Consider the following 1,153,433-nt stretch of genomic DNA (forward strand, 5'->3'; position numbering starts at 1 on the left):
CACTGCCCTTTTACACCTTGTTTATACGATACTACCGCCATCTGTATATGTGCATACCACTATCCCATTTTATACATATAACATGTAGCCTACGTCCATCCGAACGTTTTGTCAGAACACTGAGTAAAAGTTTGAAGTAAATCAGTCAAGAACTTTGATACTTTCAGTAACAACATTTAACTACAACTTGTTTATGTAGTACTACAGATAATAAATATTGGGGAAATTTTAGCAAAGATCTCTACCTCAAATTTTGACATGATACTCTAGCATACATTCAGATGAACAAGGGCTCAATACCTTTTTAAACACCAATGTACAGGTTCCCTGTTTAGACAGACAGAGAAAGACAATGCTGTGCTGCTTTGCTGTTAAAATGTGGAGTTTTGTTTTCTTTCTCACAGTTAACTTTAAATACAGCAGTGGGGCACTTAAATCATTAAACACATTGTTTCTCCCATATATATTCTCATTATATTTAAAACTGTATACACAACAATGGCCATTTTGTTTTCTCCTAACAGTCTGTTTTCAAAGAAAACAGGAAAGTTGTATTTCTGGTTTACTGGCTTATGATTAGAAAACTATTACAAAATCTGAATTTGCAATGATGATGAACAAAGCTCAAGGTCGGGAGGAGGGGCAAGACAGACAGGGATAGAGGAAATGCAGATATGAGGGGGAGGAGATGGACAGAGAGAGAGAGAGAGAGAGAGAGAGAGAGAGAGAGAGAGAGAGAGAGAGAGAGAGAGAGAGAGGGAGGGGGGGGGGGGGGGGGATGAGGTTAGGACGTATATCCAATTCCCATACATGTTTAGCAACTGCAAAGCATTGCCAGGTCACGAGTTGCTTTATAAATGCTTCCCAAATACTTAGTTTAAATTTCACAAATTTATACAACTATGGTTTGGCACACCACCATACAGCACATCAGTAGTTCCAACTACCAAACATGAAGTAGTAAAGGTGATTAAAAGCCTAAAATTTAAACTGGTGTAACTGATATATCGGTGTCACTTCTAATCTGTAGTTTTACAAATTGCAAAGCACTTGGCTCAAGTTGTGAATTTATCACTCACTGAGGGAGTGTTCCCTCAAAGATTAGAAATACCAAAAGTGGTACCTTCATTCAAGAATGGGAATAGGCATAACGTTGAAAATTATCAACCTATTTCAGTCCTCTTGGCATTCTCTGAAGTAACAGAGATTAATGGAACAATGAATTGATGAGTACTTAAGACAACCCAACCTGCTGAATAATAATCAGCATGGCTTTGGAATAGGCAGAAGTACAGAAATGGTAATAAATGATTACACTGGCAGATCATACATTGTGGAGCTCACATCAGCTTGTGTATCATAAAATCAGATTAGTATCAGCCAGGAAGGTCAAAATAGGTGTACTGCACGATAGTGTGTTAGGCCCCTATCTGTTCCTTATTTATGTAAATTACACATACACCTAACGAACTGCAGCCAAGCTCATCTTTGCAGATGACAGTGTAATAGCGAGATATTCTGAGGGCACACTGACACTTAATATCAAGAAAACAGACTATGTACAACTTTGAAAGATGAATAAAAATCAATATCTCTATCTGGCACTGGGCACAAATGAGTGAGTTAGAAAGGGTACACTCCACAAAGCCGTTAGGAATGTGTGTTGATCAACATTTAAACTGGAAAGACCATATAACCGAACAGTCAGAGATTCAGTTCTGCACATATTGCTCTGAGAATTATTTCTAGAGTTTTCTCCTCAGATTTTGGTTCTTTCCAATCCCTTGTAGGTTATGGAATAGTTTTCTGGGGTAAAATGAAATTTTTATGAATTCCCAAGGGCTATTCGAATCTCATCACACAGCTCTACTACCGTCAACTGCCAGCCACTACTTACAAAATTGTCTTTGCTTACTGTACCCTCCTTTTACATATACAAATGTGTATTCAAAATAAGAACAAGACTTTGTGATCTGCAAATCAATTCCGATTACCACAGTTATAATACATGCAACTGTGGGTCCCTCATAACGTGTACTCGATAGACTAGTGAGCCACTTAGGTGTTATTCCCTGTAAGTACTGCCAACATACATAATGAGGATGGAAATGGAAACAGCTTTTAGAGCAGAGTTAAAAATCTTTTCTTGTTGAGAAGTGTTCCAACACAACTGAATACATTAGTTTATAGGGCTCCTACACTCATTTACTGTCGAGTTCTTTTGATTGTTACCTTATGTATCATTTTTGCTGCATGTGTGTTTGCAAAAGAATGTTTCTGCTGTTTGGTTCCCATTTCTTCAATTTCAGATGCAGTGCAATACACCACCTCTGAGAAGGGATATGGTGCTAGCGTAGCTGTGATGGATAGTATTGGCAGGTTTGTGTGTGTTGTACTTTTCAGCAGTATCGTAATGTGTTTGTGTTTTTATTTTTTCACAAGGTGTTTTATATTTAAGTTTCATGACTCAGCAACAGCATTGATTTCTTATACATGCTGCAATTTAGACTGTATTTGTGATCACTTTCAATAGTGTACCAAACAAGGTCGCTGTGCCAATGTTAATGTACTGGACTCCCATCATTCGGGAAAACTGGCGTTTATTCCCTTTACGGCCAACCTGACTTGGGTTTTTCCATGGTAGTTCCTTCGATAAGGCCATGGCCAACTTCCTGCCCTGTCCACAGCTACTGATATACTTTGTCAGTGTTTTTTTTTTTAATATATTATTTCTGTGATGCATCTGACATGTCTGATACTATTGTACTAATGGTCTCCCAATTATCAACACTATTATATTGTGGTTGATACACACTTGCTTTCCTCTGACAACAATGATGGAAATCTAACCAGTTATAAGGGTATGTGCAGTTTATAGGGATATCAGACCCAGTGGGACCTTGCTTCTTACATACGAAAAAACATACAATTTCATATACTAAACTTTTTACCATCAGCAGAAGTGGGCTTATTTTGAATTTAACACTTACCGTGCAGAAATGCTTGCCCTTAAAGTACAACAAAAAAAATATGAACTACACAAAGAAATTTTCAAGTCTGTTTTTAAAGACAAAAAGCTTTATTGGACAAGTGAAATATTCCTCACTTTACAAGATAAATGACAAAAATTATATAATTTTAATCTACAGCAGCATCATTTTCCTTGCTTCCTTTAAATAAATACCAGTACTTACACACTAAACATGCAAAATGTAAACACGTCCTCACCAACGTTACACTGCAATTCTTTAAAGTGTTTTTAACAAACCCATTGGAGGAAATTACTGACTCTTGTATGAGATGCTGAGACAGATTTCTATGCATAGCTTTTAACCCCTTACAACATTCATCCATAATGATCTAGCATTCAGATTTGTGTCAAGAATTAAAAATACAAAACTTGTGCTTTAAGTCCATTTTACACATTTCTGTGAGTGTACTCATAACAGTATGAATTATATGAAGACTACTGTTTTGACAGTGTGGAACAGGTCACTGCTGTATATAATTTGCAATGCAAACATACAAAAGCTATGTAAAAAGAGGCAAATAAACAGCACTTACAAACATTCTTGGGAATGAAGAAAAGCACCACAAATGGAAACTTAGCCTATTATTATTATTATTATTATTTTGAGTGTATGACCTCAGTACATTGAGGCAAATACTCTCACTTAAAAAAGGACATTGACCAATGTACAAAAACTAATCCCTCCAACAACTCGCTGCGAAAAAACCTCAAACATTTTGTAAATAAGTTCGATGTGGACAGAACACACACACAAAAAATCCTCAAGAGAGTCAGAACCGTTAGATGCTAGAAATTTGACAAAACATGTCTCGCATAGAACAGCCCTGAGCCCTTTAATGGAAACAGATGGAAAATTTTTCCATTTTCAGTACAGACTGTTCTAAACAAGGCAATGGGAGGCATACTAGGCAGCACATCTACATTTTACCAGTCTAAGATACTTTTTTTTTTATGTGCAAATGCTCAGTAATTGTGAATGAGAATTGCTGACATGAAGTATACCTGTAAAATTTCAGTCTCATCACGAAACAAAAGTCCACTTTCACTGAAGTCCTACTACACGAGAGCATTTAATATGTCATGGAGGCATTTTGTGTGGTATGACAAGTACCAGATGTCATTAATATATAGTTATGTTTATCAGCATAGTATGTACAAATTAAAGATCTGCAAAGGCATATTTGAAATGGAATACTGAAGGATAGCAACTACATATACATAAGACATTTTCATAACAGCGTACTTCAACGAATGTCAGTATGAAATACTTTACATACACCAGGCATACTGTTTTAAGGAAACCAAGTTACCATCTCGTTAATTTTTTCATTAACATTATGTATTTCTGCCTTTGGTCATAAAATGACACTGCTGATTTTGACTTTTAGCAAGTCACTGTAAGTGAAGTCAACAAATTACTATGTAACTCTTCGAAGGACAACTGAAACGCCACTCCTGGTCCATTTAATTGTACTTTGATATTACATGACATGTTCTTATCATTTAAAGATATGCTACAAAGCTGAAACCAATAATGGCGATGTGTGTCACCTATGGTTAAAAGCTATAGTAAAATACTTCAACCGCTCTTTAAGTTCTCTATTTCAGTACTGACAACAGCCAATTAAACACACAATTGTGTTTTACCGGAAAGCATAAAACTGTGTGTGTGTTACTGGTCACTCCATTAAGTAATTCAAGTTACAAAATTTTGGGGCTGACCAAATAAACCACCTTGAACGTAATGAATGTTCTTTGGAACAACGTATACCACTAGTTTCCATAATACTGTAGCACTGTATACAACATGAGAACTAATCCAACAAAGTATGTTGATCTTCAAGGGGGGGGAGAGAGAGAGAGAGAGAGAGAGAGAGAGAGAGAGAGAGAGAGAGAGAGAGAGAGAGTGTGTGTGTGTGTGTGTGTGTGTGTGGTGGTGGGAGGGGCAGGGGCGGGCAGCACTGTTTAAATCTTGTGAACACAAGTAATGAAAGTTCACAAGGTAACAAACATTTATTCAATTTAGTGTTAATGGCTGACATTTCTGCTGCACCTAATACCTAAGTATTGTTTTTCATTTTAAGACTTACTGAGAGCTGTTGAAATTAAGAATTTTGTATCAATTTAATTACATGTGCAATGGAGAATATGCAAGCAAAATATGTAAGTGTATGTTATGTAAAATAACTTTTACACAATTGTAGACAATCTGACCTATTAGGGCACGCATTACAGCAATTAGCACGTTTCTACAGACAATTTGCAAGAAAGAAGAAAATTATAGATTTACATATTAATCTGCTTCATATGTATGCTTCTCACATCATAACTGTTTATATTGATGTGCAGACTGCAAAACAACAAGTTGACATTCAACTCTGTCATGATTCAAGCAAATATGGAGAAACTGATAAATGATTCTGCAATGAACATGTTATCAAAGACAGATTTATGAGAAGAATGTTCTAGGAATCAACAATCTTGCCAGCAATCTCAAACGAACAGTCTGTAACTGTTACATAAACGTCACCTCCCACTAACACTTAGTTGTACTAAGATGAGGAAAAATGATTTGATTTTAATATTTCAATCCCATTAAATAAAAATATTGCATTAAGGACTATCATTAATTATTAAATTGTTTCCAGTCATACTATCACAAGTATAATTATTTTTAATACATGTACTGTGTCCACCATCACTAAAAATTTGTTCCACATCCTCCCTACCTTCCTTCCTTCTGATTACAAACCCTTATGCCAACTACATACATACATACTACTTCATTGACACTGGTAATAACATTTGGTTTGGTACGGATACAAAGTTTCTGTAAGTTATCGGAATCATTAAGAGCGTAATTTCTGACTGTGTAAGGCTGAGAACAAATTTAACAAACTTTATACTGGTGATTATTTCCAATTACGATACATAATGCCCCTCTGTAAAGTGAAATAAGTACCCACAATCCATTGTGCAATATACAGAAAGTAATTGAATTGTCTTCTGTTTTGACCCTATCCAGTTAATGCATTAGCACATTACCTTCATTTTGTTAGATACATAATACTGTGACTAAGTAAAAAATTAAAAACTTGTTCAAAACTTTATTTCAGTTGTCGAGTACATATTATTCACAAGACTTAGATTATAATTCATTCATATCAGAACTTGTGCTTGGCACACAAATACATGACTGGAATCCATATGATATAGGTAAAGGAAATTTTACTATGTTCACCAACTGCAACATACCGCACCACACAAGAGTCCACACTTCAAGTCACAACTGTGCTATGATAGAGATACAGAGAGGGAGGGGGGCTGGGGGGTGAGAGAGAGAGAGAGAGAGAGAGAGAGAGAGAGAGAGAGAGAGAGAGAGAGAGAGAGAGAGATTGGGTAAGTTCAGATGGCAACCTGACCACCAGAATATACTGTTCTCAGCAAAAGGCTGAAGAACTTTTAAATGCTTTCATGACTCAAATTTAATGCAGGATATGGTCCACTTATTTCAATGTCATTTTTGTATTCAAGTGTCATACTACTAAACAACCTGACACCAAAGGATAATGAAACCTGAAATTAAAGTAAACACATAATCCTAAACTACGATTTTTGGGCAGTTACATTGTTGTGCAATAAATGTGCACATCCCTGAGCATGTGCTGCAGTGTTTACTTTGAATTCAAGTAGGATTAAATATACTGTCACACCGACCCACATTGTATTGTTAAAAAGCGTAGTAAACCAAAAATTTTGTATATGGTTATGAAAATATCTATGTTCAAAGACAACAATTAAATGAGCTTTGCATTAACTATCACAGTTATGGAAGCAAAATACTTTCCACAAAACACATCACAGATGCAAAGAAATTTGTTGCAGTTCATTGAAAATTAATCACTTCAGATTAAAAGCTTCTATTCCTGTAATGAGATACCATGTAATTATTGTAATATAGAAAAATTTTAGTACAACTTTGTGAGACACAAGAAGGATGCAAAAAATTTAATATGCTGTAGCATCTTTGCTTCAAAAATTAGGGTTACAACAAGAAGATTTGTGTCAAACAATTTGGCAATTCACCTTGTCATTTATTTCCTGACAAGCTGATTACCGACTAAACATTTCAAAAAGTGTTTAACACTACTACTAATCAAAAGAATGAGAACTTAATTAGCAATGTACTGGATATGCTATCCAGAAATTTGAAGAGGCGACTGTTACAATACCCAGCCAACTCACTGCTCAAAATTTTAACACTAACTATATTGGGTTTTAAAGATTTATGAATTTCATAATGCAAAAGTCACATTATGCAATTAAACTACAGTGAATCCAGACACATCCTTCACAACATTACACAGTCATTTAAGACAAAGTCCACTGGGACAGTTAAAGTATGCTAAGCGTATGACATATGGGAACAGCAACTTTTAGAACTTTTTGTATTTCATAACTCTTGACTGCACACAAGACAATCAGAATTCGTTTATTTCTGCAGTGTAACCTGAGTGCCTTAAACAACACTGGTGTTACAATAACCTGAATATTCATTGTGCAAATTTTAGAACAATATCCTATTAAGACAGACAATTTGAGGAACCACACTATCAAACTGACAGGCAATATCTGTTGCATGCCCACAGCTTGTTTAAATAGTGTTAAAATTTAAGGTAGAAATTGCACCTCGAAAATATAGTAAAACTTTAGAATCTATATCTTATGTAAATGAAACCCTTATTTGGTGTTTTGAATGTTTCATGTCATCACACAAAGGAAGGTATACAAGTTGCATTTAAGTTGTATATAACTTCATGGCCTCAACAGATGTTACCTTCGTACAATACCAACTTCTGAAATGACAGCTGCATGCACTGTAAGGGATGCTCATACACACTCTCACCTAAATTTACTTGAATAATTTTGTGCAAACATCCAGTTAAACACTGGTCATGTTTTTTGTGCTGATACAACTATAAACTGAGTTACCATTACAAGTTCTCTGATGTAATCATGGGCAAATTAACAAAAATATCAGAAAATATAAATTAAACTGCATGAAATTTATAAAAATGTTACAGACATCTGGAACTCTCATGTGATCATTTCTGTCATTTTAAGTGTCACATAATGATAATAATATTAGCAGTGCAGACAATCTATTAACTAATTCAGTAAATATCTCCTGCATACACCAACCAACATGCAAAACCAAGGTGAAGCAGAAGAAGAAGGAGAGAGAGAGAGAGAGAGAGAGAGAGAGAGAGAGAGAGAGAGAGAGAGAGAGAGAGATGCTTAGCAAGGTAATGACTGCAGTTTTATTACTTAGGTTTGTACATGCTTTCAATAATAAAATTCCAGTGAATTACACAGTAGATGTTACAAGCAGAAAGCAAATTAAACCATAGCATTCCTTCAACCAGTACAGTTCATACACAAGTTGCCTAACAGTAATTATTACGCTTTAACATTATTTCCAAAGCACAACTTAGTGCTTTGACTTGACTCTGGTACTACAGTGTGCAGCATGCTTTTGTCATTTTGCACTTGCTGGCACGAAAACTTCATTATAAAGCAATCAAATTAGCTGTGACAACATTAAATTTATGTTCAGAAATATATTTAGCGCTCTTCTACATGTTGCCATGTTAGTAGGCTAAGCGTATTATCTTGCTATCACCATGAGGTTAACATTTGTAAATGCAGCTCATCATAGCTTCCATGACTGATTCAAACATACATATTTCACTAATGTGACACTTTACTGACTATGACCTACCATCCATTAAAGGTATTTCCATATTCAATATTATATTTACAAATTATCATGAAGCACCAAACTGGCAGTACTTTTGTCGTCTTGTTATAATGAAAATTTAGAATATTTAATATTGCTAAGTACAGGAAGATAAAGAGCAAACCTCTGACATGTAATGAACATGACAAGCAGAGGACATAAACTATGAGAACCAGTGACACATTTATTCACTGACAGTGGTATTAAATAGCTATCTATACAAAGGATTTCCTCTAAATATTGGAACAGATGATTTACAGTTCAAAACCGTCCCTAGCTTGAAGATACAACATCCAATACATTTACAATCAATACTGAAATGAGGTACCACTAATTACACAGATAAATATTTTTTGAAGAAATTTTTGTGGGACATACTATGTTAAAAGAAAGTTCACACCTATCAAATGTGAAAGGAACCACATGAAATTAAATTTGCAACAGCAAGCAGTATTTTAAGTGTTGCTAATTGTGCAGCTCACATAATTAATGCCCTTCTGATAAAGAGTAGAAAGTTTTTAGAAATCTGGTTTGCAAAATAATCCATACTTTTAATTTATAAACATCTTACTGACAGACAAATTCTACAATAGAAGCCAAACATTTACACACATGCTCTCCATAACACCAAAAATGGTCTGGAGCTACCTGCGGACTACATTAACCACAGTACAAACAAATGAACTAAACACGACAAGAGTTCACTACATGCACCTTTGGATATACAACAGATGTACCAAAAAATATACTACTGCAGTAATGCATACGATCATAGTGACCTTGACTTTATGATGTAGTGTCAAAAATTGTCAGACATTTATAAACTGGCAGCACATACCAAAAGCCTCATGATGTATTTTGGGGCTGAGAGGGTGGGAGGGAATGGGGCAGTCGCAAAGATTTCTTACTAACTGTTTACAAGCTTACAAGCACTTCCATATACAGGAAGAGCATGATTTTCAGAAAATACAAGTCATTTCCAGTGACACAAATTATACTTTTACATTTATGCCACCCATATAGTATCCTAATTTAGCCTAAAGAATTATTCATATCAAATCCTGATTTTAAATATCTTTACATTGCCACAAAGCTTTGAAAATTCACAAGCTGCTTCTGCCTAACAGTAAATAAAATGCAACCTATTATTCTAAGCATAAGGGATACAAAAATTATGACGACACTGATAGCATCACCTGCCTAATGTGGAAAAGCAGTCTATATAATGTTAGTACATACAACTACATGAAACATTGAATGCCAGTTCGGCACACACTGTGAACACACACTGACAGGGGAGGAAAGCTTCAGTGAGAAAACTATTAACATTTACATTTGGAAATACATTCTTTCTTCAAAATTCTCTTTGGTATTCATTCAATGCAGTTGTCAATCCAAGCTCTCATACAAAGCTGCAACCAGAACGTATTAACAGATTTACCTTTATTCTATACTCTATTTCAGTTAAATAATAATAATGATAATAATAATAATAATAATAATAATAATAATAATAACAACAGCGGTAGTAGTAAATTCAAATACAAGTGTACACAGTTGTCATGCATACATTTTAACACGCCTAACCAAAGAAATCTCCCAACACTGGAGTCCCTCAGAATATTAATACACTTAAATGAGATTATTTGAAAGTAACATTCACAAAACACAGAGAAGTTATTTAAATATGTGCAACTTGCAAGATGCAGTACAATGGTCACTTTACATCGGTATAACTTAAGTTTAACATCCTATAAACAGTGTGCGCTCCTTTCTACACACACACACACACACACACACACACACACACACACACACAAAAACAAACAAACAACAAAATGCATTATTTCTTGCTTCTAGCACTACAAATCAAAAGCTGGTTTCCTTCCTACATGATTCTGTTCTTTTTATAACTGTCCTCTTTCTCCATGCAATTAATTTAAAAATGAATTACATGCCAATAACACATTAGAATGATTTCTCAATTTCTGCAGTGCAGCTTTAATTCCAAATTCGTAGAAAACTGTCCCATGACCCTGTTGCCACTGCCATTCCATCTTCTGTTACTCCTAGACAGCTAACTCTGTTGTCATGGCCAGCAAGGATACCTATAAAATAATTTTACCATAAATTACATCAGTTAATTTTAGAAGTAGACAATCATTTTTACACTCTGCATAATTAATAACTTCTGTCCAGTTCATTTTAATGGTCTTTATATGTACACAACAGACAGACTGTTTGAAACACTGGCTAACAAGTCTACAATGCATGCACATATCTGAATATCTTGATTTTAGTTACCGCACAGCACAAGTATTAACAGAAAATATATCCAAGTGTCACGTAATGGAACTTAGCATAAATTACTATGGATTTTCAGTGCCCTACACCATAAATAATAATTTGAGGTCTTCAATTTCATTACTTTTCACTGATGGCTATTGATAGCTGACACACTACGCACTATTCACTTGACCAATGTAAGTAACTTCCACAATTTGCCTTTCAGTTTTTATTAGTGCAACAGTTTCCAGAATTGCATTTAGTATTTTTTTTATAGAGGCAAAATTTCCATTGCAAAAGATCTAGATTGCGAAAGATTTAGATTAGACTTAAGTGGTTTCTCTTGACAATTGGAACATACAAAGAAGGCTGAGTATCTACATTTCATTTCACTGTGAGCATAGCAAATTCAATTAACATACATTAATTTTAAAAGTAGTTATGAATGAGTGTACAAAACTGGAGAAAGTCTATCAGTTATGGTACATTAATGATACTTCTAAAGTTAACGACTGTCAATCAGAAAGGAGGAAAATTTAAATCAAGAAAAGCCTTTTCAGTACATCATGTATGATGTTAGGGGGAAACGAGTGTTCAACAACTGTTAAACAGCAACATGGATACCAGGAACACATTTTGAATTAATAATTTGAAATTACAGTTATGGTTAATTTTCTCTGTGCAGATGAAAAACACACAACAAATGCATGCAAATGAATCTTATGTCAACAGTGTGAAGAAAGAACTCTGAATACCAGTATGGCCTAATGATAAGCTGAAAGTGAAAAATGAAGTGAAATTTGTTCTAATTGAGGATGTGAACTAAACTAAGGCAAACTGTGTTGTTGCAATCATCAATATGGGAGTGTAGCAGAATAATTTATTTCTATGAAGTGCAAATACATAAATGTTGAAATTCTGGGCACTGACAAACAGAAGTGCAAATGTCTATATATAGATAACTGATACTACTCCCTGTTGTAAGAAATGTGGAATATACACAAAGCTGCCCACCAGCTGTACTTTTGACAGTTTTCAGAATTTATCTGGGGATTTAATCTGTTCATGGCTACCAAAATGTGAACACGTCTTATTTGGTGATCAGTAGTTCATACGAATAAATTCATTACTATCATATAACTGTTTTTACAATCCTGGAGCTGACTATGGGAAAAAAATTGCAGCTCTTCAGAAGTCCGAAGTTCTTGGGACATACCGTATTTACTCGAATCTAAGCCGCACTTTTTTTCCGGTTTTTGTAATCCAAAAAACCGCGTGCGGCTTAGAATCAAGTACAAAGTATGTGGAAGTTCTGAAAAATGTGGGTAGGTGCCACCACAACTAACTTCTGCCGTCTAATATATGTAGCGCTACACAGGCATGCTTTGCAGGCACAAAGATAAATACTGGCGCCAAAACCTATGCGTCAGTAAATAAATTAAAAGAAAAGGTAGAAGAATGTAAACATTATGCCGTGTATTCTTTCGTGTTTGCTGCTATCTCATTTAAATCCTGTCTGCGTAATAAACTACGAAACTAGAGTGAGACAACAGCAAACACAGAAAAATATACATACTATGTCATGTTTATATTCGTATTATTCTTATGCCTAATACTGATAGTCAGAAATGAAGCACGAATGTAAGATGACTAACTTCTATGCAGAATGTAATGTACTAAAGAGGCACCTGCAAAGATTTTCAAACAGAGAAAAATTTTCGCTAAACTCTCGTTTGGAAGAAATTCTATCATACGCTGTGTATTATTTGGTTCTTGTGGATCATTATCAAAGAAAGCAGCAGTGTAAGTAACAACAAATAGCAGTCTCTTGCCATTGTTTTGGTTATGAGACAATTCCTATCTTTTTTTTTTATTGTAAGCGGCGGTAGCGCGCACAAAAGCAAGCCGTGCCGCAAGTGGCGACAGGCCGTAAACATTCATTATCAGAATGCGACAAACAGTGCACGACACAGTACAGTAACGCATTTTCAGCTTAGAGTGACAAACACCTATAACAAAGAAAACGGCACTTATCAGATCGAAGCAAAATTAGCAATCGATTCAAACCAGACGAAGCACGTGAAAAAGGAAGGGTACCCGTATAAATACGGACGGAGTATCTGACGTATAGCAATGGCTACCTGGTAAAGCTTAAGTGCTAAGCTTACGACTCGAACCAAACTACTGTAGCTGTATCGTCATTCGTTCGACCTAAATTTTGTCTCGTATTACAATGGACCAACTTTGTTTCCATTTGAATGTGCTGCCTAAAACTTTTCTCTCCCCTTCAATATCGAGTCTGAAATTTCACGTGCAGCTTAGATTCGGGAAATTTTTTTTTCCTTTATTTAGAGTCTCATTTTTCAGGTGTGGCTTAGATTCGAGTAAATACGGTAAGGCTTAACGGAAGTGCTTTTACAGTACCTACTACAGCCTAATAATAGTGAGCCATTTTTGTTACCTACCGATTGTTTTCTTTCAACGTGCATACAAAAAATAAAGCACAGTCCATAATTTTATAGAACAATTTCGGTGCACTGCACCTATTTACAGAAAATTCCGTTTTCTACATCAAATAATTTGTGCAATGAAACAATGTAGTAGTTGTAATGTCTTTTCTTACGGCTATACAAAACTTAACGAAAGTTACTGGAATTTTTAACAAATAAATCCACAAGAACAAAGCATAAGGTAGCATTACAGTCTGATTACAGTTACTCAATAGTTGACATCTGTCAGTTGCAGCTACGGAGTTGCCCCATCCACTGCTCAGTTATAGACAACCCAGAAACAAGGTAGGTCACTTAACAAATGCTGTTAATGTTTAACATGGAGCAAAGTTGAAACCGGCCAGGTATGATGGAAATGGGAGAGACTGACGTTAAGTGATCAATGCCTGAACTGTGGCAGACAATGGGTTTTGTAGCCCTGAACTGAAACCCTTGCCCCAACCTCCTGATGTGCCATGTATCCCAGGGATCTGTGAACAATAATCTGCAGCCAAACCAAAATCACGATCCCTTCCTCGACAGCATGTAAGGCTAACCTCTATGAGCCAACTCTAGACCAAAATGTCAGTTTCACCGTCAAATGCAAACTAATTTCTCTATGTCATTCGTTACCTGAAACTATCCTCACATTGGCTACATGAACTGCCATGTTACTGGAGGATGGCGAGTCATGCATGCAGATTACAAGCGACATGCATATTCGAAACGAAATATGCACGATAGGAAGAAGAAAAAAAAAAAAACAGCAGATAGAAAAGTCAATATGATGATGAAAACAACACTGCAAAGTATTAGAAATAAAAAATATGTTTAAACCACTTAATTGATAAGCATAATGAACTCTTGATTAGATTAAAAACTAATAAATTTCACTGCAGCTGACCGGTTTTGAACCTAAGACCTTCTACCCATCAGTTTTCTATGCTAACCACTAAATTACACTATTACTCTGCAGATATTTCTTGTATTTCCGACTCTTATGACTGTGTCCCCAAAAAAGAATGCTGGACAAGGAAACCAACTAATTGTTGTGGCAGCTTGACAACAGTGAATGGTTTGGACATGATGATGCATGCTCTGACTGGAGGGAATCAGCTCCAGTGCGTGAAGGTCAACTATCATTTAACTTTAATCAAACTATACCAAATAAACTGAAAAGAATAGTTGCTACTCACCATATAATAAAGATGCTGACTCACAGATAGATGCAACAAAAAACTTTGAGAAATTTTCTAATGGAGTACCATACTCAGTGTCCATCGTCCTTTCTCTTCTTTCCTGTGTTTCTCCTGTTGCCTTATGAAGTGTACTTTCTGATAGTATTTTTGTTGCGCCTATCTGCAACTCAGTATCTCCGTCATATTGTCATTTGAAACTAATGAGTGGAGCCGTGGAAACTGGAAATGGAGTGCTGAGTGGAGATATCTGAATTTTTGTGACATCTTTCTGTTTGAGTTCAATAGGCATGTGACAGCAACAGAGGCAGCCAGAAACATTTGCACCATGTAGGGGAATTGGTACCATTGCACAGAGCATTGCAAGAAAATGGTTCTCTCACTTTAAGGACAACTGTTTTCACATTAGATACTCTCCACATCCAGGAAAGAACTTTGGGGTTTGATAATCACTTAAACGCATTAATCCACAATGATCCACATCAGTGTACTCAAGAGCTGGCAAATGGTATGAACTGATAATTCCAACATCATGCGACACTTGCATACATGGGGAAGTTGTATGGGCACCACATGCTCTATAATCACAAAAATCAGTGAGTGGCCACGTGTGCACCTCTGCTGGCTCATCATCACTTGGCTCGTGAATGACACCAATCATTCCCACCCTGTATAGTTACTGGTGACTAGAAATGCTGTCTCTATGTTGTTATAAGGAAAAGGAAGGAATGGTTGTCCCAAATAAAGCAGCACATCCCAGTACAAAGACCTGCACCCATCCACAGAAGATAACATGATGCATCTGGTGGAACAGTGATAGTGTGGTGCACTGCAAATTGCTCCCCACAAGATGTAACTACCACTGCTGACATTTACTGTATATAACCGTCATTTTGGAGATGCACCCCAAGAACAATGACCAGGGTGACTGCATGAAGTGACACTACTCTACGGTAACTCTCACCTGTATTCTGAACTGACAAAAACACTATACAGGAGTTTAGCTGGGAAGTCATTCTGCACCCACCTTATTCATCTGATTTTGTGCTCTCAGATTCTCACATTTTCCACTAACAATTTTCAAGCAACTTCCTTCCCAGATAAAAATGCATTCCGAACACAGCTTGAGTTCTTCGCCTCAAACCACACGATTTCTACAATTGCAGACTAAAAGCTGTCCCAGCATTGGCTGACTGTTGTAAATAGTCAAGGAGAATATATTATTGGCGACTATAGCCCATGTTATGTGTACCTGTTGCATTTATTAAACTTACGGGGAGTCACCTATGCACCAACCCAATATATGTTTCCGGTCAAAATTGTGCTGTTGGTTTTTCTTACGTTTTGCTGAAACACTATTATACGAAATAATTTAATAGAGTAACACTTTGCACCATCGTATTTGCCTCTACAACCACACTGTTCGTTCTATACTGCTGCTAACAATTTCTCCCCCATACTGCCAATTATTTGCATCTGCAAGAACTACAAAAGCATTTTAGATATTGTAGTAACAGAATTATCCCACTGAATTTTGTTAAATTATTTTCTATTGCAGGTACAGAGTATGTACATTTGGTGAATGCCATTATACAAGCTATGAAAACACTGGCTTAAGTTTATGGAAGTAAATTCTTTTCAAATTTTACAGCAACCAATACCACAACAGAATATACTCCACAAGGCACAACTTGTCTCTCAATACCAAATCTTCAATGATTTCTTACCTGCACGTTCCGTTTTCATTGAGTCCCAAACATTACAATTGAAGTCATCGTAACCAGCCAACAGTAAGCGACCAGACTTGGAAAATGCAACAGATGTAATCCCACAAATAATATTATCATGAGAATACATTGCTAATTCTTGATCTGCTCGAATGTCGAATAGACGGCATGTCGCATCATCACTGCCTGTTGCAAAGGCATAGCCATTTGGAAAGAACTGCAAAAAATAAAATATAAAAATTAAATCAAGCCTTGAGAAAACTTACTATTATGCTCCGAATTTTTTGAAGTGCATGTATGCCTTGAGCCCTGTTTTGCTAAATGCGAGAGGAATACAACTACAAAATTAAGTTGCGTTCACTGGAGTACTGCTATATCTGTACAATTTCTGTAATTATTCATAATGAAATATTTAGGAAATAACAGACTTCATCAATAGGGTGGATAGCTCCAAATTTCAAGTATAAAAAAATTGATTAAAATTTTGACTGCAAAGAAAAATGTTTCTCACCTTCTCGAAGTTTGATCAGAATCTCTGTTTGAATGGTTATTAGTTTGGGGAACAAATTAACAATGTCTTCTAGTATAATTTTCCAGAGTAATTACTCTAGAAGAAAGTTTTGATCACATAAAAGCGAGAAGTGAGAGTTGGATGTGATGTACACCCACAGTCTTCTTGTAGAGACTACTACACAGAGAGATGTATTTTAATTGCACCCTCACAATGCGCACATTCATTAAAGACATTAATAATAAATAATTATTGTGATTTTGATAAAAATTGTGTTCACAGCTAAAGCACTGGAAGAAAACATATATTAGTTACTTATAACTAAATCTGTTAGAGGAACATAAAATAATTCAGAATGCAACTACAAAAGCCTTTCAGCAATTTCCCAATACTATGAAATGTCTGACAAATACAATGTGAATTTTCAAATTGATTATCAGTTAATTCTTCTGGCCACCTTCTATTCCACAGACATGTTTAATGAAAAATTTGTAGCAGGTATACTATACTACAAAAACATTTCAACTTTATTATTTTCCACTTTTAACATGAGCAGTGACATTGCTATTAAGTTTACACCACTGAGATATTTAGAGCCAGTTGTACAAACATCGCTACCTGGAGATCAATTTTCACCTCGGTTCAGAAAGTCTGTTCAACAAACCACTAGATTGCTTTGACACTTAACTCTGAACCACTGAATGAGGTTCAGTATTGGTCTACATCAGAAAGAAACACATTTGGCACTACCACTAAAATCAGCTACTTACACGATTATCATGATTCGACCACAGATATTAATCATACAACACTATCTTTACCACTGAATGTATCTTGTCTAGTACAAGAAAAGTAAGCAGAAAACTGCACAGTCTTCTAACTTCTCCCCAGCCAAAAAATGTTTATTGCTGGATCTCTTATTGGGTCAGTATAGAGACACAACAGAGGGCAAAAACCTGATTAAGTTACAATGATCAATGATGGGTAGGTGTGGAAAGAAGCTGCTGTTACGTAATTCACAGAACATAGGGACAAATCTTGACTGGACAAGTTTTAAAATGTTTCGCAACAATATCAAGAAATGCACAAAGAAAGCATTCACGCATACCAACATATAATTTCAGCACACAATTATTAAATTTCATCTTCATGTAATTACAAGTGCTAAGTAACCCATAGCAAAATTGTGTCAATTTTTTGAGGCTGAAATGCTGGAGGTGGTAATTTTGTGAGGCTTACTGTTATGGTAAGGGGGCAGAAGCTAATTTCAGCACTGAAGCTAGACTATTTCCATTTCCAGCCCCTTACAATGATGCAGATTTTCATCTATAAGTTACGCATGTTTGTCTGTATTTATTTTAATATCATCTGATGAATGTTGTGAAATAAATTTGCCATGTAAAAGGCAGTCTACAATATTATTCATTATGTTCCTGTTCATTTCTTGTTCTGATATACATTTACACAACACTGAAGACTGCAGATGATTCACAGCAACAGTAAATGAGGAGAAGCCTAACTTCAAACGAAAATATTGTTCTACTCTAAGACTCTAACAGGAGAGGATGTTTAAATTGAGCTGATAATAATAGTGTAAGTTAAACTCTGCAGCAGAACACTGCATGTTTTGAACTGAAAAATCTAATTCTACGCAGATATGCAACCTGCAGGTCAGGATTCTGTTACAGAACCTACAGTGTCAGAATAAAATCCCGAAAACAAAAATACAGAAAACTTTCTCTATGTGAAATACCAATTTTTACACAAGAAGTAGAGTTCCTTGAAGTTAAGCATAAAATGAAAGTACAGTGCTTGTTCGTGGAACGTGAAATAATGGTAATACTAAGAGTAGATAAAAGGAACCAAAATAAATAAAAAGAGAATCATGTTTTCAAAAAATTTATTCCAATTTTGTAACCATTTTTACGTAAACACATTGACTGTAAATTCTGCCCTCATTGCACCATAACTCCAGTTACTGTCATTTATTGTTGGTAATGGAATGTCTGTGTAGACCCTTCTCCAAACAAAAGCAGTGTCATTGTTTTAGGCTCCTTATATAATGCACTGACAGCTATATCATACTGTGCCTTACAATTTAGTTTTACTGAGTCATGAACTTTAACAACTAGACATTCTGGACATTAGTAAAGATTTACAGAGGTGAAAAGTGGTATGTGGAAGAAAAGAACTTCCAAGAACAAACCTGGCATCAAATCTGAGATCCTATCTACTATTCCAGGACAACCACTGAGCTGATAGTTACCAACTAACACATGTGCTTTGATGTAATCAATAAATTACATCACACATTAAGAGGGAGGGAGGGTCAACAAAAGTGTGTCGTCATGTGACAAGGATGGGTGGGGGTGAGTTGTAAGCTTTGTGATATTGCAAGTATGAAGTTTTGTTTTGCATCATGCCTTAAAAACATTACCAATTCTATCATCATCATTTACTAAGGTTTAAATCTGTCTGTGTACTTGCAAAAGGATGGGTGATATGGGAAAATTCCAGTTAGATTACATCATGGTCATCAGATTCCAAAATCAGATTCTGGCTTGTAAGGCATACCCAGGAGCACCATAGACTCAGATCTCAATATAGTAGCAATGCAGAGTAGGCTGAAGTTTCAGACATTAGTCAGAAAGGGTCAATATGCAAAGAAGTAGGAGACAGAAGTGCTAAGGAATGACAAGATATTGTTTAAGTTCTCTAAGGCTATAGATACAGCAATAAGGAATGGTTCAGTAGGCAATACAGTTGAAGAGGAATGGACACCTCTAAAAAGGGCCATCACAAAAGCTGAGAAGGAAAACATAGGTACAAAAAAGGTAACTACGAAGAAACCATGGGAACAGAAGAAATACTTTAATTGATAGATGAAAAGAGGAAGTACAAAAATGTTCTGGGAAACTCAGGTATAAAGAAATACAAGTTGCTGAGGAATGAAATAAATAGGAAGTGCAGGGAAGCTAAGACAAAATGGCTGCAGCAAAAATGCGAAGACATCAAAAAAGAAATGATTGCTGGAAGGACAGACTCAGCAAACAGGAAAGTCAAAACCACCTTTGGTTACATTAAAAGCAAGGGTGATAACATTAAGAGTGCAACAGGAATTCCCCAGTAAATGCAGAGGAGAGAACATATAGGTGGAAAGAATACATTGAAAGCCTCTATGAGGGTGAAGATTTGTCTGATGTGATAGAAGAACAGACAGGAGCCAATTTAGACGAGACGGGGGATCCAGTATTAGAATCAGAATTTAGGAGAGCTTTGGAGGACTTAAGGTCAAATAAGGCAGAAGGGATAGATAACATTCCATTAGAATTTCTAAAATCATTGGGGGAAGTGGCAACAAAGGCTATTCACGTTGATGTGTAGGATGTACGAGTCTGGCAACATTCCATCTGACTTTACGAAAAGCGTCATCCACACAATTCCGAAGATGGCAAGAGCTCACGAGTGCGAGAATTACCGCACAGTCAGCGTAACAGCTCATGCATCCTTAAGTTGCTTACAAGAATAATATACAGAAGAATGGAAAAGAAAATTGAGGATGCGCTAGATGACGATCAGTTTGGCTTTAGGAAAGGTAAAGGCACCAGAGAGGCAATTCTGACATTGCGGTTAATAAAGGAAGCAAGACTAAAGAAAAATCAAGAGACGTTCATAGGATTTGTTGACCTGGAGAAACTGTTCGACAATGTAAAATGGTGGAAGATGTTTGAAATTCTGCAAAAAGTAGGTGTAAGATATAGGGAGAGACGGGTCATATACAATGTGTATGACAGCCAAGAGGGAATAATCAGAGTGGACGACCAAGAATGAAGTGCTCATATTAAAAAGGGTGTAAGGAAAGGATGTAGCCTTTTGTCCCTACTGTTCAATCTGTACACCAAGGAAGCAATGATGGAAATAAAACAAAGGTTCAGGAGTGGAATTAAAATTCAAGGCGAAAGGTCAATGAGACGATTCGCCAATGACATTGCTATCCCGAGTGAAACTGAAGAATTACATGATCTGCTGAACAGAATGAACAGTCTAATGAGTACAGAGAATGGATTGAGGGTAAATCGAAGAAAGACGAAGGTAATGAGTGAGGGTAAATCGAAGAAAGACAAAGGTAATGAGAAGTATTAGAAATGAGGACAGTGAGAAACTTATCAGGATTGATGACCATGAAGTAGATGAAGTTAAGGCATTCTGCTACCTAGGCAGTAAAATAATCAATGACGGATGGAGCTAGGAAGACATCAAAATCAGACTAGCAATGGCAAAAAGGGCATTCCTGGCCAAGGGAAGTCCACTAATATCAAATAACGGCCTTAATTCGAGGAAGAAATTTCTGAGAACGTACGTATGGAGTACAGCATTGTATGGTAGTGAAACATGGACTGTGGGAAAGCCAGAATAAAAGAGAATCTAAGCATTTGAAATGTGGTGCTACAGACAAATATTGAAAATTAGGTGGACTGATAAAGTAAGGAATGAGGAGGTACTGCCCAGAATCGAAGGGGAACGGAATGTGTGGAAACACTGATAAGGAGAAGGGACAGGATGGTAGGAAATCTGTTAAGACATGGAGCAAAGACTTCCACGGTACTACAGTGTGTAAACTTTTAGCTGGCAGACCTCTCCCTAGTCCTGAATCGGTAGAAGTCGGTAAACATCGGGAGGCTTCGGTAGGCACGCAGTTTCGACGGCTGCCAACATTACGTAGCTGACTGTGTTGTACAAGGTAGCCATTGTTGTCTGCTTCATTATTGTTTTGCACTGTACTGTTCTGCGTGTTTTTATTGTGCAGTTGTGCTAAACATTATCAAAAGGAGTGAAGAGGCAGTTGCTGGCTCACTTCGGGAGTCGCCAACAACCCCTACTGGTAGGCCTACGGTTAGAAGGAAACCGGTATTACGTAGCGATGCTCGCAAAATTATATTTCATGTTATTGAATGCTGCGAAAGGGAGCAGAAAAAATTGCTTCACCCCATTTACAAATCTTCAGTGAGAGCTGCTACATACACAGGACAAAGCATGCGTAGCATTCAAAGATTCAAACAGTTTTCCAAGAATCATACTGGTGTTATCACCACAAACGCCTGGCAAGAAAAGGTGAGTTTCCATTTCAAATATTTTGTTCGCGATCACTTTGAAGGAGCCCCCTATTTCATCCGAATTACCTTATATTTCATTTTTCCTTGCTACCGTATTGCTTTGTATGGAAACACCACTGGTTACTGTATTATTTCCAAACACATTCATATTACAGTACATTTCCAAATTAAAAAAAATACATGCAGTGCAGAAGGAATTTTCTTATAAATCTTTCTCTCTCCTTTAACTTAGGAAAACAAGTGGAGAAATCGAAGTAATGATCGATGATTTCAACCAGCGTGTCATTCGCGACACGATAGCAGAATTTTATTCAGTGCGGAAGATTGTGCCGAGCCTGCGAACACTGCTTCCAGTTTTGAACAACAAAATAGGCTGGAAGTGGAGTATTGTCTCACTGAGAAAAGTACTTTTGTCTATGGGATTCATATGGCATAAAGTGGAAAACAAGAGGAATGTGTTCTTAGACCATCCAGACATTGTGCACTGGCGATCTCGTTTCATGGTTTGTGAGCACATAGTAAACACACACACACACACACACACACACACACGACGATTTCAGTTTCGTTTACGAACAACATTTAAAGCAAGTTTTATTTCCAAGCCTTTCGTGTGCTTTCGTGTAAGCATGACGCGCAATTTGTAGTGCCAGCACTGCAACTGGTAGAGTGCCTTGTCCCCCCCAACGGCTCCTCTTCCCTTCCCTTGCCAGCCAATGCTTGCTTCCTCCTCTCCCCGAACTCCCCTCACAACTCTGCCGTCTTACAGTTAACACACTGTAGAGGGAGCTGCAGAGGGCAAAAACCATACAGGAAGACAGTGATTGGAATACATCCAGCAAATAATGGAATACTTAGGTTGCAAGCACTACTCTGAGATGAAGAGGTTAGCACAGGAGAGGAATTCGTGGCGGGCCGCATCAAACCAGTCTGAAGACTGACAACATAAAAAAATCACTTTTTGACATGGCACCCATGAAATGTGATTCTTGTTCATGCTGACTGCACCTATGTCGTCACACGTCAAGACTTTCATATGAACTGCCACTGCTCTGATTTCATTTCTGTCAAACTGTTTATACCATTCCATCAAAATTCTACTTTCGCTGAGTAATGGACATGCTTCCTTGGTTCTACTATTTTGTGATTGTGACTGATTTATCTAATAAATTTAAAATGAGTAGAAAATGATTTCAGTTTTCTTTAGTGCAAACTATATGAAGTGTACAGTGAAGTTTATGCTGACAAAAATAAAATCTACAAGACAAGTCAATACCTTGTAGAGATGTTTGAAGAAGTGACAATGTTGAAGGTGAAGTGGTTCCCAAAATCAAAGAATTGCAAATAAAACTGAAGAAAAAAATGACACTTTTTTTAAATTTATGAGTCGTCAAAACTGCCAAACAACTATTGTCCGTGGGTGTAAAAGCAAGAGTGTTTTATATTTAACATTTCATTCTGCACCACAAAAAATATGTTTTGTGTTCTGTGGCAAACTGAAAAACAGAATAAGCACATCAATTACGTTCAGTAATAGTTCACTACTTATGAAGCAAAATCAGCCACCACTTCTTTCTGCATGTTGGACGCAATCTCTGAAGGTACAAGGTCGTGTGCAAGATGCCCATACTCAACATTTTACATGCTTACGTTTGACTGCTGGAAGAAACCAACCAGGACATACCAGGAGAGACTGAAGATATAGGTATGCAACAACAGGAAGCCTGTTACCTTGAACAGTACCAAAATCAACTCCCTTGTCAGCACAGAATGAAATTGTAGGACTAGAATCTGAGCTCAATAGCTTGCTTTTAGAACGCAATGCTGGCCTGGCGATGACAGATGAAGCAACAAAAAGAATAACAGCAGTCAATAAAGCCTTTCAACAGGAAAGAAATGTACCTAAGAGAAAGATCACCACAGCCAAACGACAGACGAAAGTTTTAGTTCTAAAAACAAATTCTACGAATTTGTACAAGTAATTCCAACTTAGCAGCAACTCTTAAAATTTGAAATACTGTTTGTCAGCCTAGAGTAGAAGAGAATACATCTGGTTTACTTTAAGTCCCAAAAGAGATTGCAGTTTTTGGTGGTGCAGCTGATGACCGATTCTGCACTGAGGTTAAAAGGTGCTGCAAAACACTACGATTTACAAGCCAAAGCATGTAAAGAAGGCTTCACAATAAGTCAGACTCCTCCTCTGATGAATCAACATGGGGGAAGGGGGGGGAAAAAAAAAAAAACACGTGGTAACTGTTCCAGTTAAACTGTACAAATGACACTTTGCTTCATGTAATGCATGAAGATGACAAATTCTTTACAGCTACTACAAGAAACCTTGAACCTTTAGCTTCAGTTTTGGGCCAAGGTCAAGTTATTTTTATCTTTGGATGACAAAGCACATGTGCCATTAGCTATTACAACAGTAAATGCTCAAGAGCCAATATTAAGGCACCTTGACTACAGTATAAAATTACCTGACTATAACTTTGTGGTCATCGAAAAATAAACTTTTCCCTCAGGTTATGCAGTTATCTTAATAAAGGAAAGATGGACACACATTGGGCTTACATTTGTACAGATTTGTAGTGGAAAACATTGTTCCTCTAATGCAGAGACTCTTGCCACAGACTGACTTTCTGAATTACCAGTTTTTGGAAAGTTAATGAGAACTCAATGTTTGCTTCCACTTGTGATAATGGTCCCAACAAAAATATGAGTTACAGTTTCAGCTGCGCAAAATAAAATATTTTAACTTTGATGCAATATACATTGCTACAAATGCTCCAGGAAGCAGTGCATTGAACACAGCAGAGCGACAAATGGTGCCTCTTAGTTGAGAACTTATCGGTGTTCTGTGCCAACAGATACCAGACTGTATATTGTACAGGCTAGGACTTCGACAAACGGTTGTACGTAGTATGCAAATCACATATGTGAATCACAATATTTTTCACAATTTATAAAATGTGAGGTTATGTGTTGCAGTCTGACAAACTAGCTTGTGGCAGTTATTGGGATATGGGGTTTTTTCTGCCACCTGTTTGGATTAAACATACTTCAAACGTATGTGTCCTGTAGGAAATGATGACTCCAATGGTAAATTTACTCCATTGTTACTATGTATCACATCTGAAGCAAGTTCTGTACCAACACATGCAAGAGCCAACAAGAGGTATTGCTCAGATTCATCCTCAAAAAATTGCAGGTAGACATGGCAGGGGAGTTCTTTATTTGATGAACGATCACAATGCTGTATTGTTGGATGAAAATGATGTGAATACATATAATGTTCCCAACATTAACCAAATCAAGAACACAGTGAAATGCTATGCCAACAGTAAGTAATATAAAGAAATGGGATCAAAGTTCTTGGACACAAAATGATTAAATTTTGTACGTTATGTTTTACGAATTTTCTAAAACTTTTGATATATTCTTGATTTTATGACAAATGATTTTATACAGAAATGCACAATTCCGGAAGTGTTTAAATTTAATAATTTCTAAATTTAAAACTGCAAAATGTTTCTTCATACAAGGGGTGGGTGGAGCAGTCACGTGGCCACCTGAAGCAAGGAGACGGCCCCTCCAAAAATCATGAAGTTTGTGCGAGGTAATTTATGGATGGCACCATACTACTAGTTTTGTACCTAACAGCTTAATAGAAATTGAATATTTACTGATAGTCTAGCCAGGAAAACATTTATGTAAGATGCGTTCGATCATTACTGGCTGTGGTAGAACGCGTTGTACTTCGTCTTTCACTGCAAATTTTTCTAGTTTCCCATTCTCACCCAGCCACTGAGTGTCTAGATCTTAAATTAATGATAATTGTGAGCCACCTCCTAGAATTGTTATGAATTCAGTTGTTATCTGCACTCATTAGTTACACAGCTGATAAAGTCCAAGCTTCAGTAATGTGTATTCATGCATTTACTTAATGTATTTTGTGTTAGTAACTTTCTAATATTTCCTTCTTTTAACTCTTACTTGTGCAAAAAATAGTGTTTTGTAATGTCACTAGATTGAGAACTGACTACTGCAGCTGAACTTTACTTGACCCATGAAATTTCGCATCAAAAGAACTGGTACCCTTGTCTAATATGGTCTACAGCACACAGAAGTGCCGCAACAAGATGTGGGATGGACTATACTAATGTCTGAAGTAGTGCTAGAGGGAACTGACACCATGAATCCTATAGGGCTGTCCATAAATCCGTAAGAATGTTCAAATGTGTGTGAAATCTTATGGGACTTAACTGCTAAGGTAATCCGTAAGAGCACGGTGGGGTGGATATCTCTTCTGAGCAGCATCCCAGATATTCTCAACAATGTTCATTTCTAAGGAGTTTGGTGAGCAGCAGAAATGTTTAAGGTAAGATGAGTGTTTCTGGAGCCACTCTGTAGCAACATGTGGGGTGTCCCATTGTCCTGCCGGAGTTGCCCAAGTCCATCAGAATGCACAATGGACATGAATGGATGCAGGTGATCAGACATAATGCTTATGTACGTGTCCCCAGTCAGAGCCATATATAGATATATCAAGGGTCCCATATAACTAACTGCACACACCCCACACCATTACAGAGCCTCCACCAATTTGCACAGTCCCCTACTGACATGCAGGGGACATGGATTCATGAGGTTGTCTCCATACCTGTACACATCCAGCTGATCAATATAATTTGAAACAAGACTCTTCTCACCAGGCAACATGTCCCCAGTCATCAATAGTCCAATGTTCGTGTTGACACACCCAGGCGAGGTGTAAAGCTTTGTGTCTTGCAATCATCAAGGGTATAAGAGTGGGCCTTCGGCTCCAAAAGCCCATATCAATGATGTTTCGTTTAATGGTTCGCACACTGACACTTGCTGATGACCCAACACTGAAATCGGCAGCAATTTGCAGAAGGGTTGCACTTTGTCACGTTGAACGACTCTTTAGTTATTGTTGGTCCCATTCTTGCAGGATCTTTTTCCAGCCGCAGCGATGGCAGAGATTTGATGTTTTACCACATTCCTGATATTCTGTTTCATTTTCTACCAGCTTGTTCACTTACAACAGCCTATGCAATGATCCTTTTCATATTAATTCAAATTGTTGCACACCTGTTAGTTATGTGAGCTGACTGATTCCAACTGCAATGCACTAACACAGTCATAGGTAGTATGTTTGCCATTGTGTTATATACAATTTAACATTCTTGAGCGTTTAACATAAGCTGCCAATCAACACCACTTTTAAAGCTTATGGAACCAAACTAAATATATGTGCAGCATTTTTTTTTCTTTTTCAAGCACTTCATTACAGATAACTGCATCATCTAATGCACCCCAATCTTCTGATGACAATACAGATTCTCACTACCAGCCCAGTAGACACAGTTCTGAAAAAGGGGTTGGGTTGATAACAGTGGAGTAATTTTAGTTTTCAGGTACATTTATGTATTATCCTTAGCGTGAAAACCAAAGTTCTAGACCCTTCCCCCTTGTGAATTATTTGCCATCTTGAAAAAAGTGCTAAGAAATGCCACTTTTTCCAGTTTTTGATCAGTACATCGCTTACAGAGCATTTTTGGTAAAAATATGTGCTTATCAAATTTGAAGTGCGTTAAGTTTCCTGCGAGTTTCACATATAACGTGTTGGAAAATTCTGAACCGCTACTGAGACTTTTTTAGTTCAATGTTGTGCAAAATGCATAACAGCTAATCTTGTAAAGGATTTAATTTCCTTCAAGAGTCATACAAAATGTTTGTAATTACTCCCTATACACACCAATACTGTTGCATAACAATTTTAGTGAATGTGGACTTTAAAATGAATATACCATCCTCAGTAAAAATAGTATGCCTGAATGTAATATCTTTAAGTAATTATTCATGCAATATATAAATCCACATTTTACTCTACCTTCACACCATTACCAAGTGAAACAAAAATGGGAAAGAGCAAAGCTGATGATGTAGATGGTGGCTACCTCCTACACAGAGTTCAATGGTATCCGAGCGAACATTTTTCTACTATTTTTGAAAGTCTTGTGACTATGTACAGTGACATGATCAAAATACTGAGGTAGTCTTCGATGGGTATGCCACAGAACAAAATAAAAGGGACACTGAAACATCTCATTGTTCAAGGCTACAATCCTCTGCAAAATTTCTCTTTGTCAATACCATGTTTCCACAGATGCCAAAGGATAAATTGTTTAAAAAAATTCCCCACTTCATCTCACTGCTTTAGAAGGAATTTCTGCAAGCACAAATGGTCACCAGGCAGGCAGAAGATACAGATCTATGGTTAGGAGTCTGTGTACAGTGCTGCTTATTTGTGGATGATGTTGCCGTTTTCTGTTCCTCCAGCAGTGTTGCAAACCACTGCCCTGAGGTACCCCATTCTCCTGCTAAAAATGATCCAACAGCATATTACCACATTGGGACCTAAAATAGGATGTTGACAGCAAGGACTGTATGAAGATAGAAATAAGCAGTGGAAGTAAGTTGATAGAGGAGCAGGAACGTAAGATCTGTGCCCTTCAGGTGCAGTTACAATGTGCAAAGAAAGGAACTAGATAGGTTGAGGAGGGTAAAGGGTGGTGGGGAATGGAAACTGGCAGTTGGCAAGAAGGCAGCTAGGAAGAGGAGGTATCCAGACAGTTATGCTTTTCGTATATTCAATAGATTTGACCAACTGTCAGAGTTGAGTGGAGAGGATCCTCGTGTAGCTGTAGATGTACGGACATGCAGCAGTCCTCAGCAGTTAGGAGGCATATGTCAGTTGTAAAGTCTAACAGAAAGAAGATAGCTCTGATGCTAGGTAGTCCGCACGGTAGGGGTGTGGGCCAGCAGTTGCTGGAAGTGTTGGGAGTGAGTACCAGGTCACCAGCACTGTGAAGCCTAGTGCAGGGTTGGCTCAAGTGACTGACAGCATAGGGGAGTTATGTAGGAATTTTACAGAGGAGGATCAGGTAGTGATAGTGGGTGGAGCAGGGAACAGTCTTGATAGGGACGGGGAATATGATGTAAGTGGTGACCTAGTAAAGATAGCTACTCAAACTGGTGGCACTAATGTGCATTTCGTGCAACTGTTTCAGCATCATGATCGGCCTCATCTTAATGCGGTGTTAGGCACGTTAAGATAGGGCTGGAGAGGGCGCTGATGGCAGAGGGCAGGGGTCACTTCTCAGTGGTGCCAGTTGGGTCCATCAGTAGATTGGAATTCACTAGGCATGGCCTGCACCTCAAGAAGTATGGGAAGGGGAGGCTGGCAAAGCTTATAGGTGACCGTGTAGTGGGTGGTGGTATCACTCATGGAAAAATTCCTGTAGTAGGCGTTAGAGCTGCACCTGTTTTAGATTGTAGTCAGCTGATAGATATACCAGCTTAAAGGAAGTCCCTCTAACTAAGGGCTCCCCTTCAGAGGATGTTATGTTTCCAAGTAGGGAAGGAATTAGTATATTTCATCAAAATATAAGAGGTATTAGAGGTTAAGTTAGTGAACTGCTTATAGATGTTGACTCTAAAATTACTGGTATATCAGAGCACCACTTAAAATTATTTAACAATTCAGAGGCTTCCTTTACCAGGATACAGATTAGCTGGTTGTTTTTAAAGTTGGGGTGGGGGAGTGGCTATGTAAGTAAGAAACAGTATTCCATTTGAGTCAATAGACTTACAGCACTGCACTGAACAGATATTTGAATGTGGTGCAGGGGCAGTTGAATTTAGTGTAACTAAACTTCTAATTGTTGTTGTTGTTTATAGGTCCCCTAACTCTGCCTACAGAGCATTTCTGGTCAAGCTAGAGGGGGTTCTTGATTCACTTTGTAGGAAGTACCAGAAATTAGTTGTATGTGGTGACTACAATATTAATTTTGTACATGATGGTGCAAGATGAAGGATGCTGGTATATCTCCAATTCAAATGATCTGATGCAGACAGTTTTTTCCAACTAGGGTGGAGGGGAACAGTAGCACAGCCATAGACAATATTTTTATTCATTCTTCATTACTAGATGGGTATTCTGTTAGTAAAAGGGTTAATGGCCTTTCAGGCCATGATGCACAAATTTTAACACTGAAAAGGCTTTAGTACTCAAACAAATGTCATATTTAATTACAAACTATGTAGGAAAGTTAATCCAACAGCAATAGAGAGTTTTTTAAACATTGTCAAGGAACAGGAGTGGCAGGATGTTTATAGTGCCAATGACACAGTTGACAAATATAATGCTTTCCACAACATTTCCAATGCTCTTTGAGAGTCGATTTCCATTAGAGCATTCTGAACAGGGTACTAGCAGTAATAGCCAGCCTGGGTACCTGACTAGTGGGGTAAGGATATCACGTAGAATGAAGTGGGAGTTCTATCGAAACGTTAGAAGTAGTCACAATCAAGCTACAGTAGCCCATTACGAACAGTATTGTAAGATGCTTAAAAATGTTATTAGGAAGGCAAAGAGTATGTGGTATGCAAATAGAATCGCTAATTCATAGTAAAAAATTAAAACCATATTCTCAAATGTGAAGGAAGTGTGTAGTCAGCAGCACAAGATTGACAATATAAAGTCAGTTCGTAGTAAAAATGTTTCTGTTGCTGATAAATCAGATAATGTACAGTATTTAACGATCATTTTCTGAGCATTGCTTGTGAATTAAATAAAAATTTACTTTCTACCAGGAATCCTATTACTTACTTGGCAAATGCCTTTCTGAGATTGATGCCTGAAATACTCCTCTGTGATACAGATAAGGGGATATTGTGTCAATAATTAAATCACTGAAGACTAAGGACTCTCATGGTTATGATGGAGTGTCCAGCAGAATATTAAAGGACTGTGCTGCACATGTTAGCCCTGTATTTAGCCATATTTGTAATTTTTCCTTCAGAAATGGTCAGCTTCCTGAACAATTAAAGTATCCAGTAGTAAAGCCGCTTTTTAAAAAGGGAGAAAGGGATAATGTGGATAATTTCAGACGTATTTCTATGCCCTCCGTGTTTGCTTAAGTTATTGAAAAGGCTGTGTATGCAAGGATAATTGATCAGTTTATATCCACAGTTTGCTATCAAATATACAGTTCGGCTTTAGAAGTCGTTTCACAACTGATAATGCTATATTCTCTTTTCTCTGAGAGGTACTGGATGAGGTAAACAAAATATTTCGGAAGCTAGGTATATTTTTTGATTTAATTAAGGCATTTGATTGTGTTTATCACAAAATATTGCTCCAGGAAGTCTGACCATTACAGAATATAGGGAGTAGCTCACAATTGGTTCACCTCTTACTTTTGCAACAGACAGCAAAAGGTCATTATTCATAATGTTGAGAATGGCTGTCATGTGGAGTCTGAGTGGGGTACGGTCAAATGGGTGGTGCCCCAGCGATCAGTCTTGGGGCCACTCCTGTTCCTTATTTATATAAATATGCCCTCTAGCATTACAGGTAACTCTAAGATATTTCTGTTTGCTGATGACACTAGCTTGGTAGTAAAGTATGTTGTGTGCAACACTGGCTCAGTTTCAAATGGTGTAGTTCGTGACCCAAGTTCGTGGCTTGTAGAAAATAAACTAACGCTAAATCACAGTTAAGTCTCAGTTTTTACAGTTCCTAACACACAATCCAACAAAAGCTGACGTTTTACTTTCACAGAATGGGCATATGATTACTGAAACTGAACAGTTCAAATTTCTAGGTGTTCAGACAGATAGTAAGCTGTCGTGGAAAGCCCACGTTCAGGATCTTGTTCAAAGACTTAATCCTGCCATTTTTACTATTCGAACAGTACCTGGAGTGAGCGATAGTTCGACACGAAAATTAGTCTACTTTGCTTATTTTCATTCATTTATGTCATATGGTATTATACTTTGGGGTAACTCTTCCCATTCTAAAAGGATATTTTTGGCTCAATTTTCGGGCAATACGTGGTGTAAGTTCGCGAACCTCTTGTCGATCCCTGTTCACGAGTCTGGGTATTTTGACATAGACCTCTCAATATATCTGTATCTACATCTACATCCATACTCCGGAAGCCACCCGACTGTGTGTGGCGGAGGGTACCTTGAGTACCTCTATCGGTTCTCCCTTCTATTCCAGTCTCATATTGTTCGTGGAAAGAAGGACTGTTGGTATGCCTCTGTGTGGGCTCTAATCTCCCTGATTTTATCCTCATGGTCTCTTCGCGAGATATACGTAGGAGGGAGCAATATACTGCTTGACTCCTCGGTGAAGGTATGTTCTCGAAACTTCAACAAAAGCCTGTACCGAGCTACTGAGCGCCTCTCCTGCAAAGTCTTCCACTGGAGTTTGTCTATCATCTCTGTAATGCTTTCCCGATTACTAAATGATCCTGTAACGAAGCGCGCTGCTCTCCATTGGATCTTCTCTATCTCTTCTATCAACCCTATCTTGTACAGATCTCACACTGGTGAGCAATATTCAAGCAGTGGGCGAACAAGTGTACTGTAACCTACTTCCTTTGTTTTCAGATTGCATTTCCTTAGGATTCCTCCAATGAATCTCAGTCTGGCATCTCCTTTACTGACGATCAACTTTATATGATCACTCCATTTTAAATCACTCCTAATGCCTACTCCCAGATAATTTATGGAATTAACTGCTTCCAGTTGCTGACCTGCTATACTGCAGCTAAATGGTAAAGGATCTTTCTTTCTATGTATATATTCCTTACTGTCATTTCTTCGTAACAATATTAGCTTATTCTCAAGAATAAGCAGCTTTCACTCAGTTAATACTTGGCAGAAATCAAACCTGCATTTGGATTGGACTTCCTTAACTCTTATGCAGTATACTGCTTTACCCATTTTCAATAAGCTACCACCTGAATTCAAAAATCCTAGCAGTAATCCACACACTTTCAAACCGAAACTGAAGAGTTTCCTCATGGGTTTGAGGAGTTTCTTGAAAAATTAAGCTGATTCTTCTTGTATTGTTAATTGCATTTAAGTTAACTTATGGAGTGACTTTTTCGGGTTCATAAACATTTACTTTTACCTGTTATTACTTTTATGTAGTAATTTCATATACTGACACGTTCCATGATCTGAGGTTAGCTCCTCAATTTGGTCCTACGGAACTTGAAGTTTATGTAAAAAAATAAAAATAAAAGATGAGGAGCTCCAAGTTGTATTTTACACCTTGCTGATATCAAAGAATATAGTGGGACAGTGTGTTTACATAAGATAGCCTACTTAACAGCCACCTGTAGTAGGATCAAGCTGGTGACTGGACTAAAATCTCTGGAATCCACACTGTGAGTGGTTAAGAAGTTGCCTGGTCTCTAACAACCAGACCACACGATGGTTAATCATTCCCTCCAGCACCTGGCCTACACAGCTAGTAAAGGCGACACCAGTAACTACTGGGCTGGTTTGGGCAGAGGTATCAGAATTGCCTCCCTCCACAAGTTGGGCAAGTTACCTGTTTGCCATGTAGGAGTAAAACTTTCAAGCATTATTTCCTTTGACACTGCTAGCTAATGTCTAAGCATGCAGTACAAGATTTGGTTGTGAGTGGATGCTGTTCATGAAAGGGCAGCTGTAAGACTCAGAATTGTGGGATCTGAAGTTCAACTTGTTCCACCTTTGCAGCTGCACGGAAGTGGTGAGACGCCAGATCCTGGCTGGCATTGGCAGTAGTTTTTGCAAAATGCTCTGGCAGTGTGAGAGTGATGTCTCTCGGCATTGTTTGGAGACACCCCTGTTTCAACACTGCTACTACTGGCAAGTGACTGTTGACCAGAAATAATCCTGATAGTTTCCCATACTTATTGTGGACCAAGTGGAAAGGTTGATAGAGGCTAGGAACACTTGCCATGACCTTTTTCTTGTACTTCTTCATTACACATCAAGCGTTGGATGCTTTTAACCCAAGATGCTGTCAGGTTCGCCACTGTTGGGCAGAACTTTAAGCACTGAAGAGGCACATGCCTGACCCTTAAGCTGAGTGGCACTCACTGGTTGTAAAAACAACAGGTTGCCTCTGAAGACGACCTGAGGACTTTCGGATTGGTAAGTCAGCGGCATGACGGATTACTCCCTTGATGTGGTCCACCCATTCCTGAACACTGTTGTGTTCGAACACAGCCAACGGGCTGAACAGCATCCAGTTAGCCCTGCTTACCATCCACTGTGGTGGTTTCTCTTAAGGTAGTGCTCTGTAATGCTCCATCCAGTAGGTGAATGCTGAGTTGGTAGTGATCACTAGATGAAGGTCATCAATGACTTCCACTGAACAGTCTATGGGGGCAGGAGAGCAGAAAGAGAGGTTGATGGCAAAGACTGGCCCAATAGAAGAACAGAAATGGGTGGGAGTACCTGTGTTGAGAAAGCACAGCTCACGAGACATGATGAGGCTCTCTAAAACCAAATTGTTTTTTGAAATTATTTCGTTTTGTATGGCAAATCCATGAGGGAAAAAGGACTCACTGGAATTTACATAGACCCTCTTGGAAAAAAAATATTTGAGAAATACGAAGAGTGTGTCATTTCTCTTAACCCACGAATGCCCCCTCCTCAACTGACAGACATTTCCCAGAAGTCACCGAATCAACGGAGAAAAAGATCAATCCAACACTAGTATGCAGTTTGCTCCAAGAAGCAGGAAGCATGTGGGAAGTGTGTCTGGAGAGGAACGTGATACTACTGCCCCAGTGTCATGTCCCCCTTGTGCATCACATCACACTTCAGAATCTGTAATACAAAAACAGATTTCCAATACCATTCTAGTGTGACTGCCATATGTGTATCTTATCTATCACCTGATTTTTATCTTTAACTCAAAAATGTCTGTCTATGTAATAAACATTGTGTTTTAAGTAACATCTGTAGAGACTTGTGATGAGCCCAAGTTATCTAGAGATAATACCTTTTATGCACTTCTATCTACAATATCTTCTTAGATTTTCGAGATCAACATATGAATGAGTTTCCAAAGCAATGTATTTTCAAAAAAGTAAAATACACAGAAAAAGGTACGGTTTTGAAAGTTTTGAGACAGCAAGAGGTATGTTAGGAGGTAAAGTTACAAGTTCACCACATTACAAAATCAAGCTGATACATAGATGGAAGGAGATGATATAAAGTTACTTCTACAGCAAAACATGCCGTAGGGATGAAGATATCTGAAGTAAATAAACTCTCAATTTAAACTATTGGGATGTGGTTTGAGAATGCAGGCATGACAATTACAGAACTTTTGTTCTTATATCACTGCAAGGAGAACTCAGAAACACTAACAACTTACTTGAAAATGTGTGCTTAACAGCACCTATAGACACCAAAGGTGTGAATGGTGATGAAATTTCATTCCCAACAGAAATAAAGCAGCTATTAAAGAGAAGACGTTTAAGCAGTGCACGCTGGCACTCAAGAATAGCACATTGGAAACACGAAGAGGTGATATATCCCACTTGCCCACATCGCACAAACTGTTCAGCCAAGTAGCTGATTCACTTGGATGTGTCAGTGAAGTTTAAATAAGATACAAGGGATATTCCAATACGTTTGCTATCTAATATCAAGTCACCAATACAAGAAACTATCAATTATGCTCACTGTTCACTTACAGTATATCACAGTGTCACAAGTATGTCCAGTCAGACAATATACTACCCCATTGCTACCTACCTGTCAGAATGATTTGAAGGAAGTAAGCAAGCAGAGTTTAATGTCCTGTCAACTGCAAAGTCATTAGAGATGGAGCACAAGCTCAGATTATGAAAGGATGGGGAAGAAAATAGGACGTGCCCTTTTCAAATGGACCATTCCTCCATTTGCCTGGAGCGATTTAGGGACAATGAGGAAAGCCTAAATCTTCATGACCAGATGGGAGTTTGAACTGCAGTCCTCCCAAATGCAAGACCAGTGTGCTAACCATTGCAGCAAGTCCCTCGGTGGAGAATGGTTTGAGGGATATTACACAGATATGAGAGTTCTTGTGCGACTCTCCATATCAGCTGACTGTGCCCATCTGCGGCGACAATAATCAAGCAACATGTGCTTGTCATTCAGCTGTCTGTGGCAGCTGACTGATCAGAGAAAATCCCAATCCTTATGGACAGGTTTCAGGGTTTAAGAGTATGATGGCGTATTAAACATGAACCAGAATTTAAATCTTACAGCTGTGGTTGTGAACAGAAATGTGTGCAACCTTGACGGGATGTTGCTGGGGATGTCTAGAATCGCACTGTGATGCCACAGTTAGCAGGGTATGATCACTCAAGTGAGGCCACCAAGTGCAAAATTACCAAGTTTCTTGTGAAAGAAGGCCCCAAAACATCTGGAAATTTTGATGAGGCTCTGTGTAGTTTGGGGAAGAACCGCTTTGAAAACCGAAGTGTATGAATGGTATTGAATATCTGTGGCAGGATGGGTAGCTGTGGGTGACATAACCACTGAAGATGACCCTGTGCAAGCGTCACAGTGGATGACGTTCATGCCACACAGGACTTTATTGCAGAAGGGACCAGACAAATCTTTCTGAAATTGCTTCAGTGGTAGGAATAACCAATGGAAGTACTCAAGCCATCGTCACTGATGATTGTTTTGCACGACACTGCTAGGCTGCAGTGTACTACTACAATGAAGGGAAAAAATTGAGCGAAGTCACTGGCAACTAACATCCCCCTTACAGTCCAGATTCATGACCCTGCTCCTACCACATGTTTGGTCTGCTGAAAGAAGATTTTCTTGACACCAGTTTCCATGACAATGCAGCTGTAGAGGAATCCGCACAGAAGTGGCTGCACACACGCGCACACGCGCGCGTGGAGGGAATTAGAGTTATGTGTCAAGCTAGATTTGGTGGCCAGGGACCTTTTAAACCTATACTTGGACATGGCCTCCCTGGCAGATCAAGATTGGAACTGGGTACAAAATGCCTCTTGGTCCCCAGCAGAGTGCACCAGGAAAAATGCCTCAGTGTGCCAGTCTGTGGTGTTTCAATTTACGTTTAAGGAAGCACAGCAGATGGCGGGAGGATGCTCACTTATTAATCCAAGTGGCAAGCAGTATGATAACACTACTCTACAGGTAGGAATGTGCCTATTTTAAGTTTCATCAGTGCAATGGTGCAAGTAACCAAAACTTCCACTGGATGTGACAGAAGACATCTACAGGCAGACCTGCAAGGCACTCAAGACAAAAAGCTCCAAAATCTAACATTTCCAGTGATGAGATGCTGACACTTAAAAGGCTCTAGAGGACTGCAGCATTGTGGTTTTGCAAGCAGACAAAGTAAACTATGTTAGTTTTGCAGCAGAGGGATTATGATGAGAAAGTTGATTAACTTCTGGAGGATGCAGCATACATATTTTCAGAATATGACCCTACGGACAGGCTGGACAAGACAACCACAGCTCTCTGAGGCAACAGCCATGCCTGCACGATTATTTTCTAACAACTATGGTCTAGAGCACCAGTTCAACATTAACTGTATGGACTGCCAAAAGTACACGAACAGGGTATGCCAACACACCCAATTGTCACCAGTTTCTTCAAATACTTACCTGGTGGGTACATTGATGTGCCAATGTCACTGAGCCCATTTGTGGGCAAGTGGATTCACCACATCCACAATTCAGGACTTCTTTAGTGTCTTGAGCAACTACATATCACAGAATCTCATGTAATTGTCAGTTTTGATGTGGTCTCCCTGTTTACCAAGGTACCATAGAAAAAACTCACTGGAATAGATAAATTTGATAGTGCTCTAGTGGACCTGCTCAGACATACAGGGTGTTTCAGAAGTGATGGTCAATAATTCACACGTTGAATGTAGATGCTAAAAGTAGCTAGAAAGCTCCAATAAACATGGGTGCACAAATCAACCATTGTTATGATACAACACTTTCTGTTTCAGTTCATTAGCTTCTAGGAACACATGGCATCTCTAAACGTTAAAGTAGGTGCTCGAAATGTTGTCCATGCATCTGAATGCAACACTGAATTCTTGTCTGAGATGAGTTGCAAATCCTCTCAGGCAGTTCTGGAGAATTCTCTAAATGCTGGAAGGCTGCTTTGATCCACAAGTATAATTTCTTAAGAGAGTTGACCTCAGTAGCATAGTTCAGGCTTTTGACATGCCCCCCACAATGAAGTCCATGGAATTTTAATCCAGCCCTTTGAGGCCATTGCATAGGCCCTGCTCTACCTAACCAATGTTGACCGTAAGTCCAAGTTAAAAGCCAGCACACTTATAAATAAAAGTGTGAGGGAGCACAGTCATGCATGAACCACATGTTCAGGTGTTTGTTCAGTGAGACATAATCACGTGCATCTCTAAGTACAATCCACAGGAACTACATGTACTTCTGTCCGGTTACTTTCTGTGGTAGAAAGTGTGATCCGATTATGCAGTCTTTGAGCAGTCCTGCCCTGACGTTCAACAAATAACGCTGCTGTTGTCATGAAATGTGCTGCATTAGGATTGACACTGGACGAAATGTGACAGTTATGTTAGTTGAGAAATACCGTCACATGTAAATCCAGCCTCATTCGTGAACAGAATACTTCTTACAAACAGGTGATTCAGGGTACACTGCTTTTGCACCCATTGGGAGAAATCCTCTCTGGAGAGAGGTCTGCCTCATTGAAGGCTTGCACTCACTGGAGGTATGGACAGAGTACTTGCCAATGTTAATTCCACCACACACTGTTATGACTCAGTAGGACACACTTGGGTAGCAATCCTCCTCATTGAAGCGCTCCGACGTTCATGTGGGCCTACACCATTTCCTCAACATCTGGTTTTCTGGATCTGGGTCAAATGGTTCTGAGCACTATGGGACTTAACATCTGAGGTCATCAGTCCCCAAGAACTTAGAACTACTTAAACCTAACTAACCTAAGGACATCACACACATCCATGCCCGAGGCAGGATCTGAACCTGTGACTGTAGAGGTCTCGCGGTCCCAGAACCGCTCGGTCACCCCGGCCGGCTGATCTGGGTCACCATTCTCATACATGGTGTGCAAAACTCCCAGCTTCTCTACGGCACTGGTGCCTGTCACATTGCCTGCAGAGAGGAAAAGCTTCTTCATACAATCGTGCAGCCTCAAGAGCACTGCCACTTGCTATGTCATACATAAAGGGCAACCTCTGTCCATGGTGCCTTCCCATTCATAACAGTGAGGCTGGTACCGCACAGTGCATGGAGGGGGAAAGGGAACTAGTTGCACATGAATAAACGAAAGTATCTCAAACCTTGTGATACCAATGCAAATACCATCGTATCTAGGGGCATTTACAGTTAGTTCCTAACTTGAATTAATGCAATACATCAGCAACGGCTGATTTGTGGACCCGTGTTTATTGGAGCTTTTTAGCTACTTTTGGCCTGTACTTTCCATATGCGAGTTATTGACCATCACTTCTGAAACACACTGTATATGGACTAACATTTCTCTGTGTGGGGCCAATATTACAAGCAGACAGTAATGGCCATGGGCAGCCCTCTGTCTCGAGTGGTTGCCAATCTGTTCTTGGAGACATTTGAAGAGGAAGCATAGATACATCTAGAAACAAACTCGCAGGCTTATTCGGGTAAAGCGCGTGACCTCATGATAGCAAAAGGCTCAATTAGATTTTACAACATCTTAACTCATGCTACCTGAATATATAGTTTGCCAGAGAACTGGAAAGTTACAGTCATCTGTCATTTTTGAATGTACTGGTCAAAAGGAGAGCAGATGGGTCATTTGGCCTAGCATGTTATCAGAAATCAAAGCACACTGATTTATACCTGCAAGCTACAAACTGTCTTCACATAGCACATAATAATGGAGTCCTAAGACACTGGTCCAGAGGGCGAACACCTTGTCACACCAGACATCAGAAACAGAGTTCAAGGCTCAGTCTTCTGCAAAAATGGATGCACAATCAAACAGATTCAGAGGCCTTTCAACTAGCCACTGCACACATTAGAGAAGATCAAGATGAAGCAAAGGCCGTAATTTACCTGCCCCATGGGCCTCAATTTCTGACAATATTTGCAAGACTCTCAGAAGCATTAATATCATTATAATAAGACTTCTGGGAATGTGAAAGCTGACCTTGGTTTATGAAGATCAGAAATTTATGATACATCTTGCCAATGTGACGTGTTGTACATCGGCAAAATCACTAGGGCAGTGGACATCAGATTCAAATAACATCAGAAGCACACTCGGCTGTGCCAAGTAACTAAATCAGCCATTGTTCAGCACTGTCTGGAATTTAATTGTATCAAAATGTACAAAAACATGAGGGCTTTGGCACAGATTTCCATATACTGGGACAGTGTTCTAGGAGTCAGTAGAGATGATGATGTGGTCTTCAGTCCTGAGACTGGTTTGATGCAGCTCTCCATGCTACTCTATCCTGCGCAAGGTTCTTCATCTCCCAGTACCTACTGCAACCTACATCCTTCTGAATCTGCTTAGTGTATTCATCTCTTGGCCTCCCTCTACGATTTTTACCCTCCACGCTGCCCTCCAATACTAAATTGGTGATCCCTTGATGCCTCAGAACATGTCCTACCAACAGATCCCTTCTTCTGGTCAAGTTGTGCCACAAACTTCTCTTGTCCCCAATCCTATTCAATACTTCCTCATTAGTTATGTGATCTACCCATCTAATCTTCAGCATTCTTCCGTAGCACCACATTTCTAAAGCTTCTATTCTCTTCCTGTCCAAACTATTTATCGTCCATGTTTCACTTCCATACATGGCTACACTCCATACAAATACTTTCAGAAATGACTTCCCGATACTTAAATCTATACTCGATGTTAACAAATTTCTCTTCAGAAACGCTTTCCTTGCCATTGCCAGTCTACATTTTATATTCTCTCTACTTCGACCATCATCAGTTATTTTGCTCTCCAAATAGCAAAACTCCTTTACTACTTTAAGTGTCTCATTTCCTAATCTAATTCCCTCAGCATCACCCGACTTAATTCGACTACATTCCATTATCCCCGTTTTGCTTTTGTTGATGTTCATCTTATATCCTCCTTTCAAGACACTGTCCATTCCATTCAACTGCTCTTCCAAGTCCTTTGCTGTCTCTGACAGAATTACAATGTCATCGGCGAACCTCAAAGTTTTTTATTTCTTCTCCATGGATTTTAATACCTACTCCGAATTTTTCTTTTGTTTCCTTTACTGCTTGCTCAATATACAGATTGAATAACATCGAGGAGAGGCTACAACCCTGTCTTACTCCCTTCCCAACCACTGCTTCCCTTTCACGCCCCTCGACTTTTATAACTGCCATCTGGTTTCTGTACAAATTGTAAATAGCCTTTCACTCCCTGTATTTTATCCCTGCCACCTTTAGAATTTGAAAGAGGATATTCCAGTCAACATTGTCAAAAGCTTTCTCTAAGTCTACAAATGCTAGAAACGTAGGTTTGCCTTTCCTTAATCTTTCTTCTATGATAAGTCGTAAGGTCAGTATTGCCTCACGTGTTCCAGTATTTCTACGAAATCCAAACTGATCTTCCCCGAGGTCGGCTTCTACTAGTTTTTCCATTCGTCTGTAAAGAATTCGTGTTAGTATTTTGTAGCTGTGGCTTATTAAACTGATTGATTGGTAATTTTCACATTTGTCAACACCTGCTTTCTTTGGGATTGGAATTATTATATTCTTCTTGAAGTCTGAGGGTATTTCGCCTGTTTCATACATCTTGCTCACCAGATGATAGAGTTTTGACAGGACTGACTCTCCCAAGGCTGTCAGTAGTTCCAATGGAATGTTGTCTACTCCCGAGTCCTTGTTTCGACTCAGGTCTTTCAGTGCTCTGTCAAACTCTTCACGCAGTATCGTATCTCCCATTTCATCTTCATCTACATCCTCTTCCATTTTCATAATATTGTCCTCAAGTACATCGCCCTTGTATAGATCCTCTATATACTCCTTCCACCTTTCTGCTTTCCCTTCTTTGCTTAGAACTGGGTTTCCATCTGAGCTCTTGATGTTCATACAAGTGGTTCTCTTTTCTCCAAAGGTCTCTTTAATTTTCCTGTAGGCAGTATCTATCTTACACCTAGTGAGACAAGCCTCTACATCCTTACGTTTGTCCTCTAGCCATCCCTGCTTAGGCATTTTGCACTTCCTGTCGATCTCATTTTTGAGACGTTTGTATTCCTTTTTGCCTGCTTCATTTATTGCATTTTTATATTTTCTCCTTTCATCAATTAAATTCTATATTTCTTGTGTTACCCAAGGATTTCTACTAGCCCTCGTCTTTTTACCTACTTTATCCTCTGCTGCCTTCACTACTTCAGCCCTCAAAGCTAACCATTCTTCTTCTACTGTATTTCTTTCCCCCATTCCTGTCAATTGTTCCCTTATGCTCTCCCTGAAACTCTGTACACCCTCTGGTTCTTTCAGTTTATCCAGGTCCAATCTCCTTAAATTCCCACCTTTTTGCAATTTCTTCAGTTTTAATCTACAGGTCATAACCAATAGATTTTGGTCAGAGTCCAGATCTGCCCCTGGAAATGTCTTACAATTTAAAACCTGGTTCCTAAATCTCTGTCTTACCATTATATAATCTATCTGATACCTTTTAGTATCTCCAGGATTTTTCCTGGTATACAACCTTCTTTCATGATTCTTAAACCAAGTGTTAGCTATGATTAAGTTGCGCTCTGTGCAAAATTGTACCAGGCGGCTTCTTCTTTCGTTTCTTAGCCCCAATCCATATCCTCCTACTATGTTTCCTTCTCTCCCTTTTCCTACACTCTAATTCCAGTCACCCATGACTATTAAATTTTCATCTCCTTTCACTATCTGAATAATTTCTTTTATTTCATCATACATTTCTTCAATTTCTTCGTCATCTGCAGAGCCAGTTGGCATATAAACTTGTACTACTGTATTAGGTGTGGGCTTCGTATCTATCTTGGCCACAATAATGCATTCACTATGCTGTTTGTAGTAGCTTACCTGCATTCCTATTTTCCTATTCATTATTAAACCTACTCCTGCATTACCCCTATTTGATTTTGTGTTTATAACCCTGTAGTCACCTGACGAAGTCTTGTTCCTCCTGCCACCGAACTTCACTAATTCCCACTATAACTTTAACCTACCCATTTCCCTTTTTAAATTTTCTAACGTACCTGTCCGATTAAGGGATCGGGCATTCCACGCTCCGATCCGTATAACGCCAGTTTTCTTTCTCCTGATAACGACATCCTCTTGAGTAGTCCCCGCCTGGAGATCCGAATGGGGGACTATTTTTACCTCCGGAATATTTTACCCAAGAGGACGCCATCGTCATTTAATCATACAGTAAAGCTGCATGCCCTCGGGAAAAATTACAGCCGTAGTTTCCCCTTGCTTTCAGCCGTTCGCAGTACCACAACAGCAAGGCCGTTTTGGTTTGTGTTACAAGGCCAGATCAGTCAATCATCCAGACTGTTGCCCTTGCAACTACTGAAAAGGCTGCTGCCCCTCTTCAGGAACCATACGTTTGTCTGGCCTCTCAACAGGTACCCCTCCGTTGTGGTTGTACCTACGGTACGGCTATCTGTATCGCTGAGGCACGCAAGCCTCCCCACCAACGGCATGGTCCATGGTTCCTGGAAGGGGGGGGGGGAGGGGATCAGTAGAGATACAGGTGGCAAAAGTAACCTCATTAATCATGACACAGAGTACCAACTCCACAAAGCTTGGTATCCTGCACTGGAGCTGCTAAAAATGCAATTTTTGCAGCAGCAGAACTCAACAAAAGGAACTGTGAATGCAGACATAGGGAACAAACCCCTACACAGAGCATTACTTGAAGGAGGAATGTAACCTCATGACATCTTTGACAATCCTCAGTATTTCGACATAAAAAAGAGACATGCATATCCAGGGCACAAATAGAAACCTCAACCTGCAGAAACTAATTGGAACTAATATGAGCTTCACACACTCTGAGAACATGAATTTTGAAAACTACTCTTTCTCTTTGCCTAATCTGAAGATCACTGAATTAACTTCCTATTGCTTTTGTCAAGTAATACTGATGCAATATAACCACATGAAGTTTTTGCACTGAAAGATTTGAATGGAGTCTATGGTACCATATACTCACCGTTACAGCATTGATGTCAGACTCGTGGCCAGGAAAGGTTTGCTTGCATGAACCCTCTCTGATGTCCCACAACTGCAACAGAAATAAAAGTTTACTGATAAATATTAATAAAATGTACAATTAGTCAAGATACTCTGTCACATTTACATGAAGAGTCATTCAAACAATATTTCTAACAAATACACCAACCATTCATAAATTTCAGACTTATTATTCCAGGAAAATAAGCAGCACCACTGCAGTGACTATGGTGGCAGTTTGAACTATGAAGTGTATACAACATGTGGGCAGTCAACCAGTCAGTTGTGAGCAAGGATAAACCTAACTACTGGTTGTGTGGCCCCAGTGTGTCAATGTTTTAATGCCACAAATTATAATGGAGCAATGTCTCAAACATGAGTTCAAGACATTATTCAGACTGTTTTGAGAAAGAGAAAAGAGTGTGCAAAGTTCATTCCGTAGACCTCGACTCATTAATAGAAACAACACATGGACACCAGCTGCAACTTGATTGTAATGAAAAATGCAGTTAATTCTTTTCTGTAAATGATTATCACAAGTGACAAGACTTTGCGAATAATCTTTGGTGACAAAATGACAAACTGCATAATGGGGTCTTATGTTCCGCTGAGACATAGAAGGCACAAATGTCATGTGCGAGTTAAGCAATATCCCAAAGAAGGATTTTTCTGACAGTTTAACAAGGTCACATGAACACTGTGTACACTGTATTGAATTGGGTGGAGGGGGATGTGGAACACTAAGCTTTAAAACCACTGACTTTTCTCTAGTTTTTATTAATCCAGCACGCAAACTTTAGACTGACATGGTCTATTTAGGCACCTGTAGTTTGTGATACAGGGTGCCCAGCGAAGAAGCACCATTTTAAAAATTAAGCATCTCTAAAACAAAGATCAACAAACCAGTGCAACAGATGCTATGTTCATTGTGAAAACTATGAAGATTTTATACAGAACTTTTGCAGTAGTTCAAAAAACTTCTCACAGATGGCACTGTACACTCTTAAAGTGTTAGTGAGCATAATTAAACTTGCCCTCCACAAGAAGTCTTTGCAATCACATCACGATCTTTTCAAAATATCCACTATCTGCAGTACAGAGGTGGTGCAAACGAACAATGAAATTTGCTATGAATGAACAGAAATGGCTTCAGATACCACACAGATCATCAATTCAAGCTTGTATAGCATGGTGGGATGGTTCATGTGGATGGTGTCCCTCACTGTGCTCCCACTAAGTACTGTAAGTCAGATCGGGTGAATATCCCTGTGCCAGCAAATGTGCAATAATCCAATGCAATGGCTATTCCCAAAGTAGTCACCAAGAAAGTGAAACACCTGTTCAGTGTGATGTAGTCTGGCTCAATTTTCCATGAACCACTTGGTGCCTGGACAATCCTCCAATACTAGCTGTGTAGCAACTAACACCTCCAAAATTGTAATTTAACGTTCAGTAGTAATCTTTTCTTGCATGAAATAGGGTCAATGATGCTTCTGCAGCAAACTGCAACCCTAAGAGTAACTTTGAGTGAATACAGTGGTTTCACTTTACACAAACTGAGATTTTTTGGAACTCCAAAATTGCCTGTTTTGTTTATTCATGACACCATTCAGGTGGAACATACTTCATCTGTGAACGAGATGCAGTCAACATCAAATTCTTAATTATAAATAATTGTGAGAATCTGGTTCACAAAGCCACCCCTAAGACTCACAGCTCATACATGCAAGGCCTGGTAGCTTTGCATTTTGAACAGAAACATGTGGGCTGTGTCTCAGTATTTTCTGTGTGCTGGAATGTTTCAAACCAGTCTCTGCTACAATTCTTCGGACAGATTTTCTTGGACTTTGTTGAATAATTCCATAAACAGTGACGACATTTTCAGGAGTAACTACAGTTTGCCTGGGGGGGGCCACGTTCCCCAATGTATCATCTACACAGCCTTTCCATTGAAATTTGGCAAAGAGCTTTGGCATGGCTTTCATATGGGTCATTTTGGAACATTAAATCGAATACAGACACTGCACCTTTTTGCCATATAACTGTGCATTTTTCTGTGTATTTCTGTACCATAAAAACTTTTTGTTCATTGAAATACATGATTTCAAGCCTTTCCTTTGGTACTAACCTTCCACATCTCAATAGTGGAACTGATAGCTCTAAAATGTCACTGACTAGAGTACCATCTGTTAGCAGCTTTTCTAACTATTCTGAAACTTCTGTGAAAGTCTTACAGCTTTTACAATAAACATACCCTTTGTTAAACTCATCTATCAATCTTAGTTTTCAAGATATTTAATTTCAAAATCAGCATCTCCACTGGGCACCCTGTATCACAAACTGTAAATGCCTAAGTAAATCTATCCTGCAGTTGTTTTCATGACCACACATGTTACCATGTGCTGCTTATCAAATTGAGTCTGCAATATGTTAACATACAAATGCAATAGCAGTCTAGTCCATAGAACTTTAAGTCTACTTTTTTTCACTACAAAATGTTTACAAATTGTCATCCCTGGGTACTCTTTTCAGCACAAGCAACACTTTTTACTTCAGATTAAGTTAATACTTTAAGCATGATGATGATGACGCCCTCATGCTCATACACAATCAAGTGCCATATTATCATACGACAGTAATGAAGACACTAGCAGTCCCATTAACCAGCAATACGATGATATTACTTTAAGACTGACAAATATTTGCTATAGCTGGTAACAAGAGACTGCAAGAAAGGAGGTACTACAGAATTAGTTATTACCCTTTGTATATGTACAGTGCACACTTTACATGATGATGAAACAGGTTTTTCTTCAGTTCATTCTTAAGTGTTACTACTACAGTCAATTTTTTCAACTTTTGTAATCAGATAACAAATCAAATGAAACTGTCTTCATAAAGTGCTGTCAGCATTGTTTTGCTTATAAAAAGTGGTCTCTTTAATGCACCCACATAACAGTCATTTAGAGTTTGAAAATCCAGATACTTATCCTTTTACCTGTAGTGCACAAGGTGGCTGAACACTTAAATGGATGGATTTATGTTTATTAGCACCGAGCCCTTTCATCAAGTAATTATTGAGAAATGTATGTGTGCTAAAAAAAGGTAGGATGATGACAGATTCCTCCTAATGTGACAGTTTATTAAATAACCACCATTCACCACACTAGGTAACTGCCATTCAAACATTAATCTCTTTCACCATATTCTTTTTCTGAATAAAATTTGTCACAATTGTGACATTCAGCATTACCTTGCCACAGACTGGTGCACAGTTACCACCACCAATCTCTCAAACTCCCTAACATAAATAAGTTTTTTTTTTCTTTCTTTTCAAAACTGTCTTCTTTGCAAACCAAGGTCAAATAACGTTATATTTTATTCAACAGAGTTAATGTTTCCATCACAAAGAGAAATTTTATTTCTCTATTGCAATGTGTGGCAATATTTGTGGTGAAATAGGACCTGTGTCAACAGTAACAGTGCTTTATATCTCCAACCATGTTCTTTGCTCAGTTACGATTCATTGATTTGTTCAACTTTCTTACAGTTTCAGAAAGCAAAGTAATGGTAAATTGGGGGTATGTGGATGAAGACATGTTTGGATACTTTGACTTCTCATTTTGTAAATAAAATGACGTGTTAGTGAAATTAAACCAGTTGACTGAGGACCTGAACCATTAAGCCAATGGAAGTTAACTGCTTACCTACTACACAAATGATGCACCCAAGCCATCTGCGGATTATTTTTGCAATCATCTCTTATTAAATTTCCACCTGAGAATACTCATTTTACGAACTACTCACAACAAACTTAAAAAGATAAGAACTTCATTACGAATCACAGAACTCTTTGTAACAATTTTATTTGAAGGTTAATCTAGTTTTAACTTTATAGCCATCAAAGCAACAATAAGAAAATAAAGGGGTTTCCAATGTCTTGATTTTGTTTTTCCTCTTGTATATTTAATACTGTCTATAGCTGGAACTAGTAATCATTTCAAGTAAAGTGATGAAGAATGCAGAATGAGATTTTAACTCTGCAGCGAAGTGTGCACTGATATGGAACTTCCTGGCAGATTAGAACTGTGTGCCCGACCGAGGCTCCAACTCGGGGCCTTTGCCTTTCGCAGGCAAGTGGTAGAGCACTTGCCCGCGAAAGGCAAAAGTCCCGAGTTCGAGTCTCGGTCCGGCCCACAGTTTTAATCTGCCAAGAAGTTTGATGAAGACTGAATTATTTTCTTAGATATCAAGGTCTCACGTCTTCTAAAAAACCAAGACACATTTCAAGAATTCCATTACTTTTAAACATGAAATAACTAAATTCCTGAATGTAGGGACAAGAATTAAATGGAACTGAACATATAACAAAATTAATTTATAGGCATCCATTACTTTCACACAACTGTGTACTTATTTTGCAGTAAACTTCCCACATGTACCTTTGCGGCAGCAAGGCGGAAATGAAGTAAATGTATACAATAAATATTGCAATGAAACCACAAAAATTTTGCAAGCTTTATGAACAACGGATTATTGAGAAACTACATTCACATGAATGCCATGGTAGGAAGGATGGATGGATGATTGGGTTTAATGTCCCATCGACATGAGGTCATTAAAGACTAAACAAGCTTGGTTAGTGTCAGAGATCGTGAAGGGAGATGGCCATGCCCTTTTGAAGCAACCATCCCGGCATGTGACTGAAGCCATTTAGGGAAATCACGGAAAACCTAAATCAGGATGCCCGGACGTGGGTTTGAACCATCGTCCTTCCGAATCAGAGTCCAGTGTGCTAACCATTGCGTGAATGTTGTGGAAAATATAAATTTTGTGACAACTAGGAATACTGCATTCATTTTACAAGATCATTCATTATAAAGTTTTGTTTTATTATCACTTTTCCTGATCTATCAGCACTGCATCACATCAGACTTCATATAAACTGAAGTAATCAAGTCAATAACAGGTCAAACAAAGTAGAGCTAAGTGCTGTATTCAGACAATTTTTTTTCCCCCAGATATTCCTACATATGTTTCCAAAAATTTTATACCCAGAAACTGTTACAAAACACACTGTTGTAGAACATCAAAGAACGCTTATTGTACTGAATTCTGAATGAACAATAGAAGTTTCAACTTCGGTATACCATCCAATTACCGTTCAACTACTTTTCCATTTATTCTAAATTTTGTTTGCAAGTACATCATATACTAACAACAAAAACCTAGAGCCACAGAACACATAAGTGACTTGGTTTAACCCCGAGTCCCAATAACATGAAAAAGTTTAACTTCCCAAATTTTTTCATAAAATTACACATTTATAATCATAATAAACAATGAAGACAAGAAGAAATAGGCAAAAGTACACAATTTTTTTAAAAGTTGTGGTGTCGGTTTGGAACTACTGGGACACAGTTTTTAACCACCCAACATTTCATGAGATATAGTTGAAAGTACACTCACATTTTACCTTAACACAATACATCTCTAAACTTCCATGAACTAAGCACCTAAAACAATTTACTCTTAAGCAACAGGCAAAAATGGGCCTAAAATTCAATAAATTCTGTATCAAAGCTGCATACTGCCCCAGTGGCATTTTGAAACCACCCATAAAAGCAATCGTATGCACTCAAATTACATTACAGTAACTTTTGATATGCATACATTCAGTGTCAATGGCAACCTCAATATGATAAAAAAGTGTCACAGTCTCCCAGAATCAGATAGCACAACCTCTGCATCAAATGGCTTGAATGCTGCTACGATGCATTACTTTCATAAAAGTAATTCATGGTTCCACCATATGTCTGTCTTCCAACAGCACTGGTGGTTTCGTGCTGAAGACTCTGGTACGTCAAAACAAAATTTGTGAATTTGTGGTTTCAGGCACTAACACTGACCCTGATTAGTTTACTTTTAATGTTTTTCACTATACTTCATTACATCAAGATGGGTTAATTATTTTCAGTGTTTTTAAGGTATGATACCAACTAGCAGAATGAACTGACCAGGATTTTCAGAGATCCCAGTTATCATGTAACAATCTGTTTCACTTTTCTGTATAAATAGAAACCCCATTTGTTAACACTACTGATGTGCAGTGAGTTTCTTGAAAATGCGAGAGATTTTGCTTCATATCTTTCTTTACAGCCTGTAGCATTTTTCATGATGTACGCCACTTTTCTCACACACAATCTTACCTATTTCAAAATAGGTCATCAAAGTACTTTTAGAAATGAGTTCATAAATCAACCACCACCTCATGTTTTTTTTAGCACATTCCACCTTTAAGCTCAATTTCTGTTTAGTAGCAGAGTAGGTGAGCATCAAACAACAAATTCAAATGTCCAAGAACCCAAATTACAATTGGTTTTAAGGAATTTTCTACCAGTAAAGTTTCAACATGATTTAGATTGTACATTAATCCGGACATCTATTTTTAACAAACACACAAGTGTTTGGAAGGTAAGAACTTATCGTGTTCACAATAAAGCACTTAGAACTCAACCTTTGCACAAATTGTTCTAAATATTCTTAATGATAGCTTAGAAGTATTGTTTTGCATATTTCATTTCCATTTTACTTGTTTCCAACCAATACTGTGCACAAAAACCTTTAATTCAACAGGGGCAATGAACTATAACTAAAAGTTTGATTCATGGGAAAGGAAACAAACCCTGGATTCAGCACTTGACAAACCAAATTTAATATCTGGAAAGTTCAATTACACTAGCACAGCTTTACAAATATGCTGCACTGAGTTGTTAGCAACTACCTGCACAGGCAGGAGAAAATAGTAGTAACATTGTCTAATTAACAAGAACATTCCTTGTGTGTAGAGACCTAAGTGGATGTACGTACATTTGTTGTGCTCCATGTTTCATGTCTTTTTGTGAGATATACTGCAGCTAGTGTTCATCTCTGGCATATTAGTGTAAAAGGGGATGCAACATCAACTGAGTTGCGAAACCCATGTAATTAATGTTTACTTACTTAGTATATAAGCCGACTTCCAATATTTCCTTTGTCTTCAAGTAAAATCATTATCACAAATTTATTTTGTAAACTTATGGTACAATTGATACTAAATTTAAACCGTTGTGCTGGTGTCTTGATAAAATATGTAGCATTAAATTGTCAAACGTAAACATAAACTGTGCTGCTGAGAAATTTTGGCCACACTATCCTTGTTCACAACAATTCCCATGCATCATTATCTAACTACTTGAAAAAAGGACAAATATTTTCATGAATTAAAAGTGTTTTGCATAACTTATTTCTTAATAAACTGGTGCTTGATTTACAGTTACTGTAAGTGGAATAGTGTATCACATTAGCTCCCTCTGTTAAAAGAGATGTGCACTGTCTACATTTATTGTAAATTTGCACAAATGTCAAATATTTTTAATGATCGTAAGGTGAAATACTTTTCAGAGAAATGGCAGAACTGTTATCAAGTTTTAGGCTAGCTGTAATATTTGTACAGAGAATCAGCAAAGCTTAGTATCAAGATAATTGTTTACTATTCCATGAAACACTACATCAGGCATAAGATATTTGCTCACTGTTCTGTAAAATACTGCAACAAGCATAATGAAACCCCACTGTCTTTCCTGTTATCTGACAGGGACAAACTGGTTGCTATTCGTAAGCAGGTGGAAATCATCCTGACTACTGTCAAGTAATTAGATGCTGCTGTGGATGAGTGTTTAGGGAGTTGTGTACCAGACAAACCAAATGTTCCTCAACTACTGTTCTCTCTTGCCGGACAGACATGAATCATCATTACTTTTCCATTAGATAGATAGTGGCATGTCAATACTGCATCTAGGTGTCCTAGACAGGAGAGACAGACCATGGATAATGTTGGAATTGACCCCACCCAGCTAACCAATCAGTTCAAGGTGTTGTCTCCCACCGAGACCAAAACTGAGCCTGAGCCACTGACACACCCATCACCTTTTGGGGAAGGTGCTGTGTCCTGTAACAAGGTGCAGCAAACAAAAGGGTAGAGGTCTATTCACGAAGGATAATGGTCTATTAATCATTGGTAGTTTAAACATACAGTACCCTTTAAGAAAACAGCAACATAGTATGGGAAGAAACGTCAGGTGCACTCAGTGTTTACTCCTGTGGGCCTCATCCAGCACACTGAAGAGGCTATTCCAGCAGCCATTGAGAAAACAGGGCGCAGCCAACTGAAGACTGTGGCACACAATGAGGCAAACGATGCCTGTCTGGGCTCCCATGTCATTTTGATCATTCCAGTGATGAGCAGAGAAGGTTGAGAATGCCAGCCTTGCTCATCATGTTTCAACGACATTCACAATCTGTAGCACTGTACCCAGGACAGATAGTGGCCCCATGGTCCTAAGTCAAGTGGAGGGCTTGAAGCAGATACTATGAAGGTCATGTGCCTCCCTAAACTTGCGCCACACGGTCGAAAGTTGTAGGGTCCCCTACATAGGTCAGGTGTGCACTACATATCAGAGGCAGCTACCAAAGTAGCTGACTGTATTTGGGGCCACACATAAGGGTTCTTTAGATTAGGCAATTCAATCCAGATAATAGTAGCTGTAGGAAACCCAAAATTATCAGTGTAAGATGCAAAGTTAGTATGACTGTCAGGAGAGTGTCACACAGGTGTTGAAAGAAATGAACTGCCAACTCCAAGACAAGACAAACTATCCTGAGAAAGTCTAACAATGTTCCAAGACCCAGCTTTATAAGACGACTCTGAATATATTAGAACCCTTACGTATCACTCCTATATGGATCACAAGAACAAAATTACACACGCACAGAGGAATTTATACTATCACTCCTCCCACGCACTAGACGTTAATGGAATGAGAGAAACCATAATAAATGGTACAATGGGAAATTTTTTTGCCAAGCACTTTACAATGGTTCGTGGAGTACATATGTGAATGTATTCAAGTTAAACGCCTAATTACGGGCTCTATTGGCCTGACAAATTTCAACACCCACAATTTTACTTACATAATTTCACGGTAAAAAGTAATTGGAACTGCATGGTTTACAATGCCCTCCCCATCTTCTCAATTACTTTGTCATTTTTAATGCATTTTATTTAATAAATTGAATTCACCACTAGCAACATCACGTTTTGTCACATTAGTTTGGAAATATTTTCATGAAAATCATTAAGATATTGTGTAATTATGGAAGCAGATCTTAAAATGATTTGTTTTTCAATAATTAGAACTTTATTGCATTAATACCAGTCTAATTTGTCTCTATAGCAACTATGAGAAGAAATTCATTTTAAGAAGAACAAGATGAATTATTCTAACTGCTTTCAGTTTCATTTTAATAAATGAATGCGTAATTCACTCCTTTCAGAACACTATTTCTCCATTTCCATCTATAATAATGTCCGAGTTTTGAACTATACACATTTCTTCCCCATAATTGGAAATTCTATCAGTTCAAAATAAGCAGAAAGCTCATAGATCATTTTGTCTCCCTCAACACAGCACTTTCATGCTAAATCTGTGTGTCTTCCATTGACCACATCAGCCCTCGAACTGTTAACTGTTCCTTTTATTTGTAACTAAATAGTGTTTCTGAAAAGGAAAAAGTTGGATTCTCCAAACCTTCTTGCCTGCCAAATACATGTTCTAACAATTTTAGATAAAAACTGGACTGTGTTAGCACACTTAAATTGTAGGCAGAGCTAGTATTACTTTACTGGTATATTATTTCAATGAGTTACACCACCACTAAGCTTTTAGTTTTAACTATCTTCATTCATACCTTTTATTTCTTCATGAGATTAGTAACAGAAAGCAGCTGATGTGTGAAAGCTAATTAGAAGTTCAGTTTAAATATATATGCTCCTGTGAAAGTGTTAGCAGATGTGCATTTGCAGTAATGTTAACTAGGGAACATAAAGTTAATAACTATTTTTTTCGCTTATAGATAAAGTGAATACAAATTCCTGAAAGAGCAAACTTGTGCCATACACAAAATTCTATTTCACATAAAAATATGTATTCCCACAATATTTTATGTGATTAAGTGCTTTAAATAGTTTTATTAAAAACACATTGCACATTTTTCTTTGTTACAGTTTTTAAATCTGTCAAAAATGTGGGGAATCAGTAAATTTAGACCAGTGATCTGCAGTCTTGAAGCATTTAGCAGGCAGTAAACACAGAATGGCCACTTACGTGCAACTCCTAAACCATTTCTTCTAGGTAGAAGATCTTCCTCTTCACACATCACAGTTTTGAAACGTTCCAAGTATTGTGCAGATTTATGACACACTTCTTTTATGTGATATTCCTTTACATAAATTGGAAGTCCAGGGCACAGAAACTTTTTTACAAAATACAGAAACTTTGAAATCCCAGAAGAATCAACATTAAGAAAATTTTATGTGCCTGACTATTATGAAGAAATGCTAAGAAAGATCAGAGCAGAACTTTAAAATAAGGATTGTGTAAGCACTCGCAGAGCATCAGACTCTAGCCATAGGAAAGTGGGTTATCATGTGATAGGTGTGCTAGAAAATGATAAAATAATTTCCAGGTATTGTTTTCTATTAGCTTGTAAAGAAATGTCATTCATCAAATCATTTAATAATGGCTCCCATATTCAATGAATCTCTGTAATTATGGCTGAATGAGGCGACATTTTGTAGTGCTTTACTCTTTCTTAAGGATGCTGCTCCATATACAAAGAAGGCAGCTGAACACCTTCCTGTAAGCTAACCACCACTTGTGTAGAGATGGTTTGCATGGACTACGCGAGTAGTTATGTACATTGTACCCTAAAATGGACACATTAACCTCAAACGACAAAAACGTGTTAGTAAAAGTGCCGATTTGATTTGATCAGAGCCAAAAATCTTTATCTTGCACTTCCACCTAGACACAGTTACTTGTTGGGGACCATGGTTGGATGCAGCCGTGTACTACGCAAACGATTTTGAAATTTTTAAATCTGTGACTGACGAACTACATAAAGACGACACTTCGATTTAAATTCTTCAGAATTTAACAGTACACTAAAAAATGCGTTACCTTACATACCAAAAAAATTAGAAACATCAACCAGTGTCGTAGTGGCCCCTTATCAGAGAGCCTGCACAACAGAAACTAGGCGGACTGCTGACCTCCCTTCAAGAGCTCATATCAAAACATTGCCAGTGGATGTAAACATCAACAGACTTTCTTCATAAATATGGCACTACTTTGTGAAAAGCCATTTGACAGAGATCCACCAATTGGAACTAATGTGACTAAAAGTAGCACTCCACAGAATCTGTGTTATAAGCACGCCAGTAGAGTCAGACCGGCAGTGCGTTACCTACAGCTAGGACAGCTGCGGCCAATACCTACGCCGGCTCTAGCCCAGAAGACAGTCGCCATAGTCTTCAGTAGAAAGTTTTATCTTGTTGGGTGTAATGCCACTTTGTAATTGTGTAGCATAGTGTTTGGGTATTTGTTTCCATTGTCTTGTGCTCTTATCTGGCTTTTGCCACCACAAAAATTGTTGCATTTCTTGTTCTTGTGTTTGGAAATTAGTGCATGCCAAGAAGGTATTTTAGTTAAAGTGTGTTCAAACTTTATCATTAGTTCTTTCCTGCCGACCGAGAACACTACAACCAGCTTGTAAACTAAGACAGTTAATGAAATGCATGACACTGAGGAAAAAATAATTCACTGTAAGGTCCAGAAGTGGAAGCTATTGAACAGAAATTTAAAACTGTGTTCGACAAAATCGTGGATTTCATACTGTGTGTAAAATTGCCAAGGTTTTTGAAGGGGAAGAAGATGGCGGTGAAATTTCAAGACTATCATGTAATGTTCAAAGATCCTACTCCCAGTATTTTGAGTTGTTTTGAGACAACAGACATCACTTTGTGACAAAACTTTGATAAAGTTTTCAGGGTGAGCAAGTTGTTTTGATTCATCACTGCCTCAGCATGATTGGCGAGCGATTTTTTAACATACGCATTTACAGTTTTTTAATATTTGAACTAAATATTTTTTATATTTTTCCTACACATAAAATATGTTTAACACAAAAATCTGTTCCATAGTGATGACAGATGATGAACAACATGACTAAGTATTGTACTATTGTAGTCAACAATATTTAACATTTTACATGAACCACTTACAAATTTTCAGTATTGGGGTATAGAACTAATTGGCGTAGTATATTTCACTGCAAAGATTCAATTTTTTATACTTTTGTAGCAAACAGCTGTACCTTATTTCTGCTATAGTGCCAGTTGTCCTAGTTTCGTAACGTCAATAATTTTCATCAGACTGATACTAACTCTTCCATAAAGTAAAACAATGAAGAGTAGTATAACACTAATCATCATTTAAGAACCAACACTAAATAATCTGCTTACACTAAAAATATTGTCACAATTGGCATGCGTGGAAACATTTGCAGACTAGTGATAAATGATTGTCAGTGTGAAACCTGCCTACAGTCTTCTTCTTCTTCTTCTTCTTCTTCTTCTTCTTCTTCTTCTTCTTCTTCTTCTTCTTCTTCTTCTTCTTGTAGGATGCTGCGAGACAACCTGCTTGAAATGAGATGTGGTTGGGTTTTAGCACTGTAGTAATAGGGCTTATTCCTCCACAGTAATGAGAAGGAACAGCTGATATGCAAAATCCCAAGACCATGTGGTGGTTAACACTAGTAGAATCATGACAGCTAAGAGCTGCAGATGACAGCAGTAAGGTTAATAATAAGGGACATTATGGTATTGTGTGATCACACCTGCCAAACTTGGCAAGAGTTTTGAGATGCTACAAGTCTACTAGCTTCAAACTTTATGTCTTCAAAAGACTCAGGGCTAATGGTACTGATGATTAAAGCAAGCAGACAACCCACAGAGTTTAACAACAGTAACAAGATTGGAGAAAATGTGAAAGCTGAGGGTAATAGTAGTCAGAAGGTTAAAATGGCCAAGGTCCTCCTGCAAGGGAGGTTTCATGGGAGGGGAACATCTTAATTAGTACAGTAATTCTGTGTAGTAAATACCAAGTAATTTTTTTGTGGGGAGGGGCCACCATGAAGTACTTCGCACATAACCTGAAGTACACAATAGGATATTTTCCTATGTTAAAAATATGGTTCATATTATTGTTTTTCTGGTTTATTACAACATCCAAATAATATTTATACTCAATATTATTACAAAGTCTTATTTTAAGTATTTATTGTTCAGCTAATTCAATCTACCCAAGATATAGCCTCTTTAAGTTATTAAATACATTTTTAAGAGGTTTTTCCATGCATCTCTGTCCACTGCTGTCTTCTGCCAGCTGAAGCCTGCAACTTTCCCGAGTTCCTTATCCCAGCATTCAGGGGGTCTCCCTGGTAGTCTTCGTTTTTTTTCTGGGACTCCACTCTAAAACTGACTTTGTCCATCTTTCCTCCTTCGTTCATGTAATATGTCCTGCCCACTGCCATTTTAGTGTCTTAACCTGTTCTATAATATCTTTTACTACTGCCATTGCTCGAATGTCTTCACTTTTTTGTCGATCTTTCTTAATGATACCAAACATTGACCTTTCCATAGCATAGCACCCTGAGCAGTTCTAAGTTTCCTTTTGAAAAATTCATTTAAATTCCAAGTTTCCCACCCATACGTTAAAACCGGTAGGACACACTGATCAAAAAATGTCTTCTTTACGTAGACTGGTATGTTAGACTTTAAAACTGTTTCATTCCTTCCATAAGACCTCCAACCCAATTTAATTAGACGAAAAATTTCAGGTTTCAAATCCCCTTTTGTGTCAATTAATTGCCACAGATAAACGTATTCTGTAACATTGTTTATGATGTTGCCATTCAGTTTTGGCTGTCCTGCAGCTACTCACTTATTACACCTAAACTTAGTTTTAGAGTCCAACTTCCGGACAACAATCTGTTAAGTCTTTTATAGAGGACTGCATTTCCATCTTACTGTTAGCTAGGACCACTATATCATCAGCAAATCTCAGGATGGTGAGCCTTTTACCATTTATCTTTATTCATCTGTTGTTCCAAATAATTTTGGACATAGCCATCTAGAGAACTGCTATAAATAACTTCTGGGATACAGGATTGCTCTGCTTTACTCATTTTCCAATGGGAAATTCACACTTTTTTCTTCCAATGTCGATAGATGCTACAGACGTGTCAAATGTTTTATGTGTTTTGTTTCCACTCCTTGCTCGGCTAGTGCTTGTAAGACTGCAGTATGGCTGACAGAATCAAAGGCTTTTTCGGAATCAATGAAGGCTATGCACAGTGGCATTTCATATCCATTGGCTCGACTGATTACCTCATGCAGTGTGTGTATATGGTCAATCGTACTGAAACCACTGCAGAATCCAGTTTGTTCTTTGGGCTGTGCAGTCTCCACTACTATTTTAATGCAACTTATCAGGGTTTTAGTGAACACTTTATATATAAACAGAAAGTAAGCTAATGGGGCGGTAGTTCTTCAGATCATGAATACTTCCCTCCTCATGTAGTACAATTATGTTTGTTTGGATTGGGATGCTGCCATTCTGTATACATGAAATAAAGACTTTAGCCAGATGTTTTTCTGTTTCCTCCCCCATAAGCTTCAGTATGGCAATTGTCAGACCATTATGACCCCCTGCTTTGCCATTCTGCATCTCATTTATAGCTTTTTGAATTTCTTCAGGTCAGATTTAGTGGACATCATCATCATCATCATCATCATCATCATCATCATCATCATCATCTGTGTAAGGTTTTCCTAGTGGTTCGTATGTTCTTTCACATAATTTACTATAGAAATTCTTTACATGCTTTAGAATTTCTTCCTTTTTGTTATGCACATTATCACCATCAATTGCTATGATTTCGTTTTTACCAATCATAAGCTTTTGTTTAGCTTTCTCGCAGCTCCTTTTATTCTCTAACATTAATTTGATGGTGTTTTCATTGTATTTTAGTACGTCAGCTTTCATATTCTTCCTTATACACCTACACAGTTCTGAATATTCTATCTTGTCACAAGTTTTAACTTTCATCTCTCGTCTTTTTATGAGTAAAGCTTCGGTTTCCATCCTAAACTTTCCTGGTTGTTTAGTAATTTTTGTCACAGTCCACCTATTTGTTTTGCAGTTTCCATTATCACTTCAGCTAGATTTTCTACTGTTGACTCTTCTAATCTCACTCGAAGGGCATACTGAAAATCCTTTTTCCTTTCGTTCAATTTATCCATATCCATAATTTCTTTTTTCTGTGATATTGGTTTTCTTCGTTCTTGTTGAGTATTAATGTTTATTTTCACTCTTACCAGATTATGGTCACTAGCAGTATTAAACTTATTCAAAATCTAAAGATCTTTGATTATTTTGGTGCGATTTGAGATGATAAAATCTTTCATTGTGGGTCTCATGATTTGGGCTTCTCAATGGTCATTTTCTATTATGGTGCGTCTTAAAAAAAGGTGTTCATGATGAATTATTTTCTTCAGCAAAATGAACTAGCCTTTCACCCCTTTCGTTCCTCTCATCGATTGCATGGCAGCCTACTGAGAAATCACCCTGATTTTTGATACCAACCTTGTCATTTAAGTCCCCAATTACCAGTTTAAAGTGGCAATCTCGTCCTTTGTTATGTGCATTTTTTACTTCATAAAATTCTTCTACTTCATCATCCTAAAAGCTTGCTGTAGGAGTGTATACTTGGACCATTTGTAGTTTTGTATCTTTTTGAGATTTTAATAACAAGCCTTGCTACTCTACTTGATGTTCTACATCTACATCTACATTTATACTCCGCAAGCCACCCAACGGTGTGTGGCGGAGGGCACTTTACGTGCCACTGTCATTACCTCCCTTTCCTGTTCCAGTCGCGTATGGTTCGCGGGAAGAACGACTGTCTGAAAGCCTCCGTGCGCGCTCTAATCTCTCTAATTTTACATTCGTGATCTCCTCGGGAGGAATAAGTAGGGGGAAGCAATACATTCGATACCTCATCCAGAAACGCACCCTCTCGAAACCTGGCGAGCAAGCTACACCGCGATGCAGAGCGCCTCTCTTGCAGAGTCTGCCACTTGAGTTTATTAAACATCTCCGTAACGCTATCACGGTTACCAAATAACCCTGTGACGAAACGCGCCGCTCTTCTTTGGATCTTCTCTATCTCCTCCGTCAACCCGATCTGGTACGGATCCCACACTGATGAGCAATACTCAAGTATAGGTCAAACGAGTGTTTTGTAAGCCACCTCCTTTGTTGATGGACTACGTTTGCTAAGCACTCTCCCAATGAATCTCAACCTGGTACCCGCCTTACCAACAATTAATTTTATATGATCATTCCACTTCAAATCGTTCCGCATGCATACTCCCAGATATTTTACAGAAGTAACTGCTACCAGTGTTTGTTCCGCTATCATATAATCATACAATAAAGGATCCTTTTTCTATGTATTCGCAATACATTACATTTGTCTATGTTAAGGGTCAGTTGCCACTCCCTGCACCAAGTGCCTATCCGCTGCAGATCTTCCTGCATTTTGCTACAATTTTCTTATGCTGCAACTTCTCTGTATACTACAGCATCATCCGCGAAAAGCCGCATGTAACTTCCAACACTATCTACTAGGTCATTTATATATATTGTGAAAAGCAATGGTCCCATAACACTCCCCTGTGGCACGCCAGAGGTTACTTTAACGTCTGTACTTTAACGTCTCTCCATTGATAACAACATGCTGTGTTCTGTTTGCTAAAAACTCTTCAATCCAGCCACACAGCTGGTCCTTATATTATTGATACTTTTCTTTTACATCTTTATTTATTAGGGAACCCACACCCTTTGTTCTACCATCTTCATCTCCGAAGTGATAAAGAACATTAATTATGTAATTAAAGCTTAAAAATCATTAAATATCATGATTTGGTCATGTGCTCAAAAACACTTATTGGCTGCAGCTCTGTTGATGTCACAGGCTAGGTGTAAGACAAAGCTATACCCATGTTTGCTGAAGTTACTAGGTTTCTGCGTACTACTTCTGCAAACAGCTTCACTATTTAGTGACAGTAGGCACAATTACAGGTTTTAAGAAACAGCAGAACAGAAGTTTTCGACTGCTAATAGTGGAAACCTTCTGAAAATTAAAGCATTTATGCTCCACCCATTTATTGTGGCAATGTGCAACAATGGACATTCTTTCCCCTGCCCCCTGTAACATCATTAAACTCACTCAAAACTAAGGGATTTTTTAAATTTTGCACATGGATCCACATTTTAGAACTAGATTGTCAACTACCAGTTATGAAAAACGACCTAAAGCATAATGGAATTATTCTTGGCAAATCTTGCAAACCGATTTCCTCTATACAAGACACTCAGCAGAGGCACCACTCTGAGCAGTTGTTCTGCAGTGCAATGGATAGCGCATCTGACTGTAGGTAAAGATGACACTGGTTCAAACCCTGACCCAGGGTCATGTATGTTTAGAAGTTTTACACAAAATACGAACATAGCATTAGCAAGAGCTCACTGTAGCATTTGTTTAAATGGTGGAATGTAAGATACATAGCTTCACATTAACCTAGTCTAGCAATGGACAACTGAGGATAATTGCATTTACTTTCCTTCGTACAAACAATTCACTTTTTTGGAAAGCATTGCTAGTAGTGAAGATGTCACCACATACCCACAGTACAAGAAGGTGTAGGTTAATGAGGTTTTGTATACGGAGAGAGATAAAGCATGTACAACATGCAGATAACACAAACTTAAGGGCTGTGATGTTTGTCAGTGTAAGCTAACATCAGGGTGTGACGCAGACTTACTTCATCTTTATGCAAGATGATGAAACTTCAGAAGTTTGAACAATAAGGTTCCTAGCTGGACTTGACGAAGATAAACATTGTTTCCAAAAACTATGTGGTTGCATTAACCATAAGGTATCTTTTTGAACATGACTTGTGAGAACAGCAATTGCAAATGTAAGCACATGTAGATGGCAAACGAAAAACAATAATGCTCTGTTTCTGATAGGTGTGGCGAAGTTTTGTAATTGTCATTTAGTTGACATACAAGAGGACTGTCGAGTCTTAATACTAGTTAAAATATTCTTTATGGCTGGATTCAAAGCAGTGATCTATGGAAACTAACTATAATTCAACTGTATACTGCTCTAACAACTATCCTTCCTCAACAGTCGGAAAGCATATCTCAGAGGCAAATTAATGTTAACTTCAGAATGCACAATATTTTCAATTAAGCTAGAGAACTTTTTCATCGATGTGGTTGCAATTACGACGTGGCGACAATTTGCCAGTAATGTCCAACCACATTTTATGCATCTTCTCATTCTTTGGAACATCAAAAACATTTTAGGGGTTTTTATAGATGTATTTGAACTGTGTTGTACTAGACACCATCTGTAACCCATTTTCCAAAACTTAAATTCCGTAACAAGCTATCACTGTAAATGAGCTTTACAATATTAGGAGCATCGATTTAGCCAGTGATGTCATAGCCATCATATGACAAACACAGTGTTTTAGAGGGGTTTCAAATTATTTGAATTTCATTACTGGTTTTTATAAAAGAATATTGAAATTCAAAAGGAAGAAACATGTTATGACAATTGACCATTTAAGAGGATTTCCAGAACAGTCAAATACCCTATCGATGAGGGTTAAATCAGCCATCTTGATAGGAATGGCTTCACACTAATGTAAAGATTATAGCTAGGTAGCAAAAAGATTAGCATTTCACGATAAATACAAATACAGATGCCAATCTGCATTTTGCAGACTGATGTCTCAAGCAATCCTTGGAAGAGCGTTTCATCTACATCCGTGTCAGTTGTTTGGGCAACCTTGTGTCACATACCTGTTAGTTTCATGTAACAGCTCCGCTATAGGGACCAGAAATGCGAGTTTGCAATATATTTAGGCGTTGTACAGATCTTCTCACTTCTACTAATGACAGATCTGGCCTATATGACCAAATGTGCTTTTCTGACCGACTCATTTCATACCAGTCTGATGTCTGTTGACATACAGTATAATTTTGTACTCAACAGCCGAAGGCCGAAATCTGGAGCGTATAACAAAATAAAAATTGTTACTGTCAAATGGTGCCAGTATCATTCAAAAAAATTGATGACTGTGCCTCCAGCCAAAATAAAAATTATCAGTAGACACATACTCAGTTCACAGCAGGAAAATACCACTGCTTCAACAGAACGATAATTCGAAGAAAGCTTGTAGCAGAAAGAATAAAACATATGGTCTTTCAGGAGGTGGAGAACCTCTGATTTTTGCAACAAACAAACATTCCAGTCAGAAGTTCCCTAATCCCCCTCCCCCCCCCTCCTTTTAAATAGCAAATTTTGAATCACTAAGGCTATGCCTTCACACATGTAGTGTGGCAAGCTTTTAGACTTGTGCATCTAATCTTTTACAATCTAAGAAAAGTAGACGCGAACTTTGCTGCCAACAGATACTACATTTTCCAGTCCCTAATTATAGCACAATGGCCAAAATCTTAAGCACTGGATAAAGCATTCTGCCCAACGTTTAAATGTTTAGCCTAGGAGTCACAGAGTAATCACACATGGGTAACTGATTAGCTACATCTTACGGTCACATCACACACTAAAGCACCAACATTTGGCAGTTTCCAGCAAGATTACCTGTACAGTTAATTTACAGAAGTGTTCAGCATAATCAGAGCACTATACGTTCAATCCTCATGATTTTAAATATTTTTCATTAGTACTTTAAGAATAATGTTCCTAACACCTAGTGGAAACAATCTAAGGAGAAATTAAAACAGCAGCTTGGTGTGCACAAAGGGTTACATCTGGACTTTTTAGCAAAAGGTAGAACATTAAAAATGCTTAATAAAAATGACTGTCTCATACACTACAGGGAACTGAAAAATTAATTTTATCCTTGTTTCTGGAGCTGTTGATGTTACTATCTTCAATGAATGTGACTGTTCAATGCATAGGTAGTACGAATAAAAACACTTCCAGTCACAATCTGGTGCTGTTCTATTGAATTGCACAATGCATTTCAGACCCCAGAGGCATTTTTAATCATACTACCTGTGAAAATGTAAAGTTACTTTTACGTATGTGCTATGCACAACAATTGTTTTGAGGTCATAGTAATTTAAGAGATGCACACAGACAGCTAAAACTCAATACCACATTATTGAAGGCACAATATACAGAAATGGTGGTTGGCCATATTAGAATTGAATGAAATCTCAAGCAATTAGCAAAAATGAGTATTTCCTTTAACAACTCTGCTAGTGTTGTACTTCAGCTGTGAACTCTCAAAATAGTAGTTGTGAATGGTGTAGACCCCCTTCACCACAGCAAATGTTTTAATACTTAATTAAGCAATTAGAGAATATACTAATAAAACATTCTAGAAGCAAGTGTAAAATCCTTTCAAGTTTATTTCAATACCACAAAAAAATGTTACAATTCTATCAAGTCCCTGTTTTATTTACTCCTGGTGATCAGTTTTGTCTTCACCTGGTCAAACAACATGTAAATAAATCATGCACAATGCACAAAAAATCAAATTGTTAATTTTGCAAATTTGACCTGTGTCTAAGGTGAGTTACTGCAACATAAACTGATCACCAAGAATAAAGAAAAAAAGCAACTTTAGACTATTTCAAGCTTAGTGTTTCATGATCAGTCACTGCAATTCCTTAGAAGCTTTGCCTAAAATTTCTAATCACATTCATTCTTAATTATGCTTAGTTAAAAGCAGGTTTTAACTTTTAGCTTCATCTGATGGCTTCTCAGTTGTCTCTTCCCAAAATGTCGATCTGCTTAGTTGCTTCTTGCATTCTGCTGACCACTGTTTTCCAGTGGTGTTTTAGCTTCCTTTGCAAATGTGTGATTTGCAACCCCTGATGGTACCTTCTGTGGCATTCATTTCTCTCAAGTCCTGCTTTACTATTTGTAACCAAGTAATTTTTACCTTTGAGTTTATCAAGTTTTTTCCTGTTAATCTAGCACTGTCCATTTTGTAGATGTGACCACAGAACTTCAAGTATCTTCTATTTACTGCATCAGTAAACTCTTCTAGTGCTGCATACAGGTCCATAGTTTTTCTTTTAATCCATGTGTCATTAGTGGTATCATTTTTCTTAGAATCTCTCTTCCTTTGCAATTTCACCAATTTTCGAATGGCATCCTAAAGTTCTGTTTGGAGCATATAGCGCTGTCTTGTAACGCTGAAGATTTGCATTATGAGGTATCACTTTTTTATTTTAGTGATTCCATGCTATTCTGTCCACTTTCTGGAGTTTAGTGGCTCTTTCTAAATTGGCTTTGCTGTTTAGTCCAGACAATTTCTCCCAACTATTAACAAGAAGACACATGTGAAAATTTCCCATATTCCATTTGTAGTGGGGCTCTTCTGATATTTTTATGCAGATTTCCCAATCAAACAATTTCTCATACGATATTTTAAGGTATGTCTTTCGATACTATCTAGTGTAGCTCCTCTATGGTATACTTCACTTCCTCATTAGTTTTAGTGAAGATAGATAGTGCGTCGAGAAACACTAGGCAGTTTAATTCTCTGTCCCGATTATGTACTTCAAAAGGTTCAGAAATTTCACCCAGAAACTTGAGATGATGATGGATGATGATGATGTCTGCAAGGATCTGGCTGATTATCATCTGGTCTTCCTGTCTAAGCTGAGTTGTTCTGAAGTGTGTAAAAGTGTCAACAGTCATATAAAAAAGGCAAAAGGAATATACTTATGTACAAAGGGCGCAAAAAGATGTTAGTTGTTTGTTTGTGATGTATGTGCTTCTATTCCTACATTTAGCTGATCCGCGACACTACAGGTGAAACAGGGCTGCACACTGCTTATGAACTGCCAGGTGATGGTTTGGGATTTACAGCAGTATCTTTTATGTTTTGTTGGTACATGAAAATGCAAACAAAATACCTCACAGTGGCAATCTATACACAAAAAGAAATACACTGATTACAAAATTTGTACACGAGCCCCACGTGACAGGTCAGCAATGTAATGGGCAATTTGGAGTTCTATTTAATGCACAAAATAGCCAGGACCAAACCACGGCAATTTTTTTATTAATCAGGAAACTAAAACTACGTAGGGCAAATTAGGTTCAACTGCCTGGTGCCAGTAACCAAAAATAAATTCAAACCAGCTACCAAATTCAGTTCATTCTTAAAATTAACTAAAAACACAGGTACAAACATTGACTACTGAAAGCCGACCCATTAAAATTACATACTCTACCAGGAGACACATTCAGTTTTTCCATCCGAACTGTTAGATCACAAGAAACTATTAAATCACTGAAAAGCATTAACTCTTCTAATCATGTTAGTATTTGAACCAAACTATTAAATACCTGCTCCTCGGGTGGAGTGTGTTTTGATAAAGGTGAGGGTTGTAAGTACAGCTATCAGTTCTCTTGTGTAAATACGACACTAAATCTGTAGGGAACACTATTTGAAGAAATTATGATTGGCACATACATACCAATTATTCCTCAATCTACAGAGCAACCTACATAGATCTGGGAGAGGAACAAGTAGAATCAACAGCATTAAATTCCTTGGGTTTCACCAACCGTAATGTTTCGCCTGTAACCCGGTAACAGTAGGGCAGGAGATACATCATAGAGGGTTTTTTATGACAGGGTAGAAGTGCAAGTATCCAGAGTACATAAGAGTTCTTTGAAAACTTTGGTGAAATGTACTAAAGCTGCCCACCCTTAAACAATCACTAAGCAGATGCCAGACATGCAGGAGAAAATTGAATATGACAGTTGTTCCAGTATTCTATTAAGTTTAACACTAAATTATGAGACAACTCCATATCTTCATGGAAGTACTAACACAAAAAAAAAGCCACTGTTACAAGCCAGATTTCAGCATGATCTACTTTGTTCAGCAACAACAGGATAGTTTGTGCAGGCAATCCACTGATGACCCTACCATAATTGAAAACAGTTGCACCATGACGTTTATAGAATTTTACAGGGTGGTCTGATCTGCTCACCGAGAGGTATTACCACAGGTCAAATTTGAAGTGTTGATACCCAGGTCAATATCTGCTGAAGTAGTTGGTGAACAGATATGAACTGGGAAAAGTGCAAAATCTGTCAAAATGTATGCCTGCAATTTTTGGTCCAGATCTTCAATCTATGTAAAAGTGGAGATAGTGTGCAGCAAACCAGAGTGACATGTAGCTGTTACAGGGCAAATATCAACGTAAAGCACTAATGACATCACGTCATGCACAAGTCACAGTTCCATCTATTTCAGTGATAATAAGCATGGTTCTTGAAACAGATATGTACTGTTTTCTTGTCTGCAAAGGCTGTTAAGGGGATGTTCCAACTAACATGAAAAAAAAAGAGAGAAAGAAAAGGAGTATGAAGACTGACAAGTTGCCACAATCCCTATCCATGTAGTGTGTTGCTAGGATGCAGTTCCTATCCATGTCAGAAGTCCAAGTATACTGCAATAAGTTGGTTGTTGATGCATGAAGGCATCTGACTCCCAGATTCTAATCACAGAAGGTGACTAACGGTGGATCTGGCCCATTTAAATCTACAATGAAGCAGTGAGAGCAAATGTCTAGATTACAATCACCAAGAAAATATTCTTAATGATCTGCTCCAGTAGTTTACACCAAGTTGCTGATAAACTGATCTGACCAGAACCGCTGTTTTAGTGTGGATCTTTGTCAATTCTGCAGAAGTACCTCTGTCTCGATGCCCAGTCAAAGAGGCATTTTACATCAATGTTTCTTTGTTCAGAAGAGGTATTAAACTCCACCCAAGTTCATGAATGCTGATGAATATGCTGATGCTTGCATTTCTGCATGATAGTATTCACTAACTTCATGGAGGATCAGTTCAGATGACAGCATTGATAATTCCATAATTTTGACTGGGGAGAATAATCCATTTAAGCACCTCAACCTGGCCCACACTTGAGATGCTAGACATAAGCTACTGCATTGAGTTACTTCTATCCGTAGAGACACCTTAATCAGCTGTACCATAATGTGGGATAAGTTTGGATGATTTCATGTGAAAAATATCCACCTTTACAGTGTGTACTCTAGCAAGTGGCCTCCTAAGGGCAACATACAGCCATGTCCACCCATCACTAAGTGTCTACTCTGGTTCTCATCAGGAGGTAACAGCTTAAGCATCAACTATGTAAGTCCTGCATTGCCTCAGAATACAATCTGTACATAATATGATAACCTCAGCACAATTAAGGCTACCAAAAAGGCTTTTCAGCCAGAGTAATTGTCCATTTATGAAGAAGCCTATCATCATTGCTAGGGAGCCATCTGGTATGTCCTACTCCAAATGATTTGCAGTACTATTAAAGTCTGGAAAATGGGGAGTAAAACTCTAAAGCAGGGACACACTGCCAAAACATGATATCAATGAAAATGTATGTCAGAACTTACAGAATAACCTGAGCAGCACACACATTTAATCAAGGCATCAACAGGTCAGAGGTGAGCTAGATAATCTGAGTATGGGGCAGATAGCGAGAGAGAGGGAAGGGGAAGTGGAGGAAGAGTGCATCGGAAAGATAGAGAAATGATGCAATGGTTTAGTGATCCACACATGTCGTGCACATACCCATGGGAGTCAAACCACCTGGGCGCACTGCAGGCTTACCATTAAACCAACACTCCATGTACATATTTTCAAACAAAGAATATAAAATTATTGTTATTTCCCTGAACAAACAGTTCAAGCCAGACACACCATGTAGTGCACTCAGCTGCAGAGCTGCACGTCTTATTTACTTTTCCTCTCTTCACACCACAGGATCTGTCGGGTATCTTTGTGAATGCTACACATAGTGTCAAAAAGCTGTTGTACTTGTGATTAGGAGAGTGCAGTGGCTCACAACTGTCTGAACAAATGTAACATTTGGAACTTTCAAATGCTGTCAGATGACAAGTGCACTACAAATGAGCAAAATGTCAACTTCCATTATGTCAAATGAACTAAGCATCAGTAGTGTCTATAACAAAAATATGTGGATCATAAGCCGAAGTGTAATTTCTGAAGGACACCGCTGTTGCACAGCTTGCTGACACTAAATTAGACAGCTTACTAACAGGCAGACGTGCTGTGTCATCGATAGGCACACAACCAGAAGGTGTATGAAGCTTGGCTATCTTTCAGAATGCACTTCCTTTCTCTAGCTGTAGAAAATACACCCCCCCCCCACCACAGTGGCCATGTGTGTGTGTGTGTGTGTGTGTGTGTGTGTGTGTGTGTGTGTGTGTGTGTGTGTGTGTGCGCGCGCGCCTGCACGTAGTTTCAGGTCTTCTGGTCAAAAGCTTACGTGTTTAGTAGTCTTTTGTCCCTGACTGACTAGACATTTCCATTGTATGCTGAGTAGAAATCTATCCTTTTCAAAATAATATTATTCCACGCCATATTTTCCACTGTGACTGGAAATTAATTCCTTCCACATTAAACTGCAGTTTTGGCTACGAGTCATTTTCAAACATCAAAAATACAGATCTGCATCACAAATACAGATGACAGAGGTATATTTCTGATGCGTACTTTAGGATGCTTGGAACTGGCTTCCTAGCTGAAAGTGCAATTTAGTAAGGAATAAACAGATGTTACGTTATCAGCCAGCCATAGAACAATATTATCCTTCAAAAACATAATTGATAATTATCAGGAAGTTTATTTTGAAGACATGGGTAATTTTCCATGACACTAAACTTGTCATAATAGTAAATTTGTGTTACAATTTAAAAAGAAAGTGGAGTAAGCATATCTGACAATTTAGAAGCAGCAGTGTTGCAGCAACCCACTGCAGCTGCTTTTTAAAATAAAATTTCTAACCAAGAAATATCTGCCCTTTACGCCATTGCCACGAACAACACAGAGAAATGGCCCTTAAATGGAAAGCACCATGACAGTACACTTACATCTGGCCAAACAGATAAACACGAGTGTAAAAGCTACCTTGTTTGAAGCTAACGGAATAGCATTAATAAGCAATCAAAATGCAAGACAGCTACAGTTGACAAAGATCTTAATAACATACCTTTGCTGATGCATCGCAAGCTCCAGATACAAATGTACGCATATCTGGAGAAAGAGAGAGAGACATCACATCACCAGTGTGTCCAATAAATGACGTGCACTGCTGTCCTGTTTCGATGTCCCATAACGCACTGCAAAAACATTTACATAGACAAATGATTGAACACAAGTGGTTTTATTAATTTTTGTGTTAATAGATTGATCAAAATTTGAAGCAAATGTCTGATTTGATGTGGAAAATCTCACCATGACATGTCTCCTGAACTTGTGACAATCTGATTATCGTCAAGAAATCTGCAACAGGACAAGTAGCCGGTGTGTCCTGGCAGTTCCCGACTTACACGTACATTTCCTTCTCTCGTTTTGAGACTGAAATTAGACCAGGAATTAGTCATTTGTAGTTGTCGAGTTTCTACTTTCATACCAAGTAACTATGATTAAAGACTAATAATGTTACATCAAATTTAAATAACCCACATGAGGAAAGGCAAAGAACAGATTTGTTTATCTGTAGCAAAACATTTTGAAAGTTACATTGTGAATCCTTTTAGAAGTTATCTGAAAGAAAGAACAGAAAGTACAGAAGGACATAGTGGTTGCCTAGTCGAAAAATATATATCTGGCAACCACAAACTCCTCTAGGACACCTGGACTTAAAATATATCAAGGTATCCTAGAATTGTTCATCTCTTCTAACATTTTCACATTCTATCACATCAGCTAATAAACACAGGTTTCAGTTACTACGAACTACGCAAAATTCTGCCCTAAACTGAAATAAATACAAAATGTTAAAATTTAACTTTTTTAAGTTTATTTCTAAACATAGTCTCACATACCTGTAGATCGAACAAATGTTATCCAGGCCACCACAGGCCACGTAACTCCCTGAAGGAGCATAGGCACATGTCATAACCCAACTTGAACGCAAAGGAATGGCATGCACCTTGTTTGTTGTGTAACTATCCCAAACTATTAACTTGCCATCCTGAGACGCCGACACTAGGTTCCTGCAAATACTAAACATTGATTATATCTGTTACTTTAGGATATGGCTATGAAGGGCTAACTTTTCAATGAATATGCCAAAAGCAGTAATGGGTCAAGACTCATGCAACCATTTTAAAATAAAAAAACTTACTACACTCCTGGGACCTAAAACTACAAGTTCCATTTATGGACTGGGTGTTTTGTTATAATAAAAAAAAAAAGAGTCCAGTTATACTGCCTACCTACAGACTTTACTGCCAACATATATTACCTGTCCTAAACAAAAAAACTGAATAACAATTACATATTACAGCTATATAACATGCAGTTCTAGCTCAAGCAATAATGTGTCTAAGGGAAACTTATTGAGCGTGCAAGGATGGGTACAAAAGTACATCCAAAATACACTTATTTTGATATTTCTGCTTTAAGTACTTGACATATTCACCAATTAACCCTCCATTTTCTGCTCAAACAGCAAAACAGTTACATCAGAAACAAGCTTAGGAAAAAAAAACACACACACACACACACACACACACACACACACACACACACACACACACACACAGAGAGAGAGAGAGAGAGAGAGAGAGAGAGAGAGCAGTTCTTACCTAGAATCTGAGCCCCAATGCATTGCATAAATCTTTGCAAGATGCCCCCTAAGTGTTCGACGTGTGCGCATTTGAATTCGTCCGATGGGTTCCATATTGCTCGTTGCCTGAACGAGGCTTGTATCGCATGCAGCTTTCCTTGCATCCTGGAAAAAAAAAAAAAAAAAAAAAAAAAAAAAATATGAAGGGAAGAAAAATCTACCTGCTACCACAGCACCAATTATAATAATACAGTATTCTTTATTATCTGATATCAAAGATAAAAGTTATGGTGGCGAAAGTTTGGGTCACCAGATGTGTCCAATTCTGGACACACACTAGTGAGGGACTAGTACCTGAATTGTTTGTGAGTGATGTTGGAGTGGGACTGAACTTAGTGTTACTCGACATTTTGGGGGTTTGTTTTTGTCTTGACAGTGAATTATCTTCATGTAGGTAGTTATTGGCTACTACTTTTTTCTGGTTTAAAATTGTTAGTTCATGTTGTTAATGGTTTGAAAGATTCTTTTGTACCAGGTATGGGTCTTACAATGACATTTACTAGTTCTGTAATTTCCAATGTGACAGTCTGCAGCTGTGGCGAATGTTTTGAATGATTTCATGATGCCTTGAGGTGCCATTCTCTTTAATTGATGAATGGTTGTACAATTTCAGCCTTAGGCCATTTTCAAGTATCAAACTTAAGCATTATACACTGGATACATTAGTGGAATTTTTTATTTTGACATAGGAGTAAGTTATATCTGTAGATATACTAGACACATTGTAACTTACTTTATGGATGATTATTTAGTGGTATATTATACCATGTCCATCCTTGCTTCTGCGACTGCACGTAATGTTCAAAAAATAAAGGTTTTTCACTATTTTAGGAGCACGTTACATGTTACTTTCAAGTAATTGTTGCGAAGCTCTTTTATAAGGTCCTTTTTTAATATGCTTAGCACTAGGAAGATTATAATTATTTTACAGAAGTTTGTTAATTAATCTACATGTGTAAATGTTATCAATTATATTTAATTATCGTTCATCATTAGTGCAAATACGACTATGTAATTCCTTTGAAGTAAATTATTTGTTCTCTTATTATGGGAGAACATTTTTAAATAGTTGTTACGAAGATCTTCTACGTAAATCTATCACAGTACTCTAATGAAACAGTACTGAAAACCATGAGAGTCGAGTAATAACTGCTTTACGTATGCGTGATGTTTTGCATCAGTCATTTATTACTGAGTGCAGCAATAATTTTACATTCTATGATTCTGTAATGCTTTGTTGTAGAACTTGTAGGAAGTTGTCTAAGAATTTCCCATTCTGCAGGATTTAATGGAAGAAATTTAAATTTACATCCATCTAATAAACCAGTCAGTTTTAAACGAGCAAAAAGACCGCAAAAATGGGAAGTTCCTAGGCAACTTTTTAGCAGTTCTATGACAAAGCATTACAGAACCACAGAATGTAAAGTTATCACTACACTCATTACTAAATACGACTAATGTGAAACATCACACAACCATAAACCAGTTATTACTCTACTCTTAGTTTATATGAGACATACTCCCACAGTAAGAGAACAAACAATTACACGTTACTTCACAGAAATTACATAATCATATTTACACCAATGATCAACAGAAACGAAATATAATTTTAAAAAATGGCATATGTAGGTTAATTTACAGATTTCTATAAAATAATTATAATACTCTTAGTGTTAGGTGCATTAAAATGTTGATGTGTATAACAGCTTTGCAACAAATGGTCAAAAGTAACATGCTCTTAAAACAGTGAAAAACCTCTATTTTATGAGTATTACATGCAGTCATCAGAGCAAGGACATAGATAGCATAATATACCACTACAGATTCATCCATAAAGTAAGCTATGTGTCTAGTGTATATATATAGATATGACTTCTTCCTATGTCAAAACTACAAGAGTCACTAATGCCATTTATGAACACCACGAAACAGTACTCAACATCACCCACTCTTAATCTTGCTTCAACAAAAATTGTTATGTCCTGCAGTTTCCTTAGCAGCTGGATCAGCTCTAGCTCATAAATGTTGTGTGAATATTCACGTAGTGTGATGCCAATAGGAAAACCTACAGGCCCCCCCATAACGAGTGAACTTTTGTCAAATGCACCCTTCTCTCACTGCAGATTTGCAAACAAACCCATAAATGTACAAATAAAAAAGGTTTTCAGTTTAAACTGTGAGTATGAAGCAAATGCTATTCGCATATTGACAGCATACTGAGAATGGCCACAAAAACAGACAAAACAGTACTGACATTGACTTTGACAATGTATCTGAAGAAGGAAATCGAGATGCTGGTTCAAGGAATGGTTTAAAATGAGAGAACTGTACACATGAAAACCTGTTAATGAAAATGTTACACTTAGAAACTGATTATTACATGTACTTTCTGCAAATAGACAGTGAAACTCATTACAGTTCCTTCACCCTCATATTGAAAATGAAGACACAAGAATGCAAAAATTTATTCTCTTCTACTTGGTCCTCTAATGACAGTTTATTAAAATACTGTAACATGAGAACATATAGACAACATTACCTGTAGAAGAACCGGAGAACTTAAAGTTTTGTATTTCATCGCTGTCCAACTTTTGTGTTATGCATAAAATACCTATGTAGTTTGTTACATCTTCCTGCATTATATACGGCTCAGAAAGATGTAGCACCTCTACCAATTTGGTAAATGCCAGTGCTGTTTTCTTTTATCCTTGATCGTAGTTTCTATAGTTGTGGGAACCCAGGATAGTGTAAGATAAGGTGTAATAAAACCTATTTTTCACTAAACTTATGTCTTGGAAGGGGGGAAAAACCCACACAAACAATGCCACCATCTTGTCAGACTTTTCGTTAATCAAAATTTCTCACTAACACAAGCTATGCTTGACACGCGCGTCAAACAACACTGTACCTGGTCAAATGTTTGGCAAACATAGGATCTTATGCAACTGATTATTTCCATCTATTTTTCATTGCAGTGTTACTTCAGCTGATTGCCACAGAATCACACTGCTTAGCAGAGCAGTTTATACTGAAACATGCTACTTTGTCCAGCCCATATAAAAAAAGATCGTCATAATAGCTGAGATATGAGGTTTTATAGAATTCTTGCTATGTATTGGACTGAACAAAAGATTTATACTGTTCTTGTACTGGAGCACAAATCATCCTAATGCATGTCCAGATCTTGACAAAGTGTGTTCTGCTTCTAAACACACGTGTCACGTGATACAGAATTGCACAAATTGGGCAGACTAATACCGTTTATTACAATTAGGCTATTATCTCTCTAAAAATATTTAAAAAATTCATTTTTCTTATGTCACACAACTCAGAAATTTGTATAGATTTCATGGAGAAGTTTGGCTTTCTTTAAATTAAGTGTACATGTAGAAAAGTAACCACATTTACACTATTATTTCAAAATACTTTTTTTGGTTACTCAAACAATTTAAAGCAACATCTGACACTCCGGATATAGCATGATTAACTACACACTTTTGTGGGTACAAAGTACCACTCACAATTGAATGCAAAAGGGTTAAATGAATTTTGCTACCACCTCCTATTACTCTGAAGAAATAATGGTGGATTGGGGGTCAACATTACACTGATTACTAGGCCATTATTGTCAGGACAAAACTATATATTATGAGGAGTAAATCTGATACTTGTTAAAACAGACAACATCTGCAGTCATAACACGTCAGAAGGAAATGACTGACAATCTAAATTTGATGATGAAATGCAATTCAGACACAACCACTCATGAATGTGAGCTCAATGTTTTAACCACTTTACACCTCCACCCTCTTTGTGTACCACTTGCAAATTATCCTGGTAAATAAGGTAGTGCCCAAACAATGATCCATTTTATTCATGCCAACTTCGTCAAACTTTATGGGACTAATTCCTACTGAGCGCTTAGAACACATACTTGAAGGAAATAAAAATGTAAAACTGTGGACCAAGATTTGTAGCCAATTAGCCAGAACAGTAGTCCAACACTACCAAAGTGTTGTACTTGCTTTCTCATAACAATTGGTAGCTGCAGTTCATTTAACAACTTAGCATATCAGCATCAACAAATTTTAAAGGCCCACATAACTATTTAGTGATTTTACAAGAAAGGTTTAACACTGTAAAGCCATTTTATCTCTCAATCAACAACACCTCTTTGGAAATTGATACTTACTCTAATAGCATTTTTCAATGTTTCAGCTTCTTGTCGCAAACTGTCTAGCTCATTCATACTTGCTCAGAACACACTGGACACAAATCTGTAAACAAATAATGCTTAATACACCATCATAAGATATTGAGCAAATTAAGCACACTAAACCAGTATACTACTGCATACATTAAATAAAAACATCCACATGACTTCAGTAATATCTTACAAAAAAACACACACACACACACACACACACACACACACACACACACACACACACACACACACACACAGAGAGAGAGAGAGAGAGAGAGAGAGAGAGAGAGAGAGAGAGAGAGAGAGAATAGAAAACCTGCACATATCAAAATATAAGCTCCATATCTTCACACTCCACTGGTTTTGTTGAGATAGGAAGAAATGGCTTTTCTTAAACATTCTCTTAATTTCACAGGATTCACTCAAATTTCACTAACTATCCTGGGCAGCAGGTAAGATGCTTTGCTTTCATACTGTGTATTGTGCTGGATTTCACCTTCCACATAGCTTAAGCATACAAAAACTCGATTTTTTTCCCCTTTCCTTTAATTAAGCTTACAATTCCTTTCACAATTTTTCACCCAAAACCTACATTTTTAAGACCAGCTTTGATGAACATTTCTGTAAACATAGAAGGGATATCTGGACTCAACTGAAGTAGGTGATCCACAGGCAAATTAATTACTATAGGTTATTAACAAATCCAACAGCATGACAAGTCGTACAATGTATAGTAGTCCATGCTGTCACAGTACCTATTTGAAAACACAGAACATCCAAACGAGATTTTCTGTTCTTTGAACACAATAGTGTTGATCATAGTATTATAAAATTTAAAAACTTGTCAATTTTTATAAACCCACCAAATTCTTGGCTACTCTAAGTGTGTCATCAAACCAGTTTCCTTCTACAATGTTTTTAATACCGCATCATAAATAAATCAATAAATTAGACAACAAGAACCACTTTTGCCATTGCCATTTATACATAACACTATTCAAATAGCACGCTAGTACATAAATGGTGACACAGCACTCAATACTCCACACACACTGTGCAGCATTGCACGGAACACACTTAGTATTTACATTTGTCTCAAACTTTATTCCAGTACCCAAAAACATGAGCAAATGGAAATATTTAAGTAAGCATGAGGGCAAATATAGATAATGATTTAGTAATTTGTAAATTTTAATTTAAACTGCAATGTGCATATGCAAATATGCAATCACTGCAATGTGCTATGACAACTATGATCGTGAAAAAATTTAAAACGACGCTAGCCTAAGATATCAAAATTTTAAACTAAAATATTTTCCTTTCTGCTGTCATTAGCAAACCATCGTAGAAGCGTCAAATACGGTTATCTCCACAGTTTTTAAAACTAGAATGATAGTGCTAGATTTTAGGAATCCTGAATAGAGGTACATGGGAGGACAGGAAATATCAAAAAAATTAGTTCCGCCTGTAGTCAGTAGAGGACCAATACCTGAAAGTGGGAGTGGTCGAACATTTCACAAATTTAGGAACGGGCGCTATAATTGCGCAAAGACCCGTTTACACAATTACAACAAAACATGTTTAACTCAATATGCTATTTCAATCACTTCTGCTGCGCTTAAAAAACATAAGGATAAGGATTATTTTGAAGTACATTTGTACAAACTTTTTTCACAAACACCCGTATCACGTAACCACCGCACAATTCCCCTAACACACAATAATCCTATGACGTTATCTTTCAAACTTCACTTCTACACGCACTACCAATTACGAAAGGGAAGGTGCGGTTTTTGACATGAACGGCCATGATGGTAGAGTTGTACTTATTCCTCGCGATCATGAATCAATATTCCCCTCCGTCACGCAAGAAGATCATAATTCGCACTTCGAAACAACTTCTTATGAATTACTACAACATATAATAACTGCTCTTACACGTACTTCCACGAAATATTGTGCTGCCCGCACCTCGAGTTACTTAGACTACGTAACGGATTACAAACACAAAACACCGTAACCAATTTTTTTCTGACGAATTACGATACATACTTACAACTTAAAATGCCCCTGACGATTTCTCGTGGGTCAGGGAAACATACAATTCGCGTTATATCCGTTTTCAGCCACAAAACTGTCCTATTCACAACACTTACTACACCAGGAACACGGTAGGGTGCGGCTTCCCTCTGCTAAACTTTGAAAGCCCCGTAGCTACATGACGTCACTCAGTCGATTTCTGAAATGAAACATGAAAAGCGAACATGCAGGAAAGCCATACTCTGAAAACAGACAAACGGGAGATTCGATAATGTGTAATGTTTATTTTGCTGTAAGGAGACTACTTCTGTAATTCATTAAAACACTGTATTCGTAAGCAGAGTTGTACCATTTTCAGTTCCAGTTGTATAGCCCAGTTGCGTTTACAATGAAATGATATAAAATATGTTATAAAATGCGTTTTACGCTAAGTTGTAATACGAGAACGCTCCTTGTCGTAAAAACTACCACTATAGTTCATCACTGATACATAATAAATTATTATTACCATCTGCAGAGATAAGTATATTTAGAGAGTATGATGACGGGAAACATCACACAGTATCACGGCTGCAAACAGCATATCACAGGCGTCTACTTATCAAATATGCAATATGAAATATTTCAAAATTTCTCCAAATGAGTGACGTGCGTTGAAGATTATTCTTTCGAGGCTTTAGATTCTTATTCATTTACGATTGAAATCCTCAATGACCAGAGAGGAGAACTTACTCAACCCTAGAGCACAACAGCCACATAGTGATGTACTAAAATACATTAGTGATAACTTAGTGCTCATGAATATATACAAGACAATATTACACATTAATTATTTGTTTACGAGTAATGTCATACAAAACTAGGACGTTTCCAACATTTCAAATCCGTACTCATTCTTTTGCTGCCGATGAAAAAATTATTAGTAGATCCAAATAGTTTGGCAAGTTCCAATGCATGTGAAAATCTTACATTTTTTTCAAGTACTGGTATTTATCTTTTGATTACATATTGTCAACACTGAACAGTACTTAACCATTCGTTAGGCCTAAACTGAAGCAGTGGCTGTTGTTTTGTATAAGACATTGCTGGTGTTAAATCACTTACCCTATTTCTGCCAAATATACGAGATTTGCAGATAACTTACTCATAACGAAACATCAAAAAAACTTCAAGGTTAAATGCTTTATGTTGATTGATTGTGCTCTTGGATTGACAAAAACGTATTATGAAATGCGTAACAACATAAAATGTACCGTGATGGGTGTTCGTAGTTTCAGGCTTCAAAATAACGTTACAGCCACCTTTGCTAACCGTACTGATTCTATAGTCCATTAGCGATTTTGTAACACCCCTGTGTAATATGAAGGGCAAACCGAGGAAAGAGAACGGTAAGTTGTCGATTCCAACTAGTTCTCATTGTTCTCGAGAAATGATGTCGGTTCTCGCTTTTCAGTTCTTTGTTTGTGGTGCCAATTGTTGACACAAACGTCTCTACTCCTGCCAGTGTCGGAATTGCAGGTAATGTGACTCTTATTTACTTTTAGTATCAATACGGTAAAGTTGATGCTGTTGTCCAAAGTAGTTGCGTGGCGCGGTAATTTAGATACATTGCTGATATGTCAAAAGTTTTGAGTTTGAGTCTTGTGAAACGCTTTATCCCGTTATGGCCTGGCTTTTTGTTCTTCAGCGTTGCCAATTCCCAATTTTTTAATTTAATTGTGGCAGGGTAGAATTTGTTTTAGTAGAAAGTAAACTGGAGAAATATCTTTTTTTTTTATTAAATGGGCCGCCATAATGGTCCAGTCATCGACCTGAGAACTGCTTTTGATAGAAACAATTAAGGCGTTTGGGGCTTTATAATGGTAAACCAAATTAAGTAATTTTTACAGCAGACACATTTGAAAATTGATAAAAATCCATAAATTGGGTGAGGAATATGATTTTTAACTATTGCACTTTGCGAAAAACAATATTAAGTATAGGGAAAACATAATTTTGTGGCTTGTCATTGTATATCACCAAAGTTTCAGTGCCAACCTTTAGCTTCACTGATATCACAATTGCCGTCACTTCCAGCGTTGTCTAGAGCCCCCCCACACAAGCACACAATAACTACTGCATGCTTGACAATCACGCTTGCGCAAGCGTGTTTGTGCAAGCTTCTTTGACCGTGTGTTGGGCAAATTAGCGCAAGCATCAGACTTGCACAAGCAGTTTGACGCTTGACCGAATTTCGATCATGCATGCTTGTGCAATCCTCCAAGCGTGTCCATTCTTGCTCGTGTGTGCCTAGAGCCTAGGGAGGCTTGAACAAGCACACATCTGTCATTCGGACACAGACTGTGGAGAGCGCGCGTTTATTTACATTTTGTGTCGTTTCGCTCTGATGTCGGACCGGGAAGTTTTGGAGGAATTTATTAGGTGTTACGAAAGACACCTATGTTTATGGAATATTAAAAGTAAAGAATATCACGATAAAATGAAAGAGACGCAGTATATTAGGTGCTTCTCATAAAGTACAAAGAAATTGAGCCATCAGCAACTAAAGATACTGTTATTAAGAAAATTAATAGATTACGAACGAATTTCAGACGAGAAAAAAGGAAACGTGACAGAAGGGCCTGCAGCAGACGAAGTTATAGACCTGTTCTGTGGTACTTTGATCTTTTCAGTTTTTTAAATGAACAGGAGACACCAAGATGCTCTTCGAGTAATTTACAAGGAATGGAGGTAAGTGAGATAGGTTGGTAGTGGTATTTAGTTACAGTAGCACTGTTACAATTTAGATATATACCTATGCTTTTATTTGTTTGTACTATACTGCAATATACATTGTTTTCTTTTACATTTTTCTTTACTGCTAATGCACAAATTTATGTTGCCAAAGAACTTATCCTTCATTCACAAAGTAGTTCATAAATTACTCTCTCACGTTTGACATCAAGTGGAATGTTTCCTGCAGTAGACCTTTGCAGTGGTAGCATATTAGAATCCTCTATTGTTAAGTCATTATGGAACAAGCCATGTTCTATGTCCTTCAAATCAAGAGAATCATGTGGGGCATAAGTTTGATTCACAGTACTCACTAAATAATTATGTAAAGCAACTGTTGCTTTTACCACCTTATCGATACAGCTGACTTCCAAATTAATAGCTGTGTGGAAAATCCCAAAGCGTGCTGCCAAGATCCCAAATACATTCTCAACAATGCGCTGAGCTCTGCATAATCTGTAGTTGTAAATTTTCTTTTCCATGCAGTTCAAGTCACTCTGCCGGAATGGTTTCGGCATATCAGTCCTCAAAGGAAATGCATCATCCCCTATAAATACATATGGTAGTTTTCATGAACTGTCTGCTACTTTTTTCTCTTTTGGAATGTTGAGGGTATTACTTTGTAGTCTCCTAAAAAAATTCAGTGTTCCGAAGAACAGAAATGAAAGAAATTATTCAGGTAGTGAAGGGAGACGAAAATTTAATAGTCATGGGTGACTGGAATTCGAGAGTAGGAAAAGGGAGATAAGGAAACATAGTAGGTAAATATGGATTGGGGGTAAGAAACGAAAGAGGAAGCTGTCTGGTAGAATTTTGCACAGAGCATAAATTAATCATAGCTGGCACTTGGTTCAAGAATCATAAAAGAAGGTTGTATACATGGAAGAACCCTGGAGATACTAAAAGGTATCAGATAGATTATATAATGGTAAGACAGAGATTTAGGAATCAGGTTTTAAATTGTAAGACGCTTCCAGGGGCAGATGTGGACTCTGACCACAATCTATTGGTTATGAACTGTAGATTAAAACCGACGAAACTGCAAAAAAGTGGGAATTTAAGGAGATGAGGCCTTGATAAACTGACTAAACCAGAGGTTGTAGAGAGTTTCAGGGAGAGCATAAGGGAACAATTGACAGGAATGGGGGAAAGAAATACAGTAGAAGAAGAATGGGTAGCTCTGAGGGATGAAGTTGCGAAGGCAGCAGACGATCAAGTAGGCAAAAAGACGAGGGCTGGTAGAAATCCTTGGGTAACAGAAGAAATATTGAATTTAATTGATGAAAGGAGAAAATATAAAAATGCAGTAAATGAAGCAGGCAAAAAGGAATACAAACGTCTCAAAAATGAGATCGTCAGGAAGTGCAAAATTGCTAATCAGGGATGGCTAGAGGACAAATGCAAGGATGTAGAGGCTTATCTCACTAGGGGTAAGATAGATACTGCCTACAGGAAAATTAAAGAGACCTTTGGAGAAAAGAGAACCACTTGTATGAATATCAAGAGCTCAGATTGAAACCCAGTTCTAAGCAAAGAAGGGAAAGCAGAAAGGTGGAAGGAGTATATGGAGGGTCTATACAATGGCGATGTACTTGAGGACAATATTATGGAAATGGAAGAGGATGTAGACGAAGATGAAATAGGAGATACGATACTGCGTGAAGAGTTTGACAGAGCACTGAAAGATCTGAGTCGAAACAAGGCCCCAGGAGTAGACAACATTCCATTAGAACTACCGACGGCCTTGGGAGAGCCGGACCTGACAAAACTCTACCATCTGGTGAGCAAGATGTATGAGGCAGGTGAAATACCCTCAGACTTCAAGAAGAATATAATAATTCCAATCCCAAAGAAAGCAGGTGTTGACAGATGTGAAAATTACCGAACTATAAGTTTAATAAGTCACAGCTGCAAAATACTAACGCGAATTCTTTATAGACGAATGGAAAAACTGGTAGAAGCCGACCTCGGGGAAGATCAGTTTGGATTCCGTAGAAACGTTGGAACACGTGAGGCAATACTGACCTTACGCCTTATCTTAGAAGAAAGATTACGGAAAGGCAAACCTACGTTTCTAGCATTTGTAGACTTAGAGAAAGCTTTTGACAATGTTGACTGAAATACTCTCTTTCAAATTCTAAAGGTGGCAGGGGTAAAATACAGGGAGCGAAAGGATATTTACAATTTGTACAGAAACCAGATGGCAGTTATAAGAGTCGAGGAGCATGAAAGGGAAGCAGTGGTTGGGAAGGGAGTAAGACAGGGTTGTAGCCTCTCCCCAATGTTATTCAATCTGTATCTTGAAACCTATGTTTTATTCTGTGCAGAAAATAAGTATGTACTTATATTCTGTAACAATGGAAATTTTCTTTTCCTCACAGTAGGGCAGATAATGTTCCCTGTATAAGGAACTGATTGTCATCTCGAAGTCAAAATAAATCTTTCTGGGATCACTGTGCCTGCTGTAGTGACTTTGGTTAGTGGGTATGCTTCGTATATGCTTGTGAACACCTTCTGTCACTTCAGGTGGATATTTCCGGTGATTTTTGTGGTACCCCCTTTGATCTTGCTTTAAAAACTCTTTCCCACTACCAACTTTCCTGACGATGTTTTCCACTCTTTCTCGTTTGGGTAGTCCATGAATGAAGAGAAAGGCCTTCTTACATACGTCGATGACTTCGCCTTGAATCTTAACAGAGTATGCAGCAGTGATCTTTCGAGAAGACTGTTCCTTTTTCCTTTTGTTCGAGTAGGAGTGTTTTGGAGGTGCCGTTGAGATGGATGAAAAGATGTAGTTGTTGAGTGCATCAAAATTCCCGAAGTCCCAGAAGCCACGGAATATTGTGGAAACGGCTTCTCCTGTCTTCGTCATGCATTTCCGACGGTAGTCACGTGGAGGTCCCATTTCTCTGGAAGGTACTTTTTTCTTGGTTGCATCACTCGTACACTCTTGACCCTTAAAAATAACAATGATTCGATGTCATTACAACTTGTTTATCCCAAAGAAAATAGGTGTTGACAGGTGTGAAAATTACCGTACTATCAGTTTAATAAGTCACGGTTGTAAAATACTAACTCGAATTCTTTACAGGCGAATGGAAAAACTGCTAGAAGCCGATCGGGGGGAAGATCAGCTTGGATTCCATAGAAATGTTGGAACACACTAGGCAATACTGAACCTACGGCTTATCTTGGAAGATAGGATAAGGAAAGGCAAATCTACGTTTCTAGTATTTGTCGACCTAAAGAAAGCTTTTGACAATGTTGACTGGAATACCCTCCTTCAAATTCTGAAGGTGGCAGGGGTAAAATACAGAGACTGAGAAACTATTTACAATTTGTACAGAAACCAAATGCCAGTTAAAAGATGCGGGGGGCACGAAAGGGAAGCATTGATGAGATGGGAGTGAGACAGGCTTGTAGCCTTTCCCTGATGCTAGTCAATCTGTATATTAAGCATGCAGTAAAGGAAACAAAAGAAATATATTGTGCAGGAATTAAAATCCATGGAGAACAATTAAAAAGTTTGAGATTTGCCAAACAAAATTGTAATTCTGTCAGAGACAGCAAAGGACCTTTAAGAGCAATTGAACGGAATGGACAGTGTCTTGAAAGTAAAAAAATGAAAAAATGTAGTCGAATTAAATCAGGTGATGCTGAGGGGATTAGATTAGGAAATGAGACACTTAACTGATGATGGTCGAAGTAGAGAGGATATAAAATGCACAATGGCTATGGCAACGAAAGCGTTTCTGTAGAAGAGAAATTTGTTGTTTGTTGTTGTGGTCTTCAGTCCTGAGACTTGTTTGATGCTGCTCTCCATGCTCTTGTTAAGATCAAGTATATATTTAAGTGTCAGGAAGTCCTTTCTGAAAGTATTTGTATCGAGTGTAGCTATGTATGGATGTGAAACATGGACGATAAATAGTTTAGGCAAGAAGAGAGCCGCACAGGATAGCCGCGGGGTCTATGGTGCCTTGCCATGGTTTTCGCGGCTCCCCCCATTGGAGGTTCGAGTGCTCTTTCGAGCATGGGTGTGTGTGTGTGTGTGTGTGTGTGTGTGTGTGTGTGTGTGTGTGTGTGTGTGTGTCGTAAGTTAGATTGAGTAGTGTGTAAGCCTAGGGATCGATAACCTCAGCAGTTTGGTTCCCAAGAATCTACCACAAATTTCAAATTTCCAAGAAGAGAATGGAAGCTTTCGAAATGTGGTGTTACAGAAGAATGCTGAAGATTAGATGGGTGGATCACGTAACTAATGAGGAGGTACTGAACAGAATTGCAGAGAAGAGGAATTTGTGCCACAACCCGACTAGAAGAAGGGATCGGTTGGTAGGACACATTCTGAGGCATCAAGGGATCACCAGTTTAGTATTGGAGGGAAGCGTTGAGGGTAAAAATTGAAGAGGGAGACCAAGAGATAAACACATTAAGCAGATTCGGAAGGATGTAGGTTGCAGTAGTTACTCGGAGACGAAGAGGCCTCCGCGGGATAGAGGAGCATGGACAGCTGCATTAAACCAGTCTCTGGACTACAGACCACAACAACAACATGAAAAAATCGTGTAACTTACAATAATATTAGCATAATATAATTCTCTGCTGGCTCTCAGAAATAACCATGTAAATAATTGGTGTTATTTAAGTAAATTTATATCATTTTTTGTAATGTTCTTTGATTCTGTTTAATAGCTGTGTATTTACCAACGTTTATGTTTTGCTGTTTCACTCAACTCCGATATCCGCTGCCACCATCGTTGCCTTCCATCCTTACGAGGGAGATGGGCTGTGGCATTCCATACTAAAGCAAAAAAAAAAAATGCAGTACTGTGTCTTGGGGCAATACAAAATAACAGAGAGTGTGCTGCCATTTCTTGGTTTCTTCAAATACCACTCCACCAGTGGCTTGCCATCCTCTAACAGATACGAAAAACATAAAAATCTCCATTTCGCCCCGTCTGTGGCTTATCATTATCTAGCCCTGAGCGCCTCAATTTTTTCTCTCATTGACACATAATAACATTTTAAATTGGGAACACTTTGAATGGATTCCTGATTCTGTACTGTAAATAACATAGGTCTCACATTTTCAAAGATTAGCAATAAAGTCTGATCATGAGCTCCAAGATCTTCTGTTCAAATTTCGTATGACAGCGAAAATCCCTTCTTTCTTCCTTTGATCTGAAAATAATTGGGTAGATATTTTTTGTTATAACTACCACCTTAAACCTGACTTTCTTCAGATACTGGAGAATAACCTGTTATCTCTTTATCTACCAGTTTTCTTGCTATGGTCTGTCATGCAAGAATACGAAGCTATAGACCTGACAGGACTATGTACAAAACATTTTATAAGTATATTTTCTAAAAGTTTTCGATACTTTGTGCTTCAAACAGTTATTATTATCATAATGAGATTTACCACGAAATTGGGAAAAAGTATGATTGCCAGTTTATCACAATAAACACTCAAAACTAAGCACAGAATGACCCACACCCAACTATATGCAACCGAATAGCATGAGCACTGCAAGTGCTGAGATTCAAACTGCTCTGGAGCTACCAATCACACATCTGTAAAAGCTCTGTGATGTGTTAACAGCGTATCAAACTAAGAATAAATGGGGCATAACAGTCATAACAGGCTCCGAACTAAAGACAAAGTTTATGTTTTTGTTGTTGAAGTGGGACACACAATACATCTGATCATAAAATTTTAAAACTTTCATTTTTTAATCTTTATCTCAATTACTTTTATTATTAATTTTCCTGAATCAAGTGGTTTAAATGTAATTTATTTCATTTCTAATACTTTAATATGTCATTTTAATCATTGTGTTAACTATTTTATTTTCTCTCGTTTCTTGTTTCTATCATTCTTCTATCATTTTGAATCTCTGTCCATGTGACTTTAATTATTTTCTATGTATTAAATTCGATTTAATTTCTTCCATTTCATCATTTCATAAAGAGTGGCTAGAAGCAGTGTGAAAAGTTTTTAAGGGTTTTTCAGGGTAGATTGTGTTGATAAGTAACTGTTAAGAAAAAAATTCGATATGTTATGCCGTTTCCTGGTTAATTAACACTAAAGTTAACAAGTCGGGCCGTTGCGCACGCAAATTCAAGCGGCCCGCTAGACACAATCAGCCCCGGATCTACAATATTTTCAAACCGTGGCAAAAACGTGATAGTGCTGCCAGACCCCTCTTCCCCCTTGGCCTAAGTGTGCCAAAGTGCAGTGCCACGTCTCTTTACACAGCATTCTTCTATCGTACGTCACTGTATTTCGCTCTGTGGAAGTCAAATTTGTATATTTTGTAACTTATATTCAGGGCAGTGGTGCCTCTCTTGCTCCCACTCGGCCGATTTGATGTCGTACCTACCCCCCCCCCCTCCCCCCTTAAAAGAACTAGCAGTTATTACTGGGTGGGATTATTTGTGACCGGGAGAATAAGAACTCTTCAGATAATTTGCACTTTTTTGCGTATTAACTAATAACTTTCTCTTTTTTGTGACATCACATTAAATATAGGAAACATAAAAGCAATGAAGACAAGAGACAAGCAAGACAGTACACATTTCGTCAGTGCTTCGGTCCCAGACTTTTTTTCTCTCTAAGTTTGCGACAGCTTTACAGGGCGTGCTTTCCTTTCTGCGAAAGACTCTATTACCTCATCAAAGTTCGTCAAACGTTCTGCTACTTGAAAAATCAAAATGTCGTTGACTAGCACAGAAAAAGCTGTTAATACGAGTAATACCCAAGACTGAAGTGGCTTCTCGATCTAATTACGTCTGTTTTGTCGCTTTCTGCTGGATAAAGCGAAATAGGCCTTTCCAATATTGCAGCAACTGTAACACACGCCTAATAAGCCAGACTGTTTTGGCACAAATGGTTATTTTTATCTATCTCATTTACACAAATAACACGACAGAATATAATTCACGAATTACCAATATCAAATGCCTATTAGGGCTACCGCAAGCAAAAAGTTTTATGGTAGGGAATAGTTTCACATTTCATTCACATGGTCCAGTTTCTCAAGCATGGCACTGAAAAGCAGTAGTAGTAAGAAATTATTATGGAAATCTGGAGTCGTCATATTCTTCAATATAATTTGTGTGATGAACCCGTTTCTTCTCCTTCTTCGCTCTCACAAACAATCTTGTGACCACTAATTCTGTAACTATTCCCGCCATGATCAAAAGTTATTCTCTGGTTACCTCCACTAACCCTGTCAGAAATCACCAGTTTAGTTATCCCGCGTTTATTCTCCGGTTAGACGCTACTCCGTATTCGTACAGTACGTTTTCGACGCTATTCCTAGAATAGAATTAAGAGGCTGCTAACCAGGAACTGTACAACTGGCCCTTAGTAGTGCAACGATGTGGCAAAAATTTTCTCTCAGAATTTCATTTTCTTGAATACACTGAGAAGATAATATGCAATCTTTCTTACCTGTTATTACTGTTAGTCATTTATTTCCACTCTGGTAGTCTGAATCTATGGATTTCGCTAATAACTAATAATTATAACAATGCTTATCATTCGCACACCCAATCAACCACGTAAACCAACAGCGATTGGCATTCACCCGTTCGGTTTTTTTCGGCTCTGGCCGTATAGCCCCGTCCCCTTTTCACTTGCGGGAATGAGACGCAAGTTTTCGATTCTCGGACTCTTATTTGTGCCTGCTGACTTTTATTATAGGAACTGAGAAAACGTCATTGACTTCTTCATTTGTTAAACAAATTAGAATGTTGAATTGATATATCTCTTAAAGGATGCAATATATTTGCAACATCAAAATCATAGAATTTCGGAAGGAAATGTCTCATTAACTTTCAAAAATGGTTGTTAATATGCAAGTGGGTAAAATATTTTGCAAATAAGTTGTGATGAAAATAATGAACCGGCAACAATCTCTGTGGGCACCCCACAAATACAAGTAAAAACCGCTGGTAAACGTCAATGCGGTTGTGTCTCTCTAAGCCCAGGTGTCGAAATGCGATGCTGAGCAGCCGTTTGTGGCCTCAGGGTAGTGTCAGAGCCTTGTGTAGTGGAGGCCTTGGTTTGCATCTTTCAGGGGTATGGATTTTAATGTGATGTTGCTGAGAACATAGCTTGTATGGCTCAGAACGATTGAGTCAACGATTAGATTTCTAGTAGATGTGGTCTTCGTACATGAAAACCAGTTCTAACGGAAATAACACACGTAACATGTGATACATATGATTGCAATAATGAGCAAATTCAATTTAATCTGTGGAAGTATATTTCTGCTATCTCTGGAAGGCTTAGAAAATATTTAACAAGACTATGTACCATCTGAACAAAAGTACTATAATATTGTCCTAGAGGAGTTACTGAGAACGATGGACTGGGATGGCAGTAGGAAAACGCTGACGTGTGTCTAAAACGAGCGATATTAATGTCAAATCCACAATTTTTGGGGTCTCTAGGCGTTTAAAATGTACCACAACGAATTCTTGTCCTCATGGTCGTACACATACCGAATTGAGATTGTAGTAATGTCGCTTACCTTATACCACTGACCTGAGATCGACAACAAAGACTTGTTTTTGGCACGATAATGTCCCACTGAAGCTTGTTGCACACACAAGATTGGAAGTGACCAGTTCCAGAACAAGACAGTGCTGTTTTGTGTCATACCGTTTGCTGTCACTTTACGTTTTCTGTGACATTTTGTTTGTACATTTAACATACAAATCCGAGACAGCAGTGACTCTGATACTGAAACATAAAGATACAGAAAATGGCGACACAAGCGGTCATGGAAAATATAACAAACTACAAGGATTGTTTGTGTTCATAGCCGCCCAGCTCGGGGAGGGTGAAAAGTAAAAGTTTGTCATATAACATTTATTTCAGAACTAAGAAATTAGAAAATTCACAACGAAAGCAGAAAGAGCATAAAATATTGCTGCGAGCTACGCTTTGGCAGTGTGGCGTAATGATTATTTGTCGCTGGCTTGTGTGCTGTTTGTCGCCAGTCCAAAACTAACCACCAGTAATCATTTTTTATTTAGTATTTATCATTTATGGAAGGTTCCTGAAATATCGTATGTTTGTAATGTTTGTATATTCTGAAATATTCGATGTCCATACAAATATCAGCATTCTGGACTATTTTATGTTTGAATAAGTAATTGCACTTTCTGTACAGGAGTTCAGTTATGTTCTGTCTGTACAGTGGTGTTCGTAATAAACGTCCTTTCAGTGCTAAGTGTTAAATTTCATTGACGATCCTGCTTTCAAATATGGACTTGAGTATATATACAATGTGATGTTGTTTGTTGGAGACGCCAGGTATTTCAAAACCTCTACATCGTTGTGGCTCCAATTAGGCTATGTAAAACCTCTAACTACACGGACAAGAACAAGGATAGAAGCAGTACATCTTTCCTAAGACCCATATATTCAGGAGACCAACGGATTCCAAGCCAGCAGTAAATCAGCTACCCATCAGGCATCCACCAGTGTTCTCCAGAGATACTGTTCAGGACCCGACAAAATGGCTGAAAGGATTCGACTAAATCACCAAATAGAAAATGTAGGATGACATGGTTTGTTTGGCAAATGTGCAATTTTACTTGGACAGCACAGTCCAGCAGCAGTTCGAGAACTACGAGACTAGCTCAATAGCTAGGACAATTTCCTGACCAAACTGAAGGAAACGTTCAGAGACAATCAGTAGTAAGTCTGCTTAGTGGAAGAACAGGGTTCAAAGTCATGGAGAATTGATATAGCGCTACATTCTGAATGTTTTGGCAGTAGGTCACATTGTAAATCCATGACACAAGCTGACAAAATCTCACAATTGGTGAAAGGTGTTGTAGAAGACACATACCAAGCGCTTCTGGTGAAGTGTGACAGTGTAGAGTCAGCACCCGCACGCCAGTCGGGAACGACAGAGAAGAGATGGCTGTGAGAAGACATCAACCAATCGCATGCTGACTGACCCCCCTCCAGGATGACAACACGACAGCAGCGGCCCCTTGGTGAAGACGACATAACCACCGCTCCCGAGTGGTGCCAACCGACTTCGATAGCAGCTTCATCGTTAGCCACTTCGTTAGGCGGTACATCGTAACCTCTTTCTCTAGCAGTCTCTAACAAGGGAACCTCCCCATCGCACCCCCCCCCCCCCCCCCCCTCATATTTAGTTATAAGTTGGCACAGTGGATAGGCCCTGAAAAACTGAACACAGATCATTAGAGAAAACAGGAAGAAGTTGTGTGGAACTATGAAAAAAATAAGCAAAATATACAAACTGAGTAGTCCATGTGTAAGATAGGCAACATCAAGGATAACGTGAGATTAGGGGCGCCGTGGTGCCGTGGTTAGCGTCATGTAGTCCAAATTCTAGATCAGTATGATTCAGGTGCCATAGCGGTTGACAAATTTGAGCATCCGCCAATTTGCCGGATTGCGTCGTCCCTTGCTCCAGACTGGCTCAGTAGGCAGTAACAGCACGTGTGGGCCAAGTCACGTAAACAGTTCTCTAAACAGCCAGCTACATTAGTGAATAGTCCGCCCACGGTATAGCTGAGTGGTCAGCGCGACAGACTGTCAATCTTACGGGCCCGGGTTCGATTCCCGACTGGGTCGGAGATTTTCTCCACTTAGGGACTGGGTGTTGTGTTGTCCCATCATCATTTCATCCCCATCGACGCGTAAGTCGCCGAAGTGGCGTCAAATCGAAAGACTTGCACCAGGCGAGCGGTCTACCCGACTGGAGGCCCTCGTCACACGACATTTAATTTAGTTAATGAATACAATTAAATCATGCCTTTATTGCTATTCACGGCACAAACGTCAAGATTTCCCATCCTGACAAGCACAGCGTTATGCTTGTGGCAAGAAAGGTTGCGTACAATCTGTATGTGTGCAACAGAACGAACATAAGAATTCCACCCTCTCACAAAAATCTCGTCTCAAGGCCCATGTAATCAATGCAGTGTTTTCAAAGCCTGCTGCCAGCAATAGCAACGCTACGCCAGTCCAACAAACTTTTTGTTCATTTGCATCTTAGTGGGAAACGTGTGAAATTTCAGTTGGACACGGGCGCCTCTGTTACATTGCTGAATCGTAACACACATGAACTGTTAGGGTCCTCGCGGCATCTAAAACTAGCACGCACTTGACGGCTTCTAATAGACAATACATTCCCATTCTTGGAAAATGTACTTTGCCTGCCATGTATCGCTCACATATATGAACTGTGACTTGCACTGTGCTACAATCACACGATTATAGAGAACATTTTTGGCCTCAATACGTTTGATTTGTTTGGCTTTCAAATTCAGGATAATGTATTATCAGCGACTGCATTCAATGCCAACGACAGTGTAGCTAGCTTGCTGAAAGAATCCTCGGAACTCTTTTCTGAAGGTTTAGGCAAGGCTAACAATTTTGTTGCACGTATTACTAAGAAAGACAGTACTCAGTCAGAACTTTTCTCATGGCATTCCGGAACAAAGTGGGTGCTGAACTTACAATGTTCCAAGATAGCGGAGCTATTGCACCCTAACAAACTAGTCAGTGGGCAAGTTGTAACGTCGCGAGTCAATACGCAATAGCATTTATTGCACTACTTTGCAGTACGGCTCGTAGCTTTGGAGCCGTTGGCGGTGATAGAAACAGCCGCTTGTATCTTAGGGTCTCATTAGCACCTGTCGCTAGCCTAGCCGTGGGAAGCGGTACCTGTGTCAATTCGAGCGGCAGAATATTCAAGCCCCTAGAATCTAAATAAACTATATTAAATATTACCCAATTTAGTTAAAAGTCAATTTACTGCCCTTTGTTATTAAAAAAAGATTGTGTAAAAATCTCACTTTCTAGCTGGCATACTTTCAGAGTTAGAGAAAATTATCTAAAGTACCCGAAACAGACACTTATAAGATGAAATTTAGTTAGGATTAATAACAGTTTGTCTTTTAGTATTATTTGGAATCATTACTGGAGTTCACAAAATGGCAGAACAATTTATTTGAATTTTCATAATTAAAAACGTTAACTATTTTTCATTTTCGTAATATAAAATTCAGAAAAGATCAGTATTTATTGTGTTGTGTGAGTAAATGAGAATGAGTCAGTGTGTATGTGGGACATACGAAAAAATTCAATATTATCTTATGTTAAACATTACGTAACTATGTCATGGGAAAGTGTTAAGCAAGCAAGTTGCAATGAAAAATGTAATTTCCCCACCGTGCTGATGATGTATGTCGAAGGGTACTTGCTTTTGTAAGAAGGCAGCCAGAATAGCCATTTGCAGAGTAATAATTTTCTAGTTATTTCAAGATTAGTTTTCTTTTCGTTTGGTTTTCTTAAACATTTTATTAACATTTGTATGATGAATTGACGTAAATGCATCTGTGAATGTTGATTGTAAGACAGTATTAGCGTGAGAAAGAACTCGAATTATTTGATTGGTCATTTTGAACAGCCAATCAGAGTTAAGCATTTCCTGCGCTTTGCAAGTAGTTATAGGCCCTGGAAGGAACGGCAGTCGCTGGTTAGCTATCGGACATGCAGGTAATGTTGGACGTGTCCGTCTACATTATGAGTAAAATAAAGTTATTGGTTTCTTGCGTGCGGATTGTATTGCCGTGAAAACAGTTGCATTTACGGACAGATTGTACCCTTGAACATATATCATCAGCACGGTGGGGAAATTACATTTTTCATTGCAACTTGCTTGCTTAACACTTTGTTAGAGAGATTAACACGTGTGAACTTTCGGCCTTTGTAAAATTCCGTGTGGCATGTTTCATATTCGTCTATGGAATATTTGGCGAGCAGTTTCTTTATTAGAAATCTACTGAAAGAGGACCGAATGTGAAACTCGTATATTGTAGCAGAATAATGACTGTAAATCGCGTAATAATTCGTGTCCGAGTTAAGTACATTTCTGACTGCCTTGTGTGTGTGTGTGTGTGTGTGTACTGGGTTGTATGAACTGTGAGCTGAGGACAGTGCTATTATTCGTTAATTAAATACGGGCTGATGGCAAGTGTTTAATTTTGAACCTAAAGAAATAAAAGAACTCGTTGCAGAATTTTGCCATTTTTCTAAAGAGATGAAGCTATCGTCCTCCACCCGAAATTTGTTGAGATATTACTTACAGAATAGGTTGCTACCAGAGTTTACCGGACTTTGCAAACGTAAGTATTGACGGTGTTTTTCTTTAATGCTGCTTTTAACATCGTGTGGACAGTATCTACGTATGCAGAGAAACGGGCTGGTGATCAGACGCCGTACTGAGGTAGGTGGAACTTCTGTAGTGCACAAGCCGCGCGGGATTAGCCGAGCGGTTTAAGGGGCTGCAGTCATAGACTGTGCTGCTGGTCTCGGCGGAGGTTCGAGTCCTCCCTCGTGCATGCGTGTGTGTGTGTTTCTCCTTAGGATAATTTAGGTAAAGCAGTGTTTAAGCTTAAGGTCTGATGACCTTAGCAGTTAAGTCCCATAAGATTTCACATACATTTGAAAACTTTTTGAACATTTTTGTAGTGCACAGTAAGACCAGAAACAATGAACAAGCATTCACGCCCGCAAAAACGACAAGCCGGCCCCGCCGCAAAGTCCACTGGTTTTGCTCCCCAAACCTTCACGTCGCATTCGCCTCTGTGTTGACTAAGTCTACAGTCAACCCACAGACTGTCATTGATACTTATCCATTGCCACGCCCAGAGGATCTCATGAACAGGTTAGGCACTGGTCGCTACTTTTCAAAATTGATTTGCGCAACGCAAATCTTCAAATACCACTAAATGAAGAATCTCAAACCGTGTGTGTTGTGAACACTCATTTGGGCTTGTTTAAATATTGCCTTTTGCCTTTTGGCAGTGCTTCCACATCCGCCGTTTTCCAATGGTATTTGGAACAGTTGACTGCTCAAGTACGAAACTGTTAAAACTATTTTAACGATATTGTCATAGCATGTCGTACACCTGAAAAACACATTGCAAATATGTGTGCTTTGTTTCATGTGTTATCTGATGCAGGACTAAAGTGCGGATTGGACAAGTGTGATTTTTTAAACTTGAGTTGCAGTGTCTTGGTCATGTCATAAACATTCAAGGTGTACATCCCATTCAGTCAAATTTGTTAGTCATACGTGACCTGCCAGTTCCTTGCAATGTCACATTTTGCAGTCAGTCTTAGGGAAAATGAACTATTATATTCGATTCATACCAAATGCTGCACAAATCGCAGCTCCATTGCGTCGCAAGAACGTCCGCTTTGTTTGGACACATAAATGCGAAGAAGCTTTTCAAAAACTTAGTGGCACTGCTCAGTGATCGATGCTTGGTTCTCCTTGATCCTGACAAACCAATTGTGTTGCAAGTTGATACCTCTTCTTATGGAATCGGTGCAGTGTTTTCGCATAGATTTAGTGATGAAAAGACATATTGCTTCCGCATCAAAAGTATTGTCCAAAGCTCAGTGTAACTATTCACAAATAGAGAAATAGGCATTGGCAATAGGGTATGATGTGTCCAAATTCCACCACTATTCGTATGGAAGGAAATTCTACCTAGTAACGGATCACAAGCCATTGCAGCACTTGTTTCATCCGATGAAGGCGGTTCCTGTACGAACTGACCGAAAAATTGCAAAGATGGACTTTGTTGTTCTCTCAATACCAGTACCAGGTTGTATATCGTCCGACAGCTCAACATGGTAATGCGGACGCGCTTTCACGTCTTCCGTTCGGCCCTGATATAAACTTTGATGCTTCTGCTGCATCTTGTTATCACTTCGATGCTCAGGATTATATTGGTTCGATCCTTTCCTCTGAACTATAGGAAAATTGCACAGGCCACGGGAGCTGATTCAGATTTGCAGCAAAAAATACACTCGCACATATTGACCTCGCTCATTGCATAACATAAAGAACTCTGTAGTGCGCCGATACTTTCCACGTCGGCATAGCCTCACTATACAGCGGTACGTGATTCTTGTGCATAATGACATTGGCAATCACGCGTGTTGGTCCTCACAACTTTGCAAAAGGAAGTCATGCAGTTACTTCACCAAGGACACTGGGGGATTGTTCATACGAAATAGTTAGCTCGTCGACACTGTACTTGGCAGTGTATACACCCAAATAGAACAGATGACGTCACAGTAGCAAGCATATGGGGAAAATCAGTCTGCTCCACCACAAAAGTTATCTGCTTGGCCTAAGTCGCAATCACCGTAGCAATGTGTGCACATAGACTATGCCGGTCCATTTCGGAATATTCGTCGGTTGATGGTGGTAGACCCTTACAGCAAGTTTCGTTTTGCTGTGCCAATGAACTAGACAACGTCACGTAGCACAATTCAGGCGTTGTCCTCTATTTTTTGCCTCGAAGGTTTGCCTGAAGTCAGTGTCCGACAACGGCCCTCAGTTCACGTCAAATGAACGTGAAACATTCTGTGAACGCAATGGCATAGAGCATCTAACTAGTGCACTGTTCCATCCACAGTCAAACAGCGAAGCGGAACTTTTTGTCAGAACCTTCAAGCAGTAGATGGCCAAACTTCGCACTGCACACACCAGGGATCTCGCCTCCTATGGTCCGCACCCACGAGTTGGACCATCGCTGGCGGAATTGCTTCACGGCCGCCGCCATCGGATACTGTTCCACCTGCTTCACTCTCCTCAGCATTCGGCGCCAAAGGAAAGTCGCAAGTATCGCATCGCGCTACATGATATTGTTTTTCAGGGTTTTTAGCGGCAGCCTCGGTGGGCGCGAGGCGAGATACTTTGACGACTTGGCGTATGCATGTATCTCATTTCAGGCCCAGACGGCTTGCAGCGCCGACGTCACAATCAGATTCGCCACAGTCATGTGCACGGTGATCCTTCTGTATCTCTACCCCCAGATTCACGGATCCTGAGGACAGTGCTGCCACAGCAGCCACCAGACGGTGTCATCACGACCCTGTGGGACGCCCCCATGAAGACAGAGCCTTCGCCTCCTCTGCAGCCTCTCGTCCTACCGATGGAGCTGTACCCGCCCACGCCGCAGCGACTGGCACCTTCTACATCTTAGTATGGTCCTCAGGAGGAGGACGCATACCACTGGGCATTCTCCGGGGGGCCGGGGGAGGTTTCCACGAGAGCGAAGGCCGGATCGCGGGGCAGGACCGGAAGTCTGACGTCCCCTGTAGCCACAGCTCCTGGTGCATCAGAGCATCCACGCCGCACCTGCCCCCCCCCCCCCCCCCCCTCGTTGTCGTGCTCCATATATGACGACGGTCCATCGCTTTGGGGCGGAGGAATGTTATGGCGTAGAGTCATCGCCGCACGTCAGTTGGGAACGACAGAGAAAAGGTGAGCCAATCGCATGTTGACCTACCTCCCTCCAGGACGACAATGTGACAGCAGCGTCCCCTAGGGGAAGACGACATAAGTGCCGTGTGTGACTGGTGGCAGCCCACTTCGATAGCAGATATGTTAGCCACTTCGTTAGTTGCCGCATCATAGCCTCTATCTTTAGCAATCTCTACCTAGCACAGTCTTGTATTTGTCTATTCTGAAGAAGACTGATTATTTTGTATGTCGCCCTTTGCTTGTGACAGATCTAACCAAGTTAAGTATTTGTACTTGTCTCGTTATAAAAAAACTTATTAATACGAGTTGTTTGGTTGTTTATCTAGCAAACCGAGTATGCAGGATTCCTAGGCACAACATAAAAAAGTCCCATCAACTGAGGAATTCATAAAGAAGTGCCAGTGCATTGAGGGAATGCAACAGAAAAAAGTGTATGAGAGAAGTCTGACCCACTCCCGAATGTGGGCCCTATGGTAGATGCAGAAGGCCACTGTGACCTCGCCTCTCTCATCCACCACATTATAAGAGAATAGATACAGCATTTTATGGCAACTAGAACTGTCAGACCATGCAAGCAAGATATAGCTGCCATGAATGTTGACCTGGTACTCCAGAAGTTAACTGAGATTGTTTAAGAAGAGGTGTATCAATATTTATCACTGCTTTCAATCACCATCTGGATGCCCCAGGAAGAATGGACTTGGCCAGCTCAGACCACGCAGCCATCAAATGACAACCCAATACTCGACCAATGCAGGTCCAATCAACTCCAACAGCAAGTGCAAGAAGACACATCTAGAGGACACAGGACAACATGCCAGAGTGTTTCCACTGTAAGATGCCCTGGACACATTGTATGTTGGTGCAGACAAAGAAGGCATGGTTTAGAAAACTCTTACGCTTCAGGACGTCAGCCATCATAACAGTTTTATTGACACCAGTCAACAGCAGATGACTGCAGTCGACCTGTCTGACAAAGCCCATCCCTGTACCCCAGACAAAGTCGCCCTAACCATTCCCTGATGCTGTACAGAGATACCAGCCGCTAGCCTAGCTGCCAACATCAGGAAAACTGTGCAAGGCGATCATCTGTGGTGGTGAGGCTACCACAGATGAAAATCCTCCATGGACGACAGTAACAAAGATGTCAGGAAATCTCTCTGAGGTCATCATTGATGGTCTGTCTGGGTGCTAGTCGACTCGGGGGGACTTCCTTTCCTGCAAATTTGTATGCTTATAGTTGTCAGCTGAAGCAGACAATGTCCTGTGATACCGCAGAGATTGTGCTAAAGGTCGCAAATGGGAAATACATCCAGCCAACAGGAAAATGTTTTGAAAGAATAACTATCAATGAAATAACACAGCCATTCAGTGTTGTCTGCTTAACTGAGTGTTGTCATAATAGTATTCGCGGATGGGGCGTCTTGCATGCATCACAAGGAGTCAAAGATTGTGGAAGGTTAGTGCTTCAGACTGACAATGTTATCCCAGCAAGCACAAATAACGAAGATTGATCTGGGCGGCTGTTTTCGATTGAAGGTACTGTTATCTCGCCATCAATGGGCGAGTTCCAGTTGCCAGTCGAGATGCTCAGTTAAACTGTGAAATTTTCGTTGGCTGCAAAACGCTACTCAGGCTCACAAAAGAAATATACGTGCCAGCGATGATCATGAGCATTATAGTTGGTCAAGGAGAACTTCGGATCACTGACATGAGCGGCCACAGCTCATCCTTAAACGTTTGTGCGTAGGACAGGAAGGGCAGCTTAGTGTCGCTGATGAAGAATCATACTCTATTACTAAGGACAACATAAGGAGGGAAGCTCATACGGAACTGCCTATAGGATCTGGTCTGATCGAGGAACAACATTGTGTACTGATGCCATTCTGCGGCTATTTTCTTTGTTTTCGGATCCGGAGTGGAGAAAAAACAGACCAAGCAGCCCACAGTAAAACACTGTATCAACATCAGGGATCATTCATACATTATGCAGCACTTATATAGTACGCCCCAGGCTGAACAACGGATAATCAGGGAGGAAGTCGAGGAGATACTGAAAGATTAAATCACTTACATTCAGAGAGTCCTTGGTCTTCTCTTGTGGTCCTCGCAGTGAAGAAACACGGCACATGGCGTTTCTCTATCGATTACCAACGACTGAAAAAAGTCTGCACATTAGTGATGTGAGAAGTTTTCTTGAAATGTGCTTGCACTACTGGAGATTCTTAAAGGACTTCTGTACCAAGGCGAGTCCCTTGCAAGAACTACTGCAGGGAGACGCGACATTTTCCACGAAGGAAGTGCAAGAAAGATTTTTTCTCCTCATTAAGAAGGCACTGACATCTTCTCCAGTCCTATTGTTGTATGACAAGAATGATGAGAGAGAACTGCACGTCTGCACTAGCGGTTATAGGACAGGTGTAAATTCAGGAAAGTTCCGAAACGGTGATAGTTTATGCTTCCAAACGACTGTTCATGTCCGAGATGAGCTACTCTGCAACCAAAAAATAGTTGTTTGGTAAAACATTCACTGTTGTGACTGACCACCATTGTGTGTGGTGACTGATTAGCCTGAAGGATCCGTCAGGTTAATTGGTGAGATGGGCACTGAGGTTTCAGGAGCATGAAGTGACAGTAGTATACAAATGAGAATGTAAGGACAAGGATGCTGACCACCTTTCAAGGAATCCTTTGGTGTAACACAGCAGTGTGGATGAAATGTTAGCCACAGATGCAATAAATGACATTGCTGCTAAGCAGAGGGAAGATCCAGCAATTGTAAAAACCATAGAAGCCTTGAAGGAGGAGGAGTCAACCAAAGGAGATCTCTAATTAAACAAACCAACATTGATTAAGAAAAACTATGATCCAGGAGGGCAGCGATGATTGCTAACCATCCCAACTCATCTACGGCTAGTTCTCCTGAAGGGTTTTTCCATGATGCACCACCATCTGTTCAGCTCGGATTCGTGAAAACTAGAAATGCGTTAGGCTGGAAACAAAAGATGAATTGTGCTTGTAGTGAAGTATCGAAAATATTTCATTTCCATGTATTCATGAAAACGCCTTTGAAACTAAGAAAAACATTCGTACCAAGAAATATGCATGATTTATAAATGTATAATAACAGTATCCACATTAAGAAACATGATCCCGGACAGTTTGTGTACGCTGGGCGGAGCTGCTTCGCGTCTCTACAACGCGATTTTGTGATTATGTAAACGTCTCTATGGCAACACCTCCTCATAGCTCTACAGACAGCTAGCGTTTCCACCTACAATCGTTTATGCTTCGCAGTTGAAAACTGCCAAAAGTGCTGCAAGGTGTCAGGGAATTCCTTCAGATGACTAGACTATTGGAGTGTTTTCGTAGTAAAGAATACATGTATTAAAACTTCATGAAAGATGTGGCATCTTTTCGGGTGTCTCAGTATTTATGACGTCATATCCCTTGAACTATGAGTCATACAATAATATATTTTTGTAGATACATTCGGCGGCCTGTGTAGATACTGCCTGAAAATGTGTCGCCAATACATGTACAGATCATGGTATTATATAAGGTATTAAATGGCAATACCTTGGAGGAGCTGTCATTTGTACTCAAGTGAGTCATGTGAAAAGGTTTTCGACGTGATTATGGTCGCATGAAGGGAATTAACAGGCTTTGAACTCGAAATGGTAGTTGGAGCTAGACACAGGGGACATTGCATTTCGGAAATTGTTAGGGAATTAAATATTCCGCGATGCACCACGTCAAGAGTGTGCGAGAGTACCACATTTCAGGGCTTACCTCTCACCAAGGACAACGCAGTGGTTGATGATCTTCACTTAACGACCGAGAGCGTTTGCGTACAGTTGTCAGCGCTAATACACAACACTGCGTGAAATAACTACAGAAATCTGTGTGGAATGTACGACGAACGCATCCGTTAGGGCTGTGTGGCCCAATGTGACGTTAATGAGCTATGGCAGCAGACGACCGACGCGAGTGCCTTTGCTAGCAGCATGACATCGCTTGCAGATCCTCTCTTAGTGTGTGACGATATCGGTTGGACCCTAAATGACTGGAAACCCGTAACCTGGTCAGATGAGTCTCGATTTCAGATGGTAACAGCTGGTGGTAGGGTTAGTGTGACGCAGATACCACGAAGCATATAGAGACAGCATGGTTCAATATTTATTCAGGGGATTTCCAGTGTCCTGTTGAGTCCATGCCACGTCGAGTTGCTGCACGACGCTGTGGAAAAGGAGATCCGGCACGATATTAGGATATTAGATGACTTTTCTCACCTCAGCGTAGAATTAGTAGAAAGGAAGTAATGAATTTAAATGTCATAGACTGTGGCAGTTTTTCACACATCTGTTATTATGACATGATATCTCCTGAACTATGTGCGGTACCATGATATACTTTTGCAGATACATTTAGCGGCTTATGTGGATACTGTCTGCGAAATTTATCGCGATTACAGTCAGTAATACATTTAAATGTCAGCGCGATGCGACAGTTTTTCACACATCTCATTGTTTATTACGTCATATATGATGAACTGTGACAGGTAGGTGGTTCTTACCTCACAGCGACTATTGCGTGACAGTAAGAGATGTGTGCACCAAGTTCGGTTGAAATACACTCCTGGAAACTGAAATAAGAACACAGTGAATTCATTGTCCCAGGAAGGGGAAACTTTATTGACACATTCCTGGGGTCAGATACAGCACATGATCACACTGACAGAACCACAGGCACATAGACACAGGCAACAGAGCATGCACAATGTCGGCACTAGTACAGTGTATATCCACCTTTCGCAGCAATGCAGGCTGCTATTCTCCCATGGAGACGATCGTAGAGATGCTGGATGTAGTCCTGTGGAACGGCTTGCCATGCCATTTCCACCTGGTGCCTCAGTTGGACCAGCATTCGTGCTGGACGTGCAGACCGCGTGAGACGACGCTTCATCCAGTCCCAAACATGCTCAATGGGGGACAGATCCGGAGATCTTGCTGGTCAGGGTAGTTGACTTACACCTTCTAGAGCACGTTGGGTGGCACGGGATACATGCGGACGTGCATTGTCCTGTTGGAACAGCAAGTTCCCTTGCCGGTCTAGGAATGGTAGAACGATGGGTTCGATGACGGTTTGGATGTACCGTGCACTATTCAGTGTCCCCTCGACGATCACCAGTGGTGTACGGCCAGTGTAGGAGATCGCTCCCCACACCATGATGCCGGGTGTTGGCCCTGTGTGCCTCGGTCGTATGCAGTCCCGATTGTGGCGCTCACCTGCACGGCGCCAAACACGCATACGACCATCACTGGCACCAAGGCAGAAGCGACTCTCATCGCTGAAGACGACACGTCTCCATTCGTCCCTCCATTCACGCCTGTCGCGACACCACTGGAGGCGGGCTGCACGATGTTGGGGCGTGAGCGGAAGACGGCCTAACGGTGTGCGCGACCGTAGCCCAGCTTCATGGAGACGGTTGCGAATGGTCCTCGCCGATACCCCAGGAACAACAGTGTCCCTAATTTGCTGGGAAGTGGCGGTGCGGTCCCCTACGGCACTGCGTAGGATCCTACGGTCTTGGCGTGCATCTGTGCGTCGCTGCGGTCCGGTCCCAGGTCGACTGGCACGTGCACCTTCCGCCGACCACTGGCGACAACATCGATGTACTGTGGAGACCTCACGCCCCACGTGTTGAGCAATTCGGCGGTACGTCCACCCGGCCTCCCGCATGCCCACTATACGCCCTCGCTCAAAGTCCGTCAACTGCACATACGGTTCGCATCCACGCTGTCGCGGCATGCTACCAGTGTTAAAGACTGCGATGGAGCTCCGTATGCCACGGCAAACTGGCTGACACTGACGGCGGCGGTGCACAAATGCTGCGCAGCTAGCGCCATTCGACGGCCAACACCGCGGTTCCTGGTGTGTCCGCCGTGCCGTGCGTGTGATCATTGCTTGTACAGCCCTCTCGCAGTGTCCGGAGCAAGTATGGTGGGTCTGACACACCGGTGTCAATGTGTTCTTTTTTCCATTTCCAGGAGTGTAGATAGGGTAGTGCAGGAGGAGATGAGGAACACACACTTATATACATACATACATACATACAGACAATGAGGTGACAAGTCATTGGACACCACCTAATATCCTGTCGGACATGATTTTGCCCAGCGTAGTGCAGAAACTCGACGTGGTATGGACTCAACAAGTTGGAAGTCCCCTGCAGAAATGTTGAGCCGCGTTGCCTCTATAGCCACCCATAATTGCGACAGCGTTGCTGGTGCTGGATTTTGTGCACAAACTGACGTCTCGACTGTGTCCCATAAACGTTCGATGGAATTCATGTCTGGTGATATGGGTGGCCAAATCATTCGCCCGAAAAAAAAAATGGCTCTGAGCACTATGGGACTTAACTTCTGAGGTCATCAGTCCCCTAGAACTCAGAATTACTTAAACCTAACTAACCTAAGGACATCACACACATCCATGCCCGAGGCAGGATTCGAACCTGCGACTGTAGCGGTCGCGCAGTCCCAGACTGTAGAGCCTAGAACGGCTCAACCAGTCCGGCCGGCCAGATTCGCTCGAATTGTCCAGAATGTTCTTCGAACCAATCACAAGCAGTTGTGGTCCAGTGACACGGAGCATCGTCATCCATAACATGAAGTTCATGAATGACTGTAAATTGTCTCCATGTAGCCGAACATTACCATTTACAGTCAATGATCGGGTCAGTTGGAACAGAGGATCCAGTCCAGTCCATTCCATGTAAACACAGCCCTCACCGTTATGGAGCCACCACCAGCTTGCACAGTGCCTCGTTGACATCCTGGGTCCATGGCTTCATGGGATCTGCGCCACATTCGAACCCTACCATCAGCCCTTACCAATTGAAATCGGGACTCATTTGACCAGCTCACGATTTTCCAGTCGTCTAGGTTTCAACCAACATGGTCACGAGCCCAGGAGAGGTGCTGCAGATGTTGTCGTGCTGTGAGCAAAGACAGTCACGTCTATGTCTGCTGCCATAGACCACTAAAGCCCAGTTTCGTCGCACTGTCCTAACGGATATGTTCGTTGTCCGTTCCACACTGATTTCTGCAGTTATATCACACAGTGCTGCTTCTTCCGTTAGCACTGACAACTCTATGCAAAAGTTGCTGCTCTCGATCGTTAAGTGAAGGCCGTCGACCATCGCGTTGTCCGTCGTGAGAGATAATGCCTCAAGTTTGGAATTCTCGGCACACTCTTGACACTGCGGATCTCGGAATATTGAATTTCCTAACGATTTCAGAAATGCGTCTAGCTCCATCTACCATTCCGCGTTCAGAGTCTGTTAATTCTCGTCGTGCAGCCATAATCACTTCAGAAACTTTTTCAAATGAATCACCTGAGTACACATGACAGTTACGCCAATGCACCGCTCTTTTATACCTTGTTTAGCCGATACCACCACCATATGTATCTGGGCATATCGCTATCCTGTGACTTTTGTCACCTCAGTGCACATACTTTTTAATAATATGTATAGATTCACTCATCAATCCTGCAATAATTAGATCTGACTTTTCTTTTCCTTGTTTAGAATCTGATTGTGATTCAGTTCACCCCGTAGCCGAAGTATCGATAGAGAAAATGTCAGATACTCAGGCTAGATGCGACGGCGCGCATGAAGCGCTGCAGCCGCGGCCAGGTCACCTGCATGTGTGTGTGCCGCCAAGTACTGTACTTCGCCCCGACTCGCTCCAGCTAGTATCTCAGGCTCTGTTCACATTGTACGGTTTTTTCTGTAAGGTAAAAAATCGAACGGTGACGGACTTTCAGTGGAACGAAGAAGAGCATGACCGCTTATATATTACGCGGTGACGGCAAAATACCGTAATCGTGCCTAATAGGAGCCGTCTACTGTCAATAGTCACAGCGAACGATAACGTAGTGGTGTACGTGACCAAATATACACTTTCACATTTGACGGTTTTAAATCGAACGGTTAGCGGTTAGTTGCCATCGAAAGGGTGTAGTTGCATTTTCGTTGTGTATTATCTATTGTAGCTGTTTAAATAATGGAAAATATAGATGCAGAAGTTTTGTTTAACCTTGTGGTAGCCCGACCTGGTGCTGTGGGACAAATTTCTTGACATCTACGGAGATAGAAATGCTACGAAAGATGCCTGCCATGAAGTCGGCGTGTACAACTACTCCCAGAATTTGACACTCTTGATGTCAAGGACAAAAATGCATTTGGTAAACTCCAAGATGCTACTCCAGGCGGATGTAAAATGAATGTGCGCAACGGAAAATAATAAACGCTAAAATGATGATTTGGCCCTGTCTGACTACCCCCTGAAGCAGATCTTAGGATCTCTTAATTTTGTAAATTACAATCTAAACATAAATGAATGATGGAGGCAACCCATACTACTAAATGATAAACCTTGTTGAATACATTTATTTATTATAGATTAAAATCCACCCTTTAAGTACAATTGTCTATATTTCCTAACTAAAATTATTAATCAATTGCCCAACTGTGCCCCTTATTATAACTGCGGGATCTAATATAAATAACGCGAAATGACTGACATCATCTACGTACCAACACTAGAAGACACTACTTTCAAAGATGATCTACGGTGATGTGGAACCTCAGTGGAAATAACCTAACATGATCACAGCTGTTTAGCTTTAAAGCCCTAACAAGCCGAAGCAAGTTGCGATATCACCATATGTACTGCGTCCGCTGTGTCGAAGTGTTGGTTCTCGTACTCGTCTGCGATGATGGAAGAACTCCAGCCACAAATAAACTCTTTCAAACACTAGGACGGCAGAATATACTCTAATACTGCCTTCTCCCCCTGTGTTCTACAGACGATAAACGTGAACTCCCAGACACAAGGACGGAGTTTACTCAACATAAGTATAGGCAGAAGAAGTGCTCTCACTTACTGAACGCTGCATACTCAGCGACGACTTCCAAACCGGAAGTGAAGTCCAGAATCGTATAGGTTCGCAACAGTACAGTGCCTAACTATTCTAACCGTAAACTCTCCGAAGAGCAAAGACAGCAGGTCCGTCTGTACCAACAAAGCTGATACTGAGAGACCGTCACACACAGGCGCTGACAATGGAAGACCTCATCTCTCCGCTGCTGGCTTCCCAGCAAGGCTCGGCTCCTCCCCCCCCCCCCCCCCCCCTCGTAATTCCGGAAACGAATCATATTCCCAAAACCAAGGAATATTCTCCCTCTCTACAGATTCTTCCAAACACCGACCAACCATATTTTAGTCTTTTGTCGTCCAACGCGGAAAGTTTGCGAGGAAATACCTTTACTCATACAATGGTATGCTTCTGAGTAAAAATCCGTGGAAATAACCGAACGTGCGTGATTTCCAAGGTGACGCTTCCTCGTTCCTCTCAGGTGCGTCCAAGATTTTCGTAGTTTCCGAAGTATAATCCTTCCCGTCCGGCTAAAACATTGGCCGGTCGCGACTCAATTGTGCCCCAGCACTCAGATGTCCCAACGTCCGTCTTGCTATGGGCCTTCCACCCAGGGCTTGAGTTCTGCCTGCCGTTTCATTTCCACTATCGTTCCAACCTCTACTAGTATAGGTAATCATTAATTACGCCATTCTGATAATAAAGACACTCCGTCACCTTTCATGCAATAAGCGTTAACAATTATTTACAAGGGGTACGTGACAATGTCAGTCTCCTTTATGTAATCATATATACGTCCCATTTGTCTCGCCACACTTCTGACGTCAGAAACGACACATCTACACTGTCATCAAAACTATCCGGACACCCCCAAAACCATGCGTTGTTCATATTACGTGCATAGTGCTGCCACCTACTGCCAGTTACTCCATATTAGTGACCTCAGTAGTCATTATACATCGTGAGAGAGCAGAATGTGGCGCTCCGCAGAACTTACGGACTCCGAACGTGGTCAGGTGATTGGGTGTCACTTGTGCTACAAGTATGTATGCGAGATTTCCACACTCCTAAACATCCCTATCCGACGTGATAGTGAAGTGGAAACGCGAAGGGGCACGTACAGCACAAAAGAGTACAGGCCGACCTCGACTGACAGAGACCACCGACAGTTGAAGAGGGTCGTAATGTGCAATAGGCAGACATCTATCCAGACCTCACACAGGAATTCCAAACTGGCTCAGGGTCTACTGCAGATAGTATGACAGTTAGACGGGAGGTGAGAGAACTTGGATTTCATGGTCGAGCGGCCGCTCATAAGCCGCACACCACGCCGGTAAATGCCAAACGACGCCTCGTCTGGTGTGAGGAGCGTTAACATGGGACGATTGAACAGTGGAAAAACATCGTGTGGAATGATGAATCACGGTACACCATGTTTCGATCCGACGGCAGGGTGCGCGTATGGCGAATGCCCGGTGAACGTCAGCTGCCAGCGTGTGTAGTGCCAACAGTAAAATTTGGAGGCGGTGGTGTTATGTTGTGGTCGTGTTTTTCATTGAAGTGGCTTGCACCCCTTGTTATTTTGCGTGGCACTATCACAGCACAGGCCTACATTGATGTTTGAAGCCCTTTCTTGCTTCTTGCTGCTGAAGAGCATTTCATGGATGGCGATTGCGTCTTTCAACACGATCGAGCACATGTTCGTAATTCACTGCCTCTAGCGGAGTGATTACACGACAATAACATCCCTGTAATGGACTGGCCTGCACAAAGTCCTGACCTGAATCCTATAGAACACCTTTGGGATGTTTTGGAACGCCGATTCCGTGCCAGGCCTCACCGACCGACATCGATACCTCTCCTCAGTGCGGCATTCCGTGAAGAATGGGCTGCCATTCACCAAGAAACCTTCCAGCATCTGATTGAACGTATGCCTGCGAGAGTGGAAGCTGTCATCTAGGCTAAGGGTGGGCAAACACCATACCGATTTAGGGTGCCACGAACTTGTATGTCATTTTCAGCCACGATTCCGGATACTTTTGATCACATAGTGTACAAAAAACCTTTCTCACGTCATTTGCACTCGGTCATTTGCACATAGTGTACAAAAAACCTTTCTCATGTCATTTGCACTCGGTCCTCCTCTTATGGTTCTGTCCAGTGGCAACTCTTTCAAACCTGTGACAGACATTGCATCTATATCGCTATATCCGTCTCTATCATGAACAGAATTATGGAATGCAATGTAAGCATTTACAATAACGACAGCATAGTCTGGTTGTACATTAATGGCCCTGTGAAATATGCGCCAGTTATTAATGAGAATACCAAAGGCGCACTCGATATATCTTCTGCTCCGCACAGCCAATAATTAAATATTCTTTCCTCCACTGTTAGATTTGTTCCTCTAAAGGGTCTCAGGAAATGATTATGTTATCCAAAAGCTTCATCCCGAGGGAGAAGTTACATTCGGGTTTTCCGTTCCTGGCAAACGTTTTTTTTCTGGTAATTCTTGCTCTCTATTTTCTGTTGACTGTCTCAAACTGGACTGCTTAAATATTGACGAGTCGCAGTCCTTACCAGAACTTCCCACATCAACATACACTCCTGGAAATTGAAATAAGAACACCGTGAATTCATTGTCCCAGGAAGGGGAAACTTTATTGACACATTCCTGGGGTCAGATACAGCACATGATCACACTGACAGAACCACAGGCACATAGACACAGGCTACAGAGCATGCACAATGTCGGCACTAGTACAGTGTATATCCACCTTTCGCAGCAATGCAGGCTGCTATTCTCCCATGGAGACGATCGTAGAGATGCTGGATGTAGTCCTGTGGAACGGCTTGCCATGCCATTTCCACCTGGCGCCTCAGTTGGACCAGCGTTCGTGCTGGACGTGCAGACCGCGTGAGACGACGCTTCATCCAGTCCCAAACATGCTCAATGGGGGACAGATCCGGAGATCTTGCTGGCCAGGGTAGTTGACTTACACCTTCTAGAGCACGTTGGGTGGCACGGGATACATGCGGACGTGCATTGTCCTGTTGGAACAGCAAGTTCCCTTGCCGGTCTAGGAATGGTAGAACGATGGGTTCGATGACGGTTTGGATGTACCGTGCACTATTCAGTGTCCCCTCGACGATCACCAGTGGTGTACGGCCAGTGTAGGAGATCGCTCCCCACACCATGATGCCGGGTGTTGGCCCTGTGTGCCTCGGTCGTATGCGGTCCTGATTGTGGCGCTCACCTGCACGGCGCCAAACAAGCATACGACCATCATTGGCACCAAGGCAGAAGCGACTCTCATCGCTGAAGACGACACGTCTCCATTCGTCCCTCCATTCACGCCTGTCGCGACACCACTGGAGGCGGGCTGCACGATGTTGGGGCGTGAGCGGAAGACGGCCTAACGGTGTGCGGGACCGTAGCCCAGCTTCATGGAGACGGTTGCGAATGGTCCTCGCCGATACCCCAGGAGCAACAATGTCCCTAATTTGCTGGGAAGTGGCGGTGCGGTCCCCTACGGCACTGCGTAGGATCCTACGGTCTTGGCGTGCATCCGTGCGTCGCTGCGGTCCGGTCCCAGGTCGACGGGCACGTGCACCTTCCGCCGACCACTGGCGACAACATCGATGTACTGTGGAGACCTCACGCCCCACGTGTTGAGCAATTCGGCGGTACGTCCACCCGGCCTCCCGCATGCCCACTATACGCCCTCGCTCAAAGTCCGTCAACTGCACATACGGTTCACGTCCACGCTGTCGCGGCATGCTACCAGTGTTAAAGACTGCGATGGAGCTCCGTATGCCACGGCAAACTGGCTGACACTGACGGCGGCGGTGCACAAATGCTGCGCAGCTAGCGCCATTCGACGGCCAACACCGCGGTTCCTGGTGTGTCCGCTGTGCCGTGCGTGTGATCATTGCTTGTACAGCCCTCTCGCAGTGTCCGGAGCAAGTATGGTGGGTCTGACACACCGGTGTCAAAGTGTTCTTTTTTCCATTTCCAGGAGTGTACATAAATCCATATCTGGAATCCGGTACTCCATTAGAGCTAATGAATTATATCTTTACAGTTAAAATACATTGACACGGCGTTAAACAGGCAGGTAAGATGGATATGTTTCCACAGATTGCTCCTATACAATGTTGAAAATTAGCTCTTGTTTCAAATCCAGAAGCAGTAGAGTTCCACATCATTAGCTTTGGCACTGGGATACAGTCCTCTCTCATTATGGACTAAGCTGCTCGATATACATCTTGTACTGTTTTACTTGTCGTTGAAACTCCGATTCTGTCACAATTGTAGTGTAGATCGGTAAAAGTACAACCACTTGCATAATATCTAGAAAATAAAAATTATACACGTAACTTTGAATTTTCACCTACAGTTACATATACCGCTTTATTATTGTTGTGTTTCAGGTAAAGAAGTAATAAAGAGATGGATTAATCTTCGGGAATTTTTTTTTTCGAAGCACAAGATCAAGGTCAACAAGACAAGAGCTGGAAAGCTGGAAAGTTGAAGAAATACGTATATATTGATCATCTGCAGTCCTTAGCTGAAATCTATGACAAGCGAGAGACTGTTGATAGTTTGGAACAGAGCAAGGAACAAAAAAATGAGGGGGAAGAGGACATGGATCTGCAACTGCAAGCTTCTGCTGATATTTGGGGTGTTTCTGCTCCAGTGACTAAAAGATCAACAAGTATATCACCAGTTAAAAACACAGGAAATCTGATGAGGTCGAACTGAGAATTTTAAAAGCAATAGAAGAGAGAAACCTTGAAGTAAAATGGCTTTCTTACAAAGTCTCATGCCTCATCTGAAAAACTTTGATGATGAGGAATTACTACAGCTTCAAATGGTAGTTTTGCAAGTCATAGGAAACAAAAAACATTGCACCCTCATCCATCTTATTAATTACCAGTCCTCCAGTTATCGCCAATTGCATTTTCTGTAACCTCTAACCACAACTCAGTTTCAGTTCAGCAGTTTCTCAACATCCCTAATCAATCTCGTTTTCTTTTTACCGCCAACAATTAAACATTCATGGCCAAACTCCTTGAACTTATGCGCAACTACCCAAACCTCACCAATCTCAGCAGCGAGACTGAATGTGCTCTGTCTGCAGGAGCTATACTACCCTGCTGGACAAATCGCTTTCATGGCCGCCTCATGGCAAATTATTAGCATTGGAGAAGAGTTAAAGACCGCGCTAATTGTGATCAATAGAGCATGAAGAGTCGCGATTTTATCACAATTATCGAAGAGCCAGTGTAACTTCGTAGAACTTCAATCACCTCTGGATGTGCGTTACCTAGTGAATATGTACTTTCAGCGTGGAGGGAACATAAAGGAGCACTTGGACCATCTTATTAGCGTCATCACAGCGATGTGAGGGTGAAAAGTCATTGCGGTGGTGACATCAATGCGAAATCCCGCTTATGGTGGCAGCGGTACTCGAGCTAAGGCGGAAGAAGCAATTATGGCCTTGCAATTTGTGGTGGCTAAAAGGCTGCGTAACACCCTCACATACACTGGCGGATGGGAGCGAGGCCACGAATGTCGATGTCACTTTGAGGAGCCCAGTGTTGCAGATAATGTTAAGAACTAAATGGACATGGTACATGATAGGGTCACCACAGGTGATCATAATTTGATTACATTCATGTCGAGTGACAGCGAGTGCCACTGGGGCACAGCGTGGGAGATGCGGCTTAACCACAACAACACTGATTGGGAATGCCTGGCAAGGAAGTGTGACATTCCAACATTGTCAGATGACGGCGTAAATGAGGTTGCCAAGGAGCTGGTAAGAGCACTTACCAAGGCAGTGAAGGCAGCTGTACCAACCAGGAGGAGAGCTGTAGCGACCTCTCCATTGCCATGGTCTGCTAAACTAGGGCAGATGCGTCAGTCTGTCAGGAGAGGGAGGAGGTACTACCAACAAAGTGCCATCTGGGAGGAAAAACAGTACTGTCTTCAGCGATACCGAGAGGCCAAGGAGCTCTTTCAAAAAGAGCAAAGTATAGTTACACTCCACTGCTGGGAGTGCAATGGGGACTGGATAACAGGGTCTTAGTGCGAAACTGCTGAGGTCTTCTTCAGTCCTCGTTGCCTGATGATGATGAGCGAATGAACACAGATGAGCAGCGCCATATGAGAGCAGAGGATTGGGCTGATTATACTAAAAATACGTTGATATACACCTTTTCAGAAGAGGAGGTAGCTACCCAGATAAAATCCTTGAAGAGAGTTAAAGCTCCAGGGCCAGATGACATTGTAGTGCAGGTGATGTAGTTCCTTGCTCCCCAGCTACTTGCACCTCTCACAAGACTTTATAATGAGTGCCTTAGGCTTCGAAAATTTCCCACCATTTGGAAGAAGGCCAATGTAGTAATAATGATGAAAGGTCCAGATAAGGACCTGGCAGAGGCTAAATCGTATAATCTAATCTGTTTATTAGGCCTACTGGGGAAGTTACTCGAAAAGTTGCTGGCTGGCAGACTGGCGGTACACAGAGTGCTGTGTGGGATGAGTGACAGGCAGTTTGGCTTTCAGCTGAGACGATCGTCATCTGACGCTAAAGCCCTGGCAGCTGAGGTCTGTGATTCAGCTCCGAAAAGTACATAGTCGACGTCATAGCAGACATCAATGGTGCCTTTGCACCCCCTGTGGTGGCCCCCACTCTTCTCCTGTTTACTGGAGAAAGAGTGTCCGGGGCTATTATGTGGTTGTCTTAAAAGCTGCTGTGTGGGTTTGGCTATTGTGCCTAGTGGGCCAGTTCGTAAGAAGATAACAATGGAGTGTCCACAGGGCTCTATCTTGGTGCTGCTCTTCAGGGATATCAACATGGAGCCTTTGTTGGGCAGCTTACAACATAGCGACGATTTGCTAGAGGTGGTAGCCTATGAAGACGACCTCCTCCTGTTGGTTGGTAACCGTAGCCATGAGGATTTGGAGCATAAGGTTGAATGGGCCATGAGTTTACTAACAGAATGGTGCCACAAATAAAAAATGAAGACTGCCCCCAAAAAATCCATATACTTACTCCTAAAAGGACAATTAGTCAGGAACCTGAATGTGAGGATTGATGGCTCACGATTTCTTTGCCGTTGCGAGGCACAATGCTTGGGAGTTGTCATAGATGAGAAATGGAACTTTGCCACACACATTGAGACGGTAATGCAGAGATCGTCATATGTGCTCAACAACCTTATTGGAATTGGGCACAAAAGATTCCATCTAAGAACAAACTTAATTGAACCATATCATAATAGTATTCTTACTTCTATAGTGGGTTATGGTTAAGGAGTCTGGACACACACGATCACCTGGGTCATGCCTGTCATGACCGTGAGAATAATGCATGGAAACATGTCAGTACGTTCTGTGGGGGGTTACAGGGACATGTCCGGGCGGGGCCTTGTTGGTGTTAATGGGGCTTTGTCCCCTTGACATCAAGATAAGGGAGCAAGCAGCTTGATATTGGGTAAAAAAGGGCAAAATTGAGAGGACAGCTGAAATTATGGGTGTTCAGGTGGGGGAAGAGCTGCGGAAGGAATCCTGAGAGGCTGAAGAAACAGGCCATAGGACCTATCAACTGCTGCCCGGCATTCACTTTCTCACGAGACGTGGACCACGTACGATATATTTTTGCCGGCTTGGGGAGCGGATTACACCTTCGTGCGACTGTGGAGCGATGGAGGACACGCCTGACCACGTGGTCTAAGAGTGTCCCATACATGATGATGTGGCAGCCGAACTCACAGCAATTACCCAACTATGACACATATAACCTGATGCGACAACAAGAGACCTTCAGACACTTAGTAACCTGGTAAACGAGGTATAAACTAAGACTCTACGGGAATTCCTGAGGGATAACAACGAACCGTAGGGTATAAAAGGTGAAGGGCGATTGCGCCTATCCTATGCCGCCAGGTCGTGGACTGGCCGACCACCGTTACAGTCGGAATCCGCCATGCCATGGAACAGGGGCCGGGGGGGGGGGGGGGGCATGGCCACACTTTCTGCGCAACCCACTTAGTTTTAGTTATAGAATCAGACTAGTTAATAGTAGGGAGCAGTTAACTGGTGATAGTAAATGTAGTAACAGACTGCAACCAAGGTAAAAGTTTTTGGGCCAGAACAGTGCCAGGGGCAGACCCACTGATGTTACCTTGGAGGGCATGGCCAACTTAGTAGGTTCATAGATCTCCGGCACAACCTATAATGCTTCAAATAATGTAGTGACAGTAGAATTTAAGTAGCTTCAGTAGAGTACAATAGTAAAAGGTAAAAGTAACTTGTCCATTGCAGACTTAACTGTGACTTCACTACTTGTTGATTAGCTGCACGTAAAATTGAAATCATACGAGGGTTGGAACTTACAGTGGCAACTATTTATTCACAACCGATACAAACAGTTACATGTTTGCAACTGTTACTGTCCTTCAAAGTAGTCACCAGCGTTGTGTAGAACCCGTTGCCAGTGATGTGGAAGGCGTAGTATACCGTTAGCAGAGCCTGTTGTGTTGATGTTGCGAATGGAGCGGTCTTCTGCCTGTCGAATCCATGGAACAGTTCTGAAGCGAATGCCATGAATTGGTTCCTTCATCTTCGGAATCAAGGACTTAAGTCCGGGGAGTATGGTGGATGGTACAGTACTTCCCAGTCCCATCGACCGAACAGAGCAGCCACAACTTGCGCTGTATGCGCCCTCGCATTGTCGTGCAAAATGATGGGGTGGGTTGCGCAGGAAGTGTGGCCGCTTCAGATTGGTTCAAATGGCTCTGAACACTATGGGACTTAACATCTGTGGTCATCAGTCCCCTAGAACTTAGAACTACTTAAACCTAACAAACCTAAGGACATCACACACATCCATGCCCGAGGCAGGATTCGAATCTGCGACCGTAGCAGTCGCGCGGTTCCGGACTGAGCGCCTGAACCGCTAGACCACCGCGGCCGGCGTGGCCGCTTCTTTCGCAAAACTGGTCGCAGGTGATGCTCCAAAAACGAACAGTGATACTGTGCAATGACCATCTGCTATGGATGAACGTAACGCGTTAGGATAACACCATCGCTATCGTACACGAGAATCACCATAAATTTAGACCGCTCCATTTGCACCATCAACAGAACAGGCTGTGCTAACGGTATACTACGCCTTCCACATCGCTGGCAACGGGTTCTACACAACGCTGGTGACTACTTTGAAGCACAATAACAGGTGCAACCATGTAACTCTTTTGTATCGGTTGTGAATAAATAGTTGCCACTATTTAAGTTTCAACCTTCGTATAAGTAGGACCCATTAATTACTTAGTTGTTGGGCTATTATTGTATGATTATTGATAATAAGAATAAAGAATTAAAAAAAAAAACAAGCACCCTTACGTCAAGAAATTTCTTATAGCTAACCAATTTCAGCCATCTACAATTAGAAATAAGCGCGACCAACTGTAACCAGTATCTCGTTATTTCAGGGACTTCACTTCTGCAGAAAGTGAGGAGAACAGCCTTTCCATAATTTCGGTAGCATCTTCAGTTGCAGACAGTATTGATGTTGGTACAAGTAACTATGTATCAGTTCATTATTTAAAAAATTATATGTTCTTTGCTTTGTATATATTTTATTTTGCAATGTTATATAGTTCAATAAAGGCATATTGAGATCATTTCTGTCGCTTTTTCTTTCAGTATCCAGCAGCTTAATAGCGTGTTTCAAGAGTTCTAGTAAATGCAACTATACACAAACAAAGCATTTATTTATATTTACCTTAATGTAATGGCCAACATCTCAGTTGCTTGTACACAGTTCCTAGTTTGTGTATTTTGGCGCTGAATGGCATTCTTGAGTTTTTCATCTAGTTCATCAAATGACGCAATGGAAATTCGAAGACTCAAGTCGCTGCAGCTAGGTACGAGTTTAATCAATGTGTTAAACAACGTAAGCTACCCTACCCAGCCTGGGTTGGTGACTTACAAGACTGGGCATGCAAGTGCGATTTTCCTGTAAACAGTATGGCCCACGTATACTGACTCCTTAAACCGTGATATTATTGTCTGTCTAGCTCCTCGTGGAAAAATTAAAGCGATAGCTTTAGAGTTATTTGATCCCACCCTGAATGATGTCTTCAAACTTGCCAAAACTTATGAATAAACTGCGTCAAAGGTATGTCTCACGTTATTAGCAGTATTAGTCGCTATTGTGCTCTGTGATCAACTGATGACTTCCAATCAACGACATCATCCGAATTACCGAGCACCCGTTAGTCCGATAGTTCGGTGACATGGGATTCACTAGTTAGTGCAATACTTAGCGATCCCCCACCCTCATCGTCGGCAGATGCACACGAACAGAAGCTCTTTGTTCGCTGTCAGTGTGTCCCAAAGCGATCGGTGCCTCATGCGTTTTCCACATTGTCATTGTCAAACGATCCCAAAAAAGGTCGTGCCGTCAAATCACGTGCAGATTGCGGCTCACGGCACCAACAACGTCGCTTCCCTTCCATGACATCACCTGCTTTGCATGTCGCAATCCGGCTCACCTCACGAGTGGCTGCCTCGGCCAGCGTGCGTAAGCATCGGCCGTCAGCGTGCCACACGCTATCTTGACGGTGCCCATGGCGGCAACGGGTGGGATGCAGCGTCTCATGTTGTAATTGGACATTAATGGAACGACGGCGGATCTCTAGTTGGACACAGTCTCGGATTAAGGGGGATACATACCAGAGCACTGGTTTCCCGCAACTGTGGCCACCGCAGTGCAAATTGGTAATGTACAATGGCAAATCGATCCCGTTGCGCGATCACATCGTCGTTCAAGCTGAGTATAAAAATTCAGTTTAGCAACCTAACTTGCTAGCAGTCAACTCTCGGGTGACAACTAACATTTTTGGCCTAGACGCTTTTGCACTTTGCCGATTTCAAATTCAGGACCACGTAAATCTAGTTTCAACTGCAATCCCATCAGGCTATTTGATACATTGTGTGCGACAGTTTAAGCAGCTGTTTGAACCTGGGCTGTGCAACAGGGTTCCAGGCCCACGTATCCCTCCGCCATGTGTAAGCAAGTTAAAGCAGCACTAACCCCAGTATTGTCTAGCCATTGGGCTATGTCCATGGTCATAGTTAACCAAATGGTTCACTTCGAATTTATAGTGATTTTAAGTATACAGTTAATGCTCAAGCAAATGTCGATTTCTTGAGGGTATTTTCATTCTGTAGTTGCAATCACAAAGAATGCGTGTTTTTTTCACCATACGCGTTTCGCTTTATTGAGGAAAAGCATCATCAGCAATCTGTAATTAAGTTATTTACATTGTGATTTACTTACGATCGAAAATCAGTTCGTTAACAATACAAGTATGATTGTTTTTACTTACGGTGATTTTCGCTTGATTTCTCGCCTACATCAAGAAATGCCGGCATTTCCCGATGTAGGCAAGAAATCAAGTGGAAATCACCGTAGTTAAAAACGAGCATATTGTTAACGAACTGTTTTTCGATCTTAAGGTAAGTCAAAATGTAATAACTAAATTACAGATCAATGATGCTGCATTACCTCAATAAACCAAAACACGTATGGTAAAAAAACCACAGATTTTTTTTGAGGTTGCAATGACAGAACAAAAATACCCTCAAGAATTGTAAGGCAACGATGGACAATATGGCCATGCAAATGAAGAATTCGATGTCTATTTGCATACCTGTTCTGGGCCAGAGGAACTGTTGACTAAATTAGCTGGGCGCCATTACTTCTCAAAGACGTCGCTGACACCTACTTTCAGTTGGCTGTAGATGATCAGATGAAAGAGTTTTTGGTGATTAACACGCCGTTCAGTACGTATCGCTACAACATGTTGCCATATGAGGTTGCAAGTGGTACCGTGATATTCCAAAAATACCTTGAGAAATTCATTGAATGTATCCCCAAGAGTGTTAATTACTTAGATGACGTGTTCGCAACTGGGGCCACTTGGGAGCAGCACATGCCCAACATGAAAAAGTTGTTTGAGCGGCTCCAGGTTCATGGTCTGCATCGTCACATCGACAAATGTAGTTTCTTTGAGCCAAGTGTCAAGTACTTAGATCATATATTAAGTAAAGATGGGCACTCACCCACAGAATCATGTGGATGCCATCACTAACTTACCAGCTCCTAAAAATGTCAAAGAATTATGGTCTTTGCTTTGAAAAGTAAACTATTATGCCATGTTCATTCCCACTGTGGTCCACATTTGGCATCCACTCAATCAGTTATTTTTAAACAATGTGTTAAATCTGGGTGGTCAGAGCCATACCAGAAGGCTTCCGTGAAACTTAAAAAGTGCCTTAGGTCAAACCTTTGTTTAGCAATGTTCCATCCCCGCATGTGTTTAACACTTGCCACTGATGCACCTTATTGTGGCGTTAGTGCTGTTCTGTCCCAAATATGTAGTGAACACCCAAAACATTATCTAGTGGGAACTTCAGCCACCGAATGTACAGCAACACCAGATGTAGCGGGAAGAGGTAGAAAGGCACCGTATTAAGACTCGTCTGAGCTTTCCAAGTGATTTATTGTTTCCAACTACAGTGCCCCTATTCTTCTCCTTCTGTGTTACTGGGTTCTGCAATGCTAAGGACACCACCTCGCTGTCTGCGAAACGGCTTGGCGTGGAATGACTGCCTCAGCGACCTGTGCACACACTGCTGTGTGTCGGCCTTGTACGGCAGCGGGGTTGCAGCGTCGTTAGGATGCCAGCAGTTGACTCAGCGGTCTGCGACCCTTCCAACTCTGCGCCGCTCAGTGTTGAGCCGCAGGTAGCCAGCTGTGTGCTTCTCGCCAGCTGGCTAAGATCGTGGCGACAACAAGCGCCAACGATCCGGAGTCCGAATCTGCGGCCCTCGCCTCAAGATGCCTCCAGCATGTGTTGGAAGCCAGGACGACTGTCCACGGTAGCGAGCCGTGGAGTGGCACACCACTGGCTAGCTACAGGCCCCGCGTCAGCCTCAGAGGTTCGAACCAGCGACCCACCATGGACTGGAAAGTTGGAGCCCCATCTGCTGCTGCGTGTAGCTGGTGGTGTGACACGCCCCACCATCCAGGAGAGCTGCCACACTTGAATGAATCTCGTTAGAAACCTGCACCTATTTATATGGGGCTGTGCACCTCTGTTTTGCCATATACGCCACTTCATGTCACATACTCATAACACGCTAGGTTGGCCAGTGGACCCTTCTGCCTGTGATATGCAACATGCAAAACCACTACATATACTCTTTCAGCAATTTGACGGCCCTGTGGCCTCTAATCTACTCCACAACTGTTGGTATGTGTAACTCACTGCAATCCGGCCCGCACCTGGCTGTAACTTGTGCTCAGAATATTGCACAAAACTAAATTTCCCTATCCTATACGATGGTACCACTACAATTATGACCACTGCTCACTGTGAAGCTGGATGTCGCCTGGTGGCATTGCGGGCATGTGACATGGTAAGAAAAGTATCTAAGTGGACCAGAGAAAGATGGGGGTTCATCCTAGTGAAAATGTGGGCTGCAGATGGGGAAATCCATTGAGATAAGCGACTCTGATAAAGAGCAAATTATTGTTGTGTAGAGCCTGTGAACGACTGTCTCTGAAGCGATGAAGCTGGTCGAATGCTCACCTGCTACTGTCGTGAGCATTTACGGAAAGTGGTAGAAGAAGAGTTAAACTCCACTAGGTGCTAAGTGGTTAGACGTCCAAGGCTCTTCACAGAAATTGGAGTTCTGAGGTTTCTCTGCTCTGTAAACGAGGGTAGATGGTGATCTGTGGCATCTCTGCCTAAAGAGCCCAATGCTGGTGCATCAGATGTGCTTCGGAGCACACCATTCATTGTACATTGTGGAACATGAAGCTTTGTAGCAGACTATTCCTACGTGTTCACATGTTGACCCAACTACGTCGATAATTACGACTGCAGTGGGCACGGGACCATCAGTATTGACCATCAGGATTCGACTGTGGATCATTGGAAACGCAACGGTTCTTTAGATTAATCATGTTCCTTGTTGCACTTGGTTGTTGGTCGTCTACACAAGTGCCATCACTGAGGTGAACAGTGCCTTGAAATGTGTAGTACGCCATCGATGCAAGATGATGGGGGCAGTATTATGCTATGGATAACATTCACCTGCGCTTGAATGGGACCTGTAGTAGAAATCGAAGACATCATTTCAGCTGCAGACCACTTGCATCCATTCATGCTTGCAGTCTTTGATGATGGTAATGTCATCTTTCAGCAGTATAATTGTCTGTGTCTTGAAGCCAGAATCGTGGTACAGTGGTTTGAAGTGTATGATAGCGAAATCATGTTGATGTCTTCGCCACCAAATTCGCCTGATGTGAATCCAATGGAACCCTTCTGGGTCGCTATCGGGCGCTATCACAACATACACAAATCAGTGGCCTGTTATTTATGGGAACTACATGACTTGTGTGTAGACACCTGATACCACATACACCCACAAACCTGCGAACAAATAGTAAAATTTATGGTATGCAGAACTGGTGCTGTATTGAGTTCCAAAGATGGACCAACAAACTGTTAAGCAGGTGGTCATATTGGATAGCTCGTCAATGTATTCCAACAGCACAGAAAAACCCATTGCATTTCCATTTAAAACATTAAATGCGGTGCAGAGAAATTTTTCGCAAATTGGAAAAGAAGCATTGGCTATCTTATATTGCGTCTGGAAGTTTCACATATAGTTCTGTGGTACTAAGTTTCACCTGATCGCTGATCATAAGCCACTTATTTTGATGTTTGGTCCCTATTCAAAACCTCCCGATAAAATGGCGCAGTGGCTGCAGTTGTGGGTATCATTCCTAAGTAACTAGCATTCTAACGTTGTCACACTTTCTAGCTTACTATGCGGCCCAGATGCCAACTCTGCTACGCATGAAGTGTTGTGTTTTGCCTTAGACGCAAATAAGTGACACACCCTTGATGGATATCCAATTACGGAAATTGATTCAGCAGTAGAAACGGGCCATGATTCACTCCTCTGCAGGGTGTTGTCTGCTGTATGGCTGGGTTAGCCAGAGCTCTTTCCTAAGGACATCAACCCAGAACAGCACACTTTTTTTTCCTTACGGCACAAGCTTATCTTCACTGAGGGGCTTATTTTGTTAGATACGGACAATTCTGAATGCAGTGTGATAACTCCTCCTATTCTCCACTGCTGCACACTGAAGCTCTCCCACACCGTACACTGGGGGATGTGCAGAATAAAGGCAATAGTGTGGAGTCATATGTGTTAGCCTGGGTTGGCACCACCATTGAATGCACTGTTCAGAACTGCCATGCTTGAACCCACAACCAGTCGGCCTCATCACAATGTATCTCCCTGACCACCCCTGGCAAAGTGTATATGTTGATTTCGCCGTGCATTCTGGGAAGCAATGTAATTGCTAGTTGTCAACACCCTCTGTAATTTTCTGTACGTCGCACAGTTGGCTACAACTACTTGGCAGCTTAAAGCTGTGTCTCGTCTGACATATGTGCAATAGAGGGGGCAACTTCAACCCTAGTTTCTGGCAATGGCCCCCAATTCACGGCATCTATGTTTTAGGATTTTTCTCAATGAAATGGCACTGAACATCTGACCACCACTCCTTTCAATCCTGTATTCAGTTCAGTCAGGACATTCAAGACACAGACGTGCAACCAACTGTGGGGTAGCGCTCATCAGCTTTCTCGCCACCTACTGGTCCACCCCTGTAAATGGACGTAGCCTGGTCGAAATTTTACGTGGTTGTACACCATGCACCCTATTTTACCTGCTGCCCCCAACTCAGTGGACCCATCTCCCCCCTGCGCAACCGTATTACCACGCAGGCTCCCACATTTGGGCCCATACTTTCGGATGTAGACTTGGGTGGACCAAGAGTGGCATCATCGAGAATAGGGGATGGCAGATGTTTGAGGTTTTGGCTGGTCAGGAGCAACTGGTCTGGCATCGGAATCACCTCCAGATACAATGTGAGAGACTATCCCCATTTGCCCTCAAAAGCTGACAGAACATTATCTCGACAACCACTCTAGGGGCGAGCCAGTCCACCAGAGTCTTTCTTGCCACTACAAGTTTCATTTTCATGTTAGGCATTAACAGGAAGTCTAAAATGACATGCGATGGGAGCCAATGGAGATGGAACCGCTTCCGACCCCTACACCGCTTCTGGTTCTTACCCCTACCACCGGTGGCCCTCTCTCTTTGCCTTCAATGGCGGCTGAACACTTTTGGACTCTCATGTGTGTGGATGCCGAACCATTGGTCGCATCTCCGCCACGTCTGCCAATCATTCCCCTGCTGGCAGGCGCAAGGTGTACCGGAGACTCTGTCAATTGGTCGGGACTCAAGCAAATGGCACTACCTTCTGACCCAGCCGATCATGTTGAGGACCTTTCGTGTAGGCCTCGACGGGGATTCTTGCATCTTCTTCTCCCCTTTCGCTGCACAGTCGGTACAGACCTAGTCATTTCTGTCCCTGTGCGTTGACTGACAATGGGTGGGTTTTAGAAGCCATCTAGCGCGAGTATCGATAGAGCAAACATGTGAACGATACTCAGGCTACATAGGATGCCGTAGTTTCTGCCCACATGAGGCAGCACAGCCGCTGCAAGCGCGTTGGGCGGTGCCTCCTCCTGATGTGTGTGTACCATAAGTAGCACGTTCCGGCTCGCCGCAGTTAGTCTCTTGCCAGTCTCTGAAGCCTTTTGTTATGTGCCATTGAATACTAGAGTCGACCATGCCTGATTTACGTTTGTGATTTGGATTGCTCCCTCGACTCTTGTATACGCTTAAAATGGCTTTGCTACACTCAGGACTTGTTTTGATTATCTTCTCACTTCGTGAACTCTGCTGTCATTGACCTCAGGAGCCATCTGTTTGTTTCGCCGGTCTCTGCGTTTCCACAGTGCGAGTAATTACAAACTGTCTTCTGCTTACGCAGAGTAGGATAGCAAAGTGGCAGTCAGAACTTTCTCACCGTGCAGTTATTCCAGTGAAGCACTGGATACCGCGTTCATAAATTTGTGGTAGCATTTAAATGGGACACAGATGATTGTAGAGGTCATAACATCCCTCTAATAATGTAATTCTGATTAATAATATATTCAGTGTGTATATTGTACTAGGCTGCTAAACTAGCAGTCTCAGCAAGCCATTGCAGCAACGGGCGTCCTCTTAGCCAGAGGCTGAACATCCCTAGGGACAGACTTTCTCGTGCTCTAAGAGCTGTGCTGCGGGCACAGGGCAGCTTCTCCATCCTCTAGGCCCAGGCCCAGCGATAGGCCGCCGCTCCTGTGACCGTTGTGCACTGGACGCCACATTGGCGGAGCAGGCTGGCTTTCTTGGGAGATGGGGACGGGCATCTATCGCATTCACCGCGCAAAATAGCTCCCAGCGTTATGAATTGAAGAAATAGGTGGAACTGTGGGAGACCTCTGTCTTTCTTTACACTGTGTCCTATTCTACCAAACATCTCCCTGTAGTGTTTACTGGCCACAGGCCAGATGCGCGTCACAAAGGAATAGAGTGTGGGCGGCTGGAATGGCAGATAACATTTTCCAGGTCTACGGGAGCGCAAAACTTGAGGAATGTTTGGCCAGCTTTTGAAAAAAGGCCTGTGTGACCTTCAGTGGACATGGTGACTGTTAACCCTAGTACTGACGTAGACAGCGGGACACTTAATGATTGGACAGGGCCTAAAAAGTGGACAGAGTGGGAGAGTGGGAGACTGGCTGCATTTTTTCAAGAAATGGGAGCGTGTACGAGCTCGCACTGGTGTGAGCTATAACCTTTTTCGAGAATGGGAGTTTGCTACCAGATTGTTAGTATTTTGCTTAATCTGGAGAAATTAGAGAACGGCTAGCGGGTAAATAAACTTTTCAGAGGAGAGAGGGCAAAGATTGTAACGAAGCACACCATTGGAAGCTCGTCTAACAAACTCTCTGATTGACAAACCGATGCTTTTCTGTGAAACCTCCACAGAGAACTCAGGGCAGCGTCGTTTCTCAACATTTCTTCTTCGAGTCGTTTTGGAGGCACTTTGTTTCATACTTCATTGAGGACTTCTTCACAAGGCTTCTACGCAAACTCTTCCGTTTGGGCTCCTGCACGAGAACGCAGCTCGTTGTCTGCGGCTACTTAGGTTGCAGAGACCTCTTTGTTGGCTCTTCTAGACTTCACTTAGGCGCGTCTTCATCTACAGTGGTTGCAGCCTACCTTTTCATAACACAGAACTATGGTAAGCTCACGCAACTTGAGTGTGCCGGCCGCGGTGGTCTAGCGGTTCTAGGCGCTGAGTCCGGAGCCGCGCGACTGCTACGGTCGCAGGTTCGAATCCTGCCTCGGGCATGGATGTGTGTGATGTCCTTAAGTTAGTTAGGTTTAAGTAGTTCTAAGTTCTAGGGGACTGATGACCATAGATGTTAAGTCCCATAGTGCTCAGAGTTGGTAGTCCATTTCGTGGTTTTCGGATAAACAGTGCTCTGCGACCGCCGACATGTTGGGGTACCCAAGTCGAGTGTGCCTGTGATGTTCTCGGCAACGATCTTCGATCGTGCGCACTGTCTGTCCAAAATAAATCTTCCCACACTGACACAGAATCCGGTATATGCCAGGCTTCCGCAAACCGAATCGTCTTTGACACTTCCCAATAATGCTCGCGTTTTTTGTTTTTGGTGGGCAAAAGACAGTTCCTACTCCGTGTTTCCTCAATACTCGTCCTATTTTCCCCGATAGTGCGCCAGTGTACGGTATACAGGCAGTGGCTATCTCTTTTTCCGTGACTTCTTCCGTCTCTACACGCTGTACTGTAGGGGTGGGGCAGAGAGCGCTTCCGATCTGCCATTCTGAGTACCCGTTTTTCCGGAATACAGTTTTGAGGTGTTCCAGCTCTTGGGGCAGACTCTCTGCGTCAGAGATGGTGCGCGCCCTGTGCACCAGTGTTTTTAGCACCCCATTCCTCTGCGCAGGGTGGTGGCAGCTATCCACTTGTAAATACAGGTCGGTGTGCATTTTCTGCCCGTATACCCCGTGGCCCAGGGAGCCATCCGCTCTTCTTTTGACCATGACGTCCCGGAATGATAATCTTCCTTCTGTTTCGGTCTCCATAGTCAATTTGATCTTCGGATGTATAGAGTTCAGGTGTGTAAGGAAGTCTAGGAGTTTGTCCCTTCCATGGGGCCAGATCACGAACTTGTCATCCCCATAATGTAGAAAACAAGTAGGTTTCCGTTTGGATGGCGCCAAAGTTTCCTCCTCGAAGTACACCATATAGAAATTCGCGACCACAGGCGAGAGTGGGCACCCCAGTGCGACTCCTTCTGTTTGTTCATAGTATTCTCCATTAAAGAGAAAATACGTGGAGGTCAGAACGTTCTTGAAAAGGTTGGTCGTCTTCTCGTCAAATTTCTGTGCAATTAGCTCAACAGAATCTCGAAGAGGCACCCTGGTGAATAACGAAACAACGTCAAAACCCACCAGGATATCTGAGTCTTTCAGATTGAAGTTGTCGAGACGTTTTACGAAATCCACGGAACTACGAACATGATGAGGGCATTTACCCACATAAAGGCTTAGTAATTCTGCCAGGTATTTGGCAAGCAAATATGTAGGTGCCCTAATGTTGCTGACACACCTGAACTCCATACATCCGAACATCAAATTCAATACGGAGACCGAAGCAGAAGGAAGATTACCATTCCTGGACGTCATGGTCAAAACAAAAGTGGATGGCACCCTGGGCCACGTGGTATACAAGAAGAAAACGCACACCGACCTGTAGTTGCAAGCAGATAACTGCCACTACTCTGCGCACAGGAATGGGGTGCTAAAAACACTGGTGCACAGGGCGTGCACCATCTCCGACGCAGAGAGTCAGCCCCAAGAGCTGGAACACCTCAAAACTGTATTCCGGAAGAACGGGTACTCAGAATGGCAGATCAGACGCGTTCTCCGCCCCACCTCTACAGTACAGTGCGTAGAGACGGAAGAAGTCACGGAGAAAGAGAGAGCCACTGTCAATGTGGGAAGACTTATATTGGACAGACAGTGCACACCATCGAAAATCGTTGCCGAGAATATCAGAGGCACACTCGACTTGGGTACCCCAACAAGTCGACGCTCGCAGAGCACTGTTTGTCCGAAAATCACAAAATGGATTACCAACATACCAGGGTCTTGGCACAGACATCTAAATGCTGGGACAGCGTCGTTAGAGAGGATATCGAAATTCGTACCAGGGACCGACTCATCAACCGGGAATGCGGCTACAACCTCAGAAAGGCATGGGAAGCAGCATTGTGTCTAATTAAAAAGACGCTCAGCAAAGGAAACGAACGGGCGACTATGGCGGACGAGGCAATTACACCGACGCCACCACAGACGCCGACACCAGCGTCTCACCGACAGCTGACGCGTGGGTGCGGATCATGGAGAGAACGCCTCGCGAGGGGAGGGGATTTAAGACGGCCGCCCGCCCTCAAGAGCTCAGTTCGGCAGCGCACCTGACGATGGCGACATGTCTGATCACCGAAATATTGTGCCCGTTGGACACTATGGAACCGGCAGTACACCCGTGTACAGTTGGAGCAAGAAATACGCCGGGAGAAACTGAAGAATCACACTGTGGAATATTGTCCCATTCCTCCACAGTGGCCTCTTTGATGAACTGTAAGATCTTCGGTGGGACAGAACGGTTGCGTGCCGCTCGCTTTAGAATGGCCCATGCGTTCTCAATTCAGTTGTGGTCTCGAGAATATGGTGGCAAGTCTATCCGACTGATTCTCTATTCCACTAGGAAGGATTCACAAGATTGTGACGATGGGAGCGCGCATTGCCGTCCATCAGCTTGAATCTCACACCAAATGGAGTGACAATGCGTGCATTCATGTCGTCCTAATATTTCACACCAGTCATCGTCCCATGTATTGGCACAAGGGGTGTTCTGCGGCCATAGATGATTCTACCCCAAAGTATGACTGAACAGCATTGCTGAGGATGGCGGTACGATTCAGCTAGAGTGTAAAGGTTGTCCTCGTCGCTTCTACACACGAATATCAGTATTGTCAGGGTGGAGACTTATTTGGGTCTCATCAGAAGAAAACGTTGTGTCCTACTGTTGCCTACTCCACAAAGACAGGTTTCGTGCCCATGCGACACAAGTTCCTCTCCGAATCCGATTTTGTGGAGGAGCCTTGAGAGGTCTCCTGGCACGTAATCCCTGCTCATGGTGCCTGCACTCCTGTAGTTGTTTGAAACTGCCGCCATAGATGTGTAGCATTGTGTTGATTTCTGCTAGTTGTTATACGCAGATATCAGTCCTGCACACCTACTGTTTTCCTCCCGTGACCACTTCTGTGACGATACTCAACTTCTCCTGTCGATAGAAACTTGTTCCAGATTCTAGAGATATCATTTTGACTAACAGCAACATTCGCTGCGACGTCCACCTTTCTCATTTCCTGTTCCATTAGAGCGATTATTCGGAGCCTCTAGTAGTAAGTTATTCTAAAGCAAGACCAGTCCCTTGATGACACACAGCACCAGTACTGCAATGTTTACAAGTGATACTGTTGCCATGAACTGTACATATTGCCACCTCACGGTAGAAACATGGACTGTTTCAGCTAGAATTACGTGACAAACAAAGCAGTGTACTGATATCACAACATATTTCCGGATCACAAGGTTCATTATTAAAGCTTCGGCAATATACAACATTTATTTTGACCTCTGTGCGATAGGAATCATTTCCTCTGCGTCTACTAGTGGGTCCAGATGTCGTACCGCCGAAAGTTCACACAAAAAGAACTTTAATAGAGTCCTTCCACCCGGACTGTACTGTGGGCCGGTCGTTAAAGATTGTCTGACTCTTTGCTGACGTGCCCGACTTCAGTACTGAGCGAGAAGCTCTCGGCCTAACTGTGACAAATGGAAGCAGTGCCGCCATTTAATTTACTACCGTAGACCTCCTTCTGAAACCAAGTGCTGACCAAATGCACTCAACAGCTGCCGTGGACTAATGCGGACTGTGTAAAACCAGTCGCTGAAATCCTGCACTAAATCTACCGGATAGTTATTTGACGACGTACCACTAAACCTTTGCCAGTCAAGAGGGGTAAACGGTACCGTTAGGTGACAGGGAAATTAATCAGCAATTAATTATACGTAAACGGGACGTGTCCTCGCGAGCCGAATTTTCAGTGCCTGCACCGATCGGAATGGTCATGGTAGGCTCCGTCGATGTGTGAAAGATTTTCTTGTGTTCGTACTTTCTACTTCAGTGACCACTATTTGAAGCGGACGAGAGTTCAGAGGACCCCAGCTGATGACAGCTGCGGCGGCGCAGTGCGACCGCCGGCGCCCAGCCCAGCAAATGCTTGTTGTCACACCAAGCCGGGCCCACTTGGTCTGTGGCGCGTCGACTTTGAATTGCTTCCTGGTCTACGGAGCTTGCCTGTGGTTCAGCCAACAGTGACATGGCCACACTCCTTTAATTAATCCGTCGTTCAGCCGCGACATTCAAAACTCCACAACTTATTTGTTATATATTTTTTCTACTTCTAAGCACTGCTCAGCAGTCTGTTCTTCACACTCGCTTCGAGTTCTTCCAACTGTTTTTCAGTTAAGAAACAATATCACATAGCAATACGGTGTGACCAGATATTACAGATTTTGTTACCCCCACGCTTTCGTTTAGTGACTACGTTGGACATCTGATCATCAACCTGACTAGCTTTTCCACTGTACTATTCTCTGAAAGAACTGTGTCACATATCTCACCCCACTCCTTAAAGGCTAAGATCTGGGCTTCAATTTGACACGACTTGGTTACAGCGGGCTTGGAGAACCACAGAAAAAGAGTTACTAAATGGTCCAAATGGCTCTAAGCGCTATGGGATTTAAAATCTGATGTCATCAGTCCCCTAGACTTAGAACTACTTAAACCTAACTAACCTAAGGACATCAAACACTTCCATGCCAGTGGCAGGATTCGAACCTGCGACGGTATCAGCAGCGCGGTTCCGGACTGAAGCGCCTAGAACCGCTCGGCCACAGCGGCTGGCTAAAAGGGGTTACTAACACCTTCCATTTTCTGCTCAATCTCTGTAATTAATCCTGCAATCAGTTTTACACTTTGCTCATCTGACATTGATAAGTTGACATTTTGAGCTTCTAAACCTCGCGACAGTTCTCCCCTTATTCCTGTCATCAAGCGCCCACAGACAGTTTGCATCTCGATAGCAGCAACAGCTGGTTGCAAATAGGTACTCCACTTTCGATGATCTCCGACTGCTATCGGAGGTGTTGGTGATCGGGCGTCCACGCGTTGTCGGCGTGCTGTGACTCGTCGTTGTCGTTGGTGGCGGCGGTAATGTCGTCGACGTTGTTGACGAAGTCGTCGAGGTCGGTGTCGGCGGAGCAGCAAAGGCATCGGGGATGGCGGGTTCGGCTCGTGTCTTAACCACAGCTGATGTGCCGGCCGGCGCATTGACGCTTCGAAACGAAGCTGGCGTCGGCGGCGGGGCCAGTTCTTCCGTAGGCGGCGGGTTAGGAGAGCACGCCTTGGATCTATCCTCTCTGCCACGCTGTTTTTCGAGCTGCCTATCCGATTATGCAAGCACTTCCTCGTGGCTAACTTGTTGCAACAAGTAACGACTGGAAATTACTCTCTCTAGCGTGATAGGATAACAACAGAAAAATGATCGCTACCCAGAGTAGAGGAAGAGATTAGTGCGAAATGGATTGTTATCCTGTCATCACTAAGGGGTTGGCCAAGCGTGGCTAAAGTCGCACTAGGGGTGATCTTTCCGAAGTCTACTGGAATGTATTGTGAGTCTGCAATTAACGAAATCACTATCGGTCGTATCACGTTTCGGCAAGTTTGTAGCTTGTTTGTTTCTTTTCTCTTTGGGTGGATTGAAATTATAGAAATAAATGAGTTCTGCCTGTCACTGTCTTCCCTACAATCAGGTTAGATAGACCTGACCTGATGATCTGCAGCTCTCTGGACCATGATGGCATTGGATTATTCTACATGTACTGCAGGGATTTCGATTGCTTATTGAAACTAATTCGTTAATGAAGACGACAGGGGAGCCCACAGACAAGTAACAGACAGGTAATTACATTATTGTAGTATTTATTTATTTATTGTATGGATATACATATAAAATACACAGAAATATTTTGAAAATAAAGTAGAAAAGGAATAGGCAAGACCTCTAGTCTCAGTTGATCTTATAGAGTGACGTCAAGAGAGTCTGTCGAACCCAAAGTTGTTGGAGAGGCACTGAAGATATCTTTCATGTCTCCAGTGAAACAACTCTTGTGACATTCGTCTACAGTGTGGTCAATGGTCTGCTCTGAAGCTTCTCAGTCTCACGTTGGGGAACCTGACAGCCCCCATTTGGACATGAAGGACTTAGTCTTCTGTGTTGACATCGAATTCTGTTTGGTTGACACCAGTTTCTTCTAGGCTGCTGCAAGCCTGATAGAACTATGGGGCCCTCGAGGCCATGAAAAGCTGTGCTGGTGCTGTCTCACGACAAACCTCGGTAATCTGGACTGGTTGGATCTCACGAGCTGTGCAGAATGGTTTCCTTGAGTTGATATACAGGCTGGATGGACTGAGCACAATTTTCTGGAGAGGTAGTCTTTGGAAAAATTGTTTTTCCACTCACAGGTCACTGCTTCTTGTCGTCTTAAGTGTGACAGAGCAATGATACTGTAGCAGACCAACCATATTTCGTAATACAGCAAATTTGAAGAGTTAGCAAGAGGACTGCAGCATCACCAGCCACAGGTGTTGTGCTTCACAAAATGTAACAATGTGTCGCACTTCTGTGAAGCAGGCCAACATGGTGCTGTGTGGAAATAATTAACGCATAAGTAATGAAGCAACAAGGTGTCACAAGCCTTTCCACACTGGTGGCTGCCGAAATGTTTAATGTATGAACCAAAATGCATAGCGCATACCAAACATGTGTATATTGGAAGAGTATGTATACCCAAACCACCTTACTAAATTCACTTCTGTCAGCACTACAGGTCTACCATTATAGGGAGAAGTGTCGCCTAGCCACTGTATGGGCTGCTGATTGAGGACCACATTTCACATCCATGCTGGGGCAGCCCACACTGAAGCTGTACGGTCCTGCAGCCATCGCTACAGTGGGAAACTCTGGACCAGAGTAGCAGCTCAGTGGCTCACTCCCCACTGCATCACCAGTCTGCCAGTAGCGGAACAACCTGCACACCACCCCACTCTCCATTGTTGCCAGATGTATCCAAGATGGTGGCGATGACGTCATCCAAGATGGCGGCGTGTAGACTTGGCAACAGTGCATGGCATCATCCAAGCTGGTGGCCATGACATCATTCAAGATGGCTGATTTTGGTAGGAAGGTAGGTCAATTGGGCTACCTCCACTAACCCAACCCCGCCTACCCTAGAAAACGGTGGGCAGTTCAAATTCCATTAGGACAATGGAATGCACCTAAGAAAATGGTGGGAAAATAGGTGACATGGGCTGCCTCCACTAACCTAAATCATCCGACCGCCACCTCTTCCTAGGGAAGTGTGAATTTTGGAGGGAAGATAGGTCAGTTGGGCTATCTCCACAAACCTAAGAAAATGGCGGGAATGAAAGGGCAGTTCCACTAACCTAAGTCATCCAACCGCCACCTGCTCCTAGAAAATGGTGGGGAGAGGACTCGACCTGCGCTGGACATAAGTCTTTATTATTTTGCATTCACTATTTATTTAAATAATTTTATGCAGTACAGCCATCCAGTATGTTCTCCACGAGGTCTGGACTCCAACTGACCTAGTACACAGTACCACCAGCAGAGAGTGCACTCATATGTGATGTAATCCAAGATGGCGGTCATGACATCAGCTGATGACCCAAGTACCATTACCCAAGATGGCGGGAAACAGTGTGTTCACCATGAGGTCGGGATCTAGTACACAGTACTTCCACCAAAGTGCGCTGTCGTCCATTCCGTTACGTAATCCAAGATGGAGGCCATGATATCAGCTGATGACACAAGTACCATTATCCAGGATGGTGGGAAACAGTGTGTTCGCTACGAGATCCGGACCTAATACACAGTACCACCACGAGAGAGCGCTGTCATCCCTTTCATACGTTTGACCACTTACTCTCTTTTGCGATTCTAATGGGACATGTCTGATGTGTATAGCCCACGTGCATACTAACATCACACCGTCTCGCCCACATGCGCATACTGATGTCACAGTGTCTAGCCTGCACGCACATACTGACGTCACAGTTCGTGTTCTAGAAATATGCTAGAGATTATAATGGAACACGTGCGACATGTAGCTGACACATTGCACATCTAACAAAGTTCTCAAGTCACATCACTATGTAAAAACAAGCACCAAGTCGAAATCACGGAAATTCTGTAGTGTCCCACAAATATTTAACGTTCACTTTCTTGATATCTTCATAGAAAACTTCCTGCCCTTACATAAACTGTTTACCAAAATAGCCCAGAATTTCATCTTTTCTGCTGTACACCATTCCTGAATACTAAAAAAATTCTCTATTTTACACTATTGGCCATTAAAATTGCACAAAGATGACGTACTACAGACCCGAAATTTAACTGACAGGAAGAAGATGCTGTGATATGCAAATGATTAGCTTTTCAGAGCATTCACACAAGGTTGGTGCCGGTGGCGACACCTACAACGTGCTGACATGAGGAAAGTTTCCAACCGATTTCTCATACACAAACAGCAGTTGACCGGCGTTGCCTGGTGAAACGTTGTTGTGATGCCTCGTGTAAGGAGGAGAAATGCGTACCACCACGTTTCCGACGTTGATAAAGGTCGGATTGTACCCTATTGCGATTGCGGTTTATCGTATCGTGATATTGCTGCTCGCGTTGGACGAGATCCAATGACTGTTAGCAGAATATGGGATCAGTGGGTTCAGGAGGGTAATACGGAATGCCGTGCTGGATCCCAACGGCTTCGTATCACTAGCAGTCAAGATGCCAGGCATCTTATCTGCATGGCTGTAATGGATTGTGCAGCCACATCTCGATCCCTGAGTCAACAGATGGGGACGTTTGCAAGACAACGACCATCTGCACGAACAGTTCGAAGACGTTTGCAGCAGCATGGACTATCAGCTCGGAGACCATGGCTGCGGTTACCCTTGAAGCTGCATCACAGACAGGAGCACCTGCGATGGCGTACTCAACGACGAACCTGGGTGCATGAATGGCTAAATGTCATTTTTTCGGATGAATCCAGGTTCTGTTTACAGCATCATGATGGTCGCATCCGTGTTTGGCGACATCGCCGTGAATGCACATTGGGAGCGTGTATTCGTCATCGCCATACTGACGTATCACCTGGCGTGATGGTATGGGGTGCCATTGGTTACACGTCTCGGTCACCTCTTGCTCACATTGACGACACTTTGAACAGTGGACGCTACATTTCAGATGTGTTACGACCTGTGGCTCTACCCTTCATTCGATCCCTGCAAAACCCTACATTTCAGCAGGATAATACACGACCGCATGTTGCAGGTCCTGTACGGGCCTTTCTGGATACAGAAAATGTTCGACTGCTGCCCTGGCCAGCACATTCTCCAGATCTCTCACCAATTGAAAACGTCTGGTCAATGGTGGCCGAGCAACTGGCTCATCACAATACGCCAGTCACTACTCTTGATGAACTGTGGTATCGTGTTGAAGCTGCATGGGCAACTGTACCTGTACACACCATCCAATCTCTGCTTGACTCAATGCCCAGGCGTATCAAGGCCGTTATTACGGCCAGAGGTGGTTGTTCTGGGTACTGATTTCTCAGGATCTATGCACCCTAACTGCCTGAAAATGTAATCACATGTCAGTTCTAGTATAATATATTTGTCCAACGAATACCCGTTTATCATCTGCATTTCTTCTTGGTGTTGCAATTTTAATGGCCAGTAGTGGATCACCTCAAGACTTTCTAAATGATTTTCTTCAGCGTTTATGAAGCTAAACTAAATCTAACAAACAGTAGTCTTAGTACCAGCAACCTAGTATTACACATAAATAGCATTCACGTTCGAAAAAATCACTAAGCTCACAGACCTTGAGCGAGATGCAATAAATCCTTGATCAAGAATATATCTAATTGCATTCTCTTCAGATGAGTTCGTAATATACACATAATGACTTCAGATTCAAAGGTTGTATTCAGTATCATCCAGTGTGTGTTCCAAATAGCATCTTCACTCATAGTATGAATTCTTTCGCTGTAAATCGAAAAATTATCATAGACTCAGTTCTCCTCGAGGTACTGGAAGCATCTGGCAAGTTCAGTTTCCAGTCACTAGGACCGCTAGTGAGCTCACCCCCCCCCCCCTGTAACATTCAACACCCATTGGTTCACGCTGAGATCACGTGATACTACGTCAACACATCTGTATAAGGAATCGCTCTCCAACAGTCTTTCTCACTCGTCCATTGTTCGTCGCATCGTTTGTTTGTTCGTGTGTGTGTTCGCTATTTCTTTTATCCCTGCAAAGATGAAGAGAATTAACTCCAACAACAACACACCAGAGTCTAGTGAGAAGAGACTTAGAGTCCAGGATACGGGATTGCAAAGTGAGTAAATAATTTCTATTTTTAGTGGGAATTTTCGTGTTTATGTTAAATTCGCCTTATTAATTCTGTGTCCTTGTTATAGTACAACTCGCTGATTTTGTCCTCGAGTGTGAGGAGCGGGCTGGACCGCAACAGGCTCTGGAAGTCCAGGTTTCTGTGTTTGATGCACAGTCGGAATTGCCTTGTGAGTATAATTTTCATTCTAATTTGTACTTCTTCTTCTATATTAGCCCATTCAAATTTTTTTTTATTTCATACTTATTATTTTTTTGTTTCTAGATCATCTGAAATAAATTCAGATTCAGGCAGAGCTGGGGGATGTTCGACATAGCAATGCTGCAGTAGATAATTGTTTTCAGATCCCAGCTGTAAACAACCGAGAACAGCACTCACGTAAGTATAGAGAAAAATATCCATGTGTGTGATCTTTCAGCGTAACTAGGCATTCAAAATAAATAAAATTATCTCTCATCCTATTACAGGAACAGCTCTAGACGATCTGGATTTACTGGACAAGCAGCTGGAGGCTGTTCATCGGCAGATACAGGAGCAGCCTCCAGCAAATAATAATGATATGGCCCAGCAGCATACTTGTAAGTGAAAAAGAAGATTACCTATCTCTAATAGTGATGCTAGTAGTAGTATAGAAACTTTTTTTTTCTCTAACAAATCGATTTATATATCTTATTTGTTCTAGTCGAGGACCGACGAGATCAATCATATCTCTCGCTCCTGTATGACAGTTATGATGATTTTTTTAACGGTGTGTTGGAGTCACCTGATGAATTGTTTATGCCCTGGAGACAGAGCGGATAAGGTAATTACTTATTGCCATGTGATCGTTATAATTCATCCTTTCACCGCACCAGCAGCGGTAAACAATGTACATAACTATTATTGTTTATTTTATCTCTACTTGTTCTTCTACAGCGGTCGCACCTCGACAGGGCATCGCACGCATACCGGCGGCAGCTAAACCATCCTCGTTATCATCAAAGCAGCAAAGCAGTGTCCGGAAAGTCATGCATCTCCTATAAGGGCGCCGCTAGTCTCCGTGCGGGAAGTGCACGCCTCAGCGGCCACGGCTGCTGCACCTGTGGGCGACCCTGTTCCGGGCCGCTCTCACTGGGAAGCGGCTACTGCAGCCTACCCCGCCACCATCGCTGCAGCTTCCGCTACCCTGGCCGCTACATCATCACTTTGCTCTCCACGGGCCGCCATCTCACAGTGGCTCGATTCATCATCAACGTCTCCTCCTGCACCGTCACATGAGGTACAGCGCTCACGCCTATCCACCTCACTAACTCCGTCGAATAGTTCTAGTTATAGAGTTATAGTATTAGTGAAGATCCAGTGGCTAGTGGCAGTCCCCTCCCCAGTCCTTTTAGTGAAGGACATCAGGTCAGTGATACCATACCTCAGTTGTAGTGCTCGTTGATTGTCGACGCCTTTGAGGAGCGAATGTCGTTCACCAGGATCGAAAACCCGGCAGTGGGGTACCGCGATTCTGTTGGATTTCTAACCGCGTGCCTTCCTGTCATGGAAACGGAACTCCTCAAGGTATTCAGTGATTCACGGTATCCCGCAATTAAATGCAGTGCTACAGTGCTATGCTTTGCACTGAATTATCGCACCCCCCCCCCCCCCCTCCAAAGTTGAGTCTGGCGTTGGAGAGACGAGTATTCATTATCTTTGGGGGGGATATGGCATGATAACGCTGAGCACATCAATCGCCGAGTGGTTTCGTAAATCCACCAAGTCAGATGAGGAAGACAAGCACATCGTTGTCGGCCCAGCCAATTTCTCAAAATTTCCCGCTGAGAGTGAGCTGCATGTAAACGTGCTGCTCTTCTCTGAAGGTGGTAATTATCATCATGTTTGAATCAAAGACATGTCCTGACTCCTTTCCTACCAACTGTCAAATGATCGTCGTGTAAAACATATTTGCTTAAGGTGCCTCAATTATTTCTCCTCAGGCAAATTAGTAGCTGTGCGTCTAGTAGACTGCACTTCCAAGGATCCCGTACGTGTTATTATGCCTACTGAGGACAACAAATTCATAAATTTTAAGATTGCTCACCACCAGGACTGATGCCCGTTTGTAGTGTATGCTGACATTGAATGTCTCCTCGCTTCTGTGACCCGCTGTGAAGGCGACCCTACAACTTCACATGCCACCTTTACAGAGAAACAAGTACCATATGCGGCAGTGTACCAAATTGTATCGTCATATAATTCCAGTCTTAACTACTACAAATCTTATGCTGGGGACAGCCCTGCGGTTTGGTTGCTCTCTGAACTGTAAAAATTTTCACCGGAGGTTGATAAGCTTTACAGCGGCAATGTTCCCATGAACAAATCGAAGGAGAATGAAGATTTGTATAATAACGCCACTGATTTTCATATTTGTGGGCTGCCTTTAGACAGAAAAGTGGAAACTCCTCGTAGGGAGCACTGTCATCTTACAGGGAAGTTCCGTGGCACAGCTCACAATGAATGAAATTTGAAGTAGCAGCTACCTAGACACATACCCATTTTCTTCCACAATTTAAGTTGGTATGACGCTCACTTTCTAGTTGAGCGCTTGACTGATTTCGGTTTGGAGAACAATCAGGACAGTGTCCTACCTTAGAGCGTCGAGAAGTATATTTCATTCTCCAAATGAACGATGCCAAGAATTACGATCCGCTTCCTTGATACGCTACGTTTTCTGCAGGCACCACTCCAGAAACTTGTTGAAACTTAGAGCGTCGAGAAGTATATTTCATTCTCCAAATGAACGATGCCAAGAATTACGATGCGCTTCCTTGATACGCTACGTTTTCTGCAGGCACCACTCCAGAAACTTGTTGAAACTCTACCTCAGAGGGGATATGCATATCACTCGAGCTGTATATCCCGCCGAGGAAAAGTATCAACTTGTCACTAGGTAGGGGGTTTTCCCATATGAGTATGTGGGTGGCATGGCGAAACTCAACGAAACCAGGCTACCCGACATAACTGCATTCTCCAGCAACCTCACAGGCGATGCCATAACGAATGCAGAGTATGAGCATGCTGTGAATGTCCGGCAGGAATTCAATATTTCCACTTTAGGAGAGTATGCACGGCTTTACATGGACACAGACATGCACTTGCTTGCGGACGTTTTCGAGAAGTTACGGAATCTATCTATGACCACGTATTCTCTGGATCACACCTTTTATTACATGGCACCTGGGTTGTCTTGGTACGCAATGCTCAAGAAAGCGAAGTGCAGCATCGAATTATTGACTGATCCTGACATGCTTCTTTTCTTTGAGCGAGGGATCCGTGGGAGACTTTTCCAATGTGTCCATAGGCATGCGAAGGCAAATAACCAATGGGCGGGTGACAGGTTCAATGCATCACTTGATTTGAGTTATATAATGTAACTCGACGTGAATAACTTATACGGGCACCCCATGCAGCAATCACTGCCGATTGGCGGGTTTCTATGGGTGCCCAAAGATGAATGCAAGGGATTAGGTGGAAAAATCATGGGGGGTATGGCTGCTGATTCTGATGTATGGTATGTGGTCGAGGCAGAACTCACATACCAAATTAGTTTGCTTGATGCGCATACCAATTTGTCACTGTGTCTAGAGAAACTAGTTCTGCGAGGAGGCTCCACACCAAAACTGATGACAATGCTAGGGGATAAGCGGATATATTTTATTCATTATCACAACCTCCAGCAATGCCTCAGCTTGGGTATGGAACTGGTTAGAATCACCCAGGATATCTTCTTCAAGCAGTCCCCCTGGTTGAATGAGAATATTGATTTGAATACGAGACAGAGAGTTTCCACGTCATATGACTTTGAGAAACATTTTTATAAATTAACGAATACTTCAATTTTCCGTAAAACAATGGAGAATTTGAGGGAGCGACGTGAAATTTTTATTAGGACCGAATGGGATGGGTGTTATGGCGTAAGAAAATGCATTGCCAAACCAAATTTTAAGTGGGTCGCCATATTCAATAAGAACTTTGTTGCTGTGGAGATGGCGAAGACTGCAATAGAGTTTACGAAACCTGTTTATGTGAGGAGGTGCATACTAGACCTATCCAAACTCCACATGTACCGCTTTCATTATGAGTTTGCGAAAACTCATTTCGCAGATCCTAAATTACTTTGTATAGATACAGATAGCTTCATCTATTGGGTGAAGAACTGTGATCCATTTGAAGTAATTAGGTGTCATGGTAATGAATTCGACACGTCCTCATATGCGGCCGATAATCCTTATGCTATTATTCCACAGAACAAGAAGGTTATTGGTCTTACGAAGGATGAGTCGAATGGATTGCCGATTGTGGAGTTTGTAGGTCTACGCAAAAAAATGTATGCCTATTGCACATTGGAAGGCGCCACCCAGAGGCGGGCTAAGGATGTGCATCGCATGGCATCAAGAGCCCTCTCTATCAAAGACTATTTGCAGTGACTGTGCAGTGGCGTTCGTGGTGCTGCACTGCAGCCACTGCATATGGTACGACAGACCAGTATTCGATCGAGAGGATACAAGGTGTACACTGTACTACAGTCTAAAATTGGTCTGTTGCCTTATGATGAAAAAAGGGTCATTTGTTATGATGGGATTGAAACTCACCCATACTCACACTACTCACTTGTAGCGAGAGAAGGGGTGGGGGTCTCTGATTGAGTGATAGTGAGAGAGAGTGTGTATGTATGTGTGTGTGTGTGTGTGTGTGTGTGTGTGTGTGTGTGTGTGTGTGTGTGAGAGAGAGAGAGAGAGAGAGAGAGAGAGAGTGTGTGTCTATAGAGTAGTAGTATGACCCTTTTATCATAGTGTAAGTATGTGATCAACAATTTAGTACTGGAGGGCAGCATGGAGGGTAAAAATCGTAGAGGGAGACCAATAGATGAATACACTAAGCAGATTCAGAAGGATGTAGACTGCAGTAGGTACTGAGAGATGAAGAGGCTTGCACAGGATGGAGTAGCGTGGAAAGCTGCATCAAACCTGTCTCAGAACTGAAGACCACAACAACAACAACAACAAGTATGTGTGTGTGTGTGTGTGTGTGTGTGTGTGTGTGTGTGTGTGTGTACTGGCCAGTGCGGCCGTGCGGTTCTAGGTGCTTCAGTACGGAACCGCGTGACCGCTACAGTCGCAGGTTCGAATCCTGCCTCGTGCATGGTTGTGTGTGATGTCCTTAGGTTAGTTAGGTTTAAGTAGTTATAAGTTCTAGGGGACTTATGACCACAGATGTTAAGTCCCATAGTGCTCAGAGCCATTTGTGTGTGTGTGTGTCATGTAAATATTTTGTGTGTGCAATATATATATATATATATATATATATATATATATATATATATATAGAGAGAGAGAGAGAGAGAGAGAGAGAGAGAGAGAGAGAATGTGTGTAATATTTTTGTGTACTATGTACACGAGTATCGTAGAGAGAGAATGTGTGGAAAAGAAAGGGTAAAACGGAAAAAAGAATAAAATTTTATGTTTATACAGGGTGTTACAAAAAGGTACACACACAAAGAAAGAAAATATGTTATGTGGACATGTGTCCGGAAACGCTTACTTTCCATGTTAGAGCTCATTTTATTACTTCTCTTCAAATCACATTAATCATGGAATGGAAACACACAGCAACAGAACGTGCCAGCGTGACGTCAAACACTTTGTTACAGGAAATGTTCAAATGGATACACGCATCCACCCTCTGTCGCATGGAATCCCTGATGCGCTGATGCAGCCCTGGAGAATGGCGTATTGTATCACAGCCGTCCAAAATATGAGCACGAAGAGTCCCTACATTCGGTACCGGGGTTGCGTAGACAAGAGCTTTCAAATACCCCCATAAATGAAAGTCAAGAGGGTTGAGGTCAGGAGGGCGTGGAGACCATGGAATTGGTCCGCCTCTACCAATCCATCGGTCACCGAATCTGTTGTTGAGAAGCGTACGAACACTTCGACTGAAATGTGCAGGAGCTCCATCGTGCATGAACCACATGTTGTGTCGTACTTGTAAAGGCACATGTTCTAGCAGCACAGGTAGAGTATCACGTATGAAATCATGATAACGTGCTCCATTGAGCGTAGGTGGAAGAACATGGGGCCCAATCAAGACATCACCAACAATGCCTGCCCAAACGTTCACAGAAAATCTGTGTTGATGACGTGATTGCACAATTGCGTGCGGATTCTCGTCAGCCCACACATGTTGATTGTGAAAATTTACAATTTGATCACGTTGGAATGAAGCCTCATCCGTAAAGAGAACATTTGCACTGAAATGAGGATTGACACATTGTTGGATGAACCATTCGCAGAAGTGTACCCGTGGAGGCCAATCAGCTGCTGATAGTGCCTGCACACACTGTACATGGTACGGAAACAACTGGTTCTCCCGTAGCACTCTCCATACAGTGACGTGGTCAACGTTACCTTGTACAGCAGCAACTTCTCTGACGCTGACATTACGGTTATCGTCAACTGCACGAAGAATTGCCTCGTCCATTGCAGGTGTCCTCGTCGTTCTAGGTCTTCCCCAGTCGCGAGTCATTGGCTGGAATGTTCCGTGCTCCCTAAGACACCGATCAATTGCTTCGAACGTCTTCCTGTCGGGACACCTTCGTTCTGGAAATCTGTCTCGATACAAACGTACCGCGCCACGGCTATTGCCCCGTGCTAATCCATACATCAAATGGGCATCTGCCAACTCCGCATTTGTTAACACTGCACTGACTGCAAAACCACGTTCGTGATGAACACTAACCTGTTGATGCTACGTTCTGATGTGCTTGATGGTAGTACTGTAGAGCAATAAGTCGCATGTCAACACAAAGTACATACTGACGAAACTAAAATGAGCTCTAACATGGAAATTAAGCGTTTCCAGACACATGTCCATATAACATCTTTTCTTTAATTGTGTGTGAGGAATGTTTCCTAAAAGTTTGGCCGTACCTTTTTGTAACACCCTGTATATGCACACCATGTGTGTGAAAAGAAAGAAAAAAGGACAAAAATATTAAAAAAAAAAATAGAAATAAAATTATATATTTATTTATTTGTTGAAATACAAAGTATTTCTATACTGTAAAAAAATATATCTATGAGCCATGTGTGTGTGTGTGTGTGTGTGTTTTTTTTAAATAGAATAGCTTTTAAGTTTTTCACCTGCTGCTAGCCATACAAGTCAGAATAGTTTTTAAGTCTATATACATACCTCACAGACCATCATGATTCTTATCGTAAAACAAAAAAAAAAAAACCTTTGCTATTGTGGACTGTTGAAATTAGATTCTACGTGTGTGCAATCCATCAGAATTATTGCAAAAGCTATGCTACTGGGGCTGTCGAATTTAGTTGTAATAAAGAAACTATCTCCGCTTTAGTTTTTAGCATAGGTTTATAAAATAAATTCATACCACTGTTACTGTTGTAGCGTTTAAGTGAAAAGTATTTCTGCATTGGAACAGCATATTCAATTTGTACCTCAAGAATACTATATTTTACCTCAAGAATACTATATTGTACCTCAACAATACTATGTTGTATTTATGTTAACTGAATAAATCAAGAAAAAAATTTAGTTACCATAAATCTTTCTTGTTGTTATTTACAAAAACCCTAACCCTATTGCATTATGTATGTATATGTACATATATAAAGCCTGTCCATGTCTCAAATGACATTAGTTTTGCTGAAGATGAGTGCTGTTAAGCAGGTGAAGTTTAATATGGATGATAACAAATTATATAGAATGGTTACATGGAATTATGCTTATCACACAACATGAACTGTGTTATGGGAACAGGAGGCATGTGACTGTGTTCGCTTCCAAAGATATATAGCAGACATATCTAAAATTATATATTTTGTGCTTGAAGAAAAGCACAGACATAGCATGTGGCTGAAAAACTGTACAGTGTCAAAGTTGGAACAGGGTTGGAAAAAAGAACACAGAGGTTGTGAGGTAAAAATTCATTTATTTCTCAGCCAACTCGAAAGTAATTTTACATTTTCATAAGCAGATACAGCAACACTTTTTGATACATGTTCTTGAGTCGATGGAGAGAAAGACACCCGTAGAATTCCAGGACTTGAATAGCGGCAAACTAATAGATTCGACGCATCCATGAGATCTTCTCCTTCCACTTCACGTAGACAATGGTAGCCGTGTGATCGAATAATTTAACTGCAGTCACCCTATCTTTATAGGGTATGACAGGATCATCCAAGTAAATTCAATGGTAGAAACGTGTCAACCACTTCGCACTCTTCCGTGTCTTAGTACACTTCACATACTTGAAAGACCTTGGTGATGCAGTGATTGCTGAGAATGTCTCTCTTATACCAGCATCTTGTGTGTACACTACAAACGCAATATCTTGAAATACGAACTGTCTACTATCACCATCATAGAAACCCTGAGCGTCCGCAATGATGTCCACACCTTGAGACGTCATTGTGAAATGCTCTAGGTATCGTACAGCACCTATTCATTTATACAGCTCGTTGTGCAACACCGGTGAGAGGTCAGTAGTTGATCACATGGCCATGTAGAACTAGAGCATACACGGCAGTGTGTTCTGGGAAATTTGTTGATGATTCAAATTCTATTCGCACATCTATAGGTCTAGATTTAATTATCTCGTTCTGTTTCAAGCAGTCTATTACAATTATCTGTCAAAGCTCCTTGAACTTATGTGGACTGAGTAGACACCCTCCACTCTCTCATTCGGCTATTTCATAGTAAGAAGCACGAAACCTTGCATACATGTGATAAGCTAGACTGTATACATTTTGATTCCACTGCAGATGTAAATTGTCATATGGGTCAACTCTGAATTGAGGTAGACTTTGGCATTAGTTAACTTACAGTTGACGAACATGATGGAGTCATTTGTTATATTAGCTCTTCTATCAGTCTGAAACGCAAGTATGATGAATCTAGCTGTCTCTTGCTGCGAAGAGGTTTTAATAGCCCATGTTTGTCTGCTCTCAGTAGGCAACACTGGGTACTCGAATGTCTCCTACGAGCGAAATGTCAGTGACAGAAATGTACCAGAATTCAGGACTTTTAAAAGCTTCAAACGCTCCTTGTCGGATACACTGTTGTGAGGCATTTTCCATATTATCTTGCTGATTGTGATCATATTCTACTCTTGAGCTCCTTCAATGTATGAGTTATTGTCCGTCGCACTCCATACCAGAATGAGTTCCTGTTTAGCGTTCTTAATAATCTGTCTCATGTTCTCAAAACACCCCATAAGCATTTTTAGAGGTATGCATGCAGTAAATCGCTTGTACTCTGCAACTGTTCTTCCCTCTGGATCGTCTATGAACCAACCCGCATTTTCTAAACTATGCAAATCTGCGAGTGATGCAGAGACGTATGTTTTAAGGGTTGATGTTATGCTGACATTGCGCGTACAGTCGATCTCAGATCCATTGAGTTCATAGCGCATCTCTTGGAACAGGAATGATAAGCATTACATGTCAGCTTGGATCCCACTGTATCGCTGCCGTCAGTTTTCTTGAATGAGCCCTCTAGATATATAAAACTCTTGCATTGAAGCGTGATCCTGATTTCATAGTTCTTGTTAAATGTGGTTGAAGCGTAACGTTTATGGGAGAAGTATTCCTGACGTATAATTCTCTCATAATACTCTACTGGACTGGTTACAATGAGTGAGGACGTCATTGCGCGGTTTCTGGCCAACTGATTTAAGAAACTCGTAGTTTGCACGGGTTATCTCTTTGCTGTTCGGTAGCGAAGTGGCATGCCATGGATTGCGTGCACTTGTTTTATACCGTATGCCCATCCTGCCTAAGATGTAATCGTACAATTATTTCCTCACCATGAAAGTCAACAAGTTGATTATTCTGGTCCACAATACGCAGCTCCATATAGTCCAATGTCTGAGCTGTCACTGGAAGGCATACTGCATTGGCAGGGGTCTCAACAATCTTATAACCCGTTGCAACTGAGGGGAAGAATCCGTAAATAGTATGAATCAGACTATCGTTGAGATAGGAGTTCGTTGCAATGTTACACTCGACTCGGATTGTGCTGATGGGAAGTGTGTCCACTGTCTGATCTGACTTGTAAAATTTACTTGTATCCTTCTTCAAAACCTGCCATTTTGTGAAACCCAGCAGGTGCCCTATTAAACCGTTCTGGTTAAAGTCAGTCGTTGCATTTACAGTCTTTATTTCAGATTTAAGTGTATTGATGTTTGCACATAGTGATATTTGGTATGCTGTTGTACGTCTCCAGTCCAATCAATGAAATATTCCATTCACCAACGTTCAAATCAATTGGCGGGAAGTAATTTGCATGCAATACAGATGACCGTTCTTTTAACATCAAAGTGTAAGACATTGCATCTGAACCTCAACTGATGAAGGTATGTTTAAAGCTCCTCCTTATACAGCATGCTTCTTCTTTTTATTTATGAATAGACCAAGCCCTTTCCTGTACGGTTTCAAGTATAGTCCTTTTCCGATGGCTGCGGCTTCCGTCATGCGGTTATGTCTTCTTGCCTCTTCTAACTGTGCTTGCGAGTTTTGCGCGTTCTTGACCGTTCGAGCGATACCTGCAGCACCACCAGCGAGGGAACCTACCGCCGAGAGCGCGGAAAACGTGGGAATGAGAAATGGAATAAAACCGCCAGATGTCTTGGGTATTTGCAGAACTCGAGGTGCTTTAACCGATCCTCTTCTTCTTCTTCCCGCACCTCTGTGCTTCAGGGCGTTTTTAGCTGCATACACCGCTGTCAGGATACAGTTCTTCAAACAGCCCTGCTTCCCGCCCTTGTCCTTCTTGATTAGTGCAGAACGTGCAGCATTCATAACTCGCTCTAAATTCATCACTACTAAACCCAACTTAATTTTTCCTCGCATGGTTTTATCAACTGCAAATGCTGCGATGCATTGACCTATACCAATATCCGTTCTTCTCCATACCGCCTTAGCCTTATCATCTAAAATCCTGTCTGCAATGTGACGACTTCATAGATCTTTATTTGCAGCGTATGCAGTGTCGCGTTCCGTACACGCTTCGTCGAGCAGATTAACCTCCTTATCACCTCGTGCCAAGCGTTTCTGAAGCTTTGTCCCACGTCCACAGTAGTTATACCCAAGGACGTGTAATTCCACTGGCAGTTTGTCTAGAATACCACCACCTCCTCTAATGCGTCTCCTAGCACGCATGTTATGCTACTGCGGTGGTTGTGGACTATTTGCCCCCATTATACAGCTTATCTATTATATAGCTTTTCGTCGGCATCAATCCAACTGTTTCGTATAGCAGGAAAACCAAGCCATTTGACTAGTGCTTTATTTCCCCGACGTCTTATGACTCTTTCCACGAGAAAAACACTCGGTTCTGAGCTTTTCTGCAACTCCTCGGTGTAGAAGCAGCCTGCAATTTCTTCGCCTTTACTATCCTTCAATATATAAGCTCTAGGATTCGTTCTTTGCACCATTGAAACTGTAAATATCTCAGTTGACCAGCTCGGTAGGTATGATTTCTCAAATGCCGTCTTTTGTTTTGAAATGCGCACCAAATCACCTACATTAAATTTCTGTCTGCGTGGATCCAGCATTTGAACGCGATAGTACACCGTATCCACGAGTTCATTATCGCGAACATCGATTGGTCTCATTTTCATTGTGGTATGTTTGGTTCGATTATATTGAGCAATTATTTCTGTGAGGATATCTGTCCATTTGTATCGTCCGCGATGGTTAAAATGCATCTACATTCTACCTTTTATTGTTCTGTTCAGATGCTTCACGATACTTGCCTTCAGGTGTGTGAACGTTGAGTAGTGATGTATTCCGTACCGCTGCATCACGGTCTTGAAGTACCTATTATAGAACTCCCCACCGTGATCGGTTTGGAGGTTGTTTGGACATCGATTCGTTCCTGTCTGTAGGAAATGCTCAAAAACATCCGCAACATTTCTACCCGTGTTTGTTTTGACAGGTAATGGGCAACCAACTTTGGAGTATGTATCAATAACCATTAAAATATATTTGAATCCGTTAGTCTCATGTGAATATTCCCTCATATCTACAAGATCAGCTTGCCATAAGTCATCCAAACCCTTAATCATAACATGCCTACGAGGGTATGTTTTGCGTGCTGGTTTGTGCAGTTCTCGAACTACTGTTTCCATACTTATTCGATGATACCTCTCTCTCTAAGCTCAGAGATTACTGGAACAACCTCATTCGAATGAGATGTATTACCTGCAGCAGCTGATGCCATGAGCAGCCGTAGTCGATCTATTAGCTCGTTAGGGTCGTCATAATATATATACTGCGAGATTCGATTGTTCACTGCTTTATGCTCAATGTCAATACCATCACCGCTGCTGCTGCTGTTGTTGTTTTCACCTTCCAGTATTAGTTTTATAATGGTTTTATATTTCTTGTTGCTCAGGCTTTTCGTGATCTTATGTACACCAGTCATGTGCAGTATTTCACGGTACATTTCCCTATCATTAACTGAATAATTTATAGGTTTTTTGGTAGGTCTTAGGAAAATAAGATTCATTACGGCAGGTGTTCTCTCAAGCCGCCTATCACCAATCTGTATTGTGTCATCAGTTACAGTTATAGGATGCGTACCCAACATGTACGGTCTTCCCCTGCTAAGGCCGAATGTTGTGTCTATCTGACCAGGGGTGTGACAGATAATGAATTCGTCAATGGAAACAACACCTTCGTTGTCTTTTTTTTCTGAGAGCTGTCGTAATTTCTCACGAACAGGTTTTCCGCAATTGAATCACATTCTGCTTCGTCGACAGCTCGGTGTATACTAATCAGACATCTCCACAGCGTGAGGCTTTATATATTCGGTCATTTTCTTGTTCCTCTTACTATCTACCTGCTCCCCCTTCTCAACAACAAGGAAATCTACATCTGTTTTACCCTCAATAGTTCATTATAGAAATTTTAAACAATATACAGAGTGTCCCAGCTATCTTGTCCATCCAAAATATCTCTGGAACAATAACAGCTATTGGAAAACGACTTTCACCGCTATCAATGTAGGGCTGCGGCCCATGAATGTACATATTTGGAAACATTCTAACACGAAAGCATATGTGTTTTTTAACACAAACTTATGTTTTTTTAAATGGACCTCCTATATTTTTTCTTCAGCAATCCATAGCATGACAAAGCACATACACAGTGGCGTTGATTGCATCGCAATATTCCCATTACATCCCGAGATATTGAGGCGCGAAGTTGACGCTTGAAACACCCGACATGCGCTGCTAGCGCACGTCCTGAGGCTCAGGCGTTAACCCCATGCTGCCCTTAATCGTTATGTGATTGACATGTGTAATCACACCTCCATACTTATCAAGAGGTCCGAAACGAATAATACGGTCTGCTGCCATCAACTCGCATAAGCACATAATGGTTTCCCTCTTGCACGTTTTACGTATCTACGTACACATTGTGAACCAGTACCGATCGGTGTACACCCGTCAGGTTGTCTTATTTATCCTGCACACCCAAAATAAGGTTTGTCTAATGCGTTATATGACCCATTGTGCCTGTCGCGCAGCGCCTGGCTCTACGTAGTCAAGTGTCCAACGTAGTTCCCACTACTGCCACAGTTACCACTTCGCCTTGTTGATGATTTGCGACCCAAGCAAACTCCTGTACTCCACCACCCCCCGAGCATCCCATTTGTTGTTGCTTTGGCGTGCAGTACACCGCTTGTCAGTGTAGTCGTGCATCAGAGTAATCTAGTGACGTCTGTTTTCTACCCTACTCTACATATCTGTACTGTACCCTGTTGTAGGTGGACGAAATGCTGTTCAGGCAGAACGACTGTACAGAAGACGATTCCCTGACAAGCCATCGCCTTCGCGCCGGATGTTTGGTCGTCTCACATCTCGTCTACGTGAAACGGCAAGCTTAAATCCAAGACCTCGACATCGTCCTAGAACACGCACAGATGAACGTGCTGAAGTTGCTGTGCTCGCTACCATAGCTGTGAATCCTCAAATCAGCACACGTCAAATTGAACGTGAAGTTGGTGTGTCGAAATCAAATGCACAGCGTATTCTTAAACGTCATAAATTTCATCCTTACCATGTTCATTTACACCAGGATCTTCATGGAAATGACTTCCGCAATAGGGTAACATTTTGTCGGTGGGCTCAGCAAAAACTTCTGACTAATCCAAATTTTTTTGCAGATGTTCTCTTTACCGACGAGGCATTATTCTCCAACAAAGGAATTGTCAATATGAGGAATATGCATTATTGGTCCGCAGAAAATCCAAAATGGCTCCGTCAGGTAGAGCATCAACGTCCGTGGAAAGTTAGTGTTTGGTGTGGGATTATTGGAGATACCATTATCGGACCTTTCTTTATAAATGGCATCCATAATGACAGACAATACTCCAGATTTATACCAGACAATCTTCCTGTTCTCTTGGACACCGTACCTCTGAACCGGAGAATGGTCATGTGGTATCAGCATGACGGATGCCCTCCACATAACGCCTTACGAGCACGACGACTTCTGAACCGTAAGTTCCCTGGTAGGTGGATTGGACGAGGTGGTCCAGTTAGGTGGCCTGCCCGATCTCCGGACCTTACACCGCTGGATTATTTTCTTTGGGGAGCAGTGAAGGATGCTGCTTACCAACATGAACCAACAACACCAGAGGACATGAAGCAACGCATTATTGATGCTTGTACAGCCATCAAAGAGGAAACAGTAGCACGAAGTAGGGCATCCTTCATCCGCAGAGTGACCCTATGTATGCAAGGCAATGGGCGTCACTTTGAGCACGAGATGTGAACGCTATGTTTAGTATGTAGTGCTGGTATCACAGTGGAAGTTTCTACAAAGGGCCATTTTACTCAGCGATGTTAAGAAACATTTGTTTGCAACAATTTGTCATTTAACGCATTAGATAAACACAACATTGATAATTATGTGATAATAAAACTAATTGGTTAAACATGTTTACATTCATCTTCTATGTCCTACCTGAACTTCCCAAATCAAAACATTTTTACCTAAACAACGGTATAACGTTTAGTCCACATGCTCGTTTCACTAAAACCATCAACATGAATTTTACTATTACGAGTGAATGATTAACTGTCACAGCGACACATATTACGCAGCACTGCATACCGGTGGGGAGTGAATCACCAGTATACCGCAAACCATCTACAGTACCAAGATACTTACAGCCAGTTCTGGAGGAGTTCATTCATCAGAAGCTGAGGGATGGAAATGTTGAGGAAAGTAATAGCCCATGGTGAGCAGGGATTGATATTGTTCTTAGAAAATCAGGTGGTGGACCATGAAAATAGAGATTTTGCCGTGAATATCAATACCTGAATGTACAGACTGTAACAGATGACAGCCCTTTGCAACACACTGCGGAAACTACAGACTATTTGGGCCAGTGCAAATATTTTTCGATTATGGGCTGAAAATTGGCTACCATTAGCTAGAAGTAGTTCTGGAAAACTGGCCATGGGGTCATTATCAGTTCAAGAGGATGCCTTTCGGACTGAAAAATGTACCTATGACGTTTCAGTGATTGTTGTGAGTTGTAAGAGGTTTAAAACCACATTAGTGTATGGTATATCTGGATGATATAATCATGTTTGCGAGTGATATGGAGCAGCACAGACATTCCTTAAGGGAGGTAGCATATCTCTGCCACGCAATAAGTAAAGAAAGCGTTAATATCGACCCAAGGTTAGTGAACACGTGTGCGAAGTGTCTGAACCAGAATCAGTGAAGGGACTGCAACTGTTGCTTGAACTCACAAATTACTAGGGGAGGTTCATGAAAAGATTTCCAGATATTGGCAGACACTTAACATACTTACTGAAAAAATATTTGAAGTTCGTGCGTATGGGGGATTGTCAGCATATATCCGGGAAAATGAAAGTAATTTTTACAGAAAATCCAGTTTTGGTGTTTCCTAATTTCAACAAGGAGTTTATTCTTTTATGGGATGCATCCAAACCTGAATTTGGTTGTGTGTTGAGTCAAGAAGTTGAGGGCATGGATCGCCGGCCGCGGTGGTCGAGCGGCACTAGGCGCTTCAGTCCGGAACCGCGCGACTGCTACGGTCGCAGATTCGAATCCCGCCTCGGGCATGAATGCGTGTGATGTCCTTAGGTTAGTTAGGTTTAAGTAGTTCTAAGTTCTATGGGACTGATGACCTCAGATGTAAAGTCCCATAGTGCTCAGAGCCATTTGAACCATTGAGGGCACGGGACATCCAGTATCCTATGCATCGAGACAAATCAATTCAGTGGAGAATAGTTACGTCACGCCAGGAAAAGAAATTTTGAGTCTTATTTATGGAATCATATACTTCAAGTGTTATCTCTATGGGAGTAAGTTTCAAGTCGTAATGGATCATGCAGCACTGAAATAGTTGCTGGGGTTGAAGGATCCATCGAGTACATTATCAAGATGGGTGATATGGAGTGAGTTCGATTATGAGGTGATACCTAGACCTAGAAAAAAGCATGGAAATGCAGACAGGTTAAATAGTAAAGTAGTGGTATTGCAGGTGTGAGGTAATAAACTTAAGTAGTGGCAAGCAGCACAGAGAGTGGATAAGGAATGTAAACAGTTTCGTAAGCATTCACTGTTCTGTGTACATGACTGATAGTTGTGCAGAGAAATTAAGTCTGGGGACATGAATAGTGGTGCCAGCAAAGTTTAGAGGAAATGTAATGAAGGAGACACGTGGATCATGTGTTGGTGGGTCATGGGGGGTGTAGACGTACCAACAGAAGAGTAGGAGAGAGGTACTAGTGGAGGAACAGAGAGACACACATGGATCAAAACGTATGGAGCTGTACACAGTGTGCACAGAGGGCGGATTTGTGTTGAAAGAGAGTACAATTACAGAGATTATATGAAGCATTAGCACCATTTCAGTTAATTTGGATCGATACCTTCAGCCCTATCAGCAAAACATCTGCAGGTAACAAGTATGTGCTCACAATTATAAATAATTTTTAGGCATATGTAGAAATGCTCACTATGCCATCTAGAGGGTAATAACGCGAGCACAAGCGCTAGTTAACAATTGGGTACTGACGTTTGGAGTACCTGAGATGATTGTGACTGATCAGGGAGCCAACTTTGTGTCAGATATGTTAAAAGAATTGTCTCGGCTGTTGTGTGTAAAGAAACTGAGAACTAGTTCCCTACAGCCGCCAGCTAATGGAAGAATGGAGAGTGTCCATAGAACAATAGTTTAGAGTACTATGTGGATGCATACCACAGCAATTACGAAGTAAATAAACACGCTGGCGCAGCATAACCTTCACACAAATACTGGTTGTCCACTTATGATGTAGTGTATGATCGTAAGATGCCATCACTGCTCGACCTAATAAAAACTAAGAAGAGATAAACGGGGGAATCAGTTAAAGAATTCACAAGGGTGATAACAGAATTATGGAATAGGCACTGGAAAAGGAAGAGGAAGCAGTGAGCCACACAGAAAGAATGCCACAGTACAAAGTGGACCAATGGGTCATGTTGTCAATCCCAATGCTCCAGACGGAGAGATGAAAAAATTCATTATGATGTGTTAGGAACTATATTAAACGTCAAGATCCAGTTACGCACAAGGTCTACAATTTCACGTGTGGGACGATTGAATCCCTTTTGGGAGAGTCCATAGGTTATTCCAGGAGTTACGGATCTGGGACGAAAGAAGAAGGGGAAGGAAAGATGCAGAGGATCCAGCAGGGAGATATGGACAAGAAGAGGCGAGGACGCTCATGGGCAACAAATAATTCAATAGTTTCTATTGCTGACAGTACGGGTAATGCAACGGATGATGATAAACAGAAGGCCGAAATTCAAACTCTAGCTTTCAAAAACTCGTTTACGGTAGAGGACTGCAGCACCATTCCCCCTTTCAATTATCGAACAGACGCAAGGATGGCTGACATAGTGGTTAGTTTATCTGGGATTGTAAAACAGTTAAGATACTTAGACGCCAGGAAGGCATCTTGCCCAGACGGTATTCCCGTAAGATTATATGTTGACTATGCTACAAATATAGCACCGTTCTTATCCATCATCTATCAGATATCATTGGAACAGCGGAAAGTTCCACGGGACTGGAAGAAGGCCCAGGTCATTGAAATCTATAAAAATGGTAGAAAATCGGATGCACATAATTACCGACCAATTTCACTGACGTCGATTTGTTGTACAATCATGGAACATATTTTGTGTTCAGACATAATAACCTTTCTAGACTCTGAGAAGCTCTTCTGCAGAAACTAGCACGGTTTTAGGAAACAGCGGTCATGCGAGACACAACTAGCCCTCTTTGTGCATGATATACAACAGGCTCTAGATACCGGCCCCAGCTTGATGCCATGTTTCTCGACTTTCGAAAGGCGTTCGACTCAGTCGCACGGTACAGGTGCGGGACAGCAGTTGCAGGAAGTGTTGGGAGTGAGTACCAGGTCACCAGCATTGTGAAGCCTAGTGCCCGTTTGGCTCAGGTGACTGACAGCATAGGAGAGTTATGTAGGAATTTTACGAAGGAGCAACAGGTAGTGATAGTTGGTGGAGCAGAGAACAGTCTTGATAGGGACGGGGAATGTGATGTAGGTGGTTACCTGGTAAAGATAGCTAGTCAAATTGGTGGCACTAATGTGCATTTCGTGCAGCTGTTTCAGCATCATGATCGGCTTTATCTTAATGCGGCTGTTAGCTGCGTTAACATCGGGCTGGAGAAGGCGCTGATGGCAGTGGGCATGGGTCACATTGCAGTGGTGCCAGTTGAGTCTATCAGTAGATCGGGTTTCACTAGGCATGGCCTGCACCTCAATAGGTATGGGAAGGGGAGGCTGTCAAAGCTTATAGGTGACAGTGTAGTGTGTGGTGGTGGTGGTGGTGGGATCACTCATGGAAAAATTCCTGTAGTAGTTGGTGTTAGAGCTGCATCATTTTTAGATTTAAGTCAGCTGACAGGTATATTTGCTTAAAGGAAGGCCCCCTAACTAAGGAATCACCATCAGAGGACGTCATGTTTCCAAGTAGAGATGGAATTAGCATACTTCATCAAAATATAAGAGGCATTAGATATAAAGTTAGGGAATGGCTTATAGATGTTGACTCTGAAATTATTGGTATATTGGAGCACCATATAAGTAATTTGACAATTCAGAGGCTTCCTTTACCAGGATACAGATTAGCTGGCTGTTTTCCAAGGAGTTCTTTGCAGGGTAGCGGAGTGGCCATGTATGTAAAAAACAATATTCAGTTTGGTCCATAGACGTATCACGGCACTGCATTTAAGAGATATTTGAATGCTGTGCAGGGGCAGTTGAATTTAATGAAACTAGACTTCTAATTTTTATTGTTTATTGGTCCCCTAATTCTGACTTCATAGCATTTCTCCTCAAGCTAGAGAGGATTCTTGATTCACTTTATCCGAAGTGCAAGAAGTTAGTTACATGTGGTGACTTCAGTACTAATTTTGTACATGATCTGTGCAAGAAAAATTCATATGATCTGATGCAGATTGTGTTTTTTCCAACTAGGGTGCGGGGGAACATTAGCACAACCTTAGACAATATTTTTATTCATTCTTCATTACTAGATGGACATTCTGTTAGTAAAAGGGTGACTAGCCTTTCAGACCATGATGCAAAAATTTTAACACTAAAAGGCTTTTATACTCAAGCAAACGTCACATATAATAAGAAACTATGTAGGACAACTAATTCAATGGCAACAGAGAGTTTTTCTAAACTCATCAAGAAACAAGAGTGGCAGGATGATTACAGTGCCGATAACAGGTGAAAAATACAGTGCTTCACTTACTTTGAGAGTTGTTTTCCATTAGAAAGTTCTAAATTGGGTGCTAGCAGTAAAAGGCAGCCTGGGTGGCTGACTAGTGGGATAAAGGAATCATGTAGAACAAAGCGGGAATTATATCAAAATGTTAGAAGTAGTCACAATCAAGCTACAGTTGCCCATTACAAACAGTATTGTGAGGTGCTTGAAATGTTAATAGGAAGGCAAAGAGTATGTGGTGCACAAATAGAATAGCTAATTCACCTATATTTGTGCCTCTATTCATGTGGATTGCTAGTAGAGTCGCACGGCGGCTAGGCGCATGGCGCACAGGTGTGACCGATGTCCCCAGTTATATAACAACTACAGTCAAGGAAGTACTAGGTATTAACAAAGGCAAGCGAATGGCAGACAAAGACCCAACCTGGTGGAAGAGACACATGAAAAACAGCTTGCAACATATAAAAGTGTTTCAAAGAGTGGTATTCGTCAAAAGCAGAGTCCGATCGCCTTGCTTATATACCAGCCAACAACAGGCCAGGAGGATATTTACTATCTTGAAAGCAACAACCAATAATACACTCCTGGAAATGGAAAAAAGAACACATTGACACCGGTGTGTCAGACCCACCATACTTGCTCCGGACACTGCGAGAGGGCTGTACAAGCAATGATCACACGCACGGCACAGCGGACACACCAGGAACCGCGGTGTTGGCCGTCGAATGGCGCTAGCTGCGCAGCATTTGTGCACCGCTGCCGTCAGTGTCAGCCAGTTTGCCGTGGCATACGGAGCTCCATCGCAGTCTTTAACACTGGTAGCATGCCGCGACAGCGTGGACGTGAACCGTATGTGCAGTTGACGGACTTTGAGCGAGGGCGTATAGTGGGCATGCGGGAGGCCGGGTGGACGTACCGCCGAATTGCTCAACACGTGGGGCGTGAGGTCTCCACAGTACATCGATGTTGTCGCCAGTGGTCGGCGGAAGGTGCACGTGCCCGTCGACCTGGGACCGGACCGCAGCGACGCACGGATGCACGCCAAGACCGTAGGATCCTACGCAGTGCCGTAGGGGACCGCACCGCCACTTCCCAGCAAATTAGGGACACTGTTGCTCCTGGGGTATCGGCGAGGACCATTCGCAACCGTCTCCATGAAGCTGGGCTACGGTCCCGCACACCGTTAGGCCGTCTTCCGCTCACGCCCCAACATCGTGCAGCCCGCCTCCAGTGGTGTCGCGACAGGCGTGAATGGAGGGACGAATGGAGACGTGTCGTCTTCAGCGATGAGAGTCGCTTCTGCCTTGGTGCCAATGATGGTCGTATGCTTGTTTGGCGCCGTGCAGGTGAGCGCCACAATCAGGACCGCATACGACCGAGGCACACAGGGCCAACACCCGGCATCATGGTGTGGGGAGCGATCTCCTACACTGGCCGTACACCACTGGTGATCGTCGAGGGGACACTGAATAGTGCACGGTACATCCAAACCGTCATCGAACCCATCGTTCTACCATTCCTAGACCGGCAAGGGAACTTGCTGTTCCAACAGGACAATGCACGTCCGCATGTATCCCGTGCCACCCAACGTGCTCTAGAAGGTGTAAGTCAACTACCCTGGCCAGCAAGATCTCCGGATCTGTCCCCCATTGAGCATGTTTGGGACTGGATGAAGCGTCGTCTCACGCGGTCTGCACGTCCAGCACGAACGCTGGTCCAACTGAGGCGCCAGGTAGAAATGGCATGGCAAGCCGTTCCACAGGACTACATCCAGCATCTCTACGATCGTCTCCATGGGAGAATAGCAGCCTGCATTGCTGCGAAAGGTGGATATACACTGTACTAGTGCGACATTGTGCATGCTCTGTTGCCTGTGTCTATGTGCCTGTGGTTCTGTCAGTGTGATCATGTGCTGTATCTGACCCCAGGAATGTGTCAATAAAGTTTCCTGCATTGCTGCGAAAGGTGGATATACACTGTACTAGTGCCGACATTGTGCATGCTCTGTAGCCTGTGTCTATGTGCCTGTGGTTCTGTCAGTGTGATCATGTGCTGTATCTGACCCCAGGAATGTGTCAATAAAGTTTCCCCTTCCTGGGACAATGAATTCACGGTGTTCTTATTTCAATTTCCAGGAGTGTAGTATGAATAACCCACTCAGAATATCTGAAAAAGATGAGAAAATTTTGAAAGTTGCTGAATTTAGAAGAAATCAGTTCAAAGATGTAAGAGACAATAAATACATTAAAAAAACTTCTGTAACACTGTTAACTTTCAATAAAGATATTAATGGAAGGTGGCAAGAAAACTGTTACAAAATGTTAAATGAAGACTTCTCCTAAGAAGCATCATATAATTTCTCAGCAGTTTCAGGCCCATTAGAAGTTATAACTTTGGAAGAAGTAAAAATCTCCCTTAAAAATACGAAAAACGGTGAAGCAACTGGTTCAGACGAAGTACCAGCTGAACCTCTAAATATGTGTGGGGATTCCAGTACATTCTGGTTCACCAAACTGTTTAATCTTATCTTAAAAGCAGGAAGAATGCCTTATAACTGGAGTGGAAGTAATCTAATCCTGTTCTACAAAAACAAAGGCGCTGTAGCCGGTTGTGGAAACTATCATGCAATAAAAGTAACATCCAAACATTGCCGTGGGAAGCTGCGCTTGCAAACGAATTAAACGAGATGAAAAAGAACTCTGTCCAATCAATGTGGTGTTATCAGCGGGGCAGGCACTGTAGACTCTTTTCATACTGATAAAATCATAATGGAAAAATACAAACCACAAGAAAGACCTCCATCTTATGTTTATTGACATCAAAAAAGCTCTCGATCGACTGTCACGAAAGCTTACGCGGCATGCTCTTTGAGTGCAGTGTTTCTCAGAGTACTACATATCTGTTGTCAAGGACAGTATAAGAACACCAAGGCAAAAGTTGTGAGCCTCAGTGACGTCAGCGAAGAATTCTAGGTAAAAGATGGAGTCTCTCCTTTGAATTCACTGCTATACAAACTCGTCGTGAACGGTGTCACAGAACATCTACAGAGGCCAGGTCATTGGGCAGTTTTATACACTGAAGACTTAGATCTAATAGCAGAATTCCTGCCAAAAATTCAAGACGACCTTCATGCTTGGTACGCGGTGGTAGAACGTAGAGGACTTAGAGCAAACAGGACTAAAATGGAGCATATGTATTGTAGCTTCTCAAGAACGGTCACCAGTTCGAAAATTAAACGACATCTGGACAATGCTCTTATAACGTCAAACGATCAGTTCAGGTACCTCGAATCAGTAATAATTACCACAGCTTGCATGGAAAAAGACATTGAAAACAATATAACAACTGTCTAGTTGATATGGAGGCCACTAACTGGGGTCATCTGCGATGCAAAAACACCTATTTAAGTCAATGAGAATGGATACAAACCAGTGATGAGACTAGCTATAACGTATAGTTTAGAATGCTAGGCTACGTGCATATCAGACGAGCAGAAGTTCCAGTTTACAGTGACAAGGACACTCTGCTGGTCTGGAGGAGTGATCCTACAAGACAGAGCAAGAAATAATGATATTCAAAGCTCGTTGAAGGTGGCAATCACGGCAGAATGTCTAAAGATAATCAGCTAAAGATTATCACCCAATTTGCTGGGAGCAAAGACAAGAACACTACTCTGCAAAAAAAGAACTGAAAAAAGGCCCTGAACACTCATCAAATGCATGGCATATCACAATAAGAAACAACCTGAAAACGATGGGACTGCACCCTGAAATGATGCAAATATCTTCAGAATTGCGTAACAAGATTAAGAGGGCTGAACTCAAGAAGTAATGCACGGAAAATGAAGAAGAAGAAGATGAAAATGAAGAACAGAAGGAGGAGATTATGTGCTCAGTAACTGTATAAATAGCTGACTCAGTAGGGTGACCCTTTTCAAATTCAGACTGTGACTGGTTAAGTATCCCATTAGTACCCAGATGGTTGACAACGCTTGAATACACTACCTTCTCAAAAATTTTAGAAAATGATACTGGGAGTGATACTCGGTGGTAATTATTAACATCTGCAGAGTCATTCTTTTTTTACAGAGAGGCTTAACGACAACATATTTCAACCTGTCTGAGACGACACCCAAAATTTAATGATGCATTTCACAGTGACTAAGAACATTACACATTATAGGACTACAGCTATTTAGTACTGTATTGGCTATATTATCCACCACATATGAAATTTTCCTTTTTAGAGTCGCGAAGCTTTTTCCAACTTCAATTGAGGATATTAGATTAATTTTTATTTCACTGAATACCCTCTGTATTGCTTCTCTGGCGTACTCTCTTACTTTCTCTTCTGAATAATTTGTAACAGTTTTACACCTACTTCTTAAAACTAAATATTAAAAATACCTGATACAGATGAACAGGTTTTTACAAGCTGCTGTTAATTTAACATATCATCTTATATGTATAGCATGGCATCCTCTTGTATGACTCCGAAGGGGCAGGACCACACTAACGGGACTTGGCTGGCCGAGGATGGAGCTGAGTGGCGTGCCAGTGGGGCCCATTGGTAGGTTGCTGGTTGATAAAAACGCTTCATTCCGTTTCAGTTAGGCATTTCTCCATTGTCAATGTGAAGCAGATGCGCCCAATCTGGTGCAACCAGCTAGCGAGGGTCAGCAGAAGGCTGGCTAAACACCAGTGGGATGGTTCTTGCATTGGCACACTGCAGTGCTGATGTTAGGCTGGACAGAAAGCCACCAGCGGTCCATCAGTAGGCTAAGGCGCAGACATCAATGAGGAGCTCTTCTTCTTACTGCACCTGCATTATAATTACATTCATGGTTCTTTTAACTTAATGCTTTAATAATTTTCGTCTTATTCATGAGAATTGCAAGAATATTTTCATTTGATATTGTGCTTCCTATGAAATTTGGTTGTGCTACGAGTTTTTCACATGTATTTGCATCTGAAACTAATATAATATCCACTCTATTTGCAATATTTTGCATCGTTTTTCCAAATACTGAGGTATTCATGAGCGAAAAAATACTTTACAAAATCATTTGTTCCTTTAGTTCTTATTTTCGTATTTATATCAACATATTTTTGTAGTTTATTAGGTTGTTTAATTTCTAGTGCTCTATATATTTCTATCCCCCCCCCCCACACCACAAGAACCATGGACCTTGCTGTTGGTGCGGAGGCTTGCGTGCCTCAGAGATACAGATAGCCATACCGTAGGTGCAACCACAACGGAGGGGTATCTGTTGAGAGGCCAGACAAACGTGTGGTTCCTGAAGAAGGGCAGCAGCCTTTTCAGTAGTTGCAGGGACAACAGTCTGGATGACTGACTCATCTGGCCTTGTAACACTAACCAAAACGGCCTTGCTGTGCTGGTACTGCGAACGGCTGAAAGCAAAGGGAAACTACAGCCGTAATTTTTCCCAAGGGCATTCAGCTTTACTGTACGGTTAAATGATGATAGCGTCCTCTTGGGTAAAATATTCCGGAGGTAAAATAGTTCCCCGATCGGATCTCCAGCCGGGGACTACCCAGGAGGACGTTGTTATGAGGAGAAAGAAAACTGGCGTTCTACGGCTTGAAGCGTGGAATATCAGATCCCTTAATCGAGCAGGTAGGTTAGAGAATTTAAAAAGGGGAATGGATGGGTGAAAGTTAGATATAGTGTGAATTAGTGAAGTTCGGTGGCAGGAGGAACAAGACTTTTGGTCAGGCGAATACAGGGTTTAAATACAAAATCAAATAGGGGTAGTGCAGGAGTGGGTTTAATAATGAATAAAAAAATAGGAATGCGAGTAAGCTACTACAAACAGCAGAGTGAACGCATTATTGTGGCCAAGATAGATACAAAGCCCACGCCTACCACAGTCGTTCAAGTTTATATTCCAACTAGCTCCGCAGAAGACGAAGAGATTGATGAAATGTATGATGAGATCAAAGAAATTATTCAGATAGTGAAGGGAGACGAAAATTTAATAGTCATGGGTGACTGGAATTCCATAGTAGGAAAAGGAAGAGAAGGAAACGTAGTAGGTGAATATGGAATGGGGGTAAGAAATGAAAGAGGAAGCTGCCTGGTAGAATTTCGCACTGAGCATAACTTAATCATAGCTAACATTTGGGTCAAGAATCATGAAAGAAGGTTGTATACATGAAAGAAGCCTGTAAATACTGGAAGGTTTCAGATAGATTATATAATGGTAAGACAGAGATTTAGGAACCATGTTTTAAACTGCAAGACATTTCCAGGGGCAGATGAGGACTCTGGCCACAATCTATTGGTTATGAAATGTAGATTAAAACTGAAGACACTGCAAAATGGTGGTAATTTAAGGAGATGGGACCTGTGTAAACTAACAGAACCAGAGGTTGTAGAGAGTTTCAGGGAGAGCATTAGGGAACGATTGACAAGAATGGATGAAACAAATGCAGTAGAAGACACATGGGTAGCTTTGAGAGATGAAATAGTGAATGCAGCAGAGGATCAAGTAGGTAAAAACACGTGGGCTAATAGAAATCCTTGGGTAACAGAAGATATATTGAATTTAACTGAAGAGAGGAGAAAATACAAAAATGCAGAAAATGAAGTAGCCAAAAGGAATACAAACGTCTCAAAAATGAGATCGACAGGAAGTGCAAAATGCCTAAGCAGAGATGACTAGAGGACAAATGTAAGGATGTAGAGGCTTTTCTCACTAGGGGTAAGATAGATACTGCGTATAGGAAAATTCAAGAGACCTTTGCATAAAAGAGAACCACTTGCATGAATATCAAGAGCTCAGATCGAAACCCAGTTCTAAGCAAAGAATGGAAAGCAAAAAGATCGAAGGAGTATACAGAGGGTCTATACAAGGGCGATGTTCTTGAGGAAAATATTATGGAAATGCAAGAGAATGTAGATGAAGATGAAATGGGAGATATGATACTGCGTGAAGAGTTTAACAGACCACTGAAAGACCTAAGTCAAAACAAGGCCCCAGGACTAGACAACATTCCATTAGAACTACTGATAGCTTTGGGAGGGCCAGTCATGACAAAACTCTACCATCTGGTGAGCAAGATGTATGGGACGGGCGAAATACCCCCAGACTTCAAGAAGAATATAATAATTCCAATCCCAAAGAAAGCAGGTGTTGACAGATGTGAAAATTACCGAACTATCAGTTTAATAAGCCACAGCTGCAAAATACTAACACGAATTATTTACAGACGAAGGGAGAAACTGGTAGAAGCCGACCTAGGGGAAGATCAGTTTGGATTCCATAGAAATGTTGGAACACCTGAGGCAATACTGAGCCTACGACTTATCTTAGAAAATAGATTAAGGAAAGGCAAACCTACGTTTCTAGCATTTGTAGACTTAGAGAAAGCTTTTGACAATGTTGACTGGAATACTCTCTTTCATATTCTGAAGGTGGCAGGGATAAAATACAGGGAGCAAAAGGCTATTTACAATTTGTACAGTAACCAGATGGCAGTTATAAGAGTCCAGGGGCATGAAAGCAGTGGTTCTGAGGGGAGTGAGACAGGGTTGTGGCCTATTCCTGATATTATTCAATCTGTATATTGAGCAAGCAGAAAAGGAAAAAAAAGAAAAATTCGTAGTAGGAAAATCCATGGAGAAGATAGAAAACTTTGAGGTTCGCCGATGACACTGTAATTTTGTCAGAGACAGCAAAGGTCCTGGAAGAGCTGCTGAACGGAGTGGACATTGTCTTGAAAGGAGGATACAAGGTAAACATCAACAAAAGCAAAACGAGGATACTGGAATCTAGTGGAATTACATCGAGAGATGCTGGGGGAATTAGATTAGGAACTGAGACGCTTAATGTAGTAAATGAGTTGTGCTACTTGGGGAGCAAAATAACTGATGATGGTCGAAGTATAGAGGATATAAAATGTAGACTGGCAATGGCAAAGAAAGCGATTCTGAAGAAGAGAAATTTGTTAACATCGAGTATAGATTTAAATGTCAGGAAGTCTTTTCGGAAAGTATTTTTATGGAGTGTAGCCATGTATGGAAGTGAAATTTGGACGATAAACAGTTTAGACAAGAAGAGAATAGAAGCTTTCAAAATGTGGTGCTACAGATGAAGCTGAAGATTAGATGGGTAGATCACATAACTAATGAGGATTTACTGAGTAGAAGAGAAATTTCTGGCACAATTTGTCTAGAAGAAGGGATCGCTTGGTAGGACATGTTCTGAGGCATCAAGGGATCACCAGTTTAGTATTAGAGTGCATGCGTGGAGGGTAAAAATCGTAGAGGGAGACCAACAGATGAATACACTAAACAGATTCAGAAGTATGTAGGTTGCAGTAGGTACTGGGAGATGAAGAAGCATGCACAGGATAGAGTAGCATGGAGAGCTTCATCAAACCAGTCTCTGGAGTGAAGACCACAACAACAACAAATATTTCTGTTATCTTTATTCCTATAGATATACAGAGTCTCCCAGCTATATTGTCCACCCAAAATATCTTTGGAATAATAACAGCTATTGGAAAACGACTTTCACCGCTATCAATGTAGGGCTGGGGCCCATGAATGTACATAATTTGGAAACATTCTAAAACGAAAGCATATGTGTTTTTTTAACACAAACTTATGTTTTTTTAAATGGACCTCCCATTTTTTTTCTTCAGAAATCCATAGCATGACAAAGCACATACACAATGGCTTTGATTGCATCGCAATATTCCCATTACATCCCGAGATATTAAGACGCGAAGTTGACGCTTGAAACACCCGACATGCGCTGCTAGCGCACGTCCTGAGGCTCAGGCGTGAACCCCATGCTGCCCGTAATCGCGATGTGATTGACATGCGTAATCACACTTCCATACTTATCAAGAGGTCCGAAACGAATAATACGGTCTGCTGCCATCCTGCATTAACGTCGTACATTCCAGCAGGTATTTATCCCATAGGCTAGGGGTGATGCGGTTCTGTAACATATCTGTGTACCGCAACGTTAGTCACAAGTTAACTTCGCTTATCGTTAATCCGTTACTAAAAAGGTAATGCCGTTCAACGTTAAAACTTTACTTTACTGTAGATCTAGCGCAGTGACAGTTAATCATTCACTCGTAATAGTAAAATTCATGTTGATGGTTTTAGTGAAACGAGCATGTGGACTAAACGTTTTACCGTTGTTTAGGTAAAAATGTTTTGATATGGGAAGTTCAGGTAGGACATAGAAGATGAATGTAAACATGTTTAACCAATTAGTTTTATTATCACATAATTATCAACGTTATGTTTATCTACTGCGTTAAATGACAAATTGTTGCAAACAAATGTTTCTTAACATCACTGGGTAAAATGGCCCTTTGTAGAAACTTCCACTTTGATACCAGCACTACGTACTAAACATAGCGTTCACATCTCATGCTCAAAGTGATGCCCATTGGCTTGCATACATAGGGTCACTCTGCGGATGAAGGATGCCCTACTTCGTGCTACTGTTTCCTCTTTGATGGCTGTACAAGCATCAATAATGCGTTGCTTCATGTCCTCTGGTGTTGTTGGTTCATGTTGGTAAACAGCATCCTTCACTGCTCCCCAAAGAAAATAATCCAGCGGTGTAAGGTCCGGAGATCGGGCAGGCCATCTACCTGAGCCACCTCGTTCAATCCACCTACCAGGGAACTTACGGTTCAGAAGTCGTCGTACTCGTTAGGCGTTATGTGGAGGGCATCCGTCATGCTGATACCACATGACCATTCTCCGGTTCAGAGGTACTGTGTCCAAGAGAACAGGAAGATTGTGTCGTATAAATCTGGAGTATGGTCTGCCATTATGGATGCCATTTATAAAGAAAGGTCCGATAATGGTATCTCCAATAATCCCACACCAAACACTAACTTTCCACGGACGTTGATGCTCTACCTGACGGAGCCATTTTGGATTGTCTGCGGACCAATAATGCATATTCCTCATACTGACAATTCCTTTGTTGGAGAATGATTCGTCGGTAAAGAGAACATCTGCAATAAAATTTGGATTAGTCAGAAGTTTGCGGAAGTCATTTCCATGAAGATCCTGGTGTAAATGAACATGGTAAGGATGAAATTTATGACGTTTAAGAATACGCTGTGCACTTGATTTCGACACACCAACTTCACGTTCAATTTGACGTGTGCTGATTTGAGGATTCACAGCTATGGCAGCGAGCACAGCAACTTCAGCACGTTCATCTGTGCGTGTTCTAGGACGATGTCGAGGTCTTGGATTTAAGCTTGCCGTTTCACGTAGACGAGATGTAAGACGACCAAACATCCGGCGCGAAGGCGATGGCTTGTCAGGGAATCGTCTTCTGTACAGTCGTTCTGCCTGAACAGCATTTCGTCCACCTACAACAGGGTACAGTACAGATATGTAGAGTAGGGTAGAAAACAGACGTCACTAGATTATTCTGATGCACGACTACACTGGCAAGCGGTGTACTGCACGCCAAAGCAACAACAAATGGGATGCTCGGAGGGTGGTGGAGTATAGGAGTTTGCACGGGTCGCAAATCATCAACAAGGCGAAGTGGTAACTGTGGCAGTAGTGGGAACTGCGTTGGACACTTGACTAGGTAGAGCCAGGCGCTGCGCGACAGGCACAATGGGTCATATAACGCATTAGATAAACCTTATTTTGGGTGTGCAGGATAAATAAGACAACCTAACGGGTGTACACTGATCGGTACTGGTTCATATTGCGTACGTAGATACATAAAACGTGCAAGAGGGGAACCATTATGTGCGTATTAATCGTTTCGGACCTCTTGATAAGTATGGAGGTGTGATTACACATGCCAATCACATCGCAATTACGGGCAGCATGGGGTTCAGGCCTGAGCCTCAGGACGTGCGCTAGCAGCGCATGTCGGGTGATTCAAGCATCAACTTCGCGTCTTAATATCTCGGGATGTAACGGGAATATTGCGATGCAATCAAGGCCATTGTGTATGTGTTTTGTCATGCTATGTATTGCTGAAGAAAAAATATAGGAGGTCCATTTAAAAAACATAAGTTTGTGTTAAAAAACACATATGCTTTCGTGTTAGAATGTTTCCAAATATGTACATTCATGGGCCGCAGCCCTACATTGATAGCGGTGAAAGTCGTTTTCCAATAGCTGTTATTGTTCCAGAGATATTTTGGATGGACAAGATAGCTGGGACACTCTGTATATTGTTTAAAATTTCTATAATGAACTATATATATTTTTTGCTATTCAGTGTTTGTAGTAACGTTTTTCTTTAGTGCCAGGCACAAAATTATTTTGAGGAGCTAATAATAAATTTTTATGTTCGTCATGTAAATTTTTTAGATGTTATAAGTCCACTTCAAAAATATATCATTGTTCTGAATTACCTGCAGTTGTCATCACATTAGTATTAAATTGTTGTCTAACTCATATTTCCCAAATCATAATAATTGACTCACAGCCAAGTCATAAATTATTTGCTTCTAAATATATTAAATATTTTGGTTTCGTATTTTAACAATAATTTTTCAGATATGTATTGTTTGTTTTGACATATCTTAAACAACATTGAGATATTGCCTCTAATTCAATTTTCAACGATTAATAGAATACTATAATCATCTAATAGTTGTAATTTAACTTCAGTCGGTTTCAACATCGAAACATAACTTTTATTTGGAGCTATAAAATTCCAAGATGGACGTAAATTGTAAGCTTTTATACAATGTTTTCTAAAATTTTCAAAAACATCAGATAACAACAAAACATGTCTTAAGATATAAAACATGATTCCAAAATATTTTATATTAAATTTTTCCCAAACTAAATTTGGATGTTTATTCTTATTGTCACTAATATCACATTCATTCAATTTATTACAGAATTTTTGGTTTGCTCAAAAATCTGTTTCTTCAGATTTTTTTTTTCAGCTATCCTTATAATAATATGGATAAACAGCATTTTTTATTACTCAGTGTAGTAGACCTTCTGGAAAAAAAATTTCTAATGTTTGTAGTTTGATTATCTCTTAAATTTGGTAACAGTTTATCAAGTGAAGATGATATCAATTTAATTGCATCAATGAATCTGGTTTTCAAAGTTAGTGTTTTTCTATCAAAACAAATAGATCCATCTTCATTATTTCTTATTGAATCAGTTTCTAATTCATCATAACTGAGTTCTTTTATGAACAACTGAGAATCATTTCATGAGAGATGTGTATATGAATAGATACAAAATTTGAATGTTTTCTTGGAAGTTACATTTATTATGCAATGGATTTATCTATTTTCCAGTTAAATGGCCACAATAACAAACTTTTTGTTTTTGTGAGTAATGACATGTTTTTGATTCATTATACCTTTGTTGTTCTTCACATATTAATGGCGTCATTTTCTCATTTTCGTAATAGACATTACCTATATTTTCAATTTCTTTTTTCATACCTTTGATAAATTTTTATAATAATTTGGTCTTCTGTATACAACTGGATTTTTTGTAATGTCAGTCAGTAGATTTAATGTAACAACAAAATCTATTTGGTTTTACTTTTTGATATTTCACTGTACATGAGTTTTCTTGATGAGGTTGACAGTTATTCGTTTTTAAAAGTAAACTTTCAAACTCGATATAAATCACAAGAAAAACTCTCTTTTGTATGTTTGTAATTGTAAACTAATGTATTATCATTTATCCAGTAATTCTACTTTGAAGGGTTTGTTAACTGAAAATGTGGAATGTGATTGAGTTCCCTTTATTATTCAAATTTATTAATTGTATTACAGATATAAATTTCAATTCCATGACTATTGATGTCTAAGCTGAAAAAAGTGGAGATAAATCTTTAATTCAACAATAATGTGAGATATTTTTTCTTTAAATATTATTGATTAATGTGGTTATCACATTCACATTTAGTTATTTTCGTTGTATGTACTTGTTAATTTTTATCCAATAAATAAAGATGAGTAGATACATTAATTTTTGTCTCTAATTTTGGAACAGCTTCAAATAGAACCAGAAAATAAATTCTGTGTTAATTTGTCAAGCTTCTGATGAATTCTGAGCCATCAGTTATATATTTTTTAACTTACTCTGTATTTCAATCTCCAGGATATAGTGCTGATTTTTTAGATCAGAGAAAAATTCTTGTTCATTATTTTTACATAAACTCAATTTTTTATTTTTTTATTTTTCTAGTAATTATATGTAAGATTAATCTCTTGATAGAATACATTTATTGATTGCTAATTTTAATCCAATAACTCGATCTAGATCCAACAAGATCCTCAAGAGTGTAATTCAGGCATTTGTGATACAATTTATTTTCTTCCCCTTTACATAAAATGTAATCAATTTTATTTCATAAATGATCATGCAATTATGTGTTTCAGTTTTAAAATTCACTGTTTTTTCAGAATCTGACGTTGCATCCTATAAATCAAAAAAAGTATAAAATTGACTTTTTTCACATTATGTAATTTCGAATTTTCTATCACTGTTTTACCAATTTTTGATTTCACACATTCGAAAAGACAAGTAAATTAAAATTGTTCTCTATGTTAACAGTTTTTAAATTGTTTTCAAATGCTGTATTAATTATATATTGTTTTTCATTTTTTTTACAAATACATTGGTAGAAAATATCAGTTGTTTCTGACTCCTGTGGCCTATGCAGACAAATTACAATGCCAAAGCAAACGTCAGAATCACAGAAAAATTTGTAAATAGTGATATATTTCTGATAAAAATGTTGGCACTAAGCACAGAAATACAAAATTACTGTAAAATGGATTTTAACCTTACATCCAAAAATGAATGTTGGTACAAGACTAAAAAAAAACTATGCCCGAACAGGCTATGAAGGCCTAACGGTACTGACGGACCGCCTTGTCAGTCTCAGCACACAGGTGTCACTGGATGCGGATATGGAGGGGCATGTGGTCAGCACACCGCTCTCCCGACCGTATGTCAGTTTACGAGACTGGAGCCATTACTTCTCGGTCAAGTTACTCCTCAGTTTGCCTCATAAGGGCTGAGTGCACCCCTCTTGCCAACAGCGCTCGGCAGACCGGATGGTCACCCATCCAAGTGGTAGCCCAGCCCGACATCGCTTAACTTCGATGATCTGACGGGAACCGGTGTTACCACTGCAGCAAAGCCGTTGGCTTACTACAAGACACATACCCATTAAAGTTCACCGGCACCATAACGTTTTCCCTTCCTGCTTATATGATATTTCTTCCTGTAATTTCAAGATCAGAGTAGCCATTTTCGTGCGTTTTCTGAATGAAAACCTACCCACAGCCTTCTTGAGGAGGTACGGATATCTGATTGTAAGCCAGTGCCTATTTCCTTGGAACTTGTTGATTGTACTGAAAAGGACTTCAATGTATTCCCTAAATTTATATTTGCTTTCGCTGCAGTTTTCCTGTAAATCTTGCAACTTGTATTTCACAGTTTGAGTTGATGCCATGTTCGGAGTAAAGATGGTTCTGTTTGATGGTGATAGAAAGCAGAAATTGTCTGAAATTGTCTTTGGCAACTTTCAGCGTGCCATAGTCCATTACGCAGTCCGTATTTCAAACATTTCTTAGATGTACTTGTAATTTGAATGCAGCGAAATCATTTTGGGATCTAAGAGTAAACATTCCAAAGATGTGAAGTAGCCATTACATTTTTTGAAAAAAAAATTTGAAGTTTTAGGCTGGAGTCTGCCCTTAAAATGTGGGGTATCTGTTTCTAAAGGGATTACAAGTAGTGTGATGTTTGAGGTAGAAACTTCAATGCGGTCAGATGCACCAGCATCAACGTATCAGTGCCAGATGCCTAGTCTATAGGTTTATTGTATGCAATGGTATGGTATCTTGATGCACTTAGTGTTTTACTAATGTGCTTCATAGCTTTGAACACAACCAAAAAATCCAGTTTACAGCAACTTAAAATAGACTCCAAGCAAAAGATTATGGACACCTGGAAGGCAACAGAGAGACGCTGATGTGAAAAAAAATCCGCTTATAAGCTATATGATTGAAGAAATTATTCATCACAGAGGAGCAGAGAAATAAACCTCTCAATAATTTTGACTATGACAATACAGTTTTCTTTTCGGGAGGAACATTCAACGAATGAATCTGCAGTTAGATCAAGTTACCATACTGCTTTTCAGCTTGCAAACTACTTCGCAGTTTCACTGATTATGGGTTATGTTGACAGTGAGGAAACTCGGCTATAGCTATAATTTTACGCCTACAGTGTGACGTCTGCGTGATTAGTTTCATAGCAAAATTAGTCACATAGACTTCGTTTCTTCAGTGTAAAGTTTCACGACTTTACAAGTCTGTAGCTATGATTATGTCAATGTTTAGACTTCCATGTACATACTCCTTTTTTACGCAGTGAAGAGAACGGAATCCACCCTCAGAAGCTCACTGGCAGATGTTAACTTAAGAGCTTGTCTTCGAATTAGCAAGAGTCGAATAGGGAGCTAACTAATATTAATTGACATTCTGTATTTTTATGTTTAACTTTTAAATGAAATGGTAACGAAATGTAAATTTTTCAGTTTAAATTTCGCTCTAAAACGGCATTCTTCATAAGGCTGCAACAGTCGTAAGAAACACCTTGTTTCTCACTTAGCTGGTCTCCGTTCTTTGCATCATCAAAATGTTAAAAGATATGTAGAATTTAATCGTCAGTTCTCATTATGGTGAATTTCATTACCAGTTCTCTTTAATACGTCTTTGCCACGAAACACATTAATGAGCCACCCTGAAGCGATTCATGGATCCTCACTGCTGTGGTGTGAGCGAGAGCTACTATGCTGAACTGCTAGAATTTTTAGTTCCCCTGTAGCTGAGAAAAGTCGGTTAGCCCGGCAACAGCTCCAGGTTCCGTGCAAATGTCACTCCGTGTAATTGTCCCAACCCCGATTTCTTCGCGTCGAAACAGGGTAATTTCTACCGCAGAGACGCTGAACAGCTTGTTGAACGTTGGGAAGCAGCTGGGAACAATAATAAAATACAGATATTGGTTGATTTGTTGTTCATTTCCTGTTTATTTTTGTGGATACCTAAAATTTAATAAAAAGCGGCAGAACTTACGGGCAAACCCAATACAATAAGGAATAATGGTGAAAGCAATATTTATTTATGGATACGATCACGAGCATTTTAAAACGTTATTACAGCGAAAAATTTAATATTTGTAGCTCCTTGACGTTATTGGGATACTGCCTGTATTGGGGTGATACTGTATCTATCACAAAGACATGAGAAACACAGTACATGAAGTCCTTTTTCCACCATGCACATTTAATCTTTAATAATATTGGTGAAAAACGGCTCTCTTTAACATTTAAAAGAATAATCGTTCAAAAATATTTTAAGGCAAACTATGCTAAACGAGCATGAGCCTATTTGTGGAAAACTAGGAAAGAAAATGACAAGACTGGAACGCAGTACGTACAGATTTTTATTCTGCCACATTAGACAGTTCTCATAAGACTTTAAATTTCAGTTTCTGGATAATGCTTGAGGAGCACATCGAACATGAGAAGCACTTATTATATCTACGTATGTAGTTCTATCGTGCCGAAGTTGCTGGAAATTCGTGACGTGCTGGGGTATACTTCCCTTGTGTGTGGTAGCATAGGCGTCCGCAAGGGGGGCCAGGATGGAAGTTGCCCCCCACCCCTGGAATTTGGTGTACAGAGTTTTTATTCATTGCAGAATTCATATACGCTTCTAGAAGAGTGTGGGTAACTGTCAATCCTCTGGGATATAATACTTTTTTGTGTCTGCTATGAAATTTAGTTCTTATGGCGTGACACGTCCCGAAACTGACCCACTCATTTATTTAAAAAATGGCGCTTTTAGGGTCTTGCCTTCCTGGATAAGCTTATGCGGACGCCCATGTGTGGAAGCACTAGCGCCGATAACGGCACAGCGTGTGGTGCCCCCTTGTCCGAGACACGCCATGTGTAAGGGCACCGTGATCCCTGCTTGCCACGCACCTGTGCGTGCTAGCGTGTGAGTTCTCCACTCCCTTCGTCCCCCCCCCCCCCCTTCCCCATCCCACCCTACCAACCAAGCATCCGCCCGAACTTCCGCTGCACTGCAGCTAAGACAGGAACACCTGCTCGGCGGATTCAGAGGGATCTTGTTGCAATGCGGGCCCATGGGCACAAGTTACCATTGTAGAAGGACGATAGCAAAGCAGACGAATGAGTAAAGTTACAGGCAAGAGAAGAAAGAGTCAGGAAACAGATGTGATACACACTACAAGACAAAGCGAGGCTCCCTTCCTTAAGTGTTGTGGAAATAAAAGAAAAGGGAAGGAAGGAGATACCAGTCGACCACAGTATCCGTTAGAGAAGTATGTTAACAGAAACAGTAGGTTCCCTGACAGACTTCTATTTAAAGACGATTATCGCATAAACAGCATCAGCAGTTCGTACATCGGTACGAACACGGCGTGCTTAGCAACCTATAATTGTCGTTTGTGTTACGATCATTTCTGCGTTTCTATGTATCGTGGCACTCCGTATATTCACTTATAGTGTTGGTTTAAGAGAGATAATGCTCATTCGTATTTCTCATCTACATCTACGTGATTACTCTGCAGTTCACAGTTAAGGGCATGGCAGATGGTTCATCGACCCACATTAGAGCTGTTTCCCTAGTGTTCCACTTTCGAACAGCACGTGGGAAAAAGGAACACTTAAATCTTCCCTTATTAGTTCTGATTTCTCTTATTTTATTACCGAGTGCGGTGGCGCAGTGGTTAGCACACTGGACTCGCATTCGGGAGGACGACGGTTCAATCCCGGGTCCGGCCATCCTGATTTAGGTTTTCCGTGATTTCCCTAAATCGCTTCAGGCAAATGCCGGGATGGTTCCTTAGAAAGGGCACGGCCGATTTCCTTCCCCATCCTTCCCCAATCCGAGCTTGTGCTCCGTTTCTAATGACCTCGTTGTCGACGGGACGTTAAACAGTAATCTCCTCCTCCTCCTCCTCCTCTTATTTTATTGTGATGATAATTTCACCCCAGGCAGGTGGGCGCCAACAAAATATTTTCATACCCTGGGGGGAAAGTTGGTGATAGAAATTTCATGAGAACGGGAAACTCCTTTGTTTTAATGATTGTCACCCCAATTCGCGTTCATATCCGTGGCACTCTCTCCCCTATTTCGCGATAGTACAAAACGAGCTGTTCTTTGAACTTTGATGTCCTCCATGAGTCCTATCTGATGCGATTCCATACTGCACAGCAATACACCAGAAGAGGGCGGACAAGCGTAGTGTCAGCAGTCTCTTTGGTAGATCTGGTGCATTTTCTAAGTGTCCTGCCAATAAATCGCAGTATTTGGTTTGCTTTAACCAAAAAGTTATTAATGTGATGGTTACGGTTTAAGTTATTCGTAACTGCAATCCATAAATATTTAGTTGAATTTACAGCCTTTAGATCTGTGTGATTTATCGTGTAACATAAATTTAGCGGATTCCATTTAGTACTCATGTGGATAATTTCACACTTTTCATAATTTAGAGTCAATTGCCACTTTTCGCTTTGCAATTGGTTTTCATCATCTGATGACTTTACAAGACGGTCTATGACAGAATCATCTGCGAACAGTCTAAGAGAGCTGCTCATATTGTCTCCTAAAACGTTTATGTAACCGAGGAACAGCAGAGGGCCTATAATACTTTCTCATACAAGTTTAACGAAAGGGAAAGAGGTAGAGAAAACGAAGAGCAGTTTTTTAAAAGCAAAATACAAAACTATTGAAAAACTGTTTTTATTCATTACCAGTCATACATAGGTCTTACAAGAAATAATGCTGCACAATGTTTTTCTCGAAACATTTTTGCTCTTATGAGTTAGAATATGGTGAATGTGTCAGTCAACACTTATTCTACATTTACTAATTTTCTACATCGTTTACATCACGTGCTATGACCTTACACAAGCGTTGTGAAGAGTATGTATTCCCTGTGCTAGAATCCATGGATTTCTCCCATCATCTACAAAGGCTACATAGAGAATATTTCATTGGTCCGAACAAGTTCCCATGTTCTGTGAGTTACGTGTGCTTGTACATTATCGTATTGGAGGAAGACTTCTTCTGGATTCTTGTCAGACCGAACACTTCGACAACGGTTTTTGAGCTTCTTGAGAGTCTTCACATATGTCTCTTAGTGAATGGTTAATCCTTTAGGAAGCACAGTCTCGAGAATGACACCATCACTGTCCCAAAAGACTGTCATCTGGAATTTTCCAGCAATGGAAGATGCCTTGAATTTATACTTTTTTGGTGATTGTGGATGGTGTCACTCGAGTGACTGCCTTTTTCTTACCGACTCAAAATGATGCACCCAGGTTTCGTCACCTGAAATTATCTGTGACAGAAAGGACTATCCAATTGCTTCAGATTGCTCCAAGAGGTCATATGAAGCGACTTGTCTTTGAATCTTGTGGTCTTTTGTGAGCATTTGTAGAACGTATCTTGAAAAAATCTCTGAATATGCGAGAGTGTCAATACTTTATGTCTTCCAATGACGGAGTCTCAGTCATTTCACATGCACTTCCAATGCTCACGGATAGCTGTAGAACCGAGTGTTAAGTTACGATGCAGCAATATGCACTAACAATGGCATCCGTGTGATCCACCATGTCGAGCGCAATGGCTCCGACAGAACGTCCCGATCGTGGTCGATCATGAAGCTCACTTTCTGCGCTTCCTTACGCTTTAATTCTCTTTACCCATCACCCAAGAGTAATACTATCAACTGAAACTCTACCACACACAGTACACAACGTTTATGGACGTTCAATGGTTCAATGGCTCTGAGCACTATGGGACTTAACATCTATGGTCATCAGTCCCATAGAACTTAGAACTACTTAAACCTAACTAACCTAACGACATCACACAACACCCAGTCATCACGAGGCAGAGAAAATCCCTGACCCCGCCGGGAATCGAACCCGGGAACCCGGGCGCGGGAAGCGAGAACGCTACCGCACGACCACGAGCTGCGGACGTGGATGTTCGTCATGGTTCCTTTTCCCTCAACCAAGTATATTATTACAGCACATTGTGTCTTGCGTAGACACCAATTTGACGGTTCACTACGACTCTGCCATCTGTCGGAGTCGTTCGACACTTCACACAAGTGCAGAAGAAACATCAAATTTGAAGCACCTTGAACATAATTTGTTTCCAGAAAGTAATTAATATGTATACCAAATATGGTTGAAATCACTCCAGGGGTTTAAGAGGAGATTTTCATCAGCGGGTTTGCCAGAGTACAAATATGTCACACATATTCAACATATTTCACATATGTTTGTACATATATTTCACCTGTATCTGTAGTTTTACTGCATGTGTACATCTACATCTACATGGATGCTCTTCAAATCATATTTAAGTGCCTGGCAGAGGGTTCATCGAACCACCTTCACAATTCTCTATTATTCCAATCTCGTATAGCGCACGGAAAGAATGAACACCGAAACGAACAGCGAAAATGTAATAAGCGATAAACTCTTTTCCATTCATCATTTTGTGAGTGTTATCAGCCAGAAAAAGTTTCATAAAGGTTTGAAATTGTATTTAAAGTTTGTTGTAGGTCACTAAGTGTTCTCATTCTCAAGTACTGGAGGAAAAAAGTCTGGCTATTCGCGTGTCGTGGGCTGCATAATTTTTTCAACCCAACCCCCATTGCTTTGAGATGTAGGTGATTCTTACCTCCACAGTGATTTTTCCCTCACAGTAAGTGATACGTGTACCAAGTTTAGTTGAAATCGGTCCACTGGTCTATAAGGAGATGAACATACAAACATACATTTTTATAATATGTATAGAGGTAATATATATACACATCAAGATAATCAGTTAAATCAGAGGAGGCACTCCAATAAACAATAGGCAAATGAAAATGCGTCTACGGTGAGCGCAGACAAGAAATATACTATTATCAATGTACACGCCCCCACGAATGGGAATAACAAAAAAGATCACAAATCAACAGAGAAATTCTGGATACTATTAGAGACATTGGTGGCCAAGATCCCCAAAGATGACATAAAAATTTCGCTTGGTGATTTCAACGTACAAATCGGGAGACAAAAAAGTTACCAAAGAAATGTGGGAAGATCTCCCCGCACAAATTTACAAACAAAAATAGCACGAGACTCACCGAACTGTGCCAGCAGAACAACCTGAAGATTATGTCAACATCCCTCAGGAAATCTTCGTGAAAACAGAAAACATGGAAGATGAGATGGGAGAATTCCAAACTGACCGTGCAGCGATATCCTACCCAGTCCAGAAACAGATCCATGACATTCATGTTCTCAGAGGTGCAAATGTTGATTCAGACCACTACTTAACTCCACACAAAATTAAATTTACACCGAAGAAAATTCAACAGAAAAGAATACATGTAGAGTAGTTTGACGCGAGAAACATCATAGAACCCAACACAAATCAGAAGTGGGAAAGACAAAAAGCAAACACATGGGAAGAATTCCATAGAAAAATCACATAAAAAGCAAAAGAAGTGACACCACGGAAAAGGAACACTAAACACCCATGGTGAGACTGAAAGTGTGAAGATGCACTGGAAAGAAGCAAACAAGCCTTCCAGGAATACAACAGTAAAAAATCTCCGGAAAGCCTATTTTGTCTTAACGGGATGCAAAACTCATTACGCAGACCAAGAGAAAGAACACGAAGAACGCTATACAGATATATTTTCGCAACCACAATACGAGAGAATTCTACAGGATTTCCGCAAGGAAGGTCCGCGGGTACACATCTCAAAACTTATGCTTCAGAATAAAAGAGGGAAAACTCGCATTAACTAATCAACAGGATTGTCACGAACTGGCACGGTATTTCTCTGGCCTCTTTAGCTCCTCTGAGCCTGAAACAAGATTCCCAACACAGACGGCAACCACCGTCACCCGGAATCATTCCCACCAACATGTGAAGTGATCCACAAACATAAATTAAAAACAACAGGACATCCGGCGATGACGTCATCACTGTAAAACTACTGAAGCACCTTGGGCCAAAGTCTCTTCAGGAACTTACGCAAATAATCACAATCATGTGGCAAAGAGAAAAACTTCATGACGGCTGGAAAGTGCACTTATCCGTCCGCTGCACAAGAAAGGAGATAGGGCGACTGTGAATAACTACAGAGGGAGGAATCTAGCTGATACAAGTCATACACAAAATTTTCTCAGCGTGTTTAAGCAAGGACTGTTAGAACACAAAATTGATGAACAGGCTTCCGCTCTGGCACTAAGAGTCTAAGCACTATGGGACTTAACATCTGAGGTCATCAGTCCTCTAGACTTAGGACTACGCAAACCTAACTAACATAAGGACATCACAAACATCCATGCCCGAGGCAGGATTCGCACCTGCGACCGTAGCAGCAGCGCGGTTCCGGACTGAAGCGCCTGGAACCGCTCGGCCACAGAACCGGCCCAGGCATCCGCCACGGTCGTGCATGCACAGAAGAAATCTTCAACATGAAAACAATTCTGAAACACAAGGCTATGAGGAATGCATCAGTTATTTGCACTTACCATAGCTAGTTTGATTTCAATATTTCAAGAAACCATACGATCCTGTTGACCGACAATCCTTGTTCAGCATCTTAGAAGATCAGGGATTCGACCCAAAAACACTACAACTAATCACAAAATCGAAAAAAAAATTGGTGAAATCTCTGACCCCCTTCATGAACCAAACTGGAATACGTGAAGACAACAGATTATCGCCAGTAAATATCCAAGGACGCTAGGACAATCCTAGGACAAGATAGAAATCTCAAACCTAGCTTTCGCAGACAACCTGGCCATACTCTCTGATAACGAAGCAACGGCACGAACAACATCAGACTGGAATAGAAGGGAGAACCGATAGAGGTACTCAAGGTACCCTCCGCCACACACCGTCAGGTGGCTTGCGGAGTATGGATGTAGATGTAGATGAATAAATAGAAGCACTAAAAGAACGTGCAGAAAATGTTGGCCTGCAAATCTCTTGCCATAAGTCTGAATTCTTCTACTCAGAATTAAACATACAAAAATTTGACACAAAGTACGGCAAGATAAACAGAGTTACAAATTTCAGATATCTATCCGAAATCCTCGAGCCTACAGGAGGAGAAAGGATCTTACAGAAGACTAGACTACAAAAAATGAAGAGAACTTACAGTAAAACACAAGACATATACACTAATACGCCAAAACATTATGACCACTGCCCACCGCGATGTTGGATGTCACCTGGTGGCGTTGCGGGAACATGACACTGTAAGGAAAGTATATAAGTGGATCAAAGACAGATGGGGGATCATTTTAGTGACGACACGGGAAGCAAATTGGGAAATTTAGTGAGATAAGCGACTTTGACAAAGTTGATATTTTTCAATATTTTAAACATAGCTGCACAACAGCAACGGTTTCACGTAATAAAATTATAAACAGCCGACCAGTTGCAATGGATAAAGAAATTCTTTACCTAGGTTTCGACAAATATAAATTTGTCTTCTTCAGAAGGTAGCCTAAGGACAATGAACATCATAGCTTACATTAGAAAAGTATGAAACTTTTAAGCCAAGAATAAATTTTAACACAAATTAGAGAACTCTTGCATTACAGAAGTATGATAACGGCGAGTGGTACTTACAATTTTACATTAGTAAGGACTACTGTACCATCGCCGTTTTTACAATTGTCGGCATAGATCCATGTGTCAAAATTAAAATATAGCCCTAGAAGTAAGGTTTGTCATGTAAATATAAAATAGCTCATGGATATTGCAGAGCTCACAACCGACTGAGTGTAATCGGCGAGCGTAGTTACTCTGAAAACAGGGCAGGTGACGCTCGTGCCGAGAAACATGTGCCAATTGGCGTACAAAGGCAACGTCTAATTATCAGTACGTGACAAACCCTAATTCTAGGGCTATATTTTATTTTTGTCACATGGATCTATGCCGACCATTGTAAAAACGGCGATGGTACATCAGTCCTTACTAATGTAAAATTGTAAGTACCAGTCCTCGTTATCATTCTTCTGTAATGCAAGAGTTCTCTAATTTGTGTTAAAATTTATTCTTGGCTTAAAAGTTTCATACTTTTCTAATGTAAGCTATGATGTTCATTGTCCTTAGGCTACCTTCTGAAGAAGACAAATTTATATTTGTCGAAACGTAGGTAAAAAATTTCTTTATCCATTGCAACTGGTCGGCTGTTTATAATTTTGTTGATATTGTTGTTACCCACAGCCTGTGAACGAATATCTAGGAAATTTGGCATAGCTGATCGAATGTACACGTGGTACTTAATGAGCATCTGCGGAAAGAGGCAGAAGGACAGCGAAACTAAACTACCTCTAGGCCCTAAATTGTTGGACGTCCACGACTCTTCACAGAACGTAGGGTTCAGAGGTTTGTCTATTCTGTAAAGTAGGACAGGTGTGGCAATCTGTGGCATCTCTGTCGAAAGAGCGCAATGCTGGTGCATACGTAAGTGTTTCGGAGTACACTGATCATCGTACATTCTTGAACATGGGGTTCCGCGACAGGCGAACCCTACATGTTCACATGTTGGCGCAAAGACACCGTCAATTACGATTGCATAGGCCGCGGATCGCCGAGAGTGGACAGTAGATCGATAGAAACGTGTCGCCTCGTCGGATGAATCACGTTTTTGCTGCACCAGGTTGATGGTCGTCTCCACAAATGCTACCATCCACGCGAACTGTGGTCCGGAATGTGCACCGCACCAAGGACACAGATTGATGGGAACAGTATTGTGGTATGCTTGATGTCTTCCCCGCTTGTGATGACATCTTCCAGTACGATAACTGTCTGTTTCTCAAAGCCAGAAACGTGATACAGTGGTTTGAGGAACATGATAATGTACTCACGTTGATGTCCTGGCCACGAAACTGATTTGATGTGAATCTAATGGAACCCAGTTGTGTCACTATCAGGCGCCATCATCGCGTACACAAATCACCGGCCCACTGTTTAAGGAAATTACGTGACCTGTGGGTGGACATCTGGTGGGACATATCGCCACAAATCTACAATAAACTGTCAAATCCATGATACACAGAATCGGTGACATATTGCGTTCCATAGATGGACGAAGAAGTCATCAAGCAGTTTTTTTTTTTTTGCTCTGTGTATAATAAGAAATGCATGTCCATTCATACAGAGATCAGACACTACAACACGGTAGTCAAGCGTTAAAAGCTGTAAGAAAGTGAGACACTAACACTCCATACGAAAAGCGACATGAAAAGCACAATGAAGAAAGAACGCAAAATCATAAGAAAAATTCTCGGCCCAGAACTGAGAGAAGACAGATACAGACTATACTCTAGGAAAACCAAGACAAGATGCCAAACCTATCAGCAGATGTCAGAAAAAGAAGGATAAAGTTCTATGGGCGCATCAGCAGACTACCGCCAACAAGACTCACGAACAGAATTCTGACATACATGCAAGGGGTAAACTTGACCCAGAAAAAGCACAAGTCGATCCAATTCAAACTGAGGACAGAAACATATACAGAGACAAGATATGTGAGCCTAATCCTAAAATATTGTTTCCAAAATTCGAAATATCCAAACTAGTATTTGAAGCAGGAACGTTTGTCAAACAATGCGTTATGAACAAAAGGTTCACACAACGTTTATCAAGATCGGAGCTTGCAGTGAATTCTTTGGAGTTGCTTGCAATGCAGTAGTGCTCCAGTCGAACACCAACGAGCCGCCAGCAGCAACTGTACACATTTTGCTTACTTGCGACTGTAAATAATTGAACAGTAACAGTCTGTCTTTGTTGAGGAGGATTTATTAGTTTTTTTCTAGATTTTTGCTGTATATAGCATTCATTGGTGTTGAAAAGATGACAGTAGCGTAGTGCTCTAGTCATTGGCATTAAGCGAGGTGGTGCAGTGGTAAAACGGTGGTTTCGTTCTTGGGAGGACTTCCTTTCAGAACCCTGTCCTTGAATCCAAATTTATGTTTTCCGTGATTTCGCCTAAGATAAACTTCTGGATGGTTTCTTTGAAACGTCACGGCAGTTTTACTTCCCCGCTTTTCTCCGCTACGCCGGCCGCGGTGGTCTAGTGGTTCTAGGCGCGCAGTCCGGAACCGCGGGACTGCTACGGTCGCAGGTTCGAATCCCGCCTCGGGCGTGGATGTGTGTCATGTCCTTAGGTTAGTTAGGTTTAAGTAGTTCTAAGTTCTAGGGGACTGATGACCACAGAAGTTAAGTCCCATAGTGCTCAGAGCCATTTGAACCATTTTTTTTCTCCGCTACGACCTCCGCGCCGATGGGGCGCTAAGCCATAATCTTCTTTTAGTCTTTGTCATGAGCGGCAGCCAGCACCAGTACTACTGAGTTTCTGTAGAATGCATAATTTGGTTTCCAGAATGAATCGAGGCTTCCTGACAGAGTAAAACTATGTGTCAGACCAAAGTCGAACTGGGACCTTTGCCTAACACGGGCAAGTGCTCTAATGGCTGAGCAGCTTTACTTCCGCCAGTACCTATCTCCCACTTTCCAAACTTCATAGAAGTTCTACATACCTAGCTGGACTAGCACCCCTGGAAGAAGCGGCATTGCAGAGACATAGCTTAGCCGCAGCTTGGGAGACTGTTTTCAGAATGAATAGTTTAGTTGTTTTATTACGTACCTCGAACTGGAAGTGGTTAGTTGTTTATTTATTGTCTGTTTTGTGCAGTGATTTTCATTTCTCTAATTGTTTACTTTTTAGTGTAGCGTTATCTGATTTTCTGGTGTAGTTTTACGATGCTGGAGCGTCAGAGTCTCCTGTCTCAATTTGTATTAGCGGCCGTTGTAAATAATAAGTAATGCTTCAGTCTGTGAGGAGCGAATTATAACCAAGAACAGCACACCAACAGTACTTAGATTTCTCTGGCTATTCATTTATTTCTTGTTGTATACTTGAATGCAGTAGTCTCAATTTGTATTAGCGGCCGTTGTAAATAATAAGTAATGCTTCAGTCCGTGAGGAGCGAATGATAACCAAGAACAGCACACCAACAGTATTTAGATATCTCTGGCTATTCATTTATTTCTTGTTGTATACTTGAATGCAGTAAATATGGATAGCGACTGTGTCTGTTGTATACAAAGGCAGAGAGAGGAGGCTTCTCTCTACAAACAGTTGAAGGACAGTTGATCATTCTCGACAGACTTCAAGTTGCTGCCCTTGATTACTGTGGCGTTGAGGCAACTGTAACGAAGGCTGTGGCACCTTTGGTGCTTTTAGCATCACCTGGGATACCCGATGTAAGAGCACCTAATGATATGCCTGACATGGTCCATTGACACTCATCTGAGGATGAACAGCTTACAATGGTGTTGTCACGAATCTCTGGGCGAAAAGTGAAAGTGAGTACTGGCAGCACAGCTGCCCTCTTGCGCCTTAAGAACAAATTTGATGTCTTGACCATTGCTGAGATTACATTTAAGGCAGTGTGGCATGCCTCGTCTGCTGGAGCAATCAGCTTGAAAAATCTGGGCAAATGCAGAGGGTGGACCTGCTGGTAATTGGGAGCCCAAACGCAGTTGATGTAGCCTCTGAGAGAAATAGCAGGCTCATCGAGAAGCAAGGCCTGAGTCCACTCGGTACATTTACTGCCACTGGGTCTGCTGTGTATGAAGGCGGGGAGAGTAGATCACTGTCCAGAGACAGTTGGAAGCTGTGTTGATCGTGGTCGACAGACTTCAAGTTGCTGCCCTTGGTTTCAGTGGCGATGAGGCAACTGCAGCGAAAGTTGTAGCATCTATGGTGCTTCTAGCATCACTCCGCAGGAGCGTCAGTGGGAAGGTCCAAGGATGAGTTTCACTTATTAACAATGTCTACGAAGTAACAGAAACAGATAGCTAGATGAAACTAGAAGTAAATAGCAATAAAATTTCAAATTCCAAGTTGAATGTATACGCCAGTGATGAAGGAGTGCTTACAGCAGTGAATTATAGAAGGTACGTCTGGAAAGATCGGTGAATAGTCTCATAAAAGAAAGGAAAGTTATCAAGAAAATACCTTTACCAACCTTGAAATTAATCACAATTAGCTGACAGTTTACAGCACTTTTAAAACCGATGCCGTAAGTGTCTTGCCGCTGATGGTGATTACTTTGAAGGCCAGTGAAGGTATTTTCCTTGTAACTCTAATTTCCAGCATTTTAGAAGACCATTCATCGAACTTCCCAGAAGCACATTTTACAATATCTAGGGAAGTTAGTACGGATTCCGAATGTAAAATAATTTGGGTGAAAATAAGTGTTAAAGAAGGATCATCCAAGGGCTTTTATTGAGTTCGGTCTCAGGAGCCACTGTGGCACAACGTTTGACGAAAAATTTCCTTATCATGTTAAAGCACTTGGAAGGGGGGGGGGGAGGTGGGGGGAGGGATTTTAGCTTTTCAGCTATAGAATGGATACTTACAGTATTGAACCAAAACTTTATGATCACTGCCCATCGCGAGTTGTACACTGCCTGGTGGCACCGAGGACACGTGGCTCGGTAAGAGAAGTGCATGAACGGAGCGGAGACGAATGGAGAAACATTCTAGCGACGATAGCCGGTCACTGTGGCCGAGTGGTTCTAGGCGCTTCAGTCCGGGACCGCGCAGCTGCTACAGTCACAGGTTCGAATCCTGCCTCGGGCATGGGTGTGTGTGATGTCCTTAGGTTAGTTAGGTTAAAGTAGTTCTAAGTCTAGGGGACTAATGACATCAAATGTTAAGTCCCATAGTGCTTGGAGCCATTTGAACAATTTTCTAGCAACGATAAGTGGCGCAAATGCGGAAATCCACCAACTTAAGCGACTTTGACAAAAGCCAGATTATTGTGGCTCAGTGCCTGGGAGCCAGCATTTCGGAAACGAAGCTGGTTGGCTGTTCGCGTGCTACTGTCGTGAGAATCTATGGAAAGTGGTTGAAGAATGCTGAAACCTCGAGTAAGCGACAAGAGGTTGGACGTTCACACCTAATCAGTCCAGTGCACAATGTTGAACATGGTGTTCTGAAACAGAGGACCCCTACGTGTTCCCATACTGACCCAACAACATCATCAGTTGTGATTATAGTGGGTACGTGATCTACAAGATTGGGCTGCAGACAAATGGAGTCGTGTCGCCTGGTTGGCTGAATCCTGTTTATTCTTCAACCTGGTCGATGGGCATGTCCAGATACGTCGTCATCCAGGTGAATGGTTGCTCGGAAGATGCAGTGGGCCACAGGCACAGGCCGATGGGAGCAGTGTTAAGTTATGGAGGACATTCACCTTCCATGGGACCTGCGGTAGTAATCAAAGGCACCATGAGTAGTATTTCTGGAAAATTTGGTTTCTGTATCTTGAATACATTCAGGGCAAGCATACATTCAGGGGAAAATCTATTGTTCTGCTAAGTGGTTTTTGAACCTCTCGGGAGAGTCCATCCTTCTGAGAAACCCTCACCCCATCCCCCTCCTCCTCCTCCTCCTTCTCCCCACTCCTCTGAGAAATCCTCAACTCCCCTCCTCCTCACTGATACAAACACACTTTTGATATCAAGTTAATTGACTAATTAATTAAACTGATAAATTAACTAACTCCTCCTCCTCTGGTAAACCCCCAGGCCTCCTCTCACTTCCCCACTTCCCGACCCCATCCCCATCCGGAAATTGGCTGAAAAAGACTCACTCTGTGCTGGAGAGGAAGGATCTCAAAAAACGAATTTCAAAGCAATTTCAGTAATAATAATAATATTTTTGATGCATATTTTTTGTTTAATCAGTTTGCAGGAAACAGGGCTTCTCCACTTGGGTAGAGCTCATTTCTGCCCCTACTTCCCATGGTGTAATATCTGTAAGCACTGAGGAATGGAGTGAAGTGCAGTATAGCAGCCGCCTTTTTGGGTCACCCGTGCATATGTCTGTCATCCAAGCTGCAGATGCATGCATCTGCACTCCACAGAGGTCGAGCCCCTACTGAGACCGCCAGGTGGCTAGATGGCAACAGCATTTCAGTTGGTCCCTACTAGTAAATCGCTCAGTCTGTGTTGAGCTGTCAGATAGGAAGTATCTCAACATGGAGTGCTCATGTGATGATGATGAAAAAAGTGAGGTGTTTTGGTATAATATACATTTTGCTAAATATTTTAGCTCCGTTGAGAACTATGTTATTGCAATATCTCAGTATGTAGTCTCCTCCTGAGAAGGTACTGTCATAATGTGTTCAATTGACAAGATGTTGGTATTGGAGATAGAGAAGTTTATTACCTGTAAGCATGCAGTTGAGGACTAGTCCATAGCCTCTTACATGAGGAATGGAAGGAGGTGGTAATGGATGAGCGTGGGGTCAGTACTTTCCCACAAATAGTGGCGATGCTGCAGGATGAACTGAAGATACATTTTGCAACTCATAGAGACTGCTGCCTGTGTTGGAACTGTTCACGTTTTTTGCAATGTCCCGTCAATCCACAGTGCAGGGTACAACTTTGTCCTATTCCACTACCCGTGACAGAATGAACCAGACGTGTTTACCTTGGTGTGTGGGCCTTCACCATTCCCCCCTTCCCCCACCTGAAAATTGGTGGGAGCTAATAGCAATGCGGGAGCACTGCATTCGTTCATGTGATCGTGACATTGGGGGCAGAAGACAGACGTGTTCTTCGTGACAGTCAGTCAGTGGAAGAACCATGAAGAGTCAACAGCAGCTGAGATCGTCCAGCGCCTTCCAGCAGGATAGAACGAAGCAGAAGAGTAATTATTCATTACATGTCTCTCTTACCATTACCACATGTAGTGGTTCTTTCTTTTCTTTGTCAAGTCTCATTTCTTTGTTCAAATTCATGTCTTTGTCAGTGGATGCTTATTGCTTTTTCTTCTTTGTTCAGCAGCCTCCAACATGTCTGGACCGGCAGTGACCTCCAGCGTGTCTGGACCAGCAACAGTCACAACCGGCTCGTCAGGACCTCTGTCAACTCTGGCATGTTGGGGCCAGCAGCAGCACCGTGGGATCCTGTAGCACTGTAGCACATCTGACCAGCATGTTGGAGCAGGACAACGAGCTGCTGTAACCTATCCCGCTCACCGATTTTTGTAATGAAGACAGACAGACAGTCCCTAACCCTCAGAATAACTGTGCTGGACCCTACACCACACAATGCAGTTCAGTATTGGTGTCCATCATACACATCGAAGAACATTCCAGTGTTACTGCAAGGGCAGAGTGTTGATGTGGTGGACGAGAATCTTCCAATTTCTCCTAGTCCTCCACTGGTTTTCATTTCAGCTTATAATTTAACAACTAGTGGTATAGAAGCCTCAGTGGATGGTGACTGGCATGTTGTGTTAGAGACTGAAAATGCAACAAGAAGTGTTAAAGTGCAGTTTATAGAGTTAGAATGGGATGAACTTTGTAATACAGAACCATACATTACTCAACAGATGACGTCTGAGTATTCTCCATCTCCAGGCACTTACTGTGCTGACCTAACGCTATCTACAACATTATTGTATGACTTTTCAACACTCACGGTGAGATCTAGAGGTCGATCCATTTATCTGCAACGCTTCACCTTTGCAAACTCGTTCAGTTTGTAGATGGTGCTACCCCTTGCGTTGGAAAGACTCAATTGTGGGCTGCCATGTGTGCCAACAGTGTACAAAGACATTGTGAACTATCTCAGTATGTATAGTTTGCATGCAGACCATTTAGAACACTGCATCAATATGGTGTAAAAGAAAAAGTTCAAGGAACACCCATCAGTTTGAGAAAATACAGGCTGAATTCTGTGCGTACAAGAAAGCTTTATTTGCTAAATACTTTACTGCTGTGAACAGTAAACTAGTGAATTCTTACTGAAGTATACCATTGCTGATAGGTAAATAAAAAAAATATATTATCGAAAATTTTCGTTGTTTTTCTTATTCAACTACCCCGTCATTATACAATGTAAGGTGTAGCCATTGAAGCTCAGTCAGTAAGATGACTGCGCTATAGTGACTACACATATTATTGTTATAGGCGTTCATTTTTCCATAGTAATCCATTGCACACCAAAATTTGATGTAGTCGGTATCATGGCAGGGTGAGTGAAGCACGACGACTTTCTTGTGTGTGAAGACGTCAATTAAGCATATGAACACCACTGCACGGAAGGCTGTTCGAGAGAAGTTACTGCTACTGAGATTAGGACATCTGAATTGAAGGCAGACACTGAGAGAAACTGTTAAACCAGTTACTGACTCTTTCGATGAAATCTCAGCGAAATTACACAGTGACGTCGATGATGCTATTTCCGGTTTCACTAATCGTCACAGTGCTGCTAGGATAGACAAAACATTCGGTATCAGTGGTGAAAAACCGTACGTGTTTAGCATGTAGCCTATAACTTTAGATGAAGCCGAGCGAGGGGCGCGGAGTTTAGCACACCGGACTCGCATTCGGGAGGATGAGGGTTCAGATCCACGTCTGACCATCCATATTTAGATTTTCCGTAATTTCCCTAAACCGATTCAGGCAAATTCTGGGATGGTTCCTTTGAAAGAGCACGGCCGACTTCTTTCCCCATCCTTCCCTAGTCCGATGGGACCGATGACCTCGCTCTTTGGTCGCCTCCTCCAACCAACCAACCTTTAAATGAAGAAACAATACAGATGGACGATAGGGAATTTCAAATAACACCAGGTATACTGAACCTCATTTTAATGCCTCAAAAACAATAAAATTTCCTCCCAGAGCTCTGGAGATTTATGGTGAAATAATACATCTTACCAGAGTACACAGAAAATCAGGAAACCGACGCAGTGCGAAATACAAAAACATTATAAAACCGTTAATATTAGACAGTCGGCGTAGCAGTGGTTAAGGTACTGACATTCAGCATGAAGGAGTCAGCCCCCACAGTATATATACTACAACGACCCCAATGAGCTGACATATTGACTACGACTGCTCATGGCATCAGCTGTTGCTGGCAATACCAGTCATTCCAATGAAGTTGTGTCGGTAATTTCAGGGCTTACAGAGAAAGGTCTAATCGAATAAGCATGGAGACAGTAGTTCGAGAACTGCGCATACCAGCGTGTAAGGCATACCCTCGTAGGCATGTTACGATTACAGGTTTGGATGACTTATGGTAGGCTGGTCTTGTAGATATTCACACCAGAATAACGGATTCAAATATATTTTAATGGTTATTGATACATACTCCAAATTTGTTTTGCCATTACTTGTTAAAACAAATACACGGGGAGATGTCATGGAGGTGTTTGAGCGTTTGCTGCAGACAGGGATGAATCTATACTCGAACAACCTCCAAACTGATCATGGTGGAGAGTTTTGCAATAGGTATTCAAGACAGTGATGAAGCGGTATGGAATACATCACTACTCAGCATTCACCCACTTGAAGGCAAGTATCGAGGAAAATATGAACAGAGCAATAAACGGTCAAATGTGGACACGTTTTTATCTTCACGGCTCATCGAAATGGGCAGTATTCCTCCCAGACATAATTGCGCAGCACAGTCGAACCAAACATGGCACAATAAAAATTAGGTCAATCGATGTTCGTGAAAATGTACTCATGGATACAGTGTACTGTCATATTAAAACGCTGGATCCGTGCGAACAGAAATTTAATGTGGCTGGTATGATGCATATCTCAAAACACAAGACAGCATTTGAAAAGTCATACTTCCCATACTGGTCGAGTGAGATTTCACACTTTCCAAAATGCAGAGAACAAATCCCAGAAGTTACAGTGAGACTTAAATTTCAGGATGCTTTTACAAAGAGGAAATGCAGAAGACGCTCAGAACCACATAGAGCGTGTCATAAGACGTCGAGGGAATAGAGCACTAGTTTAATGGCTTGCTTTTCCTGCAACACAAAACAGCTGCACTGACGCTGACAGTTTGCTATTTAGTGGGGAGCACAGAGCGCAACCAGCACAGCAGCATAACATGTATGATAGGAGACAATTTGTAGGAGGTGCTGGTATTCTTGACTAAATTCCAGTCGAATTGCACATTCCGGTGTATAATTACTATGGACCTGGCACAGAGCTTCAGTAACGTTTGGCTCTTGGTGATAAAGGGATTAACCTGCTAGACAAGGTATCTTTGGAACACGACATTCCATACGCAAAACATATTACTGTGCGTTCCTGACTGTTCTGGCAATAGCCGCAGCACCACCAGTCAGTGAACTCATCGCTGAGAGACCTGCGAGGGCAGGAATGCAGACGGGGATAATTCAGCCTGTCTCGGGTATCGGCCGAACACGGGGTGCCTGGACCCCACACTGCAGATCGAATTTTAGCTGATAAAGCCAAGGCAATACACGCGAGAAAGGATTTTGGTATAGGGCAGCGCATTATTTGTGAATTCCAAGCAAGTTATTAACTCTGCACGTCGCGCACTGAAGAAGAAGAAGAAGAAGAAGACAACTATGGAGAAGAAGAAAAAGAAGAAGAAGCCAGGGCAAGGGTGTTTAAAAAACTTTATCCTGAGGGCGATGTATGCAGCTAAAAGTGCCTTGATGCATAAAGGACCTGTTAAAGCACCCCGGGTTCGGCCGATACCCAACACATCAGGCGGAATTATCCCCGTATTCGTTCCTGCCTTCGCAGATCTCTCAGCGATGAGTTCACTGAATGGTGGTGCTGGGGGTATTGCCAGAACAGTCAAGAACGCACAGTACTCCCAGAAGCAGCTAGAGGAAACAAGGAGACGTAACCGATTGATAGAAGCAGCGGCCATCGGAAAAGGACTACACTTGAACCGTACAAGAAAAGACTAGGTTTCTTCGCAAATAAAAGAAAAAAGCCTTTTAGCTATCCAACCGGATAGACCGCTCTCAAACACAGATCTGCTCAAGTTTTTAGGAAAAAATTCAGCATTCCAAGATTCCATGGTGTTTTTGTGCGGGATACATTACTGAAGACCGTGTGGAAATCTGGAGAATGTGGGATTGTGAATTTTGATGTCGTTGGGGGACCAGGAAAGCAGTGGGTGGTAAAAGTTAAGAAAACTACAAATAACGTCTACTATTCCTATTCATTTGGAGATCTGCAGCCACCAGAAGAGTTACAACGATACTTCACCAACAAAAGATGTGTATTGTATAATTCATCGCTACCAAGACATTAATACCTACTTACAAGGGCATCTCTGCATCATATTTCTTCTAAGTTTACGAAGAAAGATATATATAAGGAGATGAATTAAGCATACACCAGTCACTTGAGGTTCAGGTGCAATGTCGTGTTCTCTGACTTTAAAAGAACGATCGTCATTATTACATATGAATTACTCTCCACCACCTGATTTAAGCAACGGATAATGGAGCATTGCACTGATTGGACTGGAGACATACAACAGCATTCCGAATATCACAGAGGCTAACAATAAACTTCATCTGGAAAATAATGGTGGAAAAGAAATAGGGGAAATAGAGCCTTTTGAATACGATATTGACGATTTAAATAGAGTTTTAAAATAGTCTGGAAAAAGAGCTGCGCTTAACATCAGTACAATTAAATTTGAAATAAAGACAATGAGAGCATTCATTAACTTTAACCAGGAAGATTCAATAGGACGGCTACAGGGGTTTCACAAAAGGACAGGTTTCGAAGAGGGATCCTAATAAATTTTACAGATCCGACCTGTCAGTGAATATACTTCCTGTCAGGGCAATCCGTGTCGAGTGTAACATTGCAATAAACTCTTATTTCAACAGTAGACTGATTCATACAATTTACTTCCCATCAGCGGGAACAGGGTATAAGATCGCTGAGACCCCGACCAACGTTATTTACCTCCCAGTAACAGTTCAGACATTGGACTATCTGGAGCTGTGTGTTGTGGACCAGGATAATCAGCTTGTCGACTTTCGTGGCGATGAAATCATTGGACGACTACATCAAAAGTGTAACCTCGAACGTGCAGAGACCTGGAAGCAACGGCGGGGAACCTCAACCAGCCAGAACCTGTTGGAAGCAGAAGCGACAACTTTTAACACGCCGGACCACAAGTGTTGGCGGTGAGCTTCAACGAGTCAGGCATCGCAGCATCCCCCAGCGTCCCGTACTCTCAGCGAATACAGGATGGGCGTAAAGTATAAAACCAACATGAACAACGCACGGTGCGGCACTTCACGACAGAACACCAAAGTGAAATACGTGCAGACTACGGGTTTCTTAAATCAGTGGGTCTGAAACCGCGCAATGACGTCGTTCGATATAACTAGCGCGGTGGAATTTGATGAATTTATTATAAGCAAGGAATTCCTCTCATATAAACCTTATGCATTAACCACATTTAACAAAAACGACGAAATTAGGATTGTCATCCAACACCAAGCACTTTAACCCTCACATGCAAGAGTTTCATATATCTTGAGGGATCATTTACGAAAAGGGATGGTATTGCTGCAGTGTTATCGAACCTTACATTAATGCTTTAGCATTCCTGTTTCATGAGGTATAGTATTAACCTAACGGGGTCGAGACTCAGTGTACGTGCAATGCAGGCATAATATCAACTCTTAAAATATATTTCTCTGCTTCTCCCTTGTATTTGAACGATTTAGAAAATACTGGATGGTTCATAGACGAGCCAGCAGATAGAATAGGGGAAGAGTACAAGAGAGTTACTGCACGTATACCCTTAAAACTGCTTATGGGATGCTTTGAGGACATGTGGTGAACTGTTATGAATGCTAAACAAGAGCTTATTCTGGTACAGAGTGCAACGGATTACTCATACATTCAAGGAGCTCAAGAGGAGTGCGAGTTCACCATCCATAAAATAATTGGAAAATGCCACATATCACTGTATCGGATGAGCAGCGTTTGAAGCTTTTAAAAGTTCTAAATGCTGGTGTATTTCTACTGCGAGCATTCCATTCACGGGAGATTTTCAAGTACCCAGTGCTACCGACTGCAAGCAGACAAACGTGGCCTATTAAAACCTCCGCTCAATTGGAGACTCTCAGCTTCATCATACTTACGTTTCAAACTACCTGAACCCGTAATTTTACCCATTGATAATTTACACCTGCAGTGGAATGAAAGTGTATACAGTCTAGAGTATGACGTGTATGCGAGGTTCCGTCCTTCATACTATGAAGAGGAAGAATGTCTACTCAGCCAACGGAAATTCAAGAATCTGCGGTCAGTCATTCCAGTCACTGTAATAAACTGCTCAGAACAGGACAATATAATTAAATCTTGTTCTATAGAACTACAAATTGAATTTGAATCTTCGGCAAAAATTCCCAGAATACACTGCAGCGTATGCTCTAGTTCCACATGACTGTGTGATTAACTATTGCCCCCTCACTGGTGTTCTGCAACGAACTGTATAAGTGACAGTTGCTGCACGATACCCAGAGCATTTCACAATGGTATCTCAAGGTGTAAACATCATTGCAAACGCCCAGGGTTTCTATGACGATGAGCACAGGTAGTTCATATTTAAAGATGTTGCATTCATAGTATACACAGAAGATGCCGGGATAATGGAGACATTCTCAGAAAACATTGTGTCACCAAGGTCTTTCAAGGATGTCAAGTGTGCTGAAACACGGAGGAGTGCAAAGTGGTTAACATGTTTCTACCCTGGCATTCACTGGGATGACCCTGGGATACGCTATAAAGATATGGCGATGTCGCTTTGATTATTCGATCACACGGATAGCATCATTTGCATCAAAGGCGAGCAGAAGATCACACGGATGCGTCGAATCTTCAGATTTTCTACTATTCAGGACCTGGAATTCTATGAGTGTCCTGCTCTCTATCGACATAAGAGAAAGAAGAAGAAGGAGAAGATGTGTGAAAACAGTGTTGTTCCTGCTTATGAAAATGTAGAATTACTTTCAAGGTGGATGAAAAATAAATCACTTTTTACTTCACAATCGGTGTATGATATCTCTTTACCCTGTTCCATCTTTGATAGTAAACAGTTTTGCTCAGATACTATGTCTGTGGTTTTCTTCAAGTACTGGTGATATAAATTTAGATGTGTTTGCTATATGTCTTTGGAAGCAGACATGGTCACTTGCTCACGTGCCTCCTGCTACCATAAGCCAATTCATGCTGCACTGTAGGTGTAATCCCATGCAATCATTCAATATACTTTGTCTTCCATGTTAAATATGTTAAATTTCACCTTCATGTTCAAAACTAATATCATTTGCGTCTTGCACATTCTTTATGTATACAATTGTGGTAGGTTTTTTTGTAAATAACAAGAAAGACGTATGGTGACGATTTTTTTTTTCATTTGCTCAGTTCTCACAGATACGATTTCGTTCTTGAGATACAGTTTGGTTCTTGGGGTACAAATTGTTTGTAATATTCAATACAGAGATACGTTTTTTACTCAAAAAAAAGAAAAAATCACATGTTGAAATATTTACAATTTTCAGATATACAAATCTATGCCAAAAGCTAATGTGGAGATACTTTTATTCTTACACTACAATAGTCCCATTAGTAGCAGTTGCATGATTTTTATACAACAACAATTTCGATGGACTGTAATCACACTTGGACGACTAGTAACAGGTGGAACTTAGAAAAACTATTTTATTTTTTATTTATTTTTTTAACCTTATGGGACTTAAATGCTAAGGTCATCAGTCCCTAAGCTTACACACTACTTAACCTAAATTATCCTAAGGACAAACACACACACCCATGCCCGAGGGAGGACTCGAACCTCCGGCGGGACCAGCGGCACAGTCCATGACTGCAGCGCCTAAGACCGCTCGGCTAATCCCGCGCGGCAGAAAAAACTATTCTATTTACTTGACGTGAAAGGTGGGTATACGTATTTATGAAGTACAATTTTTGTGTTGTCGGCACACATGGTGTAGAGATATTTTTTAGAAGTGCAATTTTTGTCGATGCACATAGTGCGCAGATATTTTACACTTCTTGTCGATGAACATGGTGAGTAGATTTTTTTTACAAGGTATGTATATTTACAAGTGTAAACAGTACAAATTCCTCACACACATGGTGTGAATGAATAAATAAATATTTACATGACACACGGGAGGGTTTCAATCCCGTCATCACAATGACCCTTTTTATCTTCATGGGGTGAGTGTCCGACTTCAGATTGCAGCTCAGTGAACACTTCGTGTCTTCTTGATTGAATACTAGATTGCTGCACTATATGCTGCAGCTGTGGCGGAGCACCGTGAACACCACTGCACAGACACTGCAAACAGTCTTCAATAGAGATAGCTCTCGATGCCGCAAAACGCACACCCTTAGCCCGCCTCTGGGTGGCATCTTCCAATGTGCTAAACACATTCATTTTTGCGCACAGACCTACAAACTCCACAATCGGTAACCCATGCATTCCATCTTTCATTAGGCCGATAAACTTCTAGCTCTGAGGAACAATACTCTAAGGATTATCGGCCGCGTATGAAGATGTGTCGAATTCTTCACCGTGTCACCTCACAGTTCTTCACCCAATAAAAGAGTCTATCTGTATCCATATAAAGTAATTTAGGATCAGCGAAATAAGTTTTCGTAAACTCATAATGAAAGCGGTACATGTGACGTTTGGATAATTCTAGTATGTACATCCCCACATATATAGGTTTCGTAAAATGTACTGCAACCTTTAACAACTAACTTCTCACTAAATATTGCGATCCGTTTAAAATTTCGTCTTGTGATGCATTTTCTTATGCCCCGACGCCCATTCCATTCCGATTCTAATCAAAATTTCATGATGTTCCCTCAAATTTTTCATTGTTTTACCGAAAACCGAATTATTCATTATTGATTTAAAAAATCTTTCTCAAAGTCACGCATCTCAGAAGCCCCCGGTGTCGTATTCAAACCAATATACTCCTTCAACCAGTGGAATTGCATGAAGGACATAGCTCAGGTGATTCTCAGCAGCCTCATCCCTGATCTGGGACATTGTTCCAGATTACGATAGTGAATAATGTATCTCCCGTTCTTCCCCAGCGTTGTCGTCAGTTTTGGGCTGTGGACTCCCCGTGGAACTAGTTGTTCTGGACAAAGAGGCAAACTGGTGTGTGCATCATGCAAAGTAATAGGGTATATGAGTTCTGCCTCCACCACATACCTCAAATCAGAATTAGCCTCCACATCCTCGATATTTACACCTAATCCTTTGCATTCAGGTTCGGTCACCCATCGGAAATCTCCAATCGGCAATGATTGTTGTACAGCGTGCCTGTATAAGCTATTGACATCCACGTACACGATGTATCTCGAGTCAAGGGATGCGTTGAACCTCTCACCCAACCTGGGTTATTTACCTTTGCAAGCCTACAGACACATTGACAGTGTTCCCCATGGATCCCTCGCACAATGATAGTTCGATGTGCTTATTGAGCATAGCGCCCCAGGACAACCCAGGTGGTGTGTAATAAAAGGCAGGATCCAAAGAATATGTGATCATGCACAGACTTCGACATTTCTCGAAAACGGTCGCAAGCAAACGCCAATCTGTGTCCACGTAAAGCTGTGTACACTCTCCTAAAGTGGAGATTCTGAATTCCTGCCAGACATTCACGGGATGCCCATACTCTGCATCCATTATGGCATCACCTGTATGGTAGCTGGAGAATGCAGTTATGTTGGGTAGCCTTGTTTCGTTGAGTTTTGCCACGCTATTCATATAGTCGTATGGGAAAACACCATTCCTGGTCAAGAACTGAAACTTATCCTCATGGGAAAATGTAGCCTGCGTGATGTGCATATCCCTTAGAGGTAGAGTTTCAACGAGTATCTGGAGTGGTATCTGCAGAAAATGCCTGCATAAAGGAAGTGGAGTGTAGTTCTTGGCGTCATTCATTTGCAGAATGAAATATATTTCTCAACACCCTCAGACAGGACATTAACATGATTTTTCTCCCAGCCGAAATCAGGGAAGTGCTCCACAAGAAAGTGAGCGTCGTACCAACTTAAATTATGAAAGAAGACTGGTGTGTGGCGTGGTAATTGATACTGCAAGTTGCATGTATTGTAAGCTGCGCCACAGAACTTCCCCGTAATCTGACAGTGGTCCCTACGAAAGTTTCTGCTTTTCTATCTAATGGCAGCCCACAAATATGGCAGCGAACTGTGTTATTATACAAATCTTCATTCTCCTTCGATTTGGTCACGGGAACGTTGTCGCTGTAAAGCTTATCAACCTCCCACGAAAGTTGTTCAAGCTCAGTGAGGAGCCAAACCGCAGAACTATTCCCGATGTATCAATTAAGACTCAAATAATAGGATGATGCAACTTGTCACCCTGTCACATATGGTACGTATTTTTCTGTGAATGTAGTATGCGAGGCTGTAGAGTCACCTTCACAGTGAGTCACAGGAGCGAGGAGGCATTCAAAGTCAGCATACACAACAAACAGGCATCGCTCCTGATGGTGAGCATTCTTAAACTTTATGAATTTGTTTTCTCCAGTAGGCACAATATAAAGGTACTGGGTCCTTGGAAGTGCAATCTACTAGATGATTTGCTAATGTCTGACGAAACGACATTGAGACACCTGTTTATCATTGTGTATACTCAGTTGGGATGAAATCACTCGGGAAATGTCCTTGATTCAAACATATTGATGTCTGTCTCCATGAGAGAATAGCAGCATGTTCACATGCATGTTACACTCAACGGCAAATTTTGAGAAATGGAGGGGTCCGACGAGTATATGCTTGTTCTGCTCATCTGACTTCCATTTCTCCAGGCCATAAACATGAACCGATATTCCGGTATTCTGCCCCTCAAATTTAGGTATGTACAGGATCTTGATGGGGAACTCAATACTATCAAAGTTCTAATGCTTATGAGTGTCAAGGTATCTACCATATTGAGATGTGTGCTGCGAATTTTTTGCGTAATTTCTTTCCCAGCTAGGATGGAACATGCAAAACAAGCTTGATCAGTTTTACTTTCGACATTAATACATGACTTTTTGTCAACTATATCCTTAGGAAGCTTGATATAGCTTGACCCTCCATTTATTGTGGCATAGACATGCATATGGATGTCAAGGTGTAGTATTCGACTGAGTGCTTTAGCTGACCCTCTGACTTCCATCTCAAAAAACCGGTCCACTATAGCCTCAAGGTGGATTCATGAGATTGATTTACTCTCAATATCACGCCATCTTCCCGCCAAAGATAGTGAAGGCTTTTCTCTTCAGTGCCAGAAGTCTGTTTGGGGTGGAGGGGGGGAGGGGAGAGAGAGTTCGATGCGAACACCATGCTGTATTTAATGGCGGGATAGTGTGAATCATTAACAAGCTTGAGGAGTTCCATTCCTGGAAAAGGAAGGCATGCTCTTAGAAACCCTACATGGTCTCGGTCATCCCTGCTGGATTCTCGATCCTATGAAGAAGATTCGCTCCTCAAAGGCATCTGAAATCATTGTGTATTTTAATCCTTTGTGGTGTTATTAATCTGGTGCCTATTATTATCACTAAAAGAACAGGCGAGGGAACTGGCACTAGCTACAGGATTAGTACCACTACTACTACAACTACAATTATTTGACGATGACTCTGTTGCTGCTGGCTGCATGGAGAAGCAGGGAGGTATATGTTGTGGTTTAGGCAAGAACATTAGGGAAGGAGGAGATAGTGCAATGCCCAGTGTGAGCACCCTGGCTTTGGCTGCAGAGATGGTTGTTGGCACAACCCTGAGCCAGTTGCCTGAGGGAGGGTAGACCATGAGCACACAAGGTCTGTCTTACAGGGTGTAGCGTGCCGCACAGGAACTTGTCTACACAGTTGTTTCTTCGCTGCCCCTGGTATCTACACCATGACTTACTGTGGTGACTGGGACTGTCCCACAGGTACAAGTGCTGGTAGAAGAATAACAAGAAATAAGTACAACGTTCCAGACATCGCAGCTGCTGCTGCAAGGAAAGAACGAACACTGATTATTTTGTAGTGTAATAAATATGTAATGTACTGAATCGACTGTGAGAAAGCTAAGTGGCAAAGACGTTATCTGAGAGACTCTATGATAATTATATCGTTGACTCGGAATATTACTCTTTCTGTGGTTTACTCGTAACTAAGGGTAACTAGAGTTTTCTGTTCACTTCTTTTGATGTTATGTGGAGAATTGTACAAGAGACACAATAAACCGTTATTATTTCATGAGAACAAAGGTGAGCGTCACGACCTTTATTAGTATTTTTGGAAGTATTGAAATAGCAGAATTGTTTCAGATTGAATGCGACGTGTACTCGAACCTGCAATCTCATGTATGAATAGTTGCTAAAAATATCCAGCCGTCTCTCCCAAGACTCTTCATACGCGCAACAAACAGTAATTCTTTTAACGGCACTATCAGAGACAATTTTATCACGTTGTTACGACCTTTTACTGCGAGCATAATACATCGACAACAGACAAACAAAAAATAGGCAAGCACATAAAAGAATCTACCACAATTTGTAAGTAGATTGAGTACAGGTATAAATTACCTACGTCTCTCTGGCTCCATGACGTACCCCTCCTCCTCATAACAATTCAGATTCCTCTCTACCTACTCCACCCATTGAGGCAGCTCCTTGCCCGAACCATTGTGGATCCATCCAGCGAGGTCCCCAAAATCACCTGCAACAGCAATATACACTGAAGAGCCAAAGAAACATGGTACACCTGCCCAATATCATGCAGGGTCCCGCCAGCATGCAGAAGCGCCACAATATGTCGTGGCATGGACTCGACTAATGTCTGAAGCAGTGCTGGAGGGAATTGACACCATGAATCCTGCAGGGCTGTCCATAAATCCGTAAGAGTATGAGGGGGTTGAGATCTATTCTGAACAGCATGTTGCAAAGCATCCCAGATATGCTCAATAATATTCATGTCTGGGGAGTTCGGTGGCCAGCGTATTGTTTAAATTCAGACGCGTGTTCCTGGAGCCACTCACTAGCAATTCTGGATGTGGGAGGGGAGGGGGGGGTTTGCATTGTCCTGTTAGAATTACCCAAGTCCGTCGGAATGCACAATGGACATAAATGGGCGCAGGTGTTCAGGCAGGATGCTTATGGACGTGTCATCTGCCAGAGCCGCATCTAGACATATCAAGGGTCCCATATCACTCCAACTGCATATGCCCCACACAATTACAGAGCCTCCACCAGCTTGAACAGTCTCCTGCTGACATGCAGAGTCCATGGATTCATGAGGTTGTCTCCATACCCGTACACATCTATCCACTCCATGTAATTTGAAACGAGACTCGTCTGACCAGGCAACTTGTTTCCAGTCATCAACAGTCCAATGTCGATGCTGACAGACCCAGACGAGGGTTGAAGTTTTGTGTCATGGAGTCATCAAGGGTACACGAGTGGGCATTTGGCTCCAAAAGCCCATATCTATGATCTTCTGTTGAATGGTTCACACGCAGACACTTTTTGCTGGCCCAGTATTGAAATCTGCAGCAATTTGAAAAAGGGTTGCCCTTCTGTCACGTTGAACGATTCTCTTCAGTCGTCCTTGGTCCTGTTCTAACAACAGGATCTTTTTCCGGCCGCAGCGATGTCGGATATTTGATGTTTTACCGGATTCCTGATATTCACGGTACATTCGTGAAATGGTCGTATGGGAAAATCCCCACTTGATCGCTACTTCGAAGATGCTATGTCCTATCGCTTGTGCGCCGACTGTAATACCACGTTCAAACTCCCTTAAATCTTGATAACTTGCCATTGTAGCAGCGTTGCCGATCGCAGCGCCGATTCTGACTGTTTACGTATCTCTGTATTTGAATATGCATGCATATACCAGTTTCTTTGGGGCTTCAGTGTATTTATTTAATAAAAAAACGTACACACACAACTAAGAAAATTTTTTAGACGATGCACTTACACGATAGCTGTGATGTGGATGGTATCACAACCTCTGGCGCTCCCTGCTCCTGATCTTCGATATCATCTACAGCAACAATGTGTATACATCAGACTCGTTGGTCGTGAAATTACAGCAACGATACTTTTTTTTAACGAAAAGAACATTTCTCTGACTCGTTTACTACTAAATAACAATAACATATTATACGTACTCAGTACAGCAAAGAAGAAAATATATATGTACTTACGCTGTTGATGCTGCCGTTGCTGTTTCCTTTCAGCTTCCAGCTGATCCATGGTTTGGCGGATGTATGCTGAAACAACAAGAAAACAATTGACACAGAAATCTGAACAAATGCTATGAAATCTGAACAAATGATGCGAAATTTACGAAATCTAAACAAACAGTGGTTTGATACTATGACACCTTTTTAAGAAAATATACACTACGAAATCTGATCTCATGCTATGAAACCTAAATCTGAAAAATTACTACGATACTGAAATCTGAACACAGTGTGATTTGAAACTAAGAACATTGTTACGAAAATATGCACTACGAAATCTGATCTCATGTTATGAAATTAAATATGTACTTACCTGGCAATTCTCTTTGCCTCTGGCAATTGGTACTGGGACTGGTGCTGTAGCTGCTTGAAAAACGCTTCACCTCTCAAGCAAATTAATACAGAAACAGGCAAACTGAGAATCAAACTGACGCAACTGTGCGAGGACGAGAGTGGAGGGGTAGGGTTCATATACACTTTGTGATCAAAAATATCCGTACAGCCCCAAAAACATACGTTTGTCATATAAGGTGCTCTGTGCTGCCACATACTGCCAGGTACTCCCTGTGAGCGACCTCAGACATTGTGAAAGAGCAGAATGGGGCGCTCCGCAGAACTCACAGACTTCGAACGTGGTCAGGTGATTGGGTGTCACTTGTGTCATATGTCTGTACGCGGAATTTCCACACTCCTAAACATCCCTAGGTTCACTGTTTCCAATATTATAGTGAAGTGGAAACGTGAAGGGACACGTACATCACAAAAGCGTACAGGCCGACCTCGTCTGTTGACTGACAGAGACTGCCGACAGTTGAAGAGGGTCGTAATTTGTAATACACTGACATCTATCCAGACCATTACACAGGAACTCCAAACTGCATCAGGATCCACTGCAAGTACTACTACAGTTATGTGGGAGGTGAGAAAACTTGTATTTCATGTTCGAACGGCTGCTCATAAGCCACGCTGGTAAATGCCAAACAACGCCTCGCTTGGTGTAAGGAGCATAAACATTGGACGATTGAACAGTGTAAAAACGTTGTGTGGAATGACGAATCACGGTACATAATGTGGCGATCCGATAGCATGGTGTGGGTATGGCGAATGCCTGGTGAACGTCATCTGCCAGCGTGTGTAGTGCCAACAGTAAAATTCGGAGGCGGTGATGTTATGGTGTGATCGAGTTTTTCATGGAGGGGGCTTGCACTCCTTGTTGTTTTGCGTGGCACTATCATAGTCACGCCCGGGTTCCCGCGTTCGATTCCCGGCGGGGTCAGGGATTTTCTCTGCCTCGTGATGACTGGGTGTTGTGTGATGTCCTTAGGTTAGTTACGTTTAAGTAGTTCTAAGTTCTAGGGGACTGATGACCATAGCTATTAAGCCCCATAGTGCTCAGAGCCATTTGAACCATTTGAACTATCATAGTACAGGTCTACATTGATGTTTGAAGCTCCTTCATGCTTCCCACTGTTGAAGAGTAATTCGGGGATGGCGACTGCATCACGATCGAGCACCTGTTCATAGTGCACGGCCTGTGACGGAGTGGTTACACGACAATAACATTCCTGTAATTGATTGGCCTGCACAGAGTCCTGAACTGAATCCTACAGAACACCTTTGGGATGTTTTGGAACGCCGACTTCGTGCCAGGCCTCACCGACTGACATCGATACCCCTCCTCAGGGCAGCACTCCGTGAAGAATGGGCTGCTATTCCCCTAGAAACCCTCCAGCATCTAATTGAACGTATGCCTGCAAGAGTGGAAGCTGCCATCAAGGCTAAGGGTGGGCCAACACCATATTGATTTCCAGCATTACCGATGGAGGGCGCCACGAACTTGTAAGTCATTTTCAGCCAGGTGTCCGGATACTTTTAATCACATAGTGTACCTTCACTGATTCAGCATTAACCAATAGGAACGTGGTATTCTGAGGAGGGATGAAAACCTCTGTCTTCATGTTCTGACGTGTTGGTTCGCATACGAACAGGAAGTGGCCACTTGAGAGAGAGTGGTGGTGATTACCCAGGTATCAAATATTAAAGGGTTGCTACCACCTGACGGTTTCGTCTATAGGAAGTAGCCGATTGAGAGAGCAGTAGTGGTTTGATAGGAATTCCCCAGTTATCAAATATAAAAGGGCTGCCACCAGGAAGCGGCACTTTACAGGGGCTGACTGACACACGTGTGGGCCTGCAGCCTGCTCCAGCCAGTGGCAGCTGGCTGTGAGGCCTCCGACAATGGTTTCCCTGCGGTGGGTTGTGAATCACACAATGGGGGTTTTCTGTGTGCACAGTCGGCGTGGTTGATGGCCACCCTGCACATTCCCAGTCTCACCGTAGATTTGTGGCGACAGTAGAGGCGTACACTAGAGCATATATGCCATTAGACTGCAGACTTCTAAAGCAATTGGAAATGTCAGTGCTCAGTGCTCCGCCTGGCATCTGGCAGCGCTCAGCCAGTAGACGTGTCACAGCCTCTGCAACATGGCGATGTGTGCATCCACTGCCCTGTCGACAGACATTTATGTGAGCAACCCAAAATGGGGCTACCGTACCACACTTCATTTCATTTCTCGGTGCTTACAGTTATTATATCATCGGAAGTGGGGGAACACGTGAGCTCTATGTAAGTGGCGGAGACGTGTCTCCCGCAAAATAATTAAATGAAGAATATGCATAAAAATATTATCATTATTATTGAATTTGATTTGAATTTCATGTTGTGAAATTATTCCTCTCCAGCACAGACCGAGTCTTTTTCCCACTAATTTCCAGATGGGGAGGGGAGGGAAAGTGGTAAAGGAGAGAGGATTTCCCAGAGAGGGAGGGGGTAATTAATTGATCAATTTAATTAATTATTCATTTAATTTGATATCAAAAGTGGCTTGTTCAGTGAGGGGGATGAGGAGTTGGGGATTTCCCAGAGGGATAGGAGAGGAGAAGGACGGATTATCTCTCCAGGGTGTCATAAACCACTTAGCAGAACAATAGGTTAAGGGACCACTGGGTCGAGGAGAGGTGGAAATTAAATCGCCGTCAGGGAAGGCGTCAAACATGAGGGGATGCAGATGGTTCGCAGCTGTCAGCGTATCTTTGATGATTACTACCACGGGTCCTATGGAAGCGCAGGAGAATGTCTCGCATAGCACAGTACTGATCCCAGAAGCCTGCGTCCGTGGCGCGCTGCACGTTACGAGCCGCCGTTTACAAAGATGACGGAGTTTGTGGACACGACCGTCGGCCTAGTGTAGCAAAAATGTAATTCACCCGAGGAACAGACACGTTTCCATTCATCGACGATCGAATCCCGCTGGTCTCGTGCCCAACGCAAGCGTAACTGACGATGTCGTCGGGTCAACATGTGAATACGTAGGAGTGGTCTGGTGCGAAATTCCATGTCCAACAATGCACGATGAACAGTAGGCTCTGAAAGTCTTGTCCGTCCACCAGGAATTTGCTCTTTCGGTGGAGATATCACAGATCACCATCGGTCCTAGTTCACAGAGAAGACAAGCTTCCAAACCCCACGTTCTGTGAAGAGTCGTGGACGTGCAACCATTTAGCGCTTAGTCGTAGTTCAGTTTCACTATTCTTCTACCTCTTTCATGACAGTAGCAAATGAACATTCGACCAGCTTCGCTGTTTTCGAGATAATCGTTCACAGGCTCTGCGTAATATAAATCTGCTCTTTGGCAAAGGATTTCCCCATTTGCAGCCCATATCTTGGCTAGGGCGATCCCCCGTCCGTGTCTGCTCCACTTACACACTTCTGTTACCGAGTCACGTGCCCGCAACGCCACCAGGCGGTATCGAACGTCGCGGTGGCAGTGGTCATAATGTTTTGACTTATCAGTGTATAAAGATGATACGTTATTTGACGTCGTCACCCAAAATCTAGAAAAGTTATTGACAGATTTACTTCAGATTTTTACTTGATGCTCTAATAAATACTAAGATGGATATATATGTAAAGAGGAAGCGTGATTAGGAAAAATCACGAAAACTTACTGATTGATTTACAACAAATTTTTACACGATATTCTAACTTAAGAAACTTTCAGACAGGCAGAGGCCATATAATTTTTTAAACAACTACTGAAGAAAGAAAACGCTGTGATGTGAAAATGGGCAGCTTAATTTTTCTTTCTCGTAGTCAGTTTCAACTGTGAGATCAAGTCTTTTAAACCTTTAGACAAACTGTTTCTGCCATATTCTTTCACCTTATATATAATTTTAAACAAAAATTGTATACATAACAATGTGCTGTTTAGTTTTCTTGCTCACAGTCGACGACAAAACAAGAAAGTTTTATTTTTTGACTATCGACTTATGATTAGAATACTACTACGACATGTGATTCGTCCGAAGTTCCAATCTAACCCGTTCGCAGATTAAATCTATGCGAAATATTCTCATTGAAGCCTCTATCCTCATAGACCCGACAACTGGAGTTATCACTCTCATACCCTGTGTACTAACGATCCCAACCGATTGCCCCCTTATTTTAAGCGCTTTCAGTTCCTAATCAAGGTTTTGTTAGTAATGACTATAAACAAAAGTTAGTGTCAGAGGGTGAGGAGGGGGGGGGGGGGAGAAGAGACAAACGAAGAGTGGGGGGGGGGAAGGCTGAATACAGAGGAGGGGAAGGCTGAGAGAGACCGAGAGAGAGGGAGAGGAGGAGGTGGAGAGAGAGAGAGAGAGAGAGAGAGAGAGAGGAGATGGAGAAGAGAACGTATATTCAATTCCGATATCTGTTTAGCAACTGCTGAGCGATGCAGGTTTCGGTAGTAGCTTATGAAAGAAAGGAACATGTAATGGGTCAATGCGTCTCAGAAGTGACAAGAAAGTTGATGGCGAGCTACTAGAAGGGTTAGGCATAGCTGCTTTGTTTACTTTCCTGAAGAATAATAATATTAACTACTACACACAACACGGAACACGAATCATTCCCACCGAGCGAGGTGGCGCAGTGGTTAGCACACTGAACTCGCATTCGGGAGGACGACGGTTCAATCCCGCGTCCGTCCATCCTGATTTAGGTTTTCCGTGATTTCTCTAAATGCCGGCAAATGCCGGTAGGATTCCTTTGAAAGGGCACGGCTGACTTCCTTAACCGTCCTTCCCTAATCCGATGAGACCGATGATCTCGCTGTCTGGTCTCCTCCCCCACAGCAACCCAACAACCCAACGAATCAGGCCTGCTTTCAGAATGGCTATGTTATTGATACGGTGCACAGCATTGTTACGTAGCCCAGGTTGACAAAGGGCGTGAGCACTCTACAGTGACCTGAAGCCACTTGAATTTCACCTACCAAAATACGGCCACCATAAAGTGTGCGACTAGAACCCTACATGCAACTGAGCCCATGTGATCATTCCACTTCATATCTCTACAAATTGTTACACACAGGTATCTTTATGAGTTGACTGATTCCATATTAGATTCAATTTTGGTCATATAATACTACTTTTCCTCGTTTTGCGAAGAACATAGGCTTACATTTCTGAACCTTCAAAGCAAGTTGCCAGTCTTTTCTCCTAACTGTAGTCTTACCACGATCTGTCTATGCACTTGCACAACGTTTTCAGATAGTTCTCGATTATAGATAACTGTATCATCTGCAAAAAGTATGACGATATTGTTAGTATTGTCTGCTACGTCATTATTACACAACATGAAAAACAAGAGTTTTCACCAGTTTCCAAGTGCACTCCTGAAGTTACTTCTACCTGTGTCAACGCCTCTCCAGCCACGGTAATATGCTGCTTCCTCCCTACCAAGAAATGCTCAGTCAGGCACAAACTTTTTTTGATAACCCGTATAATCGCACTTCCTTTAATAAACGCTGGTGCGGTATCATATCAAATGATATTTGAAAGTCAAGAAATACTGCATCCAACTTATTGTCAGGCTCTCAGGATGTACGTGAAAAAAGCACAAGTTAAGTTTTGCATGACTGTTTTTGGAATCCATGATGGTTGGACTATAGGTGGTCGTTCTGTTCGAGATCCCTTATTATGTTTGAACTCAGAAATAAGTATATATGTCCAAAGGAATACAAAAATATAACCATACCTAAGCAAACACAGAAGGATCTATTGGAAAGTTTTACTAGCACCGAAACTGCAGAGCATCAACATGGGAAGCAACAAAACAAAACAAATTTGGAAGATAGTAAATAATAGAACCTTTTTGGAGTCATTAGTCTTATGACTGGTTTGATGCGGCCCGTCACGAGTTTCTCTCCTGTGCCAACTTCTACATCTCACAGTATCACTTGCACTGTATGTCCTCAATTACTTCTTGGATGTATTCCATCCTCCGTCTTCTTCTACAGTTCTTACTCTCTACAGCACCCTCTAGTACCATGGAAGTTATTCCCTGATATCTCGACAAATGTCCGATCATTCTGTCCTTTCTTGTCAGTGTTTTCCGTATGTTTCTATCTTCGGAATTTCTACGGAGAATCCTCTCATTCCTCATCTTATCAATCAACCTAATTTTCAATACTTTTCTGTAGCACCACATCTAGATGCTCTACTGTTTCGGCTTATCTTAGGAGAATGAAAAACTGTGCTCCGTAGAACGCCAATACAGTTAATGAACATTACGTGAACATAGCACCAAATATAGTAAATATATATGCAGTTCAAATAATAAAAATGTAGAAGCACAAATTTGTAAAAAAAATCTGTAACCAGTAATAGATACTGAAATGAGAAATGCTTTTAATAAATAAAAAAATAGAATGTCTAGTGTTGTTGATAGGATTCCAAATAAGGTAATGAAACACAGTCCACCAGGATAGATTCTCAGCTTATTGATATCTTAAATATTTCTTTCAGGACAGTGTATCTACATCAAAGCTAAAACTGTTGTTGTGGTCTTCAGTCCAGAGACTGGTTTAATGCAGGTCTCCATGTGCAAGGTTCTTCATCTCCCAGTACCTACTGCAACCTACATCCTTTGAATCTGCTTAGTGTATTCATCTCTTGGTCTCCCTTTACGATTTTTACCCTCCACGCTGCCCTCCAATACTAAATTGGTGATCCCTTGATGCCTCAGAACATGTCCTACCAACCGATCCCTCTTCTAGTCAAGATGTGCCACAAATTTCTCTTCTCCCTAATTCTATTCAATACCTCCTCATTAGTTATGTGGTCTACCCATCTAATCTTCAGTATTTTTCTGTAGCGCCACATTTCTAAAGCTTCTATTCTCTTCTTGTCCAAACTATTTATCGTACACGTTTCACTTCCATAGACGGCCACACTTCATACAAATACTTTCCGAAACGAGTTCCTGACACTTATATCTATACTCGATGTTAACAAATTTTTCTTCTTCAGAAACGCTTTCCTTGCCATTGCCAGTCTACATTTTATATCCTCTCTACTTCGACCATCATCAGTTATTTTGCTCCCCAAATAGCGCAACTCATTTACTACTTTAAGCGTCTCATTTCCTAATCTAGTAACCTCAGCATCACCCGATTTAATTCGACTACATTCCATTTCCTCGTTTTGCTTTTGTTGATGTTCATCTTATATCCTCCTTTCAAGACACTGTCCATTCCGTTCAGCTGCTCTTCCAGGTCCTTTGCAGTTCCTGACAGAATTACAATGTCATCGGCGAACCTCAAAGTTTTTATTTCTTCTCCATGGATTTTAATTCCTACTCCTAATTTTTCTTTTGTTTCCTTTACTACTTGCTCAATATACAGATTGAATAACATTGGGGAAAGGCTACAACCCTGTCTCACTCTCTTACCAACCACTGCTTCCCTTTCATGCTCCTCGACTCTTATAACTGCCATCTGGTTTCTGTACAAATTGTAAATAGCCTTTCGCTCCCTGTATTTTACCCCTGCCACCTTTACAATTTGAAAGAGAGTATTCCAGTCAACATTGTCAAAAGCTTTCTCTAAGTCTACAAATGCTAGAAACGTAGGTTTGCCTTTCCTTAATCTATTTTCTAAGATAAGTCGTAGGGTCAGTATTGCCTCACGTGTTCCAACATTGCTACGAAATCCAAACTGATCTTCCCCGATGTCGGCTTCTACCAGATTTTCCATTCTTCTGTAAATAATTCGTGTTAGTATTTTGCAGCCGTGGCTCATTAAACTGATAGTTCGGTAATTTTCACATCTGTCAACACTTGCTTTCTTTGGGATTGGAATTATTATGGTCTTCATGAAGTCTTATCAGTAGTTCTAATGGAATGTTGTCTACTCCTGGGGCCTTGTTTCGCCTTAGGCCTTTCAGTGCTCTGTCAAACTCTTCATGCAGTATCATATCTCCCATTTCACCTTCATCTACATCTTCTTCCATTTCCATAATATTGTCCTCAAGTGAATCACCCTTGTACGGACCCTCTATATACTTCTTCCACCTTTCTGCTTAGAACTGGGTTTCTATCTGAGCTCTTGATATTCACACAAGTGGTTCTCTTTTCTCCAAAAGTCTCTTTAATCTTCCTGTAGGCAGTATCCATCTTACCCCTAGTGAGATATGCCTCTACACCCTTACATTTGTTCTCTAGCCATCCCTGCTTAGCCATTTTGCACTTCCTGTCGATCTCATTTTTGAGACGTTTGTATTCCTTTTTGCCTGCTTCGTTTACTGCATTTTCGTATTTTCTCTTTTCATCAATTAAATTCAATATATCTTCTGTTACCCAAGGATTTATATTAGCCCTCGTCTTTTTACCTACTTGATCCTCCGCTGCCTTCACTATTTCATCTCTTAAAGCTACCCATCCTTCTTCTACTGTATTTATTTCATCCGTTCTTGTCAATCGTTCCCTAATGCTCTCCCTGAAACTCTCTACAACCTCTGGTTCTGTCAATTTATCCAGATCCCATCTCCTTAAATTCCCACCTTTTTTTCAACTCTACAAAAATGAAAGTTTATCTGACTGAAATAATTATAGATTAGTGTCACTATTGACAAGTTTTTCTGAAGTAATCGAAAGGGTACTGTATGAAAGGCTAACTTATTCCACGAATAAAAATAAAATATTGACTAATCCTCAGAATGGGTTTAAAAAGGAACAGGTCAATAGAAACAGTAGTCTTTCATTTCATGAAAATGGTCCGAAATGCCCTGGACAGTAATGAATTAAGCAGTATGATATTGTTAGATTTGTTCAAAGCGTATGATGTAATCAGCCACGCCGGCCGCGGTGGCCGAGCGGTTCTAAGCGTTTCAGTCCGGAACCGCGCGACTGCTACGGTCGCAGGTTCGAATCGTGCCTCGGGCATGGATGTGTGTGATGTCCTTAGGTTGGTTAGGTTTAAGTAGTTCTAGGGGACTGATGACCTCAAATTTTAAGTTCCACAGTGCTCAGAGCCATTTGAACCATTTATAATCAGCCACGACTTACCGCTTGTGAAATTAGACTGTTATGGGGTCTGGGAATTTTCCTACGATTGATTATAGTCATATCTATCTAACAGCCAACAGACAGTACAAACATGTCATGAAGATAAGGAATGTGTTTAAAATTACACAAAATTAAATACGTAGTGCCCCAGGGTTCCTTGTCAGGTCCTCCGTTATTCCTGATGTACAGGGTGGTCAGAAACAGTCTGAAAAGCTTGTAAGGGTGTTGCAAGGTAGGCTGTGCTGAGTGAGAAGTGTTAAGAAAAAAATTCGATACGTTGCGTCGTTTCCGTGTTAATTAGTACAGAAGTTAGCCAATCAGGCAGTTGCACGAGCAGATTCATTCGGCCCGCCAGGGACGGTGTCATCAACTGTGTTCTTCGTTTGATTTTCTAAAACCAAACAAGAGAGCGATAAAAAAAATTGGACATGGGACGGGTAGTAAGGATCGAACCCAAGCCAAAGACTGTGTGCAGTCTCGTGCGCTATCTGCGCCGTAGCAACTGACTCTAAGGCCTCGTTCGCACGAGAGCTTTCTCAACGTCCGTTAAAAAAGCGTTGAAATGAAACAAATGGGTTCCGAAGTATTTATTCACACGTCAGCGCTTTTAAAAAGCGACGCTTTATTGTCGAGTACTGCTCTATTTTAAGCGCTGGGCGTTTTTTAATGTACCATACGGCACTGCTAGGTTGCGTTCAGACGAGAGCTAAAAATGCACGACACTGCGTTCAGTAAAACGCGCACTCACTTAGCATTCACTAGTGCCGCGTCTGTAAATATTGTGTACACGTTCACTATTCGCATCTATCTACGCTTTTAGCTTGATACGAAAGGTTAACGTCGTGGGTTGTAGATTCTTAAGTGCTGATTATAGAGGCCGAATCTCAGTCTTTGCTACTTACGAAACCTTTGCCTGAGTACGATTATAAATCTTTAAGAAATGATGCTTGGCAGCAGATAGCAGTAAAATTATCAAGGACTGGAAATCACTAACCAGAGAAGAAACAATAATCGCTGAAAGTATATAACGTATCTTTACTTCAATGAAATAAAATAATTAAGAAAAATTATAAAAACACCTCTGATGTAGATAGTCTCAACAATTGATCTTATATTCTTCTTTCCTGCTTATTCGAGACATACTGCCACGGGATGGCAGGTCCGCAACTGTTCAGTCCTGGGGAAATTGGATAATTTTTACTACCGGTAACCGGCAACCTCTACAGCTGAACTTTATATCAGTGCAACTGAGACGGACAAAATACAAACTATCCTATTCTTCTTTCTGTCTATTGATAGCTTTGTATTGCCACGTAAACGAACATTGCGACGATGGAAAATATTTAGTAAAATTGTCTAGTACTTCCAGACCCACGTAGTTACTTCTTAGGCGTGTTGGCTGTAAACGTTGTAATGCGCTATCAAATCAAATAATATTTCATCAGATTGGACTCCATCTTTAATTCTGACAAAATTGTGTAACACGCCACATGCTTTACTTACTGATATTCTGCGATCGCGTTGAAGACCTATGGTTCTAGTTAAAATTTGCCACTTGTTTTAAAGAATACCAAAAGTGCATTCAATCATTCTTCTTGCTCACGGAAGTCGGTAATTATAAATACGTTGCTGCACAGTTAAGTTGCGATTCGGATATGTTTTAAAACGTCTTTAGGTAAGGCGAGGGCTTAATCACCAAACAATATCCGTTTGAATAATTAAGTAGTGTTCTCGTTTCTGGTAATCAATTTGCCCAATCTCCTGTTAAATGATATATGTTTAAATACGTTTGGGTCAGCGAAACCACCTTATGCCCCTATTTCACTGCAAGTAAAACAGTCGTTTGCATCACACATTGCCGTTAAAACAATAGAAAAGTAGTTCTTGTAACTGTAGTACTGGGAACCACCTTTATAGGGGATTGTTATTTCAATACGTTTGCATCGACAGCCCCGATCACATTAGGAAAATTAGTGCGACGATAAAATTCTTCTGAAATATTTTAAGGTCATCCTTTTCTTCTGGTATATACGTAGTCATTAAACAATGCCATATTGCGTCACGAACTTGATTAACAGTGGTATATATGGTAGGCACTTCAAGTAGAAACTGATAATAAAAATCATGAAACTTATTACCTGACGTCAGAATTCTGTTAACAAACGAAATTCAGGTACAAGGTGACAATTACTGAACTATACGAAGAAAACGTAAATTAGTTACAAACTACGGTGTACACACACTTTATACAACATGTAAACGTCACTACAGATATTCGGAATTAGGTTGTGACATGTTTGATAGCAAAATTTTGCATGGCCTGCTGAAGTGTCAGAACATCGACACTGTCGATGGCCTCTTGAATGGCTGTTTTAAGCTCAGTGATGGTTTTGGGGGTATTGCTGTATACATTGTCTTTAATATAGCCCCACAAAAAGGAGTCGCATCTGTTCAGATCCGGAGAATATGGCGGCCAATCGAGGCCCATACGAATGGCCTCTTGGTACCCAGGGGCGAGAATGCGGTCCCCAAAGTGCTCCTGCAGGACATTAAACACTCTCCTGCTTCGATGGCGTCGAGTTCCGTTGTGCATGAACCACATCTTGTCGAAATCAGGGTCACTTTGGATTATGGGGTTGAAATCATCTTCCAAAGCCTTCACGTTTCATTCAGTAGTCACCATCCTATCAAGGAATATCGCACCAATTTTCCATAACTGGATATTGCACACCAGACAGTCACCCATTGAGGGTGAAGCGACTTCTCGCCGTGAAATGAGAATTTACAGTCTCCCCAAATGCGCCAGTTTTGCTTATTGACGAACCCATCCAAATGAAAGTGGGCTTCGTCGCTAGACTAAACCGTGCATGCACATACTAATTCCCATCATGTACCACAGCCAACCGTGCACTTTGAACGTCCTAATGCAAACCGTTCAGAAATTATGACCATCTTATTTCATATAATTCAATAATTGTCACCCTGTACAAATAGATAAATAAATAGTATCATTTTTTTTATTCAGGCAAAGACTTCCAAGCAAAGTAGAAACATATAAGAGCCAATTTCGGCTTGAGTGTTAAGTCTAGAAAGATGAAATGAAATGGTCATGTGGCATTGATGGCCTGGAGGCCTCTTCTGGGAAAGTTCAACTGCTGGGTGCAAGTCTTATTTCAGGTAACTCCACACTCGGAGACTTGTGCATGGGTGATAATGAAATGATGATGAAGACAGCATAACACCCAGTCCACAAGAGGATAAAATCTCCAAGCCAATCTGGGAATCGAACCTGTGCCCACTGCACGGTAGGTAAACACATTACCACTCAGCTAAGCAAACGGACTCCAGAAGGATGTTACATCAGGACAAGGTGCAAAGAGGAGAGAGAGAGAGAGAGTGAGAAAAAGATATGGTTATCACGACGAATGCTATTTCTCGTTCCACATGTCAAAGATGCCAAAGCATTTGTTAACTACAACACTCTGAGAAGGGAGTGAAAGTACTCAAAACGACATATCAGCATCACCAATTACTGAAAATTCACCAGCTTCGCCGCCTACTGCCTCTAGTAACGTGCAACGAACCGCAATAATAAGAAAAAAGAAAACACATCTTTTGAGGCGAGATTTTTAAAAGCAGTAAGAACTGAGAGGACAGAATCTGATGAAGACAGAACATTTTGTCTCTCCCTCATCAAATCGCTGAAAAAGATGGATGATGACACCAAATTGTCAGCAAAAATTGAAATATTATATGTAATTCACACATTTTCAAATAGATCACACAGCAGTTCCCGTTCATTGTTTCATACTACAAACTCCGAACCATATTTCAATCAGACACAGTCAACACATGAGCAGCACTCACTGGGAGCATCCGTCGTTCTACATCAACTACACACAGTTCTAGACAGATTTGGCACAAAGCTATTTCACCACTTTCGATTCTGTTGCTAGCCCACTTCCATCGGCTACCGACACATCAAGTTCAATAACGGTTCAAAGCCTACTGAATGTATGCTCACCTGAAAAATTATACAGTATGCCTCAAGATAACTATTGAATTCAATACCCATGTTGTGATGAATAAATAATGACCAATTGTAGAACTTTTTATTTGTTTAACCTACTTACCTCAGTGGTACAACTAATTGTTGTATAGGAGGTATCGCCAATCACATGTTGGTATCATGAAGTGTTATTCGAGATCACACTATTCATAACAGTTAATTGAATGTGAGTAGCAGGGCAACAAGGGCATCACCCCAGTCTGCATTGTTGCCAAATTTATTCAAGATGGCGTATCCAAGATGGTGGCCATAAATATGGCAATATTGCAGTGAAGTCACAGCAGGAAGTTCAAATTTTGGGGAAAATAGGTCAAGTAGGCTACCTCCACTTATGTAACCCGCCTCATCTCCCCCTCCCCTCCCCTCCCTGCCCCAAGATAATGGCGGGGAAATTTTGGCGGGAAAATAGGTTATTTGGGCTACGTCCTCTAACCTAAGTCATCCAACCTCTACCTTATCCTTGAAATTGACAGGAAAAGGACTCAGTCTGTTCTGGGCTGCTGGATAAGATGGACACAAGTCTGTATTTTGCATGCTTGTTTATTGTCATAGGCAGTAGCTCCATCCAATTTGTTCACAGTGAGGTCCAGAGACCACCTGACCTAGTACACAGTACCACCACCAGAGTGGAACTGTCACCCCCCGACTCTCCCCTAAGCCAAGATGGCGGCCTGGGGACAAAAGGCCGAAAAGGATTCAGTCTGTGTCCAGCTGCTGGAGAGGAAGCAGTGTACATTATTTATTTTCAGTGGGAAGCTGGGGCAATTTATTTAGGGGGTGGATTTCACATAGTTTATTTTTTTATTATGCTGATACAAAACACTCACTGTGATGTGCTTGGGGTCACAATACGTAGCCTACAAATCTGCAAACGATTCGTAAGTTAGTGAAATAATGCAGTACACTGATGTACAGGCAAGCAAACAACACGTAAATTGTAAAAATAATACATCTAAAATGCTCTGCAAACACACTCACTAATTGTAAACTGTCAAAATGATGCATTGCACAGCCTTCAGACATGTTCACAAAATAGTGCAGTACATAGATGTACAGACACATTTACTAGACCTAAAATTGTCAAAATAATGGATGTATAATGGTCTGCAAACACGCTCACAAAGCTTAAATAGCCGAAAATATTGCAGAGCACAAACACTCATTGCATGTAAAAACACTTTCGAACTATCGTTAAGGAATTCAACCGTAACGTGTCAGTGGTCTGTTCCCTAGAGAAGTTCAAGGTGCACATGCCAGGGCGGTGTGCGCACGCCTGGTAATGTGTTTACCTGCCCAATATGACTGGTGTGCAAACACATCGACATGAGATGTTTGCCTAGTGACTCCCCCTCACAGACACAGCCTTAAGGATGTCAGTGCTTTACTGACGTTTCATGTCTATGTAAATAACAACCAAGACTCCCTCTGGACCAACTACAGAAATCTTTTGCAATGCTTTCAGAAACTGTTTACGAAAATATCCCAGAATAACACAGGATGCATTCTTCCTAGTGATCCTAACAGGACAGCATATCCATTACATATCAACCGTTCCTGGAAATCGTGAAGTGCTGCAGAAATAGTTATCGGTCGATTTTGTTGTTGTAGGACCTTTCGTGATGTCTCAGGTTTTCTGCATGGAAATTCTTGTCGTAAAAGAACCTGTTTACGAAAATAGGCCAGAATAACACCGAATGCATTCGTACTGATGGTCCTAATGAGACACCCCACCCATCATGTGTTACCCTTCCTGGAAATCGTAACGTCCTGCTTTCAACATACATCTCAGAAACAGTAAGTGTTCTCGCCCCTAAAAGCCTTCATCATGTCCGTACATGCCTGCAAAAACACCTTTAATCATAACAGCATTCTTGTCATCTGGAAAGAGAAATGATGGTCGCATCAAGCCCTTCCAGTAAATAGTGACGATCCATAAACGTTTCTCATTGGCTGTCCATTCAAATGAAGCTCTTATCATTGGTCGCCTTGGTCTATATATAAACCCACAACCAACCTCCATTGTCCTCAGTCAGCTGCTGTCCTCCATGTTGTGTGTACCTTCATCTCTGTGTGTACATGCGTTTTTCTCCCCAAGATGAAGAGAGGTAGCAGCAGCAACAACTCAGAGTATAGTGGCAAGAGGTGTAGAGTTCTGGAAGCAGGTTTACCAAGTGAGTAAATAATTAGTATTTTGAGTCCAAGCTTTCGTGTGTATGTTAAATTCACCTTATTAATTCCTTCTCCTTGTTATAGTACAACTACAGGATTTTATCTTGGAGTGTGAGGAGAGATGGGAGGGGGCTGTACCATGGCAGACTCTCGAAGTCAAGCCTCCTGTAGTGGATTCACAGCCAGGATTACCTTGTGAGTATAATTTTCATTGTAATTTGTTCTTGTATAATAGTAATTCAAAATTTTCTTATTTCATACTTTTTTTCGATTTATGTATCTTGTTTTTTGTTGTTGTTGTTGTTGCCAGATGCCGATTCTGACGAGGACAATGACATGCCTGATTGGATCAGATAAAGGGCCACTGAAATAGAGGAGGAAAGGCGCCATGATCTGACCCTGATAGATGATGATGATGACTTCTTTGAGGGTGTGGAGGAGTCGCCCAATGATGTGTTAGCTCCTTGGAGCCATAGCGAAAAAAGTAAACACTTACTCTGCTTATAACCTTGTGGTCATCAGTATTCTTTCTTTCACTGTGCCAACAGTGGTAAGTAATGTACGTAACTATTATTTTTCTATCTCTTCTTCTACAGCGGTTGCATATCCGCAGCCACAACACAGTGTGGTGCACATACCAGTGGTGGCTAAACCTTCTTCCTCACCAAAGCGCGCCCGTTAAGGCAAGCATCGCCTATAAGGGGAAGACTGTTTAGCTTTCGCAGATTATCTGACACTTATAGCAAGCTCAGCTTCCCTGGGGGAAGCCTCCATCATAACCGCCGCCATCCGGTCGGCACCGCCGCTCTGGCCGAGCAACGAGCTACCATCCATCAAGTTACTGGGTTGGGTCTACAGCAGCAGCAACAACAGCATTGGAAACCATCACCACAGTCTTGATATTCCCATTTGTCTGACGAGGTAGCACCACAGCATCCTACTCCGTCATCATCATCATCTTATCCGCCTTGTCAGAATCAGCGTAAACGCAAGGTATTTGTCCCTCGGCGCATACCGATTTGCTCCTGCCCAGCACCATCATCAAAGGGGTGGATGCAGAATAGCATTACTAGTAATAGGGAAGATCTTATGGCTGGTGGCAGTTCTCTCTCTCGTCCTTTTTGTGAAGGATATCAGGTCAGTGATATCACACCACAGTTAGAATACTCGGTGATTGCAGACACCTTCTAGGAGTGAATCTAGTTCACGAGGATCGAGAACTTGGCAAGAGGGTACTGCGACCCTGTTGGTCTTCTAAGAGTGTGCCTTCCTGTCATTGAAACTAAGCTTTTCAAAGTACTCAATGATCCATGGTATCCTGCCATTAAATGCAATGCGGTGCTCTGCATCGATCTATCGCAATCCCCCCCTCAAGTTGATTCTGGTGTTGAAGAGACAACTCTTCATTATCCTTGGGGGGGGGGGGGGGGGGGGGGATGGCGTGATGACGCGGCTCACTTCAGTCGCCGAGTGGTTTCGTAAATCCGCTTGAGTGCTTTACTGGCCCCGTTTTCTGAGATGGAAGTCAGAGGGTTAGCTCAAGCACTAGGCCTAATATTATGCCTGGACACCCATACACATGTCTATGATTCAGTAAATGGATTGTCAAGCTATATCAAGCTCCCTGAAGATATAGCTTATAAGCAGGCATGCATTAATGTCGAAAATAAAACCGATCAGACTTTTGTGTGGTCAGTCCCCGGTTGCGAGAGAAATTACAATTACAGAGATTATTGCAAGCGTCCCAGTACATACCATGTAGTTGATAATATTCATGAGTGTTATAACTTTGTATTGAGTTCCCTGCCAAGATCCAGAGCATACCTAAATTTGAAGCGCAGGATACCAGAATATCGGTTCATGTTTGTGGTCTGGAGGAGGAAAGCAAGTCAGATGAGCAAGACAAGCATATTGTTGTAGCGCTCCTCCATTTCTCAAAATCTGCTGGAGAGTGTGACTGCTCTTCTCTGAAGGTGATAATTATCATTCTGTTCGGATCAAAGACATGTCGCGACTCCTATTCTCTCAGTTGTGTAACTGTAAGTGTAAAAAGCATATTTGCTTAAGGTGCCTCAGTTATTTCTCCTCAGACAAGCTATTAGCAGTGCATCTAGTAGATAGCGCTTCCAAGGGCCCGGTACGTGTTATTATGCCTACTGAGGAAAACAAATTCATAAAGCAAGTGATGCCCATTTGTAGTGTATGCCGACTTTGAATGCCTCCTTGCTCCTGTGACCTGCTGTGAAGGTGATCCCGCAGCCTCAAATTGTGCCGTCCTATGATTCCAGATGATTCCAGTCTTAACTGCTACAAATCTTATGTTGGGGATAATCCTGCAGTTTGGCTGCTCACTGAGCTCGAAAAACTTTCATCGGAGGTTTATAACCTTCACAGCGACAATGTTCTCATGACTAAAATGAAGGAGAATGAAGATTTGTATAATAATGCAGTTGATTTTCATATTTGTGGGGTGCTGTTAGACAGAACAGCGTAAACTCCTCGTAGGGACCACTGTCATCTAACAGGGAAGTTCCTTGGTGCAGCTCACAAACGTGCAATTTGAAATATCAGCTACCAAGGTACATACCTGTTTTCTTACATGATTTAAGCCGGTATGACGCTCACTTTCTAGTTGAGCCCCTGGCTGATTTCGGTTGGGAGGAAAATCAGGCTAGTGTCCTACCTGAGAGCATCGAGAAATGCATTTCATTTTCCAAACGAATGACGCCAAGAATTTTGCTCTACTTTCTTGATACGCTAAATTTCATGCTGGCGCCACTCCAGAAACTCGTTGAAACTCTGCCTCAGGAGAATATGCATATCAATCGAGCTGCATTTCCCGACGAGGAAAATTTCAACTTGTAACTAGGAAGGGAGTTTTCCCATATGAGTATGTGCATAATATGGCGAAACTCAACGAAACCACACTATCTGACATAATTGAATTTTCCAGCAACCTTACAGGCAATGCCATAATGGATGTATGAGCATGCCATGAATGTCTGGTGGGAATTCAAACTCTCTACTTTATGGGAGTATGTACGGCTTTACATGGACAGAGATGTGCGCTTGCTTGTGGATATTCTCTTGAAATTCTGGAGTCTATGTTTGGCCACATATTCTCTGGAACCCATCTTTTATTACATGGAACCTGGGTTGTCTTGGGACCCAATGCTCAAGAAAACGTAGTGCAGCATTGAATTATTGACTGATGCTGACATGCTTCTTTTCTTTGAGCGAGGGATTCGTGGGCGACTTTGCCAAAGTGTCCATAGGCATGCGAAAGCAAATAACCTGTGGATGGGTGACAGGTTCAACGCATCCCTTGAATTGAATTACGCAATGTACCTAGATGTAAATAACATATTTGGGCACACCATGCAGCAATCACTGCCTATTGGTGAGTTTTGATGGATGCCCATAGATGAATACAAGGGATTAGGTGGAAAAAACCATGGGGGGTATGGCAGCTGATTCTGATGTAGGGTATGTGGTGGAGGCAGAATTCAAACACCCTATTGGTTTGCATGATGCACACACTGATTTGCCGCTGTGTCCGGAGCAACTAGTTCAGCGAGGAGGCTCGATGCTGAAACTGATGACAACGCTGGGGAATAAGCAGAGATACATTATTCATCATCGTAATCTCCACTAGTGTCTCAGCTTGGGTATGGACCTGGTTAGAATCACCCAGGCTATCTCTTTCATGCAGTACTCCTGGTTGAAAGAGTATATTGATTTGAATACAAGACAGAGAGTTTCTGCGACGTGTGACTTTGAGAAAGGTTTTTACAACTTAATGAATAATCCAATTTTCAGTAAAACAAAAGAGAATTTGAGGAAATGACATGAAATTTTAATTAGAGCTGAATGGGAAGGGGAGGTAAGGTGTAAGAAAATGCATTACCAGACAAAATTTTAAGTGAGTTGCCATATTCAATAGGAAGATGCTGTGGAGATGGCGAAGACTGCAATAGAGTTTATGAAACCTATTTATGTGGGGATGTGCATACTAGACCTATCCAAACTCCACATGTACCGCTTTCATTATGAGTTTGCGAAAAGTCATTTAGCAAATCCTTAATTACATTATATGAATACAGATAACTTCATCTATTGGGTGAAGAACTGTGATCCATAATGAAGTAATGAGGTACCACGGTAATGAATTTGACACGTCCTCATACACACCCGATAATTCTTATGGAATTATTCCACAGAACAAGAAGGTTATCGGCCTTATGAAGGATGAGGCTAATGGACTGCCAGTTGTGGAATTTGTAGGTCTGCGATCAAAACTATATCCCACAGTGGAACGTACCACACAGAGGCAGGCTAAGGGTGTGCGTCTTACGACACTGAGAACACTTTATTTATTTTATTGAAAGTTCCGTTGATCCTCATAGCAACGGAGTTGCAAAGATATGGAATGAGTCAGTATTTTTACAATATTAACAATACAGTAGCACACAATATGGTTAAGGATACAGGGCACTTTTCTGGCTCAGTATTATGTAAAAATCAACACCTATTTCTTTCTGGCTTCTTCTTCTTTCAAATGGGCCAGCTAAGGACCATGATATTCAACTTTTCAGCCTGGAGAGAGACTTGGTGTTTGCCCAGTAATCCCACATTCTCTGGCTATGTTTCTCCTTCCTCTCCTTTGCCCACAGGGCACCAGTCTTTTTACGGGGTGTCCTGAAACCTCTTTTCTTTTAGTATCCTTCTGAGAAGTGCTTGGTTTCTAATGTTGCTTTCAGTTATGTTCAGTTCCTGAATGTCTTTCTTGACTCCTATCGGCCATGGTGTCATGATCTTTCTGCTCTTCCAGTTGCTGAGAAGTCGGTTGGTTAGTCTTGTTTGGTCCATCCATGTGATATGTCCATAGAAAGCGAGACTTCTCTTCCTGGCTACATCTGTGATTTTCTCAGCATGATTAAATAGCTCCTGGTTTCATTGTCACCTGTATTCACCATCTGTTTTGACTGGTCCCAGAATTTTTCTCAGGATATTCCTCTCCTGAATCTCTAGTTTATCTGCCAAGCCTTTCCTGTTCAGATTCAAGCACTCTGAGGCATATAGGGCTTCAGGGCAGATAACTGTTTGATAGTGTTTTAGTTTGGAAATGCAAGATAGGCATTTCTTATTATAGATGCTCTTGGTTAATCAATATCCTAATTGTAAATTATTAATCCGAGTTGTTAGTGCTGCTCCTTCTGATAGATTAGGTTCCAGCCATTCTACTAGATACTTGAATCTGTCAACTTTCTCAATTTGACCTTGTTCCAAGTGTAGTTCAGTGGGAGTATCACTGATGTTGGTGAGGTATTTTGTCTTTTCTAGTGACAATTGAAGTCCTACCTCGGCAGTCTGAAGTTTGAGCATATTGAGCTGCTTTACTGCCACTTCCACTGAGCTTGCTATAAGTGTCAGATAATCTGCGAAAGCTAAACAGTCTACTACTAGTCCCTTCCACCTGTGTCAAAGGTAAATACTGCTTGGTATATTTTGTACTTCCATTTCTTCTTGCCACTCTCTGATCACCTTGTCCAGTTCAAGAGAAGAGGTGAAAGTCCATCTCCCTGTCTAACTCCTGGGTTTATCTCAAAGCTTTCTGAAAGGGTTCCCCTGAACTTTACTCGTGAACCATTGTTACTCAGAGTCTTTTGGGTAAGGCTCTGCGTTTTCTGGTCCAGGCCCATTTCCTGCAAAATTCTCATAAGAGTATGTCTGTTGATTGAATCATATGCTTTCTGGAAGTCAACGAAAGTAACTTCTTTCAGGCACTGTTTATAATGTAATGTTTTACAGATTTTTTGTTGATATCAGAAAATGCAGTACACTTTATAACCAAATTAGAAGTATTTTGAATATTTTTGAACTTGCTTAGGGTTATTAAAAAAGTTACAAGGAAATTGACGAATTTTTGTTTTTGTTTTTTTGTTTTTTTCAGAATGCTTCCTCAAATTGAGGTGCCATTTATTCCAATGTTATACATTTGAAGGAGACCAAATTTTTACCAGATATGCATGGCATGATGCCTGAGGCACTAGACCTATTTAATTCCATCTGTTATGTACACTCCTGGAAATGGAAAAAAGAACACATTGACACCGGTGTGTCAGACCCACCATACTTGCTCCGGACACTGCGAGAGGGCTGTACAAGCAATGATCACACGCACGGCACAGCGGACACACCAGGAACCGCGGTGTTGGCCGTCGAATGGCGCTAGCTGCGCAGCATTTGTGCACCGCCGCCGTCAGTGTCAGCCAGTTTGCCGTGGCTTACGGAGCTCCATCGCAGTCTTTAACACTGGTAGCATGCCGCGACAGCGTGGACGTGAACCGTATGTGCAGTTGACGAACTTTGAGCGAGGGCGTATAGTGGGCATGCGGGAGGCCGGGTGGACATACTGCCGAATTGCTCAACACGTGGGGCGCGAGGTCTCCACAGTACATCGATGTTGTCGCCAGTGGTCGGCGGAAGGTGCACGTGCCCGTCGACCTGGGACCGGACCGCAGCGACGCACGGATGCACGCCAAGACCGTAGGATCCTACGCAGTGCCGTAGGGGACCGCACCGCCACTTCCCAGCAAATTAGGGACACTGTTGCTCCTGGGGTATCGGCGAGGACCATTCGCAACCGTCTCCATGAAGCTGGGCTATGGTCCCGCACACCGTTAGGCCGTCTCCCGCTCACGCCCCAACATCGTGCAGCCCGCCTCCAGTGGTGTCGCGACAGGCGTGAATGGAGGGACGAATGGAGACGTGTCGTCTTCAGCGATGAGAGTCGCTTCTGCCTTGGTGCCAATGATGGTCGTATGCGTGTTTGGCGCCGTGCAGGTGAGCGCCACAATCAGGACTGCATACGACCGAGGCACACAGGGCCAACACCCGGCATCATGGTGTGGGGAGCGATCTCCTACACTGGCCGTACACCACTGGTGATCGTCGAGGGGACACTGAATAGTGCACGGTACATCCAAACCGTCATCGAACCCATCGTTCTACCATTCCTAGACCGGCAAGGGAACTTGCTGTTCCAACAGGACAATGCACGTCCTCATGTATCCCGTGCCACCCAACGTGCTCTAGAAGGTGTAAGTCAACTACCCTGGCCAGCAAGATCTCCGAATCTGTCCCCCATTGAGCATGTTTGGGACTGGATGAAGCGTCGTCTCACGCGGTCTGCACGTCCAGCACGAATGCTGGTCCAACTGAGGCGCCAGGTGGAAATGGCATGGCAAGCCGTTCCACAGGACTACATCCAGCATCTCTGCGATTGTCTCCATGGGAGAATAGCAGCCTGCATTGCTGCGAAAGGTGGATATACACTGTACTAGTGCCGACATTGTGCATGCTCTGTTGCCTGTGTCTATGTGCCTGTGGTTCTGTCAGTGTGATCATGTGATGTATCTGACCCCAGGAATGTGTCAATAAAGTTTCCCCTTCCTGGGACAATGAATTCACGGTGTTCTTATTTCCATTTCCAGGAGTGTATATTACAAGGATAAAAATATCACATCTTACATTTTAATTTTTATAATTTTTTCCTACAAAAATTGTTATTTTTTCTATAATTTAGTTGATTCTGCAATAAAGCTTAGGTCTACTACATAAGTATGGACTATTTCAAGTTACAGAAAAAATTAGAGCAATGCTTTATAAACTTTAGGAAGTATTTGTACCTGAATTCTGAAAAATACAACTTGCAGGAAATTGCAAATGAAGATATGAGTCCAATTAAACTGTGCCTCAGAACATTTCTGAAGCATCGTCTTCATCCTGCAGCATTTCCTCATCTTCAAGCTTCCTCTTAGCATTCCTTTTAGCACTTCTTGCTTCTTTAGTAGCTTGAAGAGAGAATCTTTCAGCTTAATACACCCGTTGTCTGTCACATGCAATCAATTGATCTTCCGTAACAGAGCCACATTTTATGCCTAAATTTCTCAGAACTTCCAACCTTTCCATCACTCCATCACTGAAACATATCACTGCATCTAGTACACCAACTTTTAATGTATTTAGTCCTATGAAAACATTCTTGGATAATCTTTCCCATATGCAATGATTGTAACTTTCATTTGTAATCTGAGTGCCCCCATGAAGACATTTACTAAGGACAACAGGTCTCTAAAAATTGGTTTTATTTCATTCATAACAGGCTCAGGAAGAGGGTGCTTATGATGGTATATTTGACCACTTTCTTTTGCTTTTGGTAACCACATCAAGAATCGGCTTCTTTAGGGCAAAGTCCGTGAACAGGGTGGTCATCTGTGGACAACTTATGAAAGTAGGTGGCCCATACAGTTTTTGTCATTGCTGTAACTTCATTCAGAGTTGCAGTTTGTCTAATGGCCAGTCCATAATAACTCTTAAGAAGGTCTATTTCAGTTTCTTGCAATCTGCCTCAGCCAGAAAGAGATTTTCCATCAGACAGCAACTTTCCTTTCATTTCTGTTCGTAGCTTCCTGAATCTAGCACCCATCCTCTTTTTCACATGTCCACAACACTCCAGTATTGTTAGCAACGTATCACCATAAACATTGAACTCATTAATTTTATTGAGAGCTTTAGAGTCCCCAGCGCCTAGGTACTTTGTATATCTAACGTTACAAATGGGCATCAACCTCTGAAATATTTGTAGAGCTCCATCACAATCCATACCTCCACTGTAACCATCATAATTCTTAGGACACTGATGTTCAATATGTCCTTCAGTGTTACCATGGCAGGTGTGAAAGTACTTAGATAAGCACTCAACATCAACAACTTTTCTATTCTCGAGAAAACCAGCACTTACAACACCATTCAAGTAATGAAGTCCTCGACATTGTCATGTCCCATCAAGTGCAACAGCACTGTCCCTGTTTCCACTAATATTTACAGTTTCTTCCACTGCATGTTTCACAGATGCTTTAGACACAACTGTCAGGGCACATAAAATTATTTTTATGTACTTGCTGAACCTACTGGGAGGAGGAGGATGGTCCATAAAACCACAAAACATTTGAGCAACCTTTTTGCTTTTCCTATTGCATGTATTGCATACACTAACTTCAAATTCACATCATACAAATTATGCACAATGTTCGAAGTCATTTTTGAGGTAGATTTATTACAGGATCTACACATAACAACTAATTTTGATGCTAAACCCTTCCTGGTACTTTGTTGTTCAGTTATTTCCAGACAGCCTACACCATCACATTGTTTACATTTCACCACTTCCTTTATCAAAGAAGATAAGACGCCCACATAAACATCACAAATCCACTACAAACAGCATCATTGTTAACATAAAAATTTGAATCACCAGGAGGTGTGCCATGTGGGAGTTTCTTCCCTGAAGAACTGATACATAGGTTACATTAAACAGTGTGGCTTACTTTTTTTGTGAACTGGTTACCATGGAATTTCCTTTTATTGAATTTCTTGGTCCAAATGGCTCTGAGCACTATGGGACTTAACTTCTGAGGTCATCAGTCCCCTAGAACTTAGAACTACTTAAACCTAACTAACCTAAGTACATCACACACATCCATGCCCGAGGCAGGATTCGAACCTGCGACCGTAGCGGTCCCGCGGTTCCAGACTGTAGCGTCTAGAATCGCTTGTTGAATTTCCTGATGGGTGGCATAGTTTGTATTTATTGTACACTAAAGCATACGTACTTCCATAAATATATGTAGCACTTGGGCAACAAACATTCAGTAACAAGTGAACAAACTGCTTTAGCAAAACAAAAGCAAGTACTAGCAAAGTTAATTACTTCCAGACACTAGAAACCCTCACTGTTACCAACATATACAATGTATCATACATATGATCACTGGAAACGGAAAGTTCACAGTCCTTATGGAAACAATACTTTTTTCTGTAACAGAAATAAAGGGGGCGCAGTGGCATATATGACTGTAACTTTAAAATTTGGTACATATAGGTCTTTTTCATTTGAAACCCTGTAATGTACATATCAATGTAATCAGGAAAGACTATAGAATTTAATAAAGTCACAAAAAATTTTCGATTTTTCCACCATTTATATGTACCCTGTACCCTAAATTCAGGAAAAATTTTTCCCGAGGGCATGCAGCTTTACTGTATGATTAAATGATGATGGTGTCATCTTGGGTTAAATATTCCGGAGGTAAAATAGTCCCCCATTCGGATCTCCGGGCGGGGACTACTCAGGAGGACGTTGTTATCAGGAGAAAGAAAACTGGCGTTCTACGGATCGGAGAGTGGAATGTCAGATCCCTTCATCAGGGAGGTAGGTTAGAAAATTTAAAAAGGGAAAAGGATAGGTTAACGTTAGATATAGTGCGAATTAGTGAAGTTCGGTGGCAGGAGGAACAAGACTTTTGGTCAGATGAATACAGGGTTATAAATACAAAATCAAATAGGGGTAATGCAGGAGTAGGTTTAATAATGAATAAAAATATAGGAGTATGGATAAGCTACTACAAACAGCATAGTGAACGCATTATTGTGGTCAAAATAGACACGAAGCCCACACCTACTACAGTAGTACAAGTTTATATGCCAACTAGCTCTGCAGATGACGAAGAAATTGATGAAATGTATGAGGAGATAAAAGAAATTATTCAAATAGTGAATGGAGACGAAAATTTAATAGTCATGGGTGACTGGAATTCAAATGTAGGAAAAGGGAGAGAAGGAAACATACTAGGTGAATATGGATTGAGGCTAAGAAATGAAAGAGGAAGCCGCCTGGTAGAATTTTGCACAGAGCATAACTTAATCATAGCTAACACTTGGTTTAAGAATCATGAAAGAAGGTTGTATACATGGGAGAACCCTGGAGATACTAAAAGGTATCAGATAGATTATATAATAGTAAGACAGAGATTTAGGAACCAGGTATTAAATTGTAAGACATTTCCAGGGGCAGATGTGGACTCTGACCACAATCTATTGGTTATGAACTGTAGATTAAAACTGAAGAAACTGCAAAAAGGTGGGAATTTAAGGAGATGGGACCTGGATAAACTGAAAGAACCAGAGGTTGTACAGAGTTTCAGGGAGAGCATAAGGGAACAACTAACAGGAATGGGGGAAAGAAATACAGTAGAAGAAGAATGGGTAGCTCTGAGGGATGAAATAGTGAAGGCAGTAGAGGATCAAATAGGTAAAAAGATGAGGGCTAGAAGAAACCCTTGGGTAACGGAAGAAATATTGAATTTAATTGATGAAAGGAGTAAATATAAAAATGCAGTAAATGAAGCACCGAAAAAGGAATACAAGCGTCTCAAAAATGAGATCAACAGGAAGTGCAAAATGGCTAAGCAAGGATGGCTAGAGGACAAATGTAAGGATGTAGAGGCTTATCTCACTAGGGGTAAGATAGATACTGCATATAGGAAAATTAAAGAGACCTTTGGAGAAAGCAAAGCCACTTGTATGAATATCAAAAGCTTTGATGGAAACCCAGTTCTAAGCAAAGAAGGGAAAGCAGAAAGGTGGAAGGAGTATATAGAGGGTCTATACAAGGGTGATGTACTTGACGACAATATTATGGAAATGGAAGAGGATGTAGATGAAGATGAAATGGGAGATATGATACTGCATGAAGAGTTTGACAGAGCACTGAAAGACTGAGTGGAAACAAGGCCCCCGGAGTAGACAACATTCCATTAGAACTACTGACAGCCTTGGGAGAGCCAGTCATGACAGAACTCTACCATCTGGTGAGCAAGATGTATGAGACAGATGAAATACCCTCAGATTTCAAGAAGAATATAATAATTCCAATCCCAAAGAAAGCAGGTGTTGACAGATGTGAAAATTACTGAACTATCAGTTTAATAAGTCACAGCTGCAAAATACTAATGCGAATTCTTCACAGATGAATGGAAAAACTGATAGAAGCCGACCTCGGGGAAGATCAGTTTGGATTCCATAGAAATGTTGGAACACATGAGGCAATACTGACCCTACGACTTCCCTTAGAAGAAAGATTAAGGAAAGGCAAACCTACGTTTCTAGCATTTGTAGACTTAGAGAAAGCCTTTGACAATGTTGATTGGAATACTCTCTTTCAAATTCTGAAGGTGGCAGGGGTAAAATACAGGGAGCAAAAGGCTATTTACAATTTGTACAGTAACCAGATGGCAGTTATAAGAGTCGAGGGGTATGAAAGGGAAGCAGTGGTTGGGAAGGTAGTGAGACAGGGTTGTAGCCTATCCCCGATGTTATTCAATCTGTATATTGAGCAAGCAATAAAGGAAACAAAAGAAAAGTTCGGAGTAGGAATTAAAATCCATGGAGAAGAAATAAAAACTTTGAGGTTCACCGATGACATTGTAATTCTGTCAGAGACAGCAAAGGGCTTAGAAGAGCAGTTGAACAGAATGGACAGTGTCTTGAAAGGAGGATATAAGATGAAGATCAACAAAAGCAAAACTAGGATAATGGAATGTAATCGAATTAAGTCAGGTGATGCTGATGGAATTAGATTAGGAAATGAGACACTTAAAGTAGTAAAGGACTTTTGCTATTTGGGGAGCAAAATAACTGATGATGGTCGAAGTAGAGAGGATATAAAATGCGGACTGGCAATGGCAAGGAAAGCGTTTCTGAAGAAGAAAAATTTGTTAACATCGAGTGTAGATTTAAGTGTCAGGAAGTTGTTTCTGAAAGTATTTGTATGGAGTGTAGCCCTGTATGGAAGTGAAAAGTGGACGATAAATAGTTTAGACAAGAAGAGAATAGAAGCTTTTGAAATGTGGTGCTACAGAAGAATGCTTAAGATTAGATGGGTAGACCACATAACTAATGAGGAGGTATTGAATAGAATTGGGGAGAAGAGGAGTTTGTGGCACAACTTGACTAGAAGAAGGGATCGGTTGGTAGGACATGTTCTGAGACATCGAGGGATCACCAATTTAGTATTGGAGGGCAGTGTGGAGGGTAAAAATCATAGAGGGAGACCAAGAGATGAATACACTAAGCAGATTCAGAAGGATGTAGCCTGCAGCAGGTACTGGGAGATGAAGACGCTTGCACAGGATAGAGTAGCATGGAGAACTGCATCAAACCAGTCTCAGGACTGAAGACCACTACAACAACACCCTTAATTCATGACAGACTCATAGCAACAATATGGAAAACTAGAAGAAATAAAAATGTATTGCATACATCAGAATTAATACATATGTGAACACTTTCATATTACCAATGTTAGAGTATTTGAGCAATAATACACTATGTGATAAAAAGTATCCGGACACCTGGCTGAAAATGACTGGCGAGTTGGTGGCGCCCTCCATCGGTAATGCTGGAATTCAATATGGTGCTGGCCCAGCCTTAGCCTTGATGACAGCGTCCACTCCCACAAGCATATGTTCAATCAGGTGCTGGAAGGTTTTTAGGGCGATGGCAGCCCATTCTTCACAGAGTGCTGCACTGAGGAGGGGTATCGATGTCAGTCGGTGAGGCCTGGCACGAAGTCGGCATTCCAAAACATCCTAAAGGCGTTTTATAGGATTCAGGTCAGGACTCTGTGCGGGGCAGTCCATTACAATGATGTTGTTGTGTAACTACTCTGCCACAGGCCTTCCATTATGAACAGGTGCTCGATCCTGTTGAAAGATACAATTGCCATCCCTGAGTTGCTCTTCAACAGTGGGAAGCAAGGAGGTGCTTAAAACATCGATGTAGGCCTGTGCTGTGATAGTGCCACGCAAAACAACAAAGTGTGCAAGCCACCTCCATGAAAAATACAACACCATAACACCATGACCTCCGAATTTTACTGTTGGCACTACACACGCTGGCAGACGACATTCACCAGGCATTCGCCATATCCACACCCTGCCATCAGATTGCCACAATTGTACTGTGATTTGTCACTCCACACATGCTTTTCCACTGTTTTATCATCCAACGTTTATGCTCTTTACACCAAACGAGGCATTGTTTGGCATTTAACAGCGTGATGTGTGCCTTACGAGCAGCTGCTCGACCATGAAATCCAAGTTTTCTCACCTCCTGCCTAACAGTCATACTACTTGGAGTGGATCCTGATGCAGTTTGGAATTCATGTGATGGTCTGGATAGAGATCTGCGTATTACACATTATGACCCTCTTCAACTGTCGGCAGTCTCTGTCAGTCAACAGATGAGGTCTGCCTGTACACTTTTGTGCTGTACGTGTCCCTTCACATTTCCACTTCACTATCACATTGGAAACAGTGGACCTAGGGATGTTTAGGAGCGTGGAAGTCTTGCGTACAGATATATGACACAAGTGACACCCAATCACCTGACCAAGTTCGAAGTCCATGAGTGCCACGCAGCGCCCCATTCTGCTCTCTCATGATGTTTAATGACTGCTGAGGTCACTGATATGGAGTACCTGGCAGTAGCTGGAAACACAATGGACCCAATATGAAAAACTTATGCTTTTGGGGGTGTCTGGATACTTTTGATCACATAGTGTATAACACTGCAGTAACAAATAGTTTACATTTATGCTTACATTGAATGGCTAACTGAGTTGAATGATAAAAACTCGCTCCTATACATTAAAAAATTCTCTAATTGAGTAGAATGACTTTTGCACAATGTATTCCTTCAGTTTGCACTTGAACTTTGGTGTTTCAGGAGCAAGACTCTTGTAGGCACTGGGCAGAGCATTGAAATTTTGATGCCTGTATAATTTACCCCTTACTGTACAAGGGTATAGTTTGACTGGTTGTTATGAAAGTCCTCTTTTGACCTTGTGTTGTGATCATGACATTCACTGCTGGTGTTGAAGAGAGAGTGGTTTTTATTAATGAAACATACAAGAAAGTATACATACTGAGATATCATTGTAAATACCTGCAGCTTCCTAAACATATTCCTGCACGAATGCCTTGGTTGCACACCACTCATTATGCATATAGCTCTCTTCTGAGCGATAAAATCATTTTTTGCCAAGGCATGGTTGTCCCAAAAGATGATTCCATAAGACAAAAGTGCATGGAAATATCCGAAATAAGCATGTGTCGTAAGAGGAGCCCTCTCTATCGAATACTATTTGCTGCACCACAACTGCCGCATATGGTATGGCAGACCAGTATTCGATTGAGAGGAGGCGAGGTGTACACTGTGCAGCAGTCTAAAATCGACCTCTCGCCTAATGATGATAAAAGGGTCATTTGTGATGACAGGATTGAAACTCTCCTCTACTCAAACTACTTACTTGCAGCGAGAGAGAAGGGGTGGGGGACTCTGATTGAGTGAGAGAATGAAAGAGAGGGAGGGAGAGAGAGAGAGAGAGAGAGAGAGAGAGAGAGAGATAGTCTGCAGAGAAGTAGCATGACCCTTTTATCATAGTGCAAGTAATTTTGTGTGTGTGTGTGTGTGTGTGTGGTATAAATATTTATGTGTACCATGTATGCATGTACATACATAAACATAGACCATGTGTGGAAAAAAGATAAAAAAAGAAATATACACACACACACACACACATCATGTGTGTGAAAGAAAAATGTTTAAAAAAATAAACGAAAGAATATTGAAAAAGCATAAACATAAAAAAATTGTATATTTATTTATACTCTATATATGTGTAGCCTCCTTGTACATCTTGCAAATAGAATAGTTTTTAAGTTTTTCACCTGCCGTGAGCCATCTAAGTCAGAATTATTTTTAAGTGTATACAGGGTGAGTCACTTAACTATTGCCACCTATAGTAACTCCGAAAGTATGATAGGAGCTGAAAAGTTTGTGGGACAAAAGTTGCATGGGACAACAGGGGCCATATTATGACGTTGGTTTTTTGTTGTTAGGTGGGGTCACTTCAGAGATATGAAGGTCACCTTTGTTTTTTTTAAATATGATGCTACAGTTTGGTACTTATTTTCTGAAAGCAGCTGTTGGGACAAATCCAATGATGTGTAACAGTAAGGTGTTTGAAGGTCAACGAAGGTCACAAAGGTGGCATGAATGTCCATTCACAGAAGGTGTTCCAAGTGGTCCATTGGTATTAATGCAGTGCTGCAATCTTCTCATCATGGACTGAGTAGTATTTCATATTACATCGGCACTTATCAAAGCACATGCTCTGACTATTCTCTCTCGTATATCTTCAGGTGTAGTTGGAACGTCTTTATAAACTGTGTCTTTTATGAATCCCCACAAGAAAAAATCCAGAGGCGTCAAGTCTGGCAAACTAGCCAGCAATGACACATATCCTCCGCAACCAATCCAACAATTTGGGAATTGTCTCTGCAACCCATTTCTAGCCATCAGAGAAAAATGTGCTGGACACCCATCATGTTGATATGACATTCTGTTCCTTGTTGCAAAAGGTATTTCTTCCAATAACAGACCTAATGTTTCTTGCAGGAATGTGGTGTACTTCCTACCATTAAGATTTCCTTCAATGAAGTAGGGGCCTATAATTCCCACACCATACATTCATCAACCACGGCTTTTGGTGTGCAACTTGCCGCAGCCAATATGAATTTTCAGTTACCTAATAATGCATGTTATACAAGTTAACATTTCCATGGTTTGTGAATGTAGCAATATCAGTAAATAAAATCAAATTAATAAATGTGTCATCCCTCTGAATCTGAAGTTGACCCCATTGGCAGAATTCAATGAAACGCATACAATCCATACCAGTTAATTCTTGGTAGAGACTGATGTGGTAAGGATGATATTTATGGCGGTGAAGAACATGAACAACACTATTGTGGCTTTCAATTTGATGTGAACTAACACAAGAATCTCAGACCACAGTGGCAAGAGTACCAATTTCCGTTTTCTCGCTAGTAACTTTCCTTTGCCACATATGTTTCCAATGTGTTAAAGGTCCAGTTGTTCTCAACTTATCATACACATATTTAAATGTATGACATGGATATCTTTCAGTGCATAATCAATGAATTTCGTTGGCATTCTCTGTAACATTAGATGGATACACCATATTCGGCGAATATTTACTATTTGCACGATATACAAGAGAGAATTGTCAGAGCATGTGCTTTGATAAGTGTCAAAGTGGTAAGGGATACCACTCAATCCATTATGAGAAGATTGCAGCACTGCATTGATACCAATGGTCATCATTTCAAACACCTTCTGTAAATGGACGTTCAGTACAAAGTCCCAAGTGACTGGAAAAAGTGCAGGTGATTTCTGTATATAGGATGGGTAAAAGAAGAGACCCACAAAATTTGCAGACAAGTACCCATAACATTGGTTTGTTGCAGAATTCTTGTACATATTCTCAGTTCAAATATAATAAGTCTCCTTGAGATGAAAAAACTTCTGTCCATGAATCAGCATGGTTTTAGAAAGCATTGTTAATGCGAAACTTAGCTTGCCCTTTTCTCACACAATATCCTGCAAACCATGGATGAAGGGCAACAGGCACATTCCATGTTCCTAGATTTTCAATAAGCATTTGACACCTTGTCCCACTGCAGATATGTGAGTAGCTCAAAGACTTCATAAGTAACAGAACACAGTACATTGTCCTTGACGGCTAGTGTTCATCGGAAACAAGGGTATCTTCAGGAGTGCTGCATGAAAGTGTGATAGGACTGCTGTTATTTCCTATTCACATAAATGGTCTGGGGGACAGTATGAGCAACAGTCTGCATCTGTTTGCTGATGATGTTGGGGTGTCATCATGAAGTGAGTGTAGGAGGATACAAGATGACTTACACAAAATTTCTAATTGGTGTGATGAATGGCAGCTAGCTCCAAATGTAGAAAAGTGTAAGATAATGCAGATGAGTAGGAAAGATAAACCCATAATTTTCAAATACATTATTAATAGTGTGCTGCTTGACAGAATCACATTGATTAAATATGTGGGCATAATGTTGCAAAACAAAATGAAATGGAACGAGCATGTAAGGATTGCAGTAGGGATAGTAGAGAAGACAAATAGTTGAAGAATTTTAGGAAAGTTTGGTTCATCTGTAAAGGAGACAGCATATTGGAAATTACTGTGACCCATTCTTGAGTACTACTCAAGTGTTTGGGATCTGCACCAGGTCAGACTAAAGCAAAACATTGATGAAATTCAGAGGAATGCTGCTAGATTTGTTACTGGTAGGTTCGAACGACATGAAAGTATTATGGAGATGCTTCAGGAACTCGAATGGGAATATCTGGAGGGAAGCAATGTCCATTTTTAGGAACACTATTGAGAAAATTTAGAGAACCAGCAGTTAAAGCTGACTACAGAACAATTCCACTCCTGCCAATGTACATTTCACATAAGGACCATTAAGATAAGATACATTAGGGCTCATACAGTGGCATGTAGGTAGTCACTTTTCCCCTTGCTGTATTTGTGAGTGGAGTGCTTTAAGCAGTTTGCAATAATGTCTATTACTGTACAGTACATCAGTTACAAAATGTTTATTAAAGGTTTCATGCATGTTTCAGAATATGTGTATGAAAATTATTTTGATTATTACCTTCTTGGAATTACATAATAATCCAAAACAACCAATTCAAGATGTGATGGTGTTTTATTATCATTGCAGTGCAATGATACAGAAACAATATTATTTCAGATCAATAAATTCATCAATATTTATTTTTATTTCACTACATAATTTATGACTCACAGTAACTGTGTAATACTGACAGAATATATTACAATTAAAAATATTTTTAAGTCTTGATTAAATATAATTACAGGGAAATTTCCTTGGACAATATATGTACAACACTGCAAGAAGTCATTAATTAGCTCAGACTCAGACTAGTGACAGTGGATGCTGCTTGCATGGCAGAGCATACCACACAGCTGCTTATCATAAATTGACACAAACAACACAGGAAAGACAATTGTTTCCACAGCCTTACTACATATAGCCTTGGTGGCTTGTAAATGAAAGAGAAAAGTACATTGGAGATAACAGCTGAAGAAGCAAGGGAGAGCTGCGATATAAAAAGGAAGGAAGAAAATGTAACTTGAGGATTTAGTGAGTATCATTCATTCCTAAGAAACCCCATAGCTCCCAAAAAATCATAAACTTTCCAGATAATACAACAGTTCAAGGAGGTGATACAAAATGATAGCAAATATTCAAAAGTTTCGGGAAGGATACGTTTCAAGAAACTGGACAAAACAACAGAAAAAAAGTTGAAAGGGGACAGAAGAGTGGAGGAAACCAAACGACTTGTCAACATTAGGAGAAAGAATGAAATTTGCTTACATTCTCATAAAAGAAGGATTATGACACATGAAAAATAAAATATGTCTTAAATTTACTATAAATATCTAAAACTTCTTCTGATTTCTCCCATTGGTACAATTGCTTAAATATGAAAACTAATTAATAGTTTCTGTGTTCATAAACACCATGACTCACTCACATGTAGGCCTACAGAAACAGACAAAGACAAAGACAAAGACACACACACACACACACACACACACACACACAAACACACACATTTACGTAGAACAAATAGCTTACACACATAACACAGGAAACAATTATGTTGCCTGCAACAGTTAAAAAGACTTAGCATAAGGTGATTTTCAAAACCTAACAGGTATTTTCAGAAGTTTTTTGTTTTTGGTAAACTGTCCTAGTAATTTCTGTTGAAGATCCACCAAGACAGTGCACAGCCTCTCAGTATAAATTATTTCAACTATTATCCTGCACATAGAGCCGTGGTTATCTACTCTACATCTGTGCAAGATGTTATAACATTCACACATCATATTTGCTACACAAAGAATAGCTTTCGATCTAATAGAGACAATAGTCATATGAAAAATGCACAATAAATTAGTAAATATCACATAATAAAATTATGAGGAAATGATCTTCTATGTAACCATAATACATTCAGCTACAATGTAATCTAAAATGCCCTTTATGAGGTCACATCAGTATTTGAATCACAAGTGCTGCACATTCAATGTTTTTCTGATGTGCATTTGGCTTTGGGATGTTTCCTGTTGTACTTATATGAAGAGAATGTGTAGAGCCACTAATGTACTGAGGTAGTGGAATTCTGCTCATTTCTTGAGTCTTCATAGTCACTTTCACTTCCTACAGTATTGTTGCTTGACACAGACTCTGTAGGAGCATTTAGTGGTTGCCCTTCACTAAATTTTGGCACTTCTAGAAGGCTTCTGTTTGCTGCTGGCTGCTGCTGCACAGGCAAGTTACCAGCATTTGCATCTTCAATAGCTTTCCGTAACTGAAAAATTATATCAATATTAATATAATATTGGTGGAAGTGACCACTACTAGAGTACATCAGCCTAAAAAATTAAACATGCTTTCATTTACTAAAAATCGAAAAGAATTTTCAAAACACATAAGAATTTATGAAATATACTAACATCACAAATAAATGTTTTGAACTGTTTGGTACAATTTGGTTTCAAGAGGAAGTGGTCATTGTTCTGATCTGAACCTTTATCTTTGCTGAAAGGAGCTGTTATATATTTTTGTCTTTTAATATTGCATTAGTACAAATACAGGATTGTCGACATAAAAGTTTTCTGGGTATGGTACTGCGTCATAATGTATGCTGGTTTCCTCCACTCTTCTGTCCCCTTTCAAACATTTTTTTCTGTTGTTTTGTCCAGCTGCTGCAACCGTGGCTGAAACGTTGGTTTTTCTCCAGCAGCAGTAGTTTTATACATTATGATGCGGTACCATACCCAGAAAACTTTTATATCGACTGACTCTGGCCGCGGAAGCCTACGCAATTATATCAAGAGATTGCTTTGTCTTGTGTATTTTGATTCACAATTCTTTGTGTGTGTGTGTGTGTGTGTGTGTGTGTGTGTGTGTGTGTGTGTGTGTGTGTGTGTTGAGGGGGGGGGGGGAAGAGGGGTAGGTGGGGCTGCACTGGACTTACAGTAATAACGTTCTAGGGGAAAGATAATTAAATCTGGTGTTAGTTCGAAAACATCTGACAGAGACTATTCATAAAATTTCATACTTTGATAATTGCTTCATATATAAGTGTTAATGTTCTTTGTCATAATCACTATTTGTCTTTTCTCAACAAATTGTGGAAGTCATGTTTGCAATACCTACATAAAAATTAGCTCCAGAAAGACATCATGCATTTAACACTACAATAGAAAGGAGTTAAACACACGTGTATGCATGTATCCAACAACCTGTAAGAGCAAGATAAATGTCTTTTGGGTAATATAGTGGACGTTAATAAAGAAATTGGAAGAACCTTCTGTTGGGAAACTCCTCATATTCAGTTTCAGAGGATTTTTATAGGGAGTTTTAAAATTAATATATTAAGTTATAGTATTATTAATATTAGCATTATAATAGGGGGTACACCAAATATATCTAGACAGAGCAAATATACTGAGGTGCAGGTTTTGCAAAGTTATAGTGAACAATGTGGCAAATTTTCTGTCGTATACCTGTGACTTTTAACATTTAATGCTGATGAATTATGTCACTACCTTTGTTTTTTTAAATGATACTCTTAAAATTTTTTTCTGAGGCATTGGATAGAGCCTTTAGAGAGGACTTCAGTGACATAGCATGTGTGGAACTTGATTCTATAATAAAGTAAACTCTTGTGGTATTGTTGGCTGGGAGAACACAAAGTACAAATTCAGCTCCTAATTAAAAAGGTTTTTCTGTCCAGAATGGCACCCTTCCTTCACAAAGTATGAGAGTTGTGTTTGTAAATGTATCTGAATAGTGTAGACGTGTGTGTGTGTGTGTGTGTGTGTGTATGTGTGTGTCATGTTTGTGTTGGATGATGATGAGAGAAGGGAGAGGGTCAAAAATGACTGCCCTGCTGTAAGAAATGTGATCAAACTTGCCACTCAGGTGTGGTTCATGTGTTTATTATTATGAAAGTCACATTAAGCAGTGAAAATGTTGACATTACTCACCGATACATGCAGTAAAACTTTCTGGACAGTCGTTACTGCATGTAGAATTTGCAGCACAGGCCCAGGTTATAAGGCTTTTCATGCTTTGGGAGGTACTGCTGTTTCCTTTTACATCTTTTGTTTTAATATTTCCAACCCACAGTTGAAAGTCCAGAAGAGTTAAGTATGGTGAGCATGCACACTATTTCATGTTTCATGAATGACTGAACCAGTGACCTGCAAATGTTCTGTTAAGATCTTAACATGTGTGCAGCTAATTAGTCATGAGGATCACTATCAAATGGAGGACCTGAGTTCAGTTCCCATTTTTGTCATATTTTATTGCCTGCCTTATTGCCGGGAGGGCATGGTTGTGGCACACTTAGCCTCATGAAGATATCAGAGAAGGTACTTTAAGAAAATAGCAACTTCAGTTTTGGAGAGTTAACAGAACAGCTGGGAGAGTGGTATACTAACTACAGACTACCCCCTATTCTGATGGCCAGTAACCCGTTAAACACAGGATCTAACAGCAGTTTATCAAGATAGCTTAGTCCTCTTGGTTTGGTTGTAGTATGTTAAATCAGTTCTACTTTCAATCATATCTTGTTCAGTTTGAGAACACTTCTGTCTCAGTCAATGCCCCTTTGTTCTTCCTTAATATTTAAAAATTATTGTGAAATTGTGCTATACAAAACCAAGCTTTTTTCTATAGATGTTTGCAAATTTTAACACAACAAAAACATCTACACAATTGTACTCACTGCGCAGAAACATTTACTTACCTCTTTCAGTCCTACTACTCCTATCAGTCTTCCAGTGGCAGTGACATAGGCATGATTAATTCCAACCATTGAGAAAAGTGAGTGGACCTTGAGGAGGGAAGTTCTTTCCACCAGCTGAAATGGAGCTGGATCAATGTGACACTTTTCAAAATTTGTGGCTTTCCTCATTTCTTCTTCTTCCCAGTGTTTCTGGTCCTCAGGAGACATGTCTATAACCCTTTCTCGAGGCTGTAAATGTGCAATAATTCATGACACACCTCGCTAAGACATAAAATGATTCCTGTTGACTTTGACTAGCATATCTACAATATTTGGCAGCACTGTGGATTTAATTTTTCGCTTCCATAAGAATGATATTGAACATGCATGCAATTTATCTGTTACAGTTTATTGAAGAAAAATCACATGAAAACAAATCATTCACTTAGCAGTGTCAACACAGCAATAAAAAATTACCATTTATAGATGATACACAAATTTCATAAAAGTTAATATACACTTCATGAGTAATTATTTTTACATCATACAAGAAGTAAAATTCCTAACAGTTTACTTGCTTGGGGAGCTTGTCATTACAAACATGTCACTTCTCTGATTATAAAACTTGGTTTTTTCACAAATTTAGCACCCAAAAGTACAGTATCATATTATATTCAATGACCAAACTTGACAGTTTAAATTGTGAAATCACTAATACTGATATTAAAATAACGACACATTGTTGTTTTGATTAGAAGTTCTTTTGCATTTTCTGTTATTTTTAGATTATCACTTAATATATTGACAATAGTGTTTTTGTAAATAATTACAGCATTCAGCTTTACTTCACTCTCAAAGCTTTAGGCAGAAAAATTTTTGAAATTCATAACAGCTGTAAATCATAGCCGTGACTTTGTTGACATACATAAATATATTACATCTAAGGATCACCACTGATGCATGCAGCCAATACAACACTAACTTGATGGTTATTAATGATGTAGAGGTTATAACAACTGTGTAGCAGAAGGATAATTTGATGCCACAGAAGGAAATTTTTATGGATAGCATCAGATTATAAATATGTTAATGAAAAATGCAGAACATGTAAGAGAAATGTGCAGGAAAGGTTTCATCGAATGGAGCAGCAATGCTTCCCCATCACTCTAGAAACAAGCAGAATGAAGGCACTGGAAATGAAGAGGAAGTCTGAATTAACAGATGGTGCAGAGGATGATATAGATACTGTGGCTTATGTTACACACAAGAATTATTGTGAAATTTAAGTAAACTACACACATCACAAAAAGTTTTGCATCACCCTGGTTCCCAGAACTCCTGAAGACAGACGTTGACTGTGGATATTGTTTCACAGACACAGTCCCTTTGACTGTTCAGAGATGTTACTAAACCTGCCCGAAGATGTAAGCAACCATGGATGAGCAGCGCCTATTAGTCGGTGGGGGTCTGACAGCCGATCAGTTCCAGTCATTCCACCAGGATGGAGGTACACGGGTCGTGTTGTCTGTAGTTCAACCATGCCTAGATGGTCAATACCACAGTTTGATCATGTCCACATTGCTACTTTGTGCCAGGAAGGGCTCTCAACAAGGGAAGTGCCCAGGCATCTCGAAGTGAACTAAAGTGATGTTGGTTGGACTTGGAGTAGATACAGAGAGACACGAACTTTCGATGACATGCCTCGCTCATTCCGCCCATGGGCTACTACTGCAGTGGATGACCACTACCTACGGATTAGGGCTCGGAGGAACCCTAACAGCAATGCCACCATGTTGAATAATGCTTTTCGTGCAGCCACAGGACGTCGTGTTACAATTCAAACTGCGGCAAAGCGGGGGTTCCCAGATGCTTTGAGGTGGCATAATGTGGGGCTGACAAATTCTGCTGGTGGTCATGGAAGGCAGTGTACCAGCTCTACGATATGTGAATGCCATCCTCCGATTGATAGTGCAACCACATTGGCAGCATATTGGTGAGGCATTCGTCTTCATGGATGACAATTCACGCCCCTATCGTACACATCTTGTGAATGACTTACTTCAGGATAATGACATTGCTCGACTAGAGGGGCCAGCATGTTTTGCAAACATGAACCCTATCAAACATGCCTGGGATAGACTGAAAAGGGCTGTTTATGGACGATGTGATGCATCAACTACTCTGAGGGACCTATGCCGAATTGCCGTTGAGGAGTGGAACAATCTGGACCAATAGTGCCTTGATGAACTTGTGGATAGTATGCCACGATGAATACGGGCATGCATCAATGCAAGAGAACGTGCTACTTGGTATTACATGTACTGGTGTATACAGCAATCTGGACCACCACCTCTGAAGATCTCACTGTATGGTGATACAACATGCAATATGTGGTTTTCATGAGCAATAAAATGGATCGAAATGATGTTTATGTTGATCTCTATTCCAATTTTCTGTACAGGTTCCGGAACACTTGGATACGAGGTGATGCAAAACTTTTTTTGATGTGTGTATTATCTAAACACCCATTGAGCCTGGTGGATTTGTCTCTTAGACAGCAGGAGTTTATTGATCTTAATGTATCTAATAGGTGCATTACGTTTGTAGTCCGATATCTAATGTCTATGTTAATATCGCCAAATGTCAGATGTCTGCAATTTTTCCATCTTAGGAGCATTATTATCAATTTTTTAAAGTTTTATATAAATTATTCTTCATTATTATTAGAGGAGAGATACACTGATACAGATATTAGTTTCTGATTTGGTATCAATATGGCTGCAACTGCTTTTATAGATAAAGAAGTTACATATAACCTCAATATTCTACATTATGTGTTTCTTTGATAAAGATTGAAACACCACAATGCTTCAACTTGGAACTTGGAACCGAGGCGATGCAAAACTTTTTTTGGTGTGTGTATTTGTTTTTGCTTTATTTTCTCTTTTCAGTTGTTAACATAATTTACTCAACAAATAATTGACATAGCTCTACAACAGGTATTTTTTGAGGCTCTTACGTTAAAAAAAAAAAAAAAAACAACAAGAATATTTGTAATTATGATTACGCACTATTTGTTGATGATAAGAAAATTCTTAGGAAGACTCTGTAAATTATGGCAGTTGTCTTATTTTCAGGATCACCAGGTAAATGTAGCATATTTGTAATGAGCAGTTGGAAGCAGTCAGCAAAGGTAAGGTATGTAAGTAACCATACTCATTCAACATAGTGACGTAGGTGGTTATTAACAATAAGAATAATGAGAGACAAGAAAAAAGTAGCCATATAATGGTAGCAAAGTGGAGAGCAGACATCAAGTGTAATATGCTATCATTCCTCTTAGGCCACAACTCCACTGATGTGAGTAGTTACAAGAGGCAATCAGTAAGTTTTTGAAACTTCCTGGCAGAGTAAAACTGTGTGCCCGACCGAGACTCGAACTCGGGACCTTTGCCTTTCGCGAGCAAGTGCTCTACCATCTGAGCTACCGAAGCATGACTCACGCCCGGTACTCACAGCTTTACTTCTGCCAGTATCTCGTCTCCTACCTTCCAAACTTTACAGAAGCTCTGGTTCGCAGGAGAGCTTCTGTAAAGTTTGGAAGGTAGGAGACGAGATACTGGCAGAAGTAAAGCTGTGAGTACCGGGCATGAGTCGTGCTTCGGTAGCTCAGATGGTAGAGCACTTGCCCGCGAAAGGCAAAGGTCCCGAGTTCGAGTCTCGGTTGGGCACACAGTTTTAATCTGCCAGGAAGTTTCATATCAGCGCACACTCCGCTGCAGAGTGAAAATCTCATTCTGCAGTAAGTTTTTGTTTGAGGCTGTTGCTGCAGTGTATAGGCAATGTAGCACAAATTCAATGTGGGTATATAATCCCCAATGTGTGGACAGGGATTAGGATAGCATTCATGTCTTTCTGACATGCATGCGGTAAACATGGAAATGAGAACTTCAGCGACATTATTCCCAAATGAGTTCAAACAGGACCAGCATGCTGTTATTCTTTTCTTGGCTGCTGAAAGACAAACTCAGTAGAAATCCATCTGAGGATGAAGAATGTGTATGGAGTAGCTTGTCTGTCAAAAGCCACTGTTTTGTGGAATGCTGCACTAAGTTCCGGGATGGGATGCATGTCACCATATTGCAAATGTCGTAATGCAGAAGTTATGCCAACCAAAGAAGGAGACACTTGAGCACCTACCCTATAGTCCTGATCTCTCTCCATGCAATTATCACACCTTTGGTCCCTTAAAAAAGGCCTTGAAATGTCAATGATTGCATTCAGATAAGGATGTGTAGCAGGCAGTTACAGACTTCTTCATCGGGACATGGTGTTTTACCAAACAGGTATCTTCAACCTGGTGCATTGGTGAGATGATTTCCTCAATGGTCATGGCAATTTTGCCTGATTGGCATACCAACACTGGAATGCACAGCCTTTGAATGGAAACTTTTTGATTGCTCCTTATACATGCATCTAGTCATGCTTGACATAGCATTACAAGTGACAAGAAAGCTGTCAGTTTTGCAATAGTAGATGAAGAGACAGCAACTTTGATATTCCATAACATTCCTTTTTTAACATTTTATAATTTATCCTTTATTAAAGAGAAACTGATAATGCTTGTTACACACTGCATGCTTTGAAGTGATAACGACAGGTCTGTTACTTCACTCTACCGTGATTTACAAAAAAAACTAAATAAGCTGGTCATATTTACAAGAATGAATGTGCCATCTTTGACCACCTTTCAAACTTATAAGGGCTCAAATAGAAGGAACTTACACCAATTTCAATCTGAGCATATGAGCTGAAGAGAAATCCAGTCTCTTCTAGGTAGATAAGTATAAATATTTTCATTATATTTTGGTAGCATCAGGGAGAAAACACTAAAGCAATGTAATACAATATTTTGTTCATATGCATACAAACTACATGCAGTCATTTACAGTGATGAGCTGAAGCTTTATGACCACTGCACACCAGGAGACTGATTGATATCTGCTGGTATTGTGGGCATCTGAAGCAATTTGCAAAATATATAAAAGGAGCAGAGACAAATGGGGAATCATTTTAGCAATGATGCAGGCTGTAGATATGGAAATCCACTGACATAAGTGACTCTGACAAAGGGCAAACTGTTATGACCTGGCATTGTTTTGAGCATCTATGGGAAGTGGTTCATGGACAGTGAAACCACAAGTAGGCAACTAGGTGTTGGACATCCATGCCCTATCAGAAAATGTGGAGGTTGGAGACTTATTTACTCTGCACAGCAGGACAGGAGGCAGTCTGTGGCAGATCTGATGACAAGAGTATATTGTTGGTGCAGGCACAAGTGTTTTGGGATCACACTGTTCAGTCCATGTTGTTGAACAGGGGGCTTTGCAGTAGATGACCCAATTACATCATAAATTATGATTGTAGTGGGCACAGTATCAACAAGAATGGACTGTAGATCAATGGACATCTGTCATTTAGTCGGACAAATCACATTACTTGTTACATCAGTTTGATGGCAGTGTATGATTAAACTGTCATCTGGGAAAACAGCTGCTCAAAGTAAGAAATATGATAAGAACACAGGCTGTTAGGACCATTATTATGCTGTGGGGGACATTCACTTGGGGCCTCTGGTAGTAATCAAAAGTACCATGACAGATGTGGACTACATGAGCACTATTGTGGACCTTCTGCATCCTGTCATGCTTGATGTCTTCCCTGATAGTGATTGCATCTTCCAGCAGGAGAACTGTCCATGCCATAAGGCCAGAATCACACTACAGTCATTTGAGGAGCATGATGGCAAAGTCACACTGATGTCTTGGCCAGCAAATTTTTCTGATCTGGACGTGAGAGACCACATCTGGGACACTATCAGGTGCCAGCTCCACACCCACAAACCACTGGCCCACAGTTTACAGGAACTGCACGACCTGTGTGCAGACATCTGGTGCTGTATACCTCTGGAAATCTACTGAGGGTCTGTCAAATCCATGACACACAGAATTGCTACTGTATTGCAATCCAAAGGTGGACCAACACATTATTAAGCACAAGGGCATAACAATGTGGCTCTCAGTGTAAATCACATAAGTCTATAAGAAGCATTAAAGAATTCAGTTATTCACATATGAATTGTTTAAAGCATTCTCATAATGACTTTTTCATTCTACATAAATGTAACCAATACAACACATTATTCAAAGAAGTAATTTCAAAATAAATGCATCTGTTCTGTTTTGTTTTGGGTTCAATGTTCAACATACAATGGCCACAGCGGAAAGTGTGTTACAACTGATAATCATTACCTTGCTAGGCCACATGTGATAGTTTGTGCATTGCATTATAAATTTAAACTAACAGACATTGTGTGAGGTCGTTCAATATGCATGTGGTTAAGTTTACAAGTGTGAAGTATAAGTGGAGGAACAGCCTTGATGCTTATTAATAGCAGTAACATTCCTGCCAAGGCCTATTGCATGTTAGGGAAAAAGTCAGTTGTTTTCGAAACACTTCCCTGAATAATTCATTGTTCTTGGACTCTTGAAATACTAAAATGCATTTGGTTATTTTGTACAGAACAAAAAATCACGTGTAAGTGTACATACAATGTGTTTATATTTGTTGTTCATGTTACAGTTAAACTTTTACAGGTTCTTAAATTATGCCTAAGAGTGCAGGTTTACAATTTACCAATGTAATTGTATCCTCCTGGTATTATGAAATGACAGGATATGTGTGTAATAGATTGTATATCCTGAATTTATACAGCTTAGCTAAGTCCTGGCACATACATGATACTATAATTTTCAAACAGTATAGAAATATGGCAGCAGCAATTCTGCAAAAACAACTTCTGCACAATTAATTTTCCATCATCTCAGGTCGCTGCCAGTAACAGAACTGTACAGTGCCTGGTAGAAAAAGAAAAAGTTCTCAGCTACAGCCTTACATTTCCGTAAGTATTAACATGTTGCCAGCTATGAGAGTGTATTGGTGATCAAGATTTGCACCTTACAATTATGTCTTGGGAAACAGTATTATATTTAAGGTCAGAGCACTTATTGGAGTCAGTACAAGATGAATCAAATTTTCTAGATAAAACACCAATAAACATGCCCAGTAGTTAAGTGTGTGTGTGTGTGTGTGTGTGTGTGTGTGTGTGTGTGTGTGTGAGAGAGAGAGAGAGAGAGAGAGTTTCACAATGTGATTACTAACCAGCTGAACCTTCTTCAAAGCTCTTGGGCTGGTAGGAACAGTGTTAACATGATTTGCTTCATCTGTGGCATCAGTTGCTTCCATTTCCACACCTTCAGGTTCTGGATTAACATCCTGAAGAGTTGCTGATTTTTTGAAAATGGCTTCAAAGGCTAATCGAATTCTGGAAACAAAATATATAAAAAATATAATAGAAATTCAAGAACATTTCTCAAGGAAAATTTTAATATTTTTTTTAATGAACACATCAATTCACTGACATAAGACAGGGATAGGGAATAGTTACAAATATCTTGGCCTAATGATATTTTAACAAACTCCCTAAAAGTGCCCATTCAGTGCCATTGAACAACTTCAAATGTACACAGAGAAAATGGATACCATATATATGAAGTAAGCCATGATTTTCTGTTTCTGTTCAATCCCCACCAGTTTATTGTAGTATATTGTGTCTTTGATAGTAACTCAGTCATTACCTTGGTATTAGGTTCAAACACCATACTGTTTTACCAACCTTATTTCTATTGAACATATCATACTCTCATATCAGAGTCAACTCACAAAGCCAGTTACAAGGACACCCACAGCATAATGAGGCACCAAACCATGATGGGACTAGACACTTTTTACATTCACAGAACAGGACAAAAGTTTGCATGTTACTATAATTACAATATTATTGGCTTCTAGCAGATCTCATTACACGTTTTAAGTGAAAACTATGCTACAAGGAGATATTTAACTAGATCAGAAATTAGGTACGGCATATTGTCTTAACTATGATCATAGAGGAGTGGCACACATTGTCATATAATTTTAAATGTTTTTCTGTATGTATAAATGTAAAATACAGTTTAACACAATGTTTGGTGAACACACAGTATTATAAATACTGTAGATTTTTTTCAGAATCTGCATTGTTCAAGACAGAGGCTCAAAGTCATTAATTACACACACCTGAAATTCTTGTACTGGATAATATGCTTAAGTATTCACCCGTTTTCTCTGTATACATTAGAATTTATTTAATGGCACTGAAAGGGAACTTTTAGGGAGTTTCTTAAATATTGTTAAGCCATTATATTTATAACTATTCCCTATCCTGACATGCTGCATGCCAGTACCTTGTGAATTGACATGTTCACATAAAAATTATTAAAATTTTCTTTGGAAGAAACGAGGCATATTTATTCATGCGCAACATCTTGCAAGCAATTGATACAGATGAACAGGTAGATTTTTTCATCCTATTTTTCCATAGGGGGGTTGGCACAGTACGATATTATCAACTACTAACAAGGAATTGATCATATAAACTATTTTTGCTAATATGTTATTGGCTCCATGAATATTTGACTTATCAGAATCCAGTGCATTACACTGGACATTGCACATTTCACATAAACAAAAGTAACACTGCATACGCCTCAAGGAAGCACAATAGGATGTTTAATGATTTCAATATACATGGACAATTTATCATATAGGATCAGCAACAGTGTAAGATTGTTTTCCGTTATTGAGGTTGTTTTCAGGAAAGTATCATCATTACACAAATTTAAGGAATTCTGAAAGACTACGTCAAGATTTCCACTTAGTGTAATAAATGCCAGCTCTCTTTAAATGTAGATAAATGTAACATAATAACTATAAAAAGATTAGTGACGAACATCATGAGCACATCACAGTAAATACATATTTAGTGATAATACTAAGAAGCAATATGAAATGGGGCAAGCACACAAAATCAGTACTGGCAACTGTGGATGGAAGATGTAGATTTGTTGAAAGGGTTCTGGGAAAATGTGGCATAATGTAAGGAAAAACACTTACAAGACACTCATGTGACCAATTCTCAAATATTGTTCAGATATTTGTAGTCTTTATCAAGTAGACATTGAACAAATTCAGAGATGCATTGCTAATACTATAAGAGGTTGCTACAGCCCACACAAAAATTTAACAGTAATGCTTGGAAAACATAAATGGGAATCACTGGAAGAAAGTTGATGTAGTGCTCATGAAACCCTGCTAGGTAAATTCAGAGATGCTGTACTGAAAAAAGACTGTGTAACCATTATGATTGCCTTTATGATTGCCTTAATGTATGTCTCATGCAGGGATCATGAGCAAAAGATAAGGGAGATTAGGGTGTATACAGAGACATATAAATAATCATTTTTCCCTTACTCAGTCTGCAGCTCATGGTCTTGTGGTTAGCATCATTGACACTCAATCGCGGAGCCCTGGGTATGATTTCTGGCTGGGTGGGGAATTTTCTCCGCTTGGGACTGTGTGTGTGTGTGTGTGTTTTGACCTCATCATCATTTCCTCATCATTGATGCACAAAAAGTGCCATCAAATAAAGAGACTTGCACCAGGCTGCCAAACTCCCCTGAGGCAGTCCTCCGACCTCGAATTTTACATGCGTATTTCATTTTATTTCCTCACTCAATAACTGAACAGAATACAAAAGAAAATTGATAAGATTGGTATGATATACTGTACAATGGTTTGCAGGGTATTTATGTAGCTGCAGAAACATACCAACGAGGGTCTGTCACAACATTAAATTTTATTTACCAGTGCAGTATCATTTTTCACTCAGAGGGTTTCCACCACACGAGAATTCTAAAACCAGAGGGGAACAGAGTAAGATAAAATGTCTATAGAGTGGGAGTGTGTTAGTAATGCAAACTGTTATCATATTTTTGCCAGAGTTGAAAGCCACATTATGTGAAAAAAAAGTAAGTAACTGAATATTAAACACAAAATCTTTGGCTTTGCATGTGAAACATACCCACTGACAGTAATATGTTATAGCAAACAGTGTTAAACAGCCACTATAGTAATTAAGATGCCAGTACTGATGATTTTCAGGTTTCTCATTTAGATCAACAAAGCTTTAGAGACTTACAGTTTTATTAATATCATCTACAGTAAAAATAAAGCCTGTTGGTTTTTTTTTTTAATTTTTATTGGTAACAAATAAGAATATGATTTATTTCCAGTCATGCAGACTGCTGACTTCCCTCCACCATAGCAATAAATTACAAGTAACATTCCTTTCTTGGAGAGTGGACCTGCATTCTTTTAAAATTTATAAACTACCTCAAACAATGGAAAATCCAGGATGGAATGTAACAGTATTATGAAAACGAAAGTTGCTACTCACCATATACCAGAGATGCTGAGTTGCGGATAGGCACAATAAAAAGACTGTCAAAAATAAAGCTTTTGGCCAGTAAGGCCTTCGTCGAAAATAGATGACACACACACACTATGCAAATGCAACTCACACACACGACTGCAGTCTCGGGAAACTGTGTGTGTCTATCATCGACGTTTGACGAAGGCCTTACTGACCAAAAGCTTTATTTGTGACAGTCTTTTTATTGTCCCTATCTGCAACTCAATATCTCCACAATATGGTGAGTAGCAACTTTTCTTTTCATAATACTGTAAACTACCTCAAATATTCACTCACTTCTACCCATGTTTCTTTCCTCATATCCCAAATATCTTTGGTTGTAGATTCTAATGGCTCTTTAAATGAGAATATAATTGGTACCTGCATTTGTGTCAAAACTGGATGGGTACTTAAATTACATTAAAGTCATTAGGTCTGTAAATTCACTCAAAAAGGGGTGGGGATAGATAAACAGACAGAGGGAGAGAGAGAGAGAGAGATGCCCAATATCACCACTGGGTATGATTTCCAGCACTTGGCAGTGATGATGTGGGGCAGCGTGATGTGCATAGAATTGACTGGCTCATTTTTCCTGGAAGATTGCACCATTGGGGAAACCTAGCTTGAGTCAACGTGGGATTTTGGCATCCTAGAACTTCAGAATAGACCCAACTTTGGTGAACTGTGGTGGCAGCAAGATGGTGCTCACCCTACTTCACCAACATTGTTTGGGTGTTCTTGCATGAAGTGTTCCCTGAGCACAGGATTGGCTGTGGAGTGGCCAGCCAGATCTCCTGAATGCACCCCATCAGACTTTTCTTTGGGGTTATGTTAATTTCCTTATCAGTGAGCAACATCTGTGTAAGCTGGTTGTTCAGGAGTTCAACGGTGTTCCGGTGGATATGTGCAGGAAGGCATGTGTAAGCATCGCTGTGCATTTGGAAGCCTGTGCTGATGTAGAGTGTGTCCTGGTCACCCACTACCTTGAAAATTAATGATTATGTCATAAAAATTACTAACATGTAAGCATCATCCTATTTTTGTAATCCTTACTAGCATGTAATAATAAAAATAACATATAATCAAAATCTGTCTAAATAAGTACCTTGTACAGCAGTTGAGAAGCATAATGATCAGGCATCAAGAAAGCCTACAGATAAGTGAAGGAGGACAAAGGTTGATACAAGGATCATTCTTCCTCATCATTATGTGCTATTTGATTGAAAGTGAAATACTAACCTATAAGGACCTTCCCTAAGGGACAGAACCCACAGTAAGCACAAGGTGATACACTTGTCCTGTAAGGCAAGTGATGAAACAACATCCACCAGAAAGGACACAGTGTTTCCTGTTTTGTGTTAGCAGTGTGCAGCTTTGAATTATGATGAAGTAAAATCACATTTTGTGACAATTTGCATGGGCACTTATATCCAAAGGTTCTTTTAAGTGTTTAATAGCAATGAGCATTGATTGCAGTCCCAGCAACAATCCACTACACCTGCAGATAGTGAAGAACAGGCTTAACATTACTTTCCAGCCAGAGATGACTGGGCCTTCTTTGGCTTCGGTGACATTTGAGACTGCTTTTTGTGACTTTGAATTGCACATGGGAAATGGACACCCTGTTTCATCCATAGCCACAATGTGCTCAAAGAATTTTGTTGCTTTCTTTTGGTATTGGAACAGATGTTCTCAGCCCATTCCCACATGCAAGTCTTTCTGCTCATTGCAAAGACAATGGCAGTATTCATGCAGTACAAAATTTGCTATCTGGGCAACTCCATGCATATTAATATTCACATCAACTGACACTGCTCATGAAGTTATGCAGCATTTTTCTTCACCAATATGCAAACTGAGATACTGTTCCAGAACTGATTAGAGGTTTCTCTTTAAGGGGACTTGTATGTGAATAACTGTCGAAAAATCTATTTTTTAATTTTTGTCTTAATAATTCTCTGTAGTTTTATGAATGAGAAAAAGTTTATTTCCCTGAAAATGGACCACAGAATGTGCCAGAATTACAGGAATTTCAAAGTGAATGCCTGCACCACGATGTCCCCATGCCACACCGTCAGTTCTGTTAAAAATAAAGTTTTCTCATTCATTTTGTTTCTATGACTATTTAGTCCCTTAAGTTGGCTAGCCTGTGAAAGATTTACATCTGCTTATCTTTTGATTATGCAGACAGTTTAGTCATGGTTTGCTGTGATTTTGCTGCAGATATTTTGTTTGTAGTGAAGTAATTGTGTTTGTGAATTTATTATTGTGTACATGAGTTTCTTATTCCACTTGAAAGCAATGAGAAGAATTAAGAAGTTCAGTGTTAAACAATGTAAATTTTATGGAAATTGGTTCACCAAATGGATCAAATGGATTAACTCTTCTAATACTGAAATACAACACTTGAATCAGCTTCAACTACTCAAACTGCTTCGAAGCTAAAACTGAAATATTTGGACAGTGGGCTTGACAGTATTAATGATGATAATACAGAGACACCAACTATTGATTCAGGTTGTGTTATTGTTGACCTCTCTGTTCAGTCTGAACTAATAAATAAAGCTTTTCAGTGTAAGGAATGTAGCAACAGAGGTGCAAAGGTAGTTGAACAGATATGTGCTAGAAGAGGTTGTGCATCAAAATTAAGCATTGTAATTTTTATGATTTAAGCAAATGAGGTTATACTTGTGGCATAAGTAAACAGATAACACAAATATTAAACTTGCTTATGCTATGAGGTGTATAGGCAAAGGGTACAGAAGTGCACAAATTTTCTGTGCTCTTATGGACTTACCTCCCCCAACAAGGTTTGACAGGTACAATAAAATTATTCTACAGACTTTAGAAGAAGTAGCAAAGGATAGTATGAAAAATGCTGTTCAGGAAAGTGTAGGCACGAATGACAACAATACATGTGTGTCTGCACCCTGGATGCATCCTGGCAACAAAGAGGCCATAGTTCCCTAAATGGTGTAGTGACAGCTACCTCATTGGACAATGGTAAAGTCATTTATGTGGAATGTATTACCAAATACTGTCATGACTGTACTAATTGAACTGAAAATCTTAAATGTTTGATTAATTTTAGTGGTTATAGTGGAGGGATGGAATCTCAAGGTGTTGTGAAGATATTTCACAGGTCAGTGGAGAAATATGGTGTGATGTATAAGTCTTACCTAGGAGATGGAGACTCAAAAGGGTACCAAAAAGTTTGTGAATCCAAACCTTATGCTAACACAAAAATTGAAAAAAATGGAATGTATTGGACTGCGTCCAGAAAAGGTAGGGTACAAGATTGAGGAACTTGAAGAGTAATTTGAAGGGAAAGAAATTAGCTCATGGTAAGTTCACTAGTGGACGTGGTCGGCTTACAGATGAAGAAATGGACAGGTTGAAGTATTATTATGGACAAGCCATAAGACAAAATAAACATGACCTTGAGGGAACAAAAAAGACAGCATGGGCTACCTTCTTTCATAAATCCTCCACAGATGACAACCCATGCCATGCACTCTGCCCACATGGGAGTGATTCATGGTGTGTCCACCAGAGGGCTGTTACCCAAGGTGAGACCAAAGTGACAAGATTATTAGAGAAATATTTACATGGTAGGACTCAAAATCCAAATGGAAGTTTCAACAATTGTATTGGGAGCAGAAACCAAAAACTGTTCTAGTAGGACTAAATACTTCAAAAATAGGTGTGCTAGATGCTGTTCTATGTTTCAATGACAGTGCAGTGTCAAGGCTTAATGTTATGGAACTGATGGGAGTGCCTGGTGGACAAAATATGCATAGAGCTCTAATACCCACTGACCGAAGGAGACTCTTCAAAACCGAAAAATCAGTGTTGGAAGCCACCATAGAAGCAAGAATAAGAAGAAGACGTGTGAAAAAGAGAAGGGAGAAGAACAACACAGGAAACAAGATGAATATGGACATGAGATGTATTAGTGTCATTCAATTTTAATAGAAAATGCAAGTTTTAAATATAACTTGAATTTCCCAAAAGTTAAATTATTTCATGTTCTGGTATACTTTGGGCTAAAAACTATTAAAGGTAGAGAGCTGAAATTTTGTGTACTGTCTTAAAACAAGCTCTACTAAAAAGTAGACTACTCCTGTGACTTAACTTTGAAAATAAAACGCTGTTTTGAAGAAAAACTCTGAATTCATTTCCAAAATTTTTGATAATCATACTTAAAATTTTTTTGTACTCAAATTTATGACAGCACTATCTTTTCAAGAGTATTCTTTAAAGATAATACTTTAAGGAACTTACTAGAAAAAAGGTAAACCTTCTACTTTGTTTGTATTCTGAGTAATGTATAGTACCTATGATGTACATGAATAATCAGCATGGTTTATTTCACTTGCAACAAAAAAATACATTTAAAAAAGTGTGAGAGTAAAGCTGCAGTTCATACATAAAAATGTTCCCACAAGATGTCTTTAAAGATGGTAAGCATTATATGGGCTTACAAATCTTATTCTTTGAGTTACACTGTTTAGAAAACTGACAATTTTTTCACTGTTTCCCTGGTATTCACAGACCAGTCCCTCTAGGGTGAGGGAGATCCACAGTACTCCATTTGCCACTCTGAAACTGGATCAAATATTTGAATACAGTGCTATGTCCAGAGCATGTTTCATAATACATGGTATCTGTTGGATAATAAATTCCATTTGCTGTCACACTTTCTTTGTGTGAAAATTTAATAACTACATGTTGTACTTACTTGAAAGTATCCACTACACACCTCTGCTATGACAAATAATCATAGCACAGTGAGCTATTGTGTATGAAAGTGCACAAGTTCTGAACAATTGTGACATGACTAGTTTAGCTATATTGCCAGCTCATGGCTGAATGACAAGTATTCTCATTGTTGAGGACTTTCTCTATGTTTCACTTAAATGACCTTATATAAGGCTCAAGTGTTTTCACTCAGCCCTACTTTGACCACTCTATCACTATCAAAGTAAAGTCCTGAAAGGCATTCTTTAAGTTTTGGAAACAGATGAAAAGCAGAATGGGGCCAAATTGGGACTGCATGGAGGATGATCAATGACAGTGAACCCAAGGTGTCGAACTGTTGAAGATGTTGCAGTGCTTCAGTGTGGTCTGGCTCTATCATGCTGAAGGAGAGGGTGGTCCATGTGTGGAGAAACTCTCCTAATATGAAATTTGATTACAGAATGCTTTTTCTCACACTCTGACATAGTTACATTACCCACCACACTACCATTCAGATCCCTCTAGTGGCAGAGGGATGCAAATCTGCAGACATGAAGACTAAAGATGTAGAATATTACTAACATCTTGTTTTATTGAAATACCTTTAAGAGCCTTCACATAAAAAAATTCAGAGGCATTACTTTTCAGCATGCCCATGTACATTTCATTCCTTCACACACACACACACACACACACACACACACACACACACACACACACACACAGTTACTATTGTGATAAATTATTAAATTTTGTTATCATTTGTACAAATATTTACCATTACATTGCAATCTGTCTGCTTTAATTCATGAGAGGTATAACAGTATTCCACAAATATAGTTGATAGTACTATTATTTTGTTCATATCCAATGAGTAACACTCTTCTAACTGAAAATTATTTGAATATAACTCACCTACTCTCAGCACCCGTCACAGTTGTGTATGGAGTTACACTTGGGCTTACGAGAGGGCTGAAGCTTCTTAGTGTAAATGAGTTTGTCTTCTTCAATATAGATTTCTTTGGCTGACTCCCAGAAACCGGAGAAAAATGGTTCTATAACATAATTATAAGCTTTTAAAAATCAGAAGTGAAGATTCACAGAAGAATTACATGCTTTCTGTGCACAATTTGTTCTATTAGGAAATCGCTTAAAATTTCAAGAGTATTTTATATTAAAAAAGGGAAGTAACCCATTTTTCTTATTCTATAAATTACATACAGACACAACGTTGTAATATGTCTATCATAATGAAAAACATGTACAAGATTAACAAAATACTTGTCAATTATTTTATGGAAATGACAAATAGCCTCTTAGTATGATATGTAGTTGTAAACTTTACAACAAACAAAAAAAGCAAGTTAGTATTTTTAAGTGCAATTATATTATGGGGAATCTTGAAAATATGCACAGGAACTAGCTATATTTTATCACTGCTGGTAATGATATATGCTGATGAGCCAAAACATTATGACCACCTGCTTAATAGCTTGTTCATCCACCTTTGGAATGAAATACATCACTGACTCTGTGTATCAGGGATCTGCCAGTTTGTTGGTGGTATATGGCATTAGGAAGTGCTTTGGAATGGCTGTATAGCGTGTACTGATAAATGTGTGAACAAAATAAGTTACTTTGATCGTTTAACGAGCTTAAGTTAAACATTTTATGGTGTGTATATGTGGATTAGTAATTGTTCTCAGTGAGTAACTAAAAATACGGCGATCTGTTGAAAGAACAGGGACATATTGTGCTTTGAAACTAGCTAGTCCACAATGGCCGTGACCAGTTCAGAAAATTTGAATTCTATTTACGAAATAAGTGAGGAAGCGTGGAATAAACCGTGTTCCTGTAACAAAACAGCAATAAAAGGCGTGTGTTGTGTAAAGTGTAACAGGAAATTCCATTACTCATGTGTAAATTCAACGAATAGAGTGAAAAGCTGGAAATGCAGTGATTGTTTTCGTACTGACGGTGACGATATGGACGAAATCAAAACAGACCTGTTAAAAACGTGTGTGTGCGAAAAGTTACAGAATAAACTCAGAATAGTAAGAAAGGAACTTAAGTATTCGAAAACAATTATATGTTTGCTAACAAACGAACTACAGAAGCGAGAATCAGCCAAGATAGAAATGTGCAACAACTACAGATTTGATGCACCCAACATAAATCACGATTCACAACACAGTGTGCATACCACAACACAGAACGCAGTTCAAAAAGGAAATCAATCTATGGGTGCAGCAATGAAAATGCAAACCTTTGCTCCTGAGAGTCAGTCAGTGAATAGGAGACCCAAAATATTCGTTGCCTCAGATAGCCATGGCAGAGACTGTGCAAGAAACATTTTAAACTTAGCTTCAAATAAATATGATGTTGAAGGGAAGGTGATACCAGGTGCCCCCACTAGTGTAATACTAAAAAAATGCAATGACCTCCATAAGTTGACAAGTGAAGATTTTGCAGTTATCTGGGCAGGGGCTAACGATGTGGCAAAGAATGAAACCAAGTTGGCAATTCGTTCACTACATAAAGCCTTGTCAGCATTACAAAATACAAATACAAAAGTGATTGTAGTTGGTGTACCACATAGACATGACCTGCCTGAATGGTCTTGTGTAAACCAAGAAATTCAATCTACAAACAGAAAACTAAAAAAAAAAACAGTGAAAGGCTTCCATAACACTTGTTTTATTGATACTCCTAGTAACAAGGAGCTTTATACAGCACATGGACAACACCTTAATGCAACTGGTAAAGAACTAATTGCCACAAGGATTTATGAATCAGTGGAAACAAACAGGAAAGTGTACAAAACAGCAATGGAACTTAAATGGAAGGATACTGAAGTCTCAGATAAAGAATCAGTGAGAACTGTTATTGACACAACTCCAGCACAAATAACAACAGAATCCTTAAAAGTGAACTCTGTTTGTGGGGAGAGGACAATTACTCAAGCAATAAACTTACCCAAGAGGACAGTGCAAACGTTTGAAGAAGCAGCAAATAAGGTGGCAGGAAAGAAGGCACCATATAAGAAGAGAGACCTACTTGCAAAAAGAAGAACAGCAAATCAAGCTCAAGGGATGAGAATACCAACACGTGGAGTACAGCAGTCAACCCAAAAAAAGAAACCACAACCGAGGGACCAGGATTTTTGGTGGGATCAGCAGTGGTTTCACAGACGAAAGCAGTTAACAAAGTGAGTCATCAAGTGGATGAACAGGTATGTGACTATCATAACACACATGATCACAGTGCATCAAGATTAAAGACATTAACGGAACCTACAACTTCAAATATAAAGTCAAATTGCTCTCAGAGGAATACAGACAGAGACAAACTACTTACTTTTCTACAAGTTAACATACGTTGTATTAGAAATAAAATTTTAGAATTAGAACATTTATGTAACACTGAGCATGTAGATGTTATATGTGTATCTGAGCACTGGTTAACACAAGAACAAGTAAATATGTTCATTCCCCAAGGGTATGTTGTGGGAGACATGATATGTAGAAAACAGAGAAAGAATGGTGGGGCGGGAATTTTTGTCAAAGAAGGAATAATGTTTTCCAGAATTGACGTATCTACATACTCCTCAGAGATAGATGGGGAGTTTAGTTGTGTAAAACTAATGAATGAAAATATAGTGGTAGTTAGTCTATATAGGTCGCCAGATGGTGATGTAAATTTGTTTATTGAAAAATGTGAATTAATAATTAAAAAAATATTGAAGAGTAAAACGAGAATTGCTATATGTGGTGATTTCAACATAGAAATGGTAAACACACAGAGACCAGTTGCTAGGACATTTTTGAATATGCTAAGATCATTAGACCTCTATTGTACAAATAACTGTGCCACACGTAAGAATGCCTGTATAGACAATATTATTGTGAATTTCCATAGGGAGGATTTTACAGTTAGACTTGCAGGAAGTGGACTTGCAGATCATGAGCCACTACTCCTTACCCTCTGTAAGAGGCAGCCAGTTAAAACTGAAGAATCTAAAGTAGTAGTGGTACGAAGACAGAAGGAAGAGTACATAAATATGTTTGTTGATAGATTAGGAAGTGCAGATTGGGACTTTATATATAATTGTCAATCTGGAAAAAGGGAAGCTGAAATTAGCTTTGGTAACTTCTTTAAAAAGTACACAAATTTATGGTATTCTTGCTCACCAGTAAAAAAAATTAGATATCCAAATGAAATGAAAAACAAAAGTCTGAACTGGTTCACACAAGAGCTAGTAGAAATTAGAGGAAACTTGCATATGCTGTACCAGATGCATAAACAAGCCTCTGACCAAGGGGCAGAACAGAGTGTGAACATTCATAGGTCATATCTGAAATGCAAAAAATACTATAAAGCTAAACTACTTCTGGAAAAAAAGCAAGCAGTGGAGAACTATATAGAAAGAGCTCCCAATAAATGCAAGGCAGCCTGGCAAATAATAAAACGAGAGAATACACCAAAACGCACAGAAACAGCTCTGCTTGATCCTGAAGAATTAAACGAGTACTTTTTAAACTCAGTTAAAGAAATAAGTAACAGTATCAAAGCAACAAATTCATCTGCAATGAACCTTGTTGGAACACCACTGCCTGTTAACCTGGCATTTCAATGGAGGGCTGTCACACCTGCTGATGTTATAAAAGCTGTATCCAAATTTTCAGGTTCTAAAAGTATGGACTGTTATTGGTTATCAAATAACATAATTAAAAAGACAATACACTCAATCGCCAAACCATTAGCTTATATTTTTAATAAATGTGTAGAATTTGGAGTTTTACCGGATGCACTCAAGGTATCAAAAGTTGTCCCAGTTTTTAAAAAAGGAGACAAACATCTCCCCCAAAGCTACAGACCAGTGTCCATTGTTCCAATATTCTCAAAGGTATTTGAGGCACTGATACACACACAAATAAGCAACTTCTTTGAAAAACACAATATCCTATGTAACAATCAGTTTGGCTTTCGAAAGGGGAAGAACACAACAGGGGCCATCTTGGAAATCATTGACCAAACCTTAACAGCTTTTGAAAATAATAACATGGTATCACTGGTATTATGTGACCTAAGCAAAGCTTTCGATTGCATTCCTGTTGACATACTACTGGGGAAACTAGAGTTTTATGGGGTGAGAGGGAGCACTTTATCTGTGATAAATTCTTATTTAAGTAACCGAAAACAATTCGTTTCAGTCAGAAATTTAAATTCTTCCATCATGGAAATCAGCACAGGTGTACCACAAGGGTCTATCCTTGGATCCTTTTTCTTCATTGTCGCTATTAATGATTTACCTAAAAATATAGTTCACCCTGTTGTGTGTTATGCTGACAATACAACACTACTTACCACACATCAGAACATTTCAGATCTGAATAACCTAACAAAAGAAACACTAGATAAGGCCCTGGACTGGTTTGCAGCCAATAAGCTCCTATGCAACCCTGACAAAACACAACAACTTTTAATGAGAACATCAAATGAAGTACGCAATAAGTCAGTAAAACTCTTAGGTATTCACATTGACTCAAAACTATATTGGGAGGAACATGTCAATCATGTATGTGAAAAAATATCTCGGGTGGCATATCTTCTCTTGAAACTAAGGGAGGTAGTGAGCTTGGAGTACCTCAGGGTGACATACTTTGGGCTATTCCAGTCACATATTTCATATGGTCTTATTATATGGGGGCACTCCCCTCACATCAAAAACGTATTGAAATTACAAAAAAAAGTCATACGTATAATATGTAAAAGAGGTCATAGGGAGCACTGTCGTCCTCTTTTCTCCAGACTCAGAATACTTACAATTATAAATTTATACATCTATGTGTCTGTACTCTATATTAAAAATAATATTTCAGAATTTATTGCCAGAAAGGAAATACACAAACACAACACCAGGGCGAACAGTAATTTAGACATACCGTGCCACAGATTAGCGAGAACAGGAAATTCCCACAAAGTTAACCCACTCAAAATGTTCAATAAACTGCCAATTCATGTTCAGTCTATGGATATAAATTCTTTTAAAATTAAGTGGTACAGCTGGCTGTCAGATCATCCATTCTATGACATTAAAGAATTCTTTGAGATGCCTGAGGAGAATGTAAGCATGTAAAAGTTGTCTGTAGTTAAACATATTATTTTGTGCTGTGGTTAATCGTGTGTAATTACAAAGTTTATACTATAAACAATAAAATACCTTATTATATTAGATTATAAGATAGCTTGTTGCGTTAGCTTTTAAAAGCTATCCTTTGTAATTTGGTACACTGCCATGCTTCAAATGTATTTATAATGTATTGACAGAAGTTTATTTTGTTATTCTGTATGTACTAGTACATCTTGTATGACGAAGCCAATATCATTGTAAAATGATCTATGATGAATAAAATTCTTGAAATTCTTGAAAAATTAGATGTCTATGCACAGGTCAAGTAATTCACATAAATTATGGGCTGCTGATCTACATACTCAATGATGGCACCCGACAGCGACCCAGATCGGTTCCATAGGACTTACATCAGGCAAATTCGGTCACTGAGACATCAACCTCAGTTCACTATAATGCTCCTCAAACCACTGTAGCACAGTTGTGGCTCTGAGACACAGACAATTATACTGCTGAAACATGACATCACGACTGGGGAAGACATCAAGCATGAATGGATGCAAGAGGTTTGCAACTATTAGCATATCTTTGATTACCACCACAGGTCTATGCAAGTGCAGGAAAATGTCTTCCATAGAATAAAACTGCTCCCACCAGCCTGTGTCCATGGTGCACTGCACATTTCAAGCTGCTGTTCACCTCAATGATGGACTTTGTGGAGATGACCATCGACCTCACGTTTTGTGAAGAGTCGTGAACATCCAAACATTTAGCACCTAGTGGTAGTTCCTCTGTCCTTCTACCTCTTTCCATAAATGCTTATGACAGCAGCATGTGATTATTCATCCAGCTTCACCATTTTCAAGGTAATCATTCATAGGCATTATGTAACAATAATCTGCCCTCTGCCAGAGTCGCTTATCTCAATGTATTTCCCCATTTGCAGCCCATATCTCCACTAGGGTGATCCCCAATCCATGCCTGCTCCCCTTACATACTTTTCTTACTGCATCACATGCCTGAAACGTCACTAGGCAGCATCCAGCGTCACAGTGGGCAGTGGTACTAATGTTTTGGCTGATCAGTGTATGTGAATACACACTAAATAACTTGCTGCTAAAATTGTTGAATCGCTACATACTTTAACCAGTTCCCAGTTTAGCTGTTTTCTCTGTGTGATTTAAAATATCAGTACAGTACTGAAGAGATGAAATATGATATTTTAACAACTGTCAGCACCTGTCAACCATTTGCATATCAGACAATTACCTTTCAGTTTCCTCTAAGCCTGCTAATACCCTCACTTACGTCTGTGGAAGCTGTTCATTTCTCTGTCTTCCAGTCTAAATTACCTCATTTTCCTTCCAATCTATTTCCCTTCCCACTACTGTCTTTTTCCAACCTACCGCATCTGAGACAACATGCTCTAATTTGATAGATGATCAATAATAATCTATAACATTTTATGTGTCTGCAAGCTGGTTGGTGTATTGTGAGTTGTTACCTGTCCTCACACTTATTTCTATTGACACCTGTAGCCTGCAAATTACTGTAAGATGGATGGCAGAAGTTGTTCTTTTATGTGATTTACTTATAGCTCTTCTAATTCTGTTCACAGGACACACGCAGTCTTATTGCATTCTAGCCTCTGTACCAACTATTTCCTTAACATACATGCGACTTTCCCCCATAAGTTCAACTAGTTTGTGATTGAAACTTCTTGGCAGATTAAAACTGTGTGTCAAACCAAGACTCGAACTTGGGACCTTTGCCTTTCATGGGCAAGTGCTCTAATATCTGAGCTGCCCAAGCATAACTCACACCACGTCCTCACGGCTTTATTTCCACCAGTACCTCATCTCCTACCTTCCAAACTTCACAGAAGCTCTCCTGCAAAACTTGCAGAACTAGCATTCCCGGAAGAAAGGACATTACGGAGACATGGCTTTGCCACAGCCTGGAGAATGTTTCCAGAATGAATTGTTCATTCTACAGTGGAGTGTCCACTGATATGAAACTCTGCTGTAGAGGGAAAAATTCATTCTGAAAACACTCCCCAGGCTGTGGCAAAGCCATGTCTCCACAATATCCTTTCTTCCAGGAGTGCTAGTTCTGACAGCTTTGCAGGAGAACTTCTGTGAAGTTTGGAAAGTAGGAGGCAAGGTACTGGCGGAAGTAAAGCTGTGAGGATGGGATGTGAGTCATGCTTAGGTAGCTCAGATGGTAGGGCACTTGCCTGCGAAAGGCAAAGATCCCGAACTCGAGTCTCAGTCCCGCACACAGTTTTAATCTGCCAGGAAGTTTCATATCAGCGCACACTCCGCTGCAGAGTGAAAAATCCATTCTATCTTGTGATTGTTTCTTGTATACATCACACAATAATTTTATAAGCAATCTCATTCATAGATAAATTGCAATGTAATACTGTTGTATCAAAACCTAACACCTGAAATCCACAAATGATTGTACGTGGTCCAGCCACTTTAATTCAACCACTGCTTATGTTCGACATCAGCATGTAATAACAATGCACAGATGCCAGGTGGCAGCACTATCAGTGGGGGGGGGGGGGGGGGGGGGGTGCATTAAGTGTGTCAGGGATACAGGAAACAGTGCAGTCATTGTCACAATGCAGAAATAGAGCTATTTATCTGCTGTCCAAAAGAGTATCATCATTGGCTTTTGAGCTAAGGGTGGAGGCATTTCCAAAATGGCTGAATCTGTTAACTGCTCACGTCCCAGCCACTATGGTTAAAGTATATCATGCATGGCAAAATGAAACTATCAAAACCCTGCACCAGGGGAACTGTGGTGCACCATGGGCCACAGATGGCAAAGGTGTACAACAGCAGCAGAGATGTATACAGGTGAATAGATGTGCAACTGTTGAGCAACTGACCACCCAGATGATCCAAGAGGCTACCAACAGTGTCTCCTCAATGATTCTTCAGCAAATGTTAATGCATATGGGGGTCTCCACAGAAGGTGCCTTATTCAGGCACCCATGCTGAATGCTGTTCATTTGTCATAAAAGCTGGTATCTTTTGAGATGAATCACATTTCATACTCCATCGGACAGATGGGCACTGATATGTACAGCAGGAAATGTCTGAAAGCAAATACCCTGTAACAATCATGGAAAGAGCCAGGCCAAAGGAGGAAGCGTTATGGCCTGGGAATGTTTGCATGTCTAATCATTCTGGAAGGCACAGTGGATCAACACAAGTTTACATCTATCTCTGGGCTTCATATTTTTTCTCAGCATGATGGCATCTACCAGCAGGCTAATGCAATGTGTCACACAGCCCACAATGTACTTGTGCAGTACAAAGACTCCCTGGATTTGAATCCAGTCAAGAACCTGTGGGACAACCTCGGTTGGGCTGTTCACACCATTGATCCTCAGCTAGGAAACCTAGTGCAGTTGGCTATGGCACTGGAGTCGGCATGGCTCCACATCCCTGTCAGTACCTTCTAGACCCTCAGTGACTGTCTTAGTGTGCCTCTTGCAGTGGTTCACACTGCAAAAGGCAGTTATTCAGGCTTCTGACAGGTGGTCACATTAATGTGACTGAACAGTGTATGTGATGACTACAATTCACACTTCTGTTCACAGTTATCAACGTGAACTAACATGATTTCACAGTTTTTATTAAAAGTCATTAAACATGTTGTAAAATGATACTACAGCTTTACATTTTACGAGGTATGTAATTTCACATTTGTCTAGATATGGGATTGTTGCAATCTTTGTACCAGTCTGATATTTTCTTGATATCTATCTCAATATTTGTGCTTTTTTGTGAGGGGGAGGGTTTTGTTTGTGTACAACACTTCTTCACTCACACATAACTTTATAATATATGTATGTTTATTTATATTTCTTTCAGTGGAATTATCTCACTGGTAGTTTTTCCAATCTCAAACAGCGCACAGGAAAAGTGTACAATTAAATTGTTCTGTAGGTGCTATAATTTCTCTTATTTTATTACAATGATGATTTCTCCCTATGGAGTAAAGTGTCAACAATATATTTTTGCATTTATAAAAGAATGTTGGTGACTGAAGTTTTGAGAAAGATTTCGCAGCACTGAAAAACACCTTTGTTTTAATGATTGCCACCCCAACTCACATACACTATGTGATCAAAAGTATCCAGACACCTGGCTGAAAATGACTTACAAGTTTGTGGCACCCTCCATCAATAGCCTTGATGACAGCTTACGCTCTCACAGACCTATGTTCAGTCATGTGCTGGAAAGTTTCTTGGGGAACAGCAGCCCATTCTTCATGGAGTGCAGTACTGAGGAGGGGTATCGATGACAGTCAGTGAGACTTGACATGAAGTCGGCGTTCCAAAACATCCCAAAGGTGTTCTATATGATTCAGGTCAGGACTCTGTGCAGGCCCGTTCATTACTGTGATGTTATTGTCATGTAGCCACAGGCCGTGCATTACGAACAAGTGCTTGATCGTGTTGAAAGATGCAATCACCATCCCTGAATTGCTCTTCAACAGTGGGAAGCAAGAAGGTGCCTAAATCAGCCACCTCCATGAAAAATACAACACCATAACACCACCGCCTCCAAATTTCACTGTTGGTGCTACACATGCTGGCAGATGACATTCTCTGGGCATTCACCACACCCATACCCTGCCATTGGATTGCCACATTGTGTACTGTGATTCGTCACTCCACACAACAGTTTTCCACTGTTCAATCATTCAATGTTTATGCTCCTTACACCAAGCGATGCATCTTTTGGCATTTACTGGCATGATGTGTGGCTTAGGAGCACCTGCTCAACATGAAATCCAAGTTTTCTCACCTCCCCCCTAACTGTCACAGTGCTTGCACTTGATCCTGATGCAGTTTGGAATTCCTGTGTGATGGTCTGGATACATGTCTGCCCATTACGCATTATGACCCTCTTCAACTGTTGGTGGTCTCTGTCAGTCAATAGATGGGTTTGGCCTGTTTGCTTTTGTGCTGTACATGTCCCTTCACATTTCTACTTCACTATCACATTAGAAACAGTGGACCTAGAAATGTTTAGGAGTGTGGAAATCTCGGGCACAGATGTATGACACAAGTGACCCCCAATCACCTGGCCACATTCGAAGTCCGTGAGTTCCGCAGAGCACCCCATTATACTCTCTCATTGTGCGTAATGGCTACTGAGGTTGCTGATATGGAGTACCTGGCAGTAGGTGGCAGCACAATGCACCTAATGATAAAAACATGTTTTTGGGGCTGTCTGGATACTTTTGATCACATAGTGTATCATATCTATGACATTCTCTCCCCTATTCTGTGATAATATGAGGGCTATCCACAAAGTACATTACGTTTTGGAATTAAAAATAAATAAAGTATTGGAATTTTTTTAAATTATATACAGATGAAAGCCACACTTAAATACTACTTTTCTACATAGTTGCCATTTAAATTAAGGCACTTATCGTAGCGATGGACGAGCTTGGAAATTCCTTCATCATAAAATTCAGCTGCCTGCGCTTTCAACCACGTGGTTAATCAGTAACCCGGTAGGAATACGATTTTTGTGGATTTCCTGGAAAGAGACACTACAATAAACTCTCAAAGGTATTGCCAAACTCTGCACAACCTCAGAAGAGCAATAAAAAACAAGCGCAGGGGAAGTTGGGCTCAAAGATCTTGCTGATTCACGACAACGCCCGGGCCCACAAGGCAAATGCCACTCGTGAAGTTCTCGAATCTTTTAAGTGGGAGTTGTTTCCTCATCCGCCGTACAGTCCCGACCTGGCACCGAGCAACTTTCACTTATTCCCAGCAATGAAGAAGTGGTTGGCTATGCAGCGTTTTGATGACGATGCACAGCTTCAAGAAGAGGTAACCACGTGGTTGAAGGCGCAGGCGGCCGAATTTTACGACGAAGGAATTTCCAAGCTCGTCCATCGCTATGATAAGTACCTTAATTTAAATGGCAACTATGTAGAAAAGTAGTATTGAAGTGTGGCTTTCATCTGTATATAATAAAAAAGATTTCCAATACTTTATTTATTTTTAATTCCAAAACGTAATGTACTTTGTGGATAGCCCTCGTACAAAATGAGTTGCCATTCTTTGAAGTTTTTCAGTATCCTTTGTCAATCTTATCTGGTACAGATTCCATAGCGCAAAGAAATACTCCAGGACAGAATGGACAAGTAGGCAGTCTACATCTACGTTAACATCTACATTTACATGCTCCACATGCCACTACATGGTGTGTGGCAGAAGGTACACTGTACCACTACTGGTTGTTTCCTTTCCTGTTCCACTTGCAGATAGAGCAAGGGAAAAACAACTGTCTGTATGCCTGCATATGAGCCCTAATTTCTCATATCTAATCTTTGTGGTCACTACATGAAATGTATATTGGCAGCAATAGGATTGTTCTACAGTCAGCATCAAATGCCAATCCTCAAAACTTTCTCAGTAGTGTTCTTTGAAATGAATGTCTTCTTCCCTCCAGGGATTCCAATTTGAGTTACTGAAGCACATCTGTAACACTTGTATGCTGATTGAACCTATCAGAAACAAATTTAGCAGCTCTCCTCTGAACTGCTTCGATGACTTCTTTTAACTGGACCTGGTATGGATCCCATTCACTCAAGTAGTACTTAAGAACAGGTCGCACTAGTGTCTTGCATGGGGTCTGCTTTACAGATAAACCACACTTTCCCAAAATTCTCCCAATAAACTGAGGTTGACAATTCACCTCCCCTACCACAATCCCCATATGCTCATTCGGTTTCATATTGCTTAGTCTCTTTAGCAGACCTGTTGCATCTTCTAAGTGTCCTATCAACAAAACACACTCTTTCATTCCTGCTCCACAACATTATCTCTGTGATCATTCCCATTTAGGTTGCTTGTAATAGTAATCCCTAGGTATTTAGTTGAATTGATAGCCTTCAGATTTATGTGATTTGTCATGTAACCAAAATCTAACAGATTCCTTAGTATTCATGTGGATGACCTCACACTTTTTGTTAATCAGAGTTAATTACCACGTTTTGCACCATACAGATCTCTTGTATAAGTTATTTTAGAATTGGTTTGATCTACTTATGACTTTGTCTATGGCAAATGACAACATCATTTGCAAAAAATCCAATCTCATAACTGAGATGATACCCCATATGCACACAGTTTGATTAGAAGTAGCTTGTGAGAAATGGTGTCAAAAGCCTTTAGGAAATCTAAAAATATGGAATCAATTTCAGATCCCCTGTCGATAGTCATTATTACTTTGCATGAATAAAGAGCTAGTTGTGCTTCATAAGAACAATATTTTCTCAATCCGAGCTATGTCTTAGTAGATTGTTTTGTTTGAGGTAATTCATAATGTTTGAATGTAGTACATGCTCCAAAATCCTACTGCAAATTGGTGTCCATGATTTCTTAAATATTGGTGTGGCCTGTGCAACTTTCCAGTTCTTAGGTATGGATCTTTCATCAAGTGAGTGGTTATATATGATAGCTATGTATGGAGCTATTATATCAACATACTTTGAAAGGAACATAATTGGTATGTAATCTGGACTGGTAGACTTGGTTTTATTAAGTGATTTATGTCACTTCGGAATGCTGAGGATATCTACTTCTAAGTTACTCATATTGGTAGCTGTTCTTGATTTGAATTCTGAAATGTTCACTGTGTCTTCTTTGAGGATGGTATTTCAGAAAACTGTGTTTAGTAACTCAGCATTAGTGATGCAATCATTGGTAACATTATCATTGCTGTTGCACAGTGAATGTACTGATAAGGCACTGATAGTGTCTTGCCGCTGGTGTGTTTTATATACAACCAGAGTCTCTTTTAGTTTCTACCTGATTTTGAGACAATGTATTCATTGTGAGAACTGTTAAAACATCTCACACTGAAGTCCACACTAAGTTTTGAGACCGAGTGAAACATCACCAATCTTTGAGATTTTGCATTTTTTTAAATTTGGCACGCTGTTTTTGTTGCTACTACAACAATGTTCTGGCCTGTTTTGAGTACCTTGGGGGATTAGTTTCATCTTTTATTAATTTATTTGGTATAAATGCCTCAATTGTCACTGATATTATTTCTTGAATCCAAGCTAAATAGTTAGAGTGTAAGGAATGCAGGCTGTCTCGTAGGTAAGCATCAAGTGAATTTTTACCCACTCTTTGAAATCAGATATATTTTGGATTTCTTTTCAGTGGACTTGGGTGTCACAGTATTCAGTCTCGCTACGATGACCTTGTGTTCACTAACACCATATCTATTATGATGCTCCCTATTCGCTAAGAATTATTTGTTAGTAAGATGTCAAGTATGTTTTCATAGCCATATACACGTAAGGTGGGCTCCTGAACTAACTGCTCAAAATAATTTTCAGAGAAAGCATTTAGTATGACTTTGGATGGTTTTATGCTGGGCACTGACTTTATAGACATATTTTTGTAATGAATCAAGGATATGTTGTAATCACCACCAACTATAACTGCATGAGTGGTGTATCTGAAATAAGACTCGTGTTTTCTTTGGACCATTCAACAACTGTATCACCTAAGTCAGGGGTCTACAAAAGGAACCCATTATTAATTTAGTCCAGTTGCCAATTATAACCTCTATCCCTACTATAATACCAGAACTTTCTACTTGAATTTCCCTACAAGTTAAGCTACTTCTAACGGCAACAAGCACACCTCACCACCAAGTGTATTTAATTTATCCTTTCTGAACATCATTATGTCCATTGTAAAAATTTTATGTGAATTTATCTCCAATTTCAGCCAGCTTTCAGTACCCATACTTATTTGAGCTTCAGTCCTTTCTTTTAATGCTTGGAGTTCTGATTCTTTCCCAACACAGCTATGACAAATTACAATTACAACAACAACAGTTGTTTTAGGAGTAAAGGAGACCACTCACTGAACCAAAACTTTGCTAGCTTTTGGAAGAAATTCTTGAACGAGCTAGAGTTTAAAAACAAAATCTACATCTTCTTACAAAATGGCTGCAACTGTACAGTGCTTTCAGTAAGATATATAATAATATCATTAATAAAGAACAGATTTTACTTTCTACTCATTAACTGTTAATAGTGTACAAACTATTAATTATAAATAAAAGAAAAACAGCTATAATCAAGAGTTGAGAAAATATCCTTTTCCAGAAGTAGTAATGCCATTATAATTTCAATTTACATTTCCCTGTTTTGAGTGAAGCAGACTAGCATATTTACTTCAGCATATACTTGCCAGTCTTTGACGTCCTATAATAGAGTAGCTAAGTAGCAGTGAGAACTTGACTACTGAACATGAGCAAGCTGTGTAAGCAGCAGCCATGTGGATCAAGTGCACTGTTACCACAAAACCATGCTAGTGATAGAGATCTGTTCAGTAGTAGTCATTTCTGTATGTACCACTCAAAGTTAACTCTTAAACTATTTTTCTTTCTTGTTTTTGTCCCATTAACATTTTGTGCCCCTCTGTGCTTGCACACATGACAGGAGCCTATCTTGCCACCCCTTCAATATGACCCTGATCACATCTAAAGATGTACCTGCCATCTGCATCCTCTGGTCAAGTGTAAAGTATACTTCATGGAAAAACTTTGTTAACTGCAGTGGCCATGCTTATCTCTTTTTTCAAAACTGTACTTTGATTGTACCAGTATAAGCAGTTCATGTCTCATGAAGAAGACACCAAGCTGAGTCAGAATACCACTTTCAAATATTTTGCTCATAGTGGGGATTAGTGGTATTGGTGTCCACAGCGTCTGGCCTAGCAGTGAACATTGCTGGTTCTGGATTCTGGCATCTTGGGTTTGATTACCTGCCAGAGTGGAGATTCTCTCTGCTTGTGGACTGGGTGTTTGTATTGTTCTCACCATTTCATGTTATTATCATTGATGTGCAAGTGGTGTAAAATAGAAAGACTTACGTTAGGCAGCCGAACTACCCAGACAGGGTCTCCCAGCCAATAATCCCACACAACCATTTCATCCAGTGACACTGGCCTACTATTTTCAGAGTCATTCCTTACTTTCTTTTTATAAACCAGCTCAACCACACCAATTTTAGTGGAGTTGAATACATGTTTTCTCTAATGCTGCAAATTGTACAGTAAAGTAAGAGTTTCTGGGATTTCTGCTAGCCAGATCTTAGTGTGAACAGCCTAAGACTGTGCTAATATTAATAGCTAAGTCATTAACATGTAACATGAGGAGAAGGTATCCCAGCATACTTCCCTGGGCAAATCTGAAATTTTTTCTGTGCCTGTGGATGATGCTCCATACAGTATAAGAAAGCATGTCTTGCCTATGAAGAAGTCCTCAATCCATCCACCGTACTGGCTAGATATGCATTATTGTATCTTCTTCAGCAGGAACTAGCCCAATGTCAAACTACAAGCTTCTCAAACATCGAGAAATGGTCAATCAACTTGGTTACCTCTATCAATGGCTATATCACATGTGAACTGTGAAAGTTGGAGTTCACAGAACTAGTGTTTCTGAAATCATAATGATTCCCTTCTAGAAGGTGAATTAATGGCAGATGTGTTAATGTTAGATAGAATGAATTACACGATTTTGTTGCAAATGGAAATGAATAATATTGGGTGTTAGTTTTGTTGCCCTTTTTATAAATATCTGTTAGTTTCCAACAACTGAGATCATTTCTTTCTTCAGGGAATCTTCGGTAAGGCATGAATAAGAATAGAGTTATTTAGTTAAAAATTTGTCATGGATGGATGAGCCTCAGGCCCCTGAAGAATTCAAGAAATTTCAGCCATTTTTGTGGATTACTGGTGCTGTTTTCTGTTTTGAGGACATTTCAGTTGTTACTGAGACTAAATGGAGGTATTATTTCTGGACCATCCTTTGCAAAGACATGTTTGAAAATGAAATTACATATTTCTACTTTTGTTTTTCAGTTGTCTATATTGGATCTTATGCTGTCAACAAGAACATGGACAAACATTTTTGTACCTCTAGCTAGGAACCCATTTTTTAGTGAATAAGCAACTAGCTTCATGAACTTCAGGTATGAGTTCACATTTCTACTCAAAGTGAGGTACAAGTCCTTCTCTTGACCAAAGGGAAAGAAGAATAGATTATGTTCTTAGAGACGTGGGAAGAAGAAATGTTTCTTCACATATTTTTATTCATTTGCAGAATTCTGAACTCCCTGGCTTTTGATTAAGCACATCATCTTAAAAACTTCAATAACAATTCTCCTAAACTGAGTAAGTGCTTCTTCACACTGACCTTAGGTTACCTATCCTCTACAGTTTTCCCACCGTCTACACCTTATCCTTTATTCATTTTTATCTCTTGTTCCATAAGAAATTTGTGACCCATCACGCTGAAAATTCAGTGGATGTTTCTAGTCACAATACCATGATTTTTGATCAAGCTGCTGATATGTGACTGCTTAATCTTTTATTAATGCGTGTAAATTGTACTGATTTAGTTAGTGTTAGTAATGTAAGAGACTTACTCCATCCCCTGCATGAATATTATTTGGTGAAAGTAGATCAGCTGCTGACTGTTGTCGAAGTTTGAGGATGTCGGGTGCAGGAATGACTTCAAATCTAGATGGTCTCCTCTGCTTTTGCTGAAATTCTTCTATCATTTTTCTTTCCATTTCTTCCTTTGCTCTAAAAATACATAATGAAATAAATACATTATACTGGTACTCCATTTCTTGACTGATGTACATGTCTGTACAAGAATATAATGAAGGAAAATCATGAGTGGAATATGAATATCTGTGAGTATAAAACCAAAACTTAAACATTATTTACAAAATAAAAGTTTTATATGGTAATGGAATACCTGAATTAAAATGGGTTACTTAAATTAAGAAGATCTGGATGGTAGAGGGAGACAGGTAGAGAGAAACCTTCTCTTATCCTGTAGTGTTTGAAGAGTGGGATGTTGTGTGAATGAGTGCCAGCTAGTAATAGTTATTTCCTATGCACCTAAATGCTGCTACATGCCTCCACTACCTAGTGGAGGCATATATGTAAACTGAAATGTAAATATTTAGCATGACCCATCACATGGAAGAGAATTATTTTAGCAATAAGTAAACACTAATAGTTGATAGCTTGAAAATGATATTGCCTATGAAAGAAATTTATTTGTCTACATCACCAGAAAACTGAAACATATCTATATTATTAAATGACTAAGTCAGCTGATGGCACCCCATTCCAGTTGCAGACTGCCTACATTACAGCTTCCAGAGGCAACAGAAATTTGATTTTCAATATTTAATATAATTATTTACAGAATTTACAAACTTAAAATGCTGTAATAATCTACTCATTAAGAGGTGTAATCTTATGTTAAGGTTTTAACAAAGTAATATAAGTATTATTGTTTGAAACTGTATATATGTTTTGAGGCAGTCTAGCCTGTGGCACACAAATTAACCAGACTACAGTCATCACTTATTTGACAGTGAGACTACTTATTAACTTTCAACAAGCTTTACACATAATTTCAAAACTTTATGAAACTCTCTCTGACACTCCCCCACAAAATGATGAAAGGAAAAGTGTTTATCGATTACTAAATTTTTGCTGTTCATGCAGTAAAACTTAAGGATCACGCATGATATTTCAATTTATTACTCCATTGCATTGACTATTCTGTCAGTACTTGGTAGAATATTTTATTTGTTATGAATGAAGAAACACAGAACTGATGTAATGTTCTACAATATTTAATACTGTGGCTGTGAAATTTTTTTTTAGGGTCAAACATTTTTAAAATAGTGGAGCTACAGAGTATCTCAGTTGGTTTACAAAGATGACAATAGTTATAGTTGGATTTAGGAGTAAAACAAGGGATTGTATCCGTAAAAATATGATTAAAATCTGTTTAAGTTGGATAACATATGTGACACATTAAATAATGAATTACATGACAAATTACAAAAATTGTTCTGGGATGAAAAAAAAAAAACGGTTGAACTGTACATAGTGAAATTTGGTCACATGTTCCAATGGGGTGCCTGAACAATATAATTTGGTCCTTAAAAGGTCCAATATTACAAAGAGGTACAACATAACAAGTGAGACCAAAAGGGAAATGAAACATCTGTAAGTATACAAAGTAAATTTTTTAACAGGGAAATATAAATTACAGTAATTGAAATACAGGACAAAAATTAGGCATGTGAGTAGTAATGGTGATTAACAAAGTGGTTTGCATAGGATTATTAGTAGTATTTACAGTTAGAAGTGACAAGCAAGGGGACTTAGTCTGATCATTCAGTATTAAGCTTCAGCAGTGGACATATATTTATTAATTCCTTTTATTATGTAAACTAAAGGTGGAAGAGGGAGAAGGAAAAGAAAGTAGAGGAGCGGATGATACCAGCTACATTGGAACTTTATACAGAATGGGCGGCGATGAGTGAAAATGTGTGCCGGACTGGGACTCAAACCCAGGCTCTCCTGCTTACTAGGCAGTTGCGTTAACCAGTGCACCAAATGGGCATAGTGCTTACTGCGGTGTCTCTGAGTATCAAGAGTGGTGCAAGAAGATCTGACAACTGCAGAGATACTGCACAGCAAAGCAGTATCATGAGGTGCCAATGAGATGCCAGGAAGAGACCATGCCTTTCATAATTCCAAGGCACTGCCACTAAGCCTCTGCCCTGAAATAGGATCACCAGAGGTCAGGAGGGCAGTTTTGTTCAAGGTTGGATCCCATCCACTTCCAGGAATTTCCTGTTAGAGTTAAGACATCGTGCTGCCTACTCGCCAACGCAGCCTGTGTCAGTCATCAGGGATAGAAGAAACTTCCATCTGCTGTGAAATGTGCCTCCACACCAATGTTAGTAGAACAGCATCAACACAGGCTGATGAACTTGTGTTTTCTAGTGACTTTAGTGAAGCCACGATACAGCCATTCTGAACATGTATCACCTCGTCACCTAATAATCATTGCACATTTACTGTGTTCTGAACCACAAGTCCACAATGTTCAGTTTCATAGCTACAGCTGAATCTGGTGAGCAAAGATAAGTTTTTCTGTAATTAATACAGTATTACTTATTTAGAGTGTTCTAATTAACAATGTTATTACTATCCATCTCAGTGTCCACGAAGTCAGACACAACTTTTATCACAAATGTGAGGATTATCTCAATGCACCCCAGCTGACTCACATTCCCAACTGAAAACCACCTACCCACAGTACCCATCCATGTCCTCCATGCTCACTGATTTTTAGATTTCCACTGGAGGCCAAAAGATAATGTGCATCCAGACTAAAGATTGTGAATTCACTGACAATCAAGGAGAGTAATTATATGAATGCGTGGTGTCTGTTGTCTTGGACAAGTCTGAAAGAACAGACACTGCACATTTATATAATTAACATTCTTTCATGGAAGTTCCTTACTTTGTAGATGTTATGTAAGACTTTATGTTGTACCTTGTAATTGTGCCTTTCTTTAAACAGGTGCTCTGCAAAAGTAGAGTCTCCTTTTCTATGTTTCCAACTTCTATGGAATTCCTTCAAGCAGAATGATATTGACCTCCCAGACTGGTTTGTATAGAATCTGTCACAATTACAAGTGATTTTTCATATTCCACCCTTTTCCAAAACTGTCTTTACCATTGGACAAAAAGTGTCCAGTGGCACTGTGCTAATAAAATGATGTTGCACAGTGCCTAGATTTAAGCATTCTGACTACATTCAGAGAGATTTTTCCTAAGTATGGAACCATGCACCATTTATTAATTTTACTATATACTCTTCAACTTATTTTTCCTCTCAGAACAATTGTAATTTGTCATGTAGTTCATTATTTAATGTGTTACATATTTTACCTAATCTAAATATTTTTACATTACATTCTTTCCATTTCCATTTTTATTATCACATAACACACCGTATACAATCAAAGAATGTGACATAGGTGACTTTTCAGTTTTACATTATATATAATAATACTGAAAATAGACAATAAACTAATAATACATATGGTGTAACATCTTTGAAGAGGTATTTTAATTACAATTATAATGCATTGTTGCCATTCAAGAAATCTTCTATACTATAGTAACATTTATCTTTCAGATATTTTTCCAGGTCTCTTTTTGTACCTTTTACATTTAGGTCATCCATACCTTTCCATATTTTATTTACAGATTTCATGCCCATATAGTATGGGGTTTTTTCATATGATTTTAATCGTTGGGTAGGTAGCATGTAGCTTGTTCTATATCTACTATCATACTGATGCAAGAAACAGTTGATCTCAAAAAGTTGTGGGTTTCTTTTTGTGAAAGTGAGAGTTTCATAGATGTATATGCTTGGAATGCTCATTAGGTCTAGTTTTACAAATAAAGGTTTACAATGTTGCTTTGGTTTTGCTCCCACCATTGCTCGGATGATTCTTTTTTGTAGTCTAAAAGCTCTAAGTAAATTTGTTTTTTCAGACTCCCAGAAAATTATACTATACCTAATGACTGAAACAAAATATTCATTATATACAGTTTTTCTTACAGCTGAATCAGTAATACTATACAAGATATAATATATACAAGGCTATTCAGTCGACCCAGTATGTTGTTAACATGGTGACTGCATAACAGGTTTTTATTGACTAATATGCCAAGGAATTTGACACAGCCTGCAGTCTCTAATTTTTTGTCCATATTCCGTACTTCACTTATAGACTGTGCAGATTGTTTTGTGGTGAAATGAATGATTCCTGTTTTTGTAAAATTTAATGTCAAGTTATTGTTTTTGACCCATACCTCCACAATTTTACTGTTTTAGTACTTAATCAAGCATTAAGAATTGTCACCATTGGAAACAAACTGAAAAACTCTGTAGTTACTGTTTTAAAATCTTTGATCCTACAAAAAAATTCCACGGCTACATATATTTATCTTTGTACCTGACAATGTCATACAGCTGAAAACTGGTTGGTAAAATAATAAATGTTGCAGAATATTTCACCAGTCTCATGTGTTTTTTCATTCATAATATTACTTCTCTGCTGCTAATTCTATTCACAACACATTTTTCAGACAGTATTCACATATACCACTGGGTGTACCTGTGTAACTATGTCATTGTATTACACATAGTTCAGAAGATATGACATCGTAAATATCAAGGTTTACGAAAAACTACCTTTTGATTATAATGGAGTGGAAATTACTCAGACTATATTTATTCAGTGTTTCATAATGAGAGCACTTAGAGACCTCCAACAAACTTGACACATAATTTCAAACATTTTCTAAACTTTTTCCTGCTTACATGCTTATTGTCGAATATTTATCACATTGACTCACCTGTAAAGTAATAAGAAGTTTGAAGGTGTTTACTACATTGGAGTTTGATTCTTTACCGAACAGAAGAGGTTTATCAGTAGAAACTATAACACAATACAGAACATTGAGACATTCACTTACATATGCCTCATTTTCATTATGTTTGCAGAAGAATGAAGCTGATAATGTAGAATCATGAAAAATTTTTCAAGTAATCCTGACAGTATATATGTTCTATTCATGTAAATTTTCATCTGGACAGAGAAATCCCAATCAGAAAAATAACTGTTCTCTCATCTTCTGTGTGCAATATATGCAGTTTTCATATACTGTATATAGTTAAAAAAAAGTGGTATAGTGGTAAGGCATTATGCATTAATCAGAAAAGACCTCTGCTCCAATTAGTCTGATGTATGTTCTCTACAACTTTCTTTAAATTTAGTATTCTTCTCAGAATTTTTGCTAGATCCCAAAGTACACTTGATATAATATTTCCATGATTCACCTAAATATTGTCTTCAGATGAGATAATGTTGCTGTCTTGCTGAACGGCATTAGCACATTGCTGCAATGACCTTGCTCTTTGCAGGATTTTAAATTCAAATAAGAAAAGCCTGTGTCACTTGTTTGTTTTTATTACATGTTGCCATCTGGCAGTGTTTTATGTCACAGTGTTCTAAAAGATAAGAAATATCTCACCTGATGACTCAATGCAGAGTATGCTGGATAACTGAGACTACAAAGGCTCATGCAGAAACAATTAGTGAGTGAGAAATAAAATATAAACACAAATAGTACCACATAAATCCCATTTACCTTTCTTGTGCCTCTTTCTGCCATTTGGCTGCCACTTGAAGTCTTCTTTCTCGACCAATATGTCTTTCAATGAGCTTTATCAACTCAAGTCGCTGAATAGACCCAAGCAAGATCATAGAATCTGAAAATATATTTCATAATCACATACTTATGTATATTTATGTAAAATAACTAAAAAAAGCCTGTATAACAAATTTTACCAGGGCTGTCGACCAGAGGAAAGCCTTTTAGATTTCTGTTCTCTTTCAAGGTGTTCTTCAGGCTCTTGTAACTCATTCCATGCCATATGAACTTCACATCACGAACCATGAAGTCTTCTACATAAATGTTGTACATTCCTGTAATGTAAATTATCATGTTCTTTATAACATGCAACTTAAGTAATAGTGTAAAAAGCTAAATTGCAACAAAAGCAACATAAAATTATGCAAAGAAATTTGTATCTGAACACATTATACCAAATAAACAGCAGTACACTTATAGAATTAATATTTACCTGAACTAGAAGGCAAAAGGTCAGGAAGATATGGCAGTTTTTTAATGAGAATAATACTGTCATAAAGTGATGGTTGCAGAAATGATGCTATTGCATTTGAGATTAAAACAGCAATCTGAAAAATAATAGAACAAGATTACTTAAATTTTTGTTTCAATATTAGGATGTTGGTAAATGTAACCAATAAATTGAAATGCTATGATGCAAATACACTCCTGGAAATTGAAATAAGAACACCGTGAATTCATTGTCCCAGGAAGGGGAAACTTTATTGACACATTCCTGGGGTCAGATACATCACATGATCACACTGACAGAACCACAGGCACATAGACACAGGCAACAGAGCATTCACAATGTCGGCACTAGTACAGTGTATATCCACCTTTCGCAGCAATGCAGGCTGCTATTCTCCCATGGAGACGATCGTAGAGATGCTGGATGTAGTCCTGTGGAACGGCTTGCCATGCCATTTCCACCTGGCGCCTCAGTTGGACCAGCGTTCGTGCTGGACGTGCAGACTGCGTGAGACGATGCTTCATCCAGTCCCAAACATGCTCAATGGGGGACAGATCCGGAGATCTTGCTGGCCAGGGTAGTTGACTTACACCTTCTAGAGCACGTTGGGTGGCACGGGATACATGCGGACGTGCATTGTCCTGTTGGAACAGCAAGTTCCCTTGCCGGTCTAGGAATGGTAGAACGATGGGTTCGATGACGGTTTGGATGTACCGTGCACTATTCAGTGTCCCCTCGACGATCACCAGTGGTGTACGGCCAGTGTAGGAGATCGCTCCCCACACCATGATGCCGGGTGTTGGCCCTGTGTGCCTCGGTCGTATGCAGTCCTGATTGTGGCGCTCACCTGCACGGCGCCAAACACGCATACGACCATCATTGGCACCAAGGCAGAAGCGACTCTCATCGCTGAAGACGACACGTCTCCATTCGTCCCTCCATTCACGCCTGTCGCGACACCACTGGAGGCGGGCTGCACGATGTTGGGGCGTGAGCGGAAGACGGCCTAACGGTGTGCGGGACCGTAGCCCAGCTTCATGGAGATGGTTGCGAATGGTCCTCGCCGATACCCCAGGAGCAACAGTGTCCCTAATTTGCTGGGAAGTGGCGGTGCGGTCCCCTACGGCACTGCGTAGGATCCTACGGTCTTGGCGTGCATCCGTGCGTTGCTGCGGTCCGGTCCCAGGTCGACGGGCACGTGCACCTTCCGCCGACCACTGGCGACAACATTGATGTACTGTGGAGACCTCATGCCCCACGTGTTGAGCAATTTGGCGGTACGTCCACCCAGCCTCCCACATGCCCACTATACGCCCTCGCTCAAAGTCCGTCAACTGCACATACGGTTCACGTCCACGCTGTTGCGGCATGCTACCAGTGTTAAAGACTGCGATGGAGCTCCGTATGCCATGGCAAACTGGCTGACACTGACGGCGGCGGTGCACAAATGCTGCGCAGCTAGCGCCATTCGACGGCCAACACCGCGGTTCCTGGTGTGTCCGCTGTGCCGTGCGTGTGATCATTGCTTGTACAGCCCTCTCGCAGTGTCCGGAGCAAGTATGGTGGGTCTGACACACCGGTGTCAATGTGTTCTTCTTTCCATTTCCAGGAGTGTAGATGAATAACTATACTTGACCCTGTACATCTGTGTCAACTGCTTATTGAAACAAAGTGAAATGTCCTATGCTGAAAATATAGTAAAATAGATAGCCCAACAACTAAAGCCACATACAAAGGAACTGCAAAGTAATTTGACCAGTGGTTGCTTATCAAACAAACGTCAGATAAACTGGCAAATGAGTGATAGATGTTGTTGAAAGAATTCTATGAAAAATGTAAGACCGACAGTCTGTCTATTTGAAAGTGAGGTCTATTATAAATTTTGTGTCCTGATCTACACAATATCAATCAGTCAGTTTTTTAATGTGCAATCTCTTGAGGAGAAAGTAATGATGTCCCCATATTTTATTACATAAAAATTCAATAAATGATTTAACGTACAGAAGATTCACAAAGCACAAAGAGTAAACTGAATGCTGTGTAAATTTAAAACACTTTTAATCATGCATCATATAGTTGAGAAACATTCTTAATAACCTTAAATACCTAAATTAATCTGTAATTTACAAGTGTCTGCATATGTTTTCCATATTTTTCTATGATAATATTACCATCAATGAAAAATTACATTGCAAAACACTATCATTTCTGCACAAAGATAAAGTTTAGTTTCTTGCTTTTAATTTGTTTTGAGGGATGACTGTGATGCTGACCCAGAAGTGGATGACTGTAAGGCCAATGGCTGATTATTGTGAACAGTGAACAAACTACACCTCAAGCAAACAGTGCTTGATCAATGAAATGTAGAGTGACGATTACAGTGGAAACAGGGAGTAAAATTCATTGCTTCTTACATGGTTTATGGAAGGCTCCAGTTTCTCTTTCCAAGATATATCACTTTTGATGAATGAAGTTTGAGTATAGAACTACAAGTTAATGATTAACACAAAGAAGCTGTAACCATCAATGCAGCCGCATAGTGGTAAAAATACAGAGTACAAAACATGCTGCAATTAATTACTTAAATTCTCTTCCTTAATATAATGATTGATTGTGTATGAATGGACATTATTTGTAAAAATAATGTCAGTTTCTACTAAGTACACTCTCCCCATCCCATGAATTGTTGTATTTATCATAAATGAATAAAATTGTGTTTTTTCTGCACTGTAGTAATTTCTAAATGTTGTATTCTACATTAGATATTACATAAAACACCATTATTGTAATGAATGTAACGTAAAATCTGTGGAGTGCCTGGTGGCTCTAGTCTTGTCAAATTAAATAAATAAGTAAACCAAACAAACAAATCTCTCCCTCTTTCCAGCATTTAGAGTCTGAGACCAAACAAAAACTATGTTTAGAAATGTAGAAATGTCGTTACTGTTCTGTAATCTGATACCTGTCATATGTTTATTAAGATATGGCCTAGTGTAAATTATATGGCAAAATACTACGCTCTTTTGGGTCACTGTGCTATAGTAAAAAGGCCCCTAACCTTAGATTAAATACATTAGCAGAAGTATGTCATGGTTATTTAATCCTACCTAAGGTACAGAAATGTGGCATGCCCTAAGTTGTTAATATTATCAACAACAGTTAATTACTTATCTGTAGTGGATTATCTTACTCTTGAGAAATGAACATCTGTCTGAGCAGTAATTTAAAGGAAGACAGGAAGACATCATAGAGTCCTGCACAAGATTCTTGCTACCTATTTTCGGCTTCCTCATTTTCCAGCTTTCCTTTGCATAATGCACATGTTAGAAGAATATTCTAGTATAACTTTAAAAAGAGACCAGACAGGTACATAAACAAGACTGGCTTGTAGCTAAGCTTTCTAACAAAGTGCTTTCTCAAAACTAACAAATTAACTAAAACATGCACACACACTCATTCTGCATTGTCTTAGCTTTGTAGCCATACTGAGATGATGGGTGCATGAGGTGGAGTGGGTACAAGGAGAATGAAGAAGCATAGTGATGCTTTCTAGAAATAATGTAGATTGACGGAACAGGGATATATGGTGAGCCGTTACTGTTAGTCTTTCTACTGTTTTTATACCATTGTGGTCTTTGATATGTTGGCAAGTGGCTCCTTTCCATCCTGTAACCATGTGTCACTCATTCTTTGTACCTGTTTTGTGTCCTATCTCTGTATTTTTTCTCCCTCATTGTCTATCCATATTTCCCCTTAAATTTTCCTTCTTGCCTTTCTTTTCACAAACCAATTATCATCCCACAATAGAGTGCTTGTACAGAACTATTGTTACACCTCATTGCACCAGTCAAGCTATTTTTGTTACAGAACAGTTTTCTGATTACCTTCACTAACACAGGACCTGAGTTAATCATTCTCTATTTGTGATGTTAATTCAAATACACCATGGTTACTCTGCATGCTATGATCATAGATGCAAATGCAAATGCACAGAACAAAGCTATCAAGCATTGTGAGAGTTCACTCTGAAGTAACCCTATATTACTGAAAAACTGCCAAGGCTTTCATAGCCACTTGTTGACAAATTGCCTGTTGGCTTTTGTCTTGAGTTTTTCTGAAGATTTTTCTGATATTTAACCAGCACAAGTGACTGGCATTCTCAAAGCTTCACCCTCTGTTGCTGGTGCCACCAGCAGTGGAGGGTGAAGCTTTAACAATGTTAGGCACTTGTGCTGATGAAACATCTGAAAAATCATAAAACAACTGTCGGCCAAAGAACCTGAGCCAGAAGCCAAAGGCAATTTGCTTATCGTATAGAGTGAATAATTTTTCAAATGGGAACACCCAACAAACCTCGGTAAAACAGAGGTCACAGTGTTCCATCTCTATAACAAAGAGATACACTGATGAACCAAAACATTATGACCACTGCCCACCTTGAGGTAGTATGCTGCCTGGTGGTACTGAGGGCACATGAAGTGACAAGAGAAATACATGAGCAGAGCAGAGATGAATGGGGAATCATTCTAGCAATGATAAGTGTTGCAAGTGCAGAAATATGGTGACTTAAACAATGCTGGCAAGAGCTACATTGTCATGGCCCAGTGCCTGGGAGTGAACGTCTCAGAAATGGCTAATCTGGTTGGCTGTTTGTGTGATACTGCTGTGAGCATCTATGAAAAGTGGCTGAAAAAAGCTGAAACCACGAGTAGGTGACAATGTGTTGGACATTCATAACTCATCACAGAACATAGGGATTGGAGACTTGCCTGCTCTCTAATGCAGGATAGACAGCAATCTGTAGCAGAAATGAAACTTCCTGGCAGATTAAAACTGTGTGCCAGAGCGAGGCTCGAACTCGGGACCTTTGCCTTTCGCGGACAAGTTCTCTATGAACTGAGCTACCCAAGCACGACTCACACCCCGTCCTCATAGCTTTATTTCTGCCAGTATCTCGTGTCCTACCTTCCAAACTTTACAGAAGCTCTCCTGAGAACCTTGCAGAACTAGCACTCCTGAAAGAAAGGATATTGCGGAGACATGGCTTAGCCACAGCCTGGGGGATGTTTCCAGTTGGTAGAGCACTTGCCTGCAAAAGGAAAAGGTCCTGAGTTCAAGTCTCGGTCCGGCACACAGTTTTAATCTGCCAGGAAGTTTCATATCAGTGTACACTCCACTGCAGAGTGAAAATCTCAACCTGTAGCAGATCGGACCACAGAGTACTGTGGTGGTGCAGGCACAATTGTTTTGGAGCACACTGTTCTGTGCACAGTGTTGAACATGCTGTTCCACAGCAGAGGACACCTATGTGTTCCCATGTTTACCCAACAATATCATCAGTTATGCTTACAGAGGGCACGGGATCATTGAGAGTGGACCGCAGATCAATGGAATCATGTTGCTGGTCAGATGAGTCCCATTTATTGCTAAACCCTGTCAGTGATTGTGTCCAGATATGCCGTCACCTGGGCTGCTTGAAACATGCGGTGTGCCACAGATGAAGGTCAGTGGGAGCAGTATTATGTTATGGAGGACATTCACCTGGGCTTGCATGGGACCTGCAGTAATAATCAAAGGAACCATGACAGCTGTGGACTACGTGAACATTGTTAGGGACCATCTGTAACCCCTTATGCTCAATGTCTTCCCAGCAGTGCTGGCATCTTCCAGCAGGATTACTGTCCATGTCACAATGCCAGAATTGTGCTGCAGTGGTTTGAGAAGCATGATGGTGAACTCACAGTGATGTCTTGCCCATCAAATTCAGCTTATCTGAATCTGATGAAACCTAACTGGGACACTATTGGGCACCAGATCCATGCCCACACATCAGCTACCCATAAATTACAGGAAGTGTATAACCTGTGCATAGGCATCTGGTGCCACGAACCTCTAGAAACCTATCAAGTACTTGTTGAATCCATTGCTCTCAGAATTGTATTTCAGAGGTGGACCAACACAGTTCTAACTAGGTGGTTATAAATTTTTGGCTGATCAATATTCATAGTAAGATACATGTGTTATTTGATGGCACTAAAGTTTTCCCTTATGTACTTCCCAAAGTGTCTAGGTGTAAGCCTTGACTGGACACAGCAATTAACCAGCACTACACAGACCTGTCAAAGAAGCTTAGCACAAGAGTAAATTTACTCCACAAAATATCTGCAAACAACTGGGGAGCAAATGCAGATACACTACTCTGTTCACTAGTATACTCAGCTGCTGAATATTATGCCCCTGTATGGAAAAATAATGCACATACAAACAACACAGACATACATCTGAAAGAGGCCATACAGACCATTGCTTGTATTGTCAGATTAACTCTCATATAATTCTTTAGATGACAGGTTACCATACGAAGTTAGTTCCAAATGGCTCTTTCCAGATTTCCCCAAAGTTTCACAAGCTACCTTAGTTTTATCTTCATACCACAGAAGTTTTCAGTGTGATCAATAAGTCGAAAGACCACTGAAATGATCTTCCACCACAGAAGATGAATCACAGTCGAATTTCCATGAGGGAAGTTGTAGAGTTCTATCAACCTAATCACGACTGGTCAAGATTTGACAAATCCAAACAAGACAAGGGAGATGTAGAAACATATTGAAGATGCATGTTTATTGTTAAAGTACAGCATGTGAATGTTGTCCAGAGAAACAGATAACAAGAGATACTGAGAAGAGTTGCCCATTCCATGTTTCTATAGGTGGTCTGAAAGACATAAATGAAGTGACACCAAGTGCTGCAATCTGGCTGTCAAACTTAATCTTTAATTTGTAAATAAATTATATGTGTATATGCATATGTTCTGTAATTCCAAATGACAATAGTATTAGTAGTACTAGTGATAATAATAATAATAATAATATTAATAATAATGGTAATAATAATCCATACCAGTTGCCATATAATTTCTATTTTCATTGTCATTCTCCAATCCCTTGAATAGTTTTCCATGTTTTATGTACAGTCATTTCATGTTGTTATTCATCCACTATACATACTTGTTTTGCAGGTATTCTTCCATCATTTATCGAGAGTGTTTAACTCCATTATTGTCCTACAAGTGTCTACCTCAGTAACCATTCCCCAACATGCACTGATTTTTCTCACTAAAGCCACATCTCATTCCTAATGAATTACTGCTCCACATAACTGTGTCAGTTCAGGAAAGCACCTCTTCCCCTTCCCACTCTTCCTCCTTGTTCCCCTCAGCCAGGCCACCTAACACAAACACTCACCCTGGTTGGGCTGCACCACCAGGATATTGTAGCTGCAAGTGTATATGTGTAAGGATATTTTCATCAGTTTATTATCTCTCAGCAAGGATGTTATCTGAAAATTTAACCACAAGTCAGTCCTCTTTATATGACTGTCTATTGCTTAAAACCTCAACAATAAGGTGAGTGATTGTAACATAACAGGTGAAACTGTGCACCTGAAACAGAGTCATCCACATATACATAAAGTTATTAATTTCTGCTTGGGTAATTTGTACTGATATTTCATTTTCTATGTTCATTTAATAATAAATTTCTATATTAATAACTATAGAAGAATTTGAATAACATAATGCAAAATGGGCAAAAAAGAATAAAGTAGTTGTATTGATTAGTGATTTCTGGTATGGTTTGTGCAGTATATTAAAAATAAAAATAATTGCAATTAAAAAATATAATAGTACGGGATAGAATAAGTGTACAGAATTGTGTAATATATTTGGTTTAAGTATTTGTATATTGTGAAAAATGTTTGTTTGAAAATGAATGATGGTCAGGTGTTTGGATGTTAATTTGAGTAGAGCAGTGTCACTTGACAAAATGCAGGACAGAGATGCAAGGCAGACATCATGGGCTTTGGTGTGCTGGGAGCCAAGCAGGTAAGGTGAGCTAGAACGGCCTGGGGCCATACGTGTTTTGATTCTGAAGCAAGATCAGACCTACATGACTCTTCAGAAGCTAGTTTCTGGTTTATAAGTTTGTGAGCTGTGAACATAGTGGAATTATGGTGACTGTGATGCAGTGAACAGTTTATTGCCTGCCACTGTTTTGCTAAAACTACATACATATTTGATTGGACCATTGCGTATAGGACCATCATCATAGCTAAGCAAGTTTCTATGAATAAAGCAATGATATAAGTCTAACATGTGCTAAACATACATTAATATACCTAATTCTAGATTTCATTGCTCAATTTACTCTTACATATCTGTACTTCACTGACTGATCTCATAGGCCACCTTAATAATCATTTATGTAATGGCATAAAGCAATGGTGTCCAACAAAATCCCTGTACAGACGAGCCATTTAACAGACTGTGCGCTCACTCTTTGCTCGACTTCAAGCAGCAGTAGTTAGTGCTAACTGTTGGTAAGACTGCAATTGGTTAGGCTCAGTTTGGATTGGACTGTTTCCTTTCCACTTAAAGTACTTTGGGATCAAGAGTTCCAGGAAAAGTATAGGCCAGTGAACACAGTTAGTGTGAGTGTGTGTGTGTGTGTGTGTGTGTGGGGGGGGGGAGTGCAGAGCTATATGCAGTGCATAAAAGTAATGGTCTAGCAGTGCAACCATTGCGCATATGTGAATATTAATATAATCGTAGGTGGCAGTGCCTAGTTTGTGCTGTAACATTTTGTGGGACAGTCTGTTTCACAAATTCGGGATCCTGCTCATCCATGTGAATTTCTCGGAGCTGCAGTGTTCATGCTGGTACCAGTCCATGTGGCAGCTGTAGCAAAACGTTGCTGACTGTACCGGCACCCATGAGTGTGTCTGCCTTTGCCTGGCCATCTCTGCATAATTCCCTGGCCATGTCCTCACTGCCACCCAGTCATTTCCACACCATCACCCGCTCCATGTGTTGCAGTAATAGTTGACATCGCAGAAGCCCCAAGTTAAGTACAAGCATCAGTTGCATTATATATCTTGTGTTGCTAGTCATCAGCCATGGCCAATGAGATGCAGAGACTTTCAAGTGAATGCAGATCACAGGATATTAGGAGTGACTCTAGTAGCCCTGGTATCCCAGAGGAGCATGGTTGGGTGCCAGGAACTGAACTTATGCACTGAATGCACTGATTCAAAATTAGAAATTAGAAAATCTAAAATCTGAACTAGATGCAAGTGTAAAATTGGTGATTTAAAAACTGAACTTGGAAGTAAGATAAATGCAGTAAATCAAAAGTTTGCGCTGTTGGTGAGTGTACTAGAAAAATTTGAAAATACACTAGAAACTCGTGAAAAAACTGTGAAAGACATCAGCAAACAAATATACAAATTAGAAAAGTAGTCGGGTACCAAACTGGGGACTGTAGAATCTGAATTTGGGGGACAAATTGAAGCACAGGAGATGAGGTTTAGGAACTCCACACAAAAGCTGAACTAGATTCGGTAATTAAAATTCATAATGAAAAGTTAAAAGGGGAGGTAGAAATTATTCAAGGACAGATAGACAATCTGAAGGAAACCATAAGTAATGTAGCACCTGGGCAGGCAGGTATGATAGGGTGTCCCATGGCAATTGGTACTAATACAGGGTGCGGCAGCGTTCATAGCGTAATTTGACTTGCATAGTACAATAACGTACTCCAGGAATGCACGCCAGCTTATGCCACATTCATGTACTAACGAGCTACCATTTCAAGTATCACAGTGATATGGAGTGGTGGAGTGCACAGCACCGTGCCTTTGCTGTTGAAAGTTATTTCAAGAATAACGACTCTGTTATTGCTACCCAGTGTCTATTTCAGCAACATTTCAACTTGGGATGTCATGGGAAAGTTCCAGATGGACAGACCATTGTGAGGTCGGTATGTGCATTTCGAACAATAGGTTCTGTTTGCAATGGGAAACCAGGAAGAAGTGAAAGAACTGTGCAGACACCAGAAGCCATGGAGGATGTTCATGCTGCACTCCTGCGTAGCCCAAAAAGATCAGCTTGTCGTCATGCGCAAACTGTGCATATGTCCAATCGCTCAATCAGGAGAATATTGCATGAAGATCTCCATTTTCACCCATATAAGCTGCAGATTCTTCAGGAAATTAGGTCTCATGATTGGGTTTCACGTGAAACATTGTGTTTAATCACGCGTAATCTCCTTCGCCAAAATCCACAGATGTTGCACACCATCCTGATGTCACATGACGCTAATTTTGTGTTATGTAATTGAGTGAATAAACAGAATATGCATTATTGGAGTGATGTAAACACACATGAACTGCACATCAAGCCCTTGGACGTGTCACAGTGTGTTGTGGAGTTGCTTCCTTTGGGATTATTGGCCCTTACTTCTTTGAGGATGACATCAGTGTGGCAGTAACCATCACCAGTGAACACTGCCTAAATATGCTGCAAGACTTCGTTCTTCCCCAATTAGGTATGGTCGATGTGGATGTGGAACAATTATAGTTTCAACAAGGCGGAGCGACCTCGCATACAGCCAAAGTTTGCATGGATTTCTTGCAACAGGCATTTCCTGGTAGAGCAATTTCTCGTTTTGGTGACATTTCCTGGCCACCTCACTCACCTGACCTTTCATGTGCAGACTTTTTCCTTTGGGGCTACCTGAAGCAAGAAGTGTTCCAAACACGTTGTGCCACCATTCCTGAGTTGAAGGATCGCATCAGAACTGCCTTCGGCAATGTCCCAGGGAATACATTATGCCAAGTTATGGAAAGCTTCCAACGCCGCCTAGATGAATGTGTTGTGCAGAGGGGGCATCATTTGACAGGAGTCATATTCAAAGAGTAATCCACACAATGGACAATGACTTACACATTAGTAAATGGCATACCTTTAATTAACTATTAATTGACATAATGGTGTGTTTTTAATATTCTAGTATCAACACTGCCACACCCTGTATAAAGCCATTCAGTTGTAAAATAGGTACCATGTGCTAGATTTCTTGGCTAAGTGCAAAAATAGCTTTATAACAGGGATGAGTGAGGAAACAAAAGTAAAGTTTGTAAATAGACAGCTGGAGGGACCAGCTCAGACTTCGGCTAACCAACTTGCTGATGAATATGTAGACTATAAGAAATTTGAAGTAATGTTCTTGCATAAATGTTGGGGACAGGCCAAGCAATTAATATTGGAAAATGACTTCTTAAATGGGCCAAATTATAGAAGTGGTAGATAAACTATGAGAGAATTTTGTGTGAGGGATCTCAGCAAACTAATACATTTAGATAGACCATTAGGGGTACTAACAGAAATATCAACATTAAAAAGAAGGCCACCTGAGAACTTGCAATGGGATATAATGCACAGCCCTACTGATTCAGTGGAACAGTTTTTGAATTTTGTTGAGAATGTGGACAGGGCACTGTGTTATAAACCAAAATTGGTAGAATACAAGGAAAGTAGCACAAATCAGAATAAGGGTAATAATTATGGAAATAATTTTCATAACAATGTGAACAGGTGTTCAAGTACTAGAAATCGGCAGAGTGACAATGACAGGGACTGGAGAAACAGGCAGGAGAGAGAATAAACAAACCATTTGGTCTCTGGAATGTGATTGAGTCGATGCTGTATGTTGGCAAGTGATATGGTAGTGATAAAAGGAGAAATTTCTGTTCCAATATATTAGTTATATATCTGTAACAGGTTAAGCATATTGGGAGATTATTATGTATATTGACTTCTTGTTGTGTGCACACATGTAAGAAATTTTGGAGGAATTATGGTCTCTGTTGGGTAAATATAATTGTTATTTTGGGGGGGGGGGGGGGTTGTTCACTATTTGTAACCAGGAATAATATTGAGGTGTGGAAAGAAAACTTGTGAGGACAATAGGTTGTTTTCTAATATGGCAAGAAAACTTACACCTGGAGCTTGAGGCACGTGTGTGGGGGTGGTGCAGGTTGTGAGCTGGCGAAGAATTAAATAAATAAATAATTATTTATCGGCAGAGTGACAATGACAGGGACTGGAGAAACATGCAGGAGAGAGAATAAGGAAACCATTTGGTTTCATTAGACTGATTGCTGGGGAGCCATGGGATCATAGTTACAGGCAACTTTTGATTTTGGTCATTTGTTTGACATTTGTCACATTATGGCTTGGCTGATGAGAAGAGTACTATAATGTGAGACATATGGTGTGCTGATGCAGAGATGGAGATGGGACTCAAGGAGGAGGTCCTTGCTGTGGCAGCAACTGAACAACTGCAGTGAGTGCGTACTCAGTGAAGTGATGTATAATGACAGGGAGAACTGAAGATAGGCAATTCCATTTAAATTGATTTCAGTGATGCCTTTAGAGACCAATTATTGAAATTATTAATGTGTTTAGAATCTAGAGATCACTTACGGTTTAGATGTATAGTTGCTTACACACGTCTTATTTCAATGCCAAAATCTTTGCCCCATGAACTTACTATTAGCTATCACAGAAGTAATGTCTTCATGAAGTGGAAGTATGTAACATAACAGGTGAAACTGTGCACCTAAAACAGAGTCATCCACGTATACATAAAGCTATTAGCTTCAGTGTGGGTAGTTTGTACCAATACTTTGTTTACTATGCTAATTTAATAACAAATTTCTGTATTAATAATTGTAGATGGATTTGAAGAACATAATGCAAAACAGGCAAGGAAGAATAAAGTAGTTGTTTTGACTAGCGAGTGCTGGTACAGTTCGTGAAATATATTAAAAATAAAAATAATTGCAGTAATAAAATATAATAGTATGGGATAGGATAAATAAACAGAATTGTGTACTGTATTTGGTTTAAGTATTTGTATATTGTGAAAAGTGTTTGTTTGTAAACAAATGATGGTGAGGTATATTTGAGTAGAGTGGTGTCACAAGACAAATCGCAGGGCAGAGACGCAAGGCAGAGATTGTGGGCTTTGGTGTGCTGGGAGCCATGCAGGCAAGGTGGGCTAGAATGGGCTGGGACCACATGAGTTTTGATTCTGAGGCAGGATCAGGCCTATAGGACTGTCTAGAAGTTAGTCTTTGGTTTATAAGTTTGTGAGCAGTGAACATAGTGGAATTATGGTGACTGTGATGTAGTGAACTGTTAATTGCCTGCACTGCTGTACTAAAACTATTTACAAATTCCATTGGACTATTGAGTATAGGACCATCATTCATAGCTAAGCAAGTTTCTATGAATAAAGCAACAACATAAGTCTAATGTGTGCTAAACATACATTAATATCCTTAATTCTCAATTGCATTGCTCAATTTACTCTTACATTCTGTACTTCACTGACTGAGCACATAGGCCACCTTAATAATTATTTATGTATGGGCATAAAGCAGTGGTGTGCAACAAAACCTCTGTGCAGACGAGCTGTTGAACAGGTTGTGCACTTACTCTCTGCTGGATTGCAAGCAGCAGTAGTTACTGCTAACCATTGGTAATGTTGCATGATTACCTTTATTCTTACCATTACAATAGTTCAGGGAAAATGTGTTTGGTAGTGCTTGTGAATATTATATGTCATATGTGACAACTGAGAACTAAAAGCTTTAAATTATATACAAATATGTTCACTCCAACTGTGGTACAATCATTTTTTTTTAAAAAAAATCAATTTGTGTTAAGCACAATTTTGAAAACACTATTTGTCACAATAAATACTTCTTTATATTATACGCCTGAATTATATGTTAAATATATTTGATTGCATAGGATCTCATAACATTATATATTTTTATCAGTTGAACGATCCTCTCGTGCCACACTTGTTATCAACTTTGTCGTTTGTAATAACACTTAGAAATATACTGAGGGCTTAACAAATAAATATGTATACTCTTTCATCCCTACAGTGTGTCAGTTATTCTATATCATGCAAAAGGATATAACAAGAGACTGCATGTGAAAAAATCAGAATTTGCCATTCAAAGGCTTACTTTGCTATGCTAAATCTTAGTCAGCAGCTTGCCATAATAGGTACTTAGATGTATCATCTGTAGATTTAAGCTGACTATTGTACATTTAAGTACAAATAAGAACATACAGATTGTTTATCATATAACGAAGCAGTTATTTTTTCCACTGTAAATTATCGAGAGAATCTTGAATGAGCATTTTATTTTTCTGAGTATATTTTGTACTTATGTTTATCTCTCAGTTCAAAACAACCCTGGATATTAGTGTGACAGATTTTCTGCCCTTACATTTTTATAAATTCCCTTCCCCCCATTTTTCCTGTTGCTTGCAGATACATATTTGCACAAATTTTCAGTTTACTTAATCATATTTTATTTGCCAGTTGATTTTAGTTCATCTTTTATTTTCATTTCAGAGCCATAAAAGCATGTATGAAAACTGACATCTATTCTAGAAACAAAATTTCATTAGAATCCTTACCATGATTGGAATGATATGAGTTACTTGTCCTGTCAGTTCAAATACTATAACTGATACAGAAATTGTGTGAGTAACAGCACCAGAAAATGCTGCAGCTCCTACAGTGGCATAACCACCTGCAAATAAAACAATATTACATTAGTTGTGAGAATGTTCTTATTTCAACTTATATGAACACATTTCTTCAAGATCTCACCATGTCTAATGAGACTACTTGTGCATCAGCATTATATTAAACATTACATGTATTTTGGACAATGCAGACACAACAGTCATAGAAAGAAAGATAACAAATGTATAGGCCTATTAGGGCTTGAGCTGTTCTGGGGTCATGTTCGGCTACACCTTGATGGAGCTGTGAGGCGAATAAATTTTGGGTTAGGGATGGCTCTGGGGTAGCCAACTTTGCTCATGTTTCTCTGGTGCCTGTCAGGACTATCAACACATGGGGTTTCACTAGGCATGGCCTACACCTAAACAGGACTGGGAAGGGAAGATTGGTACAGCTGATTCATGAAAGTATAGGGGGTGGACCTCGGGCCACACATGGTCAAATACATCTTCCCATGGGTAGGAAAAGTAAGTCTTTTTTAGGATAAATCCAGACAACAGGTTCCCTTGCCTAAAGAATATCTCCAGCACTTTAAAAAATACTGAAACAATCACCCACAAGACAGATTTTAACACTCCAAGTATCACACATACCAGATGTTACAAAGAAAAACGAACAATTGGAAAGAGTAACATGGGGCATTTCACAGACTTAACGATCCTCCATCAAAACGTGCAATCAATAAAAAATAAAATACAACTATTAGATGTTGAGCTCCAATCTTTGAACTGCACGGTAGTTTGTGTTACTGAGCACTGGTGTAAGGAGACAGAAATACAACATGTAGTGCTATCATCATATGAAAGGGCAAACTCTTACTGCAGAACTGCTTCAAGGGGTGGAGGATCATGCATTTATGTCAGAAAAGGAACACAATTTAAGTCAAGTCATGACCTCAGTACAGCAAGTGAAGACAAACACTTTGAAATATTAGCTATTGAATTAACAGGGCTTGATATCACCATAAAATTAATCATTTTATGTGTGTATAGATCTCCCAGTGGTAGTCTGGACACTTTTTTCAATAAATTAACAGAAGTTCTAGATAATGTCTCAAGTACAAAGGTCAACATAATTCTGTGTAGGGACATTAACATCAACACCAATACCATAAACGAATCCAGCAGCACCCTCATAAATATCCTTCAGAGTTTTGGCATGTCCCTATTGGTCAATAGTGCAACAAGTGTTACTACAGTGACTGCATCAGTAATTGACCAGGTGGCCACAAGTATGGACAGGGAAAAATGTGGTGTAGCTGTAAAAGATCTCAGACTATCAGACCATCTCTGTCAAATAACAACAGTAAAATCAGGCATCGAATCATTCCCTAAACTACAAGCCTATAAATGACATCTATCAGAAATCAAAATAAAAGATTTTTCAAAGAACTAACAAAACAAAGCTGGGATGAAGTGTATAAGGAAACCAATGTGAATATGAAATTCTCTAAATTCTCCACATTATTTAAATTGAACTTCGAAAAGGCATTTCCAAAAGTGTGCATGTCTATATCAACACCTCACAAAACAGATGGATAACAGCAGGTATTAAGAAGTCCTCCCAAACACTTAAATACCTCCGTTCCATGAAAAAGAGTTGCAATGATCCAGAATTCTTAAATTTCTATCATAGATACAAAAAGATCAATAGGAAGGTGCTGATTGCTGCAAAAAAGACATTTAATGAAAAAATAATATATAATACAGAGAATAAAAGCAAAGCAGTCTGGAATGTAATAAAAAAAGAAACAGGGAGAGACACGGAACCACAGAATAACATAGTGCTAAGGGAGGGAGACAAGGTAATAAATGATCCACAACACTTAGCAAACTATGTAAATGAGCATTTTTCAAGTATTGCAGAGAAGTTACAGCAAAAATTCCCCCCAAAAAATATAACACCTGTAAATAATGTTGCACTAAATACAATGATGTTACCTCCAACCACAGAGAATCAAGTCAATAAAACTGTTCAAAAACTAAAAATAAATAGTCAGTAGGCTTATATGAAGTACCAATGTGTGTACTGAAACAGTGCATAGAGATTATACAAGACTTCTTAACAAATACAATGAATGAGTCCTTCACATCAGGACATTTCCAGAGCAGTTAAAACAGGCAAGAGTTGTACCTTTGCTTAAGAAAGGTAATGCAGAAGACGTAGAAAATTACTGGCCCATTTCCCTGCTGTCACCATTCTCAAAAATAATAGAAGCAATTATGAAAGACAGATTAATGAATTACCTGAATAAATACAATCTTTTAAGCAAACCACACTTTGGTTTCTGAAGTGGCAAAAATATGGAGTCAGCCATAGTAGAATTCACAAAGGTTGTACTTGATGCTCCTGACAAAGATGAGTGGATCTTTCTAAGGCCTTTGATACAGTTGACCACAAGATTCTATTAAATAAATTAGAAGCATTAGGAATAAGAGGGGTAGCTAATGACTGGTTTTGATCATACCTAACAGATAGGGTACAAAAAGTAGAGGTAACACATACTTCAAATAGATCCAAACATTTAGTAAAACACTTATCAGAACCAAAATACATTAATATAGGGGTTCTCCAATGTAGCATATTGGGACAAATACTATTCCTGATATACATCATTGACTTTCCCAGTAGTGTTACTTATGGTGAAAAAATTCTCTTCGCTGATGACAGCAATATTATAGTCACTGAGAAAACAATGCCATGAACTTCAGTTTGGAGAGGGAAAATGACAATGTTAAATTAAGTATAGATGGCACCTCTATAGACTGTGCAACAAATGCAGAATTTTTAGGAATGAATATTGATTCTCAGTTGAAGTGGTGTGAACACCCAAAGGTACTTGCAATCAGAATGTCATAAGTATGTTATGCCCTTAGAATCCTATCATCAGTGTGTAACGTGCAGTGTTTTTTAGTTACATACTACTCATATGTAAACTCAATTCGTACCTATGGCAATCTATTTTGGGGAACAAATGCACAAAATATGAAAACAATTTTCAATCTCCAGAATAGAGCCATAAAAATCTAACCAAAAATGGTAGTTGAGCTCACTGTAAAGATCTGTTCAAAACACTGGGAATTTTAACTGCTCCATGTGAATATATTTATCAGTCAGTTGTACAAATCAAAAATAATATTAGTAATTACTGCACAAACAGTTTGTCCATGACCATGGAACAAGAGCTCACTTACATTTGCCAAGAAAAAATAAACATAAAACTAAAAAACGGATTTTCTACCAGGTAATAAAACTGTACAATAAATTACCAAAAGAGATAAAATAAATTGCGAAAATACTCTTGTTTAAAAAGGCACCTAAAAAGTACCTGTTATGCAATACATTTTATAAATTGAAGGATTACTTTGATAAAACAGAGTAGGGGTTTGGTAAACAAAATGTCATACAAATAAATAATAATAATGATTATAAAACATCCAACATTCCACATAACACCTTCACACTATGTTTTTCCTTCTTTTTTCCTTTTCTAGAAAAACTTACCCCCAAGCTATGCATTGTGCAATACTAACACCTCTTCCTCTTTCTGAGCTCAACATCTCACTCATAGAGGGATGCTGACTCAGTTTTTCAGGATAGCAAATGGGGAGTTGTGGTACAGAAAATGGCCCAGAGATCACCAGTGTGTGTGTGTGTGTGTGTGTGTGTGTGTGTGTGTAGTAAGTGGACTGTTATAAAACAATTTGTGATAAGTGTGTGCAGTGACTGATAGTGAAATATGAGTGAACAGTGTGGCATTACGTTATTTAGTAAGTTATTTGTAAAAAAAAGTATTGTATACTGGAAGTGAATCTAATGATTGTCTCTAACTAGAAGTCTGTAAATGTGTGTGTATATGAATTAGCTTATTTTAAATTGGTCTTAACTTGTAAATACTTTGACATGTCCTATATCCTTGTAATTCTTGGATATTCAAAAGTGTGTGCAAGATGGGTCTCATGGTGTCTAATGGTGGGTCACAAATTGCACAGAAAAAACATTTGTCTTGATTTGTTGCCACATTTTGAAGCTGTGGGGGAGGCCTTGTAATGGATCGTGACCGGTGACGAACCATGAGTTCGCTGTTTTGAGCTGGAAACAAAACAACAGTCGATGGAATGGTGACATTCCCACTCCCCACAAAAGAAAAAATTCAAAGCAACTGCTTCAGTTGGTAAGATCATGATCACTGTGTTCTGGGACTGTGAAGGTGTGATTTTCACTGATGTGATGACAAGAGGAGGTACCATTAATTCAGAAGCATGTGTCAAAACATTAACAAAACTCAAGATGCACTTCTGATGATTTCAGTGCCACAGCAACCCAGGAGATGTTTTGCTGCAACACAATAACGCTCGGCCCACACATGTCTGAGGACTGCTGAACAAAATGCAAAATAGGGTTGGACAGTGTTGCCCCATCCATCCTACAGCCCTGACCTAGCCCCTTGTTTGGGCCATTAAAGGATGCCATTAGTGGACGACATTTCTGCCACCAGGGCAAGGACTGATACTGACAGGGCATACATGCACTTGTTTCGTGCTGGAGAAAGGTCTTAGAATGGCATGGAGATTATGTGGAAAAATAGGGTGTGTAGATAAAATACCATTCTTTCGTGTGTGTAATTCTCATTATGTTCAATAAAGAATTGTTGAAGAAAAAAATGCAGTGAATTACTTTCTGGGTAACCTTGATATTAAAGATGTGCCAACAGTATACATAATCATCTTTACACTGATGGCATATGACATAACATGTATGTAGTGAATAAAAAGTATTGATGCCAATGTTTCAACTACTGAAAATTTGAGTTACCACTTCTTAAATATTATCATATTATAAGTTATTTTTGCACATTGCTCTCTGGTTCCAACAAAAGGTTTTATAATATTAGTCACTTTCCCTCTTATGCTATAGAAAAACAATCCCTCTAGAAGAATACCATGACAAATACAGTTAAAAATCATGGGAAGATCTAAAAAAACACTACAGAGTTTCTCCTCTTCTTCCAAAACCTCGATGACATGTATTATCAATAGCAGAGGGATTGTAGCATGTATGGATACATATAATACATTAGACATATATAGATACATATAATACAGTAGATTTTAAATGTTTATCTTTTCTAATAAATGAATAAGAGCCCACCCCATCAAATTTCGCACATAGCTGTAAAAAATGAGGCATTTTTTAGGAAAAGAAAGTAGCTGCACAACATTCTGGACATGGTCAGATATTTTTTTTATGAAAACATGTGGATCCTTGCACTTTCCTACTTCTTGGAATGTTATTGAAAACAAGCATTCAGTACTGTTGAATGAAGGATGAAAATGGCAGACCACCAAAAATGAGCCCACTGAAGTTGTGTTGCCATGACTACATGGTATTTTCCATGAGATGAATTGAGACTGTTGTGCAAGGAATTAGATGCTTTAATTCTCTGGGTCAAAAATTTGCTTATGATTTGTAATGTAATGCTTGAGAGAAGAACATGCAAAACATTCAAAACAGTAGGTGTGAAATGGCTTAAAGCAGAGAAAATAAAGAATCTGCATGCTCTCAAGCCTGCAAAAAATCTGTAAATATAAAAATCAAACGAGTAATTTAATCATGTTTTTCAGTTTGTTAATGACATATGTACTGCTTAGCATTTTATTAATAAACAACTTGGTATGAATTGCACATAACTTTCCAATAGTGATTCCACATGAGGCAACATTTTTATCAAAAACTCCATTCCATCTTGTAAATAACTTGAATAAGCAATTGGTCATAAGCTAACATTGAGAAATGTGACTCTTAATGAAAGCACTAAAAAAAAACAGTATATTTACAAACATTTGTGCAGGTCAGTGCAGCTTAGTAGAAGGTGAATAATGTTAGTAGCCATTACAAAATTTATCAGTCAGTCTTTAATTATAATGTCTATTGTCTTGGACAGAACAGATTTAAACAGGATGATTGTAACAGAAACTGTCTTATGCTATAAAACAGGAGAGAACGAAAATTTGCATTATCAGCTTAAGAACTTGGCAGTGGTAAAAACACGTGTCAAAAGGTCTAGCACCACAGTTTTCTTCTGGAACAGATAAGATGTTTGAGAGGCAATGAATCTCTATTTAAAGGTAAATTAAAGAAATATTTATTGGATATGGCTGTCTACTCAGTAGGAGAGTTTTATGTGTAAAAAAGGGACTTTTATTTAGAAATAACTAAATAATTTCCTATGACAAATTATTCAACCGCAATAGACAATTTACTTTATTTATTATCAGATGATTGTCTTTTATAGTGTTAATCTATTTTTTTTTTAATTTTTCAGAAAACAAGGATCAAGAATGTAAATCATGATTGTTTTGTAACTACCTTTGTGTTTGACTTGTTTCACATCTTGTGTGACATGCTCACAGTTTGAGAGCAACAGAACATGAAATAAATCAAATAGTTTTTAGACTATAATTTCCTGGAACATTTCTTTCCCCTCCTGTAATAATCACCAACCTCAACATCTGGGATTATAAACTCAGTGTAGTGGAACCTATGATAGCAGATCACTGTGCACTAGTAATGGAAACCAGTATGAGGAGCAAACTGCAGATAAGCACATGGCATTCAAATTACACATTCAAAAGAAGATTTGTTAAAGAAGAGAGGCTAAATGATCTCAAAGCAGCTCTATCTTGTGTAAACTGGCAGCAGAAAATTGCAGAGTTAGTAGGCAGTGATTCTTTCTTATGTCTGTTCCAAACCTTAAAAGCAATATTTGATGACATGTTTCCGGTAAGACCAGTGAAGAATCCTCTGGACAAATCACAAGGCAGGCAGATAGTTATCAATGTGAAACAATGGTACACCGCCGAGCTCAATAAATTGAAGTGTATTGTAACAATGTGCAAGGACCGAATGAAATCAGCTTTAGACATTCCAGCTAAAGAATTACATCACCGCAACTACCTAAAAGCCAAAAAAGCTTATAGGAAGGCAGTAGAGGAAGCAAAAAAGAAATATAATGATACATACATTAAAGAGGCCCAAAATCCTTGTAAAGCTGCCTGGAATCTTGTAAATGAGAACAGAAAGAAGACTACCTCCTGCTTAAATTCGTGTAGCCCTGATGACTTCAATGAATTTTTTGTCAGAAAAGTGGAAAAGATAGTGAGTGAAATTCCACACTCTGACCTAGATCCAACTGCAAACATAAGAAATGCAGACAGTTGCAGTATTCAAAACTGGAAGGAAGTACACCCTGAAGACATGATAAAAATTGTGAACTCCTACAAACACTCAGAAAGTGTAGACATCTGTGGCATGTCCTGCACGCTGCTAAAGAAAATTATTGCAGAATTAGCTCAGCCACTAGCCATAGCAATAAACAAATGTCTATCTTCTGGTGTCTTCCCAGACTTCCTTAAACTGGCGCGCACAGTACCAATATATAAGAAGGGGGATCCTTGTGAGGTGTCCAGCTTCAGACCAATCTCAGTGATACCAGTACTAGCCAAAGTTACTGAGTCTGTGATGCACCACCAGGTACTGAATTACTTTGAGGAAAACAACTTATTCCAAAACACACAGCACAGATTCCGCAAAGGGAGATCAACAGTGACAGCCACACTGGACTTATTAAAAACAATTCGACAGAGTTTTGAAGAGAGAGAGAATGTGGCACTGACACTCTGTGACCTCAGCAAAGCCTTTGACTGCATCTCACACACAACACTAACAGCCAAGTTAAGATGCTATGGTGTAGGAGGTGTTGTTCTATCAACACTCCAATCTTATTTGGAAAACCGAAAGCAGGTAGTATCAGGGCATGGAGCAACTTCTCTTGAACAAAAACTGGAACATGGAGTGCCCCAAGGATCAGTCTTAGGACCTCTCCTATTCCTCATATATGTCAATGATATGAGCTGTAATAGTCAAATGTTGCAGTTTGCAGATGACACTACCCTTATTGCCAAAGGACATACAGCCGCAGAAGCTCTTGGTGCATCAAATTTGATGTTTGAAGAAATAAAAGAATGGTTCATAATAAACAAAATGAAGATCAATGAAGAAAAAACCCAACATTTGATATGCAGTCTAACCAACATTGAAGACCAAGAAAACATGGAGACTGTCAGACTACTGGGCTTCAAGATTGACAGCAAACTCTCCATGATCACACTGCATATGTATGCACCAAACTTTCTCATGTGATATACCTCCTGAGGAAGCTGAAGAGGGTAATAACTGACCAATTTCTCACAATAGTCTACCATGCACTCTTCCACAGCCACATTAGCTATGGACTGTTGTTGTGGGGACACTCCTCAGGCAACAAAGATGTGTTGCTATTACAAAAAAAAGCCATCAGGATCATATCCTCTAGCAAAAGACTGGACCACTGTAAGCCTATTTTCACCAGGCTAGGCATAATGACTGTCTTTAGCCAGTATCTGTATTTCTGTCTCATGTATGTAAAAGAAAATCAAGGGAATTTTAGCATAAGACAAGAAATACATAATCATGACACTCGCTGTAAGAGGAACATTGAAGTGCCAAGGCGTCGCCTATCAAGTACACAAGACTGCTTTCCAACAGTCGACCTAAAAATGTACAATCAACTGCCTCCAGAAGTGAAATCCCTGCCACCTGAATTATTTCGGAAAAAAATGTATGGATGTTGTCAGTTTGTGTACATTCATATATTTATACAGTTTGTTGTTACATGTGGTTAAACATTGTGACATATAAGTTATTTACAATCCTCTTTGCTCCTTATTGAAATGTTGCATATAGTTAAATATTGTGAAACAAAAGTTATTTACAATCATTTTGTACTAAGGAATTCACTTACAGTGTAAAAGCAGTGTTCTTGCAAAAACAATCTATGATTTTTTCCTAAAGTGGTACATGTAATCGGTTTCTTTTACTTTCTGTGGCAGTTTATTATACAGTTTTACACCTTCATACAAGAAGCTATTTTGAGTCTTATGTTTATTCTTCCTGTCTAGGTGAAGACAGTGACTTGTTCTTGTACTATAGTTATGAAAACTGCTATTTGTGCTATAATTTTCTATATTTTTCTTGATGTACACTATGGTTTTGAATATAAATTTGCAAGGAGCAGTTAGAATTTCTAATGTTTTGAAAAGTTCTCTGCAGGGGGCCTGCTTACTGCTTTTTGTTATAATTCTTACTGCTCTCTTTTGCATTTTAAATACTGTTTGTAAATTTTGAGCACTGTTTCCGCAGAAAATAATACCATAACTGATTACTGAATTAGCATAACTAAAGTATACTGTTCGCAAACATTCATTACTGCATGTAGATACAAGGACTCTAAGTGCATAAGATGTTGTGGATATCTTTTTCGGGAGTTCCATAGCATGTTCATTCCACTTCATTTGGCTGTCAATGTGCAACCCTAAGAATTTTGTTGTAGGTACATCATCTATGGAGATATTATCTAGTTTTAAATTTAAGGTATTCTATTTTCTGTTGATTCTAAAGCATCTTGTATTTGTTTTCTTTATGTTGAGAGTTACTTTGTTTTCCTGAGACAATTTGTGAACATCCCTCAGCACTTCAGTAGAATTTTCCAGCATTTGTGCTGGTGTCTTACTGGTGACTACTATGTTGCTGTCATCAGCAAACAATATCTTCTCTCCTTGGCTGATAAGCTGTGGGAGATCATTTATATACACCAGAAACAATACTGGTCCCAGTACACTTCCTTGAGGGACTCCAATATTGATATATTGTGGATCAGATATATGTTTCTAAATGTACTTTGATCCACTGGAGACATGTGTGATCTCTACTGACTGTACTCTGTTTTCTAGATATAAATGAAACCACTCCCCTTTCTCCTAATGCCTCTAACTTATGCGACAGCTTCTGGTGGTCAACTATATCAAATGCCTTAGATAGGCATAGGAAAAGGCCAGTTACATGGCTGTTCTCATCCAGTGCTTCTAAAACTGGTTTTGTAAATTGTGCTATTGCAGATTCTGTAGCTCTACCAGACCTGAAACCATGCTGGCCATTGCAGAGGAGGTTGAATTTACTTAGATAGCTCATAAACCGTTTTTCATTATTGTTTCTATCACTTTGGAAAAGCATTGTCAGGGAAGCAACCAGTTTTGAAGGATTCATTTACGATTTCTGTTAGTGGAGCTTCGATACCATTTAGGAATTTTTTCACCACACACATTGGGATTTCATCTAAACCTACTGAGTGTTTGTTCTTTAATTGCCTTACAACATTGCATACTTCCTCCTCAGTAGTTGGAAACAATACCATTGAGTTTGCTATATGCTTAGTTTGAATCTGTCAGGAAACAAACCCTGGGCCCCCCACAGGGCACACCAACCCTGTGGAGGGTCCTGGGTTTGATCCCTGACAGATTACTGAATGCATTCTAGCACACAGCTATGCTGCTTGCTGAATAAATAACCTAACTTTAGCCTCTTAGAGATCGTCATAAAATTTCAAAGTTGATTTTCTCAAGAATTGTTGAGAGTTGCACCTGACTGCTTTGGTAAATGGTACTCGAGTTCTGAACTTCACATACCATTAATAGTGAAAAAAATACAAAAATCAGATCACCTTGTTGACTTCTTGTTATAGATGTAATAATGTCTAGTGATTGATGTCCAGCTTTAGCTTCTCTCAGTATTTTACTGTGTGCTTTTGACTTATGCCCAAAACTCTCTCTGATGAGCCACAGTTTCTCTCTCCATTAAATTTTTACACATTTCATTCACTTTTTCTCTAGTATTTATAATTTACAGTTTAATCCATTCCTTGTTGCATTTACCACTAACAGTCCTGTGTACCTCTGGGCAAACTACATTCACACTGGACCTTGAAATACCACCAAAGGTTTCTTATTTTTTCTTTGACTTGTCCCCACACATGTATTGCTCAAGTTTTCTGATTCGAGTAACAAAGTTAAATTTCATGGTTTAGTTTATCCTAGATATACTTCTGTATTGTCCTATTTATTTATCTCAACTAATAACTCAATTATTAGGTGAAGGTGGCTCACAACAGCAGAGTTTATAACCTGGACGTTTAGTCACTCAGTGAATATATTTGACAAAACATGCTCTGTTAATATGCTGGATGTATCACTATATTTGGTCACATTTTTACATGACAATGGAAATTATATGTTCCTAAAATGCCTGAAAAGTTTCTAGTGCAGCAACCATCTTTCATCACATCAATAATAAAGGTCTCAGTTTATTATTATACATGGAAACTGCCTCATGGCTTTATTCAGTAGCAAAACAAGTTCCAGGAAGATGCTTTTAGTTTAAGAGCCTGGTGAGTGATGGCATATGCAGAATGTGCTTTTCACCTATGTATTTTATTTGTGTAGCAGCTACCTTGAATAACATTTCTGTGCACTCATCATATGCTAAGGAGTACAATCCTATAGCTTACTGTTCACATATATTGCTACTTTCCATGTTTATGGTTAGAACTACAATAACTGGGCATTGTGGTAGACCTATGTTACCACATCTACCATACCTGCACCATGTTGGTTATGAACATATCAAAATATGGAGGACAGACCCATCTGGTTACAATTCAACTTGCCCATGCTGGTGCCTGGTGGTAGGGGTCTGGCCACCAAAGTGGCAGCACAGTCAAACAGCAATGACAGGATCAAAGTGAGGCTGGTGCATACAACCCAAGGGCAGCAACATCTCACCAATCAGAGTAGTAACCTTTCTATTACAATCCTGGAGTGGAGAGCTCTCTTCCTCATAATTTTATGATTCATTGGTCTGCTCCCTTGATTCTGGTCTTGGGACACTGGTTACTTGTTTCAACTCAGCCTAGCTATGCACATTGATTTTATATGGGTTTCATGATTGGTGTTCCCATTAAAGTGATTTGGTTAATTTATATGTAATTATTTGTATGTGTTACAACACAAGTGGTGAAAAGTACGGTTCATTATTCCCATGTGTGGTTTTTTTCTTTTTTTTTTTTTTTCCCATCACCTTTCCCTGTCTACATCAAGTTGCCGAAGACAGGGAGTGTTATGAGAAATGCCTACAGCAACACTTCACAGACTTCAAGGTCAAAGACACTGACTCTCTTAAACCTATCTTTCTGTCATGAATCTCTCTCCAAACATACAACCTGTTAGGGAAGTTTGCTTCTCCCCCCTCCCCCTTTCAAGATCCTGCATCTCAGTCATTTGATGAAATGTGTCATTTTCTGACTTCATATTATTGCTGACACGCTCATGTGGTTTCCATGAGAGTGCAGTTTTATCAGTGCAGAAAACAACCTTGCCAATCTTATTGGACTTGGGATGTGGAGCTGCAAGGTTTAAGTCACAAGTGTCATTTTGTTTCTGCTCAGTCTAAAGAATCTTCAGTGGACACAATGGTTTGGCACCATATCATTATGGCAGCCCCAAACCCCAATAAAGAGGTCTGCCATTGAACACTGCAGTTTGAAGACCTCCACCCCCTCCTTAGAAGAAATACTTAAGACAGCAGAAGCATTAGAAATTTCCTGGGCTGCAGGCCATCAGTTAGATTCCTGGGCTGATATGGCCCCTATCATCTGAGATGACAGTGAGCACTCAGGTTACAGCATGCCTTCAGATGCAGAATTCATGGCAGTGCAGTACACCCAGCTGCTGTGTTCCACAAACACACTCAGCCACAGCAGACAAACATCCACAAGCCCCTGCCTTTCTGCCCCATTGTTTTGTTTAATATGACCAGCTGCCTACCCTCAGTATTGGGCTTCTTGCCATCACTGACAAAAGTAAGGACACACGGCAATGGTGCGCAACTCTCAGTAGGCTCTGGGCTGTGACTTCGAATCCTCAAGCTGTGGACATTAATGCTGTTAATCATGCATGCTGCAATTTTGATACTGTTTGTAACAAACTGTTTATCTATGTGCATATCAATGGCACACCCCTTTGCTTGCAAATGGATACGGGTGCAGCAGCATCCCTTCTGAACTCTAACACTTACCTGCATCTCAGTTCCCCTCCACTGTCCCCTACTTTGTGCTGTCTTGCCAGTAATAACTGGCAATTAATTCCTATTCTGGGACACTTTATGGCAAATGGTTGTGTACTCACTGACAGTCCTTGTGGCATACAGTGCCTTTACAGAAAATTTGTTTGACACAGATATCACCAATTTGGTACATTTAGTGTCAGACCTTGTGCTCTATCAAGATTTTCCATCCTTTTTTTCCTGGGCTAGGCAAGGCTACACATAATGTGGAACATATCACCATCAAACCCACTGCACAAACTTTTTTTCATGTCCAACATGTGCACTTGGCAGTTCATGATTAAATGAAAGAAGAACTAGACAGGCTGTCAGCATTGGGTGTCACGGAACCTATATCATCCAGTTGATGGGCTATGCCTTTGGTGGTTATTAAGAAGTCAACAGGCAAACTCTGCCTTTGGAGTGATTTTCAGGTGATTGTCAAATTGCAATCTGTAGTCGATACACAGCCCATTCTCCATCCAGAAGAACTCATGGCAGAATTGTATTTTTCAAAACTGGATTTGTCAGAAGCACATGTAAAGGTCCTGCTTGATGAAAATTCATGTCAGCTTCTTGTTCTCAAAATACCATATGGCCTCTACCAGGAAAACCATTTGGTTTTCTGAGTTGCTAGCACTCCAGCTCTTTTTCAACATGATTTGCAGCAACTCAAACAATGAATCCCTTGTTGTCTCAACCACTTTGATGACATTGTTGTCACAGGTCCCACCAACAAAGATCATCTTCACCAACTTTTGGCTTCCATTTCAGACATGGTGGGAAGTGGGTCTCAAGTGCAATTTGTTTGATGCATACTTCTTGCAACCCTGTACTGAATACCTGGGCCATGTCATACTGCAGCAATTGAGGCTGCTCCTTGTCCTACTAATACAAAGGAGCTCCAGACATTTTTTTGGAAAAGTCAAGTATTACCACAAGTTCATGCCACAGGTAGCTGCAGTAGCATGTCCTCTCAATTAATTGCTCAAGAATGGCACATCGACTGTTTGGACACTTGCCTGTAAACAAAGAATTCCAGAAATGACAGACAGTCTTCATTCAGCTCTGTGCCTAGCCATCTACCAGCCAGGTAGGTAGTATTCATTCAGCCCCTGTCCATCTTTGATGAGGATCAAGTTCTTTGTTTCTATCTTGATGATGAAACTCACTGGAAAGTAGACAGGTTTCCTATTACTGGCCTCTGCATCACCCATGTGGTCAGCTCGGATCCTGTACTTCATCAGATGGGACAGTGTATTCATTGTTGGTGGCCATAATGGCCTTTAGCTCATGCATCAGATCTCGTTCATAATTTTTTGTGCTTCACCATAGATTAACTCCTGTTCATGGTGTTATTTTGCCATCTACAGAACATGCTGTGGAGGGCATGGGCATTCTGGTGTCCTTTAGGTGGAACATACTTCACCTACAGCACCATGGTCACTTGGACAGGTCATGCCTATTGGCCAGAGATTGATTTTGAGACTGTACATTTAATTGCCACTTGTTCTAGGAGTGCAGATCACAAGGATGCTACATGGCAGTGTCAGTCTCTACGGCCAGAACCTCCACAGCCATGGGAGTGAGTCCACCTAGATTTTGCCAGATCCTTTCTTGACACTTACTGGTTGGTGGTCATAGGTGCCTACTCTCAATTTCCATAGATAGTAAACTGCTGCTCAACAGCAGTGAAATCAATGATGTGGACATTCACCCAAATCTTCTCCATCAAAGGTCTCACCCCACACCTTGGTGAGGGAAATGGCCCACAGTTTATCTCATAGACTTTTCATGGTTTTTGTTGGCAACATGGCATCCACCATATCAGGGCACCTTTGTTCACCATCAAATGAATGGGGAAGCAGAACATCTTATCTGGACTTTAAAGACAAAGTTGAAGTAGTACATAGGGGATGCCTTGGCTGAAGATGCAGTCACTTGTTTTCTCAGTTCTGATGCATCCACGGTGTTGGGTGAGAAGAGCTCAGCAGAAGTGCTGCACAGACGCTAGCTGTGCCAGGTTCTCAACCTCCTGCTAATTGCCCTGCATCCTTCTTTATGCCTCTGTTGCAGTGATACATGCTAGGGACCCCGCCTGGGCTCATGCTTTTCATCGCCCCAAGTGTTGGATCCTAGCAGTCATTCAAAGTCATTGGGGTCAAACAGACTCCATGCTACAGATGGAGGACACCATTAATTGATCCCCTTTCCCTGTTTCTGCTTCCATCTCCTATGCTTTGTGCAACTTGTCTATTTCACCCTTCTCCAATGTCTTTTCTAGCCCTCTGTGTGAGCATCAGGGACTGGGTTTGAACAAACCTCATCAGCAACAGGTGGCACCAGGTGTCAGTAGGTGCCTACCATCCAGTTCCTACCCCTGCCCAAGAGACACCAGAGGCCCCATGGATCCTGTTCTAGCATCAGCATGCCCCCCAGATGGTGTCTCGCCTGCAGGTGTCTCCATGTGGTGGAGCCATCACTGCCAGGATCATTTCCAGCCCTACTCTCCATGCCAGCCAATGGGAGACACTTGGCTTTTCCACAGGTGCCCACTGACAGTGCCCCAGAAGACATGGATGTCACTTTCCTGGGTGCCACATGCTGGCAGGAGAGGGACATCTCACAGTCACTCCACCAAGGAGAGAGGACTATGGTAACCCTATGTTACGACATCTGCTGTTGATGGCTGTGAACATAATAAGATGTGGGGCACTAGTTCATTTGGTTATGATGGCTGCAGTGGTGTATGGTGGCACAGGTCCAGCCACTAGACAGCAGAACAATGAAATAGCAACAGTAGCATTACAACAAGTTTGGCACATGCAGCCCGCAGACAACACCACCATGCAAATCAGACTAGCGACTTACCTATTATAATCCTAGTGTGGAGGGCTCTCTCTCTCATTCTATTATGTTTCATTTGTATGCTCACTTGATTCCACTCTTGGGATGCTTATCACCTGTTTGGGCTTGGTCTACCTATGTACACAGACTTTGTTTGGAACTTGTGATTGCTTTCTCACTGAAGTGATTTGGTCACTCTATGTGGACTTATTTGTGTGTTTTACTACAGGCCTCTTTCTATATCAAATAAAGGTGGTGATTTTTAAATTATTTTCAGTTAACCAGAGCACAGTAACTATAAATATATTGGGTACTTCATTAGCTAGCAGCTCTTCTAATTCCTCTTGTTTTTTACATAGAATATTGAACATTAAAATAAAACTCATTCAGACTTATTATTGTATTCATGATAGCACTTTTTTCCCTCCCCTGGAGGCCAAAATTTCTTATTCTTTAGGTGTGTGGTTCCTGGTGCTTCTTCCGATAGGTTCTAGCACTGTACCAGTAGTCAGCAAAGTATCTGATGCTGATATGCTACTACTGTTCACAGTGTTGAAAATGATGTTGCTACTTATGCTGTCGCTAGTTCTGCTACTGCTACTGTCGTTGATGGCATTGCTGATGATACATCTGCTACTGCTGCTGATGCTGCAGATGATACTGATGATACTATGGTTGTTGGTTTTATTTCTGCTGCTATTATTGTTGCTGGTTTGACTATTACTTTTGCTGCTACTACTGTTGTTAGTGATCTTACTGACATTGCATCTGCTACTGTTATTGGTTCTGCTGTCAGTACTATTATTGGGTCTATTGTTGCAGTAGACAATACAGATGATGCTGCTATTGTTGGTTCTGTATATGCTATTGCTGTTGCTACCATTGTTGTAGCTACTTTTGCTGTTTTTGTTGGTATGGCTATTATTTTCACTGTTACTATTATTGTTTGCACAGCTGCTTCTTCTTATGGTGATACTGCTATTTGTGTTGTTATACCTACTGTTCTTGCTACAAATGCTGTTTTATTTCAATTTTTCCTAGTGTTGTGTTTAGCTATTTGTTTGATTCAACCTTTGTCCCAGCATTGGCTAATGATTGCCAATTTGTAGTCAGCTTCTTAGAAGGTTTTCTTTCTGAAACAATGATGGCTATAGTTTTGGATATCAGTTTTTTGCCTCATCTGTTCACAGGATGGCCACATCCAATATGAAATCTGTGACCAGTACATCTACATCTACATGACTGTCCTGTAATTCACACTTAAGTGCTTGGTTGAGAGTTCATAGAACCACCTTCAGGCTATTTCTTGACTGTTCCACTCTTGAATAGCATATGGAAAAAAGGAACATGTAAAGGATTCTGTGTGAGCTCCGATTCCTCTTATTTTATTATGATGATCATTTCTCTCAATGTAGGTGGGAGTATAATAATTTGCATTTGAAGGAGAAACTTGGTGATTGAAATTTTGTGAATAAATCTTGCTGCAATGAAAAACTGATTGCTACCCCAACTCATGTATCATACTCAAGACATTTTCTCTCTTATTTCATGGTAAAACAGAACAAGGTGCTCTCCTTCAAACTTTTTCAGTGTGCTCTGTCAATCCCATCTGGTAAGGATATCACACTGCCCAGCAATACCCCAAAACAGAGTGGACAAGCATATCACAGGCACGGTTTTTAGTTGTTTTGTTTCATCTTCAAGGTGTTCTGTCAATAAAACACAGTCTTTAGTTGCAACATTTTCAATGCGATGACTCTAATTTAAGTGAGGAACAATGTCAAACTCCTTCTGGAAATCTAACAGTATGGTAGCAACTTGAGATCACCTGTTGATAGCACACATTACTTCATGTGAATAAAAAGCCATTTGTGTTTCACAGGATTGATATTTTCTGAATATGTACTGGTCATGTGACAATAGATCATTTTCTTTGAGTATTTCATAATATTCAAATACAAGCCATGTCCATAATATGGAATTTCTGAAGGGGCTGTAAATATCTCGGTAAAGTTTGTTTGCAACTTTGATTTCCATATTTACACATGATTATTTTTTAAATCATACCACTGTAGTATATTTCAGACAATGACATTTGTCATCACTTAACACTTCTGGGCTGAGATGCCGTGGTCCCTACATAACACTCTCCCCTGACGTTTTGCCTTCAACTGCGGAAGGCATGCTCCGAGGACAATCGGCGAACTGCAACGGGAGCGTGAGTGAGCGCTGTATATATTATAAACTGTCCAGAGGGCACCTCTGTCAATCACATGACGTCAGCTGTGCTATGATCTCTGATATTGCCATCTTTCTCAATTGAAATTAATTGACTGTCATGCTGTTGCTGCAATGTTGACATCCATACCTTATCCAGCTTAATGCCTTCATCTTTTCTACTAAAATTATTGCAGTGTTTGGCAATCTCAATCGCCTCTCTGTACGTTCACACATAATAATGTGACATCTTTGCTATGACAGTTGTCTCACTAAACTTTATTTCATGATCACCTTCCTGAAACACATGTACTGCTATAGCCGATTTATCAATGTGTCTGAGGTGGCAGTTCCTTTTATGTTCACGCAGACAGGTATTGACGCTTCTTTTTGTTGTGCCTATCTAGACCTTTCCACAACTGCATGGAATTTTATAGACACCTGGTGTAGCAAGAGGATGTCGTTCATCTTTTACGGATCTTAAACATTCTTTTATTTTCATGGTGGGTCTGATAACAGTTTCCACATCGTACTTGCTTAAGATTTTTCCAATACGATCAGTGACCTTACTGATAAATGGTAAGAACACTTTCCCCTTGGGTTGGTGTTGATCCTCGTCCATCCTGGTTGTCAGTCTAGGGTGTAGTGCACGATCTATCTCTCTGTTGGAACACCCATTCTTCTTGAAGGTCGCTCTGAGGTGTTCAGTCTCATCATCCAAGTGAGCTGGTTCACATATTTTGTGCACCCTGTCTATTAATGTTTTAATCACCCCTCTTTTATGTCTTTGGTGGTGGTTAGAATCTTTCTGCAGATAACGGTCAGTGTGTGTGTGTCTTTTCTGAAAACCTTATGACCCAATGATCTGTCCTCTCATTTCATTACAGTCACATCTAAGAAGTTCAGGTGACCATTAGTTTCCTTTTCTTGGATTAATACTATTCAGATGTGACAGGAAGGCATCCATTTCCTCTTCGCCATGGGTCCATATAACAAATGTATCATCTACATAAAGATATCATCTGGCTGGTCTTTTTTTTGCTGTTTGCAGCACCCATTGTTGAAAGTTCTCCATGAACAAGTTAGCCACAGATGGACTAAGAGGACTCCTCATAGCCTTCCCGTCAATCTGTTCATAAAAAACATTATTATATTGAAAATAAGTTGTTGTAAGGCAATGTCTGAATAATGCCAAAATATCACTAGGAACAATGTCCGCTATACATGTGATCGCTTAGCGGACATTGTTCCTAGTGATATTTTGGCATTATTCAGACATTGCCTTACAACAACTTATTTTCAATATAATAATGTTTTTTATGAACAGATTGGTGGGGTGGCTATGGGGAGTCCTCTTAGTCCAGCTGTGGCTAACTTGTTCATGGAGAACTTTCAACAATGGGTGCTGCAAACAGCTAGAAAAAGACCAGCCAGATAGTATCGTTATGTAGACGATACGTTTGTTATATGGACCCATGGGAAAGAGGAAATGGATGCCTTCCTGTCACATCTGAATAGTATTAATCCAAGAATTCAATTCACTATGGAAAAGGAAATTGATGGTCACCTGAACTTCTTAGATGTGACTGTAATCAAAAGAGAGGACGGATGATTGGGTCATAAGCCTTTCAGGAAAGACACACACACTGATCGTTATCTGCAGAAAGATTCTAACCACCACCAAAGACATAAAAGAGGGGTGATTAAAACATTAATAGACAGGGTACTCAAAATATGTGAACTAGCTCACTTGGATGATGAGATTGAATACCTTAGAGTGACCTTCAAGAAGAACGGGTATTCCAACAGAGAGATAGATCGTGCACTACACCCTAGACTGACAACCAGGATGGACAAGGATCGACACCAACCCAAGGGGAAAGTGTTCTTACCATTTATCAGTAAGGTCACTGATCGCATTGGAAAAATCTTAAGCAAGTACGCTGTGGAACTGTTATCAGACCCACCACGAAAATAAAAGAATGTTTAAGATCCGTAAAAGATGAATGACATCCTCTAGCTACACCAGGTGTCTATAAAATTCCATGTAGTTGTGGACAGGTCTATACAGGCACAACAAAAAGAAGCGTCAATACCCGTCTGCATGAACATAAAAGGAACTGCCACCTCGGACACACTGATAAATCGGCTGTAGCTGAACATGTGTTTCAGGAAGGTGTTCAGGAAATAAAGTTTAGTGAGGCAAGCATCAAAGCTAAGATGTCACATTATTATGCGCGAATGTACAGAGAGGTCATTGAGATTGCCAAACACTGCAATAATTTTAATATAAAAGAACAAGACATTAAGCTGGATAAGATATGGATGTCAACATTGCAGCAACAGCGTGACAATCAATTAATTTCAATTGAAAAAGTTGGCAATATCAGATATCATAGCACTGCAGACGTCATGTGACTGACAGCAGCTCCCTCTGGATGGCTTATATATACAGTGCTCACTCACGCTCCCGTTGCAGTTTGCCGATTGTCCTCAGAGCATGCCTTCCTCAGTCGAAGGCGGAAGCACACTTTCAAATTTCTTGGAGCTATTTCTGTTTCATTTTTATAAATATCATTCAACTCATTTGTTAGGACTAAACAATTGTTTATATGTACATTACTACGATCAGCAAATAGTTCTAGGTCACTTATTAGTGAAAAGGGAGGACAAGATTTGATTAAATTGGTTTCTTTTTGCTTTGAAAACTGACATGAGTTCTGCTGGTCCACAATGATGACTGTCTAGTCATATATTATTTTACTGTTTTTACTCATTGTCTGTCTACATTTGTGCTCAGAAACTTCCTCACATAGATTGACTGATATATTTTCATCACTAACCACTTGCAGCACTAGAAATCTGTTGTTCTATGTAACTGGTACAATGTCATAATTTACTCTTTTAGCAATCATTTTCTGAGAACAGTTTATGGGTTAAATCACTCATAATTATAGAGGATTTTTTGACTGTGTTCAATCTTTTGTGTGCAGATAGCTACACCATGACAAAATTACAGTTTGGAATTTTTATTGGAAGGTGATCAAGTTCATTCTTTTAAGATTTTCTATCTGTTGAATTCGAGATGCAGTTACTTAATATTTGTAATTCAGACCTATGATATTATTTCTCAAGGATCATTTTACATTCTTCACACTGTAATGATACTTCACTTAATATAGAGTGCACAGCAGCTTCACTGCAGATTTCATGCAACAGCAGAGTATTGTGTTGAGTGCTTCAGCGTTTGGATCAAACACTAATCCTGAAGACGTACCTTTAGCTGTATAGTAATTTGTGCTTTTCATTCTGTTCCGATAAGTGGCATTGCACAAACTATACTATATCGTACATGTTAATGCTGGAATGACTACAAAGTAATTACTTTTGAAAGTTAATTATATGCCCAAAGTTCTCTGTGTGGCAAACACTCACACTGTCTCTGGTTTATGAACACATTAATACTTACTTCAAAGACAACAATGACCTCTTACATTTTGAGTGTTTCGGTGTAGAATTTTGAAGTAATCTTTGCAGGGACCTCTTAAAAACATTTTCTTATACATATTATCTTCCTTCCTACCTCATAGACCCATAAATTTACAAATATAAGATACAATAGACTACTTCCACTCTCTCATGAAAGAGCATGAATAGTCAGCTGCCTATGAATATGACTTTAGACAAGCAAGAATTAAATTAAATCCTATATTATAATTCAAATGTTAATATGTTATAAAGAGGACTGAAAAGTATATGGTTTATGAATGGAACAAATATTAACAAACCTGGTATGATAGGTGTGATTAATCCTCCATAACGAACTCCATATGGAAACCACAGATGCATTAGTTCACCAACAATGCGGCCTAGAGCAGCACCAATTTTGAACACTGGGATGAAGCTGCCAGCTGGCACTGGTATTGTTGAGGCAATTATTGAGAATATGAACTGTTTGCAAAAAGAAAGGGAAATGTGAGTGTTCAGTAAAAATAAATAACACAGAATCAAATATTCTATTTCAGTGCACATCAAGAAATTCATTTTTCCATGTTTACATTGATCAGATAGTGTATTAGTCCACTGGCGGTCAAAAGAAATTTTATACACTTCAACTCCATGCAACAACACATATTGTTTCTTTCATTTCAGGAGCAGGTTCAACACTTTATCACAAGCCATTGTATATTTTATGTTTTAGAATTTTTTTCTTTGTAGAAGTAGTGTGTTCAAAATGGATGGGACACGAAAAGAAAATTAGTTATTCAAACCATCACACATTGGAATAGAAGACTTCAAGTCTACCATTCATTCTGGGAAAAATAATTTCCAGAATTACGGCCAGTTCCAGGAAATGTATATAAAGCAAGGTGTACCTTATGTGTTGGAAAAGCTGGTGAGGAATTTTCAATTTCACATGGCAGTGTAACTGATGTTAGGCATCATTTTAACAGTGTCAAACACAAACACACACGCATAACATTAGTAAAAACCGCACTGATGAAAAGTCTCTACAAGGTGACTCTGTTGAAGCAGACAATGTATATAGTAGGTGCATGCTAATTTTAACATTTGTGATTTTCAAGGTAATAATAGACCCGTTTAGGCAATTATAAAAAGATGCTAGTATTAGTGCTTCTTCCTTTGTTTCCAGATAATGGCATCTGAGGATACATTTGTGTTTCACACAGTTAAGCATCATCTTAGCTATGCCAGCACTGACTGCAATGTAAAAATATCTTCTCAATTATTCTTGGATTTCACAAATGCAAATAAAATCATGTATGGTAAAACAAAATGTGAGGCATTAATTACTGGTGTTTTGGGACCAAATAGCATCAATAATTTAACTCAGAAGTTGGAGCATAACAAGTTTTTTGGTGTGGGGCTTGATGCTTCCAACAAAGGTAATCAAAAGTTTTATCTTATTTGTGTAATGTTCTTTGATGTGTTCCAAGCAGGTGTGTCCCACAAAATTCTAGATTTCCATGAGGACTCTGATGAATATGCATCTGCTGTCTCTGAACAGATCTTGAAAAGGATTGCAGAACATGAGTTTAATTTGTCCCAGGTTTCAAGTTTTATTGGAGATAATACAAATGCAATCTATGTTTATATTCACTTAAAAAAGGAAAATTGTGGTAGAGTGAAATAAGACTGATAGGCACATATAGTCCACAACTGGTGAAAATCTGGTATGGACACTATGTCAGAAGATGTTGAAATGTTGGTAATTAAGACTTTCAACTATTTCTCAGAGTCAGCTAAGAGGGTATCTCAGTTGAAAGATTTCTTTCAGTTTGTTGATACAGAACACGATGTTTTGTTGAGACATGTTCCTACAAGGTGGTTAAACCTAAAGGCTGCCATTGAAAGATTGTTGAAAAATCTTCCTGTTATTATGTCACACTTTTCTAGTGCAGATGATTGCTTCAGCTTCATTAACAACAATTTGATAGGTGTGTCTGGTTCAGGAAAACAACTTATTTTAGTGGTAGTATATCTATAATTTTCCGTGCATTTAACTGACTTTTTTTGAATGGTGTATGCAACTCAGAAAAAAATGAACTGACAATTTGTGAAGTATACTGTTTAATGAAGAAAGTAAAAATGGAGTTAGAACATAGGATAAATGATTTTTTTTTTTTTTTTTTTTTTTTTTGTTATAAGGTGCAACAGTTACTAGACAAATTGGAGGACTTGATCCCAGGTGAAAAACACAACTGGAAGAATGCAGACATATATATGAAGTTTGTCTGAAATATTTAAATAAATGATTTGATTTTGATGAGAGTAATGTTTTGTCCTTAATGGATTGCATATAACTTGATAAAAAACCTGTGTTTCAAAATAGTTTGAAATTACCCGAATCACTTTGTATTGTTGATTTCCTTAGTGTAGGTAATATGTATTCAGAGGTCACTATGGTTTCTGATTTGTTTTGGGGGAAAGGGAATGAGCATTTAAAAGCAAAGTTAGCTACTATGACAATACCACAGAGATGGGTCTACATTATAGAAATGATTGGCACATCAAAATTGTGCAGTGTTATACCGGAGAGGGACTAGATGGAACTATGAGAACATAGAATATGTGAGCAGTAAAGGTAAAGTGATTTATGAGAGGAAGATTCAGAGAGAGCTCATGAAACAAATGCATCATAAATTAATGAACAAAAGAAAATCAGAATGTCACCGGATAGCAACAATGATTCCACTACAGACAGTACCAATACTTGAAATCAAGTTGGTTGCAGGCCATGGAAACTAATGACAGATTGCACTTCTGGCCGCTCTCTTGGTCCTTCCATCTGGAGAATATACACCCTTCACAAAACATGGTGAGGAGCAACATGAGAAGGACATTTGCTCAATGAAGACTGCTTGCACCCTCTGCATGATGTGCTTCTAGAATCTGGCTGCTCTCTATGGGACATCAACTTTGCATTGATCTATAGACTCATAATTCCTGTACTACTAACAACTTTTGCAAGGACACACAGACTTTTTTGTCTTATTCTTCCACAGTCTATCTTGCTAGATTATGCCAACTTAGCACATTCAAGATTTTGTGAGTTTTTAATTTCTCCAGTGGTTGCTTTAATTCAGAGTTCATAAAGGCTGTGCATGCTGGTACACACATTACTAGTGTGTACAAAAGTGGCACAGGATTCTGGCCACAGTTCAGAGCACAGTATGTGAACCCATACTGCATTCAGTGAAGAAAAACATGAATCCTGCATTTGTTAAGCTTTGGCAGAAGCAATGAACACTGCATCAGCAACACGTGTATCAAAATCAACAGCAACCAGCCTGTTTGGAATAGTGGATGGAGACACTAGTCAAGCTAATACAACAACTTCTGGTACAAGCAGCAGAGCTGGTACACCAACTACCACAACTTGCACCTTTCCAGCCAGATGCAGAAGACTGAAACAGCTACTATCAATGCCTCTCCATTCCCTACTGAGCATGTAAAATTATGGCACTGCTTTGCAAAAATTCTGTCTACTAATTCTAAGTTGATGAATTTCCTTTGCAAACTTAATGTGGTGTCACCGCCAGACACCACACTTGCTAGGTGGTAGCCTTTAAATCGGCCGCGGTCCGTTAATATACGTCGGACCCGCATGTCACCACTATTAGTGATTGCAGACCGAGCACCGCCACACAGCAGGTCTAGAGAGACTTCCTAGCACTCGCCCCAGTTGTACAACCGACTTTGCTAGCGATGGTTCACGGACAAAATACACTCTTATTTGCCGAGACGACAGTTAGCATAGCCTTCAGCTATGTCATTTGCTACGACCTAGCAAGGCGCCATTAGCAGTTACTATTGATATTATGAATCATGTACAGTCAAGAGCGACACTCATCATTAATGGATTAAAGTTAAGTATTCCACCCGCTATGTCCGTTTTTTCTAAATTCTAATTTCCTTGACCTGTTCTAGACCTCATGCCAGCCTGCGTGAGCTAAAACGCGTGCCTTTCAGCTTCCTCTCATAACACGGTGTTGGTTCTCCTGCCAACCCACAACATTGGCGACAAGGCCACATTGCGTTCTTAACTATACTGGCCTGATTTACTTATGTAATGGCTTCGCCACCATCTCCAGATGTACTGTCCGAATTTTATCGCTTACAGAATCAGCAGACGCAGGCCTTACTGTATGCCTTTGGACAGCTCGTCCAGGGTCAATGTGCAAAGAAAAACGATGTGGCAGCCGCCGCTCCACTGCTAATGCAGCCACAAAACGCAGTTGCACCACCTTTTCGTCCTTTTGATGCTGCACTGGAAAGCTGGACGGAGTGGTCACACCAATTTGGATTCCATCTCGCCATCTACAGAATTCAAGGTAACAAGCGGCAGCCTTTTTTGTTGTCCTCCGTAGGGGTGCACACATACCGTGTGATAGTCAAATTATTTCCCAGATGCTCCACTGCTAATGCAGCCACTAAACGCAGTTGCACCACCTTTTCGTCCTTTTGATGCTGCACTGGAAAGCTGGACGGAGTGGTCACACCAATTTGGATTCCATCTCGCCACCTACAAAATTCAAGGTAACGAGTGGCAGCCTTTTTTGTTGTCCTCCGTAGGGGTGCACACGTGCCATGTGATAGTCAAATTATTTCCCAGACGCGCCGTAGCAACTCTGTCCTACGACGAAATTTTGTCTGCATTAGATGCATATTTCAAAGAATCAGTCAATGTAGTTGCCAAACGGTATACCTTCTTTCGTACAAAACGTACGGCAGGTCAGACTAATAGGGAGTGGGTTGCAACCTTGCAAGGCCTTACTAGGGATTGTGCTTTTGAGTGTCAATGTGGACTCCCTTATTCAGATACTATGGTGCATGATAGAATTGCACAGAACGTTTCTGATGTTTGTATATGGGAACAGATTTTGAAACTAGTCAATCCCTCCCTTCAACAAGTGACGGACATATTGGATTGGCAGGACACACTTGACTTTGCTCAGGAATCATTTGAAACTTCGCCACCCGTGTGTCAGGTTAACTGGCCCGCCGGGCGAGCTGCATGGAACAGTAAACAGTCCTCGCGCCCGGCCGCGCCGCTGCCGCCAGGCTCTCAGCCACGTGTACCGCACCGGCAAGCAAATGCAGTGCTAAAATCATGCCCGCAGTGTGCTACTAGACATTCGCGTGCCCATCACGCCAAGCTATTTGCTTTTTCTGTAATAAAAAAGGACATGTTCAAAGTGTTTGCCAGAAAAAGCTCAGATCGGAAGCTCAAAACCATTCCAGGCCCTTTTCTTCGCGCCGGAATCGGAATCGAACCAAGGATACTCAGGCTCGCGACACTTCGTCCATGGAAATTCATATAGTTCATGCCACTCCGCCCAGTGCCACTCTCACTAACAGTGACTGTGTTCGTCCCACAAATAGTGTGCGTTGACATCGCAGGAACTCCCATCAAGTCGCAAGTGATTTTGTACCAGTGTCAGTTCACGCTGCACGAGACAGTTGCTCTTGTTGTCAGCAGGACAATAAACTTTTTGTCAACTTGGACATTAACGGCAAAGTGATACCATTCCAGCTCGATACCGGGGCAGCAGTTTCACTGATCAATCAAGACACTTACGAACTGCTGGGCACACCTCCGTTGCATGCCGCAACTGTTAAGTTAACTACCTATTCAGGTCACAAGATCCCTGTGTTAGGACAGTGCAGCCTTGTTGCAACATACAAGGGACAAACAAAACTTATGTCATTTTACGTCCTTCGTTCTTCTTCTGCAGTGAACTTGTTTGGTTTCGATTTATTTCAGTTGTTTAACTTGTCTATAGTAAATCAGGTCCTATCAGTGAACCAGACTGTGCCTTCCAACAGTGTTTCTCTTCTATGTGAAGAATATGCAGACATTTTTGCACCAGGCCTCGGTTGCGCTAAGAACTATAAAGCACATTTGGAACTGAAAGTAAATGTGCAACCAAAATTTTTCAGAGCGCGCAATGTTCCCCACGCATTGCGTGATGAGGTCGCAAAAACATTACATGATTTGGAATCACAAGGTGTAATTGAACGTGTGCAGGCTTCTCTCTGGGCATCACCCTTAGTAATTTTGCCAAAACCTTCTGGAAAATTGAGACTTTGTGTGGACTTCAAGGCAACAGTGAATCCACAACTAGTGACTGCAACTTTTCCTTTACCCCGCCTGGCAGATCTTTTTGACAAACTGTGCCCGGGTAAATATTTTTCGAAGTTGGACCTAGCAGATGCGTACTTGGAAATACCGGTGGACGAAGAATCCCAGCGCATTTTGGTGGTTAACACGCATCTTGGTTTGTATCGATTCAAACGACTGCCATTCAGGTGTGCATCTGCCCCTGCATTGTTTCAGCAATATCTAGAAACTGTTTGTGCGTCGGTCCCTACTGCAGCAAACTATCTGGACGATATTGTGATCTCCGGAAAGACGGAAGAAGAACATTTAGCCAATCTCAGAACATTATTTCAGGTCTTGCGACAAAATGGTCTTCGCTTGCGGAAGGACAAATGTGTGTTTTTTGCTCATGACTTGCCCTACCTGGGACATGTACTCAATGCCCAAGGCATACATCCCAGTCCAGAGCACCTCCGTGCCATACAAGACTTGCCTTCGCCACATAATTTGAAGCAGCTACAGAGTGTGCTGGGAAAAATTAACTATTATCATCGCTATGTTCCACAGGCCTCTTCCATTTCAGCTCCGCTTCATCGCTTATGCCGAAAAGGTGTTCCGTTCGTCTGGACGACGGAATGCAAACACGCCTTTCACCAGTTGAAATCAGCGTTGCTTTCCAATACTTGCCTTATGCGATTCGATCCCCAGAAGCCCCCTTTGTTGATGGTGGATGCATCGGATTTCGGGATCGGTGCTGTGCTTGCGCACAAAGATGGATCGCACGATCGTCCTATTGCCTTTGCATCCAAATTGCTCTCGTCTGCACAAAGAAATTATTCACAGATCAAGAAAGAAACATTGGCTCTCGTATTTGGTGTTACAAAGTTTCATGATTTCTTGTATGGTCATCACTTTACCATCCTCACAGACCACAAACCTTTGACATCGCTTTTTCAACCGACCAAGCCTGTACCTCCATGTACAGTGCAGAAATTCATTCGCTGGTCTATTTTCCTCTCGCAGTACCACTACGATATCTTGTATCGGTCCACTGCTCAGCACGGAAATGCTGATGCGTTGTCCCATTTGCCTGTTGCTGAGGATAGAGCATTCGATTCCTCCGAACTTGCTTGCATGTTCATTGATTCGGAAACCAATGACGTGGTCGAATCGTTTCCGATTGATTTTCATCGTGTAGCTACAGCCACAGCTGCCGACCCTGTCCTTGCTACCATTCTGCGTTTTGTTGCTGCGCAATGGCCCTTGTCGAAGTCATGGATCGGGGATCCATTGGTTCACCGATTTTTTGCTCACCAGGAGAGACTTTTTGTACGATGTGGTGTTTTGCTGTTGCGTTCGGATAATGATCAGTCCAGGGTTGTGGTCCCACGTTCGTTACAGTCCTCTGTCTTACAGCTTCTCCACCAAGGACATTGGGGTATAGTGCAAACGAAACAACTTGCTTGTCAGCACTGTACTTGGTTCAGAATCGACGCCGCGATTACGAATATGTGCTCTTCTTGCAGGGTGTGTGCCAAACAACAAGCAGCACCACCGCAGAAATTCTTTGCATGGCCAAATGCCACTTCCCCTTGGCAACGCTTACACATAGATTTTGCTGGTCCATTCTGGAATGCTCGATGGTTGGTTGTGGTAGATTCATTCAGTAATTTTCATTTTGTTGTCCGGATGTCTTCCACAATGTGATCTGCCACCATCCAAGCGGTATCTGCTATCTTTTGCATTGAAGATCTTCCACAGACTATTGTTTCCGGCAATAGCCCACAATTCATGTCCGCAGAATTTCAGTCATTCTGCAAGGCCAATTGTATTCAACATCTGACATCCACGCCGTTTTCGCCACAGTCAAACGGTGCCGCTGTACGATTGGTCAGGACTTTCAAGTCACAGATGTTGAAGTTGAAAGAGTCGCATTCTTGGGAGGATGCGTTATTGCTCTTTTTGTCCTCGTATCGGTCTCAGCCCCGAGATGGTCGCTCGCCGGCTGAGTTGCTTCACGGTCGCCCTCATCGCACCTTGATGTCTTTGCTACATCCGCCGCATCAGGTTCCTGTGCAGCGGCAGACAACTGCTTTTGCCCCAGGCGACGTTGTCTAGTACCGCCACTATCGAGGTTCACGGCGTTGGCTCGAAGGGCGCATTCTTCGCTGCCTCAGCCGCGCTATGTATCTGGTTTTGGGGGCCTCTGGTGAGGTGCGTTGGCATCTCAATCAGCTGCGCCTCTGTCGTTGCATGGGATCTGCCGCTCCCCGTCTGCTTTCAGCGATGGTGCCGTCCGGTCAGCGCCCTGGGGACCCATCTACTGGCTCGCCTCAGCCACAGGTGTTACCGACACTGTCTTCCATTTTTCCCCATGGCGATGCGCCGCCGCCGCCTGTTCTCCCGCCGGCGACGCCCGCAGTGGACGCGCCACTGCAACCGCCGGGCGCCTCCCTGGGTCACGCGCCGCCGATCGCTTCCCGTGACCAGTTGTCCTCCGCCATGGAACTCTTGCCCGCTCTGGACCATATGTCGTCTCCGCCCGTCGGGTGCCCCGGCCCGATGGAGATTCGACCCTTCGGCCCCTCCTGTCTCTCTGCAGGCGCATACACCGCATGTTGGTGTGCACCCTGGAGGAGGTGTGGATGTGGGAGGAAAGATTGAGGACTTTTATTAAGGATAGGAGTTGACGGGTGTGTTCATTTGCTGAGTTGATGTGTAGGTGAAGGATTAGGTGGGTGAGGGCAATGGATTGTTCAGTTTGGAACTGGTATAGGGACTGATGGAAAGAAGGGTTGCAGCCAGAGATGGGAACTTTAAGTGTGAGGCCTTTGGGGGTTATGCCAAATGTCAGACAAGCCTGAGAAAATAAAATATGCGAGCGTAATCTGGCTAGGGTGAAGGCATGTTTGCGGAGGGAATGTAAATAAAACTTAATGGGGTCGTTGTGGGGGTGTTGTGAGGGTGACATGGTATTAGAAGGTGGAATGTGTAACATGAGGTTGAAATGAAAATGAAAGATAAAAATATATGGGGAGAGATAAGGGTGAACTAGAAAGTAACTGGAGATCTGGTATGAAAAAAGGTGAAAAAGTGTTGGTTAAGTTGATCCTGTGGTGAACTTGGGTTGGTAGACAGCGATGTGCATGAAGGTTAGGTGGTTGTGTTGCCGCTAAAACACTTGCCTCTCAATCCTTCTTAAAAAACCTTAATACTACTCCCAACATCACCACTGCTGAAGCCCAGGCTATCCGTGATCTGAAGGCTGACCGGTCCATTGTCATTCTTCCGGCGGACAAGGGTTCCACGACCGTGGTACTTGATCGTCGGGAGTATGTGGCTGAGGGGCTGCGTCAGCTTTCAGACAACACTACATACAAAGTTTGCCACGGTAATCCCATTCCTGATGTCCAGGCGGAGCTTCAAGGAATCGTCAGAACCTTAGACCCCCTACAAAACCTTTCACCTGACTCCATCAACCTCCTGACCCCACCGACACCCCGCACCCCTACCTTGTACCTTCTTCCTAAAATTCACAAACCCAATCATCCCAGCCGCCCCATTGTAGCTGGTTACCAAGCCCCCACAGAACGTATCTCTGCCTACATAGATCAACACCTTCAACCCATTACGTGCAGTCTCCCATCCTTCATCAAAGACACCAACCACTTTCTCGAACGCCTGGAATCCTTACCCAATCCGTTACCCCCAGAAACCATCCTTGTAACCATTGATGCCACTTCCTTATACACAAATATCCCGCACGTCCAGAGCCTCGCTGCGATGGAGCACTTCCTTTCACGCCGATCACCTGCCACCCTACCTAAAACCTCTTTCCTTATTACCTTAGCCAGTTTCATCCTGACCCACAACTTCTTCACTTTTGAAGGCCAGACATACCAACAATTAAAGGGAACAGCCATGGGTACCAGGATCGCCCCTTCGTACACCAACCTATTCATGGGTCGCTTAGAGGAAGCCTTCTTGGTTACCCAGGCCTGCCAACCCAAAGTTTGGTACAGATTTATTGATGACATCTTCATGATCTGGACTCACAGTGAAGAAGAACTCCAGAATTTCCTCTCCAACCTCAACTGCTTTGGTTCCATCAGATTCACCTGGTCCTACTCCAAATCCCATGCCACTTTCCTTGATGTTGACCTCCACCTGTCCAATGGCCAGCTTCACACGTCCGTCCACATCAAACCCACCAACAAGCAACAGTACCTCCATTACGACAGCTGCCACCCATTCCACATCAAACGGTCCCTTCCCTACAGCCTAGGTCTTCGTGGCAAACGAATCTGCTCCAGTTCGGAATCCCTGAAGCATTACACCAACAACCTGACAACAGCTCTCGCATCCCGCAACTACCCTCCCGACCTGCTACAGAAGCAAATAACCAGAGCCACTTCCTCATCCTCTCAAACCCAGAACCTCCCACAGAAGAACCACAAAAGTGCCCCACTTGTGACAGGACACTTTCCGGGACTGGATCAGATTCTGAATGTGGCTCTCCAGCAGGGATACGACTTCCTCAAATCCTGCCCTGAAATGAGATCCATCCTTCATGAAATCCTCCCCACTCCACCAAGAGTGTCTTTCCGTCGTCCACCTAACCTTCGTAACCTCTTAGTTCATCCCTATGAAATCCCCAAACCACCTTCCTTACCCTCTGGCTCCTACCCTTGTAACCGCCCCCGGTGTAAAACCTGTCCCATGCACCCTCCCACCACCACCCACTCCAGTCCTGTAACCCGGAAGGTGTACACGATCAAAGGCAGAGCCACGTGTGAAAGCACCCACGTGATCTACCAACTGACCTGCCTACACTGTGACGCATTCTATGTGGGAATGACCAGCAACAAACTGTCCATTCACATGAATGGACACAGGCAGACAGTGTTTGTTGGTAATGAGGATCACCCTGTGGCTAAACATGCCTTGGTGCACGGCCAGCACATCTTGGCACAGTGTTACACCGTCCGGGTTATCTGGATACTTCCCACTAACACCAACCAATCCGAACTCCGGAGATGGGAACTTGCTCTTCAATATATCCTCTCTTCCCGTTATCCACCAGGCCTCAGTCTCCACTAATTTCAAGTTGCCGCCACTCATACCTCACCTGTCATTCAACAACATCTTTGCCTCTGCACTTCTGCCTCGACTGACATCTCTGCTCAAACTCTTTGTCTTTAAATATGTCTGCTTGTGTCTGTATATGTGTGGATGGATATGTGTGTGTGTGCGAGTGTATACCTGTCCTTTTTTCCCCCTAAGGTAAGTCTTTCCACTCCCGGGATTGGAATGACTCCTTACCCTCTCCCTTAAAACCCACATCCTTTCGTCTTTCCCTCTCCTTCCCTCTTTCCTGATGAGGCAACAGTTTGTTGCGAAAGCTTGAATTTTGTGCGTATGTTTGTGTATCTATCGACGTGCCAGCGCTTTCGTTTGGTAAGTCACATCATCTTTGTTTTTTTTATATATATATATATATATATATATATATATATATATATATATATATATATATATAGACACACACAATAGATGGTGCTTTAAGATGTAAATGGGGTCAGCTACAGATGACAGATGAATTGCAGTACAACAGCTATGGTTTGAGCTGCACATTACAACACCCATACTGTTCAATGAACATGATTGCACAAGTTTGGTAGTCAACAGTTGTGGCACTGTTAGGTGCCTATCCACCACAGCAGGGTAGTAGCACATCAGACGTTAAAAATTGGTTTTTAATTGGGATGAAGCCAGAAACCACATAAAAACACAAATGAAATTTGTTTCAAATTGTAATGAGAGTGGCACAAGACAGTCCAATATGCTGCCCACTGTTTTCTGCCACAAGCTGAAATCAAGAAACAGCATCTTTTACAACAGATCAAAGTGTCTCAGATGTTACATTCAGAATGTGTTGCTGAGTGCATGTCTTCAATTCAGCAACATTCATAATTGGAGCACTAAACATAACATCTTTCAGATAACCCCACAGCCAGAGGTCACATGGATTAAGATCAGGTGATCTGGACAACCAGACTCTAAGGAAATGGTAGCTGATAATTTTAACAGTTATGAAATGACCCTGCAGCAGCCACTTCATTGGCCATGCAGTTTGCAAGGTCCACCATCTCAGACAAAAATGATACTTCCCACACATCCACACTGCTGGAGGGCTGGGATGACATTGGCATGCAGAAGACTCTCACAGCATTTACCAGTAACAGTACAGGTAACAGGACCTGCACTACTCATCTCATCCAAAAAATATGACCCAATGATAAATGATGCCGTCAACCCTCTCCACATAGTCACCTTTGAAGAATGAAGCGGTACCAAATGATGTGCATGTGGATTTTCCATTGCCCGTATTCTGTGTATTGACATCTCCTTTGAGATGGAAATGGGCACTATCTGTCCACAGAACGTTCAGTGACCATTCATTGTCCACTACCATGTGGGCAAGAAATTACAGTGCACACATTTATCTTGCTGGCAGGCCAGCAGGAAGTAACTTCTAAACAGGGCTGGAAAGTAGTACAGGTCACACCAAAATTCAAGAAAGGAAATTGGAGTAACCCATTGAAAAACAGACCCATACCACTGACCTCAATTTGCAGTAGTATCCTGGAGCCTATACTGTACTCGAACATTATGAACTGCCTTGAAGAAAATGGCTTATTGGTACATAACCAACACTGATTCAGAAAATATCATTCTTGTGCAACACAGCTAGCTCTTTATTCCCATGAAGTAATGAGTGCTGTCGACAAGGGATCTCAGATCGATTCCATATTCCTAGATTTCCAGAAGGCTTTTGATACTGTTCCTCACAAGCGACTATTAATCAAACTGCATGCATATGGAGTATTGTCTCAGTTGTGTGACTGGATCTGTGATGTCCTCTCAGAAAGGTCACAGTTTGTCGTGATAGATGGTAAATCATCGAGAAGAACAGATGTGATATCTGGCATTCTGCGAGGTAGTGTCATAGGCCCTCTGCTGTTCCTGATTTACATAAATGATCTAGGTGATAATCTGAGCAGCCCCCTTAGATTGTTTGCAGATGATGCAGTATCTTACCATCTAGTAAAATCATCAGATGATCAATTCCAATTAGCAAATGATCTAGAGAGAATTTGTGTATGGTGCGAAAAGTGGCAATTGGCACTAAACAAAGAAAAGTGCAGGGTCATCCATATGGGTACTAAAAGAAATCCGATAAATTTTGGGTATACAATAAATCACACAAATCTAAGGGCTGTCAATTCGACTACATACCTACGAAATACAGTTACAAGCAACTTAAATAGGAAAGACCACATAGATAATATTGTGGGGAAGGCAAAACAGAGGATGAGCTTTGTTGGCAGAACACTAAGAAGATGCGACTAACCCACTAAAGAGACAGCCTACATTACACTTGTCTGTCCTCTGCTGGAATACTGCTGCATGGTGTGGGATCCTTACAAGGTAGGATTGACAGAGGAAATCGAAAAAATGCAAAGAAGGGCAGCCCATTTCGTCTTATCGCGCAATAGGGGTGAGAATGTCACTGATATGATAAGTGAGTTGTGGTGGCAGTCACTGAAACAAAGGGGGTTTTCTTTGCGGTGAGATCTATTTACGAAATTTCAACCACCAACTTTCTCTTTTGAGTGTGAAAATATTTTGTTGACACCCACCTACATAGGGGCAAATGATCATCGTAATAAAATAAGAGAAATCAGAGCTTAAACGGAAAGATTTAGGTGTTCCTTTCCCCCATGTGCCATTCAAGAGTGGAATGGTACAGAAGTAGTATGAAAATGGTTCGATGAACCCTCTGCTAGGCACTCAAGTGTGAATTGCAGAGTAACCATGTAGATGTAGATGTAGACTTTTTATCGACAGCAATGCTGGATGTTTTTTCAGATTTTATGCATCGTGCTTTCAGGTATATGTCCAAAGTACGGGCAATTCCCCATGCACTGCACGTTTCCACACCACCACATGACCACACTTGCAATGCTGGGGCCATATCTCTGACTGCATTCCTCCCTCTGCCACATAGCACTACAAAAGAATTTGTCTTTTCAAATTTTGTAATCATTTTCTCCAGCTCATTAACAAACAATGGACCAAATCCTTTTTTCATACCTTCAATGTCCAGAACGTCTGCAGGACTACTGGCAAACAATCACTGTTCTTGTAAAAGAGCTTTACTAGCAGTGTGTGGTCCTTCATGGAGACAGTCATGTTGGGTGTCTTGAATGCAAACTGAAGAACAGCCAAGTGTCACGTGTCTGCTAGTGTACACACTGATACTTGCAGTACTGTCTATTGGTCACATTTTCATTAATTTTTTTTGTTATGTGATGCTTTCCTCTGCATCAATAATGTGCTGTTCAAATCTGACATCTTTCTGAGAAGTGTTTCTTTTTCTGCAGCTTTTTGAATATTGGTCACATTTTCATTAATTTTTTTTGTTATGTGATGCTTTCCTCTGCATAAATAATGTGCTGTTCAAATCTGACATCTTTCTGAGAAGTGTTTCTTTTTCTGCAGCTTCTTGAAACTAGAACTTTAAATATGGACATCCTGTATTTGTCATCCCTAGCTGTTATTCCACTGATCTGAATTATATTGTTCTTCATGAGGCAGTCTCCACTAACTGAAACTTATTCCAAAGGCTATCAGACTATTTCAGTGCAGTGTGACAACAACCATGGCTGAAGTGATTAAAAAAAACCATTTGCCACATGGCCTCACAAGGAATCCCTTGAATTTGAGGTTGTAAGTTCAACCCATAGTAAGGTTCATTTGAAAGTGTTGTGTTAATAATTATGAAAGGAAAAATATTAGCTGCTAATGATTCACCATGTGCATCAAGAAGGCAACAGAAAACGAGTGTTCAGGATGAGCAAAGATCAAGCTTCTACATTATGTATGTATTATACTTCACAAAATGGAGATTTTTGACATACAAGAAATGTTAAAAACAAACCATTAACTTGCACCATCAACACCAAATGAAAACTGGTGCACCGCAGTCATCACAAAGGATTGCACCATCAAAATTGAAGGCAAACTCTTTGTGAGTTACAAACCATGCAGGATATTCAGCTAGGTATCCACTCTTAAGGAATGCATACAGAATCGTATTGGTGTAATGGGGTGATGAGAACTGATGGAGTGTGATGGCATGCAACCAAATGCAAAACAGAGTGTCATGAAGCTTATTGTGTAACTGGCTATTCTTTAAGGTATAGCTGCAGATAGTGTGATAACATGTTTTGTAGGCATGGAAAAAACAAACATCCAGAGACTGAACTTGTCCAGTGGTTCCAGATGGTGTGAATTGCAATGTCACACACATTTCAGTAGGGATAGTTTTCTCTAAGGGAGTATGATTTTCATATGCAGACCAGGAATCAAGCAGAATCAAGTTATTTTGACCAGCTATAGGTGAAAAGCAATGCTTATACCATAGTTATAGTTCTCTTATACCCATTTTCTCACTCTTGCTTGCTGTGATGTAAATATTCCTTACTGCCCTTGCACGACCATGCACACAAGAAAGAATCATAGGAGGCAGAGCGCCGCCAACTTCTCACAGCACAATAAATAACTTTCCAGCCAATTTACCAACCACATTAACAGTCAGCATAATTGTAAATGAATGCATGAAGGCACTGACGTTAGCTGATTTCGATACAACTCTTTGTACCTCTTATTTCCAGAGTTCCTTTCAATTCATTTCCTCTTCAAATCCTGACTTGGTTGGAGTTGAAAACAAATTCCTTACTGAATGATGGGATAAGTTTGTTTACCTCACCTACAAATTTTTTGGCTGATTCCACAATCTGATGTGCATTGTCAGATTGACGCTTCGTTTGAAATTTCATTCTCTAAGTGTTCCAACTCTGTAGCACTGTTTGAAGTCATGTTACCATCCACTGCTTTCCTAGAAATCACTCTAATCTATGCCATGTACAACACGATATGTGTAACGTAGTAGGTCACTATTATGCACATCCTGTAAATTGTATCAAGCATACTTGAAACTTGCAAATACCAGGTTTTGTAGCAAGTGTGCCTTGTTCTCTCTCTCATAGCCATAGTTTTTCTTATCCACTACATGATCATATTGCTGCAGGCCTATTCAAAGTGTTTTTTACTATGCTGTGGATAATCTTCCATGTACATAATTATGTTTAGAATCCTCTACTTGGGCAACAATTGTCTTATACTACATTTCACTGGAGATAGGATTTGTGGCTCCCTGTCCTACAAGGATGATGATCTACATGGTTCGACACCTGTTACAGTATTGCTTTCACTTGTTTAGTATGTATCGTCATCACTGTACTCCTCATGTACACTGTCCACACAGTCGAGCATATACAACACTACACATTCCACAGACTCATGTTGCAGAAACACTAATATTTCATCTGACACATCTTGCTCACTCGGTGAAATTCCTTGAGTTCTTTTCTGATTATATGTCAACTCTGGCAACTGTTGTTGTAGATATAATGTAATGTTTTCTTTGTATATTGTTGTTATTGTCTGCTTTGTATCAATACCACTAGCACTGTAGTGTTGTTGTGGATAACTTATTGACTAAGCAGTTCAACTACTCTCTGCAGCCTCCTGCTGTGCTCACCACTGGATACCTCCAACCCCACTCACTGTTCCATTAGCAGCCAACATTATGGTTGCATGATAAACAATGCATGGGGCACAAACATTATTGGCCTTTTGTGACCTCACACTCAAGGGGTTCCTTGTCAGGCCACCATCAACACTTATATGTTAATTTGTGGGCTGGAACTGTATAAAATCATATAAAAAGGGAATTTATTTGATTCCATCCTGTTTGAGCAATTACCTGATGTTCAATTGTGATGTACTACCACAGGTTAGGTTAGGTTAGGTTATTAATATCTGTGAGGACTTGAACATAAGAGACTCATCGTATAGATATTTGTTGTTGGAAACAGAGGTCCTGTCCAATGACCAGAGTGAATGCTGATCCTCACACACATGTATTTTTTCCATTGGGGATAAATGAAGCCATTGGTGCAGGAAACCCCAGTAGAAACTGAAGAGGATCTTGTTGGTAGGACTCTAGGTGCCTGTCTCGTTTTACAACACACAACACAGATATTTGAGACAGTGTAGAAAAATTTTATTTGCTTTTGTGATGCATCCATTGACATGTGGCCATTGCTTTGAACTGTTTCTATAAGCTTAAACTTTTAGTGTAGAGTGTGAGTTATTTATATCAATAAAAAAGTAAATATGACTTGCAACTATTACTTCTACATACCAAAATACTCTGTTTAGGATATTCTACCATGTGCATGTTATTGACATAAAGATTTGGGAAACCTGAAAATTCCCACACAATACATTTTATCTCCAGATGGATGGATAAATAATTGAAAAATAAATGACAAAAGTGTTCTGTTTTAACTCAGGCACATTGTACTGTTCATTATATCACTCTGTGTTTGTCCTGTTTCATTGATCCTATCATTCCAAATTTCTAAGTGTCTACATAACAAATGGAAAACTTACTCAAATGTTTATATCCATGACAAATTGTATATACATAAAAGTGTTACCGTTCTGTAAGTATAATACACACATCAAAAAAAGTTTTGCATCACCTCGGTTCCGATAGTTCCGGAACCTGTACAGAAAATTGGAACAGAGATCAACATAAACATCATTTCCGCCCTTTTTATTGCTTATGAAAACCACACATTACATGTTGTACCGCCATACAGAGAGACCTTCAGAGGTGCTGGTCCAGAATGTTGTACACAGTGGTAACTCTAATACCCAGTAACACATCCTCTTGCATTGATGCTTACCTGTATTCGTCATGGCATACTATCCACAAGTTCATCAAGGCACTGTTGGTCCAGATTGTCCCACTCATCAATGGCGATTCGGCATAGATCCCTCAGAGTGGTTGGTGGGTCATGTCATCCATAAACAGCCCTTCTCAATCCATCCTAGGTATGTTTGATAGGCTTCATGTCTGGAGAACATGCTGGCCACTCTAGTTGAATGATGTCATTATCCTGAATGAAGTCATTCACAAGATGTGCATGATGGGAGCATGAATTGTCATCCATGAAGATGAATGCCACTCCGATACGCTGCTGATATGGTTGCACTATTGGTCACAGGCTGGCATTCATGTAACGTACAGCCATTATGGTGCCCTCCATGACCACCAGCGGCGTATGTCGGCCCCACATAATACCACACCAAAACAGCAGGGAACCTCTGCCTTGCTGCACTCACTGAACAGTGTGTCTGAGGCGTTCAGCCTGACCAGGTTGCCTCCAAACACGTCTCCAACAATTGTCTGGTTGAAGGCATATGCAACACTCAGCAGTGAAGAGAACATGATGCCAATCCTGAGCAGTCCAATCAGCATGTTGTTGGGCCCATCTGTACTGCACTGCATGGTGTCCTGGTTGCAAAGATGGACCACGCCATGGATGTTGGGAATGAAGTTGCGTATCATGCAGCTTATTGTGCACAGTTTGAGTAGTAACACAATGTCCTGTGGCGGTGCAAAAAGCATTATTCAACATTATGACATTACTGTCAGAGTTCCTCCAAGCCATAATCCATAGGTAGCGGTCATCTACTGCATCCCCTGGGCGGCCTGAGTGAGGCTGTTGTCAACAGTTCCTGTCTCTCTATATCTCATCCATGTCCGAACGACATCGCTTTGGTTCACTCTGAGATGCCTGGACACTTCCCTTGTTGAGAGCCCTTCCTGGCACAAGGTAACAATGCAGACATGATCAAACCACAATACAGACTGTTGAAGCAAGGTTGAACTGCAGACAACACGGGTCATATACCTCTTTCCTGGTGGAACGACTGGAACTGATCGGCTCTCAGACCCCCTCTGTCTAATAGGCACTGCTCATGCATGGTTGTTTATGTCTTTGGGCATGTTTAGCGACATCTCTGAACGGAGAAAGTGACTGTATCTGTAATACAATATCCACAGTCAATGTCTATCTTCAGGAGTTCTAGGAACCAGGGTGATGCAAAACTTTTTTTGATGTGTGTATAATTGAATGGAAATGTCCTGTTTCTCAAAGATATAAACTTAAGCTTTCATTACATGAGTCACATAACACAGAAATCCTTTCCACTATGCATTATCGTTTTCCTGTCTTTCATACTGTAAAATTCATTCGTAAAATTTAGTCCATGCACTGCTTACCTGAAAGATTGTGAATCCAGCAAGGCTAACAAAAACACTTGTGTATGGCGTTCTCCAGTGATTAACAACTTCTTGCTCTTCAACTGATAGCCACTCTTTTGTCCAAGTAAAATTGGTGAATAAGCCTGCAACCTGTTTATTTATAAAGAAGATCCATTAGTTCATATTTTTAACCATAAAATGAATAACAAGAAAAAATATTTATGTTCAGTGTGCCATTAACTATCATCATTTAATAAATGAACAATTCTAATGTTTTAGGCAGTTGCAGAAAAAAGATGTCCTCTTTAACTGCATCCACTCATTCCAGTTTCTCTGAAAAACTGCTATACTCTTGCCCACTTAACCATCAAGAACACAAATGCCAAACACAGTGGTATGTTCACACATTCACCTCAGCATAGTTCACATTAAATAAAACTGCAATACTGTAAGGAAATTATTGCACTACTTTTCTATTTTTGCTCAGCACTGGTGCATATATGTATTTTATTTTACATCCATTGGATGTGATTTTGAAGCGAGAGTGAGGAGGAAGCAAAAGAAGCTACAATAACCTTTCCCCCTCACTCACGAAAAGTCTGTTTAAGGGGATCATCAAGACTGAACGTTGGGTGAAATTCTATATGCTTTACTGGATAATTGATACAAATCAAATCTTAAATGTGTAAAGGAACAAAAAGCCAAGTGCTTAACATGCTCAAATATATGACCTCGTACCCAAAAACAAACACACATTGATCACAACAACAATGTTGAAATGTGTTTAAAGATTAGGCATTGTATTTCTTTCTGTGTCCTTTTACCTTGTATACTTCTGCTCCTAAGGCAAAGAGTGTTTCCAAATTTTAAAAAGCAGTTAGCCACTTTCCCCTTTATTGTTGGCTTGGTCTGGCCTAACTTTGTGCATATTATTGTAAACTATCCAAGACATCTCCTTGGTTGATCGAGTAAGACACTAGGAAATGTATATATGCCACTATGCTTAGATAGTTTCATTAGTAAATTGCTTTACAAATAATATCAGTGACTTGGTACAGAGTCAAAGAGGTATGTGCAAGGCTCCTGCTAGTAATTTTGTAACCCTGTAATCTTGATATCCAGTTAATTCAGCCTTAGTGGTAAACTTTCTTCTTGTTTGAAACTGGTACATTATGACTCCCTTCTTGTTCTATATTTTCAGTTAGTTACCAACAGAAACAATTAAAACAGAACACAGCAGTTCCAGCTTTCAGAAAAATTAATTCTAACCTCAGGGAGAAAAGAGTATGGGAAGATTGGAAGAGTGGAGAAGACAAGTGTCTCATACCTTAGGCTATGAGTCTTATTCTCAAAACAGTTCTTCTTTCCCACATCTTTACCCCCCACCCCCCAATGAACAATGGACCTTGCTGCTGATGGGGAGGCTTGCATGACTAAGTCATACAGATAGCCATACTGTGGGTGCAACCACAATGGAGGGGTATCTGTTAAGAGGCCAGACTAATGTGTGGTTCTTGAAGAGGGGCAGCACCCTTTTCAGTACTTACAGGGACAACAGTCTGGTTGATTGACTGATGTGGCCTTGTAACATCAACCAAAACAGTCTTGCTGTGCTGGTACTCCCACCGGCTGAAAGCAAGGGTAAACCTGACACTACAACTTCTCATAGAAGATAGGCTAATGAAAGGCAAACCTACATGTTAATAGCATTTGTAGACTTAGAGAAAGCCTTTGACATGTTGACTGGAATACTGTCTTTCAAATTCTAAAGTTGGCAGCAGTAAAATACAAGGAGCGAAAGGCTATTTACAATCTGTACAGAAACCAGATGGCAGTTGTAAGAGTTGAGGTTCACAAAAGGGAAGCAGTGGTTGCGAAGGGAGCAAGACAGGGTTGTAGCCTACCCCCATGTTATTCAATAGGTATATTAAGCAAGCAGTAAAGGAAATAAAAGAAAAATTTGGAGTAGGAATTAAAGTCCAGGAAAAAGAAACGAAAACTTTGAGGTTCGATGATGACATTGCAATTTTGTCAGAGACAGCAAAGGACTTGGAAAAGCAGTTGAACGGAATGGACAATATCTTGAAAGGAGGACATAAGGTGCAGACAGCAAAGGACTTGGGAAAGCAGTTGAATGGAATGGACAATATCTTGAAAGCAGGACATAAGATGAACATAGACAAAAGCAAAATGAGGATAATGGAACGTAGCCAAATTAAATCAGGTCATGCTGAGGGAATTAGATTACGAAATGAGACACTTAAAGAAGTAAATGAGTTTTGTTATTTGGAAAGCAAAATAACTGATGATGGTCGAAGCAGGGAGGATATAAAATTTAGACTGGCAATGGCAAGAAAAGTGTTTCTAAAGAAGAGAAATTTGTTAGCATCGAGTGTATCTACATCTACATCTACATACATACTCCACAATCCACCATATGGTGTGTGGTGGAGTGTACCTCGTGCCACAACTAGCATCTTCTCTCCCTGTTCCACTCCCAAACAGAACGAGGGAAAAATGACTGCCTATATTCCTCTGTACGATCCCTAATCTCTCTTATCTTATCTCATCTTTGTGGTCTTTCCGCGAAATATAAGTTGGCGGCCGGCAGTAAAATATTACTGCAGTGCATATTATTGTAAGCACAGAAGCCTAAATCTGTGAAACATATACAAGGTGTTCATTTTAACTTAAGACGTTAAGTATAGATTTAAGTGTGAGGAAGTCCTTTCTGAAAGTATTTGTATGGAGTGTAGCCACATATGAAAGTGAAACATGGATGGTAAACTGTTTAAACAAGAAGAGAACAGAAGCTTTTGAAATGTGGTGCTATGTAAGAATACTGAAGATTAAATGGGTAGATGATGCAACTAATGAGGAGGTACTGAATAGAATTGGGGAGAAGAGAAATTTGTGGCACAACCTAACCAAAAGAAGGCATTAGTTTGTAGGACACATTCTGAGGCATCAAGGGATCACCAATTTAGTACTGGAGGGAAGTGGGGGGGGGGGGGGGGGGGGGGGGTAAAAATTATAGAGACCAAGAGATGAATACAGTCAGCAGATTCAAAGGAATGTAGGCTGCAGTAGTTACTCAAATATGAAGAGGCTTGCACAGGATAGAGTAGCATGGAGAACTGCATCAAACCAGTCTTTGGACTGAAGATCACAACACCAACACACCTCTTTTTCTTTACACAGAGTCACAGGTGCTATACAACAAAAGTGGCCTCCATATTAAGTTCAGCAGTTTTCTTTCCTTTTGTTTAATGTTTCTGTTCTATATGTGACATTTCTGTTCTACATGTGACAAAATATGTGGTAATTCAATTCATTTTTGATCAACCAGCAGTGCAAGCAAAGCATACCTTTCTAAATGAGATATTCTCAGTACTATACCATCATTGATCCTGTTATAGTACTCATTTATAGCTGCCACTAGTTATCACAAGCACAGAAGCCTAAATCTGTGAAACTTATACAAGGTGTTCATTTTAACTTAAGACATTAAAATATCTTGAAAATTACACATCAGATCAAAAAAAGTTGTAATTTCTTTCAATTTGTTTGTCTTGGAGGGGAACAACCAAAGATATCCCATTCAACCTCTCCCCCACCCCCCCCCCCCCCCCCCCCTCCCCTTTCCCCTTGCATGGGTGTTGTGTCACTGGCCACTTTGAAATCTTCAATGGAAACCCCCATTTTTTTTAATTGGAGATTATAATTATACACCAAAACCTACATATGTTTTGCCTGAAGCATTTTCTCCATTTTGACACAGATGGTGCTGTAATTGGAGGAATAGAAATGGATACATAATCATAATTTATGACAAACTACTCAATGGTCCTTGAATATCTATGGCACCTGAGACCCCACCTCTATGGTGCGAGGGTAGGACAGGCCAGTATTTCATACCTTCTAATTGGAAACCCCATTTGCAACATTGTATTCCTCCAACATATCGAACATGGGACTACGCGGCATGGTATACATAGGACAAAAGTATATCTCCAGGAATGTCAGCACAGACATTTCTGATGTGGTCAACCATGTCTTCATGGTCTGTTGGCACTTGCTGGTACACCCTATCTCTTAAATATCTCCACAGAAGGAAATCAGGTGATGTCAAATCCAGCAACCTAGCAGGCTAGGTAATAGGGCTACCTCCTTCAATCCACTGACCAGTGTAAACACAATCTATATCTGGTCCGCTGAAACATGTCACTTCAAGGTCACTCCCCCAGAGCAATAAAGTTGGTAATGTAATTGACAAACAAGTGAGGAATGTGAGGCGCTGTGTCTTCTGAACCAATAACAGCACCGAACAAAAGCTGGTTCCGGCGCTGGCACTACCATGTTGCTGGCTTCCGTGAAAATATTGTATATTAGTGCGCAAATGCCTGCTTCTCTGTTGTGTTACCACCTCAACTACAGTTTTTGTTTACTAAACAATGTCACCAAAACAATGCCATTCACCAAGTGACAATCAGCTGAGCCAAGGAGTGCCATTAAATAGTCAGGCTTTGGAATTGCTAAGGAGGATGCATGAGTTTTACGAGCAAGAAAAGGGATTTGTTTTTGTTCATGTTCATGAATCAATTCCTGCTGATAAAGTTTTAGAGCATACCTTGAAAACTTTAGGACTCAGTCAAAGAACAGTTATAAGGAAAGGGGTGCTACTTCAAGACCTACAAGACACTGAAGTAAAAAGTGTGGAAGAAAGCCCCTGTGGGAGAAACAGTGTGTTTTTAAGTACTCCAGGAAAGAAAAAAATGCAGCCTTGTCTTGTTACAGATATTGATTCTTTCCAGCCTGATGCAATTTGTTGGCACATATGTGGAGAATACCCCACAATAGTGAAGTCGCTAATTTCTTTAAAAGAAAGTGAACTTTTCTCAGGGGGGAAAATGTCACTCAAGATGGTATTAAAAAGTATGGGCTTCCGTTTTAAAAAGTCAGATGGGCAAAAACTATTACTTGAAAAAGTGCACATCATTGCAGCTCATGCCATTTTCTTACACAAAGTTGTAGGAAAGGACATACACTCAGTCATATGGTTAGACAAAACCAGGGTCCATGCTGGAGAATCAGTTGAGAAATGCTGAACTGATGATACTCTGAACAGCAGCAGTCATCAGCCAACAGGAAGAGGATCGTGATTAATTGTGGCCCATGCAGGATCTTCAAACAGCTTTGTACCTGAAGGACTTTCAGTTTTTCGATTGAGAAAAACAAGTGACTATCATGAGGATATGATCCACCCATGGTTTCTACAGTGGTTTAAAAATTTGCTGCTCCAGTTTAGTGTTCTGACAGTGTTTGTGATGGACAATGCACCATACTATTCTGTGATTTTAGATAAAATTCCCACCAATAGTGACTGTAAAGAAACTATGGTGCAGTGGTTGCAGGCAAAAGACATTGCTGCGGACATGAGCATGACAAAGCTGTTGTTATACTCGCTCATAAAACAAAATAAGCCCGTGATGCCTAAATATGTTGTAGATGAAACTGCAAGCAAACAGGGTCACTTGGTAATTAGGCTATCACCTTATCACTGCCATTTTAATCCAATTGAATTGGCTTGGAGTACTTCAGAAGTAACAACAAGACTTTTACTACAGAAGTGCAAAGACTGCTACATGAAGGTTTCGCTACTGTATACATTACCCCATGAAGGAAGAAAGTAGACCATGTTGCTAAACTCATAAGAGAAGCACAGACTATAGATGGATTTATAAATTAAAATGAACAATTAATAATTTCTTTAATGATGATGATGGAAATGGAAATTTGTGGTAAGGACTATGGGACCAAACTGCTGAGGTCATCGGTCCCTAGGCTTACTTAATCTAACTTAAACTAACTTACCCTAAGGACAACACACACACCCATGCCCGAGGGAGGGCTTGAACCTCTGACAGGAGAGCCACGCCAACCATGACAAGATGCCTCAGACTGCATGGCGATGATGATGATGAGGATGATGACGAAGACAATGGTTTTTGTGCCAGTTCCGATGATAGTGAAGGAGAACTGGCTGGAACTGCGCCATTGACATTGTAAACTGGTGAGTGCAAATGTATACAGAATTAATTCTTTCTCTCTGGAATCGGGTAGGCTATGCATGTTTTGCTTTATTTCATTCTGTGAGTGGGAACAGTGTGTTCTTTGGTATGCTTAGGTTTACATTATTATATAATGTTTTACTTTCAGCTATTATGGTAACAATTTGGAATTACTTTTCATAGATATTGTAATTAACTTCGGGTGTTTTTATTTCCCGGTTTCATATACTATCAAATGCTTAGTCTCCAGCGTTGTTCTCTCCATTGTTAGAAAAATGTACTTTGTTGCACTTACATATAAGCATTGATTGTAGCTTACATTTACAAAACGTACTTCAAAGTTGTGGGCTTCTGTGGTGGCAGCTATTGCAACCTCGCAATCGCAGTATAGCCAACTACATGCGAGCTGTCAAGTGACATGTTTCACCAGCCCAGGCATAATACCTCTTGTGCTTGAGTTGCATAAATCACTGGGTCCACATCTCATGGTCTAGAAGCTAGCATTGCTGTGTCTGGATCATGGAGTCCCAGGTGCAATTCCCGATTGGGTTGTGGATTTCCTCTGCCTGCGGACTGGGTGTTTGTGTTGTCATCATTATTTAATCATCATCATCATTCATAACAGTGGCTAGATTGGACTGTGTAAAAATTGGACCTTGTAACAACTGGAAATTTGTACAGGTGCTGATGACCCCACAGTTTAGCGCCCCACAAACTGAACATCATCATCGTAATGCACTGGGCAGCTGTCATGCTGAAGCCACACTAATTGTCGAATGGCCAAGGCAATGTCCTGCAGTGGTACTGGTAGTTACTGTTCCAAAAATGTTTGATTTTTGTGCCCATTCGATGTGCCATTGATAACATATAGACCAATGAGTCTGTTCTCCATGATGCCACACCATACGTTAACTGACCAAGGATGTTGAAGGTCAACTTGCTATAACCAATGGAGATTGTCTACACTCCAGTAATGCATGTTATGTCGGTTAATAATACCTTGGTTTGTGAATGTAGACTCATCAGAATATAGTAATTCAACAAAATATGTGAGGGTTGTTTGCATTTGTTGACATGCTCTTTTGCAAAACACTACCCCATTATGGAAATTGGTGCCATGAAGTTCTTGATGCAATGACACGTGGTATGGATGATACTTATGATGATGCAGTATTGTGACAATACTAGCTACTGCCATACCAGAATTGTGGTGTAATTCCCAGGCATTTAGCTGAGGGTTGTGTTGCATTGCTGTCAGTACAGCTGTTTCATTAGTTTCTCCTGTAACACGTTTGCTTCATTTCCTCTTATCGGTCTGTACGCTGCCATCAGACATAAAGGCATTCACAACCTCATAAAAGAATGAACTATAGCAAGCTTTCTCTGGAAAATGCTCTGCATACAAGGCAACAGCAACCTCACCATTTCTCCTACATTCTGAGGAAATCAGGATCTTTAGTTTTGTCTTCTGTGATTGCAACATTCATCATCCATTTACACATCTGTTCTCCAAATGATAGGTAGGTGAATGGGCAATAAACACTGTATTATAATGTTTGGAGCCACTATCTGTTCTACATCTACATGATACTTGAGCTCTGGTCACAGTGTACTGCCTATTACAATATGTAGTAGTTTGCTACATGGCCATTGGGGCACATCGAATAGTCCCCTTTTCAATATGTCAGAGGAATACAATGTTGAAAATGGGTTTTCCAAATAGAAGTTATGAAATACTGGCCTGCCCTACCCTTGCAGCATGGAGGTGGGATCCCACATGCCATTGGATATTCATGAGCCATTGAGTAGCATGTCATAAATTATGATTGTGTACTCATTTCTATTCCTGCAATTACAACACCATCTGTGGTGAAACAAGGGAAATGCTTCAACCAAAACATATGTAGATTTTGCCACAGACTCATAATGTCCAATAAAAAATGGGGGTTCCCCTTGAAGATGCCAAAGTTGCCTCCTCACCACCGTTACACGGGATGGGGTGGTGGGTTGAGTGTGGTATTGTTGGAAGTCCCCTTCAAGAGAAACAAATTGGAATCATAACTTTTCTTGATCTGCTGTGTTGTATTTGAGATATTTCAATGTCTTCAGTTAAAATGAGCACCCTGTATATGCTTATTTAACTGAAATTATTAATGTTCTTCAATTTTAGTAAGTATTTTTCTGCATGATGAACATTTCATTGCTAATAATTCTTCATGAATTTGTACGACATTGCAACATTTCATTGCAAATAATTTTACATGAACTTTTAAGATATTGTCTCCTAAAAATGTCTCAGAATTTGTGCAAAGCAAAAGTGTTACTTTTTAAGAGCACATTTCCTTTCATGAGAAAGAAAACATATGCTGTTCCAAGTATGAAAAAGCATGAATGGATATGAATGGAAGGGAATGAATTTTCCTTATAATACAAATATAAGAAATGGCTAATGAAATAGCATATTACATGGTACAATATTCAGCTCTGGTTCTTCAGTGGTTCAGCTCTGATTGACTGACTTTTATTTGAATCACATTTGCTTACAGCATGTACAGAGTGTGCACTTGTAATATGGGACAGCTCAACTCATCCTAATATCTTCAAATATTTAGCCTGCATATTACAGTATAAAAGAAAATACTACAAGTTATTTACGTACTACCTACTTCAATATTTTCAGTTGATTACACTACATGCATACTGGTAATAATACCATTCCTCATTCTTTACAAATATACTTCTCTACACTATAATATTCTTTTTTCCATTAAGTAACTCTTTAGATGTTTCTGGAATGTTGTTTCACTCATACTGTCCTGTAGACTCTCTGAAAGATGTTTTACCAGTTGTACACCTGAATATCGAGGACCTTTCTGAGTAGCTCTCAGCCTGTCTGGTATGCTTCTCAGCTGACCTTTATTTATTGTGTCATATGAACGAACATCTGCATTTTCCCCAGTAATGTATTGTCTTTGATTGGTGAAATTACTGACCTGTATATGTACATGGATGGAAAAGTCAATATTTTTCTACTACCGAAGGCAGTTCTGCATGGCTCTGTTTGTTTTTATTCAGAATGGTCTAATGACCTTTTTTTACAGAACAATTTTTTTTCTTATTGATACTGCTGTAGTTTCCCCAAACAGTAATTCCATACTGTAAGTATGGCTCATACCTCAATGATGTTGGGAAGCACTTGTTAACTACCTCATGCAGAAGACATGCTTTGTTAGTACTACTCAGTTTTCACTGTCTTCAGTGGAATACATTGATGTTACAGTGTTCATCCATGACATGCTATTGTAGAAGGAGTCGCTAGATCAGCTAAGAACAACATTCATGCTGTTCACATGTTTATTTGCATATATAAGATGAATTCCAGTTTTTCCTTTCTGTACAACCAATGTATCAAATGTATTTGATTCAAAACTCTAAATTCTAATACTTAACATAAAAAATAAATGTGCTGTTCATATCATTTCCCCATTATCTTTCACTGACTGTATAAAAACTTGCATGTCTCATGATTTCTTATGTATTGTATGACATTTTTGTGTGCTTTGCAAAGCTGGTAGTATAACATTAATTGCAAACTACAGTTCTGATTCCTACAAATACTGACTGTAAAACTGAAGTATCCTCATTCAGATAAGTGTTTAACCTTATTTTAGTATATATATGATGTTCCACCTAACTTTACCATCTTATACATATCTGAAATGAAAAAAAAAAAAAAAAATATTGTGAAAAATGCAATTGGCCAGGGGGCCAGGGATGCACCTATGTCAGGGGCTCACACAATGGGCAAGAATGCACAATTCATAAATGTAAACAAACATCACTTTCAACACAAAGCTATGATTTTTCAAATAGCACATGTATGATTTTTCTACAGAAACGGAAATTTGAGGTACAGTTAGTGATGGCAGACTTATTTTCACTGCTTTAAACCTCATACCTTCTGAAATATGTAGACTTTAAATGATGTCAACAGTACCAAAGTTTCTGCCGTAATATGCAAAGCAAGGGTTGCCTACAGCAGGATTCAGGACAGTGCAGGCAACCTGCAATACAGCAGAAACTGTGGCATCATTTTCATTATCTAAATCTAAGTACTTCAGAAGGCGTAAGGTTCAGAACAGTGAAATCAAGTCTGCTATCTCTAACTGAATCTAGAGTTTTCATTTCGGCTGAAAAAACATACATTTGCAACTTAAAACACATAACTACGTGTTGATAGTGATTTCATACTAAACTGAAAATTTGAACTGCAGTTATCAATTCTGTAAATTTTGGCAGCAATATATTGATCAGAAAATCATTTCCCCTTAATTTCAATGTAGGTGATTATGTGGTTGGTGCAATATTTCCACCTTTTTTCTCATGTTTCCCAGGTTGTTCTATGGAATTGTTGAACAGTTTGTGAAACACTGGAACATCCAGGATGGAATAATGACAATATTATGAAAAGGATAGATCACTACCTGCATATAGTGAAGATTTTGAGTTTTAGTTAGACACAACAAAAAGACTGTGAGCATTAGTGCATGATGGGAGAAGCAGGACTGGGTGGTGGGGGTAAGGAGGAGGCTGGGGCAGGGAGAGCAAGGGATAGTAGGGCAGGGCAGGGGTGGTGGATGGTAAAGTCATGCTTGTAGGAGCACACAGGGCCGAGGTAGAGAGAGGGTAGGGCAGCTAGGTGCAGGTGGGAGGTTAAAAGGTGGGTGTGGAAAAGGAGAGAGGACTGTGGCTGTTTCGGTGGAGCAGAGGCATGTAATACTGGAGTGGGAACAGGGAAGGGGATAAGTGAGTGCAGGACAGTTACTAACCAAGGTTGAGCCCAAGAGGGTTATGGGGACACAGGATCCTCCCTACCAACACCAGCTTTTCTGAATTGCCCATGTGGAGCTCTCCCTGCAATATATCCTACATTCCCATAACCCTCCTGGCCTCAACCTTTGTTAGTCATTATCCTAAACCCAGCTAACCCCTTCCCTGTTCCCACTACAATACTACGTAGCCCTCTATTTCATGAAAGCACCCACAGCCTTTTTACTTCTCTACTTTTCCACTGCCCCCCCCCCCTTCCTCCCACCCTCTGTCTAGCCTCCTGAATGCACTAACTGTCCTACCCTCTCTCCACCTTGGCTGAAATGCTCCCACAAGCAGCACTTTACCACACACCACTCCTCTTCCTGCTGTTCCTCCCCCTCCCCACCCCAACCTCCTCCTTACTCCACCACCTAGATTGCTGCTCCCATTATGCACTGTTGCTCACAGTCTGGTTTTGCCAGAGACTGTGGTCACGTGTGTGTGAATTGCATTTGTGTTTGTGTGTGTGTGTGTGTGTGTGTGTGTTTTGTCTAATTCTGACGAAGACCTTTTTGGCCAAAAGCTTATTTCTTTGAGAGTCTTTTTGTTGTGCCTATTTACAACTCAACATCTCTGCTATATGGCGAGTAGCAATCTATCCTTTTCATAATACTGTCAAATGTTTATGACTGTGGCCTAATCATAGGTCATAGAATGTCCACTGCAGTGGTATAATGTTATTTTCCATGCACGTCACAGTCATTTACAAGAAGCATAATAGAAGTAATCCACAAAATACAATCCATATCACTCACAAGCACCTGGTGTAGAATTTTAGAAGATATTATGAGCTCAAATGTAATGAGATTGCATTCTGAAAACCTCAGTCATGCAGAAAACAAATCATATTTTTCTTATAGATTAAAGGCAATCTGGTAATGTTTACTGACTTCAAAAGTGCATTTCACTTAGTGCCACACCATGTCTTATCAAGGAAAATGTAATACTATGGTGTCAAATGAAATTTGTTACTGGACTGAGGCTTTTTTGTTATGAAAGACCTGTTATACTGGGTGGAGAGTAACCATCAAACATAGAATTAATTTCACATGTTTCCAAGGAAAGTGTGTTGGGACCCCTTCTGTTCATGTTGTGTATTAACCATTTAACTGCTCCGGATGTGTTAATGAGTGTCTTGTACCTGTCCCTGTGTGCTCTGAACATGTTTATGCAAGCCACTAGTCCTTCCACCTGGTACTCTGAACATGTCTAGGCACACGTTAACATGTCCAGAGCAGTTAAAGGGTTAAATGACCTGCCCGATAAAATTTATAGTAACCTCAGATGTTTTGGAGATAATGCAGCTATCTATAATGAAGTGCTATCTTAAGAGAGCTGCACAAATACCTAATCGGATATTGATAAAATCTCAAAGTTGTGCAGCTGCTGCCAACTTACTTAAAATGATCAGGAATATAAAAGTGTACACTTCACGAAACTCAAAAATATTGTGTCCTATGATTACAGTATCAGTAAGCCACAACTGGAATCACTCAACTCATACATATTCCATTATGAAGCTATGAAATGGAAAGAGCACATAGGTAAAGCAAGTGACAGACTATGGTTCATTGTCAGGACACTGGGCAAATGTAGTCAGCCTACAGATGAGACTGCTTACAAAACACTCATGCAACCCATCCACGAATATAGCTCAAGTTTGTGGAACCCGTACCAAACAAGACTACCAGAGGATATTGAATCTATCCAAAGAAGAGCAGTATGAATGGTGACAGATTTCTTTTACTCATGGAAGAGCATCATAAAAATGCCATTAAACCTAAATTGACAGACACTTGAACAGGTGTTTACTATTCTGTGAAAGCTTCCTTACAAAGTTTCAAGGACCAAAATTAATCCTTTTGTTGCTGTGAGCACGGATACACATCCTGCTACACCATTCCCCCAATGTTCCGTACATGTGTGCACATGCTGTTTGGGTTTTCCTACAGTACTATGGATGTCTGAATGCATTCTGCACTGCTGAACTCTAACAACTGCAGACATGTTACTTCCATATCTCAGTGAATAAAAAAGTTTTGAGTATTTATAATACAACATATGTGCTTAAAAGTGTGTGCTACCGTTTGCAAAAAAAACCTCATTTCAATAACTGAATTGTGTATGAGATATGACAATTGTTATAACTACATGATTCACAATGTGCAAGGATGCGAATGGGCACATCACCCATGATCATCCTTTGCATATAAAACCCAGTAACTTGAGAACAACATGAGATATCCTTATGCTCTCAATTTTAAATAAAATTTTGATATCTACATTTGATTCACTGCAGCGTATGAGCTAAAGTAAACGAAATGCAAAGTTTATGCAACGGATTTTTGCCCCAATCTTTACAATTTTGTACAATGTTTTACTTAATAACAATACTTTATTCAACATCAAATGATTCATTGCATATGCATAAAGACAGGTTACAATTCTTGATACATAACACAATAATACAACCTTCTGAATATGTCATTGATCAACAAAATGATTAAATTACAAATAAAATGGTTTGCTTAGCACTATTTACATATTTTTTTCAGAGCACTTCTTATTCTGCATGTGAGTATGGTATTCTTCTAATGTGTAAAAGGGATTTTGTAACAGGAATTTCTTTAGCTGAAATTTAAGTTTCTTTGTGCATAGGGTCGAAACTTTACTGGGCTGTGTGTTGGCTAACTTTAAACCTGCATATTGTGGGCCCTTTTCATAGAGTGCTGTTCTGTAGCTGCTGATGTAGAATTTTTCTTTATTTCTGGTGTTGAACAGATGCAAATCAGAACAAATGTTGGGCTGCAGTCTTTTAACAAGTAATATGGCTTTTAGAATGTACATGTTTACAATGTGTAGCACACCAGTTTTTGGAAACAAGCCATGGCATGATTCCTTATATTTTTGCTCCTTTTTTGAAGTAGCAATAGCTTATTTAGACTTGCTTTGATTGTTTCTATCAAAATTTCTGTTCTGTAATTTAGGTGAGAGGAAAATAGAGCATGGTATGCAGTCTTCAGATCACAGTGTCTTCGCAGAACTTACTAATCATATTAACTACAAATATATTCTTAGACAACTTAGATGCTAGAGTGTCAACATGTGTGTACCATTTTAGATTGGTTTGAATTGTTAAACAGAGGAATTTTACACTAAGCACTTTTTTACTGATTCATTGCTTATGTATAGTTTAATTTGATCATTAAAATTATTGTTGATAAACTCCGTGAGACATATTTTACTACTGCTTACATTTAAGTGGCTTTCAGTAAAGTATTGAACAATTTCATATGCCACATTATTACAGCGTGTCTCTAGTTCATTAAATATCATCTGCATACAGAACTACTTTGGAACTTTGTGTGTAATTTTTATGTCATTTACATAAATCAATTTGATGAAACACATAACTATGGCCTATAATGAAAAGAAATTCAGTCCTTTACCAAGCAAAGACATCAGACTGTAAGATGTGCAAAAATGAAACTTATTCACCTTATAGTTTTCATAGAAATGGATGATAAGTAATTCATAGAAGCCAGAAAGTCCACATGGATGGAACTGGGCACATCACGCCTGCCCAACCATTGGATATAAAAACTAATAACTTGAGAATGAAATGAGATATCATTCTGCTTTCAATTTTAAATAAACTTTTGATAGCGTATCTAAATTTCATTCACCACAATGTATGTGCTAAAATCAACCATACGCAAAGTTTACCCAGAGTGCTTTTTACTTCTGCGAACTCTTTAAAATGCAGCACAATTATTATGATGGATAATGAAAAGAAATTCAGTTCTTTATTGAGTAAAGATATCAGACTGTAAGATGTGCAAAAATCAAATTTTTTCACCAATAGTTTTTGAAAAATCAGATGATACATATTTCATATCGTCCCAAATGCCATGTCTCAGTGCCGACACGAGCCTTTGGTCAGCAGTACAGCCATAACAAAAGCTGTCTCAGCATGGAATGCAAAGATCATGTCTGTATCAGCCAAAGAGTTCAGAGAGAAAGATAGGAATATAGTATAGATTCCTGTGTATCACTCCTGTAGGGCCTAGGACAAGGTTAGACCAATTGCAGACCATGCAGAGGTATTTAATCAGTCATATTCTTGGAATCTATACAAAAATGTAATGGAAAGCAACCGAAATATGTGGTACAAAGGGAAGAATTATCTTCTATGCACTTCACGATGGTCTGCAGTGAATGCGTAAAAGTGAAACTGCTGGCTTATTATCCAACTAAGTAATTCATCTATGTTTCTGCCAGCTGTGGACATATAATGATCTGTGGTCTTTAGCAGTGAAAGCAGTTTCCCCTTCAAAACTACTTCACATTTACAATGAGTTAAAACTGTTGTTCCAGAATACAAATGTATCTCTAGAAATTTTCTTCATTTTACTGGCAAACTTAGGAAAAAAATATTGCCATCCAAAATAATTCTAGAAAGTTTTAGAAAATGATGTCTCATTTATTCAAAACAACACTTGTAGGTAAAAACTAAATGCAATAATATAGCATATGTGACTGCAGTGTCTTTCCAAAATTTGCTGCTAACCAGCACCCGTCTTTTGCATGCAAGCTGTGCACTGCTTAGCTTATGTTTGCAGAGGCGCTCACTGTATTTTAAGCACACTTCATATTCAGCATACGAAACAGAGGACTTGAATTAAGCTGTTTTGCTTACCTGATCATGAGTATTAAGATCTCCTGCCATGTATTGGCCAAGACCCAGTGGGAATGATATTGATGATACAACTAAAGCAACAATGCCTGGATAAAGGAAACGGCTGAAAGAAAAGCAAATGTTAAATCACATTTTCAAGATTCGACATCATGACTACGCTAACATTACATTTTAGAAAGAGAAAGTAAAAATACATCAATAGTATTGCAATATTTGAGACCCACATCACTTCCATAACTTACTGCAAGGAGTAAAAGTACAGTACCATGGAGGTGTTGTGTGGTTGAAATTCATGTAAACAGGACTGCTAATGTTTCTAAGCCTTTGGATGATATCTTTATTCAGTGATAATTGTGAAACACAACACACCTGCACTATTACACCAATGTATATGTAGCTTCTGTACCTGCTCTCTGGTGCCACATTCCTATCTCATGTGTTTTCTGCCATCTTTTCCTGTCATCAGACCTTCTTCCCTCCAAGCCTCTCTGCTCCTCCCCTCCTTCTTCCTTACCTCATCAACTCCATGTAAAAGAACTTCTCACTCCAGCTGAGTTGCAGTTCTGATACAATATATACAGAATGAGTGGGAGCTCCACAGACAAACTTTCAGCACTGGCAGTACTGACCTAAGCAAGAACAAATGTTCAGTAAACAAGGCTCTGACATGCACATCTTAAGAGGTATGGACACTTGTACAGCAGAAGAGATGTACTTTTCAGTAGTGAAGGTGAGGAATTGCTCATAGCTCTTCTGGTATACATTTTAGAGCCCACGTTTGCAGGTCTTTTTTCCTGGTATTGGTCCGTATTACCATGTCTCGAACCAGGAAAGCAAAAAGTTTTCAGTAAAGGAAATGTGTCTCACAGTAGTGAAGATTAACAAGAGCTCATAGCTCCTAAGATATGCATTTTAGAGCCCATGTTTACTAGGCACTTTTTTCTTATTTTGGTCTATAATACCACTTTCAAAAGCTTGTTGGTGGTTCTGAAAGCCTAGCAATTTTATTGGCCTTGTTTATGTGCCTACCAACAACTCAATGCCTCGCCTCTATGGTAAGTTGTTACCTTTGATCCTATCATTATTTATATTTCACCAAGTACTTTACATTACCTTATTTTCTTAATTTTTTATTATTTACTAGCAAATTTTTTCAATTATCATCTTCCCTCATATGTCTATTAAATCTTTAAAATTTTGAATGTGCAAAAAATGTAAATTTCTTCACCACAAATATTTAATAATGCTGACACAGAAGGAATTATCAGTTTCAATTTACCTCAATCTTCCATTTCTGTATATTAATTTTCCATGAAAATAATCAACCTTTCTCTAATACAATTCTGCATGCAATGCCTTACATGTTGAATGTGGTACAGTGCAGGTGATGCTTCTACACTCTTTGAAACTGTTCTATGCACTTAGTGACCTATCACCATTAATATAAAAATTAGTGGCTCTGCTCTTGCATCACATAATAATATGCATATTAAAGAATGAATATGACACATCATCTTTTGAGAATGTGCCTAAGAGTATCTATCTCTTACTTCAATGGGTTACACTATAGAAAAGGCATTGTGTATGATTGTTAGGGTTATTCTCAAAATTCTAATAGGTTGAAAATCAGGTAAAAATAGCATATTACCTGAGCCCCCCCTTCCAGCACAAATTTGGACCACAGTCACAAAAATTAGAAAAAATATTCTACTCACCATACAGCGGAGATGCTGAGTCGCGATAGGCACAACAAAAAGATTCACACAATTATAGCTTTCAGGCATTAAGGCCTTTGTCAGCAATAGACACACATACACACACACATTCATGCAAACGCAACTTGTACACACGTCTGCAGTCTCAGATGTGTGCATTCATTTATCTGAGACTGCAAGCAATAATTGTGTGAATCTTTTTGTTGTGCCTATTGCGACTCAGCATCTCTGCTGTATGGTGAGTAGCAACTTTCCTTCTCTAATATTGTTACATTCCATCCTGGATTTTCCATTGTATGAGACAAAATATTCTGATATCTAATCTGAAGATAAAGCGGAGACATTAGTGTATCATGGTTAGCATCAACATCTTTTCAATCCTCTGCACATATGGCATGCTATAAAAATGTGATGGGCACATCCTCTTCCAAGCAACAAATAAATACTCAGGCATGGTTCACCAGCACTCACTGCAATACACTGAATTAAGTATCCAGTAACAGGACACTTATTTGTTTATTTAGTTAATTTTGTGTGTGCAGTCATCAGTGTGATGGCTTTTGCAAACATCAAATACTTATAGGTTATAATATTATTCATAGTAATTACAAGCCTCAATAATGCTTATAAAAATACATTACAATCCTTATGCATATTAGTACAACAAGAATCATTAGTTTATAGCTTTCTGTAAATTCTGTGTTTTATACAGTAGTCTTGTTGAGTCATAAAACACTTGAAATATGTCTAGCTTGCATATACATTATATTACAATACATCAGTGGACTTTTAATTTTTCCATTTTTAAAGTTGTTAAATAAAACAGACACTTTTCAGTTAAAAAAATTAGTTTTGATTCAAACTGTTTTTTGTTACTAGTTTTCAGAGACTATGGCAGCTTATTATACCCTATCAGTCCATAAATGTATGGGCTCTGGTCTGTCATTTTTGATGTAGGTCTTTGTTGGGCCTGATAGTGTTGTTATGTGTATCACTATATTGAATTATTTCAATCTTCTGGGAGACAAAAGAGTAATTAATTTATAGAGGTGCAAAGAACTGATGATGAAATATTTATGTTGTATGGAAATTTCACAGCAGGAATATTTATAGCCCAGTCCATGTATAATATTTAACCCTCTTTTTTGTAGCAGCAGAACTCTGTTAAGGTGTATGTGTACAGCACAACAGTAACTATGATAGTGATAGTTTGTTCTATAGTACACAATGTGCAGTGGGTGGGTGGGCATTATTTTGGGCAGCTGGCTAAAATGATACAGGCCATTTCTGACTTTACTATACACAGCATTAATATGAGTCACCTATCAAAGGTTTGAGCCCTGATGGACACCTAGGAATTTACAACTTTTTATGCCCTCTGCCCCATTACCCCATTATCCTGCATACATCAATTGTTGATGAATGCTATGAGCTGCCAGCTGAAAACATTATCATCTGGCTTTTACTTACAGCAACCTTTAGTCCTTCAGCATGGAAATGTGTAATTAGTTCTGTTCCTCACACTCTTTGCCATAAAATAAAACTGAGGTGTCCACAGCATAATTTACAATGTGCAAGTTTAAGGGATGTACAGTGTCATTAATGTACATTAACAAAAGAAAAGGGCAAAGAACTGAACCTTGAAGGATTCTTTGTATTACTAGTTTGCTTGTGGATTTGAAAGTTAAAACCTTACTGTCAATTAGATATTTAAATTTGATATGCTGTCTCTGATTCAACAACAACATAGATAGAAGTTTCATTGATACATCACTGATATCATATGCCTGTGGTTTTTTTTAAAAGAAGCTCATGGTTTTCTGATTCAAAAGCTTTTCTAAGGTCTAAGAATGTTCCAGCAGTGCACATACCCAGTTCTTTGTTACTGTATACTTCATGGAAGAAACTGATAACAGCAGTGACCACTGTAAGATATGTCCTAAATCCATGCTATGATTCAGTAAACATTTGACATGTTGAGAACAGGTATGTACGTTAGGATAGGTTAAGTGTTTTAGATACTTTGCTGAATGTGCAGATTAATAACATCAGACTATAATTTTGTTGCTTCCCTTCTTATGGACTGTCTGAATTGCACTTATTTTTAAGGTACTTTGGTCTATATTTTTACAGGTACTATGATTAATAAAATAGGTCAGTGATTTCATTTGCACATTTCTTTAATGCTCAAGATACCTGCACATCTAGATGAGCAATTGCTCTTAAGCTTTTTTGTTGTGTTAAATACCTCCTGATAATTCCCCTCCACCAATTCAAGCCCTACAAAGTGTGTGATATTATTTCGTGTCTCATCCTATAGTTCAAAAATTGGAACTGGTTGGTCAAAAGGAGAGACAAAATGCTTGTTGTTGTTGTTGTTGTTGTTGTTGTGGTCTTCAGTCCTGAGACTGGTTTGATGCAGCTCTCCATGCTATTCTATCCTGTGCAAGCTTCTTCATCTCCCAGTACCTACTGCAACCTACATCCTTCTGAATCTGCTTAGTGTATTCATCTCTTGGTCTCCCCGTACGATTTTTACCCTCCACGCTGCCCTCCAATACTAAATTGGTGATCCCTTGATGCCTCAGAACATGTCCTACCAACCGATCCCTTCTTCTGGTCAAGTTGTGCCACAAACTCCTCTTCTCCCCAATCCTATTCAGTACCTCCTCATTAGTTATGTGATCTACCCATCTAATCTTCAGCATTCTTCTGTAGCACCACATTTCGAAAGCTTCTATTGTCTTCTTGTCCAAACTATTTACCGTCCATGTTTCACTTCCATACATGGCTACACTCCATACAAATACTTTCAAAAATGACTTCCTCGCACTTAAATCTATACTCGATGTTAACAAATTTCTCTTCTTCAGAAACGCTTTCCTTGCCATTGCCAGTCTACATTTTATATCCTCTCTACTTCGACCATCCTCAGTTATTTTGCTCCCCAAATAGCAAAACTCCTTTACTACTTTAAGTGTCTCAATTCCTAATCTAATACCCTCAACATCACCTGACTTAATTCGACTACATTCCATTATCCTTGTTTTGCCTTTGTTGATGTTCATCTTATATCCTCCCTTCAAGACACTGTCCATTCCGTTCAACTGCTCTTCCAAGTCCTTTGCTGTCTCTGACAGAATTACAATGTCATCGGCGAACCTCAAAGTTTTGATTTCTTCTCCATGGATTTTAATACCTACTCCGAATTTTTCTTTTGTTTCCTTTACTGCTTGCTCAATATACAGATTGAATAACATCGGGGAGAGGCTACAACCCTGTCTTACTCTCTTCCCAACCACTGCTTCCCTTTCATGTCCCTTCGACTCTTATAACTGCCATCTGGTTTCTGTACAAATTGTAAATAGCCTTTCGTTCCCTGTATTTTACCCCTGCAACCTTTAGAATTTGAAAGAGAGTATTCCAGTCAACATTGTCAAAAGCTTTCTCTAAGTCTACAAATGCTAGAAACGTAGGTTTGCCTTTCCTTAATCTTTCTTCTAAGATAAGTCGTAAGGTCAGTATTGCCTCACGTGTTCCAGTATTTCTACGGAATCTAAACTGATCTTCCCCGAGGTCGGCTTCTACTAGTTTTTCCATTCGTCTGTAAAGAATTCGTGTTAGTATTTTGTAGCTGTGGCTTATTAAACTGATAGTTTGGTAATTCTCACATCTGTCAACACCTGCTTTCTTTGGGATTGGAATTATTATATTCTTCTTGAAGTCTGAGGGTATTTCGCCTGTTTCATACATCTTGCTCACCAGATGGTAGAGTTTTGTCAGTAGTTCCAATGGAATGTTGTCTACTCCGGGGGCCTTGTTTCGACTTAGGTCTTTCAGTGCTATATCAAACTCTACACGCAGTATCCTATCTCCCATTTCATCTTCATCTACATCCTCTTCCATTTCCATAATATTGTCCTCGAGTACATCGCCCTTGTATAGACCCTCTATATACTCCTTCCACCTTTCTGCTTTCCCTTCTTTGCTTAGAACTGGGTTTCCATCAGAGCTCTTGATGTTCATACAAGTGGTTCTCTTATCTCCAAAGGTCTCTTTAATTTTCCTGTAGGCAGTATCTATCTTACCCCTAGTGAGATAAGCCTCTACATCCTTACATTTGTCCTCTAGCCATCCCTGCTTAGCCATTTTGCACTTCCTGTCGATCTCATTTTTGAGACGTTTGTATTCCTTTTTGCCTGCTTCATTTACTGCATTTTTATATTTTCTCCTTTCATCAATTAAATTCAATATTTCTTCTGTTACCCAAGGATTTCTACTAGCCCTCGTCTTTTTACCTACTTGATCCTCTGCTGCCTTCACTACTTCATCCCTCAAAGCTACCCATTCTTCTTCTACTGTATTTCTTTCCCCCATTCCTGTCAATTGGTCCCTTATGCTCTCCCTGAAACTCTGTACAACCTCTGGTTCTTTCAGTTTATCCAGGTCCCATCTCTTTAAATTCCCACCTTTTTGCAGTTTCTTCAGTTTTAATCTACAGGTCATAACCAATAGATTGTGGTCAGAGTCCGCATCTGCCCCTGGAAATATCTTACAATTTAAAACCTGGTTCCTAAATCTCTGCCTTACCATTATATAATTTATCTGATACCTTTTAGTATCTCCAGGGTTCTTCCATGTATACAACCTTCTTTCATGATTCTTAAACCAAGTGTTAGCTATGATCAAGTTGTGCTCTGTGCAAAATTCTACCAGGCGGCTTCCTCTTTCGTTTCTTAGCCCCAATCCATATTCACCTACTACATTTCCTTCTCTCCCTTTTCCTACACTCGAATTCCAGTCACCCATGACTATTAAATTTTCGTCTCCCTTCACTATCTGAATAATTTCTTTTATTTCATCATACATTTCTTCAATTTCTTCTTCATCTGCAAAGCTAGTTGGCATATAAACTTGTACTACTGTAGTAGGTGTGGGCTTCGTATCTATCTTGGCCACAATAATGCGTTCAATAAGCTGTTTGTAGTAGCTTACCTGCGTTCCTATTTTCCTATTCATTATTAAACCTACTCCTGCATTACCCCTATTTGACTTTGTGTTTATAACCCTGTAGTCACCTGACCAGAAGTCTTGTTCCTCCTGCCACCGAACTTCACTAATTCCCACTATATCTAACTTTAACCTATCCATTTCCCTTTTCAAATTTTCTAACCTACCTGCCCGATTAAGGGACCTGACATTCCACGCTCCGATCCGTAGAACACCAGTTTTCTTTCTCCTGATAACGACATCCTCTTGAGTAGTCCCCGCCCGGGGAACAAATTATATTATGCGTTTGCATCTTTTGCTAGGTGGTCTTCATGTCTGATATTGACTGCTTCAATTCACACCTTGCTGGTTGGTTTACAATGTTTATTAATGTGTTGGCTGAATGCTCTATTGTATTGTTGTTTATCTCTTTCTTCAAGAGGAAAAGGTCTACGTTATAGATTTTTGGTTTGATTGTACTTTTCCTCTTAATATATGTAGTTTTACTTCATAGTTTACCTTAACTTAATTAGACAAGATGCAAGTCACAGTCTAGTAATACGTTCAACAAGGCAGTTTATTAGTACCCTGGACATTTATTGTGAAGGGCAGCAGTAATCAAAATGCATCAACGCACTTCTAAACCAAGTAAGACTATTAAAAAAGTTTCAAGAACAATTTTTAAATGGTGACTCTGTGTATATTGCTCACATAGGGATCATGAGAATAAAATTAGAATAACTACTTTCAAACAATTACTCTCCACATTCTCCATATCTGAATCGAACAGGAAGAAACCCTGATAACTGGTACAATGGGACATACCCTCTGTCATGCACCTCATGGTGGATTGCAGAGTGTAGATGTATATGTAAATGTAGATATAAAATTAATCCCAGTGAGTTTCTGATTCTTTAGCTTTGTAAATGGTGTCCCATATGTTGCCTGCTCATTTAGTTTTTAAGTTACTACTCAGAATCTACTCCCGCTCAAGTATTTTAGCTGCTTTTGGCACAACAAAACTAAGTACTCTAACAACTTACAATAGTAATCTGAGCCATGAAAACAAGCTCTTCAACAATTAAGATTGTCTCTTACAATTTTTTTGACAACTGTATAATCTGTTTTACTGGAGCTTGACTCTGTTGTCTGAGTGTAAGGGTTTACTGTATTTGTGAGATTATATGGGGACACAATCAATGGTCACAGATGTTTCTCTTCACAGTGTCCCCACAAATTTAATACATCCACCAGTTTCAGGTTGGTTATACTATGAAATTTTGTGTCAATATTTAGGTCTCCAACTATACTACAGTCAGTGGTGCCTGTCTGCCTAATTAAGTCTATCAAGACATTATCACACATCAGCCTTTGGTGGGCAGTACATTACAGTAACTTTATTTTCAGCTAATCCACTTGAACGAGCACTTCTGTGGACTACAACATCAGTTATTTCAGTTGTATTTTCTTCTGTTGTCTTCTGTTCAAGAAATGAGAGTGTGTTAAATGTAAAATGATCACTAACAAATATTGCTACCTCACCGTCTTTGTGCTGTTGCCTGCAGTAACTAGCTGCTAATACATAACAATCTAACCTGTGATACTCAGTTTCATAGACTTTCAGTTCATGTTCTGTTATTACTAATAGGTGTGGTCAATGCTCATTCATAAACATTTGCGGAAAATTGACCTTATTTCCAAGATATTGCACATTTGGGTGTATTATCCTAAGAGATACTAACCTTTTTTGTATATCTTTCATTCTTTGTAAATCATAATATTTTGGGATAAGGGATTCTGAATCAGTGGAATTATTACACAGGTCTATCACACTGCACTGCAATGATAGTTTATTCCCTTCTAAGCCTGTTCTGCAACATGTGAATGGGGTTTCTTTAGATCCAGAATGTTTATGTCAACACTTTTGTGTTGCTATTTGTGCTTAAAAAATTGTTGATTATAGTCTAGGATGATTGGCTCCATGGTTTTATGCCATTCATCACACTGTTCCACCATCTGGTTCCCTAACTTGAGCTTTCCATTTATATTTGAGTGAAGTCTGCACCTGGTATGTTCTTCATGCTTCATTTTCCTTATGTCTGGTAGGTGCACATGATTTAAGTTTTTAAACAGATTCTGTAGCTCAGTATTGTACTGCTCAATTTCTCTATTAACACACAACCACTGAGGGAGATCATGTTACAGAGATATATTTATTATTGTTACATTTGTGTTGTGTAGTTTTGGCAACAACTTCCTGTACCCTCAGAGTGTTGACTTGCTTTCATTTTTGTAAATTTCATTTGGCACTGCCTATGATTACAGTGTTATTATATGGCTTGGTGACCACATTCCATTAATACTATCATAAATAACAATATAGTTGTGATGAGGAAAGTTCCCTCTATGTAATGATGTTTTAAATATGGTTTGGATTTGTGAAAACAATGGTTGGACCTGTAATAGCAGAAGCTGTTGTGACTCGCCGATCTTTCAAACTGCCACCATGCAGTTACGCGCATCCTCTACATGTGGCGCTGTCTGCCAGCCATGCAGCAGTAACGCCACCTAAGCGGCCAGCCAGCCAGCGGCCGCTACACTCGGACTCAGTTATGATTTGACTGTTAAAGTGACACACATCTTACTCTGTTTACTTGATCTGTGACTTCCATGTCTTGTGTCATCTTTGAAATATATTTGTTCAACTTGAAGTTATAACAACTGGCGACGGGGTAGTGAATTTTTCTTTTTCATCGTTGACCCACTGCTCGGCCTAAGTTTTTTTGGGCTCGGCCCATTCCTGTGGCCCGTGATCAGGTCAAACAGGAGCTGGATTGTCTCACTGCTTCAGGGGTCCAGTGAGTGGTCCTCTCCTGTCATTGTCATTGCTAAGCCAAATGGTGATATGCATCTCTGTGGCGATTTCAAAGCCACTGTAAATGCTCAATGCCTTATCGACACTTACCCTATGCCTCGACCTGAAGAATTGTTCACTAAACTTGCTCGAGGCCAGTCTTTTTCTAAACTTGACCTGTCAGAAGCTTATCATCAATTTCCTCTTGACGCTGCTTCCCGGCAGTTTCTGGTCCTTAACACGCCTTTTGGCCTCTTTCAATACCAACGCTTGCCATTCAGGGTTGCTAGTGCCCCTGCTCTCTTTCAGCGATTCTTGGAACAATTATTGCTCCCTGTCTCTGGGTGTATAAATTACATGGACGACATTGTTGTCACTGGCTCCACCACTGAAAAACATCTTCAGAATCTCCACACGCTTATTCATGTCTTACAGACTGCCGGTCTTAAGTGTAATCTTCAGATATCAAAATTTTTTCAGGCATCTATCACGTACTTGGGGTTTCAACTCTCTCGGGATGGTATTCGTCCACTTCAGCAAACTGTTGCTGTGATCGATGCCCTTCCTCACCCTACATCTGTTAAGGAACTGCAGGCCTTCTTGGGGAAAATGACATACTATCACAGGTTTTTACCATCTGCTGCTTCGATGACTCAGCCGTTGCATTGCCTGTTGCATAAAAACGTGCCTTTTCACTGGTCCGTGTCATGCGATGCGGCTTTCCAGAAATTGAAGACTATGCTGAAACGGGCCTCGTGCCTGGTACTTATCGACCTGGCCAACATCTTGTTCTTGCCATGGACCCCTCTCAATATGGGGTTGGTGCAGTCCTTGCGCATTGTTTTTTTGACGGTTCTGAACAACACATTGCTTATGCTTCCAAAATGCTCACGGATGCCCAACAAAAGTATTCTCAAATTGAAAAAGAAGCTTTGGCCATTTTTTATGCTCTTCATAAGTTTGGTGTTTTTCTCTATGGATCCAAATTTCATCTTGTTACGGATCACAAACCACTTGTTTCCTTGTTTCATCCATCAACGTAACTTCCTGACTAGGCTGCACACCGCCTCCAGCGTTGGGCTCTTTACTTGTCTTGTTTCAATTATGAGATTCATTTCTGGCCGACGGCTCAACATGCGAATGCTGATGCACTGTCTCACCTTCTCATGGGTCCTGATCTGGCATTCGATAGGGATATACTTTTGTGTTTCCACCTGGATGTTACCAAGCAGCGGGTTGTGGATGGGTTCCCCATCACCGGGGACCGGCTGGCGGCTGCTACGGGGTCTGACCCTACCCTCTCCCAGGTTTTACGCTGTATTCAGAAGGGTTGGTCAGATCGTCCATCTGCTAAGACTTCTGATCCGTTGCGGAACTACTATGCTTTTCGTTACCGCCTCATGGCTAGGGATGGTGTTATCCTCCTTTCCACCAAAAATGCTTCACCGCATGTTGTGGTACCTGCGTCTTTGCATGCTTTGGTCTTGCGCCTCCTTCACCAAGGGCACTGGGGTGTCTCTCGCGCAAAATCTTTGACGCGCTTGTGTACTGGCCTGGCATCGACTCTGAAACCACACACATGGTCGCTGCCTGCGGCCCTTGTGCGTCACAGGCCGCTGCCCCAAAGTCATCTTTGTCACTGTGGCCTTTGCCTGAGAAGCCCTGGGAGCGTATTCATGCTGACTTCACGGGACCTTTTTAGGTACTTATTGGCTTCTCGTTATTGACGCCTACTCTAACTTTCCTTTCATTGTCCGTTGCACGTGGCCAGGACTCCATTTTGGCCGCCTGCCATATCCCCGTACCCATACAAGGTCGCCGGCGGTGAACCAGAGTAAGATGTGTGTCACTTTAACAGTCAAATCATAACTGAGTCCGAGTGTAGCGGCTGCTGGCTGGCTGGCCGCTTATGTGGCGTTACTGCTGCATGGCTGGCAGACAGCGCCGCATGTAGAGGATGCGCGTAACTGCATGGTGGCACTTTGAAAGATCGGCGAGTCACAACAGCTTCTACCACCGCGGTGACCACCAATGCTCTAGCTCGCATTTTCTCTTTGGAAGGCCTTCCCTCTACCCTTGTTACTGATAACTGTCTTGTGACAGCCAGAGCGAGAGCACCAGCAGCAGCGAGTACTGTTTGTATAAAGCGTTTATTTTGCATTTTGTTTACGACCTTCCACTAAGGAAGGGATTCTATTTGTGTTTATCTGCTCTGCATAGTAACTAACAGTTCTTGATAAAACTTTACGTAGTTTTCGTGTTAGATTTCTTAGTGTTTTCTTGATCGTTTAGAACAGAAAGCGCCCTAAAACCGTCTTTTGTTTGTTTCGCGGCCGTTAGCCACTAGTCACTTGAATCAGCAATTGTCTTGTGACAGCCAGAGCGAGAGCACCAGCAGCAGCGAGTACTGTTTGTATAAAGCGTTTTTGTACTTATTTGCTGCGCTTAGCTTTTAAATAGTTTTTCTGGGAAAACCTAGCGTAGTTTTCGCGTCTCGTATTTCAGTGAGTGTTTCTTGATTATCAGAGTAGCTCATCAGAAGATTATCTTGGGAATTTGTCACCGTATAGAGTAGGGTAAACATAGTCATGTGTAGGGACTGTGGTTGTTGTGAGCGGACGCAAGGAGAATTGGCCACTCTTCGGGGGCAGGTGGAGGCTTTGTCTGTTAGGCTCATCGAGCTCGAGGCGCAGGCGTTGGCTCGTAGTGGCGTTGGGGCAACTGTGGTGAGACCTATGCCTACTTCGGTGGCCTTGGAATCACATGGAACCCCTGATGTCGCTGCGTCTTCCGGCAGTGAGCATCTTACCGGTCAGCCATCACTCCAGGGTGAATGGCGGACAGTGGTGGGCTCGCGCGTGCCTGGCCGAAAGGCGAAGGTGGGATCTGGCCGCGTGGCAGCTGCCTTACCCCTTTCCAACAGGTACGGGGTGCTTCCTAGTGGTGATGACATCGTTTCCGAACCACCACAGGATGCCTCGCCTGTTGGGCCAGTGGCCGATTCTCCGGCAAGGTCCCGACAGTCACAGAGGGCGGGCCTATTAGTTATAGGGAGCTCCAACGTTAGGCGGGTTATGGAGCCCCTCAGGAAAATAGCGGGTAGGTCGGGGAAGAATGCCAGTGTGCACTCGGTGTGCTTGCCGGGGGGTCTCGTCCGTAATGTGGAGGAGGCCCTTCCGGCAGCTATTGAACGCACTGGGTGTGACCGGCTGCAGATAGTAGCACATGTCGGAACGAATGACGCCTGCCGCTTGGGTTCTGAGGCCATCCTTGGTTCCTTCCGGCGGCTGGCTGATTTGGTGAAGACAACCAGCATCGCACGCGGAGTGCAAGCTGAGCTTAATATCTGCAGCATAGTGCCCAGAGTCGATCGCGGTCCTCTGGTTTGGAGCCGTGTGGAGGGTCTAAACCAGAGGCTCAGACGACTCTGCGACTATAATGGTTGCAAATTCATCGACCTCCGTTATTGGGTGGAGAACTGTAGGGCCCCCCTAGACAGGTCAGGCGTGCACTACACACCGGAAGCAGCTACTAGGGTAGCAGAGTACGTGTGGCGTGCACACGGGGGTTTTCTAGGTTAGAGGGACCCCCCCCTTGGGCGAAACGATAAAATACCTGACGGCTTACCAGAGAGGACATTATCATCGTTGATAAAGAACGTCCGTCCTCAGAGACCAAAAACAGGAAAAGTTAACGTAATATTGGTAAACTGCAGGAGTATCCAGGGCAAGGTTCCTGAATTAGTATCTCTTATTGAAGGAAATAGTGCGCATATAGTATTAGGAATGGAAAGTTGGTTAAAACCGGAAGTGAACAGTAACGAAATCCTAGACACAGAATGGAATATATACCGCAAGGATAGGATAAACGCCAATGGTGGAGGAGTATTTATAGCAGTAAAGAATTCAATAATATCCAGTGAAGTTATTAGCGAATGCGAATGTGAAATAATCTGGGTTAAGTTAAGTATCAAAGGTGGGTCAGATATGATAGTCGGATGCTTCTATAGACCACCTGCATCAGCAACCGTAGTAGTTGAGCGCCTCAGAGAGAACCTGCAGAACGTCGTGAAGAAGTTTCGTGATCATACTATTGTAATAGGGGGAGACTTCAATCTACCAGATATAGAATGGGATAGTCACACAATCAGAACTGGAGCCAGGGACAGAGACTCTTGTGACATTATCCTGACTGCCTTGTCCGAGAATTACTTCGAGCAGATAGTTAGAGAACCAACTCGTGAAGCTAACGTTTTAGACCTCATAGCAACAAATAGACCGGAACTTTTCGACTCCGTGAATGTAGAAGAGGGTATCAGTGATCATAAGTCAGTGGTTGCATCAATGACTACAAGTGTAATAAGAAATGCCAAGAAAGGAAGGAAAATATATTTGCTTAACAAGAGCGATAGGGCACAAATCGCAGAATATCTGAATGACCACCATCAAACGTTCATTTCTGAGGAAGAGGATGTGGAACAAAAATGGAAAAAATTCAGAAACATCGTCCAGTACGCCTTAGATAAGTTCGTACCGACTAAGGTCCAAAGCGAGGGGAAAGATCAACCGTGGTATAACAATCATGTACGAAAGGTACTACGGAAACAAAGAAAGCTTCATCATAGGTTTAAGAGTAGTCGAATCATAGCTGATAAGGAAAAGCTGAACGAAGTGAAAAAGAGCGTAAAGAGAGCAATGAGAGAAGCATTCAACGAATTCGAACATAAAACATTGGCAAACAATCTAAACAAGAACCCTAAAAAGTTTTGGTCATATGTAAAATCGGTAAGCAGATCTAAATCCCCTATTCAGTCACTCGTTGACCACGATGGCACCGAAACAGAGGATGACCGAAGAAAGGCAGAAATACTGAATTCAGTGTTCCGAAACTGTTTCACTGCGGAAAATCGTAACACGGTCCCTGACTTCAGCCATCGCACGGACGCCAAAATGGAAAATATTGAAATAAACGATATCGGAATTGAAAAACAACTGCTATCACTTAGTAGCGGAAAAGCATCCGGACCAGACGAGATACCCTTAAGATTCTACAGTGATTATGCTAAAGAACTTGCCCCCTTTCTATCAGCAATTTATCGTAGATCGCTGGAAGAACGTAAAGTACCTAGCGACTGGAAGAAAGCGCAGGTCGTTCCCATTTTCAAGAAGGGTCATAAATCAGATGCGAATAATTATAGGCCTATTTCGCTTACGTCAATCTGTTGTAGAATAATGGAACATGTTTTGTGTTCTCGTATTATGACGTTCTTAGATAATACAAATCTCCTTCATCATAACCAACATGGATTCCGCAAACAGAGATCATGTGAAACTCAGCTCGCCCTATTTGCCCAAGAAATTCACAGTGCCGTAGACACTGGCGAGCAGATTGATGCCGTATTCCTGGACTTCAGGAAGGCATTTGATACGGTTCCGCACTTACGTTTAGTGAAAAAAATACGAGCTTACGGAATATCGGACCAGGTTTGTGATTGGATTCAGGATTTCCTAGAAGAAAGAACACAACATGTCATTCTTAACGGTTCAAAATCTGCAGATGTAGAGGTAATTTCGGGAGTACCACAGGGAAGCGTGATAGGACCTTTATTGTTTACAATATACATAAATGACTTAGTTGACAACATCGGTAGCTCCGTGAGGCTATTTGCAGATGACACGGTTGTCTACAAGAAAGTAGCAACATCAGAAGACTCGTACGTACTCCAGGAGGACCTGCAGAGGATTAATGCATGGTGCGACAGCTGGCAGCTTTCCCTAAACGTAGATAAATGTAATATAATGCGCATACATAGGGGCAGAAATCCATTCCAGTACGATTATGCCATAGGTGGTAAATCATTGGAAGCGGTAACGACCGTAAAATACTTAGGAGTTACTATCCGGAGCGATCTGAAGTGGAATGATCACATAAAACAAATAGTGGGAAAAGCAGGCGCCAGGTTGAGATTCATAGGAAGAATTCTAAGAAAATGTGACTCATCGACGAAAGAAGTAGCTTACAAAACGCTTGTTCGTCCGATTCTTGAGTATTGCTCATCAGTATGGGACCCTTACCAGGTTGGATTAATAGAAGAGATAGACATGATCCAGCGAAAAGCAGCGCGATTCGTCATGGGGACATTTAGTCAGCGCGAGAGCGTTACGGAGATGCTGAACAAGCTCCAGTGGCGGACACTTCAAGAAAGGCGTTACGCAATACGGAGAGGTTTATTATCGAAATTACGAGAGAGCACATTCCGGGAAGAGATGGGCAACATATTACTACCGCCCACATATATCTCGCGTAATGATCACAACGAAAAGATCCGAGAAATTAGAGCAAATACGGAGACTTACAAGCAGTCGTTCTTCCCACGCACAATTCGTGAATGGAACAGGGAAGGGGGGATCAGATAGTGGTACAATAAGTACCCTCCGCCACACACCGTTAGGTGGCTCGCGGAGTATAGATGTAGATGTAGATGTAGATGTAGATAATTGTCCACAATTTGCCTCTTCCAATTTTGCGGATTTTTGTGCCCGTCACGGCGTCATGCATGTCACGGCCCCTCTGTTCCATCCACAGCCAAACGGTGAGGCTGAACAACTGGTCTGCACATTTAAGGCTCAGATGAGGAAACTCCTGACTTCTTCTGCTGCTGATGATGTGCTTCTCCAATTTCTGGCTTCTTACCATTTCACCCCCATGGCCGACCACAGCCCGGCTGAGCTCTTACATGGCCGACAGCCCTGATGCTACTTCATCTTCTGTGGCCTTCCACCTCACGGCCTTTTCTTGGCTGGTTCACCGCCGGCGACCTTGTATGGGTACGGGGATATGGCAGGCGGCCAAAATGGAGTCCTGGCCACATCTTACGACACCGTGGCCGACACCTGTGTGAAATCCAGACGGACATGAGTGTTGCAGTGCATCATTCGGACCAGCTTCGGCCTCGTGTGCAGGCAACGTCTGTTCCGGATGCCGCTACACCACCTTCGGCTATACCAGACGCTCGGGATCCTGGAATCTCTCATTACTCACAACGCAGTCCTCTCACCATCATATCGGTGCCAGCACAAGAACTGACACCGACAGGAGACGTGCACATGCAGGAACCAGATGACCATCATCTGTCGGAGCAACTCTACTCAACTCCTTCTCCTACAGATGCGGACACATCACCCACGTCTTCTGTTATAGCAACCGGACTTGCCACAATGGACAGACTGGTGCATGGGGCCCCAGCAGATTCGACCCCCACGTCTCCTGTCATCTCGACCCGTTATCATCGGGAATAAAGTGCAACACTACATTCTAAAAGTTGACTGTGGCTTTTTGCAAATGGTTCTGGAAAGCTGCCAAATCACCATCTGAGAGGTTGTTGATGATGTTGGCACATCATTTGGCTCATGCCAAGCCTTTTTTTTTAGGGGGGGGGGGAGGTGGAGGGGATGAAACATGTTTGTTGTGAACTGCTGAATTTCAACTAAAAATGATGTTGCATAGACATACACTCCTGGAAATTGAAATAAGAACACCATGAATTCATTGTCCCAGGAAGGGGAAACTTTATTGACACATTCCTGGGGTCAGATACATCACATGATCACACTGACAGAACCACAGGTACATAGACACAGGCAACAGAGCATGCACAATGTCGGCACTAGTACAGTGTATATCCACCTTTCGCAGCAATGCAGGCTGCTATTCTCCCATGGAGACGATCATAGAGATGCTGGATGTAGTCCTGTGGAACGGCTTGCCATGCCATTTCCACCTGGCGCCTCAGTTGGACCAGCGTTCGTGCTGGACGTGCAGACCACGTGAGACGACGCTTCATCCAGTCCCAAACATGCTCAATGGGGGACAGATCCAGAGATCTTGCTGGCCAGGGTAGTTGACTTACACCTTCTAGAGCACGTTGGGTGGCACGGGATACGTGCGGACGTGCATTGTCCTGTTGGAACAGCAAGTTCCCTTGCCGGTCTAGGAATGGTACAACGATGGGTTCGATGACGGTTTGGATGTACCGTGCACTATTCAGTGTCCCCTCGATGATCACCAGTGGTGTACGGCCAGTGTAGGAGATCGCTCCCCACACCATGATGCCGGGTGTTGGCCCTGTGTGCCTCGGTCGTATGCAGTCCTGATTGTGGCGCTCACCTGCACGGCGCCAAACACGCATACGACCATCATTGGCACCAAGGCAGAAGCGACTCTCATCGCTGAAGACGACATGTCTCCATTCGTCCCTCCATTCACGCCTGTCGCGACACCACTGGAGGCGGGCTGCACGATGTTGGGGCGTGAGCGGAAGACGGCCTAACGGTGTGCGGGACCGTAGCCCAGCTTCATGGAGACGGTTGCGAATGGTCCTCGCCGATACCCCAGGAGCAACAGTGTCCCTAATTTGCTGGGAAGTGGCAGTGCGGTCCCCTACGGCACTGCGTAGGATCCTACGGTCTTGGCGTGCATCCGTGCGTCGCTGCGGTCCGGTCCCAGGTCGACGGGCACGTGCACCTTCCGCCGACCACTGGCGACAACATCGATGTACTGTGGAGACCTCACGCCCCACGTGTTGAGCAATTCGGCGGTACATCCACCCGGCCTCCCGCATGCCCACTATACGCCCTCGCTCAAAGTCCGTCAACTGCACATACGGTTCACGTCCACGCTGTCGCTGCATGCTACCAGTGTTAAAGACTGCGATGGAGCTCCGTATGCCACGGCAAACTGGCTGACACTGACGGCAGCGGTGCACAAATGCTGCGCAGCTAGCGCCATTCGACGGCCAACACCGCGGTTCCTGGTGTGTCCGCTGTGCCGTGCGTGTGATCATTGCTTGTACAGCCCTCTCGCAGTGTCCGGAGCAAGTATGGTGGGTCTGACACACCGGTGTCAATGTGTTCTTTTTTCCATTTCCAGGAGTGTATATAGACATCACTCAGGAATTGCTGAATGAAGTCAACAATGATCCGGAACTTCTAAATAAGGTTATACTAGGTGATGAAACATGGGTATACAGATATGACATTGAAACCACAGCCCAATCACCCTAATGGATACTGCCTGAAGAGCCGAAAGAGCCAAAACTGAAAAAAATTCGACAAGTTTGATCACATGTGAAGGGTCTTGTCAGTGTTTTCTTCAGTTACAATGGGATAATGCATCATGAGCTCCTGCCTTATGGTTGTACAGTCAATAAGGAATATTACATGGAAGCTACATGCCATTTGCATGAAGCAATCTGACAAAAATGATCAGAATTGTGGCAGCACTACTTGTACAAACTGCAATGCAATAATGCTCCCACTCACACCTCAATGCTTGTTCATGATATTTTGGCAAATAACAAAACTGTTACGTTGCTTCTGCCATCATATTTACCAGACATTGTCCCCTGTGACTTCTTTCTATTTCTGAGGCTGAAGAGAACCATGGGAGGATGTTGTTTTGCAACCACTGACAAGATAAAAATAAAATTGTTGAATGAGCTGAAGTGCATTCTAGATGTGCTTCCAAGATTGGAAAAAGTGCTGGCACAAGTGTATTATATCTGAGGGGGATTACAAAAATGGGACAAATGTGATACTGAAGAATAAATAATGATTCTTTTAAAAAAACAGAAATTCCAATTACTCTTCGATCACATCTTGTAAGTGTATTGAATTTGAACTCTAATATTGCTAGTAGTTAAATCAAGAGTACCAACTAATATCCTCAGTTTAAACAAATTTAACTTGTTCAGTTTTTGAGTCAATGAGCAAAAGTCCCCGGTATTAGCTGCGATTCTGTTTGTTGTTTCAGACAGGTTGTCTATCAAGTGCAAGCTATTTTTTGAACCTGGATGTAGGTGTACAAAAGATTTCCAGGTGTATATCTTGGCAAAATAATCAGTGTAACCATGTATTTGCCAAGCACAGCCAATGCTATTCATCATGCTTCAACATGAAATCAGAAGTTACAAAAGCTTGATGTTAATACATCCATGTCAACTAACTAGTGGGCAACACTTACAGTGACAACAACAAAAAATCAAATGGAACTAATAGGATATGTTGAGATATGAAGTCAACAGCCAATGTCCAGCCTAACATAGATCCTAACCTGATACAGTGACCAGAGTAATAACTGGAATAATTAGACAGGGGCCAGTACTTTCAAAAATTTAGCTTGCTATTGAATATTTGTTGCATTCTTTAAATGATAAATCTTTCAGATTTCATGTGCTGAAATCACTGTATGGGATGTATAACTAATTGCCACTGAGAGTGGTCATCACTTCCACAGTATCTCAAAGAAATCTCAAGCAGCAATCCAAAATACTTTCAATTGCATATATTATCTTGATGATGTCAATGTAATGTAGTCTACTTGAGAACAGCATACAGTTAGACTTCAAGCACTGTAGCATACTTGCAAGAAAGTGAGTTGCAGGTTCTTCAAGCGAAGCACTAAGTACTTATGATACATTTAATATAAGAACTCACACAAACCTATATCAGAGCATGTAAAAGCTGTTCATAACGTAAGAGAAATAGTATTTCCTGGGAAAAATAAATTACTATGGCAGATTTATACCACAAGCAGCTCAGTTTGTGCAGCCTTAAAATCAGGTTTGACCAAAAAGCATACAATTCGTATGGTCAAGTGCATGCCACCAAACATTTCTGCAACTAAAAAAGTGTATTTGATCTCTATGTCTAGCAGCATTAGTATCTGACAAGTATCTCACAGAAAACAACTGTCAAATAAATAGGCAGATGGCATGGGGCAGCCAATAATGTCTGCATCAAAAGAGCTTAGAGCAGCTCAGTGAAAATATTCACAAGTAGGAAAGAGGCATTCAGTTATCGAGTCTGGAAACTTCACAGGTACCTCTACAGTACACAGTTTCAATTGATCATAGAACAGAAACCCCAGCTGATTACCCATTTTGGATCACTTTCCTAGGAAAAAACAGCTCAGTGGCTGCAAAAGTGACCTTATACTTTAGTAACTACAACTATGAGATTAATTACTGGCCCTTGACACAGCATGTAAATGTAGATGTCCTATCTCATCTGCCTGTGGAGCTGATCAGAGCATTTATCAAAAATGAGGCAATGCATTTTGCACTTGACAGAAACCTACACCAAACCCTAGATGAGTGACCTATTACTATTTATGAGATAGCAACAGTTATCGAGCAGGACCCACTACTTCATGGAGTGTAGTCATCGATATAGTGGGGCTGGACAGAGCAGCTACCAGACAAGACACCCCCATCTACAATGGACATTCATTTCATGGTAACAAGGAGAATAGCCAAGGAAGAATGTCAGGTTGCAATCTCACCCTCACCTTGCCCCTTGCAATACATGCTGCTCTGAGGGATGACCAGAATGATGAGGCCAGAATGATACTGTCTTTACATGGCAAAGTAGACTCTGTGATTGCACACACTGCCATGCTTGAGCCAAAGACCTACTGATCCTGTCACAATGTTTCTCTTCCTGGCCACAACATGAGCATTCTTGGAATTTGTTGCTCCATTGCCATGGCCTAGACGATTATTATAGTTGGGTACACTCTCAAATTTCCCATATGTAGTATGGATATCAAACATTATAGCTACACTCAAGATCTGTGCTATAGCCATTTATTTCATAATAATATGTGCTCCTCACCATTGTGACTGATAATAGACCTTAGTTTGTGGCCACCACGTTGAAGATGTTTTGTCAATGTAACAGCCAGAACACCACATCACCACCCAACTTCATGCAGTATTGAGTTCTGAGACTGAGTAGTTGGTCAGGAGGTTTAATATGTAAATGCAGGAAACTATGCTACCAGTTCTGCCTGAGGAAGTATTCAGCAGCTTCATTGATACAGACCACACCACTCCCGTTAAAGGGTATAGCCTGGGTAAAAATCTGGACAGGCACAGACACAGTGCAGTGCTTGATCTTCTATGCCCAACACGGCGAACATGGAGCCCCTGAATATATACATCAGCTTGTGTAGACCTACACCACCTGTCTGCACACCCATGATCTTGCAGCTGCAGCCTTACAGTCTGCATCCCTTCCATGAGCAGTAGGTACAATTGTAGGCCTATACAGAGATGAGATGATGTTAATGGAGACAGAACCCTGTCTGTCCTATGACATGTCCTGTGCCCACCTTGCTGAATGTGGGTGCATATAGTTCAGCATATTCTGAAAATTCCATTTTCAGTGCAACTGGCTGGATGTGACACCTGCATGCTGGAGGAAATGGATGTGAAGGTTGGTATCCTCCTTCCTCATGTCATTGATCCTAACACCACCCTGGCCACTTCTGTTCATGTGCACCAATTAAAAGGGGGAGGAATTTAATCTCATGTGACTGATGAAAAGGCAGACATGTTAGCAGTATAGAAGTTGCGGTCTTTGAGCTCCATCTGTGTGAGATGCACTAGGCAAGTAAGATGGCCACAGCTTCTCACAAACAGTCAGTAAATAAGTGGATGGACACAGCTCACAGACAACCAGTGCAGTTGTCATGAATAAAGCCTGCAGTAATGTGATATTTGAGTACCTGTATTATGATGTGGCACTCTCTGACTTTTTACGTATAAGGATTTGTGTATTGGCATTGTGGATGTTGACTTGTGATTACTTTGGCTTCATCTTAGTTTACAATCAGGTTATCAATTCACTTTGTGAATCTTCACACCATTTTAATGACTCTCTGTGTCCCTTTAGGGTTCTACATTAGCCCAGCTACAAAGAACAGTGACATCCAGGTTTTTGCAATTATCAATAGTGGCCATGCCTGACAGCATAATTCCTATTCCTACAATTGTTCTTTGTGCACACCACCTGTAAATAGAATGGGAAGGAGGGAATATGATACTGGAACCCTTGCACCCTCTGTCACACACCACTCGGTGACCTATGGTGTAAAGACATATATACAGCAAGGGAGCCATCAGAAAACACAGAAATTTGTTGTCAAAAGTTAGGATATTTCTACCAAAATATTGTATTTTTGATGCACTTTTTTGTCTATATATTTAAGTGTCTGTACCATATAAAATGTGTAAGCCAGAAGGAAACTCATGTTTGTCATGAGCACTGAATAACATCAAGACTGATAGACAGTCAAGTCAAGGTCCAGAGCTGGGTCAGTATCAGTATAGAAGCTAGGCATGATTTGAAACAACACATACGGCATACTGTATGAGACAGAGCCACAGCAGCTTGCATAGCCCACCTCTGCTGGCACTCTTCTCTCATGAGCTGCAGCATCTCTGGTCATGTATTGATATCCTCCACTGGTGGGGATAGTAACATGTTGTTAAGGAACTATTAGAAATCTTTATATTTCGGAAATTATGTTGTGTCTATGGTTCTCTGCCAAAACACACTACAAAACTTTCTTACTTTTACATGAAATATAACAAAACTAGAGTGGTAATTTTGTTAGTTTGCATTTAAAACATTGTAATATTTTGAACATGGCTACACTTCAGCAGTTAGACATCAGTAAATGAATCTGAAGAAGCCAACCAGTTGCAACAAATGGTGGTTTTATTCAACCTTTGATCATGGTTTCAATGGATGTAAACCCATCTTCTTCAGGAATACACGTAATCAGAAGATGATGTAACAGCAATAACTACAAACCTGGAAACATGCATGTCTGAACTGTGTTAAACAGAGACTAGATTCCCACAAAGGGATGGGAATATTACATATATCATAAAACATAACCAAAAGAATAAAAACTAGTACTTACTAAAATTTCAAATTGGGAAAACACTGAATAATGAAGCATTCTTACATTTATCCAATGAAAATATGCTGTCAGTGCATATCACTGTATACATCATTAAATATGCTGGCTCCTATGATCAGGGCTTGTCAAGTAAGAATAGTTAAAATCCAGAAATAAAACCAATCAAATAAAATGTCTGTTCATGTAATGTGATGCACACTGACTGACAAGAAATGGAGAGTGTGAACACCAGAAAAAACAAGGTAAGTGGCACATGTGCTTCAAACCTATACTTGTATAAAATCTTCATATGGTTGCCAGTAGTCTCTGTGAGTTGCTCATTCCTCACTACTCTAATATACAGTATTTTCCATACATGTTCATTTGCCCCATTTTATATTTTGTGAAGACATTGGTTTTACCCAATCTTGTTACTGTATGTTTTGCTCAATGTGATGACCCAAGAACTAATCTCCTTCATCATCATGTACATTTATTACAGCATGTTCATGCACTAACTTTATTATTGTTCATATGATAATGTACTTGTGGTCTTATGAGAGTTTTAATGTAAGTCACCATATTTCTCAGTGTTCTTTCACAGTCCCCACCCCCAATGCGTTTCCACTTATTAACCATTTATGCTGCAAGAGTATTTCGATCTCAACCTATCTTGTTTTCCTGGTGTCCACGCTCTCCATTTCTTGTCAGTCGGCATGCATCTCATAACATGACCTGACATTTTATTTGACTGGTTTTATTTTGAGGTTTTAAGTATTCTTACTTGACAAACCCTGATCATAGGGGCCAGCACATTTAATAATGTATACAATGATGTGCTCTGACAGCATATTTTCATTAGACAAATGTCAAATCGCTTCATTATTTGGTGTTTTTGCATTCTGAAATTTTAGTAAGCTCTAGTTTTTAGTCTTTTGGTCATATTTTATTATTTACGTGATATTTCCACCCCTTTGTGGGGCTCAAGACTCCATATGACACATAATTTTGACATGCATGTTTCCAGGTTTGTAGTTACTGCTGTTGCATTGTCTTCAACTTACGTGTATTTCTTAAGATGACGGTTTTATATCTGTTGAAATCAGGATCAGAAGTTGAATAAAACCACAATTTCTTGCAGCTGGTTGGCTGCTTTGGATTCATTTACTAAAACATTATAGGTTATATATTTAAACACATCAGTAAGATTTACTGCAAATCTTGAAATGTCTATCAGTGTTAGCAAAACCAAATTAAAAATAAAAGAAAACTTTCAACTGCAAAGAGAAAGTCAAGAAACTACACGCACTGTTGATTTTCTTTATCCTAAAGCATCCTTAGATGGAAAATATGTTCAAAATCTGAATAGAATAATAACTACAGCTAGAAGACTTCCATCAAAGGAGACAAATATGGGTTATTCAAACATAAATAAACATGAACTTACTTTCTCTGAAGAAAGGATGTCATTTTTTTATTCCTTCTCATAAATAGAACATACTGTCTGTGGACCCAAACATAAGCTGCTCCGCCCAGACCACATAGTGCCCTGTCAATTAAACAGAAATATTTTATAGGATCAATGGCAAGAAATATTAAATTAAAGCTCACATGTGGTTCTCATGAAGTACAGTAAAGGAGCTGCAATAATTTTAACAGTTGTTATGATGAACAGGAAAATATAATTAGATCAATTAATCTGCAAAAGACAAATCAATCAGAAACAGAATTAAATATATTATGTGGATATTAATGGATCAATCAATAAACCTTCAGCTGTGTTCACTGAAACATTTGGAGAAGCCTTACAAGATATTATAAAAAACATTACAAGTGCAACCACGTATCTCAGTTAAACGTATTTAGCATCCTTGTATCTCATCATATAAAATGATATAAGATTCACTGTACATAATATTATATAGATAATAGTACATCAAAAAGTCTTACATTTACATGTTGACTAATAAAATATTCTTATGTGTAATATGAAACCACATATGACATTATTGGGCTAATACATAAGTTTGTAGTGTTTTTCCATGTGATTAATAAACATAACAGATACACATAACAGAGACTTTCATCATTAATTATGTATTCTCACTCATTATTTGCAACAGTCTGCCAATGCTAGCATAACTTTTCCATTCCCCAACTGTAGAAAACATGTGGTGCTGAGGTGAAGAACTCATCAAGCCATGTTTGGAGTGCATCTTCATCTGGAAAGGAAGTTGCTTGATGGTTGTTTGGTAGAGAGCAGAAAGGGTTAAAATCTGAGGGCACAAGGTCTGGTGAATACAATGGGCATGAAATGACTCCTCAACCAAACTCCTGTAAAGTGTGTTTTGTCAGTCTCACAGAACGTGGGTAGGCATTATCATGGAGTAGCAGCACTTCGTGCTATCATCTTGGTCATTGTTCTTGGATTGCTTCTGCAAGATGTCTCAGATGATTGACAACAAATGTCAACAGTGATGATTAGACTTCGGGGAAACAATTCATAGTACATCACACCATCGCTGTTCCACCAGATGCATAACATCATCTTTTGTGTATGCAGACAGGTCTTTGTACAGGAAGTTGCTGCTTTGTTTGGGGTCAACCATTGCTTTCTTTTCCTTATGTTAGCATAAAGACACCATTTCTCATCACCAGTAATGATAAGGATAGGAATGGTCAGTTTTGTTCATGAACCAATTGATGATGAGCAATCAGAGATACACATTTGCCCACTTGCTGATTTTTGTAATTTAGGCTTAGAGCATGTGATACCTGTACACCTGATTTTTGAACCTCTCCACTGCAAGTAAATGTCATGCAAGGAATGATCACAGCTCATCACATTTGCCAGTTCTCGAGTACACTAATGTGGATCGTTGCGGATTAATGTGTTTAAACAATATTCATGAAACCTCAAAGGTCTTCCTCAAAGCAGAGACTCACTAATGTCAAGACAATCCTCCTTAAAATGAGAAAACCTTTTTCTTGCCATGCTCCAACCAGTGGCATAATACCCACACACAGTGCAAATGTTTCTGGCTGACTTAACTGCTGTCACCCCTCTACTGAACTCAAGCAGAAGAATATTTCAGAAATGTTCCGATTTCACCACTTGGCAATCCATTTTCTAGTGTCCACAGCTCCACTCATTATCTTCAAATGACAAAATGACAATATGTAAACTCAAATATCATCAGTGACCTACACTACTGGCCATTAAAACTGCTACATCAAGAAGAAATGTAGATGATAAACGGGTATTCATTGGACAAATATATTATACTAGAACTGACATGTGATTATATTTTCGCGCAATGTGGGTGCATAGATCCTGAGAAATCAGTACCCAGAACAACCACCTCTGGCCGTAATAACAGCCTTGATATGCCTGGGCATTGAGCCAAACAGAGCTTGGATGGCATGCACAGGTACAGCTGCCCATGCAGCTTCAACACGATACCACAGTTCATCAAGAGTAGTGACTGACGTATTGTGATGAGCCAGTTGCTCGGCCACCATTGACCAAATGTTTTCAATTGATGAGAGATCTGGAGAATATGGTGGCCAGGGCAGCAGTCGAACATTTTCTGTATCCAGAAAGGCCCATACAGGACCTGCAACATGTGGTCATGCATTATCTTGCTGAAATGTAGGGTTTCGCAGGGATCGAATCAAGGGTAGAGCCATGGGTTGTAACACATCTGAAATGTACCATCCACTGTTCAAAGTGCATCAATGCGATCAAGAGGTGACTGAGACGTGTAACCAGTGGCACCCCATACCATCACGCCGGGTGATATGCCAGTATGGCGATGACGAGTACATGCTTCCAATGTGCGTTCACCGCGATGTCACCAAACACGGATGCAACCATCATGATACTGTAAACAAAACCTGGATTCATCCGAAAAAATGATGTTTTGCCATTTGTGCACCCTGGTTCATCATTGAGTACAACATCGCAGGCGCTCCTGTCTGTGATGCAGCATCAAGGGTAACTGCAGCCATGGTCTCCAAGCTGATAGTCCATGCTGCTGCAAACATCGTCGAACTAATCATGCAGATGGTTGTTGTCTTGCAAACGTCCCCATCTGTTGACTCAGGGATCGAGACATGGCTGCATGAGCCATTACAGCCATGCAGATAAGATGCCTGTCATCTCGACTGCTAGTGATACGAGGCCATTGGGATCCAGCACGGCGTTCCATATTACCCTCCTGAACCCACGGATTCCATATTCTGCTAACAGTCATTGTATCTTGACCAACGCAAGCAGCAATCTTGCGATATGATAAACCGCAATTGCGATAGGCTAGAATCTGACCTTTATCAAAGCTGGAAATGTGATGGCATGCATTTCTCCTCTTTACACATGGCATTGCAACAACGTTTCACCAGGCAACGCTGGTCAACTGCTGTTTGTGTATGAGAAATCGGTTGGAAACTTTCCTCATGTCAGCACACTGTCGGTGTCGCCACCTTGTGTGAATGCTCTGAAAAGGTAATCATTCGCATATCACAGCATCTTCTTCCTGTCAGTTAAATTTCGCGTCTGTAGCATGTCATCTTCATGGTGTGCGCAATTTTAACGGCCAGTAGTGTATAAATATAAAATGAAAATTGATAAATAAACTCACAACAACTGGAATTCTAACATGCAAAATAAAAATGCTATGAGCTTATGTTCCAACATAATACACAGATAATAGTGCATGAAAAAAATTACAGTTAATAAACTACTCGTAACCCTATGTATAACATTAAACCATACATATAACAAGTCAGAATATACTAAATTAGAATAATAAAAGGGGTTTTATTATGTCTGTGCAAATACAATTTATTTTCTTAAATGAGCACTTCAGTTCACTATAAAGAAATAAGATGCCCTACTACACCCAAGCACCTAAGAAACTGGTATAGGCATGTGTATACAAATACAGAGATATGTAAAAAGGCAAAATATGGTGCTGTGGTCAGCAATGCCAACATAAGACAACAAGTATCTGGTAGAGTTGTTACATCAGCTACTGCTGCTACAATGGCAGATTATCAAGATTTAAGTGAGTTACAACATGGTGTTATGGTCAGCATACGAGTGATGGGACACAGCATCTCCAAGGTAGTGATGAAGTGGGGATTTTCCCATACAACCATACCACGAGTGTACTGTGAATATGAGAAATCTGGTAAAACATCAAATCTCCAACATTGCTGCTGCCAGAAAAAGACCCTGCAAGAAAGGAACCCATGACAACTGAATAGAATCATTCAACATGACAGAAGTGCAACCCTTCTGCAAATTGCTGCAGATTCCAATGCTCGGCCATCAACAAGTGTCAGCATATGAACCATTCAATGAAACATCATCAATATGGGCTTTCGGAGCCGAAGGCCCACTCGTGTACTCGTGATGACAGCATGACACAAAGCTATATGCCTCATCTGGGCCTGTCAACACTGGCATTAGACTGTGGACGAGTGGAAACATGTTGCCTGGGTGGACAAGTCTCATTTCCAATTGTACAGAGCTGATGGATGTATACGGGGATGGAGAAAACCTCACGAATCCACGGACGCTGCATGTCAGCATAGGACTGTTCAAGCTGGCAGAGGATCTGTAATGGTGGGCGGGGAGGGGGGGGAGGTGCAGTTGGAGTGATATGGGACTCCTGATATGTCTAGATATGACTCTGACAAGCGACATGTACGTAAGCATCCTGTCTGATCCCCTGCATCCATTCATGTCCATTGTGCATTCTGAAGGACTTGGGCAGTTCCACAAGGACAATGTGACACCCCACATGTCCAGAATTGATACAGAGAGGCTCTAGAAACACTCTTCTGAGTTGTAACACTTCCACTGGCCATCAAACCCCCCAGACATGAACATTATTGAGCATACCTTGGATGCCTTGCAACGTGCTGTTCTGAAGAGATCTCCACCCCCTTGTACTCTTGCAGATTTATGGACAGCCTTGCAGGATTTATATTGTCAGTTCCCTTCAGCACTATTTCAGACATTAGTCTAATCCCTGCCACATCATGTTGCAGCACTTCTGGGTGCTCACGGGGGCCCTACACAATATTAGACTGGTGTACTAGTTCCTTTGGTTCTTCCTTGTATCATTGCTGATGATTAAAGTGTTCCTTGATACTATAACAGCTCTTGCTCATTAGCGTTTTGAATTTGTTTTTATATATTTGAAATTCCAACATGTTTTTTTTATTTCCTTTAGTAGTACACTAAGCATAATTTTTGGCTGACAAAGAGCACTTTTTTGACACATGACTTTTGTGTGCATTTCTCTATGAACGTCATCTCTATTTCTTGTTTTGCAGCTATTGACTTGACTGTTTAACATGGAAAGCTCCATTTGGTCCTTCAGGAAACACATACTTCCATAAATATAAATACATGGTAGGGGCTTGCTTTTATGTTCTTTAAAAAATTCTTACATTTTTAACTATATGTCAAGCCTCTGACTATTCTTTTGCTCCCTTTCAAAGCATATTTGGGGAGACTAATATTCACCCAAAACATGATGTCCAATCCTAATGTGTTATACATAAGTGCACAGTTAGAACATAACACAGCATCAGTACTACAGGAATTTTTAAGCAGCCTAAGATATAAAAATATTAACTTAATTATTTGTTCAATAAGTCTGCACATTTCTCCAACCATAAATGTTCATCAAGCCATAGACCTAAAATTTAGTGTCTGGTGGGTGGGTGGGTGGGGGGGAGGGGGAGGGGAAGAGTTGCTCTCTCTTACACTGCTGAAGTGAAGTTAGGCTGGTTCCTAGTTTGTTTCCCATAAGGGTGATGTGTACCCAAATTGTTTTTCGTCATTTACAATTCATCTTTTACCTCTATCCATGTGTTTGCTTTTCGTTAGCTGCTGTGAATCTCTTGTAGGTCAGCTTCATTCATAGCTATAGCAATCAGACATGTGATGGAAGATACATAGGTCAAACCAGGAGGACATTTGACACCAGATACAAGGAACATGTAAGAGCATGGAAGTATAGGACAAATCATTCAACTTTTGCACAACACTTACACCAACACCAACATAAAATTACAACCAGAGACACAGACACGGAAATCATAAGGATAAACAACAACAAAAAACACTTCCTCACCTTACAAGAGAACTACCACATCCAAAAAACCATAACAGGAAAGAAACAACTCAAAAATGATCAGATCAAATTGGCAAACCACATACTCTTTAAACTGATTGGCCACTTAATATAACATTAAAAGTACACATATACCCACAGGCTCCATTTACCCCTAGCATTTCCTCCCAGATCTATCCCATAATTACTGTCCAGGCCATCCCTGTTGTTCCTCCCCCATTTCATAAGTTGGAAACACTCACAACGTGAACAAGAACAAAGGAATAGGCATAAAAACTGTGGCAGTGATGAATGAAAAACAGTTAAAAAGTCAATTATAAATAGTGCAGGGCAGGAAATAATGCAAAATGCCATAAACTGCAGATGTGAAATGAAGCCCGCCAACAGCAACCACTGCTAGCAAGAGGGGAAGGAGCAGATTATGTAAAGAAACACCTTAAGTAGCTTGCAGACCAACTTTATACAAAAAAATGCTGTTTTTAACCTAAATGAATCAAAAAATAAATGTACAAATGTGTGTATCCAATTTACAGAATACCACAGAAGATGCTTTGTACATAAAAGTGAAACACAACAGGTGTAATTCTTTTTAGTTACACTGCAATCAGCTCAAGACAGATAACCCATAATAACAGAGAAAACACGCAAATCATGAAAGGCAAATGTTAGTAGAAATTTGTGCAGCTGTAAAAAGATTGATGGGTGAAGCATACAACTACCATCATCATACTTTAGCAAAAGATCTTGCAGAGAACTCAAGAAATTTCTGGTCCTACATAAATTCGCTAAGCGGGTCTAAGGGTTCTATCCAGTCACTTGTTGACCAGTCTAGTGAGGCAGTGTAAGATAGCAAAAGGAAAGCTGAAGTTTTGAATCTTGCATTTAAGAAATTGTTCACACAGGAGAATTATACCAGCATAACATCATTTGATCATCACACACACTCCAGTATGAAGGACATAGTAATAAGCATCCATGCCATAGAGAAAAAAACCGAAAGAGTTGAAAGAAAATAATTTGCCAGGTTGGAATAGAATAACAATTTGGTTTTAAAAGGAGTACTCTATGGCATTGGCCTCTTACTTAGCTTGCATTTATCATGAATCATGCGGCACAGAGCTCCAAGTGACTTGGGAAAGGTGCAGTTGACTTCTGTATATAAGAAAGGTAAAAGAATGGAGCCACAAAATTACATACCAATATCCTTAATAGCAGACTGCTGCAGAATTATTGAACATATTCTCATTTCGAAAATAATAAATTTGCTTGCAACAGAAAAGCTGTCCATGAACTGGCATGGTTTTAGAAATCATCACTCATGTGAAACTCTGGTTGCCCTTTTTTCACATGATATCCTGTGAACCATTTAAGAAGGGCAAGAGGCAGATCCTATATTCCTAGATTTCAGAAAGGCATTTGACATGGTGCCCCACTGCAGACTGTTAATGAAGGTATGAGCAAACAGAGTAGGTTCCCAAATATGTGAGTGCTTGAAAACATCTTAAGTAACACAACCCCGTATGTTGTCATCAATAGTGTGTGCTTGTCAGAGACAAGGGTATTGTCAGGAGTGCCCCAGGTGACTGTGATAGAACTGCTGTTACTTTATGTAAATGATCCAGTGGACAGGACGAGGAACAGTCTGCAACTGTTTGCTGATGATGCTGTGGTGTGTGGGAAGATGTCATCACTGGGTGACTGTAGAACAATACAAGATGACTTAGACAAAATTTCTAGTTGGTGTGATGAAGATGTAACTTAATGCAGATGAGTAGGAAAAACAAACCTGTAATGTTTGAATACCGCATTAGCAGTGTGCCGCTTGACACAGCCATGTCAATTAAATATCTAAGCATAACATTGCAAAGTGATATGAAATAGACTGAGCATGTAAGGATTGTAGTAGAGAAAGTCAGTGATTTACTGGGAGAATTTTAGAAAGTGTGATTCATCTGTAACAGAGACTGCACATAGGACACTAGTGCGACCCATTCTTGAGCAGTGTTTGTGTGTTTGAGATCCATCCCTAGTTGGACTGGAGGGAGACATCAAACCAATTCAGAGGTGGGTTGCTAGATCTGTTACTAGTGGATTCCAACGACACACAAGTATTACAGAGATGCTTCAGGAACTCAAATGGCAAATGGGAATCCATGGAGGGAAGACAACAATCTTTTTGGAACACTGCTGAGGAAATTCAGAGAACTGGCATTTGAAGCTGACTGCATAGTGAAACTACTGCTGCCAGTGTGCATGTTGCATAAGGATCACAAAGATAAGATAAGAGAAATTAAGGTTTTTATGGAGGCACATAGATAGTCATTTTTCCCTTTCTCTGTTTGCAAGTGGAACAGGAAATCAAATGTATAGTAGTGATACATGGTACCCTCCATCATGCACCTTACAAAGGCTTATGGTGTGTGTAGATAGATGTAGATATTTTTCAAACATGAGAATACTTTTCTGCACATGGTATCATTAGATGAGATTAACTTTTTGTTGTATAGACCCAAAAAATTAGAAGATTCTCATTGGTGTGGAACATGTCAGAAAGTATAACATAATAAACATAAAACATTTGAATATAATACTCACTACCCTGATCATTTGTCTGGAGAAGGTGAATGCATCACAATAAACTGGAACTGCTGTTGTTTATAGAATTAATACACTGTCAGAATGGAACATAGTTATGTACTTATACCTAGTCTTTACTGTTGTGACCAAGTGCTGCCAAAACTGAAATCTAACAGATACTTTTACTTAAGCTGGTCTAACAGTTCATGTTAAGATATTTATATATAGAGTAGGAGCTGCCTAGCAAAAAGTCTTTCAGACTCTGTTTAAACTGTGCTTTATCTGAAATCAAATTTTTAATGGCAGCTGGAAATTTATTGAAAATGTGTGTTCCTGAATATTGGACACCTTTTTGGACAGCCTGCATTATGTTGCTGTAGCCATACGGGTGGTGTGATCCTTCAACTTGCTCTCATACAACAGTTGTTATGTCAGTTAGGATGATATTTTCAACAGAAAACATTACATGGTTCTACACATTAATTCACGTGTACATCTCAAGAGTATGCAAGTAACTTAGCTGAACTGCATATGATACACATAAGAAGTAAATATATCTAACTTTTTTCCCCTAACACTTTTCTATTTATTCGACACAGCCAGTGAAGTCTTTCTACCATGATAATACATTTCTATGCATGACATACTTTGACACCTTAAGATATCCTGCCATTAACTTTATTTAACCAAAAAACACTAATAAAAAAAGGTTATAAATGTATTTTCACAAGCTCTGCAGAACATGCACATAGTTAATTTCTTTATTACAAAAATAAATCTAAAATAAATATAGACAATACATACCCAATCATAGCAAAAATTATAAGCTCTTGTGGATCAAAGGGAAAATCCATTGTGAAGTTTGTTCCAAACACTGCTGTTACAGTATCTGCATTTCAAGAGAAAAATCCATATATCACAAATTTATGAATTTCCACAAAGTTACTGCAAATAAGCCATTACATAATAATGCTTATAACAACTATACTAGAAGGTATTCATATTGTGGTCAGAGCTCACTTTTTGCCATGTTTGCTTAAAATATAATTATGGAAGTAGGTTTCTGTCTTGACCAAACACAATTTTCATGTTTAATATCCATACATGTTACACTTAAGTTTCATCATTGTCATTGGGTTCATTTCACTTTCTATTGAATAACTGATTCCTTCTCATCCCGTCTGGAAAGTCTCCTCTGACAAAGTGCTCTGGGTGACTTTTTCAAAATTTACCTTTTTGATAGACCTCTTCAGTCCTATTCCTTCACCCCTCTTCTTTCCCCTTCAACCTGTCTGCCCAAAGAAGGAGCCACTGGCTCTGAAAGCTTGCTTAATTATAACCTCCTTTTATGTGTGTGTTCTGCCATCAGTTAGTGAGTAGATTTTTTCATCTACCCTAATACATTATACTGTCAGATAAAAGTTTTTGTATGATTATATATACAGCTTTGGGATTATGGTATTTATCAACACTGATTTGAGCAGTTCTAGGTGCTTCAGTCCGGAACCGCATGACTGCTACGGTCGCAGGTTCTCATCCTGCCTTGGGCATGGATGTGTGTGATGTCCTTAGGTTAGTTAGGTTTAAGTAGTTCTAAGTTCTAGGGGACTGATGACCTCAGATGTTAAGTCCCATAGTACTCAGAGCCATTTGAACCATTTTTGAACACTGATTTACTACTAAATTTTTAAATGTTGTTTGCTACATTAAAAAATAGGTTGCAAATCAGTGTTAACAGCAGAATGAAACACAAATGAAGAAGAGCGACTCAACATTAACAAGGAAACTGAGTATCTGGTGTAACATTACTATCATCTTCTGTGATGCCACATCTCAGATGACACTGATCCTCAGATACATTCTCTGACAAGATCACATCAAACTTAGTATATAAGCCAGCCCAGGGCCACCTAAGCAGTTATAATCTGAGGAGTGGAGTGCACACCATGAGAGTTATCATATTTCCTACAGTGTACCTCAGGTGGATTATGTCTGTAAATACAAAACTCTGATACAGTGTACTGTTATTTGTATGAATAGACTGTATTTTTACAAAAACCAGAAAATTAAGAACAACATACAGTTATATAAAATTTCATTAAGGATACAGGGGTACTTATAAATGGTGGAAAAATCGAAATTTTTAATGACTTCATTAAATTCTATAGTCTTTCCTGATTACATTGATATATACATTATAGGGTTCCAAATGAAAAATGACCTATATATACCACATTTTAAAGTTATGGTCATGTATGCCACCACGCCCCCATTATTTCTGTATTATTTTGAAAAGAACTGTGAACTTTCTGTTTCCCTCGATTACACATATGATACATTGTATATGTTGGCAACAGTGCAGGTTTCTAGTGTCTGTAAATGATTATCTTTGCTAACAATTACTTTTAATTACACTGAAGCAGTTTGTTCACATGTGACTGAATGTTTGTTGCCCAAGTGCTACATATATTTGGGAAGTACATATCCTTTAGTGTGCAATAAGTGAGAACTATGCCACGCATCAAGAAATTCAATACAAGCCACACTGCTGAAAGTAACCTATGAGTTCTTCAGGGAAGAAACTCCCACTTGGCATGCCTCCTGGTGATTCAAATTTTTGAGTTAACAATGACACTGTTTGTAGTGGATTTGTTGTTGTTGATGTGGGCATCTTATCTTCTTTGATAAAGAAAGTGGTGAAATGTAAACAATGTGATGGTGTAGGCTGTCTGGAAATAACTGAACAACAAAGCAGCAGGAAAGATTTAGCATCAAAATTAGTTTTGAGCGGCAATAAATCTACCTCAAAAATTATGTCGAACATTGTGCATAATTCATTTGATGTGAATTTGAAGTTAGTGTATGCAATGCGTGCAATAGGAAAAGGAAAAAGGACTGCTCAAACATTTTGTGATTTGATGGACCTTCCTCCTCCTCCCAGTAAGTTCAGCAAGTACATAAAAATACTTTTAGGTGTCTTGATGGTTGTGTCTCAAGCATCTATGAAACATGCAGTAGAAGAAACTGTAAATACTAGTGGAACCAGAGAGATTGCTGTTGCACTTTATGGGACATGGCAATGTCAAGGACATCATTCCTTGAATGGTGTTGTAAGTCTACTTCTCTCAAGAATGGTAAAGTTGTTGATGTTGAGTGCTTATCTAACTACTGCCACACCTGCCACGCTAACACTGAAGGACATATTGAACACAGATTGAGGAAGCTACGAAGAGAAATGAAAGAAGCTATCTGATGGAAAATCTCTGTCTGGCCAAGGCAGATTAACAGAAACTGAAATAGACCTTCTTCAGAGTTATTATGGACTGGCCATTAGATGAACTGCATCTCTGAATGATGTTTCAGCAATGAGAAAAGCTGTATGGACCACTTACTTTCATAAGTTGTCCACAGATGGCCACCCTGTTCATGGACTTTGCCCTAAAGGAGCAGATTCTTGGTGTGGTTACCAAAAAGCAAAAGAAAGTGGTTAAATGTACCATCATAAGCATTCTCTTCCTGAGCCTGTTATGAGTGAAATAAAAACAATTTTAAGAGACCTGAGTAACCCTGTTTTGCTTAGTAAATGTCTTCATGGGGGCACTCAGAATACAAATGAAAGTTTCAACCAATGCATATGGGAAAGATTACCCAAGAGTATTTTTGTGGGACTAAATACATTAAAAGTTGGTGTAATAGATGCAGTGATATGTTTCATTGATGGAGTGATAGGGAGGTTGCAAGTCTTGAGAAATTTAGACATAAAATGTGGCTCTAATATGGAAGATCAACTGCTTGCATGTGACAGACAACAGGTGCATGAAGCTTAAAGATTTGCTCTTCAAGTTACCAAAGAAGCAAGAAGTGCTAAAAGGAATGCAGAGAGGAAGCTTCAAAATGAAGAAATGCTGCAGGGTGAAGACTATGCTTCAGGAATGTTCTGAGGCAATTTTTAATTGGACTCATACCTTCATTTTCAATTTCGTGCAAGTTGTATTTCTCAGAATTCAGGTACAAATATTTCCTAAAGTTTATAAAGCATTGCTCTAATTTTTTTCTGTAACTGGCAATAGTCCATACTTATGTAGTAGACCTAAGCTTTATTGTAGAATCAACTAAATCATAGAAAAAATAACATTTTTATTAGGAAAAAATTATTAAAATTAAAATGTAAGATGTGATATTTTTTTATCCTTGTAATATACATGATAGGTGGAATTAAATAGGTCTAGTACCTCAGGCATCATGCCATGCACATCTGGTAAAAATTTGGTCTCCTTCAAATGTATAGGGGAACCCGGGGTAGAACGGGGTGCTGGGGCAGAATGAAGATGTACATATTTTCGTTTCAAGTAGGAGTTGCCAACAATCAGCAGTAAGTAGAACTAGTTCAGACAGTTACTGCTCAACTTTGGCAACCATATTTGTTTGGCTTTCATAAGCATTGGATCGTGAAGTTTTCTTGTGCTAATTTTTGCTCCTGCCTTGTAACTTCTGGCAAATCGGAAGCAAGAAGAGGTTTACCTACTTATTTACAATATGACTATTGTTATTAGATGCTTAAAATATGTTTAATAATCTTTAGATTCATGTGGTTAAATGTTTGTTTTCATATCTTTGTTTAGTGGCCTTACCTCCATAACCTAAACCATGTACCTGGGGCGGAATGGGAAAGTACCCCATTCTGCCCCGCTAAATTTTTATCAAAGAGATCACTTATACTAGGCTCCAAATCTATTTTGCTTTCGATTTCAGATGGTTCAGGTATATAACAGAAAAACAAATAGGCAGTCATGGTCTACTGAGACCCTCAACAATGCAGTGGAGGCAGTTAATTCTGTCCATTGTGGGTATTTGAAGGCTTCAAACCAATTTGACATTCCCCAGACTACTCTGGAAAGATACATTAAAAAAAGAAGGGAAAACCCTGACTACAAAATTGATAAAATGGCTGGAAAGTTTAAAAACGTATTTACAGAAGAACAGGAACTTGAGCTCGTTAAGTACTTGAAAAGTATGGAGGCTAGTTTATTCGGCTTAACAATCAAAGACTTACATAACCTAGATTATCAGTTGGCTGTAAGGAATTGCATTGTTCATAGATTTAGAAATGAAACTGCAGGCAAAGATTGGACCACTGGATTCCTTAAAAGACATTCTACTTTATCTGTTCGCAAACCCGAAGCAACATCTGGTGCAAGAGCCATGGGTTTTAATAAAGTAGCTGTCGATAGGTTTTTTTTCATTACTAACAAATGTAATCGACAAACACAAACTAATGGTTTCTCAAATATTTGATTGTGATGAAGCAGTCATTTCGATTAACAGTAAAAACCAGTCAAAGACCGTAGCTATCAAGGGGAAACATCAAGTAGGGTCATTAACATCTGCAGAAAGGGGCAAAACTGTAACCTGGCTCATTCGTATGTCAGCAAGAGGAGCTTACATGCCTCCAATGCTCGTTTTTCCATGAAAGAAGAAGCAGAAAGAATTTGAGTTAGGACTACCACCAGGAGGTTGGGCTGAGGTCCACAGCACCGGATGGATGACCACAGAGTCACTCTTTGTATGATTTCAAAAATTTGTGGAATTTTCTGAGGCATCAAAAGACTTCCCACTGCTTCTTATATTAGATGGCCACTCAACACATACCAAGAACATTGACATTATAGACTACACAAGGGAGAGTGGTGTTTTATTGCTATATTTACCACTACATTGCTATCACAGACTTCAGCCACTTGATGTTTCTTTTATGAAGCCTTTAAGTCTTCATTATAGTGATGAGCTATGAAAATGGCTATGAAGCAACCCAGGGAAAGTCATAACTCTCTTTCAAATTTCAACACTTTTTGGTTCAGCTTTCATCAAAAGTGCAACAATTAAAACTGCTATTAAACGTTTGCAAGCTACTGGAATATGGCCCACGGACCCATCCATATTCACCGATGCAGATTTCCTCCTGGCAGACACAACTGACACTGGACTTGACAGGCCATCAGATAAAGAGGTTATTATACCTGGAGCTGAACAATTGGAATTGCCTTCACCTAGCGCACCAGCTAAAAAAGACGACATCAGGTTGGATGATCAAGCTGGTGAGGTTTCACCGAATTGTAACAATGAACTGCCGCCTAAGAATGACAAAGTTATTGGAGCTAATTGTTCTATTCCTGGGTGCTCTTGGATGACAACTGACAACACGGCCTCCTCATTTCGTATTTCACCTGAAATTCTGATGCCCTTGCCAAAAGTTAACAAAAGCATGAAAAGGGCGAAACAGAAGAGGGGGAAGACCATTGTTTTAACTGATTCACTGTACAAAAAAGAGGGAAAGAACTTTGCCAAAGAATAAAGAGCAAAGAAAAAACTATTTGTGAAAGAGAATAAAGTTAAGAATCCAAAAACAAAGAAAAGGGCCTGAAGATAAATGGAAAAAAGAAGGAGAGAGCATCCAATACTAACAAGAGTGATTATGAGGAAAGTTCTGACTGTGAATGTTTATATTGTGGTGAGTTTTATTCAAAATCAGTTGAAGGTTGCGTTGCTTTTCCATGTGCAAAAAATGGGCACACGATTCTTGTGCAGGAATAGATAGCGAAGACGACGAGTCTCTCCTCATGTGTGAATTTTGTAAATAGTCTTAAGAAAAGAATACAATACATGAAAACTGTAGTTTGATATTAACATTCACTTTAGACTAAATAAATACTGAGAAAGCCAATATTTTCTGCATTTCCGATAATTTTATACGTTTTTATAATCACTCGTACTTACCACCCCAATCTGTTCCGTGCATGGGGCAGAATGGGGCAAGTGACATACCTTTCTGTTTTTGAGTGACAAAAATATCGTTCTTTTACTTTATGGCAATGTTCTTGTATTTTTGTGATTAGTACATCATAATGTGTTCATATAAAAATTGGTAAATCTCTTATTTAACACTTTTGTACTTTTAATCAATGTTTTCAACTTTGTACCCTGTTCTACCCCGGGTTCCCCTAACATTGGATTAAATGGTACCTCAATTTGAGGAAGCATTTAGGAAAAAAAAAATTCCATCAATATCTTTGTAATTTTTTTAATAACCCTAAGCAGGCTCAAAAATATTTAAAATACTTCTAATTTGTTTAGAAAGTGTGCTGCATTACCTTATATCAACAAAAAATCTGTAAAACAAATACATTATAGACAGTGCTGGAAAGATATAGGTGTTGATTTTTACATAATATTGAGCCAGAAAAGTACCCTGTATCCTTAAATATGTTTAACATACTATAAAGATTCCTGATTAGTTGCAGATGATCAGCTGTACTGCAGACAAGAGACACCTATGTAAATGCGAGTGTGATAGAAAAGTGTATATTTTTGTTAATAATGTAATGAATATAAATGTCATAATCCTGAAACTGTACATATTATCATGCAAAATGTTTACCTTCACTGCATAACAAAAAAAGTCAAGCAACCAGAAGATGAGGAGGAAACAAAATGAAGCACCTAATATTGTGTTGGGAAGATGTGGACCACTGGCAATATACTCAATTCTATGAGATGACAAAATGAAACTTCATGGGTTTAAAGGGTATGACGTTATTTCAGTGATTTCAAAATCAAGACAAATATGCAAATAAATTGGCCTCTTTATCAGCATGATTTTGCACCCTCTCTGATCAGGATACACACACTTGTTTGTTTGGGGAGCGTGTTACAAACTAGTTGTATCTTCTCCTTAAACAGGCTGGTTCACAATTGTTATAACTGATCCTTGATATCATGAATACTGGTACTGGGACGAAGCTAATGTCCAAGCTAGTCCCACATGTTTTACTGAGGGCAAATCTGGCAATTTTGCTGGCCATGGGACTACCTCAGCATCTTGCAGACAGTTCATAAGACATATGTGGCATTTGTGAATCATGTTCCTACTGAAAAATTGTGCTATAATGAGGGGTAACACATGAGAATGTGTGATGTTTGTGACATAGCATTGTGCCATCAAAGTTCTCTCAATCACTACCAACCAAGACCTGAAGTCATATCCAATGACTCCCCACACCATGACACCAGAAGTTACACTGCTGTGCCTCTTCAAAACACTGGAAGAATGGGTTCTCTCTCAAGTTGCCACCATAGCCACCAATGTGCAGTGATGGTCATCTGCAGTAGTGCTGATCTGTGATTCATTGGCGAACACAATGCGATGCCTTTCATCAGCAACTGTGCTTTCTAGTCATGGCACCACTCCAATAGCAGCTATTTGTGTTGTGGTGTTAACCACAGCCTATGCTTGGGATGGTAATTCACTGATATGGCTGCTGCTAATCTCTGATCAATGGTGTAGGATAACACAAATTTTTATAGTGAGTCCATTACTTTTGACAGTCAGTTGCCTGACCTCACATTCCCACATAGTCCCACACTGGGTCACTTTCACATCTGAATGTCCCAAAACCTTAATACTGCACAATTTCACCAGCCAGTCACACTGAGTCCAGTAATTGGACACATTTAAAACTCTATCAGGTGCTGATAATGCTCTCACATGTGTATGTGGAGTCACCATGTTGTTCACTTAACATATGAAGCTGGCAACACTCTTTATACATCCAACCAGGCCTGGTATTATTAATAAGAATATTAATGCAACCTGGTGGCCTTTCTACCTGTCACAGAGAACTGCAACTCTAATCATTCACATAGTCTCTGATCGTGTGTATGTGTGTGAAGCTTCACTGACATCAGACCATGTCTTCTAGATGCTTCACTTTTTATGTTAAGCAGTGTATTATTTGACAGAAAAGAACCAACTAATGATGGTGAAACTTCATTGAAAGAAGTTTGTACATTAAATAATAAAATTGTATTTGCTCAAGGTGGAACACTATGTCTCTAATGTTTTTGAGAAAGGTAAAATGACATTTATTTCACTTCATTAAATTTTATGTTAGCTCTTAGAGTGGTGAATAAAACTGCTAGAAACAACTATGATCGGTTATCTAATGATATGAAATTCCTTACAGATAACAAAACTAAATTTGAAAGCAAGCCAAAATATTTCTTTGTGGGCAACTTTTCTAGTTTGGGAGAAGAAAGTTGTTAAATAAAGGTAAATGATTAAGTAGAAATTTGATTTTCATGAATTCCACCTGCAACTCTTTTGCACCTTCATATTTACTTGACAACATCATGTATTGCTCTACTGACGTTGTCTTGGCATTATTTTATGGGGATACACTATTTGTAATCCAAATGATCAAATGATGAATTTGTCGTCTGTGTTTATTTCTGTATATAGAAGTAGTGGATTGGCCAATCAAACAACAAAATATTCCAGCAGCAAATAACATGAACATTTTTGTGAAAATTACAGAATGTATAATCTTGTGACCTACAGATGAACCAGGAGTCACAAATGTAATTAGATCACTAAACATAAAAATTCTGAGAGGGTAGGTGGTCTATGTCCTAAAATAGTTAAAGTGTGTTAGTAAATATCTAATAAAACCTCTGACACCTCTAATAAATCTAGTGCTGGAAGTAAGGATATTCCTAAACTGCCTGCAAATGATTAAAGTAATTCCCATCTACATGGGTAAAGTCAAAGGGAATCTTACAAATTACAAACTTATTAGCATCAAACCTAAACTAATGAAAGTTTTGAATATAGGCATAAAGGACACAATAGTAAATTTAACAATTACAGAAAGGATAGATTGAGTTACTCACGGTAAAGATGACACATTGATTTGTAGACAGGCACAATGAAAATACTGTTACGCACTAAGCTTTCAAGAAAAGCCATCTTCAGAAAAGATAGGAAACACACACACACATTCACTTAAGCAGGCACACTGTTAGCTCCAGCCACTGAGGCTCCATAAATTTCAAAGGAAAAACAACTTCATAAATGGTTTCTGAAAAGACTGATCTACAGAGATAGCTGTTGCATATGTAATCAATGGACTGAAATATTAGGGACAAGCCTTTGGTTTATTCCTGGACCTAAACAATACTTTTGATTGATGGTGTCACAGGTTTCTGTTAGAGAGACTATGTAGCAAAACACAAAAAAGAAAGCAATAAATATTTCTAGAGGATCATGAGGCATAATATATCCCTGTCTGCATCATCAATACAATAGACCATTTAGAAACATGATTCCTGCACAATTGATTATTTCAAACAGAAAAGAAGTCAGCAGTTCCCATGATTCAATTTGTATTTAATTGCAGATGTATATTTCAGCTACAGTATTGTTGTAACTTGGACACACAGCACAAGCAAGAATGTTAGTACAACTTTATTAGATGTGGCCTGTATGCAAACCACCATAACATACACTGAACACAATAAGATAAGGCAAATGTACATAAGCAGTAACAACATGATACTGAGTACGAACATAGCTCAGAAGGGTTTAAATAGGCACTCATCCATGGCAGGCTCTATTAGAAGGTCACAGTATATCTCTTTTGCAGTGAACTCTCACGGATGACAATACACTGCCAACGTACGCAACTTTCAAGTGTGTGCACATTACTTCATTCCCCTTTCCTTGGTAACAGTGCAGATTCACGAAATGTTCATGGCATCTTTCTCCATGAGGCTCTGAATGAGATGACGTTCTCACACTGGGAAGTGTGATCAGAAATACTTGGAGCACAGACAGTGTTGAGTCTACCTTCTTGTGTCAACCCATACGGTAGGATGGATGACGTTGGCACAAGCTCTATGTCCACATCAGGTCCAGGGAATTGTGGTGGTGGTGGCCCCACAGTTGGCAGCTGAGACAGAGGAGATGGCTCCTGTATGGGTGGTAGCTGTATTGGTACTGGTAACAGTATTGGAGAAGCTGCGCCAGGTTCATTCATCAGTGATTGGGGATCCCTCATATGTCATGGTAGGGACCCTGCCACATCAGGTGATCTGTCAAGCAATGCAAACTGGTGTGGTGACATCAGAGTCCCGGTCAGAGTCGTCCAGCTATCCACAGGCTAGTGCAACAGGTTGCAATGACGTGCACAGAGGCCCTCCTCCATATGGATGCTGCAGAGATGTTGGCCGCAGCATTGGGAGATGACAGTGGGAATTCATTTTGGGCAATGACCAAACTTGTGTGCCCAGACAGCCACCTCACGATGGAAACAGAACAATGGCTGCACAAGTTGGAATCCTTGGCCAGGCTGCAGGAGATGCAGGAACATCCAGAGTTGACACTCATGGAGCAGTTCAGTGAGGCCGTTGTCGCCAAATGGTGTGAACCAAGAGGAAGACGGGAACTGATCCAAGGCAATATTGGATGGGGAGTGAGGCACATTCTAACTAACCCTTCGGTCTCATCATTGGACTGTGGGTGGAAGGGCAGTGTGAAAATGTGGCGAATCCCATGGGCATTGCAATAGAAGGCAAATCCATGCAACACTAACTTAGGGCCATTACCAGAGGCCAAAGTTGCCGGAAGTCCTTCAATGGCAAAAAAATCAACAGGGCTGCCATGGTGGCAGAGGCTGTAATCAATGTGCAATGAACAACATATGGGAATCGAGAGAATGCATCAGTTAGTATGTATTATGGAAACAGTTGGCGAAATTGATGTAGAGACAGTTCCTGGCCTGCAAATGTTGCAGCCATTGAGACAATGTTGCCTGCAGTGCAGTTTGCTGCAATGCACATTGAGAACATGCCATAACCAGACAAGTAATGTCACCATCCAAACCAGACCAAAAAACATGATGGCAGTCCAACACCTTGGTGTGTGGCACCCCCAGCGATCAGCATGCAGCAATTGCAGGACCTCTGAATGGAGAGCCAAGGGAACCACTACACGAGGAGCTGAATAGTCTGTACCAAGGAACAGAACACCATCAATGACAGAGAAGTGATGCTGAAACACACAGCAGTTATGGAGGGGGTCAGATGCCCATGATGGAGGAACCTCAGGCCAGCCATGTTGTACACAATGTATACTTTCCACAAAATTGGATCGTTGGCACTAGCCTGCGCGACCCAAGCACTAGTGATTGGAAAACCATCAACAGTTTGTTAAGCACATTCATCAGTTTAGAATCAGAGTAACAGATCAGCTGAAAGATGGAAGAGTGCATCACCATTCACATGTTTAGCCACGGGGTAGAAGTGAATCTCATAGTCGTACAGAGAGAGGAACAGCACCCAACACTGAGGGCGATCTGCTGCTTTGTCTGGCAATGATGCTGAGGGGGTTAAGCAGTGAAACTAACTGTCTGTGATCCATGATGAGATGGAATTTTCTTCTTTCTCTATTTGTGAATATCTAGCCTGAGACGAATTAAGCGTCTTCGACATCTATGCAATAGGGCGCTCGGAGCGAACAGAATATTTATGAGCTAATGCCACCCCCAGCCCATGCTGGGATGCATCTGTTGCTAACACTGAATTTGAAGCCGGTTATTAGGTTATGAGGCAAGGTGCAGATTGTAACATAGACTTCAGTTTGGATAACGCCGTTTCACACACCTGCAACGAGTGAAAAGACAACCCCTTATGCAGCAAGGCTTGTAACAGTTGTTCAACTGACCCTGCCTCTGGGAAAAAAGGGATGAGAATAAGCAATCTTACCTAGAAAAAAACCTAGAGTTCTGTGACTGATGTACGAGATGAAAGAGCCACAACAACAGAGACATCTGAAGAAGGAGTTAGATACCAGCACTAGAGATTTCAAACCCAAGGGAAACAATAGAAGGCTGAAAGAAGCTGCACATTTGCAAATTGCTCTTTAACCTGGTAGTCTGTAACATCAAATAGAACATGTGCAAATTGTTCACATGTTCAGCAGTGGAGGAGCCATAGACCACAGTATCATCAAGATAGTTGGCACAGCCATCACAGACCTCATGAGTTGTTCGAGAAGCCATTCAAAAATCACCGAGACACTATCCAGTCAAAATGGTAATCACAAGTATTGACATAAACCTGAAGGCGTGCTAACAACAGAGAACTGTTGACAGTCAACATCAATGAGAAGCTGCAAATATGCATCAGAGAGGTTGATCTTGGAAAAATACTGACCACCAGCGAGCTTAGAAAAAAGTTCATCAGAGCACAGCCAGGGATACATGTCAGTGATAGACTGAGCATTGACAGAAGCTTTTAAATCACCACAAAGGCATAACAATCCTGATGGCTTCTTGACAATGACTAAGGGGATAGCCCATCAGATGCAATCAGTTGGATGATCCCGGAGGCCATGAGGTGGTTGAGCTCCACCTTGCCTTGGTCACGGAGCACTGAAATTATTGGCACAAGCCAAACGTGCAGAAAACAGGGTGGAAAATTCAGAGCATAAAGAGTCAAGTTGTGTATAACGCGCTCAATCAGTGATCAGATTAACTTCATTGGAAATAGTTAACCCAAAAAGGTTAAAGGTGTACAAACCAAACAGATTTTTGTGCATGCATTGTTCACCACTAGAAAAATCAGTGGATGAACTACAGATTTATATGTACTGGAACTGGGAAGCTACCTTATATCAGAATGTTTTGTTTATTGTAGGTGACTAATATACGTGACACTGGCACTAAAAAGGGAGAACCAAGTCCATGTATGTTTGCAAGTTGAGTAATGACACGGCAGCACCAGTGTCAACTTGCATGTGCAAAACCTTCTGATAAACCTTGACATCAATAAAAAGCTTATCAGATGCAATGGAGATTCTGAAAAACAATTGACAGCCATGGCAGCATCTGCAATAAGCTTTCATTACAAACAGGAGCAACATGGCACATTTGGTTGCACTGGTGGCAAACAGCCCACCATTTAGGACAATCCAGCCTATTATGAGTGACAAAACATGATGGACAAAAGGGAAGTGTGAAACACTTGTGCTGTTGTTCATTACCAGACTGGCTGTACTAATGCTGCATTGAGGTGGGCTGGCTGACATGATGTTTTGCTCACACATGGACCATTGCAAGCATATCAACCCCTGTGAACTGTCCGACAAGTGGCAGAGGGAAGCAGGTTGATCTTCTGCAACCTCACACCCCAATAAAATTTGGGTACCCATAGCCTTTGAAATCTCAAAAGATTGTGCAGTTGTCAGAACATCAGAGAGAGAGAGGGGTTTTCACACTGAAAGGCCCACTGTCAAACCTCATGATTGGGGACCAACTGAATGATTGCATCATGAACCATTTGGTTGGCATATGACTCTTTCTGGGTATACATCAGTGACAAAGTGACAAAAAAGCTTAAACTGTGAAGCTCAGCTGCTCAAGTCTTATAGGAATGTTCCAGTTTTTTGCAACATCAATACGACTCAACTTGAGTTGAAGAGACATGTGTACATTTTCAGTAGCATTTCAAAAGACGGTCAGACATGTTGTCAAAAGAGAGTGAAGACAGATCCTGCAATGGGGCCAGTTGGCAAAGGAGTTGATACATGGGAGGCGATAAACAACACAAAAAGAAATCACAGCTTAAGATAACATCAGTCAATCCAAACACATGAAAATACAGCTACAATCATTTTTTGTAGGCTTTCCATTCTTTGACAGACTCATTGTAAGCCAGAAAAACAGAGGATAAATAACTGGGGCAGTGACAGGCAAAACAGAAGGTGCAAGCAGCAATGCAGCAGGAAATATAGATTGAGCCAGACCTGAATTGGCCAAAACAGAGGTAACTGCTTGCAGTACCTGGGTTTGATTGTGTTGCACTATAGCGAATGCCTCCTGAGATTCTGCAATGCTGCAGTAAGAATCCCTTGCTTATCAATCAGTCAGCACAAAAAATCATTGGTAGCACCATCAGACATCATAGATGCAGTGGAGAACCAACCAGAGACTCAAAACCATGCGGAGAACAATCCCATCCTCATCGTCACATGTGTTGTAACTTGGACACACAACACAACCAAGAATGTTAGTAGAACTTTATTACTCTGTGGCCTGTATGCCAATCACCACAACATACACTGAACACAATAAGATAAGGCAAATGTCTACAAGAAATAATAACATGATAACTGAATGTGAGTGTAGCTCAGTAGTGTTTAAATAGGCACTCGCACTTGGTGGGCTCTATCGAAAGTTCACACTATTTCTCTTTCGGGGAACACTCTTGCAGATGACAACAGACTGCTTTCAAGTGTGCATGCATTACTTGAAGTACAGCTATGATCAGTGTGAGAAAATATAGGAAACATAAAGGAATCATACAATGAATTGCATAAAACAAAATCTATATCACAGTTGTACAGAGCTAAAAGCCAAGAACTGTATAACTGTTAAGTGCCAGAAAATATAGTAAATATAAAGGAATCACACAAGGAATTGCATAAAACAAAATGTATATCACGGTTATACAGCCCTAAAAGCCAAGAATTGTATAAGTGTGATACAGATTTCATTTTGTGCCAGTGAATGAAGTCCTTTGTATTTCTTATATTTGCTAGGACTGATGACAGCTATACTGTAGCTGAATTGTAGATCTGCAATAAAGTACAGATTGAATTGTGACTGACTGCTGACTTCCTTCCTGTTTCAATTACATCACAGTCACTGTGGACAATGGTTCTAGTGGAATTCAAGTTGATCAATGGATTAACCCCGAACATATCAAAAACCTATGTGATCCAATTCAGAGCAAAACAGTCAGCATCCCAGAAAATTAAAATAAATCATAAAAATAAATATCTAAAAGACATGGATTCTCTGCAATTTTTAGGATTAAACCTAGACAAGAATTTAAATTGCAGTAAACATGTTGAATATCTAGTAAACAAATTATGCAGCTTTGTATTTGCAATTCAAATATTACCAAATGCATCTAACATGAACACGAGTAAAAATTCATACCATAGCTATTTCCAATTAGTTACAAGGTACAGTACCACTTTAGGGAAGTTCTAGCAACACAATGTGCATACTGAAACTACAGAAAAGGATCACTAAAAATATATGTGCTGGGCATCCAAGGAAAACATATCACCCATTATTTAAAAATCTGAAATTATTAACAGTTTCTCCCTGTATATTTATGATATTATCATCTTTGTACATAGCAATTTAGAATTATGCAAAGAAAACTATTCTGATCAGTCATATGATAAGAGAAATAAAAATAATTTAATGCTCCCTGACCATCTTTTAAACTAATACGTTCAGACTCCCCGGTATACAGAAATGAAAATTTACAGCAAACATTCTAAGTTTGAACCTAGATTCACTGAAAAATATGCTACATGGTACTCTGTTCCAGTGATGCTACTACTCAGTTGAAGATTTCATGAAAGATGAACAGAATATTTGAGCAGGACATAGTCTATCAGTTGTCTTTTTATGTATCTATAAATGAACTATAGCTTTATATCATTTTTGACATGCCTTCTGTATTCTAAGAAACGGTTAGCACATGTAAGTCATGTGATAAATAAATCACACTTCACAAAGAGACAAAATCTAACAATGCCAACAGAGTGGAATACGTACATTCAACTTACAAAGAGGTGCAGTATGGAAAACCACATGGTTTGATATTGGGACAAAGACTTTTTATCCTTTATGGTATACAGATCACATACTAAAAGCTGAATGAGTAACTGATAATGAATGTTAGTAACACATCTCTAGCAGTAACGGATAAATGAGGATATGTACAAAAATGGAAAGAGCAAGCAAATACTTCGATAAGAAATACCTTTTGACATATGGAAGTAAGACAAAATATGTTAGAATACCAACAAAAGAGGCATCAAGACATATGAGCTGAATATGAAGCTTGGGGGCTTCAGTATTTCTGAAGTTCATTACAGCAAGTTTCTGGGTCTGATGATGAATGACTCTGTCTTATGACAACTTTGCTCATAACAAAACCTGTTCAGAAATAAGCACAAATATATTACTTCTCCCAAGTATGTAGTAAGACCATGGTCTTATTTCTCCACAGTTTTCATATTGTAAACCAGTAGCAGGCAGGAAAGGCATATACAGGGTGTTACAAAAAGATATGGCCAAACTTTCAGGAAACATTCCTCACACACAAATAAAGAAAAGATGTTATGTGGGCATGTGTCTGGAAACGCTTAATTTCCATGTTAGAGCTCATTTTAGTTTCATCAGTATGTACTGTACTTCCTCGATTCACCACCAGTTGGCTCAATTGAAGGAAGGTAATGTTGACTTCGGTGCTTGTGTTGACACGCGACTCATTGCTCTACAGTACTAGCATCAAGCACATCAGTACGTAGCATCAACAGGTTAGTGCTCATCATGAATGTGGTTTTGCAGTCAGTGCAATGTTTACAAATGCAGAGTTGGCAGATGCCCATTTGATGTATGGATTAGCACGGGGCAATAGCCGTGGTGCGGTACGTTTGTATCGAGACAGATTTCCAGAATGAAGGTGTCCTCACAGGAAGACGTTCAAAGCAATTGATCGGCGTCTTAGGGAGCATGGAACATTCCAGCCTATGACTCACGACTGGGGAAGACCTAGAACGATGAGGACACCTGCAATGGATGAGGCAATTCTTCGTGCAGTTGACGATAACCCTAATGTCAGCGTCAGAGAAGTTGCTGCTGTACAAGGTAACGTTGACCACGTCACTGTATGGAGAGTGCTATGGGAGAACCAGTTGTTTCTGTACCATGTACAGCGTGTGCAGGCACTATCAGCAGCTGATTGGCCTCCACGGGTACGCTTCTGCGAAAGGTTCATCCAACAATGTGTCAATACTCATTTCAGCGCAAATGTTCTCTTTACGGATGAGGCTTCATTCCAACATGATCAAATTGTAAATTTTCACAATCAACATGTGTGGGCTGACGAGAATCCGCACGCAATTGTGCAATCACGTCATCAACACAGATTTTCTGTGAACGTTTGGGCAGGCATTGTTGGTGATGTCTTGATTGGGCCCCATGTTCTTCCACCTACGCTCAATGGAGCACGTTATCATGATTTCATACGGGATACTCTTCCTGTGCTGCTAGAACATGTGCCTTTACAAGTACGACAACATGTGGTTCATGCATGATGGAGCTCCTGCACATTTCAGTTGAAGTGTTTGTACACTTCTCAACAACAGATTCGGTGACCGATGGATTGGTAGAGGCAGACCAATTCCATGGCCTCCACACTCTCCTGACCTCAACCCTCTTGACTTTCATTTATGGGGGCATTTGAAAGCTCTTGTCTACGCAACCCCCGTACCAAATGTAGAGACTCTTTGTGCTCGTATTGTGGACGGCTGTGAAACAATACGTCATTCTCCAGGGCTGCATCAGCGCATCAGAGATTCCATGCGACAGAGGGTGGATGCATGTATCCTCGCTAACAGAGGACATTTTGAACATTTCCTGTAACAAAGTGTTTGAAGTCACGCTGGTACATTCTGTTGCTGTGTGTTTCCATTCCATGATTAATGTGATTTGAAGAGAAGTAATAAAATGAGCTCTAACATGGAAAGTAAGCCTTTCTGGACACATGTCCACGTAACATATTTTCTTTCTTTGTGCATGAGGAATGTTTCCTGAAAGTTTGGCCGTACCTTTTTGTAACACCCTGTATACAAATGTATGTTTCTGAGATTGCAGAAGAAACCTGTTAGGTGCTTTGGAAACATGGCACAAACACAATACTGTAGAAATAGACTTAAAGAACTGCAGTTACATTTATAATAGTGAACTGTTCAGTTTTTCTGCACAGAGATGTACAAATTCCAGCATTACATGCGATGATGACTTCTCATGTACACTGAAATAGCAACAAAAATACTGAAACAGCTGGATGCATATTTTGTTATAAATTTCCATGAACTCAAGAACATAGAAACCATGTCTACATTCAAGCAAAAATTATGATGTCACTTGAAAGATTTCCACAGAATTTAAATAAGGGAAAGGAATTCAAAGGCATTTATCCCTTATTTCTTTTTATCCAAAAGTAAAATATCATCTAAAAATAACCCATTCGTTTGTACAACTTGGTATTGTAGACATCATCTGAAACTTGAAATTTGTGTAAATCAAGAAAACTGCCTGTAAACCCCTTAGATCACTACACATTTTTGTCATAAGATGGCATCAATAGGAAAGTGTAGGGATACTTCACTGTCATTAAAAAGGCAAAAAATAAACTGTTATTTGTGTAGGGAACGCAAAAATCAAGTGATGAAACGCGTTTTATGCATAAAGTGCAACTTATAGTTAACAAAAAGTGCATGAATGCAAATCTGAAATTCATCAGTGATGATTTTCCATCGACATGCCATGGCTGTCGATGAAGAAATTATGAAGGTACTACAAAGTGACACTGAAACAGTAAAAAAACAGAAGTGATGACTGTAAAGAAAGACCACGAAAACACATGTGCACCTACAAATCCTTAAAATAACAACACATCCAGCATTTCCGATGCCATGATAAACTCAGCAAGCCAGAAAGCTGTAGACAAATATAAATGGAAGATGGTGACATACAATAAAAGAAAATGAGTTTCTAATAACTGGTGACTCAATGCCGAAAAATATCCCTGTCTCTACCTGCAAAATCAATTTCAGACAGGGAATTACAATGCAACAACTTGGCAAATATTTTAAAAATATAATAAATTCAAAACATATGAATACAAAACCAGATTCTGAACCCAAGACTAATAACAGGAGCGTCTTTATACACATTTGAACAAATCCATTAAGAAGCAGCAGCAAAGAAGAAATTAATAATGAAATAAGAAATATGATTCGTTCAGCAAGAAGTATCTTTGTGTGACCCCAGCTGATACTCAGCAAAATCATGCAAAGGAGGTCAGTGAGTGATAAATATATCTCCAAAATAAATTATGCTATCAAAGAACAGTGTGATCATCTTGGGGCAGTTTTCATTGACCCAAACAAATTTCTATGTGAAAACAGCCTTGGAAAAGATGGCACGCATTTAAATGGATTAGGGTCTGTAACACTCGGCAGAATGTTTACAGATGTCTGCAGAGCAATCATAAGCAAGGAAAATTGTTGCATCTGAAAACGCAAAATATAAACACCACACAAAAAAGGGGGGACTACAGAATATGCTCTCAGAATGCAGCCCACAAGGTGTAAGTCAGCAAAGGAAAAGTTACATAAAGGTACTTCATCATGATATTCAATGCATTGGTAACACGAAATTAGAAGCAGGTGTAGTCCTAAGTGGAATACAACAAGACATACTAGGTATCTGTGAACATGGTCCAACTGAAAGTCAGAGAGCTAATTTTACAATAAAGAACTGTACCTTGTCCAGCTACTTCTGTACATCTTAACATAAAGGTGCTGGAGTTTCAATATGTATATAAACTGCAAAGCCCCTAAAGACTGTAAACAGTAAAGATGTGAGATTACCCATAGCTAGAGAAAAAGACATTGAACCTACAAATGTAATTACTGATGACCTTAGACTGTTTTGTGTGTACAGATCACCAAATGGCAAGATTATCATCTTTCTGAGAAAAAAATTACCAACTTACTAAGAATGAATACGAAGAAAAACGTCATTACATGTGGAGACTTCAACACTGATATGGGAAAAGACAATATTTTGAAGAATTGTTAACATAATACAATATGGAGGCAACAATAACTTCACTGACAACAGTGACTTCCCAAAGTCAGAGTGTTATTGACAACATTGTTACTAATATTAAGAGGTTTAACTATGAGTCACATATAGTCCAAACAGAAATATCTGATCATCACGGACAGCTGATCTGCTTCTGCAGAACTACGGACATAATATCAGGACCAAAACAAACAACCAAAGATATCAGGAACATCAGTGATCAAAATATTAACATCTTTAGAATAATATTAAGCAGGGAAACCTGGAATTAAACCCTACAGGTGCAGAATGTAAATGAAAAGTATGATTCATTTATGATAACAATTAAACACCATTTTGATGTGGCAGTCCCCAAAGTAAAGAAATAACAAAAGCTGCACGATCAGGCAAAGCAGATTACTAGTGAAATAATAGAACTGTGAACGGAGCTGCAGGATCTGACACAGAGGGGTACAGCTGAAAATTATAAAATGTTATGAAATAAATATAGAAAAATAATAAGAGAGGTAAAAGAAAGAGCAATTTGTGCCACCATAATGAACTCAAAAAGGAAGGTAAAGGCAGCATGCATTGCGATTAATGTTGAAAGAAAGGAAAAAGCTGAACTCAACAAAGAAACACGTATCAGGTCGGTGAAATAGACAACACAGTGGTTAGAGATGGTAGACAATACTCAATGACAACTGTATAAAAGTGGTACAGAACTTAAAATTGGAAAGAAATAGTCTACAAAATAAGGTTACTAAGTTATCAAAAAAATCAAGCAGAAACATATTCTTGAAACCTGTCACAGAAGACGAACTGAGGAAAACTATTCAAAACCTTAAGTCCAAGAAACCAGCTAATTATGATGACATATCAAATCATATAATAAAGCAAGTAAATGAGCAAATAATCTCACCATTGCTGGACATAGCAAACAGCTCTTTCAGTGATGGAATATTTCAACAAAACTGAAGATAAACAGGGTGGTACCTGTATGCAAGAAAGGGGATAAGGATGGCCCCAACACCTATAGGTCAGTTTCATAGATTTAAGATTTCTCAAAAATCCTGGAAATGCTAATGTCTAATAGATTAGTTGATTATCTGGACAAATACAACATTTTTATACCATCACAGAAAGAGTAAATCTATGGAATCAGCAACTGCCAGTCTGACAGAATATATAATACAGACCTTAGATGAAAAACAAGTTGTATCTGCAATGCTTCTCGATCTCTCCAAAACATTTTACATAACTGACTATGAAAAATTCACAAGATATTGGAAAACTATGGTATTCAAGAGCAATCAGGCGAGTGGATACAATTATACTTATGTAACAGGAAACAATATGTATCAACAGGGAACGCATATCAGTCAGAAACCAAAGCCATCAAATAGGTCAGGTGTGCACTACATGCAGGAAGTGGCTACAAGGGTAGCGGAGTACGTGTGGAGTGCACATGTGGGTTTTTTTAGGTTAGAGAATTCCCTCCCTAGGCCCGACAAGACACCTCCTGAGACACAGCAAGGTAGGAGTAGGCAAAATGCAACAGGAAATAACAATATTAATGTGCTAATAGTAAACTGCAGGAGCGTCTATAGAAAGGTCCCAGAACTGCCCTCATTAATAAACGGTCACAATGCCAACGTAGTACTAGGGACAGAAAGTTGGCTGAAACCAGATGTAAACAGTAATGAAATCCTAAACTCAGATTGGAATGTATACCGCAGAGACAGGCTGGACAGTGAAGGGGGAAGCATGTTTATAGCGATAAGAAGTGCAATAGTATCAAAGGAAATTGACGGAGATCTGAAATGTGAAATAATTTGGGTGAAGGTCACGGTTAAAGCAGGCTCAGACATGGTAATTGGATGTCTCTCTAGGCCCCCTGGCTCAGCAGCTGTTGTGGCTGAGCACCTGAAGGATAATTTGGAAAATATTTCGAGTAGATTTCCCCACCATGTTGTAGTACTGGGTGGAGATTTTAATTTGCCGGATATAGACTGGGAGACTCAAACATTGATAACGGGTGGCAGGGACAAAGAATCCAGTGAAATTTTTTACGTGCTTTATCTGAAAACTACCTTGAGCAGTTAAACAGAGAACCGACTTGTGGCGATAACATATTAGACCTTCTGGTGACAAACAGACCCGAACTATTTGAAACAGTTAACACAGAACAGGGAATCAGTGATCATAAAGCGGTTACTGCATCGATGATTTCATCCGTAAATAGAAGTATTAAAAAAGGTAGGAAGATTTTTCTGTTTAGCAAAAGTAACAAAAAGCAGATTTCAGAGTACCTGATGGCTCAACACAAAAGTTTTGTCTCAAGTACAGGTAGTGTTGAGGATCAGTGGACAAAGTTCAAAACCATCGTACAATATGCGTTAGATGAGTATGTGCCAAGCAAGATCATAAGAGATGGAAAAGAGCCACCATGGTACAACAACCGAATTAGAAAACTGCTGCGGAAGCAAAGGGAACTTCACAGCAAACATAAACATAGCCAAAGCCTTGCAGACAAACAAAAATTGCGCGAAGGAAATGTAATGTGAGGAGGGCCACGCGAGAGGCGTTCAATGAATTCGAAATTAAAGTTCTATGTACTGACTTGGCAGAAAATCCTAAGAAATTTTGGTCATATGTCAAAGCGGTAGGTGGATCAAAACAAAATGTCCAGACACTCTGTGACCAAAATGGTACTGAAACAGAGGATGACAGACTAAAGGCCGAAATACTAAATGTCTTTTTCCAAAGCTGTTTCACAGAGGAAGACTGCACTGTAGTTCCTTCTCTAGATTGTCGCACGGATGACAAAATGGTAGATATCGAATAGACGACAGAGGGATAGAGAAACAATTAAAATCACTCAAAAGAGGAAAGGCCGCTGGACCTAATGGGATACCAGTTTGATTTTACACAGAGTACGCGAAGGAACTTGCCCCCCTTCTTGCAGCGGTGTACCGTAGGTCTCTAGAAGAGTGTAGCATTCCAAAGGATTGGAAAAGGGCTCAGGTCATCCCCATTTTCAAGAAGGGACGTCGAAAAGATGTGCGGAACTATAGACCTATATCTCTAACGTCGATCAGTTGTAGAATTTTGGAACACGTATTATGTTCAAGTATAATGACTTTTCTGGAGACTAGAAATCTACTCTGTAGGAATCAGCATGGGTTTCGAAAAAGACGGTCGTGTGAAACCCAGCTCGCACTATTCGTCCACGAGACTCAGAGGGCCATAGACAAGGGTTCACAGGTAGATGCCATGTTTCTTGACTTCCGCAAGGCATTCCATACAGTTCCCCACAGTGATTAATGAACAAAGTAAGAGCATATGGACTATCAGACCAATTGTGTGATTGGATTGAAGAGTTCCTAGATAACAGAACGCAGCATGTCATTCTCAATGGAGAGAAGTCTTCTGAAGTAAGAGTGATTTCAGGTGTGCCGCAAGGGAGTGTCGTAGGACCATTTATATTCACAATATACATAAATGACCTTGTGGATGACATCGGAAGTTCACTGAGGCTTTTTGCGGATGATGCTGTGGTATATCGAGAGGTTGTGACAATGGAAAATTGTACTGAAATGCAGGAGGATCTGCAACAAATTGACACATGGTGCAGGGAATGGCAATTGAATCTCAATGTAGATAAGTGTAATGTGCTGCGAATACATAGAAAGAAAGATCCCTTATCATTTAGCTACAATATAGCAGGTCAGCAACTGGAAGCAGTTAATGCCATAAATTATTTGGGAGTACACATTAGGAGTGATTTAAAATGGAATGATCATATAAAGTTGATCGTCGGTAAAGCAGATGCCAGACTGAGATTCATTGGAAGAATCCTAAGGAAATGCAGTCCAAAAACAAAGGGAGTAGGTTACAGTACACTTGTTCACCCGCTGCTCAAGCTCAGCAGTGTGGGAGCCGTACCAGATAGGGTTGATAGAAGAGATAGAGAAGACCCAACGGAGAGCAGCGCGCTTCGTTACAGGATCTTTTAGTAATCGCGAAAGCGTTACGGAGTTGACAGATAAACTCCAGTGGAAGACTCTGCAGGAGAGACGTTCAGTAGCTTGGTACGGGCTTTTGTTGAAGTTTTGAGAACATACCTTCACCGAAGAGTCAAGCAGTGTATTGCTCCCTCCTACGTATATCTCACGAAGAGACCATGAGGATAAAATCAGAGAGATTAGAGCCCACACAGAGGCACACCGACAATCCTTCTTTCCACGAACAATACGAGACTGGAATAGAAGGGAGAACCGATAGAGGTACTCAAGGTACCCTCCGCCACACACCGTCAGGTGGCTTGCGGAGTATGGATGTAGATGTAGATATGGAGCGCCACAGGTATCCATAATGGGGACATTGCTATTTAATCTGTTTGTTAATAATAAAGATCATGAAGAGAAGGAGAAGGAAATATTGTATGCAATACTATAAAATGACCACAGCTCTGAGCTGTGGTGTTAGCAAATATGTATGCTGAAAAATGGACTTGTTATAAACCTAAAAAAGACTATGTATGCAGTGTTCAGAAATAGAGAGTAGGCTGTGCACATGGGTTTAGAGGTGTATGAAATGAGAATGGAAGAAGTCAAATCCACTAGATTCTTCGGTATTACTGTGGATAATGAGCTGAAATGAAAACAACATATTAATTCTGTTCATAAGAAGCTGAGCTCCATCATATTCATAATAAGGCAGCTGCCATGGTATGCAGACAAACAGCTTTTGTGCACGATATACCATGGACTCTTCAAACCATACCTGCAGTATGGAGTGGTAGTGTGGGGAAACTCAAACATTCCTAGAAATAAAAAGGGTGTTCACAAAAAAAAAGCAATCTGGATCATGTTAAGAAGAAAGACTTCTGAAACTACTTCAAAAAACTAGGCATCTTAACTTTTACATTCTTGTACACATATAAAACTATAACATATGTCACAAAAGATAGTGCAGAGTGGACTACAAATGCTAGTGTACACACCCATAACACACAGAGGAAGGATGAGATATGAAGCATGCTCCACTGACTGACAATGCTTGAAAAAGGACCCCAGTACTCAGGTATAAAATTACTAAGAAGTCTGCCTAAAAAATTGCACTAAGTTTTCATAGAACCTCAAAGACTAAATGGGAAAGGAATTTTACAACATTGAAGAGTAGTTATCACATTAAATTTGGATATAATGTTAAAATTTAAGAAAAATTGTTATGAAGTATGTGACAATGAAAGTTTTCTATTTTTGACATGTTCTACATTACACATACATTCACTGTACACCATGTAATCCAACAAGACCAAAGTAAGTTCAATTCCATGACATAACAGCTTTTGTTTGTATAAACACTATATGTTTACTAACTCATTTATCTATGTTCTGACATACAAAAGTGATAAGAAGATGTATTTGTGATTTCCTGTCCAAAAGGTCACATTTCATAGCAATCAATGGAAAGTTGCCAAGTAAATCATGAGTGATATGTGACATTCTCCAGGAAGTGTTATAGGCCCTCCACAGTTCCTAATTTATATAAATGCTTTAGGAGACAGTCTGTGGAGCCCTCTTAGGTTATCTGCAGATGATGCTGTCCTTTACTGTCTAGTATACTCACCAGAATATCAAAACCAATTGCTTAGACACAAAATCTATATGGTGTGACAAGTGGCAATTGACTCTACATAAGAAAAAGTGTGAGTTGTCCACACACATACTAAATAGAATTTGTTACATTTCAGTTACACAATAAATCACACAAATCTAAAGGCTTTCATTTCATCTAAATAACTAGGAATTATGATTACAAACAACTTAAATTCGAACAATCACATGGATAACGTTGTGGGGATGGCAAACCAAAGACTGTGTTATATTGCCAGAATACTTAGAAGATGCAACAGACATACTAAAGAGACTGTCTTCGCCACATGGGTATGTCCTCTGCTAGAGTATACCTGTTTAGAATCGGATCCTTAGAAGATAGGACTGATGGAGGAAAAAGTTCAAAGAAGGGCTGGTTATTTTGTATTATTGTGAAACAGGGGAGAGAGTGTCACAGATATCGTATGTGATTTGGGGTGGCAATCATTAAAACAAAGGAATTTTTTCAGTGCAGTGAGATTTTTCACAAAATTTCAATCACCAACTTTCTCCTCTGAGTGTGAAAATATTTTATTGGTGCCAACCTGCAGAGGAAGAAATGATCAGCATAACAAACTAAGATAAATCAGAGCTCTTGGGGAAAGCTTTAAATGTTCATTTTTCCAATGCGCTATTCGAGAGAGGAATGGTAAGAAATAGTCTGAAGGTGGCATTTATGTGTTAATTGCAGAGTAGTCACATATATGTAGCTGTAGAAATAAAATAACCCACAGAATGCTTTAATAATTAATAAACAGGGAACATTATTTCAAACCCAGAATCAAGACTGGGCCACAAGATGAAAAATTTGGTAATGCAGGAGTTGCCCCACAAATATATCTAGTAGCTTCTGAGACTGCCTCAAGTGATGGTTTTGAGCTAGTACTTACAGTTTTACAGAGTCAAAGCCTATTTAAGACTCTGTGGCTGCTAACTAGTAATGGAAATCAAAACCTTGTGGGAGTATGCATGAATGTTTTTATTTATTTTGCATTAGCAGGATAATATTATTTTAAGATTTTGATAGGGTATGCAATCTGCACATATGGGCCATGATGTCTGTTTATGGGCCTAAACTATGTTTATAAGGTTCAGAAGTACCTTGTATTTTGATGAAACTTGTAACACATGTAGCCCATATGAAAGTAAATTTATATTCTGTTAAGACCAAAGATATACAGGAGAGATCTCTTGGCACATAACGGATATGAACTGTATAGTGGAGATACTTGTGTTGCTTGGTAATACTAGTGGAGGCAGAATATCTTACATATGATTATGCAGGTCTGAGTTAGTCAAATAAGCAGAGTTGAAAAGAAACACTAAAATGTGAAAAACATTTTTCTCATACACTTTCTAATTATTCAAAAATTCCAGTCACTAGAGTTTTTTGTAACTGATTCACCATTTGGTCCACTGTATTAGTGTGTGTGTGTGTGTGTGTGTGTGTGTGTGTGTGTGTGTGTGTGTGTGGTGGGGTGTTTACAAGCAAGAATATGCATACTGTAAATGTTTCATCTTTTAAAGAATACTAGTTCAAAAGGTAAGCTACATTGTTCAGTGCATTCATTATATGCCTGCACATTTCTCAAGAGTCCCTACTATGACTAATATTATTCCAAATATTATTTCAGCCTGTAAATCACTATGTTTCATGTGGCACTTCATTCACTTAATCTTTAGCTCACCCATTGTACAGTTCATACTCTAGTTTCAAGCATGTAGAATGATCTGTAGTGATTGTACATGTCAAGCACACATTACTATATAAAAGTAGTTCCAACATATTGTCTATATATACTACACTATATTCAGTGGTTTGTTAATAATGTGATATTAATAATGAGAATGGCCTTAGCTCTGTTTATGCTTGAATTTATTCAGATGAATATCTCAATCATTATACACAAAATATATTGCTATAAAAGAGCTGTCCTCTCTTTGGTGATACAAAAATCTGCAGTTCAGCCCCTAGTTTGTTCTTCATGTCCCAGTTTATTATAACTCTGTAAATAATTCCCAAGATCTCTGAAAACAATTTTCAGACAGTTACTTCATCCTAGCTGTACTTTTATCCCATGTTCTAAGTTATTTGCCTTTCATGTCATTAATAGAAAAACTGAAAGACATTGTGTCATTAAATAGCTGCTGATTTTCTCAAATTGTGAGCTTTTTTCATAGCGGTAGTTTACCACTTACCACTTACATCATGTTTGAAGCAGAGACTGTTAAGATGCAGCAGCAGCTTTAGTAGTTAGTGGTAATAGTGAGTTAAATTTGCGAAAAGCTCCTGAAACCTATGACATATCATTAGTTCTAATTAATATTAACTTTTTTTCAGATGTAGAAAACTTTTTACACTGAAGAAGTGTTAACCTTCATCAGTCAGAGTCTATTCACTGATACACCTCTACTGCAAAAATTAACAGCAACACTGCAGCTCATAAGACCACTTGGCCCAGATCAGGGGAACAGTTTATAGTTATACTGTTAATTTCTTGAAGTATGATACTTCAAGAATAAATTAAGTTTTGTGGCATGGAAAAAACAGCACTAGTCAATTATAAAATGATTCTTGCTTTTTTTCCTATAACTCAAGTATATATTAGTCAAATCACAGGGTATATCGTTACTTGCAACACATAATTAAGCTCACCTTCTTTTTGCATCCAGACAGCTAGAAGCCTGAAAACAGTAGCTCCACATACTGCAGCAAAGAAACCACGCCAATAATTTCGAACTGCAAAGTAGACTGTTGTTACTTCTATGCTGAACAACACTCCTGCAAAACATGAAATGAAATAAATATAAAACATTTGAATATTTAGTAATTACTAATAATGATTTGTATTATACTTATGTAACAGACAATAAATTGCATAAACATTATAATGCAAAAAAAAGGACATTGATTAAAGATGTAAAAGAACTTCAATATTTCTGCATAACGTTTCTGACAGTGACTTCTATGCAAATATCTTAGTGATTCCCCATCCAAAATTCTATATTTCACATTACGGCTTAAATTGTGTTACCTTCTCCTATATGCTTGAGAGACATATAAAATCCATAAGTACATGCAACACCAGGTACTGAGGAGATTCTCATGTTTTCATTAATTACTGAGGCCAACTTTCTACTTCAATACATTTTTTGCATAATTTTCTCACAGAAACTTCCTTTACCACTGCCAAACAGTCCTCAAGAAATGTATGTCAATTCTGAAGAATTAATATGGTGGTTTGCTTTTTGATGAATATTTGACTCTGACATGAAACAAATTTTATTCGAGATGCTCACCAGCTACCAACATCCATGCTTTTGTAACTCCTTTTGTTAGTTTCAAATAGAGATGGGTCATTCGCGAACTAATGGGTCCAAAGGAATGGTTCATCAAGATGAACGGAATGAGCGCAGAACGAATTCTAAGGAACAGTCTTTCATAGTTCACTTTGGTTGCAGATTTCTACTTATAGTTCCCAGGAATGGGAAACAGTTGGTCTCGTTCCCACAACAGCACACTGGCTGGTCTAGTTCCAGCCTCAGTCCCTTTCCCATCTATCTCGGTCTCAGTCGTGGCTTTCTACATATAGTTCCTGGGAGCAGGAAATGGTTGATTTGCTTCCCGCAACAGCACATCAGCCTATCTCATTCCAGCCTTGGTACCATTCCCGTCCTTCTTTGCGTGGCCACTTGTCGCAGTTCCACTGCCGACTGCTCATAGTTAGTTCAGTGTTGAGTTGTTATTTGTTTTGTTCACTGTGCACACCCATTCTAGATCTGCTTCAAATCTTTTTTGAACTCTGAACTTCTTGTTCTTTTCATATTTTATTCAGCATCCATGACCGGTAATTAAAATGTATTTTATAATTATGTAAATAACATAAAATTACGTGGTACGTAATACATACACCTTTTCAGGTAACAAAACGGTATATCAGCTTACTTCACTATTTTGATAAAAAGCAGAAGAAATACTTGTAAAAAGGCAAGATTCTTTTGTTATTACACATGCAAAGAAGTCGGCACGGCACATGTGAGAAGCCATTTTCCATCTTTTTTGATACAATGTAAAAGAGCGTGTTCATTAGTATGGAAGGCAAACCGACTTACAATAGAATGAAGCCCGTGCTCCATAATTGAGTGTCTGGTATCACATTTTATAAAGAGAATATGGTAAATTCTACAGTATCATTTCAGTGGTACAGGGTGGTGCACGAAAAATCAGCCCCAAGTACTAGACTGCTCATTGTCGCCCACCAATCATTGACTATTGCTTCAAAGTTGTTGTTTGCATTAGCTTATTTGTTATTTATTCACTGCCTGATTATTACATGTTTACCTATTCTGCTCATAGCGGTCAACAAATTGTGCGTAATTGGTGAGCAGTCTGTACTCGGGGCCGGTTTTTCGTGCGCCACCTTGTATTATTTCACTGCGATCAGCCACATAATGCTACAGTTGGCTGATTGAGAGGTTTTGTGGAATCATGAAAATTACAAGCGTGTGAGAATTCTGTTATGAATAAAAACTCTGTGCCCTGGGGAGGGGGGGGGGGGGCAAGCCTTCCCTCTTCAATCACCTATGTTATTAATTTTCAATTTTTCATAAGAACCATATACCAAGCACAAATAAACGGTGAACGAGTAAAAATGAACAGATCCCAAAAAAGAGTGATCACCAGTGAACTAGTTCCAAAGGATGAAAGAGTTTGCCCATCTCTAGTTCCAAACTACCATCTGATCAAAGTATAAGCTACCTTTTTACCCAGTCCCAAAATAGTCCCATATGATCAAAGTTTAAGCTACCTATTTATCTAGTCCAAAATGATCACATCAGTTTAGCACCCTCTCCCCCCTCTTTCTCGAGTTCTTTATATGTTAGGATATTCGTTACTAAACCAATGCAGTTATTTGGTGGAGGAAATTGACTGTAGCAGTGACATAACAGCACCAGAGCAGCAGAGTTGCAGCTTCTGCAGGTGGCCTGCACTAGAGCAAAATTTACTGTGATGACACCAAAGCCTGAAGACTTTTATACAAGCTGAATCACCTAAAACTTGCACATCAGATATTGTGGAAATGGAATATGCTATTCATGTGCGGTTTTCACAGCATGGATTGGTAGTCAGGGACTCTTACTGTTAGCCAATAAACAGATTATAATAGTACATAGGAAGTGTATTTTTTATGTGAACATAAACTTTTTTAAATGAAACAATGCCTATTGACATAAACAAATTAAAAGTAGGATAAATTAGAATGTCAGTGGTGTTTTCAGCAGGATTCTAGTGCGAGTTGTTTATGAAATGCCATATTTTGAAAAGTTTCCACACTGACATTTGTTTATGCCATTCAACCTGTGTAGTTGCTAGGTACACTGTTGTTCTGTTGGCTTACGGTGTGCTTCTGTGCTCCTTGAGTGCATTGTGATTTGCTAGTCAGTTAGTGTATGTCAGACCAAACAGTAGATCATGAATAGATGATGGGATTTATCAATGCAGAAAAAGCCAACATGCTCATGGTGTATATAGAGCATAGGAGAAATGCAGTTTGTTCTTGTATGGCATATGGAGCAAGATATCCCAATAGATACCAACCATCTTGGCAATTATTAATGATATGGTAGTGTAGCATCTAGGCAATATACTAGAAGGAAACAGGTGATGACAGAAGAGGAGAAAATCAATGTTCTTGCTGCTGTTGCAGTTGATTTGAACGTTTTCTCCCTTTCAGTTGCATAAGGAAATGACATTAGTCAAGCAAGTGTACTATGCATTCTCCATCGACATAGGTTCCATCTCTATCACATTTCTCTCCATCAAGGGCTGCACAGAACTGGTTATGAGAATCATGTAAACTTCTGTACATTGGCATTAAGACAGGATACTCCATGTGTATCATGTATCTAGTATAGTGATGAAGTCACATTTATCAATCATGGCCAGATAAACAACTGAAACATGCACTGCCGGTCTGTCGACAATCATCGTTGGCTTTGTCAGATGGAATGTCAGCATCTATGGAGTGCAAACATGTGGTGTGGGATACTGACCATCAGCTCATTGGCCTGTTTTTCATAGATGCAACACAGAACATGCACAAGTATTGCAGTCTCCTAACAGACCATCTTCCATGGATACTAGGGGATGTTCCTCTGCAGACTAGGAGGAACCTGTGGTACCAACATGATGGTTGTCCAGCACATTGTGCATGAAGTACTACACTACTTCTTCATGAATTGTTTCTAAATTGTTGCAGAGGATGTAGAAGAACAGTACCTTGGCTGGGCCATTCCCTGGATTTGATGTTGGTAGACTTTTTTTCTGTGGAGAAAGCTGAAACATGCTGTCTACAAGGACATATCAATTACCCTGTGATATGCAATGATGTATTACTCCAGCCTGATCAAACATCTCTGCTGAAATACTGGCACATGTGCAGCAGTCATTCCATAGCAGACTGGAAGTGTGTATTGCCACTGCCAGAGATGCAACCTGTGATGGTGAGTTGTCTTTTTAGTGGTCAGAATCTACATAACTTGTGTATGCATTTGTGTTGTTCTTTAGTGTGTGCTACCACAGGTATTATACAAGTGTTGGTGTGGCAACTTTTCGAAATACAGTATCTCATAAATGACTAGCACTAGAATCCCACAACAAACATCACTGACATTATAATTTACCCTACTTTTAGTTTTTTTAATGCCAGTAGGCACTGTTCCATTTAAAATAGTGTATGTTTGTGCAAAAAATACATTTTGTAAATATTATTACAATCTGTTAATTGGCTAACAATATGAGCCTCTGACTACCATTCCATTCTGTGAAAGCCACACATAATAGCATTTTCTACTTCCACAATATTTACAGTGTAAGTTTTAGATGAATGACCTCATATACCTTAGCAAAATATTCCTTGCATTCTGTGATAATAATATACCAACTGACAAAGATCAGACTTTTCCATTACAGTGGCCAATAGAGTTTTTCAAACCAAGAATGTACATTATGCTGGTAGCTTAGTTATGGGTCCTAAATTGGAAAATGAAATTTGTCTTTGCCTATCAGGCCCAGTTACTTATGACACACCACCCTCTATCTACCAGCATCCTTGGAAACAATGCACTTTGGTTACTTGCTGTGTATTTATTTATCTTGGCAATATTATGGCCATCAGGATATGATAGTCATTATGTCACGTGTGTCATAAGAGGACTCACATCTTATACGAAATCCATCACTTTGAAATAATCATGACTTAAACTGTGGAAATATTAGTAGGTGTAGCAGAAAAATACACAGCTTTTGTTCATTTATGAAAATCAGAACAAGAAAGACCAGTTATAGGCAGTTAGATTTACACTGTGGGCACTGGCAGCAATGGAACTGAAAGATGAAATGAAATGGGGAGAGAAAGATGAATGTGACAGAACACAAGTGAAGAAGAGAAGGAGGAAGAAAGAGGTGTGACTGACTAGTAAACTATAAGAGAAACAAACATTAATGAGAGAATATGGGAGCGTTTGCTTTACTTTTTGATGGAGAAAACTTGACGAACATGTTAATATTTCAGGGGAACGTTATAAAGCTTACAAAAGGAAGTGTTTCATATTTTTCTTAAAATTCAGAACTGCATTGTACATCTTCAGAGGGTCTCAAGGATATGCTGAGTATTGCCGATTCAGATATCGGGCTTCAGAGCGCAACATAAATATTGTGAAAAGTGGGTGTGATTGGCAGAGATAATCCTTATCAAAGATAAATTTTAACTATTGACTGTTGTCTATCAAAGATAAAACTTCACTATCAACTCTGTATGATAATCACAGAAGCTGGATGGACAAACATATGTACAAGGGAGATAACTGTGAAGAAACCTTGGATAAAAGAAGAAATACTTCAACTGATTGGCAAAAGGAGGTACAAAAACATTCAAGGAAAGATAGGAATACTGCAGTATAGCTTAATTAGGAATGAAATAAATAGGAAATGCATGGAAGCCAAAGAAAACAGCTGCACGAAAATTGTGAAGAAATCAAAAAAGAAATAGCTGTCAGAAGAACTAATTCAGCATATGGAAAAATCAAAGCCATCAGTGAAATTAAAAGCAAGGGCATTGACATTGAGAATGCAATCATAATTCCACAGCTATAAATGTAGGAGAGAGTGGATAGGTGGATAGATTACATTGGAGGCCTCTTACAAGGGAGAGCAATTGTCTGATGACATGATGGAGGATGGAATAGGAGTTGAGATGGTAAATATAGGGAATCTCGTACTAAAATCACAGTTTAAAAGAGCTTTGGAGACTTGTAATCAAATACACTGGAAAGAATAGACAACATTTGTTTTGGATTTCTAAAATCATTGAAGGAAGCAGCAACCAAATGACTCTTCAAGTTGTTGTGTAGAATCTATGAGACTGGACACATACTATCACACTTTTGGAACATATCATCCACATGATCCTGAAAATACCAAGGGCAGATAGGAGTGAGAACTATCATTCAAGCAGCTTAACACTTCATGCGTCTAAATTGTTGACAATAATAATATACAGGAGAATGGAAAAGAAAGCTGAGGTTCTAAAAATGGGAAGTCATGGTTGGAACATCAAAAATATTATGAAAAGGATAGATTGCAACTCACAATAAAGATCAGTGAGTAGCAGTCTACCCTTTTCATAATATTGTTAAAATTGAGGATCTGCTAGATGATGATCAGTATGGTTTTAGGAAAGGTATAGGCACCAGAGAGGCTATTCTGACACTGTGTCTTATATTGAAAGCAGAACATAAGAAATATCAGGACAACTTCATAGGGCATGTCAACATGGAAAAAGCATTTGACAGAGTAAAATGGTGTAAGACGTTCAAAATTCTGAGGATTATAGGAATAAGCTATAAGGAAAGCCAGGTAATATACATCATACAGAAGAAACAAAGTGAACACCAAGAATGGAAGCACAAGAAATCAGTGCTCAGATTAAAAAGAGTTTAGGTAGGACAGGGATGCAATCTTTTGTCTCTAATGTTCAGTCTATACACTTAAGAAGCAATGATAAAAATAAAAGAATGGATTTACAATTCGGGTTGAAGTGTAGCGAATGAGAAGATTCACTTATGATATTGCGATCAGTGGAAGTGAAGAGGTACTACAGGACCTTTTTATTCGAATGAACAGTAAAATGAGTAGAGAATAAAGATTAATGATAAATTTTAAAAAAATCAAAAGTAATGAGAAGTAGCAGAATTGAGATTACTGATAAACCATAAATTTAAAAAATACAAAAGTAATGAGAAGTAGCAGAATTCAGATTACTGATAAACTTAACACCAAAACTCGAATTCTGTTACTTTGGAAGCAAAATAACACAAGACAGATTAAGCAAGGATGTAAAAAGCAGATCAGCAGAGACAGAAGAAGTCTAGTAATATCAAACATAGGCCTTAATTTGAGGAAGAAATTTCTGAGAATGTATGTCTGGAGCACAGCAGTGCATGGCATTGAATCATGGCTTGTGGGGAAACTGGAAGGGAAGAGAACTGATGCATCTGTGATGTGGTGCTATAGAAGAATGATGAAAATTAAGTGGAATGGAAAAATAATGAATGAGTAGGCTCTGCACATAGCCAGCAAATAAAACAACATACTACCTACACTAGGCTTTTCCATCATCTTCTGGAATATTGCTGTGCAGTATGGGAAATGTATCAGACAGCATTAATTGAGGAAACCAAAAAAGTTCACAGAAGAGCAGTTCATTTTGTAATATCATGAAATAGGAGAGAGGGTGTCACTGATGTGATATGTGAGTTGGGATAGCAGTCATTAAAACAAAGGTGTTTTTCATTGCAGTAAGATGATTTGACAAAATTTCAGTCACAAACTTTCTCCTCCAAATGTGAAAATATTTTGGTGGTGTCCACTTACATAGGGAGAAATGATTACAAAAATAAAATAAGGGACATCAGAGCTCTCATGGAAAGATTTAAGCATTTTTTTCCTGATTTGCTGTTTGAGAGTAGAACAGTAAAGGAATAGCTTGAAAGATTTAAGATGGTTTGATGAGCCCTCTGCCAAGCACTTAATTATTAATTTCAGAGCAGTGATGTAGATGTAGACATAGAAAACACTGACAAGAAGAAGGAACCAGAATCATAGGACATTTGTTAAGACATCAGAAAATAACTTCCATTGTGCTAGAATGAGATCTAGATGGTAAAAACTGCAGGAAAAGACAGAGATGGGAATAGATCCAATAAATAACTGTGGATATATGGTGTAAGTGTTGCTGTGAGATGAAGAGGTTAGCACAAGAGAGGAACTTGTGTTGGGCCACATCAAACCAGTCAGAAGACTGATTCACCTCCCCACCCCCCACCCCTCCCCACCCAAAGAAAGAAAAAAATACCATGTTCATGCTTTGGTGTTTACAGAAACTTGACTTACATACATCATATAAGTTGAATGTTCATAAGTATTCAGCCAAGCCTGATTGGTAGAGAATCACATGGTGGCCATGTATTTCTTTCTTAGGGCTAGGTTTGATTGTACTTCTTTCCCATTGAATGGTATTTAAGCTGGCTTAGTCTTTTTGATTCAGGATTGTACTCAAAAATCTATATCTTGGTGCCCGTCATTACTCTGTCCAAAAAATCAGTGTTACTTCCATAGCATTCAAATGGCTCATGACACTTCAGCACACAGATTTCCTTCTGTTCATCTATCAGCACTTTTGGGGCTTTCTTTGCATTAACTTCTCTTATCCCTAATTTGTCTCTCAAAATGCAATAAACATTTAATTTTGGAACATCAAAATGTTCTGCTATCATTCTTATGCTCTGGCATTGATCCCTATTCAAAACTTTCTGCAATTTATCCACATGTTCATGCATTTGAGATGCTTTAGGCATTCATTGTCGTTTATGTTTTCTTGGTCCTGCCAGAACATCTTGTGCCACTCATGAATTCTTGACTGGAAGCTTCTTGATCCAGGTTCACCCTCTCAGAGCCTAATTACCATACCATACTTCTTAAGAAGCTGGCAAATAAAGGTATAAGAGCAATTGCAAACAAATTGTTAGAATCTTACCTGTCAAACAGACTACAAAGAGTTGAAATTAATTTGGAAAAAAAGAATACAACCACCCATCAATGTACTGTCCACTCCTCTGACACAATGCCTATTAGATATGGTGTGACACAAGGCTCAATCCTGGGACCCATACTGTTTCTGCTTTACACTGATGACATAAGCACAAAGCTTGCTACAGGACATACCACACTATTTGCCGATGACACGAGGATACTAATAACAGGTACCGATACAGAGGACCACAACCAAAAAATTAAACTGCTTATATAGTCACTCAGCATATGGTTCAACGAGAACAAACTGATTATAAATATACAGAAAACAATGTACATCAACTTCAGACTCTCATCCCCAAAACAAGAAATGCCCAATGTGATTCTAAATAACCAAGAGCTTATGCGTGTGGACTCTGCCAAGTTTCTTGGCATATGGCTTGAAGAAAATCTTAAGTGGGAGACACACACAAATAATATCTCAAAAAAGCTATTAACTGTGTGTTACATGTTAAGGATACTCAAAAAATCAGTCACAAAATCTGTTCTCATACATGTATATTATGCTTATCATATTTCGGGGGAACTCATCTGGGGGTAGATATATTTTCAAAATGCAAAAAAAGGCAATACGCATAATATGTAACCTAAGACATAACGAATCACGCAGACAACATTTCAAAACAAATGGCATTATGACACTGCCCTCTGCTTACATTTATAATATCGTCTCATTTTTCAAGTCATACCTGTTAAACCATGACTACACATTAAAATTCAATGGAGATATTCATAACTGTGCAACAAGGCAGCAATCTGACCTATATATGATTCAGTCCAGAACTGCCAGCTACCAAAAAAGTGTTTTAAATGTTGGGATACAAATGTATAATAATTTACCAAATGAAATCAAAGCAACAAAGAACCCAAGAGCCTTCACACATAAATTTAAAAACAATCTCTTGGACCAATGCTTTTATGCAGTTGATAATTTTTTTGAAAGGGGTTAAAATTGTAAACAGTTTTATAATAAATGTTCAATTAGATCTGAAAATTATATACTGTGCATGTCCATGAAATATACTGGATTATTATATACTGTGCATGTCTATGAAATATACTGGATTATTTTACTATTACATTTGTATTGGCTGTTTGTATTTTACTATACAACATTTGTATTTACTGTTTTGTTAAAGATAGATAATTTCCTCATTACAAAATAATGTAAAATCAATTTATTAAAAATTACTTGCAAATATGTTCTCTTGATGTGTCCAATATTGTATGTACAACCATACAGTTCTATGATTTGTATTGACTGTTTTGTTTAAAATAGATAATTTCCTCACTACAAAATAATGTAAAAATCAATTTGTAAAAATTACTTGTAAATATGCTCTCTTGACCTGTCCAATATCATATGAGCAACTGTACAATACTATGATTGCCTGGATCAATATATTACAACACAATACAATTTTTTTTGTTTAATGCCAAATTAAATTGCATATTGCTGCTCAATTAACTTTTGCATCTTGAATCTTGATGCATCACCAAAACACACTATGCACCGAAGATTATCTTCACTCTTTCACTGCTGTATGTGACTGATACAAATCCCATTCATTAGCTGAGACCCTTCATCACCATTCCCACTGAAAATCTCATAGCTCTAGTCCTTCTAGTCACTGGTAAATTTTATTTTGGAAACTTTTGTAAGAAATTCTGAATAAGTGCTGATGTCCCCCATCCGGTTTATCTTTTCTGACAGCTATAAGAAATGTATGGCTCATAAGATGAACAGATGCAGAGTAATGTTTCAGACAAGAGATTTGTGAGAAAGATTAGTTGATGGAAAGTAAGGCTCAGTTCTTTGTAACAGATGGCCAAGGACTGGACATTACAATGTACCACTAATAGTTCTGTCACATCGGTTTGGGTGATTTGCTGCAGACAACAATGGATTACACTCCAGACTGCTATTTGTCTCACAAAAATAATCTGAATCACTTCAGAATCTAAATGAAAGTTATGCCATATCTCAATTCCCCTTTCACCATAAAACCCGTTTGTAACAATGAAGAATTGTGAGTACAAGTGACTCCTGGGAATGTGACAATGAGTGAACATGTATACAGTGATGAACACACAGAAGGAAGAGAAACAAATAAGTATTCTGATCCAATATTTCAAAGCCCCTGCTGTCTGCAGAGACTGGGATGACCACAACTGTGGAAGAAAATAGACTGCTAAGAATAGACTATTGCTTGGGACAGTAAAATTAAGAATATTAACTGTAATAGTAAAGGGACAATCATTGAGAGGTGGACTTATTTATATGGTAGATGTTAGGACTCATATCAGAAAATATAGTGACCAACTTACAAGATTACCAGTTTGTTTTTTGACTGCATAACATAAATTTACGAAGACACCTATACAAAGAAAAGGGAGATCAGAATGGCCTGTGATCATTGTACTTTGATTTGCAAGTTCATTAACCACATCAAAGAGAGAATATGAATTATTTTGAATATGTAGCCCCAAAAACTCACTGGGTACTTTCTGTCAACACCTTAAATTATTATTCCACCACTTAGTAGCCAGCTGAACTGATCCAATATAGATGATGCAAATAAAAGAACCAGTCCTATATGTTACCATCTTTTAATGTCACTAACAAAAGTACAAACCACTTTCCCTTTTGTGATTAAACAATGCATGTATTAACATCATTAAACAAGCCTCTACTTAATTTTATTAACACTGATGTTAACACACTACTACAACAAACAGTTGCTAGATGTTATTTTATGAATAAAGCTTTGAAACTGCACACAACAACTATGCAATACCTGCTGCATAGATAAATATGCTGTTGAGTATGTGACAGTTGGAACAAATCTGTACCATAGTGTCACCTCCATTCATATTCTGAGAATGTTTCTCTGAAAATCGTGTATCTTATGTACCAGGCAGTCATAATTAAACTGATGGTGTTCTGAGTGCTAGAGTGTGTGCTGTATACATCACAGGAAATTGAAACAGCATAGATATGTTCTTTAATTGGTGTGCTTGCACAGTATGCTGAAAAAAATAATAGTTTCACTTTCTGTCACCAGGAGAAAATGTGGGGCTGTAAGCAGTCAAAATGTGAACTGTTTCCTGTTTCGATGTCAGTATGCTGTTTTTCACTTGGCGACATGTGTTGATTTCTTTTGTGAAGTGACGGTAGCTGTAAAGAGTTAAGAAGGTTGAAGTTTTCCATATGAAATGGAATGGATATTGAGAAGCAAGGCCGTGCACTGCTGGTAAAGTTGTTTTAACAAAATGGCAGCAATAGCAGTGCTGCATTTCAGTAATACCACTGACAGAACATATCACTGGCAGAACCAGCTGTGAAGAGGCTAAAGAATATGATCAAAAAATTTGAAGAAACATGTGAATTAGGGGTTCAGAAGGGAGAGGGAGGCAGCCCATTCCCATGACAATTGTTAATAAAATTGCTGCAGCTATAGCCAACTGTGCAGTAATGCCTCAAATTCTGCAGCAGTGCTCAAGCAGTGTCATGGGGATTGTATCTCCCCTGGTCAACAGCACAAAATATTTTGTGGTGCATTTTACACTGATATCCCTACAAGATTCAGAATGTGCACCAAATGAAGCCTCAAAATAGGCTACAATGCTGTGACTTTGCCCTTCACCTTGGTAATGGATGACATGTGGCCAGTGGATTATTCTTTGAAGAGACAAGGTGCATCTCATTTTGCATGGTGTCGTGAAAGTGCAGAACTCTTGCCTATGGGGTTCTGCTCCACCACATAAGTGTGCAGGAACATTCATTGCACTCAGCCTTTGTGAATAAACTCCTCAATTCTCGGTATGTTTTTCTTTGAGGATAAGATACCTCATAGGCTTGTTAGGTGTACAATGACTTTATAAGAACCCCATTTGCAACAAATGATTCCAGCTTCACAAGAATTCAGCTATGTCCGTAGAACTATTTTCATGCAAGATGGGGCGACATCACATGTCATTTGCCAAGTAAATGTCATGTGACTAGGGCCTCCAGTCGGGTAGACCATTCGCTGAATGCAAGTCATCCAATTTGACGCCACTTTGGTGACTTGCATGTCGATGGGGATGAAATGATGATGATTAGGACAACACAACACCCAGTCCCTAAGCAGAGAAAATCTCCGACCCAGCTGGGAATCGAACCCGGGGCCCTTAGGATTGACATTCTGTCGCGCTGACCACTTAACTACCGGGCACGGACATCTGCTAGGTGAAAGAATTGCTTTGAGAAACCATCAATAACAACCACATCATCTCTAGGCAATCACTTCTGGTTGTGGTGATATTTGAAAGATCTTGTGTATCAGGGATGTATCTGGACTCTTCCTGATCTGAATGATAGCATATGAGAATATATCACTCCAATTAGACTGATTATGCTGCGAGCAACTGTCGACCATGCCATGTTAGGCTGGCTCTGAGCACTATGGGACTCAACTGCTGAGGTCATTAGTCCCCTAGAACTTAGAACTAGTTAAACCTAAGGACATCACAAACATCCATGCCCGAGGCAGGATTCGAACCTGCGACCGTAGCGGTCTTGCGGTTCCAGACTGCAGCGCCTTTAACCGCATGCCATGTTAGGGATGCAGCATACTGCTGGGTTGGGAGACCATATTGAACACATGTAACTTGTGACTATATTCTAATAAACATGCCAGAACCACCATTGTCATGTGTTTGATCATTCCTCCCTTTTTTCTGCCCCCACACCACAATGTGACTGCTTACAGTACCATATTTTCACCTACTGGCAGAAGGTGGAACTATTATTTTTTTTAGAATACTCCATTAATGCACCAGTTAATGAACATACCTACAATTTTTCAGCATCCTACAACGTATACAACTCACACTGCAGGAAACAGAACACTGTCAGTTTAATTACAGCCATGTGGTACCTTATGGGGACCTTTGGGATTTCTTTGTTGTTTGGGATCATTTATTTGACATTTATTTCTATTTTTTTAATTTTCTATAATATATTGGAAATACATTTTTTTATTTTCAAACTTTTAAAAACGTTAAGTATCCTACAAAATTATATCTCCTTTGTCTGTTAGTAACTGGCAGATATTTAAGCATTTAACATTATTTAGATACCAAAACTTCATTACAAAATTATACACAAGCTTGTTTAATTGAATTATTACTATAAAATATTTTTTTGTGTCTTGAATATAATATTTTTTGGCAAATGCAAACTTAAAAATTCTGTAAATATTGATTGCTGACTCATTGCACTGAGTCATGCTATCTTTGGTTACTGTGTGAGTGTAGTAGTATTTGGGGACAGAGGTGGCAGGGCAAGTCTGTGACTTGCTTGCATGTAATATGAAGTGTAATTTTTATCTTGTGAACTGAATACTGTCAAAAATGTGTGTATTTAAAAAGTAACTAACTGTTGATATGAGGGGTTGGGTTGTTTGGGAAAGGAGACCAGACAACGAGGTCATCGGTCTCATCAGATTAGGGAAGGATGGGGAAGGAAGTCGGCCGTGCCCTTTCAAAGGAACCATCCCGGCATTTTCCTGGTGTGATTTAGGGAAATCACAGAAAACCTAAATCAGGATGGACCGATGCGGGATTGAACCGTTGTCCTTCCGAATGCGAGTCCAGTGTCTAACCACTGCACCACCTCGCTCCGTGTGTATTGAAAATGTTATTTTTGTACATCATCAATTATGTGAAAGAATATAAATACATCTGTTTGGAAACCAGTGTTTAATTTTAAGAGTGACCATCTATGTCAAATCTATTGTATGATAATAATGAGAAATGAATTATTGGCTGCAAAGAAGCTATCAGAAATACCATGATAATTTATTCTTTAACAACACAGTATCTAAACAAAAACTGCAAGTTGATCAGAACAAACCACCATAATTTCTGTGATATGAATGAGTCACTGATTTATTCAAGACGGAATCACAAAACACATCAGGATCAAACAGTTATCGTGAAAGGTGTTCTATAATAGCTTACAGAATAATTTTTATGCACTGTGTTCCACACTAGCTACCTGAAGATAAAGATCCAAGAAATAGTTAACAGCTAGTCTCCATTTCCTCCCGCCCTCTCTGAAACAGCCTCCCAATGCTCCCCTGGCAGGCTTGTCCTATTGCCTTCTAGTCCCTGCATGCTCCACCAGACAGTGCTCTTCTCTCCCCCAACCCATACAATGCTACTCCTTCCCTGCCCCACTCAGGATTGCTGCTTTCATTCAATGCGATAGTTTCAGTCTTAGCAGAGTGGCCAGAGATAGTGATCATGTGTGGGTGAGGTGTACCTGCTTGTGTGAATGTGTATTTTCCTTTTTTTCTGAAGAAGTCTTCAGCTGAAAGCTCAGTATGTTTTTTTGTTGAGTCTGTCTGCAGCTCATTGTGTCATCTTTATGGAGTGTAGCAATCTATCCTTTTCATAATTGTTTATGTTCAAACCTGGACTTTCCACTGTAAGACAGCAAATAATTAGATGTACTTTTGGTGTAGGGCATTGTTTCATTTCCTTTCCTCTCATAAGATGGTCTATGAAGAGATTCATACTGTTTGCAGTACAAATCCACGCAGATACAGTAATGATTGTCGAAACAATGAGGCAAACTGAGAGGGCAAATAATAAACAGAACTAAACATAAAAGCTTGAGGAAATAACTAAACAATGTAAGTTTGGAATTAAATGCAGAAATCACATCTGAGGTATTACACACTAAAAGTAACTATAAATTCTAAAAGTGGTCAGTTTTCAAAGAATTGCTAGATAGAGATGGGGAAGAGTTCTTCTCATGAAGAAGGAATGAGGCTCAATTTTAACATATGAGAAGAAGCAGGTATTGTATAAAAATATTTCAAAATATTCAGTTCATAGCTCTGACTTTACAATAGTATTTGCAAGTGAAATAAAGTATCAGTAAAGGCAAGGAACTAACATGTGCACAAAATCATTGATTAATGATCTGTCACATGATCTGTTTAAAATGTTGTTTGTAGGTTATCACAGTAGAAATTTACTTTAACTTTTGGATTATGTTCTCATAACTCTTCAAATGAAGAACACATAAACAATTTAAAGTACTTATGTTTTGATGAAAAGCAATAACACACAACAAGAATAGTAAAAAGAACATGAACCACAACAATACCAGGTACTTAGCTAATATGCAAATTACATCCACATCTGCCAAATGCCCAAATGTACGAAAAACAAGTACTTTGGAAATGTAATGAAGAATCAAATGTTACCAGCTGAATTTGCTATAATAGAGGGAACAAAATTTCTTGTTTTCAATACTGTTTTATCATCTTGGACTCAGTGTTTCTCAGAGAATATACCATCACAAACAACTCCCAGAGTGTTACTACAGAGTATATGGATACAAAGTATTCTTCTCCAAATATAGTGAAAAAAGTGCATAACAGACTAATATTACATGCTAAGAACAGAGAAAAAATGAAGGTCAAGTCAAATATCTACACTTGGCAGGAAAGGAAATTCCTCATGCATCACAGATATGAAGCAGTGAGCAACAAACAAGCAAACTGATAAAATTCAGCACACATGAGCTTTTGTATTCACCAGTTATTTTCTTAAAGTGTTGAACAGTGGTTCCAGAGTAAGATGATTCCACAAGCAAGGGAATCTGGATGGTTATGCAGACTAGTAATTCTGCATGCTCTGATCATCATTTATTATATCATCTGTAATTAGAATGGGAGCATTTTGCAAAGAATATTTCCCACTTTTCACAGTTTTATACAGACTTCTGTTATTAGACACATAATTTATGAATCATTTCTGAGAACTTACCACCAATGGGGGCAGCAAAACAGCTAGCAACACCAACAGCACAAGCTGCTGCCAACATCTCACAGTTGCGTGATTCATTTTCATAAATACCCTGGAATGATGTCACCAGCTTCGATAACAGCTGAGCAGTAATACTTGCTATGTGTACAAAAGGACCCTGTGTGAAATCAAATGTCTTTGTTAGCATATAGTTTTAATTTAAACATATTTTAATGTGAGGGCAAATTTCAGGTGTTTGTTACACAGAGAAAAACAGTAAATGATATGGATACTAATAAATAATGGAAGGAGTAAAGGTGACAACTCGCTGTATAGCTGAGACATTGAATGGTTGACAGGCAAATAAACAAGACCATAAACATTGCTAAGCTTTTAGACAATGTCCTTCTCCAGAGTTAACTATTACAGAATACTTATACCAGGTGTGCAAGTACAAAATATGGATTTCAGACAACAGGTGTCGCACCAGTGCAGTTTGTGCTATAAAGATTTGACACTGCACCATTTTTTTGTGTCATCAACAAGTATCAGACACGCACAAGTGATAAATTGGAAAAGTGTGTGTGTAGCATTGTGTTCAATATGTTGACATTTATGCTGAAGAAAGAGCATTCACGGTCAGCCTTAATTTTTTGTTTTCATTAGAAGAAAACTGCTGCTGAATCATACCGATCACTTTGAGAATCTTATGGTGAACATGCCCCATCACATGATATGTGTGAACAATGGTTTCAGCATTTCAAAAATGGTGACTTTAATGTTGCAGACAAGGAAAGTGGAAAACTGCAAAAAAAATACAAAGATGTGGAACTGGAAGAATTGTTGAACGAAGATAATTTGCAAACACAAAAACAACTCACCAAGCAATTGAGTGTCAGTCAACAAGCTATTTCCAATTGGCTTCAAGACCGATAGATAGGTACCACATACATTGAATGACAGGCAAATGGAAAAGTGTGAAACCACATGTGAGATTTTGGTCACTTGGTACAAAAGGAAGTCATTTTTGCGTTATATAGTTACAGGGGATGAAAAGTGGATTTATTTTGAGAATCTCAAGCGCAAAAAATCATTGGTAGACCAAGGCATACCATCCACATCAACCATAAGAGCAAATCGCTTTGGCAGAAAGACAATTCCCTGTGTTTGGTGGGACAAGAGGGTGTTGTCTAGTATGAGCTGTTAAAATCTGGGGAAATGGTTAATAATAAATGTTACCATCAACAATTGACCAAAATGAACCATTTGCTGCTTGAAAAAAGGTCACAATACCAAAAGAGGCAGCACAAAGTCATTTTTCTTCATGACAATGCTCCTTCACATATGGCAAAATCGGTTCGCGGCACGTTAGAAGCACTCGGATGGAAAGTTCTACCCCAGGCGGCTTACTCACCACTCTTGGCTCCTTCCAATTACCACTTGGCTGCATTGATGGGTCATGCACTTGCTGAGCACTAGTTTGATTCATATGAAGATGTGAAAAAATGACTCGCTCAATGGTTTGCAGCAAAAGGGGACATTTTTACTGATGTGGTATTCACAAATTGCCCAAAAGTTTGGAAAATTGCACATCAAATGATGGAGCATTCTTTGAATAGAGCATTATTCATCATTCTTCTGGATTTAAGATTTTTTTAGACAAAAATATCTGCATTTCATACATGTACACCTGGTATACACATGGCTACATTGCCTTAGTCACATTGCACCAACATAACAGCTTGGCTGAGATGAGTGGTTGTATCAGTTGGGGTGTGTGGCAGAGAAGGGAGATGGACAGGAGTAATAAATGTTGGAGGTAAGGGTAGCTGATGACTATGAAGGAGAGGTAGCAAGCAGAAGGAATACGAATGTTACGCCAGTGATAAGCCCTAGCACAGGCAGAGGGAGTTGTGTGTGGCACACAATGAGGAGGAGTGGATCGGGAGAGAGGTGCAAGTGAAGACTGTATGAAGTGGAAGTCTTGGCCACAGAAGTGATGTGGAGGTGGGTGAGGGACAGGGGCTAGTGGAGACTGAGGCCAAGAAGATTGTTGTACTCAAAGATGTGTTGTAATTCAGAGATTCTGGCTTGTGGGGACAGGAGGAGGGGGGATAAGAATACATTTGGTATCGGCCATGCAGCAGCCACTGAAGTTGAGCATGTAGTGCTCAGCTGCATTTTATGCCAGTGGGTGATCAATTGTCTGTTCTGATCTTGGTCACAATTTTGCAGTGACCATACATTCGGTTGGAGAGTTGATTGGGGATCATTCCCACATAAACTGCTGCACAAAAGTTGGTATGTAATGTGACTGCTGTCACCAATAGCCTCACCTCTAACAGTGTAGGATATGTCTGTGACGGGACTTGAATAGGATTTGCTAGTTGTGTGCATAGAATCAGTCTTGCACCTGGGTCTTCCAAGGGGTGTGACTCATGTGACAAGGGGTTGGGAGTGGGTGTGGCATAAGGATGGGTGAGGATATTTCTTAGATTGGGATGCCAGAGTACCACTTTGGGATAGATGGGAAGGATTGTGGGTAAGATGTTCCTCAATTCCAAGCTTGACAGTACATAGTCAATGAACTAGAAAAAGATGTAGCTGACTTGTTCCAGTCTGAGGTGATACTGGACAAGGAGGGAGCTGCTCCTTTCCAGGTGTATAAGAAGGGAGCTGCTCCTTTTCACAAATTTCATAGGGATGGTTGGTGGATTAGGGGCATGTGTGGATATGACACAGAGTATCTAGTATCAAGGGTAATGCTAGCCTGTGTAGCCCTTAGCAAGACCTTCAGCTCATCACTGCAGATGTGCTATCCCTGGGTGGCCAGCCCAAGTGGGAGACATTTTTTAGAGTTGAAGGGATAATTCCTATAAAAATGTGAACTGTTTATGGTTAGTGGGCTTGATATGGATAAAGGTTGCTACTGCGTTACAGTGCAGGTAGAAGCCAACATCCAGAACATAGGCACACTGGACTGAAGAGGCCAACATGAAGTGGATAGGAGGACGGTGTTGGGGCTGAGAAGGAAGAAGGATAAAGTGTCATAGGCCTCGGCCACATCATGAAGATATCATCACTGAACCTGAACCAGATGAGGGGTTAAGGATATTAGAGGGCCAGAAAGATTTCCTCTAGAAGACCTATAAATAGGCTAGTGTGAGAGGTGCCATGTGGGTACCCATGGCTGGCTGTCCTGCAAATTTATTTGTACATCTTTCCCTAAAAGAAGTAGCTGTCGGAAAGGTGTAGTTTTTTTCAGATGTGTAAGGAATGTAGCAGTGGATTTGGAGTGAATAGGAGATTGGGAGAGGTAGTGTTTGATTATGAAAATGTCACTGGCATGGGGAATGTTGTGAAGGGAGGTGGCATCAGCATTGACAAGTAGGCTTTATTAGCCATCATCATAGAAGATAAAAACTTCTGTGTTGTTATGCTATGTCATGTTCCTATTCAAACTTCTTCAGCAGTATTCAATGTCTAAGCCAACTGTGAACATCTGAATGGTCCTGAAGGCCCCAACAGAGGGGTAAAAATGTTGAATAATGAAGAAGTTTGAAGAAGAACATTATGTGGCCTACCAACTGAAACAATTTAACCTTCAGTGGACAAAGTCATTTCTGTGTTTGTGAGTCTGGTATGGGAAGCTATGCTTGGGGCAATGGGTTGAAGGTGTTGGTCAGTAAGAGTTGAAATTTTTCTGTTTGAGTATAGTAGCCAGCTACAGTTTATGCACTTTGGGAAGCATGTAGTTGGTGGGTAAGTTGGATGTAACTATTGTGAGGAGGGAGATAGATTCAAGTGAGAGTTTCTGGGATGAGCCTAAAAATTTGAGTGGGGATTGGTTTTCATGCTGGTCTTCTGGAGGGAATTATTCTGATAGGGCTTGTACGTGGAAGAGTCAGGCAGTTGGGAGTCATCTTCCGTGGACCATTACAACAGTGATGGAGACTTAGTCTGCAGAGAGGATGTTCAGATCAGTGTCTTCCTTAAGGCTGTAGTTGGCTGCATTTTTCTCTGCCAAAAGGCTTGTGTTTTGGGAAAGGTACCTAAGAAAAGAGGGTGAGACCAAGTTGCAGATAAGGAATTCTCAGAAGAAAATGGGGAAGTGACTGGATGGCAATGGGTGAGGGCCATAGTTGGATGAGGTACAAATTGGGAGAGGAAGAAGGTTCAACAATGGCTTTGTTGCTTTTGGTCATAAGGGTTATTGGCAAAATAATGTTGCAATAGGGGTTAGGATAAGGAGAGGTCTCTGAGAAGTTCAGTATTATTGAAATTGTGTGGGTGGCATTTGGATAGGATTGAAATTTATATGGGACTGAAATTTTTGTTAGATCAATTGACAGTATTGTTGTGACAGTGCCATGACATTTAAGAGTGCCGCCACGTCAGTACGCGCAAATGGCGATAGAGGCGCTCCGCAACTCGGCTGAGCGCGGGAGCGCCACCTAGCTATGAACGGCGCCGGCCGCATGTCACGGCACGGCAGTTGAATGACTGATACGGAATTGGTAGCATGTAACCAGCTATTGTTTCTACGTTTGTATATCCACGCAATTTATTAGTGATTGAAGGTTATAACACTTTTTGGCAGATTTTTGTTCCTGCATTGTGGATTTGTGTGTTCGTGTCGGGGCAGACATGGAACAGCTTACGCAAGCGCTCATTGAACAGCAAACACAGCTGACAGCTGCTATTCAGGCGTTGTCGACGTCGCTTACACATCGTCTGTCTTCCTCTTCTCCGCCTCCGTTCCCTCCTTACGATGAGGCCGCTGAAGACTGGGAGGATTATGAGAAGCATTTGTGGCAACACTTCTTGGCTTTCGGCGTTGTCGACGCTCCTATGTGTAAGTCGTTATTTTTATCTTGGATTTCCTCACGGATCTATCAGCTGCTATCTCAGTTAGTCCCGCTGCGGGAACCTGCCTCTCTGTCCTTCCAAGAAATGTGTGACTTATTGTCTAACTATTACCGAAAAAACACCCACGTCGTTGCCGCCGTATGGCATTCTACCGGTGTCGTAAACAGCCCCATCAATCTTACCGGGCTTGGGTGGCGGAACTACACAGTCTGAGTAGGAAATGTCAGTTTGTCATGGACACTCATCATGAGTCTTATGCTGATTCAATGGTTAGGGATACTATTCTACGGCTTGCTCCTGATAAAGAAGTTCGGCAACGTGCCTTACAACTGCCAAACCCGTCGTTGTCTGAAGTTCTAAGCATCGCTCAATCTTTTGAAGTGTCTCACACTGCAGGTGCGCAAATAGACGCGTGGTGTGATGTAGGCGCTATACAGACCACTTTTGACACGGGCAATTTGCCTGTTTCCCAGGGGACCGACGATGTGGCGGCGGTTCACTCGCGTCAACAATGTCGCGTTGGGCCGCCACGCTCGCAGCGAAAACAGCAACCACAGAGGCAGGTTTGCTCCGCATTTCCTTCTCGTCCATGTTGTTTCGTACAGCATGACAGGGCCGCGTGTCCAAAACGTTGGGCCACATGTAATTCATGTAGGAAAAAAGGCCACATTGCTTCTGTGTGTCAGTCCCCTAAAGTTCCTGTCGACGAGGACGAGGCATCGGACATGGATGTTAACTGTGTGCTTTCTCAGACAAATAAGTTGTTTGTTACTGTTCGTGTTCTGGATAAAGACATTCGCATGCAAGTGGACACTGGCTCTGCAGTAACTCTCATTAATTCTCGCATGTATTTGGAGTTGGGCTCCCCTCCCTTGTCTCCAGTTATGCAAAATCTGAGAACTTATAATAAACAGAAAATTCCTATCGTTGGCCAGTTTGATGCTTCCACTGCCTACAAGTCTGTTGTTCAGCCCCTCACGTTTTATGTGGTGGATCATGCGGGCACTGAAAACCTGTTCGGTTATGATGCTTTCCAGTTGTTCGGGTTCTCCATTGATGATGATGTGCACCTCATATCTGAGGATATTCCGTATCAACAGCTGGATGGATTGCGTCCTGAATTCTCGTCCGTGTTCTCTGCTGATCTGGGTCGTGCCAAGGATTTTGAAGCCCACATTACTCTTAAACCTACAGCTCGCCCTAAGTTTTTCCGGGCGCACCCTATTCCGGTGGTGTTGCGTGCACTTGTCAAGGCTGAGATAGACAGGTTAACAGCTTCAGGGATTCTCCTTCCTGTTACCTCCAGTGAATGGGCATCGCCAATCGTGGTGGTTTCTAAACCAAACGGGAGTCTGCGATTGTGTGGTGATTTTAAAGCCACTGTCAACGCTCAGAGCCTCATTGACACTTATCCTCTTCCCCGTCCTGAGGAGTTATTTACCAAGCTCGCTGGGGGCCAGTTCTTTTCCAAACTTGACTTATCGGAGGCGTACCATCAGTTGCCATTGGATGCGTCTTCCAAGGAATTTCTCATCATCAACACTCCTTGTGGGTTGTATCAGTACCAGCGGTTACCGTTTGGCGTCACTAGTGTGCCGGCCATTTTTCAACGGTTTTTGGAACAGCTCACGGCTTCCGTTCCTGGCTGCATAAACTATCTGGATGACATTGTTGTCACGGGGGCCTCCACTGAGGAGCACCTTCACAATTTGCGTTCACTGTTTCGGGTTCTGCATTCGGCTGGGTTGAAGTGCAATCTGGCCAAGTCACAGTTCTTCGAACCCTCCATCGTGTATCTTGGTTTCCACTTGTCCCGTGAGGGTATACGTCCTCTACGTCAGCATGTTGCGGCCATTACCGCTCTACCCCGGCCGTCTACGGTAAAAGAACTTCAGGCGTTTCTAGGCAAGATTGCTTATTATCACAAATTCATTCCATCCACGGTGGCGGTAGCTCATCCTCTGCATCAGCTGTTACGCAAAAACGTTCCTTTCTGCTGGTCCGACGAGTGTGAGCAGGCTTTTGTCCGCCTGAAGGCTCATTTGCAGTTGGCACCTTGTCTTGCCACATTCCGTCCGGGTCAGCACTTGGTTCTGGCGACTGACGTGTCCCAGCATGGCCTAGGGGCTGTTCTCGCCCATCGGTATGAGGATGGGTCGGAACGACCCATCGCCTATGCTTCCAAGACCCTCAACGATGCACAATGGCGTTATTCTCAAATTGAAAAGGAGGCGCTCGCTATCATTTATGCTCTAAAAAAGTTCAGCGTTTTTTTTGTATGGTTCTAAGTTTCACCTCATCACCGACCACAAGCCGCTGGTCTCTCTGTTCAGCCCATCGGCGTTGCTTCCGGATAAGGCAGCTCACCGCCTGCAATGTTGGGCCTTATACTTGTCTCGTTTTCACTATGAGATTCACTATCGCCCCACGGCCCAGCACGCCAACGCTGACGCGTTGTTGTGTTTGCCGATGGGCCCCGACCTGGTTTTCGATCGAGATGAACTACTCTGTTTCCACATTGATGAGGCAGAACGTCGTGCGGTCGATAGTTTTCCGCTTACAGGTTCGCAGGTCCCGTCGGCTACTGCGCGGGACCCGGTCCTGCATCAGGTGATCAGTTTTATTCAACGAGGTTGGCCAGACAGGACCAAGGGCTGGGCATCGGATCCCCTTCGCAACTACCATGCCTTGCACCTTCGTCTGTCTGTTCGTGATGGTGTTGTTCTTCTGGCCACGGATGGTGCATCTCCACGGGTCGTGGTGCCAGCCTCTCTTCGCAAAGATGTTCTCCAACTGTTGCATGAAGGCCATTGGGGGATTTCTCGGGCTAAGTCCCTGGCCTGCAGGCACGTTTATTGGCCCGGTATTGATTCGGACATCACCCACATGGTCGCTGCGTGTGGTCAGTGTGCTCAACAACTGGCTGCACCCCATACAATGCCCTCTCCGTGGCCTGACCCAGCACAGCCATGGGAACGGGTGCACGCTGACTTTGCCGGCCCCTTCCTCGGTACTTATTGGCTGCTGTTGATTGATGCCTTCTCGAAGTTTCTGTTTGTTGTTCGATGTCCGTCGCCCACCACTGCGGCGACGACGTTGGCTTTATCCAAAATCTTTGCGCTAGAAGGTCTTCCATCCACGATCGTCACGGACAATGGCCCTCATTTCTCTTCGCAGGCCTTCTGTGATTTTTGTACTGGACACAGGATTCATCATGTTACAGCACCGCCTTTCCATCCGCAATCGAATGGGGAGGTCGAGCGCCTTGTCCGCACTTTCAAAAGCCAGATGAAAAAATTCCTTAGTGATTTTTCCACAGATGACGCTCTGTTGCATTTTCTGAGTTCTTATCGCTTCACACCTCTGGGTGATCGCAGCCCTGCTGAACTCTTGCATGGCTGCCAACTGCGCACTCTACTGCACCTGCTTTACCCTGTCACGCCTTGTACTGTGTCCCCTCGTGCGGGAAAATACTCGGTGGGCGCCGACGTGTGGGCACGAGGGTATGGATCTCGCCCTAAATGGATTCCAGGGGTGGTCAAGGCTCTTCGCGGCCGCCGGCTTTGTGAAATACATACGGACGACGGCATGGTTGTTCGCCATTATGACCAGATGCGCCCACGAGTGGTGGCCACGCCGGTGCCACTGCCCCTTCCTTCGCCTCCACCAGCCCGAGAAGCCAGTCCTGTCGCTGCTGCCGATCTCCCGTGCGTGTTGCTGCAGCCGACGTTGCTACCGCTTCCGAGTCCGCCGGAACTGGCCCCAGTCGCAACGCCACCTTCTCCGGGACCCATCTCGCTGGAGCACACCCCCAGGTCCACGGCACCTATGGATGCTGCTCCGGAGTTTTCACCCATCATCTCGTCCAGGAGGCACGTTCCACGCACGGGCTTCCGTCCTGGACATTTTCGACCGTACTCTCGTGTTTCTCCGTGGGATCTTCTCGGGGCCTCCCAAGAGGCCATGGATGTCTCTGTGCTGTCTGTGTCTCCCAGGAAGTGAGTGTTTTTTTCAAGGGGGGAAAAGTGTTGTGACAGTACCATGACATTTAAGAGTGCCGCCACGTCAGTATGTGCAAACGGCGATAGAGGCACTCCCCAACTCGGCTGAGCACGGGAGCGCCACCTAGCTATGAACGGCGCCGGCCGCATGTCACGGCACGGCAGTCGAATGACCGATACGGAATTGGTAGCATGTAACCAGCTATTGTTTCTACGTTTGTATATCCACGCAATTTATTAGTGATTAAAGGTTATAACAAGTATTGTTTTGGGTTTGTTTGCATTCTGGGATTTATGGGATTTTGGGAGGTGGAGTTGGAGAATGCAGCAGATGGCAGATGGAAGAGGTCAAAAAGGCAGGGTCTGAATATTGATAATAAGATGAACAAGCCAATTAAAACAGAATGCATTAAACAATTACTGTCATCTCTGAAGATATTAAAGAGATTTTTAGAACAAAAGAGGTTTTTAGATCATTAAAGCATGCTGGTAAAAAAAAATACAGACAGCTGGGACAATATGAGACTAAACTTTATGCTGTTGTTTATAAACATCAAAACATGGTAAATGAATCCCACATCTGAACAGTTGAAAAAATCTTTCCAATTAAATTTCTGTTTTAGGACTATGTTCAAATAAATGTGCTCAATGAAGCTATGTAAGTGTGACAAGAAAATATTGGGCATTTTTAAGCACAATATCTGAATTTCAATTGTGTTTTTTAATGATTACCTCAGGGCTCTTGTTTTTAATTGACTTGAGAGCTCAGTCCTACAGACAGCTCACTAATAATCTTGAAGACTCAGTTATTATACCTACTACCATCACATACACATTTTAATCTGTCATTTTTTATAATTATTCCTACTACCGTCATATACATAGTTTAATCTTGCAAGTATAAAGCACATTTTAAATGAACATCTGTGCCTGATGTTGGACACTTATTTATGGCCTCCCTTTCACAAAGTATTGGAAATAACCTGAGACTACAGTGATTGGTTAATCATATCTTTGATCGGGCTCTGTATATCGTTTCATTGCAAATTAATGAACACAGGGTAAACAGCATTAAATGATACCTGCTTCACTAAATAATGCACTCTTTTACACCCATACTAATGAGATGTACTATAAGCTTTGTCAAACCACTGATTTCACACTAACTGTGTCAAAGGAGAAACAAATTTTGGCAGTCTTACAGTGAGTGCAGATGCTGTTTTGACATATTGTGCTATTGAAGAATATTGGTGGATTTAATACTCAATTCATAGCCAAGGGCATAAATGCGAGTATGTATGGTGGTGCTTTACTCTTGGGGTAGTCAGTTTTAATCCTGATGATGGGATATAGTTTCATCTTCTCACTATATTATTTGCTGATGTCTTGGATGGAATTCCAAACCCATTTGCAAGGTATCATGGATGGGGTCATGTGACACTGTTGATGGTGATACATTCATCAGACAGGGAGATTTTGCTTAGTAATCCCCTTAGTGTTATTCAGTAGGAGTAAGTAATGTGCCAGCACAAAGTCTGACCTTCTCCCTTCTCTTTCGACTTCATCGTTTTACACACATCAAAAAAAGTTTTGCATTATCGCAGTTCCCAGAACTCCTGAAGATATAAGTTGACTGTGGATATTGTATCACAGACACAGTCCCTTTCACTGTTCAGAGATGTCACTAAGCCTGCCCAAAGATGTAAATAACCATGCACGAGCAGCACCTATTAGACAGTGGGCGAGCCGATCAGTTCCAGTCATTCCATCAAGAAGGAAGTACACGGCTCATGTTGTCTATAGTTAAACCATGCCTAGACGGTCAACACTGCAGTTTAATTGTGTCTTCATTGTTACTTTGTGCCAGGAAGGGCTCTCAATAAGGGAAGTGTCCAGGTGTCTCAGAGTGAACCAAACCGATGTTGTTCGGACATGGAGGAGATACAAAGAGACAGGAACTGTTGATGACATGCCTCACTCAGCCTGCCCAAGGGTTACTACTGCAGTGGATGATCGCTACCTATGGATTATGGCTCAGAGAAACCCTGACAGCAATGCCACGATATTGAATAGTGCTTTTCTTGCAGCCACAGGATGTCATGTTATGACTCAAACTGAGCGCAATAGGCTGCATGATACGCAACTTCACTCCCCGACGTCCATGGTGAGGTCCATCTTTGCAACCACGACAACACGCAGTGCGCTAAAGATGGGCCCAACAACATACCGAATGGACCACTCAGAACTGGCATCATGTTCTCTTCACTGATGAGTGTCACATACGCCTTTAACCAGACAATCATCAGAGACGTGTTTGGGGGCAACCCAGTCAGGCTGAACGCCTTAGACACACTGTCCAGAGAGTGCAGCAAGGTTGAGGTTCCCTGATATTTTGGGGTGGCACTATGTGTGGCTGACGTACGCCACTGGTGGTGGTCATGGAAGGTGTTGTAACAGCTGTATGATATGTGAATACCATCCTCTGACCAATAGTGCAACCATATCGGCAGTATATTGGCAAGGCATTCATCTCATGGACAACAATTTGTGCCCCCATTGTGCACATCTTGTGAAGGACTTCCTTCAGGATAACGACATCACCCGACTAGTGTGGCCAGTATGTTCTCCAGACATGAACCCTATCGAACATGCCTGGGATAGACTGAAAAGGGCTGTTTATGGACGACATTACCCACCATCTACTCCGAATTGCTGTTGAGGACAAACAGTGCCTTGATGAACTTGTAAATAGTATGCCACGATGAATACAGGCATGTATCAGTGCAAGAGGATGTACTACTGGTTATTAGAGGTACCGGTGTGTACAGCAATCTGGACCACCACCTCTGAAGGTCTCGCTGTATGGTGGTACAACATGCAATGTGTGGTTTTCATGAGCATTAAAAGGGGCAGAAATGTTGTTTATGTTGATCTCTCTTACAATTTTCTGTACAGGTTCTGGATCCAAGGTGATGAAAAACTTTTTTTGATGTGTGTATCATCCTCATCATTATCAACCAACAACAGCACCAACATAACACTAAACTCTGTATGCACTCACCACAGTCACCTACACTTAATTTGCACATCTACAACTTAACAATGATCCATTTTCAAACAAAAGGTGCCTAATTGGTACACATACAGAAAACTTTATCAATTTACATGGTTGAATCCTTTGGGGTTATACCAGTCAAAAATTCCATAAGACATTAACATTTTACAAAATTTAACATGGCACTGTTTTTGCCACATTCATAGACATTACTGGAAGAATGGTTTATCCTACAGCATATACCTGTTTTATGTACTGAAGTTGACAGTCTTCATGTTGATCAGGGATGAGATTCTACATTATTTTTCATTTTAGACGGAGACTGAAGAACAATAAATGTAAGCCACATTGCAATACATACAGATGTTTACTTCTCCTAACAAATTACAAAAAAAAATGCTGCATAAAGTTGGAGAGATAGGTTTCTGTTATTCTTGCCTTCTATTGTATCTCCCTAGGATACAAAAGAGGTTTGTCAATAGCAACTGAAATTTTTGTAATCACTAACACTGTTTCAGAGATAATGCAATTTAACATACAAGCTGATCAAAGGACAAAAAAAACTCATCTTTAGAATAACTATCACATTCCTGCAGTGCAAAATACATTTATATGAGATCAATCAATGCGAAAGAGTTACCATGAGTGCACAGGAAAATCACAGCTTCCACAGACACACATATTTTTAAAATTTCTTCAATATATCACCTATTTTTCTGTCCAAATTGGGTATTTTGCAGTATGACTAGTTTCAGTCTCCTTGGATTATCTTCAGATCTATGTAGTTGCATCAGAACCACACATCAGAGTACTGATTACATATAATTATGTATTTCTTTGTTTCAATGAAATAATAATTATTATTTATTATATGTTTATGCGTTATATATGCATAAATGTATAATACACTTGTGTGCTGGACTTAAAATTTAAAAATGTGCTGGCTACTTTCCAGTGTTTGTTAGACTGTGTGGTATGGAATCTGAAAATTCATGGAGCACCTAGCTATATCATTGTTTTCTCCAAGGACATCAAGGAGCATATGGTACATCTACAAGAGATATTTGGAAAGTTACGTGTGGCACAGCTGACCCTTAGTGTAGAAAAGTGCAATTTGATATTACTGGAGATCCATTATTTAGGTCACATTATCAGGCAAGATGGTGTGTGAACTGACCCATGACTGGTACAATCTATAGAGGGTATCCCAATGTCAAGCACAGTAATTGCAGTCATATCTTGAGATCACCAATTTCTATAGAGGAAACATTCCAAAATTTGCAGAGTCAGCAAGACACTTGACACATTTGTTAAAGAAGAGAGTAAAGTTTAGCTGGACTCCAGATCGAGAAGCAGCATTTGAGTGTTTGAAAGAGTGATTAACAACTGGTTCCATCCTTGCTTTTCCTATCAAAAAACAGTTTATACTGTTGTGCAACTTGAGTAGCAATACTCTAGGCTGTTCTAAGTCATGAGATGGGGGGACAGAACACCCAATTTCATAACCTTGTAGGGAGCTCAATAAGGAGAGAAAAGAAAACTATTCAGTCACTGAAAATGAAATGTTCACACAAATTTTTGGCATCACGTATTTCCATTGTTACCTGCATGGCTGACTTTTTAAGGTAATAACAGGTCATGCTGCATGGAAAAGGCTTGTGGGAATAAAAGTCATTTGACCCACTGGGCCTTACAGCTACGCAAATTTGATTTTTAGGTTGTAGACTATCCAGGAAAATATCATGAGAACGCAGATTGATTGAGCTGCAAAGTACATGCTGATGGAGTCCTGTACAAGCAAACATGTTGTGGCTGGTGAATAGCTATCCCAGCAAGCTTGCAAAACAAGATATTGATCAAGCTCATGATTCCATATTAGCAAGACAAAGTGGCTGATGTGCCACAGGCCTCGACATTGTGGAAAAGTTCTTGTGGCCAAAAAGGAACAAGGCATAGAGCATTACATTACAGAACAGCATTCCTTTATGGAATTTTCACTCTGCAGCATAGTGTTCACTGTTATGAAACTTTTGGGAGTCATTCTTTGTTGCCCGCATAAGGTGCAGGTCCCTAGGTCAACTCTCGATCCAGCACACAGTTTTAATCTGCCTGGAAGTTTCAACTGTGTTTCTTGTGTTCAAAGAGCCAAAATGTGTCATCAGTGAAACCCATTATAAAGGTTACCTGAGGTGGATAGACCATTTAAAATGATTGGACTGTATGTCTATGGCCACTTTGCACAGACAGCAGCAGGGAATCCATATGTCCTAACTAATTGTTCATATCTCATATTACTTTGTCGAGATTGCCATACCAAATCAACAGGTAGAAATGGTGGTTCAGACTATGGCAAATCAATTGAGAACACCAGAGACTGTAATAACTGACCAAGGCACTAACTTTAGGTTTCACTTATTGAAGCGATTACGCTGACTATTATGCATAAATAAGTTATGAATCAGCACACCACAACCACAAGTAAAGAGCAGAACTGTAAGAGTTTTCAGGACATAGATGAACATGTTAAGTTATTATGTAAATAGTAGCCACAATAATTAGATACCTTTCCACAATTTGTCATGGCCGAGTAAAACTTGGAAGTCTCCCCATGGGTCTGTTTTTGGCCAAAAAAGTGATCTCCATTTGAATTATGCTGCACTATCCCAGGAGAAGATATCATCTCCATTCAAGATTTTGCTAAAAGTTAAAAACATATTGGTGATATGGTAAAAGAGGAATGCAAAGGCTCTAGAAAGACAGGAAAGCACCTACAACAAAAAGCAGAATTACCTAAGTACTACATTGGGCAGTGAATAATGTTATCTACCCCTTATGTCCTGGAAAGAAAAACTAAAAAGTTCAGCTCAAATTACCAATGATCTTATCAGATAGTCAAGATGACATCTCCAGTTAATGTCAAACTACAACTTCCAACCAAAAGCAGAGTGGTGCATGCAGGAAGAGTTTGTCAATTTCAGGGTGAACTGGAAGCACTGCCTAAATCATCAGCTGCTCCTCCCAACAGGAGAAGGCAATAGTTAGAGAAAGGGAGAACCAGGCAACTCAAGCAGGATGTAACTGTGATTGTTCCCATCCATCCCTATGCTCTTAGGACTCAAAGGGGACTAGCAAACTAACAGGAAATTTCCTCTTCACATAGGATGCATTCTGGACCCGGTCAAGGACCAAAATACAGAGAACAGGAGGAAGCAACTCCACCTCCAGCCATCAAGTTCAAGACAAAGAGGAACATGAAAGCAAGAGGCATTATTGTTGGGGTGTTCCTGAGTCTGCTGGATGGATAAAAATTGGGATTAACCCTCAAGGTATATCCTTTGGATGCTGAGGCACTATTTACATAGGAGATGGATATAGTAATGTTGGAACATCGATGGTCATTAAGTACAGATTTAAATACATGGGTGGTATAAAATGAAATTCAGTAACTGAAAATACCTACAGGAAATTGCAGCTCATGATGCAAGGCAGGATGCAGCTGGATTATACCTGATAGGAATATCAGCTATTACAATCAGCTTTTGTATATTTGCAGGAGCAGCTGCACCAGACCACAGAATTGGTCCTGTGGTTTCAACAAAGAAGGGGCTGGTTGGGTGTGTATAGCAGAATCTTAAAGACAGTATCCAGCACTGCCAATGCAAAAGACTTAGGGGTGATAAACACAGTGTTGCAACAGGTTCAAGCAGCTGTCTTTTGGAATCAGGAGACCCTTGAAATGCACACCACACAGCTTGAATTGTGCCACACTCAAGACTCATATACAGGAACCAGCAGGTGCAGAAAATTGTAACTCAGGCATTTTCAAGGAGCAGTCGGATAATGTTGACACACAGTTGACCAGCGCAAGACTTTTATGGACTCACACTGAAAGTATTGCCGACATGCGCATTGAAGCCACAGAGCTGCAGGAAGCTCTCCTCTGTATTGTCTGTGGCCACTTGGCACCAATATTCTTACCTCCTCGATAGTTCATGGAAGAACTATGTAAACTCCAAGCAGAATTACCAGTGCCCTTAGGAATGTTAGGAGCAGTAGACCTTCCAGTGTCTTCAGGCCTCTTTCACATATACAACCTTCTTTCATGATTCTTAAATCAAGTGTTAGCAATGATTAAGTAATACTCTGTGTAAAATTCTACTAGGCATCTTCCTCTTTCATTCCTTACCCCCCAGTCCATATTCACCTACTATTTTTCCTTTTCTTCCTTTTTTTATTATTGAATTCCAGTCCCCCATGGTTATTAAATTTTCGTCTCCCTTAACTATTTGAACAATTTCTTTTATCTCATCATACATTTCCTACATCCCTACCACTGCACTACCGTAGGGTCAGTGTAGCCAGCACGCAACAAGAAACCAGAGCATGACTCCAGTCGCAGTTCCCACGAACATGTAAAGATTGCCAGTGTGAGTGCTTTGCCATTCATACCTGCCCAATAGCAAGAGGAGCCCTGCAGAAATTTGTGCACTTACAGGGTCATGAAAAATTATTGGTGTTGCTGGACGGAAAGTCACATGTGCTGTTCTTCAATGTATAGTTACTGCAGTGTCAAACCAGGCAAGTCACTGTCTGCTCCACAAAATAAATATACAGCCCCTGAATCACTTGAGTAAACACTGTTTCGCTTTGGGAGCCTGCAGCCGAGTGTCCCAGGAAGGTTATTACACGTGAAAACAAATTCTTTCAAAAGATAGGGTCCAACAGTCTTTTCTCAGTACCAAAACTGATAGATGTAATTTGTACCAGTAATGAACATGGTCATTTTGGCAGAGCACAGAGAACAGAACTGGAGGGGCAGGGATTGCTGATAAGCAACATCTCAAGACCTACTTTCCCATTACCTGCCACCATCACTAGAACCACCACCCTAAGCACCAATTCTTCATTAATCTACCTACCAAACCTACCCAATGGGATCTTGCCCAAGGAAAATCTAACCTACTTAAGTAGCATTCTAGACCCAACCCTTCTCACTTTCTTAGACCAGATGATAGTAGCACAGAATAGCTGCATGATGATGGGACACCTGCTTGATCATGTGAAAAAATATAGGGCCAAACATCACCCTCAACTTATCACCATAGGGACTAGCACATCTGCTGCCTACATAATTTTGATAACAGTAAGTATTTTGTTCTGCCACCTCAGATGTAGAATTATCCAAGTCCCGCCTTTACCGTCATTGAACATACAGATCCATAGTTATCAGGTCAGCAGCTGCGAAGAAGTGAATCAATGACAGTGAGTGAAGTTAAAAGTGTATCTAGAAACTCTGTGCCTGAGCATCATGAGATTGAGATAGGGTACTAATGTAACATAAAAAGTGAAGAAGGACAACCAAAGGGGGAAAAATGATGAAAAAAGAATATTTCACTCTGATTTCATGCAGTAGAATGTAAAGTATAGAAATGTTGATGGAAAAATCAGTGTCTCCATTGCAGTCAGACTCTTGTGCTGTAATCCAGAGCCCCTGATTAATCTATGGACAGCCCAACAATGGCTGCCACCACTACTCTTCAGCCTGCAGATCTGTTTTTCATCACCTGAGTAGTCGTGCTAGGCTCACCTGCCAAGACCTGGCTTTCACCTGGCTCATTGCCAACCAGCATTTACTCTCTGCCTGCTGCAGATGCACTGACCTATGTTCATGTATGATTGCTAATAAAGAGTTTTGTCAACAGACTGCTCTGACTACATCGTCAGCACACCTGTACCCACCTCCAGCAGAGAACCACTCTCCCACACTGTCCCTAATAACAACCTGTTGCACAACAGTGTTTCCATTGCAGTCAGACTCTTTTGCTGTAATCCAGAGCCCCTGATTAATCTATGGAGGGAGGAAAAGAAGCAGTCTAAAGCTCTAGTAGCATGGAAAACAGCACAGAACCACAAGCAGGTCAGAGCCACTGTCTGCCTGCCAGACATTACCCCTACCGATGCTGTAATTCAGCAAACATTGACACTTCCATGTGGCCGTGCTTGTGTTCCAATGACTAGGGAGTGGGACAGCCTTCAGGATGCTACAGCAGTTTGACCGACTGCAGCATACAAACAGCAGGACCCTGATCATCCGCCTCCACTCCAGAAGCACACAACACATGGCTCAGCACTGGGTCATGGTACTTAAACTGCCTTGTCCAGCCCATTGTCATCAGCACAGTTTGTCATTACAATGGTGAACAGCCCACGCCATTTCTTACCATACTTATGACACAGTTATATTTGACATCTCCAGGTCACGAAGCAGTGACCGTCCTCTGACTGGCTGAGCCCGTGGCCATGAGCACCAGCCACTGTCTCCACGTTTTAGGCTGAGCCATGAGTTTCAGACAGCCCAACAATGGCTGCCACCACTACTCTTCAGCCTGCAGATCTGTTTTCATCACCTGAGTAGTCATGCTAGGCTCACCTGCCAAGACCTGGCTTTCACCTGGCTCTTTGCCAACCAGTATTTACTCTCTGCCTGCTGCAGATGCACTGACCTATGTTCATGTATGATTGCTAATAAAGAGTTTTGTCAACAGACTGCTCTGACTACATTGTCAGCACACCTCTACCCACCTCCAGCAGAGAACCACTCTCCCACACTGTCCCTAATAACAACCTGTTGCACAACAGTTGTTACGAATGTATGTTGTTGCCATATGAGGGAACATATTAAAATCGACAAAAAATTAAATATTGATTTCTAACCATTAGTTCCTTATCTCAAAGTACTCAGTTGAGGATCCTCTATCATCTGTATAATTTTAACCTTAAAAGTTTTGGACATCATGTACACAAGTTAGGTATGACATCATCATTATTATTATTATTAGGGCCTAAATAGAGGGAGTAACATTTAAAAACCATGCATCTGTTCAGTGGTAAAATGTGACAAAGAAATAAATGCACCTGTCTGACTGAATCTGTATTTTCTTTTTAATATTCCTCGAAAGAAGGATACAACAGACTGAGGGAATATTCTTATACACACATGCAAAATAAATGTTGCCTTCGTTCACTTTAAATGCTGTTTTAATTACTAAAAGAGATGTTAATAGAATTCATAAGTGTAGTTCACTGGACTTTTACTGGAAAAATCAAGTGCTTAATTGGTATGATGTAATCAGATGTAATCAATTGTTTCTGCAATGAGCCATGTTGAAAGAATGCCCATGGTTTTCTAAATAATGTAATAAGACTTCCCGATTTCAGTGTTGAATAAGGAAGAGTAATTTCTGCAGATATTTATGACATTTTATGCTAATGTGCAATACACATAGTGTGGTAATATGTAGGTCTACTGACTCTGAATTGTTCTTAAGCATTTAAAACAATGACGCTATGATTATACATCTGGAAATTATATATAGCTAAACAAAAAATTACAACAAACACTATGCCCACTAGAAACTATACTTTTCAGACTCAATAGAGATATTTTGGAACATATCTTAGTTTAAAAATATAGGTTTTCCTCAGTGATACTTCGTATTTTGCAATTTTAAAAATTCCCACATAATTACAACCAACTTTAATGAAAGATAATAGGAATAGTTTACCTCTTTCCCTAATGGCAGACCACTTCCCAGAGTGGCTGTCAGTCCTATCACTTTAGCAATCAGTGTTCTGAATGTCAGGTATTCCTTCAGAGCAACACCCCGTAAAATAGTTTTCATTTCAGGAATCCCAGAACCTGAAAAGAAGTGAAATGCAATTGAAAATTTATTAGACAAGTGTTGAATATTAAGCATCACATTAAAAATCACTATACTATTTTACAATATTTTGCTAAAAATATTGCACTGAACGCATGGTAAGGCCACTACTTACAGCACCCTTGCTAACATTAAACTAAATAATGTTTCCTAGAACAATAAATAATGCCTTCAGTACATGTTAGGAGATGGCATAAAATTTATCCATGATGCTTCTTGGCGATGGTGAAGAGAGAACAAAATGAAGGTTAAGTTACTAATCATGGATACAGCAATCAATGATATAGCCATGGAATGTCATTGTAGCTTCTGGTGATTTGGTGTCTGTGTGACGTTGCACTAGAAAAATGAGGGAGGGTACTGAAACCTACAGAACTGTCTGTGCCATATGTGTTTCTATGCATCACAAATTAACACTCATAATCTGTAGGTGGGTGGTTACCTTTCCCCTCTTTTTGTTTATTAGTGGACCACACAGAAGCTACATTTGTATAATTTGATAATTCTTGGTTCAGAATAAAGGGTTGTATTGCTTTTATCTGCTCATCTCAATATGTTCTGATGTCACTTGAATATCTAATAAATTTCTGTTAGGCATTAAAGTATATTCAATTAGATATTAGAAAAATGGAACACATTCCAACTTATTAACAAAATCAATTGGTGACTAATTATAAAATTCAGTCTAAGAGCCAAAAACAAACAATTTCATTTTATTGTCAAAATATGGGCTACATGCTTAAGCTTCTTCAGTAAAAACTGGGCTATTACATAATCAGTGTGGAAGTGTTTTAAAACATTGCCACCAGAATGCGCCAGGTGCTAAGTGCCACCTGCTCTGAAACAAAATCTGGGCTATGTGCCTGTGCTGTTGTATTTAGTTTGAGATTCAATTGTGTTCAGGTTGAAGTAATTAGTCCTGTCTGTTGTGTTTACCATTGTGGTTTATGTGATGGATGAAACAACAAAACGTTGGAAAAGGGGTGAAGGTAGTGTTTCCCAAATAAATAAGAAGCTAAGAGCAGAGGGAAAACCATATGAGAACAATAAGAAAGTTACTGCACCACAAAAACAACCTCCACCAGATGAGGTAAGTGTGTATGATAACTTTAACACGTTAGGACTAAGGCTTTCATGAAGAACTTCACTTGATTATGATTTTTCTGTGGCATTTACCACACAACATTTCCATCAGTTTTGAGAAGCACACGTGGTTCCGCATGCGGCGCACGGCTACTGCGAGCCGTACAGGTAGCGTGTTGCGCGACACGACACGCACATTGAAAGACATGCAGTCTAGTTGGTAATGATCTTTCTGCAGGTTCATAAGTGTATATGATAACTTTAACACCTTAGGACTAAGGCTTTCATGAAGAACTTCACTTGATTATGATTTTTCTGTGGCATTTAATTGAAAACCAGTAGCCAGAAAACATCCCTCTCTACATAATAAACACAATGAACAAACTAGAAACATGGTTCCAACTGAATGGATTAAGATTGAACATCCCCAAAACCCACATGGTCCAATTCAGAACAAAACAGTCAAAGCCCCAAGAAATTAAAATAACTCATAAAAATCAGGATATAGAAGAAGTGGATTCTGTGAAGTTTTTAGGGTTAAACCTAGATAAAAATGTAAATTGGAATAAACATGTTGATTACCTGTTAAACAAATTATGTAGCTTTACATTTGCTATGCAAATATTAGCTGGTGCAGCAGACATGAATACAAGGAAAATTGCATACCACAGCTACTATCAATCAGTTGTAAGGTCTGGTATTATTTTTTGGGGAAATTCAAGCAATATATTGTGCATACTAAAGTTACAGAAAAGAATAATAAGGAACATGTGTACTGCCCATCCAAGGACATCATGTCGCCCACTATTTGAAAAACAACAGTTATTAACAGTTCCCTCCTTATACATCTATGATATTATCATCTTTCTACATAGCAATTTAGAGTTATTCGAGAAAAACTGTTTCAATCATGCTTATAACATGAGAAACAAAGACAAATTTATGCTTCCTACTCATCGCTTAAACCTATATGCGCAGTCTCCTCAGTATATGGCAATGAAAATTCATAACAAGTTAAAAGGAAAGAATGTTTTGAGTATGAACCTAGAGACACTGAAAACAAAGCTATATGATATACTTGTCAAACGCTGCTACTACAGTGTTGAGGAGTTCATGAAGGACAAACCGAACATTTGAGCAGGATAAATTTACATATAGTCTTGTGTGTAAATGTAGCTGTCCTTCACAAAAGGGAGGAAAGAAAAATAAAAGTTTATATTAATGTTAAAAAGCTTTGTACCAATTAGGCCCAAGTTGTGTTATCCATTTTTTTGACGTGTCTCCTGTACACTAATCATATGATTAGAAATTGTATGTTATGAGACGAATAAAACACTATTCACTATTCGTTAGGTTATGTTTGACTTGGTTCCTGGACTATAGCAGACCTGCTAACTATGCATGGTAATAAACAAACAGGTTATTCATGGCAATCATAAATTATTTAATGCCTCAATTCCTGTGTTTGTTTGCTGTAGGTTTCATGCCAGTGCCACTATCAATGTACAGACACTGCATTGAAACACAAATTAAACATATTTAATCAGTTTTATGAACTAGGTGATAATGTTAAGCAAAACTCTTGTTTGCTGGGAAACATAAGTGTATGCAATTTCAGAAGAAGGCGTCATGGTTCTTACGAAGAATCCAAGGTGAGTCGCAGACAGGCTAGTGTTTTTTATTCAGTTCCTGATGATGAAGGCAGACATTTTCAAGTTTGCAAGAAAACCTTTCTGAAATACACAAAATTACCAGGCGAAGACGGGAAACCTCGGTAAAAGCAAAAAAGAGTGATGATGTTACCTACATTGAACATAGGGGAAATAAAAACAAAGAAACGAAATATACAGCTGGTTTATGTAAAACGCATTGTTGAACACATAAAAAGTTTCCCCAAGGCTGAAACCCATTACACAAGGGCTAAAAGATCCTTTCTATTTTTAAGCCAAGATTTAAATTACAGCAGAAAATATGAGGCTTTTGTTATGCTTTATCCAAACACAAACATTAGATATTTGTACTGCAAAAAGTATTGAAAGAATTCTTTCCCAAAATGAGATTTCACCGCCCAAGGAAAGATATCTGTAACACATGTGATCTGCTAAAAAGTAAAATGTTAAATGACTCAAACAATAGAGCTGTACATCATACTCCACTAGAATTTCATCACAGACATGCTGAAAAGGCTATAAAAGACATGAAGCATGATCATGTATGTTCTACCACTTCTACAAGTGACACATGCACAGTATCTATAGATTTACAACAGGTTTTCTCTTTGTCAACATTGTCACACTGCCAAATGTATTATTTATGTCAACTTTCTTGTTACAATTTGGAATTGCATATGGCAGATATTAATACAGGTTTTATGCTTCTTTGGCATGAGGGCATGAGTGGCAGGGGAGGCAACAAAATAGTGAGCTGTGTGTTAAGGAGGATTAAAAGTAAAATTACCCAGAAAAAAGTTAATAGTATGGTCTGACAACAGCTGTGGCCAAAACAAAAATCAAATGGTATTGTTCCTATGGATATACTTGGTCTGCAATGATTTCTTTGACGAAGTTCACCACAAGTATATCGTCTCTGGACACTCATACTTAATCTGTGACCGAGTCTTTGCTATAATTGAAAAAAGAAAAATAGTAGAAAAATGTGAAGTTCCTTTGGATCTTGTGAGAGTTTTGGGTAATGCCAATAGCAAGACTCCTTTTCTATGATGAATGATGATGATTTTTATGACTTCTCCAATGTAGCTAAAGAACACCTCATCACAAAAAATTTAGAAATTACCAAGACCATTTGGCTCAAAGTTTCCAAAACCAACCCAGGAAAAGTGTTTACAAAAAAAAAAAACATTCAATGAAGTTGAAATGTGGGTGCAAACGAATGTATTCAAAAAAGGTGTGAAGATGGAAACCATAAAAGGTTTGAAAACTGAGAATGAGGAGGACTTAAAAAAGATGATACCTTATTTCAAACAAGAAAACAAAATCTGACTGAGTAAACACATCAGCTGTTTATAAGCTGCAACACTGTAATATTTTGTTTATACAATAGTGGTAGATTAATAAAAAATGTAACTTTTTAAACTTTGTAAAAGGCATTTATTTGGAAATAAAACTTGTAAGAACACAGTAATGTACTTGATTTTGTCTTTGTTCTTTAACTAGTTTGTTTGTTAACACAGAAATTCTGTAGGCCTTACTGGCTTTTCATAATAATACAGTTATTATAGAAAAACTGTAAACAGTAGTTTCCAGATTTTTTATAATAGTAAAATTATTATTTTTATCCTTCCCACACCCCTCTATTTGCAGATATGAGTGGTAAACTTAGCCCAGTTTTTATGTTAGAGAGGTTGGCACTGTTCTTGTTTTGTTCCATCAACAAGTCTTTGTTGTTGTTGTTGTTAAATGTTTTACCATAACTTTACTCTAAAAAATGTTTGTAGATTAACTGTCTTCATTTGTTTAGGCTATAAAAAAATAAGGATATCAAAAAGGAATGCTTTCTGGAAGTTTTTCGCAATTTCCACAAAACAGCAGTTGTGGCACTTACCACGGATTTCATGATTAGTCAACAGTTGTTTATATCACATAAATAGCTTGAGTGTCCAATCACCATAACCCATTTTCTGCTTGAGAGTTCTGCTGTAAAATATAACAGGGAGCAAAGATAATTCAGTTTCAAGTTCTGTGTTGAATGCAGCTGTAAGGTATTTAGGACTCAGTATCTTGCTGAATTTACATATTTCAGGTCTTTTCTATAAATATTCGGGAAAAGTTCATTTAAAATTCCAACCCATACTTCCATAATCTGATTTTACTTGGTTTCCATCAGTCATTTAAGGACAATGTTGGTGATTTCTTAAATGAGGATTGTAGATATTTCCTTCTAGTGTTTTTACACTGGAAACAGCTTTATGTGTATAGTGTCACTGATCTTAACAGTGCATAAAACACTGACATACCTTCCCTTGTTTTTATGTTACACAAGTTTTTGTCCTACATTTCTTTAAAACAGTGTTGCACAGTTAGGCTTTCATTTTGCTCATGGTAACTGCATTTTTTCTGTCCTCAAGGTTTTGGTACTGAAAACTTTGCACATTGTGTTTTCATTGCCAGCACATTTCATTACCCTCTATGCTTTGCTTTAGAATTAGTGTGCAGTATTTCTAAATCCACTGTGAGGGTCAATAAAGCACACTGCTCATAAAATTTATAGAATGTGTACACCATTTAATTCCTTTAATAGTCTGTAAAACCTTGTTGACCATTGTTGTTAAAACTGAAACATTTCTGTTGATAGCAATGTCAGTGTGGCATTCAGGAAGAAAAAAAGAGGGTTGTTCATGTCAGACTCATGATCCCATTGCAAGTGAGTTTTTGAATCATCTACAGGATGAGTCACTAACTATTGCCAACAAGAATAACTTCAAAAGTATGATAGGGGCTGAAAAGTTTGAAGGACAAATGTTGCATGGGACAATGGAGGCCATAATAGGATGTTGGTTTTTTATTGCCGTGTGGGGTCACTTCAGAAATATGAAGGTCAACTTTGTTTTTTTAAATGGGATGCTATAGTTTTGTACTTATTTTCTGATAGTGGCTATCAAGACGAATCCAATGATGTGTAATAGTAAGGTCTTTGAAGGTCAATGAAGGTCAAAAAGGTGGCATGAATGTCCATTTAGAGAAGGTGTTCAAAGTGATGGCCTTTGGTATCAATGCAGTGCTGCAATCTTTTCATCATGGATTGAGTGGTATTCCTTATCACACTGGCACTTATCAAAGCACATGCTCTGACAATTCTCTCCCACATATCTCCAGGTATAATTGGAAAATCTTTATAAACAATGTTTTTTATGAATCCCCACAAGAAACAAACAAAGTTGACCTTCATATTTCTGAAGCGACCCCACATAGCAACAAAAAACCAACGTCATATTATGGCCTCCATTGTCCCACACAACTTTTGCCCCACAAACTTTTCAGCCCCTATCATACTTTTGAAGTTATTCTTGTTGGCAATAGTTAGTGACTCACACTGTATAACATGCAATTACTGAACACTTTTTGCTGTTGTTGTAAATGGTCCATGTTTGCATCATACTACAGGACTTTTAGGTCTGTCTAGATGAGAAACACTTTATCCACCTTATCCAAATATGTTTTGGCAGAATTTTGTTATAATCAGTGCTTTTTTAAAATTATTTTCTTGTCAGAATTTGCAAAAACCAAAAGTTTGTGACACATAGGAAAGGCTAAGAATTAAAAATCAATTGATGATGACAGAATTTCATCAAAAATCTTTGGGAACACAATGTATACTGATTCTTAAGATGTCACAAGTCTGCATATCGTTTCACACATATACATACATTGGCACATTGTGAGATATACTGATTCTGCAGTGTTAATCTTTTGCATGCTAGTGTTAAAGGCAACAAGAACAAGATAAGTGGAAAACACATGCAGTTTGCACATTTATTTACATATATTTATGCATATGAGCCAACTTCCGGTACTTTCCTTGAGTATGTGTAAAATCACATGTCTCAGATAAAATTGCCTTGAAAATTTAGGTCTAAAAACTTGACTTAAAATTTAAACATGTTTTTCATGTTGGTTGAATCAAAACTAATGTGTGTGTCATGATGTATCACAGACCTTGTAAAAAAAAACTAGACTGCCTGAGGGCACTGCAGGTGCAAGATATTTTGAAGCTTCAGCTGGATGCCATTGTGGTGATAAGAGTCTGGCAGGCTAAAGTGTATTGTTGCTTGTAAGGACCAGTTTGAACCTTTATATATTTATTGATGCAGACACACAGTATTTTTTAGTTGTAATTGTGCTGTTTATACATTCCAGTGTACGTGAAGAAAATGGTGAAGAGCTGTGCAGCATTTAATTGCATGAACAAATCTGGGAAAGGAACCAATATTACCTTCCACAGATATGTAGATATGTTTAAATGACTTTCAGTCATAGCACTTACATTTCCAAAAGGCAAAATCAAACTGTGGAAAATCCAGGATAGAATAATGAAAATTTTATGAAAGGGAAAGATTGTCACTCACCGTATAGTGGAAATGTTGAGTTGCAAACAGGCACAACAAAAAGACTACTTAACAAGCAAGCTTTCAGCCAGAAGACCTTAGTCAGCATACACAAACACATTCACAAAAATGCAGTTCACACACATGTGACCACATTCTCTCGCAACTGAGGCCAGAAATTTTCAGAAGGGATGAAATGATGACTTTACATTCTTTTTTTAACAGTAGCTGCTTTTTCTGGCAGTATTAGTGGACATGAGACTTGAAAATAAATACATTTCAGTCCAAAAATTTGGAGCACTAAACAATGACATGGTACAATTCGCATTCATGCTAACATGATAAGCTGCATTTGGTTGTGAAGAACAGTTATGGCAAATTTCTTCTAGTATGTAAAAAATGGTAAACAAGTGTCTGGTTGCCATTTGTTCATACATTAAAGTGCTATCTTGTAGTTACATACTTAAATTAGACATCATTTGGTACATAACCCAGTGGAAGATCTTTTATAACTAACCCTTTTGTGGCTACAGGCGTAAATGTATGCCCGCCAGATAGAAAGGCCAGATGGCTATGGGCGTAGATATATGCCCAGCATGCGGGAAGTCCATATGGATATGGGCATTCATGTACGCCCAGCACGTGGAAAGTCCAGAAGGCTAATGGCATTCATATATGCCCGAGCTCAGGTGCAGGTAAACATATAATATAGAATGGCTACTCGCTGACTACAGTGTTATTATCTGGTCTTCTTTGTAATGTAGGAAAGCACTTTAGTTTTCACCTCCCATGGGCCCTTTCTGCTTACAAAACATTCGGCCAATCCTCTTTTTGTGTCTGGTGTGATGAGAGCATTCACGTGTGTAGCCTTTGCCATTTCAGGACAAGGAAATTATGGCTATTCTTATGAATAGTAGCAACAAAGATTGTAGTGGTATTTCGGAGAGTTGGATGTATCTGGACATATTGCTGAACCTTCGACATCACGAACAGAAGATTCTTCCTCTGAGAATGGAAAAGAAGATGAAGAAAGTGGAATTTCATCAGGAAAAAAAGTATGTGACTGGATGGAGAATCATTTTTATTTATTATTATTAATTTTTTTTCTTGATGTCTGCGGAATTCATTTCTGCCATCTGTTCACAGATCAGTAATTATTACAAATTTATCACTGAAAAAATGATGACAGTACCCAGGAAATTAGCATGCTGGAAGCATATACAGCCAGCAGAATTTTATTGCTTCCTAGCATGTTCTCTGATACATCCTGGAGGACCTCCTCACTACGGATGAATTGGAATGAAAGTAAATCTAATCTCATCTAATCTAATCTAAGCCTAGAAGTAAAAAGTTAGAAGTGAATGAATATTGTTTGAGAGATTCTTTGCTTCAAACACCAATATTTTGTAACATAATGGCCACGGACCAGTACAAGTTGATCCTGCGTTTATTGCACTTCAGTGACAATTCCACCGCATCTCAAGATATTCTTCTAAAAATACATCTCATTGTAGATCACACAAAAACTAAATTCCGTGAGGCAGTAGTACCTTTTGAAAAACTAGTGATTGATGAAAGTCTGCTACTTTTCAAAGGAAGGCTCCAATTTAAACAGTACATACCAAATAAATGTAGCCATTTTGGCATTACAATTTTCGTCCTTTGTGACGTACAAACCAATTATATTTTGGATTATATTGTCTGATGCACTGGTGCCGCCATGGAAATAGAATCTGGAAATGTTGATTGTTGTTAGTTTGTTATTGCCATACCTCAAAAAATATCATACCATTTATTTGGACAACTTGTATTCAAGCTCCAAATTATTCCTGTGTCTCCATGATAAATATACAAACACTGTCAGAACAGTACGCAAAAACAGGAAACATTACCACCATTGCCAGACAAGCTGAAAAAGAGGCAAAAACAGTTCAAGTGCTGTGGAACATTAATGGCACTAAAATGTATGGACAAGAAAGAATTCTGGATGCTTTCCATCATAAATGGATGAGAGTTTGTGGAGACAGAAAAAAAGAACATAGAACAGGCTAAAACAAACTGAAACCTACCTGTGTTGCCAGCTATAATAAGTCAATGGGTGCAGCTGATAAGACAGACATGCTGTTATCTTTTGCACAGTGTATCCGAAAGACAATGAAGTGGTACAAGAAAGTATTCTTTCATTTGACTGACTTGTGTGTGCTTAATGCAAAAACTATTTCTGAAATACAACAGCAACAGAAGATACTACTAGTGAAATACTACTTGGAAATGTCCTTCAGTTGGTTGATGAATTTCATAGTCAAACGTGTAAAAGTGCAGTCCCACAGAGAACCAAACAAGAATGCCCTTTCCAACTGTAGAATAATGTACTGCTCATTCACAATGAAAAATGACACGCATAAGGCGCAAAAAGTGTCATGTGGCTCTCTGCATGGTGCCATGTATTGAAAAATATCACACACTAAAGAAATATTAGGATGTTTTAGTAACTGTGTGTGTTTCATGTAAAAGAAAGTAAAAAACAAAAAAGTAAACAAAAGTAAAAAAAAAAAAGGTTTTTAACTCAACCTGCTGCAGTCCAAAGCATGCATCAGAAATGAGGATGGCAGACCACTAAAGTAAACTGTACTGAATGTGATGAGCTGAAAAAGAAAACAGCGAGCAAGAAGAAGGTAGACGTTTACTATCCGATTTCTTACAGTGGAGAATTGACTTTAGGCTTTAACACAAGCAAACGAAGCCGTGGGCCTATTGCAAATGAGTTACCCAGATATACTCTTTGTTTAACTCTGAGTCCGGATACATGATGCTATTTGGTTTTAAATTTCTGTAATTATTTTTTAAGATAGTAGCAAGAATTGTTCGAGATTTGGGCATTTTTGCTACAAAGTACTCACTTTAAAACTATATATCTTGAAACACATTTGTTCAATGTTAATGAAATTTTAATATGTTGTAGACACACATCAATGATATAAGTCTCAAGTTACAGGAATTACTATTGAAAAAGATCTCATCATTGCTCTAAACCAACTGTTTTTCAGCCCATAATAAACATATAACTGAAAGTGTTGGTTAGTTTCGAAGCTCTCTTTCATGGTTATCACAAACTATAGCCACTGTGACCATTCAGGGTATACTGTTTTTATCAAAACTCTCTTTCATGGTTATCAGAAACTATAGCCATTGTGAGCATTCAGGGTATACTGTTTTTAGGAAGAACAATGGTTCTGTGTGAATCGAGAACACGTGGGAAGCCTGCTGTGGCTGTACCCTACAGCGACCACAGGGCTGAGTCCTCTCCCCGCAGACCAGGTGCACACTGTGTTTCCTCCCGTCAGCCGGCCAGGCAGCCAGGACGCTTAGTGTTTGTTGCCACAAAAGGGCTAAAGGTGCATAAGTTTATCACCACAATGGCCACCTATCAAATTATCCACTGTTCACAGTAGACCACTTATGAGCTTGTGGAGCCTTGTGATATATTGGTATTTTCTTACAGTGTGTACCATGAAAAACATATTCCGTACTATAGCATGTGTCATAATCATTACCTGTGCTTCATGAAATTTTAGCAGTAGTATCCTAGTTCAAAGTATTATTCACTCAGAATTTAAGAGTATATCAATGTGAATTAATGAACATTTTTGAGAATTTTCAGAAATTATGAGAACTGTTTGCAGATGCCTGCAAATGTATATCTTCAAGATTCTTCATAAGTTATTAGTGTAGTGCATCCTATTTTGGAATAAATTGGTGTTTGTGATTTACAGTTACTGTAATAAGTAACAAAATATGTCACATTAGTTTTCTATTTTAACGGGAGTGTATATTGACTCCATTCATTGTAAATTGTCAAAATTATTAGTGACCATAACCTGAAAAACGTTTCAGAAAAACAGTAAATTTTGTACCCAGTATTTCTGTTGTTGAATACATATAGTTTTCACTATAAATCACTTCAGTTCTAAAAGGCTACTGGTATATCTGTAGCTTATCAAACCTGTAAGTTTTGGCTATAAATTGCTTCAGTTCTAAAAGGCTACTGGTATATTTGTAGCTTACCATACTCATAAATTAAATTAAAAGAAACTCAGCCATCTTGATTTAAGGTTATGTGTTTACTGTACTGTAAAATATTGCACCAGCCCCACAGTGTATGCTGTTCTTGGGGTCAAGATGAGTTAGCTGCTGTTTGTAAGCAGATGGAAATTGCCCTAACTACTATTAAGTGACTGCAAGCTATTCTAAATGGCTGTGTTGGGAGAGCTACCAAGAGTAATGTTCCAGAGGTACCAAAGGTACCTTAAGTACTGTCCTCTCCTGTGGATACTGTTTCTTCTGCAGGAAATACAGGATCTATCACTACTCATTCACTTGACTGTGAGTGGTGCATCAATAATATGTCTAGGCATCCTCTAAAAGGGAGACACAGACCAGTGATGACTCAGGACGTAATGCCCATCCTCCTAACCAATAAGTTCAAGGTGATATCTTCCACTGAAACTGAAATTGAGTGAGTGACACTCACTCCACCTGTGTCAATGGGAGGCAAGCACAAAGGGGTATGGGTCTATTAATCATCAGGAATTCAAACTGAATAATGGTAACTCCATTGGAAATGGCAGCAAGAGATAGTAAGGAACACCATGCGCACTCAGTATGTGTGCCTGGGGGCCTCATTTAACATGATGAAGATGCTATTCCAGCAGCCACTGAGGAAACTACACATTGTAGCACTTGTTGGGATAAATTATGCCTTTCCTCTGGGCTCTGAGGTAATACTTGGATAACTTCAATAACTGGCAGAGAAAGTTGACAATACCAGCAAAGCTCACAATTTGCAGAATTGTCCCAAGAACAGACCATGGCCCCTTGGTTCTGAGTAAGTGCAAGACATGAATCAGATGCTGCAAAGGCTCTATGACAAACTAGGCTGTGATTTCCTGGACTTGCGCAATAGGGTTGAGAAGATACGGACCAGAAGTGTGCACCAAGCCTGTTTGGTCCACCTGGGACCATAATCTTGAATGCCAGGTGAGCCTCGACATGTGCTGCCCAGTCAGCTGATCAAATTGCACCAAGGCCCACTGGACCATGTGGTGCACTCCCAGAAACGGAGTCCACTCGGGCACTCGTGTGACTCTGCTGCTTGTCGAGTCGCGCACCCGTCAGGCAGCACAGTGTTGCGGGCATGAAATGAAATCTCTTTTGCAAGCAGTTTTTTACTTTGCACACTATTTACCAACACAGTACTTCACCTCTGGTCCTATATTGAAATAAGTGATGGCTGTGACATAAGCAACAAATCAAATTATGTACATGTGAAAAACCTCTGCATCTTATAATTTAGTAAAAATCATTAATTTTATTAATGGTAATCCTACTGATTAGTGAATTTTGGTAATACTAACCTAAGTATTTAAAAGTTTTTATCGACTAACACAGATGTAAAATGGTTATATCACAGTAGAACTGTTCTCATATTGTATGACATTTATCTTTTTCTCACCAGGCATACATTTCTCCAGGCAAAGTCTGGCTTACAACTGTAGCCTATTTGTAACGTGCAAGACCATATTGAATCACTCATTAAAATCCTTGGAGTTGGGAAAACTATCTAAGTTTAAATTAGATTGAGTGCTTCAATACCATTCACTATTTCCTAGTAGAAGTTCATCTTTCTTCAGATGAAAATATCAAGGCTAAAATTAAGAAACATTTGAAGGGATTTGGAAAAGTTTTAAATGCTGTATACCTCCTCTATCTAGTAATAACAAATGGATTTGCAATTGCTCGAAAAAGACAATAATTTTGGAATCCACATGAAGTGTAAATTGAAACAAGCAGTTACTCAAAACTTCCAGTCACTAAGTTTCAGAAAATAAATCTTTGTCATGGATAAGTTTCTGGTTAAGCTTAAGTATGGAGTTTCCAGTGCTAGCAAATAAAGTGGTAACAAGTTTATTACCTGTCTCATCCACATATATGTGTAAAAAGGCTTTTCCTTCTTACACATATATTAAAAATAAATCCAGAAACAAACTTTACAGAGAAAGTAATTTGAACTGTCTTTATCTTCTGTGGTTGCTGATTTCAAAGTTATGTCACACACAAAGCAGGCAGATCTTCCTCAACGAATTCTGAGGAAGCATTGAGCCAGTTAATTCCATAATGAAAACCCTTAGACCAACAGAAAGATGTAAAATACTTTAGTATAGCATACTAGACCCACCCATTGTGCAAAAGATTCAGCAGCCCTTTCAATGTGATACAGGCAAAATGTAAAGCATTATAAAAGCATTAGGCTATTAAATGATTTCGTTTGAATTCAATTACTTCTATGTTACCATACGTACTTTTTTTGTGTTACAGCCACCACATTATGCATTATTATTCTTTGTAGAGGCTCAGGAACACCCTGTTCCTAGCATATCAAACCTTCATGATTCTCAAAGGATTCTGCAAGTGTGTGGCCACTCATCCATGCCTTCCCATTGTTGCCTGTTTCCCAGTTGCACCAAGCCCCATTGACACCCAGGCTCGGCTGGGTACCTGAATGAGACGTGGGCCTTGATGCCGCATTGTGGCTCACATACTCCATTGCCAGTACACTGCCCACAGTATGGGCAACAGGAGGGAGCTGTTAGCCACAGGTAGGCTCAGGTGGGTAAACGTGATGCAATGTACGACTCTGTTATGGACCACTAAATGGATTAGGTGCACATTACGCATGAGAGACTCCTACCCAGGTAGCTGACTGTGCATGGGGTGCACATGAGGGCTTTTTAGCTTAGTTTTCTCTCCATCCAGTCCAGACAACAGCAGCTGTAGGACACCCAGAAGTACCAGTTTAAGATCCCAAGGAAAGCCACCCAAGAGTGAGTGTTTAGATACTAGTGCTTAACTACCAAAAAAAAAAAATTGCAACGAAATCCCAGGGTTTGAAGCACTCTTAAAAAGCAGTGAAGCTCACAGAATGCTAGGTACAGGAAGCTGGTTAAAACATGACATTGGCAGCAGTGCAATTTTTGGCTAAAATTTAAGTGTATATTGAAAAGATAACCTGAAGGGAAATGGAGGTGGTATATTTGTCACAGTAGACAAGAAACTCAAATCCATCAAGTTCAAATTTGAAGCTGCATGAAAGACTGTTTGGGCAAGACTCAGGATCAGGGGTGAGCATAAAATAGCAAATGAAGCCTGCTATCGATCACCAGACTCACCTCCTGATGTAACTGAAAATTGTAGAGAAAATCTCAGTCACTTGTACATAAGTTCCTGAATCATACTGTAGTCATCAGGGGATACTTTAATACAGTTTTATTAGTGGTGCTTATGACAAGACACCCTGAAATATTAAGAAAAGCATTCCCTGAAAACAATGAAGAACAGATAGGCAGAACCCAGCTCATGACAGAAATATATTAAATCTAATGGCAACAACTGGACCTGGTCTCTACATAATAACTGGTATCAGCGACCATGAGGCACTTATAGCAACAATGGTAACCAAAGTACAAAGAGCAACTAAAACTAGTAGAAAGATTTATATGTTCAACAAAGTACATAAAGAAGTTGTAGTGTCATATTTCAATGACGGACTTGAAGCTTTTAGCTCAGGACAGGAGCATTTAGAAGAACTGTGACTCAAGTTTAAAAGATAGATATTTGCTCAGTAGAACAGTTCATGATGGGAGGGACTCTACATGGTATACAGACAAAGGAAAGGAACATTGATTACTGTATAATAAATGTAAAACTCAGCATAGGGCTATAGACGTAGAGATGCTGAATGAAACATGTTTGGCTGTCAAGAGAGAAATACGTGAAACTTTCAATGACTTCTGTAGCAGGATATTGTCAAATGATCTTTCACAAAACTCAGAAAAAATCTGTTCATATGTAAGGACTGTTAGTGACATCAAGGTTAGTGATCAGTCACTCACAGATTATACAGGAACTGAAACTGAACATAGCCAAGCAAATGTAGAAATGTTTTACTCCTTTTTCAAATGTTCCTTCATGAAGAAAAACTCATGAGAATTGCCCCAATTTATTCCTCATGCCAGCAGAGCAATGAGTGAAATAGGTATTAATGTCAGTGGCAATGAGAAACAGTTGAAATTATTAAAACTGAACGAAGCTCCAGAGCCCGATTGAACCCTTAGCAGATTCTATACTGAATTTGTGGCTGAGTTAGCCCCTATTTTAACTATAATCTACTCTAGAGTCCTCAAACCTTTTTTGCCCAGAAGGTGGAAGAAGGTGTGTATGCAAAGGTATACAAGAAGAGTAGCAGAAGTGATCCACAAAACTACTGTTCAGTATCCTTGATACTGATTTGTTGCAGAATCTTAGAAGGTATTCTGACAAGGAGATGGCACGAGCGTGGGGTCGGGGATTTGTCCGAAATTTTGTGTGGTGAAAGAGGACCCCTAACACCTCACGTGGTTAAAATATCTGACGCACTACCCGGAAAATCCCGGGAAAAATTGATCCAAAGTTTCTTAGGTGCCTTATGAGTATACAATGTTCATCAATTGGCGAGCTGCCGTCTGGCCTACATGATTAGCGGTCAGACCCTTATGCTAGAGGTCTCGGGTTCGATTCCTCCTCTGGCACAATATTAATAGCAGCCTCAGATCTTTTGCAGATGATGCAGTTATCTACAATGAAGTACTAGGTGACTGAAGATGCACAAATACTTACACAAATCTTGATAAGATTTCAAAGTGGTGCAAAGATTGGTAACTTGCTTTAAATGTTCAGAAATTTAAAACTGTGTACTTCACTAAATGAAAAAATATAATGTACTATGACTATAATATCAATGAGTCACAGCTGGAACCAGTCAACTCATATAAATACCAATGTGTAAGACATTGCAGGGATATGAAATGGAATGACTACATAGGCTCAGTCATAGCTGGAGCAGGTAGCAGACTTTGGTTTATTGGTAGAATACTAAGGAAAGGAAATGAAATCACACTACAGAGAAGATTGCTTACAAATCACTCATGCAAGCCATCCTATAATATTTCTCAAGTATGAAGGACCTGTTCCAAGCAGTTCTTTACACTCCATTTGGACCACAGGAAAGGTTACGTGAAATTTTGAATTGAAGAAAACTACAAGAGTGAAACTCTCGGTGTGGCTCTCATATAGCAGTCAGTATCATTGTTATCATTTGCAGTGAATTTGTGTACCTCTGCATCATTCCTAAACTGAATAATTTGAGTCAGGTGCATCAATTCAGATACTGTATGTACTTTATATGGAACTGACTGCTAGATATCATGAGAGGCGTACCCACCAATATGAAAAGATTTGGGGAGAAATGTGTTATCAGTACAGAAGCAGTAACAGCAGAATGGGTCTGTTAGAGGTGCTCAGTGACTTCGAACATGGACTAGTCATTGAATGTCACCTGAGTAACAAATCCAACAGAGACATTCCAACCATTCTAAAAGTGCCAAAGTGGCCTGTTGGTAATGTGATTGAAAAGTGGAAATGTGAAGAAACGACCACAGATAAACCAAGACCAGGTCAACATTATGCTTCTATCATCAGCTAACACATTTGGAGAATCATCCCATGTCCCAGGTAAACATTTAGGTACATAAATCAACAACAAGAAAGGGCCAAATATCGAGCCTTGTAGGACACCATATTTAATATTTCACCACTTAAAAGTTAGGTTTATTCCTGTCTCATCATTTGTGATGGTAATTTTTGTTGTTATTAAGACATGACTCAGTCTATGCAAGGTGAATGCCTTTAATGACACACCATTTCAGATTCCATAGCAGAATATAATTACCTACTCAAGATCACAGAAAATGCCTACAGGGTAATTTTTTTCTTGCTTAGCTCTACCAGAAACAAGTTTGTGAGGGCATATATATTTCTTTCTCAGTAAAAAATTCTTTATAGAAGACGAAATGAGCTGTTATTAAAAGACTATTATCAGAAATGTAGCTCAGTATTGTGTTGTGAACTACCTTCTCAAAAAATTTTGACAACAAGTTTGATCTATGATTGGAGTTCCCCTGCTTTTCTCTAGTTTTATAGATCTGTGTTATTACCACATATTTTAATATTAGAGGTTATATACTTTTACTGATCGACAAAACTGACTCAGAATACTCAGACAGCTGCTACCAACTGAGAAAAACATTTCTGTGCGTTGATTGATATACTTCCTCAAAAGTAGCATGAGTATTTACATCCATATCTATCTCTGCATCTACATCTATACACTGCAAATCACTACCCTCATGGCAAAGGATATGTCACATTGTACCAGTTATTAGGCCTCCTCCCTATTCCATTCGCAGATGAAGCATGGGAAGAATGACTGTTTAAATTCCTTTGTGTATGTTTCATTAGTTTAATCTTGTTCTCACAGTCCCTATGAGTGCAATACATAGGGGGTTGTAGTATATTCCTAGTGTCATCATTTAATGTTGGTTCTTGAAACTTCATAAGTAGGCTTTTATGGGATAATTTATGTCTGTCTTCAAGAGTCAGGCAGTTCAGTTCTTTCAACACCTCTGTGGCACTCTCACGTGGGTCATACAAGCTTGTGACCATTTGAGCTGTCCTTCTGTGTATATATACAATAATCCATGTTAGTCCTGCTTGGAACAGGTCCCTCACACTTGAGTAATAATAAATATTCACATACAATCCATACGCTACTGTGTGGGAGATAGGATTGGCCACCAGGATTATATAATGGCTGAATCATTCTTTGGCATATATCTTCTCCAAATAATGGTAGGCCTTTCCAATGTATGGCTCATTAGGGAACCTTTGTGGTGCATAAAACAACAGGAAAGAAAATGAAAATGTAGTACTACAGGCATGGTCAACTTTATGTATAGGCCACGGAACTGGAATCAGAAAAAATATGGAAACCCTGAGAACTGCTTTCTTGAATATAAATGCAGATGCAAGCCAAGTCTGCAGGTTTTGCTATTGTATTTAACCACAAATGGTGTTACAGCGTAAAGTTAAGTGTCAGCATGCCAGTCGTGAAGAAGGGGTGGCTGTGAGAAGAGATCAGCAAATCGCACGCTGACCAGATCTCCCTCCAGAACAACAACACAACAGCACTGGCCCCTATGTGAAGAGGACATAAGGGCCACAACTGACTGGTGATTCCTCAGTTCAATAACAGTTTCAAGATTAGTGACTTCAATAGCAGTGTCAATGCTAGTCTGGTACTCTCTATGCAGCACAGACTAGGGATTATCTATACTGAAGAAGAGTGATTATTTTGTATGTCACCCTTTGCTTGTGACACGTCTGTGTAATTGCCAAAGTTAAGTATTGTAATTTTCTTATTGTAATAAAACTCATTAATATGACTATCTGATTGTTTGTTTAGCGAACCGAGTATGCAGGTTTCCTAGACACTACAAATGGCATCTCTGCAGTGTTTTCAATATGTTGTAAGTGTCAGTTCTGGTCAGAACAGTGTTCTAGGTAGTTGTGAGTGCATCACACTGGAGCTATGTGACTTCACACATGGGCAAATTGTTACTGCTCGTATGGTGGATGTTTCCATAACCAAGGTAGATGAAGTGTTTGGTGTTTCAAGAGGCACCATTTCGAAGATTCATACCGCATACAGGGAAAGCGGAAAAACATCATCCACTAAGTCACAACATAGATGAAAGTATGTGTTGAATGATCATGACAGACCATCATTGAAGAAGATTGTGACAAAAAAGTCACTGTGGAGCTGAATGTCAACACGCGAACTCTGACACCATCAAAACAACAAGAAGGGTGCTCCATAAGCAGGGAATTGCAGGGCGAACTGGAATCCCAAAACCACTCATCACTGATGCAAATGCCCCTATCAGGAAAACATGGTGCCAATGCCATAAAACCTGGACTATGGAGCAATGGAAGAATGTTATTTGGTTGAATGAATCTTGTTTCACACTTTTTCCAGCTTCTGGCTGAGACTATGTCCCAGGAGTGGAAATAGCAGGAAAAAATGGTTCAAATGGCTCTCAGCACTATGGGACTTAACTGCTGAGGTCATCAGTCCCCTAGAACTTAGAACTACTTAAACCTAACTAACCTAAGGACATCACACACATCCATGCCCAAGGCAGGATTCGAACCTGCGACCGTAGCGGTCGCGTGGTTCCAGATTGTAGCGCCTAGAACCGCTCGGCCACCCCGGCCGGCGAAATAGCAGGAGTTGGTGATGATATGGGCAGTCACATCATGGTACTTCATGGGCTACATGGTTCCTCTGCAATGTCGCATTACTGCTAAGGATAACATGGCCACTTTGGCTAATCAGATCCATCTCGTAATACAATTTCCCCAGTGGTGGTGCTGTGCTCCAAAACGACAGTGCCCCATTTCACACAGCTCACATCATGCAGGATTGGTTTTGTGTGCACGAGGATGAATTGTCGCATCTCCCTTGGCTACCTCAGTCCATAGAACTCAATATTACACAGCCTTTGTAGTCTACTTTGGAGAAAAGGGTATGTAATTGCTATACAGTTTCAACATCGTTATCTGAACTTGTCATTATTTTGCATTAAGAATGGTACAAAATTCCCTTAAAATCCGTACAGAACCTGAATTTATTCATTCCGGTTTTCCTACATTGTATCAGATATGGTAGTGTGTGTTTGTGGTGTTTCCACATTTTTGTCCACCTCCCGTATGCCCAGACTAGGGCCCTGGGAAGAAAGGGGACAGCAAGAGATTCGACCGGCGCTTGTGTTTGCTGTAGACTTATACACACACACAAAAAGAAGACCTGCATGTAATTTGAAAATATGGAAGGACAGCCAGCAGCACTGTCACTAGCATAGACTTTGGTCCTTTGTTAAGTTGAAGAGCAATGTTAATGTCTCTGGTTGCAAATGCTGTACTATTGGACTTCACATCAATTCATGTAGTAGTTTTGGTTAAAGTTGTCATAACTGTGCGTGTTAGCTATTATTCCTATTTAAAAAGCAGTCTGGCTGACGCAATGAGCGGCATTAAGCTAAGAAGTGCTCACAAAGGGAAACGAACTATTGAACAAAAAAGCTATTGGAACCTAAAAGATTTTTTCGAATTTTTTTCTAAGCGTGAAAATGCGAATCTGAACTGCTCAATACTAGCAGTAACATTAAAATTTTACTGTTGTTGGTGTTGATGCTGAAGAGACATTAAAAACGGGGCATGTCATGTGGTAGCACGGAGCTTCGAACATTTGGACTCTAGGAATTGTAGGACAGAGCCGGTGATAAGTAAAGTCATGAAGAGTGTCATTACAGTCGGAAACAAACCATAGGTAAGGGATGTGAGGCGCCTAGGGCGTCATCGCCTGAACTCTGACCATAGCTATGAAAGGTGTTTGGGAAGAAAGTTGAGCAGTTCGCGGCAAAGTCCTAGCTGCAGAAGTGACACTCAGCCCAAAAACTCAATTTAACACTACGACCAGTTCGTATCAAACACAGAATTTTTGGCACAACCAGAAGCACAAGCTCCACTTGGGTGAGACTTTCGTCGCGACATACTGTTTTCCGCTATGGTGGCTAGAGAATCTAAACAAAACGAACAATGAGGTCAGTTTTATAAGCTAAGCAGTCACTGATAACAGTTCAGTCACTCTCAACCTTGAAATGATACATTTGTGTTTGTTTGAATAGTATTATTGGAGACAGCAAAATTAGACTCTTTTTGCGCTCTTACCTATGGATTGCGGTGCTACTATATGTACGAAGCCAGCTGAAAAGAGGATGAGGACGACAGGCAAGCTGATCCATGCGAAGAAGCGGGCTGCGGGATGAGTCGTCAGGTCTGCATACAGCCAAATCCGAGCTGAAACACAGAGCGGTTAAGTTAAATCATATGCTGCTTTGCGAACTGCAGCGGACACCCATCACCTACCTGCAGGCCAAAAGTAAATTCACTTCTAACAAAATTGTTAAGCAGAGTTTATTAGTCTCTATCCAGTAAAGTCGGAAAAGACTGGCGAGTGATATCCCCAAATAACTTAACAATGGCTCGCTACTGGACAGGTGTGAACACAGTCTATTTAGCAGGGTCTGTTCGTAGTTCGTCTTCGTCCTGCTGCTCTCTCTCCTATAAATCATCTCTGTGTCTTGTGCATACGCAACATGTCTAGCTGTAGTGATAACAGGCTGGTCAAATTTCTTTTACTTACTTGGAACAAAATTTCTCGTAGGGAAAGTTAAAACCACCAATTTAGTATCCTGTGTTAATGCTTGATTTCCCTACAGAAAGTTATGTAATGCTGTTCTTAATCTGCATCCTGCATCCAGTAACAGTAGTATATAACACTGCAACCAGTTTTGTTTTTTTCGATGCAGCTTTTCTCAGGTGAGTGTCAGTACATTGTATTTTAGCCTATATAATTTCTAATTTGATACAGAAATAACTTTCTCTCATTTAGAGCATGGTCTTCAGATATGAGGTTTCTACGAGCCACATAGAACGCTCCATCCATGTTTTTACATCAGCCTATTTTCTGATTTTTCATAGTTAATCTTTACTTCCACGTCATGCAGAATAAGCCCTGCTGTAGTATTTATTGTTTCATTCGACCTCACTCAGGTGATTACCTTGGACTGCACACACCACAGGAGTCAACACTTGAGCACCAATTGAACCGTGTCTGAACCTTGTTCTTTTCTAGTTTAGAAGAGATGCTAATTCACTTGCCAATGAACTACATTACTCGTCTAGTGTGAACCGGATTAAGTAACCCAACCGCTACCAGAGCTCCAACAGCCTCAAGCCACACGTACGTTGCTTCATACCCGTCGACATGTGCCAAATATTTGATACTTCTGCTTAAATCCTTTGTTATAAATTGGAAGAGTGATGGAGAAAAGCGTTAACCACGTCGGGAAGTAGAAGTTGATAGGCCTATTATCTACATATCTTTCGGACAGATTTCAACAGATAATACAGCAAGTGTAAAACAAATCAAAAAAAGAAAATGTGCTAAAATTTAAGCTGTTTGTAACTGTGTCTACAGCTTCGCGATTAAAGAAAATACTGAAAAGCAGTTTCCTGTAAGCACATTTTTAGGGGCTTTATAAAGCTCATCTTTTCTTTGTGTGAATTGGTCGTATGGAAAATGTTTGCTGCACTAATTTTTCTATTTTACTACTACACTCCAGTTCCAAAAATATACACTGCACTTGTTACCTAATATTAACGATCTTCAGTGCAAAGTGCTGCCTTCCTGCGACAGAAAACCACTTCAAACAGTACTCTGTGGATTTACAGTTTTGCAGAAACAAGTATAAACAGTAAAATAATAAAAATGTTTCTTTTAGACTCTAGATTTTTAATTTATTAATGGACATATATTTCCCAAAGAATGAAATGCGGTGACTTGATGATAGTCTTCAGTGTCCATCACCTCATTGACTCTGTGCCAGCTAGAGGCTAAGAAAAATTCATAACAATACTGATCTTATTCGTACGTACACTAAGAGAAGCAGAATCGGACACGGCGTCTCAAATGTTTGAGCGCTCGCCTAGACATGGCATTCCTAAACAGGGATTCGACATGATTAAGATATATCGAAATGTAAATGATACATTACACTGTATTTGTGCTCTAAGTAGTGAACAAACTGATGTCCTTTCAGAATTGGAATACATATCGAACCATGTTACATCAGGTTGGATTCCATTAGGAACTGTTGCTCTCAGCAATTGTGAAAGTGTAATAATAGGGAACGACCACAGTAACCGGACACGTACAAATCTGTATTTTATTGCAGATCTAGCTAGGTTTCAGCAAAAGTAGAGCCATCATGAGCGCTGAAAGGAATAAGAAACACAGGGATCAGACATTTGAACTGGATATATCAAGAAGCTTCTTTCTTATTCTCTTCAGCACTGATGCTGGGTATACTGTAACTGAAGTATAGCTAGATTTGCAATAAAATACAGATTTATATGCGACTGAGTGTTGTGTTTATTCTTGGTTAGAACTATGTTGTTATTATTAGGAGCCATAGAAAAATTTCCGTTCGAAGGCTGTACAGTCCAGAATAGATCCACCAAACAGGGAAAATCGTGAGCATTGAGGCAACCATCCCACCGATGCACCAGGCTGAAGATACTTTTTAAGGGACCGAAGGAGTGACAATCGCATGGGAAGAGATCAGGACTATAGGGTGGGTGCTCGAATGTTTCCCCCTTGAGATGTTAATTTCTGCTGGCCTCCCTGATCGACCGACGTCTTGTCGAATCGCGACCAGCAAGGAACTTGGCGCACCTTTCCACAACGGTGGTTTTCAAGAAACATGCTGCCTCATACACATTCTTCATTCTCCGATGAATGTCTACCAATATGCTTCCTTCGGCAGCCAAGAAAAGAGCAACAGCACGTTGACCCTGTTTGGACGCATATGGTATCCAGAATGAAAAATGCTCCTATCATAGCACAAAAAAGTCGAACACGTCCCGGGCAGATTTAAGAATGTAAAAGAAGAGAACTACCTTTTCGACTAATCTGGCAGCTTCAAAGACATTTAAATCACAGCATCTTGACGTATTTGCGCTTTCACTTGGCAGTGTTAGTACCCTTGTAATGTAATTTAATGCACAGTGTCAAATAAAGTAATATGATACATAACGTCATTCGTATAATATGACGCGTGCCATCATGTCATCCAACATGGCACTTGACATGTCGTGCAATATGACACAATGTGTCATTAAAGTTTGGCATGCATGCTTATTCAATCTGGGATACTTTCTATTACAGGTTCACCTCCACTCTCTGATATTTCCTATTGTAGATGCATCCCACTCTCTAGACGCACATAAATTTGTGTCTATTTATTCTTGGACCCCTCAGCATACATGTAACGGGAGTGGATTTGGGAGAGAAATGGTCCCTTTGAGGAAAAAAACAATCTCCCCACCATAAATCAAAAAATTGTTTTGGCGTCCACCCACAGAAACTTTATCCCTCCAGAGAAAAACATTTTTTAGCTATTACATGTATGCTCTTCAGCCATATGACATTATATGTTGTTCACTATGACTGGCGAGCCTTGTAGATTGTGGGCTCAGGATCGGAGACTTCAGCCTATAAATTGCAAGATGCAGGTGTGCCAACACCTTGCAGCTAAGAGAGCTCACTGCGTTGCGGAAGTAGGGATAACTCGTAAAAAAGCGTGAGTAGGTCAAATATTTCGATTTAAATGCCTTTGAAACTGCCAGATAAATCGAGAAGCTAGTTCCCTTGTACTATGAAAGGAGTATTTTTCATTCTGGTTCTTACAAGGGAACCTCCCCATCGCACCCCCTCAGATTTAGTTATAAGTTGGCATAGTGGATAGGCCTTGAAAAACTGAACACAGATCAATCGAGAAAACAGGAAGAAGTTGTGTGGAACTATGAAAAAATAAGCGAAATATACAAACTGAGTAGTCCATGGGCAAGATAGGCAACAACAAGGATACTGGGAGCATAGGTGCGCCGTGGTCTGGTGGTTAGCGTGAGTAGCTGCGGAACGAGAGGTTCTTGGTTCAAGTCTTCCCTCGAGTGATAAGTTTACTTTCTTCATTTCAGTAAAGTTATGATCTGTCCGTTCGTTCATTGACGTCTTTGTTCACTGTAATATGTTTAGTGTCTGTGTTTTGCGACTGCACCGCAAAACCGTGCAATTAGTAGACGAAAGGTCGTGCCTCTTCAATGGGAACCGAAAACATTTGATCGCAAGGTCATAGGTCAACCGATTACTCCACAGGAAAACACGTCTGATATATTCTATACGACACTGGTGACGGCATGTGCGTCACATGACAGGAATATGTTGTCGACCCACCTAACTTGTAAACTTGGCGAATGGGTAAAAAGATTCTTCTACCTTTCCCGAGTTAGGTTATCTTGTGGATGTGATAATCACTCCCAAAAAAGTGATGAAAACATAAGAATTTGTAACATAAACTGAAAACAAAAATTAAAATTTGCACTCGAGGGAAGACTTGAACCAAGGACCTCTCGTTCCGCCTCTGCTCACGCTAACCACAAGACCACGGTGCTCCTTACCGCACCTTGTCCTTCATGATGCTTATGCAGCGCATGGACTACTCAGTTTGTATATTTTGCTTATTTTTTCATAGTTCCACACAACTTCTTCCTGTTTTATCGATTGATCTATGTTCAGTTTTTCAAGGTCTAACCACTGTGCCAACTTAGAATTAAATCTGAGGGGGGGTGCGATGGGGAGGTTCCCTTGTTAGCTCCTACTCTACCGTAACATTCCCGATTAGTCGTCGCCCGACCTACATCGGTCGCCAACCTATAAGCTATGGCGGTCTAATGTGAATAAGTTTTTTTATCGTCTCTCGAATCTCGTTGCTTGAGTTGGGCATAATTTGTCTGGCTCCTCTACTACTACCTGCGTGATATGGTTGAACCTGTCCAGCGAAGCTTACAATGTCCCCAAGAGCACACAAGCCTCACCACCAAGTCAAGGCAATATGCCCTTTTTTTTCAAATATTTTATTTTTCATTATTTTTATTACTCGGTTATTGTGTTTCATATGTTTTAATTTCGTTTAACTTTACATTGCTTTTTATATTTTTTGTTTTATAGTTACACACATTTTATTTATATACGCAGGAGACTCTATACGCAAACATATGAAAAATAACCACAAATTCTTAATACAATGCACAGAATAACACCAAACATAAATACTATACCGAACGAAATATTAAATACTGTGCGAAGTTTATCATAACAACAAATGTAAATAGTTTATATTACGGAGATAAACATACGAAACGACCATATTACACAAATAAACTTATTTAAATGCTTACTATATCGCACGCTGAACGATTCACGCAACAAATCATAAACTGTTGAAAAGCATTCATCTTGTTGTTGTTTCTTATCTTAAAATTCTCGTAATTTTTTATTTAGAGTATGCAATAATAAAAAATGAAAATTAAGAAACCACCGCTAGGAAAAACTCACGAGAATAATTTTGGAGTGAAATGTTATAACCATTAATCCGAATTAAATATGGACACGACTCGCTGAAATACGCAGAACTGTGAAACAATGTATGCACGACAGAATACTATCAACTTCTCATCCCTGTGCAGAAATTGACGAATTTAAGCTTTTTTTGTCCGAAAATAAATTTTCTGCAAGACAGCACAGTGGTTTTTGAAGAAAACGCAGGAAAACATTTTCTACTGGTTCGAAAGAAGATGTTCTTTTTCCTGTCAATTACTTTATAGGAGTTTCCGAGTTAGTTTACTTTTCTGATGGTCATCGATTAAGATTTAAATGCTCGATGAAATAGAATATTATTTTGTAGAGGGCTGGACATAATTCTGGTTTGGTACATGCATTGTTTTGCACGTCCAAAGATTTTTCGATGTTTTTAAGGCACTGGTGCATAAAATCTTTCATGTACAAGCTACGTAACGATTATCAGCTGTAATAAGCAGTTTTAATTATATCCAAATACAGCGCTTAAAATGCAATGTATTTTTACGAAACACACTTTCACGTGAAAACGTGTGGTTTTTCACACGTTGAACCCGAATGATGAAAGGTTTTTGCAAACGCTTCTAAAATTACCGTAAGAATATATTTTTTATTGTCATCTGTATTACTTTAAACGATCCCAGCAATTGCGAATCAAGTAAAACCGGATTTTATGAGCAACTTTAGACCGCTATATCCTGGCAATCTACATCTACACCTACATTTATACTCCGCAAGCCACCCAACGGTGTGTGGCGGAGGGCACTTTACGTGCCACTGTCATTACCTCCCTTTCCTGTTCCAGTCGCGTATGGTTCGCGGGAAGAACGACTGTCTGAAAGCCTCCGTGTGCGCTCTAATCTCTCTAATTTTACATTCGTGATCTCCTCGGGAGGTATAAGTAGGGGGAAGCAATATATTCGATACCTCATCCAGAAACGCACCCTCTCGAAACCTGGCGAGCAAGCTACACCGCGATGCAGAGCGCCTCTCTTGCAGAGTCTGCCACTTGAGTTTATTAAACATCTCCGTAACGCTATCACGGTTACCAAATAACCCTGTGACGAAACGCGCCGCTCTCCTTTGGATCTTCTCTATCTCCTCCGTCAAACCGATCTGGTACGGATCCCACACTGATGAGCAATACTCAAGTATAGGTCGAACGAGTGTTTTGTAAGCCACCTCCTTTGTTGATGGACTACATTTTTTAAGCACTCTCCCAATGAATCTCAACCTGGTACCCGCCTTACCAACAATTAATTTTATATGATCATTCCACTTCAAATCGTTCCGCACGCATACTCCCAGATATTTTACAGAAGTAACTGCTACCAGTGTTTGTTCCGCTATCATATAATCATACAATAAAGGATCCTTCTTTCTATGTATTCGCAATACATTACATTTGTCTATGTTAAGGGACAGTTGCCACTCCCTGCACCAAGTGCCTATCCGCTGCAGATCTTCCTGCATTTCGCTACAATTTTCTAATGCTGCAACTTCTCTGTATACTACAGCATCATCCGCGAAAAGCCGCATGGAACTTCCGACACTATCTACTATGTCATTTGTATATATTGTGAAAAGCAATGGTCCCATAACACTCCCCTGTGACACGCCAGAGGTTACTTTAACATCTGTAGACGTCTCTCCGCCCGCATCTCGTGGTCGTGCGGTAGCGTTCTCGCTTCCCACGCCCGGGTTCCCGGGTTCGATTCCAGGCGGGGTCAGGGATTTTCTCTGCCTCGTGATGGCTGGGTGTTGTGTGCTGTCCTTAGGTTAGTTAGGTTTAAGTAGTTCTAAGTTCTAGGGGACTTATGACCACAGCAGTTGAGTCCCATAGTGCTCAGAGCCATTTTTGAACGTCTCTCCATTGATAACAACATGCTGTGTTCTGTTTGCTAAAAACTCTTCAATCCAGCCACACAGCTGGTCTGATATTCCGTAGGCTCTTACTTTGTTTATCAGGCGACAGTGCGGAACTGTATCGAACGCCTTCCGGAAGTCAAGAAAAATAGCATCTACCTGGGAGCCTGTATCTAATATTTTCTGGGTCTCATGAACAAATAAAGCGAGTTGGGTCTCACACGATCGCTGTTTCCGGAATCCATGTTGATTCCTACATAGTAGATTCTGGGTTTCCAAAAACGACATGATAATCGAGCAAAAAATATGTTCTAAAATTCTACAACAGATCGACGTCAGAGATATAGGTCTATAGTTTTGCGCATCTGCTCGACGACCCTTCTTGAAGACTGGGACTACCTGTGCTCTTTTCCAATGGTTAAAGCTTTCACAAAACAGCAGGACGACCTTTAATTAAGTGTACTTGTCTACCTTTTTACAAAATTTGAACTGATTCCCATACTTCTGAAACATAGAAGTGGCACGCGTAAAATACCTCACAAAAATGTATTTTTTGCACACAAAATCCGAATGAAGCTAGATTTTTGAAAGTTAGTTTTCAGCTTCATTGTAAGAATGCGTTCTTTATTTATTTGATTGACTTTACACCATTTCCGCGCATTCAGTTCACATAAGAACGAATTTTACGTGTTGCATTTAGCTCGATTTTAAACCAACTTATCTCGAGAAAGGATAAAGATTATTCGATAAAAAAAATTCTTTTCGACTTCATCCATTTATCTACCTTCAGTCAAAGTTTGAACCAATTCGTTCAAGTTTAAAGTACAGGAGTCGCAGAATTCAAAAACCACCCCGAAAAACATTATTTTGCACGTAAAATCCAAACGAAGCAAGATTTTTTTCAAATGGTTAAAACTTACCTCAGACCAAAGTACGATTACATCGGTGTACCAAACTTGAGCCATCACTGTCGCTCCTGTCCAGAGTTACTTAACGGTGCCTGTTCCTACCCGTACAATCCGAACGGTCCACAAACAAATGGTGTCATTTGCTGAGTGTTAATTTCAGCCAACTTAAAAAATTTTGCAAATCGAATTACTCGATTTGCACAGTTTGCCTGGGCCCCAGCTCGGTTCGTCGTTCAAACATTGCTTAAGATACCGCAACATAGCTACAGTAAGACAGATGTTCGAATAGTTATACAAATGGCTGCTGGTCCTGGCTAAACCAAAACTTTTTACCCTATGTTCCTAGGTCAAATAGGAACCCAGCAACAAGAGCCCCCCAACCGCAATTCTGCACGCGGCTTCCGCGCTGTAACGATAACGTCTCCATTGTTCTCGTTTCCGCATTTACAGCACGCGAAAGACACGAATACCTCACTAATCCCTTGCTTACATGTCGGTGCTTGTATATCCGCATCGGGGACGCGCTGCGTTGCATATACGCTGCAGCAACGCCATCAAATGGGAACTTTTTGATCGGCCCTTATATCATTGGTATTACACAGGTGAAAAGTAAGCTGTCATCATGCTTAAAGTTGATCTGAGGACCACAGAGCTTTACTGGACTTGTTCTTGATAGAGGAGGTATGCCGTTGCCTTCTTCCGATCTTTGAACTGACTTAACCAGTGAGTTAGCGGTGGACACACTGTTTAATGTGGACTCACACACACGGTGTAACTTGGCATTTTTCATATTAGCATACATTTCCGGAGATGAAATAAGTCATAAGTGACTCATGAAATTCCTAGCTCTAACCGGGGACTGCACACGATCCTTAATCTGGCTTATTACCACTGAGATCATGTACTTCAGTCAAAGAACTATGGCGATGGCTACAACGAATACTTGCTATCATATTACGAATGAAGATACAGCACATTTGTATATAGAATATTTGCTATGGCCAGATGCAAAGCGGTCCCCAGTCCAAAAACACAATATGGTTATCTGGTTAGTTTGGCCATTATGTAATGAGTGTGGACATACGAGAGCTCTTGAAATTCAAATAGATAATCGCTACACAGGAAGACGAATTGCGGAAGACAATAAAATATAAAGAGATATTTGCTAACTATGCAGAGGCGTGGTATCCTTGTACATAATACTCTAACCATTTGCTTTCTTGTTATCTTGATGTCTTCAAGAACCTTAACATTTAGCACAAACAATGAGTGAGGATACATTTATATGTAAGCCCACTGTAACTGTGAGACAAAATGACGAGAGCATTTATTCCCTGAGGCAAGTTTCACCTCAAGAGAGAAGTTTTCTTCATTTTCTTAAATGACTGCATTTTATTATGTATTAATTGTGCTGTAACTATTTGACCAGAAAAGGAACATTCAGCTCAATCAGGAATTGATCTTTATTTCTCTCTTTCTAAGTGTGTAAATTTGGTTTACACACTTCCGTTTTTTACTTTAACTGTTTCATTAACACGTTAACATACAAATAAGGAAGGCAGAGAAACCATTTTATTTACAATGATCCATCAATTGTTTTTCAACAGTAACGATGAAATCAATTACGTGAGAAGATTACACAAACATAGCATCTACCTGCTACAGAAAATTATTTTCAGCTCTTTACTGAGAAGGATATTTATGTTGCAAACGACATCATATTTGTGACCAAGAGGACTGCATCATACTTCATTTCAAAATAACAAAGCTCAAGAAGCTAGCCGAATAAGACAGATATGGAGAGCGCAAAAATGGTCTACAAGGGGTGGTTGGAATGCTCATGGAGGTAACCATATTTGGATCAAATAGGCACGGCAAATAAAAATTTGTGTCAGGCCGTGATTTGAGACCGAATCTTCTACTTATCGCAAGCAGTCACCGTTAGGACAATCATGCACGCCTTCAGGACCGACTCTAATTTTCAGTGTCACTGAGGTTTCCTTCTATCCCTTCCGAACAGTGGAACACTGGCCCAGAGGTTTCCCCGCCAGGTATTTCATTCGTGGATTCAAAGGGGACCTCTTGACCCCTAACCACAAAAAAGTTAGTAAAAGCATTTATATATCTTTTTAACTTATTCGAGCCACCTGTGCACCATAGACGTGGACCGTGTGATTTTATGCTTGCTGTTGTCTGCCAATTCCACTGCTCTTGGTGAAGTTTAGTGCCTTTCTGTTAGTACAGTATTCCTCCATTTTCCTGCTGGACATTCCCTTGGGTTTCCCAGACCATTTCCTGATCTCATTGTGGTTAACTTCTCTAAGAGATATTTGGAAGGGTCTGGTTTCATTGGCTAAATGATAGTCACCGCTCTCAGCTATTATGTCTTGCCTAATATGAAGTCCTGTAACGTCTTTCTATATTTGCTTGATCCACAGGGATGTGGTGGCTTTACCCTTGTTGGCTACTTTGAAGATATTATACGACAACCTATGGGGATCCACTTCCTCATGTGGCCACAGAAAGCTAGTCATATTCTTCTGACGGCACTGACAAGGTGTTGGTAGAGTTCGCGATTAGGTTTGTACCACCGTTTGGCATCTGGTAAGATCCTTGGTCTCACTACCTTCGCAGGAATTTCCTTTCTTGTACTTCCAGGACTCTTATTGGGATATTGGTTAGGGCAGGTGCTCTGGTGGTCAAACTGCTGTGTAATATTATCTTACTTTGATAATCATCTACAGATATTTCGAGGCGTAGAGTTATCTGCAAGCATAGTATGCCCTATCTAATTCGATTTTCCTTTGTTTGAGAGCTAATGTTTGAATGAGATCATCTGAGTTCCACTACCCAAGTTACTTTACGGTTTGGGCTCTACAGATATGCTTGGTAGTGCTGAAATTCGTCGTCCTAGGGACATTTTTAATATTGTTAAGGAATCCGGTCTTTCCTATGTTGGTCAATAGACCTGTTTTGTCCGCTACTATGGGGCTCATTCAAATGAAACCTGGTCAGTGCGTCTACCTTTCCCTTACACGTAAGGTGGCACCACGTAACTGCGCCATCTATTGATAGAGAGACTTACGCGTGCGCACCGTTTGATGTTGCATAGCGCCAGTGTGGTTTCACGCCGAAGAGAAGGTGGTCACACAAGTTATAGTCTACTACCGAACATGCTGGCGAGTAAGCAGGAACAACGAGGAGTGATTCGATTTTTGGCGGCGGAGGGAGTTGGAGGCCGTGAAATCTATCGACGGATGAAGGCTGTGTACGGTGAGTACAGTCTGAGTCGTTCAAGTGTTGTGGAATGGCGCAAACGATTCCTTGATGGGCGCGAGTCACTGGAAGACGATGCTCGTCCTGGACAGGCTCATCGTGTCATCACAACGGAAATGGTTGCGGAAGTGAATGCTTTAGTCTTGCTAAAGCTAAAGTTTGCTTTAGCTAAAACAAGCTATTCGCGGACATCGACTCGCAACGGTCGATGAAGTGTGAGGCCTGGATCCGACAGCAGCCTACTAGCTTCTTCAAGGATGTAGTCGACCGGCTAGTGTCGCAGTGGGATAAATATGCCAACAGTTTTGGCGACTATTGTTGAGTATGTGAACTGTGTGTAATGACATTTTTGAATTAATAAAATTGTTACCGTTACTTTACACTAGTGACCGGGTTCATTTGAATGCAGTGCTTGGCGTCTGTAGCATGTCATTTTCCATTAAGGTCAGGTCATCAGCGAAAGCCAGTCATGGGATCCTTAGGCTGTTGGTTTGCTCCCCATTTCAGCTAACGTTCGGAGGATAAAGCATCATGAAAATTACGAGTCTCGAAAATGTCAAGCAATTCTAGAAAATTTTAGGCTATGTTTAACACAGGATACTTTTCAGTTTCTTGCCCATGTGAATGGACGTGTGTCCTGCGCGCCTGCGCATATTCACAGGCTGACCTCACTGAGTTTGTGACACTTGTATGGACTGACATTTGTGCAGAATAGGAATGTGTTGACATTTCTACGTAGCTCAGGACACTTCAGATAGTGGACTTTGGGATAGGCTGTTCCAGATGTAGGATGCACCGGCCTGTCCGCGCACCAGTACGTCGGCAAACGGCTGTGGTGTGTGACTTTCTCCCACGGTTCAGTGCTGCAGTTGATCTCAGACTGCCACGTAGTGTTGCGTGGTCTAAGTGTTGTGGAGATAAAGATCACCGAGATTACCTAAAGGAGGCTTTTATTGATTTACAACGGGCGTCAGTATATAGGTAACTATACCAACAAAGAAGATGAATTTAGTGGCGTTGTGTAAACTTCATAAGACTATATGCAAAGGAAGATTATAAACTAAAAATAACACAGTTTTAGGCGGTGGTAGCCATGTTTGTATTCCAGATCAAGCAACAAATGAAGTGCGAAAACATTTTGCAAACCCAAAAAAGTGTGCACAAGAAAGAGATTCTATAATGTCATCAGATTACGTCGAAGCAGTAGGGCAGCTCTTCAATCGAGGTTATGACATAGTAACATCGATACCATCCCACAAAAGAGTGAAACAATCGCTGCAGCGCAATATGTGAAAATATATGAGAACTACGCATGATCCGACTGATTCTGGAGGAATTTTTTCAAGAAAATACACGGCCCAGTCACATTAACGTGACCACCGCGTATGTTCGACGTCAACTTTCAATAACCCCTCACAGACGGCATGTTGCAGCACTAGCGGTGAATGTTATACAGAGTGAAAAGTATTTAAACCGACAAATTCTGGGAGGTTGTAGGGGACATCAAAACAAATATTTTTTCCCTAATATCATTTTTTCCTACGAGGAATATTTAAACCGGTAGAGGAAGATTTCTCTGCTCGCAAATTAAATAAACCAACAAACACTTTTCCAATTTTTTATGACCAAGAGAAAACACATTATCACAACCCAATTTCAGTTACATTAGATTTTCAAAAATGCCTCCACTGACACGTAAACAAAGGTTACACCGTCGGATCATGTTCTGTCTGACACGGGCAAAAACCCCAGGAGTATCCTGAATTGTTCCTGTTGCTGATACTATGCAGGCAACCAGATCCTCTTCTGATGCAACATGAGTTGCGTAAACAGGGTTGCGCATCTAGCCCCACACAAAAGAGTCCAGAGGGGACATATCTGGGGATCGAACAGGCCATGGTACAGGACCACCTCTGCCAATACACGTTTCTGGGAACCGTCGGTCCAGGAATCGACGCACACGACGACCGAAATGTGCAGGCGCCCCGTTATGTTGGAACCACATCCGTTGTCTTGTAGGGAGCGGGACGTCTTCCAGCAATTCTGGCAATGCTCTGGCGAGAAAATTGTAATAGTGCCTGCCATTTAATGGCCTAGGTAGCAGATACGGCCCAATTAAACAGTCCCCAACAGCACCGACCCACACATTAACGAAGAAACGCTCTGATTGAAGGATCCCGCTTCACATGCTGCAGGACAGCTTCCTCAAATTGCAGCGTTCTTACCGTGCGACGGCGTCCCTGTCCAGGTAATCTGCTAAAGATCGTATGATGCTGGATACGGCGATTAGGATATTGTTGTTGATAAACTCGCTGTGCAGCTCGTCCGTTGTGGTGCACTACGTAATACGCATCAACCATATCAGTGTACTCACTGCAGGTGTATCGCTCCACTAGTAAACAGAGACAGTAATATGCCCTCTAACAACTGAAGGTCGTAATACGGCGTCTAACAACTGACGAGCGTAATACGGCCTCCACCGGTTTAAATAATCCTCATAGAAAAAAATGACATTAGGGAAAAATATTTGTTTTGATGTCCCCTACAACCTCCCAGAGTTTGTCGGTTTAAATACTTTTCACCCTGTACAAAGCGCGGACAAGAGTGCAGTCGTTGTAATGTGGAAACGGTGAGATTTATGTGACGTCCAAAAGCGCACGATAATTGGCTTTCGCGCCAAGGGTGGAAGCATTTCGGAAACGCTGAGTTTGTAAACTGTTCGCGTGCCGTGTTCGGGCGAACAGATGTGCAGCTGTTGCGCAACTGAAAGCCCAGATGAACCAAGGCATTACCAACAGTCCCACCCTCTAAACGACCGCCCAGCAAATGATGCTGCGTATGCGCCTCCGCAGCAGACGCTTGTTTCAGGCGCCCATGCTGACTGCTGTCCATCTGCGACAAAGGCTGGAATTTGGACATCAGTATCGCAACTGGACGTCCACTGAGTGTCAACAGGTGGGCTTTTCATATGACTCACGTTTAATGCTCCATCGGACAGATGGCCGTTGGCGCGTTCGGTGTGAAACGTCTGATAGCTAACACTTCACAACAATCGTCAGAAGGGCCCAGGCCGGAGGAGGGAGCGTTATGGTCTGGGAAATGTTTTCAGGGCATTCCCTGGTTGATCTCGTCGTTTTGAAGGCGCAGTGGATCAACACAAGCATGCATCTATCCCTGGGGACCATGTCCACCCGTACATGCAGTTTGTTTTTTCTCGGCACGATGGCATCTACCAGCAGGACAATGCAACGTGCCACACAGCTCACAGTGAATGTGCATGGCTCGATGAGTATCAGGATGACTTTAGTGTACTCCCCTGGCCACAAAATTCCCCGGATTTAAACCCAATCGGTAATGCATGGGACCACCTCGATCGGGCTGTTGGCGCCATGGATCCTCAACCGAGAAACCTAGCGTAGCTGACCACGACAGTGGAGTCAGCATGGCTCGACATCCCTACCGGTATCTTCCAGAAACCTCATAGATTCTGTTCCTGCACGTCTCCCAGCGGTCCGCTCTGCAAAAGTTGATTATTCAGGCTTTTGATAGGTGGTCACCTTACTGTGATTGTACAGTGTAACTTACTGATAATGATGGCAGCGATTTTTTTACTTGCAGATTATAACAGGGGACCGGATGAGTCTATATTGATGTTTGACAGCAAAAGGGGAAAATTATGTTCATTAAGCTGTGAATCATTCTTTGTGAACGGCACGCTCAAGAATTCGAGCTAGTAGCTTGGACAGTTGTTTATAGTCCACACCAGTCTCACAAATTCTTGGGAGGGAACAAACACTATTCAAGCTGTTTACGCTTTACTACCGAACAAAATACGAGAAACATATGATCTTTTTTAAGCTATTAAAACTAACGTGCCTGAATGGAACACTGTATCACTCGTGACAGACTTCGAAATTGCTATCGTCCACTCAGTTAGAATTTTGTTTCCTGAAACAGAGGTTATGGGTTGTAATTATCATTTTAATCAATATTTGTGGAAATAAGTCTAGTACTGCGGTCTTGTTCCTTCCTGCCTATAAGGAAAACGAAAAAAATACGCTGTCACATAAGAATATGTTTAGCTGTAGCACATCTTCCCATAGAAATGTTGGACAGTGGTTGGATGTGCATTCAGGAGAGCACGCTTGTAAACCAAAAGCTTCAGTTTCAGGAAACTCGTGACACGTGGCTGCACTAAAACAATTTATTAATTTGCTGCCGGTTTCGGTCAACGATCATTATCTGGCAACTGAATTAACGTTAAAAAATAGAAATGACAACAAAACCTCAATGTACAAAACGTCATAAGGACACAAAAAAGGAGACATAACTTACGAAAAATTGGCTAATGCAAGTCACATTTCATTCTTCTTGAAATTTAGAATCGTATCAGCTGTCAAATATATGAATAATAATACAGAAGAACAATACTTTTCCCACACCAGCAACCTTCGTCATGCCTGCACAACAATAAACTGAACATATGTAATCTAGACATAGCATGTAGCATGTAGCCTCAAAGATAAACCACAAATATATAAATGATGACACACAATGATAATTTCTTAAGACAAAAGCAGCCATAACTACAATGACTGTAGTAGAGTCATAAGCAATATTTGTTCAAAAATTACAAGCATCAATTATCGAAAACATTTTCATATTTTTGGCTCAGTTAATGTATATGCACATCACAATGTGCTATCTGTTTAATATACACTACATGACCATAATATGAGTAATGTGACCTGTGACAAAAATCTTTGAAACATAATTAACACGGAATTTCCAGATTTTGAGTATAATGAGTAATTCAGTGTATCACAAAACACGTATTGCACTGTTTCACACGCTGCGACATTGTCGCGAAAAAACAGTGACCCGTATATGTAATAATTTTCCTTTAATTTACGTCTATGGTCATAAACATTTTCTTAACAGATTACCGGTTTCGGTCTTTAATGACCATCATCAGATCTGCAGCAAAAATTGGAAAAACATAAATACACTCGCAGACTGTCTACAGCTTAAAAACAATACATAGACCATAATGAAAAGTAGTACTGACAAAATTTAGATTTGTGCGCTTTGAATATGAAGAAGCATACCCTGTTTCATAAAAACAAAGTCCTAATGTACTGCAGCCATAGTGGCATTGTCAAATGTTAAATACGGAATCAGCACCAGAATCGTCAAATACATATAAATAACATCATGTGCACGAGTCATGTTGTCAGTAGCACTACTGTTTAAAAAAAGCTGCCGTACAGTAGCCACAAGGTGTTTGTGTTGTAAGTTCACCAGATGTCGCTAATGTCGGCATACACTAGTTTTCAATAATTAATTGAAACAACGAAAATAAAGGGGGATACAGTAATTGAAGCCTGTAATAAGCTTATAACGTATAAAAGGTATTACAGTAATAAAAATCAATAAAAAGAAAAACACGACAAAAGTAGGATTGTTAAAAGAGGAAGAGTTACGAAACAGTGGTTGAAATGTGCTCCAGTGTCAATATTCTAAACAATGACATAAATATTAAACACCGTTGATAGTGCACCGGGTAATATTAAACAACCATAAAACAAATCGCTAAAGGAGCCACAGATGAAAGAAAACATAGTGCTGCACATAATCAGCGCCCTCTGTTAGCGCTACGGCCAGAATTCCGCACAGGCGGGCAGTCGAATTCGCGATGCCGACGAGCGAGGACGATGCGCGCGCGGCCGGGGCAGCCGCCTCGGACGCGCCGGAGTCGGCCGCTGGTCGGTCGGTTGGGCCTGGCCCGCCGGACGCTCCAGCGGCCGCTCCACACAGGACGGATCCCAGGTTGACGATCCAGGCTACGGCACCGGTTTATGACAGGATAGAACAACGATCGACAGGCGCTATTCGACCGCAGAAGACTACACACCACACGACGAAACCGTATTCGGACGTCGGCCATACATCACATCACGATGGACGCAGCAATGAAGACGACCGCCAGGACTACGCCAGAAGACTCGATATATGTCGGGAGGAGGACAAAGAAACGCTGAAGGACATACAACGCCTTATCCGCTATTCACGGGAAACGCAAGAGCAGGATAACGACACCTGTCTGGCATCTCCATCTATGGACTCAGATGTCGAATCACAGCACTCCCACCAAACGGTCGACGACGCGGAGATGGCAGCGGTCTTTCCAGCAGAAAACGACAACGACTCCCCACACGCAGAGGGGGACTTTACGCCCGTACACAACAAACGGCGCAGAAGCAACGCATTAGCCAAGGACTTAGCCAACCCGGCTAAGAGACGAACGGAGACCATCCCCACAACAAACCGATTCGCCACACTGACACCTCAAGCTGCGCCTCCATCAACCACCAACAAGCCACAGGCACAAACTTCTAATGCCGCAGAAGCCGTGGACAAAGACAAGAATGTGCTTCGCAAAGTGCCCCCAGTCACAATATATTACACAAAGGATTACGTTCACCTCAATGAAACGCTCAACGGACTTCTAGAGGGCTACTTTAAAGCTATATACCAAAAGGACCGCATCAAATACCACTTTGAGTCCTTCGAAGACCAAAGACGTGCAATAAAATTCTTCACGAACCACAGCTTCTCCTATTTTACGCATCAAGCACCAGACGACAGGGAACTGAAAGTAGTTGTCAAACGCCTCCCGGCGGAAGTTACCGAAGAACAACTTTACTGTGCCCTCAAGGAAAAAGGCTTCAAAGTGCTACAAGTCTACCAATTTAAGGAACGCGACGAGAAGACGAAACAATTGATACCGCAACCTGTGTACCGAGTCACCCTCCCATCCGGAAAAGACAGTGACAAGATATATGATGTCAAATACCTGCTCTACGCACGAGTGATAATAGAAACCTATAATAGTAAAGAAGGACCAGTCCAGTGCCGACATTGCCAACGTTTCGAGCATACAGCGAACTACTGCAGCATGCCAGCACGCTGCGTCCGCTGCGGTGGATCCCATAAATCATCGAATTGTACCCATCCTAGGACGGCGACCCCAAAGTGCGCCAATTGTGAACAAGAACATCCAGCGACCTTCCGTGGCTGCCCCAAATGTCAAGAACTCCTACGGAAATATACTAGAAGGACACCAAAGAAGTCGACCCCACAACGGCCTATAATTGTTAAGAACTCGGCCATGGCAGCGATTCCGGCCACCCAACAACAAGCGGCACCTCTCCCTGTAGAAACAATCGCCTCTCGACCACAACCGGCACCCAGAGTGACTCTACGACAGACAAGACAACAGCGTTCTTACTCCGAAGCAATACATGCCCATCCACCGACGCCAACACCAGCGGAGACATCATCTGCCTGCTCGACCACATTTACACCAGCGTTAACAGATATTCTTCAACTACTCACCGCCCTCCAGCAGAAGCTGGCGTCTATCCTCTCGCTTGTAGAAAGCGTGCTGACAGCTTTTCAAACACCCTAAATGGATAGACGGCATCACACGAGGAATCTTAACTTCTGCATTTGGAATGCCAACGGCCTGAAACTGAAGAAAATAGAATTCACGGACTTCTTACATTGCTACAAGATAGACGTAGCATTTGTCTCCGAAACACATCTCCGCAAGTCAACCGACCTCCGCTTGAGGAACATGCACATCTACCGGACGGACAGACGGGACCAACGGGGTGGAGGGACTGCAGTTCTCATCAAAAAATGTATTCGTCACCACCAAGAACGTTTACCCCAACTTCAGACTTTAGAGGCCACGGCAGTAACAATCCACACGACGCTCGGAAACACTACCTGTATTGCGGCTTACCTTAGCCCAAAGAAGCCTCTCCACTCAGAAGATCTTTACGCCGTTACAGAGGGTTACGACAAGATCCTCCTTGGAGGGGATCTTAGTAGTAAACATGTTGCCTGGAATTCCCGTAAGACTAACCCAAAAGGACATATGTTGTTTGCACTGGCTGAGAATTTACATGTTTCCGTCCATGGACCACGGGAACCGACGAGGATACCTTACGTCCAGACACAAGACCCTGATGTTCTAAACATCGCCATAATCAAGAACATCAACCCGAATCTCCATCTGCAGACGCTGGATGATCTTTCGTCGGACCACAGACCGGTGTTAGGACTCATAGAGAGGGCTCCTTTGTAACTTCCACTGCCGACGACAAGAACTTACGACTGGCAGCAGTTCCAAATGTACCTCAACAACAATGTTCGACCAACCCAGGTTGTTACTACCAGAGAAGCGATTGACGTGACAGTCGCAGTACTCATGAAGAAGATTAACAGTGCGAAACAACGAGCACTCACGGAGCACCTGCAACCAGAAGTCAATTATGACGAGTTTCCACCACCACTGCAGGAACTTAAGACAAGGCGCAATCGATTTCGGAAACGATGGGTCCGTTACCGCCATCCGGGTGACAGACGGGAGACTCACAGACTAACCCGAGAACTCCGGCGGACGGTTCAGGACTGGAAGCAACACACGTGGGAACTCAAAATGGACAACTTTCTATTACGCACCAAAGATGAATGGCGAATAGTTAAAAGTCTCAGACAGCAACAGCCCCCCAAAAGGGCAATTCGAGGACCCCCTGGCCTCTTGTACGACTCACTGGCGCAGGCGGAGCTGTATGCGGATACATACCAACAACAGATGACTACGCCCCCCACGGAGGATGGAGATGATCACTCCACCGTGCAAAGGAGGACACAGCGGCGGAATGGGAAGCTATTCGGAACGCCCCGACTACCACTATGCCCCGGCTGACAACGCCGGAGGAAATTCGGAGGATTATCAAATATAGCAAACACACCTCACCTGGAACAGATAGAATCAGCAATACAGAATTGAAACACCTACCGAGAAAGCCTGTTGTGCTTCTCACCCGAATAGTGAACAGCTGCCTCAGGACTGGATACTTCCCAGAGGCATGGAAGATTGCCAGAATAGTGCCAATACCAAAACCGGACAAGGATCTCTCACACCCTGACAGCTACAGACCCATAAGCTTTCTGCCGACGCTGGGAAAGGTACTGGAACGTGTCCTACTGAAACGCATGCTGGACATCCTTGTGGCACACAACATCATCCCACCGGAGCAGTTTGGCTTCCAGGCGAAGCTATCGGTTGAGTTTCAACTACTGCGCATCACGGAATCTATCCAAGACAATTTCAACAAGAAACGACATACTATTAGAGTCTTTCTCGATATAGAGAAGGCTTACGATAAAGTATGGCGACGCAACTTGATCGTCAAGCTCCGGCGTACCACTCCCCTAGCAGACTGCTATTTAAAACTTCTCGACAATTTTCTTCAGGATCGCAGATTATATGTTCACATTGATGACAAGAATTCAACAACACGGCCTGTCCTTGGAGGACTTCCACAAGGATCGGCCATATCTCCACTGCTGTTTAATTTATATATTAACGACCTCACGACGGTGCCACATGTTACTGCCAGTTTCTATGCCGACGACACAGCGCTCCTCACTGCAGGCACCAGAATGGACCACCTCGTCACGCGGATGTAGCGCCAACTAGATTTAGTGGACCACTGGACCCACAGGAACAAAATAACGGTAAATGCAGAGAAAACCAAAGTTATTGTCTTCACACGTCGGAGACCCTTCGTCAATGAACGCCTACGGATATCAGACCAGCCACTCCCCTGGGCAACAACTGTAAAATACCTGGGAGTGCATCTGGACGCCAAACTGCTGTATAGTCATCACATTATGGAGAAGAAGACGTCTGGCCTCAAAATGCTGGGAGCTCTCCTCCCATTTCTGAAGAGCTCATACTTCAGCCAACGCACGAAACTCCAGTTGTACCATGCCACAGTCGAACCATCTATTTTGTATGAATCGACCTCTTGGGGTACTACGTGTGCCACTAACTACAAGAAGTTACAGGTTGTACAAAGCAGATGCCTACGATGGATCGCTGGAGCCCAATGGTGGATCCGGAATCATGACATTCATAGAGACTTAAGCAAATCTTACCTCTCAGACAAGGTCAAGGAGAAGGCACGAACCTTATTTCGGAAGTTGGACATGATACGTGACAGTACACCACAACTCACCACAGTAGGTACGGTAGAACCCTTACGCAACCACAAATATAAAGTACCGAAGGCGATAGTATTAGGAAAGTTAATAACAGACATAAGTTTTCGATTTTTAGGAAACCAACTCGTACAGACAGAATCATCAATGCCAGTTCACGCCATCCTCCCCGATACAAAAAAGCTTTCTTCACTTCCACGGTTCACCGGCTCCTTCGTCTGCCTTTGGACAAAAACGAAATACGTAAAGAACTTAGCATTTTAAAGCAGATTGCAGTAGCTAACGGATAGTAGGCTAAAGAAACGTTTAACAAACAGCACGCACACACACACCCTCACACAAAAGAGAACCGGCAAAGATAGAATGAAAACCATTCCTATGAAATTTAACGGCAAAATGTCCCTGCAAATAGAAAAAATGTTTTAAAAAGTCTGATGTAAGATGTGGCTTTCAGGTTAATGACATCCTAAAACTGCGAATAAAACATACACTGAAAGGGAACTATGATAAATTTGATGGCTCTGGAGTATACAGGATTGACTGCAGTAACTGTGACAAATATTATATCGGTCAAACACGCCGTTCTTTTACATTAAGGTTTAAAGAACACTCACAACCACGAAACGAAACGGCTTTGGGACAGCATTTATCTGATGCTGGTCACTCAATAGGGAGCATTGAAAATTGCATGAGTATTCTTCACAAAGTGGAAAAGAGCCGTGCTCTTGATTAATTGGATGAGCTCGAAATTTATAAAGCGAAAAATAAAGAACCAACTAAACTACTTAACTTGCAAAATGTCTTTGTACCCAATGCCTACATTGCCCTATCTGACAAGGTTTTACTCTAATCACTGCACGCCTCTGTTATATATAGTGTGTTGATAATTTCACCTAGTATTGAGTGCCTCACATATTTACTTCGTTTCCATACGTTTTACGCATGACTCTGGTATGTTCTTGTTTTTTTTTTTTCCTTATTGTAATTTTCATACCTATACAGATACATAGGTAGGCTGGCAGCAGCATTGTAAAAAAACCAGTAAGAAAATACATAATAGTTAGAGTGACGGGTAAAAAACAGTAGACATACAAAAATACAAAACATGGAGCTGTTCACACTCTATGAAAATTACACTGAAACACGTTGGCACGGCGCACAAACACTGATGATTCGATGGCACAGGTGAACGTGGGAGTGTGACGGTGAACACTAACACAAACACGACGGCACACACACGAGAAACTGATGGCGATGTTCTCCGGCGCGCAAATGTCCACGTAGCGTGTGCGAGTTCCGGGACCTGCCAAGAGGGGAAGAGGGGTGAGGGGGAGGGAGAGGGGAGAGCAGAGATGCCAATGGCAGAGGAGATGGGTGGAGGAGTAGAGGGACGAGGGTAGGGGAAGCCCGAGGGAGGAGTCGGGAGAAAGGGAGGAGGGAGGGATGGGGGAGAGAAGGGAGAGAGGGTGCCCAAAGGAAAACAAACACAGGAAGAGGGAGGGAGGATCAAAGTTGGTAGGAGGGGTAGATGGAGGGAAGGAGGGCATCATCAGGGAGGGGGAGCTGGCGGAAGCCACCTTGAGAGAGGGTGTGGAGAGTGGAGAGATGGAGAGCAGGTGGGACATGGAAGTACAGGCGTGGCAGCGGACGGGGGCGGGAGAGGATGGGAGAGACCAGCGGGTGAGGAGGATCGAGTTTGCGGGAAGTGTAGAGGATCCGTATCCGTTCGAAGAAAAGGAGGAGGTGGGGGAAGGGATTAGGTCGTACAGGATCCGCGTGGGGGAGGGGAGATGGATGCGATAGGCGAGGCGAAGAGCATGGCGTTCCAGGATCTGAAGGGATTTGTAAAAGGTAGGGGGAGCGGAGATCCAGGCAGTGTGGGAGTAGCAAAGGATAGGGCGAATGAGGGATTTATAGGTATGGAGGATGGTAGAGGGGTCCAGACCCCAAGTTCGGCTGGAGAGGAGTTTGAGGAGACAGAGGCAGGAGCGTGCCTTGGCTTGGATCGTCTGGAGGTGGGGGGTCCAGGAGAGGCGACAGTCAAGGGTGACACCAAGGTACTTAAGGGTGGGGGTGAGAGCGATAGGACGGCCATAGACGGTGATGTAGAAGTCGAGGAGGCGGAAGGAAGGAGTGGATTTGCCTACTATGATCGCCTGGGATTTGGCAGGATTGACCTTAAGCAACCACTGGTTGCACCAAGCGGTGAACCGGTCAAGATGGGATTGGAGAAGGTGTTGGGAGCGCTGCAGGGTGGGGGCAAGGGCAAGGAAGGCAGTGTCATCGGCGTACTGGAGAAGGTGAATGGGGGGTGAATATGTTCTTGTTCCTTCTCTATTCATTTCAGTGGGTCATCCACTGTTGCGGAATTTTATATATTCATTCTTGGAATGACATGATAGTGATATAATTGTACAAAAAACGACGATGTCCAAGACTGTAAAGTTAACATGGACAAATAAACATTATTATTATTATTATTATTCTTTTCTTGCAACGGAGTGCCGCAGCGTACGAGAGGCCCTCTGCCGGTCACGTTCCTCCAACCACTTCCCACCTGTGCGGAATTCTGGCCGTAGCGCTAACAGAGGGCGCTGATTATGTGCAGCACTATGTTTTCTTCCATCTGTGGTTCCTTTAGCGATTTGTTTTATGGTTGTTTAATATTACCCGGTGCACTATCAACGGTGTTTAATGTTTATGTCATTGTCTAGAATATTGGCACTAGAGCACATGTCAACCACTGTTTCGTAACTCTTCCTCTTTTAACACTCTTACTTTTGTCGTTTTCTTCTTTTTATTGTTTTTATTACTGTAATGCCTTTTATACGTTATAAGCTTATTCCAGACTTCAATTATTGTATCCCCTTTTATTTTCGCTGTTTCAATTAATTATTGAAAACTAGTGTATGCCAACATTAGCGACATCTGGTGAACTTACAACACAAACATCTTGTGACAACTGTACGGCAGCTTGTTTTAAACAGTAGTGCTACTGACAACATGACTCGTGCATATGATGTTATTTATATGTATTTGACGATCCTGGTGCTGATTCCGCACTTAACATTTGACGATGCCATTATGACTGCAGTACTTCGTTTTTATGAAACAGGTATGTCTCTTCATATTTAAAGCGCACAAATGCAAATTTTGTCAGTACTACTTTTCATTATGGTCTATGTATTGTTTTTAAGCTGTAGACAGTGTGCGAGTGTATTTACGTTTTTCCCATTTTTGCTGCAGATCTGATGATGATCATTAAAGACCGAAGCCGGTAATCTGTTAAGAAAAAGTTTGTGACCATAGACGTAATTTAAAGGAAAAATATTGCGTTGTTTTGATCCTTTTACATACCTGCTAAGTTTCATCAGTATCATCTATTTGCATCTGGGAATGTTCTCTTGTTCCCTGCCATGTATTAGATGTAGTCTGATTACAAAATTAATAAAGAAAAATAATTATTTGACTTGCACCAAATAGTGTTTTTCTAAAGAAACTCAGTTATACTTACAAAGATTACACAGAAAAAAAACTTACAATCTTTTTGACAATTTATTGATAAAAAGGAAGTTGTGGGTCCAAAAGACCCCTGTTATGCAGACGATAGTTAATCTGCCAGGAACTTCCAAAACAGAGCAAACTCAAATGCAGAGAGAGAGATTAATTCTGTTAACAGTCCCCTACGCTGTGGAAGTCATTTCTGGGCAATAATGTTTCTCTCAGGAGCGCTGGCCCTGCACGATTTGCAGGAGAGCATCTGCAATGTTTGGAAAGTAGGAGGAAGGTACCGGCAGAAGCGTATCAGCGAGGGTGGATCATCAGTCGTGTCTAAATAGCTGAATCAGTGAGAGAATTGTTCATGAATAGGCGAAGTTCCGGGTTTGAGTTCTAGTCCGCATCAAGATTTTAATATGCCAGTAAATTTCAAAGCAGTGCACGCTCCGCAGAAGGGCTAAATACTGATTCTGCCATCATGACTTGTTTACATAGTTTTAGCCAAGGCACGAGTCGGCTTTGTATTAAGATGTACACGATAAGTCTTCTCGTACAGTGTAAGGACCCTGTATGAAATGCAATCGACGGATACATCACATAATGGGCAACTCAAAGATTATTTTATAACAGATCTCTGTACGGGATGATGCACATTTTTGCCTTCTAGTAGTGCATACGCTATAATGAATGTTTGTTACAAGTTAAAACGTCTGAATTAGACCAGGGCTCAAACACATACGTACCGATTGCGTTATCCGTGCACGTCCCACCCTCCGATTCAGGACCACTTGTTCCTCCACATACATTCCTCTACATACATTCCAAATCCCACGTAGGGCCTTGCAGATGCTGCATCGGAGACAGGGGTTTCGTCAGGAGTAGCCCCGGGAAATGTGATAAGACCTGACTGTCAGGATGACCAGCTATCTGAGACAATTTTCTGATGACGCTGTATTGTACGGGAAAGTGTCGTCGTTGAGTCACTGGAGGACGATACAAGATGACGTAGACAGAATTTCTATTTGGGGTGATAAATAGCAGCTTGCTTTAAATGTAGAAATATGTAATTTAATACAATTGAGTAGGAAAAACAATACTGTAGTATTCAAATACAGTATTAGTGGTGTTCAGTGGTCTGCTGCTTGACAGTCACAGCGATTAAATATCTAGGCGTAACGTTACAAAGCGATATGAAATGGAACGAGCATGTAAGGTTGGTAACAGGAAAGGTGAATAGTCCACTTCGGTTTGTTGGAAGAGTTCTATAGAAGTGTAGCTCATCTATAAAGGAGACCGCGACACAACAATAATGCGTCCTATTGTTGAGCACTGCTGTGCTTGGGATCCTCACCTAAAATATTCAGAGGCGTGCAGTTAGATTTGTTACCGGTAGATTCGATCAACGTGCGAGTATTGCGAAGATGATTCGTGAACTCAAATGCCAATCCCTGTAGGAAAGACCTCTTCGCGAAACACTATTGAGAAAATTTGAAGAACGGGCATTTGCGGCTGGCTGCAGAGCGATTCTATAGCCGCCAACATACATTTCGCGAAAGCAAAAAGTTCAAAGAAGGGCAGCTCGTTTTGTATTATAGCGAAATAGGGGAGAGAGGAGAGAGTGTCACCGATATGATACGCGAGCTGGGGTGGTAGTGATTAAAATAAAGGCTTTTTCCGTTGTGGCCAGATCTTTTCAAAAAATTTCAGTCACTAACTGTCTCCTCTAAATAATAAAATATTTTGTTGATGCCTGCCTATGTAGGGAGAAATGATCATCGTAATAATGTAAGAGAAATCAGAGCTCGCACGGAAAGATTTAGGTGTTCAGTTTCCCACGTGCTGTTCGAGAGTGGAACACTCGACAAATAATCTGAAAGTGGTTCTATGACCCCTTTACCAAGCACTTGAACATGAGTTGCAGAGTAGTGGTGTAGATGTGGAAGACAACACAAGAGAAATTTGGGCTCGTTTGGGGTCGTATACACCGTCGTTTTTCCCTCGCTCCATATAGCTGTGGAGAAGGAAAGGGAATACCTAGTAGTGGTACAAGGTACTCTCTGTCATGCATCGCACGGTGGCTTGCAGAGTATAATAAGTGGCAGTCAAATGAGTATGAGACAGACGGAAAAAAGTAACTAAACTATATATTATTCCAAAAGTAATCGTCATAACAGTTAATAAATTTATCCCACTCTGAAAAAAAAATGTCATTGCCTTCACGGAAAAATGTTTGCGATTGCCTACGGAAACGTGCATCTGTTCTTCCGAAGAAACCGACGGCCTCTAATGTTTTTCTTCAGGGATTCAAAAATTTGCAGATCGTTGGGGGAGAGATCGCGACTGTATGATGGATGCGTAAGGGCTTCCCACCAGCGAAACTTCTGCTTCATAGTCGAACGACCTTGGCAAATGGAAGCAACTTGCAAGCTCGCACCCTGTACGCTGAAAAATATCTTCGTCTCAGAGTACCATATGGTACGCTGTTCGACCGAATCTTTCAGCGTCTTGACATAGGCTCTCTGGCACCCCAGATGCTGAACAGTGGAAGTCCTCGCTCAGTCCACACGCCTGAGGTGGACGAGGGTGCGCTACATTTAGTGGGCGAACATCAAGAAACAAGTCTGCGATGATTAACAGAAGTGGACGGCAACAGTCATCCTCCTGTCTGGGTGCTATTTCACAAACAAATGCTGTATCCATACCATCTTCAATGCCTCCACGTCCTAAGGCCACAAGTCCACCATGGCAGATTGCAGTTCTCTCAATGGCTTTTGCAGAAATGTGATGAAGATCTATTGTTTACGTCTAAGATTATATTTACTGGCGAGGCGGTGTATACAAGAGACTGTGTTGTGAATTTTCGTAATCAGCATGTGCGGACTGACGAAAATCATCATGTAACTGCAGACAGAAGATATCATCACCGTTTGTCAATCAACGTATGGACAGACGCCCTTGGCGATGAGTAGAGTGGTCATTCGTGCTACCACAGAGATTAAATTGGACTCATTGTTGGAACTCCCCATTAACGTACTGTTTTCCTTGATGATGAATGTGACATGTCAGCAAATAATACAGATGCGGTTCATGCACGATCCTGAGGCCAGCATACTTTCTCGGCAATGTGCGTTAACATTGACGCTGACATTTCAGGTACGCTGGACTGGTTAGGAAGACATTACAACTTGGCCTCTTAGTTTTCCAGAGCTCAATCCCCTAGACTTTTTATTATGCGATCATTTCAAGAAACTGGTCTACACCACTCCAGTCAACGATACGCTGACAATACAAGATCGCGTCTTTAGTGCGTGACTTCTATACAACAACAACCAGGTCAACTTCAAAGAGAAACAAAGATGTCACATTGAGCACTTCCTATGAACAAGTGTGGCGATGGCCTTCACGTTGAGCCCTTCTATGACTAAGAGTTCACAACGTATGCATTTTTAGATCTTAACTGCTACCAGAAAATATGTAATAATCACAGTTAGGTACTGAAACGAACACAATCACAGTTCCTTCAGGATAGTGTTACTTCGCAAGGCGTTCGCATTGAAAACAGTCATGAAAATGGGAGTACCTTTGCGTTTTGTTACGGATTTCCACTAAGAGAAATATTTCTCTACTTGTTGGTACCTGTAGCTGTCGATTACAGAACGAATCCTTGAAGTGCGAAAATCTCAGGCAACACATTATGTTTAGCGAGTCAGTAGTTGGGTGTTGTTGCAACTTCCGTCGAAACTGTGGGCTGTTTTCGAAGGCTATCAGCACCATCACTGAAAATAGAAACATATTGTGTGACAAGTTCTTATCAAAGCTAAATTTTTAATGACCTGCTTCAATAATATAGGAAATAAGTCGACGAGCTGCCCTGGTTGTTTCAACTACGCTGAAGAAATTTCACTGGGAATCCCTTACACATCCTCCATACACGCCCGATCCCTCTGCTTGCGATTTCCATATTTTTCGAGTGCTGAAGAAAGACATTCATGTCTATCGATTTGCTGTGGACGGAGAGGTGCAAGCCTGGATCATGTTTCCTTAGGCAACTGTGGACATTTTTCTATGAAGGCATTGACCGTCTTGTCTCACAGTGTGATAAGTGTATTAACAGTTATGGTGACTGCTATTGAAATAACTGACTGTGTACTTACTTTTTTCCATATGTCTCATTTTCATTTGACTGTCCCTTATAAACGGTGATTCAAAAGTCATGTTCCATAGGACTAACAGGGTGAACCAGAATTCCACCGATAAACTTCTAGAGGCGGTAGTATAGACAAAAACAAGAAAAAAACGTCTAGTAAACATGGGCTCTTATGCATACCTTGAGAGCTATGAGCACTTCCTTATCTTCGACACAGTGAAACAAATCTATTCTACTGCAAAATCTCTGCTTTCTATATTTTGAGCCCGCATCTCGTGGTCGTGCGATAGCGTTCTCGCTTCCCACGCCCGGGTTCCCGGGTTCGATTCCCGGCGGGGTCAGGGATTTTCTCTGCCTCGTGATGGCTGGGTGTTGTGTGATGTTCTTAGGTTAGTTAGGTTTAAGTAGTTCTAAGTTCTAGGGGACTGATGACCATAGATGTTAAGTCCCATAGTGCTCAGAGCCATTTGAACCATTTTTTTTCTACATTTTGAGAGGTGGTAGTATGGACCAAAACTAGCAAAAAAGTCCAGTAGACAAGGGCTCTAAAGTCCATATCTTAAGAGCTATGAGCTCTTGTTGAGTAGATGAGAGCCGGGCGGGATTAGCCTAGCGGTCTCAAGCGCTGCAGTCATGGACTGTGCGGCTGGTCCCGGCGGAGGTTTGAGTCCTCCCTCGGGCATGGGTGTGTGTGTTTGTCCATAGGATAATTTAGGTTAAGTAGTGTGTAAGCTTAGGGACTGATGACCTTAGCAGTTAAGTCCCATAAGATTTCACACACATCTGAACATTTTTTGAGTAGATGAGATGTGTTTCGCAGTAGCAGATATAAACAAGCGCTCATAGCTCTTAAGGTACACATTTTAGAGCCCATGTTTACTAGGCTTTTTTTCTTGTATTGGTCCATACTAACACCTCTCAAAGTTTGTCAGTGGAGTCCTGGTTTACCCTATTTCTCCTATGGGACATGATTTTTGAAACACCCTGTATAGAAGGTTTAGTGTTATTAACCTGCTCTATATATTGTAAAAGTAATAAAACTGTTGAAATATTTTTATACAAATTCCACAAGTTTCTTGGCAAAACTTACGTGTAGTTCAACAGTGCAAAATCGTGCAAAATATTTAAACAATATTTCGAAACTAACAAATGTTTCAGATAAGTATCGCTCTTTTTAATGCTTCGAAACTCTAATATTTCGAAGATATCCGTGTTTTCCTTTCAATATATCATCAGCCTTGTTCGAGAGCGGAACGCTAGAGAAATGATTTGAAGGTAGAGACATAGTCTGAAGGTGGTTCGATGACTAGGAGCTTAACTGTGAACTGCAGAGTAGTCATGTAGATATAAATGTAAATAATTCAGACGATTTATAGAAAAGTCGATACATCAATTCTTCATAACATTTTTCCATATCTAGTACAACATTCTTCGACAGGGCTAATTGCGTATAGTGTGTCACAGAGCAAAAATGGTTAAAAAACATACATGACACTATGTGAATTGATTTGAAACAAACTAAGCTGCAAAGCAAGGTGGTGAGTATTTGAAGTATAAGGCGTACATGCGTATTCAAGATAAGAAAAAAAGGAAAAAGTACGCTTTCTGAAACTAAAAGCAACGTTATGTTAACTGTGAAATTAAAACAAAACAATTAAAAAATGAACGTCTATTCGAAAGTTCACGTAAATCCGTGAAATCAAAAGCTGCTACTGGGTAAGAATCAAATTTGTTTTTCCGCTTTTCCGCACCCCACGCTTGGATCGTCCTTGGCATGCTGTCCACACGGTGGCAGACATGTTGCTTCTCAAGCGTGTCCCACACTTTGTATCCCGTCTAGTGTGTCCGAAGGCTTCCAGCGATGACGCCTGTGAGGTTCAGGTGGTACCAAGCGTATTCAGTCGGGTTCATGTCACGAGATACCACAGGTTGATACCTACCTTCTGGAGAATATGTTTACGAGGTGGGTTCAAATGGTTCAAATGGCTCTGAGCACTATGGGACTCAACTGCTGTGGTCATCAGTCCCCTAGAACTTAGAACTACTTAGACCTAACTAACCTAAGGACATCACACACATCCATGCCCGAGGCAGGATTCGAACCTGCGACCGTAGCAGCAGCGCGGCTCCGGACTGGAGCGCCTAGAACCGTACGAGATGGGTTCGAACTCACCGTCGCATGTTGACAGTGGAGTCGGACATGTTGGAGGATCTCGTCCCAATACAGAGCAGTCCTCAAATTGCCATCGATGACAATGACGGACATCAGATATTCGTAAACGACAGCGGCTCAATCCCTGCTGGAACTGTGGGACTGCATGCCTGACATGTGCATTGGCATCTGGCCTCTTCCACACCCTTCTACGACGATCGTAAGACGTCAAAAACTCTTGCACTCATCGATGAAGAGAACTCATTGAAGCTGATCCAGATTCCATTCCAGATGCTACATTGCCTTCCTTCTTCGCTCACCACAATGCTGGGAGGTTTGTACTGTGGTTCACTGTGGATGCCTAGAAGCAATTTGATCGGATGGAGATGTTACCGCATTGTCTGGGTCGAACATCCATCCCAATTGCCTCCAAAAAGGCTGCACATGGTTCTGTTGCATTTCCGTTGCATTTTCCTATAAGCTGTAATTTGGAGGTAGCAGACATGAGGTGGTGTTGCTGAGTGCGGGCGCCCACTGCACAGCAGATTTTCATTCTTTTGGTCTTCTCATGACGACTAAATGTTCAAGTGAGGTCACTGTGGTGTACACTAATTCGGTAGGTGGCTTTCCATTCTGAGTACCCATCTTGCAGTAAAGAGACAATGTGCGAATGCCCTAACCATGAAATGACATGTTGACAGAATGAACAGAATTCACAAGCCAAATTGCCCCGTTCACGCTCTGTCTAACTGAATGGAGAATGCATGTTTACTTTTACCCCCATTATGCTGAGGTGGCTCTACCTAGCGATGTGGTTAGTTAGTTAGCTACGTGTTGCAGAGATCACGGACGACCCCCGGTGAACACCACATATTATTCTTTGTGATCACTTTTGTGCGATCGGTACTTTCTTTCTCAGTGATGTGTTACCCAAAAAATTATACAACAAGACCTTATTATGTGGAAATATGAAAAATATGTCAGAAGGTTGATTCATTTGATTACAAGCCAAGCAATTATATGAAGGACAAAAGTAGCTGCACTTATTGTGTGAGCAGCTCAGTAAATGCTTCTTCCAGTTCAAGTTTTCATCAATATGTACTCTCAAAAATTAGGAACACTCTAACTTGAACAGCAGTCAGTGAACATATTGACTCCTGTTCATGTGCTACATTAACTGTTGGTATGACAATTTCTTGTAGAGAACTGGATATAATGTGTTTTCTCAAAATTTAGGGAGATTCTGTTTTCGAAGAACATAATAATTCCTTGATAAACATTGCTGACCCAACCTTTTGTTGGTTTATCTCTAATGGGATAAAATGTAACATTATAACTGTTTGCAAAAAATACCACTTCTGCTTGTTGAATGTTAAATGGAAGATCATTCGCATTTCGCATATACAGGGTGTTACAAAAAGGTACGGCCAAAATTTCAGGAAACACTCCTCACATACAAATAAAGAAACGATGTTATGTGGACATGTGTCCGGAAACGCTTAATTTCCATGTTAGAGCTCATTTTAGTTTCGTCAGTATGTACTGTACTTCCTCGATTCACCGCCAGTTGGCCCAATTGAAGGAAGGTAATGTTGACTTCGGTGCTTGTGTTGACATGCGACTCATTGCTCTACAGTACTAGAATCAAGCACATCAGTACGTAGCATCAACAGGTTACTGTTCATCACGAACGTAGTTTTGCAGTCAGTGCAATGTTTACAAATGCGGAGTTGGCAGATGCCCATTTGATGTATGGATTGGCACGGGGCAATAGCCGTGGCACAGTACGTTTGTATCGAGACAGATTTCCAGAACGAAGGAGTCCTGACAGGAAGACGTTCGAAGCAATTGATCGGCGTCTTAGGGAGCACGGAACATTCCAGCCTATGACTCGCGATTGGGGAAGACCTAGAACGACGAGGATACCTGCAATGGATGAGGCAATTCTTCGTGCAGTTGACGATAACCCTAATGTCAGCGTCAGAGAAGTTGCTGCTGTACAAGGTAACGTTGACCACGTCACTGTATGAAGAGTGCTACGGAGAACCAGTTGTTTCCGTACCATGTACAGCGTGTGCAGGCACTATCAGCAGCTGATTGGCCTCCACGGGTACACTTCTGCGAATGGTTCATCCAACAATGTGTCAATCCTCATTTCAGTGCAAATGTTCTCTTTACGGATGAGGCTCCATTTCAACGTGATCAAATTGTAAATTTTCACAATCAACATGTGTGGGCTGACGAGAATCCGCACGCAATTGTGCAATCACGTCATCAACACAGATTTTCTGTGAACGTTTGGGAAGGCATTGTTGGTGATGTCTTGATTGGGCCCTATGTTCTTCCACCTACGCTCAATGGAGCACGTTATCATGATTTCATACGGGATACTCTACCTGTGCTGCTAGAACATGTGCCTTTACAAGTACGACACAACATGTGGTTCATGCACGATGGAGTTCCTGCACATTTCAGTCGAAGTGTTCGTACGCTTCTCAACAACAGATTCGGTGACCGATGGATTGGTAGAGGCAGACCAATTCCATGGCCTTCACGCTCTCCTGACTTCAACCCTCTTGACTTTCATTTATGGGGGCATTTGAAAGCTCTTGTCTACGCAACCTCGGTACCAAATGTAGAGACTCTTCGTGTTCGTATTGTGGCCGGCTGTGATACAATACGCCATTCTCCAGGGCTGCACCAGCGCATCAGGGATTCCATGCGACGGAGGGTAACGGAGGACATTTTGAACATTTCCTTTAACGAAGTGTTTGAAGTCACGCTGGTACGTTCTGTTGCTGTGTGTTTCCATTCCGTGATTAAGGTGATTTGAAGAGAAGTAATAAAATGAGCTCTAACATGGAAAGTAAGCGTTTCCGGACACATGTCCACATAACATATTTTCTTTCTTCGTGTGTGAGGAATGTTTCCTGAAAGTTTGGCCGTACCTTTTTGTAACACCCTGTATAAGGAATAGGAGTTGACCAAAAATTGAATCCTGTGGGACTTCCTTTGTGATTTCTCCCACACAATAAAATTTTCTCTCCTTCCCACAATGTTTGCATTATTCAGCACAACGTTCTGCATTCTGTTTGTTTTTATATTATGCTACACCACCCAGTACTACGATCAGTTACAGTTCGGAGAATAAGGGGTCTAGGTAATGCTTCAAATCTTTGGTCTCGGTCTTTAAAGATCTTAGAAATTTTATGTCTCCTGTGAAATGTCATATGCACTTATCGCACCAGTTTCCACAGGTTAAAGGAAAATACAACCACCAGTAACTCAGAAAACGTAATTAAACAGTCATGAAAATTGAGTATGCCTTTGTCACAGAACTACACGAGACCAGTTCCTTCTCAACTGCTCGCCTCGAAATATTGACTCGTTCAGGATATGTTTTGGACGACTTGTCTTAGTTTCCTCATCATGATACTATATGACACGTCGGCATTATAAATAATATATAAAAATACAGTAACAAAAATTAGTCCGTACAAACACACACTCTAGAGCCTAACTTGAACGGCAATGACAGAGCATGGCTTCTGGAAAACCAATATCACATAATAAACACGTAAGCACTTCATGCAATAATAACCATTGTATACAGTGGTGAAGGACCTTCCATATTTTCACTGGCAGAACAGCCAGTGTCAACACTGGTTAAAGTAACACTAGAATAAAGTTGGTTGTATGACTTTGACTTGACTTTTTTTGTTCTTTGATTTCAACTTGTCATTGTCTAATCTCTGACTGCCATTACAATAACAGTGAATACTGTGAAAACGTGTTTTTAGTGGAAGGAAGACGCATTTTGGAGGTTAGCAAGCATTCTTTAACACTTACGCTGCGGCTGACGCTTATAAACGTCACAACAAGCCATGAGCCAGTGCGGCTGACGCGATAAGCGTCAAAACAAGCCACGAGCCAGCGCGGCTGACGCTTATAAGCGTCCGCGTTCACTGTCGGATTACTCAGTATAGTTGCAGCGTCTAAGCTAGCATCAAAGAGTGTAAACTTTTGTTTTGTTTGGTCAGTTATCGAACGCATATTGTTCGTAATGGCGGCTAATGAACCGACACCTGGACCTTCCAATGTGAAAAGGAGCAGGAAAAGTGTTAAACTGACAGAGGAACAGTTACTTAGTGTACTAGACGACAGTGATTTTCCGTGAAGTGAGGACGAGACATATCACGGAGATTATCACTTAGAGGCTGAAGAAGAATTGCAGAGTGATGAAAGCGTGGAAGCACAGCTTTCGAATCTGTTTCGTGACAGTTCCGAATCCGACGATACGGATCACGACGATTGTGTGGAAATCGACGACGAAAAAGAGCCCGACCTGTCACACGGAGATAATCTAGGTGAGTCCTGGCATAAAGAGCCACATAATATGCAGTATCACCCATTTACGAAGGAAGAAGTTTTGCAAATTCACCCCGCTGGCAATTCTCCTAAGGATTTCTTCAGATTATTCGTAACAGACGAATTGTTGCAACTTGTAGTTATCGAAACGAACGATAACGCCGTTAACATATTGCTGAGCGAAAATACAAAAGAGGGATCTAGGGTCTGTAAATGGAAACCTCTAAGTATAGGCGAATTACTGGTTTTCCTGGGTGTTTCGTTACATATGGGTAATGTTAAATATCCGCGATTACAAGACTACTGGAAGAAAGAACCGCTATATGAGTATAGAGGAATAGCAATGAGTATAAGCAGAGACTGGTATTTGATTATATTACGCTCTCTGCATTTTGCAAAACATCCACTTCCAGGAAACCCGAAACCAGACGATCGTTTATATAAGATACTACCTATATTGGACTATTTTAACACGAGAATGTGTCAAGCGTATTACCCGGGAAGATATTTATCAATAGATGAATCAATGATTGTTTGAGGGGAAGACTGTCATTTAGACAATACATAAAAAGCAAACGTAATAAATATGGCATTAAGATGTACATGGTCAACAATCCAGACGGTTTCATAAATAAGTGCGCTGTGTACTCGTGAAGTAGTGGAGATATGGGGGGAAAAGGTCACGCTGAAAAGGTCGTTTTGCATTTGATGGCAGAAAAGCTGCATGTTAGTCATCACATTTACTTGGACAATTATTATAAGTTTTCATTTAGCTACAACTCTGTTGAACCTAAAAACACTTTCCACAGGTACTCTGAAATAAAATAGGAAATATTCCCCCGTCGAATGGAGCTATGATTGGAAAATGGAAGGATCAACGAGAGGTTTCCTACATTTCCACAGAACATCTAAATGTTATGGTGCATGTGACGAATGCGCTCCAGCAAATATTCACGAAACCTTTGCCTATTATTAGGTACAATGCGTGTATGTTTGGTTCAAAATGGCTCTGAGCACTATGCGACTTAACTTCTGAGGTCATCAGTCGTCTAGAACTTAGAACTACTTAAACCTAACTGACCTAAGGACATCACACACATCCATGCCCGAGGCAGGATTCGAACCTGCGACCGTAGCGGTCGCTCGGCTCCAGACTGTAGTGCCTAGAACCGCACGGCCACTCCGGCCGGCTGTATGTTTGGCACTGATAAACAAGATAAGATGTTATCGTATTATTTATGTGAACGAAAGACTATCCGCTGGCCGACAAAACTATTCCTTCATGTCATTGACATGCTAGTTTTCAATTATCTATATCTGTACAACAAATACTCAGGAAATAAAATGACGTTGTACGATTACAGAATGAACATTATAAAGGGCTTCCTTCCATCAATGGACGTTCCACGAAATGTGAGCAAGAAACATCACAAACAAACACACGTTGTGCAAAAGCGGGAAGCTACTGCAGGGAAGAAGCAAATTATGAGGAAGCGGTGTAAGAAGTGCGCGGAACAAGGCAACCGCACTGATACACCATACGAGTGTACAAACCTGGATACTGCTTGAACTGCTGTATAATTTCCCATAAGTGGCAAAAACGCGATAATATCGGGGAAATTCCGATTATCAAAGACAACTTCTTTTATTTCTTTTGACATTGCATGATTTCTTTTTATGACGTGAAAGGTTAGAACTTTTTTTCACGAGTACTCAGAAAGCGAGGTTTTCTTTTGTTTTAAGTCGACTTATTTCTTACTGCGTTGTAGTGTTCACATAATTTTTTTGCGAAAGAATTTGTTGTGCTAAATTTGTTTTAATAGCACCGCAATTGAAGTGATGGGGGACACGAGAGAAGCCTCCGCGTATGGTGTGTTTCGCTTACTAATTTCTACACATCCCGGCGTCCCCTGGGCGTCTATAATAAATGTAGACTGCTAATTCTCTCATACTAAGTGCAAACATGCTACTAAATTGACGACCTCTATCAGAGTCAATCTTAAAAATGCGCATTTGAAGTAAATATAACTCCAAATGAATCCTGTTTCCTTTTTCCTTTTTTTCCTTTGCGTTTGCGTTTTGGAATCCAAATTTTTCCTGAATGCAGTGGATTTGTAGCTTGTTTGAATCGTATTTTTTGTTAGATAATCAACAAATCACGAACAGTTCAATGACACCTGTGACCTCTAAAGGTGTCAGACAGCAAACAGACTTTAAAACATGACCACAATACAGTCGAAGCTTATTTGAAGTAATGCATCTAAGGTGTCATCATTAAATCAGTATAGAAGATGATCCTACATATCTTACAAGGTCTTGAAGTCAGCCTGTAGCGCAGTGTGCTTAGGAGCGTCGGCTCCGAGCGATACCTGCCGTTTCAGAATGTTACCGGCCCGCACTCGAGCATTACCGGCCCGCACTCGCACGTTGCCGGGCCGCACAGGAGAGTTGCGCGCCTGCACCGATGCCGCAGCGAAAGCGTTAAGCAAATAATGTGGTTATTACTAAATTTTCTATTTTTAAAAGGAAAATTATGTGTGTTGTGAGTTAGACTAATATAATCTCAAAAGCTGTGTCTTCGTTCAATTCAGATTTACTAGGTTCGGATCAGTATTAAAAATCACTTGTTGTTTCGAAGGTGTTGATGTTTCCGGCAATGATTTCTATGTACACTCCATACGTAAAACTGCCAATGTTGTCACGTTTACACCTTCTACGTCTGGACGCGATGCAACTAATTTAACAAAAGGAAAGGAATTCAACTCTCTGTCAAATACAAACATCTGCACGACAAAACTGCGTCTGAAACTACTAGTTCTGCACGTTCATTGTTTTCAGACATTGAGTCTGAATGTATTCCGACGGCAAGTTACAATTATTCTGATTTTGCGATTTTAGCATGCAACAATAAACAAGGTTAAGTGAAAACGGCGTGTTACTGAAATTAATGACAATGCTACGTGTATTAATCGATATGTAGAGTACCTACCGGGTGAAACTAATGATGAATATTGTTACAGCGTGAAAATTAAAATTTATTTGAGTTTTGAAGAGTTTTCTCGTGTCTTTCTACAAGCTAATGGAACAGATGGGTAAAATTATAAAGGGAAGAAGTGTACAAGAATGCGAACATCTGACCCAGCGAAATGGGCTCGTAATATCTGAAAAAATGCAAGATACAAGGAAAGCAATACATTTCGAGAACAAGAGTACAACAGCTGGGTAAGTGTGGGAGAAAACGCTTTGAGAAATGGAGCTTTATAAACTATCGAGCGAGGTACAAAATCAACAAATAGTATGTTCTGTGCGGGAATACCCTAAGAAAATTGTTCATTTAAGAGAAGGGAATACAGCAGGTTCACTCAGATGTCACTTTTCAAGAAAATTTTTCTTGCAACAATCTAGTCTGGAAACAATACGGGTGTGCCAGACAATGTATCCAAAGACATATGGTTCGACCACAATGAAAGTTCGAGTCCTTGTTGAAAAGAAACGTACTGGTAACGTGGCATTTGTCATGAAGGCGGTAGAGTAATACAATGCAAACAATCCGTACACCATTAGACGCAAAACAAAGAATTATGAATCACATAGCCATGTTTCCTGCTTGTTGCAGTCATTATTCATTATTATATAGAAAAGGAAAAAACAAACAATGGCGGACGAAATTCTAGTTAAGAAAAGCGGTAGAGAACTTTTAGATAATAGCATTTATAATCATGTTTATCAGAGCCATACAGGCTGCCCGAGAATTGTTGCGACAAACTTCTAGGGGAGGTGGGGCACATCATAAGAATTGAGAACCTCATAATAGCCCATGGCCACAGATGTTAGGGGTAAGCGGTAGCAGAGGTCGTAGATTGGAAAGGGAACAAAAGAAGGAATCATTTGAAACATTCATTGAACATAATGAGTAAACATGGCGTATGAGATGAATACAGCTCTAATGTTACAACAGATGCTCGCAGTTCGCATCTTCAGACGCCACGCTTGCCTGGTACCGACGGATCATTGATTGCCGGGCTCTGTCAAACACACCTGTAGCAGCTGCGCAGACGATTCTTGCGACGAGATCTATTTCATACGTCACAGGATCGCGATACATGGCAGATTCCATGACTCTCCACAGCAAGAAATCAAAATTCGATAAATCCGGTGAGCGCGGGGCCAGAGAACCGGTCCACCACACGCAATCCATCGATGCGGGAATGATCTGTTCAAATGCCTACGAATAGCCTCTTCAAAATGAGCAGGCGTCCTATCATGTTGGAACCACATGCTGAGCCTCACATTTGCTGGAACATATTCAAGGAGATCGATAAGAACCTGTTCCAGAAAGTTTTGATGACTCGCGGGATGGTAAAAGTACGGCCTGACTAAGCAGTCGCTAGCCAAACCCGCCCGCACATTTACTGTAAAGCGATGTTGTTCCACGTGGTGCCGCATGCCGTGGGGGTTACCTGGTGCCCATAAACGCTCATTGCGGTCATTGAGTACTCCATTCCTAGTAGATGTGGCCCCATCAGTGAACAAAACGTGAGCTGGGAAATGCCTATCTCGGCCACTTTGTTGGAGAAACCACTGTGCGAAAGGTACACGTGCAGAATGATCATCGGGGTGCACTAACTGTACCCTTTGGAGATGAAAGGCGTGTAATGACTCGGCGTTCAAAACGCGCTGGACACTGCTACGAGACATTCTTACGTCCAAGACAACGGTATTCAACACACTTTCTTCGCTAACGACGCTTAGCCGCGCGGTCTCAGGCGACTTGCCACGGTTCGAGCGGCTCTCTCCGTCGGAGGTTCGAGTCCGCCCTCGGCCATGGGTTTGTGTGTTGTCCTTAGCGGAAATTAGTTTCAGTTAGATTAAGTAGTGTGTAAGCCTAGGGGCCGATGATTTCAGCAGTTTGGTCCCATAGGAACTTACCACAAATTCCCTAACGACAGATCGTGCCGATCATGACCTGCTCTCACTAACCCTGCCACTCCTTATCCCTCGCAATATCGAGGACGGGTGGTACCCTATGCCTAACTTTTGAAAGTATTGTAATCTAGTCATGTACTTACTATTTTTAAATTATGAAAATAATATTTATTGTTTTTAATGGCTTGTTATACCAGATTTCGTAATTTGTTTTTAAGTATTCGGTAAACGTAATCCAAAAATTTAATCCTTGGTAGTCAAAGTGACTTTCCACAATATTCATACTTGCTGGTTTAGGACCGTTCTTACACATCTACATATCTTTAAAAAATATGTTGCTAATAAAACTCAAAAAGCAGTTGACGAGATATGTATTTTTAAAAAATTTTTGTTGTGGTCATAAAGCTCCCTTTCTCTCTGTGTACTCATTACGGAAAATGCGTTGATATTGCTAAGATAGTGCTGAAAAATATTTTCAGGATGTGGACCATATTTATAGATCAGCACCTATATAAAAAGGATATATATAAATAGAATATTGTTAACAAAAGTTAACAACAATTAACAATTTTTTGTGGTGGGCATAAAAAATAACCCCCCCCCCCTTTGGTAGTAAGTGTTGTGAAAATGTATTTTTATTGCCAGGGTTAATGACTCGTACTCGCAAAAATTTCGATGCAGTCGTGCAAACAAACCGGGGTGCTGCTAATGTCTGCCTGGGAACCGTTCTCGAAAAGTGCTCGCTCAATGTACTCAGCTATTTCATACATCACGCGCATGTCTGCAAGGTCACCGTTCGTATACCGATCCATGCTCCTCTTACGCTGGCTAGTGCTCGAATGAGGAAATCCTGACGTTCCCCTCCAATACTCTCGTGTACATCACCACCTAGTGGCGTTCCCCTCCAGTACTCTCATGTATAGTACCACACATCGGCGTACGACGTCTGCGGCCATGGATTTCTGTGTAGTTCTCAAACCTTACGATGTGCCCCGCATCCCCTAGAAGTTTGTCGCAACATACCCTGTATATGAAATTGCAGAATGAAGTATTAACAGTGTTAATGACACTGAAACTTCTATCTAAATTTCAATGCTCGACTCCCACAAACGAAGTTTTTTTGGCATTTGTTGTTCTTGCATTAATTGCTTCAAAGTCTTTGAGAGATACGTCTAGTGGTGACGTATCACGTCATGGGGACCAAGTTTTGTTAGAGAGAAGATGTTCGCTGACGGTTCCCGACAACGCTAGGCGTCCTTTTGCATTGGATATACCCCTGAGAGGCGGCAGGACGCAGTCAGTCTGTGACGCTCCTGCGCAGTGTATGTTGCCTACAATCCAGTCAACTGCTCCACATGAAAGACGGTAGTCCGATCCAATTAAAATTTCCGATTCGCTGCTAGCTATCTTTCTCCGCTTAGAGACACGCATTCTTATGGTTTTCTTGTTGAAAATCACTCTGTCAATTTATTGGGGTAAATAGTATGTTCCATACCTGGTTAGTAGCTCCAGCCAGTTTGGTGAAAACAAGTCGTTCCAGGGCCGACGATTACTGAAGGATGCCTGGCGTCCCTGGGAAGCGTCATGGATCATTTTGTCTCTGTCGGAGATTGTAGGACGTTATCTACCACCCACAAACGTATGTCGCAAGGACTTTGAAACACCCTGTATATATTTGAGTTCGTAGGGTTTCCCGGCGTATTAAGTCTCGAAAATCTCCTAGGATTTTTTGTCGGATCCTAAAATCAACATGATCAATTTTTGCGGCGATCCAAATGTCCGTCATCTTCAGTAGAACGCTGCTGCTGAGTCCCGCTGAAAACTCATGCCAAGGCGGTAGATCGTCGTCCTATACAGGTCTCCGTACCGTACTAGGCACTTGCGCCGGTCATCACCGTTGCTGCGCTGGAAGACAGGGCAGGTGGCGCCGTCCTTACAAGGGAACCTCCCCATCGCACCCCCCTCAGGTTTAATTGTAAGTTGGCACAGTGGATAGGCCTTGAAAAACTGAACACGGATCAATCGAGAAAACAGGAAGAAGTTGTGTGGAACTATGAAAAAAATAGGCAAAATACACAAACTGAGTAGCCCATGCGCAAGGCAGGCAACATCAAGGATAAGTTGAACTCAGGAGCACCGTGGTCCCGTGGTTAGCGTGAGCAGCTGCGGAACGAAAGGTCCTTGGTTCAAGTCTCCCCTCAAGCGAAAAATTTTTCTTTATTTTAGCAAAGTTATGATCTATCCATTCGTTCATTGACGTCTCTGTTCACTGTAATAAGTTTAGTGTCTGTGTTTTGCGGCCGCACCGCAAAACCGTGCGATTAGTAGACGAAAGGACGTGCCTCTCCAATGGGAACCGAAAACTTTTGATCGCAAGGTCATAGGTCAACCGAATCCTCCACAGAAAAACACGTCTGATATATTCTATACGACACTGGTGACGGCATGTGCGTCACATGACAGGAATATGTTGTCGACCCACCTAACTTGTACACTTGGCGAATGGGTAAAAAGATTCTTCTTCGTTGCCCGATTTAGGTTTTCTTGTGGATGTGATAATTACTCTCAAAAAAGTGATGAAAACATAAGAGTTTGTCACATAAACTGCAACAAATGAATCCAAAAGTCTCACACTCGCACACTTTTCCCTGTGCTCTGTCAGAACATATGTTTTTTACGTTTTCAAATTTTTCCGTGTGTAGACCGTCAAATCCTGCATATGTCCAAGCAAATCTGAACATGTCCTGGAATTTTGGAGAGCGAAGTTGATTATGTGTGATTGCCTGAACTTTCATAAGTCTGAAAATAAAAAATTAAACTTTTTGCTCAAAGGAAGACTTGAACCAAGCACCTCTAGCTCCGCAGCTGCTCACGCTAACCACGGCACCACGGCGCTCCTGTGTTCTGTCGGTCCTTTATGTTGCATATCCTGCACATAGACTACTCATTTTGTATATTTTTCTTATTTTTTCATAGTTCCACACAACTTCTTCCTGTTTTCTCGATTGATCTGTGTTCAGTTTTTCAAGGTCTATTCACTGTGGCAACCTATAGCTAAATCTGAGGGGGGTGCGATGGGGAGGTTCCCTTGTTAGTAGAACACCGGCGGCAACGTTACATCGCACTCAAAGACTATTTTCAAACACTCCGAGATTGGACCACCCTCGGCGGTGCATTAAGGCGAGCATAGTATCATCCCTTATGGTGGGGACACGTAGTTTAAAACTGGAAAAATTTTAAGGAGTTTTAACATTAAGAGTATGTTCCGTCTACGTTCCAAGATTAGGCCACTACTCGGCTCTGTTAAAGATGATTTGGGACTTAGGAAGCCGGGCATATATAAAATTCCGTGTCAGTGAGGAAAGGCTCATATTGGACGTTGGATACGCACAGTTCAGGACAGGAACGTGGAACATGCTCGTCATACGAGGCCACAATAGCCGGAAAAATCGTGGGTAGCGGAACACTCGTTAAACGAGATACACAGGATGAAATCTGACGAGACTGTGATAGTTGCCAACACTTCTGGTTTTTGGAACAGTGTTTATAAAGAGACAGTTGAAATTAGTTTGGCAGACAACTTGATTAATAGAGATAATGGTCTTACTCTCAGCAGGACGTGGAACATTGTACTATCATGCATCAAAACAGAACGTTCTTCGGTGCGGCAAGCCCGAGAGTTTTAAAATAGTCTTTGAGTGCGATGTATCGTTGCCGCCGGTATTCAACTAAGGGCGGTGCCACCGGCCCAGTCCTGGAGGGCAATAACTGTTATGGAGGGCGCAAGCGCCGTGTACGATAGAGAGACCTACACTATGTAATCAAAAGTATCCGGACACCCACAAAAACATACGATTTTCATATTAGGTGTATTGTGCTGCCACCTACTGCCAGGTACTCCATATCAGCGACCTCAGTAGTCATTAGACATCGTGAGAGAGCAGAATGGGGCGCTCCGCGGAACTCACGGACTTCGAACATGGTCAGGCGACTGAGTGTCACTTGTGTAATACGTCTGTACGCGAGATTTCCACACCCATAAACATCCCTATGTCCACTGTTTCCGGTGTTATAATGAAATTGAAAAGTGAAGGGACACGTAAAGCACAAAATCGTACAGGTCGACCTCATCTGTTGACAGACAGAGACCGCCGACAGTTGAAGAGGGTCGTAATGTGTAATATGCAGACGTCTATCCAGACTATCACACAGGAATTCCAAACGGCATCAGTATCCACTGCAAGTAATATGACAGTTAGGCGGGAGGTGAGAAAACTTGGATTTCGTGGTCGAGCAGCTGCTCATAAGCCACACATCAAGCCGCCGAAAACCAAACGACGCCTCGCTTGGTGTAAGGAGCGTAAGCATTGGACGATTGAACAGTGAAAAAAAGTTGTGTGGAGTGACGAATCACGGTACACAAAAAATGGCTCTGAGCACTATGGGACTTAACATCGATTGTCATCAGTCCCCTAGAACTACTTAAACCTAACTAACCTAAGGACAGCACACAACACCCAGCCATCACGAGGCAGAGAAAATCTCTGACCCCGCCGGGAATCGAACCCGGGAACCCGGGCGTGGGAAGCGAGAACGCTACCGCACGACCACGAGATGCGGGCCACGGTACAGAATGTGACGATCCGATGGCGGGGTGTGGGTATGGCGAATCCCCGGCGAACGTCATCTGCCAGCGTGTGTAGTGCCAACAGTAAAATTCGGAGGCGGTGGTGTTATGGTGTGGTCGTGTTTTTCATGGAGGGAGCTTGCACCCTTCGTTGATTTGCGTGGCACTATCAAAGCACAGTCCTACATCGATGTTTTAAGAATCTTCTTGCTTCCCACTGTTGAAGAGCAATTCGGGGATGGCGGTTGCACCTTTCAGCACGATCGAGCACCTGTTCATAATGCACGGCCTGTGGCGGAATGGTTACACGACAATAACATCCCTTTAATGGACTCGCCTGCTCAGAGTCCTGACTTCAATCCTATAGAACACTTTTGGGATGTTTTGGAACGCCGACTTCGTGCCAGGCCTCACCGACCGACATCAGTACCCCTCCCCAGCGCAGCACTCCGTGAAGAATGGGCTGATATTTCCCAAGAAATCTTCCAGCACCTGATTGAACGTATGCCTGCGAGAGTAGAAGCCGTCATTAAGGCTAAGGGTGGGCCAAAACTATGCTGAATTCCAGCATTACCAATGGAGGGCGCCACGAGCTTGTACGACATTTTCAGCCAGGTGTCCGGATACTTTTGATCACATAGTGTATGTTGGTTTCCAGAGGGGCGCAGCAGCAGAAGTGTTCTCCTGAAGATGGCTGACAGTTAGATAGCCGAAATATTTAATCATGCTGATTTTAGGATCTGGCACCAAATCCGAGGAGATTTCCAAGACTTCAAGAATCCATCATGTCCGTCGGAATACGTCAGTATAAAAGGAGGCAGGGAGTATTGCGTTATCAGTAGAAAAGCAGCAATTGCACAATGGGTCGGTTTGCAGAGGTCAGTGACTTCAAACGTGAATTAGTCATTGGATGTCACCTGACAAGGGAACCTCCCCAACGCACCCCCCTCAGATTTAGTTATAAGCTGGCACAGTGGATAGGCCTTGAAAAACTGAACACATACCATCGAGAAAACAGGAAGAAGTTGTGTGGAACTATGAAAAAAAAAAGCAAAATGTACAAACTGAGTAGTCCATGTGTAAGATAGGCAACATCAAGGAGAATGTGAGCTCTGGAGCACCGTGGTCCCGTGGTTAGCGTGAGCAGCTGCGGAATGAAAGGTCCTTGGTTCAAGTCTTCCCTCGAGTGAAAAAGGCAAATTTTTTGTTTTCAGACAACTATTATCTGTCCGTCCGTCCGTCCGATGCGATCACTTTTTTGGGAGTGATTATCACATCCACAAGAAAACCTAAATCGGGCAAGGCAGAAGAATCTTTTTACCCATTCGCCAAGTGTACAAGTTAGGTGGGTCGACAACATATTCCTGTCATGCGACGCACATGCCGTCACCAGTGTCGTATAGAATATATCAGACGTGTTTTTCTGTGGAGGAATCGGTTGACCTATGACCTTGCGATCAAATGTTTTCGGTTCCCATTGGAGAGGCACGTTCTTTCGTCTACTAATCGCATGGTTTTGCGGTGCACTCGCAAAACACAGACACTAAACTTATTACAGTGAACAGAGGCGTCAATGAACGAACGGAAAGATCATAACTTTGCGAAAATAAAATTTTCACTCGAGGGAAGACTTGAAGCAAGAACGTCTCGTTCCGCAGCTGCTCACGCTAACCACGGGGCCACGGCGCTCCTGCAGTGAGAGTAACCTTGATGTTGCCTGTCTTACACATGGACTACTCAGTTTGTATATTTTGCTTATTTTTTCATAGTTCCACACAACTTCTTCCTGTTTTCTCGATTGATCCGTGTTCAGTTTTTCAAGGCCTATCCACTGTGCCAACTTATAACTAAATCTGAGAGGGGTGCGATGGGGTGGTTCCCTTGTGAGTAACAAATCCATCAGGGACTATTGAACCATTGTAAAGCTGGTCAAATAGACTTTCGGTGATGTTATTGTGAAGTGGAAATGCTAAGGAACCTTCACAGCTAAATTAAGAGCAGGCAGACCTCATGCACTGGTGAACAGGGACAATTTTAGCATTGTGGAGGGTTATTCTAAGAAAGCGCATGAAATCAGCGGAAGGAATCAGTCATGAGTTACAAACTGCTACCAGCGGCCCAGCTAGCACAATGACCTTGCATAGGTGGTTAAAAAGAAAGGAGTACAATGGTCGAGCAACTCGTCATAAGCCACGCATTTCTGTAGCGAATGATAAGCAACTCCTGAGGTGATGTAAAGAGTACCGCAATTGGACAGTACATTACTGGAAACGAGTGATTTGGTGTGATGTATCACCATACACTCTGAGAAATCGGGTGGAAGGGTTTGGGTTTGGCGAATTCCTGGAGAACGTTACCTGTCCTCATCCGTAGCGCCAACAGTGAAGTACAAAGGAGATGGCGTTACACTATGGGGATGTTTTTCGTGGATAGGGTGTGGTCCCCATATTGCGCTTCAGAAATCGCTAAATGCGAGAGTATACGAACACATTTTACGGTATTTTGTACTGCGTAATATAGGGGAACTGTTGGGAGACGATGACTGTATGAGGCAGTGCACAGTGTCATGTAGCAGCATCTGTGAGGCAATGGTTTGTGGACAATGTAACATTTCTGAAATGGATTGGCCTGCTTATAGTCCCGACCTAAACTCAACAGAATACTTTTGGGATAAGTTAGAACGCCGACTTCACGCCAGACCGCAGCGTCCAACACCACAACCTTCTCTGGTTTAAGCTTTGGAGGGAGAATGGGCTGCCATTCCTCCGCAGACACCCAGACACATCGCTGAAAATGTCTCCCGCAGCGTTCAAGTCGCAATAAACACGGAAGGTGGACTCACCCCATACTGATGTCCGCTAGTAACTGTCCGGATATTTTTGATCGCACAGTGTATTTTATCTACCTTTTTTAATGCTACATATCAGCTAGTATGATTATAAAATCATCAAAAGGACAAGTGAAGTATTACTACTGCTACCACTACTTTGTTGGTTTCTTAGCTGACATCCTTCAGGTTTCCATGCAAAACCTGCACCTTTATCTAAAAGAGGGTGGACTGAACTTGGATTTTCAAAAAATGCGCGGCACTTCTCATAAACAAAACAAATTGATTAATAGAAAGATGTCCTGACGCATCAGTTGCAATACCATTCAACACATATCGCATCGAATCTGAGCTTCCGATGATTAATATCGCCAATATTTCTTACACACTAAATTTCATGTGGTACAGTTATTTAAATAAACGTTGCATGTCATAGAAATGCCTACAGGAAAGAACAATAAAATAATCGAAATTCTTAAAAAAACGCAACTGAAAATAACTGGGAAGTCTGAATGAGACAGCAAGACTGTATTTACATGAGGGAAAACATAGCGGCGAAAGTAATACCAGAAAATGTGATACCACTATGGCTAAATGTAGCAAGGTGGACAATAGTGGCCAGTCAAATGTTCAAATTTGTGTGAAATCTTATAGGACTTAACTGCTGAGGTCATCAGTCCCAAAGCTTACACACTACTTGACCTAAATTATCCTAAGGACAAACACACACACCCATGCCCGAGGGAGGACTCGGACCTCCGCCGGGACCAGCCGCACAGTCCATGAAGTGGCCAGTCCTTAGCTTTACTACACTCCTGGAAATGGAAAAAAGAACACATTGACACCGGTGTGTCAGACCCACCATACTTGCTCCGGACACTGCGAGAGGGCTGTACAAGCAATGATCACACGCACGGCACAGCGGACACACCAGGAACCGCGGTGTTGGCCGTCGAATGGCGCTAGCTGCGCAGCATTTGTGCACCGCCGCCATCAGTGTCAGCCAGTTTGCCGTGGCATACGGAGCTCCATCGCAGTCTTTAACACTGGTAGCATGCCGTGACAGCGTGGACGTGAACCGTATGTGCAGTTGACGGACTTTGAGCGAGGGCGTATAGTGGGCATGCGGGAGGCCGGGTGGACGTACCGCCGAATTGCTCAACACGTGGGGCGTGAGGTCTCCACAGTACATCGATGTTGTCGCCAGTGGTCGGCGGAAGGTGCACGTGCCCGTCGACCTGGGACCGGACTGCAGCGACGCACGGATGCACGCCAAGACCGTAGGATCCTACGCAGTGCCGTACGGGACCGCACCGCCACTTCCCAGCAAATTAGGGACACTGTTGCTCCTGGGGTATCGGCGAGGACCATTCGCAACCGTCTCCATGAAGCTGGGCTACGGTCCCGCACACCGTTAGGCCGTCTTCCGCTCACGCCCCAACATCGTGCAGCCCGCCTCCAGTGGTGTCGCGACAGGCGTGAATGGAGGGACGAATGGAGACGTGTCGTCTTCAGCGATGAGAGTCGCTTCTGCCTTGGTGCCAATGATGGTCGTATGCGTGTTTGGCGCCGTGCAGGTGAGCGCCACAATCAGGACTGCATACGACCGAGGCACACAGGGCCAACACCCGGCATCATGGTGTGGGGAGCGATCTCCTACACTGGCCGTACACCACTGGTGATCGTCGAGGGGACACTGAATAGTGCACGGTACATCCAAACCGTCATCGAACCCATCGTTCTACCATTCCTAGACCGGCAAGGGAACTTGCTGTTCCAACAGGACAATGCACGTCCGCATGTATCCCGTGCCACCCAACGTGCTCTAGAAGGTGTAAGTCAACTACCCTGGCCAGCAAGATCTCCGGATCTGTCCCCCATTGAGCATGTTTGGGACTGGATGAAGCGTCGTCTCACGCGGTCTGCACGTCCAGCACGAACGCTGGTCCAACTGAGGCGCCAGGTGGAAATGGCATGGCAAGCCGTTCCACAGGACTACATCCAGCATCTCTACGATCGTCTCCATGGGAGAATAGCAGCCTGCATTGCTGCGAAAGGTGGATATACACTGTACTAGTGCCGACATTGTGCATGCTCTGTTGCCTGTGTCTATGTGCCTGTGGTTCTGTCAGTGTAATCATGTGATGTATCTGACCCCAGGAATGTGTCAATAAAGTTTCCCCTTCCTGGGACAATGAATTCACGGTGTTCTTATTTCAATTTCCAGGAGTGTATATTCAGTTAACTTCGTCCTGTCCATGCGTAATATTTACTACGGAGGACACCATCGAACACAGTTTTATATGCCCAAAATTTATCACGGTATGGGACACAAGAAGAAACATGCTACAGTTAACCAATAAAACAGATAAGAGCAAAATACAGGTTTCTAACGCCATAAATCCGGAGAGGAAATCCTTCCAAAACATAAAAATGTACCAATAGGTATCTTAACGCATATACACCGACGGTAAAAAAAATCGCAACACCAAGAAGGAGTTATGCGACATAAACGAAGGTTTGTAGACGAGTTTCTACATCTGAAAGATGATGTCTACCCATATTTCTCGCCAGTCGCCAAAAGTGGCGCTATGAGGATGCACATCAGGTTTGCTTTAAATCATGCTGGAAAATTCATGAGCGTTAGTTACCCTTGAGATTCGACTTGGTGAGTTGATGTTGGTCAAGAATGTCTTTAAGGCGACAAAGACTCCCTTATCAGAACCTCACTGAGTTTGAACGAAGTCGTGTGACAGGGCTACGAGAAGCTGGATCTTCCTTCTACGATATTACAAAAAGACTTGGCAGAAACGTAGCCACTGTACATGATTGCTGGCAGCGGTGGTCACGAGAGTGCACAGTCGCAATAAGACCGGGCTCCAGTGGCCACGAAGCACTACCGACAGCGAATATCATCGTGATCGGCGTATGGCGCTGGCGCATAGTACTGCATCTGCAGCAGCAAACTGAGCAGCAATTGGCACCACAGTGACACAACAATCTGTTGCAAACCGGTTACTTCAAGGACAGCTCCGAGCCAGGTGGCCTATAGCGAGGACCCCACCGCCATTTGTAGCTGAAGTGGTGTCAAGCGAGAGCTCATTGGAGGGCAGAGTGCAGGTCTGTTGAGTTTTCTGATGAAAGCTGATTCTGCCTCAGTGCCAGTGATGGCCGTGTGTTGGTTAGGAGTAGGCCAGTTGAAAACCCGCAACCAACTTGTCTGCACGCTACACACTGGACCTATTCCTGGAATTATGGTCTGGTGTGCGATTTTATGTGACAGCAGGAGCACTTCCGTCGTTATCCCACGCACCCCGACTCCAAATCTGTACATCAACCAGATGATTCGACCTGTTGTACTGTTATTCATGAACAGCATTCTAAGGGGTGTTTTCCAACAGGATAACGCTCGTCTACATACCGCTGTTGTAACCCAACACGCTGTAGAGAGTGTCGATATTTTGCCTTGACTGCTCGATCACCAGATCTGTCTCTAATGGAGCACATATGGGACATCTTCTGGAGACAACTTCAGTGTCATTCACAAACAGCATTAACCGTCCCTGTATTGACCGACCATGTGCAACAGACGTGGAACTCCATCCCACAAACGGGCATCCGGCATCTGAACAACACAATGCATGCACGTTTGCATGCTTGCATTCAACATACTATTAATGTACCATCATTTTACGTTTGCAACGGCTTATCTTGCTCTTAGATTAACCTGTGATCTTGCAATGTTAATCGCTTAAATATAATACCTAGATAAATGTAATTTCGAAACTTTATTACTCTACATTAATTATATTTTGGTGTTGCGACTTTTTTACGTCAGTGTATGACACACACTGTTTGCTGTAAAAGTAGCACACAAAATACTACGTCTGACTTATACAGGGTGACCCGAGCACCATCGAAAAGATTTCGAATATTTTTCTGCGATATTTTCTGTGTATATTGTTAAAAGGGACCCGAGGTCTCCATTGACTAATTGCATTTAGGTTGATTTTTTACCCCACTTATCTTTGGATCTGTACTGGACTCAAAAGATCTGCACAACAGTGTAGATATCTTGTCGACAATATGTGCCGTATGTCTTGTTTGTTTCCAAACTTGTTCCATTTACTCACGGTACTTGTTCCTAACAACAGTAATGCCCACTTTACTCCACGACTCAAGCGCACACATTCAGTAATTCTTAGCGTCCGTCTCGGATTTGTTTTGCCATCACTGTTAGTTATATGTCAACAGTGACACACACAAGCATGAACACTTCTACTCGCGAGTAGTTTGCCGATATGTACGTCGTGTAGGGGTTCAATGACAGCAATGGAAGAACGCATAACGACGTTAAGCAGAGCTGCTCCCGCGGCGACGACAGCCATATCACAGTACTTTGGGTTGTAGCACTACTCTGTGTTCTATGCTGCACGTGTTGGTGTTTGCACCTCACAAGCTTTTTCACTGTTCTTAAGGTATTTTCACAGAAACAAATTATACTGGCGCGAATGCACTGTTAACGCCATCGGAGAACACGGGTCTTTTATACTAAAATATTTAAAAATTATCCCTGAAAAACTGCCGAAGTTCTGTCTGTGGAGTTTTGGTTCATGATGTATATATGAGGTGAATATGCAAAAGAAAAAAAGTCTATCATAATACAGGACATTGTATGCCAATTTCCTGAAAATTCCTATAATATTCCAATATAAGAGGAAGGGACGTCAGATGTTAATGTCCTGTCGTCAATGAGCTCATTGAAGAAAGAGCTCGGCTTGTGGAAGAAAATCGGCCGTCTCCTTTCCAAAGGAACCATCCTAGAATTTGTCTTGAACGATTTATGGGAGCCACGGGAAGCCTAAACCTGGAAGGCCAACGGGCATGTTAAGCGCCATTCACCTGAATGTGATTCGAGTGTTCTTGCCACTGCACCGTCTCGCTCGGTTATACAGGAACAAAATCACGATTTAGAAACACAGGCTCACTATAAAAACGCAAATCTGCTTGATTGGACTTTCGAGACATCAAGGAGGCACTTTCTTTTTTAATTTACTAATATTTGAGAACGAACTTGTTTACTTCTCTTGGGAAATGAACTTCATTTAATGCACTTGCTAAAGTCTTAAGAAAAACTTATAGTCAGCACGGCGTTTATTTTAATCATGTCCGCCGCGAAGACACCTTTACCCCTATCGTTTGTGAAGTGTCAGACATTTATCTCATAATATGTAATTTAAATGACAAGGTTTTTTCACTTTTTAACCCTTTTACTTTTTATGTTTATCCCCCTACAAATGGCTTTCATATCTTGAGAACAGAAACGGAACTAACTTCCGTAAATTTTTTTTAGCGGTTAATGTAAAACAAAAACGATAAAGACGAGCAGAAGAAAAAGAAGAAGAAATAGTATGCATTAATTTATTTATTATTTTATTTAAATACTTCTTTTTCTAAAATCGAATAATTTATTCTGCCAGAATAATTATTTAATTTCGTAAAAAGAAGAGGTTTTTCGTAACTTTGAATCACAGAAAAGAAAAGAGAATGAAACAGCAGTAGGCCATAAAGGCAGAATTTGGGGATTGTAAATTACAAAAATAGAGAGACATAAAAAAGAAAAACTATACGCTGTATACTGGAGTTCGATTTACAGTAGTGCTGAAAGCTTTTCGTTGTTGAGAGGGTTGGGGAGGGGGAGGGGGATATTACACTTTCCTCCGTTAAGACAAATTAAGAGCAACCTGAATTTGTTACATAGATTATTTATACGACTTTTATACTTTGTCTGTTTTGAATATGACAAAATGATGGGGACACTGACTTAAATCGAATAAGAGTGGTTATATTAGTCTTGAATAATACATACCTAAGTAGTTTCGTATATTTCAATTTATTTAGCTGCTCTTGGCCACGCTACAAGTTAATAAAAAAAATCGTCTATCAAACTGAAGAAGCTTCGCGGAAGAAATGATTTTAGGCTAGATTTAAAATTTGCTTTGCTAACTGCCAGACATTTTATGTTATTGAACAAACGATGAAAGATATTTATAGGTGCATATTGCACTCATATCTGAGATCTTGGCAGCTTATATAATGAGTAATAAGTATTGTTTGCGAGTGTAACAGAAAAAGAAATGACTAGTAGTGGTACAAGGTCCCCTCTGCCACGCACCATACGGGGATTGCGGAACATGTATGTAAATGTAGATGGAGATAGAGAAGTAGATTTCTCTCATCTAGTGTTGTAGCTGAGGACATCAATATCAGTGAGAAGTGTAGTGGCTCTGGTTTGATAAAGTTATAATTAATGGTCTCTAGAGCAGTAGAGCACTATGTTGTCCACATGTGCTACACACCGTTGACAGCTTATACAGCAACCAGCCATCGGTCAGCAGGTTGTGACCCATATTGCCTGATCGCACAGTCCTAAATAAAGTTAGGTATACAAATACAGTTAATATTACTACTACACCTTCCCTCGTATGATTTTGTTTTGTTGCAAAAAGTGAAAACTCTGCTTCAAGGTCGGTAATTTCTAAGAATGAATAACTGTAGAAGTGGCATGATAAATGTACCTGGCTGTCAGAGGCTAGCATGAAAAGAAAATAGTTTGGTGAGTGGTTCTGAAGGATAAATAATGTAGTGGAAAATATTTTTAAAAGTGCGATAAACTGGGTCCTGAAGGAGGAGCCTCATAGAACTCCCTCTGACAGAACACGAGAGCAGCATGAGTTATGGAAAATATCACAGTGCAAGAGAACGGAAATCATCAAATTAATCTTGGCAGAATTTATTATCCTTTGTTTAATTTGTCTGAACCCATAAAAACGGAAAAAATATTATCTGCCCTATATTTAAGAAAAGAGGCAACATTTACCATACGCCTCTGTTCGTTGTTATATTTAATAGATGAAGTTACACTGAGATGACAAAGATCAGAGGATACCTCCTAATATCGAGTCGGACTCCTTCTTTTCTCTGCCTCGTGATGACTGGGTGTTGTGTGCTGTCCTTAGGTTAGTTAGGTTTAAGTAGTTCTAAGTTCTAGGGGACTGATGACCATAGATGTTACGTCCCGTAGTGCTCAGAGCCATTTGAACCATTTTTTGGACCCCTTCTGCCAAGCGTAGAGCAGCAACTCGACGCGGCATGGACTCAACAAGTCGTTGCAAGTCCCTGTAGAAATATTGAGCCATGCTGCCTCTAGAGCCGTCCATAACTGCGAAAATGTTGCCGATGCGGGAGTTTGTGCACGAACTGACCTCTCGATAATGTCCAATAAATGTTGGGTGGGATTCATGTATGGCGATCTGGGTGGCCAAATCATTCACCCGAACTGTCCAAAATGTTTTTCCACCCAAAAGCGAACAACTGTAGCCCGATGACATGGCACATTTCATCCATAAAAATTCCATAGTTTTTTGGGCAACATGAAGACCATGCATGACTTCAAATGGTCTCCTAGTAGCCAAACACAATAAGGACCCAGCCCATTCCATGTAAATACAGCCCACACCAATATGGAGCCCCCACCATCTCGCACAGTGCGTCATTGACAACTGGGGCCCATGGCTTGGTGGGGCCTGCGCCACACTCGACCCCTACCAGCAGCTCTTACCAACTGAAAGCGGGACTCATCTGACCAGGCCAGGGTTTTCCAGTTGCCTAGGGTCCGATAGATGTAATCACGGGCCCAGGATAGACGCTGCAGGCGATTTCCGTGCTTTTAGCAAAGATCGTCTGTTACCATAGCTCTTTAACGCCAGATTTCGCCGTACTATCCTGACGGATAGGTTCTTCGTACGTCCCACATTAATTTCTGCGGTTATTTCACGCAGTGCTGCTGATCTACGCAAAAACCGCTGCTCTCGGTCGTTAAGTGAAGGCCCTCGGCCACTACATTGTTCTTGGTGAGTGGTAATACCTGAAATTTGGTATTCTCGGCACACTATTGACACTGTAGATCTCGGAATATTGAATTCCCTAACGATTTCCAAAATGAAATGTCTCATGCGTCTAGTTCCAGCTATTACTCCGCGTTCCAAGTCTACTAATTCCCGTTATGCGGCCATAATCTCGTCGGAAACCTTTTCATATGAATCACGTGAGTACAAATGACAGCTCCACCGATGCACTGCCCTTTTATACCTTGTGTGCCCGATACTACCGCCACCTGTATATGTGCATATCGCCATCCCTTAACATTTGTCTCCTTGTCGCCTCCCTGTATATCGTCAGCACGGTAAATCCAAAATTTCTTTCCTTCTTTTAAAGTCTGTCCACAGAGAGGCCATTACCCACTTTTCAATCTAATCTTATCTTATGGAAGGAGATAGTGCTGCCCGTCTCTCTTACCGAAAAGCTATGTACTTTGCGAAAGTTGACATTTTTTTGACTATTGTCAAGGAACTGATAGTTCACTTTGCAAAAAAAAAAAAAAAAAAAAAAAAAAAAAAAAAAAAAAAAAAAAAAAAAAAAAAAAAAAAAAAAAACTATTCAGGTTCGCAGCTGGAATTACACAGACATCATGCGAAAACTAAATGATTCTAGTTTATGCAGTCAGTGAGAACATTTCATGTTCGATCTCCGCGAAACATCTAACTTATTAAAGTTTCAGTCCGAAAAGTTTGATTACTACGCATATTGAGTTTATACTGAAAAATGATGTCTCTATAAGAATGAATTTAATGTCAATTTATGGTTTTAATTTCTTATGAAATCATCCTTCAGAATTTGGAAAATATATCTTAATGGAGCGAGTTGTGTATTTTAGTTCATTCGCTGAAAATAATTTTATGCATTTTATTTTTAATGGTTCAAATGGTTCAAATGTCTCTGAGCACTATGGGACTTAACATCTGAGGTAATCAGTCCCCTAGGAGCTAGAATTACTTAAACCTAACTAACCTAAGGACATCACACACATTCATGCCCGAGGCAGGATTCGAACCTGCGACAGTAGCAGTCGCGCTGTTCCGTACTGAAGCGCCTAGAACCGCTCTGCCACCGCGACCGGCTTTATTTTCAATATAAGAGAATCAATATAACGTGCTATTGCAAATACACAAATATGACGACGATAAGATCTTATTGTGCCAAATGCCATTAATTAAAGTAACAACATTTGTGTTTCTCGGACATGCGGTCCTCTGTTCTGGAGGGCTTCAAACCAGTGGTTCAGACAATTCTGTGACACTCTTGGATACGGATTTCTCGACCTCCAGTATGCCATGGCGTATTGTAGCACCCACATTAACAGGTCAGTTGTCCACTACACATAGGAAGTGGCTACTAGTGTAGCAAAGTACGTGCAGCATGCAAATCAATTTTTTTTAAAATAGAGAAACCTCTCTACAGGACTGATAATCTATGTATCAATTTCGGTAAGGCGGTAATATTAGAACCTTTAATTACAAAGGGTAGCATTCGTCATTGCGGATTGGAGAAATTAAACATTAATGTAGTATTATAAGGGATGATCAATAAGTTTTCGTTTGAGGGCGTTGCTGCAGCGTGTACGCAACCCATTGCGACTCCGATGCGGCTGTAAACCACGGACATGGAGGCAAGAGGTTAGTGTAGCCTACAAACAAAAACTTTTTGACCGCCTCTGGTAGTTGAAACGAGAAATGAAATTTTAAATTCCAATTAGAATGTACGGGGCTAGGTTTTTCTTTCGTTTCTCAATCTCCGATCGGTCACGAAATTGACCCACAACGAAAATTCGGTGAAGCTTTGCGCAGATGTGTCACGCAGTGCCTCTAGTATGCCCGTTCTCGTGTCACGTCGCATTTTTCAATTCTGAGCGCACAGTGAGCAATTAAAGATGCGTAGAACAGTGGTGTCTCCTGCCAAGTGTAAGGGTGCCTGCTGAGGGGTTTCGCCTGATTTCATGCAGGCTATACAACGTAACTGACATGCGATTCCTTCTTCGTGACAGTTCTCGGCCATACACCACAGGTGAAGCGAAGACGCTCCTGCAGCATTTTCGATGAGAAATGTTTGATCACCTATCATACAGCCTGGACTTGACACCCTCTGATTCTCATCTTCTCGCTCACATGAACCGCTCGCTATGAGGACAAAATTTTGGTATAGACAACGAGCTACAGACCAGCGTAGGGAATTGTCGGAAGTCACAGGCTACTGCCTTCTACGACGAGGGTACTAGGAATTTGTGCCACGCTTGGACATTTGTCTAATTGAAAGTGGCGACTGCATAGTGTAGTAGCTGAAAGGTATAGCTAAATGTTGAAAATAAAACATTTTTGACTTTCACTGTGGTTTCCATTTCGCGACCGATCGGAAGTTGAAATATATATACAGATTCCAACAGCGAAATAATTTGACTGAAGGTGGCTCAAACATGGTAATTAGGTATTTTTATGGACCACCTGCCTCAAGAGCAGTTGTGGCGAAACATTTCAGGGAAATCTTGGAGGAGGTCACACGTAAATTTCCTAATCACGTTATACTATCGGAAGATGATTTCCACTAACAAGTTATCGAATGAAAGACTCGAGTGATTAGAATGAGTGACGAAGAAACTACTTGAATCTGGTTTATTTGGCAAACTACTGCTGAGGTTCTAGAAATTTAGCCAGTGCGTCTGATCACGTGTCCTTTTCCTTATGCCGCGTTGGAGGTCATTATACGAGACCTACTAGGAAAGTAAGGTTCGATCGGTCGCGAAATGGAAACCACGGTGAAACTCAAAAATGTTTCATTTGTAAAGTTAGCTACATCTTCCACCTACTTCTCTATATAGTCGCCGCTCCGACTGAGACATTTGTCGTAGCATTGTACCAACTTTCCAATACTCTTGTCATAGAGCGCAGCTGCCTGTGCTGTCTGCCAATTCTCTGCGTTGATCTGCAACTTGTCGTCTGTGCCAAAATATTGTCTTCATTATCAGCGGTTCATGTGAGCAAGCTAAATCCGGACTGTTTGGTTAGTTATCAAACACTTCCATTCGAAAATGTGGCAGGAGAGGCATTGCCCCGCAGTGAGCGATCGAGAAATGTCATGAAGAAGGAAACGCATGGCAGTTATGTTGTGTGGGCTGCATGAAATCAGGAGAATTCTCTCACAGGCACTCATACTAGGCGTGATACACTATTTCCTAGGCATCTTTACGTGCTCACCGTGAGCTCAGATCTGGAAAGAGCGACGTGACACAATCGACAGGTATACTAGAGAGACTGTCCAGCACATCTATGCAAAGCTTCATCGGATTTTCACTGTGGTTTCCATTTTGCGACAGATTGGACCTTACTTCCCGATTTGCCCTAGTAGACTACATGAGATAGAATAGTGTATCTTCTACAAGTTAATCTGGGGACAGAAGAGTCTCCATGGAGCAGTTTGATTTAGAAGTGACCGAGTAGCTACAAAAGTTAGGTTGACAATATGACAAAGGATAGTAGCAAACAGTATCGGAACACGGACATACTGCCGCCTGTCTTCGATTATGGACTCTAATACAAGCTTTTTACTTGGTTAAAATTAATCTCTCCTGCGGCGTCTACAGAGAGGAAAAATACTTTCATTTCTTCTGTATGAAAATACGAGACTGTATTATGAGAGGCTATACATCACAATTTGTAAAGACGAATTTATTGGAAAATAGTTTTTCTTAATCTGTGCAGAGTATCCGCTGCGTTGGTTGTGTATGTCACAATTTAAAATTGTGTGTCGTACTGGGACCCGAGCTTTGACTCTGCCTTTTGTGTGCTGCAGATTATCAGAGATTGGGGAGAAGTCCGTGACAATTAAGTTAAAGCGAAAATTCTGTCCGTGAGACGTGCTTGGATCCCCAGCGCAATGCTGGTTAAAGGCAGAGATCATGATCCGATTCCCTGTCCAATTTGGAGTTTTAATTTGTCTCGCACATTCAGTTAACTTCTTTTTTCTTTTGCAGCTTCAAGCTAATTTAAAAAAAATGTTCAAATGTGTGTGAGATCTTATGAGACTTAACTGCTAAGGTCATCAGTCCCTAAGCTTACACACTACTTAACCTCAAGTATCCTAAGGATAAACACACACGCCCCTGCCCGAGGAAGGACTCGAACCTCCGCCGGGACCAGCCGCACAGCCGGCCGGTGTGGCCGAGCGGTTCTTGGCGATTCAGCCTGGAACCGCGCGACCGCTACGGTCGCAGGTTCGAATCCTGCCTGGGGCATGGGTGTGTGTGATGTACTTAGGTTAGTTAGGTTTAAGTAGTTCTAAGTTCTAGGGGACTGATGACCTCTGATGTTAAGTCCCATAGTGCCATTTGAACCATTTTGAACCAGCCGCACAGTCCATGACGGCAGCGCCCAAGACCGCTCGGCTAATCCCGCGCGGCCAAGCTAATTTACGCTAAATAAAACAGAATGCACTGGTGGCTTACCTTTATTGCACATGCTGATGCCCCTGTCCATAAAATAACTTAATAATGCCATAATGACACCTAGAAGTGCCAAGAACACCCAGTCTTCACCCAGTTTGGCGAAGGTATGGCGCCACACGAACACTATGCCAGCTATGACCTTGCTAGTGCATTTGCCGCGGTATTTTTGAAGTTCTTGATTCCTTAACCTATCTTCCTTCTTTCTCTTCTTTTCCAGTGCTTTGAGCCGACGTGCTTCTTCTTTTGCAAATTCTCCTAGGTCTTTGGTATACCGGCCATACATCTGAAAAAGTAAGTACTCAGTTAAAGAAATTAAGACACAGTATAATGAGGAATTTTCATTGACACTAACTGAAAAGGTAGCCTTTTTATAGGAGATATAATGTCATCAAATACGTAATATTATAAATCTGTAACGTATCAGCTCTAAAGAAAAGTTTTCACTCACTACTTGTAACTTTTATCTTTTAAGTGCCTGACTATTAACTCCGTCGAAGTTCTCACACAATGTTTAAATGATTTAAGGGAACAATGTGGTAAAATATTTTTAAAAAAAAATTATGGATCGTTTATCTCGGATTTCATCTTTTGTAAATTTCTCAGGTATTATACACAGGTCTAACGTTAATCCATCATGAACTTTAACTATTGACAATCACCTTTAATTTTGCATGAAATATAACGAGCAACTCTCAAATGGCATATTAAAAAGTGGCATACGCCAGCACACCATTGCGGGAATTTCGGTAAATTATTCGTCAATACAATCGCTCTGTTTTGAGGAGAAGCTAACACGTGCTTCAGGTTTCATTCAGAAACTATCCATTTCAGCGAAAACCGCAAAGTATGTTAGGGTGCTCCGTCAGGACTAGACTAACTTGCAGAGACTATGGAAAATCATAAATTGCTTCAATCAAACGTTACAAGGCGAATTATTTACCGGTAGCCAGAAGATGTATGTTTTACCGGAGGTACGCAAACCTAATTTTTTTCTTCATTTGTGTGTCTACCACGCCTGTCGTTGTTTTACAGTGATTAAAGGCATTTCGAATACGCCTTTGTAACTACAAAAAGTAGGTCTTCGTTGTACGTGTTACATTTTATTAACTTTTTGCAATTTCTGTTCAGTGCTCTGCATGTGCACGAGAGGACTATAAAGGAAATTCTGGTGAACGGAGGGAGTAACTGCGATACTATCGTTGTTTTTTCCGCTGTCATTGCCGACATTTTCGCTTATAACTTCTGACTGCACAGTTTCCGATTTCAGTTTCATTGTGTTATTTTGCTACTTTTGTGCTTCCCCATCTTTGATAGGTTGCCACTGAATCACCCTGTAAGCGATATATCTTTGTTTGAAGCATTTCGCTAACAAACAAATAAGAAAAAATTACTCGCAGTTTCCCGTTACTGAAAGCAAACCGCACATGTTACGCACTGAAATATGTACGAACACTGGCTCAGTTTTCCAATGTGAGACTTTGCAATCGCGTACCAATAAACAATCACTGCAGTCATCTATATAGCTCTCTTACTCTCTCTCTCTCCCTCTCTCTCTCTCACTGTATATCATCTCTTTCTTTTTCTCTCTTCAAAACCGAAACCAAAAGTATCGAATTTTTGTTAGCGAAACTTATATATGTTACATAATATTTCAGCATAATTTCTATACATGTTAAATAAGGTTATTTATTTGACCATTGCATGGATTCTATTGAAGCATTAAATTGGGTAACAAGTTTACATCTAATCTATCTGCAGTGCTTGGATTTAGTTTTCGTAAGTTAAGAACCACTTTTGACTCGACCGTGTGTCAGCAATTGGGAGACATGAAATAGAGAATTTTTGAAATTCCATTTTTCATCAAACATCACTGTTTAAAAGCAAAAACCGAAACACAGTGAAATAAGAATACTATCTCGAGTATACAGTTATCAACAGCAAAATAGAAATAAAAAAAAGATAGTGTTTATAGATCGTGCAGAGGGAACTGAACAAAGCAAAACAGGGTCTGCTCATTCTGGAGTGTCGAACTCCTGTACGGAAACTCACCACTGTGTGGACATAATCGAAGTCCTCCATTAATTCGGCAGGCTGGGGTGCGGGACACGGGTAGAACGCCTGCTGGTGCATTTTCCTATTACGCTGCTTCATGTCCTTCATCGTAGAGTCTTCCAAGTTGTGCCTCCGCATTTTGTACTCCGCAGTCTGTACTCTCCGCATGAGACGATCGAAGTCTTCCCATTCAGAGTCAATGTCGTCCTCTTCCCCGTACTCCTCCGGCACAGTCGGTAAATGCGACATCATGTCAGTTTCCTTTCTTCCTTCCGTGAACTGTCACTTGTCTTTACTTTTCCTTTTCTAGTGTCAGCTTCTATACACGCGTGGGAGGCGCTGCAGACATCTTAAATTGCAACTCCACCGCTCATCCACTGCCGACTCCGATCAGCCACGGCGTCCGAACGCAGTGGCCAGGACGTATTCGGTGAAGCCCGTCTAGCGCCAGCTACTGTCTGACTAAGCGTGCGACGTGCGCTACTTGCCCAATCTACTCCGCCGACTTAATTGGGTGTCATTTCAACCTCAATCAAATTCAATCTAACGCCGTACCACTCGCAAAGAACTTCGCAAGAAAGAAACTGGCGTATCTGCCAGCCTCGCGCACTTCTTATCGCAGCGCCAGTATCGAATGTAACAAAAAGTTGCACTGAGTACCCCTACACAAAAAGGAAAGTTACTTGTGTGTCCAAAAGTAAGGTAAGTGTATTTTTATTATGTAATTTTACTTAGATCTGTTGGCTGCGCAAAATGCATATACGTGTAAAGGATGCAAATTAACTGAGTGAAGTTAACACACAGCCCTTATTAAAAATTGTGACGTGTTATGCACCATACCTTTTTAAATACTCTGAATGATCTTAATAAAATAGTTAAGATTTTACTTTACATCAGACTTTTTCTTACTGTGATGGTAACAGAAGTCTCTTCATACAAACAACGTTAATAATATTGCGTATTTTAGAAAATGGAACATTGTACACTGTATTTTGTTGTATATGACAAGAGACGTCGTATCTATAAGTGTTGTGAACCACAGGTTAATGACATGTGCTGTTGGTTGCTCGTGTTACAGAAATAGATGTTATTCGCTGTGATATCCTGTGATATTGTGAAAATAACAAATATTTTAAGGGATGATCTTTCCTTTTCCGTAGATATCATAACTACTGTATATGGAAGTACAAATATGTTTCAGATTCGCGACACGAACACAACAAATGAAAGCGAATACTATTAGTATAGAATAAATTCTTTTTTTCTCATCCAGCCTAAACTTGAGTTATATTTACTCTCTCATGGATTTATTGCTCCTCATTAAAATGACATGTCAGAAAATTATGTGAAAATATGTTATTAAAGCACAGAGAGGGCCGGCTATTAATTCTGGACTACAGTAAACAAGTAATTATCTTCTTATGCTTGTGTTTCTAAGATATTCCGGAAAATTGAACCAGTCTGTATTAACAAGATACGGAATTGATCGAGCTGCTAGTTTCCGACTAAAACACTAGGGTAAGTGTTATTTTCTTACTGTGCCAGTAAGAATCTTCAACAAATTGTAGTAAACTGTAAACAAAACGAAAAATTGGCAGATGTATTACTTTCATTCTAAAATAAAAGAGTAATAGCTCTCTTTTTATTTTCTATGTTTATCTGCTGTCGTCTATAATGAAGGCAGAAGTGGAACTTGGGTTGGATTTCAGTGTTAATTCCATGTTACGTATGTATTGCATCGCTCACCATAATCCATTTCATACGTCGTCTAAAAGGAATGTTCTTCTGCTTTATAAAAACTTTGCGACGATCAAAGCTAGACGCGTTTAAAGACGTGAAGCTGGAAACAAAATGGTTTTCTATGTTGCGGAAAGGCTACAGACATCCACCGAATCGAGGAGACGTATAGAGCAATGTGAAAGTAAATTTCAACGTTTTACAATGCAAGCATTCATAGAGATCTGTGTGCGCCTAACGCTGGGGGATGTGATGAGAAAGGAGGTGGGAATCGCAAGCTCACTTCACGTTTACGGAGAAGTCTTGCTAACGAAGATCAATTAGTGGTACAAAAGTACCCTCCGCCACATACCGTCAAGTGGCTTGCGGGTTATTGATGCAGATAGGAAAATTAGCGTTTTGGTCTGTATGGGTAACAGTGAACCGCCTTCTTGCCGCATTAGTAATTAAAGTTCATTAAGGCCAACAGGATTAATGACTTCATTTTTCCTTGGAGAACGTTAAGGGACGAGAGGGCTAAGTGGAATGTCATGATATAGCATAAAAAATGTGGTGAAAATCTGAGATGACAACAGCAATAGTCTGCCTGACTCACAGCCAAGGGCAATTTTGAGAAATCAGAGGTGAACAGCGCGCCGCGATGGACGAAGTTATTTGGCTGTTACAGGAAAAGTGGTTTATTCTCCCAAGAACTGAAGTTTATAGGAACGCAGATACGCAGAATGTACTGAGCTTCTAGCTTAGAATCACTCACATTAAAGCTGCAAATTACCTACAAAACAAAACCAGAATTTACAGGCATTCCATTGTACAATATGAAGGTAATGATGTAGACTGACACTATCTGTGCTAAGTTTGAAGATAAGGTAAGATTTACAGAAATGACGGAATGTCCAGCGCTGTAGTAAAACAAAAAAGGGGATTAATAAGATATGAAAAACACAGGGAGAGGAAAGCATAAGAATTTCCATGACCGAAAAAAAGCAAAATTCGCAGTAAAATTGTACGCCTATGTAGATAACAGTATACTGATGCAGTCTCATATATTTTGTAGCTAGAAGGATATTTTTTCTAAACAGAACAAAGTATGGTAATTATGAGCAACGGAGAGCACAAGAAAATAATTTGGTTGAGTTATAAAAACCTATTTGTTTTGTAAATAAAAGCTGCCTTCTCTTGGTACACTGTATTTTATCTCTCCCAGACGCGTTTTGCCTTTTTCACTGTAAGGCATCATCAGTGTGATCTCGAATGATACAGTTTGGTTTTGATATGTGATATTTATAGAGTACAAAACAGTTCGCGTCTCGTTTTTATGTAAATTAGTGATTACTTACAGTTCTTCGCGTTTTTCGTTGGCATCTGCGTTTCCTCTTATCTGGTCAATGAGAGGAAACGCAGATGCCGACAAAAACGCTAAGAACTATTAAGTAATCACCTATTTACATAAAAAATGAGATGTGAACTGTTTTACAGCCCAAAAATAACACATTTCAAAACGAAACTGTATCATTCCAGATCCCATTCATGATGACTTCCAGTGAAAAAGGCAAAACGCGTCTGGGAGATATAAAATACAGTGCAGCAAGAAAAGGCGGTTTTTATTTACAAAACAAATATTTCTGTGCTTGCTGCGGAGGATGGCCACGCAATTAATATGAACCCAGCTACATCAATAAATGACTTTAAAGTGAAAGACAAAACTTGGGAGAGACATAAATTTCCACAAGAACTAAAGAAAGTTCTACAGAAGGAAAGAAATACGAGACGGATGAGCGTTGTTTGATGCATTACCCCCAACTTAAATTCCGAATTCAGTAAAATCAGAAACGCATATCATTCATATTTGGTCTGATTCAAGCTCTCTGGAGGAAGCGCTTCGAATTATAGGAAATCTAAAAATAAAATAACACAAAATTCTTTTCACGTGGTGCAAGGTGACGACAGAGGGATGTACCACTATGGAAAATTTGGATTGCAACCAGCACGTCGAAATAAAGAAACTGCTGTGCAAAAGAGGAGACAGTCTGTTGACATGACAACAACAATAGCTCCGTGATCGCTGCAGAATGCGTTACACCAATTGGAGTAAGTCGAAAAGTCGAAGTAAATTATGTACTGATAAAATTTGCTACACAGAACCAGTACAGGAAGTAAAATCCATATCCATTGTAGTATCTTTCATTCATCATAAAATGCGGTGTAATATTTCCAAAGTTACTGAATTCCTATCAGCGTCTATCCAAAATGGTTAAATAAATTTGTCCATGCGTCTCTTCTCTATATAGGGAGAATTCCAAACAGTTCAACAACATATGTTTCCGTTTGCAGCCAAGGTTATGAAACTTGTTGAGATGTTTTGCTTCCAGGCACTATGACAGTTATTTGGCCGCCGTATCTCGAAATGCTTTAATGATCTATAACTTTCCGCTTGTTACCTTTACTACTGTATCATACAAAACACAACATTATTTACGCAAGTTCATATAACTGAGAAGTCCCCATACACCACGCGCCACGTCTCCTCTTTGCTTTTCCACTTAAACTGTTTTACCTAATGTATTTTTCACTAACATATAATTAAAATAGACCAAAAGTACAACCATAAAGAAAGGAAGAGGGACTAATTTCAAATAATGGAAATTAATAAATTCATTTCCATTTGTCCAAGCTTAGTACTGAACGACCAGGCACAGTTCCCTTATTTGCCACTTGTAACGCACACAAGGTAAGATCGGAGAAATTAGGGCTCGTACGGATGTTTATAGGCAATCGTTTTTCCCTCCCTCTATTTGCGAGTGGAACAGGAAAGGAAATGACTAGTAGTGGTGTGTGGTACCCTCCGCCATGCACCGTATGGCGGCTTGCTGATTATCGATGTGGATGTAGCTGCAGATACTACTCATGATCCCATCCAGGCCATGTGAATTACCCCTGTTACTCACATGGTCCATTTTTCCTTTATTTCAGTTACTATAATTTTTCTTGCCCTTTTTAAAAATTACTTTGTATATTTACAGCTGTTTCACTTTCCTGCTTAATCTCACTAGAATACCTTATCTGTTTGTAATTTAGGACCTATTAAAGACAAGATTATTTTGTTCGGCCACTCTCTTGCAACATGTCACCAAAGTTTATTGTTGAGTTTATTTTCTTCTAAGAACAACAGTCGTAATTTATTGTATAGTTCATTAGTTAATGTGTGACATATTTTATCTTAGTTAAATATTCTCACATCACATTTCCACTGGGATAATTCCTCTTGTTTTTATCCAAAACCAAACATTAACAGCTTTCATATTTGGAAACCGAGATACTCTGTCGATGCCTTAGTTTAAAATCTTTGATCCTGCAAAAATTTCACTACAGCACATATTTATCTTTGTACTTGATGATGGCGTATCAGCCACAAACCAGTTTGTGAAATAAATAATAAATATTGTAGAGTGTTACACCAGTGTCGTGCGTATTGTCATTCATAATGTACCAACGTAAAAATGCTCCTATCGGAGCACAAAAAAGGCAAATATACTACTGTTTATTTAAAAGCCTCTGACTGGAATGCAGGGTACCAGCTGTCTCACTCTACCTTCCTCAGCATCTTTAACAAATTGTCAAAAATTGTGGCGAACGTATTCGCGCTCTTTTTAAAATCTCTCAGTCCCACAAGCTCCCATAACTGTAACAAGCTGACATCCAACAGTCCATCGCTGTAAGTTGCTCACACCCATCCATTCCCAGCTTGCCCATTCTTACTCACTCATTCACCACGATACATTGTCATTATCTTGTTGTGTCAGTCTCCTGTCTCACAGGCACAGTCTCCTTCTTTCTGTCGTACTTCCTCCTCCCATTGTCACTGTCTCCCTCCTGCTCTCTCTTACTGCTACTATCTCTTCCATGACTTCCCACTGCTGCCTTCTCTTCTTACTGTCACAATCATTCTTCGTTGCGTTGTCATAGACCCTGTCTCTCATTCTCAGTGGCTCTCACCCACGTTCACTTTGTTCTTCTCTTTATTCCTCTCCCACTGGCACTGTCTCCTTCACTCTTTTCCTAACACTGTTCTATCTTCCAGTAATTATTACTTTTCCGTCTCTTTCACACTGCCACTGTCTCCCTCACTCTCAGCATTGCGAAAATGGTCGCATGCCAAAACTTTTGGGTAATATTTACAGATCCTGAGGTAGGTAGAGTGAGGCAGGTGATACCCCACTTTTCATTCAGTCTTTTATAAGACAGGGGCATATTCGCCTTGTTTGTGCTCCGATAGGAGCATTTTTGCGCTGGTCCCCTTCTTTTGCCTACTACAGCAGGCCATGCCACTCATATGAAAAGAACTTTATGGGTCATTAAAATTTTTCATTTATTTAAGTACTACAACAAGGGGTTCCCAGAACTCTTCTGCTAATAACAGAGACACTGTAAACGTATGTAACGATAATCTGTTGTCATTTAAGGTGAGCACAGTTGCCCAAGAATGCTGGCTTATTTATTGATGAACAAACTATTATTTATATTTGTTGTAAATGTCTCAGTGTGGCCAAATTTTTATAACTTTTCTTTATTTAAATATTGTTGTAATATATTAGTTTAGTGTGAAAAGTGTTCACATAAGGTCAGATCATGTATGCAAAACATAAGAACGATGTGTTTTTGGTGGAGATGGCCTTCAACCAATGGAAAAGGAGACAGTGATGGAACACCAGTGGAGTCAAGTACAGAGAAATTTTTTTTTAAGTGGTTCGCTCAAGGGAGGTATTTGGGGACTTCTCCGTTATATCTCGAAGAAGGAGGACACTTTTATATTCGTTCTGGAAGACGGCAGACCCACCTGTGGTAACGTGCGCAATTTGATCGTATCGGTGATTGATTCTAGGTGGTGAACAGCTGCTACAGAAATCTAAATTTTCCCCGTGGCATTACGGAATTGAGAATAGACGAGTATGAGTTTCTGCTCGTCATTTCAGTTGAGTTAATTTGTACATCATCATGTTGAACTATGAAGTATTTTGAACTGGCGAATATTTCTTGTATCTGATCACGAAATGAATTTAGTTTTTGCGCATCTTAGCTGACTATTAAGTTTGGGGATTCCACGACAACTCTTGCAACCACCTCAACAAAACTTTATTACATTTGATAAGGTTATTTTCTGTCTGTATTTTAAATCGGATATCGTAGGACCACTTTTCGGTTATTTGAGATGTACTTTCTTGAAAAACATTTTTTAACTTAATTCTCTGTCATTTAGATCAATTACAAACGTTAGAATATAACCTTTTTTTATTAAATTATTCATTTAACTTTTATTAATATTCCTGTGTATTTTATTAATTCGCAATTCTAGCTAGTGCATAGACTATCTGGCTGCAGGATCACGGCTACAGGTTATTGTTTGCAGCGCGTTAGCTGCCAGAGGTGCATGCAGACGTGCACGGCTTGAACCTATGAATATATTGCGCTATTCCTTTTAAACAGAGCCGTGAAGAGCCCACTTATCTAAGATGCGAGTAACATCTGTTAAAGACGCAGCTGGTTTTCTCGCGTGGGATGCTGTTTAGAGAACAACTATTCAGCAGGAAACTGTTAGCTAATGTCGCAAGATCACTGGTACTTACTTTAGTACCTACCGGTTTGTCTCGGCGCTGTGCCTGTAGATAATCCAGTGGGTTAGAATGAGAAAGTAGAATGAATTACCATAAAGACTCAACAAATATTACGGTTTTTGCACCTTCACTTTGATGATACTATTGTAATGCACCATTGCTCGTATGATTATACTACCAAAATAATCAACTTGGCAACCGAATCCACGTCTGCATCCGTACTCTGCAAACCATCTTACAGTGTGTCACAGCGGGTATTTCGTGTACCACTATCACTTATCCCTTTCCTGCTCCATTCGCGAACGGTGAGCGGGAAGAACAATTCCTATCCAGTTTCTATGATATTATCGTCATGGTCATTTCCTGAGATATATGTAGGTGTAAGTAATAGGCTCTATATTGCTTGACACTTCTTTGAAAGTTCGCTCTCAGAATTTTAATAGCAAAACTCTTCTTGATGCAGGCGCCTCCGTCGCAATGTCTACCATTGGAGATGTATGAACGACTGAGTGACGCTCTGAGGCTTAGTAAAAAACGAAAAACGCGCTGCGATTTTTTGATATTCTCCGTATCCTGCATTAATCCTAATGGTCAGGGTCCTACGACGATGTTCAAGAACCGGTCGATCGAGTGTTTTGTAAGGTACTTCACTCATCGGTGAATTACATTTCTTTAGGAGTCTTCCAATGACTCAACCTGACGTCAGCCTTTCCTACAACTAGTTTTATCCAGTCGTCGCACTCTAAATCATTCCAGATATGTATACCTAGACGTCAAACCGTCGTGACTGAGTAAGAAAGTTGCAAGTGATGACTCTGATATTTCAAAGCCTTTTGCAGAACGACATCAACATAAAAATTTCAGACCATAACAACGTCATCTGGAAGAAGAGGGTTGTACTAAACATCGACTCCCTCATAAGCACTGTGACAGAAATACCTTAGCACAAATGTTTCAGGGGGTGAACCAAAAACACAACGCATTAACGTGCCTAATACTGTGCAGGAAATCCGTCGGCGTTCAGAACGGCTTCCAATCGTCCCGGAATGGATAACTACAGGTCCCGCATAGTTTTCAAGGCAATTTTATACCATTGTTCCTGCAAAATAGTGGCACGTCAGGTAACAATGATGCAAGTGGATAGAAATCACACGAACTTCTCTCCAAAGTAGGCAACAAAAGCTCAATAATATTAGGACATGCTAACTGTGATGGTCAGAGGCGATACGACAGTTCAGCCTCGTGCTCACAAAACCAGTCTTGGACGATGCGAGCTGCGTGAACCAGGGCTGTGTCGTCTTGGAATACAGCATCACCGTTGGGGAACAATCACTGTAGTATGGGATGGGACTGGTCAGCCAAAATGGTCACATAATCCTTGGCAATAATATGGCCTTGTAGAGTAGCTATGGGGCCCATGGAATACCACGATATGACTGCCCAAATCATCACCAAACCTCCTCCATGTTTCAATTTTGGGACTTAAAGCCGTCCTGAAGTTGGAAATACTGTGGAGGAAGAGTCATCCGATCAGATGACATTCTTCCATTGTTCCACAGTCCATTTTTGATGGCTTCGGCACCACGCTTCCACGTAACGAAAATTTGCACCTCTGATGAGTGGTTTCTGAATTCCACTTCGCCCTGAAATTTCCTGTCTCGTGTTGTTTCGGTGCTGCCAGGGTTCGCGAGTGCGATATTCAGTTCTGCAGTGATTTCTACAACTGGCGTCCACTTCAGTGAACGCCTGCCAAGATCACTCAGCACACACTTTGGTCCACTCTGTTAGTCAGTGGACGGTGTTTTACACTTTCCTGGTATGCGGTGTACATCTTCGATACGGTGCCTCTTGTAACACCCAACACTTCGGCTACCTTGGCTACGGTAACACCCACCATACGAGCTCCAACCATTTACCCGCGTTCGAATTCACTTAGCTCCGACATAACTCACAACTACACAGAACACTGTTCTAATCACGACTGACACTTGCAACACATTGAGGACACTGCACAGGTGCCGTTCGTAGTCACGTACAATACCACAACCTGCAGGGTTGGCTATCATCTCCATTTATGTTCAAGCATGCATTTCTCGCGATGTTTCCACGTTTTTGTCCAATACCTGTACTTAGCAGGACAATTTATCGATTACAAGCATCGTTGCATCCCGTAGAAAAAGGACGGTTGATGTACTTGAATAACATCACAAGTACACCAATTAAATGTACATCCTTTTGAATGGTGCCAATAAAGGACATAAAGCATCTCATAATTCACCCCTGTTAGCGTGATTAAATTTTGCATTTTGTAATATTTACTAAAAGAAACTTACACGACTCTTTGTCGCGGCTGACGGACGAATTTCTATGGTCCGATACTTGGTATCATATAGCTGGGAGTGCAACCGTGTTGTGCGTAGGTCCATCGCAGAAGCACTAACGCTGCGAGCCGAAAAGAAGCTAGCGCAGTAATCATTGATGCTAATCCTCCGTATCCCTTAAACCGAACGTAAACTTACTCGCACAACAAACTGCGTCACGAGATACGAGGCTGGTTCCGTATGAGTATTTCCGTTGTGCAAACAACTAAGTCTGCAACCAAAACTTATTGCAGTGTTATCTTAAAACGCTTTTTTCCATAATAAATAACGGGAAGAAACCTGGGGCGTGCTTAGCACACACAGAACTGTTGGGATTGTTTTAAAGTTTAAGTGACAACGGAAGCTAACGTTTGTTATATTATACCTGAAGTTGCAGCATTTAAGCTTCTATAGTAATACTATTGTAGTGGAAGAACGAATATAAGATTTAAACCGAGAAGAAAAATTATTAAAAGTGTTCACATTTCGAATTGTTAAAGGAGATATTGCTTGAAAGTTTTGCCTCCGAAACATTCGAACAAGTCGTGGGACAGCGACATGCACGTGTACAGACGATGACAGGATCGCGTACACAACGTATAAAAGGGCAGTGCATTGGCGGAGTTATCGTTTGTGCTCTGGTGATTCATATGAAAAGGTTTCCCACGTGATATGGCTGCACGACGGGAATTAACAGACTCTGAATGCGGAACGGTAGTTGGAGCTAAACTCATGAGACATTCCGTTTCGGAAATTGTTAAGGAATTCAGTATTCCCAGATCCACAGTGACAAGGGTGTACCGAGAATATAAAATTTCAGGCATTGCCTATCACCACGGACTACGCAGTGGCCGATGATCTTCATTTAACGGCCGGCCGGGGTGGCCGAGCGGCTCTAGACGCTACAGTCTGGAGCCGCGCGACCGCTACGGTCGCAGGTTCGAATCCTGCCTCGGGCATGGATGTGTGTGATGTCCTTAGGTTAGTTAGGTTTAAGTAGTTCTAAGTTCTAGGGGACTGATGACCTCAGCAGTTAAGTCCCATAGTGCTCAGATCCATTTGAACCATTTCTTCATTTAACGACCGAGAGCAGGAGCGTTTGCGTAAGAGTTGTCAGTACTAACAGACAAGCAATACTGCGTTGACTAACCGCAGAAATCAATGTGGGACGTACGACGAACTACCCGTTTTGACGATGGGGCGAAATTTGGCGTTAATGGGTTTTGGCAGCAGACGACCTACATGGGTGTCTTTGCTAACATCACGACATCGCCTGCATTGCCTTTCCTGAGCTCGTGACGATATCAACTGGACCCTAGCCGAGTAGAAAACCATGGCCTGGTCAAACACAGAGTGAGGTGGCGCGGTGGTTAGCACAATGGACTAGCATTTGGACGACGACCGTTCAAACCCGCATCCGGCTATCCTGATTTAGGTTTTCCATGATTTCCCTAAATCGCTGCAGGTAAAGGGCGGGATGGTTCCTTTGAAAGGGCACGGCCGACTTCCTTATCTATCCTTCCCTAATCCGATGGGACTGATGACCTCAGTGTCTGGTCCTCTCCCCCGAATCAACCAACCCTGGTCAGATGAGTCCGCATTTCAGTTGGTAAGAGCTGATGGTAGGGTGCGAGTGTGGCGCAGAACCCAGGATGCCATGGACTCAAGTTATCAACAAGGCACTGCGCAAGCTAGTTATTGCTCCATAATGGTGTGGATAGTGTTTACATGGGGTGGACTGGTTTTTCTGGCCCAACTGAACCGATCATTGACTGGAAATGGTTATGTTGAGCTACTTGCAGACCATTTGCAGCCATTTGTGGACTTCATGTTCGCAGAGAGCGATGGAACTGTCACTAGGCCACAATTGCTCGCAGCTGGTTTGAAGAACATTCTGGGAAATTCGAGCGAATGGTTTGACCACTCAGATCGCCTGGCATGAATCCCATCGAACATTTATGGAACATAATCGAGAGGTAAGTTCGTGCACAAAATCCTACCCTGGCGACACTTTCGCAATTATGGACGGCTACAGAGGCAACATGGGTCAAAATTTCTCCAGGGGATTCCCAAAGACCTGTTGACACCATGTCACGTCGAAGTGCTGCATTATGCCGGGCAAAAGGAGGTCTGACACAATGTTAGGAGTTATCCCATGACTTCTGTCACATCACTGTATCCTCTCCATAATGTTGTTGTTATTCGGCATCTAAAGTTGCATACAAATCTCGATCGCAGCTACAACGATATGTGGTGGTAATAACTTAGAAAACAATTTATAAAACGTTTTGAGAGTGTTAAGAAATACAAAACGAGTAAGTTTGCACATCTAACTTAAATTATCTACGGCGGGTGCACTATGGTCGCGAATGAGTAATTCACTAAAGGGCAGACACTTCTCAAGGTAAGTTTGTTGCTGATTCAGTATTGCATCCTTCTTTTTGTCTGAGCGGAATTCTCATAACTTGGTCAGCGAGTATGTCTTCTGAAGCTAAGCAGAATAAACAGTTGCACGAAAGAGGCTGATGGGGCTCGAGTAAACTGAACCCGACCTGCGAGCCGATCGAGGAAGTTACAGTTGTTTAGGTAAGAATACTGAACGATAGTGTGAAAGTTATACTCGTACAAAGTTTCTTATTATGCGACTGACTCAAGTGCGCTCATAGAGGATCTGGAGAACTGGAGGCGTCCTTCACATTTTCTCAATAAAACTGGAACGCATTAATCGCTGTTCATTCTAGAAATGATTCTCCAACACATCGCCGCCTCGTCACTCTTTTCCTTGGGCGACTGAATATATGGTTAAATATTACCAGGTGGCACAGTTACAGATTATCCATTGTGTCTACCAGTTATTTACGTGTTCTCTCTATGAGTTGTGATCTAGTTCCTGGAGTGTAGGTGTTCCAGTGTCGCCAGATTCCTGCAAGAAATTTCACGTCTGCTGTTTGTATCTTCCGTTTTTCTTTTGCTTCAGTTACACATTATTCACTTCCCCAAAGCATACCGGGTGCTGCCGTAATTTTGCAGAATTTCGGTGATGTCCCCACTATCAAGTTATTTTTGTAGTACTGCAGAGAAATCGATACATCCTTTCATTCGTGGTGAAAGATATCATCCATCATAACTGAATAATTATTTCGACATCATCTAACAATATTCCTAACGTGGAGTAGCATTTTTCTGTTTCCGTTTGAATCCAGTTGATACTTTCATTCCACACCAGACCCGATTAGGACAAAGCGAGGGTCGAGTAAAGATACTTAACACCCCAGTTTAATGAAGGTCAAAAAGAAGGCAAACAGTCAGATAGCATACTCGGATTCATTGACGACCTGAAAGACTCATTTTACTTTGTCAAAGTGCACGTGAAGACTGACGTATTACGTTACTTGTTTATAATCTTAACAGAGTTAACCACTTAACAATATCTTTGGCTTGGCTTGTATTAAATAATACTATCAGTTTTGTAAGAAAGTTCTTGTAGAATGTAACTACGTCAGGATTAAAGGAGACCAATCACCGAAAACCACAAGCGTTACTTGTCGATAGGCACAAACAAAAGAAAGAAAACTTCCTAGCTTTCAGAGTTGTCCTCTGACGAGCTAGAGGAAAATACACGAGCGCGCATGTATTTTTCTCTAGCTCGTCAAAGGATAACTCCGGGAGTTAGCAAGTTTTCCTTCTTTTGTGTGTGCCTATCGACAGCTCAACGCTTCTGCTTTTCGGTTTCTACTAAAAACTTAGCTCCGTTCGAACAGGCCTCGGAAGGCCCAACGGTACCTACCGACCACCGGGTCATCCTCAGACGTTAGACGTCACTTGATGTGGATATGGAGAGGCATGTGGTCAGCACACCGCTCTTCCGACCGTTGTCAGTTTTCGCGACCGGAGCCGCTACTTCTCAGTCAAGTAGCCGCAGAAGCGTTGAATGCAGCCAGCTTGCCAACAGCGCTCTACAGACCCGAACGGTTCATCTGACGGGAACCAGTGTTACCACTGTGGCAAAGCCATTGGCTTTTCGGTATATGGTCTCCTTTAAACCTAAAATTTTATCAGTTATCTGTTTCACAAAGTTGCAGCTGTCGAGTATTGAAGAAGTCCGAATGAGCGTCTACCCCCAAGGACACACAGCGTGCATACCCGTATTTGTCAGTGGAGAAAGCCTGAAGATTCGGAAGAAAATCTGCTGTATGGTACGTGCAACAGTTACAACGTTGAAGATAAGCAACTTATTACGAAAAGTTCTGTTCGTTGAGCTAAATCTGTTGTCAGCTAGTTGGGATACAAATGTACGTCTGTACCGTTCATCCTCAGTTTATTATTATACTTCACTTCCGACATACAAATAAAATATGTAAAAAGCTTATAAATTTACAGACATAATTGATAACAAGTGCTGTAGGGTCGAAGAAGTCCGAAGGTTTCCAGGGTACAAATTTCGAGGGTATTCTGCAACAATAAATGTCTGACAGTCTGTCTTGGAAAATCACAGGTGCACTCCGCAATGGTATTCTTTCCGCATGTGCATAATACGTCACCGCATCTTCCATGATTAGTCCGGGTCCTGTGAAATGTACTTCATGTCCTATTGGGCAGCTCAAATTCCCATGATGTTGTTGACTTGGAGAAAGCTATGAAGCAGTGGTGGAGTGTTGTTATACAATTCTTGCGTCCAAACATCGTGGAGACTGAAGTTATAGTTTACCGAATTGCTAGCTGTTCTGAGTGGCCTATGTCTGGAGCGAAGTCTGTAAATTCGGGTAGCAGGCATATCCTCATGAACTAGTAACTGCTGGTTGTTGCAGATTTTTTTATATTCCCTCAGAAGGACATTCTTTCTTCGCAGATTAGGTGGTGGAATGCGGCTCAGGACAGGTGACCAGAATGCTGGATTAAACTTAATTATGCCAGTAACAATCCGAATCGTTCGATTTAGTTGCGAATCTACCAGCTTCTAGTACTGGTTATCCACAAAGGTCTGCAATATTCTGCCGTTGAGAAGACAAGACCACGAACAGATGACTGTGATGTCGAAGCTGCAGATCCTCATGTTCTACCACATAATTTTTGCAGAATATTATTTCTTTATCTCAGTTTAGCTGCAGTCTATGTTAGATGTTGTTTAAATCACTGCGTTCTGTCAAGCATAACTCCATGGTACTGTGAATATCAGCCAGGAGATTATCCTCGAAATATGTGTCCAGCTTGTAGGCTCAGTTTTGTTAGGGTTGGTTGAAGTCCACATTTAGGCAAATGTTGGCCCCTTATGCTTAGCTATTTTGTTGATATAACATCAGTGATCTCGATTTGTTTATGCTGTGTTGCTATCACCCAGTCAAGAGTATAACCAAACTTACCGGACTGAGTGTGTAGAATATGTGCAATATACGAGCTAAATAGTAGCGGTGTCAGGGCTGAGCCTTGCGCTAGGCCGTTGGCTCTGAGCACTATGGGACTTAACAGCTGTGGTCATCAGTCCCCTAGAACTTAGAACTACTTAAACCTAACTAACGTAAAGACATCACACACATCCATGCCCGAGGCAGGATTCGAACCTGCGACCGTAGCAGTCGCGCGGTTCCGAACTGAGCGCCTAGAACCGCGAGACCACCGCGGCCGGCTAGGCCGTTGTTAAGGGTCTGTGGGCACTAATGGGATTGCCATACTGCTAAGAAGTTGTGATGTTCATCTATAGATTATTACACGGAGCAGCTGATAGACGCCAACCTAGCTCCACACGTATTCATCTTGGGATATTTAATACGTAGTATGTTTTCTACCTCTAATAGTATTCTCACTTAAATAATGAATAGTCGTTTGTGAAATAAGGTCGCATCATAATGTAAAAACAATATAAAATAAGAAAAAACCTTGCGAGAAAGAATTTTATCCAAATTAACAAAGTGACAAGCTGCGGAAGTCTATGCATTTGCACTTACATCTTTGTTTAAAATTGACGTGGTTCTAGAGAAATGAAATTGTCAAGCGACGTTTAAGATCACGATAAACAATTACAGTTTTATAATTGTCTTGTTCACCAACTTATGCGAAAATACTATACAACTAGAAAAACGTAAGAGAAAAAGACATAAAAACGTGTAAACGAAATGGGAAGAGGATTGTCGAGGAGCATAGGGAAGAGAAACAACAACGGAAGTACGAGATCTGATACTTCGCTGCACACTTTTCAAAGAGCGATTGAAGACAGTCACTGCAGTGGCTTGCGATAGACTACACTCGAGAACATGTAGTTCGCTGCCAAACAGGTAAGAGAAGGACACATCAAAAATCTACAGTAATATCAGGTTAAGTTTATAAATGAATTATCGAATGAATTATCTCCTGCCGGCCAGAGTGGCCGAGCGGTTCTAGACGCTACAGTCTGGAACCGGGCGACCGCTACGGTCGCAGGTTCGAATCCTGCCTCGGGCATGGATGTGTGTGATGTCCTTAGGTTAGTTAGGTTTAAGTAGTTCCAAGTTCTAGGGGACTGATGACTTCAGAAGTTAAGACCCATAGTGCTCAGAGCCATTTGAACCATTTGAATTATCTCCCAGAAATCGCCAAAACTTTGGTTCGTTGTAATGAATTACAAGTTGATGCTCATTCCGTGTAGATTTTATTAGAAGAAGTTGTACATTCTTCTTTTCGTGATAGACCGTCTAAACACGACCTTTTTTAATGTATACAGTGGATCTCCATCTTTTGTCTTGAGTTAATGCACAACTGACACCCTTAATTAGTACTTTTATCTCGACAATGATCTAGCATTAAGGCGCATAACAAGACCATTCAGTAACAATGGCAACAGGTTCAGATATTTGCTTTCGTTTTACTTTCTTTGTAAATACGAGGGTTATTAGGAAAGTAAGGAACGATCGGTCGAGAAATGGAAAATACAGTGAAAATCTGATGAAGCTTTGCACAGATGCATTGGGCACTGTGTATAGTACGCCAGTCAATCGCATCATGTCTCTCTTTTCAGTTCTGAGCTCACAGTGAGAATGTAAAGATGGCTAGAAATTAGCGTCTCCCGCCAAGTATGAAGGCCTGTAGAAAGATTTCCCCCGAAGCTATGCAGTCCACATAACATAACTGTCATGTGGTTCCTTCTACACGACAATTCTCGGCCGCACTCTGCAGGGGCAATGAAGATGCTCCTGCAGCGTTTTCGATGGGAAGTGTTTGGTCACTCACAACAGAGCCCATAATTGGTTATCCCTGAGCTTCATATCTGCTCAAATGATCCGCTGGCTATGGCGACAATATTTTGACACAGAAAACGAGCTACAGTCCAGAGTAGAAAATTGTCGAAAAGCACTGGCGGCTGTCTTCTATAACGAGGGAATTGAGAAATTGGTACAACGCTACGACAGATGTATAAGTCTGAGCGGCGACTGTGTAGAGAAGTAGCTGGAATATATAGTTAACCGTTTTGATTTTCCCTGTGGTTTCTATTTCGCGACGTATCGTTCCTTGCTTTCCGAATATCCCTCGTATTTAACTGCTTACTTCTGTCTCTGAGAGCCTTTGCGTTGTAAATTGACGGGCCCAATGGATGTGCGTTTTGACGACACATGACACCCTATCTCAAGTCTCGTATTCAGCCTCAACAAATTATTTCCCACACTGAATGCAACATTCGGTTAAGTCATGGCGTGAACCACATATCTCTCAGTCAGTCACGATTAATTCAGTGATTAAGTGTTCCAGGTGTTGAAATAGGAAACCGGAGCCGTCAGTGATTGGCCCGTGACACCGCGTCTGCAGCTCTATCTGCTTCCTATAGCGGCTGACGACGAATGTCAACACACAGTAACCCAAGTTCCATACATTGGTATCTGTCTCAAACCCGTAAACATGTCGAGTTTTGTGCCTACGAACTACGATTTGCGGACAGCATAGCTTTTCTGTTTTCTGTTGAAGAAAATTTCTGTAGTATAGCATTGAATGCTTGCCGAAGCTTTCAGCGAACATGCTCTAGGGGTAACACAGTGTTTCGAGTGGTGCCAAAAATTCAAAAGTGGTGATTTTGACGTGGGAAACGATGAGCATGGGGAACCATCCGAAAAAGTTAGAGGACAACGAATTGCAGGCCTTACTGGATGAAGATGATACTGAAACTCAACAGGAATTCGCAGAACAATTGAATGTGATGCAGAAATCCGTTTCTTTTCGGTTGAAATCTATGGAAAAGGTACAGAAAGTGGGAAAATGGGTTCCGCATGAACTGAATTAAAGACAGCAAGCAAATCGAAAGACCACTTGTGAAATGTTGCTCGCCAGATACAAAAACCGTCGTTTCTCCATCGAATAGCGAGAATCCTAAGCGTCGTAAATCATGGGTGGATTCAGGCAAACCATCGACATCCACTGCAAGACCAAATTGCTTTGGAAAGAAGGCAATACTCTGTGTTTGGTGAGGTTATGAGCTGCTGAAAACTGGTGAAACCGTTAACACTGTTCGCTACCCAGAGCAAATGATCGATTTAAATCGAGCATTAGGTGAAAAACAACCGGAATATGGAAAAAGGCAACACAAAGTCATATTGCTCCATGATAACGCCCCATCACACACAGCAAAATGAGTCAGCGAAATGATCGAGGCGTTCAGTTGGGAAATACTAGGGCATGACGCTGTCCCATTATTGTCTAGTCCATCACTAGGATACGCTCTAGCTGTACAACGCTTCGATTCGCACGAAAATGTACGAAAATGGCTTGCTGACTGGTTTGCTTCATAGGAAGAACTGTTTTTTTGGCGTGGCATTCATAGCCTGCCGAAGAGGTGAGAGAAATGTATAAATAGCAATGGAGTTTATTTTGAATACAATATTGTTTATCAGTTTCAAACAAACGACATGTAATTATTGCAACCAAATTCCAGATTCATACTTCTGCTGTGTATCCGAGTTGGAACTGAAAAACATCATTCAGTGACTTACCTTTTTAACAAGCGTCTCGAACGAGGTGAGAGAGAGGGCACAACACTGGGTTGCTTTTCGGGAGGAATGAAGTTCAAATTAACATCTAGCCAGCCTCATAAGGTTTTACGTGGTTTCCCTTTGCCACTGCAAGTGAATGCAGGAATGATTCCTTTGAACAGGCGAGGGCTGATTCTCCCATCATTGCCTTTCCAACTTAAATAGTGATCTGTCTTTAGCTAATTTGATGTAGACGGGGTATTAAACGCTAAGCTGTATTGTTTCAGCAGTTTTCGGGCATACAGTCGAGACTTGATATTGAAACTCATCCAGTCACCGTAAAGTGATACCTGAGTTTATTTCTGAGGGTGAGTACCTACTTATTTATTCTTTTAGACGCTAGCAACGCGTGACAATGACTTCCTTCTAAATGGGGAAGGAAATTTCCATACAAAAATATGGAGGTTATCTGGTGAATCAGGGTATTCGTTGTCAGCCGCACCGTCAGTGTCTATTCTATAGTTTAGTCACATGCGGTACTATTTTTGACAATGCTTTCCATTACATCTGACTGCTTTGTTGTTTCAAAACCGAAAACATCTTTGCACGCTAATTCCTACAGCTATATATAGCAAGCTGATCCTGTACAACATGAGCTCTTGCCCCGTACAACCATCTTGAACGAAGTTTGCTGCATAAAACTCTGACATTATTAATTTTGAATAATGCTTGAATTTCAACGTAAAAGCAATTACAATCCCTGTAGCATTTATCTGGTCTTAATAGTATTTGTCTCGACACTAGTGTCACGATGATCCAGTTCCGAACATTTCAAATTTTCAATTTTTGTTTCCATGTCTTAAGTTTTTTCATTGCAAAGTCGCTGGAACTGTAAGACCACCAGAAAACCGCTACGTTACCGCAAGAAATGATTATGTTTCCAAGGAACGAAGACGACGAAAAAGATACACACTTATGACACCTACTCAGTTGATGTCCTATTTGATCAAACACATGGGTTAAATCTGCAAGATACTGACATCAAAAATGTTAATTGCGGTCAATCCACATTACTGAGGAACTTTATTAATCAATTATAAACACAGGACTGTTTTTAATGGTGTCGAGTTCGTAGAATCGTTACCGAATGCGCAACCATCGCACCGTTCTATACACCATGCCAGCAGTGTGTAGCTCTGCTCAACAGATGGCGGGCAAAGACAGTGCGGGGCTTCGAGTTCAGGTTTGTAGCGGCGGTTATTACGGGCTGGGACCGCTAGCCACTCTTCTGAATTTAAATCACTCAAACTTTCTTATTTGTCCGAAAAATACACATCCTGCTGTGATAATTGATAGTTTTCAGAGCCTGATGTGCGAAGAACTACAATCTGTTTTCATATCGCTGCAAGAAACTAAATTCCGTTTAGAGGCAATCAACAATGCCTATTCCGTGGGAACCCAGGAAAACAAAATCCACGAATAAGATGGACACAACGGAGAGTTGCGCCATTCAACAATCTCGGGATGCATGCCATTTGCGCATTTTAAACACTTGTTTTTACCTGTGTGTGGCTTTCTATTTAATTATCTTATACTAACTGTAAATCTCAAGATATGGTGCGTACGAAAATAGACATACGAGCTCAAGGAAACAATTCTAGGGAAATTGCTGCTGCATGTGCACCCTTGTAGATGACAACACTCTTTGAGGGTTTTTTTTTTACCACCGACCATTCTGGGCAGCAGTTTCCTGAACCCGATCCAACAACAACGCAGGTGGCTTTGACCTAGAAACAAGTACGCTCTGGGCGATGTGCCACACATCGCAACCGAATCACTAAACAGTGTAGAATGTCACGAAACCGTGAACTTGTCCACGACCTTCTTAAATCAGCGCAATGTACTGCCGGTATGAAACATTTTAAATTATAATTACTTCTGTTCGCATTACTTCTGTTCGCGTTATATATTTACTGGTGCAGCAGGATTGTTTTGATTATTTATATTACACAAATACTACTCCTTTTAAGCTGTTCTATACGTTTTACCAGCAGGGCTGGCATGGGGGAGTTTTATTGTCGCTTTATTTGACGCTCCAATCACTTGACATCTCTAGAAAATTGTTTTCTGCTGGTCGTCTTAGCCTGCGAAAGGCAAGATAAGGGAAACAATAAAAATAGAAAACTGAGGTTGAACACGAAAACGTTTCCACAAAACCTGTCATCTTCATCACAAAAGGATGGAGTCGTAATATCAAAATAAAAATTAATGGAATTGTAACATACTGAAATGTATAGTAGATACTTATAGGAGATTATTGTTTTAGAAAACTGGTGTTTGAAATGACTGTTTTAAACAACTCTGCAGTGGTGAGGAGGTTAGGAGGAGATTAGTGTTTAACGTTCGGTCGAGAACAAAGTCCTTAGAGACGGAGCACAAGCTCGGATTCGAGAAGGATGTGGAGGGAAATCGGCAATGCCGTTTGTCAAAGGAACCATCCCCGCATTTGCCTGGAACGATTTAGGGAAAGCACGGAAAATCCAAATCAGTGTGGCCGGACGCAGGGTTGAACCGTAGCCCTCCTGAATGCACGTCCAGTGTGTGCAATGATGAATCAAAGAATCGAGTAACAGTTTAAAAGTCGGCATTCTTATGGTTAACATGAGTCTATTTTTCCTCTTTTTGATTTCCGTAGTGTTTCATTTACTCACATTTACGCATTCAGTACTATTAATAACTTTTTAATCGCTGATTATCGATTCTGTCACTCCATGAATTTTCAACTTATTTATTCGAAATCAGAATTTTAGAGAAATGTTGATGTAAATTTTCTCTTCGAAACAATGTGTAAGAGGGGTTTATACATATTATTATATGAAGTCGAGAAGAGTGCAGTAATACAAAACGATTAAATGATTAAATTCGATGTGTGGAGTGCAAACAAGGCTCCCTCGGATACCATCTCGGATTCGAGATGGATATATGAACCAGTATTTCTTGAACAAGAATTAAACCATATCCCACCCAGCCACAAATACACTATTTTTTCCTTTCCATTTTGCTCCCTAACAAAGACTTAATAATTTCGTCAACTACTTGATTATTGTGATCAAGATGTCTGCATCTACTCATCATAACGATTGTAAACGCTGTCGAGAAAAGAAAGGTTTAGTGCTACGATATGACACCTACAAGTACTAGACCTTACAAAATGAAAGAGAATAGTATTTCAAAAGGAAGCGAGGGCCAAGAGTCTGCAAGAAACGGATTCTAGAGACAGTTCATTTCCAGTGGAAATAACGCCCGACGACGCTCGGATGAACGATGGCGTGCGTGAAGAGTTGTGCGTTGAGGAGGCTACAATCACGGTGGGGTCTTTATTAAACCAGACTCACGGGTATTGCCCACCGGAAGACGCTGTCATGACCTTAAGGGGAGACACTTCACGCACGCGTTGCGTGTGTCGTGCTCCCGCCGGAACTAACAGCTGCAGCCAGCGAACTCGCGCCACGCCATTCGCTTTCCAAAGCGCACAAGAAAGACGTGCCACTGCATGAGGGTCTAAAAAATGACTCTAAAATACACTTTATGAATGTTTCTTTCTCGGTTAGAATAAGAGTGTACCCAATATCTGAGATAGGGGCAGGAGGAACTCGTATTAGTTTGACGGCAAATGGCGAAATAGTTTTCAGATTTCACAGCAAATTGTTCTGGATACACTTAATCGGTATCTGTCACATGTTCTGCTTCTTTTCAAATCGTTACTGAGTTGATACGTCTTTCTGCGTGGCGGGCAGGACGCCTGGGCGTCAGTTTTTCCGGGGTAAGAGAGCGAGGGGGACGGTGAGGCTCTAAAATTACCAATTTTGATAAAAACAACTCCGTCATTTTCGAGATAGTCATGACATAAGAACTAAATTTTAAACGGGACACCAAAAACTTTATTACATCCCAGAGAACTGATGATTATTCATTCGATATATAAATAAAAACTCTGTACTACATATTCGGTGAGAAGGGGGTGGGCGGGGAGGGGGGGGGGGTAGGGTGAGGGTGAAGGGTGGAAAGTGCCCCTCCTTGTGGATGCCTATGGTGGGACTCGAGTTCGGTTCGTGAAAATCACACTTTTCTTGGCAGTATCGGTAGGGGGATGCAGGACATAGCACGAAATTGTAAAAAATAAAAATGGATGAGAAAAAACTGAAACCACTCGACCTACATATTGGGGTACCGGTTACCTCCTGCCAACTGGTGCCTCTGCTGGCAGCACCGAGAGAGTTGGCACAGTGATAAGAAGACTGGACTGTGCTGGACTGGTAGGAGCGATCTTGAACCCGATACGGTCATCCAGATTTAGGCAGTCTGTGGGTTCCCTGAAACAATTAAGGCGAATATCGCGATGGTCCCTTTGAAACGGCCACGTCCGCTGATCTACCTTATTTTTGACCTAAATGAACCTGTTACCCGTGTCTAGTCACCTCTCCGGCCGGAGTGGCTGAGCAGTTCTAGGCGCTACAGTCTGGAACCGCGCGACCGCTACGGTCGCAGGTTCGAATCCTGCCTCGGGCGTGGATGTGTGTGATGTCCTTAGATTAGTTAGGTTTAAGTAGTTCTAAATTCTAGGGGACTGATGACCTCTGATGTTAAGTCCCATAGTGCTCAGAGCCGCGTATGAAACAGCTGAAGCCACTGGCATTTCAGAAGAAATAATCCGCCCCAACGTAAAGGAAAATTTAATCATGAGAAAGCGAACGTGGAAGATACAGCTGTAAATGTTGAACACTTACTAAAAGCAAAAGGGAAAATGAATGTTTGGATCGTTTTCAAAAGAATACAACGGAAGCTGAAATCCGATTTGTTTCTGTGAATGACATAGTAAAGAAACAAGTAATCAAAGAATGAATCTGTAACAAAAAACTGCGAATTCAGTTTCTTCTTCTCGAAAGGTGATGAACAGTATTTTCTAGGATGGAAAAAGCATTTTTTATGTTGATTACGTTGCAGCATAGAGTAGAACAATATAGTACCATGCAAATCTTATGAACTAACTTGATGAAAAAGGTACATGAGTGGTAGCCTGAACTGCTGAAGCAAGAAATCGTCTTCCGAGAATACAATGCATCTGCCCAAAAACGTACTTTAGCAATAGGAAAACAGTAATTTATAGTACGAATGGTTGGAAGAGCCATGTATTCCCCAATTTTGCACCCTTGTGCTTTTACGTGGTCTCATATCTAAAGGACTTAGTGTGTGGGAAACGTTTTGAATCCAATGAAGATACTGGAGCGCCAGTAGATAAGTATTCTGCAGATCTTCAGACACCCATTTCAAGGAAGGAATGGGTTCATTAGCTTTTTTTTCTAAAAGGGGCAAACGTTGAGAAAAAAAAAATTTGTCGCGGAAAATACGGCCTTACACTGAATGGCTGAGAATTTTCCACATAGCCCTCGTATCTGGCAATGCGTAAGTAACTTACAATCTTATATTGCGGATGTTCCAAAACTGTTGAGCAAAATACGAAAGCTCTACCATTTGGAAGAATTTTTTTTTAAATCTCGATCTGCGCATTCTGGTTCGAGCTTTCTGTAGTTTCATGCAGTCGCTTTGGTCTAATGCTGTGCTTGTTCCATCAACAAGGCGTCGACTAGTTCCTTGTCTCATCTTTGGCAGAAACAAAAATGATGCTGTGCGTCTTGTGATTTCGCATGCACCGGTATGGGGCACTGTATGTAAAATAAGTTCATTTATAGTTAATGCTTTATTGTGAAAATGGAACAACTAGACTCGAGCGAACTTTTTGCAGGTTAACAAAATGACCACAAGAATACATGATTCAGCAACACCGCAAATAAATGTGTATCCCACGAACAGCGGCCGGCCGAAGTGGCCGTGCGGTTAAAGGCGCTGCAGTCTGGAACCGCAAGACCGCTACGGTTGCAGGTTCGAATCATGCCTCGGGCATGGATGTTTGTGATGTCCTTAGGTTAGTTAGGTTTAACTAGTTCTAAGTTCTAGGGGACTAATGACCTCAGCAGTTGAGTCCCATACTGCTCAGAGCCATTTGAACCAACCACTAACAGCGAAAAATAAAAACACCGTTAGTAACTCACTAGAAAACGTGCACCTGTCAAATTCACTGGCCACACAGATTTTTAAAACATTAAAACATCATTGGATCTTTAAAGATTCTATGCAGTCACACGTAGATATATGCTATTTCCATAAAATTTAATTCTGACTCCATAGGGACACACACTAGGCACAGTACTGGCCATTAAGCACCCACATGCACTCATAGACTACGGAGACCAACAAATCAGAAAAGCAAACATGCAGAGAACTGGTAGACAGTATGCTGCTTGCTATTTTATTTTAGTATATAAGATTATTTCGGCTTCATTGCTTCATCAGTGTATCTGCAAACAATCGAATTTATTTATAATTTACAGAATATATAAGGTTTTTTTACATTTGACGTTGTACTCACGTCCTGACGTTGTAGACCCGCAGCAACATAAGTATCTTTGAGTAAACAACTAGCTATCAAACTTGAATTTCTACAACTTTCAAAAAATGAAAAACGTATTATAATATACGTGCAATCGCAAATTACTGAACAACTTTAAAGCGTCACTGAAAAAGAAGTTGCATTCAACAACTACAGACAGCAATAATAATTTACTCAAAGTTGGCGTACATCCATCTACAACGTCAGGACGTGAGTACAACATCATATGTAAAAAATCTGTATAACTATATATTATGTAAATTATAAACAAATGTGGTTGTTTGCAGATGTGGTGATGAAGGCAATAAAGCAGAAGTAAGCTTATATACTAAAATAAAATATCAAGCAGCATATTGTCTATCAATTCGCTGCATAATGTCCTACTGTGACATAATATATGCGGCAGGTCCCACAATAAAGAAACGTATGGCAGTGTTGTCTCAAACGATGTTTTCGATAACGAATAATTCGCGATCAGTGTTCTGCGTCTTGACGCATTAAACTTGCGATAAATTATTTGACCTAACAGGGCTCAAAAGGGTTGAACGGTGGAATAGTTTCTCTAGAACATATATTGCGTGTGAACGAACATATTTCAGGAAACTGGAACCGAATAACCAACTCACAAATTATAGCGCAAGGAGTCGCATAGTATACGTACTTCCAGTTATTAACACCACCAATAAACACTGGTATTTGTACTTTGAACGACAATTTTCCGTCTGCAGTAAAAAGTGTAAAGCGTCAAGAAATACAAAACGTCGTTGTCTGCCATTATCCCTGCAGGTGGAGACAATAACATCGTAGTTTTACTGAGAATACATTTCAATGGAGTCAGTTACTGCGCTACAGGCATTAGCTGCATCAGTGTATGTGAAAATTTCACAGGAAGACGGGATTCCAGTGCATCTAAGACGTGGGTGGTGTACAGAGAAGCAATTCTAACTTTCTGATTTTCAGACAACTGTCACACCGTCTGCTCAGGTACGCCGACAGTGTGATACACAAGTCATGAACGAATATCTGTGTGTGTGTGTGTGTGTGTGTGTGTGTGTGTGTGTGTGTGTGTGTTTTATTGTACACGAACTGAATCTCAATTCCCATACTAGCCCCGTCAGTCGTTGAAGTTCGTGTATCATATGTCGTCCAACTATTCTTGTTGCTCACGGAAGATTCGGTGTCGGACTTCATGTTCCCTTCTAGAGATTGTATGGATAATACACACGAAGCGATTACCATAGTACGTCGTATGTGATTCGCCTACACGTGAAATTGTAGCCATTTACATTAATTAGTTACCGTCGACCTAGCCACTTATCACATTCCGCAGCTACGGAATGCGCGAATGATTATGGCAGTGAGTCTATTATCCCAGCTTCTCGCAGGAACGTGACGCTGGTACTTATCGCTGTCGTTAAGCATAAAACGTTTAGATCATATCACAGCGGGAAACCTGTTGCAGCAATGCGATTCAATCACTGGGGCAGAAAATCTGTTGTGCTCTCTCTCCTTCTCTCCCCTCTCCCCGCCCCTCTCTCTCTCTCTCTCTCTCTCTCTCTCTCTCTCTCTCTCTCTCTCTCTGTCTTTACACACACACACACACACGCACACACACACACACACACACACACACACACACACACACACACACATTTATTCACTTATTTATGTATAAATATCTACTCCACGAGCTGTTTTATTACACTTGACGGGTATGTCTATTAATTTCACTATTTATCAATTTCGAATAAGATGGGCGATCAGAGCAACAAATGTCGTTAGCATCTTAAATCACTCCTATAGTAAGAAAATTATGCCAGTACTTAATCATGGTATTCAATTTGTTGAAATTTCATGTTTATAGTAACCACTGACATTTAGTCTGCTACAGTCGTGACTAGTACAGTACAACACACGGTGTGTATCTTTAGCAACGTGCCTTCTGCTACTGTGCCGTCTGAGAAATATATTATTTTTCTTTGGGTTACTTCCGATGGTTAAAAGTCGGAAAAACTGTTTGGAAAACGTATGCATTACTAAATGAGAGGCAAGAAAAGTCAGAAGAGCCGCGCACAGTGGCCGCGGGGTTTGAGGCGCCCTGACACGGATTGCGCGACCCCTCCCGCCGGAGGTTCGAGTCCTCCCTCGGGCATGCGTCTGTGTGTTGTTCCTAGCATAATTTAGTTTAAGTAGTGTGTAAGTCTAGGGACCGATGACCTCAGCAGTTTGGTCCCATAGAAATTCACACACATTTGATTATTTGAAACGTCAGAACTTCCAACTTCCGTAAAATACGGTTTTCACCTCTGCGATCCTTTTGTTGTATGATTTTACATAAAAACCCACGCTAGACCAGTGCAAGATACATGAGTAGTGTGTTCATACATTATGACTGCGCGCTAAATTTTGGCTCAGTAATCTCGTATAATTCCGTTTGAAGACGGTCGTAGGTACCCGAAATCGGGCATGGGTTCAATGAAGAACCGAATATCGTAAAATAATTACTGGTGGCACTTTTCTTCATCATATAACGTGCGATCAAGAAGTTTCCGTTTCAGGGTGTTGTTACAGCGTATACAAGCACCGACACATACGAAAGGGATTAGTGTGGCATTCGTGTCTTTCCGACGTGCGTGCCGTAACGCTGAAACGTGAACTATGGTGAGGTCATTTATTAGCAGTTAGGTCCAAACAGGACCAAAGAGCTGTTATTCTTTTCTTGGTGGCCAAAGGAACGCCTGCAGACATCCAGCGGACAATGAAGAATGTGCATGAGGCAGCATGTCTGTCGAAAACAACCAATGTTGAAAGGTGCACCGAGTTCCGTGCTGGTCGCGATTCGGCACAAGACGCAACACGTTCTTAAGCGCATTGTTGCAGGCGACGAAAGCTGGTGGGAGACATTCGAGTTCCCGCCCTGTAGTCCTGATCTCTCCTCGTGCGATTAGCACACCTGCGGTCCCTTAAAAAATGCCTTGAAGTGACGATGATTCCTGTCGGACGAAGATGTGCACAAGCTATTACGGACTTCTTCTCGCAACAGGACGTGGTGTTCTACCACATGTGTATCTTCGACCTTGTGTGCGTCGGTGGGATGATTGCCTCAATGCTCACGGCGATTTTTCGTGACTGGACTACCGATTCTGGACTTTACGGCCTTCGAACAAACATTATTTTAATGTTCCTTATAGTTCGCCTAAGGATTGTTTCGCCTGATTTAATTATTACGCAAACAAATGAAGAACAAAGCACGTATTGTTGCGAAACAGTCAATGAGTTGTTATTATCTTTTTTGAATCTTGTGCTTCCTTCTGTAAATCTACGGAAACAACGAGAGACACACCTTCATTAAGTCTCTGTTGCGCTCAGTCAAGTCATTTGTAACATCTCATTCTGTGCTGTCATTGTCCTTTAGTATGTCAGTTGGTAGGAGCTGTCCCTAGCATTTGGCAGTAGCGGAGCTGGAGAGTAAACAATAGGAACAGACAGTATAAAGTTTTGAGTTTTTTTATCTTCAGGTACTGTTGACTGCATGCTTCCTTGTAGAACGTACCTGCCCGAAATCATGTGTGTGTGTTGCAATATCTGACGAGTCGTCAGAGTTAATTTTGCGAAAGATGGCAATCGTGACATTGCCAATGAAATGTACTGCGTACTAGTTCGAGTTTTGCGTGAAACTATTTTTAATATGTTGCAGGCTACTTGAGGTCACTGCATCATTCCCATATCATTTCTGGATTTATTGCTAAGAACACAAGCATTTTTATCGTGACGATCTGATACGCCTGTGGTATCAGCTTTGTCATATACCTCTATCATTTACCATCCAGTTACATATTGCGTACTTACCCGATTTTTCTTCACTTTTGGAATTTACCGATAGAGGTGGCGCCCGGGTTAAGACACTAGTCTCACATTCGGGAGGAGAGGATCCCCAATTTAGATTTAAATTTTCTGTTGTTTCCTTAAGTTAATTATGCCGAAAGAGGGGATGATTTCTTTGAAGTTTAAGCGCCAGATCTTCTTCGTCATGCAGGTCCTGTCGGAGCTTATGCTCCATCTCCAATGATCGCATTATCAATAGTAGCCTACGTTAATTCCTTCTATCAACCAACGGGCGATTGTATTCAGCCGCTCATCTCTTAACTGTCGGAAATAAAGGAAAATTCTTCATGAAAGTTTATCATCTTTAGATAAATTTCTTTGCGGACAAACTTTTTAAAATAATGAATTATTTGAATGATGGCATTCAACTTTATATATTAGAACAAAACGCATGCAACACGACTACTTAAATATGCCGTGCAAATAAAATAATACTGTATAAAGTGCATTTTTGCGTGTGTATTCTATCCGGGCTGCAGTTTATTCTTTTTTACGTTATTTGATTTTCCCGCTACCAGTTTCGGGTATGGCTCATTTTCAGCTGGCACCAGCATAAAATCAATCTATTACAAACATACATTTGTTAGTTGTATTGACACTATTTACTTGCATCGATCGAGGTCATGCAGTGGTTAGCACACTTTAGTCGATTCGGGAGGACGGCGGTTGAAATCCGCTTCCAGTGGTCCTGAGTTAAGTTTCCCGTCATTTCGCTAGTTTGCTTATGGCAAATGCCTTTTCCAACCGAGCTTGTACTCTGTCTCTTATGATCTCGTTGTCGACAGGAGGTTAAACACTAATCTTCCTCCAGTATCTAGTTAAGTTAAAGGGGGTCTTTAACGTTATTCCTCAACTATAACATTATTTTGCTTTGTCTTATTTGTGACGTACGTAGGGGCTTCAGGAAGTTAGTTACACATGTCGTCCAACGCTAAGACCATTACGCAAAAGAGTGGCGCATTGCCAGAAGGGAGAAAATGTTCCGGGTTTCCAGCAGACACAGTTCTGGTGCGGTACGGGTAACAGGTGCACCACGTGGACAAAATGTCGAAACTGCACACAGATTCGCCCTGATATTCTGGCGATGTATGGACCAAATGCAGTGTTCCGTCCAGCCGTAGTGAAATGGTTCCCACAATTTGACCAAGGCTGCCCAGATGTGGGTGATGTTGATACGGCAGTCCAGATCTTGCACCATGTGATTTCCATCTTTTCGGCAAAGTGAAAAGAACGTCTGGGGAAAGAGATTTTCCAATGAAGAGGATATATACACAGCGGTTCTCGTATAGCTCCGTGACCATGGAGCGGTTTACATCGACGAGGAATTGAACAATTGGGAGAACCTTCCCCACCGTTCTTACAGAAACTTGGTGACTATCTTGAAAAATAGTGTTATGTATATGTGTCACTTTGAAGTGCAGCGTCCAATAATAACTACTTGGTCTACCATAATAATGTTAATTTACTTTTTGAATTGTTTTCGTAACTGCGTAATTACCATATTATCGAACTATTTTTATGGCAGTGTATATAGTCTTCGATTACATTTAATTATCTTTGATGAAAGTGGGTTTTTAATTGAATCTAAAATTTCGGGCTGTCCCTTGTTTTGAATTGTCTGTCCCTCGAGAAGAATTTTGTCGAAGTTTTTATTTCGAAGTTCGAGATCTTCGAGTAAATGTTATATCGAATTTTTGTCAGCTATGAGTCAATATCTATCTCCTCTAGAATTTTCATATACTTCCCCGTTTCCGCTCTATAAAGAATTAAAACATTACTGCTTTTGTGTACTGTGGAGTCCTGTTTCTTTAAATGTCGAGAGGTTGATTTAGTTTTTGTTTACATATTCTTAGTATCTTGTAGTAAATGTTCGTCCTGTTTGTCCGATATAAAATATTGTAGAAGCGCTTCATTTGATTTTATATGTACCTGACTGGTCGTATATTTGAGTTTTGCCTATTCTGTGTACTATGTTCATTCGTACGTAATTTTAAGGTTAGTAATACAAAATGTGTAACATCAGAAGAATAATTGGCGGATACACAGATAAAAAACGAATTTCTTGCAATTTATTGAACCTGTAGAACACCATTTACAAGAAATATTCAAAATGAAATTGTTCCGCATGGTTATAATTGAAGTGCAGCTACTCTCGGAGGTCCAGTGTAGGCTGTAATTATGGCATGAGAGAGAAACTAGGTAGATATTCTAACGCATTAATGCGGAAACAATTTACGCCGGAGAAATTAGTTTCAAGTTTGGCCACCAGGCGCAAATCTGGCGCTTTACAGCATCTCGTCGAATTTTCCGCTGATGTTGAACATATAACAAAATCAACAGTATGCCTTTCTCACTTGTCTGACCTTTCCGGCCCACGCCCCGTGCCTAATCCATTACATATGGAAACATTTATACAAGTCTTTCTTGGATTCACAGCGCCAGATTCGAACCTTGTGGATCAAAACTAGAACTAGCTTTTAAGAGCGGAAATCGATTTCGCATTAACCCATTAGAATATTTACCAAGTTTCACTGCCATACGTTAATTACAGCCCACACTGGACGTTATTGAGTAGCTGCACTTTAATTACACCTATTCGCTATTTCGCAGGACATGTTGACAGTCAAATCACATTATTATTCAAATGTGTCAACATGAAAAATGTAAATTTCATTGGCATCAACGCTAATTCGCTAAAAGTCCGGGAAATGTTCGAGTAGCCATGTTACAACAGGCAAGACAAGGTGAATGTGTCAGCAGTTTGTTGAGGAAGCTGGTGGTGCAGCCATCGTGGGCTGGGAGGCTGCGCCCGCCTTGGCTCTTGACCCTGATCCGCCAAGGCTGGCGTGTTATGACGCCGCCGCAGGGCGCCCGCTGGCCGGCGCATCGCATCAAGGACGGCCGATGCCCGAGCTGCATTCCTGCCTGCCATTCCTTTTCCTTCCTCTTCTGTCTTACTTATCTTTCTCCTCCTTTTTGCTCTATTATTATACTTTCTGTCTAGTGAGGATAGTTACTGAACTTGGCCTACCATAAGAAATAAGTAGGAGGATATAACAGACATACGAGTGTTGCCCAGAAAGTATTGCATCGCATTTTTTTCTTCAACAATTCTTTATTGAACATAGTGAGAATTACACACACGAAAGAATGGTGTTTTATCTAAACACCCAATTTTTTCACGTAATCACCATCCCGTTCTATGGCCTTCCTCCAGCGTGAAATAAGGGCGTGTATGCCCTGTCGACACCAATCCTTGTCCTGATTAGGGAGCCAGTGCTTCACTGTGTGAATCACCTCCTCATCGTCCTCAAAATGTCTTCCACGAATGGCATCCTTTAATGGCCCAAACAAGTGGAAGTCCGAGGGGGCTACGACAGGTGTGTCAGGTGTGACAGCCGTGAATGCCAGAATGCAGGAGAGCTTCTGTAAAGTTTGGAAGGTACGAGACGAGGTACTGGCAGAAGTAAAGCTGTGAGGACGGGGCGTGAGTCGTGCTTGGGTAGCTCAGATGGTGGAACTCTCGCCCGCGAATGGCAAAGGTCCCGAGTTCGAGTCTCGGTCCGGCACACAGTTTTAATCTGCCAGGAAGTTTCAGCTATGAATGGTCTCCCTGAGCGCTGCAAATCGTGGAGCTCCGCCGAACCCTCTTCTGATTACCTTACCCTCCGTGCCCAGCGTCATACTGTACTTCTGTCCACAGCAGATGCTTCATATACTTTGCACATGCGTTTGTGAAGATTCCCCACAGAATCTTTCTCTGCAGTGAGACATTCAACGAAAGCACGTTGCTAGTAACGTACATCACCTACAGATGCAATTTTGAAACTGTCCTGCAGCTATACTATATGTCGGAAGTGACGGAAACGTGGCGCGTTCACTCAGAAGACTAAAAATTATACGTACGTAACGTTTCGCATTCGTAGCATTGTTTTCGGCTGAAAAAACTACTTTCTGGGCAACCAGAGAGGGTCGCGTTGTGTACACAGTGGCAACCCGTACCACCACACCGGCTGCTGGGCCAGTACGACGGTGGCAAATATGGTCTAGCAATGTTCTTTGTCCTGGGAGCTCCCACACACGGATATCCATCGTGGTACTGTATGTAGAACAACGTGTTGCTGTTCCTGTGTCCAGTGTTGCTTGGTGGTCTACTGTAGACACGCCTCTCTGCTGCCGCGTCAAGGATAGACGCAACATTGGTCGTCGCGCTGAAAATCCGTAGTGCAGTGTCCGTCGTCGTAGTGTCCGTCTGAGGCCTTGCTGCAAACAAGTCGTTTTTCTGAGTCAAGGTACCTTACGTGTCTGTACGATCCTGCACGGCCGAGCGAATAATATGTCTGCCTTCTCGGGCACAAGTGGGGTGATGCCGTTGAAAGCTTATATGGCACTGAATGTGGCGTTCCTCAACCCATCGATTCCATATCCACATGACAGTTGTGGGATCCCACCCACGGTAAGCAGCGACATCGCACAACTATAAAGTGCAGTCTCGATAGGACACAATCTTCCCACTGCCATATGAACGTGCTGGTAGACGTTCTCCTTTTTACACGAAACATAACACGATATTCTCACAAACAACCATTATTCAACTGCTATTTCAGAATGGGAAACCCGCTGCGTAATCGTTTCTCATACACATAACTAGCTGAATACCCAGCGTTGCTAGGTTATGTATTTATTCCAGTATTTTATTAGTCTGTCTCCTCTCCCCCCCCCCCCTGCCCGCCTGACCATTTCTGTCTCCCCCTCTCCCTGTCCACCTCCTTCACCTCCTCTCTGTCCATCTGCTCTTCACCCTTCTGCCCATCTGCTCCTTCTGCCTTCTGTCCGTCTCCTCCTCTGCATCTCTCTGTCCACCACCTCCTTCCCCCCCCCCCCCTCTCTCAGTCCATCTCTTCCTCACCCTCTCTCTGTCTATCTCCTTCTCTTACCATTCTCTGTCTGTCCGTTGCCTCCTACCCCTCTTACTGTCCATCTCCTCCTCCACCATATCTGTGTCCATCCCCCCCTCCACCTGTCTGTCTGTCCATATCTTCCTCCCCTTTCTCTTTCTACGTTGTCACACCCATCTCAATATGAGGCTGGTGGTTCTTACCCACATTGAACATGAAATGGTAGTTGGAGCTAGATGCATGGGACATTCCATTTCGGAAATCGTTAGGGATATCAATATTCCGCGATCCATAGTGTCAAATGCGTACCGAGAATATCACATTTCAGGCACTCCCTCCCAGCATGGACAACGCTATGGCCGACGGCCTTCACTTAACGACCGAGAGCAGTTGCGTTTGCTTAAATTTGTCAGTGTTAACAGATAAGCAACACTGAAATAACCTCATAAATCAATGTGGGACGTACGAGAAACGTATCCGTTAGGACAGTGCGGTGAAATTAAGCGATAATGGGCTATGGTATCAGGCGACCGACGCGAGTGGCTTTGCTAACGGCTCAACATCACCTGCAGTGCCTCTACTGGGCTCATGACCATATCGGTAGGATCCTAGACGACTGGAAAACCGTGGCCTGGTCAGATGAGTCTCAATTTCAGTCGGTAAGAGCTGATGGTAGTGTTCGAGTGTAACGCAGACCAAACGAAACATGAACCCAAGTTGTCAACAATGCACTGTTCAAGCTGGTGATGGCTCCATGATGGTGTGGGCTGTGCTTCCATGGAATGGACTGCGTCCTCTGGATGTTCGGCTACTTGGAGACCATTTGCAGCCATTCATGGACGTCATGTCCCCAAATAAGTATGGAATTTTTATGGATGACCACGCGCCAAGTCACTGGGTCGCAACTGTTCGCAACTGGTCTCAAGAACGTTCTGGACAGTCCGAGCGAATGATTTGGCCACTCAAATTGCCCGACATGAATCCCACTGAACATTTATGGTCAGTCAGTGCACAGAATCCTGCTCGGGCAACACTTTCGCAATAATGGACGGCTATAGAAGCAGCATGGCTCAATATTTCTGCAGGAGACTTCCAACGACTTGATGAGTCGACGCAAGGTCGAGCTGCTGCACTACGCCAGGAAAAAGGAGGTCCAACACCATATTACGAGGTATCCCATGAGTTTTGTCACCTCAATGCAGATACATACCTACTGTATTTTTATAATATGTATGGGTAAAATGGATGTTGATGGCTTTACACGTACCTTGCACTGAAATGCTTAATCATTTGCATAGTAGCACACGTAGTACGCTTCACACCAGTATGACATCTATTGCATGTTGCCGTCATGGTGTTGCAATTTCAATGGTCAGAAGTAAAGTTGCGGCTCTCACTTAAAGTTTTCTAAAAGATTGTGTTAAACAGGTAAGCAGGATTCAATCTCTCCTGTATCTTACTAAATCTAAAATTACTCGGAACCTCTTCAGTAATTAGGTTGGCAGTCGTTTTGTAGCCTTGGGTTTTGATTGGTACTTGCTCCACACTAAATGTTTCTAGTTGGTGCTTCACGTGGTTTTCAAATGGCTTCACTGCTTTCGGAAATTTTGAGGAAATTAGTTCCATAGTATGGTGATCAAAGGTTTTGCACGCTGGTGAATTTGGAACAGCAAGTATCTTACATGCCTAACGCACCACGAGGAGTTGCTGTCGGATGGTAAGTCGTGTCCCCCCAGCATTAGCACAGATTGGGTATGGAGCTGGTCCAGTAAGCACCTGTGGCAAGCCTGAGAGACTCATAGCGGATGGCGTCAGCGATCTTGCACGTCTCACTAATCCACGCTTTAGGCGCTCTAGCCAAGATCTCATGAAACCCTTATAAAACTAGAACAGACACGCCCTGGCCTGCTCTCCAAGACGCGAAGCTAAAGCACTTCAATATCTTCAAAGCCTTCATGGTCTTTACCTTCACGTGCTTTCGGTGTGGTAACCATCAACCAAATATGTTTCAGAAACCTAACTGAATCTTTAAAATGTAGAATAGCGTCGCTCAAATGCAGAGTAAGTAATTTAAAAATACCAATAGAACGGATAAGATCAAAATACACAAACTTAAATTTAAAACCTGTCTGTGCACCCTTTATCTACAACCTCTTAAAACTAGTTTCAACTGACGGGTTGATCTTGGAGGGTTGGAAAAGGAATAAAAACCTGCCAATTAGTCCACAAGTAAGAAGCATTCCACAGGACTCCTTACCGTGGACGTTATAATATTTACGGCTGTGGCAAAGAGGGTAACACTTAAAACACTTCCTTGAGGGACTTTATTCTCCTGCTTAGAACTATCATACCGAACTTCACCACCCTGATACCCAAAAAGGCATCGTAACGAAAAGGACCGAATGAATACAGAGAGGTGGCCAAATTGATGGAACTGTTTTAGAATCTTGTACCTCAAAACAGTGTAAAAAAAAAAGAAAAAGCTATTCCTACACAAGTCTGTCTACAAACGAACATCTGCTCTGTAGCCACCTCCAGTGGGGTCATGCTGCCCACAACAGGTCGACACCTTCTGAACACACTCTGAGAGCAGCTAAAGAGGTGTTGGGTCTCTAACGTCCGGAACGGTTGATTTCTAGGGTGATTCGTGCACAGCTCGTTAATGTACGCTTCTGCGACTAATGGGGCACGTTCCGTTCTTTCTTGATTTGAAAAGTGGTATGAAACTCGCTTTCCTCCGCGAACTGTGAAACTCTTTCTGTCATCTCGAAAAATAACATTCAAGGAGGCTTACGTTTGATTGCTTTCGCAAATGTCATAGAATGCAGTATTTGAGACGGTAATAACCTGACGCGGTATCAAAAGCCTCAGACAATACCGGTTCCAGCTCCCACACTGCAAAGGAACAGGTATATGACTGTGAATTGTTAAATCTGAAGTCCGCAGTCACACGGTAATAGAGGAATGCAGCATTCTGGCTGGCAGTGACAGTAGCCATCGCAAAATGCTCTGCGATTGTTTGGGAGATGTCACACGGTGTTGTCTGGATACACCCCTGCCTCAGGACCGCAGCAACAGCCACCATGACAAATTTTTATTCCCTTTTTTTATACGTGCAGCTTTAGACCTTGCTGCTCGAAGGCTGCGGCGTTTCTGTCATTGTTTGGTATTTAAATTGTAGCAGACCCAGATTGTTGACTAGTATTCATCACTCCGCCAATATTCATTATGTAGGGCTGTACTTTAAAGCGGATAGATCCTGCCGTAATATATACAATGAAGAACATGCGTTTTAAAAGTAAAAATAAATGCAGCTCCCTTGTGTAGTTCTCCACCGACTTTTCTTCATGATGTTACGTACATCAGTCACTCCCTCAGCCTCCCAATCTTCATTTAATTCGCTAATGACTAGGTCTGTGATGTCCTTACAAGTCACAACACATTTGCTAAAATTAAAGATGTTGAACAGCTACGTCTCGACATGATACTTACTAAGTCGTTTCGCATTCTGCAGCAGTATTTCTGGACTTTTAGTGGCAGTTTCACAAGTAGTCTCTCATTTCGCAGTCGTTTCACCAAATTTAGGCTTTCTGTTATACCGTACAATGCCTTCTGAATATAGAAAGGTTACAACTTCCTAAATGTGCCTTCCTTTCTCTATAATTAAAAACACTTTTTAGCGGATGATGTGTGTTCTGTTACAGTCAGCTACTTCCATCTGAGGTTGAGCGTTCCCGTAGGCTGGACTCCCTACATGTACTATGGGTTGGATGTCAGTACCCCAGATCATGTGATCTGGGTCAGTTCTGTTCAATGGCCCACTTGAACCGCCCGAAGTGTTCTTACTTGATGTAGTAAGATTCATGGATGTTCGAAGAGCAGCTAGAGAAAAGGGTCCACCCAGACAGAGCCCCGCTTGTATGGGTAAGCTTTATACGACTAGGGTGCGGCAGGTTCCCCAGAGGTTGCCTGCTACGACTGTTTCATCTCAACAGCCATCCACGCAATTCCCGTGTAGCACACCTTGAGGTTTTTTTTTTTTTTTTTTTTTTTTTTTTTTTTTTTTTTTTTTTTTTTTTGGAGGTTTGTACCATCCACGCGATCCAGGCGGTTAAGCTAAGCTCCTCCTTCCCTATGACACACAATGTTCCACTGCCGATGAACCGTTTGCAGAGAACTTGTTAAAGAAAACTAGTGGTACTCACTAAGTTCCCGGCTCAGAAAATCCGGCTTCGCTAAATCTTAATTCAGCCAGTGAAGACCGGGCTACCAGAGTTGTGCGCCACTTGCAACGATCCTGGTGGCACGAGACACTCGTGAAAATCTTACAAGCTCTAAGATACTCAGCAAGCTGTAGGAGCCTCAAAACTCATGGCCAGGTAACGTCTTCGGAGGGTGCATGTCACATCTGTCATTTCCAGTATAGTTTAATTCACCACCCGCTCTCGCTTCATTATAAACTTCGCAAAGTACTTGACGTATACTTGTTATTAATCATCGTTTAGGATTTAGATCCTAGTCACGTCCACTGATAAAGTGGCAGAGTATGAAAGAAGCGCTTACTCGCTTTTGGATTCTACTTTAATAATGGTTATTTTGTTCGCATCTTTGCTGTCCTTTAGGTTCCAATAAGATAAAACAAATATCTAAAACTACAGTTTTTCAGAACAAAAGTACCGGTATTGGTTTGAACCGATCGGTTTTTCCCTGTCCCCATAATGCACAATAACGCCCGCCTACACACTCCAATCGGACGAAGGCTGCGCTTCAGCGATCTGCGTGGGAAACACTGCCTCATCGTCCGTACAATCCCGGATGTTTCACAGGGTGATTTTCATGAGGAAATACAGGAGTGGGTGCGGCTCTGGATCCGTCAGCGGCCAACCGCGTTCTACGAAACGGGAATTAATCGTCTCGTCTCCCAGTGGGATAAACGTCTTAAAGTGTGTGCTGATTATTTTTAAATCTAACCAGCCAATGGTCTCATTGCGGCTGGTGTTCAGTTTTCATTTGACTGCACCTTATACGAAAGATACTGGCACAAAATACAGGGTGTATCAAAAACAATCATCCGATCTGGCGCGTCTATATTACTTAAACTAATAAATATATACAATGAATTTTGTTTTTTGATGGACGGGAAACTCAAAAAGTTGTTTTTCATACATTTCCATAGGTGTTCAATACGCTCCCCTTGAGAAGCACGGCATATGTCAATGTGGTATTCAAATTGTTCCCACACTGCAGCGAGCATGTCTTGAGTTACAGCTTCCACAGTTGCTGTTATGCGATGTCTCAATACATTCATTGTTGTTGGTAACGGAGCGCATAAACAGAGTATTTTATAAACCCCCACAAGAAAATCACATACCGTCATGTCCGGTGACCTTGGAGGCCAGTAATTAAGGCTGTATCATCTGCTCCAGTGCGACCGATCCATCGTTCAGTAATTCTTTGATTTGAAAATTCCCAGCACTTCCAGATACCAGTGTGGCGGTGGCCCATCTTGTTGGTAAATGAAGTCGTTTGAATCGGTCTTCAACCGTAGGAAAAGAAAGTTCTCAAGCATCTCGAAATATGTGCTCCCTGTAGCAGTATTCTCGGCAAAGAAGAAAGAGCCATACACCTTTTCCCGTGAAACGACACAAAACATATTACATTTTGGAGAGTCCCTCTCATGTTTTACAACTTCATGTGGTTGTTCCGCACCCTATATTCTAATATTATGACGATTCATCTCTCCATTTAAATGAAATGTTGCCTCATCACTAAAGACTAAGCGTGGAAGAAAACTGTCATCCTCCATCTTGCCACGAACGAAATTATAGGATCAACACGTTGTTGTTTGTCACCTTCACGAAGAGCTTGCAGTAGCTGAATTTCGTATGGTTTTGTGTGTAAACGTCGACGCAACACACGCAAGACGAACATCGGGAGCATGTTGAGCTCTCGAGCTGCACGACGAACGGACTTTTGCGGACTCCTTGTGAAACTCTGTTGGAGTGTCAGACACTTGGGGACGCCCCGGCGATTTGCCTTTACACAAACAACCTGTTTCTTGGAACTTTTCATGCCATCGTCTAATGCTCTGTGCTGTAGGAGGATCCACACCATACCAAGCACGAGTCACAGTGAACAGTTATTACTGACCCGCACTACGCAAAACGTAGGACACAAAATGCTTTCTGTTGTCCCGAAACCAATTCAACTAGAACGGAAGCGGGCGCACACTGCTACTACCCATCAGGAACCATGTAAAACTCTAGAGTTTGCTCTTTCTAACAGTACATTGTTCGCGCACGTATCTCAAATAACATAACAGTTATTATTTATTTAAAATCGGATGATTCTTTTTGATATACACTGTATTATCAAGGGTAGTGTCAAAGCATTATTCTCGAATATTTGTGTGAACAGAAAATCTGGCCCAGATTTGAGAGACACAAATTTATTGATGAGCTGACGGCAACACGGATGAAAACCGATGGAGAATTAAGCATCTCCGTAAACCATAATCACACGGGATAACATCTAGTGGGACAAATTGGCTCTAGAGTTGGGGAAGCAATCATAATAAACGCAGCACCGAGATATTTGTATCGTACACTGTATCGTACAATCAAAAATATGTGACGACTATGCTTCAATCTGTGTCAAAGCAAGCATAAGCTATCAATTTGCTGCACCTTTATATTAGGCCTGCCTAAAAGCATCCGACGTTATATTTTCCCCGCGCACTTTTATATTAGCAGGATTCCGTCACTTTCCACATAAGATGTATACCATCACACTGTGCAATCTGACTTCAATTATCGATGCGTTTTCAATAGTTCTAAAGAAAACTGAAACACTTTTAATCTCCGTTGAACTTTCTCAGCTACTGTCTTGTAAAGTACGCCGGAACTTTATATCGCAAAGCACATTTTTTCATTTATCAAATACAATAGTTCTAGACCGAAACATTTGTGTTAAAATCATAGAGGTTCATTTTGAATGTTTCCATTATCGCAGGCGTGCCCTTGCCTTCTACCTAAATGTTTCAGCCAGTTTAATGAGTAGGACTGATTACTTAAAGTTTAATTTATAATTTAAATTATAGCGTAACCTGAAATCCTTCCACTTTACACATTAAACATTATGTTCGCAGTGGGCATTTATCGCAACTCGTAAAATAAATGCATCTTAATGTTGACCATTGCTGTAAAAATGTTACTGCTGGCCGCGGTTTCGTTGACATCCGCTTCATGGATTTCCAACTTGCAGCCGCTGTTCTGTAATAGATCCACTTCAACTTTTTCTAACATCAATATATTTTCAGAAGGTTGTGACGACAGCTTGCAAATATTTGATTTCTGTTTATTCGTTTTCGGGACGTGTCCATACAGCCATATCAAGAGTGGAATGTCATTTGTCACGATGCGAACGTAAAGACAGCACAACAGCCAGTCTCCAAAAGAGAAAATCTCTGAACACACCAGGAATCAAACCCAGGCTCCTTCTGTTACGAAACCACCGCGCTGGCCGAGCAGCTACCGAGTCGGACATTGTAAATATTTCAAGAACGTCATGATTTACGGCTAAGAGGTAATAAAATTTCTTTATTGAACAACCAGTTTCGGTTCACGGACCACCATCAGGCTCAGAAAAGCATTTGTAACATCACACTAGCCGATATAAAATAAATGCCATTAGATTATAAAATCCATGAATTGGTCACCGATGTCACATAGTAATATAAATTAAATCGTCAATCATAACATGTGCCAAACAGTGCACCCGTACAAGCTAAATCAACAGTCAGCATTAAAGCTACGAACTGAACGTAGAATCCCTGCGTTCGTAGCTAGTTGTTCAATAACGAAATCTTGCTAGCAGCTCTTGGCGTTAAACCATGACGTTTTCAAAATTTTCTAATCTGTCTCTGATACGAATCAACATACTTCAAATCGAAGGAATCTGAAAGGATTCGAAACGACGGATTGTTATGCTACATACAGGAAATTAACGTCGTCATAACTGTTGCCCGTTGATATCCCTAGATAAATATGTTTTTATTTAAGAAATACACCCCAGCAAGCACCAGTCGAATTTCATATTTCAAGATTATGGCCCGTTTCCTGCCTCGCAGTTGTCCAAATGAGTTAAAGCTATGTTTTTCAATGACAAAAAAATTCTTACTCGCTTACTTTCTTTCTTTCTTTCACATTTATTAAACAGACTTCACGGTAATTTTCAAGTAAAATAGCAATTACTGGCACAAAACTAGCAACTTCAGAGTACTTCACGTTGTTCCACAACTGATCAATTAAGAATCAAAATTCTTACAAAGACTAGACAGTCTCCATGGTCTAGTGATTGCTGGCGCGTGGGTCGCCGCTTCGTGTGTCCTACAGATCACCTTATTGTTTGTAGTGGGAGGTATGGAACAGGGTCCATTCTCTCTCACTGGAGTAAACGTGATGCCGTTTCAGTAAAATAAGCAGCAAAATTGACACTAAACGCCGCGCGGAATGGCCGCGCGGTCTGTGACGCCATGTCACGGAATGCGCGGCCCCTCCCGCCAGAGGTTCGAGTCTCCCCTCGGACATGAGTGTGTGTGTGTTGTTCTTAGCATAATTTAGTTTAAGTAGTGTGTAAGTCTAGGGAATTTACACACAATTGACACTAAACTACCGATATGGTTTAAAATCGGAAGACTAGCTTCAGGCTGGAAAGACATTAATTTCCTAAAAGAAAAACTATTAACGCTGTCGCTAAAAATGGTCTCACTCTGCACTTAGTGATGCGGCCCCATTGGGAGCGTTCTCAGAGCCGCGAAGCAGGTGACGGCACAGTGGGAGTTGCCCCACGCTGGTCCCACGTGTCCGATTACAACTTGATTGAAACTTAGCTGCCCCTTATCTTCCGAGATGCTGGAGGAAGTGCCACGTGGTAAGAAGCGGCGCCACAGCTGCACCTAGCGCTCTGCATTTGCCACCTCAATAACTTGTGTGCTTCAATCTGTAGCTCATAGGATGTCGCATTTGGGATATGATGCACACCAGGAGCTTCTGAATACTACGGGACGATGTAGAATGATGAAGTCTCATCTCTGGACTGAGTAACAATGTAGGTGTGATTGTAGAGACGAAACAGATTAAATCCGAGATCGCGGAAGAAAGTTCTCGCCCTGCTACAGATATGCCGTTCATACATTAATGAAAATTTGTTTTGTGCTGGAACATGTTGTCCAATAACGTAAGTCAGAAAAAACTAAATATTTTGACTAGTTTTGTTTATAGGGGTCTTTAAATAGCTGTGTTGCGTGAGTTTCCCTTGGAGAAATAAACTGTGACACTGCACCACCAGTAAATACCTTATTTTGGCCAGTTTGTAGCTAATGGAAATTTTAAAAATATTGGTGAGTCTGTTAATGCGTTTACAAGGTTACGAAGAGGCTGGCTGACCTCTAACGTGGCAGAACTTAACTTGCTTGAAAGGAGTGCCGAAAGTGCAACCACAGCTGAAAACGTCGAACAAGTGCACAATATTGTACTGAACGATGTGTGGTTATAGATGTGTGAGATAACTGACACCATAGACATATAAGAAGAATGAATACGGTACATTTTACTTGCAGACTGTCCATTTGTAAGCTTTTTGCAAGGCGGATACCGCATTTATTGAATCCCGACCAAAAACAAAAGCAAAAACGAATCTGTTCAGTGGAAGAATGTATGTGAAGACCACTGATATCCAAGGGGTCAAGTCGAAAAATAAATGAACTATCGACGTCACTAATTTTCGATGGCATACTGGAAGGTTCTCACTTTACCCTCCTACGACTACTTTCCTGTTAGTTCTCTAAGGCTGATCTGAGTGTAAGAGTTGCAGCCAGGGAAGATCAACGGAGCATTTAGGACTGCGGCTATAAACTAATGACGTAATTTAAACATTCTAATGCAGTTTGATAATGACCAAAGAAACACGTTAGGTCGTGGATTATGAGTTAACGTCAGTGCTCACTCGGAGCCTTATTGGAGTAAGATTGGATGTACATTACTCCACGGCTTCACTACTTTCGCAGGATCGTATACAGTGCGAGAAACTGAGTAAGCTGGTTTCCCATCAGTAACACACTAGTTGTCGACCGAGTCTAGGTTCTTGTGACGCGGTAAGGAAAGTATATAAGTGGGGCAAAGGCGATCAGGGAATCAGTCTGGCGACGATACAGGCCGCAAATGTGGAAAGCCACTGACACAAGCGACTTTGAAAAGGGCGGGCTACTATTCCCAGCGCCTGACACGAGCATCTCGGAAACGGCGAAGCTGATCGTCTGTCGTGTGTCACTGTCGCGGGTATCTATGAAAACTGGTCGAAAGACGGTGACGTCACCAGTAGGCAAGGGATTGAAGATACGCGCTTTATCACAGAAAGTGGAGATCCGAGGCTTACCGGCTCTTTAAAGTGGGACAGACGGCGATCTGTGCCAGGTCAGACGACAGAGTACAATCCTAGTGCACGAATTAATGTATTAGAGTACACCTCACGGTGAATATTGTTGAAAATGGGGCTCCGCAGCAGATGACACATAGTCACTGATGAGCCAAAACATTATGACCACCTGCTTAATAGCTTGTTTGTCCGTCTTTGGAACGAAATAAGTCTCTGATTTTGCGAATCATGGGTCCAACAGTTTGATGGTAGGTTTGTGGAGGTTATGTGGCATTAACTGTCTGCGCGCGGGTCATGTAATTCGCGTAAATAATGGGCGGCTGATTTGCGTACGCGGCGATGGCGACCGATAGCGACCCGGATGATTGCCATACAATTTACATCAGGCGAAGTTGGTCGCAGAGACATCAATGTGAATTCACCATAATGCTCCTTGAACAACTGTAACATTGTTCTGTCTCAGAGTTACGGGCAATTATAGTGCTGAAAGATGACATCGCCGTCGGGAAAGACATCCAAGATGGAAGTATAAAGGTGGTTCGCAGCTTTCAGCGCGTCTTCGATAGCTACCACACGCCCCATGCAAGCGCAGGAGAATGTCTCGCATAGTATAACATTGCTTCTACTTACCTACTTCCGTGGTGCGGTGCATGTTTTGAGCAGCCGTTCACCTCGATAACATCATTTGTGGAGACGAACAGTTACCTAGTGTAGCAAAAATGTGATTCACCCGAAGAGCCGACACGTTTCCATTGATCGACGGTCGAATTCCGATGTCCTGTACCCACTGAAATCGTAATTGACGATGTCGTTGGGTCAACATGTGAACACGTAGCGGTGGTCTGTTGAGGAGCTCCATGTTCAACAATGTACGATGAACAGCGTGGTGCGAAACACTTGCGTGTGCACGATCATTGTGCTATTTCGGCAGAGATGCCACAGATCACCAACTGTCCTACTTCACAGAGCAGGCAAGCCTCCGAACCCCACGTTCTCTGAAGAGTCGTGGACTTCCAACCATTTAATAAAAAGTGCAAAACGAAGAATTTTGTGATGCTACAGTATTGTTGTTCATACAGTTGAACGAAACAAAGATGACATAACCATTTTTAAAAGAAAATAAATGAAAGTTATTCGCGTAGCAAAAACGAAATTTCTGTACTATCAATTCCATAGCTGTGCTAGGCCAAGAACTTCTCTCCTTGCATTCGTATGATACAGACTTCATCCCGAATAACTCAGTTGTCTCCACTTTCTGTCTCCGTTCTGATCCCTACTTATTCGTCTTGAGATTGAAGCACTTGTGTCCGTATTTGTTTACAAATAAATTTGTTTTAGGATGGAATACATCTTGAGCAAAATCATTTTTTCCTTCTCGGTCTCCTCCTTCCATCCTTTCCCTTTCCATCTCTTCCACTCTTTTTCTCTGCTCACCTCCAACACTCCCCACACTGTGTCCATCCCCTCTTGCTCCTCTCTCAGTCAATGTGCTCCTCCCCCCTCTCTCCATCTGCTCCTCCTCCCTCTGTCCGTCTGCTCCCTCTCCCTCTGTGCATATCCTCCATCCCCCTCTCTTTGTAACTTCCTCCTCCGCCACTCTCTGTCCATTGACTCCTCTCATCTCTCTCTGTCCTGCTCGTCCTCCCCCTCTACTAGTTCATCTCCTCCTCTTTCCTTTCTCTGTCAACTTCCTCCTCTCCCCTCTCTTTGTCCATCTGCACCTCTTCCATTTTTCTGTCCATTTCCTCCTCCCCTCTGTCTCCTCCCCTTCTCTCTGTTTGTGTCTTCCTCCACTTGTCCCTGTGCACATCCTCCTCTTTCCTTTCTCTCTCCATCCACTCCCCTTCATCTGCCCATTCTCCCTCCCCTCTTTCTATTCATCCCCTCCTCCCCTTGTGTGTGACCATCTCCTCCTTCCCCTTCACTGTCTGTCCAGCTCCTCTTCCCCTTTCTCCCTCTACGTTATCACGCTCGTCCCAATAGCAGGCTGGTCATTCTTATCCCCACACTGTTCCTTCACAAATTGTAAATAATATGTGTACTTTGGATGAAATCCTTTCAGAAGCTTCGGATAAGCTTTTTCCCCGTGCCTTCGCCTGTGTGCGCACATTTCAAATATATTTCACATATATTTATCATATTTCACACGTATTTGTACACATATTTCACCTGTAGTGAATTTCGCCCAGCAATTTCAATCTGGCGCAACTCAATATTTATGACGTCATATCTCCTTGACTCTATGTCGTACAATGATATATTGTGGACACTGTCTGCGAAATGTGTTACGATTAGAGTTAGTGGTAAAGAAGTATTAAATTAAAACGTCATATATGATGCCGCAGTTTTTATGCATCTCGGTATTTAACGTCATATTTCCTGAGCTACAGGTTGTACAATGATATATTTTCGTAGGTGCATTCGGCGGCAGGTGTAAATACCGTCTGTATAAGCGTTGCGAACAGAGTGAGTAGCAGCGAAGTACTAAATTTAAACGTCTTGCACGATGTGGCAGTTTTTCACGCATCTTAGTATTTGTGACCTCATATCTCCTGAACTATGCGTTGTACGATGATATACTTTTTCAGGTGCATTCAGTGGTATATATGAATATTGTCTGCAAAGCTTGTCGCGAATACAGTTAGTAGTAAAGAAGTAATAATTTAAAATGTCACGCTTCATGAGGCAGTTTTACTGCACGAACAGTGAAAATGTAGTAAACGATGAACATATTTCCGTTCATCATTTTGTGGGGCTCATCAGCGAGGAAAAGTTTCATAAAGGATTGAAATTGTGTGTAAAGTTTATTGCAAGTGTCCTAAGTGCTCTTTTCCTCAAAGACTGGTCGACTAAAGGATGGGTATTCGCGCTTCTGGGGGCTACAGTGCTTTTTCACACCTATCCCAACCCTTTAATGGGTAGGTACTTCTTACTTCCACAGCGATTCCTTCCAGACAGTAAGTGATATGTATACCAAGTTTGGTTGAAATCGGTCCAGTCGTTTAAGAGGCGACGTAGAACACCGGTACGTACATGTATACGTACATCCATTTTTATTACATGTATGGATTCATGTTTAAAGTCATTATTCTAGTAGGGCTGTCTAAGTTTGTGCTGAGAAGTGGTTCACAGGTGCCTGAAGAAGGACAAAGCCCGGGCTGGCAGCGGGAGGCGGTGACAGCTGGGAGCTGAATGTCCGGCCAGGCAGGCAGGCGGCCGCCTTGGCCTTGGCGAGAGGCGCGCAGCTGTTCCGCCTTGCCGGCGGTCAATGTTAGCAGCAACCTGGCTGCTCCCGCCTGACCAACAGACTCCTGCTTGCTCTCCAGCAGACGTTGCTTACCTGTTTCAGTTCCGGGGCGCTAAGTCAAAATATTGTTCTATCTTATGCATCTGAAACGGTTCCTGTCATGTCATCGAAGTTAAGCACCGTCGGGGATGATTGGTACTGGGATGGGTGACCATCCCGGGCTGACATCCGCTGTTGACTACTGGGTTACAGTTAGTCTCGTGATGCCAACTGAGGAGCTACTTGACCGATGCTGACTCCAAGCCCCAACCGAAGACGCCAGTAGGCTGAGGATGACACGGCGTTTTATTTATTTATTCATTCGTCAGTCGGATGGTACCACTGGGCCTTCCGAGGCCTATTTGGACGGAGAGTTAATGCAGTTTAAGTGCGCAGTTGATGTGGTTATTTTACCAAAAATATCTAATAACTAATGGAGTTCGTTTTTTAAAAAAAAATTGCAGACAATTTATTGAAAAGCTTTATCACTAATATACTTAGTGGGATGGATAACTGCTTATTCTGCAAATGACTTTTCAGATCTCGGAATCAACTTGTATACAGATATCCTAATTTCATATTGCACGTTAATTTTCAAGCGATACTTGATCATTATTACACCTTCCCACTAATACGGCATTGCAAGTGGAACTGATGTTCGTTCAGCTTTACTACTAAAGAGTGGATATTCATCTTTTACCGATATTCAAAAATCTTCAAGTTATGTACTACCAGACTTTGTCTTCAGTGTACTGCCACAGTCAAATCAATAAGATTTTGTTTCTAAAGAAGTAAGTTGAGATACAGAGTTGGTCCTAAATGGTTCTTGAAACGTCGAAAATTTATCGATATTATCTGTTTGAAAGTATTCTTCGAACTGTTTGATAAACGTTGGAAGGTGGTCTTCAAACACAAATTAACATATCTGGAAAATACATCTTCGATAATTTTTATATTCTATACCTGTTGTTTTTCTGCAAGCTGAAATCTTCGTTATTAATTTTAAAAAGTGCGTGTTCCGTTGTAGGGAGAGATTCAACTCATTTAACTTTCCAAAAATATGTCATACATATGCTGTCTGTGCCCACGTACTCGTGGTTTCCTGCTTCAGGAAAAGTATAGATTTCTTATTGTAATCAATAGTCGAGTTTTTTGTATAATTTACGATATTCATCAACAGGTATAGACTAGATACAGTGGAGGACTCAAATACTTTGATGTGAGTGCTTCTCTATTAATGATGCCTCAGGTCCACTTTGAATCCAGATTTTTGTTTCTAATAATAAGCTGCAATCACCCATACCATCCGGACATAGATCGAATATCTTCAGTACAAACACCAACGCACTTTGTCCCTTCCAAATTATTTTCATACATAAATGTGACTGCATCTTGAACTAGTCCTGAGCCGTTTTACTTGTACTGATACTTTTACAAAAGAGAAGGTCCCCCGTAGAGGGATTACCATATAAGAACCGTACGTAACAAAGCAAGGGAAATCCCTTATTGCTGTCTGTGGCCTCATAGAGCTGGAACTCAAAACAATTTCCTTCTAACATTTCAGTTAATTGTACATTTACATCCTCAAATGTGTGCTGAATTCTGCGTCTGATGACATTGTTATACAAATGCACATTTGACAGCAGTTTAGCTGTCGACGCGCTGGCCATAATAATCACCAAGCCTACAACAGCCAGTAAAATTAGTTAATCTGCGATGCTGTGGAACATTTTAAGATGCTTAGCTCTGTATGCAACCTTGTGTGGGGCTTTTTAAACTTCGCTACTCTATATGTAACCGTGTATGGTGCAAGCAAATCATTATTTTCTATTGATAAATGCTTCGAAAAGGTACATCTTTCTTCTTTTAATTCTCATAACTTTCTGGTAAACTGGTTGCAAAGTTTACCAACAAAGTCTGAAGATATAAACTTTTAGACATAATACACACTGTGATCTCTTTTCACCATTGTCATTTGTTGATATAAAGCCAAAATGCAAATAACTTTTCGCTTCCTCAAATTCCTGTCACTGGTTTGTCGTATGCTCTCTTCATTTTTAGATATGTCTTCCTTACTCCAGCTAAACAAAAGATTGCTACTTTTTGTGTGTTTAGAACGACAACTTTTAGAAATTAACTTAATCGCCACACTGTTACAGTGTGGAGCAGTGGTATCTGAGAGCGCAACGTAAGCTCTCCCACCCCTATCGTTTCCTTCCTATATAATTACCAATGAGATGACTTTTCCTCCGACCATAAGGCCCTAGGTCAGATTTCCATATGTAGTTTTCCATGTTGTCCGGTCATTTGATACCCTCTTCTTCTCATTTAATGCCTCCTTGGCAATTGCTAAACGCGTTTTCACCTCCTCATTGGTCTCATGTCTTCCGTAATTTTGATTCTCTGATATCTGAAAGAACTAACTTGTTCTGTAGCTTCCTGACATAACTTTATAGTTGTTTTTATTTCTCTTGTACTTATCAACTTATATTTTGTCTTTTTTTATTAACTCTCATTCCGAATTCTTCACAGGTCTTACTTAATTCTTTTAACATTCCAATCATATTTCTTTCGCTCTCTGCCAATAACACCGTATCATCCGCAAATCGAATACATTCTCTCCTCCTACCACCCGCTCGCGCTCCTCTTATTTGTTTCAAATATTTCTGAGTAATATGCTCCAAATTTATGTTAAACAGTATTGGGGCGAGACCGCAGCCCTGCCTCACTCCCATTTTCAGTTGTGATTCCCTCCGTCGACTAATCCCCAATTTGTACTGGTATTTTCTGTTGTCTGTATACATTCTTAATCAACCTTCTATCCCTCCAGTCGACTCCATTCTTCTTTAGCTTATCCATTAATTTATTCCACTGTACTCTATTACAGGCTTTCTCACGGTCAATGAAAACAGTATAAACTTTTCTTCCTCTTTCAATGTATTTCTCACATACACTGAAGAGCCAAAGAAACTGGTACATCTGACTAATATCGTGTAGGGCCCCCGCGAGCACGCAGATGTGCCGCAACACGGCGTGGCATTGACTCATCTGAAGTAGTGCTGGAAGGAGCTGACACCATGAATCCTGCAGGGCTGACCATAAATCCGTAAGAGTGCGAGGGGTTTCAGATCTCTTCTGAACAGCGCGTTGCAAGGCATCCCAGATATACTCTAATGTTCATGCCTGAGGAGTCTGGTGGCCAGCGGAAGTGTTCAAACTCAGAAGAGTGTTCCTGTAGCCACTCTGAAGCAATTCTGGACGTGTGGTGTGTCGGTATTGTCCTGCTGGAATTGCCCAAGTCCTTCGGAATGCACAATAGACATGAACGGATGAAGGTGATCTGATAGGATGCTTACGTACGCGTCACCTGTCAGAGTCGTATCTGGAAGTATCAGGGGTCCCATATCACTCCAACTGCACACGCCCCTCACCATTACAGAGTCTCCACCAGCTTGAAAAGTTCCCTCCTGACATGCAGGGTCCATGGATTCATGAGGTTGTCTCCGTACCCATACATATCCACCCGCTCAATACGAGTTGAAATGAGAGTCGTCCGACCAGGCAACATGTTCCCAGTCATCAACAGTCCAGTGTCGATGTTGATGGACCCAGGTGGGGCGTAAAGCTTTGTGTCGTGCAGTCATCAAGGGCTCACGAGTGGGCCTTCGGCTCCGAAAGCCAATATCGATGATGTTTCGTTGACCGGTTCGCACGCTAACACATTTTGATGGCCCAGCTTTGAAATCTGCAGCTATTTGCAAAAGGGTTGCACTTCTGTCACGTTAAAAGACTCGCTTCAGACGTCGTTGGTCCCATTCTTGCAGTATCTTTTTCCGGCCGCAGCGATGTCGGAGATTTGATGTTTTACCGGATTCCTGATATGGGAATCATCGCTGCCTCAAAGATTCTGTGTCCCATCGCCCGTGCGCCGGCTAGAACACCACGTTCCTACCCACTTAAATACTGATAACCTGCCATTGTAGCAGCAGAAACCGATCTAGCAACTGCGCCAGACACTTGTCCTATATAGGCGTCGCCGACCGCAGCGCCGAATTCTGATTGTTTATATATCTCTGTATTTGAATATGCATACCTATACCAGTTTCTTTGGCTCTTCAGTGTATAATTCTCAACAGTCCAATTGCATCTTTAGTGCCTTTCCCAGAGTAGCCGCGCTGTCTGAGGGCGCCTTGCCACGGTTCGCGCGGCTCCCCCAGTCGGAGGTTCGAGTTCTCCCTCGGACATGGGTGTGTGTGTTGTCCTTAGCGTAAGTTAGTTTAAGTTAGATTACGTAGTGTGTAGCCCTAGGACCGATGACCTCAGCAGTTTGGTTCCATAGGACTTACCACCAATTTCCAAAAAAATCGCCCTTAGTGGAACTTTGGCTGCATGAGAAATCAAACCTAAGGTCCTAAAATCCCCAAATTTCTTGGCCTTGCTTTTCTTATCAATCGCTGTCATTACTACCGAGAGAAAGTCATCCAGCCAGTCACCTTTTTCAAGTACCTAGTTACATAGATAAGTTAACTCTTTCCTCCGTCCGAGACTACAAATGTAAACTGTCATCGCAGTGTAATTTCCTTCTCAGCCGCCGTGTAACTAGCGTTAGACAGGTAATCGAAAACGCGCGCACATCAAAAAGTAACAGACGTGTGCCGCGTGGCACCTTTCTGCTGCTACCAACAATAACGTTCATCTGCCTCAAGAAGCTAAATAAACGGTGTAATGATGTCTTGGTACACAGAAATGTTCCCTGTACTTTCAAAGAAAATTTTCTGACAGTACAAGATGTTTTCACGAAAGACTTGTGCATTTTCAGTTGGTCGCATTCTGGTATTTTGATTATTCACGTACCCACTGAGGTGAAGACACGTCTCATGAGTGACGGAAATATGGTCCAGTTCTGCGATTCCATAGATGTCAACAAAGGATCGAAACAATCTAGCCCACAGTATGCTACACGCTTTTTTATCTGGCGCCTTCATTTGCTGCACATCTGCAAGAAATTTTAACATGTGGATAGCTTTCTGAGCGCTACCATACGCAATATGAGATTACATAGTTAGTCCAGCTTTTCGAAGGCGAACACAATGTCACATCACTCACCTTAGCCAGTTTAGCGTCCATCAGACTGACCCGTCAACTGGTTCTATCCTTGGATGCAATTGATACGTATCCCCCGATATGGGCGATTAGTACCGTTATTGTTGAATTTTTCAGCATTTCGGCATCTGGATATTTCCCGCGAAATGCGTCTACAGCATGTGCATGCGAACGACTGTCACAGTACTGTTCAGGAATGGAAACGCGTTGCTCATGCGGATACGACATGTTTACTAAGTAATGAACTGCGCAGTACTACAGACATCATGTGACATGTACCAGTTACATTGGCATTTTCGTTTGTTGTCGGCAATGCCTGCGGTGTTATCTTGAATCGGACGAATGCAATGCAACTCAAATTTACAGACACATGTATATTTATGTGCGCGACTTTTCGGTTGCACTGTTGCGAACCAAACATTTCCAAACAAACGCTTATCTTTGACAAGGTTTATGTGATAACACTGCGCTTGATTTACACAGCTGTCACCAGCACAGTTTGTTCGCTTTCAACAACAGAGCTGTGGCTGCTGCTTCGCTACAATATTGTTGGGTCGGGTCGCAATAGCTGGAGGGTGGGAGACGTAAGGTTTCGCCAAGGCGCCGCGGACGGAGAACGGCGCTCACATCGCTTTCGACGTCACGTTCTACACTTGCTTAGTCAATGACAAGCCGCGGTGCAGGCGAAGGTAAACGTAGGAATGCAACTAGCGCTCCATTACACACACATTCCTTATTACGTCGCTCGGACCTGTATGCCGCGTGCCTCAAAACGGGTCGAGAATATACGCTAATATTTTATTGCTGAAGGTGTCTAATATTGGAATAATTTCACAGCGTTTGTATAGAGTTTCACAGCGTCAGTGTAGTGCAGCCACGTCGCACCATTTCTTCAACCACTAGGTCAGACTCGTACCTTGCCTCGTCACAGATTCCAAATGCTCAAGATTAAAAGAAGAGAAACGTATACACGAAATATTTGTCGATGGAAAACAGAAGAAGATTTTGCTAATGGTCGTCGTGAAAGTGTAAGTTTTATTGCTATGAGTGTCTTTACATACGATGTGGGTGACTCGATTCATATCTTAATGACAACATGAGTTAAAATACGTTTACGTGCAAGCACGTGTGCACGTGGAATAGCATCTCGTATCATCATACACATTAAGCTGAAGAGGTTTTGTGAGATGCGGCCAGTAAAACGTTATGAATGAACGTGAAGACATGTTCTTGTGCTATGGAGCTACGCAGACAAAAGAGATTTCATCAGTTTAGTAGATGGCAACTGCTTCCCAGATTTTCGGCAACAACCCATATGTCACAGGGTTATCACCGACGAAAATCAGTTCTTGTTATAGTATGATATCGCTGTTTTTGAGTAGCTTATTCCACAATTAAAAAGAGCTGCAGTGAAATAATTAACAGGAAGCTATGGACAGACTCATAAAACGTAGCCAGAAAACTAACTGCCCGTAAAAGCGCTTTGGAAATACCCTGTTTGGATGCTTTGATATTTCGTACTGGGCTAGATGGCGCAGGAGGTTTAACGTTCAAATACACATCTAGCCACAACGATTTAGGTCATTAGAGCCTTTTTAGGCAAATGCGTGAATGGCTACTTCAAACAGGCTGCAGGAAATTCCAAGCACCATTCTAGACCACCCTAACTCTGCTTGAACTGCAATGATCTTGGTTTCCGTGGGGTGGTAAACTCTACGTCGATATTCATGGTGTCAAATTCCAGAAAATCTAATTTACCTTGCCAGGACGAACTCTAGCGAAAACTATTTAATTTGTTTGCATGCTTCCTCAGTGAAGAGTAGTTATACATGTATAATGCTAATTTATTCTCAACCAACGGGGTGGATGAAGTAGACTGAAGTAGACTACATTGTCTTAAAAGATATCACTCCGAAGGAAGATCCTTACCAAATTCTTCCTCTGACACCTGTTACTGCTGGTTTTGGGAGATCTGCAGTCTCTCACGATATTTGTATGTTTGCATCACAGCGTGACTTTGAAGACTTTCAATAAACAAAACCTCAGTAGGAATCGTTAAGGCTGTACCATACTGTAGTTACAGTTGGATTCCAAACATAGAATACTGAAATGAAACAAAGTACCCACCAACAAAAATAAAACAAGAATTAGAAGGTCTAGTATAAAAAGAGCTTTGGGGCAAAATGGAGCAAACGAGCGATAATACTGAGTGGGCTCGAGGTGAGAGACAAGGTAGGAAGAGCAGGTGAGACAAGAAAATTTGTGGGAGGTGAACTAATTATTTGTAAAGGCAGTGGAGAAAATTGCAGCGTGGGTAGCAGTGGGATGAAGAAGAAATGTTGAAGGTAATAGAGAAATGATAAAAAAGGGAGGAGGACGAAAGAATAAGTACACTGCTAGCCATTAAAGTTTCAACACCAGGAGGAACAGAAAACAACTGCGAATTTTATTTGTTGTTCATAGAGTACGAAAAATACATGATTAAACTTGTAGGCCTTGAGGTATACAGGGTGTGAAATTTGTATCCATAACTGCTATCTCTGGCAGAAACATGGCTCTAGCCCGGCTGTGTATGGAGTCGACATGAGATCAGATGACTGATACAAGTATGTCATTGCATGCTGCGTCGACTTTATGCCAGGTTTCATCAAGCGTAGTGGCTGGCGAATAGAGGCCTGCCAGTCTAACTGCAACCCATTAGCAGATGTTTTCAATGGATTGAGAGATGGGAGAACGTACTGGCCAGGGCAACAGCCGAGGTAGGCTACGACAGCAAGGGCAACAAACGGTCTTGCGTTATCTTGTTGAAAGAGATCGTCACTGAAACCTCGAAGACAGGGTATAGCCACTAGCCTAAATACGTCCTGGGGTGATCGTGTTGTGTACGCAATGGCACCTCATACCAACACGCCAGGTACTGGGCTGATACACTATGCGATCAAAAGTATCCGGAGACATGGCTGAAAATGACTCAAGTTCGTCGCGCCCTCCATCGGTAATACTGGAATTCAATATGGTGTTGGCCCACCCATGGCCTTGATGACAGCTTCCACTCTCGCAGGCATACGTTCAGTCAGGTGTTTGGAGAGTGGCAGCCCATTCTTCACGGAATGCTGCACTGAGGAGAGGTATCGATGTCGGTCGGTGAGGCCTCGCACGAAGTCGGCGTTCCAAAACATCCCAAAGATGTTCAAATGTTCAAACGTGTGTGGAATCTTATGGGACTTAACTGATAAGGTCATCAGTCCCTAAGCTTACACACTACTTAAACTAAATTATCCTAAGTACAAACACACACACCCATGCCAGAGGGAGGGCTCGAACCTCCGCCGGGATCCCCAAAGATGTTCTATAGGATTCAGGTCAGGACTCTGTGCAGGCCAGTCCATTACAGGGATGTTATTGTCGTGTAACCACTCAGCCACAGGTCATGCATTGTGAACAGGTGCTCGATCGTGTTTAAAGATGCAATCGCCATCCCCGAATTGCTCTTCAACAGTGGGAGGCAAGAAGGTTCGTAAAATATCAATGTAGGCCTGTGCTGTGATAGTACCACGCAAAAAAATAAGGGGTACAAGCCCCCTCCATGACAAACGCGACCACACCATAACACCACCGCCTCCGAATTTTACTGTTGGCACTGCATACGCTGGCAGATGACTTTCACTGGGCATTCGCCATACGCACACCCTGTCATCGGATCGAAGCATGGTGTACCGTAATTCGTCACTCCACACAATGTTTTCCACTGTTCAATCGTCCAATGTTTACGCTCCTTTCACCAAGGGAGGCGTCGTTTGACATTTATCGGCGTGATGTGTGACTTAGGAACAGCCGTTCGACCATGAAATCCAAGTTTTCTTACCTCACGCCTAAGTGTCATAGTACTTGCAGTGGATCCTGATAGGGTTTGGAATTCCTATGTAATGGTCTCGATAGGTGTCTGCCTATTACCCATTACGACCCCGTTCAACTGTTGGCGGTCTCTGTCAGTCAACAACGAGGTTGACCTGTACGCTTTTGTGCTGTACGTGTCCCTTCGCCTTTCCACTTCACTATCACATCGGAAACAGTGGAACTAGGGTTGTTTAGGAGTGTGGAAATCTCGCGTACAGACGTATGACACAAGTGACACCCAATCACCTTACCACGTTCGAAGTCCTTGAATTCCGCAGAGCGCCCTATTCTGCTCTCTCACGATGTCTAATGACTACTGAGATCGCTGATAGGGAGTACCTGGCAGTAGGTGGCAGCTCAATGCATCTAATATGAAAAACGTATGTTTTTGTGGGTGTCCGCATACTTTTGATCACATAGTGCATGACGATGAAGAACGCAAACTGAAGTTAGTTCTCTGAGCATCTACACACGAATACGTCCACCGATTTATTGCAAGGAGAGACAGAACTTGTCTAAAGGTATGACGTGGCGCCTCACGTGTGCCCAGTGTTATCGTTGGCCATTCTCCTGTCGGCATGTCTCGGCTGGCAGAAGTTTCTCGTTCATACAAAATACATAACACAATATTCTCACAAACTACTAACAGTCAACTGCCACTTCTGAATGAAAGCCCACTGCGGAATGTTTCCAGAATGTAGAAGGAGCCAAAATGACGATTTTTGGATGCTGCCTTCACTGTGTTTCTGTTTTACTGCTCAAAAGTGTATTTATAATTAGAAGGGGGGCGGGAGGAATAAATGAGGGCATTGGTGAAAGTAAACGACAGTGAAATTAAAACTGTGGGTATTATGAGGAAGACGACAGTAATGTGGACGATACGTGCACCTATAAATTTAATAAGATCTGGAAGTTAGGCCTTTACTTTTTATTCGAGAACATAAGAATTTTAGTAAAGGCTAAGGCGGTACACGTCATAATCACGTATTCAGTCCAAAGCAGGAAATATTTGGGGATTGAGAATGGTGTTTTAAAATCACTGCAGTAAGAATCCTAGACCGTGTAGGCATCGGTACGATGCAGCTACTGAGATTACGTTTAGTTACAGCCATTTTTATATACCCGTTAATATCGCTGACGACGACGTGGCGCTGAATGTCAGGAAACAACAGCAGAACAGCTGAAGGGCGAGTATCCAAGTCGGTGTCTTGAGCGACCAGAGATGCGTTTGACGACAAAAGCTGCTGCGGAAGGCCATGGATCGGTCAGAAATGTCCAGAAGGTGCGAAGCTGCTGCTTCCGCGTCGCTTGGCGACAAGGTCGCGGGTTCATTGCCAGCGGCGGCCACTCGCCGCCCACCTGGGCCCGTGACGTCCACTCTGGCCGATCCTGCTGCCTCACGCCTTTCTTCTTACCGTAACACTCACCACGGGAAATTCCAGGTCTGTGAGCAACTTCTTGGCCCTAAGTCCCGCTATAGCCAAACTTTTTGGCCAAATGTTTGAACAAAGTGAGAACGAGACCCCCTAGGAATTACACAATGGGCTTTTATCTGAATTTGTGCTGCCAAACGAAGGGTGGGAAATGGAGAAATGGGCTAGCAAATTTACCAGCGTGTAGTTAAATTTTATAAGAAAATTCAGTTGCTCGAAAATAATCAGGGCATTCAAGAAAAACTAGTGAATTGACTGGAAATTTAAACATTTCACTGACAGCTGCATTTAGCTATGTGAATGAAATGTCAAAGAGTTCATCTTTTCAAAGTAAATGTAATTTTGTACACAAGAAGTTACTATGATGTGATATTTAGCTGTGAAAATGGCTTCCTTTTAATCAGGTACTAAATTCGGGACATAGCGGAAACAAAAGGCGTTAGGGAAGCAAACGAGTTGTCAAAAAGGTCATGCTTTCTGAGCAAAACTTGAATAAACAAAAATTTAAAAAGACTGCCAATGTTTTGTCTAAAAATAAGAAATAAAACGGGTTAAAGAAACATTTGATGCGCTTTTGAATGATGCTCGAAATCACATACAACAAATGACGTGCCGATTGACAATTTAACGTTCAGTTTATTTATTTACTTACGGCGAACGGCTGAAAGCAAGGGGAAACTATAGCCTTAATTTTTCCCGAGGGCATGCAGCTTTACTGTATGGTTAAATGATGATGGCGTCCTCTTGGGTAAAATATTCCGGAGGTAAAATAGTCCCCCATTTGGATCTCCGGGCGGGGACTACTCAAGAGGACGTCGTTATCAGGAGAAAGAAAACTGGCGTTCTACGGATAGGAGCGTGGAATGTCAGATCCCTTAATCGGGCAGGTAGGTTAGAAAATTTAAAAAGGGAAATGGATGGGTTAACGTTAGATATAGTGGGAATTAGTGAAGTTCGGTCGCAGGAGGAACAAGACTTTTGGTCAGGTGAATACAGGGTTATAAATACAAAATCAAATAGGGGTAATGGAGGAGTAGGTTTAATAATGAATAAAAAATAGGAGTGCGGGTAAGCTACTACAAACAGCATAGTGAACGCATTATTGTGGCCAAGATAGACACAAAGCCCATGCCTACTACAGTAGTAGAAGTTTATATGCCAACTGGCTCTGCAGATGATGAAGAAATTGATGAAATGTTTGATGAAATAAAAGAAATTATTCAGGCAGTGAAGGGAGATGAAAATTTAATAGTCATGGGTGACTGGAATTAGAGAGTAGGAAAAGGGAGAGAAGGAAATATAGTGGGTGAATATGGATTGGGGGAGAGAAATGAAAGGGGAAGCCATCTGGTAGAATTTTGCACAGAGCATAACTTAATCATAGCTAACACTTGGTTCAAGAATCATAAAAGAAGGTTGTATACATGGAAAAATCCTGGAGATACTAAAAGGTATCAGATAGATTATATAATGGTAAGACAGAGATTTAGGAACCAGGTTTTAAATTGTAAGACATTTCCAGGGACAGATGTGGACTCTGACCACAATCTATTGGTTATAAACTGTAGATTAAAACTGAAGAAACTGCAAAAAGGTGGGAAGTTAAGGAGATGGGACCTGGATAAACTGAATGAACCAGGACATGGATAAACTGAATGAACCAGAGGTTGTACAGAGTTTCAGGGAGAGCATAAGGGAACAATTGACAGGAATGGGGGAAAGAAATACAGTAGAGGAAGAATGGGTAGCTCTGAGAGATGAAGTAGTGAAGGCGGCAGAGGATCAAGTAGGTAAAAAGACAAGGGCCAGTAGAAATCCTTGGGTAACAGAAGAAAAATTGAATTTAATTGATGAAAGGAGAAAATATAAAAACGCAGTAAATGAAGAAGGCAAAAAGGAATACAAACGTCTCAAAAATGAGATCGACAGGAAGTGCAAAATGACTAAACAGGGATGGCTAGAGGACAAATGTAAGGATGGAGAGGCTTATCTCACTAGGGGTAAGATAGATACTGCCTACAGGAAAATTAAAGAGACCTTTGGAGAAAAGAGAACCACTTGTATGAATATCAAGAGCTCAGATGGAAACCCAGTTCTAAGCAAGGAAGGGAAAGCAGAAAGGTGAAAGGTGTATATAGAGGGTCTATACAAGGGCGATGTACTTGAGGACAATATTATGAAAATTGAAGAAGATGTAGATGAAGATGAAATGGGAGATACGATACTGCGTGAAGAGTTTGACAGAGCACTGAAAGACCTGAGTCGAAACAAGGCCCCGGGAGTAGACAACATTCCATTGGAACTACTGACGGCCTTGGGAGAGCCAGTCCTGACAAAACTCTACCATCTGGTGAGCAAGATGTATGAGACAGGCGAAATACCCTCAGACTTCAAGAAAAATATAATAATTCCAATCCCAAAGAAAGCAGGTGTTGACAGTTGTGAAAATTACCGAACTATCAGTTTAATAAGTCACAGCTGCAAAATACTAACACGAATTCTTTACAGACGAATGGAAAAACTAGTAGAAGCCGACCTCAGGGAAGATCAGTTTGGATTCCGCAGAAATGTTGGAACATGTGAGGCAATACTGACCCTACGACTTATCTTAGAAAATAGATTAAGGAAAGACAAACCTACGTTTCTAGCATTTGTAGACTTAGAGAAAGCTTTCGACAATGTTGACTGGAATACTCTCTTTCAAATCCTGAAGATGGCAGGGGTAAAATACAGGGAGCGAAAGGCTATTTACAATTTGTACAGAAACCAGATGGCAGTTATAGGAGTCGAGGGGCATGAAAGGGAAGCAGTGGTTGGGAGGGGAATGAGACAGGGTTGTAGCCTCTCCCCGATGTTATTAAATCTGTATGTTGAGCAAGCAGTAAAGGAAACAAAAGAAAAATTCGGAGTAGGTATTAAAATCCATGGAGAAGAAATAAAATTTTTGAGGTTTGCCGATGACATTGTAATTCTGTCAGAGACAGCAAAGGACTTGGAAGAGTAGTTGAACGGAATGGACAGTGTCTTGAAAGGAGGATATAAGATGAACATCAACGAAAGCAAAACGAGGATAATGGAATGTAGCCGAATTAAGTCGGGTGATGCTGAGGGAATTAGATTAGGAAATGAGACACTTAAAGTAGTAAAGGAGTTTTGCTATTTGGGGAGCAAAATAACTGATGATGGTCGAAGTAGAGTGGATATAAAATGTAGACTGGCAATGGCAAGGAATGCGTTTCTGAAGAACAGAAATTTGTTAACATCGAGTATAGATTTAAGTATCAGGAAGTAGTTTCTGAAAGTATTTGTATGGAGCGTAGCTATGTATGGAAGTGAAACGTGCACGATAAATAGTTTGGACAAGAAGAGAATAGAAGCTTTTGAAATGTGGTGCTACAGAAGAATGCTGAAGATTAGATGGGTAGATCACGTAACTAATGAGGAGGTATTGAATAGAATTGGGGAGAAGAGGTGTTTGTGGCACAACTTGACAAGAAGAAGGGACCGGTTGGTAGGACATGTTCTGAGGCATCAAGGGATCACAAATTTAGCATTGGAGGGCAGCGTGGAGGGTAAAAATCGTAGAGGGAAACCAAGAGATGAATACACTAAGCAGATTCAAAAGGATGTAGGTTGCAGTAAGTACTGGGAGATGAAGAAGCTTGTACAGGATTGAGTAGCATGGAGAGCTGCATCAAACCTGTCTCAGGACTGAAGACAACAACAACACATACCCGTTCAGCTTTTGAGGCTTTTATCACATAATACATTAACTAAAACGTTCTGATCGCTGTTCACTGAGTTCAATATTCATTACATATTTTCTTATAAAACTATATAACAATATAAATATTCTTGAGACACTCTGTGGCCGAGTCGGAGAGTCTGTCTATGTTCTCCAGATCACCCTGATAGCCATGCAGTTCACACACAAATCGTTTGGATTTTTCCGCACTCACATTCAGAACTGTCCGATAGGCCGCATTTGTTCATTAGCTGCTTACATCTACCACCACTCGTCCTGAAACGGTTCGAGGAGAGGCTGAATCTGTGAATCGTCTTGTTGGGGTCGTCCACCAAGTTCCGGTTCTTGTGTCCATTAACAGTCCAGTTCTCAAGCTGTCTTCGAGTCGAAGTTTTGCAGTTCTCCGCCAATTTTTCATAAACGTGACCTGGATTTAATTTTAATATTGAACTCATAATCTTAAAATTTTAAGGAGTAGTATAGGATATTTGTCTGTTGGATTATGTAGACTGTGGAGTTTGCTGTTGTGTGGCCCTAACATATTTCTATCATCTATGCCCGAAGATTTAAAAAAGTTTCAACAACCTTTCAGTCTCAAAAATTTTTCAGTAGGGGATCCAAATATCAGGAAGTAAATGCACAGTCTGATCCTGCACTTTCTTTGCTGCAGATGAATTCGATCATCATTCATAAGCGCCTCAAATGTTTCTCTAACTTATTTTATTTCTCACTTTTACAAAAAACATTTCACGAAACATTTGACCTTTTTTCAATTTTTTTAAAAATTTCCTTCTCATTTGATTAGCACTTCTTGACATGTTAACATCTTTGCAAGATGCGTCCAAAAGTTTCGGGTAACGTACCAATATTTAGCTGGTAAGAGCGTTGAGAGCAAGTGTACGTTTTGTTAATGGAGAGAGGCGTAAGTAGGACAGTACATGTCGTCTACTATATTAAGCTGATGCAGGGTTCGCTTCATACTGCATTGGAGCAGTGCATTAACGGCAATATTGGAAAAAATCTCCATGGAAACGCATTAAATGTTGGAATATCATTGAAAAAGGTTGTGGTAAAACAAAAAACGTGTTTCCTATTTGTGCCGTACAAACTGACTGACGAGCTGACGGCAACAAAGGTGGAGATTTCATTGCCACGTGTGCCCGACGATTGCAGTTGCAGTAAATCAAACTATGAGTGTCCTTTCTACGGGGCCTTTTTGAAATGGTTGCAACTGTGTGTCCAGATTATTCGACCAGAGTCGTACAGGACTAGAAAGTGAAGTCTGCAGAGCGACAGTGGCCAGTCGCACCCTGCGATGCAAGAGACCGCCTCTTTGATTAAGCACTGCATTAGCTTGGTTCAAATGGCTCTGAGCACTATGGGACTTAACATCTGTGGTCATCAGTCCCATAGAACTTAGAACTACTTCGCGTAATCGTTTGTCTACTGTTTTTGTTTTGAACGGCCAGTGTCGGTTGGTCACAGTCAGTGTGCTCCCTGCCGCCGTTGGATAAGCAGCTGAGCAGCAAGTCGTATACTCCTAGCTCACTCATTTGTTACATAGTTTAATTCTTAATTTCTTTGCGTGTTTTTGGTACTTGCATTGTTTAATTCATAAATTTCGGGCGTATTATAGTATTTGAGAGTGTAGCATCGCGTTTTAGTACCTGAATAGTGTAATTTCGCTTAGTCTCCTTCCGCCGTCGAGCAGTGTCAGCAGTGCGCAAGTAGCAGCATTACTGCATTTACTAGGCAATCTTGTATTTTAATAACCGTTTAAATTTTGTCGATTTGTTTGCGCTCTCTGTAAATTAGTTAAGACGTTCTTTGCAAAACAGTTTTTAGCATGGATAGGGACTGCAACTGCTGTGTTCGGATGCAGGCTGAGTTGGCATCCCTTCGCTCCCAGCTACAGGCAGTGTTGGCTTCGGTCACACAGCTTGAGGCTGTTGCCAATGGGCATCACTGTGGGGGTCCGGATGGGGGTTTGTCGGGGACGGCCAGCTCGTCCCACGCATCCCCCGATCGGACTACGACTGTGGCTGCCCGGGATACTGCCCACATTGAGGCTAATCCCTCACCTGTGGTAGAGTGGGAGGTCGTTTCAAGGTGTGGCAGGGGGCGAAAGACATTCCGGAGGGCTGAACGGAAAGCCTCTCCAGTTTGTCTGACGAACCGGCTTCAGGCTCTGTCTCAGGCTGATACTGACCTTCGGCCTGACACGGCTGCTTGTCCTGTTCCAGAGGTTGCCCCTCAGTCTGCAAGATCCGGGCAGTTGCAGAGGGTGGGCTTACTGGTAGTTGGGAGCTCCAACGTCAGGCGCGTAATGGGGCCCCTTAGGGAAATGGCAGCAAGAGAGGGGAAGAAAACCAATGTGCACTCCGTGTGCATACCGGGGGGAGTCATTCCAGATGTGGAAAGGGTCCTTCCGGATGCCATGAAGGGTACAGGGTGCACCCATCTGCAGGTGGTCGCTCATGTCGGCACCAATGATGTGTGTCGCTATGGATCGGAGGAAATCCTCTCTGGCTTCCGGCGGCTATCTGATTTGGTGAAGACTGCCAGTCTCGCTAGCGGGATGAAAGCAGAGCTCACCATCTGCAGCATCGTCGACAGGACTGACTGCGGACCTTTGGTACAGAGCCGAGTTGAGGGTCTGAATCAGAGGCTGAGACGGTTTTGCGACCGTGTGGGCTGCAGATTCCTCGACTTGCGCCATAGGGTGGTGGGGTTTCGGGTTCCGCTGGATAGATCAGGACTCCACTACACGCAACAAGCGGCTACACGGGTAGCAGGGGTTGTGTGGCGTGGGCTGGGCGGTTTTTTAGGTTAGGTGGCCTTGGGCAAGTACAGAAAGGGCAACAGCCTCAACGGGTGCGGGGCAAAGTCAGGACATGCGGGGACCAAGCAGCAATCGGTATTGTAATTGTCAACTGTCGAAGCTGCGTTGGTTAAGTACCGGAACTTCAAGCGCTGATAGAAAGCACCGAAGCTGAAATCGTTATAGGTACAGAAAGCTGGCTTAAGCCAGAGATAAATTCTGCCGAAATTTTTACAAAGGTACAGACGGTGTTTAGAAAGGATAGATTGCATGCAACCGGTGGTGGAGTGTCCGTCGCTGTTAGTAGTAGTTTATCCTGTAGTGAAGTAGAAGTGGATAGTTCCTGTGAATTATTATGGGTGGAGGTTACACTAAACAACCGAACTAGGTTAATAATTGGCTCCTTTTACCGACCTCCCGACTCAGCAGCATTAGTGGCAGAACAACTGAGAGAAAATTTGGAATACATTTCACATAAATTTTCTCAGCATGTTATAGTCTTAGGTGGAGATTTCAATTTACCAGATATAGACTGGGACACTCAGATGTTTAGGACGGGTGGTAGGGACAGAGCATCGAGTGACATTATACTGAGTGCACTATCCGAAAATTACCTCGAGCAATTAAACAGAGAACCGACTCGTGGAAATAACATCTTGGACCTACTGATAACAAACAGACCCGAACTTTTCGACTCTGTATGTACAGAACAGGGAATCAGTGATCATAAGGCCGTTGCAGCATCCCTGAATATGGAAGTTAATAGGAATATAAAAAAAGGGAGGAAGGTTTATCTGTTTAGCAAGAGTAATAGAAGGCAGATTTCAAACTAACTAACAGATCAAAACGAAAATTTCTGTTCCGACACTGACAATGTTGAGTGTTTATGGAAAAAGTTCAAGGCAATCGTAAAATGCGTTTTAGACAGGTACGTGCCGAGTAAAACTTTGAGGGACGGGAAAAACCCACCGTGGTACAACAACAAAGTTAGGAAACTACTGCGAAAGCAAAGAGAGTTCCACTCCAAGTTTAAACGCAGCCAAAACCTCTCAGACAAACAGAAGCTAAACGATTTCAAAGTTAGCGTAAGGAGGGCTATGCGTGAAGCGTTCATTGAATTCGAAAGTAAAATTCTATGTACCGACTTGACAGAAAATCCTAGGAAGTTCTGGTCTTACGTTAAATCAGTAAGTGGCTCGAAACAGCATATCCAGACACTACGGGATGATGATGGCATTGAAACAGAGGATGACTCGCGTAAAGCTGAAATACTAAACACCTTTTTCCAAAGCTGTTTCACAGAGGAAGACCGCACTGCAGTTCCTTCTCTAAATCCTCGCACAAACGAAAAAATGGCTGACATCGAAATAAGTGTCCAAGGAATAGAAAAGCAACTGGAATCACTCAATAGAGGAAAGTCCACTGGACCTGACGGGATACCAATTCGATTCTACACAGAGTACGCGAAAGAACTTGCCCCCCTTCTAACAGCCGTGTACCGCAAGTCTCTAGAGGAACGGAAGGTTCCAAACGATTGGAAAAGAGCGCAAATAGTCCCAGTCTTCAAGAAGGGTCGTCGAGCAGATGCGCAAAACTATAGACCTATATCTCTTACGTCGATCTCTTGTAGAATTTTAGAACATGTTTTTTGCTCGCGTATCATGTCATTTCTGGAAACCCAGAATCTACTATGTAGGAATCAACATGGATTCCGGAAACAGCGATCGTGTGAGACCCAACTCGCCTTATTTGTTCATGAGACCCAGAAAATATTAGATACAGGCTCCCAGGTAGATGCTATTTTTCTTGACTTCCGGAAGGCGTTCGATACAGTTCCGCACTGTCGCCTGATAAACAAAGTAAGAGCCTACGGAATATCAGACCAGCTGTGTGGCTGGATTGAAGAGTTTTTAGCAAACAGAACACAGCATGTTGTTATCAATGGAGAGACGTCTACAGACGTTAAAGTAACCTCTGGCGTGCCACAGGGGAGTGTTATGGGACCATTGCTTTTCACAATATATGTAAATGACTTAGTAGATAGTGTCGGAAGTTCCATGCGGCTTTTCGCGGATGATGCTGTAGTATACAGAGAAGTTGCAGCATTAGAAAATTGTAGCGAAATGCAGGAAGATCTGCAGCGGATAGGCACTTGGTGCAGGGAGTGGCAACTGACCCTTAACATAGACAAATGTAATGTATTGCGAATACATAGAAAGAAGGATCCTTTATTGTATGATTATATGATAGCGGAACAAACACTGGTAGCAGTTACTTCTGTAAAATATCTGGGAGTATGCGTGCGGAACGATTTGAAGTGGAATGATCATATAAAATTAATTGTTGGTAAGGCGGGTACCAGGTTGAGATTCATTGGGAGAGTGCTTAGAAAATGTAGTCCATCAACAAAGGAGGTGGCTTACAAAACACTCGTTCGACCTATACTTGAGTATTGCTCATCAGTGTGGGATCCGTACCAGATCGGTCTGACGGAGGAGATAGAGAAGATCCAAAGAAGAGTGGCGCGTTTCGTCACAGGGTTATTTGGTAACCGTGATAGCGTTACGGAGATGTTTAATAAACTCAAGTGGCAGACTCTGCAAGAGAGGCGCTCTGCATCGCGGTGTAGCTTTCTCGCCAGGTTTCGAAAGGGTGCGTTTCTGGATGAGGTATCGAATATATTGCTTCCCCCTACTTATACCTCCCGAGGAGATCACGAATGTAAAATTAGAGAGATTAGAGCACGCACGGAGGCTTTCAGACAGTCGTTTTTCCCGCGAACCATACGCGACTGGAACAGGAAAGGGAGGTAATGACAGTGGCACGTAAAGTGCCCTCCGCCACAGACCGTTGGGTGGCTTGCGGAGTATCAATGTAGATGTAGATGTAGATGTAGAAACCTAACTAACCTAAGGACATCACACACATCCATACCCGAGGCAGGATTCGAACCTGCGACCGACGGCATTAGCTGTTCAGAAACTTATGCTGTAGCCCGAGAGCTAGTATCTGTTGACTATTTTCATTCTCTCATGCCAAGGGAATCCTGACAGATGTACATTTTGCAGACATCTGACTATTGATTCGGTAAGAATCTTTCGTTGGCAGTTTTCAGCATACTTTCAAGCGTTCTCGAAAGTGCAGTGTTGCCAATGACGATTACTTTGAAAATGAATAAATTTCATTTTTGCATCTTCTATGTTCATTTCCTTTTGTACTATTCAATGCATAATGTGCCACCTTTGAATATTCAATGGGTTTTATTGTGTGAAATGCTGACTTGAACTGCTCGAAGACGTTAATTTGTCCATGATACTGGTGGTTGAGATCCGCAGTTGAGGTTCAAATTACTTGAAGATATTTCAGTTCAAGATCACATGCCTCAACACACTCCGGGAGATGTGTGCCGCAGTATTTGAGATGAGCCTCCCATCGAGATGGATAGAACATGGAGGTCAATCGCGTTTAATGGCCTTAAGATTCGCTTGGTGGCACTCTTCTTTTTCTCTCTCTCTCTCTCTCTCTCTTTGGGACCGCACGAACCAAAAGCTTTTTGTCACTGCGGCTTACAATGTGACAGAGCTAATAGCTCAGATCCATTGTGTATCTGCAACGATGGACGGAGCCGCGTTTCGAAGAACAATACGGGACTGCCAAGCGTTGTAAAGCACACCAGAAATGTCGTTGCACTTCCAATACAAGGAATAAATTACGGAAACAGAGAGCTCTGCTGAGTACATCAAAATTAAGAAGCATCTGAAAACCAGAATGAAATGTAAATTAAAAATGTTTGGAAAAATTGTGAGTAGATGCACTGATGCTTGCCAGTGGTATCTGACAATTCTGGCCACTTAAAGCTCTCACAATGCACAGCAGCTGCATCTGCGCGTACGGTGCTAAGTATCAAACATGGCTGCAGTATTGCCAGCTAGTTTTCTTTATGATGGTACTTGATTAACAAAGATCAACATTTTGACACACAAATATTAAATTAAATAGCCAGAGAATCACATGATGCACTCCGTGTGAATAACTGTTTGATCCGAATACTGAATGCAGGAAAAAGCGATTGAATTTCATAATGTAGTGGCTTTCGGATGTAGGTCTATTTTTGCAAAGGAGTTGTTAAAACCTGAACTATAGCTAAAAAATTTCAACATAAATTTGCTCCACGATCCTGCAGCTTGTCATCATCAGCAAAACACCTCTGCAATTCTGTGCGTCCGTCTCGCCATCATTTTGTTTAAATTACGGTGACTTCCGCTCTCCCCAGTTCAGTTACTCTAGGGCGATCCGTTATTTTAAATATGGCAAGGAACAATCAGAAATGTGATTATTTTTGTCAAGTATGCATTATAAAGAGTTATTATGAACAATGGGGGTAAACTGCTGGGGACGACTTTGAGAGGACAAGAAAGAAATAAGGTTTAATGACCATACATTCACGTTCAGAAAAAACAGAACACCTTGAACGACTAGAGATAGGACGTTCATGTTACAGGACATGTACATTAGTACGTTCTGCAGAAATGATTAGCATTTGAACCATGTCGGCCCCCGGATTCAAGGTCAACATCGATATCGCGGCGCAACACCACCTACTGGTAAAATGTGCCTGCGGCTCTCGTCGCTGTAAACTGAAGATAGTGGATCAGTGTGACTTGAGCAGACGTGCAGAATGCCTCGCAGACATATGCGGGATGTCGCTATAAACCGAAGGTAATGGAGCAGTGTGTTTTGGGCAGACGTGCAGGATGCCTCGCAGACGTATGCGTGAACTGTACCGTCAAATCAGTGAGCTTGAAAGAGGGCGCATTTATTGGCATGAGAGAATGTGATGCATCCATTCGGGAAATTGCTGCTCTTGTGGGATGAAATGAAAATTAAATGTCGTGTAGCTAGGGCCTCCTGTCGGGTAGACCGTTCGCCTGGTGCAGGTCTTTCAAGTCGACTTCTAGGCGCTCAGTCCGGAACCGCGAGGCTGCTACGGTCGCAGTTTCGAATCCTGTCTCGGGCATGGATGTGTGTGATGTCCTTAGGTTAGTTAGGTTTAAGTAGTTGTAAGTTCTAGGGGACTGATGACCACAGATGTTAAGTCCCATAGTGCTCAGAGCCATTTTTTTTCAAGTCGATGCCACTTCGGCGACCTGCGAGTCGATGGGGATGAAATGATAATGATTAGGACAACACAACACCCAGTCCCCGAGCGGAGAAAATCTCTGACCCAGCCGGGAATCGAACCCGGGACCTTAGGATTGACATTCCGTCACGCTGACCACTCAGCTACCGGGGCCGGACTCTTGTGGGATGAAGTGTTTCGACGGTGAAACCGGTGTGTGCCGAATGGTTCACGGAAGGCCGTAGAACACTACGAGATGGGTCAGGTCGCACTACCTAGACAACACTCCGAGATCATTGACACTTCATCCGAATGGCATTGCAGGACAGATCGGCGTCCTTCTCGGCATTGGCGCAAGAGTGCAACAGTCTAACACGTCATACACTATCAGGGGCGACGTCCGTCGCCGTTTTTTACAGCATGGGTTACGTGCGCGCCGTCCACTTCTCTGCCTATCTTTGACACATGTGCAGAAACATCTAGACAGCAATGATGTACGGAACGACGTTCATGGGGACAGGAATAGCACCAGATAGTGTTTTCGGACGAATCCAGGTTCTGTTTGTTTGAAAATGAGGGCCGCATTTTGGTTCGCAGCAGACAGGGGGAGCGACATCACAAAGAATCCACCATTGGCACAAGACATACAGCGTCAACTCAAGGCCTTATCGTGTGGCGTGCTGTTGGGTCAACCACAAATCATAGTTGGTGCGTGTCCAGGGACTTTGACCAGTGAGTGACATCCTGCGACCCGTAGCCGTACCCTTTCTGAACAACACCCCAGACGCCATTTTTCAGCAAGACAATGCACGACCACATGTTGCTTCACGACCAATTGCCCTCTTGTTGTCACAAGATGTCAGCCTTTTGCCCTGGCCCGTCAGATCAGCAGACTTATCGCCAATAGAAAATGTGTGGAATGTGGTGAAACGACGGGTGCAGCAGTGTGGCCCAGTGCCAACCACCATAGACGAACTTTGGAACCAGGTGAATGTAACATGGATGGCTATACTACAGGACGCCACTTGCGCCTTATATGGGTCGATGCCATCCCGTTTGGAACAATTTATCAGGGACCATGGCGGACCCTATGCCTACTAGGCAATAGGACTCATGCTGAACCGAGGTGACTGAATGCTAATCATTTCTGCAGAACATACTAATGTTCACGTCTTGTGAATATTAATCTATCTCTAGTCGTTCAAGATGTTCTGTTTTCCCTGAACAAGAGTGTATTTCTGAAAATATATAGCCTCCATGATAGACGACATTTTATTCATACTATGAATCACCCTACACAGTCAATCCCAGTGGACATACACGTTTGCCGTTGTCGAATTTATTATAGAGGGTGTTACACTGTACGAAGAAACTGCCTTTAGCATAGAGGTCATGCATTACGAACATATGTTCATGAGAATTGATACGTTCCTTATCCTCCCAGGGATTTTTTCCAACAATTTGCCCCATTCATTACCACCCACAATATTGTTATTAAATTTCTGGCCACCTACGACATAATAAAGGTGAGAACACTTGAACATGACACCATTTTTTATTACTTTTCAAATTTTTGATAAGGTTTTATCCTTACATTTATTTCACTTTGCATTAACCTTTCTAGAGATTGAAATGTATCACAAACAACATAGCATTCTTGGTTACGTACGTAGCCTCATTGCTGGTGCTTTGTCGCCTTGGAACACAGATCTTTCCGCCTGAAACATTTAATATCTGGCAGGAATCAACATCTACTCCTCATGATATAAGTAACTTCGTAGCATATTTACATGTCGCCTGCAGTAATTCGTCCACTGGAACAAATATTGGGCCAGATGAATACCATGTAAGTGCTATCCAAACAATTACCAATCTACCAACGCAATACATGACTAGCAGCTCGGAATATCCGTTTCTTTGGACATTAATCGGTTCGGTTATCTCATCAAACCTATTCATGTGTATCTGCTGGGATTGACTGTATAGAATGATCCATGGTACAAATAAAATTTCATCTGGCATAGAGGCCATCTATTCATGTTATCTGCCGGCTTTTCTTTTTACACTCTCCGCATCAAAGTCTTGTCCGTAGGGCGTCGTCTATTATAATAAAAGGTTTCGACAAGGCATACATTACGCTTTTGAAGTCTTCTTCGGGCTGTTAGTTTGGATACTGGTTATAGAGGGTGTAACCTGTATACGTGCAGTTATTTTTGTTGGTGACTGAGGACGGTGTACTGAACGGCATTAAGTCAGTATTTACGTCATTTGCATACTAGTAATTATAGTTATTACAAGTGGTATGTTTTTCGGCTGGGTAGCACCTCCAAGTACATGTGGCATATATTCCCATGGTCAGGTGTTGGAGCGTAGACGTGTGGACGCAAAATTGTTAATATATATAGACAAGGGTAGTCCACTTGGTGATACAGTTACGACAACCAACACACTGGTGTATGTACATATTAAGATATTACATATAAAAAAATCTGCACTTACAAAAGTTGTTCAAATGGCTCTAACCACTATGGGGCATAACATCTGAGGTCATCAGTTCCCTACACTTAGAACTACTTAAACCTAACAAACCTAAGGACATCACACACATCCATGCCCGAGGCAGGATTCGAACCTGCGGCCGTAGTAGCAGCGTGGTTCCGGGCGGAAACGGCTAGAACCGCTCGGCCACAGCGGCCGGCTATCTGCACTTAAATCCGTTACACCCTGTATAGGATGTTCATTGGCTTCTGCTATATCTTGAATAGCAGTAACTGAACGGCCCCTTGCAACGGTTATTCTGTTACGTGAAGTTGTACGGGCAATACTTTTTTCCCCTGGCAGTTCCTACTTTAGGTTCTATGCTCTCGCATAGCCAACAGGTGAGTGAAGCGTTTCATTAAGAATTAAAGGCACGCAATCAGGGTTCACGGCACTCCACGATGTTCCTGGGGTGCCCTTCCTTCGAGTAAGAGACTAATTCATATTGCGAGTTCTTATCGGAATTGGGATCTTGCTTCAGCCAATCTGTTGGATGGTAGAAATTCGAAATATAGCATCTAATGGTGAAAAGTATGTATGCAGAGAATTTTCTTTAAGCAGTCATGTAGCAGGGTTTGTTGCACAGCTCGTGGTTGAAAGTATAGGATAAGAACAATCAGTTGGTTGAGTCTGACCTGCATCTGGAGAAATTGAGTTGGATGTCAGCTGTTGGGGTAGGAGTCATGCAAGAGAAAGATAATGATTGAACGTGATAATTATCGCAGGCGTATTCACAAGAACGTACGAAATTTTTGGATAAATGAGCCCAGAACCCTGCAAGAACCGCATGACGGTACAAATCAGAACGTATGGACAATATTGCGCACTTTATAGATGTTTTCATAGGTAGTTTCAGTTTTCTTCAGTCTTTCACCTGGATTACCTGCGGGAACAGTATGTCCATAACTCAGTTCAGCCACCTTGTCCGTGTTGTTGAAAATACAGTCTTCCACCGACTTTAGATGAATTTCCTCTGGCGGTGAACTAACATGAAAATATAAAAAGACACGTCACGTGTATGCAAAGTGATAGAGCGAAAGCAGAGCACATTCTTTAGCTCACTGGGCTGGGCCGGGCCTTGGACTCGCAATACTTTCTGCGAAAAACTTAAAGTACACTGCCAGGGCAAAGTTTTGAGAAAAGCACCTTCAGTGGTCGAAAACAAAGTGCAACCATGAAGGTTTTCATGCTTTTGAGTCCAGAACTTCCGGCGTTTGCTGGACGCTTAGCCAATGATACGCAATCATTTAAATACTGTGCCACTGGGTACGGACAGTTAGTAACGTTGTATTTACAGTATAGCGCGAGTGGAAGCTGTGCTGTCAGTAGTCAGCATCCAGAAGAATCAAAGACGGCTGCCAACTCGCAAGCATTAAATAACGAAAGTCCGTCTTCCACAGTCTTTGCTCTATCAGGAACCGCCTGCCTAAAGACTGCTCCGTGGAATAATCTCTGCACTTAGTCAGACCTTTTTTCAGTAGTTGTACTTCATACAGAATAAACCCTCTGTGCAGCAGACTGGAGTCTGACTCCCGTTTTTTCTCTCCGAAATTTCCTAATCCGTCGAGATCCGCTAACCTTAAAGTATTACTGCTAGGTACCATATCTCATTTTGCCACTGGTAACCGCCATTCTGTTTATAGACCACTTGCTAGATACGACAGACAGCACAGTATTCCAGTTCAGCAATGTGGATGAAATATACAACACGTGACTGTTTTACAAGGCTGTGTTATGGAAAGTATTTTGCGGATTGTTGTGCAAAATGTATGAACACAACAAAACAAAATTTCGTTATCACCAGCATTATATCTCACACAGGACGAGTGATTTTCTCCAAAGTTTTCAGTTTGTGAAAAAAGAAGTTTAGCAGAGTGCGCAGAGGTGTGAAGTATTACTTGCTTGCTTTAGCAGTAGCTGGCTTAATATTAAACAAGGTATTCCACATGTTGTGGTTCGTCACGGAAAATCAATCACTTGCAAAGGCGATGCTTTAGCACTTCTCTTTGCGCGTGACAGAGTACCGCTTCGGCGGCGGAGTATGGACCGAAAGAGAGGCAAGGGAACACCGGAAGAGTGTCAGCGGTATGCGGCTGTCTCCCTGCGCTGAAAAGCGCGTACTCACCCGCAGTGTGTGCTGCGCTCGCCTCTGCACGAGAAACCCGGCCTGCAAATGGCCGAAGATGCCGATGCATGTCGTCTATTTAGGGAGCCAGCTTACTTGGCGACGGTATTTTTAGCGCCCGGGAGCCGTCAGTGGGACAAAGAGAAAATGCAAGTTTGTTGACCAAATCGCTGTCACAAATTTACCCCATGCATTAGCGCTGATATTTCGGGCATTACAGTGGTTCTCAGACAAAGGGACTCGCGCGGAAGTTCAACGGACGGTGATATTTACACTCTCTTGTTCCTGCGACGCCTGTGTATTGACAGAGATCGTTTGGCCCAAACGAGAGTGCAACACCGTCACTGGGAAAAAGGACAACGTTCCAAAAGTAAGCTTTAACATCCTAAAATCGAGGTCATCACAGGCGAACAAAAACTCGGATTACATAAGGATGAGGAATGACATTGGAGTGGCCTAGTTTAAAGGATCACACTAGCGTTTGTCTGATGTAATATAGGAAAATCATCGACAGCTTACATCAGAAAGACAGGAAAAGGATTGAGAGACAGACAGACAGAGAGAGAGAGAGAGAGAGAGAGAGAGAGAGAGAGCAATACGCCACCTCATACGCCTCATGCATTTCGGCTCATTTAATGAGTGTCTTAGATGACTCACGCATATATACATTTCTACTACTTCACAAACTGTTGCAACATTGAAACAGATTTTACACGTTCGCCCCAAACTTTTAGCTCAGAAAGAGAGCGAATGTATCCAGCGCAACGGAATTTAGGCCCTGTTAAACAATTTCTGCGAGAAAATGGAGGACACACTTCATTGTGCTCATAGATTACGACGAAACGTTTAACACGTTCCGCGCCTGTTTGTACGAAACGTTTAAATGGGAACAATGATATACACAAGTGTCTGGACACATGCACTCCTGGAAATTGAAATAAGAACACCGTGAATTCATTGTCCCAGGAAGGGGAAACTTTATTGACACATTCCTGGGGTCAGATACATCACATGATCACACTGACAGAACCACAGGCACATAGACACAGGCAACAGAGCATGCACAATGTCGGCACTAGTACAGTGTATATCCACCTTTCGCAGCAATGCAGGCTGCTATTCTCCCATGGAGACGATCGTAGAGATGCTGGATGTAGTCCTGTGGAACGGCTTGCCATGCCATTTCCATCTGGTGCCTCAGTTGGACTAGCGTTCGTGCTGGACGTGCAGACCGCGTGAGACGACGCTTCATCCAGTCCCAAACATGCTCAATGGGGGACAGATCCGGAGATCTTGCTGGCCAGGGTAGTTGACTTACACCTTCTAGAGCACGTTGGGTGGCACGGGATACATGCGGACGTGCATTGTCCTGTTGGAACAGCAAGTTCCCTTGCCGGCCTAGGAATGGTAGAACGATGGGTTCGATGACGGTTTGGATGTACCGCGCACTATTTAGTGTCCCCTCGACGATCACCAGTGGTGTACGGCCAGTGTAGGAGATCGCTCCCCACACCATGATGCCGGGTGTTGGCCCTGTGTGCCTCGGTCGTATGCAGTCCTGATTGTGGCGCTCACCTGCACGGCGCCAAACACGCATACGACCATCATTGGCACCAAGGCAGAAGCGACTCTCATCGCTGAAGACGACACGTCTCCATTCGTCCCTCCATTCACGCCTGTCGCGACACCACTGGAGGCGGGCTGCACGATGTTGGGGCGTGAGCGGAAGACGGCCTAACGGTGTGCGGGACCGTAGCCCAGCTTCATGGAGACGGTTGCGAATGGTCCTCGCCGATACCCCAGGAGCAACAGTGTCCCTAATTTGCTGGGAAGTGGCGGTGCGGTCCCCTACGGCACTGCGTAGGATCCTACGATCTTGGCGTGCATCCGTGCGTCGCTGCGGTCCGGTCCCAGGTCGACGGGCACGTGCACCTTCCACCGACCACTGGCGACAACATCGATGTACTGTGGAGACCTCACGCCCCACGTGTTGAGCAATTCGGCGGTACGTCCACCCGGCCTCCCGCATGCCCACTATACGCCCTCGCTCAAAGTCCGTCAACTGCACATACGGTTCACGTCCACGCTGTCGCGGCATGCTACCAGTGTTAAAGACTGCGATGGAGCTCCGTATGCCACGGCAAACTGGCTGACACTGACGGCGGCGGTGCACAAATGCTGCGCAGCTAGCGCCATTCGACGGCCAACACCGCGGTTCCTGGTGTGTCCGCTGTGCCGTGCGTGTGATCATTGCTTGTACAGCCCTCTCGCAGTGTCCGGAACAAGTATGGTGGGTCTGACACACCGGTGTCAATGTGTTCTTTTTTCCATTTCCAGGAGTGTATAAGTGGACATTAGTATGAAGTGTGTCCATTCGTCGCCTTTATGACGGCTTCGACTCTACAACAATTTTAATGAGGTATCTGAATGTCTGAGAGGAACGGTAGCCCGTTCTTCCTCAAGAGAAGAATCCAGAGAAGGTAGTGATGTTACTGTTGGCAGCTGGGGTCTGGAGCGAAGTCGACCTTATAACTCGTCCCAAAGGTGTTCTGCTGGGCCGAGATCGGGACTCTGAGCAGGCTAGTCTATTTCACGTATATTATTGTCCTCAAACTATTGCCTCGCAGATGCTGATTTATGGCAGAATGCACATACCGATACAATCGATCATCATCTCCGGACTGTACCTCTACAACACGCAGTACACTGTCTTAAGGATAATATGATCACATCTTAATTACGAAAAACACCCTCATACCGGAACACCACCCCCTCCGTACTTCATTATTGGCGCTACACATGGTGGAAGGCAACGTTTTCGAGGCATTAGCCAAACCCAAACCATTTGATCGGATTTCCACAGGGCATAGCGTGATTCATCACTCCAAATGACTCTTTTCCAGCCATCCCCAGCTCAGTGGCGTCGCCCTTTATACCACCTCAAGCGTATCTTAGCACTGACTCTAGAAATTTGAGGCTTATGAGAAGCTGCTGGACCATTGCACCCCTTTCTTTTTAACAACCTACGAGCAGTCACTGTGCTAAATGGGTAGCTGCCTGCGCTTTGAAACTCACTAGCGATTCCTTCGGCTAATTTCATGCAACATCCGCAACGCTCGACGATCCTTGTCCGACAGTACTTGCCTGGCCCTGGTTTAGCTGTGGTTGTTGCGTTTCCATTTCACAATCACATCACCAACAGTTGATCTGGGCAGCTTTAAGAAGGACTGAAATACCCCTGATGTATTTGGTACTCAGGTGACACCCAATGACTAGCCAACGTTCGAAGTCACTGAGCTCACCTGATCCACACATCCTGCTGTTACTGCCTCACTACTGACAACACAGTACTCCCTGCCTCCTTTTATACTGACAGGTCCGCCTTCCGCGACGTCTAGTGGTCTATTCAGCTTTACATAGCGGTATCCGGATACTTTTGATCAGATAGCGTATTCTCAATCATTGTCAAAAGAAGCTTATCGATTCATTTTTTGTACAAACAGCAATTTGTCATTTGCCCAAAGCCTCGTCTTGGTAACTTCATCAATTTGTGAAATATTCAAAGACTCCACGTTACGTGTGTCTCTTTATGTATTGCATCTTTCCTTCCGCTCTCCGTGGAAAAGACATCTCTGCATCTGCTATAGGAACACTGTCGAGATTATTATGTGTATCATTTAGTATCAAAGACAACAAAAACTACAATTTATTTGTTTCTTATTTTGTCTGTGTTTGTTCTCTCTGTTTGCTGTACCTTCGGATGGGTTGCAAACTGCCGACACGAATGTTGTAAAGAGTAAACACTGAATTTGTGTAGGGACGTTCTATAATTGAGAGTAGTATAAACATTAAGTAATTAAAAAAGTATCGATACTACCTGCATGTCTGGAAACGTGTGTGGGATTTGAGTCAAGCTGAACAGGGAATGTAAGATTAACCCTTAGAAAACTACATCAAAAAATATTAGTGTGACATAAAAATGTACTCTTTTCGAATGTGCATATCTTTGCACACCTGTGAAAACAAATTCTGTTGCTGGGTAATATTCGACATCGTGTTGTTCCATTCCGTTTATTGTAACATGCATCTCCCTGGTATGTTGTCTCCAAGATAGTAGATATTGCTGCTCAACCTAGTCCCACGCATCGACATCATTCAGTGTGTGACAACGGTTCCTGGGAAGACGCATTGCCAGTTTCAACTCGTACCAAGCATGCTCAGTCGAGTTTGTGTCACCAGATACCACAGGACGTTCCATGCCGTGGATTCCTGCCTCTTGAAGGAAGGTGTTCACAGAGGGGAAGCGGTGTGTTCGTGCGGTTTACTCATAAAAGAACATTTCGCCGCCAATGTTAACTGTTACATAAACCTGTTCCCATGCTGCACAGCCCTGAAATTACCCTCGACATCGATGAGCACAGGTAGTCCCAGTCTTCAAGAAGGGTCGTCGAGCAGATGCGCAAAACTATAGACCTATATCTCTGACGTCGATTTGTTGTAGAATTTTAGAACATGTTTTTTGCTCGAGTATCATGTCGTTTTTGGAAACCCAGAATCTACTACGTAGGAATCAACATGGATTCCGGAAACAGCGATCGTGTGAGACCCAACTCGCTTTATTTGTTCATGAGACCCAGAAAATATTAGATACAGGCTCCCAGGTAGATGCTATTTTTCTTGACTTCCGGAAGGCGTTCGATACAGTTCCGCACTGTCGCCTGATAAACAAAGTAAGAGCCTACGGAATATCAGACCAGCTGTGTGGCTGGATTGAAGAGTTTTTAGCAAACAGAACACAGCATGTTGTTATCAATGGAGAGACGTCTACAGACGTTAAAGTAACCTCTGGTGTGCCACAGGGGAGTGTTATGGGACCATTGCTTTTCACAATATATATAAATGACCTAGTAGATAGTGTCGGAAGTCCCATGCGGCTTTTCGCGAATGATGCTGTGGTATACAGAGAAGTTGCAGCATTAGAAAATTGTGGCGAAATGCAGGAAGATCTGCAGCGGATAGGCACTTGGTGCAGGGAGTGGCAACTGACCCTTAACATAGACAAATGTAATGTATTGCGAATACATAGAAAGAAGGATCCTTTATTGTATGATTATATGATAGCGGAACAAACACTGGTAGCAGTTACTTCTGTAAAATATCTGGGAGTATGCATGCGGAAGGATTTGAAGTGGAATGATCATATAAAATTAATTGTTGGTAAGGCGGGTACCAGGTTGGGATTCATTGGGAGAGTCCTTAGAAAATGTAGTCCATCAACAAAGGATGTGGCTTACAAAACACTCGTTCGACCTATACTTGAGTATTGCTCATCAGTGTGGGATCCGTACCAGATCGGGTTGACGGAGGAGATAGAGAAGATCCAAAGAAGAGCGGCGTGTTTCGTCACAGGGTTATTTGGTAACCGTGATAGCGTTACGGAGATATTTAGCAAACTCAAGTGGCAGACTCTCCAAGAGAGGCGCTCTGCATCGCGGTGTAGCTTGCTCGCCAAGTTTTGAGAGGGTGCGTTTCTGGATGAGGTATCGAATATATTGCTTCCCCCTACTTATACCTCCCGAAGAGACCACGAATGTAAAATTAGAGAGATTAGAGCGCGCACGGAGGCTTTCAGACAGTCGTTCTTCCCGCGAACCATACGCGACTGGAACAGGAAAGGGACGTAATGACAGTGGCACGTAAAGTGCCCTCCGCCACACACCGTTGGGTGGCTTGCGGAGTGTAAATGTAGATGTAGATGTAGATGGCAGGCGTCAAACATCCGTACATGATACCGTCCGAAAACGTGACAGACCCACTTCCTGCTGAACTCGTGGAACTGCATGCCATCGATGGGCACTAGTATTTGGCCACTTCCACGCTTTTCTAAGACGATCATAAGACGTCAGTTAAATTCTGCACACACATCTCTTGATTCTCGTGCAGGTTTAAGAATCAAGACAACGAGAATCAATAATTTTTGAGAACACTACTCGTGAAGAATAGTGGTTACCCTTAGTACTTTAAAATGAACATAAACAGTCTCGACCGCAAGAAATCTTTATTTTTGTGATTATCGGTTTCTGTCAGTTACTGACGTCATACCATGTTGGTAGGCTGTGACCGTGAACGGAGCAAGCGCTACGAACTGCTCAGGCAACTCAGCGGTTGACGTTCGTAGAGTTCGTAACACCTGCTCCGTTCACCGCCACTGCCTACCAACACGGTTTGACGTCTGAAGATGGTCAGTAGCTGGCCGAAACCGATAACCACAAAAGTAAAGGCTTCTTGCGGTCGAGAAAGTTTATGTTCATTTTAAACGACAACGAGAAGTGATAAACTATCGTTGCCATTTTCGTCACAGGCCCGGTCCGCCTTCGCCTTGTACAGGGTGAGTCACCTAACGTTACCGCTGGATATATTTCGTAAACCACATCAAATACTGACGAATCGATTCCACAGACCGAACGTGAGGAGAGGGGCTAGTGTAATAGGTTAATACTAACCACAAAAAATGCACGGAAGTATGTTTTTTAACACAAATCTACGTTTTTTTAAATGGAACCCCGTTAGTTTTGTTAGCACATCTGAACATATAAACAAATACGTAATCAGTGCCGTTTGTTGCATTGTAAAATGTTAATTACATCCGGAGATATTGTAACCTGAATTTGACGCTTGAGTACCACTCCTCCGCTGTTCGATCGTGTGTATCGGAGAGCACCGAATTACGTAGGGATCAAAAGGGAACGGTGATGGACCTTAGGTACAAAAGAGACTGGAACAGCACATTACGTCCACATGCTAACACCTTTTTATTGGTCTTTTTCACTGACGCACATGTACATTACCATGAGGGGTGAGGTACACGTACACACGTGGCTTCCGTTTTTAATTACGGAGTGGAATAGAGTGTGTCCCGACATGTCTGGCCAATAGATGTTCAATGTGGTGACCATCATTTGCTGCACACAATTGCAATCTCTGGCGCAATGAATATCGTACACGCCGCAGTACTTCTGGTGTAATGACGCCGCAGGCTGCCGCAATACGTTGTTTCATATCCTCTGGGGTTGTAGGCACATCACGGTACACATTCTCCTTTAACGTACCCCACAGAAAGAAGTCCAGAGGTGTGAGATCAGTAGAACGGGCTGGCCAATTTATGCGTCCTCCATGTCCTATGAAACGCCCGTCGAACGTGTACCTCACCCCTCATGGTAATGTACATGTGCGCCAGCGTAAAAGACCAATAAAAAGATGTTAGCATGTGGACGTAATGTGCTGTTCCAGTCTCTTCTGTACCTAAGGTCCATCACCGTTCCCTTTGGATCCCTACGTAATTCCGTGCTCTCCGATACACACGATCGAACAGCGGAGGAGTGGTACTCAAGCGTCAACTTCAGGTTACAATATCTCCGGATGTAATTAACATTTTACAATGCAACAAACGGCACTGATTACGTATTTGTTTATATGTTCAGATGTGCTAACAAAACTAACGGGGTTCCATTTAAAAAAACGTAGGTTTTTGTTAAAAACATACTTCCGTGCATTTTTTTAAGGTTTGTATTAACCAATTACACTAGCCCCTCTCCTCACGTTCGGTCTGTGGAATCGATTCGTCAGTATTTGATGTGGTTTAAGAAATATATCCAGCGGTAATGTTAGGTAACTCACCCTGTATATATCTGTATTTGTTACGTTGACTTCCAGGAATAAATTTCAGTATTTGAAACTGTCGTTCGTCAGCAAATATAAATATAATAAAATTATTGTCACCTTGGAAAACGGGAGTGTCCCACAGCACACTTACATTAAGATGTAGAAGAAAGAGCAACACATGGTCACCGAAAAAATGGTTCAAATGGCTCTGAGCACTATGCGACTTAACTTCTGAGGTCATCAGTCGCCTAGAACTTAGAACTAATTAAACCTAACTAACCTAAGGACATCACACACATCCATGCCCGAGGCAAGATTCGAACCTGCGACCGTAGCGGTCACGCGGTTCCAGACTGAAGCGCCTAGATCCGCACGGCCACACCGGCCGGCGTCAGCGAAAATGTTATAATAACAAGATTTTCGAATGTGGGTAAATGAATTAATAATAATGTATGAGAAGTGTTGTGGATTGGCAAGAGAGCGAACCCACTATGAGAGGATGCCGAAAGGCACGCGTTTTAGCTCACGCAGGCTAGCGTGAGGTCTGGAACAGGTCAAGGAAATTAGACTAGCAAAAAAGGACGTAGCTGTGGAATACTTAACTTTAATCCACAAATGGTGAACATCGCTTTTGACGGTACATGTTTTACAGCATCAATAGTAACTGGTAATGGCGCCTTGCTAGGTTGTAGCAAATGACGTAGCTGAAGGCTATGCTAACTATCGTCTCGGCAAATGAGAGCGTATTTTGTCAGTGAACCATCGCTAGCAAAGTCGGCTGTACAACTGGGGCGAGTGCTAGGAAGTCTCTCTAGACCTGCCGTGTGGCGGCGCTCGGTCTGCAATCACTGATAGTGGCGACACGCGGGTCCGACATATACTAACGGACCGCGGCCGATTTAAAGGCTACCACCTAGCAAGTGTGGTGTCTGGCGGTGACACCACAAGAAGAAATAGATAGGTGCGTGAAACATGGAAGTTTGGGAGAGTCCAGGGAGCGTGCTCGGATGCCTAAGTGGTAAGGCGACCGCTCGCGATAATCGGGCAATCTGGGTTCGCGTCCCGATTCGACACAAATTTTCGTATGTCTATACCTATTACAGTAAAGTTGAATTTTAGGAATAAATTTCAACAATTTTGTTCTCAGGGCTGCATGCTTATGATTCTGATTTGACAAAAACTCAGGCCCGGTAAATCATGCAATCTTAATCCCATAGAAAATATGTGGGATTATTTGCAGCAGCTCGTGAAACGTAGCCGTCAATACCCCACAGTTTCGTTGCACTGTGGGGTCTAATGGTGAATGAGTGACTTCACCTGAAAGAACTTCTTAACTGCCTTCCTGCCGAATCGAGCCCGTCAAGGCCAGAGACGGTGTTACACACTATTAGCGTGATATCTCCTTAGAGTGACTAATATCTTGTGCGGTTTCCTTACAAACTTTTGTAGCATGTGTTATTGTTCACGCAGGAGGACGAATCCAAATGGTTAAGCAACAAAGACATCATGGCCATACTGAAACGCAAAGAATTCCTATACACACCGCTGTTCTTCACGCAGATACTTTGATCGCGTTGTGAAACGTTTGCAGTTCATGTTGGACGCCGACGTGGAATCGTTAGTGGACGTTTTAGGAAGAGCGCTGTGTGCCGTATTGTCGCAATGGGTACTACACGTCAGAGCATTAAAAAGGAACTACTGTTACACATAAACTGAACTCTTCCGTACTTTCCACAAGTTGTTAGTAGCGACGATGTTAGCACAAGACAATGGGCCACTGTCTTGCGTGCACACTGGGAACGGCGCGTGCCGTGCGAAGGCTATTGCTAACACGAAGCAGCGTGCCTCTGTCCGTCATTCACCATTCTCTATGCGAAACAGACACGTTGACAATAATGGTTTACGTCTTAGGGACACAGAAAATTTTTAATTGCACGACTCACAATTTGCGAGGAAAACATTATAAAACTTTAAATAAAAAGTATTTCCTTCCGGGCCGTTAAAGAATATGTCGACCTAAGATGCCGGTGTTTGAAGATAATATTGCTAATTAAATGGAACTTATTTGTATTCATTGCTGGGACAACACTTGTGCAGTTGTAGACAGGATGGTCAGAAATAGTCTGAAAAGCCTGTACGGGTGTTGCAGAGTAGGTTGTGCTGAGAGATAATTGTTAACAAAAAATTCGATACCTTGCGCTGTTTTCGAGTTCATTAGCATTTAAGTTAGCCAATCGGGAGGGTTGCACACGCAAATTCAAGCAGTCCGCCAGGACGAAGTCTCCAAACGTGTGCTTCGTTTGGTTTTCTAAAACCGAACAAGAGAGCGATACAAAAATTGGACATGAGACGATAGTAAGGATGGAACCCGAGCCAAAGGCTGAGCTCTCTCGTGCGCTATCATCTACACTACGAGAGCAACTGACACTAATCTTATCCGGCGTGGCGCTTGAATTTGTGCGCGCAACGGCCTGATTGGCTATCTTCAATGCTAATTAAGTCGGCAACGGCCCAAAGTATTGATATTTTTTAAGAATTATTTCTCAACACAACCTATTATGCAACATCCTTACAAGTTTTCAGACTGTTTCTGATCGCCCTGTAAACAGTGTTAAGTTTATACCGCATGTTACATACATGACAACACACAGTTGGTTAGGCATAAAGAACTGTACGTATGACGAAGTAGTTCACCGGCTAACTGCCGGATGTGAGTGTCCTGTGGACGCAATATTTCGGCAAGCGAACTCGTTGCCATCATCAGGTGCGCTGATGAACATTTCATCAGCTCGATTGATGATGCAACGTGCTCACTTGTCGAAATATTATGTCCATTGGACACTGATATCATACTATTCACCCGTTAACTATCTCGTAATGAAGCACGCCGGGAGAATCTGAAGAATAACAACTATACTTACCTTTGATTTTGAGAATTCTGTATCATGTGAAGCAGTCGTGTGTCGCAATCAGAGTACCTAAGGGTGGTGGCATGGAATCAAAGAAGTCCTGGATATAGGCAGCTTGTACTAGAGCCCAAAAAGCACTAAAGGGGGCCGCTGACGGACTGGGAGGAACATTTTACGCGATCAGTCACATTAATAGTGTTTGATGGGTAAAATATCAGGCGAACGTGAAAAATAGGGATACAGTGGTACCAATCCTTCTTTGAGGAAGGCTTGTACTTTCTTCGCCTCCTGTGGCTGGGCATCTTGCTGCTGAAATACGGCAATGTGGTGGTTCTGAGGACTATGCGACTTAACTTCTGAGGTCATCAGTCGCCTAGAACTTAGAACTAATTAAACCTAACTAACCTAAGGACATCACACACATCCATGCCCGAGGCAGGATTCGAACCTGCGACCGTAGCGGTCGCTCGGCTCCAGACTGCAGCGCCCAGAACCGCACGGCCACTCCGGCCAGCACGGCAATGTGGGTTACCTGAAGAAGGTACAGTACGTTGTGTGAAAAACCTCGCTGAAGTAGCAGGTATTGTTCAGATAGGCTCAATACGCAGAGGTCGAGATCGCATTTTGTATCTAATCACGATCCAAACAGTCACTCTAAGCGTCTCTTAACGGCTTTACTGAACAATCCACGCTGCCAATTTTCGGACAACACTGTAGATTCTAGCACATACGCAATCGTCATTGTAGGGCAGTATGAAACACTATGTTACAGATTTCCAATTAGTACGCCACTGATGTCATTATGGATCCACAGCCCTCTGAGAAGCTTGTGGTTTCTTGACTTTTTGCAGTCAGAGCCAACATAACGCCATAAGTGACACTGTCCTACCCTGTCGACTCGTCGTCACGATGTGTGAGTGTGTGTGTGTGTGTGTGTGTGTGTGTGTGTGTGTGTGTGTGTGTGTGTGTTTGGAGCTTACGGGCGCCCAACACCGAGGTCATCAGCGTCCTTACGCATATTAAAACAAACGAATATGGAGAATATGACTAAAACTGTTGTTGCACAGTAAAGAGGAAGCACGCAAAATGAAAAACATTCACTCACTCCCACCTTACTCGGATTCACTCACACAGTCACTCATCTCACACGCCTTAAGACTACGGACAAAGGGTGAACGGTGCTATACATGGGGTTAAAACGTAAGTGAAACGAGAGAAGAACTAAAAGAAAGACACAAGGAAATATGACTGGCTGACCACTTATAAAAAACGTGGGTGAACCAGTCACCCCGTTAGCACATTAACATCAACTCCCGAAAATTTGCGGAAACAAGTTGGACAGATCACAAAATCTTAAAACTCTAACCACATTCGTTTTAGTGTCATTTACAATAGAAAGCAAGTCTGCCGGCAAATCCGCCGTTGCCCTCTGGTCTGAAAATAAAACACAGTCTAGTAAAATGTGGCGCACAGTGATCTGTGCATCACAGTCACCAAACATTGGAGGGTCATCACGCCGGAGCAAGAAGCCATGCATCATAGGGCTGTTGCATATGCGGAGACGAGTAAGGAGGACCTCATCCCATCGACGTGGCTGGAAGGAGGTACGCCACGGCCGCGAGTGGGCTTTACGAGACGGAGCTTATTGTCTGTCACTTCCAGCCATTCATCCTCCCATCGATGCAAGACTCCGTACCTCAACAGCGAGGCTACAGCATGCATGGGGATGGCGCACTGAAACAACTGAAGATCGTGGCACGCCTCCTTGGCTGTTAGATCCGTCGTTTCATTCCCCGCAATACCCATGTGTCACAGTACTCAGCAGAAGGTCATTTCCTTCCCCAGCCGTTGTAGTTGGAGGAAGGCGTCCTGGATATTCTGGACTACTTTATCTGCTACATACAGACGTTGTAGAGAATGAATTGCACTCAGAGAATCGGAACAGAGGAGGAATTTAGCAGTTGAAGAACGTGCCCGCAAAATCGCATATAATTCCACGTCGAATACAGTAAAGTCTCGAGGCAGTCAGCCTTGAGGACATGATCAGGGTAAACAACAAAGCAACCAACGGAATCCCCCTGTTTCGACCCATCCGTAAAGACAGCTGTAGTATTGTGATGTTCAGTCAAAATTGCAGAAAATAAAGTGTTAAAACGTATGCAGGAGTGAAATTTCTCCTGTATTGCATTAAATCTAAAATCACCCTGGGCCTTTTGCAGTAACCATGGTGGCAGGCAATTAAAACCTTAGATTTGGGGCTGTACGTGGTCCTCACCAAGTGACTCCAGCACATGTCGCACGCAGATCCCAAATGGCAGTGTTGCTAGTGGACGATTGGCGAAAAGGCGTTCCAGAGGTGGACGAGCAACAGCATGGTATGCAGGTGAAGTCGGAGCAGCGAGGAACTTACATGTTTGATGCACCGTAAGGAGCTGCCGCCAAATGGTTAGTGGTGATTCTCCAGCCTCAGCACAGAGTCTGGGTATGGGACTGGTCCAGTAAGCACCTGTGGCCAGCCTAACCCCCTCATGGTGGATAGCGTCAGTCTTCGGGTAAGACGGCCTCACTGGCCTTACACTGAACAACCTTAGTCTAGCTGATAACGCACAAAAGCCCTATAAAACTTAAGCAGATGCGTGCCTTCAGGGTTCTGGCTTTAATGTCTCTCGGGTGCGGTAGCCACAACAGTTTGACACCAAAAATAAGCCCAGAAACCTCATTGAGTCTTTAAAATGTAGAATCGTGTTTTTCATATGTAAATCAGGCAAATTAAAAATACGGCGAGAACGATTAAAATGAACACATATACACTTTTCTGCAGAAAACTGAAAACCCATCTTTCCAGCCCACTCCTCCAACCGTTGCACTGTAAGTTGCAACTGACGGTTCGCTGTTGCAACGCTGGACGAGGAACAGGTAACAGCAAAATCGTCCACAAATAAGAAGCGCTTCACTGGACTCTTTACCGTCAACCTGATACTGTTTGTGGTTACGGGAAAGAGGGTAACACTTAAAACACTGCCCTGAGGGACACCATTCTCCTGTTCAAACCGATATAAAGACGTGTCACCAACTGGGGTCCTATAAACCGCTGAGACAGGAAAGACAGTGTGAAGAAGGGTAGTTGGCCACGAAAGCGCGACTGATGTAGTTGTGCGGGAATACTGTGTCTCCAAGTAGAGTCATACGCCGCCGGCCGGGGTGGCCGAGCGGTTCTAGGCGCTACAGTCTGGAACCGCGCTACCGCTACGGTAGCAGGTTCGAATCGTGCCTCGGGCATGGATATGTGTGATGTCCTTATGTTAGTTAGGTTTAAGTAGTTCTAAGTTCTAGGGGACTGGTGACCTTAGAAGTTAAGTCCCATAGTGCTCAGAGCCATTTGAACCAGAGTCATACGTCTTATTGATATCAAAGAACATGCCATCACAGTGATGTTTACGTAGGAAACACTGCTAAACAACCGCCTCTAGCAGGGTCAAGCGCGGCCTAAGGCGCCTTGTCATGGTCCGTGCGGCTCCCCCCCGTCGCAGGTTCGAGTCCTTCCTCGGGCATGGGTGTGTGTGTTGTCCATAGCGTAAGTTAGTTTAAGTTAGATTAAGTAGTGCGTAGGCTTAGGCACCGATGACCTAAATAGTTTGGTCCCATAAGACCTTACCACAAATTTCCAGGGTCAAGTTGTCGATAGTGGACTGAAATCTCCGGAATCCGCACTGAGAACGGCTAATAAAGAATTGCCTGGTCTCTAACAACCAGACCAAACGACAGTTAACCATTCGTTCCAGGGTCTTTCCTACACAGCTCGTTAAGGCGATACTCCAGTAACTATTGGGACACATGCGGTCCTTTCCTGGTTTGAGGAGAGTTATCAAAATTGCCTCTGTCCACGAGTTGAGGAAGTGGCCTGTCTGCCATATCAAATTAAAACATTCGAGGAGGGTTTCCTTTGATACTGCTGGCTAATGTCGAAGCATGCAGTACCGGATTTTGTCGTGGCAGGGTGCAGTGTCACGAGTCTCAGAGAGGGTCAATTCCAGCTCCCACATGGAGAAATAGGAGTTGTAGGACTCAGAACTGCTGGACCTGAAGTCCAACTCGCCCCTTTCTACAATCGCACAGTACCGGCGAAACGCTAGATCCTGGCTGGGACTGGCAATAGTTTTTGCAAAATGCTCTACCAGCAATTGAGCAATGTCTCTCGACGTTGTTTGGAGACACCCCTGTTTCAGTACTGCTGCTATTGGTAAGCGAAAGTCTTTACCAGAAATCCTCCAGATGGTTTCCCATACTTTCGTAGAACAAGTGTAACGGATGATAAGAGTCCAGGAACGCTTGCTATGACCTTTTATTGCTCTCCTTAGTTACATGTCGAGCCTTGGCTCTCGTAACTCGAAAAGCTATGAGGCTGTCTGGTATTGGGCGGCATTTAAATAGTCCAAGAGCTGCACGCCTGTCCTAAAATGCTTAACAGCACTCACCTGTTCACCGAGGTACAGGTCACCTCCTAAGATGACCTGAGGACTTTGGGATGGATAAGTCAGCGCCATGATGGATCACTTTTGTGACGTAGTCCACCCATTCCTGCCATTCCTGGACGCTGTCACGGTGTTCAAACACAGCCAGCTGGCTGAACAGCGTCCAGTTAGCCTTGTTGACCATCCAGTTCAGATTTTGGTGGCTTCTCTTCAGGGAATGCTCCATCCAGTTGGGGAATGCGGAGTGTAAAGTGGTCACTAGAATGAAGGTCGTCAGTGAACTCCCATTGAACAGTGTCTGCGAGGGCTAGAGCAGAAAGAGAGGTCGATGGCTGAGAATGACCCAATAGCAGTACAGAAATGACTGAGTATCTGTGTTGAGGATTCACAGTTTGTGAGACATCATAAGGGTTTCCAAAACCTGACCCACGAGGACAAGTAGGGGTCGAGCTCCACAAGACATGATGGGCATTGCAGTCTCTTAGTAGGAAAAATGGTCATGGGAGTTGTTGCACAAGATCTATTAGAGCCTCAGAGTCTATTGCACCTTGCAGAAGTATAGATAGCGAGCAAATAGTGATCCTCCAACACACATGAATTTCAACAGCAACTGCTTCCAGGTTAGTAGCCAGGGGGAGAGCAGAGGAGTGATGTGCCTTATTGACAAACACAGCAACCCTTCCCTTGTCCCTGTCCCAGTCAGGTCATTATTTTGATGAGGGTATAGCCCCATAGCACAGAGGCATCAGTGGCTTTAAAATGTGTTTCTTGTAAACACAGGTACAGGGGGTGTTCCTTTGCTACAGTTCCTCCACATCTGTCCTGTAACCATTAATGTTCCACTGTATTACGGGAGCCACCTATCAAAGGGCTTGCACTTTCACCCTGTCATTCGCCAAGGAGGAAAGTTCATAGTGGTGTGAAGATTGCCCCAGTCCGACATCCAGGTCCATTATCAGAAGAATCAAGAGACACGTCAGAGAGGATGACGTCGACTTTGTCGGACTGTTTACTTCTTGACTCCATCAGTATTGGACGCTTGGCTTTGGATTTTATGCCCTGGGTAGCCTTCGGAGCCAGGACCATGGCAGTGGTAGTGGCAGCGCTGGATGGTGGACTAGACTGATCTTTGGAGGAGTAGGGAGCTCCACAACGTTAGCAACCACAGACTTGTCTGATGGTGTGGGGGGAAGTGCAGGCTGAGAAGTAACTAGAGTAGCACAAGTACACTGACAAACGCAGGTACTTGTGCTAACACTTGCAACCTCCGTTTGTGTAGCAGCATCGGTTTTCTGTACTGACTGTTCAACAATTGAAGCAAAGGAGGTAATGAATGACGAGTGTTGCATGGTCTTATAAATCTTTTTGGCCTCATCATAGCGGATCCATCTTGTGGTTTTGATCTCCTGTATCTTCTATTCTTCATGGAAGATTCAGCAGTCCCTACTCCAGACAGGGTGAGCCCCAGAGTAATTCACACAATTTGGAGGGGATGAGCATCCGTCTCCTTCATGAACAACAATACCACATTTGCCACAAGTGACTTCTTCCTTATGCCCAAGAGAGATGTACGTAAAGCACTGGTATTTAATAAAGGGCATTGCGGCGGGGACATAGGATCACAGGGTTTAGCGAAGGAAATCCACCTTAACTCGTTCTGGGAGTTTATTGCTATTCAATGCGAGTATGAACAACTCGAACTGAATCAAATCACCTTCCACCCTTTTCATAATATTCTGCACATCTACAATGCATTCTTGGGCCCATTCAGCTTTCAGATCTTTATGGAGACGCCCACCAGTTTCCTGCATGTCACAGCACCTTTACTGTAGTTTAATGTGGTGTAGAGCCCAGTCTCAGTGGCATATTCCCCAAATGTTTTGGCCTTCTGCAGGTTTGTCATTTGTTGTCAAATTGATGTTTCCACCAACAGTGTCCCATATCGTAACCGTTTAACAGATATTAAAGTACCTGTAATCCCCTCTAAACCCTTTTGAATCCAAGGAGGTGACACATTTTCAAAATTTCCCTCTTTCCTTTCAACCAATAAAAATACACTCTGACCAGCAGCATGCATTCTGTTACTAAAGACGCTAGAATTCTTAAATATCTCTGAGTATGGGGGACTGGCTGCACGAGCCCTCTTATTTGATTGGTACTACCAGCGCCCCATCCATTCCACAGGGAGCTAGAAGAGAAAACTTCGAAAGGTCCATCTCGGTCCCAGGAGCAGCTAGGGACATAACAGTCCACATAGACAGAGCCCTGTGCCTGGGTAATTCTTATACAACTTGCCCAGAGGTTGCTCGCTAACGACAGCCACGCATCTCATCGGCTCGCAGCACATCGTGAGACTGAGGGGTTCTTTATAGAGGTTTTCACTATCCTCGCGATCGGGGCGATCAAGCCAAGATCCCCGTTCCCTGTCAGATACAACATTCCACTGCTGCACCGTACAGGGGTCAGTGAAGCATGCCCAGGACTTACGATGACGCGGGACCGGCGGCGCTTACCACACTCTAGCTCAGAAACCACAGGGTTGCCAAGCCTGTACTCAGCAAATGAATACTGAGACCCGAAGGGCCCGTCGCCACGAAGAGGTCCAGGCCCACCACAACGTTTTGGAGTAAAGCAAACACTGGACGCTAGAGTACGATCCGTTATTACCCTGAGGACAAGATGGCAGTCATCCTGTGCTATGGTCACACTGCTCGTTTCTGCATCTGATGTGCTCTGGATCCACACGCATCACTGCTGTAGCAGCGTGCTGTTCACAGGACGAATTATCATGGTATAAGAAAACCATTTCTCTAAAAGCAACATTATGCCCCGCACTAACTCACTCGCCTGCTAATATACTAGAGCGCTAAACTTAAGGACGAAAATGACTTCCGCATGATGTGTCACTGACAAGCAACATAGTTCGATGAAACTTGAATCATACGTAGAAAGAACTGCTATAGTATAGTACAGAAGATAACTGTAAGAAATGCGCAATGAGACGAACATAAAAGACACTTTTATTCAAAGTCAATAATTACAGTGGAGTCGCCGCGATTTATTATGGTCCCCTCAACATTACAAAAGGGATACATGGTTCTTAATAGGTTTTATGATCACCGCGGACAGCAATGTATGCGCTGCAACGCGCTCACATGGTGGCCACAAGGTTGGTACGGAGTTCGTGTGGTTGGGCTTCCCATTCCTCCACCAATAAAGTTGACGACTGTCAGTGGTCGTTGGTGCACGTGGACGTACTGCGATGCGCCTCACCAAATCATCTCACAGGTGCTCGATTTAAGTCCAGGGAACTGGCAAGGCAATCCATTCACCGAATATTCTCTCCTTACAAGAACTTCTCCTCCTGCTTCAATGCGGTCATGCGTTGTCATACGTAAAAATGAAGTCAGGGCCAAATGTATCTCTGAAAAGGAGAACATGGAGAAGGTGTACAGTGTCACCATGACGTTGACCGGTAAGTATACCGTTTTAAAAGGTTGGAGGTCAGTACATCCATTCAGAACTATGTCTAGCTACACCTCAACACCTGGACTACCAAAACGATTATGTTCGACAATATTCCTTGTTGCCTTACACGTTGGCACCTGTCACCATATCAGTGTACCTGCAGAATCACTACTCAGACTCAGTCTGCTCCCATCTGAGAAGAGCAGGTGGCCCCACTCGTCGTTGTTCCAGTCCTTGTGCTCTTGGCACCATCGCAAACTGTGCCGTCGACGTGCAGGTGTCAACGGAACACAATGCGCTGGTCATCGGGCAAAGTCACCGTGCCACAGTGGAGTGTGAGATTGCGTGGCTTGCATTTCTCTTAATTTTGGTTGCAATTACATCCAGTGTTTGACGTGGATCCCTTCTTGCCTGTTGCACAATGTAGCGGTCATCTGCTGCTGTAATTGACCGTGGGGACCCCCTCTTCTCCTACGGCCAGCAGTTCCTATGGTTTAAAATGCACCCCAAGCACGTGAAACAATGTTGTGAGCAATACCGAACTCTTGGACTGCATTCGTCACATTTCTTCCCTTCTCTACTTTCCCGATGACCCTTCCCCCCGTGTGTAGTCATCCAAACGTTGTCTCCGACAATATTGCAATGAAGAACTCTATCGGAGTGCACTGTAACTGCCCGCCGATTGACACACACACACACACACACACACGCACGCGCGCGTACAGAGTCTTTTCCAAATCCTTCAACAGCCTCGTATTGCAGAGCCAGCCCCATTTGGTGCTACAGTCACGCTCACCTCACGCCACGTGACGTCCAACTTTCTGTGCACGACTGGGAAACTTCTGGCAACATGCCCCCGCACCTTTATTCATTTCCACGAAGTAGTTAATGTGTTATGTTACTTTATCTATCTCGTCCTGAATTTTTGCAGAGCAGTATATTCCCGTGCTGCTTGCACTTCACTTCACATAGCGGCTCTTCTGTGAATGAATTAGCCGGCCGAAGTGGCCGTGCGGTTAAAGGCGCTGCAGTCTGGAACCGCAAGACCGCTACGGTCGCAGGTTCGAATCCTGCCTCGGGCATGGGTGTTTGTGATATCCTTAGGTTAGTTAGGTTTAACTAGTTCTAAGTTCTAGGGGACTAATGACCTCAGCAGTTGAGTCCCATAGTGCTCAGAGCCATTTGAACCATTTGTGAATGAATTTGACATAATCACCTTTTCAGTCACACAAGAGCAATGGCTGCTGAGCTTCGGTGTACGCCATCTCTTCGTATTTATTATCATTTTGTGGTACAGTGCTCTACACATCCTCACCGTTTGCATTCATTCGGCAAATATTGCTGGTTGTTACTTTGACTATGAGTGCTGTAGTTTTTGCCTTGCTGTGTTTTATTTTTGTGACATAATCTACTTTTCTCCACTATTACTGCAAGTGTGATAGCTGAAAGGTTAAGGACGGGAAGCTTTTGTCTGATTTGCGCTGGGCGTGGCATAAATAACACTGTTGGTTACAGAGGCCGCCCCCACTAGAAACCAGAACAAGAAATTACGTACGTGAAGTGTTTGTATACATTTCTGCGATCTCAGTGAGACGCTGTAGAAGCTTTATGAGTTATCGCAGGCACAATGGCAGCGGTTTTTACTGCGACATTTCATGTACTCTATTGATAAAATAAAGCGTCTAACACAAATGTGTAGTGCCACATTTTTCATTTAGGACGCACTGAATAGTGTTGTTTTATAATCACATAATTCGAAGTACCGCTGTCAGTTGCTAACGGTGTTTTTGCTTCACTTAGCATGCAGACAAAAGATCACTGGTCACGCCACAGCGAACTGTAAACTCTGTGGTTTGACAGCAATGCTGTGGCGGCTGAGCGTACACCAAACGGACGACGTGGTTATCTAATATGAAATATGATTGTACTGGCAGTTTAGTGCCTGTTAAAAAGATAACTGGCATTGTATTTTGAACATTGTACAGCTAACACTGGGGCCTCCGACAAATACCGCATCTGTCAACTACACTATGTGATCAAAGGTATCCCGACACCCCCAGAGCCGGCCGCGGTGGCCATGCGGTTCTAGGCGCTTCAGTCTGGAACCGCGCGACTGCCACGGCCGCAGGTTCGAATCCTGCTTCGGGCGTGGATGGGTGTGATGTCCTTAGGTTAGTTAGATTTAAGTAGTTCTAAGTTCTAGGGGACTGATGACGTGAGATGTTAAGTCCCATAGTGCTCAGAGCCATTTGAACCATTTGAACACCCCCAAAAACATACGTTTTTCATATTAGGTGCATTGTGCTGCCACCTACTGCCAGGTACTCCATATCAGCGACCTCAGTAGTCATAAGATCTCCTCAGAGAGCAGAATGGGGCGCTCCGCGGAACTCACGGACTTCGAACGTGGTCAGGTAGTTTGGTGTCACTTGTGTCGTATGTGTGTACGCGTGATTTCCACACTCCTAAACATCCCTAGGTCCACTGTTTCCGATGTGATACTGAAGTGGAAACGTGAAGGGACACGTAGAGCACAAAAGCGTACAGGCCGACCTCGTCTGTTGACTGGCAGAAATTGCCGACAGCTGAAGAGGGCTGGCCGCTGTGGCCGAGCGGCTCTAGGCGCTTTAGTCCGGAACCGCGCAGCTGCTACGGTCGCAGGCTCCAATCCTGCCTCGGGCATGGATGTGTGTGATGTCCTTAGGTTAGTTAGGTTTAAGCAGTGCTAAGTCTAGGGGACTGATAACCTCAGATGTTAAGTCCCATAGTGTTTAGATCCATTTGAACCATTTGAAGAGGATCGTAATGTGTAATAGGCAGACATCTGTCGAGACCATCACACAGGAATTCCAAACTGCATCGGGATCAACTGCAAATACTATGACAGTTAGGTGGAAGGTGAGAAAACAGATTTCGTGGTCTAGCGGCTGCTCATAAGCTACACATCACGCCGGTAAATGCCAAACGACGCCTCCCTTGGTGTAAGGAGAGTAAACATTGGACGATTGAACAGTGGAAAAACGTTGTGTGGTGTGACAAATCACGGTTCACAATGTGGCGATCCGATGGCAGGGTGTGGGTACGGCGAATGCCCGTTGACGTCATCTGCCAGCGTGTGTAGTGCAAACAGTACAATCCGGAGGCGGTGGTGTTATGGTGTGGCCATGTTTTTCATGGGAGGGGCTTGCACCCCTTGCTGTTTTGCGTGGCACTATTACAGCACAGCCCTACACCGATGTTTTAAGCACCTTCTTGCTTCCCAGTGTTGAAGAGTAATTCGGGGATGGCAATTTAACTTTCAACACGATCGAGCACCTGTTCATCATGCACGGCTTGTGGCTGAGTGTAATGGACTGGCCTGCACAGAGTCCTATAGAACACTTTTGGGATGTTTTGGAACGCTAACTTCGTGCGAGACCTCACCGACCGACATCGATACCTCTCCTCAGTGCAGCACTCCGTGAAGAATGGGCTGCCATTCCCCAAGAAACTTTCCAGCACCTGACTGAACGTATGCCTGCGAGAGTGAAAGCTGTGATCAAGGCTGAGGGTGGGCCAACACCATATTGAATTCCAGTATTACCGATGGAGGGCGCCACGAACTTGTAAGTCATTTTCAGTCAGGTGACCCGATACTTTGATCACATAGTGTATCTGTGAGTCCTATGTCCGTAGCGGAGTATTTTGTAGCACATTGATTTAGTTCACATATCGTTAGTATCATGACGCGACGATAGATATCGTGAACTATCTTCACCTCGTCAGTCTTGTGTGCGTCTAGATATCTATGTTAATTACAGATCGTAGATCTCATGGAACTGATATGACGACGTTCGCTGTCATATGGGCATGTGCGTTGTTATGACATACACTGATGAGCCAAAACATTAGGACCACCTACTTAAAAGCGTGTTGGTCACCTGTGGAAAGCAAGCTAGCAGTGGTTCTGTGTACCATGGATTCGACAAGTACTTGATAGGTTTCCAGAGGTTCGTGGCACAAGACGCCTACGCACAGGTTACACAATTCCCATAATTTATGGGCGGTTGGTTTTTGGGCGCGGAGCTGGTGACCGATAATGTCCCAGTTGGGTTTCATCGGATGTAGATAAGAAGAATTTGATGGCCAAGACATTAACATCAGTTCATTATCATGCTCCTCAAACCATTGCAGCACTATTCTGGCTTTGTGACACAGACAGTTATCCTAATGGAAGGTTCCATCACTGGTGAGGAAGACATCAAGCATAAGGGAGCACAGGGGTGCCTAATAATGTTCACGTAGTCCGCAGCTGTCATGGTTCCTTCGATTACTTCGACAGGTCCCATGGAAGACTAGGTGAACGTCCCCCATTAACATAATACTGCTCCCACCGACCGGCCTGTATCCGTTGCTCGCTGCATGTTTGGACCAGCCGTTTGCCAGGATAACAGCATATCTCAACACGACCAGCGACCTAGTTTAACAATAAACGGGATTCATCCAACCAGGTGACACGATTCCATTGATCCGCGGTCGAATCTCGATGTTCACATGCCCACTGTAATCGTAACTGACGATGTTGTTGGCTCAACATGGCAAGACGTAGGGGTTCACTGTAGCGAAACACAAAATTCAAGACTGTGTACTGAACGGTGTGCTCCAAAACTCTTGTGCCTGCGCCAGCACTGTACTCTGTCGGCAGATCTGCCACAGATCGCGGCCTATCTTGCGTTAGAGAGCTGACAAGACTCCGATCTCTCTGTTCTGTGATGAGGTATGGACGTCCCAACTTCTTGTCGCCAACTCGTGATTTCAGCATTCTTCAACCACTTTCTATAGATGCCCACGACCCGAGATGCTCGCTCACAGGCACTGGGCTACAATAATATGGCTTTTGTCAAATTCGCTTAAGCTGGAAGATTTTCGCATTTGCGCCACTTTTCATCGCTAAAATGATTCTCCATTCGTCTCTGCTCCGCTCATATACTTTTCTTACCGCGTCACGTGCCCTCAGTGTCACCCGGCAGCACACAACCACACGGTGGGCGGTGGTTCAAATGGTTCAAATGGCTCTGAGCACTATGGAACATAACAGCTGAGGTCATCAGTCCCCTAGAACTGAGAACTACTTAAACCTACCTAACCTAAGGACATCACACACATCCATGCCCAAGGCAGGATTAGGACTGAAGCGCCTAGAACCGCTCGGCCACCGCGGCCGGCTGGGCGGTGGTCATAATGTTTTGACTCATCAGTGTATACAGGACGGTCAGAAACAGCATGAAAAGCTACTAAGGGTGTTGCAGGGTAGGGTGTGCTGGGCAATAACTGTTAAGAAAAAAATTCGATACGTTTCACAGTTAATTAGCATTGACGTTAGCCAATAAGGCTGTTGCACTCGCAAATTCAAGCGCTGCCAGATACAACTGGTGTCAGTCGTTCTCATAGTGTAGATGATGGCACATCAGACTGCTCAGCCTTTCGCTCGGGTTTGATTCCCACTACAATCCCATGTCGAAGTTTTGTTTCGCTCTCTTGTTCGGTTTAAAAAAGAAAAAAAAATGTAATGATTATAAAGAATCCGCCTCGATTGCAAATAGAAACCGGATGATGACCTACGTTTCGGCGCGGATAACAACGCCTTCTTCGGAACACACTAAAACTGCAAACTGCCTAAAAAAAAGTCTCCGGCGGGCTGCTTGAATTTGGGAGCGCAACGGCCTGATTGTCTAACTTCAATGCTAATTAACACGGAAACGCAGCAACGTGTCGAATTTTTTCTTAACAATTATTTCTCAGCACAAACTACCCTGCAACACCCTTACAAGCTCTTCAGACTATTTCTGACTACCCTGTATGTTACAGATCCGCCCCAACTTCGCACGGGCAGCATTAAATATCTGCGGTCAGACGAGGAAATAAAGGTATATTTTGAAAAGAGGCAGCTGGGGCATAATAGGAATAAATATTATTTAGTGGTCATTCTCGACAGGACGCTCAGCTTGGTGAAAACTGTCGCTAAGATGAAGGCAGGAAACAATATCTTACAGAAACTTGGCGATACGATATAGGCTTCATCAACTCCAGCACTAAGAATATCTACTCTTGGACTGGTGTAATATTGCGCTGCAGTGTAGATCATCAGCTCATACACCAGACTCCTCGACATGCAGCTCAATCTGACTACGTGTATCATCATAGGAACGGCCAGAAACATTCCAACTTCTTGATTGGTTATTATCCGCCGTATATAGATCCCGAGTTTTGCGGAGAGAATCAGCTCTCAAAGCACAGTTTACAAACGTAGCTGGTAACCTTTATCTCCCTGTACATGAGGACACTCCTGCACTAAATAGAAACAGACTTAGGTCCCATCATCCATCTCTACAAGATGCAATTTTTTTTGTAGGACAACGGAGAAACAATAAAGAACGATGGGCAGAAATATGGCAGAACAATGCTACCCCAGAATAGCCGAAGTTGCACTGCATCTCGTCCAGGCCACCATGTTCTGAAGAGCTCCGCAAGATCTGGTCTAGCTTAACGAAATAAGGACAAATAGTGGAAGATGTCCTTGAATCAATATACAAATGGGCTAACAACGTTTTCCAGCTGTGATTGTGGCGCAGAACGACAAACTATTCGGCATATCGTACATACGTGCGTGTCCAAAACGATTATTTCCCGGCGGTCCGGGAGGAGTTACTGATAACAACAAAGAAATCAGCTGAATGTATTCAGCAGCTGGATAAATGTCTGTGACCTCCAGTGCTTTGTAAATACGGCAAAATTAATTAACTTATAATTATGAATTTTTCTGTATGTTAAATATATGTGTATGTATTACAAATAATTTTCTTGTGTGGTGTGATACTAGCCATTTACTAAATAAATAAGTGTATGGTCACTTACGAAAAGTTTTGTCCTCAAAGTCCTCCCACCAATGACAGTGGTGTACAAGCCAATCTAAAGGCGTCATTTCCCGTAGGTCACCCTGTACTTCGATGCTCTCCTGTTTCACAACTGTGATGCTGAACTGTAATAACTGCTGTTCTTATTTTACTTTGACGTGTTCCGTTCTTCAGTATTACAGAATTGCCAGCACGGTACGGATACAAACCTTTTACTATGAAATCTTTGAAGACATTCTGTTAAAAGATCAGGTTTGTACTCCGCATCGATCATACGATGGCAAAACAGGACCAAAGGAATGACTTTTGTCTTGCAGTTCATTATACAATTTTTATCAGTCTGAAGTTGACTTCCTGTCGTTTTGTTGGCGATCAGTCAGCTTACTGTAAACCGTCGTCAGGACACGCTTATGTAATGCACTAGCTGAAACTTTCATAGAGGAATGTGTCGAAACTATTACGTATTCCAAAACTTTCATAAAAAATACTATTTTCTGGATCAGAGGGGGGAGCAGCAGAGAGAGGAACATCAGTTATGTGAATTGCGCAGAGCAGATTCTATGAGACCCATTGACCAAAATCCATCTAGCATATAGGTATACAAGTTTTTATGACTGGTAAAAGATTTACGAAATTTCGATATCGTTATAACATAAGTATGCATTACAATTGGAAGATAACAAAGCACCGAAGCTAATCTGGTACCCATTGCTTTATTGTGATGCGCATTTCACTCTGGTAGAGATGGAACATACAAATTTGGATAATTATTATTAATCTATGTGGTGAAGTGAATATGACGAAAAGAGTCTATGTCTAAGCTTGAATGATGCCTTACCCAGAAACAATGCGAATGATGTTTGCCCAGAGATTGTCAGTAGTTTATGGTTTCTCGGAATAAATGAGGGACGTAATATGACTTGTTATGATAAAGATTCTCAGTGTCAGGTCACCAAATTCTAATGGTCAACTAAGGGCTGCGTGTTTCTGTATGATGATTTTACAAAAAGAGTATACAAATAAAACGAATGTACCAACTAAGCTGAGAACTGTAGCAGTATTCCACAGTCAAATCAGGTCTGCGCAGTTCACGCCAAATATGCGCTCGTAACTACCGATTAAAATATCGCGTTTTCCTTATATTTTAGAAAGCAGTCTCTTTAACCCTTTATCGACACTAGTCACTTCTTGCGGAATTCTCGATCGACTACCGAATGTAAAACTGAATCTCTCAGTTCCGGTATTTTTTTTTAAAATCAAGAAGAGACTTTATCCCCATACGTACTTAGTCGTGAGATATAAATTTATCTGGGAAAAATCATCATAAAATTGTGAAAAAATTTTTGTCAATTCAGTACTGAAGCAACTAATCGATAATGACTGATCCATCTTCTGTATCTTTCCAAGTTAAAATAAACAGAGGAAACGCGACCATACAGACATAGCAGGCATGGCAAATGAAAGTGCTAATAGTTTCACTAGAAACGCTTTAATATGTAGCAATACACTGACATGAACGATACTTGAGAATGAACGCAGTGTTCGCTCGGAAGAGTATGTCAATGCGCAAAAGTCACTCTCTGTGTAGCTTTTCAAAAGTTTTTCCTTGGTCCGGAGCAGTTCTTTATTGTAGAGAAAATGAAGCAGCTACAATTTTTATAAAATTTATTGGCAGGTTGTTTTCAAAACTTTATACCTCCCTTATCACTGACTTAAAATCCAAAAAACGTAAAATAAATTTGCTCAATGTTGTACACTGCATTTATAATGGGGCTAAAAATCTTTCAAAGAGGTTTGCTAATAAATTTTGTAAAAATTTTTGGCGCTTTGAAGATTTGCTTCCTCTACAAAATGAACTGCGCAAATGCGACTCACTGCAATCGAGCACAACATGAAAATGGATAAAGAAACATTCTTTATACGTTTCTTGTAATAGAAGTAGGCCGCGTTAAATACAGACGTCGAATCTTCTGCTCTCACGTATATAAATCTATATACAAATGTTTATATAGTATCTTGCAAAATTTTACTGGAGCTGTCTGAAAAATAGCACAGACGTAAGGAACCGCAGATGCTGGCGCCACTTTTATTATCGTATTTGGAACGCTCATGAATATAAGCCCAAATATGATAAAATTTAAGGAAATCTGTTACAGTGACAACAATCCATCGTCACTCGCCGATAATGCAAGAGGCTTATACTGTAACGATGCCCTCAAATGGCGATTAATTTGAAATTGCGTAAATGAAAATAGTTTAAAATTAAATTTACGCTCTGGAACATACGATGATTTCCATCTTCTCCTTTGAAGCAATCAGGTCACGTAACTTTATTTCTAAGTGGAACAAATCTGAGGTTCAGGAACTCTGCTATAGTTTTCTATCACTTTTTTTGTTAAACTGTGTTAAGATAAAGTATATAGGGAGCTTTAACTTGTCATCCATTTCATTATAAAGCAAACACACGTATGTTGGTTGTTTCTTCCATCAGATTTTTCGAGACTCTGAGAAAGTTTCAAAAGTCAGTTTTTAATCGTAATACTTATGTCTGTCTACTAGACAGGCAAAATTCAATAATTACTTCCCATTGTGTTCCGTAATGTTGTCTTTCTTTTTTTCCTGCTCCCCAGAAATGTGTTAGTACCGCGACAGGGTCACTGGCCCTGTGCCAAGCAAGGCAAAGATTTCATAACCATTAAGTGTCTACCTTTGACATGCCAAGGCTATCTGCTTCCTCCCTGATTGTGAATGGACAACAGGTAGTATGATAGGCATTTAAATGTAACGTCTTTCCCGCCTCCTGTGAGGACTCTAATTCTATGGGCGATCAGCGACGCGATGAACAATGGTTGAGTATTGACCTGAATACTTGATGGGGGATTGTGCCACTAGATTGGAGAAGCGGGTCGTGTAGTCAAAGCGCCGAATACTGCCGCTTTCCATACATGATGCCACAGATGCCTTGGCACACGAGCGTGTCCGACGTGCCAACGAACTAATACTTTGCTTTGTTGCGGAATAGTAAACAATATATTATTCCCAGGACTATGAGTGAAGAAGTCAGCACTTCACTAAGGCGCTTAATATTTGTGAAATCTGAGCTTCTCGTGCTCTTTCGAATATTCAAATAACCCACGGGAATGCAGACGGATAACGTCCTCCACAACCGCCGATATTTCGACAGGTGAATACATCATTTTCAAGGCGCAAAGGAAACGAGAAATCGCTCTGCATGACAATTTAAACCCTCGGTGGGCCCGGCTACAACCAGGAAACACGTCTACAACCAGGAAACACAATACGACGTATGCAGAAAATTAACACCAATGAGTGTAAATATCTATGGAGTGAGCAGTCGGATTTGCGGAACAAGAATTTTTTCCTCAACATCTACTGCAGCTCAAGCCACGTGATTTTGTGACGGTGCATTTTAACCCGCATAGCGCTTAGCTTATTTTGAGTGTTATTACTTCGTTGCTACAGAGAGATCACCTACAGATGTACCGTGAAAAAGTCTGCATACGAGTTTTACAGACACCTTAACAATTTCAGTCTACGAACTGAAGTCGGCTTACAGATGTGAACAGCAATGGTAATGTGCCTTTTCGGCACAGTATGACAGCTCAGATTCCTCTGTATTTACGTTTTCGGTAACGGGATAGGAAGAGAAAGCCAACAACACTTTTTACGTTTTCTATTGCACTTGTTCATATTGTCGAACCTCTGTTCTAATTAATTACATCGAGCGAGGTGACGCAGTGGTTAGCACACTGGACTCGCATTCGGGAGGACAACGGTTCAAATCCGCGTCCGACCATCCTGGTTTAAGATTTTCGTGTTTTCCCTAAATCGCTCCAGGCAAATGCCGGGATGGTTCCTTTGAAAGGGAACAGCCGACTTACTTCCCCGTCTTTCCCTAATCCGATGGGACCGATGACCTCGCTGTTTGGTCCCCTCCCATCAAATCAACCAACCAATCAATTACATAACAATGGCACCGTAGACGGCGACGAAGTGTCACGAGAAAACAACACATTTGGGACTATGAAACTGTTAATAGTAAATACGGTAAGAGATTTGCTCCATCTGCTTGTCCATTATTATCGATTGTGAAGAATTAATTAACAAGTAATGAACAAGCAGCAGTCTTAATTCATGAACCTAGGAGAATTCAATCTAGGAGAATACTGCAACTCCCTAAGTATCACTCCCGTAAGGATTACTAGGACAAGATTAGACTAATTACAACGCGCAAAGAAGCGTTTAAACAATTATTCTTTCTGCGCTCTATACGTGAAAGAGAAGGGATAAGCCGTTACAACTGGTACAATGGAAGGTACTTCCCGCCATGCACCTTACTGCGTTTTACAGAGTATGGCTGTATGTGTGGAGGTATGATATGGTATGGCATGTCAGAATCGGTCAGATAAACCTGTTTCTTCAGAGCGGTAGGCGACGAAATTTTTAGAGAAGTTACCAGTTTCTCTTCCTTTCGTATTTATTTCGCTTTCAGTCAGAAATCCAATGACAGAGTTATGCCCTCAAATTAACAAATACCAATAGTGCTAATGGAAAATGAGTGTCCAAATCCGTGTCTCTTCCTTTCGTATTTATTTCGCTTGGAGTCAGAAATCCAATGACAGAGTTATGCCCTCAGATTAACAATACCAATAGTGCTAATGGAAAATGGGCGTCCATTATACTTATCAACATTATTGTACTCCTTACTGAGAGCACTGGCTTCAAATGTATTTTTACAGTGCGTGTGTTGAGCGAGGAGATCAACACGACATTTCAGCCACGGATACACTACTCCTAGCTATTCTAGGAACTGGTGTCATCACAAATAGCTAGTTGTATGCTAATATACATATGGACATGATTCAGAGGTTACAGAATCGCTGGAAAATATTTAACTTAAAGTATGTTGCAATATGTCAAAGCAGTAATGTAATAAGTGTACCCAAAAAGGTTTGTTTCTATAAAAGTTGGTTTATATGTCCAGAACAACAAAACCTTGTACTCACAACATTTTTTTCTAAGCAGACCAAACAAGTTTTCTGCTTCCACAATTGTGTTGTATGTCTGTTATAGTCCACTTTTAGTAAAAGAAAGAAAGAAATCCTAATAAATTTTATTTTTAAATTAGTATTATTTTCATACATAAACAAGGGCCCCAATAAATTTATCCCTTGTGCGTTCCCCTTTTCTCCGTTTGACAGGAGTGTTTTTGTATAACCTGCTAAATTCTCTCCTTTTCGTGACTTTAGCTTACGAATGTTTCATTTGCTTAAGATAAGCTTTCTCCGCTGCATCCTGTTTGTAGAATACGCTTAATAAATAGCTTGTGACTTGTGGGCTCTAGATGTATTGACACATTATCAGATAGTTCGTAAAGTGTCACGCACCTAATTAGGGCTATCTGTATATTATTTGAGTTTAGTTTTCTATTATACCTCATATCGGTCGCGGGTAAACACACAGTGACACATTAGGTGCTATACCGCATCATTCCACATTATACTAGGACCATCCTATCATTGATTTTTCGGCATCAGATACTAGCGAAGAAATACTAAATTTAATAGTCTTACAAGTCGATCGAAAATAAAGGTAAACAATACTGTGTATTTATATGCCACGCACATTCCCGTTCGTCTCCCTTCGGAATCATGCCACTGTTTCGAGTTCTTGTCCGCACGGCTACAAATTATTAACGGCGAGCCATCAACGTATCAGAGGTTAAATGATGACACTGATTGATTTTCTGTTAAAAAAGACACCAGGCCTCCTTTACACGTCTTTGGTCTAAACCACAAACTGCAGATTTACACTTATGCTAAAGTAGCAGTCTGTGGGGGGGGGGGGGGGGGGGGGGCTGACCCGAGACCTCACGGACGATGGCCTGGCACGATAACCAGCATCGGGTGTCGTAGGTCAATAACTACGGCAGTATCAGTTTTTGATCCCACACTCTGTGGCCTCACGATTTAAACATGTCAAAAATCAGAGGTCCAGAAAATTCTGAGGAGCGTAATTTAGAGGGAAGTTAAAAAGTAGAAACCATACTTATATAAACAAATTCATACATTTAGCATGTGATCGTCGAATTAGTATGAAACATGACTCATCCGACTAAATGACTCTCTTCCATTGTTCCATAGTCCAAGTTTCATGGTTTCCATATGTGGATTCATATACGGAAGGAACGGGGTTCAATCGTTATCTAACCATTTAAGTATAAATTTTCCATGATTTTCCCAAAATACTTAACTCAAAAGCAGGAATGGATCCACAGAAAGGGACACGTCAATTTCCTTGCCCATCCTTGGCCGACTAGAGCTTGTGGTCCATCTCAAATGACCCTATTGTCAACGAAATGTTCAACCCTAATCTTCTTTCCTTCCTTACCTCATTCTGGAAGTAAGCTAGAACCACGGTGACATCCGTGTGACATCCGTGCTCTGCCATTTGTCATCGTACAGTATGACAAGCGAAATGAATTTTCTGAAGTTTCCTTTTTTCCATCGTAAGGGTGTTAATCGCATCCTCGTGTCTGTGTTCACCACATGAGATGAAATAGCACCTTAGGTTTAACTTTTTGTAATCGCTAATGTATTAAAACTTTGAAATTTTTACGCACGATCCCTTCCTGGATTACAGTAGATGATTTTCAGCCCACTGACCCCTGGCGAAAGGAAAACGTGACTCCCTTGCTTCATGATATCTCCAATACCTCAGGCTCATAAACCAGCGAAGACCGTACCTAGACAGTCATGGGAAATGATCGTTTCCACAGATTCGACTCATTCTAAATCAGAGGCTGCATGTAAACGATTCTGGTGGCCTCTCAGTATCAATTTGGCGGCCGCGGTGGTCGAGCTTTTCTACGCGCTTCAGTCTGGTTCTAAGTTCTGGGGGAATGACCTCAGATGTTAAGTCCCATAGTGCTCAGAGCCATTTGAACCATTTTTGAGTATCAATTTGTTGCTAGTGACATTTACAGTGGAAACATTTTTCAGATTTAAAATTCTGTCCAAGTTAAGTTTCTCCTCTTGTGAACTGAATTACATCGTGCAGGGGATGGAGAAAAAAATGGAAAAACCAAAGACACAATACATTACCATGCCTAATACGGTGAATGAAAACTGTTGGCATTCATAACATCTTCCAATCGTCTCGGAACGGGTAAATCGTCTCGGAGTGGATAAATACAGATCGTGTATGGTTTTCAAGGGAATCTTATACTATTCTTCCCGCAAAATAGTGGTAAAGATGACCGAGGTGGATAGTGGCGATGCATCCTTCCCTCCAAAGAAGACCACAAAGGCTCAATAATGTTGAAACCTGGTCACTGTAGTGGGCAGGGGCGATGGGATAATTCATCTTCGTGCTCACAACACCAGTCCTGGCGATCTGAGGTGTGTGAACCGGGGCCCTGTCGTTTTGCGACACACCGTAACCATTGGGAAACAAACATTGTATCATGGGACGTCCCTGATCAGCCAGACTGGTCATATAATCATTGGCTGTAATGTGACCTTGCAGAGTAACCACGAGGATCATGGAATACCACGATATGGGTGCCCAAAATCATCACCGATCCACCGCCACGTTTCACTCAGGGGACGTAAACTGGGCCAGAAGTTGAAAAGAGTATGAAACATGACTCATCCGACCAAATAGTTCGGCACCATGTTTTCCTGTTACGAAAATTTGCGACATGGATGAGTGGTTTTGGAATTCCAGCTTGCCCTGTAGTCCCCAGCTTATGTAGCTCCCTTCTTGTAGATTTGGCGCTAAAAGGGTTCCTGAGTGCGTCATTCAGTTCTGCAGAGACTTTTGCAGTTGTCGCCCAGTTATTTTTCGTCGCAATCATCTTCAATGACAGTCTGTCATGATTACTCAACACACACACGCGTTGTAACGTAGCGGATGATGTTTTCCCACTTTCCTTGTATGCTGTATAAATCATCGATACGATGCATTTTGAAATACCGAATACTTCGGGTCACTTCGTTACGGAACCACACACCACACGCACGATCGCCACCAATTTGCCCACGTTCGAATTTACTTAGCTCCGACTTACTGCACTCACAAATACACAGAAAACTATTCTAACCACAACTGACTGTTGCAACGTATTTAGGACATTGCGCAGGTACCGTCTGTGGTCAGACACAACAGATCAACCTTCAGGTTTGACTAAGATCAAGATATATCGAAAAAGGAGTAAGGCAATTCCCCCAAAATATTCCCAGGTGCCCTTGCGCACCTTGACGTCACTTTGAGGACTGTTCAGCATAACGCAGAAGTTGTGGTGTGTATCCAAAGAAAATAACTCGCCTTGTGTCAACCATGAGAAAAGATCACTGTGATTGCGGAGTGGCACAATCTTTTAGTACTGCTCGACAGACGATAAACGTTATTTATCATAGTTTTCTGGAACGTGAGCACCTGCAGCGTGAATAGATAATTCGATGCAAACGCGTCGACAAAGTGAATGTGACAACTGTACGTATGTGTTCAGTTCATTTTCAGCCTGAAGATTATGAACGAGATTCGAGAAACGAACTTCTAGGATTACGTTCGATAAAGAAGCTTTCTCGGACCAGAAGCATTTAAGTCTGAGCTGGCAGTGATGACGGTCATGTGCGCTCGAGGTGCCCTTGCTTGTGCTTTCTGATGAAAGCTAATGCGTAACTGTCTTCTAATTGTGCCTGTCTGCAACTTAACGTGCCATCTTTACGGTAAGTAGTAATATGTCTGTCCCTCGCAATTTTGATATTCCAACCTGGAGTTACCACTGTCTGAAATAAATAAATAAGAAAGTATGTTGCTCAGGTTTATAAGTTTTTGGCTCCTGGATATTATAGCTTCATTTTTCGAGGAAACTGCCCTTCTTTTTTTCGTATTCTCAAGATGTATTAACTTTTAAAATGTGAAATACTAGCTCTGTGTAAACGTTTATGAATCGCCAGTACGAGAACTCCCAGAAGCTGTGAATGTAGAAGAAAATCTATTAACAGACTTCATAACAATGTGTGATGACTCTAATCTCGAATGTTCTTCCAGGTGCGGTGAAATACACTGCAAGCTAGATTGCATTGATAAGTCAATAGGTTTCCCAGCAGCAAAAATGAAAGTTGGAGAGCCTAAAGTAAATTTGACCTTGGTTATCTCTCGTGGTGGTCTTTACTCTCCAATGCCAGCATGGACAAACAAAATGATGCAGATTGAAGAATAATTTGCTGCTCGTCATGGAAATGGTGTGTGGAAACAAAAAAATCTCGTAAAGTCTGTGTGCTCTATGTCGAAACAAAAGTATCCCGAGGATCACCACAGTTAGGTTCTTTTTGTAAGAACAAGAACGTTTATAAGGATTAGGTAACTGAATCATAAGCAAAGTTGTAAACCATGAAGAAATATGCCACAAGGAGGAAACAGCTATAGATTGCATCTTCGCCTGATAGATGGCAACAGAAGACAGGAACGCGCTACGTTAACACCTGCTTCTTCATAAAACGAGTCGTATTTCTCAGCTTAATTATCATTGTTTAGTCCTAATGTGTAAGATATCTGCCATGCCACTTGTTTTGATTTGTCGAATTGTATATTGAACCAACCCGAAAATAAAATAAACGAGTAAAACTCCACAGCGTTTGTAGTGCAGCGTATTTGGGGAATCACACTGCTACGCTGCGCTACGAAGCCTTATCGTGACGTCAGGAGCCTCCAGCCAATAGCTAGCGTTGTTGCCGGAATGGGGCCCCCTGGCTAGCGTCTGCATTTATTCTAAGCATGCATTTCTAGCGATGTTTCCATTATTTTGTCCAGCCGCAGTATACATCAGAAGATATCGCTAGATCGCAAGATTCGCGTATCGACTGTGTCAGAAACAAAGGCTGAAGTACATCTGGCAAGATATCTGATTAGTGATTGCGTACAGCCGAGGGTTTCTAAATTTGGTTCAGTTCTAGTTAACAGTTCAAACATTTTATATAGCAGTTTCTTATTTAATTAACAAAATAGAGACGAAATTAAGTCGTAATTGTAGATTGTTTGCGTTGGTCTCGGACCGTACTCATTCTGTCCCTCGAAGTACACGGACGAAGCAGCTCACGTTCGTGCATGTGGCGCGGCTGGGCGTTGCACCGCCGGACCGCTACACAGATAGGGGACGCCGCACAAGGAATTTGTGATGGCTATTAGCACAGCGAGAGAGTGTCACGCCTCTTAGCGTAACCGCGTGGTCCGCTCCTCTGGTGGGACTGCTGTTTATTCCTGGCACGAGCAGCGAGACGCGACAGCGGAAAGCGCAACCGCGCCGCCGGCCGCATTACAAAGGCGCGCCACGGAACACCTACGTCGTTTAACGCCAATTTTGCTGCTGACCGCTCTTCGTTTCGCGGTCGGTTGCTTCTTGCGAATGCTTGAAATGATAGGCGTTTAGTTGATGGCGTCTTTGACTTGTAAGGCCTTTTTTATTAGCTTTCCTTTCATGGTTATACAGCCGCCCACACGTGGCACATTTCAACAGTTATCGATGTTAGAATACTGTCTATGTACAATGATGCAAGAGCAGTAACGGAAACATACCGGGTGGTTATAATTCAAGTGCAGCTTCTCATAGAGACCAATTGTGGGCTGTAATTACCATACAACAGCGAAACTTGGTAGATACGCTAATGCGTTAACGAGGAACCAATTTACGCCCGAAAAAAATTAGTTCCCATTTTGGCCACTAGACCCAAATCTGGCACTGTGAATGCAACAAAGACGTACAGAAATGTTTCTATATGTAATGGATTACGAACGGGACTTGGGCAGAAAAGAGGTCAGACAAGTGAGAAAGGCATAATGATGATTTTATTATTAACCGCCTCTCACACAATTTGTTCAGTATGAGCACCGGAGACGACGAGATGCTGCATCTATAAAACGACGTCATCAGTAGTTGCTCTCAGCAGTTCTGAGCAACATGTTCCTGTATACTGTCCTTTAGATCAGGTAGAGACCGAACATGTCCTTGTTAAACGCTTTCTTTTAGATATCTCCAGAGCCAAAAAACACAAGGATTCGGATCGCGTTATCTTGCAGGCCATGCATCTGGGAAACTTCTGGAGATAACACGTTCGTGGAAGGTTGCATTAACCAGACCTTTCACTGGACGAGTGACATGAGGTATCGCCCTATCTTGCACGAAAAGATGGTTTACGCGCACTTGCGCTGTTCCAAAGAAAGATTCACATACTGTACAAGGTGGTCTCGATAACGTGCAGACGGCAAGATACACCTGACAGACGCTCTGAGTGTATTGTCTTCGAAGAAGAACGGACCGAGAATAAAGGTGCTTGTGAATCCACACCACAGAGTCATAGAAGGCGAGAGCAATAGCTCTTCGTGCACACCACGAGGCTTAACAGTGCCCCAAATTCGGCATTTCTGTGTATTCACTGCACCGTGTAGTTTAAAGTGTGCCTCGTCACTCCATGCAATATTGCCTGGTCACATGTCATCAACTTCTATTCTTGCCAGAAACCAAAGAACAAATTCAGAACGTTGCTGCGAGCCATGAGGTTTCAGTTGTTGCACCATCTGGATCTTATACCGGTGCAAGTTCAAGACAGACCGCAAAACTTTCCTTACCGTTGAGATGAGATGGACAATTCTCGCGAGACAGCACGAGCGCTGGCACTATCCAGGCAATGTGCTGCATGGTCAGTTACAGCAACAGCAGCCTCGTCAGTAACCTCCACCGGGACAGAACGCCTTCCTCTTCCAGGTGGTGCCACACCAAGTTCACCCCAGTTTTCGAATTTCATAATCATCATCTTGAAATAATTTAATGACATCGGGCCTCTCCTCACACCTTTCAGTCGGAGGTACTCCACTAATGCAGCCCTGTAATTGTTGCCGTGCACATAAAACAGTTTCACTAACAGTGCACGGCCTCTCTTCTCGACAGCCGTACTGTTCACTTATGTTATGGCTTGTCAAATGACAGCGTGATTGTCATACCATCACACAAACAAAACACAGCACCAGATTTGTACCTGGTGGAACTAATTAGAACTAATTTTTCCTGCATCAATCGGTTCGCCGGCTAGAGTGCCGAGCGGTTCTAGGCGCTACAGTCTGGAAGCGCGCGACCGCTACGGTCGCAATTTCGAATCCTGCCTCTGGCATGGATGTGTGTGATGTTCTTAGGTTTGGTAGGTTTAAGTAGTTTTAAGTTATAGGGGACTGATGACCTCAGATGTTAACTCCCATGGTGCTCAGAACCATTTGAACCATAAGTCGGTTCCGCGCAAACACATTAGCATATCTACCACTTTTCGTTGGCATATGATAATTGCAGCACACTCTGGACCTCCGTGAGTAGCAGCACTTCAATTACAACCACACAGTACTACTAAAACAAAGAAGTAAACGTACAAAATACACTACTGGCCATTAAAATTGCTACACCACGAAGATGACGCGCTACAGACGTGAAATTTAACCGACTGGAAGAAGATGCTGTGATATGCAAATGATTAGCTTTTCAGAGCATTCACACAAGGTTGGCGCCGGTGGCGACCCCTACAACGTGCTGACATGAGGAAAGTTTCCAACCGATTTCTCATACACAAACAGCAGTTGACCGGCGTTCCCTGGAGAAACTTTGTTGTGCTGCCTCGTATAAGGAGGAGAAATGCGTACCATCACGTTTCCGACTTTGATAATGGTCGGATTGTAGCCTATCGTGATTGCGGTTTATCGTATCGCGACATTGCTGCTCGCGTTGGTCGAGATCCAATAACTGTTAGCAGAATATGGAATCTGTGGGTTCTGGAGGGTAATACGGAACGCAGTGCTGGATCCCAACGGCCTCGTGTCACTACCAGTCGAGATGACAGGCATCTTATCCGCATGGCTGTAACGGATTGTGCAGACACGTCTCGATGCCTGAGTCAACAGATGGGGACGTTTGCAAGACAACAACCATCTGCACGAACAGTTCGACGACGTTTGCAGCAGCGTGGACTATCAGCTTGGAGACCATGGCTGCGGTCACCCTTGACGCTGCATCACAGACAGGAGCGCCTGCGAAGGTGTACTCAACGACGAACCTGGGTGCACGAATGGCAAAATGTCGTTTTTTCGGATGAATCCAGGCTCTGTTTACAGCGTCATGATGGTCGCATCCGTGTTTGGCGACATCGCTGTGAACGCACATTGGAAGCGTGTATTCGTCATAGCCATACTGGCGTATCACCCGGCATGACGGTATGGGGTGCCATTGGTTACACGTCTCGGTCACCTCTTGTTCGCATTGACGGCACTTTGAACCGTGGAAGTTACATTTCAGATGTGTTACGATCTGTGGCTCTACCTTTCATTCGATCCCTGCGAAACCCAACATTTCAGCAGGATAACGCACGACCGCATGTTGCAGGTCCTGTACGGGCCTTTCTGGATACAGAAAATGTTCGACTGCTGCCCTAGCCAGCACATTCTCCAGATCTCTCACCAACTGAAAACGTGTGGTCAATGGTGGCCGAGCAACTGGCTCGTCACAATACGCCAGTCACTACTCTTGATGAACTGTGGCATCGTGTTGAAGTTGCATGGGCAGCTGTACCTGTACACGCCATCCAAGCTCTGTTTGACTCAATGCCCAGGTGTATAAAGGCCGTTATTACGGCCAGAAGTGGTTGTTCTGGGTACTGATTTCTCAGGATCTATGCACCGAAATTGCGTGAAAATGTAATCACATGTCAGTTCTAGTATAATATATCTGTCCAATGAATACCCGTTTATCATCTGCATTTCTTCTTGGTGTAGCAATTTTAATGGCTAGTAGTGTATGTTACGGAACAGGGAGTGTACTTATTCACGAACTGCACAGACAGAAATAGAAAAGGTTATACCAGAACGACTACACCACGAGAAGATCGTAGGATTCTGTGACTGACTCTGACGAACAGACAGGTGACAACATCTGAAATCCGGGCAGACGTTACAAGCAGATGGTCACCACGAAACGTCGTGAACAGATGGCTAGAAGCTGGGTTGAGATCTCTAGTTGCCAAGCGTCGTTTACTGCTGACGCCACACCACAGACAACAGAGGCTTGTACGGTGGAGAGCCAGAGTCAATGGCACTCCGTGATGTTCAGCGATGATTCTCGCTTTTGTTTGTGACTATCAAAAAAATGGTTCAAATGGCTCTGAGCACTATGGGACTTAACATCTGTGGTCATCAGTCCCCTAGAACTTAGAACTACTTAAACCTAACTAACCTAAGGACATCACACACATCCATGCCCGAGGCAGGATTCGAACCTGCGACCGTAGCAGTCGCGCGGTTGTGATTATCATATCGATGCCAATGTGTCAGTAGAAGATCTGGTGAAAGGTCACAAGAAGCAGCTATTCTCGACAACCATATCACTCAAATCCCCGAAATCATTGTGTGGGGGCTATTGGATGTGACAACAGAACTTACGTGGTAATTGTTAAAGTAAGCTGACTACTCGCCAGTATGTGGCAAGAATGGTAAACCCTGTCGTTATACCCTTCATGAACAGGATTCCAAATGACATTTTCCAGCAGGATAATTCAAGACCTCACACTGCAGTTTACACAACAAACGTCTTGAGGAATTTATGGATCCGCCATAGTCATGTCCAGTTCCCTGATTTGTCACCCACAGAGCATGTCGGGGATGCGATAGAACGGGGTTACTTTCAGGACAGTCTCCAGCTACGAGTTTTCGTAAAATGACACAGTGTGTGTTTCAGGCATGGCAAGAAATTCCTTAATATGACGTTCGGAAACTGGAGTGTTACGGGCGTGATACAGGATTTGGGGTGGACGACATAAAAACAAAGGCGTTTCTCGTTGCGGCGGGAACTTCACACAAAATTTCAATCGCCAACTTTCTCCTCCGAATGCAAAAAAGTGTTGTTGGCGCTGACCTGCGAAGGGAGAAACAAACATTACAATAAAATAAGGGAAAGCAGAGCTCGCATTGAAAAATATAGGTCTTCGTTTTTTCTTTGCTCTGTTCGAGAGTGGAATAATACAGAATTATTGTGACGGTGGTTCGATGAACTCTCTGCCAGGCACTTATGTGTGATTTGCAGAGTATCAATGTAGATGCAGGTGTAGATTTGCTTCCACGCCGCAACAAATACTCCGTGGGAGTCACGCCTCATACTGATGTTGATGCCGAACGACGGTTCTGAATAAAATGGAAGTCTCATGATTCAGTACCTTTTATGTGATGGAAGTCTGCGCAAAGTTTGCTACATATCGGACTGGTTCTCTGTGATATAACACTTTTCATTTTTGTTAGCGTATTAGTAACATCATGCAATATAAATTAACCTTGCAATGAGTATGACCGACTTGCATCAGTTTGGCTGGAACTGTACACAGATGTTAATAAAGACTGTCGTTTCGTATTCCTTACTAACACAGTGGTGCCTCCATTTCCTTCAGGACATAATCGTGTTGAAGTTTGATTTGTTGCTGCTTTCTTGTCCAAACATCATAACGTTACGCGATTCACGTATTCTTCGTCTCCACATCCACACACCAAGGATTATTATGACTGCGTTGTATTTCATTCGTGACGTCGTTGTATAAAATTCCCTTGATACCACCTGTCCGGCACACCAGTAAAGTGTTGGAATTACTGGGTCCACAATATTTCTCTCTTTTATAGTGCTCTTACTTTGTTCTTCCTCTCACCTCATTCTAGTTATCATTTTTAGTTGCTGTAGGAAATCAGTATGCGGTAACTTTGTATGCTATGCTGTACACGAAGGCCTTCCGTAGTCCGTTTTTACCATGAAAGCCGCAGTGCTCTATGAGCAAAATTAGTATGGCTCCTTCGTATTAATTTCGCGATCGCCTGACAGTTTTTCATAATATTATTGACCACGAGATTGCTATATATTTACACAGTATGATTTTGCAGCATGATGACTGCTGCAATGGAACCGGATAACATAATAATTTTGTCATCAATACAGTTTTTTGGGCACTGTAGTGTCTCTAAAGTGGCTACGAACCCTGTCGTGATCACAGAGAAATAAACTGTGAATTTATAGCAGCCTCAAAGTTACGCTGTCTGGTGTCTTCTTTTCGGGCTTATCCCGTGTCGTCACGGGATCGGCATGTTATTTTGGATTTGGCAATTTAGCGATGAAGGGTGCAGGGTGGCCATATGCCCTTACATCTGTTTACGACATAATGTAATCTATATTTGTAGATTTCGAAGTGCAACTGTGAAGACAAAGGTGCAAATAGCGATCTGTCCATCCTGATGCAGTCTGTTTTGTATTTCATACAACTCAGGTGGAAGTCGAGATGCCCCCTGCAGTAACTGTTATAACAAAAGGCCAATTTCTTTTCACATAAAATTAATTTTTTTTGTAAGTGCTTAAAAGGTCCATTGACAATGTGTTGACAACATGTCATTAAAATGGTACCGTAGTTCGGTTACATAAGAATAAGAAAAGCAATGCTCAATAGATTTCTTACGGCACTCAACCGCGCTTCGGTCAGGAGAAATTCAGGGAAAGGCGAAAAAATCTGAATGAAGGTTTGTCAGGCTGGAATTGGAACTCAGATTCCCTCGAAAACATAAAATAAAAAATGTAGCGGAAATTGTCTCCATCTACGCCCTTGTCTCAGGAAGATTCTTTTTAGTGTGTTGTATTCAGTATTAACGGTTCTTCGCAGTCCACTTACTGGTGGAGCGACGTGTCGACTTATACGTCTAATTTCATTTTTACAGATCTTACGTAAGCAGTATGCAGGAATTGAAGAAACAAACGCTTAACCTTTCGCTCTTTCTTGTTCTATTGACATAATAAAACTTTTGTGGGGAGAGAACAAGCGTTTTGAAGGTAGCAAATTTATGTCACCATAGACGCCGACTCGGCTAGAAATTAAATGTAACCACAATTCACATAAAAATGGAGTAATAAGTAGGCCGCGTTTTTTTAGTTAAACAATTCTGGTTATCGTTTTGGCTGCAGCGGAAAAACTCTGGGTGCGAATTCAGATACTAACCATGGTATTCTCAGTTAATGCAGAATTTTTATTCCTGTGCACGATATTCCAAAAAATACCTTTTTTTACGGACAATGGCTAGCCAGGATCAGCCTGATGAATGTAACTATAGCGCGATGCGAATCACAAGATAATTAGACTGATGATCTTCGACGGCTGTTACAGAGCTAAATGTTTCAGCCCGTCGGTAAATGGGTACACGTGCTCGACAAAGTAAGCTCACTTGTTAACACATGCTATAGCCAGTTCTGACTGGTACATCGTGATTCTTTACTTGTTTTGCTTTTTATGGTAGCCAAACTTATGGTGGTAAGTTCCTATGGGATAAACTGCTGAGGTCATCGGTCCCTAGGCTTACACACTACTTAATCTAACTTAAACTAACTCGACACGCACATCCAAGCTCTGTTTTTTTTTTTTTTTTGTTTGGATTTTATCGAAGTCATTAGAGCCCATTGTTACCGAGCAAGGTGGCGCAGTGGTTAGCACATTGGACTCGCTTTCGTGAGGACGACGGTTTAAATCCGTGTCTGGCCTTCCAGATTTAGGTTTTCCGTGATTTCCCTAAATCACACCAGGAAAATGTTGGAACGGTTCCTTCGAAAGGAAACGACCGATTTCTTTCCTCATCCTTGACACAATCCGAGCTTATGTTCCGCCTTTAATGACCTCGATGTCGATAGGATGTTGAACCCCAATATTCCTTCTCTCTTTTTATCAGGTTTGTTAAAGAAATTTTAAAATGAAACAAGAAGAGAACCAGCGACAGACTCGTTTAAGGAGCCACTGGAATTCCCCTACGCTAATTTTAAGATATAGATGAAAATGCTCCATTACAATCTGTATCTGGTTTAAATAAGGCATTTAAGGTGATGCGGATACCGAATTGTATTGTATCTGTTGTATAGTTCATAAATCTGACCATTCTATACGAAATCGTTGCAGCTGAATTACTTCCGAGACCTTGCTAAAAAATTCATTCCTTCGCTGACATACTTCGAACTAATAAGCACTTACGAAAGGCGTGCTAAACACAACTCGAAAAAACGTACGGAAGATTATCTCAAAGAAACATACATATCATCAATGACACATTGCAGTATCCGCAATTGCGCGGATAATCAGTTTTAACTTATGACGTTTGGAGTGAATATATGCAAGCTTAGTAAATGACAGCTTTCACATATTAAGTTCATGCTATTAGAGTGTTTATGGAGCAAATGAATTGCACTTGTGCATTATTAATTCTGCAATGTTCCTTAACATCATCTGAACTAAAACAATACTAACACAATTTTCAGTTCTAATTCCGTAACCATGTGTTATGAGCTGGCCCCAAAAGTCAAGTTTTTAAATTTTAAAACGTAACTGTGTGAAACTACATTATAATGACAGTACTTTTAACGTATTTTGAAGCTAAAATAATAGAAATTTTTGTAGAGAGGGATAGAAGTATTTTGATGACTGGGTGTTGTGTGATGTCCTTAGGTTAGTTAGGTTTAAGTAGTTCTAAGTTCTAGGGGACTGATAACCACAGCTGTTAAGTCCCATAGTGCTCAGAGCCATTTGATAGAAGTATTTGCAAACAGTTCTTCGCCATACGGACAGAAGTCACCGTGTAGTTACAAATACATGAAAGCCTCGCGTGGACTGTATCGTCTTACACAAATCGTTACTCTGGCTCTGTGCCTCAGCATACTATGAAGCGTAAGAAGCGTGGCGTTCGAGTACCGGCTATGTCACGCGGATTTGGGTCTTCAGTGGTTAGCGCATAGCAGTTAAAGCAAATTCAGAGATGTTTGCTTCTTAAATTCAATAGCAGTTTTTATTTCTTTATATTCCCTGTCATTACTAACTTATGTTCTGGCTCTAATAAACTCTACGTCAGTAGAACGTTGAACTCCAATTTTTCTTTCCTTTTTCGAGTTTCTGACATGTTATGTCGTTGGTGATAACGGGAGTGTTTTTCCATTCACAGTGTTCCCTAGACAGTCAAGCACAAACATGTGTTTGCTACCGAGATAAGGAGTTACGTATTTAGTCTGTCTGAAGCTGCACACAGTAGGCAGTAGAAGCTGTGTGCTGCTCATTCGTCACTAAAATGTGATACAGGTATCTCTTTTCTGTTTGCTATTTAGGAATGAGGCTAGTACCGATGGAGCCGATAAAGTCCTACAAAGATGTGAGGAGCAACTGACTACGTTTTGATTTATTTTTATTTTATTTTTCGGGGCCAGGCCATAGATAATACAAAATAATAATAATAACAAAATTCTGACAGAAACTGCTGATTTTCTGTTAGATGGACCTTAAGCTCCAGAATTCCGCTGTCTTGAAGGTCATGTTACTTGCTACATACACACACATCAAAAAAAGTTTTGCATCACCCCGGTTCCCAGAACTCCTGAAGAAAGATGTTGACGCTGGATATTGTATCACAGACACAGTCCCTTTGACTGTTCAGAGATGTCTCTAAACCCGCCCAAAGATGTAAACAACCATGCATGAGCAGCGCCTATTAGACGGATGGCGTCCGACAGCCGATCAGTTCCCGTCATTCCACCAGGAAGGAGGTACACGGCTCGTGTTATTTGTAGTTCAACCATGCCTAGACGGTCAATACCGCTGCTCGATCTCGTCCGCATTGTTACTTTGTGCCAGGAAGGGCTCTCAACAAGGGAAGTGTCCAGGTGTCTTGGAGTGAACCAAAAAAATGGTTCAAATGGCTCTGAGCACTATGGGACTTATCATCTATGGTCATCAGTCCCCTAGAACTTAGAACTACCTAAACCTAACTAACCAAGGACAACACACAACACCCAGCCATCACGAGGCAGAGAAAATCCCTGACCCCGCCGGGAATCGAACCCGGGAACCCGGGCGCGGGAAGCGAGAACGCTACCGCACGACCACGGGATGCGGGCGGAGTGAACCAAAGCGATTGTAATCACACATGGAGGAGATACAGAGAGACAGGAACTGTCGAAGACTTGCCTCGCTCAGGCCGTCCAAGGGCGACTACTGCAGTGGATGACCAGTACCTACGGATTTTGATTCGGAGGAACGCTGACACAAACGTCACCATGTTGAATAATGCTTTTCGTGCAGCCACAGCACATCGTGTTACGATTCAAACTGTGCGCAATAGGCTGCATGATGCGCAACTTCACTCCCGACGCCCCTGGCGAGGTCCATCTTTGCAACCACGACACCATGCAGCGCGGTACAGATGGACCCAACAACATGCCAAATGGACCGCTCAGGATAGGCGTCGCATTTTCTTCACCGATGAGTGTCGCATACGCCTTCAACCAGCAATCGTCGGAGACGTGTTTGGAGGCAACCCGGTCAAGTTGAACGCCTTAGACACATTGTCCAGAGAGTGCAGCAAGGTGGAGACCGCTGGTGGTCATGGAAGGCGCCGCAACGGCTGTACGATACGTGAATGCCATCCTCCGACCTACAGTGCAACCATATCGGCAGCATATTGGCGAGACATTCGTCTTCATGGACGACAGTTTGCGCCCCCATCGTCCTCATCCTCATTCCTTCAGGATAACGACATCGCTCGACTAGAGTGGCCAACATGATCTCCAGACATGAACCCTATCGAACATACCTGGGATATATTGAAAAGGGATGTTTATGGACGACGTGACCCACCAACCACTCTGAGGGATCTACGCCGAATCGCCGTTGAGGAGTGGGACAATCTGGATAGTACGCCACGACGAATACAGGCATGCATCAATGCAAGAGTACGTGCTACTGGGTATTAGAGGTACCGGTGTGTACAGCAATGTGGACCACCACCTCTGAAGGTCTCGCTGTATGGTGGTACAACATGCAATGTTTGGTTTTCATGAGCAATAAAAAAGACGAAAATTATGTTTATATCTATTCCAATTATCTGTACAGGTTCCGGAACTCTCGGAACCGAGGTGATGCAAAACTTTTATTGATTTGTGTAGATCTTCTATGGTGCAAGGATCGGGCAGGTTTCTGCAGACCAGGAGATGTCGTGGGTCTTGCAGGTCACCACACGCATAAGACTCGTCTTCTGTCATGAAGCACCACTTCCTGAGATTCGCCTTGCACCGCGACACTTCTGTCATCAATCGGTTCAAAATGGTTCAAATGGCTCTGGGCACTATGGGACTTAACACCTATGGTCATCAGTCCCCTAGAACTTAGAACTACTTAAACCTAACTAACCTAAGGACAGCACACAACACCCAGTCATCACGAGGCAGAGAAAATCCCCGACCCCGCCGGGAATCGAACCCGGGAACCCGGGCGTGGGAAGCGAGAACGCTACCGCACGACCACGAGCTGCGGACAAAATGCTCCTCAATCGGTTTGGTGCCTTCCGCATCACATAGGGCAGATGGAAGCTGACAGTAGGTTCCTTATCGATGTTCTCACCATTACTTTCGGTTAATGAATTTCGCCGTAGCTCTTCTCGGTGACTCCTAGGCTCTTATGGAATTGCTGACGTTGTGCATATTAAGCTCTTCCTTGAGTTTAAACTATATTTTTCTTGTTTATATCCAAATAGGTGGTGTTCAAATGGTTCAAATGGCTCTGAGCACTATGGGACTCAACTGCTGTGGTCATAAGTCCCCTAGAACTTAGAACTACTTAAACCTAACTAACCTAAGGACAGCACACAACACCCAGCCATCACGAGGCAGAGAAAATCCCTGACCCCGCCGGGAATCGAACCCGGGAACCCGGGCGTGGGAAGCGAGAACGCTACCGCACGACCACGAGATGCGGGCAATAGGTGGTGTCTGGGATCGATTTGTTCAAAGGCACCCAGTCACAATTCGTCCAGTCTCATCTAACGTCCTATCCACCCGTTTGGGATGTGTATAATTTCCTTAAACTGGTGCTGCGTGTTCTGCTACAGAGAAGCATAGTGCCAGGGCATAATTACGGAGCACGTGTGGCTGTGAGCTTTAAGTGTCTGATTAACAATTTTCCCTACTACTCATTTCAAAATACGCATGGAATCCATTGAAATATTAAGTAAGATAGGTCGATGAAGTTTTAAGTTACAGATTCAATTTACGTCAGTTCAGCCGATTGCCGGCCGGAGTGGCCGAGCGGTTCTAGGCGCTACAGTCTGGAGCCGCGCGACCGCTACGGTCGCAAGTTCGAATCCTGCCTCGGGCATGGATGTGTGTGATGTCCTTAGGTTAGTTAGGTTCAAGTAGTTCTAGGTTCTAGGGGACTGATGGACCTTAGAAGTTAAGTCCCATAGTGCTCAGAGCCATTTTTTTAGTTCAGCCGATTACTGGGATGCAAGCGAGAAGTCTTTACCTTTTATGGCTGTCCTTACTATTAATGGTATTGTTTATCTCAAATCTCACAGTGTTGTTCCAAGATTCGACTAATACGTAACTAATATTGTCTTACTTTTGCCCCTTCTCTGATGACCCCGCTCCACTCGTAATCTCTCCGCCAATGCGCACACACAACAATGGTATTTAGTACAACTAGCTTTCCTTCAACGCCTCTCCCTAGCCGAAGTTCGTTTTCATGCGGCATCGTTCAGTCGGGAATAGTTCTGCCGACTTATAGTCAAGAAAAAAGTTTTAATTTACGGGATTTTGCTTTTGCAAAGAGCAAGGCTGGATACCGTGGAGTTCCTAATTATAAGCTGTGCGTCAACGTTCTGATTTAAATAAAAAATTCTTGGCTTCCACGTAACATTCCAAGAGCGATTTACTCAAAGTTGTCATCTATCCATCCTTTTACATACTTTCAGCAGACATGTGTCCGCCCCAATAGATGAGTGGTCAGCGCGACGGACTGTCATGCCAAGGGGCCCGGTTGCGATTTCCGGCTGGGTCGGAGATTTTATCCGCTTAGGGACTGGTGTTGTGTTGTCCTCTTCAGTGTCATCTCATCCCCATCGACGCTCAAGTCACCGAAGTGGCGTCAACTCAAAAGACTTGCACCAGGCGTCTAGTCTACACAGAGGGTGGGTCCTAGCCACACGACATTTCCATTTCCAGTAGTCATTTGAGTTAAAACTGCGCCCAAGTATGGTGATGCAGTCGGGAGGAGCAGATTTAAAATCGCCATCCGGATTTAGATTTTCTGCCATTTTCCTTAACCTTATAATGAAAGTATCGATTTCCTTACTCATCCTCGTCCCTTCCGAACTTCAGCTCCGACTCTAATTACCATTTAAACACTGATCTTCCTTTTTTCTTTTTTCAGACTTGACCCTCTGCCTGACGAGGCTACCTGACGACAGGGGCCAGCATATTACACTTCAAACCTCTCGCAGTGAGGCGTGAATTAAAGCGGATATTCACTCTTTATCGGAAGAGGGTATTAATGGAAGTTACTCATCGAGTGACGTGCGCTATGTGCTAGTATCGCACAGGAGTTTACCTTCTCATTTCCTTTCCTCTCAACACCATGTGCTTGACACTTTAGCTGCACCCATTGCACTCACCTATACGATGTGCCTAGATCTAGTGAAGTGTGTGCCTGGAAGGTCAATCGTGGATTTCGGAACTAACTGAGGTACAGTGTACCAAAGGCATTAACAATTTATATTCTCTTGTACTCTGCCTGTAGATGGGGAACAAAACGATGAATAAAACATTATAGTTACTGGTACGTTTTTCCCTCTTCCTCTGAATCACAACACAATGGAGTGCTGACTTCACCACGACGCTTCTCATTTCTCTTATTCGGGCTGTATCATTACATGTCTGACACGTCATATACTATTCATAGGCAGACGACCTTGATTGTGAGAGCAAAGTAAGGCACCCTGCCTTATTACTGACCGCGTGAACCTAATCTCTGCCATCTTCTTTTTGAAGCTTGCATATTAAATGCAATCCATGATAGTGACTCTGTAAGGAAGAGTGCGATGTAGGACAACCTTAGAAGACTGCCTATGAGCTATGTTATTATTCATAGTTGCGGAATAGGAAACTCGGCTGAAAAGCTGGAAATGATCCTAAAGACCACACTGACCGACTCTACATCTACATCTACATCTACATTTATACTCCGCAAGCCACCCAACGGTGTGTGGCGGAGGGCACTTTACGTGCCACTGTCATTACCTCCCTTTCCTGTCCCAGTCGCGTATGGTTCGAGGGAAGAACGACTGTCTGAAAGCCTCCAAGCGCGCTCTAATCTCTCTAATTTTACATTCGTGATCTCCTCGGGAGGTATAAGTAGGGGGAAGCAATATATTCGATAGCTCATCCAGAAACGCACCCTCTCGAAACCTGGCGAGCAAGCTACACCGCGATGCAGAGCGCCTCTCTTGCAGAGTCTGCCACTTGAGTTTATTAAACATCTCCGTAACACTATCACGGTTACCAAATAATGTCGATGCCATAATTCTGACAGAAACATTTCTCTCAGGTTAACGTTATAATTGTGAACAGAATGACGCTGTCAATTATATTAAGCGTGAAACACATTTGTGAGTTCATTTTACATGTATGTGAAGTAGATATGCACATATTAAACATTTGAAGATTTTCTCACTGATGTTACTAGCGAACACGTTATTAATTTGCTGAGATGTTCGAAATAAACTCTTACCGCTAGCCGGTACCAGTGCGCTAGCGATGAAAATTGAAAATCTTCTGCTTAAAACCGGCACAGAGCAAGCATTGGTCAATTATGATTTAATAAATGTTTCCAGTGAAAACGCCACAACTCAGCCAGAGAAGGGATGGTAGTGGGAAAAACAGGAAAGTGTAATATAAAGGAAAACGCTTTAAGACGTTTTTAAGGCCACTGGAAGTATCAGAAGCGAAACACAGCAACATTGTACGTGATAAAGGAGACAAGATCTAGGAAGAAAACTACTCCATACTCTTGGAGAAGAACAGAGTACCGACGCAGTGAAACTCAATAAGTTACCTAAATCGGTTCAGATGAACGCCGCTTCTTATTTTTTTAAAAATTTAAAACCGCTGAATTTGACCCCCACAGTTAGTTAATTTTTGCTCTCCGTCTCTGAGAATTTGGGTATCGATGATCATTAAGCATTAAGGTTTCTTCTGGTAGACTCATGGTGTGTTAGTTGTAACTGCCACTTTAACAACGTCTTGTCTCAACATTAAGTCTGTCGATCTAGCATCTTGTACTTACTTTGAAAAAAACACTGTGAAGTTCGGTATGATGGCCGGGAAAAACAGACATGGGTCATTTTTTGAGGAAAAGTGATAAATTATATCCTCTGGTGAAAAAAAAACACTGTGAAACGGTTTTCGGTGGAGCAACACATTTAAAAACAACAAATGAAACGTAAAAAATATTTTTCATAGTAAATTCAACTCCGATCAGATTTGAACCGTTACCGAGAGAGCAATCTAAAGTTAAGTGACATTTTCCCCTGACAGCCTTGTCAGTGGCGCAGTCTAAACTGACACGTGTAATGGCAGTCACAGACTAATCCAGCTACGAAGTGTCAATTATGTTAGACTAATGTTTGCTTTAGAATCGCTTAACAGTCGGAACGAAAACTCGCAATTCAAGGCGTCATCAGCAATAATGTTACGTGCTTTATGTTGATTTAGAAATATTCGTAAAAATGTTTAACTACCTATTAACGGAATATTTTGTTCATTTTCGTACACTTGACTTTTGGTAGAGCAACAGAAAATTTATGTCTGTTGTCTACCCTGTTGCTTAGATTTAGAGAACATGTATTTGAAGAAATTGTGTGATCATTATGCTGTCACCAGTGTATATTACAGGTTATGGGTTATTGGTTCTGAGTTACGGGTTGAGTGTTTTGGGTTACAGGTTATGGGTTATGAGTTACAGGTCATGGGCTACAGGTTATGGCTTATGGGTCTCAGGTTACGGCTTATTGGTTACAGGTTATGGGTTACAGTTTATAGGTTACAGGTTCTGGGTTAAATCATCATTAACCACAGATCATCATCAGTGGCCCATGTTGCAGTAGTACTGCAATTAGTGTAACAATTAACCCTCCTATTTAAGATTTATTACCTGACACCCCAATAGCCAACACCTCCAGTAGTTGACACCCCCAGTAACTGACACATCCGGTAGCTGACACCCCACTGCAGATACACACTGATTATAATGAGTTGTACAGTATTTCCTCTGTCTGTAATGCTTACTTTAATGAGGCAAAAACATCATAATACAGTATACAAAATTGGAGTACTTGTTTTAGAGTTGACCGTCATTTTTAGGCACTAATTTGACGAATATGTGGGTATGTGGAAAATGATATTGCAATATTTGATGTAAAAATTGCGCTTTCTGTGTTGTAGACGTATTTTTGCACAGAATTTAGACGCAGAAAGAACGTTGTGACACTTTACAGGCATCACAGGTTCGGGAAATAATCGATACAGCCATCTGTTGAAGAAGACAAACATCAGTAAATTGAATGTGTGTGTGTGTGTGTGTGTGTGTGTGTGTGTGTGTGGGTGTTTAAATTGACCGCCCACTGCAGTCTTTAATTTCTTAAAATTTTCCACTAACTTTTCTATTTTCCCCACATTCATCTCCTGATGATGTCATAAAGAAAATGGGTGTAACTTGTGATGTCATCATTATGATATCATCAAAAAGGGCCATGGCTTGATGATGTCATCCCAAGTTCACTGACCTAGGTCACAAATATAAACAAACTGCTCAGACCTAAGTCAAGGTCATTGGCCTAGGTCATAAATGTAAGCAAAACCATACTGTTTCCGATTACAAACTTTAAAGCCTAACAGGCGCTGCACACACCAGACATATAGCGATATGCATCTGCAAGATGAGCTGAAGAAAATAGATCTCAGTGGAATCCAACCACTTTTTGGGCATCTATCCTATCCAAAAGACACCTGCCCAGGACAGATATCATCCGTATTTTCAGTTCCCTGGATAAACCGATGGTGAAAGCGCGTCGATACAGTTGGTGAGCCAGAGAAAGTCCCTCCAGTCATTAGCCGCATGAAAAAGTTGAGGAACCCGAACCGTTTGAAAAGTAGTGTTGGCAAATCTAGGAAGAACTTCAACTAATGGGGTTAACTGGAAGATCAATCGGAAGGAAATGAGTTTGAGGAACTATAAAGTACCTGATATACTTATCAGTGTCAACTCTGCTCTATCTAATGACAACTCACGCCTTGACACAAACTAATGTTGTTGTTTGCTCGTTTCTGCTCAGACTCTGTATGAGTTGCTGACGTCCTTTATTTTTTCAGGGGACAGGAAGAAGGAGAGCGGAAGGGAACGCACATGTTGCTTTATGTTTCTAAACTTTTATTTTACAACGTGTAATATTCAGCAGTCTGAAACGAAATATTAATCATTACCATGGATAAAACAAGAGCACGCAACTCTCCTCTGCAAAGACGTAATGTTGAACAAGAAACCGTCTGCAGACAATGCAAAGAAGAAGCCGCGACAAACAATAAGTGCTTGCTAAACTGGTCTTAAATTTTCTACGTATGAAGACATCAACAGGCTAGAGATAAGGAACCATTTGAGTTCAAATCTCTGTTACACATTTAACGACTTTCCTTGATTTGTTTCTCAGAAGATAATAAGTAGGATCTCTTGAAACACAACATTATTTCCGCCGAGGCCGTATTCTGCGCAAGACGTTGTTTATTTAAATCACTATTGGCCATTTTTAGGAACATAGCCATTTTCATATATAAGTCATACGTCGTCCAAACAACAACCGGGACATCTAATCAGGCTACGTAATTTTATATAAATACACACAATAATCGTTAGGAGTGCGAGAACAATATAATGTACGTGTCAAATTAGAAAATAACGGTTACCACACAGGATTATGCGCATATCAGATCATGAATGAATAGTTACCACTAAATTGTTAAATTTGGCAGCACGGGTCCAGCATAACTAAATGATCGATAGTGGTTTAAAAAATGACTGTTATATGCAGATATGCAGTCTCGGCGGAAATAATAGTGTCTTTGAAGAGCTTTCAAATTACTGTAGAACCATGCACGAAGAAAGTAATAATCACTCGCAAGTAAGAACACAAAGCTTATCAAAATGCGTTTTCGTTATATGATAATTTTCTGAACCAAGAGAAGCTCTGATCACAGATATTCTGTTTTTACAGGCACCGTGCCACAATCAGATTTCTGCATGGCAGTGCTCCAGAACTGCCGTATGAAATTCATATGGGAATAGGAAAAGCGAAATCAATCCTGTGCCAAGATAAACCGTCAATCGGATGAAAGGATGAGCACGTGCATAAACATATTGCTGTTTAGATAACGACCCATTCCTTGACGTCGGCACAGAGTTAAAAATCCAAAAATTAAAATGAATTGTTACCATAAATCATTCGCTGCAGATCTAATGTGATGCAGTAATGCATATACCACTACTGCTGATGCGCCATCCTAGACGGGTACTGCGCACTAATATATACACTTCTGAACGGTATCAGACCCTTCACTGCATAGTATATCGTAATTGTTAATTAAACAAACACAGATTAAAAAGTTGTAAACTAAAAAGAATATTCATATGTTTTGTTTATCTTTCATAATCACATTCTACAAAAATTCTGAGTTCAGTTTTTCTAATAATTTGTAACATTAACAATGTAACGAATGAAGTAAGGGAAAAAAACAGAGTTTTAAACTCAAAGACATAGACAGTTCCCGTACTTTCCCTCTGCTGGTCATACGTTCTTTGCCATTTTCCATTCCGGTAAGAAACGTCGGACATATCGAAATGCACTGATGTAGAATCAGACCTGTGGGATCCAGACCATTTTATTGCCAGTGGCCAGGTGAATCATCGTGGAATACTGTGTGGAAACGGTTTGTCTTCTTATGTTCAGATAATTTTTATACAAACTGTACAGAGTTTTGGACAATGGAATGTTCACATTAGACGTCTCGTCGACATTGAGATCAAGAGAGGAGAAGAACGAGACGTTAGTGGATGAAAGCAGATTTGGTCCCGTTGAAGGAACCACGTACTTACTCATTGGTAGTGATATAGTGAAACTGTGAAAAACTACATCACGATAGTTGGTGGCATATTCTTTACTCTTTGCGTTGCATTTAATTTCTGTTATGATACTTCCTAACAAAAATCAGAAATGTACGTCGACCTCGTAACCTTGCCTTTTATCGACTGTTATACCCAGGCATAATCAACGACTTGTTTCACGGCTTTTGCACTGCTACTTTCAAAAGTCAACAGAAGCATTACACATTATTGGGTTAGCACTACTGAGGAAAGGATATCGCGGATAATACAGCCGCAACTTAGGCTTTGATTCAAAAGCTCTGTGGCAGAGTGTACTCTGTAGTGAAACTTTCTGAGAGATTAAAAAAGTTTTCAGGATCAAAACTTGAACCCAGACCCTTGCATTTTAGTTGGCAATAACTAAGAACTCTGACTGCCAAAGGCAAGTATCTTATTTTGAGTAGCCCAGCACATTGCTTTAATCTCTAAGTAAGCTTAAAATGACAGGTACTTTTCTATAAAGTGTAACGCATTCAATGACTAGTACTTTCGAATTGTGACACACAAAAGATTAAATGAAAACATTAACGGCGAAGTTCGTACAACAAGGCTTCCACAGGGATTTACACGCATGTCAGAAACAGCATTTGCGTAATAAGCATAGGGGGAGAATCCTCGCGGATAACGGAAAACACGATTAATCAACTTTATTCTACTATTAAATTCCTGTAATCCTAAAGGGAATTACATAGCTTCACTATTGCACCGTAACTATTGACATAAGATAACGCTGACTGTACAGAAGAACAGTCAGCAACGGCGGCAGAAACTTATTGGACCTCACGCCACACGATACGTGACATTATCTTCTGTGGTGCTGCTTACGCAGTGAGCTACCTAATCACTGTCGTCCGTCTTATCGAAAAATTTGTGGTATTTAGTTGTTCCTTGTCATTAGTTTGAATGGTAAAGAAAGGAAGATCAGTGTTTAACGTCCCGTCGACGATAATATCTTTAAGGATGAAGAACGAGCGGGGTTGGGAAAGGATAGGGTACGAATTAGTCTAAACTCTTTCAAGGGAACCATCCCGGAATTAAGCGATTTTGAGCAATCACAGAAAACTTAAATGTGTATGGACGGGTGGAGATTTGAACCGCCGGCCTCCCAAGTATGAGTCCAGTTTATTAACACACAAGTTCGAAGCAGAATATAGTGAACTAACTCCAAAGATGTCCTTGAGACGTTTACGTAGGGGCCATCTTCTCGTCGCTGTTTCTAGTGAGATCCGTGTCGTGTGGATGACTCCGATGAATTCTTGTGTTTGTGATTCCAAGCAGTTTATAAAAGTAGACGGAAGCAAAAGGATGACTTCCGAAACCTCTTCTTCTCGACTAGCGAAGAGGGGACAGCGAATTAAACATCCTTATCTGGTAAATCGATGTATTGAACATTTATTCCATGATCAGAATTTTGTACGCATTCCTCTAGGTCGAAAACGATCACAGTTTGTGCTTGGTTACTCGGCAGTCTCTCGTGATAAAAGAGTCAGTCAGAAACATCACAGGATATCGATATCAGTTTTGGTCGTGGTAGGCATAGCTCCACTTGGTTTTGGACGCCAAGTAGCACGGGGAAATTAGAATATAAGGCAGATGACGGATGAGTGGAACCTCTTCTCCTCCTTCAAGTATGATCGAGATATTTTCAATCAATTACTCCATTTACTACCATGTTTGAAGAGCCTCGTATCGATATATACAGGAAGACAAGAGGTGACACTGAATTCAGTAGTGAGCTGGATGCAGGCAAAAGACTGCTACACCTTACGTGGAAAGCCTTGGTACGGCTACGAACAGGAATGCCACGATGCAAAAGCAACACCGTAAGCCGGCGGCCGTGCGGTTCTAGGCGCAACAGACTGGAGCCGAGCGACCGCTGCGGTCGCAGGTTCGAATCCTGCCTCGGGCATGGATGTGTGTGATGTCCTTAGGTTCGTTAGGTTTAATTAGTTCTAAGTTCTAGGCGACTGATGACCTCAGAAGTTAAGTCGCATAGTGCTCAGAGCCATTTGAACCATTTGAGCCAACAGCGTAAAGTGGGGTCACAAAAATGATAATTATAGTAAAGGTGATGCAGAACATCTTCTTACTTGCCTCAAAATGTACGAAGGGGTCTGCAAGTGAGAATGAAACTGCCAAGTTAGCAAATACTAAAGCAGTTTCATTCGTTTTCGGAATCAAAAGATGATTTAATGTTTTCAGAACTACAACTACACTTATTTACCTGTTAATAATCGGTATCACACAACATTTTCTTGGAGCCATACTATTTGTCCGTATCTGTGGAAGAGAAATTCTCGCCGAGAAAGCGACTTTTCCCCAAGTATTTTATTAGTCAAATAAAAGCTGCCTTTAATTTTAACAAAGAGCAATGCGAGATCGGAATACTAAGTAGCCCTGGAGAAACGCTCAGTCCGCGTTAAATTCTAAGACACTAATACAACGTCAATTACGAGCCCAAATCATCAGAGTGATCTCTGAAGCCTAAATTTTAAGCGATTTTGTATCAGTACTGAATGGAACATACATCTTTTGTGCCGCTTGGCAAAGATACAGACAATGATTCTTCCAATTATCAACTGACAACATGCAATATAACACGCAAAGTATACAGTGGCGTCTGTCATTATGACGGATACCATATTTAGAGACCTGCAGAATTGACACTAACACATAAAATGCAGGACACGCCACCATGACATCAAACCAGTGAATCTAAAAGTGGTTTTGGTACCACAGAGATAATTTTACCATGTTGATTATGTTAGCGGAGTGAAAATGTTGAGAAAAAGATTACGGAAGTATTCACAAGTGATTAATAACTGCACTTTATGTTGTTGTTTGCCTGTTGTATCATATACTCAGTGTCACTGCATGTGAGCATTAAGACTACGACTACACGGTAGTGGCCTACTTTATGAGGCTATAATCGTCACTGGCAGGAGTCACGACCATTATAGTTGATGACGTGTGCCTAGTCTACTGGGATGCTACGTCAGGTGCTAGCGTCCGTGATGCGCTATTACACACTTCGCCGTCTTCATTGTCCTCGATATTTCTCTACTTAATCCGTAGATATTTCATGTAACACTTCTATTGTACGTTAAGAAGATTTTTTTTATCAGTCGTGCGTATTTGTCAGTTGTTCTTCGCATCATAAGAGACATATATGTTCTATTTGAAGACACATACATATCCTACATCAAGCCACCTGAACCACGTCTCAGGTATTAATGTCAGATTAATCATTAATGGCCGCGCAGGGTAGCCGCATGGTGTAAGGCACCTTATCACGGTCCGCGCGGCTTCCCCCGTCGGAGGTTCGAGTCCTCCCTCGGGCATGGGTGTGTGTGTGTTGTCCTTAGCGTAAGTTAGTTTAAGCTGGATTAAGTAGTGTGTAAACCTAGGGACCTATGACCTCGGCGCTTTGGTCCCATAGTCCTTACCACAAATTTTCCAATCATTAATGAACTGACTGACTTCCTACGATCTTCGCATTGTTACTGGGTTCCCCTTAGAGTTTGTTGGTGTTCAAAAAACCTGTGATGCTGCCTTCTTTCTTTTTTTTGGTATGATTTTTGCTCACTATCTTCTTTCATTTTCTCTTTTTCCTGCTTTGACTGTGGCCGGCCGCGGTAGTCTCGCGGTTCTAGGCGCGCAGCCCGGAACCGCACGACTGCTACGGTCGCAGGTTCGAATCCTGCCTCGGGCATGGATGTATGTGATGTCCTTAGGTTAGTTAGGTGTAAGTAGTTCTAAGTTCTAGGGGACTGATGACCTCAGATGTTAAGTCCCATAGTGCTCAGAGCCATTTGAACCATTTTTTGCTTTGACTGTGTGCTTGTTATGTGCCCAAGATTGTCACACTGAGACTCTGATCTCATTATATACTGACTCGGATAACACCCACGAACAATCGCTAAAAGCAAGTCAGCTTCACTCAGTATGTTCAGTTTATAATCAAGGACTTTAGGTTTTTCATGAGAAGCTGACCGTACCTATCGGGAGATAACCATTGTCTTCTCACCCAAATAGCAATAGACTCACACTTAGGAAGGAAGTACTCGTCGACGAACTATTATTACGAATTGGAAAGGCTAGGACGGTGAAATCGGAGGACATTGGAGGACAGTGCGACTGCTCTGGAGACAATAGAGCTAACCCAAGCAGTTCATGTAAAGTGATTCAAATTTCGTTTTCTTACAGTTTCCTCAAAACTGCTTCAGAAGCATTTGGAGACAGTTGCCTCAACAAGTCTTGAAGAGATTTTTTCCCCCAACTGAAGTAATTTAGGTGAACTACAGGAAACTTCTATCTGGCCGGACAGACGAGGATTTCAGCCATGCCCCTCCAGAATACGAGAATAGTGTCGTAACCTGTGTGTCCGCTCGTTTTCTGCATCATGAGTGTATTTGTGTCAACACTCCCTTCCTTTCATTTTCATAGTCATACTTAAGTCATACTTTACTTGACCACATAATCGATCACCACATCATCCCACACTTCATAAAGACACTAACAGAGAAGAGGGAAGTGACTCTCATGATCACCTCTGAAAATATGTCATAAAATTCTAAACTACAAATGAGCAAAACCATAATCTCTGCGTTTTAGTATATGTACTCCAATGACAGATGAAACGCCGTTTCACATGAACAAGAAACTTAAAAATTTTAACCTAATGGCATCGCTAGAGATTATATGTCTGTTTCTTAGTGTCTTCGTTCGAGCTTAGTGTCTTCGCTAGAGTGAGCACTTTCCTTGAAGCTGAAATTTCTTGGTTTACGAATATTCTGCGACACTGAAAGGCACAATATTACCTTACTACTTCTCTCTAATTAGCTGCATAAATTCGACATCTTAGGCTAATATCGAAACTACATTGTTTTGCTGCTAATCTGGTCTAAGAGTAAAATATAAGAAGAGTTATGTACAAATGTAACATTCAGCAACTAAATAGGTTATAGTTTTAATTTCAAAATTCACGTCAGGTATAGTAAAAGAAGAAATGGATCATCCAGTCTTTTTGTATTAGGTGCTAGGAATTTTACCTGAATCTACTCTGTTGTTTCATAGTTATTGTTTTCAATTTTTATACAGAACGGCAAGAGGCAATTGCGTCTTGGAATACATTTCAGAAATTCGCCTCTAGCCAGCCCTGTTATAGAAGTTTAACATATTTTTTTACTCCATTTTTAAATGGTGGCATTTACTTTTGTGTGCTGCATTCTTTTTCTGAAATTACAAAAATTACTCCTGAAAACTAAAGTTTTTCCAAATGTGAAAAATGTTCAAAGGTGCAACATGATCGTGTGTCTAAGAACCAATATTCTATCAAAATTTAAAAGTGTTGCAGTGGAGTAAATCTTGTCAGTATTGTATTTAATCGTCTGTCTGTTACATTATTATTCTACTGCACACCAATAATCAGAGAGGGAAATCAAATTAAGTAAAACATTTTAAAAAACATTTACAAGTTAAATACATTTTAAAATATAAGCTATTGAAAAAAAAACAAGTTTCCATTTTCAAGACAGGAAAAATCGTTGTGGTCTTAAGGAAACTCAGTTAATTTGCAAATTTCACATTTTTCATTGAAGAAGATCTCGTTCCGTATCAGCGTACAAGATAGTGTACGACCGATGACGTGTGGCTTAATCGCAAATATGAACTAGTTTCAAAAATATTTAGAATTTTTCTCACCATAAAATTCTGTAACTGGAGTATTAACAATATCTTCCCAATAGCTTTTATATATTACACAGCACTTAAATGTGGACTGTGATAACAAAAACAGCAGAAACAGCCGCAAACTACTCATAGCGATCTCTCGCGCACATTCCGTCATGTGATTCTAAACTCGGTCACTAAATTCAGACACTGACCAGGAAATAGCATGTGTTCCTTGGTACACTATCCCCAAGGCACAACACTCTCCAGTAATGTCAATAGCAACAAATGATAAAATATTTCAAAAATATGCCAGGAATTGATGGTTGGTAGCTTTTGTAAAACGTATTGTAAAAGTTTCATTTCCTTTTTAAATGTTTAAAAATTCTCTCAAAGACCGCTACAAAAGGACGGTGTTACATGAAACATCAAGTCTGTCTTGCTTGAGTATCTCGCCAGATAAATATGTTACGTTAGTCATACTGCAGAATACTCGTTCATTTCCATACATTCGCTTGTTTAAAACTTTTTTTCGGTACTTTTACACCTGTATTATGTATTAAGCGTGTACATTCACTCTAGGGTTAAGAACCAATGAAGCTATAAAGCAGTTTCAAATTTTACTTTGCAGCATTTTTTGCACAGTGTTTGCTTGTGTGTAGTTTCTCGCTACTGGCGGTGTGAAAGTTAGGGTGTCACGGTTGTGTGATCACGCCCAAAAACTCTTCATGCGCATTTGCATGTTGCGCTGAGTTCCCAGGCCACATAGAAAACAGTCGCACAGTTATAGCCCTCTGTAAACGAGGAATCGTAGTGTTGCACATATTCTAAGCATTTCAAGGGAGAGAGACTGTGTGTCGCTGAGGCCGCAGACTGGCACTGTGAACAATAACAGCCCGAATTACGAACACTTAGTTGTTATGTACACCTGCCTCAGCGCCACAAACATCAAACACCCACCTGGGAATCGAGAAAGCTGAAACGGACCCGGCAGTTGGTTTATTTTACCTTTTTGGGCTCCCTCACCTCCGTGTGTTTGGATAATTCGATTGGTGTCCATCAGACACTGTGAATACTGTGAATAAAAGTCAGGTGCGAAGCATCATAAATCTCACTGGTAGAGCTCTGCGTATGCATTACCGACAGTTGTTGGAATTACGAATGTACACGTTCTTCTCATCCACATTTAAGTCGGCGACAGCGATTGTATAACATTATATCATGAAATTATTGCGTTACTTAAGAGATTTTGTACTAACTTGCTAACATCCGTAAGGATTGGTTAAACACATGTAATAAAAAGTGTTAGCTGCTTGGTGATTATCAAGTTTACTGGGGTATTAAGTGCCTTGTAGTTGCCGGCGACACTTCGGTGTACGTCTATTTCTAATGGGAAATCAGGTCGAAAAAGGCCAATTTATCAGGTGTGTTGACCAAACGTCGACTGAATGTAACACATTTCTCGAGCTCTCCTGTTGTCGAAAGTATCCAAAGAGTTTGTAAACAATTGCTGACACTGACTTTTTTTTATCGCACTGCCGCAGATAGTGTTTCAAGACAGGGGACTCTCAGAGCAAGGTCCTCACCGTAATCTCAACAGCTTACATCACGTCTACTCAACAGCTGCCAGATAACTCGCTGGTGGCACGTTCCGTTCCTCAGAGGGACATGTTTGGCTGTGCCCCAATATTTGCTTTTACTCTTAGAGTTGATGTCACGTGATAATATTTTTTTCAGTTCTTCCACGATCTGAAGCTTGTACGGACGAAAATTTAAATTAGCATGGAGGAATCGGTGAAAACCATCCCGTCATTACCTCACGACAGCCTTTGGCTTACGAACTGAACTTCGTAGGCTCGGTAAGACTGAAGTGTCTACAGGTTCGATACTCTGTGAAGTACACGCACTTGTTGCACCCCGCCTCCACTGATGTCATTATCAGAGGCAGTTCAATGTAGTCAGTGTTTGTAACTCACATGTTTTGAGGCAACCCTAACATAACACACTCGCTTATTATTTTTTATAACATTTTAGGGTGATAGCATGGTGTCGTACCAGAGCAAATAGAGATGTTTTCTGTGGATAGCGGGCCACATCGGCAAAATGGCCAACAACTTTAATAATCATTTAGCATGTCAGAATATGCTACAACATGATTATATTTATTTTCCACAATGAACTTCATTGTTAGCCAATGTGATAGCGACATATTGACATAGTACTGTGTATAAATAACCTTCGAGCAACAACTGCTTTCACCCCCAATAACGCAATGTACCATTGAAATTTGGATGTCATTTTCCAAGAAATTTGGTTCTGGACTCTTCATCGCCATACACCCCATAGAGCACAGGCTTTTCTTCTGGTCTTAAGGTGAAACGGATTGTCACCAGAGATAAGAACCCCATCTAGCTACACGGATTTATACTTTCCGTGATATCTCTAAATTGCTTAATGTTGAATCTTACCCAATCTGAGCTTCTGATTCGTTTCTATAGACCATGTCGTCGATCGGACGATAAACACTAATCTTCCATGTTTCCTTTCAAACCTCTCAATAAGCTGTAAGTCCCATTATAAACTGATTTTTAGTATTATCTTGTCACATGCTTTCTTAATTTAGTACTTCCTCGTGGTGGTCAATTGCTTCAGACTGTAATAAGAACCACCTCGATGTGGTTAGTTGTATGTCTATGGCAGCAAGCTTCAGATGGCACCGGGTGCGTTTCAGAGGATCCGCTTTTCAGTCACCCTGTACTGTTTCTGAAAAGAATAAGCAGAGGGAACGGAGGTCGAGAGGAGGAAAAGTAATGCTCGTTGAACAACACGGAACAGTTAGCGGGCGGGCTCGTTCACACTCCAGGGTTATCCGCAGCGAACCCCTGGGACGTCCCGCCCCACGGAGAGCATCGAGATTTACCAACGCAGAATGAAGTTTGTGCAGTGTGCGCTGCAGAGAGAAAATTTTATTCTGTAAACATTACCCAGGCTCTGGATAAGGCATGTTTCCGCAATATGCTTTTTTCCAGGAGTGCTTGTTCTGAAAGTTTAGCAGGAAAGCTTCTGTGAAGTTTGGAAAGTAAGAAATGAGATACTGGTGGAAGTATAGCTGTAAGAACGGGTCGTGAGTTGTACTTGGGTAGCCGATAGAGCACCTGCCTGTGAAAGGCAAAAGTCCCAAGTTCGACACTCGGTCCGGCACACGGTTTTAATCTTCCAGGAAGTTTTACCAACGCAGCTTTATATGCAAGTTGATTCGGTAATAATGTTACAAACTTTCATTAATAATGGAAAAGAGTAAATGGATCAGTTTGAGGTAAGGGACCCTGGTCTGGAAACGACCGAGTCGAATGTTCTAAGAAAAATCTTTCTGATATCTCTGACATTGAAATACATGCATCGGTACTGTTGTTACAAATACGGCAGGGTAGACAACTTTTAGAGGTGGTAGCATGGCCCAAAACAATAAAAATGTCTAGTAAACACGAGCTATAAATTGCATGCCGTAAGAGCTATGAGCACTTGTTCATCTTCGATACTGTGAAACACCTCTCTTCAACTGCAGGATAACTGGTTTCCAAATTTCTGGAGGAGGTAGTAAAGAAACATCCAATAAAATTGAAGTTTAAAATGCATTCATTAAGAGCTATGGACGCTTATTCAATAGAAGAGATGTGCTCCACAGATGAACTGGTGCTCATAGCTCTTAAGGCACACATTTTAAAACCCATGTTTAGTACACAGTTTTTTTTTTTTTGTTTCGGTCCATACTACCACCTCTGAAAGTCGCCTATGCTACAGTCTTAGCAACAACAGTACCAGTGCTTGTATTCCACTGTTGGAGGTATCAGAAAGATTTTCGTTTATAGCTTTCGACTCGTTCGTTTCTGGCCACGGTTCCTCTCCTCAAATTGATGCATTTACTTTTCTCCATCAACTCTGAAAGTTTTCAACATCATCACGGAATCTTCCTGTATACTATTAACAAATATATCAATGAAGGCGAGTCAAAGTAATGGACAAATCATACTTCGGTTCTAACGATCACAATATTGACGAAATGCTACACCCTCCCCCAAACATAATCATCATTAGTCCTGCTAGATTAGTCCTCCTGTAGACATTCCATGCATAGCAGTATTCAGCTACACGCATCCACGTTGGTAGCCGGCCGCGGTGGTCTAGCGGTTCTAGGCGCTCAGTCCGGAACCGCGTGACTGCTACGGTCGCAGGTTCGAATCCTGCCTCGGGCATGGATGTGTGTGATGTCCTTAGGATAGTTAGGTTTAAGTAGTTCTAAGTTCTAGGGGACTGATGGCCACAGATGTTTAGTCCCATAGTGCTCAGAGCCATTTGAACCTAGACTTACACACTACTTCAGCTAACTTATGCTAAGAACAGCAGACACACCCCCATGCCCGAGGGAGGACTCGAACCTCCGGCGGAGGGGGGGGGGGGGGGGCAGTCCGTGGCATGGCGCCTCTAACAGCGCGGTAACTCCGATCGGCGAAATAAACGGAAAGTTAAATGAAAATTTCATAGAAAATCTTAAACTGACGTATGTTATTCGCCAAAGCATATTGCAGATCAGTTAAATATTGCCGCGATCTTTGTTACATGCAACGTGCAACGGTTAGCGCCGCTGGCCGGCCTGCGGCAGGTCGCCACTTCAAAACCAATCACTAGCAGTTATTTGTTATTTAGCATTTGTCACTTCTCATTTCTGGAATGTTCTTGAAATTTTTTGTGTTTGTAATGTTTGTATATTCTGGAATATTCGGTGTTTGTATAAACGGCAGCGATCTCCGTCCATGATTGCAGTTCTGTGCTTTGGTGTTCGTTATAAACGTGATTTCAGTGCTAAGTGTTGCACTTCATGAACGACTTTTCGATCTGAAATGGATCGCGGTTATGACGTGACGATATCGAAGGGCATTCACCGTGACTTTAATTCGATGGAAACGTGTGACCTGTGACTAGCGTGATGTTTCTTTGCACATAAGAGTATTGCAGTCTATCGTTTGATAAAGAAAACTGCAGTCATAGCCGAAGCGGAACTTAACCCACCTCAAATCAGCGATCGCTATATCCTCGTAGTGCAAGCGAGAAGGTGATTACAGCTTTAAATTTTTTTGGTGATGAGCGATAATTATATCTAGAGTATTTAATTTTATATGACGCCTATTAAACGATTGATAGTCTATGAACAGCAATACACACTTCCTTGAAGGGTATACTATTTTAGATTTTTACGACAATACGGAGCATGCAAATACTAGTAGTCAGCGGTTTATTTTTGCGGGACTAGGTTTCGGACTCACTGCAATGCGAATAAATTCTGGCAAGCAACATTATGCGATGTGTATTGTCGAACAAATGTGCTGATCGATATTTAAGTGTCACTAGGCTTTGATGCGTGGTAGCCTTCCATTTGTAAGGTTACACTGCTTGCTGTCTTCGTCATCTGCTTCTCGGTCGGAAGCCTGTCTACTTTTGTCACTCTAACTGTGACTTCATTTCATGTTGTCGAATAATAGTTCACTATAATGGAACTTGAATCTCATAAAGTACTGGCGTACCTCATTAAAATGTCATCTGTAAATAAGCAGCATACTATTCACTTAAACTTGTTTGCAAAATGCGGACATCGTGATGAAGTCCTTCAGGAGTATGCTGAAGCCCTTAAGGTGAAACTGCTCTACAAAATGTTCACCGACGTATACCATCTTGCATTACGAGACAAAAGGTTTTGTTATTTAACTTTCCAAGGACACTGTCGGATAGGATTTGGATGCGGTGGGGACTGGAGGAAAGCGGGGTAATTTGGTTATCGACCAAGTGATCATCAGGATAACTGAGCAGCAGAATGCACGAAATAGAATTGTATATTTAAGTAGAAAATCGGTGCCAAAGTTTATGTCTCACCTCCCAAAAGCTGTCGGTGTCTCCACAACAGCGAGCAGATGTATAGGATTACAATATGTACAGCACATCTACTCCACGCACTATACTGTGTTCTGTACAGTAGTGACACTCTCCAGAAAGTAAAGATCAGCTGCAGAACTTTGGCTGAATTTGATGATCGTTTTCTTAAAATTTGAGTGCAATAATTCAGTGAGAGCATACTAATGAATACTGATAACTACAGGCTTTTTGGTGGAAGGCAGACGCCATAACGAGATCACATTTCAAATACTTTTAGGAACGTGGCGCTTGTCAAGTCATTGCCTTAACGATATCGTTATAGTTATGCACAAATAGTGTGAAAACTTTGTCCTGTAACTACGTCACGAAACAGCAAAACGCGACAGGAGCTTCTCGTCAAAGGTAATTCAATGACTTAAGAAAGTTTGACGGTACCGATGATTCTGAATACATTAACCCAGTGAGGTGACACTTTTGTTCGAATCCAGGTGAGGCAGATTTAAATAATCATCCGATCATATAGATTCAGGGTGTCGTGGTTTCCTTAAATCACTTCAGGCGAATTCCAGGACAGTTCCTTTACAAAGGTTGCGGTCTTTTTCCTTCTCCATCCATGTCCATTTCGATGCTCTAACAATTTCGACATCGGTGTGGCATTAAAGCCCCTTATATTTATGACCCAGTGACGAATATACGTATCTATCTGAAGTTGGTCAAATACGACGAAGATATACGCAGAGAGGTCACATCATTAGAAAATTGCCAAGTGCCACAAAACCTGCAGGTGGTCTACGTTTGGTTGAAAGACTGGCAGCTGATCCTCGACGTAAGTCAATGTAACGTCACACACGTAAATAGTCGAAAGTACTAGACACTGTGATATTACATCAATGTGATGCAATCACTGACATAAGTCGAAACTGGATATCTAGGGATAAAAAACCAAAGTGAGTGAATGTACAACGACCACATACATCTAATTTAGGATATCCGAGTATTCCCTGCGTCATTCGAGCCAAGTGCTCCGTTTCTAATTATCTCGAGGTCGGAGAGATGTTAAGGTATAGACTTCCTGTAGGAGCATATCTAGAAGAGCTTTGTGGTGGTCTGTACGTCTTAGAGCTGGTGCTTGCGTTGCATGCCTAGATGAGTATTTAACTAGTGCTCTCGAAATACGTGTCGAACGTAAACCCAACTGACTTTTCAGAATGTTAGCGACAGTACGGTGAAGCTGGAACAGATGAGAGAACCATACGGAACTCTTTGATGGTGGACGCTCCGACGTCCGTGACCGCGTGAGCAGAGGAAGCTGCGCACAGCGTAAACATCCGGACCTCGCCATTGCGTAGCGATGGACGCTCTGCTGCCAGCCGTGCAATGTTCCATTCACAGATCGGTTGTTCGGTCATAAGTTTCGTAACTATAGTCCTAGTAACTGTTCCTCGTTCATTTCTTTGCATTAGATTAGAGCTGTATTCCAATGGGCACTATTTAATTTTAGCCGTTACTCATGTCTTTTTAGGTATTTCGTGATTTTGACAAAATCAGTAAACGTTAGTGAATGGTTTTGTTAGAATACAAGACTCTTAAACTTGATTTATTGATTGTAGAAGGACTAGATGTTGACTGGAAAGAAAAGTACAATTTGTATGGAATTAGTAATATCTGATTCATTCTACGTTTCTGAGATATTTTGTGATAACTACCCATAGTAGTTGTGAATACATCCTTCCTTGCAAGTAAAGGCAGGTGACACTCTCTGAAGGAAATGAGTCTGGATCTTTCAATTGAACAACCGAGTGTTGTCGTTTGATCTCATTTCAGGTAGTTTGAGAGGACGGAAAGCAGATTTCCCTGGATTTCGCCAAGGGGACTGGCAGCTGCGAGACGAAACAACATTGCGGAACTGTTAACCGTTATCTCTTAAGGACTTCAGGAAGCTTCCAAATTATCAAACTACTTTTATGCTATTTCATATCTAAAACATGAACATCCTGCAGAAAAGTGAGAACTCTTCTTCATTACTTAATACGCTAAAACCGCAAAGTGTTGAACAGGAACCTGTGATACCGACATAATTACGAGCTCTTACTGAAAAGTAATACCTCCGAAAATTGTATGTGAAAACTCTTAAAGCTTTTTAAATAAGAGGAGCGTTATTAACTTTCTACATACATATTTTTTATGTCTACATATTTATTTCTCTACTTAGTCATCATGGCGACGAACACATTTCTCACAACGACAGATCAGTTTGTTGTTACTGTCACTATAGAATATTTAACTTTGATGACGGATCTGATTGTACCGCTTCTTCACTATCAAAGTGAGGTCCTCGAAGGTGTTCTTTAAGTTTTGGAAAGAGATGAAAATCAGATGGAGCCAAGTCGGGACTTTATGAAGGAAGATCGATGACAGCGAACCCAGTGCGTCGGATTGTTGTAGGTGGGTGTGGTCTGGCATTGTCGTGCTGAAGGAGAGGGCTTTCCATGTGTAGACGAACTCTTCGAGCTCGCAACGCGATTACAACACGCTATTTCTCGCGCACCGACGTTACGTTACACACTGCCGTGTTACAGGCTACAATTCGGAGCCCTCTAGAGCCACAGGGCTGCAGATATGTAGACAAGAAGAATAAAAACGTTGAATGTTAATAACATTTGTTTTCTTTAATAAGCTATAAGAGTTTTACATAAAAAATTCGGATGCATTCGTTTTTAGCACGCCCTAAGAGTTAGTTGTATTCAGAGAATAGACGAGAAGCGACTATACACTGCTGGGCCAAAGCATTATGACCGCTACCTACTGCGGGATTAAACGCCGCCTGGTAGTGTTTCAGGGACAACACGCGCTAAGAAATCTATAGGAACAGAGCAGAGACGAATAGGGAATCATTCTAGGAACGATAGGGGCCGCAAATGAGGAAATCCACTAACATAAATGTCTGTGGGAAAGGGCAGATGGTTACGTTCCGACGACTGAGAACCAGCATCTCGGAACCGGTGAAGCTAGCTGGTTGTTCACGTGCTACTGTCGTGAGCATCACTGGAAGGTGATTGGAGGACGTGAAACCAAGACAGGGCGACAATATGTTAGATGTTCACACCTCACCAGTGATCATGGAGGGCTGAAGCTTGCTCGCTCTGTAAAATAGGATAGGTGGCGACCTGTGGCAGGAATAAGTGTTTCGGAGCACGCCGTTCAGCGCATGTTGTTGGAGATGAGGCTCTGCAGCAAGACTTAGCTTGTCTAAATCATTTTACAATTGGTTTTGATCTTCTGATGATTTTACTAGGGGTAAGCGACAGCATCATCTGCAAACAATCTATGAGAGCTACTCAGGTTATCTCCTAAATCGTTTATCTATGCAGATCAGGAACAGAAGAGACCGTATAACACGTCCTCGGGGAAGGCCAGATATCACTTCCGTTTTACTCGATGATTTTCTGTCAGTTACTATGAACTGCGATATGACTTTGGCAGGAAATCAAGAATCCAGTCGCCAACTGAGACGATAATCAATAGGCATGCACTTTGATTAGAAGCCCTTGTGAGGAACGGTGTCAAAAGCCTTTTGTAAATCTAGAAATATTGAATCAGTTTGTCGATAGCACTCATTACTTCGTGTGAATAAAGAGCTAACTGTGTTGCGCAAGAACTGTATTCTGTGGATCAGTGCTGACTATGTGAAGATAGGTCGTTTTCTTCAGGGTGATTCATAATGTTCGAATACAGTGTAGTATAACATTCTTTGACAGTCCGTTTCCCTTAGTCTTCTCTAGAAATACCGATACCGTAAATTATTCTAGTCTCCACATATATTTATTATTATATCTATTACATATTTTATGTCCGCAGTGCACGTTAATTTTGTCGCCTCATTAATTGCATTATCCATACATTTACCTTTTCTAAATCTATAGAGAGTATAATTCTGACACCCTTAGAATCCTGTGACTTTCAATCTATTGACTACCTCCTTTTGGAAAATCTTACCCCGTACGTTTATTAGGCAGAAGGACCAATATGATTTGAGGAGACGGCCATGTCTATCTTCTCCCTGCTTCTGCGTTTCCAGCATTTTGGAAAACCCCTTGGATCATGCATTCATTGAATAATCTGCTCATGTGAGGAACTACATAAAAGTTAACTGGGAATAAGCAAGCCGTTAGAACGATATCTTTAAGTTTTTGTAGTCAGAGAAAGTGAATCGCTGTTGCAAGAACAGCCAGTGCCGCCTGGAAACGATTCCGTAAAGTGTGTCAGACATCGCACCTCGAAATTAACTATATACACACAAGTACCGTAAACAGAATTCTTCATCGCCGTTGTACTTTTCAATAAATACGACACTGGTAGCAGCCCTATGTCTCAGTTGCACAGCCTGCACGAAATTCATAACGATACACCAAGTTCTTTCCTCTCGCCTATCACTGGTCTTTTCACATAATTCATTGAGGTATTTTCCTCCGACGTTCAGAAATATAAACTCATGTAATATTTTCTAATACATAATTTGAAGTATTTTTCCATCTTATTTGTTATTTCCGTATAGTTCGGACTTATTAAAAGAAAATAAGTAGCATCTAGCATTCGGGCTTGCTATCTCTAAACCAATGCATCGCGTCGCCCGGCGAACTGAAGGTAGCTTCGAGTGCCACAGCTCAGTACACACGCAGGGTGTCTGCGTGAGATAATGTTGCCTGCTGCTAGCCGAGATTACTGCTTTCAGATTTTCCAAGCTGTAATTTATCATAAAAGTTGATAGCCTCACTTGTCATTTAATCCTCGTGGAAACATTACCTCGCGGTCATTAAAACGAGATTTGTGCAAATCCTTTAAGAAGTGTCACAGTGATTGACGTTTCGATATCTGTGTACTTTAGTGCGATATGACGAAGTCAAGCCTCTGGAGCTAAGTCAGCCTGCTGATAGCGTATCTGACGAGCACAAAGCTCAGTATCTTATGTTCACAGGCTGACGCTTTGAAACTCCAGTGCAGTGATCCGTGTTAACGACTCTAAGGAATCCGACTGTTATTATGCGTTTTTATCTCCAGTAACCAGAGATCAAAATGTCAAGTAATAAAACTTGTGAACATCGACTGAGAAAACATCATAAAATTAGGCTTGCTACTTGACCAAACTTATTTTCAACATTGATAGAAATGAAGGAAGAGAAGACAGGTACACGAAAAAATTGGAAAAAAATGTTCAGATTTTGTCTCAAATTCACTGCCGTTATTTCCATTCGTCTTTCAGTACCAGCAGAAAATATTTCCGAATTTTCCAAGTTATTTATCACTGGGGAAGGAAGTAATCTCAAATGTTTTTCGTACACACTTCATTTCGTTCTCATTGCAAACAAAAAAAGAGCTACTTTTGCGTCAGACAAATTACATAATTATGAATGTAAGGGAAGATAATATACCCCGAACTTAATCTGAATATCGTAAATTAAAAGCAATTTTAATACTGGACGAAAGCTGGTCTGGCGATTTTTAATGCTTGTTTAAAATCCGTCTGCGCATCTGCTAGAAAATGCGTGTTTAAATAACCATACGCATTTCGTTTTATTGATATAAAACGTCGTCAGTGGTTCGCAGTGAAACATATTTCTGTTTACTTTCTAGATCTAAAAGCAGTTCGTTACAAAAGACACTGACGTTTGACTTTTACTTGCAGCATTTTATGTCTCATTCTCGCTTACAACAGGAAGTGTCGTCTGCTTGGACACTTTTGAGGTACTTCTCTGTGTGACATTGTTGTTTTTTGCACAGTCTCACGTTGTTTTTAAGCACTACACATTTTCTGAAGCGACGACACAACACAGCATCACTAGTATTCGTTTGTATTCTCCTGGCTAAATGTTTCTGCACACAAAAATATGTTGCCTCGACATGGAAACAAGTACTTACTGAGATTGGCATTACAGTAGTGTGTTCTACATAAATTACATCTTCCTGTACGTTCTGGTATACGTTCAGTTTTACAGGGTGTCCCATGAGGAATGGCCAATATTGAGTGATGTGACAGGAACTGTCATTCGAAGCAAAAAAGTTAAGTAAACATGGGCTCTAAAATGCATAAAGGTATGACACGAGACATTCCTGCGTTGACCGCGATTTCCAAAGGAATAACATTCAGGGTTTATTAGTTTAAGAAAACAATAAACTGTGGTTAAGGGCACAAATTTACTTTATTGTCTCTGTCATCACTTGACAATACCCTTAACTGATTTTCCTCACAATCATGTACGCTACTTGAAAAAAATGAAACACTCAGAAAACATGGTCCTATGTCAATGTAATTCCACACATTTACACACCTTTGGCGGCTGCGTAAGCCGCGCGGTCTAGGGCGTCTGCGTCTTGTCACGGTCCACGCCCCCCCCCCCCCCCCCCGCCGGAGGTTCGGAGGTTCGAGTCCGCCCTTGGGGATGGGTGTGTGCGTGTTGTCCATAAGTCAGATTAAGTAGTGTGTAAGTCTAGGGGCCGATGACCTCAGCAGTTTGGTCCCATAAGATCTTACAAATTTATTTTTGCGGCTATGTAAACTATATGAGTTGCAATTTCTGCAGAACAGGTAGAATAGCCACCAGAGTTCATTAGTACTACTTGTGTCCAGTGTTGTTACCAGACCTGTCAGAGTATACAGGGTGTTACAAAAAGGTACGGCCAAACTTTCAGGAAACATTCCTCACACACAAAGAAAGAAAATATGTTATGTGGACATGTGTCCGGAAACGCTTACTTTCCATGTTAGAGCTCATTTTATTACTTCTCTTCAAATCACATTAATCATGGAATGGAAACGCACAGCAACAGAATGTACCAGCGTGACTTCAAACACTTCGTTAAAGGAAATGTTCAAAATGTCCTCGTTACCCTCCGTCGCATGGAATCCCTGATGCGCTGGTGCAGCCCTGGAGAATGGCGTATTGTATCACAGCCGGCCACAATACGAACACGAAGAGTCTCTACATTTGGTACCGGGGTTGCGTAGACAAGAGCTTTCAAATGCCCCCATAAATAAAAGTCAAGAGGGTTGAGGTCAGGAGAGCGTGGAGGCCATGGAATTGGTCCGCCTCCACCAATCCATCGGTCACCGAATCTGTTGTTGAGAAGCGTACGAACACTTCGACTGAAATGTGCAGGAGCTCCATCGTGCATGAACCACATGTTGTGTCGTACTTGTAAAGGCACATGTTCTAGCAGCACAGGTAGAGTATCCCGTATGAAATCATGGCGGTGAATCGAGGAAGTACAGTACATACTGACGAAACTAAAATGAGCTCTAACATGGAAATTAAGCGTTTCCGGACACATGTCCACATAACATCTTTTCTTTATTTGAGGGTGAGGAATGTTTCCTGAAAGTTTGGCCGTACCTTTTTGTAACACCCTGTATAAGGGGAGTGAAACAGCGTCAGATGCTGGGAGATCAGTGTGAAGGATACAGTGATGCCATGTACTCGTGTGATACAGAGTTATCAGCAACTGATAAAGTTTGAAGGGAGTCTTATTGTGGATCTCCATTTGGCCGGCTGGTCGAATTTTGGAGTATCCAGATTTGTGAGGCAGTCGTCAATGTTCCATTAGACCACGTCTGACCGCTACAAGGGAGGATAGCCGTATTGGGCACCAAGCACATCATAACCCTTTCACATCTGCACCCGCCATGCGAGAACAAGTAATGGACTCCTTGCAACATCCGCCCTCACAATTTCACTTTCGGCAGTACCTGAAGTGGTATTTTCACTACCCCGTCGACATAATTGAAAATGCAGGTAATGAAGTTAGATGTCCATATCTGTGGCAAACGAAAGTATGATGTTGGCAGTTTTCGCTCCTTAGTGTTTAACTTAGTAATCAGCCGAGTATAAGCGATTCTTGGACGAATAAAGCTCTAACTGTCACATGTCGTACTCCCAAACTTATTGCATCTAAACTCAGAGTAATGAATTATGGCCCCATTCACAAGCTGTCACAAAAATTGTATTACTTCATCTCAGAGAAGCATCACGTACTTAATTTATCAAACCATTTTAACAGCAATAAAACTGATACATAATTTTGGTTTGTAAGGTATGTGTAGCTATCTAGAGAGATCCACCTTGTAATAATTAAATGATAAAAGATGTAAAGAGGGTACGCAGGAGAGTCGCTCATATATTTTGCTGCTGAAGAGCAAAGGAAACAGAGAGCTGTATTGTTTCAAATAATCCACAGGAGGGAGCTAAACGGCTTTGAATCGCCTGTAGTACCTTATCTTAGGCTGTTATTGGAAAAGAAAAATAATGAACTTTCAGTGGCACTGCAGTTTTGGTACACATCGCGTTATTGTCTATGACACGTTGACTCAATTCTCTGAATTTTTTGTTGTTTTGATCGTAATTACTGAGAACGAAATTCATAGTGCTCTCTAGGGGATACCACCTAAACGAAGCTCTGTCCGTGAGGACGGAGAGATTTGCGTGCTCCAGTGAGACAGGGGGCTATGTCGGTGGTAGCTTAGCTCCTGGTAGGGTCACCGTTGCCGAAAAGGCCTTGGCTGAGGAGCTAGACGAAGTGCGTCCTGCAACGACCTGCCATTCGCCGACCTTTCCTTATCCTCAAGGGCCGATGAGTGAACGGAGTAACTCTGAGTCTCTCGCTATCCTTAGTTATACCTTCCTCATCTTTTCCTGGCGAAGGTATGGTAACGCCGGTCACCAAGGTTGGGGGCGTTCTTAGGGTTTACAATCATCTCACACAAAAACAAATTGTTACGAACCTCTCACTTACGACTCGGAATGATTTAAGAAACAACCATCTACGACGATCTGGCAAACCAAAAATGGATTTACGAATGGGTACATGGAATGCAAGGAGTCTCTGGAATCCTGGGTATATGCAAGGATTGCAACATCAGTTACAGAAATACAATGTAAAAATTGCTGCAGTACAAGAGACAATATTTCCTGGAGAACACATGCAGAACATTGGACAATACAGTATGTGTAACAGTTGTGTGCAAACTGAAACGCAAGAATTTCGTACTGTGAGACTTTAATGCCAAGATAGGAAGAGAGAGACATTTTGCAAGAGACGATAGGTAATGAAAGCCTCCACGAGAAACCAATGAGAATGAACTAAGAATTTCCTTATTCACTGAATCAAAAAGCATGAATGTTAGAAGTACAACGTTTCCACACAAAGATACACACAAAGACACATGGTATTCGGCAGATAGAAAGACAGGAAACCAACTTGATCTTACACCATTCTCAAATAGACATAGGAGTGCCATCAGGAATACTTGTACTTAACGGGGAGCAGACACACGCTCTTAGCACAACTTAGTGGTTATATCTATGGAAGTCAGATTAAAAACAAATCACAAAAGAACAAGGATGCACAATGGAGTTTGAAGTTGAACCACTGAGGAACAGTACTTAAACTTGTAATTATCAAGTGGAAGTGAGCAACAAATTTGAATTACTTGACAAAACAACAGAGGAAATGATGAAAGTGAAACTAAAACACATAAATGAACTCTGGACGGACTTCAAGAAAGTGATTCAAACGTCAATCGAAAACACGATACCAAAGTAGGAGAAGAAGAAATTGTTAAACGATACATGCAAAACAGTAGTAAAAGCTAGCATCACAGCCACGAAGGCGTGGTTACAGGACAGAAAAGACGAAGAATTAGGACAGGACTGCAAGGAGAAACATGCAATATCCTACGAAAAGAAAAAAGGCTGTACCTGAAGCACACCGTCCAGAATATTGGGAATGAGCAGAACGAAAAAAATATCCACAAAGTATATGGCACCGTAAATAACATCAGGAAGGAGTATCAACCGCCGACAGCTGCTCTTCACGACGTCGATGGAAATTTTATCGCTGGATCAGATAATATATTACAGGCTAGGAAAGAATGTTCTGACGACTTATTGACTTGCCCTGAATCAGAAAACAAACTAGAGAATACTTGCCCTACAACAGCTGAACCTCTTGTAAACGCTACAAGATACGAAGAGGTAACTGGCTGTTTGAAAAAAACTGAAAAACAGCAAATCGACTGGAAATGGCGGAATACCAGTGGAATTGCTGAAATATGGCAGTATTCATGATAAACTGTTTCACCTTATACTTAAAATGTGCCGAGATGAAAAAACACCGGATGAAAGAAGGAATCAGTACAAAACGAGGAACAAATGGAAGGATCACAGATAAACAACCAAACATACTGGACTATTTACATGACGTAGTTTTAATAGGAAATAAGAATAGCGAAATTCAAACCCTATTCAGGAAACTAAACGAAACTGTCATGAAAATAAGGTAAAAAATTAATGAAGAAAAGACAATATATTATCATACGAAGCGAAAACATGACTACGGAACAACGTGACAACCTTCACATAGGAAACTACACTTTCAAGAACACTCCCAACTTCAAAAACTTTTGAGTAAATATAAATGACTGAATTAGAAGACAAGGCGAATACTAAACTAGACTGCGGAATGCAAACAAAGTTTACTTTCCCCTCCAAACTCTTGACCAGAAAATCCAAACTGAAAGTGTACAACACATTCTTCGGGCCAGTACTGCTGTATAGAGCAAAACAGGGAGTATGACGAAAAGAGAAGAGAACCTACTCTTAGTCTTCGAAAATTAAGTGTACAGAAAAGTCTTCGGACCAAAATTTGACGAAACAACATAAAGATGGGTTAGGAAATCCAATGAAGAACTAGCTACGCTAGCTGGTCAACCTCGGTTGGCATTTGCATTGGGCAGGCCATGTAGTCAGGCCATCTCTGGCAGAATAGTCTGTCAGATATACGACAAGAAGATAGAAAGGCCAAGATGAGATGACCTCAGACTGCAAAGTGTAGGACGTCAGAGAATGGAAGGAAACGGCGCAAGGCAGAAAGAGCTGGAGGCAGATAGAGAAAGTGGCGCGGTATCGTCACGTACCAAAGTAGCCAACGGACTAAGTGAGTGAAAATGTATAGTAACCATTCAGGTGAGATGGAGTTTTTCCACTCTTCTGTCCGGTATGCACTGTGTAGATTATATGTAAGAATTCTAAAATGTATTCCGCATGGGACTCGAACGCAGGTCCCTGAATTTTGCTGGTGGTCCTCTAGTAGCTGCTGCGCTCGGTCAGGCCTCTGACAATAAATCAATAAACCGTTGCTTCCAAACGTTGCAGAAGATTGCGAAGAAACCAGGAGTATGTTGAAGATTTGAGGCACTAACGGAGAGGTGCTTTCGTCGAGCAGTAAGTGTGGAAGTTTGATGATTCAAGCGCAGTATCACGTGTCCAGCAGACTTTCACTACTAGCAGTTAGCACCACACAGTCTGTGAAACTCAGGCTTCTGGTTTCGGTGCAGTACTCACCTTTGGCTGGTCACATGTAATCAACACAGCGTACACTCTGCTAAAGATTGAACTCTATATCGTTTAGGTAACAGAATTTGTAGCACCCTGCTTATGGAACGCAGGGATCTCGTCTCGAATCCCCGTAGGATGCGCTTTTAACTGGTCACATGTAAATAACTCTTGGGTTCTATAGTGTCTGCGGAATCAGTTTCGCACTCAAAGCTACCCCTTTCAGTTCTTTGTTATAAAATGGGATTCCACCATTGAGCTTCAGTATTGTCAAAGATGCTATCAACATATCATCCTAGTCCCAGTCGACTGTATTCCATTGTTTTTCTTTCTCTTGTAAGTTTCGACTTAAGTCGAAAATAATGTCAGAGCCTCCGTATATAATGTTAGACTCAAGGCATGGGCGCTGTACAGTAGCATCAGGCATGATAGTACTTGTGTTGGGTGCACATCGTCTTACAAAGAGAACGATTCCCTTTCGGAATAGTATATTCGTTCTACAACATTGAAACGTTACACGCAGCCGTTTGACGTGCAAAACAGACATGGTATATGTATTCATCGTCATCCAACAATGATATCACAGTCCTTTTCTGTTTTGATCGACACGATTTCTGAAGAAAACACTTTTTGTGATCTCATTTCCAGGCCAACAGACAGATAATATCTGTGAAAATGCAAGTTGCGACTCTGTTTCCGTATTCATGGCAGTATTGGCAGTAAGTACCAGTTGAAACAAGTTCGGAGTTCCTAGACGTCCGTATACAGTGAGTGATTCTGTGAGAATTCATGTTGATGATGAATTTCTCTTCGAAGCGATTAAAGAAACCAACTATTGTCGAATGTTTTAATGATGGAGCAGCATGTAAAACACGATTTTGATTTACGTAAATATCTAAATTAATTTCTTGAATATCTTTTAATTAATTTTCTTTTTTAGAAATATAATCGATAGAGACTGGCATGATTATCTACATCTACATTTATACTCCGCAAGCCACCCAACGGTGTGTGGCGGAGGGCACTTTACGTGCCACTATCATTACCTCCCTTTCCTGTTCCAGTCGCGTATGGTTCGCGGGAAGAACGACTGTCTGAAAGCCTCCGTGCGCGCTCTAATCTCTCTAATTTTGCATTCGTGATCTCCTCGGGATGTATAAGTAGGGGGAAGCAATACATTCGATACCTCATCCCGAAACTCACCCTCTCGGAACCTGGACAGCGAGCTACACCGCGATGCAGACCGCCTCTCTTGCAGAGTCTGCCACTTGAGTTTATTAAACATCTCCGTAACGCTATCACGGTTACCAAATAACCCTGTGACGAAACGCGCCGCTCTTCTTTGGATCTTCTCTATCTCCTCCGTCAGACCGATCTGGTACGGATCCCACACTGATGAGCAATACTCAAGTATAGGTCGAACGAGTGTTTTGTAAGCCACCTCCTTTGTTGATGGACTACATTTTCTAAGCACTCTCCCAATGAATCTCAACCTGGTACCCGCCTTACCAACAATTAATTTTATATGATCATTCCACTTCAAATCGTTCCGCACGCATACTCCCAGATATTTTACAGAAGTAACTGCTACCAGTGTTTGTTCCGCTATCATATAATCATACAATAAAGGATCCTTCTTTCTATGTATTCGCAATACATTACATTTGTCTATGTTAAGGGTCAGTCGCCACTCCCTGCACCAAGTGCCTATCCGCTGCAGATCTTCCTGCATTTCGCTACAATTTTCTAATGCTGCAACTTCTCTGTATACTACAGCATCATCCGCGAAAAGCCGCATGGAACTTCCGACACTATCTACTAGGTCATTTATATATATTGTGAAAAGCAATGGTCCCATAACACTCGCCTGTGGCACGCCAGAGGTTACTTTAACGTCTGTAGACGTCTCTCCATTGATAACAACATGCTGTGTTCTGTTTGCTAAAAACTCTTCAATCCAGCTACACAGCTGGTCTGATATTCCGTAGGCTCTCACTTTGTTTATCAGGCGACAGTGCGGAACTGTATCGAACGCCTTCCGGAAGTCAAGGAAAATAGAATCTACCTGGGAGCCTGTATCTAATATTTTCTTGGTCTCATGAACAAATAAAGCGAGTTGGGTCTCACACGATCGCTGTTTCCGGAATCCATGTTGATTCCTACATAGTAGATTCTGGGTTTCCAAAAACGACATGATACTCGAGCAAAAAAACATGTTCTAAAATTCTACAACAGATCGACGTCAGAGATATAGGTCTATAGTTTTGCGCATCTGCTCGACGACCCTTCTTGAAGACTGGGACTATCTGTGCTCTTTTCCAATCATTTGGAACCCTCCGTTCCTCTAGAGACTTGCGGTACACGGCTGTTAGAAGGAGGGCAAGTTCTTTCGCGTACTCTGTGTAGAATCGAATTGGTATCCCGTCAGGTCCAGTGGACTTTCCTCTATTGAGTGATTCCAGTTGCTTTTCTATTCCTTGGACACTTATTTCGATGTCAGCCATTTTTTCGTTTGTGCGAGGATTTAGAGAAGGAACTGCAGTGCGGTCTTCCTCTGTGAAACAGCTTTGGAAAAAGGTGTTTAGTATTTCAGCTTTACGCGTGTCATCCTCTGTTTCAGTGCCATCATCATCCCGTAGTGTCTGGATATGCTGTTTCGAGCCACTTACTGATTTAACGTAAGACCAGAACTTCCTAGGATTTTCTGTCAAGTCGGTACATAGAATTTTACTTTCGAATTCACTGAACGCTTCAAGCATAGCCCTCCTTACGCTAACTTTGACATCTTTTAGCTTCTGGTTGTCTGAGAGGTTTTGGCGTTTCCTAACTTTGTTGTTGTACCACGGTGGGTTTTTCCCGTCCCTCACAGTTTTACTCGGCACGTACCTGTCTAAAACGCATTTTACGATTGCCTTGAACTTTTTCCATAAACACTCAACATTGTCAGTGTCGGAACAGAAATTTTCGTTTTGATCTGTTAGGTAGTTTGAAATCTGCCTTCTATTACTCTTGCTAAACAGATAAACCTACCTCCCTTTTTTTATATTCCTATTAACTTCCATATTCAGGGATGCTGCAACGGCCTTATGATCACTGATTCCCTGTTCTGTACATACAGAGTCGAAAAGTTCGGGTCTGTTTGTTATCAGTAGGTCCAAGATGTTATCTCCACGAGTAGTTCTCTGTTTAATTGCTCGAGGTAATTTTCGGATAGTGCATTCAGTATAATGTCACTCGATGCTCTGTCCCTACCACCCGTCCTAAACATCTGAGTGTCCCAGTCTATATCTGGTAAATTGAAATCTCCACCTAAGACTATAACATGCTGAGAAAATTTATGTGAAATGTATTCCAAATTTTCTTTCAGTTGTTCTGCCACTAATGCTGCTGTGTCGGGAGGTCGGTAAAAGGAGCCAATTATTAACCTAGCTCGGTTGTTGAGTGTAACCTCCACCCATAATAATTCACAGGAACTATCCACTTCTACTTCACTACAGGATAAACTACTACTAACAGCGACGAACACTCCACCACCGGTTGCATGCAATCTATCCTTTCTAAACACCGTCTGTACCTTTGTAAAAATTTCGGCAGAATTTATCTCTGGCTTAAGCCAGCTTTCTGTACCTATAACGATTTCAGCTTCGGTGCTTTCTATCAGCGCTTGAAGTTCTGGTACTTTACCAACGCAGCTTCGACAGTTGACAATTACAATACCGATTGCTGCTTGGTCCCCGCATGTCCTGACTTTGCCCCGCACCCGTTGAGGCTGTTGCCCTTTCTGTACTTGCCCAAGGCCATCTAACCTAAAAAACCGCCCAGCCAACGCCACACAACCCCTGCTACCCGTTTAGCCGCTTGTTGCGTGTAGTGGACTCCTGACCTATCCAGCGGAACCCGAAACCCCACCACCCTATGGCGCAAGTCGAGGAATCTGCAGCCCACACGGTCGCAGAACCGTCTCAGCCTCTGATTCAGACCCTCCACGCGGCTCTGTACCAAAGGTCCGCAGTCAGTCCTGTCGACGATGCTGCAGATGGTGAGCTCTGCTTTCATCCCGCTAGCGAGACTGGCAGTCTTCACCAAATCAGATAGCCGCCGGAAGCCAGAGAGGATTTCCTCCGATCCATAGCGACACACATCATTGGTGCCGACATGAGCGACCACCTGCAGATGGGTGCACCCTGTACCCTTCATGGCATCCGGAAGGACCCTTTCCACATCTGGAATGACTCCCCCCGTTATGCACACGGAGTGCACATTGGTTTTCTTCCCCTCTCTTGCTGCCATTTCCCTAAGGGGCCCCATTACGCGCCTGACGTTGGAGCTCCCAACTACCAGTAAGCCCACCCTCTGCGACTGCCCGGATCTTGCAGACTGAGGGGCAACCTCTGGAACAGGACAAGCAGCCATGTCAGGCCGAAGATCAGTATCAGCCTGAGACAGAGCCTGAAACCGGTTCGTCAGACAAACTGGAGAGGCTTTCCGTTCAGCCCTCCGGAATGTCTTTCGCCCCCTGCCACACCTTGAGACGACCTCCCACTCTACCACAGGCGAGGGATCAGCCTCAATGCGGGCACTATCCCGGGCAACCACAGTCGTAGTCCGATCAGGGGATGCGTGGGACGAGCTGGCCGTCCCCGACAAACCCCCATCCGGACCCCCACAGTGATGCCCATTGGCAACAGCCTCAAGCTGTGTGACCGAAGCCAACACTGCCTGAAGCTGGGAGCGAAGGGATGCCAACTCAGCCTGCATCCGAACACAGCAGTTGCAGTCCCTATCCATGCTAAAAACTGTTGTGGAAAGAACGTCTGAACTAATCTACAGAGAGCGCAAACAAATCAACAAAATTTAAACGGTTATTAAAATACAAGATTGCCTAGTAAATGCAGTAATGCTGCTACTTGCGCGCTGCTGACAGTGCTCGGCGGCGGAAGGAGACTACGCGAATTTACACTATTCAGGTACTAAAACGCGATGCTACACTCTCAAATACTATAATACGCCCGAAATTTATGAATTAAACAATGCAAGTACCAAACACACGCAAAGAAATTAAGAATTAAACTATGTAACAAATGAGTGAGCTAGGAGTATACGACTTGCTGCTCAGCTGCTTATCCTTAGGAAAGATAATTTTTCAGCGTTTTTTGTTAAAAAAAAGTTACCTTTACTCTTCTCTATGCTGAATTAGCTATTTCTTATCTTTGGCTTTTAGCCAGAAGACGACTGAAAATAAAGCGCTTGAGCTGCCAAAAGAATGCTATTAACGTCTCCTCGTATTGCATTCGCGTGTAATTCAGCTGTAACTTATACGAAGATTGTTGCCTATTACTTTGGTTTTGAAACATAGTGGGACAACAAGCTTCACATTGCGTCGTATAAGCAATTTTCAGTTTGTGTGGGAAAGAGGCACAGCCACGCTTAATTCGATAATGAAAGTGTAATAAGTGGAGTATTACGTCAACATACAGTACAACAAATCAAAAAACAATCCACGCACAATAATCTCTTCGCCAGGGACTACATAACAGATTCATATTGAATTTTTTTTTCAAAACATAATCATTGACTCAGAGAACATAACAGTTCAGTTACTTTGAAATCGACACTCTCGATCAGAAGGAACAGTATCCAAAATAGGTCTAAGATAGAATTCTGACTGGCGACAAAAGCTAAGAAAGCCTACAAACATAGTTCGTGTGGGCTTTTCGGAAAGTAGGCGTCACAGTCTGCATGAGAGAAGAGTAAGAAACATGAAGACAAATATTTAGTTCAGCCGCAAGGCAAGGCTGAATAATATACAGAGCAGTTTGGCAAGGGCGACAAGTAAGAAGAAACCCATTGTTGTAGAAATCAAACAAGATACCCGTCGCTGTATTTGTAATTAGAGGATAATGCATAATACAAATGCAATATCTTTATTCACGAGATAAATTGCTGATAATGTTTGTAAAATGGATCATATTCCCGGTTGCAAAGTACACTGAAGCTGACGCTGTGGAACAGTTCTTACAACCCAGAGTGTCCCCGAGCCCACTTTTACTTCCAGCATTTTTTTTTTTAATCGATCGCAAAATTTACAAAGAGATAAGCCATGACGTGGCAACAAATCGGACCATGCATGAACTTTGTGTAAATGAAACTGCTCTTAAATCTGCAACGGAACAGTCTAAAACTTTACTTGTGTTTCAGATGTAAGCTTTCAGTGTACCAAAACACGGAGAGTCACTGTCTTTGTAAAACTAAGGCTTCAAACACATATTTAAAGTCTGTCATCACCAAAACGTTCAGTCGCTGTATAGCTGATGAACTCAGAGAGAAATGCGGAGGACGGTTCCACTCGTGTTGTTCATCGGTTTAATGAGAAAAGACACATTTAGAGATGATGATGTTACATCAAACTTACTGCCCGACAATGAAAAAGATAATGTAGAGGAGGAATCAATAACTTCAACAAAAGCAGTGGACAAACAGGTGTGTCAGAGAGATGATACTATACTCGATGAGATAAAAAAATGGCCTTGAAACAGATAGACAGCAATGACGAAAACTGCAAGGCCTGATGGCATCAACGCATAACTGCTGACATGTGGAGGATTAAAGCGACAGCTGAGGTTACTATGGAATCGTGGAAGACAGAAATGAATAAAAAAAATGCTTACAAGAACTATAAAGGAATAAACTTTCTAAATGTTTCTTATGAACATTATGCATAAATTATTGACACCAGAATGATAAAAGTAGCTGACTATAATGAAGGGGAAAGTTATATGATAAAGGTACGACCTTTTAGCAACAGTGACACTACAGTGTGACAGTTAATCGAAAAATGACGAGAATACAACCTGGAGATTCACACCACGTTCATTGATTACGAAATTCCTCATTATAGGGAACAGAAGTAAACTTTGGTACATCTTAGAAGAACGACGACCTCCCAGACATAGATGGAAGTGAGACGGGTTTTATACAGTCACACATAAATTGTAATAAATAATGCAACAAAAATTTCAATGAAAGGCAAAAATTAATGTCCTTCAAAAGGAAATTACCAGTATATTTCAAATCAGAAATAGACGAACAACCAACGGAAGAGGTTTCACGCTTTTAGCTGTCAGGCTGAGATACTAGTTATGCATAGAGAAACAAGACCAATAAACATCAACAGGGGAGAACGGCAAGGGTTGGTCTTTCACCTACTTAATTCAGTGTAAGGCAGATTTGAGGTTAGCGTACCGTCAACGAAGAAAAAGAGGGAAGGATGGGGAAGGAAACTACCTGTGTCTTTTGCAAAGGAATCATCCCGGCATTTGCCTTAAAATGTTTAGGGAAACCGCGGGAAACCTAAATTTGAATAGCAGGACTGGATCTGAATCATCACCCTTCCGATAAAAATACTAAATTAATCACCTATGAAAGGTAAATTTCCAGTGCGTTCCAAAATAGTGACAAACGAACAACCAATAGAACAGATGTCGCACTTTCAGCTGTTAGACAGGAAACGACGTCACTAACAAATTAAATAAGTTTCAAATAATATATAGCATTATACACAGTGCGCAAGGTGACAACACAAACAAAAATACAAAGCTATTTTTATTATGTTATGGTTACCCCTATAATGAAACATGGAAATAGAACAGGGAAGCGAATCTTGGACATTGAAAAACAACGACAAAAAGGAGAATACAGTCGGCTGAAACTAAAATGAAGGAAAACAACGAGATACATTCTCAGAGATCAAATACGCAACAAAATAATAAGAGAACTTAATCCATATAGCATTAGTGAAAAAACTAGAGCTTGGATGTATTTAGCCGAAAAAAAAAAACAAAATGGGATGACAGAACGGTTAAGCGAGCGATCAGTTATAAGCCAACAGGAAAGAGACATGTATGTCGACCGAGACATGTATAGCTTCACTGAAGGCAAAAGAGATTGTAATCCTTCTTCATGAAGCGAAAAATAAGAAAAACAGATGTACATTCTAAATTAAGTTTTGCTTTCGCGTACATCGACTTATTACAACAAAATGGTTTATAGTAGCATTGCGAATTGTTCCTCAGTTGCACGAAAACTTAACGGTAAATAACAGACAGTGTTTCACAGGAAACATACATCGTTTGCCCCCTATGTAGATTTTACCATCAATTAAATATCAGTCATCCAGAAGTTAGCTGAAGACGTGGGAAATGTATGTAGTTGACACTTGATCAGAGACAAATTATTCATTTAAAGGCTATCGATTGTAAGAACCAGGAATACTCTACTCTAATTTTGGAAAGAGCAAGTGAGGTATATCGAACAGTAACTTACTGAAGCGGAATGTGAACGCTGTTGCTAATCACATCAGGCGCTCCCATGATATTCAGATATACCACAGGGGCGAGAGAAATTTTCGAAGAAGGTGAACGTTTCCAGAGTCGCTGTTTTACCTTCACGTAACTCTCAATATCCTAATAAGTGTGAAAGGAAATCGATGGTAACTCTCTAACACCAGGAAAAAAATTTAGAGAGACGAGAAATCGAATCCGGGTTTTCTTTGCCGCATTCGTACACGTAGCCGCTCAAACCCAGAGGCAAAAGAGACACTTGTAGGGAAAAAAGGAGTAAACTTAAAGACGTTGTAGCATGTTCGTACAGTTTGTTTCCTGCTGTCGACGAGCCGTGGACGTGTAGCGAATCTAATTCGTGCGGCCGAATACACTGGCCAGCTTGAGTGTAGATTTAGGCGGATTCCCATACCCACATAGGAAAATGATAGGCTGGGTTTCCAGCATTCGCTTCAGACCAAAATGCAAAACAGTTAAGACACAATTTTTTATACATGATACACAAACAGATGGGTTATACGACCGTTCCTCCCATCCCAGATTTTAAAAACTTTGCGTCCACTTAAAAACAGTAATATTAAATCAAGGCTGCCATAGTACTCACCACGTACAGAGGCCAAAATGGAATAATGCCAGGAGATATAGAGAGAAGGGGGGGGGGGAAGGGGGGGAGGGAAAGGTTTACTCCCAGAAGACACACGCAGAATACGCCCTGTACCGGTCTTTCTCGCTACACGATTGTAATCGAAGAGCACTCGCATATACGTACATAATCCTAACGTGCAATGAGAAAAGGGTCTAACAACTGGTGACGCACTCATGTACAGGCATACACACTACGTCAGTAATGTAAACGAGTCGTCGAAGAAAAAATAATAATTCTGCGGACGATGTTCATGTGCGAGCGGAAAGGCGAGCTGGCGCAACTTACGTGATCGCGTGGCGGTTGTCCTGCCGGTGAATAGTGGCGCAGGAGGGACGCCCGATGCTGGCCTGCAATTGTGCCGTCGCGCTCTGGCGGGGGAAGGACGAATACCGGCTGCTCGACCACGGCCAGTTGTAATCACGTGTTCACATACGGAAAAAAACTCTTTTGCTCTTGTTACAGTTATGAGTCTTAGATGGAAGCCAACCCAGTTCTTTAATTCCAACAAGATCCCAGTTACATCAGTTTCTGAGGGAAACGGAAGGGCACACAGGGTTATGCCGTCATAATATTAAAAAGGTGTAGCATTATCAGAACAAAGATAAAATTTCTCAAACTAGCACAGAGATGGCGTTGATACCAACGAAATCTTCTTTTTTTATGTTGATGCATAGTGTGCAATAACGAAGTCAAGCGTCAGATTGATCTGCGGGATAGGTTTCTTCAGGCGGACCATGTTTGTGTGTATGATTTGTTCAAATGGTCAATCTGGAATTCTATACTACCATTAAATTTCCGCAACGACAATCCATCTAAAGTTCGAGAAAGTTTAAAACAAACCTGCTCTTTCTTTTTCAGTCGTTAAGAAATACGTGACTAATCCCAACATGACTCTATATATCATGAAGATGATTTACGCGAAAGACGTCCCAAAACTGCAACAGCAGTTGAAACGTACGAGCAAATACACAATATGGTTTCGGACGATCGACAGTTAACGTTATAGGGCATAATCCCTAGACATACCACAAGGAAGAGTATGGTACATATTACATGAAGAATTAGCAATGAGAAAGCTTTGCGCAAGACGAACTTCTCGGCAAGGTCTGGACTGTTTTAAAAATAATCTGAGTTTGCGTGCCGATTTGTGATATGTGGATCCACCTCTTCACGCCAAAAGATTTTCAGCATTTAAGATAATAGGTGGAGGTCTGTGACCATCCACAGAAAAATAGAAGTCATTTTCATCCGAGAGAAATTTGTAGCCAATGTCCTCTGGGGTGCTAGAAGGTGTCTGGATTTCAAAAGAAAATTCATCATTCTGCCAGGGTAATCGCTTTGCGGGATTTGAAATACGATTTGTGGGAGCAACAACTTTATTAATTGGATTTAGCACACATTGTCTGCTGCTTATCCCCACATCAAAGAAAATATTTGGCTGTGAAATGTTTTGATCCAATGAAGAAATTGTTGCAGTCGTGTTTATTGTTAATCTTCCAATATGGCATTTTGGGGATGAAATCTACTCACGGTAAATACGTCGGATAAAGAGTATTGATTCAAATGGGTACTATATCGAAAAAGACTTTCATCTTTAACTTAACAAAAGTCTTATACTGCTAGGCCGAAAAATTTTGTCCTTATCTACACTACTATCGATCGAGTCTATAAAGCCGTAGCGTAGAATTTCTCTCCTACTTTCCCCACGCCCCAATGCTGCATAAAGTAATCAGTTGGGGTAATCATTTGGTTTTGGGTCAATATGGTCTCTCCTAATTTTAACGTCTGATATATGCAGAGTTAAAGACAACACTATCTGATCAAAAGCATTCGGAAACCTATTAGTAGATGCTAACATGGAGAGCGTCCACCCTTCGCCTTTACGATGCCTTTAGCTCGGTTGAGGGCACTTTCAAAGAGGTATCTGAATGTCTGTGGAGAAATGGTAGCTCATTCTTCCTCAAAAGCCGAAGCCAAAGTGCGTAGTGATGTTAGATGCTGTGGTCTGGGCGTAGTCGACGTTCTAACTCAACCCACAAGTGGTCCATTTTCTTCAGGTCGTGGCTCTGGAGAGGCCAGTCCATTTCAGGAATGGTATTCCACAACCCATTACCTCACAGATGCTGCTTTATAGCAGAATGTATTGTCATGGCGATACAATTATCTTCTCCGAACTGTTCCTCTACTGTACACAGTGCTGCAAAATATGTTCCTATCCTTCTGCATTTAGCGTCTGCTTAACTGCAGTTATGGGACTATACCCTAACCACGAAAAACTTCCGCATACCGTAGTAACAATACTTCCTCCGTGCTTCACTGTAGGCGCAATAAATGGTGGCAGGCAACATTCTACAGGTATTCGTCAAACCCAAACCCTTCCATCTGATTTTCACAGTGTACAGCAAGATACATAGGTCCAGATCACTCGTATAGAGTCACCCACTGTCCGTGGCGTCACTGTTTACACCACTACGAGCGTAGCTTAGCACCGATTACACAAATGTGTGGCTTATGAAGAGCTGCTCGACCACTGTAGCCTACTCTTTTTTACTCCTCATCCAATGTCATGGTGCTGGCTGGACTGCTGGTTACACTTTGAAAGTCATGAGTGATTTCTTCTGCTGATTCCGTGCGATTTTGTACAATCACTCTCCGGAATGCTCGACAGTCCCTCTCGGTCAGTACACGAGGTCTGGCTGGACTGGGTATAGCTTTAGCTGTTCGTTCGCGTCTCCACACCACAATCACATCGCTAAAGGACGACCCGAACAGCTTTGGAACGGTTGAAATATCCCTGAGGGATTTGTTAATCAGGTGACATCGAATGACTAGTCCACGTTCGAAGTTATTGAGCTGTCCTGACCGACCCATTCAAGTGTGCTGCCTTTCTGCAGACAATACGATGCACTCCGCCTCCTTTTGTATTGGCAAGTCCGTCTCTCGCGACATCTAGTGGTCAATTCCATATTGTATAGGGATGGCTGGATACGTTAGATTAGATAGTGTACATCTACGAACTTCGCTGTTCTGTTATAAGAAATAACAATTCACAGCATTTGCGCTGGTAACTTCTCGGTCTGTTTGGAAGACGTAAATGATAATTTTTATGGACCTAGGAGTAAATATTGAAGGGTATTATGTATTAATTGTATTATTGCTGATACCAGTGCTCATTTTTTGAAAGCTGCACAGTAACAGAGCTATTACTGCAGTGCCAAAGAAATATGAGTTCATTCTTCGGGGGAACTCATGTGGTAAATATAATGTGCTAATCGTTACCTGTTCTCAGCCTGCTGTAGGGAGAGATGAGAGTCAGTGACTATAAAACTGATATATCTGCGTCTACACGGAATACGGTACTTACCAAGCCACTCTACAGAGTACAGAGTACCACAGGAAATAAGCTTTTGTGCATTTCAAACAGTACAACACAATATAATTTACTCTTGCAGTTGGCCAAATATTCGAAATATCTTAGGTAAAATGAGTAGGTCTATCTCAATCACATACAGATTACTCTGTAGTTATTTTTAGTGGCTACGCAGATTGTGAAGTGAGATTCACGAGAAGAGGATCGTAAATCCTGTTAATCTCTGGCCAGTACTTACTGGAAAACAAAGTAATTTTGGAGAATAGCAAACCCAATCTCGTGATTTTTGGAGGTAAAGCAATGGAGATACTACTCAAGCCTCGGATTTAGGTCTGGTTGTGACTGCAGTATCCAGACGATACCGCGTAAAAAGACATTTATACCACACTTGAGGTGCATACAATGCCTCGTTTTGTAAAACACAATATGTTGTTTCGTGTATTGGCATATGAGTTTTTAGTGCATCACTGAAGTGTACCATCTCTTTTATCTTCTATTGACAAGGAATGACACAGAAAGGGACCTTCATTCCTAAAACACTGCATGGAAAGCCGCCTCAAATCTCGCATGTGACCATTCATCTGTTGACAGAACGACAAAATGCCAGCCTGATAACACGAGTAGTTATCTCTAGTAGATTACCGCGTGTATCAGTGGAATCGAAGCACGTAACACCACGTAATTTCTAATCGTTACGAAAAATTTACAATAAATCTGAACAAAGAGAAAGGTTCCACTACGACGCAGCATCGGAAGAATAAGTCACGAAATACGTAGATGACGTGAAAAAGGTACAATTCTGTCTGAGAAGCGGTTTCAGTTCACGTTTACTGGAGACCTAACGCATCAAAGCAACGCAAGCGCGCGCTCTTTGTGAAAGCGTGACGTCACGGCGACAAGGCTTACTGGGAAACATTCATTCTTCGAAGTGGCCCCGCATCTCGCTTATTCTTGCGCTTCGACGTTCGATTATTTCTGCGTAAGTTTGTTCCACCTTCAAGGACAGCAGCCTCCTGTGAGTTTTCTGCACCCTCAATCCAAAAAAAATTGCACAAGTTGGATGCAGCAAAGGCCGACTACGTTATTTTCCATACTGTGTTCACGGTATGCTCTCTCGTTTGTTCCTTATAGCGAACCTTACCAGGTTCCTTGTTTCATACATGTAATTCCACTTCGGATGAAGTTCTAGCTGATTAATCCGACAAGAGTCTAAAATGTCGTTCGGAGAACACAGTCTACATACTAAAAACGTATGGAAATTGTTAAGTGATATCTGATGCGATATTACTGTATCAAATTACAACACATTCCACAGTGGCAGACATTTAACCTTTTTACTGACGACTTATTGGAGTTCCGATGTCCAATGCATGAAGAAGAATGCGTGTACAGATTTTACGTCCCGGTGGAAGTAATGGTGGAATTCAGAAAGAGAAAGGGAGGGGGCTCATGCCACCACATAGAGAAAGGTAGACTAGGGTGTAACATCCAATCGACGACGAGGTCATTAGGGACAGAGAATAAGCACGAGTTGGACAACGATGGGGAAGAAGATCGGCAGTGTCATTTCAAAGGAATCAACACGGTATTGCCCTTAATCGGTCTAGGAATACCACGGAAAATAAACCTAGATAGCCAGAAGACTATTTGAACACCGTTCTTCCCGAATGCAAGTCCAATGCGTAACCTCTGCGGCAGCTCGCTAGTTACTCGTCACACAAATACTGTTCTTTAATGGCACCAAGACCACCAGAACTAACTTTCGCATATTTTAGCTCGTAATACACTGTAAATAGTGACAATGCACTGCGATAAATTTCGAGATTTTGTCATTACACAAAAGACACTGTAGAGAATTTCGGTATTTCACAGTAAATTGACGCACAATCTGTTGACCGGGAGCTGCCATTTCTCATACCTTCGCCAGTGAATTGTGGCTCTACAGAGGGAGAGGTGTTCACTCCATGATCAGTACTGTAGTGTCACTGCTGCTACGAGCGCAGAGGCAACACCTGTGTAATTTACTCTTTAGTAATCGTCTTTTCTGCTCAGAGCTTCCGATTTCTGTTTAAGTTTGTTAAATGATACTTTTTTAGTGTTGACTCACTTGCCAGATGACAGGAAATGAAATGATCGTATGGCATTGTAGACAATACCTTTTCTTTCACTATCTTGATTCTAACCATGTGTGGTGCATGTTTATACATCGTCACACGTTCTCTCCGCTACAGTGTCGAAGTTTTTGCTTAGAAATTATTTCGGTCATCCTTTTACTAGGTTCAGTATCTAGAATGTTGTGTCTCACACGCCACAGATCAGTTTCTGGATTGTCATAACTTTTGAAAAATTTTAAGTGAAGTAATGCCACAGTAAACTTCCAGCCAGTACACATAAAGATAGCAATATGATTAATTATTAGACATTGAATAACAGCATCACCTTTAATCTCGACCATTAGATCCTCTGCGTCAGACGAAAGATAAAATAGCGACCCGGAGGTTGGGGGCTTCATACATACACTACAATCACATTCATCTTCATTTAAGTGGAAGGGAAGTACTGAGCTCAGCAAACGACTTCTCCGTTGCTATGATACGATATGTTAATGATAATATGAGAATTATTACTATCTTTGAAATCATTATATGTACAAAGAAATATAAAATGTGCCGGACCGGGAAGCACTGACGCCCCGTGCTACGTTGCTGCTGTTTATATCAAGTTTGTATTTTCTCCCTTTCTGTCAACATTGTCTTATCTGTTCGGGAAAAAAGTCTATGAATGAGATTTAGAACGGGAAAAGAACAGTCCCCTAACGCAAGAAATCCAGTCCTGCAGCTCTTTATGATAACTCAGTCAGAAAATTTGAAGATACTTTCAGACGGAAGGAAGGCAGTTTAGGGTTCAATGTCCTGCCGACAACAAAGTCATTAGAGGCGGAGCACAAGCTCGGATTTGGGAATAATGGGAAAGGAAATCGGCCGCGCCCTTTCAAAGGGACCATCCCAGAATTTGCTTTAAGTGATTCAGGGAAAACATGGAAAACCTAAATCTGGATCGGCAGAGCCTGATTTTAACCGTTGTCCTCCCGAATGCGAATCTAGTGTGCTGATGACTGCGCCACCTCACTCGGTAATTTAACTGGAATGCATGCACTCATTCGGCTGGAAAGGGTGTCGTAAAGCTTTTGTATCCTCTCCTGATGTAAGCTGGCCCACAACTGTTGTAACTGGTCCTTGATGTCTTGGATACTGGCACAGCGACGGAGTTGACATCCGAACTGGTCCCACACATGTTCTGTCGCGGACTGATCCGAGGATCTTTCTGACCACGTGATTACCTCAACATTACGTAGATAGTTCATGCAGACATGTGTCACGTATGGACGAGCATTGTCCTGTTGAAAAATAGCGGCACAATATTGTTTCATCAAAGATAATCCACACATAAAAAAAGTTTTTCATCACCCCGGTTCCCAGAACTCCTGAAGTTAGACGTTAACTGTGGATATTGTATCACAGACACGGTCTCTTTGACTGTTCAGAGACGTCACTAAACCCTCCCAAAGATGTAAACAACCACGCATGAGCAGCGCCTATTACACGCAGGGGTTCCGACAGCCGATCAGTTCCAGTCATTCCACCAGGAAGGAGGTACACGGCTCGTGTTGTCTGTAGTTCAACCATGCCTAGACGGTCGGTACCGGGGTTGGATCGCGTCCGCATTGTTACTTTGCGCCAGGAAGGGCTCTCAACAAGGGAAGTGTCCAGAGGTCTCGGAGTGAATCAAAACGATGTTGCCCGGACATGGAGGAGATACACAAACACTGGACGACCAGTACGTCGAGTTCCGTTGACACACGCTATCGGTGGCACCGTTCGCTATGGCTCCAAGAGCATAAGGACTGGACCGAATATGTGATACTGTGCTCACGTGCTCTTCTCGGATGAGAGCAGATTCATTCTGAGTAGTGATACTGGACGTACTCTCATATGACGAGAGGTGGCGACAAGTGAGTCACCCATTAATATTGTAGAAACTGATCGTTTTGACGGTCCAGGTATTGTGGTGTGGGGAAGCATAATGTTGCATAGATGTACTGACCTGCAAATCTTTGGACACAGTACACTAGCCAGACAACGTTATCGTGACACTGTACTCCTTTCCCATGAGCGTTTTTTCAGGGGTTTATTCGTCGTTGACTTCATTTTTATGGATGACAGTGCGTGACCTCATCGGACAGCGTAGGTGAAGAGCTCCTGGAACGAGAGGATATTCGGCGGATGGACTGACCTGCCCGCTCCCTCTACTTAAATCCCGTCGAGCACGTGTGGGATGTGTTAGGGAGACGCATGGCAGCGCGTCCTCATGCACGAATGACCATTGACTAGTTATCAACCGCACTGGTGGAGGAATGGAAAGCCCTACTACAAGAACTCCTTACCAACTTAGTGGCCAGCATGGGAGCATCTTGCAGAACATACATTGCTCTCCGTGGTGGTCACACATAGGAACCATGTCCCGCCTTTTGTAATGTCTACGGGATCATCGTAGATCGCGGTGACTTCAGTGTAATTATTGTCTTTGAATTAAAGTCTCATTTCTGTTCGTCCCATTGCGTCTTTCAGTTACCATCTTTAATATACTGTTGCACTTTATTCTATTTACGGTATAATTTTCATCGAACTAACTTATTTGGCAGTGACACATCATGCTAAAGTTACTTTCGTCTTTAAGTTCTGCAATCCAGTATATACTACGGTAAGACGATGGCACATCATGATAAATAGCATATCGTGTAAAGAGTGGCAGTGGCAAGTGTAGCTTTAAGGGTACTCTTCATGTTGAATATAATCGGCCGGGAAGAATATAGAGGTCATCGTTAATTATTTCGCGCGTATACCCTACGCTAGGCGATAGAATGAGAGAGAGAGAGAGAGAGAGAGAGAGAGAGAGAGAAGGGAGGCAGGAGGGAGAGGGGCGGGTGAGGGAGAATCTTAAGAAGAAGGAATATGTGATACTGTGACACAAGGCTGCGTAAAATTTAGCAACAGATTCAGTTGGCAACAAGTACAAGTTAGCCACATTCTAGTGTAAGGAAATTCCATGTGTTACCACACTACTGGCCATTAAAATTTCTACACCAAGAAGAAATGCAGATGATAAACGGGTATTCATTGGACAAATTATTATACTAGGACTGACATGTGATTACATTTTCACGCAATTTGTGTGCATAGATCCTGAGAAATTAGTACCCAGAGCAACCACCTCTGGCCGTAATAACGGCCTTGATACGCCTGGGCATTTAGTCAAATAGAGCTTGGATGGCGTGTACAGGTACAGCTGCCCATGCAGCTTCAACACGATACCACAGTTCATCAAGAGTAGTGACTGGCGTATCGTGACGAGCCAGGTGCTCGGCCACCATTGACCAGACGTTTTCAACTGGTGAGAGATCTGGAGAATGTGCTGACCAGGGCAGCAGTCGAACATTTTCTGTATCCAGAAAGGCCCGTACAGGACCTGCAACATGCGGTCGTGCATTATCCTGTTGAAATGTAGGGTTTCGCAGGGATCGAATGAAGGGTAGAGCCAGGGTCGTAACACATTTGAAATGTAACGTCCCTTGTTCAAAGTGCCGTCAATGCGAACAAGAGGTGACCGAGACGTGTAACCAATGGCACCCCATACCATCACGCCGGGTGATACGCCAGTATGGCGATGATGAATACACGCTTCCAATGTGCGTTCACCGCGATGTCGCCAAACACGGATGCGACCATCATGATGATGCTGTAAACAGAACCTGGATTCATCAGAAAAAATGACATTTTGCCATTCGTGCACCCAGGTTCGTCGCTGAGTACACCATCGCAGGTGCACCTGTCTGTGATGCAGTGTCACGAGTAACCGCAGCCATGGTCTCCGAGCTTATAGTCCATGCTGCTGCAATCGCCGTCGAACTGTTCGGGGGCCGGCCGGTGTGGCCGTGCGATTCTAGGCGCTTCAGTTTGGAACCGCGTGACTGCTACGGTCGCAGGTTCGAATCCAGCCTCGGGCATGGATGTGTGTGATGTCCTTAGGTTAGTTAGGTTTAAGTAGTTCTAAGTTCTAGGGGACTGATGACCACAGATGTTAAGTCCCATAGTGCTCAGAGCCATTTGAACCATTTGAACTGTTCGTGCACATGGTTGTTGTCTTGCAAACGTCCCCATCTGTTGACTCAGGGATCGAGATGTGGCTGCACGATCCGTTACAGCCATGTGGATAAGATGCCTGTCATCTCGACTGTTAGTGATACGAGGCCGTTGGGATCCAGCAAGGCGTTTCGTATTACCCTCCTGAACCCACCGATTCCATATTCGCGATGCGATAAACAGCAATCTCCATAGGCTACAATCTGACCTTCATCAAAGTCGGAAACGTGATGGTACGCATTTCTCCTCCTTACACGAGGCATCACAACAACGTTTCACCAGGCAACACCGATCAACTGCTGTTTGTGTATGAGAAATCGGTTGGAAACTTTCCTCATGTCAGCACGTTGTAGGTGTCGCCACCGGAGCCAACCTTGTGTGAATACTGTAAAAAGCTAATCATTTGCATATCACAGCATCTTCTTCCTGTCGGTTAAATTTCGCGTCTGTAGCACGTCATCTTCGTGGTGTAGCAATTTTAATGGCCAGCACTGTAATAGAAAGATTCTGAGCCGTCATTATCTTTGTTTCGCATAACGATAAAAGGTGAGACTCGCAGTTTAATTTTAGGTTTTGTGTAGAAATGTCTGAAGTAACATTTCAATAGAAATCGAATCGTAGAGGGGCGCCCTCACTGACCTTGTTCGCTTCTCGTATTACCGCACGATGATTCGGCCGTCAAAGCAGCTTTAAGAATGTTTAGCGGTCTCCAGTAAATGCACTAGGCAGGTCAGCATACAACTCTGTAATCATGCGGCTTAGCCGTCCTTGTCCCAGATGGAAGATTTTCGACATCGACAAACCGAAAACGTTTCGCACAACACACCGTATACTCTCTCACAGAAACGATGTCAGAGCTGATCGGTAAATTTTTTGAAGTATTCACACTGACTCCGTAACAGCAAAAAAGTCTTTAAGGCACACGGCTTTTATAAGAACAACGAAAATTAAATGTTAAAGTTTTTAACTTAAAAGAGCACACTGCGTTCTTATTTTTATTTCACGTTTTAATATAGATATTTCAGCATTTGAAATAAATGACCAGTAATATAAATATGTGATCAAAATTATGGGATGATACTACAATTATTCTAGTAGTATCTTGTAATGTCGACAAAATATTGAATAGCCCTCTGTTATCTCCAGCTGCGGATCAGACATTAGCATTTCATTAACCGTTTTGTTATTTCTTCTTTGCCAATTGTTCTCTAGTTCATTATATGGCTAGCTATTGAGTTGCAGTTTCTGGTCACGTTTTGACTTAAGCACTTTCAATTACTCTTAACCATCAAGAACAGGAAACACTTTCTTCTGTCATTCCCATACTACAGGTACTATACACAGTATCTATACACAAGTGTTTGTAAATGTTACTAAATCACGAAGGAAATATTTAACTGACATAAAATTTTCACGAGGTTATAAGCAGAATATAATGTATAAATTATTTGAATTACGAGACTTACAACACTGAGAACAGAACGACTGTTTCAGATGTACACATGAAGAGCCGTAGTAGCGTTATACCTTAACGGTGAATGTTGCCTGAGAGGCTACTGTGGCAGTGATGTGCGTGTGGATTGCATGAAAACTGGACGAATCACAAACCAAACTAATGACGTCGAGAAGTATGGCACAGACAAATGTCTGAACTTCACAATGATTCAGGGAAAAGTTTGTAGCACTCCTGCAGGTTAGTAATTGTTCGTTTCGGTATGTAGTTGGTGTCTGCTATAACGCGGGCTGCATGCATGTATTTGTGTAACATATCGCTCACGTAGAACGAAAAACGTCGATTTATCCAACAATTTAGATCGTCGAAACACAACTAGATACAATGAGTTCGTCTACATGGATAGCAGAGCGCCTATAGCGACAGAAGTGTCTTTGCTGGTATGTCTGTTTACAGTCTCGACACAGTGATGGCCAAATACCTATGAGACACTGTAGAGATCCTATCCCAAATGCTTTATTCAGCGTCACATCAGTTGAAGGTCAGGCTTGACGATGTAAGTCGCCATTCGGTGTAACGAGCGTTTCCAATCGTTCCGTATTGTTAATGTGCTACACTCAAAGCAATAATAAGCACATAATCTGTACAGCCCTCATTCAGTATACTTTTGTAGCTTATGCCACAGGAAAATGTTCCTCCGCCTGTTTGCAAAGGATTTTCAAAACTTCTTATCTTCAGGACGGCTGGACCAGTTACTTTGCCTGTTCATTTACCTGATATTTCTTCTCCTTCACATGTTGGCAATTTCATTGGTCGGTGACTCGCTTGAAGCGATCGACTACTAACGATAAAACTGATTTTCGACTCGCTATATGAAGTGTCCTTCCTCAACGGCACGTTAGAATCTCTCTTCTTGATTGCGACCACAGGTAAGGGCTCATGATGCAGAGCGTCTCCGCTTTATCAACACTGGGCATAAATATACTTTAACTGCTCCAGTCTTTTATCTATTGCTCTTACGTTATAGGCTATATAATCCAGACTACGCTGGTCTGTTTTATGTTCTTATGGGTGTTGCAATTTTCACCAGCAGAAGTCCACCGTGTGCAGATGTTTATCAAACGACGTTAAAGACACACATTTAAAGTTTACTTTGACGCCAAACGTTTGGTATGTTTAAAAAGCTTTTTCTCCGGCAGTCATTTTCTTTAAATTCTCTTTTACACTTAGTAATGCTTCCGAGTTCAAATATAGAAAACATTCACCAACGTAGGAAATGTGTATCGTATCTTTCCAATACAAATCAATCATTTCTCTTACAAATTCCATTGCTTTATATTTCTTTTGCAGAATGGGAGAAAAATTGAGAGACCTTATCAGTACATGGTTGTAAAGCGTTTCAGATTGAGTCAGTCAGTAAAATAAAACATTTATATTCAAATGAGAAAGTTCTCTAAAAATGGCAGTAAATTAGGAAAATTTATTTTGTGATTTGGCTTATAAAACAGAGAAACTAGATCAATCTTCGATTAAACTATTGGCTACGTCTACATTTGTATTCAAACGAGAAAGTTCTGTAAAAATGAGGAAGTTCTGAAAATTTATTATGAGGTTTGATCGATAAAACAGAAAAACTAGACCAATCTACGATTACTCTGTCGACTACATTTACATCAACAAACTCCGCAAGCCACCCTATGGTGCGTAGCGGAAGGTACCTTGTACTTCAACTCGTCATTTCCTATACAGTTCCAGTCTCGGTAAACAGAGCGAGGGAAAACGATTCACTGGACTTGCATTCGGGGGGCCGACGGCCCAAACCAGCATCCGGCCACCCTGTTTTAGGTTTTCCGTGATTTCCCTAAATCACTTCAGGAAAATGCTGGGATGGTTCCTTTGAAAGGGCACGCCCAATTTCTTTCTCCATCCTTCCCTAATCCGAACTTGTGATCCGTCTCTAATGATCTCGTTGTCGAGGGGGCGTTAAACATTAATCTACTCGTCCTCGAAAAACGACTGTTGATATGCCTCCGTACGAGCTCTAATTTCTCTTCTCTTACCTTTCTAGTCTTTACGCAAAATGTACGTTGGCGGCAGTAGAATCGGACAGCAATCAGCTTCAAAAGCTGGTTGTCTAAATCTTCGCAATAGTGTTCCGTGAAAAGAAAGTCGTCTTTCCTCCAGAGATTCCCAATTAAGTTAACGAAGCATCTCCATAATACTCTCCTGTCCCTCTGAATTGCTTCGACGCTTTCCCTCAGTCCGACCTGATGAGGATTCCAAACACTCGAGCAGTATTCAAAACTGGGCCGCCCTCGTGTGCTATACGCGGTCTCATTTACAGATGAGCCACACTTTCGTTAAATTCTCCCAATAAACCGAAGTCGATGATTCGCCTACCCTACTACAGTCCTTACGTGCTTGTTCCATTTCATATCGCGTTGTAGCATTACGGCTAGATATTTAAACGACCTGACTGTGTTGAGCAGTGTACTACTAATGCTGTATTCGAAATTTTTCTATATTTAGAGCAAGATGCCATTCGTCACACAAACTAGAAATTTTGTCTAAGTCGTCTTGTATCCTCCTACAGTCACTCAACGGCGACACCCCACCATACACCACAGCATCATCAGCAAATAGCTGCGGGTTGCTGCTCACCCTATACTTAAGATTATTTGTGTATACAGAGAGTGATCCTGTCACACTTCCCTGGGGCACCCTTGACTATATCCTTGTATCTAACGAACACCCGCTGTCGAGGACAATGTACTGGGTTCTATTATTTAAGAAGTCTTCGAGACACTCACATATCTCAAACCTATTTCGTATGTTGTTACGTTCGTTAACACTCTGCTCTGGGGTGCCGGGAATCTAGAATTATGGAATCTGCCTGTTGTCCTTCATGCATGGTTAGCAGGATACCATGGGAGAAAAAAGCAAGTTGAGTTTCGCACGAACGATGCTGTCTAAATCCGTGCAGATTTGTATACAGAAGCTTTTCCGTGTCAATCAAATTTATTATATTCGAACTAAGAATATGTTCAAGAATTCTGCAGCAAACCGATGTCAAGGACACTACAAATAGCGTTGATACGGCTTAAGCATAGTGTTTTATTTTAAACTGATCAAGTGACCCCAAGAATTCAGCATTTTTGTGAGGATATTTTACAATGATAGCATATTTAATCAAACGGAAGACACTATATTATTGGGACTGACAGCAGACGGAAAACTCTCAACGGAAAACACATATTCACAACCTCCTGCAGATACCCACTGCAGCCACATTTACCAATAGAATATTCTCCACAGACAGCTCCAGTGATACAATTAAGGTCATAGAGGATAATATTTTGGGGCAACACAGTTCCGACAGAGTGAAAGTGTTTCTGTGTCGCCGGCCGGTGTGGCCGAACGGTTCTAGGCGCATCAGTCGGGAACCGCGCGACCGCTACGGTCGCAGGTTCGAATCCTGCCTCGGGCATGGATGTGTGTGATGTCCTTAGGTTAGTTAGGTTTAAGTAGTTCTGTGTTCTAGGGGACTGATGACCTCAGCTGTTAAGTCCCATAGTACTCAGAGCCATCTGAACCATTTTTTTGTTTCTGTGTCCCAAAATCATGTCACCTGGTTACACGATGTTAAATCACAAAGCCCATGTAGGCCTCTATTTAACGAGCTGAAGATTCTTACACTGACATTGCAGTACATCTGTTTGCTTGTAAGCATTGTGGTTGTACAGAAGAAACAGCAGAATCCGTTCAGCAAACACGGGACAGTACATTGATCTTTATGTAGCAAACATTTCCTTAAATACAGTTCAAACAAATATGCAGCGTTTATAAATGAAAAACACAGTCTGTGGAGGTGTGCAGAATTTATTAATTTGGTTCAAATGGCTCTGAGCACTATGGGACTTAACATCTATGGTCATCAGTCCCCTAGAACTTAGAACTACTTAAACCTAACTAACCTAAGGACGTCACAGAACACCCAGTCATCACGAGGCAGAGAAAATCCCTGACCCAGCCGGGAATCGAACCCGGGAACCCGGGCGCGGGAAGCGAGAACGCTACCGCACGACCACGAGCTGCGGAGAATTTATTAATTTTTTGGAGCGGTACTCGATTTACAATTATTATCTGAAGACGATCTTGCAAGACGAAGACATGTTAACAAAATACACTCCTGGAAATGGAAAAAAGAACACATTGACACCGGTGTGTCAGACCCACCATACTTGCTCCGGACACTGCGAGAGGGCTGTACAAGCAATGATCACACGCACGGCTCAGCGGACACACCAGGAACCGCGGTGTTGGCCGTCGAATGGCGCTAGCTGCGCAGCATTTGTGCACCGCCGCCGTCAGTGTCAGACAGTTTGCCGTGGCATACGGAGCTCCATCGCAGTCTTTAACACTGGTAGCATGCCGCGACAGCGTGGACGTGAACCGTATGTGCAGTTGACGGACTTTGAGCGAGGGCGTATAGTGGGCATGCGGGAGGCCGGGTGGACGTACCGCCGAATTGCTTAACACGTGGGGCGTGAGGTCTCCACAGTACATCGATGTTGTCGCCAGTGGTCGGTGGAAGGTGCACGTGCCCGTCGACCTGGGACCGGACCGCAGCGACGCACGGATGCACGCCAAGACCGTAGGATCCTACGCAGTGCCGTAGGGGACCGCACCGCCACTTCCCAGCAAATTAGGGACACTGTTGCTCCTGGGGTATCGGCGAGGACCATTCGCAACCGTCTCCATGAAGCTGGGCTACGGTCCCGCACACCGTTAGGCCGTCTTCCGCTCACGCCCCAACATCGTGCAGCCCGCCTCCAGTGGTGTCGCGACAGGCGTGAATGGAGGGACGAATGGAGACGTGTCGTCTTCAGCGATGAGAGTCGCTTCTGCCTTGGTGCCAATGATGGTCGTATGCGTGTTTGGCGCCGTGCAGGTGAGCGCCACAATCAGGACTGCATACGACCGAGGCACACAGGGCCAACACCCGGCATCATGGTGTGGGGAGCGATCTCCTACACTGGCCGTACACCACTGGTGATCGTCGAGGGGACACTAAATAGTGCACGGTACATCCAAACCGTCATCGAACCCATCGTTCTACCATTCCTAGACCGGCAAGGGAACTTGCTGTTCCAACAGGACAATGCACGTCCGCATGTATCCCGTGCCACCCAACGTGCTCTAGAAGGTGTAAGTCAACTACCCTGGCCAGCAAGATCTCCGGATCTGTCCCCCATTGAGCATGTTTGGGACTGGATGAAGCGTCGTCTCACGCGGTCTGCACGTCCAGCACGAACGCTGGTCCAACTGAGGCGCCAGGTGGAAATGGCATGGCAAGCCGTTCCACAGGACTACATCCAGCATCTCTACGATCGTCTCCATGGTAGAATAGCAGCCTGCATTGCTGCGAAAGGTGGATATACACTGTACTAGTGCCGACATTGTGCATGCTCTGTTGCCTGTGTCTATGTGCCTGTGGTTCTGTCAGTGTGATCATGTGATGTATCTGACCCCAGGAATGTGTCAATAAAGTTTCCCCTTCCTGGGACAATGAATTCACGGTGTTCTTATTTCAATTTCCAGGAGTGTAAATTAATACTGTAGAACATTTACAATTTTTGTATTTCATACACATGAACTGAGTTACTCTAGGAAGCGGAAATGGAAGATTGCATTTATATGGAATATACAGCTCTCTGCGATAGAAACCCGAAGCAGTATTTCTTTTTTCTTTCAAGGGTGGAATGCTGTAAGTGTTAAAGCGCAGGCTTTCAAATTAAGTCGAAAACCTTTCTTCTAGCAAAAAACTTGTAATCTCTGTAGGAATGCTTCCGAGAGTATACGTTCCTAGAAGAACCAACCAATATATTGCTTCCGCCTACGTGCATCTACCTCGCGAAAAGACCATGACGATAAAATTGGAGAGCTTCGAGCCCCCACAGAGGCTTACCAGCAAACGCTCCTCCCAACAACAATATGGGCCTGGGACATGAAAAGGGGAAGTGACAGTAATACACAAAATGCCCTCCGCGGAGTATGGATGTAGATGTAGTAGGTGTAGATCTACAGAAGAAAATCTGTAGAACAAAAGAAGATACAGGTATTCTGATTTGAGTTTTCTCTGATGCTTCAATTCATTCCAATCGTACACACGGCGTCTTTCTCTAAATCGTTCTCCATAGCCTATAGTGTCACTCATTTAATATTGGGGTGATTTCTGTTAATAGGCACTAGCCGCCATCTTTTCCTTTCCATGGCCGTTATCAAAGATCTGTTATATGAACTACCTACATTCTTATACCATACGCTGTTTACAGCTTTTTAGCCAATTGAGGAGCGCGATTGAGCTTATTTAGCTGATAAATGTGATTTTCTTCTTCTCTCCAGATCTATTTATCTTCATGCTGAAATTTTTCTTCCGATCCTCTGTCAAGATTTTGTTGATTCCAGTTCTCGATTTGTCTGCAAACTGACAGTTTTCGAAAAGAGGTCTGAATGCAGATCTCTCTAGTATCTTGCCACATGTGATTCCAATTTCCTGAAGATTTCTTGACGTTTCAAGCTACCAATTGTTATTAACTTTCAATCAATTGTGTGAAATCTTATGGGACTTAACTGTTAAGGTCATCAGTCCCTAAGCTTACACACTACTTAACCTATATTATCCTAAGGACAAACATGCCCGAGGGAGGACTCGAACTTCCGCCGGGACCAGCCGCACAGTCCATGACTGCAGCGCATTAGAACGCTCGGCTAACCCCGCGCGGCTATTAACTTTCACTGAGGTGAAAAAAATGAGAATTCTTTTAGTAGGCCTACCGTAAATCATTCTGAGAAAGAGTCTGTAAATTTTTAATTATCTCTTCCTGCAAGTGTAAGAGGTTTGTCTCAATATGTTGATACAATTCCTGAAATTTCCTTCTCGCCCTGTTTCCACATATGCACACTGGGCCAAACCTTTTCCCTGATATTATTCTTGTTGGCTTTTCTGCGTTTTTAATTAGCTATGTGTCTCCAGTTACCAAGGTCCCGATCCGAATAATGCTTTCAGTTTGATTACTCTGTTGTTTCGTCGATGTTTTGTGGTACAGATGTTTTGTTATATCTGTCACTGGTGTTTCTGCAGGCTTTCTATTGTTTAGAGATTCTCTCAGTGTTGCATCATGATGTAATACTAATGAATGTCAGATTTCCCCCAAGAATCTAAACTCAAGTACCTGAGGTACTTTGCCAAATTGAGGTACTCTAGGTTATCCGTCAAAGTTCCGAGAAGTGATGTCTGTTTACTGAGTTTTCACATGTGATATTTGTGATATTTGAAGCAAATGTTTTGGCTACAGTTTCGTGAAGCTTTTCCCACGTAGTTTGCTAATAATTATTGGTTTTATTTTTTCTAGTGTCCTGATACTTTTTCAAGTATGAGACTGATAAATAGGAGCACGTAGTTCGCCTCCTTATCGGACACCTGTTTTAAAATCAAATGCTTAGATATTTTACCTAAGGAGTTAACTTTTGATACGGTGTTGAATAATGCTTGTTTGATCAGCTCTGTTGTGCAAATGGTTCAAATGGCTCTAAGCACTATGGGACTTTACATCTGAGGTCATCAGTCCCCTAGACTTAGAACTACTTAAACCTAACTAACCTAAGGACAACACACACATCCATGCCCGAGGCAGGATTCGAACCTGCGACCGTAGCAGTAGTGCGGTTCCGGACTGAAGAGTTCTGTTGTTTTTATATCTACTTTTGGATATGTTGCAAAGTGTATGCCTATCTATCGAATCATATGCTAAGTCTAAAAAGGTGTTCACCGTTTGTCGACTTTATGGATTTGTAGGATGGTTTTGAGGCTGAAAATTTCTGCAAAAGATGTCCTTTTCCTGAATAAAACTAACATTGACTGATTATGTGGTCTATCTGTGCTTCAAATCTATTGAGTAAGACTTATGAAAAAATGTTGTAAGGAAGTGGTAGCAGGTAATTACTGATATCTCTTTTACCTTCATTCTTATGAAAACTGCGGATTAGGCACACTGCCATTCATCAAGGTATTTTTCCCTGAGTCAAATATCTTTTTTATTAGAACAATTGTTACTGTCTACGTACACTCTTTATTATTGCTATTATTGTTACCAAAGTTTTCCATTATGTTCTCATTCTGAAATTTCATTGTTCCACGTTTTGTCCAAATATATTATCTTCATAGACAACATTCCCGTATTTTAAAACATATTGCTTCATTCACATGGATATCCAGTTGAATAATAATTAAATAAATAAATAAGAAAAAACAGTTATTCAAGATGTTCAGAGCGTATATTAAACCAGGGTTCCTTTTTATTCTTTTTTTTTTTAAATCAGTATCACCCTTTTATCATGGTCTCATTCAGTAAGACCCAACGGAGAGGTTTGGAAACGAAAAGGAGACTTACGCAGAGTTTGGTAATCAGGAAGTGCACGAGTCCCAACAAACCGGCCAAATTCTGGAAATACTAGTAATTTCAACGGCAGCAACTATGTCGAGAGCTCGTTAACGACCTACGCCACTGAGGTGCTTATCAGGTCCCGGTTCTACGTAGTTCTAAGATGCTTTCGGAAGATGGCTGGCAGGAAGTGGAACGTTACAGCTCTTTGTTGAGTAATCCCACTGCTGATAAAGTTGCCTGTCGACTGCGACTATAGTCATCACATGATCACCTACTGATTTTAGCTCTCGGGCATACCTCGTAGTGAAACCGTGCGTGTTATCTATCCTCACACACATGTAAAACATTGCTATTGCTATTCATACCAGTTGCGTTGCAAATACTGATTTCTTCCTGACACAGCATTTCTTTCCTGTCTATTAATACGTTCTAAATCTCGATGTTCTGCCATTATATTTCAAAATGAAATTCTACTGATCTCAAAACTTACGGGCTTTAAACACTCCGATTTTGAAGATAGTATGAAATATTGGAGAACTTGACCCAAGTAACTGTGTCATGAAATTTATTTCCTGTGAAGTGTGCAAAAATTGTGAAATTGTCGGCAAAATCCATGCACGCAGTACACTAAAACCGCGAAGTGTCAATAGTAACTCTAAAATTTTTTTCTTGTTATATTAACAGATTTATCCATTGCTACTGTGGTTCTTTTTGGTTCATCAGATTCCTGACTCATAGCCTTGATACAATCAGTTATATTCTTTCACACACATTATAATGAATAAAATATTAACTGATAAAGTAGCGAGTTATTTGCATGTGGAATTAAAGATTTAAAGAACATATTATGGACAATTTCCAAATAATGCTAATTGAATTCTTTTCACGTAACTGGTATGGCATAAAAGACAATATAGCATATAAAGCTTTCTTGAAAACACTTATGATATCATATACGGAGACAAAGCAACCTACATAATTAACACAAAACAACCATGTGGACCCAGTATTTCTGAATTCATTGACAGAAAAATATGCACTGCCTTTGCTCCATTAATGTTTCAGCTATAAAAAGGCATGGAACCATGACAGTATGGGGGTTCTACCGATTGTGGACGCAACCTGGATGACCTACCTTATGTCGCTCCCCCTTGTCAATCTGTCATGACCTTTCCCTCCCCTCTCTCTTAGTATATAACTCCCACCCCCACCCCTGTGGGTCACAAAGGATACAGTAGGGTCTCTGCTAATTTATAACCCGCTCCTTGTCCCCCTGGCAGTCAGCTGAATTAATTAGGATAATTTATTACCCTGCTCTAACGAGATCCTTATCCCCTGGCAGACAACTGAATTAATTATGGCCCCACGAGTTCTTGTCTGTATTAAAACCCAACACTGGGGGCCACCCAAGATGGCCGAGATCACACCTCCTCCTCCCGTGCCGCTCTAGGCCAATTGCCTTGCATGTTAATGGCAGATAATTCAAAATTTGAGATGATGGGCTGTTGTCGTCTTGGTTGGGGATACTGCCACAGCCTGTATAGTTGTCAGATTTCCGCAGGATGGTGGAATTATGATGTCACAATCCAAGATGGTGGAAGAAGACTCCTTACCCTTGACAGTTCTAAAGAATTTCTCTCACTCCTCTCACTTCACGTTCAAGATCAAGGGGTCACAGGCCCTGGCACACAGCTCTACCTGACACCGTGATATACATGGTGTCCATAAAGTCCCTTTACAGCTTCAAAATTTTATTACAACAGAAGTTGTTGAAATATTTTAACAAAATTTCTTTTATTGTAATCACTGTTTAGTAAAGTATTCATATATACTAAAATTTTGTGTTTTAGATACTCTGTTGATGGAAGGAACTGAACCTCTATAAAATGGTAACTCGTCAAGAGTGTGTCCTGGTTTATTGAGAAAAAATCGGATGTTCGGGCTCAACGAAACATGAGAACGAATTATGGAAGAGATCCACCATCGCGTCCTTCAATCTGTGCATGGCACAAAAATTTATGGAGGCAGGGACAGTGTTGGATAAACGGAGGAGCGGGCGACCAAGAACATCCGAGGAAAACATCGATCGCGTTTTAAACGTCTTCACTCGTTCACCTACGAAGTCCATCCGCACTGCTGCCAGACAGTTGCAACTACCACGTTCAGCTGTGCATAAGGTCCTCCACAAGAACTTACGGTTGTACGCTTACAAAGTGCAACAGTTACAGACACTTAGGCAAATGAAAAGCCAAAACGGACAGAGTTTGCACTCAATGTGCTGGAACGCCTTTCGGAGGATGAAGCATTCCCCAAGCGAGTTTGTTTCAGTGACGAGGCAACTTTTCATATTTCTGAGACATGAAACAGACACAGTGTGAGAATCTGGGGAGCTGAACACCCCCATGTGACGAGGGAGCTTCACCGGGATAGTCCGAAAGTGAATGTGTGGTGTGGAATCATGTGCAACCGAATAATTGGTCCATTTTTCTACAACAACAATCAATCTTCTTCAGTATAGAGTGCTACAAAGAGAATACCAGCGAAGTGAGTAGCGTTGACGCTGCTATCGAAGTCGCTAACCTTGAAGCTGCTATGGAACTGGGCCTATGTTCCCTTCACATAGAGACTGCTGCTGTCGCGTTGTCGTCCTGGAGGGACGTGTGCGATTGGCTGACTTCTTCTCACAGCCGTCTCTTCTCTTTCGTTCCCGACTGGCGTGCCGGCGCTTGAGTTTACGCCGTAACAGTTATAACATGATACAATAGGGCGAAGATATTTCGCACACCTGTGGTTTGTCCAGTATTATTTGAACAAGGATAAAGAGGATGGGGTACTAGCGCATTTGTTTGTATGAGAGACTTTTTCTCAACGAAGTTCATCTATCCTATGTAAAAATAACACTGTGGAGGTGTTGGGCTGCATTTTTAAACAAAGTACACCTTTGCTATATAACAATTACACAAGGTTTCCAAACGTTTTCTCTGACAGCATTACGATACTATGATGAAACAACTTGTTTGTACTGAAGGTTAATAAAAATTTTAAAAATGAGAAAAGTTTGTTTTATTCAGTGTTTACTTCAGTTTTAAATCATAACTAATAAACAAATAACACATAAATCATAATAAAAAAAATTGCATCGTCAAAAGTCAAGAAAACGCGATGTTATTCATAGTGTTTAGTGGAGCACTTATTCACTTCCCACAGAACATTAGCATTAGGCGGAACACCAGTATTATGCGGAATACAGTTTGGGAAACCCTAGGCTATACAAACTCTGTACCAAAAATCAGATTAATAATACAGGTTTCACCCATCAGTTGTGGGTTGTGTAGTAAGTTTCCTCATTTCAGTTAGGAATAACTATGGATTCCTTAGTATATTTTTATTCTAATTAACATAAAGTTTTGAAACAACTACGACACAAAGATAGGAAGCATACCACTCAGTTCCTGTCACAATGCAACAGTACCATTCCATTAGCTAGAAAGCTGTATCTGCCTCAACCCCTCACTAACCATGTAGGGCGCTATCACAATGAGAAAACCACTAAACTACATTCTGAATTCACAGCCAAACGAGATATCCAATCACAGCTTCATAAACGCAATGCACACACACACGCCACTTAAATGGACTACACCAAAGCCAGAGGAAAAAGTGTTCTTGCAAATTCACCATTAACTCTATATAAAGATCAATTATTAATTACAAATTTGCATGTGTTTATAAACTGAAGTATAGGCAACAGAACAAAGGAGCACATCACACATCGAAAACATGATGTATAAACGGAATAATACACAGAAAACGCTCTTGAAAACTGGAATCATTTCCCAAAATGTTTCGTGTAAGGAATAAATAAAAAGTAATTCGTGAATGGCTGTAGAAAAAAGTTATTTTGTAAACAAACCCATTACTTCATTCCGAAGATAGAACAAAGTCTCACTGATTTACGAATTGTAGATTGAAGCCTCTTGGATGTAGCCAAATTCTGACTAAGTCTTAATATGGTAACTTGCTGACAGGAGGTAATGCAGGGGCTAGATTGTCGTGGTTCAATGATTATCTCTACGATCAAGGCAACAGCAAAGAGAAGAAGCTCATAAAATGCAGATATTTGACAAATGGTAAGTGCCCGAGTAACCCTGGGAAGTCGCAGGTGGCACCAGAAATAACAAACGCTTCTCTTGGAAAACTTCTAGCGTGGCATGCTCTACTTTCGTAAAAAAGAAATAAATTGTCACTCAGTCCCCTGTTTGACTAGAGGACTTCCAATTATCGTCGGAAGCTGCTAACGACGCTTCCTTGCGGTACTTGAAGAACAAGCACACAATACGTGATGACGTTTGCATGTCTGCAACATTATCGCCCACACAGAAGAGTATACTCCAACAAAGAAACGGATTTGCAGTAATAAGGACGTTATTTACTGAGTCAACAATCTGAGATTTCGGGGCGTCATCGCTCGCGACTTTACTCATCCTTGAGCGTCATAAACCAGTTAGCACTCTCTTCGTCACACGCAGCGAAGTTTGCTGTGTCCTACAGATCACACGCTGTTACTGCACTATTCACGTCAAAATTATTAATGCGATTTCGATCAGACACATACACTCGCGTCGACAAGTTAATAGATATTCGAGAGTCTCGAAAATACAATGCGTTATGCGAAACTGTGCGAACTAAATGACGTCAGGGCAATACGAAATCATGTAACACTCATCGGTAATAAGTTATTATTAAGTATTTGCCATGCGGCAAAATAAGATCTACGAGCTACAAATTACAAATTTTACAGAAGAAAAAAATTGCAATTTGTTTAAGTGGTCAATGACAGCTGTAAGATATTTGAGGAAGTTCACTGTCTGTAAAACAGTTTCAATTGCTTTTTATTTGTTATTTAGCAACCGATTTCCGTCTATATTGGACTGTCTTCAGACTATGTAAAAAGTTTTATATATCCTGAATATGGTCCGATATAGGCCAAAATCGGTTACTCAATAACAAGTAAAAAACAACTTCAGCGGTTGTACATTCAATGAAATTTCTCAAAACATTGCAAATCATAAATTTTAAAAAGAAGAATAACATCAGAAATTCAACAAAAAAGTTATAAAATACGGAACCGTATTCCTTATATACACTCCCGGAAATTGAAACAAGAACACCGTGAATTCATTGTCCCAGGAAGGGGAAACTTTATTGACACATTCCTGGGGTCAGATACATCACATGATCACACTGACAGAACCACAGGCACATAGACACAGGCAACAGAGCATGCACAATGTCGGCACTAGTACAGTGTATATCCACCTTTCGCAGCAATGCAGGCTGCTATTCTCCCATGGAGACGATCGTAGAGATGCTGGATGTAGTCCTGTGGAACGGCTTGCCATGCCATTTCCACCTGGCGCCTCAGTTGGACCAGCGTTCGTGCTGGACGTGCAGACCGCGTGAGACGACGCTTCATCCAGTACCAAACATGCTCAATGGGGGACAAATCCGGAGATCTTGCTGGCCAGGGTAGTTGACTTACACCTTCTAGAGCACGTTGGGTGGCACGGGATACATGCGGACGTGCATTGTCCTGTTGGAACAGCAAGTTCCCTTGCCGGTCTAGGAATGGTAGAACGATGGGTTCGATGACGGTTTGGATGTACCGTGCACTATTCAGTGTCCCCTCGACGATCACCAGTGGTGTACGGCCAGTGTAGGAGATCGCTCCCCACACCATGATGCCGGGTGTTGGCCCTGTGTGCCTCGGTCGTATGCAGTCCTGATTGTGGCGCTCACCTGCACGGCGCCAAACACGCATACGACCATCATTGGCACCAAGGCAGAAGCGACTCTCATCGCTGAAGACGACACGTCTCCATTCGTCCCTCCATTCACGCCTGTCGCGACACCACTGGAGGCGGGCTGCACGATGTTGGGGCGTGAGCGGAAGACGGCCTAACGGTGTGCGGGACCGTAGCCCAGCTTCATGGAGACGGTTGCGAATGGTCCTCGCCGATACCCCAGGAGCAACAGTGTCCCTAATTTGCTGGGAAGTGGCGGTGCGGTCCCCTACGGCACTGCGTAGGATCCTACGGTCTTGGCGTGCATCCGTGCGTCGCTGCGGTCCGGTCCCAGGTCGACGGGCACGTGCACCTTCCGCCGACCACTGGCGACAACATCGATGTACTGTGGAGACCTCACGCCCCACGTGTTGAGCAATTCGGCGGTACGTCCACCCGGCCTCCCGCATGCCCACTATACGCCCTCGCTCAAAGTCCGTCAACTGCACATACGGTTCACGTCCACGCTGTCGCGGCATGCTACCAGTGTTAAAGACTGCTATGGAGCTCCGTATGCCACGGCAAACTGTCTGACACTGACGGCGGCGGTGCACAAATGCTGCGCAGCTAGCGCCATTCGACGGCCAACACCGCGGTTCCTGGTGTGTCCGCTGTGCCGTGAGTGTGATCATTGCTTGTACAGCCCTCTCGCAGTGTCCGGAGCAAGTATGGTGGGTCTGACACACCGGTGTCAATGTGTTCTTTTTTCCATTTCCAGCAGTGTATTAATATTCCATAGCCAGGTAACACCTTCAGCTATAGATCCAGGACATTATCCCTTTGCTGTCTCTGACAGAATTACAATGTCATCGGCGAACCTCAAAGTTTCCTGTTTCTTCTCCATGGATTTTAATACCTACTCCAAATTTTTCTTTTTTTTCCTTCACTGCTTGCTCAATATACAGGTTGAACAACATCGGGGAGAGGCTACAACCGTCTCTCACTCCCTTCCCAACCACAGCTTCCCTTTCGTGTCCCTCGACTATTATAACTGCCATCTGGTTTCTGTACAAATTGTAAATAGCCTTTCGCTCCCTGTATTTTACACCTGCCACCTTCAGAATTTGAAAGAGAGTATGCCAGTCAACGTTGTCAAAAGCTTTGTCTACGTCTACAAATGCTAGAAACGTAGGTTTGCCTTTCCTTAATCTTTCTTCTAAGATAAGTCGTAGGTTCAGTATTGCCTCACGTGTTCCAACATTCTACGGAATCCAAACTGATCTCCCGCGAGGTCGGCTTCTACTAGTTTTTCCATTCATCTGTAAAGAATTCGCGTTAGTATTTTGAAGCCGTGACTTATTAAACTGATAGTTCGGTAACTTTAGCATCTGTCAACACCTGCTTTCTTTGGGATTGGAATTATTACATTCTTCTTGAAGTCTGAGGGTATTTCGCCTGTTTCATACATCTTGCTCACCAGATGGTAGAGTTTCGTCAGGACTTGCTCTCCCAAGGCTGTCAGTAGTTCTAATGGAATGTTGTCTACTCCCGGGGCCTTGTTTCGACTCAGGTCTTTCAGTGCTCTGTCAAACTCTTCACGCAGTATCGTATCTCCCATTTCATCCTCATCTACATCCTCTTCCATTTCCGTAATATTGTCCCCAAGTACATCGCCCGTGTATAGACCCTCTATATACTCCTTCCACCTTTCTGCTTTCCCTTCTTTGCTTAGAACTGGGTTTCCATCTGAGCTCTTGATATTCGTACAAGTGGTTCTCTTTTCTCCAAAGGTCTCTTTAATTTTCCTGTAGGCAGTATCTATCTTACCTCTGGTGAAATAAGCCTCTACATTTGTCCTCTAGCCATCCCTGCTTAGCCATTTTGCACCTCCTGTCGATCTAACTTTTAAGACGTTTGTATTCCTTTTTGCCTGCTTCATTTACTGCATTTTTATATTTTCTCCTTTCATCAATTAAGTTCAATATTTCTTCTGTTACCCAAGGATTTCTAGTAGCCCTCATCTTTTTGCCTACTTTATCCTCTGCTGCCTTTACTACTTCATCCCTCAAAGCTACCCATTCTTCTTCTACTGTATTAATTTCCCCCATTCCTGTCAATTGTTTCGTTATGCTGTCCCTGAAACTCTGTACAACCTCTGGTTTAGCCAGTTTATCCAAGTCCCATATCCTTAAATTCCCACCTTTCTTGCAGTTTCTTCAGTTTTAATCCACAGTTCATAACCAATAGATTGTGCAAATGTCTTACAACTTAAAATCTGGTTCCTAAATCTCTGTCTTACCATTATATAATCTATCTGAAACCTGTCAGTATCTCCAGGCTTCTTTCATGTATACAACCTTCTTTTATGATTCTTGAACCAAGTGTTAGCTATGATTAAGTTGTGATCTGTGCAAAATTCTACCAGGCAGCTTCCTCTCTCATTTCTTCCCCCCAATCCATATTCACCTACTACGTTTCCTTCTCTCCCTTTTCCTACTACCGAATTCCAGTCACCCATTCCCTTCACTATCTGAAAAATTTCTTTTATTTCATCAAACATTTCTTCAATTTCTTCGTCATCTGCAGAGCTAGTTGGCATATAAACTTGTACTACTGCAGTAGACGTGGGCCTCGTGTCTATCTTGGCCACAATAATGCGTTCACTATGCTGTTTGTAGTAGTTTACCCGCACTCCTATTTTTTTTATTCATTATTAAACCTACTCCTGCATTACCCCTATTTGATTTTGTATTTATAACCCCGTATTCACCTGGCCAAAAGTCTTGTTCTTCCTGCCACCGAACTTCACAATTCCCACTGTATCTACCTTTAACCTATCCATTTCCCTTTCTAAATTTTCTAACCTACCTGTCCGATTAAGGGATCTGGCATTCCACGCTCCGATCCGTAGAACGCCAGTTTTCTTTCTCCTGATAACGACGTCCTCTTGAGTAGTCCCCGCCCGGAGATCCGAATAGGGGACTATTTTACCTCCGGAATATTTTACCCAAGAGGACATCATCATCATTTAACCATACAGCAAAGCTGCATGCCGTCGGGGAAAAATTACGGCTGTAGTTTCCCCTTGCTTTCAGCCGTTCGCAGTACCAGCACAACGGCTAGTGTTACAAGGCCAGGGCAGTCAATCATTCAGACTATTGCCCCTGCAACTACTGAAAAGGCTGTTGCCCCTCTTCAGGAACCACAAGTTTGTCTGGCCTCTCAACAGATACCCCTCCGTTGTGGTTGCACCAACGGTACGGCTATCTGTATCGCTGCGGCACGCAAGCCTCCCAACCAACGGCAAGGTCCATGGTTCGATGTACATCTAATTTGTTGACGTGCTTGCGCCTGCACCATACTGCTGCGCAATATTTTCAGTAGAGTACACTACGGATTTTGCAAGGGTGTGTAGAATATCTGCTGGCGCTCCCCAGACTGTTCCTCCCACTACCCTTATTCTGTTGTTCCTGACCTTTAATTTTTATCTAGTAAGCTATAAGTATGAAACCACTTCGTACGCCCATTCGTTTCCATGTAGGAAGAGCTCTTGGGTGTTGAGGTTCAGTTTCAGGAGGATGTGAAAACTAAACTATAAACTGTCCAGTCACCTTAATGTGACGACCTGTCAAAATCCTGAATAGCCATTTTATGTAACGCGGACCACTGCGAGACGTGCAGGAAGGGAGTCAACGAGTTTCTGGAAGGTACCGAAAGGGATGTGAAGCCATGCGCACTCCAGTGCCGTGGCCAGCTGCGCGAGGTTTCTCGATTGATGATCCATGGCGCGAACAGCCCGATAGAAGCGGGCTACAGATTCTCGATTTGATTGAAATCTGGGGAGTTCGGTGGCCATAGGAGTAAGATAAACTCATCTTGGTGCTCTTTGAACAACGCCCGTACACTGCGAGCTGTGTAACACATTGCATTGTCCTACTGGTAGAGGCCATCGTGCCGAGGAAAAACATAGCCCGTGAAGGGGTGGACTTGGTCTCCAAGGATAGACGCATACTTGTGTTGACCCATTGTGCCTTGCAGAATGAGATCACCCAGAGAATGCCACGAAACATTCCCCAAACCGTAACGCTCCCTCCTCCCGTCTGGACCCTCCCGGCTATTTCACGTCGTAAACGCATAAAACGTGATTTATCTAAAAAAGCCATGTGTCGCCACTCAGTGGACGTCCAGTTCCGGTACTGGCGTGAAAATTCCAACCTTCGTCACCGATGAGAAGCAATCAGCATGGCTGCATGAGCTGGACGTCTGCTGCGAAAACACATAAGCAGAAAAGTTCGCTGAACGGTTGTTAAGGAGACACTATTGGTAGTCTCTTGGTTCATCTGGGCACTCTGTTGCTCAACAGTTGCATTTGTATTCGCCGGTATACATCTCCGCAGCCGTCGTTCACCCCTGTTGTCTGTGGCCAGTGGTGTATCACAGTTGCCTTGGCTTCGGTTTCGGATGGTGCCATTTTGCCAAGCGCGGTATACTTTACCCACGGCAACATATGAACAATTTGTAAGGTTTGCCGTTTCGGAATTTTTTTCCAACCTTGGCCCAAAAGCCTATGATAATGCCCTTTTGGACGTCAGATAAATCGTTCCGTTTTCGCATCACGCAACAACTGCAATATTTTTCGCGTACCCCCGACATGCTTTTTATACCCTCCACTGCGAGTGGCGCCAGCTGCCGTCTGTGAGTGGTTATTACACGTTGACGTCGAACATAGGCGGTGGTCACACTAATGTGAGTGGACCGTGTATCAGGGAGAAGATAGACCACGTGCTGAAAACCAGATCAAGGGTTATTACGAGGGCGTGCTGAAAACTAATGCCTCCGAATTTTTATATAAAAACCCTTAAAGCTTTTTAATTAAAACAAACCTTATTATTATTCTGGCAACGGCCTTGGCACAGTGGATACACCGGTTCCCGTGAGATCACCGAAGTTAAGCGCTGTCGGGCGTGGCCGGCACCTGGGTGGGTGACCATCCAAGCCGCCATGCGCTGTTGCCATTTATCGGGGTGCACTCAGCCTCGTGATGCCAATTGAGGAGCTATCGACCGATTAGTAGAGGCTCCGGTCAAAGAAAACCATCATAACGATCGGGACAGCGGTCTGCTGACCACACGCCCCTCCTATCTGCATCCTCATCTGAGGATGACACGGCGGTCGGATGGTCCCGGTGGGCCACTTGTGGCCTGAAGACGGAGTGCTTTATTATGATTCTAATGTGTATTCTTCATGTCTTCATATTTATTACTCAACATAACCGCCCTGGCGACGAACACATTTCTCCTAACGAGAGACCAGTTTGTTAATATTGTCGCTGTAGAATGTTTGACTTTGGTGGTGAAGCACAACCTCACCTAAGCTTCCACCGCTTCATCACTATCAAAGTGAAGTCCTAGAATCTGTTCTTTAAGTTTTGCAAACAGCTGAAAATCGGATCGAACCAAGTCAGGGTTGTGTGGAGGATGATCGATGACAGAACCCAAGGTGTCGGTTCGTTGCAGATGTCGTAGCGCCCGTGTGTTGTCTGGCATCGTGATGTTGAAGGAGAGGGCGTCTCATGTGTGGACGAGCTCTTCGAATTCGACACTCGATTACAGCACGTTCTTTCTCACACGCCGACATAGTTACTTCTACACATGGCCACGCTACACACTACAATCCGGAGCCCTATTGCGACAGAGGGCTGGAAATATGTAAACATAAAGAATAAAGATGTAAAATGTTAATAATATTTGTTTCATTTAAAAAGCTTTACGAGGTTTCGCATGAAAAATTCTGTGGCATTACTTTTCAGCACGCTCTGGTATCTTGCTTTAAGCGGCCCTAGCCGTACAAGCAGGTTTCCGAACTAGGGACCTCACGACGTCTTGGGTTGTATCTCTTCCGTCGATCTGTATGTAATCGCCTTCGAGAGGTTCTATGCGTGAATGGCTACCTGTTCTATGCTTTCACTTTACACTTAAGTACTTCATGGTTCGGGGAGTGTGATGCCTTGCCCACCGTATGTAGACCCAGTAAAAGTGGCGTTCGCGGCTAAATTACGGCTCATCCTGTTGGTAATTGAAGTCATCAGCTCATCTGGTGCACTCCTATGACTTTCTTCAACGCTACCAATTTAGTGTTTTGTTGTGTTCTTCCCAGTATAAACATTCAGTTACTGTGATAAATATGTCTCTCAGCCTAGTCACATAGCGTTTTAAACACATTAAATTGTTTCATTAAGGGTCACGACTGCAATGTAGTTTCATCGGGCACTTCACGGAAAAACAGAACATCACGTCAGTGCTTCCCTTCTGGTTTCGCGAACTGCCGGCCAGCATGAGAGTGAAAATTCAGAATATCGAAAAAGACCTCGATATCTACTGTCACACTCCAACGGACTGTAGGTGTTGTGCACCTAGTACACATTTTTGTGCATATTTTCTACTATTACGTCTAAATTTTACTTATTAACGCGATTTTTGCACCATCTGGAAGATTCCATTATTTTTAAATATATCCACGAGAATATGATGTTCCGTACTATATTCTTGAACGCAAACAGAAACTAATTTTAAAATGGGTTAATTATTGAAAATTTTCCCTGTCACTCTAATTACCCATATAGGCATCTGCCATTCCATCTTGGACTCGAAGGTGTGTCACTTTTTCGCCAATAATAAAAATGAAAGTATATTTGCTCCACTTAACAATCTATGCATGTCATAGCCGCTCTTTAGAATTTGAACTCCGCTCTTCCCGAGAACAAATCCTATCTGTTAATCACTTGGCCGCTCACGAGGTAGCATGTGTTTAGTAGTACCCGCTAGCAAATATGAGTAACGGAATTATTACTGAGGCTATTACAGGAATTATATTATGCCCCAACTTCAGCTGAGTAAATGTCATGTTCAAAAGCTTTGATTACACCAGCTGTTTCTGTGTTACAAAAGGGAGATTAGAGTGAGAATCAATGTACGTCTTGCAGTACTGTCCTAACACAAAAATCATGGGGCTTGCTGGTAGCTGTTGGCATTAATTTGCTATTGCTGGCCTGTTACTGCTGCAATCTCTTGCTGAAAGGTCAAGAAAGGTACTTACACAGCGCTCCGCCGAGTATCTGAGATATCGAGGGTAATTACTTAAATACAACTACCGACCGTCTCTAGAGGACAATTTTAGCTGCAGAGCATGAAATTACTTCACAATTAGTGCTATGATGTCATGATCAAACAAGCCGGTATATTCTTTGTAATCAGAGTTAATTTACATCACAATATACTCTCGCATGGTTTCCACAACCACGCGTTAAAGTTTCGCTTAAGACAAACTGCGTAAACCAAAGTATTAAAAGCAGATGAAAACACAGAGACTTCGTATATTTTTGTAATGCTCAAACATATGATTTTTCTCGACTTTAACACTCTCAGATTTTTACAAGTGTGAATGCTTCTGCCAAATGAAAGAGCATTACTCTTCAACATTTCATTTTATTTCCTTTTTTACGTTGAATCTCGAGCCGACAAGAAGGAGATCATTGCAAACTAAATATAATTTTTTACCGGTAGATCACATTATTATGACTAAATGGTACAACGTCTTGCCCATGAAGAAGCCCATGTGTCAATAGTTGGCGTCTTGTCTTGCATGTATGACGCTTTGCAGCTTGCAAATATTGAAAATGTGAGGCTTCTTATATATAAGGGTTTCTTAACGCATGCCAAACGCGTTTGCTGATAACATTCAAATAATTATCTAATTGTATTACAGTGTAATAAGCATATACATTTGCATATTGCGTAATTACCATTTTTTGTTTGCTTATTTGTTTAATTTTTATTCCAATGGTCATCGCTGTCAGTGCCGTCAATAACAGTTATTATTATTATTATAACTGTACAGCACAAGAATATGAGCGACAGTCGTGTGCACAAGGACCACTCTTTTCTGTCCCGCGTAATAGCGGCTGTTTATCACAACTACAAAAAAAAAAAAGGGGGGACAAATGAAGGCTCTCGAGACAGTTACAACAGCATTTGTGATGTCACGTGTTTGTGTTTCGAGATTGAGAAAACGGCACCATGACGAATAATCGACGCGTGCGCTGTCGAACACGGAGTGCTACTGATGTAAGAGGTGAACGTCACCTACGAACGTACGTGAGGACACGCTACGCGTACAGCGTAACAACAGACCGTCGAAAGAAACCAAGAGGCTACCACTGGCGTGCACCTCAAACGACAGCTACGATGCTTCCTGCATATCGGTCTCCAACCAAATGCACATAATCTTAATCTCTGGTACACGGTAAAACCGCAATTGGTACTCCGATGACTGGTAGGAAACTGCCCCATCCAAAAGTTCAAGTTGTACGTCGTCGGACCGTTGGACTTTGGCGTGTATGTGAGAAACATTGTAGGAAAAATACTTTTTAGCTTATGCTGCAGCAACACAACATCGTAAACTAACCTTCCATTTTTACGAATGTTTGTAAATAAGGTCCTGCTATTCAAAAAATTCATTATTGAAATTGTACTCCAACACACGCCAAAACTTTAAAAAAAATGTGATATATACATATAATCACTTACGTAGGTTGGGTGTTTTAGGTTTGTATTTGTTTGTCTACTACAATGTATGATGTTACTTAATATGTTATCAGGGTTTTCAGAGAGTAGACAGGTTCCTGTCCTGCGGTGGTCGTAGACTCTTTTCTGTGCGGGCCCAGTAGATTTTTGCCATCAGACGATTTCATTTCGTTTATTTCGGCTGGTCGTTCAGGTATTTGAAGACACTTGTTTTTGACGAGTGAGTTCACTGAATAGCACTTTTTACTGGCATCGCGGAGTCTTTTGCACACACGCAACCACTGGCTGTTTCATATGCGATAAGTACGACATGTGCAACAGGAACACCAGAAGCAAAACACTAACACAATTGGAACGCCTGGTGTGAGTTGAACGTTGACCGACATGAGTGAGCGATTGGTATATTACTCATCTCAGGAACGAGTCCCTCGGATACAAACACAGTGCGGCCCTTCCTTGACACAACATGAGGTGTCAGGGCAGCTAGTCAAAGTCTACGTCTAGGACGTCGCAACAAGACTCGTACTAGAAGGCGCGGTCTACTAACTTTCGAGTAAAAAGAAAGGAAGGAAGATTAGTGTTCAAACACCTCGTCGACATCGAGGTCATTAGAGACGGAGCACAAGCTCGGAATGTTTCATGAATGGGGAAGGAAATCGGCCATGCCCTTTAGAAGGTATCATCCCGGTATTTGCCTGGAGCGATTTAGGGAAATCATGGAAAACCTAAATGTGGATGGCCGGACTAAGACTTGAACCGTCAGCCTTCCGTTTGCGAGTCCAGTGTGCTAAGCACTCTGTCACCGCGCTAACTCCCGTGTATTCGTTCTAATTCCAGGACTCCTTGGTGTCTATGAATCACTGCTATCGAATTTTGTCATGGCTTCATCAAGAAGGCCATTGCCTTTTCTTTTCCATAATTATTTCGATGCTGACAGGATGTAGACTTTACTCTGGTCTCTCTTCTTCATCCGTACAGACTCGATTCTAGTATTATCTGGGACTGTCCGTGGTGTTAGATTGTATGCGATTATGAAAAACGAAAGTTTTAGAAACTGAACTCAAATTTCATAGAGACCAGCTTCAAATTCTGGTCCGACTCTTTTCATTTGGTTAAATCATCACTTCCGTACACCATTCTGGGTGAATATTTCAAAACTAAGGCTCTAGCTGTTTCCTGTGGTAATGCTTCATATTTGATGACATCATGTCGGCGTGTCGTGAAATAAAAGTCAAAAGTAAAATGTAGTAAGTCTCATGAATTTACTTTCAAGTTTTGGCTTTCGAGGGAACAACAACCGACAAAGTATAAATGTTTGGTAAATCTGACGCAACAGCATGGTCGCGTCATCTAAACGCACTTCTGTTACTACGGCTGTTGCGAATCAGTAGTTAGTATTCGGAAGGGAACACGCTCTTACAAAAGGCTTGTGGCAATGGTCCTGCCGACCTGAAAAAGCTTCTCACTGAATATGCATTACGGTGCTCGGTTAAATATTCTCGACGTTCATTACAAGAAAAGTGGCTGCTAGCCTCTAAGCTCTTCAGACTGTAATAAACACCGTAACAGAAACTATATTACTATAACGAAAAATCGATTTTCGTCTTGCATGACTGAAATTTTTCTAAATATGACAGATCGTTTGGTATATTTTTGTAACGACGTGAGTTCGAACAAATTACATGCACGAGGTCACTACTGCTGCAAGAGTTTCCAAATTTACATGACGTCAACGCAGAAAATGTTGTATCCCAAAAACTATGTGTATTTTCAAGATGCCCGGACAAGATCTGTCTTCTTAAAGTGAAATACGGATATGCCGAAGCTATACAGAATTTATCATCTAGTGACACAATTTGAGATTAATCTCGTCGTGCTTAAACCAAACTAAATGAAACAAATATGGATAAATAAATCGTGTTAAACAATAAACTCAGAAAGTAAGAAGCATCAGTATCCGCTGCTTTAAGAAATCTATGTCAAAACCACAATTGACACACAATTTGTACGTAGGAAAGGTTCGGACTGATGCTTTTGGTGCCGTTTTTGCAGAGAAACACAAAAGCACGACTTATTTAAATACTGAATTATCTGGTTTTCGTATGTATGTATGTAAGTGTTTGTGTGTGTGTGTGTGTGTGTGTGTGTGTGTGTGTGTGTGTGTTTCTTCCCCCTGCCGAGGACATCCTAAAGAAAGGCCAGAGGACGTGGGGGCGAGGGAGTCAACACATATCCTAAATATATCCTCCGCTGACGGGGGACGAAAGGTTGATGTTTTCAGTGCATGGGACCACGCCATAATAGTCTGAAAATTTTAATACGATTAGCTGTTCCGGCCGTGAGAGTCAGTATCTTATAGTTTTGTCTCAGTAAAGTATTTTTCAGAAATAGCGGATTGTTATGCTCCGTCCTCTGCAGTAACATTTGCTCGTACTTGACAGCGTGCATTCTTAAACAGAAGCCGGCCGCAGTGGCCGTGCGGTTATAGGCGCTACAGTCTGGAACCGCAGTCGCAGGTTCGAATCCTGCCTCGGGCATGGATGTGTGTGATGTCCTTAGGTTAGTTAGGTTTAAGTAGTTCTAAGTTCTAGGGGACTGATGACCACAGTAGTTCAGTCCCATAGTGCTCAGAGCCATTTGAACCATCCTAAACAGAAACTAATTTCTGTTGATAAAAGTACCAGTTTTTAATGGAGAGCAGTAATTTAATTTATTTCATCGAAAAACTCATGCAATGAAAGAAAAACATTTTAAAAATGGTTGCCTTCCCGCTATCTTGCTTACATCTGAATTTATTGGCAGCATGAACATTGGCTAGTATTTTGGCCTCCTCTTGACGGCTGAGGGTATTTCACCTGTGTTACATGAGGCAGTCAAATGAAAACGAGGCAGATGGTAAAAAGAAAGTAAACTCTTTATTATCTACGATAATGATCGAAGCAGACGAAATGAATTAAAATTTGTGCTGCGGCCGAGACTCGAACCCGGATCTTCTTGCTTGCTTGCAAGAAGACCCGGGTTAGAGTCCCGGCCGCAGCACAAATTTTAATTCATTTCGTCTGCTTCGATCGTTATCGTAGATAATGAAAAGAGACTTAAATGTCTCAGGGAAACATTTAATTACAAGATCTTTTTTAAGAAACTCTTTAGTATTTGAAAAGTAATAAAGTAATCGCCAGAAATGTTGATAAAATTATGCCACTCTGAGACCAATAAATTTATCTTACTGTGAGACAAGACGGTCAAAGCCTTCCCGGAAAAATGTTTGCGACTGCCTGCGTAACCACGATTGTACCCAGGCGTGCACCTCTTCATCCGAAGCAAATCGACGGCTACTAATGTCTTTCTTCAGGGCACCAAAAATACGGAAATCGCATGGTGCCAAGGTTGTTTCGACTACGTTGCAGAAGTCTCTCAGGGAAGCTGTTACACATTCTCCAAACAGTGCCGATCTCGCCCCATGCGATTTCCATATTTTAGATACCCCGAAGAAAGACATTCGTGGCCATCGATATGCTTCGGACGAAGAGGTGCACACCTGGGTACAATCGTGGTTCCATAGGCAACTGCAAATATTTTTCCATGAAGGCATTGGCCGTCTTGTCCCACCTTGGGATATATGTATTAACAGTTATGACGATTACTTTTCAAATACTTAAAAGTTTACTTACATTTTTCCCATATGTCTCGTTTTCATTTAACTGCCCCTTATATACATCTCTTTTGCACCAGGTGTAATATACGTCTTTATAATTTTATAATTGTGGTCCTAAAGTTTAGGCTCTACGGTTTTCGGACACGATAAATACACTCACGTAAATCACACTGAATTTGTCTCGGATGTGAGTGACGCCACATTTGAGTTTACACGCATGTCCGAGACTGAACTCGAAATTGTAACCATGCCTCCGCTTTAAAAGGCAACAAAGCTACTGAGAGAGTACATTCGTGTTTTCAATCCAAATTTTCGCTTATAGTGCGGCGACATTGATAATGAATTGTTGACTACTGCCTTGAATTCAGGTAGAAGACTTCTGTCCTGTTCGCAGCCAGTCGCAAACAAAGCAAGTGGTCGCCACAGCAAAAAGGCACTAATACCAGCCCGGCGGCATCGGCTCTACCACAAAGTCTGTGAAAGGCAAAAAACTGGCATCCGTTGGAACCGCAGTGCTGCTCTACTGTTTTGCCACTGAAACCGTTTTGTGTCTTGTGTAACAGGTGGACAAAGTAAACGGTTTCTTTCAGAGATCTATACACCAGTTTAAATTCTATTTAGGACGTAATTCTTACTTCGTGAATTGAGGACTGGAAAGTAAATACCTTGTACTTTCCTTACACAAAAAGCATGATTCACTTGATGTGGGGTATTTTGACTTGCGTGTGATGCATTGTTCTCGTTATCATTATGCACACTTGAGACTGTTTACAGATACCAGCCAGCGATACGCTATGAATGGCAAAAAAGTTTTCCAGTTGTATGAAATAACATGGAAATAATAAGTCTTAATGTCAGGCAGGCTAATCATATTCACACGAAAAATTAGGACGTAACGGTAACAGAACGGTAACAGAACAGAACTGCAGGTAAATACACATATTCTTTTTTCACTCTCTTCCCGTCATGAGAGTGAAGCGCAAATTAGTAGAAGTAGCATTCAATTACACGACACTATTCATTCTAAATTTCGCGCTTTAGGAATGGTATGATGAAAAATTGGACTATTTGTACACGCTCGACAACATAATATGGTCGCTGTTTAAAGGTAGTGATCCTACTGTTACAGTTTCCTAACTGAGATAAATAATCATTCACAACGTGTTTCATCAGAAAATATATTTAGTGTTCGTAATTTCAGAAAACAAATTCTAACACTTTAAGGACACAATTTTTTGTTCAAAACGGTGCGTGAATCATTATTTTTCGACGTAAAACTAGATTTGTGGTATTATCAACTTTTAATCGTCAATGAAGTTTGATGTTTTTACATTAATTGTGGTGCGACAGGACAATCTCAGTACGGTAAAGCATATATTTATTGTTTCAATTCTGTAGATAGTGCTTGTGCGTTCATACACCATGTTCCACCTGCGACATTTTTCTTTGTATTTTACATGTAATATTTCTGATATTGTAAGAGTAAAAACACATAAGATATTTAAAAAGGTCTTCGAGGCATTTTAGGGGCCGTAAGAGGGTATAAAATAAGAGTAAGATTCGACTAGGAACCAGTGTCTCTCAATATTATCCTGAATCAATAAAGGTCTATTGCAAAGACATAATCTACATGTTTGACTACATGCCAAATGTTATTGGCCAGTACACAATATACGCACTGGGTACAGTTATTTGTTTGCGTAAACACAAGTTCTTCGAACAGAAACCCACCTCAGGCACCGCATTATCGAAAATAACATTGGCGAATTCATCCGAATATTGCGCGCGTTCGAGAAAGCACGTCAGATGCTGTGCGTGTTGTGGCTACTAATATATCCGCATCGTCCACTGGTGCCTCACATATTAAAGATTTGGTATGCCCTCAAAAGAAGCAGTCAAATCTGTTGCCACGTAAATGGACCTCATATCATGTATACAAACGAAGCAATGAAATGAAATGCACATCGAGGCCTCAATCAAAGATATTACTATGGACATGCCAATCACAGTGTATAGTCAGTCATTGCAGTCAACCTCATGATCACGACGGGGAATGCTAGGTTCATAATCCAATACTGCTCTGCCTTCTTTCATCTTTACATACCTCGAGTTCGCCGGTTACATTCCGATACACCATGTATAAATAAATAAGTATATTATGTTGCACTCTAGAGTTTTCGGTTACTGTTATTTGTATGCCAATCGAGATAAAATTCGTGTCTGAATAATATTTACGCTTCTATAAGGGAGTCTGATTACACAGATACCGTCTGTTTCAGAATATGATAAGTTGGCTGAAGACACTAAATAATAGATCCGTATATAAAGCCGTACAGTTTATTTACGACTACTGTCATTATATTGATGAAAACTGAGTTACAGTTAAATTCCATATCGGAGGGACAAAACTCCTATCTTTTGACGCATGTAACTCCTTAGTGTGGAATGTAACAGTGTTGTCGTTAGCCTTCGTATTCGTCTTCAGAGTGACTGTGGTAGCTTTGTCTGGCAATTCATGGGATTTCTGTGAATTTGATCCCATTCTGATCGCCGGTGCCAGACGAACGGGCGACTCCATCTCCAAACTAGAACAGAATTTGTATTTTCAATGGATATTCCGTGACTACTTGTATGCAGAGTAAACCGCCTCCACACGGGTCGGATCAGCTACGGTATTCAGCATCATGTGAACACTAAGAGTCGACAGTAGCTAACTTAGATTTATGAAAGTAGATCGTCTGTCCACAGTGCAGCAACCACTGACCACTTCAGTGCTGGAGAACAACAACGCTTGGAAGCCACGTCATCCGGGACACAAAAATCATCAAGAATGCAGAAACATCGACAGTTGGCTGCTGTAGCTACGGTAGCAGGTGTACTCGACAGACGATTAGTGGACGAATATGTTTAAAAGCTGGGTACTATTTGAGCGGTGGTGCTATCGACCATGCACGGATCCAAAAGGGAGAGGGGGGGGGGGATGCAATGGGATCATGACCCCGCTTCCAGAAATAAAGGACACGCCAGTAAAAGCGTTTATATTTTCACATATATGAATTTCCAAAATTCTCAGAAAGTATTCGGAGAATAAGTACCAGAAAAATGTTAATGAATCCCAGATAATTACACTATCTGATAAAAAGTAGCCAGACACTCTTATGTATTTCGAAACTGAGCATTAGCCAAACAAGAGACGGACCCGCCAGTATCAAATGGGGCGTGTCATTAAAGAAGAAGTAACAGCAGAATCGGTCGGACAGGAGTGTTCATAGATTTCTAACGTGGGCTAGTCATTGGTTATCATCTGCCCGAATCGACTCATGGTGATGTGATGATGAAGTGCAAAACACGAAAGAAATCAATGACTAAACCAAGACCAGGTGGACCTCATATACAGACAGACAGGGACCGTCAAGCATAGCGAAGATTGGTTCTAAAAAATGCGTGCGTGATGAGTTAAAAGGAATGGGATATAATGGCCGAGCAGCTCCTCATAGGGCACACATATCAGTAGTAAATGGGAAGCGACGCTGTAGGTGATGTAAATACTTACGCCACTAGAGTGTGGACGACGGTAAACCAGTGACTTGGAGTGATAATGGGAATCCGATGGAAGTGTTTGCATTTGCCGAATGCCTGAAGAACGTTGCCTGCCATCACGTGTAGTGGCGACAATAAAGTACGGGATAGATGGTGTTGCGGTATGGAGTGTTTTCCTACGACGTCATCCCGTAATTGGCCGTAAGAAATGGCTAAACGCGGAAAGATATGAATACATTTTACTGCATAGTGTACTGCGTACAGAAGAGGAATAGTTCGGAGACGACGACTGTGTCAACATGGCAATGCATCCTGTCATAAAACAGCGTTTGTGAGGCAATGCTTTGTGGACAATAACGTTCCTGAAATGGGCTGGCCTGCCCATAGTCCCGACCTGAACGCAGCGGAACACTTTTGGGATGAGTCAGATCGTCAACTTCGCTTCAGACTCCAACATCACTACCTTCCCTGGTTCGGCTCTTGAGAAAAATTCCGTAGCATATCTCAGGTCTAGCCCACTTAACTGAGTTTGCGGTTGCAAAAACCGTTCTAGACAGGTATAGATGTCAACTGATTGGCTGAGCTTTCCTGCTGCTCCTTCCCGCTACCCTCCGAAAAACTAAAAAGAATTCTAGTCCACAGGTAGCACCGCTAAACCACACGAAGCTGAGTAAGGCAAGGCAGAAAGGGAAATACCATCCTCTAAATAGGCTGACTTCCCGAACGTGGGCGGAAATAACTGAAAAAAAACACCCCCCTCCCCCCATTTACACTCACGCATAACCGTCATCTGCAACTTGTGTTCAAAATCGCAGTGCTCAGTGAAAAACTGACAGTGGCGAGTACACCCTTCTATTTTATAAGGGACAATCAAAAGGTGTCCGTTTGAGGACATTGTTGCAGCCTATATACAACGTAGCGCGAATATGTAAACATCGTTATGTAGGCAAGAGCTTAGCGTGGCATTCGTGTCTTTCCGACGTGTGTGCGGCAACTGCGGAAACGTGGACTACCTTGTCGTGATATGCGTCCAAACAGGACCCACGTCCTGACATTCTTTTCTTAGCTGCCTTGGATAAACACAGGTAGACATTCATTCGAGAATGAAAAATGTGTACGGGGCAACATGTCCGTCGAAAACCACCATTGTGTAATGATGCTCCAAGTTCCATGCTGGTCGTGATTCGACCCCATATTGCGAATGTGGTAATGCAGAAGTTCCGTCAAATCAAATGGGTGACACTCGAGCACCCGCCACAGAGGCCTGATGTCGCCCAGTACGATTACCACGCCTTCGTTCCTAAAAAACTCCTGTCAGCCGAGGATGTGCGGCAGGCAGCTACGGATAACTTCACGGAAGTGGACGGTGCTTTAGTAAACGGCCGGCCGGAGTGGCAGTCGTCTTGCAGGGTCTTTTTCCGGCCACAGCTATGTCGGAAATTTGATGTTTTACCGGATCCCTGATAGTCACTGTACACCCGAGAAACGGTCGTACGGGGATATCCCCACATCATCGTTACCACGGAGATACTATGTCCCATCACTCATGCGCCGACTATAAAACCACATTCAAACTCACTTAAATCGTGATAATCCGCCATTGTAGCAGCAGTAACCAATCTAACAACTGCGTCAGACACTTGTCTTATATAGACGTTGCCGACTGGAACGCCGTATTCTGCGTGTTTAGGTATCTCTGTATTTGAATGCGAATGCCTAAACCAGTTTCTTTGTCGCTTTAGTGCAAATAATCTGTGTCAGAGTTTTACAACAATTACTTTGGAACTGAATTATTAATAATATACAATAGATTAGCTTTGGCGCAACGCCACAAGCGGAATGAGTTCGTCTTATGATCGTTATGTCAATGTACCGTCAAAGAAGTCACGACGACACACCACGGTTTGTGTTCCTGGACGAGTTTTCCAGGCCTGTAATGAGTACTCTAACGAGCAGCATCGCCCAGCCTTCGGGATAGCCTGAGTGTTGTAACAAGTCAACTTGCCGAAATACCAAAAAATTTGCCCTTAACCATTTGTGTCACCGTAGAGTTGTCTCTTACAGCTATATTGTGAAGGTTTGCATACCTAAGATCCTATTGGTCATTCCTTCAATCCGTGAAATATATACAGGGTCGTCCATTGATAGTGACCGGGCCAAATATCTCACGAAATAAGCATCAAACGAAAAAACTACAAATAACGAAACTCGTGTAGCTTGAAGGGGGAAACCAGATGGCGCTATGGTTGGCCCACTAGGTGGCGCTGCCATAGGCCAAACGGATATCAACTGCTTTTTTAAAAAAATAGGAACCCCCATTTTTTAATTACACATTCGTGTAGTACGCAAAGAAATATGAATGTTTTAGTTGGACTACTCTTTTCGCTTTGTGATAGATGGCGCTGTATTAGTAACAAACGTATAAGTAGGTGGTATCACGTAACATTCCGCCAGTGCGGACGGTATTTGCTTCGTGATACGTTACACATATTGAAATGGACCGTTTACCAATTGCGGAAAAGGTCGACATCGTGTTGATGTATGGCTATTGTGATCAAAATGCCCAACGGGCGTGTGATATGTAAGCTGCTCGGTATCCTGGACGACATCATCCAAGTGTCCGGACCGTTCGCCGGGTAGTTACGTTATTTAAGGAAACAGGAAGTGTTCAGCCACATGTGAAACATCAACCACGACCCGCAACAAATGATGATGCCCAAGTAGGTGTTTAAGCTGCTGTCGCGGCTAATCCGCACATCAGTAGCAGACAAATTGCGCGAGAATCGGGATTCTCAAAAACGTCGGTGTTGAGAATGCTACATCAACATCGATTGCACCCGTACCATATTTCTATGCACCAGGAATTGCATGGCGACGACTTTGAACATCGTGCACAATTCTGCCACTGACCACAAGAGAAAGTATGGGACTATGACAGATTTTTTGCTCTCGTTCTATTTAGCGACGAAGCGTCATTCACCAACAGCGGTAAAGTATACCGGCATAATATGCACTATTGGGCGACGGAAAATCCACGATGGCTGCTACAAGTGGAACATCAGCGACCTTGGCGGGTTAATGTATGGTGCGGCATTATGGGAGGAAGGATAACTGGCCCCCATTTTATCGGTGGTAATCTACATGGTGCAATGTATGCTGATTTCCTACGTAGTGTTCTACCGATGTTACTACATGATGTTCACTGCATGACAGAATGGCGATGTACTTCCAACATGATGGATGTCGGCCACATAGCTCGCGTGCGGTTGAAGCGGTATTGAATAACATATTTCATGATAGGTGGATTGGTCGTCGAAGCACCATACCATGGCCCGCACGTTCACCGGATCTGACGTCCCCGGATTTCTTTCTGTGGGGAAATTTGAAGGCTATTTGCTATCGTGATCCACCGACCACGCCTGCAACATGTGTCAGCGTATTGTCAATGCATGTGCGGACATTACGGAAGGCGAACTACTCGCTGTTGAGAGGAATGTTCTTACAAGTATTGCCAAATGCATTGAGATTGACGGACATCATTTTGAGCATTTATTGCATTAATGTGGTATTTACAGGTAATCACGCTGTAACAGCATGCGTTCTCAGAAATGATAAGTTCACAAAGGTACATGTATCACTTTGGAACAACCGAAATAAAATGTTCAAACGTACCTACGTTCTGTATTTTAATTTAAAAAATCTGCCTGTTACCAACTGTTCGCCTAAAATTGTGAGCCATATGTTTGTGACTATCACAGCGCCATCTCTCACAAAGTGAAAAAAGTGGTCCAACTAAAACATTCATATTTCTTTACGTACTACACGAATATGTAGTAAAAAATTGGGGTTCCCATTTAAAAAAAACGCAGTTGATATCCGTTTGACCTACGGCAGCGCCATCTAGCGCGCCAGCCATAGCGCCATCTGATTTCCCCCTTCAAACTACACAAGTTTCGTTCTTTGTAGTTTTTTCGTTTGACGCTTATTTCGTGAGATATTTGGCCCGGTCACGATCAATGGACCACCCTGTATATATATGCTGTAAGGTGTTGATGCTTCTACATACTTATTTACATTCTAAGACAATATGTACGGAAAACATTCTTTCTATACAACTACATCTATAGTGTGGACTGCAATTTAACAGCTTTTAATATTATTCTTACTGCAACGAGTACACCAGCTCAATTTCCCAAAAATTGCAATATATACTTCGCAACTGTTCATTTCGACCTTAAGGCACATCTGGGTGTCTAGTATTATATGAGCTCCGTTGTTTTCCATCTGGGCTTCAACTCAGGTAAATATGTTTCGCGGCCACTCCCGCCTGGAGGTTCAAGTCCTCCCTCGGGCATGAGTTTGTGTGTGTGTGTGTGTGTGTGTGTGTGTGTGTGTGTGTGTGTGTGTGTGTGTGTGTTGTTCTTAGCATAAGTTACTTAAAGTAGCGTGTAAGTCTAGGCAGCAGTTTGGTCCCGTAGGAATTCACACATTTTTTAGGTTTATGAAAGCGAATATTCCATACCATCACGTCGAGTTTTAATTTATATAATGGGATCTGACGAAGACCAGTATCTCTCTATAGTATTTAAATTGTCTGCAGCGTTGCAAGTTAAGTGTCCCGACCAGTTCCCAGTTTACACTAACGGGTCAAAATCTAAAGCTGGAAACCACGTAGGATGCCCCTTTTGCTGTCGGCTGAAATCAGTATGCAGATTTTTCCAGCTTCAATGGCTATATTTACGCCTTTAAGTATTACAGTAAACGTTTATTAAGGCATTTCTCACCGCAAAAATTTTGATCTTGACAATCTCGATGTTTGTGGTGAAAGCTTTGGTAGTGAGTAACTGGGGTTGAAAGGCGATTCTGTGTTATAAAAATTAAAAATGGTACAGGTGATTACAAAACGTAGGGTTTGCAATAAAGAAATAGAATTGGTTCGGGTCAAAGGCTATTGTGAAACACTTAATAAAGATAAGTTCCCCGAAAAAGGTGACCCAGAACTGTTGTAACTGGTCCTTGATACCCCGGATTCCAGCACTGGAACGGAGATTAAGTCCGAGCTGTTTCCACACTTTCTCTATAGGCGACAGATTTAGGAATCTTGCTAGAAGTAGCTCAACTTCACGCAGACAGTACTCACAGATGCATATCATGCGTGGACGAGCATTGCACTGTTGATAAATGACACCACTATACCTCTCGCCAGGTTGCCGCAATACTTGCTGACGATGGTCATCCGGAGCGGGGCAGAACAGGGATTCATCAGTGAACCCATTGCGACGCCACTCATCAGCAGTCATTGCACCATTCCAAACCCAGCCGTTCGTGCTGTGGTGTTGACGGCAGTCTACGCGTGGAACAGTACTTCCCTAGTCCGGATGGTGCTAGTCTACAACGATCGGTGCGGTGTGACCCAGAATATTGCAGAGAGTCCGTTATTTATTCTCGGATGGCAGGCGCAGATGTGAAGGTGTTACGATTTGTTTGGTGCTCAATACGGCGATCCTCCCTGTTGTGGTCAGACGCTGTCGACCTGCACATTGAGGACGAGTATGCCTGTCCCCACGTTCCCATGCCGTCCAACATTGGGCCACTGTTACGTATGAATATTCCATAAACCTGGATACTGCACTATTCGACCACTCGGCCAAATAGAAACCCCTACAATAAGGATGGTTTCAAACTCTGTCAGGTCCTGATAACGCTGTCTCATACGTGTACGCGGCATCTGCGTGTCCTTCACGGTGATTACTCACCATCTGACATAGTTCATGCTCCTTACATACTCTATCAGGCTTAGTAACAACACGAAACACGAACCGTACTAACGCACTCTCGTGGATGCTCCATATGTCACAGAAAACTGCAACTCTAAATCATTTACGTACCCGCCAGTGATGTGTACATGTACGAAGTTACATCGATATCCGACCATGTCCTCTGGGTGCATCACTTTTTTTGCCAGGCATTGTAAATAATTTTGTATCTGTCGGAACGGAGGATTGTTGATAAGTGGCAAGAGCAATGGAACACGTCAAAACGTGTTCGGGTAAAACATTTCACGAAGGAGCAACCTGTCGTGGTATCTCCAAGACCTAGTTTAAGCAAACCAATTTTCCACGTTGAACTATCACGTCAGGATGAACCGCCACACGATCTGCGCAGTGAGACTTGGTCATGGATGCTTCTTGTCACATCTACGTAGATTTAAAATGAACGAAAAGCCGTTCTTTGGCGTTGACATTGCGACTGTGGATGATGTAAACTAACTCTTCTTCTCAACTACAATGTTGCCAATCAAGAATCCATGCAACAACTCAGTCGCCATTTTCAACATTGACAGTCCGAATCGTTTTAGGCCATTTCTTGACTTCATATTAACATTTTACCTTGTGAATTAGTGTTCATATAATTTAATAGTTTTAATTCTGCGTGAGATGTCATCTGGTAAAGTTCTCAGTGGTTTACTTAGCGAAGTGTTCAGGTTAGTTGTGTATCTTAACTGGCTTACTGAAAAATGAAAAGTTTTGGTGGTAAGTTTCAGAAATTTTATGTTATTCGTTTGAGTAATGTGCTAGTGTCAGTTTACAAATGGGATTGCAGTAAGGTTTTAGCAGACCGAAATTAGAATAAAACAATCAAATGGTTCAAATGGCTCTGAGCGCTATGGGACTCAACTGCCGAGGTCATTAGTCCCCTAGAACTTAGAACTAGTTAAACCTAACTAACCTAAGGACATCACAAACATCCATGCCCGAGGCAGGATTCGAACCTGCGACCGTAGCGGTCTTGCGGTTCCAGACTGCAGCGCCTTTAACCGCGCGGCCACTTCGGCCGGCTAATAAAATAATCTCTGGTAATTTTAAATCAGACGGAAACTTCCCTTTCACATAATCGTATCGCAGTCTGGTGTTCATGGGTGCAGACATGGAAAATATAACCAAAGTAAGGCAACATCATGAGTAGCAGGAGGCTTTACTCGCCCTATAAAGCCGCCGTGGTCCTTTCCCAACAACAAGTTAGGTTATCCTTCAACTTACGAGAAATGCCTTCCCCCACTCCACGGCACCAGTTACTTCACCGGAATAATTCAGAAGCACGTACAATTACCACTATTACGCTCGGGGAAAGGAAAATCAATCCGCAGTGCGGCACAAGCTTGACAATAATTAGACCAACGAACTTGACACAATTTCCGAGGAGAGCAAGTCAAGCGGCCGGCACATTCGCAGTCTGAATACAAAATACACGTTCTTCAGAAAATCCACACGTCCACGTAACTCTTTCCAAACACGCAGAGAATACAGACCACAGTAAGCTGGCACTGATTGCCTGAGCTTCTGACGTAACGTTAAGCTGCTCCTTGCATGCTGAAGAAGCTCGTCGCGAACGTGTTACGTCAGTTTCTACTTTTTCGGTCGTTTAGTAGATATGCATTATTATGTACACGTTGAGAATGCCTTGCATCTCTTGCACAACAACATTTCTTATATATGTTTTACTGCGTGGGGTTTAACCTATGAGGTCCATATTACATTACAGTCTGAGGGCGAAAATATGCACTTATAACATTCATCTAATATATTTCATTTGTTGTGAAACAGTACATACTAAATTTAATACTTCGTAAGTCATTCAGATAATTCTGAAATAATTACCACAAAGACCTGTTGTTTTTCTTTAATTGCATATTACTTTCTGCAATAATGTGGATGATGATTTTAAAAAAATATAGCTCTTACGTCATTCATATCAGCATAATGCTAACATAAAATAAAATACACTACTCAGCTGAGTATCGTGTAACCAATCACATATCAAAAGTAGGACGTCACTCTTAGACATATATAACTACTATTTCTCTCAAGTGGTCAAAATAAACAAAATGTATCACCGCCACAGTGGAGCATTTAAAAAGTATTAACCAGAAAATTAAAGAAAAGTTGTTACTTGAAAACGTATTTACCAGAAAATTAAAAAAAATTAACAGATTGTTACTTCTTCTCCACAAATTCGCCCACATCTGACTGAGACTAACCGTATGGTTCTATAATAACAAGCCAAAACATTAGAGAATTGCCCACCGCGAGGTTGGATGCCACCTGGTGGCGTTGCGGGCACGTGACGCAGTAACAGAAGTGTGTAAGGGGAGCGGACACGGACGGAGGATCACCGTAGCGAAGATATGGACTGCAAATGTGAAAATCCATTGAGATAAGCGATTTTGACAAAGGGCAGATTGCTATTACGCAGAGACTCTGAACGACTATCTCGAAAACGGCCAAGCTGGTCGAATGTTCACGTGTTACGGACGTGAGTATCTACGGACAGAGGTAGAAGGGACAGTGAAACAACCACTAGGCGCTAAATGGTTGGACTTCCACGCCTCTTCACAGAACGTGAGGAAAGTTGTCTGTGGAATCTCTGCCGAAAGATCACAATGCAGTTGCACGCACAAGTGTTTCGGAGCATGTGGTTCGTCGTACATTGTTTAACATGAAGCTCCGCAGCACACCACCCCTACGATTTCACATGCTGACCCAACAACTTTATCAATTACGATTGCAGTTGGCACGGGTACATCGGTATTCGACCGTCGATCAATGGAAACGTGACGGCTCTTCGGGAGAATTACATTTTTACTACACTAGGTCTATGGTCGTCTCCACAAACGCCGTCATCGAGGTGAACGGCGGCTCGAAACGTGTAGCGCGCCACCGACGTAGGACGGTGGGGGCATTGTTATGCTATGGGAGACATTCTCCTGTGCTTGCATGGGACCCGTGGTAGCCATCGAAGGCACTCTGACAGCCGCGAACCACCTGTATCCCTTCACGCTTGATGTCTTCCCCGACGGCGACGTCATCTTTCAGCATTATAATTGTCCGTTTCTCGGAGACAGAATCGTGCTACAGTGGTTCGAGAAGCATTACAGTGAGGTTGATGTCTCGGAGACCATCATCGCCTGGTGTAAAATCTACGGAACCCATTTGTGTCGCAATCGGGCGCTATCACCGTGTACGCAGATCAGCAAACCATTACTTATGCAAACTGTGTGACCCTTGCGCGGACATCTAATGCCACATACCTCCACAAACGCCACCAAACTGTTAGAAACCGGATACGCAGAATCAGTGATGTATTTCGTTTCAAAGACGGAAAAACAAGGTATTAAGCACGTAAATGCCGTGTCACTTGGGCCACCCGTAAGGTAGACCGTTCGCCGGGTGCAAGTCTTTCGATTTGACTTTACTCCGGCGACTTGCGCGTCCATGGGGATGAAATGAGGATGATTAGGACAACACAACACCCAGTCCCTGAGCGGAGAAAAATCTCCGACCTAGCCGGGAATCGAACCCGGGCCCTTAGGATTGACATTCTGTCGCACTGACCACTCAGCTACCGGGGGCGTACATTAAACAGCTGAGCATAATGTTTTAGCTCATCAGAGTACGGTAATCTCTCATCTGGTATCAATACGAGCTAAACTAGGTAAAACTGAAATGAAACTTCCTGGCAGATTAAAACTGTGTGCCGGACCGAGACCCGAACTCGGGACCCTTGACTTTCGCAAGCAAGTGCTCCACCATCTGAGCCACCCAAGCACGACTCACGCCCCGCCCTCACAGCTTTACTTCTGCCAGTTCGCGTCTCCTACCTTGCAAACTTTACAGAAGCTCTACTGCGAACCTTGCAGAACTACCACTCCTGAAAGAAAGGATATTGCGGAGACATGGCTTAGCCACAGCCTGGGGGATGTTTTCAGGATGAGATTTTCACCCTGCAGCGGAGTGTGCGCTGATATGAAACTTCCTGGCAGATTAAAACTGTGTGCCGGACCGAGACCCGAACTCGGGACCCTTGCCTCATTTACGTAAAACTGATTGATAGAAGCGTGTTATCCAGTTTTTCAGGACTGAAGCTGTGAAGAGGCTAACGTGTTTGTCAGGATAAAGGAGATGAAATATGGAGAGGAAGGATGGTATCTTTGTTAAAGTGATCGAGAGTTGAAAAGAGTCAGGGAATAGAATCTTGCATAAGAAAACTAATATGCATTTCCCTGATACAATTCAACAGAACATTATTTTGTCTATTATATTGGTGGCTGCTCCCCCTTACTGTGGATTAAGACGGTTGAATAAATATAGCTACCAAGTGCAGTTATAGGATTTTATTTATGCCGGGAAGCTAAGACAAACGAAAATTACCATTTTATTCAGGTACCGTTTCAGTCCACAACAAATTTGTGCGTAGGCACATAGCGAATGTTGCGCGGCAGTTGTATATTGCGAGTACGTCACCGTGTGCAAAAGTTTATATAATATGTGTTCAATATTAGAATAGGAACATACTGATTGGAGTACCAAAGTAGGCACACCCCAACTGCGACTTTGAAAACTGATTGGCTAAATAAATAGTTTTTTCTTCATAAAAGCTGCGGTTTTCAAAATTCATTTCCGACAAATCAATTGAAGATGGTCCCACGCGTGGTTGTGGTATTTCTTCCGAAAAATTAATTTATGGTCTCTCCAGGACACATAAATTTGGGTGATGGACTAAACCTAAGTCATTAAGACCCCTAATAGAAGATTGTCTCATATTTACATGTTCGCCTCCGTGGTTGGATGGCAGATGTTAAGGGTTATGCCAATACTAATCTGGTAGCGTGGACTTCCAGTTACATACGGCTGTAAGTTTTCGAAAATTTCGTCAATGTTGATGGATTTCCTTTGGTCGCTGTAACATGTCGTATACAGCTTTGAGCAACATGAAAGCGATTTGTTCTCTTGCGCTGCTCTACCCGAGTACTGGATACGATAAATCATATTTTTTTCTTGATAGTTTGAAAGGAGCGTAACGCCTTTAGGAAGACTGGAGCAACTGCTCGTCAAGGTGGTCGTCTAACTGCTAATTAGTGGCGTCCAACTTTCGTTCAGCGTGGTGTCTCAACCCAGAGAACAGGCATTTCGCCACTGGCATTCTGGAAACATCGCAGATGTTTGCACTGCGGCCCGCTCTAAAGCAGAACAAAGTTGTGCTCCGTTTCTACTGACCTTTCCGTAGATCAGATACAAAGCAAAAGGCTACCACATTCTTCGTGCCAGGTGTGTGACACAGAAATTACACGTGCGGAAAAATTAGCGAACGCGTGTTGGTAATTTTTGTTCTACAACTAACTTTCCATTAATCCTAAAGAGAACTGCCACCCATTATATATTGTTACATTACATTGTGCATGATGTCACTGACATTTCTACTATTATAGAGGGCCATATGCGTTTTAAGATTCGCCTTCTCCTCGCTGACTCATGTCAGATGATCTAAAAGAATATTCTTAACACACTGCAAACCAACGTGAAATTAAATCATCTTTATTTTGCAAGAGTACATTTCTAGAATAATTACATTTTCTTTTTGCTGGATTTGGTATAGTACATGCGTAATCTGTACATTATAAATTCAGAATTCTGTCCGTTGGTCAGGTATTTACGAGGGTTGATTTACGTTAGCATGCCTCCAGTAATAACTGCGGTGCCTTGACACAAGGCTGGGTGCAGACACGCCCACACAGGTGTTGATCGTTAGTTTCCGTCTTATATGCACTAAATACCAGATGTTTGACATAATAGAGGGCTGAGCGTGGCCGGTCTTAGAACGGCTACTATGACCGAGCGAATTATTACGGATTCGCATCCCGAGGTATGTTAATTTGAAGCCTCTCACTGCCGGATGAGCATCTCCAGTTTCGACATCTCGTGCAAATGTGGATACGGATCTCCTGTAAGATCTTCCCAAAGAGTTCTCGGTTTATTTAAAATAATCAGCAGCTTGGGGTTCGAATGAAGCGCAAAATCTTTTATGATGCAGTGAAAAGCACGTCAAATATCACCGATTATTTATTTCAATAGAAAGAAAGAAAGAGTCGCATGGTGTTTCTGGTTGGTAGACCCCGAACGATAGGATATTTTTCCTCCGCGATTAATGACTCCTTTCCTCGGTGTGAGTGAGAATCGTGTCTTAAGTGTACCCGTTGCTGTGGCTGCTGTGGATATTAATACTGAAAGCAAGCACGCAAACGTGCTGGTGATCGCTCACGCCAAGGAAGAATGTCGATATTCTGCAGAGCATGTTGTATCACAACAGCGCTATGTGAGCGACCGTTATCCTGTTGGAAAACACCCCCTGCAGTGCTGTTCATGGTGGGTGCACTGACGTACAAATTTGTAGTCATGGTGCGTGGGATAAGTCACTAGCACCGAGGCAGAACCAGCTTTCATCAGGAAACACGACAGACTTCCATCCTGCCCTCCAATGAGCTCTCGCTTGATACTGCTGAGTAAAAAATGCGATGGTTTGTGGTCAGTGGAATGCACGCTACAGGGTGTCTAGCTCGGAGCTATCCTTGAAGTAACCCATTTGGAAAAGTTCCTTGTGCCACTGTAGTGCCAACTGCAGTTCAAATTGTTGGTGCAGATGAAGTTACGATGCGCCAGAACTATACGCCGAACACGATGGTCTTCCCACTCAGTACCACTACGTGGCCGTCCAGAGCCTCGTCTTCTTGCGTGCGTACGTTCTTGTGACCACCGCTGCCTACATTTCTGCCAAGTCTTTCTGCAAGATCGCAGAAGGAACAACCATCTTCACGTAGCTCCATTACAGGACCTCGTTAAAACTCAGTGAGGTGTTGATAATGGTGTCTCTGTCGCCTTAAAGGCATTCTTGACTAACATCAGCTCACCCTCACCACGTCCAACCTCAAAGGGAACTAACGCTCACGATTGTTACAGCGTGTATTTAAAGCAAACGTGATTTGCATCCTCATAGTGGCGCTACCAACGGCACTCTTATGCAGCTGGCGTGAAATTTAAATAGACATCATCTTTCAGATGTAGAAACACGTCTACCAACTTTCGTTTATGTCGCACAAGTCCTTCTTGGTGCTGCGATTTTTTTTCCGTCGGTGTATTTCAGCCGAGTTCAGTAATTCTCGACTGCGCGTTTAAATGCGTACAAGTTCTCGATAGCACATGAAGAAATTACGACCTTTAGTGGGTAACTTTTCAATTCCGTACTGATCTCCCATTGGCTCTGAACGGAGGCGAGGATTCGCGAAGTGTGACTGACAAGCCGACTAGTGTGATGTCACAAGTTCGTTGCGGGGCCCGTATTTCTTGTGGGTCCCAGTGTCTATAGCGTGATATCGTGTTTGTGTTGTGTGATGACAGGAGAAGGGAGAGGGTGAAATGCGATGACAGCACATAGCATATTCCTCTCGAATAGTAACATGAGGGTCGCCGAGCTTCGATGCAACACACAAAATAAGAAACCAATTTAGAGGCAGTAAACGTACTAATTCGCTGGTTGATGGTCAGATCTCAACCCTGTTCTCTTCATACTGGGAATTATTATTACCCCAGCCTACTTACCTTTCCTTCTTCTGTCGATATTGCTTCGTAGCTGTCCAGGTATTCTTTCATCTAATTCTATTCATAAAAAGGGCTCATGGTCTATGTTATTGTGCCCCTCTGAAGTGCCGTCAGGTGCATCGTCTCCGGCGCTTCGGCAGATATTTGCAATTTCATTTTTGCAATGTGTAGCTGGAATCAGCCCAAATAAATGGTGCTCATCACATCTTTTATGCGACGACCAGTGTCGACGGAAAGCTTCTATTTGTTTCAAACAAAATGGTTTCCACAGCAGAATTTTACGTGTCATTCGATAGAACGGTCCCAAATTAGTCTAGTGCGATGTTCGTCTTGTCAATATGTATTAATAGGAACAGCAAAACACAGAGAATAGCGAGCACTCCAGCAGCGAATGAGCAGCGTTGCTTGGTACCGGTAGCAGTCAGCGCAGTCCAGTGTGGTGCTGTCGCGGCTGGAGTGCTGGTTACTCTTCGTATTTTGCTGACCATGTTAATACATATCGATCCACCGCATTCTAAAGGTTGTATGAAATATCCTTCTGCTCGTCTATTAACCATCGATCAAAAACGCATTAACATGGATTCTGTTCAAAAACGTGTATACTTATTTGAACGGAATTTCATGGAGTTTCTCCGATGCTCATAGCAGTAGCTGAAATGTGGGTACACCACTACACAGAGGCAAAAGAAATGTGCAATAGTTGGAAGAACACTGGAGAAATGATTTGCAGGTTATGCCGTGAGTAGCGATTGGTCGGATTCTCATAGCGTGGTCCTCACAGGGCAGAAACATCGACGGAGACTATTAAGCTTAGTGCTGAACAAAATGAAGCACGCTATTTAAGTTCAACATCCACACCTTGCAATTCAGGAAATACTCTCGCAAAGGATTACACACCCTCAGGCACATCTGCTGCACAAGTGTGTAATGTTCGTTACGAAGAGCTCCCACAAATCTGAAAATTGCTTTTTCAAAGGTAATCAGAAGACATACACTATCCGATCAAAAGTATCCGGACACCCCTATTTCCTGTAGAAGTGACCACTAAAAGTCACGTGAGATGGACCCGCGAGTGTGAAAGGAGGCGCGGAGCACTATGTTGTCAGGAGAGAAGCAGTTACAGCAAAATCGGTTGTGGCCTCGAACATGGACTGATCACTGGGTGTCACCCATCAACGAGCCTTGTTAAGCTGCCCAAGTGGGCTGTTTATTATGTGATTGTGAAGTGAGTACGTGAAGGAACAACCACAGCTAAACCAAGACCCAGTGGGCTTCATGCACTGAGGCACAGGGACCGTCGAGCATGGCGGAGGGTAGTTGTAAAAACTCGCATGCAATCAGCCGAAGGACTCACTTGTGAGTTCCAAAGTACTGACAGCAGTCCAGCTAGCACAGTGATTGGTTAGGAGTTAAAAAGAGGGGGAGCAATAATCGAGCCACACATGTCTGTAGTCATTGGTATGCGACGGTTGGGTTGATGTACAGAAAGACGCCACTGGACGACTGGAAACGAGAAATTTGGAGTGATGAATCAGGCTGTACTCTGTGGCAATCTGACGGAATGATCTGAAATTGGCGAATGCCTAGAGAAAGTTACCCGCCGTCATGTGACGCGCCGCCAGTGAAGTAGGGAGGAGACGATGTTACAGTATGAGGGTATTTTCCATCAGGGTGTGGCCCCGATTGTGCTTAAGAAAAGCTAAACGCGGAAAGATATGAGCACTTTTTATTGCACTGTGTATTTCGTACAGTAGGGGAACAGTACCAGCATGACCATGCACCCTGTCATAAAGCAACATATGTTGGGCAATAGTTTGCGGAGAGTAACATTCCTGAAATTGGCTGGGATGTCCAGGGTCCTGATCTGAACCCAACGGACCACATTTGGGACGACTTAAAACGTCGACTTTGCTCAAGACTCCAGCGTCCAGCATCAATATTTTCCCGGGTTTCGGCTCTTGAGGAAGAATGGGCTGCGATTCCTCCACAAACGTTCAGACACATTATTGTCAGCGTCCCTGGCACAGTTTAAGATGTCATAACGGCCAAAGGTCAACACACTCGATATTCATGTCCACTAACAGGTGTCCCGATACTTTCCACCAGATGGTGTATCTGGAAGAAGATTGACATCAAATCCTGAGGTTGAAACTGTGCAGTTCAACAAATCTTATTTTACTGAGGATGTGTAAAATTTGGAACAAATTAAAAGCATTAACTTACAAGGAAAACTCCCCATCACACCTTCATCAGTGGTGGTAAAATGGTTGAGTGGACAGCCCGTCAAAAACTGAAAACCGATGAATCATGAAAACAGGAAGAAGGTGTACTTAACTGTGTAAAAGGAAGCAAAATAGAAACAGTCAACGATCGAAGCTCAAGATGTGCAACATCAAGCGAATTCTAATAGCTGCGGCGTTGTAGTTATGTCGCCACTGTGTTGGAGTGGAAAGCGGGAGATTTGTGTTCAAATGTTGGTCATGCCAATACTTTTTTTTCCATAAAATTATGAACTTTTTGTCCGATTATTCACGTGTGTGTTCTCCTTCCATAGCCTTGGCAATTGTCAAACTATTCGTTGGTTATAGAATATGGGTAATTTGGTAAGCATATATTACCACCGCAAGTAAATGTGATGAACAGTGAGAGTGGGCGAGACACCGCATAGACCTGTCACAGAAATGAAAACAACAAATAAACGGGTGTGAACTATGTTACAACAAAGGAATTCAAGAGTCAAAACTTCCAGAACGTATTGCAAGAGATGTAACGCGTGGTACTTTTATAGAACAAATAGGAAATACGTAGGTCTGGATGTCCCTTCCTTTCATTTCGCTCTTGCAAATGGACATTACTCCACAACAAAGACACACATCTGAATACAGCGAACAGACAAGTCAATGACCGGACGGAAAGTTCATCATTGCGTGGATGTATGTACATGCGGGCAAGAGGGAGATTTGAATACGGATCTCCCTCTTCGTAATTCAACGCCGTGACCACATAACCACGACGCCGTGGCTATTCAGATTCGCTCGATGTTGCAAGATCTTGAGCGTGGAACGTTCACTGTTTCTATTTGCTTCTTTTTTCACAGTTCAGTACGCCTTCTTCCCGTTTTCATGCTTGATCTGTGCCCAGTTTTTGAAGGACTGTCACCTGGGCCATTTTACGACTAAATCTAAGGAGGCTGCGATGGGGAGTTTCCTTTGTTAGAAGGAGATGGGCTTAATGAAAAGAAAAAGACAGCGTATATCTCGTGTTCTCTAAGTCAGGCAGAAACCTTTGGAATGGTCTTCGTATGGTTTCCCATGCACATTCGCTGCTGTCGTTTTTGCAAGTGAATTTACAGATAGAAAATATCTGGATAACACCAAAAATTTTAAACAAAGTCGATAAAGTTTGTATGAGGTTCTTCGGGGTGAAATTGTAACTGAATTTTAAGTTAGCGGACAGACACACTCGTTGCGCCAACGACTACGACAGAGGAGCTAAGCACGGTCGTAGCATCCGCGAATTAGCATCTGGTCGTCAGTGACGCCGGCTCGTAACACCACTAACGAGACCCGTGGAAGAAGTGTCAGATCCAAATTATCTCGTATTAGGTGCTCATTCGCGATGTTCGACGAAACGGATGCTCTAAATAAGCTTGCTTATGCAGCCGGTAAGTCACAGTACTCTGCCAGACAAAAAGTGAGAGCACAAGCTCAGCGAATTTCCCTAGTATAAGGCGCACAGAAGGCTGCCACGTGCACTCTTCGATACTGCAGTACAAAGCATGTCTTCCCCTGCAATACCTCCCTGATCTGTATATCACTGATTATCATCTCTTTCTCAGTCAGGAAAAATTACTGGGAAAGCTGACGAAGAATGAAGGAAGGTCAGGGTTTAATGTATCGTTAGCGACGAAGCCATTCGAGATGTATCACAATCCAGGATTGGACGAGAATGAGAAAGGAAACCATCTGTGACTCTTTCAAGGAATTTGTCCTGATCTTTATTTCAAACAATTTAGGGAAACCAAGGAAACTAAAATTCGTGGCCGGATCGGCATCAGAGTATCGCTCTGCCTGAATACGATTGCACTACCTAAACCACTGCTCCATGCTCTCTGTGAAAGACCCTTGACTACTTTGGATTTTTTATTTGCGTCAGGAACTACATTGACTGATGAAAAAGCACCCCCTCTGGCCTCAATGCATGCAATGAGTTGGTTGGGAAAGGTGTCATAAAATCGTTGTATTCTCTCCTGAGGCGAGGTGGCCCACAAGTGTTGTAACTCCATGCTAGCCATGCACTGGGACAGATTTGACATCCTGGCTCGTCCCACACGTGCTCTATCGGGAACAGAACTGCAGATCTTGCTGGCCACGAGAATACCTCAAAATCACACCTACAGTTCACAGAGACAAGTCCCATGTGAGGACGAGCGTTGTCCTGATGGAAAAAAGGCAAACGATACTGTCACATGAAAGGTAACACATGAGGAAACACGGTGTCTTGATGTACCGTTGTACTATGAGAGTTCCCTCAGTCACTATCAGTCCTGACCTGAAGTCGCACCCGATAGCTCCACACACAATGACGCCAGCAGTAACACATCTGAGGCCCTCTACAAAATATTGGAAAAATGGTACTTCTCCCTAGGTCGCTCCTTACAGGCCGACGGTGGTCATCCAGGATAGTGCGGTACCGCGATTCATCGCTGAACACAATCAGACGCCATTCAGCAGCAGTTCATGCTTCTTGGTCAAGGCACTATTCCAAACGCAGCCGTTTGTGTAGTGGTGTTAATGGTAGTCTACGCATGGGACGGTATAAAAATTTATTTGCTCCGACCAGTGCTGCAGGATGCCACAGAATATTGCAGGGAGCCAATTGTATGGTCTCGGATATCAGGCACATGTGATGCGATTACTACGTGCATGGTACTCAATACGACGATCCTTGCTTGTGACAGTCTCACATGGCCGACTGGGATCTTAACGAGTATGCCTACTCTCACTTCCCCGTGCAGTCCATCACTGGGACACTGTCACATGCGAACTATACAGTTCGACCAGCCAACCATTGGAGACGCTCAGTGAAGTCCCTTACAAACTGTCAGATGCTGGGAACTCTGTTTCACACAAGTACGCGGCACCTCCGTGTCCTTCACAATGATCATTCAATATCTGATGCTTTTCACGCTCCTTATATACCATACCTGGACTTGTAACAACACTAAACACGAGCTATGCTAATGCACTTCTGGTGGCCGTTCTACCTGTCACAAGGATTTTAAATCTAATCATTTACGAATACAATTCCGCCGATGGTGTGTACTTGTGCGAAGGTGCTATGCCATCTGAGTGAGTGCTTCACTTTTTTTGGTCAGGCTGCGTGTATAACAATGATACATTAAAAATCCTTGCTCCGAGCAGCTTCATTTCACTACATGATTCTTTAATGCACAGACATATGTCTGAATCTGCCAATTTTTACACACAGTCACATAGTCGTGTCGGTTGGCTCTATGGAATTCCCCAAATTCGTGACGTTTTCCCCGGTTCTTCAAACGCTAGATTCTAGTCATCTGAGTGACGTCCAGTTTGATCAATCAGTCTGCGCAAAGGTGAAATGCTTGTATTGTTTTTTGTTTCATTCGTTCTTCTAGATGACCAGTCCTCTGTTACAGAAAGGTGTTGTGTGGTGAAATGCTAGGAACTAATTGCAAGCTGAGGAAATTTCTTCGGAATTCAGTCCAGTCATGCACAAGTGCCGTTGATTTGCCTCAGACCGTGTCCCATCTGCAGCCGAAGCTATCCTTCCTATCCTTTGGCCAGTATTGATAGAAAATACAATTAGTCTCCACAAAGGATCAGTCATAATGAAATAATGAACGTGAAAGACTCTTGAACTCTTCTGATATTAATTTTAATCATCTCAAGAACAATGTTGATGTGGAAGTGGCAGAGGATATGACGGCGGACTAGTGTTAAGGGGAATCTGGTTCAAATCTCTATTTAACTATTCTGATTTGGGTATTCCATGATTTTGCCAGATAATTCCGAGTGAACTGTCATATAATTCCTTCAGATGCAGCTACACTCGCACCTTTTTTCGATAACAGTCAAAACTGAGATCTGTTCAGATGCCTAAACCGGACCGTTGACAAGACATTCAAATAACAAGAAAACAGTAAGCTCAGAAACGATTAAATGCGGCGGGAATCACATCGACAAAACGGTTATAAGCGTTTTCATTTAAGTTACTTTCAGAGGTGGCATACCTGTATCGAACATTTGAATTGTATCATCCCAGAAAATATTTTCAACTGTCGAGTTTATTGCTTGGTTACAGATAATAATAGAGTGGTACTTAACAAATAATGAGATTAATTTGATGAGCTCGTTAATATTTTTGACTAAGGAAACGTAGAAAACTGGTTTATTGGAAGCCTTTGACATTTATTTACAACCATGTGCAAAAAACGGTTATATTAACTTTGCTTGTGATCTTCCGCTGAGCATTCTTCCCTTACGACCTTGAAACTAAAAAACTGGCTCCAGAAGACAGCTACTCTGGAAAGATTACGTCAGATCTGTGGAGAGATGCGCCTTTTGCAGTTATCAGCAATAGCAATACTTTTTTTTTTTGAGTTAATGTATTCACTAATGTTTGCACACTTTTTGCTCTTCTTCTGACTGATCTGCGTCTACAGAAAACACTTTTGTGTGTCTGGGCCTGCCTTGATGCCAAAAATTTTATTAGTTTCATTAACAGTAGTTTCAGCAAAGTGTTCCAATCATAAACTGGATTTTAGTTCCATAAATTCGTGAAGTACGGGAAGACATACAGGGTGCTTTCGTGATGATGTTACCAGCATTCGGGGATGACGGAGAAGTGTGTGCGTGGCCTTGGAGTAACTAAATTATGCCAGCGCTGCTTACGAACCGTTTCACAAGCCTTTTTTTTCTGTAGCGATCTCCTGCTTCTGCTGAACCCAGAGAGGTGCACGCACCGCCAAGCAGAAATTCGGTGTCGCTCCGCGAGACACGCTGTCGTTGCGCAGATGGTACTCGATTAAGCTTATGACAATTTTGGTGCGTCTAGAACATTTTTACGTGGTATATTCTGGCGCATAATGAAGGATTCCGTTGCGGACTTGAACCTGTCTCTATCTTCTCCCAAAGAATGCACTTTTTAAGAGCGCTTAGCGCAGTGTAACGACGGCCGGCTTACACCACACAACGGTACTGCGCCTATGTGAGCCGCCTCGTGCACTGACACTGCTTAGCGCCTGGTAGGCCAATGTTTGCTTGCGTGCTCTCCGCTGTCGCCTCTACCTCGCTAAATACTTGGCGGCGGATCGCACCAGTCTCTCTGCTATCACAAGCGGTAGCTATATGCTGCTGCGCTCTCTCACTAAAGTTACACCGTAGATTATCTTGCACATCCCGACTGACGACACAATATTCGTTCTTGCATTTCGAAAAATGCTACTTACATAGCAATATGCACTGGGCGACGTAACCATGTAGGACTTGAGAGAGGTACAAATCACCGAGCTGCCATAGTGATTTATGTCTATACAATTTTATCGATGACTTTGTAACATTCTCATTCGTTTTGACGAGTTAAATAATTTATGGCTTTTGAAATGTAAACTGTTCACAAAACGTTTTCGTCGTACTAATGATCTTTTTTGTAAAAAATCGAATACCTGCATTCTCAGTGCAGCGCAGTAGAGCACGATGTGTCCCCAATCATTAACGGGACATTGCGGCTTATATGGATTGTATTGTTCGTCAACATGCCTCAAAGGCACTTTTGAAACTTAGCCCGTGAGCGCATTGTCACTTTAGTGCAGGAAGGCAGGATAGTTCCTTCAACAACGCTTTGGAATTTTCCATCTCTAATAATCTTGGTTTTTATAAGACGTCTAAATTTGATCTTACTTCTTTTACTAAATAATGTCTTTTATTTAGTAGGGAAACAGCAAAAGAAGGAAGTGAAGAGAGGGCTTAACGTGCTGTCGAAAACGAGCTCATTACGTGTGGAACTAGATGGGGATGGGCAAGGATGGGGAAATAAATCAGCCGCGAGCTCTTCAGGGATATCGTCCCGTCATTTGCCTCAAGCGATTAAGGAAACCACTTAAATCATCGTAAATCTCGATGGCTAGACGAGAATCTGAACCGCTGTCCTCCCGAAAGCAAGTCCAGCCTCTATGACCGAGGGCGCCACATCACTGTAATGAATTGACTGACGCTCGCCAAGAAAGTCTTAATCCTTTTCATCGCAAAAAGATTGGCTGACAGGGGTACGAGAAATAATGCCGAGCTACATTTTCTGATTTTTGAACTGAGAGCCGATATCTCGGCACAATTAAAAACCTGATCACAGTGCCTTACAGAATGTAGATACAGAAATTATTAACGGTGATCTCTCTGTTGAATGGGAACAAGAATTTTGATATCCTCCTGGTGGGATGGTATTTGAGAGGAAGAGGTTATATGTTGGTACTAGGTATCGCCCCTTCTTTTGATACAAAATCATCCATAACAACATAAAATCTGTATAGTGTACAAGCATACATCACAGACACAACACAACAGAGTTTCAGAACTGACTCATTATCCACAGAACAAAAGAATGGACTGTTAAACCACATTTACTACGACCTCACTAAGAACCAAATGGTGCTTGTCTTCAAATCTCATTATTGTATGTGAAGGTTTACATCTGAGGTGCAACGATCTCAACATAACGTTAAGAAACTGGAAGTGTTCGAAGAGAAACGAATTTTATGCCAGCGCCAGAAACCTGGATAATTTGCTTTCCACCCTTCAGAATTCAATTTGGTGATTATTTTAACACTTCCCACACAATAACGCCCACCTTTTCCAGTCTGGAGGCATCATATCCAACTACTGTTCAAGAGTTTGCAAAGACAAATATTGGAGCTGATCGTGAACAGAACTGATCAGTAATGAAACTGAATCCCTTGCCGACAGAATAATTTAAAGAAAAACCGGTGATGTGGACATCTGTACAATTTACAGCATTCTTCATCTATGAAAATACACTACATTCTCTCGAGGGACTCTTTTGTAGGATTTTCACGACGGCCGCGCGGGCTAGCCGCGCGGTCTCAGGCGTCTTGTAACGCTCCGGGCGGCTCCCCCTGTCGGAGGTTCGAGTCCTCCCTCGGGCATGGGTGTGTAATTAAGTAGTGCGTAAGATTAGGGACCGATGACCTCAGCAGTTTGGTCCCATAAGACCTTACCACAAATTTCCAAAAAAATGGTTCAAATGGCTCTGAGCAGTATGGGACTTAACATCTGAGGTCATCAGTCCCCTAGAACTTAGAACTACTTAAACCTAACTAACCTAAGGACATCACACACATCCATGCCCGAGGTAAGATTCGAACCTGCGACCGTAGCGGTCGCGCAGTTCCAGACTGAAGCGCATAGAACCGCTCGGCCACAACGGCCGGCACAAATTTCCAATTTTTCACGATGCACACGACTACTACAAGTAGATGCTGTTGTGGAAACTTTGTCAACTCGTCAGACATTTACAATCTGAACATCGAACAAATGTGATATTAATTTCGCTACTTTATAGCGAATGCAGTTTACACGAGTTTTCTTACAAGTGGAATAACCAGATTTTACAACGGATAACGTAACGTAGAACATCACTGCGTTTTCCCATTTTGAACCCATAAATTTACGTAAATCATAAGTTCACTGAAATCGAGACAGGTATTTTTGCAATAATTCTCGAAATTTCTGCTCAGCTGAATTGATGTTCCGTTCCATGTCCGTTTATGTAAATGCAGTACTGATTTACCGATTTCCCCTCTAGTAAGGTTCTTATTGCATAGGCAAACAGCAAGCAGTTTCTCACGAGCATATATTGCACAACGCCTTTTGCATCACAGCTTCCCTTCGTTTAGTTAGGTAACGTTAGTGTGTCTCTAATAAACCCGTTGTTTACAGGACGTTCCGTTAGAAGACGAGAGAAGAGGGGAGGTACAACTTCTCAGTCCTTCCGGTCGGTTTCGTAAAAGGTGTGAATCGTTTCCTGCTCCGTTCTTGATAATCTGGGTTCCTGGGGTTTCCTTTCGCAATAACGAACTTTAAAACCTACTGCGAATTATTTTTTCGGCCTCTGTACTACCAGACAAACTTGGTTTAGAAATTACGCTGTGTTTCAGTTTGTAATGTTGTTATAGTACGGATGGTCATATTCACATTAGTACGCCCTTTTTACTTTCTAACCTTATGGTGACACAGTCAAATGCGGAAATCGAGATGCGATACTTGACATCTTTCACACGTACGAAGAATAATGTGAAGATCATTTGATCTTACAAGGGAACCTCCCCATCGCACCCCCCTCAGATTTAGTTATAAGTTGGCACAGTGGACAGGCCTTGAAAAACTGAACACAGATCAATTGCGAAAACAGGAAGAAGTTGTGTGGAACTGTGAAAAAATAAGCAAAACATACAAACTGAGTAGTTCAAGAGAACATAGGAAACATAAAGGACGATCGGATCGCAGGAGCGCCGTGGTCACGTGGTAACGTGAGCAGCTGCGGAACGAAAGGTCCTTGGTTCAAATCTTCCATCGAGTGAAAAGTTGAATTTGTTATTTCCAGTTTATGTGACAAACTCTTATGTTTTCATCACTTTTTTGGGACTGATCATCACATCCACAAGAAAACCTAAATCGGGCACGGTAGAAGAATCTTTTTACCCATTCGCCAAGTGTACAAGTTAGGTGGGTCGACAACATATTCCTGTCATGTGACGCACATGCCGTCACCAGTGTCGTATAGAATATATCAGATGTTTTTTCCTGTGGAGGAATCGGTTGACCTATGACCTTGCGATCAAATGTTTTCTGTTCCCATTGGAGAGGCACGTCTTTTCGTCTACTAATCGCACGGTTTTGCGATGCGGTCGCAAAACACAGACACTAAACTTATTACAGTGAACAGAGATGTCAATGAACGAACGGACAGATAATAACTATGCAAAAATAAAGAAAGTAAAATTTTCAGTCGAGGGAAGACTTCAACCAAGGACCTCTCGTTCTGCAGCTGCTCACGCTACCACGGGACCACGGCGCTCCTATGCTCACATTGTCCATTATGATGCTTATGTGGCCCATGGACTACTCAGTTTGTATATTTTGCTTATTTTTTCACAGTTCCACACAACTTCTTCCTGTTTTCTCAATTGATCTGTGTTCAGTTTATCAAGGCCTATCCACTGTGCCAACTTATAACTAAATCTGAGGGGGGTGCGATGGAGAGGTTCCCTTGTTAGCCTTTTTGGTCGTTTTTTAACACAGTGACCGATGACTATGAGCAAATTCTTATCTCCAAATATTTAGTCACAGCAGGTTCATCAACAGATGACAACCTTTACCTAAATATTAAATATTATTTTGCGAAGCACACGTAGAACGTTGATCAAACTGTAGTGGTCTTGTAGAATCCAGAATGCTGTAGCTTGTTGTAGTTTTCACTCCGCAAAGTGGTTTGGTGCATGAGTCCACGCTAGTCTACCCTGTGCAAGTCTCCTCATTTCTTTAACAACTGAAATCTGCAGCCACTTGAACCTATTTAATGTAGTCAGACCTTAGTCTCACTCTACACTTCTTAGCTCACACTCTTCCCTCTATTACCAAACACACTACTCCTTGATGCCTCAGAAAGTATCTCATCAACCGACCCCTTTCGTCCGTCAAGTCGAGCTACAAATTTCTTCTCTTCCCCAACTACTTTGATATCTCTTCATTAGTTAACTGATGTATCAGTCTGATCATCAGCACTGTTCTGCAGCGCTACATTTCAAAAGCTTCTATTATCCTCTTGTCTGGACTGAACATCGTACACGATTCACTTCCGTACGAGGCTACACTCCAGAAAAATATAATACGAGAAGACTTCTCAATACTTAAATTTGTATTAGATGTTAAAATATTTCTCTTTTTCAGGAAAGCTCTTCTCGCTTTCTTTACTTTACATTTGCTTCACTTCTGTCGTTCTCAGTTACTGTATGCGTCTGAAAATTCCGCTGAATTGTCACAGAATATGAAAAAAACAAGAGTTACATACAAAATACCTCTATTGGCCTTTAAAGCAATCACCATCGCACTCGTCTCATTGCGAAATGGAGCAACGCGTTAAAATTAGGTCTCGCTTAAAATTAGGGAAACGGCAACGGGGACTCGGGGAATGTTAGTGCAAGTATATGGTGTTGAAGCAGTGAGTAAACGCTTTAGAGACGGAAAGGACGGAGTCGATGACGAGCCGCATTCGGGTGAAGACTCACTATCCCTGACATCGAAAGAGTGCGACGGATGCTTGCGTATGATCGGCGGCTGTCTTCGAAAATGAGAGCAATAGAGCTGAAGATATGCAAAGATTGTGCAAGAACTGCTGTTCAAGAACATTCGCAGACGTTGCGTATGTCCAAAAGCGCGTGACCATGGCGCTTCGAGCAATCCACGAGAAGCGTTCGCTGATGGTTTCCAAAGCTTTACAACCGATGTCAGAAGAGTGTTGCATCTAATAGTGATTACTTTGAAGGCCAGTAAAGACATATAGTATGTAACTCCTGTTTTCTTTACTTTCTGAGACCATTAACCGAATTTTTCAGAAGCGCTTTGTATTCTGATGCCCACATAGCAATTTCTTCAGCGTCTCGTTTTCTAAGTTAATCGCTAGAGCATTACCTAATGTCATTCAGCAAAACTAAACTATTCTTGTAGTGCTTCTGTTTATGTTAACCTTATGAGCTCTTTTGAAGACACTGTCTATACGTATTGTTAAACTGACGTTCAAAGGCCTCTGCTGTCTGTGAGAGAATAACAATCCGGTCGTCAAATATCAAAGTTTTATTTCTTCTTTGACAATGGGCTACGATTCTGTCTCACTCCCTTCTTAACTACTGCCTATCTTCTATTTCCTTCGACTCTTATAAACGTAGTCAGGTTTCCGTGCAAGTTGTAGATAAACTTTCGCTCCTTATGTTTTTTCCTTGATAACTTGAGAATTTCAAAGAGTGTATTCCAGTCAACACTGTCGGGGGGGGGGGGGGGGGGGGGGGGTTAGAGGTACACAATTACTGTTAACGTAGATTCGTCATTCTTCAGTCTATTTCCTAAGTCGGAGGGTCACTATTGCCTCGGGTGAGGCTGCATTGCTTCGGAACCTAAACTGGTCCAGTCGGCTTCTACCAACGGTTCCAATATTCTATGGATAATTCGTATTAGCATATAGCAAAGCAATGTAAAATCTAATACAAAGAAAAGACGCATACGAAGAAGTTACGCAAATAGGACACAAATTCATATTCAGTGGAAAATGCGAAATTGTTAACTTTGGTGGCAGATGTATGAATGTGTGTTGCTGCAGCGCAATGTCACCGCGCAGCTGACAACGATCGTAAACAGGGGACATGTCGATAGCAGGGCCTATTCATTCCGTGTACTCAGCTGGACAGTGACTATGCCTCGTAAACAGGCGAGTGAACAGTATACGGCGTTATCAGCTTTCGGGAGAGGACGTGTAGTTGGGTTGAAATAAGCCGTTTCGAGAAATCGGCGAATCGCTCGACGTTTGAATAGGAGCGATGCCACCATTCGACGATGTTGGCAAAAACGGGTGAACCATGGCCGAACACAGCGTCAAGATGGAAGCGGTCGACCTACAGAGACGGAGAACGGAGCAGTCGTGAGAGGGGTACTCACCGCCCCGGATTCATAATTATCATAGACCCGAAGTGCAAATGATGCTTCAGTGATCACAACGACCAATAATAAGGGGCTTACAGAAACGGGGTGCCCTCTGCGCCAGGTGCCATTGACATCCGTACATCAACAAGCCCGTTCGCAGTGGTGTCGGGCACATTCGAAGTGGAATCTTACTGACTGGTGTAGAACTGCCTTCAGTGAAGAACCCCCCTTCGAATTGGGCCCTGTTGACCAGCGAAGACGTGTCTAGAGACGCCCCGACAGCGGTGGGATAACAAAGTAGGCTGTCGCCCGCCACACGGTCCGACAACCAGGAGTGATGGTGTGGGGTGCCATTTCATTTCATAAAGGACCCCTCTGGTTGTCATCTGCGGCACCGTTGCACCACAGAGGTTCAAAAAATGGTTCAAATGGCTCTGAGCACTATGGGACTTAACACCTATGGTCATCAGTCCCCTAGAACTTAGAACTACTTAAACCTAACTAACCTAAGGACATCACACACATCCATGCCCGAGGCAGGATTCGAACCTGCGACCGCAGCAGTCGCGCGGCTCCGGACTGAGCGCCTAGAACCGCTAGGCCACCGCGGCCGGCACCACAGAGGTACTCGACAATATTCTATGCTCCGTTTTGTTTTCCTACACGGTAAGCCATCCTGGCTTACATTTCAGCGAGATAATGCCCGCCTGCAGACGCCGATAGTTTCTACTGACGGTCTTCGTGCTTGCCAAACTCTACCTTGGTCAGCAAGGTCGCCGGAGCTGTCCCCAACTGTGAAGGTTTGGAGCATTACGGGCAGGAACGGAGCCAGCTTGGTATTTTGACGATGTAACGCGCCAATTTGACAGAATTTGGCACGATATCCCTCAGGAGGACATCTAAAAACCCTATTAGTAAATGCCAAGCCGAATAACTGCTTCCACGAGGGCCATAGGTGGACCAAGGCGTTGCTGATCTGCTCAGTTTCTGGAGCTCTTTCTCTTGAGTAACTCATCCAATGTTTTCTGAAAGCCGAGCAGTTCTAGGCGCTTCAGTCTGGAACCGCGCAACCGCTACGGTCGCAGGTTCGAATCCTGCCTCGGGCATGGATGTGTGTGATGTCCTTAGGTTAGTTAGGTTTAAGTAGTTCTAAGTTGTAGAGCACTGACGAAAAAAATGGTTCAAATGGCTCTGAGCACTATGGGACTTAACATCTGACGTCATCAGTCCCCTAGAACTTAGAACTATTTGAACCTCACTAACCTAAGGTCATCATACACATCCATGCCCAAGGCAGGATTCGAACCTGCGACCGTAGCGGTTGCGCGGTTCCAGACTGAAGCCCCTAGAACCGCTCGGCCACTCTGGCCGGCTGTACATACATCTAACGATTTCTGCTCCACTCGTATAATTCCTTCTTAGTGCTTAGTTTTTTTTTTCTTTTGGTGTATATTCACTGGTGGCAACGGCCTTGCCACAGTGGATACACCGGTTCCCGTGAGATCGCCGAAGTTAAGTGCTGTCGGTCGTGGTCGGCACTTGGATGGGCGACCATCCAGGCCGCCATGCGCTATTGCCATTTTTCGGGGTGCACTCAGCCCCGTGATGCCAACTGAGGAGCTGCTCGACCGAATAGTAGCGGCTTCGGTCAAGAATACCATCTTACGACCGGGAGAGCGGTGTGCTGACCCCATGCCCCTCATATCCGCATCCTCCACCGGGGATGACACGGCGGTCAGATGGTCCCGGTAGGCCACTCGTGGCCTGAAGACGGAGTGCTTTTTTTTATTCACTGGTGCATAAAGGATGTTGACATTGTGCTAGTGCATAAAAAAATACATGAAAAAATTTTCACACAACTTTCTGGATTCTACAACATACAGCTTTGGCGAGTTGCATTGTGATGCTTGAAATAATGGTCCTGTAAATATCGCTACTCACTGATGAGCGTTTAGTAGCTTTAAGCTACCTCAAGGGGAATATATACTTCAGTGCAGTAACTCGCTATAGCTTGTTGTTTATATCTGAACTGTTTTCTGAAATTTGTAGGCTTGAACGCTACGTTAAGTGCAAGAGAAAAAACGTACAGAACAACACGGCATTGTTCCAGAACCTTTGGAATCATACTCATAGTACGACACCTACACAACGAATGAAGCTATTAGCCGCAGGTTTAATCGACGCAGGTTGGTTGGTTGGTTGGTTGTTTTGGGGAAGGAGACCAGACACCCGAGGTCATCGGTCTCATCGGATTAGGGAAGGACGGGGAAGGAAGTCGGCCGTGCCCTTTGAAAGGAACCATCCCGGCATTTACCTGGAGTGATTTAGGGAAATTACGGAAAACTTAAATCAGGATGGCCGGACGCGGGAGTGAACCGTCGTCCTCCCGAATGCGAGTTCAGTGTCTAACCACTGCGCCATCTCGCTCGGTTCGATGCAGGTAAAATATTATTAGTGGCGATGCTCAGGTAAAGGATTAATCGAAATGCAAGTCGTCAAATATTCTTTCTGCAGCGGTAGGAGTAAAAACCACAATTTTTGGTAGTTTGAGACGTTTTGAAACGTGGGCCGCTCTATTTCGAGGACCCAGATGCAAGATTGAATGAGAGAAAAGTCGTGACAATGAAATACAAGACACTGTTATGTTGTCAGGTGGAGAAAATAGCGATATTCAGTTTTGATACATTCCTTCTTTTCGCAGATCTGGAGACATCGGTGATTGTAATGCTTAAGTTTTCTCTCGCACTTTCATTTGATTTATTGTGATTTAAGTCTACTTCGAGGTTATTACAAGCTGAAGATCATCTTTCTTGATGGAATGAAATTGTGTCTCGCTGCCTCTGAAGCATAAAGATTGGACCTAGCTAATATTGCATGTTACTGAGTGTTCAATTGGCACGTTCCACATCATCTTATATAGTGAATGTTATCTATGGAACGTGGAATTAACTAACTAACCAACTAACTAGTTAGCACGCAAAATGTGCAGCTCAGGACTCATGCAAATGATCACGTATTATATTGACAAACAACAAAGCTCGAATCGGCTCAAATTTCTGTTCTCACCGTCCTGCAAGACATGTAATAGAATTCAGTATTCAACATTCTTCCCAGTTTTGTTACTTAAATTGAATAGTTATCTTACACATGATGCGTGCTTAATGTTAGTAATTATTACACAAGATTTTGTTAAAGCTAGTGACTGCCATTGTAACGGGTAATATTATTAACAAATGAGTGGCTATTTTCACACCTAGGATAGATATTTTTGTGCACAGTAGCAATATGATGTGGTAAACCTCTATCACTGAGTGAAATTCGACCATAGCTATAAGCTATTACGCTGTAGGTAATATTGAATTTCCTCTTAAATTATTTCAAAGCCAGAGATCGCAACCCTTTACCCAGACCTCTGTTAACAACACTGAGTCATTATGCCCTCTATACGATATCCCCAGACTGGTTAAGCGAGACAATTTCAAATTCTGTTGTTTCCAGACAATCCTAGAAGCAAGCACATTGGTACAGCAAACACTGCTGCTGCTCTCTGCGCGTAAATGTTTTAGTTACTAGAATTTAAGATTATCGATAAATTCTTGTATATAGAAAAACTGTTCCTCTTAACTTTGATCAATGTGTTTACTGTAGTTCTCTATCAATGTGTAGTGCTAATAAGGTCTTCGAACCCATTGGTGGATCGATGGAAGTTGATTTCTCTTAAACGATTACATATTCAGTAAAAAGTACGCGTGCTATTAACGTTACGTGATGATACTCTCGAGAAAGAGTAAGAGAAGGCTTGGCGTTATGTATCACAAGCGTGGCGGATGTGCAAGCACTTCACCGTACTTATCAGTCACGAAATACTAACAGGAAGATAGCCCACTCCCGTACATTCTCGCTCCACGCGGGTTGCTGGGTACACGCAGTATTTGCGATAGGAGACAATTTCTCGTCCTGGTACACAGATCGCGTTGATATCAATCCATTTTTAAAATGTTGGTACATGCTGAGAAAATGTTAATTCGATGAACTCAATAATTCTGTTTATACGCCTTTTTAAAGTAGTCTTGTTCTGCGCGTTTCTTTCAAATGGTTACATTGCATTACACTGTTATCTTATCAGCAACATAATTCCATCCAAAGGTGATGAAGGTTTATAATGAGTTTGCTTCATCATGTTCAATAGTTAAAAAATGGCTCACTGGTTTCAAATGTGGCTATACTTCTCTTGAAGATTCTCCCTGTCACGGACGTTCCGCAACTGCATCGATAGATGAAAGTGTGGAAAATGTGCACAACACGGTACTGGATGAGTAGTGATCAAAGGTGTTATAGACAGCTAACACTAAAGGCATATTTTAGATTCTTTAAATTAGGGAAAGCTTCGTACATTAGGGACGCCAAATTTATTGAACGCTGACCAAACGCAAACGTGCAAATGAATTTTCAACAACGTTTCGACCGTTTTAGGAAGAACACAACAGAGTTTATGGCCATATTTGTTACTGAGCGTGAGGTATGTGTCCACGATGTCACATCGAAAACGAGACTGTGGTCGAAATAGATAGTGGAAACTACTATTCGTGCAACAAAAATGACGACTTTTTTCTGGTTTCTGTAACACATTCTTCTTATGAAATGCCTTGCATAATAGGTAATAGTAACTGACGCACGCAATGTGGGTCTTCTTGACAAATGTGGAATACGTGGGAAGAGGCTTGGATGCTAAAACGAAGACTTGTCCACGAAATTGTTTTGGCAATGAGAAAACTGAAGCATCTGAAGTAAACATTCAGCATCTATGTATTGTCTAGATGTTGCACCCTTTTACTTCCGTTTAATCTCACGTCTGCAGAAATTTGTGGCTGGAATTCGTTTCTGTACAGTGAAGTCGTCATGACTTTATTAGATGTGTAGTCTGCAGGCTTTTCCTAATTGTACTTCTAGGCTGGAATCACCTCACTACAAAAACTTTGAACGAAATGCATTGATCTAAAACAGGACTGCATCAAAAAGTATTGCCAGGCCAAAAATTTATCTTCTTGTCCTCGGATGTATTTGAATGGGTATTGCTGGACGTCCCAAAGTACTCTAAGTAATTACACATTGCATTCTCTAAGAAGAAAACCGTGTAATTAATTTGTTCCATTCTTGAAGAACAAAATGTGAGATATTTATACAAAATTCAAAATTTCTTAAGAGAAAAATAACTTCTTAGTCGCGATCGCTGTAAAAAAATATTCATTGTACACAGCCGGTTTCGACAAAGCTAAGTTACCATCTTCACATGTTAGTCTTGCGACGCCCTGGTAAGCATGGCAGACATGTTCTGTTAGAGGAACGATGATTTAGCTAATTGTGATGTACACAGTAATTTTAATTTTGACTTGCCAACGCATCACTCATTTCATGTTTTATGTACCTGGAAATTCAATGGAAAGATTTTGTGTGTAGACGGCACAGCATGTTTGTAACAAGTTTTGCGGAAACAGATTATTTACAATAACGTTTCTTTACAGCGATCTCGGCTAAGAAGTTCTTCTCCTAAGTAATCACTACAGATCGCCCCTACAAACTCAACATGAGCAAACTAATTCAGAATTTCGATACTGCATTTATATTTGTTTTTCTGTTTGGGACCTGTTCTCCAGTCGAGGGCAGATTATGTGGAAAAGATTAGTCTGATGGAGGATTAGTGCAGTATGTTATTGGAAGCATTGTTTATGTATGAAAAACATTACATCTTTCATGTATGTAAGTGGTGAAATTGAACTGGAAGGGGTGTGTTGGGTCACAGTGGAGAACTGCTTGAAAAAGATATTCAAGTTTTCCTCTTATACACATACTCCACCTACGAATCCAAGCTCATACAACACCTTCAAGCGATCGGCAAACGTTAGCACTCAACACGCACAGATCATCACGAGACCAAACTAGAAGGAGAGATAGAATGAAATCAAAGGCGTGCTGTTAAAGATATAAATGGCCAGTTGAAGAAAGCTTCGAGTTACGTTATTACTAATCTAAATATGCAGATATGATTGCTCGAGAGAGTCTCGTCAGAGTTTTCACTAGTTGCTTCATGGAATGAATGATATAATTCCTCCCGCACCTCCCGCCGATGATTCATAAAAATTGTTGCAGTGCCCCTGCAGTAACAAAATACGCCAGGCACGAACCACGCAGCGCTGATTGTGTCTTACACTTCTCCAACAATTCGATGTTTAGGGGCAATGCCCAAAACCTGTAGCAAAAGAAAATTCCAGAGCGCATGAGGAGTTCGTATGCTCCGTTTTTCAGGTGAGACACACACAGTCGTTCGTTGTTTATGTACTCATTCATAGATTACTGTGGTCGTGGTCATTTCCTTTACTCATCACAGTGAACAAATAAGATAAGATCTTTAATGTCGCTCATTCTTGTCACTGGTTTCGTACTATTGTTACCTTCGAAAGTATCTTGACATTGTACACCTAGTAGCTAATGCTTGCGCACTGAAATAGTTTTATATACTTCTTCCAAGGGCGTCGCAAGACATTCTCTTTCTTAGAATATCTTTATAAATAATTTTATCGTCCTCAGATATCTTGAAGTTGTTTGCTGTGTCCTGTGTGTAAATTTTGAATAGCACTGGTCTTAAAATACTTCCTTGATGTGCGTCGGACGTCAAATTGTAACGTGCAAAACTCATTGGATTGATGAAACGAAGGGTGTTTTCTGCGAAAGAAGGTAACAACATGACACTTCGAACGATATTCCATCAAGTAAAATCCAAGCTTTGTTGAAGTAACAGAGAGTATTCAACGAAACATCACACACTGGACCGAACTTTAACGTTTGGTGCTTAGAGATACACTTCCATAACACGTTGAATGGTAGAGTCATGCTCATATAAATTCGCCACATTTTTCTTGAATACAATTTAGTCAGTGCATATAGCTGACAAAAGCGGACCGAGAAGCCCCAGGAAACAAAAGGAAGCAAAACAACTTGTAATTTAATTTATTATAAAAATGAGTGACGGTGCTGGAGATATGCAAAGTTCTGGGCAAAGAGAGCTTGTTGACTGTCTTCGAATACTTTCAGTATTAATTGTTTCATTACCTGATAGCACTCCCAAAGAGTGCGTGATAAAGTAGCAACAGTCATAGTCTGGAACTGTGATAACGACAATCTGAGTTCGTGATTTCACATCTAATTCGAAAAATACCTTCAGCTCTGATACTTTCGTTTGTTCAAGGACAAACCACTTCGCAACAAACGATAATTTTTGGTTTGCCGGCGAGCAAAGCAATGTTAATCAAGAAACGCGTTGCCAATTCCGCAACATACAGTTTCGAAAGCATTCAGTATGCACTCTGTCATGGCCTTTCCTTTCAGCCAGGCTTTAGCTACTAAGCAAGAAATCTCAGCAGCTGCGCGAAAACAAGACTTTCGTTCGTGACTCTCTAATCTGTCGGCCCATGTTGAATTTCATCATTGTTGATACTCTTCTTAATTTGCTCATCACGATTTAAATGAGTGTTATTTTTCTTTAGATACATAATGAATCATTTCAGTGTTGTTATTCACGCATGTTCGATGACTTTTAAAGTGACAAGTTACAAAAACATTTTCCAAACCGAGAACTTGTATACTAAAAGCAGTAAAGCAAATACATCAATAGTCATGGGAAAATGGAGAGCTGCACCTAAAAACGCATCATTTAGAAATACTGCTGAAGCGAAGAGAAACTGAGATCAATCTGTGACGAATCTGAATATCATGCTTCGTGTGTCGTGATTATTATCTGAAATGGACATCATCTTAACTCAAAGAGTGAACAAATAACACACGCCGGTGGTCGCGGTCGAGTCAGTGGTGAATTTCTTTGTAGTAAGACAGATGCCGAGCCATTCATCTTTATAATTGGTTAGTGTCTTCATAGACCGAAAAATAAATGCAAACAATGTAGCTGCTCAATTTTTACCAGCGATACATATTATACTAACAAATGTACAGAGACACTGCGTGCAGAAAGATGTTAGAAGGATAAAAGCATTTTTAGCGTCGTCGAAATTGGAATTTTTAAATAACACTATTGTTTATCTCGAGTTTTTTTTTCCTCTAATATACGCATCCTCGTATATGAGCCCAACCAAAGCGTGTAAATGACAAATTTGTCATCGAATCTTACACTGCTGTCAATATGATGGAGTTATGCCCTCTGATCGTGTTCTGACTATTCTAAATACTGCGATCGGAGCGTAATGGAGAACATGAACTGACTGTTGCCACTTGGGTGATTCACAGTATTTGAGTTTTTAAATCTTAATTTCCGTTTTGTTTGTGCAAGCCAGATGCAGATACAAAATCTGCACAACCAGTTTTTTACAAGTCAGCGAAATACTTCGAATATTTTTACTCGGGGATAAAACAAGAGAAATATTACTGCAACCCTCGAAAGTGGGAATCCTATTGAAGAGAAACCTTTGGAGACACTAAATCTGGCAAATCGCAATATATTGGAATGTCATTCACGAGGACATATACGACCAGACATGACTGAATGAATAGCGTTATCAAAAAGTTAAGGTAAAGGAGTTCGCTGGGTCGTCTCAAAAGATCACAGACAGAAACAGGTTTTCAAACAAAGGAGGCATCTCAAATAATTTTCTCCTCCAGGCCACATTATCGGGATTAACATATAGCGAAACACTTTGGATCTATAAAAGAGTCCTGCAATGGTCTTAAAATCTCTTACGTGAATTTCGTAAGTAAATATATCGATAATTGCTCACTTTTTCATTCATTTGGGACAGTAAGTATCTGGCAACATACACTGAAAATTAAATAATTGCATTAATTACTCCTTGTTGCTATTTTTTCCGTCTGTGTAGATCAAGAAATGCTTGGCTGAACAACAACAGAGCTGTCATATCTTTCCCTGAGGAACGAACCAATACAGCGGAATATGTAGTCTTCTCTTTTCCTTTAGATATATCTTTTTATGCTGCTGTTGCTCATAGTGCTAAGTGAATAACTGTTTCAACAGAAATCATCTGCTCAAATCGATGTAAATACAGTAATAACACCGATATCTAAATGTTTCAGTCATTTTCGCTGCCGCACCACGTGCAGCAACAAAGACCGGTAGATACTCAGTGAGTGCACGCGCGAGTTCTTGACGCGCGGCAGCCTACAAAATTCAAATGCATGAGACATTATATGGCTCAGACAAGACATCTGATTATGTGTGGCAAACCCTTCGTGCTAATTTCTCGCTCTCATACAAATACACACTGATAATGACAAGAAAGGAATTGATTTAATGCAGAAAACGTCGGCTGATACATAATTAGAAAGGAAATATTTTTACTTACCAACGTGTGCTGGAAGCCCAGCTCATTTGGGACGTGTAGCCTGTCAACCTGACCCATTTTGGTTGCTTTGTGATATTCAGCTCAAGCGAGGAACACTAGGAAGCAAGCACTGGGCACAGCGATGTGCACGGCATTGTAGTGCGTCGGCGACTGAGGTGGGGAGAGCAGCGCGACCGCCACCTGTTGACAGGACGCTAAACTACCGACGAAGTCAAATCAGCGTCCAATTTTTGTATCCTTTTCCTTTACGCGACATAACAGTCAAGAAACGGAGTGAACGGCAGTGTTATGCACCGAGACTAAATAGTATTCACTGCTGCGGCAGCATCTAATGCTCCAATTAAAATATTTAAAATAACAGAGTTGTAAAATGCCCCATTTGTGAACCATGTTTCAGCTATTGTTGGGCACCTCATTTCCAAACAACAAACGTGTGTAAAAATTGTACTGACAACTGGGTTAAGGCATATGCATTTCAGAAAAATTAATACTACAAATATTATTAAAATACCGTGAAACTGTATAGTTCTATCTTTACAATATCTGTCTGCCTTTTTTGCTACGAATGAAGACCATTCATACCTACCTAAAGCACCAACTTCGCGAGGGGTGGGGACGACGGGTTGAAGGTGAAGCATCGATAGTGACGGGATATGTAAATGCAGTCCATTCGCGTGAAATATCTGCCGACAATAAACTGTGTGATGTGATTGTCTCATTTCTAACGACGCAGTGAAATCAATTTACTTGTAAAAACTGCAACCATGCAACGCTTGAAGGAGCAATGCAGATCCTCATTGATGGTTCTTCCCAATAAAAGCGAAATGTATTGAACACAATATTATGAACATGCAGTAACGATAACAATATATTGTTAAGTGCACCGTAGAAACTGAGAGAGCCAATACAACAACAAAAATAGTAGTTTAGTAAAATGTATGATGAAAATCATTCCTCCGTGTTTTTAATAAGTGGCTCTGATACGTGAACACGCGTGCTCTGATAAACGAACACGCAGAAACCGAAGTTCTTTAACAGCGATATGTATTTATTTTCAGTTGCTGCCGCTACCGAGTCTTGCGCTGTTAAAGGCAGTCGGAAGATGTTACATGGTACTATTGCTCCACTCTCCTGCAACATTCCTGTCGCCTTTTCTTTTTGTCTTTATGTACCCTTCGGTTCCTCTCCGAGTCGAGGTCGCAGTGTTACTCGGAACACACAGAATCAGGAAATTTCTAAAGGTAACTTCTATTACTTCTTTGAAGCATGGGTCCGCAGCTGTTTCTGAACACCGATTACAATATTCACTGAAGTCGTTTTCGGTACCTGGTAAATATTTAGGCCGTTAATCGAGTGTAGGATTTCAGGAAGTGGAACATAAGACACAAAGATGCTTCGCTGCGTTATGGGTGCGGCGCTTAGAAATTCATAGACTGTAACTTCTGGTACCGTGTTCAACCAAATCGGTGCTGTGTGTAAATAAACCATTGTCACTGAACCGTAGCTGATCTCAGCTGCAAGTCTTACCCAAGTGTTTTACAAATATATGGAGCAAATGACAAAAACAAATATCATACATGATTAGATTCTAAAAGTGCATCGCCTCAGAATTTTTTAAGAAAATTTGCTTATTTGTACTCATTTTAATGTATCAGTGGGAGCTGATTCGTTGTCGTCAGAACCCCAACTCATATATGTCACAAATCTTGGAAAGGGGAGAATGGAGCCAGAAATCTGAAGTCCCATCCACATAGAACTTAGATTTACAAATATGGGAAAGAAAAGAGGCAATGACCTAATGAAAGGATTAATTTAGGGCAACTACAGGAAATGGAAATCTGAAGAGATGGACATAGAAAGCCATGGAGCATGTTAGCATAAATTTTTTTTTAAAATTAGCAATGCGGGGATATCAAACTGTGGACAACTTAAGACAGCTTGGTCGGAAAGATATGGAGCACAGATCCCTTTGGTAGTGGGTACAACGCCCTGCTACTGGACATTTAGAGACGCGGACGTCCGCAGAAATTTTTCATGGGGATGCATTACTTTACAGCTACCATGTTTTATATAAATTGACTGGACAATCTCGTGACTTTTCATGAGACGAGAGTTTCATAGGTGACAAAATATTTATTATATCCCAGAGAACTGATTTTTTAATGGGTAGAATACTTCGATATTTAAAATGTAATTGTGATTTCATTATTATCTTCAAAGTAATTCTTCACGTATTTTTAAACGATTATGGATGTTGCACACTAGTGAAGTTGGTTATCTAAAATTATATCCTTGTATGATTAAATCTCACATGTATTCAACAAAATGATCAATAAGTTAGAAAATAAAGGAGAAAAATATTTAGAAAAGCAATTTATACTCGTATACCGACAATGTTGTATTGATACTGAACGTGAAAAATCTGACGTAGGAAAAAATCGGAAATGAGAAAACCGTTGGTTACAAACAAAAATAACCAGTTATAAACAGCCTTTGATTAATCTTCCTAAAAAGCGAAAATACCGAGAACAGACTTAAAAATGCTTATACATTGTCATATATAACTTTGCTTTCAAAAAATACATCTAATCACATTCACAAACTATGCTGTTTCAGTCATGTAAAGTGAAAGCTTACTAATTATAGCTCGAAATAACAAAAGAATTAATTTTTCTCAACAGGAGCTGACAAAGGAAAGAATAACCATGAAGTACTACATGTGATATGGAAATACACAAAATGTAATATTACAGCCGAAGCTCTTTGAAGGTGAATAATAATCCTCGACGCAGTTGCACAAACTTATCAATGATTAAGTTAGTAAAATCAGATTTTTCAATCACTTTTCTTCCGTGAACACTTGGCATTCACAACGTACACAACTTGTTTTCACTCACTGTAGAACAAAGTCACATTTTTACTCTTCGTTGAGTCATGAAGGATTGTTCAACATGTAGTTGCAAGCAAAGAAAGAGCAGTTAATAGAGCCTTTTTTGTAGCAAGGAAAAACTGTATGTTATCACTAATATGAATGACTGACACATCGGTACGTAACTGTGACCAAAACTCAGACCACAGTGTTGTTTCAGATAAGAAGTTATCAACACTTTAATAATTTTAATATTCGTTGCTGTTTTGTAAAACTCTTTTTTTTTCATTTTTCATTTGCTGAGGATGTAATTAAAATAAACTAAATGTTTCTGAATGCTCATCTGAAACTCGGGCTCGCAAAGCGAAAATTAAAGAATCAGTATACAGGAAAATTGGTCGTCTATAATACTCATTTAGAGAGAGTTACATATAAGATTTATCTGTAAGTCTGCTACTTAGTTTGTCTTGGTATGGAAAGGTCCACATTTACCTTCTCTGTCATATTTTTAGCTGTTGTAAATATATCTTCATAAACTGAAACTGAATTTTCGTTATGCTGTTTCAAGATATTTATTATTTCTTGTTCATAGATCAGAAGTTTGCATAAATCCAGTTCAACAGCGTGAAAAAGACTGATACTATGATTGTAGCACTGAAGAATATTTGCTTATCACTAGAAGTGACACAAAAACTTTGCAGTAAGTGAAAGCTTGTACAAGTGCTATGCCATCTGTCTTGATTTAGCATTGCCATCCTGAGAGATATTTTCCAGCTGGTTTACAATTATTGTAAAATTAACTGTAAATATTCGAATGTTTTATATTTCTGCGTCCATTGAGCTTCACGCAGTATAGGAATATTTGTCAATGCAGCTCTTCTGACTGAACTTTCTCGAAAAAACTGAAGTACAGCTTTTACTGTACTGGCTACATTATAGATGCCACTTAATTCAACCGAGTCATGCACCACTAAATTAAGGTGGTGAGAGGAATAGTGTACAAATATTGCTTCTGGGTACTCATTTCCATTTTCACCTACACACCTCTTTCCTTTCCTGTCCTCACAAAGTAACTACCATGCCCTTGGCCACGTGAAGTTTTCCATTTTCAGTTTACAATTTGAACAAGCCTTATAAATTTCAGTGGACATACCATCTGCTCTACCATTTATGAATGGCACAATTCGAAAAAATTCTTCTCTGATATTTGTTTCTCCATTAATGTCTTCGGGAGATTTTATTCCTGGAGATAATTGCTCTATCCCGGCAATATCAGACGTTTCATCAGCCTAAATTGAGAAACCAACAGAAGAATTAACATAATAATATTTCCACAGGCACTAGTAATTTCATTATCGGTTCGTGCAGAACAAGAGTTGGCATTTTTCCTGCTCATTTCCACCTGGTTTCGTAAAACTTCTTATCTTGCTTCATCTCTAAAATAAGACAAATGCTGGAAGTTTCCAGTTCTGCTTAATTTACCTCGAAGGATATTGTCATTTGTTCCTCAAAAATCTATCGTCGATACCAATGAAAGGAATTTTTTTCTATTTCCTTTAATGGTGATATCAACAGCGTTATGTACTTGTAAATTTACTAGAAGTTGTTTACCTCCTGTTTCTGATATGAAGTTGTTGGCTTCAATATCAGAAAATTTATGCAACTGAGAATTTGCATGAGATCGTACAGCTCCATGAAAATCTTTATGTTTTACAAATGCAGTGGTAATAAATGCCCCTTATTATCTCTTTTCACTTTTTGTGAAAACAATCGTAAAATTTACATAGCACTCCTTTCAAATGTGCTGAATACGCAAGCCAAGGTTTATACTGAAATAACCAGGCATGGCGAAAGACCCGGTTTTTGTAGAAATTGTCCTTTCCAAAACTGTAGTTATTTGATTTCTCCAGGAGTTTCCCAATATTTCAGTTTTTTGTTGGAAAGAAATTATATGACTATGAGCATATACATCAATATCAAAATTTCGTTCTGTTCTTGACTTAGATATCCTACTGAAGCGAATGATTTCTCTATGACTTCAGTTCCAGAAATTTCCGTTGGTACTGCATTGTTATCTTCCTCTTGCTCCATGTCACTACTGGTTGAGTTTGGCTCGATTTTCAATTTTTTTTATTTTTTGAAAAATACCTAATATTCATTCTTACCGCAAAAGGAGGCGGAGAAATTGAGTTTAGGATGCAGTGTATTACCCGACAAAGCCAAATGTTTCCATGACCATTGGGGAACTGGATTCATGTTACAAGGCACAACTGCGTTGCAGCATGATAAGGACTTAATAATTGTTTAATGATTGTCTGAGTGTATTTCAGCACATGAATGTTTACGAGTCTGTAGGAATACCGGGGTATAGCTTGTTATATTCCATTTGCTGGGATGTGTTTATGCGAATATATGACAATCGAGCAGCTTATGCACAAGCAGCACTCAGGTTGGCCGATTTGTAAACTATCATATACATATGTCACAGCATACTAAATTTCTTATTAGGAGTTTCTGTAAGAGAAATACTGGAAGGCAATAAGAGCACATCCAGATGTCAGATACGAGTAGAAAATTGCAGAGTGAACCTAACTGGTATTACGATTCGAAAAAATCTGCAGAACACAACTTACGATATTAGTAGCTACCTACACACACTTCATCATCTGGAATCAAATCGATGAAATCAGAAGATATGTGCCAGGAGTGTGTGTTTTTACGAAAGTAGAAGAACTTCTGGAGTGCTCTCTAGAGAGTGTAAAGCTGACTGCACTGCCGTCTTCTCACGCTACGGGTACGCATCCATCTCCCCCAAACGTCCGAATTCGGAGGGGGATTTGATTCCACAACAGTTAGGATATGCTTACCTGCCAGGTTAGCCGAGAGCGCTAATGCGCTGCTTCCTGGACTCGGGTTGGCGCGCCGGCCACGAGTCGAATCCGCTCGGCGGATTAACGACGAGAACTGGTGTGCCGGCCAGACTGGATGTGGTTTTTAGGCGGTTTTCCACACCCCATTAGATGAATACCGGGATGCTCCCCACGTTCCGCCTCAGTTACACGACTCGCAGACATCTGAACACGTTCACACTATTCCATGGATTACACTAGACGCAGACAGCTGGGGTACACTCATTCCTTCCCAGGGGGTACAGGGCGGCGGCAGCAAGGGCATCCGGCCACCCCTTAACATTAACCTTGCCAAATCCAATCCTGCCCTTGCCGACCCTGCGAAACTGCGGGATAAAGGCACAAGTAAAAGACGAAGAACAGTTGGGGTATGCCTTATAGCCAACTTGACAACAATACCTCGAAGAAGGCACACAAGAGCAGCTGATTTTCTGTCTTCGTTTGATTCCTGGTACAACAGACTGCTCGTTATTATGGAAGGGAGAAACGAATAAAGTGGGCGCTCTACAATCGATTGCCAAGTTTTACATTTTCTGATGGGAAGATGGTAACTACCATCGTATTGTCTCACTACAATCAATGCATAATGCTACAATTGGCTAAACAGACGGTTCTGTCTATCACAGGAATTAATTTAAAAAAAGTATGACAATTCTGTAATGAATATCTCTGTACTCTAGATACAAGGGCGACGGATGGGAGGGCAGTGCCCTTTTTTGCCTCCCTTATGCGCCAGTGTTCAGACGCCACATATTTAGCTATGCACTTGTTCAAAGCAGCAACCAAAGGTGTTGACATGTCATTGACTAGAAGAACAACACATTTTAAAACAGAGCACTTCATGGATTTCCAGTTTTTAATTAATAAAGTTGTTTGATTAATGAATTCAAAACTAAAATCGTTAAGTCTTCCATGGGAAGAAATATGTAATGGATAATGACTTTACATCTCGTCGAAGACGAGATCGCTGAACGGAGTGGCCGCGCGGTTTGAGGCGCTATATCACGGATTGCGTTGCCTCTCCCCGCCGGAGGTTCGAGTCCTCCCTCGGGCATGGGTGTGTGTGTCGTTCTTAGGATAAGTTAGTTTAAGTTACTTTAAGTAGTGTGTAAGTCTAGGGACCGATGACCTCATCAGTTTGGTCCCTTATGAATTGACACACTTTTTTTTTTCTTTTTTAAGGCGAGAACATTACGGATGACGCACAACCTCAAAAACATGGGGATTGGGGGACGGAGGGGGTTGAACACAGATCGGCAGTGTCTTCTTCAAAGAAACCACCACAGCATTATATTTAATGGGTTTAAGAAAGTCACAGAAAGAGGAAAATCAGTATGGTCATATCGGGACTTGACAACCGCTCATTCTGAATACGAGTGTTGAACTCGTGTTGACTTAAACATTTGGAAACTTCAATCGTTCTCAAACTAACGCTGTCTATGCATGATGCATGTAGATACAGGCGCGAATCCAGAGTGGGAGGGGACCATGGTGGTCATAAAGCCTCCTTCTCCATAAGAACATTTTTGTAAAAGCATGTATACGACGGGCTTCTAAAAGTAAGTTACGCATTCTTATGAGAGGCCACGCAAATTTTATTAAATGCTGCACTACATTTCAAAGTGAAACAGATACATTACTCTATTTTCGAACACAGTCATTTTTAATTTCTAAAATTGTACCGCCTATGTTCGACGTCAACGTGCAACAGCCACTCACAGACGACAGATGGCGGCACTATCAGTGGAGGGTATAAAAGCCGTGTCGGGGACATACAGAAAACAGTGCAGTCGCAATGTGGAAACGGAGCAAGTTATCTATCGTCCAAAGGGGCATCATCAAGGTTGGAAGCATTTCCGAAACTGCTAAGTTTGTTAATTGTTCACGTCTGCCGTGGTTAAAGTGTACCGTGCGTGGCAAAATGGCTCTACCCAAAATCGGCGCTAAGGCAACTGTGGTGCACTCCGGGTCATAGATGACAGGGGTGAATGATGGCTGCGGAGAAGTGTACGGGCGAATAGCCGTGCAACTCTTGAGCAACTGACCGTCCAGATGAAGCAAGGGGCTACCAACAGTGTCTCCTCAATGACCATTCAGCGAACGTTGCTGCATATGGGCCTCCGCAGCAGGCTGATGCATCCATACTGACTGCTGTTCAAATGGCTCTGAGCACTATGGGACTTAACATCTGAAGTCAGCAGTCCCCTAGAACTTAGAACTATTTAAACCTAACTAACCTAAGGACAGCACACACATCCATGGCCGAGGCAGGATTCGAACCTGCGACCGTAGCGGTCGGGCGGTTCCAGACTGAAGCGCCTAGAACCGCTCGGCCACTCTGGCCGGCCGCAGGTTCGAATCCTGCCTCGGTCATGTATGTGTGTGATGTCCTTAGGTTAGTTAGGTTTAAGTAGTTCTAAGTTCTATGGAACTGATGCCCTCAGATGTTAAGCCCCATAGTGCTCAGAGCCAATTTGAACCATTTGAACTGTGTCTGTAGGAAACCCGAAACATGTACTATGTTCTGGAAATGGGTCACACTTGTTGCACAACGGTTTTAGTGTGGGACGACACATATAACTTACTTCCTGAACTCCCTACGCGGTTTAACAGGCACGGCCCAGCGACATTAAGGTGACCACCCGTCAGAAGCCTGAAGAACCACTTTTTGCAGCGCGGACCGCCGCGAGATGTGCAGGAAGAGAGTCTATGAGGTTTCTGGAAGGTTACGACAGAGATGTGAGGCCTTGTCGACTCCAGTGCCGTGGCCAGCTGCGCTAGGTTTCTCGATCGAGGCTCCATGGTGCGAAAAGGTCGAATGAGGTGGTCCCATAGATTGTCCATTGGGCTTAAATCTGAGGAGTTTGGTGGCCAGGGGAGTACGGTAAACTCGTCCTGGTACTCGTCGAACGTTGTATCTTGTGACCTGTGTGACACGTCGTATTGTCCTGGACCGAGCGAAGTGGTGCAGTGGTTAGCACACTGGAGTCGCATTCGGGAGGATGACGGTTCAGACCCGCTTCCTGTCATCCTCATTTAGGTTTTCCATGATTTCCCTAAATCGCTTCAGGCAAATGCGGGATGGTTCCTTTGAAAGGGCACAGCCGACTTCCTTCCCCATCCTTCCCTAATCAGATAGGACCGATGACCGCGCTGTTTGGTCCCCTCTCCCATATCAACCAATCAAAGTATTGGCCTACTGGTAGATGCCATCGTGCCAAGAAAAAACAAACTGCATGCAGGGATGGACATCGTCCCAATGGATAAATGTGTGCTTATGTAGATGCATTGCCCATTGCAGAATGAAGAGACCAGCCATGAAATGCCACGACAACATTCACCAGACCATAACGCTCCCTGCTCCGGCCTTCACCCCTTTGCTTTCGAACGTTTCAAGCTGTACACGGCAACGGCCATCTGTCCATTGGAGCATATACCCTCCACCGATAGTGCTGCCATATGCCGTCTGTGAGTGGTTGTTGAACGTTGATGTCGAACACAGGCGGTAGTCAGATCAATGTGACTGGACCGTGTATAGTCTGTCAGTTTCCAAATTTCTCAACTAGCTTTCGGATAATAAAATATTTTGAAAACAGAGTCTCGAAAATTGTAAGGAATTCTAGGTATTAAAAGTTATGTTAAACACAGGATACTTCTCAATTTCTTGTATGATGGTTAGCCTGCTAGGATGGGCTTGCGGCCTGACCTATTGGAAACAACATTCCTGTCAGGAAAAGGCCCCCATTCACAGAGAGACGGTGCCTGCTGTCGAAAACAAATCCGACACATTTCGTCATTCACAAGCAGAAACGGCAAACTAGAGGAAGTTAAGTAAGGCAAGACAGAAAAGAAAAGACTCTATACTAAGAAAACCATGTGGGAAGACTGACTTTCCGTAGATAGGCAAACCGACTGAACGAAACAATATATATTATGTATTTATTTATTGGTCATTTAGCCTGCTTACATGGCCGTAGTCTGCAGACCTATATCCACAACAGTAGTGCTAAGTTAAACACTGATAATGGCGTGTGCACACTTCGATGTTATATTGTGTGAATTATGATGTTGACAAAGTAGGGACAGTTTGTTGATATTACCGTTCTTAAATCAATTTCATGACTACTTCATAAATATCTGGACCAATGCTTTGCATATGACGTATATCGCTGAGCTAGAATTTCTTTGTAGGTACGTTGAAGCCATGTAGCAGAAGCTAAGGTAAAGTGCCCAATCAAAGGGAAACTGAATTTTCACTAAATCACGATTATTGATGGAAGCTTGCCGTTTACACCTTTCTAATCTACGTATTGTAAGGAATTGCACCAAATATTTTCAAGTAAAAAGAAAATAATCTCTAGCAACTATACTAATTTTTCTGAAGGCTTACATAATGACCACTTTTCCCTACCTTACGGGGTAATGTGGCATGTGACAACGCAAGAGGATTATGCGTTTCGTGCTCTATTTTCCAGGCTTGCTGATGCTCTAGTGTTTGAAACAGTAGCACGTTGCTGCAGGAGGCCATTTTTAATCGAACTTTTGTGTTAGGTCAGGTAGAATAGAAACGCGTTTAAATATAATAAATAAATTCAGAATCGTTACAAAGTGATAGACTGGCGTATGATAGTTTTATATGTAAAATGGTTTAGAACTCAGTCCGTGGTGTAGTATTGTGCATGACATACTGAAGTAACAACACTTATTGGGGTAAACTTCTTGGCCACTAATCCCGACGAGTAGGTAGCCGCTTATGTCGACTGGAGGTCAGACCGAGATTAGCGGTTCACAGAGGAAACTGTCAGACCGAAGGAAACAACAAGGAACTATTTTTGTAGGCCAAAGAACGTTGTTTACACTTTCATAGCGTGAAAAGGTATTTCCCTACGCACGAGATGCTTATAATTAAAGTGCAGATAATCACAGAGGTCCAGTAACGACTGTAACTATCGTATGACAGCGAAAAGTGGTAGACATTCTACTGCGTTAATCCGGAACCGATTTAGGCCTGGAAGAAGTTAGATCAACTTTTGACCACCAATTGCAAATCTGTCGCTGTGAATGCAAGGAAGACGTATAGAAATGTTTCTATATGCAGTGGATTAGGAATGGGACTAGGACTGAAAAGACAAAACTAGTGAGAAACGCAAAATGATAATTTTATTATTGACGCCGCTTTCACAGTCTGTTCAGTATGAGCGCCGCAGACGTCGATGAGATGCTGCACTCATAAAACGACGTGATCAACACTTGCTCGTAGTAGTGCCAGTGGAATAGGAGCAAAGTGTGCTTGTATACTGGCCTTCAGATCAGGTGGAGGCAAAACGTGTCCCTGGTAAACGCGTCAGATATCTCCAAAGCCAAAAGACACGTGGATTTAGATCAGGCCATGCACCTGCAAAGCCTCTGGGGATAAAACGTTCTTGGAAGGTTGAATTAAGCAGATCTTTCATTGGGCTAGCGACATGAGGGACTGGTCCATCTTGCATGAAGCCAATGGTTTCCACACAGTTGCGCTCTTCAAAAGCAGAAATCACATGCTGTACGAGGAGGTCTCGATAACGTGCAGACGTCACGCTACACTTGGTAGGCCCACTGGGTGTATTATCTTCAAAGAACAACGGATCGAAAATAAATGTGCTTGTAAACCCACAACACATAGTCACGTACAAAGAGTGCAAGGGCTCTTCATGCATAACACTCCGTTTAACAGTCCTCCAGATTCGACAGTTCTGTGTTTTCACTGCATCCTGTAGTTTAAAATGTGCCTCGTCACTACACAGTATATTGTTCAGCCACATGTCATCAACTTCGATTCGTACCAGAAACCGAAGAGCAAATGCATAACGTTGCTGTGCATCATGGGGTCTCAGTTGCTGCACCGTCTGGATCTTGTACGGGTACCAGTGTAAAACAGACCGCAAAACTTTCCGTACTGTTGATCATGGGATGGACTATTCTCGTGACATTGCACTACCCGGGGCACGTTCTGCGTGGTCAGTTACAGCAACAGCAACCTTGTCAATAACTTCCACCAGTATAGGACGCCTTCCTCTTCCATGTGCCACACCAAACTCACTCGTGTTTTCGAATTTCATTATCATCTTCTGTGAGCCACGCGACCTCTCCTCAGACGTTTCAGTCGATGACACTCTTTCAATGCAGTACCGTAATTACTGTCGTTCGCGTAAAACAGTTTCACTAGCAGCGCACGGTCTGTCTTCTCGATAGCCATACTGTTCACTCACGTTATGGCTTGTCGAATTACAGCGTGGATGTCATACCGTCATAGAAGCGGTGTACAGCGTCAGATTTGCACCTGGTGGCCACAACTGGGACTATGTATTTTTTCAGCGTAAATCGGTTCCGAATTTACGCAGTAGCATATTTACCAAGTTTCGCTGTCATACGTTAATTAAAGCCCACACAGGATATCCGTGAGTAGCTGCACTTCAGTTGTAACCACGCAGTGCGAGTGAAGTAAGAATAATAACACATTAGGATGACAAAAGTCATGGGATAGCGATATGCACATATACAGCTGGCAGTACTATCGCGTACTCAGGATATAAAAGGGAGTGCATCGGCGGAGGACACCTTTTCACACGAATCAGCTGAGTACAAATGACAGCTCCTGCACTGCAGTAATTGTGACCGTGGCCGTACGACGGTAATTAATAGACTTTGACCGTGGAATGGGAGTTGTAGCTAGATGCATAGGACATTCCAGTTCGGAAAAAAATAGGGAATTCAATATTTTCAGACCCACAGTGTCAAGAGTGTGCCGAGAATACCAAATTTCGGGCATTCCTCTCACCAAAAGGTAACGCAGTGGCCGACGCCTTCACTTAACTACCGAGAGCAGCGACGTTCGCGTAGAGTTCTCAGTGCTAACAGACGAGCGTATCTGTTAAGACAGGGCGGTGAAATTTGGCGTTAGCGGGCTATGGCAGTGCCTTCGCTAACAGCACGACTTCGCCTACAGCGCCTCTCCTGTGTTCGTAACCACAGAGGTTGGACCCTAGACGACTGGAAAACCGTAGTCTGATCAGATGAGTCCCGATTTCAGTTGTTAAGAGCTGATGGTAGGGTACCAGTGTGGCGCATAGCCCACGAAGCCGTGGACCCAGACTGTCAAAAAGGGACTGTGCAATCTGGTTTTGGCTCTGTAATGGTGTAGGCTGTGTTTACATGGTATAGACTGGATGCTCTGGTCCAATTGAACTGACCATTGACTGCAGATGGTTATGTTGGGCTACTTGAAGAACATTTGCAGCCATTCATGGAAGTCACGTTTGCAAACAACAATGGAGTTCTTATGGATGACAATGCGCTGTGTAATCAGGCCACAACTGTTCGCGATTGTTTTGAGTAAAAATTTGAACAGTTCGAGCGAATGATATGACCTCTCAGATCGCCCGAGATGAATCCCATCGAACATTAAAGTTTATGGGACTTTCGCAATTATGGACGGCTATAGAGATTGCACGGCCCAGTATTTCTGCAGGGGACTTCAAACCAGTAGTTGATTCCATGCCACCACGAATTGCTGCACTAACCGGGAAAAGGAGGTCCTACAGGTTATGAGGAGGTATCCCATGACATTTGTCACTTTAGTGTATAGATGACTTACATCAGATGACTGAAAATCAGAAAAATTGTTACCAAAACCATCTAAAAAAATCTGAACAAGCTTCCTCAGCCAAACGTACTGACAACAATGATGGTGTATATTAGTACCAGTTCGACCAGTTCTCGGCAGGAAGCAGCACCGTTCAGGCAAAAAATGCAACGGCTACTTCTCTCGTTTTGGCTACCCCAACTTCACGTACTAAGTACGGATATAAACAAACTATTGTTATTATATTAAAATATTTGATGCATTTTTTGTATTTAAACTATTATTATTATATTAAAACATTTATATATTATTATTATTATTATTATTATGAAAATTGTAAGTATGCATGACATGTCAAAAGTGGGCTTGACTGCAAGTGACGAACTGTGACCCCCCCCCCCCCCTCCTTAAAACACACACACAGAACCTAACCCTTGATCCGAGCCTACGTAGATACAGGACGACGTTCAATAATTTGGCTCCAGCCCTGTGATGGAACATTCCCGCTTATATAATCAAGTGAGAAACCACGCGGCTTTAGAGCGTGGCACAACAAATACCGAAATGGCAGCTATTTTGTGGACTACCGCTGGAGCTCGCTGGAAAAAGGAAGGCATTGTCAAGGTCTATCCACGGTTCGATTACTCTTTCCTAGGAAAAAAGTAATCTTTTTAACTTGCGGGAATCAGGTGACCGTCATGGCGTTGATCATACCACAAAATAAAAAAAGTAGACAAGAAAGACAGCACGGACTGTAACTTTAGGATTTCAAAATCCGTCGAAGTTCACTGAGCCGTCATGACTCCTGCAGATTCTCCGTCACTAGCTGATGTGTTTGTATGTCTTTATTCTAGAGAGACAATAGTACTGCAGTCATTCATTAAAGATGTAAATCATTCATTAAAGATGTAAATCTTGCAAATGAGTCTAATTACTTCTGCACGTAGGCGTAGAGTAATCACGAAAAATAAAATAATTAATGAGTGCTCTGCTGCTGCATCTTTGCTTTCAAGGTCACATAAAAAATTACTGAAAACAGCTGTATACCCACACAAATTTCTTATAGTCGAATATTGTATTTTGAATGTTAGGCCGGCTTAAAGTAAAACACAGCTTCGCTTGTTCCGCAACCGCTGTGCCTTGGTCAGTGAGTTTTTGCTACTCATCCTTTAATTCGAAACATTTGTTAAAACTGTTTTTTATTATTTTCTTATTTATTCTTATTTTTTATTGTTTTCTTTCAAACTGGCACATTTGCTCTTTTTGTCTCACATTATGACATGGTGATAATTTCTCTATTTGGCACAGAGATGACGTTGAATATGTTGAAATTTTGTGTTTATTATATTGGTGAACTTGCAAAATTGAACAAGCCAACCGTCAGTTTGATCAGCAGAATAATTTTGTTTATACAGTTTTTATAATTAGCCGTGCTTTGTGTCTCTTTGAAACTGATAAACTGAAATATCGCACCTAAATACAATTATTTGTCTTATGCGAATCACTGCCAAAGGAAGCCGGTAGCTTTGCACGAAACTGGGTGAATGCGTTTTCGACTGCCGGAAAGATCAGTTTTTGTTGTGCTGCGACAGGACATCGTACTTTTTACATCAGTATATCGCACTGATCGTAACCCTTTGTAAGGTAAATACTAACGAACAGGCAGCTTGTCACCAGGAACAAATGGATAAAAAAATGGCCTTATCTAGAAAAAAAAGCAAAAAACTTCAGTACATATCATGTGCCGAGAGAGGTATTTTGCCAGTTTAAAACCTGAGGAACTTTATGTACGAATTGATGGAACGTACACTCTCTTTACAAGATTCGGTTCCCTCTTTCTTTCACCTGCTCTCTCATCTAAAGATAAGTAATGGTGGCTAGAGATGCGTATTTCGACCAACCGGACCACACTTCCGGACTGGATTCTACTCACTCGAAAAATAATGGACAAAATGCTTCATTTAATGGAACTACGTCGGAAACGAAAGTGCGACTTTGACTGTGAAATACAGTATTCAGCTGTAACTTAACCGCTTGTCTGCTTATCTCAGTCAGAGTGAATGTTCCTAAAACTGTCTACCAAAACTTCTCAAAAACTGTTACCGAACAAACTAATTTCTAACTTAGACTCGTGTCCTATGCAAAACTCTGAGTGTACTGAATCGTACAAAGACTTAATATGACTTGCACATCACTGTCTACAAACTGAAGATGTTTTTATAAAAATGAGCTCTATCCTGAATGTAACCTGACTTCTGAAACAAACGCGCAACCGAACTTACATACAAATTCCTGGTCCTAAACTGTATCTTCAGTTACCTTGTGCGTTAAAAAACATTTCTGCAGGTTTCTAGAAAGCAGCGCACAGCATACAGCAGCTAAGTAACATTAAAAACGACGCCTGAAAATTCTGTGCCAAAAGTGCAATGTGCGTACTTACATAATGAACTGAATGAAGGATGGGAATTTTAACTGTTAAGAAATAACTTCTAACAAAATCCAAATAATGCTCTAAATTCAAAAGTAATGTTTTAAAAAATCAACTTAATGTTCACAATAGTATATACATAATATGACTTTAAGAAATAAGTTGAAGCAAAGTGAATCTCATCTTCCTAGCAAAGCAATCCATATAACAATCCTACTATCTGAACGTCGTTAATACAATGTCAGTAACATACTTATTTCAATCTTGTAACTCACAAATAATCCTCCTTAGCTTCCCTCTCTATGATTGCATCAAAAATATTCATACTCCACTTCCATCAACCTCATATCATGCTGATAAAGAAAATTTCCTGATCATTCTTCAAAATACATTTCAACACTGCTCAACTTAGAATGTTACGTATAACCTTGCAAGTACTCTCAGGCAGAGGCGGTGAGGCAACACAAAGATATTTTAACAATAGTCACAGATTACTCAGCTCCATGGCTTTACTCTGTGTAATCTATACATATCGATATTTAAATAAGAAACAGAGTTTACGGAGGGACGAAAATAGTGTCTAACCGTAAAATTTTCACCTTTCCCTCGTATAACTCCTACAGAGTTCTTTTATTAATGTAACAATAATTTTTAAATGGAATTTTTTTCTATGCTATGATGAAAGTCACCTTACGTAATACAAGTAACCAGCCATGGTAGATAAACTGTGTGTTTAAAAGCTTTGTTCGAAGTATATGTCACAAACACTTAACCGATTGTCTGTGCTAACACGGTATTTTCGTGAAAACTGGTCCTATTGATTATAGACCTTGGCTGATATTGCTGTGGTCAAAACTCTGCCGAGGTTAGGCACTGTTCATGTGTCTCTCGTGTCCTGGCAGGCTATTATAAGTTGTCCGGGTTGTCAGAGACCCTGGACGCACATGTACGTTCATGGGACGTTGCTATTCTGGCCCGGGTGAAAGAACAACGATAGTGCATCTGAGAGAACTTCAGTAGTGCTCTTAGACTACGGGTGACGATCAGCTACTTCTGCGCCCGGACCCTGCTTCACGAAGCGTGGTTGTATGAACAGTAATAAGTAACTTAGGACCCAAACTGTTTCTGTAAATTTTTATTTAGAAAAAATAAATTACAGAACTTACGGATCTGAAGATAGGTACATAGTGCTACAACAAGAGTTAAATAATGCCAATGAAATGTATCACAGTGATTAGAAATCCCGGCGAATAAACGAAAACCAAATAGAATTAATGTCAAGATTTGTGTTTTGCAACAGGGGAACAGAGCTGGCAGTAAATTCAGGTAACCCTTACTGAAAACGAGAAACATCAAAAAATAATATTGGAAATATTGAAACAATCTCAGACAGAATAGCAAGAGTTATTGTAAAAATAAGCAAAATACATCATTCAGATTGATACACCAACGTGCTCGCATTCTGATCAGACACGACATCTACGAAGGGTTCCAGAAATTGATAAATGAAACAAAATCCCACTACAAGATGATGAAGGGTTATTTTAATGCATTAGTAGGACAAAACTAAAAAACGATTCTCCATGGCAAATCAAGAATTGCAATTTTTCATGGGCTCCTTTATGAATAGCCGTTGGCTGTCCCGCCTGGTATTTTTCGCCGTCGCCACTGATTCCGTGTGGCCTTTCCCACATCACAAGATGGACGGCATTATAGATCTTCAGTGCCATTCCTAACGTGATAGTATCAGATACGTTTCTTGATTGGCGAACGTCGGTCACTGAAGGTGAAATACCTCCGTTATGGTGCTAGACTGGACCTCCTGTCTGAAGTACTGTGATTTGCGTGGATAATTCGGCTAACTGGGGTTGTAATGTGCCAACAGAATGTGCCGTTTGCGTGGACACAGTCACAACGCTTGTGAAGGGATACATCTCCTAGATCCGATCTGTTGCTTGCGTCAGTGCGTCAAGGCCTCCTGCAAACACCGTGAAGATTTTCTGAACTTTGCTGGCAAGTATGAAAGGCACAGTACTTTGACCACTGGGTTACTTACATGAGTTTCAGGACGATGTAGCGGACTGAGACAGAGTTTTTTAGTTTGCAGGACCTTTTCAAGGCGCTTACCCTAAGATTACGAGAAACGACTGACCAACGCGTGCCTAATCGCATTGTATTTTTACTCATAATCTTATTTTCTACGCTATTTCCGTGACAGTATGTTTAAACTATAAATAAATAAACGCAACGCAACAAGTTAATAAACTCGAATTCTTCAATAAAGACTCGTTCCGGAGGCCCGACTCTATACTATCACCAAAGACAAATGGTTCAAATGGCTCTGAGCACTATGGGACTCAACTTCTGAGGTCATTAGTCCCCTAGAACTTAGAACTAGTTAAACCTAACTAACCTAAGGACATCACACACCTCCATGCCCGAGGCAGGATTCGAACCTGCGACCGTAGCGGTCTCGCGGTTCCAGACTGCAGCGCCTAGAACCGCACGGCCACTTCGGCCGGCCACCAAGGACAGTTTCCATTTTTATTTGGGCAGCATTGTTCTCGGGACAGCAACGATGTCGAAGTTGCTAGAGATATTTTTACATTATCAATTTGATTAGAACTTCATTTCTTCGATTAATGCATTGAAATACTTTTAGAAATGATGCATATTCGCACTCCGATGAACCTGCGTTATATGTTCTCATAGGTCTGCATTTAAGCTTTACACACCCACTGTTTACAGTACCAAAGACGATACGGGTATTTAGCGTCTTCTGGATAACAAAGATGTTGTAATTCTTTGGATTTTGTCGTATGAAGAGGTTATCACAAAATTGAACATCAGTGGACATGGCTTTTACATATTTTAACAAACTGTATTTCTGCATAAACGAGATCTGTAGTGAAATTATTTCATAAATATAATCCACAGTATTTCAAAAATAATGTAAATTCATTCGTTTGTGTTCAGAATTTTGTGATATATTCAATAGCTTGTTAATTTGTTATCTGTTTTTATACCTAAGAAACTGATCTACAATAAAAGTTGGTTGGATCAACAACATGTGAGATGGCTTTAGGGAAGACGAATGTCTAATTTAAGTTCCTAAATACCTTTCAGCGTTCATTTTCTGTATAGCTTTGTGAATTACATTGGCTGTAGGTTTTTGCCTCTGTAGATTTTCTGTAGATCTCTAGGACATACAGTTTTATGTCTTTTGGCTGCAGATGCTGAATGATCAGTGCTTTATTCACGTCTTCTATTTTGTGTCCCGTTTCGTGCGGATGAATTGCGGCAGCTGATGTACTGTAAGTATTCAGTTCAAAGCTTGCCATATGTTCACAATATACATATTAGAAGCCGTTCCAAACTATCCGATATGGAATGTAACATGAATAGTACAGATCGCTTCACGGCAATAGAAGCAGTTGAGTGGCGGATGAAAGGTTCTCACGTAACCAAGCGGATTCCGTGACATACTATATTTATTGCGCAGTTGCAGCAGAAAAGTTTGGGTGGCATTCCGGGGTGGTTCTCAGGACCTGCTCGGCGTGTTCGGCAGTTGCGGTTTCCGGGAGTTACTGCCTCACGCACGGCATCCAAGGGTGCCGTAGCCCGCAAGTGCCCACTTGAGATGTTTAGTAAATACCCATTCAGTATGGAGGTCAACAAGTATATCGCCTTCCCGTTCCCATGAAAAGTGAGAAATTTTGCACCATCTCAATAGCATTCCTGTTCTTCTCATCCTACGTTTTGCTTGCCCTGCTAGACACTGTGTATGTTACGTCAACCGATGGTAAAGACCGTTCAAACACGGTAACAACCTAGAAAATTGATTTTACGTTTTTGTACGGTATGTCAGAGAAACTTTGGCAGCGTTCCCCTCTATTTTCACGCTTGAAGAAACATTCTCATTCGTCACACTGGCTACAAGAACGCTGTCGCCCCTCCAACAGAGTCTGGGCTGAAAACAGAAAACTGAATTCCGATCATTTCGCTTTCTGGCTGTAGTCCCGTGCTCAATATGCAGTTTAAAGATGTATGTGTCACTTTTTCCTAAGCGTGAGGCGTTAATTTCATATTTCAGAGTCCATACTCCGAACAGCTCACACTTATCTGGTTCTTTGTGCATTTTGGAAGGGAAGTTCACTGTTATTTCTGTTGCTAATTTGAAAACGCGAGTTGTATAGACGAGGAAATCCGTATTTGTTCTTCTTTCAGTCTTCCCAAGTATGTCAATCGAAATCCCACTTAACTGACTTACGTATGTCGTGTTAGTTTTTCGGGTTTTCGTTTTTCAGGAGACATATTGCAATAAAATTCCCTGTCGGTTTTGAATTTGAATAAATGTTTGCAGCCAGCTGTTGTGGCGGAGCGGTTCTAGGCGCTACAGTCTGGCACCGCGCGACCGCTAGGGTCGCAGTTTCGAATCCTGGCTTGGGCATGGATGTGTGTGATGTCCTTAGGTTAGTTAGGTTTAAGTAGTTCTAAGTTCTAGGGGACTGATGACCTCAGAAGCTGCATCCCATAGTGCTCAGAGCCATTTGAACCATTTTTTTAAATGTTTGCAATTGTTATATCGACTTCCGTTTATGAATTCTACTTCGTGCACTGTATTCCGTGATTACCATTATGCACAGTGGCCAAATTACTAACGAAATGTCACATAGCATGCACAGCTGTTTATTGTGGTCAAGAGTGTGCAGCGCTCACAGATTTTTATTTCGAAGCTCAAACCGTTACTAATGCATATTAGCTTCAAGATGCTTGCATCAGTACTGTACACTGAATTTTATACGCTAGAGTTTTCACCAGATTTACCTAAATTGTTTACTGTATGTGTCAGTGCTTAGCAGCTCCGCATTCCGGCCCTGATGGGACGTACAGTGCTGACTAGCCGCCATCTCATTACCTGCCCTATGGTTTCATTTGAATGCAGTATGGAGGGCATGATATCACCACACTGCTCTCCCGGCCGTCGTCGGCTTCGCAGATTTTGGATTCGCTACTTCTGCCAAATAACTCCTCAGTTGACTCCAAGAGGCTAAGTGCACCCCGTTCCAGTTCTTCCACCAGGGAAAAATCCCTGGCAGTATCGTGAACTGAACCCATGTCTTCTGGATGACCGACCAGTAAGAAAACTTACTTTTAGTTGAGAAGTTCATGTTGATCTCATGTTACTCCAGGGTTCTTGCTATCCGTTCTGAAATGTTACCAGTAAGTGGTATGCTGAGGAATGGGATGTCCTTGCGTTTTTCAAATACTTCTTGATTAGCTTCGCCTCTCTCTATCCTCTTAATTGATTACATCTTTATTATTCTGTTGTAGTTTCAGTTTTGTGACAATTTTTTGTTGCTCGCTGTTCCATGAAACGCATTTCGCCGGCAAGCACATTTTCCAGCAGGGCACGAGTTACTGCTCTGTGACTCAAACCCCTAAAACCTACCAATTTCTGTGATGTGGGATAATATGGATTACTGTGAATTGTTATCCCTGTATTACTTCAACGTTTTTCAAGAGACCAAAAGCAACAATACCAGTTTTAACACTGTTAAAAGTTACTGCAAGAAATTTCGATGTCGTTCCCTTTCTGGCAGCCCTGTGGTTGCGATAAAAATCAGAACTGTGATTTGACGGTGGATCGAAGCATCCAGTACGTGGCATAATTGAAGAATTAATATTCGGTAACTGATTACGTTGTTTTAATTTATTTACAGATGTTATATCTGTTTACGCTGGAGCTGCTCGGTTAGCTACGCTTGTTAATATGCCACTTCCTGGATTCGCAGAGACGCGCCAGCCTCGCATGGAATTCGACCGACGGATTAACGACTAGGGCCGATGGGCAGACCAACCTAGATGTGGTTTTTAGGGAGTTACCTGCATCAGACTATGTGAATACCGTGCTGGTACCCACGTCCCACCGGAGTTATACGGTCCACAAACTCTTCGAAAGTATTCTAACGCTTTTACATGGGATAACACAAGAGATAGACAAACGGAATTCACAAATTCCGTATCAGTGGGGAAGGGGTGGCAAAAGGAAGGGCATCCGGCCACCCTTTACGACTAACATTGCCGAGCACAGATTAACATGACAACCTCATGCAGATACGGGACAAGGTCAGAGAATAGAAGAAGATGTTTACGGTAGGCGATGAGCCTATCCTGTACTTCCATGAGGGCAGCGCATTTTGTCCTTCAGATTTGCTCTTTGCCAGGACGAACTGGCTCTCTGATTGTGTGAAACCACTGTTTTGGGTTGTCCACCCCGAATGGCAGAAGCTTCGCAGGTATGGTACTGAGCTTGACCTCTGTGATCAGGGCATCAGAACTTGCCGAAGGACTCAGTGTGTTGTATCATGTTGATTGATGAGTTGCACATTATAGCCAATGTTGGACCCATGAAATAGTTTGGAATCGCTTAATATGTTGCATTAATCATTTAAAATTCTCTCAGTATGTCCGACGATTTAATTACGGTTTCAACATTTCAAACTTCGTATACCCACTGGAACTACCATTCCATACTGCATGAGTATGGCGGCACGATGGGAATTAACAGACTTTGAACGCGGAATGGTAGTTGGAACTAGATGCATGGGACATTCCATTTCGGAAATCGTTTGGGAATTGAATATTCCGAAATCCACAATCAAGAGTGTGCCGAGAATACCAAATTTCAGGCATTACCTCTCACCATGGACAACACAGTGGCCGACGGCCTTCACTTAACGACCGAGGCAGTGGAGTGTTAGTACTAACAGACAAGCAACACCGCGTGAAATAACCGTAGAAATCAATTTGCGACGTACGACGAACGTCTCCGATAGGACATGACGGTGAAATTTGGCGTTAATGGGCTATGGCAGCAGACGACCGACGCGAGTGCCTTAGCTAACAGCATGGCATCGCCTGCAGCACCTCTCCTGGCTCGTAACTATAACGATTGGACCCTAGACGACTTGAAAACCATGACCTGGTAAGATGCATCTTCATTTCATTTGGTAAGAACAGACTGTAGGGTTCGAGGGTGGCGCATAACCCACGAGGTTATGGACCCAAGTTGTCAATAAGGCACTGTGCAAGCTGGTGGTGGCTCTATAATGTAGTGGACTGTATTTACATGGAATGGACTGGGTCCTCTGGTCCAGCTGAATCGATGATTGACTGCAAATGGCTATGTTCGGCTACTTGGAGATCATTTGCAGCCATTCATGGATTTCATGTTCCCAAACAACGATGTAATTTTTATGGATGGAAGTGCACCACGTCATGTTCGCGATTGGTTTGAAAAACATTCTGGACAGTTCGAACGAATGATTTGGCCATCCAGATAGCCTGCCTTGAATCTCATCGAACATTTTTTATGGAGAGGCCAGTTCGTGCACGGCACTACTTTCGCAACTGTGGACGGATACAGAAGCAGCATGGCTCAGTGTTCCTGCAGGGGACTTCCAACGGTTTGTTCGAATCCATTCCACATCAAACTGCTGGTCTACGCCGGGCAAAAGGAGGTCCTAAACGATATTAGGAGGTATACCATGACTTTCGACACTTCAATGTATAAGGACAGAGCAGCTAGATGCCAAGTCAAAGGAATTTCGCTGCTGAAATTGATCTGTTTCCTCTGTACCAGCACAGCAGATGGCGCCTAGTATAAGTTATAAATTCAGAAATCTGCAAATAAAGTTAATTAGTCTCTGGTAAAGTGTCTGATTTGCATAAGGTACGACATATATTGTGTATTTCGTGTTCTATTATGAAAGAATCACCGAAATAACCGCGGCAAAAGCAGAAGAACAGCGCAGGTCACATTCAGCAAAGAATCAGAAAACCTGCACAACAGATCAATTTCAGATTGTACTGAACCACTTACAGATAGCAAAAAATTAAACGTTAGTGGTGTAGTAATGTGCTCCATCAGTAATTCCCACCGTCTAAGATTGTGTTTGTGTTGTCTGCACTCCGAAGACCGGTTTGATGCACTTCTTCACGCTACTGTATTCCGTGCAAGCCTTTTTGTCTCCTAAGAACTGCTGCAGCGTACATCATTTTAAACTCGTGGAGGTATGTACCGTCTATACAACTAAATGAAGGCTGTTTGTTTGGTGCCATACGCGTTTCGCTTCATTTATTTGGGAAGCATCATCAGTGGCGATTTCTAGCGCCCAGAACCGATCGCGGTCCTCTGGTTTGGAGGCGAGTAGAAGGCTTAAACCAGAGTCTCAGACGATTCTGCGGAGATCTGGGGTGCAAATTTCTCGACCTCCGCTATCGGGTGGAGAAATGTAGGGTCCCCCTGAATAGGTCAGGCGTGCACTACACGCCGGAAGCGGCTACAAGGGTAGCGTAGTTCGTGTGGAGTGCACATGTGGGTTTTTTAGGTTAGAGAATTCCCTCCCTAGGCCCGACAAGACGCCTCCTGAGACGCGGCAAGGTAAGCAAAATGCAACAGGGAATAACAATATTAATGTGCTAATAGTAAACTGCAGGAGCGTCTATAGAAAGGTCCCAGAACTGCTCTCATTAATAAACGGTCACAAAGTTGGCTGAAACCAGACGTAAACAGAAATGAAATCCTAAACTCAAATTGGAATGTATACCACAGAGACAGGCTGGACAGTGAAGGGGGAGGCGTGTTTATAGCGATAAGAAGTGCAATAGTATCGAAGGAAATTGACGGAGATCCGATATGTGAAATAATTTTGGTGAAGGTCACGGTTAAAGCAGGCTCAGGTATGGTATTTGGATGTCTCTATAGGCCCCCTGGCTCAGCAGCTGCTGTGGCTGAGCGCCTGAAGGATAATTTGGAAAATATTTCGAGCAGATTTCCCCACCATGTTATAGTTCTGGGTGGAGATTTTAATTTGCCGGATATAGGCTCGGAGACTCAAACGTTCATAACGGGTGTCAGGGACAAAGAATCCAGTGAAATTTTTTTAAGTGCTTTATCTGAAACTACCTTGAGCAGTTAAACAGAGAACCGACTCGTGGCGATAACATATTAGACCTTCTGGTGACAAACAGACCCGAACTATTTGAAACAGTTAACGCAGAACAGGGAATCAGCGATCATTAAAGCGGTTACTGCAGCGATGATTTCAGCCGTAAATAGAAATATTAAAAAAGGTAGGAAGATTTTTCTGTTTAGCAAAAGTGACAAAAAGCAGATTACGGAGTACCTGACGGCTCAACACAAAAGTTGTGACTCAAGTACAGATAGTGTTGAGGATCAGTGGACAAAGTTCAAAACCATCGTACAATATGCGTTAGATGAGTATGTGCCAAGCAAGATCGTAAGAGATGGAAAAGAGCCACCGTGGTACAACAACCGAGATAGAAAACTGCTGCGGAAGCAAAGGGAACTTCACAGCAAACATAAACATAGCCAAAGCCTTGCAGACAAACAAAAATTACGCGAAGCGAAATGTAGTGTGAGGAGGGCTATGCGAGAGGCGTTCAATGAATACGAAAGTAAAGTTCTATGTACTGACTTGGGAGAAAATCCTAAGAAATTTTGGTCTTATGTCAAAGCGGTAGGTGGATCAAAACAAAATGTCCAGACACTCTGTGACCAAAATGGTACTGAAACAGAGGATGACAGACTAAAGGCCGAAATACCAAATGTCTTTTTCCAAAGCTGTTTCACAGAGGAAGACTGCACTGTAGTTCCTTCTCTAGATTGTCGTACAGAAGACAAAATGGTAGATATCGAAATAGACGACAGAGGGATAGAGAAACAATTAAAACCGCTCAAAAGAGGAAAGGCCGCTGGACCTGATGGGTTACCAGTTCGATTTTACACAGAGTACGTGAAGGAACTTGCCCCCCTTCTTGCAGCGGTGTACCTTAGGTCTCTAGAAGAGCGAAGCGTTCCAAAGGAGTGGTAAAGGGCACAGGTCATCCCCGTTTTCAAGAAGGGACATCGAACAGATGTGCAAAATTATAGACCTATATCTCTAACGTCGATCAGTTGTAGAATTTTGGAACACGTATTATGTTCGAGTATAATGACTTTTCTGGAGACTAGAAATCTACTCTGTAGGAATCAGCATGGATTTCGAAAAAGACGGTCGTGTGAATCCCAGCTCGCGCTATTCGTCCACGAGACTCAGAGGACCATAGACACGGGTTCACAGGTAGATGCCGTGTTTCTTGCCTTCCACAAGGCGTTCGGTACTGTTCCCCACAGTCGTTTAATGAACAAAGTAAGAGCATATGGACTATCAGACCAATTGTGTGATTGGATTGAAGAGTTCCTAGATAACAGAACGCAGCATGTCATTCTCAACGGAGAGAAGTCTTCCGAAGTAAGAGTGATTTCAGGTGTGCAGCAGGGGAGTGTCATAGGACCGTGGCTATTCACAATATACATAAATGACCTTGTGGATGACATCGGAAGTTCACTGAGGCTTTTTGCAGATGATGCTGTGGTGTATCGAGAGGTTGTAACAATGTAAAATTGTACTGAAATGCAGGAATATCTGCAGCGAATTTACGCGTGGTGCTGGGAATGGCAATTGAATCTCAATGTAGACAAGTGTAATGTGCTGCGAATACATAGAAAGATAGATCCCTTATCATTTAGCTACAAAATAGCAGGTCAGCAATTGGAAGCAGTTAATTCCATAAATTATCTGGGCGTACGCATTAGGAGTGATTTAAAATAGAATAATCTTATAAAGTTGATCATTGGTAAAGCAGATGCCAGACTGAGATTCATTGGAAGAACCTAAGGAAATGCAATCCGAAAACAAAGGAAGTAGGTTACAGTACGCTTGTTCGCCCACTGCTTGAATACTGCTCAGCAGTGTGGGATCCGTACCAGATAGGGTTGATAGAAGAGATAGAGAAGATCCAACGGAGAGCAGCGCGCTTCGTTACAGGATCATTTAGTAATCGCGAAAGCGTTACGGAGATGATAGATAAACTCCAGTGGAAGACTCTGCAGGAGAGACGCTCAATAGCTCGGTATGGGCTTTTGTTAAAGTTTCGAGAACATACCTTCACCGAAGAGTCAAGCAGTATATTGCTCCCTCCTACGTATATCTCGCGAAGAGACCATGAGGATAAAATCAGAGAGATCAGAGCCCACACAGAAGCATACCGACAATCCTTCTTTCCACGAACAATACGAGACTGGAATAGAAGGGAGAACCGATAGAGGTACTGAAGGTACCCTCCGCCACACACCGTCAGATGGCTTGCGGAGTATGGATGTAGATGTAGATTTAGATCTGTGTGTTCCTGGAGATGTATTTGTTGTTCTTCATACTCCAGCTGGCCGATTTCTGGCGTCATTTTAAACGTTTTTATTTTATTCATCCCTCGATTTCCCTCTACAACTTGTATCCAACACACTTCCCTCCAGCACCAAACTACAGATTTCATCATACTTCAGGATGTGTCTTATCAACTGAGCCCTTATTTAATCAAGTTCTACCGTAGATTTCTTTTTTCCCCGATTAGCTGCTCTATCTACCAATCTGATCTTCAGCACCACATTCAAAAACTTCTTTTCGTTTCTTATTTGAAATGCTAATTGTAAACGTTTCATCTCTGTACGACGCTACATTCCAAACAAATACCTCCAGAATAACCTCCTAACACTTAAATTTGTATTAGAGGTTCACAAATACTTGTTTCTAAGAAATTCTTTTCGTGCTTTAGCCAGTCTGAATATTATATCCTCTTTACTTTGGTCATCGTCAGTTACTTTGCTGCACAAATAGCAATCTGATGTACTGCTTTTAGTATCTCATTTCTCTAATGTAATTTCTTCAGCTTCACCTGATTTAATTCTACTACATTCCATTACCCTTGTTATACTTTTGCTAATGTTCATTTCATAACCTATTTTCAAGACACTGTCCATTACATTCAACTGCACTTTCAAAGTCTTTTGCTGTCTCTGACAGAATTACGATGCCCCGCGCGACTGCTACGGTTGCAGGTTCGAATCCTGCCTCGGGCATGGATGTGTGTGATGTCCTTAGGTTAGTTAGGTTTAAGTAGTTCTAAGTTCTAGGGGACTGATGACCACAGATGTTAAGTCCCATAGTGCTCAGAGCCATTTTTTTTAATTACGATGCCGTCGACAAACTTCAAATTGTTTATTTCTCCTTCCTTCTTTTGTAACAGCAGTCTAGCTTCTGTTCAAGTTGTGGATAACCTTTCACTCCCAGTATTTTATCACTGTTATCCTCATAAGATCAAAGAGTGTATTCCAGTCAACGCTGACAAAAGCTTTCTCTAAATCTACAAATACTGTAAATATAGGTTTGCCCTTCTTCACCCCATCTTCTAAGAAAAGTGATACGGTCAGTATTGTCTCACGTATTCCTACATTCTCCAGAAACCAAACTGATCTCCCCGAAGTTGGCTTCTACCAGTTTCTCCAGTCTTCTGTAAATAATTCGTGTCAATATTTTGAAACCTCTCAACACCTGCCTTCTTTGGAATTGAAATAATTACATTCTTGTTAAAATCTGAGGGATCTCCCATGTTTTACGTACCGTGCGCAAGAGGTGAAATAGTTCTGTCATGGCGGGCTCTCGCGAGGTTCTCAATAATCCTGAGAGGATGTCTTCTACTCCAGGGCTCTTTTTGCGACATGGGTATTTCAATGCTCTGTCAAATTCTTCTCTCTGCATCATATCTCCAAACTTATCTTCATCTCTTTTCTCTTCCCTTCCTATAAGATTATCTTGAAGCTCATTTCCCTTGTATAGTCCTTTTATGCAGGGTGTATGAAGACATGTGTCAGGAACTTTAGAGATTTATGTTTGACATCAAACTATTACAAAAAGTTTAATTTTATTCATTGCTATCAGTGTTTCTTCCGTGACTGTATTACTTTCGTAAAATAAAGAACAACCGCCTTTAGTCACAATCTTGATTTAATGTCAGTGCACGATGCATTTCGATCATTTGGGACCCATCTTCAGGTACTTTGACAGTGCACATCGATTTATTTCGGATTTAGGCTACTTGTGGTCCTGGTAAGATTACATTGGTATATTAAAAAGTGGCACATTGTGAATATAAGTTCACAGAATCGAAAAATAACTTCTTGTTTCCAGTACTTGATACATGGTTTTGAAGCACATTATGAGTAAATACGTTTATGAACATTTATACACTTTCCATTCTACAGTACATTTGTGAACACAAGTCAAAGAATTTAATATATTAAGATGTTGCATTTCTGCAAATTCACCGGTGTTATTATTTCAAAGAAGATGCGAAACTATTACATTGTTAATTGTTCACGGTATCATTTACGAAACAAATATTTGTGAATAGGTCGAATGTGGATGTATGTTACCAAGTGGTTGCACTGTTATGCAAGTACGTCTGCACTACTCCACCAGCGCTTGAGAGGGACAGGCTCATTTGAGAAGAGAGTTGCAGATAGTGTGAGGCTAGATAATGTACGAACGCCTGTGCTTGAAGAACGACTTGTCCGTACTGTGGATGGAAGCCCATCAGCCAGTAAAAGGAAAATTGCGAGAAGGGAAGTCGTTAATCACATGACGAAGTGGAACATTCTACATGACGATTTTCTGTACCCCTATGAATTATTATTTTCGAAAAAAAAGTTTTCTCTCTATGTGTTCCGCTCTTTAGTGGTAACTGAAAGATAAAGTTTGATAAAAGGAAATGAACTGGAGTGCCGTTAATCAAAATAAGCAGCAAAAAAAAGTAAGTTTAAATTATGACACGGCACAGATAAATTTACTACTCAGAGAGAGAAAATTAATAATTCAAGATTTTGTCTAACCTGCTTTGATACCGCTGGAATGGACTGATAGCGCACATCGTTTGTTGGCCGAATGCCGATCATTAATATTATGCGTTATACACAGAAGTGCTGCCGGAAACTGCATTTACAGATCGGCTTAACAGATCTCAGGGACGCACTAGCGGCTGCTACAAGTTCGAACATCAAAGATGTTGCGCAGCGGCCAGCAAACGGTATGTCTTCAGTCTTGCAGTTCTCCTAGTTGAAACATAGAAAGGTTGGCAGGCAACCTTAACGTTATTGAAATGAAAGATTGGTAAACAATAACAGTTATTCATATACTGACGATAGTTTTACATAGATGAATATTATACACACATTGAAAATATCTTTCAAGTACAACTGCCTGTTACATAATGATTCGAGAGAGCAACCATTAAAAGAGCGACCGACAAGAGCGGGGACATCAATAGAGAGTGAGGCTCAGAAGATAGAAAGATATCTAGAGAGACCGAGCCAGACGCCGCTTGTGTTTATATACAAGTAGACAACTGAAGGCAAGTTCACTGTCATTTTTCTTTAATCTCTTCCTGTTCTGGAAGCCTCTTGCGTGGAAAAATGTTCGAGAGACGTTGCTGCGCTCCTTTCCGGCGCGGCTGATGGCATAAAATTTGATTGTTGACGCCGCTTGCGCTGCGTCTGATACATTAGTTGCCAATTAAAAAATACAGTTGCTCTCTTTCTCTAATTTTAACATCTGTATACTCTCATATTTAAGAATTAATTACAATTTTACATTATAAGGCCATTTAACGACAATACATGGAATTAATACAAAAATACAGCGTTTCTTAAGTAGATTTACATAAATTATTTTAGTTTTGGGGCTTAAATTTATTTACACATAAAAAACATCTCACCAACCATCTTCTACTGGTTCAAGGATTAAGTGAGGCAGACTTTCAGCCAATAACTTTCTGTCAAAGCATGTTAGGGCACTGTGCTGTGTTTCTGCAGTTCTTAGCATGTACGTTATTCACGACGTAGTTGATCATAAAGTATCATAACACTCACGGCTGGGCTTATGAAACGCCGGCACAAAGTTCGACAAGAAAGATATCAGAGGTTCAGCCTCAACGTCATGGATGGAATCATTTATGATCATTTCATTGGCCACTACGTCTTTCCACAACGTCTTACTGGACAACGTATCTGCAGATGCTCATACATGAGTTTCTTCATTTACTTCATGCTGTACGTCTGGACGTCATCCCACGAATGTGGTTTATGTACGATGGTGCTCCAGCTCACTTGTGATGGATAGTTCTCCAGTACCTCGATAACCAGTTTTCGAACATGTGGACTGGTCGAGGGGATTTCACTGCATGGGCTGTCCGATCGCCAGATTTGAATTCAACGAATTTTTTCCTTTGTGGACGTATGAAACCCTTGGTATATTCAACTTCCGTGCTCATTGTCGATGTTCTAAGGGAGCGTATCCAAACTGGATAAGGGAAAGGCAAACTAGAGTTTAACGTCCCATCGACAGTTAGATAGATAGAAACAGAGCAACACATCGAATTATGGAACGATGGGGAAGGAAATCAGCTGTACCCTTTTCAAAGGAACCGTACCATCATTTGCTTGGAGTGATTTAGGGAAATCAAAGAAAACCTAAATCTGTATGGCCGGACGGGGATTAGAACCGTATTCCTCTCGAATGTGAGGCCACTGTGCCACATTGCTCCGTCCAAAATGGGTTTAACCATTTATGGACACACCAGACTTCCACAACACGCGGCGAAGTATGGAACGCAGGCTCAGCGGATGCATGGAAGCGGTCCCATCGAGCAATCTTTGTAAATGTAAATGTAATGTTTGGTAAATGTATTATTTCTGTGATATAAATAATAAATTTTGTATACCGCTGTAACGAATTTCTGATCCATGTTCATATGAACTTTTTTTAATATTTTGATGTTAAGAACAAAGTTTCTAACTCATATTTTTATACATCCTGTCTATTCCTTCTAAATTTCAGCTTTCCCTCCTTTTTGTTAGTACTTGCTTGCCATCTGAATTCTTCATATTTATATAGCTTGTATCCAACACACTTCCCTCCAGTACCAAACTACAGATTTCATCATACTTCAGGATGTGTCCTATCAACTGAGCCCTTATTTAATCAAGTTCTACCGTAGATTTCTTTTTTCCCCGATTAGCTGCTCTGTCTACCAATCTGATCTTCAGCATTCCTCTGTAGCACCACATTCAAAAACTTCTTTTCGTTTCTTATTTGAAATGCTAATTGTAAACGTTTCATTTCTGTGCGACGCTACATTCCAAACAAATACCTCCAGAATAACTTCCTAACACTTAAATTTATATTAGAGGTTCACAAATACTTGTTTCTAAGAAATTCTTTTCGTGCTTTAGCCAGTCTGAATATTATATCCTCTTTACTTTGGTCATCGTTAGTTACTTTGCTGCACAAATAGCAATCTCTTGTACTGCTTTTAGTATCTCATTTCTCTAATATAATATCTTCAGCTTCACCTGATTTAATTCTACTACATTCCATTAGTCTTGTTATACTTTTGCTGATGTTCATTTTATAACCTATTTTCAAGACACTGTCCATTACATTCAACTGCACTTTCAAGGTCTTTTGCTGTCTCTGACAGAATTACGATGCCGTCGACAAACTTCAAAGTGTCCTGTCTTTCTCCAAAGGTCTCCTTAATTTTGCTATGTGCACTATCTATCTTTACCCTAGTTTTGCGTGCGTCCGCAGCCTTGCTTTTTTCGTCTAGCCATTCTTGTTTTCTCATTACGCAAAAAAATGGCTCTGAGCTCTATGGGACTTAACATCTGTGGTCATCAGTCCCCTAGAACTTAGAACTACTTAAACCTAACTAACCTAAGGACATCACACACATCCATACCCGAGGCAGGATTCGAACCTGCGACCGTAGCGGTCACGCGGTTCCAGACTGACGCGCCTAGAACCGCACGGCCACTCCGGCCGGCTGCCATTACGCACTTCTTGTCAATCTCATTTTAAACGTCTGCATTACTTTTCGCCTGCTTCATTTGCTGTATTTTTATACTTTCTCCTCTCGTCAGTTGAATTCAGTATCTCCTGTTGCATTCAAGGTTTTTTACTGGGACTTGCCTTTTCCTCTATTGAGTCCTCAGCTGTCTTCAGTATTTCATCTCTCAAGGCTGCTCATTCGTATTCAATTGTGTTCCTCACCCCTGTTTCATTGCGTCGTTACACCATGCTCTACCTTGGTTTCTTTCAACTTATCCAGGTCCCATCACCTTAATTTTCTACCTTTCTGCAATTTCTTCAGTTTTAATCTGCAGTTCATAACCAATATATTATGGTCAGAGTCCACATTAGCCCCTGGGTATGCTTTCCAGTTTATAATCTGGTTTAAAAATTTATAATCTGGTTTAGAAATCTCAGACCAGTTGCCATGTAACTATTTGAAACCTTCCATTTTCTGTAGGTCTCTTCCATGTATACAGCCTTCTTTCATGAATTCCATACAGAGTATTAGCGATGATGAAATTATGCTATGTGCAATATATTACCAGGAGGCTCTCTCTTTTATTCCTTTTCCTCAGTCCGTGTTCTCCTACTGCATTTCTTTCTCTTCCTTTTTCTACTACCGAACTCCAGTCCCCTATCACAATTCTATTTTCATCTCACTTAACTGTATGAATAATTTCTTTTACCTCATCAAGCATACTTCCAATCTCTTCATCATACTCGGAGCTAGTTGGCATGTAAACTTGTGCTATTATGGAAGGTGTTGTTTTTGTGTCGATATTGGCTACGATAATGCGTTCACCATGCTGTTCATTGAAACTTACCTGCATCCCTATTTTCTTATTCATTATGAGACTGACTTTTGCGTCATTCGTATTTGATTTTGTGTTTAGAGCCCTTTACTACCCTGATCACAACTCCCGTTTGTACCTGCTACCACATTTGACTAATTCCCACTCTGTCTAACTTTAACCTACCCACCTCCGTTTTTAAATTCTCTAACCTGCTACCCGATTAAGGGATCTAACATTTCACGCTCGGACCTGGAGAATGCCAGTCTTGTTTTTCCTGATGGCATGCTCTAGTGTAGCAGTCGCCTGGATTCTGGATGGGGGACTATTTTACTTGAAGAATGTTTTACCCAAGTGGATGCCATCGTTATTTAATCATGCAGTAGAACTCCATGCTCTCGAGAAAAATAACGGCTGTAGTTCCCCCTAGCTTTCAACCGTTTGCATTACCAGCTTAGCAAGACCCTGTTGGTTAATGTTACAAGACCAGGTCTATCGGTCATTCAGATTGTTGTCTCTGCAACTACTGAAAAGGGTGTTGCCCCTCTTCGAGAACCGTAGGTGAGTGGCCTCTTCAAAGATATCTCTTGTTTGTGGTTGTACCTGCAGTACGGCTATCTGTGTCGTTGAGGCACGCAAGCCATCCTACCACGACAAAGTCTACGATTCATGTGCTAATTTACGTCTTAATGGCAAGTCCACACGTAATTATGGAATAGAGAACACATAAAATTAAGATACAAGTGAAAAAGTCTATGTAGAACCACAGTCCAAGAAGATAGAAAAAAAATTCAGAACAACTCACAACACTAAATTATTCACTGTTAGTTTCAGGAGACGAATAACAACCGAACAGAAGACACTGGTCTCTATAGGTCGCCAAAAAACAAGAGGAATAGTGACATCAGGAGCTATGCTCTGTCAAACTGTGAGCAGTGCTCAATCCATCGTTCGAGATCGTCCGCGGTATCGGAAACTGCTCACGCTGAGTTCTGCGCTCTCTGTCACGTTGCATAAAAACTCCATCCGAACAGGTCTTGGAAGCCCCAACGGCACCGACCGACCGCCGTGTTATCCTAGACCCACAGGTGTCCGTGGATGCGGATGTGGAGGGCATGTGGTCAGCACACCGCTACCGCTGTCGTTATCAGTTTTCGTGATCGGAGTCACTACTCAGTCAGGTAGCTTCTCAACTGGCCTCACAAGTGCTGAGTGCACCCAGCTTGCCAACAGCGCTCGGTAAGCGCGGTCTCCCATCCAAGTGCTAGCAAAGCCAGACAGCGCTTAACTTCGGTGTTCGCACTGTGACTTTGCAGGAAGGTGCAAGCTTTATGGTCGTCTCTGGACTTTCTTGAGCATTAATTCGTGAAAAGAAATGATTTCCTAAGCCGCACCATTACGGGCGATGAGACATGGGTCCATTATTTCACACCTAGGACAAAGAGAGTGTGTATGGATTGCAGACACTCCTCGCTTCCACGGAAGTAATGTAAAGTTGCTCCATCAACAGGGAAGTCACGGTCACCGTTTTCTTCGACTGTCAAGGAGTTGTGTACCCAGAGTTTATGACAAAGGGCACAGCCATTAACGTCTATTCGTACTGTTCAACACTGGCATCACTGCGGAACGCCATAAAGAACAAGAGGCGTAGAAAATTAAGCAAAGGCATTGTTCTCCTGCTTTACAATGCAACACCCCACACGGCGCGCACAACACGAGTTTTACTTCAGCGTTTTCGAGGGAAGGTTTGGAAGCATCCGCCTTAAACTCTAGAGCTTGCACCATGCTATTTACAAATTATCGGCAAACTGAAAAAACATCTGGGGGAAAGAGATTTTTTCATGATGAGGTCATCCGCATAGGGGCTCTCCAATGACTCCTTGACTAAACACCGAATTTCTATCGTCGAGGAATTATACGACTGGTACAAAAGTTGCGACTGTTGGTCACAGAGACTTGCCGATTATGTCCAAAAATAATATCATGTATCCGAGCCAGTTTCAACTGTAGTGCAGCATTCAATCAAAATTATTTGGCCTGTCATAACAATGTGTAACAAACTTTTTGAAGTCCCTCGTGGTACTGCGGCAGAAATGGGCAATTCGGCGGATGAATGGATTCGAGTACTGTCAGTACTGTCGTTTGTAAAATATAAATTTCTAACAACCCTTTTCTTGCATTTGTATCAACTGAAAATATATTTAGTACAAAATCAAAGGGGAACAGACGAATTAATGATGTTTATGACTATAACACTAGAAGTACGGGAAATTACTTCAGGTATAGAGCTAAATCAAGAATAACATACCTGATGGAATATGGTGTACAAGCTCCTAGCCACCAAAAGAGCATAGGGAGGAAAAATACTAACAACAAAATTTAAATTCTTTCTGTTAAGAAAGTTTGTATTCACTTAATGAATTTTAACCAACAGGACTGTTAATTCATTCAGGCTGTGAAACTAATATTTTAGTACACAGTTAGTTTCTAAAAATTTGCTATAATGTTTACTTGTGTAAGACAGCTTTATTATTATTTCTCTTTCTATCGTTAGCATTATGACATTCAGTATACTACAGCTACACAACTGTTAATCTCCAATAATTTGTGAGACTATTACTATCACCATTATGCCCTATATAGTGCTTTCAGGTCATTTTACAAACATGTACAAGTACAACGTTTACAGAAGTCAACAGTCTACTGAATGAATGCAAAAGAAAACAGAAAAAGTGTAAATGAATGAACATTCACAGTGCTACAGTAAGTGGCGGACGCTTAGTTTTCTACCGGATATCAACTATCGATTTTGTCAGTATCGAGACTTGTGATAACAATAGCCTAACAGATATCTGTTTACCACCTACACATCTTACATCTGTTGGGCTAAGCTTGACTTAAAGCTATTGAAGAAATTTATATATCTAAATCACTTAATTGTGATTACTCTGCTATTCACAGTTAAGTGTTTGGTAGCGGGGTTCAATGAACCACCTTCAAACTGCCTCTACCGTTCCACTGTCAAACGGCGCGGGAAAAACGAGCACTTAAATTTTTCTGTGTGAGCCCTGATTTCTCTTATTTTATCGTGATGATCATTTCTCCCTATGTAGGTAGGTGCCAACAGAATGTTTTCGCAATGGGAGGAGAAAACTGGTGATTGAAATTTCATGAGAAGATCCCGTCGCAACGAGAAACGCCTTTGTTTTAATGATTGCCACTCCATTTCACGTATCATGTCTGTGGCACTATCTCCCCTATTTCGTCACAATACAAAACGAGCCGCCCTTCTTTGAACTTTTTCGATGTCATCCGTCAGTCCCTCCTGATGCGAATCCCACATCGCACAGCAATACTCCAGAATAGAGCGGTCAAGTGTGGAGTAAGCAGTCTCTTTAGTAGATCTGTAACATCTTCTAAGTGTTTTGCCAATGAATCGCAGTCTTTGATTTGCTTTACCCACAACATTATCTATGTGATCGTTCCAATTTATGTTACTTGTAATTGTAATCCCTATTGTGTTGTATTGTATGTTAACCGGGGGCCTAGAAACGACGGAGAGGCTCCGTCCCCGCCGCAGCCGCAGTGGTCCACAACCCCACGACGACTACCGCAGTCCACTTCACCCCTCCGCCACCCCACACCGAACCACTCTTTCACGGTTATTGTGCGGTTCGGTCCCCGGTGGAACCCCCCTTCCCCCCCCCCCCCCCCCCAATGGAACGTCTCACACCAGACGAGCGTAACCCCTATGTTTGCGTGGTAGAGTAATGGTGGTGTACGCGTACGTGGAGAACTTGTTTGTGAAGCAATCGCCGACATAGTGTAGCTGATGCGGAATAAGGGAAACCAACCCGCATTCGCCGAAGCAGATGGAAAACCGCCTAAAAGCCATCCACAGAGTGGCCGGCTCACCGGACCTCGACACAAGTCCGCCGGGCGGATTCGTGCCGGGGACCAGGCGCTCCTTCACAGTCCGGAAAACCAATTGTAATCACTAAGTATTTAGTTGAATTTACAGCCTTCAGATTTGTGTGACTTATCGCGTATTCGAAATTTGGCGGATTTCTTTTAGTACTCATGTGAATACCTTCACACTTTTCTTTATCCATGATGAATTGCTAGTTTTCGCACCGCACAGATATCTTATCTAAATCATTTTGCAATTCGTTTTGGTCATCTGATGACTTTACAAGACGTTAAATGACAGCATCATCTGCAAATAATGTAAGAGGGCTACTCAGATTGTCTACGTCGTTAATATAGATCAGGAACAATAGAGGGCCTGTAACACTTCCTTGTGGAACGTCGGATACTACTTTTGTTTTACTCGATGACTTTCCGTCTATTACTAAGAACTGTGACCTTTCTGACAGGAAATCACGAATCCAATCGCACAACTGAGGCGATATTCCATAGGCACGCAGTTTGGTTAGAAGACGCTTGTGAGGAACGGTGTTGAAAGCCTTCTGGAAATCTAATAACATGGAATCAATTTGACATTCCCTGTCGATAGCACTCATTACTTCATGAGTATAAAGAGTTAGTTGTGTTTCACAAGGACGATGTTTCCTGAATCCGTGCTGATGATGTGTCAGTAAATCGTTTTCTTCGAGATAATTCATAATGTTCGAATACAGTATATGTTCCAAAACAATACTGCAAATCGACGTTAGTGATATGGGCCTGTAGTTCAGCGGATTACTCCTATTTCCCTTTTTGGGTATTGGTGTGACATGAGCAATTTTCCAGTCTTTAGGCAGGGAACTTTCTGTGAACGAGCGATTTATGTAATTGCTAAATATGGAGCTATCGCATCAGCATACTCTGAAAGGAACCTGACTGGTATACAATCTGGACCGGAGGCCTTGCCTTTATCAAGTGATTTAAGCTGCTTTGCTACACCGAGGACATCTACTTCTATGTTTCTCATCTTCGCAGTTGTTCTTAATTGGAATTCAGGAATATTTACTTCGTCTTCTTTGGCGAAGGAGTTTAATAACTCTACTTTAGTGGCACTGTTATCAGTGACTTCACCGTTGTTATCGCGCTGTGAAGGTATTGATTGCGTCTTCCCACTGGTGTGCTTTATATATGACCAGAATCTCTTGGGTTTTCTGCCAGATTCCGAGATGTGGATGTAGATGCATTTGGACTAATGTTTCCATCCACTGGATTATGAATGAAATTTCCCATCTTCCTTGATATCCGTCCTTTTACTCTTTCCGATTTTGTATAAAATTTTCAGACTGTCTTCAGTTTGGAAAACGTGGCCTGTGTCTTTACAGTGTGCTACTGTTACTGGTTTGTGTGACATTGTATTAGTTAGTGAGGGGTAAGATCCATTGTTCATAGTAGTACATTCTATGATGTGTATTTCTTGTTCGAAAATTGTGTGATTACGGGAAATTTTTGGACGCTATATAGCAATGATCTGTCTGATGCTTTCTTGTTATTTCTGGGGTATGTTGAACAGTTGTTATTCTCATTCTAACTTAGAATGTTAGCGTGGAGTCGAGAGGGACGTCATGCCTTCACTCCATGAGACTCTGCCGAGATGTTATAAATTTTAACCATATCAGGAGAATACAGTCTGCTCGTCAAGAACTGTACATCGCCACACGTCGTTCACTTGTAGGCAAGTTCTGACGTTGAATTTTTCTTTGAGAACCATGATTCAAGCCAATAATTTCCCATAGAACAGTGCCATTTGTGCGTGCGGAAGGGATCTCGATTGCGGAAGGATATCACACAGACCTGAGGGCGAGTCTTTACTGGATGACTCAGCGAAACTTTAAAACAGATGTTTCTGAATTTAATATTGTGCGTTGATCTTCCATAAATATGCATGTCAAACAACTACCTACTGCTAGTTTTTAAAAAGACAGACAGCGATACTGGTTTTATAAGACATGCACGGTTTAGAATTCCTACACGTCATTTCTGATTCCTCTTTTTCTTCGTCGTCTTGCGTCATTCGAAGGAAGGCTCGTCTCTTTCCTTAACAGCTAATAGCTGTGAATATTTTTCTCAAACTACTAAAGAGCAGGCGTCCTCGCTAGTATCGTCTGTACCAGCTGCACGTTAACAGCATCTCCAAACACGACCAAGTACGTACGTGCTCGTTGTTACGCATTTTCTCCAGACAACACGTCTGAGTCACTGGCCTTGTTGGAGTCGTTTGCTCGGCCCAAACGCGGATGAATCGGAGTCGTGTACATATGGTTCACCTACAGTAACGGCCTTATGTAGTGAGACTAACAACCCTAACGGTGATGCTATTAAGGTATCTGCGTGTATCGAAGAGAGGAACTGGTACCAGTAATAGCGCGCGATCTCCGGATAGGAACGCGCTTGCAGCCGTGACTCGACCGAGAATCATTGCCGTTAGCCTCATTTCGCTTCATGTCGGTGCGGCGCACAGAAAATGACACTATAATCGAGTAGCCTGCCCATTTATAGTATCCAACGTAACCAACGTTCTCCGTAGTCTTATTTTTTCCCAGAAGAAAAAAGCCTTCGGCGTGACAGATTTGGTAACTACAAGACTACGTTATGCTTTCGCAAACCTGTGTACCAAGTGTTCCATAAACAACTATACTAGCATCTCCTAAATTATTATTAATGTAGAGAGTGGCCAAAACAGTATGAAACGCTTGTAAAAGGGTTGCTGTGTTGGTTGTGCTGAGACATAATATTTCAGAAAAAATTCTATAAATTGCGTCATTTTCGAGTTAATTAGCATCGAATTTAGCCACTCAGGCCGTTGCGTGAGCATATTCAAGTGGCTTTCCAGTTACACTTGGTGTCAGTTGTTCTTATAGCGTAGCCGCTATCACACCTTGGCCTTGGGCTCGATGCTCACTACAGTCCAACATCCAATTTTTGTTTCGCTTTCTTGTTCTGTTTTAGGAAACCAAACGAAGCCCACGTTTGGCGGTATCGTTTCTGACGGGCCGCTTGAATGTGCAGCGCAACTGCCTGATTGGCTATTTCAAAGCTAATTAACTCGGAACGGGAGCAACGTATCAAATTTTTTATGTTATGTCTATTTTTCTCAACGGTTATTTATCAGCACAACCTACCCTGCTTTTCTGACTGTTTCTCTCCACGACGTATGGCTGCACATGAGTCGTAGGTTAATTCTCAAATGTCCTCTGCTAGTGACACTACAGGAATATAACGCGCTACAGACAAAAAGCCACAGACACGTCAGAGAGATTATTTGTAGAGAATTTCGAACACCCACTGGATATACACTGACCGAAAAAAAGCCGCAACACGAAGAAAGAGTTGTGTGACGTAAACAAGTTAGTAGGCGTGTTTCTACATCTGAAAGATGACGTCTATTCAGATTTTGTTCCAGTCGCATAAGAGTGGCCCTAGCAGCGCCACTATAAGGATGCAAATCAGGTTTGCTTCAAATACACTTTGTAACGGTCGCGAGCGTTAGTTACCTTTGAGATTGGCCGTGGTTAGATTAGATTAGATTAGATTTACCTTCATTCAATTTGATCCGTAGTGAGGAGGTCCTCCAGGATGTAGAATATGTCAGAAAAACAATAATACATGACAAATATTTACAGCTGAAACAAATAAGATAATGTAACTTCCACAGGTCCCAAGTGGAATGAACGTAATTTTTTTAATGAGCGCTATATGAAAGAATCATTTTACATACACTAATGCACTGAATTTCAAATAAAAAAGTGTTTTATTTATTTATAAGGTAATAAACACATAATGGAACTACTATAATACTTATTTACAATGAACAAATTACTGCATTAAAATGGTGCAGAAGTTAGATTGTACTTACAACACACACACACACACACACACACACACACACACACACACACACACACTTATTTACAATGAACACATTACTGCACTGAAATTGTGCAGAAGCTATACATATATATCAGTTGGTTCTACTGACAAATTCATAACTCATCAATGGAGTAGAAGGAGTTGACCACCAATAAATCCTTTAGGCTTCTCTTAAACTGGTTGTTAAGCTTGATTGGTTGTTCAGCTTTTTATGGCTGCTGGCAAGTTATTGAAAATGTGTGTTCCTGAATAATGTACACCTTTTTGTACAAGAGTAAATGACTTTAAATCCTTGTGAAGATTATTCTTATTTCTAGTTTTGATTCCATGAATTGAGCTGTTGGTTTCAAAAAGTGATATATTTTTAATGACAAATTTCATTAAGGAATAAATATATTGGGAAGCAGTAGTTAGTATCCCTAGTTCCCTAAACAGGCTTCTGCAGGATGTTCTTGGGTTCACACCACATATAACTCTTACTGCACGTTTTTGTGCCTGGAAAACTTTAGCTTGATTTGATGAATTACCCCAAAAAATAATCCCATATGACATTATGAAATGAAAGTAAGAATAATATGCCAACTTTTTCATTTTTATATCCCATATGTCTGACACAATTCGCATTGCAAATAGGGATTTTTTAAGACGCTTCAGCAGTTCTGTGGTGTGTTCCTCCCAGTTGAATTTATTATCTAGCTGTAATCCCAAGAATTTAACACTGTCCACTTCTTCTATCTGCTTGTCATCATATGTTAGGCATATACCCGTGGGACACCCCTTACAAGTTCTCAGCTGCATGTAGTGTGTTTTTTCAAAGTTTAGTGACAAAGAATTGGCTAGGAACCAGTGATTAGTGTCCACAAATATTTTATCGGCCGATCTTTCTAAGACTACACTTGATTTGCTATTTATTGCAATGTTTTTATCATCGCCAAACAAAATGAGCTTGGCATCTGGTAATGTTACTGATGATAGGTCACTGATATACACAAGAAAAAGTAAGGGCCCTAAAATGGATCCTTGTGGGACCCCACATGTAATTAGTTCCCAGTTGGATGATGCCTGATAACTTAAGACATGTCTCTTTCCTAATAACACCCTTTGTTTCCTACCAGAGGTTTAAGATGTGAACCATTTTGCAGCATTTCATGTTACACTATAGTATTCCAATTTACTTAAAAGGATATTGTGATTTACACAGTCAAATGCCTTTGCAAGATCACAAAATATACCAGTTGCCTGCAATTTTTTGTCTAATGAATTAAGCACATTTTCACTTTAAGTGTAGAGAGCCTTCTGAATATCAGAACCCTTTAGAAATCCGAACTGCGACTTTGACAGTATGTTATTTGAGATAAGATGGCTATAAAGCCGATTGTACATCACTTTTTCTAAAATTTTTGAGAATGCTGGCAAAAGTGAAATTGGACAGAAATTTCATGCCATTTCTTTAACTCCCTTCTTAAACAGAGGCTTAACTTCAGCATATTTCAACCATTCAGGAAATATTCCACTGATAAACGACTGGTTAATGTGTTACTTAACTCAGAATCACATTCTTTAATTAACTTTGTTGCTATTTCATCATACCCACTAGATTTTTTTGATTTTAAAGATTTTATGATGGACATTATCTCTGCTGGGGGAGTGAGGGTGAAATTCATATTATGGAAGTTACCTGAAATGTGTGGTCTGAGGTATTCGATAGCAGCATCTACAGAACCTGACAACTCCATCTTTTCAGTAACAGTTACAAAATGTTTGTTAAAAAGTTCTGCAACACTATACACATGTGTCATCAATGTATCATTTACTCTTAATGCTATTTGTCCCTCTTCATGTCTGGTTATAACGGTCTTCTCCTTCACTATATCCCATATTGTCTTTATTTTGTTATCTGGTATGACTATCGTTTCCTTGTAATATCTTTACTTTGATGTCCGCATTACAGTCTTTAATATTTTGCAGTATTTCTTGCAATGTGCTATAGCACCAACATCAGAACTGTTTCAGATTGACAGATACAGTTTTCTTTTTGTTTTACAAGATACTACTAATTCTTGAGTAATCCATGGCTTCTTTGTAGACTTTGCTCTAACCTTGGTTAGTTTTGGGGGAAAACAGTGTTCAGATAAGGTAAGCACTTTATTAGCAAAAGTGTTATATTTTTCATTCATGCCATGAGCACTGTAAACATCAGTCCAGTGAATGTCAATTTTTGGCTTATTGATTACCCTCTTGAGCTCAGATGTAACAGATTTTATATCCTGTTCAGTATTAAAATTTAACAGAAGGAACTGCATGTCATGGTCTGAGAGGCCATTGACTGTTGTAATATAATTTTGTTCATTGGACTTTTCTAGAAAAATATTATCAATGGTTGTTTGTGAGCAGTTGTCTACCCTAATGGGGAACTTTACAGTGGGAATGAAGTTGAATGATAGTGTTACTAACTCAAATAAGTTCTTATTGGGAGAGTCTTTAAGGAAATCTACATTTAAATCACCAGTAACCACTATTTCTTTGATTTTGGTTGTTAAATGGACCAGTACAGCTTCAAAGGGGTTTATGAATAGATTAAAGTTACCTGCAGGTGCTCGATATGCACTTAATATTATGAAGGATTTTTTGTGAAATTCTACTTCTGTTGCACATGCTTCCATATGCTGTTCTAGGCAAAATATATGAATGTCTATGTTCTTAAATTTATGACCATTCCTGATGAATGTGGAAACTCCTCCTTTCTCCATTTCTGCCCTACAAAAGTGAGATGCTAACCTAAACCCTGTAACACTTAAAAGTTCCATACCAGTAGTCACATGATGTTCAGTGTTAGTTGTGAGTTGATGTTAGTCAAGAATGTCTTTAAGGCGACAAAGGCGCCAATATCAACACCTCACAGAGTTTGAACGAAGTCATGTAACAGGGGAGTAAGAAGCTGGGTGTCTCTTCTGCGATACTGCGTAAAAGCTTGACAGGAATGTGGGATCTTGCCCACACGTCTAACATAGGGTGCCTAAGAAGCTGTTTTGTCGGATAGCTAGATAACATTAAAGCAAATCTTATTAATGGAGTTTATTACAATAAGTTAAATTGACAATACTTAACTTTGCGTTTCTACAAAGATGGGTTTCAAGCAAATGGTGACATGGAAACAATCAATGTCCTTCGATGTATACAATTTACATGCAAGCAATTAATATAGATCCCAAGTCTCGCCCGAGGCTAGCTGGAACGGCGCTTATATTCTCTTCGTATAGAGGTATAGAGGCCGCTCCTGTCGTAGTGTGGTGCTAGTCAGCGTACTATTGGCTGACAGTGTCCGACAGCCTTCTCTGCTGTTGCGTTCTAGGCCGACGTGCCGGCGCTTGATGTTACCCCGGAAAAAGGAACGTAGCCGCTGTACTTGACTGCTGGCACCAGTGTCACAGGAATGTACTGTCGCAAGAATGCCGGGCTCCGGACGGCAACGTGGCACTACCGGGAGGGCAAACCATAGTGTTCGGCATATGGTTGGTTGGTTTGTAGTAGTAGTAGTAGAGGGGTTTTGGGGGCGCACGACAGCAAGGTCTTCAGGGTTGGTTTGCGGAAGGAGACCAGACAGCGTGGTCATCGGTCTCATTGGATTAGGGAAGGATGGGGAAGGAAGTCGGCCGTGCCCTTTCAGAGGAACCATCCCGGCATTTGCCTGGAGTGATTTAGGGAAATCACGGAAAACCTAAATCAGGATGGCCGGACGCGGGATTGAACCGTCGTCCTCCCGAATGCGAGTCCAGTGTCTAACCACTGCGCCACCTCGCTCGGTATATTCGGCATATGGTTCTGGCGCATCATACTTTATCTGCAGCAGTAATTTGAACAGAAGTTGGCACCACAGTGACACAACGAACTGTTACAAATCGGTTACTTCAGGGACAGCTCCGAGCCAGACGCCCTGTGGCGTGCATTGCACTGTCCGAAAGCAACCAACATTTGCGACTTTAGCGACTTCTGTGGTACCACGCGAGAGCTCGTTGAATGGTAAGGTGGTCTGCTGTGTTTTCTAATGAAAGCTGGTTCTGACTCGGTGCCAGTGATGACCGTGTGTTGGTTAGAAGGAGGCCAGTTGATGGCCTGCAAGCAACCTGTCTGAGTGCTAGGCACACTGGACCTACACCTGGAGCTATGGTCTGGGATACGGTTTCGTATGACAGCAGGAGCTCTCTCGTGGTTACGCCACACGCTCTGACTGCAAATTCATACATCAGCCTGGAGGTTCGACCTGTTGTGCAGCCATTCAGAACTACCTTCCAGGAGGTGGTTTCCAACAGGATAACGCTCGAGCACATGCCGCAGTTGTAACTCAACATTCTCTACGGGTTATCGACATGTGGCCTTGACCTACTTGATCACCAGGTCTGTCTCCAATCGAGCACGTGTGGGACATCGTCGGACGACATCTCCAGTACCATCTACAACCAGCATTAATCGTCCCTATACTGACTGACCAAGTGCATCAGGCGCGTAACTCCATCCCACAAGCTGACATCCGGCACCTGTCTGCGTGCTTGCATTCAACATTCTGGCGGTTACAGAGGTTATTAATGTACCAGCATTCCGATTTGCAATGGCTTATTTCGCGCTTGCATTAACCTGTGATCTTGCAATGTTAATCACCAAAATATGTTACCGGCATCTAGACAAATCTACTCCCGAAATTTTATTACTCTACATAACTTTTTTTGATGTTGTAGTTTTTTCCGTCATTTTATTTACATAAATAACTGAAGCATAGCGCCTTAACATTCAGTATCAGGCGAATATTTTGTATACTGTGTCTTAATGATATGGAGAGTTGAAAACTCTGTACTCCGTTACACGGAAAAATACGGTTACTGCAAACCGTCCAGGTGATAAGTGCAGGTTATATAGTACTGTCATCATAAAAGGTTAACACAGGAATGCAATATAACAATCAGCCAATAAACAAAATATAAATTACATAAATAGAATAATTTTAAAATCTGCACCAGGAGTAAAACTTGAATCTAGACATCCTACTGCCCAGTGCGAATTCACACTGTTTCTCCAATGTTCCTTCGTAAATGCCGAACATATGTGCAGAGAAATTACTTGGAAGATTAAAACTCTGTGCCGGATTGGGACTCGAACCAGTTTTAATCTACCAGAAAGTTTCATGACAGTACACAAACCGCCACGAGTGAAAGATTATGCTAGAAACGTGCGCAGAGATGCTCGCATCATGAGAATGTCGCCTCAGCAAAGCATCTACGACAAATATTTTCCAAGCTATAAGAACGCGGTTTGATTATCATCCCATCCCATCCCATTTGGAGCAGCGTCGCTGCATTTCTGGATTATGCCATTAGTTCAAAACGAATTGAGGGGCCACTATAACGGACTGAATTTCTCTTTTCTCACAGTTTAACATTAAGTACGAATTTCGCCGATTCCTAAATTTAACGAATTTTCGCCGATATTTCGCTCTAAAAATGCACTTTTGGCCGTAACGTTCTATGAAATTCTCCTGGGTCCACCCAAACCAACGGGACGCATTAGTGGGCAGATGTGACGAAAATCGATTAGCATAGGCTGAATTTCTGGCATATGCAGTACCTCAACCATCTCTCACATTAATGATGGACGCGTCCTCATCCGTTAAAGGAACTCTACCACTGCAATACACCGATCAACACTGGCAGCGTTAAGTATTTTTAAGTCAGAAGTTAGCTCCAGAGAACGTAAACTGATCTTACAAGCGCGAGCTTGACGTCTCTTACGCTGCAGTGAAGAACTTTAAACACATCCATATATCTTTTATTGAGAAGGATCAGATATTTAAGATTACACTGTCCAGTTACATTGATGCGACCACCAGTCAAAAGACTGCGTAACCACCTTTCGGAGCGCAGAACGCCGCGCGACGTGCAGGAAGAGAGTAAGTGTGTGGTAGCGCCAGGAATGTGCAGCTATTCCGACTCCAGCGTCATGGTCAGCTGCGCTGTTTCTCAGTTGAGGATCCATGGCCCAAAGAGCCCTAGCGAGGTAGTCCTACAGATTCTCGATTGGGTTTTAATCTGGGGAGTTTGGCTGCCAGAGGAATAAGAGAAACTCATCTTGGTGCTCTTCGAACCACGCACGTACTCTGCGAGCTGTGTGACACTTTGCGTTGTCCTGTTGGTAGATGCCACCGTGCCGAGGAAAAACAAACTGCATCTAGGAGTGAACACGGTCTCCAAGGACATATGCGTACTTCTATTGATCCACTGCGCATTTCAGAATAACGAGATAACCCTGAGAATGCCACAAAAACAATCCCCAGACCATAACGCTCCCTCCTCCAGCCTGGACACTTATAAAATGTGATTCATCTGAAACATCCACCCGTCACCACGCAGCGGACGTCCAGCTGTGGTACTGGCGTGCAAATTCCAGCCTTCGTCGCCGATGAGCAGCAGTTAGCGTAGGTGCATGAGCCAGGCGCCTTCTGCGGAAGCCCATATGCAGCAACGTTCGCTGAAAGGTTGCTGAGGAGGCACTGTTCATAGGTCCTTGGATCATCTGGGCGGTCAGTTGCTTAACACTTGCATATCTGTTAACCTGTACACATCTCCGTAGCCGTCGTTAATTCCTGTTATCTATGGCCCGTGGAGCACCTCGGCGCCGTTTTGGATAGTGTCATTTTGCCACGGTAGCATGCGAACATTTCACAGATTTAGTCGTTTCCGAATTGCTTCCACTCTTGGCACGCAAGCTATCCTCCCCCCCCCCCCCCCCCCCCCCGCTCCACGACACGCTCGACACGCTTTACGAACATAGGCGATGATCACATGTATATGATTGGACCCTGTTTTACAGTAACAAATTTTATAAAGCGTACTGTTGTGGTGGCATATCTTACAATTGGTTTCATTCAAAATTATATTACAGACTCTATCTTTCTAATTAAATAAATGTCTTTTCAACGAGAAGTGACTTTCTGTGTATTGCCTGTTAACTCTGTCTATTATCCAGATGATGATGATGTTTGCTTTGTGGGGCATCAACTGCGCGGTTATGAACGCCCGTACAAATTCCCAGTCTTTACACAGTCCAGTCTCGCCGCTTGCACGAATTGTGATAAAATGATGAGGACAACACAAACACCCAATCCTCGGGCGGAAAAAATCTCTAACCCGACCGGTTTTGTTTTCCAGAAACCATACCGTCTGGTTCTTAGGACGCAACCTTAATGGGCCCAAAGAGATTCAGTTCGTCTTCAATGTGTGACATATTTCTGCTATTTAATATTCAATTAATATAAATGAAGAGACACACGGGATGTTAAGTCCTTCCTCACTGACCCATCAAGTTTGCTTTGACGGCTCACACAACCAATTTCAGATGCAGAGTTGCACATTTTCGCGTCTTCGATCGTTCGTACCGCCAGAATTTCATGAGCATTATTTCATACTGCAGTAAGAGTTATTAGACTCCTAGTCAGGGACTCATTCTACTCGCCAGGTTTGGGAGGGACTGCAAGATATTTCTTCGCCAATGCAACATTCATTCAGCTCCACTGCAGCTGTTGCAGCTAGTGAAAACGATTACTGGTGGCTATAATGATTCTAGAACCACGACAGTCATATATCTGGATATTGCTCAAGCCTTCGATATGGTATGGCATAAAGGTTTTTGTACAAGTTAATGGCAAAATACTAACACAGGTTGTCTACGTAAGGGTGGAGGTGCAATTACGGGTCAACGGGAAGAAGATCAATTTGGGTTCCAGAGATATTTGGGAATTTGTAGAACAGTACTGATATTACGGCTTTCTTAGAAGATAGTTCAAAAATAGAAAAAAACACATTTATAGCGTATGAAAATTTAGAAACAGCTTTTCATCATTTTGAATAGAATACACTCTTTAAAATTATGAAGGTAGCAGGGATAAAATACACGGCCTGTAAGTTTACCTACAACATGTACAAGAACCACAGTGCAGTTGTAAATGTCTACAGAATTGAAAGAGAGATATTATTTGAGGAGGGAGTGGGACAGATTTGCAGCTAGTCTCCCATGATACTCAGTCTGTATGTTGAGCAAGCAGTGAAGGAAAATTAAAAAAAAATTGAGAAGGGAGCTTAAGTTCAGAAAGAACAAATAAAAATTTTAGAGTTCGTCAATGACATTTTACTTCTGTCATAGACGGCAAAGGACTTGTAAGATAATTTGAACGTAATGGATAGTTGCTCGAAAAGTAGTTATCAGATGAACCTCAACAAAAGCAGAACATGGCTAATGGAGAAAAGTCCAAGTAAATAAGGCGTTGTTGGGGGAATTAGATAAGAAAATTAAATATTAACGGTAGTAGACGAGTTAAGCAAATGGGGCTGCAAAATAAGTAGCGACAGCCAAAGTAGAAACCGTACACACTGATGTAACGAAAGTCATGGGATGCATCCTAATATCATGAAGGACCTCATTTTGCCCGGAGAAGTGCAGCGACTCGACGTGACATGAACTTAACAAGTCGTTGGAAGTCCCCTGGAGAAATATTGAGCCCAGACTTGCGAAATTTTTGCCGGTGCAGGATTTTGTGCACGAAATGACCTCTAGATTATGTGCCATAAATGTTCGATGAGTTCTTGTCAGGAGATCTGTGTGGCCAATCCATTAACTCGAAATGTCCAGAATGTTCTTCAAACCAACTGCGAAGAACTATGGCCTAGGGACATGGCGCATTGTCATCCATAAAAATTCCGTCGTTGTTTCGGAATATGAAGTCCATGAATGGCTGCAAACGGTCTCCAAGTAACCGAAATTACTATTTCCAGCCAATGATGGGTTCATTTGGCCAGAGGACTGTAAGTAGGCTGTTTATGTTTTCTCTATGTAAGTAGGCTGTTTATGTTTTCTCTATGTAAGTAGGCTGTTTATGTTTTCTCTATGTAAGTAGGCTGTTTATGTTTTCTTATTGGCAACGCTACAAGTAGGCTGTTTATGTTTTCTTATTGGCAACGTTACGTAGCGCTCAATATGAAAATCACTGGCTGTGCTGTGTGCAGTCTGTGGCTAGTTTGCATTGTTGTCTGCCATTGTAGTGTTGGGCAGCGGCAGCTGGATGTGAACAGCGCGTAGCGTTGCGCAGTTGGAGGTGAGCTGCCAGCAGTGGTGGATGTGGAGAGAGAGATGGCGGAGTTTTGAAATTTGTCATGAACTGCTATATTTGTATATGATGATATCAAGGTAAATACATTGTTTGTTCTCTATTAATATCTTTCATTTTGCTAACTATCCCTATCAGTAGTTAGTGCCTTCAGTAGTTTGAATCTTTTATTTAGCTGGCAGTAGTGGCGCTCGCTGTATTGCAGTAGCTTGAGCAGCGAAGATTTTTGTGAGGTAAGTGATTTGTGAAAGGTATAGTTTAAAGATTTTTGTGAGGTAAGTGATTTGTGAAAGGTATAGTTTAATGTTAGTCAGGGCCATTCTTTTGTAGGGAATTTTGAAAGTGAGATTGCGTTGCGCTAACAAAATATTGTGTGTCAGTTTAAGAACAGTCCTGTATAATTGTTCAAAGGGGACGTTTCATATATCGACCCTTAGCCTAGGATACCTCACTGGAATCTTCTGATTTTTCTTGTAGTTTGTGTAATTGGTGTAGCTATTGTTTATTGGTAGCGCGTAATCATAGAGAGAATTTCCTTTGTAGTTGTAGTTTTTCATTGTTGTACAGTAAAACAGTTGTGGCATGCATGTAGATTTGCACCAAGTATTTCGCAGCTGCGCTGGCAATTAAATAGACATTATTTCCATTGCTATGTTATTTTATTTTGCTCTTCAAATTGTGCTTTTCTGTGTTATCGTGTGAAATATTGTGACAATTATGGCGTGTGAAAAACGTAATACTAGGCTCCAAAGTAAACTGAGAAATGACAGTGAAGACGAAGGCAGTGTGTTAGCGCCGCAGAGTAATGAATTAACTATTGTTCAAAGTAGTAATTTGGTAATTGCGCATAGGGAAATGGAGCGGGCGGCAAACAATGGTGTAGACAGTGAAACAGGTAGTGAACAGGGAAGCGTTATCGATCGATTGGTCGGCAACAGCTCGCCTCAGGAATCGGGAATGACAGGACACAATATTGCAAATACTGCAGACTCAGGTTTTGGGTTCTCACCGTTTTCTCAAATGAGTCAAGACACATTTTCCGCTTGTCAAAATGTGAATGTTGCCGGTGCAACTTCACTGCCGAAAAGCACTGAGGAACATGTTTCAGACACCAGTGCATTGTTATTACAATTAATGCAACAAATGGGACAAAAGCTTGAAAAGTTAGACACAGTGGAACAAAATCTCAAGAAGTTAGACACAATGGAACAACACCAGAGACAAACACAGCAACAGTTAGACACAATGGAACAAAATCAGAGACAAACACAGCAACAGCTTCAAAAGTTAGACTCATTGGAACAAACTCTTGAACAAACGCGTGAAGATTTAACTACTGAGTTACATAACATTGAATCGAAATGTCAAAAAGTCTGTAATGACGTAAAAACACAAATTTGTGAGCATTTTCAACCTATATTTTCGCGGCATGAAAATGCATTACAGAATCACGAAGCAGCCATAAAAGAACTGCAAATTATTGTTCATGAAAATCATGAGACCTTGCAAGCTAAATTTGACTCAGTTGCATCTACCGATTCGGTTACGCAACTTGCAAAAACTCAGGAAAACTTTAAGGACACAGTAGATACTCTGAAACTTGGTTCAGAAAAACACACTGAGGAAATAAGTACACTATCGGAGAAAGTAGCCGAACTTTTGGATCAGTTCACTAATTTATCTACGAAGGTAGATGATAATCTGATTGACGCAAGACCGGTAGTCTTTAATGACACAGAAGAGTGCGAACAAATTAGTAAATTCAAACAAAATCAGAATCAAATTAATACACAACACCAAAGAGAAATCCGGGAAGTACAAGATCAGCTGACTCAGGTAATACAAGAATTACGTATTTCAGAGGCCACTCGCACTCCAATACGGGAAGAGGGACTTAGAAATACGGAACAGCCACAAAATAATAACACAGGACACTTCAGAAGTTATGAAAGAAATTGGCAAGGTGCACCGAATTTTGAAATGGAACCGCCGAAACGACGTAACAATGACCGATATGCGACTCGCCGACATGATGACTTTGACTATAAGCTGTTCATTACTACATGTAAATTCAAAACATTTAAAAATTCTGGCAACGACATTCATCCACAAGCATGGCTCCATCAATTCTCTCATTGTTTTCCTCCCAACTGGTCATTGGAGCACAGATTAGAATTTATGTGTGGCTACTTAGAGAATGAACCAGCTGTAAGAATGCGATCGGTCATTCACGATTGCCACAGTGAAGGAGAATTTTACCATGCCTTCCTCTCAGCATATTGGTCTCAAGCCACACAAGACCGCGTAAAACATGGCATCATAATGATGAAACATTTCGAACAATCTGAATTCTCCAGTCTTGTGAAATATTTTGAAGACATGTTGCACAAGAATCAGTACCTGTCAAACCCATACAGCCCCTCAGAACTCATCCGCATTTGCTTAATCAAATTACCTGAACATTTACGACATATTATTTTGGCAGGACGTTGCAAAGACGACATTGAAGCTTTTCAGGGACTGTTACAAGAACTGGAAAGTGACACTGACAATCGCGGAACGCAGGAGCACAACAATTACAGATCACATCAGTCGCAATTCCGCGATGAAAGAAATAATAACTGGACGCGACAAGGCTATTCTCACAACACAAATCGTGACCGAAACAGACACCACCCGTATTACAACCGTTGGCAGAGTAGTAATAGTTACAGAGAAAGATCGCATTTCCGTAGGAATGACTATCACAGAGACAATCAGAGAAACAGACAATATGGGAACCAAAACAAGTATTATCAAGGGAGGCAGAATAACTTCAGACGCAACAGTTCGGCGCAGAGTTACGATTCAGGGAGAAATTCTCCACCACATGACCGACAAACAAGAAACTATGTAAACTACCGACAAAACGACAGACGTGAATTTTATCAGAACTGGCGGGATTCTAACAGAGCTGGGCCCTCTCGGCAAGGCGAATTTGTAGAAGTTAGGTCTCCTAATCCCAATAACAACGCGCGCCAACAAAGAGACAGACAATGACTCGCGCCGCAGGCACCCACGTGCGCCGGCTGGCTCAGAGAAAAATAACATAGACGCTAACCTTGAGAAAAATTCCAGTATTCTTTGCCGACGTATACCGCATGACAATTGCATTCAAGTTCAAACTCTGAGTACTATGAAGAGTAAAGGTTTACACCAGGTTTCACATGTAAAACCATTTATTGAAAGATAATCTGCTTTTTAACTTAGTCTTTGTTATAAAATTTTTCGCTTCACATTACTAATATGCTTTGTCAGACTTAGAATCTGTTAACATACAACAATGTTTGAAGTTAAATATCCAATCAAGAACCAAGAGAACTTATTTAAACAGAAATGACGAATGCATTGTTATAGTGAACAGACGTCACTGTGTTATTGTGTGTGTACATTCTTGCTTGTTAGTTGCACGATTAGAACATTTACCAATACTGCTAATGAGATTTTAATGCAACATTTTGGTTTACTTGAAAATACATTCCGGATTTAAAGTACTTTCTGTGAGATACCAGACGGCACAGTGGTTAGTTTATGTGACAGCTACACGATTTTATCATGACGCTACTAATGAGTGACAATTTGCAATGTTGCTTGTGCGGTGTTTCTGTTTTATATCTGCACAGTTTTTCTGTTTTATTCTGGAAAGTAAAACATGTTTTAGTAGTAACTTTTGTGGTATAGCTACAATGAGACAGGGTTTTCCATAGCACAACAATACGTTACAGCACAGTACGTTCTTCAACACAACAATAAGCGTAATAACTACGATATCTATACGCAAAGCATTTCACTTTCGTTTATCATGAGGTAAGTACATTGACTTCTGCAGAACTTAGCTTTCGGAGGACGATAACTACGACACTCCCACACAGATTATGTTGCAACAAGACGCACATTTAGCGCTACAGTACACGTATTTGAGTGATTAATTGTGTACTTAAAACATTTATTTTTAAAGATTTTTGAATTACAAAGAAAGTTTTCCGTGATACATTTCATTCCATTGCTGTAATCTGTAACACCTGAGGGTATAATGACATTAATCCTCAGGGGGGTACATGCTTACTTTGTGTACCATGTGTGTGGCAACCACAAGGAACCCTAGCTAATATGGTATTTGCTTATACAACTTTACACATCGGTACCTTATTTCTCTAACACACAAATTACACAGCTATCTGATTATTTAACTGAGAGAGACAAACATTTATTTTACTACATCAGTGACACATGTTTACGCAATTATACAGTTGGATAACTCCACACTTATGAAACTGTATTTTGTCTGTACTTTGTAAACTGTTCATATTTTTCGGAACCATTGTGATACTATGAGAGCTTTGAATGATGTATTTGGTATGAGATCATGATTTTTAAAGTACGTTTGAGGTAGATGACACTATTTAAATGAGCAGAGAATTCTTTTTAGGCTTAGAAATTATTGGAGCAAGTTACGACGATTTTGAGATTTGACTGAAGTTTTATGATGTTATTATTACGACGACGATGTGTATTATGTTGTTGAGGAATGTTTATTATGCTACGTATTTCTCACGATGAAATATTGAAGAAGTGTCGACGAATATGTATATGTATAATGAGGTAAGGAATAATGAGTAGTGTTTAGGGACTCTGATTTATGAAAAGGATGTTGGAAACCAAGAAACGTACTTTAAGAGTTATGAAATGTGTGACTGTATCACAATGCTGACGAATATTTTTTTTGGACACTTATATTTATAGGATTTTGTTTCTACAGATTTGCAACGCTAATTCTTGACCTGTGAAATATTTTTATATGAGACTGCAACGTTAGCAGAAACTGCTGTCGTAAATATTTCCGTACGAAAGTTAAGTGACCACCTGCACGTAATGCGTCGCGGGCACCCAGCTGTGTCAGACGCCTGGAGAAAAAGCCATTATTGCGAGACCTTTTCAGCGGCACAGGTAGAACAAAAAAAAAGGGGAGGCCATTATCCTCGGAAATATTTTTACATCTGCACACCTGATTATGACAAGCGTCTTTCTATGAGAGTTGAGAGAATTTCTACTAACTTATGAAATGTCACATGACTACTGAATGATATTTTTATGCTTTGCTTTTCATAGTTGCTTATTTCATTTGATATCTGGTTTCCAGCTGTGTTGCAGCATTGCTTTTATAAAATGAAATGCATTTGCTAATGTGAACACTTTCTGTCAACAGATCTATTAAATAATTATTTTATGATCCACATTCTTTAAAAAAGGAGCACTTGGAAAGGAAAGAACAATAAGAAGGAACTAGTAACAGTAACACATAATTTTCTTTTCAAGTACATGGTAATATTTCTTTTTACAATCAGTTGTTGTGGTGCACCACTTTAATTACTTAGATATTAAGATGTGATTATACATTTGCCTTATCTGCATTGTTATCTTTAGTGTACTATTTTTTCTGCTTGAGCTATGTCATGTTTCGATATAAGCTGCTGTTTGCCAGGCATAGTGCTACTGAACTTTAATTTGTGTTACTCTGCTAAGCCAGATTTTTTTTTTTTTTTTTGCTGCACAGTGCCCTATATTAGTTGTAATATTGCAATTGCTTTGGCATTTGTATTTTTGTCATTGATGTTTGTGTTAATTGTTTTGTGCTGCTGCATTGCCTCGTCCCTTAGTTTAGCATCTGAGCTCAGTAGATTTAAGTTAGATTAAGAGGGGGTAGACTATAGAAGAGAATGAGTTGCGATGAATTGGAAGAAATGCATTGAAAAGTTATAAAAAAAAAGGTACAGAAAACAGGTTTAGGTAGGATTTTCTTGGAAATAAATGTTGAGGTAAGAAATGTGTGAACATATAAATACTGAAAGCATGCTTAGATAGAATTTTTTTGGTGGAAACAAAGGATGAAATAAGAGGAAAGATATATGAAGTTTTGGGTTGGACTGCAGTACCAAATGTTACACTGAAAACGAACCCTGTCCTTTCCTATTGGTGTTATCCCACTATGTGTGTGTGTACCCTTGTGTATTTGTTTTCTTCCTGTCTCTGTGTAGTTTCATAGAATTTTTTCTTCTTTTAATATTAAGCTACAGTCACTATGATGAGGAATACTGTTATCCTCAAATATAATTGGCATTAATAATATGTTATTTACCTTATAAATATGCTTACACATTATTTATTCTGTTTAATGCTCATGTGTGAAGTTGATGTTTCAAAAGTTATTGTGATCTTTTATGTATGTACTCATGTCATAATTCCACTGATGTATATGTTAGTTCGATTCTTTTGTAAAGCCTGTACTACAAATGTTATCTGTATTATTATGTTTTTAATGATGTGTTTTGTACCTTTGTTGTTGTATTCTTATGTTATAAAATTGTAATTGTCACCAGTTCATGATATTATTAACTTGTTAGTTACATTTCACTGCACACGTTTCTGTTGGTCATAGTATATGGACAATATGTGAGAAATAGGGACTGTTAGTGTTTGCACGTGTGTTAATAACTCAGCAAGGGACTGGATAACAGCATTGCTGGTTCTAAGGACAATTTCAAAAACTTTGTGAGTGCACAAGTGGTGGTTTATGGACTTGCTATATTATCCGCAAGACTCTTCAATGGTGATTGTGCACCTGCACAGTCACAACAGATGGCTGCTGGCCATCTCTACAAGGACTACAGTGGGTCTACATCTTTGATGATCCATCAATACCATTATTTCTACAAGGACTGCAGTGGGTCTGCACCAATACCGTAATCTCTACCAGAACTCCAGTGGGTCTGCTCTGTGATGACCTACCTACCAATATTCTTCAAAACGTCGAATGACTCTGCTGTGGGTTTGCTCCATTGTGGCCCATTACCTGTCAGCATGTCAAGCGTCAGCACTGTCTTTCCATTGGAAGGACAACACTACTTCTTCAAGACTGCATGGAAATCCACTACTTCTGTGTGCATTGTCTTTTACTGCTCAGACTTTGAGAAAAGAAACGGCAGTTTCACTGTGATGAACAATGTGGACTGTCTTTATGGACTGTGAGAAATTTTTAGCTTTTGACCAACAATGTATCAATAAGTGAGTGCATTTTATATCTTTGTTACTGTAATTGTGAAAAATTTTTGTCAAATCTGTATTGGCCAGTGCCCAACACCATTTGTAAAAATTTTTGTGGGGAGCATGGGGGCTATGTAAGTAGGCTGTTTATGTTTTCTCTATGTAAGTAGGCTGTTTATGTTTTCTCTATGTAAGTAGGCTGTTTATGTTTTCTCTATGTAAGTAGGCTGTTTATGTTTTCTCTATGTAAGTAGGCTGTTTATGTTTTCTTATTGGCAACGCTACAAGTAGGCTGTTTATGTTTTCTTATTGGCAACGTTACGTAGCGCTCAATATGAAAATCACTGGCTGTGCTGTGTGCAGTCTGTGGCTAGTTTGCATTGTTGTCTGCCATTGTAGTGTTGGGCAGCGGCAGCTGGATGTGAACAGCGCGTAGCGTTGCGCAGTTGGAGGTGAGCTGCCAGCAGTGGTGGATGTGGAGAGAGAGATGGCGGAGTTTTGAAATTTGTCATGAACTGCTATATTTGTATATGATGATATCAAGGTAAATACATTGTTTGTTCTCTATTAATATCTTTCATTTTGCTAACTATCCCTATCAGTAGTTAGTGCCTTCAGTAGTTTGAATCTTTTATTTAGCTGGCAGTAGTGGCGCTCGCTGTATTGCAGTAGCTTGAGCAGCGAAGATTTTTGTGAGGTAAGTGATTTGTGAAAGGTATAGTTTAAAGATTTTTGTGAGGTAAGTGATTTGTGAAAGGTATAGTTTAATGTTAGTCAGGGCCATTCTTTTGTAGGGAATTTTGAAAGTGAGATTGCGTTGCGCTAACAAAATATTGTGTGTCAGTTTAAGCACAGTCCTGTATAATTGTTCAAAGGGGACGTTTCAGGACCTAAGCCATTCCAGATAAACACTGCCCACATCATTATGGAGCCACCACCAGCTTGCAAAGCGCCCTGTTGACAACTTGGGTCCATGGCTTCGTGGAGTCTGCGCCACACTGGAATCCTACCATCTGCCCCTAACAACTGAAATCCAGACTTATCTGACCAGGCCACGGTTCTCCGGTCGTCTGGGGTCCAACCAGTATGGTCACGAATCCAGGAGAGGCGCTATAGCCGATGTTGTGCTGTTAGCTAAGGCACTCGCGTCGATCGTCTGCTCCCATATACCATTAACACCAAATTTCGCCGTAATGTCCTAATGGATACGTTCGTCATACGTCCCATACTGATTTCTGAGGTTATTTCACGCAGTGTATGTTAGCACTGATAACTCTACGCAAAGGCCGCTGCTCTTGGTCGTTAAGTGAGTGCCTTCGGCTACTGCGTTGTCCGTGGCAAGAGGTAATGGCTGAAATTTTGTATTCTCGGAACATTCTTGATACTGTGGATCTCGAATACTGAATTCCGTAACGATTTCCGAAATGGAATGTCCCATTCCTCTAGCTCCAACTACCTTTCCTCGTTCAAAGTCTGTCACTTCCCGCTGTGCGGCCACAATCACGTCGGTAACCTTTCCGCATGAATCACTTGAGTACAAATGACAGCTCTGTCAATGCACTGCCCTTCTATAGCATGTAGACGCGATGTACCCCATTTGCATATATTTTTATTGCTATCACATGACTTTTGTCACCTCAGTGTAAAATGCAGACTGGCAATAGCAAGAATAATATTTGGTAAATGTTGAAGTGAGAGCAAGTCTTTCCGGAAAGCGTTAGTCTGGACTGTAAACTTTTACAGAAGTGAAAATGGACAATAAGCAGTTCATATAAGAAGCGGACATAAGGTTTTTAAATATAGTATCACAGTGGAAAGCTGATAATAACAGATCAGGAATTCAGGAAGGCTGTGAGGGACATACGTGTATTCAGGGGATTCTTTGATGACACTGATCATTATTTAATCTGCAGTGAAATTGGGATTGTGAGGCCGAAAGTGCAGGAAATCAGGTCCATATGTAGGAGGATAAGAGTGGAGAAACTTCAGGATAAGGAAATCAGGCACAAGTACATAACAGCGATCTCAGAAAGGTACCAGTTAGTTGAATGTAGTCAATTACAGTCATTGGAAAAGGAATGGACAAGGTACAGGGACACAGTACTAGAAGTGGCTAAAGAATGTCTTGGAACAGTAGTGTGTAAAAGTAGGATGAAGCAAACAGCTTGGTGGAATGATACAGTCAAGGCAGCCAGTAAAAGGAAAAAGAAGGCGTATCAAAAATGGCTACATACCAGAACCCAGGTAGACGGAGAAAGTTATGTTGAAGAAAGAAACAAAGCCAAACAGATAATTTCAGCATCCAAGAAGAAATCGTGGGAAGACTTTGGAAACAGGTTGGAGACTATGGGTCAAGCTGCTGGAAAACCATTCTGGAGTGTAATTAGCAGTCTTCGAAAGGGAGGTAAGAAGGAAATGACAAGTATTTTGGACAGGTCAGGAAAACTGCTGGTGAATCCTGTGGATGCCTTGGGCAGATGGAGGGAATATTTTGAAGAGTTGCTCAATGTAGGTGAAAATGCGATCAGTAATGTTTCAGATTTCGAGGTAGAATGGGATAGGAATGATGATGGAAATAGGATCACATTTGAGGAAGTGGAAAAAATGGTCAATAGATTGCAGTGCAATAAAGCGGCTGGGGTGGATGAAATTAAGTCGGAACTCATCAAATACAGTGGAATGTCAGGTCTTAAATGGCTACACAGGATAATTGAAATGGCCTGGAAGTCGAGACAGGTTCCATCAGACTGGACAAAAGCAGTAATCACACCAATCTTTAAACATGGAAACAGAAAAGATTGTAACAACTACAGAGGTATCTCTTTAATCAGCGTTGTGGGTAAAATCGTCTCAGGTATTGTTGAAAGGAAAGTGCGAGTATTAGTTGAGGACCAATTGGATGAAAATCAGTGTGGGTTTAGGCCCCTTAGAGGTTGTCAGGACCAGATCTTTAGCTTACGGCAAATAATGGAGAAGTGTTATGAGTGGAACAGGGAATTGTATCTATGCTTTATAGATCTAGAAAAGGCATATGACCGGGTTCCTAGGAGGAAGTTATTGTCTGTTCTACAAGATTTCGGAATAGGCGGCAAACTTTTGCAAGCAATTAAAGGTCTTTACATGGACAGTCAGGCAGCAGTTAGAGTTGACGGTAAATTGAGTTCATAGTTCAGAGTAGTTTCAGGGGTAAGACAAGGCTGCAACCTGTCTCCACTGTTGTTCAAATTATTTATGGATCATATGTTGAAAACAATAGACTGGCTGGGTGAGATTAAGATATGTGAACACAAAATAAGCAGTCTTGCATATGCGGATGACTTAGTTGTGATGGCAGATTCGATTGAAAGTTTGCAAAGTAATATTTCAGAGCTAGATAAGAAATGTAAGGACTATGGTATGAAGATTAGCATCTCCAAAACGAAAGTAATGACAGTGGGAAAGAAATATAAACGTATTGAGTGCCAAATAGGAGGAACAAAGTTAGAACAGGTGGACGGTTTCAAGTAGTTAGGATGCATATTCTCACAGGATGACAACATAGTGAAAGAACTGGAAGCGAGGTGTAGCAAAGCTAATGCAGTGAGCGCTCAGCTACGATCTGCTCTCTTCTGCAAGAAGGAAGTCAGTACCAAGACTAAGTTATCTGTGCACCGTTCAATCTTTCGACCAACTTTGTTGTATGGGAGCGAAAGCTGGGTGTATTTAGGCTACCTTATCAACAAGGTTGAGGTTACGGATATGAAAGTAGCTAGGGTGATTGCAGGTACTAGTAGATGGGAACAATGGCAGGAGAGTGTCCACAATGAGGAAATCAAAGAAAAACTGGGAATGAACTCTATAGATGTAGCAGTCAGGGCGAACAGGCTTAGATGGTGGGGTCATGTTACACACATGGGAGAAGCAAGGTTACCCACGAGACTCATGGATTCAGCAGTAGAGGGTAGGAGGAGTCGGGGCAGACCGAGGAGAAGGTACCTGGATTCGGTTAAGAATGATTTTGAAGTAATAGGTTTAACATCAGAAGAGGCACCAATGTTAGCACTGAATAGGGGATCATGGAGGAACTGTATAAGGGGGGCTATGCTCCAGACTGAACGCTGAAAGGCATAATCAGTCTTAAATGACGATGATGATGATGATGAGTGGAAAGCTGTAGTTTAGATGGGCATCTATAATAGTGAGTCAGTGAATCGAAGTAAAGGAAAAAGTTTTTTATCGTATAACATGACAAAAATCATGTATAGATTGATAGCAGCCATCCTGAGGCATGAAGGAACAGTGAATCTGGTATAGGGGTAAGCATGTGTATGTGTGGGGGAGAGGGGTGATAGCAATTATGGAGGGAGATCAAGAGTTGTCTACAATAAGCAAATTCACGTGGCTCTGGATTGCGGTAGTTATGCACATATAAAGAGATTTGCACGGAACAAACAAGCGTTGAAAGCTACATCAAACTAGTCTACGGAAAAATAGAGGTATCAAGGAACCCACAACTGCAGTGTTTCCTGGGATTCTGATAACATTTTTTGAGTAATTGCTTTAGAGTTACTTAACTTCTCAGTATTTGCAGTTCCATTCCGTTTCTATAACTTCTTGCGTCTACGATTTCAAGGAATGGGTACATTATTGTTAGTATGTTCATATATACAGGGTGGTCCATTGATAGTGACCGGTCCAAATATCTCACGAAATAAGCATCAAACGAAAAAACTACAACGAACGAAACTCGTCTAGCTTGAAGGCGGAAACCAGATGCCGCTATGGTTGGCCCACTAAATGGCGCCGCCATAGGTCAAACGGATATCAACTGCTTTTTTTTAAAAAAATAGGAAGCTCCATTTTTTATTCCATATTCGCATAGTACGTAAAGAAATATGAACGTTTTAGTTGGACCACTGTTTTCGCTTTGTGTTAGATGGCGCTGTAATAGTCACAAACATAAGTACGTGGTATCACGTAACATTCCGCCAGTGCGGACGGTATTTGCTTCGTGATACATTACCCGTGTTAAAATGGATCGTTTACCAATTGCGGAAAAGATCGATATCGTGTTGATGTATGGCTATTGTGATCAAAACGCCCAACGGGCGTGTGCTATGTATGCTGCTCGGTATCCTGGACGACATCATCCAAGTGTCCGGACCGTTCGCCGGATAGTTACGTTATTTAAGGAAGTGTTCAGCCATATGTGAAACGTCAACCACGACCTGCAACAAATGATGATGCCCAAGTACGTGCTTTAGCTGCTGTCGCGGCTAATCCGCACATCAGTAGCAGACAAACTGCGCGAGAATCGGGAATCTCACAAACGTCGGCGTTGAGAATGCTGCATCAACATCGATTGCACCCGTATCATATTTCTATGCACCAGGAATTGCATGGCGACGACTTTGAATGTCGTGTACAGTTCTGCCACTGGGCACAAGAGAAATTACGGGACGATGACAGATTTTTTGCACGCATTCTATTTAGCGACGAAGCGTCATTCACCAACAGCGGTAACGTAAACCGGCGTAATATGCACTATTGGGCAACGGAAAATCCACGATGGCTGCGACAAGTGGAACATCAGCGACCTTGACGGGTTAAAGTGTGGTTCGGCATTATGGGAGGAAGGATAATTGGCCGCCGCACGGGATTAGCCGAGCGGTCTCAGGCGCTGCACTCATGGACTGTGCGGCTGGTCCTGGCGGAGGTTCAAGTCCTCCCTCGGGCATGGGTGTGTGTGTTTGTCCTTAGGACAATTTAGGTTAAGTAGTGTGTAAGCTTAGGGACTGATGACCTTAGCAGTTAAGTGCCATAAGATTTCACATACATTTTTTTGATAATTGGCCCCCATTTTATCGATGGCAATCTAAATGGTGCAATGTATGCTGATTTCCTGCATAATGTTCTACCAATGTTACTACAAGATGTTTCACTGCATGACAGAATGGCGACGTACTTCCAACATGATGGATATCCGGCACATAGGTCGCGTGCGGTTGAAGCGGTATTGAACAGCATATTTCATGACAGGTGGAGTGGTCGTCGAAGCACCATACCATGGCCCGCACGTTCACCGGATCAAACGTCCCCGGATTTCTTTCTGTGGGGTAAGTTGAAGGATATTTGCTATCGTGATCCACCGACAACGCCTGACAACATGCGTCAGCGCATTGTCACTGCATGTGCGAACATTACGGAAGGCGAACTACTCGCTGTTGAGAGGAATGTCGTTACACGTATTGCCAAATACATTGAGGTTGACGGACATCAAAGAAATGGTTCAAATGGCTCTGAGCGCTATGGGACTTAACATCTGTAGTCATCAGTCCCCTAGAACTTAGAACTACTTAAACCTAACAAACCTAAGGACGTCACACAACACCCAGTCATCACGAGGCAGAGAAAATCCCTGACCCGCCGGGAATCGAACCCGGGAACCCGGCCCGGGAAGCGAGAATGCTACCGCACGACCACGAGCTGCGGACTGACGGACATCATTTTGAGCATTTATTGCATTAATGTGGTATTTACAGGTAATCACGCTGTACCAGCATGCGTTCTCAGAAATGATAAGTTCACAAAGGTACATGTATCACAATGGAAGAACCGAAATAAAATGTTCAAACGTACCTGCGTTCTGTATTTTAATTTAAAAAAAACCTTCCTGTTACCAACTGTTCGTCCAAAATTGTGAGCCTTATGTTTGTGACTATTACAGCGCCATCTATCACAAAGCGAAAAAAGTGGTCTAACGAAAACATTCATATTTCTTCACGTACTACACGAATATGTAATAAAAAATGGGACTTCCTATTTAAAAAAACGCAGTTGATATCCGTTTGACCTATAGCAGCGCCATCTAGCTGGCCAGCCATAGCGCCATCTGGTTTCCCCCTTCAAGCTAGACAAGTTCCGTTCTTTGTAGTTTTTTCGTTTGACGCTTATTTCATGAGATATTTGGCCCGGTCACGATCAATGGACCACCCTATATATATATATATATATATATATATATATATATATATATATATATATATATATATATATATATCACTCCATCTTCAGGCCACAAGTCTCCCATCGAGACCATCCGACAGACGTGTCATTCTCAGCTAAGGATGCGGATAGAAGGGGCGTGTGATCATCACACCGCTCTCCCAGTCGTCATCTCCGGCGGTAATCCGCAAGCATACCGCCCTTCGATTGGCTTTTCGGTTCTAATCGAAGTGTTACGTGTATTGCAGGTGCCAGCACCCTGCAGCGGTCCAGCCAGCAGCCAGCAGCGGTCCCAGCCAGCGGCGGTCCCAGCCAGCAGCGGTTCCTGCCAGCAGCCAGCGCAGTTCCTGCCAGCAGCCAGCGTCCAGCGTCCAGCAGCGGTCCCAGCCAGCGTCCAACTGCCTGCCGCGGTCCAGCCACCAGCCACCAGCGGTTCCTGCCAGCAGCCAGCGGCGGTTCCAGCCAGCAGCCAGCGTCCAGCGTCCAGCAGCGGTCCCAGCCAGCAGCCAGCAGAAGTCCCACCCAGCCTTCAGCAGCAGCAGCAGCAGCAGCGCCCCCACCGGCCAGCCAGCCAGGTCGCCTCCCCCGCCAGGAGCAGCAGAGTGGGGCTTCGGCCCCAGTCTCCTTCATCGTTCTCCGTCCCTTTTACTCTGTGTCTCTCGTCGCCTTGCCCATCCCTTGTTGCTTCTTTGCCCTGTCCTGTGTCTGTCCCTTTCTAATAATGTTGACCCCCACCACCACCACTACTGCCACCACCACTGCCATCATATACACTTCCCCCTCCGTCGCCGCCACCACTATCACGTGGTGTGCCGCATCACTCCCCCCTCAGTCCATCCCCCCACTCCTCACTCTCCCCTCTCCCTCACTATTTGTCGCCCCATCCCCGGCTCCTCCCTCCTGTGCCTCCTCTGATCCCTTCCCTCCACTCCCTCCCTCTGCTCCTTCCATTTCTGCGGCCCCCGCTAGGGTGGTCGCCCGGAGGGCTACGGCCCACGCTCAACTCTCCCCTTCGCCTTCATCATCATTGTCTTCCCCGTCGCCTTCGACATCGCCCTCACGATCTCCGGCGCCGACTCCAACACCGGGACCTGCCACTCCCCGCCATATTCCAGTCGCTCCCATCCCCCACACCTCCTCCTCTGCCATAAGCGCCCCAGTGGCACCCCTGCCTCCTCTACTCCCAAAAAGGCTCAGCCTCGTCCCCCTTCCCCAGCCGATGATGCCATGGATGTCTCCCCACCTGTCCCTGCCCCCTCCTCCTCCTCCTCCACCCCCTCCTCCTACCGCTACCTCCTCTCTCGTCCTGATCCCTCCCTTCTTGAGGCCCGGAACCTCACCCTCTTCCTTCGCCAGAATTTTCCTGGTGCCCCCATCTCCCTACTCACTCCTCGCCGTGATTCGGTGCTCATCTCCTCCCACAGCCCTACCCTCCACACAGATCTCCTTTCCCACATCCCTGTCACCCGCTTTGGCCCTAATGCCTCCCTCAACCCTGCTCCTTCCCCACCTCCCTCCCACCAACCCCAACCCCACATCGCACGCCGACCCTCACCACCGTGATCACTCGGCTTATTCCGGCGATCACGGAGGAGGAGGTGTTGGCGGAGCTCAAGGCGCAGCCCCATCTGGAGGTGCATGCGGTTCGCCACATCCACAACTCAGCAGGCCCTACCCACCTTATGCGGGTCTTTCCCGAACATGCCCCCTCCATAGACCGTCTCCTGAAGGAGGGTGCCCTTCTTTTTCACCAACGCTACCCTGTTGACCCTTCCCGTTCCCCTCCCCAATCCCTCTGCTGCCAGAGGTGCTTGCGGTATAATGCACACACGACATCTGAGTGCCGCGAGGCCCCCACCTGTCCGCACTGTAGACAAGCCCACTTCTTACGGCAGTGCCCCAATCTCCAGTCCCACCCCTCCTGTAATACCTGTAACCTCCCTCATCCTACTTACTCCCAGAAATGTAAGGCCCGACCCCCTCCTACCACTCCTGAACTCTCCGTTCCTGTCCGCCCTCTGGACGCCCCCACCCCTCCCGGCAATTCCCTTCGCCCACCCCCTACCGCTGAGGACATCATCAGATTCCTCACCATCGTCCTTCAGAATGTTCATCCTTTTCAGCGCCCCCACACCCTCCAACAGATATCCCTCGCCGCCTGTTCCGTTTTCCACCTAAAAATGTACGCCACCTACTCCAACAACCAGTCCCATTTCACCTTCTCCCGTCTTGACACCCTCGTCTAAATCCCTGTCATGGCGCGACAGCACCGTATCCTTTTCAACAACATCCGCTCCCTTCCTGCCAACAAGAATCTCTTCCTGCACACCCCTGCCACCCACCACGTGGATGCCTTCCTTCTCAATGAAACCTTCCTCCAACCCCACCACACCATCCATACTTCGGCCTACCTACTTCACTGCTCTGATAATCCCCTCCCGATTGCGCGTGGCAGAGTGGCCATTGGTCACCACCATCAGATCCCCGTTCAGCTCCAACCTCTCCTTCCCGACCCCACCGAACACCTGATCCTTAGTCTCTTCTTCGCCGGCCTTTCCGTCACCTGTGCCACCATCTATGTCCACCCTAACGCCCCTCTTCCCTTCGACTGCCTCTCCCACATTGACCGTACCTTCTCCTCCTATGTGATCGCCGCCGACCTCAACATCCATAGTCGTTCCGCCGCCCAGGTACGGTGGTGGCATCGGTTTCTCTCCTCCCTTCAAGCGACCTCATCCCCATCCCCCAGCACACCCATCCCAAATCCAACTCCACTCCCGATGTTATCCTTTCCTCCCCTAACCTCCTTGGCCGCATAACGGTGGATGTCCTGGAGCCTATTGGTAGCAACCATCTCCCTGTCCTCCTCACCGATTCAAACGGTCGTCGCCCCCGCCCCGACCCTCGTAATGATCCTCCCCCCAAGTACGTCCATTACTATTCCTGTGCCAACTGGACTGACTACCGGGAGACCATCTCCACCCAGGTTGATAGCCACCCCTTCACCTATCACCACCCTAACGATGTGACCCTGCCACCTCCTTTCTCCAGCAGACCTTGTCTGAGGCCGTCGAGGCCCACGTCCTTACTGTTGCCATCCACCCCCACCGTCCTACCCTACCCCCACAGGCCATCCTCCTCCTCCGTGAATCCCGTTGCCTCTACCGTACCTTTCTTCACATGCATGACCCGGACACACTACGATGCCACCGGCAACTACAGCGACACATTCGTAATTTGCTCGTGGCTAAAAAATGCCGGGACTGGCGACAGACATGCACCCATTTAAATTCTACCCTACCTATCAACTCGTCCAAGTTCTGGTCAGCCTTCTGTCGCCTTACCGGAACTAAACCCTCCCCCTACTATCCTCTTCTCCATGATAATCACCCCTTCCCTGACACCTTTAGTAAGGCCAATCACTTTGCCTCCTACCTCTCCGATGTGTTTTCCATCCCCAATGATCCCCAGTTCGATTACTCCCTCTTCCCGGCTGTCTGCGATCGAACTGACACCTCTGTCCCTCCCCTCACACCTGGTTTCCAGTACTTGGACAACATTGCACACACGGAACTCAATGCCCCAATCACTACACAGGATCTCATTGCTACACTCCACACAAAACGCAACACCGCTCCTGGTCACCTACCGTCACCTTCATGAAGCTCCTGTCTCTTTCCTCTCCACCCTGGCCAGGCTCTACAATGTAGTCCTGTCCACCAGTTACTACCCCAACCTGTGGAAAACCTCCCGTATCCTGATGTTCCTTAAACCTGTCAAACCACCATCCGCTGTCTCCTCCTGTTGTCCCATCAGCCTTACCTCGGTCTTCAGCTAGGTCCTGGAATCTATCCTCACCCGACGCATCCACCAGCATCTCCGCCAGCACCACTTCCTTCCCATTACCCAGTGTGGCTTTCGGCCGTCCTTCTCTTCTGACGACCTTCTCCTTCACCTCACTCATCTCCTTTCCGAACAGCTTAATTCCTGTCGCTCCGCAATCTTCCTCTCCCTGAACCTTGAACGTGCTTATGACCGCGTATGGCATTCCAGTCTCCTCTTCAAGATCCAAACCTTCGCCCTTCCCATTAACTACATTCGTCTGATCGGCTCCTTTCTCTCCCACCGTCCTTCCTACGTCACCATCCATAACACGTATTGCTACACCTTTTTTCCCTCCGCTGGTGTGCCCCAAGGCTCTGTCCTCTCGCCCCTTCTGTACGTTTTGTATACAGCGGACATGCCGCCGCCGTCACCCCCCCGTCCACCTTCACCAGTTTGCCGATGACGCCGCCTTCCTTGCCCTTGCCCCCACCCTGCAGCGCTCCCAACACCTTCTCCAATCCCATCTTGACCGGTTCACCGCTTGGTGCAACCAGTGGTTGCTCAAGGTCAAGCCCTCCAAAACCCAGGCGATCATTGTAGGCAAAACCACCGCTTCCTAACGCCTCCTTGATTTCTACCTCACCATCTATGGCCGTCCTATCGCCCTCACCCCCACCCTCAAGTACCTTGGCGTCACCCTCAACCGTCACCTCTCCTGGACCCCCCCATCTCCGGACAATCCAAGCCAAGGCACGCTCCCGAATACGTCTCCTCAAGCTCCTTTCTGGCCGTACGTGGGGTCTGGACCCCTCCACCATCCTCCACACATATAAATCCCCCATCTGCCCTATCCTTTGTTACACCCATCCGGCCTGGATCTCCGCCCCCCCCCCTACCTTTTATAAATCCCTTCAAATCCTTGAACGCCATGCTCTCCACCTTTCCTATCGCATCCGTCTCCCCTCCCCCACACAGATCCTGTACGATCTCATTCCGTTCCCCCACCTCCTCCTTTTCCTTGAAAGGATATGGGTCCTGCACACCTCCCGCAAACTCGATCCTCCTCACCCACTTGTCTTGCCCATCCTCTCCCACCCCTGCCCGCTGCCGCACTTGTATTCCCACGTCCCAACCGGTCTCCATCTCTCCACCCTCCTTACCCTCTCCCAAGGTGGCTTCCGCCAGCTCCCCCCCTGATGATGTCCTCCTCCCCTCCATCTACCCCTCCTATCAACTTTGATCCTCCCCGCCCCCACTTCCTGTGTCCTTTCCTTTAGGCACCCTCCCTCCCTTCTCTTTCCTTTTCCTCCGTCCCCTTCCTCCACCCCTCTTCCCCCAGGCTTCCCCTCTCCCTCTCCCACCCCCCCTCCTCCTCTCTTGGCAGGTCCCTGGAGTCGTACACAGTTAGTGAACATTCATGTGCCGGAGATCAACGCCTCATGTTTCTGTGTGTGCCGTCGTTTTGTGCTTAAGTGGTTCAGTGTTATTCGTTTTGGGCACCTACGTTCACGTGTGACAGTTTTCGACTATGTATGAGTCCAAGTGTCTGAACAAATTTTATCTTGGACTCTACGCCTGTGAACGGCTCCATATACACTCCTGGAAATGGAAAAAAGAACACATTGACACCGGTGTGTCAGACCCACCATACTTGCTCCGGACACTGCGAGAGGGCTGTACAAGCAATGATCACACGCACGGCACAGCGGACACACCAGGAACCGCAGTGTTGGCCGTCGAATGGTGCTAGCTGCGCAGCATTTGTGCACCGCCGCCGTCAGTGTCAGCCAGTTTGCCGTGGCATACGGAGCTCCATCGCAGTCTTTAACACTGGTAGCATGCCGCGACAGCGTGGACGTGAACCATATGGGCAGTTGACGGACTTTGAGCGAGGGCGTATAGTGGGCATGCGGGAGGCCGGGTGGACGTACTGCCGAATTGCTCAACACGTGGGGCGTGGGGTCTCCACAGTATATCGATGTTGTCGCCAGTGGTCGGCGGAAGGTGCACGTGCCCGTCGACCTGGGACCGGACCGCAGCAACGCACGGATGCACGCCAAGACCGTAGGATCCTACGCAGTGCCGTAGGGGACCGCACCGCCACTTCCCAGCAAATTAGGGACACTGTTGCTCCTGGGGTATCGGCGAGGACCATTCGCAACCGTCTCCATGAAGCTGGGCTACGGTCCCGCACACCGTTAGGCCGTCTTCCGCTCACGCCCCAACATCGTGCAGCCCGCCTCCAGTGGTGTCGCGACAGGCGTGAATGGGGGACGAATGGAGACGTGTCGTCTTCAGCGATGAGAGTCGCTTCTGCCTTGGAGCCAATGAAGGTCTTATGCGTGTTTGGCGCCGTGCAGGTGAGCGCCACAATCAGGACTGCATACGACCGAGGCACACAGGGCCAACATCCGGCATCATGGCGTGGGGAGCGATCTCCTACACTGGCCGTACACCACTGGTGATCGTCGAGGGGACACTGAATAGTGCACGGTACATCCAAACCGTCATCGAACCCATCGTTCTACCATTCCTAGACCGGCAAGGGAACTTGCTGTTCCAACAGGACAATGCACGTCCGCATGTATCCCGTGCCACCCAACGTGCTCTAGAAGGTGTAAGTCAACTACCCTGGCCAGCAAGATCTCTGGATCTGTCCCCCATTGAGCATGTTTGGGACTGGATGAAGCGTCGTCTCACGCGGTCTGCACGTCCAGCACGAACGCTGGTCCAACTGAGGCGCCAGGTGGAAATGGCATGGCAAGCCGTTCCACAGGACTACATCCAGCATCTCTACGATAATCTCCATGGGAGAATAGTAGCCTGCATTGCTGCGAAAGGTGGATATACACTGTACTAGTGCCGACATTGTGCATGCTCTGTTGCCTGTGTCTATGTGCCTGTGGTTCTGTCAGTGTGATCATGTGATGTATCTGACCCCAGGAATGTGTCAATAAAGTTTCCCCTTCCTGGGACAATGAATTCACGGTGTTCTTATTTCAATTTCCAGGAGTGTATTTTAAAAAGTGTTTGTCTCCGTTTCTATGTCCACCATATTTTTCTCTCTCTAATTGTCTTCATTTGTCTCTTTTGTGTTTCTCTGCGGCTAAAGAGCGGCGTAGTATGCTGCTGCTGGCCTGCCTGTAAACAGGTTTAAATATAACAATAAAGGGAAAAAAATCTCCCAGTCGTTACCAAGGTTTTCTTTGGCTGGAGCTGCTACTATTCGGTCGAGTAGCTCCTCAATTGGCATCACGAGGCTAAGTGCATCCCGAAAAATGGCAACAGTGCATGGCGGCTCGGATGGTCACCCATCCAAGTGCCGGCCGCGCCCGACAGCGCTTAACTTAAGGTGATCTGACGGGAACCGGTGTATACTCTGCGGCAAGGCCGTTGCCTCAGTTATGCTAAATTATTTCCAATAAATTTACCCAGAGAGCCCTTCCTACAATCACAAAAGACACGATAACAAATCTGAAATCCGAATGATAGGGGTTCATACGAAATGAATGATAATGATGACTTTATTTGAGAGGTATATCGGTAAGGTCTGTGTGCAAGAACTAAGTTTAAACGACATTTAAGTGGAAAAGGGCTATAGCACATGTCACCCAAGCCACAAGAAAGTATAAGAGTAAGAGAACTAGAGGCATTACTATCGATTAAGAAAAGTCAAGACGAGAGCATTCATGCTGAAACAGATGTTTCTCTATTGGGAGTAAGTAAGCAAGGAGAGAATGAGTGTGCTCTGCATTGTTGCCAGATTTATAATGATGTCATTATTGATGTCGTTGATGATGTAATGCACTGTTGCCAGATTTCTGACAAAGGCCAGTTGCCCTATCTATAAGTTTGTGAGTAATTCAAAACTGGTGGAAATTACAAAAAATTGTGAGAAATTAAAACAAATTGTCCAATTGCGTTACTGGGTTGTCCCCCCCCCCACTCCTATGATGTCACTGTGGAAGTAGGGCTGTTGACCTAAGTATAAACTGGTGGGTAATTCAAAAATCCAAGATGCTGCAGTGTCATGTTGGAATTCAAGATGTCTGACCTTGAATACTGGTTCAAATGGTTCAAATGGGTCTGAGCACTATGGGACTTAACTTCTGAGGTCATCAGTCCCCTAGAACTTAAAATTACTTAAACCTAAGTAACCTAAGGACATCACACACATCCATGCCTGAGGCAGGATTCGAATCTGCGACGTAGCGGTTGCGCGGTTCCAGACTGAAGCGCCTAGAATCGCTTGGCCACTCCGTCCGGCTTGAATACTGGCATAGCCTCTATGTTGTCAGATTTCCTTTAAGACAAAGGATGTTTGTTCTCCCTACAGGCCCAACCCTCCGGTTCTGGAACAAATGGCAATGTCACCTCCCTTCCCCCTGTACCAGTTCTAGGACAAAAGTTGTTTATTCCCTTTCAGGTCCTAGCCTGTCTGTTAGACAATTGATATCAGTCTGCTGACCTTCTTAACATGTTTTCTCTGAGCTATTAGTCACTCAGAGGCTTATGGTTACTTATCGAATTCCTGCATACTGCTTCTCCTAATTGCAATTCCTCCAACTTTGGATATCTGCATTTTATTTCTTTAAGACCACAGTGGGGTGGGAAATGGTCTGCTTAATGGCCTAAATTAAAGTCAAAACTTTATAACTGTGTGCTATGTTGTAGAAACAAATGTATCTTAATTTATTTAAACAACCACTAGGATGAAAGCCACCAACTCAGTCTATGGTGAAGGTATTTTAGACCATCCTTTGATGCTACTACTAGTCTTGAATGAACTGTGACAGTAGTCTGAACAACAGGGAGCTGACGTATAAGGACATGTATTGAAACTATGAAATAGTGTAATGATAATGGCTAGGCATTAGCTTAATTAATAAATCCTGAAAGAAAAGATCGACTTATCTTTACATACACTCCAAAATGCATGAAGACAACACCTCCTGTGGCAGATGGTCAACCCTATATATATCCATCTGATGTATACCCTATATCATGTGATATGATGATCAAAATCATGGGGGTGGGGATAGGGGTGGAGTGGCAGGTCTGCAAAGGACTCTTCATACTGGTGTTTGTTTAAATAAATAAAGCACACAGTTTTAAAGTTCCAGCTTTAACTTAGGGGATGGTAGACCCTTTCCGACCCCGGTGTGGTGTAAAAGATATAAAATGCAAACATCCAGAGTTAAAGGAATTGGAATTAGGAGAAACAGTATGCAGAAATTCGATAAGTGACTGTACACATCTGAGTGAATGATAGCTCAGGGAAAACGTGTTACGTAGGTCAGCAGGCTGATATCTGCTATCTAACAGAAAGGACTGGACCTGCAAAAGAACTACTTTTGTCCCAGAGCTGGTAGAGGGGGAAGGGGGATGACATTGCCCTTTGTTCCAGAATGATGGGCTTGAATCTGTAGGGAAAACAAATATCCTGACACCATAGAGACTGTGCCGGTATTCCTGGTCAGACACATTTAATTCCAACATGACAAAATGCAATCTTAGATATTTGAATTTCCCACCAGTTTATACATAAGTCAACAGCCATAATTCTATAATGATGTCATAAGAGTGGGAAGAAAATTCATTAATGCAACTGAGCTACTTTTTGAATTTCCTATCAATTTTTAATTTCCTGCCAGTTTTTGAATTCTACGGATCGGAGCGTGGAATGTCAGATCCCTTAATCGGGCAGGTAGGTTAGAAGATTTAAAAAGGGAAATGGATAGGTTAAAGTTAGATATAGTGGTAATTAGTGAAGTTCGGTGGCAGGAGGAACAAGACTTCTGGTCAGGTGACTACAGGGCTATAAACACAAAATCAAATAGGGGTAATGCAGGAGTAGGTTTAATAATGAATAGGAAAATAGGAATGCCGGTAAGCTACTACAAACAGCACAGTGAACGCATTGTTGTGGCCAAGATAGATACGAAGCCCACACCTACTACAGTAGTGCAAGTTTATATGCCAACTAGCTCTGCAGATGACGAAGAAATTGAAGAAATGTATGATGAAATAAAAGAAATTATTCAGATAGTGAAGGGAGACGAAAATTTAATAGTCATGGGTGACTGGAATTCGAGTGTAGGACAAGGGAGAGAAGGAAAAGTAGTAGGTGAATATGGATTGGAGCTAAGAAATGAAAGAGGAAGCCGTCTGGTAGAATTTTGCACACAGCACAACGTAATCATAGCTAACATTTGGTTCAAGAATCATAAAAGAAGGTTGTATACATGGAAGAAGCCTGGAGATACTGACAGGTTTCAGATAGATTATATAATGGTAAGACAGAGATTTAGGAACCAGGTTTTAAACTGTAAGACATTTCCAGGGGCCGATGTGGACTCTGACCACAATCTATTGGTTATGAACTGTAGATTAAAATTGAAGAAACTGCAAAAAGGTGGAAATTTAAGGAGATGGGACCTGGATAAACTGACTAAACCAGAGGTTGTACAGAGTTTCAGGGAGAGCATAAGGGAACAATTGACAAGAAGGGGGAAAGAAATACAGTAGAAGAAGCATGGGTAGCTTTGAGGGATGAAGTAGTGAAGGCAGCAAAGGATGAAGTAGGTAAAAAGATGAGGGCTAGTAGAAATCCTTGGGTAACAGAAGAAATATTGAACTAAATTGATGAAAGGTGAAAATATAAAAATATAGTAAATGAAGCAGGCAAGAAGGAATACAAACATCTCAAAAATGAGATCGACAGGAAGTGCAAAATGGCTAAGCAGGCATGGCTAGACGACAAATGTAAGGATGTAGAGGTTTTTCTCACTAGGGGTAAGATAGATACTGCCTACAGGAAAATTAAAGAGACCTTTGGAGATAAGAGAACCACTTGTATGAACATCAAGAGCTCAGATGGAAACCCAGTTCTAAGCAAAGAAGGGAAAGCAGAAAGGTGGAAGGAGTATATAGAGGGTCTATACAAGGGCGATGTACTTGAGGACAATATTATGGAAATGGGAGAGGATGTAGATGAAGATGAAATGGGAGATATGATACTGCGTGAAGAGTCTGACAAAGCACTGAAAGACCTAAGTCGGAACAAGGCCCCCGGAGTAGACAACATTTCATTGGAACTACTGACGGCCTTGGGAGAGCCAGTCCTGTCAAAACTCTACCATCTGGTGAGCAAGATGTATGAGACAGGCGAAATACCCTCAGACTTCAAGAAAAATATAATAATTCCAATCCCAAATAAATCAGGTGTTGACAGATGTGAAAATTACCAAACAATCAGTTTAATAAGCCACAGGTGCAAAATACACGAATTCTTTACAGACGAATGGAAAAACTAGTAGAAGCCGATCTCGGGGAAGATCAGTTTGGATTCCGTAGAAACACTGGAACATGTGAGGCAATACCGACGTTACGACTTACCTTAGAAGAAAGATTAAGGAAAGGCAAACCTACGTTTCTAGCATTTGTAGACTTAGAGAAAGCTTTTGACAATGTTGACTGGAATACTCTCTTTCAAATTCTAAAGGTGGCAGGGGTAAAATACAGGGAGTGAAAGGCTATTTACAATTTGTACAGAAACCAGATGGCAGTTATAAGAGTCAAGGGACATGAAAGGGAAGCAGTGGTTGGGAAGGGAGTAAGACAGGGTTGTAGCCTCTCCCAGACGTCATTCAATCTGTATATTGAGCAAGCAATAAAGGAAACAAAAGAAAAATTCGGAGTAGGTATTAAAATCCATGGAGAAGAAATAAAAACTTTGAGGTTCGCCGATGACATTGTAATTCTGTCAGAGACAGCAAAGGACTTGGAAGAGCAGTTGAATGGAATGGACAGTGTCTTGAAAGGAGGATATAAGATGAACATCAACAAAAACAAAATGAGGATAATGGAATGTAGTCGAATTAAGTCGGGTGATGCTGAGGGAATTAGATTAGGAAATGAGACGCTTAAAGTAGTAAATGAGTTTTGCTATTTGGGGAGCAAAATAACTGATGATGGTCGAAGTAGAGAGGATATAAAATGTGGACTGGCAATGGCAATGAAAGCGTTTCTGAAGAATAGAAATTTGTTAACATCGAGTATAGATTTAAATGTCATGAAGTCATTTCTGAAAGTATTTGTATGGAGTGTAGCCATGTATGGAAGTGAAACGTGGACGATAAATAGTTTGGACAAGAAGAGAATAGAAGCTTTCGAAATGTGGTGCTACAGAAGAATGCTGAAGATTAGATGGATAGATCACATAACTAATGAGGAAGTATTGAATAGGATTGGGGAGAAGAGAAGTTTGTGGCACAACTTGACCAGAAGAAGGGATCGGTTGGTAGGACATGTTCTGAGGCATCAAGGGATCACCAATTTAGTATTGGAGGGCAGCGTGGAGGGTAAAAATCGTAGAGGGAGACCAAGAGATGAATACACTAAGCAGATTCAGAAGGATGTAGGTTGCAGTAGGTACTGGGAGATGAAGAAGCTTGCACAGGATAGAGTAGCATGGAGAGCTGCATCAAACCAGTCTCAGGACTGAAGACCACAACAACAACAACCGATTTTTGAGTTTCTCACAATCCTATACATAGGGCAGTTGACCTACGTAAGAAACCTGGCAAGCATGATATAACAGATTCCAAATCATCCTTCTATTTTACAAAGTCAACTAAGGTGCTTCTCGTGTCTAGAGAACCAGCATACGTGTCTTCCACCCGTCTTTCACCATGTAGATGCAGAAAACACACACCACAATCGATGATCTCGCAACCATATAATGATGGGAAATGCTTAGAAGCAATCAATCAGGCAGCTTACATGAGAGGGAATAATGGTTCCATGCAAATACATGCCCATATTGAATGTTCTCAAATTTCCACGGAGAATGTATGCGATCACGAAGGCTGCCCAACACATACTGAGCTTTAGTTCGCTATTCACCTGCCTAGAGGGTGTGGTGTCACCGCCAGACACCACACTTGCTAGGTGGTAGCCTTTAAATCGGCCGCGGTCCGGTGGTATACGTCGGACCCGCGTGTCGCCACTATCAGTGATTGCAGACCGAGCGCCGCCACACGGCAGGTCTAGAGGGACTTCCTAGCACTAGCTCCAGTTGTACAGCCGACTTTGCTAGCGATGGTTCACTGCCTACTTACGTTCTCATTTGCTGAGACGATAGTTTAGCATAGCCTTCAGGTACGTCATTTGCTACGACCTAGCAAGGCGCCATTATCAGTTATGGCTAATGTTTCATCATTAATGGATTAAAGCTAAGTATTCCACCAGCTACGTCCGTTTTTCTAAATTCTAATTTTCTTGTCATGTTCCAGACCTGACGCCAGCCTGCGTGAGCTAAAACGCGTGCATTTCGGCCACCTTTAGTAAAACGGTGTTGGCTCTCTTGCCAACCACAACAGAGGGTGACATAGTTAGGTCAGCTACAATCCTGTACCCCAGCCAGCTTCTCCAGTCCGGAAGGCCCCACCGTAAGCCATAAAACATAAATCGTTCCAGCAACAGACCACTGCAGCCGCGCGCCCCTTATACTTGCGTTGGATCCTATGAGAATTACAGCCACTAGTGAATCATATTCGTGGCACTCTCATATCTTGAAACGATTCACCCTTTTTGAACCTATCTGCTACAGTAACATTCCAATGTGGTTTTAGACAGTCCCTGTGCGTCTTATAACTGTTCCTGAGACTCTGCCCCGTCATCCCTGCAGCTGTGTGCAAGTGATTGTTCCAATTTAAATCAGAACTGAGCAGAAGCCAGAGAGCGCTATATCTACCACCTGCAGCAACATGTTCAGAAACAAAGTGAGGTGAGTTAATGTGATAGGACCGTCTTTTTTGACTACTCGGTGGAAATGGGGACAGGTTCAAATGGTTCAAATGGTTCTGAGCACTATGGGACGTAACATCTGTGGTCATCAGTCCCCTAGAACTTAGAACTACTTAAACCTAACTAACCTAAGGACATCACACACATCCATGCCCGAGGCAGGATTCGAACCTGCGACCGTAGCAGTCGCGCGGTTCCGGACTGAGCGCCTAGAACCGCTAGACCACCGCGGCCGGCCTGGGAACAGGTCTAAGGTGCTGCAGTCATGGACTGTGCGGCTGGTTCTGGCGGAGGTTCGAGTCCTCCCTCGGGCATGGGTGTGTGTGTTTGTCCTTAGGATAATTTAGGTTAAATAGTGTGTAAGGTTAGGGACTGATGACCTTAGCAGTTAAGTCCCATAAGATTTCACGCACATTTGAACATTTTTTGAAATGGGGACATTTTGTCGTAGCTCCGCCAACTGTGTACGATGTGTAAAGTCAGCACCAAACGAAGCTTGCTCCTGCAACATGAGGCAGTATAAAGACAGTACAAGCAGTTACGGGAACTGGGAGAAGGACAAGGATTTTGCTACTGCATTGCAGTGCATCTCCAAACTACAAACAGGTACTGCAGTCTGAAGGAAATCAGCGCCCTTCGGGGTACATCCACATCTGTCAGCCAAACATTCTCTCTACCGTGTACCACCCAACAGAGAATAAAACACTACGAACTATAAAAGCTCCGATAACTTCGGCCAACGAAGAACTCGATATATATATATCGAAAACAAATACCATCTGTGTTCTGGCATCGAGCATATGCGCCGACCGCAATGAAATATACAGGAATTGATCCACTTAGTTACCTGCACAGACCAGCGTAAAATGTAATCGGCCGTGCTGTAGGTGGAGGACCATATCCCATAGGCAGTACTAGCAGTCGCAAGAGAAGATCCCTGTGTTGTTGTTAGAAACATTGTCTTTTGCTCCTGTAACACATCCAAGCAGTCTATGACACAGCTTTCCACACCCCCATTCATGTTCTTTTTTCCGCCATGACTTCGAGGTTTGGTCGGGTTCTAAACTGACAGCACATTTCGAGCCATTGGCTCTCGCAGAAAATTAGACATCGCATGAGTAAATTATGTTGCTGCTGCTCCCACCACACACACACACTGGATGATTTTAAATAAAAGATAGTCACAACAATGGCAACTGGAAGAGTCTATCTGCGTTTTGGAGAATTTTCAAACAGCTGATTGATGGTCTCTACATTTAAACTCATCTTTCACAGTGACGAAATAGCTGATGGGTCGGTTTTCCATTTCGATTGATTCCTCGTTTTGCAGTCATGTACGCAATCACTGTTTCAGTGCTAGCCATCCCTGGAAGGTGTTGCCCCTCCACCAAGCCTCTTTCTCCATCTCAAGCAAGTGATGTCAGTCAATCGTTATATCTTAATCAACAGCGTACCAGTGGAGAGGCGGGATGGAAAAAGACACCGTCGACGTACTGTAATAATAAGCGTCACAGTTGATAGTGCGATCAATTTTAGAAATTTCACCTTAAGTTCAACACTGACCAATGGCGCGGCAGCATGCTTCCAATTTCTGTATCATTGCTAAACCGCCCCTCCACTACTTTGCGAGGTCCATATACTTGATTGCAAATGTAGATAGATGACTGTGCAGTGTGTCCATTCATTATTAACTCTCGAACATATACACCAAAGTGTACTGGACAGCGATCTACGTATTTCTACTACTTCGATCATAGTGCGTAATTTACAATTTTTCCCTATGTGGGTGGAGGTCACACAGCATTCTCGCATTCTTAGAATAAAGTTAGAGATTGAAAAATCTCCTCATATTGTCTTTGACTAACCCTCCCTGCAGCACTGTTACTGATATAATCTGCTGCTGGCCAGAAGTAGACTGCTACATTCCACGTCACATGAAGGGACAGAGCGAGTCGACTCTGTAACTGCTGTTCCGCACCAATCTTGCTCACGGTACCCATACAAGTGCACAAGATTTCTCCAGATGCGCTCATGTCGAGAAGGTTAGCACCCGTTATCAGTGTATAGTAGTAGATGTGAATGTTTTGTGATATAATAGCAGACGGTTAAGAAGAAGAAGAAGGAACGAGTGATTTTTATGCATGATGGAGCTCCGTACGGACGGAGTTTGAAGCATTTTACGTAAATCAACTGCGTTATCAATGCTAAAGTATTGTTCTAGTGTCTGGGATCAGTACCAAGAAGGTATTGGTAAGAGATAACATAAACACAGGTACTCCTAAAGTTACATTAAAACACGCTATAATGTTAGAGCGCTGCGGTTGCTGAGCTATTAGTCGTGCGGAATGCAACGCTGTTAGTATTCCAATGTAAAAAAAAAATATATTTCCAGCGCATGACATACATTCTCCTTGCAGGTTTCTCTACGGTAAACTAGGGTGACAAACTGTAAAACTGGAAAAACTACATCCCGAAGGAGGACTCGAACCTCAGACTGAGGCAGGGGAATGGAGTTCGCATTGACGACACCTTGAACAGTGGGCGTTACATTTCAGGTGTGTTACGACCCATGGCTCTACCCTTCATTCGATCCCTGCGAAATCCTACATTTCAGCAGGATAATGCGCGACCGCATGTTGCAGGTCCTGTACGGGCCTTTATGGATACAGAAAATGTTCGACTGCTGCCCTGGCCAGCACATTCTCCAGATCTCTCACCAATTGAAAACGTCTGGTTAATGGTGGCCGAGCAACTAGCTCGTCACAATACGCCAGTCACTACTCTTGATGAACTGTGGTATCGTGTTGAAGATGCATGGGCAGCTGTACCTGTACACGCCATCCAAGCTCTATTTGATTCAATGCCCAGGCGTATCAAGGCCGTTAGTACGGCCAGAGGTGGTTGTTCTAGGTACTGATTTCTCAGGATCTACGAACCCAAATTGCATGAAAATGTAATCACATGTCAGTTCTAGTATAATATATTTGTCCAATGAATATCCGTTTATTATCTGCATTTCTTCTTGGTGTAGCAATTTTAATGGCCAGTAGTGTATAAACTAAGCCCACTCACCGTTTCAGAAAAGTGACGAACACCAAAGCAGCTGTCGGGCTCAGAAATTTTTCCTCGTTTTGGCGTGTAACATCAGATATTGCAGCTGGTACCGGTTTCGGGATCTGTTTCACCCAAAAGCATGTGAAGTGTCTCAGGGAATTTTCACAAGTGTCTTTTTAGAGTCCATGTTCGAGTGCGGTGGTATACATCGCAAAACTGAGGCAATCCATTGTGCCGCGATCCTTATTGAAGGTGTATTTACAGACATTGTCAGTTGGATTTAGTAACTTCTGAAGCAGCACGTGCTCGAAGACAAGAGTACTGCCCACAAAAGTGCGCAAAGTGTCTCTGGGACGGTTTCACAACTGTGTCGCTATCTTTTTCTTTTAGAGTCTGTGCTCAAGTGTGGCGGTGGTTCTGTTCCTCTGAACGGGTAATTATTTAAATATTCTTGCGTCATCTGCAAAGATTTCTCTCTCTCTTTGTGCAGTGGTACATTTAGTTCCTGTGGTATCTTCCTCCGCAACACCAGAAAAACAAAACTTTCGCACTTCGTTCACAACGCAAAACATTTTCTGTGTATGAAACTAGCTGGAAGATGAAATTGCAGATGATATGATGTATGCGGAGAAAAACGGCAACAGAAAAAGCACTAAAATATGCCGCAAACTGCAACAAAGGTTCTTAAAACGATATTGCGACGTACAATAAATACGATTTAAAGAACTCGCTGATGATGACGATATTTGTAGCTGAAACTAGTTTGGGGAATAAATAAGTAAATAAATAACAAAAGGTGTTTCGCATCAAGTCGGATTGACAATTCCCAGCTGCGCGGGGTAGCCGCGTGGTCTGTTGCGCCTTGCCACAGTTCGTGCGGCTCTCCCCATCGAAGGTTCGAGCCCTCTCTCGGGCATGGGTGTGTGTCTTGCCCTTATCCTAAGTTAGTTTAAGTTAGGTTAAGTAGTGTGTAAGCCTAGGGACCGATGACATCAGCAGTTTGGTCCCATAACAACTTACCACAAAATTCCAAATTCCGTAATTCCCATATTGTTGTTTTTCTATGTAAGCGTGGACCATATGGAAGACGTCCAAGATAAAGTTACTGATAGTGTTATAAGCAGAGAAGTCGCAACTCTAGGAACTGTAGACAAAAACAGGAAGACTTGAGAGGATCAACGCTTGGTGCAAGCATTGGCAGTTAAGTCTCTACCAAAACAAATGTAACGGACCCATTACTGTATAATTATATGATTGCATAAAAATGACTGTACGCACTCACATCCATAAAATATCTAGGAGTATGCGAACAGAACAATTTAAATTGGAACGACCACATGAAGGCAATCGTGGATAAGGCAGGTCCACGCTGAAATTTATTGAGAAAATCCTCAGGAACTGCAGTTAACCCACAAAGCAGGTAACTTACAAAACCCTCTTACGTCAGTCTGGGATCCACACCAGACGGGATTGATAGAGGAAAGAGAAAGGGTCTATTGGTGGGCGTCGCGTTTCGTTACAGCTTCATTTAGTCAGCGCCAAAGAATCGCGGAGATGCTCAGTCCGTGCCAGACAGTACAAGAGAGGTGTTCTGCATCACGGTGAGGTTCACTGTTAAGATTCCGAGTGCGTACATTCCTAGAAGAGACAAACAATATATTGTTTCCTCATATGCATAACTCGTGAAAAGACAATTAATGTAAAATTAGGGAGATTCGAACTCACATGGAGGCTTACCAGAAAACTTTTTCCCGTAGATCATTAGTGACTAGAACAGGAAAGGGGGTTAGCGACAGTGGCAGACTCAGTTCCTTCCGCCATACACCACAAGATGAGTCACAGACTATAGATGTAGATGTAGATATAGATGTGTCTTCGCTACACCACCGAAATCGGGCAACAAGGCGCTGAGTAAGCCTGGCTAGCGATGTTTATCTCATAACCTTAATTCCAGGATACACTTCCTGATGGTTGGTTCAAATGGTTCAAATGGCTCTGAGCACTATGGGACTTAACATCTGTGGTCATCAGTCCCCTAGAACTTAGAACTACTTAAACCTAACTAACCTAAGGACATCACACACACCCATGCCCGAGGCAGGATTCGAACCTGCGACCGTAGCAGTCGCGCGGTTCCGGACTGCGCGCCTAGAACCGCTAGACCACCGCGGCCGGCTTCCTGATGGTCATAGTTGATGTGATACACCACTGGCCGTGCGCTCACCGTTGCACCGGTAATGACTGCTCGAGTAATGTGACGTCCGGGAGAAGCTAGCTTCACCCGAACCTCACTGGAAAGTGACGACAAAATGAGCTATATTCCATAAAACTCTGTGCGTGCTGGATATCTGATGGAAGTCGGCAAATGAGGAATTTTAGAGACGTCATATAAGATTTTGTCTTTGTTGTTTTCATATTATCACTTCCGTGTTAAGACAATATGCAGTTTCAAGGCAACGGCGCTTTGAAGATTTATACCATACGCATCACTCCTGGTACGATTTGTTGTAATTAAGTATCAGTTGATGACATATCGGGGGAAAAAGTCTTCAGGAGATCTTAAGATGAAATAAACAATCAGACGCTCTATGAGTTCACTGTAGTGTAGGAGCTAGAAACATGGAGCTCTGAAGTTGTAAGGAATAGGCTCCCGTCCTACTACATGCAGTATTTTCTTACTATAACTTTATGTTTGTAAAAGATCGTGGAACTTTCTTGTTAACTTCTCATGAGCGAGTTTGTTCGCTTTTATAAGTGCAACACGGTATATGGACGAAAAAGATTCAAGAATGGTCATCTGAACCACATCCACATTAACTGCAAAAATTGTGGAGATAACGTGGTAATAAATGTTATAATTGAGTTGCTGATAGAAGTAGTTTCATGTATTTACTAGCAAATATAGGTAAAATACTAGAGTTGTAAGACAACTATCGTTGCTTAATCATACCGAAGTGTATACTTTACATCAAATTACGTTCTTTCTTTTTCTGCGAAAGCAATCGCATGTGTTTCTGAATTCAAAATGCACTGCTTCTGGCGTATTTGTACAAATATTGCATTTAATTACTCAGGCACAGAGGGCACGTAATATTCCGTAAATATAACAGGTAAATGTATACATGTATATATATAATGAATAATGTAACACGAATGAATCAGCAGACGCAGTATAGTTAATTGGAACACGACAACAGAAGTGTTTGTGATTCACCCACGTATGAACTACATGTTTCTCTTTCTGAACTGACGTCAGAATAAAACGTGTGTAATTGCTTTGCCAGAAAAAGACACAATCAATTTGTTGAAAAGTAAACATTTCAGTTTGAGTAAAAAACGAAAGAGACGACTTATTCTCTGGTACGTAACCTATAAATACGTTTCCACTTCTTTGTTGGAGTGATTCTTAGGGAGTCAACTACGTAACTTTTACTGTTATTATTAAAAACGGTACAATGCAACAGATATACCGGACGCAACATTACATTCACAGCAGGTATACCAGACGGAACATTACCTTCACACTACGGTGGGACTAAACGATCCTAAGGTGGTGACGTTGTATTAACACGATTGTGATGCCGTATCATTAAAGGTGAGACCTCAGGTCATCACTACCGAGTACTGAGTAAAGTTCGAGTGAAACTCCTCTCTCAAACACCTAACAGCTGTAAAACTCGATGCGACCACGAAACTCTATGCTAATCTTCTAATTTGGAACAAGCATACGTGTTTCGACTCCACTTCTCATTATGCTTCGGCCTGCTGTAATCCCATTGACTGTCGTAGAATTGTCTTCAGTGATGAGTCTCGCTTCTAACTGAGTCCCTATGTCCTGCGAAGACGTTTCTGGAGACGCCCCGGACAGTGGTGGGATACCAACGCGACTGTCGTCCACCATACGGACCGACAACCAGAACTAATGGTCTGGGGTGCCATTTCTTTTCAAAGGAGGATCCTTTGGTTGTCGTCCTCGGCATCCTTACAACACAGCGGTACGTCGACGATATTCTACGACTCGTTTTGTTACCCTCATGGCAAGCCAGCCTGGGCTTACATTTCAGCAAGATATTGCCCGCCCGCGTACGGCGAGAGTTTCTATAGCTTGTCTTCGTGCTTGCCAAATCCTACCATGGCCAGCAAGGTCGCCGGATCTCTCCCCAACTGAGAACGTTTAGAGCATTAGGGACAGAGTCCATCAATCATCTCGGGATTTTGACGGTCTAACGCGCCAATTGGATGGAATTTGGCACAATATCCCTCATAAGGACATCCAACAACTCTGTAAATCAGTGCCGAGGCGAATAACTGCTTGCATGACGGCTACAGACGGAACAATGCGTTATGGATTTGCTCAGTTTGTGAAACTCTTCCTCTTGAGTAAATCATCCAATTTTTTTTTCTGAAATAGTTTGTTTGTCTGTACATGTACATCACATCTACCGATTATCATCCCATTCGGATAATTCCTTCGAGGTGATTTTTTTTTCTTCTTAGAATGTGGTGAAATGAGGGCGAGCTGAAAATTAATGCTTCCGAATTTTGTATGCGAAAACTCAAAGATTTTTAAATAATACGAACGTCATTAACGTTCTGCACCCTTATTGTTCATGTCTACGAATTGACAGCTCTCTGCGTTAGAGGGCTTCGAATTGTAGCGTGTAACATCGTGGTGTGTAACGTAACTATCCCGATGGGCGCGAAACAGCGTGCTGTAATCGATTTTCAAAGGCCCCGTCCGATTTTCATGTGTTTCCAAAAATTGAGGAACACCCTCGAGGACTTTCACTTTGATAGTGACGATGCGGTGCAAGCAGAGGTGAGGTTTGGGCTCCGTCAACAAAGAACAAACATCCTACAGTGAAGGTATCAACAAATTGGTCTCTCGTTGGGAGACATGTGTTCGTCTTCAGGGTAACTATGTTGAGAAATAAATACACTATGTGATCAAAAGTATCCGGACACCTGGCTGAAAATGACTTACAAGTTCGTGGCACCCTCCATCGGTTATGCTGGAATTCAGTACATTGTTGGCCCACCCTTAACTTTGATGACAGCTTCCGCTCTCGCAGGCATATGTTCAATCAGGTGCTGGAAGGTTTCTTGGGGAATGGCAGCCGATTCTTCACGGAGTGCTGCACTGAGGAGAGGTATCGCTGTCGGTCGGTGAGGCCTGGCACGAAGTCTGCGTTCCAAAACATGCCTAGGATGTTCTATAGGGTTCAGGTCAGGACTCTGTCAGGCCAGTCCATTACAGGGATGTTATTATCGTGCAACCATTCCGCTACAGGCTGTGCATTATGAACAGGTGCGATCGGATCGTGTACCGTGCTTCGTCACTACACACAATGTTTTTCCACTGTTCAATCGTCCAATGTTTACACTCCTTACACTAAGTGAGGCGTCGTTTGGCATTTACCGCCGTGATGTGTGACTCATGAGCAGCCGCTCGACCATGAAATCCAAGTTTTCTCACCTCCCGCCTGTCATAGTACTTGCAATGGATCCTGATGCAGTTTGGAATTCTTGGGTGATGGTCTGGATAGATATCTGCCTATTACACATTACGACCCTCTTCAACTGTCGGCGGTCTCTTTCAGTCAATAGACGAGGTCGGCTGTACGCTTTCGTACTGTACGTGTCCCTTCACGTTTCCACTTCACTATTACATCGGAAACAGTGCACATAGGGATGTTTAGGAATGTGGAAATCTCGCGTACAGACGTATGACACAAGTGACACGCAATTACCTGACCACGTGGCGAAGTCCGTGAGTTCCGCGGAGCGACCCATTCTGCTCTCTCACGATCTCTTATTACTACTGATGTCGCTGATATGGAGTACCTGGTAGTAGGTGTTAACACAATGCACCTTATATGAAAAACGTATGTTTTTGGGAGTGTCCGGATACTTTTGATCACATAGTGTTGTTGACAGATGTGGTAGTTGTAGGAGGCCCTAGTGTTAACTGTACAATGTTTAAAATACAATGCCAGCTATCTTTTTAAGAGGCACTAAACTGCCAGTACAATCACATTTCATATTAGATAACCACGCCGTCCGTTCGGTGTACGCTCAGCCGCCACAGCACTGCTGTCGAACCACAGAGACACTTGAGATACCTCCAACATCTTCAGAGGCGCATTAATAGTCTTCGGAATGGTCACCATCTCTACGAGCTTCTTGGCAGCGAATGGTGTCATCTTCTGTAACAACTCGTTTGTGATGAGATCAGCACTCCAGTCTTACTCATACTTACAAGGGAACCTCCCCATCGCACCCCTCTCAGATTTAGTTATAAGTTGGCACAGTGGATAGGCCATGAAAAACTGAACACAGATCAATCGAGAAAACAGGAAGAAGTTGTGTGGAACTACCAAAAAATAAGCAAAATATACGAACTGAGTAGTCCATGTCCAAGATAGGCAACATCAAGAGTAGCTTGAGCTCATGAGCGCCGTGGTCCCGTGGTTAGCGTGAGCAGCTGCGGAACGAGAGGTGCTTGGTTCAAGTCTTCCCTCGAGTGAAAAGTTCGCTTTTTTTTATTTTCGCAAAGTTACGATCTGTCCGTTCGTTCATTGACGTCTCTGTTCACTGTAATAAGTTTAGTGTCTGTGTTTTGTGACCGCACCGCAAAACCGTGCGATAACTAGACGAAAGGACGTGCCTCTCCAATGGGAACCGAAAACATTTGATCGCAGGGTCATAGGTCAACCGATTCCTCCACAGGTAAACACGTCTGATATATTCTATACGACACTGGTGACGGCATGTGCGTCAGATGACAGGAATATGTTGTCGACCCACCTAACTTGTACACCTGGCGAATGGGTAAAAAGATTCTTCTACTTTGCCCGATTTAGGTTTTCTTGTGGATGTGATAATGACTCCCAAAAAAGTCATGAAAACATAAGAGTTTGTCAGATAATAATTCTCTGAAAATAACGCTCCTGAGCTCAGACAATCCTTGATGTTGCTTATCTTGCGCATGGACTACTCAGTTTGTATATTTTGCTTATTTTTTTCATAGTTCCACACAACTTCTTCCTGTTTTCTCGATTGATCTGTGTTCAGTTTTTCAAGGCCTATCCACTGAGACAACTTATAACTAAATCTGAGGGGGTGCGATGGGGAGGTTCCCTTGTTAGTCACTGGAGGTGCATTTACTCTTCCTAGATGGTGATGGGCCTAATGTGATCGTTCTCTTCCTGAATGGTCAAGAATCGTAGAGGTTATTCGCTGACCGTCTACTGCGATTGTCGATTTGCCGCTGCGGTATCCGCTGTTTCATCCGCAAGAAATGATCACTTTCCTTGCCAATCTGTTGCCTGTCCATAGCACAGCCACAGTGCCTATCCCAGATAGGTTGCAATGAGCACCTGTGCCTTTATGTTTCACTACACCCTGTTTAAGAGCATCTTCGTTGCGAAGGTGTGTGTTTATTGCTATTTACGGAAGACGTGGTTTTTTTCCCCGTGACGGCAGCCAATAAGCGCAGAGGTACTAGGGATTTGTCTGCATTACTGGTTGCTGTTATATACTTGGTGATAGACGTTACATTATTTCCATGTGATAGCGATGTGTTCGTCACCAACACAGTGGTCATCGTTTTTTTAATAACAAATATATGAACGATTTTTAAAGTAGTTCATCAGTCTCCTCTAACGCATGCCAGAATGTTGCATAGCTTTTGTTGCTGATTTTGCATGAGGCAGACACACTTACGATCACAGCAACAACGACCAATAACAGTGTCATCTTCATCCATTGCATCGGTTTAAAAGGTCTCCAATGACTTCAATGAGAAAAGCAAAGTAAGCTCGTATGTATCTCACACAGACATTTGACACTGAAATTAGATTAACTCATGACACTAGAAAGTTTTTGTCACATACATGTTTTCTTAAAAGCGTGAACACAGTCACTTATGCAAATTCACAGATGATTGCAAACCTCAGTCCTTCGAATACCCCTGAGCTACAAATTTGGAAATGTAACTCTTCAGAAAACATTCAACAAAAATAAAACTTGTACTCACGCAACCACATAGAAGGCGGCTGCTAAGTCGAAAATCATTCTCTTCACTCATTTTCTTGCCGAATTTCAGTCCAAGAAACATTTCTTTCAGAAGACACCGAGCAAATAATCTTCAAAAGTCGTCTTTATCAGCCCGCACCAGTTTTAGTTGGAAAACTCATTTGTTACGGAACTGTAAATATGTTGCACTGCTGATAAACGTTCCCACGATACACTGAGAGCTCAAGTCTTGTGTGACCGGCACATAATTACTTATCGTATCACGATTTCACGCCGCACTCTGACATACAAAGTAAGTATATATAATGAGATTTGGGTGTCACAAGAATTTTAATTTTTCCTGTGACACAGTTATCCACCCAAGATACACTAAATCCAGATGTCTCCTTAATACCGATAGCAAATGGAAATTGATGGCGTGTTTCACCGTAAACCGGTGATAGGGCACTCACGCAGCTGTCAGCTACAGCCCACCTCTAATCCAGCTCTGAAGGTTAGATTGCACGTTCTACAGCATTTCTTGACTACTCCATCACACATCTCTTACAACCACGTAAATTCTGCGTGTTGTGGTGTCGCTTCGTTGTCGCCGGTCGTGCCGTAGCTTCTTACTTGTTATATTTTATCTTCTCCAAATCAGTAGAACACTACATGACAATTCAGACAGCAAAGAATAGCAAAGCGTAACAAAAGTCTTAACTGACTGATAATGTCACTTTCCATTCGTACGTAGCTTCGGCTTTCTACAGCGTGAAAAGGAAATAGTAACAGGGTGCGTAATGCAGGAATAGCGACTTTGATAAACTTGATGCCTGTCTGTCGTCAATAGCATTCATTAAATCGATGCCGAGCGGCACAGAATTTCTTGTTGAGTAGAAGGGATGTGCTTCACAATAGCAAAGACGAACAAGTGCTCACAGATCTTACGGCCGAGCGGGGTGGCGCAGTGGTTAGCACACTGGACTCTTATTCGGGAGGACGACAGTTCAAACCCGCGTCCGGTCATCCTGGTTTAGGTTTTCCGCGATTTCCCTAAATCACTTCATGCAAATGCTGGGATGTTTCCATTGAAAGGGCACGCCAGATTTGTTTACCTATCCTTCCCTAATCCGAACTTGTGCGCCGTCTCTAATGACCTCGTTGTCGACGGGACGTTAAACACTAGTTTCCTCCACCAACTCCTCCTTCTCCTCATAGATCTTAGGTTATGTACGTTAGAGCCCATGTTTACTGGCCTTCTCTTTTCTTGTTTTGGTCCATTTTACCTCCTCCAAAAATATGGAGAGTAAAGAGCTGCAGTACAACAGGTCCGCTGTCATAAGTATCAGAATGGTTTTCGCTTATAACTTTCTACTCGCTCGTTCCCGGACAGGGTTCCTTTATCTCAGATTAATACATTTACGCTTCTCCATCATGCCAGTAAGTGTGTAGCAGCAGTGTGGAATCATCCTGTATAATTTGATGTAAGTAATCATTGGCAAATCTCGCTAAACGTCATCGCTTGGTGTACCTACAACACTCCGTGTATGCAGAGATCTTGAGTATAGTGAATCTGTTAAAATTTATGTGCGTTTGACACACAATACTGAGTCGTAGGAATGCATGAGGGCAAAGCAAACACATCTGGATGGCATTACGCATGGCCAAAATTGCAGGAGAGAGAAAACATTACTTATGCAATTAATACAACCTTTAAGAGGTCCTGACATGCTACTACTCTTTATAGTTAACTAAGATTGTATAGTAGCTGTAGCCCAGGTAAAACTGGAATGCATTAATATAATGATGATGATGAGGTCCCATAATCCGGAAGACACACACCGCTGACTAGTCAAGGTTCTAGTGGAGGTGGTTTGCCATTGCCTCTGACCGTATTGAGGATGAATGATGATGAAGACGACACAACACTCACTCATCTCGAGGCAAGGAAAATCCCTGACCCTGCCGGGAATCGAACCGGCGACCTCGTGCGCGGGAAAAGAGAGCGCTACCGCAATGGCCTGCAATGAAAGCGCTTGGAAAATGACAAAAAACGTGGTGTCCAATGGAACTCAGTTCTAGAGTGCTCATCCACTGGCTTGGTGTCGTTATCAAGCAGACATGGTAGCATCCATCGAACGAATGTAGAGACTGGATACTAGGATCATAACAGGTCAACATGCCCATATGAAAGTGTATCAGAGATGCTCTGAGAACACAAATTTATACTTACAAGGGAAGTACGCCACCTTGAACGTTTCCACGGAATTTGTGAATCATTTCTGACGAATTCCGGTATGGTTCCTTTAAGAAGGCCGCTTCTCATTTATACCGAAGTCGGTGTGAGATAGCATTTTGTCTCTAATGTTCTAGATGTAGACTGTATGTTAAACTTCGATCCTCACTTCTATTAAGAGAAAGAGATCTAGTCTTCGGGATAGCATTGCATATTTAAATGACTGCTCACAAAAATGTTAATGAATGACTCGGTTTATGTCCAAGCTGATTGCACGTATATCAGATCCACAGATAAGATTTTTTTAGGAATCTGATACAGTTTTTCACATTCGTAAATTCCCTGAAAGTCTTTTCGGTCACACACGACTGTTGCAAGGCAGGACATTCACCAATCAGAAGCGCAACTTTGACATATCTAGAACTATTTACAATACTGGTAGGTATGAGGCTTTTATACTACTTCTGCCATGCTCGTACAGGCTGTGATCTTAGAAATGCGACTATATGGACTACGATTGCTTTAGGTTGCATCCAGTGCGATACAGACAGATGGAAAATCTTTTATAGCACAAAATTCCTTTATTTCGATACAAGAATTCGCAACCAAGTTGCATGGTCTGTTGACACTGGAGTTTGTCAAACGATGAAGTAAATGTGCGATGTGAAGTACACCGTTTGTAAGTAGGCTGTTTAGGTTTTTATATTGGTAACACCACGTAGCGCTCTGTATGAAAATCACTGGCTGTGCCGTGTGCAGTCTGTGGCTGGGTGGCATTGTTGTAATATTCGCTATTGTAGTGTTGGGTAGTTGGATGTGAACGGCGCGTAGCGTTGCGCAGTTGGAGGTGAGCCGCCAGCAGTTGTGGATGTGGGGGGAGAGATGGCGGAGTTTTGAGAGCGGATGATCTGGACGCGTGTCCATCAGAGAGAGTAAATTTGTAAGACTGGATGTCATGAACTTTGAACGCTGTTAAGGTAAATTCGTTGTCTGTTCTCTATCAAAATCTCTCATTTGCTAACTATGCCTATCAGTAGTTAGTGCGTTCAGTAGTCAGAATCCTTTATTTAGCTGGCAGTATTGGCGCTCGCTGTATTGCAGTAGTTCGAGTAACGAAGATTTTTGTGAAGTAAGTGATTCATGAAAGGTATAGGTTAATGTTAGTCAGGGCCATTCTTTTGTAGCGCTTATTGAAAGTCAGATTGCGTTGCGCTAAAAATATTGTGTGTCAGTTTAGTGTTGATCAGAATAGGTAACGAGCGAAATGTCTGAGTACGTTCAGTTCTGCTCAGCTGTTTGAAAATCAAATAACGAAAGTGGTTTACCAGCACAGTGATTCATAAATTTTTCTAAGGGGACGTTTCATACGTTTTCCTTTTGTACCTTACTAAGTTTAATAAAGTGTCATGGTATGCGTCTCTGCTAGTGCTATGCCACATTTTTCTAGCCACTTGCTTGTCAGTTATCGCAAGAGAGATATCAGGATGCACTAGTGTTTTGTTCTATTCTCGTTCATGATGATAGTACAATATCCGCTAAATACTTTTTAAGTTCAGACCTCGCGCGCTGCTGCAATGCCTACGTTTATTTCTCTCAATGAGCCCACATTCATTATGTCAGCTAGTGTGATGTGTACTGATAAAAGCTAATTTTGGGAGTTCTCAATGTAAAACTGTACAATACCACTGGAATTACAAATGAGAAACAATAAAATTCACTGTATATCACACTATCCTTCCACCAGGATAGGTGTCTTTATACAAGGTCCAAGTGCTACATTTTTTTGAGGTTTTGCATAGTTCACTGTAATGGCAGCGTAATACACGCAGTCATAAGTCTCCTGCTACCTGCCACGTTAGCGAGGTACCGTCGGATATAGGGTGCAGCACTTACGTATAGATGAAGAGACTTGTGGAGAATGCACGAATGTGAAAAACTGCACCGAATTCCTAAAAGAATATGCACTTTCACATCTGGTATACTTGTCAACTTGGACATCAACCGATTCGTCCATTATTCTCTTTGTGAGGGATCACTTAAAATTTCAGTGTTATCCCCAAGACTAGAACTATTTCTGTTTATAGGAGTGAGGGCTGGAGTTTAACATGTGGTATGCAGCTAGATCATTAGAGGCAATGACATGGGTCTAAATCAGTTACGACCCTGTTAAAAGAACCATACTGACATTCATCAGAAATGATTTAGAAATCCTGTGGAAACGTTCAAGGTGGTATTCTTCCCTTGTAAGCACAAACTAGAATTCTCGAAGTATCTCTGTGACACTTTCATATGAGCGTACTCACCTCTTATGATGCTAGTAGCCGATCTCTAAATTCATGCGATAGATGTAATCATGTCTGCTTGTAAACAAAACCGAGCCAGTGGATGAGTACTCTAGAATTGAGTTGTAGTGGAAACTGTTGTCTTGGACGTCACATTTTGTCCTAGATCCTTGTATCACAGAACTCCATTTCAAATTTTACATGGGTCACAGGTACTACATACTCTTAGGTAACTATAAAAAGTAATAGCACGTCAGGGTATCTTAAGGTCTGCACATATCTGCACAAGTAACCAGGGCCTTTGCTACGTGTTTTGCGCCCCTAGGTGAGAACTGGGAAATTTCTCACCCTCTTTTTTACTACCATCGGCATCCCTGATATCTCCCTCCACCACCACCGACATCCAACGGCACAACAATGCAGTTCTCCTACTATACTTTTAATCATTAAATTAAGATGAGCAGAAGTCTTGATTTTCTGCGGGCAGTCCTCAGTTTTCATGCTTTTTCCTCAGTTCTTTTAACACTGATTGAGGACAACACAAGTTCTCAATTTATTGTTTTTTGTCCTCAGTTTTTGAAAGTTCTCAGAATATTTGAACTAGGAAAAATGCGGTGAGCATTTTAAACTAGAACTCGACTGAATACACCAGAGCAAAGAAATTTGGCATCAATTACTTATTTTACTTAACTGTAAGGAAACGGACTAATAAAGGTGTGGATCTATTTTCTAGCGCGACTGAATTTTCCCTTGAATTTAAGAATGATGCTATACTGATGGGAGACATGCGAAGCATCAAACTAGGTCATTTGGGTAATCGTGGTATTATTTCGTTTCTGGTTTTGTGGAAATATTTTTAGAATGAGGAATAAAACTCATATTTTTATTATCCACTTTCTTGTGTAAATAAATAGATGACACCTTGTTTTCATTTTCTATTGAGAGTTCTACAACTTTTATTAGCAGCCCTAGTGGTGCAGTGGTCTAAGCGACTGGCCTCTGAACAATCGTCCGAGATGGGTCAGGATTCGAATCCCGGTGAGGCATGGATGTTGTGTTTGTTTAAAGGCACTGTCTCCGTCCCTTCCCTGGAGTCAGTGGCCCTAAATTAGGGACAGGCTACTGCTTATAGCCCATTGAGTTTCTCATGGCGATCGTTAAACCCTAAATAAAAAAAAATTAAGCTGTTTCTTCAAGCGAAGTTACTGGACTAGGAATATTCCTTCTTCTGCCCGGTTAATTTTTGGCTTCATACGTTTTTCTTGTACAGAATCACAATGACATTTCAGTTCGAAACCAAAATGTAGCTTCCTTTGTATGTGCTGCCCCCTATGAGCAACATTTAAAATTTATCGGAAATAATGATAGTACTTTATTCTTATTTTGTACTTATTTCACATGACAAGTATCACCCAGATTCATCTTACGTTTACTGGACAATCATGACGCAGTTCATACATTCTTTACTAAACTTAGATTTCATGATAATACGTCAGACGTCGTCATCGATTACGTCCTCATTTTGGAACGTAATTGTTCCCAACTTTTCATTGAAATGGAGGACAAATGTCACTTTGTCTTCAATTTCGTGCTCAAAAATCTGGTCAGCTTACATTAAACCGATTAATTATTTATATTTTAACAGTTACATAAGTAACTTTTAATAGTAGGGTATTCGGAATAGTACAACGATCTCTACATGGTATAATATTTTAATTGCTTTTTTTTTAATTTCTGAAACATGAGACTTTAAGATGTAATATTTCAAAATACAACACTGTATCATCCCTGCTGACGTTAGAAAGCGTAAATTCATTGTATATAAAAGAACTTACATTGAAAATTAAACAATAAAACACATGAAACCTTAAATAACTAAATAATTACTGTTTATGACATTTTATGTGGTTTTTTAATTTCTCTCTTCCAGCTTCAATGGTGTTTTGCATTCTTCCTCTAAATACAGCAGTATCTTCTTAGCTTTATTTTAGCGAAGTCTTTAATAAGGTCTCTAATGTGAAGCTGGTAAACAATATCTTTTTCTACTGAAATCGTGGCTAGCCCCACAAGTCTAAAATGGTTCAAACGGCTCTGAGCACTATGAGACTAAACTTCTGAGGTCAGCAGTCCCCTAGAACTTAGAACTACTTAAACCTAACTAACCTAAGGACACCACACACATCCATGCCCGAGGCAGGATTCGAACCTGTGACCGTAGCGGGCGCGCGGTCCCAGACTGAAGCGCCTAGTACCGCTCGGCCACCCCACATATCTCTCTTGGCTTATAGAACTGTGCAGATAGGTTTTATTAATTTAAGTTTTGAGGAACTCCTCTCTTCTCTTGCCACCAATATCGGTAACGTGAAAAGGATACGAAGAGCTACGACCAAATTAGGAAATCTATTTTCCAATTGGATTTGTTACAGATAGTTCAGCACATTAATTAAGCTTATCCATTACACATATTTTAGAACTCGTGACTGTTAATTGAATGTAAATACATAAAACTGCAACCAATCTCTTTTTTGAATAGTTATTTATTATTCCATGAACCAGTTTTCGAACCTTTTCAGGTTCATCTTCAGATGGTTTTCTGGAAGTTACATCACTATTTCTAGCATAATGCTGAATGCTGGCTTGCGACAGTGTGGGCGGCTTTGTTCGTTAGTGTCCATCTGTCTGCTTTCATTTTGATGGACCGTTGGTACATGACTTTACACACTTTTACACAAACTGTACAATCTGTATTCATTTACACTTTTACAGCGAGACTTTGCCAGCACCCAGCATGTGCTATACAACTGTTGTTTATTACAATTACAACCAACAACCTCCCCCCCCCCTCTCTCTCTCTCTCTCACACACACACACACACACACACACACACACACACACACACATACACTCACACACACACACACACACACACACACACACACACACACATATTAATTTTTGGTGATGAATTTTATAAGTATAGTACCTGATTCTTTTGGGTCCTGAGTCACTGCGTAAGTCCTCATGAGAGAACGAATGTCCTTTGATTTTTAAATTCCCCTGCTGAATGGATGTGTAGGATATGTTACAACTGGTGTCTTTTTAACGTGGAACGATTAGGTTTTCACGCCATTTTTCAGTATAGGTAAAGCAGAAGTGTGTTTCTTGCGTTTTCAATTCCCCCTCCCCCCCCCCCCCCCCCTGTCCCATTAACTTAGATCAGATGGCGTATGATGTCAGAATGGTTGTATGGGCGACTCTAGTGCCACCATAAAACAACATAGTAGTGATGGAACTTGTAACTTTCTTGGATTGTTATATTTTAACCGCAGAAGATGTACTCTGTGGTCGCGTCGGAGATCACCTATCATGATTTTCACTTCATGTCATGCAGCCGATCGGCACTATGCATTCAGTGTCCTGCAGTGGTCCTGTGTGTGGAGCTGGCGTGACACGAACCCAAGTACGTGCTTCGCTCGGACTTCTCTGTTAACACAGACTGTGGAAGCCCTCTCTGGTGCTGTATTTGTTTACATGATGATACAAGTGTTACTACCTACTTTAAATATTTAAACAAAACACTATTTTAAGCTAAGGGCAAATGGGGTAGGGTGGGCCCAGTTTGCTCGTGTATCAATGCGAACCGTCCAGTGTGTCTACAAGGAAGGATCAGCGATCATAACAATATACTGACCGACAGGGACTGGAGACGAATATCACGTCTTGTCCAGTACACTCAGTATTAAAGTAGTCAGAAAATGCTGTTATTAGTGAATGTAAGTACATTTTTATCAGTTCCCAAGCGAAAATTTCTGAAGAGACCTGCATGCAATGTCCGTTTGGAGTTGGGGTACGTCGCAGATGGCCATGGTCACCGACGCACATAAAGCTACACGCTTCCAGTAAACCAAGCAACACAGAAACTGGACTGCAGCTGAGTGTTTTGTGGCCTCGAGAATGCGATCTTACCTATGTCTAGGTATAACAAAGGCGTTGAGTCAGAGACTGTCCAATGAGGCGTTTAGCTCACAGTGTGTGGTTTCAGTGGAGACCGGAAGCGGTCTCTGATACTCTGGGGGTGTTTTTCGTACTAAGACTTGGCTCCACTTATTCAGATTACCGTAAACACGGACCAGAACGTCTGTTTCGATTTATCGGTGACGAAATGATAACCTTTCTTTTACATCTTCATGATGAATACACTGTGGAAATTCCCCACTTCCAAGATGACAACAGCTGTGCTCACGGGTTGGCATGGATAATTTACTGATTTGACGAACATCAACGCACCGTATCGTATCTCGACTGTCCCGCTAAATCATACAATCTTAATCTGTTAGAAAATACCTGGGACTATTTGGCGGAGCGGGTGAAACGTAGCGATCAGTCTCCCCACAACTTGTTACAGTATCTCCGCGAGCCCCCCCCCCCCCCCCACCCCCCATGAACTTTCGTCGGTGAGTGAAACAAATGTGGCATTCCATGGATCGCAGCTGGAATGTTAGATACCTTAATCTTATTTTGGAAACGTGTAAGACCATATAACTTGATGTTGACGAGAGCGCAAGCTCGCGCAATTCGAGAAGGACAGAGGTTAGTTAAAGGGTCGGAGATGGCGGAAGAACGGAGATTATCGCAGATAGGGCAAACTGAAGATCTTGACAGGACAGAGATTTATGTACAACAAAAAGTATCGAGTGCGAGTCACGGAACGGATAGTAGTGATAGTGCAGAGGGAATGGTGGTAGTTTCGCGATTGGTAGCACAGTCTGAGAATTCACAAAAACAAACAAGCTAGTGGGTCGGAAGCAGAATCAGAGGACCAACAACTTCAGTACGTTGAACCAAATATCGTGATTCTAAATCATACGGGACAGTTTCCAATGGAAAGAATGTGTGTAACTGCGTCCGCACAATGTACGGAAGTCGGTGAGACGCCACGTGAAAGACACGAACGGCAACATTTACATCAGATAGCGAGAGGTGACGATGGCGAAGAATCAGATAGCGTGTTCACAATGCTGAAGCAACTCACGATAGTCGTACAGCAAACGTGTGAAACAACAAATGCAGGGTTAGCAGATTTGAAAACCGGGAAAATGTTGGCTTAAATAGTCTCAAATTTGAAAACTGTGCTGGGTTCGAAAAGGTCCGCGAAGATCAACAAAAACAACGAACAGAAGTCAATGAACAGTTTACCGAAATCCGGAGAGAGGCGACAGACTCGCGAGAGCTTATACGATCGTTATGGCTGACCAGAAAAAGGTGCGTTCTGACGTTGACCAGGTGCAGGATGCAGCGTCTAATGTTAATCAAAGAGTGGATAAGTTAGCACGTAAGACGTATGGTAAGGCGCAACAAATTGTGGAAGAGGTCAATGTCAGAAAACGTGTCACGTGAGCCGCATTAAAAAGATTCGACACGCGCATTGAAAACATAGTCTCGAAAAATCAGAAACAGTATGAACAGCTTCGCACAGAACTGAAACAGGGGTATCAGAAAGTAGTAGTGAGGCAACGGAATCGGTAGTATCATCCGACATATTGATGGACAGAAATCCAGAAGTAAACAAGTCAGTTGTGCAGTCTTCCGTTGCAGTAGCGGAAACACAAACACGTCATGAAATTCCAGTGGTATATCCACAAGAGGTTGCGTCAATAATTATCGAAACGAAACAGGAGCAAATGGGAAGAGAGCAGTTAACACAGGTGAGCGGATCAGGCAACGTACGGTCACAGCTGACAATGGAGCGAGAAACGGTAAACGCGCGCATTCCTACTGAGCGGCAGCCGACGCTCCGAAAGCACGCGAGTGACGCGAGAACAGAGCAAGTTACGGCGGCACATGTACCAATTCCGCAATATCCAAGTTGCAGTACAACAGTTTATAGACCTCAAGTCAATATGAATCAAATGGGAAGGCAAAACACTGAACCAGTAACGGGAAATGTAAACGAATCTTTCAGTCAGATACTCGAGGAACGGTACGGTTTAGATAACTGCACACCACTGAGTAGATACGATGCAAAATGGGACGTAAATCTGTCATCTCAGGACCCAAATATGGTAGAACGAACATGAGGAAACATGACACAGTTGAAGGGAGCGGATAATGTTGAGAAAACACAAACGCTGTATGGTGGAATAGAAAAATTTGACAATGATCACTTTTTGACAGTTAGAAAACTTCTACATTGCGAAGAAAGCGGGAATGACTTCCACCCACGCACGTTTATAAATCAATTTCAGATCGGTTTACCAGAGAATTGGCCACTTAGACATAAACTTGACTTTATTTGTGGGCATATGGACGGCGCAATAGCGGAATCCACGTAAAGAGTAGCTGCAAACTGTCAATCATATCAGCAATTTAAATCCACATTCTTGGAGCGATATTGGTCCATGGAAACCCAAAATATAACAAAGTATGAATTGTTACAGAAAGAGTTATTCGAAAATTCAGGAGAAAAGAAACAAGTTAGATTTTCCGAATAATTGACAAAAAGGAATCAGTCTTTAGATAATCCATATAGTGATGGGTTGGTTCAAATGGCTCTGAGCACTATGGGACTTAACATCTATGGTCATCAGTCCCCTAGAACTTAGAACTACTTAAACCTGAGGACATCACACAGCACCCAGTCATCACGAGGCAGAGAAAATCCCTGACCCCGCCGGGAATCTAACCCGAGAACCCGGGCGCGGGAAGCGAGAACGCTACCGCACGACCACGAGCTGCGGACTACAGTGATGGGGAACTGATACGAATGTGCATAATGAAGTTACCGTTACGTTATCAGCGCTCATTGGTTGGTAGGACAGGAGGTAATATACAAGCATTTAAAGGGATGTTAAGAGAACTTGAATTCATTTTCAGTGAAGATGACGCGAAGAAACAACCTGCAGTCAGAGAAAACAATAGGCTTTAATAGTAATTACAATGGCAATGTTAACGTAGGAAAAGGTAATTGTTTTGGGAGGAGTGGCAATCGCCCATGGGAGAACAATAATAACTATGGTTTTGGAAACTCACAGAGGACGAACAATAATTATGGTTTTGTTGGGCCGCGGAATTACAATAGGGGATTTGGTCCTGGAAACTACCGTGATAACTATGATCCGAGATATAATCCCCGTGCAGACGAAGTCGGAAGGTTTAGATGTTTTCAACAACAAAATCCAAGTTATTCAGGTGAAAATGGAATGGCCAGAACGCAGAAAGGTTGGGAAAATCAAGCTTCAGCAGGTCAAAACACGCGAAATGAACCGGTATGGGAAGTCGAGTTGAGGCCATCAAACCCAGCTAAAAGACAGAATTGATGAGATGATCGGTACGAAGACCAGTCACAAGTGATTCAATCGAATAATGAGGTTAATTATGTAATTAAACATGTAAATAGACTTAGTTCTTTTCAGCAAGATTCAGAAGTAGGTTTAGGGGGAGGTGGTATACAAACACCAGCATGCTGGGATTCAGTTGATTGGGAATCGACCGATGATGAGGAACAGGAGTTAGTAACAGTGAATATAGACAGAAGCACAAAAACTGATGATAACCAAATTGTAGAAGATATAGCTCATTTATATGAAACGGAGAGAGAAATAGTATGCCGAGAGGATAATGTACCATAGGTTTGCACCATGTGAATCACTTAAAATTATATAAATGCTAGACAGACGGAAAAAGAGTAACTCCACAAGAGAATTTAGTTGTATTAAAGGTCCAGAAATTAAAGAAAGATGACAAAATGCACACAGATAAAACTTTTAACTTGTACTTAACTAAATAAAATTTAATTTGGTAGGAAGGTAAAATGAGAATGATGAAGAAATGACAGGAAAATAAGTACTAAAGTAACTCTTCTGCTAACGAAATGTGTTCTGGGGAAAGAATGGAAAGCAAGGAGGAAGATAGAGATCAGCATGTGGATAGTTTGACAAAATAGTAGTAGATTCTCTCGTAAAGATGTAGTGTGAAGGAGGAGGAAGTTGATTTTTGTGGACGAAAGGAAGTGAAGAAGTAGGAAGGAAACAGATAATTAGGTATGAAGGAGATAATTATTTCTGATTTGTTCCGTAGAGGACTGTGAACAAATAATTGAGGAGATATTTTGGGGAAATATGTGAAGCATAGATGATTTGTGGACGGTACCACAAATTGATATTGAAATAAAGATATGAGGGAAGTAAAATTAAGAAGTTGTTAGGAGGTGATAATTAGGAAAGAGAACTGAATTATTAAACTTAGCAAGAAACATGTTATTTCGTGGAAGGAGGTAAAAGGTAGGAAGTAAGATTGACCCAGAAAAGATTTCAGTAAGGAAGAGTATGATGAGGGAAGAAAGGAATATAAAAGTTTACTATCGATAAAAAGGAGAAAGGGATAAGTACAACTGGGAAAAGAAATTTTTAAACTTTAAAAGCAATAGAACAATAGAGAAAATTTTGGAAAGGGAAAGAATGGAGAAAGAAGATAAACTGTGTTTTTGAAGTTCTGTTACAGTTAGCGCCAAAGTGAAGAGATTGCTGAGAAAAAGGCACTGAGACGGAGTCAAGGTGCGAAGTTTTCAAAATAACATAATATACAGGGCTATTACAAATGATTGAAGCGATTTCATAAATTTACTGTAGCTTCATTCATTGACATATGGTCACGACACACTACAGATACATAGAAAAACTCATAAAGCTTTGTTCGGCTGAAGCCGCACTTCAGGTTTCTGCCGCCAGAGCGCTCGAGAGCGCAGTGAGACAAAATGGCGACAGGAGCCGAGAAAGCGTATGTCGTGCTTGAAATGCACTCACATCAGTCACTCATAACAGTGCAACTACACTTCAGGACGAAGTTCAACAAATATCCACCAACTGCTAACTCCATTCGGCGATGGTATGCGCGGTTTAAACCTTCTGGATGCCTCTGTAAGGGGAAATCAATGGGTCGGCCTGCAGTGAGCGAAGAAATGGTTGAACGCGTGCGGGCAAGTTTTACGTGTATCTGGACATGCTGGAAAATTGTCTCATGCCAGAACTGGAGACCGACAGCGCCGACTTCATCTTTCAACAGGATGGTGCTCCACCACACTTCCATCATGATGTTCGGCATTTCTTAAACAGGAGATTGGAAAACCGATGGATTCCCGGATTCGATTCCCGGAGGGGTCAGGGATTTTCTCTGCCTCGTGATGACTGGGTGTTGTGTGATGTCCTTAGGTTAGTTAGGTTTAAGTGGTTCTAAGTTCTAGGGGACTGATGACCACAGCAGTTAAGTCCCATAGTGCTCAGAGCCATTTGAACCTCCACGCTCTCCCGACTTAACCCCATGCGATTTCTTTCTGTGGGGTTATGTGAAAGATTCAGTGTTTAAACCTCCTCTACCAAGAAACGTGCCAGAACTGCGAGCTCGCATCAACAATGCTTTCGAACTCATTGATGGGGACATGCTGCGCCGAGTGTGGGAGGATCTTGATTATCGGTTTGATGTCTGCTGAATCACTAAAGGGGCACATATCGAACATTTGTGAATGCCTAAAAAAACTTTTTGAGTTTTTGTATGTGTGTGCAAAGCATTGTGAAAATATCTCAAATAATAAAGTTATTGTAGAGCTGTGAAATCGCTTCAATCATTTGTAATAACCCTGTACTTGTAGTAGAAAAATAATAAGCGCCAAAGGGAAAAATTCACTAACGTACTAGCAGTCATCACTCTTACTATCCATCGGGATGAAGATGAAGAAACCATGACCTTTATCTTAAGGAAGAATTAAACAAAATAGGGAGAAAAAAAGGATAAATAAGTAAAAATAGTGATAAGAAAAACAATTTTTGGATGGAATTAATGATACTTTTTGTAAAGTTATAAAAAATTTAATATTCGTAAAGTTTGTAACGTAACTTAAGGGAGTAAGGGTTATAATAAAATAAATACTGATATCAAAGGAAAAATAGAATAGGTGCGGATGTAAAGAAAGTAAGAAAATGTAGTCGGAAACAAGCATTGTATTAGATAATGAAGTCAGCAGACAAGGTGCACCACCATTATTGTGGCCAGATCGACGACAGGACTGAGGAGAGCGGTTAGGCGTGGGAGGAAGGGACCTTGAGCGTGAGTGCCTGGTACGTCACCTAACGAGATGACGAAAGAAGAGGCCTTGGTGAAAGCAACGTTCCTAGAGGATAACACCTCTGTGGAAAAGTTTGGAGAGCTACAACTGATCCTGGATAAAATCAACATGTACCATTAAGTTAGCTTTACTCATATGTAAGCCACCTACTAGCTTCATAACAACGGTTTTGCGAAAGTGTTAGATACCTGACACTTCTATCGCGAACTGTTCAAAGCAGCACATGGAAAGATGAGGGATGCCCATCAAACCGGAACGGAGGCGGACGTAGTACAGCGAGGAAGAGCGAGTGTTTAAATTCATCACAGGAAGAAGGAGAGACGAGTTTCTGTAACGCAACTTGCAGACTCGCTGAAACGGTTATCAGACCATACGGGATGCAACAACTGCGAAACTATCCCTGAATACTCATAGGACAAAGCAAGAAAACGATGGAAGGCTGTCTAATCTATCTAGATGAACAACCGAATACAATAAAAGAACACACTATAATTTCAAAGAAGACGCCATAAGAACGGATTAAACGATAACGAGGTTCCGTAGGTCTTCAATCCAAATTCTCGGTCCAGAGAATATCGAAGACACAAGTGAGAAGACAGCCAGATTCACCAAGAACAGCAGATGCAGCGCAGAAGATTTGGAAGAAAGAAGAGCCTGGACCAGAAGAGACCAAGAAACCTTTTGAAATCTCTTCCCATACAAGACCATTGTTGCATTTAATTGTTCGAGCAATACAAAAATCCGATGACTACTCATATGAATGCCTGGAGACAAATAGACCATTGATGAACCGACATAAAGGTTCGTCAAATGAAGAAGAAAAGTTTATGCTGCCAAGAACAGATTCCCAATACAACGTCGCCACCGACACATGCGAAATGGAACAAAGGCAACCATGCATTCACGACACGCTCAGACCTTCAGTAACCTTTCTCCCCGCCGACCGTCATTCCATGCTCAGCGGAGACGCGGCGAGGCGCAGGCCAACCGTCATACCCTGTTCGACGGAGGCTCGTCGAAACACACGAGAAATCAGGAGACGATTTCAATGAAGCGTGTTAAAGGTGTAGGAGAAAGAACTGTCTGTGACGGACTAGTGTCCGAATAAAGGGAAATAAGAAAAATTTTTGCAATTGTGTTTAAAAACATTTGCATTTAAAGACTTTTATGTGTTAGCAACTGACTCTCATTGGCGATGCGTGTAATAATTATTGTCTTGACACAACGATAATATTTCTTAGTAGTTCATATTTTTTAACATGTTTTAATTAAGAAAACCTAAAGCTAACATTTTTGGAAAGATTAAGATTCTACTGTGTGATAGGTTTTTCAAAAAGAGGGGATAGATAAATATAAATAGGTTTAGGTATCCCATGATGTCTGTTTAAGCTTTGTAAAGTAATTAATAGGATCAGAAATTTAATATGATTGTATAAGTCAAATTTGAAATTTTTTTAAGTTATAATGCATAGATTTAAGATTTTGGGGGATATAAACATGTTCATGAATAGGATTATGCCTGTAAAGTGACGGGAATCATTTGGTTGAGTTTAAAATAAGTCATACAGCTGTATTATAAGAAATGAAACTTTCTTAGATTGTGATTGATGTAAAAGCCGGAGATTATGGAAAAGGGGAGGATAATGTTATATGATGGTTTCCTCAACTTCAATACATATCCATCAAGATTCAAATAAATTAGATAATAAAAAAAGATCAGTTTCAAAACTAAAATTTTTAGAGATAATACAAATTTAAAGATAGGCTCCAATTGTTTGTATTTAAATTGAAATTAAAATCTAGGCAACTATATTGAAAGAGAAGGAGCTTAGATGAGTTAAATAGAATTGCATAAAAATCAGAAAATTAGACAGAATGTTAAATTTTGAAATAAAAAAGTACATAACTGAAGAGCTCAAATCTATAGACGTTAAATCAAGCACAACGTGAAACAGAAGGATAAGAATACTATATCGAACCACTGTCTAAGGTATACAAAATATTAAAATAGGAAGTTCGTCAGTAAACAGGTCAATTGCTACAGTCAGCAGTTGCAGAGAATTTTGCACTGTCAGTTTCTCAGCCATTGATTGACCCAGCTCAAAATTGAACACAGAAGGAGGATATCTAAGGTGGCAGTATCAATGAAGGTCAATTTTGCACCTTACATGTGAGTTTTATACATCGTAATGGGAAGTTGAATATGACACCTAACTTAACTTTGGCGGTAATGAGCAAATTTACCTATAAGAATGTAATGCAAAAGTGATGACACTCAATCGACAGTGTTAACTCACCACTCCTATGTAATGCATCTCAATGAGCAGAAGGTGAACAAGCAGCGAGAGGAAACATTTTGTGTGGAAGGCAGACGCAGAGGCTGCACTCTGGGAGGCACTATGGAAAGGTCTTAAGAGGGGGTGTCCTACTGCGGGTCAGCGACCGGACAGGTGACGCATACTGCAGGACGAGTAACGGGTCCACCAGAAGCAGGACAGAAAGATGCTTTAGAAAACTGCGTTTCGGAATTCCAAATGGATACGAAGAAAACCAGTGAGGCATTCAATCATGGGAACTGCAAGTGGTACACACATGATAGACACATGTAACTTTTTAGGTGTCTGGAGCAGGCACAAAACGCACGATTGGCGGAAACGCACCGGGAAGGATAAAGTGCCGAAATTTCGACGCTGTTTAATGGTAGGACCCTTGCGATTGGTAGAGAGAGTTTCCACAAAATAAGAGGAACGCTGCTATTGGTCGAAAAAAGATGTGACATGGAGAACGAAAGAATCCAGGTGAGGAGAGAGTTTGGCTACGAGAAAGATGAGAGCGAAATTTTTGGGGACTCTTCTCTGAACTGGCGTCAAATGCAGAATGGAGCGCATAACTCTCTCTATTTCGCAGAGGAGAAATTGTGTGAACACTGCGTTCACAGCGGCTGGCCTCCCGCTAGAAATTAGCTGTAGCATTGTTGAGCTTCACCTGTGGAGAAACGAACCAGCCAGTTAGTTAATTGTTCTTGTGAGCATTGAAAGGGCACTATAATATGCATGCTGCTCCAGCCATGCGTGTGTATATCGCCATAGTCTGAGACTAGGGTTGAGTTAATGTTTTCACACATGTCGAGAAACATAGGAGGATTTCTGCTGGAAAATTCAGCAAAGATCTAATTAGATTTTATAGGGATTCCGGTGAGAAAGAGCAGCCATGCAGACGACAACTCATCGCAGCTAAGGTAAATACTGTTAACTCGAGCGACCTTTGGTAATGTTTTGCTCAACTTGTCACAAAACTAACCATCCTCTGTAGACTTGGTTGTCACCCTAAAAATAGTACCGAACATTGAACTGATATCAGATGATTTATCTTAGTACTGGCCAACATCATAACATAATTGTAAGAATAATTTTGCAAAGAAACTTCTAGTTAAAATTTAATATTGTTGGGTTTATAATTATTTAACTTTCTAAGAGTTACAATTTAATATTGTTGTGTTTAGGCTCAGTTCACTTTCAGAGGCCGAGATGCATCATTTTGACAACTGTCTTAACATTGTCACATTGTAAACTGTGTAAAAGCGTGTATTTCCGTGACAAAAGTGCAATATTAAACAATGTCATTACAGTTTACACAGTTGTGTTCGGTCATAGAATAAGAAGCCACCTAACCATAAAATTACACTGGTGGTGGTGCTAAGAGAAAACAGACCAGGTAAACAATGCAGAAAGATTTATTAAAGAGCACATAAACGTATGGCTCCTTCTTGGAGAGAGTCATTTGCAAGAACTGTTTGTAGTCGATTGTGATTTTCACTGATTTGAAACAAGTGCATAATTTGTCAGAGGGCCCCAATAAAATACAAAGTCAGAGCTTGCATTCACTTTGCAGTACAAAAGTTACAGCACGAAGTAACGGCGACAGCCAGAACCAAAGTTCACTGCAGCCTCCCATGTTGAGACAACTTCCTGACGATGCCTGATGTAGTCACTGGCAAATCCATGTGCGGTGACGACTAATCATAGCGTCGGAGATTCCGATGATTTCCTTAACGGGAGCTCTCATTGATGGACCCCTGCTGTGGTCGGCACCTGCCCCAGAGGACTCGAAGGAAAGAACTGGCCTGGCCCAGCTTCGCACTGACCTAACCATCCTGACAATATCAGGAGAGATATGGATCTATTTGCGGCCATGTGACCACGTGGAAGCAAGCAGGTCCACAGGGCCAGCGCCCTCTGCTCACATTCACACTGGTGCTTGTCGGCCCTGTGAGCACGTGAGGGCTCTTGTCTGCCAACCGCAGGTGTGGCCCTGTGGCTTCGCCGGGTAGGCCATTGACATGATACTGATGTGAGAGGCGTTGCTGGTAGAGAGGGTGAACGGCCCATACACAGCAGTTTCCTTTAAATTTAGTTTGTTCCTCAGCGAGGGAAATGTTCATTCTTTTCTATGGACTCTGTATATGTTTTGAAGATCCTTTAATGTTTTTGCGTTCACCATTCTTCTGTAAATGCTTGTGAGCACATTCAGTGGCTTTACTGCTAAGATGATGGACCAGTGGTGAAGCATATCGAGAAACATGTTCATTCTCAAGCCTTGTGAGATACTTGGAGAAAAATGTGATAACTCAAGAGTTGCTGTTTTATTTTCTGCTAAAAAATCATTTTTAGAGCTGGTAATACCATGTCACTCATTTGGGTTCACTTCAGGATTGTCATCACTGTAAATCTCAATCTCACAGAGCTCATCATCACTCCCAGAAGGTAAATCTAATAGCTGTCTTACATACTCCACAGCAGCGTCTTTCTTCAAAAAACTCCTGTGATTGAATAATGGATCAACAACCTAAAAGTCAACTTTAACTAACAACAATTTACTACCGAAGCGCATGTAGCACCTTAGAAAATAACAAACAACACAAAAAACAGACCATTAAATAAGGGTATTTATGCAGAAATCGTGAAAAAATCTCACCACTGTTGTGCGTCAGTATTCATATAACGTTGCACATATGTAACATAAAGAAACTGTCACGTAATATCCGAAGTTGAATAATTTGAACAGCTTTTCCTGTTGAATATGGTTCTACATACTTTCTATAGTTTGTATAATTTTTTATCTTCTCCCTAAACCGGCTCTTCAAAGGGCAAACACAATGAAACTAAACAAAATTGACACTCTATATCAGTCCCTGCACTCATTCAAAGAGGTTACCGTAAGTCTGCAATGCAGCCAACCATTACCAAGGCAGTTATTCTGAAATCCTTGACTACCATGTAAGACCTTCACTGCTTCTGTGAAAACTGGGTTAGTTCACTAAAATTCCCATTACAGAGGTACAAAACAATTTCAAAATGCATAAGCAAGACTACTCGTTTAAGGGTTAGAGTCCCCACCTTATGGATGAAGGTCCATCACTAGTGTCATATGCCCCAACTCCATTATACACTGAAGTTTAAACTGAGACACTAGCCTCCAATTTTGTGCTCAAGCGTTGTAGATCACCATCTCTCCTCTCCTTACTGGCCAAATACTGGTGTAGGTAATTTCGTTTGTAGGTATGTACTTGATTATTTTACTGACTCCATTTCTAAGCATTCTTCGAAAATTTTTCATTAAAAGCAAACAGTTACAATTAAAAAATAGTTATTGTTTTCGAACTTTTATCTTTGGATCCTAACAAAACTGGTCAATGAACGAAGACAATGAGAATTTTAACTTAAGTAACGTGTTGCCTCTCGCCGTTTCCACAAGTGTGACAACAGTAAAACACACGTCCTTCCGTAAGTGATGTGAGGTAATGGGCGAGTTGTGGCACCCTGAAAATATTCGAAGTTCGGACTTAACGTGGCCGCAAGGCCCGCTCCGCAGGCCGGGGCTCGTCAGCAACCGCATGGTGCCGAACATCAGCCAGAGCAAGAGGCTCTGGCTCTGAGCACTATGGGACTTAAACATCTGAGGTCATCAGTCCCCTAGAACTTAGAACTACTTAAACCTAACTAACCTAAGGACATCACACACATCCATGCCCGAGGCAGGATTCGAACCTGCGACCGTAGCGGTCGCGCGGTTCCAGACTGTAGCGCCTAGAACCGCTTGGCCAACACGGCCGGCCCAGAACAAGAGGGATAGCCCCAGTGCGTGGTCCAGGCTGACCGCGTGGCTGGGAATTCCACGTTGACGCTGTGTCGAGGACTGTGCTTTCTGTTGATGAAGGAGATTTGTATGCCGGGAGTGTCAAAGATGGCGGACTTTTCGAAACCATAATGGCAAACACTTTGCAGTTCATGTAGAAATTAATAATAGCCAAAGCAATCATGATACCTTAAAAAGAAACATGTACATTACCATTATTTGCATGACGATTCTGATGTGCAAGCAGATTTTCAACATCTTTATTAGTTTAAAGTTTAGTATCTGACTGTAAATTATACAAGGAACACCCAGCAACGGAACTCCAAAATCTAAACGGTTCATCCGATTTTATCGATTGACGCGTCTTTAGAAAGCTATTAGTGTAAACCTAAATTGATATGAATTACAGACATGTAACTTGAATAGTAAATGAGTTATTGGAGGTCAAAGTGGCCAATTACTATTGATCACGTCAGGCCGTAAGTACTCCACAGTTAGAAGAAAAAACGGTAGCAGCATGCTTATAAATATATTTATTCGTCTATGTCTTTGTTTATATCCGATATATACTATTCATCAAGAAATTGGTCAAATATTTACTGTGTTTTAGAAAGCACAGTGACATTAGGCTTCTGGCCTACTTTTGTTTCTATTCCTTTGATATATGTTTATTTTATTTGTTTGTTGTTGTTGTTGTGGTCCTCAGTTCTGAGACTGGTTTGATGCAACTCTCCACGCTACTTTATCCTGTGCAAGTTTCTTCATCTCCAAGTGCCTACAGCAACCTACATCCTTCTGAATCTGCTTAGTGTATTCATCTCTTGGTCTCTCTCTACGATTTTTACCCTCCACGCTGCCATCCAATACTAAACTGGTGATCCCTTGATGCCTCAGAACATGTCCTACAAACCGATCCCTTCTTCTTGTCAAGTTGTGCCACAAACTTCTCTTCTTCCCAATCCTATTCAATAGTTCCTCATTGGTTATGTGATCTACCCATCTAATCTTCAGCATTCTTCTGTAGCACCACATTTCGAAAGCTTCTATTCTCTTCTTGTCTTTATTGGTCCTGATAACGACATCCGCTTGAGTAGTCCCCGCCCGGAGATCCGAATGGGGGACTATTTTACCTGGAGACATCACGGGAGCGCTCTAGCCAATCACAGCGCTCGTTACTACGGTAGGCAACTACCAAAGTCAATGGAGACACTGAATGGACATGGGGGGGGGGGGGGGGAGGAACATTGGCTGCGCACAGGACACAGGGAGTGCTGGATGGGAAGGCGCGACGGACGGTCGCAGGTAATACTTGGAGAGTGTTGAGTAGTTTGCTCGTGGTCGAGGAAATAGAAATATTTCGTAGTGCCGACTTGTGCACTTGTGAGATTTCCATGGCTTCTGCAGTGAAGACGTTGTATGCGTTTAGAAGTAAATATCTCACGGGCTATGTTGTTGTTCATAATTAATTACGTGAAGTAGGAACTATTGTTTCCCTGTTATTCAACTTATATTTTATTTAATTGCTGGACCATCGACACCAATAAGTGTTTTGCAGTAATAAACGGCATTCTTAAAGGTATTTCTGCTATCGTACTCATCATTTAAAGTCGTTAAAAATAGTACTTGCAGATTTTATTTAATTGCAATCATTCATTTATAAATTTCTATGTTATATTCAAAATTGGCAATTGCCGTGTGATAGGAACCTTCGACCATTCGATTCATGTATATATTCATACTGTAGAAATGCGGCAACTACGTATTCCACCCCCTAGACAACGAAACCAGCCAAAACTTTTAATATTTCAACTCTGAGTCTGAGGGTACGTATTTGAGGGCCACATTTATATTTGAAAGCCCGCAGTGCGTTGTCTCGCGGATACAGGGCGGAAGCGGCTGTCGTCGTTCCGTTCTCGAGGTGACTGTCAACTTTTTTTCCTTGGAAAGACAACAGGATGTCGTAGTTCTGCGTGCCACCAAATTTCCGCGAAGGCTTGCGTTGTCTTTCATCAGCGCTGTCGAATGAATCAGTGAATGCTACTGTTTTCTCTCCGAAAAAGTGGTCTATTATTTATTGTTGATAGAATCAGAGATGATAAAACCATGTTTTATGACGGGAAGAATAGTAATATTGAGGACTTTTACTTCCAATATTTTCTTAAATCCGACAGGAGCCAGAGAAGACGAAAGAGACTACGATCTTTATCCCATTAGAAGTATAACCTACTCTGGTTGAAAAGCTGTACTTAGAATTCTCTTTTGAAATGACGGATGATCGGCTCGTAATTGTGTTATTAATGAAACAAAGAAAAATTAGGTAGGGAAATTTTACAGAATCTAAAGAAGATGTAGGCCTAGACAATAGAATTGTCTTTATGATATATATTTTACCTGCAGGCTTCAGTACAGGTACACCAACCATCTAAAGCTTCACATAATCACTACGAATCTGCAAAACATTAGACTAATAATCGGGAAATCCATGGTCGTTACCTTTCTCTGGCCATCATGATTTCGATGACCCATAGAACACGTATAGTCAGAGAGTAAGATTTTAGAACAATCAATGTCTCACTTGATTTTTTTCAGAATTTAGTATTAAAAGGTGGCGTTATTTTACAACTTACAACCGCGTTTTACATCCAATACGACATAAGTAAGCCCCCTCAATCACAGAAAAGACAGTTTTGTGCTTGTTCATTAAAAACATGTAGGCTATGTAACTGATATCGTCTAGTACTCTTAATTTATTGTATAATGTCTGCATCTTGGGTGACTGGGGAACAAGCAGAGGTGTGGAACTCGTGGTAGAACGGAAGGACACAGGAAGCTCACACATTCCTTCGGACAATAAGACGCCACAGCCGCTTCCGGCGCTAATCACGGGATCCGCCCGAGAGCTGAACCACCTGCAAAACGGGAACACATGGCGTGAGAAAACGGCTTGGTCAGCCAAAAACGCATGGCAGCAGGTATTACTACGGACATAGAAATAACTTCCAGAAACTTCGATCTGGATTCTAAACTGTGATTGGTCGGCGTTCAGAAACGAGCACCTTCCTGAAAGATGATTCGCCTTCCAAATTTAAGGCGGTGAAAAGACTTTAAGCAGCGAAAACAGGAGAGAAGTAAAAGGGGGAGTCGTTGCGGGGTCGTGGAGCAGGAGAGTCGTCTTGGAGGCCCACGGCAGTCGACGGACATCTTCGGCTGTAATTTTGGTGAAGTACAATTTTGCTATTATCTCACTGAGGTGAGCTTCTGATCATTACGGTGATCTTGCTTATGCACCAGCGTGTAGGAAAGTGAATTTACATCGGTGAATCACCCTGCACTGAGGTTACACACTGCTCGTTGAGATAGTAGTTCCTTCTAGCTATTTAGTACAATAGGGGATGTCAGTTACTCCGCGTCTAATCCCAGATCACGAGTACATTATAGGGGAGAGCCAGACAGTTTAAGGACCAGTATTAATGCAGGGAGAACCTGAGATTTGTAATCATTATTTAGTTTCTTTAAATTGTTTTTATGATGAATAAATGTGTTAAAATCACGGCATTTACCCACTAGTAGATAGTATTTTCCTGTACCAATTAATCTTGTCTCTTGTGTATATTTTATAACTTATTCATTAAAAGGTGGACTGGATTTTGTCGGCTTATCCGGACTTTGTATCGTATCCACAGGATAAGATTAGGAAACAGGTAGGTTATCACATGACAATTTACATAATTAATGAGAATAGCGTACTCCTGCTGGGGGACATATAAGTGTCAGGGCGACTTCAGTAGCGCTAAAATATCCAATGCGCAAATTACCACTTGTACGTACTCATGGCAAGTCTCCATCAATAGCCAGTAGAAGAAGTGGAGGTACGTTAGATTATAGGCAGTTGTCTTTTACGCAGACCGTATACTGACGAAAAAAATCCTAACTCAAATGGTTGAATTGTGCAACAATATATTTTTTACTATCACAAATTTCGTTAATTTATCTAGAGATAATTTATTAAGAGTTGTCAGTATTCAGCCTCAGGCTGTGCCTAATCTAGTCAAACCTAGCCTAGCCCTGCGTGGCCTAGCCTACCTTTGCTTAACCCAGCGTAGTCTAGCCTAGCCTAGCCTAGCTTAACCTCACCTCACTAAACCAAACGTAATCTGAGCAGTTCATTCTATCGACACACGTTCTCTTCTTCCACTTCACAAGACTCTGCTCCTAAAACTTATTTTTTACATTTGCTTGGGCCACCACTCCCGAGCAAGTTTGCAAATGAGGTATATCGTCCAGTCGACGACGAGATGATCAAAAGGACTGGAATATGCTTCCGTGGGAAACTGGGAGAAGGAATTTGAAATTTCATTCGCGTTTATTGAGGTAGAGAACTACAGAAAAACCGAAAGTGGCTGGATGGTTAGAGATTTGAACCATGCTCCTCTCGAATGCGAGTCCAGTGTTTTAATCACTGCGCCACCTCTCTCAGTCCTAACCATTTTATAATGCATGGCACCATTATTAGATGGGCCCATTGTTTTAGGTCCCTTTCCTGTTGCAGTCGTGCACTGATCGTGGAAAATATTACCGACTGAATCGCTTCCTTCTCTCTTACATAGCCCTTATGCAAAGGTACAGTGTTGATGTGTTTTAGACTATATATGAGACACTGCTTTTAAAATCCACACAACAGGGTTTCGCAAGATGAGTGATGTCTTTCTTTTAGCGATACCGATTTATGTTGGCTGAGTATCTTTGCACCACTTTCATATGGACTTCTAAATCAGTGATTGCTCATCCAGTACAAACAGTTTCGTAGCATTAGCCAAAGAGAACGAGTCAGTAGGTTTGTTAGTAATTCTATTGTTGATATTGTCTTCAGGTCAGAAATTGGTTTGATGCTAATCTTAATGATGCCTATCCTATGCAACTCTCATCATTTCTGCACAACCTTTTCAGTCTACATCCATCTGAACTAGTCTACTACACTCAAGCCGTGGCCTCCTTCTACAACTTACACCCCTCCACCCACCACCACGTCCCTTCCTCTCATCCACTTCCTCCACTATCAAATTGATGCCTGCCAGTGTGTTGCATCAACTGGTCCCTTCTTTTAGTCAAGTTTTGCCATACATTTATTTCACCCTTGATCAGTTCAGTACTTCTTCAAAAGTCATCCGATCAATTTATTTCTTCAGAGTTCTTCTGTCACACCAATTTTCAAAACCTTCAAAGTTTCTGTTCTCTTCTTCTATTGCACTATTATCGTCCACGTTTCACTTCCGTATAAAGAAGAAAAATTCATTGAAAATACCTCCAAATGCTTAAATTTATATTAGATGATAAAATATTTATCTTTTCTAGAAGTACTTTTCGTGCCGAACGGTTCTAGCCGCTTCAGTCTGGAACCGCGCGACCGCTACGGTCGCAGGTTCGAATCCTTCCTAGGGCATGGATGTGTGTGATGTCCTTAGGAAGTGCTTTTCTTGCAACTGCCAGTTTACATTTCATATCCTCTCTATCTTGACCACCGATAGTTGTTTTGCAACTCAAATAGCTGAACTCGTCTATTAGTTGCAGTGTCTCATTGCCTAACATAATCCCCTTAGCATCGCTTTAGTTAATTCGATGACACTTCATTACACTCGTTTTATTTTGTGTAGGTTCTTCGTTTGTCTTTTCCAGGCACTATCTACTCCGTTCAACTCATCTTTAAAGCCATTTGCCGTCTTTGACAGAATTACGCCGGCCGCGGTGGTCTAGCGGTTCTAGGCGCTCAGTCCGGAACCGCGCGACTGCTACGGTCGCAGGTTCGAATCCTGCCTCGGGCATGGTTGTGTGTGATGTCCTTAGGTTAGTTAGGTTTCAGTAGTTCTAAGTTCTAGGGGACTGATGACCACAGTAGCTAAGTCCCATAGTGCTCAGAGCCATTTTTTTGACAGAATTACATTGTCGTCGGCACATCTCAACATTTTTCTTTCTTTTCCCCAAACTTCAATGCCCTTTCCAGAATTTTCCTTGGTTCTCTTTACTGCTTTCTCAATGTACAGATTCAGTAACACTGGGGACAGACTACAACACTGTCTCATTTCCGACTAACTAATCGCGAACAACTGTGACCTATAGACATAGTACACTGTCATCCATAAAAATGCCATCGTTGTTTGGGAAAAAGAATTCCATGAATGGCTGCAAATGGTCTCCAAGTAGTCGAATATAATCATTTCCAACCAATGATCGGTTCAATTGGACCAGGGGACCCCGCCCATTCCATTTAAACATAGCCCACATCATTGCGGAGCCACCGCCAGCTTGCACACTGCCTTGTTGATAACTAGTGTCCGTGGTTTCGTGGGGTCTGCACCACACTCGAACGCTACAGTCAGATCTTACCAACTGAAATATGGACTCATCTGATCAGGCCACGATTTTCCAGTCGTTTAGGGTCCAACTGGTATGGCCACGAGCCCAGGAGAGGTTCTACTGGTGATGTCGTGTTGTTAGCAAAGGCACTTGTCTCACTCGTCTGCTGCCATTGCCCATTCACGCCAACTTTTGCCACACTTTCCTGATGGATACGTTCGTCGTACGTCTCTCATTGATTTCTGCTGTTATTTGACTTAGTGTTGCTTGTCTGTTGGAACTGGCAACGCCGCTGCTCTCGGTCGTTAACTGAAGGCCGTCGGCCATTGCGTTGTCAGTGGTGAGAAGTAATGCCTGAAATTTGGTATTCTTGGCACATGCTTGACACTGTGGATCTCGGAATATTGAATTCCATAACAATATCCGAAACGGAATGACCTATTAGTCTAGCTCCAACTATCATTCCGTGTTCAGAGTCTGTTAATAATGTCGGAAACCTTTTGACATTAATCACCTGAGTACAAATCACACTTCCATCAATGCACTGCCCTTTTATACCTTGCATACACGATACTAACGCCATCTGTATATGTTGATATCGCTATCCCATGCCTTCTGTCACCTCAGTGCATGTCCATCGTGTTGCTGTACACAGAACCACGACTTACCTGAATAGACCGTGTAGCGTCACTCTTGTGTCCAGTGTTAATGTTGGGTGCACCACTGTCAGCGCCCCTCCCCATGCGGCCAAATCAAGGGAAGCTATGATTTAACACATATGCTGGCGAGCTGGCCGAGGCAGGCGGATCGTCACAGCTGTCGGCGAGAGGCAAGCGGAAACGGTAAGTGCCCCTGGGGACAGGTTTTGCCCTAATCCTGGGGAGGAGAGGGGTAAGAATGTTGGCTTGGAGACCAGACTGTGAAAATGCGATGGAAAAATTTGGTGGATTACGCAATACGGTAGAAATGGCAACAATGAGTGTATGGGACATCAGACCTCTCGTGTGATTGGATTGAAGAATTTCTATCAAACGGAACACCATGTCATTCTCGGCAGAGAGTACTCTTCCTATGTAAAAGTAACTTTGGGTGCACCCCAGTGGAGTGCTTACCTTTACTTTTCACTATATGTATAAATGGACTAGTATATAACGTCGGAAGTTCCATTTCGCAAATGATACTGTTGTATACAGAGAAGTCGCAACGCTAGAAAACTGTAGCAATACGCAGGAAGACCTGCAGAGAATCGACGCTTGGTGCTGGGTGTGGCAATTAACCCTCAACGTAAACAAATGTAACACAATACGTATACATAGACAGAAAGACTCATTATTGTATGATTACATGATTGCACAAGAGTCACTGATAGCAGTTATTTTTATAAAATGTTACGAGTGTGAATACGGAGCGATTTGAAGTGGAATGAACACACAAAATTAACTGCAGATAAGGCTGACGTCAGACTGAGACTCGTTGGAAGAACCCTCTGGAAATGTTGTCCATAGTAAAGGAGGCAGCTCACATAAGACTCGCTCGACTAATGTTTGAATAATGCTCGTAACTCTGGCATACATACCAGATAGGATCGGCAGAGGAAACAGAGAAGATCCAAAAAAAGAGCAGCGCGTTTTGTTGAGGGTTCATTTAGTATTCGTTAAAGTGTCATTGGCATGTCCAGTCAGTTCCAATGACAGATGCTGCAAGGGAGGCGTTGTGCATGACGGTGTGGTTTACTCTTATACACTCCTGGAAATGGAAAAAAGAACACATTGACACCGGTGTGTCAGACCCACCATACTTGCTCCGGACACTGCGAGAGGGCTGTACAAGCAATGATCACACGCACGGCACAACGGACACACCAGGAACCGCGGTGTTGGCCGTCGAATGGCGCTAGCTGCGCAGCATTTGTGCACCGCCGCCGTCAGTGTCAGCCAGTTTGCCGTGGCATACGGAGCTCCATCGCAGTCTTTAACACTGGTAGCATGCCGCGACAGCGTGGACGTGAACCGTATGTGCAGTTGACGGACTTTGAGCGAGGGCGTATAGTGGGCATGCGGGAGGCCGGGTGGACGTACCGCCGAATTGCTCAACATGTGGGGCGTGAGGTCTCCACAGTACATCGATATTGTCGCCAGTGGTCGGCGGAAGGTGCACGTGCCCGTCGACCTGGGACCGGACCGCAGCGACGCACGGATGCACGCCAAGACCGTAGGATCCTACGCAGTGCCGTAGGGGACCGCACCGCCACTTCCCAGCAAATTAGGGACACTGTTGCTCCTGGGGTATCGGCGAGGACCATTCGCAACCGTCTCCATGAAGCTGGGCTACGGTCCCGCACACCGTTAGGCCGTCTTCCGCTCACGCCCCAACATCGTGCAGCCCGCCTCCAGTGGTGTCGCGACAGGCGTGAATGGAGGGACGACTGGAGACGTGTCGTCTTCAGCGATGAGAGTCGCTTCTGCCTTGGTGCCAATGATGGTCGTATGCGTGTTTGGCGCCGTGCAGGTGAACGCCACAATCAGGACCGCATACGACCGAGGCACACAGGGCCAACACCCGGCATCATGGTGTGGGGAGCGATCTCCTACACTGGCCGTACACCACTGGTGATCGTCGAGGGGACACTGAATAGTGCACGGTACATCCAAACCGTCATCGAACCCATCGTTCTACCATTCCTAGACCGGCAAGGGAACTTGCTGTTCCAACAGGACAATGCACGTCCGCATGTATCCCGTGCCACCCAACGTGCCCTAGAAGGTGTAAGTCAACTACCCTGGCCAGCAAGATCTCCGGATCTGTCCCCCATTGAGCATGTTTGGGACTGGATAAAGCGTCGTCTCACGCGGTCTGCACGTCCAGCACGAACGCTGGTCCAACTGAGGCGCCAGGGGGAAATGGCATGGCAAGCCGTTCCACAGGACTACATCCAGCATCTCTACGATCGTCTCCATGGGAGAATAGCAGCCTGCATTGCTGCGAAAGGTGGATATACACTGTACTAGTGCTGACATTGTGCATGCTCTGTTGCCTGTGTCTATGTGCCTGTGGTTCTGTCAGTGTGATCATGTGATGTATCTGACCCCAGGAATGTGTCAATAAAGTTTCCCCTTCCTGGGACAATGAATTCACGGTGTTCTTATTTCAATTTCCAGGAGTGTAGTTCCAAGAGCTACATTCCTGGAAGATTCAGCCAATATGTTGCTTCCTCCTACGTATATCTTACGAAAAAACATGAAGATGAAATTAGATTCGAACCCAGACAGAGGCTTACCAGCAATCGTTCTTCCTGCAAACCACTTGCGAGTGAAACAAGAAAAGTGGGAATATATATATATATATATATATATATATATATATATATATATATATATATATATATATATATATAGTGTGGTGTTAAGTCGAAATATGTTGATAAAACGCTGAAAACGGGACGTCTTGGGAACAGTACGCAGACCCATTAAGTACAACTCCAGGACGGCACATATGCACTAATAAGATTACAAATCACCACTGAAGATATTTTACAAATAAAAAGAACCGAAATGCATACGGCTCAATACAAATAGCTTTTCATGTACTTATTTTAGATGAACCATATCTCCAAGAATATAGAAGCAACTAAGGAACGATAGAAAACATAAAAACTAAGACAGTTTAGATCGCAGTATCACAAGTTATTTTAATTTGCAGGTAGTTTGACAGCTTGGGCATAAAGAAGGTGGTGTACAGCTCGACTCTAAGACAACAACGAGGTACTACTTCAAAGAGGGTCGCGCATTTGCCCAACTGAGTGTCTTAAACATTGCAGTTGCTTGTTCTTATCAGAGATTAAATTAATTGTTTCATCACACCAGTACAGTGAAAAATAGGGTTTTCTCGTCCGGGATATGAATCCAGTCCCTTTGCCAAATTAATAGTGTCTGAGTTTTCTTGTCTGGAATTGAATTGCCGGCCGTTGTGGCCTAGCGGTTCTAGGCGCTTCAGTCTGGAACCGCGCAACCGCTACGGTCGCAGGTTCGAATCCTGCCTCGGGCATGGATGTGTGTGACGTCCTTAGGTTAGTTAGGTTTAAGTAGTTCTAAGTTCTAGGGGACTGATGACCTCAGATGTTAGGTCCGATAGTGCTTAGAGCCATTTGGAATTGAATTTTTGTCAGGTTATTCATTCGGAAACTCATAATTGGTGTTGCTAATATTTGTGACCCAGGTTCTAGTGGAACTGGTCAGTTGATCTTCTTCTGTCATGTTCTGGAGTAGTCGATACACGCAATAAATTCACGATACGAGGAGCCCACAGAGTTACAATTGTGATCTCGCACTTTTGCGTGGTTTTAAAGATGTTAATGAGACGGTTTTGTAGACTTACATCGAAAGTCTGTATTCGAATACTGCTCAGGCATAAATGATAACGATATTGTTATTTGTTATTATTTTTAGAAGAATCTGATTACTTACTATATATTATTTTCTTTCAAAGTTTAATTATTGAATGTTAAGATCGTTTGAAGTTATCAAGGTTAAAATTGTTTACTATAATTTTTCAAATCATATTCAGGGAAAATATAATTAACACGTAAGTAATTTGTTATGTAAAAGAATCACTGGTATGTATGATAATCTTTCTTCTTGCTGGTTGGTTGATTGGTTGTGTGAGGTGGTTGTTGTGTGAGGCCAACGGGAAATGGATGATGTGAATGTTGGTTTTGTAACCCACATTCACAACATTTTGTCTATAATTAGTTTGTCTGAAGGATAATTATTTGAAAGTGTGGAATAAATATGATTTTTGTTAATGTCAACAACTGAGATTTTTCGTACTGGTGTTAAGGAGTTCTAAGGTTGAAGAACCTAATATCTGTGTGCATTCATTATGGATCTAAAGTACCTATAGACCACGGTGCCATATTGCACCTACAATGAGAAGGAAATGTGTACACCTTTGAGGACACAAAATAAGTAAAAATTAATTATTTTCAATTTTCTCATTTGAAATAATATAAAAAAGTCTATTGTGTCATCTGCCCTTCAGTTGTTTGAAACACTGAGGAATAATTTCACCTAAACCAGATCGTTGTGTAAAATGAGGTCTGAAAAGACATGTTGAATTTTTGATGATTTGTTTTTGTTCTGAGATGTGGTGCACATCAGAAGGTCCAGGATCAAAGATGTAATAGGCAGTTCTATGTGGGGCCTCCGATCTAATGATTTTGTGACCACTGCGTATGTACCAAGTATAGCAGCAGATGTTGGGCATGCGTACGTTAAACTCGTAGTGGAATTTCGGATGATGAAGATGATGGCGGATGGCGGCGCGGAAGTTGGGCAAGCATGTAGAATCGATAGCAGCAGGGGAGACTTCAACGGCGGCTGAGGCATTTGCTGCAGCACCAGGGTCTTCAGCAACAGCAGTGGAAGCATGGAGCAGCGGGGCGGCTTCAACTTAGGCAGCAGCAACACAGGAGAGGCAGCCAGCACAACCAATAAGGTAAGTACTGAGTCTGAAAATGTAAATGTATATGAATTCGTAGGTTTGTTATCAGAAATGGAAGGTGGTATGGTTAAGTGATCACAGAGTTTATGTTGGTCGGACAATGTTAGTGGGTCAGATAGGCAGAATCAGCATGGGGCAATGCTTCTACAGATGGTCGTATGATAAATACAAGCTCTTTCAGGTATTGCATCAAAAATGACTAAGAATCTGAAATAAAGTGCAGAAATTTTTTAATCTGAAGGGGAAGTGCAGAATCTGCAATCAAATCTAATGTTGAAAACGTTAAAATTGATAATCCGGAAACGATAGACAAAGAGGGTGGTGATTTAAAAGTTGAAGTGGGAGACTTATTGGAAGAGACCTGCAATGTTGACAATTGAACTGAGACGGGAGGGAAATAGGTAGGAAAATAAATACAATGACGGAAAAAAGGGCAACACCAAAAATTAATTAACGTAGAGCAATGAAATTTCGGGAATACATTTTGTGAAATTCTGGTACACTAATAATCGGCGTAATTGCCAGAATGTTGAATACAAACATGCAAGCGTGCATGCATTGTGTTGTACAGGTGTCAGATATCAGTTTGTGGGATGGAGTTCCATGCCTATTGCATCTGATGGTCAACATAGCGACGATTGATACTGGTTGTGGATGATGCTGAAGTCGTCATCTAATGATGACCCAAATGTGGTCGATTGGAGATAGATCTGGTGATCGAGCAGCCCAAGACAGCATGTCGGCACTCTGTACAACACGTTGTGTTACAACATCGGTATGTAGGCGAGCGTTATCCTGCTGGAAAACACCCCCTAGAACGCTGTTCATGAATGGCAGAGCAACAGATCGAATCACCAGATTGACATTCAGATTTGGAGTCAAAGTGCGTGGGATAACCACGAGAGTGCTCCTACTGTCACACACAATCGCACCCAAGACCATAACTCAGGAGTAGGTCCAATGTGCCTAGCATACAGACAAGTTGATTGTGGATCCTCAGCTGGCCTCCTTCTAACCAACACACGGCCCTCACTGGCACTGAGGCAGAACCAGCTTTCATCAGAGAACACAACAGAACTCCACCTTGCCCTCCAGTGAGGCCTTGCTTGACACCACTGAATTCGCAGATGTCTGTGGTTTGGGGTCAATGGAACACACGCTACAGGGCGTCTGGCTTGGAGCTGTCCTTGATGTAACCGATTTGTAAAAATTGTTGCGCCGGTGCCAACTGCTGCACTGATTGCTGCTGTAGATGCAGAACGATGTGACAGAACCATACACCGAACACGATGGTCTTCCCTTTGGTAGTGCCAAATGACCATCCTGAGCTGCCAGCAATCATGTGCAGTGGCTACATTCTTGCCAAGCGTTTCTGCAATATCGTAGAAGGAACATTCAGCTTCTCGTTGCACTATTACACAACCTCGTTCACATTCAGTGAGATGTTGATAATTCTTGACAAACATCAACTCATCATGCACAATATCGAAGGTAACTAATGCTCACGACCGTTACAGCACGTATTTAAAGCAAACAGGATATGCATCCTCATAGTGGCGCTACTAGCCCCACTCCTATGCAACTGATGCGAAATTTGAATAGACATTATCTTTCAGGTGTAGAAACACACCTACCAACTTTCGTTTAATTCTCACAATTGTACGCGAAAGAACTTGCCCCCCTTCTAACAGCCGTGTACCGCAAGTCTCTAGAGGAACGGAGGGTTCCAAATGATTGGAAAAGAGCACAGATAGTCCCAGTCTTCAAGAAGGGTCGTCGAGCAGATGCGCAAAACTATAGACCTATATCTCTTACGTCGATCTCTTGTAGAATTTTAGAACATGTTTTTTGCTCGCGTATCATGTCATTTCTGGAAACCCAGAATCTACTATGTAGGAATCAACATGGATTCCGGAAACAGCGATCGTGTGAGACCCAACTCGCCTTATTTGTTCATGAGACCCAGAAAATATTAGATACAGGCTCCCAGGTAGATGCTATTTTTCTTGACTTCCGGAAGGCGTTCGATACAGTTCCGCACTGTCGCCTGATAAGCAAAGTAAGAGCCTACGGAATATCAGACCAGCTGTGTGGCTGGATTGAGGAGTTTTTGGCAAACAGAACACAGCATGTTGTTATCAATGGAGAGACGTCTACAGACGTTAAAGTAACCTCTGGCGTGCCACAGGGGAGTGTTATGGGACCATTGCTTTTCACAATATATATAAATGACTTAGTAGATAGTGTCGGAAGTTCCATGCGGCTTTTCGCGGATGATGCTGTAGTATACAGAGAAGTTGCTGCATTAGAAAATTGTAGCGAAATACAGGAAGATCTGCAGCGGATAGGCACTTGGTGCAGGGAGTGGCAACTGACCCTTAACATAGGCAAATGTAATGTATTGCGAATACATAGAAAGAAGGATCCTTTATTGTATGATTATATGATAGCGGAACAAACACTGGTAGCAGTTACTTCTGTAAAATATCTGGGAGTATGCGTACGGAACGATTTGAAGTGGAATGATCATATAAAACTAATTGTTGGTAAGGCGGGTACCAGGTTGAGATTCATTGGGAGAGTGCTTAGAAAATGTAGTCCATCAACAAAGGAGGTGGCTTACACAACACTCGTTCGACCTATACTTGAGTATTGCTCATCAGTGTGGGATCCGTACCAGGTCGGGTTGACGGAGGAGATAGAGAAGATCCAAAGAAGAGCGGCGCGTTTCGTCACTGGGTTATTTGGTAACCGTGATAGCGTTACGGAGATGTTTAATAAACTCAAGTGGCAGACTCTGCAAGAGAGGCGCTCTGCATCGCGGTGTAGCTTGCTCACCAGGTTTCGAGAGGATGCGTTTCTGGATGAGGTATCGAATATATTGCTTCCCCCTACTTATACTTCCCGAGGAGATCACGAATGTAAAATTAGAGAGATTAGAGCGCGCACGGAGGCTTTCAGACAGTCGTTCTTCCCGCGAACCATACGCGACTGGAACAGGAAAGGGAGGTAATGACAGTGGCACGTAAGGTGCCCTCCGCCACACACCGTTGGGTGGCTTGCGGAGTATCAATGTAGATGTAGATGTAGATGTAGATGTAGACTACTCCTTCTTGGTGTTCCGATTTTTTTTTTTTTTTTTTTTTTTTTGACATCAGTGGTTACAAGATGCGGAATAAGATATGTAGTGACATTGTGATCCTGCTGGCCAGGGCTGCTGTTGTACACCATGAAGAGTATGCTGCACCACAGCAATCATATGTGGACATGCAGTGTCCTGCTGAGAAAGAACATTACATTCCTGTCAAAGAAATGGCAGTAGGATGGGGATGATAACTTGTGCACTGTAATGGGCAGTGGTTACTTTACAATGCAGATACTCCAAATATGACTGTGAGTCGTAACTGTTGGCCGTCCACACCAGGAAGTCTGGGGTGGGACCTGTGTGTCTTGGGTGAATGCACTCTGTAATAGGCAGCTTACCAAGTCCACACAATACATGTACAGGGTGACAATTATTGAACTATATGAAAAAATACAAAAGTTTGTTACAAACTACTGTGTGCACGCTTTATTCAACATGTAAACATCACTACAGATATTCGTATTTTGGTTATGACATGTTCAATATGCCTGCCATCGTTGGCGATTATGTAGCGCAGGCCAATAGCGAAATTTTGCATAACCTGTTTCCAACTCAGCAATGGTTTTGAGATTATTGATGTGAACCTTGTCTTGAATACAGCCCCACAAAAAGGAGTCATATGTGTTCAGGTCTGGAGAACATGGTGGCCAATTGAAGCCCATGCCATTAACCTCTGGGTTCCCCAGAGCCAGAATGCGGTCCCCAGAGTGCTCCTCCAGGATATCAAACACTCTCCTGCTTTGATGGGGTCGAGCTTGTCTTACATGAATCACATCTGGTTGAAATGAGGGTCAATTTGGATAATGGGGATGAAATCATCTTCCAAAACCTTCACGTACCATTCAGTTGTCACCGTGCCGTCAAGGAATATCACACCAGGTATTCCATAACTGGACACTGAATGCCACACAGTCACACATTAAGGGTGAAGAGACTTATTTATTATAAAATGTGGATTCTCAGTCCCCTAAATGCGCCAATTTTGCTTATTGACGAACCCATCCAAATAAAAGTGAGCTTCATCGCTAAACCAAACCAAACATGCACGAACTAATTCCCATCATGCCCTGTGGCCAACCTTGCAGTTTGAACATGCACAGACAGAACCTACTCTCATCACTGAAGGCATTCCACTCTCCAGTCAACTGTTTCGCAGCACCAGGATAGCCATGCTTGATGGCCTTGTGGTGTCAGTGGTAGCCTAGGCAGAGTCACATGTGATCTTAATCCTGCTACAAGCAGACGGTTTCCAATGGTCCCTGATGACAATGAAAGTTCAATATGTAGCTGGATTTCCTCCATGGATAATTTTTTCTCAGCCACCACTGCTGGCACAATGTGTCAATCTTGACGTGTGTCTGTACTATACCGACAAAAGAACCTGATCTATAGGTGTGAGAACATTCCGCAGACCACTGTTGAAAGCAGTGACACACTGCCAATACAATGTGCCCAACGTGTGTGTGAGTGTGACAAATGAATCACTAACAGTACAGCCCCTCACTATGCACACTGGTGCTACAGAACGCATTCCTTGAGGGCATTGCATCTTTTTATGGTAGTGTATTTATGTGCTTAGTAATTTATTTTTGGGTATCTATGCAAGATGATGAGAGTTGTGTATAATAAATTTCATATTAAATTAACAATTGTGACCTATAGTCATCTATTCTACAGGTTTAGTAGCAGTATCTTGTTTCTGGTACTTGTTTGCCCTTAACTGTAGTAATTAGCACAAATATTTTCACATTTCATTGCTCTCTGACCACTCAAGGGTGTAAAATGTGTTAGATTTTGTTGAACACATTCAAAATCTGGATGTCTCATGCAATTGTAGTTTACTTAGTGACTGTATCTTGTCTCACAAATACACCTCTTATTATTCAATGGATTCTACTCTATATGGTATCATATATTTTGGATTTTATCTGTTGTTGTTGATGCTATTGCAGACTTTCATTTTTTTTCCAGTTTCTCTATGTGAGTTTTTGTATTCAGGATAATGTTGGCACAAAAATTCATTGATTTTAATTAGAATGGAACCTCATTGTAGTTGTTCTTTTCTAGCTTGTAACAAGTTGGTAGAAATATGTATATTGTTGAAAGCTACCTTGACTATTATTGAGCAACTGGAAGATTCTAGAAGTGGGTGTTTTGGTACAGCATCCCGAAAAAATGCATGTCACATTGCACCTCAAGTAGTATCTACTCCCACAGATGCTGTACCTTCCTTCAGAAAAGTTTGGCTTTGAAACTACATACCCACTTGATTATAAGTTGTGTACCAGTGACAGAACTAGATTCCCTGTGCTGGAGAATCTAGTGGAAGGCACATGGTACTAAACTTTGCCCCATTATCTAGTGTTGTGAAGTGGGTCTGAAAATGACAGGAAAACTGAACCAAGCCAACAAGTTGCCCTGTTTGGGAATCCTGCAACATTCTGGATTACTATTATGTAAATTGAAGGAGGAGTGCGGAGAAAGGAAAGAAAAGGGAAGGAACTCATGTTATCAGCTGCATCAGGACTTAATGTGTAGTCAGTGACACTGAATAAAAAAATGTGCCAGGCCAGTATTCGAAACTGGGATCTCCTGCTTACTAGGCTGCTGCATTACCACTGCACCATCCAGACATAGTGTTTATCACAGTTGTGCGGACTGTCTCAGTATGCCCCTTGGCCAACACACGTTCCCGTCTAGTGCCACTTATCCACAGACTCTATCCATATTCTTCATGCTTCTTACTCCAAGATTCCCCCAAGAGGTCGAACATGATTGTGCATTCATGGCTGCGGATTCTGCATGATGTTTGTTCTTTTGGGGATGTTCAAAAGAACAGACATCACACATTCATATCCTGGATAGCATGGAAGTAAGTGCGTAATCTGAGGGATCTGTTGACCATTGACAGTCCCATCATGTGGTGAGTAATGCTATATCTTAGATAATGGCTGCAAAGGATGGCAAGGAGAAGCATATGCACTTAATGTGCTGATGAGGACATTCCAGCAACTATATACTGTACTGGTTCCAGTGAGTTGCAAATTGGGGAACAAGTTGGAACAAACAACATCTGCTGCTTGGGTTCTGAAGTTTTTACATGATTCCTTGTCACGACTGACAGAGTAAGTATGGCTAAAGAACATACAGTTATTATTTTGGTAATATTTAGCATTAATGAAAAATCCTTATGACCTGTGGCTAAAGTCAATGATTTCCTTTTGAGTTTGTACATTTTAACTTATTCTGTTTATCATTTATGACACTATTTTTTGTTTGGTATGTTTACCACATCTCTTTTTACATTGCAATATAAAATAAAATCATGCTACACTTCTGATTGGTACTGCCTTGTGGCCATTTCCATTTCCTATTTCACTCAGTGATGCCACTGTCCTATTGTGATTTCATTTTATGGGATGATAGTTTATGTAATTGACACACATCTTTATTTATATGACTGTAAGTTGTGGCAGGTGAGATTGCTCTTTACCTTATGTTTGTAATATGCTTCTAAGTCATTCCTGTTGCTGTATCCCGATACAGTGAGCATGTATAATTAAACAGCATGCACTTCCGTAACTGGTCTAAACAGACTGCCTCACATCAGCACAGATGGAGCAGCAAGTGCTGCACCTTATGCAGAGCAGGTGTATGTAAGCTGGCATTCTTAGCCCCTCAGCCACTCTGCCGGCCGATGTGGCCGAGCGGTTCTAGGCACTTCAGTCTGGAACCACGTGACCGCTACGGTCGCAGGTTCGAATCCTGCCTCGGGCATGGATGTGTGTGATGTCCTTAGGTTAGTGAAGTTTAAGTAGTTCTAAGTTCTAGGGGACTAATGACCTCTGATGTTAAGTCCCATAGTGCTCAGAGCCATTTGAACCAACCTCAGCCACTCTGTTGTTTGCGACACTTAATGTTGTGTTTGTACTGTTTATTACATCATACATGTGAAAGCTAATTAAAAGTTGGTTAGTGACAAATATGATATTGTGTTTGTGCAACATTACAATATTTTTGGCGATGAGTGTGGTATTCTACTCTATGCGTTTCATTTGGCAATTCACTATGGCCAGTGTCAGTAGACGAAATTCTTGAATCTCTCATGGATCAGCAGTGGGCTCTCACCAACCAGTGGCAGGCTCTCTCTGTAATACTAGACAGTCTGGCACCATCATTGCTACAACTGCTACCATTTTCTCCATATAATGATACTACAGAAGATTGGGACACATATGAAAAATGCCTTCGGCATAATTTCCAAGCTCAAGTTTTTGGTGTCTCTGACCCAGTACTGTGTAATGTTTTCTTTTTGTCATGGATTTATCCTTGTGTTTATCTCTTTTTGCATCTGTTTGCTCCTCCGCAGGAACTTGCCAGTCTCTCTTTTGGTGAACTGCATTAGTTTCTCTCTAACTATCACTGCAAATGTACTCATGTTACAGCAGGCCGTGCTGAGTTCTACCATTTTCAAAAATGGCCACAACAGTCATACAGAACATGGATAGTGGTACTTCATGGGCTTAGCTGTGACTGTCAGTTTGTTACTGACACTCACAGTGGCTCATGTGCTGATTTGATTGTTTGTGCTGCTATAATATGCTTGGCCTGTGATAGAGAAGTTTGAGAATGTGCCTTTCAATGTGAAAATCCCCCTCTCACAGAGGTTTTGCACATTTCCCAGTCTTTTAAAGTATTTAGGGAATCAGAAAATCAAATTGAAGCTTGATATGAAGTAGCCACTGTTGCTTCTCCTTGTCAGGCACTGTCAGTTAGCTCACAGGGAGGGAGAGGGTGTCACAGCTGTGAGCCATGCAACTGCGGCCTCCGCATCGCATGAGGTGATGCCATGCTAAATAAGAACAGCAGTCCACATCACAACAGCAGCAGGAAGTGCCTCTCCCATCATACCTTATTGCTTTGTTCAAAACAAGTGGACAGTATACCCAAAGCGACGTGCAACCATTTAAAAAAATAAAGGGACATATTGTGTCTGTGTGCATCTGTCAGACCCATTCATCAGAAATGAACATGGATATGAACAATGTTTCCCAAGTGATGAAAGCCCCAGACAAACTTTACATTGAAATACATATTATTGGAAAAACGTTAAAAATGCAAGTGGACACGAGTGTAACAGTGACTTTGTTAAATTCTCAAAACCGTGTGGATTTTAGATAACCAGCATTGTCTCCTGCCTCTTGTCATTTAAAAAGTTATAACAAACAACCAGCATCCATATTGGGACAGTTTGCTACTCCCATAGTGTATGGAGCAGTGGTTTGGCCTTTGACTTTTCTAGTGGCAGATAATGGCAATACCGAAAACTTCTTTGGGTTGGAGGCCTTCAAAATTTTTGGGTTCCTTATTCTGATGACATGTATTTGGTATCAGACCAAGTTCTGAACCAACAACTGGATGTGCTCTGCTCAGAATTTTTCTTGCTGTTTTTGGAAGGTGTAGTAGGGTGTGCTACCAATTTCATGGGCCACCTCACAAGGAACCCTACAACATGCCCCAGATTTTTTGTGCCTGCTCAATCCTGCTTGCTTCATGCGAGCAAGTCAAAGATGAACTCAGTTGAATTATATCCTTGGGTGTTGTCACACCTGCCTCCTCTAGTGAACAGTCTACTCTGTTGGTAACTGTCACAATACATAATGGCAATTTTCGGCTCTGTGGTTATTTTAAAAAGTCTGTAAATTCGCGGCCTATTATTGATACCTGTTCCTTGCCCCATCAGCATGAACTCTCAGCTTGGCTTTCCTGGGGCCAGTATTTTTCCAAAATAGAATTGTTGGAGGCCTACTTGCAACTGCCTCTGCACGATGATTCCAAACATATCCTCATAGTGAATACCCCCTTCAGTTTATACTGATACCAGAACTGATATTCAATGTAGCTAGTGCCCCTGGTATTTTCCAATGACTTTTGGAGCAACTCATCACTTCCGTGCCAGCCTGCATGTTGTCTCTGGTTCCTCAACAGATGATCCCTTGCAGGAACTTCATGCCTTGTTCACCATACTGTAGGCCACCAGTTTGAAATGTAACTTGGAAAAATCACAAATTTTTCAGCCATCTTTTGTCTCTCTCAGTTTTGAATTCTCATGTCCTGGTGTCAGGTCTTTATGCCAGCATGTTAATGCAGTTACAGCTTTACCACATCCTATGAATGTCAATGAGTTGCAATCTTTCCATGGAAAGATAACGTACTGCCATAAATTTCTTCGTGATGCAACCACAATGATTCAGCCACTTCATGCTCACTTACGTAAAGGTGTTACTTTTCATTTGTCACCTGCCTGCAAGCAGCTTTTACCACACTGAGGTCAAAATTACACTCAACTTTCCTATGCTTACCTTCCAACTGGGCCAACACCTTGTTTTGGTCACAGATGTCTCCCAGTATGGCCTTGCGACCATTCTGGGGCACAAGTACACAGATGTTCCAAACGCTCTATTGCATATTCTTCCAAACCTCTGAATCAGGCGCAACTGTGCTGCCCACAGACAGAAAAAGAAGCCCTTCCTGTTGCGTATGCACACAAAAAAAATTTCATGTTTTCCTTTACAGTTCTAAATTTCATTTGATTATAGATCATAAACTTCTGATTTCTCTTTTCCATCCTTCAGCATCTTGACCAGACAAAGCGACCCATTGTCTGCAATGTTGGGCTCTGTTTTTGTCATGCTATAACTATGAGATTCATTTCCAACCTACAGAACAACACGCTAATGTGGATGCTCTTTCGTGCTTGCAATTGGCCCTGATTCGGTAGTTGATCAGGATGAATTGTTGTGTTACTATTTAGATGTTGAAGCCCAAAACACTGTAGATAATTATTCCATTACCAGGTCCCACATTTTGGTGGCTATCATGACCAATCCTGTCATGCTTCACGATGTCCAATTTCTCCAAAATGTTTGGCCAGACAAACAGCCAGGCCAGGCATCAGATACCTTGCATGATTATTATGCTCTCTGCCACCATTTCTCCATTCTTGATAATGTGTACTGTTGGTTATCAAAGAGTTGGTGCCCAATGTTGTGATCCTGTCTGTGTTGTGGTGGGATGCCATGTGCCATCTCCACCTGGACCATTGGGGTGTTTCTCATATGAAATTGCTGGCCCACTGCCATGTGTTTTGACTGGGTATTGACAATGAGGTCACCCGTGTTGTGTCAGCCTACCCACAGGATGCCATCCATTAGGCGGCACCACAGGTCTCTCTTTCCCTGAGACCTGCCCCCCAGCACCCCTGGGAGCATATTTATGTTGATTTTGTGGTGTCACCACCAGACACCACACTTGCTAGGTGGTAGCCTTTAAATCGGCCGCAGTCCGTTAGTATACGTCGGACATGCGTGTCGCCACTATCAGTGATTGCAGACCGAGCGCTGTCACACGGCAGGTCTAGAGAGACTTCCTAGCACTCACCCCAGTTGTACAACCGACTTTGCTAGCTATGGTTCACTGACAAAATACGCTCTCATTTGCCGAGACGATAGTTAGCATAACCTTCAGCTACGTCATTTGCTACGACCTAGCAAGGCACCATTACCAGTTACTATTGATACTGAATCAATGTAATGTCAAGAGCGACGTTCACCATTAATGGATTAAAGTTAAGTATTCCACCAGCTACGTCCGTTTTTTCTAAATTCGAATTTCCTTGTCCTGTTCCAGACCACACGCCAGCCTGCTTAAGCTAAAATGCGTGCCTTTTGGCTTCCTCTAGTAACACGGTGTTGGCTCTCCTGCCAACCACAACAGATTTTACAAGTTCCTTCCTTAACTTCTTTTGGCTTGTGGTAGTTGATGTTTTCTCAAAATTTCATTATGTCGTTCATTGCCCATCCACATCCATAGCAGCTGTGGTCAAGACCCTCACAAAAATCTTTTCCTTGGATGGATTACCATATGCACTTGTGAAGGACAATGACCCACAATTTGTCTCTCAGGATTTTGAAGATTTTTGCACAAAGAGTGGCATCCTGCATGTTATGACCCCTCAGTTTCAATCAAATTCAAATGGTGAAGTGGAGCAGCTGATCCATACTCTCAAAACTCAGATGAAAAAATACATGATGCTATCTTGTTTTGAGGAAGCACTTGATAGGTTCCTGAGCTCATATAGACGCCCGGCTGTCTGCTAGTGACCACTTCGTAGTGGTTCCATCTGGGCTTCACTGTCTGGGCATGCGGGTTTGGCCAGTACCATACGTGGATACCTGCGACCATCCATCCCAATTGAGGCCACCACCACTGCATCATGTGCACATCTCATGGCTTGGTGTCATGACACTATGACCAGCTGCTACCTCGCATGACTGACCAAGTGCTGGAGAGACCGCCACCACTACAGCTCCCTCCACAGTCCACACCAGCCCCCTTAACACAGTCCATGCCCCCTCCTACTCCTGTGCTGTCTTCATTCTGGGTGCCACCACTTCTGGGCAGGGTGGTTAGTGCTGCGCTGCCTCCAGCTCCTGTCCCTCCTGCCATCTCCATTGCGACTGCTGCCTTTGTTATCTCTGATGTCTCTGTTGCTGAGTGCCTATCCGAAGGTGGACATGGATCCATTATGATCTCTTGTGGCAGAATGGACCCCACACCTGTCCATGCCAGTGCCATTTCAGATCACATTTTCCAGTGACAGCATGACATCCGCTCCAGCAGCCACCCCCTTCCAATTCGGTAGTTGATCAGGATGAATTGTTGTGTTACTATTTAGATGTTGAAGCCCAAAACACTGTAGATAATTATTCCATTACCAGGTCCCACATTTTGGTGGCTATCATGACCAATCCTGTCATGCTTCACGATGTCCAATTTCTCCAAAATGTTTGGCCAGACAAACAGCCAGGCCAGGCATCAGATACCTTGCATGATTATTATGCTCTCTGCCACCATTTCTCCATTCTTGATAATGTGTACTGTTGGTTATCAAAGAGTTGGTGCCCAATGTTGTGATCCTGTCTGTGTTGTGGTGGGATGCCATGTGCCATCTCCACCTGGACCATTGGGGTGTTTCTCATATGAAATTGCTGGCCCACTGCCATGTGTTTTGACTGGGTATTGACAATGAGGTCACCCGTGTTGTGTCAGCCTACCCACAGGATGCCATCCATTAGGCGGCACCACAGGTCTCTCTTTCCCTGAGACCTGCCCCCCAGCACCCCTGGGAGCATATTTATGTTGATTTTGTGGTGTCACCACCAGACACCACACTTGCTAGGTGGTAGCCTTTAAATCGGCCGCAGTCCGTTAGTATACGTCGGACATGCGTGTCGCCACTATCAGTGATTGCAGACCGAGCGCTGTCACACGGCAGGTCTAGAGAGACTTCCTAGCACTCACCCCAGTTGTACAACCGACTTTGCTAGCTATGGTTCACTGACAAAATACGCTCTCATTTGCCGAGACGATAGTTAGCATAACCTTCAGCTACGTCATTTGCTACGACCTAGCAAGGCACCATTACCAGTTACTATTGATACTGAATCAATGTAATGTCAAGAGCGACGTTCACCATTAATGGATTAAAGTTAAGTATTCCACCAGCTACGTCCGTTTTTTCTAAATTCGAATTTCCTTGTCCTGTTCCAGACCACACGCCAGCCTGCTTAAGCTAAAATGCGTGCCTTTTGGCTTCCTCTAGTAACACGGTGTTGGCTCTCCTGCCAACCACAACAGATTTTACAAGTTCCTTCCTTAACTTCTTTTGGCTTGTGGTAGTTGATGTTTTCTCAAAATTTCATTATGTCGTTCATTGCCCATCCACATCCATAGCAGCTGTGGTCAAGACCCTCACAAAAATCTTTTCCTTGGATGGATTACCATATGCACTTGTGAAGGACAATGACCCACAATTTGTCTCTCAGGATTTTGAAGATTTTTGCACAAAGAGTGGCATCCTGCATGTTATGACCCCTCAGTTTCAATCAAATTCAAATGGTGAAGTGGAGCAGCTGATCCATACTCTCAAAACTCAGATGAAAAAATACATGATGCTATCTTGTTTTGAGGAAGCACTTGATAGGTTCCTGAGCTCATATAGACGCCCGGCTGTCTGCTAGTGACCACTTCGTAGTGGTTCCATCTGGGCTTCACTGTCTGGGCATGCGGGTTTGGCCAGTACCATACGTGGATACCTGCGACCATCCATCCCAATTGAGGCCACCACCACTGCATCATGTGCACATCTCATGGCTTGGTGTCATGACACTATGACCAGCTGCTACCTCGCATGACTGACCAAGTGCTGGAGAGACCGCCACCACTACAGCTCCCTCCACAGTCCACACCAGCCCCCTTAACACAGTCCATGCCCCCTCCTACTCCTGTGCTGTCTTCATTCTGGGTGCCACCACTTCTGGGCAGGGTGGTTAGTGCTGCGCTGCCTCCAGCTCCTGTCCCTCCTGCCATCTCCATTGCGACTGCTGCCTTTGTTATCTCTGATGTCTCTGTTGCTGAGTGCCTATCCGAAGGTGGACATGGATCCATTATGATCTCTTGTGGCAGAATGGACCCCACACCTGTCCATGCCAGTGCCATTTCAGATCACATTTTCCAGTGACAGCATGACATCCGCTCCAGCAGCCACCCCCTTCCAATGACGAAATGAACATTTTTGCGGTGAACAATTTTCCCCAAGAGGAGGAGTTATTTAACCCTATACAGTGAGTACACATAATTAAAGAGAGCATTCCTCTGTATCTGACCTAAAGAGACTGCCTCATGTCAGCACAGACAGTGCAGTTTATGGGACTTAAATGAATTATTTCACTGTCAGATTGGGTCTCTATGTTGTGTGTGTGTGTGTGTGTGTGTGTGTGTGTGTGTGTGTGTGTGTGTGTGTGTGTGTGCGTGTGTGCGTGTGTGTGTGTGTGTGTGTGTGTGTGTGTGTGTGTGGTGTTTATTACATCATCCAGTGTATCAGTATTTTCCTGTATGTGGAAGTGAATTAAAAGTTGGTTGGTGGGAATTCTGATATTGTGTTTGTGCAATGCTACAATACCGTTTTTATTTATTGCAGTATATCAATATAGCTATACCACATTACATGATAAATAAAATCTGAGCAATCTAGACAGAAAACTCTCTTTGAAGCTATAACTAAGTATGACAGAGCTGTAGAAACATTTGTCACAAAGATACAAAGGGCTACAAAAGCAAGCTGGTAAATCTACAGATTTCTGGAAGACTGATAAGGAGGAACTTGCCTCATTTCCCAGACAGAAGCTAGAATAATTTAGTATAGTTAATGAACATGTTGAGGAACTGTGGCTCAAGTTCAAACAAATAGTTGATTAAGCATTAGAAAAATATGCAGTAGCAGAACAATTAAAGATATAATAGCATATGAACAGTATTAGGAAATTTCTTACAAATATACTGGTTACTAAAGCAATGCATTATTTCACAAAGGTATACAAACAATATTAGGAAGCTATTTGACAGATAGTTTACACTACTCAAAAGGAAAAAACCAAAGCATAAACTCACAGGTAGGGTGATGTTAATTGAAATATGTTATTGTGAGAGAAATATACAATGCATTCTCAGCTATTGTGGCAAAATATTATTGCTGAATCTCTTGCAATACCCAAGAAATTTTTTCTCTGTGTTAAAAGCATCATTGGTACAAAATTTCAGCCCAGATTTCTAATGACAAATCATGGACCAAAATAGATATTGGCAAAATGCAGGCCCAAATGCTGAATTCTATCATCAAATGATAACTGGTAAAGGAAAATCAAGGGAGGTCATCACACCCATGTTCTACACTGCTGTAAAGATGTGAGGCATAATAATCAGTACTAGCAGTGTTAAAAAGGAATGAATATTGCAGGAATTCAGGAATATCGCAGGGATTGACAGAATCCCTGTCAGATTCTGTGCAGAGTTTGCTAGTCAGTTAGCTCCACTCTTGAACATGATTTACGGAAGATACTCTGTGTATGTAATGTTACTTAACTACAAGATTTGTGTGAAGTCACCTTCAGCCTCAAATGATAATATAATGGATGATGGTAGGAATTTTCACTGAACAAGTCAACACTCCCAGTATTTAATGACAGCCAATATACATTTATTTTAACAACTACTCAGAAATGATGATCAACTTGCAGTTTTAAATTGTCCAATACTTGTCAAAAGAAAAAAAAGGGGGGCATTTCAGTTACATACTTAGATTGATGCGGAGACTAATGTAGTTCCATGAGTGGCATTACCAACACACATTCTTCACATTCCTACATCTACCACTACATGATTACTCTGCAATTCACAGTTAAGTTCCTGGCAGAGGGTTCATCAAACCATGTTCAAGCTATTTCTCTACTGTTCCACTCTCAAACAGTGCACAGGAAAAACGAACACTTAAATCTTTCTGTGCGAGCTCTTATTTCTCGTATTTCATTATGATGATTATTTCTCCCTATGTAGGTGGCCGCCAACAAAGTGTTTTCACACTTTGAGGAAAAAGTTGGTGATTTAAATTTCATGAGATGATTGTGCCGCAAAGAAAAGCCCCTTTGTTTCAATGTTTGCTACTCCAATTTAAATATCATATCCATGGCACTCTCTCCCCTATTTCATGATAGTACAAAATGAGGTGCTATTCTTTGAACTTTTTGTATGTCCTCTGCCAGTCCCATCTAATGCAGATCCCACACTGCACAGCAATGCTCCAGATGAGGGCAGACAAGCATAGTGTAATGTTAATAACAATTCTGTTCTTTTATAGCATGTGCTGTATCGTATTGTGTGTATGACTTTGTCTATTGCTGTAATGGCTTCAAGACAATAAAATTATTATTATTATGTATGCAGTCTCTTTAGCAGACCTGCTGCAGTTTCCAAGTGTTCTGCCAATAAATTGCAGTTTTTGGTTTGATTTCCCCATAATATTATCTATGTGATGATTCCAATTTAAGATATTTGTAACTGCAATTCCTGCATATTTAGTTGAACTAACAACCTTTAGATTTCTGTGTTTTATCCTGTAACTGAAATTTAGTGGACTCCTGTTAGTACTCATGTGGATGACTTCACACTTTTAATTATTTAGAGTCAATTGACACTTTCTGCACAATACAGATATCTTGTCAAAATTGTTTTGCAATTTGTCTTGATCATCTGATGAATTTAGAATACGGTAAATTACAGCATCATTTGCAAACAACCTACGAGGGCTGCTCAGATTGTCTCCTGAATCATTTATGTAGATCAGGAACAGCAAATGTATGTATCACTTCCTTAAGGAATGCCAGATATTACTTCTGTTTTGCTCAATGATATCCCATCAATTATCATGAACTGTGACAGGAAATCATAAATCTAGTCACACAAGTGAGATGATATGCCATAGAAACACAATCTGATTAGAAGTCATTTGTGATTAATAGTGTAAGAGTCTTCTGGAGATCTAAAAATATGGAATCAATTTGACATTCCCTCTCAATAGCACTCATTACTTCATGAGGATAAAGAGGTATTTGTGTTTCACAAGAATGATATTTTCTGAACCCATGATGACTGCTTGTCAATAAATCATTTTCTTCGAGGTAACTCAAATGTTCAAATGCAATGTATGTTACAAAATCCTACCTCAAACTGACATTAGCAATATGGGCGTGTAATTCAGTAGATTACTCTTATTTCTGTTGTTGGGTATTGGTGTGACTTTTGCATCTTTAGGTTCAGATCTTTTGACGAGCAACCAGTAGTATAGGATTGCTAAATATGGAGCTATTGTAACAGCAAACTCTGAAAGGAACCTAACTGGTATACAATCTGAACCAGAGACCTTGTCTTTATTAAGTGATTTAAGCTGCTTTACTACACAAAAGGTATTTATTTCTAAGTCACTCATGTTGGCAGTTGTTTGTGATTTGAATTCTGGAATATTTACTTTGTCTTCTTTGGTGAACAAATTTCAGAAAATACTATGTCTTAGTGGCACTGTCATAAGTAATATTGACATTGTTATTATGCAGTGAAGGTATTGATTTTGTCTTGCAGCTGGTGTACTTTATGTATGGCCAGAACCTCTTTGGGTTTTCTACCAGATTTCAAGACAGAGGTTCATTGTTGAAACTATTAAAAGCACCTCGCATTGAAGTTCATGTTAAATTTTGAGCTTCTATAAAATTTTTTTTTTTTTTTTTTTTTTTTTTTTTTTTTTTTTTTTTTTTTTTTTTTTTTTTTTCAACAGTGCTTTGACATGTTTTGTGTGCCATGGAGGATCAGTACTACTTCTTACTTTATTTGGCATACATCCCTCAATTGCCAACAACACTATTCCTTCAAATTTAAACCACATCTGGTAACCACTTACATAGTCAGACTGGAAGAAGTAGAGACTACCACTTAGGAAAGCATCAAGCAAATCTTTATCTGCTTTTTTAAAAAGATGTATTTTATGTTTATTTTTTGTGGGTTCTGATGTTATGGTACTTACTCTCACTACAACCATCCTGTGGTCACTATTCCCTGCATCCCCCAAATGGGATAGCGCAGCGGTTATCACACTGGACTGGCATTCAGAAGGATAACAGTTAAACCTATGTCCAGCCATCCTGATTTAGGTTTTCCATGATTTCCCCAAATTGCTTAAGACCAATGCTGGGATGGTTCTTTCTCCATACTTCCATGTTCTGAGGTTGTGTTCCGTCTCTAATGACCTCACTCTCAATGGACATTGTAATGTAGTGGACTACTGAAACTACTGATACCACCGGCTGGCGAGGTGTGCGGTGCTGTCAATCAACTTGAAGGAGCAAGTGAACTTTAACTATGTAAACACAAACTGAAATATCATTATTTTGTTACAAAACTGTTAATATGAGGACAATCATGAGGTATATTGCCACAGAACTATATTATAAACACTTTTCATTTTTCATACTATTTTTTTTATATATGTATACATGTGATGTGTAAAATATCGATATACAAACAAGGTTGGCAGTACTACACAGTTTGTAAGCTCTGTGAGCAGGAGCCAGTTGTTGGCGGGTGTAGAGACAATGGGCAGTTGGTGTTGAGACGTCTTGTAATACGCTTGCTTTGAGAAGGTCAAGGATAGAGGGAACAAAATGATGTATTGGAAAAGTTGTTACATTGAAAATTATTGAATATCGTCATGATCAGCATTTATCAAATAAAAGTTGGAAGTTTAAATATGTGTCAGTTCTTACGCAGCAGAATACACACTCTGGACCTCAAATTGATTTAACAAACAGCGGATGGCGAGATTCATCACTGGACCACTGGCGTGCAACAATGACCAATAAAGGTAAGAAAGTTATATTACTCTAAATTCAAATTGAGATGATACCTTTCTTTCTCCATGTCTTCAACCCTGTATGTACTCTGTTGTTAGAGTGAACAGCGAGACGGGGACTTGTGGTCGACTAGGCACACCAGGGAGACAACACAGGTTTAAAATGATAATTTGTCGCTTAATATACTACTACTGATAATAATTAATATTTGTACCCTGGAGAAATAGGTGCATTACAACATGAAACACTAATCTCATCCTACAATCCTTGCACCCATTATGATGCTCTTTTCTTGCTCAGAATTGTACGTTACAAGAGGTAAAGTATGGTTTCAGTACCATTTACACTTCGAGTGGGCTCCTGAACTGATTGTTCAAAACAATTTTTTGAGAATGCATTCAGAACTATTTCATGTGACATTATATGCCTACTACAGATTTTAATATATTGAGGGTAGATTGAAGTCACCACCAGCTATAATGGTATGAGTGGGATACCTATTTAAAATGAGATATGTTTCCTTCAAACTGTTCAGCAAACAAATCATCTGAATTGAATTGGTAAAAGGAACCAATTACTAATTTATTTCAGTTTTCAAGTATAACCTGTAGCCATACTAACTCATAGGAACTATCTACTTCAATTTCACTACAAGGTAAACTACTTCTGACAACGACAAACACTCCACCACCAACTATCCTTTCTGAACACATTAGGTCCTTTGTAAAAATTTCAGCTCAACTTATTTCTGGCTTTAGCCAGTTTTCTATACCCATAACTATTTGAGCTTCACTGCTTTCTGTTAGCACTTGGAGCTCTGGTTGTTTCCCAACACATCTAATACAGTTCACAACTACAATACCAATTATTGCTAGGTCTACCTTCCTGAGTTTGTCTTGCACACTTTTAGACTGACACTATTTCTGTAGTTTCCCAAGACCATCTAACCTAAAAAAACTGCCCAGTTCCCTCTATACAGCCCCACTACCCTTATAGTCACTTCATGGGTGTAATATATCCGTGACTTATTAAGCAGAACCCAGAAATCCACCACCCTATGGTGCAAGTCAAGGAATCTGCAGCCTACAAGGTTTGTAGAATCTTCTGAGCCTCTGATTCAGAATCTCCACTCAGATCTGTACCAAGGACCACAGTGGGTTCTGTTGATGGTGTTACAGATGGTGAGCACTGGCTTCATCTCACAAATAAGACTGGCAGTCTTTACCACATAAGCTAGCTGTTTGAAAGTAGAGAGGTACTCTACCAATCCAAGGCGACACACATTGTCAGTTCTGACATGAGTCACCCTGTGCTCTTCATGGCATATAGAAGCAGCCTTTTCACATCTGGAATGACTCCCACTGATATGCACACATAAGCTGACTAGATTCCTTCCCCTCCTTGGCATCCAAATCCCTTATGGGACTCATTATGCATCTAACATTGGAGCTCCCAATTACCAGTAATCCCGCCCTCTGTGAATACCCAGACCTTACGGGTCAAGAGGCTTCCTCTGGAACAGGGTAAGTCAATGCATCTGGTTCAGGTACTTCATCAACCACATGTAGCACCTGAAACCTGTCTATCAGACAAACTGCGGAGGCATTCTGATCAGCCTACTGGAAAGTCTTTCACTGTCTGCCACTTGACCACAAGTGAGGTGTCAACTTCAGATCGGGCAGTACCTGGGATGGTCACAGTAGTGGACCAGTCGGGAGACACGTGGGATGTGCTGGATGTCCCGTGGATCCCCACATCTGGTCCCCCACAACTTTTTTTTTTTTACATGTGACGAGGGCCTCCCATTGGGTAGACCGCTCGCCTGGTGCAAGTCTTTCAATTTGATGCTACTTTGGCGACTTGCACGTCGATGGGGATGAAATGATGAGGATTAGGATAACACAACACCCAGTCCCTGAGCAGAGAAATCTCCGACCCAGCCGGGAATCAAACCCGGGCCCTTAGGATTGACAGTCTGTCACGCTGACCACTCAGCAACCGGGGGCGGACATCCCCCACAGTAACCCCCAGTGACAACAGCCTCAAGCTATGTGACTGAAGCCAATGCTGCCTGGAGCTGTGCACCTACCCTCATTGTAATTGACTACCTGAGCCCAATTAGCAGTGACTACCTCATCATGAATAACTGCAACATTCTTCACCAGACCTATTTATGGACTCACATAGCAAACTTTCTACAAGTTATCTATAAAATTTTACACCACAACTCAGTTACACTTCCAATAATAACAGAAATTACAGGCAACATCTACACACATTCAGGAAAAAGTTACTTTGCTTAGCTATTGCATCAATATTTTTTAATCAGCTCTTGTAACTGTTTCTTTTTTTATAGGTGGCTTTTTAGAAATGCAAATTTCTCCTATGTTTTATATTCAAGACTGCCAATATTGTTTCAGAAACTAAATCTTATACTTCAGGTATTTCATTCATTAACATACTTTTTCCAATAATGATTTACATTTTTAGTAATCCAAAAATCAGAGATTCAGAATTACAATAATGTATTTTTTAAGAACCAAGTTTTACAGGCTGTACAACAACAATTTTGAATAGTAACATTTCCAAAACAACAGAATTCTGAAAGAAGATAAAATGCTCATAATACAGACAAAAACAGGTCTTTAGAATGAGGTATATTAATTCTGCAACAGACACTTATTGGCAGGGGTCCAAATTTTGACTGAACAAAGTGCTATTGAATCTTAAATAATGAACATTTATTTCAGTATTATTTATACTGAATGTTTTTATTGTGTTAAATAACAAAATTTAAGTTATTTTTAAACAGTAAGGATTAGGAAAATATATCTTGTAAAAGTATTTTGGAATTTGAGGTCACAAATATACATGGGATGTGTCAGGAAATATTTCAGTAGTTGGTAGGCTTAGTATGGACTACTTAAAATAAAATAGGCCATATAATGAGTCTCTAATTTTATTCATTTCAGAGATACAGATGATTAAAAAGGTAAGTTTTCATTTCATGTGTGGGCACAAAAGCTGCTAAGGGTTAAAATTTTTTTTTTTTTTTTTTTTTTTTTTTTTTTTTTTTTTTTTTTTTTTTTTTTTTTACATTGCGAAATTGTGCTTGAGTTTACACAATTGAATTTTTGAACTGTGATTGTGATTCTGATATGTTGACCAGTTCTACTGTATTGTTTAAGCATGCAGCATATAAATACAAATGCTGACTATTCTGATATGGTGTTTGCGTATGTCTTTTGTACTGGAAATTCTACTACTGCTTGCAGAGAATACAGTAGATCAGGGGTGCTCAACCCATCGATCGTGATCAGCCAGTTAACTGCCATGGCTTTATGAGATGACCTCCCAAATCCTTTGTCTGAAATCTGTTTAAATGAGCTATTTTTGTAAAATACCAGTTTGTTGCCAAAGACTGTTTCATACTCTTATTTTTGTAAAATACCAGTTTGTTGCCAAAGACTGTTTCACACTCTATTTGCAGGCAGTAAATCTGATAACACTATTTCTGCTTCTTTCATCTCCATTGTCATTGCACCATCTTTAATGCTCACATCTTTCCTCCTACATGGTGAGGTAACGTGTTTGTGAAAAATAAGTCCAACACATGAAAACATACCACTCCCATGGTGAGTGGGAAGAACAGCTTTTTGTTGCAATACATAAAGGTATGTGCATATGTTTTATGTGTATTTCTACTTTAGTCATACCTAAAAAAGGTCACTATTGAATACAATTTTAGAAAAGTTCACAAAGGCATTGAATCAGAAGCATCTGTTGATAGTTAGATGACGAGGGAGAAATTTTCTAACCTTAAAAGTAATTTACAGTCACAGCAGCCATTTCTTGTTAAGTGCACACAAAAATGTTTTTCTTCAAACATAGCATCATTTCACGTATCAGAAGTACTGATGAAACATGAAAAAACATTTTATGATTGCACTTATATTAAGGAGTGCTTTTTGGAGGCTAGTGAGTCTTTATTTTCCACATTTAAAAACAAGTGAGGGATAACATCAGCCATCAGAGACATGCCTCTGTCAAGAACTATTATGACAAGAAAACTTGAATTAATGGCAGAGAATATAAAAGTCCAACTGATAACAGGTTTCAATCCTGCTTGTATTTCTCAATGCAGTTAGGTGAGTGAGTAAAGGGAATCGATACACCTTAAGTTATGATTTTTGTAAGATTGATATTTTCAGATTTTGGTGTAACAGAAGACTTGTTTACAACTTTGACCTTGAAAGACACCACACAAGGAGAATATGTTTACAATGCATTCAGATCTCTCATTCCAGAATACAATTTCATGATTCAGAAACTTGTATCTATTATTGCTGACAGAGCAACTTGCATGGTAGGCAAACACGAAGGACTTTTTTCCATATGTGCAAATGTTGAATCATTCCTTGTGTTGTGAATAAGCAAGTGCTTTATGGACATATTTTGAAAGTGGTACCATGTTGTGAGTATTGCCACAAAAACTGTGAATTCAGAATCACTACAGAGAAGAAAGTTTGGAGTGCAATTAGAAGAACTCAGTAGCCAGTATGGAGACCTGCTATTGCACACCACAGTTTGATAGCTGAGTAGAGGCATGGTTCTAAGCAGATTTAGAGAACTTCTGCCAGTGATAAAATCTTTTATGTCTCAAAGAGACGAAGATTACTCACATCTGTATGATTTGAGTTGGTTTTTGCATTTGGCATTTGTAACTGATACGGCAGTTAAACTAAATGAGTGAAACAAAGAACTTGAATGGAAAAACCAAACTGTCATAACTTTTATGTCTTCTATTAAGTGTTTCTTGCAAAAACTTGACCTTCGGATAGCACAGTTACAGAAATTAAATGTGAAACACTTTCCTCAAATTCAGTTGAACTATTGAATCAGCAAGCATCATTGGACCAAGAAGCTGCAAAGAAGTATAAAGCCAAAATGACAGCCTTGAAGACAAAATTTGAAAACCGATTTTCAGATTTCAAGGCAGTGTAACCTGTTCTAGCTTACATGGCTCAACCCTTCAAAAAGTTGGATGTGAAAAGTATTTTAAGTAAAATGAGTACTCTTTGCTCTTGTAGTAAGACTAATCTTGATGAGGAAATAACTGAATTTCAAAATAACATTTCTTTAAAGTAATAATACAATAAAGATAACTTTTGGATATTAGTGAGTGTAAAAACCTACCTTAACATTGTAAAAGTGGCATCATATGTTTTATTATTTTTTGGATCAACTTCTATGAGGCAGCTTTTTTGACAATCAACATAGTGAAATCAAACTTTGAAATGAACCAACTAAATCTCATCTCTCAGACTGTGTAAGGTTGGCTCTGACAAATTATTTAGCAGATTATAATAAACTTACCAACAATATGTAAAGCCAAGTATCTAGCTAAACCTTTTTCAACATTTATGATGGTGTACATTTTAATTTTTTTCATATATGTAATGTCTCAAAAACTGGGTAGTAGGCCCACAACTTTTGATGGAGAGAATGGTACCTTTTACATATTTTGTGTAATTAAAATTGTTAATTTTGGCAATGGTGTTGTTTTGTGCTTAAATCTTTATGAATTTTTAAGTCAGTAGATTTCTAAATGGACCAGATTGCATGTAGTAGATCTCAAGCCTTAAAAATTGAACATCCATGCAGTAGATGATTTCCTAACTGCAGAGTGCGAGATTAAAGAGTGTTTACATATGTTTTTACTACACAGTGTGAGACATGTGCAGTGCGTAGCAGTCATTTCTCAGCTGAACATGCAAGCTGAATAGAGCATAAATAAAAAGAAGACATATTCAGTTTGTAGAATGTAATCCTTGAACAAGCACACACAAAATTCTGTTTGTATACATGTTTCACATACAAGAAAGTGGCAGACATTATATATGCATGGCCTCTATCCTTTTTGTTGATAGTGAATTAGAAACTTTCAAAAAGGATATGAAGGTAGACAACTGAAACCTGTTCTTTGGCCAGTCACAAATTGCAAAGTAATCTCATTAGTCATGTTTAATGATGAAGCCACTTTTGCTGTGTTGGTATCAACAACATTCATAACTCGCATTGGTGGTTTGATGAAAACCCATATGCCTTTTTTGGAGACATATTTTCAAGAACACTTCACTATAAATTTGTGATGTGCTATGGTGGAGGATCAGGTGATTGGACCTGTTGGGTTCCAGAATCATGTTTCAGGGTCTCATTATCTAGACTTTCTTGAAAACTAGCTTCCTGCGTTACTGGAAGAGATTGCTTTGTCTTCAAGGTTGGGTATGTTCTTCCAGCAAAATGGGGCCCCTGCTCATTCTAGTTTTCAGTGGACACATCATCTAAACCTAAAATTCTCATGAAGATGGATCAGCAGAAATGGTAACATTTCTTAGCTACCATCATCTCCAGGCTTTATGCCTCCAAATTTTTGCCTATGGAGGTGGGTGAAAGGCAAAGTCTACATAGAAAAAGTAAAAAGTAGTATCAAATTGATTATTCAGGTAATTTATAGTGCTGTACTCATGAAAGAATGCCAAGATGACTGCAGGAGAGCGTCAGGTGGTGCTCTCAAGTCAATTCAAAAGTTTGTTGAAGTTGTAGGTGGAATTTATGAAAATCAACTTTGAAATTTATTATTTAGCCTTGCTAACACTTCTTCAAGTATTTATTTATGTTACATTCTAACAGCTTTATCTCTGTAACCAATAAGACATGGACACGTGTTATACAGAATGTTTTATTTGAATTAGCCTATACTACTACCGCCTCAAGAACATATACATCTTGTAGCTAAAGGAACCTCTTACAGTGATGCTGCGAACTTGTTTTCAAGAAAGTCTAGATAAAGGAACCTTAGAAGACAATTCGGTAACACAGCTGTTCCAGTCATCTGACTGTCTGTCATACAACACCACACATACACAGTGAAGCATTCTTGAAATTGTGTCTCCCCAATGCATGGGGGATTCTGTCACACCATCAGTGTGAGTTACCAGTGTTGTTGGCAACATCATGACTGAAAGTTGCTTTACCAGTAATCAGTATTACTGGGATTACTCAATTATTTGTAGTTAGCCAACAATAAAATTCCAGTCATCTACTTTCAACATCTTTTTGAAGGTGTTAAATTTGCTGTGAATGGTAAGGATAGAGGCCACATTAACATAATGTCCACCATATGCTTGTATGTTAAATACCAATATGAACAGAAATTCCGTATTTGCTTGTTGTAGGACTTCATTCAACAGACTGAATATTATCTTCTACTTCATATGCAGTCTGTTCATTTGCATGTTCAGTTGAGACATGACTGCTAGGCATTGCACCAGTCTCACACAGTGTTGTAAAAATACAAGTAACTGTTAAGATCCTTGAGAGAACCAACCATGATAAAACTATTCCATCTGTTATGCAAGAAATAGGAAGAGGTAATACATCCTCAGACTTTAAGAAGAATGTAATAATCCCACTTCCACAGAAAGCATGTGCTGACAGGTGCAAATGTTACTGAACTGTTAATTTAATAAGTCATGGTGGCAATAGTATGTAGTAGCAGAAGACAGTACCATAGGTAACCTAAAATGTATACACATAACACATAAATTCATAAATGTCTTATTAATTTACATAAATCCACCTGATGATGGAAGTTTAAACCACTGCAATGCATAGTGGAAGTAAATAAACTGTGAATAGTAACAGTAAACTTGTGCTTTCAGTTAATATTATTGATAGTCACAGTAAACCCTACCTTGAAATATTTGCGTGTAAAGTCAAGACTGAAACTTATCTATTAAAACTTGAGAATTTATTTACATAACTTTCTTTTACATATTTATACAATAACATTTATTATTTGTTTAGTGTTTCTGGCAACTTGAAAGTGAAGGCTAAATCATTTGTAAGTCCCTATTTTGCCGTCACTGGAGTGAAGTTGCACTGACAGGTAGAAAAGACAACACACTGTAGACTCACACAGTTACAATTCTGTAGTCAGAGGACACTGTCCAGTACCTGCAGCCAGCTCATTTCCTCCACTTACACTAAGGAGGACAGTTCTATGAGTTCCATTTTGAAGACTACATCCTGACTTAGCAATCTTTTATTTATGGAGAACTAGAACAGTCAAATGAGTGTCTGTATAAATACTTTCAGTCATAGTGGAAATAAGCTGCATGACTGAGGTGACACCAAATACTCGATTTCAAAATAATGTAAGTTGTACTAATAGTGCCAGTTGCAAGAACCTGCATATAGATGTAAACACTGAAACTGCAGAGAAACATGAAATGAAGAATACTGCACAAGGTGAATTCATAACCCAAGTAAATAAGTTTCAGAAATATGGTAAACTTACATGAACAGCTGTTTATTATGACAGTCATGGATGCAGCCTTGCAGAAATCTTGTTGTTGTTGTTGAGGTCTTCAGTCCTGAGACTGGTTTGATGCAGCTCTCCACACTACTCTATCCTGTGCAAGCTTCTTCATCTCCCAGTACCTACTGCAGCCTACATCCTTCTGAATCTGCTTAGTGTATTCATCTCTTGGTCTCCCTCTACGATTTTTACCCTCCACGCTGCCATCCAATACTAAATTGGTGATCCCTCGATGTCTCAGAACATGTCCTACCAACCGATCCCTTCTTCTAGTCAAGTTGCGCCACAAGCTCCTCTTCTCCCCAATTCTATTAAGTACCTCCTCATTAGTTATGTGATCTACCCATCTAATCTTCAGCATTCTTCTGTAGCACCACATTTCGAAAGCTTCTCATTTAAGCTATTTATCGTCCACGTTTCACTTCCATACATGGCTACACTCCATACGTATACTTTCAGAAACAACTTCCTGACACTTAAATCTATACTCGATGTTAACAAATTTCTCTTCTTCAGAAACACTTTCCTTGCCATTGCCAGTCTACATTTTATATCCTCTCTACTTTGACCATCATCAGTTATTTTGCTCCCCAAATAGCAAAACTCTTTTACTACTTTAAGTGTCTCATTTCCTAATCTAATTCCCGCAGCATCACCCGACGTAATTTGACTACATTCCATTATCCTCGTTTTTGTTTATGTTCATCTTATATCCTCCTTTCAAGACACTGTCCTTGCTGTTCAGCTGCTCTTCCAAGTCCTTTGCTGTCTCTGACAGAATTACAATGTCATCGGCGAACCTTAAAGTTTTTATTTCTTCTCCATGGATTTTAATACCTACTCTGAATTTTTCTTTTGTTTCCTTTACTGCTTGCTCAATATACAGATTGAACAACATCAGGGAGAGGCTACAACCCTATCTCACTCCCTTTCCAACCACTGCTTCCCTTTCATGTCCCTCGACTCAGTATTGCCTCACGTGTTCCCATATTTCTACGGAATCCAAACTGATCTTCCCCAGGGTCGACTTCTACCAGTTTTTCCATTCATCTGTAAAGAATTCGCATTAGTATTTTGCAGCCGTGACTTATTAAACTGATAGTTCAGTAATTTTCACATCTGTCAATGACTGCTTTATTTGGGATTGGAATTATTATATTCATCTTGAAGTCTGAGGGTATTTCACCTGTCTCATACATTTTGCTCACCAGATGGTAGAGCTTTGTCTGGACTGGCTCTTCCAAGGCTGTCAGTAGTTCTAATGGAATGTTGTCTACTCCCGGGACCTTGTTTCGACTTAGGTCTTTCAGTGCTATATCAAACTCTTCACGCAGTATCCTATCTCCCATTTCAGCTTCATCTACATCCTCTTCCATGTCTATAACATTGCCCTCAAGTACATCTCCCTTGTATAGACCCTCTATATACTCCTTCCACCTTTCTGCTTTCCCTTCTTTGCTTAGAACTGGGTTTCCATCTGAGCTCTTGATGTTCATACAAGTGGTTCTCTTATCTCCAAAGGTCTCTTTAATTTTCCTGTAGGCAGTATCTATCTTACCCCTAGTGAAGAAAAACCTCTACATCCTTACATTTGTCGTCTAGCCATGCCTGCTTAGCCATTTTGCACTTCCTGTCGATCTCATTTTTGAGATGTTTGTATTCCTTCTTGCCTGCTTCATTTACTATATTTTTATATTTTCACCTTTCATCAATTTAGTTCAATATTTCTTCTGTTACCCAAGGATTTCTACTAGCCCTCATCTTTTTACCTACTTCATCCTTTGCTGCCTTCACTACTTCATCCCTCAAAGCTACCCATGCTTCTTCTACTGTATTTCTTTCCCCCATTCTTGTCAATTGTTCCCTTATGCTCTCCCTGAAACTCTGTACAACCTCTGGTTTAGTCAGTTTATCCAGGTCCCATCTCCTTAAATTTCCACCTTTTTGCAGTTTCTTCAATTTTAATCTACAGTTCATAACCAATAGATTGTGGTCAGAGTCCACATCGGCCCCTGGAAATGTCTTACAGTTTAAAACCTGGTTCCTAAATCTCTGTCTTACCATTATATAATCTATCTGAAACCTGTCAGTATCTCCAGGCTTCTTCCATGTATACAACCTTCTTTTATGATTCTTGAACCAAGTGTTAGCTATGATTAAGTTGTGCTCTGTGCAAAATTCCACCAGGTGGCTTCCTCTTTCATTTCTTATCCCCAATCCATATTCACCTACTACTGAATTCCAGTCACCCATGACTATTAAATTTTCATCTCCCTTCACTATCTGAATAATTTCTTTTATTTCATCATACATTTCTTCAATTTCTTCGTCATCTGCAGAGCTAGTTGGCATATAGACTTGTACTACTGTCGTAGGTGTGGGCTTCATGTCTATCTTGGCCACAACAATGTGTTCGCTGTGCTGTTTGTAGTAGCTTACCCACATTCCTATTGTTTTATTCATTATTAAACCTACTCCTGCATTACCCCTATTTGATTTTGTATTTATAACCTTGTATTCACCTGACCAAAAGTCTCATTCCTCCTGCTTCCGAACTTCACTAATTCCCACTATATCCAACTTTAACCTATCCATTTCCCTTTTTAAATTTTCTAAACTACCTGCCCGATTAAGGGATCTGACATTCCACGCTCCAATCCGTAGAACACCAGTTTTCTTTCTCCTGATAACAACATCCTCCTGAGTAGTCCCTGCCCAGAGATCTGAATGGGGGACTATTTTACCTCCGGAATATTTTACCCAAGAGGATGCCATCATCATTTATCCATACAGTAAAGCTGCATGCCATCGGGAAAAATTACAGCCGTAGTTTCCTCTTGCTTTCAGCCGTTCGCAGTACCAGCACAGCAAGGCCGTTTTGGTTAGTGTTACAAGGCCAGATCAGTCAATCATCCAGACTGTTGCCCCTGCAACTAGTGAAAAGGCTGCTGCCCCTCTTCAGGAACCACACGTTTGTCTGGCCTCTCAACAGTTACCCCTCTGTTGTGGTTGCACCTACGGTACGGCTATCTGTATCGCCGAGGCATGCAAGCCTCCCCACCACCGGCAAGGTCTATGGTTCATGGTTGGGGGGGGGGGGGGGGCAGAAATCTTATGTAAATGAATTCATTGTGTAAGCATGTGGCTATGTTAAGTCCTGTGACACCCATACATGAAGTTGTCAAAACCATTGAGGAGGACACCGTTTGTAGCAAAAATAGAAGTATTGTGTCGATTGGTGGTGCAAATGATGTTTATAGCAATGAATTGGTGAGTGCAGTCCATAACCTAAGGCAAGTTCTTCATTGTGCAATAAAGGACATCATAATTGTAACTTGAATACCACACAGACACAATCTCATGCCTACATCCTGTGTAAATTTTGAAATGAAAAAGGCAAACAGGCAGTTCCATAAGATCTTCAAAAGGTTCTCAAATGCACATTTTCTTAGTGTAGATGTTCTCTAAAGATGCAACTATACAAAACTAGGGCCATATCTGAACAGAAGTGGCAAAAGACAACTACATCCTCATCACTCAACTACCATTCTAAAAGCTATGAAACAGAAAATGCAATCCCAGCTGACATGATGACAGAAAATAAAATAGCAGAAATATTTAGTCTACATGCAGCAGTGAAACTGGCAGAAACTACAATAACAGAAGGAGCATTGATCCCAATCTCTACAGAAGGACAAGTGTCAACAGTAACTACAGTTTTCTTTCTCCTGATAACAACATCCTCCTGAGTAGTCCCTGCCCAGAGATCCGAATGGGGGACTATTTTACCTCCGGAATATTTTACCCAAGAGGATGCCATCATCATTTATCCGTACAGTAAAGCTGCATGCCCTCAGGAAAAATTACAGCCATAGTTTCCTCTTGCTTTCAGCCGTTCGCAGTACCAGCACAGCAAGGCCGTTTTGGTTAGTGTTACAAGGCCAGATCAGTCAATCATCCAGACTGTTGCCCCTGCAACTACTGAAAAGGCTGCTGCCCCTCTTCAGGAACCACACGTTTGTCTGGCCTCTCAACAGTTACCCCTCTGTTGTGGTTGCACCTACGGTACGGCTATCTGTATCGCCGAGGCATGCAAGCCTCCCCACCACCGGCAAGGTCTATGGTTCATGGTTGGGGGGGGGGGGGGGGGGGCAGAAATCTTATGTAAATGAATTCATTGTGTAAGCATGTGGCTATGTTAAGTCCTGTGACACCCATACATGAAGTTGTCAAAACCATTGAGGAGGACACCGTTTGTAGCAAAAATAGAAGTATTGTGTCGATTGGTGGTGCAAATGATGTTTATAGCAATGAATTGGTGAGTGCAGTCCATAACCTAAGGCAAGTTCTTCATTGTGCAATAAAGGACATCATAATTGTAACTTGAATACCACACAGACACAATCTCATGCCTACATCCTGTGTAAATTTTGAAATGAAAAAGGCAAACAGGCAGTTCCATAAGATCTTCAAAAGGTTCTCAAATGCACATTTTCTTAGTGTAGATGTTCTCTAAAGATGCAACTATACAAAACTAGGGCCATATCTGAACAGAAGTGGCAAAAGACAACTACATCCTCATCACTCAACTACCATTCTAAAAGCTATGAAACAGAAAATGCAATCCCAGCTGACATGATGACAGAAAATAAAATAGCAGAAATATTTAGTCTACATGCAGCAGTGAAACTGGCAGAAACTACAATAACAGAAGGAGCATTGATCCCAATCTCTACAGAAGGACAAGTGTCAACAGTAACTACAGTTTTCTTTCTCCTGATAACAACATCCTCCTGAGTAGTCCCTGCCCAGAGATCCGAATGGGGGACTATTTTACCTCCGGAATATTTTACCCAAGAGGATGCCATCATCATTTATCCGTACAGTAAAGCTGCATGCCCTCAGGAAAAATTACAGCCATAGTTTCCTCTTGCTTTCAGCCGTTCGCAGTACCAGCACAGCAAGGCCGTTTTGGTTAGTGTTACAAGGCCAGATCAGTCAATCATCCAGACTGTTGCCCCTGCAACTACTGAAAAGGCTGCTGCCCCTCTTCAGGAACCACACGTTTGTCTGGCCTCTCAACAGTTACCCCTCTGTTGTGGTTGCACCTACGGTACGGCTATCTGTATCGCCGAGGCATGCAAGCCTCCCCACCACTGGCAAGGTCTATGGTTCATGGTTGGGGGGGGGGGGGGGGGGCAGAAATCTTATGTAAATGAATTCATTGTGTAAGCATGTGGCTATGTTAAGTCCTGTGACACCCATACATGAAGTTGTCAAAACCATTGAGGAGGACACCGTTTGTAGCAAAAATAGAAGTATTGTGTCGATTGGTGGTGCAAATGATGTTTATAGCAATGAATTGGTGAGTGCAGTCCATAACCTAAGGCAAGTTCTTCATTGTGCAATAAAGGACATCATAATTGTAACTTGAATACCACACAGACACAATCTCATGCCTACATCCTGTGTAAATTTTGAAATGAAAAAGGCAAACAGGCAGTTCCATAAGATCTTCAAAAGGTTCTCAAATGCACATTTTCTTAGTGTAGATGTTCTCTAAAGATGCAACTATACAAAACTAGGGCCATATCTGAACAGAAGTGGCAAAAGACAACTACATCCTCATCACTCAACTACCATTCTAAAAGCTATGAAACAGAAAATGCAATCCCAGCTGACATGATGACAGAAAATAAAATAGCAGAAATATTTAGTCTACATGCAGCAGTGAAACTGGCAGAAACTACAATAACAGAAGGAGCATTGATCCCAATCTCTACAGAAGGACAAGTGTCAACAGTAACTACAGTTTTCTTTCTCCTGATAACAACATCCTCCTGAGTAGTCCCTGCCCAGAGATCCGAATGGGGGACTATTTTACCTCCGGAATATTTTACCCAAGAGGATGCCATCATCATTTATCCGTACAGTAAAGCTGCATGCCCTCAGGAAAAATTACAGCCATAGTTTCCTCTTGCTTTCAGCCGTTCGCAGTACCAGCACAGCAAGGCCGTTTTGGTTAGTGTTACAAGGCCAGATCAGTCAATCATCCAGACTGTTGCCCCTGCAACTACTGAAAAGGCTGCTGCCCCTCTTCAGGAACCACACGTTTGTCTGGCCTCTCAACAGTTACCCCTCTGTTGTGGTTGCACCTACGGTACGGCTATCTGTATCGCCGAGGCATGCAAGCCTCCCCACCACCGGCAAGGTCTATGGTTCATGGTTGGGGGGGGGGGGGGGGGCAGAAATCTTATGTAAATGAATTCATTGTGTAAGCATGTGGCTATGTTAAGTCCTGTGACACCCATACATGAAGTTGTCAAAACCATTGAGGAGGACACCGTTTGTAGCAAAAATAGAAGTATTGTGTCGATTGGTGGTGCAAATGATGTTTATAGCAATGAATTGGTGAGTGCAGTCCATAACCTAAGGCAAGTTCTTCATTGTGCAATAAAGGACATCATAATTGTAACTTGAATACCACACAGACACAATCTCATGCCTACATCCTGTGTAAATTTTGAAATGAAAAAGGCAAACAGGCAGTTCCATAAGATCTTCAAAAGGTTCTCAAATGCACATTTTCTTAGTGTAGATGTTCTCTAAAGATGCAACTATACAAAACTAGGGCCATATCTGAACAGAAGTGGCAAAAGACAACTACATCCTCATCACTCAACTACCATTCTAAAAGCTATGAAACAGAAAATGCAATCCCAGCTGACATGATGACAGAAAATAAAATAGCAGAAATATTTAGTCTACATGCAGCAGTGAAACTGGCAGAAACTACAATAACAGAAGGAGCATTGATCCCAATCTCTACAGAAGGACAAGTGTCAACAGTAACTACAGTTTTCTTTCTCCTGATAACAACATCCTCCTGAGTAGTCCCTGCCCAGAGATCCGAATGGGGGACTATTTTACCTCCGGAATATTTTACCCAAGAGGATGCCATCATCATTTATCCGTACAGTAAAGCTGCATGCCCTCAGGAAAAATTACAGCCATAGTTTCCTCTTGCTTTCAGCCGTTCGCAGTACCAGCACAGCAAGGCCGTTTTGGTTAGTGTTACAAGGCCAGATCAGTCAATCATCCAGACTGTTGCCCCTGCAACTACTGAAAAGGCTGCTGCCCCTCTTCAGGAACCACACGTTTGTCTGGCCTCTCAACAGTTACCCCTCTGTTGTGGTTGCACCTACGGTACGGCTATCTGTATCGCCGAGGCATGCAAGCCTCCCCACCACTGGCAAGGTCTATGGTTCATGGTTGGGGGGGGGGGCAGAAATCTTATGTAAATGAATTCATTGTGTAAGCATGTGGCTATGTTAAGTCCTGTGACACCCATACATGAAGTTGTCAAAACCATTGAGGAGGACACCGTTTGTAGCAAAAATAGAAGTATTGTGTCGATTGGTGGTGCAAATGATGTTTATAGCAATGAATTGGTGAGTGCAGTCCATAACCTAAGGCAAGTTCTTCATTGTGCAATAAAGGACATCATAATTGTAACTTGAATACCACACAGACACAATCTCATGCCTACATCCTGTGTAAATTTTGAAATGAAAAAGGCAAACAGGCAGTTCCATAAGATCTTCAAAAGGTTCTCAAATGCACATTTTCTTAGTGTAGATGTTCTCTAAAGATGCAACTATACAAAACTAGGGCCATATCTGAACAGAAGTGGCAAAAGACAACTACATCCTCATCACTCAACTACCATTCTAAAAGCTATGAAACAGAAAATGCAATCCCAGCTGACATGATGACAGAAAATAAAATAGCAGAAATATTTAGTCTACATGCAGCAGTGAAACTGGCAGAAACTACAATAACAGAAGGAGCATTGATCCCAATCTCTACAGAAGGACAAGTGTCAACAGTAACTACAGTTTTCTTTCTCCTGATAACAACATCCTCCTGAGTAGTCCCTGCCCAGAGATCCGAATGGGGGACTATTTTACCTCCGGAATATTTTACCCAAGAGGATGCCATCATCATTTATCCGTACAGTAAAGCTGCATGCCCTCAGGAAAAATTACAGCCATAGTTTCCTCTTGCTTTCAGCCGTTCGCAGTACCAGCACAGCAAGGCCGTTTTGGTTAGTGTTACAAGGCCAGATCAGTCAATCATCCAGACTGTTGCCCCTGCAACTACTGAAAAGGCTGCTGCCCCTCTTCAGGAACCACACGTTTGTCTGGCCTCTCAACAGTTACCCCTCTGTTGTGGTTGCACCTACGGTACGGCTATCTGTATCGCCGAGGCATGCAAGCCTCCCCACCACTGGCAAGGTCTATGGTTCATGGTTGGGGGGGGGGGGGGGGCAGAAATCTTATGTAAATGAATTCATTGTGTAAGCATGTGGCTATGTTAAGTCCTGTGACACCCATACATGAAGTTGTCAAAACCATTGAGGAGGACACCGTTTGTAGCAAAAATAGAAGTATTGTGTCGATTGATGGTGCAAATGATGTTTATAGCAATGAATTGGTGAGTGCAGTCCATAACCTAAGGCAAGTTCTTCATTGTGCAATAAAGGACATCATAATTGTAACTTGAATACCACACAGACACAATCTCATGCCTACATCCTGTGTAAATTTTGAAATGAAAAAGGCAAACAGGCAGTTCCATAAGATCTTCAAAAGGTTCTCAAATGCACATTTTCTTAGTGTAGATGTTCTCTAAAGATGCAACTATACAAAACTAGGGCCATATCTGAACAGAAGTGGCAAAAGACAACTACATCCTCATCACTCAACTACCATTCTAAAAGCTATGAAACAGAAAATGCAATCCCAGCTGACATGATGACAGAAAATAAAATAGCAGAAATATTTAGTCTACATGCAGCAGTGAAACTGGCAGAAACTACAATAACAGAAGGAGCATTGATCCCAATCTCTACAGAAGGACAAGTGTCAACAGTAACTACAAAAGCTATAATTTCAGCATCACCTACAGCAATACCAGTACCAGCAAAACGAGAGATGTTTAAAGCAGAAGAAACAGGGTGAAATAATGTGTGCAGGGGGAAAATAGTGCCATGCCAGTTTGAATGATTTTTTAGTCAGAGGCAGATGGAAGGGGAAACATACAAGATAAGTGGTACATGTGAAAATAGTACATTAAATAACATAACAATGTAAATGTAGATATAATGAGACATTTAATGCAATTGACAGAAAAATAGCTGATAAGGGTTCTAAAATTAAAGTACTTCACCAAAATGTGCAATATGATTCAATAAATAAGATGAAACTGATGAATTATTAGCTACTGAAATACTAAATATTTTTATTATGGCAGAGTATGGGATAAAGGAAAATGTAATCATGCCATATAATCTAAAAGGATATAAAAATGGCACATTATTGTACAAGTTAACACAAAAGTGGTGGTGTGACTATATGTGTTGATGCTAATGTAACTGACTGTACTGTATATCATGTACCTAACCATGCAGGAGTAGTAATTGAAGCAGTGGCCATTCAAATATGGCTCCCAGGAAAAAAAATGTCTTGTGCTGGGTATATACCATTCACCAAGCTCAAGAGTGGATAGCTTCCTATTAGAATTTCAGATATTACTAGGCAGACTCTTCAGAGAATTCACTTTTTTAATGATACCAGATGACTTTAATATTAATACAGTGAAACATAATGTTTGTTCAAGACGTTTCATTGATATCTTAAGCTAATTTAACTTTCTGACTCACATAAAGAACCAAGTGAGATTTACATATATAGTAGACACTAGCACAGATCATGTAAGATTAGATTAGATTTAGATTAGATTTACTTTCATTCCAATTGATCCGTAGTGAGGAGGTCCTCCAGGATGTAGAACATGTTAGAAAAACAACAATACATGGCAAATATTTACAACTCAAACAAATAAGCTAATGTACCATTCCACAGGTCCCAAGTGGCATGGTCATTATTTTTTAATGAACGCTATATGAAAGAATCATTTTACAAATACTAATGCACTCAATTTAAAATAAGAAAGTTTTTTATTTATTTATAAAGTAATAAATGTGTAATACAACTACTAAATACTTATTTACAATAAACACATTACTGAACTGAACTGGTGCAGAAGTTATATATATAGACACACACACAAATCAGTTGGTTCTACTGAGAAATTCATCAATGGAGTAGAAGGGGTTGGCCACCAATAAATCCATTAGGCTTCTTTTAAACTGAATTTCATTGGTTCTTAAGCTTTTTATGGCTGCTGGCATGTTATTGAAAATGTGTGTTTCTGAATAATGCACACCTTTTTGTGCAAGGCTAAGTGACTTTAAATCCTTGTGAAGATTATTCTTATTTCTAGTATTGATTCCATGAATCGAGCTGTTGGTTTGAAAAAGTGATATATTTTTAATGACAAATTTCATTAAGGAATAAATATATTGGGAAGCAGTAGTTAGTATCCCTAGTTCCCTAAACAGGCTTCTGCAGGATGTTCTTGAGTTCACACCACATATAACTCTTACTGCAGATTTTTGTGCCCGGAAAACTTTAGCTTGGCTTGATGAATTGCCCCAAAAAATAATCCCATACGACATTATGGAATGAAAGAAAGCATAGTATGCCAGCTTTTTCATTTTTGTATCCCCTATGTTCGACACAATTCACATTGCAAACAGAGATTTGTTAAGATGCTTCAGCAGTTATGTGGTGTGCTCCTCCCAGTTGAATTTATTATAAAGCTGTAATCCCAATAATTTAACACTGTCCACTTCTTCCATCTGCTTGTCATCGTATGTTAGGCATATACTCGTGGGACACCCCTTACAAGTTCTGAACTGCATGTAGTGTGTTGTTTCAAAGTTTAGTGACAAAGAATTGGCTAGGAACCAGTGATTAATGTCCACAAATATTTTATTAGCTGACTTTTCTAAGACTATACCTGATTTTCTATTTATTGCAATGTTTGTATCATCGGCAAAGAAAATGAACTTGGCTTCTGGTAATGTTACTGATGAAAGGTTATTGATATAGACAAGAAAAAGTAAGGGCCCTAAAATAGAACCTTGTGGGACCCCACATGTAATTAGTTCCCAGTTGGATGATGCCTGATAGCTTGATACATGTCTCTTTCCTAATAACACCCTTTTTTTCCTGCCAGAGATATAACATTTGAACAATTCTGCAACATTTCCTGTTACACTATATTATTCCAATTTACTTAAAAGGATATTGTGATCTACACAGTCAAATGCCTTTGACAGATCACAAAATATACCAGTTGCCTGCAATTTTTTGTCTAATGAATTAAGCACATTTTCACTGTAAGTGTAGATAGCCTTCTCAATATCAGAACCCTTTAGAAATCCAAACTGTGACTTTGACAGTATGTTATTTGAGATAAGATGGTTATAAAGCTGATTGTACATTACTTTTTCTAAAATTTTTGAGAATGCTGGCATAAGTGAAATTGGATGGAAATTTGATGCTATTTCTTTGTCTCCCTTCTTAAACAGTGGCTTAGCTTCAGCATATTTCAACCATTCAGGAAATATTCCACCAATAAATGACTGGATACATAGATAGCTTAATATGTTACTTAACTCAGAATTACATTCTTTATTTAACTTTGTTGATATTTCATCATACCCACTAGATGTTTTTGATTTTAAAGATTTTATGATGGATATTATTTCTGCTGGGGTAGTGAGGGTCAAATTCATATTATGGAAGTTACTTGAAATGTCTGGTTTGAGGTATTCCATAGCAGCATCTACAGAACCTGACAACGCCATCTTGTCAGTAACAGTTATGAAATGTTTGTTAAAAAGTTCTGCAACACTATACATGTCTGTCACCAATTGTAACTTCCTCAAATGTCTCCAAAACTGTATGGGCACACATGAAGACAAGCAGAAAAGTGACAAAAGTACCAGCTCATGTTAATATCACACTTACAGAGGAAGAAATATGGCTAAATGATCCGTATGGAGTATCAGTAGATTAGATTAGACATACTTTTCGTTACAATTGGTCCATAGTGAGGATATTCTCTGGGATGTCAGAAAACAAAAATACATAATAGATTTTTACAAAATAAGAAAAGACATGCTAATGTACCTTTAACAGATCGCAAGTGAAAGTGCTCTTGTGGATGTGGAACCATTAAAAAAAGACCCCTTAAGCTTATTTACATGTAAAAGGGTAAAAAACTAGTCACTAAATATTAAATACTCACTACACTTAGCTGCACATGATAATTCTTATGCTATTGTAGTCATGCATCATCAATAAAATAAAATAAAAACATTTTACAGGACTTATTTACAGTGATCATAGTACTGCACAAAATGTGTACAGAAATAATATTGTACACAATATTCACATTATGTGAAATTGTTAATACTATACATGCATCCGGTGATTCCTCTAAGAAATTCATCAGTTGAATAGAAGGAGTTTGCTACCAATAAATTCTGTAGACTCTTCTCAGAGTGAACTTTATTATTAGTTAAACATTTATGGCTACTGGCATGTTATTGAAAATGTGTATTACTCTATAGTGGGCACCTTTCTGAACCAAAGAAAGTGACTTAAAGTCTTTGTGGAAGTTATTCTTATTTCTAGTATTAAATCCATGAACTGAGATGTTGGTTTGAAAAAAAAAAATATATTTTTAATGAAAAATTTCAATAAAGAATAAATACATGGAGGATCAGTATCCCAAATTCCTTAAACAGCCATCTGCAGGACATTCTTGAATTCTCATCATTATATATATTGCAGACTTTTGGTCTCAGAAAACTTAAGCTTGACTTGATGAATTGCCCCAGAAAATAAACCTGTATGACATAATGGAATAAAAATAAGCATAGTACATTAGCTTTTATATTTTTATATCACCTACATCTGTCAACATTTGGATAGCAAACTGAGATTTATTTAGGTTCTGCAGCAGTTCTGTGGTATGCTCCTCCCAGTTAAATTTATTAGCAAGCTGTAATCCCAAGAATTCTTCTATCTGCTTGTTGTCATATTTGAGGTATATACTAGCAGGAAAGCTTTTATAAATTCTGAACTGCATATAGTATGTTTCTCCAAGGTTTAGTGACAGAGAATGGGTGAAACCATTTACTAATGTCCTTGAAAATTTCATTAGCCAACCTTTCTAGGGTTATACTTGATATACTATTTGTTGCAATGTTTGTATCATCTGCAAACAAAATGAACTTGGCACCTGGTAGTGTTACTGATGAAATGTCATTGACATACTCAAGAAAAGTAAGGGCCCTAAGATGGAACCCCAGGGGACACCACATGTTATTGGTTCCCAGTTGGATGATGCTTGATAGCTTAATATAACGTCCATTACCTATTGACAACATTTGTTTTCTGTCAGAGATATAGGATTTGAACCATTTTGCGGCATTTCCTGTTACACTGTAATATTCTAGTTTATTTAAAAGCATATTATGATTTACAAGGTCAAATGCCTTTGACAGCTCACAAAATGTACCAACAGCCTGTAATTTATTGTCTAATGAATTAAGTACATTATTACTTTATGTGTAGATAGCCTTCTCAGTATTGGGACACTCTAGAAATCTGGGTTTGATTTGGATAATATTTTATTTTTAGTCAGATCTCTATTCTATTCTCCCCAGAGTAGGAATGTGTTCCAGGCTGAAGAGGTACACAACAAACACCATGAGGCCACAACCACACAGGCACAGTCACTCACCTGGTGCCTCTTAGCTCCAAGCAACAGCCTCCAGGTGGTGTTCACAAATTTGGATCAGTTTCTGCCTCAGCACTACACTATCAGTGTGTTACACTCACCCACTGATAGTGTTGCCAGCCACCAAAGGGAGTGCTTTCAACCAGAGACTACCTTGCTTCCACCTAGTATTGGGCAGTGATGGAAATCCTTCTGCTGACAGGCAGAAAAGACAGTGCACTATGGACACACAAAAAGTTCCAATCCTGCAGTTACATGACATAATCTGGCACCTGCAGCCAGCTCAATCAGCTCAATCACCAGGTCCAGATGGAATCCCAGTTCGATTTTATAAAGAGTACTCTATGACACTGGCCTCTTACCTCAACTGCAATTGTTGTGACACCAGTATATACAAAGGGTAAAAGAATGGACCCACAAAATTACAGACCAATATTCCTAGCTTTAATTTGGTGCAGACTCCTGGAACATATTCTCAGTTCAAATATATTAAATTTTCTTGAGACTGAGAAGCTTATGTCCACGAATCAGCATGGTTTTAGAAAGTATCTCTTGTGTGAATCTCAGCTTGCCCTTTTTTCACATGATATTCTGCGAACAATGGATGAAGAGCAACAGGCAGATTCCATATTTCTAGATTTTCAGAAAGCATTTGATATGGTGTCTCATCCCAGGTTGTTAACAAAGGTACGAACATATGGAATAAGTCCACAGATGTGGGAGTGGCTTGAAGACTTCAGAAATAATAGAACCCAGTATGTTGTTCTCAATAGTGAGCATTCATCAGAGATGGGAGTATCGTAAGGAGTGCCACTGGGAAGTGTGGCACGACCACTGTTGTTCTCTATGGACATGTACATCAATGATTTGTAGGACAGGGTGGGCAGCAACCTGCTGTTATTTGCTGAAGATGCTGTGGTGTAATGGAAGGTGTCAAAACTGAGTGACTTTGGAATATATAAGATGAACTACACTCACACTCATAGATTAGGGATGATGCTGATGCATGGTGAAACAACACACTGGTGGGCAGTTTGCGGGTTTAAATCACCTCAGGGTATGACCATGCGTTCGTCACATGGTGGTGCTGGCAGCAGTCCACATACGCAGAGGTGTGTTGGTGCATGTCGGAGTACGGTGCAGCGAGTATGTTTGCAGACGTTTTCACATGTGCTAATGGTGACTGCGTGTTGAAAATGGCTCAAAGAAGGGGTAGAATGCTAGGGGGACTGGAGGCTGGTCAAAAACAGCAGGTCGCAGCACGGGCCCTCTGTGTGCCACAAAGTGTGATGTCAAGATTATGGTAACAGTTCCAGCAGAAAGGAATCATGTCCAGTCACTACAGTACAGGACGTCCACAGTGAACAACACCACAAGAAGACCGATATCTCACCATCAGTGCCTGCAGACAGCCATGGAGTACTGCAGGTAGCCTTGCTCGGGACCTTACCGCAGCCACTGGAACAGTTGTCTCCAGTCACACAGTCCCCAGATGACTGAACAGACATGATTTATTCACCCGGAGACCTGCAAGGTGCATTTCACTGACCCCTGGTCACAGGAGAGCCCGTAAAGCCTGGTGTCAAGAACACAGTACATGGTCATTGGAGCAGTGGTCCCAGGTTATGTTCATGGACGAGTCCAGTATAGTCTGCACAGTGATTCTCGCCGCGTTTTCATCTGGTGTGAACCAGGAACCAGATATCAACCCCTTGATGTCCGAAAGGGACCTCTATGGAGGTCGTGGTTTGATGGTGTGGGGTGGGATTATGACTGGTGCATGTACACCCCTGCATGTGTTTGACAAAGGAACTGTAACAGGTCAGGTGTATTGGGACGTCATTTTGCACCAGTATGTCTGCCTTTTCAGAGGTGCAGTGGGTCCCACCTTCCTCCTGATGGATGATAATGCATGGCCCCACTGAGCTGTCATCATGGAGGAGTACCTTGAAACAGAAGATATCAGGCAAATGGAGTGGCCTGCCTGTTCTCCAGACCTAAATCCCATCAACTACGTCTGGGATTCTCTCGTTCAACGTATCGCTGCACGTCTTCAAACCCCTACGATACTTCAGGAGCTGTGACAGGCACTGGTGCAAGAATGGGAGGCTATACCACAGCAGCTGCTCGACCACCTGATCCAGAGTATGCCAACTCGTTGTGCAGCCTGTGTATGTGTGTATGGTGATCATATCCCATATTGATGTCAGGGTACATGCGCAGGGAACAGTGACGTTTTCTAGCACATGTGTTTCGGGACGGTTTTCTCAACTTATCACCTATACTGTGGACTTACAGATCTGTATCGTGTGTGTTCCCTATGTGCCTATGCTATTAACAGCAGTTTTGTGTAGTGCCACGTTGTGTGGCACCACATTTTGTAGTTATCCTTAATTTATGAGCATGAGTGTAGATAAAATTTCCAGTTGGTCTGATGAATGGCAGCTACCTCTAAAAGTGGAAAAATGTAAGTCGATGTGGATGAGTAGGAAGGTCAAACCGGTAATTTTTGGATACTGTATTATTAGTGTCCTGCTTGACACAGTAAAGTCATTTAAATAACTAGGCATAACATTGCAAAGCAGTATGAAAAGGAATGACAATGTGAGAACTGTGGTAGAGAAGCCGAATTGTCGACTTCTGTTTACTGGAAGAATTTTAGGAAAGAGTGGTTCACCGGTAAAGGAGATTGCATATAGGATGCTAGAGTGACCTATTCTTGGGTACTGCTTGAGTGTTTGGGATCCATACTAAGTCAGATTGAAGAAAGTTGTTGAAGCAATTCAGAGGCGGGCTACTAGACTTATTGCCAGTAGGCTCGAACAACACGTAAGTGTTACTGAAATGCTTCGGGAACTATAATGAGAATCCCTGTGAGGAAGGCAACATTCTTTTCAAGAAACAGTATTGAGGAAATTTAGAGAACTGGCATTTGAAACTGACTGCCAAATGATTCTACTGCTGCCAACATACCTTGCACGTAAGGATCATGAAGATAAGATACGAGAAATTAGGGCTTGTATGGAGGCATATAGACAGTCATTTTCCCCTCCCTCTATTTGCAAGTGTAACAGGAAGGGAAATGAATAGTAGTAGTACAGGGTACCTTCTGCCACACAACATACTGTGGTTTGTGGAGTATCTATGTAGATATAGATGTATAACACAGTTCCAGCAATTATGAAGACAACATTCTGTCTTAGTAGTCATTATCTATGGAAAACTAGAGGAGTCAAATGAGTGTCTGCATAATTACTTTCAGTCATAATAACAATATCATTAGCTACCAAGAGACAGCAAAGTTATTTAGATTTAATTGTATCAGGAATAGGACATCAAGTGTCACACAGAAAACTATCAAAAGTTAAATAAAGTTTGCATAATAGCAAATGTTATTGATTATTTCTTATTGTGTTACCACATGTCTGTTCTAGTGCTACCCTGTCAAGCAAGTATATAATTTGACAGTACAGTAGTGCATCGATTATTTGAACATCAGTCAACTGAATGATGGCTTAACCAAACTCACTTACTCCATTCTGCCACCCGTGCATTGTGCTATGGACTTACCCTCTGCCTTCCTGGCTGACGTAGCTGCTCGTAAGTGGGTAGGCTCGATTAGACAGACCAACATTAAGGATTTTTTAAAGTGTTAAATCTAAACATATGAACTGTGCATTCAAACTACATAGTTATATATTACATATTTTTTGTTTAGTAGGCTATACTACATCATTCCCACTGTACTTTCCTTTTTTATAATCAAAGAGATTTATTTTATTATAAATTTATGTAGCTTTTATTGGTAAACTAGTAAATAAAATTATGTAGTTCGAGTATCTGAATAAAACAGTTTTCCGAACACCCATGGAGGTTAGATTAGATTCAGTTTTCGTTTTATAAACCCAAAAATGAGATGAATCCCATGGGTGTGGAACATATCAGAAAATATAACATAAAACATTTGAATATAATACTTACTACCCTGATCATGTGTCAGGAAATTGTCAAAATAGGTGAATACATTACAGTAAACTGAAACTGCTACTATATACAGAATTAATACACTGTCAGAATGAAACATTGTTATACACTTTTAATAAATTTATCATACACAATTCATTCCAATAATCAACACTCTAGAGTACTAGCATACAACCTGCCACCCACTTAATGAAGTATAGGAGCAAAGAAGTTTTCTGCTACTGTGGATATTCTGGCTGAATTAGTAGCAAAATTCAGTTGCAACATCCCAACATTTTGGTTCCTCTAGCACATGCTGTGGTGTGGAGATTTCAGTGCATACCAGGACTGCAGACATGAATCTTTTAACAAAAAAGAAAACCATATATTTTTATGTTTTGAGGTGATAATTAAATTTTTATGGCTATCCTCTTTGTTTATACTGGCTCATCCTGTGTTCTAGCTTTCTAGAAGCAACTACTCCACCTTTTGCTCCATTTCATAACAATGTGTTTATTTGCCTATAGGTGTCTAACTGCTTTCCATTTTACTCAAATAAATCTGACCACATTTAATCTTACTCTATCTCATTTCTTTAGAGCAAGCATAACAACCCATTGGTTAGTAGAGGAGCTGAGTCTCCAAAAGGAACATAAACAAGACAGAAAACTTTGCTAGCTTTCAGACAAATCCTTTTTTGAGCTATAGAGTGCACCTGCATTCTCTACAGCTAAAAAAAGAGATTTCACCAGTAGCTAGAAAGCTCTCAGTGTTGTTACTGTTCCTTTCAATGATTCAGTGTCTGTACTATTCAGTGAGTTGTTACTGTTACTCCTTAAATTATGTATTTTTCAATTGCGCTTTCCATTGCAATGTAATCAGTCTGTCTTTCTTTTTTAGTTATGTGTCTTAATAGATCCCATCTGAAGATCTGATTGATTTATTTGTTGCCCATCATAATGGTTTTTTAAATGAAAAAAGACGAAGAACCCAGAACCAGTTGAATGGAGGGAATAAAGTGATGAGTTGAATGCTTGAGTTGGTCCATGAGCTGCTCCTGGGTGTCTCAACTGATAAACAGTCCTGAAAACAAAAGATGGCAAAATGTGTTGAGTCCCTTTCTGGAACACTGTTTTAACAATTATGGCAATAAGGAGAAGTAAGGTAAAGGCACCAGTAGTTGACAGAACACCAGTAGTTGACACTTTCAAAAAAAGTTCTTAAATTAAGAAAATCACTTTATTCAGAGATAGAGTTTTAACTATCGTTGTATGGTGCTGCCATCTACAGTGTAATTTGATAATTGTCATATTTTTCTAGCAGCCATCTTGAAGTGGGTTCTTCTGTTTGTAACAGTGTGTTTGCTTCTGTTTGTAACAGTGTGTTTGTGTTTCTCTGCTTTCATTGATTTTCTTCTCGAAATCGATAAGGAGGTAAGTTTTTTGATGTGGCAAAGCAAAGATAAGATATTATTATTTTTTGTGTATCGTTTTTAGATGGTTCCAGTATTAAACAAAGTAAGCAAATTTGTGAAATATTTGTGAATTTACATTATGGTATGGTCAGGGGTCAGGTGTCAAGTACTGGTGCTGATATGTTCCTTTTTTTTAGTAGTTGACACATCTGTCAGCTACTGAGTCCAACAACTTTTTAATACCTTTTTCATTTCCTGTATCCTCATAAGCTTAGCTCTGTGGAGCTTGTGTTAAATTTATCGTTGCATGAATAGATCCAGTAGTTGACACCCTATGTCAACCACTAGCTCATACCATGTTAACTACTGGCATTCAAGTAATGTGAATTTCTGACATTATGTTTTATATTATTTAGGTCATTATAATGCCACCAGTAAAAGGGAAGATGCTCAGTTCTCCAGAGGAACAAATGCAGTTTGCCATTGATGCAGTACTTAATGGACTGCCTGTTTCTACAGCAGCAAAAATTTTCTCGGTTCCTCGAATTACTTTAATGTACAAAGCCAGAGGGAAGATGCCTAGAAATTGTTGCATGGGTCCTGATACAGTTCTTACCAAAGAAGAAGGGGATTTGTACTGTGGCTAAGGCCGAAATCCCCATAGCAAAACTCGAACTTCTGGACAGGGTGCAGCACATGTTTGAACAACTGAAACATAAAAATCCCTTCATTTGTAACCGCCCAGGGAAAACTTGGTACAATGCTTTTTGAAGCGCCATCCCAATATTGGGTTAGAATGTCACAAAATCTGACATCAAGCAGGGCAGGAGTAAGGCCGGAAGCTATAAGAAACTAGTTTGATGAGATAGATAAATATTTAACAGAGAACAATTTTAAGTCAATTCTTCAAAGTCCTGAAAGAGTTTTTAATTTAGATGAAACTGCTTTCTTTCTGAACCCCAAAGAAAACAAAGTGTTGCCCCTGAAAGGAGAAAAAAAATGTGTACCAGCAAGTGAGTAGTGATGAGAAAGAATGTCTAACGGTTTTGTTGACTGGAAATGCAAATTGTGATTTAGCACCTCCATTGGCAGTGTTTAAATACGCTAGAATACCACAGGAACTAGCAGAGAGTGTACCAAAACATTGGGGAATAGGTAAATCTGAAACAGGTTGGATGACAGGTCCATTATTCTTTGAATTTGTAATGAATATTTTCCATCCTTACCTTCTAGAAAAGAAAATACCACTGCCAGTCATTGTGTTTATTGATGGCCATGTGTCACATCTCACCTTACACACTAGTAAGTTTTGTAATGAGCATGGGATAATACTCGTAGCTTTGCTTCCAAATTCTACAAATCTTCTTCACCCTATGGAGGTTGCTGTCTTTCATTTGTTAAAGGAAAGTTGGAAAACCAAGGTACATCAGTGGAGATTGGAACATTTGGATCAATCAGTGCTTAAGAAGATCCATGCTATGCCAACAAGAAAATATTTCATCTTACCACCAGCTGACTGGAAGACATTCATGATCAATTTTAAAGTTGCAAAAAAGAATCATTTGCAACATGTGATCTGCATGCTCGACGGCATCATGTCGACCATTATTTAAAGACCTAAAAATATTAACTGTCCCCTCCTTATACTCTTTAGGTGGTTCTTTTCCTATGCAGCAGAGGTGATCTATTTTAAAAAATCATTTTGAACACTCGTACGACACAAAACATAAAGAAAACCTTATGCTCAGCTCTCATCACTTAAAACTGCATACTCAGACTCCTCAGTATATAGCCATGAAAATTCACAACACAATAAAAGGGTGTGACATAATGAATATGAAGATAAATATTTTAAAAAGGAGGTTACATGATTTTCTAATTAAATGATGCTACTACTCTGCAGAAGATTTCATGAAGGACAAAGTGATAGTTTGTACTGTATTCCTAAAATGGAATAAAAATTTATGATAGTTATAGTAGATGTAAATACTGTAATTTTGACAAATTTTAAGTAAGTAAATTCTCCACAAGGTATTACTGTAAGTGTGACAAAATTTTAAATAAGCAAATTCTAATCTTGACGTGTCTCCTGTACTTCAAACATATGTTCTGAAATTACGTACATTATGAGATGAATAAAAAACATTGAATTACATTACAAATCAGAGATTTGTGCAACTATTCTAAACCTCTTTTTTGTTTACTGATTTGAGCAGTTAGAGAACTCCAGAATGAGAATTTCACTCTGCAGCAGAGTGAGTGCTAATATGAAACTTTCCTGACAGATTAAAACTGTGTGCCAGACCAAGACTCAAACTCGGGACCTTTGCCTTTCGTGGACAAGTGCTCTAGCCACTTGCCCGCAAAAGGCAAAGGTCCTGAGTTCGAATCTCGGTCCGGCACACAGTTTTAATCTGCCACAAAAGTTTCAGTTAGAGAACTGATTTGCAAGGTAACATCTTATATCCCCTGATGATGAACAGACCCGAACTAAATTCAGCAAATGTACAGGAGAAATTGTGACCATGAGGCTAAGACATCAATTACTACATGTATGTTAAGAGACATAGGAAAATATTTCTGCATAAAAAGTGCAACAAGAAGCAGATTGCCTAAACAGTCAACATTGATGTATCATCTGAAGGCTGAAAATGAGTGTGAATGGTTAAACTTCAAGAGTATTACTCAATACACTTTAAAAATATAAACTACTCAAAAAAAGTTTTGACCCTCAGCATGTCTCTTAACACATTGGGGAGCAGATTTGATGTGAGCAAGAAACGACAGAATAAGCTTCATGTCTTAAATGAAATTAATTAAAAACTTTATTGTAAGGGCTGTGAGGAATATGAAAGTCTTTTCACTATGACATAATGAATATGAGGATAAGGAAGGCCTTTCCAGTTTGTCTGACCAACCAGTTTAAGGCTCTGTCTCTGGCTGATACTGATCTTCGGCCAGACATGGCTGCTTGTCCTATTCCAGAGGTTGCCCCTCAGTCTGCAAGATCTGGGTGGCCGCACAGGGTGGGCTTACTGGTAGTTGGGAGCTTCAATGTCAGGCACATAATGGGGCCACTTAGGGATATGGCTGCAAGGGAGGGGAAGAAAACCAATGTGCTCTCCGTGTGCATACCGGGTGGGGAGTCATTCCAGTTGTGGAAAGGGTCCTTCCGGATGTCATGAAGGGTACAGGGTGCACCCATCTGCAGGTGGTCGCTCATGTCGGCAACAATGATGTGTGTCGCTATGGATCGGAGGAAATCCTCTCTGGCTTCCAGTGGCTATCTGATTTGGTGAAGACTGCCAGTCTCGCTAGTGGGATGAAAGCAGAGCTCACCATCTGCAGCATCGTCGACAGGACTGACTGCAGACCTTTGGTACAGAGCCAAGTGGAGGGTCTGAATCAGAGGCTGAGATGGTTCTGCGACCGTGTGGGCTTAAGATTCCTCAACTTGCGCCATAGGGTGGTGGGGTTTCGCTGGATGGGTCAGGAGTCCACTACACACAGAAGGCAGCTACATGGGTAGCAGGGGTTGTGTGGCATGGACTGAGCAGTTTTTTAGGTTAGATGGCCTTGTCCAAGTACAGAAAGGGCAGCAGCCTCAAAGGGTGCGGGGCATGCGGGGACCAAGCAGCAATCGGTATTGTAATTGTAAACTGTTGAAGCTGCGTTGGTAAAGTACCGGAACTTCAAGCGCTGATAGAAAGCACCAAAGCTGAAATCGTTATAGGTACAGAAAGTTGGCTGAAGCCAGAGATAAATTCTGCCGAAATTTTTACAGAGGCACATACGGTGTTTATAAAGGATAGATTGCATGCAACCAGTGATGGGGTGTTTGTCGCTGTTAGTAGTAGTTTATCCTGTAGTGAAATAGAAGTGGATAGTTCCTGTGAATTATTATGGGTGGAGGTTATACTCAACAACCGAGCTAGGTTAATAATTGTCTCCTTTTACCAACCTCCTGACTCAGCAGCATTAGTGGCAGAACAACTGAGAGAAAATCTGGAATACATTTCACATAAATTTCCTCAGCATGTTATAGTCTTAGGTGGATATTTCAATTTACCAGATATAGACTGGGACACTCAGATGTTTAGGATGGGTGGTAGGGACAGAGCATCGAGTGACATTATACTGAGTGCACTATCCGAAAATTACGTTGAGCAATTAAACATAGAACCGACTCGTGGAGATAACGTCTTGGACCTACTGATAACAAACAGACCTGAACTTTTCGACTCTGTAAGTGCAGAACAGGGTATCAGTGATCATAAGGCCATTGTAGCATCCCTGAATATGGAAGTAAATAGGAATATAAAAAAGGGAGGAAGGTTTATCTGTTTAGTGAAAGTAATAGGAGGCAGATTTCAGACCACCAGCAGATCAAAACAAAAATTTCTGTTCCGATACTGACAATGTTGAGTGTTTATGGAAAAAGTTCAAGGCAATCATAAAATGCGTTCTAGACAGGTACGTGCCGAGTAAAACTGTGAGGAATGGGAAAAACCCACTGTGGTTCAACAACAAAGTTAGGAAACTACTGCGAAAGCGAAGAGAGCTTCACTGCACATTTAAACGCAGCCAAAACCTCTCGACAAACAGAAGCTAAACATTGTCAAAGTTAGCGTAAGGGCTATGCATGAAGCGTTCAGTGAATTTGAAAGGAAAATTCTTTGTACCGACTTGACAGAAAATCCTAGGAAGTTCTGGTCTTACGTTAAATCAGTAAGTGGATCAAAACAGCATATCCAGACACTCTGGGATGATAATGGCATTGAAACAGAGAATGACATGCGTAAATCTGAAATACTTAACACCTTTTTCCAAAGCTGTTTCACACAGGAAGGCTGCACTGCACTTCCTTCTGTAAATCCTTGCATGAACGAAAAAATGGCTGACAAAGAAATATGTGTTCAAGGAATAGAAAAGCAACTGAACTCACTCAACAGAGCAAAGTCCACTGGACCTGATGGGATACCAATTTGATTCTACACAGAGTACGCGAAAGAACTTGCTCCCCTTCTAACAGCCATGTACCACAAGTCTCTAGGGGAAAGGAAGGTTCCAAATGATTGGAAAAGAGCACAAGTAGTTCCAGTTTTCAAGAAGGGTCGTCAAGCAGATGCACAAAACTATAGGCCTATATCTCTGATATCGATCTGTTGTAGAATTTTAGAACATGTTTTTTGCTCCCGTATCATGTCATTTCTGGAAACCCAGAATCTGCTCTGTAGAAATCAACATGGATTCCGGAAACAATGATCGTGTGAGACCCACCTCGCTTCATTTGTTCATGAGACCCAGAAAATATTAGATACAGGCTCCCAGGTAGATGCTATTTTCCTTGACTTCCGGAAGGCGTTCAATACAGTTCCGCACTGTTGCCTGATAAACAAAGTAAGAGCCTACAGAATATCAGACCAGCTGTGTGGCTGGATTGAAGAGTTTTTAGCAAACAGAACATAGCATGTTGTTCTGAATGGAGAGACATCTACAGACGTTAAAGTAACCTCTGGTGTGCCACAGGTGAGTGTTATGGGACCATTGTTTTTTACAATATATATAAATGGCCTAGTAGATAGCGTTGGAAGTTCCATGCAGCTTTTCTTGGATGATGATGTAGTATACAGAGAAGTTGCAGCATTAGAAAATTGCAGTGAAATGCAGGAAGATCTGCAGCAGATAGGCACTTGGTGCAGGGAGCGGCAACCGACCCTTAACACAGACAAATGTAATGTATTGCGAATACATAGATAGAAGGATCCTTTATTGTATGATTATATGATAGCGGAACAAACACTGGTAGCAGTTACTTCTGTAAAATATCTGGGAGTATGCATATGGAACGATCTGAAGTGGAATGATCATATAACATTAATTGTCGGTAAGGCAGGTGGCAGGTTGAGATTCATTGGGAGAGTCCTTAGAGAATGTAGTCCATCAACAAAGGAGGTGGCTTACAAATCACTCGTTCAACCTATACTTGAGTATTACTCATCAGTGTGGGATCCGTACCAGGTCAGGTTGACAGAGGAGATAGAGAAGATCCAAAGAAGAATGGCGCGTTTCATCACAGGGTTATTTAGTAAGCGTAACAGCGTTACAGAGATGTGTAGCAAACTCAAGTGGCAGACTCTGCAGGAGAGTCACTCTGCATTGTGGTGTAGCTTGCTGTCCAGGTTTTGAGAGGGTGTGTTTCTGGATGAGGTATCGAATATATTGCTTCCCCCTACTTATACCTCCCGAGGAGATCACGAATGTAAAATTAGAGAGATTCGAGCGCGCACTGTAATGTAACGAACTACTGTAACTACTGATACCAATGGCTGGCGAGGTGTGCGGTGCTGTCAATCAATTTGAAGGAGCAAGTGAACTTTAACTATGTAAACACAAACTGAAATATTATTATTTTGTTACAAAACCGTTAATATGAGGACAATCATGAGGTATATTGCCACAGAACTATATTATAAACACTTTTCATTTCTCATACTATTTTTTTCATATATGTATTTGTGCGATGTGTAAAATATCAATATACAACCAAGGATGGCAGTACTGCACAGTTTGTAAGCTCTGTGAATAGGAGCCAGTGGTTGGCGGGTGTAGAGACAATGGGCAGTTGGTGTTGAGATGTTTGGTAATATGCACGCTTTGAGAAGGTCAAGGATTGAGAGAACAAAATTATGTATTGGAAAAGCTGTTACATTGAAAATTTAATGAATATCATCATGATCAGCATTTATAAAATAAAAGTTGGAAGTTTAACTATGTGTCAGTTTTTACGCAGCAAAATACATACCCTGGACCTCAAATCGATTTAACAAACAGCGGATGGCGAGATTCATCACTGGACGACAAGCGTGCAACAATGACCAATAAAGGTAAGAAAGTTATATTACGCTAAATTCAAATTGTGATGTTACCTATCTTTCTCCATGTCTTCAACCCTGTATGTACTCTATTGTTAGAGTGAATAGTGTGACGGAGACTAGTGGTCAACTAGGCACACCAGGGAGACCACACAGGTTTAAAATGATAATTTGTAATTTAATATACTACTACTGATAATAATTAATATTTGCCCCCTGGAAAAAAGAGGTGCATTACTGCACGGAGGCTTTCCGGCAGTCGTTCTTCCCACGAATCATACACGACTGGAACAGGAAAGGGAGGTAATGACAGTGGCATGTAAAATGCCCTCTGCCACACACTGTTGGGTGGCTTGTGGAGTATAAATGTAGCTGTAGATGTAGAGTAAAAAGCTAAACTAATCAGCTGTTCTTTATCCCTTGTGTTGAGAAATGCCTACACAAAACTCTTTCCAACTTCATTGAAAGCACTTGATTGTCAGTATCCCAGATTATTGAGAAAATAGAAGATGTATGTTTAAACTATCACTATATATCCCATCTCCCTAAATTATTTTTACTGTAAATATCTTCTCTTGGTGTTTGAAAATAATACATTTCTTTCCTTTATTTGCGGTAAAATGTTGATGTTACTTAGCTTTTGAAATACATGTGTCAGATGGGCAATAAAAAGTCAAATTCCTTTATTTTTTCTGGCAGAGGGTGACAGTATGTCCAATCTCAGAAAGGTAATGTTAAATAATCTCTCTAATACCTTGTCATCTGTTGCTTTTACCAGTGTGAAATAACAAATGGATGGGTCTGGCTCCCATTTCTGCACACAGAATGTACAATTTCTAGACCTGAGTATTTGACTATGTTAACATTTTCTGATACAATCCATAACACTTCACAATGAGATTAATTTCAATGAGAAGTGTTCCTGCTAAATCTTACAGTGAATCTGTAGGTGTTCTGGAGTAACAGCTTTGGCTTATTGTTATAACCAATCATGGACTCACACACTGCATAACACATATCATTAGATACTCCAAGATATTCCACTGTAAATATTTATGATAGTAAGAAAACTTGCAGCAGTTGTTATTTCTGCAACAAGTTCACAGAATAGAAAACCCACCTTGCATTTTGTTCTCATCAGCAAAATGATTATTAGCTCTCAGTTACTTCATCTACTTGAGGAGCAAAACAATTGTTTCCCAACATCTTGATTAACTGTTGACACAGATGTTATGAGATAAGAAAAACAACCTTCACATTCCTTCTTGCTTTTTCCATGTGCTGTCTCTTTCCAAACTTGACATTTTCATTACCATCACCGAGTAGGTACTATTTCATGGAAATTGCCCATAGGAAACTCAGCACTGAAATATAAATAAATACCACTACATACAAAATTCAAAACTGAACTGAAAATTTAAAAGAATGCAAGAACCTCTTGACGTTTTGAAAGGTGAAGAGGTTGGCTAGGCAGAAGGAGAGGGATTTGTTGCAGAGAGCAGTTACTTTGGCAAAGAAGCTCTGAGTTATTAAGACAAGAGGACCTTGTGAGAATGCCAAAACATGGACAAAAACTGGCTGTCAGAACAGATGGCCAAAGATGGAGTGAAATGTGGCTATCCATGTGTTGCACCATGATATTTAAGGCAGAATTTTACATTTTCCAATGCAGCCAGATATTAGATTTTAAAGATAATTTTTCAATGAGTTTGATGGAAATAAAGGGTACTTTCAAGAGTAATTAATTCAGGAGATTTGAGTGTCAGAAGACAGGTGAATAGAGCAAACTGTAAAGTTCACTGCTTTCAAATGCAGTCAGTTACAAAGATCAGTACACTAAATTATAGTACCTGAGAAGCATTATCAAATTACACACAAAAGTACTTGATTTATCACTCATTCCTCCAGCCACTTATCATCATTTGCACTTTACAAGTGGATGTTGTGATGCTTTAGGATGCACAGAAGACTGGCTGCCAGAACAGATGGCCAAAGATGGCATGAAATGTGGCCATACATGTGTTGCACCATGATATTTAAGGCAGAATTCTACATTATCCAGTGCAGCCACACATCAGACTTTAAAGATAGTTTTTCAATGAATTTGATGAAAATAAAGGGTACTTTCAAGAGTAATTAATTGAGGAGATTTGATTGGCAGAAGACAGACAAATAGAGCAAAATGTAAAGTTCACTGTTCTTGAATGCAGTCAGTTACAAAGTGATGTGTCGGCAGCTGGGCCAACACCTTGTAGATCGAGATGGCTGAAAATGCACGCTAGACTAACGCAGACGAGCGTGAAGTACTGGAACAGGCTACGTAATTAATGCTATGAAGAAAAGTACGTAGCTGGATTAATACTTATCTTTAATCAATCATTGTGGTACATCGCTCTTGACTATACACAGGAGACTTTAATTACAATCACTGTAAGGCTAATGGCGCCTTGCTAGTTCGTAGCCATTAACTTAGCTGAAGGCTATTCTGTCTCTCGGCTAATGAGAGAGAAAGGCTTCATACATCTAGTCGCTAGCTAGGTCGTCCGTACAACTGGGGCGAGTGCTTGTTCGTATCACGAGACCTGCCTTGTGGTGGCGCTAGGTCTGCGATCACAGTGGCGACACGCAGGTCCGACATGTACTAAATGGACCGCGGCCGATTTAATCTACCACCTAGCAAGTGTGGTGTCTGGCGGTGACACCACATTCCTCCCCCGCAAATCGGCGAACGGTCGTGAGATAAGGCTTCCGCCCGCCGTGGGGAGGACCCCATGTTGACGTATGCGATGAGGTGGGGAGCCTAACAACAGGCGAGGCTGTGCCACCCGCACCCGGCCATTCGGTCCGAGGGGAGCTAGGAAACGCCTGAAAACCTAGTCCAGGGTGCACGTCAACATGCGGTGTATGCGCCCGTAAAGAGACAGGAGGGGCCGAAGGGTCGACCTCCATTGCGTCGGGGTAGCCGACGCGCGATGACGTCATGTGGTCCGAAGCGGGCGGGAGTTCCATGGCGGAGGACAGCTGGTCACGGGAAGCAATCGGCGGCGCGTGACCCTGGGAGGCGCTTGGCGGCTGCAGCGAAGCGTCGAATGCGGGCGGCGCCGGCGGGCGTACCGGCGGCTGCGGCGGCGGCGGCGGCTGCTGCTGCGGCGGCGCGTCGCCATGGGGCAAAATGGAAGGCATCATCGGTAACACCTGGGGATGAGGCGAGCCAGTAGATGGGTCCCCAGGGCGCTGACCGGACGGCACCGTCGCTGAAAGCAGACGGGGAGCGGCAGAACCCGTGCGACGACAGAGGCGCAGCTGATTGAGATGCCGACGCACCTCACCAGAGGCCCCCAAAACCAAATACATTGCGCGGCCGAGGCAGCGAAGAATGCGCCCTGCGAGCCAACGCCGTGAACCTCGATAGTTGCGATAAAATACAACGTCGCCTGGAGCAAAAGCAGGAGTCTGCCGCTGCAAAGGAACCTGATGCGGCGGATGCAGCAAAGACATCAAGGTGCGATGAGGATGACCATGGAGCAACTCAGCCGGCGAGCGACCATCTCGGGGCTGAGAGCGATACGAAGACAAAAAGAGCAACAATGCGTCCTCCCGAGAATGCGACTCTTTCAATTTCAACATCTGTGACTTGAAAGTCCGGACCAATCGTTCAGCGGCACCGTTTGACTGAGGCGAAAACGGCGCGGATGTCAGATGTTGAATACCATTGGCCTGGCAGAATGACTGAAATTCTGCGGACATGAATTGTGGGCCATTGTCGGAAACAATAGTCTGCGGAAGACCTTCAATGCAAAAGATAGCAGACAACGCTTGGATGGTGGCGGAGGACATCGTGGAAGACATCCGGACAACAAAAGGAAAATTACTGAAGGCGTCGACCAGAACCAACCATCGAGCATTCCAGAACGGTCCAGCAAAATCAACGTGCAAGCTTTGCCAAGGGGAAGTGGCTTTTGGCCATGCAAAGACTTTCCGCGGCGGTGCGGATTGTTGTTCGGCACACGCCATGCAAGAAGAACACATATTCGTAATCGCAGCATCGATTCCGAACCAAGTACAGTGCTGACGAGCAAGTTGTTTCGTTCGCACTATACCCTAATGTCCTTGGTGAAGAAGCCGTAAAACAGAGGACTGTAACGAACGTGGGACCACGACTCTGGACTGATCATTATCAGAACGCAACAACAACACACCACGTCGAACAAAAAGTCTCTCCTTGTGAGCAAAAAATCGGCGAACCAACGGATCCTCGATCCGAGACTTTGACAAAGGCCATTGCGTAGCAACAAAACGCAAAACAGTGGCAAGGACAGGGTCAGCAGCGGTGGCTGTAGCTACACGACGAAAATCAATCGGAAACGATTCAACCACTTCATCGGTTTCCGAATCAATGAACATGCAAGCAAGTTCGGAAGAATCGAATGCTTTATCCTCAGCAACCGGCAAACGGGACAACGCATTGGCGTTGCCGTGCTTAGCAGTGGACCGATACAAGATATCGTAGCGGTACTGCGAGAGGAAAATAGACCAGCGAATGAATTTCTGCGCTGTACGCGGAGGTACAGGCTTGGTCGGATGAAAAAGCGATGTCAAAGGTTTGTGGTCTGTGATGATGGTAAAGTGACGACCATACAAGAAATCATGGAACTTAGTAACACCAAACACGAGAGCCAAAGCTTCTTTCTCTATCTGCGAGTAATTTCTTTGCGCAGACGAGAGCAATTTGGACGCAAAGGCAATATGGCGATCATGCGAGCCAACTTTGTGCGCAAGCACAGCACCGATCCCGAAATCCGATGCATCTACCATCAACAAAAGGGGTGTCTGGGGATCGAAAGGCGTGAGGCAAGTATTAGAAAGCAACGCCGATTTCAACTGGCGAACAGCGCGTTCGCATTCCGTCGTCCAGAGAAACGGAACACCTGCACGGCGTACGCGATGAAGCGGAGCTGAAAGAGAAGAGGCATTGCGCACATTCACTCACACCTTGTGATTCTACATTGTTCAATGTTCTTGTGACCTCCTGACGCAATGCGTGAGGAACATTGCGCGCTCTGAAAAATTGCGGTTGCGCGTTGACCTTCAGTTCCAAATGTGCTTCATAGTTTTTAGCGCAACCTAAGCCCGGTGCAAAAATGTCTGCAAATTCTTCACATACACTAGAAACACTGTCCGTAGGCACAGTTTGATTCACTGAGAGCACCTGATTTACAATAGACATGTTAAACAACTGAAATAAATCTAAACCAAACAAGTTCACTGCAGTAGAAGAACGAAGAACGTAAAATGACACAAGTTTTGTTTGTCCTTTATATGTTGCAAGAAGAGTGCACTGTCCTAACACAGGAATTGTCTGTCCGGAATACGTAGTGAGCTTAACATTTGCGGCACGCAACGGAGGTCCGCCCCCGGTAGCTGAGTGGTCAGCGCGGCAGACTGTCAATCCAAAGGGCCCGGGTTCGATTCCCGGCTGGGTCGGAGATTTTCTCCCCTCAGGGACTGGGTGTTGTGTTGTCCGAATCATCATCGTTTCCTCCCATCCTCGTCGCCATGTGATGTGTCGGCAGCTGGGCCAACACCTTGTAGATCGAGATGGCTGAAAATGCACGCTAGACTAACGCAGACGGGCGTGAAGTACTGGAACAGGCTACGTAATTAATGCTATGAAGAAAAGTACGTAGCTGGATTAATACTTATCTTTAATCAATCATTGTGGTACATCGCTCTTGACTATACACAGGAGACTTTAATTACAATCACTGTAAGGCTAATGGCGCCTTGCTAGTTCGTAGCCATTAACTTAGCTGAAGGCTATTCTGTCTCTCGGCTAATGAGAGAGAAAGGCTTCGTACATCTAGTCGCTAGCTAGGTCGTCCGTACAACTGGGGCGAGTGCTTGTTCGTATCACGAGACCTGCCTTGTGGTGGCGCTAGGTCTGCGATCACAGTGGCGACACGCGGGTCCGACATGTACTAAATGGACCGCGGCCGATTTAATCTACCACCTAGCAAGTGTGGTGTCTGGCGGTGACACCACACGAAGATCAGTACATTAAATGATAGTACCTTAGAAGCACTATCAAATTATGCATAAAAATACTCTAATTATCACTCATTCCTCCAGCCTCTTATCATCATTTACACTTTACAAGTGGGGGTTGTGATGTTGGAGGATGCACAGAAGGGCTCCATTTTGTACATATAACACCGAATCATGATGGTGAATGCCTTTTTCTTTAAAACACTCCCCTGTGGGACCTCATTCTCCTGTTTAAGGCATTCAGGTGAAAATTCCTGACTCAGTATATAAAAAAAATCTTTTTGAAAGAAAGGACAATATGAAGATGAGAAGAATTCCACAGCAACAACACTTGTGGAGCTGACACAGAATTTTATACCTGTAGGTAGTATTGTAAACTTCTTGTAGATGAAAAAAATTCACCTAAAAAGGCATTGCTTCCACAGTAAAAGATATTGACTTTCCAGTAGTCATGTTACTAAATGCAGAGTGATGCTTTCTGAACTCACACTGGAAACGACTTAGCAGTGATAGTTTTCAGACCCCACACTAGATACCAGGTGACCATGCACTATGGGATCTTTCCTATACAGCTCACTGATAACCTTTGTGCTGAGTGCCCATAAGCTCCTTCATTCCTATAGAGCAAGCGAGATCAACACTACAGTATTTACCAGCCAAATAGGGTCCTTTCCTAATTTTTTGGCTTCCTTACAGTAATCTGAAAATATTTCTTTCAGCTAAATTCTGTTTCAAATCTGACAGAATATTTCCTGTGACCACTGATTCAGCTGTTTTAGTGTGCTGTACATGTTCACAAGATTGGCTGATTAACTCCTCCAAGGACATGATCAGGTGGGTGGCACCACCTGCAGGAACTTTGTCTCCATACATTCCAGTAAGCTATCTCAGTCCCTTTCATGCTGGGACACAAGAATATAACAGTATAAAGATATTCTTTCACTGGAAGTGAAAGTCATTTATTCAAAGATATGTACACCTTATTTACCAAAACTCAAGGTGCTAGTATGATGAAACATTCACAAAAATTATCTGAGCCTGTGTTAAGTGTAGTGTGCAGCTGAATGGAGCGTAGGAAGGACATCATCAAGAACGGAAGATAAAGTGCTGTTGGGATTTCAAGTAACTGTCATTGAGTCTGATTTGAAATGGAAAGTAATTGCAAATAGAACCTCTCCATAAATGAGCTCTTCCCAGTAGACCAACTTTAAAATGTTCCAATGTCCTTTTTTCTGTCCTTAATGAAATAGAAATTTGCAGTCATTGAAAAATTGAATGTGTTTAAAACCAAATTTACTGCTGGTTTCCAAAAAAGGATAACATTAAAAATATGTAACAATATGTTTCTTGGAAAAATCTGTAAGCAGAGTGATGAAATGTATAATATTATGTAAATTAAAGGTGGGAGGAGGAGAAAGGAAAGAAAGGAACTATTGATGTCAGCTACATTGGGACTTTATGCAGAATTAGTGACGATGAGCAAAATTGTGTCAAAATTGTGTGCCAGACCAGGATCCAGACCCATGATCTCTTGCTTATTAGGCACTTGCATAAACCACAGCACCACCCAGATACAGTGTTTATCACTGTTGCGTGGACTATATCTGCACGTTCCCATCTGAACCACATTCCCACCCAGCACCATCAATCTGCAGTCCCTGTCCATGTCCTCCATGCTCACTGCTTTGAGATTTCTGCAAGAGATTGAATGTAAGAGTGCATCCACACTAAAAGTGGTGGATTCATTGCCCAGTGAGGTGAATCAATTACATGAGTACATGATGTCCAACAGGACAGACACCATGCATTTGTATCATAGAAATGTATAATTGTATAATCATTGTTTGGTATTGAAATAATTATTACAGAAATCATATGGTTCTGCAAATTACTTATGCCCCAAATTCAGAAAGATAATTTTCTCATGGCAAAAGGAATAATAAAATAATATACTGGCCATTGAGAGTGTAGAGCCCTTGACTCTATGACAACTTTCTATAATGGCAGCAATTTACCTCTAAAATAGTTATGTTGACTTTCTTAAGACTGGTAAATGGAATACCTTAAGTAATAATTCTTATGAAAGATGTGAAGAAATACACATTAAAAAGAAAAGTTGATGTACACTGCTTTGTTACCCCTTTTAGTAATTTAATTCAAAGTACTACAGTCAATCGATATAGCATATAGTGCTTACAAGCAGCATATGGATTTGCAGTTGACCGTCACTTAAGAACCTTGCTATTGCCAATAACTACAATCAAAAGATCGTTCAACAAACTGTTCAGTAATTCCTTCATCATCCTTGAAACAAGATAGCGTTGAATGTGAGATCGATTAACTAATCATGGTTTTTACGAAATGCCTCAACAATTTTTGAGCACAAGTAGCTGCCAGTAGTGAAACAGACATAGAGTTACACTCTGGGATTACGACTTGTGGTGAATTGTTGTCCATGTTTAAAAGGACCATCCCATCCACCAGAATCAAATGGTGCCTCAGCACATAGTGATGTCAAAGAGGATTAGATTTTTGATTTGCCAGTCATTTTGGACACCCGTTAAGATATAGGTGTGAACTTGTAGGAGAATGGCATCCAATCCTGTGGCCTCAGCCATGTAGGATCCAGTAATTGAAAAATTGTTCATGGCTTGTTAGGCTTCATTGTCCAGGAAGAAGCAAAGGATTTCTTCCTGAAGAAACTTGTAGTCCAGTTCCATGGGTAAGTGGGAAAGGGTGTTTGCAATAACATACTGTAATATCTTTCTGAAATGGATATCATAGTTATATCTAGTGGAAAATTACAGGGGTACTGGAGACCCTGAAGACCAACTGCTTAAATTTGTATAAGCTGTAGACTGTTTTAATTACTAAAATATGTTGATAATTTTCCAATGGGAGCTGTAAGTATGCTTTGAAAAGGTCAGCTTTGAAGAAGAAGCATCTGCCTGCCAACTTTGCATAAAGTTAATCAGGCTTTGGGATCAGGTATATGTTCATTTGTCGGGTCCCATGCATGGATTTGCAAGGGATTGAGCGACATGGTTCGTGAAAGGGATTTAGCTGGTTGACCTTAGTGAGAGGGAGACTTTTGATCTGGCTAAGATGTTGAAATCCTTGGTGTGAAGGTACCAGGATAGGAAGTGGGTAGAAGTAAACTCTCCTGAATGTTATACAAGTTCTAGTTTATTCAGAAATAACACAGATTGCCCTAACTATGTAGTGATTGTACCTACAGGATGGCCAAGTCTATTACAGAAATGGTGACTAACTTCCACCATTCTGACTGCCTGATAGCTCTTCAGTACCTTCTGTCCACACTAGCACCCTACGTCAGAGTCCCACAGCCACTGCCCAAAACACTCATCAGCGACTATCTCCGGCTGCCTGCCTACAACCCTTTCCTCAGGCCAAGTCGGCTGCCGCCATCCACACTGACTATTGTTGTTACTGGAAGCCTAACCTTGAGAGAGACCCGGAGAAGCTTGCTCCCGAGTTTTTTTAACTTTTCCCCTTTGACCCCGCCAGCACTTGGCACGACGTAGCCTCAAGTACAACTTGTCCTTATTGGGTATTGTTTAAGAATTAATTTCATTACTTTTCTTCAGAAGCTGAGTGGAGGGTTAGAGGGGCCTCTCCCTATATGGTCATGCACTGTGTCCTGAGCCCTTCAATGGCTCCTCATCATGTAGTGTGGTCCCCACCAGGCGCCCTCTTTCTTTATCTCTTCACTCCCAGATTTCTCTCTCCAACCAGAAATGCTTTCTGTCGATACTCTAAGTGATTGCTTATTATGGGTCTCTGGACAGAGCATCTTTGTATCTATAACTTGGTGGCTGTTTGCTTTCTTATCGCGCACAGCTGCCCAGCAGGCAGTTTGGACTGCTGCCTCGGCTCTCCAGCTGCGTCGTGTTTCTTTTATGACCCCTCTGCCACGCCTTGTGTCCAGCGCTACATTTTTAATTCACTTACTACATACTATTTCCGGCATACAGTCTGAGAACAACTGTAATTAGACTTGGCTTTTTCCTGTGCTTACAACACATTTCACCTTGAACACTCACCATGACATTGAAATTTCCACAAAGCTGGAGTTTTCCAGATGGCTTCTTTACAATAATTAGGGGAGTAAACCACTGGCTTGATGAGACAGGTTTGATGACACCAAATTCCTGCAGCCTGTCTAATTTGTCCTTGACCTGGTCATGGAGTGCCAGAGAAACAAGCCTGGGATGAAAAAATCAAGGTCATGCCACTGGTTTAGTGAAATATGAGATTAGAAATTCTTCTCCTTTCTCAGACCGGAAGAGAAAATTGTTGAGGAATTCTGTGCAGAACTCTTCCAGTTTTTGGTAACGTACATTCATGTGGACCAGACTGACTGTATGATTGATGGGAAATCCAAAAGACATAAACCAATCCAGGCCAAAAATGTTCTCCGCGTAGGCACTGTTGGCAACTAAGAAAGTGATTTATCTTGTCATATATCTGCATGTGGCTTCTGTGGTAAACTGACCTATCAGCAACACTTGTTGCTTGCTGTAAAAGACTAACTATTGAGCCAACAGAGTGAGTGCATACACCACTAATTATAAATATGTTTGGAAATTGATGAGACTTGAGCTTGAAAGTTCACTGTCAGCTACTCACAGTGAAATGAGTTAATGTAGGATCTAACCTGGGTTGATGGGACAGAACTGATAACATTAATGTCCATTTACTCTTGTGATCATGAAGATGGAATAGCCACCCATCATATGCATTTAGCATACTCTGCTGATCTGTTTGGACACTTTTCTCTAAAGATTAGATTAGACTCAGTTTTCTTTCTATAGACCCAAAAACAAGATGATTCTAATGAGTGTAGAACATGTTAGAAAGTGTAACATAAAAACATAGAACATTTGACTATAATATTCACTTCCCTGACCATTTGTCAGGAGAATGTCAAAATATGTGACTATATTACAGTAAACCAGAAATGCTAATATTTACAGAATTTATACACTGTTCGAATGAAACATAGTTATGCATTTTCATACATTTAATACCTAATCTTGACTATTGTGGCCAAGTCGTGCCACAACTGAAATCTAACAGACATTTTCACTTAAGTTGGTCTAACAATCCCTGTTAAGATATTCATCTACAGAGTATAAGGAGTTGCCTGCCAAAAAATCCTTCAGACTCTGGTAAAAATTTGTTTATCTGAAACTAAGTTTTTAATGGTTGTTGACAAATTATTGAAAATGTGCATTCCTGAATATTGGGCCTCTTTTTGGACCAAGGTAAGTCATTTTAGGTCTTTGTGTTGATCACTCTTATTCCTAGTACTGATACTATGTATTCAGCTTCTTGTTGAAAACAGAGAAATATTATTTGCAACAAATTTCGTCATCAAATAAATATACTGAGAAGCAGTGGCTAGAGTACTCAACTCCTTGAACAGGTTTCTACATTATGTTCTTTAATTTACACCACAAATGAGCCTTATTACACGCTTTTGCACTCTAAAAACTTTTTCTCGGGTTTGATGAGTTAGCCCAAAATATGATCCCATATGACATGATAGAATGAAAGTAAGCAAAGTATGCGAGTTTTTTATATTTGTATCTCCTACACCTGACATTATTCACATAGCAAATACAGACTTGTTTAGGCACTTCAGTAATTCTGTTGTATGCCCTTCTCAACTGAATTTGTTATTGAGTTATAACCCGAAAAATTTAGCACTGTTGATCTCTTCTATCTGTACATCTTAATTTTGCAGAGTTTCAGGACAGTGAATTAGCTTTACACCATTTATTAACCTCAGTGCAAATTTGATTAGCAACCATTGCTAAATCTGTACTTGACTTACTATTTATTGCAATGTTTGTGTCATCTGCAAAGAAAAAAAACTTAGCATCTGGCAATGCAACACACAAGAGGTCATTAATGCACACAAGATGGAACCTTGAGGAACACCACATGTAATTAATTCCCAGTCAGATGAAGAGTGACTGCTTACTCCACAGGTATTTCACAACAAAACCCTTTGTTTCCTGTTAGTTGGGTATTACTTGAACCATTTTGCAGCACTGCCAGTACCACAATAATATTCCAATTTACGTAAGACAAAGCTGTGATTCCCAGGTTTGGCAGGTCACAGAAAATGCCAAAAGCCTCTAATTTGTTATCTAATGAATGAAGTACATTCTCACTGCAAGTGTAAATAGCCTACTGTATATCAAAACCCTTAAGGAACTCATACTGTGACTTGGAAAACATATTATTTGCAGTCTGATGCTTAAGAAGATGCTTGAACACAACATTTTCAAATATTTTTGAAAAAGGTTGCAAAAGTGAAGTTGGTTAACAGTTCGATGGCATCTATTCAAACCCCTTTTGTAAAGAGCATGCTTATGAAAACAGTCTGTGCAGGAAGGATATGGCTGTTAAAATCAGGAGCATCTTGGGACTCACTGTTTACTTGCAGAGGGACAAGCTCATAAGTGTTTGTGTGCCACTGCTGTTTTCCCACTAGCTGTCAAAGCATAAAACTTTGCTGGGCTCACTGCTTACCAAGGTAATATTGTCGCAAGAATCTAAGTGTTGGCCCCCTGCTTGTGTGACCTTGTACGACTGCGCTAAATGCAACATGTTGTCTAAAGCAGGGTCATCAAACTGTAAATCCTTTAAGCAGCACCCTTTTATCAGGTGTTGCATGGATGAGTGAGTCTCTAATCGTGGTCTCTGCATAGGATTCCTTATTTTTTGATGTGAGAAACCTGCGTCCCTGACTTAGCCCCTAGAGTTCTACTGCCCTAGCTAGATAGGATTGATCTAGTTGCTTGAGACACTGGTAAAACTCAAAGTGAGCAGAAATCACATGACAATGCCACTGGTAATGGGCACTCACTAGAGAACATATGTCCTCAATTGCCTGTTTATTGGGCTCTGTCAGAGGGGCTAATCTGCACAGTAAATGATAAGTTTGCAACTAAATCCAGTATAATTAAAGATGTAGCAGTATCATTACCCTTTACTTTAAATGCCATAAAGTGTAGCCAGAGTCATTTTTCATATAAGACACAGTCCTCTGAATTCTCCTTGTACAGTGGGAATGGGGAAGGATTTACTGTCTGTTGCTGAATCAGTAGCCTGTCCACGAGTTCCTATACATGCTTTTGACTTTCCACCTGCTGAGCCATCAGCTTCTGCAGAATGGCCACCAAAGATAGTTCTTCTGTGGTGAATGGAAAGAGAAAAAACACACACACATTTTGCCATTCAAAGCACAGAGGACCAAGTTCACAGAAAAGGTCACAGTCCATGTGGCAATGCACAAAATAAGTCACAGTCCTAGTGCACAAGCAAAGTTCACAGTTCTGAAATCGCGCAAAAACTGGCACAGTCTGAGTGATGGAACACATGCAAAGTTCAAAGTTCTGTAAGTGGTGCACATGAAAGCTCAGTCTGTAGTTGCCAATTGTGTTGTAGCACACAATACATATGAACTCTAGACAGTTAAGTTGTGTACTGAACCAAACATAAGATGGCGCAGAATACAGTAACAGGAAAATGACAGTTAAAGCGATACAAAGTCCATACTATAGTTCTTGTCTAGCATAGTGTTGCAGATACATAGTATAACCAAAAGCAAAGTCCAAATAGAGCAAGAGAGTAATATATTCAAATCATTGGTGTGGCATAGTATGATGACAGTCAACAGCATGATGAAGAGTGAGTCAAGAGAGCTAGTGTCAGCCTAGATATCGGCCAGTTGTCATCAGCATTGTCGGCACTAATATTGAAGTGGCGTGTGCATCTAGTGTTATAGACTCACATCACTGGCTGATAGTGGAGCCTCTGATGTTGGTCCAAATCCGTGGCTAGTGGGCTTTAGCTGAGTGCAAGGAGTCACGACTGCAATGTGTTGGCGCGATGTGCTGCTCGCGCAACTGGCACAGCGTACCTCTCTGGAAGTGTAGTGGACATTGAATGGTAGTGGTAAATGTGGATTTACCACAGTTGTCATTTATTGTTCCTTTATTACATGTTTCCAAGATAACAGTGTTTTTTCTCACTGCTAGTAGAGGCTGTAGGTGAAACTGACTGGTTATGCTATCACTGTTTGTATTCTTTCAGTTTTTAAGAATGCATGTTTCATTTTGCTGCTGTTAGTTGCTTTCTACTTCACTTTACTTTTGTAAATATTCCTTCACAAAGGTTTTACTGGAACTTCACATATCAGCAATGCGTTTTGTCATTTTCATTTATTTTCCTAATGATATTATGAACATTCAGTAACAAATATTGTATAATACAAGAAAAACAAATTTCAGGAATATGTAAATACTTCATTTAAAAAATAACTGAACTGTAAACATTAATATAAATCTGTCTTGCTAAATACGTGTGTCCTGTGCCCTCACACTCTCTCACAAATACTCTGTAAACTTCTACTGTGAAACAAAAATGTGCACCAACTGCGAGCAGCATATTTGTTTGTGTCTTTATATTTCACTGCGTAATGTTCCATTGCAAAGGTATAATTGTTGTTTAAAAAAGTGGAAAAAGTTGAAATCAGAGCCAGTATAATTTGGTGCAACAAATAGGATATGTTCCTTGCAAACTGCCAAGAACTCTATGCCCTGTAAATGTGAAGACAAACAACACTATAATAGCCCATGTTCTAAAAAATATCTTTTTTTGTGAAACATACAAACTCCCACTTATAATATATAGTAGATTAATTGATTAGTATAAAATATGGTAATACAATCATTTTAAACTATTTTATCACATCATTTACATCCGTATAATTCAATGATTGTGGAAATATGAGTTTAAGAACATTGAAGTTTCACATTTAATATTGACAGCAAAAGCTTTTATATAAAATTAAACATACAAATCATAAAGCTATAGATTAAATAAATTTTACAACTTTCAAAGATGAAAATTAACATGTTTAGAAATTCATATTTCCTCCCATTCCATCTAAAAATACATACACATATAAAATTTGCAACCCATATTTAAACCTGCTCCTATATATATAAAGACATTTTATTGAAAATAGCAACTTCAACAATTTTATGAATTGTCCTGTAAAGAACTGTAAGATAATCAAATATTTACATGTGTGTGTTTGTGTGTGTGTGTGTGTGTGTGTGTGTGTGTGTGTGTGTGTGTGTCTGAGAGAGAGAGAGAGAGAGAGAAAGACTGCACCACCACAGTTACACAAGAGAGACTATTACAAAACTTGCGATGAAATTATCATACTATTCCCGGAAATTACCATACTATACCCAGCAAAAATATAACACACACACACATACTTTCTGAATAGAAAAATGGATACCACCATGAGCACAACTGGAGGAGTGCCATGGCATTGTGCGGGTATCCACTTACAGCTACAGCTGATGTCACAGCATAACCCATGTTAATCGTGCTAGATTGTCATGAAGAAGACAGAGATAATCAGCATAATTGGTACGGATGACAAAATGTTCTGTTTCAGTGATAAAGCAGTACACTTTAGTTTCATTAAGCATCAGCACAAACCAATTTAATATTTTAAATACATTAACAGTTGACAATATATTTGTGTGTGTGTGTGTGTGTGTGTGTGTGTGTGTGTGTGTGTGTGTGTGTAGGTAGGTGCATCAACAACAACCATTTCACCCAGGAACTTGAGTCCATCCCAGGTCAACTTGTGAACATGTCTTCTGGAAAGAAAGAGGAAAAAATATCAGGACATATGTAATAACTGTCAACCTGCAACAGCAGAAACTTAAACAGTTAGTTTCAGTAATCATAGTGAAGTGAAGGTAGGGGGCTATGAACACAATGAAGCAAAGTAGACATCTGTTAAAAACCTCATACTAGTGAATAATTCACAGAACAATTGTCTTTTTAACATTATCAATTTAACGCTGTTAGGTTAAAAAGTATAACATTGGCAGTTGCAGTTGCTCGATAGCCATAAATATATTTTCTATCTATCTATCTATCATTATCATTATTATTAGTAGTAGTACTACTATTAGCAGTTCTTAGCACTGGTACTCCACATGGCATTAGACATATTCATACCCTGGTTCATATTATTTTTCTGTTCTATTACTGACACTTATTTGTGTTCTTCATACCAAAATTATCATCATTCCCTAAGAGACTCATGTAAAAAGTGTGTGTAAAAAACTGTTCTGATGTAAAGAAGGTCTTAAAGACCCTCATCTAATCAAGTTAAATAAATGAATAAACAAATTAGAGGAAGACTGTTCAAAGCAGCATGCCCTGAGATTTTAAGAAATGTAGTTAAGAAAGAAAAAATTAAATTTGTGCAGTGCAATCTGAATTAACACTGTATAAACTGAGGTTAATTCTAGAAGCAAAATCATCATGTAGTGATGGTGTTCCCAGTTTGTAGAGGACAATATCAGAGCTAAATAACCTAAACCTCATAACAATTTTAATACTAAGGCAAAAACATGATTGAAATGAAATTTATTCCACACCTTATGTGACAACACTGTGATATTTCATTTTTTTGTCCATGTCGATTGAAATCTGTTTCTTTATGCCGAGTAGTTAAGTAGCCCCTCAAGTTTGCAAATAACTTTGTGTGCATATTGGCAGCCAGTCAAGAAATATTTTAGGGATTGTGTTGATTTTTTTTTTTTATTTCAAACTGTCATTTTTCTTTAACATTTTTTGCAAAAACAGACATAATGTCTTATGGGATAACAGCAATCAGTGATTTTATAATGTTACTTTAAATCCGTCTTGATTGCAAATTTTTTATTATTCATATGACCGGTTTCGGTTCATTCAGAACCATCTTCAGATCTGATATTTAAGTTACAGGAGTAACCCGTCCAATTCAGCAACTTTCACATGCTACGTCACATCATGTGAAAGTTGCTGAATTGGACGGGTTACTCCTGTAACTTAAATATCAGATCTGAAGATGGTTCTGAATGAACCAAAACCGGTCATATGAATAATAAAAAATTTGCAATCAAGACGGATTTAAAGTAACATTATTTTTCTTTAAGACTTTCAAGCACAATCCCAGTAGCAGTATCTACAGAGCCTACATGATAAGAACTGCAGAGCACATTTCATGTTGAATGCTGTTGTTAGCATCATCCTTCTGCTAAACGTACTGGCTAGCTAATCAGGTGATGTCAGAGGAAGTCATGTGTAGCTAATCAGGTGATGTCAGAGGAAGTCATGTGTATGGTCACTAAGCAGTCAGGGAGAGCAGAGTACAGCTACAGCACTCTCTTAGTACCCAGCTTTCGGGCAGAACAGATATCTCTCTTGGGAGAGACAGCCTCTGCTTCTGTACTCCATGGCTGGTCCTCAGCAGGACTTGATGTGTAATGCTGCCTCTCCATCTTCTCATTCAATGGCATTTTGGTTCAGACAGACCTTCAGCCTATAATTTCCTCGCCAGTGTGAGCCCGTGCACCCTATATTCAGGATTCAAATAGACCATATTATTCGCCACTCTTTTGATTCCAAATCCTATATTTCAACATAACCTTCATTCAATGCAGTGGCCTTATGCCACCTTACAGGGATGGCTTGTATACCCACACGGTACCACTCTACTGGTCGACACTGGAGCCAACGTCTTGCTGCATCAATAACTTTGCCATCATGAACTTACTGCTGCCCATGCAGTGCATCCTTCATTGGTCCAAACAGAAGGAAATCAGAAGTGAGATGGATGATGGATGGGGAAGAACAGTCCATTGGAGTTTTGTGAGCTCATTTCAGTTGTGTACACTTGTGTGAGGCCTTGCACTGTCATGGAGAAGGAGAAGTTGTTTGAATTTTTGTGGTGATAAACATTCTGAAGTTGTTTCTTCAATTTCCTGAGGGTAGCACAATACACTTCAATGTATATCATTGTACCATGAGTTAGAACATCAAGCAGCAGAACACCACCATGAATTTACCACCAGCTGAGAGTGCAGTTTAGAATTCCCCCCCCCCCCCCCCCCCTCCGAGAGTAGAGGTGGTGTGGTGTGGTGCCACTCCACGGATTGCTGTTTTGTTTCCAGTCTGAAGTGATGAACTCATATTTCATCACCTGTAATGAGCATGAAATTCTGCACAGATGGTCCTTCATTGCTCTTTATAGTCCTCTCTTAGACAGTGAGAAACCCAGCAGGCACACACCTTAGAGTACCACAACTGGTGGATGCTTATGTAAGCACTACCAACAGCAACATCCACTTGAGCAGCAAGACATTTCAGTGTGATCCACTATCACCTAAAATGAAAGTCTTAGCGTGTCCAACACTGCAGGAGGCCCTGCTGTGCATGGGCAGCCCGCACACAGGAGATTGGACAGGATTCCATGGCCATGTTATGACGATGACAGATGCCTCACCTAACAACTCACCATACTTTTGCTCACTGCCAGGTCTGTGTAGACATTCTGCAAGTGCCTATAAATATTTGTGATGCTCTGGTTTTCCAACAAAAGACACACAGTGATAGCTCTCTGTTACAGGCACAATTTTGAAGACTACATATAGCACTGCCATCTATCATAACTTCATGAAACATTAAGGGCTGAAGTGGGAATATCCTGTAATCTACATCTACATCTACATTTATACTCCGCAAGCCACCCATCGGTGTGTGGCGGAGGGCACTTCACGTGCCACTGTCATTACCTCCCTTTTCTGTTCCAGTCGCATATGGTTCGCGGGAACAACGACTGTCTGAAAGCCTCCGTGCGCGCTCTAATCTCTCTAATTTTACATTCGTGATCTCCTCGGGAGGTATAAGTAGGGGGAAGCAATATATTCGATACCTCATCCAGAAACGCAACCTCTCGAAACTTGGCGAGCAAGCTACACTGCGATGCAGAGCGCCTCTCTTGCAGAGTCTGCCACTTGAGTTTGCTAAGTATCTCTGTAACGCTATCACGGTTACCAAATAACCCTTGACTCCCCCAATGAATCTCAACATGGTACCCGCCTTACCAACAATTAATTTTATATGATCATTCCACTTCAAATTGTTCCACACGCATACTCCCAGATATTTTACAGAAGTAACTGCTACCAGTGTTTGTTCCGCTATCATACAATCATACAATAAAGGATCCTTCTTTCTATGTATTCGCAACACATTACATTTGTCTATGTTAAGGGTCAGTTGCCACTCTCTGCACCAAGTGCCTATCCGCTGCAGATCTTCCTGCATTTCGCTACAATTTTCTAATGCTGCAACTTCTCTGTATACTACAGCATCATCCAAGAAAAGCCGCATTGAACTTACGACACTATCTGCTAGGTCATTTATATATATTGTGATAAGCAATGGTCCCATAACACTCCCCTGTGACACGCCAGAGGTTACTTTAACGTCTGTAGACGTCTCTCCATTGATAATAAAATGCTATGTTCTGTTTGCTAAAAACTCTTCAATCCAGCCACACAGCTGGTCTGATATTCCGTAGGCTCTTACTTTGTTTATCAGGCGACAGTGCGGAACTGTATCGAACGCCTTCCGGAAAATAGAATCTACCTGGGAGCCTGTATCTAATATTTTCTTGGTCTCATGAACAAATAAAGCGAGTTGGGTCTCACACGATCGCTGTTTCCGGAATCCATGTTGATTCCAACAGAGTAGATTCTGGTTTTCCAAAAACGACATGATACTCGAGCAAAAAAAAATGTTCTAAAATTCTACAACAGATCGACGTCAGAGATATAGGTATATAGTTTTGTGCATCTGCTCGACGACCCTTCTTGAAGACTGGGACTACCTGTGCTCTTTTCCAATCATTTGGAACCTTCCGTTCCTCTAGAGACTTGCGGTACACGGCTGTTAGAATGGGGGCAAGCTCTTTCACGTACTCTGTGTAGAATCGACTGGTATCCCGTCAGGTCCAGTGGACTTTCCTCTGTTGAGTGATTCCAGTTGCCTTTCTATTCCTTGGACACTTATTTCGATGTCAGCCATTTTTTCGTTTGCGCGAGGATTTAGAGAAGGAACTGCAGTGCGGTCTTCCTCTGTGAAACAGCTTTGGAAAAAGGTGTTTAGTATTTCAGCTTTACGCGTGTCATCCTCTGTTTCAATGCCATCATCATCCCAGAGTGTCTGGATATGCTGTTTCGAGCCACTTACTGATTTAACGTAAGACCAGAACTTCCTAAGATTTTCTGTCAAGTCGGTACAAAGAATTTTACTTTTGAATTCACTGAACGCTTCACGCATAGCCCTCCTTACGCTAACTTTGACATCGTTTAGCCTTTGTTTGTCTGAGAGGTTTTGGCTGCGTTTACATTTGGAGTGAAGCTCTCTTTGCTTTCGCAGTAGTTTCCTAACTTTGTTGTTGAACCACGGTGGGTTTTTCCCATTCCTCACAGTTTTACTCGGCACGTACCTGTCTAAAACGCATTTTACGATTGCCTTGAACTTTTTCCATAAACACTCAACATTGTCAATGTCGGAACAGAAATTTTCGTTTTGATCTGTTAGGTAGTCTGAGATCTGCCTTCTATTATTCTTGCTAAACAGGTAAACCTTCCTCCCTTTTTTTATATTCCTATTAACTTCCATATTCAGAGATGCTGCAACGGCGTTATGATCACTGATTCCCTGTTCTGCACTTACAGAGTCGAAAAGTTCGGGTCTGTTTGTTATCAGTAGGTCCAAGATGTTATCACCACGAGTCAGTTCTCTGTTTAATTGCTCGAGGTAATTTTCGGATAGTGCACTCAGTATAATGTCACTCGATGCTCTGTCCCTACCACCCATCCTAAACATCTGAGTGCCCAGTCTATATCTGGTAAATTGAAATCTCCGGAAATGTATTCCAAATTTTCTCTCAGTTGTTCTGCCACCAATGCTGCTGAGTCGGGAGCTCGGTAAAAGGAGCCAATTATTAACCTAGCTCGGTTGTTGAGTGTAACCTCCACCCATAACAATTCACAGGAACTATCCACTTCTACTTCACTACAGGATAAACTACTACTAACAGCGACAAACACGCCACCACCGGTTGCATGCAATCTATCCTTTCTACACACCGTCTGTGCCTTTGTAAAAATTTCAGCAGAATTTATCTCTGGTTTCAGCCAGCTTTCTGTATCTGTAACGATTTCTGCTTCGGTGCTTTCTATCAGCACTTGAAGTTCCGGTACTTTACCAATGCAGCTTTGACAGTTTACAATTACAGTACCGATTGCTGCTTGGTCCCCGTATGACCTGACTTTGCCCCGCACCCTTTGAGGCTGTTACCCTTTCTATACTTGCCCGAGGCCATCTAACCTAAAAAACATCCCAGTTCACGCCACACAACCCCTGCTACCCGTGTAGCCGCTTGCTGCGTGTAGTGGACTCCTGACCTATCCAGCGGAACCTGAAACCCCACCACCCTATGGCGCAAGTCGAGGAATCTGCAGCCCACACGGTCGCAGAACCATCTCAGCCTCTGATTCAGACCCTCCACTCGGCTTTGTACCAAAGGTCCGCAGTCAGTCCTGTCGACGATGCTGCAGATGGTGGCCTCTGCTTTCATCCCGCTAGCGAGACTGGCAGTCTTCACCAAATCAGATAGCCACCGGAAGCCAGAGAGGATTTCCTCCGATCCATATCGACACACATTATTGGTGCCGACATGAGCGACCACCTGCAGATGGGTGCACCCTGTAGCCTTCATGGCATCCGGAAGGACCCTTTCCACATCTGGAATGACTCCCCCCAGTATGCACACGGAGTGCACATTGGTTTTCTTCCCCTCTCTTGCTGCCATATCCCTAAGGGGCCCCATTACGCACCTGACGTTGGAGCTCCCAACGACCAGTAAGCCCACCCTCTGCGACCGCCCAGATCTTGCAGACTGAGGGGCAACCTCTGGAACAGGACAAGCAACCATGTCCGGCCGAAGATCAGTATCAGCCTGAGACAGAGCCTGAAACAGGTTCGTCAGACAAACTGGAGAGGCTTTCCGTTCAGCCCTCAGGAATGTCTTTCGCCCCCTGCCACACCTTGAGACGACCTCCCACTCTACCACAGGCGAGGGATCAGCCTCAATGCGGGCAGTATCCCGGGCAACCACAGTCGTAGTCCGATCAGGGGATGCGTGGGTCGAGCTGGCCGTCCCCGACAAACCCCCATCGGACCCCCACAGTGATGCCCATTGACATCAGCCTCAAGCTGTGTGACCGAAGCCAACACTGCCTGAAGCTGGGAGTGAAGGGATGCCAACTCAGCCTGCATCCCAACACAGCAGTTGCAGTCCCTATCCATGCTAAAAACTGTTGTGCAAAGAACGTCTGAACTAATCTACAGAGAGCACAAACAAATCGACACAAAACTTAAACGGTTATTAAAATACGAGGTTGCCTAGTAAACGCAGTAATGCTGCTACTTAGGCAGTGCTGACACACGGCTCGGCGGCGGAAGGAGACTACGCGATTTTACGCTATTCAGGTACTAAAACGCGAAGCTACAACTCTCAAATACTATAATACGCCCGAAATTTATGAATTAAACAATGTAAGTACCAAAAACACACAAAGAAATTAAGAATTAAACTATGTAACAAATAAGTGAGCTAGGAGTATACGACTCTCTGCTGGCAGCTGTTTATCCAACGGCGGCAAGGAGCACAACGTCCAATGACAAATTATACCTTTTTTTCAAACAAAATTGGCTGAGAAATAAGGTTGCACTACTTATGTGTCCTGATATACGTGAAAAAATACATGACTGGTGCTATGTTTATGTCAAAAATTTGATTTGAAATAAATAAATAGGACTGCTATGGTATAAGAGAAAAAGCTGCAGATATTATGAATACCTTTGTTGGGAACAGGCAAAAGCGTGTTGAAATAAAACATAAATCATGAAATACAAAGAATAATGTCTACTCTGATTTTCTGCAGTTAAAATAGGGAGTAGCTGAGGGTCTGTACTAGGACCTCTGTTCTTTACCTTGTTCATAAATGATATGTCCACTGCAGAAAGTAAAAAACACAACTTTACTAGTGTTTAGACTTAGAAAAGAGATCAAATAAGAGCATTCAAATTACAGAAAGATCTTTTGGAGAAAAATAACCTATTGATCAATGGGAAGAAAACAACATGTACGAAGTTTGAAACTAATAGAACTAACAGCTCAGTAGATTTTATTCTGAGCATTGTGCATGCAGACTTAGAAGAAGACAGTAACAGGTTTCTGGGAATAAATGTGAACAAATTTCTGACATGAGAAAACTACAATGATAAGTACAAATATGTTCTTAATGAAGAAAATGTCGTATACAGTGGACACAGAAATCTTGATAAAATATACCATGGACTTAACTTCTCAGATATGTTTTCCTGTATATCAATACAGGGAGGAGCAGCAGATGTACACATTGAGAGAATTTTAAAACTTCAAAAGAAAGCCAGCAGATGCATAGTGAAACTAACACAATGAGAACCCTCCAAAAACAAATTTAAAACATTTAACATGTTAAATATACAGAGTTTGTACATACCTGAAACAATAGGCCTACTCCTTTAGTAAACTTTACTGGACCTCTAAAAAGAGATTTTAACTACCACAACAGAAGACCTAGCAAAAATTTCTGTATCTGCAGCAAAAGGCTGAAATGACAAACAGAGACCCTGAAAATGCAGGAAGCTTCTTTTATAATCTCACATAAAAGAACTGAGCACCTTCAAAAGAAAAATGAAGGAACATTGCATCTCTGGATACTGGTATAAGGTAAAGCAGCAGGCAAGTTCATAAAACAAAGGTAAGTATAAAATTGGGAATGGAGTATAACACTTCCTTTTTCACATGGAAACAAACTTCCTGAAAGAAGGAAAGTCTAGTGCTGAAAATACGGATGGAAACATATAGACTAAGTGGAAAATTGTGTTTCTGGATTCTGTGTATTAGCGTAAATATTATTTTAGAGCTTATGGTATGTATAAATGTCTAAGTATTTCCTGCAGTGTGGCTTACATATATGATTTAAGAAATTAGTTTTCAGTTTGAGTGAGTGTATTAGTATTTTCTGCAGTATGACATTAATAATTAACTTAATTGACTTCCCTTGTTGTGTAAACTAATGCATTTTATGTTTCAATGATAAATCTGTAAAAAATTTTGTTTGTATTGTATAAAACTGGCAACACGATGTGTCTAATACGATTGTAAGATATGATCTAAGGATAACAATAAACTAAACTCTTTTTCTCATTTCAGACAACTTTTAAGATTTTTATTCTTTTCTAATGTTTGTGAAACTAATGTTCTTTTCTCTATTTACTTTTAATGATTTGCTCTTTGCTGTGATGTAACAGCACCATAATAGTGAATACACAATGTATTTTTGTTTTTTAATATATATGTTCTGATTCAATACAGGGCATATGGTCTTGTGAATACTGCACTAATAGACCCCCTTGCACAATAAAATGGGTGGAGAAAATCTAAAATTTCAAAGAAAAGTTGAATGATCAGAAGTGTTATTTGATCTGCTGAGAATATTGTACTAAAATTGTGTTGTTTTAGATTGTATTTAAATACTAAGGACCTTGCATCAGACAATTATGAGCATTTTAAGTACAAGTGTGATATGTATATGTTATAACTCCAAGTTGAACAAATATATTTCAAGGACAATGCAATGCATGTAAGTCACAGATCAAGTAAACAGAGTAAGACATGTGTCACTTTAACAGTCAAATCACAACTGAGTCCGAGTCTAGCAGCCACTGGTTGGCTGGCCGCTTAGGAGGCGCTGCTGCTGCATGAATGGCAAACAGCGCTGCATGTAGAGGATGCGCGTAACTGCGCGGTGGCACTTTGAAAGATCGGCGAATCACAACACTTTTCCCCCCTTTGAAGTTATTGCACAGGTCTTGATGGAGGTGGCCTGTAGATTGCTAATGTCCATAAGTGTTGTTTGACTGGCCGTAAAGTCTCAAGGAAGAGGCTTCCCGTACGGACTGAAGTGTCCCCGATGATAACGGGTCGAGATGACAGGAGCCATAGGGGTCGAATCTGCTGGAGCCCCGTGCACCAATCTGCCCATTGTGGCAAGTCCGGTTGTTATAACAGGAGACATGGGTGATGTGTCCGTGTCCATAGGAGAAGGACGCAAGTAGAGTTGCTCCGACAGATGGTGGTCAACTGGTTCCTGCATGGGCATGTCTCCTGGTGGCATCAGTTCTTGTGCTGGCACCGATATGATGGTGAGAGGACTGTGTTGTGCATAACGAGAGATTCCAGGATCCCGAGTGTGAGGTAGAGGCGAAGGTGGTGTAGCGGCATCCGGAACACGTGTTGCCGGCACACGAGGCCGAAGCTGGTCGGAATGACGCACTGCAACACCCATGTCCATCTGGATTTCATACAGGCGTCGGCCACGGTGTCGTAAGATGCGGTCAGGACTCCATTTTGGCCGCCTGCCATATCCTCATACCCATACAAGGTCGCCGGCAGTGAACCGGCCAAGCAAAGGCACCTGCGGCCATGAGGTGGAAGGCCACAGAAGATGAAGTAGCGTGCGGGGCTGTCGGCCATGTAAGAGCTCAACTGGGCTGTGGTCGCCCATGGGGGTGAAATGGTAAGAAACCAGAAATTGGAGAAGCGCATCATCAGCAGCAGAAGAAGTCAGGAGTTTCCTCAACTGAGCCTAAAATGTGCGGACCAGTCGTTCAGCCTCACCATATGACTGTGGATGGAACGGAGAGGCCGTGACATGCATGACACTGTGATGGGCACAAAAATCCACAAAATCGGAAGAGGCAAATTGCGGACCATTTTCAGTAACAAGAGTAGAGGGAAGGCCTTCCAAAGAGAAAATGCGTGCTAGAGCTTTGGTGGTTGTCGCGGTGGTACGCGACGTGCAACGGACAATGAAAGGAAAGGTAGAGTATGCGTCAATAATGAGAAGCCAATAAGTACCTAGAAAAGGTCCCTTGAAGTCAGCATGAATACGCTCCCAGGGATTCTCAGGCGAAGGTCACGGTGACAAAGATGGCTTTGGGGTGGTGGCCTGTGACGCACAAGGGCCGCAGGCAGCGACCATGTGTGCTATTTCAGAGTTGATGCCGGGCCAATACACATGACGGCGTGCCAGAGATTTTATGCGAGAGACACCCCAGTGCCCTTGGTGAAGGAGGCGCAAGACCGAAGCACGCAAAGACGCAGGTACCACAACACTCGGCGAAGCATTTTCGGTGGAGAGGAGGATAACACCATCCCTAGCCGTGAGGCGGTAATGCAAAGCGTAGTAGTTCCGCAAGGGATCAGAAGTCTTAGCGGACAGATGATCTGGCCAACCCTTCTGAATACAGCGTAAAACCCGGGAGAGGGTAGGGTCAGAACCTGTAGCAGCCGCCAGCCGGTCCCCGGAGATGGGGAACCTGTCCACAACCCACTGTTCGGCAATATCCAGGTGGTTCAAATGGCTCTGAGCACTATGGGACTTAACATCTGAAGTCATCTGCCCCTAGAACTTAGAACTACTTAAACCTAACTAACCTAAGGACATCACACACATCCATGCCCGAGGGAGGATTTGAACCTGCGACCGTAGCGGTCGTGCAGTTCCAGCCCGTAGCGCCTAGAACCGTTCGGCCACTCCGGCCGGCCAACCAGGTGGAAACACAAAAGTTCGTCCCTATCGAATGCCAGATCGGGACCCATGGGAAGGCGAGACAATGCATCAGCATTCGCATGTTGAGCCGTCGGCCAGAAATGAATCTCATAATTGAAACGAGACAAGTAAAGAGTCCAACGCTGGAGGTGGTCTGCAGCCTTGTAGGGAAGTGACGTTGATGGATGAAACAAGGAAACAAGTGGTTTGTGATCCGTAACAAGATGAAATTTGGATCCATAGAGAAAAACACCAAACTTATGAAGAGCATAAATAATGACCAAAGCTTCTTTTTCAATTTGAAAATACTTTTGTTGGACATCCGTGAGCGTTTTGGAGGCATAAGCAATGGGTTCTTCAGAACTGTCAGAAAAATGGTGCGCAAGGACTGCACCGACCCCGTATTGAGAAGCGTCCATGGCAAGAACAAGATGTTGGCAGGTCGATAAGTAGCCAGGCACGAGGCCTGTTTCAGCATAGTTTTCAATTTCTGGAAAGCCGCATCGCATGACGCAGACCAGTGAAAAGGCACGTTTTTATGCAGCAGGCGAAACGGCTGAGCCACCGAAGCAGCAGATGGTAAAAACTTGTGATAGTATACTATTTTCCCCAAGAAGGCCTGCAGTTCCTTTACAGACGTAGGGCGAGGAAGGGCATCGATTGCAGCGACAGTGTGCTGAAGAGGACGAATACCATCGCGAGAGAGTTGAAACCCCAAGTACGTGATAGATGCCTGAAAAAATTTTAATTTCTGAAGATTACACTTAAGACTGGCAGTCTGTAAGACATGAAAAAGTGTGCGGAGATTCTGAAGATGTTTTTCAGTGGTGGAGCCAGTGACAACAATGTCGTCCATGTAATTTATACACCCAGGGACAGGGAGCAATAATTGTTCCAAGAAGCGCCGAAAGAGAGCAGGGGCGCTGGCAACCCTGAATGGCAATCGTTGGTATTGATAGAGACCGAAAGGCGTGTTAAGGACCAGAAACTGCCTGGAAGCAGCGTCGAGAGGAAGTTGATGATAAGCTTGTGACAGGTCAAGTTGAGAAAAATACTGGCCTCCAGCAAGTTTAGTGAACAATTCTTCAGGTCGAGGCATAGGGTAAGTGTCGATAAGGCACTGAGCATTTACAGTGGCCTTGAAATCGCCACAGAGACGAATAGCACCATTTGGCTTAGCAACGACAACGACAGGAGAGGACCACTCACTGGAAGTGACATGAAGCAAGACCCTGAAGCAGTGAGACGATCCAACTCCCGATTGACCTGATCACGAAGGGCCACGGGAATAGGCCAAGCCCGAATAAACTTAGGCCGAGCAGTGGGTTTGAGAGTGATATGAGCTTCAAAGTCGTTTCAACGGCCTAACCCAGGAGAAAAAAAGGGACGAAAATGTCATCGACAAGGAATCCAATTGAGCATAAGGAATAGCATCAGAGACGATATTGACAGAGTCATCTATGGAGAACACAAAAATGCGAAAGGTACCCCAACCATAAAGATTCTACACGTTACTATGGTCGACCACAAATATGGGAACAGTGCGAACGACAGATTTGTAAGATACCTCAGCATCAAATTGTCCCAAGAGAGAAATCATCTGTTGCCTAGTGACAGGTGACAAGACTGGAGAACCCAACTGAAGATACGTCTGAGGATTGATGATAGGGGTAGCAGAACCAGTATCCACCTGCATGTGAACATCTTGACCAAGTATTTGGAAAGTGAGGAATAACTTTCCTGAAAGGGAAGAAGTACAATTGACAGACAACACAGAATCAGAATCAGCGTCATGTTCATGAACATCATGTATGCGGTCGGATTTGCAAACGGATGACGCATAACCCCTTTTTTTTTGCATTTGTGACACACGGCACAACGCTGTGGACAATCCTCTCGTGAATGTTTCGTAAAACACCGCGGACGTGAAGGAAGTTGCCGTGGGTTTTGCTGCAGTTTCTTAGAGGTTTGTTTACGGTTAAGCCGAGGCTGTGCTTGGGAGCGTACTGGGGCCACGTCGGCCGGCGGGGACACGCCACACGCTTCGTCAACAGCGCACAGAGGTTGTATTTCCCCGTCACCCCATGCCTCTATATGCGCTCCAGCGGTGCGAGAAATTTCAAAAGACTGACAAGGAGAGGCCGCCAATTGTGAAATTCAGATTCAATTCATACTGCGCATAATAAAACCTCATGGCCAGAGGTATAATGTGGCAAAGCACCAAGATGCACTTCTCAGCCGTTGTCGAGAAAATCGACAGTTAAAAGAAACCGTTGCGGTGAAATACTCTCTACGATTGCTGGTTTTCTACACCGTCGTGGTGCAGCAGTAAGCGGTCGGATTCGTAATCCGAACGTCGTCGGATCGATTATCGCGCCATGCTACCTTTTTTTTTTTTAGTATTTGTTTTTTGTATATATATAATTCCCGGCAATCAGTTGCAACAATTATGCATATAATAAGTTGTTGAAAGTCGTTTGTCGTGGAAAAACTGGCGACTTCGAACATCATTATGTTTTCCGCAAACAAAGTTGTATTTCACAAATGTTATTAATTATCTTCATAATGTTAACCACGTATAGTTAACGGAAGACGTAGAAACGATATTCCGAAACGAATACGTATAGCGTAAGTCAAACGTTCGAATTAGAATAGAGACCCCACGAACACAAACTTGCTGTGGCAGGTATGAAATATAAACTCCGTTACTCGCTCGTTACACTTGAAGGACAGATGTTGAATGGGCCGAAACGAGCCGCCGCATAACAGCGTAGTTGCCTGCTAACTTCGAAAGAATGTAGATGCGGTCCCTAGCGCAACTTATAACATCGTCGAAAATCAGTGCGGACGCGAGAGCTTTGGACCACCCTGTTAAACAAACGGAAAAATGGAGGCGGTACAATTGGAGAGCGATCCGCCTTCACCAACATGCATAAGCAATTCATTAATAGTTATATATATATATATATATATATATATATATATATATATATATATATATATATTTGAATTACAAAAAAACTAATAATAAAAAAAATTTCATGGCGCGAGATTCGAACCGGCGACTTTTGAATTACGAACCCGAGCGCTTACCGCTGCGCCACGACGCTGTAGAAAATTATTAATCGTAGAGAGTATTTCACCGCAACGGTTTCTTTTAACTGTCGATTTTCTCGACAACGGCTGAGAAGTGCATCTTGGTGCTTTGCCACATTACACCCAGTCTAGTGGCCGCTGGCTGGCTGGCCACTGAGGTGGTGCTGCAGCTGCATGGTTGGCACATGCGCCGCATGTAGAGGACACGCGTAACTGCGCGGCGTCACTCTGAATGATCGGCGAGTCACAACAGTATAATATAACGGCTATGATGGAAATGATTAGATATTAGGGAATACTGCTAAGAATATGAGCGCTTATGTTTCTGAAATGTTATAAATAGAATAGGAAGGGGAAGGTTACCGAATATCACTAGCCCATTTGCCATTGATCCCATGGCTTGTGGGTTATAAATAAATAGTAGATTCCCACTTCCAAATAGTGAAGTTAATGAGTAATCATTAAGTTGACTCTACTTTTATGTGTAGTGGTCATATTAAAAACTATCTGCTTTCAAAGCTGAAGTCAGTAGAGCAAAATACTTTGGTGTTGCATAAGGAACTTACTTATTTGAATATTGGTGATGCAAGTATTTTCCGTCGTCAGTTTGTGGCCAGCTATGGAGCAGAGTTAGTGACAGTTCCATATCAGTATTATGTCTTACCTTAATCCCAAGGTTCTTAGTGGTGTTTAATGGAATGAAGCCATGACATGAGATGTGGTGGTGAAATTTATAAAGTGAAGAGACCAAGCTTGACAGCCTCTTGCTTCTCTTCAGCAGTAGTTGGTTGGTTGGTTGTGTTGGGGAAGGAGACCAGACAGCGAGGTCATCGGTCTCATCGGATTAGGGAAGGGCAGGGAAGGAAGTCGGCCGTGCCCTTTGAAAGGAACCATCCCGGCATTTGCCTGGAGCGATTTAGGGAAATCACGGAAAACCTAAATCAGGATGGCCGGATGCGGGATTGAACCGTCGTCATCCCGAATGCGAGTCCAGTGTCTAACCACTGCGCCACCTCGCTCGGTTTCAGCAGTAATAAGCTATATCCCAGTATTGAGTTTCACCATTATTTCTCTCTCATTGACACCAATAAAACAGACACAAAAAGTCATATTGCTTGTATCAACTACTGTAACTAAAATGCTACACTATATCTGAAGTAGTCAAATGAAATTTGTTGCCATGAATCTACCTCAGACAAGATTTCTTAACATATACCTGGCTTATGTGAAAAGGTATGAGTTAAATTGGTCAGCAAAAGTCTATGCAACCACGTGTCAACTTTGACCCATGATGTAGCTGTGTTGTTTACATGATGTCCTGTTCCTGTAATGTATTTGGAATGAATCATGTCTGAAGATGGTGTTTTGTCATCTGTGATGGCACTCTCTAGGGTTGAATGTTGTCGTTCATCAGATGTATGTGAGCGATGTTAGTGAGTCATGGGACTTAGAGCTATAAGTTACTCTGTTGTGAGAGTTTTTTCCAGTCAGTTTTAATGTTGTTAGTTAATGGATAATCATTTGTTTTCAGATTTAGAACTGTTTGTTCACCTTGTTGTTGACACTTGGAAATTTAATTTTGTGCATTTCATTTGTTACTAGTTATGGATCTTACAATGAAGATTATGAGTTTTGCATCGTTTATTACTATGGGTGATAATGTGCCCCTACAAATAAATTTGTGCAGCTATATGCCCTCATGGTGGAATGTGTGAAGTGAATTGAATTAATGAAACTGACCAGAGCAGCTGCATCTCAAACCAGAGGTTTGGAGGAATATGTAGATGGGTTAGAATTAGGGTTGTGTTAGAGTGTTTGGTTTGTGTTTTATTTTTCTGAAGTTGAGAATTTTAAAAAATTATTATTTTGGGGTGTGCTGTAGTCATTTTTGTCAGGTTAGATTTTCCATAACAGATCTATGAGTTGTGGTTTGTTGTCCAAAACACTGTAATTCCCAAAGTAGTCCCATTAGTTTCATTGTATATTTGCAATTTAATATTTCTTGTATTATTTGTGCTTCTTCATGTGTGTAATAAATGATGTTATGGTCACCATACCGTATGTGCTTGAAACAGAGGTAACCAATAGCTTGATGATATCATGAATCAAACCTGATGAGTGATAGTGCAATCTTTAGAAAGCACTGAAGGGGAAATTTCTCCATTTAGATAATAATAAAGCACTGAAGGGGAAATTTCTCCATTTAGATAATAATAAAGCACTGAAGGGGAAATTTCTCCATTTAGATAATAATGAAATTATCATTACATATTCTATGGCTTGCTGCTACTGCTATGTTAGTTCCCAGCTGACAGTGTCATCACAGTTTTATCAGTAGTTTTCTCTAGTGAAAAAACAATGATTTCTCCATATCCCTACCACATGTCATATACCTATCATACAATGTTTCATGACATTTACATGTTAATGCATGCTGTTGACTAGAGGATATAATGTTCTTATTATTTACACTCTACATGTAAAAAGAACAGTGCTACAGTTCATAAAACTATGCTGTAACAAGTAGCAACTCATGCTGTGCCCCATTTTGTGGTCCCACATATTTTACCAATAAGCAAACTGAAATATTTCAGTAATATATTTTTTTAAATTTTATGTGTACCTGCAATAAAATAAAGTGACAATAGTTTTATTCATTCCTCAAGTGATTTTAATTCAACTTGGAGAAAAGATGTGACAGGTTTAGTGGAAATATGGGAATGCATTCTTTTCAAATTCTTATGACACTGCTTTCAATTTGAGGCCTGTCACTTCTTTGTCAGTTTCTATGTGTCTGCTATTTATTGTTACATGGAAAATTCTGTTAACTCTTTCTTGTAAAACTCATTACGTGTAAAACACCAGATACCTGTAGAATGAGATATTCTTTTATTAAAGGCACCCATCATTCACAGTGCTTTCTCATAGTTCATTCTGCATTTAAAGTACATCTTACTCTTTTTTCTGGTGTGTGAGCTACTTACACCTTCAAGTGCTCTCCAAACTAGCGTGACACATACCATGCTGTGACTGTCTCAGCATTTAAAATCACACTTGAATTTTGTAACATGGCTAAACTGGGTGCCCACACTGACATAGCTGTCAACCACATGGTGCCAAGGTACTATGTCGTTTACTGCCATCAGATTGCCTGGTCCCCAATTTCTGGCCCGGTCCACAATTTCTGACATGCAGTTATGCCACCTCATTCTACATGTATTCTTGACACAGGCAGGGGAACTAAACGTTTCTAAATTTTTCTTGAGTAAATGGTGTGGTTAAAAAAAGCCAAAATTTCACAACTTACAGCCTTACATCAGTACTTGACAGTGATCTAGTTATGCTTCTATTATTAGTCATAGTTACTATGATGTTTTCAGTTTCATTAACCCATTCATAGACCTTGCATTAAAAATGTATTTGCTAGCTACTTTACAACTAGCGCACTTTAGGTCATACACTGCCATGTAAGAACACTATTGGCGGTAATCCACACTATGCTCCGGGCTGCAGCCACAGATTATCACATATTCAGTGATATATGTAACTATACAAGAAGTTTTCATTCAGTATTTGTGTCTACAGATTGAAAGCTTTATTCACAAAACATCAAGTAATTATTACTGCTAGTAACATATTAACATCAAATTAAAGAAAGAGTGAAGACAAGAGAGTCTAGATAGTTCATGTATTTAACATTATTAATCTTAAAGGGAAAAGTGGTATTATAGATAGGAAAATGTAGGTCTGTTTGTTCCTTTAATTAATGTTGGTTTCATAGAGTCCATTCAATCTTTGATGAAGTGATAGAAGAGAAATTCAAGTTAATGTAAGGTAATTGTCAATGGTTTTTTCTATTGATTCACAATAATACATATTATGTTTTCAACATTTTCTAGATTGGAATACAGTAATCTCACCTCATTCGAAACTGAACATAAAACCATTTCTTATCTACATAAAACTGCTCTGTGGACATACGTTTTTATTGCCTGTAATAGTCTCTCTATTCTTTTTTAGTACAGTAAATAATATTAATTCTTCTGTACAGGTTGTAATTCAATATTGGTAGGTCATTATTTCATACAATCATGATCTTCCAGAATGAAATTTCACTCTGCAGTGAAGTGCGAGCTGATTTCAAACTCGGTGCGAGTAAAGTTTTGAAGGCAGGTTGTGTGTTGTTCTTGGGTAACTCAGCCAGTAGCACAATTGTCCCACTGAGGGCAAAGGTCCCAGGTTAGAGTTCTGGTGTCTGTACCAGGTGAACATTCCAGGTTGCACTTATTTTTCACATTATTTTTAAATTTTAAATATCTATAATTGATTCGATTTTAATTGATTTCAGAAACCCTGTCGTGTATTGTTGTACATGGATATGGGACAAGTCACAATTACAGTTTGCATATACAGAAATTTTAAAAATGGGGCTACAGCAGATTCTGTGGGAGAAATGCTACTATTTAGTAGAAGAATTCTTAGAGGATTAAATGATAATTTGAGCAAGGGGTAATTAAGTGTTAGATTTTATTGTATGTATATATAGAAAAATTGTATTATTATTATTATTATTATTATGCTGTTTGTTAACATCAGCTGTTCTTATTTTATGGTGAAATTTTACTGCAATTTTGATGTGTCTGAAACAAATGATTTAGATTATACACATTATGAGACAAATATAATAATTCACAAAAAAGTATTATAATTAACTCATAAGAAAAACTAGTCAAATCTGTAGAATGATTTAAACCAGTCGAAACTTATGGAGTATTGGAAAACATTTAACTTGGTTATTTTAGACTGGCAGTCTTAAATTCTTCTACTGTACAGAAACAGTTCTTCTGAAGTAACATTTTCATTCTTGCTTTGAATCATCCCTGTTTGACTTTATTTCCAGGTAGCTTGCTCTTTAGAAATATGCACATGTGCCTTATACTGCTGTGCCCTTTACACAGCTATTGACTAACCACAAATACATCATTGGAATGACAAGACTGATGATGGTAGATGTCTTAATTTTTTGCAGTAATATGTAAATTTTGTTGTTTTGATGCCACAGATTTTACTCACAACATTAACTGCATCACATGAACTACTCAGTCTATTTACTAACGTTTTTTCTGTATGTACCATGATGTGTCATCCATTAACTCTCCAGGGAATTTAGAGGTTACCTCTCGATATATAGGCAGATTTTTAAATCTGACATTATCTGTCTTTGATTAAACTACCTGTGATGAGCAAAAATTTGTGTACACAGTTTTGTCTTTATTCAGTAACAGTTTGTTTGTGTTTAACCATTTTACGAGCTTCGAGGTCATAACAGAAATCATGTGACATAGTTCATTAGGATATTTTTTGAATGTAGTATGTTGATATAACTAGCAAACATTACTGGTAGATCTTTCTGAATTCTTTAGGGAAAACCACTAATAAATAAAATAAATGTAAGTGGACCAGGTGTGGAACCTGGTGGAATGCTTTGTCCTAGAATTTGCTCCTTTGACTCTATGCTTCCACAATTTTTTGAGTTGATTACAACACATTCATACTTTGAAGGACATGATCTAAATCAGTAGTTATGTATTCCACTAATTCCATTCTTTATTACTGTTTTTGTAAATAATTCATGCTTGGAAGTTCCAAAGGAATACTCCTGTTGTATACTTTCTGTCACTTAGTGACTATAAACTTCATTTACAAATGCGTATAGTGTCCCACTTACTGATCTTTTATGAAAGCTTGTTTCATGTAGGCTCAATAACAGTTACTGTCAGGAGCTTAATAACGGTCATATACTGCTTTCTCAAGAACTCTTGAGAGGACTGAGATGGTCTGTAGTTATTAACATCACTCCTTTCACCTTTTTTTAAAGAGAGGAACCATTTTTGCTGCTATGAAAATTTTAGAGACTTGGCTAGACAGCAAAGAACAGTACATCATATCTGGCAGAGAGTAAAATGCACGATTGCAGATCTGTTTGAGAAGGTAATCTGATATGCCTTCAAAACTACTTGTGTGTAAGTTTGGTTTCTGCACTGTAATACAGCAGATTTCATCTGGTGTGACTGGATTGAGGCACATTGTTTTGGGGGGCAACTCTTAGATCTGAACAGAGAAAGGTCACGAGAACACCAGTTAAGGAAGAAAATTTGTTACTAACATTTATGAAGTCGTTATTGAATATCTCACATATTTCTTTAAGGCCATTCTGTATGCATGTCATTGAGTGACCTTTGTTTTTCTTATGAACTGTCTCACTGGTAACTTCCCACATAGCTTTTCATTTATCCTTGAGCTGATTATAAATTGCCAGTTGTACGATTACTTCACTTTGTGATTTATTCTTCACAATTGCAGCTTACTATCTGAAAAGCTAAAATGGGCCATACACATCACATTTTCTTGGATAATAATAAATTTATATTAACTGTTTATTTTTGATACTTATTTTTTTTTAAAAATACAACTACTTCTACTTCTATAAATGTACAATGAAACCCTTACCATGTTTTACAGACTATAAGACACACTTTTTTCTTTGAAAAATTGCCCCCAAAATTTAGGTACATCTTATACTCAAAATTAATATAAAAATGCCCAGTGGTTGATTTAAAATCCCCACCATTCTTAAAAATGGTCATATATTTGATGCCATGGGAAACCTGTTTCTACCTGGCAACATTAGATTCAACTGGCAAACTGGCAGCAGCAGAGCACCGATGTGACAAACATGAATTGAGGGGATTCACAAGCTTGCTAACACTGTCTCCCTCCTGCCCTGTCACCATAAACCCAGAACACTCTCATGTCTATGATGCATCATTGCAGTCTACAGTGCATCATTGCAGTCTACAGTGCCAGTGAACTTGAACTGAAAGTGATTAGTGTTTATCAGTAACAGTACAATATTTTTGTTAGCAGCTAGTTTCATAATGGAAAAGAAAAATAAAATGATGACTAACTGACAACCTCAGCTGCCAACTGGTGTTGTTGATATACCTCGATGTGGACAGCTGAAAATGTGTGCCCAGACCGGGACTCGAACCCGGGATCTCCTGCTTACATGGCAGATGCTCTATCCATCTGAGCCACTGAGGACACAGATGAATAGCACAACTGCAAGGACTTATCCCTTGCACGCTTCCCGTGAGATTCACATTCCCAATTGTCCACAATTCTACATATGTATTGTACCTTATAGACATTTGCCCACCCACTCATTACTCGCACATGCTTTGGCGATTCCCGTAAGAGTTTGGGCAACCTGTGCGCATTCGCACAGACGAAGGTCAATGGCTGGGTAGCCTTTAACTATATATACGAAGACAGTAACTTGTTCTCGAAAGAACAGTTACTGTTGGTGACCATGCAGCTTTTTTCCTGGAATAAATGATGACTAACTGACAATCTCAGCTGCCAACAGGTGTTGTTGATATACCTTGATGTGGACAGCTGAAAATGTGTGCCCCGACCGGGGCAAGCTGTTCCTGATTTGTTTGACTGATGGGCCTGCTAAGTGCTATACCACCTACTGTACTCCACTGACTTGAGCCCTCGTGAGCTGCCACACTCGTGATACTAATTGCTGGAGTACTGCTCCCACAGCCGACTGGCTGACATCAACAGAAAAACCCATCTGTGCACCGGAAATGGAGTGGTGGACCAATAAGATAGCCTTCTCTAAAGACAGTTTCACAAACTTGAAAGTCTCCTTGGCTGGACCCGTCCAAGGGCTTTTGCGACACAAGAAGTGTGTTTGCCCTTTAGCAGGTCACTGATAGGTTCTATAATTTCTGAAAACTTCGGCAGGTGTCGTAGGTAATAATTGACCATATCTGCAAACCTGTGTAACTCTTTGAATGTGATGGGAAGGGGCATCTGCAAAATATCTGAGACACTCTGAGGAATAGGCGAAATACTTCCCCTTGATACAAGATAACCCACGAATTGCACTTTGTCCTTAGCAAATACACACTTGGCCTTGCTAATTTTGATGCCGTTCATGTCAAGACAAAAGAAAACCACTTCAAAAAAAAAATGGTTCAAATAGCTCTGAGCACTATGGGACTTAACTTCTAAGGTCATCAGTCCCCTAGAACTTAGAATTACTTAAACCTAACTAACCTAAGGAAATCACACACATCCATGTCCGAGGCAGGATTCGAACCTGCGACCGTAGCGGTCGCGCGGTTCCAGACTGTAGCGCCTAGAATCGCTCGGCCACCCCGGCTGGCAAAACCACTTTCAAATTGGAACTATGGTCACTCTTATTATCATGAGAAATCAAACACATCATCCACTCCAGATCAGAGGGTTGTGTATTCAGATCACATTGGAGTCACCACTGTAGGTGACTAGTTTACACAATATGCACTTTAATGAGTCCTTCTTCATTTACCACAATCTACCGGTACTTCCCAGCAAAAGAACACTACACTGACACGTTTTTACAGCTACACAGTAATACAAAGAAGATGCAAAGAATAATCAAACAAAAGATATAACACACAACATAATGTTCGACTTCTTAATCGTTGACTACTGCACTCGCCACAAGAGCTTTAGACTAAACAATTCATTTCTCAAAGCAATCTCATTACTAATGATCTTCTTGTCGACGAGACATTAAACTCTAATCTTTCTTCCTCCAGCAAAGCAATCACGGTCACATACTAACCACTTTTAACATAACTAAGATGTATCCCACACAACAAGCAACTACAAATAAATAAGTCTCTTGTACTTGGAGTTATATTTTCACTAACAGATAACAGCAGTTATAAAACCGAACAACAAACACGTTTGCGCTTGACACACACACACTGTTTCCTTCTACACTGAGTGATGACAGTGATGTCACGTAGTTACTCTTTTTTAATTTTAATTTTTGGACAGCCACACCTTGCAGGTGGTCACTGTTGTTAGGACGTTAATGTCCTTCTACATCTACATCTACATCTACATTTGTACTCCGCAAGCCACCCAACGGTGTGTGGCGGAGGGCACTTTATGTGCCACTGTCATTACCTCCCTTTCCTGTTCCAGTCGCGTATGGTTCGCGGGAAGAACGACTGTCTGAAAGCCTCCGTGCGCGCTCTAATCTCTCTAATTTTACATTCGTGATCTCCTCGGGAGGTATAAGTAGGGGGAAGCAATATATTCGATACCTCATCCAGAAACGCACCCTCTCGAAACCTGGCGAGCAAGCTACACCGCGGTGCCGAGCGCCTCTCTTGCAGAGTCTGCCACTTGAGTTTGTTAAACATCTCCGCAACGCTATCACGCTTACCAAATAACCCTGTGACGAAACGCGCCGCTCTTCTGTGGATCTTCTCTATCTCCTCCACCTTATCAATATGGGGTTGTTTTCTTCTCTTTTTGGCTCTATTTCATTCGTTGTGTACTTGCACAGGGGCGTGGCGGTGGTTTAAATGGTTCATATGGCTCTGAGCACTATGGGACTTAACATCTGAGGTCATCAGTCCCCTAGAATTCAGAACTAAGTAAACCTAACTAACCTAAGGACATCACATGCATCCATGCCCAAGGTAGGATGCGAACCTGCGACCGTAGCGGCAGCGCAGTTCCAGATTGAATCGCCCAGAACCGCTCGGCCACACCGGCCGGCGGCGATGATGTAAGTACCGAAATTTGCCTTACGGCCAGGGAGAACCTCCACATAAACTCTGCCTTAAACTGACTGTGCGCCTTGGGCTTGATATGTGTCGTACTGAGGTAAGTTATCATGTCTTGGTACACTGCATCTACAGTGCAGATGACATGGCATCCCTTACGATAGTGAGTAGCTCGCTGGTGGCCGCCCTCATTTCTTCTCGTAGCTCTGCGACTTCGTCCGCAATTTACAGTAGCTGTGACGTGTCGTCACTTGGTGGGAACGACGTTGGCGATTCGTCTCTATATTTCTTGACCTCCTTCTGCTTCCGCTGGTCAGGCAGCATTTGGCGCGCACTGCTCTGCCACTTGAGGCTCGAGACAGTGAAGAGCAATTTGGGCCGGCCGCGGGATCTCTCAGGAACGCTCGGTTCGAGATAAGCAGTGAAGTGAGGAGCAGCTCAGCGCGGCTGAATAGGAAAGCATCGCCGCACGCTGCCGGCGCCTTGTCGAATTAGCGTCAAATTGCAAATGCTGTCACTATTGACACCATTGCCGACGTTATAAAATTTTACATACCACTTTACAAACTCAGCGAAGAAAATAATAAAACCAACACATCTACTTCTAAACTCCGCTAGTCACCTTACGGTGTTTGTCGGACGGTACTACTAGTACTACAACCTTTTGCCCCGTTTCCTGTTCCCTTCATAAATGGTGCCTGGGAAGAACAACTGTAAGCCGATCTCCGTATGGTATCAAATTTGTCTAACTTTCTCGTGATCATTTTGCGAGGCGTCCGCGGGAGAAGATACCCGCGGGAGAAGATATCATGTGGCCCGACTCGTCTTGGAACGTGAGCTCTCGAAATTTCGACAGTAAACTTCTCCGTGATGAATATCACCCCCCCCCCCACCCCCCTTGTAGCGTCTGCCATTTTTTTTTTTAGCATCTCCGTGACGATCTCCCGCCGAGTAAACGATCTCCTGGCCAAACGGGTAGATCTTTGTTGGATTTTATCCATCTCTCCTATTAATCTTACTTGGTAAAGGTCCCAGACTGATGAAGAGTATTCAAGAATTGGTTGAAGGTGTGTTTTGTAAGCCACCTCTTTCGTCGATGGATTATGTTTCCTTACAATTCTTCCAACGAATCTTAATCTGTCATCTGCTTTTCCTATTTGTCTTGTGCGCTCATTCCACGACGTAGTCAGGATATTGTCAAAAAAGATATCCGATTTGTTAAAGAGGACCTTAAAAAGGCTCATGTTTTTAATTTTATTCTGAAAACACAATTATTTATTTTTTAAATATTATGTAGATAATTTGCTTTCTGGAGGCCTTCATAAAAATAATATTTGGTCTATAAAATTAAGCAAGAGAAGCTTTACTTAACCGTCGCAATAACAATGGAGGGGGTACTTCATGTTCACCTTTTCAAAATATTGTTACCTTGACATGCAGGGTATATTTTAAAAGTTTGAAAAAATATTTATTGTTTTTGATGATTTCTTATACCAGAATCCGTAATTGTTTTAAATTTTTCAGTAAAACGTAACCCAAAAATTTAAGTCCTCACAGTAAATGTGACTTCTGGGAACAAATAACGCATTCACACTTTCAAAGTTCAGGGCCCTTCTTCCACATCAATATTCATATAAAAATCGCGTTGCGAGTACAAATCATACACAATTAACGAAATCCGTGTTTATTTTTTATTTATTTTTTGTGATGGCCATAATTGGACGGAAGTGGGTGGTAAGTCGTGCATGGATGTCAAGAATGTTCGTAAATGGTGTAGAGAGTTTGCAGCTGGTCGGACCGAAATTCACGACGAACAAAGGAGCGGGAGACGGTCAATTTTTGAGGAGACAGTGTTGAAGGTTGAGGAAAGCATGCATTGAAGATCGGCGGATCACCCTGGATGATCTCTGCACGGTGGTTCCTGAGGATTCCACAAGCACCGCTCATAGAATTTTAACGGAAACATTGAACTACCGGAAGGTGTGCGCAAGATGGGTGCCACGCATGCTGACTGAGGACCACATGCGGCATCGAGTTGATGCTTCCCACGCATTTCTTCACCGCCTTGCAGCCGAACAGGATAACTTTCTGGACTCATTTGTTACGGGTGACGAAACCTGGGCATACCACTTTACACCTGAGACCAAGCAACAATCACGCCAGTGGCGGCATCCTTCTTCGCCAAAGCCGCGGAAATTCAAACAAACACAGTCTGCCGGTAAAGTCATGACAGCCGTTTTTTGGGATCGGATAGGGGTATTGTTGGTCGACTTTATGCCCACTGGGACCACAATTAATGCTGACAGGTACTGTGAGACTCTGAAAAAACTCAAACGGGCAATTGAGAACCGGAGAAGAGGAATGTTGAACAAAGGGCGTACACATTATCCATGACAACGCTTGCCTACACATCGCTCAGCAAACCGTTGCTCTCGTGCAACAGTTTCAGCGGAACATAATCACCCATCCACCCTGTAGTCCTGACTTGGCACCCAGTGACTATCACCTGTTCCCTAAGTTAAAAGAACATTTGGCAGGAAAGCGATTCAGCTTCGACGACGAGGTGAAAGAAGAGGTTCATAACTTTCTGAACAGCATGGCGGCGAGCTGGTATGACAAGCGCATACAAAAACTGCCACAGCATCTACAACAATGCATCGACAGAAATGGTGATTATGTCGAAAAATAGCTAAATGTTCAAGCTGTAAACTTATATAAACCATTGTAGAAATAAACAGGTCTATGTAGTCATAAAAAATAGGAGACCTTACTTTTGGGATTACCCTCGTATATGAATCACTTGTAGGATTTATTGCATCTATTCGTAGCATGTTCGACTATTATGAAAATAATTCCTTGGAAATTGTGACTAATATAGACTATGAATGCACCTATAAAAGATCACGAAAACGCAAACTTCATGATGACGAAGAAGCGGACTCTGAAGAAGTTTTTCTGACCGGAAAGAAAAAATTTAGAGTCAAAACATTTCTTCCAGTACTCGACAACTTGTACGCCGAATTAGTGAGGAGGAAGAAAAATTGCAGAGCACTGTTGGACTCCTTCACGGTTTTCAGTAGCCTTAAGAACAGTTCACCTGACGACATTGCTGAAAAGTGCAGCAAAACTCCAAGCGTCGTATGACACAGATTCAGAGCCTTCCTTCCCTAGTGAATGTGTACATTTCGCAGAACTTTCGTAATCTTCTGAGGTTAGTGATATACCAGCCGAAATGACTAAATTTTTAAGAAAAGAGAGGTTACAGACCGTGTTTCCGAATGATGACATTGCTCTTAGAATATTTCCATGTATGACACTCAAAAATTATTCAGCAGAACGCTCTTTTTCGTCTCTTAAAGGACTGAAACCGTACCCACGTCCCACGTTGTCTGAGGAGAGGTTGAACGACTTGTCCAATCTTCATATCGAAGCCAGCTTCCTAACTGATAACCGTCTGAACTATGAAGATATGATCAACGAGTTTTTTGCCGTCAAAGGCAGACGCAAACTTTGCTGACGGGTGAGTTCGTTTTTTATTCATATTAGTTTTAAAATTTTAAGACTATAACGTGATTTTATCATAACTTAGAGCACATTCATTGAATTTACATGCTACGTATTACCTGTTTACAATTCCGATGGCAGAGCGCGGATCACATTTCACCAGCATGGCTGTGTGCAGACAAACGCAGAGATTTCCATACACTCTGTCTCATCTACTGCCTTATAAATGTACACTGTCCCTCATATCTCTCTTCGTCCTTAACGCTTATGTCGGAACAACATGACAGAAACACACGTTCCCATCACAATAAAATCCTCTCTGTTCCATGCATCGCTCAGTCACCTTCTCCAAGTCCTTTGCAGTAGCGGGAACCCGACTCTGGAATAACCTCCCTAGTTATGTTAGAGAACTTAAAAACATGTCCGGCTTCAAAAAAACAGTTAATGACGTATCTACTTAAGCAACAGTAATGCCTTCCTCTGTACATGAATGCACTTCACCTCATTACTTCCCTATTTCCCCCTCCTTAAATCTCCCTGCCCCAAAACTCGCTATACTAGTAAACATCTACTTTACACACCAAGATATTAATGTACATCTGCACAAATCTTCATTACTATTGCCAATTTTTCTCATGTTTATCATTATCATTTGATTTTTTTTTACTGTTATCATATTGCTATTATCATAATTTGTATGTATAGCACCTGTTGTAAAAATACTGCCAGCATTTACTTCATTAGGTCTTCGTCCTTGCTTTTTATTCATATTGTCACTAGAGTAATCTACATCTACATCTACATCCATACTCCGCAAGCCACCTGACGGTGTGTGGCGGAGGGTACCTTGAGTACCTCTATCGGTTCTCCCTTCTATTCCAGTCCCGTATTGTTCGTGGAAGGAAGGATTGTCGGTATGCTTCTGTGTGGGCTCTAATCTCTCTGATTTTATCCTCATGGTCTCTTCGCGAGATATACGTAGGAGGGAGCAATATACTGCTTGACTCTTCGGGGGAAGGTATGTTCTCGAAACTTTAACAAAAGCCGGTACCGAGCTACTGAGCGTCTCTCCTGCAGAAGTCTTCCACTGGAGTTTATCTATCATCTCCGTAAACGCTTCCGCCATTACTAAATGATCCTGTAACGAAGCGCGCTGCTCTCCGTTGGGTCTTCTCTATCTCTTGTATCAACCCTATCTGGTACGGATCCGACACTGCCGAGCAGTATTCAAGCAGTGGGCGAACAAGCGTACTGTAACCTACTTCCTTTGTTTTCGGATTGCATTTCCTTAGGATTCTTCCAATGAATCTCAGTCTGGCATCTGCTTTACCAACGCTCAACTTTATATGATCATTCCATTTTAAATCACTCCTAATGCGCACTCCCAGATAATTTATGGAATTAACTGCTTCCAGTTGCTGACCTGCTATTTTGTGGCTAAATGATAAGGGATCTACCTTTCTATGTATTCGCAGCACATTACACTTCTCTACATTGAGATTCAATTGCCATTCCCTGCACCATGCGTCAATTCGCTGCAGATCCTCCTGCATCATGTCGTTTTTGGAAACCCAGAATCTACTATGTAGGAATCAACATGGATTCCGGAAACAGCGATCGTGTGAGACCCAACTCGCTTTATTTGTTCATGAGACCCAGAAAATATTAGATACAGGCTCCCAGGTGGATACTATTTTTCTTGACTTCCGGAAGGCGTTCGATACAGTTCCGCACTGTCGCCTGATAAACAAAGTAAGAGCCTACGGAATATCAGACCAGCTGTGTGGCTGGATTGAAGAGTTTTTAGCAAACAGAACACAGCATGTTGTTATCAATGGAGAGACGTCTACAGACGTTAAAGTAACCTCTGGCGTGCCACAGGGGAGTGTTATGGGACCATTGCTTTTCACAATATATATAAATAACCTAGTAGATAGTGTCGGAAGTTCCACGCGGCTTTTCGCGGATGATGCTGTAGTATACAGAGAAGTTGCAGCATTAGAAAATTGTAGCGAAATGCAGGAAGATCTGCAGCGAATAGGCACTTGGTGCAGGGAGTGGCAACCGACCCTTAACATAGACAAACGTAATGTATTGCGAATACATAGAAAGAAGGATCCTTTATTGTATGATTATATGATAGCGGAACAAACAGCGGTAGCAGTTACTTCTGTAAAATATCTGGCAGTATGCGTGCGGAACGATCTGAAGTGGAATGATCATATAAAATTAATTGTTGGTAGGGCGGGTACCAGGTTGAGATTAATTGGGAGAGTCCTTAGAAAATGTAGTCCATCAACAAAGGAGGTGGCTTACAAAACACTCGTTCGACCTATACTTGAGTATTGCTCATCAGTGTGGGATCCGTATCAGATCGGGTTGACGGAGGAGATAGAGAAGATCCAAAGAAGAGCGGCGCGTTTCGTCACAGGGTTATTTGGTAACCGTGATAGCGTTACGGAGATGTTTAACAAACTCAAGTGGCAGACTCTGCAAGAGAGGCGCTCTGCATCGCGGTGTGGCTTGCTCGCCAGGTTTCGAGACGGTGCGTTTCTGGATGAGGTATCGAATATATTGCTTCCCCCTACTTATACCTCCCGAGGAGATCACGAATGTAAAATTAGAGAGATTAGAGCGCGCACGGAGGCTTTCAGACAGTCGCTCTTCCCGCGAACCATACGCGACTGGAACAGGAAAGGGAGTAATGACAGTGGCACGTGAAGTGCCCTCCGCCACAGACCATTGGGTGGCTTGCGGAGTATAAATGTAGATTTAGATGTAGATTTCAGTACAATTTTCCATTGTTACAACCTCTCGATACACCACAACAACATCCGCAAAAAGCCTCAGTGAACTTCCGATGTCATCCACAAGGTCATTTATGCATATTGTGAATAGCAACGGTCCTATGACACTCCCCTGCGGCACACCTGAAATCACTCTTACTTCGGAAGACTTCTCTCCATTGAGAATGACATGCTGCGTTCTGTTATCCAGGAACTCTTCAATCCAATCACACAACTGGTCTGATAGTCCATATGCTCTTACTTTGTTCATTAAACGACGGTGGGGAACTGTATCGAACGCCTTGCGGAAGTCAAGAAACACGGCATCTACCTGTGAACCCGTGTCTACGGCCTTCTGAGTCTCGTGGACGAATAGCGTGAGCTGGGATTCACATGACTGTCTTTTTCGAAACCCATGCCGATTCCTACAGAGTAGATTTCTAGTCTCCAGAAAATTCATTATACTCGAACATAATACGTGTTCGAAAATTCTACAACTGATCAACGTTAGAGATATACGTCTATAGTTCTGCACATCTGTTCGACGTCCCTTCTTGAAAACGGGGATGACCTGTGCCCTTTTCCAATCCTTTGGAACGCTACGCTCTTCTAGAGACCTACGGTACACCGCTGCAAGAAGGGGGGCAAGTTCCTTCGCGTACTCTGTGTAAAATCGAACTGGTATCCCATCAGGTCCAGCGGCCTTTCCTCTTTTGAGCGATTTTAATTGTTTCTCTATCCCTCTGTCGTCTATTTATATATCTACCATTTTGTCATCTGTGCGACAATCTAGAGAAGGAACTACAGTGCAGTCTTCCTCTGTGAAACAGCTTTGTAAAAAGACATTTAGTATTTGGCCTTTAGTCTGTCATCCCCTGTTTCAGTACCATTTTGGTCACAGAGTGTCTGGACATTTTGTTTTGATCCACCTACCGCTTTGACATAAGACCAAAATTTCTTAGGATTTTCTGCCAAGTCAGTACATAGAACTCTACTTTCGAATTCATTGAACGCCTCTCGCATAGCCCTCCTCACACTACATTTCGCTTCGGGTAATTTTTGTTTGTCTGCAAGGCTTTGGCTATGTTTATGTTTGCTGTGAAGTTCCCTTTGCTCCCGCAGCAGTTTTCTAACTCGATTGTTGTACCACGGTGGCTCTTTTCCATCTCTTACGATCTTGTTTGGCGCATACTCATCTAACGCATATTGTACGATGGTTTTGAACTTTGTCCACTGATCCTCACACTATCTGTACTTGAGACAAAACTTTTGTGTTGAGGCGTCAGGTACTCTGTAATCTGCTTTTTGTTACTTTTGCTAAACAGAAAAATCTTCCTGCCTTTTTTAATATTTCTATTTACGGCTGAAATCACCGGTGCAGTAACTGACTTTGGAATAACCTCCCTCGTTATGTTAGAGAACTTAAAAACATGTCCAGCTTCAAAAAAACAGTTAATGACGTATCTACTTAAGCAACAGTAATGCCTTCTTCTGTACATCTAATTTTCTTATTTTAACTATTGTCATGATGTAACTCTGATGTGTGAAATGCTGCATGTGTGGAACACTGGTCCGATGTAAGAGAGGGCCTGATGGCCCTAATCTGATCAGGTTAAATAAATAAATAAATAAGCCTCGTTTACGTGCAGACGTGACCGAAGGCGCCCGACAATACTAGACAATACCCGAATGACCAATGCCGCTCGGCACTGTACAGTCAAGTCATACTGATATTGTAGTATATTACAGTTGATGCTTATTCTTGACGTCTGCTGAAACGTATAGTTATCGCGGAAATATACGTTATCGGGGAGTACGCTCAGATGAAGAAGTGTTAATAAATAACGTAGTTCAGTTCTGTCGATAAACACGGAAAAGCTTTGCTAATACCGTTAGAAAGAGCTGTGGTGAAAGCAGTAGCTGCAGTACAAAGCTGTTCAGCCCTTATATGGATGGAAGGTATTGTGTACACTTATTATGCAGCATCTAGCTACACAGACCCTAATGCTTTACACATTAACTATTAGATTATAAAACAAATTTGATTTTTCCACACTAGTCTGTAAAATTATGTAATAGCAAATCCAGTTCTGTGTTCGTTCGTCTGTATTTAGTTATTAGTTCGTGCACCGAAATCTCTGTTTCATTTCCATTTCTTACGCTTTCCTATAGATTCACGTATTAATATCGAACGTGTTTTTTTTATCTGCAACACATTCAAGTTATTAGGATCCTAACACAACTTTTTCGTTTTCATTTCCAACGGTTTCGTATAAATGAACATATTAAAAGTGAATGTATAACAAAAATCCGTTGTCTCCTACACACTCTGCTGAATTTTAGGCCATAAAAGAAAAGTTATCTTCCTTGTGTTCTCTGTTAACAAAATGCAGTTGTAAGTCTGCTTTTTCCGCTGCCGTACACCAAGTACAGTTCAGGAACCATGCTACATTTGAGTTGAGCGCGACTAGACCCCTGGTGCGTCCTTCAGAACAACGAATAGCAGAGTACGGAAACAACTCACAGCGCTCCCATCAAAAACAACGGCAATAGTGAAGTGATCAGGTAATAGTTATTATTTAAAACATGTCTTTTTTGGGGGACGCATATAATATACTGTGCCTAGGGGCACAAAATTTTTAAATCCGCCACTGCTTGGGTAGCTCAGTTGGTAGAGCGCTTGCTCGCGAAAGGCAACGGTCCCGAGTTGGAGTCTTGGTCCGGCATACAGTTTTAATCTGCCAGGAAGTTCCACATCAGCATACACTCCGTTGCAGAGTGAAAATCTCATTCTGGGAACAATCAAATAGATTTTGGTGTAGGATGCCATGAAATAGATCCGAAAAAGAAGAATTCAAGACTTTTTTCCAGCACAAAAAATGCATTTAAGAGTGGTGCAGTCACGGTGTCTAGCACCAGGTGCTGCTTGCTGCTTCACGGTAGAAAGTCTTCACACCAGTCAACGCTGTAGGAGGCCAAAAGCGTAAATCAACGTACGGCTGGATTTTTTTTTATGAAGGTGGAGCCCCTCCACGCCCACACCGGCGTGATGGCCAACACAATAGGTCTACTGCCATCTCTGCATAAGTGTTAGTATTCACTAATGTGAGGTGTCGCAGGATGTGGGTACTGTGATGTTTGCGTACGTCTGGTTAAGGTTAACCATTTAACGCGCTCATCTGGAGATAGATTGGGTCGAAATCGAACGAAGGGTAGCGGTTTGAAGGGCAGAGGAAAAAAAAGTGCCAAGGCAAGAACCAAGGGAAAAAAACCTCTGCGATGGCTAGGTCTGGTGGTAAGAGCAGTAGCGGTTGTCTTGCTGCCTGCGATAGGTCGTGCAAGGATAGGCTTTGTTAGTAGTGGGTATCATGCAAGTCGATACCTTGACGTTGTGCGGTTGTGCTGCTCGGAGGCTGGCGCTGGGTGCTGGTGCAGAGTCCTCTTTCAGCGTCAGCAACCTGCAACAGTTAGTTTTATTATCGTTCTTGTGTCCGATAGGTCATATACCGGAAGCACAGTGTGAGGGAATGTTGGCGGATTGTGTGTGTGTGCGTGTGTGTGGGCCAGCTCGTCGGTGTCCCTGCTGTGGCCTGTTGGTCGGCTCTAATAGCAGCTGGTAGTTACCAGTCAGTGTTGCTGATATGCAGGGGCTTGCCGACGTTTGTCGCTTGTTTTCGTGTGTTAGTTTGCCATAGGTGGCTATGCCCTAGCTAGCAGTGTCTTCGGGAGCTTGTGCTTCCACCTGTGGTTGTGATCGTAGTTTCCCAGAGTGAGGATGAAAGGATTGTTCGAGTGTCTCGAGTTCCTGTATAGTCGTGTGGCGTGTTTTTTGAACACTTCCTTGAGGGTATCAAGGCGGTATTCATGGTGAAGATCCACGGTGCGTGTGTAGCGTGGAGCGTTGCTAATGATTCGTAGCACTTTGTTTTGTACGATCTGCTGGCGGCGCAGTCGTGTAGGAGCTGCAGATCCCCAGACGGGAGCTGCGTACGTCATCAGAGGTCTAATCAGTGTCATGTATATGGACCTCGACATCCTCCAATTCAGTGTGCTTTCCCTGTTGAGCATTGGGTAGAGCTGTTTGAGCCTCGCGTGCGCTCGGTTGGCAACGTAATCGATGTGGTCCCCCCATGTAAGTTTCCGGTCCAGCCAGACACCAAGGTATCTGACTTTCTCTCGGAAACGTATTGGGAGTGTATGTAGTGTTAACGGTCTACAGTGTTGATGTTTGCGCAATAGTTTCGGTCTACGTATGAACAGAACTGCTTCGCACTTGTCGACGTTTACTTTAATACGCCATCGCTCCAACCAAGGCTCAGCTGTTCTGAGTGCTGTCTGTATTCGTGAATTGATGTTCGACGGTTTCCAATCTTGCGCAAGGATGGCGGTGTCATCCGCGTAGATGGCTAACGTCGTGTTTTATGTTGCTGGGAAGTTATTAATGTACAGGTTAAACAAGATGGGCCCTAGGCTGCTTTCTTGGGGTACTCCAGCTTGGATACCGTGTTGTGTTGATTGTTTATCCTGCACATTAGTGTTGAAACACCTGTTCGTGAGATATGAGTGTATGAGACGTACGAGTCCGTCCGGGAAACCAGCTTCGCTTAGTTTGCGTATGAGTCCGTTGTGCCAGAGACGGTCGAAAGTCTTTTCGATGTCCAGGAACACGGCCCCTGTGGCTTTGTTCATGTTGTAGCCATGTGTTATATGTTCGACTACGCGGAGGAGTTGTTGTGTTGTCGAGTGGTGATTCCTAAAGCCGAATTGCTCCGGTCTTAGGGTGTCATTGGCGATGCAATGCCTAGTGATACGTTTTAATATTACCTTCTCAACAATCATGCTGAGCGAACACAGCAGACTGATGGGTCGGTAATTTTGTGGGAGGGAGTGGTCTTTCCCAGGCCTCCTGAACATAAGGACTTTGGCCGCCTTACAAAAGTCATGGAAGTGTTGGTGTTTCAGGATGGCGTTCGTTAAGTGTGTCAGGTATTCTACGGCTTTATCCGTGAACTCCTGGAGGACACGATTTTGAATGCCATCAGGCCCAGGGGCTTTTCTAGCGTTGGTATGCTTGATAGCCCATGTGGTTTCATTTGTGCTAGTGCGTCTAATTTCGTTGCGCGAGGGCTGTGCTACAAGTCGTGTAACCTCCTGGTCCGTTTCAAGTGTGAATACTGGGTCAGAGGGAACCAGATTCGTCATGAAAGACGCTGCAAGTGTTGTGGCCATAAGTTCTGCCTTCTCCGTCGCAGAGTAGGCTGAGCCGTCTGGTCCTTGTAACGTGGGAATGTAATGTTTCTCCCTGGTGAAGTGTCTGGCCAGCTGCCACACGCCAGGACGTGCGGTATCTAGCCCAGCGAGTTTCTGTCCCCATTGCTCGTTTCTCAATGTTTGTATTCATCGTACGGCTGGAGGGCGAATGGGTTCGCGTAACTCCCTCAATGACAGATGGACAGAGCTTGTAAAATACAGTTCGCTAGTCTGATCTTACCTTTTTTAAAAGCCCAAAAGCATAGTGTGGCACAGTGCCACATCGCAGCACGTTGAAACGGCATGCATCTTTAGGCTAACACTGGGCTCGCATTCGGGAGGACGACTGTTCAATCCCGCGTCCGGCCATCCCGATTTAGGTTTTCCGTGATTTCCCTTAATCGCTCCAGGCAAATGCCGTGATGGTTCCTTTCAATGGGCACGGCCGACTTCCTTCCCCGTCCTTTCCTAATCCGATGAGACCGATGACCTCGCTGTTTGGTCTCTTTCCCCAAACAGCCCAACCCAACCCTCTTTAGACTAACAAGTAGCAAATAGATTTTTAGCTAAAAATACAATGACAATAAGAAATTCGCGATATGAAGGAATAGGGAAATATGTTACTCTTCTCATGGAAGTGAGGATGATGATGAACTTCGGTCAGAATGACATGGCAAACTGTCCATAATGAAAGTTTGTCAATGCAAGACATTCCAGATGTCACCAAAGACACTTCTCAGGTGACAATTGCACAAGTGCATTCACTTGACCAGGGGTTAGAAGTAAGAGTATCAGGTGAAAGTCTATATCGGCAGACACTGTACCTATCGACAGTGATGCTTAGAATTTGATTCAAAGTCTCAGTATGCTACTCAAGTGGAGTCTGCAATAAAGCAAAGGCTTGAAGCTTTTATGAGCAGGAAAAACAGAAAGATAAAAATAAAAATTGTGTAATATCCGATGATCAGATTTCTTGTGAAAAAAAACAACAAAGAACTGATGATAAAAAACGAGATCCTTTTAAAAGTATTACTTAATACGCTGTCTGCCGTGAGGCCTACGGCCGACATAACAGAGATTCACGCCTGATACCACGTCCCCGCCGGTGACAACACGTTCCACTGTGTTTAGTACAGTGTATAATGCAGTACTTTGTATTAATCATGAGTTTGTATTTCCTGATTCAGTTGATGCCGGTGTACAGGAAATTAGATACAGTATCTTGTCCAACATTTGCAAATTTGTTTTTTGTAATTTTATGCACCATCCAAAGAAATATATACTTTCTGTTTAGTACAATGTGAAGAGAGGTAAAAATTAGTAATTGAGACTTAATCAGGCGCACTGAAGAGTGAGGAACTGTTTGAAAACATGAGCCTCGAATAACGTGTTTAAAATTTAATGTTGTATGATCAAAAAGAAGCTAATGAGATTTTTGAAATGGCTCATACGCAGCAGGATACCACAATAGAAAAGGGTCATGTTGATTTGTTTAAGACTGTAGAAGCTGTCCAAGAAGAAATGTGGTGCGAATGGAGGTGTGCTTCATTCAGAACTGAAAGAATTCTCGACAAAACTGCAATAGACCCCATATATAGAATCAGAGTCAGAGGCTCAGTATCCTACTCAGCTGTAGTCTGAAATAAAGCAAAAGCTTGAAGCTTGTATGAACAGCGAAAACAGAAAGATAAAAACAAAAATTATGTAATGCCGGATGGTCAGTATCCGCGAGTTTCATAGCTTTTCTGTCAGAGAAATCATACATTTTGCTGCATTCAAACAAACAAACAAAAAATGGTTCAAATGGTTCTGAGCACTTCTGGGACTTAACTTCTGAGGTCATCAGTCCCCTAGAACTTAGAACTACTTAAACCTAACTAACCTAAGGACATCACACACATCCATGCCCGAGGCAGGATTCGAACCTGCGACCGTAGTGGTCGCGTGGCTCCAGACGATAGCGCCTAGAACCGCTTGGCCACTCCGGCCGGCTTCAAACAACAGTTCGCGGGTCTATTTCTTACTATGGGTACACAGGGAGCACTATGAATGAATTGCAGGTGGTGCAGACAGGCAGTCTTCTGAAGTACTTTTGGACACGTTTTCTGAAAAATGTCTTGAGCAGCTAGTTCGACACCCCATACGCGATGGAAACATTGTAGTCATTGTAGCTTCAAACAGGCCTGACTTTATCTACGTTGCTAGTATAGAGATAGGGATTAGTAATCATATTGTCATCATAGAGACGCTGGTCACTAAAGTTAATAAATCAATCAAGAAGGCTAGGGGGAGTAGTTTTGCAAGAAATAACAGATAAGCAGTTATAAACATCCCACTTTGAAAATGTGTAGATATCGTTTAATTCCAGTATGCTGGACCTAAATGTATTATGGGCAAAATTTAAATAGATTGTAAATCACGCCCTGGAGAAGTATGTGACGAATAATTGGATCAAGGCTGGAACAGACTCACCATTGTTCAATAACAAAATTCGGAAATTGCTGAAGAAACAGAGACTGCTGCACACTCGGTGCAAGAAAAAACGTGCAGATGACGATATGCAAAAGTTAGTAGAAATTCGTATGTCTGTAGAAAGATCGATGCGTGAAGCGTACAAAAACCACCGTCATACCTCAGTAAAAGATTTATCTGAGAACACGAGGAAATTCTGGTCTTATGTAAAACTGATAACCGGGTTCAAGGCTTCTACCCAGTGACTAGTTGACCAATCTGGTGTGGCAGTAGAAGACAGCAAAAGTAAAGCTGAAGTTTTAAATAGGGAATTTAAGAAATCATTCTCGTGGGAGGGTCATATAAACATACCGTCATAGGACCGATGTACAAACCTCCGTATGGAGGACATAGTAATAGGCATTCCTGGCGTAGAGAAGCAACTGAAAGAGTTGGAAAGTCGCCAGGTCCAGATAGAATCCCATTTCGGTTTAACAGAGAGTACTCTGTTGTATTGGCCCCATACCTAGCTTGCATTTATCGTGAATCTCTTGCCATCCCTCCCCCATCCCCGCCCCCCTCCCCCTCACCAAATAAAAAAGTGCATCACACGGTTTCGCACCGATACAACTGATACAAAACTATCTGCATCCTACACTGGCTGTGGTGTCAAGCTTAATCAACTATGAGATACAGCTCCACACCAGCAGAAGTCATCATTCATCACCAATATCTGGCCAGCCTCTGCCGCCGTCCCTCCGACTACCCAAACAGCCACACCGGCAGCGAACAGTAAACAATAAGTCCTTTAGTTTAATTTAAGACATTTTGTTTTTAAGTAACAATTTTCTGTGTGTATGAACACCTAAAGAATAGCAGAACAAGCTCGAAACGCGCTGAATACGTTAAATTAAACATAAAACAAATGAGTTATTACCCACAAAGTCGCGGTACCCAGATGGCCACAAGTTAATGAAGATTGTCAGCGAGTTGTTTGAAAAGTGAAAGCCTTGCAAGAAGTGACAATACGCATAGTAAACGACAATGAAGTGTTCTGCACTTATACACTACTGGCCATTAACATTGCTACACCACGAAGGTGAAGTACTACAGACACGAAATTTAACCGACAGGAAGAAGATGCTGTGATATGCAAATGATTAGCTTTTCAGTGCATTCACACAAGGTTGGCACCGGTGGTGACACCTACTACGTGCTGACACGAGGAAAGTTTCCAACCGATTTCTCATACACAAACAGCAGTTGACCGGCGTTGCCTGGTGAAACGTTGTTGTGATGCCTCGTGTAAGGAGGAGAAATGCGTACCATCACGTTTCCGACTTTCATAAAGGTCGGATTGTAGCCTATCGCGATTGCGGTTTATCATATCGCGACATTGCTGCTCGCGTTGTTCGAGAGCCAATGACTGTTACCAGAATATGGAATCGGTGGGTTCAGGAGGGTAATACGGAACGCCTTGCTGGATCCCAACGGCCTTGTATCACTAGCAGTCGAGATGACAGGCATCTTATCCGCATGGCTGTAACGGATCGTGCAGCCACGTCTCGATACCTGAGTCAACTGATGGGGACGTTTGCAAGACAACAACCATCTGCACGAACAGTTCGACGACGTTTGCAGCAGCATGGATTATCAGCTCGGGGGCCATGGCTGCGGTTACCCTTGATGCTGCATCACAGACAGGAGCGCCTGCGATGGTGTACTCAACGACGAAACTGGGTGGACGAATGGCAAAACGTCATTTTTTTCGGATGAATCCAGGTGCTGTTTACAGCATCATGATGGTCCCATCCGTGTTTGGCGACATCGCGGTGAACGCACATTGGGAGCGTGTATTCGTCATCGCCATACTGGCGTATCACCCGCCGTGATGGTATGGGGTGCCATTGGTTACACGTCTCGCTCACCTCTTGTTCGCATTGACGGAACTTGGAACAATGGACGTCACATTTCAGATGTGTTACGATCCGTGGCTCTACCCTTCATTCTATCCCTGCGAAACCCTACACTTCAGCAGGATAATGCACAACCGCATGTTGCAGGTCCTGTACGGGCCTTTCTGGATACAGAAAATGTTCGATTGCTGTCCTGGCCAGCACATTCTCCAGATCCCTCACCAACTGAAAACGTCTGGTCAATGGTGGCCGAGCAACTGGCTCGTCACAATATGCCAGTCACTACTCTTGATGAACTGTGATATCGTGTTGAAGCTGCATGGGCAGCTGTACCTGTACACGCCATCCAAGCTCTGTTTGACTCAATGCCCAGGCGTATCAAGGCCGTTATTACGGCCAGAGGTGGTTGTTCTGGGTACTGATTTCTCAGGATCTATGCACCCAAATTGCGTGAAGGTGTAATCACATGTCAGTTCTAGTATACTATATTTGTCCAATGAATACCCGTTTATCATCTGCATTTCTTCTTAGTGTAGCAATTTTAATGGCGAGTAGTGTATTAGGGAACGCATTGCTGCCACAAGGATAGGGAACGCACGGCTGCCACAAGGACAGCTCAAGCTACACTAAAAAGGATGCTAAAAGATGACGTCATCTCCCAGTCGACTCTGGCCAACATAAAACAATTGCCCGCACTTCATACCGGGCTGTCGCACAACACCAGTTACCACTTTCCTACTACGTCAGGGCCACCTATAACTTTTAAATCTTCCAAGTTGGCATCTGAAAACTGTACTGAAGCAAAGAAAGGAAAAACATTATTCGGTGCTCAAACACCCCATGGTCGTCGCCCTCCTACCTTTTAGTGTAGATGGAAGACGGTTCCTGGCGTCCTTGAGAGGACTATCGCAGTGTGAGTACAAAGACAGATGAAGATTGTTACCCTGTTCCATACCAAAACAGGACTACCCAACTCGAGGTCCTCCCTTCTTACTACAAGACAAGAACAACGAAACCACCGTGGTTTCTGTGGAACGTTTGCTCCAGGCAGATGACAATGCGGGTCACGCATCCCATCATTGCACGACACCTACATCACAGCACACAGTTTAGGTTAGATTAGATTCAGTTTTCGTTCCAGAGACCCAAAAATGAGTTGATTCTCGTGGGTGTGGAACATGGCAGAAAGTATAACATAAAAAACATAAAACATTTGAATATAATACTCACTAGCATTATCATTTGTCTGGAGATTGCCAAAATAGGTGGATACATTACAGTAAACTGGAGTTGCTAACGTCTACAGAATTAGTACACTGTCAGAATGAAGCATAGTTATGCACTTTTAACACATACACAAAATACCTAATCTTACAGACATTTTTACTTAAGCTGGTCTAACAGTCCCTGTTAAGATATTCATCTATAGAGTAAAAGGAGTTGTCTATTAAAAAGTCTTTCAAACTCTGTTTTAACCGTGCTTTAGCTGAAACCAAGTTTTTGATGGTTGCTGGCAATTTAGTAAAAATGCGTGTTCCTCAATATTGGACCCCTTTTTGGATCAAGGTAAGTGATTTTAGATCTTTATGTAGATTGTTCTTATTCCTAAGACTGATACTGTATATTGAGCTATTGATTGAAAACAGAGATATGTTACTTGTAACAAATTTTATTAAGGAATAAGTATACTGAGAAGTAGTGGTTAGAATACAAAGTTATATTCTTTAAAAGGGGAGAACATATGCTGTACTTGTTTTGAAAAATCCGCAAAAACGCTGAAGAAATTCATCAAATCCGTGTACGATCACAGACAAACTGAATTAAGCAAAGAGGAAGCAGAAGTTGTAGAAGACATTGAAGACTTCCAGCCACTACCAAACTGTAATCTGAGCTTGTGCTCGGTCTGTAATGACCTCGTTGTCGACGGAGCATTAAACACTAATCTCCTCCTCTTCCTCCTGTCCATGATCTGTACCTATTAAGATGGCCATATATATGGCTGAAACTTTCGTGTCCACCTACAGGTGAATCATAAAATCGCTTCAAAATAGCTTGTGTCTCTTCTTCACAGATAGCTGGTTGTTGGTCGTCTTGGTCTTTCTCGTCAGTCTCTTCCGCTTTCTTAATGACTGCAGCTGGGTCTTCTGGTATAAATGACAGTCCATCTGCTACTTGTTTTGCAATTGCTTTCTGTTTGTTGTTGTTGTGGTCTTCAGTCCTGAGACTGGTTTGATGCAACTCTCCATGCTACTCTATCTTGTGCAAGCTTCTTCATCTCCCAGTACCTTCTGCAACCTACATCCTTCTGAATGTGCGTAGTGTATTCATCTCTTGGTCTCCTTCTACGATTTTTACCCTTCACGCTGCCCTCCAATACCAAATTGGTGATCCCTTGATGTCTCAGAACATGTCCCACCAACCGAGCCCTTCTTCTAGTCAAGTTGTCTCACAAATTTCTCTTCTCCCCAATTCTATTCAATACCTCCTCGTTAGTTATGTGATCTACCCATCTAATCTTCAGCATTCTTCTGTAGCACCACATTTCGAAAGCTTCTATTCTCTTCTTGTTAAACTATTTATCGTCCATGTTTCATTTCCATACATGGCTACACTTCATACAAATACTTTCAGAAACGACTTCCTGACACTTAAATCTATACTCAATGTTAACAAATTTCTCTTCTTCAGAAACGCTTTCCTTCCCATTGCCAGTCTACATTTTATATCCTCTCTACTTCGACCATCATCAGTTATTTTGCTCCCCAAATATCAAAACTCCTTTACTACTTTAAGTGTCTCATTTCCTAATCTAATACCATCAGCATCACCTGACTTTATTCGACTACATTCCATTATCCTCGTTTTGCTTTTGTCGATGTTCATCTCATATCCTCATTTAAAGACACTGTCCATTCCGTTCAACTGCTCTTCCAAGTCCTTTGCTGTCTCTGACAGAATTACAATGTCATGGCGAACCCCAAAGCGTAAATTCTTCTCCATGGATTTTAATACCTACTCTGAATTTTTCTTTTGTTTCCTTTCCTGCTTGCTCAATATACAGATTGAATAACCTTGGGGATAGGCTACAACCCTGTCTCACTCCCTTCCCAGCCACTGCTTGCCTTTCATGCCCCTCGACACTTATAACTGCCATCTGGTTTCTGTACATATTGTAAAAAGCTTTTCGCTCCCTGTATTTTACCCCTGCCACCTTCATAATTTGAAAGAGAGTATTCCAGTTCAAAGTGCCAAAAAAATGCTTTCTCTGAGTCTACAAATGCTAGAAACGTAGGTTTGCCTTTCCTTAATCTATCTTCTAAGATAAGTCGCAGTGTCAGTATTGCCTCACGTGTTCCAATTTTTCTATGGAATCCAAACTGATCTTCATCGAGGTAGGCTTTTACAAGGTTTTCCATTCGCCTGTCAAGAATTCGCGTTAGTATTTTGCAGCCAAGACTTAATAAACTGATAGTTCGGTAATTTTCACATCTGTCAACACCTGCTTTCTTTGGGAAAGGAATTATTATATTCTCCTTGAGGTCTGAAGGTATTTCACCTGTCTCATACATCTTGCTCACCAGATGGTAGACTTCTGCCAGAGCTGGCTCTCCCAAGGCTGTCAGTAGTTCTAATGGAATATTGTCTACTCCTGGGGCCTTGTTTCGACTTATGTCTTTCAGTGCTCTGTCAAACTCTTCACGCAGTATCCTATTTCCCATTTCGTCTTCATCTACATCCTCTTCCATTTCCAAAATATTGTCCTCAAGTACATCGCCCTTGTATAGGCCCTCTATATACTCCTTCCACATTTCTGCTTTCTCTTCTTTGCTTAGAACTGGGTTTCCATCTGAGTTCTTGATATTAATACAAGTGGTTCTCTTTTCTGCAAAGGTCTCTTTAATTTTCCTGTAGGCAGTATCTATCTTACCCCTAGTGAGAAAAACCTCTACATCCTTACATTTGTTCTCTAGCCATCCCTGCTTAGCCATTTTGCACTTCCTGTCGATCTCATTTTTGAGACGTTTGTATTCCATTTTGCCTGCTTCATTACCTGCATTTTTATATTTTCTCCTTTCATCAATTAAATTCAATATTTCTTCTGTTACCCAAGGATTTCCACTAGCCCTCATCTTTTTATCTACTTGATCCTCTGCTGCCTTCACTATTTCATCCCTCAAAGCTGCCCATTCTTCTTCTACTGTATTTCTTTCCCCTATTCCTTTCAATCGTTCTCTTATGCTCTCCGTGAAACTCTGTACAACCTCTAGTTCTGTCAGTTTATCTAGGTCCCATCTCTTTAAATTTCCACCTTTTTGCAGTTTCTTCAGTTTTTATCTACAGTTCATAACCAATAGATTGTGGTCGGAGTCCACATCGGCCCCTGGAAATGTCTTACAATTTAAAACCTGGTTCCTAAATCTCTGTCTTACCATTATATAATCTATCTGAAACCTTCCTGTATCTCCAGGCCTCTTCCATGTATACAACCTTCTTTTATGATTCTTGAACCAAGTGTTAGCTATGATTAAGTTATGCTCTGTGCAAAATTCTACTAGGCGGCTTCCTCTTTCATTTCTTACCCCCATTCCATATTCACCTACTACGTTTCTTTCTCTTCTTTTTCCTACTATCGAATTCCAGTCACCCATGACTATTAAATTTTAGTCTTCCTTCACTATCTGAAAAATTTCTTTTATCTCTTCATATATTTCACCAATATCTTTGTCATCTGCAGAGTTAGTTGGCATATAAACTTGTACTACTGTGGTAGGCGTGGGCTTCGTGTCTATCTTGGCCACAATAATGCGTTCACTATGCTATTTGTAGTAGCTTACCCGCACTGCTATTTTTTATTCATTATTAAACCTACTCCAGCATTACCCCTATTTGATTTTGTATTTATAACCCTGTCTTCATCTGACCGGAAGTCTGTTCCTCCTGCCACCGAACTTCACTAATTCCCACTATATCTAACTTTAACCTGGATCACTTCTAAGCGCCAACCGTTTCAAGAATTTGTGATCAGCGCATACTATAAAATTTCCTCCGTAGACATAAGGTCGATAGTGCTTCTCTACGCAGACTATGGCTAAATGTGGAAGGGGCTGACGAGGAAGAACAAGACGACCAACAACCAGCGATCTATGAAGAAGAGGCTCAAATGGTTCAAATGGCTCTGAGCACTATGGGACTTAACATCTGAGGTCATCAGCGCCATAGGGTTGAGAGTTGTAGGGCACCCCTATATATGTCAAGTGTGCACTGCACAGCAACCCAAGTAGCTGACTGCATGTGGGATGAACACAGGTTTTTTTTTTAGATTAGGCGACTCTCCATCCAATCCAGGTAACAATAGCTGTGGGAATTCAGAAGCATCAGCGTAAGATCCAAAAAATGCCTCCCACAAATGAGAATATCAAACTCCTAGTAGTCGACTGGCAAAGCATTCACAGCAAAGTGCCAGAGCATGAATGGCTCCTAAAAAATCACTGAAGCTCACATAATATTAGGCACAGGAAGCTGGTTAAAACCTAAAGTTGACAGTTGTGAGATATTTGGGGAAAATTTAAACCTATATCGAAAGGGTAGGGAAATGGAGGTGGCGTATTTGTTGCAGTAGACAAGAAACTCAAATCCACCGAGACAGAAGTTGAAGCTGCATGTGTGGTTGCTTGGGAAAGACTCAGTATCATGCGTGGGCAAAAAATTATAATAGGGTCCTTCTATCGACCACCAGATTGTTCTCCTGAGCCGAAACTTTAGAGAAAACATTAGTTCACTTGTAAGTAACATCCCCAACGATACTGCAATCATTGTAGACAAATTTTATCATCCAACAATCGACAGGGATAGTTATAGTTTTGTTAGTGGTGGACGTGACAAGACATCCTGTGAAACGTTAGTAAATGCCTTCTCTGAAAACTACTTAGAACAGATAGTTCAGAACCCCACTCATGATGGGAAGATATTAGATCTAATGACAACGAACAAACCTGACGTCTTTCAGGAAGTCCACAGTGAAACTGATATCAGTGGACACACGGCAGTCATAGCAATAATGAATACCAAAACACAAAGGGCAACTAAAACAAGCAGTAAGATTTATGTGTTCAACAAACTAGACAGAGAAACAAGTGTCATACCTCAATGAGGAACTTGAAAGTTTTACTCAAGATAGGTGCATGTAGAAGCACTATGGCTCAAGTTTAAAAGAATAGTTGACCATGAACAGGATAGAAATGTTCCCAGTAGCACAGTTTATAATGGGAGAGATCCTGTACGGTATAAAGTAACTATAAAGAAACTTCTAAAGAAACAGGAACTGCTGCAAAATAGGTATAAAACAAAGCATAGGACACTAGATAGAGAGATGCTAAACGAAACGCGTCTGGCAGTCAAGAGAGTAATGTGTGACGCCTTCAGTGGCAACTGTAGCAGAATACTGTCAAATGATCTTTCACAATACCCAAAGATATTCTGGTCAAATGTAAAGGCTGTTAGTAGCACCGAAGTTAGTATCCAGTCACTCGTGGACAAGATTGGCACTGAAGGTGAGAGCAGCAAAGCAACAGCAGATATGCTCAACTCTGTTTTCAAATGTTCCTTTACAAAGGAAATCCCAGGACATTGCCACATCTCAATTCTCATACCACTGAAGGGATGAGAGAAACAGATAATAGTGTCAGTGGCGTTGAGAAACAGCTCAAATAATTAAAACTGAACAAAGTCCTAGTGCCCAATGGAATCCCTATCAGATTCTGTACCCAGTTCATAGCTGAGTTAGCTCCTCCATTAACTACAATCTATCTTACATCCTTTGAACAAAAAACTGTGCCCTGTAGTTGGAAGAAAGCATAGGTCACACCTGTGTATAAAAAGGGTAGCAGAAGTGATACACAAAATTACTGTCCACTATCCTTGATGTCCATTTGTTGTAGAATCTTAGGACATACTCTGAACTCAAACATAAAGACGTATTTGAACAGAATAACCTCCTCAATGCCAGCCAGCATGGATTTCGAAAACATAGATCAAGTGAAATCCAATTCGCATTTTTCTCACATGACATCCTTGAAAGCCATGGATCAAAGCAATCAGGTAGATGCCGTATTTATCGATTTCTGAAAAACATTTCCCTCAGTATCACACGTACGCTTATTATAAAAAATACGATGATATGGAATATCAGACGAAATATGTTCCTGGTTTGAGGATTTTTTGGTAGGGAGGACACAGAATGTTATCTTGGATGGAGAGTCGTCGACGGATGTAGAGATAACTTCGGTTGTACCCCAGGGAATCGTGTTGGGTCCCTTGCTGTTCATGTTGTATATTAGTGGACTTGTGGACAATATTAAATAAACCATCAGACTTTTTGCAGATGGTGCAGTTGTCTACAACGAAATACAGTCTGTACGAAGCAGTACAAAAATTAAATCAGACATTGATAAGATTTCAAACTTGTGCAATAATTGGCAGCTTGCTTTAAATGTTCGAAAATTTAAAATAAAAATAACATAGCATCCTATGAAAATAATATTACTGGCTCCCAGTTGGAATCTATAGACTCATACAAATACTTGAGTGTAACACTTAGCAGGGACATGAGGTGGAACGACCACAGTGGCTCAGTCGTGGGTAAAGTGGGTGCTAGATTTCGGTTTATTAGTAGAATACTAGGGAAATGCAATCAGTCTACAAAGGAGATTGCTACCAAATCAATCATGCGACCCATCCTAGAATATTGCTCCAGTGTGTAAGACATGTACCAAATAGAAATGACATGGGATATCGAACATATGCAGGGAAGGGCAACAAGAATGTTCACAAGTTTGTGTGACCTGTAGGAAAGTATCGCAGAGATGCTGAAAGAATTGACCTGGCGGACTCTTGAAGACAGACAGGAACTATCTGAGGAAGTCCAAGAACAAAGTTTCAAGAAATTGCTTTAAATGATGACACCAGGAATATACTACAATCTCCAACGTATCGCTGCCATAGGGATGGTGAGGATAAGACTATATTAATTACAGCACTCACAGAGTCATTTAAACAATCGCCTTTTCCATGCTCCATACGTGAATGGAATAGGAAAAGCCCCTAATAACCGGTACAATGGGACATACACTCTGCCATGCACTTCACAGTGGTTCACAGAGTATAATTGTTGTAGGTAGGCTGCTAGTAAATTCTGGCCTAATTCCCTTGGCTCAGTAAGGCACCGGTCGCTTCCTAGCTGCCTGTCTGTTCTGATTATGTACTGCTTCGTAAAATCAGGATCTGTAAGATCGGGGAGATAATTATTTTCTTTTCTTTTATTTCTTGAAACGCTGTTTTCTGCTGGGATGACGACCCGTAGTTTGCTCCCTTCTTCAGTAACTGATGTAACATTTTCACTTTCTGACTGAACTCCTTGACAAACCTTCGATAAAGTGACGCTACACTTAAAAATTCTTCAACTGCTTCACAGTATTGGGTCTCGGATATTATTTTATCGGGTTTACCTTCTGTAGGTCGCGTTTTAAAATTTCTGTCCTAATTATGTGCCCTAATCTGTTACTTTCCTCCGTAGCAACTCACACTCGTCAACCTGCAATTTTATGTTGTGCAACCAGAACCTCTGAAATACCTCTCCAAGGCTGGCATTATGTTCTTCTAACATAGATGCGAACACAACCACATCATCTAAATACATGAACATTTTGTGTCCTTGAAGTCCGGTTAGAAATATGTTCATCAGTCTATGAAAAGTGCCTTCAGTATCTATTGTTACAATTGGCAATCTCTTGTACTTGTAAGGTCCTTCTGGAGTAGAGAAGGCTGTTTTTTCTCTGTGATCCTCATTCAATGGTATCTGATGGTAACCCTTTACACAGTCTAAAGTGGTGAACTACTTGGCTTTTCCTAAGCTATCTAAAATCTTATCAATATTGGGTAGGAGAAATACAGTGCTAATGCAACTGTCATTTAGCTTCCGATAGTTCGCGACTATACTCCACTTACGCTTCCCTAAAGCATCCATCTTCTTTGGAATCATTAATAACAGAAAATTACAACTACCTTTGCTCAGCGTAATGATATCTTCCCTTAACATTGCATCTATCTCGTTTGCACCTCTGGTAGTCAGTAAAGCCGGATATTTATCACTTTTCCTTGTGCCCCTGGTTCTAACTAAATTTTGTGCTTCACCATCTCGTTGTATGTTAATCTAGCTCGAGACAAGTGAAATACCTTGTGATATGCAATACATAGTTCAATAATCGCAGCCCTTTTTTCTTCATTTAAATGATCCACTCGAACCATTCCCTTTAACCTGCTAACTCGTGACTTTTTCTATTGATGCACCGAAACTACACTACGGGTGCAGCATTTCTCGCCTTCTCCTATGACAGGCTTAGGGTCTCTCATCACCTTGGGGCATTCCAGTTTAGTTTCTTGTTCCATGGTATGCAAAATATTCGTGACACAAGTGCCTCTCTGCACGTTAATCAATGCTGCGGGTAAATACACGTCTGTTTGCAACTGCTGCTTCTCCATTATTCCTTCGGTCAGATTTGTGGTCTCCACCTAATCCTTAAAATCTTTTCCTCTCACAGGCCTATTCTTATAAAGTGACACAGTCTCTCTTTCCTTTCCTTCTTCCGCCCAAGTTGGTTCGTTGTTTTCCTTAGATGCGGTACCCCAAACTCTGGCAGAAGCCTCTGCCTGTAATTCCTTCAAATTGGACATCCTCTACTGTATGGAACTTGGGTTCCACGCACACGTCGTCACCAATTATCAACATTGACATTGCAGCTCTGCACATCTCTGTTGTTTCTTTCGTGATTCTTTCTATTCTTTCCTCAGAGCTAATGCTCGTCATACTCTTTAATGCTGACTCTTTTTATTACACTACCCTGAGCGGAACTATCTATTACGAAACTCGCTATTCTAATGATTCCCTGCGCGCATCACGTATCAACTAAATCATTCTTGCCCTTGCAACCTACTGAGTACAGTTCTGTGGCACAGATCGACTGCATACTCATGTCATCCTTTTATTTCCCGGTTTCTGTGTCTTGGTACTTGCATTGGCATTACACTGTCTGTCTAAGTTTCCTGGTTCTTTACAAAAGTATCGTGAGTCTCGTCTTATAGCACAGTTCTGAAAGCCCTTAAAACTACATCGACGATACATAGTCGGTTGAATGCTTCCAATTTCTCAGTGATGACGTCCGCATAGTGTTTCATCTAATCTTGGCGGTGACTGAGTACTGTGTGTCTGTTTCTCTGCTCTCCTACAGCTCCACTGTATGGCGTCTATTCTCCTGATTTGTCTCTCCGTGGTGGTCTCGCGGTTCTAGGCGCGCAGTCCGGAACCGTGCGATTGCTACGGTCGCAGGTTCGAATCCTGCCTCGGGCATGGATGTGTGTGATGTCCTTAGGTTAGTTAGGTTTAAGTAGTTCTAAGTTCTAGGGGACTGATGACCACAGCAGTTGAGTCCCATAGTGCTCAGAGCCATTTGAACCATTTTGTCTCTCCGTAGTGCAGTTCCTTGCATAATGGACTCCTGTTTCACATTTGAAGCAATAGTCTCTTGGGCTGCTGGATTCACTGAACTTTACAAGACGCAATTGAGGCCGCTTCTATTAATGCTAGATACACCACTTGGGCTAACGTTAAATCCTCTCCTCTTGTTCTCACAACTGTTTTAATCCTTTCATCCTTGATTCCCTGTACGAATGCTGCTCACACCAGCTTCCCGATTGGAGCTTGGTTCCCCGAAATGTCCGATTCTCTCATTATTTCCTGGGCAGCTTTCCGGAATTGGTGCTACGATGTGTCAATGCGACTTGCTCATGCACCCATACTTACGGCCCTACTCTGTCTACCTGTCTACTTGAGAATAATAGAGGTGCATAGTAAGACAAAGTTCGTTTTGGCTCATGATTCTCCTATAGAATTTCCTGCACATTTGCCCAAGTTATGGTCAAATCACGTATGAGTAGCTTACTTCGTGCTGCTCTATGATCCTAAGTTTAAAAAATATTAATAACACACAATGACTATGGCTTGCAGTTAGTTCGAATACTATATCGCAATCGTCAACAAACTCTCTAATTTCATCTCTGTTCCCACCGAAAGCTCTCGGGATTAGCTTCAGACAAGGCTATTTGATGGGCGGAGGCCTCACTACCTTCCAGATTCCTATTAGGGGATTTTATATCCACTCTCAGAGCCATAGATATTTTTTCGATGCTATGTTGAGATTCACTCACTATGTTTGAAGTTCAAGTGAGTGGCTCTATGTTAATGTCTTACGAAGATGTAACTTCGGAACTCTGTGCAGACAGCACGCTCGTGCCGCTGATTCAGGTGTCAGCAACCCTCACCTTGGCTGGCGCAACTGCTGCGAACGTGTCATCCGTAGTTTACTGCAGCAAGCTGTTTACAGCAGTCCCGTAATTCTGCGATGCGGGATGGCGGATGGTCTTCCTAATTCTTCTTCTTCTTCTTTCTTCTTCCGTCTTGCTTTGTTCCTCCTCTACACTAAAAAGGATTGTTCTGCCTGTTCACTGTACATGATCTATCTTGAAAGTTCAAGCCGATTTCTCCTAAGACTGGGCGTGTTACTTCTCCTCGGAGAAAATTGTATCCTCTGTACTGTAACGCAATTTCTTCCTACACTGTGCAAAACAATTCAAGAACAACTTTTTCGAAACTCAATAGCTGTCTTCCATTGCGACGTATATGTTTCAAATTGCCTCAAAGGCGCCTTCAGCCCCCCTCTGTCATTGTGCAAAAATTGGTGCCATACAACGTCACCCTTGGGCTCGACAACGCTTCAAACACCAAGGTGTCGACACATGCGAAAATTTAAAGGCCAGAGCTCAGAAGTTCATGCGACACTGAAGAAAAAAACCTGGTTTACAAAGCGCCTAGCATCCAGCCAGTGGCGGCACTACTCGAAAACTGAACGTCGGCGCCGTATTAGCTTTGCGAGGTCCCTTTCCCTTTCGAGTCAGAAAGAAAATGTTAAATTAATCGAGCTTAATTATACACTAATAATAACTATGCACAAATTTTACTATTATAATATACAAGGATTATTGCAATGACAAAAATTACATTAAACAAATACACATTAAAATAAACGAAACTTCCGACTTTTCGCCTCACTGAATTTTTTTAAGTTTACGTCGTAGGTAATACCAGCCGCTATTTTCGCTTCAGCTGACAGTACTGACAACGCAGATAGTCTTTCTTGACACATTGTGCTTCTTAAGTATGTTTTAATCAATTTTAACTTTGAGAAACTTCTCTCGGCAGAAGCTGTACTGACCGGAGCGGTGAGCATTATTCTGATTGTTATGTAAAGATTTGGAAATATTTCGTCCAAATTACTTTCTAATATGTACTGATTAAGTTGTTTTGCGTCTTTGATAGAGTCCTGCAGGTTGGATTTTGAAAATCGGAGTTCCTCATAAAGTTCGAAAGGCTGAATGTCCGTATTTTCGCCTTCTCGAAATGTACCTAAATCATTACAATGTCGTCCTTGGATATCGATTTCAAATAATTCATATCGTAAATAAAAACAAATTGTTCAAAATATACGTTGAGCACTTTGAACAGACATTCAGTGACAATCATTGTGTTCAAAAAGCTAACTCAGTACTGCATTTCAGAAGATCGTATAGGTTCATCAGTTTGTTCATAACCGAACATTCGCTTTTTCTGTGCAATTCTTTTTTTTTTAAACTGAAACTCAATTTCGTAACTACTTTTTTATGCAAACAATCGAGCTTCTGCAACGCTTATTTCAAATCCTGTGTTACGGAATTCTTGAATCGAGTCACGAGATGAAAGTAAAGTATTAATAGCGACTTGCAAGTTCACTTGAACTGATTGCCATAGTTTACTTATATTGTTGACCCGTAGTAAAATCTCATACCACACGTGTGTTGCAACAATAAACTCAAAAGTCAACATTTCCTTCAAGACTGGTTCGCAAATTGCAAAAATATTGATTTTACAACTCCGATTCTACTTTCCCATCGTGTTTCAGACAGAGGTTTCAGTGTCTGTTTCAATTTAGTTTTTATAAGTTCCCAACGCTTGCTTGATTTTGTAAAAAGCACATAACTTTATTCATGAACTCGAAAAACGTTTTAGCTGTTGTAGAAGTGTTAGCGGTATCTAGCAAAAGCAAATTCCAACGGCATCCGCACAGCGTGAACAAAGCTCGTAGGTTAATATTGAGTATTCTTGTTCTAACACCTTTATTAAAGCCAACCATATTGGCATTATTATCATATCCCTGTCCTCGACAGTTTTGGATGTTTAGGCCATTATTTTCTAGTTCCTTTGAAATGGCATTTGCTAAATACTCACCCGTTGTTTCTGCGACGGCAATAAACCCAACGAAATGTTCCTCTATCTCTCCAGTTGAGAAATTACAAAATCTTAATATTATTGACATTTGCTCCACATGGCTCGAATCCCTGGTACAACCGAGCATGGAGGCATAATATTTTGCTTGTTTTATTCTGTTTATAATTTTGTTGGCAACATATTTGGACATTAATGTAATTAGTTCATTTTTTATGTCAGATAATGCTGACAAAGTTGCTTTTCGTTAATACGTTGCAAGTGCTTTTTTAGTGTTAGATCATATTTGGATAAGAATTCAAATAGGTCTATAAAATTTCCATTCTTTCCGCTACCGTTCAGGTTAAGGGATTCTCGATGCCCTCTAAACACCATATTGCGTGGTACAAAGTATTTTATAATATCGATCAATCCTTTCAAACAAGCTATACCAATACTTTTGTGATTCCCTAATCAGTCTCTCGTTTTCCTTATCTATTGTTTTTCCGCATTTTATTCCTTTACAGAGGTCCATCCATCTAATCATGCATTCCATGTGTCCTTGACGTTGTTCACGCCTTCGCAATATCCTGCTCAGATCTTTCCAGTCACAACATCCTTCTTTTACCATTTGTCTCTGCAAATGTGAAGAAAAAAAAATCGACATGGAAAGTGTTGTGTCCTGCCCACTCGTCTAATGTAGGATGCTTTCTCGGATCGCTAGACAACAATTCAAGCAAACCGTATTAATGAATTTTATCTACAGAAAATAAATGACAGTACTTAACTTTGTATTTATACAGATCGTGTGTCGCAAGCAATGGGCGACAGACAAATGGGAAGTCTCTTCACTGATGTAGTGATCGTAGAACTGCTCTTCTTCAACCGGGCCGCGGCCATGCGCAAGGCGCTTATGCCGTCTTCGTGTAGATGGCGCTCCTGTCTCGCTGTCTTCCTAGGGAGGGGTCGGTCAGCGTACTACTGGCTGACGTCTCAACAGCCCACTCAACTTTGACATTCCTGACCGCCGTGCTGGCGCTTGCCGTTACGCCGGAACACAAAGCAATAAACTTTGGCTTGAGATATGGAGTAAGCTAACCATCTGCGATGTTGCTTTTCGCCGTTACTCAGTTTTCTAGTAAAACGAAATTTAGTAAAATTTCTTTTATTTGCATCTTTGGGGTAACTTTCATCAGGTTTCTCAAGGTTTTGTTGGGAACAATTTTGAATTAAATCATGACGCTGCGAATCTGTTACTGGGAATACCCACTTTCCCGGATTTAATTCTATAAATGACACTCTTATGTCAACGGCTTGCTCTTGATTATCACTTTTAAAGTCTTTATTCAGCTCACAGTCTCTGATCAGAGCAGTTTCACTCAACTCTGATGCTGTATCGGAAAGGGTAACAGATTCATTCGACCCTGAAGCTGGTTCTGTTTCAGAAACTAAAGACACTTGGATAAAAGCATCAGAGGCCTTACACCTGAAATTTTCGTAAGAAATTTCATCATACTCGAACTCATAGCTCTGTTGCATATAATCATCTCAGCCTTTCTTTTTCTTTTTGATGCACCGAATTCCCATTTTCTCCCTATGTCTATATCTCTGTCTCTTAAAGGTCCTCCAAACATGATGATCTAAAAAGCATTCTGTGCTAAGCACGTTGGTAAGTACAGTAGGGTACTTAAAATATTCAGTGTCGTAGTATAGAGTGCATAGGCTGTACGATTTTCATACATGGCAGAATACTTCTTTTTAAAGTCACGTGTGATAGCAGCCAAATAAACACGCCAAGAAATGTATAAGTATACTGACTTACCAAAGGACGGGGTTCATTTAGTATGTATGGCTGAAATTGGTACAGCCACACCTTCAGAGATAAAAGACTTGCTCACCTGCACCAGTTCAATAACATGAAAAAAGTGTCACTTGGTAGGCTGGCTCTGAGCACTATGGGACTTAACTGCTAAGGTCATCAGTCCCCTAGAATTTAGAACTACTTAAACCTAACTAACCTAAGGACATCACACACATCTATGCCCGAGGCAGGATTCGAACCTGCGACCGCAGCGGTCGCGGGGTTCCAGACTGTAGCGCCTAGAACCTGTCTCTTGGTAGGATTGGTTTCAGAGAGCCGGCATTACTGGCCAAGACAATGTTCCTGCCTGTATTGTCTCTTCCACAGTGCATCGTTGCATTTGCTTGATGTTGGATCGAAGGGTCAATTCTGAAAAACTGTGCGTGCCAAGCGGGCTGTGAATATAGTGTAAAGAAAAGTAAGTGTATTTTCCGTTTAAAATGCTATTTTCTTTAATATGGCGTTCATTCTCCTCTCTAAGTATATAATTTAATAATTTATTTTACAAAATTTTTTTTAGTCTGTATGAACGACTTTACAACAAAGTCTCCGTGGCGCGCTGCTACATAGGTGTACACTTAGATGCATCTTGTAATGGGGCTCAACTGTCAATGTTGCCAGACGGCCCTAGATAAATACTACTACAGTCGTATGAAAACAGAGACGGACTACTAAGTAGCTGAAGTTTTAACAGCTTCCACGACTTTTTTGCGAGGCCCACCACAGGCGCGAGGCCGCCAGCAGTCGTCGACGCCTAATGCCGCCACTGCTTCCAGCGCATGTTGGTCTATCAATTATTCATATGATTTTCAAACGCATCACTTTTGGTTTTTGAAAACATACGAAGTTTATTTCGGAACGAATCAGAAGTCGCTATTGCAATGAGTGCATAGTCTACGTGATGTCTGTGCCAGGGAATCCCCGTTGCATCTAGAAATAAAAACTTTCCCGCAAACGAAAGGGGACGGGCCTGTAGGAGCCGAGCCGAACAAACCCGAGCTGGCGAATGCCAATCGCTTTTTGTGTATGCGGTTGATTAGGTGTGTGAATGATCAGCGCCCTTATGATTACTAGTGAAATTCAGAATACCAGAGTCGAAATAAACGACTAACAGGAATAACAGGTAAGAAAGATTAATATGTAATCTTCTCGATGTATCCAAGAAAATGAAATTTTGACAGAAAATTTTTGCCAGACCACTGCACTACCAAGGGCCGGTCCCAGGTTAGCAGAAGATTAAGTTCTATTCTCGGAATAGCGCGGAAACCGCATTGGACGAACACGTAACAACACCTATCCGGAGAATAAACGCCGGATAACTGAACCAGTGATTCTGCTGACTACCTTCTCATCGTGTGATACGACATCGGGTAGCATTTGGATTCAACCTTTTTTTTTTTTTTTTTTTTTTGCGCGTGTCGACACTTTGCTGTTTGAAGTGTCGTCAAGCCCAAGAGGAGGTCACAGCGCACCACGCTTTTGCACTAGTACAGACGAAGATTGTGAGCACCTTTGAAGCAAATTTCAAACTTGTATGTCGCAATGGGAGACAGTTATAGGCTTTCAAAAATGTGGTTCTTTAATTGTGTTGTTCAATGTAGTTAAAGTACTCAGGCAAGTATTGAAGCCTAGACCCCACATCTGCCGAGTTTATAAGTCGTAAGCCGACATGGGTTGCAACATACATTGTATTTCACAATCAGACTGGAGGTGACGTTGGACTTGAGGTTGCGCTTCTTGGGTACACAAGTGTCTACGTGCAGGAGTGGAGAGTTGAGCCGAGATTTTTTTCAGGTCTCTGTGGTCGGAGACAGCACAATATTTGAATATCGGGCTAAGGAGGTAAATGTAAGTGTTAATAAGGAAATAAGACTGGGTGGTTATTTTGTCGGCTTTTAATGCTTTTTAGGTGGTTACACAGACATCCTGAAGAATACAGACACTGGCTTATCACTTGAGTTTTAAGTCCCACGTAATGTATGCGCAAAATGCAGAAGGGGCTTGTAACGACATGCTAGCATTAGGTGCTTCATCCAATTACTAGAACAAATGGCCACGCCAACCTAACACTATCAGCAATAACAGACATCTAATGATGGTATTCCATACCACAAATCATGAAATGACGCAGTTTCTATTACTCTAATCAAACCCCCAAATACGCAAGTTTTGCAAGTCCTTTTTAGTGTAGAAGCTGAACTGAGAGTAATTCTCCAACTGAACAGCTTTATTACTGTGACAGAATCGTTATAATTATGAAATTAGGCTCTTGGCTTATCACCTGAATGGAAGAGTCACTTTTACCTCTATTATTAATAGGCAATACATTAGAAAGGATTACTCTTTTTTTTAACATGGTGGTATAGGTCACTAAGCCACAGTTGATTTGTTGAGGATATTTCTATACAATCCCAATCTGATGCCTATGTGATGTAATGACTGTTTTATTGAGTGTGGCACTTGCTATATTGTCTGTGATCATCATTTGCTATATTTATGGCCTTATACGTAGTGTGTAATATTTCATTATTTGTTGTTTTGATACATTAATGTGCTTTCAGTCCATCCATGGGTGCCTTATGTGTCCCTATACTAGCAGAGATCATACCATTGTGAACTCACCTGCTAGCTCACTGCAATGTTCTTATGCAGAGAACTGTCTTGCTCTTCATACTATCTGCTGCTCGTGTGTCCTCTAAGTGCCACTGCGCTGATAAGCAATCCTTGTGTCACAATCGGGGATGAACTCCTTTTATGTGTAATCGCACAAATGACCAGTTCTGCCACCTTGTTGCTAAAAATACTGCACCTTGACTGTCAACTCTTTTTGTAATGAATTAATCTGACTTGTGTTTCATTGTTGTGAATACATCTGCCACTGTTTCCAGTTTATGGCATGAGAACAAACCTTCACACCTCATGTATTCACTGTGCCTTAACAAAACATCACTGTCTACCTGTTACATCCTCTACATCCAAACTTGTAACTCAGTAATTTATCTTGGTCTAAGCCTAGCACCAACCAAAAGTTGCGCCTCAGACACTAGCTTCATACTTAATTTTCTTTCACAACAGCCAACAGTACTGAAAAACTAGCTCTGTCCAATAAGAGTTTCAGATTATGTATGCCAATTATGGGTCTTCACAACTACCAGAAGTTATTGCTCATGTATTGCTCAGATGTCACTGAAATCGAGTGGCCTTTTACAACCAACACTCTACAATAAATCCCAAGAGCCAGTACTCTTTTGCAATTTCAAGCTGGCAACACACCTTCTCCAACCCCTCCTCTCCCTGAAAGGATGCCGTGTTCAGGCGCAGCTGAATTGAAGGCACACACTGTGCAATGCATTCTGAACATGACCCCAAGACACTACAATCTGTTGTTGAACATGCTGTTTCTCAATTTCAACTTGTGGCAGAAAATGGTGGACAGCATATTGAACATGTCTTGTGTCAGTCTCACAACAGTTAGAAACTGATGTTTTGCTTTTTGTGTGATATTTGGCTCCAGAACAAAAATACTGATTTTCGCCATCCACTGTGGTATGAACTTTGCAGGGTGGATGTGTTGACTAACTAACAATTCCACAACTGTTAACTACTGAACTTGTGCAGTCATGCCTAGTGAACAGTATGGATGGTGTAATGTGCAACTCATCACCATCATATTGCAATTCATCTGTCATTTGTGGCTAACCCAATTTAGATTAAGATGCCTTACAGTGGCATATATTGTAAGAGTTTTGTTAAATCTTTTCGTTCTGTGACACTAATAATATGCTGTTCAAATTTGATGTCATTCTGAGCAGTGGTTCTGTTTCTACAGCATTTTGAAACTGAAACTTTAATCATGGACACCCCATAGTTATCTGAACTACCCTCGGAGGTACATTCTCATGACAGTTGATCGATGCCACTGAACCTTACTGATGACCATCTCCTGCAATCAACTGACACAATCATTCCTCAGACCAGTATGTATCCCATTACTGTCCATATTAATGACTGCCACTATCAAGGATACACGTTAACCATAACACTGCCTGGCTCTAATTATTCTTGGGACTGCCATATGGAGCCTATAATGAAATCATTACTGTGAGTGACTTGGTAGGTCACCAAACAAATTTTACTGGAGCCTCAGACCCAAGTCACTACAAGTAGTGAAGGGCCAGTAGAGGCATGAACCCTCCTATAAGTTTTATGTTTAATTGTAAGAATTATTTATGTAAACCCTGACCAAAGGAAATGTTTAAATTTAAGAAATGAGTATGAAGTGAGGTGACGCATTGTCAATGTGAATAGCAAAGCATTTTTGTATGTTATTGATGTATTTAAGTGAACTTTATGAATGTGAAGCAGCACATGTATTCAACTGAAGGGAAATATGGGATGGTGAGAACTGTTATTTAGCGGCACAGTGGACTAATTTTTCCACCAAGTTCTTCGCAACCAATTTTATTATTTGTTGTTTTAATGGGTGTCATGTGAGAATCATGTTTAGAACAGTAGAAGGGATTCTTACCATTGTTTATAATTTACTTGCCGAGCTGTGTGTCCAAGCCTCACCCCACTGTATATGAACCGCAGATCTTAGTGTTCATATCTAAAATCATTACAGTTTCTTGTATCTTGGAGTTCAGATACATACCCAATTTTGTCGTATGTTAAGAAACTTCTGAGTTTGACTGAGTTTGGTATGGGCAGGTAACAGAGAGATTCTGGTGGCAATGAGTTTATGAATACACCCTCTATGAAACTAAGAGTGTATACTAGTATCTGCAAATCACGGCAAACTATTCTCTGTTGGACCAACACCACATATATCAAAAATATTGCACATAGAACATAAGTTTTAGTTTGCAGAGTAACTGCTTCTCTATTTTGAGTAGCTTGGCCTTCAACAACTAAAATTCTAGTTCCTACAGAACACCAATAGTAGACGTGAACTTTAAGACGTGTAGTTGCACTGCTTGCTGCACAAATTTCTTTGAAAATCTGTAACTACAGTTTAACTTACTTGTCAGGATTTTCAGCACTTTGAGCACCTGTGAGTAGATTAAGCACTGTGTGAATTTTCCTAGATGAATGAAGGACTAGAGAGGGGGAGGGGTTGGTTTAAAAGAGAGGGAGGAAGGGGGGGGGGGGGAAGGGACCAAACTGCGAGGTCATCAGTCCCTTGTTCCCAGTAAAATATTACACAATGGAAAGAAGAAAAGAAAGGAGACGTGCAGCACAACAACAAGAAAAAGGAAGAACCAGAAGAATGACCGAAGGACAACCAACACCACTATGGACAAAAACAGGAAAAGAAACTCATAGAGAGAAGCAAGAAACAGGTAGAAGGTGTAAAAACAAGAGAGCTGATGACCATGGCTGGCTGACCACAAGAATAAAAAGGAAAAGCCAGCCACTCTGCGACACATTAAAACATCCACCCTAAAAGCATTAGTGTGAAGAACACAAAGGGACGAAGGACATGCGCTAGAACTTATATAGAATGATAGAACCCAGCGTCGCAACTTATATAGAATGATAGAACCCAGTGTCGCGTATAAAACTTAAAACTAAATTAGCTGATGGCGCGTTGTCAGTTAAAATTAATGGCAACGAGAACGGTAAATGAAGAGTCTGTGGCAGGGCAGCCAAAGGAGAACAGCTCACCAAGGTATGGGCCACTGTCAGCCGGGTGCCGCACCGACACTGAGGTGGGTCATCACGGCGCAGGAGATAGCCGTGTGTCACCCAAGTGACGTGGATCTGGCAGAGAACCCCAGAGTTCCTGCGAGAGGCCCTATAACTGAAGCCAATCTCCATAAGTGGTTTCCGCATAGCCTCTTGGCAAGTTCATTGCCTGTGGTTCCAACGTGACCTGTGATCCAAACAAATACCACTGAATGGCCGGACCTTTAGAGGGTATAGATGGACTCCTGGATGGTCGCTATCTAAGGATGACAAGGGTAGCACTGGTCGAGAGCTTGTAGGCTGCTCAAGGAGTCAGTACATAGAAGAAATGCCTCCCCAGAGCATGAACGGGTGTGCTCAAGAGCACGAGATATAGCCACCAGCTCAGCAGTGAAAACACTGCAGCCATCAGGCAAGGAATGCTGTTCAATATGTCCTCCATGGGCATACGCAAAGCCGACATGACCATCAACCATCGAGCCATTGGTGTCATCCACTTCGTGGCATCAGTACTTGTCAAGAATCGAGAGGAAGTGGTAGCGGAGAGCCGTGGGGTTAACCGAGTCCTTAGGGCCATGTGAAAGGTAGAGGCGAAGCTGTGGCCTAGGTGTACACCTCGGAGGTGTGTGTCAATGGACCTCAAGTGTAGGTGGTAGAGGCAAGGACTCCAGTTCAGAAAGAAGGGATCACACATGAACTGCAGTTGGAAGCCCTGACCTGGGCCACCGATGTGAGACATGAACCGCCATGGGTGTGAAAAGGAGACAAGTGATTCAGATGCGCAGGAGAACTATGACGTGTGCTACGTAACTGGCCAGCAGTTGTGCATGCCGAACTTGCAATGGATACAATCCGTCTTCAACAAGGACACTGGTCACCGGACTCGTCCTAAAAGCTCCTGTCGCTAGGCGAACACCACAGTGGTGCACTGGATCGAGTAAACACATCGCTAAGGGTGCCGCCGAACCATAAACCAGACTGCCATAGTCAAGGCGGGATTGAACAAGGGCTCTGTAGAGCTGCAGCAGCGTAGAGCGATCTACACCCCATTTGGTGTTGCTCAGGCAGCGGAGGGTATTGAGGTGCTGCCAGCACTTCCGCTTAAGCAGACAAAGGTGAGGAAGCGAAGTCAATCGGTCAACAAAAACCAGTCCTAAGAATCAATATGTCTCCGCTACAGTGAGTGGACCGTCATTAAGGTAAAGTTCTGGTTCTGGATGAACCGTACGACACCGACAGAAGTGCATAACACACGACTTTACGGCTGAAAACTGGAAACCGTGAGCTAGAACCCGTAACTGCACCTTGTGTATGGCTCCCTGTAGGCACCACCAGTACTAGTGGATCAGTATGAAATGCATAAGTCGTCTGCATATGGAGGTGAGATGGACAGACCTACAGCTGCTGCTAGACCATTAATGGCCACTAAAAATAGACACACACTCAATACATAGCCCTGCAGGACCCCATTCTCCTGGATATGGGGGGAACTATGGGAGGCACCAACTTGGACATGAAAGTACGAAGCAAAAGGAAATTCTGGATAAAATTCGGGAGTGGGCCTCAGAGACCCCACTCGTATAATGTGGCAAGGATATGATGTCGCTAGGTCGTGTCATACACTTTTCGTAAATCAGAAAAGATGATAACCAGGTATTGGCGTCTGGCAAAAGCAGTTCAGATGGTAGACTCTATGGACACAAGCTTATCAGTAGTAGAGCAACCCTGGCGGAAGCCATCCTGGCATGGAGTCAGTAGGCCACGTGACTCCAGGACCTGACCCAACCGCCAACACCATATGTTCCAGCAGCTTACAAAGAACATTCGTGAGGCTGATGGGCTGACAGTTATCCACATCAAGTGGGTTTTTACCGGGTTTCAGCGCTGGAATGACGGTGCTCTGCCATTGCGATGGAAAGATGGCATCGCACCAGATCCGGTTGAATATGACGAGGAAATGTCGCTTGTAGGCAGGTGAGAGATGTTTAATCATCTGACTGTGGATCCAATCTGGTCCAGGAACTGTGTTGGGGCAATGTGCACTGAGGAGCTCTCACTCTGTAAATGGTGCGTTATAGGATTCACTGTGGTGTGTAGTAAATAAGAGGACCTTACCTTCCAGCCCGTTTGAGAGTGTGAAAGGATGGGGCATAGTGCTCAGTAAAGTGCTTGGCAATCGCATTTGCGTCGGTAGATAACACGCCATTTATTTTAACACCGGGAACACCTGTTGGGGTCTGGTACCTGAAAACACTTTATCTTTGCTCAGACTTGGGAAGGTGACATATGACACCCAATGGTCGAGACATATCTCTCCCAATGGCCGAGTAACTACCCTGAGCCAGACTGAAATGTGTGGCAGCCCCAGTATTTAAGAGGCAGAGGTTGAACAGTGACAGTAAAGTTTCAACGTCTCTGCCTCGGCCAGTAAGCACAGTGCCACCCCACAAGGTGTTATGGGCCTTAAAATCTCCCAAAAGTAGGAAAGGTTAAGGGAGCTGATCAATCAGTGCAGCTACTGTATTTACTCGAATCTAAGCCGCACTCTTTTTCCACTTTTTGTAATCCAAAAAACCGCCTGCGGCTTAAAATCGAGTGCAGAGTAAACGGACGTTCTGAAAAATATTGGTAGGTGCCGCAACAACTAACTTCTGCCATCGAATATATGTAGTGCTACACAGGCATGCTTGTGCAGACTCAAAGATAAATACTGGCGCCAAAACCTCTGCGCCAGTAAATAAATTAAAAGAAAAGGTAGAAGGTAAACATTATGCTATGTATTCTTTCGTGTTTGCCGCTATCTCATTTAAATCATGTCTGCCTAATAAACTACGAAACTAGAGTGAGACAACATACGCGCGCGGAAGAATATATGTATCATGTCATGTTTATAATCATATTATTCTTATGCTGAATAGTAATACAGTCAGAAATGAAGCATGGCAACTGATTAGATTTTTAAATCTAAGATGACTAATTTCTGTGCAGAATGTTATGTACTAAAGGGGCGTCTGCAAGGATTTTCAAACGGAGAAAAATTTTCGCTAAACTCTCGTTCAGAACATCTATCATACGCAGTCTATTATTTGTTTCTTGTTGATCATTATCAAAGAAAGCAGCAGTTTAAGTAACAACAAATAACAGTCTCTTGTCATTGTTTCACTTATGAGACAATTCCTCTCTTCTTTCTATTGTAAGTGGCGGTAGCGCACACAAAAGCGAGCCATGCCTCAAGCAGCGACAGGTCGTAATCACTCATTATCAGAATGCGACAAACAATGCATGACAGTACAATAATGCATTTTCAGCTTAGAGTGATGTAAACACCTATAACAAAGAGAACGGCACTTAACAGATTAAAGCAAAATAAGCAATCGATTCAAACCAGACAAAATGTGAAAAAGGAAGGGTACCCGTATAAATATGGACTGAGCACCTGACACACAGCAATGGCTACTTGATAAAGCTTAAATGTTAAGCTTAAACTAGAACCAAACTACTGTAGCTGTACCTTCATCCATTCAACCTAAATTGTGTCTTATGTTACAATGGACCAACTTTGTTTCAATTTGGAGGGGTGGTCTAAAACTTTTCTCTCCCCTTGAATTTCGAGTCTCAAATTTCAGGTGCGGCTTAGATTCAAGTGCAGCTTAGATTCGAGTAAATACAGTAATACATTAAGGGTTAATGCACCATCTGGAGGCAGATATACACTGCAGACAGCTGTTTCCTTGGTCGTCCTTATTCTGACACCCACAGATTTAAGAGAGGTTTGACGGAGCATAGTTTCACTACAGACTGAGTTTAGGACATAAGCACAAACTCCACTCACTCACAGTCGCTATGGTTTCTGTAATATCCCTTATGGCCACGGAGGGCAGGGGTCCGTATTGCCGGGAACCAGGTTTCCTGGAGGGCAATGCAGAAAGCAGGTGTAAAGCTTAACAGTTGCCATAGCTCAGCCAAGTGGTGGAAAAAACCACTGCAGTTCCACTGAAGGATGACGTCATTGTGAGACTGAGAAGGCATGGAACATTCAATGAGGCAGTTTATGCCTTAGGGTCACCTGCTGTCACCGACTTTTTGCCTGAGCAGTCTATACACATTTTGAAACTTCCTGGCAGAGTAAAACTGAGTGCCGGACCGAGACTCGAACTTTGCGGGCAAAGGTTTGCAGGAGAGCTTCTGTAAAGTTTAGAAGGTAGGATACGAGGTACTGGCAGAAATAAAGCTGTGAGGACAGGGCGTGAGTCGTGCTTGGGTAGCTCAGATGGTAGAGCACCTGCCCGCGAAACGCAAAGGTCCAGAGTTCGAGTCTCGGTCCGGCACACGGTTTTAATCTGCCAGGAAGTTTCATATCAGCGCACACTCCGCTGCAGAGTGAAAATCTCATTCTATATCCATCTCGTTTGAGGGTCCAGCGAGATATAGGTCCTCAGCGGACGCCAGAATCTCTACCTCATCCGCAGAGCTTTGAGGTAGCGGTGGTGTGGGTGCCACTGCAATTCCCTTGGTCTTTGGGACCTTCTTTTTGTATTTCTCTTGCTGTTCCTTGGGTTTCCTTGGCTGGGACTTCACTGATTCAGTCTCTGGGACTGAGGGTGAGCGTGAAGCCCTGTGACCAGCTGATTTTGGGCTCTTCAGCCACTGGCGTGTATCATCTTTCCCACTAGCAGAAACCTGGGAAAGGAGTGACCCAAGGGACACCTTCCTAGCAAGAGCAGCTGAAGAACTTGTATGTTTCTCCAGCTTAGAAGTGGGGATGGACGTCCCCGATGGTTGGGGGCGTGATGTTCCTGAAATAGGTGGTGCAGGAGCAACAGGGAGGGAAGTGCCCCCCACCATCAAGGGCGCAGGTGTAGTCTTCTGGCTCTGGGGTTGGCAGAGCTGATGGGGCTAGAACTGTTGTAATGACAGTGTAAGACCATGTCATGCGTACAGGATGTAGGCGTTCACATTTCATCTTAGCCTCAATTTAGGTCAGTCAGTCCAGGGTCTTGTACTCCACGATTTTCCTTTCTTTCTGTACAATCCTGCAGTCTGGCAAGCAAAGCGAATAGTTATCTCCACAGTTGACACAGATGGGAGGTGATGGGCATCTGCAATCTTGACATGTGACGCTGGAAAGACAGCGGGAAGACATATGACCGAACTTCCAACACTTAAAGCACTGCATTGGGGAGGATACAGGGTTTTACGTCACAGCAGTAGACCATCACCTTGACCTTCTCGGGTAATGTGCCACCCTTGAAGGCCGAGATGAAGCACAAGTGAGACCCTAAATATCCTTCGGACCCTGGTGGACATGCAGAACGAAATGTACTCCTCCCCATTCTAAAATGGTGCGCAGCTCATCGTCTGACTGCAAAAGTTCTTATGGGGCGTAATGGTTACAGAAACATCCCCCAGCTTGTCACATGCGAGTAACACCCGTGACTGGGCAGAGGATGCTGTTTTGATCAAGACTGACCCAGATGTCATAACTTGTTCCCAAAAAGCTCAACAAAAAACTAAGGCTTCATCATCATGAAAGATTCCCCATCATCTCTCTAACATATGAGGTACGGGAGAGAATAAGAGCCACTGCCACCCTTAACTTGCTGTTCCTCCCATTGTGTGGCCAAGGAGGAGAACGATTTGAGGTCGTACTTCTGTGCACTGAATTGAGCCCATGAACACTTAGAGACTGCTGGTTTTTGACCACAAGCAAGAGATGTACTACATCACGTGTCATGCACACTGATGCCACCCACTCCAACCAGGGGTCCTCCCCACAGGTGCCACCCACGCGTAGTTAAGGCCACCTGGTAGGATGACCATTGCCGGGAGTCTCGATGCCCCAGGGGGATGGGCATCTACCCCTTGGCATATGTGGGGAGTTAGCAGTGCAGGCATCAGCAGAGCGATCCCTGTGTGGTTAGGGGGCTACAACCAACAGGGTACATGGCGGCCAAACCATAACAGACTGGCTACCATGCTGGATATCAGGTGCAACCAAGGAAACAAGTCCATTATCGTTGTCAGCTTAGAAAATGATACTGCACAGTTGATGGAAAAATATCTACCCAGGAGGGTGACCTCATCCAACAGTTGGAGATTGAGCATACGTGCAGATCCATGTTGACGAAGGATGTGACAAGTCTCAGTGCATGATGGACATGATGCACCGTGTAAGGCCCCCTTCCCCAATTGGCTTGCTCTTCGGTAAAAGTTTGAAAAATGGAGGTAAAACCGTACAGGGGACCCTCACAAAGGCCGAAACGTGTGAGACTCCTTCAGTCACCTCTTATGACAGGCAGAATACCTCAGGCCTATTCTAACGCCGGGACCCACAGGGGGGCGACTAGAGAGTCTTACACTGCAAAACTGTGGTTTATTAAGGAACGATGTAATACGCAAGTAACAGTTAACACAATATACAGTAGTCATATTTGCTGAGACTAACTAAAGATCAAATCCTAATTAAGCCAGCCTTCAGCCCTATTATGAGTCAGTGAAATGTGCAGGATACAAATTGCACTACTTTTAAGTCCTGAACCCTCAATGTTCCTGGACTAACTATCAGAATTAAGCCATTTGGTGACGGTACAAGAACTTTTTCTAAATTAAAACCCTTTTCACTGTTTAAATGGATCCTAACTAATGCCCAGTGACCAGAGTGGTTAAGTTCTGGTTTTTGCTAGTTCGTGGGGCAAGGGCAGTTTGAGGAGCAGCATCTACTGCCAGCAGCTGTGCAGAAGCCTCACCACTGCGACTGCAACGCACCGCAGCCATCCGCCATTGCCCTGGTCCATCAGAACAGAAAAATAAATACAATTTTTTAGGCAAGAAAACACAAGCAAAATTTCCCTTCTAACCGCAACCATCCTCAAAACATTGCATTCAGTATTTAAAGGCCCCTTTTTATGGCACCATCTATCCTACAGAGTATTCAGTGGTTTCAATCAATTACCACTTTATAACAGTTAATGCTCCACCCCTGTAGAATGGGGAAGGATGAGCAAGAGCTACTTGTTTAGGAAGCAGTATGGAAAAATATATTTTAACATTTTATTTTCCAAGTGCACCAGTGTACATCAAATTGGTTGCTGCAAAACCTGTTCATAGACTGCTCCTGGCTCCTGTATGTGATGCTGGCCTCACCATGAATCTTTCTGTGCGCTGACACAAAGACACCCTGGGAAAGTGTCAGTTGCAAATTTTGATCTCTAGGGGTGTAGGGAGGAGTCGTGTGGGAACCTGAATGTGGATTGCCGAGTGCCATGGTAGACACACTGCACTCACTGTGTTTCTGGCTTGCAGTTCACAAAAATGCTCCTACCCGGTCATTCCACTGGAGACTATGGCATCACCTTCAAACAGATGGCAAGTTTAGGAAGTGTGCCTTCTGAATCCCGTTTACGCTGAATAAATCATGCCATGGACAGATTTTTATCACGGCAACTGACCTGCATGCCCGCCCCCTATACCTCTCCTGATCATTCCTGTACACATTTATTTGAAATTAAATATGCAATTTCACCAAGTGAAATATGTTTTACTTGAATGGAGGCATATACCATTTGTTTATACATACCTGATGATCACCCTCTTGTTTCCAGTATAGCTAATCTCTATGAAAACTTTTTTCGGCTACATACATCCACAAAACTGTTGACTACAAGTTAGCAGAGTCCTTATTAGTAAAACATAGCTGAATAGCAGTGAGTTATCCTGACACAGCCATGGGTGGCCCAGTGTACCTTAACATTCATGTTGGACCGATTGAAATATCTAAGCTTTCTATTTCAAAGCTACTACACTGCTTATAGTCGACAAGGAGTCTCAGATTGTTAACTATTTTGACAATACTATCAACAAAAAATGTTCTGGATGGTCATCACCAACAGCAGCTTCTACATAAAGGACTTTGTCTTAAGCATGCTGCAGTTTTGAGGACTGTTGTATCAGATTCTTTCACTTTCACTGACAACACATCAGTGGTGGATGGCTTTTTTTTTAACTTAGAGGTAACAGGTTTTTCTGTCACTGCTAGAAAATGCTATGGATGAAACTGCTTGGTTTCACTTTCACCGTTTGCATTCTTGTGTGTTTTAGGAACCAATTTTTCACTTTGCTGAATTTCATTTCTTCCTAATTCACTTTCCTTTTTTAAATCTTCCCCCCATAAAAATTTTACTGGGACTTGACTTGTCAACAATGCATTTTGCCATTTTTATTTATTTTTCTGGGGATATTATGTAATATTAAGGGGATTCATTAACACATATTGTTTAATACAAGAAAAACAAATTTCATAAATACGTAAATACTTTATTCCAACAACAACGGAATTGTAAACATTAATACAAATATGTCTTGTTAAATACATACATCTTGTGCTCTTGCGCTCTCTCATAAATACTCTGTAAACTTTTTCTGTGAAACAAAAAAGCAACCAACTGCAAGCAGCATATTTTTGTGTGGCTTCATATTTGGCTCAGTAATGTTTCATTCTGAAGCCATTGTTTAAAAAAATAAGTGGAAAAAGCCAACATCAGAGCCAGTACAATTAGCTGCAAGAAATAGGATACGTTCCCTACAAAATGCCAAGAGCACTATGCCCTGTGAATGTAAAGGCAAACAACATGATAACAGCCCACATTTTGCAAACTTTTGTGGAACGTACAAAATCCCTCTTAAAATATATATAGTAAATTAAGTGAGTAGTATCAAAGATGGTAATACAAATATTTTTAACTATTGTATCACAGCTTTTATATCCATTTAATTCAATGATTCTGGAAATCTGAGTTTAGGAACTTTGAAGTTTCACATTTAATATTGAGAATAAAAGCCCCTTATATGAACTGAAACATCCAAATTATAAAGCCAAAGGTTAAGTAAATTTCAGAACTTCTAAAGGAAAAAACACGTTTAGAAACATACATTTCCTCCCACCCGATGTCTAAAAGTGTGATCATCCATTCATACACACACATATAAAATTTGCAAAATAATATTTAATTCTACTTCTATATATAAACATTTTTTTATAAAAAAGCAACTTCAGTGACTTTATGAATGCTCCCATAAAGAACTATAAGATAATCAAATATTTGCGCACGTGTATGAGAGTGTACACCACCACTGTTACACGAGAGACTGTTACAAAACTTGCTACGAAATTAGCATACTATACCCAGAGAAAATATATTACATAAATATATGTATATAGAAGTATTAAGTGCACTTTCCAAATAGAAAAATGGACATCAAGATTTTCAGAGCACAGCAACTGGAGGAGTGCCATGGCATTGTGTGGGTATCCACAAAAAGCAGCAACTTATGTCACAGTATAACCTGTATTAATCATGCTGGAGTGTCATGGAAAACACTGAGCTAATCAACATAATTGGCATGGATGAAAAAATGTTCAGTTATCAGTGATAAAGCAGTACACTTTAGTTTCACTAAGCATCAGCAACAACCAATTTAATATTTTAAATATATTAACAGTGGATACTGTGTGTGTGTGTGTGTGTGTGTGTGTGTGTGTGTGTGTGTGTGTGTGTGTGTGTGTGTCGGCGCATCCACAACATCCAATTCATCCAGCAATTTGATTCCATCCCAGGTCGGCTTTCAAACATGTCTTCTGGAAAGAAAGAGGAAAAGCATCAGGACATATGTAATAATTGTCAACCTGCAACAGCAGAAACTTTAATATTTAGTGATCACAGTAAAGTGAAGGTAAATGAGCAGTCAAGCATGCACTGCTGCATTTGAGTTCCCATGATTGTTGGTGAGCACAGAGCACAGTGGGAGTCAAGATAAAGTAGGTTCTATTCCATCAGCCAATAACAGTTTTGCACCAGTTTCCTGGATCGAATAATGTGATGAGTGTACTGAAAGTGTTCATTGGTCTGTTAAAAATGTCTAATTTTATCCAAAAGCATTGAGTGACAGCTTGTTCTCAATTACGAGGCCACAGGTGCCGACTGCAGCTACTGCATCATATCTGAAGTGGTAATATGTCAGTATTGTTTAACTTCAGACAACTTGTTCATGATGTAAGCACTCAATTAGAATCGACCAATCTGACTGACAACTAAAATTCAGTTAAAACAATTTCTTTAAATATTTCACTTTGACCATGCTAATTAGAATCAGGTTCTCTGTGCTGAGTAATTAAGTAACCCTTAGAGTTTGCAAATCACCACCAGCTATGTCCTTGCAGGACAGTACCTTTGTTCATGTTGCACTGCACTGAGGATGTGCGTGAATGCAGTATTGGTGTGCTGGTATGTTTTTGTAAGAATGGATTTCTTTTGTTTCCATTCACTTCTTTGGAGGTGGTGTGACTAGTATGTTGTATGAGCTGACTAAATTGCTACTGAACAACCTGTTACAGTGTCCAGTTATTACTTTTCCATTTATTGCAATGGTGCTCTAATTCACACACAATTTAGGGAGGCATTATTTCATACTTCCTTGAGAAAAAGAAGGCCAACAACATGATTGCTTAGATGCAGGCTTAACTTCAAAGCGTGTGTCTTAAGATTATTTACTATGATCTGACACCATATTTTACCGAGACATTCTGTACCTTACATACTAACTACACGTAAATACATGGAGCCATTCTGTTCTAACACTTTCACATTATCAGAAAAACTAACACGAGTTCTGAGATGAGTAACAAAGAGGTCCTGGATATGTTGCTACGGAAAAATTGTTGAAAGTCTTCAAAACATCTGTAGTAGTTGGCTGAGGACAGATGAGCTAATGACTATCTACATCCAAGATACGTTTGTTGGGCATGACGACAAATTCATCTGCCAGGTAAGGCACCCACGTGTGTGGGCATTGTACTAGTGAAGTGTGTTCTGAGGAGTTGCCTGACAAAATGGCAGAACTTTCCTGATTCAGCAGTTACGGTTCAGAGAGGTCTCAACAATAGGGTATCTAGCCTGCAAGCTGCATTCAATATGATCTCAAACAGTTACACTTGACATTGACCATTATTACTCAATAATTTAGACTGCCAGATTGCTCTCAACATGGCACCATCTAACACATATGTGACCATTATTGGAAGTAAGGCTGAATCTCGAATTGTGCTGATTGGAAATATGTTGTATGCTTGGACATCAGTGATGGCACTAATGTGTCCATTTAAATCAGAAGGTTATGGTTTCCGGACCATCTCAGCAAGTGCAAAAGCATGCATACCACCAATCCAACTCTCAGCAGGTGGTACCAAGCCATTGATAAGTAGTTCCGCACTCATTGCAGTGCTCATGCACTGACCAAAAACTGGACATGATGGAAGTTAACTTGTGCTGTCTCAGTGTATTACAGCATGGCCAGTCATAGTACAACAAATTCACTTCTAGCAGAGCAATCATGCTGTTTAATCCTAAGTTACTGAAATGTTGATATTGTGCCCTCAGAGAATTATGAGGAATACTGGCACTTGCTTTTTATGTCCCCACTTCATTTTACAGGTGTTCACTGGCTGACCTAGGCTTAACTCCAACCTTTGCAGTTTTGTGACAAAGAGCAGTGCTATCAACACACACTAGTATCTGATACATTGTTTCACACGTCATCCCTGTTCACTCATTTAGGTCACTGTTTCTGGGTGCTGCAATTTCCACATTGTTTTAATTTGATTTTCCACATAGGAAATCTGAAGTGTTCTAAGGTTTGCTGCTGTTCATGACATGTGTAACTGAGCTGGTGAATGACACTAGAAAAAATGAGGTGGTTTGTGAATGATGCTGTTATAGTTTGGAAGGCACATTGCCAGTAAATAATAAAATGTTGGAAGTAGTGCAGAAGACTAATGCTTTGATCAGAGAATAGCAGGTGGTCCTCAACAGATACGTGTGTTGCATTGTCTGTAACTACACAGAACAACAAACTTGTTATATACATAACTTGTGATTAGACACTGGAAACAGCAAGAACTGTAAATTATCTGGAGTAACCTAAAGCAATTACAAGATATTGTTGCCAGGAGAGCAGATGCAACCCCGAAGAACCACTGGAAGAACTTTAGGAAATTTTAATTCACTGACGAATGAGGTAATTTACAAGGCCTTATTTACATGAGTCTTTGGTGTTTCTTGTCACTCAGAAATTCTTACCATGGGGTGGTATTAACAGAGAAAGCAGAAGATTCAAAAGAAGACTGGCGCATTTTGTCACATGCTTATTCAGTCAAGTGTGAGATGGAAATTCTCATCAAATTCCAGTGGCAGCTACAAGGGAATGATGGTGTGTCACACAGAAGTTTACTGTTAAAACACCAAGGGGGAGTGTTCCAAGAAGAGACAGTCAGAGTAGTGTTTCATGGAAGACCCAATTCTACTGTGACCCCTTCATTTACTCTTGTGTTGTGTCTGTTCTATACTGGAAATGAAGTTTCTGTAGTAAAGTTCTGTCATGATGAGCTGTATCATAACTCACAGCAAACTGCATATGCTGATTCTAGCCAAGCACCTAACGTTGACTATGCAAGGTAGTAGTTGGACATCAGTTTTTCCACAAGTACATCGCCACAAGTGTGAAGGGGATGTGGAGTGGCTTGTTTGGAGACAAGCTTGTAGGAATTCATAACCTACAACGAATCAAAAGCAATCCTCTTTATAACTCTTTCCTTAGATAAATCACTAAATATTATAACTACATAAAAGTTTTCTTCATGTTGGTTGAAAATTTCACCAGAATTCAATGAAATTTGATGGACAACTGCTCCCAGGTCTGTTTTGAATATATCACCCCATGAACTGACCAATGAGATATGACAGTGGAAAAGGGGAGGGGAGACAGGGAACTTTTGTAAGGGTTATCCCAGATACAAGGGCACAGTGACTCAGACATACACTGAGGTGACAGAAGTTATGGGATAGGTATGCACAATTACAAATGGTGATAGCATTGGGTAGAGCACTGCATCTGCATAGCTAATCTGCACACGTAGCGTTAGTCTATTTCACTTGCTATGAACACGCACGTGGAAACGTGTGGCTGACAGTTCACTCACTTAGTATCACACAGTTCTTACTCGTGGAGTGATGGGGAACAGCCGTGTGTCCGTGTGCCTCGTGGGTAAGTAAACAGACTGCACTTGTACAGCTTCAACACAATGTAGTGGCACTAACAGTGCTGCTAGAGTTCAGATGCATGTAGAATTAGAATTTCTTTTTAGCTGTCAATTTTCCATTTTTTGTGTGGAGAAGGTGTATGCTGTATACATTAGATTCGCCAAGTGTTACTACAGAATAATGAAAATTAAAGTGATAACTGAATATTGAATGTTGTTCCAGATCACTGTTGCAGTTGTGGAACTGTATATTTCCACAAAATAGCTGATGAATTAATGCTCACTTTTAGTCAGCTGCTAAAACTGTGCTGACGGACATATTTTGAACAGAATAAATGAAGAAGATTAATGCTGAGGAGTGTGACGACAGACTACAACCGTCAACGTTGTTTATAATTAACTAAACTTCAAACCCGTTACTCTGCAGGCTTTTGTGACTAAATCAAGCAAATGAACCAGTAGGGCTCACTATATTTGATAACACGAACAGAAAGAGAAAGGAAGCACAAGATGTAGTGGTGAAAGAGATGGGTATTATTTAAACAAATTTCTAACTAGATAATTATTCAAATACATAGATCATTATACAAATTTATTTGCCAATAAATTGTCTGTAATTTGAATGACAAACAACACATAATGCCATGCTATTTTCTTTGTGTACTACTTCTACAAAATTAGAACTTTCACCCACGGCACAGCACAGTTTCTGTTTGATAAGTAACTTATTAATAGTTCATCCAGAAATGTGCCTTAGTGGCTCAGTGCAATACGTTCCAGTCTACGAAACTGAGGCTTAGGGTTCGACCCCCTGTTGGTCCTACAATTCTCTCTGTTACTTATCACTTCTTTCACCTACAGCTATGATGATAATACCAAGTCAAGTTCCTCCGTATTTTAGAATACATGTTGAAATGCAGATCCCCTCTAACTGGCTGTGTAAGTGTCTGGAAGTGGGAGGAAGTCAAGGGCACACCATGCCTAGTAAAGCATTCCAGTAGTGAAACCAACCTTCCCAGTTGAGCAGAGCTTTACTCTATTTGCAGCATAACAAATGAAACATAAAAACTCTTCTAGGTAGAGAGCCTCAGCAATTTGAGCTGTAACGTACTAGGCAGCCGCAATGTTGAGCAGCCAATCAATTTAGCCAGCCAGATGGTCAACCATAACTGATCAGCTGAGTGAGATGGATGTGGAATATATTATACCTTTTTTCTCATGGCACATGTACAAGACTATAATTATACAAATTACTTTTCCATTGTTTTATTTGCTTTATGCACTGTGAATTACAAGTCCACTTACACAGATTTTGGAGCATATGGAAACTATAGTGACTCATCTATTTTTAAGCAATCAATTTTGCATGAAAATCTCATTAATAAAAATTTATGAATGCTGATGCTGTGTGTCACTGTCAGAGACGAGGCATTTGGCATGAATGAAAATTTAATGCACCCTTATGGAGAAAAGAGTTTAATAAACAATAAAGGAACCTTCAACTACTAACAATCTCTTGACTATGCAGTTTATGGAATGCACTTTAGGCACTCTGGCAAATAAATGGAGAATTTTTCTGTCGCTCAATGGATGTTCTAGAGAATTTAACAAAATTATTTGTCAGATGCCTGTGAATTTGGAGACATATGGTAAGTCCCTCCAGAGCTGGAAATTCTCCAGATCCTACAAGCTGTCTAAACTCATTGTGCAATCTGTTTCAGGATCCAAGGATCATCTGGCTTCTTATGAGGGGAGGCCGCCAATTGTGAAATTCAGATTCGATTCATACTGCGCATAATAAAAGCTCATGGCCAGAGGTGTAATGTGGCAAAGCACCAAGATGCACTTCTCAGCCGTTGTCGAGAAAATCGACAGTTAAAAGAAACCATTGCGGTGAAATACTCACTCTCTACGATTAATGATTTTTCTACAGCGTCGTAGCACAGCGGTAAGCGCTGGGGTTCGTAATCCGAAGGTCGCCGGATCGAATCTCGCGCCATGCAATATTTTTTTATTATTAGTTTTTTGCAATTCAAATTACACACACACACACACACACACACACACACACACACACACACACACACACACACAGGGTGTTTCAAAAATGACCGGTATATTTGAAATGGCAATAAAAACTAAACGAGCAGCGATAGAACTACACCGTTTGTTGCAATATGCTTGGGACAACAGTACATTTTCAGGCGGACAAACTTTCGAAATTACAGTAGTTACAATTTTCAACAACAGATGGCGCTGCAAGTGATGTGAAAGATATGGAAGACAACACAGTCTGTGGGTGCGCCATTCTGTATGTCGTCTTTCTGCTATAAGCGTGTGCTGTTCACAACGTGCAAGTGCGCTGTGGACAACATGGTTTATTCCTTAGAACAGAGGATTTTTGTGGTGTTGGAATTCCACGGCCTGGAACACAGTGTTGTTGCAACAAGACGAAGTTTTCAACGGAGGTTTAATGTAACCAAAGGACCGAAAAGCGATACAATAAAGGATCTGTTTGAAAAATTTCAATGGACTGGGAACGTGACGGATGAACGTGCTGGAAAGGTAGGGCGACCGCATACGGCAACCACAGAGGGCAACGCGCAGCTAGTGCAGCAGGTGATCCAACAGCGGCCTCAGGTTTCCGTTCGCCGTGTTGCAGCTGCGGTCCAAATGACGCCAACGTCCACGTATCGTCTCATGCGCCAGAGTTTACACCTCTATCCATACAAAATTCAAACGCGGCAACCCCTCAGCGCTGCTACCATTGCTGCACGAGAGACATTCGCTAACGATATAGTGCACAGGATTGATGACGGCGATATGCATGTGGGCAGCATTTGGTTTACTGACGAAGCTTATTTTTACCTGGACGGCTTCGTCAATAAACAGAACTGGCGCATATGGGGAACCGAAAAGCCCCATGTTGCAGTCCCATCGTCCCTGCATCCTCAAAAAGTACTGGTCTGGGCCGCCATTTCTTCCAAAGGAATCATTGGCCCATTTTTCAGATCCGAAACGATTACTGCATCACGCTATCTGGACATTCTTCGTGAATTTGTGGCGGTACAAACTGCCTTAGACAACACTGCGAACACCTCGTGGTTTATGCAAGATGGTGCCCGGCCGACGTCTTTAATTTCCTGAATGAATATTTCGATGATCGTGTGATTGCTTTGGGCTATCCGAAACACACAGGAGGCGGCGTGGATTGGCCTCCCTATTCGCCAGACATGAACCCCTGTGATTTCTTTCTGTGGGGACACTTTAAAGACCAGGTGTACCGCCAGAATCCAGAAACAATTGAACAGCTGAAGCAGTACATCTCATCTGCATGTGAAGCCATTCCGCCAGACACGTTGTCAAAGGTTTCGGGTAATTTCATTCAGAGACTACACCATATTATTGCTACGCATGGTGGATATGTGGAAAATATCGTACTATAGCGTTTCCCAGACCGCAGCGCCATCTGTTGTTGACGAATGTAACTACTGTAATTTCGAAAGTTTGTCTGCCTGAAAATGTACTGTTGTCCCAAGCATATTGCAACAAACAATGTATTTCTATCGCTGCTCGTTTAGTTTTTATTGCCGTTTCAAATATACCGGTCATTTTTGGAACACCCTGTATATATATAATGGTGGTGGTAATCATTAGGACCCACTGAGTTCTTGCTTGGTTCAGTTACTTTATAGCATAACACAGACAAATTGTGTAATTATATCAAGCAGACACGAATATCTGATAGTGTTTGCAATCTAAAAAGTTGTTGAAGAGTGAGAGTTTTGTACAGTGTTAACAGTGGGACAGGGAGACACATTGGCAGACGCAGAGGAAGTGGAATGGAGCCAAGTCAGTAGTGTAGGGGCTGTTAAGCATGAAACAGCCAGGCTGCAGCAGGCAATAAAACAATGACATGCATTGTTGCCTGTGCACTGGGCAGCTGTGATTTTGTGGCTCCACACTACAGTCATGACCAGGCTGTCACGTGAAGAACATATGTGACTGACCTCAGTCTCTGTGCACTTGTCTAACAAGGGGAGGCCGCCAATTGTGAAATTCAGATTCGATTCATACTGCGCATAATAAAAGCTCATGGCCAGAGGTGTAATGTGGCAAAGCACCAAGATGTACTTCTCAGCCGTTGTCGAGAAAATAGACAGTTAAAAGAAACCGTTGGGGTGAAATACTCTCTACGATTAGTAATTTTCTGCAGCGTGGTGGTGCAGCGGTAAGCGCTGGGGTTCGTAATCCGAAGGTCGCCGGATCGAATCTCGCTCCATGCAACTTTTTTTTTTTTAGTATTTGTCTTTTGTAATTTGTCTTCATAATGTTAACCACGTATAGTTAACGGAAAACATAGAAACGAATACGTATTGCGTAAGTCAAACGTTCGAATTAGAATAGAGACCCCACGAACACAAACTTGCTGTGGCAGGTATGAAATATAAACGCCGTTACTCGCTCGTTACACTTGAAGGACAGATGTTGAATGGGCCGAAACGAGCCGCCGCATAACAGCGTAGTTGCCTGCTAACTTCGAAAGAAGGTAGATGCGGTCCCTAGCGCAACTCATAACATTGTCAAAAATCAGTGCGGATGGGACAGCTTTGGTACACCCTGTTAAACAAACGGAAAAATGGAGGCGGTACAATTGGAGAGCGATCCGTCTTCACCAACATGCATAAGCAATTCATTAATAGTGTTTAAAAACAAAGATGATGTGACCTACCATACGAAAGTGCGGGCAGGTTGATAGAAACACGAACAGACACATACATACACACAAAATTCAAGCATTCACAACAAACTGTTGCCTCAGCAGGAAAGAGGGAAGGAGAGGGAAAGACGTAAGGAAGTGAGTTTTAAGGGAGAGGCATACCCGTCCTTTTTTCCCCCTAAGGTAAGTCTTTCCGCTCCCGGAATTGGAATGACTCCTTACCCTCTCCCTTAAAACCCACTTCCTTTCGTCTTTCCCTCTCCTTCCCTCTTTCCTGATGAGGCAACAGTTTGTTGCGAAAGCTTGAATTTTGTGTGTATGTTTGTGTGTCTATTGACGTGCCAGCGCTTTCGTTTGGTAAGTCACATCATCTTTGTTTTTCCCATGTGGAATGATTTTTTTATATATATATATATATATATAACTAATACTATATTACTATAAAGTAACTGAACCAAGCAAGAACTCAGTGGGTCCTAATGATTACCACCACCATTATTTCAATCTAATATATCCTAAAACGTTTATGGAATGCCGCTGGATGTCAAAAGTCATCCACAGTGTTTTAGGATTAACTCTGAGAAAGCTTGTCATTAGAACACGGAATAGTTTTTCAATCAGACATTGTCTATGCAGTTACATACAGCTTTGAGATTCAAAAATTTTGGAAGAGACACTGGGTTCGAGTATCTGGAAGGTTTCATAATATTGCAGCACACCTGCAACTTTTGTACTGTTAAAGTGTCAAGAGACAATTGGAAGAATTTTGCCTTTCTACACCAACTGCAAATAGTGCAGCACAGTCTGACCCATAATTTAAAAATTAGTTCACCTCTATCACTATCTATGACCAAAGGAGGCTTAAAAACAACTTCAGACACATAACAGCTGAAGAAACGCCAAAGAAATCTGGTCAAGAGTTTTGAATGACATTATGTTGTGAAAAGATTTTACTAGGAATGCGATTTGACAAGTGAAGTGGAATGACAACTAATTATTTGCTGAATACTACAGTGGAAATGACGAGTTCTCAAGTTTTTGATGAAGAACATTGTGAGCTGAAAGTCATATCAAAGTGGATGAATTCAGGAGTGCACCACATGAGCTGAATGTATTTTGTTTGGGGTTACAATATTAAATCTCTGTAAATCGAATACTGTTTCTGATCAGACATTTCAAAAAAAGAAGCAGTTGTTCTCTAAACTAATTTAAAACATACAAAAAGTTCATTAGTTTAATAAATGACAAATAATTGGAGCTGGATTTCAAATTTACCCATTATTCTAAGACTTTTTATTTGAGGATGAAACAAGTGTGTTTATTCGTGTAACTTAATAATGTTTTGAGTATTTGTTATTCACCAATAAAGAATAATAATTTATATCTGTATTCATTATTCATCATTTGTATAAATTTCACCCAAGTCTAGTGCCAAGACAAGCTTATCGCACATGTGCAAATGAGCACGTACATGCACTCACGCTTCTGTCATTAGCATCAGTAATCTATGACAACTTCTGCAATCATTCACGAAGCGTATTCACACTTTCACTCACACGCTGCAGACGTGCGGGCCATGTGGATACTCCACACCCTTACAGGGCTCTAGTATTGGACACTCAATGTATGAAAGGGCAGTGAATTGTCAGTCATCATTTGTATTCAGCTAGTTCACATGAAAAGGTTTTCTATGTGATTATGGCCTCATGACAGGAATTAACAGACTTTAAATGCAGAATGGTAGTTGGAGCTAGATGCACGAGATGTTCCATTTCAAAAATTGTTACGGAATTCAGTATTCCAAGAGTCGTAGTGTCAAGATTGTGCCAGATGGCCTTCACTTAATGACAGAGCAGTGGCATTTGCATGGAGTTGTCAGTGTTAACAGATGAGTAACACTGTGTGAAATAACCACATAAATCGATGTGGGATATATTATTAATATATCTGTTAGCACAGAGAGACAAAATTTGGTGCTGTCTACGGCAGCAGATAACCAACACGAGAGCCTTTGCTACCAGCACATCACCTGCAGCACCTCTCCTAGGCTTGTGACCATATTGGTTAATCCCTACATGTCTAGATAACAACAGCCTGGTCAGATGAGTCCAAATTTCAGTTGGTAATAGCTGGTGGTAGGTTTCGAGTGTGGTGCAGATCGCACAATGCCATGGACCCTAGTTGTCAACAAAGTACTGAGCAAGCTGGTGGTGGGCTGTTTTTACACGGACTGGATCAGGTCCTCTGGTCTAACTCAACCGCTCACTGATTGGAAATGGTTATGGTCGGCTACTAGGAGACAATTCGCACCCATTTGTAGACTTCATGTTCACAAACAACAACAATGGAATGTTTACGGATGACTACACGCCATGTCACCGGGCCACAACTGTTTGCGATTGGTTTGAAGAACAGTCTGGACAATTCGAGCAAAGGATCTGGCCACCAGGATCACCCAACATGGGACATGATAACATCAGTTTATGCACAGAAATTTGCACTCTCAACACTTTCACATCTAAGGACAGCTATAGAGGCAGCATGGTTCAATAATTCTTCAAGGGGGCTTTCAACAACTTGTTCAGTCCGTGCCACGCCTGAAATTAAACTCCTGCAGCGAATGTAAAGGTTGCGTTTTACTGTATGGAGAGGGGGGGGTTTGACGTTTAGGCTGCAACTTATAAAATGCAGCACTGTGGACATAAAGGGGGGGGGGGGGGGGGGAAGCGAGAACATTTAGAGCAAATAAATGACAGATTGCCTTAAAAAGTAATGAAACGGCATGAGAAATGTAAGGAGTTGTTAAGCCGAAGCACGAAATCTCTTATTCCCTGTAGTACAGAAGGACAATATAAAGAAAACGAATGCAATAGTTCCTAAAACATACATGAAACACGAAGACCAACTATGGTCTAATTTACCAAATCAACAATGGAAAATATGAAACACACTGAAAAACATACCACCTACACTAATATTCTATGGTAGACGATAAATTTATGGAAAGTGGCATTTGGGTTATGAATCTGTTAAACTGAGAGAGGAAGACAAAAATCAGCTTTTGGAAGAAAACAAATGAAAGGCAAAACATTTACAATTTCACCAATTCTTCCAGCTTAGTCATAGTCATATCTGTTATACTACTAGTTTAATTTATTTCAATCACTTGCTTAGTGTTGTCATCCCTTTCCTCAACAATTACAGTGCTCAACAGAATGTTTAAAATAACATTTCCATTGTGCACAAGCACTCTGTCTCCAGGCCACAAGTGGCCCATCGGGACCATCCGACCTCCGTGTCATCCTCAGTTGAGGATGCGGATAGGAGGGGCGCGTGGTCAGCACACCGCTCTCCAGGTCGTTATGATGGTTTTCTTTGACCGGAGCCGCTACTATTCAGTTGAGTAGCTCCTCAATTGGCATCATGAGGCTGAGTGCACCCCGAAAATTGGCAATGCACATGGCGGCCGGGATGGTGACCCATCCAAGTGCCGGCCACGCCCGACAGCGCTCAACTTCGGTTATCTCACGGGAACCAGTGTATCCACTGCAGCAAGGCCGTTGCCAACTTTTCCATTGTGACAAGTTTTCTTCTGTTTCCTTTGTCAGTGTCCTCACACTTGCCTCATATGATTCTGCACTTTCCACAATACCCCTGTTCAGTTGCTCCTTTCTAACATTCAAGGTGCTGTCCCTCCATTATATTGGATGTTGCTACTTAGTTATGACCTTTGCTTTCCTTAGATTTATTCTGTACATCTTGGAAGCCCTTCCATCCATGGTCAGGTGTGACACATTAAGCACTGATATAAGGCTGTCAGCAGTTCTCCGAAAACAGAAGAATGCTACAGATTAGATGGGTAGATCAGATAATAAATGACAAGACACTGAATGGAATAGGGGAAAAAATTATGGCACAACTTGACTGAAAGAAGGTATAGGACACATCCTGTGGCATCAAAGACCTGTCAGTTTGGTAATGAAAGGAAGTGAAGGGGATAAAAATTGTAGAGGGAGACAAAGTCCTGAATACAGTAAACAAGTTGAAGTGTAATTGATTGCAGTAGTTATGCAGATACAGATAGAAAGATACTTGCACAGAGTAGACAAGCATGGAAAGCTGCGCTGAACTAGTCTTCAGCACTGAGTTAGACAATCACAAGCAAACTTACTTCAATAATTACATAGAGTAAACCAAACTTTAAAATTGTGATCAACACATTCATAAATTAAAATCAGGAGCCAGTAACTCCTGCAAGCTCATTATTGTTATCTCACTTAGATTTCTAAGTATTTCAGTAAAAAAATAATGATAAAGGCACCAACAAATAGTGACTTCACTAGTAGCCACACTAAGAATAATGAACATGGTGACTGACTATACATACAAAATTAATTAGAAATTTTATTTACAGTGATACATACATGACACAATGACTTTATTGTGATTGGTTCTGTGGGGCAGCAGTTGTGACAGCAGCTGACTCTCCTCCTCCGGAAACTGAACTCCATATAGAAGCTGAGATTAGATAATCATCAATCAGTTACAAACTTAACTACAAATATTTTCTAAAATAGTACTCCATACAGGGGTGCATCGAGACTTTATTAGTGGAATATTTTTACTTATTATTTGTCACTTCAATTTTGAAGTTTATTCAACAGAAAGTTTGTTGTAGGAACACTTACTAGAAGTTTAGCACTATGAATAAAACATGGCTGACTGGATAAAGCAACTTGGAGGGAAAAAAATGATTTTGCAGGAGCAATAAAGAATTTCATACAGTCTTAGTATTAGAAACCAATTTAAGTTTTGTATAAATTACTTGTCTAATTCTTTTTTTAGGCTGCCATCATTATAGTTGTGCCATTTGTCTTTTGCTTACTGCTCTAACCTTACTCTTCCCTTTTACTTTTCACTGCACTGGAGTCTTCAGCTGTATGCATTCATACTGCTCCAATTCACTTTACCTTGTATACCCAACTACCATGCAGCTACCACCTCAGTAATTTCTTTTCTTTTGGAATCCAGCAAACAAACATCATTGTCTACCACGCATTCACCTGGACAACTGTCATGCTCACCTACAATTCGTTTTCTGTAGTCGTAACTCTGTTTTCCACTTCGGTCTGTTCACTGATCCCATGAAAAGTGTTTCTGAAGCAGTGAAAACCCATTTCACACTGTGTCTGCAGACTATAATAACCACAAATTTTGATGATTGTGTTGTAACTGTCACACTGTCAATTCACCAAATTCACATACACCAGAAACTCACTTTATGATGAAAGTAGGGTCAAACACCAAACAGGCACTACAAACAAATTAATTTAGTGCTCCGAGACTCACTGAAAAGGATGCGGTCTCTCATACTGGCCAGCACATATGGATTAGTCAGTGCAGGAAGGGCCTCTCAATTTTTGGAGGAAGTGCTCGAATTGCCACAATAATACTTCCAGAGACTAACCTAACATGCTTTGATGAACTATCCTGGGTCTTAACTAATGAACTGGAGACATTTATATACTCTTTTCACAACTCCACAAAGAAAAGGAGTCAGTTGATGACTGTGTACCGGTTACAATACTGAAGACAGTGGTCTTTTATTTAATTTGATTTCTCTCAACTGTTTTTGCCTTAGTCATTGAGAAGAAAATTACTGCCATTTGATGCATATTGTTATAAAAAGGCAGACTGTCGGTTAGTGGTGGAAGAAAGTGATGTGAATTCTGTAAAAGCGATTTCATTGTGGGAAGGAACAAGAGATTATGCGCATATGAGTGAAGAACGACTTTTATACCAATTACTAGGGCTTTGTAGCTGGTGGTTATTCTTTCACTCCTTGTGGTACAGATTTTGATCTTGCACAACTGTTGCTAAAGAGGCATGGCCATATGTCAGATATCAGAGATAATTGTGAAGTACAGCAAAAGTAAGTTTCCCCTTATGGGAAGTAATAAAATCAAATATTTCTCACTTTAAAAGTCTCAGCAAATCATGTATAAAAAAAGACTTCCTATCAGAAATAAACTGGGAAGAGGCATTCACAGTGTCTGGGTCCTCACTGCTAGCATGTTCATACACGCTTTTTGAATGGCTCAACCAAGCTAACCTGCACCCAGATAACTCACAAATCTACCATATCTAACACTAGGTCCCAATAAAATATGCTTGCTAAATTAACAGATAAAGGAAGACGTTTCTTGTATACCTGAGGAGTACAAATAATTTTATGATGTACTATGTTTGCCATTTCGTCCACAATTGCTATTCAGATTATCGCAGCAGGTCAGACATGACCGAAGGAACAGATATATACTATGTATGTACATATACCATGTCTGTTGTCAGTAGGTGAAAACAAAACTAAAGATTTTCTGCAAAATCTCTAAATTATTACAGCTGATAGGTACAGCAACTAAGAATCTTGAAAACCATGTAAATATTGGAGAGAGTTACTAGTAATATTTTAAAATTAAGTTTGTACTTAAAGTGTACTTAAAGTGAACAGCACTTATTTCCTTCATACTAATCGTCAATGAATGTTTCCCACCATTCCTGAATTTTTGTGGTTTTTATGTGTATTCTAGCAGAAATATGGGCAAAATCTAGTAATCTGCATCGAAATACATAATTATGTAGAAAGAGCCACAGTCCATCTTTACTTAATCATCCAAAGTAATGATATGAAATAATATGAAGCAAACCTGTGACTATTACATTGGGCAGTTTTTTCTACATTAAACACTGTTCATTTTACTCTGAAGTTACTTAACTGAACTGAGGCCCTGTCAACAAACACAAAATTCAGTGTCTTAACTGGTGATAAAAAGAATGCATCAATTTAACTGATAAATAAAATAAAAATTCTGCTATTGGTCTGTCCCTGATTTTTATTCAACACAGCAGCAGACAGCAATCAACGTAGATGAGAATGGAACTCACTTTTTTCCTGTGCTAGTGGTTGCTTCACCGTGTCAAAATTCAGAAAGATGCAGCCAACCTACTATACAGAAATGCCTATCTCTAGGTGGGAAGTGGGGTGTTTTTATTGACCTTTTATGCAGAATGCAGTTAAAAAATATTCCTTAGCGATCTTCTCATGGAAGCGCACTGAGACATTTTAGTTAAGCTAGTTGGAAAGATGCATCCACATAAAGGAGAGTGCTTGGAGAATGTTATCTTTTTCAAGAAATACTTGGTGGAAACACATCTAGCAATGAAACTCCCTCTCGAAGAGGTCACAGATCACACCTGCCAACAACAGATAAACACCTACCGATTCTGCACCGTTTGAGAGTCAGATGTTCATATAACCAACATTCCTAAAATACTGACTGCTTCCTCTTAATGTTACAAAGGAAACAACATGATGTGTCTCAGTGACAAGTTGCATCCCAAAATCTCCAAGTGAAAATATGAAGTTGTACTCTACATGTGTGGCATTTACCAGACTCCTAATTATTCATCTTAAATTAATGTTGTCTCTCTCTCTGACTTTCACAATGTTTTTTGCACTTACCAATTATCATTTTCCCTCCTCAATAATTTATTAACAACACATTAAACAGAAGGTTATTTCACAAGGAAACTTTGACAGCAAAAGACGCTGCAGGTAACAAGACAGAAAAATAAAATATACTCGCTGCAGAGAGAAAATCTCATTCTGGGTACACAAATGCTATTCAGAAATCTTCAGGAGGATGTTTAAGATAAAATGAACATTTGGTACATGGAAAAAATTAAACAATGGAAGCATGAAAAAAAAACTGAAGCTTATGATCCATAGACAGCACATTTCATCAATTTGGAGGCAGAAGGCACAGTAACCAACAACAGGAAATTTTCTAAACAATCTGAATTTCCTTTAAATGTTTCTTACACAAGTTAACACAACATATTTATGAAAATTGTCACCAGCTACATAGAAAGAAACAAGGGGTTGTAATTCATTAGAAGAATGAAGAAGACTGCAAACTTGTCTAAAAGCCTAAAATTGTGCGAGTTTTTAACACACTGTCAACAAAATCTACAGTAACTGCGCTCAAGAAAGAAGGCAATGCCTGATATAAGTTAGTGTTTTAAGTGCTTGCCTCTGGTGCAGGTAAGTTTCAACAGGGCGAAAGAACTATATAGAGTAACTTTTTAAGTAGGTACAAAAATCATGTACTATCCAACTAAATTTTAAACTTGCATATCAATATGAAAATAGTGAAAATTCAAAAGACACTGCGCGCACGCGGGCCCAAACATATTTTTCAAACATACACAGAGCGTAAAGGATATCATAGAATTACCTATTGGGAACGATCTATTTTGAATATATTAGCAACGGAACCAACGAGTACTACAGTCAAAATTGCAACAGAAGGAAACTAGATAAAAACATGTTAAATTTGTTGACTTTAAGAGACCTGAACTTAGATAATGGTTTGGGCTTGCTATCCTTATGAGAACTGTAAAAAAAAAGCTAAGACCAATGATTAGTGGTTAACGAATCCGTTGATACACCAACATTTTGCAAAACGATGTTCTGCAACAGATTCAGACAAATATTATGTTTTCCACATTTTTCCGATGACAACAATAAACCAGATAATGCTGACCGCTTTTCGAAGTGAAATTCATAATTGATTATTTTTCCAAAAGTTTAAAGACACATTTCATCTAAGTCAGAACATCTCTATTGATGAAGGAATGGTACTGTAGCATGAACAGTTATATTTTAAAGTTTACAATCTGTTGAAAGCTACAAAATATGGCATACTCATTCGGACGCTGTGCGATTAAAGTATGGGACACATTTCCTCATTCAAGATACATTCCAGCAATGGACAGCCTTCAGCAAAAACAGTTATGGAACTACTCACACCTTCTTATGGAAAGTGTCAGCACCTCTACATGGGTAATAATTATAACAGTGTAGAACTTGCAAAGAAGTTACTTGAAAAGAAAATTCGTGTTTGTGCAATGATATGGCAAAATAGAGGATTTCCAGAAAAATTAAAGTGCGCAGAACTCCATGTGTTTGAAGCTTGTCACCAGTGGGAAGGTGACAAGCAGCTGGCAACAAGCCAAGCAATCTGAATTAGCGCTGCTGGTGCCAAGTAAATAAATTTGTGTGAGACTTGCAGACAGCAAAGTGTTAAGAACTGATGAAATCCATTACCACAAATTACTGTACAAACATTGTACTGTAAATTTGATTTCCTTCACTCTGAAAAATTTTATATAAAGTATTGGAGAGGACTGCGATCCTTAATCATGTATGCCAAGTACACACGTTTTTGTTCGTATTTTGGGGGTTTTAACATTTTCCTCAATTTTGCAGTTTTTAGGTCTGGACCACATGAAAATGTAAAATACGAGTTTCACTGTAAATAGAAAGTGCAGAAGCATACTCAAAAAATTAAATTCCAATGTGTCTGAAATGGAAAGTGTAAAACCAATATCTACTAGCATTTTGTCTTAAAATGGTGACACACACTTTTAATGCAAAAGCTATCTAAAAATCAGAAGATTCTTCAGCAAACAATCCATAGATCCATGTTGGAAATTAACAGAAGAGATAATGAAATATACAAATGTAACAGGGTACAGACTGTAATGGAAGATTTAATTACCACTGTAATGAAAACAAAATGACGATGGACAGTGTGGGAAGCTAGGTGAAGAATGGAAAATGAGGGAGGAGCTCTTTGCCAGTTTCCAAAGGAGAATGGAAGGCTGAGACAATAATCTGATGGGAAATGGCTGGACAGCATTGAAGAACATGTAGGATAATTATGATAATTATTGAAATATAAACATTTCATTAGAAACTAATATAGCTATTTTCAAGCAATCCAACTAATCTGTTATTTATGCACTTGTTAAGTGGAGTTTTTATAAATATGAGTGTTCATGTTTCACTGCTATAGTAATAATAGATCGTGAGGTTGATATCCTGTGATGTCTATCGGTGATTCCTCTGGCGGCTAGCAAGAAATGCCAGAGGGCCATCACATGGGCCTGACCAACAACATAAGCTGGGAATAAATCCCAGCTGCTGGAACACATGTCAAATCCAGCTGTGCTAATGTCTACCCCCACATATACTTTACTTTTATGGCCTGGCTGCTTTATGGATTTCAACTGGACTATTTTTTTCACTGCTGTTCTGCAGATTGGCATATTTGCTGGACCCTGAGCTATTCACTTCATGTGTTCTACAATTTATGATGACATGGCTTGGAATGGAATTGTGAACCATCAAGTGATTACAGCTTATCTATATTTTCTGTATAATACATTTTGTGCTGTTCCATAACAGGCGTAACAAGGATGCTGTGTTAACATTTCTTAATAGGAAATAGAAGTTTGTTCTTAAAAATCCAATTTTCTTTTCACAGTTCTGTAACTAGCAGAATTTCTCAACAATTTGTATTACTAACAGTATTTGAGTTTCTATTCTTTACATGCAAAGAGTGCATAAAGAAGGCATTACTAATCTGTAAACCATTTTTTTTTTTTTTTACACCATGTTTCAACTTCAGTTCCAATGTCCTGCATATGGTATTCATCAACCAATGCCGACAGAGAATATATTAATAGGTTGCATTTATATTGATTGCTTGAACATTTATTATTTTTCCTCTAAATGCAGGTTTGATTCCCTACAAACTAGTTCATTTGGAAGTAGAAACCAAATCACAATTGGGACTCATCATTCACAATGTGATAGATGTTATGCCAATATGAACTATGACACCAGAAAAATCAAAGTAAAAAGATTTCATAAATAATTATCTGTTAACACGACCATGTCAATGAGAATTAGTATGTCAAGGACACACGCAGTGAAAATTGCAGGAAGAGGGAAAAGTCAGGATATATCATTAGCCAGTTGACATTAAAGACTTATTAAAAGTTATGGTAATTTTATCACTACGGCACACTGAAATGCACTGATATGCTTATGTCAGGATATAAAACTACATATCCTACCACGTTATTGATATACATACCTATTATTATTATAAGGACAACTGTACAAACGATACCAATGATGATCATCATCTGAAACCAAGACAAATTAATCATTTCTTTTATTCTGTAGATAAAGAACTACTTAATAAACAAACATTATTACTATTTATCAGTAGAATTACAACAAGAATGTTGAAACAGGTGCATCAACTACGAAAAATGTTGAACTATAACAGAACATATTAAATACTGAACATGACATTACATTTTTCCTTATACCTAATGGACAAGAATGATATTAAATTAGTCAGAAATTACCTTTATGTTCTTCCACCAATACTTTCGTTTCAACTTTCCAGCCTGTTGCTCAAATTGTGATGCACCATGTCTCAGAGCATCTATTCAGTAACAGCAAAATAAATTACATATTAGACAAATTACAAATTTTACTTGCAGGAAAATCAATTCTTGGAAGGAAAGAATCAATTTCTAAACAAAACCTAGATTAATTAGTAAATGTGAATAAGATCATTAGAGCATTCTTTTACAATATCACAACTTCACTGCAAATAGTCAGAAACTCCTCTTACTTAAATATAAATATCTCATCGCTGTTTCTTAGATCTGCTGCATTAAAAGCTTCTGTACATAGCTAAGGAAGATTATGGTTTTTTGACAGTACTTTAATTGAAGAGAGCGGAACATTAGATTGGATAAAAATGGGGAAATAAGTTTGCCATTGCAAAAGGTAAATGAGTATGACTGGTGAAAATCATAACTACTGCATCACCACGTGAATATAAACACAATTTTCCATCACTATGCCAAGTCATAGTCATGCAATTAGTTTCTAACATAACTCAAAGAAATAAAGAGAAGGAGAAATACACGTCAAAACTCTTCCACTTCTTCTAGTGCTTGCAAAATACACTTTTCAAAATATGTTACATTAATTTCATAAAGGCAAGTTTATTCCCATGAGCTTAGTTACTGCTTTTGAGAACCAAATGACTGCAAAAATTTGCAGAAATATGTCTAACAAGGGAACCTCCCCATCGCACCCCCCTCAGATTTAGTTATAAGTTGGCACAGTGGATAGGCCTTGAAAAACTGAACACAGATCAATTGAGAAAACAGGAAGAAGTTGTGTGGAACTGTGAAAAAATAAGCAAAACACACAAACTGAGTAGTTCAAAGGAAGATAGGCAACATCAAGGACACTGGGGACGCAGGAGCGCTGTGGTCTCGTGGTAACGTGAGCAGCTGCGGAACGAAAGGTCCTTGGTCCAAATCTTCCATCGAGTAAAAAGTTTAATTTTTTATTTTCAGTTTATGTGACATACTCTTATGTTTTCATCACTTTTTTGGGAGTGATTATCACATCCACAAGAAAACCTAAATCGGGCAAGGTAGAAGAATCTTTTTACCCATTCGCCAAGTGTACAAGTTAGGTGGGTCGACAACATATTCCTGTCATGTGACGCACATGCCGTCACCAGTGTCGTATAGAATATATCAGATGTGTTTTCCTGTGGAGGAATCGGTTGACCTATGACCTTGCGATCAAATGTTTTCTGTTCCCATTGGAAAGGCATGTCCTTTCGTCTACTAAGCGCACGGTTTTGCGACGCGGTCGCAAAACACACACACTAAACTTATTACAGTGAACAGAGAGGTCAATGAACGAACGGACAGATAATAACTATGCAAAAATAAAGAAAGTAAAATTTTCACTCGAGGAAAGACTTGAACCAAGGACCTCTCGTTCCGCAGCTGCTCACGCTACCACGGGACCACGGCACTCCTGACCTCATATTGTCATGATGTTGCCTATGTGGCCCATGGAGTACTCAGATTGTATATTTTGCTTATTTTTTCATAGTTCCACACAACTTCTTCCTGTTTTCTCAATTGATCTGTCTTCAGTTTATCAAGGCCTATCCACTGTGCCAACTTATAACTAAATCTGAGGGGGGTGCGATGGGGAGGTTCCCTTGTAAGAAGAGGAGGAGTAAGCACAAGTTAGATTAATGAAACGCAAACACCTCTGTTCAAAGAAAGCTGCCTGGTTTGACAAGCAGGCAGTACATCCTACAGCTGTCTCATCATGATGATCTTGCTGTAACTGCAGCGACATCTTGCACTTCAAGTATTTGCTCAATTTGCAATGCCAACTACTTAGTTTTAAATTAAAGAGATGTTCTTACATGGTAATGACACCACACAGGGCACAGTACCAAGCACCAATTTGGTGTACAATAGTAAACAAAAAAACGACCATAAACCTATTTGAGAACACTCATCAAATGTCTTTCACATAAAATATTTTGTAAGTACCAGTATTAGCTCTTGCAGTTAACAACTGTCCTATTCTTCTGTAACTACCATAAACAACCGATTAATGATGAGTGTCTAAAAATGTGATAAAGACAATCTAGTTCATAATTTTCTTCATGTTTTAAAGAGAAATCCTTGTGTAAGCCTCAAATCCATTGAAGCCACACAAACTATTCACACAGAAACTGGAACACACAACAGTCAGGTCACATTGAACATGTTTCTCCTTACTTGTCAACAGTCTGATAAAGAAAAAAGTGTAGCTGTGGAAAGGCTATGCCTGAAAACCTTTATAGGCCACTGATTTTCACCTGCATACAGTTATTGCTGGCAGATACCAACAACTGCCCAATTTTGTTATTAAAGTTAATAAATATTTTCATATTTACTATGTTGCATAACTTGGCACAACAATAAGAGTAATGCAAGAAGAGGTTTTCATGAAAGGTGTACCCACTGCAGCAAAATCAGCAATATAAGAAAACAAACTCATGTGACAACAAAATTACAACTACATAGTTAACCACATCTTTCTCTAGTTTTCTTTAGAAAGAAAAGGTTTTCGTGGTGAACTGGCACCAATGACTTATTTCCGCTTCACCATACTTATCTTTCCCTTATACACGATTACATAAAGGATACTTTCTTTCGTCTTGGCAGTTAAGGTGAAGTGTGACCTGATTTTGTTCTTTGCTGGTTTCACTTTTACTAAAAATTCCATGTTATGCATTTAACCAAGTTCTGACAAGGTAAGTGTTTATTTTCTGATGCATTAATATGTCAACAGAAAAATCAGATGGGTGATTTGCCAAGGTCTTTCATTCATTGTACTGCACGGTTAGCAATACCCGTTCATTTAGTTGTAAGCTTCAAATATATGATGCCCACGACTGTGTACTAATAGTCAGTAAAGAGCCATTAAAGGTTTTGCTGTGATGTAACTATGAACTGTTCTGAGAAAAATGGAAATGAAATTACACACCGACTCTTGTTCAGTGATGTATTGACATTGCACATACAAGGTCAAGTGAGTCATCACAACAAATCTTAGTGCTGCAGTAGAGACGAAGATATAATTCTCCACACGTTCATGTCGCCTGTGCTGTTTCACATAGCTAAGTGTATGGCTCTACCTGCTCCTGAAAAAGCTGTCACAGGTATAATGTACCTGAAAATGTTGCAAAACTAGTTGTTTCCTGAACTGATAGCTGTTACTCCAAACTTCAAATTCCAAAAGGATTGAGCTCCACCTCATTAGAATGAGGTAGTGCACCACTATCTGAACAAGAAACTTCCAAATTGGTGGCTTGGGCATTGTGCTCCAGAGGATTTGGCACTCGGGGCCCCTGAGGTCTCCTGCCCTTCTAGTACTCTTCTTCGGGGATATGTTACGGAATGTTTACGTATCACATATGCTGGCAACACTGACTGAAATCCAGGATCATATCACTGCTGCACTCGCACACACTGACTGGGTCATGTTTGAATGCGTGTAAGTTGAACTTTACCACCACATAGATGTTTCTAGGGTAACACGAGATGTGTAAGAAACTTCAAAATTTACTTTTCCATACAGTGTATCCTTGCCTACTTTGCGTGTAATATTTTGTAGAATACATTTATCCAAAAGCTGAAATCATTTTTAAACATCCTGCATTATTTTTATAAACTGAAGAGCAAACCTTGTTGAAGTTTGATTGTCAATGTCTGTGTTTCCCTAGCTGTGAAACTATTTACATTTTATGTCATCTGACTGCAGTTTTTCTTCTCAGAACACCTCCAAGATTGAATGTGTGACCACTTTGCTGCACACTGGCCTTTCTGTCTGCATTTAATATTATCGTAAAACTGACAAATGCGGCCAATAGTACCAATGGACAACAAAAGAGTTTGCTTCATCATGGAAACTACATAATGGTGCTAGTCAATTATACTACTGATTACTGACTAACTCACTAGTCAAGGACAAATGTTGTGTATGTTCAAGATAGAACGGGTAAGTCAACCTAATATTCCCCACATGGTCCACCAAAGAGAAATCTTTGAAGCTGAAACACCCACAGGAATATGAAATTTATTGGGAATTTGGTAAATGAGCACAATTCTGCCAATGGGAAATCAGAATTCAGTACTCAATACATTTGCCACACATTTAAAAAAATACATCACTGTGCCACATCAGTTTACTACAATAAACATTGAACTATCATGTACTATATGTACAATTTCAATGGAAAACTGGAAATGGTATGGGGGCTTTTAATACAAAATATGAAGTGTTACTTTGCAAGCAATACAGAGATGCGCAACATAAGGTACTGAGACCATGGGCTCATGGAAGATGGATAGATATCATTAGATACATGCAGGAGCAGAAATGCATGGATAAGTCTGGTGGATACCTTTTCTCAATGGTGAATGTTAAAATGGTGAATGAACGAGCTGTAATACTTTTTAGCCACATTATATCTGGCAAATGAATCATACAGAAATGGCAAATATGTATAATATTTTCAGTACGTGACAGAAAGGAAAAGTGGAGATTAAGGTACACAGAAGCAGCCTCCGATGTTTACACACACTTTGTAAACAAGAATGATTTAAGTATTACTCTGAAAAATAGAATATTTTAGAATTCTAAACTTCTATGGATACCAGAACTAACGTCCACAACCTATGGATGTTAGTTCATAACAAGAACACACAATATCTTAGGTAGCAAAGGCAAATAATGTAATTAAACTAACTATTTTAAAAGTTTTGACGCTCAGAATCTGTACAGCTATCAAGTACTGCCAAACCTCAATATATCTAAGACCTGTCTGTATCGAATTTTTCCTTCCCTTGGAAGCCCAAAACCTTGATATTTTTGAAGAAAACCCGCCTTTTGAAAGGCTCAAGAAGGGCAGATTTAACCTCTACATATTTAAGATCAGAGGACAAAAACACTAAATCGAAACCACCACTAGACATCTAAGCCTTTCATATGGTGAGTTTGCACAAATAAGGGAATCCCAGTCCTGCCCCTCCCTGCATCAATGCAACAGTGATATCTGCATCGCATTGCAGCTCCCGCGACCTCCATGCTGGTGTGATTTTTGGCAGTGCAGTTTGACTGAGTGTGAGGAGCAAGTGCGAGGCACGGGCTTTAAGCAGAACTGTCTGACAATCGCCAAAAGCAAATGTCAATTGACAAAGTGAAGGCAGGAGTGAAGAAAAAGAAATGTATAGCTGCAGAGTTTGAGATTCTGGCAAGAACACCATTGACCCTTCGCCACACACCGTCAGGTGGCTTGCGGAGTATGGGTGTAGATAGTAACCAAAAATGAAGACCGCCTGATTAACACGGATGAAGGGACGGATCGGAAATGATAACAAAAGGTTCCGACAACAGAGGAACAATAATTGGTGGACTTCTTTTGAAAGAAAATGCAGATTACTTTGCAGCAACATTGAAATATAATACATTTAATACAAGTAATGGGTGGTTAGAAAATTTAAGGAACAGACACGGTACTGTTTTTCAAAAAGTGAATGGTGAAAGTGCCACTGTACATAACAAATTTTGTCATGTTTGAAAGTTAGAATTGCAAAGATCCTTCAAGATGACAAACAGAATGATGTTTTTAACACAGACAAACTTTGACTTTTTATCGATGTCTTCCAGACAAACCTACAGGAACAAGCTAAGCAAAGATAGTGTTACTGTTCCATTAGCACAGAAAAACTAAAGCCACTTGTGATTGGGAAACCTAAGAAACTCTGATGTTTTTCTGGGCAAAAATCGTTCCCTGTCGAGTAAACTAAACAAGAAAGCATGGATGTCAGAATCGTTTTACAACTGATTAACGGATTTTGACAGAAAAACAACTCCTGACAATTAAAAAAACGTGTTGTTTGTGGATAATTGGAGTATGCACAATGCTATCAGTCTGTTAAAATCAATGACAAAGCAATTTTTACCATGTAACTATACTGAAATTGCAGCGCTTAGATCAATGAATAATCAAGAGTGCCAAAGGAAACAACAGGCATGAAGTGGTCCCAATGAAACGTCACTGATGATGACTTCCTTACAACTATCAACATCTTAGATGCTGTGAAAATGCTGGATAAAGCAAGGAGAAACGTGAATGGACAAATGATCGTCAATTATTTCCAAACATGTGAATTTTTGAGGACACATGGAAATGAGCAGCTGGTGGGGTTAATACTCAAGCACGTAAAATCTGTTTGATTCTGATTTTTTTACACAATACTTATAGGAAACATCTTGTCAGTACACTCAAGTCCAAATGGACAAAAGTGGTGACTCACTGTAACACCACTCGCGTTCATTATGAAGATTCTGTGGATGTGGACAACGGTATCGCTTTAGTAGGACCACTAACAGAAGCGGAAATTATTAACTACGATAAGACAGCGAATGAGAAAGAAGGTGACAATGATGAAGGGGAAGGAGAGGAGGTCAAAGAAGCACCACCCATGACGGCCACGCAGGCCAAAGCAGCTCACAACACCATCAGAGTGTACGTGGAGAAGTGTGAGGAGGGAGAGGACAGTGTGTTCTCAACCATCATAATCATAGACAATGATATTGACTCACAGGTGATCAAAAGCTTAGCTCACACTAAAATTACAGATTACTTTTAAAGCCAATGATTTCTGGAAATGGGCATGTACATACTGCGTATTCTTTTACTGAATTTAAGTTTTCTTAGGATGAAAGTATTTTATTGTGAATTTTTTTGAACTTATAAATTATTGTCTATTTCTGAAGAAAAAGTAACATGCATAACAATCCATCTCGAGTTCTCTTATATCCAAAACTAAACATACACCTACATCACAGTACAGAAATTGAAAACTGTGGATTGTAAACTTACTCCCTACCCAGCCCCTCAACACCTTGTTATAGCTAACATATTTTGCCTTCCCTACGGATTCAATATATTGGGTTTGACTAATCAATAACAGTAACAGTGCAATCATTAGAAACAGGAAATCCACAGGCTTGAAGGATTTTTGGTATCCTGCCTCAACAAGAATCCAAATTTAACACACACACGCACACACACACACACACACACACACACACACACACACACACACACACACACACACACACAAAAAATCCCCCTGCCAAAAATTTATGAACCACAATCTGCCAAAACACATGAAACGAAAGTCTACACCCACACATATTCTCAAAATTACTCAGAATCTGTAGATTTGCTCTGTGTACCTAAGCACTGGCTCCTCCCCCCCCCCCCCCTTTCCAGGCTACCATTGTGTTAATATCTTTTAAAGGCCATTATTTTCACCATTAACTGTAGAAATTATTTATTTCATTGCTGCAGTTTAAACCTGAGGGACGTTTTCAAATGGTACAGCCAAAGATTTTGCTTCAACACATGTCAAACTTTAAAATCCTATTACAAGCGTACATGTCATTGTCAAAATAGGACTTTTCACTGTAGATATACAATAACAGCAGACGAGTCTGAAGCTCTCTATGTCATGAAATGAGGTACATTACATGCAATGTTCATATCATCCACGTGAATTGTTTCAAATCTATCTAGTCTACATCATTTCACCGGGTACACAGCTTCATACTCTTCTGATGGCCTATTTTGACTACAACATGTAAACATGCTGGAGAATTTTGAAGTTTGAGTTGTACCGAAACAATAACTTTTGCAGTACCACTTGAAAATGGCCCAAAGGCTAAAATTGCAATAGTGAAATAAATAATTTCTACAGTCAAAGGCAAATATGCTGTTCTTTCAAAATTTACTTGCATGACCATCAACCCCGGCCATGAGAAGTTAATCAATTGTGTTAATTTTTGCAGACAGAGTTCGATGCCTAATTCCTGTAATTGTTAGAACTAAATAAATTAACCATGAGAAAAATTTTGAACACGTAGCAGTAGAGATCAAATTCGTAAAGCTTTTAGCTGTATGCTTCTGCTGATTGCCTCTTGGCAGTACATCACTATTCACTTCTTAACTAGACACAGAGCTACAACTCTACAGTACAAAGAACAATATTTTGCTGTGTGTGGAGCTTAACACAGATGTCTGAAGAGTTACCAGCTGGGCAAGAACTAGTGAATAAATTTAATGATGTAATGGGGATAACCTGAACAACAGACCTATAAGAATAATGTTTTCTAGTTCCCCTGCTACTGACAGTATATCTGTTAATACCAAAATATTATCATTATGAATATCACACAACATTTAGCTTGTGTACCAAATTATACCTAATATTAAGTAGCAATGGATAAGCAGAGGGAAACATTCCAACACATGTACAAACAAGCAGCGATGAGCAATGAGAAACATCGTTCCAACTGTCACACATTTGCTCCATCAAAGTTACTGGAGGGATATTTACAGTACATATTATGATATTGTCAGTATGTCAGATGAACTGATGATTACTCCACACTATTGTTGTAAACCTGATAGGAAATGCTAGATCACATTTACAAAACACGAATGCAATGCAAACAAACTATAGTAAGAATTGGTTATTATTCGGCTAGGCTAACTAGCTACCTGGGCAGGGTGGCAGCACAGTCGTGTTTATGCCCAAGAAGCTTGGTGAGGAGGCAGTAGTATCACACACTTCACTACTATTACAAGGGGAGCAATGTCACATGCTACATGTCTTTATCTGCTGCTGAATGAAGTGTCCATTTACAACAAGAGCAGAAACAGGACACACACTATATCCCACTTTGGCTGCTCATGACACTTTGCTGGCAGTATCCACAAAACTACCTTCAGCAGTGACAACTGTGTGCATTTGTCATTTCAATCACAGATGATAACACCATCTCCTTGTTTCAATCTGTGCCAAACAGTTATTATAGTTTCAGTGACCACCCGAATTTTTCCCCCTGGAGGATAGGCGTGGGAGGAGGTTCAAATAGAGAAACCAACTAAAAAGCTACTTTTATATAAAGCAACGAAACTAGTGCGTAACTCACTAAAGCACCATTAAGTCAAAAGGCTTGCATCAGGCATGGCGACATTTTATTTAATAGCAGCGGTTTTTTTTTCAGATTAGAGAGAAATACTTGTCATATTACAACCATGGCTCTTGTGAGGTTTCAGACTACTTACATAGGGTTCAGATCTAGACAGTACTGCCACAGTAGCAAGGGCTCCACGATTTGTCTAAATAAAGCACTAAGAGACTAAACAGGCCACGAAGGCACAATGGTACAGATTGGCTGCAGTGTCATCCCCAGCCCACATGCATCACTGGATGCAGGTATGGAGGGGCATGTGGTCAGCACATCACTCTCCCAGCCATATGTCAGTTTACGAGACCAGAGCTGCTACTTCAGTAATCGCTACGTAGCAACACATATTCAATGAAATATTTATTGTGTGCATTTGTACTACGAATTCTCACAAAGACTACTCTCACTCCGGAAAATCAATCTCTTGATAATGGTAGATGTTTAATAACATTACTGGCCAGTCGTGCTCAGATGTCTTGTATTTGTGTACATACGTCAACTTTTTTTCGTATTTGTTAAGAGTTAACTTTACATGAAAAGCAATGGGCTCCCAATGCATGCTATTTCACATCTGTTACCATACTGACAGGCCAGGTAAGAGGATCACATCTCCTGTTCTTCAATGTTTCCATGATTAGAAGGTAACAAACGAAACAGAGCTTTTTTTTCTCTCACAAATAGTTAGAATCACCTCAAAAACAAAACAAAAACTGTGTAATATCACGATTCCCTATGAGCTACAAGGCCTGTTCATTGCACTTAATTATCAGTACTAGTGACTCCCAAGACTGTGACAGTGAGTGAAAATGAATATGGAGACAGGAAGACCACAATTTGAAACTTTCTAGCTGATTAAACCTGTGCACCATGACAGGACTCAAACCTGGGACTTTTGCCCTTAGTGTGGCACGTGTGCTACCGACTCAATCACCCAATAACAACACACAACCTGCCCTCATAGCTTTACTTGCACCAAGTTTTAAATCAGCACACACTCCAATGCAGAGTGTAATTTCATTGTGGAAGACCATGATTGTATGACGGAATGGCCTACCAGCATTGAATTACATATCTACAAAAAAAAATTTACATTTTTAACTGTGCTAGAGAAATGGAGAGAGAATATTAGCGGATTTAGATAACAATTGGTTTTAGCTTTACTTTTGACTGACCCAAGATTACATTACTACAATTTAGAAACTGTGAATCAATATAAAAATCATTGATCATTACTTTACATTGACTTAAATTTCTGCTGTAACAGCTCAACAAAAACTTAATTGACCCTATGAAAACAGCATCAATAAAGGAAACAGACAGCCTTGCATTTCCCCATCAAATAATAATACTCAATACAGCCACTATCTAACATTTTTAGTTCTTACTTTCTCATTAAATTGCTGTTAGTATGTTACTACCAGTAATAATTACTCTATGTTTTGTGATTTAACACAAGCTTTATGAATGGGTTGCTTAAAGTAAAATATCTCCACAATTACAACTAATGCTGGAAACAGCTCTGGACCACAGTCAAGAATTGATGTGAAATTCTTAACTTTTTAAATCAAGTCTTCTCCTCTAAGATTTGAGAAACATTCAGTTCCCAAGTACATGTCCAGAATACACGTAGAGTTCAGTAACATAGCTGCATGACAGAAACTTGCGACTGCAGTGAACAGGTGGAAGAATGGCAATGAACTCTGCACTGCAATAGCACCATGAGGTTAATGGCCAAGTCGTCGTGGGCTCTCACAGACATGATACAAAATTCAGCTGCGAATTTTAACACTGTGGTGTTTGCAGTGCCAGTTCGTGTGGGGATCACCTGATAGCGCAAGCAGCAGCTCCCACTGTGGGCATGCCAGAAGAAATAGTAAGGTGTATTTCACACGAATAATTAACCATGAGTAAGCACTGTTAAAGATCCTTTAATAAAATGCAGACTAATAGTAAACACGAAAACTACCCAACTTGCAATTTGTGGCACATTTATTTGCTACAAGACAAGAGTCCACAACTTCACATCTGAAACGAAATATCCATCAAGACAGTAGGTTGTAGCTTGTGATCCTCTACCAACAAATGCAGAATCAATTTAATCTTGCTAGGCAATGCAATCTATCACAATGTCCTCAATGTTAATATAAAATCCAAAATTCAGACTCAAGAAACTAAAACCTTTTACCACTATTTTACTGTACAAACAAATTTATAATGATGAAAGCTGGGAAATGCTCACAAAACTTATTTTACAGTACCTTACCTGCTCGATTATCCAATTCAGACAATTTCTGGTCACGTTCCAATACTTTTTCAACATTGACTCTCATTATCCCCACTACCTGTAAGAAACACAGATGTACTTCAGAAGACATTAGTTCTGATCAGAATCTCTGTGTGAAAGGAATCAACATTCTTTGTTTTAATGTAAGAATTTCTCATTCTAGAAGTATTTGTCATTTCACATGCAATGAGCTTTGCAAGAGAGCTGTAATAGAATTTTCTATGTACTAGGTGCACAGAAACTAACAAAAAAATACCAGGCCATAAATTGAGAGAGATACCTTAACAATTCATAGGAATACATTCCAATATTTATGTCGAACCTGCCTCAAAGTCAATTGAAGTCTCTGAGGAACAGGTGTATGACACATGGCAGGGATATGGGGAAATAATTTTTTTGAACTGCAGAAACCTACTGATAAAACTGATGGCACTGTCAGAAGGGAATGAGCTTCGCACTAGCACCAGGCCTCAGAATATGAAATTCCACTTTCATTACTACCAAAGTGGAGAAATTTCCCCTTCACTGGCTGCTATATTTAAATGCACTACATGTAACACATACCATTTTGCATCAGCAAGGTGTACGTCATTACCACCTGGGATTTCCCATTGTTTATGTTATGATGTCTCGAAAGGTCTAGATTCTTAGCAGCAACTTTCATTCAACAACTTCAGACACTGTTTGACCATTTAATTACAGTAGTTGGTTCTTGCATATGATTGTAGTGTCATCTGTGTTATTGGTGACAATGAGGAAGAAGAAAGCTGAAACAATACTGCAATATAGCTTACAACTACTGAACAGAACCAAGGAGACTGTCAAGCCTGACCTCTTTAGACATTTCACCATCAACATCGTCGTCATGTGGCCTCGTTCCATTAAACAATGTTATTAGTCTCCTGATTAAGGTAAGGTACAATAATGATCATGAACTGCCAACAACTCTGCTCTACTACTGGACATCAACTGTTAATGGAAAATGCTTTTGCTACCAATATTTCAATAAGTTAACTTCCACATACAACACCAAAATATCTTCCTCTACTGAATTCTGCTTTGAAAGCGGGTAGCTCTTACTATGATCACTACACATAAAAGTAGAGTCAACTGAACGGCCACTCAATAATGTCACTAGGCCTATTTGGAAGTGGGACTCTACTATTTGTTTATTAACTGCAAGCCAAAAGGATGAACGGCAGGTGTTACTAGAGATATTCGATAACTTTTCCATTCCTGCTCTATTTATGACACTCCAGAAATGTAAGTGTTCATATTTTTACCAGTATTCCCTAGTACCCAGTCTTTTCAACACAGACTTTGTATTATACTGTAAGTGCACACTTGTCTTTAGTATTCTAAGAACTATGTGAAGCAAAGTTCTCAGAATTTAAATACAATCTAAAAACAACACCCTTTTAGTACATTATTCTAAGCAAATCACAAAACACTTTTGATAATTCAATTTTCTTTGAAACTTTATACTTTCACCACCCATTTTATTGAGCGAGAGGGTGCACTAGTGCAGTATTCACAAGACTGATCTGGCACATTCCAAAAACAAATTACCTCCTCAACTTTAGCCTGTGTTTGCTGAAGACGTTTCTGTGCTGCCTGCTGTTGAGGTGTGTGGGGACCACCGGTTCCCGATGTCCCCTCGACACCTCCAGAGTAAGGTCCAACATCTGCCCTGTATTGAATGAAAGCATACACATTAAAAACAAAGATAAATCATGTACTCATTATTATTGGAGCTGTTACACCACAGCTTCCCAGAACAGCAAATTAGTAAAAGAAAATACAGAAATGATCATTAGTGTCACGAACATTAGAAGACAATAATAATTTAAAAAGTTTTCTGAAATGAAAATTGTCTTAGTGAATTCCATGCACATTTGAGGTATGAACTCAGAACCTTTGATCAAAAGAACTTGCAACTGGATTGCCTTGTGCCCGATCACATTTTGAATGCAAGGTTTTGGTACTGAATAACACGTAGAAACTGCTCTCTATGCAGTTGAACAGATACTCTACCAATCAACTGACTCAAGTATATCCTCCAGTCTTTCTACTGGATTAGATTTTTACACCCCACGAGTAACACTCTCGATTAGCTAACTTTTAACTTCGTTTGATGGCAAACTATAGCTTACATAGACGTAATTTTATAATCAACGTAGTGAAGACACTCATTGTACAAACCATGAAAAAAATTTCCAGTCACATACAAACTCAAAGGTTTGTTGAATTCTCTCTACTTCGATCAGCTACAGAGCCGTAAAAACTGAATTAACTTCAGTAGGCGTAACATATCACTTCCAAGACTGTTTAACCTCTGGGCCATCCAGTTCTACGAAATTGTGGTACCAGTATATGACACTGTACTGTATTAAATTCATACAGTTCCAATTTCACAAAATTGGGTAGTAAATAATTTGACATTGTACCAAAGAAATTTACAATGTCAAATACTTCACACAAATGAATTCTTTACCTACAGGTGGGTGACAGACGTTTTTTCCGTTTTTATAAATTAGTCATATCACGTGACATTTAGCCCGACAGCATCGTTCATGGCAATCCAAAGTGTGGTTAAGTAATGGGATATACGAGCGTTTCGACATACAAATACTCTTTCTCCAAATTTGTCAAGTAAGGCATATTGTATTACAATACCAAATGAAAAACAGCACATCACAACAATTCCAATATTTCCACACATTCGGCAGCAACACGTAAGTATAAATATTCTTTTAAGCACCACAAAAAATTTGCATTACGCCAAGCAGTTCACTTCTTGAAGCAACAGCTCTCACATACGACCGACTTCGTAATGTAACTACGATCTTTTACAAACAGTAAGCTACATATAAATAAATACCGTGCTTGGACTTACATTTTCAATAACAGTTAACAGCCAACAATAATTACAAAAACTGAACAACACACTTGTTTGCGCTTGACAGGCACACAACTTCCTCCCACACTTAGTGATGGCAATGACGTCACGTAGTTACTCAGACAAGAAGCACAGAAAGCAGACGATTATGAAGGACAGGGCGTGCTCAGAAAGACGCAGTGTAGCCAGAGATTACATTTATGTTCACTGGTTCTGTATCAATTTCTATCGGGTACAGAATCCAAATATGTAAAACAGGTGACGAAAAGATAACAGAAAAAGATAGCGACTGTAGGTAAGAAGTATCTAAACAACAGAGAATTCGAGAAATACAAAGTGACAACGTTCTGTTTGCAAATTTCAGATGGAGGCCACAGCGAGATTTTAGATTTTCTGATTGGGATACTGCAGCGATACGGATGGCAATAATATTTCGTTATCTACTGACCGGCGACTTATATACCGTAACCATTTTAAACTATTTATTTCGTACCGTATTTTAAAAAAAAGTTTCAGAGCTTAATCCTGAAACTGATAAATACTCAAGGATGTTTCTTAGTCTTTATGTGAAGGTAAATGAAATTTCAAAGGATCATTCGTATTTTATTTGGAAAAAAGTTGTTTATTCAACTTCAATTATGAAAGATTATTTGCATATCAACATCGTTAGACTCGACAAATTTGGGAATTTTGTAGATCTCAGAATCATCTAGAATGGAGGTTATATTTACTAATTTTATGTATTTTGCGTCATCAGCGCCCTTCATTTATGTTTCTAGTAGTTTGCTGAGGAGTTACATATACACCATCATTCTTTTGTTCAGATATCAGGCTCCTCAGTTCTTGTAATATTAAGTCGCCATAGTAGGAATATTCCTCCACAGTTTTCGTGTACACTTTTCATAAATTTCTGGCTTATTCTTCTCTGTTTTCCTACGTCGAAATTTACGGTATCTTATTCTATAGAGTAATATGATCAGAGACTCTTACCTAGTACTTGACGCTCAGAGCACCACATCTGAAATTTTTGTACAAATAATCTTTAGAAGCGTCATTCCATGTGACTTTTCTTTGTCTGTAATCGCCTATAAATTTAAGCGTGCTTCCTTTGGAGTCAGCAGAAATTATTGCACCTATATCGGTTCACAGCATAACCTCGGTCCACTATACACATGGGCCCCACCTGCCTGTTGTCTGCTAAAAAGCGCAAAGATTCCCATCGAAACCGGGAAGCAATGAATACAGCTTGTTTATCTCATGTTTACGTTATGTCAAGTCAAAACATTCCAAAATGGATGTCAAACGACAGAATTCACACAGGCCTCATTGTCATGTCACGTCGCCATTAAGGATACTGTGGAGGAAAGTTTTGGCGTTAGTGTTGGTGAGAGAACTGTGTCGTCGGAAGATAACCTATTTTTGCCGCACCCACTCGTGTTATAGTACTGGATTTTATGCTTTTAGGTTTCTTAAGGCCAGTTCCCACTGGCCATCACGGTGTCATCACGTCAAAGCACTCACACTGTCAGTTGCATCACGTCATTTTTAAGTTACCTAATCTCTACTGTTATGACGCGAGTATTCTGGTCCTCGCGAGATCATTCTCAACAGTTTTTATGCACAAAGTGCACATACACAGTATGATAACATATATACATTGGTGTTGGAATCCACATTGGTCGAAAATGACATTTATTGGACTCAAACGGTCAGCAGCTAGCAAGGGTAGCTTTTATATTAGAAAAGGAAGCCAGTTGAGAAACAACGCAAAAAACGAGTCTGAGTCAGAAAAATGTCATTACATAGCACAGAATGGGAATTTCACACACTCCACGAGGAGTTCAGGAAAGAGAAATCTGCATTTTGTAGATATTTTAGAAAGTCGAACCATCATTTTTTCATTTGTTACATCAAATTATAACCAGAATCACTAAAAGGAACACCTCACGAAAAATTTCTTTGTTTAAGATGAAATTTAGTTACATCTTTCTCACCCCCTTCCCTTCAAGATTTATAAGTTTTCTTTACATCTTGTATTTGGCCTTTAATCGTTCAAATTCCTTATTTATACTGGACTACTGGGATTAGCTAGTGAAACCAAGTAAGTATTGATCACTGATGCTCGCAAAATTGTTTCATACACAATCCTGAGAACTATTTAAAAATAAAGAAGCCTTCCACAAGCAAACTTTTAAACAAACAATTCTAGTACATTACTTGATGTGTACTTCACACAAAAAAAGCATTATGGCACTGTTGCATTGTCTGAAGATTTCAGTCCATTTGTTTATCAAATGTTACAAATGCCCGACAACACACAAATACATTCCACTTCATAATCTGTGATTCTGCCCACAGTAATTTTTTCACTTCAAGTTGCAGTCATACTGCAATCCATTTCATTGTAAAATATTAAATACACTACCAGTATGTAAAAAAAGTCCACATTACACATACTGTAGGGGGTAAGCAATTTAGTCCACACATGACATAGAATTCAGACTGCTGCCTCACTGCTTCAATTAATCTCTCATCAATCATTATAGGTTAATAAATTTTAATAAAAGAAATAACGTAATGAAATAATAAATAACAAATAACAAAGACTTAGAATAACAACTGATACAAACCGCGAAAAGCGCAATGAAATCAATATGGAGATCAGCACATTGCTGTGTATTGGAAGGAAATGAGCTTTGGGGTGATGTGATCAACAATGGATGATGACGTCAGCCAACAAAACTTTCTTCCCAAGAAACCTTCGATGTGCCATGACATAGCAAGATGCGATGGGATGGCCAGTGTGAATGCCACCATTTGAAATGCATTATGGAATATTTTGATGGGATGCGACATGATAGGCAGTGTGAATTGGCCTTTAGTCTTTATTTTATTATTTTGAATTTTTTTGTGCCTGATTGCAAATATTCCATGCCAAGCTGGATATTTTTTCCATTGAGTGTTCTTCCATAAGAGGCCAGATATCTGAAAGTGGAAAATGATTTCGGTTTTACAATTACAGAACAGATATGACACTTACAACAATCTGTACATAAGAACATGAACTGCTGGAGCTGTTTTCATTAAATAACCTTTTTAAAGCTCTATTGAAAGAGAAAAATACGGTTGTTTCTGACGTTATTTGGTACATGGGAAAGTAAATGGATAAGGTAAAGAGGTTTTATGCATTTACTTATAAATATAGTTTTACATATTTGCATGTATATATTTTCGCTAATAAATGTCGAAGTTTTGAAATGCTGTTTCACTTCACATCAGTGCACCATACAAAATTGCTCCAGAATATCCGTTATGAAGTTTGCTTTGGCCATTAATAAATTTTGTCGTTGTTAGTTCCTTAACTGCAATAGAATAACTCAACTTTTTGTATCACTGGTGGTATTTCATAACCTCAGTTTCACCATTCGGTGCTGGGCTAAGGAAATTGATGTGACACCACATGTGAATACACCCTGGTGTTGACATCATGTGACATGATGTGGTGTCCTATCCCATTGACATTTAGTATGAGACGACCTACAGACATACAGCCAGTTAACCTTACCCACTATTTTTTCCATAGGTAGCAGATAACATCATAAAGAACTGTATTAATTTCCTTCAGTGGAGCTGACCTTTTCACTTAGTAAAAAGTTATTAAATGCAGATTGGTTCATCAATTTATGATCTTACTAACACAACTCCATTCTGTTATTGTAAAACCTAAATCATTTTTTGCTTTCAGATGTCTGGCCTCTGTTATGGAAGAACAAGCACTGGAAGAATAGATCCAATCTATCATAGAACATTTTCAGTTTGTCACAAAAACAAAGCAAAATAATAAAATAAAGATTAGCCATACATAAAATACGAAATCCACTATCATTACCAGAGTGCAGCGAAAGGTTAACTTCTGAATTAGCGGACGATGACACAGTTCCACCCACCAAGATCAATGTCGAAACTTTTTCATGATAAATCTTAATGGTGATATGAAGTGATGTGATGTGATGTGATGTGACATGATACTGACAGCCTGTGTGATACCATTGTTTGAAACTGATTGTGGAATGTTTTGATGTGATGTACCATTTCGTTCCATCACATGTCAGTCGGTCTTAGTGCTTTTATTAAGAAAGGTTCACCCTTTAGGTGACTTAAAAAAACATATCCTCATTTATTTCAGTGAGGTATGTTTAAAAATTCTCACATTATTTTTTTCTGTTTTGGGTTTTAATGTAAAATGCATAGGCATCACTGCTGTACAGCAGTTACACTTCCAAATGGAACACATTTATTCAACCCATCTGATCGGAAATGGCTCATGTCATAATAATGATGGTGGAGATCAGACCTCAGGACAACTCAGTCACATGACATATTTAAGTATTCCATACATTGTGGCATCGTGCGAGGGCACTACATCCAACACAACACGTCTCAAATATAGTTGGTTTCATACATATATGGCGTGCTGAAAATTAATGCCTCCAATTTTTTTATTCTGTTTTCAATGTCAGTTGAGGTATTACAGTCATGCATATTACTCAGTCGATTTTCTGACTTCGCTGGCACAAGTTGAAACTCTCTGATGCTAGAGGACTGTTAATCGTAGTGTGCAGTGTGGTGGTGTGTAATGAAACTATGTTGGTGTGTGAGAGACACTCAGAAAACTGAAAGCACAAATTCGTAGAGTTCCTCCACACATAGAGCGCTCTCTCCTTCAGTATGACAATGTCAGACCTAACATGAGAGCTGCAACGTCTGCAACAATTGGACACCTTGGGTTCATTGTCATTGATTATCCTCCATACAGCCCCAACTTGGCCTCACCCGATTTTCGTCTGTTTTCAAAACCTACAGAACACCTCTGAGCACTTCAGTTTGATAGTGATGAAGCAGTAAAAGTAGAGGTGAGATTGTGGTTCCATCAACTAAGTCAAACATTCTACATTGATGGTATCAACAAATTAGTCTCTTGTTGGAAGAAATGTGCTCATCATCAAGTTGACTATGTTAATAAACAAATATGTAGATGTGAAGAGTAAGGATGTAGAATGTTAATAACGTTTATATTATTTAAAAAGCTTTGTGTTTTCACATAAAAATTTCTGAGGTATTACTATTCAGCATGCCCTGCCCTCAAACACACACACACACACACACACACACACACACACACACACACACACACACATACACACACACAAGGAGTGTTTTTTTTAAGTAAGTACCATTTTGAAACAAAAGTAAAACAAGTAGACTTTCCTTAGCATTTTTATTTTTACATCAAAAACCTGTTGTTAAACTACTTCTCTATATAATCCTCACCAATATTAAGGCACTTATCATATCTTACAGCCAGCTTTTTAATATCATTCTTGTAGACATCTGTCATCTTATGACATGACCATTGCAACATGGCTGTTTCGATATCTTCATCATCATCATGGCATTGACCACCCAGATGCTTCTTCAAATGCAGGAACATGTGATAGTCACTGACCACTAGACTGAGGCAGCACAGAGTGTGATCAAGTTGTTCCCAGGCAAATGATCCAATCAGCTCTTGAATTCGATTGGCTGTATGTGATTGGGCACTGTCATGAAGCACAATGATCCCCTTACTCAGTATGCCACACCTTTGGTTTGGGTAGCACATCACATTTTTTAAGGTCTCACAATAATTCGTTAAATTTATGGTGTCACAATGAGGCAAGAAAATCCACAAGCAACACTCCCTTCCTATCCCAAAAAAATTGTACACCTGCTTCACCCAGACCGAAATTGTTTGCCTGATATTCACTTTCCTAGATGATGTTGAATGCAGCCATTCTGTTGATTGCTGCTTTGATTCAGGTGTAACGTAAGCCATCCATGTTTCGTCACCTGTGACAATTTCGCTTATAAACTCATTACCTCCCTCACTGTACCACTCTAGGAGAGTCAAAGAACTTGCTGAATGTTTGATTTTGTGCAGCTTAGTCAGCATTTTCAGCTCCCATCGCGAACATAACTTTCTAAACTCCTGGAAATTGAAATAAGAACACCGTGAATTCATTGTCCCAGGAAGGGGAAACTTTATTGACACATTCCTGGGGTCAGATACATCACATGATCACACTGACAGAACCACAGGCACATAGACACAGGCAACAGAGCATGCACAATGTCGGCACTAGTACAGTGTATATCCACCTTTTGCAGCAATGCAGGTTGCTATTCTCCCATGGAGACGATCGTAGAGATGCTGGATGTAGTCCTGTGGAACGGCTTGCCATGCCATTTCCACCTGGCGCCTCAGTTGGACCAGCGTTCGTGCTGGACGTGCAGACCGCGTGAGACGACGCTTCATCCAGTCCCAAACATGCTCAATGGGGGACAGATCCGGAGATCTTGCTGGCCAGGGTAGTTGACTTACACCTTCTAGAGCACGTTGGGTGGCACGGGATACATGCGGTCGTGCATTGTCCTGTTGGAACAGCAAGTTCCCTTCCCAGTCTAGGAATGGTAGAACGATGGGTTCGATGACGGTTTGGATGTACCGTGCACTATTCAGTGTCCCCTCGACGATCACCAGTGGTGTACGGCCAGTGTAGAAGATCGCTCCCCACACCATGATGCCGGGTGTTGGCCCTGTGTGCCTCGGTCGTATGCAGTCCTGATTGTGGCGCTCACCTGCACGGCGCCAAACACGCATACGACCATCATTGGCACCAAGGCAGAAGCGACTCTCATCGCTGAAGACGACACGTCTCCATTTGTCCCTCCATTCACGCCTGTCGCGACACCACTGGAGGCGGGCTGCAAGATGTTGGGGCGTGAGCGGAAGACGGCCTAACGGTGTGCTGGACCGTAGCCCAGCTTCATGGAGACGGTTGCGAATGGTCCTCGCCGATACCCCAGGAGCAACAGTGTCCCTAATTGGCTGGGAAGTGGCGGTGCGGTCCCCTACGGCACTGCGTAGGATCCTACGGTCTTGGCGTGCATCCGTGCGTCGCTGCGGTCCGGTCCCAGGTCGACGGGCACGTGCACCTTCCGCCGACCACTGGCGACAACATCGATGTACTGTGGAGACCTCACGCCCCACGTGTTGAGCAATTCGGCGGTACGTCCACCCGGCCTCCCGCATGCCCACTATACGCCCTCGCTCAAAGTCCGTCAACTGCACATACGGTTCACGTCCACGCTGTCGCGGCATGCTACCAGTGTTAAAGACTGCGATGGAGCTCCGTATGCCACGGCAAACTGGCTGACACTGACGGCGGCGGTGCACAAATGCTGCGCAGCTAGCGCCATTCGACGGCCAACACCGCGGTTCCTGGTGTGTCCACTGTGCCGTGCGTGTGATCATTGCTTGTACAGCCCTCTCGCAGTGTCCGGAGCAAGTATGGTGGGTCTGACACACCGGTGTCAATGTGTTCTTTTTTCCATTTCCAGCAGTGTATAATTTAAACGTTCTGTAACAATTTCATTAAGTACACTTCTTTAAACTTAGGAAACTCATCATATAACGTCGAAATCGTAAAGCATCTGTTCTCTCTGTTTTATTCATCAACTTCCTGTACCAAATCGTCAGTAATGTTTGTAGGTCGCCTACTTCGTTCCACATCATGCACATTCCTATGGCCATCTTCAAATGCTCTCACCCATTTCCATACCATCCTATCGCCCATAATGTTTTCTCCATACACTTCACTGACCTGACGATGAATTTCAGCCACTGTCACGCCTTCAGCACTAAGAAAACGAATCACAACATGCATCTCACAGATGGAGGGATTCTCAATCAGAGGAGGCACTTCAGATACTCACAAACAAACGCAAACACGACGAATGATTCCGCAATGGAGTCTGTGGCTTGCCAACTGAGTGTGGTACACAGCATGCATGCGCCAAATGCCAACGGAGGTGCTGCAACGGCGGAATATCAAAACGGCACTTTCTTTAAAAACACACCTCATGTATACATATCAAGCCACTGTAGCGTTTAGGACTAGAGGGCTTCATAGCATTATTTGTTACCTATCTTCTTCCAGCGTTTGTGAAATGATCTTGGAAAAAGTTACTGTCTCTATGCCTCCATTTGCGCACATATATCTACTCTCTCGTTCATTTTGTCATTCCGTGGACTGGAGGATGGGGACAGTAGAAATTTATGCATTCTAAATCATTTGTTCACTATCTTATCTTATCCAACAGCGATTTTCGGTAATAAAGGTGTCTTTTTTCCTAAGATGCCACCATCTTGAGTATCTTGACAATGCTCTCATAGTGACTGAATCCACAATTACAAAATATAGAAGTACATGTCTGAACTCCATCTATTTTGTTTTTTAAAGGGATTTAGGATGGATCTAAAACATATTAGCAGCGCTCAAGAGAAGCTTGCATAAGAAACTTGTAAATTGACTCTTTGGCAGATGTACCAAACTTTAGAATTTTTCTCAACAAATGGTTTCGACCATTTCTCTCCTTAAAAGTTATTTTATACATTTTTTTAACTTCACACTGTTACGTAACTTTAATACAGGGTTCCATTTTGATTTGTTTAACTCCAATAGCACATTTCTGATTCTGTACTCGAAAGCTATTGGGTATTTGTCTACTACTCGATAATGTTGTCCACGAAAATATAAGGTGCAGAGTTGAGCACCAGGTAGAAGACAGCATGGAATTATTTTGCCTGATCATCAGAATAAAGAATAATAGTCACCAACTATAAATTTATCAGACACCTACTACAACATAGACTACCATTCACAACACCTCTTGTCTCCCTCCAGCCCACAAAATGGCAGCATCCGGTATTTGATCACGAAGCAATACGATTATCACTTTCTGAAGTCAAATGCAAGTAAGAATTGGAAATAATAACACAAACAGCCAGTGTAAATGGTTATAGCAGCTCCACATTAGACATAGTGAAATACTCAATAATGATGAAACAATCACAGCACAAAAACACAAAAAGAATAAGATTTTCCACACAATCCTATACGTGGACAATATTTCATATTAGATGCAAGGGTATAGACCCATCTTTCACCAACTAAAGGAAGACTGGGCAGAAATTTCCTCATAGCAGCAACACAAGGAACCCTCTATACTACATGGGTGAATACAAAGTTGAATGTTGGGACTGTGATTGTTTTGACATAGATCAGGCAGCCATATTATTTAAGATTAGATTCAAGGAATGTATGGCAGTATTAAGGACTTAACAGTACCACACATCGAGAGTAGTTACCCAGCTACATGAGATGCAACACCAAGTTAATAACACATCCATCAGTATTCTATATATGCAACCTAAAGACAAAAAAATACACATCCTTGAAAAACTCCAAATATACAAATACAAAAAAAGCAACCTGAGTCTAGCCCAACTGACAAAAACGACATCTGCAACAGTGTCATCTCTTTCCTTAACAGCAGCCTGCATGATTAAATTTGCATCAACCACACACACACACACACACACACACACACACAAATTGCCCATTCATACTTACCAATAATTAGTTAATCATTTCCATGTTCACATCATATTTTCTATATGAACAACTGATTGGATTGACTACAAACCCCAAAAGAACTACCAACATACAAACAGTTTGTACCCCTGTCAGCTTGAGAGTTTATACATCTGTTTATATTGTCATGTCGAAACCACAATCAAGTCTAAATCCAAGGGGGTGTCGTCAGTGAAGTGCAACACTTAACAACTGAAAGTATGTTTATTACTGCCATCAACGTAGAGATAGAACAGAACTGAAAGAATGTTTATCACTGTCATAAATGTACAGACAGAACAGAACTGAAAGAATGTTTATCACTGCCATCACTGGTCGGTGCTTGTTATAATAGTGCTATCGGTAACTTTCATGGGTGTCGAGAGTGCTTACACGAGCCAGCTGCGTTGCTTCTGTGGTTTTGGTGATTAGGTGTTTCGTGTAGTAATCCTAAGTATCGTCCAGTTGAAACAAGCACAGCGTATCCATTGCCGTTGCGGCTTAGCGACGTTGAGTAGAAAGAATGGTGTGAAGCCTGCAGTGTCTTGCTTCGCAGTGTTGTATGCAAATATTATGACAGGCAGAACTTTAATCCAGTCTCTCTCTTTGACATCAGTGTACATCAAGAGCATATCTGCCAACTTCTTATTAAAGCGTTCTATGAGGCCATTTGTCTGTGGATGGTAGTTAGTTATTATTCTGTGTGTGGTGGTGTGACATGAAATTACCCCTGATACTAGTGTCTACTGCAAAACTTATCCACGATCAGAGATGATCACACAGGGTACTCTGTGTTTCAGAATGGTGTCTTTCACAAGGAACTTGAAATGTAGGGGACTTCAGCAGTCGGTATAGCTTTTGTGACAGGTAGTCACTGCATAATATTATCCATCGATTCTTATTTGTAGATTTCAGGAACTTCTCCAAGAGGTCGATTCCTGTTTGGTGGAATGGCACTGCTGCAAGTGGCATTGCCCCGGAGGTAATTACGGCATGTGTTTCCATTGTTGGACTTCCTTACAGTGGCTCACATAATGTCTAACTTCTCGGTAGAATCCTGTCAGTGATACTTGCATCTGATTCTGTCTAGAATCTTCGACAAGATGTTGGAGATTTGTGTAAATACTTCAGGATAGCTGGTCATAGATGAGCTGGGATAATGAGCAGCCATTTCCACCACACTGGATCATAGTTCTTCTTATGCAATACTCTGTTATTTAATTTGAATTCTCCATTGGTCGATTCCTCCTTCCTCAAGGCTTCTATGATTTTCATCCTTTAGGGATGAGTCGTGATTGCTTGTGACAACTAGTTATCCACAGTTCTCCTTGATCACCTGCAATAATTATGATCATCGCCGGCATGTATATTTCTTTTATAAGCCTGAGTAGTCTCTTGCAATTGACAGCTTAACTGGTCATCTCGACTCACGACTGGAACTGGTCTCGTTGATGATAGTGGAAAATTTGGAAATCTGTCGTAAGGTCTTACGGGACCAAACTGCTGAGATCATCGGTCCATAAGTTTATGCGCTAGTTAATCTAACTCAAACTAACTTACACTAAGGACAAGACACATACCCATACCCGAGGGAGGACTCGAACCTCCGACGGGGGGGAGCGCGGGACCGTGCAAGGCGGCTAAGACCGCGCGGCTACCCCGCGCGGTGATGCTAGTGGGATAACAACGTCGTCAATAGCAAACAACTGCCCAGAAAAATCTTTGTGATGCGTCTTTGCTGGAATAATTCGCCGGTCTGGAGCTCTTGATCTTTCACAGTCTACGACTGCTTGTGATGCCTGCAGGAAGTCCCATCCGAGAATAACATTATGACTACCTTCTGTAAAACGACAAATTCAGAGGGCTGTGTTCTGTGCAACATATATTCCAAGCAGCTGGGCATATTTCCCTTTTGTGGCTTTCAACACATTCGCTTTCATATCACAGAACAGTCTTCTTTGGTTGAGGAAGATAAGCATCCGACATTATAGAAAACGAAGCCCCTGAGTGGATGAGCGTCTGGATAGGTAGCCCGACAGTGATGACTTCTATGTATTGATGAGAATTCCTGTTACCTTGGCCAATGTCGTCTGTGGAGTATTCGCATCTGTGGTGCCTTATCGTCATAGATAGTTACCTCGCTTAGTTTTCCTAAACTCGACGACAAGGCGAGTGACTGGTACTTCTGTACAGATACAGGAAATGTCTATGGCGTACTGGTGGGCGACTTTGTCTGCAGTATAGTAATGAGCTTCGGCACACAGGTCGACGGTAATCGTCCGCAGTTGACTGCTGCGAATAGAATTGTTGTGTCTGTTGATGTCGTGTGCCGTGATAGGCAGGAAACACCTGTCCTCTTGCAGAGCAGTAGCGTATAACAGATCCAGGATGTCCACAATGTAAACAGTCAGTGTGTCACCCTCCTCCTCCAAATGTCTGAGGTCGGATGCTGGGTTGTCGTTTGATGGCAGTGGCGTGAGTCCGAGTTGGCCAGGTGCTTTCTTTACGATGTGTTTGACTAATGGTGGCAGTGTGATTGATACAGCTCTTCTTCGACATTCTGCATTACCTCCTGACATATGGGGTCGACATTCGTGCTCTTGTGTACTCGGTCAGACATTTATGGTTGCCATACGCTGCTGTATCTCTTCTCTTACTATGTGGCGTGTGAGAAAGGTGAGCTCATGGTGGTCCCCCACAGCTGCCGTAGGGACTACATTTGGCAATTTGTCGTATCACTTTTGTCTCTCTCTGCTTGCTTGCTTGCTTGCTTGCTTGCTTGCTCTCTCTCTCAAGCTGGCACCACTTGATGATTGATTACTCTATCGTTATGACATCCTGTACCAAAAGAGCAGCCGGCCGGAGTGGCCGTGCGGTTCTAGGCGCTACAGTCTGGAGCCGAGCGACCGCTCCGGTCGCAGGTTCGAATCCTGCCTAGGGCACGGATGTGTGTGATGTCCTTAGGTTAGTTAGGTTTAATTAGTTCTAAGTTCTAGGTGACTGATGACCTCAGAAGTTAAGTCGCATAGTGCTCAGAGCCATTTGAACCATTTGAACCAAAAGAGCATGGTATACGTCTTCTGAGACGCCTTTCTACAAATGTGAGATTATGTCGGCTTCTGTCATGTTAGGATTCGCTAGGTGGCATAGCATCAAAACATTCTGTATATACGACTCTGTCGTTTCCCTGTGTCGTTCGGCCCAGTTCTTCAATTGATCTTTCGCTAAGCTGTTGATAGTTGCCAAACGTATAAGTTCGTCCAGGAATTTGTCCCAACTACTGAGCTTCTCTTCGCTGTTTTCGAACCACTGCTGAGCTGTGCCGTCCAAGTAAAAGTACACATTCACCAAATACACCATGTGATACAACCAGTTGTATTTGGCGACTCGGTCAAATCCTTTCAGCTCATTCTTAGGATCCTGAGCATCGTCTAGAGCAAACACTGTAGGATGCCCGATGTGCGCAACACTTAGGACTGAAAGCACGTTTATTACGCCCACTATCGCACAGTCAGGACAGAACTGACTTCCTAGACGCAGAGTGTTGCTATTTGTAAAGATACTGAAAATTCCAGAAAGCCAGTATTTACACAGACACAGAGTAGTGTAGAAAACACAGACATTACGAACACAAGATTTTTCAAGAGCCTTTCAGAAAGGATTATTACTACACAACAAATAATTTCTGGTTGTCAGGTTTGAACTGGCGACCCACAGCATTACTGACCGCTACACCACACTCCACATGTCAGAGCTCATGGTAATATTATTAAGAGTATATATATCTGCATATATTATTTTAAATCGTAATCAGTGTGTTACTTTAACCTTTACTTCGATATAAATGTAATAGATTTAATCTTAACAACCCACAGCTCTAAAAAGCACTCCGTCTTCAGGCCACGAGTGGCCTACCGGTACCATCCGACCGCCGTGTCATCCTCGTGGAAGGGTGAGGATAGGAGGGGCGTGAGGTCAACACACCGCTCTCCCGGTCGTAAGACGTTATTCTTGACCGAAGCCGCTACTATTCGGTCGAGTAGCTCCTCAATTGGCATCACGAGGCTGAGTGCACCCCGAAAAATGGCAACAGCACATGGAGGCCAGTTTTACCTCCTTCTGTCACCTGTAACCATTTTCACCCTCTGTCTCTGAATCACATACTCCCAGTAGTAATGTAACGTAGTAATAACAAATAAATTGTTGTTTTATGTATAAACTTCGCTACTGTTGGCGAAATAATTATAAAACTTCACGTTTCTTACACGTCATCCTCTTTACTCAAAGGTGTACAAGGTTTTAAGTTACGTAAACTTGACAGAAAAGAATCTGTGGCCAGAGGAGATATTTACACTTACAATTCTATTCATCTGCGCAACCAAATATCTCCACAACATTTTGAGACGTGTTTTGGAACAGTGTTTTGTTTTGCTCTACATTCTTTGCACTTATTAGTTTCTAGCCGCCACCTTTGTTCCGGCACAAAGTAATTACCCGAATGGTATGAAAATCGGTAGGTGTGATGCACACGTACAGGTAAACAGATGATTACAGTTTCAGGAAAATAGGATGATTTATTCCCATGAAAGAGCTCTACAAATTGACCAAGTCAATAACGCGTTGGTCCATCTCTGGTCCTTACGCAAACAGTTATTCGGCTTGGTTTTGATTGACAGAGTTGTTGAATGTACTCCTGACAGTTATAGTACCAAATTCTGTCCAATTGGCGTGTTAGATCGTCAAAGTGGTTGGAGGACCCTGCCCATAATGCTCCAAACGTTCTCAGTTGGTGAGAGATTCGGTGACCTTACTGGCCAAGGTGGCGTTTGGCAAACACGAAGACAAATAACAGAAACTCTCGCCGTGTGCGATCGGGCATCATCTTTCTGAAATGTAAGCCCAGGATGGCTTACTACGGGAGCAGCAAAACGGGACATAGAATATCTTCGCCTGCCGCGGCGCTGTTAGGGTATCGCGGGTGACAACTAAATGCGACCTACTGTGAAAAGAAATGGCACCTCAGACAATTACTCCTGGTTGTCGGGCTATATGGCGGACGATTATCAAGCTGGTATCCCACCTTTGTCCGGAGCGTTTCCAGACACTTCTTCGCTGGTTACTGGAGCTCTGTTCGAAGCAGGACTCATTGCTGAAAACAATTCTACTCCAGTCAATGAAATTCCAGGCCGAGGACGTGTCTGGAGACGCCCCAGACAGCGGTGGATACAAACCAGACTGTCGCTCGCCATACGCCCCGACAACCAGGAGTGATGGTCAGAGGTGCCATTTCTTTTCACAGGAGAATCCCTTAGTTTGTCATCTGTGGCACCCTTATAGCACAGCGGTACTTTGACAATATTCTACGACCCGTTTTGTTGCCCTTCATGGCAACTGATCCTGGACTTACTTTGCAATAAGATAATGTCTGACCGCGTACGGCAAGAGTTTCTACAGCTTCTCTTCGTCCTTGCCAAATCCTAGCTTGGCCAGCGAAGTCTCTGGATATCTCTCCAATTGAGAACGTTACAGCGTTATGAGCAGAACCCCCCAACCATTTCAGGATTTTGACGATCAAACGCGCCAGTTGGACAGAATTTGGTACGATATCCCACAGGAGGACATCCGACTGCTTTGTCATCCAATGCTAAGCCGAACAACTACTTGCGTAAGTGCCAGAAGTGTAATATTCTGGTACTGTGAACTGCGTGTCACACTGGGACTCGACCTCGGAACTTGGTCTTTCACCGGAAATGCTCTTATCGACTGAGCTATTCAAGGACGAGTCACAACCAGCCATCACAGCTTTACTTGCCACAGTTTGCCGCAGTAGTACACGAAACCCTGCAGAACTGCAATCCACTTGCGTCATATATGCATAATGGAAAACTATATATTTGAGGGGAAGACAACAGATGGTTTTTTGAGGGTGAGCGCTGACAGCTGGGTTGGGTACCTCACTCAAATGATGCCAAGGCTTAATTCAGCGATCAAACTGCGACTGACCGCTATTAGAGGCAGGTCGGACTCAAATGGTTGTCAGGAATTGCTTCTGTAGTTCACAGACTGTGGCACAGTTTTTAGGCTTAGATTCGGCAAGCAGAAGGTTCAGTGAAGTTAGAGAACCGACCCACGGGGGCAACGTTTTAGATCTCCTAGATACCTTAACTTTGCGAAAGAAAGTACTGGAGGGAATCAGTGACCATAAAACAGTTATTGTATCAATGACTACAGGTGTTACGAGGAACATTAGGAAAGGTAGGACGACATTTTTGCGTAGCAAGAGTGACAGGAGAGAAACTGCAAATAATCTTAGCTGCTGTCATGAAATATTCAGGTGTAGAGGCGAATATGTGGAGCACAAATGGATAAAATTTAAAAGAATCGTAGAACACGCCTAAGATCTGTATGTGCCAAGTAAAGTTGTAAGGGATGAGAAAGACCCACTATAGTTTAATAATTGCTACGAAAACAAAGAGAGCTTAATCAGAGGCTTAAGCGCAATAAAAACCGTGCAGACAAACAAAATCTGAACAAATCCAAAACTTGCGTAAGGAGGTCAGTGCGAGAGCCTCACAATGAATTCGAAAGAGGCGGAAGTACTGTACATGGTCGCCCAGAATTGCGTCACCGCGTAAGATCGCACGAGCACCGAAATGGCAGATACCGATATAATTAATCGCGGAATAGAAAACTAACTAAAATTGTTCAGTAGCGGAAAGTCAAATGAACCGGATGAGATACATGTGACATTCTTCACAGATTATGCGAAAGTATTTGTTCTCCGTCTAGCAGCAGTTTATCACAAATCAAATGGTTAAAATGGCTCTGAGCACTATGGGACTTAACAGCTGTGGTCATCAGTCCCCTAGAACTTAGAACTACTTAAACCTAACTAACCTAAGGACATCACACACATCCATGCCCGAGGCAGGATTCGAACCTGCGACCGTAGCAGTCACGCGGTTCCGGACTGCGCGCCTAGAACTGCGAGACCACCGCGGCCGGCAGTAGTTTATCGTAGGCCTCTGGAGTAACATAGGTACCAAACAACTGAAAAAAAAACGCAGGTCGTTCCAGTTTTCTGAAAGCACCGTCCAACAGATGCATGTAATTATAGACCTATATTGCTAAGATTAAGAGCTAAGGTTGGAGAGCAAAAAAATGTCATCTATAGGCAGAAACATGGATTCCGCAAAATCTTGCGAAACTCAGCTCGCTCTGTTGGCTCACGAGTTCCAGAGCGCTGTAGACAATGGTGTCCAGGTTGATGTCCCATTCCTTGGCTTTTATAAGGTATTCGATACAGTTCCGCACAACCGTTAAGTGAGCAAATCAGGAGCTTATCGAGTATCGGAGAAGATCTGCGATTAAATTCAAGACTTTCTAGCCGACAGAACTGACAACGTCGCTCTTATACAGGCGAGAAGGTAACTTCTGGAGTACCCCAAGGGAGTGTTTACTGTGTACAGTACAAATAAATTATCTACTGGATAACATCGGACACTCCGTGAGCCTGTTCGCAGTCGATGCTATTGTCTGTAGGAATATTGCAGTGTCAGAAGACTGGCGAAATGCAAAAGACCTGCAGAACGTTGACTGTTCGTGCAGGAATGGCAGCTGAAACTGAGAGTTAATAAATGTAACTTCCGGTGCACAAATAGGCGAAGAGATCCAAAACTATTCAATAACGCCATATGCGATAAAACACTGGAAGCAGTAACAACCGTAAAATATCTTGGAGTAACCCTCCAGAGCGACCTTAATTGGACTGACCACATAAGTTTAGTTGTAGGGAAAGCAGATGCAAGACTGAGATTCACTGGAATATTCTTAAGGCAATGGCTTTAATCCACGAAACAAGCAGCTTACAACCTCTAGTGCCGCCGATTCTTGAGTATTACTCGTAAGTCTGGGACCCTTACCAGATTGTATTAATAGTAGAGATCCAACGAAGAGCGGCAGGTTTCGTCTCGAGATTGTTTAGTAAATGAGAGAGCATTACGAAAATGCTCAGCAAACTCCAGTGGCACACCTTGCATGATACGCGTTGTGGATCACGGAGAGTCAGGCGTCAAGAAAAGTTAGTTAATGTAGCAGAGGAAAGAACAGTAAAGTGACCAGATGGGAGAAGTGGCCATTAATTATTTGATGTCATCGACAGTGCTGCTTTCTTCCGAGAAGTGGCCAAACTAGGTGTAATCGACACCACTAGTGTTGCCAGTGAAGTTGACAAGGGGAGCTTGCTCCGTAATCTTTCTGTGAAAACGTTTATGTTTTTCGATCCTTTGATGTAAGGTAAGTCAAACATATTACTTTAGTTGCTTCACTTTCATGTAGAGCAATAAGTTTTTACTGTATCACGGTTCACGCAATGCCTTTTGGGTTACAAATATAAGTCGCTGTCGTTTCCTTCGGTTGTACTGTTTCACGTGTGGACCACTGACTGAGACATGGCGTCCGATTGAGAAAACTGGCGACGCTACATGTCGGGAAAAGTAGGCACCTTGGCTACTTTCCTGATGGATGGCCAATATTCCTGACAGTTCATTTTCAGTCTGTTTATTCCAATAATAATTAGCTAATTCCATATTTTATGCATAGTGTAACAACTGAAATTAAAACATTACAAATCGTTTTATATACAAAACTAATATCCATTGTTTTACTCTACTGCAAGGGTTTGCAAGAGTTTCAAAATGCCAAGGAAACACATCCGGTAAATAGAGCATCAAACATTGGACCCTGCTGCGATGCAAAAGGCAACTGAAGCAGTAAAGACCGACAAAATGCCTTTTTCAGCAACAGCAAAACAATTTAATATTGCATGTAATACTCTAAAACGAAGAGTTCTAGGAAAAAGTAGAGATGCAGTTGGCAGTAAAAATGTTATGGGCAGCTTAGGAGCAGTGTTCAGTGAAGAGCAAGAGCAAGAAATCCTTAATACATTTTTGAAATGGAATTATGGTGAATGATCTGGGGCGATTAGCATTCCAGTTGGCAGAGCGTAACAAAATATACATCCTTCCAACAAAGAATCTGAAGTGGCAGGTAAAGACTGGGTGGCAAGCTGTAGAGAACGACATCCTAATATCAGACTTAGGAAGCCAGAATCTACCTCTTTGGCTAGAGCGGAAGCGTTTAACAAGGTGAACGTACACAAGTTTTTCGATATCCTTAAAACATTGCAAGATAAACGATTTCATCTTGCTCATCGTATTTATAATGTAGATGAGACCGGTCTTCTGAGAGTTCAGTACAGGAACAGCAAAGTGTTTGCACTCAAAGGAAGACGACAGGTCGACCTTTGTAGTGTGCATGTCTGCAGGAGGAAATTTCATGTCCCCTCCCCCTTGTAATCTTCCTTAGGCGAAGAATGAAAGTTGAACGGTAAAATGTGGCACCGCCAGGAATCGAATTTCAGCGCCAGCCTAGTGGGTGGATGCAGAGTGAAAGTTTTTTGGATTGATTTGAATCTTTTTTTAAAACATGCAGAGCCAGCTGCTCAAGATACAGCTCTATTAATCGTAGATGGTCACTCTACCCATACTAAGAAAATAGATTTCATTGATAAGTCCAGAGAAAATCATACAACTGTTGTGTGCTTGCCCCCACACTGTAGCCACAAGCCTTTGGATGTGGTGTTCATGTCTCCTTTTAAAACTTTCTACACACAGCCTTGTAAAACATTTCTTCGTGGCAATCCAAGAAGAACTATTACACAGTTTCAAATAAGTGCACCCTTCGGTGAAGCGTTTCTTCGTGCAGCCGTTACAGTGACAGCAACCAGTGACTTTAGAGAGTGTGGAATTTTCCTCTAGACTCTAAAGAGTTTACCTATGAAGACTATACTGCAACTGAGGTTACTGATATTCCTTTGGGTAGGGACACTAATATTGTGCCTATTTCAAATATTGGTTCTTCTCAGTGCGATAATGCAGAATCTTCTGCAAGTGCTGATCCCTCTAGACGCCAAACTGCCGTATCTTTTTCTAATTGGCCTACCGTTTCATTTCCGGAACCAACTTATGAGCTGTCCTCAAGTGCAGGCTGCCTTCAGATTATAGGTGATAAGCCTTATCCAAGAGAAGGTTTCCCTCAGCGTCCGACCACTCAACATTGCCCTTTGAGCATCCAGCAAGTGGGTTCCACATATGCCCAAAGGATGTAAAACATCTGACTAAGAAACAAATTGTGAATCACAGACAAACTAAGAGTAAAATAGGAGAGACTGCCATAATCACTTCAAGCCCTTATAAAAATGTGTTGGCTGAAGCTAAAAGAAAGAAAACGCAGAGATTTTAATGAAAAAAAGGAAATTCGAAGAAAAACAAACAGATAAAAAAACTTTTTAAAGAATAAATGGAAGATGAAAATTACACTGAGGCTCAAGTGACACAGACTGCTTTTATTGCAAGGAAGCGTTTTCTAGATCCAAAGAAAATGAAGGATGGGTAAGATGTCGGAGTTTTAAATGCTGGGCTCATGAACTGTGCATTGGATGTGATGGGCACGTTGCCGACTTCACGTGCGAATTTTGTGCATGACATTGTATTATTTTTGACGAGATAAACTGTGAATGAACTAGACTGAAATAGTTACACATAGTTTCTCGACGATTTCTCTATTTACATCGTTAGGAATAGTTAATACTTCTCATTTGTTGACATTTTGTGCTAACAATGTATTGCAACACGTTTCTTTCTCACTTATATTATTGTACTCCTACTAATAATAATGGTGAAATAAAAACTATAACGCTACCAAGTTTTTTTAAAACTTAACAGTCTATTTGGGAATGGTCGCAAAGGACTGGCCACGTTACCCCATTAGGTAGGGAAACGTGGCCACAATTGAAGCTTTCAGAAAAACGCTTATATATTCTATAAATTATACTTTTATCTTAGTTATAACTGTTTGGTGTAATACATTATAGCACGTAGATTCGAAATGTATATGCCATAAGAGTCTGTTAACAACCATGGTTTCATGAAAATTCAACTTCACTTAGAGTGGCCACTTTACTCCACCTTCCTCTACGTATAATGTCAGTTCGGTCTGTGATGTAACGATGTGCGACAATGTCTCGCAAAATGATCGCGACAAAAAAATCGCAGAACGGAGACTTAGCGGCAGTTACTCTTACCACGCACTATTTGATAATGTAGTAGGAAATGTGTGGTGCTAATAGAAGTACCCTCTGCCACACACCGTAAGGTAACTACGGAGTATAGACGTAGAGGAAGCATGACAGAGCTAAGACACGCACCGATGACCGACTTAGCTGTTATGTACCTGAAGCAGTACAAGCCCTATCCCGATTAGGGTCTGCCCTCTTTTGCTTCATCCATAGGAAGGGTGGCACTATTCGAGCAAAGTTTGCAGAAGGCTTCGCGAAGTTGGTATGAACGCTCAGCGAGCAGCCACGTGTGTGTGTGTGTGTGTGTGTGTGTGTGTGTGTGTGTGTGTGTGTGCCACTCACGGATCATCGCAGGACACAGTCTTTGCAATAGACATCCCAAAATGTATGACAGACAGCAGATCAGTGGAGTAACATTCTCTTCAATTGTCAGCTTAATTTGTTGAGGAAGGATGAATAATTGGGGTTTAATGTCCCGTCGACAGGGAGGTCATTAGCGTCGGTAGTTTGCTGAGTGACAGTATACACTATCTTATCAAAAGTATCCGAACACCTATTTGTAATGCTGAACTGACCGCCAGATATCGCGAGAGGCTGATGCGCCAGTAAAAAAGGAAGCGGGGAATATTGCTCTGCCAGTAGAGAAGCAGTAACAGCAGAATGGGTAGGTCAGGAGAGCTCAGTGATTTCGAACGTGGCTTAGTCATTCGATATCCCCTGAGTAACAAATCCAAGTCTCGATTTTATTTCATTTATTACGTTCGCGGTGTTGTTGATTCATTGGTTCTCAATAGTTCTTCTGTCATGCGCAGCAATTTTTAACACAAGCGAACTCTATGCTGTGTAGCTTTTCATTGCGACATACTTTTAAAAAAGTTCATGTAGGTATGTTCCGTCTTTGCAAATAAATGAAAGGCAGTTTGTTTTTTGCCATACGCGTTTCATTTCGTTTACGTGTGAAACATATCCAGCGTCTTTTGTTTTCATACATATAATAAATGCATTACGTATTTGTTACAACTGTGTTGATATGTCACATTTTCTCATCTCACTCCCATGATTTTCAGGTTAGAAACAACTGTTACAACACAAGTTTCGTGAGGTTGAATTATCGTTCGGTGTTACTTACGATTCCTATGTTGTCAGCTCAAGTGTGTCCTCCTGTAGATGAGTTCTCTAGGTCTTCATACTCCAGATGACCGGTTTTCGGAGTTTTCTCGCCCACACCTGAAAAACAAAAGAGTTACATGAGAAAACCCTAACATATTAGCTTTGTATTGTATTGAACTGGGGACTTAGAAACGACGGAGAGGCTTTGTCGCCGCCGTAGCCCGCAGTGGTACACAACCCCACAACAGGCTAAGCAGTCCACTCACCCCACCGCCGCCCCACACCGAACCTAGGGTTATTGTGCGGTTCGGTCCCCAGTGGATATATATATATAGTGCAGGCCACTGGATATGATTTATAAGTAAATGAAGCGAAATGCGTATGGCAAAAAATAAAACTGCCTTTCATTTAGTTGCGCAGACGGACATTTCAACCCTTCTAAAGCTGCCTTAGTCGATTGTTGGTGATGTAACTGTGAAGTGGAACTGCGAAGGAATAACCACAGTAAAACAAGGGTCAGGGAGACTCATGTACTGACGGACAAAAAAAAAGAAAAAAAATGGTTCAAATGGCTCTGAGCACTATGGGACTTAACTTCTGAGGTCATCAGTCCTCTAGAACTTAGAAATACTTACACCTAACTAACCTAAAGACATCACACACATACAAGCCCGAGGCAGGATTCGAACCTGCGACCGTAGCGGTCGCGCAGTTCCAGACTGTAGCTCCTAGAACCGCTCGGCCGGTCCCGCCGGCACTGACGGTCGGGGACCATCGAATATTGCGGAGGGTGCTAGTAAAAAATCACATGAAATCAGCAGAATGAATCACTTTTAAGTTCCAAAGTGCTGCTAACAGTACAACTAGCCCAGTGACTGTGCGCAGGGAGTCGAAAGAAATGGGGTAGAGTGGTCGGGAAGGTCGTCATAAGCCACACTTCTGTAGTCAATGAAGCGTAAAGAGCGACATCAATGGAAGGGTATGGATTTAACGAATGCCTGGAATGTGTTACCCGCCTTCGTTTGTAGTACCAACAATGAAGTTCGGAGGAGGTGGTGTTATGGTATGAGTGTGTTCTTCGTGGTTACGGTGCGGTCCTCTTATTGTGCTTCAGAAAACGATTAAAGCAGAAGCATATGAATTGATTTTACTGCAGTAGGTACTGCGTGTAGCAGAGAAACATTTCCCAGACGATGATTATATGACCAAGACAATGCACTCTGAGATAAAGCATATGTGTGAGGCAGTGATTTGAGGACAACAATGTTCCTGAAATGGACTGGCTTGAGCAGAGTCCCGGCCTGAACCCAATGTAACACCTGTGGCGTGAGTTACGACGTCGACTTCGCCCTACACCTCAGAGTTCAACATCACTGCTTTTCTGGTTTCGTCTCTTGAGGAAAAATGGACTGCCATTCCTCCATCAAAATTCAGACACCTCATTGAAAGTGTCCCCAGCAGGGATCACCCTGTCATAATGGTGAAGGGCGGACACATCCCATATTAATGTCCACTAAAAGTGTCAGGATAATTTTGATGAAGTAGAGTAGTTTTTAGATATAACATGCATATAGAAACCTTTATCACTCATTACACACCTGTTTGGACGAATCAGTGTCTCTTTTTGGGGTGTACGTCTCTAGTATACATTCTGTAATTCACTGCACAATTATAGCTGCGTAGGGCTACCGACGTGACCTCCCTGTTCCAGTGAAACAGGTGATAATTTGATTCTTCAAGACAACGTTGCTCATCATTACAGAAAGGCCTCGTCTCACGGGCAATATTTTCAACAGCAACAATTCAGTACACGGAGTAGTCAGCTCGATTTCTAGTCCTGAATCCCATAGTGCACGTTTGAGGCGCTGCTGGAAGCTTGTTGCTGCTTGTAGTCGTCGTTCCCAAACAGTTGTCTCGCTGGGAGCCACAATATTTGACAGCATCACACATCGCTGTATCACAGTCCGAATTGACGTTATTTGTAATAGACCAAACTAAAACATTTATTTTGCACGTTTCAAACCTGTCCTAAGTTAGTCCATAAACTCTTTGCCTGAACAGTGCTTTAATATTTAAAATATAGCGTGCAGGGCTAATTTCATCACATAACTTTTCGATTTACAGTTTTTTGTGTTTTTTTGGAAAACTGTTGTATGTAGAGAGAGCAAAAACATTCCTTTCACGCGTTCTTGAACCACTCTCGACTTTACCTGTGTTCCTGAACACCCTCTGCGACCAGGAAACGTAGTATGGTACTTTCTGTCCACAAACAATTCTTCTATCCGATAACGTATTTGCAGAAATACTTTGCTTGCTTGTATCTTTATTATCAGTCGAAAAATGGGAAATATAACTATATGGAATTCGCCTTTCGAGTGAATTTGCACAGTCGGCTCAATTCCGATTAACTGTGAATTTAGATTGAGTAAATGTTATGACTTCTTATCTATCTGGACTACTCGAAGGGTGCAATCGGTGGACAAAGTGCTTCACACAACTAAGATAAAATTCACGATGACGAAGTGCCTACTATAAGTCAAAGGTTATTTTTACTTTTTTTATTCGTGTAATATAGATAGATGGGTAGTCTGCAATGACCTAAGTCTGAAAATATTAAAATCTGAAAGATAATTATTGTAATGATACAAGTGGTTTAATGGCATGTGACTGTGAAGAATGTGTGAGCATCCTTCTCTCGTTTGGATGAAGAATTTTTTTATATAAATAAGATACATGATTTTTGCGTTGCTTGCACATGTTAGGGTGTCTCAACATGAAAATATACCGTTTTCTTACCTTTTTCCTGGTGAGGATATTGTCATGAAACTAATCACTCTCTCTCAGTAATTTTCTGTTTAATGTCCCGAAGTGCCTATAACTTTCCTCTGGAATCGTGTAAAAACGTGGCACCCCGAGACGTCACCATCGGGTTCGGCTACGTTTCAAACAGCAAGGTGTTCACATGTGCGAATAAAAGGACGGAGCTCAGAAGTTTATATGAGTGTAAGGTTGGTTAATGACGTCATGACGTCACATTGGCATCAAATTTCACGAGTTCCGCCCAACGCCACCGTGGGCGTATCACAAGATGGGAAGGTCGTCAACCCCGTCCCTCCCTCTTACCAACATTTCACCCCATCTCTTCATGCCCCTGTGACAGACGTCCAGCGTTGAAATCACTCGGTTCTCGTATGGGTAGCTCAGGAAAATATCTGAAACACATTGCCGCCCGCACAGACATGAAAAGACATCAGGAGGTGGTATAAACTGCGTCAATGAAACCATCCCTTCTCTTTGGGCGTTTATTTACATACATTTTGATGTCGGAAACAGCAATTTCAAGTGTAATGTACAACAGAACGACGTTCTTGATAAAGTTGACACTGCTGAATCCCCAGGACGATTCAGTCCTTCTCTAAAGTCATCGTGGTGCTTCAACTCCACTGGACATGACCTGACCCTTTTGGAGAGTAATGTGACCTTAAGTTTTCCACTGGCATAGAGGGTGGAGTCACTAGAGACTGTTCTAAACCATTCGACGAAATTTGAATGCGATCCGAAGCAGCAAAAGGTGTTTACGCTTCTTCTTCAGCCCTGCTAGTTGCCAACCTCCTATGGCGCGATGATTGGGGGGGGGGGGGGGGGGGAGGGTACGACATTGATGTGTGCATAAATAAAACGGTGAAAGGTCCCTATAAGACCCCATTTTGCCAACACTCCCAGTGTCACCCAAGCACCTTCGTTGAGCACTTTAAAAAGTATTTTCAAAGAGACAACCCTTGACCGATTCCTAGTAGCCTGCAGGCAGGCAAGCCCTTCTAAACACTTGAGATTTCGCATGCCGGGAAGCAGGAACTAGACCAGTAGTGTACCATCAATCAGCTGCAGGGTGTTGAAGAGGTTGTCTGTCCGCAGGTGCCTAGGAATCTGTCAAGGGTTCTGTCTATACAGCTATATCTAACGTGCACAACGAAGGTGCACAGGTGGCATCAAGGCTGTTTCCGAGCTGGCAGGTTTTAGAGGGACTCTTCACCATTTTATTCACGCACATATCAATGCCAACCCCCCAACCCCAAGGCCACCAGTGATCACACAAGAGGAAGGCGCCAAACAGCGTAAACACCACATTTGCTGCTTTCATTGACATTAAGATTTCGTCGAATGATTCACGTCAAGTTCAATGACACTCTAGCCCTACGATGACTTTAGAGAAGGGTTGAATCGTCTGGGGCGTGTTAGAAGTGTCAAACGTTGTCACGAACGTCGTTCTGTTGTACATCGCTCCTCAAACTGCCGTTTGTGCGAAATGTGCTTAAATGAACGCCCCAAGGGAAGTGATGGTTTCATTGATGCCCTTTAAGCCACCTCCTCGGGCTTTTTCGTGTCGATTGTGAATGGCAGTCTGCTTGAAATGTCTTCGTCAGCCACCCACAAGGCGACCGCGTGATTTCAACGCTGGGCGTCGTGATCGAGACTTCAATCGCAGAGGCATCAAGAGAAGGGGTGAGATTTGGGTGAGGGTGGAGAGGGTGTGAGGACCTTCCCATCTTGTGACACGCCCACGGTGGCTTTGGGACGACCTCTGGTGAAATTTTGTGCCGATCTGAAAACGGTGACCCAACTTACATCTCACATGAAATACTGAGCTCTGGCCTTTTTCTAGCTTGTGTCGACACCTTGCTGTTTGAAGCGTCGCTGAGCCCGATGGAGACGTCGCAGGGCACCACGCTTTTCCACCATTACAAAGATAGGTTCTGGGCACCTTTGAGCCAAATTTGACACTTCTGCAAAACAATGAGGGAAAACGGCAGATTTTAAAAAAGTGACCCTTAAATTATTTCAGTAATGTAATTTAGGTTTTCCCTGATTTCCCCAAATCGCTTGTAGTTAGGGTATTTCAGAAAACGTTACGGCCTATGTTTCTCTATGTCCTTATCCATATCGAGCTTCTGCACCATCGCTAATGATTCAGACCTCGACAGGATGTTGAAGGCAGAACTTTCCGAACTTCCTTCTCTTGCATTACAGATACAGCTACCCTAGCAATGTCTGATCTTCAGGTCGTTCAAAACTAATGTTTACCCTGTTTTAATCTTAATAAATGTAACACAAACGTCAAGTTCCGTGAACTCTGCCTATATGCAGAAGACGTTACGTTTACAAACTTTCAGCGTAGCTGAATCAACAACAATACACCGTCTTAAATTCTGTAGAATAGAATACTGGAGTTACAATTTCTGAGCGAGCATATTCACAGGTGGTTATAGTTGCGTCTGTTATGGCATTCAGAGCCACTAAATTCTTAGGTAGCGGATGTCTTAGTATAACATCCGTCACAAACCTAAAGAGACGGTATACCATGATGGGCGTAACTGAGACAAATTGGGAATGTATTCTCATGGATATTACAGTTGCTGTTTGTCACTGTTTTGTTGTATTGAAAACGATGTGTTGTTGGTCATGGTTTGTGTTTCTTATTTCCTTAATGGACACGTTTGTGTTATACATTTGTTTGATGCTTCTTGTTATTTGTCCTCTGAGTGTTACAATTCAAAGAATGGTAAACGTTAACTTGGTGTACCGGTGAATGCTTTACGTTTCCTCTTAGTCAACTTGACCGTTGATATTCATAATCCTGCCTTACGGCCAGATTTGAACACACTATACATATAATACAAAATCAAGGTGGTTTTTCGAGTTGGCGATGAAAAACTCAGATTTTAAGTAAATTACCAGCTTATTTTACTATATTTTTCCCTTTTACATTAACATGCTTAATCAAAAAACATTCCAGTGAGTAAATTCCATCCGTAAATTGAGATTGTGGATGATCTACAAAATATCTATTGACGACTGCTGTAAGCTTTTCATTCGACTCCAAACATTTTCCATCCACAAACTTCTTTTGGAAAATGAACAGATGATAGGGGTGCCAAATCTGGAGAATGTGGTGGATGTTCCAAAAATTTACACTTGAAAACGGTCATTTTTTTTATCTCCCTAAGTAGACGCATTGTCCTGGTGAAAGACAGTCGTTGCTACATTTGCCATCTAGGTCTCTTTTTATCCGCACACGTAATTTATCATCCATGTGGTCCAGAAGGCTTCGCAATATTCACCAGTGCTCGCCTAGCCCTTTGCGAAGCATTAATAAACGGCAGTTCCTCTTGCATTCAAGATAGAACTGGTCATAACAATTCTGTTATGTGACATTTACTTCGACTATATGAGTACTGGACCATCTACTTTCATCTTTGGTTTAATTTCTTCTTCGTTTCCGTTACGAACTCTCGTCAATTATAAACGAACACTTCCCTTGAAATTTATCACCAACCATATTTTGAGACAGAAGCTCTCCCGACTGGAAAAAACTAATGAAAACAAAGCGGTATTCGGACAACGATACTCAGCAATAAACACCCACTGTTTTACGTCGGTGTGCTTTATGTATGCACATCTCAAGATGGCACGATTTACAATGTAGTAATCCCTACGATCTATAACGACTCTTCTATTTCTTGGAATGTCTTTCTATTGTTTATGAAGGACAACCTCAGGGAAAGAATGTCATCAACCACGATAACAAACAAGAATAACGATGGTAATAATAAAGGAAGTGCACTGAACAGCAGCTGTGCAGTAGGTCTCCAGAGCCAGCTCTCTACTGCGACGCAGCTCTGCTTAAGCTTTTCATCGTCCCCTCTATGCTTGACAGAAGGCAATCATTTCGTTTGCAGCCATTAGTTTTAAGTAGCGAGGAGTCCGGTTACCGAGTAGCCATGCTACGCCGCATCAGACGTGCTACGTTTCGCGCACGCGAGTGCGCACACGGAACTACCAAGACATAAAATACAACTATCTTGGTGTACATTCTCTTTTTTTGTAATATGGTCTGAAAGTATTATACTGAGGTAAGGAAGGCATACATGTTTTCTCAGTCATGTTTCATTGTAAATAATTGTACGACAGTATACTGTGGATGAAGAAAATTTCTGAAACATTTCCGCTTACTGTACCTCATAATTTCAAGACGTCATTGTTGGAGGGAAAACAATTACATTACTGTTCACGAACATGAATCTTAAAGTGATCTAAAATTTATCGCCGGCCGCGGTGGTCTCGCGGTTCTAGGCGCTCAGTCCGGAACCGCGCGACTGCTACGGTCGCAGGTTCGAATCCTGCCTCGGGCATGGATATGTGTGATGTCCTTAGGTTAGTTAGGTTTAAGTAGTTCTAAGTTCTAGGGGACGATGACCACAGATGATAAGTCCGATAGTGCCCAGAGCCATTTGAACCATTTTAAAAGTTTATCAGATTTTCCGCCAGCAGGTGAAGAGGTGCAAATACCTGGCGAATGTCGAGATTAGTTGTCTTCTTCTTTCCAGTGAAACGTGAGACACTGCGATCAGCTTTGTGCCTCGGTCATCTCATGGGTTCCGTACAGGGTTCAACTGAAAGTAGGCTGCAATAGTTACGGAGAGATGAAGATGCTTGCACAGGAAAGACTAGCGTCAAGAGCTGCACCAACCAGTCTTCCGACTGAAGACCACAACAATTTTCATCTCAAAATATCGCAAATACAGAACATCCCATATAATGTGTTTTATATATTGAAATCTTTGTCTGTATTTAGGGTATTCCTTATACTTTATTGTTTATTTCACATACAAAAAACAATAGAGGTTGTGAGATATAGCTCTTCTTAACATGAACGTTTCTTTCTTTCATCTTTCACTTCCAACACTCCGTCTTGGATTTTGAAGATTTAATATACTAAACATTTGTCTCCATTCTTCCCAGGGTTTAGAACGTCACATTCCGCCTTGTACTGTCTAAGGTTTTGATTTTTTAATGTTTTTCTTTGCATTATTACAGGCACGGTCAAACCTGCTTCTTTTCTACCTCAACTTTTCCTTCAACAAAGCTGGCCGGTGTGGTCGAGCGGTTCTAGGCGCTTCAGTCTGGAACTGCGCGACCGCTACGGTCGCAGGTTCGAATCCTCCCTCGGGCATTGATGTGTGTGATGTCCCTAGGTTAGTTAGGTTTAAGTAGGTCTAAGTTATAGGGGACTGATGACCTTAGATGTTAAGTCCCATAGTGCTCAGAGCCATTTGAACCATTTGAACCTACAACAAAACATTTTGGGTGATATTGTAATCAACAGTTCGAAAGCCACAGATGTCAAACTTATTTGTCAACGTTCTTCAATCCAAGCCAGTGCACCATCTCTAAAGACTTCTCTGTAGACGAGTCGTTAAGACTAACCTTCCTCCCTTTGTAACACAAAACGTTTTGAGGCGAATTGTCAGGAGTCTGGCTACGGAAAAAGTGAGCGACCATACTACATACCAGTGTAAAATGGGTTGCTTCTTACACAGATCGTATGTATTTTGCCAAACTTCGTAATACAATATAGAAAAGTGACAGAAAAATAACGCAAAACTTATTTTATACTTTGATAGTAGAAGTAGACAAGTGTAGGGCATGACTTTAACTGTTCAAGAATGAACTGAAGTATTTCAAAAACGTATTGAATAAAGTAGCCGTTGTTGATTGAAGCAGATTTTTATCTTATTATAAAAAATGGAGGCAAAATGTTGAAACGCCGTAGGAAAGCTAATAAGATAACATTTCCTCTGGCCGTACATAGATTAAGCTCTTAATGCGAGGGTTGGAACTTAAACAGTGGCAACTATTTATTTACAACTTATACAAAAATAGATAAAATTTCAAAGTTTTACTGTTCTTCAGAGTAGTCGCCGGCGTTGTTTATAACCCGTTGCCAGCAATGTACAAGTTTTAGAACACTCGTTGCAGCGCCAGTTGTATCGATAGTTCGAGTGGAGCCGTCTATTGCTCGACGAATCTCTTCAACAGTTTTGCAGTGAACGCCACGAAGTGCTTCGTTCATCTTAGGAACCAAGTTGAAGTTACAAGGGCCAAAGTCCGGGGAGTGTGGTGGGTGGTACGGCACTTTCCAGCTCCATCCATCGAACAAATTAGTCATAAATTGCACCACATGCTCCAGAGCTCTGTCATGCAAAATAATAGGCGATTCCTGCAGAAAGTGTTGCCGTTTATTTCTCTAAGCTGTTCATTTTTGGAACACAACCTGTGACCAGCTTAGATGATGTCCAACAAGATACCACTAATATTTTCTAGGGAATCAACTGGTTAAATACAGCCTAAAATATAACGTACCAATCTCATCAATTTCTCTTCTGCGAACGTTTAATTTTTGTGATTGTAAACTATCGTTACTATTCCTATCTTAGGCTACAAAAAGTAATCCTCACACTTCTTTCCAACTGTTCAAAAGAATATCTTAGGTTCCGGACTTTTAGAGGAGGAGGTGGAGTGCCAAAATATTTGACGGTTCTTCTAGCAAAATAAATCACTGCTTTGTTCAGTTCACATGATGCTGAAAGTGACCCATTTAGAAAATACGTCATGCTTTGCCTAGGTGTAGAAAATCTTCAATTAAAAATAATTTTTCCTCCTCCGTGCATAGAATCAATCAGATACTAAAAGTAGAAAGCAGTAAACGAGTATATCAACAGTGACAATGATACACTTCTATCTTTGATGAGATGAGCTTTATAAACTACGTCGTTTCAGCCAATGTCTCCGCTATATGCTCCACGAAATACTACGAAGTCTTGTAAGAGATTGAGGAAATGTAATAATTTTTTCATAATGCGGGGCCGCAGTCATAATATAATTATTTAAAGTCAGTACCGCCATTAGACTTGTTTATTTACAGTGTTACATTTACACTTACACAATCATGATTTCGGCTTCAAAGTGCCATTATCAAGTGATTTAAGTGTTATAAAGTGCCTAAGATGACATACTGTCGTATTAAAATACACTGTTAGACACACTGTCAAAGAGTCGATATTTCTGGCAGAGCCTACTGCTTTGTTTCATTATTGACAAGGGGAGGCCGCCAATTGTGAAATTCAGATTCGATTCATACTGCGCATAATAAAAGCTCATGGCCAGAGGCGTAATGTGGCAAAGCACCAAGATGCATTTCTCAGCCGTTGTCGAGAAAATCGACAGTTAAAAGAAACCGTTGCGGTGAAATACTCTCTACGATTAATAACTTTTCATAGCGTCGTGGCGCAGCGGTAAGCGCTTGGGTTCGTAATCCGAAGGTCGCCGGGTCGAATCTCGCGCCATGCTATTTTTTGTATTATTAGTTTTTTGTAATTCTAATATATATATATATATATATATATATATATATATATATATATATATATTAATGAATTGCTTATGCATGTTGGTGAAGGCGGATCGCTCTCCAATTGTACCGCCTCCATTTTTCCGTTTTTTTAACAGGGTGTACCAAAGTTCTCCCGTTCGCACTGATTTTCGACGATGTTATAAGTTGCGCTAGGGACCGCATCTACCTTCTTTCGAAGTTAGCAGGCAACTACGCCGTTATGCGGCGGCTCGTTTCGGCCCATTCAACATCTGTCCTTCAAGTGTAACGAGCGAGTAACGGAGTTTATATTTCATACCTGCCACAGCGAATTTGTGTTCGTGGGGTCTCTATTCTAATTCGAACGTTTGACTTACGCTATACGTATTCGTTTCGGAATATCGTTTCTACGTCTTCCGTTAACTATACGTGGTTAACATTATGAAGACAATTAATAACATTTGTGAAATACAACTTTGTTTGCGGAAAACATAATGATGTTCGAAGTCGCGAGTTTTTCCACGACAAACGACATTCAACAACTTATTATTGTTGCAACTGATTGCCGGAAGTGTGTGTGTGTGTGTGTGTGTGTGTGTGTGTGTGTGTGTGTATACACATTTGAATTACAAAAAACAAATTGCATGGTGCGAGATTCGACCCGGCGACCTTCGGATTACACATGAAAGCGCTTACCGCTGCGCCACGACGCTGTGGAAAATCATTAATCGTAGAGAGTATTTCACTGCAACAGTTTCTTTTAACTGTCGATTTTCTCGACAACGGCTGAGAAGTGCATCTTGGTGCTTTGCCACATTACACCTCTGGCCATGAGCTTTTATTATGCGCAGTATGAATCGAATCTGAATTTCACAATTGGCGGCCTCCCCTTGTGTATGCACCATCTTGACTCAAGATCTTGACTCGTACTCAGTAATGAAACAAAGCAGTAGGCTCTGCCAGAAATATCGACTCTTAGACACCACTGTCCTCCATTTCAACTGTGGATGTACGAAGATCTTAGACAATGTGTCTAATAGTGTATAACACTTGATAGTGGCACTTTGAAGCCGAAATCATGATTGTGTAAGTGTAAATGTAACACTGTAAATAAACAACAGTCTAATAGCGGTAATGACTTTAAAGAAATTGAGGAAATGCTTTCGTAACTCCTGTAAAAATGGATATCGTCAATTCTGTAGTAATGTACTTACTTTATTCTTAATTGTGAGTAAAGTCACAGGAGCGAGTACTGAAAGTGTCGTTGGTACATCGTAAAAAATAGCTGTTAAGGCTAAAATACGAATAAGAACAACCTGACCAGCAACCAGAGGGAAAAAAGTGTTTGCTGGAAGTTATTTTGACACTGATCCGCAGGAATAAAGCTAAGCTAGCTTTAATCAGTTGAAAGAGATTTTATGGAGGGAACTGTTTTATCGTCTTGATTCCCGCCTGCAAAGAGACAGTAATTTGATTTATGCTTATGCTTTTGTTGTGGGTACATCGATTTGGAATAAAAAAAGGTAATTATGGTTAGCTGCAGCTGCACGTGCTGCGAAACCGACATAAATGCAAAAATTCTCAAATAAGGTACATCTATTTGCCGAGAATGTTTGTCGTTTGCGTACTCAGTTAGCAAAAAGCAAGGGCAGACGTTTTAAAAATAAAATCTTAGGAAGCAGCACAATATGTTTAGATTGTGAGTGACATTTTCGACTAATACACTACTCGTATCTTCGGCAATTGCTCCTAGACCCCGCAGAAAACTAAAGGTTTGAAGGAATTGGGCTCTGATTCGATTTCCGTTGTTTTAGCCTCATACTCGTCCTCAGTGTTGCACCCAATACCCTCATACAAGCGAATATTTGCCAAATTTCGTACTTTTTGTATAATAATTGTTTCTGAACATAAACACTGTGATACCATATCACGGGTACATAGTAATCGATCTTATACTACAAGAACAAGCTCGCAGTGCGAATACAGAAAATACAGAAACATCGTAAACCAACAAGTCACAAGAACTGTTTTTAACCGGAAAAGCTAACACAAACCTGTATGCTTGACAACACAACCGAAGACTAATTTTGTAAGAAACGTGTAATTTCAGACCATTGATGGTTTTGGGACAAAATGCCAAACGAATCTCGTGTAAATATACATCGCATTTTTAAAACGACTTTTTCGTGGGATAAGGGCGAACATGAAAAGAACACAAATGTCAAAGGCTAAGTGGAGTTCTCATAAGAATAACTGATCGCATGTGAATCGAGAGAAATGGGAGAGGAAACACAAAGATATTGTCAAATAATTATCTAATAGCATTTACATTAACAACAGCTACGGTTTACACTGTATCACGCTGCTAAAAACACTTGCTACTATTATTCGCGATAGCAATCACTGCCCAACAAAGAAAATCTTTCGGGCTCAAAAATAAGTTATTCTCGTATATTTGTACCTGCTGAATTCAAAAATCGCCGTAAAAATGACCGATAAGCTCTTGCTTTGGAGATACAATGAAATGCCTTTTTTTTTTCTAGATCTGCATTCTTAGTTTGGGGGTAATCTGGTTGTCACACGCGTTAAATGACAAAACGCAGAGTCTTCCTGCTATTTTTAGGTTATAAACATTATTACTGTCGCTCTGACTGTGAGGTTAATATTGTTTGTGTAATAATTAGTGCAGAATTTCTGGTTTTCGATTGCTTTTGAAATGTAAAATACGTTAAATCAAATTGCCACGAAAACGTGCAGTCAGTCATTAATTTTTTTACATTTGTGATGAAATAACATTTTCGTCACAGACACTCAGTCTGATGCCTCTTGTGAAAACTGCCTTTCATCATTATTTTGGCATGAAGTAGGGCACCGCGGCAAGGCATGGGTAGATAATCAGTTACTACTTCACCCTAAAATTATATGTTTGAAGTACAAAATCAAGACAGTGTGGAAGAAGAAGAACATAACTAGCCTTCCACATCACATTAATACGATTTTGATTCAAAAGATGATAAGCCGCACACACCAAACGAAGTTGAGTGATATCATTCGAGAGCTAGATTTGACAAAGCATGAGGCTGAGCTTCTAGGGTCAAGACCACAGAATTGGAATCTTCGCCAATGTGATGTCAGGGTCTCAGAATGCAGAAAGAGTCGTAGGAATCTGCTCATGATTAGCTGACTGGAGGCTGTCTATAGACTCATCCAAGAAGCTTAGTTTCAAAGCTGTATTACTTCACAATGGAAACACTTTTCCTTCTATTCCCGTTCGTCATGCAGTTCATGTGGAAGAGACCTATGCCAACATGGCAGTCCTCCTCGACTTAATCAAAATGCTGAACGCAAGTGGAAAATCTGTGGCGATCTAAAAGTTATCGCAATACTTTTATGTAACTAACATATACCATACACTAATTACCGTTACTTTTTATGTGTGTGGGACAGTAAGGATAGCAGATCACATTATATTCAAGCAGCCTGACCTGCAAGAAATCTTAACTCTAGCGAGAAAAATATTATTTCCGAGCCTCTCGTGGACCCTAAAAAGTTCTTCCACCCTTTTATATAAAGCTGAGTTTGATGAAAAATTTCGTATGACCTGAAAAGGACAGACATTTACTTAAGAGATATGGTCGAAGTAGAGGGGGTATAAAATGTAGACTGGCAATGGCAAGGAAAGCTTTTCTGAAGAAGAGAAGTTTGTTAACATCGAGTATTGATTTAAGTTTCAGGAAGTCGTTTCTGAAAGTATTTGTGTGGAGTGTAGCAATGTATGGAAGTGAAACATGGACAATAAATGGTTTAGACAAGAAGAGAATAGAAGCTTTCGAAATGTGGTGCTACAGAAGAATGCTGAAGATTAGACGGGTAGATCACATAACTAATGAGGAGGTATTGAATAGAATTGGGGAGAAGAGAAGTTTGTGGCACAAATTGACTAGAAGAAGGGATCGGTTGGTTGGATATGTTCTGAGGCATCAAGGGATCACCAAGTTAATACTGGAGGGCAGCGTGGAGGGTAAAAATCGTAGAGGGAGACCAAGAAATGAATACACTAAGCAGATTCAGAAGGATGTAGGCTGCAGTAGGTACTTGCACAGGATAGAGTAGCATGGAGAGCTGCATCAAACCAGTCTCAGGACTGAAGACCACAACAACAATACTACATTTAGTGATAAAAAAGTTAAGGAACATTTTTTGTTGGGCTACAAATTCGACAAATTGTAAATTATTCTACGTATTACCGTGTTTTGGAGGGGAAAGATTCCTTATAGCGAATCATTCAAGGATTTTTAGGTAACAAAAGAAATGAAAACTACGGTCAGTTGGTCACAGGATTTCTGCAAAAATACCATGAACTAGGATGCAACATGTCCCTATAATTTCATTTTCTTCACACACATCTAGGCTTTTTCCCTTCTAGTTGTGTAGTTGTCACTGATGAACACGAAGAAAGATTTCATCAGAATTTTTCTGTAATTGAAAAAAGATATCAGGGCCGTTGGAATTAAATAATGCTTGCGGATTACTACTCGTCTGTGTGTAGGGTTTTTCCAGAACTGACAATAAGCAAGCAAAAAGACAACGATTTCATAAAGACCCAACCAATTGCTAGAATTCTTCCATCTATTTAGAGCTCTTAGAATGTAACTGTCACTAAAAAATGTTAAATGGATTTTCAGTGTTGTTGGCACGTGTAATCAAAATGTATCGTATTTTCTTAATTCGTTAAAATAAAATATTACCACCTGTTATATATCACAGAAAACAGAGCTAATAAGTTTTTTCTTTGTCATATTCGTTTTTTCAATTCAAAATTAGTTGGATTTGACTCAAGCAATGGAAGAAACGCCCAAAACTTTTTGTTTGACAGTTTAATCTAATAAGGGTAATGGTGGAGTAACGTGCGAATCTTCTTTTCTGTTGTATTAAGAACGTAATCCTGATGTGAACAAGCTGTGGAGAACCTACGTGATCGAAAACAAAGCATCTCTGTATTCTTAATGACGTGTTGATGTGACATCTGCGGATGTACGAAGCACAGCCCTACCAAGCAAAGTATCCGTCTGATGATGAGGATAGTGCTCTGCCCTTCTGTTCTTTACGTGAAAATAGATGCAGCTATTAATGTACTGAGGATACTGAGAAAAGATGCACCAAACCACGGTTTGTGAAAAATTGCAGCCCCAAGGGCGGAAAGTATCACTGAAAGTAACTTTATATCTCGGATAAAGTGCATGATAATACACAAATGATTGAGATTCTACATCTACATCTGTATCTACATAGATACTCTGTAAATCACATTTAAGTGCTTGGCAGAAGGTTCATCGAACCATCTTCACAATAACTCTCTCTTATTCCAATCTCGTACAGCGCGCAGAAAAAGCTAACACCTATATCTTTCCGTGCGAGCTCTGATTTCCCATATTGTATTATGATGATCGTTTCTCCCTATGTAGGTCGGCGTCAACAAAATATTTTCGCATTCGGAGGAGAAAGTTGGCGATTGAAATTTCGTGAGAAGATTCTACCGCAACGAAAAACGCCTTTGTTTTAATGATGTCCACCCCAAATCCTGTATCATTTCAGTGACACTCTCTCCCCTATTTCACGATGATACAAAACGTGCTGCTCTTCTTTGAACTTTCTCGATGTACTCCGTCAATCCTATCTGGTAAGGATCCCACACCGCTCAGGAGTATTCTAAAAGAGGACGGACAAGCGTAGTGTAGGCAATCTCCTTACTATATCAGTTACATTTTCTAAGTGTCCCGCCAATAAAACGCAGTCTGTGGTTAGCCTTCCCCACAACATTATCTATGTGTTCCTTTCAGTTTAAGTTGTTCGTAGTTGTAATTCCTAGGTATTTAGTTGAATTTACGATCTTTAGGTTTGACTCATTTATCGTCTAACCGAAGTTTAACCGACTCCTTGTAGCGCTCATGTGGATGACCTTACACTTTTCGTTACTTAGGGTCGACTGCCAATTTTTGCACCATACAGATAGCTCTACTAAATCGTTTTGATATTCTGATGACTTTACTAGACGATGAACGACAGCGTCATCTGCTAACAACCTAAAACGGCTGCTCAGATTTTCTCCTAAATCGTGTATATACAGAAGAGACAGCAAAGGGCGTATAAAACTACCTTGGGGAACGACAGAAATCACTTCTGTCTTGCTCGATGACTTTCCGTCAGTTACTACGAACTGTGACATTTCTGACACGAAATCACGAATCCAGTCACATAACTGAGACAATATTCCATAAGCACGCAGTTTCACTACAAGCCACTTGTGCGATACAGTGTCAAAAGCCTTCTGGACATCTAGAAATATGGAATCAATTTAAAATCCCTTGTCAGTAACACTCAACACTTTGTGTGAGTAAAGAGCCAGTTGTGTCAAAAAAAAAAAAAACAAAAAAAAAACGATGTTTTCTAAATCCGTGTTGACCGTGTGTCAATAGACCGTTCTCTTCAAGGTAATTCATAATGTTCGAACACAATATATATTCCTGAATCCTGCTGAATATCGATATTAATGATACAGGCGTGTAATTTGGTGGATTACTCGCACTACCTTTTTGAATATTGGTGTGACCTGTGCAACTTTCCAGACTTTGGCTACAGATCTTTTGTCGAGCGAACGGTTGTATATGATTGTTAACTATGGAACTATTGTATCAGCATACTCTGAAAGGAACCGAACTGGTATACAGTCTGGACCGGAAGACGTGCTTCTGTTAAGCGATTTAAGTTGCTTCACTTCTCCCAGGGGATCTAATTCTACGTTACTCATGTTGGCAGGTGTTCTTGATTCTAGTTCTGGAATATTTACTTCGTCTTCTTTGGTGAAGAAATTTCGAAAGGCTGTGTTTAGTAACTTTGCCGTATTTGAACTTAGAAAACCGACTCTGGCATTTACTGACGTCTAATGCACTTGGATAAACGTAGTAAACGTTTTTGGTAAGAACTACTGTGTTACTACTGTTGCAAAGCTCAAAAAGCATATGATGCAGCATATGTTCCGCTTCTAGTATTTGGCTGACCATTTTACCATACATGCAAAAAAAAATTAACATTATTTACTAGTAAACAAGTCACTCTAACCTTAACGTGTCTTTGACACTACTTTGAAGTGCCCAGTGAGCTGATATCCCCCTACTGTTATTCTCTTCTCCTGAGAATGTATTCTTATGGAGAAGCTAAAAATACATCTAAGACATATAGCGCCTCAAGTAGTTAAAAATGCACCGTTGTTCTTCCAGAGACACCCTTGTAAACCAGAGATTTTTCGAAGATATTTAAAGCATGTGGCGAAGTCCAAGTGCAGTTACAAAATAATAGAGTTAAATAAAATTCTAGCCGTGTTTCCAATCAAAGATTCGTTCTGCTTATGCAGTGTCGAGTTGAATGTTAGGAGGCACGGTCATATACGATAGTTAATTAAAAAGTCAGCGAATTTAATCTGCTAATCTGTACGTGCAGTTACAAAAGAAGAGAGTTAAATAAAATTCTAACCGTGTTTCCAATCAAAGATTCGTTCTGCTTATGCAGTGACAGGTTGAATGTTAGGAGGCACGGTCGTATACGATAGTTAATTAAAAAGTCAATGAATGTAATCAGATAATCTGTACGTTAAAAGTAATTTCACCCAGTACAGATGAAGCCACCGATAGCTGTGCCCAAGTCGAGGACTATCGAACGGATTGGACAGAGAAATTTTCATGATCCCAATGCCTTAATTCATAAAATACACAGGATGACGTTAATTAGTAGAAGTTCCAGAGACCGTTAGCTTCAAATTCAAACGAAGGCAACGGACAATTTAATCTGATGACAGGGGAAACAGTGACAGGGAGAGCTCATTTATTTCTTGCAATTCAATTCACAAAGTACAAACATCTACACCCTTTCCATGGTCAGAGCGGACACAAAAATTCCACTAAATAAGCAGATCTCAGTTTTCAACAGTCACTGTTTATTTAGCAAAGAAATTGTCGTGACGATCAGAGATATTCGAGCCCACACGGAGACTTACCAGCCGTCGTCCTTCCCGTGAACCATACGCGACTGAAACAGGGAAGGGGGGAATTGAGGCTAGTACACAAAGTACACTCCGCCACACACCGTAAAATGGCTTAGGGGGTATAGATGCAGATGTAGATGTACAAGAATTTCAGCTAGGCTTGGATAGCGTGTCGCCGCAGCTTCTCGCGTCAGTTAATTTGGTAAATAAAAATAGGCTATTGGAGAAAGTGTTCTACTAAGAAAATAAAGAGCATCTCCTCTCCTGTCACATTACACGGGCAATTTATTATTCAGGAGCTTGGGGCATTAAGCGGAAGGCACTTTAAGGGTGATTTCACTAGCCATTTCTCCAAAGGCACGTAAACAAAGTGATCCCGAAGAGGTCACGATGAAGCTTACGTTTTTTGCTGTTCTATGGTTTGATAACAGGAACGATTAGTTGTCTCTTAAAGAGGCATAAAGTCGGTCAGGTCTCCAGGCCTCCAGCAAACATTCGGCAGCTCATGGAGAAAGACGGCATAGGCCTCAGAACGCCACGGATATCTAAAATACCGTGTGGGTGTGGAGAGTTTTATGCCGGACAGCCCGTGCGTACTATTAAACAGCGCTGTGTAGAACACGAGAGGTGTTTCCGTCTACGACATCCTGAGAAATGAGCGGTATCAGAACATGTACTGGAAAACGAATACCGGACTGCAGTCGACGAGACATCTGTTATGAAACGTGCAAATGGTTTCTGAGATAACGTCATAAAAGAAGCGATCGAGATAAAAATATCTGATAACAGTCGCAAGAAAGACACCAGCCTGCTGCTATGCACAGCTTGGTACCCGGCTATCGGAAGGTTGAAGCGGTCGCGTGACGAAAGCATTACCATATACTTAATTATGACACTTGAGTGAGCGTCAGTGACGCCACAGAGTGCAGTGTAGCTGTATGATGGTAGCAGATACCACACGAGGGTCACCTTTTGACAACGGGTGTGGAGTACCCGGCCGAGAGCTCGTGGACATTTAATCATTTTACGCTGCTGTAGGTTCGAGAAAATTAATTATGTATATTTATGATTTCAATAATTATAACAAAGAAATTCAGAGCAATATAATATTTGCAAAGTTCACATCCAAAAATTTGAGAAAATTTGAGAGTAATGCAGGTAATTTAAGAACTATACTAGCAACAAACTCCCACAAGTTTGACAACTTTACGTGGCTGGGTGTTAGAGGTAACGCTGCAAGCCCACCCACGTGGGCAGACCCTCATGAAAGCATCTGAGAAGTATCCTGTCTTCTGCCGAGTTCAGCGGCATGCATGGGCGTCCGCAGAAATTTTCTCAAGATAGGGTTAAATTCTAAAACTCTCTATTTTGATATAACTGATCAGGGGACTGTGGCTACTCACCATCACCGATTTCGTCTAAATTTGTGTTATATGCATTGTTCGGACAAAAATGAAAGCAACAGAGGTAGGAGCTTCAGATAGTCACGTGTTTAGAAAAAAATAACATATCTGACGCGGGTCGGGCAAGGTATGAGCAATTTACGTTAGCATGCGTCGACACCAGCGCGTAACGCAGCGGCAATAACGAGGACTGGTAATAGGAATGTCGTGGGTACGAGTCCCTATGTATACACTTCTTTTCGGTTTCGTTTTTTACGTTATTTGCACTGAAAATAATCTAAATAACGCTCAATATATTGTATTTACCAGTATGTTCATAAAAGGCAAGAAAAGGAAACACAAGTAAAAAATTGGGATTTCAAATACATTTCCATGGAGGGATTGTAAGGCAGACACTTGAATTTCTTATACAAGAAAGATATATTTATCACATTTTCAATTCCTTATTTACAAGTGCTCTGTGATATTCATCGTAAAAATAGTGAAGCAGTAAATTTCTCGGTATCTTGCATACGTTATAAACATAGCATTTTTACAATTCCATGGTTGTTTTAAAGTTTCTGTGGCAAAACAAAACAGTTTACATTCATGAAATATTCTCTCTCCTCGAACAGTTGGCGGCAAAACCACGAGTAACGGACCATTTCGCCAAATATTGGCTAGAATAGCTGGTGATGTACAGCGGAATGTATTTTGACACAGTCTTCTCAAGATGCGATTTCTTTTTCTCTCTTGATGAGATAAAAGCAGTTTTGAAATTTTTTGACCAATTTATTTATCTGAGCATAAAAACAGACATCATAGAGTTGCACCAGCTGAGTGTATTAGAGTGGAACCTATCTTGAAAATTTATTCACAATCCCAAATTTTCGTTTGCTTTTCCTTTCCACGTTTTTATTAAAATATTAACACACACAGTGGCGGGCCCATAGATAACTGCCATTGCCTGTGGACTGACTAAAATATATATATTTTTTCTTTTTAAGTTATAGTTCGTGTGTACAATTTTGTAGTTGAAATTTCAAAACTTATTATGTTTATTAGACTTTCGACATCAAATATACATATTTTGGTATTGTTAGTGTCAAATCTTGAATATGCAGTGGAACTTCAATTTGACAGTAATCATCACAGGAAAAAAAATTGAAAAGAAATGTAGTATTTAAAGGCGCTGCACTCTGGAACCGCAAGACCGCTACGGTCGCAGGTTCGAATCCTGCCTCGGGCATGGATGTTTGTGATGTCCTTAGGTTAGTTAGGTTTAACTAGTTCTAAGTTCTAGGGGACTAATGACCTCAGCAGTTGAGTCCCATAGTGCTCAGAGCCATTTTTGTAGTATTTAAGTTTGTAAGCAGACATGTGATCTTTATGTTTATATTTCTTTTGCAGCCCATTTTCATCTAAAGAAACTTACAAAACACAAGATCAACGCAATGTGTTGCATTTACGGTGGAGTACAGTGTGATGCAAATTGAAGATGGAGAGACACACAGTCCAACATTACATTCCTTGGAGTTATGCTCGCATTCATTTCCTGATGTACCTGAAGGAGACTCCTACATAATAACATAATCTGTGAAAATAATACGATAAACGATGCAGCAATTCATCTTACAAAAAAAAATGGAATTACTATAATTTTCAGATGACGTGTAATCTTAATCGTCATCAAATACTTAATTTTTATCGTCTGTAGACTCGTCATGGTCTTCGTAAATCATGTTCTCCAAACGTTTCCCCTCTTCTCCACTGCATATTTCAAACATAAATTCCACAGAGAAGCACACAAAACGCACGAAACGTAGAACTCGAACGTCACCTAATGCCTATGTAGCAAAGGTTTCAGAAACGATGAATGGTTCAAGTGATACCGCTACTGCCATCTACGAAGCCTGCAGACCTCGCAGATGATCCTCGGAGTCGTAAAACATCGTTAGAAACTGCGGAAAATTAAGTGGCGTCGCGTAATATTACTTCTCTTATTTGTAAAGGTCTGTCTTTATCACAAAAATTTTACAACTCACTATTACCGGTTTCGGCTGCTGCCATCTTCAGATCTCTTACGAATAAAAAACAGTGGTGTAACTAACTAAGTTCAATTAGCTGAACCAAAATCTATAACAGGCCTCATATAAGAAAAATGAAAGAAAAAAAACGTGATTAACAGTCATGCATAACAGCCACACACACCACAAAATATTCTGATGTAGGTATCAACGTCAAACTCTATACATGCAGGTACATAACAAGTACTGTTGATGGCCTGGATGTGTCTGGCATTTATACAAATAACCGATGTCGTCAGAGGGCGCTACAGCCATAGTGCATGAGTGCATGCGTATCATAAATTTAATAGTTAAAATGTACTATGGGTAGTCATAAATTGAAATTACTTCACATAGCAAAATGAGCGTCTAACAATAAAACATGAACTGACCTACGATATGTGGAATTAGATTCATACTTGAAATTCACATAAAAGTTGTAAAGAGTAATAATGGTAAGCACCTAGCCTTTACAAATGTATTTCACAGTACGATTGCGAATTCGTTTTATGTCTTCAATTAGTAAATGTTCGATGGGAGTCATGTCGGGCGATCTGGGTGGCCAAATTATTCGCTCGAATTATCCAGAATGTTCTTCAAACCTATGGCGAACAATTGTGACCTGGAGACATGGCGCACTATGATCCATAAAAGTTCCATCGTTGTCTGGGAATATGAAGTCCTTGAATGGCTGCAAATGTTCTCCAAGGAGCGGACGTAACCATTTCCGGTTCATTTCAACCAGCGAACCCAGTCTATTCCATTCCATTATGGAGCCATTACCAGTGTGCACATTGCCTTGCTAACAACGTGGGGCCATGGCTTCATGGGGTATGTGCCACACTCGAACCCTACTATCAGCTCTTACCAACTGAAATTGGGACTCATCGGACCATGGTTTTACAGTCGTGTAGGGTCCAACCGATATCTCCACGAACCTAGGAGAGGCGTTGTTAGCAAAGCCACTCGCGTCGGTCGTCTGCTGCCAATGCCCATTAACGCCAAATATAGCCGCACGTCTCACATAGATGTCTGAGGTTATTTCAAGCAGTGTTGCTTGTCTGTTAGCACTGAAAACTCTACACAAACGCCGCTGCTCTCTGCCGTTAGGTCAATGACGCTGCGTTGTCTGGCATGAGAGGTTAAGCCTGAAATGTGGTATTCTCGGAACATTCTTGACAGAGTGTATCTCAGAATACTGAATTCTCTAACGATTTCCGAAATCGGATGTCCCATGGGTCTAGCTCCAGCTACCACTCCGCGTTCAAAGTATGTTATCTCCCGTCGTGCGGCATAATCAACTCGGAAACCTTTTCACGTGAAGCACCTGAGTACAAATGACAGCTCCGCCAATAGTATGTCACCTCGTTGTAGATGAAGGAAGTGAATGTTGAAAGTTCTGTTTGCGTGCTGAAATATAAATTTCTAAATTTGTTTTTTATTGTTTATGTAATATTGTTTACAACGTTTTTAAAATTTCGTAAGTAACATAGTACTCAGATTTGTGTATTAACATTAATGTTGACCTCTTTTCCCCAAACAGAACTGACTGACTAAAGTTGTAGGTTAGTGAACGTGTTGAGAGTCCAGATCCTATATTTAAGCAGCATAGAGGCTTTTATGAGATTTGGACCAGTACTGTTCCAGCTAAAACTTGACTGTTGATTGCTGAATGTGTAACTTTTAGCTTTTCTGCTCACTGCTAATAATCGCAAGATTACAGCGAAGAAGATAAGAAAAACAGCACGAATTCAGCGTAGACAAGACACATTATTATTCTGAAGATGCATTTATTTGTGAGCTTGAGTTTCGAAGTACCGATTCTGCCGACGTTTATTTGGAACAAGAACGCGAATGTTCGGAGGATGGAGAGAGTACCAGCGACTGTTTTAACAGGGATTATTTGTGGCAAGCGGGATATTTGATTTTGCGGGGTGACTTGGCGCCGTGCTATTGATCTGGTCGTCACGTGATTTCCCCACTTCCTCGGGAGAATACTCGAGCACGGGTGAGGTAAAAACCAGCGCCACAGCCCCTTGTTAGCGCTCTCGACCATTCATAAGTCGCTGGCGAGCGGCAACTCGCTATTTTTATCTGCTCTGCTGCCGACAACAGCCCAGCATTTCGAGGAAGTGGCGGGAGCTGCCTGTCCCTCTGTAGCGACTCTGTATCACGTTCACTGCTCGTTGCTGGAAATAACGGACAAATCGTACAGTTGCTATATCCCAGACAATGGGATTACCGATATCTCTTATGTGTTAGAATTTCTCTCTGAAGTATTCTGCATGGATTTCATGTGCAAATTTTCCTCTATATTTGATCGTTTCAAGAAACGTTCACTGAGTAGTTGACAGCTAGTGCATTATTTTTCCATCTCTTGATGGCACTACGACGTCCCCTGCAGTGACGCGCAGTAAAATGTTAATGGATATTCATACCAAAACACTTTAAACTGTAAAGAACGACTACATTTTTTTTCAAAGTCGGTATGCTTCTCGAAATTGCCAACATACGTTCCTTACAGAACTACATTCCACTGGAACTACTGACGGTCTTGGGAGAGCCAGTCCTGAAAAAACTCTACCATCTGGTGAGCAAATTGTATGAAATAGGCGAAATACCCTCAGACTTCAAGAAGAATATAATAATTTCAATCCCAAAGAAAGCAGGTGTTGACAGATGTGAAAATTACCGAACAATCAGTTTAATAAGCCACAGCTGCAAAATACTAACACGAATTCTTTACAGACGAATGGAAAAACTAGTAGAAGCCGACCTCGGGGAAGATCAGTTTGGATTCCGTAGAAATACTGGAACACGTGAGGCAATACTGACCTTACGACTTATCTTAGAAGAAAGATTAAGGAAAGGCAAATCTACGTTTCTAGCATTTGTAGACTTAGAGAAAGCTTTTGACAATGTTGACTGGAATACTCTCCTTCAAATTATAAAGGTGGCAGGGCTAAAATACAGGGAGCGAAAGGCTATTTACAATTTTTACAGAAACCAGATGGCAGTTATAAGAGTCGAGGGACATAAAAGGGAAGCAGTGGTTGGGAAGGGAGTAAGTCAGGGTTGTAGCCTCTCCCCGATGTTATTCAATCTGTATATTGAGCAAGCAGTAAATGAAACAAAAGAAAAATTCGGAGTAGGTATTAAAATCCATGGAGAAGAAATAAAAACTTTGAGGTTCGCCGATGACAATGTAATTCTGTCAGAGACAGCAAAGGACTTGGAAGAGCAGTTGAATGGAATGGACAGTGTCTTGAAAGGAGGATATAAGATGAACATCAACAAAAGCAAAACGAGGATAATGGAATGCAGTCGAATTAAGTCGGGTGATGCTGAGGGAATTAGATTAGGAAATGAGACACTTAAAGTAGTAAAGGAGTTTTGCTACGCTCCTGGAAATTGAAATAAGAACACCGTGAATTCATTGTCCCAGGAAGGGGAAACTTTATTGACACATTCCTGGGGTCAGATACATCACATGATCACACTGACAGAACCACAGGCACATAGACACAGGCAACAGAGCATGCACAATGTCGGCACTAGTACAGTGTATATCCACCTTTCGCAGCAATGCAGGCTGCTGTTCTCCCATGGAGACGATCGTAGAGATGCTGGATGTAGTCCTGTGGAACGGCTTGCCATGCCATTTCCACCTGGCGCCTCAGTTGGACCAGCGTTCGTGCTGGACGTGCAGACCGCGTGAGACGACGCTTCATCCAGTCCCAAACATGCTCATTGGGGGACAGATCCGGAGATCTTGCTGGCCAGGGTAGTTGACTTACACCTTCTAGAGCACGTTGGGTGGCACGGGATACATGCGGACGTGCATTGTCCTGTTGGAACAGCAAGTTCGGTCTAGGAATGGTAGAACGATGGGTTCGATTACGGTTTGGATGTACCGTGCACTATTCAGTGTCCCCTCGACGATCACCAGTGGTGTACGGCCAGTGTAGGAGATCGCTCCCCACACCATGATGCCGGGTGTTGGCCCTGTGTGCCTCGGTCGTATGCAGTCCTGATTGTGGCGCTCACCTGCACGGCGCCAAACACGCATACGACCATCATTGGCACCAAGGCAGAAGCGACTCTCATCGCTGAAGACGACACGTCTCCATTCGTCCCTCCATTCACGCCTGTCGCGACACCACTGGAGGAGGGCTGCACGATGTTGGGGCGTGAGCGGAAGACGGCCTAACGGTGTGCGGGACCGTAGCCCAGCTTCATGGAGACGGTTGCGAATGGCCTTCGCCGATACCCCAGGAGCAACAGTGTCCCTAATTTGCTGGGAAGTGGCGGTGCGGTCCCCTACGGCACTGCGTAGGATCCTACGGTCTTGGCGTGCATCCGTGCGTCGCTGCGGTCCGGTCCCAGGTCGACGGGCACGTGCACCTTCCGCCGACCACTGGCGACAACATCGATGTACTGTGGAGACCTCACGCCCCACGTGTTGAGCAATTCGGCGGTACGTCCACCCGGCCTCCCGCATGCCCACTATACGCCCTCGCTCAAAGTCCGTCAACTGCACATACGGTTCACGTCCACGCTGTCGCGGCATGCTACCAGTGTTAAAGACTGCGATGGAGCTCCGTATGCCACGGCAAACTGGCTGACACTGACGGCGGAGTTGCACAAATGCTGCGCAGCTAGCGCCATTCGACGGCCAACACCGCGGTTCCTGGTGTGTCCGTTGTGCCGCGCGCGTGATCATTGCTTGTACAGCCCTCTCGCAGTGTCCGGAGCAAGTATGGTGGGTCTGACACACCGGTGTCAATGTGTTCTTTTTTCCATTTCCAGGAGTGTATTTGGGGAGAAAAATAACTGACGATGGTCGAAGTAGAGAGGATATAAAATGTAGACTGGCAATGGCAAGGAAAGCTTTTCTGAAGAAGAGAAATTTGTTAACGTCGAGTATAGATTTAAGTGTCAGGAAGTCGTTTCTGAAAGTATTTGGATGGAGTGTAGCAATGTATGGAAGTGAAACATGGACGATAAATAGTTTGGACAGGAAGAGAATAGAAGCTTTCGAAATGTGGTGCTACAAAAGAATGCTGAAGATTAGATGGGTAGATCACATAACCAATGAGGAAGTATTGAATAGGATTGGGGAGAAGAGAAGTTTGTGGCACAACTTGACCAGAAGAAGGGATCGGTTGGTAGGACATGTTCTGAGGCATCAAGGGATCACCAATTTAGTATTGGAGGCAGCGTAGAGGGTAAAAATCGTAGAGGGAGAACAAGAGATGAATACACTAAGCAGATTCAGAAGGATGTAGGTTGCAGTAGGTACTGGGAGATGAAGCAGCATGCACAGGATAGAGTAGCATGGAGAGCTGCATCAAACCAGTCTCGGGACTGAAGACCACAACAACAACAACAACAGATCTAGATAATTTGTTTAGTTTAATCATTATTGTGTTGATTTTATGCGTCGTGTCTAACGAGCAAGTGTTTCACGCTTCCTAAAATTATTTTCAATCAGTTTCGGAACTTCTGTTGCATTCTCAGAAGTAGACACTCTGTGTCAACATTTTCAACCAGAGGGCAAATAACGCTGTACAGCTATCAGCTGAAACAAATTGAAGCAGACAATCGTACAAAGAACCTCGTAACCTTTACATTACTGAATGTGGAACATAACCTCCAAAACGCATTTTAAATAGAGAAAACAAGGGAAACAGCATCACATTACGGTTTATCTTTCATGTAATTATTAGTCCTGTTCAGTTCAGAAATTCACATTACATACGAGCAGCAAGTTCGTATGAAATGCTTCGCTACTCAACGTTTTCAACATCTGTATAGTATAAAGGAAGAATGGATTTTTATCTATTGATGTAACTTCCAAGCGTCACATGTTTGCTTCCGTCAGCAATCAGCTTTATCTTTCGTTGCAGATCCCTTATCAATCGAGAGTCTTTTGGATGCAAAGTAACACTCAAGGGGCCGATAATAGTTTACCGGCGTGAAGTGTTTCGCTCATACTTTTGTGCCTTTGTCAGTTTTTCTGCATAACTTATCGATATGTATTTCGTGTAGTCTTCCTTTTATCCTCCATACATGATGTACTCGAAAATCTGAACTTATGTAGTAATAGATTCAAAAACAGAACAACTCCGACAGTTGTGGTATTTATTTTTGGTACGAATCAAAACGCATATAACAAAATTTATGTCCGTTCTTATATGTTGCGAGGCTTACATCTTCTTGACTATGGCGTCTGCTTGTGTTATTTTCTTATTTAACGCTTTCAGTTGTTTGGTAATATCTACAGTGACTGGTTATTTTTTTCTGTTGATACTCTCTCACACACAATAATCTCTAAAACACTGTGAAAATGAAACATACATACAGAAATCGAATAGGCCACACGTGTTGTAAACTTTTTAAGAGTAGAGAAAAATCTAGGAAAATATACTTCTATGCTCGAAACACATAAATGGTAGAGTTATTTCTTCTGTTGGCTCTCTAAGGAAATTAAAAAAAATGATAAACATGTGAAGGTCAAAGGGTTGTAAAATTGGGTGCATCATTTTTCTTCGAAGCCTTGTAAAATAATATATAGGTAAGCAGATATAAGGTGAAAGGTTGACACCAATTATATTCTGTTAGACAGACGCCGCATTTGTTGAGTGATGGCCAAAAGCAACAGCGAAAACGAATTTCTCAGCATGTTTGGACAGGATAAGTTAGGACATACAGTTTCTGGTATGCAAATCTTGTTACTGATTATCTTTCAAACGAAAAACAATAAATATGTCACACAAACTTGCTGGACCAAGCCAATGAAAAACGGTTTTAAGAGGCCAATATTACAAGAGCAAATAAATCTTCTTTAATCAGAAGAATACAACCCCCCACAAAGGATATGACTGCTTGAAGTACACATTTTTGGAAGGCGTGCACTAAAGAAATTTGTGACTGGCAAATGTTTAGGGTCGAATGAAGAGATTATGACTACCTTAAATGGGTAGTGTTTAGACTTTAGATAGATAGATGTGTGAAATCTTATGGGACTTAACTGCTAAGGTCATCAGTCCCTAAGCTTACACACTACTTAACCTAAATTATTCTAAGGACACACATACACACCCATGCCCGAGGGAGGACTCGAACCTCCGCCGGGACCAGCCGCACAGTCCATGACTGCAGCGCCTGAGACCGTTCGGCTAATCCCGTGCGGCTTTAGACTTTCCACAATCACATTACAGGGCCGTAATCAACTCACAGGAGAAATTGTGAGAAAAGGGAAATGATCTAACAAGGGACTTAAATCGGAAAATAAGTACGTATTACATATACATTTTCTTCAGTCGGATATCAACATCTGTAATACGGTTTTGGAAAATGCATGAGACAGAACTATACTGTATTCATTTATTATTCCACCGGTTCCGGTCATAAACCAACATCTTGGTATTTAATACGTCCGGTTCCTCTGTTGGTACTGAACGGACCTGAGCTTCATATTTATGAATTTTCGTTTTGTTTGATGTGCACGCTTGTAATGAATATACAAGTAAATGTGTTTCCACGTCACAATTTGCTTGACATTTGAGCTATATTGTTCATTCTTTCATACCAAGATGATTGTTTATGACCTAAACCAGTAGGCTCTGGGCACAATGGGACTTAATATCTGTAGTCATCAGTCCCCTAGAACCCAGAACTACCCAACCCTAACCAACCCAAGGACATCACACACATCCATGCTCGAGGCAGAAATGGAACCTGCGACTGTAGCAGTCGCGCGGCTCCGGACTGAGCGCCTAGAACCGCTCGGCCACCGCGGCCGGCCTAAACCAGTAGTAATAATAAATGAGGGCAATACACCTCTGTGTCATTCATTTTTCAAAACTCTCATTCACTGTGGAAAACCTTTTATCTTAAATTTGATATTACATTGCGATTTCAGATTAACTTCGGAGTGAGAAGATAGGAAGGTTAAGATTTATCGTCTCTCCCATAATGAAGTAGTTGGAAATGCGGCAATGGGGTCGAAAAGTATGGGGAACGAAGATGACAATCCTTTCCAAAGGTACACTCATGTTCAGAAAAAAAAACAGAACACCTTGGACGACTACAGATAGGACGTTCATATTTGTAGGACATGTACATTAATATGTTTTGCAGAAATGATCAGCATTCTAACTGTGTTGGCCAACGAGTTCAAGTTCTATGGGTGCTGTTTTTGTCTCTATAAACATGATAATGTATCAGCGTGACTTGAGCAAACGTGCAGTGTGCCTCGCAGACGTATGCGCGAACCGTACCGTCAAATCAGCGTGTTTGAAAGAGGAAGCCTTGTTGGTACGAGACAATGTGATGCATCTATCTGGGAAATTGCTGCTAGAGTGGCACGAAGCGTTTCAGCAGTGCAGCGAGTGTGTGCAGAGTGGTTTACGGAAGGCCGTAGAACTCGATGAGATGGGTCAGGTCGTACTACCCGTACCACCCCTCGAGAAAATAGACACCTCATCCAAATGGCATTGCGGGAGAGATATTTGTCCTCCTCGGCTCTGGCGCAGCCGAGAAACAGTGTAACACATCGTACACTGTCAAGGGTGACAGTCCGTCGCCGTTGATTACGGCGTTGATTACGTGCACGTCGACCATTTCTCCGCCTGTCTTTCACGAATGTGCAGAATCACGTTAGACGCCAATGCTGTATGGAACGACTTTACTGGGGACAAGAATGGCATCAGATAGTGTGTTTGGACGAATCCAGCTTGTGTTTGTATGAAAATGATGGCTACATATTGGTTCGTCGCAGACAGGGGAAGCAGCATCACAGTGACTGCATTCGCACAAGAGATAAAGAGCGAACTCATGGCCCTACGTTGTGGGTTGCAATTGGGTACAACCATAAATCATAGTTTGTGCATGCCCAGGACACTGTGACCAATGTGATCTATGTGAATGACATCCTACGACCCGTCGACATGCCCTTTCTGCACAACACCCCAGACGCCATTTTTCATCAAGACAATGCATGACCACATGTTGCTGCATGAGCACGTACCTTGTTGGTGTCAAATGTCAGACTTTTGCCCTTCCCCGCAAGATTATCCGACTTGTCGCCGAACGAAAATGTATGGGATATTGTGAAACGACCGGTGCAACTTTGTGACCCAGTGCCAACAGTACAGACGAACTTTGGAGCCAGGTGAATGCAGCGTGGATGGCTATACCACAGGACATCATTCGCGCCTTATAAGCGCCGATGCAATCACGCATGGAACAAGTTATCAGGCCCATGGCGGACCCTGTGCCTACTAGGCTAGGACACACGCTGACTCGAGGTGACTGAAATGCTAATCATTTCTGCAGAACATACTAACGTACATGTCCTGTGAATATGAGCGTCCTGTCTCTAGTCGTTCAAGGTGTTCTGTTTTTTGCTGAACATGAGTGTATAATTTCGGTATTTGTGTTAGCGATTTAGGACATTCGTAGGAAACCTAAATGGGGGTGTCCAGATCGGGATTTGAACCCTGCTTTTCGTGAACCGTGACTGTTTTAAGCGCTGCGCCATCACCAGTTATTAAACTTCGAATTACTGAAGCTGATTTTCCCTTACAATAAACCGTGACAGTAATATGGATTGTGGGAGTCGTGTGAATCTTCAACATGCTTTACGAAAAAGTTAACTATGACACGATCATTATTTTTCTCTTATATGGCACATACTGTCAGATTTTCGACATAAAAGAGATCCGCTGTGTGAAAGCCTGCTTTGTTTGAAATAGTTTTCATTACATTGTCTAAGAATCGTGTGAAATACAAGCCCTTGTAGTGACTAATGAAGCCAAGACACGGTGATAGCTGACTGTAATTTAGTATACCGCCATTTGGAACCTTTAGAGAAGCGAGCTTGCTTTTGTGTAAATGGAAGGGGCCGGGTAGTTAATGGCGTAATAAGAAACATCTGTTGCGCAGGCCAAAATGTGCCTGTAATTAGCAGCCACAGCAAAGAAGGAGTAGCTGTGCTAGAGCTATTGGCTCGACCCCAGTGGAAACGAATGGAGCTAATTTAAATCTTAGCTTACTGCAATTATTTAAAAGGTTTAATTATAAACAACTACTGCTGATATAGAACGTCTAATCACGAAAATCAACACAGAACTGATCTATCAAAATATGCATAAATTAGTATGCTAAGCGAGCGTGGTAAAAAGGTGATAACACACATTTAATGGAAGGACGCTCCATTGTCTATATGTAGCCATGAACAGCAAAAATAACAAGGCAAAATGAAGCAGCCAGGTGGAAAGCATTTAGTACAATGGGGCGCAAAAGTAACTTTCGTATGATGTGTCACTGCCAAGTAACTTAGCTCAATGAAACTTAGACAATGCATAGAAAGAACTGCTGTAGTATAGTACAGAAGGTAAGTAAAAGAACTATGCAATACGAACGGAAATGGCACTTGGAAGTCACCGTGAATCATGACGGTCCCTTACATTACAAAACGACGGATACGGTTCTTTGTTGTGTGACCGTCACGGACGACAATGTGTGGTCTGCAGCGTGTTCCTATGTTAGTTACAAAGTTGGTCAGGAGTTCTTGTCATAGGGCGTTCCATTCCCCCACCAGCGAGGTTGGCAACTGCTGGATGGTCGTTGTTGCATGTGGACGTGCCCACGTCTCCCCAACGCATCCAGTACACGCTCGATAGGATGCAAGTCCGGTGATACAGGCAGGCAAGTTCATTCGACGAATATCGTCTCGTTCCGATAGCTCCTTCACCTGCTCTGTCCTATGCGGTCGCGCATTCTTATCTGTAGTGGTGAAGTTACGGCCGAATGCACCCCTGAAAAGACGCACATGGGCAAGGAGCATAGTGTCACAACGAAGTTGACCGATCAGTGTACCGCACTGTAAGATTTGGAAGTCAGGGCGCTAATGCGGCATTATTCCTGCCCACACCATAATATCTGGACCACTAAAACGATCATGTTCGACAAAGCTGGACTTACCGTTATATAACGAGAGGTGAGAATACGTAACACACTAGCGAACATGGTCCAACATAATCGTTTCGGTTGTCCAGGTGTTACGGTGTGGGGAGGGATAATGTTGCATGGGCATATTTGACCTCCAAATCTTTGAACACGGTACACTCACCGGTGAACGATATTGTGACACTATACTCCTTCTCAATGAGCGCCTTTTCAAGGGTATATTCGGTCCTGACTTCATCGTTTTTGGATGACAGCGCTCGACCGCATAGAACAGCGCAGGTGGAAGAGCTCTTGGAACCGGAGGATATTCGGCGAATGGACTGGCCTATCCGTTTCCCCGACTTTAATTCCATCGAGCACGTGTGGGGTGGGGGGTGGGGGGGGGGTGACATATTGCAAATCGTCCACATGCACCAACGACCATCCAGCAGTTGTCAAGCTCACTGGTGGAGGGATGGAACACCCTAACAGAAGAACTCCTTACCCATCTTGTGTCCAGCATGGGAGCACGTTGCAGGGCGTGCACTGCGGTTCGTGGTTATCACATACCCTATTAAGAAGTATGTCCTAGCTTTTGTAATATCCAGGTGACCACTATGAATCGCAATAACTTCAGCGTAATTTTTGTCTCTGAATAAAAGTGTTATTTCTTTTCGAGTCGTTACATGTTTCTTTCAGGTACCTTCTTACTATACTGCAGCTGTTTTTTCTGTGTATAAGCCAAGTTTCATTGACTTGTGTCACTTGGCAGTGACACATCACACGAAAGCTACTTTCGACCTCAAGTTTTGCACACCAGTGTACTTGTTTAGCCAGGAATGGAATACTGCGAATATCCTGGATTTCTAAAAGAAATATTCGGTTACTGTAAGAAAAAATAATACCAAAAATCCATAGCGGCACAGATGACAAAACATCAACTGGCTTATTTGAGGATCATGATGATACGAGGACGATCACTTGAGAAAGGCGCAAGGCGCAAAAAAAGCGAAGACAGAGGGGAAATTGAATAGAAGAAGATTCAGCATATGCTGATTTGAGAACACCACAACTGATGCCGATACTGTGCTATCTATGGAACACATATCCGTCTAGCGGCATAAATAAAATCCTTCAAAGGAATTAAAAATACCCTCACCAAAAGCCCAATCAGGTGAAGTGGATATCTAGGACAACGGCGAAACATACTGCTGATACTTAAAACGCATTGGATCCACAGTATCTTGGTACTTTATTTTTTGTATTGCTTATACAGTGAGATGAACATTACGGACTTTAAAGTGAGAAACATTTAGCTCCATTTTGGCTCCATTTTTCATTTCACAGTATTCACGAATAGCTCCCTGTCTTTCTTTGAAGTATTGCACGGTGCAGGGGAGGAAGGATGTGAGAAAGATTAGGGCTTGACGAATCGTCGACGGTTGGCTCATTACAGACAGAGGACAAGCTAGGACTGAGAAAGAATGGGAAAAGATATCGGCTCTGTCCTTTAAAAGCACTATCTTTGTATTTTCCTTAAGCGATTTACAGAAATCACGGAAATCTAAAACTGGATGACTACACGTGGATTTGAACCAACGTCCTCCCGAATAACATGATACGGTGCTGCCCTCCTCCCCAGACATACATTTCGCTTTTTGAGGTTGCAAGTTTGACGTTACCAAAAAGCAACAGAAGTTGTAGCTTGGCTACGCAATAACCATTTCGAATTTCGGCCATAACAATTCTCATTCTGTTCAAATACAACTAAGAGAACGCGAGAAGTCAAAGCGTGTGTACGGATCAGGAACTAACCAGGATAAGTGACAAACAGTTCTCTTACCGCTAGTCATTGATACATTTCTGGCGTTTCTAATGTACACTATCTAATCAAAATATATAAAACTGTACTGTAATACCACCTCCTCCGTACTTCACTGTTGGCGCTACAAATGATGACAGGTAACATTCTCCAGGCATCCGATCAACTCAGATTCTTTCATCGGACTGCCACAGAGCAGAGCGTGATTCATCATTCCAAATAACTCATTTCCAGCCTTCCACTGTCTAGTGACGTCGCTCTTTACGATTCAGTACCGTCTACTCTATACAAATGTGTGGCTCATGGGAAGCTGCGTGATCGTTGTAGCCCATTCTTTTGAACTCTCTACGCACAGTCATTGTGCTAGCTGGACTGCTGGTAACACTTAAGAAGTCACGAGTGATTCCTTCCGCTCATTTCAAACGGTTTTTGAAACCACCCTCAGCAAAGTTCGACAGTCCCTGTACGGTAGTACGCGAGGTCTTCCTGCTCTAGGTTTAGGTGTGGTTATTTCTTCGATTTTCCATTTTACAAACACATCAACAGTCGACTTGGGCAGCGTTAGAAGAATTGAAATGTCCCTAATGGATTTTTTTATTCAGGTGATACCCAATGACGAGTCTACGTTCGAAGTCACTGAGCTCTCCTAATCGACCAATTCCTTTGTTACTGCTTCCTCTACTGACAACACAATACTCCCCACCTCCTTTTATATCGGTGGTCAATTTCGCATTACAAAAGGGTGTCTGGATGCTTTTGATCAGATAGTGTATACTGTGAAACAAGGACACAGAGGGTTGCCTCCTGCGTGGGGCAGATAAGGTTAACAGAAATGCGGCTTGCAGCGAATGGAAAGATTTCTGTCGTGAAGGCAAAGCAACAAATGTGCTGCTTGCCACTGTATGCATATCCATCGCGAATACAGCAAACTGTCATCATCTTGGCCAGAACTGCACGGCTCCTGCCGTATTAGGAGGCAATCAGTAGAAATACCTTCCGTAACCAACCCCGAAGACCAATGATCGTAGCAAGATTCTGCACTCGCGTATGTACTACATATGTGCAGAGCGCTGGTAAAAATCGTTCCAGCTGTTTGTGATGATACTCTGTTGTTGCGTATTCATTATCTTTGATGGGATGGTTAGTGTGACAATTTAACAAACCTACTATCATGGTCTCGCGAACAATGTAACAAGGATTGTCGATGCAGTAACTTCGTGGTCCTTCGCGATTATTAATCCACGGATTGATAAGAGAAAGAAATCAATTTCAAGCAGTGCTATGTGAAATTTTAAATTTCTTTGTTCTAAATCGCTCCAAACAACGGAAGTATGTGGCTATGAACCAAAGCAATGTGAGGAGTCCTCACGCTGTCAGTGAAAGATAGTGTTTTTAGGTAAAAAAATGCACATTTGCTTCGACGTAGACCCTTTTTACTTCTCTGGACTATGAGTAAACTTTTTCTGGTAAATAGACTCCATTCCTCTTGTAGGTTTCTGGACGTTTTACAAAATATTCATACCCATTTCCGTCCCATTCAGATAATTTCTTCGCGGTGCGTCGTTTTTTTATGTCTTAAACTTAGAGTATGTTGTTGCTTGTAGTTGACTGAAAGATTTGCATGCTGTTCACCAGGTACTTTTCAACGTAATTAATAAGACAGATCCCTTTGGTGCTGTGGAAAAGACTGATCATAAACATTTCTGAAGATGAAACAGATTTTGCCTCTTTTTGTGAAACATTTTCGGCTCCTTCCCACTGCCCTGACCGCTCTTTGGTTTCTGATGCAACACTTGGTCGCATTTACCTTCATCCAGCGTTAATCAAAATGGTTCAAATGGCTCTGAACACTATGGGACTTAACTTCTGTGGTCATCAGTCCCCTAGAACTTAGAACTACTTAAACCTAACTAGCCTAAGGACATCACACACATCCATACCCGAGGCAGGATTCGAACCTGCGATCGTAGCAGTCCCGTGGTTCCGGACTGAAGCGCCTAGAACCGCACGGCCACCGCGGCCGGCACAGCGTTAATCAAAATACAGTACTTATATTGGACCAAACTTTCGCATTGTCAATTCTTCACGTTAAATCTACAACACTCTTTCTTCTGATATCCCCATGCTATCAACTACTTAATATGCCTCCAATTGCAGATTATACAATTCCTCGATATTGCCGTCTGTGGTTGCACCTTTCAGGCCGTTTCTCACATGTATCACCTTGCGGAGAAGTACGGCCACGTTAAAATTCAACTGCTGAAACTAAATAAGCGGACTTCATGTATACTGTCATTAAGTTTGGATGAATTTACATTGGCGAGAAACTACCCAAAATAAATAATTTTACGAGACACAGTTTTTCAGTTTTTCCATTTCAACGAAACTTACACAAAAAGACTAATAAAGAAATTGTTTGCTCGAAACTTTTCCGTAGAACCAGTTGACACTTCATTTATTATTGGTCAGCATGTTCGAGTATAATAAAGAAGAAATTGATATTTACCCCATCATTGTGTTAGACCGAGAACTAGTCATCTTGTCTAGACATAGATGTGAATGTGGAAGCAAATTGCTCTACTTTGCCCATTGTAGAGTCGCTGAAGTTCGTAGGAAACGTGTAAGAAAGAAGACAACAGCTCTGCTTGCTAACAGTGAGAAGCTCACCGCCGGCTGTGTCGCGAAGCCATCAATTAACGGAAGCAAGTGGCGCGGGCCGAGCATGACTCACTGCCAGCTGCACGTGTAACTTCGTCTGGCCACTAGCAGAACAGAAACAACTTCCTCCTGTTTTTCCTTTCACACACACAATATCTACCTACATCGCTAAACGAGCCCCGGAGTTTACAACACCGTAGCGAGTGGAAAGCTTTTCAGGGCACTTTCTGTTCATATTAACCCTTGTCATTAGATTAAGGATTCTCTCCTTTTCTCACGCTCACGTGTATGGTGATCAAGAAAAGACGGAAGTTAAGGCAAAATGACTAGACTCACAATTACAAACTCACGCCATCGTTGACAACAAGAGTGGCAGGCAGGACGAGTGTCTCCGATATGATATACACGAGTTCAACAACTGGATTCATGCCCGTTAGGCAGCCGACGGTTATATCACTTATCAAGCTTCAAAGGTACCACATATCCCTGGGCCGTTACCATATCCACACCTCATTCCCAATACATCTACCTCCTCCTGCTATAAAGTACCCAACAAGCATTTACATTGCTAGTTTAAAACTCTTTCTGGGTGGGAAACTGCGATGGTCATCACCTTTCCAAAACCCAACAAAAACCCACTCCTCCCTGAAAGTTTTAGACCTGTCTCCTTATCGACAGGCCTCAGAAAAATCTCTGAACTGATAATCCTCACTCCGTTGCGCCATTTCCTCACAGAGAACGTCTTGATGACTACACAGTTTGGTTTCCGAGCTGAGCTTTCCACTATCGAACAGTCAGTGTGCTTGGTGGAACACATCTATCTGCCCACGGCAAAGAGAGAATCGAGAGTAGAATAATGCCTGGATATACAGGCTGTTTAACAATTCATGTTACACTCTTCTAGAGGTTGTAGAAGAAATTTAGTAGATCAGGTTTTATATAGGAGCCCATGTTCGAAACATGATCCAACGACACTCTAGAGCGTTAAAGTCTATAGGCGCTGGCGCCTGAAAATGCATGTATACAGAGTGATTCCGCGATGATGTTACAAACTTTGTAGGATGATGGAGAAGTATAAACGTATCAGTTTAAGGTAAGGGTTCCTGTACTGGAAACGAACGAGTCTAAAATTATAAGCTGAACCGTTCTGATAGCTCTGACAATGGAATACATGAACTGCTACTCTTGTTGCTCGGATTTAGGGTACGCAACTTTCAGAGGTGGTAGAGTGGACGAAAACAAAGAAAAAATTTCCAGTAAACATGAGCTCTAAAATTCATTCCTGAGGAATTATAAGCACTTCCTCACCTTCACTGGGGTCACATCTCATACTGAGCGCATTAACCATTTGTCAGAATGTGTGTGCAAATCCGTTAAGTTTAAAAAAAGAAGAACATTTTTGTCTACCTTTATACATGTTGCAGTTGGTTACTTTCTGTATTCTTTACATTGTTTCCACTTTACTTTCATCAGTTTATACTGTTTTGTGGCAAAATAAACGCAACCCTGAAAAATGTTCGTTAGTTGCTTTAATTTTGGACACCAGTGTATAATGAACATAGTTCTGGTAGAGCACTTTCACCTATATTAGTGGTTAGCACACTAGTCTCGCATTTGGGAGGACGACGGTTGAAACCCCCGTCCGGCCATCTGGATTTAGGTTTTCCGCAATTTCCCTAAATCGCTCTGGGCAAATGCCGGGATGGTTCCTTTGAAAGAACACTGCTGATTTCCTTCTCCTTCCATGACACCATCCGAGCTTGTGCTCCGTCTCTAATGACCTCGGTGTCGACGGGACGTTAAACCCAGTCTTCCTTCCTTCCTTCAACTATATTGTCACTGCTAAATGCATCAATAAAATCCTTTCGTTGTTTTCATTTTATAAATATGTATTTCTTTGTGTTGAATAACACCGGAAGAAAGGAGAATTTCTAGCAAGGCACGATAAACAGGGAATTCACTGTCACCAAAAGCATAGGCAAGTAGGCAAAAAGATGCGAATTGCTTGTTCAAGGGACAAATGATATTTAGTACTGTTGCATCTCGAGTAATTTCGCAGTACAGCAACAACTCCTAGACGACTTTTCCTCTACCATCTGTCACCGACTCAACTTCTCCTCGACCCTGTGTTACTACAATACTAGAAACACCCTGTAGACATTAAGAAAATCCACAGATAAATTAAAGTATGCAGGCGTACTGCAGTTCTTAACCGAAACAAAGTTGTATCATTAACTCCAAAATAATGCACTTAAACCTCGCAATACCGAGATGTGGGAGGATACTTTTTAAATGGCTCTAAGCACTATGGGACATAACATCTGAGGTCATCAGTCCCCTAGACTGAAAACTACTTAAACCTAACCAATCTAAGAACATCACACACATCCATGCCCGAGGCAGGATTGGAACCTGCGACCGTAGCAGCAACGCGGTTCCAAACTGAAGCGCCTAGAACTCCTCGGCCACAACGGGATACTTTTTAAAATTTTGAACAAAAATGTTTATTGTTTTTAGGGAACTCTTCTACCAGTTTCCATAGATCTTTTTAATTTTTCAGTTAAACATAATCATTAAATGTAAGTCTCAGTAGTGGATGTCACTTTCCCCATTATTTATTTATTTAGTCGCAGGGCTAGGGACACCTTCGAGCAGACCGTTCGCCGGGTGCCGGTGTTTCAATTTGACGCCACTTCGACGACCTGTAGTCGATGAGGATGAAAGGATGATGGTGAAGGCAACACAACACCCAGTCTCTGGGCGGGGAAAATTCTCCAACCCAGCCGGGAGTCGAACCCGGGCCCAGAGGATTAACAGTCCGTCACACTGACCATTCAGCTACCGGAAGCAGACAATTTCCCCACTGAATATCGCATTCAATATGTTTAAGGCTCAGGGCCTTTCTTAGACAAGAATTTTTTTTAAATGTATGTTAAGAGTAAAAGTCAACAACAATGAACGAAATTTGCATTTTTAAAGTTTGTTTGTGTTAGTCATAAATTTGATATTACACATTAATGAAAGTGCGTTGATATTGCTAAGAATGTACTAAAAGGTATTTTCAGGTTCTGGACACTACTTACATATCAATACCTCATTAAAAACTATGTTGTTAACATAATTCAACAACATTAACGAGTTTGGTTTTTTTAAAAATTTTTTGGGATGAACATAAAATACCCTTCCTCCCCTCCCTCGTTAGTAAAACGCGTTATGGAAAATGCCTTGGTATTGTTAAGATTAATAGATGACAGTACAACAGAAAGTAAAAATTTGTCTAAGACACTCATCATTACTGACGTTAATCAGTTGTCGTTTCCGTGCCACATGGTACTAAAATATATTGACGGAAGTGGAAAGTATTACACGAGAAAGACCAATTACATGATCAAACTTTGAATGATCAGACTTTCATTCATTTCGGACTTGACGTCCATCATCACCGTCCGTATGAGGTGTGACTTCCACAGGGACCAATACACTCTTGTTTTCGTTGTAGCATGGAAGCAAAAAAAGCGTCCGAATGTCATTTTGAGGAATTTCTTGCTATGCATGAAATATATGCTGTGTCATTTCATGAAGATTGCTGACTGAAGGCTGATATGAAAGTATACGTCTTCTCATCGCATTCCCTTATAGGCTCCGTGTGTGACAAACAACAGAATCGGGAAGGGCAGTGGAGTACGCGAATATTCCTCAAGGCTTTTGTGGTGTGAACTGCGATATGAGGTTGCATTATCCTAATGGAATGTGCCGTTTAGAACCCTGGTCATGTAAGCTATGGTAATAGGGTTTACCATTATTGCCACATACCTGCGTGCATTCGGAATTCTCCACACAATCACTGATTTCTGCGGCCTTTCAGCAGGTCGTCTACGGACACGTTAGCCTGGATATGATCCCGCAGACGGAAACGATAACTCATTGCTAAAGACCACAGAATGCTATTCACTCTCCCAGTTGACTCTGTCTCTACACCATGCAAGTCTCTGTCCTCCCGTCATCTGTTATGGTGTCACACTGCATTTTACTAACGCCCGGCATTCAACTGTTGTCAGCTGTCTATTCGTCAGAGACAGCTGAACAATCCTACTTTCTTCTCCCCCTTGTCATACTGTTGTCCTAAATTCATCTCGTCACCAATCGGTCTACAGTGCTGTGTCATTTAATGAACATTGCTGGTTGAATGCTAGTATGAAAGAGTACGTTTTCTCATCGCAAACTTTGATAGGCTCTGTGAGTGACAAATAACAGAGTTGGGAAAGCCAGTGGAGTACCCGAACATTTCTCAAGACGTTTGTGGCGTGAACTGCAGTATGGGGCCTGCTTTATCCAACTGGAATACTCCAGTTAGTACCCTGGTCACATGAGCTATGATAGTACAGCTAACTGTTCGTTCTATCTGTCGGTATAATGCTCCCAAGTCCCTCATGCCAATAATTTGACGTATCTCAAAGTCCAGAGTCTCATATTCCTCTGGGCATGCTGTGCTGTAATATCCGCCTAAAGTTCCAGTGACTTTCGGTTGATCCAGTACCCATCATGTACTCATCCCATGTTTCATATATGGAAATGCCTTTTTCTGTACCGAAAATAAATTCAAATATGGATAAATGTTTAATGGACATATCTGACAGATTTTGAAATATTCGAGTTAGTTTGGTAGCGTGTGGTTCATGGTCTAACACTTCCTGTTTATTTAAATGTAATTGGGTAATCTGTAGAACGTTGTGAATATCGTTATGAAAACGGTTATGTAGACTGAAGGAAGATACTGCGAGTCTTTTTTATGAGAACTATTGGTACTGAGATGCCTGAGCATCGCAATTTTGGGACCATTTTCGTATACACGAAGAATAAATGAGTTAAAGTCGGGATAAATGCAAGATGACGTCTCACGATAAAGGAAAGAACTTTCTATGAACGAAGTAGACAAATCAATGGGAGAAATCGAGTTTAAAGAATTCATCGCTCTGCTGTGGAAAAACTGATTAAAAAGCGGCAGCAGCACAAAGGATCGCAACTCTTACTTCCTTGTCACAGAATAAGGAATTAATCGAAACCAGATCAGAAAGTTAAGCAAATAGTTTCGAAGATGGTAGCAACTCGTTCTCGCTGTATCTTTTGTGTCATCTGAAATAAGTATGGAACTGTTATTCTGGCTAGCGACAGAGAAAACAATAGAAATGAAGTACCATACTTAAGAAACAGAGTTTCGTTAGCAGGACGCGTATTTGTAAAATTGGAAGCAAAATGCAGTGAATGAATGGAAGAGTCATTTTCACCAATTTTAAGAAATATGGTAGTGAGAAGCATTACAGGTCTGACTTTATGGTTATGAAAGGGAGACAGCTATAGAAATGAGCCACTGAAATCGCAGATCTGTGAGTGAGACATAACAACTTCTGTCGCGCATTTTGGAGCTCTGGGAACCCAGGGAAGTACCTTCTGTTGACTCCTTTTAGCTTAGTTCTTAATATTTATCTCATGTTTATTTCGTTCTGATAATGGTTTTCAAAGGTCAGTTCCTGCGTGTTTACTGATCTTCGGCGTTTTCTCTTACCTATTGCACCCCTATTTAGCAGATTTATCTCAACAACGGTATCTGGTTTCCGTAGCGTATGATCCAACCACCTCCTTTTTCTCTTCTTTATGGACAATCAGGCAGTTCTTTATTAAATAATCTCCCAGCTATCTTAATACGAAATCTCATTTATTCATCTAGCATTAATGATCTGTCAAAAGCATGTTGTGACACATCGGCTGATAGTAAGTGATGAATTCCTCGTCTGTAATGACCTTCTCATTTACTAGATATGTGTCAAATTCAAGATTTGTTAGCCATATGTATAGCGGAGTGTGTTCTTTTTTTTTTCAGTAAGATGGAAATTACAGAACATTGCATCCACCATTGCTCGAATGAAATGAATACCGAAATTTGTTAGAATCTTGTTACTTGAATTCCTAAACGTTTCTCGGGGATATTCGAAGCTGTTTGACCTGCAGACGCTGAAACTTAGGTTTTGTTTATATTGATAATTTTATTTCCTTATTTCTTTTCAATCCGTACATTGCATTCTCCTGTGGTGAGGCAAACAATGACACGGGCTTTTTTCCATATGTGAAAAAGTTCACTTTAAATACATTACTTACTTGAAACTTCAGTCATACTTATATTGGATGAATTCATCATGTACATTACGAATTGTCCGCATTTATTGCTTTGATACTACTTACAGTAACGCTGTCTGATCAAGTTTCATTTTATCCATTCGGTATAGTAACGTAGCAACCGAACAATCATCACGACAAAAATTTATGAATCCAAGAAGAAAATAAACTGATACTAATTTTCCTATTCTGTTTATACGGTGTCTAGGATGTAGGACGCTTTCGTGTATCATAGAACCTGGCAGCAGTTTTTGTGCGACGCTGTTGCCGTAGGTATGTTTCTCGTTTCTCGTAAGGTAGGACATGTACGCCATCTGTTTGAGAAGTGACTAACTACGCACGCTTTGCCTGCGAACTACAAGGGTTCCCACAAAGCGACAAAAACCCAACTTTGGAAGCGCATGGAATGCAGAATACGTCGCGATGAATGTATACAAACAAACCATCGTCTCTTTAATTCTTTTCCCGTACTAAACGGTTGTGGTAACCCAAAACACAAAAGATTAAGAGGCAGATTACGGTTTAGCCTACCACTGACAACAAGATAGTAAAAACTGGGAAAGTATGGAGAAAAAAAAATTGACCGCGTATTTTCAAAAGCAGTCATCTGAGCAATTGCTTTAAGCTATGTAACAGGGTGAATAAATACTCTACTGACTAAAATCCAATTCAGAGTGAAATTCATCCTTCATATGACGAACACATGGAAACAGATTTAAAATTTGAAATCTGTCCATAAAATCACTACCAAAATGTGGTAATGTGAGACGCCACGAGTGAGAGCTGCCGCACACAATGAAATCAGATTAAAAGTCTGTTTGGTTTATTATTGAAGTATTAACTTTACAGCTGTATGGATCCGATCGATTGCCCATGCAGTCACCACAGCAAAGGACGAATGAGACTATACATCAGTCATCGAAATATTATGTATAAAAGATGGAATCGTCAACTGAACAGGACAACTTTCCTATCCAGAAAGTAGTGGTATCTGGGAGCAATGGTCGTCATCGCAGATGACAACCAGTGGCACAAGGAGGTACCTGCTGCCGACAGTGGTGAACTAGCAGTTAAGAAGATAAGAAGTACATTTTGATGTTAACTGTGCGTGCATGCGTGTGCGTGCGCGTGCACGAGCACGTAGGTGTGTGTGTGTGTGAGTGAGTGTGTGTGTGTGTGTGTGTGTGTGTGTGAGAGAGAGAGAGAGAGAGAGAGAGAGAGAGAGGGAGGGAGAGAGAGAGAGAGAGAGAGATAATATAGATGAGTTCTTGTGTTTGGAAGTGAGAATCAGGCTCCATAAGTCGAAAGGTAAACGTGGAACATGGGCTTCAGAATGCATAGATTGAAATGGTTTTATATGAAATTAAATCAGTTAACAATCTCTCCAAGACGAACCAAACTCAAATATCACTACTTTGGTATGGTGGTAAGCGATCAGATTTAACCGTCTGCTTCACTCTCCATATTTACTTTTGCAGTCTGACCCGTCCTTCATGTTTTCGGATATGACAGCATTATTTGTGTTTTTTTTTTTCCTTTAATACGTTTGCTACTAAGCAACTTCATTCCAAAACGGCCCCTGTCAACGACATAGATTTTTAAAAAATCTAGTTACACTTCTGGCTTTTGTCAGTTTCAATATTTAGTCCATAGACAACATTTTTACGTAGGTATCGAGTGCAACAAAAAGTCTTACACGTGGAACACATTTTTAAAACTGTAATAATTGCAAAACTTACACGATATCATTGTGAATGCCTCTTTATTCACCTTTACGAAGAACTATAAGCTGTCCACCTTTCGTTGCCAAATCTTGCTTTGTATCCTGTGTTTTCTGTTTCCCTATATTATACTAATTTTCTTCTCGGATGAAGCTGAAGCAAAACTATAATAAAATCAGTCACTATAATTTGCTTTTTATTACATTTACGTTAGCGAAGTGAAGTAAAAGTATAAGATCTAAAACAAGAAAGGATTACATATTATTAATTTATAATTCATTAGTTAGAAAGTAGCCTCCGTATCTTCTTAAGTTGAATTTCATATACCTAAGTACCGTATGATACGCATCGAGGTTAACTGACAGGTGCTGAAGATACAGGCTACAAGGTAGACAGGGAACAGCAACTTTCAGTTAACACGTTCCCTTATGTGGGCCTCAGTATGCCTGAATATCTCGCTGCTAGTCTTGGAACGAGCAACTTGCCTCTAGAGCATTCCGCTTTGTTCCGTAATCACGTCAGCAGCTGAGATAAGCAAGTCAGATGCCTCTGTTTGCTGCGTAATGTGTCAGCGTCACTGGGTGTTGCCTAGTTTTTCACAGGTAGTAATGATTATCAGAAACCAGCAATGGTTCCTTACGGCTAGTTCTCTTTTTCTTGTTAATACATTTCTTAATAGACGTGGGAGTCTTACAGACCGACCAAGCTAGGTGGCACAGTTGTTAAGATACTGGACTTGAATTTGGGAGGAGTGAGGTTCAGATTCTTTTGGTAACCATGATTTAGGTTTTTTGATTTTTATATACTTCTGGAGGTGGAATAGTTTCTTACACAGGCAATGGCCACTTCCTTACCAGTAAACTTTTTAAATTCAGGAAGTGCTACGTGTCTAATAACTTCAATGTCGACAACATTGTAGCCGGGTAACTTGAGCATTTCTCGGCCTCGCACAGATACCGGTTTGATACGCGTGAAGAGACAGGATGATACGACATCTCTTAAGACATCACGGAATAGCCTCCATGGTGCTACAGGGAGCTGTAGAGGGTAAAATCTGCTGAGGAAGACAGAGATAGGGCTGCAGTCAGAAGATTGATGACTGAAAAAAAGACGCATGAATTTTTTGTGTTGTTACACGTTGTAGAATAACGTGCCAACGTAATCCTCGGAATATAAGGGCCGATCAAAAAGTTTGCGTTTGAGGGCGTTGCTGCGGCGTATCGATACATGCTACGTGGTGCGGCTCCGGTACAGGTATATAAGCATCGACATGTAGGCAAGAGAATTAGTCTAGCATTTGTGTCTTTCCGTCGTGCGTGCGGTAAATGCGGGAATCTGAACTATGGAGACGTTTTTACCAAATGCATTCAAACAGGACGAACGAGCTGTTGTCCTTTTCTTCGCTGCTGAAGGACAGACACCAATAGACATCCGTCGGAAAATGAAGAATGTGTGTCCGCAGCTCGTGGCCGTGCGGTAGCGTTCTCGCTTCCCACGCCCGGGTTCCCGGGTTCGATTCCCGGCGGGGTCAGGGATTTTCTCTGCCTCGTGATGACTGGGTGTTGTGTGATGTCCTTAGGTTAGGTAGGTTTAAGTAGCTCTAAGTTCTAGGGGACTGATGACCATAGCTGTTAAGTCCCATAGTGCTCAGAGCCATTTTTGAAGAATGTGTAGGGGGCAGCACGCCTGTCGCAAGTCACCATTGTGGGATTGTGCGCCAAGGGGTGCCGCTGCTTCAAGGTAACGCACGTCTCCATATCACAAATGTCGTAAAGCAGATGTTATGTCAATTCAAGGGGGAGAGAGTCGAGCACCCGCCCTGTCCTGATGTCTCCTCCTGCGGTCATCGCGCCTTCGGTCACTTAAAAAGGCGTTGAAGGGTCGACGATGTGCAGCAAGCAGTTACGACTTCTTCACGCAGCACAACACGGTGTTTCACCAAACAAGTATGTATCTTCATCCTGGCGTGTCGGCAGGATAATTGCCTCAATGCTCACGCCGATTTTGCCTGACTGGCATCCCGATTCTGGAATGTACTGCCTTCGAATGGAAACTTTTTGATCGCCGCTCATAATTATGTTTGTGCGGGTTTTTAACGTAGTGTGTTGGATGTCTTATCTTAAATGGACAAACTGGAATATCGCACCGCAATAAAATTGTTCGCTATTGTGGTTTAGGTAGTTTACAGAAAAACAAAAAAATTCAAAATCGATGAAAGTTAAAATGGTCTCTGCTATTTTATCTTCTTGTTTTCAAATGCTCATATTCTTACGAAATTGCACTTAGAATACTGCGACGAGCTGTGCTGCATGGAGTGTCGAGTAGTGGTTAGGTTAGTGTCCCTGGCTGGAGTCCTGTAGGTCGCCAGTTGAAATCCGTTCACCAGCAAATATTTGTTATTTAGTATTCATAATTTTACAAGGTTTTCAACATGTAGTATGTATATATTGTTTGCATATTCTGGAATATTCGATGTTTGTATAAACAGCAACTCTCTCCGTGGGGACTGATGACCTTCGCTGTTTAGTCCCCCTTAAACATCCCAACAACCACCACCATCTCTCCGTACAGGAGGCAGTTCTGTTCTGCGTGTGAGTTGGTGTCCGTAATAAACTTGCTTTCAGTGCTGTCACTGACAACCTTGCTTTCGGATTTGGACTTGGGTGTGGTTATGACCTGAGCAGGTAAACTGGTCATGAACAGAAATTGTAGTATAGGTCTTTTTCATGCAGACCGCAGCATTTGTTTGGTAACAAACGGCAGCCTGTTAACATCCTACAGCACTTACTCTCTTTGTTTGTTTTGCCACAAATTTCTACTTTTACGGAAAATAACTTCAGTATGCATGTCTATAGACTGTTGCTTTTATCAGATGTGCATATAGTTTAGTTCAAATGGTTCAAATGGCTCTGAGCACTATGGGACTTAACTTCTGAGGTCATCAGTCCCCTAGAACTTAGAACTACTTAAAGTTAACTAACCTAAGGACATCACACACACATCCATGCCCGAGGCAGGATTCGAACCTGCGACCGTAGCGGTAACGCGGTTCCAAACTGAAGCGCTTAGAACCGCACGGCCACACCGGCCGGCATATAGTTTTGTTCTGCTTTGGTCTGATCACTTAAATGAAACTGAACAACTGCACATTTCTAATTGTATGCCTAAACATCTGTTGTCTAATTTTTCTGTGCAAGTCTTTTGTGATATAAATGCAGTAATATGAACATTAATATTTTTTCTATTACATTCGTATCTTGTTCTTTGTGTTACCAAAGTAACTACCCTCAACACTTTATAGGTGAAAATTCAAGTGACACAGTACAACTCATTTTTGTTGTTGTTGTGGAAATGGTTCATACCTCTGTTCCTGTGGCAAGTAGTTTCGAAGTATCAGTTTCCCCTGATGTGGAAGGAAGATCATGGTTTAGCGCCCCATCGAAATCGAGGTCATTAGTGATGAAGTGTTTTAAGGGTTCCGCGTCTTTTCAAAGTGTGGGTGTCACTGCCAAATGTAGATGTTGGCATGTGGTGGAGTAATGTTGGACGTGGATGGAAACTGTCAGGATGCGCTGTATTAAAACTCAGCTATCATCTTCAAGTATTTTATTATTCCCTGCTACAGTGCCGCATTCCCCTCAGTCTGCACCACAGGACCCGCGATGCCAAGGACACCACTTTGCTGTCTGCAGAACAGCTTGGCACAGAAGGGCTACCTCAGCGACTCGTGCAACGTACTGCAGCATGCATGCCTTGTACAGCTGCAGTGTTTTGATGCCGTCAGGATGTGCCAGCAGCCGACTCAGTGGTCTTCGTCCCCGTTGCCTCAGTGCCGCTCGCTGGGAGCCACAGGTCGGCCCGCTGCGTACTTCGTGGTTAAGATCGCGGCGACAACAAATGCCGTCGATCCGACAGCCAAACCTGCGGCCCACGCCTCGGGCTGCCTCCGGCGTGTGTTGGGAAGCAACAAGACTGTCTGCAGTAGCGAGCCGTCGAGTGGCCTGTCGCTGCCTGGCTACGGACCCCGCGTTGGCCTCAGAGGGTCGAACCAGCGACTCACCGTGGACTGGAAAGCTGGCGCCCCATCTGCTGCTGCGTGTAGCTGGTGGTGTGACATGCCCTGCCACCCAGGAGAGCTCCCACACTTGAATCCCCCTCGTTAGAAAACCGGTACCTATTTATATGCGGCTGTGCGCCTCTGTTTTGCTAACGCGCCCCTCCAAATAATGTACCCATAACACCTATGTTGGGCCAGTGGGCCCCTTCTGGCTGTTAACTTGCGCCGTGCCAACCGCTGCATTTACTCTTTTCTACCTACTTTGCAACTGCTGGTAAGTGTAACTTGCTGTCAACGGGCCCACACCTGGCTGTAACTTGTGCACTCTGAAATATTGCACTGAATCTAACTTTTTCCTATCTTAAACGGTTGTGCCGATACAAAAGGAATCATCCTGGCATTTGCCCGGAACAGTTTTGGGAAATCATAGAAAACCTAAATCTGGATAGTGGGATGTGTATTGAACCGTCGTCCACCCAAATGCGAGTCCAGAGTGTTAACTACTTCGCCACTTCGCTCGGTCCCCTGATGTAAGCATTCGAGTTCTGACACATTACTGAATAGAAAAGAAACGACTTGGACAAGGGTCAGTAGAATATCTCGTATTACTTTACACTGTGTCCAGGTAATATCGGAAATCGTATGCTGATATACCGTAATATGTGCACTGCTACAGTCTATTGTATCTGCCTAGTATAGTGTACAAAGGTGACTTTACTTCTCTGGGAACAGGAGAAAACTGGGGAAAGAGAGATGTGGGATTAGGATGCTAGTATGAAACCTGCCTGGCTCATATTCACTATCGTAAACCGACTGAAGTGATGGGAGCAGAGGTTTTCAAATCCACAGCAGGGTTACTGAGAACTAAGTTTTCCTTTTATTATTAAAAAAAAAGTATGACAGTTACCCAAATAGTTCGTTCTAAAGGACAATAACACGTTTTCTAAATCCATCTCTAATGACTTCTATGTTGACAGGTCGCTAAAATCTAACGCACATAACGGAATTCACTTACATACCACGCAGGACTTAGGCTACCTAAAGCACTGTGGACTTATATTTTGTGAACCACTGCTCGTAAAATACAACGTGTAGCGGAGGACACATTGCCTTGGTAACAGCAGTGAGTGAGCTGTTTCGTTGTTGTGGCAGTAAATCCATAGTTCTTTACTAATTAATTTTCTTATTTAACAAGTTTACAATATTTGGAGGATTCCGAGCAGATTCGAGATACCTTTGCCAGTAACTCAAAAAGCCCAAGTTTTCTGATGATTCAATCACAGAGAGTTATTGCATTTCCTACTATAAATTTAAACTTTTCATTTTTGTATGTAATTTATGTGCGACTTTAATTTGAAGCAGGTGTTTTGAAGACACTTCGATATTTTCGGCGGATCCTGGAGTATATAATTAATGTGTCTTTTCTACATAACAATATATTGTATAAATGTTGTGGAAAGTAGAAGACTTTACTGTTAAAAAATTGTTCCAAAATCTAGTTTGGTTTCTATCAAACTACTTAAACTACTTAAACAGAAATCAACCATTAAAAAACAAGTCCTTGATGAAAAGGGACATTATACATATTTCAATAATTATATATGGGAATCGCCATTACTCACTAAGTTTTATAGTATTCACTCCACGATCTTTTATTGGGCAAAAACCGCACTTTGTTAGTTAAGATGGCAGATAGCACAGTATGTAATAAAGGAGGAAAAATTGTACAAATATTTGCAAACTTTTTTCAGTGTTTATATAGTTCAAGATTTGACTCAAGAACAAAAAGATTTAACAATGACAATATTACCATTCTGAAATTATTGCCGGGTGAGGTGTAAAAAACCGTTCGAGGCATGATGAAAGGATCAGTACACGGAGACCATAATACTTCAGTAGAAATGGTCAAAGCTCGAGAATAGTAACACAGAAGGAAATTCAAAAAGTATTTCCATTGTGTCTGCAGAGGAAGATAATTGGCCATAACTAGAACAATGATCTAATAACTGTACTTGCAAAAAACCGACACACAAAAGACATACAAACTATGACTATAAAAGCTAATAACCTCAACCTAGCAACGTATAAAGTATTCGTTACCCATGGCGTAGAGAAAACATTGAAATTAAAGCGAGTGAAGAAACCAGTGTCTAAAAAGGGAGGAAAAAAATGTACAAACGTCCGAAGAAATACCATAAGAACAGACTAATTTACGTATGCTGAAAAAACCATCCATCCTAATGGAGGGGGAAAGAACATATCGACGCAAGAACGAAATATGGAGCTAGTATTCCACTCAGCTAAAATATTTATAATGAAAAATCACTGTATATTGAAGAAAAAAATCATGGCAAGAAAGCAAAAAAACAAAAAAAAAAAGGTTCAAATGGCTCTGAGCACTATGGGACTTAACTTCTGAGGTCATCAGTCCCCTAGAACTTAGAACTACTTAAACCTACCTAACCTAAGTACATCACACACATCCATGCCCGAGGCAGGATTCGAACCTGCGACCGTAGCAGACCCGCGGTTCCGGACTGAAGCGCCTAGAACCGCACGGCCACCGCGGCCGGCTGCAAGAAAGCACATATACATAATAAACAATAGTTTTAATTCTGATCAAAGAAAATGGATACATCAGTATAAACGAAAGACGAATTGTGAAGAAGATGTTGCGAAATGAAACAACAGCAGACACATTTAAATTAGGACGTAACTCAGAATTATATAACATTTACATAAATTGCTTGCGTGCCTCAGCGATACAGATAGCCGTACCGTAGGTACAACCACAACGGAGGGGTATCTGTTGAGAGGCCAGACAAACGTGTGGTTCCTGAAGAGGGGCAGCAGCCTTTTCAGTAGTTGCAGGGGCAACAGTTTGGATGACTGACTGATCTGGCCTTGCAACACTAACCAAAACGGCCTTGCTGTGCTGGTACTGGGAAAGGTTGAAAGCAAGGGGAAACTACAGCCGTAATTTTTCCCGAGGGCATGTAGCTTTACTGTATGGTTAAATGATGTTGGCGTCCTCTTGGGTAAAATATTCCAGAGGTAAAATAGTCCCCCATTCGGATCTCCGGGCGCGGACTACTCAAGAGGACGTCGTTATCAGGAGAAAGAAAACTGGCGTTCTACGGATCGGAACGTGGAATGTCAGATCCCTTAATCGGGCAGGTAGGTTAGAAGATTTAAAAAGGGAAATGGATAGGTTGAAGTTAGATATAGTGGGAATTAGTGAAGTTCGGTGGCAGGAGGAACAAGACTTTTGGTCAGGTGAATATAGGGTTATAAATACAAAATCAATTAGGGGTAATGCAGGAGTAGGTTTAATAATGAATAAAAAAATAGGAGTGCGGGTAAGCTACTACCAACAGCATAGTGAACGCATTATTGTGGCCAAGATAGAGACGAAGCCCATGCCTACTACAGTAGTACAAGTTTATATGCCAACTAGCTCTGCAGATGATGAAGAAATTGATGAAATGTATGATGAGATAAAAGAAATTATTCAGGTAGTGAAGGGAGACGAAAATTTAACAGTCATGGGTGACTGGAATTCGAGAGTAGGAAATGGGAGTGAAGGAAATATAGTGGGTGAATGTGGATTGAGGGAGAGAAATGAAAGAGCAAGCGGTCTGGTAGAATTTTGCACAGAGCATAACTTAATCATAGCTAACATTTGGTTCAAGAATCATAAAAGAAGGTTGTATACATGGAAGAATCCTGGAGATGCTAGAAGGTATCAGATAGATTATATAATGGCAAGACAGAGATTTAGGAACCAGGTTTTAAATTGTAAGACATTTCCAGGTGCAGATGTGGACTCTGACCACAATCTATTGGTTATGAACTGTAGATTAAAACAGAAGAAACTGCAAAAAGGTGGGAAGTTAAGGAGATGGGACCTGGATAAACTGACTAAACCAGAGGTTGTACAGAGTTTCAGGGAGAGCATAAAGGAACAATTGACAGGAATGGGGGAAAGAAATACAGTAGAAGAAGAATGGGTAGCTCTGAGGGATGAAGTAGTGAAGGCAGCAGAGGATCAAGTAGGTAAAAAGACGAGGGCTAGTAGAAATCCTTGGGTAACAGAAGAAATATTGAATTTAATTGATGAAAGGAGAAAATATAAAAATGCAGTAAATGAAGCAGGCAAAAAGGAATACAAACGTCTCAAAAATGAGATCTCCAGGAAGTGCAAAATGGCTAAGTAGGCATGGCTAGAGGACAAATGTAAGGATGTAGAGGCTTATCTCACTAGGGGTAAGATAGATACTGCCTACAGGAAAATTAAAGAGACCTTTGGAGAAAAGAGAGCCACTTGTATGAATATCAAGAGCTCAGATGGAAACCCAGTTCTAAGCAAAGAGGGGAAAGCGGAAAGGTGGAAGGAGTATATAGAGGGTCTATGCAAGGGCGATGTACTTGAGGACAATATTATGGAAATGGAAGAGGATGTAGATGAAGATGAATTGGGAGATACCATACTGCGTGAAGAGTTTGACAGAGCGCTGAAAGACCTGAGTCGAAACAAGGCCCCGGGAGTAGACAGCATTCCATTGGAACTACTGACGGCCTTGGGAGAGCCAGTCCTGAAAAAACTCTACCATCTGGTGAGCAATATGTATGAGACAGGCGAAATATCCTCAGACTTCAAAAAGAATATAATAATTCCAATCCCAAACAAAGCAGGTGTTGACAGATGTGAAAATTACCGAACTATCAGTTTAAAAAGTCACACCTGCAAAATACTGACGCGAATTCTTTACAGACGAATGGAAAAACTGGTAGAAGCCGACCTCGGCGAAGATCAGTTTGGACTCCGCAGAAATGTTGGAACACGTGAGGCAATACTGACCCTACGACTTATCTTAGAAAATAGATTAAGGAAAGGCAAACCTACAATTCTAGCATTTGTAGACTTAGAGAAAGCTTTTGACAATGTTGACTGGAATACTCTCCTTCAAATTATAAAGGTGGCAGGGGTAAAATACACGAAGTGAAAGGCTATTTACAGTATGTACAGAAACCAGATGGCAGTTATAAGAGTCGAGGGGCATGAAAGGGAAGCAGCGGTTGGGAAAGGAGTGAGACAGCAGCCTGTCTCCGATGTTATTCAATCTGTATATTGAACAAGCAGTAAAGGAAACAAAATAAAAATTCGGAGTAGGTATTAAAGACCATGGAGAAGAAATAAAAACGTTGAGGTTCGCCGATGACATTGTAATTCTGTCAGAGACAGCAAAGGACTTGGAAGAGCAGTTTAACGGAACGGACAGTGTCTTGAAAGGAGGATATAAGATGAACACCAACAAAAGCAAAACGAGGATAATGGAATGTAGTCGAATTAAGTCGGGTGATGCTGAGGGAATTAGATTAGGAAATGAGACACTTAAAGTAGTAAAGGAGTTTTGCTATTTGGGGGGCAAAATAACTGATGAGGGTCAAAGTAGAGAGGATATAAAATGTAGACTGGCAATGGCAAGGAAAGCGTTTCTGAACAAGAGAAATTTGTTAACATCGAGTATAGATTTAAGCGTCAGGAAGTCGTTTCTAAAAGTATTTGTATGGAGCATAGCCATGTGTGGAAGTGAAACATGGACGATAAATAGTTTGGACAAGAAGAGAATAGAAGCTTTCGAAATGTGGTGCTACAGAAGAATGCTGAAGATTAGATGGGTAGATCACATAACTAATGAGGCGGTATTGAATAGAATTGGGGAGAAGAGGAATTTGTGGCACAACTTGACAAGAAGAAGGGACCGGTTGGTGGGGCATGTCTTGAGGCATCAAGGGATCACAAATTTAGCATTGGAGGGCAGCGTGGAGGGTAAAAATCGTAGAGGGAGACCAAGAGATGAATACACTAAGCAGATTCAGAAGGATGTAGGTTGCAGTAAGTACTGGGAGATGAAGAAGGCTGCACAGGATAGAGCAGCATGGAGAGCTGCATTAAACCAGTCTGAGGACTGAAGACAACAACAACAACAATACATAAATTGTAGATGAACTTAGGACGAAAAGTCTAATGTACCACAGGAACATCTAAAGAAGTCCCAGACGACTGAAAAAAAATTGTAAAATTTGGAAAATTGAAAAGCCAAGCTCTTTTTGTTTTGGAACCTGAATGCAAATCTAGAAGAAATTATCACCAATAAGTAAACATTTGGGAGCAGAACAAATTATAGAAGCAAAATTTAGAAAGAATTAGGACAGAAAATGGAAGGCAGAGAAGAGGAAACACAAAAACGAACAGATGAAAGGAAATAGAGAAAGCATGACGCTGATTTAGCAGCCTAGGTGTGGTCCAAGACCAAAGGAACACGTTGACTGTAGAAATAGATACAGCATCTGTAAGAAGTGAAAACTTTTATAGAACGAAGCAACGAGTGTCACTGCTGTGTCTTACATTCATAGATTTTAAGGATGTTCTTGAATCTGTGTCAACACACCTTGAGAATCAAGGTTTTGATTTACTAGTTCTGGGTATACTGAAGAGATAAACGTTTATTCTGCATGTTCCATTAGACGTCATCAGGATAATGCGAAATTCATTATGTAAAGAGCAGTGAAACATGGAGATTACGTATCAGCTTAACTATTCTTAGCGCTCCCAGGGGTTCAATTGGGTTCGGATTGGGGCTCTGGACAGGCCAGTCCATTTTAGGAATGTTATTGTCCAAAAGCCATTGCCTCACGGATGCTGCAAAGGGTGCAATGTCATGCTAGAGCAAGCTCTCTTACCAGAGCTAGCGAACAAGGAGTACGAGATAATGGAACTTATATAAACTATCTCGGTTTAGCTGATGACATTGTTCTGTTTGCTACAACGCAGATGAAATTAAACTAATCGAAGAACTTACTCGAGCATATTTGGAAACGGACCTTAAAAATGAATTACAATAGAGTAAAATTATGTGAAATCGTTAGATCGAAAAGAAAACTGAACAATTTAACAATGACTTCTTACACTCAGTGGACGAGCATTCGTATTTTGACAGTCAAAGATATAGACTGGACGGACGAAAGCAGAAATAGCCGAGGAGTAAAGATGGTTTGGAGTGCTTTTGGTAAATTAAATTGGGTTTTCAAAAGTGAACTTTAAATGTGTCTGAGGGGCGAAGTTTACAATAAATGATTATGACTTATAGCACTGAAACAGGAGCTTTTAGTGTGAAAACCACCCATTAACAGCTCACCAAACAATGGAGATATGCAAATGAGTAAAATCACGAGGAGAGACAAGATAACAAAAAGTGGAAGGCGGAACAGACTGGACGTAATTATGACTGTACTGAACGTGTCTCACGTAGACAGATGAATGGATAAAAGATGGACCAGTGAAGTTCTTTGATGAATTCCAAGAGATAAGAAAGATGGAAGTGGTGACATAAGAAAGGTTGGTAGGCGACAATAGAGAAAATACAGAAGTGTCATGGGTGCGTATGGCTGAAGCCAGTAATCCATGGAAAACTCTAGAGGAGCCCAATGGATGTCAAATGGCTGATAACGATACCAGAGCAAATTCCAATTTTTGTGAAACTGCATTCCGAGAAGGAATAGCTCGTATGAGCCGAAAACTCTGAGTTGGTTTCAAATAATCTATCAGCAACTATACTATACACGATATTATCAAAAGTACCATAAAATCTATTAGTGGACATTAATATGGTGCGTGTCCACCCTTCACCTTATGACGGCTTGAAATCTACTGGCGACACTTTCAGTGAGGTGTCTGAGTGTCTGTGGGGAAATGGCAGCCCATTTTCTCTGAAGAGCCGAAAATAGAGAAGGTAGTCATGTTGGCCGCCAGTGTCTGGTGCGAAGTCGACGTTCTAACTAATTCCGAAGGTGTTTTATTGGGTTCAGATCGGGGCTCTGGAAAAGTCTGTCCATTTCAGGAACTTTGTTGTCCAAAAGCCATTGCCTCGAGGCTGCTGCTTCATTTCAGTGTGCATTGTAATGCTAATACAAACAATCGTCGTCTCCAAATTGTTCCTCTACTGTAAGCAGTACACAGTGCTGTAAAACGTGTTCCTAACTTTAGGCATTGAGCGTTTTCTTAAGCGCAAGAATGAGGCCATACGCTAATCATGAAAAGCACCCTCATACCGTAACTTCACTTACTCCATACCTCACTGCTGGCACTGCGTATAACGGCAAATAACGTTCTCCAGGCATCCGCCAAACGCAAATCCTCTTATCGGTCTGTCAGAGGGTGTAGCGTGATTACCACTACAAACCACCAGTTATCAGTCATCCATTGTCTAGTGGCGTCGCTTTTTACACCATCTTAAGCGTCGTTTATTATTGACTTCAGAAACGTGTGTCTTATGAGAAGTTGCTTGACCACTGTTTTCCATTCTTAGCCATTGGGCTAGCTGGACTGCACAACTCCTTGTTACACCACTATCAGCCAGTTACCAACCCTAAAAGGAAGGGGAAACGAGGGATCTAGTACTATTGGTCGACGACGTCAAAAGGCGCAGTACTATATTGAGAGTGAGTGCGAAGGATGCAGAACGATCCGTCTACGAGAAAGAGTTCGTTATCGTAGGGGTTTTCTGCTCGTAAGTGGCATGATGCTACGACAGCAGAAAAAGTGTGTTAGCTAGACGGCAGAAGATGATCGCGCGCATTGATGACATGTATCTGGACCTCGCAACATGACTGCTGTCCGCGATAAACGACACTTTGTCCACGTGGGTGAAACCGTGCAATTATTTCCGTAGTGTTAGCCACACATTGAAACACTCCAGTCGGTGTGAACATGCCTGCGATGACGAATCATGGCATCTGCTCCTGGCTGGACTAACAGCACGCTGGCCAATGCGCAGTACGATGATTTGTGAGACAATGGAGACACCATGCGATCTTGAGACCCGTGTGTTGAGTAAATTTTAACCGAAATTCTGCATCAGTGTAGTTTTAGAGGCCGTGATACTGCCCCTCCTCCAGGTATCTCCTCTCGAAGCAGAAAATTTTTATTTATTTATTTAATTTTTTTGGGACATGTTTCGGCCTCATGAGCTGACGAATGGCAGAGGCTTATTCGAAGCACAAAGAGTACTATGCTTCCCTAGCTGAGCATATTAGCTTAACAGGTTGCCAACTGAACACGTCTGGAATTCCTAATGGTCTCCAGCAGCCACTTTTGATACTTTATGGACTTGTATGCAAACAACGCATCGAGAGTTTTGGGACGAAATTATCCAGGATGTCTTTGATTCCACGCCACTGCTTTTTAATTATATCGTGCGAGTTTTCGCATGATATTAAATTAAATGTCAAATGAAGTCAAGGATCACGCACTGTTTCGTAATCCTACTTAGCCTTTTGTCATCCTTGACTAATGATTTTTACAACGAGTCACTTGTCAGCTCAAACGTCTCATTGAACTCCACGGTGACTTAATAGGCATTATCATACTGGAAGTGGTGTGTCTTTCTTCGACATCTCAACTATCTTACCTAGGCAGTTGTGGGTCTCCCATAACCTTCATTTTAACCTGGACGCCGTACCACTGTAAAACCATATAATTTTTATAATAATATATTTAAATTATTGCCAGATATGGGTGATCTGATAACTGACAGTAAAAATTTCTAGGAGCGTTTGGGGATTGAAACACGATGCTTCGGATTTGTTCTTGGACTTGTAGACGTTTAGCCATAGAACCACGCTGGTCTGTTGGCAAAGCGTCTTGTTGGTCACATGTATCACAAATGTTTGTGCAGCGAAGATATTAACTAAATTCTATTGCCGAAAAGAAGCAGTTAACATGGTTACAAACTTGTCGCTATTAAACTCACATCTTTTAGTTATACTTTTAACATCAGCAGTTCGTGAGGGTTAGAAACGTTTTCCTTGCCTAACGATTCTTACAATGAGGTTGTTATTTTAAATATAGTATTTTCTTTGATCATCTTGTTGTGTACACGGATCATACACTACAAAAGTATATTAAATGACACACCTATGACCGAGATGGGACTGAAACTCTAACGTTCAACTTAAACGTTAATAGGCAGCGGCCTTCTCTCAGATTACCTGGATACGAGAAAGAATTTTGTAATAATTGCTCATCATGCGACTGAATAATTAAGGGTTTTGCAAATTTGAAATATTAGAATAACTTCCAAAAAATTGATAGCTGGAGCTGTCACTATAAATTCGCCTCACTTTCTTCCTAGATTTGTCCCCGCGGTTCGCTTGTTTCCGTGATCTTGCAAATATTTATTTTAACTTTTTAGACTCCTGATGCTACAGCTAAAGAAGGAAAGCAGTGTGTGCCAGTTGTCTATGAATCATGTAAACTTCAATCTATGTGTTATATTTTAAATGTTTATTATGTTTTCTGAGACGAATATTGAGGAACAGCTCAGCACGTGCCAAAACGGAAGTCGGAAACAGCCTATAAATCACACTCAGACAGTACACCAACAATCGTTTATCCGACGCGACACTGGCCTTCCTTACTTCTTTGTCTCATAAGGTAGCGTACTGTACTCATGAATTTTTCAGTTTTTTTTCTTTATTTGTTTTACCGTAAGGAAGAAAGTTTAAGTCTTTTTTCCTTTCTACCTTGTGCTCGCCAGTAGGCGTTCCGTGGCTAGCTGTCCGCCATGTATTGCCCCATTGACATGGGTTCTCACGAGGAACAGCGAGCCGAATAGGTAATCTCAAACAAATCCTCACGTGCCTGTAGAGAACCTCTTGTGGCTACTTTACTTAGTTAGGTGGGAAAAAATAAAATAAAGATTAAAATAAATGGTTATGACCTGTTTCCCTAACGAACAGTATGGCATGTGAATAGACTGTCACAAAAGATACAGACGTCATACTCCACGACCGGAGATTGCTACAGAGTAACGCCACATTTAAAAAGTTCTGTAAACGTTTCTTACAATTATAAATGCAATCATTGATATTTATGGTGTGCGGAGTGTGAACAAAACATCAGCAATGCAAGGCAAACCTACGTTTATAGCATTTGTAGACCTAGAGAAAGCTTTTGGCAACGTTGACTGAAATGCTCTCTTTGAAATTCTGAAGGTAGCAGGGGTAAAATAAATAGAACGAAAGGTCATTTACAACTTGTACAGAAACCGGACGGCAGTTATAAGAGTGAAAGGGCATGAAAGGGAGCAGCGGCTGAGAAGGGTTGGAGACAGGGTTGGAACCTATGCTCAACGTCACCCATTCTGTACACTGTGCAAGAAGTAAAGGAAACGAAAAAAAATTTGAACAGGGAGGAGAAAGATAAACTTTGAAGTTTGTCGATGACACTGTAATTCTTTCAGAAATAGCAAAGGACTTGGAAGAGCAATTGAACGGAATGTTCAAATGTGTGTGAAATCTTATGGGACTTAACTGCTAAGGTCATCAGTCCCTAAGCTTACACACTACTTAACCTAAATTACCCTAAGGACAAACACACACAGCCATGCTCGAGGGAGGACTCGAACCTCCGCCGGGACCAGCCACACAGTCCATGACTGCAGCGCTTTAGACTGAACGGAATGGACAATGCCTTGAAAGGAGGATACAAGATGAACATCAACAAATGAAAAACAAAGATAATGAAATGTAGTCGAATTAGTTGATGCTGAGGGGACGGGACACTTAAAGTATGTGGGCGGCAAAAAACTGATGATGGCCGAAGTAGAGAGAACATAAAATGAAGACTGGCAATGACCAGAAAAGCGTTTCTGAAGAAGGGAAATTTTTTAATACGGAATATAGACTTAAGTGTTAGGAAGTCTTTCGTGAAGGTATTTGTCTGGAGTAAAGCCATGTATGGAAATGAAACATGGACGATAAACAGTTTAGATATTAAGAGAATAGAAGTTTCTAAAATTCGGTGCTACAGAAGAAGGCTGAAGATTGGATGGGTTGATCACCTAACTAATGAGGAGGTACTGAATATAATTGGGGGGACAAGAAATTTGTGATATAACTCGACTAAAAGAAAGAATCAGTTGATAGGACACGTTCTGAGATATCAAGGGATCACCATCTTAGCAATGAAGGGAGGCGTGGAGTGTAAAAATCGTAGAGGGGGTCCAAGAGATGAATACAGTAAGTAAATTCAGAAGGATGTAAGCTGAAGTGGTTATTCGGAGACGAAGAGGCTTGCAAGGGATAGAGTAGCATGGAGAGCTACATCAAACCAGTTTTCCGACCGATGACCACGACAACAACAACAACAACAACAACAACCCATGGCTTTTCTCACCTCAGTGTAATGCAGGTTTTGAACTTCCTTGGACAGAATTAAATTAAAATCACCTCCCAATATCAACCATTTAACGCTGGAGATAGTCGCACGGTTAGGACTCAAAAGATACGGGATCGTCCGCGTGATTGAGCTGTGCTGGACAGTAAAATAATATGTCTGGAAACTAACATACGACATGAGACTAAACGCGATGAAATAAAGTACATGGTTCCCATCCTCGTTTTGGATCCGGTCTTTGCACCAGCACCGGTTATGTTGAAAGAGCGCGTTTCTGTTGACTGGTGTATAATAACTTACACCCACTCGGATAGCCGTGCGTGTTAAAGCGCTGCTTCCGGGACGGGGAGGTGCACCAAGTGATTGAGGGGGAGGGAGGGGGGGTGAGACGGACATTCCAGCAGCAACACTCGTTATTGGCTGCAGGTCCCTGACGTCACGGTGAGGCTGGTGGGTAGCACAGTGCAGCAGTGCGATTATACAGCAAATGCGTCGCACCACAGACGCTGTGGCATTTTAACCGTTGGTTTTACTTTCGGTTTGGTTCAGGACACAGTTGAATAAATCAAAAAAAGTGGCATGGCAGATGTATTACACATTAGGATTACAGAAATGATAATTAAGTTGAAAATGACACTCCTTTGATGAAGAAGCTTGTGTTAATGTAGTGTTTTCTGATTTCTATTGCCACTGACCAAATGAAGATGCAGTCCGTATTTACTTCCTCCTTGTGGCACATTTCCTCATGGTTTACAGCTTTGTTTATTGATTGAGATACCTAATCGTTATAAATGTTCTTACTGTTACATGAAGAGCAATAACTGTCACGATCCTCAGGAAACATTTATTTCAGTATAGAGCACAGATAATTTATGAGAGGTTTTTTTCCCATTATGTATTTCACCGCTTGTGTTAGAATATCCGAGATTAGAGACATCACACGCTATTACGGTATCTGTTAATAACTTTTCTTCGACAGTCCTCGTACTAGCGATTCATAAACGTTGAAACAGAGCTCACTGGCAATGAAACTTAGGGACGCAGAAGAGTTCAGTCAGAAGTTGTATTAGTACTATATATTCTGTATTTACGAAGTATGTTTTATCTGTATCGACACACAATTCCTTCCTAACATTTACATTTTTTCCACGCATATCACATGTCACAGCTACTACGTATATACCTGATTGCTCAACTGCATAATGGTGCTCTGAAGCAAACTACTACTCATATCTGTGTCGAAATGATAATAAACTGGTTCCTTCCAATGCTTACACTATCCACGGATCATGAAGACTTGAACATTGGAAGGTGGATCGACGACTATGTCTTCCGACGAGTCGTGTCATACGCGAGCATCAACATTCAATTCGTTAAATGTCAAAACAGCTAGCTTTCATGGGTTGTAGAAGTGGTCGACTTTTCTTGTTCGCTTCTGAAGTGTTCCCTTCACGGCAAACGCATTTTTCGCATTCGCAAATAAGTATGTTCTCTTGGCGATAGGGGTTTAAAGTCAATACATGGGCAATGTCCTCTGAATTGTTCTTTGCCTTTCTCCTTTAACGGACATCGTATTTGCGCCAGTTAAAACAGTTTGATAACGTGTGCAATTTGTTTTTTCTTTCGCATCAGACTACCTGTTTACCCAGTTTAACGAAAGAAAACGACTAAAATCATTTGTTTTACTTCGTAAGGCTGCATCACACTTTTAGTGCTGCTTCTATTCGTGCATTTAGTTTTTTTTAAAACTTCAGTCTCGGCCCTCAGTTCCTTAATTTCTAAATCCTTATCCACTATTTCATTGAGCTCATGAACGGGATCTGTAGCTATTGCTGGCCGACTTTCATGTTCTTCGATGACAATTACTGAAGTCGTCAGATCTCGTTTTTGCAAACTTCTTGCTTCTCAGTGCTGTGCACGACTTACAGAATTCCAAGGAATGAATTTAATTTTGTAGTTACTGGAATTAGTCACCGAGCACTCTACAGTTAAATTAATTTGTCATTATTAATCAGGTAAATAATAGACTAAAGCGATAAATATCAACCACATAATTCACTACAGCAGCCCAGTTCGATAAAATTCAGGAGTAAAAACCAATGCCGTTGACTGGATTCGAACGCACAACCCTCGGCCCGTCACACACACATTTCATCCACTACGCTATCCAGGCGCGTAGATGAGCGTTGTTATTGTTAATGTTCCTTGGCACCACGTGAAATCTTCAGGTGTAAGAGTTCAAGGGAAGTTTATTCTGTATTCTCATATTGCCTAAGTTAATACATCTTGAGAATATATACTACTGGCCATTAAAATTGCTACACCAAGAACAAAAGCAGAGCATAAACGGGTATTCATTGGACAAATATATTATACTAGAACTGACATGTGATTACATTTTCACGCAATTTGGGTGCATAGATCCTGAGAAATCAGTACCCAGAACCACCACCTTTGGCCGTAATAACGGCCTTGATACGCCTGGGCATTGAGTCAATCAGAGCTTGGATGGCGTGTACAGGTACAGCTGCCCATGCAGCTTCAACACGATATCACAATTCATCAAGAGTAGTGACTGGCGTATTGTGACGAGCCAGTTGCTCGGCCACCATTGACCAGACATTTTCAGTTGGTGAGATGTCTGGAGAATGTGCTGGCCAGGGCAGCAGTCGAACATTTTCTGTATCCAGAAAGGCCCGTACAGGACCTGCAACATGCGGTCGTGCATTATCCTGCGGAAATGTAGAGTTTCGCAGGGATCGAATGAAGGCTACAGCCCCGGGTCGTAACACATCTGAAATGTAACGTCCACTGTTCAAAGTGCCGTCAATGTGAACAAGAGGTGACCGAGACGTGTAACCAATGGCACCCCATACCATCACGATGGCGATGACGAATACACTCTTCCAATGTGCGTTCACCGCGATGTCGAGAAACACGGATGCGACCATCATGATGCTGTAAACAGAACCTGGACTCATCCGAAAAAATGACGTTTTGCCATTCGTGCACCCAGGTTCGTCGTTGAGTACACCATCGCAGGCGCTCCTGTCTGTGATGCAGCGTCAAGGGTAACCGCAGCCATGGTCTCCGAGATGATAGTCCATGCTGCTGTAAACGTCGTCGAACTGTTCGTGCAGATGGTTGTTGTCTTGCAAACGTCCCCATCTGTCGACTCAGGGATCCAGACGTGGCTGCACGATCCGTTACAGCCATGCGGATAAGATGCCTGTCATCTCGACTGCTAGTGATACGAGGCCGTTGGGATCCAGCACGGCGTTCCGTTTTACCCTCCTGAACCCACCGACTCCATATTCTGCTAACATTCATTGGATGTCGACCAAGGCGAGCAACAATGTCGCGATACGATAAACCGCAATCGTGACGGGCTACAATTCGACCTTTATCAAAGTCGGAAACGTGATGGTACGCATTTCTCCTCCTTACACGAAGTATCACAACAACGTTTCACCAGGCAACGCCGGTCAACTGCTGTTTGTGTATGAGAAATCGAATGGAAACTTTCCTCACGTCAGCACGTTGTAAGTGTCACCACCGGCGCCAACCTTGTGTGAATGCTCTGAAAAGCTAATCATTTGCATATCACAGCATCTTCTTCCTGTCGGTTAAATTTCGTGTCTGTAGCACGTCATCTTCGTGGTGTAGCAATTTTAATGGCCCGTAGTGTAAAATATAATGCCTATTTCCACGAAAAATGAAGCTATAATATCCAGGAGCAAAAACTAATAAACATGGGCAACGTAATTTATTTATTTCCTACTCAATGTAGCGAGTCATTCACTGCCGTTCAGTAATGCAGTACCGTGTGCAAAAAAAGTATTAAATTCGTGTGAATGAATTTATGTTAAGGTAATTTTTGAGTGTCATTTATGTGCTGGCTTCCCTCATTTTCGGCTGCATCCTTACCTTTTGTAATTTCTTTCCCTTGTTAGATTGGAATGTTTAAGCTGAGCAGTGTTGTGGGTAGTAGATTCTTTATCGAACGTATTCCTAGAAGTTCGTTTTCCAAATCTCGTTCATATTCTTCAGGCCTAAAATGTACTGAACACATACGTGCGGTTCTCACATTCACCATGTCCTCATGTTTCCATCCGTTCACGTTGCAGGTGCTTACTTTTTGGAAAATCATGATAAATAACTTCTGTTTAGTGCCGTACCGGTACTAATGCGTTGTGCCGCCGCGCAATTACAGTCCTCATGACTGACACAAAACGAACTATTTTCTTTGGATGCACAACACAGCTTCTGTATTCTACTGAACGCACAGCGCGATAGTCCCCAAAGGGACGTCAAGGTGCGCAGGGCGCCTGGGAATCATATGCTCGCCATGGGCTCGAATCGCCTACCTCCTTTTTCCCTATACCTCGGGTGCGCCGGTTTCGGATGGAATCCGACCGGCCGCGGCGACCGGCCAACTGGATATGGTTTTAAGGCGGTTTCCACATCCCACTAGTTTAACAGCGGGCTGATACCCAAGCTCCGCCTCAGTTACACGATTTGCAAACGCTTAGAAAAGTTTCGCTCAGTTTCGTAGACATACCACTACACGCAGACGGTTGACATATTCAGTCCAGGGGGTAACGGGGTGGCGACAGGAATGACACCTGCCAGCACTTAAAATAACCATGCCAAACCCGTTAATAACGATGCAGGTCCTGCGCCCATGCGGAACAATGGCACGAAATAAAGAAGAAGACATCATGTTTTAGCTTACAAATGATCGCGTATGATATTTTTTTTATGAGCTACAGAATTAATTCTATGTAAAGACGAATGCATGTTACTACGTCTCCGTTCTGAAAAGGAAAAAAAAGTATTTTTCCATATTGTGTGATGGGTGGTTGTGGCACTATTTTTTTCTGCATTATTATTTGCATTTAGTAATATCATTCTGAGAGATATTTGCCGAACTTTTGACAGCGTCTGCCTCACTTGCCCGATGTGGTCTATCGCTGTGCCCGTTGAAGCTCCACCGGTATGTGACATGTAATCAATAGCTCCCGTTCCGTTCCTAAAGCGTTTGAATACATTTTCTGCTCACGGTTTCTGGACCATGCATTTGCACTTACATCACATCCGTATCGGTGGCTGTTTTCCTCCACATGTATCAAAATCTGACGTTTACTGATTACGCCACTACACTCTAACACGAGTGTTCACACTCAGTAGGTTCCAGTTGATGTGTTGGACGCATTTGTAGCGTTTTTCGACATATTATCTCCCATATTACATGAACATACACGCATCGTTAATCTTGTCACTTAGAAATCGATCTATTCAACGAATGGATCAGTGCCATTTTAACTATCGTACCTTGATTGAGAGCCATCGTTAAAGGATTCCCAATATAAACCATATAACTTTGTATTTATAATTTATTTGATAAGGTTCTTTAAGATACAATATCATAGTCAGCTGGATGCCCTGAACATTGCTTTACACTGCATGTATACTGGAGAAGGCGTTCTTTGCCTATGTGAACCTGTGAAGTGTGCTGGAGTTCAATTCTTAACCAAAGCGTCATCCCGCTAAGTATTGATAATGAACAAGCAATATCAGTATAATTAGCGAATAATATCGATTGCATTGAATTATATGTATATACAAGAAATACACATCCCTTTGCAGAAATGTCGCAAAAAAGACATCACCTCTGCTTCAATAATGTAGCCGGCCGCTGTGGCCGAACGGTCCTAGGCGCTTCAGTCCGGAACCCCGCTGCTGCTACGGTCGCAGGTCCGAATCCTTCCTCGGACACGGACGTGTGTGATGTCCTTAGGTTAGTCAGGTTTAAGTAGTTCTAAGTCTCGGGGACTGATGACCTCAGTGTCAAGTCCCATAGTGCTCAGAGCCACTTGAACCATTTCAATAATATAAACAAAACACTCCATCTGAAGTGGAGGAAATAAAAATTTCGAAAGGCTGTGTTGTAGCAGTGACTTCTCATTTAATTCAACGAACTTTTCATACTTATATTTTATCAGCATAAATACTCTGAAGCTGAATCTTATTTTCAATAAAAAACGTAGAATGTATTGTGTTTTCCAGAGAAAGAAATCAAAATTCAAAGGTTAGCACAGTGGAATCGTAACCCGACCGCAAGCCGGTACAGAAAGCGCCACGAAGAATCTGATTAGTCGTTGTTATCGCATCTTTTCACTGTTCTATACAAAAAAGTTGCAGTTTTGGAGCTTTCATTTTTATTATAACTTATGATGACGTGTACTATGCTGAGGGCCCAACGGAATGTAAAATATTTATCTTAATTGACGCAAGAACTCTTTACAAGAGTGAAGTAAACTTCATCTTGGCGAAAGTTGACTAGCGGCTGCTTTTTCAGTTTGCGTAGGATTGCAGAAGACTGATCAAGAGCTACAGCACGTGAATACAAGGGCAGGCTGTCTGAAGATGACGCAGTTGCTGAAACCGGTTATAGTTGTTAAAGTCTTTTTGCGATTGTGGCTGACGATAAATTTGTCTTATACCATCACTGACGCTCCGCCACGATGTAGCTATACACCTAAACACTGCGTAACCGATTTCATCTGAAAACTCGGAAAGCTCTTTATAAAGATGACAATCGTTTTCTTATCCCGCGCCGGCCGGTGTGGCCGTGCGGTTAAAGGCGCTTCAGTCTGGAACCGCGTGACCGCTACGGTCGCAGGTTCGAATCCTACCTCGGGCATGGATGTGTATGGTGTCCTTAGGTTAGTTAGGTTTAAGTAGTTCTAAGTTCTAGGGGACTTATGACCACAGATGTTGAGTCCCATAGTGCTCAGAGCCATTTCTTATCCCGCCCCTGTTCATATTAGCCAATGTTCTTCCGTCTCTGACGAACTCTGTATGGAAGGGACACTAAATTTTAGACATCCTACTCTTTTCGTAGATGTCAGTTACAGGACAAATAAAGTTTTTTAAATAAAGGATGTCGCAAACTCGTGCCCGTGTCTATATACAATGTGTTTCAGGAGGAATAGTAAATACTTGAGTAGGTTGTGTTATGGACTAATCCCAGAGCAACACACTATATAACATGTGCCCTGTCCTTATTGGTTACAGAGACACAGCTGTTAGAACGTACCCCAAACAAATAAATATAGAAGGTGTTAAGCAAGGGCAAGTGATCAAATTCAAAGCTGGTTTTCATGAATTCTACTTCCGACTTCAATGGACTTCGGAATTCGCTTGACAACGGCACCTGTAGCTCTGAGGTCGTCTAGGTGTTCTTTTATGAGGGCACCACTATATATTATCCGAAGCACCAGTACGTCCCTTATGTTTACCTTCTCTCTGTAGATTTCGCTTTTTAACCATCTCCTCAGACAAAAATCTAAAGGAGTAGAGTCCGGGTACCTTGGTGGCCAAGAACCATGTCTATTTCTGCCAAACCACCTTCCAGGGAATGTTAAGCTTTGATGATGTGTCTCCTGACGACTGGAATGTGCAGGGTTCCCGCCATGCTGGAAGAACATACCCATCCTTGCAGCCAAAAGATGCTCTTCCAATAATGCTGGAAGTTCGTTTTCGAGAAAGTGTAGATAACAGACCTTGTAAAACGATGCGGTGACTCAACAGGCCCAATAAACTGATTGTCTATCATACCACATACATATATATAGAGAAGCGTCCATGAAAAAGTGTCTCCACAAAAGCATGTGAGTTAACGTCGGACTACCGATGTGAGTTACGGGTGTTATTGATACCATCACGAGTGAAAGTGGTAAATACTAATAATAAGATTACTTGGCGATTTACAATTAACGGACTATAAAATTCCAAGTATCTACCTTTTCTCGAAGGCACGCTATCTGCTGTGGATGATAAATATAGAGGCCACACATACCCAGTATCAGCCATATTGTTGTATGTGAAACTGCGATATGTGCAGTAATTCTGCGTGTGTTAGTTGAAGGACTACGTTCTACCAACTGAATAATCTCTTGTACTCCAGCCACACGCTGTTCATTTGCACGGTCTGATGAAATACCCTGCGATGACAAAAGCCATGGGATAGCGATTCGCACATATACAAATGGCGGTAGTATCACGTACACAAGATATAAAAGGCGGTGCATTAGCGGAGCTGGCATTTGTACTCGGATGATTAGAATGAAAGGGTTATGGTCCCACGACGGGATTTAACAGACTTTGAACGCGGA

The 1,153,433-nt window shown here is 41.4% G+C and overlaps 3 protein-coding genes across 9 annotated transcripts; all 3 read right to left on the reverse strand.

Annotated features, from left to right (window-relative positions):
* Positions 1–6,123: 6,123 nt before the first annotated feature.
* Positions 6,124–78,449, reverse strand: LOC124722787 (guanine nucleotide-binding protein G(I)/G(S)/G(T) subunit beta-1). 3 transcript variants are annotated; one of them, XM_047247923.1, is made up of 9 exons: positions 78,293–78,449; positions 76,222–76,306; positions 71,986–72,131; positions 71,221–71,391; positions 70,628–70,750; positions 70,383–70,512; positions 44,244–44,315; positions 16,530–16,746; positions 6,124–10,939 (listed from the first exon to the last, which is right to left on the reverse strand). In XM_047247923.1, the coding sequence occupies exons 2-9, from the start codon at positions 76,276–76,278 to the stop codon at positions 10,833–10,835; spliced, it is 1,023 nt and encodes a 340-aa protein (XP_047103879.1). In that variant the 5' UTR covers positions 76,279–76,306; positions 78,293–78,449; the 3' UTR covers positions 6,124–10,832. The 3 variants fall into 3 exon arrangements, with proteins under 3 accessions (XP_047103879.1, XP_047103877.1, XP_047103878.1); XM_047247921.1 differs by having other exon boundaries at positions 71,221–71,400; XM_047247922.1 differs by having other exon boundaries at positions 71,221–71,400; positions 78,289–78,436.
* Positions 78,450–234,312: 155,863 nt separating this feature from the next.
* On the reverse strand, positions 234,313–768,150 carry LOC124722886 (chloride channel protein 2). 2 transcript variants are annotated; one of them, XM_047248023.1, is made up of 20 exons: positions 768,014–768,150; positions 527,476–527,758; positions 467,096–467,224; positions 446,074–446,207; positions 426,605–426,761; positions 410,282–410,407; positions 382,212–382,296; positions 373,127–373,228; positions 348,373–348,475; positions 332,749–332,880; positions 313,645–313,807; positions 291,649–291,764; positions 277,290–277,404; positions 276,994–277,131; positions 276,794–276,914; positions 271,168–271,327; positions 254,445–254,584; positions 245,600–245,762; positions 238,400–238,627; positions 234,313–235,951 (listed from the first exon to the last, which is right to left on the reverse strand). In XM_047248023.1, the coding sequence occupies exons 1-20, from the start codon at positions 768,068–768,070 to the stop codon at positions 235,739–235,741; spliced, it is 2,865 nt and encodes a 954-aa protein (XP_047103979.1). In that variant the 5' UTR covers positions 768,071–768,150; the 3' UTR covers positions 234,313–235,738. The 2 variants fall into 2 exon arrangements, with proteins under 2 accessions (XP_047103979.1, XP_047103978.1); XM_047248022.1 differs by lacking the exon at positions 768,014–768,150 and adding an exon at positions 529,525–529,969.
* Positions 768,151–1,027,126: 258,976 nt separating this feature from the next.
* LOC124721906 (vesicle-associated membrane protein 2) lies at positions 1,027,127–1,062,323 on the reverse strand. Of its 4 annotated transcripts, none has more exons than XM_047247060.1 (7): positions 1,062,167–1,062,323; positions 1,060,840–1,060,960; positions 1,059,250–1,059,328; positions 1,047,926–1,048,005; positions 1,047,646–1,047,697; positions 1,041,064–1,041,139; positions 1,027,127–1,028,460 (listed from the first exon to the last, which is right to left on the reverse strand). In XM_047247060.1, coding segments are annotated over exons 1-6 (396 nt in total). In that variant the 5' UTR covers positions 1,062,169–1,062,323; the 3' UTR covers positions 1,027,127–1,028,460; positions 1,041,064–1,041,077. The 4 variants fall into 4 exon arrangements, with proteins under 4 accessions (XP_047103016.1, XP_047103015.1, XP_047103014.1 ...); XM_047247059.1 differs by having other exon boundaries at positions 1,027,127–1,028,463; XM_047247058.1 differs by having other exon boundaries at positions 1,041,064–1,041,157.
* Positions 1,062,324–1,153,433: the final 91,110 nt, after the last annotated feature.

Source organism: Schistocerca piceifrons, chromosome X (assembly GCF_021461385.2).
Source record: "Schistocerca piceifrons isolate TAMUIC-IGC-003096 chromosome X, iqSchPice1.1, whole genome shotgun sequence".
NCBI lineage: Eukaryota > Metazoa > Arthropoda > Insecta > Orthoptera > Acrididae > Schistocerca > Schistocerca piceifrons.

What these genes read in the sequence shown, in the direction of transcription:
- LOC124722787 (XM_047247921.1), bottom strand. Translation starts at nt 76,278, where the DNA reads ATGAATGAGCTAGACAGTTTGCGACAAGAAGCTGAAACATTGAAAAAT. An exon ending in AGTTCAGGAGACATGTCATG is followed by an intron (nt 70,513 to 70,627) that starts GTGAGATTTTCC and finishes ATGTTTTTGCAG; the next exon opens with TGCGTTATGGGACATCGAAA. An exon ending in CTGACATCAATGCTGTAACG is followed by an intron (nt 16,747 to 44,243) that starts GTGAGTATATGG and finishes TATTTTTTGCAG; the next exon opens with TTCTTTCCAAATGGCTATGC.
- LOC124722886 (XM_047248022.1), bottom strand. Translation starts at nt 529,779, where the DNA reads ATGATGTCGCATTTACCGACTGTGCCGGAGGAGTACGGGGAAGAGGAC. An exon ending in AGTAGCACCGCAATCCATAG is followed by an intron (nt 446,208 to 467,095) that starts GTAAGAGCGCAA and finishes ACTTCTTTTCAG; the next exon opens with GTTCTGGGATTCCTGAAATG. An exon ending in CAGAAAGAGGCACAAGAAAG is followed by an intron (nt 271,328 to 276,793) that starts GTAAATGGGATT and finishes ATGTATTTTTAG; the next exon opens with AGCAAAGGAAGAAATGGAAA.
- LOC124721906 (XM_047247058.1), bottom strand. An exon ending in CACAGGCTAAAGTTGAGGAG is followed by an intron (nt 1,059,329 to 1,060,839) that starts GTAATTTGTTTT and finishes TGTTTCTTACAG; the next exon opens with GTAGTGGGGATAATGAGAGT. An exon ending in TGAATTGGATAATCGAGCAG is followed by an intron (nt 1,048,006 to 1,059,249) that starts GTAAGGTACTGT and finishes GTTACTGAATAG; the next exon opens with ATGCTCTGAGACATGGTGCA.